Below are 1,153,433 nucleotides of genomic sequence, written 5' to 3'. Positions count from 1 at the left end.
AAATCATAGAATTTGGGGGTAATTTTGAGCCTATAGTATTATTAACCTCAATAAACATAATTTCCACTCATTTTCAGTCTATTCTGAACACCTCACACCTCACAATATTATTTTTAGTCCTAAAATTTGCACGGAGGTCGCTGGATGACTAAGCTAAGCGACCCAAGTGGCCGTCACAAACACCTGGCCCATCTAAGAGTGCCACTGCAGTGTCAGGCAGGATGGCACTTAAAAAATAGTCCCCAAACAGCACATGATGCAAATACATAAAAAAAGAGGTGCAAGATGGAATTGTCCTTGGGCCCTCCCACCCACCCTTATGTTGTTGTATAAACAGGACATGCACACTTTAACAAACCCATCATTTCAGCGACAGGGTCTGCCACACGACTGTGGCTGAAATGATTGGTTGGTTTGGGCCCCCACCAAAAAAGTAGCAATCAATCTCTCCTTGCACAAACTGTCTCTACAGAGGCAAGATGTCCACCTCCTCCTCATCATCCGATTCCTCACCCCTTTCACTGTGTATATCCCCCTCCTCACAGAGTATTAATTCGTCCCCACTGGAATCCACCATCTCAGCTCCCTGTGTACTTTCTGGAGGCAATTGCTGGTGAATGTCTCCACGGAGGAATTGATTATAATTCATTTTGATGAACATCATCTGCTCCACATTTTCTGGAAGTAACCTCCTACGCCGATCACTGACAAGGTTACCGGCTGCACTAAACACTCTTTCGGAGTACACACCGGAGGGGGGGCAACTTAGGTAAAATAAAGCCAGTTTGTGCAAGGGCCTCCAAATTGCCTCTTTTTCCTTCCAGTATTCATACGGACTGTCTGACATGCCTACAGTGATGCTGTCACTCATATAATCCTCCACCATTCTTTCAATGGTGACAGAATCATATGCAGTGACAGTAGATGACATGTCAGTAATCGTTGGCTGGTCCTTCAGTCTGGACCAGATGTCAGCAATTGCTCCTGACTGCCCTGCATCACCGCCAGCGGGTGGATTTGGAAATTTGATCCTTTTCCTACAACTCCAGTGGCGGGAGAAAATGAAGGAGGAGCTGTTGGCGGGTCACGTTCCACTTGACTTGACAAGTGTCTCACCAGCAGGTCTTTGAACATCTGCAGACTTGTGTCTGCCGGAAAGAGAGATACAACGTGGGCTTTAAACCTAGGATCGAGCACAGTGGCCAAAATTTAGTGCTCTGATTTCAACAGATTGACCACCCGTGAATCCTGGTTAAGCGAATGTAGGGCTCCATCCATAAGTCCCACATGCCTAGCGGAATCACTCCATTTTAGCTCCTCCTTCAATCTCTCCAGCTGCTTCTGCAAAAGCCTGATGAGGGGAATGACCTGACTTAGGCTGGCTGACTTCACGTGTGGCAAGTTCAAAGGGTTGGAGAACCTTGCACAACGTTGAAATCATTCTCCACTGCGCTTGAGTCAGGTGCATTCCCCCTACTTTGCCTATATCGTAGGCAGATGTATAGGCTTGAATGGCCTTTTGCTGCTCCTCCATCCTCTTAAGCAATATAGAGGGTTGAATTCCACCTCGTTACCACTTCTTGCTTCAGCTGATGGCAGGGCATGTTCAGGAGTGCTTGCTGGTGCTCCAGTCTTCGGCACGCGGTGGCTGAATGCCGAAAGTGGCCCGCAGTTCTTCGGGCCACCGACAGCATCTCCATTACGCCCCTGTCGTTTTTTTATAAAATTCTGCACCACCAAATTCATTGTATGTGCAAAACATGGGACGTGCTGGAATTTTCCCACATGTAATGCACGCACAATATTGGTGGCGTTGTCCGATGTCACAAATCCCCAGGAGAGTCCAATTGGGGTAAGCCATTCTGCAATGATGTTCCTCAGTTTCCGTAAGAGGTTGTTAGCTGTGTGCCTCTTATGGAAAGCGGTGATACAAAGCGTAGCCTGCCTAGGAACGAGTTGGCGTTTGCGAGATGCTGCTACTGGTGCCGCTGCTGCTGTTCTTGCTGCGGGAGGCAATACTTCTACCCAGTGGGCTGTCACAGTCATATAGTCCTTAGTCTGCCCTGCTCCACTTGTCCACATGTCCGTGGTTTAGTGGACACTGGGTACAACTGCATTTTTTAGGACACTGGTGACTCTTTTTCTGACGTCTGTGAACATTCTCGGTATCGCCTGCCTAGAGAAGTGGAACCTAGATGGTATTTGGTACCAGGGACACACTACCTCAAGAAATTCTCTAAGTCCCTGTGAACTAACGGTGGATACCAGACGCACGTCTAACACCAACATAGTTGTCAAGGCCTGAGTTATCCGCTTTGCAACAGGATGACTGTAGTGATATTTCATCTTCCTCGCAAAGGACTGTTGGACAGTCAATTGCTTACTGGAAGTAGTACAAGTGGTCTTCCGACTTCCCCTCTGGGATGACGATTGACTCCTAGCAGCAACAACAGCAGCGTCGGCAGTAACAACAGCAGCAGTAGGCGTTCCACTCACGGATCCATCGGAGGAATCCCAGTTAGGAGAGGACTCGTCAGTCCTGTCTAAGGAGGAAATTGACATTGAGGGAGTTGGTGGGGTGGTTTGCAGGAGCTTGGGTACAAGAGGAAGAAGGGATTTAGTTGTCAGTGGACTGCTTCCGCTGTCCCCCAAAGTTTTTGAACTTGTCAATGACTTCTGATGAATGCGCTCCAGGTGACGTATAAGGGAGGATGTCCCTAGGTGGTTAACGTCCTTACCCCTACTTATTACAGCTTGACAAAGGCAACACACAGCTTGACACCTGTTGTACGCATTTCTGTTAAAATAATTCCACACCGAAGAGCTGATTTTTTTTGTATTTTGACCAGGCATGTCAATGGCCATATTCATCCCACGGACAACAGGAGTCTCCCCGGGTGCTTGACTTAAACAAACCACCTCACCATCAGAATCCTCCTTGTTAATTTCCTCCTCAGCGCCAGCAACACCCATATCCTCATCCTGGTGTACTTCAACAGTGACATCTTCAATTTGAAGATCTGGAACTGGACTGCGGGTGCTCCTTCCAGCACTTGCAGGGGGCGTGCAAATGGTGGAAGGAGCCACCTCTTCCCGTCCAGTGTTGGGAAGGTCAGGCATCGCAACCGACACAATTGGACTCTCCTTGGGGATTTGTGATTTAGAAGAACGCACAGTTCTTTGCTGTGCTCTTGCCAGCTTAACTCTTTTCATTTTTCTAGCGAGAGGATGAGTGCTTCCATCCTCATGTGAAGCTGAACCACTAGCCATGAACATAGGCCAGGGCCTCAGCCGTTCCTTGCCACTCCGTGTCGTAAATGGCATATTGGCAAGTTTACGCTTCTCCTCAGACGATTTCAATTTAGATCTTTGGGTCATCATTTTACTGAACTTTTGCTTTTTGGATTTTACACGCTCTCTACTATGACATTGGGCATCGGCCTTGGCAGACGACGTTGATGGCATTTCATCGTCTCTGCCATGACTAGTGGCAGCAGCTTCAGCACTAGGTGGAAGTGGATCTTGATCTTTCCCTATTTTACCCTCCACAATTTTGTTCTCCATTTTTTAATGTGTGGAATTATTTGCCAGTAATATATCTGGAATTAGACGGCAGTAATGTCTGGAATGATGATGACCTATGCACAGTGACAGAACACTACCACAGCACCCTACAGCAGCAAGATGCAGCACATGACACTGGACTTTTAGTCACCACAATGCAGCACTGACACTGAGCACAGATATTAAGCACTGTTCAGGATACTAGAAGTGACACAGAGCAGCAAGATACAGCAATGGCCTACTGTACTGTACTGTACTACTATATACTGGTGGTCACCACAATGCAGCACTGTACTACTATATACTGGTCACCACAATGCAGCACAGATATTGAGCACTGTTCAGGATACTAGAAGTGATACAGAGCAGCAAGATACAGCAATGGCCTACTGTACTGTACTACTATATACTGGTGGTCACCACAATGCAGCACTGTACTACTATATACTGGTCACCACAATGCAGCACAGATATTGAGCACTGATGAGGATACTAGAACTGAGTCTGACACGTAGCAGCAAGATACAGCAATGGCCTACTGTACTGTACTACTATATACTGGTGGTCACCACAATGCAGCACACTGAGCACAGATATTGAGCTTTTCAGGCAGAGAACGTAGCCACGTCCTCTCCGCTCAATCTACAATGCATGAGTGAAAATGGCGGCGACGCGCGGTTCTTTATATGGAATACGAATCTCGCGAGAATCCGACAGCGGGATGATGACGTTCGGCCTCGTTCGGGTTAACCGAGCAAGGCGGTAAGAACCCAGGCTGCCTCGGACCCGTGTAAACCACATGAAGTTCGGGGGGGGGGGGGGGGGTTCAGATCTCGACGAACCGTACCCGCTCATCTCTACAGTAAATGCACCCTCTCTGCTATTTTACCTTATTTGCATTGTCTATTCAGGTGAGATGACATCTCATTCCTGCAATCCAGTTCTCCAGGGAATCATTATGTCATAATTATGCAAATCACATGACCACACTGAGATCTCCCGCAGTTAAGGTCAAGGAGTGAAGTGTGTGTGTTGGGGGTAGGGTGTGGGGGGCAGGGGGTGATGCATGGCAATCAGTAGGTAAGTATGTGGCAAATGTAATTGCCCAATCTCACAAGAAAAGATTTGCTCTGTGGGTTTAAACTTTCAGACACAACCTGTAAAATGACAGTTAGGAGCTGATTGGTTGGCACAGGTTGAGTATACCCATATCCAAAATGCTTGGGACCAGAAGTATTTTGGATATCGCATTTTTCCGTATTTTGGAATAATTGCATAATATAATAAGATATCATGGTGATGGGACCCAAGTCTAAGAGGGACATTTACTAAGCAGTGATAAGAGCGGAGAAGTGAGCCAGTGGAGAAGTTGCCCCATCAACCAATCAGCAGCTCTGTATAATTTTATAGTATGCAAATTATAGATGTTACTTCATGGGCAACTTCTCCACTGGTTCACTTCTCCGCTGTTATCACTGCTTAGTAAATGTCCCCCCTAAGCATAGAATGCATTTATGTTTCATATACTGTACACCTTACACACATCCTGATGGTCATATAATATCATATTTATAATAACTCTGTGTATTAAACAAAGGGGGTAATTCAGATCTGATCGCTGGGCTGCTAATTTTGCTGTCCTGCAATCAGATTGTTGCCGCCTCCAGTGGGAGTGTAAATTCACCGTGCAAGTGTGCGATCGCATGTGTAGCTGAGCTGCAAAAATCCTCTTTGTGCAGTCTGTGCGCACCCACAAACGGCCTCTTTTCCTGTCAATCACCTTACGAATGGCCGTGCAATTGTATTTTTCGCACCATCCCGTCGCTGACCGGCGTTGCCCGTTGTTGTTGTCCAACACGCGTGTGCATTGCGGTGCATACACATGCGCAGTTAGGAACTGATCGCCGGCTGTGTGAAAATGCACAGCAACGATCAGATCCGAATTACCCCCAAAATTTGTGTACATTAATCCATCAGAAAACAAAGGTTTCATCTCAGTCTCACTAAAAAATTCCGTATTTCAGAATATTCCGTATTTTGGAATATTTGCATATGGGATACTGGACCTGTACTGTGTCTCTTTCCAAGGTTTGATACACCTCACCCTGTGATTGATGAATAAGTATTACTGGGTGTCAGCAACGTTTTTAAGGCTTTACTGTTGAACAGTATGATAACGTGGAGTGTAGATGGGATATCCCGGGAGATTATTTCCTCTGCAGCGAGATACCTGTAGGGCAGATTAGTAAATCTGCCGTCATGTATTATTATAGTCTACAAGTGCTGACTTCAGACTACTAGAAGGTTCTCCCCCTTCTTAGTCCTAGCCACATACCCAGACAGCCGCTTCTCTCCTAACTGCCCATTCCATGCATGAATTATTTGGCAGGACAGGCTGGGATTTGCAGTTCCACAGCAGCTTGCAAGCCATGTATGGATTAAAAAAAAGTCCTTTAAACCCTTGAATGATGTTCTGATAAGAGAGATTTAGTGGCAGCGTTACGGGTCCCTCTATGAAGTGCGTACACTGCGGCGCTGAATCGGTTACACCCTGGACCATAATCCGGCAGGCTCAGTGAAGCTCAGACATTTATTTTGCCTACAGAAAGGAGTTTCGTCCCTTCCTCCCAGGTCCTCTCGTCTACACCCCTGAGGGAATTCCTGCATCACACAGATTACTCTGCAGCAGAGGAAATAGATGAGTTTCTGATGTTGTCTCATTCTGGGAGATAGATTTAGTCTCCGGTGAAATCCCGGCTGAGGTAGCATTCTCTGTAAGTGCACCTATTTGTCATTTCGGATTTGTGAATTAGGAAACATGAGCGCACGCTCCGTCACACATTCTGCTCGGATAAATAATTCAGTTATGGGAATGAACAGTCAGCACCGAGCGTCGACAGCAGAAGGAGCGCTCAGTTCAGCAACCTTTTATCCCAAATTTTACCCTGGGATCAAAGGAATCTTCAAACTCAGCTGCCACTGTAGAGTGTCACGTAGCTGTGGACAGGGAAGCCATCAGGGGGGGACTTTGGGGACTGGTGTACTGGGCCCTTACATAGAGGGGGCCCATCCCTGACTCCTACCACCAATACTGTACTTGTAGAGCTGCACCAGTCTATGAATCAACAGCAGTATGATGATGCACATCAGCTCTCTGTAGGCACGCAACACTCCACCTATATGTAACGTCACAATGTATGACATCACATAGGGGTGGAGCAGTGCGGCAGAATCTTTTTTTGGGAGGGAGGGGCCCCGTCTATTTTGTCAGTTCCGGGCCACACAATTTCTGGTGGTAGCCCTGGCTGTGGGAGGTAGGGGGCAGGATAGAAATAAAGAAATGTACAGTTTTGTGAACTTAATGTAACCCAATCATGGGGGCTGATACAGGTTGGATCGCAAAACGCGGAGACAGAGTGTTGCAGGGGCGGCAACCTCAAAATGGGGGGCATGGCATGGGCGTGATCGCGGTGGCTACGTGACGTCACACGCAGCCGCTGCGATCGAAAAAGATGGCAGCTGCGCCGGCATGAGGCAAGTCTGATTTCTGCTATCAAGCAGAAATTGCGATGCAATCGCAATTTCTGCTTGATCGAGGGGGGGAGCGGTGGTCAGCATGCTGGGTGGCTTTGCCCTGCGATGGGCGACCTCCAGCGTGCGATCTGATGGATTGCAAATTCTGCAATTTAGCAAAGATTGCAATCCAACCTGAATCAGCCCCATAAATTGCAGCAGCAACACTATAATAATGGAGCACAAGGGCCTTCTCCTCTGAGGACTGGTGACCTAGAATAGACCTGGCACCTTGCGGTACGCCCCCGTCTCTCTATGTTGGGCGCCCGGGCAGAGATGCTCAGCCAGGCTTCTTTTGTCAGACCGGCCCATCAGGCAATTGGCCTTCCTGTCATTTGCCAGAAGTCCCAGATAGCCAGTCCAGCCCTGCCTCTGAGCCTTGATCTTTCCTCCCTGTGGTAGGCAGTGGTGCTGTCACTACTCATGCATATGCTGTAGTCCAAGTCTGCCTTTATTGTGCCCAACTGCAGGAACAGTGAACACAGCAACACAGGGCTGAAGCCTGTAAGATTTATCTGAGTAGCCCATTCTAAATCACGACCGCTAGGAGTTACAGTATAAAAGGAGTAAGTCAGCCCAGTATGGGGAAGGAGTGGAGCTATTAACAAATGTTTTCAAAGGTGCATGTTCCCAGTATTGGGAGGAACTGTCCATTTCTCTCTGAGACAGCGCTTCCCCACGGTGGACTACTGAGCCTCATGAGGATAGAGCTTCCAAATTAACTAGAACAATGAATGGGAAGTCCTGACCGGCAGCAGCCCCTAATGTGGGCGCCAGTGGGGCTGTAGATGTGCACATGCATACATACAAATTCAAAAGTCAGCTTCTAGGGACTGCGTCCGCTGCAGCTCCTAGAAGCCGGGCATGGCTGCAGTAACTGCAGAGGAGTGGCTTCCCAGTACAGGCTCTCCCTGCTACCGCAGTGTGGGCTGGCAGTCCCAGGGGGGAATGTGATCAGCAGAAAAGAAAAGGCTTCCAATGAGGAGCCACTGCCAGACAGACACTGGGCTGACATAGGGCTGCCCGGGTTGTGTATTATATGTAGACATTCACCACAGGCACTGAAAACCTACCTGTTCATCAAAGTGTACTCTTCAACCACATAATTAGACTTGAGGTCACTCTCCCCATCCCCTGCCTCATGCCTTGGCCATCTCTACCCTGCTTACTTCCTGCCCTAAGGCTTGCTCGCACCTCAGACCTGTCTGTCTTCCCTCTCACAGTAGATTGCAAGCTCCTTGGAACAAACATAATAGAAGCAGTACTGCACTTTCTAAGCACACATTCTCCCACCTCATGGTAAGGCTCCTGCCTCTTCTACCTGGTAGCTACTCTCTGGTCCAGTGCACTGATTAAGGTCTCAGATCCATTCACACAACAATTTTGGTAGAAAAAGCTGCTACCACTGGGCATGTGCAGCAGCTCTGCTCTGTCCCTTAAATAATAGATTGCAAGCTCCTTGGAACAAGGCCCTCTTCCTGCCTGTTCTCACAGCCCTCTTCCATCATACTTTAACTACAGCTCTCACCTACCCAGCGGCCATCTGACTCACATCTCCTCTCACTCATAGCCGTTCTTCTCGCCCAATGACTGCACTCCCCTAGTAGTACGTGATTACTGCTTCGCTTACCTTACATCCCTGCTGTGCTGTGTACTGAGAATTGTGCTGCAAATTGTGCTCTGTTGAGTTCTGGTTACTGTAATGTGATGCCGTGTGTACCCTGTAATGTTCTAATGTGTACCGTATGTACGGCGATGCCAACCCCTTGTAGCGCGTTATAAATAAATTGTAATGATAATAATACATAGTGATGTTGACATGTTAGGATGTCCACATATCTACCCTGGTGGGCCAGCAGTGACATTACTGCAGATCCTACGGACAATGGGTACAGTACTATGTATATGCTTGGTGAGAAAAGCCATTCATGCATAGTACAGTATACTGTAATCAGCGTTGCGCTCCATAGGATACACAGTGGAGTCCACAACATATCTATCTGGCATAAAACGTCTGTGTGAATTAAGTCTTCCATTAACTTTGAATTTAAGGAAACACAACACAGGAATTGCTGCAGTGACTTGTCCCTGTGTACTGAGCGCAGTGACGATGAGGGAGCCAAGTGTCCTGTTCTGCTAGATACACTGCAATATTGATTTTTTTTCCCCTTTACTTAGAAACTCTTTAGTTTTAATGATCGTTAAGCAAAGGGAAATATTGGTCACTAAAACACGTACAATGGGGGTAATTCCAAGTTGATCGCAGCAGGATTTTTGTTAGCAATTGGGCAAAACCATGTGCACTGCAGGGTGGGGCAGATATAACATGTCCAGAGAGAGTTAGATTTGGGTGAGGTGTGTTCAAACTGAAATAAAAATAAAGCAGCCAGTATTTACCCTGCACAGAAATAAAATAACCACCCAAATCTAACTCTCTCTGCACATGTTATATCTGCCTCCCCTGCAGTGAAAATAGTTTTGCCCAATTGCTATCAAAAATCCTGCTGCGATCAACTTGGAATTACCCCCAATGGGAGAGTCTGCAAAGGTTAAGGAAATGCTTTTGTATACTGTAAAGCCAGGGCTGGCTCCCAGTGCGAGATTTAAAAATGTGCCCCCCCCGTCCCCCCCAATTGACATTTAAAAAAAATGCGCCCCCCCATATAGTTAAAGAAAGAAAAAGTATGCGCGTGCCTAAGGCGCGCGCGCTCCCGACATTTTACACATTACGACAGGCAAGAGTCCCCATTTTACACATTACGGCAGACAAGAGTCCCCATTTTACACATTACGGCAGGCAAGAGTCCCCATTTTACACATTACGGCAGGCAAGAGTCCCCATTTTATTCATTGGGTGGCAGAGGAGGAGGGGTGGGTGGGTGGGGGGGGAGGAGAAAGAGAGAGAGAGAGAGACTTACGTTGAGGTTCTTCCCGCTCTTCGGCCTGCCTCTCCCTCGTCGCGCCGGCTCTTCCTGTAGCTTTGCTCCCCCTCCTCCCTCTTCCCAAGTACCCAGCTCGGGGGCGGAGTTTCACGGAATGACGCGGTTGCGTCGTGACGTCACGATGCAACCGCGTCATTCCGCGAAACTCCGCCCCCCGAGCTGGGTACTCGGGAAGAGGGAGGAGGGGGGCAACAGAGAGCAGCAGAAGTGCCGCGGCGGGCGCCCCGTGCGGTTGCACAGCTCACCCGCCGCAAGAAGCGGCACTGTGTAAAGCAAAGTTGTAAAACAGTTTGGGAGGGGAAAGGCTCACAGTAGGTGTGATGACCGGGAAAGGAGAGTGGAGAGAGGGAAGATGACAGAGCCTGATAAGGTAGGGATTGGAGGGAGAATATTGGGCCTCATTCCGACCTAATCGTAGGCTAGGTTTTTCCACCACGCTGCGATCAGGTCACAACTGCGCACGCGTATGCACCGCAATGCGCATGCTCGTCGTACGAGTACAAAGCGGATCGTTGCTGAGCGATGAATTTAACGAAGAATCCATTTGCACAGCCGATCGCAAGGAGATTGACAGGAAGAGGGCGTTTGTGGGTGTCAACTGACCATTTTCTGGGAATGTTTGGAAAAACGCAGGTGCGTCCAAGCGTTTGCAGGGCGGGTGTCTGACATCAATTCCGGACACGAACAGGCTGAAGTGATCGCAGCGGGTGAGTAAGTTCAGACCTACTCAGAAACTGCACAAACTGTTTTTGTACCACTCTGCTGCACAAGTGTTCGCACACTTGCAAAGCGAAAGTACACCCCCCCATAGGTGGCGACTATCTGATCGCAGCGCTGCAAAAAGTAGCTAGCCAGCAATCAACTCGGAATGACCCCCATAGTTGTATGAGGAGGAAGGTGACACAGCTGGGATCCGGTCTGAAGATCGACACTGTCTAGGTCGACAATGTTTAGGTCGACCACTATAGGTCGACAGTCACTAGGTCGACAGGGTTGGAAGGACGACAGGGTTTCTAGGTCGACAGGTCAAAAGGTCGACATGCGGGTTTTTTTTTTAACCTTTTTTTTTACTTTTTCATACTTTACGATCCACGTGGACTACGATTGGGAACTGGAATCTGTGCCGAGCAAAGCGGTAGCGGAGCGAGGCACCTTGCCCGAAGCATGGCGAGCGAAGCGAGTCATGCGAGGGGACACGGTGCACTAATTCGGCTTCCCGGTCACTGTACGCAGAAAACGACACACAAAAAAAACTCATGTCGACCTTTTGACCTGTCGACCTAGCACATGTTGACCTAGAAACCCTGTCAACCTTCCAAACCTGTCTACCTAGTGACTGTCGACTTATAGTGGTCGACCTAAACATTGTCGACCTAGACACTGTCGATTTGATGATCCACATCTGACACAGCTAACCCAGTCAGGAATTACACTGGCAGGAGTGAGAAGTCATCTGTGCTTTTATTTGGGGCAGGGGCACTGGCATATCTTTAATGTGTGCAAGGTGTGCAGTGCACATGTGCCCCACACACCATACACACTGGCTGCCCCCATTGAATTATACTTACCGCTCCTTCGGCCCAGCACTGGCTTCAGAGCCGCAGTCATTACTGGGAAAATGGCTGCTGTGGCCATTTTCCGGCAATTCGCGCATGTGTAATAGAGGTGTCCCAAGGCCACGGCGTGGTCGTCAGGTTCTCGGAGACCTGCGCATGCACAGTAGACTCACAATTACCGCACCACCAGACAGAGAGGAGGGTCCCCGATCGGAGCATGCACACGGGCCCCCTCCTCTTTTAAAGTACCTTGAAAAGGGCCACAAGGTTCAAGTGCATTCAAATAGGGAGCACTGAATTGAAAGTCAAACTTTTTGCGGATATGTTGCTCTTCATATGAGATCCTGCTATATCCCTCCCCGTAGTCATGGAAATTATCACATCTCTTGGCTCTGTTTTTGGGTATAAAATGAATGTTGAAAAATCAGAAATTCTTCCTCTAAAGGAACTCTCTCCCCCCTGAAACGCATTGTCAGTCTTTAACCAATCTAAGCTAGCTATGTCTTCCATTAAATATTTGGGAGTTCATATCCCTTCCTCTATAGATAATATCTATTCTGCCAACTATTCCCCAATAACTGCTAAAGTGGACCCCCTACTGAATGGTTGGACACTCCTGCCATTATCTCTACTGGGCTGCAGTCTTAAAAAGTATTATTTTTCCTACAATTTTTCACTGCGTGCAAATGCTGCCTACGTATTTCTTTCTCCGATTCCGACTTTAAACACATAACTAGACTGATGGCTACCATTCTATGGGGTGGAACAGTGGCAAACGCAGGATTAGTAGAGGGGGGGGGGTTCCAAATGTCAGTCCAAAATCTCCCACTCTGCGGAACATTGGAGCAAATGCAGGAGTCTGGGGAAGTGGTAGAAGGACCTAGTACCAACCCTGGACATTAATGTACACATTGGTCTTTTTAATTTATACACTGGATAGTGAATGGAATAATGTATTAATATTTAACACTATATATGGTCTATAGTATAGGTTGTATCAAACAAAGTGGTCAGGAAAAGGTTAAACATACCATAATAAATAAATACACAAACATAATAGAAGCAGTACTGCACTTTCTCAGCACACATTCTCCCACCTCATGATAAGGCTCCTGTCTCTTCTACCTGGTAGCTACTCTCTGGTCCAGTGCACTGATTAAGGTCTCAGATCCATTCACACAACAATTTTGGTAGAAGAACCTGCTACCACTGGGCATGTGCAGCAGCTCTGCTTTGTCCCTTTCACTGCAAGATGTGGTGGCAGCTCTAGTAATTGCATTATATACCATTGCTACTGTTGTTATAATGTGAGTCACTTGCCAAGAGGAGAGGGGCTTCTGGGCAACTGGAACCCCCCCACCCCCACCCCCACCCCCTGCGTTTGCCTATGTGGAAAGAGAGCTTGGATAGCATTTGCCAAATTAAAGTTACCTCGTTCCAAAGGTGGCTTAGGAATTTTGGATTTTGCCCTATATTCCTTATTGTTGTTTTTCCATTATATAAGTGACTGGCTCCTAGAACACTCTATTTACACTGATATTTAATTAGATATATACCTACCCGCCCCCTACGCCCCAGGAACTCTTCTACTCGCTAAACCTAAAGATATTCCAGAACACATCCTCTCAAACATATGATCTCTACTGAAACAGGTGAATGTATCATGTGTCAAATGCACAATGCCAGATTTATGCATTACTCTTTGGACTGCGCAAAGTAAAGAAATTCTGAAATAAAATCATTATGTTTATTACTAATATTTATCGTTTGCAAATGACCTTGGATCCGTTCACTTGTCTTCTTGCTGATTTCTCAAACTGGTCCTTAGGAACCTCTAACAATGTAGTCTTACCCTTTTTAATGTTAATGGTAACGTTAGCTGAAAAGTTAATACTTATACATTGGACAAAGAAGACGGCTCCAAGTATTCAAGAGCTGACATGTAAATGACTCCAGACACTTTATTTTGACAGAAAATACGTTATATTGGGTATGCACAGTGCTGAAAGTAGGGTGGTACGGAGTGGTACACAGTACCATTACGAAATATGATTGTGGTACGCAGTACCACCAGCCCACCACTGGGGCATAATTTATAAGAGGCATTTTTGTAAAATGGTGTCAGTGGCATAACTGTGTGTGGCATAATATGTAATAGGCATTACGGTGTGTGGTATAATATGAAATAGACATTACAGTGTGTGGTATAATACAGTATGTAATAGGCATTACTGTGTGTGGCATAATGTGTAATGGGCATTATGGTGTGTGGCATAAAGTGTAATGGGTGTTACGGTGTGTGGCATAATATGTAATAAGCATTACGGTGTGTGGCATTATGTGTAATGGGCACTACGGTGTTTGGCATAATGTGTAAGGGGCATTACTGTGTGTGGCATAATGTGTAATAAGCATTACGGTGTCTGGCATAATGTGTAATGGGCATTATGGTGTGTGGCATAAAGTGTAATGGGTGTTACGGTGTCTGGCATAATGTGTAATAAGCATTATGGTGTGTAGCATTATGTGTAATGGGCATTACGGTGTCTGGCATAAAGTGTAATGGGTGTTACGGTGTCTGGCATAATGTGTAATAAGCATTGTGGTGTGTGGCATTATGTGTAATGGGCATTACGGTGTTTGGCATAATGTGTAAGGGGCATTACTGTGTGTGGCATAATGTGGCTATGCTCCTATTGTCATACATGTATTGTCATACAAACAGACTTTTTGGCTGCTGACAGACGTCCCCCATTCAGTTGACCCCTGAACTTAAGTCCTGGAAGTATTACCCTAATTTTAGTCAGTAGCTACTGTTGCCTCCTACTGTATTTTAATATTTAGCACAAATGAACAAGTGAATGTAATTCATTTTCATGCAACATAAAGCTTAATACAGTGCCATCCACATAGGCAAACGCAGGGGGGGGGGGGGGGGGGTTCCGGTTGCCCGGAAACCCCCCTCCTATTGTCAAGTGGCTCAAATTATGAAACCAATAGCAATGGTATATAATACGATAACTAGAGCTACCACCACATAATGCAGTTTAAGGGACAGAGCAGAGCTGCTGCACATGCCCAGTGGTAGCATCTTCTTCTACCAAGTTTGCTGTGTGAATCCTCAATCAGTGCACTGGACAAGAGAGTAGCTACCAGGAAGAAAAGACAGGAGCCATACCATGATGTGGGAGAATGTGTGCTTAAAAAGTGCAGGACTGGTTCTATTATGTCTGTGTATGTATTTATTATGGTATATTTAATCTTTTTCCTGACCACTTATTTATATTATTTAAATGTGTGATACAGCCTATACTATAGACCATCTATAGTGTTAAATATTAATACTGTATTCCATACAGTGTACATTAATGTCCAGGGTCTTTACTAGGTTCTTCTACCGCTCCCCCAGACTCCCACAATTGCTCCAATGTTCCGCAGAGTGGGAGATTGTGTACTGCATTTTCAACCCCCCTCTAGAAATCCTGCGTTTGCCACTGGTCCAGGCTGCAGTGCTTCCCTGAGGGCCCTGCTCATTAGGAAACATTAAATACTCTCATATTAATCACTACGGGTGCTTGTGACATACAGTATGGGATTATCCAGTATAAAGCATAATATGGTGGGAAAAATTTAAGTATTTGTGTACATTGCAAATACCTGTTAAACAGTCAGGGCAGAAATCAGTGAGGTGCGGTGAGGTCAGGGGCAGATTGGAAACAAAAAGCGTCCCTGAAAAAATTTGTACTAGTGGCCCCACATAGGCAGCACCAGAGGTGTAAGGTCTAGCCATGGGCAGCACCCTCCCCCCAAGACTTTCCAGATAGTGGGCGTGTCCAGCATCAAGGGGGAAGTTACAAATAAGTAAAATTACATATTATGAGCACATTATATGATACACCTTCAGAATTTGGGAAACTATATAATTCTTTAGAAATATATATTTTCTTGCCTATTACACCAACCGTATCCCAATCACTATTCACTCAATCTTATATATCAGCCAAGCAGGCAGACAGAGCATACACTAGATTATCTGCAATCACAGGCTAAGTGGCAAAGTCATTTTCATATATGCAAATTATTTAGCATCTTATTCATTATGTCTATAAAAAGGACCACATGTCCTCAAACAAAACAGGCCCCACGGGTGCGTCGGCCCACCGGGAATCTTCCCTGTGGACCCTATGGCCAATCCGCCTCTGGGTGAGGTCAACAGCTGGGCTGGAACTGGCTAGTGTCAGAGACAGATTTGCACAAATAAAGGTCATTCGAGTAATACAAAAAACATACCAGAAGTTATAAATATCTTCTTTGTATTATTCCAATCACTTTTATAGTCAAAACTCTGGAGTATACTGGAGTATCTGCCTCCCCTGACCACACATCACTGATATATACACTGTACTACATATATAGAGAGACTCTGTGGTGCAGTAGTCTGTGGCTTAAAAATCCACCAGAGCTTCTCTCTAGAAGGAGTTTGTGATAGTCACTTACAGAATCTTATTCTGGAGTACAGGCATCATGCATCTGTGGCCGGGCAATGGGTGTCACAGTACAAATAATCTGGCTACTAGTTTATCAGTAGGTACCATTGTAGTAGACTGGGGAAATCTGTGTTTTTTGATACATCTATGGAACACTGGTTTAACGTTTACTGGGACCCTTTAGAAGCAAACAGGGTGGGCAAATGGCGCCTAGTGAGCGGCACTGTGGCACCTGCATTTGTCATGTAGGGTGCCAGGAGAGGCTCCGCCCCTGCTGAAGGAGCTATGACTGCACTATGTTGGGGCTACGGCTGCACCTCCGGTAGCTTTGAGACTACAGCAGGACCTGTGTCCATTACTTTGTGTCTGTCCCTTTTACTCTCTGGGCCCTTGGTAGTTACTAAGACTGAAAGAGTTAAGGCACTACATACACATACACACTAGCCGATTTTGAGCTCAAAGTAGCTCACTTTTGGCGTTTTGAGCTACTTTCAGCTCAAACCCGGCCAGTGTGTATGGCCTGGTTTGAGCTGGCCGCCGCTGCCCGTCGGGCTGTTTGAACAGCCGAGTGAACCACTTTCCACAGTCTCCTACCGTGGAAAATGCTTCATACCCCCATCAACATCGCTGGGCACAGGGAAAATCGCTCAGTTTGTACAGTATGCACTGAGCTATTTTCCTGCCAGTGATGTTCACGATCATCGCTTTGCATACACGCTGGGCAAAAACGCCTGGTGTGTCTGCACCTTTAGCGTATTTTTGTACATGTCACCATCCAATCAATGTATATTTTTTTAATTAAATAAAATGTAAATTAAAATTGTGCAGTAAAATGTACAGAAATATGTCTTGCTTAAGTTTGCACCATGTAGAAGATCTGGTAACTTCTTTTCTTTCTATTACAGAGTCAGCGGAACATGCAGTCAGTCATGCCCCAGCTTCCACTCGGTTGCATACAGGTGGGTCACACTATTATTGTAAGCTGTTCTTGCATTGAATACATTTGTTTTTCAACAGTTAAAACCCCCTCAGGGGGCATTCTCTCACTTTGTCGATACACTAATGACCGTCGACTTGCTTCGAAGCAGTTTCCTTTTTGCTACAACAGGGAAACAACTCTATATGAACTAATTTAACTGCAATTTGAAAATCAGGAGAAAATAGGTCAGCTGTGGCTTTTATTGCCTCTTATAACAGTGGGACAGGATAATTTGCCTCCTGAGAGTACAGTTGATGTTGGAGATTTAGTGCATACACCTAGGATAGGCATTAATGCTCTCACATGTACTTAGAAATTGTTCCCCATTTCTGACACAGTACTTTCTGGAGAAAAGAGCTGCTATTGGCTTTATGTGTATACGGATCGTTCTCTCCACAAGCTATAGGAAGACATTTAGTAGGAAATAGCATGACATCTAAGTAGATAAACATAAAAGTTCTCCAAGGACATACCATTACAGAGCAGGAGTACGCATTATATATAGCGTGTTACAGTTATGAAACAGCGGAGAGTGTGGAAATAAATTTGTATGAAATACAAATGCATTCATTTCTCAGAGGACCTCTTAATGTTATCCCTGGGGACAAGTTCAGGTAATTGTCCTGGGTGGCAAAGGTCAGCAGCCTTGGGTGCTCCTCAATATATTGTTCATGTCTTATATTGACCTAAATGTAATATTTGCTGCAGTTTCCAACTGTGGAACTATTCAGATTTTATCGAATTATTCCTTCAATAATCCATAAAATGTTGCAAAATGAATTGCGATTTATCGTAATCACCTCAACCCCCAATTTTATCTTAGAGTGTTTCAAAGACTTTCCAAGTTCTTTTGATCAAGGTCCAACCCATGGATGCAGTCCTTGACGTGGATGCAGTCCTTTACCATCCTCTTTTGCATCCCAAAGAGGGTGGTAAACTCCAGCTAAGGCTAAATGTGCCTGCAAGACTGATAGAGGACAAGTACCGCAAGAGAAGGATGAAAAGAACTTTGAAGAAAAGGTTCCAGAAGGCATGAAACTGGTGACTGGCAAATGAGTGTAGTCAGTGCCCTCTTCCTGAAGAATTGAAACACCCACCTCCCTTTTTTGGGCACTTCAATCCCACTGATTTATCTTTTGGCTTGACTGGGAAATGTTTGGGCGTTTTTAATGCATTGGACCCAAGACTACCTACCAAATTTCCCTATATTAGTTCACCACTGGTCCCACCCCTTATTTTTGTTACAAAAACAACATTGAGGTTTTCACCTGGGAACACCACAAAGGAGTATTGGCTTTGCTGCAATCGATATTGCACTTGTGGCCCCTGCCCAAGGTCACTGCAAGACAGGCTGATAATGTAGAAGCTAATGGGTAGTGTCATTGAATATGGTTGACTATTTCTTACATTCTATTTGGATTTCCACAGTGTAACCACCCTTACAGTAAAGAATCCTTCCTATGTTAATGGGGAAACCTTCTTTCTTCTATTTGCGATGGATGATCCTTTGTCCTCCATGGGGTTTAATACATTGTTAAGAAAAATCTTTGTGTTGACCGCAAATATATATTACATATTATTTAAGACCTGACCTTGTCATCATCTAGTGGCCCTGTGATTGTCATTTCCTGATCGGCAGTCAGTGTGGAACAAATGCAATTTATGTCTGTCTAACACTCATAGGGGGAAATTCCAAGTTGATCACAGCAGGACATTTTTTAGCAGTTGGGCAAAACCATGTGCACTGCAGGGGCGGCATATGTAACATGTGCAGAGAGAGTTAGATTTGGGTGTGGTATGTTCAATCTGCAATCTAAATTGCAGTGTAAAAATAAAGCAGCCAGTATTTACCCTGCACAGAAACAAAATAACCCACCCAAATCTAACTCTTTCTGCACATGTTATATCTGCCTCCCCTGCAGTGCACATGGTTTTGCCCAACTGCTAAAAAATTTCCTGCTGCGATCAACTTGGAATTACCCCCATAGAGTCAGCATCTGGGATGTTCAGATGTGAGCTGGAAAATATCACATGCACCAATTTACACCCAAGTGCAAAAACAAGATAAGAGGGGCATTTATTGGGGTTTTCCCAAACTTGGGGTGGCATAATACATACCTGGAGGTGAAAAGATCAGGGACCAGCACACAGCGATTTTTATACCAATTCGTCTTGTAAAGGAAACCTCAATTTAAGAAATTTTCATATGCACAAAAGTGGTGTTAAAGGTGGAGTAGCTATTTCTATGATTTTTACACCTGCTCAGTATTACTGCATGAACCATAAGGCAGAGAGCGCTGTTCTGCAGCACCCTGTCAGTTTTCTGTTTTAACAATTTTCACTTGCAACTTCCTCCTGTTTAATCCCCGGCATCATCTGGGTGTCCCCATCTCCCCCTCATGTCCCTAAGCACCTTCAATGACATACTCCTTTATTTAAAGCACACATTTCAAAATATTCTCATACTGTATTTCCCATACAGGAGAAAATAGCTGCATGAGTAAGGTGTCTGACTGCAATATGGAATGTCATGGGTTTGAATCCTGGGTTTGACAGTCTTTTGAAATGTGTGCTTTAAATAAAGGAGGCTGTGACTGAAGGTCCTGGGTATTACTGCTAAGAAATGTGTGATTTAAAATAAAGGATAATGTTACTAAATGAAAAAGAGCTCTCAAATGACGTACAGAAATGATGGTCTAAGAGGGCTGGTGTCCAAATCCATTTTCTTGGGAGCATTCTGTAAGCATAGATGTTCTATCTATCTATCTATCTATCTATCTATCTATCTATCTATCTATCTATCTATCTATCTATCTATCTATCATGAAGGGTCATTATAGCAAGTGCTGCTTTCACTGGGCACTAAGTTTCACCTTATGTCCCTGTTTAAAAAATATGGGGGTATGTGGAATTGGCACACCAATGCTTTTTCTGGACCAGGGCACCAAAATGTTTAGTTACAGCTCTGGGGTCCGGACCCTACCTATGGAGTAAAGGAGATTCTACAGCTGCAGCTATTGTACTATTGGATACAATCTACTAGAAAGTGTATCTAGTGATCTAAATACATACAGTACATCCAGAAAGTATTCACAGCGCTTCACTTCTTCCACATTTTGTTATGTTACAGCCTTATTTTAAAATGGAATGAATTATTTTTTTCCCTCCTCAAAATGCTACACACAATACCCCGTAATGACAATGTGAAAAAAGATTTTTTTCGATTTTTGCAAATTTATTAAAAATAAAAACTTAGAAATCACATGTACATAAGTATTCACAGCCTTTGTCATGAAGCTCAAAATTGAGCTCAGGTGCATCCTGTTTCCACTGAACATCCTTAAGATGTTCCTACAGCTTAATTGGAAAGGCACACACCTGTCTATATAAGGTCCCACACTTGACAGTGCATGTCTGAGCACAAACCAAGCATGAAGTGAAAGGAATTGTCTGTAGACCTCCGAGACAGGATTGTCTCGAGGCACAAATCTGGGGATATGTACAGAAAAATATCTGCTTCTTTGAAGGTCCCAATGAGCAGAGTGGCCTCCATCATCCGTAAATGGAAGAAGCTCGGAACCACCAAGACTCTTCCTAGAGCTGGCCGGCTGTTTAAACTGACTGATTGGGGGAGATGGGCCCTAGTCAGGGAGGTGACCAAGAACCTGATGGTCACTCTGTCAGAGCTAAAGCATTCCTCTCTTGAGAGAGGAGAACCTTCCAGAAGGACAACCATCTCTGCAGCAATCCACCAATCAGGCCTGTATGGTGGAGTGGCCAGACGGAAGCCACTCCTTAGTACCACCTCCCATAAGAGGTGGTAGAGGCTAAGAATGTAGAGCAATTTAAACATGCTTGGGATAGGCATATGAATATCTTCACAAAGAATTGAGGTTCAAATAGGGTTGAGATTACATAAAGAATAAAAAAAAGGGGTGGGGGGCAGACTCCATGGGCCAAGTGGTTCTTATCTGCCATCAAATTCTATGTTTCTAGTAAAAAGCACATGGCAGCTCGGCCTGGACTTTGCCAAAATGCACCTGAAGGACTCTCAGTCCATGAGAAACAAAATTCTCTGATCTGATGAGACAAAGATTGAAAACTCTTTGGCGTGAATGCCAGGTGTCATCTTTGGAGGAAACCAGGCACCGGTCATCACCAGGCCAATACCATCCCTACAGTGAAGCATGATGGTGGCAGCATCATGCTGTGGGGATGTTCTCAGCAGCAGGAACTGGGAGACTAGTCAGGATAGAGGGAAAGATGAATGCAGTAATGTACAGAGACATCCTGGATGAAAACCTGCTCCAGAGTTCTCTTGACCTCAGACTGAGGCGACGGTTCATCTTTCAGCAGGACAACGACCCTAAGCATAAGGCCAAGATATCAAAGGAGTGGCTTCAGGACAACTCTGTGAATGTCCTTGAGTGGCCCAGCCAGAGCCCGGACTTGAATCCAATAGAACATCTCTGGAGAGATCTGAAAATGGCTGTGCACCGACGCTTCCCATCCAACCTGATGGAGCTTGAGTGGTGCTGCAAAGAGGAATGGGTGAAACTGCCCAAAGATAGGTGTGTCAAGCTTGTGGCATCATATTCAAAAAGGCTTGAGGCTGTAACTGCTGCTAAAGGTGCGTCAACAAAGTATTGAGCAAAGGCTGTGAATACTTATGTACAGGTGATTTCTTAGTTTTTTCTTTTTAATAAATTAGCAAAAATCTCAAAAAAACTTTTTCCCCATTGTCATTATGGGATATTGTGTGTAGAGTTTTGAGGGAAATAATAAATTTATTCCATTTTGGAACAAGGCTGTAACACATACTTGCCTACTCTACCGGATTCTGCGGGAGACACCTCGTTTCTCGGGTAGTCCCCTGCAGCCCCGGAAGAGTGGGCACCCCTCCCGCACTCTGCCCACTTCCTAGGTAAGTGGTCAGAATGGTGAGCTAAATAGTGCCAAATCCCAGCAGGGGGGGGGGGGGGCTTAATGATGCGATTATATGCTAATTGCGTCATCGAAGCTCTGCCCATATGCAAATACCGTCCAATCATGGTATTTGCTTGTGTGGCGGGTGGGGCCTAATGACGCCATCGGTTCGGCCCCGACTTCATCGCCGCCCACCTACTTTTTCTCTCTGAGTACCCCTGAGCGGAGAAAAGAAATGTAGGTAAGTATGCTGTAACACATAGGTCTGCAAACTCGCTCCTCATTACCCCCCACAGTGCATGTTTTCCAGGTCTCCTCACAGAATCACAAGTGAAATAATTAACTCCACCTGCGGACCTTTCAAAATGTGTCTGTGAGTAATTAATACACTTGTGCACCTGCTGGGTTACCTGCAAAACATGCACTGTGTGGGGTAATGAGGACCGAGTTTGCAGACCTATGCTGTAACATAACAAAATGTGGAAAAAGTGAAGCGTTGTGAATACTTTCCGGATGCACTGTAGTTTGCATTGTTTCCTCTTCCTTGCTGCAGTCTGCCATGCCTGGTAGAGATGAGTATATTTGCAGCTGTGAGATACTGTACTGTACAATGCAAAGCTGCTTGCTAGATACATTTTCATTTGATGCCATATACTGGTCATATACTATATACGCATGGCTGAAAAGCAAAGACAAGAACGAGGCAGCACTATAAACCAACCCGCGTAGTCAAAGTTATGTGCATACGAGTCAATGCTTATAAGTAGCTAGACGACCCTGAAGGGAAAGAGGATGTCTAACAAAGGTTTAATGACCATTATTTCAGGGACTTATCACCTCTCCCCAGAGCTCACACAATGACGCAACCATACAAAACTTTTTCGGTTTCATTAAATATCACCAACATTTGGCAGAAAATGGATCCGATCCAGTTATAAAAGATCGACTAATTATGTTTGTAAACACAGCGGGATGGAGTTAATTGGTAAAGGGAGGGAAAGAGGAGTGCGTGAGGCAACATGTACAATCTGTTCTTTAGGACTGCGCCGAAGAATATTTCCAAGTCTGCAGCTCAGTAAACAGGGGGTTAGGAATATGAAAACATGGTATTTTTTCCCCTTGGCTTCTCCCCAGATGCAAACTCTTCATGTCACCCTCTGGTAAATGAGTCCTTGTCTCCATGAAATGAAGGAGAGAGCAATTAGCTGGAATTACACAAATAATACAGAACGCAGAACCTGCGCATAGGAGAAGGTAAAGCTCAGAGCTTAAAAGCCGCATACCCCAAAGGACTGGAGCTTTTAATTAGCTTTCCATTACCTCACGTTCATTAAATGGCAGGAAATGTCAGAGCTCAGTCTTCTGTTTTGATAAGAAGGGAATAGAGGACCCATTAGAGATCCCATAATTTGTTCTCATTAGGACTGTAACCCTTACCTTACCAGGGGCTAGGACGGCACGAAACCAACGCAAAAATGTGGAACTTTTTTTCCCCCATTATTATTTTATATATTACAGATGTGCAATTTGAGAATAGAGCACTCGTCTGCTTTTAGTAGTTTAAGAGAGTCACTTAGCAATCGTGTTTTAATTGGCACTTTAATTGGACACCTTCGGCAATTATACTGTCAGATTACATCGGAATTAAAATAGATCAATTGTTCTATAATGGCGTCTAATTGACTTAGGAGCCTAGTAAAGTTTTAAAACACTTAAAGGAAGTTTTCCACTGATGTTTCAGCTAGCTCTGTACTGCCAGATAGGCTCCATGACACCGATACACTAGCTGCTCCCTGGTTACGCAAGTGTACCTTCTTTAAAGGGACAATACCAAGATGAAAGCAACTTGGACAAGATTACATTAGCAAGATGCAGAGTTACCCCGCATCTAATCGCATCATCATCAGAAAGGTGTCCTTGTAACATATCTATACCTGGGTCAATCAGATGGACCTCCATGAACGTACTGCGCGGAATAGTCCGCTACAAGCCTTCAACATTCCATTACTACATAGGCGTATGCAGATGCTGGGCAGGGAATGTGCCCCCCTCTCTCTCTCTCTCTCTCTCTCTCTCTCTCTCTCTCTCTCTCTGTCTATATATATATAATGCATAGGGTGATTCAAAAGTCGCAGTACACCCTTTTGTTTCAAAACTGTGCAGGAAATGGGAAAACTGAATACACCAGTAAGGTATGGGTGAGGTGGACTATTTTTTAGGGTATGTACTGAACATGGGCGCCATCTTGAAATCGGCCATCTTGAATCTAAGTCAGTTTTTTAAAATGGAAAGGGGGTCGTGTAACATGTCAAACAACATCAGAATTTGCTGAAAAGTTTATTGCTGTAAACAGATGTGAAATAGCAATTATGGTGCAAAAGTTACAGTGACAACACTTTTTTGTTGCAGGTAACTGAAGATGGCTTTGACAAAAGAGGAGAGAGTTGAGGTCATTTTGATGTCTGGAGAACGAAGTTTCTGTGTCATAGCTGCAGATTTTAACAACCGGCACCCAGAAAGCCCTCCAATGTCACATAACACTGTCAGGTGCCTAATTTCCAAAATACGAGAAACTGGGACTGTGTCTGACAAGTCACGGAGTGGTCATCCAAAAAGTGCTACTGACGAGACAACCTCAACAATGGTTTTGGCATCCTTCGTGAAGAGCCCACAATGCAGCACACAATGTTTGACACCAAAATGACCTCAGTTCTCTATTGCCATGGACACCCACAGAGGGATACAAGCCTGTGGCGCTGGTTTTCCGGCAGCGATATTTTACCACCTGTTGGAATTCCAGCGTTGGCATTGTGACCGCAGGGATCCTTACAGGCGGTCTCGTGATTGCCTCCCGTATTGCAGGCATTTATGTCCCATCAGTGTGAGCTATTTTCTCATCACCTCTTCTGCGGGTCACAAATCAATACATATGCACACCTGATGTCGCAGATTCCCAGCAGGTATGGATGAAGCACGTTTCACTAATGCCCCAGCTTACTGTAGCACTGCCTCATGACTGTGTAGGGTGGAGGAGGCTGGATCAGAGCCTTCGGAGGCTGCGAGATGATGCAATCCGCCAGAATGCTGTGCAGGGATGGAAAAAGGATGATCCAAACTGAGCCTTGCGTCACAGGTGCAATGTCCTGCGGTATGGCACTATTGATAAATTCACTTTCCAAGGCATTTCTAGTTAAAGAGCTGGAGCAACTGTGTGCTGAGATTGGGATCAGACTGGAAATTATTTCCTCCAGCAAAATGCGCCAGTGTCCAAATGTAGAATGAAAAGAATATATCTGAGGAAACATTTTTCAAACTGAACATTCACCTGTTGTTGTACGGAGGCAGCCATGACACGTTGTAACGAAATCTAGACCACCACGCCAGTAGTTTATCTGTGCCACACAAAACGCTGCGGCCACTTTTCACTAAAAGAACGATGAGACATACCGCACACCAAAGATGGACACACTGCCATATAAGTGCTAGATATAGGGGGAGATGTTTCAAGGCTTGATACATCCCCCCTATAGTCTGTTACAGTGTGTAGGTTGAAAATGATTGTATAGCACATACTGTAGCATAGGGGGACATTTACTAAGCAGTGATAAGAGCAGAGAAGTGAGCCAGTGGAGAAGCTGCCCCATCAACCAATCAGCATCTCTGTATAATTTTATAGTATGCAAATTATAGATGTTACTTCAGTGCTGATTGGTTGCCATGGGCAACTCCTCCACTGACTCACTTCTCCGCTCTTATCACTGCTTAGTAAATGTCCCCCATAGTTACAAAATATGCAATCTACACTTTTTATTTTCCCACCAGATGGCAGGAAAGTGAACAATACTAATTTGACAATCTCCTTAAAACCAGCGGCTCCCAATGCTAATAATGTGTGTCCGCACAGCCAAGGATATTGCTGGATAAACAAACTACTATGCGATTTATCCGCTCGGAGTCTGCAGTGTTTATTAAATGCTACTTTTAGCAGCAGTCCCCCCAAACCTCTGCCGCCTCCCCCACTATCTGCGCTCTATCTGATGCAAGTGCCATCAGCCGAGTGGAATGATTTATGGTATATGTGCAGGCTCTTTATCAGTTTGCTGAGATGTTTAATAAGGCGGCAACTTCCGCTCAGTTACTTAGAAAGTTGCTGCAACATTAACTCTGGGAACTGAAATATCTGTTGACAAAAGTAAACTGTACATTGCTCTGTCTGTTCAAGATGTGAAGCTAAAAGGCTGGAAAAGCAAACTCCATACGTTGGCAAGCAGATGGCCGATGTGCTGTATTTGTGAGGAAGTGCGGCCTTCCTGCGGTCCCTGCCTCAAATAGATGAAGTACTAGGCAGGGTTGTATTGGCCCACAGGGGCAGAGGGGATATCCCCGGTGGGCTCCACTGCCTCCTCTAGGGGTCATGTTCCATACTGTGCACTCAGATTGTACATTGTTAGTCTATTACCCTATGCAGGGCCACTGATAAACGTAGGTTCTTGGTTGGTTTCTATAGAAACTACACCAAGAATTGTCTAATGGTTAGCCAAGAGTCTGTGCTGGCTGGCCACACCCCTCTGGTGGTTGACCACACCCCTTAAACATGGGCCCCTACCATAGCATTCCCCCCACAGGCCCTTAATGCCCCAGTCCGACACTGAACTACTAGAGCAGAGATTTTCAACCTTTTACAACTCGCGGCACACTGAACAAGATTTAAATATTGCCATGGCACAATCACATATAATGGTGATGCATGGTGCAGTTGCGTGTCCTAGGATGTCATGTCGCAGCTTCTCCATAGGTAACGCCTGAGCCACATCTGAGAAAGCCAGAAATGCCCAACGCTGCCTGGGCCCAAAATTAGAACTGGCTCTGCAACCACTAAACCCACCAGTATTGATCGTTCCAGGGCCTCAGTAGCGGCAGCACACTGACGGGCCTGGCGCTGCTTCTATGGCGGCACACCTGGAGACTGCTCCGGGCACACTACACTGTACTAGAGACATCTGGAGAGATCACTGTATGAAGTTATACCCAGTCTGTCATCTCTAATCCCTGGTGTGCCTTTATCAAAACATTTTGAAGTAAGCCTAGAATTGGGGGGCCCCTGTTCCCCATCTATTTGCCAACGCTTTATGCCTTTCACCATGCATGTCTTTGCTTTCCACTGTTACCCAAGGGGCCCAATTTAACATTTGTCCTCCTTTCAGTTTTTTTTTTTTACAAACAGAAGTATAATAAGCTTAGTTTTGTTTGCCCCTGTACTGCTTACTCCATCTATAGATGTCCTGAGTGATACCGTCGCTATTGCGGCAATGGGAATCCGGCATCAGCCTTTCCGGCTTAAACCATCCAAGCATTGCTGGACGATTTTGCAAAGTGCAATTTGCGTGTGCAGACTGATTGTGTGTGTGACACAACAGCCCATCGCAGACAGCGAGCGCACCGGCGATCACAAGGAGATTGACAGGAAGAGGGCGTTTGTGGGTGGCAACTGACCATTTTCTGGGAGTGTTTGGAAAACTGCAGGCCATCTCCAAGCATTTGCAGGGAGGGTTCCTGACGTAAATTCCAGTCCCGGACAGGCTGAAGTGATCGCAGCGGCTGAGTAAGTCCTGGGCTGCGCAGAGACTGCACAAGATCAGTTTGTGCAGCTCTGCTACACATGCGATCGCACACTTGCACAGCTAAAATACACTCCTCCTGTAGGCGGCGACTATCTGATCGCAGGGCTGCAAAAATCGGTGCCTAGTGATCAGATCCCCTGAGTCTCTATATTAATGGGGTCAGAGGAATCTTTTATTCTCTTTGACTCACATATCTTCCGGTTTGGAAACTCTGGGACAGCTATACATCTGATGAGGAATTTTGTCATTTCACATCCCAGGAGACGTGTGAATAATGGGGGTAATTCCAAGTTGATCGCAGCACGAATTCTGTTAGCAATTGGGCAAAACCATGTGCACTGCAGGGGAGGCAGATATAACATGTGCAGAGAGAGTTAGATTTGGGTGTGGTGTGTTCAATCTGCAATCTAATTTGCAGTGTAAAAATAAAGCAGCCAGTATTTACCCTGCACAGAAATAAAATAACCCACCCAAATCTAACTCTCTCTGCAAATGTTATATCTGCCTCCCCTGCAGTGCACATGGTTTTGCCCAATTACTATCAAAAATCCTGCTGCGATCAACTTGGAATTACCCCCAATGCCCATATGAGGTGTTCCTTTAATTGGTTTCCTAACACTATAAGCTCTTTTGGCAAAGTTGATATTGGGGGTGATTCAGAGTTGATCGCGGGGGTCATTCCGAGTTGTTCGCTCGCTAGCAGATTTTAGCAGCATTGCACACGCTAGGCCGCCGCCCTCTGGGAGTGTATCTTAGCAGAATAGCGAACGAAAGATTCGCAGAATTGTGAATAGAAAATTCTTAGCAGTTTCTGAGTAGCTCGAGACTTACTCCTACACTGCGATCAGCTCAGCCCGTTTCGTTCCTGGTTTGACGTCACAAACACGTCGGCCAGCAACTCACCCGTTTCTCCAGACACTCCCGCGTTTTTTCCTGGCACGCCTGCGTTTTTCCGCACACTCCCAGAAAACGGCCAGTTTCCACCCAGAAACACCCACTTCCTGTCAATCACACTCCGATCACTTCAACGATGAAAATTCTTAGTTCGGACGTGAGTAAATCTACTAAGTTTTGTGCTAAAATACTAACCACATGCGCACTGCATACCATGCGCATGCGCATTTTTGCCTTAATCGCTCCGTTGCGAAAATCGTCAACGAGCGAACAATTTGGAATGACCCCCTCCAGCAACAATTTGTTAGCTGTTGAGCAAAATCATGTGCACTGCAGGTGGGGCAGATATAACATGTGCAGAGAGAGTTAGATTTGGGTGGGTTATTTTGTTTCTGTGCAGGGTAAACACTGGCTGTTTTATTTTTACACTGCAATTTCGATTTTAGTTTGAAAACACCCCGCCCAAATCTAACCCTCTCTGCACATGTTACATCTGCCCCCCCCCCCCCCCCCCCCACCTGCAGTGCACATGGCTTTGCCCAACTGCTAACAAATTTGCTGCTGTGATCAGCTCTGAGTTACCCCCCTTGTTTCTAAATTCCCTTTACTTTGCCTACCCAGAAATCTTCCTGCTTAGGCAATTGCTCAGCTTTGTCATGTTCCATCATTGTGGTATATATGCATGTGCCAACCTTCTATGAGCACTGTCCCTGTTGGGTGCCCCTTCTTGTACTTACCTACTCTCCTGGAAGTCGCAGGAGACTCCTGATTTTCTGGGTAGTCCCCCGTAGCCCCGGAAGAGTGGTTATTTCCTGGTGAAGCCGGCAGAACGGGGAGACAATTCCGGGAATCACGGCTCAGAGTACAGGGGGTGGGACTAAATGACAAGAATTTGTGCGACTTAGCCCCACCCTTTCACCAAGGAGCTGTGGATCACAGCATTTTGCCGCAGTTGGGGCGGGGCTTAATGATATCACATTATGAATGAAAGATTACCAAAAAAATAAGGTGACTTTACCATGTAAAATTAGTTTTGATGTTGTATATTATACAGTTTGCTTTATTTAGAACCTGTATGTATTAATGTAAAATGTAAAACATTTTCTTTTCACAAAGATAAGCAAGAAAAACAACTGTACTGTATGCCAACAGTGCTCTGACCAGAAATAAGCACCTGTAGCACAAAAAATAATAATAATTTGATGTTCCCAATCTGTTTTTTCCGTGCCAGTTGCATGCGTTTTGAGATTGCAATTTATTATTATTACTTTATTTTTTTGCATTAAAAACCCCCAATTAGATTTGATAACTACAATTATATATTCATGTGAAATAATGGAATGCTTTCACTGCAAAATATTATACAAAATTCAAACAATGGTCCTTATTTATTTGAATTAAAAACATTTGAATTGTGTCCTGATGGTAAAAGCAGGAAATTACAGTGACTGACTAGAGTTTGAATTAAGTATGTAAGTAACTGTACACTGGGCATGGCTCTACAAATGTGATCGTTCTACTTGCAGGAGACAGTGGGGGGTCATTCCGAGTTGATCGTAGCTGTGCTAAATTTAGCACAGCTACGATCATTCATACTGACATGCGGGGGGACGCCCAGCACAGGGCTAGACCGCTCCGCATGTCAGTGCCGCCCCCCCCCCCCCCCCCCCGCAGAAGTGCAAAGGCATCGCACAGCGGCGATGCCTTTGCACTTCAAGAGTAGCTCCCGGCCAGCGCAGCTTTAGCGTGCTGGCCGGGAGCTACTTGTTGCTCCCCGGCCCGCAGTGGCTGCGTGTGACTTCACGCAGCTGCCGCAGCCCGCCGCCCAACGGTCTGACCACGCATGCATTGGCCGGACCGCGCCCCTTAAACGTCGGCTTAATGCTGTCGTCCAGCCCCCTCCCGCCCCGCGACCGCCTCTGCCTCAGAGGCGATCACTAGGCAACGATGGCTGCCGTGTGCCGGCACACTGCGGTGCTGGCGCATGCGCAATTCCGACCCAATCGCTGCGCTGTGAGAAACTGCAGCGAGCGATCGGGTCGGAATGACCCCATTGGGCATTGCTCTACAAATGTGATCGTTCTACTTGCAGGAGACAGTGCCTCCCCTCTCTGATGTGGCTCTTATCCGTGCAGCACAGATGGTGTATTGGTTAGCATTGCTGTCTCACAGCACTGAGGTCTTGGATTTGATTCACCCATGGCCCTAATTGTATGTAGTTTGTATATTCTCCCCGTACTTGTATAAGTTTATTCTAGGTTCGCCGGTTTCCTTACACATCCAAAAAAATCCTGGTAGGCTAATTGGATCCTAACAAAAAATAAACCGTAGTGTAGTGTAAGCTCTGCTGTGAAAAATATTGTCTGTAAAGCACTGCGGTATATGTGTGTGCTATATATATAACTGGTAATAAATAAATAATAGATGAACAGTTTTTAGTTTGGCTCATGCCTTCCGGAGGATCCCTCATGTATACATTGAATGCGGGATGTGGGCATGATCTCGATGGTCATATTCCTGGCGGTGGAATCCCGACAGTCAGAATTCCAATGGATCTCAACAGTGAGAATTAGGGTTAGGCACTGGGGGGCAGGGGCAGGATAAGGCTGCTGGAGGGGATGGTTAGGGTTTGGCAGTTGGAGGGATGTATTCGGGTTAAGGTTTAGAGTTACAGTTAGAATACTCACCAAAACTTTTACCGCCGGATTCCGCTGCCGGGATTGTCACCGGAATATTGTGCCCAACCCATAAATGCGATATGATTGCTACTGTGTGTGTGCCATTTTTCATTGTGATTTAGAACAGGGTCACACTAGATGGAAGTGGAGAATGTGTTGGAGGAACCAGGAGATAATAATGCCCACAATAGTTTGCAAGTTGATTAGGAATTAGGGCCTTCATTCCGAATTGATCACTCGCTAGCTACATTTTGCAGCCGTGCATACGCATAGTCGCCGCCCACGGGGGAGTGTATTTTCGCTTTGCAAGTGTGCGATCGCATGTGCAGCCGAGCGGTACAAAAACATTTTGTGCAAAACAAGACCAGCCCTGAAGTTACTTATCCTGTGCGATGATCCTAGCGACGGAGGTCCTGGAATTGACGTCAGATACCCGCCCTGCAAACGTCTGGACACGCCTGCATTTTTCCTACCACTCCCATAAAACGGTCAGTTGACACCCATAAACTCCCACTTCCTGTCAATCTCCTTGCGTTCGGCTGTGCGAATGGTATCGTCGCTAGAAGCAGTGCAAAACAACCATGCTCTTTGTAACGTACAATGTGCGTGCGCATTGCGGCTCATACGCATGCGTAGTTTTGCCATTTTTTTAAATGATCGCTACGCAGCGAACAACGGCAGCTAGCGATCAATTCAGAATGACCCCCAAAGTTATCCAACAATTCTTCAGTTTTAAGTGCAATGTATTTTGACATAACAAGAAATACAATTTGAATAATAATAATAATAATAATAATAATAATAATAATTTAATATTAAATAGCAATGATTAACAATTTAAATCATAGACCTCTAACTGCTGGATTTGAAGTCGGTTTTAAATATTTTGTGATTAAAGGCTAATAATTGTGGATCAGGCCCATATAATGCAAACTGGACACAGATCCCGATCAGCCATGCTGTAGAGGGCGTTTTACCACCTGAAAATTTTGCCGCGGTTTAACCAACCCGCATTTATTTTTTATTTACCCACCTTTGGGGAAACACAAGTCCAATCTATAGTTTGGGTCCATGATTTGTAATAGCAATCAACAGTATCACAAAGTACATAATGTAGAGAGAGAATAGTACATACACACATAACACATTGCTACACAAATCAGAAGCTCCCATATTACCCTATCACAGTGGTTCCCAAACTGTATGCCGTGGCACCCTGGGGTGCCTCAGGACATGTGCAGGGGTGCCTCAGGTGGTATCCGGACTCCAGGTCGACAGCACAAAGGTCGACACACCTTAGGTCGACGCCAATTGGTCGACACACCTTAGGTCGACATGGACAAAATGTCGACATGGACAAAATGTCGACAGGAACAAGGTCGGCGTGGAAAAAGGTAGACATGAGTTTTTCACGATTTTTTTCTTTTTTTTGAACCTTTTCATACTTAACGATCCACGTGGACTACGATTGGAACGGTAAAGTGTGCCGAGCGAAGCGGTAGCGGAGCGAAGGCACCATGCCCGAAGCATGGCGAGCGAAGCGGTGCACTAATTGGGGTTCCCGGTCACTCTATGAAGAAAACGACACCAAAATAACATAAAAAATCCATGTCGACCTTTTTTCATGTGGACCTTGTTCCTGTTGACCTTTTGTCCATGTCGACCTTTTGTCCATGTCGACCTAAGGTGTGTCGACCAATTGACGTCGACCTAAGGTGTGTCGACCTTTGTGCTGTCGACCCTCAGTCCCAGACCCGCCTCAGGTTGGTTTGTTCAGGACCAAATCTTTTCCCTCACCACACAATTGAACCTAGTGATGACATATAAAACACAACCTACGTAATGTAATATTTCTTTCTAAATTTTTCAATAATAAACTTGTGGCCTAGGGATGCCGTGGAAAAAATTCTGATACTTTCGGGCGCCGTGATTCAAAAAAGTTCGGGAACCACTGTGCTATCAACCTGTGGATGTGTACAAAATAAAAACTCAGAACCCTTTATGTCCTCTGAGTCGGAACTCTTAGATTATCAAGACACAGAAGACATCAGTTCCTACCACAGTTGTAGTATTTTACCACCCAAGAGATAATAGTGATTTATCAATAAGTTACTGATGCTGCAACTGCCATGGCTCTTAGAATGTCTGACCTCTCTAAGCTCCCCATGACATAGAGTCACCAGTCCTTACCCATGGAAAGGGGGGGCATGGCAATGACAGTAGGGTGTCCAGGGGCTACATCATCAATTGCACACCCCCAGTAATTCTATGAAACTGCTGAGGAATCGTATCTGCATTCACTTTGGAGATGGAGCCGTGAAAGGTTTCAGCTGCCTGAAATGCACAAACTCTTTCTCAGGTTCGGCTTATACATTTGGTACAGGTCGCTGTAGGGTTAGAAGCCCTTGTAAAGAACAAGAGGGTCCTTTTCCATAAGAGGAGCATATGGATATTTTAACCTGGACTCCGCAGCCCCTTTAGTGTAGGTGCTCCATGCTTTCCGTGGCACATCTGCTGATGTCTGTCTTCCGGAAATAGAGGGCATTGATCTTGAGTTAACAATGGAAACAGCACAATAGTACCCCAAGGTCTGCCAGTACACCACAGCTGGCAGTGCCCCCTGAATATAGTATAGTCAGCATTTGTATTACGCTGAGCCAAAGTGAGCTAACGATTCCTACAACTAATCACCATCAAAAGGGTAGACAAACTATTATGACGATATGTATATTTTCGCCTACCAATACATTATCGCCTAAGATTATAGCATTTTTGCTTATATCAATATAGATATAGTGTCTGCTTCCTTCTTTTTTTAAGTGTATACCAATAAAATTGTAATTTGAATTAATTCTTTTTTTCATATTATTATCACCTTTTCAAGTGTGCCCTGGAAAAGACACATAGTTGCTTTTGGCCTTTTTTTCTTATAGAAGGTCATATTTCTGTTTCATAGTTCATTTAACTATCTTCTGGGAGCACCACCAACTCATTGCTGAACCAATTGTTATTGAGGCTTAATGTTGGTTTTGTAAAACTATAAGATTAAACAATACTGTATTATATCCTGTGCAGATTAGCACCCTTTTAGCAAACCCCCTGAATATTCCTCTGCCTATCGCTTACTTCCAGGATTTTCTCCTTGGACAATAGAACCATTAAGAGAAAGAAAAAACTTTTGTTCATTGAGCTCCTGAAGCTTCAGTTTCCAACAATCCCAGCCCTTCCCCTAGCCATAGTTTGCCCAGACCAATCTAAACTTTGAGCATTAGTCAATAATGTGATTTTTTTTCTTTATTTCAGAAACTGATCTGTCGTTGCTTACTTGGCCTTATGACTTAAATGCTTAGGTCTTTAATAATAAAACAACAAGACTCCTGTCTCATTCAACTCCTCAAACTTCTCAATCCACTTAAGACACTTTTTACATTCCTGTGCCGGCTTTAACTACGGCATTTAGGGGATAATTCCAAGTTGATCGCAGCAGGATCTTTGTTAGCAGTTGGGCAAAACCATGTGCACTGCAGGGGAGGCAGATATAACATGTGCAGAGAGAGTTAGATTTGGGTGGGGTGTGTTCAATCTGCAATCTAATTTGCAGTGTAAAAATAAAGCAGCCAGTATTTACCCTGCACAGAAACAAAATAACCCACCCAAATCTAACTCTTTCTGCACATGTTATATCTGCCTCCCCTGCAGTGCACATGGTTTTGCCCAACTGCTAACAAAATTCCTGCTGCGATCAACTTGGAATTACCCCCTTACTCTGTTCACTGCATTTGCAGAGGCAGAAACATTGCCCCCTCTCTGCAGGCTGTCATGCGAACTCACTCAAATAATGTGGAAAAAATAAAGAAATATATATATTGTATTACTGCATCAATTCACGGCCAGTATTTGCACCATCCACATTCCTTCTCCCAATAGACAAACGTGGTGAAACACTTTCTTCGTATCTTAAGAGGTATGTTTTCCAGTACTTTTATTCTTTCTAAAGCTGATATACTTTTCCACCCCTCCTTCCAGATAAAGCCCTCTTAAAGCGAGTTGACGTGTGAAAGTTGGTAGAGAGGACTGATGCATCTAAATCTTCCCTAACTCCTTTCTCCCGGGCCTGTAACTTATCTATATAATCGGAATCACTGACATATTACAGAATGTACAACAGTAAAAGAGCAGGGTAACAATTTAGCAAAAATCATTTTGCAAAGTCTTGTCTATCTGAACCTGCATTTAATTTAAAACACTTGTTACTGTAGTCTATTGCTGTTTTTGTATCCATCCCCCACCCCCTTGCTTTAACTAGTGTTACAAGTATGCCAGACTCTCGCCTGCAGTCTGTGGTGTCAGCTGTCCGTAGTAACTGGAAGTGATTCTCAAGGTCAGCCTGATATCTTTGCGACTATCATTCTGTGGCAACCACCACCTGTTCATTTATTGCTGCAGTACTTGAGATTAAGTCCTGGAGGCACCTAAGTGCCAGTGGAAATTAATGGGGACATGTACTAAGCAGTGATATAAGTGGAAGTGAGCCAGTGGAGAAGTTGCCCATGACAACCAATCAGCTGCTCTGTATACTTTTATAGTATGCAAATGATAAATGTTACATCAATGCTGGCTCACTTCTCTACTTTTATCACTGCTTAGTACATCTCCCCCTAAGTTTGATGCAACAGGTGTCTCATTAGGTGAAGCTCTCGTCAAGATCGGTTCTGATGATAACTGAAAGGGTTCTGTGACACTGTTTGAAAAAATCAAAAAGAGGAGCAAGCCATTATACACTTCATACTGTACATGAAGGGTGGATGATGAGGGGGGGGGGGGGGTATCAAACCTTGAAGAGAGATAAGGTGGAGACAGAAAATGTACCAATCAAATACAAACCAATCAGCTTCTGTTATTTTTATTTTTCAAAAACAACTTATAAAGTGGCTTAAGATGATTGGCTAGCCGCTAGTACTTGATCTTTCTCCAAGGTTTGACACATTTCCCCCTCTGTTACTTAAAATAAGTGCAGGTAAAGCATACAAATGCCATGCAAGAGAGAGATTGAACCCAAGGCCCAGTGATGTTAACCTGCAAAGCCAAAATTCTTGTTTGACCGAAGGCCACCAAATAAGTGTAATAAACTATAATAATTCTTTGTGAATTCATAGGCTGCATACAAACGATTACTGGTCTTCCCATAAATTGCTGGCTCAGATGACTGACCCATCTGACATTGGTTGATTCATTCCCTAACATTCAGTCTTTGGAAACTGGGGCATTTTAGACCTCCGCCCCCTTTCGGCCAAGGCAGCCGCTGGTGTCGTGATTATTTGGAGCTTATAAGCACACACGCACAAGCATATTTATCAATATATTTATCGTAAATTATTTGGGATTTTATCTGAGCTGCAGATGTCATTTTCTTCCCGGTAAACTGTCTTGTCTCCAACTTGAGAACCCAGATATATTTATGCCGGATTAATTAGCTGGCTTTCAGAAAGACGGAGCTACATGTTAATGAAGTGGATTAGGGCAGAGTTATGAGGTCTTATGAGTACGAAGGAATTTCAAGGGATCTATTATCCTCTATAAATTAACAGTAGCCAGCCTTGTTTGTAGAGTATTCGCGAGGAGAAGCAACTGTAATAGTGTAATGTTCTTTGGAAGGATTTATGCAAGGACAGAACCAGAGTGTAGAGGATAATCAATTCTAGGGGATAAAGATATAGGATTACGATGTGGCTCTATTATACTATGCAGGTACAGATTGCCGAAGGTACGAATGATATTAATGCACGGTGACAGAACAGGGATGTACATGGTTTACAATGAAACAAACACAAAATAAGTAAAAAAAATTCTTTTTTTTAGTAAAAGAGACTTATTGCTGCAAACGAGGGCTGATCTCTTTTTGCAGATTTCATACCATGAGTGGGTGAGAATAATCACATGTTTAAGGGAACGGGAAGAATAATAAGCCAGAGAATAATTGTGTACGGTGCACTCAGGGTCCCAATCATGCGGTAAGGATAGGGTGGGAAACATAAGTAACTGATCCGTAGGAACAGGATAATGGCAAATGAATACACAGGTGGCTATTACTAACCATAATAGATTGCCAGCTGCGCCCTCTGCAGGAGATTCGTGGGTATTACTGTTTCCATTCTTGTGATATACATCCTCAGAGGCAGAACTCTGGGAGGCAACGGAGTCATCTGCCGCCGGGCTCCTGCTCTGAAGGGGGGCACCTCTCCTCCCATTCTGTGACACCATTGAATTAAGTTAATTGAGAGCTGCTGCTATCTTTTCAGTGGCCGACTTCCTCACTGGTCCCTGCACCTTACAAATCACACCCGCTTTATTATACTGAATATACACATTTTACAAGGGTCATACCCAGGATTAGAACCCACGACCTAGTACACTGGAAGGATACACCTTACTGATGAAGCTGTTTGCTCCTGTATAGGAAATATGAGAATTTTAACTATATGAAGATACTTCTTTGACAATTACACGTAACTTCATAGTATATACCTTTTTTTCAGAACACTACACACACACACACACACACACACACACACACACACACACACACACACACACATATTTATCTTAATATAGGAAATAGGGGGGCACCAATATTTATCTTGCCTCCTGGCAACTGGGACGAATTTACGCCACTGTACATCCTAGTGTATGACTGTTCATATGGGCCAGTGGCATCCAAACATGGCAATTACTACTAACTGTAAGGATACACTCCATGGTGGGGGATGCAATTGTGGGCAATGGGGGTGTACTGCCATTGCTGCAGTATTTAAACGGCAGCAACAGCAGCCCATCTTGCACCCCTCGCCTGGCCAATGGGGTAGCAAACACTTTTGAGCGTGATCCCTTCTTCGTAAAGTGCGGTGGGTGTCAAGCTAGTACGGCCGGGGAAATCCGTTCACCCACAATTGAATTCCCCCTGCAGTATATATTAGAGAGGATTGGAGGGATGGCGGGGAGATGTTTCAAACCTTCGAGAGAGTGAGATAATCTGTAGGTACTAAACCTGTACGGAAATATTCAGGTGGCTTACTTATAATAATATAATTTGGCCAGTGAATAAGTAAGTAAAATAAAGAACCGCACAATAGATACTTGACTGGAACTTTTAATAATCCCGGTTCTCATTTTATTGACAGGAGTCGTAATTCAATTGGTCTTCTCCAGATTTTATCCACAGTATTGAGGTCCAGGTAGAGATTAAACAGTAAGGCACAATGTGCAAAAATCAGTTTTTATTTCTTCAAATTCACATCCATTATACACAGGAATAGCACACGGTCACGGTACACGGTCTTGCCAAACGGTCTCAGTCATGTCTTGCCAAACGGTCACGGTACACGGTCTTGCCAAACGGTCTCAGTCATGTCTTGCCAAACGGTCACGGTACACGGTCTTACCAAACGGTCTTGGTCATGTTGTACATAGACAGGAAATGTAGTCCTTTAGTGTTACTTTGAAACAAAAACTGAATATATAAAAATATTTTAAAATATAAACTGAATTTCTTCACTTTTTAGCTAGCTGGATCCAGCGTAAAGAAGATACAGGTTGAGTATCCCTTATCCAAAATGCTTGGGACCAGAAGTATTTTGGATATCGGATTTTTCCGTATTTTGGAATAATTGCATACTATAATGAGATGTCATGGTGATGGGACCTAAATCTAAGCACAGAATGCATTTATGTTACATATACACCTTATACACACAGCCTGAAGGCAATTTTAGCCAATATTTTTTGTAACTTTGTGCATTAAACAAAGTGTGTGTACATTCACACAATTCATTTATGTTTCATATACACCTGATACACACAGCCTGAAGGTCATTTAATACAATATTTTTAATAACTTTGTGTATTAAATAAAGTTTGTGTACATTGAGCCATCAGAAAACAAAGATTTCACTATCTCACTCTCACTCAAAAAAGTCCGTATTTCGGAATATTCCGTATTTCGGAATATATGGATATGGGATACTCAACCTGTAATATATAACAAGTGTGATATTATTGTGGAAGAGATAATGTATTAGTAGCTACACTTTCTTGAGTTAATGGTACGTCTTAAAGTGTAATAATTATTGATGGCAGTAATGATGTTTATGTTTTACCGGTTACATTATTTTACGTGTAGAAATTAGAAAATAGAGAATACTGCAGGTCTACTATAGCCAAAATGCTCAATTAAAGGTAAACTCCCAATATATGAAACGTGTGTAATTCCCAAGAAGAACAGGATGAGTATTGATGAAATAAGTGGTTATTGCACATGTACCATATGCTTACTATTTTTTAGTTTTTTCATTATTTCAAGCAGATAAAGCACAAGGCATGCGCGAGCTCCCTGTAATGAGCGTGGTGAATCTGTGTGGTGAGAATGGTTTTCCCAATACGTACCTGATTTCTAAATACAAATGACTCAGGTCGGGTTGGGTACGAAATGCCGACAGTCAAATTCCTGACAAGGGTTGGTAAGGAGTCTAATGCTTCCCCTACCCTGCCCTAACCCAAACACTCCCTTTTAGGTGATTAACCCTTACCCTCCCCTACAGTCTAACCCCCCTGGGTGGCACCTAAGCCTAACCACCTTCCAACACCCTAAACCTAACCATCCCCCCCAGTACCCCAACATTAAGTCACCCGGGGGTCACCTAAACCTAACCCTCCTATCCCCGGTGCAGTACTTACCAGGGCCGCTGTGATTCCTTTGGGATTCCGTCGTGTGTTGAGATTCTGTTGTGGTTATTCTGTCGTGTGTTGGAATCCCAAGTGCCGGGATGGTGACCACATCCCTTGAAGACACTTGGAAAAAGGAGAGATTAGTAGAGCATAGGGTCCAAGGTTTGCAAGGGCAATGCAAAGATTATTCCGTAAGTTTGTAAACTTTAACATTTTATAGTTAATAGTTTGCCCAATTATATTATTCGACAAAGCTTAGTCATTTACAAATATACACATCATTTTCAGTGTGAGACTTAGTAGAATGTTAGTTAGAAAAGCATTCATTGTAACTTGAAATATATACTGTAACATCTAAGAGAATCTGCAACATTCTTATGTCATATGGCTTTGTTCCTTTGGGCCTGGTTTAAAGTTGCACCCCGTTGCAGGACCCTGAAATGATTGCAACACACCTGTGCTTGACTCTTCTCCTTTACCTGCCACAAACACTCACTATCTGTCACTCATTTTGCAAATTAATACTCACTGCGTCCGCCATTGTTAATAAATCGCCGTGCGAGCACATTGCGACTGTGACACATGCACAACTCAAAAAACATTGATAAGAAAAGGTTTGGAGTGTTTGCTTTTCAATGGAAAGCTTAATTTGAGTGACAACACAAAGTAACTGGAAGTCAGGAACAGTCACATCTAAGAAGTCTGGAAAATACCAAGGACGGTGCTCGGGCGCAATATGGGCTATTGTTCTAATGCTGCTGCTATATAACAGGATTAGTCAATCCTGATACCTAAGCATACACAAAAAGAAAACCAATAATAGCAGCGCGGAATTCAATTAATACTAAAAATTAAAAAATGAGATGGATTGAATGAAAACAGATTAAAAAATTTATTAATAACTCTGATTAATAACCAATTAAAAGTCAATGTGACCACCGGCAGAATAAGTGAACCAGAAATGTCCGTTCCTTTTAAATAACTGGAATATACAGGCTTAGGAGCTGATTGTACAATACCGAAAAGGGTTATTACCGCTTCTTAGGCCGCTGGAGGGAGAAATATCCCATAGATGATCCTTCAATTGGGAGTTGGTAGCATATTCTCAATCCTCACCAGTATGCAGAGCTTGACTTGCGGGATGGTCCTAAGTACGCCTGTTAAAATCCACCAAATAGCAAACTCTGGGCATCCAGTATGGTCCGGGCACTGGTTCAGCAACAAAGCAACGGTGATCAGGGTGGCACCTGACGCGTTTCGCTGCAGGTCCTGCAGCTTTTTCAAAGGTGATCTATCTTGTGTGGAAGCAGAGTATTTATACCTGTGGTGATCATTGATCAATCCACACCTGTTCTCACAATCCATCTCAATTAACCATAATTTTCATAAAAACACTTCGTTATTCATATATTTATTATCTCAATTTCATAAATATTAGACTCAGCAGGGCAAAAAACCTTTTTACTTGTTCCTAATTCAAATAAAAACAATTTACAATATTATTCCTCATATTTTACTTCCGGGTAAATGACCATGTGACCATGATATGTATGCAGTTGCTAGGCAACTGCATAATAACTTCCGGGTTATGTGGACACTATTTCCTGTTTCATATTTTACTTCCGGGTAAATGACCATGTGACCATGATATGTATGTAGTTGCTAGGCAACTGCATAATAACTTCCGGGTTATGTGGACACTATTCCCTGTTTCATATTTTACTTCCGGGTAAAAGACCATGTGACCATGATATGTATGCAGTTGCTAGTCAACTGCATAATAACTTCCGGGTTATGTGGACACTATTTCCTGTTTCATATTTTACTTCCGGGTAAATGACCATGTGACCATGATATGTATGCAGTTGCTAGGCAACTGCATAATAACTTCCGGGTTATGTGGACACTATTTCCTGTTTCATATTTTACTTCCGGGTAAATGACCATGTGACCATGATATGTATGCAGCTGCTAGGCAACTGCATACTAACTTCCGGGTTATGTGGACACTATTTCCTGTTTCATATCATATAGGTAGAAACAACATCCACTATTGTATAAATGTAATGTTAGGGGATTTTGCAATAAAGGTTACTTTTCACCTTATTTTTTATTTTTTATTGTCGCATCTCTTTATTCGAACTGGCATCAGCATTCCTAGGTAACAAAAAAGGCAGTCGTGTGACAGCAACACGTGACTAGCCTCAGAGCTTCCGCTTATCTTTACTCGGGCTGGCATAGGCGTTGCTAGGTGACAGAGAAGCGGTCACGTGATATCAACACGTGACTCACCTCGGGACTTCAGCTTATAATAAACAAGATGGGTTGCTAACGTTACTTATCTTTACTCGGGCTGGCATAAGTGTTGCTAGGTGACAGAGAAGCGGTCACGTGATATCAACACGTGACTCGCCTCGAAACTTCCGCTTATAGTAAACAAGATGGATTGCTAAATTACGGGTTGCGGTCACGTGGTATTCCCACGTGACTGGCTTCTAACATTCCCACTTGATGTGACGTTTTAAAATTTCTTGGAAGCAATGATTGTAGTCACGTGACTCATTATTTGACCCACGTAAAGTTCTTAATTTAGTGCTTTTATAGCACATGTTGATTATACCTATTTCTTAGAGACTTTAGTTTATATAAGTCACGTGGTCATTATTCCAGATTACATAAACCATAAGAAAAAACACCCTATTACCTAGTAACACAGTGCACTGATATACAGATGTTTAATTTGTCAGAAAATTACATTTGGCTTAATGATGCTACAGCACATCTGAAATTTATAGCACACAGATAAATTAATGCATACATAGTTAGTAACATAATTGCAACTCTGTTTCGTGATTTATATACAAATACAGACAAAAACAAATGCATATATCTTCAATCTACAAAAGCAATTCAAGAATAGCTTTTATATTATTAAAGGTAGTGGTTAAGACTCATTCCACGATGAGAATGTCCCCCCTAAACCTACCCTTAAAGATGATATTGCTATCCCACAGATGGTTAAAATAGAACTGTCAAGATCTCTCATGGCCTATTATGCACTTAGTGCCTAATGGAGAAGAACCCCTTTATTTCTCTACCTTATTCTTTTATATCATTATGTAGTATAGAAAAAACAGGATGTATCAAATAACTGTATTTAGTTCCACTGAGTCATTCAGTCCCTCAGGGTGGATACTATTCATCCTAAACATCCACATGACTTCTTGTTTACAAAGCTTCCGAAATCTAACCCCCCCCCCCCTAAGGGTTCTGGGAATAAATTCAAGACCCACCAATTTGAGGCAAGCTGGATCCCCCTGATGGCACTCACTGTAATGTCTAGATACACTATGTGTTTGAATTTTGTGAAGAATATTTCTACGGTGCTCTAGGAATCTTGTCTTAAGAGTGCGGGTAGTTCGACCTACGTATTTCTTTCTGCATCCACATGTTAGTAAATATATTACATACGATGTTTCACAATTTATATAGCTCTTAATTTCATAAAAAATTTCACTTTGATCATCTATCAATACTTGAGTTGTTTTGTTTTGAATATAATTACAAGTGATGCATCTGTTTTTACCACATTTATAGCACCCTTTAATCTTATTATGTGATTTTAACCACTCACAACCTTCCATAGCACCTTTTGTGGATTCTTTAGGAATTTTTAAGCAACTTGGGGCCAAAAGGTTTTTTAGAGATTTACTTTTACGAAAAATAAAACGTGGGTTCTGCGGTAAACATGAGGAGAGATAAACATCCTGTTTCAAAATATTATAGTTCTTTTCAACAATATGCTTAATCTCACTGTGACAGTTATTAAACATGGAAATTAATGCAACCTCTTCCTCTCCATTAATTCTCACCTTCTCTTTTTTCTTTTTATTTGATATTAATAGTTGATTTCTGTCTAATCTTCTCACTGCTTGTAAGGCAGTACTCACAAGGGTTTTGGGATATCCTCTAGCGATAAAGGAATCAGACATCTTACTAGCTTGTTTCTCAAAGGAACCCAAATCTGAGCAGTTCCTTCTGATCCGCAAAAATTTACTTTTAGGAATGCTCTTTTTCCAGGGCATGTAGTGGGCACTTCTGAGGTGCAAATATGCATCAGTGCCCACTTCCTTCGAAAAGTTTGAAGTGCAAATCTGATTATTATTAATCTCCAAGGATATATCAAGAAATGTGATTTCTTTAGGATGATAAGTGTGGGTGAATGTTAGATTGAAATTATTCAAATTAAAGTGATTAACAAATAATTGTGCTGATGTGCAGTCCCCATCCCAAATAATAAACAAATCATCTATATACCGGCCATAGAGAACTAGGCTCGCGCCAAAGCCGCCCCCCCCCCCCACACGAGCTGGTCTTCGACCTCGCCCATGTAGAGATTGGCATAGCTGGGCGCGAACCTGGTTCCCATGGCCGTTCCCATCACCTGAAGATAAAAAGTGTCAAGAAATAAAAATAATTGTGCAGTAATATGAAAGATACAGAGTCCAGTAGAAATTTCTGATGTTTTTCAGACAAATCATCATCTTTAGTTAGCCTTTTGGCTAGGGTGCTGACCCCTAATTCATGGGGAATATTGGTGTATAAACTTTGTACATCGAGTGTGAGGAACGCATAGGTCTCCCTCCACTCGATGTCACCAATTAAATTAAGAAAATGTGTCGTGTCTTTAATATGTGACTTTAACTTACAAACCCGTGGCTGTAAAAAAGAATCGACATACTGTGACAAATTAGAAGTGAGTGAATTTATACCTGAAATAATAGGGCGACCGGGTGGTGAAGTGAGGGACTTGTGAATTTTGGGGAGGTGATAGTAAATGGGAACGGTCGGGTGAGTGCACAAAAGAAAATTATACTCATCCTTGGAGATAATATTGTCATCCAAGGCCCTGGTTAAAAGATCATGAATGGTCAACAGAAAAGCAGCTGTGGGGTCTCTGGGTAGTTTTTTGTCTGTATTTGTATATAAATCACGAAACAGAGTTGCAATTATGTTACTAACTATGTATGCATTAATTTATCTGTGTGCTATAAATTTCAGATGTGCTGTAGCATCATTAAGCCAAATGTAATTTTCTGACAAATTAAACATCTGTATATCAGTGCACTGTGTTACTAGGTAATAGGGTGTTTTTTCTTATGGTTTATGTAATCTGGAATAATGACCACGTGACTTATATAAACTAAAGTCTCTAAGAAATAGGTATAATCAACATGTGCTATAAAAGCACTAAATTAAGAACTTTACGTGGGTCAAATAATGAGTCACGTGACTACAATCATTGCTTCCAAGAAATTTTAAAACGTCACATCAAGTGGGAATGTTAGAAGCCAGTCACGTGGGAATACCACGTGACCGCAACCCGTAATTTAGCAATCCATCTTGTTTACTATAAGCGGAAGTTTCGAGGCGAGTCACGTGTTGATATCACGTAACCGCTTCTCTGTCACCTAGCAACACCTATGCCAGCCCGAGTAAAGATAAGTAACGTTAGCAACCCATCTTGTTTATTATAAGCTGAAGTCCCGAGGCGAGTCACGTGTTGATATCACGTGACCGCTTCTCTGTCACCTAGCAACGCCTATGCCAGCCCGAGTAAAGATAAGCGGAAGCTCTGAGGCTAGTCACGTGTTGCTATCACACGACCGCCTTTTTTGTTACCTAGGAATGCTGATGCCAGTTCGAATAAAGAGATGCGAAAATAAAAAATAAGGTGAAAAGTAACCTTTATTGCAAAATCCCCTAACATTACATTTATACAATAGTGGATGTTGTTTCTACCTATATGATATGAAACAGGAAATAGTGTCCACATAACCCGGAAGTTATTATGCAGTTGCCTAGCAGCTGCATACATATCATGGTCACATGGTCATTTACCCGGAAGTAAAATATGAAACAGGAAATAGTGTCCACATAACCCGGAAGTTATTATGCAGTTGCCTAGCAACTGCATACATATCATGGTCACATGGTCATTTACCCGGAAGTAAAATATGAAACAGGAAATAGTGTCCACATAACCCGGAAGTTATTATGCAGTTGCCTAGCAACTGCATACATATCATGGTCACATGGTCATTTACCCGGAAGTAAAATATGAGGAATAATATTGTAAATTGTTTTTATTTGAATTAGGAACAAGTAAAAAGGTTTTTTGCCCTGCTGAGTCTAATATTTATGAAATTGAGATAATAAATATATGAATAACGAAGTGTTTTTATGAAAATTATGGTTAATTGAGATGGATTGTGAGAACAGGTGTGGATTGATCAATGATCACCACAGGTATAAATACTCTGCTTCCACACAAGATAGATCACCTTTGAAAAAGCTGCAGGACCTGCAGCGAAACGCGTCAGGTGCCACCCTGATCACCGTTGCTTTGTTGCTGAACCAGTGCCCGGACCATACTGGATGCCCAGAGTTTGCTATTTGGTGGATTTTAACAGGCGTACTTAGGACCATCCCGCAAGTCAAGCTCCGCATACTGGTGAGGATTGATAATATGCTACCAACTCCCAATTGAAGGATCATCTATGGGATATTTCTCCCTCCAGCGGCCTAAGAAGCGGTAATAACCCTTTTCGGGACTGTACAATCAGGTCCTAAGCCTGTATATTCTGCCTAAACTGGTGTCCAGTTATTTAAAAGGAACGGACATTTCTGGTTCACTTATTCTGCCGGTGGTCACATTGACTTTTAATTGGTTATTAATCAGAGTTATTAATACATTTTTTAATCTGTTTTCATTCAATCCATCTCATTTTTTAATTTTTAGTATTAATTGAATTCAGCGCTGCTATTATTGGTTTTCTTTTTGTGTACATCTAAGAAGTCTACAGTTATCTCATAAATGAGAAAAAAGGGGGAATTTTAGAAAAGGAGAATTTGAAGTATTTCTTCACAACTATTTATTTATTATTAGCTACTGTATTTATATAGTTATTGTCAGTACTATTTTTCTGGAAAAATAAGTTCAGGAACTGCGGGTCTGGGGGTTGAGCTATTAAAAAAGTTATAGATAGAGATGATAGATAGTTTTTAGAAAAGAAAACAATCAAAATAGACTTTAAAATAAAACATATCTAATGGAAAATACACTTTGGCTCAGGAGAGGTACTGGAACTGAGTTTCTGCTGGTCTCTGCTGAAAAAGAACGCTGTTTTTTTGTAATAAAAGCACTGGTAAGGTTATACATGGTAGATATATTTGTCCCAGGTTTCTGACCTACTGTATATGTTTTAAAACCCCAGAAAAATGTCTGTGATTACAGCCATTTTAGGGTTCCTGGAGTTATGGATGGAGAGTTAGGGTGGGCTCCATCCATTAGGAATATTTTGGGTTTTCAGCATGAAAACAGGCTAATTAGTGCTTGCACCTTTAGAGGCTAATAAAAATGTGTCAGGGTGTTTACTCATGTCTCACTACCTGGGGAAACAGGCAGCAGCCCTGTTAAGAGACTTTGACATTACTGGCTGTGAGTATTGTGCCTATGCTTATGTTTTGTGGTAGGAATGCTAGGTTCTATAATTCTGAGAGAGGGAACCATTCTGTTTAGTTAGAATCCTAGACAGGCTAGGATGTATTTTTTTGTTTTCTGTACATTTCTGTTTTCTGTGCAGCACAGTAAACCTAGCTAAGGCTAGATTGCACGAAAACTCTGGATTGGTGTACTGTTTCCTGGCTGCTGTGTTTTTGGAAGTACCCAGGAGAGGGCACCCCTACCCTGATCTCTTCACATTATTTATATAATACAACTTCTCTAAAGATGCACTATATTATTAATGCCTCTGAAAGTACCACAGCACACAGACAGTCAACTACTCTTAAGGGTTTATTTTACGAAGCCGTGGCTTTTGTAAGCCATTTCTTCTTGGAAAAAAATAAAGTGGCGCTAACATTCAGTGTAACGCATGCCAAATATGTACCATTTTAAATTTGAATTGGTCATAAATGTGATACAGGTAATTTTATTTTATAGAATCCTCAGGATTTATTCCACAATGTGATACTGACCAATAAAAAATCTGCAATAAAATATTACTCCAACTATGACATCTACAGGGAGATAATTTTGATGCTCAGCAACTGTATGTTAACGTGAAAGGTTCATTGCTGATGATGAAGTTGACTTTTATGCAACAAAACGCGTCAGAAGGTCCATTCTAGCACTTTCAGTGACCAGCATATGACTTCATTTGGACCATGACATTCTAGGCTCATCCATCTACAGTATGTGGACATTTCTTCCATCATTTCTTCCACTTGGTATTGAATCCTCCATCAGGTGATGTGTTGCAAACATCGCCCAGGACACGGTGAGAACCCCGGTCTTCTGATCTTTGCAGTACTAGAACATCAATATACGGCAACTTTCCTTATGTATGTGATTCATGCTTACATTGTATATTTCTTGTACCACAAAGTCATTTTTATTATTATCATTGTGGTTCTCATGAGTGACATTTTACGACGTATTATCCTTTTTTGTAAGTTAATAAATGTTGATGTGATTCAGTAAATGTACGCTTTGTATCAACGTCTGGGATTATTCATTAGTTGCCATACAAGTGCAGCCATGTTTGCTGCTTTGATGCAAAAATGCCCGCCCTTGTGAAATTGGAGAGACTAAGGTGACATTTACTAAGCAGTGATAAGAGCGGAGAAGTGAGCCAGCAGATAAGTTGCCCCATCAACCAATCAACAGCTCTGTATCATTTTATAGTATGCAAATTATAGATGTTACTTCAGTGCTGATTGGTTGCCATGGGCAACTTCTCCACTGGCTCACTTCTCCGCCCTTATCACTGCTTAGTAAATGTCCCCCTTAGCCCCTAGAGCAATAATGAAGTGACCCTAGTAACAAATGCGACTTTAGCATTAAGACTCCAGGAGTTGTGATGCAGGCTGGCCAACATATCTGAAATGAAATAAAACTCTTATACAGTGTAAACAAGGGATAGTTTTTGGAAGACGCTCAGCAATATTTGTACTGAATAAGAAAATGTGACATGGGTTTGGAAGAACTGTTCTGTCGATGTCTGTAGCGTTGCATGTTTCAGTCTCATAGTTCTACATTTGGTGCTAACTCTCAAAAGGAAAATGAGCAAACTGTTCGTGTTTATAACGATACTTGCATGGGCTCCTGACATTTTGCAATGACATGACTAATACTGCATTGGAAAGCCGCGTCAATAATTAATGCAATTTTTATTTTTTAAAACCCGCGTTTACAAGGCAGGTATCTCCCAAAGCTCTCACCTGACAAGTAGACACTGGTTCCCTCTCAATTATTAAAACATAAACAAGGTGGGGAATAACCACTGTATAAAGCCCAGCGTTATATACTCTATACTGTATTACTGACTAGATTTTACATATTTAAATTATTTATGTACTGGCCAGATAAGGGATAACTGCAGGAATACAGCAACTAGCTTAGCATATATTTTAATATATGGAACCCAGAATCCCTAGGTTTTTATTATTATTTTTTAAGTAATTAAACCTGTTGTTTGCTTTAGGAGACTGCCCCTGACTAATGAATTCTATGGCCAGTATTTACTAAAAATCCGAGTTTGGTCGATTTGTGTTTTTTTTTCTAAGTCCCAATCCGGGAATTCACTAAGCACCAATCTCGGCAGTGTCTGGTCTATTCATAATGGTTTGACTGACAACGTCCCGAAATACGAATGAATAGACCATCGGTCAAACGCGGCTGTTATTTCATACAATACGGGCATTCACTATTCATTCGTATTTGGGTGTTAGTCTCTGAGGGCTCAAATGCGGTCGTATTTTTTTGCGATTCGTTAAAAAAAGCGGCAAAAAATAGACCTGCTTTTTTCAGTCGTGTTTACATGTGTTGGCAATAAAAAATCACTCACACCTGAATTAGGATGCCTATAAAAGGATGTTAGGCCCATTTCAATACACCTACACTCAGAAATGGCAGCAGGACTGTGGGCCAGTGATCTTTTGTGTGCTGTGGTATTCATCAGACTCAGACATCAGCCTGTAAGTACCCAGGGCCAAGAAAATGAACATGGTCAGCAGGTTGTACAGGTTCCGCGGAGGCTGCGCAGGCCTTGTTTTTTTAGGGGGCGTTTAAACTTGAACGCATTGTCCGATGATAAGGTCATACAGATGTTCCGTCTAAATCGTAACAACATTTTCCCTCTGTATGACCTTGTCAAACTGGGCCTAGACCCTGAGATAGCATGCTCTCGCCCTGTCTCAGGCCTACACAAACTCCTGGCTGTGTTGCACTTTATGGCTACTGGCAGCTTTCAGGCTGTGTCTGGGGATGTCATAGGAATCTCACAGCCCTCATTTTCAAGAATCTTAATACAGGTGATGTATACCTAACAACCTCTTCTGTTTTGTGTTTGTTTTAATTTCTTGGTGGCCAGTTCTGTCCTAAAATCTCAAGTTTATTGTTCGTTAAAATGTTCACACAGGTTTTGTCTGTTTTGCAGCCCCACATCGAGGCCTCAATCTGCTTCCCTACCCAGAAGTCTCAGTGGCATGCCGTCAGGGTAGATTTCTATGAGCTGGCTGGCATGCCCAATGTGCTTGGAGCCATAGATTGCACACACATTCAGCTGAGACCACCTAGGGGCAGGCAGCACATATATACTAACCGCCATTTTCAACACTCCACAAATGTGCAGGTGGTTTGTGATGCAAATCTCAAAATAATGAGTGTTGTTGCTGGTTACCCTGGGGGCTGCCATGACTCCTTCATCCTCAGTCAGTCATCCCTCTTTGATAAGTTTGAGGATGGACAAATGCCAGATGGATGGCTGCTGGGTATGTAATTTGATATGTGTAGGCCTGCGTATACTTTGTCCAAATACAGGGGCAGCTGTATTAACCTGTAGAAGGCATAAGGAAGTGAGAAACCAGTGATCTGTGCAAGGTGATAAAGGCAGCTGCCAATCTGCTCCAATATGTAAATTAACATTTAGGAACAGATTGTCTGCTGCCTTTTTTACCTTGCACATATCACTTGTTTTTCACTTCCTTATGCCTTCTACAGGTTAATACATCTGCCCCACAGTGTGTTACTTATGTGTTGCTGTATCTTAACATGATTCACGTTACTATATCTGTCTTTTAGGTGATGGAGGATATGGCTGTTACTCTTGGCTTCTAACTCCATTGTCCCGACCTGATACTCCTGCTGAACACAATTAAAATAATGCACATAAGTCCACGCGGAATGTGATAGAAAGATGTTTTGGTGTGCTGAAATCTAGGTTTCGGTGTCTGGATAAGTCTGGTGGCCTTTTGTTGTATAGTCCCTCCAAGGTGACTCAAATTGTGTTCTGCTGCTGCTTTCTTCATAACATGTGTTTGCAACAACATCTGCCACATGTTGAGGAGGAGGAGGAAGAAAGCAGCCAGCAAGCAGAGGAATTGGAGACATCTGGTGATACTTGGAGTACTGATGTAGGGAGGCAGGTAAGGCAACAGATCATAAATCGCTATTTCTAAGGTAAGCTTGGTTTGCTTATTTCATTTGTTGTGTCTTCATAAATAGATGTTTTGTGTTTTTTGCCAAAATCCATTACTCTGAATGTGTCTGTCTCCTTGACACATACAAACATACCCTCGCTATATGCTTAAAAAATGTCGCATGTGTATTGTGTGTCTTTTTAATATCAAAACAACAGATTATGAGTGGCATGCATTAAGTCTGGATAAGTGTTCGAAATCTTGCAGTGCTAATTTCTTACAAACCAACATCAACCATTTAGTATTTTACTTTATTATTGTGTGTAATGTCCTAATGCACAGGTTCACAAACTCGGCCCTCAGGACCACACACAGTGCATGTTTTTCAAGTAACACAGTAGAAGCACAGGTGTATGAATTACTCACAGACATATGTTAAAAGGTTCACAGGTGGAGCTAATTATGTCACTTGTGATTCTGTGAGTAGACCTGCAAAACATGCACTGTGTGGGTTCCTGATGGCCGAGTTTGAGAACCTGTGTTCCCAAAAAACACTCCTCAACATATAATATGTTAGCCTTGAGGAAAACATGTGTCCCTATGTGTGATGCACCATCATATTTAAGACTCACAAACTTACTGAAATCAGGAATAATTTTTTTACTAATGTTTGATGCTGTAAACTTGATGATGTCTAAGTAAATACACAGTTTGCCACACATACATTATTGTACACTTTTTTTTTTTAGGGTAAAAGTACATATTTGTTTGTTTCTGCATCATGTGTAAAAACATGCTTAATCATTTTTAACACACACAAACATGTCCCAACGGGTTCACTACGGGTGGCCGGCGGTCGGGCTCCCGGCGACCAGCATCCCGGCGCCGGGAGCCCGACCGCCGGCTTACCGACAGCTTGGCGAGCGCAAATGAGCCCCTTGCGGGCTCGCTGCGCTCGCCACGCTACGGGCACGGTGGCGCGCTACGCGCGCCACACTATTTTATTCTCCCTCTATGGGGGTCGTGGACCCCCACGAGGGAAAATAATTGTCGGTATGCCGGCTGTCGGGCTCCCGGCGCCGGTATACTGAGCGCCGGGAGCCCGACCGCCGGCAAACAGAAGACCACCCGTCCCAACAATACTGACATTCATTTGGACAATGTTTTACAAACAAAACAAAGGCAACATATTACAAGCTTTTTACGCCACTCAATTGAGTTCATCTTGTAATGTTGTATAGATAAGATAGCTAAGATATGTATCACTAACATTGTAATTTGGATTGTCTGCAGGCAAAGAGAATGATTGGAATCTAGAAAGAGTAATGATTAGAAAAAAATCAAGTGGTCAGTTTACTTCCTGCTAACATGTATGTGTGGCTACATCAACATTTTCCTCCTCCAATACCCTAAAAAAAAGAAAAGGAATAAATGTGCGTACTTTTTTTTCTATTATTTTGGCCCACTTATAATTAATGATGTTAAAAAAAGGGTCAAGGTACTAAGTGTGATATTTTGTAAACCATCAAAAACACTTGCAAACTATTTTGTGTTAATTATCACAAATGTCTAACTTGTTTTTTTACGTTTTTTTGGGTGGCTGCTTGTCCTGGCCTTTGCCTTTAGCACTGTCATGTTGGCGTGCTCTGGTGGACCGTCTTGGTGGTGATGAGACTGGCGTGATACTTGGAGTAGCCATACCAGAACTGCTGGTTGTTTGCTGTTGGTGCATGCATCTGAGAGTTTCATTCAGGTTAGTGAGGGTTGCATTGAGTTCACGTGTAGCAGCATTTTGATTGTCTACTATTCTGATTAAACTTTCATTAATCTTTTGACTGTTTTGAAAAATGCTCATATAACTTTGCTGTTGTCTGTGTTGTTCTTCCATTAGTCTGTGCTGAACTTCCATTATGCGCTGTAAGTTGCCCATGACCTGTGTAATGTCTGTAATCATGAGTTCCATGGTATTGCCTATTCTGGTTCTTTGCTCATTTTGTCGACTCAGATTTCTTGAGATTCTTCTGAGGTGAGATGGTAGGCTTGCAAACATTTGTGTCTGCTTACGCAGGCAATCTTCATTAGTGGCCTGCTGTCTAGCCCAAATAGTCCAAAACACCTGATCAGGGCCTTGTGTTCCTGGTGTTGTTGGGCTGTGTTGTGGTGGTGGTGTGCTTTGCTGTGGTGGTGTACTCACAGGTGCTGGGGGCTCATTCCTTGCATTAATGGCTGCATTTCTAAGATGTTTGTCTCCTCCATGTCACTGTGTTGGTGTTGTTGCGGAGGGATGCTGTTCCCAGGACTCGAAGCTGAAATATTAAACATATCTACGTTAGCTATCCATATGTTTGTGAAATGATAAAAAAAACACTGCACATGTCATTCACTGTAGCTTTCAACTATTCTGCCTAGCAACGTCATCACTCATAGCTTAAATGTATACATATGCCTGTTTGTGGCAAATGTGTCTGGTTACTTAATTGTGAAAGCAAACACTTTAGTTTTATTGTAGCTCACACATACTCCACCATAAAAAAAACATTGTAATACATAATGTGTTACCTTATAGCTTTGTTCCAACAAACATAGTAATGTTTTTGTATGTATTTTGCAATGTTACCTCAAGCACACATGAGAGTTTCAGAAAAAAAAAACTTTTAACAAACAAACCAACATGCTTTTTTGTTGCAGCATCTTATACCCAATGTCATACTGTATGACTCAAGTGGACATACATATCTTTACTGGATGTGGACAAGGACATTTAGTTTGGATTCCATTTCAGCTTTTACTTACTGCGGTAAGTATTTTTGTTTTGGAAGTGTTTTGACTTAATGCGGTTATGACTGATTATGATTATGTTCTGACATTTTTCACTTTGATTCCAGTTTGATACTCACAATCAAGATGAGGGGAGTGTGGATGACGTCTTGGAGGTGTGTCCAAAATTTGGAGTGGGGGGACCGTACATACGGACGATAATCTTCGTGGCGGGGTAGCCTGCTGTGTTTGTGTCGGGACAGACGACCTTGCTTTCTTTTCCGCCACAGGTTTCTTGTGGTGATGTCTTACAGAAGAGCCACTTCTGCTGCTCCATACTTCTTTTGATGGACCTTTTAATGAAAGTGCAATTTTGTTATGGCCATTCCTTTACAAGCATACCCTATACTACAATGGACACTTTACCTGCTTCCGCAGCGTCATCATCATCAGATGTGTTAGGATTTACTGGCCGACGAGTAGTACTGCTTTTTTCAGACACTGTATAAAATGAGATATATTCATAAATCATGCTATTGTGTATACATCCACCCATTATGCTTATAAACAGTTTTACATTTAGAAATGCTTGGTTTTTAATTCAAACAAACATAAGGACCAGAAAGCCAAAAATTTAACACAAAAAACAACCAAAACACATATGCACTATGGCAACATCAAGACAGCCAAACATGTACAGGACACTGACATAGGCCACAAGTTCAAGGAAAGGTTTTTTAATAAAAAAAAAAAAACACAACTTCATTTTGTATTGTTTTTAAAAATATTACAGATGCAATATCTAATTTGCTCTGTGATGTGGCACTCCAAAGACACATTACCAGTATATGAACAAAATATAAAATAAACTAATTTTTGGGAAAAAATAAATGCAGTATGGTGTCACGGTACAAATACAAGCCCAAAAAAAAAAAAAAAAACAATAACATTCTCTAAAGATGACATTACACATGTAAGTGGTTTAAAAACCACTTTCCAGTACTCCAGCCTCTAACATGACAACGAATTTGTTAACTAAAAAAAAACATGGAACACATATATAAAACATAGTCAAAATCTAAAAAAAAAAAACGCCCAAAAGGAACACATTATTGCTGGACAAATCAGAGACACACCAAGTCCAAACTACACATGCAAAATATCTGTCTGAAAAACACATGACATACAATAAAGTAAGATGTAACATTGGCTTTTAGCTAACACATGACCCAAAACAATGAATTTGCAAACACACACTTGAAGATGGGAGTAATATGCAACGTCACATGACACAGATTACAAAATAAAACATTTTAACACAAAAAAAACAAACACATGCTCACCATTCTTCCTTGGCCTATCTGAATCCCGGACATGGGTTGCAGAGACAACTTCAGGAGGTATGACACTCCGCATGGGCTCCTCATACTCCAGATAACTTGCAATATAGGGCTGCCCACCACCGGTTTTCTGAGCCGACTTGGCCTCCTTGGCCATTTTCGTCTTGACACGTCGCTTTATGTCATAGTACCGTTTGCGGCATGTGTCCTCCGTCCGCTTGACCACCCCCTCACTATTGACAGCAGCAACTACTTTCAACCACAACACCGTCTTCCTCCGTGTTGGCACCTTGGCAGACTCAGGGCCAAATAGCTGCCTCTGATACTTCATCAGCTCACGCACCAATGCCACATTTTCAGCAAAACTAAACTTAACATTCCGCCCAGTCTTAGTAGTGGTGCTTGGCTGCGGAGCACTCTGACTGTCACTGTCACTTGAGGCTGCTGCAGCAACCTCACCCACCTCCTCCACCTCACTAACCTCACTAACACTCACCTCCTCCACCTGACCGACCTCCTCTCACTCACTCACACCCTCCACCTCTGAGTCACACATAATTGTGTGTCTACACAGTTAACACAGGGAAAAAAAAACACACACTCCTCCACTACCACTACACAACTCTCACACACACACACACACACACACACACACACACACACACACACACACACACACACACACACACAACACTGACAAGGGACTATAAAGAAAAATAACCTGGACTAAAAATGAGACAAAACCACAAAATACAAGACAACAAGAATGACAAGACGACTTTCAAACACAATACCACACTCAGAAATCTCTACCAACACTCCTCACCAAACCACAAATTCACCTACCTCCACAGCACAACCTCCCTCCTCCTCACCACTAACTAAACCCACGAGGTGCGGACGGTTTGGGGCGTATTTATATGGTTGCGAACAGACACTCCTACCATCTGAAACACAACCAATCACGAACGGGGATGAAAATCGAAACTGAAAGTGAAAATGTGGCCGCGGGAAAAAAAACCCCGCCGCGTTTAACTTAGGGGGAAAAGCAGCAAATCCAACAAAAACACGTACGCAAACGACAATGACGGCCGTAAATGTGCCAAAAAAAAACGACTGGCATCGACATCGGAAAACTCGAAAACCATAAAGTCGACTGCTTCGTAACTTTGCGTATATGGATTCAAAAAGTTGCATGAAAATGCACCCGATACAAAATGAGTTTAAACACTGCACAAACCGAATCAAACACGAATATTAGTAAATATTGCCCCATGTGTTATAGTGGGCACCTCTCTCCTTTAACCCACTTGGTACAGTAAACCTTACAAGGATGTGAGCCCTGACCTCTGTAATAGCTGAGGTATGGGGTCAGAGGTGTTATACGCACATACACTTCACAAATATATTCACATGATTTCATATACTGCCAGTTTCTAAATGATCCCCGCAAGGACATAGGAAATGAGGAAATTGCCTTAGGCTCCAAGTAGTTAAAGGGTCAAGCTGGTTTATCAATTATATATAAATGTATTGATAGAGCTTTCTTTTGCTGGTATAATATTTTTGAGCACCGGTTGCGTCGTATTATTTAGCCATTGTCCCGCTGTCGCTATTGAAGATGTGGTAGCCTTGTCCCATGATGCACTGGGGCAGCGCAAAGAGACGGGGACATGTGCAATATACGATAGGAGACAGGAGGAAAGCGCACAGAAGGAAGACGGATTCAGTCGCACACAGATATACAAGTGTCACATACTGTATCAAATTAGTCATCAGTCTCCTGGTGCGTCCTAGTCACATTGCATGGTGACTAAGACGCATTTTCATGTAACAGACCCAAAAATATGCCCAGTGCTCACAGAGATATAATACTGAATGAAGACACGTCAGTAGATTTGTAAGATCATTGGGGGTCATTCCGAGTTGTTCGCTCTGTAAATTTCTTCGCATCGCAGCGATTTTCCGCTTAGAGCGCATGCGCAATGTTCGCACTGCGACTGCGCCAAGTAAATTTGCTATGCAGTTAGGAATTTTACTCACGGTTTTTTTCCTCGTTCTGGTGATCGTAATGTGATTGACAGGAAATGGGTGTTTCTGGGCGGAAACAGGCTGTTTTATGGGAGTGTGTGAAAAAACGCTACCGTTTCTGGGAAAAATGCGGGAGTGGCTGGAGAAACGGAGGAGTGTCTGGGCGAATGCTGGGTGTGTTTGTGACGTCAAACCAGGAACGACAAGCACTGAATTGATCGCAGATGCCGAGTAAGTCTCGAGTTACTCAGAAACTGCACAGAGATGTCTTATCGCAATATTGCGAATCTTTCGTTCGCAATTTTAAGAAGCTAAGATTCACTCCCAGTAGGCGGCGGCTTAGCGTGTGCAAAGCTGCTAAAAGCAGCTTGCAAGCGAACAACTCGGAATGACCCCCATTGTGAGATTGTATTTGTTAGTGAATACACAATTAATCCATATCTGTAGTATAGTTAGTACGGTTATATGAAGTGTAATGTGGTATTTATGTGATTGTAATATTGTTTTATTGAATCCAGTTTTGCTGTTTTAGATTGTGCATGAATAAGGGGTCTATTTACTAAGCCTTGGAGAGTAACAAAATGAAGAGAGATAAAGTACCAGCTAATCAGCTGCTAACTGCCATGTCACAGGCTGTGTTTGGAAAATAGCAGTTAGGAGCTGATTGGCTGCTACTTTATCTCCGTTCACTTTAGCTCTCTCCAAGGCTTAGTAAATAGATCGCTGAATTACTTATACACTGCATAATGTTGTGTACTGAGTATTGTACTGCAGATTTTAGGTACTGCTTCTATTTCATCTGTATTATTGTTTGAATCCCAAGAAACCATTAACAGTACCTCTTTAAGTAAAGGGACACATTCTACAGTAAAAAATAGGCTCATTACTGATAAAAAATAAATAAAAAAATACCTGCCTACGTCTTATCGCTCAATGGCGGTAATTCTCTAGTTATCTCTGTAATGGAGCCATCTCCTCACTTCCTCCAGGCTCAGACCACACCCCAGCAAAGAGGCAAGGGTTCCCCAAACAAAATCAGACAATGGGGGTAATTCAGAGTTGATCGCAGCAGCAAATTTGTTAACCCACCCAAATGAAACTCTCTCTGCGCATGTTACATCTGCCCCACCTGCAGTGCACATGGGGGGTGATTCCGAGTTGTTCGCTCTTTAGCAGCTTTTAGCAGCATTGCACACGCTAGGCCGCCGCCCTCTGGGAGTGAATCTTAGCTTAGCAGAATTGCGAACGAAAGATTATCAGAATTGCGAATAGAAAATTCTTAGCAGTTTCTGAGTAGCTCGAGACTTACTCCTACACTGCGATCAGCTCAGGCCGTTTCGTTCCTGGTTTGACGTCACACACACGCCCAGCGTTCGCCCAGCCACTCCCCCGTTTCTCCAGACACTCCCGCGTTTTTCCCTGACACGCCTGCGTTTTTCCGCACACTCCCAGAAAACGGCCAGTTTCCGCCCAGAAACACCCACTTCCTGTCAATCACACTACGATCAGCAGAACGATGAAAAAACTTTGTTACGCCATGAGTAAAATACCAAACTTTTGAGCTAATGTACTTGGCGCAGGCGCGCTGCGTACATTGCGCATGCGCAGTTTGCAACTATTCGCTCCATAGCGGAAAAAAATAACGAGCGAACAACTCGGAATGACCACCATGGTTTTGCCCAACTGCTAACAAATTTGCTGCTGCGATCAACTCTGAATTACCCCCCTATATCTAGTTGAGGTCAGGCTTAGAGGCTAGGGAGGATAAAGGGGACGTACCTGCAGGTATAATTCAGCCGCTGTCAGATTAGCGGCATCACACACACAGTGACGGTGGCTGAGCTCTAAGAATCACTAGACACCTTCCCCAGTGATATATAGGAAAAGTTATCGGATAAAGCAGTTTATATGCTGGCAGCTCATCGCAGCACTGTCTAATGATACATTTGTGTGACATTAAAAGCCTTCGCTGTAAGCGATAGCGTCTGCTAATGAAGTTTAGAATGACATTATTAATCCAGTGTGTTATTAATGACTTTACTTCATTGTTTGAATTTTAATTGCTATCGTATTATGAGATGAAATTTAAATCGAGCTTCAGAGAGCATTGGATTAACCTCTTCATTGTTACTGGGGGATTGGAGGAACGCGCCACTTGTGACAATTTAGTCGCAACATTTTTCTGGAATGTATCATTTTTATATGTAATGTTTCAGTAACTAAATAATCTGGACATCATTCAGAGTCGTACGTAAAATAGTCACAATTTCCGACGCTTCCAGAGAATGGATTTCTATGTGAGGATCTGCCTGGGTTCTATGCAGCGGTCACACTAAGGATTTATTTGCAAAGTAAGTGACATGCTAGGTGTGTTTGTGGGTGGAAAGGGGGAGTGGCCAAACAAACACAATATATTAGTATTTATCATATCTATCTATCTATCTATCTATCTATCTATATGCAGTATATATATATATATATATATATATTTTTTTTTTTTTATATATATATATATATATATATATATATATATATATATATAGGCAAATACCACTGACTCATCAAAATCTCCCAAACCATAAGGTCTAGGAACTTGAGATTTGGACAGTAGCTTGCTTTTGTGATGTCGGCACCCACTAGGAAGGGAGTTTTCAAAATTCCACCCACAAAGGGATTAAAAGGGGTGAGATAGTTCCCCCCTTACACAGGAGAGTTAAGACATCCTACCCAGACGGGGCTATATATAATGCATAGTGCCGGTGATACCAAATCGCAGAGGGGGGGAGGACACAATGCTCTGTTCCTGGACTTCCTTGCTAGTGGCAGTTGCAGAGCAGTCCATTATTCAAATAGGGGAGCCACATCAACTGCCACCCCTAAACACTGTCAAACATCACTGGATGTGGCTCCCCTATTTGAATACTGGACTACTCTGCAACTACCACTGGCAAGGAAGTGCAGTCATATGGTTCAGCAGATTTTGTGAGGAGTCAGTGGTATTTGCCTTTTATATGTGTGTGTATATATATATATATATATATATATATATACTTATTTACTTAACCAACCTATTTCCAGTCAGGAGAGGAGAGTGTCTCGATTATCAGAGGTTAACTTGTCACTTGAACTAAACATTGCCAAACCTCTCTGAGAGGATGACAGGCAGCAAGTGATGGAGAGAGGCTGCGGATAACAAGCAGGGGTGGAGAGGGAGAAGCAGTGGGTAACAGGGAGATGCCAAGGGATGGGCAGTGAGTGACAGGGAGAGGGTGACAGGCAGCGGCAGTGGGTATTGCCAGGGAGAGGCAGTAGGTGACAGGGAAAGGGTTACGGTGAGAGGCAGTGGGTGACAGGGAGTGGGTGACAGGCAGAGGCAGTGGGTGAATGCAGGGAGAGGCAGTAGGTGACAGGGAAAGGGTTACGGTGAGAGGCAGTGAGTGACAGGGAGAGGGTGACAGGCAGAGGCAGTGGGTGATGCCAGGGAGAGGCAGTAGGTGACAGGGAAAGGGTTACGGTAAGAAGCAGTGGGTGACAGTCAGAGGCTGTGGGTGATGCCAGGGAGAGGCAGTAGGTGACAGGGAAAGGGTTACGGTGAGAGGCAGTGGGTGACAGGGAGATGGTGACAGGCAGAGGCAGTGGGTGATGCCAGGGAGAGGCAGTAGGTGACAGGGAAAGGGTTACGGTGAGAGGCAGTGGGTGACAGGCAGAGGCAGTGGGTGATGCCAGGGAGAGGCAGTAGGTGACAGGGAAAGGGTTACGGTGAGAGGCAGTGGGTGACAGGCAGAGGCTGTGGGTGATGCCAGGGAGAGGCAGTAGGTGACAGGGAAAGGGTTATGGTGAGAGGCAGTGGGTGACAGGCAGAGGCAGTGGGTGATGCCAGGGAGAGGCAGTAGGTGACAGGGAAAGGGTTACGGTGAGAGGCAGTGGGTGACAGGCAGAGGCAGTGGGTGATGCCAGGGAGAGGCAGTAGGTGACAGGGAAAGGGTTACGGTGAGAGGCAGTGGGTGACAGGCAGAGGCAGTGGGTGATGCCAGGGAGAGACAGTAGGTGACAGGGAAAGGGTTACGGTGAGAGGAAGTGGGTGACAGGCAGAGGCTGTGGGTGATGCCAGGGAGAGGCAGTAGGTGACAGGGAAAGGGTTATGGTGAGAGGCAGTGGGTGACAGGCAGAGGCAGTGGGTGATGCCAGGGAGAGGCAGTAGGTGACAGGGAAAGGGTTATGGTGAGACGCAGTGCGTGACAGGCAGAGGCTGTGGGTGATGCCAGGGAGAGGCAGTAGGTGACAGGGAAAGGGTTATGGTGAGAGGCAGTGCGTGACAGGCAGAGGCTGTGGGTGATGCCAGGGAGAGGCAGTAGGTGACAGGGAAAGGGTTATGGTGAGAGGCAGTGGGTGACAGGCAGAGGCAGTGGGTGATGCCAGGGAGAGGCAGTAGGTGACAGGGAAAGGGTTATGGTGAGAGGCAGTGCGTGACAGGCAGAGGCTGTGGGTGATGCCAGGGAGAGGCAGTAGGTGACAGGGAAAGGGTTATGGTGAGAGGCAGTGGGTGACAGGGAGAGGCTGTGGGTGATGCCAGGGAGAGGCAGTAGGTGACAGGGAAAGGGTTATGGTGAGAGGCAGTGCGTGACAGGCAGAGGGGGATAGGCAGCGGATGACAGGAAGAGGATGGACGGTCACGATATCCTGACATCAGATCCCTGGTGCCAGCGCTGCATCAGTCAGTCAGCTGAAGAGAAAACCAGGGTTGGAACAATGAGCAGAGCCTGAGGAGAGGGGAGGTGCTGGGAGGAACGGGGATTGCGGCCCATCCTCTCCCTCCAGCCGCCCCGCACTCACGTCAGACAGCAGGGAGCAGCCCAGCCTTAGCTGCTCATTCAGGGGACTGGCAGCTAGCAGTGCGGAGTAGGGACTGATGGGCAGTGCCGTAACTAGGTGTGTGCACTGTGTGCCTAGCACACAGCGCACTTCTGATAAGAGCGCATCATGCGACTTGCCCCCGATTGGCCGCCCTGACCTGGTAGCGTGGCAGTGAAGGACTAAGCAGGGTGCTGCTTCATTCCAATACAAAGTGTTCCGGACCGCCTCTTCCGACAGCCCTGGTGGTCTAGTGTTATACGCGGCTCCAGCCGCGGGTCCTATCTGACCGTGATTGTCGGCTGCAGCCACGGTCACGTGATCTGTCCACAGCGGGTCCGGATTTACAGCCTGCTCGGCCATTGAGCAGGAGAAGACCTGGTCCTGCAAATAGCTTGGAGCCGGAGTTGGGGATGGACGGAGAGGCGGCTGCTGCTGTGAGCTGCTCTGCTGCAGGGAGTGAGCTCCTCATTCAGACACTGGGGTGCAGTGCATTTCTCTCACTGGTGAGCTAGGTGTCTGCTCCATCTTCCAAGGTAATGCCCCCCATTGTCATTTCATGATTCAGTGGTGCTGCAGAGTGCCACCTCCTGTAGACTATGGGAGCCCCACAGCCTACCTCTGTAATGCACTGCATCGGTTGCTCATAGCCAGCAGCATCAGACCACATCCAGGCTCCAGCTACACCGCTGGACACATATGCCCCTCACTGTAATTGTTAGTTGTTTTTTTAAAGTGCCAGAAAACAATAGGGGGGAGCACATGCTGCGGTTCAGTGTCGTAACTAGGTGGGCAGATGGTGCTTCGCATATAGCACAGTTGCGCTGTGGGCGCACCATCCACATCCACCACCACTGGCAGCCACCAAATGCCTCGCTCCATGCTATAATATATAATAGCGCTGCGTTCGGCTCCATCTATGCCAGACGCATCGCTGCTAATTCATTATAGCCTGCAGTGCTGTCTGTGTTGCCGTGTGCTCCGTCCGCTAACCCCCTCTCCTCGACTCCAGCAGCAGTACAAGTCAGGGCAGTGCAGGCCGGGGACGTGTCTCCTCGCGGAAGGAAGCCACACCTGGGATGCCGGGAGCCAGTTGGACGAAGCTGAACAGACTGCTGCAGCAACTGCGCCGGGTCTGTACGGCCGTAACTCGCTCATGGACATCCTCCGCCGCTGCCATGATCGCCCGCACTCCCAGGAAGAGGACGTCGACGGGTGAGTGCACGTCTCACTGCCTACTTAATGTGTAAAAAAAGGGGATGCTGTCTTCCGTAATGTGTAAAAAGGGGACGATGTCTGCCGTAATGTGTAAAAAGGGTCGCTGTCTGCTGTAATGTGTAAAAAGGGGGACGCTGTCTGCCGTAATGTGTAAAAAGGGTCGCTGTCTGCCGTAATGTGTAAAAAGGGGATGCTGTCTGCCGTAATGTGTAAAAAGGGGACTGTCTGCCGTAATGTGTAAAAAAAAAAGAAAAAGAAAAGAGGACACCGTTTGCCGTAATGTGTAAAAACGGGACGCTGCCTGCTGTAATGTGTAAAAACGGGATGCTGTCTGCCATAATGCATAAAAAGGGGACGCTGTCTGCCGTAATGTGTAAAAAGGGGACGCTGTCTGCCGTAATGTGTAAAAAGGGGACGCTGTCTGCCGTAATGTGTAAAAATGGGGACGCTGTCTGCCGTAATGTGTAAAAATGGGGACGCTGTCTGCCATGATATGTAAAAAGGGGACGCTGTCTGCCGTAATGTGTAAAAAGAGGACGCTGTCTGCCGTAATGTGTTAAAGGGGGACTGTCTGCCGTAATGTGTAAAAAGGGGGACTGTCTGCCGTAATGTATAAAAAAAAAAGGGGACGCTGTTTGCCGTAATGTGTAAAAAGGGGACGCTGTCTGCTGTAATGTGTAAAAACGGGATGCTGTCTGCCGTAATGTGTAAAAACGGGACGCTGTCTGCCGTAATGTGTAAAAAGGGGAATGTTTAAACGGGGCTCTGCCTGGTGTAGTGGCACTACTGTGCGGCGTAATTTGAATAATGGAGACTACTGTGCACCATTATATGAATTGGTATTATTTTGTGGCCACACCCCTTCCCCATGGTGCCACACCCCTATATTTTTTGCGCACTGCCTTATTTTGCATAAAGGGGGGGGGGGGCGCGCCGATGCCGTTTCTTGCACACAGCGCTAAAATGTCTAGTTACGGCACTGCTGATGGGTGGCATATAATGAGTCTATACAGTATGAGTATAATAATAATAAACCTACATTGTCACAAATCTTCAGTTTCAGAAGAATATTACTGGAGGGTGGAAGTTTCTCAGGCATATTAGTTACAGTATGTATCACATTGCTGTGTGTCCCCTGTGTGAGGCACGCAGACGCATCATACAGTATATGGCTATTACCGATACTGCACATACTGTAAGTGTGCAAGCTGCAGATACACCAGAAGTCACACTATCAGGAATGTATAACCTTCAGTTCTCCTGGAGGACCATGCAGAGCTGCTTATTACAGGCGGAATGCAGCAACATCACTATAAGCCTATGTCAGGGAGAGTGTTCTAATTCTAATACAGATCTTGCAAACAAAAACAACTAAGAGGCTCAAAGGGATTTTTTTTCTATACTGCCCTACAGTAAATTAGCCATCACCCAGTTGTATTGGCCCTTCAGGTGTTTCACAGATGTCCCTTGCAATTCTAACCACAGGCAGCTATCTTACTAACTCATACCAGAGCTCCCCCTACTGCATTCTTTCTGGTACTACATGAACCAAGCATCGGTTATATTGTTTCACAGCAATAATGTAGGGGGCATGGTTTTTAAATATGCAGTTTTCTGAGAATCGTTACACAATGCAGATTATTAATGTTGGGAGATTGTCAATGTTAGTATAAGTATTTTATATATATATATATATATAGCAATCCAGAAGAAGACAGCGGCACTCGAGGATTTAGTGAAGCAAATGAATTGTATTCAAAAAAAGGGTTACAATGAGCCGACGTTTCGGGGCTTACATGCCCCTTTGTCAAGGTGTATATATATATATAACACCAAGGTGCTCACAGGGCCAGGTAGTGTTTAGAATAACTATTCCTTTACATCAAGTTAAGGCAAATCTTTGGCTCTCCAGCTGTTGTGGAACTACATATTCCAGCATTCCTTACACATTTTAGTTTTCTGAACTGCAGGAATATCACATGTTATCTATCCCGGGGAACAAATCTTTGCACAAGATTACTTCTTGCTGAGCAAACATAACAGTCCTTTGTCCGTTACCAGGAGACTGCTAAAATAATATACCTGGCGTTCTCAGGAGGAATAAGATATGATCCTGGCTGTACTGTAACTGACTGACTGAGCCTCCCAGCTTAGCAACAGAGAACAGACACATTCAGCCCACACCGATCACACAGGCTGTTTGGGGGTATCCGTTCCTCCAGCAGGAACTGTGCTACTTGCATGAAATTGGTGGCATTGTGAATGAAAGCAGCCTGTACCCGGATTTTATGTTGAGTGGATCTTATTCTTGCAGTCACTTAGAGATGATTTTTATCAACGAGGCGGTGGCACAATTTGCGGCTTATGTAATGTATAGCACATGTCTGTTTGGAGGGACAGGACCTGTTTTGAGATGATGAAAATGATAATAGTGAAAGGCCCTGTCTGATTTGAACGCATTTAAGACTCACCCATGACTGAAAATACAAAAAAAAAAAAAAAAACATGGGGAAGAGGTAGTTATAAGTTATAGGATGCACAGCAAACTGACTGCACTGCAAATATATCATACTTGCCTACCCTGCCGGAAAGGCCGGGAGGTTCCCGAAAATCGGGTGGGCAAGTGTCCCGCCTTTTCTGGCAGCCCCCACACTCCCCCTCGGCCGCCCACAGCAGAGAACAAGTGGGCGGTCTGAGGGAGATACGATGACGCGATTCCGCCCACATTGCGTCGGACACGACCCCATTAGCCTACCACACTGCAGCCTCCGGGAAGATGGTGCAGCAAGGTAGGCACCTATGAAATATATGAACGGGAATACTGTAAATAGAAGAAAAGCTAAATAACAAGCCATGCAGTATTATCACAGTATGAACGCATACGAGGTGTGGATATTAAACGATGAGACCCTACTTGTAAAAAATAAGCCATACTGTGTGAGATAAAAGCAAGTGGCGGAACACTGACCTTTGACCATCCCAAATTGGCTTTGCAAGTTTCACCCTTCCTGCACAGATATTTTATTGTCACACAGCAATCGAATAAGTTGTGGTTTTCCTGTGCATCGTGGAAATGCTAAATCTTTTGTTAAATTGAACAAAACGCCCACCCAGTCTTTCTGTGTGCTAGCCGAGGCCTCTGGGGTGAATGTATGTCACTTGCACGCGTGTTTGAGTTACACAAAAGATTTATAGCGGGATGTACTAAAAGTCTTCACAAGCCATCACCAGCAATCGCACCGATGCTAATCGTATATGTACTAACATATGCAATTAGTATCGCAATGCGATGGCAGAGGCCCCCTGTGAAGCTTGGTGGTCCAGAGGAGAGGGTGTGCAGGGGCTTTCATGGTCTCCGTCACCTCCCAGCTCCATGAGGTGATGTCTGCATTTGGCTGTGTTGCTGGGGGAGGAGGAGGCTGGTATCCAGGACAGAGACAGGAGGCTGCCTGCACTCAGGTATGGGGGGGGGGGGGGGGGTCGGTGTGAGCAGCGGAGGATGGTAAGAAGCCCATAGGCTTCTATAGGGTATCGCCATAAAAAGATGGCTATATCCTCCGCATCGATTCGCGGACGGCCGTGGGTTAGTACATCTGAAAATGCGGTAAAACAGGGTTTTTACCGCATTTTTCTTTTAGTACATCCCGCTATTGGTGAGGATGACTAAGATGATGAATGTCCCAGAAGGCCTTGCACATCAAAAACAATTCAAAATGTGCAAAGAATTTAGAAATTTTTTGAATTGACCATCTACTCAGCAGCCGAATGACAAAGGCAAGTTTTGCATCAAGATCTTAACATGACAAATGTCTGAGCTAAGATGGTTCCAAGGCTTCTCACTGCCGAGCAGAAAGAACATTGAAAGTGAATTTGTACGGACATTTTGGACAAATTGTGGAGAATTCACATTTTTTAGATGAAGTTATTACCTGTGATGAAAAATGGTTCTCCCGGTGCAATCCTGAGACAAAACGCCAGTCCATGCACCGGTAAACACCATCATCACCAAGAATGAAGAAAGCACGTCAAAGTAAATCCATGTTAATTGTTTTCTTCGATATCAAGGGTGTTATTTTGTCTGACTACCAGAAGGTGCAACCATAAATCAACATTACTACAATTATGTTCTAGAAACTTTGCATCAAAGAATCAGAAGAAAGAGGCCAGAGTTATGGAAAAATGGTTTCATCCTCGTCAGGATAATGCACCAGCCCACTCAGCGCTCTTTGTGGAGCAGTTTTGGCTGAGAAACAGATTGCAGTGCTAGAAACCCTCCATACTCGCCCGACCTAGCACCGGGTGACTTCTTCCTTTTCCTGTGTGCAAGGGTGTTTCATTAAAGTTCTACTTTCTACAGTGCGTGTATAGTGTCTTTATTGTAATATTTGTTTTACTGGTTAGACTACAGGTACCAGCTGGTCCTTTAATGTCTTGCATACTGGTACTTGTGGTTCTCCAAGTACCAACATGTAGGGGAGGCTTTTTGCAACCAGTTCCACCATTAAAACACAATATTAATTCTTAATTTAACACTGAATTGCTATCAACTTGCGACCACAGGCCGGGAATGCCGGGGATAACCCTTTATTGGGGGTTCCCCACTTTCCCAGCGAACCCCAGCCAGGACTGACTAGTTGAGGTGATAATGCTACTGCCACAGGGAATAGTATAAATGTGTGCCCCAGCTGTGGCATTATGTCCTTGGCAAGTGGAGCCCAGTGCTGGTTTAAAAAATATGGGGGACCACTGTGTCCTTATCCCCCCTATATTTTTGGAACCATGACCGGTCCAAGAGCCTGTGCTGGTTCTTTACACACAGGGGGACCTCATATTTTTTTCCTCCTGTATTTTCAGAACCAGGACCAGCTCAAAGAGCCCGGGGCTGGATATGCTTAGGATAGGACAGCCCAAGTGTCAGGGTCAGTGGGAGTGTGGCTGCGGGGAGCCGGAGCTTACCCGTCCGGGCACTGTGGATGCTCCCTCTGTGACGCTGCTCCCGCTTTGTGCGGCTGTAGTCCAGGCGGCGCCGGGCCCAGGGTGCCGCCATCTTGGTTCTGGCTACATGACCAGTGGGGACCAATCAGTGGCCTGTTTAAGGCAAATTCCGCTGTAACCAATCCCAGGGAAGGGCAAGGTATTTCTGGGAGCTGACTGGGACATTCAGACGCCAGTGCAACGTCTGTCGCAGCTAGTCTGCATGCTAGTGATCTGTGCTCCCAGTTTCCATAGTGTGCCCTTAGTACCTGCTTCCTGTTGTGAATTGCGGTTCTGCTTCTAGAGTCTCTGCCTGTGTAAGCTCATACTCTCCTAGTCCTGAGACGGCACCGTGTAAGTCCAATCGCTGATACCGTCTCATCACAAGCCATCTCCGTCACCGCTCCAGCCTTCGAGTGTTCGTCTCAGCCACGGATCATGGCATACCGGCTCCTACATATACCTTTGATAAAGTCACATGACATGTGACGAAACGCGTCAGGACCCCGCCTCCCTGCACACCTTGATTTTGCTAATTGCACAGGTAGCAAGCTGCTGATCGAGCTACCTACACCTTGGCTCCATATCCCGGCTTCTCTCACTGCCGCCGGCAACTTTCACCAGCATGCCGCTGCTAATTCCACACACCTGGTTAGGTGACAGCACGGTTATCCTTCTGCTGCTTGGTGACAGCCCGTTTATCCCTCTGTTGCACAATCAAGCACTGGGCACTGCAGGACCGCACGACCGAGGATGCTCGGTCTGGACCAGCCATCGGAGAGGTACACAATTATGTACAAAACAACAGCATCCACTTGCTTCTGAGATCACTAATCACGACATTTATATCAGCTATTTACTGATCGGCTGTCACTTGAACTGTGGACATTCACATAGAGACAGTAATTGGACTTTTTGTCTCACCATTACTAAAGGTTATAACCTCCAGCTTATATACCTCCATTATCAAGGTATTGTATCCCAATTTTGGTATTAACATTTCTTTTTTCAGTTGGAAACATATAATTGATTTTTAATGTGTTAAATTCAATGCTATTAGTTTAATAAAATCAATTGTTACTGTTTACACGTCAGCTCTTATTCCATATTGCCCTTACACATTGCGCAGCCATTCTTTTTTTTTCTCTCGTTATACCGGCTCCTTCGCCTCCACCGGAGCAGTCAGTTCAGATCTTCAATACCAGCATCATCTTCTTCTTTAGTCTTCGTCTTTGAGTATTGCACACTTCATGCGAAGGAACTTTATTCAACCAACCTGCTTCCATCCCGGAGAGACCGCCTCCCAATCTGAACTTAGGGGGTCATTCCAAGTTGATCGCTAGCTGAAAATGTTCGCTGCGTAGAGATTAAGCAAAAAAACAGCACTTCTGTGCATGCGTATGCGCCGCAATGCGCACGCGCGACGTACTTTCACAACGGCCGAAGCAGTTTCACACAAGGTCTAGCAAAGCTTTTCAGTCGCAATGGCGGCCGCAGAGTGATTGACATGAAGTGGGCGTTTCTGGGTGGCAACTCACTGTTTTCAGGGAGTGTTCGGAAAAACGCAGGCGTTCCAGGAAAAATGCGGGCGTGGCTGGGAGAACGCAGGGCGTGTTTTTGACGTCAAATCCGGGACTGAATAGTCTGAAGTGATCGCAAGCGCTGAGTAGGTCTGGAGCTACTCTGAAACTGCACACTTTTTTTTTGCAGTTGCTCTGCGATGCATTCGTTCGTACTGCTGCTAAGCTAAGATACACTCCCAGAGGGCTGCGGCTTAGCGTCTGCACGGCAGCGAAAAAAGGCTAGCGAGCGAACAACTCGGAATGACCCCCTTAGTTCAGAGACACCAGTTCCAGGGAGTACCTCAGTGTTAGCAAAGAACTTCGTCCAATCAGCCCACTTCCATCCCAGAGAGTCCGTCTTCTAACCTGTACTCAGCTCGGAACCACCAGTCCCAGCTAGTACTTTCCTGACACCAAGTAATTTTTTAAAAACATTTTAACTCTTTCTTTAACTTTTACACAGAGAAGCCCTGCACACATTTTACTGATCCATGCAGTCTTCTCTAAACATGCTGCTCAGGGGAACGTCTATTTGAAAAGTGCATTTTGGTCTGAGTTTGCACTATTCACTGTGTTTGCAGCAAATCTTGGTAAATATCTGCATTTCATTGAGACCCTCCCCAGTTTGGCCGATTGTGTATTTGGTTGTATATCCCTGTCCTCCCATGTTTGGCAGTTCTAGTTGAGCAAACACTATCGTGTTTTGTGATAACTAAATTTTTGAGGTGGAAAATACAACTGTGTTTGCAAACCCGAACAAACAATACATTTATCTCTAAGGGTCATATTGATTAAAGAATGCTTGCAGAATATTCCCCCAAAACAAATGTGGACAAAATACAAGGAATATTGCAAAAATGTATAACTTGCAATTTATTTGCAATTAAGAAAACAGAGATGTCATATCCAATATACTGTAAAGCCGTTTTTTTCCATTTTGCTGGAAAGTCCTTGAAGTAAAAAAATATATATTTTACAACCATGAATAATAACTTCACTGTAAGATTAGTTAAGTGGCTATTTGGCTAAAAAGGATTTGACGAATCAGATCTATTTTTGCTGCAAATCTTTGTGTGAGGAAAATATTCAGTAAAATTTAATTACTGTCTGTATTCTCTTTGGCAATGATCCAGCACCAACCTGCAGACATTTCAAATGCTAATTAAATACCTGCAGGTTAATAAAGATAAAGGCTGGCACCAATTCAAAATGACATAGAGGAGCCTGAACATTCTCTGGGTGCTCCTAGGAAGGGTTTGATTTTATAGTAGAATTCTGAATATATTGCTTTGTTCATAGAATATATATTTAGCTGCTAATCTGTGGCCACTGTTCTCACCCACATTATATAACATATAGGAATTGCTGCTGATTTAAGGCTAAAACCTACAGATCGGTACATTGCATAATGGAGGAACTTTGGCCCTCATTCCGAGTTGTTCGCTCGCAAGCTGCTTTTAGCAGCTTTACACACGCTAAGCCGCCGCCTACTGGGAGTGAATCTTAGCTTCTTAAAATTGCGAACGAAAGATTCGCAATATTGCGAAAAGACATCTCTGTGCATTTTCTGAGTAGCTCGAGACTTACTCGGCATCTGCGATCAGTTCAGTGCTTGTCGTTCCTGGTTTGACGTCACAAACACACCCAGCGTTCGCCCAGACACTCCTCCGTTTCTCCATCCACTCCCGCGTTTTTCCCAGAAACTGTAGCGTTTTTTCCCACACGCCCATAAAACGGCCTGTTTCCGCCCAGAAACACCCACTTCCTGTCAATCACATTACGATCACCAGAACGAAGAAAAAGCCGTGAGTAAAATTCCTAACTGCATAGCAAATTTACTTGACGCAGTCGCAGTGCGAACATTGTGCATGCGCACTAAGCGGAAAATCGCTGCGATGCGAAGAAATTTACAGAGCGAACAACTCGGAATGACCCCCTTTGCCCATTTCCCGGGATGGATTTTTCACAAAATTCATGTTTGTTCCAGTACAAAGCAGAATAAATGGACAGTCATTGTCCCAGCTGTATTTATAAACTATAGATTCTGCATATTGCTAAATTACAAATATAAAAGATTATTCAGAGTTGCATTCATGTCCATTTTGCATCTGTGTATTTGTCCGAGCTGAGCAAACACAACTATGACCAACAGTAGGCAAGTCAGGCATCCCTGCTACAGATCTGCTCTGATGAAGTTATGGCAAAGTAACGAAACGCATTGTACATTAACTCCAGCAATGGGATTTTCATTTTCTTACAGTCTGAGTGCAGGTAAAGATCCATATATGTTTCCATGCACTCCATTCGGTTGCATTTGAGGCCCACGGTGTGAAATGATAATACAAAACTGGATCTTAAAGATTGTGTCACCAGAAATGTGCAGCTGTAAATGGGTCTGTTCTGCCAGGAAATTCATTCTGCATTAAACTTTGCTGTTACTTTATTTAGCTCAATCTGCAATCCGCTTCACCCATGCAGCCTCATTAAGCACCTGGGCAAATAGATATAATTTTAGGTCAAAAATAAAAGCTCAGTGTAGGCTCCTGTCCCTCTCTGCTGAGACGATGCAAGGTGCCTGTACTCTGCTGTGTTTGCCATAAAAGGGCACCATTGGTTACCAGGATCCATAAAGGCTGATGCATATTCAGGCAGAAAACATAGACATTGCTCACACTAAATTATTCAAAACTGGGCAGACTGGAGGGCATATATACTAAGCCTTGTAGAGAGAAAAACTACCAACAAACCAGCTCATAACTGTCATTTTTCAAACAGAGCCTGTAACATGGCAGTTAGGAGCTGGTTGGTTGGTACTTTATCTCTCTGCACCTTATCTCTTTCCAAGGCTTAGTACATAGTCCCTATGAAACTTGAGTAATAATGTGTTTTCATAGAATCTGCCATGGGAATCAGGGATGTTAGATGAGGGATGTCCTTGGCCACCACTTTAGAAATGATATGTCTCTGGCTCAAAAGAAGTAATTCAAAAATTTGTGATGTGTCATTTGGGTACACTATTTTTTTGCCTTTTTAAAACCAGCATCACGCATAACTGAACCGCGCTCCAAAGTCTCTGACTGTTGGCTACATTTCAGCAGCAGAAAATACACGTAAGTAATCACTGGTTTGGAGAAGGCAGCAACTCATTTCATTTATGATTGTCCTTCATACAGCATAATGACTGCACTAAACATATAAAAAGGGGCAAAATGTTGCAATTGCCACAATCTTTCTACTGACAAGCTTGGTGTTCACAGTGACGTTTATAAATGTTCTCCATTAGTAGACATTCTGAACATTTTGTTAGCGACAAGTCATTGGTGAATTTATGTGTTTATGTAGGGGTTGATCCTGCATCAGAATATTGTTTTCTTTGGTTTAAAATGCCCTGACTTAAACCCTCTATGCCCTTGGGCATCGGCTTTAGTAGATGACGTTGAAGGACTAGTATTGTAATGACTGGTGGCAGCAGCTGCAGCGCTAGTATTCGGTTGCTGCTCCTGCTTTTCTCTCAACTGATCGTTATCAATATTGACAAACATATATAAGTAATGCAAACAATAGAACAATATATATTTTGTAACTTCTTTTTTCACAAATGACAGCTCACATTGTGGGGCATCAGAGCGCTTCTATGTATGTCACCAAACAGAATGGGGTGCAATACACATAAATAGTGTAAACAATAGACCAATATATTTTATTTTACTACCTTTAAGTTTTTAATGACAACTCACACTGCGAGGTATCACAATGTTTGTATGTATGTGAACAAACACAGTGGGATACAATACACAGAAGAAGTAGTGCAAACAATAAAACAATTTATATGTATTTTTTTACTATTTTTTTCACAGATGACCGTTTACACTGTGGAGTTTCACAGCACCTATATGTATGCGAACAAACAAAGCAGGGTACAGCATACACAACAATTTGTACAAAAAATTATCAATTGTTCAACTTTTTCAACTTTTTATAAACTTTTTTAAAAACCTTTTTTGCAAATGATACGGCGGAATCACAGTGCTTATATTTGGAGTGGAGGGACACAGCACAGCAGCTGCCACTGACTGGAGTAGATGGACAGTGGACACAGCACAATGGAGACAGCGCAGCCCAGCAGCCAGCACAGCGGCGTAGAAAGTGAAAAATGGCATCAGTCAATGTTGCAGGTCTTATATAGAATTCAAAACGCGAGCGAATCCGATACCGGATGATGACGTTTTGACTCGTTTTAGAATCCAAGCAAGGGGGGAACTCTGAGCAGCCACTTGGATTCTCTCGGATCGGGGAAGTTTGGGTGGGCTCATATATCTGAGATCCGAGCCCGCGCATCTCTAGTTCTTACGTGTTGGGCATATGCAGACTCATGAGTGAAAATATATTTAAGGCAATATGAATAAACACTATAAACTGACTATAAATGTGTTGGTATTAAATATAACTTATACAGTGTATTAAACATGTTCATGTTTGCAGTACGTATATGAGGGTTTGGAACGAATTGCCGGCTGCTAGGATCCCAGCGGTCAGCATACCGACACCGGAATCCCGGCAGCAGCATGCCGGCGGAGGGACGAGCAAAACAAAGCTCCTTGCAGGCTCGGTGGCTCGCTGTGGTTACCACAGGTTCTATTCCCACTCTATGAGTGTCGTGGACACCCACGAGTGGGAATAGACACTGTGGGTCGGCATTACGTCGGCCGGCATTTTCAGCTCTCAGGATTCTGGCTTTGGCATGGTGACCGCCAGGATCCCGAGCGCAGGTCACATGACCGCATCCCGTATATGAAGATGGCAGCTTTCATTTGATACATACGGTAGTTCAGATTACATTATCTGCATAAAAATGTATAGTAACTAAACTACGTATGTGCTGACACCAAACACTAATTGGTCCAGCTCAGTAATAAAAACATGTAGACAGGGAATGTTCCAGCTCAGTAAGGATGACATGTAGACAGGGAATGTTCCAGCTCAGTAAGGATGACATGTAGGCAGGGAATGGTCCAGCTCAGTAAGGATGACATGTAGGCAGGGAATGGTCCAGCTCAGTAAGGATGACATGTAGGCAGGGAATGGTCCAGCTCAGTAAGGATGACATGTAGGCAGGGAATGGTCCAGCTCAGTAAGGATGACATGTAGGCAGGGAATGGTCCAGCTTAGTAAGGACGACATGTAGGCAGGGAATGTTCCAGCTCAGTAAGGATCACATGTAGGCAGGGAATGTTCCAGCTCAGTAAGGACGACATGTAGGCAGGGAATGTTCCAGCTCAGAAAGGACGACATATAAGCAGGGAATGTTCCAGCTCAGTAAGGATGACATGTAGACAGGGAATGTTCCAGCTCAGTAAGGACGACATGTAGGCAGGGAATGTTCCAGCTCAGAAAGGACGACATATAAGCAGGGAATGTTCCAGCTCAGTAAGGACGACATGTAGACAGGGAATGTTCCAGCTCAGAAAGGACAACATATAAGCAGGGAATGTTCCAGCTCAGTAAGGATGACATGTAGACAGGGAATGTTCCAGCTCAGTAAGGATGACATGTAGACAGGGAATGGTCCAGCTCAGTAAGGACGACATGTAGGCAGGGAATGGTCCAGCTCAGTAAGGATGACATGTAGGCAGGGAATGATCCAGCTCAGTAAGGACGACATGTAGGCAGGGAATGGTCCAGCTCAGTGTGGACGACATATAAGCAGGGAATGATCCAGCTCAGTAAGGATGACATGTAGGCAGGGAATGATCCAGCTCAGTAAGGACGACAAGTAGGCAGGGAATGGTCCAGCTCAGTAAGGACGACATGTAGGCAGGGAATGGTCCAGCTCAGTAAGGATGACATGTAGGCAGGGAATGGTCCAGCTCAGTAAGGACGACATATAAGCAGGGAATTTTCCATCTCAGTAAGGACGACATGTAGGCAGGGAATGGTCCAGCTCAGTAACACAACAACATGTAGGCAGGGAATGGTCCATCTCAGTAACAACAACATGTAGGCAGGGAATGTTCCAGCTGAGTAAGGATGACATGTAGGCAGGGAATGGTCCAGCTCAGTGTGGACGACATGTAGGCAGGGAATGGTCCATCTCAGTGTGGACGACATGTATGCAGGGAATGGTCCAGCTCAGTGTGGACGACATGTAAGCAGGGAATAGTCCAGCTCAGTAAGGACGAGATGTAGGAAGGGAATGATCCAGCTCAGTAAGGACGACAAGTAGGCAGGGAATGGTCCAGCTCAGTAAGGACGACATGTAGGCAGGGAATGGTCCAGCTCAGTAAGGATGACATGTAGGCAGGGAATGGTCCAGCTCAGTAAGGACGACATATAAGCAGGGAATTTTCCATCTCAGTAAGGACGACATGTAGGCAGGGAATGGTCCAGCTCAGTAACACAACAACATGTAGGCAGGGAATGGTCCATCTCAGTAACAACAACATGTAGGCAGGGAATGTTCCAGCTGAGTAAGGATGACATGTAGGCAGGGAATGGTCCAGCTCAGTGTGGACGACATGTAGGCAGGGAATGGTCCATCTCAGTGTGGACGACATGTATGCAGGGAATGGTCCAGCTCAGTGTGGACGACATGTAAGCAGGGAATAGTCCAGCTCAGTAAGGACGAGATGTAGGAAGGGAATGATCCAGCTCAGTAAGTACGACATATAGGAAGGGAATGATCCATCTCAGTAAGGACGACATGTAGGCAGGGAATGGTCCAGCTCAGTAAGGATGACATGTAGGCAGGGAATGGTCCAGCTCAGTAAGGATGACATGTAGGCAGGGAATGGTCCAGCTCAGTGAGGATGACATGTAGGCAGGGAATGGTCCAGCTCAGTAAGGACGACATGTAGGCAGGGAATGATCCAGCTCAGTAAGGACGACATGTAGGCAGGGAATGGTCCAGCTCAGTAAGGACGACATGTAGGCAGTGAATGGTCCAGCTCAGTAAGGATGACATGTAGGCAGGGAATGGTCCAGCTCAGTGAGGATGACATGTAGGCAGGGAATGGTCCAGCTCAGTAAGGACGACATGTAGGCAGGGAATGATCCAGCTCAGTAAGGACGACATGTAGGCAGGGAATGGTCCAGCTCAGTAAGGACGACATGTAGGCAGTGAATGGTCCAGCTCAGTAAGGATGACATGTAGGCAGGGAATGGTCCAGCTCAGTAAGGACGACATATAAGCAGGGAATGTTCCAGCTCAGTAAGGACGACATGTAGGCAGGGAATGGTCCATCTCAGTAACAACAACATGTAGGCAGGGAATGGTCCATCTCAGTAACAACAACATGTAGGCAGGGAATGTTCCAGCTGAGTAAGGATGACATGTAGGCAGGGAATGGTCCAGCTCAGTGTGGACGACATGTAGGCAGGGAATGGTCCATCTCAGTGTGGACGACATGTATGCAGGGAATGGTCCAGCTCAGTGTGGACGACAATTAAGCAGGGAATAGTCCAGCTCAGTAAGGACGAGATGTAGGAAGGGAATGATCCAGCTCAGTAAGGACGACATGTAGGAAGGGAATGGTCCGGCTCAGTGAGGATGACATGTAGGCAGGGAATGGTCCAGTTAAGTAAGGACGACATGTATGCAGGGAATGGTCCAGCTCAGTGTGGACGACATATAGGCAGGGAATGGTCCAGCTCAGTAAGGACGAGATGTAGGAAGGGAATGATCCAGCTCAGTGTGGACGACATGTAGGCAGGGAATGGTCCAGCTCAGTAAGGACGAGATGTAGGAAGGGAATGATCCAGCTCAGTGTGGACGACATGTAGGCAGGGAATGGTCCAGCTCAGTAAGGACGAGATGTAGGAAGGGAATGATCCAGCTCAGTAAGGACGACATGTAGGAAGGGAATGGTCCGGCTCAGTGAGGATGACATGCAGGTAGGGAATGGTCCAGCTCATTAAGCACAAAATGTAGGCAGGAAATGGCCAAGCTCAGAGTGGACAACATGTAGGCAGGGAATGGCCCAGCTCAGTAAGGAGCATATGGCAGTATGGACGGTGTAATGGTTAGCATTACTGCCTCACAGCACTGAGGTCATGGGTTCCATTCCCACCATGGCCCTAACTGTGTGGAGTTTGTATATTCTCCCCGTACTTGCGTGGGTTTCCTCTGGGTACTCCGGTTTCCTCCCACAATCCAAAAATATACTGGTAAGTTAATTGGCTCCCAACGAAATGAACCCTAATGTGAATGTGTGTGTGTACATGTGATAGGGAATATAGAGTGTAAGCTCCACTGGGGCAGGGACTGATGTGAATGGGCAAATGTTCTCTGTAAAGCGTTGCGGAATATGTGTGCGCTATATAAATAACTGGTAATAATAATAATAATATGCAGGCAGGGAATTACTCAGTGTAGACACGCTGCATCTACCGGCCGTAATCTGCTAAGTATATACAACAGTGTATACTCGGATTTGCATTATCTATTTCCTTCCCTCTCACATCACATTGTCACTCTCTGTGTGACACTGTGTTATTCACGCATTCAGCTGAGCAGCGGAGATGTGTTGTCCTATGTTATCAGTATAGTCTATAATACAAATGACAGATAAATTAGATTCACACGGAGATATTTGCAGGCATTCTGACAATCTCAATTATAACTTTAGAGACGTACTGTAAGTCCTACATTAGGTGACGTCTGCTGATAATTGGCAAGACCATAGTGTTGTGGAGTTTGTCAACGTGCAGTATGAAAAGTTTTCCTTTTATCAGCCAACTGTGCCCATTATCATTGAGGAGCCCAGAATTTTGTTGGTCTGGACTAAAAGGTGGGAAGGGCCCATCTGTGCCGTCCGCTAACTACTGCTAGGTTTAGTGCTGAGGTGTAACCTGTGGATGCTGTCAGGCAGAGTGTACAGAATATACATTCACATCATACACTAACTAAAGAGAATTCCTCCTTTCCCACACTTGCCAGAGTAGCCCTACCAGCTATTGAACCACCTGCTGAGAAGATAAACTTCACACGTCAGATGCATTCGCACGCCACTCAAGCACACTTATCTTAATAAATAAAGACACAACAACCATAATTGGCGTGAAAGGGGTCAGCTTTTTATTTTTACTGAGAGGAAGGCCTATTAATACTAAAACTAAACATGCAGACTTCCCTCTCTAACTAAGGTGGCGGGGAGAAGAACGGTTAAGCATGATAAACAACTTAATAAGGGTGATCCAAAATTATATGACAAAATAGAGCAACAAACATATGTGTGTGAGGGGGCCTTCTGCCCCAGATGTTCCGGGATCGGCCTCCTGCCTCCATCCCGAGCAATAAAAACATATGTGTGAGGGGGCCTTCTGCACCGGATGTTCCGGGATCGGCCTCCTGCCTCCATCCCGAGCAATAAAAACATATGTGTGAGGGGGCCTTCTTCCCCAGATGTTCCGGAATCGGCCTCCTGCCTCCATCCCAGACATCGGAAATCCAAAATCCAAGGCCAGGGGTCGACCTTCTGCCACTACCCCTGCCCACCAACAGTTGTAGGGACGGAGGTACACTCCGCCCCTACGGGGTAAAAAATTGGGCCTCCGGCCCCGATATCCACATATGTTTATGATCTATCATATGGGCCCACCAGGTACGGTGGTGCCCATCAATTAATAATAAGACTATAAAAATACCTAAAAGTTCACCCGAACTTACTAACAATAAACTCCTTAAGTTAAACTGAAATAACCGTTCAGAAACCGGCCACCAAAAGCCGACACAAGTAACCCCACTGTAGCAACAAAAACTAACTCCCCAGGGCGAGAGGGTGGGTCACGGAAAAAATTGGAAAGAGGCAGGATGTCCTGGGTCTGAAGACTATATGTATGTCAGACCAGCCCCTATACAGAATCCAGCCAATCACAATCCAGGCAGTTTTCCTTACATTCCTCCCACAAAAACTGTAACCCCTTCCGTGCCAGAGTGATGCATTAAAAGGCGTGCAGCAAGCCCAGCCAGTGAGTTTATGCTGTTTCGGCCATATGACATGACCTACGCAGTCTTAAACTTCACACGTCAGATGCATTCGCATGCCACTCAAGCACACTTATCTTAATAAATAAAGACACAACAACCATAATTGGCGTGAAAGGGGTCAGCTTTTTATTTTGACTGAGAGGAAGGCCTATTAATACTAAAACTAAAAATGCAGACTTCCCTCTCTAACTAAGGTGGCGGGGAGAAGAATGGTTAAGCATGATAAACTTAATAAAGGTGATCCAAAATTATATGACAAAATAGAGCAATAAACATATGTGTGTGAGGGGGCCTTCTGCCCCAGATGTTCCGGAATCGGCCTCCTGTCTCCATCCTGAGCAATAAAAACATATGTGTGAGGGGGCCTTCTTCCCCAGATGTTCCGGAATCGGCCTCCTGCCTCCATCCCAGACATCGGAAATCCAAAATCCAAGGCCATGGGTCGACCTTCTGCCACTACCCCTGCCCACCAACAGTTGTAGGGACGGAGGTACGCTCCGCACCTACGGGGTAAAAAAGTGGGCCTCCGGCCCCGATATCCACATATGTTTATGATCTATCATATGGGCCCACCAGGTAAGGTGGTGCCCATCAATTAATAATAAGACTATAAAAATACCTAAAAGTTCACCCGAACTTACTAACAATAAACTCCTTAAGTTAAACTGAAATAACCGTTCAGAAACCGGCCACCAAAAGCCGACACAAGTAACCCCACTGTAGCAACAAAAACTAACTCCCCAGGGCGAGAGGGTGGGTCACGGAAAAAATTGGAAAGAGGCAGGATGTCCTGGGTCTGAAGACTATATGTATGTCAGACCAGCCCCTATACAGAATCCAGCCAATCACAATCCAGGCAGTTTTCCTTACATTCCTCCCACAAAAACTGTAACCCCTTCCGTGCCAGAGTGATGCATTAAAAGGCGTGCAGCAAGCCCAGCCAGTGAGTTTATGCTGTTTCGGCCATATGACATGACCTACGCAGTCTTAAACTTCACACGTCAGATGCATTCGCATGCCACTCAAGCACACTTATCTTAATAAATAAAGACACAACAACCATAATTGGCGTGAAAGGGGTCAGCTTTTTATTTTGACTGAGAGGAAGGCCTATTAATACTAAAACTAAAAATGCAGACTTCCCTCTCTAACTAAGGTGGCGGGGAGAAGAATGGTTAAGCATGATAAACTTAATAAAGGTGATCCAAAATTATATGACAAAATAGAGCAATAAACATATGTGTGTGAGGGGGCCTTCTGCCCCAGATGTTCCGGAATCGGCCTCCTGTCTCCATCCTGAGCAATAAAAACATATGTGTGAGGGGGCCTTCTTCCCCAGATGTTCCGGAATCGGCCTCCTGCCTCCATCCCAGACATCGGAAATCCAAAATCCAAGGCCATGGGTCGACCTTCTGCCACTACCCCTGCCCACCAACAGTTGTAGGGACGGAGGTACGCTCCGCACCTACGGGGTAAAAAAGTGGGCCTCCGGCCCCGATATCCACATATGTTTATGATCTATCATATGGGCCCACCAGGTAAGGTGGTGCCCATCAATTAATAATAAGACTATAAAAATACCTAAAAGTTCACCCGAACTTACTAACAATAAACTCCTTAAGTTAAACTGAAATAACCGTTCAGAAACCGGCCACCAAAAGCCGACACAAGTAACCCCACTGTAGCAACAAAAACTAACTCCCCAGGACGAGAGGGTGGGTCACGGAAAAAATTGGAAAGAGGCAGGATGTCCTGGGTCTGAAGACTATATGTATGTCAGACCAGCCCCTATACAGAATCCAGCCAATCACAATCCAGGCAGTTTTCCTTACATTCCTCCCACAAAAACTGTAACCCCTTCCGTGCCAGAGTGATGCATTAAGAGGCGTGCAGCAAGCCCAGCCAGTGAGTTTATGCTGTTTCGGCCATATGACATGACCTACGCAGTCTTAAACTTCACACGTCAGATGCATTTGCATGCCACTCAAGCACACTTATCTTAATAAATAAAGACACAACAACCGTAATTGGCGTGAAAGGGGTCAGCTTTTTATTTTTTACTGAGAGGAAGGCCTATTAATACTAAAACTAAAAATGCAGACTTCCCTCTCTAACTAAGGTGGCGGGGAGAAGAACGGTTAAGCATGATAAACAACTTAATAAGGGTGATCCAAAATTATATGACAAAATAGAGCAATAAACATATGTGTGTGAGGGGGCCTTCTGCCACAGATGTTCCGGGATCGGCCTCCTGTCTCCATCCCGAGCAATAAAAACATATGTGTGAGAGGGCCTTCTGCCCCAGATGTTCCGGGATCGGCCTCCTGCCTCCATCCCAGACATCAGAAATCCAAAATCCAAGGCCAGGGGTCGACCTTCTGCCACTACCCCTGCCAACCAACAGTTGTAGGGACGGAGGTACGCTCCGCCCCTACGAGGTAAAAAATTGGGCCTCCGGCCCCGATATCCACATATGTTTATGATCTATCATATGGGCCCACCAGGTACGGTGGTGCCCATCAATTAATAATAAGACTATAAAAATACCTAAAAGTTCACCCGAACTTACTAACAATAAACTCCTTAAGTTAAACTAAAATAACCGTTCAGAAACCGGCCAACTGCCAGGTTACCAACCTGCCACCGCCACCGAACCGAAAACTCAACTCAACTAAAGCATAACACGAAGAAAAACACACTCAACTCGAACTAAAGAAAACAGAACACTAAAGAAAACAGAACACGAAGCTAAACAGACCTCAAGACCCGGCATACCAGATCATTGCCACCCACAGGCAGGACCAGAAAAAGTGGATACCCGAATCGGCCGACTGCCGACCTCAGCCAATCCCGCAGGCCGTCCCAGCGGAGGCCTCTATGCCCCAACCAGCGCACAGCCTGCAGCTCCAGAAACCGGATCGTGTCGCAAGCCAGAGCCGACACTGATGTGGGAATGGCCGACAAGCCATATAAAGAGCGGATCGAGCTGCTGTCCTGCAAAAGAAGGGTGTGACTGAGGTTAATAAACGAAATATAGTATGGAGAAAAATGGGTAACCTAACCTGCGTCCCTAACAGGGGGGAAGGGGGGTGGGTCGCCCAATTTGACTTGAGGCAAAAACGCAAAACTTCGTCAGCCGGCAACAGCCGTAATTAAAACTAACGATAAAACAAAAATTCCTCAAGGCCCCCGCAGTCGCAAAGTGCAACTGTGACGAGTAGCTAATCCTCAAAAGGGGCGCACTGGCAGGAAAAGGCCTGATATAGCTCCTGACTGCACCAAACCTCCACCTACCCAGTGCCCGGACTTCGACTTCGGACCAACCCGCCGCAGCAGCAGCTGAAGCGGCGCCGATGCGGAAAGAGTGAGTCCCATAGTCGGCCGGAGACAGACCCAGGTATAAAATACAACGTCCCAAAACCGACCGGAATTGAGATCTGGTCAACGGGGAACCGTCACAACGGATGAGCCACCCGGAAGGCGTCGGAGGCCGTACGGACGAATAAGACCGAGCCGCGATAACTGGACAAATGCCTCGCACACGAGCCCGACCCATTCGAACCCACAGCCCCCTGCCGACTACGTCAGTCTTGGAGCGCTGAATCCTACACCACAAACCGTCGGGGCGTATGACGACGCGGGCCGCCAGCATGGGTGAGGCAGAAGTCCGAGAAATGGACACCAGCTCACCCACCCTGAACGCACCGTGAAAGGCCATCGTAAAGGTCGTCATGAAGAGGCGAACCGCATACCCTGAAGAGCAAATACTCCGTAGGGATCCCAAAATTCGCCTCAGCAAAGACCCAGTGATCGACCGGCGATTGTCCGGCCAGGGCGGGATCGCCAGAGCCCATGCTTTCAACACCCTCCGAAGGAAAAAGGACTTAGTAAAGGCCTCCTCCCCCCGAAGCTGCAGAAAGTAAGATATACCCGCAAGAACCCTACCAACATACGCCCGCGAAATCCCGTCGGTGTACAAAAACCAGATGTCAGCTAAAAGTAAGTCATGAGAGGTCTTACCACTATGGCCCCTCTCCAGAAGGTAGCGACTCCACCGCTCCCAGGCAGCCAGATAAGCCGCGAAAGTTGGCGGGGCCAACGACCTGTGGGCTAAATCCTCCAATCCGGGCGGATAACCTGCCACACATAAGCAGGACATGATTCCCCATGGATTAGAGCTGCAGGAGCCCAGGGCCTAAACCGCTGCCAGTCGCCGCGAGAAAGGGCATCAGCAATGTCGTTACGCACGCCCGGGACATGCTTGGCTCGCAACGTAATGTTGTTCACCAAGCATAGCAAGACTATCTGTGTAAGGACCCACAGGACAGGCAAGGACGTGGACTTCTGCCGGTTTATGGCAAAAAACCACGCCCAAGCTGTCGCACTAGAAGATTACGCAGGGCATCGCACCACCGCATCGCACCACAACTCCAAAGCGACCAGAATGGGAAAAAATTTACTGCAACAGCGTGTTTGTCGGGAGGTGCTCGCTAAACCAGGCACGCGGCCAAGGAGACGCACACCATAGGCCAACGAAATAAGCTCCGAAACCGAAGGCACCAGAGGCGTCCTTGAAAAGCTCCAGGGACGTGCTAGACACGACTGCCTCTTGCCAAATAAGACGCCGTGGAAACGAACTAGAAATTCGTCACAAATCCGTAAATTCCTCCGGATTTCGAGTGATAAACTAAGAAAATGATGCGGGCGTCTAATCCCAACTGTTGCCCGTTCCAATTTTCTACAGAAAACCCTATCCATAGGGATAACCTTGCAAGCAAAATTAAATAGGCCCAATAAGGATTGAGCCTGTTTCAGAGTAAGTTTGCCCGCAGCAAGCCCACAGAGGATACCATCGTGAAGACACAACACCTTGTCCACAGGGAGCCTACAGCAGTGCCGTTTCTAGCGGCGGGCGAGCCGTGCAACCGCACGGGGCGCCCGCCGCGGCACTTCGTGACTACTCCTCTCCTCCCTCTCTCTTCCACCCGAGCGCTCCTGCTCGGGGGGCGGGGCTTCGCGGAATGACGCGTTTGCGTCGTGACGTAACGACGCAAACGCGTCATTCCGCGAAGCCCCGCCCCCCCGAGCAGGAGCGCTCGGGTGGAAGAGAGAGGGAGGAGAGGACTGGAGAAGATAACCATCGACGGAGGAGGCGGCCGTCGCGCGGGACCCGAAGAGCGGCAAGTTGTAAGTATTCTCTTTCTCTCTCTCTCTCCCCACTTGACACCTGCCGCACTGTGTAAAATGGAGATACCTGCCGCACTGTGTAAAATGGGGGCACCTGCCGCACTGTGTAAAATGGGGGCACCTGCCGCACTGTGTAAAATGGGGGCACCTGCCGCACTGTATAATATGGGGGCACCTGCCGCACTGTATAAAATGGGGATACCTGCCGCACTGTGTAAAATGGGGGCACCTGCCGCACTGTATAAAATGGGGGCACCTGCCGCACTGTGTAAAATGGGGGCACCTGCCGCACTGTGTAAAATGGGGGCACCTGCCGCACTGTGTAAAATGGGGACACCTGCCGCACTGTATAAAATGGGGACACCTGCCTGCCGCACTTTGTAAATGGGGACACCTGCCTGCCGCGCTGTGTAATATGGGGACACTTGCCTGGTGTAATGTGTAAAAAGGGGACTTTTTTATTTTTATTTTTCCCCCCTGTGGTGGGTGTGATATCAGACGAGGCCACGCCCACTGAAATGAGACCACGCCCATTTTAATCAGGCCACACAGCCTTGTCGGGAGCGCACGCGCCTTCGGCGCGCGCATGCTTTTTTTCTGGCTATACGGGGGGGCACGCAATTTTTTTTAATACCAATGGGGGGGGGGGCGCATTTTGAAATCTCGCACTGGGAGCCAAATTGTCTAGAAACGGCCCTGGCCTACAGAGACCACCGACCGTATCAAACTGAATCCCGAGGTAAACCAAGGAGGCGGAGGGACCCACCGTCTTCTCTGGAGCAACCGTAACCCCGAAGTGTGCGAAGAGGGCCAATGCCCTCTGCAGCAAGTAGACGCAGCGATCAGAGGCCGGTGGGCCGATCAAAAGAAAATAGTCCAAGTAGTGCGAAATTCCCCGCTCGCCCGTCGCCTGCCCCAGACAGTATTGGAGGAAAGAACTGAATCTTTCGAAGTATGTGCAAGAGACAGAACAACCCATAGGGAGGCATCGATCGAAGTAGTAGCCATCGTCCAGTTGAAAACCCATAAATCAAAAGGCGGAAGGTTGCAGCGGGAGGAGACGAAACGCTGACTTGATGTCCAATTTACACTTCCCTGCCCCCGGACCAAACGACCTAATGGTGTCTATGGCCGAATCAAAAGGTAGGTAAACGACCCTACACAGATAATAAGGGTTAGCATCATTAACCGATGACCCGAGAGAACAGGAAAGATGTCGGATGAACCGAAATTTGCCCGCGGTCATCTTGGGCACTATGCCTACGGGGGACAAGACCAAATCCGGCAAGGGGGGGGGGGGGGGGGGTGTTTCCCGGAAAGGGCCTATCATCCTGCCCAACGACACTGCAGTCTCAACCTTCTGCCGGAGCAATTCCGGAAACTCCCGAGCCGAACGCAGGATCGAACCAGCCCCGGGACCCACCAGTCCATGTATCGGCAAGGGGAAGCCAGAAGCGAAACCCGAGTGTAAGAATTGGGGCGTCCACCGACCGTGGGTACTGTCGCAGCCAGGGTATGAGCGCCCGAAGTCTAAGTGGGGTGGGGGCTGTGGCCAGCGCCTGGGGCCGCGGGAGCGCGGCTCTAATGGGTCTGCGGGCCGGAATTACCCCCGGTCCCAGGTCTGGGGCAGTCCTTGATCCCATGGCCTCCGCCACATCTGATGCAGGAGTGACGAAAACAACATCGCCCACCCAAGTCACATTGGGCATCATAGAAAGCGAAGCATATACCATTCCCCGCGCGCAATGAAGCCCTTCGAAAGCCGGCAGAATGAGAGGCAGGTCGTTTTGCCCATCGTCACACTGTACCGCCCTCCTCAGTGCCGGCTGAACCCTGCGTAAGCTCCGAGCACAATTCCACATCCATTTTACCGAAGGTATAGATCCGCTGCGCATGCTGTTTGCGCCGGAAGCCCTCATCGTAACGTCGCCAAGCCTACCCTTTGTACTTATGATACAGCACGTGTATAAGGAACTGATAGTGCACAATGTTCACTACATGCCTCTAACCCAATTCGGGTAGGAGCGCAAAAGCGCCCTCACTACCCTGTCCCTATGTCTTAGCTGAAAGCAAGGCCGTACAATTATCGCTAGTAAGAGCAAAAATATTGACGGATTGGCCCGTACGGATCCGGTCCCGGACCCGGGGCCTAAGCCCACGTTGCACTGCCGTGTTGGCGCAGTGAATGGTGTACGACTCCACCGACACTTGCGAGGCAGAAGAGGTTGAATACCGGCGCTCGTGCCGTTGGCGACACTTGACCCTGTGCATACCGCCGTCGGAGGAGGACACTCCCTCTGAGGACGTGGAGGTGAGGGAAGAGTCCGTGCCCCGACGCCTGCGTCTACCTGCGCTCGCTGGAAACCCTACGCGTACTGCTGGCCCCGCAAGAGGAGCGGGACTGAGTACTTGATCCCAAACCGCTACGGAGAGTAACCGCGCTCCCCTTGGAGACAAAAGAGACATTGTTCCCCTGCCCCCCCCCCCCCCCACCGGCCCTGGAGCCGCCGCGTGCGGGGCTGGCGGTACGACCGTCGCACCAGTGGACAGGAGCGGCGTAAGAGATCGCGCAATGCTAGCCGCCAAAGAAGCAGTGGCCATCACCGACACGACAGCGGCACCAATGGCGGACAAGACGGTGGCGTCCACCAAGGATGCAGCCGCTGTTGCCGGCGCTCTAAGATCAGACCCGACACGCGAGTCGCGTGCCCCATGGGAAGTTCGCAAACCCCCTATCGGGAGCAAGGACCCGGAAGATCCCTCACTGTCGGGTATCATGGCATGCTGCAATAAATCCTGCCTTAACCGCCTGCGCCGCGACCCTCTTCTATCCCGAGCATTGGCCTCAGGATGAGATACTGGAGAGGCGTCACTGCTAGAAAGGGGGGCAGCACAACATCCGACGGAGGGATGTCCGCAGCAGCATCGGATGAAGCAGTCTAAATACAGGGGGGGAATGTGGGGCCATACCGCTCGACACCCGTCTGCGCACGCCAACCACATATGGGGTGAGAGATCGGCAGCCTGGTGGCAGAGAGCCGGCGAGCGGCATGGTGGGAACGCTGTCCCGGCCCCAAGTGACTCGCGCGGCCACCATCCGCCATGAGCGGCGGGTTCAGGGAAGGAATCACTGTGTTCTCAGCTGGCGGGGACAGAGGCGGAGAGCACGGACGGAAGAGAGCACGGGCGGGCGGTCGAGCATGCCCTGGTCTCCCGCACTGCAGTAGCAGCAGGCCTACCCTGGGCCGGCCGGATCTCAGCAGAGTCCATGAGCCGGGCGGGGAGGGCCGCGCTGCACCCGGGTCCGGCAGCCAGCACAATACTGAAATTACAGACCGTACATATCTGCAGCTAATACTGCTATGCCAGGATATTTGCACTGGGGAATAGATGACTGCTCTGGTAAGGTAATGAGCAGTCCTATCTCCGCAGTGCATCCACTGACAAGCCAAAGTGAGTCAGAGAAAGATGCAGAAAGAAGGGACAACAGGGGAGTAGAAGGAAGAATAGGGAAAGCACAAGAGAGAAAGAGAGCTAGGAAATGAGATGAAGTAAGGAAATGAAATAGGTAATGTAAACCAAGTACTTGCAGTCTCTCACGGAATAAATTGGAAAGAGGCAGGATGTCCTGGGTCTGAAGACTATATGTATGTCAGACCAGCCCCTATACAGAATCCAGCCAATCACAATCCAGGCAGTTTTCCTTACATTCCTCCCACAAAAACTGTAACCCCTTCCGTGCCAGAGTGATGCATTAAGAGGCGTGAAGCAAGCCCAGCCGGTGAGTTTATGCTGTTTCGCCCATATTACATGACCTACGCAGTCTTACAGTAACAGCGGCAGGTGTGGCACCTAGGGTGCTACTTACATATCACAATACACAAAGTTCACCTTCCTGCAGATGACATTTTGCTATGTCTCACTATCCCAGAATCCTCTATGCTGGCCTGTAATGTTGTTTTGAACAAACTTCCAATAGCCTCAAAGCAGAGGCACTGTCCATTAACATCCCCACCGACACTCTCCACAATCTAAAGACTAATATCTGTATGTACTGTATGGCAATCTCGCTCTTTGGGCCTGATCTCGCATTACAGCACATGCACTGCCGATTTTGGATGCAGTGGAGCAATGTTTTCCTGCTGCACTTGAGTCGAAGTTGCACCATGCATGTTTCCCAATTGTCGCAATAAGGCAACAATTCAGATGCATGGTCTCTGAAATATTTTAGACATTCCCGGGCGGTGACAGGGAGGCGGCTATTCAGATGCATGAAGATGGTCCGTCTTACGGAAGTTATGTGAGTGGGGGTGGCATGTGAAAGTGGCTGCATACAGAGATGCGTTATTGCTCACATGGGAGGGCTGGTGCAAATGTCAACGGTGCGTCCAATGGGTGTGTCTAAAGAGGTACCAAACTTGGTGTACTGGCAGCGGGTGTCCAGGGGGGCCAACACCCTAGCTACACCTATATTTAGTGTTCTTGGCCTGTTCTAGAGCAGGGCGAAATGCCCATTTTGCCCCCCCCCCCCCCCCAAAAAAAAGAAACAATACTGTTTTTTATGTGTGCTAAATAAAAATACACTGTACCTATATGGTGGTTTCTCTGCACCGGGGAACCTCTGATAAAGTTGTTCCTCCTTGGGTAGACAGTCGGTATTCACAATTTGTGTAGAAGATCACATGGTCTGGAGGATGTCCAATTGTGTAGGAATATAACCAATTTTAACCAGCCTCCTGTCCCATTACTCAAGCCACCTGTCTTTCCGGCCTCCTGACACCTGTCCCTCCAAGCCACCTGTCTTTCTGGCCTCCTGACACCTGTCACTCCAGCCTCCTGTCTTTCAGCCTCCTGCCCCTGTCACTCCAGACTCCTGTCTTTCCAGCTTCCTGCTTCTGTCACTACAACCTCCTGCCCCATGTCTCTCCAAGTTCCTGCATCCGGTTACTCTAGCCTCCTGACCCATGTCCCTCAAGCCTCTTGCCCCATCACTCCAACCTTCTGTCCCCTATCACTCCAACCTTCTGTCACCTATCACTCCAGCCTCCAGCCCCCTGTCACTCCAGCCTCCTGTCTTCCCAGCCTCCTGTGTCACCTCAAGAGCCAACCCCCTCCTTGGCTCCCTCCAACTTACCTTCTTCATGGTCAGCATGCATGCTCCTCGACTGAGTATTGCGGCAAAGGAGTAAAGACACGGCACTGTGTCGCATACGATCAGATGGCGCATGCTGGAGGCCGTGCCTCCTTGGAGATCTGCTGGGTCCTAGTGCTCTGCATCTGTTGGCTAAGAGTAATCTAACAGAAGATGCTGGTGGGGTGAGTGTGACTGCACCCCTTAGTCACAACTCCCTGGGCAATAGCCCTGCCAGCCCACCCCTTGAGCTGCCCTTTGGAGTGTAGCACAGTCTACTCACCTGCAAAGGCCATCGTCGAGGTGGGGGCCCACACGGAGACTGCACACAATGCCCTCCTCTCTGAATACACACCCTTGAATTGGATCACTCATGAGCTGAACAATATTGTGATGTTATGGTGGAGGGGAGCTGGGAGGCTGCTGGAGGGGGGAAGATCCAAAAAAAACCTGATCACTGATACTTTCCTTGTAGGGACATAACAGCTAACTCCACCTTCATAGCTTGGCTGATGAATTGGGCCACACCTCAGTCCCCATTGAGAGTAATGGGGACCGTGTTCTTCTGTGTTACATAACTGAATGCAGGATAGATCTCTGATAGCTTAGGATAGTATTTTGCAGTGATAGTTAATCATACAAAATCACAAATTGATAAATAAGCCCCTAGACTGAAATAAGTGTTGCTGGTTTACATAACATCAGGACTTGCAACGCCATGAAAGGGTGACCACCAGAACTTTGTGGGCCCAACAGCAACATTTTGAAAAGGCCCCTGTCCCAATGCTTCTAGAGCACAGGTTCTCAAACTCGGTCCTCAGGACCCCACACAGTGCATGTTTTGCAGGTCTCCTCACAGAATTGCAAGTGAAATAATTAGCTCCACCTGTGGACCTTTAAAATGTGTCAGTGAGTAATTAATACACCTGTGCACTTGCTGGGTTACCTACAAAACATGCTCAGTGTGGGGTCCTGAGAACCACTGTTCTAGAGAGATACCTCTCCGTAGCAGTTAATAGTTTTATGCCCCATAATAGTGCCCTAGTTTATTTTCTGAACAATATTTAGTTAGTGCGTTGCCCCAGGGTAGTGCCTTACATTTTATGAACCATAGTAGTGCCCTAGTTCACAGTATATCACATTGTAGGCCTGTCAGTGCACATTTTGCAACACAGTGCCCCCAAGTCACATTATGACAGTGTCACCAGTTCATATTATGTCACATTACAGTGCTGCCCCCAGTACATATGACAATTTTACAGTGCCTTTGCTTCATATTGTACCACATTACAGCCCCCCAATTCATATTATGTACAGTAACATTATAATGCCCTCCAGTTCATTTCATACCACATTACAAAGAGCAGGTCAAAGGGCATGACTAGATATATCCAAGGCAAAAGATTATAAGGGCCCCTATGTACAGATGGAGCCTTCTTCATATTGGCCTTTAATAAGATTAACTGAGCCAGGGCAGTCGGACTTAGGTGGTCATTCCGGGTTGATCGCTCGCTAGCAGTTTTTAGCAGCCGTGTAAACGCTATGCCGCCGCCCACTGGGAGTGTATTTTAGCTTAGCAGAAGTGCGAACGCACGTGCAGCCGAGCTCTGCAAAAACAGTTTGTGCAGTTTCTGAGTAGCTCTGAACCTACTCAGCGCTTGCGATCACTTCAGACTATTCGTGTCCGGATTTGACGTCATACACCCGCCCAGCGAACGCCCAGCCACGCCTGAGTTTTTTTAGACACGCCTGCGTTTTTACAAACACTCCCTGAAAACGGTCAGTTGACACGCAGAAACGCCCCCTTCCTGTCAATCTTCTTGCGGCCGCCAGTGCGAAGGAAAACTTCACTAGAACCTGAGCACAACCACAAAGAGCTTTGTACCCGTACGTCGCGCGTGCGCATTGCGGGGCATACACCACCTGCGAACATCGGCAGCGAGTGATCAACTCGGAATGACCCCCTTAATCCCCTGCTGTAATGCAGCTGAGAACAATAGATGAAGGGCTTATGCTAATAAACCTTGGGGTGCCTAGGCGCAGCAGAGAGGCCTAGATGAGCGTGGTTCCATCTGTATCTACTAATGTTGAAAAATGTATATAACACACACAATTTTAACAGGACATGTGGCCCCTCTCAGCTCTGGCCCCATAGCAGCTGTACTCCCTGCACCTATGGTAGCTACACCCTGTATATAACACATGTAACTGTGACAGGGAAGGTGGCCCCTCTCAGCTCTGGCCCCATAGCAGCTGCACTCCCTGCACCTATGGTAGCTACACCCTGTATATAACACATGTAACTGTGACAGGGAAGGTGGCCCCTCTCAGCTCTGGGCCCCATAGCAGCTGTACTCCCTGCACCTATGGTAGCTACACCCTGTATATAACACATGTAACTGTGACAGGGAAGGTGGCCCCTCTCAGCTCTGGCCCCATAGCAGCTGCACTCCCTGCACCTATGGTAGCTACACCCTGTATATAACACATGTAACTGTGACAGGGAAGGTGGCCCCTCTCAGCTCTGGGCCCCATAGCAGCTGTACTCCCTGCACCTATGGTAGCTACACCCTGTATATAACACATGTAACTGTGACAGGGAAGGTGTCCCCTCTCAGCTCTGGCCCCATAGCAGCTGCACTCCCTGCACCTATGGTAGCTACACCCTGTATATAACACATGTAACTGTGACAGGGAAGGTGGACCCCTCTCAGCTCTGGGCCCCATAGCAGCTGCACTCCCTGCACCTATGGTAGCTACACCCTGTATATAACACATGTAACTGTGACAGGGAAGGTGGCCCCTCTCAGCTCTGGGCCCCATAGCAGCTGCTCTCCCTGCACCTATGGTAGCTACACCCTGTATATAACACATGTAACTGTGACAGGGAAGGTGGCCCCTTTCAGCTCTGGGCCCCACAGTAGCTGCATTCCCTGCACCTATGGTAGCTACACCCTGTATATAACACATGTAACTGTGACAGGGAAGGTGGCCCTTCTCAGCTCTGGGCCCCATAGCAGCTGCACTCCCTGCACCTATGGTAGCTACACCCTGTATATAACACATGTAACTGTGACAGGGAAGGTGGCCCCTCTCAGCTCTGGGCCCCATAGCAGCTGCACTCCCTGCACCTATGGTAGCTACACCCTGTATATAACACATGTAACTATGACAGGGAAGGTGGCCCCTCTCAGCTCTGGGCCCCATAGCAGCTGCACTCCCTGCACCTATGGTAGCTACACCCTGTATATAACACATGTAACTGTGACAGGGAAGGTGGCCCCTCTCAGCTCTGGCCCCATAGCAGCTGCACTCCCTGCACCTATGGTAGCTACACCCTGTATATAACACCTTGTAGCTCCCTAATCAATTTATTGCTATTAATATGTAAAATATATACATGACTGTCATGGTAATTGTAATTATAATGTGTATGTGTTATTTACTGGGGGGGACAAACTGGGGAAACTTCTGGAGCCCCTCTAAGCTCTGGGCCCCATAGCAGCTGCGCTCCCTGCACCTATAGTAGCTACACCCTGTATATAACACATGTAACTGTGACAGGGAAGGTGGCCCCTCTCAGCTCTGGCCCCATAGCAGCTGCGCTCCCTGCACCTATGGTAGCTACACCCTGTATATAACACATGTAACTGTGACAGGGAAGGTGGCCCCTCTCAGCTCTGGCCCCATAGCAGCTGCGCTCCCTGCACCTATGGTAGCTACACGCTGTATATAACACATGTAACTGTGACAGGGAAGGTGGCCCCTCTCAGCTCTGGCACCATAGCAGCTGCGCTCCCTGCACCTATAGTAGCTACACCCTGTATATAACACATGTAACTGTGACAGGGAAGGTGGCCCCTCTCAGCTCTGGCCCCATAGCAGCTGCGCTCCCTGCATCTATGGTAGCTACACCCTGTATATAACACATGTAACTGTGACAGGGAAGGTGGCCCCTCTCAGCTCTGGCCCCATAGCAGCTGCGCTCCCTGCACCTATACTAGCTACACCCTGTATATACCACATGTAACTGTGACAGGGAAGGTGGCCCCTCTCAGCTCTGGCCCCATAGCAGCTTCGCTCCCTGCACCTATGGTAGCTACACCCTGTATATAACACATGTAACTGTGACAGGGAAGGTGGCCCCTCTCAGCTCTGGGCCCCATAGCAGCTGCGCTCCCTGCACCTATGGTAGCTACACCCTGTATATAACACATGTAACTGTGACAGGGAAGGTGGCCCCTCTCAGCTCTGGCCCCATAGCAGCTGCACTCCCTGCACCTATGGTAGCTGTACCCTGTATATAACACATGTAACTGTGACAGGGAAGGTGGCCCCTCTCAGCTCTGGGCCCATAGCAGCTGCGCTCCCTGCACCTATGGTAGCTACACCCTGTATATAACACATGTAACTGTGACAGGGAAGGTGGCCCCTCTCAGCTCTGGCCCCATAGCAGCTGCGCTCCCTGCACCTATGGTAGCTACACCCTGAAATAACACATGTAACTGTGACAGGGAAGGTGGCCCCTCTCAGCTCTGGCCCCATAGCAGCTGCGCTCCCTGCACCTATGGTAGCTACACCCTGTATATAACACATGTAACTGTGACAGGGAAGGTGGCCCCTCTCAGCTCTGGCCCCATAGCAGCTGCGCTCCCTGCACCTATGGTAGCTACACCCTGTATATAACACATGTAACTGTGACAGGGAAGGTGGCCCCTCTCAGCTCCGGGCCCCATAGCAGCTGCGCTCCCTGCACCTATGGTAGCTACACCCTGTATATAACACATGTAACTGTGACAGGGAAGGTGGCCCCTCTCAGCTCTGGGCCCATAGCAGCTGCGCTCCCTGCACCTATGGTAGCTACACCCTGTATATAACACATGTAACTGTGACAGGGAAGGTGGACCCTCTCAGCTCTGGCCCCATAGCAGCTTCGCTCCCTGCACCTATGGTAGCTACACCCTGTATATAACACATGTAACTGTGACAGGGAAGGTGGACCCTCTCAGCTCTGGGCCCCATAGCAGCTGCGCTCCCTGCACCTATGGTAGCTACACCCTGTATATAACACATGTAACTGTGACAGGGAAGGTGGCCCCTCTCAGCTCTGGGCCCCATAGCAGCTGCACTCCCTGCATCTATAGTAGCTACACCCTGTATATAACACATGTAACTGTGACAGGGAAGATGGCCCCTCTCAGCTCTGGCCCCATAGCAGCTGCACTCCCTGCACCTATTGTAGCTACACCCTGTATTTAACACATGTAACTGTGACAGGGAAGGTGGCCCCTCTCAGCTCTGGCCCCATAGCAGCTGCTCTCCCTGCAACTATGGTAGCTATACCCTGTATATAACACATGTAACTGTGACAAGGAAGGTGGCTCCTCTCAGCTCTGGGCCCCATAGCAGCTGCACTCCCTGCACCTATGGTAGCTATACCCTGTATATAACACATGTAACTGTGACAGGGAAGGTGGCCCCTCTCAGCTCTGGGACCCATAGCAGCTGCACTCCCTGCACCTATGGTAGCTACACCCTGTATATAACACATGTAACTGTGACAGGGAAGGTGGCCCCTCTCAGCTCTGGGCCCATAGCAGCTGCGCTCCCTGCACCTATGGTAGCTACGCCCCTGTATATAACACATGTAACTGTGACAGGGAAGGTGGACCCCTCTCAGCTCTGGCCCCATAGCAGCTGCACTCCCTGCACCTATGGTAGCTACACCCTGTATATAACACATCTAACTGTGACAGGGAAGGTGGCACCTCTCAGCTCTGGCCCCATAGCAGCTGCACTCCCTGCACCTATAGTAGCTACACCCTGTATATAACACATGTAACTGTGACAGGGAAGGTGGCCCCTCTCAGCTCTGGCCCATAGCAGCTGCACTCCCTGCACCTATGGTAGCTACGCCCCTGTATATAACACATGTAACTGTGACAGGGAAGGTGGACCCCTCTCAGCTCTGGCCCAAAGCAACTGCACTCCTTGCACCTATGGTAGCTACACCCTGTATATAATACATGTAACTGTGACAGGGAAGCTGGCTCCTCTCAGCTCTGGCCCCATAGCAGCTGCGCTCCCTGCACCTATGGTAGCTACACCCTGTATATAACACATGTAACTGTGACAGGGAAGGTGGCACCTCTCAGCTCTGGGCCCCATAGCAGCTGCACTCCCTGCACCTATGGTAGCTACGCCATGTATATAACACATGTAACTGTGACAAGGAAGGTGGCCCCTCTCAGCTCTGGCCCCATAGCAGCTGCGCTCCCTGCACCTATAGTAGCTACACCCTGTATATAACACATGTAACTGTGACAGGGAAGGTGGCCCCTCTCAGCTCTGGCCCCATAGCAGCTGCGCTCCCTGCACCTATGGTAGCTACACCCTGTATATAACACATGTAACTGTGACAGGGAAGGTGGCCCCTCTCAGCTCTGGCCCCATAGCAGCTGCGCTCCCTGCACCTATAGTAGCTACACCCTGTATATAACACATGTAACTGTGACAGGGAAGGTGGCCCCTCTCAGCTCTGGCCCCATAGCAGCTGCGCTCCCTGCACCTATGGTAGCTACACCCTGTATATAACACATGTAACTGTGACAGGGAAGGTGGCCCCTCTCAGCTCTGGCCCCATAGCAGCTGCGCTCCCTGCACCTATGGTAGCTACACGCTGTATATAACACATGTAACTGTGACAGGGAAGGTGGCCCCTCTCAGCTCTGGCACCATAGCAGCTGCGCTCCCTGCACCTATAGTAGCTACACCCTGTATATAACACATGTAACTGTGACAGGGAAGGTGGCCCCTCTCAGCTCTGGCCCCATAGCAGCTGCGCTCCCTGCATCTATGGTAGCTACACCCTGTATATAACACATGTAACTGTGACAGGGAAGGTGGCCCCTCTCAGCTCTGGCCCCATAGCAGCTGCGCTCCCTGCACCTATACTAGCTACACCCTGTATATACCACATGTAACTGTGACAGGGAAGGTGGCCCCTCTCAGCTCTGGCCCCATAGCAGCTTCGCTCCCTGCACCTATGGTAGCTACACCCTGTATATAACACATGTAACTGTGACAGGGAAGGTGGCCCCTCTCAGCTCTGGGCCCCATAGCAGCTGCGCTCCCTGCACCTATGGTAGCTACACCCTGTATATAACACATGTAACTGTGACAGGGAAGGTGGCCCCTCTCAGCTCTGGCCCCATAGCAGCTGCACTCCCTGCACCTATGGTAGCTGTACCCTGTATATAACACATGTAACTGTGACAGGGAAGGTGGCCCCTCTCAGCTCTGGGCCCATAGCAGCTGCGCTCCCTGCACCTATGGTAGCTACACCCTGTATATAACACATGTAACTGTGACAGGGAAGGTGGCCCCTCTCAGCTCTGGCCCCATAGCAGCTGCGCTCCCTGCACCTATGGTAGCTACACCCTGAAATAACACATGTAACTGTGACAGGGAAGGTGGCCCCTCTCAGCTCTGGCCCCATAGCAGCTGCGCTCCCTGCACCTATGGTAGCTACACCCTGTATATAACACATGTAACTGTGACAGGGAAGGTGGCCCCTCTCAGCTCTGGCCCCATAGCAGCTGCGCTCCCTGCACCTATGGTAGCTACACCCTGTATATAACACATGTAACTGTGACAGGGAAGGTGGCCCCTCTCAGCTCCGGGCCCCATAGCAGCTGCGCTCCCTGCACCTATGGTAGCTACACCCTGTATATAACACATGTAACTGTGACAGGGAAGGTGGCCCCTCTCAGCTCTGGGCCCATAGCAGCTGCGCTCCCTGCACCTATGGTAGCTACACCCTGTATATAACACATGTAACTGTGACAGGGAAGGTGGACCCTCTCAGCTCTGGCCCCATAGCAGCTTCGCTCCCTGCACCTATGGTAGCTACACCCTGTATATAACACATGTAACTGTGACAGGGAAGGTGGACCCTCTCAGCTCTGGGCCCCATAGCAGCTGCGCTCCCTGCACCTATGGTAGCTACACCCTGTATATAACACATGTAACTGTGACAGGGAAGGTGGCCCCTCTCAGCTCTGGGCCCCATAGCAGCTGCACTCCCTGCATCTATAGTAGCTACACCCTGTATATAACACATGTAACTGTGACAGGGAAGATGGCCCCTCTCAGCTCTGGCCCCATAGCAGCTGCACTCCCTGCACCTATTGTAGCTACACCCTGTATTTAACACATGTAACTGTGACAGGGAAGGTGGCCCCTCTCAGCTCTGGCCCCATAGCAGCTGCTCTCCCTGCAACTATGGTAGCTATACCCTGTATATAACACATGTAACTGTGACAAGGAAGGTGGCTCCTCTCAGCTCTGGGCCCCATAGCAGCTGCACTCCCTGCACCTATGGTAGCTATACCCTGTATATAACACATGTAACTGTGACAGGGAAGGTGGCCCCTCTCAGCTCTGGGCCCCATAGCAGCTGCACTCCCTGCACCTATGGTAGCTACACCCTGTATATAACACATGTAACTGTGACAGGGAAGGTGGCCCCTCTCAGCTCTGGGCCCATAGCAGCTGCGCTCCCTGCACCTATGGTAGCTACACCCTGTATATAACACATGTAACTGTGACACGGAAGGTGGCCCCTCTCAGCTCTGGGCCCCATAGCAGCTGCACTCCCAGCACCTATGGTAGCTATACCCTGTATATAACTAGTGATGTGCACCGGAAATTTTTCGTGCTTTGTGTTTTGGTTTTGGATTCGGTTCCGTGGCCGTGTTTTGGATTCGGACGCGTTTTGGCAAAACCTCCCTGAAAATTTTTTGTCGGATTCGGGTGTGTTTTGGATTCGGGTGTTTTTTACAAAAAACCCTCAAAAACAGCTTAAATCATAGAATTTGGGGGTCATTTTGATCCCATAGTATTATTAACCTCAATAACCATAATTTCCACTCATTTTCAGTCTATACTGAACACCTCACACCTCACAATATTATTTTTAGTCCTAAAATTTGCACGAGGTCGCTGGATGGCTAAGCTAAGCGACACAAGTGGCCGACACAAACACCTGGCCCATCTAGGAGTGGCACTGCAGTGTCAGACAGGATGGCACTTCAAAAAAATAGTCCCCAAACAGCACATGATGCAAAGAAAAAAAGAGGCGCACCAAGGTCGCTATGTGACTAAGCTAAGCGACACAAGTGGCCGACACAAACACCTGGCCCATCTAGGAGTGGCACTGCGGTGTCAGGCAGGATGGCACTTCAAAAAAATTGTCCCCAAACAGCACATGATTCAAAGAAAAATTAAAGAAAAAAGAGGTGCAAGATGGAATTGTCCTTGGGCCCTCCCACCCACCCTTATGTTGTATAAACAGGACATGCACACTTTAACGAACCCATAATTTCAGCGACAGGGTCTGGCACACGACTGTGACTGAAATGACTGGTTGGTTTGGGCCCCCACCAAAAAAGAAGCAATCAATCTCTCCTTGCACAAACTGGCTCTACAGAGGCAAGATGTCCACCTCATCATCATCCTCCGATTTCTCACCCCTTTCACTGTGTACATCCCCCTCCTCACAGATTATTAATTCGTCCCCACTGGAATCCACCATCTCAGGTCCCTGTGTACTTTCTGGAGGCAATTGCTGGTGAATGTCTCCACGGAGGAATTGATTATAATTTATTTTGATGAACATCATCTTCTCCACATTTTCTGGAAGTAACCTTGTACGCCGATTGCTGACAAGGTGAGCGGCTGCACTAAACACTCTTTCGGAGTACACACTGGAGGGAGGGCAACTTAGGTAGAATAAAGCCAGTTTGTGCAAGGGCCTCCAAATTGCTTCTCTTTCCTGCCAGTATACGTACAGACTGTCTGACGTGCCTACTTGGATGCGGTCACTCATATAATCCTCCACCATTCTTTCAATGGTGAGAGAATCATATGCAGTGACAGTAGACGACATGTCAATAATCGTTGGCAGGTCCTTCAGTCCGGACCAGATGTCAGCACTCGCTCCAGACTGCCCTGCATCACCGCCAGCGGGTGGGCTCGGAATTCTTAGCCTTTTCCTCGCACCTCCAGTTGCGTGAGAATGTGAAGGAGGAGCTGTTGACGGGTCACGTTCCGCTTGACTTGACAATTTTCTCACCAGCAGGTCTTTGAACCTCTGCAGACTTGTGTCTGCTGGAAAGAGAGATACAACGTAGGTTTTAAATCTAGGATCGAGCACGGTGGCCAAAATGTAGTGCTCTGATTTCAACAGATTGACCACCCGTGAATCCTGGTTAAGCGAATTAAGGGCTCCATCCACAAGTCCCACATGCCTAGCGGAATCGCTCTGTTTTAGCTCCTCCTTCAATGTCTCCAGCTTCTTCTGCAAAAGCCTGATGAGAGGAATGACCTGACTCAGGCTGGCAGTGTCTGAACTGACTTCACGTGTGGCAAGTTCAAAGGGTTGCAGAAATCATTCTCCACTGCGCTTGAGTCAGGTGCATTCCCCCTCCTTTGCCTATATCGTGGGCAGATGTATAGGCTTGAATGGCCTTTTGCTGCTCCTCCATCCTCTGAAGCATATAGAGGGTTGAATTCCACCTCGTTACCACCTCTTGCTTCAGATGATGGCAGGGCAGGTTCAGGACTGTTTGCTGGTGCTCCAGTCTTCGGCACGCGGTGGCTGAATGCCGAAAGTGGCCCGCAATTCTTCGGGCCACCGACAGCATCTCTTGCACGCCCCTGTCATTTTTTAAATAATTCTGCACCACCAAATTCAATGTATGTGCAAAACATGGGACGTGCTGGAATTTGCCCAGATGTAATGCACGCACAATATTGCTGGCGTTGTCCGATGTCACAAATCCCCAGGAGAGTCCAATTGGGGTAAGCCATTCTGCGATGATGTTCCTCAGTTGCCGTAAGAGGTTGTCAGCTGTGTGCCTCTTATGGAAAGCGGTGATACAAAGCGTAGCCTGCCTAGGAACGAGTTGGCGTTTGCGAGATGCTGCTACTGGTGCCGCCGCTGCTGTTCTTGCTGCGGGAGGCAATACATCTACCCAGTGGGCTGTCACAGTCATATAGTCCTGAGTCTGCCCTGATCCACTTGTCCACATGTCTGTGGTTAAGTGGACATTGGGTACAACTGCATTTTTTAGGACACTGGTGACTCTTTTTCTGAGGTCTATGTACATTTTCGGTATCGCCTGCCTAGAGAAATGGAACCTAGATGGTATTTGGTACCGGGGACACAGTACCTCAATCAAGTCTCTAGTTGCCTGTGAATTAACTGTGGATACCGGAACAACGTTTCTAACCACCCAGGCTGACAAGACCTGAGTTTTCCGCTTTGCAGCAGGATGACTGCTGTGATATTTCATCTTCCTCGCAAAGGACTGTTGGACAGTCAATTGCTTACTGGAAGTAGTACAAGGGGTCTTCCGACTTCCCCTCTGGGATGCCGATCGACTCCCAGCAGCAATAACAGCAGCGCCAGCAGCAGTAGGCGTTACACTCAAGGATGCATCGGAGGAATCCCAGGCAGGAGAGGACTCGTCAGACTTGCCAGTGACATGGCCTGCAGGACTATTGGCTTTCCTGTGTAAGGTGGACATTGACACTGAGGGTGTTGGTGGTGTGGTTTGCAGGAGCTTGGTTACAAGAGGAAGGGATTTAGTGGTCAGTGGACTGCTTCCGCTGTCATCCAAAGCTTTTGAACTTGTCACTGACTTCTGATGAATGCAGACCAGGTGACGTATAAGGGAGGATGTTCCTAGGTGATTAACGTCCTTACCCCTACTTATTACAGCTTGACAAAGGCAACACACGGCTTGACACCTGTTGTCCGCATTTGTGTTGAAATAATTCCACACCGAAGAGGTGATTTTTTTTGTATTTTGACCAGGCATGTCAATGGCCTTATTCATCCACGGACAACAGGTGTCTCCCCGGGTGCCTGACTTAAACAAACCACCTCACCATCAGAATCCTCCTTATAAATTTCCTCCTCAGCGCCAGCAACACCCATATTCTCATCCTGGTGTACTTCAACAGTGACATCTTCAATTTGAAGATCAGGAACTGGACTGCGGGTGCTCCTTCCAGCACTTGCAGGGGGCGTGCAAATGGTGGAAGGCGCAAGCTCTTCCCGTCCAGTGTTGGGAAGGTCAGGCATCGCAACCGACACAATTGGACTCTCCTTGGGGATTTGTGATTTAGAAGAACGCACAGTTCTTTGCTGTGCTTTTGCCAGCTTAAGTCTTTTCATTTTTCTAACGAGAGGATGAGTGCTTCCATCCTCATGTGAATCTGAACCACTAGCCATGAACATAGGCCAGGGCCTCAGCCGTTCCTTGCCACTCCGTGTCGTAAATGGCATATTGGCAAGTTTACGCTTCTCACCAGACACTTTCAATTTTGATTTTTGGGTCATTTTACTGAACTTTTGTTTTTTGGATTTTACATGCTCTCTACTATGACATTGGGCATCGGCCTTGGCAGACGACATTGATGGCATTTCATCGTCTCGGCCATGACTAGTGGCAGCAGCTTCAGCACAAGGTGGAAGTGGATCTTGATCTTTCCCTATTTTAACCTCCACATTTTTGTTCTCCATCTTTTAATGTGTGGAATTATATGCCAGTATCAATAGCAATGGCCTACTACTATATATACTGCGCACAACTGAAATGCACCACAGGTATGGATGGATAGTATACTTGACGACACAGAGGTAGGTAGAGCAGTGGCCTTCCGTACCGTACTGCTATATATACTGGTGATTACTGTCATCAAAACTCTGCACTGTACTCCTCCTATATAATACTGGTGGTCCCAGTCCCCACAATAAAGCAGTGTGAGCACAGATATATGCAGCACACTAGGCACAGATATGGAGTGTTTTTCAGGCAGACAACGTATACTGGTGGTCACTGGTCAGCAAAACTCTGCACTGTACTCCTCCTATATATAATACTGGTGGTCCACAGTCCCCACAATAAAGCAGTGTGAGCACAGATATATGCAGCACACTGAGCACAGATATGGAGTGTTTTTCAGGCAGACAACATATACTGGTGGTCACTGTCAGCAAAACTCTGCACTGTACTCCTCCTATATAATACAGCTGCTCCCCAGTCCCCACAATTAAGCAGTGTGAGCACAGATATATGCAGCACACTGAGCACAGATATGGAGTGTTTTTCAGTCAGACAACGTATACTGGTGGTCACTGTCAGCAAAACTCTGCACTGTACTCCTCCTATATAATATACTGGTGGTCCCCAGTCCCCACAATAAAGCAGTGTGAGCACAGATATATGCAGCACACTGAGCACAGATATGGAGTGTTTTTCAGGCAGACAACGTATAATACTGGTGGTCACTGTCAGCAAAACTCTGCATTGTACTCCTCCTATATAATACTGATGGTCCCCAGTCCCCACAATAAAGCAGTGTGAGCACAGATATATGCAGCACACTGAGCACAGATATGGAGTGTTTTTCAGGCAGACAACGTATACTGGTGGTCACTGTCAGCAAAACTCTGCACTGTACTCCTCCTATATAATACAGCTGCTCCCCAGTCCCCACAATTAAGCAGTGTGAGCACAGATATATGCAGCACACTGAGCACAGATATGGAGTGTTTTTTCAGGCAGACAACGTATACTGGTGGTCACTGTCAGCAAAACTCTGCACTGTACTCCTCCTATATAATATACTGGTGGTCCCCAGTCCCCACAATAAAGCAGTGTGAGCACAGATATATGCAGCACACTGAGCACAGATATGGAGTGTTTTTCAGGCAGACAACGTATAATACTGGTGGTCACTATCAGCAAAACTCTGCACTGTACTCCTCCTATATAATACTGCTGGTCCCCAGTCCCCACAATAAAGCAGTGTGAGCACAGATATATGCAGCACACTGAGCACAGATATGGAGTGTTTTTCAGGCAGACAACGTATACTGGTGGTCACTGTCAGCAAAACTCTGCACTGTACTCCTCCTATATAATACAGCTGCTCCCCAGTCCCCACAATTAAGCAGTGTGAGCACAGATATATGCAGCACACTGAGCACAGATATGGAGTGTATTTCAGGCAGACAACGTATACTGGTGGTCACTGTCAGCAAAACTCTGCACTGTACTCCTCCTATATAATACAGCTGCTCCCCAGTCCCCACAATTAAGCAGTGTGAGCACAGATATATGCAGCACACTGAGCACAGATATGGAGTGTTTTTCAGGCAGACAACGTATACTGGTGATCACTGTCAGCAAAACTCTGCACTGTACTCCTCCTATATAATATACTGGTGGTCCCCAGTCCCCACAATTAAGCAGTGTGAGCACAGATATATGCAGCACACTGAGCACAGATATGGAGTGTTTTTCAGGCAGACAACGTATACTGGTGGTCACTGTCAGCAAAACTCTGCACTGTACTCCTCCTATATAATACAGCTGCTCCCCAGTCCCCACAATTAAGCAATAAGCACAAATATTTTTGCATCAAGATTAATAAACGGAGAGGACGCCAGCCACGTCCTCTCCCTAACATTTCCAATGCACGAGTGAAAATGGCGGCGACTAACGGCTGCTTATATAGAATCCGAATCTCGCGAGAATCCGACAGCGGGATGATGACGTTCGGGCGCGCTCGGATTAACCGAGCCATATGGGAAAATCCGAGTATGCCTCGGACCCGTGTAAAATGGGTGAAGTTCGGGGGGGTTCGGATTCCGAGGAACCGAACCCGCTCATCACTATATATAACACATGCAACTGTGACAGGGAAGGTGGCTCCTCTCAGCTCTGGGCCCCATAGCCAGCGCCGTAACTAGGTGTGTGCAGAAGGGGCATTGCCCACAGCGCACACCTAGTTAGAGCGCATATTCCCCCTGCGCTCCCACTGCCCGGGCCGTCCCTGTCTACTGCGCTCCCGCGGCCCGCCCCCTCTCCCGCGGCACCGCCGTCCATGTACTCCCGGCACACGAGCGGATGCTGCTCCTTCTCTCTCTGCTGCGGACTGCCCCCATGTGCTGTGGAAGCCGGCGCGGCTTAGGACCAGCCCATAGCCCGTAGCCCGCAGCACGGGCACACACAAGACACCTTCTGGAGGCGTGGAGCCCAAGCCTGGGCGATCAGCAGCACATGATAGGGAAAAATGCAGCCCCATTCCTTCCCCAATACACTGCACCCTGCCTGATCCTAATGGGGTGGAATGTGTATGGCTCAACCATGGGGAGATCCACAGCCTGGGAGGTCCATAGCCAAGTAAGTAATTGTATATGCCCCCAGCACTCTGCACTATATTATATGCAATACAAGATAGATACCCCTTCACACATGGTGTTATATAGTGTCTCCATTTAAACATTGCACATTGATCTATACAGTAGTAAGGGGACTGTCTGCCATAATGTGTAAAAAGGGGGACGCTGTCTGCTGTAATGTGTAAAAAGGGGGACGCTGTCTGTCGTAATGTGTAAAAAGGGGACGCTGTCTGCCGTAATGTGTAAAAAGGGGACGTTGTCTGTCGTAATGTGTAAAAAGGGGGACGCTGTCTGCCGTAATGTGTAAAAATGGGACGCTGTCTGCCGTAATGTGTAAAAAAGGGGACGCTGTCTGCTGTTATGTGTAAAAAGGGGACGCTGCCTGCCGTAATGTGTAAAAAGGGGACGCTGTCTGCCACAATGTGTAAAAAGGGGCTCTACCTGGTGTAGTGGTGCAACTGTGTGGCGTAATTTGAATAATGGAGACTACTAAGCACCGTAATATGACTTCATATTATTTTGTGGCCAAACCCCTTCTCCATGAAGCCACGCCTCTATATTTTTCACGTGCGCCTGAGGCACACACTGCCCCTATTTTACATAAAGGTGGGGCGCCGATGCCATTTCTTGCATAGCAGCTGTACTCCCTGCACCTATGGTAGCTACAGTACACCCTGTATATAACACATGTAACTGTGACAGGGAAGGTGGCCCCTCTCAGCTCTGGGCCCCATAGCAGCTGCACTCTCTGCACCTATGGTAGCTACACCCTGTTTATAACACATGTAACAGTGACAGGGAAGGTGGCCCCTCTCAGCTCTGGGCCCCATAGCAGCTGCACTCCCTGCACCTATGGTAGCTACACCCTGTATATAACACATATAACAGTGACAGGGAAGGTGGCCCCTCTCAGCTCTGGGCCCCATAGCAGCTGCACTCCCTGCACCTATGGTAGCTACACCCCGCATATAACACACGTAACTGTGACAGGGAAGGTGGCCCCTCTCAGCTCTGGGCCCCATAGCAGCTGCACTCCGTGCACCTATGGTAGCTACACCCTGTTTATAACACATGTAACAGTGACAGGGAAGATGGCCCCTCTCAGCTCTGGGCCCAATAGCAGCTGCACTCCCTGCACCTATGGTAGCTACACCCTGTATATAACACATGTAACTGTGACAGGGAAGGTGGCCCCTCTCAGCTCTGGGCCCCATAGCAGCTGCACTCCCAGCACCTATGGTAGTTACACCCTGTATATAACACATGTAACTGTGACACACTCCCTGCACCTATGGTAGCTACACCCTGTCTATAACACATGTAACTGTGACAGGGAAGGTGGCCCCTCTCAGCTCTGGGCCCCATAGCAGCTGCACTCCCTGCACCTATGGTAGCTACACCCTGTATATAACACATGTACCTGTGACAGGGAAGGCGGCCCCTCTCAGCTCTTGGCCCCATAGCAGCTGCACTGCCTGTACCTATGGTAGCTACACCCTGTATATAACACATGTAACTGTGACAGAGAAAGTGGCCCCTCTCAGCTCTGGGCCCCATAGCAGCTGCACTCCCTGCACCTATGGTAGCTACACCCTGTATATAACACATGTAACTGTGACAGGGAAGGTGGCCCCACTCAGCTCTGGGCCCATAGCAGCTGCACTCCCTGCCCCTATGGTAGCTACACCCTGTCTATAAACCATGTAACTGTGACAGGGAAGGTGACCCCTCTCAGCTCTGGGCCCCATAGCAGCTGCACTCCCTGCACCTATGGTAGCTACACCCTGTATATAACACATGTAACTGTGACAGGGAAGTTGGCCCCTCTCAGCTCTGGGCCCCATAGCAGCTGCACTCCCTGCACCTATGGTAGTTACACCCTGTATATAACACATGTAACTGTGACAGGGAAGGTGGCCCCTCTCAGCTCTGGGCCCCATAGCAGCTGCACTCCCTGCACCTATGGTAGCTACAGTACACCCTGTATATAACACATGTAACTGTGACAGGGAAGGTGGCCCCTCTCAGCTCTGGGCCCCATAGCAGCTGCACTCCCTGCACCTATGGTAGCTACATCCTGTATATAACACATGTAACTGTGACAGGGAAGGTGGCCCCTCTCAGCTCTGGACCACATAGCAGCTGCACTCCCTGCACCTATGGTAGCTACACCCTGTATATAACACATGTAACTGTGACAGGGAAGGTGGCCCCTCTCAGCTCTGGGCCCATAGCAGCTGCACTCCCTGCACCTATGGTAGCTACACCCTGTCTATAACACATGTAACTGTGACAGGGAAGGTGGCCCCTCTCAGCTCTGGACCCCATAGCAGCTGCACTCCCTGCACCTATGGTAGCTACACCCTGTATATAACACATGTAACTGTGACAGGGAACGTGGCCCCTCTCAGCTCTGGGCCCCATAGCAGCTGCACTCCCTGCACCTATGGTAGCTACACCCTGTATATAACACATGTACCTGTGACAGGGAAGGCGGCACCTCTCAGCTCTGGGCCCCATAGCAGCTGCACTGCCTGTACCTATGGTAGCTACACCCTGTATATAACACATGTAACTGTCACAGAGAAAGTGGCCCCTCTCAGCTCTGGGCCCCATAGCAGCTGCACTCCCTGCACCTATGGTAGCTACACCCTGTATATACCACATGTAACTGTGACAGGGAAGGTGGCCCCTCTCAGCTCTGGGCCCCATAGCAGCTGCACTCCCTGCACCTATGGTAGCTACACCCTGTATATAACACATGTAACTGTGACAGGGAAGGTGGCCCCTCTCAGCTCTGGCCCCCATAGCAGCTGCACTCCCTGCACCTATCATAGTTGCACCCTGTATATAACACATGTAACTGTGACAGGGAAGGTGGCCCCTCTCAGCTCTGGGCCCCATAGTAGCTGCACTCCCTGCACCTATGGTAGCTACACCCTGTATATAACACATGTAACTGTGACACGGAAGGTGGTCCCTCTCAGCTCTGGCCCCATAGCAGCTGCACTCCCTGCACCTATGGTAGCTACACCCTGTATATAACACATGTAACAGTGACAGGGAAGGTGGCCCCTCTCAGCTCTGGGCCCCATAGCAGCTGCACTCCCAGCACCTATGGTAGCTACACCCCGTATATAACACACGTAACTGTGACAGGGAAGGTGGCCCCTCTCAGCTCTGGGCCCCATAGCAGCTGCACTCCCTGCACCTATGGTAGCTACACCCTGTTTATAACACATGTAACAGTGACAGGGAAGGTGGCCCCTCTCAGCTCGGGGCCCCATAGCAGCTGCACTCCCTGCACCTATGGTAGCTACAGTACACCCTGTATATAACACATGTAACTGTGACAGGGAAGGTGGCCCCTCTCAGCTCTGGGCCCCATAGCAGCTGCACTCCCTGCACCTATGGTAGCTACATCCTGTATATAACACATGTAACTGTGACAGGGAAGGTGGCACCTCTCAGCTCTGACCCCATAGCAGCTGCACTCCCTGCACCTATGGTAGCTACACCCTGTATATAACACATGTAACTGTGACAGGGAAGGTGGCCCCTCTCAGCTCTGGGCCCCATAGCAGCTGCACTCCCTGCACCTATGGTAGCTACATCCTGTATATAACACATGTAACTGTGACAGGGAAGGTGGCACCTCTCAGCTCTGACCCCATAGCAGCTGCACTCCCTGCACCTATGGTAGCTACACCCTGTATATAACACATGTAACTGTGACAGGGAAGGTGGCCCCACTCAGCTCTGGGCCCATAGCAGCTGCACTCCCTGCACCTATGGTAGCTACACCCTGTCTATAACACATGTAACTGTGACAGGGAAGGTGGCACCTCTCATCTCTGGACCCCATAGCAGCTGCACTCCCTGCACCTATGGTAGCTACACCCTGTATATAACACATGTAACTGTGACAGGGAACGTGGCCCCTCTCAGCTCTGGGCCCCATAGCAGCTGCACTGCCTGTACCTATGGTAGCTACACCCTGTATATAACACATGTAACTGTGACAGAGAAAGTGGCCCCTCTCAGCTCTGGGCCCCATAGCAGCTGCACTCCCTGCACCTATGGTAGCTACACCCTGTATATAACACATGTAACTGTGACAGAGAAAGTGGCCCCTCTCAGCTCTGGGCCCCATAGCAGCTGCACTCCCTGCACCTATGGTAGCTACACCCTGTATATAACACATGTAACTGTGACAGGGAAGGTGGCCCCACTCAGCTCTGGGCCCATAGCAGCTGCACTCCCTGCACCTATGGTAGCTACACCCTGTCTATAACACATGTAACTGTGACAGGGAAGGTGGCCCCTCTCATCTCTGGACCCCATAGCAGCTGCACTCCCTACACTTATGGTAGCTACACCCTGTATATAACACATGTAACTGTGACAGGGAAGGTGGCACCTCTCATCTCTGGACCCCATAGCAGCTGCACTCCCTGCACCTATGGTAGCTACACCCTGTGTATAACACACGTAACTGTGACAGGGAAGGTGGCCCCTCTCAGCTCTGGGCCCCATAGCAGCTGCACTCCCTGCACCTATGGTAGCTTCACCCTGTTTATAACACATGTAACAGTGACAGGGAAGGTGGCCCCTCTCAGCTATGGGCCCCATAGCAGCTGCACTCCCTGCACCTATAGTAGCTACACCCTGTATATAACACATGTAACTGTGACAGGGAAGGTGGCCCCTCTCAGCTCTGGGCCCCATAGCAGCTGCACTCCCTGCACCTATGGTAGCTACACCCTGTATATAACACATGTAACTGTGACAGAGAAAGTGGCCCCTCTCAGCTCTGGCCCATAGCAGCTGCACTCCCTACACTTATGGTAGCTACACCCTGTATATAACTAGAGATGAGCGCCGGAAATTTTTCGGGTTTTGTGTTTTGGTTTTGGGTTCGGTTCCGCGGCCGTGTTTTGGGTTCGACCGCGTTTTGGCAAAACCTCACAGAATTTTTTTTGTCGGATTCGGGTGTGTTTTGGATTCGGGTGTTTTTTTCAAAAAACACTAAAAAACAGCTTAAATCATAGAATTTGGGGGTCATTTTGATCCCAAAGTATTATTAACCTCAAAAACCATAATTTACACTCATTTTCAGTCTATTCTGAATACCTCACACCTCACAATATTATTTTTAGTCCTAAAATTTGCACCTAGGTCGCTGGATGACTAAGCTAAGCGACCCTAGTGGCCGACACAAACACCGGGCCCATCTAGGAGTGTCACTGCAGTGTCACGCAGGATGTCCCTTCCAAAAAACCCTCCCCAAACAGCACATGACGCAAAGAAAAAAAGAGGCGCAATGAGGTAGCTGTGTGAGTAAGATAAGCGACCCTAGTGGCCGACACAAACACCGGGCCCATCTAGGAGTGTCACTGCAGTGTCACGCAGGATGTCCCTTCCAAAAAACCCTCCCCAAACAGCACATGACGCAAAGAAAAAAAGAGGCGCAATGAGGTAGCTGTGTGAGTAAGATAAGCGACCCTAGTGGCCGACACAAACACCGGGCCCATCTAGGAGTGTCACTGCAGTGTCACGCAGGATGTCCCTTCCAAAAAACCCTCCCCAAACAGCACATGACGCAAAGAAAAAAAGAGGCGCAATGAGGTAGCTGTGTGAGTAAGATAAGCGACCCTAGTGGCCGACACAAACACCGGGCCCATCTAGGAGTGTCACTGCAGTGTCACGCAGGATGTCCCTTCCAAAAAACCCTCCCCAAACAGCACATGACGCAAAGAAAAAAAGAGGCGCAATGAGGTAGCTGTGTGAGTAAGATAAGCGACCCTAGTGGCCGACACAAACACCGGGCCCATCTAGGAGTGGCACTGCAGTGTCACGCAGGATGTCCCTTCCAAAAAACCCTCCCCAAACAGCACATGACGCAAAGAAAAAAAGAGGCGCAATGAGGTAGCTGTGTGAGTAAGATAAGCGACCCTAGTGGCCGACACAAACACCGGGCCCATCTAGGAGTGGCACTGCAGTGTCACGCAGGATGTCCCTTCCAAAAAACCCTCCCCAAACAGCACATGACGCAAAGAAAAAAAGAGGCGCAATGAGATAGCTGTGTGAGTAAGATAAGCGACCCTAGTGGCTGACACAAACACCGGGCCCATCTAGGAGTGGCACTGCAGTGTCACGCAGGATCGCCCTTCCAAAAAACCCTCCCCAAACAGCACATGACGCAAAGAAAAATTAAAGAAAAAAGAGGTGCAAGATGGAATTGTCCTTGGGCCCTCCCACCCACCCTTATGTTGTATAAACAGGACATGCACACTTTAACCAACCCATCATTTCAGTGACAGGGTCTGCCACACGACTGTGACTGATATGACGGGTTGGTTTGGACCCCCACCAAAAAAGAAGCAATAAATCTCTCCTTGCACAAACTGGCTCTACAGAGGCAAGATGTCCACCTCATCATCATCCTCCGATATATCACCGTGTACATCCCCCTCCTCACAGATTATCAATTCGTCCCCACTGGAATCCACCATCTCAGCTCCCTGTGTACTTTGTGGAGGCAATTGCTGCTGGTCAATGTCTCCGCGGAGGAATTGATTATAATTCATTTTAATGAACATCATCTTCTCCACATTTCTGGATGTAACCTCGTACGCCGATTGCTGACAAGGTGAGCGGCGGCACTAAACACTCTTTCGGAGTACACACTTGTGGGAGGGCAACTTAGGTAGAATAAAGCCAGTTTGTGCAAGGGCCTCCAAATTGCCTCTTTTTCCTGCCAGTATAAGTACGGACTGTGTGACGTGCCTACTTGGATGCGGTCACTCATATAATCCTCCACCATTCTTTCAATGTTGAGAGAATCATATGCAGTGACAGTAGACGACATGTCCGTAATCGTTGTCAGGTCCTTCAGTCCGGACCAGATGTCAGCATCAGCAGTCGCTCCAGACTGCCCTGCATCACCGCCAGCGGGTGGGCTCGGAATTCTGAGCCTTTTCCTCGCACCCCCAGTTGCGGGAGAATGTGAAGGAGGAGATGTTGACAGGTCGCGTTCCGCTTGACTTGACAATTTTCTCACCAGCAGGTCTTTCAACCCCAGCAGACTTGTGTCTGCCGGAAAGAGAGATCCAAGGTAGGCTTTAAATCTAGGATCGAGCACGGTGGCCAAAATTTAGTGCTCTGATTTCAACAGATTGACCACCCGTGAATCCTGGTTAAGCGAATTAAGGGCTCCATCCACAAGTCCCACATGCCTAGCGGAATCGCTCCGTGTTAGCTCCTCCTTCAATGTCTCCAGCTTCTTCTGCAAAAGCCTGATGAGGGGAATGACCTGACTCAGGCTGGCAGTGTCTGAACTGACTTCACGTGTGGCAAGTTCAAAGGGCATCAGAACCTTGCACAACGTTGAAATCATTCTCCACTGCGCTTGAGACAGGTGCATTCCACCTCCTATATCGTGCTCAATTGTATAGGCTTGAATGGCCTTTTGCTGCTCCTCCAACCTCTGAAGCATATAGAGAGTTGAATTCCACCTCGTTACCACTTCTTGCTTCAGATGATGGCAGGGCAGGTTCAGTAGTTTTTGGTGGTGCTCCAGTCTTCTGTACGTGGTGCCTGTACGCCGAAAGTGTCCCGCAATTCTTCTGGCCACCGACAGCATCTCTTGCACGCCCCTGTCGTTTTTTAAAAAATTCTGCACCACCAAATTCAAGGTATGTGCAAAACATGGGACGTGCTGGAATTTGCCCATATTTAATGCACACACAATATTGCTGGCGTTGTCCGATGCCACAAATCCACAGGAGAGTCCAATTGGGGTAAGCCATTCCGCGATAATCTTCCTCAGTTGCCGTAAGAGGTTTTCAGCTGTGTGCGTATTCTGGAAACCGGTGATACAAAGCGTAGCCTGCCTAGGAAAGAGTTGGCGTTTGCGAGATGCTGCTACTGGTGCCGCCGCTGCTGTTCTTGCGGCGGGAGTCCATACATCTACCCAGTGGGCTGTCACAGTCATATAGTCCTGACCCTGCCCTGCTCCACTTGTCCACATGTCCGTGGTTAAGTGGACATTGGGTACAACTGCATTTTTTAGGACACTGGTGAGTCTTTTTCTGACGTCCGTGTACATTCTCGGTATCGCCTGCCTAGAGAAGTGGAACCTAGATGGTATTTGGTAACGGGGGCACACTGCCTCAATAGATTGTCTAGTTCCCTGTGAACTAACGGCGGATACCGGACGCACGTCTAACACCAACATAGTTGTCAAGGCCTCAGTTATCCGCTTTGCAGCAGGATGACTGCTGTGATATTTCATCTTCCTCGCAAAGGACTGTTGAACAGTCAATTGCTTACTGGAAGTAGTACAAGTGGGCTTACGACTTCCCCTCTGGGATGACCATCGACTCCCAGCAGCAACAATAGCAGCGCCAGCAGCAGTAGGCGTTACACGCAAGGATGCATCGGAGGAATCCCAGGCAGGAGAGGACTCGTCAGAATTGCCAGTGACATGGCCTGCAGGACTATTGGCATTCCTGGGGAAGGAGGAAATTGACACTGAGGGAGTTGGTGGGGTGGTTTGCGTGAGCTTGGTTACAAGAGGAAGGGATTTACTGGTCAGTGGACTGCTTCCGCTGTCGCCCAAAGTTTTTGAACTTGTCACTGACTTATTATGAATGCGCTGCAGGTGACGTATAAGGGAGGATGTTCCGAGGTGGTTAAAGTCCTTACCCCTACTTATTACAGCTTGACAAAGGCAACACACGGCTTGACACCTGTTGTCCGCATTTCTGTTGAAATACTTCCACACCGAAGAGCTGATTTTTTTGGTATTTTCACCAGGCATGTCAGTGGCCATATTCCTCCCACGGACAACAGGTGTCTCCCCGGGTGCCTGACTTAAACAAACCACCTCACCATCAGAATCCTCCTGGTCAATTTCCTCCCCAGCGCCAGCAACACCCATATCCTCCTCATCCTGGTGTACTTCAACACTGACATCTTCAATCTGACTATCAGGAACTGGACTGCGGGTGCTCCTTCCAGCACTTGCAGGGGGCGTGCAAATGGTGGAAGGCGCATGCTCTTCACGTCCAGTGTTGGGAAGGTCAGGCATCGCAACCGACACAATTGGACTCTCCTTGTGGATTTGGGATTTCGAAGAACGCACAGTTCTTTGCGGTGCTTTTGCCAGCTTGAGTCTTTTCAGTTTTCTAGCGAGAGGCTGAGTGCTTCCATCCTCATGTGAAGCTGAACCACTAGCCATGAACATAGGCCAGGGCCTCAGCCGTTCCTTGCCACTCCGTGTGGTAAATGGCATATTGGCAAGTTTACGCTTCTCCTCCGACAATTTTATTTTAGGTTTTGGAGTCCTTTTTTTACTGATATTTGGTGTTTTGGATTTGACATGCTCTGTACTATGACATTGGGCATCGGCCTTGGCAGACGACGTTGCTGGCATTTCATCGTCTCGGCCATGACTAGTGGCAGCAGCTTCAGCACGAGGTGGAAGTGGATCTTGATCTTTCCCTAATTTTGGAACCTCAACATTTTTGTTCTCCATATTTTAATAGGCACAACTAAAAGGCACCTCAGGTAAACAATGGAGATGGATGGATACTAGTATACAATTATGGATGGACTGCCGAGTGCCGACACAGAGGTAGCTACAGCCGTGGACTACCGTACTGTACTGTGTCTGCTGCTAATATAGACTGGATGATAATGAGATGTAGTATGTATAAAGAAGAAAGAAAAAAAAACCACGGGTAGGTGGTATACAATTATGGATGGACTGCCGAGTGCCGACACAGAGGTAGCTACAGCCGTGAACTACCGTACTGTGTCTGCTGCTAATATAGACTGGTTGATAATGAGATGTAGTATGTATAAAGAAGAAAGAAAAAAAAAACCACGGGTAGGTGGTATACAATTATGGATGGACTGCCGAGTGCCGACACAGAGGTAGCTACAGCCGTGGACTACCGTACTGTACTGTGTCTGCTGCTAATATAGACTGGATGATAATGAGATGTAGTATGTATAAAGAAGAAAGAAAAAAAAAACCACGGGTAGGTGGTATACAATTATGGATGGACTGTCGAGTGCCGACACAGAGGTAGCTACAGCCGTGGACTACCGTACTGTACTGTGTCTGCTGCTAATATAGACTGGTTGATAATGAGATGTAGTATGTATAAAGAAGAAAGAAAAAAAAACCACGGGTAGGTGGTATACAATTATGGATGGACTGCCGAGTGCCGACACAGAGGTAGCTACAGCCGTGGACTACCGTACTGTACTGTGTCTGCTGCTAATATAGACTGGATGATAATGAGATGTAGTATGTATAAAGAAGAAAGAAAAAAAAAACAACGGGTAGGTGGTATACAATTATGGATGGACTGCCGAGTGCCGACACAGAGGTAGCTACAGCCGTGGACTACCGTACTGTACTGTGTCTGCTGCTAATATAGACTGGTTGATAATGAGATGTAGTATGTATAAAGAAGAAAGAAAAAAAAAACCACGGGTAGGTGGTATACAATTATGGATGGACTGCCGAGTGCCGACACAGAGATAGCTACAGCCGTGGACTACCGTACTGTACTGTGTCTGCTGATAATATAGACTGGATGATAATGAGATGTAGTATGTATAAAGAAGAAAGAAAAATAAAAACCACGGGTAGGTGGTATACAATTATGGATGGACTGCCGAGTGCCGACACAGAGGTAGCTACAGCCGTGAACTACCGTACTGTGTCTGCTGCTAATATAGACTGGTTGATAATGAGATGTAGTATGTATAAAGAAGAAAGAAAAAAAAAACCACGGGTAGGTGGTATACAATTATGGATGGACTGCCGAGTGCCGACACAGAGGTAGCTACAGCCGTGGACTACCGTACTGTACTGTGTCTGCTGCTAATATAGACTGGATGATAATGAGATGTAGTATGTATAAAGAAGAAAGAAAAAAAAAACCACGGGTAGGTGGTATACAATTATGGATGGACTGCCGAGTGCCGACACAGAGGTAGCTACAGCCGTGGACTACCGTACTGTACTGTGCCTGCTGCTAATATAGACTGGATGATAATGAGATGTAGTATGTATAAAGAAGAAAGAAAAAAAAAAAACACGGGTAGGTGGTATACAATTATGGATGGACTGCCGAGTGCCGACACAGAGGTAGCTACAGCCGTGAACTACCGTACTGTGTCTGCTGCTAGTATAGACTGGATGATAAATAATGATATAAAAAATATATATATATCACTACTGCAGCCGGACAGGTATATATTATATAATGACGGACCTGCTGGACACTGTCTGTCAGCAGAATGAGTTTTTTAATTTTTATAGAATAAAAAAACACCACACAAGTCACACGACGAGTGTACTTTTTCAGGCAGACATTCAATCACAATATACTATACTGGTGGTCAGTGTGGTCAGGTCACTGGTCACAGTGGTCAGTGGTCAGTCACACTGGCAGTGGCACTCTGGCAGCAAAAGTGTGCACTGTTTAATATGTACTCCTGGCTCCTGCTATAACCTATAACTGCTCCCCAGTCTCCCCCACAATTAAGCTGTGTGAGCACAGTCAGATATTATACATAGATGATGCAGCACACTGGGCTGAGCACAGATATGGTATGTGAGTGTGACTGAGTCACTGTGTATCGTTTTTTTCAGGCAGAGAACAAGAACAGAACGGATTATTAAATAATAATAAATTATAAAACTGCACTGGTGGTCAGGTCACTGGTCATCAGTCACTAGTATAACTCCTCCTAAGCTCCAGTAAGTAAATGAAGTGTCTCACTCTCACTCTCCTATCTATTTTAATTTCTAAACGGAGAGGACGCCAGCCACGTCCTCTCCCTATCAATCTCAATGCACGTGTGAAAATGGCCGCGACGCGCGGCTCCTTATATAGAATCCGAGTCTCGCGATAGAATCCGAGCCTCGCGAGAATCCGACAGCGTGATGATGATGTTCGGGCGCGCTCGGGTTAACCGAGCAAGGCGGGAAGATCCGAGTCGCTCGGACCCGTGTAAAAAAACATGAAGTTCGGGCGGGTTCGGATTCAGAGAAACCGAACCCGCTCATCTCTATATATAACACACGTAACTGTGACAGGGAAGGTGGCCCCTCTCAGCTCTGGGCCCCATAGCAGCTGCACTCCCTGCACCTATGGTAGCTACACCCTGTTTATAACACATGTAACAGTGACAGGGAAGGTGGCCCCTCTCAGCTCTGGGCCCCATAGCAGCTGCACTCCCTGCACCTATGGTAGCTACACCCTGTATATAACACATGTAACTGTGACAGGGAAGGTGGCCCCTCTCAGCTCTGGGCCCCATAGCAGCTGCACTCCCTGCACCTATGGTAGTTACATCCTGTATATAACACATGTAACTGTACAGGGAAGGTGGCCCCTCTCAGCTCTGGGCCCCATAGCAGCTGCACTCTCTGCACCTATGGTAGCTACAGTACACCCTGTATATAACACATGTAACTGTGACAGGGAAGGTGGCCCCTCTCAGCTCTGGGCCCCATAGCAGCTGCACTCCCTGCACCTATGGTAGCTACATCCTGTATATAACACATGTACCTGTGACAGGGAAGGCGGCCCCTCTCAGCTCTGGGCCCCATAGCAGCTGCACTGCCTGTACCTATGGTAGCTACACCCTGTATATAACACATGTAACTGTGACAGAGAAAGTGGCCCCTCTCAGCTCTGGGCCCCATAGCAGCTGCACTCCCTGCACCTATGCTAGCTACACCCTGTATATAACACATGTAACTGTGACAGGGAAGGTGGCCCCTCTCAGCTCTGGCCCATAGCAGCTGCATTCCCTACACTTATAGTAGCTACACCCTGTTTATAACACATGTAACAGTGACAGGGAAGGTGGCCCCTCTCAGCTCTGGGCCCCATAGCAGCTGCACTCTCTGCACCTATGGTAGCTACACCCTGTTTATAACACATGTAACAGTGACAGGGAAGGTGGCCCCTCTCAGCTCTGGGCCCCATAGCAGCTGCACTCCCTGCACCTATGGTAGCTACACCCTGTATATAACACATGTAACTGTGACAGGGAAGGTGGCCCCTCTCAGCTCTGGGCCCCATAGCAGCTGCACTCCCTGCACCTATGGTAGTTACACCCTGTATATAACACATGTAACTGTGACAGGGAAGGTGGCCCCTCTCAGCTCTGGGCCCCATAGCAGCTGCACTCTCTGCACCTATGGTAGCTACAGTACACCCTGTATATAACACATGTAACTGTGACAGGGAAGGTGGCCCCTCTCAGCTCTGGGCCCCATAGCAGCTGCACTCCCTGCACCTATGGTAGCTACATCCTGTATATAACACATGTAACTGTGACAGGGAAGGTGGCCCCTCTCAGCTCTGGACCCCATAGCAGCTGCACTCCCTGCACCTATGGTAGCTACACCCTGTATATAACACATGTAACTGTGACAGGGAACGTGGCCCCTCTCAGCTCTGGGCCCCATAGCAGCTGCACTCTCTGCACCTATGGTAGCTACACCCTGTTTATAACACATGTAACAGTGACAGGGAAGGTGGCCCCTCTCAGCTCTGGGCCCCATAGCAGCTGCACTCCGTGCACCTATGGTAGCTACACCCTGTTTATAACACATGTAACAGTGACAGGGAAGGTGGCCCCTCTCAGCTATGGGCCCCATAGCAGCTGCACTCCCAGCACCTATGGTAGCTACACCCTGTATATAACACATGTAACTGTGACAGGGAAAGTGGCCCCTCTCAGCTCTGGGCCCCATAGCAGCTGCACTCCGTGCACCTATGGTAGCTACACCCTGTTTATAACACATGTAACAGTGACAGGGAAGGTGGCCCCTCTCAGCTCTGGGCCCCATAGCAGCTGCACTCCCTGCATCTATGGTAGCTACACCCTGTATATAACACATGTAACTGTGACAGGGAAGGTGGCCCCTCTCAGCTCTGGGCCCCATAGCAGCTGCACTCCCTGCACCTATGGTAGTTACACCCTGTATATAACACATGTAACTGTTACAGGGAAGGTGGCCCCTCTCAGCTCTGGGCCCCATAGCAGCTGCACTCTCTGCACCTATGGTAGCTACAGTACACCCTGTATATAACACATGTAACTGTGACAGGGAAGGTGGCCCCTCTCAGCTCTGGGCCCCATAGCAGCTGCACTCCCTGCACCTATGGTAGCTACACCCTGTATATAACACATGTAACTGTGACAGGGAAGGTGGCCCCTCTCAGCTCTGGCCCCATAGCAGCTGCACTCCCTGCACCTATGGTAGCTACACCCTGTATATAACACATGTAACTGTGACAGGGAAGGTGGCCCCTCTCAGCTCTGGACCCCATAGCAGCTGCACTCCCTGCACCTATGGTAGCTACACCCTGTATATAACACATGTAACTGTGACAGGGAAGGTGGCCCCTCTCAGCTCTGGACCCCATAGCAGCTGCACTCCCTGCACCTATGGTAGCTACACCCTGTATATAACACATGTAACTGTGACAGGGAACGTGGCCCCTCTCAGCTCTGGGCCCCATAGCAGCTGCACTCCCTGCACCTATGGTAGCTACACCCTGTATATAACACATGTAACAGTGACAGGGAAGGTGGCCCCTCTCAGCTCTGGGCCCCATAGCAGCTGCACTCCCTGCACCTATGGTAGCTACACCCTGTATATAACACATGTAACTGTGACAGGGAAGGTGGCCCCTCTCAGCTCTGGGCCCCATAGCAGCTGCACTCCCTGCACCTATGGTAGTTACACCCTGTATATAACACATGTAACTGTGACAGGGAAGGTGGCCCCTCTCAGCTCTGGGCCCCATAGCAGCTGCACTGCCTGCACCTATGGAAGCTACAGTACACCCTGTATATAACACATGTAACTGTGACAGGGAAGGTGGCCCCTCTCAGCTCTGGACCCCATAGCAGCTGCGCTTCCTGCACCTATGGTAGTTACACCCTGTATATAACACATGTAACTGTGACAGGGAAGGTGGCCCCTCTCAGCTCTGGACCCCATAGCAGCTGCACTCCCTGCACCTATGGTAACTACACCCTGTATATAACAGACATAACTGTGACAGGGAAGGTGGCCCCTCTCAGCTCTGGGCCCCATAGCAGCTGCACTGCCTGCACCTATGGAAGCTACACCCTGTGTATAACACACGTAACTGTAACAGGGAAGGTGGCCCCTCTCAGCACTGGGCCCCATAGCAGCTGCACTCTCTGCACCTATGGTAGCTACACCCTGTATATAGCACATGTAACTGTGACAGGGAAGGTGGCCCCTCTCAGCTCTGGGCCCCATAGCAGCTGCACTCTCTGCACCTATGGTAGCTACACCCTGTTTATAACACATGTAACAGTGACAGGGAAGGTGGCCCCTCTCAGCTCTGGGCCCCATAGCAGCTGCACTCCCTGCACCTATGGTAGCTACACCCTGTATATAACACATGTAACTGTGACAGGGAAGGTGGCCCCTCTCAGCTCTGGGCCCCATAGCAGCTGCACTCCCTGCACCTATGGTAGCTACGCCCCTGTATATAACACATGTAACTGTGACAGGGAAGGTGGCCCCTCTCAGCTCTGGGCCCCATAGCAGCTGCACTCTCTGCACCTATGGTAGCTACACCCTGTTTATAACACATGTAACAGTGACAGGGAAGGTGGCCCCTCTCAGCTCTGGGCCCCATAGCAGCTGCACTCCCTGCACCTATGGTAGCTACACCCTGTATATAACACATGTAACTGTGACAGGGAAGGTGGCCCCTCTCAGCTCTGGGCCCCATAGCAGCTGCACTCCCTGCACCTATGGTAGTTACACCCTGTATATAACACATGTAACTGTGACAGGGAAGGTGGCCCCTCTCAGCTCTGGGCCCCATAGCAGCTGCACTGCCTGCACCTATGGAAGCTACAGTACACCCTGTATATAACACATGTAACTGTGACAGGGAAGGTGGCCCCTCTCAGCTCTGGACCCCATAGCAGCTGCGCTCCCTGCACCTATGGTAGTTACACCCTGTATATAACACATGTAACTGTGACAGGGAAGGTGGCCCCTCTCAGCTCTGGGCCCCATAGCAGCTGCACTGCCTGCACCTATGGAAGCTACAGTACACCCTGTATATAACACATGTAACTGTGACAGGGAAGGTGGCCCCTCTCAGCTCTGGGCCCCATAGCAGCTGCACTCCCTGCACCTATGGTAGCTACATCCTGTATATAACACATGTAACTGTGACAGGGAAGGTGGCCCCTCTCAGCTCTGGACCCCATAGCAGCTGCACTCCCTGCACCTATGGTAGCTACACCCTGTCTATAACACATGTAACTGTGACAGGGAAGTTGGCCCCTCTCAGCTCTGGACCCCATAGCAGCTGCACTCCCTGCACCTATGGTAGCTACACCCTGTCTATAACACATGTAACTGTGACAGGGAAGTTGGCCCCTCTCAGCTCTGGGCCCCATAGCAGCTGCACTCCCTGCACCTATGGTAGCTACACCCTGTATATAACACATGTACCTGTGACAGGGAAGGTGGCCCCTCTCAGCTCTGGGCCCCATAGCAGCTGCACTCCCTGCACCTATGGTAGCTACACCCTGTTTATAACACATGTAACAGTGACAGGGAAGGTGGCCCCTCTCAGCTCTGGGCCCCATAGCAGCTGCACTCCCTGCACCTATGGTAGCTACACCTTGTATATAACACATGTAACTGTGACAGGGAAGGTGGCCCCTCTCAGCTCTGGGCCCCATAGCAGCTGCACTCCCTGCACCTATGGTAGTTACACCCTGTATATAACACATGTAACTGTGACAGGGAAGGTGGCACCTCTCATCTCTGGGCCCCATAGCAGCTGCACTCCCTGCACCTCTGGTAGCTACACCCTGTATATAACTCATGTAACAGTGACAGGAAAGGTGGCCCCTCTCAGCTCTGGGCCCCATAGCAGCTGCACTCCCAGCACCTATGGTAGCTACACCCTGTATATAACTAGTGATGTGCACCGGAAATTTTTCGGGTTTTGTGTTTTGGATTCGGTTCCGTGGCCGTGTTTTGGATTCGGACGCATTTTGGCAAAAACTCCCTGAAATTTTTTTGTCGGATTCGGGTGTGTTTTGGATTCGGGTGTTTTTTACAAAAAAACCCTCAAAAACAGCTTAAATCATAGAATTTGGGGGTCATTTTGATCCCATAGTATTATTAACCTCAATAACCATAATTTCTACTCATTTTCAGTCTATTCTGAACACCTTACACCTCACAATATTATTTTTAGTCCTAAAATTTGCACCGAGGTCGCTGGATGGCTAAGCTAAGCGACACAAGTGGCCGACACAAACACCTGGCCCATCTAGGAGTGGCACTGCAGTGTCAGACAGGATGGCACTTCAAAAAAATAGTCCCCAAACAGCACATGATGCAAAGAAAAAAAGAGGCGCACTAAGGTCGCTGTGTGACTAAGCTAAGCGACACAAGTGGCCGACACAAACACCTGGCCCATCTAGGAGTGGCACTGCGGTGTCAGGCAGGATGGCACTTCAAAAAAATTGTCCCCAAACAGCACATGATGCAAAGAAAAATGAAAGAAAAAAGAGGTGCAAGATGGAATTGTCCTTGGGCCCTCCCACCCACCCTTGTGTTGTATAAACAGGACATGCACACTTTAACGAACCCATCATTTCAGCGACAGGGTCTGCCACACGACTGTAACTGAAATGACTGGTTGGTTTGGGCCCCCACCAAAAAAGAAGCAATCAATCTCTCCTTGCACAAACTGGCTCTACAGAGGCAAGATGTCCACCTCATCATCATCCTCCGATTCCTCACCCCTTTCACTGTGTACATCCCCCTCCTCACAGATTATTAATTCGTCCCCACTGGAATCCACCATCTCAGGTCCCTGTGTACTTTCTGGAGGCAATTGCTGGTGAATGTCTCCACGGAGGAATTGATTATAATTTATTTTGATGAACATCATCTTCTCCACATTTTCTGGAAGTAACCTCGTACGCCGATTGCTGACAAGGTGAGCGGCTGCACTAAACACTCTTTCGGAGTACACACTGGAGGGAGGGCAACTTAGGTAGAATAAAGCCAGTTTGTGCAAGGGCCTCCAAATTTCCTCTTTTTCCTGCCAGTATACGTACGGACTGTCTGACGTGCCTACTTGGATGCGGTCACTCATATAATCCTCCTCCATTCTTTCAATGATGACAGAATCATATGCAGTGACAGTAGACGACATGTCAGTAATCGTTGGCAGGTCCTTCAGTCCGGACCAGATGTCAGCACTCGCTCCAGACTGCCCTGCATCACCGCCAGCGTGTGGGCTCGGAATTCTTAGCCTTTTCCTCGCACCTCCAGTTGCGTGAGAATGTGAAGGAGGAGCTGTTGACGGGTCACGTTCCGCTTGACTTGACAATTTTCTCACCAGCAGGTCTTTAAACCTCTGCAGACTTGTGTCTGCCGGAAAGAGAGATACAACGTAGGTTTTAAATCTAGGATCGAGCACGGTGGCCAAAATGTAGTGCTCTGATTTCAACAGATTGACCACCCGTGAATCCTGGTTAAGCGAATTAAGGGCTCCATCCACAAGTCCCACATGCCTAGCGGAATCGCTCTGTTTTAGCTCCTCCTTCAATGTCTCCAGCTTCTTCTGCAAAAGCCTGATGAGGGGAATTACCTGACTCAGGCTGGCAGTGTCTGAACTGACTTCACGTGTGGCAAGTTCAAAGGGTTGCAGAACCTTGCACAACGTTAAAATCATTCTCCACTGCGCTTGAGTCAGGTGCATTCCCCCTCCTTTGCCTATATCGTGGGCAAATGTATAGGCTTGAATGGCCTTTTGCTGCTCCTCCATCCTCTGAAGCATATAGAGGGTTGAAATCCACCTCGTTACCACCTCTTGCTTCAGATGATGGCAGGGCAGGTTCAGGACTGTTTGCTGGTGCTCCAGTCTTCGGCACGCGGTGGCTGAATGCCGAAAGTGGCCCGCAATTCTTCGGGCTCACGACAGCATCTCTTGCACGCCCCTGTCACTGAGCACAGATATGGAGTGTTTTTCAGGCAGACAACGTATACTGGTGGTCACTGTCAGCAAAACTCTGCACTGTACTCCTCCTATATAATATACTGGTGGTCCCCAGTCCCCACAATAAAGCAGTGTGAGCACAGATATATGCAGCACACTGAGCACAGATATGGAGTGTTTTTCAGGCAGACAACGTATACTGGTGGTCACTGTCAGCAAAACTCTGCACTGTACTCCTCCTATATAATACAGCTGCTCCCCAGCCCCCACAATTAAGCAGTGTGAGCACAGATATATGCAGCACACTGAGCACAGATATGGAGTGTTTTTAAGGCAGACAACGTATACTGGTGGTCACTGTCAGCAAAACTCTGCACTGTACTCCTCCTATATAATACAGCTGCTCCCCAGTCCCCACAATTAAGCAATAAGCACAAATATTTGCATCAACATTAATAAACGGAGAGGACGCCAGCCACGTCCTCTCCCTAACATTTCCAATGCACGAGTGAAAATGGCGGCGATGAACCGCTGCTTATATAGAATCCGAATCTCGCGAGAATCCGACAGCGGGATGAAGACGTTCGGGCGTGCTCGGATTAACAAAGCCATACGGGAGAATCCGAGTATGCCTCGGACCCGTGTAAAATGGGTGAAGTTCGGGGGGGTTCGGTTTCCGAGGAACCGAACCCGCTCATCACTATATATAACACATGCAACTGTGAAAGGGAAGGTGGCTCCTCTCAGCTCTGGGCCCCATAGCCAGCGCCGTAACTAGGTGTGTGCAGAAGGGGCATTGCCCACAGCGCACACCTAGTTAGAGTGCATATTCCCCCTGCGCTCCCACTGCCCGGGCCGTCCCTGTCTACTGCGCTCCCGCGGCCCGCCCCCTCTCCCGCGGCACCGCAGTCCATGTACTCCCCGGAACACGAGCGGATGCTGCTCCTTCTCTCTCTGCTGCGGTCTGCCCCCATGAGCTGTGGAAGCCGGCGCGGCTTAGGACCAGCCCATAGCCCGTAGCCCGCAGCACGGGCACACACAAGACACTTGCTGGAGGCGTGGAGCCCAAGCCTGGGCGATCAGCAGCACATGATAGGGAAAAATGCAGCCCCATTCCTTCCCCAATACACTGCACCCTGCCTGATCCTAATGGGGTGGAATGTGCATGGCTCAACCATGGGGAGATCCACAGCCTGGGAGGTCCATAGCCAAGTAAGTAATTGTATATGCCCCCAGCACTCTGCACTATATTATATGCAATACAAGATAGATACCCCTTTACACATGGTGTTATATAGTGTCCCCATTTACACATTGCACAATGATCTATACAGTAGTAAGGGGACTGTCTGCCATAATGTGTAAAAAGGGGGACGCTGTCTGCTGTAATGTGTAAAAAGGGGGACGCTGTCTGCCGTAATGTGTAAAAAGGGGGACGCTGTCTGTCGTAATGTGTAAACAGGGGGACGCTGTCTGTCGTAATGTGTAAAAAGGGGACGCTGTCAATGTGTAAAAAGGGGACGCTGTCTGCTGTAATGTGTAAAAAGGGGACGCTGTCTGCCGTAATGTGTAAAAAGGGGGACGCTGTCTGCCGTAATATGTAAAAATGGGATGCTGTCTGCTGTAATGTGTAAAAAGGGGGACGCTGTCTGCTGTAATATGTAAAAAGGGGACGCTGCCTGCCGTAATGTGTAAAAAGGGGACGCTGTCTGCCTCAATGTGTAAAAAGGGGCTCTACCTGGTGTAGTGGCGCAACTGTGTGGCGTAATTTGAATAATGGAGACTACTATGCACCGTAATATGAATGGATATTATTTTGTGGCCACACCCCTTCTCCATGAAGCCACGCCTCTATATTTTTCACGTGTGCCTGAGGCACACACTGCCCCTATTTTACATAAAGGGGGGGCGCCGATGCCATTTCTTGCACACAGCGCCAAATTGTCTAGTTACAGCACTGCCCATAGCAGCTGTACTCCCTGCACCTATGGTAGCTACAGTACACCCTGTATATAACACATGTAACTGTGACAGGGAAGGTGGCCCCTCTCAGCTCTAGGCCCCATAGCAGCTGCACTCCCTGCACCTATTGTAGCTGTACCCTGTATATAACACATGTAACTGTGACAGGGAAGATGGCCTCTCTCAGCTCTAGGCCCCATAGCAGCTGCACTACCTGCACCTGTGGTAGCTACATCCTGTATATAACACATGTAACTGTGACAGGGAAAGTGGCCTCTCTCAGCTCTAGGCCCCATAGCAGCTGCACTCCCTGCACCTATGGTAGCTACACCCTGTATATAACACATGTAACGGTGACAGGGAAGGTGGACCCCTCTCAGATCTAGGCCCCATAGCAGCTGCACTCCCTGCACCTATGGTAGCTACACCCTGTATATAACACATGTAACTGTGACAGGGAAGGTGGCCCCTCTCAGCTCTGGGTCCCATAGCAGCTGCACTCCCTGCACCTATGGTAGCTACGCCCCTGTATATAACACATGTAACTGTGACAGGGAAGGTGGCCCCTCCCAGCTCTGGGCCCATAGCAGCTGCACTCCCTGCACCTATGGTAGCTACGCCCTGTATATAACACATGTAACTGTGACAGGGAAGGTGGCTCCTCTCAGCTCTGGGCCCCATAGCAGCTGCACTCCCTGCACCTATGGTAGCTACACCCTGTATATAACACATGTAACTGTGACAGGGAATGTGGCCCCTCTCAGCTCTGGGCCCCATAGCAGCTGCACTCCCTGCACCTATGGTAGCTACACCCTGTTTATAACACATGTAACAGTGACAGGGAAGGTGGCCCCTCTCAGCTCTGGGCCCCATAGCAGCTGCACTCCCTGCACCTATGGTAGCTACACCCTGTATATAACACATGTAACTGTGACAGGGAAGGTGGCCCCTCTCAGCTCTGGGCCCCATAGCAGCTGCACTCCCTGCACCTATGGTAGCTACATCCTGTATATAACACATGTAACTGTGACAGGGAAGGTGGCCCCTCTCAGCTCTGGACCCCATAGCAGCTGCACTCCCTGCACCTATGGTAGCTACACCCTGTATATAACACATGTAACTGTGACAGGGAAGGTGGCCCCACTCAGCTCTGGGCCCATAGCAGCTGCACTCCCTGCACCTATGGTAGCTACACTCTGTCTATAACACATGTAACTGTGACAGGGAAGGTGGCCCCTCTCAGCTCTGGACCCCATAGCAGCTGCACTCCCTGCACCTATGGTAGCTACACCCTGTATATAACACATGTAACTGTGACAGGGAACGTGGCCCCTCTCAGCTCTGGGCCCCATAGCAGCTGCACTCCCTGCACCTATGGTAGCTACACCCTGTATATAACACATGTACCTGTGACAGGGAAGGCGGCCCCTCTCAGCTCTTGGCCCCATAGCAGCTGCACTCCCTGCACCTATGGTAGCTACACCCTGTATATAACACATGTAACTGTGACAGAGAAAGTGGCCCCTCTCAGCTCTGGGCCCCATAGCAGCTGCACTCCCTGCACCTATGGTAGCTACACCCTGTATATAACACATGTAACTATGACAGGGAAGGTGGCCCCTCTCAGCTCTGGCCCTATAGCAGCTGCACTCCCTGCACCTATGGTAGCTACACCCTGTGTATAACACATGTAACTGTGACAGGGGAGGTGGCCCCTCTCATCTCTGGCCTATAGCAGCTGCACTCCCTACACGTATGGTAGCTACACCCTGTATATAACACATGTAACTGTGACAGGGAAGGTGGCCCCTCTCAGCTCTGGGCCCCATAGCAGCTGCACTCCCTGCACCTATGGTAGTTACACCCTGTATATAACACATGTAACTGACAGGGAAGGTGGTCCCTCTTAGCTCTGGCCCCATAGCAGCTGCACTCCCTGCACCTATGGTAGCTACACCCTGTATATAACACATGTAACAGTGACAGGGAAGGTGGCCCCTCTCAGCTCTGGGCCCCATAGCAGCTGCACTCCCAGCACCTATGGTAGCTACACCCTGTATATAACTAGTGATGTGCACCGGAAATTTTTCGGGTTTTGTGTTTTGGTTTTGGATTCGGTTCCGTGGCCGTGTTTTGGATTCGGACGCGTTTTGGCAAAAACTCCCTGAAAATTTTTTGTCGGATTCGGGTGTGTTTTGGATTCGGGTGTTTTTTACAAAAAAACCCTCAAAAACAGCTTAAATCATAGAATTTGGGGGTTATTTTGATCCCATAGTATTATTAACCTCAATAACCATAATTTCTACTCACTTTCAGTCTATTCTGAACACCTCACACCTCACAATATTATTTTTAGTCCTAAAATTTGCACCGAGGTCGCTGGATGGCTAAGCTAAGCGACACAAGTGGCCGACACAAACACCTGGCCCATCTAGGAGTGGCACTGCAGTGTCAGACAGGATGGCACTTCAAAAAAATAGTCCCCAAACAGCACATGATGCAAAGAAAAAAAGAGGCGCACTAAGGTCGCTGTGTGACTAAGCTAAGCGACACAAGTGGCCGACACAAACACCTGGCCCATCTAGGAGTGGCACTGCGGTGTCAGGCAGGATGGCACTTCAAAAAAATTGTCCCCAAACAGCACATGATGCAAAGAAAAATGAAAGAAAAAAGAGGTGCAAGATGGAATTGTCCTTGGGCCCTCCCACCCACCCTTGTGTTGTATAAACAGGACATGCACACTTTAACGAACCCATCATTTCAGCGACAGGGTCTGCCACACGACTGTAACTGAAATGACTGGTTGGTTTGGGCCCCCACCAAAAAAGAAGCAATCAATCTCTCCTTGCACAAACTGGCTCTACAGAGGCAAGATGTCCACCTCATCATCATCCTCCGATTCCTCACCCCTTTCACTGTGTACATCCCCCTCCTCACAGATTATTAATTCGTCCCCACTGGAATCCACCATCTCAGGTCCCTGTGTACTTTCTGGAGGCAATTGCTGGTGAATGTCTCCACGGAGGAATTGATTATAATTTATTTTGATGAACATCATCTTCTCCACATTTTCTGGAAGTAACCTTGTACGCCGATTGCTGACAAGGTGAGCGGCTGCACTAAACACTCTTTCGGAGTACACACTGGAGGGAGGGCAACTTAGGTAGAATAAAGCCAGTTTGTGCAAGGGCCTCCAAATTTCCTCTTTTTCCTGCCAGTATACGTACGGACTGTCTGACGTGCCTACTTGGATGCGGTCACTCATATAATCCTCCACCATTCTTTCAATGATGACAGAATCATATGCAGTGACAGTAGTCGACATGTCAGTAATTGTTGGCAGGTCCTTCAGTCCGGACCAGATGTCAGCACTCGCTCCAGACTGCCCTGCATCACCGCCAGCGGGTGGGCTCGGAATTCTTAGCCTTTTCCTCGCACCTCCAGTTGCGTGAGAATGTGAAGGAGGAGCTGTTGACGGGTCACGTTCCGCTTGACTTGACAATTTTCTCACCAGCAGGTCTTTGAACCTCTGCAGACTTGTGTCTGCCGGAAAGAGAGATACAACGTAGGTTTTAAATCTAGGATCGAGCACGGTGGCCAAAATGTAGTGCTCTGATTTCAACAGATTGACCACCCGTGAATCCTGGTTAAGCGAATTAAGGGCTCCATCCACAAGTCCCACATGCCTAGCGGAATCGCTCTGTTTTAGCTCCTCCTTCAATGTCTCCAGCTTCTTCTGCAAAAGCCTGATGAGGGGAATTACCTGACTCAGGCTGGCAGTGTCTGAACTGACTTCACGTGTGGCAAGTTCAAAGGGTTGGAAAACCTTGCACAACGTTGAAATCATTCTCCACTGCGCTTGAGTCAGGTGCATTCCCCCTACGTTGCCTATATCGTAGGCAGATGTATAGGCTTGAATGGCCTTTTGCTGCTCCTCCATCCTCTGAAGCATATAGAGGGTTGAAATCCACCTCGTTACCACCTCTTGCTTCAGATGATGGCAGGGCAGGTTCAGGACTTTTTGCTGGTGCTCCAGTCTTCGGCACGCGGTGGATGAATGCCGAAAGTGGCCCGCAATTCTTCGGGCCCACGACAGCATCTCTTGCATGCCCCTGTCACTGAGCACAGATATGGAGTGTTTTTCAGGCAGACAACGTATACTGGTGGTCACTGTCAGCAAAACTCTGCACTGTACTCCTCCTATATAATATACTGGTGGTCCCCAGTCCCCACAATAAAGCAGTGTGAGCACAGATATATGCAGCACACTGAGCACAGATATGGAGTGTTTTTCAGGCAGACAACGTATACTGGTGGTCACTGTCAGCAAAACTCTGCACTGTACTCCTCCTATATAATACAGCTGCTCCCCAGCCCCCACAATTAAGCAGTGTGAGCACAGATATATGCAGCACACTGAGCACAGATATGGAGTGTTTTTAAGGCAGACAACGTACAGATGTAGCCACCTTTATCTTGAGTGGCCGCGGCGGTTGTCCCGTTCGTCCATACGCAGCATACTGTGGCGTAGCGAGGCGCGCCTAGCCACAGAGAGGCTATCTAATCGCACGGAGACAGACATTTGACGTTTGGCGTTACCTTTACGTGTAATACCTGCGATCAGCCACCAGATGTCGCTTTTTACAATCACCACTGCGCATGCGTGTGGTCTCCCGTAAAATACAATACTGACATACATAATAAGGACTACTTTACTAAGGCGTCTCATTACGCTGCATACAGCAAATACTGTACTCATTACGCTGCATTATTTAATACAGTACTGTACAGTATATACAGTACGACACCGACGCAAATACAGTAGTACAGCATACAGTATATGATCCATCTACAATACTTTATGAATACTGTATGTGAGCGTGCAAGTCCCGCAGACAAAACACAGTACTGTAAAACCAGTAGTGTACACTGTCGCAAATGGATGTGTGTTACAAGTTCACTATTGCCTCTCAAGATTAGGAATTTTCTACAGTGTTATCGTCCTAATCCCGTAGCCATTACAGCATAATCAAAACCAACGGATTTATACATTTGTCTGCGGCGAAGTGGTGAAGTGTTTCGCTTCCTATACTCAGAGTCCAGGGTTCGATTCCTTAAGTACTGTACGAATGCATGTTACTGTAGTTTTTTTCAGACACTTTATTATTTTTTTTATTCACATACTGCAAACCAGGGCATACAGTAGCTGCATGAGCGGTTCTATGCGATCGAGTCCGGTGTACCATAATCTGCAGGTTCTATGCAGGTTAAGGTACTATGCTCCGTACACAGTACACATACAATTCTGTAGCTGGGCAGACTGAATAGAAATGGCTACCACCTATGACTCCTTGCCCCACAGAGGCCCTAGGCTACGGAGCAAGTAATAGTCCAGATTGTACAGACTATGGGGCAATGCTGAATGAGCGTCACAATCCCCTAGCTAAAATACACAGTATGCATATTATGGTACACCGGACTCGATGACATACTGTAGCACACTGGCAGAATGGCCGCCGCCCCTGAACCCTTGTGCAGGTTATGGGGCTATGCTGAAGGAGCGTCACAATCCCCTAGCCAAAATACACAGGGGAGGGATAAGCTACTGTAGGATTGCATACAGTATTACGGTACACCGGACTCAATCGCATAGCACACTGTCAAAACGACCACTACCCATGAACCCCCACCTCCTGAACCCCCACCTCGTGGCAGGCAGCAGTTGGGTATGGAATGAGAAATGGCATAAGCTGTGCAGGCTACGGGGCGATGCTGAAGGAGCGTCACAATCCCCTAGCCAAAATACACAGAGATACTGTAAGCGAGGTCTATGCACATTACAGTACTGTACAGTACGTTACACCGGGCTCGGTCGCATAGCAAACTGACAAAACACAAGTTTTACAGTACATACAGTAAAGCAGGCCAAAGCTGCAGGAGAGTTTCTACTGTAAAGGTTCTATGCACCGTACGGTAATGTACACATACCTGTACAATTCTATAGCAGGGCAGACTCAATTGAAATGGCTACCGCCTGTGACTCCTACAGTAGCTCCTAGGAGGCACTCAGCTATGGAGCAAATAACAGCACAGATTTTGCAGGCTACGGGGCAATGCTGAAGGAGCGTCACAATCCCCTAGCTACAATACACAGGGGTGATAGAGATAATCGAGTGGCTGGAGGGGGGTCCCCTTGATTTAAGGGGCCCCCACTCCTCCAGGGTACTCCGGCCAGGTGTGACTAGTTGGGTATTTAATTCCATGGCCGCAGGGACCTGTATAAAAGTCTCCCCCGGCTGTGCATTATCTGTCCAGCTAGTGGAGCCCAGTGCTGATTCAAAAAATATGGGGAACCCCTACGCTTTTTTTGTCCCCCTTATTTTTTGCACCAGGACCAGGCGCAGAGCCCGGTGCTGGTTCTAAAAAGATGGGGGATCCCGTGTCCATTTTTTCCGTATTCCTTCCGGAATTCGACTGCAATTGCATATACAGTACTGTACCCCTTAATGTCACTGCTTACAGTATACAGTATTTAGACATGAGCTTGTGTACAGTATCTGTCATGAGGTGCTTTTTTCACTGACACTATAACTTTTTTCTATTGTGATATACTGTACTGTACAGAGGCGGCAAACTAGCCAAACGGGAATAATCAGCTTCTGCAGAATAAAATGAGATGCTACAGTACATGCCTATATTCTGTGAGTGACTGCGGCTCTATGAAATTAAATCAGAAAATTTAAATATGAAATGCATTACTAATGTGTGGCATTACTGTACTGTATGTGTATAAGGTGTACTACAATATTTTCTGGTGTAACATAAGGAAAGGGCACTACTGCATGGTCTAATGCAGTGGTTCTCAAACTTGGTCCTCAGGACCCCACACAGTGCATGTTTTGCAGGTAAACCAGCAAGTGCACAGATGTATTCATTACTAACTGACACATTTTAGAAGGTCCATACAGTAGGTGGAGCTAATTTTTTCACTTGTGATTCTGTGAGACCTGCAAAACCTGCACTGTGTGGGGTCCTGAGGACTGAGTTTGAGAACCTGTGGTCTAATGTAAATAAAGATGAATGTGGTGGGGTGTAATGTGAATAAGGGGCATTACTGTTAGGAGTAATGTGGTACTATGATATGATGTCATGAGAATAAGAGACACCACTGCATGATATAATGTGAATAAAGTTGCAGTACTGTGTTGTGTCATTTCATCTTCGGGTATTATTGTGTTACCATGCCCCTTCCCAGCAAGAACATACTGTACACTGTTTTGGGCTGGCACTAAATGTGCACATTGTTCTTATTTAGATTATAGGGGGTAGGAGCGCCAAAATGGGTGATGGTGCTGGGAAAGGGGTGCAGGGTTAGAGGCGGAACTACGTAGCATCTGTGCAAGAGGGCATCAGCCAAAATCTAGCCTAGGGCATCATGTTGGTCAGGTTTGGCTCTGATAATACTGTATACTGTACTCTTACTGTACTTTGCATTCAATACAGATACTGTTTGCACACAGGTTTTACATGAATCATTGGCAATGCTGCAGGAGTGTCTCATTAGGCAATCTAAAATATACCACGACTATGGGTGGGGATACAGTAGGGAAGTTCTGTCACCATAAGCTGTCTGCTGTGTATAGCATATTTCCATCTGAGATGCATTTGTGTGTTTGTAATAAGAAAAAAACATTTTACTGTACATTTAGTGGATACAGTATTTCTCCCCCATAATGACGTATCATACTGTACAGGTACCCTCATGTACTGTACCGTACCATACTGTAAAATTGAATATTTATTGGAAAAACATCAATATTAATGTAAAAATAAAGTATTACAACATCCGATTCCATGTACTGCACTGATCAAAATGTACAGTACTCTTATTCAGGACTTATAAAACTGAAAATAACTGTTCATACAGTACACATCAATAACATTACTACTGTATAATATTCTACATTAGTTTATGCAATAATCAGACAAAGGCAATTTTATCATTTTTTTTAATAATGCACCAATTTAAAATTTTAAACAGAAAATACAGAACTACATATTTGTGGCTTGACCATTTCTTTCAACTACAACAGGTAATACTTTATACAGGTGATTTATATAATTATTACAATGTTCAGGTGTGAGTACTTCTAGCCAAAATTTCTTTATCCCATCCACCAGTTGCTGTTTTGTTGTTGGCTTTGCAACACTCCTAACGTACCTCTTCAATTGAGCCCACACTAATTCGATTGGGTTCATGTCTGGTGATCTAATTAAAAAAAAAAAAAAAGCGTATAGAAAAAATTAATTACAGTACATTACAGTAAATAGAGAAAATTAAACATACAATATTGTACTGTTTATTAAACAAAATTTTTTTTTACAGTACTAGAGTGCTATCCAAAATTTTACTTGTACACTGTTGAAAGAATACTCACTCTGGTGGTGTGCGTTCCCAATTCATACCTTTCTCTTCCATAAATTTGGCTGAGGCGGAGTGTTTAGGATCATTGTCTTGGAATATCCTATGGTGAGTTGGGTAATATTTATTCACAAATGGCACCATACATTTCTCTACTATTGTTTCTTGGAAATATTTCTTATCCATGATTCCTACAGAAATCAAAAAATGTTGTTCATTAATAAGCAACTCCTTTTATTGTGCAGTTACACGTACTCTACAGTACAACATGTATTTTTACAGAACACAGGCACAGAATAAAGTATAGTACTGTACTGTACCTTCGAAAAATAATAGGGGACCAGCTCCTAATCGTGATATGCCTCCCCATACATGGATTTTCAATGGATGCTTTGGGCGTGGTTTTAAAGAGATATGGTTACGTTTCCTGAATGACATTCTGGAGAACCGCTCAAGGGCAACAGACGATTCATCTGTGAAAATGACATCATCAAATGTTTCACCACTCTCAATCCATCGCCGTGCCTGTTCCACTCTCTTTTCTTTATTCACATCTCTTATCATTGGAGATATCCTGTGAAGAGCCAAAAATAATGAAATCAGATACAGTTATGAAATTACAGATTTACAGATTACTGTATATACAGTAGACTGTATGTGCAGTATACTGTATTATATACCTACTGTATACATTAAACTGTACATACAGTACATTAAGTTACATACAGAGTAATATATATATACATACTGTACATACACACAAACACACACACACAGTATACAGTATGTAATCATCACAATAAGCCGGCAATGCTTCATTGCTGTCTCTGAGTGCCTATACAGTAGGTATCTCTTTTGGGATAGAATACTGTATATACAGTATATACACACACACATACTGTATATAGTATAAAGTACACACTCTGTATAATGATTTATGGCATTATTATATCACGTATCAAGGGATTATTAACAGTGCATTTACTGTATGGTTTATACTGCTTTCAGTATTTTACCTTGTTGCGCCAAAGGTCCATCCCATTTTCCGTCGCATCCTTCTGATGCTGGTGGCCGATATGTCCAGGTCATACTTGGAATGGAGAATTCGTTTTATTTGCAGAGCAGTACGCTCATCATCCTCACGAGTTAGTTCCTCCACAATTTGTTGCACTCTCCTACAGTACAATACAGTATGAAAAATATGAATTCATGAACAGCACAATCACAGTTACAATTGATGAAGTTTTAATTTTATTTCAAAAAAATTGTTTATGGTATAAAGCAAGTCATTTAAACATTACAGTAGTGTACAGTACGTACCATGTGCATTTTGTAGGAAATACAAATCTGGGCGTTGTTCTCTCGAATGCATGATAGCGCACCGTTTCTAAAGTGACTATAATGCCACTTTCCTTGAGCCATGCATGGATCTCTTTGATGGTTTTATTTTCTTTTTTCATGTTGGCGATTATCTTGCTCATCGTTTTGTTGATAGTTACTGGCATGTTGTCCAACTATAATTCCTGTATGGAGAGAAAACATTTGTGAATACTGTAGTCTAAAATTTACACATCTGAAAATGCATAAGAGTTTTATGATAGAAGTTAATACTGTACATGTTTACTATCCAGTACCTGATGTTCAAATTTAAGTATTGTATACTGTACAGTACTGAAAATACAACTTCAGTGTTATGGACTGCAATTAGTTTCCTGTATGAAACAGATACAGTACAGTAAATAACCCTCCTTGGAAGTGCATGGGCCCTGTGAGACTTACAGTAGTGTACAGCATAAGGGTCGACTGACATGATGTACAAGCATTACATACAGTACATGTCAGTACTGTATGTAAATTCTTCAATTATTGCCTAACAACAATGCTGCTTACTGTATATTAAATACTGTAGGCCTAGAAATGTGCATCTCAATATAGTAGTTAAAAACACAGGGGCCTATGTGGATAAGCGAGTTCTATGCACACAAAAAATGGCCACCGACCGTGAACCCCCAGCACGTGGCAGCGCTCGGATATGTAGTGAGATACAGTATGGCATACATTTCACAGTTCAGGGGGCAATGCTGAAGGAGCGTCACAATCCCCTAGCTCAATTACATTGGGATAAGCGAGGTCTACTGTATGCACATTACGGTATACCGAGCTGGATCGCTTAGCAACCTGACAAAATGGCCGCCGACCGTGAACTCCTGTACAGAGCTTCAAATGGACATATTCAGAAATATGCATATTCTCTGTTCCAGCACCATGTACGGTACGACAAATACTTGACGTGGGCCAATCGTGTGAACTTTGATGGTTCCAAGGGCAAACTTCCGCTGCCCAAAAATCTGGTACATGACATCATGGCTAGGTGTGAACGCCGCGTGAGGATTGGTGATCCAGAAAAGAGGAAGATAAGGGATACCATAAACTCTGTGCTGAGAACGAAGAGGAAAATGACTTGGAAGCTCGACTATGATGAAACCAGATCATTACCTACCTCCTAGCTTCAGCACATCAGCTTCACACAGCTGAAGCTAAAAAATTGTGTCAATGTACCTGTATGACCTGTACATTTTCTGGGGCTGCATGCACTGTGCTGAATCCACTTGGAGCAGCTCGGTTACTCAAAGGGGAGTGCATGAACTTGGCTCACCACATTCCTGGTAATGTAAGGGCCTGTTACAAGTTGCCCCTTTTATTCCTGTTGATTTTTTGGGCGCTGCTGTATCTATCCAGTAGCAGCCGAGTCCATTGTGCTGTGTCCATCTGGGGCCTTGGGCTGCGTTTCCATCCAGGGGCTGCTGTTGTCAGTCCTCTATTCTGGTGTCCGTATGCGACAGTGTTAAAAAGCAAAAGACAAAAACGAAAAATAATTCAAAAAAGCAAAACCTAAAAATAAAGTACAAAAACCATTACCCCGCACCACCACCACAAAAAAATAAATTATAAAAATGTTAAAGTTGATATTGTTACTGTATTTGTGCTGTTACCTTTTGATTAAAGTACCGTACAGTATGTGTGATGTTGGCTTTATTACAATACAGTACAGTATGTGTGATGTTACATGTTCCAAATGATTTTGTCCGTAAATAAAGTGTTTCTTAAAATAAACATGACGTGGTTTCCAATGTTTGTATTCCCAACTTCCTGTACTGTATAAATTAGTACTACTGTATGATGGGAATTCAATTAAGAGTGGTATACTGTATGTAAAACAACTTGGTTAGGCATCTTGCATTTCATATTTTAATAAAAACCACAGGAAACTTCTATTTTTAAAAGTTTATTGAAGAAAAAAAAGGTGTTTTTTTTTAAATAAAGTTTGAAAGTTAATTAAAACAAAAAAGTAGTTTGTTCTTCGTTACATTCTTTTCTTGTGTATATAGATATCTGTGGGGAAAAAAAAAAAAAAAGTATTAAAGTAAAGACACTCATGTTCATTTGTTTTCCAAGAAAATTTGTGGAACCACACAGCCCAGCAATAAGTCATGCTGGGCTGTGTGGTTCCACAAAAGGCATGCGGTACAAAGTGAAATAGTGGTGTCAGTGGTCAGCACTTTGACACGCTAACATTTGTGGAACCACACAGCAATGGCTGACACACACAAAATGCCTGACACACACAAAATGCCTGACACACACAAAATGCCTGACACACACAAAATGCCTGACACACACAAAATGCCTGACACACACAAAATGCCTGACACACACATGCTGGAGTGAAAACACATGTTTGCCAAACAGTCGACAGCACATGTCGGCCAGATGGCCGACCAAACTTGCTCCAAATCACCCCAAACTGGCCAGAAAGCACCCCAGCACACTCAGGAGGTACTGTACACCACAGCTAAATTAGGAGAGAATTTCATTACAAACAGCCAGATCTTGCAGATTATCTGCCAGATAATTGTATGGTGTACAGTATGCCTATCTTATACAGTAGAAAAAGATACTATACAATGGAGTACAAGAACAAAAATTTTTATTAAATAAAATTAAATTAATCGCAATAACAAATTAAAAAAGTGGTCCACTAGGAGGTGGACCACCACCCGCAGGAGCTGGATGGCACGCTGCAACTGTTCTGTGGGAAAAAAAGGACAGTATTACAAAACAAATACTGAATACTTTACAGTGTAGTAATGGCAATACAGTACTTTACTCTATATTAGACAATATTGTTATTTACTGTACAATGTACAGTACTGTATTGTCAGTACAGTAAATCAAACACTACTGTACGCTGTCGAGGTAATTTAAACATTGCTTTAGTTTACCTCTTGTATAAGTGGGCTGATGCCTGCCCGCTTCTGGGCCAGCCCACCTATCTTGCCCCTGTCTGGGGCCCCCATAAATAATTGGCACTATATTGGAGAAAAAAAAACATTTAGTCACATTCAAATAGTAAACAATTATTACTGTATACTGTAGGTACAGTATTATACTGTATTGCTGGTATTCAAAATATAAAGTACTGTACAAGAGTTTAGCTTCAATAGGTCATAAACAAATTGTCAAAGGAATTAAACACCACAGTACAAATACTGTAGACATTTACTGTATGTATTAGCAGTCATGACATTTCATGACCGCTTCAGAAAAAAGAGGGTTACAGTACTGTAGGTGGTGTTGTAGGGAGTACTATCCATAATAGTGGACTGTACTCAGAGCCAGCCATAAATAATATGATTCCCTAGTCAAGTTTTTGGATGCTGCCCCCTTGCACAGATGCTATTTCCGCCTCTGAGCCTGTACCCCTTTCCCAGCACCATCACCCCTCAACCATAGCAGTCCTCATTTTGGTGCTCCTCCAACTTACTGTACTGTATGTTTAAAATAGCAACAGTGTGCACATTCGGTGTGCATCCCAAAACGGTGCATGTTCTTGCTGGGAAGGGGCAAGGCCACACAGTAATTCCCCAATCTGAAATGACGCCACACAGTACTGCAACTTTATTCACAACATATCATGCAATAGTGTCTCTTTTTCTCGTTACATCATATGATAGTACCACATTACTCCTCAAAGTATTCCCACTTATTCACATTGCATCACATCATATTGCTCTTTGTTCACATTAGACCACACAGTAGTGCCCTTGCTACAGTATATGTTACACAACAAAGTACTGTATACACATAATGCTGCACATTAGTAATGCATTTTGTATGCACAGAATATACTGTAGGCATGCTGCATATCATATTAATCAGCAGAAGCTGCTTGTGCCCCTGGGCATTTGGCAAGTATGCCTATGCCTAGGGCAGGCTCAGACTGGAGATCAGTACGTAATCCCGCTGGACGGGATCCCGGCAGTCAAAATACAGACGCCGGAATCCCGACCACACAATCCCGACATGGGCGGCGAGCGGAAAGCAGCCCCTTGCATGCTTGCTTCGCTCGCCACGCGGTGGGCACGGTGCCTCGCTACGCTCTACACACTATTATATCAGTAGTCAGGAAACGCAGCATGCATTTGTGGAGTGAAGAGGGTGAAAAAGGAGAGAAAGTACAGTTTGTACTGTAAGGTTATGTCAGAGGGTGTGAAGATGATCAGCTCAGTGTTATACATGTTACAGTAAGTTAGAATACAGTACAGTGCATTATGTATTTCTATTTTATTACCAGGTGTCTCCTCCACTGGTTGGCGACGGACTGTAAAAAGATAAAATACAGTACAGTTAGTCATATCAGTTTGACTTAAAATAATGTTGGAGAAAAAAAAATACTGTAATTACAGTACCAACTATTGCTACTGTACAGTATATTTACCAAAAATGTATTCTGGCTCGTCGTCTGTGGGTAAAAGAGAAGAATATTATAAGATACAGTATACAGTAAAAAGTATAGTAATAGTACACTAGTGTCCAGGCCCAGTGTCAGGTGGGTAAAAAAAGGTATGCTTGTGACAGGCATGGTGATTCCAAGGGACCCCACCGAGACCATCAGAAAATTTGTGAGTGACCCGTATGCCGGTGATTATGACTAGAATAAGGTAGCAACTCTTTTTTCTTTTGAATTATGTATACTGTACAGTACTGTATGTGCATATTGTACAGTACACTTAAAATATTTAGCAGTTACTGTAGTGGTAATTTTTGGGATGACAGTATTAGCATACTGTAAGCATCCAACTGAGGCCCCCAAACAGATGCCGCCACTAGGTACAGTACGTGCCTCTCGTGCCTAATGGGAAATTCATCACTGACAGTATCTAGAGAGATGAATGGAGAGACAGTGACAAGGGGTGAGAGAGAGAGAGAGAGAGAGAGAAATTGAGTAAGATGGGTGTTTTTTTTAGAACAGGATGTTGTCCATACAGTAGCAACCAATCAAATATTACCTACTGTACTGTATTATCGTCTGTAAGTGTAACTAGATACTGTAAATGTTAATGTGGGATGTGATCGGTTGCTACTGTATGGGCAATATCACCAGTTCAAACAAAAACAATTTTCATCCGATTTCTACGCATTTGCCAGAAAAATCTGATGAAAAGTGCTACTCTGATGGCATCAGATCAATGTCAGTAATAATTCTTACCACTAAATGCAGCAGCATCATCATCATCCTCCTCCTCCTCCATGGCCTGTTCCAGTGTAGGGCCTGTGAAAAAAAACATTAATGTGAAAAAAAAAAAGGTTCATTCCAGGAAATACACATACCCTCCAACATGACCCGCCCCACTAGGTACAAAATGCTCTGGTTCTGGACTTCCCTCTTAATTTATTATTGCCATCACCTGTGAAGAAACAGCTTTCTTATCATATAACTAGTTCAACACAGGTGATGGAAATCATAAATTAAGAGGGAAGTCTAGAAACAGAGCAGTGCGGCGGGTCATGTTGGAGGGTCTGCATACAGAAACATAGAATTTGATGACAAATACTGTAAGAACCACTTTGCCCATCTAATCTGCCTCTTTTTTTTAACCTTTTTTTTACATCAAACCTTATAACAATTTTCCCCAAACATCACATGATGCAAAGATAAATAAATAAAAAAAGAGAGTAGATTTCGCACACAGAGACGAGAATGTCGAGGCCAGAATCAGGGGGTAGTGGAGGAGGGTTAGGATACCGTACCTCACCCTGTTGGGATTGCTGCAATCAGGATGCCACTGTCGGTCACCTGACCGCTAGAATCCTGACTGCTGGTCACGCAAACCCAACCCATTGGTTTAACACAATGTACAGTACAGTACAATACTGCAGTTTACTTACCAAGTTGGGGAGAGGGTTGTTGGGGAGAGGGTTTTTCATCCTCATCCTCACTGTCAATAATTACTGAGTTGAAAATAAAAAAATATTATAAACAAAATACAGTAGAGTACAGTTACTACAAAATTGCACAGTAGTACAGTGCTACAGGAGGCAGAGATATATTCATAATACAGTAGGAGCAGAATGACTGTCCAGCGGTAGGGGACATACAGTACTGTATTTAAAAGACCTGCTGTCTGGATCCCGGCATTCAGAATGCAGAGTGTGGATTCAGAGTATGATTGGAGGGTTAGGCTAGTGGAGGGTGGGTCGGATGCACAATTTTGGGCACCATAATACAAAATGGATATCGTGGAACTACAAAAGGTTTAGAGGCGGGCGACCAAAGTGATGAAGTGGATTGAGAAGATGGAATACAAGGAAAGGCAGGCTAGGCATGTTTACATTGGAAAAGAGGAGATTAAGAGGGGACATGATTAACCTTTACAAATATACTGTATACAGTAAGGGGACAATACACAGGAACGGTTTTTGATAAGATGGACACAGAGGACACGTGCACAGTAACTCTTGTTGAAGTAGAGGCGATTTCGCACAGAGGCGAAAAGGGGTCTTCACAGTGAGGGAAATACTGTACAGTACATGTTTGGAATTCCCTGCCTGAAAAGTAATAAAAGTGGACTTGGTCAATACTTTTAAGAATGGGCTTGAGAAAATCCTACTGTACTTACTATAATCTGGCTCCTCTTCCCCCGAATCAATGGGAATGAGCTCCTCCTCTGTATCAATTACGAGGCGGTCTGTGTGTAAAAGATGACAAGTATTGTAAAATACAAAAATTACAGTAATACTGTAGGGAACTAGTGTGTCTGTAACAAAAAGTAATTATTACCACTTCCGGAGCTCTCGGATGCAGCAGCAGGTGGTGGTGGTGGTGGTGTTGGTACTGTGGGAAAAAAAATAACAGTACTGTAAGTGAAGCTGTCAATTTGAAACATGTACTGCACAGTATCCAGGACACATGTACAGTAGTGTAACAACGATGACAGTAGCACCAGAATTCTCGTTACACAATACCTGGCAGCGCAGCAGGTGGTGGTGGTGGTGGTGGTACTGTGGGAAAAAAAATAACAGTACTGTAAGTGAAGCTGTCAATTGGAAACATGTACTGTACAGTATCCAGGACACATGTACAGTAGTGTAACAACGATGACAGTAGCACCAGAATTCTCGTTACACAATACCTGGCAGCGCAGCAGGTGGTGGTGGTGGTGGTGGTGGTACTGTGGGAAAAAAAATAACAGTACTGTAAGTGAAGCTGTCAATTGGAAACATGTACTGTACAGTATCCAGGACACATGTACAGTAGTGTAACAACGATGACAGTAGCACCAGAATTCTCGTTACACAATACCTGGCAGCGCAGCAGGTGGTGGTGGTGGTGGTGGTGGTACTGTGGGAAAAAAAATAACAGTACTGTAAGTGAAGCTGTCAATTGGAAACATGTACTGTACAGTATCCAGGACACATGTACAGTAGTGTAACAACGATGACAGTAGCACCAGAATTCTCGTTACACAATACCTGGCAGCGCAGCAGGTGGTGGTGGTGGTGGTGGTGGTACTGTGGGAAAAAAAATAACAGTACTGTAAGTGAAGCTGTCAATTGGAAACATGTACTGTACAGTATCCAGGACACATGTACAGTAGTGTAACAACGATGACAGTAGCACCAGAATTCTCGTTACACAATACCTGGCAGCGCAGCAGGTGGTGGTGGTGGTGGTGGTGGTACTGTGGGAAAAAAAATAACAGTACTGTAAGTGAAGCTGTCAATTGGAAACATGTACTGCACAGTATCCAGGACACATGTACAGTAGTGTAACAACGATGACAGTAGCACCAGAATTCTCGTTACACAATACCTGGCAGCGCAGCAGGTGGTGGTGGTGGTGGTGGTGGTACTGTGGGAAAAAAAATAACAGTACTGTAAGTGAAGCTGTCAATTGGAAACATGTACTGCACAGTATCCAGGACACATGTACAGTAGTGTAACAACGATGACAGTAGCACCAGAATTCTCGTTACACAATACCTGGCAGCGCAGCAGGTGGTGGTGGTGGTGGTACTGTGGGAAAAAAAATAACAGTACTGTAAGTGAAGCTGTCAATTTGAAACATGTACTGCACAGTATCCAAGACACATGTACAGTAGTGTAACAACGATGACAGTAGCACCAGAATTCTCGTTACACAATACCTGGCAGCGCAGCAGGTGGTGGTGGTGGTGGTACTGTGGGAAAAAAAATAACAGTACTGTAAGTGAAGCTGTCAATTTGAAACATGTACTGCACAGTATCCAAGACACATGTACAGTAGTGTAACAACGATGACAGTAGCACCAGAATTCTCGTTACACAATACCTGGCAGCGCAGCAGGTGGTGGTGGTGGTGGTACTGTGGGAAAAAAAATAACAGTACTGTAAGTGAAGCTGTCAATTTGAAACATGTACTGCACAGTATCCAAGACACATGTACAGTAGTGTAACAACGATGACAGTAGCACCAGAATTCTCGTTACACAATACCTGGCAGCGCAGCAGGTGGTGGTGGTGGTGGTACTGTGGGAAAAAAAATAACAGTACTGTAAGTGAAGCTGTCAATTTGAAACATGTACTGCACAGTATCCAGGACCAAAAAGGGGTCCGGCCAATAAACAATCTGCATCAGAGAAGCAAGATACAGTATGCTTAAAGTATACAGTACTACGGTATATACTACAGTAGATCGCCAACAAACGTAAATTAACAAACAACTATCACTGGAATTTACCATCCTCATCCCGTAGCGAAGCACGGGTATTCAGCTATCTACAATGTTATTTATACTTTGTGTTTAATATTTACATTTAGTTTTGTAAACAGACATTCTTAACATTAACGGATTGCAGCGAGTTATCTGTGATGGTCAGGACAGGGGGTTGGGACTATAGAAATCACTATGTACTGTACACTACTGTATTTGACAATACTTACCAGCTTGGCGGCGCCTGTCCCGCCTCCTGTGACGTCGTGCTACCAGCCCTGTAAAAATATATATACAGTATAATGGCAGCATACTGTACAGCCAATGAAATTCAACATTGACAGCATCTTTATGACATCACAATAAATGGAATTGTTCATTCTAGTACCCTGCACCTAATCACTCAGGAGGGCATAGTGTACTGTACTGTCTTCAAAACTTAAGGGGCACATTTCTAAATGTGACATACTGTACAGTACACTTACAGTATCGCTACAGTACAGTAGGTCCAGGGTATTAGACAGAACACTACCTTTATAGACATTGTAACACACATAAGCATTGCCCTTATAAACATTATGACACACATCAGCATGCAGCCCTCCCACCCTTAACCATCTCAGTACTGTTCATTACATTACAAATTGATTTCATGACAGATGATGCAGTACTCACCTGAATTCATCTTATTCACGTCATGTCACAGTAGTGCAGTTTATTCACGTCACAGTACTGTCCTTGATTCACGTTGTGTCACACAGTAGAGCACCGTATTCACGTCACAGTACTGTCCTTGATTCACGTTGTGTCACACAGTAGAGCACCTTATTCACGTCACAGTACTGTCCTTGATTCACGTTGTGTCACACAGTAGAGCACCGTATTCACGTCACAGTACTGTCCTTGATTCACGTTGTGTCACACAGTAGAGCACCTTATTCACGTTACTGTACGTCACAGTAGTGCAGTAGTATATCCACATTACGTCACAAAGTAGAGATCTGCCAGTCATGAACCTTATGCAAGAGTAATGCACGTCAGAACACATTAGGCCACTGTAACATCCCTTAGAATAATTTCTGCCAAAGTAACATCCCTTAGAACACTGTACTATCTGAAACACAAATTTCGGCACACTGCAATTAAACCACACAATGCACTGCACGACTGCGTGATATGACAAACTGCACATTTCCCTGCAAAATATGATACAATGTACACTACACAAAAAACTGCAATTACCACATGTGTATACAGTACACTGCACGACAGTGCTGGCCCTAGCCAGGTACAGATACAGCCGCAGTCACGCAAAATATAGGCATGCCGCATATCATTTTAATCAGCAGAAGCTGCTGGTGCCCCTAAGCATAGCAAATGCCCTAGGCATTTGCCTACTGTAGTTTGCCTATGCCTAAGGCCGGCTCTGCTGCACGATGTGATTCACTATGTATTACACTCACTGCACAATACCATATTCTGAATGTACACTGCATGACACGCTGCAATTACGCAGCACGATACACTGTGATACATTGCATATACTGTACACTGCATGATACTGTACACTGCACAATCGTAGACCACCTGGATTGTAAAGAACTACTGTATATACACAAGTTTAAAAAAATAACAATTGTTTTTGTAAAACGCATGTCGATCTTTTTCCATGTCAACTTAACGACCATGTCAACCTACAGTAACTGGTGTCAACCAATTTCAAAAGCCGCACCATCTAGGTCGACGCAAAAAAACAAATTGACCTTTTGACCCGGGTTAACGTTTGGTCCTTGTTTAACCATTTGTTTACCACAAATACTGTACAGTGCTGTATAGACCGGATACCTGCTGCTACAGCAGCCCCTGCTATAATGTACTGTACCTGTAACTACAGTAACTTAAAGTACAGTAATCTACAGTAATGTACTGTACTTACAATCCCTTATGGCCTGCAGGCGTCGTGGGGTCCGCCTCACGAGGTCACTCCACCTCCTCTGGAGAGACCTCACCGTTCTCCTCCGGTTGTAGGTCCGGAGGATATCCCTGCTGGCCCTCCTATATGCCCTTACTTTCTCCTCGTTGCTGGCGAGAGTTCTGTCCCGCCAGCGAACGAGGAGACGCAGCTCACCCATAGCATAGGGACGGTCACGTACAGGTACTACAGGTACAGCTGCCATGATTATGCTCAATGAGCGATCCAGACGTCGTGCGTCTCAGACGTCGTGCGTCTCAGACGTCGTGCGTCTCAGGCGTCGTGCGTTCCAGGCATTCAACGTACAGTACTGTAGTTACTGTACTTTGTGACAGTTTCCCTTAGTTTTACATATGCCCTTTCTTTGACCACAGTATTTTCCACTGTCTTGCCCTACGCCCTTCCCTCCTGGGAGCCTTCACAGGTCTTATGCTATACACAAATACCGAAGATGCACAGTCCGTCAGAATACACTCATTTCATTCACGCTGTTTGGGTGCATTTAGCGTAAAGAATCGCTCCTGCAGATGTACTTTGATTAATGTGAAACCTGTGTGCATCCTTCCATTGGATGTACAGTACTGTATTGGAGAGAAAAAAAAAAATGTTAAAGTGAATGTCACGGGAACACATTAAAAATAAGGTTGGCACTTCCTTCCCATTGGTGTTGGTTTACAGTATGCCGTAGTGTACTCGGACGCTCATGTAATTGCATTTCAAAGGCACAGTATTTTCCATCGTCTCCCCCCTACCCCCATCGCCCTTCCCCCCTGGGGGCCTGCACAGGGAGGAAATTCAGGTCCTGTGCAATGCACAAACGCTGAAGATCTACAGTACTGTTTTGCTTAGTTGGTAGCGCCAGAATACAGTACACTCATTTCATTCACGCTGTTTGGGTGCATTTAGCGTAAAGAATCGCTCCTGCAGATGTACTTTGATTTATGTGAAACCTGTGTGCATCCTTCCATTGACTGTCTTACAATGGAAATAAAATAATACAGTGCATTATTACAGAAAAAAAAAAAAAAAAAAAGAAAGAAAGCACATCATGTCTCGAACCCTGGACCCCCAGTGAGGGAGGTGGGAGCCTTCACCCCTAGCCCACGACGCCTCATGAGAGATTTCTAATTTCATGTGTGAAAGTACTGCAAACAGCGCCCGGCCCTCGCCCCATTGCTGTTGGTTTATGCCTTAGAGGACTCGGACGCTCGCATTTGTAAAGCACGGTGTTTTCCTCCGCCTCCTGCTAGCCTGTTGCCCTTCCCCCATGGGAGCCTGCACAGATCATGCAGTAGACAGGGAGGGAATGCAGGTCATGTGCAATACACAAACGCCCACTGTAGTACTATTTTGCTCACTTACAGTACCGTACTGTAGGTTGCATTTAGCGTAAAGAATCGCTCCTGCAGATGTACTTTGATTTATGTGAAACCTGTGTGCATCCTTCCATTGGATGTACAGTACTGTATTGGAGAGAAAAAAAAAATGTTAAAGTGAATGTCACGGGAACACATTAAAAATAAGGTTGGCACTTCCTTCCCATTGGTGTTGGTTTACAGTATGCCGTAGTGTACTCGGACGCTCATGTAATTGCATTTCAAAGGCACAGTATTTTCCATCGTCTCCCCCCTACCCCCATCGCCCTTCCCCCCTGGGGGCCTGCACAGGGAGGAAATTCAGGTCCTGTGCAATGCACAAACGCTGAAGATCTACAGTACTGTTTTGCTTAGTTGGTAGCGCCAGAATACAGTACACTCATTTCATTCACGCTGTTTGGGTGCATTTAGCGTAAAGAATCGCTCCTGCAGATGTACTTTGATTTATGTGAAACCTGTGTGCATCCTTCCATTGACTGTCTTACAATGGAAATAAAATAATACAGTGCATTATTACAGAAAAAAAAAAAAAAAAAGAAAGAAAGCACATCATGTCTCGAACCCTGGACCCCCAGTGAGGGAGGTGGGAGCCTTCACCCCTAGCCCACGACGCCTCATGAGAGATTTCTAATTTCATGTGTGAAAGTACTGCAAACAGCGCCCGGCCCTCGCCCCATTGCTGTTGGTTTATGCCTTAGAGGACTCGGACGCTCGCATTTGTAAAGCACGGTGTTTTCCTCCGCCTCCTGCTAGCCTGTTGCCCTTCCCCCATGGGAGCCTGCACAGATCATGCAGTAGACAGGGAGGGAATGCAGGTCATGTGCAATACACAAACGCCCACTGTGGTACTATTTTGCTCACTTACAGTACCGTACTGTAGGTTGCATTTAGCGTAAAGAATCGCTCCTGCAGATGTACTTTGATTTATGTGAAACCTGTGTGCATCCTTCCATTGGATGTACAGTACTGTATTGGAGAGAAAAAAAAAAATGTTAAAGTGAATGTCACGGGAACACATTAAAAATAAGGTTGGCACTTCCTTCCCATTGGTGTTGGTTTACAGTATGCCGTAGTGTACTCGGACGCTCATGTAATTGCATTTCAAAGGCACAGTATTTTCCATCGTCTCCCCCCTACCCCCATCGCCCTTCCCCCCTGGGGGCCTGCACAGGGAGGAAATTCAGGTCCTGTGCAATGCACAAACGCTGAAGATCTACAGTACTGTTTTGCTTAGTTGGTAGCGCCAGAATACAGTACACTCATTTCATTCACGCTGTTTGGGTGCATTTAGCGTAAAGAATCGCTCCTGCAGATGTACTTTGATTTATGTGAAACCTGTGTGCATCCTTCCATTGACTGTCTTACAATGGAAATAAAATAATACAGTGCATTATTACAGAAAAAAAAAAAAAAAAAAAGAAAGCACATCATGTCTCGAACCCTGGACCCCCAGTGAGGGAGGTGGGAGCCTTCACCCCTAGCCCACGACGCCTCATGAGAGATTTCTAATTTCATGTGTGAAAGTACTGCAAACAGCGCCCAGCCCTCGCCCCATTGCTGTTGGTTTATGCCTTAGAGGACTCGGACGCTCGCATTTGGAAAGCACGGTGTTTTCCTCCGCCTCCTGCTAGCCTGTTGCCCTTCCCCCATGGGAGCCTGCACAGATCATGCAGTAGACAGGGAGGGAATGCAGGTCATGTGCAATACACAAACGCCCACTGTGGTACTATTTTGCTCACTTACAGTACAGTACTGTAGGTTGCATTTAGCGTAAAGAATCGCTCCTGCAGATGTACTTTGATTTATGTGAAACCTGTGTGCATCCTTCCATTGGATGTACAGTACTGTATTGGAGAGAAAAAAAAAAATGTTAAAGTGAATGTCACGGGAACACATTAAAAATAAGGTTGGCACTTCCTTCCCATTGGTGTTGGTTTACAGTATGCCGTAGTGTACTCGGACGCTCATGTAATTGCATTTCAAAGGCACAGTATTTTCCATCGTCTCCCCCCTACCCCCATCGCCCTTCCCCCCTGGGGGCCTGCACAGGGAGGAAATTCAGGTCCTGTGCAATGCACAAACGCTGAAGATCTACAGTACTGTTTTGCTTAGTTGGTAGCGCCAGAATACAGTACACTCATTTCATTCACGCTGTTTGGGTGCATTTAGCGTAAAGAATCGCTCCTGCAGATGTACTTTGATTTATGTGAAACCTGTGTGCATCCTTCCATTGACTGTCTTACAATGGAAATAAAATAATACAGTGCATTATTACAGAAAAAAAAAAAAAAAAAAAGAAAGAAAGCACATCATGTCTCGAACCCTGGACCCCCAGTGAGGGAGGTGGGAGCCTTCACCCCTAGCCCACGACGCCTCATGAGAGATTTCTAATTTCATGTGTGAAAGTACTGCAAACAGCGCCCGGCCCTCGCCCCATTGCTGTTGGTTTATGCCTTAGAGGACTCGGACGCTCGCATTTGTAAAGCACGGTGTTTTCCTCCGCCTCCTGCTAGCCTGTTGCCCTTCCCCCATGGGAGCCTGCACAGATCATGCAGTAGACAGGGAGGGAATGCAGGTCATGTGCAATACACAAACGCCCACTGTAGTACTATTTTGCTCACTTACAGTACCGTACTGTAGGTTGCATTTAGCGTAAAGAATCGCTCCTGCAGATGTACTTTGATTTATGTGAAACCTGTGTGCATCCTTCCATTGGATGTACAGTACTGTATTGGAGAGAAAAAAAAAAATGTTAAAGTGAATGTCACGGGAACACATTAAAAATAAGGTTGGCACTTCCTTCCCATTGGTGTTGGTTTACAGTATGCCGTAGTGTACTCGGACGCTCATGTAATTGCATTTCAAAGGCACAGTATTTTCCATCGTCTCCCCCCTACCCCCATCGCCCTTCCCCCCTGGGGGCCTGCACAGGGAGGAAATTCAGGTCCTGTGCAATGCACAAACGCTGAAGATCTACAGTACTGTTTTGCTTAGTTGGTAGCGCCAGAATACAGTACACTCATTTCATTCACGCTGTTTGGGTGCATTTAGCGTAAAGAATCGCTCCTGCAGATGTACTTTGATTAATGTGAAACCTGTGTGCATCCTTCCATTGACTGTCTTACAATGGAAATAAAATAATACAGTGCATTATTACAGAAAAAAAAAAAAAAAAAAAGAAAGAAAGCACATCATGTCTCGAACCCTGGACCCCCAGTGAGGGAGGTGGGAGCCTTCACCCCTAGCCCACGACGCCTCATGAGAGATTTCTAATTTCATGTGTGAAAGTACTGCAAACAGCGCCCAGCCCTCGCCCCATTGCTGTTGGTTTATGCCTTAGAGGACTCGGACGCTCGCATTTGGAAAGCACGGTGTTTTCCTCCGCCTCCTGCTAGTCCTCCATTCCCATTATGCATTAGCGAACTCAGACGCTCATACAGTATATTTTATATTTTAAAAAGCACGGTGTTTATACATTGTACTGTACATTATTCCTTTTACACAATTACTGTAGTTGCGTCTCCATACACATACAGTACTGTACTCCATACTTTTTCCACCGCTTCCCGTTACGCCTACAGTATTGCCAGAGCTGTAGATCAATCCGCCGCTATACTGTACGATCGAAAGTACTGGATTAGTGGAGCATTAGCCACACAGTGGTGGAGATGTGTAATGCATGATGAGTATCTAGATCGTCTCAACGCGCCTGCCTGTGATTAAACTCAGCTATCGCCTTAGCGTGGCTAAACGCCCGTCTCGGCGGAGAAACAGTCAAGATAAAGTTGGCTACATCTGTATACTGGTGGTCACTGTCAGCAAAACTCTGCACTGTACTCCTCCTATATAATACAGCTGCTCCCCAGTCCCCACAATTAAGCAATAAGCACAAATATTTGCATCAACATTAATAAACGGAGAGGACGCCAGCCACGTCCTCTCCCTAACATTTCCAATGCACGAGTGAAAATGGCGGCGACGAACGGCTGCTTATATAGAATCCGAATCTCGCGAGAATCCGACAGTGGGATGATGACGTTCGGGCGCGCTCGGATTAACCGAGCCATACGGGAGAATCCGAGTATGCCTCGGACCCGTGTAAAATGGGTGAAGTTCGGGGGGGTTCGGTTTCCGAGGAACCGAACCCGCTCATCACTATATATAACACATGCAACTGTGACAGGGAAGGTGGCTCCTCTCAGCTCTGGGCCCCATAGCCAGCGCCGTAACTAGGTGTGTGCAGAAGGGGCATTGCCCACAGCGCACACCTAGTTAGAGTGCATATTCCCCCTGCGCTCCCACTGCCCGGGCCGTCCCTGTCTACTGCGCTCCCGCGGCCCGCCCCCTCTCCCGCGGCACCGCAGTCCATGTACTCCCCGGAACACGAGCGGATGCTGCTCCTTCTCTCTCTGCTGCGGACTGCCCCCATGTGCTGTGGAAGCCGGCGCGGCTTAGGACCAGCCCATAGCCCGTAGCCCGCAGCACGGGCACACACAAGACACTTGCTGGAGGCGTGGAGCCCAAGCCTGGGCGATCAGCAGCACATGATAGGGAAAAATGCAGCCCCATTCCTTCCCCAATACACTGCACCCTGCCTGATCCTAATGGGGTGGAATGTGCATGGCTCAACCATGGGGAGATCCACAGCCTGGGAGGTCCATAGCCAAGTAAGTAATTGTATATGCCCCCAGCACTCTGCACTATATTATATGCAATACAAGATAGATACCCCTTCACACATGGTGTTATATAGTGTCCCCATTTACACATTGCACAATGATCTATACAGTAGTAAGGGGACTGTCTGCCATAATGTGTAAAAAGGGGGACGCTGTCTGCTGTAATGTGTAAAAAGGGGGACGCTGTCTGCCGTAATGTGTAAAAAGGGGGACGCTGTCTGTCGTAATGTGTAAACAGGGGGACGCTGTCTGTCGTAATGTGTAAAAAGGGGACGCAGTCAATGTGTAAAAAGGGGACGCTGTCTGCTGTAATGTGTAAAAAAGAGGACGCTGTCTGCCGTAATGTGTAAAAAGGGGGACGCTGTCTGCCGTAATATGTAAAAATGGGATGCTGTCTGCCGTAATGTGTAAAAAGGGGGACGCTGTCTGCTGTAATGTGTAAAAAGGGGACGCTGCCTGCCGTAATGTGTAAAAAGGGGACGCTGTCTGCCGCAATGTGTAAAAAGGGGCTCTACCTGGTGTAGTGGCGCAACTGTGTGGCGTAATTTGAATAATGGAGACTACTATGCACCGTAATATGAATGGATATTATTTTGTGGCCACACCCCTTCTCCATGAAGCCACGCCTCTATATTTTTCACGTGTGCCTGAGGCACACACTGCCCCTATTTTACATAAAGGGGGGGTACCGATGCCATTTCTTGCACACAGCGCCAAATTGTCTAGTTACAGCACTGCCCATAGCAGCTGTACTCCCTGCACCTATGGTAGCTACAGTACACCCTGTATATAACACATGTAACTGTGACAGGGAAGGTGGCCCCTCTCAGCTCTAGGCCCCATAGCAGCTGCACTCCCTGCACCTATGGTAGCTACATCCTGTATATAACACATGTAACTGTGACAGGGAAGGTGGCCCCTCTCAGCTCTGGGCCCCATAGCAGCTGCACTCCCTGCACCTATGGTAGCTACACCCTGTATATAACACATGTAACTGTGACAGGGAAGGTGGTCCCTCTCAGTTCTGGGCCCCATAGCAGCTGTACTCCCTGCACCTATGGTAGCTACACCCTGTATATAACACATGTAACTGTGACAGGGAAGGTGGTCCCTCTCAGTTCTGGGCCCCATAGCAGCTGTACTCCCTGCACCTATGGTAGCTACACCCTGTATATAACACATGTAACTGTGACAGGGAAGGTGGCCCCTCTCAGCTCTGGGCCCCATAGCAGCTGCACTCCCTGCACCTATGGTAGCTACACCCTGTATATAACACATGTAACTGTGACAGGGAAGGTGGTCCCTCTCAGTTCTGGGCCCCATAGCAGCTGCACTCCCTGCACCTATGGTAGCTACATCCTGTATATAACACATGTAACTGTGACAGGGAAGGTGGCCCCTCTCAGCTCTGGGCCCCATAGCAGCTGCACTCCCTGCACCTATGGTAGCTACACCCTGTATATAACACATGTAACTGTGACAGGGAAGGTGGCCCCTCTCAGCTCTGGACCCCATAGCAGCTGCTCTCCCTGCACCTATGGTAGCTACACACTGTATATTACACATGTAACTGTGACAGGGAAGGTGGCCCCTCTTAACTCTGGCCCCATAGCAGCTGCACTCCCTGCACCTATTGTAGCTATACCCTGTATATAACACATGTAACTGTGACAGGGAAGGTGGCCTCTCTCAGCTCTAGGCCCCATAGCAGCTGCACTACCTGCACCTGTGGTAGCTACATCCTGTATATAACACATGTAACTGTGACAGGGAAAGTGGCCTCTCTCAGCTCTAGGCCCCATAGCAGCTGCACTCCCTGCACCTATGGTAGCTACACCCTGTATATAACACATGTAACGGTGACAGGGAAGGTGGACCCCTCTCAGATCTAGGCCCCATAGCAGCTGCACTCCCTGCACCTATGGTAGCTACACCCTGTATATAACACATGTAACTGTGACAGGGAAGGTGGCCCCTCTCAGCTCTGGGTCCCATAGCAGCTGCACTCCCTGCACCTATGGTAGCTACGCCCCTGTATATAACACATGTAACTGTGACAGGGAAGGTGGCCCCTCCCAGCTCTGGGCCCATAGCAGCTGCACTCCCTGCACCTATGGTAGCTACGCCCTGTATATAACACATGTAACTGTGACAGGAAAGGTGGCTCCTCTCAGCTCTGGGCCCCATAGCAGCTGCACTCCCTGCACCTATGGTAGCTACACCCTGTATATATTATAACACATGTAACTGTGACAGGGAAGGTGGCCCCTCTCAGCTCTGGGCCCCATAGCAGCTGCACTGGCTGCACCTATGGTAGCAACACCCCTGTATATAACACATGTAACTGTGACAGGGAAGGTGGCCCTCTCAGCTCTGGGCCCCATAGCAGCTGCACTCCCTGCACCTATGGTAGCTACATCCTGTATATAACACATGTAACTGTGACAGGGAAGGTGGCCCCTCTCAGCTCTGGACCCCATAGCAGCTGCTCTCCCTGCACCTATGGTAGCTACACACTGTATATTACACATGTAACTGTGACAGGGAAGGTGGCCCCTCTTAACTCTGGCCCCATAGCAGCTGCACTCCCTGCACCTATGGTAGCTACACCCTGTATATAACACATGAAACTGTGACAGGGAACGTGGCCCCTCTCAGCTCTTGGCCCCATAGCAGCTGCACTCCCTGCACCTATGGTAGCTACACCCTGTATATAACACATGTACCTGTGACAGGGAAGGTGGCCCCTCTCAGCTCTGGGCCCCATAGCAGCTGCACTGCCTGTACCTATGGAAGCTACACCCTGTATATAACACATGTAACTGTGACAGAGAAAGCGGCCCCTCTCAGCTCTGGGCCCCATAGCAGCTGCACTCCCTGCACCTATGGTAGCTACACCCTGTATATAACACATGTAACTGTGACAGGGAAGGTGGCCCCTCTCAGCTCTGGCCCATAGCAGCTGCACTCCCTACACCTATGGTAGCTATACCCTGTATATAACACATTTACCTGTAACAGGGAAGGTGACCCCTCTCAGCTCTGGGCCCCATAGCAGCTGCACTCCCTGCACCTATGGTAGCAACACCCTGTGTATATCACATGTAACTGTGACAGGGAAGGTGGCCCCTCTCAGCTCTGGCCCCATAGCAGCTGCACTCCCTGCACCTTTGGTAGCTACACCCTGTATATAACACATGTAACTGTGACAGGGAAGGTGGCCCCTCTCAGCTCTGGGCCCCATAGCAGCTGCACTCCCTGCACCTATGGTAGCTACACCCTGTATATAACACATGTAACTGTGACAGGGAAGGTGGCCCCTCTCAGCTCTGGGCCCCATAGCAGCTGCACTCCCTGCACCTATGGTAGCTACGCCCTGTATATAACACATGTAACTGTAACAGGGAAGGTGGCCCCTCTCAGCTCTGGGCCCCATAGCAGCTGTACTCCCTGCACCTATGGTAGCTACACCCTGTCTATAACACATGTAACTGTGACAGGGAAGGTGGCCCCTCTCAGCTCTGGGCCCCATAGCAGCTGCACTCCACACACCTATGGTAGCTACACCCTGTATATAACACATTTACCTGTAACAGGGAAGGTGACCCCTCTCAGCTCTGGGCCCCATAGCAGCTGCACTCCCTGCACCTATGGTAGTTACACCCTGTATATAACACATGTAACTGTGACAGGGAAGGTGGCCCCTCTCAGCTCTGGGCCCCATAGCAGCTGCATTCCCTGCACCTACAGTATGATAGCTACGCCCTTGGCGACCACTGTGCGGCGTTTCTGTGTACACGTTGGATTCCTACTATAGCACATCAAGATTTGAGCGTTTGTAGGAGGAAGCAGACATAAAGCCGCAGCACTGCTGCTTAATTTGGTGGATACAAATAATAATGGCCAAGGAACATCGTCACTGCGGAGCGGGTGAGACAACATGTGCCTCAGTGCACCCACAGCTCACTGGCCAGGTAATGGGCTGAGCTTCCGTCATTGTAAATGCACATTTTATTTCCTTTAGTTTGGATTCAAAATGTTATTTAATTGAATGCCATTATGAAAACATCATGTTCTTTTTCTTAGTCCTGGAAATGCAATCACAGATTCCTTGTACTGTAACGTTTAATGCTGCTGTTTGTATTTATTTCAGGATTACACTAAAGCTTCTGACCTGACATCCAGTCCTGATTATACGGAGCCGCGTTTTCATTCTCACTCCGGGAAATAACAGTAAGTTACTTGTTGCTTTCTGAGTCAATCACAAACTTTTCTGTAAAATGTACCTATTATCTAACGAGCCCCACGTCAGCCATATTGTGGGCGGTATTGGTATAATGTACACGGGGACGCAGTCTAATATGTCTTAAGGAACCAGAGACACCATAATTATTGCTCATGTTTAAGAGATGTCCTGCCAAAGTGAACGAATAAAACAAAATTCAGTAGTCTCAAGGGGTAGGCATATGCAAACAAAATAAACAAATAAATGAATAAATATATATATATATATATATATATATATATATATCTCCTATATATTTGCCCAGATCTGTCACTCTGTGACTGTGTGGATAACGCTGGGCATGGCTAGGAGCTCTCATTGGGTTAGCGGCAGGTCTATCACATCCAGTCCACGGCTGATTGCCTGAGAAATTTCCTCCCACACAGGTCACATCCAATGGGAGGCTCTGCCCTTTTGGCTATTGTATCTATTAGCTCTGGTTACAGAGAAGCCCCGACAGAGACCTCCAGAACTTGAGAGAAGGTCACGCTGTCCGCCGCTCCGCATGTGGGTGTTATTGCTCACTGTGTAAAGGAGGGGGGAAAGAGGTACTTTAAACAGCTCCCCTCAACTAGCACGGTGCTTCCTGCACACGGCAGGTCAGCACCGCCCTAAATAATACCCCCACCACTTATTGTTCCATAAGGTGACAGGAATGCTCAGGGCATACAGTGAGGCTCCGCCTTAAAATAGCGGTAAGAGCTGGGGAAAGCATCAATGGAGCCCGGCAGCAACACCTCACTAAGCGCTGACCGCCGCATACATAGCCCCAGCACTGCGTCTGATCACAGCGCCACTCTGTTGCACAGTCAGCGGGGACAGCGAGTGTACACTGTACTACTCACTAAGCCCAAGAGCAGACCAGCAGCCCTCATGTATCCGGCAGCCTGACCAAACACAGGTTAGTGGCCGGCAGCGGGACAGTCAGGAGCTCTATCACTGCCCGGTGCTTCCTGTGCTGCAAGCACCGCGGCTCTGATGCACAGGCAGGAGGAACAAGCTACCGCATAGATACGCCGGTGGGGTGTCGGGGTCTGCACCCGTCTCCCCATTCACCAGCCACCGCCTCCATTACCAGCGGTGCTTCCTGTGCTGCGGTACAAAAGCACCGCGGATCTGCTCAGGGCCGTATCAGGCCCTCAGGGCACTTAAGACAGAGGGGCCCTCTCCACCATGTTAGCACCGCACCCCTGGCTGTAAAATGTTAACTATATATATATGAACCCCACCTCACCCCCGCCACTTATACTGTACAATATATTTAATGGGCTTACTCCTCATCTCATATATATTTGCCCAGATCTGTGACTGTGTGTATAACGCTGGGCGGAGTCACGACGCTGGGCGGAGTCAGAGTCATAGAGTCACAGATCTGTCCAAATATATAGGAGAGGAGATAATAATGAGGGGGCAGCATAATAATACAGAGCAGTGAGGAACTGGACATTTGATCATCACTGTAGAACTTGCAGTCATGTAGTAATGCTGAAGCTGGCAGCATACAGTGATAGCACTATGTCCCCTCACATGTGCGGCTCCCAGGTCCCGACCTGGCCTGCCTCCTCCCGCTGCTGCATGCTCTCACTCATCCCCTCTCCTCCTCCCCCTCCGTCGCCGCTCTGGGGTCTGGGCCCGCTCTATGATGGGTGCGGGTGCTGTGGAGTCCGGGACGCTGCTCACTGCGGGGTCCCAGCTCGGAGGCCTGTGGATGCTGTGCTGCGGTCTACCCGTGATCTGCAGCCTCTCAGGCCCCGGCCACAGCTACTCCATACCCCTGCAGCGGGCGCAGGACTGCTCGGCGCAGGCGTACTGCGATGCCGGCAACCTGTCCTGTGTGCAGTGCCCGGAGACCCAGAGGCCCAGCCGGGAGGGTGAGTGAAGTGCAGGGGGGCATTGCAGGGAGGTGGGAGTACAGTGTGTATGGGGCAGCAGAGGGGGGTACAGGACAAGGGGCATCACCATCGGTGTGGGAGAGAGAGCAGTACGCTCAGTGGGAGGGTGAGTTTGGTGCATACATGTGCATACATGTCATAGGCGGCGATTCCATGGGTGCTCTCGAGCCCAAGCACCCACAGACAATGAGTAGCACCCACGGACCCAGCCGCCACCCCAGTACAGTTACGCTAGCCGTCGCAGTCCCTGCAGTGGATTGAAACGCTCTGGGGGCTGCAGAAGCGCTTCTATACATTGCAATGCAAAAAACCCACCAAAAATGGCCACCGCCAAGGCGGAGACACACGCTGGGGGTCACATTTGACCTCTAGCGTCTGTCTCCCTGGCAGCGGGCATTTTAAGGTTTTTTTCACACTGTAATGTACGGAATCGCTTCCGCAGCCCCCAGCACATCTCAATCCACTGCGAGTACTGCGGAAGCAGCTGTGTTTTTTTTTTTTATAGTTATATATAGTTACTGATGCCCCCACCTCCGGACCCCCTACCCCACCCGCGGCACCCCCGCACCAGCCTCTCCACCATCCGCAGCGCCTCCGGACCCTATCCGCCGCACCCCTGCACCTGCCCCACCCGCAGCACCTCCACCCGTGATGCCTCTGGACCCCCTACACCACCTGCGGCGCCCTCACACCTGCTCCTTCCCCACCTGCAGCACCTCCAGAACCCCTTCCGCAACAGACCCGCACCTGCCTCTCCCCCACCCGCGGCACTCCACACCTCCCCCACCCACAGCACATCTGGACCCCCTTCCCCATCCGTGGCCCCCACTCCCCCGCCCCCTCCCCGTTGCAAGGGCTACGCCCCCTTCACCATCGGACGCCCTTTCGTCGTGCAATATTTAACCACTAACAAAACTAAGAATGCCAGTAATACTCCATATAATACAAATAGTGAACCTCAGAAAGGCGTGCAGGGATTAAGGGGGCATAGCCCCTTGCGATGGTGTGAAGAGCACCCATAGGGTGCGATGAGTCACCTAGTTTATATATATATATATATATATATATATATATACACTGCTCAAAAAAATAAAGGGAACACTTAAACAACACAATGTAACTCCAAGTCAATCACACTTCTGTGAAATCAAACTGTCCACTTAGGAAGCAACACTGATTGACAATCAATTTCACATGCTGCTGTGCAAATGGAATAGACAACAGGTGGAAATTATAGGCAAATAGCAAGACACCCCTAATAAAGGAGTTGTTCTGCAGGTGGTGACCACAGACCACTTCTCAGCTCCTATGCTTTCTGGCTGATGTTTTGGTCACTTTTGAAAGCTGGCGGTGCTTTCACTCTAGTGGTAGCATGAGACGGAGTCTACAACCCACACAAGTGGCTCAGGTAGTGCAGCTCATCCAGGATGGCACATCAATGCGAGCTGTGGCAAGAATGTTTGCTGTGTCTGTCAGCGTAGTGTCCAGAGCATGGAGGCGCTACCAGGAGACAGGCCAGTACATCAGGAGACGTGGAGGAGGACGTAGGAGGGCAACAATCCAGCAGCAGGACCGCTACCTCCGCTTTTGTGCAAGGAGGAGCACTGCCAGAGCCCTGCAAAATGACCTCCAGCAAGCCACAAATGTGCATGTGTCTACTCAAACGATCAGAAACAGACTCCATGAGGGTGGTTTGAGGGCCCGACGTCCACAGGTGGGGGTTGTGCTTACAGCCCAACACCGTGCAGGATGTTTGGCATTTGCCAGAGAACACCAAGATTGGCAAATTCGCCACTGGCGCCCTGTGCTCTTCACAGATGAAAGCAGGTTCTCACTGAGCACATGTGACAGACGTGACAGAGTCTGGAGACGCCAAGGAGAATGTTCTGCTGCCTGCAGCATCCTCCAGCATGACCGGTTTGGCAGTGGGTCAGTAATGGTGTGGGGTGGCATTTCTTTGGGGGGGCGCACAGCCCTCCATGTGCTCGCCAGAGGTAGCCTGACTGCCATTAGGTACCGAGATGAGATCCTCAGACCCCTTGTGAGACCATATGCTGGTGCGGTAGGCCCTGGGTACCTCCTAATGCAAGACAATGCTAGACCTCATGTGGCTGGAGTGTGTCAGCAGTTCCTGCAAGACGAAGGCATTGATGCTATGGACTGGCCCGCCCGTTCCCCAGACCTGAATCCAATTGAGCATATCTGGGACATCATGTCTCGCTCCATCCACCAACGCCACGTTGCACCACAGACTGTCCAGGAGTTGGCGGATGCTTTAGTCCAGGTCTGAGAGGAGATCCCTCAGGAGACTATCCGCTACCTCATCAGGAGCATGCCCAGGCATTGTAGGGAGGTCATACAGGCACGTGGAGGCCACACACACTACTGAGCCTCATTTTGACTTGTTTTAAGGACATTACATCAAAGTTGTATCAGTCTGTAGTGTGTTTTTCCACTTTAATTTTGAGTGTGACTCCAAATCCAGACCTCCATGGGTTAATAAATTTGATTTCCATTGATAATTTTTGTGTGATTTTGTTGTCAGCACATTCAACTATGTAAAGAACAAAGTATTTAATAAGAATATTTCATTCATTCAGATCTAGGATGCATTATTTTAGTGTTCCCTTTATTTTTTTGAGCAGTGTATATATATATATATATATATATATATATATATGTACTTGCAGGTGTAGGTATGGGTGTTTCTTATACTTACAGCTTCTTTTGCTTAGAGAGGTGGGATGGAGAGTGGGGGAGTGGGGGTACCCAGGCCTGGGCATCTGTAAGAGCCTGGAAGTGAAAAGGAGGCCCTGCACATTTCCCACCTCCCTCCCCGATACAAAGCACTGAATATTGTATGTTAACCTGCGGTTGCGCTATTTAATAACGCAGCTAAAGACAGGTGTTTTTCACGGGGCGAGCTACAGCAGCTGAGACTGCAGCTTCCTCTGCGGAATAGAACTGGACCCATTCTGGAACCGCTGTCCAGTGGTTACCAGGGTTAAAAAAAAAAAATGTCTCCCCCTTAATAAATAAAAGCTTTTTTTCTACCCCCTCACCTTAAATAATTTCTGTGTCCCCGTAATTATTTATAAATAGTTTTTTTGCTCCCTTTTACTGTTTGATAATAATTTTTGCATCAACTTAATATTATTAGTTTTTTTTTTCCTAGTGCGGTGGATTCTACTTACCCTTCTTAAAAAAAAAAAATTCAAAAATATTCTCTTATATCAAACCGGACCTCTCTGTATAGCCTCCCATTGCAAATCACTTAAGTGTTGGCAATTTATCCTACTTTATAGATTGGCACCCAACCAGTAGCTGCCTTTTATTATTGACATGAAAGGCTGCCCCTGAGTGATGTCATCCACCTAGACTGGCAGCATTTTCCCTTAATGGGCAAGTGATTCTAGAAGGTTGGAGGACAAAGTTGCAGCAATTACAACCCTGCCACTTACTGTAAAAATTCCTGACTTTGTAGGAGTTTGGGAACCAGAGGGAAGCCCTATTAATGCAATCTGAAGATGGCGCTATTATCACAGGGCTCCCTCCGGTATTTGTTTACAATTTATTTTTAGTAAATTCGGGCAGATCACATTTCTCATTACAAATATGTGAAATGTGATCTGATTACGAAAAAAATAATAATGCAAATTTAAGAGCTTGGAGTAGAATTTTGAAAATTCTCCCCCAACTGTTCATTAGTACATTCAGGTGATACTAAAATAATGTGAAAAGGGTGTGAAAACACACTTTTTCACATTATTTTAGTATTTGTTGTTTTAGATAGAGATGAGTTCTAGCTCAACTTACTCACTTATCATGGCAAATGAGGCTCGTTTGCTGCGATTAGCATGCCCAAGGATGTGTGCGTGAACTGCAATACATAGCTGAGTACTCTCCCACGAACTGGTCGCAGGTGGATGTGAATAGTCACAATCGTAGCAAATTTGCACCTGTGACCTGTTTGCAGGTAGAATGATGGAGGACACATCTGTATGCTCATTATTGCATACTAAATAAATGCTTCCCGAGCCTTTCTTACTGCACAACTAGCTGAAATATCATAATGTTGCCTTATCAGAGAATACTCTATGACGTAATACTAATCAGCGCTTATACTGTACATAGATGTAACCACATTAGATGACAAACCGCTAATTGATATCTACATTGCACCTACACCCTCTGCACTCTGTGCAAGTTAAACTATTCAACCTAACGATGGGTGAGATTATCGTTCTGCTGCCTCCGGAGTTTTTATCCAGGTCAGTACGTTTTGCATAGGTTGAGCACATTACGGTTTACTGTTGCATCCTGATCATTACCGATGCTTGCAGTGAACGGAGGAGCTGCAGATCCTGATAGACTCAGTGGCTCTCCTGAGTGCAGTTTGAATTGTTTATTACCAAGTGCATCTCCCAAGGGGAGTGCTCTTCTCAGTTCAGCTTACAGAGTGCAGAATGAAGGCTCTGTTTCATTTTTAATAGAATCCTTTGGAGACAAAGCTCTCACTCTTCCCCAGGATGCAGCCGGTGCAATTTGCGAAATTCAAAGTTTGCTGTCAAAACGGGCTGGAAGAATGACAGGGTTCTCTTTGCTTTTTCTGTGGTAGCACAAACAGCTTAGCGGGTAATGGGTTTTCCTGGTGGAGATAAATTTGCTTAATTCCAAACACTAAAATACATTGCTCTATTTTGCGCAGATTTGGCGCTGAATGATTAGACTGCAGAATGCCAGACCTGCTGTCACAGTTGCCAGGACGGGGTGTGATCTTTCACCTGTAGCACATAGAGCTCGGAGAGTACATACTGTAGTTAATATTCTGAATGCTGTATTGTATAACAATACAGATAGGGCTGTTTCTAGACAATTTGGCTCCCAGTATGAACACTAAATGCCCATACACACTTGACGATACACACGTCGTTAACGACCATCGTTAACGACTTCCCTTGAACTTCCCTTGAACAGCTGAGCAAACGACATGAGCATACACACTACCAACGACCAAAGACCATTCATCGTTGAAGCATCCAAGCAGAACAGTTTATTAAAATAATGAGCTGGGAACAGGGCTGGTGAACAGTGGCTTGGTCGTTGGTCGTTGGTCGTTCACACCATACACATTCAACGACGTCTCTGGTCAGTAACGACCATAGTGGAAATTGAGCATACATGCTCCACAGATAAGCGAGGGTCGTTAACGTCCCGCGGAGCCGCGCATCGGTGGTCGTCGGATGCATACACACTTGACGATATAATGAGCGACGTCGTTGATGAGGGCTGAAATGAACGACATCGCTCATTTTATCGTCAAGTGTGTATGGGCCAAAATGCACCCCCTCCACACCATAAACATATAAAAAACTAACTTTTGCGTGCAACCCCCAAAAGGGTGTGTGCCTCACTGTAATGGGTGTGGCTTTGCTGCAATGGGTGTGGCCTTCCAGGAAAAGGCTAATTTTCATGACTTAGTGTCCCTTACACCTTATTATGCCCCACACAGTAATGCTGCTTGTACCATATTAAGCCACCACAGTAATGCCCCTGACGCCATATTATGTGCCACACAGAATTGCCCCTGACACCATATTATGCCCCCACTGTAATGCCCCTGATAGCATATTATGCCTCCACATATCCCCGTCACAATATTATGCCCCTACTGTAATACAATATGCCACAGTAACTGCTCGTTGTCAAGGGGATCTGCTTATTGTCAGGGGATCCCCACGTGCTCTCGCCACCGGTCTCTGCAGTCCCAGTGAAGACCACTGTACGCATCTGCCCCAGTTCAAAATATTGAAAATTACCTTCTCAAACTGGCCACGCCTCTTCTAGCATCCTTAATAACTGTCTTCTATTAGGCGGCAGCCATTTTGAGAGGGACATTTCAATAGTATTCCAGACGGAACACTGTAACATACAGTTGCCGTGGCCGCGGCACCCTGTGCTTAGCTCGCCCTAGAAATGGTATTGAATGCAGATCATCCTGCAAGGTTTGACCTTGTAGAACAGTATTCCTGATGATTTCTCTACTCTGCATGCACAAATCTCCTGGTGATTTCTGTAGAAAGGGTTAACACATAATGAATTGCACAAGCACAGAATAGACCATAATTACAGTGGTCAAATTACATAATTACATGCAGAGACAAGGCCCTGCTCACTAGGACCATCTAGGTCAGATGTAGGCATCCATTGGCAGTAGTGCTGAAAGGTGGCACGTGAGGATGCTTTGTATGGCACCTGTGGGTTCAGTCGTTATGCTCCTCCCCTTCTGTGACACCTGTGGGTTCAGTGATTATGCTCCTCCCCTTCTGCGGCACCTGCGGCTTCAGTCATTATGCTCCTCCCCTTCTGTGACACCTGTGGGTTCAGTCATTATGCTCCTCCCTTTCTGCTTCCCTCATAGTGAAAACTTTTGCAGCAATTGACCCAGAGGCACAGCTAGGGAAGACAGGTGAAAGAGAGGGGCACCAGTGTGGGTTACCATGATCGGGCAGAGCCAGTGGGACGTGATGGTAGTGCACAGCGTGCGGGGAGGAGTTTAGGCATGGATATGCAGGGATGCTACAACAAAGCGTCTCCTGTTATTATAACAATAATATAGCAGATTTATTTCCCCTGCACATGTGCCATTGTTTGAATGGTGAAGAAACAAAAATAAAGGTATCACCTGGCAGTGGCACCAATTAAGTGCTCAGTGTTTGAGCCAGTTTGCTGCAGCTTTCCAATACCAAAGGGAATACTCAACCACTTAAAAAAGAAGTAAAAATAAAAAATAAAATAGAAAGCGCTGACAAACTACATTTTAAAATGTTATATTTCTCATATAAAATATTAATATAAAATATCAAATATAACTCTCAGCGGGTCAGAAACTTGCATCAACCATAATACAGCTACTCCTCTAGGTAATATTGTCACCAAAACTTTTTGCATGCAGTTCTATCGATCACAAGCTACATCCATAAAAAAAAGGAAACACTTAGTAAATGCACTGTTATGTCCATCCTCCATATACTGTTAAAGAAAAAGTTCATGATGTTAGTTTTGCAGATGTTACTGTTTCTTATCAATAGACTTCCCAAATTAGTTGTTAGTTAATTTGTGTCCAAATGGATGTAAACAGTGATGTAAAATTGTTAGTAATCATACGATTCCATTATAGCAGCAATAGTAAGATTTTCATGCAGAAGCAGATGTTATTAAAGCTTGCTTGTTAGTGAAATAGTTAAGCATGGCCATGCTGTTAAGTGTTAATGTAATGATCTTTACCACATCTTCCCTCTGTACTCCGGTAGCACCTGGGCTCCCGGTTCTGAAACTTGATCCTTTTGTAAAGCCATATCTGGTTCTCAGGAGCATGTTAGGTGTGGTAGTCCTCCAGCTGACATTTAGAAGATCCTAGAATGCGTTTCTCCGCCTGTATCACCTCTCAGTGGCTTCCTCAGTCAGTGTGACTCTCTCTCATGCTTCTGCTTTCTTTATTTCGACAGATCATGGTCCATTCATGCACATACCGCTTGCTGTTCAACCCTCCTTCTCATTATTACCATCCCGCGCATGTGTGGTGGCCCTCTTTATTTTCTAAAAGCTGATAAGACGTTCCACATTGTTCTCAGTGAATCAGCGCATGCTGGAGCCCATTTTTTGCCCAATTTGTGTTCCACTCATTACATATCCATTCCACCCCTCTTCTCATTAGCGGTGGACATCGGAAAGTAATTTATATAATTTGCTATGTGTATCCTTCACTACATGTCAAGCATTTGGTGTGGGTTTACATATCAACATAATACAAAGCATTACGCATTTACAATAATATAAACATATTTAAAAACTATAAATTATATAGAATTTATTTTATATATATATATATATATATATATATATCATTCAAATTTCAATTTTAACCTTTAAACACTGAGCCATTTCCTCAGGTATTTTTTTATATATGTCAAGGAAAAAAACCTCAGAGGCTATACAGCAGATACAGTACCTTGCTAAAGTATTCACCCCCCCCCCCCCCCCCCCCCCCCTTTGCATTTTTCATGTTTTGTTGCCTCACAACCTGGAATTAAAATGGATTGTTTGAAGGTTTGCATCATTTCATTCACAGAACATGCCTACAACTTTGAAGATGTTTTTTTCTTTATTGTGAAGCAAACAACAAATAGGTTAAAATAACAGAAAACTTTAGCTTGCATAACTATTCACCCCCCTAAAGTCAGTACATTGTAGAGCCACCTTTTGCGGCAATTTCAGCTGCAAGTCGCTTTGGATAAGTCTATGAGCTTGCCACATCTTGCCACTGGAATTTTTGCGCATTCCTCAAGGTAAAACTGCTCCAGTTCCTTCATGTTAGATGGTTTCCGCTTGTGAAGAGCAATATTTAAGTCTAACCACAGATTCTCAATTGGGTTGAGATCTGGGCTTTGACTAGGCCATTCCAACACATTTAAATGTTTTCCCTTAAACCACTCAAGTGTTGCTTTAGCAATATGCTTTGGGTCATTGTCCTGCTGGCAGGTGAACCTCCGTCCCAGGGCAATATTTACTTATATTTGTGTTTGAGTCGGTTTGTGTAGTGTTTAAACTTGTTTTGTATCGGGTGCATTTTCATGCAACTTTTTGAATCCATATACGCAAAGTTACGAAGCAGTCGACTTTATTGTTTTCGTGTTTTCCGATGTCGATGCCTGTCGGGTTTTTTTTGGCACATTTACGGCCGTCATTGTCGTTTGCGTACGTGTTTTTGATGTATTTGCTAAGTTAAACGCGGCAGGGTTTTTTTTTCCCTACGGCCGCATTTTCACTTTCAGTTTCGATCTTCATCCCCGTTCGTGATTGGTTGTGTTTCAGATGGTAGGAGTGTCTGTGCGCAACCATATAAATACGCCCCAAACCGTCCGCACCTCGTGGGTCTAGTTAGTGGTGAGGAGGAGGGAGGTTGTGCTGTGGAGGTAGGTGAATTTGTGGTTTGAAGAGGAGTGGTGGTAGCGATTTCTGAGTGGTATTGTGTTTGAAAGTCGTCTTGTCATTCTTGTTGTCTTGTATTTTGTGGTTTTGTCACATTTTTAGTCCAAGTTATTTTTCTTTATAGTCCCTTGTCAGTGTGTGTGTGTGTGTGTGTGTGTGTGTGTGTGTGAGTTGTGTAGTGGTAGTGGAGGAGTGTGTTGTTGGTCTTTTTTTTTCCCTGTGTTAACTGTTTACACACACAATTATGTGTGACTCAGAGGGGGAGGGTGTGAGTGAAGGGGAGGAGGTTGGTCAGGTGGAGGAGGTGAGTGTTAGTGAGGCTAGTGAGGTGGAGGAGGTGGGTGAGGTTGCTGCAGCAGCCTCAAGTGATAGTGACAGTCAGAGTGCTCCGCAGCCACGCACCACTACTACTAAGAATGGGCGGAATGTAAAGTTTAGTTTTGCTGAAAATGTGGCATTGGTGCGTGAGCTGATGAAGTATCAGAGGCAGCTATTTGGCCCTGAGTCCGCCAAGGTGCCAACACGGAGGAAGACGGTGTTGTGGGCGAAAGTAGTTGCTGCTGTCAAGAGTGAGGGGGTGGTCAAGTGGACGGAGGACACGTGCCGCAAACGGTAGTATGACATAAAGCGACGTGTTAAGTCCAAAATGGCCAAGGAGGTGAAGTCGGCTCGGAAAACCGGTGGTGGGCAGCCCTATATTGCAAGTTATCTGGAGTATGAGGAGCCCATGCGGAGTGTAATCCCTCCAGAAGTTGTCTCTGCAACCCATGTCCGGGATTCAGATAGGCCCAGGAAGAATGGTGAGCATGTGTATTTGCTTTTTTTTATTTTTTATTATTATTTGGTTTTTTTTGTAATGTGTGTCATGTGACATTGCATATTACTCCCATCTTCAAGTGTGTGTCAGCAAATACATTGTTTTGGTTAATGTTTTATATAAAAGTCAATGTAACATCTTACTTTATTGTATGTCATGTGTTTTTCAGACAGATTTTTTGCATGTGTAGTTTGGACTTGGTGTGTCTCTGAATTGTCCTGCAATAATGTTTTCCTTTTGTTTAGTTTTTTTAAATTGTGACTATGTTTTATATTTAAGTGATCCATGTGGTTTTGTTTAAAAAAAGTGGTTGTGATGTTAGAGGCTGGAGTACTGGAAAGTGGTTTGGGAACCACTTACATGTGTAATGTCATCTTTAGATAATGTAAATTATTATTTTTTTTTTTTAAATGTTTACATTTTAGTTTTTTGCTTGTATTTGTACCGTGACACCACACTGCAGTGTTTTTTTATTAAAGAAATTGCTGCATTTTGTTTTTGCTCATATAGTGGTAATGTGTCTTTGGAGTGCCACATCACAGAGCAAATTAGATATTGCATCTGTAATATTTTTCCTTCCAATACAAAATGAAGTTGTGTTTTTTTATGAATTTTTAAAAACCTTTCATTGAACTTGTGGCCTATGTCAGTGTCCTGTACATGTTTTCCTGTGTTGATGTTGCCATAGCGCATATGTGTTTTGGTCATTTTTTTTTTTCTGGTCCTTATGTTTGTTTTAATTAAAAACCAAGCATTTCTAAAAGAATAAATGTTTATAAGCATAATGGGTGGATGTATACACAATAGCATGATTTTTAATTATAATTCATTTTATACAGTGTCTGAAAAAAGCAGCACTCCTCGTCGGCCAGTAACTCCTATCACATCTGATGATGATGACGCTGCGGAAGCAGGTAAAGTGTCCATTGTAGTATAGGGTATGCTTGTAAAGGAATGGCCATAACCAAATTGCACTTTCATTAAAAGGTCCATCAAAAGAAGTATGGAGCAGCAGAAGTGGCACTTCTGAAAGACATCACCACAAAAAACCTGTGGCCGAAAAGAAAGCAAGGTCGTATGTCCCGGCCCAAACACAGCAGGCTACCCCGCCACGAATATTATCGTCCGTATGTTCTGTCCCCCCACTCCAAATTTTGGACACACCTCCAAGGCATCATCCACACTCCCCTCATCTTGATTGTGAGTATCAAACTGTAAAAAATGTGTAAAAATTCAGTATATAATCAAAATATTTCATAACCGCTGTGGCCGGAGAGACCAACCAGCCACACGTGTAATGGCGGCTGCGGCACTGAAGGTGTTAACCCTCGTGCCCGGCGCCATATTAAGGGACAATGGGCGCTGGGCGTCACTGTTAAACGTACTTACGGCGCTGGGCACGGACTGTTTAAAAGTTTGTTTAATGATGTGATTTAACATGTCATATGTAGTGCTCTATGCACAATTGCAGGAATGCATGTTTAACTGTATTTATTTTATATTCAAGATGTGGTCATCTGTATATTTAAAGAGGAAAATGCACTTACTCTTATAGATGTCTGAATCTTATCCTCTGGGAATAGGACATGGCCCTTAGCATGCCACTTCCTAGCAGAGAGGTGTGAAGGACAATACCTTTTGATGTGTAAGTTCCTTAGAGAGAGATGCTAATCACTGGGTCTATGGGCTTGGAACTTGTTTCATGTACCTGATTTAATTGACATACAAACGACCTATGCAGGAAGGAAGACTGTTTGTTTGTATTGTAGCCATTCCTGTTGTAATCTCACACCCTGGGTTTGCCTGGAGATGTGACTGAGACAGAAACATTGTATTTTGAAGCTATGTGATAAATTTATCAATAGTGAATGTTAATCTGATACCAAACGTTGTCTGGGTGACAGGAAGGAGGATATTGTTTTATTGCACTTATATCCTTGTAAAATGTGATTTATTGGTATTTTGTAAGATAACCTGATTGGTTGGAGAAGACAGGGAGGGCTTACCTCCCTGTGATACTGTGTGGAAAACTGACATAAAAAGGAGACCTGCGTGCCTCCAGAGTAGTATTGTAACATCTTCTTCTGCTGAAAACATCTAATTGTATGCTGTTGCCCCTAGCAATAGGGAAGAGCCTTTTTAAAGGTTATCATTGAGCAATAAACATCTTTGCCTCAAGAAGACTGCTTCATCTTGTGACCAACAGGGTTAGGCCAAACCTAGCCCCGTCCTCCGGCTGTCCAGGGAAGCACCTAGCGTCTCCAAGCTCCGCCTTCCGCCAGCTACCGGTAGAGGCCTAGCAAGTGGCTAGTGGGGATTCGTCAGCACCACACAGCTGTGGTAAGGCAGTGCGTCGGCACATACAGAGCAGAACCGTGGTTCCAAACGCCACGGCAGGTTAGGAGTTTGGTGGTGGCAGCGAGTACCCGCCCACAGCGCAGTGGGTGGAGTCAGTAGCAGGCGGTTACTGACGGTAAGCGGGAATCCCCTATGTGGTCAGGCCTCGTGCGGCTTGACCTTCCAATCTGTGCGCAGTCGACGGGACGTGGCAAGCGGCGAGTGCTTCCGTACGGTACCGTCCTGTCACAGAAATTGGTGGCATAGTGGTGGGATAATCCCAGGCGGCTTTTCATCACCCGATTGGAGAAGCCGAGTTACTCAGGAGAGGAGTAACTGCAGCGCAGGAGAACGCACAAGATGGCGGAATTCAGCGGAATGTCCAAGGAGGATCTGGAGATCGTATGCCAGGGGACGGGTGTGGATATCCCTTCCAACGCGTCCAGAAGCGTCATGAAGGCGGCGCTCAGGAGCGTGGAGGAGTTTCATCGGGCGGAGGTGGAAAGCACTGACGGCGTTAGCATCGCAGAGGACGGCCCAACAGTTAACCTTAGTAAGGAACCGGTGAGAACCACAAGTCCCGCCCTCTCTCACAGCAGCAATGTTTCCCAGCAATCCCTAGCAGGGCCAGGATCCCAACGTCCCAGGGGGGGCGGCCCGGATAGCCTAGCAGATCGGCTAGCGGAATTGGGGGAAAGGGCAACGGAGCAAGAGCGCTTGATCATCATCCAGATGTGGCGTGATGAGCGGGCACCACAGGCCGTGGTACCCCGGGAGCCGTTGTCAGCTATTGTACACAGATCAGGACGTATTCAGTTTGCCAAGTTTGCAGACAGTGATGGGGACATTGATGGACATTTGCAAGTTTTTGAAAGGACTTGCAAACTACACGATCTACCCAAGTCGGAGTGGGTGAGACACCTTGTACCCACTCTGCATGGTGAGGCCTTGGAGGCCTATCGAGGAGTGGCGACGGAGGACTGTGGGAACTACGACGAAGTCGCGAAGGCCCTCCTCCAGCGATTCTTCATCACTCCAGAGTCTTACAGGAAGAAGTTCAGAGACTTGCCCAAGAATCCGAGCAGCACCCATGAGCAGTTCGCCACCCAGCTGCGGCAGTACGTGGTGAAGTGGGTGAAGGATTCGGAAGCCACTACATGGGACGCACTGATCGACCTGATCTGCATTGAGCAGTTCTACCGCAGGTGCGCCCAAGAAGTGAAGGAGTGGGTGCTAGATCGGGAGCCACCCAGCTTAAAAATGGCTGCCCAATTAGCCGACAAATATGTGGCAATTCGGCCACGGGGGCAGAAGCGCCCCGCCAGCAGCCAGCTCCAACAGACTGTACCACCAAGCGGACCCCCCTCTTCAGCTCATCACCCCCAAAGACAAGCATCTTCCAACCCGGGTGCTCTTGGCCAGCAACCGCACCGCAGCGTCCCTGCAACTGATCAGAGATCATCGGTGCCACGACTGGAGAAGAAGTGCTACGGCTGTGGGAAAATCGGACATCTGAGGATGAACTGTCCTGCATCCCAAACACCCCAGACTCGTGCCCCAAATCCGAGTGCTGGAGCCCGGATCGCTTGTTTGTCGAGAGGAGATGAGCCTACAGAGACTGTTCCCCCTCCAGTCAGTCCGAAGGAGTGTGGCGAGAGACAGGTGCACTCTGCAGAGAGAGTCACCTGCATGGCCAAACAGCCCCTACACAACATGTGGAGGCACCTGCAGCCAGTCCACGTGGGACCCCTGCAGGGAGAAGGCCTAAGAGACTCTGGGGCCTCAATCACTGTGGTGAGCCCCCACCTTATAGCTCCTGCTGCATTATTGCAGGGTCGCATTGCCAAGGTCACCCTGGCAGATGGAATGGAGAGAGCGGTTCCCATGGCAAGAGTCTACCTGGACTGGGGAGCTGGACCAGAGTTGCGAGAAGTTGCCGTCATGGATGGTCTCCCAATTGATGTGGTCCTAGGAAATGATCTGGGTGGTGGGATCGTCACTACGTTTGTTGGCGCCATTCCCCGGAGTCAAGTTCCAAACCCACCGTTGACATCAGCTACTCCAGCACAGCCCAGCCCAGAGGAAAAGACTACAGCTGCTAGACAACTGCCAGCACAGCCAACCACAGCATCAACCAGCCCAGAGGAAAAGATTACAGCGGCTAGATCAGCACATCGACCCCGCATGCCTTTTGCCTCTGGTATGCCCACGTCCACTAGCAACGCAGAGGATGTCGGTTCCAGCTCGTTTGATCCTGTGGGGGTGCCCAATGATGCTCCTGACCCAAGTGGTTTGCCAACTCCGGCGGTGAGTATGAGAAACCACACTGACTTTTCCATGACTAACCCCTACCAGACTGACCCTAGTAGTCCCCACCTAGATCCCCCTGTAGAGTGTCCCAATTTAGGAGAGATTGAGGGCCACAGGCAGGAGTTTAGGGAGGCTCAACTCTCTGACCCATCCCCGAAAGGCATGAGGCGCCACTCTGGCAGCGGCCTTGACAGGGTTGGGGCAGGAAGTTTGACCGGGCGGGAAGGGTTAAGGTACAGGGTAGACCGGAAAGTGGGAGGGGAAAGACCAGATAGGGAATGTGTCCAACTGGTCCCCTCAGGGAACTTTCCTGCGCAACCGGTGTCGGTTGCCAGTGAAACCCCTTTGGACAGTAACCCGGAGACAGACCGTACCCTGAAGTGACTGACACAGAGCTTACCCTGGTCTGGAATGTCGGATGACGCCCTGACCAACTGTAAGGCTGGTGCCATTGCGTTGGCAGCTGGGGCACTCCAGCGGTTGTGTTGTCTCTGGGCCTCTGCCCATAGGAGAACCCTTGCAGCAAGTTGCTGTGGATATAGCAGGTCCCCTGCCTGTGCACAGTAGATCGGGGAAGACACGCAGCCTCCCTGTAGTGGATGCCACACAGGATCCAGAGGCTGGTGGTCTGGCCACCATCACTGTGGCACAGGTAGCGGACGAGGAGGAAGGAGTAGGCCTAGGTGACAGGGTAGGTTTCCCGAGTCATAGGTCGACGGAGGAGGATTGGAGGGCAGGTCTGACAGTTAGGGCAGACAGTTGCCAGATAGGCATGACGAAGGTGCAGTGCCTGGGGCACCATGTGGGAGGAGACAGGGGTAGGCCCAACCCAGAGGGGGTGGAGGCAACCAGAGGCTGTCCCCGACCCACATCACCCAGACCGGTACTGACCTTAGAACCTGTAAGGCCCTACGGACATGTTGTCATTGACTTTAGTCCTGTAGTGAACCCCTTGACAGAGATGGCTAGGAAGGGCATTCCCAAGTCAGTGGACTTTGCACCCGCTTGCGAGTTGGCATTCCAGTCATTGAAGGAGGCTCGGGTACCCGCTCCAGTGCTGATGGCGCACATTCTTGACCAGGACTGTGTGTTACGAACTATTGCGCCACTGCACGGACTGGGAGCAGTACCGAGCCAGAAAGAGCCATATGGGCAGGAGCACCCTGTGGCCTGTTTGAGCAGGAAACTGCTATGGTGGGAGGTGGGGTATGCCACAATTGGGACACCTTGGGTGGCACTTGTTTGTAACCAGCCCCCCGCCGTGGTGACTTACCACCCACCTGTTAGGTGGCTGCAACCTACCTTGGGGAAATTTGACAGACTTTTGTGGTGGAGCCTTGAACTTGGACTTCAGGTGGCCTATTTGAACATTGTGCACCCACGAAGAGAGGCCCACTACACTATGGATGAACTATCTAGGCCAGAGCCTACACATCCCAGGTAGCGTCCCCTTCACCCCAACGGACTGCGGGACCAGGACCCAAATCGTTGGGACATGGGTCCCTGGTTGACCCGCTTGAATGGGGGGGGGAGTGTGGCCGGAGAGACCAACCAGCCACACGTGTAATGGCGGCTGCGGCACTGAAGGTGTTAACCCTCGTGCCCGGCGCCATATTAAGGGACAATGGGCGCTGGGCGTCACTGTTAAACGTACTTACGGCGCTGGGCACGGACTGTTTAAAAGTTTGTTTAATGATGTGATTTAACATGTCATATGTAGTGCTCTATGCACAATTGCAGGAATGCATGTTTAACTGTATTTATTTTATATTCAAGATGTGGTCATCTGTATATTTAAAGAGGAAAATGCACTTACTCTTATAGATGTCTGAATCTTATCCTCTGGGAATAGGACATGGCCCTTAGCATGCCACTTCCTAGCAGAGAGGTGTGAAGGACAATACCTTTTGATGTGTAAGTTCCTTAGAGAGAGATGCTAATCACTGGGTCTATGGGCTTGGAACTTGTTTCATGTACCTGATGTAATTGACATACAAACGACCTATGCAGGAAGGAAGACTGTTTGTTTGTATTGTAGCCATTCCTGTTGTAATCTCACACCCTGGGTTTGCCTGGAGATGTGACTGAGACAGAAACATTGTATTTTGAAGCTATGTGATAAATTTATCAATAGTGAATGTTAATCTGATACCAAACGTTGTCTGGGTGACAGGAAGGAGGATATTGTTTTATTGCACTTATATCCTTGTAAAATGTGATTTATTGGTATTTTGTAAGATAACCTGATTGGTTGGAGAAGACAGGGAGGGCTTACCCCCCTGTGATACTGTGTGGAAAACTGACATAAAAAGGAGACCTGCGTGCCTCCAGAGTAGTATTGTAACATCTTCTTCTGCTGAAAACATCTAATTGTATGCTGTTGCCCCTAGCAATAGGGAAGAGCCTTTTTAAAGGTTATCATTGAGCAATAAACATCTTTGCCTCAAGAAGACTGCTTCATCTTGTGACCAACAGGGTTAGGCCAAACCTAGCCCCGTCCTCCGGCTGTCCAGGGAAGCACCTAGCGTCTCCAAGCTCCGCCTTCCGCCAGCTACCGGTAGAGGCCTAGCAAGTGGCTAGTGGGGATTCGTCAGCACCACACAGCTGTGGTAAGGCAGTGCGTCGGCACATACAGAGCAGAACCGTGGTTCCAAACGCCACGGCAGGTTAGGAGTTTGGTGGTGGCAGCGAGAACCCGCCCACAGCGCAGTGGGTGGAGTCAGTAGCAGGCGGTTACTGACGGTAAGCGGGAATCCCCTATGTGGTCAGGCCTCGTGCGGCTTGACCTTCCAATCTGTGCGCAGTCGACGGGACGCGGCAAGCGGCGAGTGCTTCCGTACGGTACCGTCCTGTCACAACCGCATTAAGTCAAAACACATCAAAAAAGTAAATACTTACCGCAGTAAGTAAAAGCTGAAATGTAATCCTAGCTAAATGTCCTTGTCCACATCCAGTAAAGATATGTATGTCCACTTGAGCCATACAGTATGACATTGTGTGTAAGATGCTGCAACAAAAAAGCATGTTTGTTTTATTGAAAAAAGTAAGGTTGTTTTTCAACATTTCACATGTGTGTTTGAGGTAACATTGCAAAATACATATATAAACATTACTATGTTTGTTTGAACAAAGCTATAAGGTAAGACATTATGTATTCCAATGTGTTTTTATGGTGGAGTATGTGTGAGCTACAATAAAACTAAAGTGTTTGCTTTCACAATTAAGTAACCAGACACATTTGCCACAAACAGGCATATGTATGTATTTAAGTTATGAGTGATGATGTTGCTAGCCAGAATAGTTGAAAGCAACAGTGAATCACATGTGTTCCATGGGGTAAATTTACTAAGATGGGTATTCTATTGAAGATGGGATGTTGCCCATAGCAACCAATCAGATTCCAGGTATTATCTTCTAGAAGGTGCTAGATAAACGAGAAGTAGAAGCTGATTGATTGCTATGGGCAACATCCCATCTTAAATAGAACTCCCATCTTAGTAAATTGCCCCCCATGTGTAGTGATTTGTTTACATTTCTCAAACATATGGATAGCTAATGGAGATTTGTTTAACATTTCAGCTTCTAGTACTGGGAACAGCATCCTTCCGCAACAACAGCAACACAGTGACATGGAGGAGACAAACATCTTAGAAATGCAGCCATTAATGCAAGGAATGAGACCCCCAGCACCTGTGAGTACACCACCACAGCAAAGCACACCACCACCACAACACAGATCAACAACACCAGGAACACAAGGCACTGATCAGGTGTTTTGGACCATTTGGGCTAGACAACAGGCCACTAATGAAGATTACCTGCGTAAGCAGACACAAATGTTTGCAAGCCTACCATCTCACCTCAGAAGAATATCAAGAAATCTGAGTAGACAAAATGAACAAACAACCAGAATAGGCAATACCATGGAACTCATGCGTACAGACATTACACAGGTCATGGGCAACTTACAGCGCATAATGGAAGAACAGCACAGACAACAGCAAAGTTATATAAGCATTTTTAAAAACAATCAAAAGATTAATGAAAGTTTATTCCGAATAGTAGACAATCAAAATGCTGCTACACGTGAACTCAATGCCACCCTCACTAACCTGAATGAAACACTCAGATGCATGCACCAACAGCAAACAAGCAGCAGTTCTGGTACGACTACTCCAAATATCACGCCAGTCTCATCACCACCAAGACGCTCCACCAGAGCACGACAACATGACAGTGCTAAAGGCAAAGGGCAGGACAAGCAGCCACCAAAAAAAATGTGAAAAAAAAACAAGTTAGACATTTGTGATAAGTAACTCAAAAAAGTTAGCAAGTGTTTTGGTTGCTAAAATAATATAACACTTAGGTCCTTGACCCTTTTTTCAACATCATTAATTATAAGTGGGCCAAAGAAGAAAAAAAATTAGGATGCACATTTATTCATTACCATTTTTATTTGGTATTGGAGGCGGGAAATGTTGATGGAGCCACACATACATGTTAGCAGGAAGTAAACTGACCACTTGATTTTTTTCTAATCATTACTCTTTCTAGATTCCAATCATTCTCTTTGCCTGCAGATACAATAATTGCCAGCCAGGCAGAATGTATTTAGCAGGAAGTAAACTGACCACTTGATTTTTTTCTAATCATTACTCTTTCTAGATTCCAATCATTCTCTTTGCCTGCAGATACAATAATTGCCAGCCAGGCAGAATGTCTTTAGCAGGAAGTAAACTGACCACTTGATTTTTTTCTAATCATTACTCTTTCTAGATTCCAATCATTCTCTTTGCCTGCAGACAATCCAAAATACAATGTTAGTGATACATATCTTAGCTATCTTATCTATACAACATTACAAGAAGAACACAATTGAGTTGCGTAAAAAGCTTGTAATTACAGTAAGTTTGTGAGTCTTAAATATGATGGTGCATCACACATAGGGACACATGTATTCCTCAAGGCTAACATATTATATGTTGAGGAGTGTTTTTTGGGAACACAGGTTCTCAAACTCGGCCCTCAGGAACCCACACAGTGCATGTTTTGCAGGTCTCCGCACAGAATCACAAGTGACATAATTAGCTCCACCTGTGAACCTTTTAACATATGTCTGTGTGTAATTCATACACCTGTGCTTCTACTTGGTTTCATGAAAAACATGCACTGTGTGTGGTCCTGAGGGCCGAGTTTGTGAACCTGTGCATTAGGACGTTACACACAATGATAAAGTGAAATACTAAATGGATGATGTGGGCTTGTAAGAAATTAGCACTGCAAGTTTACGATCACTTATCCAGACTTAATGCATGCCACTCATAATCTGTTGTTTTGAGATTAAAAATACACACAATACACATGCGACATTTGTTTTTCATATAGCGAGGGTATGTTTGTATGTGTCAAGGAGACAGACACATTCTGAGTAATGGTTTTGTAGAAAAAAAAACATCTATTTATGATTACACAACAAATGAAATAAGCAAACCAAGCTTACCTTAGAAATAGCGATTGATGATCTGTTGACTTACCTGCCTCCCTACATCAGTACTCCAAGTATCACCAGATGTCTCTAATTCCTCTGCTTGCTGGCTGCTTTCTTCCTCCTCCTCCTCCTCCTCAACATGTGACAGATGTTGTTGCAAACACATGTTATGAAGAAAGCAGCAGCAGAACACAATTTGAGTCACCTTGGAGGGACTATACAACAAAAGGCCACCAGACTTATCCAGACACCGAAACCTAGATTTCAGCACACCAAAACATCTTTCTATCACATTCCGCGTGGACTTATGTGCATGATTGTAATTGTGTTCAGCAGGGGTATCAGGTCGGGACAATGGAGTTAGAAGCCAAGAGAAACAGCCATATCCTCCATCACCTAAAAAACAGATATAGTAACGTGATTCATGTTAAGATACAGCAACACATAAGTAACACACTGTGGGGCAGATGTATTAACCTGAAGAAGGCATAAGGAAGTGAAAAACAAGTGATATGTGCAAGGTAATAAAGGCAGCAGACAATCTGTTCCTAAATGTTAATTTACATATTGGAGCTGATTGGCTGGTGCACCTGTATTTGGACAAAGTATACGCAGGCCTACACATATCAAATTACATACCCAGCAGCCATCCATCTGGCATTTGTCCGTCCTCAAACTTATCAAAGAGGGATGACTGACTGAGAATGAAGGAGTCATGGCAGTCCCCAGGGTAACCAGCAACAACACTCATTATTTTGAGATTTGCATCACAAACCACAATCTATCTAGGGGGTGGAGCACCTATTCACTTTCTGCCGAAGGGCACTAAAATGTCTAGTTACAGCTCTTGTGCAGGGTGTCCTGCATGCTACACAGCCCAGCAGCATTGTCACCCCCTCCTCCCCTTGCAACACTTTTGTACTGTCCAAATCAAGTCTGTATTTTTATATTTTAATCATTAATAAGATTAATAAGAACCTTCATTCCGATGGGACCAAGAAAAGGACAGGTAGGACCCCAATTTTTAAAAGTGAGGGGTCCCTGGGACCCACTTTTTTGGGGAGCTCAGCGCGATCACTGCTCCCTGTCACCCCAGCCTTCCCTGTCACCCACAATCTCCCTGTCACCCCAGCCTCCTCAGTCACCCACTATCTCCATCACCTCTGCCACCCAGTCACGCACTTTCTCCCTGTCATCGACAATCTCCCTGTACCCCTGGGGAAACTATTGTGTGGCCACGCCCCTTCCTTGTGAGACCACACCTCTTTTAAAATTTGAACCCATCAAGGGGCGCTAAATTCTAAATTCGCTTTCCAATATTTTTTAACTCGGGCCGGCCCTGGCTGTGCCTCTGGGTCAATTGATGCAAAGGTTTTCACTATGAGAGAAGGTGGAGCAGAAGGGGAGGAGCATAATGACTGAACCCACAGGAGCCACAGAAGGGGAGGAGCATAATGATGTAACCCACAGGTGCCACAGAAGGGGAGGAGCATAATCACTGAACCCACAGGTGCGCAGAAGGAGAGGAGCATAATCACTGAACCCACAGGTGCGCAGAAGGAGAGGAGCATAATCACTGAACCCACAGGTGCCACAGAAGGAGAGGGGCATAATGTCTGAACTCACAGGTGACACAGAAGGGGAGGAGCATAATGACTAAAACCCACAGGTGCCATAGAAGGGGAGGAGCATAATGACTAAACCCACAGGTGCCACAGAAGGGGATAAGCATAATGACTAAACCCACAGGTGCCACAGAAGGGGAGGAGCATAATGACTGAACCCACAGGTGCCACGCAAAGCATCCTCAAGTGCCACCAGGGCCTTTTCTCTGCATGTAATTATGTAATTTGACCATTGTAATTATGTACTATTCTGTGCTTGTGCAATTCATTATGTGTTAACCCTTTGTACAGAAATCACCAGGAGATTTGTGCATGCGGAGTAGAGAAATCACCAGGAATAATGTTCTTACCAGTTGAGAGTGATATTTGATATTTTACAGTATATTAATATTTTTGTATGAGAAATAAAAAATATATTTTTAAATATAGTTTGCCAGCGCTTTCTATCCTTTTTTGTTTTTTGATTGTTTGAATAGTACTGAATTCAGGTATGGGCTGTTTATTATGGTGGAAACTGTTACTCTCTCTAATATACAGATGTGTACTCAAACATCGTGGCTGTGTATCGTATAATGGGCGCCATGCAGCTCGCGCCCACTCCTTGCGCTATAAGTCCCATTATAAATTGCGTTATAAATGTAACGTCACGTTATAATTGTAACGTGCAAGACTACTGTCAGCCACTGATGCTCTCTGTATTATGTCAGTCACTGATGTTCATTACATTAAATGGCAGTCACTGATGCCCTCTATTACAGAGCGTTGGAGGAGATTTTGAACTAGAGGTCTGGGGGGAGGGATTAGAAAGAAGCTACGGGTTCATTAGTGAGTGCCGCTGGGGGGAGGTTTTAAGTATAACTGGGGTGGAGAAGGGGGGGAGGGGAAGAACAGCTGGAATTGGAAAATATCAGGGAATGCTGAATTGGGAAGAGAAAGGATACCAATGAATAGACATATAGATAAGGGTCCTACTAACCTAAAGTGTATGCTTACAAATGCAAGAAGCCTTTCAGGCAAAATGGGGGAATTAGAATTGCTTGTAATGAAGGAAATATATGATATCATAGGTATCATGGAGACATGGTGGGATGATTCTCAAGATTGGGCAGCTAACTTGGAGGGTTATACTCTTTTCAGGAGAGACAGGGCTATTAAAAGAGAGGGTGGTGTATGCTTTTATGTTAAACCATTTCTAAAACCATACTTAAAGGAGGTTATTTATGAGGGAACTGGAGATACTGTGGAGACATTATGGGTTGAAATTTCTATGGGGAAGAAATCTACAAAAAAGCTATTAATAGGGACATGCTATAAACCGCCTGATATTAGTGTGACTGAGGAGGCGCAACTCTTGATGCAAATCGAGAAAGCAACAGGACTGGGGGAGGTCCTAATCATTGGGGACTTTAATTATCCGGACATAAATTGGGAATCATGTGATACAGCTAGGGGTAAAAGATTCTTAAATATGATAAAAGATAACTTCTTGTCGCAAATAGTCGAAGAACCAACCAGAGTAGGGACTATTCTGGACCTAGTACTAACTAACAAAGTAGAGATAATGTCATACCACAGTAGGCAAGACCTTGGGTAACAGTGATCATAATATGATCACATTAGCTATCAAAAGCAGGACTCTAATGGTGCAACTAAGACTCTTAACTTTAAAAAAGCTAATTTTAACATGCTGAAGCATGTACTTAAGCACATAGATTGGGAAACCTTTTTTTGGGAAAGAATACTGCTGAAAAGTGGGACGTTTTTAAAATGATACTGGATAAATATACCCATAAGTGCATCCCCATGGGCAGTAAAATAAGAGTATTAAATTCAAACCAATGTGGCTAAACAAAAAGGTAAAGGAAGAAATGGATAAAAAGAGGCAAGCATTCAAAACTTTTAAATCAGACGGGAAGGCGGAGTCATTCCAGTACTACAAGAAATGTAACAAAAAGTACAAAAAAGAAATCAGAGCAGCTAAAATAGAAAATGAAAAGCAAATCGCTAAAGAGAGTAAAACTAACCCTAAAAAATCCTTTAAGTACATAAATGGCAAGAGGCTTAAAAAAGAGAATATAGGACCGTTAAAAAAACAAACTGGTATTCTTGATAATTGACGACAAAGAAGAAGCTGAATTATTGAACACATTTTTTTTCATCAGTGTTTACTAGAGAGGAACAGATGGTAGGATTAGTGAGTAACAATAATAATAGTAAGGATAAAGGCCCGTTACTAAATACTTATCTGTCTGAGGAAGTAGTCTGTGAGCGACTAAAAAAAAGTAAGACTAACAAATCTCCTGGTCCATATGGACTTCATCCTAGGGTTCTGATGGATATAAATGCTGAAATAGCAAGGCCACTGTATCTGATTTTCACTGATTCATTTACATCAGGCATGGTTCCAAAGGACTGGTGTATAGCAGAGGTAGTCCCATTATTTAAAAAAAGTATTAAACTTCATCCTGGTAACTATAGACCTGTTAGTCTGACATCAATAGTGGGGAAACTTTTGGAAAGTATACTAAGGGATAGCATACAGGATTATTTGGAGAACTCCCATGCAATTAATAAGAACCAGCATGGTTTTGTGAGAAACAGGTCATGCCAAACTAATTTGATTAGCTTCTATGAAAAAGTAAGCAACAATCTTGACCAGAGTAACGCAGTAGCTGTGGTATATCAGGATTTTGCAAAAGCTTTTGACACAGTGCCTCACAGGAGGCTGATTTTCAAATTAAAGGAGCTTGGTATAGGAGACACTATATGTACATGTGTGAGTTATTGGGTTGTTAACAGGGAACAGCGAGTGGTGGTTAATGGGATGTTTTCCACCTGGGCTGAAGTAACCAGTGGAATTCCGTAGGGTTCTGTGCTGGTGCCACTGTTGTTTAACATATTCATAAATGATCTAGAAGGACTAGAAAGCACAGTGTCAATTTTTGCAGACGATACTAAAATATGTAGGGTTATCAAGTCAGATGTGGAGTCTCTTCGGAGCGATTTAATTAAACTTGAATTTTGGTCAACGAAATGGAGCATGTAAAGTTATGCACTTTGGGACTAAGAATAAACATGCAACCTACCAATTAAATGGGAAAATATAGGGGAAACGGTATTAAAAAAGGATTTGGGAGTGTTCATTGATAGTCGATTTAGCAGCAGTACACAATGTCAAATTGCAGCAACAAAGGTGTTAGCATGCATCAAAAGTGGAATTGAGACAAGGGATGAGAGTGTAATCCTGCCACTGTATAAATCATTGGTACGGCCGCATCTTGAGTATTGTGTACAGTTCTGGGCATCTCACTATAAAAGAGACATATTAGAACTTGAAAAGGTTCAGATGCGAGCTACCAAATTGATGAAGGGGTTGGAGACACTGGACTATGTGGAGAGGCTTTCTACGTTAGATATGTTTACACTAGAAATGAGATGACTAAGAGGAGATATGATTAATATTTACAAATATATAAAGAGGCAATATGCAGAGTTATCAGGTGATTTGTTTATTAAGAGACCTCTACACAAAACGCGCCGACACCCGCTAAGGCTTGAGGAGAGGAAATTTCGTACTCAGCGCAGGAAGGGATTCTTCACTGTAAGGGCAATACGAATATGGAATTCCCTGCCAGAGATGGTGGACTCAGTCAAAGCGTTTAAAAATGGGTTAGATACATTTCTAACGGAAAAAGATATCCGAGGATATACGAGGATGTAGCCTGTAACCAGAATAGGATAGGTAATATAAGATAATTCATGTTGAGCTCGATGGACAGCTGGTCTTTTTTCAACCTCACCAACTATGTTACTATGTTACTAGATGTGTCCACATACACCTTTCTTTTTTCTTGCCATGTTTGGCACAGCGTGGTATGCCATAGACTCAGAGATTCAGAGGGGGTGACCTGCATATAACAGGCACTATATGAAGGGGTATGGGGGTGCAGTGTGTAATGTATATAGGGGCAGTATATGGTGGAGGATGCAGAATATGAAAGAGGATGGGTTTGCAGTGTACATAGGTGTGTGTGTGTGTGTGTGTGTGTGTGTGTGTCTCAAACAGAGCTTTGTTGGGCAGCCTCCAGTGTCCGCCAGCAGCACCACAGAGGTGAGGATCAGCGTTTTATATATATATATATATATATATATATATAACAATAGAGGATAGCGCCTAGGTAAATTCAGTAAGACCCCCTAAAACAAAGGGATATAATGACTATATGGTCAGGCCTAACACTCCTTACGAGTACGTAAGTGGCAGCTTTTAAACAATATAAAGATAAATATTAAAAAATGAAGTATATAAAAGCGCCTAATAGTGTTGGTGAATCACTCCTCGTGAAAAAATTTTGATAATAAAACAGACAAAGTATAGCAACTTAGCTGCGGATGTTTCTGGTAGATGACTCTTAAAAACCGGACATGTAAAGGAGAGATAAAATAGACATAGTGTGTACTGTTTTTAGATTTCCACAGGTGTTTTTTTTAAAAAACAATTTATAGGAACTATGCAGGTTCCAAATTTATAGTAGAAACTATGTTTAGTTAAAAACAATAGTTTAATAGACACACTCCTGCCAAAACATGCAGGTTACATATATAGATAAAACAGTACACAAATTTTAAAGGACATATATAGCAGCTGATTCAGTTCTAAAAATGCAGGTATTACTCGTACAATATTAAAAAGTATAGCAGGCTTATCTGTCCACAAATATGGGTATTGGATTAGATTCCATCCATGAATGCAAGTATCAAACGTACAAGATAAAAGGTAAAAACATGGCTTATCTGTCCACGGATAGGAAGTCAAAAGGGGTGGGCATCCAGTCCCTGTCCCAACGCGTTTCGTCCTAATGTGAGGACTTCTTCAAGGGGATGACATGCTGTGGGAGTCCTGGGATTTTTATCCTAAAATATGAGGTCACATGTAAGGAAGTGATCTCACTTCCTGTGTGTCCTTCCGGATTTTAGTGGAGTATGGAGAGTTAAATATATATCTCTTATGTAGTCTAACGATAGCGAGGAAATTGTAATTGGAACATATATATATTTATAATGGATAAAACAGATGTTTCGAAAAGGAGTTTAAACGGGTTGAACGATGTTTGGAACGCAAAAGCGTCACTTCCGGTTGTCGCTGTGGAACGCATCGCGTCATTTCCGTTATCGGTAATGTTCAGTTCAGGTCATAATGGACGGGAGAGACGGCGCAGTTTTTAGTAGAGACACAGGATAAGTTAATTATGGCTCAATGTTCAGTAATCTGTTGTTTTACATGAAACGCTGTAGCGCGACGTCACTTCCGGCCTGATAGGTATAACAGAAAACGGACATTTCATTTCCGCCGACGTCATATCCTGTTGTTGGAACGCACGGCCATCTTTGATGAATGAATTTAATCTGTGAATGTTGGAACGCAAATGTTCATAGAAGCTTAATAAAACCTTATATACATATATATAGTTTAATAGTGTTGGTTATGCTCAAAAGTGATTAATTAAGAATTAATAAGGAAACCGTGTTAATTAATTAATAATTAAATTATTTAAAAATATATAATTTAAAAGTGAGGATAAAGTGCCATATGAGTGATGTAAAAAAGAGGGAGCCGGGGAGGGGGGAGAGGTGAGGGTTTTTAAAGAAAAGGAGCAATTTCGAATCCCTCGTTGAATCCTAGGGGTGACATAGTTTTCAGCTCGAAAATCCAAAACATTTCTCTTTGTGACAATTTATTCAAGATATCTCCACCCCTTTCACCCAAGGTCACATTTTCAATACCTTTAAAAGTGAGGTTATCGGGGTTGGAGTTGTGCACTTCTTCGAAATGTCTATAAATCACGTGCGTTGAAATTTTATTTTTTATATTTCTTACATGTTCTTGGATGCGTATTTTTAAACATCTTTTAGTTTTTCCGACATATCTCTGGCCGCACGTGCATTCCAATAAATAAATCACCATAGTGGAGTTGCAGTTGATGAAAGATTTAATGGTATACTCTCTTGTGTTGTCGCTGTTAGAGAATGTTTTTCTGTTTCTATGGACTAGTTTGCAAATTATGCATTTGCCGCATTTATAACTTCCTTGACATTTCAATGTCGACGCAGGCTTTGTCGTTTTCAAAAGACTTGGTGCTAAGATTTCTTTCAGGTTATTGCTTTTTCTATATACAATCTGTGGTTGAGGGGGGAGAATATCTTTAAGAATAGGATCCATCATAAGTATGTTCCAATGTTTACTCAGTGATTGTTTGAAGGCTGTTTCATGACAACTATAGGTTGTGACAAAAGGGATGAATGGCCGTTGAAGCGCCTGATTATTCTTAATTTGGGCATTCTGTGTTGAATTTTTCCTGGTTTTTTCCAGGGCTTTTGAAATAATTTCTTCTGGATACTCCCTTTCTGCAAATCTCCTGGCGTACAGTTGTAGTTGGCAGTCCTGGTCTTCCTTTTGGCTGCAGTTTCTTTTTATCCGATGGAATTGTGAATATGGGATATTTTGCTTCCAATTTTTTTGGTGACAGCTTTTATAGTGCAGGTAGCTGTTTGTGTCAACCTTTTTCACGAAGTTGCAAGTGGTGATTTCTGTTTCTTTTGATGACAGTACTAGATCCAGGAATTCGATCTTCTCTTTGTTATGTTTTTCTGTGAATTTTAGATTGTATTGGTTTAAGGATATCTTCTGAAAGAAGTCCAGGAACGAGGAATCTGTCCCTTCCCAGATGATCAGTAAATCATCAATATACCTTTTGTAGATCACCAGTTGGTCGGCAAATGCATTATTCGAAAAGATGTTTTCTTCTTCCCAGCTGCCCATTAGGAGGTTGGCAAAGCTGGGGGCAAATATAGTCCCCATGGCTGTTCCACGTGTTTGTAGGTAAAAAGACTCTTTGAATTTAAAATAATTGTGACTCAGAATGAATCTGATAAAATCACAAATGGCTTTTTTGTGTACAGTAGTTAAACCAGTATCCCTATCCAGGAATTTTTTACAAGCAGTAATTCCAGTTTCGTGTACAATGCATGTGTACAAGCTTTCTACGTCGATCGTAACCCACAAGTAGTTTTCTTTCCAAGTGATATTTTTTACAGTTTCCAGTACACTGTTGGTGTCCTTTAGGTAGGAAGGTAATTCGATTACATATTTTTTCAAGAAGAGGTCAATGTATTCAGATAAATGTGAAGTTAGGGAGTCAGTGCCCGCGATAATTGGTCTGCCCGGGGGATTTGTCATATTTTTATGTATCTTAGGAAGATAATAAAAAATTGGAATAATTGGAGATGTTATCATCAAAAACTGGTACTCTTCTTTCTCCAGGACAGAGCAGTGTAGGTAATGTATCAGCAAAATTCTCAGGTCTTCAGTGTACTGTTGTGTGGGGTCTTGAGATAGTTGTTTATAGGAGTTGATGTCACTTAGGAGACGAGTAGCTTCTTTCTCATACGCTGATCTGTCTAAAATGACTACTCCTCCTCCTTTATCAGCCTGCTTGATCACAATTTCAGGGTTGGTCTTCAGGTTTTTCAGGGCTTGCTTCTCATGATTCTTCAAATTATTCTGTTTTATGGGTGGAAGGTCTTGCTCACATAGGTCTTTCTTAACTAAGTCTTGAAATATGGCAATATGGTGTCCTTTGGATTCCAGCGGATAATATTTTGATTTTCTTTTTAAGCCTGATTTTGATTCAGGAATAGGGTTCTTGTCCGTTTCCTTTTTTGCGAAATGTCTTTTCAGTGTGAGGTTTCTAGTAAATTTGTTAAGGTCTATGAAGGTGTTGAACTTGTTCATCTGATTTGATGGTGCGAATTTTAATCCTTTACTCAATAATGAATTTTCAGATTCGTTAAGTTTGTGTTGCGAAAGGTTAAAAATTCCATTGGACGTATTTTCTAGTTCTGTTGGTATTTTCTTTTCGCGTTTTGTCCGCCCGCTGCCTCGGGTGCCTCTTCTTCTACGAAGGTCCTTTTTATTGGTGATGGTTTCTTGAACCGTTCTCGAAAGAATGTTTTCTTTTGTGACTCTGGGTTGGTGGTATATGGATCGGGGGATAAAAAATCCGAGTCACTGTTTGACTCCTGTCGTTGAAGGGCAGTAAATCTGTTGGTCATAGTGAGTCTCTTATGTTGCGGTGTATATGTTCTCTGTATTCCCAGATTTTGTCTCATTCTGGGTTGGCGTGGTGTAAGTTTCCAGCCTCGCTGTCTTGGATCTTGGTAAATCTGATTTTTTTCCGTTCTGTTGGTGATAAATCTACTCCAATTTTTTACTCTATTGTTGAGATAATCCTGTTTATCTCGTTGGAATTTCTTCTCCTTCCCTTTTATGACTTCTTCTTCGATTTTTTCAAGTTTCTTAGTGAGGGTCAGATCATTAGCCTTAAAAATTTCTTTACTTCATTTTTTAATATATATATATATATATATATATATACTGTATGTGTGTGTGTGTAACACTACAGTATATTGAAAAAATCTGCATCTCTCTTTCCACTGTCCCCTCTCTCTCACCCCTCCCCATAGTCCATATCTGCCCCTAAAGCCGCCCCCTCTCTCTCCAGTCCCATTTACGTTACAAGGAGGAACACCGCACCACACAAACCCAGGACTGTATCCTATTTGCATTCAGCATTCAATTATACATCTCCTAGTATTTTGTTATTATTATTATTATTATTATTATTATTATTATTATTATTTTTGTTTGTTTATTCATCTACTTGTGTTTTATTATTTCCCTGCATAATACTGCATGCATGCCATTGAGATTTATGTAATAAGTCAGTATTATCTGTCATATTGAAACATTTTAACTCAAGTAAAGCTACTTTATATTTAACATTTCGTCCATCCTTATACCTAATGAATTGACTCATTGTTAAAGTCTCCTCTTTTCAGAGTAAAGGTCCATACATACACTCTAGGCGAGCTCCAAGGGCGTTTTAAGAGAGGAGGAGACCCGTGTTCAGCCTCCTCCGCCGGGCCCCCTCCTCTCTGCCCGGAGCACTGTAGAGTCTGAGCACTAGAGGGCTCAGACTCTACTGCGCATGCGCAGATTTCCGAGAAAATGGCGCAGCGGCCATTTTCCCTGAGATTTCTCTACTGCGCATGCGCAGAACGCCGTGAAACTGGCCGCTGGGCCATTTCACTGTGTTCTAGCGGCGCTGCGGATGCCGGCGCTGGACTTCGGAGGGGTGAGTATTTTACAAATGGGTGCAGTGTGTGCGGTGGGGGCCCCCTCTGGACCCCATTATAGAAACGCCAGTGGCGAGCTCAGCCGTAAAAAAAAACACGATAATGACATAAAAGTCGTTATCGTTTATTTTTAGGCTTATATTGTCCAGTGTGTATAGGGTTAATATTGGTAACTGATGAATGATGCGCGCTCCCGCACGTTGTTCAGCGATCACCAATATTGAGCTGACATGCATCTGAACCCGTCACTGTCGGGCTGAGCTGCGTGATTGGGAATGTCGGCGGTGACGTCACTGAACATTAACATTCAGTGTATACACACTATGGGGCTAATTCCGACCTGATCGGTGCTATACATTTTCGCACAGCAGCGATTAGGTCTGTACTGTGCAGGCACCGTCGCCGATGGCTGTCTTAGCCCTGCGATCGCCTCTGCCTGATTGCCGTTTAAGGGGTGCGATCCGGGCAACGATCCGGACCGTTGGGGGGGGGGGGGGGGAGGGTGGACCGCAGCAGCTGCATTATGTCACACGCAGCCATTGCGACACATGCAGCGACGCACAGGAGCAGCGTTGGTAGGGAGCTACTGGTCAGGTACACAAGCATCAACGCTGTGCGATGCTTTTGTACTTATGCGAGGAGGGGGTGTCGTGCCTGACATGCGGGGTGATCAAGCCCTGTGCTGGGCGTCCCTCCGCATGTCTGAAGATTGTGCTAAATTGTTAAATGTGCTAAATTGTTCAACTATATAGTTGTCCTGCTGCATGGGGTGGGGGGGGGGGGGGTGGGGGGGAGGTTTAGGCAGGAGAAGGGGGTTTAGGATTAGGTATCAAGCAGGGAGAGTTAGGTTTTGTCAGCGGCGAAGGGAGGGTTAGGCACCCCCAAGGGAGGGTTAAGATTAGGGTAGGGAAAAGGTAAGAGTTAGGGACCTCAATGGGGGGCTGTCAGGATGGAGTGGATGCCATTGTTGGTATACTGACAGTCGGCATCCCATCAATCAGCAAATCATACTGATCCCACTAAAAACACTATAAAAAACACTAAAAAAAACAAAAAAAAACCGCTATATTGAGACTTACTGCCTATAGGAACAATCCTTTCTTCTGAAAGCCGCACACACTAGCATCACACAGGGATTGCAGCTGCTTTTGTTGGGCCGCATAAAATTGTCCTTTGCCGAGCGCCCAGTTGCCTATTCATCCAGCTCCGGGTGCCGAGCATTGCGGTTTCTTTTACATAGTACTTTTTTCATTTTTTGTTTTACTTTATCAAAGTCTCCCATCCTTTCATGGCTGTCAGTGCTGCTAAATGAACTTGACAATCATTAATCAAGTTGTCACGCTAATTACATATATTGGCAGCAGTTTAATTATGATGTGCAATCCACTGAATGGATGGGTGTATGTAATAAGGCTGGGAGCTACGCCCACGTGAGACGGAATCACAGAGACAAGGCTTTCAATAATATCCGCTTTATAAATGGGAAAGTCATATCGATAAACAGCACCGATCGCTCACTTCATTTTAATTAACAAAGAAGGATGTCAAAAGGTCATTTGCCGCATTAATACTGTAGAAGAAATTTGTTCTAGAAAAAAGTTTCTTATTAAATTTGATCTGGCTCAAAGCAATTCGGGCCTCTGTATACAAGCAGTAATGAGCAGGCGCTGTGTATAACAATGGTTAATGGGGGTCATTCCGACCCGTTCGTGCATAGCGGTTTGTCGCTGCGGTGTGAACGGGTCTGGAATGTGCATGTGCGGCGGACGCACTGCGCACGCACGTCGTTGCCTGGCGACAGGGGTCGCCGGGTTACGTCGTGCTCAACGAGGAAATCGGTCGAAGAGCCGACCGCAAGAAGATTGACAGGAAGAAGGCGTTCCTGGGCATGTCCGGACCGTTGCCTGCTGTTTTCGGGGAGTGGAGAAGAAAACGCAGGCGTGTCCAGCAGAACGGAGGGCGGATGTCTGACGTCAAAGCCGGCTCCAGCATCGCAGAGATGGTCGCACAGGGTAAGTATGTCCACGCCTAGTCTACTTCTGCTTGAATTTTGTTTAACTTAGCAGGGCTGCACAAGCGATCGCAGCCCTGCTAAGCTAAAATACACTCCCCCATAGGCGTGGGCTAGTTGATCGAAGCAGCAGCAAAAAGTTGCTGGCTGCGATCAACTCGGAATGACCACCAATATTTCATATTGACCAGCTGTACACAGGTATTGGGAACAGCCACTAATATTGACGTGGCTGTTACGTGGTGCTGTATATACCTGGTGCGCAATTTCCGTGTCTTGCTTTTGTTTTGTCGTTCTGCACAGAATTAGCAAATACCACATTTGTCTGAACGGTTATTCCTCGCGTAACACTTACGGCCAGATACACCCAATTAGTGCCAGACTGTGACATGTAAGGCACATTGTGTTGGAGTGCCACTTAAAGGGAACTACTAAGAGCCCTGCAGTAGGTGGTGCGGCCAGTCACCAGCGGGCCAGGGCCAGCCACAATAGGGTGGTCAGCCCACAGAATAGTTTTATTTTTTCATTTAGTATTTGTTGATAAAGATGACACCCAGAGGTATTTTTGTTGGGGGGCGGCAGGCTACAAATCACCCAGTGTGTGTGAGGGGCCCGTTGGGGCAGGGACGTGCAGTCAGGGGAGGCACTGCCGTTAGTGATTCCATTAATGATTAAAATAATATAAAGAAGATACTTATGACACATTCTGTGCCATAAGTTTTTGCTTCATATTATTTAAAGCAATTGGCTTTTAAATTGACTTTGGGAGACACCGATAGTGGTGCCTCCAGCAGTCAATGGGACAGGGGACAAAGCGGGGGGCGGGGCCATGCTACGGGCTGTAGAAGCTCGTTGGAAATCAATGATGAAGCGGCACCATTAGAAGTGCCGCTGTGACACAGGGGCGTGCTTTCATCCATGAAAGCACGCCCCTGTCAGTGAGGAGGGATGTGATTGGCAAGCGGCCCCGTCACTGGATCCGCTGTCAATCATCACTGGGTGGTTGCGGGGCGGGCATATGCGGAGGCGGTGCGGGCATAGTGGCGGTCAGGTCCGGATTGGCGAGTGCCCCTACAGGTGGGCCTAACAGTGTATGGGTCCGCCTGTCATATGTGCACCGCCCCCCCATCCGCGTCACCTTTGTGAACTGTTTAATCACTTAACTGAGTGCGTTGCGCTGCGCTGTGGCCATCGGCACCCATGTGTAGAGATGTGCCCGGTGGGCACATCAGAGGTGCTGTCCCTGGCTGTGGACAGCGCTGGGGCAGCTTGTCTGTTCCCAGCGCTGGGTGTGCGGCGGCGGGTGTCTGGTGCAGGGATCGGATGTTTTCCTGCACGAGGCTGTCGTCGGCGGCGGGTAGCGGCGCGGCGGCGGCGCTTTAAACTTGGCTCCGTTCTGGCCGCCAATCAGAAGCGCCACCCGCGGCTTTTCGAATCCAGCGCCGTCCGCGAGCCAACCGCGGCTCGCGGGGCGCCGGCCAATCAGAAGCGGGCGCGGCGAGCCAATCGCCCCCGGCGTCTGGCGTCAGACGCCGGGCGGGAGCCGAATGAGAAGACCGCGCGCGGGAGCGCGGAGCAAGCAGAGGACGCCGGGCGGGAGCCGAGGACGGAGGGCGCGTGGAAGAGCGCTGAAGAGCTCCGGTGGCCGCGGAAGAGGCCAGAAGACTCCAGGCTCTGGGAAGATGTCCAGCGGCGGCTGGACACGGCGAGGCGACGGCGGCGCCGCTGGCCAGGACGGGCCAGCGGCCGAAGAGTGAAGGGGAGCGCCGGAGAGGCCACCAGGGGTGGGAAGGAAGAGAGCTGACGAAGCTCCCCCCTGGTGCCTCTCCCACTGGGTCAGGTAGGCCCTTATCAGGTGCCCCTGTACCCTCTCTCTCCTCCCTAGACCACTGGGTGTTCGGGCATTAAGCCCGTGGGCAGAGTCAGGCCCTCCCGACCTGTGGGCAATCAGTCGGGCCCTCCCAGCCCGTGGGCACAATCAGGCCCTTCCGGCCTGCGGGCACCTTTAGTCGGGCCCTCCAGGTCCGTGGCCACGCGCAGTCGGGGTTCCACCCGGCCCGTGGCCCTGCTAAAAGTTTGGGGGGGTCACCATCAGGTTGGTGGTTTGGGCGTTAGGCCCAAGCCACCCAAATGGCGCAGTAGGCGGGCATTAGGCCCGAGCAGCAATCCAGGCAATAGGCCTGTGGGGGCATTAGAGGGCATTAGGCCCTAGTCCAGTTGGCGGCCACTAGGAACATAAGGTGACCCTGGGCACTAGGCCCAGGTCACCCAACGGGCAACAAGTTAGGCGGGCGTTAGGCCCGTGGGTGAAGTCAGGCCTCCGGCCTGTGCGCAGTCAGGGGGCGCTAGGCCCAGTGAGTAAGTGCCCCCCCAAGGTGAATAAAGGTGGCACTGGGCACTAGGCCCGGGCCACCCTGAGGTGTTTAGGTGGGCAGGCTGTGTGGCGCCCACCCCCTTCCAGCGGTAGGTAGGGATTTAAAGGGACAGCACCGTGGGATCTTGTAATCCGATATTGTGATGTATGTTGTTACCGTGCAGGGCAAAGTGTCTGTTTGTTTTAAGTTTGTGCATAGTTGTGTTGCACCACCCACACGAGCTAGTTTGAGGGCTCTGTTTATGTAGCTAGTGTAGCGGATGCACACTAGGGTAGTTCTTGGCCCTGCACGGCTGTTTTCTCTTTACCTCCTTACAGGGACCTGTATGTGGAGAAGATCGGAGTGCGAGACTTGTAACGGTGAGTAGCATCTACGTGCGTTTGTCCCTTGTCTGTCCCCGAGCGCCGGAATCGGGATTGCTCACGGACGTGAGAATCCCCTTCATCACACTACGTGCGAGAGAGCGAGTGTGTGAAATCTGGATGGCTGAGGCTTTGTGCCAGTGATGACCTTTCACCCAACCGGTGAAGGTCGCTGTCACCCCTGGGTTATCCCCTTTTCCGGTGGAAGGTAAACTATTTTCTCCTCAGCTCGGTCGTCGGTCAGCTCCGAGAGGGAATCGTCGTGTCCGGATCCGACTGAAGATTGCCAGGTCCGTTGAAGGTTCTGGTACCTGAAGGTGAGAGAGAGCGGCGCCTGGTGAGTACCGAAGCTACACCTGCACGGCAGCAGGCACCACCACACGCACCGCCGCACCTCTTACACATGCGTGCCCTGAATGAAGCCCCGAACTGAAGGAAGCCACACAGAACAATGTCAGCACCTGAGGTGAGGAGAGTCCTGCTGGCTGCTGATCCACTGCTGGTACTATGATTTAGGCACTGACTCCAACACATGGCTATTAACACATGGATATTTATATATATATATATATATATATATATATGTACTAGCTCACAGCCGCCCACCGATCACCACCGCCAACCGCCCACCACCCGCCGCTCACCGCCGCCAGCCAGCCACCCACCCACCGCTCACCGCTGCCAGCCACCCACCGCTCACTGCCGCCCGCCGCCACCTGCAACAAATGGCGGTCACCGTCAGCGGGACCTCACCGCCGCTGCCCATGGGTGCCTCCGCCGACCACAGTCAGGTAATGTTCCCCTGCTGTTACCCTCTCTCCCTGTCGATACTGTCTCTGTCACTCTGTCACGATACTGTCACTCTCTCTCACCCTGCTGTCACTCTCGTCACTCTCTCCCTGCTGTCACGCTCGTCACTCTCTCCCTGCTGTCACTCTCGTCACTCTCTCCCTGCTGTCACTCTCATCACTCTCTCTCCCTGTCGTTACTCTCTCTCTCTCTCCCTGCTGTCACTCTTGTCACACTCTCTCTCCCTGTCGTCACTCTGTCACTCCCTGTCGTCACTCTCTCTCTCCCTGTCATCACTCTGTCACTCCCTGTCGTCACTCTCTCTCTCCCTGTCGTCACTCTCTCTCCCTGTCGTTACTCTCTCTCTCTCTCTCTCTCTCTCTCTGTCACAATTTCGGCTCATTCTGTGTGCTACAATGTGAATTTCGGCTCATTCAGTGTGTTACAAGTAGTGATGAGCGGGTTCGGTTTCGCTGAAACCGAACCCCCCCGAACTTCACCTTGTTTACACGGGTCCGAGGCAGGTTAGAACCTTCCCGCCTTGCTCGGCTAACCCGAGCTCGCCCGAACGTCATCATCCCGCTGTCGATTCTCGCGAGATTCGGATTCTATATAAGCAGCCGCGCGTCGCCGCCATTTTATCACTCGTGCATTGGAGATGATAGGGAGAGGACGTGGCTGGCGTCCTCTCCGTTTATTGTAGAACTAGAAGTTGATTGGTTTATTGCTTTTGCTTAATTGTGGGGAGGATTGGGGAGCAGCTGTTAGGAGGAGTACAGTGCAGAGTTTTGCTGATAAGTGACCACCAGTTTTTATCCGTTCTCTGCCTGAAGAAAACGCTCCATACCATATCTGTGCTCAGTGTGCTGCATAATATATCTGTGCTGAGTGCTCACACTGCTTAATTGTGGGGACTGTGGAGCAGCTATAGCAGGAGTACAGTGCAGAGTTTTGCTGACAGTGACCACCAGTATACGTTGTCTGCCTGAAGAAAAACACTCCATATCTGTGCTCAGTGTGCTGCTTTATTGTGGGGACTGGGGACCACCAGTATAATTAATATTATATAGGAGGAGTACAGTGCAGAGTGCACTGCTGTACCTACCTCTGTGTCGTCATCCATTAAGTATACTATCCATCTACATTCTATACCTGTGGTGCATTTTAGTTTTGCAGTTTGCTGACAGTGTCCACCAGTATACTATATATAGCAGTACGGTAGGCCACTGCTGTACCTACCTCTGTGTCGTCACTCATCATCCATTAAGTATACTATCCATCTACATTCTATACCTGTGGTGCATTTTAGACAGTTTTGCAGTTTGCTGACAGTGTCCACCAGTTTATTATATATATACTTATAGCAGTACGGTAGGCCACTGCTGTACCTACCTCTGTGTCGTCACTCGTCATCCATTAAGTATACTATCCATCTACATTCTATACTTGTGGTGCATTTTAGACAGTTTTGCAGTTTGCTGACAGTGTCCACCAGTATACTATATAATATACTTATAGCAGTACGGTAGGCCACTGCTGTACCTACCTCTGTGTCATCACTCGTCATCCATTAAGTATACTATCCATCTACATTCTATACCTGTGGTGCATTTTAGACAGTTTTGCAGTTTGCTGATAGTGTCCACCAGTTTATTATATATATACTTATAGCAGTACGGTAGGCCACTGCTGTACCTACCTCTGTGTCGTCACCCGTCATCCATTAAGTATACTATCCATCTACATTCTATACCTGTGGTGCATTTTAGTCAGTTTTGCAGTTTGCTGACAGTGTCCACCAGTTTATTATATATATACTTATAGCAGTACGGTAGGCCACTGCTCTACCTACCTCTGTGTCGTCACTCGTCATCCATTAAGTATACTATCCATCTACATTCTATACCTGTGGTGCATTTTAGACAGTTTTGCAGTTTGCTGACAGTGTCCACCAGTATACTATATATATACTTATAGCAGTACGGTAGGCCACTGCTGTACCTACCTCTGTGTCGTCACTCGTCATCCATTAAGTATACTATCCATCTACATTCTATACCTGTGGTGCATTTTAGACAGTTTTGCAGTTTGCTGACAGTGTCCACCAGTTTATTATGTATATACTTATAGCAGTACGGTAGGCCACTGCTGTACCTACCTCTGTGTCGTCACTCGTCATCCATTAAGTATACTATCCACCTACATTCTATACCTGTGGTGCATTTTAGACAGTTTTGCAGTTTGCTGACAGTGTCCACCAGTATACTATATATATACTTATAGCAGTACGGTAGGCCACTGCTGTACCTACCTCTGTGTCGTCACTCGTCATCCATTAAGTATACTATCCATCTACATTCTATACCTGTGGTGCATTTTAGACAGTTTTGCAGTTTGCTGACAGTGTCCACCAGTTTATTATATATATACTTATAGCAGTACGGTAGGCCACTGCTGTACCTACCTCTGTGTCGTCACTCGTCATCCATTAAGTATACTATCCATCTACATTCTATACCTGTGGTGCATTTTAGACCGTTTTGCAGTTTGCTGACAGTGTCCACCAGTTTATTATATATATACTTATAGCAGTACGGTAGGCCACTGCTGTACCTACCTCTGTGTCGTCACTCGTCATCCATTAAGTATACTATCCATCTACATTCTATACCTGTGGTGCATTTTAGACAGTTTTGCAGTTTGCTGACAGTGTCCACCAGTTTATTATATATATACTTATAGCAGTACGGTAGGCCACTGCTGTACCTACCTCTGTGTCGTCACTCGTCATCCATTAAGTATACTATCCATCTACATTCTATACCTGTGGTGCATTTTAGACAGTTTTGCAGTTTGCTGACAGTGTCCACCAGTATACTATATATATACTTATAGCAGTACGGTAGGCCACTGCTGTACCTACCTCTGTGTCGTCACTCGTCATCCATTAAGTATACTATCCATCTACATTCTATACCTGTGGTGCATTTGAGACAGTTTTGCAGTTTGCTGACAGTGTCCACCAGTATACTATATATATACTTATAGCAGTACGGTAGGCCACTGCTGTACCTACCTCTGTGTCGTCACTCGCCATCCATTAAGTATACTATCCATCTACATTCTATACCTGTGGTGCATTTTAGTTTTGCGCAGTAAATATAGTAGTAGGCCATTGCTATTGATACTGACATATAATTCCACACATTAAAAAATGGAGAGCAAAAATGTGGAGGTTAAAGGGAAAGATCAAGATCCACTTCCACCTCGTGCTGAAACTGCTGCCACTAGTCATGGCCAAGACGATGAAATGCCATCAACGTCGTCGGCCAAGGCCGATGCCCAATGTCATAGTAGAGAGCATGTAAAATCCAAAACACAAAAGTTCAGTAAAATGACCCAAAAATCAAAATTAAAAGCGTCTGAGGAGAAGCGTAAACTTGCCAATATGCCATTTACGACACGGAGTGGCAAGGAACGGCTGAGGCCCTGGCCTATGTTCATGGCTAGTGGTTCAGCTTCACATGAGGATGGAAGCACTCATCCTCTCGCTAGAAAAAAGAAAAGACTTAAGCTGGCAAAAGCACAGCAAAGAACTGTGCGTTCTTCAAAATCACAAATCCCCAAGGAGAGTCCAACTGTGTCGGTTGCGATGCCTGACCTTCCCAACACTGGACGGGAAGAGCTTGCGCCTTCCACCATTTGCACGCCCCCTGCAAGTGCTGGAAGGAGCACCCGCAGTCCAGTTCCTGATAGTCAAATTGAAGATGTCACTGTTGAAGTACACCAGGATGAGGATATGGGTGTTGCTGGCGCTGGGGAGGAAATTGACAAGGAGGATTCTGATGGTGAGGTGGTTTGTTTAAGTCAGGCACCCGGGGAGACACCTGTTGTCCATGGGAGGAATATGGCCATTGACATGCCTGGTCAAAATACAAAAAAAATCAGCTCTTCGGTGTGGAATTATTTCAAAACAAATGCGGACAACAGGTGTCAAGCCGTGTGTTGCCTTTGTCAAGCTGTAATAAGTAGGGGTAAGGACGTTAACCACCTCGGAACATCCTCCCTTATACGTCACCTGCAGCGCATTCATCATAAGTCAGTGACAAGTTCAAAAACTTTGGGTGACAGCGGAAGCAGTCCACTGACCACTAAATCCCTTCCTCTTGTAACCAAGCTCCTGCAAACCACACCACCAACTCCCTCAGTGTCAATTTCCTCCTTACCCAGGAAAGCCAATAGTCCTGCAGGCCATGTCACTGTCAAGTCTGACGAGTCCTCTCCTGCCTGGGATTCCTCCGATGCATCCTTGAGTGTAACGCCTACTGCTGCTGGCGCTGCTGTTGTTGCTGCTGGGAGTCGATCGTCATCCAAGAGGGGAAGTCGGAAGACCACTTGTACTACTTCCAGTAAGCAATTGACTGTCCAACAGTCCTTTGCGAGGAAGATGAAATATCATAGCAGTCATCCTGCTGCAAAGCAGATAACTCAGGCCTTGGCAGCCTGGGCGGTGAGAAACGTGGTTCCGGTATCCATTGTTAATTCAGAGGCAACTATAGACTTGATTGAAGTACTGTGCCCCCGGTACCAAATACCATCTAGGTTCCATTTCTCTAGGCAGGCGATACTGAAAATGTACACAGACCTCAGAAAAAGACTCACCAATGTCCTAAAAAATGCAGTTGTACCCAATGTCCACTTAACCACGGACATGTGGACAAGTGGAGCAGGGCAGACTCAGGACTATATGACTGTGACAGCCCACTGGGTAGATGTATTGCCTCCCGCAGCAAGAACAGCAGCGGCGGCACCAGTAGCAGCATCTCACAAACGCCAACTCGTTCCTAGGCAGGCTACGCTTTGTATAACCACTTTCCAGAATAGGCACACAGCTGACAACCTCTTACGGCAACTGAGGAAGATCATCGCAGAATGGCTTACCCCAATTGGACTCTCCTGGGGATTTGTGACATCGGACAACGCCAGCAATATTGTGCGTGCATTACATCTGGGCAAATTCCAGCACGTCCCAAGTTTTGCACATACATTGAATTTGGTGGTGCAGAATTATTTAAAAAATGACAGGGGCGTGCAAGAGATGCTGTCGGTGGCCTGAAGAATTGCGGGCCACTTTCGCATTCAGGCACCGCGTACAGAAGACTGGAGCACCACCAAACATTCCTGAACCTGCCCTGCCATTATCTGAAGCAAGAGGTGGTAACGAGGTGGAATTCAACCCTCTATATGCTTCAGAGGATGGAGGAGCAGCAAAAGGCCATTCAAGCCTATACATCTGCCCACGATATAGGCAAAGGAGGGGGAATGCACCTGACTCAAGCGCAGTGGAGAATGATTTCAACGTTGTGCAAGGTTCTGCAACCCTTTGAACTTGCCACACGTGAAGTCAGTTCAGACACTGCCAGGCTGAGTCAGGTCATTCCCCTCATCCGGCTTTTGCAGAAGAAGCTGGAGACATTGAAGGAGGAGCTAAAACAGAGCGATTCCGCTAGGCATGTGGGACTTGTGGATGGAGCCCTTAATTCGCTTAACCAGGATTCACGGGTGGTCAATCTGTTGAAATCAGAGCACTACATTTTGGCCACCGTGCTCGATCCTAGATTTAAAACCTACGTTGTATCTCTCTTTCCGGCAGACACAAGTCTGCAGAGGTTCAAAGACCTGCTGGTGAGAAAATTGTCAAGTCAAGCGGAACGTGACCCGTCAACATCTCCTCCTTCACATTCTCCCGCAACTGGGGGTGCGAGGAAAAGGCTAAGAATTCCTAGCCCACCCGCTGGCGGTGATGCAGGGCAGTCTGGAGCGAGTGCCACTGCTGACATCTGGTCCGGACTGAAGGACCTGCCAATGATTACTGACATGTCTTCTACTGTCACTGCATATGATTCTCTCACCATGGAAAGAATGGTGGAGGATTATATGAGTGACCGCATCCAAGTAGGCACGTCAGACAGTCCGTACGTATACTGGCAGGAAAAAGAGGCAATTTGGAGGCCCTTGCACAAACTGGCTTTATTCTACCTAAGTTACCCTCCCTCCAGTGTGTACTCCGAAAGAGTGTTTAGTGCAGCCGCTCACCTTGTCAGCAATCGGCGTACGAGGTTACTTCCAGAAAATGTGGAGAAGATGATGTTCATCAAAATGAATTATAATCAATTCCTCCGTGGAGACATTCATCAGCAGCAATTGCCTCCAGAAAGTACACGGGGACCTGAGATGGTGGATTCCAGTGGGGACGAATTAATAATCTTTGAGGAGGGGGATGTACACAGTGAAAGTGGTGAGGAATCGGAGGATGATGATGAGGTGGACATCTTGCCTCTGTAGAGCCAGTTTGTGCAAGGAGAGATTGATTGCTTCTTTTTTGGTGGGGGCCCAAACCAACCAGTCATTTCAGTCACAGTCGTGTGGCAGACCCTGTTGCTGAAATGATGGGTTCGTTAAAGTGTGCATGTCCTGTTTATACAACATAATGGTGGGTGGGAGGGCCCAAGGACAATTCCATCTTGCACCTCTTTTTTCTTTCATTTTTCTTTGCATCATGTGCTGTTTGTGGACAATTTTTTGGAAGTGCCATCCTGTCTTAATTGACACTGCAGTGCCACTCCTAGATGGGCCAGGTGTTTGTGTCGGCCACTTGTGTGGCTTAGCTTAGTCACACAGCCACCTTGGTGCGCCTCTTTTTTTCTTTGCATCATGTGCTGTTTGGGGACAATTTTTTGGAAGGGCCATCCTGTCTTGATTGACACTGCAGTGCACTCCTAGATGGGCCAGGTGTTTGTGTCGGCCACTTGTGTCGCTTAGCTTAGTCACACAGCCACCTTGGTGCGCCTCTTTTTTTCTTTGCATCATGTGCTGTTTGGGGACAATTTTTTGGAAGGGCCATCCTGTCTTGATTGACACTGCAGTGCCACTCCTAGATGGGCCAGGTGTTTGTGTCGGCCACTTGTGTCGCTTAGCTTAGTCACACAGCCACCTTGGTGCGCTTCTTTTTTTCTTTGCATCATGTGCTGTTTGGGGACAATTTTTTGGAAGTGCCATCCTGTCTTGATTGACACTGCAGTGCCACTCCTAGATGGGCCAGGTGTTTGTGTCGGCCACTTGTGTCGCTTAGCTTAGTCACACAGCCACCTTGGTGCACCTCTTTTTTTCTTTGCATCATGTGCTGTTTGGGGACAATTTTTTGGAAGGGCCATCCTGCCTGACACTGCAGTGCCACTCCTAGATGGGCCAGGTAGTTGTGTCGGCCACTTGTGTCGCTTAGCTTAGTCACACAGCCATCTTGGTGCGCCTCTTTTTTTCTTTGCATCATGTGCTGTTTGGGGACTATTTTTTTGAAGGGCCATCCTGCCTGACACTGCAGTGCCACTCCTAGTTGGGCCAGGTGTTTGTGTCGGCCACTTGTGTCGCTTAGCTTAGCCATCCAGCGACCTCGGTGCAAATTTTAGGACTAAAAATAATATTGTGAGGTGTTCAGAATAGACTGGAAATGAGTGGAAATTATGGTTATTGAGGTTAATAATACTATGGGATCAAAATGACCCCCAAATTCTATGATTTAAGCTGTTTTTTAGGGTTTTTTTGAAAAAAACACCCGAATCCAAAACACACCCGAATCCGACAAAAAATTTTCGGTGAGGTTTTGCCAAATCGCGTCCGAATCCAAAACACGGCCGCGGAACCGAACCCAAAACCAAAACACAAAACGCGAAAAATTTCCGGTGCACATCACTACGACACAAGGTGAATTTCGGCTCATTCAGTGTGCTATAATGTGAATGTCGGCTCATTCAGTGTGCTATAATGTGAATTTCGGCTCATTCAGTGTGCTACAATGTGAATTTCGGCTCATTCAGTGTGCTACAATGTGAGTTTCGGCTCATTCAGTGTGCTATAATGTGAATTTCGGCTCATTCAGTGTGCTACAATGTGAATTTCGGCTCATTCAGTGTGCTACAATGTGAGTTTCGGCTCATTCAGTGTGCTATAATGTGAATTTCGGCTCATTCAGTGTGCTACAATGTGAATTTCGGATCATTCAGTGCACTATAATGTGAATTTCGGCTCATTCAGTGTGCTACAATGTGAATTTCGACTGATTCAGTGTGCTACAATGTGAATTTCGGCTCATTCAGTGTGCTACAATGTGAATTTCGGCTCATTCAGTGTGTTACAATGTGAATTTCGGCTCATTCAGTGTTCTACAATGTGAATTTCGGCTCATTCAGTGTGTTACAATGTGAATTTCAGCTCATTCAGTGTGCTACAATGTGAATGTCGGCTCATTCAGTGTGTTACAATGTGAATTTCGGCTCATTCAGTGTGCTACAATGTGAATTTCGGCTCATTCAGTGTGTTACAAGGTGAATTTCGGCTCATTCAGTGTGCTACAATGTGAATTTTGGCTCGTACTGTGTGCTACAATGTGAATTTTGGCTCGTACTGTGTGCTACAATGTAAATTTCGGCTAATTCATTGTGTTACAATTTGAATTTCGGCTCATTCTGTGTGCTACAATGTGAATTTCGGCTCATTCTGTCACAACTGAGGGCCTGAGCAGACGGGAGGCAGCCTCAGTTGTAGGGGCTGAGGTGTAGTGGAACCTGGGAGGTTGTATCAGACCCCTAGACATGTAAGTTACACGTAGAAGAATTGCCCGAAGGCGTGACCACGACAACCAGAATAAAAGTCAATGATGTTTATTATGACATACTCCGTATCACAGCAGCAATAAAAGGAAAACATAAAATCAGCAGTGAAATAATACAGTTCCTGGGTACTACAGGGTGGCAAGGACCACAGGGCTCTGGTAGTATGAGACAGTTCTTATTATCTTCTTTTTTGGAAAGTCCTTACCAGGCCCGACTGTAGCAATGGAGATAGCCCAGGATCGTACCAGCTGGTGTTCCAGGAAATGCTGGGCTGCTGTGGGTAAAATGGCTGCTTTGGGTACTGGCTGGAACCAGACTGATGTTAGCACGGAGTGGATTGCTGGATGGAACCAACCAAATAATAAATGAAGCTTGAGAGCGATTAAATATGATGGATATATGGAGCTTGAGAGCGGTGAAATAATAGTACCGGTGGTGAGAGGTAATCTGCAGAAATGATACCGGCACTTTAAGAAAAGCTGAACTCTGCTGAAAGCTAGGCTGGAAGCAGGTAATTCTGTAACTGGAAACAGATGAGTCCCAGAGGACTGGAGAGTCAGGCTGCACCGCAGATGGTAAACTGGAGCGGGTCTCTTTAGTGGAAGTTTGGAGATGGTAACTGGAACCTGGAAAACAACCACAGGAGAGAGAGACAAACTGGAACTAGGTTTGACAACCAAAGCACTGACGCCTTCCTCGCTCAGGTACAGAATACTTATACCTGCAGCAAGGAAGGGATTGGCTAGGCAATTATGCAGATTACAATGCAAACAACGGATTGGAGGAATTTGAGCAGGTGACAGAATCCAACATGGCTGCGCCCATGCAGACACTTGGAGGGAAGATTGGTTTGTAATCCATGTGGGAACTTAGACAGTAATGGCGGCGCCGGCCACAGTAAACAGGAGACGCCAGACTGATGAGTACACATTTGAACCACGCGGGCAACAGCGGAGGCCGCGGCTGACGTAAGCGCCATTCTGACATCCTGCATGCAGAAACTCAGGGACGGCGGCGGAGGCCGCGGGAGACGCCATTTAAGATGTAACATGGCGCCGCTGTGACAGCGTCTCAGAGTGACAGGAGAGGAGGCAGGAATGTGGACATCAGTATAACAGATGAGATCCGGTCCTGGAGCGCTGAGCCAGCCTTAGGAGGCATCTGAAAGGTAAGTAATGGCGTCCAGATACCCGGATCGTGACAGCACCCCCCCCTTTAGGAGTGGCCCCAGGACACTTCTTTGGCTTTTGAGGAAACTTGGAGTGGAAATTCCGGACCAAGGCAGGAGCATGGACATCAGAAGCATTGGTCCATGAGCGTTCCTCAGGGCCGTAACCCTTCCAGTCAATAAGATACTGTAATTGACCATAACGGTGACGTGAGTCCAGAATCTTGGCCACTTCATACTCAACGCCTCGTTGAGTTTGGACTTTCGGAGCTGGAGGAAGTGTAGAATGAAACCGATTCAGGATCAGCGGTTTCAACAGGGAAACATGGAATGTCCTGGGTATTTTTAAGAAGGGAGGTAACTGGAGTCTGTAAGCAACAGGATTGATGACTTGTTCAATTTTGAAAGGACCGATGTAGCGAGGTGCAAACTTCATGCTGGGAACTCTTAACCTCAAATTCTTCGTGGATAACCACACCCGATCACCCACCTTGAGAGCAGGAACCGCTCTACGCTTCTTATCCGCAAACTTCTTGTACCTGAACGATGCTTTGAGCAGAGCCGCTCGTACATTCTTCCAGTTGCTTGCAAACTGACGTAAAGTGATATCCACTGCTGGAACAGAAGTTGCTGGAAGCGGTTGAAATTCAGGAACTTTAGGGTGGAATCCATAGTTAGTGAAGAATGGTGTTGAAGAAGATGAGGAATGATATTGGTTGTTATGACAAAACTCGGCCCAGGGAAGTAGTTGAACCCAGTCATCTTGAGAGGAAGACACATAGATGCGGAGGAAGGCCTCCAAGTCCTGATTCACCCTCTCAGTTTGACCATTGGTCTGAGGATGGTAAGCCGTGGAAAACTTTAGTTTGACTTGGAGGACTTGACATAAACTTCGCCAGAATTTGGCTGTGAATTGGACTCCTCGATCTGAGATAATTTCTTCAGGAAGACCGTGGAGTCGGAAGATCTCTTGTATGAACACTTGGGCCAGCTTGGAAGCTGACGGAAGACCGGTAAGAGGAATGAAGTGTGCCATCTTGGTGAACCGGTCAACTACCACCCAGATGGTATTGAACTTGTTGCACATAGGTAAGTCTGTAACGAAATCCATCGACAAATGGGTCCATGGTCGACGAGGAACGGATAGTGGAACCAGTTGCCCTGCAGGCGAATGGCGGGATACTTTGTGTTGGGCACACTTTGAGCAAGATGCAATAAACTCCATGACGTCCTTTTTCAATGTTGGCCACCAATAGGACCTAGAGATAAACTCCAGGGTTTTTTGGATACCTGTATGTCCGGCAAAACGGGAAGCACGGGCCTAATGCATGATCTTCTTCCTTAGCACCGGCTTCACAAAACTTTTCCCTGGTGGGGGCGTAGAGTCCATCCCTACCGTGGAGAATGCCTAAGGATTAATAATAGGATGCTTGTCTGAAGACTCTGACTCATTTTCTTGCTCCCATGAGCGGGAAAGGGCATCGGCCTTGCGATTCTGAGAGCCCGGACAGAACTGGAGTTTAAAGTCGAACCTGGAAAAGAAAAGTGCCCATCTGGCCTGACGAGGGTTGAGACATTGTGCGCTTTTCAGATATAAAAGATTCTTGTGGTCGGTAAGTATAGTGATTGAATGAGAAGCTCCCTCCAACAGATATCTCCACTCCTCTAGAGCGAGCTTGATGGCTAGCAACTCCTGGTCACCAATGGCATAGTTGCGCTCAGCTGGGGAGAACTTCGGGAGAAGAAACTGCAAGGATGTAGATGGCCATCTTTAGCCCTCTGAGATAACACCGCTCCTACTCCAACGGAGGAGGCATCCACCTCTAAGATGAAAGGAGAGTCGATGTCGGGCTGTTTCAAAACTGGTGCAGAGATGAACCGTTGTTTTAGGAGATGAAAAGCTTGCGTAGCTTCTTCAGATCACTTGGACGGGTTAGCACCCTTCTTGGTTAATGCAGTGATAGGCGCCACAATGGTGGAAAAGTCTCGTATAAACTTTCTGTAATAATTGGCAAACCCTAAGAACCTCTGGACCCCTTTGAGGGTTAAGGGTATCGGCCAATTCTGGATTGCTTGTAGTTTCTCAGGATCCATCTCTAGTCCGGAACCGGACACAATGTAACCTAGAAACGGAATGGATTTGACTTCAAAGACACATTTCTCTAATTTGCAATAGAGATGATTGACACGGAGACGGGACAGAACCTCCTTTACCCAGAAACGATGTTCCTCTAGATTATTGGCAAAGATGAGGATATCATCTAGATAGACCACGACATGGCGGTATAAGATGTCTCTGAAGATCTCATTCACGAAATGCTGGAAGACAGCTGGAGCGTTGCTCAATCCGAAGGGCATGACGAGGTACTCATAATGTCCGTCATGGGTGTTAAAGGCGGTCTTCCACTCGTCACCCTCACGGATCCGGATGAGATTGTATGCACCTCTCAAGTCCAGCTTTGTGAAGATGGTGGCTCCGCTAACTCTGTCAAAGAGCTCAGTAATCAGGGGTAAAGGATAGCGGTTCTTGATGGTAATGTTGTTCAAACCTCTGTAGTCGATGCACGGCCGCAGACCACCATCTTTTTTCTTTACGAAAAAGAAGCCTGCGCCGGCTGGAGAAGAGGAAGGTCGGATGAACCCCTTCGCTAGGTTCTCTTTAATGTATTCCTCCATGGAATACGTCTCAGGCAGAGACAACAGATAAGTTCGGCCTCGAGGTGGAACCTTCCCTGGAACGAGATCAATCGGGCAGTCCCATTCTCTATGAGGAGGAAGGATATCAGCAGAAGCTTTACTGAACACATCCGTGAAATCTTGATATGGAGGAGGTGGAACATCAGACGACCTGGAGGAGGAAGAACAAACAGGCAATACTTTAAACAAACATGTCTCAGCACAGGAGGGACCCCATGCCAGAATTTGCGTATTCGTCCAGTCAATTGATGGATTGTGGAGACGGAGCCATGGAAGGCCCAGAACCACTGGATGTGTGGCTCTTGGAATCACTAGAAAAGAGATAAATTCAGAATTAAGAACTCCCACTCTCAGACGAACTGGTAAAGTCCTTAGAGAAATAACTGCGTCGAAAATCCTTCTGCCATCCACGGCAGTTAAGGAGATGGACGAAGGAAGTCTCTCGGTGGGTAGGGACCACCGTTTAACAAAGGCTTCAGTTATGAAATTCCCAGCTGCTCCGGAATCAAGGAGGGCAATGACGTTCCTGTAACGTTGAGCAATTTGGAGAGAGACTGGGAGATTACAACCATGAGGAGATGGAGAGGAGATCATTACTCCTAGCCGGCCCTCTCCTTGGCGAGCTAGGATCTGGAGTCCCGGACGTTTGGGACAGGCATTGATGGTGTGAGACGGAGCAGCACAGTAAAGACAAAGAGACTCAGAGAGACGTCTTCGGCGCTCAGCAGGAGTTAGACGGGAACGACCAATTTGCATGGGCTCATTATTATTATTATCCTTTATTTATATGGCGCCACAAGGGTTCCGCAGCGCCCAATTACAGAATACATAAACAAAAAATCAAACAGGAAAACAGTAACTTACAGTTGATGACAGTATAGGACAAGTACAGGGTAAATAAACATAGTTACATCAGCAGATGACACTGGAATAAGTATCAGGTGGCAGAAGACTGCTGGATGTGGTGCAGTTGAAGATTATTAAATTAAGAGAGAATAAGCACATGAGGGAAGAGGGCCCTGCTCGTGAGAGCTTACATTCTAAAGGGGAGGGGTAGACAGACAGGGGTGACACAGATGGGGTACATAGAGAGTGTAGGACAGAGGGTTAGGATGAGATTTGGCTGGGTTTGGTGAAGAAGTGGGTCTTGAGAGATCGTTTGAAGTTTTGTAGAGAGGTGGAGAGTCTTAGGGGGAGAGGTAGGGAATTCCAAAGAAGTGGTGCAGCACGTGAAAAATCTTGGAGGTAGGAGTGGGAGGAAGTAATCCGTAGGCAGGAGAGTCGGCGTGCATTAGCAGAGCGAAGAGGACGGGTGGGAGTGTAAAGCGAGATAAGATCAGTGATGTAGATGGGAGAGGAGTGGGTGAGGGCTTTGTAAGCGAGTGTGAGAAGTTTGAAATGGATTCTGAAAGGGAAGGGAAGCCAGTGAAGGTCTAGTAAGAGAGGAGAGGTGGACGTAGTGCGTTTGGTGAGGAAGATGAGCCGGGCAGCAGCATTGAGGATAGATTGGAGTGGAGAGAGGTATTTGTCAGGAATGCCAGTCAGGAGCAGATTACAGTAGTCCAGTCTTGAGATGACCAGTGAGTGGATAAGAGTCTTAGTAGCATCCTGGGTCAGAAAGGGTCTGATCCTGGAAATATTTTTTAGATGAAAATGGCAGGTTTGTGAGAGGTGCTGAATGTGTGGTTTGAAGGAGAGGGAGGAGTCAAGGATTACTCCAAGACAGCGCACTTGTGGGCTAGAGGAGATAGTAGTGCCATCAATAGATAGTGAGATTGTAGGAGGTGAGGTAATGCGGGAGGGAGGAAAGATGATCAGCTCTGTCTTAGACATGTTAAGTCTAAGAAAGCGCTGGGACATCCAGGAAGAGGTAGCAGAGAGACAGCTGGAGATGCGAGTGAGGAGAGCAGGGGAGAGGACTGGAGAGGAAAGATAGATTTGGGTGTCATCAGCATAGAGATGATATTGGAAACCAAAAGAACTAATGAGCTTACCTAGTGAGGACGTATAGAGAGAGAAGAGAAGAGGACCAAGGACAGAACCTTGGGGTACACCTACAGTTAGTGGAAGTGAGGGGGAGGTGGAGTCATGAGAAGAGACAGAGAATGAACGGTCAGAGAGGTAGGAAGACAGCCAAGAGAGGGCAGTGTCACGCAGACCAATGGAGTGAAGAATTTGCAGTAGGAGAGGATGGTCCACAGTGTCAAAAGCAGCAGAGAGATCAAGTAGAATAAGTATAGAGTAGTGTCCCTTAGATTTAGCAGCATGGAGGTCATTGCATACTTTTGTAAGGGCAGTTTCAGTGGAGTGTAGAGGACGGAAGCCAGACTGGAATGGGTCAAGCAGTGAGTGTGAGGATAGAAAGGAAGTAAGGCGGTTGTAGACAATACGCTCAAGGAGTTTGGAGGCAAAAGGGAGGAGAGAGATGGGTCGGTAGTTGGAGAGAATGTTTGGATCAAGTGTAGGTTTTTTAAGAATAGGAGAGATGAGTGCATGCTTGAAGGCAGAGGGGACAGTGCCTGATGAGAGGGACAGATTGAGAAGGTGGGAAAGATGGGAACAAGCAGAAGGAGAGAGGTAGCGGAGGAGGCGGGAGGGGATAGGGTCAAGTGGGGAGGTGGTGAGGGGACAGGAACGAATGAGGGCCATGACTTCCTCTCCAGATGCATGGGAGAAAGATGTCAGAGTAGGTGCGAGGGATGGGGAGGGATGGTGAGGGATGGGAGAAAGCTGGTTACTGGTGGTCTGGTGTGATGTGATGTCCTGACGTATGGAGTCAATTTTGGATGTGAAGTAAGTGGCAAAGTCAAGAGCAGAGAGTGAGGAAGGGAGACGAGGTGGAGGTGGGCAGAGGAGTGAGTTGAGAGTGGCAAAGAGGCGCCGGGGGTTGGAAGACTGGGAGGAGATGAGGTTCTTGAAGTATGACTGTTTTGCAAGAGAAAGGGCAGCACTGAAGGATGAGAGCATAAGTTTGAAATGAAGGAAGTCTGCCTTAGAGCGTGATTTCCTCCAGTGTCGCTCAGCAGTACGTGAGCATTTTTGCAGATATCTGGTGCATTTGGTGTGCCAGGGTTGAGGTGTTAATTTGCGAGGGTGAATAGTGGTTGGTGGAGCAACAGAGTCAAGAGCAGAAGTAAGGGATGCATTGTATGTGGAAGTGGCTTGTTCAGGGCATGAGAGAGAGAGAATAGGAGAGAGAAGCGATTCAAACAGGGAGGAAAGGAATGTGGTGTCAATAGCTTCAATGTTACGCTTAGTGATGGTAGCCTTGGGAGGTAGAGATGGGGAAGTCGAGAGTGATAGGTTAAAGGAGAGCAGGTGGTGGTCAGAGAGGGGAAATGGGGAGTTGGAAAAAACAGAAATATTACAGCGGTGAGTGAAGACCAGATCCAGTGAGCTCCCATTCACATGGGAGGGTGAGGAGGTCCACTGGGAGAGACCAAGTGAAGAGGTGAGGTTAAGGAGTTTAGAGGCAGGGGATTGTGTGGGGATGTCAATAGGGATGTTGAAATCGCCTAGGATAATGGAGGGAATGTCAGAAGAGAGGAAGTGAGGAAGCCAGGAAGCAAAGTTGTCGATGAATTTGGAAGCAGTACCAGGAGGCCGGTAAATGACAGCTACTCTAAGATGGACTGGTTGGAAGAGGCGTATGGCATGGACCTCAAATGTAGAGAATGTAAGGGATGGTTCTGGTGGTATGAGTTGGTAGGAGTAACTAGAAGGTAAAAGGACCCCAACACCACCCCCATGGCGACCCCCAGGTCGGGGTGTGTGTGTGAATGTGAGGCCCCCAGCGGAAAGAGCAGCAGGAGAAGTAGTGTCAGAGGGCGTAATCCAAGTTTCAGTAATGGCTAGTAGGTGTAGGGAGTTGGAAATGAAAAGGTCATGAGTGGGGACCAGTTTGTTACAAACAGATCTGGCATTCCAGAGGGCACAGAATAGGGGGTATGAGTTTGTGGGAGAGATGTGAATGAGATTATCAGGGTTGCTGTAGCGATGAGGTGAGATTAACTTCGAGGGCAGGGATGATGAGAGTGTAGTGATGGTACGGGTGCCTGAGCTAGGAGGGGAAACTGCAGGAGGTGGGCAGGGAGGGAGGTCAGTGTGATGTGGATGGGGGTGTGGGGAGGTGACAGGGAATGGAGAAAGGGAGCAGCGCTGAGTTGTTGGGTAGCAGGACCATGGGGCAGAGGTAAATGAAAGTGGGGTAACAGGAAAGGAGGGGGAAGGAAACAGAGGGAAGGAGGGGAGACAGAGGAGGAGGTGTAGGAGACTAGGGGGGAAGGATAAAGATACATTATTAGGTAGACACTGAGTGATGTGGGGAGTATAAGAAAGCCTTGACATAGTGATAAGCAGATAACTAGGTTGAGGGAAACTGGAAGTAGGAGAGGAGACTGTAAGGGAATCAGAGCAGAAGAATGGCAGAAATGCAGGTGAGAAAAGCAGTGTAGTCTCAATGGGTGTAGATATTGTATGAAATGAGTCAAAAGCGTAGATAAAGTGGGTGTAGAAATGTATATGGGCTGTAAGAAATTGTGAGAGGGTTAAGAAGCAATGATAATTCTGTTAGATTTTTTAAGTGTTTGTAGATGAGAAGATGAACTCACAATTGTCCCAAAGAAGATATTTGTGATCCTGAAACCAGATCTTACACTTTTCTGCGCATGGGTTGCATAGTGGTCACAGAGTGAAAGTTGGAGGGTGGTAAATTTGCATATGCAGTTGATATTGATAAGTAGTTCATCTGTTGTTGTTTGAGGTTGTTTGCAGTTGTGCGTCCAGTTGAAGTCCAGGCTAAGTCCAGGCTTTGATATTAAAATTATATATCTGCTCCCTTTGAGCCTCCTCCCTTAGAGTCCTACACCCTGGATCAATCAGCCTGGCTTAATCAGCCAGCTATACTCTAATAAGAACTAACATTAACATGTGTAAGGTATAGGTTCACTGATTAAAACCCCACCCATTGCCCAACACCCACTGGTGGCAATAAAGCTAAAACAAACAACTAATGATAGGGGAGGAGGACATCCCAAATTCCCCAAATATCTAACAATTAAACAGGCAAAATTCTGCACAAAACAATAACTTTTGATTACCTAGGCAAACAGACACTGTATAGTATCCTAGATCACTGCAAAACTGCTGGGAGTTGTAGTAATTATTTTGATTACCTAGGCAAACAGACACTGTATAGTATCCTAGATCACTGCAAAACTGCTGGGAGTTGTAGTAATTATTTTGATTACCTAGGCAAACAGACACTGTATAGTATCCTAGATCACTGCAAAACTGCTGGGAGTTGTAGTAATTATTTTGATTACCTAGGCAAACAGACACTGTATAGTATCCTAGATCACTGCAAAACTGCTGGGAGTTGTAGTAATTATTTTGATTACCTAGGCAAACAGACACTGTATAGTATCCTAGATCACTGCAAAACTGCTGGGAGTTGTAGTAATTATTTTGATTACCTAGGCAAACAGACACTGTATAGTATCCTAGATCACTGCAAAACTGCTGGGAGTTGTAGTAATTATTTTGATTACCTAGGCAAACAGACACTGTATAGTATCCTAGATCACTGCAAAACTGCTGGGAGTTGTAGTAATTATTTTGATTACCTAGGCAAACAGACACTGTATAGTATCCTAGATCACTGCAAAACTGCTGGGAGTTGTAGTAATTATTTTGATTACCTAGGCAAACAGACACTGTATAGTATCCTAGATCACTGCAAAACTGCTGGGAGTTGTAGTAATTATTTTGATTACCTGTAGGTGAGAGAATAAGATGTTAGGAGATCACAGTCCTTTGCCTACTGTATTTAGTCCAGGCTAAGTCCAGGCTTTGATATTAAAATTATATATCTGCTCCCTTTGAGCCTCCTCCCTTAGAGTCCTACACCCTGGATCAATCAGCCTGGCTTAATCAGCCAGCTATACTCTATACATCTTTGGATGGTGACAGTTGGCGAGGAGGAGGAGCAGAAGACTTTGGAGCAGATGATATTCCACGCTCAGTTGCTCTTTCTCTGAAACGTAAATCAACTTTCGTGCAGAGTGAGATTAGCTCATCTAACTTAGAAGGCAAGTCTCTGGTAGCTAACTCATCCTTAATACGCTCTGATAAGCCATGCCAGAATGCAGCATACAGGGCCTCGTCGTTCCATGCCAGTTCGGATGCCAAGATCTGGAACTGTATAAGATACTGTCCTACAGTATGCGATCCCTGGCGTAGACGGAGAATCTCAGATGAAGCTGAAGTTACCCGGCCTGGCTCGTCGAAGATACACCTGAATGTTGACACAAAATCAGTATAGGAGGACAGCAGGGTATCAGACCTCTCCCATAACGGTGATGCCCAGTCAAGGGCTGAGCCACTGAGAAGAGAAATAATGTAGGCAATTTTGGTTCGGTCACTGGGAAAATTGCCAGGTTGTAGCTCAAAATGAATTTCACACTGGTTGAGAAATCCCCTGCAGAATCTTGGAGATCCGTCAAATTTTGCTGGCGTTGGAAGATGAAGACGTGGAGCAGAAATGGGTAAGGTGGGTGGGGTTACAGCTGGAGTCACTGTGGGTGACACACCGGACGCGTCCGATCCACGGAGGGTTGTCTGAATCCCATCCAGCCGAGTAGAGAGATCCTGGAGACAGCGGATGATGTGGCCCTGTGCAGCCTCCTGATGTTCAAGTCGGGCTGCCAGTTCTTGCATCGGCCTGGCCGCTTGATCCTGGTCTCCGGCTGGATTCATATGGTCAGTGCTTACTGTCACAACTGAGGGCCTGAGCTGACGGGAGGCAGCCTCAGTTGTAGGGGCTGAGGTGCTGGGAGGTTGTATCAGACCCCTAGACATGTAAGTTACACGTAGAAGAATTGCCCGAAGGCGTGACCACGACAACCAGAATAAAAGTCAATGATGTTTATTATGACATACTCCGTATCACAGCAGCAATAAAAGGAAAACATAAAATCAGCAGTGAAATAATACAGTTCCTGGGTACTACAGGGTGGCAAGGACCACAGGGCTCTGGTAGTATGAGACAGTTCTTATTATCTTCTAGTTGGAAAGTCCTTACCAGGCCCGACTGTAGCAATGGAGATAGCCCAGGATCGTACCAGCTGGTGTTCCAGGAAAAGCTGGGCTGCTGTGGGTAAAATGGCTGCTGTGGGTACTGGCTGGAACCAGACTGATGTTAGTACGGAGTGGATTGCTGGATGGAACCAGCCAAATAATAAATGAAGCTTGAGAGCGATGAAATATGATGGATATATGGAGCTTGAGAGCGGTGAAATAATAGTACCGGTGGTGAGAGGTAATCTGCAGAAATGATACCGGCACTTTAAGAAAAGCTGAACTCTGCTGAAAGCTAGGCTGGAAGCAGGTAATTCTGTAACTGGAAACAGATGAGTCCCAGAGGACTTGAGAGTCAGGCTGCACCGCAGATGGTAAACTGGAGCGGGTCTCTTTAGTGGAAGTTTGGAGATGGTAACTGGAACCTGGAAAACAACCACAGGAGAGAGAGACAAACTGGAACTAGGTTTGACAACCAAAGCACTGACGCCTTCCTTGCTCAGGCACAGAATACTTATACCTGCAGCAAGGAAGGAATTGGCTAGGCAATTATGCAGATTACAATGCAAACAACGGATTGGAGGAATTTGAGCAGGTGACAGAATCCAACATGGCTGCGCCCATGCAGACACTTGGAGGGAAGATTGGTTTGTAATCCATGTGGGAACTTAGACAGTAATGGCGGCGCCGGCCACAGTAAACAGGAGACGCCAGACTGATGAGTACACATTTGAACCACGCGGGCAACAGCGGAGGCCGCGGCTGACGTAAGCGCCATTCTGACATCCTGCATGCAGAAACTCAGGGACGGCGGCGGAGGCCGCGGGAGACGCCATTTAAGATGTAACATGGCGCCGCTGTGACAGCGTCTCAGAGTGACAGGAGAGGAGGCAGGAATGTGGACATCAGTATAACAGATGAGATCCGGTCCTGGAGCGCTGAGCCAGCCTTAGGAGGCATCTGAAAGGTAAGTAATGGTGTCCAGATACCCGGATCGTGACAGCACCCCCCCCTTTAGGAGTGGCCCCAGGACACTTCTTTGGCTTTTGAGGAAACTTGGAGTGGAAATTCCGGACCAAGGCAGGAGCATGGACATCAGAAGCATTGGTCCATGAGCGTTCCTCAGGGCCGTAACCCTTCCAGTCAATAAGATACTGTAATTGACCATAACGGTGACGTGAGTCCAGAATCTTGGCCACTTCATACTCAACGCCTCGTTGAGTTTAGACTTTCGGAGCTGGAGGAAGTGTAGAATGAAACCGATTCAGGATCAGCGGTTTCAACAGGGAAACATGGAATGTCCTGGGTATTTTTAAGAAGGGAGGTAACTGGAGTCTGTAAGCAACAGGATTGATGACTTGTTCAATTTTGAAAGGACCGATGTAGCGAGGTGCAAACTTCATGCTGGGAACTCTTAACCTCAAATTCTTCGTGGATAACCACACCCGATCACCCACCTTGAGAGCAGGAACCGCTCTACGCTTCTTATCCGCAAACTTCTTGTACCTGAACGATGCTTTGAGCAGAGCCGCTCGTACATTCTTCCAGTTGCTTGCAAACTGACGTAAAGTGATATCCACTGCTGGAACAGAAGTTGCTGGAAGCGGTTGAAATTCAGGAACTTTAGGGTGGAATCCATAGTTAGTGAAGAATGGTGTTGAAGAAGATGAGGAATGATATTGGTTGTTATGACAAAACTCGGCCCAGGGAAGTAGTTGAACCCAGTCATCTTGAGAGGAAGACACATAGATGCGGAGGAAGGCCTCCAAGTCCTGATTCACCCTCTCAGTTTGACCATTGGTCTGAGGATGGTAAGCCGTGGAAAACTTTAGTTTGACTTGGAGGACTTGACATAAACTTCGCCAGAATTTGGCTGTGAATTGGACTCCTCGATCTGAGATAATTTCTTCAGGAAGACCGTGGAGTCGGAAGATCTCTTGTATAAACACTTGGGCCAGCTTGGAAGCTGACGGAAGACCGGTAAGAGGAATGAAGTGTGCCATCTTGGTGAACCGGTCAACTACCACCCAGATGGTATTGAACTTGTTGCACATAGGTAAGTCTGTAACGAAATCCATCGACAAATGGGTCCATGGTCGACGAGGAACGGATAGTGGAACCAGTTGCCCTGCAGGCGAATGGCGGGATACTTTGTGTTTGGCACACTTTGAGCAAGATGCAATAAACTCCATGACGTCCTTTTTCAGAGTTGGCCACCAATAGGACCTAGAGATAAACTCCAGGGTTTTTTGGATACCTGTATGTCCGGCAAAACGGGAAGCATGGGCCCAATGCATGAGCTTCTTCCTTAGCACCGGCTTCACAAAACTTTTCCCTGGTGGGGGCGTAGAGTCCATCCCTACCGTGGAGAATGCCTAAGGATTAATAATAGGATGCTTGTCTGAAGACTCTGACTCATTTTCTTGCTCCCATGAGCGGGATAGGGCATCGGCCTTGCGATTCTGAGAGCCCGGACAGAACTGGAGTTTAAAGTCGAACCTGGAAAAGAAAAGTGCCCATCTGGCCTGACGAGGGTTGAGACATTGTGCGCTTTTCAGATATAAAAGATTCTTGTGGTCCGTAAGTATAGTGATTGAATGAGAAGCTCCCTCCAACAGATATCTCCACTCCTCTAGAGCGAGCTTGATGGCTAGCAACTCCTGGTCACCAATGGCATAGTTGCGCTCAGCTGGGGAGAACTTCCAGGAGAAGAAACTGCAAGGATGTAGATGGCCATCTTTAGCCCTCTGAGATAACACCGCTCCTACTCCAACGGAGGAGGCATCCACCTCTAAGATGAAAGGAGAGTCGATGTCGGGCTGTTTCAAAACTGGTGCAGAGATGAACCGTTGTTTTAGGAGATGAAAAGCTTGCGTAGCTTCTTCAGACCACTTGGACGGGTTAGCACCCTTCTTGGTTAATGCAGTGATAGGCGCCACAATGGTGGAAAAGTCTCGTATAAACTTTCTGTAATAATTGGCAAACCCTAAGAACCTCTGGACCCCTTTGAGGGTTAAGGGTATCGGCCAATTCTGGATTGCTTGTAGTTTCTCAGGATCCATCTCTAGTCCGGAACCGGACACAATGTAACCTAGAAACGGAATGGATTTGACTTCAAAGACACATTTCTCTAATTTGCAATAGAGATGATTGACACGGAGACGGGACAGAACCTCCTTTACCCAGAAACGATGTTCCTCTAGATTATTGGCAAAGATGAGGATATCATCTAGATAGACCACGACATGGCGGTATAAGATGTCTCTGAAGATCTCATTCACGAAATGCTGGAAGACAGCTGGAGCGTTGCTCAATCCGAAGGGCATGACGAGGTACTCATAATGTCCGTCATGGGTGTTAAAGGCGGTCTTCCACTCGTCACCCTCACGGATCCGGATGAGATTGTATGCACCTCTCAAGTCCAGCTTTGTGAAGATGGTGGCTCCGCTAACTCTGTCAAAGAGCTCAGTAATCAGGGGTAAAGGATAGCGGTTCTTGATGGTAATGTCGTTCAAACCTCTGTAGTCAATGCACGGCCGCAGACCACCATCTTTTTTCTTTACGAAAAAGAAGCCTGCGCCGGCTGGAGAAGAGGAAGGTCGGATGAACCCCTTCGCTAGGTTCTCTTTAATGTATTCCTCCATGGAATACGTCTCAGGCAGAGACAACGGATAAGTTCGGCCTCGAGGTGGAACCTTCCCTGGAACGAGATCAATCGGGCAGTCCCATTCTCTATGAGGAGGAAGGATATCAGCAGAAGCTTTACTGAACACATCCGTGAAATCTTGATATGGAGGAGGTGGAACATCAGACGACCTGAAGGAGAAAGAACAAACAGGCAATACTTTAAACAAACATGTCTCAGCACAGGAGGGACCCCATGCCAGAATTTGCGTATTCGTCCAGTCAATTGATGGATTGTGGAGACGGAGCCATGGAAGGCCCAGAACCACTGGATGTGTGGCTCTTGGAATCACTAGAAAAGAGATAAATTCAGAATGAAGAACTCCCACTCTCAGATGAACTGGTAAAGTCCTTAGAGAAATAACTGCGTCGAAAATCCTTCTGCCATCCACGGCAGTTAAGGAGATGGACGAAGGAAGTCTCTCGGTGGGTAGGGACCACCGTTTAACATAGGCTTCAGTTATGAAATTCCCAGCTGCTCCGGAATCAAGGAGGGCAATGACGTTCCTGTAACGTTGAGCAATTTGGAGAGAGACTGGGAGATTACAACCATGAGGAGATGGAGAGGAGATCATTACTCCTAGCCGGCCCTCTCCTTGGCGAGCTAGGATCTGGAGTCCCGGACGTTTGGGACAGGCATTGATGGTGTGAGACGGAGCTGCACAGTAAAGACAAAGAGACTCAGAGAGACGTCTTCGGCGCTCAGCAGGAGTTAGACGGGAACGACCACATTGCATGGGCTCATCTTTGGATGGTGACAGTTGGCGAGGAGGAGGAGCAGAAGACTTTGGAGCAGATGATCTTCCACGCTCAGTTGCTCTTTCTCTGAAACGTAAATCAACTTTCGTGCAGAGTGAGATTAGCTCTTCTAACTTAGAAGGCAAGTCTCTGGTAGCTAACTCATCCTTAATACGCTCTGATAAGCCATGCCAGAATGCAGCATACAGGGCCTCGTCGTTCCATGCCAGTTCGGATGCCAGGATCTGGAACTGTATAAGATACTGTCCTACAGTATGCGATCCCTGGCATAGACGGAGAATCTCAGATGAAGCTGAAGTTACCCGGCCTGGCTCGTCGAAGATACACCTGAATGTTGACACAAAATCAGTATAGGAGGACAGCAGGGTATCAGACCTCTCCCATAACGGTGATGCCCAGTCAAGGGCTGAGCCACTGAGAAGAGAAATAATGTAGGCAATTTTGGTTCGGTCACTGGGAAAATTGCCAGGTTGTAGCTCAAAATGAATTTCACACTGGTTGAGAAATCCCCTGCAGAATCTTGGAGATCCGTCAAATTTTGCTGGCGTTGGAAGATGAAGACGTGGAGCAGAAATGGGTAAGGTGGGTGGGGTTACAGCTGGAGTCACTGTGGGTGACACACCGGACGCGTCCGATCCACGGAGGGTTGTCTGAATCCCATCCAGCCGAGTAGAGAGATCCTGGAGACAGCGGATGATGTGGCCCTGTGCAGCCTCCTGATGTTCAAGTCGGGCTGCCAGTTCTTGCATCGGCCTGGCCGCTTGATCCTGGTCTCCGGCTGGATTCATATGGTCAGTGCTTACTGTCACAACTGAGGGCCTGAGCTGACGGGAGGCAGCCTCAGTTGTAGGGGCTGAGGTGCTGGGAGGTTGTATCAGACCCCTAGACATGTAAGTTACACGTAGAAGAATTGCCCGAAGGCGTGACCACGACAACCAGAATAAAAGTCAATGATGTTTATTATGACATACTCCGTATCACAGCAGCAATAAAAGGAAAACATAAAATCAGCAGTGAAATAATACAGTTCCTGGGTACTACAGGGTGGCAAGGACCACAGGGCTCTGGTAGTATGAGACAGTTCTTATTATCTTCTAGTTGGAAAGTCCTTACCAGGCCCGACTGTAGCAATGGAGATAGCCCAGGATCGTACCAGCTGGTGTTCCAGGAAAAGCTGGGCTGCTGTGGGTAAAATGGCTGCTGTGGGTACTGGCTGGAACCAGACTGATGTTAGCACGGAGTGGATTGCTGGATGGAACCAGCCAAATAATAAATGAAGCTTGAGAGCGATGAAATATGATGGATATATGGAGCTTGAGAGCGGTGAAATAATAGTACCGGTGGTGAGAGGTAATCGGCAGAAATGATACCGGCACTTTAAGAAAAGCTGAACTCTGCTGAAAGCTAGGCTGGAAGCAGGTAATTCTGTAACTGGAAACAGATGAGTCCCAGAGGACTGGAGAGTCAGGCTGCACCGCAGATGGTAAACTGGAGCGGGTCTCTTTAGTGGAAGTTTGGAGATGGTAACTGGAACCTGGAAAACAACCACAGGAGAGAGAGACAAACTGGAACTAGGTTTGACAACCAAAGCACTGACGCCTTCCTTGCTCAGGCACAGAATACTTATACCTGCAGCAAGGAAGGAATTGGCTAGGCAATTATGCAGATTACAATGCAAACAACGGATTGGAGGAATTTGAGCAGGTGACAGAATCCAACATGGCTGCGCCCATGCAGACACTTGGAGGGAAGATTGGTTTGTAATCCATGTGGGAACTTAGACAGTAATGGCGGCGCCGGCCACAGTAAACAGGAGACTGATGAGTACACATTTGAACCACGCGGGCAACAGCGGAGGCCGCGGCTGACGTAAGCGCCATTCTGACATCCTGCATGCAGAAACTCAGGGACGGCGGCGGAGGCCGCGGGAGACGCCATTCAAGATGTAACATGGCGCCGCTGTGACAGCGTCTCAGAGTGACAGGAGAGGAGGCAGGAATGTGGACATCAGTATAACAGATGAGATCCGGTCCTGGAGCGCTGAGCCAGCCTTAGGAGGCATCTGAAAGGTAAGTAATGGCATCCAGATACCCGGATCGTGACACATTCAGTGTGCTACAATGTGAATGTCGGCTCATTCAGTGTGCTACAATGTAAATGTCGGCTCATTCAGTGTGGTATAATGTGAATTTCGGCTCATTCAGTGTGCTACAATGTGAATTTCGGCTCATTCAGTGTGCTACAATGTGAATTTCGGCTCATTCAGTGTGCTACAATGTGAATTTCGGCTCATTCAGTGTGCTACAATATGAATTTCGGCTCATTCAGTGTGTTACAATGTGAATTTCGGCTCATTCAGTGTGCTACAATGAGAATTTTGGCTCATTCAGTGTGCTACAATGTGAATTTCGGCTCATTCAGTGTGCTACAATGAGAATTTTGGCTCATTCAGTGTGCTACAATGTGAATTTCGGCTCATTCAGTGTGCTATAATGTGAATTTCGGCTCATTCAGTGCGCTACAATGTGAATTTCGGCTCATTCAGTGTGCTACAATGTGAATGTTGGCTCATTCAGTGTGTTACAATGTGAATTTCAGCTCATTCAGTGTGCTACAATGTGAATTTCAGCTCATTCAGTGTGCTATAATGTGAATTTCGGCTCATCAGTGTGCTACAATGTGAATTTCGGCTCATTCAGTGTGCTACAATGTGAATTTCGGCTCGTACCGTGTGTTACAATGTGAATTTCGGCTCATTCAGTGTGCTACAATGTGAATTTCGGCTCGTACCGTGTGTTACAATGTGAATTTCGGCTCATTCAGTGTGCTATAATGTGAATTTTGTCTCGTACCGTGTGCTATATGGTGAAAGGGGCACCAGTACTAGATAGTATAAGGGGTTCTACTACACTGGAAATGCCCCCTTTGAGGTGACCACGCCTCTTTTTGGGTGACCACGCCCCCTTTTGCGCGCATAATTGCATACTTGACTTTTGCATAGCCCCACTTCAAAATTTCCACTTCGACCACTGTGTATGTGTGTGTGTGTGTGTGTGTGTGTATATATATATATATATATATATATATATATATGTGTGCCGCACGTCACTGCGTTGGGGGCCCTGGTCAGCTGCCGATGGGGACAAATGTGATGTTCCTCTTTGCAGCATGTGCTGCCTACTATTCTGCATTAATTTTCTTGGGAGGGTATGGACCAGGCCTGCCAGATTAGGCCATGGCCCCCTCAGTACTTGGGCCTGATTTCTCAATGGCCCTGGGTCTTCCACTTGAACCACTTCTTTTTAAATCTGCAGCTAGCAGCCAGAAGTCAGTGAATTACACATAGCAGCCAGGCAGCTGAAGACTGGAAAACAGTGACTCAAGCGGAAGTGCGCTACGGTGATGTCGGAATAACTGACCAGCACTAAAAGAGAGAAAAGTGCTATTTATCATTTGTTTTATTCAGTGACATGCGCTGAGGTGAGGCAGAGCCTCCTGTCCTACTCCAGGATAATCTATAGTTTTGACACTAAAAAGAATATGACAAATACCAAGGAGATATTATAAATAGTGTCTTTGTATTTTTCTAATAATTTTTATAGTCAAATCTCTGGAGTACACTGGTCTATGGCAGGTGAGGCAGTGCCTCCCCACCCCCTTACCTACCTTGTCCACACAGCTTTGATCAAAAGTCACCAAATTTCCAGCAGTATGTGGGTTTGGATCATAGAATCGACTGTGTCTAGATCGACAATGTTTGAGTCCACCACTATTGGTCAACAGTAACTAGGTCGACAGGTTTTCAAGGTCGACAGGGATTGTAGGTCGACATGTTCTAGGTCAACAGGTCAAAAGGTCAACATGAGTTTTTCAGGGTTTTTTGGTGTAGTTTTCCCTGTACAGTGACTGGGAACCCCAATTACTGCACCGTGTTCAAAAAAAGAAAAAATGTGAAAAACTCATGTCGACCTTTTGATCTGTCGACCTAGAACATGTCGACCTTGAAAACATGTCAACCTAGTTACTTTCGACCAATAGTGGTCGACTTAAGCATTGTCGACCTAGACCCCAGATCCCATACTGCTGCACCTGTCTATAATGCCCACATGTATATACTGCTGCACCTGTGTATAATGCCACATGTATGTACCACTGCACCTGTGTATAATGCCCACCTGTATATACTGCTGCACCTGTGTATAATGCCCACCTGTATATACTGCTGCACCTGTGTATAATGCCCACCTGTATATACTGCTGCACCTATGTATAATGCCCACATGTATATGCTGCTGCACCTGTGTATAATGCCCACATATATATACTGCTGCATCTGTGTATAATGCCCACATGTATATACTGCTGCACCTGTGTATAATGCCCACATGTATATATCGCTGCACCTGTGTATAATGCCCACATGTATATATACTGCTGCACCTGTGTATAATGCCACATGTATATACTGCTGCACTTGTCTAAAGCCCACATGTATATACTGCTGCACCTGTGTATAATGGCCACATGTATATACTTCTGCACCTGTGTATAATGCCCTCATGTATATACCGCAGCACCTGTGTATACTGCCCACATGTATATACTGCTGCACCTGTGTATAATGCCCACATGTATATACTGCTGCACCTGTGTATAATGCCCACATGTATATATTGCTGCACCTGTCTATGGGGGTAATCTAGACCTGATCGATGGGCAGCGATTTTTGCTGTCCTGCGATCAGATAGTCGCCGCCTACTGGAGGAGTGTATTTGAGGTGTGCAAATGTGTGATCGCTAGTGATGTGCACCGGAAATTTTTCGGGTTTTGTGTTTTGGTTTTGGATTCGGTTCCGCGGCCGTGTTTTGGATTCGGACGCGTTTTGGCAAAACCTCCCTGAAATTTTTTTGTCGGATTCGGGTGTGTTTTGGATTCGGGTGTTTTTTTACAAAAAACCCTCAAAAACAGCTTAAATCATAGAATTTGGGGGTAATTTTGATCCCATAGTATTATTAACCTCAATAACCATAATGTCCACTCATTTCCAGTCTATTCTGAACACCTCACAATATTATTTTTAGTCCTAAAATTTGCATTGAGGTCGCTGGATGGCTAAGCTAAGCGACCCAAGTGGCCGACACAAACACCTGGCCCATCTAGGAGTGGCACTGCAGTGTCAGACAGGATGGCACATCAAAAAATTAGTCCCCAAACAGCACATGATGCAAAGAAAAAAGAGGTGCAATGAGGTAGCTGTGTGACTAAGTTAAGCAACCCAAGTGGCCGACACAAAGACCCAAGTGGCCGACACAAACACCAGGCCCATCTAGGAGTGGCACTGCAGTGTCAGACAGGATGGCACTTCAAAAAAATAGTCCCCAAACAGCACATGATGCAAAGAAAAAAAGAGGCGCAATGAGGTAGCTGTGTGACTAAGCTAAGCGACCCAAGTGGCCGACACAAACACCTGGCCCATCTAGGAGTGGCACTGCAGTGTCAGACAGTATGGCAGATTTAAAAAATAGTCCCCAAACAGCACATGATGCAAAGAAAAAAAAGAGGTGCACCATGGTCGCTGGATGGCTAAGCTAAGCGACACAAGTGGCCGACACAAACACCTGGCCCATCTAGGAGTGGCACTGCAGTGTCAGACAGGATGGCAGATTTAAAAAATAGTCCCCAAACAGCACATGATGCAAAGAAAAAAAGAGGTGCAATGAGGTAGCTGTGTGACTAAGCTAAGCGACCCAAGTGGCCGACACAAACACCTGACCCATCTAGGAGTGGCAATGCACTGTCCTACTACTATATATATACTGCGCACAACTTAAATGCACCACAGGTATGGATGGATAGTATACTTGACGACACAGAGGTAGGTAGAGCAGTGGCCTTCTGTACCGTACTGCTATATATTATATACTGGTGGTCAGCAAACTGTGCAAAACTGAAATGCACCACAGGTATGGATGGATAGTATACTTGACGACACAGAGGTAGGTAGAGCAGTGGCCTTCTGTACCGTACTGCTATATATTATATACTGGTGGTCAGCAAACTGTGCAAAACTGAAATGCACCACAGGTATGGATGGATAGTATACTTGACGACACAGAGGTAGGTAGAGCAGTGGCCTACTGTACCGTACTGCTATATATTATATACTGGTGGTTAGCAAACTGTGCAAAACTGAAATGCACCACAGGTATGAATGGATAGTATACTTGACGACACAGAGGTAGGTAGAGCATTGGCCTACTGTACCGTACTGCTATATATTATATACTGGTGGTCAGCAAAATTATGCACTGTACTCCTACTATATATACTACAATGCAGCACAGATATGGAGCGTTTTTCAGGCAGAGAACGTATAATACTGGTGGTCACTGGTCACTGGTCAGCAAAACTCTGCACTGTACTCCTCCTATATAATACTGGTGGTCCCCAGTCCCCACAATAAAGCAGTGTGAGCACAGATATTTGCAGCACACTGAGCACAGATATGGAGCGTTTTTCAGGCAGAGAACATATAATACTGGTGGTCACTGGTCACTGGTCAGCAAAACTCTGCACTGTACTCCTCCTATATAATACTGGTGGTCCCCAGTCCCCACAATAAAGCAGTGTGAGCACAGATATTTGCAGCACACTGAGCACAGATATGGAGCGTTTTTCAGGCAGAGAACATATAATACTGGTGGTCACTGGTCACTGGTCAGCAAAACTCTGCACTGTCCTCCTCCTATATAATACTGGTGGTCCCCAGTCCCCACAATTTAGCAGTGTGAGCACAGATATTTGCAGCACACTGAGCACAGATATGGAGCGTTTTTCAGGCAGAGAACGTATAATGCTGTTGGTCACTGGTCACTGGTCAGCAAAACTCTGCACTGTACTCCTCCTATATAATACTGCTGGTCCCCAGTCCCCACAATAAAGCAGTGTGAGCACAGATATTTGCAGCACACTGAGCACAGATATGGAGCGTTTTTCAGGCAGAGAACATATAATACTGGTGGTCACTGGTCACTGGTCAGCAAAACTCTGCACTGTCCTCCTCCTATATAATACTGGTGGTCCCCAGTCCCCACAATTTAGCAGTGTGAGCACAGATATTTGCAGCACACTGAGCACAGATATGGAGCGTTTTTCAGGCAGAGAACGTATAATGCTGTTGGTCACTGGTCACTGGTCAGCAAAACTCTGCACTGTACTCCTCCTATATAATACTGCTGGTCCCCAGTCCCCACAATAAAGCAGTGTGAGCACAGATATTTGCAGCACACTGAGCACAGATATGGAGCGTTTTTCAGGCAGAGAACGTATAATACTGGTGGTCACTGGTCACTGGTCAGCAAAACTCTGCACTGTCCTCCTCCTATATAATACTGGTGGTCCCCAGTCCCCACAATAAAGCAGTGTGAGCACAGATATATGCAGCACACTGAGCACAGATATGGAGCGTTTTTCAGGCAGAGAACGTATAATACTGGTGGTCACTGGTCAGCAAAACTCTGCACTGTCCTCCTCCTATATAATACTGCTGGTCCCCAGTCCCCACAATAAAGCAATTAGCACACCGAGCACAGATATTTGCAGCACACTGAGCACAGTCAGATATGGAGCATTTTTCAGGCAGAGAACGTAGATATTTGCACTTGCAGCACACTGAGCACAGATATTTGCAGCACACTGAGCACAGATATTTGCAGCACAATTTGCAGCCCACTGAATATAGAAACTGAGAGGACGCCAACCACGTCCTCTCACGATCATCTCCAATGCACGAGTGAAAAATGGTGGCGACGCGCGGCTTTATATAGAATCCGAATCTCGCGAGAATCCGACAGCGGGATGATGACGTTCAGGCGCGCTCGGGTTAACCGAGCAAGGCGGGAGGATCCGAGTCTGCCTCGGACCCGTGTAAAATGGGTGAAGTTCGGGGGGGGGGGGTTCGGATCCTGAGGATCCGAACCCGCTCATCACTAGTGATCGCATGTAGAAATAGTTCTCTTTTTGGATAGTTTTGTGATTAAAGAGTACTGCTATTATTATTATTATTATTATTATCCTTTATTTATATGGCACCACAAGGGTTCCGCAGCGCCCAATTACAGAGTACATGTGCACATAATCAAAACAGGAAAACAGTGACTTACAGTTGAAGACAATACAGGACAAGAACAGGGTAACTAAGCATAACTACACCAGTAGACGACATAGAGATAAGTTCCAGGTGGCCAAAAAACTGCGGGATTTGGGCAGTTGAGAATTATTAAAGTAAGAAAAGGATAAGCACATGAGGGAAGAGGGCCCTGCTCGTGAGAGCATACATTCTAAGGGGAGGGGTAGACAGACAGGGGTGACACAGATGGGGTAGACCGAACATGGGACAGAGGGTTAGGATGAGACTTGGCTGGGTTTGGTAAAGAAGTGGGTCTTCGTTTTGTAGAGAGGTGGAGAGCCTGAGGGGGAGAGGTAAAGATTTCCAGAGAAAGGGAGCAGCACGTGAGAAATCTTGGAGGTAGGAGTGGGAGGAGGTAATCAGTAGACAGGAGAGTCGGCGTGCATTAGCAGAGTGAAGAGGACGGGTGGGAGAGTAAAGGGAGATAAGGTCAGAGATGTAGATGGGAGAGGAGTGGGTGAGGGCTTTGTAAGTGTGAGAAGCTTGAAATGGATTCTGAAAGGGAAGGGGAAAATTATCTAAACAAATGTTTAGGTAATTTTTGGAGTACTGAGGTTCTTATGAACTTTGTATTTTTGATGTTTGCATTTTTGATGCTTGATATATCCAATATGCCTACAAATTCGCTACATATCGTAATGATATTTTGTCTATATATCCTGATCCTTGTTCTCTTTTTGTCTGTAATGTTATTATGATGTAATTGTGTGGTTTCTAAGATGAGATAGTCTATTGGCAGCTTACTATCCAGTTACTTTAAGTTTACTATGACAAGTGCATGTGATTTCTGTGCACATACGTAGCGATTAATATTATAGTGGCGTTTTGCCATTTTATCATGTCTTTAAATATAGTGTTATGTAACGTTTAAAAATGTATGAATTACATCCCCGACGCTAAGACGGTCTCATCAGGAACTTTATTATTGCTACAGTATATTTGTGTTTTGTCATTATGTGATTGTACTGTAGGCTGGGTTGTCATGGTGACCGCCTCAAGTTTTGATGTCACTTCCTGGTGTGTGTCCATGATCGGCTTCCCTGTGCTCCACTGTGTGTTTCCCGTTGCCTGGTGACAGCCGCAGTCCCGCAACGTCACTTCCGGTATGGTGGAATGGCGGTGCTGCTCCCTGGGAATTTGGTAGAGTCTTTCTGGTTCCTTTGGCTGAATATATAATTGTATTTATTTATTTTTCAATTAAATTCCTTTATTTTATTTTTGTTTACACTTGGGTTGCACCCCTAGATTGACAGAGCACCCCTGGATAAATGCAGCAGCCTTTTATGTACCACACATTACCCTTGAGAACAGACCACCTACAGTTGGGGTACCACCTACAGTGTCACCATACGTTGTTAATACACTGCTGTCTGACCATCACAGAGAAATAATAGTAAAGTACAGATGGAGCAGTGCTCATCTAATGCGGCTCCATCTCAAATGTGCACACCCGCAGCGGCTAGTCGATCTGGCGCCTAGCCACGTTATGGGAGTGCACAGAGAAGATCCCATTGTAGTGAATGGGGCACATGTGCATCTTACACGCACGCACGTCCCAGACGCTGTGATAGGGGCACCTAGGGGGCGCGCCCCGGCACAGACGGAGCCACGATTATCATGGCTCCATCTGTACACTGGGAAATAGAACAAAAAAAAAAAAAAGATTCCGCTCATCTCTAATTATAATTAATATTGTATAAACATTTTCAGAAATTAATCAATGTATCAGGGGTGATTGAGGTGTAGCCTGTAACAGTGCTTCAACAAAATAGTAAATGTGACAAATCTATGGACCAGACTTACTACACTTACAGTATATTTATAGTAATGGCCATAGTCACGTAATGCTTTTGACCAGCGGTATCCGCATAATATTCAGGAGTGGGCTGCTGTCATTTGGAAGGGGTTTTAGCAATCCTTCATCTTCTCCCAGGCACACTGTAATGTTCTCTGCCAATGGTGGGCACATGGGGAGGAGGAGCTCTGTGTGGGGGGGCGCACATGAGTCTGCGTCTGTATAAATGGCCCGGCTCGACCCTACGTGAGGATGAAAGCTGTGCACCTCATGCCATTAGTTAAGCAAACACTATATGTAGTAAATATATGATACAGTACACTGATAAAAGCTATTCCAGGAAAGACGACTACTCTACTTAACAAAGTTTTATCTGCTACGGAAAGTAATCAGGAAGGAATAAAGCTAATATATCTGTGCGACAGTGGCCGATGTGGCAGGTTCCACGACCCTATAGGGTCTCCTTTCCCTGCCTCATTGTGCGTTCACCTAGTGTTGGGGGCAGAGGATACCAGAGAATATCACCATTCCGTATCGCTGGTACCAAACTACTGAACAGGCAGATCCAAGAGTCAGGAGGACACTAAGGTTTGAGAAGAACCATCTTGGCCATCACACACTGCTGGGGAGGGTGTAAGAGAGGGGTACATCTCTTACACCCATGATATTGAGTAAGGATCTTGTGCTGACACTGAATCTATTAACTTTTATTTTGTAGGGGCCCAAGCGAACCAATCATGTCCTTCCCTATTGCCAGGTTCCTTACCCTAGGCCTGATTGATCTACCAAGCCCCAAGGACAATGCCATCTTATTTTACCTACCAGTAACATCCAGTTATCTGTCTCAGATGACATACATGTCCGAGGACCTGTAGTTGTACACATTGACATATGCACCATGGGATGTAAGAGAGAAAGGAGCCTGGCTGTATTTGTGGGGATTTCGTCACCGGATACACGCAGATGACAGTCGACATTGTGGTGTCAACCTTGGATTATCTCTGTTCTCACTGTCTAAAATATTAAAACATGCCGCAAAGCGAATAAATCTGCCTGGACCGTATAACTCTCTGTAGGTTGACTTTAATGTAAAGTATCGGCCTTCATTCATTTTTATAGGGGTGAAACGAGCGAATAAATTTAATGTTTTTCTTTTCTTTTTAAAAGGTTATTTTAAAATAGGTAAAATACTCAAATGACATAATGAGCAGTTGCCGACCATTCGTTCTCAGCCATTCTTCTTCAAGCCAACTCTGCTCCTTTCAAACCACTTTCCAATACCGTTAATTTAGGCTTAATTAAATAATTGACTTTGAAAGCATTTCTAGTACCAATTATGTAATTAAAACAAGGCTAATTCAATTAAACCGTGAGACGAATAAAGGGAGTTTATCCAATATTATCTCCGGAATACGAGGATAAATATTTGCAAGTCTGACGCAGTTACCTGTGCCAGGCACCAGCGTTGGCGGTGATGTCTGTGGCACAATATCCTAGCTGCCGGTTAATACATAACTTGTCTGTCATTTTATATAACAATTTAAAAATATATATTTTAACTAAAGATGTTTAATTAAAGTTTTGCCAAACTGTAAAAAGTAAGCTCCATGCATCTTCCAGCTCTTCCCTGCCACTTGGAGGTCCTCGCGTCTACTGGCCTCTGCTCTCTTCCCTGAATCTTTTATTGAATTCATCTCCTACGGTAGTTCCTGCATTTCCTTCCCTTTGTCCTGCCACTTGGATGTCCTGCTCTCTGCATTATAGACTCCTCCCTGATCTCTACTCTGTCCCCTGCATTCACTGCTACTTAGGAATCTGCAAAATTCTATTGTAACGATTGCCAAACTCAAGTATGATGCAGCCTAGACTTATTCTATATCATATGATAAATTCCATTTATTTTCCTGTTTTTCTTGTTGACTTACAATACCACCCTTATATCAGGACCCAGCCCCTGTCATCGGCTTCTACACCATCAAGAGCGCATGGATGGACATTCAATGACACAAGTCATTACCTCTTTCATCCTCTGTAATACATTGTGCTGGTGTGAACATCGTGTGCCACTTACTGAAAAATAGTGGTTACAAATGAACAGGAGAGAAGTATTGATAACACTGTATAGTGAGCATTAAGCTGTCACTTCTCCTGCCCACAAGCCCTGACATTATTGATTCCTCCATTAATTACCAGCGGTGGAAACTTGCACTGGCAGGTTTGACCTGCAAGCATGCAGTGTGCACTGCTGGGCTGTATGCACACTGCCAGAGGAGGTGCAGGACTCAAGTGAGTGTAGGCAGGACCAGATTAAGCCTTCGGGGGGCCCAGGGCACCTAAAACAGGGGGCTCTCCCACTCTTGTCAGCAACTACCCCATGGCTGTGCCTGCAGCATGTACCCACCCCCACCTCCTCATTCCACCACAATGAGACTGATTACTGATGCACTTGCACGTACCTTCAGATTTCAGGCTGTCCAGGAGGGTTTCATGCTGCAGGGTGGGAGAGTCAATTTCAGACAGGAGGAGAGGGAGGGTTTCATGATGCCAGGGGAGAAGAAGTGCAGTGAGTCCCATGCTGGTTACTGTGTGATGTCCCGTATGTGGCTGTGCGTCATCTCCCTCTCACCTCCTCTAGGGCTGCTGGCGATGGAGGCTGGAGATGGAAGACAGCAGTATCAGAGCTGGGGTAGAACAACTCTGGCCGGGGTGGCCCTTTGAGACAGGGGGGCCCGGGGGTACTTACCCCTTGAACACCCCCCCTAATCTGGCTCTGGGTGTAGAGATCTGAATGGATTCTTCTTTGCAGCCTGGCCCTTCTTCCCATAGGATCATCTGAAGATGGTGTAGGTTCCCATAGTCAAGCTCTGAAAACTTTCAGTTTTCAGAGTTTTATTATAGAAGATTCCCCTAATAGTGTATGGGGATGGTGGACGGTATCGGGGGTCCAACGTAAGTGATACCAGTGATATCTCCTGGGTTCGTTTCTACATTCCAACAAAAATACTGTAGGTGGAAAAAAAAATGTAATCTACTTTAAGGAAAGATGATTGGGCTACTATGGTCTTGGTTGATGCTGAACTGGTCAATGAGGCTATTTTCCACTTATCATCAGCCGTCCTCCATTGCAGAGTGGAGCAGCACAAACCACCTAATAAAACTCTTTAGTTCGGTCTGTGGCACAGCACTGTGAAGCCAAGGAGAGTTCTGTGTCTTCTGCTATCTGTATTTCCCAGCACAGATTTCACCTCCTGTTTAACGCCTAATATTGCAGCAATGTTACTAAACCGCACCTGTAACAAAAATTCAACATAAACACACACTAAAAAAAAACTAACTGTGCCCAAAAATATATGTTTTATTGTTCTTCCAAAAAATCCGGAGTCTGGATGTGACGGATGTAAAAGTTAAGACATGACTGCTCAGACCTTCCCCGCGACTACCTGGTGATTCAGATCAATAAAGACAGACATAAAAGCAAGTTTGCAGAACCCAGAAAGAAAAGTGCAACGTAATTGACCTCTCTTTGACTAAGTCGCCCACCTCCTCACCCACACAGTGTCTCCAGCTCCTGGGCTCAATCACAGCACAAGGCTCCGGAAGAGAGATTGCAGGATTTCCATGTAAAAAAAAATTCAGTATACAGATTTTTTTTTAAATGAACAACCACTAATAGCATCGCAACATAACATATTTGATGGTTATTGGCAAGGAAAGGTGTCACACCTGTATGCAGGGTATATTGCCACTCTTACCAGTGCCATGAGGAAACTTGCGGTTAATGGAACTGACCTCAGGATATCCCTTGCCCACGGATGCTGGACAGGGAACATCCTGTGAGGTCACATCCCTGAGTGATGTAACTCTAACCCTCTTCTGTGGCAGCCTAACCCTACCAACCCCTAGCTGCAGCTTAACCCAACCCCCCCCCCCCCCACACACACACACAGCCTAGCCCTCCTCTTACAGCCTAACTTTAATCTTTCATCCTGTAGCCTAATCCTAAATCTCTGCCCAGTGCCTAACCCTCTGCTCCTGTAGCAAGACCCTAACCCTCAGCTGTGGTAGCCCAACCTTCCGGTTGTTGATATTGTGAACATGGCAAAATTCTGTAGATGCCAACGCGTTCAATGTCGACATTCTGGCAATGGGAGTCATTCCGAATTGATCGCTCGCTAGCAGTTTTTAGCAGCCGTGCAAACGCATTGTCGCCGCCCACTGGGAGTGTATTTTTGCATCGCAGAAGTGCGAACGCTTGTGCAGCAGAGCGCCTGCAAAAATATTTTGTGCAAAACAAGACCAGCCCTGAACTTACTCTTCGTGTGTGTTGATTCTAACGACGGAGGGACGGCTTTTGACGTCACACACCCGCCCATCGAACGCCCAGCCACGCCTGCGTTTTTTCTGCCACGCCTGCGTTTTTCTAAGCACTCCCTGAAAACGGTCAGTTGACACCCTGAAACACCCACTTCATGTCAATCTTCCTGCGTTCGGCCGTGCGACTGGAATGTTCGTTACACTCTGTGCAAAGTAACCCACAATGCTCATTGTACCCGTACGACACGCCTGCACATTGCGGTGCATACGCATGCGCAGAAATGCAGATTTTTAGCCTGATCGCTGCGCTGTGAACAACGGCAGCTAGCGATCAACTCGGAATGACCCCCAATGTCGGCATAATGTACACACACATATATAAGTGTCCTCCACATGCTTAATTTCTCTGGCGGTCATCTCAGCACAATTTCCCTGCCACCTGACACTTCGACGGGACCTGAGTTGAGGACCCCTTAAAAATTTTGCAAGGCCTATGAAGTTCTAGTTTTGCCCCTGCCGAAGAGTACCACTTTTTCTCTTGTTAAATTGCTTGGCAATCTTTCCTTCCCATTAACACTTCTGCTTCTGTTTGTTGCCCGCAGCATTCTTCTTACACTTAGGGGTCTATTTACTAAGCCTTGCATGTAGATATAGTGTACGGAGATAAAGTACCAGCCAATCAGCTCCTAACTGCCATCTCACAAGCTGGGTTTGAAAAATGACAGTTAGAAGCTGATTGGCTGGTACTTTTATCTCTGTCCACTTTATCTCCATCCAGGGCTTAGTAAATACTTAGACCCCTTAATCCCACAAGTAATGAAAGACATTTGTATAAGGAGAGAGATGAGACAGATACAGTCAGTAGCATCTTCTCCCCCTGTCGTCCTTTGTCTGCAGGCTGCGGTTATCTCCCACTGGCTGTTACTACTCATCTTTGGTCCAGGAGCGTCACATTTCCTGCCCTGATACAAACACCACACACACCGGACCACCCTACTACTAATGCCTTATTTCCCAGCATATTGGAATAACCAAATGAAATCTCTAACGATGATGCCCGCCAGCAGGTCACATTGTCACACATGTAAAGTATGAATCATTTATAGTGGGCCCACATGGACCTACTGTAGATCTCTTTAGGCTACCTAGTTACATCTCTTGCTGAGGTTGGAAGACTTTGAACCTGTACTGTTACCTGAAAACATAAGTTGCTTTTGGAAAAGTTATTCATCGATGAATTTGCAACATGGGTCATGGATCGTGAGCAGGTGGGATGCGTTGAAAAAGGGGGGGGGGTTCAGTCTCTTGGGCCTAGGATTGAATTGAGCACAAATGAGACTATACTACACTTCTCGTGTCTGCTCCACTACTCCCCAGTAAAACTTCACCCTGTGTAAGTCATCTTTGTGGACACGAGTGACCCTGACTTTGCTGATACCGCCACAGGAATTGAGTTTGCAAACGTTTAAAGTCCATGCTTTTACAAACGATAACTGGTTCCCAACAAGTACAATGGGGGGGTTTTAGAGTTGCACTGTGCCGCAACCACTGTAACGTCTTTTGCTGTAGTTGCGTCTGCCACTTTATACTAATGGTGGTATCACCCCCTCCCATGATATACAGCCATGCGTCTGACTGCGTAAAGACTAAGACGTCCATCTTCAGATCCTATTATTGGATGCCCCATGCTAGGTGCAGATTCTATGTCAGAGTATGGCCTCCAAGGTGAGCAATTAAACATCTGAGCTTGCAACCGCTTCTGCGACACACAAGCAACACTCTCATAGCACAATGTATCCCTCTGCATCTGAAGAGCCTCCGCGCATTCACTTGCCAGGAATAGCTAATACCTTATTCCATGCTGCATAACCCGGGTCACAGCTAAGTGAAAAAGGGTTCCAAAAAAAATGACCCGGGTTCGGGTACGGCTGCAGTGTAGACCAGTGACCCGGACCATCGGCGCTTGAAGATTATGTCATCTCCAAGTACCGGCAGAGTGAAGAAGACTGCACACAGGTACAGTATTAAAAACTGAACCCGGATTAAACCAGGTTGAAGAGTTAATATAAACTAGAGATGAGCAGGTTCGGTTCCCTGAGAACCGAACCCTACTGGACTTCACTACCCAAGCCCGGATCCGAGTAATGCTTGGGTTTTCCCGCCTGACTCAGAACCCAGAACGAGGCAAAACGTCATCATCCTGCTGTCGGATTCTTGCGTGGTTCTGATTCCACATAAGGAGCCGCGAGTCGCCGCCAATTTCACTGGAGAGTATAGCGAGTATAGCGAGAGGACGTGTCTCCTTCCTCAGTGTCCTTCAGTGTCCTGCATCAGTACAGTGGTAGTGTCTTGTGCTGCATCAATCCAGTCATAGTGGTTGTGTCTTCTGCTGCCATATGTCCAGTGCTGCTGTATAAGTCCAGTCCAGTGGTGCTGTGTTGTGCTGCATCAGTTTAGTGGTGGTGTATTGTGCTGCATCAGTCCAGTCACAGTGGTGGTGTCCTCTGCTGCCATATGTCCAGTGCTGCTGTATGAGTCCTGTCCATTGCAGTGGTGCTGTGTTGTCCTGCATCAGTCCAGTGGTGGTGTCCCTGTGCTGCTGTGTATGTCCAGTGGTACTGCCGTATATGTCTAGTTATACTGCCATATATGTCCAGTGATACTGACATTTATGTCCAGCGGTACTGCCGTATACTATATGTCCAGTGGTACTGCCGTATATGTCCAGTGGTACTGCCATATAAATCCAGTGATACTGCCGTATAATTCCAGTGATACTGCCGTATAATTCCAGTGTGTCACAACTGAGGGCCTGAGCTGACGGGAGGCAGCCTCAGTTGTAGGGGCTGAGATGTACCGGAACCTGGGAGGTTGTATCAGACCCCTGGACATGTAAGTAACATGAAAAATAACCGCCCGAAGGCGTGACCACGACAACTTGAATAAAAGTCAATGATGTTTATTTATGACAAACTCCATGCATCACAGTAGCAGTAAAAGAAACATAAAATCAGCAGAGAAATAATACAGTTCCTGGGTACTACAGGGTGGCAGGGACCACAGAGCTCTGGTAGTATGAGACAGTTCTTATTATCTGCGAGTTGGAAAGTCCTTACCAGGCCCGACTGTAGCAATGAAGAAAGCCCAGGATCGTACCAGCTGGTGTTCCAGGGAAAGCTGGACTGCTGTAAATAAAATAGCTGCTGTGGGTTCTGGTTGGAACCAGACAGATGTTGGCACGGAGTGGATACTGGCTGGAACCAGTTAAATAATAAATGAAGCTTGAGAGCGATGCAATATGAATGAAATGTAGAGCTTGAGAGCGGAGAAATAATAATACCGGTGGAGAGTGGTAAACTGTAGAAAGGACACCGGCCCTTTAAGAGAAGCTGTACTCTGCTGGAAGCTGGGCTGGAAGCAGGTAAAGTTGTGGCTGGAAACAGATGAATCCAAAATGGATCGGAGAGTCAGGCTACATGGCAGGTGGAATGCTGGTGCGGGTCTCTATGGTGGAAGTCTTGAGACAGGAGCTGGAACCTGGAAGACAATCACAGGAGAGAGACAAACAGGAACTAGGTTTGACAACCAAAGCACTGACGCCTTCCTTGCTCAGGCACAGTGTATTTATACCTGCAGCAAGGAAGGGATTGGCTAGGCAATTATGCAGATTAACAATACTGACAACAGATTGGAGGAAATGATCAGCTGACAGAATCCAAGATGGCTGCGCCCATGCAGACACTTGGAGGGAAGTTTGGTTTGTAATCCATGTGGTAATGAAAACAGTAATGGCGGCGCCGGCCACTGGAGACAGGAGACGCCAGGCAGACAAGTGCACATCCAACCACGCGGACACAGCGGAGGCCGCGGCTGACGTAATCCACTCCGACACTCTGCATGCAGAAGCTCAGGGACGGCGGCGGAGGCCGCGGGAGACGCCATGCCAGATGTATTATGGCGTTACTGTGACAGCGTCTCAGAGAGACAGGAGAGGATGCAGGAATGTGAACATTAGGATAACAGATGGGATCCGGTGCTGGAGCGCTGAGCCAGCCTTAGGAGGCATCTGATGGGTAAGAAATGGCGTCCAGATACCCGGATCGTGACAGCACCCCCCCCTTTAGGAGTGGCCCCAGGACACTTCTTTGGCTTTTGAGGAAACTTGGAATGGAATCTCCAGACCAAGGCAGGAGCATGGACATCAGAAGCATTGGTCCATGAACGTTCCTCAGGGCCGTAACCCTTCCAGTCAATAAGATATTGTAGTTGACCGTAACGGTGACGTGAGTCCAGGATCTTAGCCACTTCATACTCAACGCCTCGTTGAGTTTGGACTTTCGGAGTTGGAGGAAGTGAGGAATGAAACCGATTTAAGATCAGCGGTTTCAACAGGGAAACATGGAATGTCCTGGGTATTTTTAAGAAGGGAGGCAACTGGAGTCTGTAAGCAACAGGATTGATGACTTGTTCAATCTTGAAAGGACCGATATAGCGAGGTGCAAACTTCATACTGGGAACTCTTAACCTCAAATTCTTTGTGGATAACCATACCCGATCACCCACCTTGAGAGCAGGAACTGCTCGACGCTTCCTATCCGCAAACTTCTTGTACCTGAACGATGCCTTGAGCAGAGCTGATCGTACGCTCTTCCAGATATTGGCAAACTGATGCAAGGTGATATCCACTGCGGGAACAGAAGTTGCTGGAAGCGGTTGGAACTCAGGGACTTTAGGGTGGAATCCAAAGTTAGTGAAGAATGGTGTTGAAGCAGATGAAGAATGATACTGGTTGTTATGACAGAACTCGGCCCAGGGAAGTAATTGAACCCAGTCATCTTGAGAGGAGGACACATAGATGCGGAGGAAGGCCTCCAAGTCCTGATTCACCCTCTCGGTTTGACCATTGGTCTGAGGATGGTAAGCCGTGGAAAACTTTAGCTTGACTTGGAGGACTTGACATAAACTTCGCCAGAATTTGGCTGTGAATTGAACTCCTCGATCTGAGATAATTTCTTCAGGAAGACCGTGGAGTCGGAAGATATCTTGTATGAATACTTGAGCCAACTTGGAAGCTGGCGGAAGACCGGTGAGAGGAATGAAGTGTGCCATCTTGGTGAACCGGTCAACTACCACCCAGATGGTATTGAACTTGTTGCACATGGGTAAATCTGTAATAAAATCCATCGACAAATGGGTCCAAGGTCGACGGGAAACAGATAGTGGAACCAGTTGCCCCGCAGGCGACTGGCGGGATACCTTATGTTGAGCACACTTTGGGCAAGATGCAATAAACTCCAAGACGTCCTTTTTCAGAGTTGGCCACCAATAGGACCTAGAGATAAACTCCAGGGTTTTTTGGATACCTGTATGTCCGGCAAAATGGGAAGCATGGGCCCAATGCATGAGCTTCTTCCTTAGCATCGGTTTCACAAAACTTTTCCCTGATGGGGGCGTAGAGTCCATCCCTACCGTGGAGAATGCCAACGGATTTAAAATAGGATGCTTGTCTGAAGACTCTGACTCATTTTCTTGCTCCCATGAGCGGGAAAGGGCATCGGCCTTGCGATTCTGAGAGCCCGGACAGAACTGGAGTTTAAAGTCGAACCTGGAAAAGAAAAGTGCCCATCTGGCCTGACGAGGGTTGAGACATTGTGCGCCTTTCAGATATAAAAGGTTCTTGTGGTCTGTAAGTATGGTGATTGAATGAGAAGCTCCCTCCAACAGATACCTCCACTCTTCTAGAGCGAGCTTGATGGCTAGCAACTCCTGGTCGCCAATGGCATAGTTGCGCTCAGCTGGGGAGAACTTCCGGGAGAAGAAACTGCAAGGGTGTAAATGGCCATCTTTAGCCCTCTGAGATAACACCGCTCCTACTCCAACGGAGGAGGCATCCACCTCTAAGATGAAAGGAGAGTCGATGTCAGGCTGTTTCAGAACAGGCGCAGAGATGAACCTTTGTTTTAACAGATGAAATGCTTGCATGGCTTCTTCAGACCACTTGGACGGGTTAGCACCCTTCTTAGTGAAAGCAGTAATAGGCGCCACAATGGTGGAAAAGTCTCGTATAAACTTTCGGTAATAGTTGGCGAACCCTAAGAACCTCTGGACCCCTTTGAGGGTTAAGGGTACAGGCCAATTTTGGATTGCTTGTAGTTTCTCAGGATCCATCTCTAGTCCGGAACCGGACACAATGTACCCTAGAAACAGAATGGACTTGACTTCAAAGACGCATTTCTCTAATTTGCAATAGAGATGATTGACACGGAGACGGGACAGAACCTCTTTAACCCAAAAACGATGTTCCTCTAAATCGTTGGCAAAAATGAGGATATCGTCTAGATAGACCACGACATGACGGTATAGAATGTCTCTGAAGATCTCATTGACAAAATGCTGGAAGACAGCTGGAGCATTGCTCAATCCGAAGGGCATGACGAGGTACTCATAATGTCCATCACGGGTGTTAAAGGCGGTCTTCCACTCGTCACCCTCACGGATCCGGATGAGATTGTATGCACCTCTCAAGTCCAGCTTTGTAAAGATGGTAGCTCCGCTAACTCTGTCAAAGAGCTCAGTAATCAGGGGTAAAGGATAACGGTTCTTGATGGTAATGTCGTTCAAACCTCTGTAGTCGATGCACGGCCGCAGACCACCATCTTTCTTCTTTACAAAAAAGAAGCCTGCGCCGGCTGGAGAAGAAGAAGGTCGAATGAACCCCTTTGCTAGGTTCTCTTTAATGTATTCCTCCATAGAATGCGTCTCAGGCAGAGACAACGGATAAGTTCGGCCTCGAGGTGGAACCTTCCCTGGAACGAGATCAATCGGGCAGTCCCATTCTCTATGAGGAGGAAGGATATCAGCAGAAGCTTTACTGAACACATCCGTGAAATCTTGATATGGAGGAGGTGGAACATCAGACGACCTGGGGGAGGAAGAACAGACAGGCAATACTTTAAACAAACATGTCTCAGCACAGGAGGAACCCCATGCCAGGATTTGCGTAGTCGTCCAATCAATTGTAGGATTGTGAAGACGGAGCCATGGAAGGCCCAGGACCACAGGATGTGTGGCTCTTGGAATCACTAAAAAAGAAATAAGTTCGGAATGAAGAACTCCCACTCTCAGACGAACTGGTAGAGTCCTTAAAGAAATAACTGCATCAAAAATTTTGCTGCCATCCACGGCAGTTAAAGAAATGGATGAAGGAAGTCTCTCGGTGGGTAGGGACCACCGTTTAACATAGGCTTCGGTAATAAAGTTCCCAGCTGCTCCGGAATCAAGGAGGGCAATGACGTTCCGATAACGTTGAGCAACTTGAAGCGAGACTGGGAGATTACAATCTTGAGGAGATGGAGAGGAGATCATTACTCCTAGCCGGCCCTCTCCTTGGCGAGCTAGGATTTGGAGTTTCCCGGACGTTTGGGACAGGCATTAATGGTGTGAGACGGAGCCGCACAATAAAGACAGAGAGACTCGGAGAGACGTCTTCGGCGCTCAGCAGGAGTTAAACGGGAACGGCCAATTTGCATGGGCTCATCTTTAGTTGGTGACAGTTGGCGAGGAGGAGGAGCAGAAGATTTTGGAGCAGATGATCTTCCACGCTCAGTTGCTCTCTCTCTGAAACGTAAATCAACTTTCGTGCAGAGTGAGATTAGCTCATCTAAATTAGAGGGTAAGTCTCTGGTAGCTAACTCATCTTTAATACGCTCAGATAAGCCATGCCAGAATGCAGCATACAGGGCCTCGTCGTTCCAGACCAGTTTGGATGCCAGGATCTGGAACTGTATCAGATATTGTCCTACAGTACGTGACCCCTGGCGTAAACGGAGAATCTCGGATGAAGCTGAGGTTACCCGGCCTGGCTCGTCGAAGATGCGCCTGAATGTTGACACGAATGCAGTGTAAGAAGATAGCAGGGTGTCGGACCTCTCCCATAACGGTGATGCCCAATCAAGGGCTGAGCCACTGAGAAGAGAAATAATGTAGGCAATTTTTGTACGGTCACTGGGAAAATTGCCAGGTTGTAGCTCAAACTGAATCTCACACTGGTTGAGAAATCCCCTGCAGAATCTTGGAGATCCGTCAAATTTTGCTGGCGTTGGAAGATGAAGACGTGGAGCAGAAATGGGTAAGGTGGGTGGGGTTATAGCTGGAGTCACTGTGGTTGACGCACCAGACGCGCCTGATCCACGGAGAGTTGTCTGAATCCCATCCAGCCAAGTAGAGAGATCCTGGAGACAGCGGATGATGTGGCCCTGTGCAGCCTCCTGATGTTCTAGTCGGGCTGCCAGTTCTTGCATCGGCCTGGCCGCTTGATCCTGGTCTCCGGCTGGATTCATTAGGTCAGTGCTTACTGTCACAACTGAGGGCCTGAGCTGACGGGAGGCAGCCTCAGTTGTAGGGGCTGAGATGTACCGGAACCTGGGAGGTTGTATCAGACCCCTGGACATGTAAGTAACATGAAAAATAACCGCCCGAAGGCGTGACCACGACAACTTGAATAAAAGTCAATGATGTTTATTTATGACAAACTCCATGCATCACAGTAGCAGTAAAAGAAACATAAAATCAGCAGAGAAATAATACAGTTCCTGGGTACTACAGGGTGGCAGGGACCACAGAGCTCTGGTAGTATGAGACAGTTCTTATTATCTGCGAGTTGGAAAGTCCTTACCAGGCCCGACTGTAGCAATGAAGAAAGCCCAGGATCGTACCAGCTGGTGTTCCAGGGAAAGCTGGACTGCTGTAAATAAAATAGCTGCTGTGGGTTCTGGTTGGAACCAGACAGATGTTGGCACGGAGTGGATACTGGCTGGAACCAGTTAAATAATAAATGAAGCTTGAGAGCGATGCAATATGAATGAAATGTAGAGCTTGAGAGCGGAGAAATAATAATACCGGTGGAGAGTGGTAAACTGTAGAAAGGACACCGGCCCTTTAAGAGAAGCTGTACTCTGCTGGAAGCTGGGCTGGAAGCAGGTAAAGTTGTGGCTGAAAACAGATGAATCCAAAATGGATCGGAGAGTCAGGCTACACCGCAGGTGGAATGCTGGTGCGGGTCTCTATGGTGGAAGTCTTGAGACAGGAGCTGGAACCTGGAAGACAATCACAGGAGAGAGACAAACAGGAACTAGGTTTGACAACCAAAGCACTGACGCCTTCCTTGCTCAGGCACAGTGTATTTATACCTGCAGCAAGGAAGGGATTGGCTAGGCAATTATGCAGATTAACAATACTGACAACAGATTGGAGGAAATGATCAGCTGACAGAATCCAAGATGGCTGCGCCCATGCAGACACTTGGAGGGAAGTTTGGTTTGTAATCCATGTGGTAATGAAAACAGTAATGGCGGCGCCGGCCACTGGAGACAGGAGACGCCAGGCAGACAAGTGCACATCCAACCACGCGGACACAGCGGAGGCCGCGGCTGACGTAATCCACTCCGACACTCTGCATGCAGAAGCTCAGGGACGGCGGCGGAGGCCGCGGGAGATGCCATGCCAGTTGTATTATGGCGTTACTGTGACAGCGTCTCAGAGAGACAGGAGAGGATGCAGGAATGTGAACATTAGGATAACAGATGGTATCCGGTGCTGGAGCGCTGAGCCAGCCTTAGGAGGCATCTGATGGGTAAGAAATGGCGTCCAGATACCCGGATCGTGACACAGTGATACTGCCGTATAATTCCAGTGGTACCTGCGTATAAATTCAGTTATACTGCCTTATAAATCCAGTCCAGTGGTACTGCCGTATAAGTCCAGTGGTACTGCCGTATAATTCCAGTGATACTGCCATATAATTCCAGTGGTACTGGCGTATAAATTCAATGATACTGCCGTATAAATCCAGTCCAGTGGTACTGCCGTATAATTCCGGTGGTACTGCTGTATAATTCCAGTGGTACTGCCGTATAATTCCAGTGATACTGCTGTATAATTCCAGTGATACTGCCGTATAATTCCAGTGGTACTGGCGTATAAATCCAGTGATGCTGTCGTATAAATCCAGTCAAGTGGTATTGCCATTTAAATCCAGTGGTACTGCCGTATAATTCCAGTGATACTGACGTATAATACCAGTGGTACTGCCATATAAGTCCAGTGGTACTGCCGTATATGTCCAGTGGTACTGCCGTATAAATCCAGTGATACTGCCGTTAGATATGAGCGGGTTCGGTTCTCCGAGATCTGAAACCTCCCCCCCAACTTCACCTATTTTACACGGTTCCAAGGCAGCCTCGGATCTTCCCACCTTGCTTGGTTAACCCAAACAAGCCCGAACGTCATCATCCCACTGTCGGATTCTCGCGAGATTCATATTCTATATAAAGAGCCGTGTGTCGCCGCCATTTTTACTCGTGCATAGGAGATTGAACGGAGAGGACGTGGCTGCGTTCTCTCCCTAAAAAGCTCTGTATCTGTGCTCAGTGTGCTGCAAATATCTGTGCTCAGTGTGCTGCAAATATCTGTGCTCAGTGTGCTGCATTGTGGGGACCACCAGTATATAATTATAGTAGTACAGTACAGTAGGCCATTGCTGTATCTTGCAGCTCTGTGTCAAGTATACTATCTCTGTGCTGCATTATTGTGAGCAGTATATAGTAGGACAGTGCAGCAATTTGGTGACCAGCAGTATACATATAGTACAGTACAGTAGGCCATTGCTGTATCTTGCAGCTCTGTGTCAAGTATACTATCTCTGTGCTGCATTATTGTGAGCAGTATATAGTAGGACAGTGCAGCATTTTGGTGGCCAGCAGTATACATATAGTACAGTACAGTAGGCCATTGCTGTATCTTGCAGCTCTGTGTCAAGTATACTATCTCTGTGCTGCATTATTGTGAGCAGTATATAGTAGGACAGTGCAGCATTTTGGTGGCCAGCAGTATACATATAGTACAGTACAGTAGGCCATTGCTATTGATATATTACTGCCATACAATTCCACACATTAAAAAATGGAGAACAAAAATGTGGAAGGTAAAATAGGGAAAGATCAAGATCCACTTCCACCTCGTGCTGAAGCTGCTTCCACTAGTCATGGCCGAGACGATGAAATGCCATCAACATCATTTGCCAAGGCAGATGCCCAATGTCATAGTATAGAGCATGTAAAATAAAAAACTAAAGTTCAGTAAAATGACCCAAAAATCTAAATTAAAAGCGTCTGAGGAGAAGCGTAAACTTGCCAATGTGCCATTTACGACACAGAGTGGCAAGGAACGGCTGAGGCCCTGGCCTATGTTCATGGCAATGGTTCAGATTCACATGAGGATGGAAGCACTCATCCTCCCGCTAGAAAACTGAAAAGAGTTAAGATGGCAAAAGCACAGCAAAGGCTCCCTATTTCATTGACACGTTCTGATACTCTTAGGCTCGAGGCACTCTTTTCTAGGTTTCTTTGATGAGGAAAAAAACCACACATAGCCAGGCAGAAATTAACTTCTGCTAAAGTGAAGGGTGGCTTTGCTGCTCCTGATATTCAGGCATATTCCCTAGCAGTCCAGTTCCGTTATATTATCGACTGGCTCTATTGTACGTCTCACTATGTTGATCATGAGTTGGAATTAGCGATATTCTCTCCATATGCTCCTAGTGCATTGATACACTTGCACCCAACCCAGATACCTTCCCAATTAAAGAACCATATATTATTTAGAGATACTTTCTCCGCATGGCTTGCTATCAATAAACACTGCCACCGTGATCCCCATTTCTCCAAATATATCCCGTTGTGGGGTAACCCAGTATTCCCACCCTCGCTGCATAATGCTACGTACTCCCTCTGGAAAGAGAAGGGTCTCGACTCCTTCCACAAAGTGTTTGATCCTGGAGTAGTCCTCTACTCCTTTTCTGATCTTTGCCAAAAATTTAAATGGTCTCCACGCCACATGTATATGTACTTCCAGGTGCGTCACTTTGTACTTTCTTATGGTGCCTTAACTCAATTAAGTGGTCCCCATAATGTATACCCTGCTTCTCTAGCTATTGATACTCTCTTGCAATCTTCCCAGGTGCGTCCATTTAAAGTGAAATATGCCTACTCTGTTTTGATATCTTGTCTACCCACTGTACAATGGGACAATTTATTCTTGAAATGGAAAGCTGATATTCCTGCTTTAGTTAGCATTACTGATATTATACAACCCTATGAAAGATCACTGAAATTTTTGTCATCAGCTTACTTTCAAGAAGTTCACCTAAGATTTTTACACAGAGCATACATTTCACCTGCACAACGATCCCATATGTTACCCTCAGAATCTGGTGACTGTCTTAAATGTGGGAAGCCCTCAGCTTCATTTATGCACTGTGTGTGGGAATGTAGAAAAATTAGACGATTTTGGCGTAAACTTCTTGCTTATGTTAATAGACTATTCTCATTGAATACCGGATACCGGATCTCCTTGAATACCGGATCAGTTAGCTTGTCTTACCTTAAACTTTACAAACTGGCGGATCACTCCGAGAAGTTTCTTTCTTCTCAGTGTAATCCTTACACTTGGTAAAACATTTATTTTGATTAAATGGGTTAAGCGCTCTGCTCCTTCCCTTGCTGAAGTCCAGCAAAAACGATTGTAATTGTTGTATTATGATAGAAAAACGGTTTTAACTTTGCCCTTCTTTAGCACACGAAAGTTTTGTCTCAAATGGAGCCCTTTCATTGACACTTTACCTCCCCCTACCAAACAACATATCTTGAAAACCCTGGATTGCTCCTTGTTGTCCTATGAATCGTTTGCAAGGGTTTAAGTAATTTAGCTGTTTTCTTTTTCAAAGCACGTATATGCCTATTCTTCTCTCTTTGGCGCTCTAATGGGTTATATTGAATGTTATGAGCTGGCCCCAACACTCATCCTCATCCCGTCATACCCCCCCCCCCTTTGTTCTTTCTTCCCTTTTGTGTCCCCCCCCCCCCCCCCCCCCCCATAAATACTTTCTTCTTGTACTTTGTTTTCTATCTTCTGCCCTTTCTCCTTACCAAATAGTACTATGTGGAAATACTGCCATACTATGCGATTACTTGTGGTCTACCACCCCTTAGTAGTCTTGGAGTATATGCAGTTGAATTCCGGTAGCGGACGGTATTCTTTGTTGCGGGTTTATATCTCTAGTTTCCCTTTTATTTGCTGTGATGTCTCCGCATTAGTCGGATATACCCTAGAATATCTCTGTATAGACACTTTATTTTGTATTTCCATGTTGTATGTTCTTTCATATTTACATATGTATGACTGAAAAATCTTCAATAAACATATTGAAAGAAAAAAAAGAAGCACAGCAAAGAACTGTGCGTTCTTCTAAATCACAAATCCCCAAGGAGAGTCCAATTGTGTCGGTTGCGATGCCTGACCTTCACAACACTGGACGGGAAGAGGTGGCGCCTTCCACCATTTGCACGCCCCCTGCAAGTGCTGGAAGGAGCACCCACAGTACAGTTCCTGATAGTCAAATTGAAGATGTCACTGTTGAAGTACACCAGGATGAGGATATGGGTGTTGCTGGCGCTGGGGAGGAAATTGACCAGGAGGATTCTGATGGTGAGGTGGTTTGTTTAAGTCAGGCACCCGGGGAGACACCTGTTGTCCGTGGGATGAATATGGCCATTGACATGCCTGGTCAAATTACAAAAAAAAATCACCTCTTCGGTGTGGAATTATTTTAACAGAAATGCGGACAACAGGTGTCAAGCCGTGTGTTGCCTTTGTCAAGCTGTAATAAGTAGGGGTAAGGACGTTAACCACCTAGGAACATCCTCCCTTATACGTCACCTGCAGCGCATTCATCAGAAGTCATTGACAAGTTCAAACACTTTGGGTGACAGCGGAAGCAGTCTGCTGACAACTAAATCCCTTCCTCTTGTACCCAAGCTCCTGCAAACCACACCACCAACTCCCTCAGTGTCAATTTCCTCCTTAGACAGGAACGCCAATAGTCCTGCAGGCCATGTCACTGGCAAGTCTGACGAGTACTCTCCTAACTGGGATTCCTCCGATGGATCCTTGAGTGTAACGCCTACTGCTGCTGTTGTTGCTGCTAGGAGTCGATTGTCATCCCAGAGGGGAAGTCGGAAGACCACTTGTACTGCTTCCAGTAAGCAATTGACTGTCCAACAGTCCTTTGCGAGGAAGATGAAATATCACAGCAGTCATCCTGCTGCAAAGCGGATGACTCAGGCCTTGGCAGCTGTGTTGGTGTTAAACATGTGTCCGGTATCCACCGTTAATTCACAGGGAATTAGACAATTTCTTGAGGTACTGTGTCCCCGGTACCAAATACCATCTAGGTTCCACTTCTCTAGGCAGGCGATACCGAGAATGTACACAGACCTCAGAAAAAGAGTCACCAGTGTCCTAAAAAATGCAGTTGTACCCAATGTCCACTTAACCACGGACATGTGGACAAGTGGAGCAGGGCAAACTCAGGACTATATGACTGTGACAGCCCACTAGGTAGATGTATTGCCTCCCGCAGCAACAGCAGCAGCGGTGGCACCAGTAGCAGCATCTCGCAAATGCCAACTCGTTCCTAGGCAGGCTACGCTTTGTATCACCGCTTTCCATAAGAGGCACACAGCTGAAAACCTCTTACAGAAACTGAGGAACATCATCGCAGAATGGCTTACCCCAATTGGACTCTCCTGGGGATTTGTGACATTGGACAACGCCACCAATATTGTGCGTGCATTACATGTGGGCAAATTCCAGCACGTCCCATGTTTTGCACATACATTGAATTTGGTGGTGCAGAATTTTTTTTTAAAACGACAGGGGCGTGCAAGAGATGCTGTCGGTGGCCCGAAGAATTGCAGGCCACTTTCGGCATTCAGCCACTGCGTGCTAAAGACTGGAGCACCAGCAAACACTCCTGAACCTACCCCGCCATCATCTGAAGCAAGAGGTGGTAACAAGGTGGAATTCAACCCTCTATATGCTTCAGAGGATGGAGGAGCAGCAAAAGGCCATTTAAGCCTATACATCTGCCTACGATATAGGCAAAGGAGGGGGAATGCACCTGACTCAAGCGCAATGGAGAATGATTTCAACGTTGTGCAAGGTTCTACAACCCTTTGAACTTGCCACACGTGAAGTCAGTTCAGACACTGCCAGCCTGAGTCAGGTCATTCCCCTCATCAGGCTTTTGCAGAAGCAGCTGGAGAGATTGAAGGAGGAGCTAAAACCGAGCGATTCCGCTAGGCATGTGGGACTTGTGGATGGAGCCCTTCATTCGCTCAACCAGGATTCACAGGTGGTCAATCTGTTGAAATCAGAGCACTACATTTTGGCCACCATGCTCGATCCTAGGTTTAAAGCCTACGTTGTATCTTTCTTTCCGGCAGACACAAGTCTGCAGATGTTCAAAGACCTGCTGGTGAGACACTTGTCAAGTCAAGCGGAACGTGACCCGTCAACAGCTCCTCCTTCACATTCTCCCGCAACTCCGGGCCCACCCGCTGGTGGTGATGCAGGGCAGTCTGGAGCGAGTGATGACATCTGGTCAAGACTGAAGGACCTGCCAATGATTACTGACATGTCATCTACTGTCACTGCATATGATTCTGTCACCATTTAAAGAATGGTGAAGAATTATATTAGTGACAGCATCCAAGTTGGCACGTCAGACAGTCCGTACGTATACTGGCAGGAAAAAGAGGCAATTTGGAGGCCCTTGCACAAACTGGCTTTATTTTACCTAAGTTGCCCCCCACCACACCACTCTGAAAGAGTGTTTAGTGCAGCCGGTCACCTTGTCAGCAATCGGCGTACGAGGTTACTTCCAGAAAATGTGGAGAATATGATGTTCATCAAAAAGAATTATAATCAATTCCTCCATGGAGACATTCACCAGCAATTGCCTCCAGAAAGTACACAGTTACCTGAGATGGTGGATTCCAGTGGGGACGAATTAATACTCTGTGAGGAGGGGGATGTACACAGTGAAAGGGGTGGTGAATCGGACGATAAGGAGGAGGTGGACATCTTGCCTCTGTCGAGCCAGTTTGTGCAAGGAGAGATTGATTGCTTCTTTTTTGGTGGGGGCCCAAACCAACCAGTCATTTCAGTCACAGTTGTGTGGCAGACCCTGTCGCTGAAATGATGGGTTTGTTAAAGTGTGCATGTCCTGTTTATACAACATAAGGGTGGGTGGGAGGGCCCAAGGACAATTCCATCTTGCACCTCTTTTTTTTTTATTTATCTCTGCATCATGTGCTGTTTGGGGCTAATTTTTTTAAGTGCCATCCTGTCTGACACTGCAGTGCCACTCCTAGATGGGCCAGGTGTTTGTGCTGCCCACTTGGGTCGCTTAGCTTAGTCATCCAGCGACCTCGGTGCAAATTTTAGGACTAAAAATAATATTGTGAGGTGTGAGGTGTTCAGAATAGACTGGAAATGAGTGGAAATTATGGTTATTGAGGTTAATAATACTATGGGATCAAAATGACCCCAAAATTCTATGATTTAAGCTGTTTTTGAGGTTTTTTTAAAAAAAACACCCGAATCCAAAACACACCCGAATCCGACAAAAAAATTTCAGGGAGGTTTTGCCAAAACGCGTCCGAATCCAAAACACGGCCGCGGAACCGAATCCAAAACCAAAACACAAAACCCGAAAAATTTCCGGTGCACATCACTACTCAGAATCGGGCTCAATATGTACAGTATGTAGGGACGAACCCGTTCCTTATTCTACTGCAATGGAAGGCAGCTGTGTGTCTGTTCTTAAGTGTCGGCCTGACATACCGTACGTTCTTACTGAATGACCGTTTCCCTATTAAAGCTTTTTCCTTTGTCAAACAGTCTGCATTGTCTATACATAAATCATCCTTCCTCTCCCTTGTCTGCAGGTAGCGGCAAATACAAATACAAGGGTATTTATTAGCGCTCTGACAAATGGCTTCAGATGTATATTTGTGAGATAATACCTTGTTAGAAGCAGTTGCAGGACCAGATAATCTGTCAATGCACAAACTACATAGGAAACAGCTCTGACAATGACTAAAAATAAAATAGCGTATTCTCCTTTTCATCATTTGTCAGCAGACATGTTGCAGCTGTCTGTGCGAAATTATGTCCGGGCAATGGCCCTCATTCTGAGTTGTTCGCTCGCTAGCAGATTTTAGCAGCATTTCACACGCTAGGCCGCCGCCTACTGGGAGTGTATCTTCGCTTAGCAGAATTGCGAACGAAAGATTAGTAGAATTGCGAATAGAAAATTCTTAGCAGTTTCTGAGTAGCTCGAGACTTACTCCTACACTGCGATCAGCTCAGCCCGTTTCGTTCCTAGTTTGACGTCACAAACACGCCCTGCGTTCGGACAGACACTCTCCCGTTTCTCCAGACATTCCCGCATTTTATCCTGGCACGCCTGCGTTTTTCCGCACACTCCCAGAAAACGGTCAGTTTCCGCCCAGAAACACCCACTTCCTGTCAATCACACTCCGATCACTTCAACGATGAAAATTCTTCGTTCAGACGTGAGTAAATCTACTAAGTTTTGTGCTAAATTACTTAGCGCATGCGCATTTTCACCTTAATCGCTCAGTTGCGAAAATCGGCAACGAGCGAACAACTCGGAATGACCCCCAATGTGTGTTGTGTTGTCTATCCTCTGTCAGGACATCAACGTGTATAGGAAGACTAGCCCGCAAACTAAGACCATCGCGGCACATGCTCATTGCGACAGACGCACTCCACTGCGTGAAAAAAATGCTCCACAGCATAAAACATTGGCATTGCGCCCATCTGTGGATCAGGCTCTGTGTTCTCTAAATCTCTGCTGAAAAAAGGATGAAAGCAATCACCCAATTCCACTGCAGATTTCTGTGGTCTTCCTACACATTATTACATTGAGTAACAGATGTATTTATCATTGCGACCAACCTCAATTTATCTAGGTGATCTGGCAGTGCGAGTCCCCTGGGATACTTTAATCCAGCATCGGTTTCAAAGAAAAATTAGGAGTTTTCAAAGTTCTCAGTGAATTACGCGGCAGAGAAAACTGCTAGCGACTGTCTGGAACACGTCTCAAAACATTTTTCACCTGGTGTCAGAAGTCTGGAGAAATAACGTAGCAAGCTCCAATTACTTCCCGGTAACTGCTCAGGTTCTGCTGAAGTAGCGGTCTCTGAAGTGAGCACCGGCAAGGCAAGTAGCTGCCGAAGTTTCTCTCTAATGCAGTTTGCTGTTAGTCTCTCCCTAAAGGCCAAAAGTATCATCAATATCGCCCTTCAGAAGATCATACAATGCTTTAGCCTTCTCAGCAAATCCTTTCTGCAGCTACTCTCTGTGTTCTGGACTAATGAGCACCCCAAGAAACGTTTTCTCGGTTTCGCAACATTTATTTTGCACGTTTGGCGTTAACCCTGGAACCAACAACACAGCAAATGGTTCAGTGGACAAAGGGCCTAATTCAGATCTGATCACAGCAGCAAATTTGTTAGCAAATGGGCAAAACCATGGAGGTCATTCCGAGTTGTTCGCTCGCAAGGCGATTTTAGCAGAGTTGCTCACGCTAAGCCGCCGCCTACTGGGAGTGAATCTTAGCATCTTAAAATTGCGAACGAAGTATTCGCAATATTGCGATTACACACCTCGAAGCAGTTTCTGAGTAGCTCCAGACTTACTCGGCATCTGCGATCAGTTCAGTGCTTGTCGTTCCTGGTTTGACGTCACAAACACACCCAGCGTTCGCCCAGACACTCCTCCGTTTCTCCAGCCACTCCCGCGTTTTTCCCAGAAACGGCAGCGTTTTTTCACACACTCCCTGAAAACGGTCAGTTTCCGCCCAGAAACACCCACTTCCTGTCAATCACACTCCGATCACTTCAACGATGAAAATTCTTAGTTCTGCCGTGAGTAAATCTACTAAGTTTTGAGCTAAAATACTTAGCGTATGCGCACTGCGTACCATGCGCATGCTCGCATTAATTGCTCCGTTGCGAAAATCGGCAAAGAGCGAACAACTCGGAATGACCCCCATAGTGTCATCTACCTAATGCAACAGGCATTCTGGCCTTGTACACTGTGATAATACTTTAGGCAACTCATGATTTGAAAGACATTGGGCGGGATGTACTAAAGCAAAAATGCGGTAAAACCCCCGAAAACGGGGGTTTTACCGCATTTTCATATTTACTAAGACCCTACCGCAGCGTTTTCGGCGTCCAGGGTTTCGCCATCTCTGGATGGCGAAACCCTATAGAAGCCTATGGGCTTCTTTTCGCCGTCCGCCGCAACCCGCTGACACCGTTGACCCCCGCCGCAGACGCCGACCCCCCTTCCCCCTGGCTTACCTTCCTCCAGGCTGCCCTGGACCCGGAAGGTAGTGTCCTCCTCCCCCTAGCAACGCAGCCGGACGTCCTTCCGGCTGCAGGGGGGAGGAGGAGGTGCCGGGGGCAGCCTGCTGCTGCTTCCCGGCATCTAGCCAGTGTGGGGACCCCGGGGAGGTGACGGAGACCCCCCGCAGACCACCTAACAGGTATCGCGGGGGGCCTCCGTCACCGCATCGCGATGTTGATCGCATATGTTAGTACATATGCGATCAACATCGCTGCGGTAACCGGCGAGGGGCGGCGATGTATGTTAATACATCCCGCCCATTGTCACATGACCATAGTCATTTGACATATAGGGGGAGATGTACTAAGCAGTGAAAAGTGTGGCAAAGTGAGCCAGTGGGGAAGTTTCCCATAGCAACCAATCAGCTGCTCTGTATAATTTTATAGTATGCTAATGAAAAATGTTACTTCAATGCTGATTGGTTGCCATTGGCAACTTCTCCACTGGCTCACTTCTCCACTCTTCTCACTGCTTAGTACATTCCCCCCATACTCTTTTGCATATGGTAAAATATATGCAAATTGCTTCTGCATGTACAGCGCATGCCTCATCCGTATATAGATCTGCTGGAGAGGTAGGGAGGGGCAGGGGGCAAATGCAGTCGGGAAGGGGGGGGGGGGGAGTGTTTGCATTAATGCAGCTGAGTCAGACCCACACTGAAATACAGATGAGCCTGTTACTAGCGTTATCACTTGCTGGCAGTTTAATGGGTGCAGGGTGTCCATACTGCAGTGTGGACAATACTTCCCTCTCCACAGTCCTGCGTCAGCAGCACTGCACAAGTCACCGGGAAAATGGCCGCTGCACCATTTTCTTGGAGACCCGCACATGCGCAGTAAACAGAGTCTACTTCAGAGTTGCCGGCTAGAGAGTAGTGGGCCTGGATGGAGACTGCACACGAGCCTCCACCTCTCTGTAATACGCCCCTGCTTGGTGCCGCCACTAACCAGCTGCTTCTGATTGCAGATAGACTTCTGAAGCTCGTGCATGTTCTGTAGTGTATGATTTTGTGGGTGCATTTTATATTATATTTGTACTTTTTATTCTTACAGAAGTAGCCACGCTCATCTTGCAGTATGTTGCATCTCGGCTTGCTGCATGGAGTGCTAGACTGCGACTATCCACAGCCGGCGATGGCTTAATTAAATCTTTTAGGAATTAATGAAGCGATCACCGGCTGGAAATAGTCGCAGCCTTGCACGCATTGCGGCACGCCGAGATGTAACAATCCGCATTGCAGTAAGATGAGCGTGGCTACCTCTGTATATGCAGGAAAGGAAAGGAGAATTCCATCTGCTGTTCTAGACTTTTTTTATTATTCTGTGCAAGCAAATGTTAAAATACTTTTCCAGTGCTTATGACACGATAGCAGTATTATAGAACGTTTGCCTAATGTAATACTTTGAAACTTTTCGTATACCTGTAATTGCATTTTTTTGTAGGGAAATTATTTTACGTAATTCATAATTTGCAATGCAACAGCAAATTTACATTGGCTGCGAGTTTAGTACCGAAGAAATGACAACGTATATATTTTGCTTTGCATTCAGATGTGGCATCATTGCGCTGATTGCGTCCACTTTAGCGTCTTTTGTCATAGTCGTGTCTTTGACATTTCCAACCCATTACAGACGCCGAGCCGCTTAATCGCAACTGCACCTCTGTGCATACACACCGTGATTCAAATACGCTGTGCGACTTTTTAGGTACTAAGATGCACGTGCAGTTGAAAAATGTCGACCATTTGTGTGAATATTGGCATTGTGCAAAAGCCAGCATCAGGTCTTCTATCTGGAGTATGCACTAAAATAGAGGTTATGATTTGAGTGTATTTATTTCATTTTCTTAAATGAATCCCCAGTCTGTGTGAATAACCACATACTGTATCTGTACAGCCGCAATCGGATCACTGACAAGGACGCTAGTACACCTCATTAGCGTCACTGCATATCCAAACACTCAGAGAAGTTGGGAAGAAGGCAGTCCTACAGGGTGACGGCTGCTGGCGTGCAAAATCCTGAAATTGGAAATAGAGATTACGCAGAGCAAAAGTTTACATTTGAGTCAATATTAAATCCTCAGACACGACCTGGGAATCGTTTCAGACACCCCAAATTAAGAGACACATCAAGCAGTGACATATATCATCCGCCAGATATATAGACTGTGCCTTGCAAATGGATAATAAGATAAAATGTATTGAAAGAGGCTAAAGCAGTGATTTCCAAACTTTTTTGAATCACGGCGCCCTAGAATATCAGAATTTTTTTCACGGCACCCCTAGGCCAAAAATTTCTTATTGAGAAATTTAGAAAGAAATATTACATTAAGTAGATCACGTTTATATGTCATCCTTAGGGTCATTTGTGTGGTGAGGGACAAGATTTGCTTCTGTTTGGCCACGTATTTTATGACTGGCAGCCACCAGCACTGGTTTTGCCTATTATATTGACCATGAATAATTTGAATTGGTCCTGGACCACCAACCCAGGGCACCCCTGCAAGTGTCCCGAGGCACCCCAGGGAGCCACGGCACACAGTTTGGGAACCTCTGGGCTAAAGTATAACCCTATTGGACGGAGAGAAGAATGAGGGATAGATGCGTCATAGTTTGGAGAGTGATAGAGTGGAGAGAGCACCAGCCAATCAGCTCCTAACTGCCGTGTCACAGGCTGTGTTTGAAATATGACAGTTAGGAGCTGGTTGGTTGTTTACTTTATCTCTTTCCATTTTATCACTCTCCAAGCGATGGCGCATCTTGCCCTAAGTATTAAAATCAAAGCCTAAAAAACACGTTTCCCAATTGACTCATTAATGCCCAGCCTTAACCCCGGGCCCAGAAACATGAAATTTGGGGCATATATTCCTTCCACGACGTAAGCATCAACTAAGCAGGGATTTTTGTCCCCAAAATTTGACTCCTGAGGGGGGTGAAAGGGACAGAGCCGGTCTTACCTATAGGCAGGCTAGGCATTTGCCTAGGGCATCCAAGCATGTCTAGGGGCATCCAAGCATGTCCCTGCAGTACCTCATGCTGGGAGGGACAGTCTGCAAACTATCTGTTACTTTCCAAATGTATTCAATCAGTTCTTGTATACACTGCTGATTACATTTGTCAAATAGAATGCAGACAGTCCCTGAAACTCCCTCCGACATGCTTGAATGCCCCTGACTTGTGAGACCTCAGACAACAGAAGCCCGGTAACGGACATTCCTGGACATGTGACATTATAAGGTTATTACTGGATGGCTCCTTATGATACCACATGTGTATTTTGGAAGACTGCTTCATATAAATCTGACATCACCTATACTGCTTGTGCACATGGGGGGAGGGGGACCCTGCTATCCTGTGTCCCTTATCCCTGTGCAAACACCAGGTGTATGCAGGGACATTACATGGGCGGTGTTCTGCCCACACTTTATTTCTCAGTCAGTCCATGTTGTAAAATTCCCCTGCCATCCAGCACTGTAACATGGTCAGTAAGTTGCGTTGCGCTATTTCTATATGAAACGCCAGTGCAGCGTGACTTTCATACACGTCTGTTGTTCCAGGTGATTGGGTGACAAAGCCAGATGCCCCAAGTGTCACAGCACTGTAAGCTCATCAGAGCAGATGTGCTAAGCCTTGGAGACTGATAAGATGATGAGAAATAAACTACAGTACCAACCAATCAGCTGCTAACTGCAATTTTTCAAACACAGCCTGTTACATGGCAGCTAGGAGCTGATTGGCTGGTACTTTATCTCCGCCCATGTTATCATTTTACAAGGCTGAGTACATCTCCCCCATTGTCTGGTACGAGTGGCGGCTCCAGAGGTGTGGCTACAGCGCACTCCAATATTCAAATAGGGGAGCCACACCAACTGACAGTGATGTGTGGTAGCATTTGCGGTGGCAGTTGCAGTGGAAGTTGGTGTGGCAGTTGGTGTGGCAGTTGCGGTGGCAGTTGGTGTGGCAGTTGGTGGGCAACTGTTTCAATTCGTCTTCGAGGTTTACAGCAATGTTGAGATCTGTGAGAGTTTTGGTGCTGAGCATTTCCCCGTGAGAAGGCTACGCTTTACACAGGACCTCTCTATAGGGCCATTTTGAGACCTACTGTACCACGTGAACCTCAAGAGGTGTCCACCACACCACCCTTCCCTCAGCCTGACTGCGCCTCACACCTCTCGCAGGCATCACCTCTTCCTGTCACCCAGAAGGCTCCTGCCAAATGTCGTGCCAGATACGCGGAAGCTACTTCAGAATGCGGCAAGGAAATATGCGCATAGTAATCCTGTGGTGCGCCGCGCTGCAGTGGCCAAGTACCAACAAAATAACCCTGAGGTGCATAAAGCAGCACAGTCTTGACATAAACAAAACAATCCTGGAGAATAAGGAGAAAGGCAAGCACTTCCTTGGAAGGTCAAGGCTCACTCAGGCATGGCGTATGATCCTGACCTGGCTCATGAGGCAGACAGCACTAGGGGACCATGACCACAAGAGCCGGTGCTACGATGCCCCTAAGTGGGAGGATGAGGCCCTCGGCATGTGCTGCAGCACTGGCAAGGTGCAGCTCCCACCCATATATATTGGTTTGTGAAGTCATAGAAGTCACCATTCCAGTAGATATTTAAATGTTTTATTCAGACATCAGCATCAGCAAATATGTGTCGATGTTTCGACCCTCTTTTTCAAGACAGCCACATGAGACATCCTTTCAGCATACAAGTTGTAGGCCACAAAGCCAATGTCATTAAGAAGAACCATCTTCAGCTTAAAGAAGAACAAGGAGTAAGTGATGATATGGCCCCCACAGAGCTCTGATCTCAACATTATGGAGTCTGTCTGGGATTACATGAACACACAGAAGGGTTTGAGCAAGCCTACATCCACAAATGATCTGTGGTTAGTTCTCCAAGATGTTTGGAACAACCTCCCTGCCGCGTTCCTTCAAAAACTGTTGGGCTAATTCAGACCTGATCGCTGCTGTGCGTTTTCACACAGCGGGCGATCAGGTCTGAACTGCGCATGCGTATGCACCGCAATGCGCAGGCGCGACAGACCGCAGCAACGGGGATCGCCGGGCAGCGACAGGATGGTGCGAAAATTCCGAACGCACCGGCGATCGCAAGGAGATTGACAGGAGGGCTTTTGTGGGTGGCAACTGACCATTTTCAAGGAGTATCCGGAAAAACGCAGGAGGGACCAGGCGTTCTTACGCTGCAGCATTTTTTCACATCTGTCTAAAACTTTTGTACACTTCCTGACCTGCCTCACTCCACCGCACGTCACTGATATATATATATATATAAATATATATATATATATACATACACACACACACACACACACACACACACACACACACACACACACACACATATATACAGTGTATCAGCATTTATTCAGCTTCTCGAATGAAATACTAATAAGCTTGTAATAGTAGTGTAAACAAGATTTACGCTCATTGTGATAGAAAACATATTTGCACATGAAAAATTACTTTAATGGACACATAAACAATATCAGAGATCGGATACAGTGTAACTGCTCCAGACTCCGGTACAAATAATCACGGAAACAGGAAATTGGGATGGGAATTGCTTTTCTTTTCTATAACTAGTATGGGATTTATTACAGAATTACAGCTGGAATCTACAAGTACAGTATACTGCAGTGTCTGACTTTCCCCGCTTCTCATTACGGTGGTCATTCCAAGTTGTTCGCTCGTTAGCAGTTTTTAGCAGCCGTGCAAACGCTATGCCGCCTCCCACTGGGAGTGTATTTTAGCTTAGCAGAAGTGCGAACAAAAGGATCACAGAGCGGTGGCAAAAAAAATTTGTAGCAGTTTTAGAGTAGCTCAAAACCTACTCAGCGCTTGCGATCACTTCAGAATGTTCAGTTCCTGTTTTGACGTCACAAACATGCCCTGCGTTCGTCCAGCCATGCCTGTGTTTTTCCTGGCACGCCTGCGTTTTTTTTAACAATCCCTGAAAACGGTCCATTGACACCCAGAAACGCCCACTTCATGTCAATCACTCTGCGGCCACCAGTGCGACTGAAAAGCTTCGCTAGACCTTGTGTGAAACTACATTGTTCGTTGTAATAGTACTTCGCGCGTGCGCATTGCGCCGCATACGCATGTGCTGAACTGCCGTTTTTTTGCCTCATCACTGCACAGCGAACAAATGCAGCTAGCGATCAATTCGGAATGACCACCTATATCTGGTCACTATACGTGAATATACAGTACTGTATGATTAATTGGATTTAGGTTGCAGATAATATTTGTTTCGAATAATTAGATTATAGAGGAGTTTTGTGAAACTTAGACTAGGGAAATATTTTCATGCGTCAATATCTTACATATATATAAATATCAAATGACAGAGGGCTAATTGAAATGCAGTATATAGTAGACATTAATTTAAAAAAAACATTTTTCTAAATGTACTAAAAATATCAGACATCAAAGAGGTAAAACGTTTCCTCTTTAACAGAACCTCCTCTCAATTACCCGTGTACATAATATTGAAACAGCGAATAGTGGGAAATCCTTATAGAATTATACCAGAGATGGGGTGGTCAATAAACAGCTCTCCAGCTGTTGTTGAACAACACATTCCAGCATGCCCACCCTGTCCTAGAAGCATCATTGGGCTATGAACCACAACACTGCAAGAATGGAACTTTGGTTCATGACCACAGACACTCAAAGACCCCCAAAAGGTGAAAGGAGAACGCGTTATACAGTTTAATAACCACAGTTTAGTAAATTGCCTACTGTATAGCAATTCCCAAGACACACATGATCATTTTCCTTTAACATGTGACAAGACGTATTGTACATCTATGCTGTGTGTTATTCGAGTACCAGTGTGTACAATGGGGGTCATTCCGAGTTGATCGCACGCTAGCTGTTTTTAGCAGCTGTGCAAACGCATAGTCGCCGCCCACGGGGGAGTGTATTTTCGCTTTGCAAGTGTGCGAACGCCTATGCAGCCGAGCTCTGCAAAAACATTTTCAGAGTAGGTCTGAACTTACTCAGCCCTTGCGATCACTTCAGTCTTTTTGGTGCCAGAATTGACGTCAGACACCCGCCCTCCAAACGCCTGGACACGCTTCGTTTTCCCTGCCAATCCCAGACAACGGTCAGTTGACACCCATAAACACCTTCTTTCTGTCAATCTCCTTGCGATCGGCTGTGCGAATGGATTCTTCGTTAAATCCATAGCTCAGCAACGATCCGCATTGTACCCGTACGACGCACATGCGCATTGTGGTGCATGCGCAGTAGAGACCTGATCGCAGCGCAGCGAAAATCAGCAGCGTGCAATCAACTCGGAATGACCCCCAATAAGCATTACTGTAATAGTAGGATTTTGATATCTAACCTGAGTTTTTTAAGGTAACAGAAAGTTGTCGCTCGTTACATTGTATATACCGTATGTGAACATTTCTTGCAGAATAAACTCTACATAACTGGTTAGATAATATTGCAGATCAAGTAGCATCTGTTTAGACAGTAGAATCCAAAATCTGTTGAATCGGCTTTATTACCCGTCGGCCACTGGAAGCATATGGACATAATTAGCAATATGGCAACAATATGGCATTTTATTTTCTAACATACAATAAATACTCACGCGGAGGAGTAAGTGCAGAGCTGATAGGGGTGTAAAGAGGAGATGACAGACAGACAGCTTCACCAGCTTGTACATGCGCTTCTGATTACTAAATACATTGCCGTATAGTTCTGCCGTCCCTTTCTGCGCCTGTCACCTTTGCCTTTATATTATCTAGCGGTCATTTACAGGCAGGAAGGAATTCCCCCAGCTGGACACTTTATTTAGCAGTAATCAGGCTGCAGGCGTGTCCTCGTACACTCTGGCTTCCGTCGCACGCACCAAACAACCCCTTTCAGTGCGTCAGGTCCCGGATGACAGGGCCGCACAGTGCGTCTTTATCACTCAAAATGTGCATCTTATTTGCATAAATAAAACATCTGGAAGTGACAAAACTACACTGCTAGATTACACTGATCATGTGATGTGCTCCATTTGTACATCTGTGTGCGAGTGAGTCTGAATCTGTATACAAATTGCTGCAATGCAGCCACTGTGGCTGTTTCTCACGCTAGAATCCATTGTTCTTCATCTGTCACTTTGTACACGTTTAAAACTAATACCTGTCTGGTTAAAGTATGAGGACACATCTGTGTTTATCTACACGTGAGCGAAAATATTCCAGTTACGGGAAACCCTCTCTGCGTCTTCTTCTACAGTATTGTGGATTAGCCTGGAAATGACACTGATCTGTATCCAATGCGCAGAGCTGATCCGTGTCATATCCAAGAGCAGTGGAGTTATATAGCTGTGGCGGTCAGATATAATGATCTTCGTGAGAAACATAGAAAGGAGCCAGAAAGACCAGGTAATGTAGCTAAAGGTTCGATATAGAGAAGAGCGGGCTCAGTTTTCTGTAAACCAAGCCAACCCAAACTCCCGGGATCCGAAGGAATCTGAGAACCAGCTCGTGTGTTTCCACCTTCCTTGGATTCCAGAAAGAGGCGAAACGTCATCTTCCTGGCGTCAGATCTTGCGTGTTTTTTATTCAATATAAGTCCCTCTCATGGTGATTCGGAAGCCATTTTACACAGGACCGCCAGAGAGCTGTGTGCTGATAATCTGTGCTGGTGAAATTGATGACCTATCTGTCCACTCCAGTCTCACCAGGCTCAGGATAGGCAATTAGCAAATCATCGTTTATTATTTTTTACAGTGCAGGAAGTTACATCTATTGTCTAAGTGTATTACACTGGTGCCAGTAGTGGATTTAGGGGGGGGGGGGCACGTGCCCCCCTGTCATTTTTTTTTAACAGCGCAGTTAAATAGTGTCCGCACACCCGCCTGACACAATTATGAGGCTGCTGGATGTCAGTCAGCCACTGTAATCCCTCCCCTGTCAGCTGCTCCACCTTCCTGCATGATTGGAGGTGGAGCTTCCCAGATTCAGACCCGCCACCACCGCCGAGGGACAGCGCACCACAAGCCCACCCACACACAGCACACCGGCTCTGCCGCCGAGAGTCCTGGACAGCGCACCGCCAGCCCCTGGAGTTACACCGCCGTCCGCCACTGAGGGTCCGGGACATGAATGCGCGTACTCCCAGCCAGGGCAGACACCAAGAAAGAAGATGCACGCTGCGCAGGTGCTGCGGACCGGACGCCCAGGCCCGCAATCAAGAAGACGCCTGCCCCTGCATTCTTCACTGATGGTCAGTGTGTGTCTGGTGAGTGCCGCAGTGTTTTGCTGGGTGACTACATAAGCTCTTTCTCGGGTTCACTTGAACTTGAACTTGATTTATCTTTGTGGGCAGAAATATAACTGAACCTCAAAATAACGTAACTAGCAATAGACTGTTTATTGCAAGTTAAGTAATTTGGGTAGAGGGGCTTGCTGTGTATAATCCATAATTAGTCTGGAGCACACATTGACGAATTATGAGCATTTGTTGGGTGGTACTCTACAGTTGCATGGCTACTTTTGGGACTCTTGTTTACTGCCTGCCCAGACCTTGGTTTTGGACAATGTGACTATGTGCATTATTACCTGCGTGGTCCTGACCTCTGCTTTGGACTTGACACTCCTTATGTTTTTTGATTTACGCTACCTCTGTGTAAAGGGCCCCATACACTACTGTGACATGTCCCTCTGACATGTCGAGTGCGATCACCTCCAGCAGCCTCCTTGGGGGCAGGGACGCCCAAGATACATTGTATGCTGCCTTTTGCATACAATGTATCTTGGGCGGTCCTGGGCGATCCCAGCCACGCCTGCGGGGTCGGATCAGATTGAATGTGCAGCACGTTCAATCTGGAGGATCCGATCAGATGCTCACGGGAACGCGCATTGGATCGGAAACGCCTCCACAGTTCCCGATTTCATCTAATATACAATGTATCGGGCCGAATGCCCGAAATCGGATGAAATCGGGCATTATCGTCCTAGTGTATGGGGCCCTTTAGACTGCGCTGTACACATGGATAGTGACTGTGTCTTTGCTGTTACCCCTCACACAATTGGTCACACCCACTGAAACTTGGTCATGCCTACTCGACTTCTAACTCCACCCCTCCTTTATAGCCCAACCACTTATGGTGCCCCCCCTGTAATTTTTTTCTGGATCCGCCCATGACTGGTGCTGCTGAGCATTAAGCCTTGGTACACAGAACACTGGTATTTTTTGTCACAGCCTTGTATACATTGCAGCCCAGAGCTTCTAATACAGGGCATCAGCATTAACCCTTTTTTGGTGCACAGTGTCCACACAGAAGTTTTTGGTGAAAAGTACAAATAAAGTTTTAATTTTTTTTATTTTTGCACGATTTGTGTGTTCTGTATGTATTGCGTTCTCATAAATATAAGTACTGTGACTCCAGTGTGAGCTGTCATTTGTGAAAAGTTTTTTTTAAACATTGTTTTTTTGTACAACTCGTGTGTGCCTTAGATGCCATACCCCACTGCATTCACATAAATATAAACACTGTGACCTTCTTTAGTACAAGTTGTCATTTGTGAAAAAAAAAATTTAAAATGTTGTATAACTTGTGTGTGCTGTAGGTGTCGTACTCCACTGCATTCAAAGTCGATGTGGATTATGATCAGTTGATAAAGAGCAGGAGCAGCAACAAGTACTAGTGCTGTGGCTGCTGTCAGTCATGATAGTACTACATCATCTACTAAAGGTAAGCTGGAGGGACAGAAAATTAAGTAAAAGGAACCTGAAATCAAAATCTTTCACAATGATAAAAATAATGGGTAGATGTGTCACCTTAAAAAGCAACAAATGAGTGCCCCCAAAAAAGTTGTCAAGGTGTATCTACATTAGCTATGCGTGAATCTGACATTTCTCGCTGTCTTTGTAGAGTAGCCTCCTTCGACCATTTCGGCACCATCTGCACATGTGGGGATGAGCAGTATAAGCAAAAATGGTGATGATGACATAATACAAACCTAGGTTGCTAGTGTGGAAGTGGAACAGGACGAGGGGATATCTGTGTACTATCTGACACTAATGAGGATGTTATTGATGTTGTCTATGTAACCCAACCACCAATGGTTGCAATTCTTGCCTATGATAAAAAGAAAGCCATTGTGATGCCTGGGCATAAGAGCAAAAAAGCCACCTCTTGGGTTTGGGATTATTTTTACGCAAGTCATGACAATGTTTGTGAAGGCATCTGCTCAATAAGTGAGGCCAGAGTTAGTAGAGGTACTGTAGGGATGTTAACTATATAGGCACCTCTACTATGTTAAGTCATTTGCGGTGAGTTCATGAAATTTATTTTGCTAAATTATAATGTAATTAACACCCTCGTCATCAACGTCCTCATTAGTGATAGGAGGTAGTCCTTCCAAAAAATTGGTTTTGTTTGGGCCCAAACGAATTAAGCACTTCAGCCACAAAAGTCCGTCGCTGAAGTGCTTGGTTTGTTAAACTGCCCATGTCCTTTTTAATATCCAGCATAGAAGTGTGTGGGAGGACCTAAGGACAATTCCATCTTGCACCACTTTTTAGAATGGACTGTATTTTTTGGGAGGGCATTGGGGACGGACTTTGCAATATTTATTTGCAACACATTTTTAAACAGATATACATGGCGTGTGTTTGTGCTGCTGCTCTGTTGCTTAGTTTAGACTGCCAGTCTTTGGCCAATATTGGTGAAGAATATTGTGAGTTGTGAGGTGGTCAACATTAAGTGGAAACGACTGGAAATTAACGTCATTGAGGTTAATAATTCTGTAGAAAGAAGAAAAGGCTCAAATTATGTGATTTTAGCTATTTTTATAAATTTTTTAAAACAAATCAGATCCAAAACCAAAATGTGAGAGCGGTTTTGGCAAAATGGAAACAAAACATGAAGTTAATACAGAAAACAAAAACATCTAAAAACAAATCATGAGGGTCGGCGCACATAATCTAGTTCAATAGAACTTGTACAAATCAATATATTAGTGTTGCTGGAAGTTGCTCCAGCATATTGCGGAAAGATATCTCTTAAGACGTTGACAGAGCTTTATATGTTCTATGTGGGTCATGGTTCCAGACTTGCTATGATGATTTTATGCACCCAAAAAAATATAGCTAATCCATGGGGTTTTTAAAGTGGTTAGAAAATTCCTAACTTTAGCGTACATCTGTATGCAGGGTCGGACTGGCCCACAGCGGTAAAGGGGAAACCACCAGTGGGCCCCACTGCCTGAGGGCCCACTCCTTCCTCTAGGGATCAGGTTCCAGACGGTGCACTTGTATTACACATGGTAGATATGTTGCATTACACTGCACAAGACTATTGTGCATTTCAAGCCTCTCTGGCAGCTGGCCACACCCCCTTTGTAGGCTGGCCACACCCCAAAGTATGGGCCCCTAGCACTTCATTCCCCCGGTGGGCCCTTCATACCCCAGTCCGACACTGTCTGTATGGGAATATACATGGTTCACCCTTACACTATCAGCCCCAATGTCTCCCTATATATAAAACTATAAAAACTGCACAATTTTTTGAGGAAAATAGTAATAGAATTTAATACTTACAATTTATGCCAGACTATGTGACCAGCTGGTGGCTGGTCTCCATCCTCCTGTCATGATGATAGGCCTATTTTTATGTGGTGGCCCAGAGCTGTAGTCCCATCCGCCCTATTGTTATTCTGGCCCTGCTGATATCATGGATCTCAGCTGACCCTAGATTGGGGCGTGAGAGCCTCAGTAAGTAGACATGCTACAAATTCCAAGATGAAAGCCAGAACCTGATTGGGCGATTTTGTCTGCCACCCAGTAGTTAGGCAGTAGCCAGTGGTCTCCAGAGGAAGTAACTGCACTGATATAATGCCATGGACCTCAGGGGAGAGATCTGCACCAATCCTCTAAAGCAGAGTGAGGCTGAATTGTGCCCTCATACTGTAGGTGCAAAATAAAACAACTGTGGAGGAATCGGAATGGTGGAATGGTTTCCCTAAAACTAATTAATAAATAAATCTCAAATAGACCAGTTACCTTTGTGCTAGGTACATACTGTATGCATTATAATCTCTGCACTGATGGAGGGTATTGGAACACAAGACAACCTGCACTATCGGTGTTAGCATGTAATCTGCATAGTGTCTGCCTGAGAGAGAGAGATTGAGTGCTTAGAATAACCACCAGCCATATGCTGATTTATCCCAGGTGAAGTCCTGTTTACTGCTCTGCACCCCTCCCCCCCCCCCCCCTTTTGGGCACATGTGCCCCATGATCGCAGCTGAATGGAGGAAAGTTGGTGCAAATGACATTATTATTATTTTTTTCAAATTCAAAATGATAATATATAGAACATTTTCCATACCTTTAATTTAATCTACTGCGTCTTCTCTTGCACAGTGACATATAGAAGTTTAATGCAATCATATACGTAAGATACAAAATATAGATTTTTGTTTCCCCGAATTATACATGGACATAAATTAACCTGGATAATTTAGCAATATTTTCAGATAGAAGAAATAAAAGAGATATATCTATATGATATACAATAGAAGCCATAAGTAAAATATGTTACAGTAATAACTGACATGATACATACAATGTGTACAAAAGACGCAAAACAGGATAAATGATATACAGTATATGTTTTCTGTACATTGGTATATTACAATGTATTTAATTAGGAAATTAATAATAATTGTTTATTTACGCTTTTCTTGCAATAGATGAAGGTTGGTGAAAACTTTCTTTTATCAATTCCCTTCCCAGGTATCACTAGGAAACGTTAAACCTGCAGCCAGTAATTATTTAGAATCTTTGTAATACATGAAATAGTGAAATTCTGTAATAAACATTTCAGCCAAACATTTGACATTTTATTATCATTATTTTTTTTATACTGCTGACAGGAGACAGATAAGATACAAAAGAGTAAAGGGGTAATTAAGACTGCATCGCTGCAGCGGCAGCGGCAGTCGCGGAACGGGAGGGTGCGTGCCAACGGTGTTAAAACGCCGTTGGTGGGGTACGGTCTGGAGAACGGAGGCATGTCTGGACCATTGAGGGGGCAGGCTGCGGTGGCTGCGTGACATCACGTGTGGCCAATGCGACACAGGATGCAGCGGTTAGCCCCCTGCCAGCGCGCAGAAGCTGCGCTGGCTGGGAGCTGCGCTTGCATGTACAAAAGCATCGCCGCCGCGCAATGATTTTGTACCTGTGCGTAGGGGGGGTCGGGCCTGATGTGCGGGGCAGACTAGCCCTGTGTTGGGCGTCCATCCGCATGTCAGAGTAAATGATCGTAAGTGATCGTTTAGCACATCTACAATCAATTCTGAATTACCCCCTAAGTGCTGTGGGCTTTATCGAGGTTTGTTAGCAAACCAAAAAAATTAGCAATTGAGCAAAACCATGTGCACTGCAGGGGGGGGGGGGGGGCAGATGTAACATGTGCAGAGAGAGTTAGATTTGGGTGGGGTGTGTTCAATCTGAAATCTAAATTGCAGTGTAAAAATTAAGCAGCCAGTATTTACCCTGCACAGAAACAATATAACCCACCCAAATCCAACTCTCTCTGCACATGTTACATCTGCCACACCTGCAGTGCACATGGGGGGTCATTCTGACTCGTTCGCTCGCTGCGTTTTAACGCAGCAGAGCGAACGGGTCCCTGCTGCGCATGCCAGAAGGCCGTAGCAGGGTTACAGGCAGAGGCGATCGCTGGGCGTAACGACGGCGTTTGGCCGCCGTTTCATGGGTTTGGTCCGGCCAACGCAGGCGTGACCGGACCAAATGGGGGGCTGGCCGCAGCGGCTGCGTGACGTCACGCGCAGTCGCTGCGGGCCGGGGAGCGATGAGTAGCTCCCGGCCAGCACGCTAAAGCTGCGCTGGCCGGGAGCTACTCTTGAAGTGCAAAGGCATCGCCGTTGACTTGCGGGGCGGGCTAGCCCTGTGCTGGGCGTCCCCCCGCATGTCAGGGAAGAAGATCGTGGCTGTGCTAAATTTAGCACAGCTACGATCAACTCGGAATGACCCCCATGGTCTTGCCCACTTGCTAACTTCTTTTTATGCGCTAACAACCCTGAATAACCCCATAGGAACACTCGCGAGAGAGTGTATCTAACCTGCCAGAGTGTATATAGCCCACTGTTAATAGAATCAGCAGAATTATAGTCAAAAGAGATAATTTTGGACTTTAAACTCTCCAAAGGAAGAGCTACATGATGTTGTACCGAGCAAAGTACTTTTTATGCTTGTTTCCACACACACACACACACACACACACACACACACACACACACACAGACTTTTGATGCACCCGGCACTCATGTGACTCACACAGCAGCTGCATCGGTGCCTTCCCTGGGAACAAGCGTCCATAACCAGAGGTAGATATGGGCAGCACTCAGAAGACTTAGCATAGATCCTTTATTAAATATGATTCATCCTACAATTGTTTCGGGCAGCAGCCCGTCGTCAGGGACGTACATATCATCACAGACACATAGAATATATACCCCCATAGAATCGTCCCCCCTTGTCAGCGTGTGTGACCCGCCTCACCTGTGCAAATGCCCCCAGTTGAATCAGCTGTCCCTGCATCCATCCGTGGTGGATGTTACTGGAGCGCACTATAGAAAACAATGCAAGCCACTTTGTTCATTTAACCCCCTGGGGGCCAGCGTGGAACTTCTCCAGTTGGAATGTCATTGGATATTCAAACTGGACACTTTGGCCCCCAGGGGGTCAAATGAACAGAGTGGCTTGCATTGTTTTCTGTAGTCAGCTCCAGTAACATAGTTTTAATTGATAGCTATAAAGTATAATTTGTTATTATGGAGGCTTTATTTCATGCACAGCAATTAGTACGTTTGGGATATGTGTCGATATATTCCTATGTGTTTTTAAAAAAAAAATCTATTTCTTGATGTGTAATTATATGTACTGTATATGTTTTGTTTACTGTTGAGTGCATTGATGCATTATGGATTCATTGTGCATTAATGTATATATTTATGTATTGTGTCTTTTGTGTGATTGTTACGCTTGTCTCCCTGGTAGCTGTCCCGTGTGCCGGGCCGTTCTCTCTCTGTGGATTCAACTGGAGGCATTTGCACAGGTGAGGTGGGTCACACACGCTGACAAGGGGGGAAGGGTCCATGGGGGTATATATTCTATGGGGGAGATTCAAATGTTTGAAAAGTCGGTTGGGTGTCTGTTTTTTCCTATTAGATAGAGAAAAACCAGACTCCCAACTGACTTTTCAAACATTTGAATCTCCCCCTATGTGTCTGTGATAACATGTACATCCCTGACGACGGGCCGTTGCCCGAAAAATTAGTAAGATGAATCATCTTTGATAAAGGATCTATGCTAAGTCTTCTGAGTGCCACCCGTATCTACCTCTCTCTCTCTCTCTCTCTCTATATATATATATATATATATATGTATACAGGGTGATTCAAAAGTATCAGTGCAGGGGAAATGGGAAAATTGAATACACCAGTAAGGTATGAATGAGGTGAACTATCTTTTAGGGTAAACATGTACGCCATCTTGAAATTAGCCATTTTGAATCTAAGTCAGTTTTTTTCAAATGGTAAGGGGGTCGTGTAACATGTCAACAACATCAGAATTTGCTGAAAAGTTTATTGCTGCAAACAGATGTGAAATCGCAGTTATGGTTCCAAAGTGACAACAGTTTTTTTGTTGCAGGTAACTGAAGATGGCTTTGACAAAAGAGGAGAGAACTGAGGTCATTTTGATGTCTGGAGAACAAAGTTTCCATGTCATAGCTGCAGATTTTAACAACCGGCACCCAGAACGGCATCCAGTTTCACATAACACTGTCAGGTGCCTAATTTCCAAATTCCGAGAGACTGGGACTGTGTCTGACAAGTCACGGAGTGGTCGTCCAAAAAGTACTGACTAGACAACCTCAACAATGGTTTTGGCATCCTTTCTGAAGAGCCCACAATGCAGCACACAATGTTTGTCAGCAGAATGTAGCCACTCATCGATTGTACGAATCCTTCATGCCCATCGATGGCATCCATTCAAGATCCAGCTGTGTGAAATTGGAGGTCTTTCTGGGTGCCGGTTGTTAAAATCTGCAGCTATGACACAAGAACTTTGTTCTCCAGACATTAAAATGACCTCAATTCTCTCCTCTTTTGTCAATGCCATCTTCAGTTACCTGCAACAAAAAAAGTGTTGTAACTTTTGAACAATTTCCTGCAGTTATTGAAACAAATGGGTGTGCTGTGACTTTTTAATCACCCTGTATATATATCTCCCTGTTGATATTTATGTGCAGCTGGTGTAGGTAGACATAAAAGCCGTGTAACATTTTTCTGCTTTGTAATTTTGGTACGTGATTTGTGCAGGCATTACGACATTTGTATACTGCAGCACTTCCTTATTACAGACCAACTGTAGCGTGGCTTGGCACTAAGGAATTGTAATAGAACGAACCAATGATATTTGAGCATTCTAATATTCCATGCCTGCCATGTCCTGCGTCACCAGCTGGGTCTCATTTACAGAGGTGTTACATAGTCTGTAAGTCTCTTTAATGATCCCGGCTGTAAAACCATATTAATGGAAGCTACTGCAGTGAAAGGTTTTAATATCATTTAACATAAATTAATTCAGAGCTTTAACAGTCATCACAGCAAATGGCTTTGACCGTGGATTTTGAAGCAAATGACACTCAGCAAAGAGGACTGAAACCATTTTTGCCTTTGAGGTCATCTAATGGGGCTGAATTTCCCATTTCTGTAAAATTCCATCGAAATGAAAATCAATTGAAAAGTGCATAGCTAATTACGGTGTGAGAACTAGTGATGAGTTAGCCAAATATCTGATAACTTAGGGGTCTCGGATAACCAGCCTTAAACAATTGCTTGGAAAAATGAATAAAAAAAAAAAAAACAGAGAGAGATATATTGTAATAAGTAGATGGCGCCATCCGGCATTTATTGTATGGCACTATGATCATGACGCCAGGCTGCGCTTGCATTCAATAGGAGTGGAACAAAAATATTTGCTGTACGTTAAGTCACTAATCTGTAGGACCCCAGTTATGAAGCGTAAAGTATGTGCCAGTCGCTTTCAGTGGTTCCGGTATGAATGGTCGACCATGTTATGGTCGACAGTCATTAGGTCGACCACTATTGGTCGACATTGACATGGTCGACATAGACACATGGTCGACACATGAAAATGGTCGACATATGAAAAGGTCAACATGAGTTTTTTAACTTTTTTTGGTGTCGTTTTTTGCGTAAAGTGACTGGGAACCCCAATTAGTGCACCGCGTCCCCTCGCATGGCTCGCTTCGCTCGCCATGCTTCGGGCATGGTGCCTTCGCTCCGCTACCGCTTCGCTCGGCACACTTTACCGTTCCAATCGTAGTCCATGTGGATCGTAAAGTATGGAAAAGTTCCCCAAAAGAAAAAAAAGTTAAAAAACTCATGTCGACCTTTTCATATGTTGACCTTTCATGTGTCGACCATTTTCATGTGTCGACCATGTGTCCATGTCGACCATGTCAATGTCGACCAATGGTGGTCGACCTAATGACTGTCGACCATAACATGGTCGACCATGTGAACGCATACCGCTTTCAGTAATGCCCCTACATACAAAAAGGAAGTGATATAACAAGAGGTACAAACGTCAATTCTTTGTGCCTAAATAAATAATAATAAAAAACAAGTTTATTGATACAATTACGTTATACAAAAGCAGAAAGTTGGTTTCTTTAAACACAATTTGCTTTTAATTCATACACTCAGCATCAAAATTCCTTCACTCGTCAATGACACTTGTGGTCACGTCGTTTCCTGGGCGCCGTTTTATATTTTCTTGGCCGCTGAAATTTATTGCTGCGATATGTTTCATGCCACCTAACGTACTGTAGGGATTACATGGAAGACAGTTGCTGGACGGCTACCAACATTCTGGGAAAACATTACGCAGTGAACAGAAAATAAAACATTGATCCACGGTCGACTGAAACGGCCATTAAACATTTTCATTAGCAACATATTTTGAATACACAAAAATAAACAATGAAGCTTCTTTTACGCTTTGTGGATTTGTATGATTTTCTTGTGTGTGTGTGTGTGTGTGTGTGTGTGTGTGTGTGTGTGTGTGTGTGTGTGTGTTTTTGCTGCTCACAGTTGTGGATTTTACACTCACTTCTGTCACATTGCATGAAAATTTCCATTTTGTTTTCCAATTTGGTGTGAGGAATGAGAACATACGGGGAGAGTGTTTTTTTTTTGTTGTTTTTTTTAAGAATTAGAAATCTGTTCCGTATTTTGTTTCAATATTCGCCATTTGCTCAAAATATACTTTAAAAAGAATATGGAGGTTTGTGCTGACATCTTTATAGCGCTTATGTCAAGTGGGGTTTGGGAGGGGCGTGAAGACACTTAACACCTATGGGAGGGGGGCTTTTGAGTTGGGCGCAATTTGGACCTACTGTATATCATAAGATTCATCTTGTCAAGGGCATATGCATCAATGACTGGAGAGAGATAAAGTGGAAAGTGATAAGGTACCAACCAATCAGCTCCTAACTGCCACATTACAGGCTGTGTTTGAAAAAGGATTGGTCGGTACTTTGGGGTCTATTTATTAAGCCTTGAATGGAGATAAAGCGGACAGAGATAAAGTCCCAACCAACCAACAGTCATTTATCAAACATGCCTGTGACATGGCAGCTAGGAGCTGATTATCTGGGACTTTATCTCTCTCCAAGCATTGATGAGTGTTTACACACCATTCCCAGACAATGCAGCGGGGGGAATGTTCTGAAAGCTGAGTGTACTGTATGCTCTTTCAAGTCTTCACCCTGTATACCCCTGACTGTCCATGTGAGTAGCTCGTGTGATTCTGGTAGGTAGGTATCCATGATCCTTTCTTATAAGTTAGGCAAAAAAGGTGTAAATATCGGGCTCTATGTACCCTTTTGTAGGTCCCCACTAAACTGTTAACAATTGCACACGTTCAGTCCCCGGTTGTGCCCAAAAACAAATTAAACGAGTGGTAACAACAGTGCCATCTGCAGGTTATAACACAAACTGCACAAAACATCAAAGACTCTCATCACAACTCTAGTTATAATAACAGTTACATATTTCTGTCAAATTAAACCAATTGGGAATTGACTCAAAATGTATATAGTGATTATCTCCTCTATAACACAACTGCAGCAGAGTATGTACAGTACACGGTACCATCATATCCGACTCCTAGGCTGCATGTTACTGTTGCCCGTATACAAATCAACCGATTGAAAGAAATAAAATGAAAACTGTTAATGACATAACAATAAGAGAATCAGAATATAATATTTGAGACAACTGATTATACAGTACAATTCTATTATTATTATTATTATTAAGAGATATAAAGTATATTTATAAATCTAATTAATTCTAATTAATTTGTTCTATGTAGGTCGGGTCTCTATTTTCCAAATGAATAGTTTCTATCGTCCTATTTATTGCGAATCATTCCTGAGTTCAGAGCTGCAAAAGGGTGGAGCCTACTCGTTGGGGCGGGGCCAGCTCCAATTGGGGGAAGTGTATTAATAATGTGTTAATAGTGTGAAAAGTCCAGTTTCCTTGACAAAACTTAGCTGCCTTGTGGTTAGGTGTGTACTATCCAGTTGACTTCCGTGATGTCACTCACTTTAAGTTGTCCAGGTAATTGGAAGGTACTGTAGGTACTGTATGTAGATTTAAATTCAATATTACAAAAGGGATGGCTATAATGTATTGTCACCAAATCCGTCCCCCCCCCCCCCCCCCCCCCCCCGATTATCCTCTGTGCATTTCTCCCCATCCAGTAGTCAAATTAGGTGACATCACACTTGACCAATCACAATGAAATGATTTGAACCTTCATAAAGATTTATATGTTTTATTTATAAAGGAATATATACAAGTGTTACCCTTCCCCTTTAGTGGTGAGTAGACAAAATATCACCAGATAAATCGGACATCATATGCAGATTAGTCCAGCTGAAAGAATCGGCAAGAAAGGGCTGAAAGATGAACTATCATTACAAATAATTTACACATGATACATAGAATGAGATATAATTACATTGTTTCTGAGAATTCAGTTACAAAAATAAAAATTAAAAAAATTGCGTCCAATTAGAATCGTATCAGATTTTCCGACAGGCTGCAGAGAACTTAGTCACCGACTAAAATCTCTCCACGGGCATCCGGCTACAAAAAGTTATGGCACCGTATTAAATAAAATACATAAAAGTTTGTGCAAAATGCCTTTACCGGTAATGGGAGATACGTATCTTATTGTTGGGAAATAATTTACTAAAATACGACACTTATTGGAAAATAAAAATGATAGTTCCCCTTTAAACACCTTTATTTACACATGTGACTTGTTAAACTACTGTGACGTTTAACCTATAGTAACTAAAAAAAACAAAAACATTTAACCCGTTCACCGCTGCAGACCAAGCGAACACTCTGCGAAACCCGGTGGTCGGTGAAGGGGTTAAAGCATGCAAATTCCTGGCATATGTCGTTAATCATTTACAAACACCAAAGAGAGTCTAAAAGAGGGGTAGGTGTGTCCCATAAAATCTGTGGCCTTTACGTAGTCTGACGCATACTCTTGGTCAGGCTTAAAGCTAAAAACCTCTGTTTTATTCTCAAAGACTGGGAACAGTCCGAACGCAGGTCAGCGTCTCTCCTTCAGACAGTTACATAGGTTGGGTTCTCGTTTGTGCTTTGATTTTCAGCAACCGTTGAAATACTTCCTGGGAGGAACGAAAACAGGGCATTAAACGTATATATTTTCCAAAGGCTGACAAGCAACAAAGTAACACTTTATAAATGTCTTATTAACATGAGTTGTATCTTCACATTCAGATCTACAGTACCAGCAAAGGAAACAGAGGACCACGGTGAGGGGAGACAAGTAAGACAGAAGAATAGGAAAAGTGCTGGAACGATGGGGAGAGGCTTACATGGAAAGGTTATTACTCTGCCTTATTATGTTGTGTTACATTGAGATATGGATGGGAGAAATGAGAATGGCGGTCAGTGTGACTCGTGGCATCTGTCCCTAGGGAGTAGTGTAGTTGTTTCATGCTGGCCTGGAAACCAAATCCTGCACTGAGGAGCACTAATGAGGTCAGCACAGGCTTTCTGCAGGTGGAAATTCTCAGGATCATTGAAAAACAGATTTATATTAAAAAAAAACCTCTTTATTTTCTACACTGTTGTTGATGAAAGTGTATTTGTACTGCGATACTCAACGGCTCACATAGAAGGCACCCTCAGAGAACTGCACCTGTCGTAGGGTTGCTGCAAGTTTCAGTGGCGCACAGACACAGCGGACGGTAATGCTGCGTCTTAAGATGCCGCGAGTGGGCGTCTCACTCCTTGCAAGTTCGGGAGCTTAGATGTTTCAGATGCGGCAGCGGCAAAAGATGCGACTCAGAATCACGTGTTTAGCTGCTCTGGCTTACATCCTATTTCCCAAGAAATTTCCCCTTTAATTCCAGCAGACACCTCTCCAGGGACCCAGTGGTTAGATGCCGTGGCGTAAGTTCGTCCCAGTTGCCCAGAGGCAAGATAAATATTGGTGCCCCCCCCCCCATATATTTAGATAAATATAAGTATGTATGTGTCCGTAAAAAATCAGAATTCTCCATACCACACACACATGTGTGTGTGTAGTGTTCTGAATTTTTTTAATACACTGTATATATACACTTCATTGTCTTTTATTTTAAATCACACATTTCTTAGCAGTCATACCCAGGATTAGAACCCATGACCTGTTACACTGACAGCAGACACCTTATTGATGGAGCTATTTGCTCCTGTACAGTATGCATGAGAATGTTAACTATATGAAGTTACGTGTAATTGTCAGAGAAGTAACTTTATATAGTTAGACTTCTCATATTTACTATACAGGAGCAAACAGTGCTTCCAGTGTAATAGGTCGTGGTTTTTAATCCTGGGTGTGACACTTGTAAAATGTATATCTACAGTATAATAAAGAGGGTGTGATTTGTAAGGTGCAGGGACCAGTGAGGAAGTTGGTCACTGAAGAGATAGTGGCAGATATCAATTAACTTAATTAATTGGTGTCACAGAATGGGAGGAGAGGTGCCCCCTTCAGAGCAGGAGCCCGGCGGCAGATGACTCCGTTGCCTTCCAGAGTTACACTTCTGGTTAGATGCAGAGATTCATAGGACTGACATGAAAAAGGGATTTGCCACAGTTCCACTACTGTACATAGGGAATATAATCTGGTTATCGGGCCTGATTCAAAACCAGAGTAGAAACATTAGACATAAGCCCCAATGCTTTTCCTCTGTGCATACGTCTAGGATGCACTGTGCATGAGTTGCGACAGTAACCACTGGGGGGCGCAAATCGGAATTGCATGGAAATCCACACACAGCCAATAGGCATTCTTGGACGGAGACTTTCTTTTATCGGTGGGTGTGTTGGAAGATGCGGTTCCGCTAGCACTGGCAGCCATGTACCATTGCACATTCTGAGCAACCATAAGGTTACTTGATGGTGTGACTATTTGCACAATACAGCATTTTAGGGGGTTATTCGGAGCTGTTAGGAAACCAAAAAAGCTAGCAATTGGGCAGAACCATGCTGCACAGCAAGTGGGGCAGATGTAACATGTGCAGAGAGAGTTAAATTTGGGTGGGGTATATTGTTTCTGTGCAGGGTAAATACTGGCTGCTTTATTTTTACACTGCAATTTACATTTCAGTTTGAACACACCCCACCCAAATCTAACTCTGTACTTTATTCTCTTTCATTTGGACAAATTATGCTTCATTATTGATTGTTTTACTTGATAAATTCATTTATAATGGCTTTTTTCACAGCAAATAAACCTAGATATAATTTTAACGGAGAATAGGAGAATGCAATTTGCATTTGCTTAGCTACCTTCATCTAATCCCTGGAAGTAAAATATTTAGAGGTAGGGTGGACTACAATGAATTTATAGTAGGTACTGTAGATTGAAAAAAGCATAATTTTCATAATATTGTGTAGCAGATCTCACAGTGACTGTAGATAGAGGAGCTCAGTGATCATGTATACTGTATGTGTATGAGATCTTTCTCATTACGTTGTTTAGTAGAGCTCCTCACAGTGACTGTAGGAAGAGGAGAAGATCAGTAACCATGTATATTTGTATGAGATCTCGCTCATTATGCTGTGTAGCAGAGTTCCTCAAAGTGACTGCAGGAAGAGGAGGAGCTCAGTGATCATGTGTCTGTATGTGAGATCCCCGCTCATTATGTTGTGTAGCAGAGCTCCTCACAGTGACTGTAGGAAGAGGAGAAGATCAGTGAGCATGTCACTGTGTATGAGATCCCCGCTCATTATGTTGTGTAGCAGAGCTCCTCACAGTGACTGCAGGAAGAAGAGGAGCTCAGTGATCATGTGTCTGTATGTGAGATCCCGCTCATTATGTTGTGTAGCAGAGCTCCTCACAGTGACTGTAGGAAGAGGAGGAGCTCAGTGAGCATGTATATTTGTAAGAGATAACACTCATTACGTTGTGTAGCAGAGCTCCTAAGAGTGACTGCAAGAAGAGGAGGAGCTCAGTGACATTGTATCTGTGTACAAGATGCCTCTCATTATGTTGTGTAGCAGAGCTCCTCACAGTGACTGTAGGAAGAGGTTGAGCTCGATGAGCATGTATATGTGTATGAGATCCCCGCTCATTATGTTGTGTAGCAGAGCTCCTCACAGTGACAGTAGGAAGAGGATGAGCTCAGTGAGCATGTATATGTGTATGAGATCCCCGCTCATTATGTTGTGTAGCAGAGCTCCTCACAGTGACTGTAGGAAGAGGATGAGCTCAGTGAGCATGTATATGTGTATGAGATCCCCGCTCATTATGTTGTGTAGCAGAGCTCCTCACAGTGACAGTAGGAAGAGGATGAGCTCAGTGAGCATGTATATGTGTATGAGATCCCCGCTCATTATGTTGTGTAGCAGAGCTCCTCACAGTGACTGTAGGAAGAGGATGAGCTCAGTGAGCATGTATATGTGTATGAGATCCCCGCTCATTATGTTGTGTAGCAGAGCTCCTCACAGTGACAGTAGGAAGAGGATGAGTTCAGTGAGCATGTATATGTGTATGAGATCCCCGCTCATTATGTAGTGTAGCAGAGCTCCTCACAGTGACTGTAGGAAGAGGATGAGTTCAGTGATCATGTATATGTGTATGAGATCCCCGCTCATTATGTTGTGTAGCAGAGCTCCTCACAGTGACAGTAGGAAGAGGAAGAGCTCAGTGAGCATGTATATGTGTATGAGATCCCCGCTCATTATATTGTGTAGCAGAGCTCCTCACAGTGACTGTAGGAAGAAGAGGAGCTCAGTGTTTATGTGTCTATGTATGAGATAACGCTCATTACATTGTGTAGCAGAGCTCCTCACAGTGACGGCAGGAAGAGCTCAGTGATCATGTCTCTGTGTATGAGATAATCCTCATTACATTGTATAGCAGAGCTCCTCACAGTGACAGTAGGAAGAGGAGGAGCTCAGTGATCATGTCACTGTGTATGAAATACTTCTCATTATGTTGTGTAGCAGAGCTCCTCACAGTGACTGTAGGAAGAGGAGGAGCTCAGTGATCATGTCACTGTGTATGAAATACTTCTCATTATGTTGTGTAGCAGAGCTCCTCACAGTGACTGTAGGAAGAGGAGAAGATCAGTAACCATGTATATTTGTATGAGATCCCGCTCATTACGTTATGTAGCAGAGCTCCTAAGAGTGACTGCAAGAAGAGGAGGAGTTCAGTGAGCATGTATCTGTGTACAAGATGCCTCTCATCATGTTGTGTAGCAGAGATCCTCACAGTGACTGTAGGAAGAGGATGAGCTCAGTGAGCATGTATATGTGTATGAGATCCCCGCTCATTATGTTGTGTAGCAGAGCTCCTCACAGTGACTGTAGGAAGAGGATGAGCTCAGTGAGCATGTATATGTGTATGAGATCCCCGCTCATTATGTTGTGTAGCAGAGCTCCTCACAGTGACTGTAGGAAGAGGAGGAGCTCAGTGATCATGTATATGTGTATGAGATCCCCGCTCATTATGTTGTGTAGCAGAGCTCCTCACAGTGACTGTAGGAAGAGGAGGAGCTCAGTGAGCATATATATTTGTATGAGATCTCGCTCATTATGTTGTATAGCAGAGCTCCTCACAGTGACAGTAGGAAGAGGATGAGTTCAGTGAGCATGTATATGTGTATGAGATCCCCGCTCATTATGTTGTGTAGCAGAGCTCCTCACAGTGACTGTAGGAAGAGGATGAGCTCAGTGAGCATGTATATGTGTATGAGATCTCGCTCATTATGTTGTATAGCAGAGCTCCTCACAGTGACTGTAGGAAGAGGATGAGCTCAGTGAGCATGTATATGTGTATGAGATCCCCGCTCATTATGTTGTGTAGCAGAGCTCCTCACAGTGACTGTAGGAAGAGGATGAGCTCAGTGAGCATATATATTTGTATGAGATCTCGCTCATTATGTTGTATAGCAGAGCTCCTCACAGTGACTGTAGGAAGAGGATGAGCTCAGTGAGCATGTATATGTGTATGAGATCCCCGCTCATTATGTTGTGTAGCAGAGCTCCTCACAGTGACTGTAGGAAGAGGATGAGTTCAGTGAGCATGTATATGTGTATGAGATAATCCTCATTACATTGTATAGCAGAGCTCCTCACAGTGACTGTAGGAAGAGGAAGAGCTCAGTGTTTATGTATCTATGTATGAGATAATCCTCATTACATTGTGTAGCAGAGCTCCTCACAGTGACTGTAGAAAGAGGAGGAGCTCAGTGATCATGTCACTGTGTATGAAATACTTCTCATTATGTTGTGTAGCAGAGCTACTCACAGTGACTGCAGGAAGAAGAGTAGCTCAGTGATCATGTGTCTGTATGTGAGATCCCGCTCATTATGTTGTGTAGCAGAGCTCCTCACAGTGACTGTAGGAAGAGGAGAAGATCAGTGAGCATGTATATTTGTATGAGATCCCGCTCATTATGTTGTGTAGCAGAGCTCCTAAGAGTGACTGCAAGAAGAGGAGGAGCTAAGTGACATTGTATCTGTGTACAAGATGCCTCTCATTACATTGTGTAGCAGAGCTCCTCACAGTGACAGTAGGAAGAGGATGAGCTCAGTGAGCATGTATATGTGTATGAGATCCCCGCTCATTATGTTGTATAGCAGAGCTCCTCACAGTGACAGTAGGAAGAGGAGGAGCTCAGTGAGCATATATATGTGTATGAGATCCCCGCTCATTATGTTGTGTAGCAGAGCTCCTCACAGTGACTGTAGGAAGAGGATGAGCTCAGTGATCATGTCACTGTGTATGAAATACTTCTCATTATGTTGTGTAGCAGAGCTCCTCACAGTGACTGTAGGAAGAGGAGGAGCTCAGTGATCATGTCACTGTGTATGAAATACTTCTCATTATGTTGTGTAGCAGAGCTCCTCACAGTGACTGTAGGAAGAGGAGGAGCTCAGTGATCATGTCACTGTGTATGAGATAATCCTCATTATGTTGTGTAGCAGAGCTCCTCACAGTGACTGCAGGAAGAAGAGAAGCTCAGTGTTTATGTATCTATGTATGAGATCCCCGCTCATTATGTTGTGTAGCAGAGCTCCTCACAGTGACAGTAGGAAGAGGAGGAGCTCAGTGAGCATATATATGTGTATGAGATCCCCGCTCATTATGTTGTGTAGCAGAGCTCCTCACAGTGACTGTAGGAAGAGGATGAGCTCAGTGATCATGTATATGTGTATGAGATCCCCGCTCATTATGTTGTGTAGCAGAGCTCCTCACAGTGACTGCAGGAAGAAGAGAAGCTCAGTGTTTATGTGCCTATGTATGAGATAACGCTCATTACATTGTGTAGCAGAGCTCCTCACAGTGACGGCAGGAAGAGCTCAGTGATCATGTCTCTGTGTATGATATAATCCTCATTACATTGTATAGCAGAGCTCCTCACAGTGACAGTAGGAAGAGGAGAAGATCAGTAACCATGTATATTTGTATGAGATCCCGCTCATTACGTTATGTAGCAGAGCTCCTAAGAGTGACTGCAAGAAGAGGAGTTCAGTGAGCATGTATCTGTGTACAAGATGCCTCTCATCATGTTGTGTAGCAGAGATCCTCATAGTGACAGTAGGAAGAGGATGAGCTCAGTGAGCATGTATATGTGTATGAGTACCCCGCTCATTATGTTGTATAGCAGAGCTCCTCACAGTGACTGTAGGAAGAGTATGAGTTCAGTGAGCATGTATATGTGTATGAGATCCCCGCTCATTATGTTGTATAGCAGAGCTCCTCACAGTGACTGTAGGAAGAGTATAAGTTCAGTGAGCATGTATATGTGTATGAGATCCCCACTCATTATGTTGTGTAGCAGAGCTCCTCACAGTGACTGCAGGAAGAGGATGAGCTCAGTGAGCATGTATATGTGTATGAAATCCCCGCTCATTATGTTGTGTAGCAGAGCTCCTCACAGTGACTGTAGGAAGAGGATGAGTTCAGTGAGCATGTATATGTGTATGAGATCTCGCTCATTATGTTGTATAGCAGAGCTCCTCACAGTGACTGTAGGAAGAGGAGGAGCTCAGTGAGCATGTATATGTGTATGAGATCCCCGCTCATTAGGTTGTGTAGTAGAGCTCCTCACAGTGACTGTAGGAAGAGGATGAGCTCAGTGAGCATGTATATGTGTATGAGATCCCCGCTCATTATGTTGTGTAGCAGAGCTCCTCACAGTGACTGTAGGAAGAGGATGAGTTCAGTGAGCATGTATATGTGTATGAGATAATCCTCATTACATTGTATAGCAGAGCTCCTCACAGTGACTGTAGGAAGAGGAAGAGCTCAGTGTTTATGTATCTATGTATGAGATAATCCTCATTACATTGTGTAGCAGAGCTCCTCACAGTGACTGTAGGAAGAGGAGGAGCTCAGTGATCATGTCACTGTGTATGAAATACTTCTCATTATGTTGTGTAGCAGAGCTACTCACAGTGACTGCAGGAAGAAGAGGAGCTCAGTGATCATGTGTCTGTATGTGAGATCCCGCTCATTATATTGTGTAGCAGAGCTCCTCACAGTGACTGTAGGAAGAGGAGAAGATCAGTGAGCATGTATATTTGTATGAGATCCCGCTCATTATGTTGTGTAGCAGAGCTCCTAAGAGTGACTGCAAGAAGAGGAGGAGCTAAGTGACATTGTATCTGTGTACAAGATGCCTCTCATTACATTGTGTAGCAGAGCTCCTCACAGTGACAGTAGGAAGAGGATGAGCTCAGTGAGCATGTATATGTGTATGAGATCCCCGCTCATTATGTTGTATAGCAGAGCTCCTCACAGTGACTGTAGGAAGAGGATGAGCTCAGTGATCATGTCACAGTGTATGAAATACTTCTCATTATGTTGTGTAGCAGAGCTCCTCACAGTGACTGTAGGAAGAGGAGGAGCTCAGTGATCATGTCATTGTGTATGAAATACTTCTCATTATGTTGTGTAGCAGAGCTCCTCACAGTGACTGTAGGAAGAGGAGGAGCTCAGTGATCATGTCACTGTGTATGAGATAATCCTCATTATGTTGTGTAGCAGAGCTCCTCACACTGACTGCAGGAAGAAGAGAAACTCAGTGTTTATGTATCTATGTATGAGATCCCCGCTCATTATGTTGTGTAGCAGAGCTCCTCACAGTGACAGTAGGAAGAGGAGGAGCTCAGTGAGCATATATATGTGTATGAGATCCCCGCTCATTATGTTGTGTAGCAGAGCTCCTCACAGTGACAGTAGGAAGAGGATGAGCTCAGTGAGCATGTATATGTGTATGAGATCGCCACTCATTATGTTGTGTAGCAGAGCTCCTCACAGTGACTGTAGGAAGAGGATGAGTTCAGTGAGCATGTATATGTGTATGAGATCCCCGCTCATTATGTCGTGTAGCAGAGCTCCTCACAGTGACTGTAGGAAGAGGATGAGCTCAGTGAGGATGTATATGTGTATGAGATCCCCGCTCATTATGTTGTGTAGCAGAGCTCCTCACAGTGACTGTAGGAAGAGGATGAGTTCAGTGAGCATGTATATGTGTATGAGATCCCCGCTCATTATGTCGTGTAGCAGAGCTCCTCACAGTGACTGTAGGAAGAGGAGGAGCTCAGTGATCATGTCTCTGTGTATGATATAATCCTCATTACATTGTATAGCAGAGCTCCTCACAGTGACTGTAGGAAGAGGATGAGCTCAGTGAGCATGTATATGTGTATGAGATCCCCGCTCATTATGTTGTGTAGCAGAGCTCCTCACAGTGACTGTAGGAAGAGGATGAGCTCAGTGAGCATGTATATGTGTATGAGATCCCCGCTCATTATGTTGTGTAGCAGAGCTCCTCACAGTGACTGCAGGAAGAGGATGAGTTCAGTGATAATGTATATTTGTATGAGATCTCGCTCATTATGTTGTGTAGCAGAGCTCCTCACAGTGACTGTAGGAAGAGTATGAGTTCAGTGAGCATGTATATGTGTATGAGATCCCCACTCATTATGTTGTATAGCAGAGCTCCTCACAGTGACTGTAGGAAGAGGATGAGCTCAGTGAGCATGTATGTGTGTATGAGATCCCCACTCATTATGTTGTGTAGCAGAGCTCCTCACAGTGACTGTAGGAAGAGGATGAGTTCAGTGAGCATGTATATGTGTATGAGATCCCCGCTCATTATGTTGTGTAGCAGAGCTCCTCACAGTGACTGTAGGAAGAGGATGAGCTCAGTGAGCATGTATATGTGTATGAGATCCCCGCTCATTATGTTGTGTAGCAGAGCTCCTCACAGTGACTGTAGGAAGAGGATGAGTTCAGTGAGCATGTATATGTGTATGAGATAATCCTCATTACATTGTATAGCAGAGCTCCTCACAGTGACTGTAGGAAGAGGAGGAGCTCAGTGTTTATGTATCTATGTATGAGATAATCCTCATTACATTGTGTAGCAGAGCTCCTCACAGTGACTGTAGGAAAAGGAGGAGCTCAGTGATCATATCACTGTGTATGAAATACTTCTCATTGTGTTGTGTAGCAGAGCTACTCACAGTGACTGCAGGAAGAAGAGGAGCTCAGTGATCATGTGTCTGTATGTGAGATCCCGCTCATTATGTTGTGTAGCAGAGCTCCTCACAGTGACTGTAGGAAGAGGAGAAGATAAGTGAGCATGTATATTTGTATGAGATCTCGCTCATTATGTTGTATAGCAGAGCTCCTCACAGTGACTGTAGGAAGAGGATGAGCTCAGTGAGCATGTATATGTGTATGAGATCCCCGCTCATTATGTTGTGTAGCAGAGCTCCTCACAGTGACTGTAGGAAGAGGATGAGCTCAGTGAGCATATATATTTGTATGAGATCTCGCTCATTATGTTGTATAGCAGAGCTCCTCACAGTGACTGTAGGAAGAGGATGAGCTCAGTGAGCATGTATATGTGTATGAGATCCCCGCTCATTATGTTGTGTAGCAGAGCTCCTCACAGTGACTGTAGGAAGAGGATGAGTTCAGTGAGCATGTATATGTGTATGAGATAATCCTCATTACATTGTATAGCAGAGCTCCTCACAGTGACTGTAGGAAGAGGAAGAGCTCAGTGTTTATGTATCTATGTATGAGATAATCCTCATTACATTGTGTAGCAGAGCTCCTCACAGTGACTGTAGGAAGAGGAGGAGCTCAGTGATCATGTCACTGTGTATGAAATACTTCTCATTATGTTGTGTAGCAGAGCTACTCACAGTGACTGCAGGAAGAAGAGTAGCTCAGTGATCATGTGTCTGTATGTGAGATCCCGCTCATTATGTTGTGTAGCAGAGCTCCTCACAGTGACTGTAGGAAGAGGAGAAGATCAGTGAGCATGTATATTTGTATGAGATCCCGCTCATTATGTTGTGTAGCAGAGCTCCTAAGAGTGACTGCAAGAAGAGGAGGAGCTAAGTGACATTGTATCTGTGTACAAGATGCCTCTCATTACATTGTGTAGCAGAGCTCCTCACAGTGACAGTAGGAAGAGGATGAGCTCAGTGAGCATGTATATGTGTATGAGATCCCCGCTCATTATGTTGTATAGCAGAGCTCCTCACAGTGACAGTAGGAAGAGGAGGAGCTCAGTGAGCATATATATGTGTATGAGATCCCCGCTCATTATGTTGTGTAGCAGAGCTCCTCACAGTGACTGTAGGAAGAGGATGAGCTCAGTGATCATGTCACTGTGTATGAAATACTTCTCATTATGTTGTGTAGCAGAGCTCCTCACAGTGACTGTAGGAAGAGGAGGAGCTCAGTGATCATGTCACTGTGTATGAAATACTTCTCATTATGTTGTGTAGCAGAGCTCCTCACAGTGACTGTAGGAAGAGGAGGAGCTCAGTGATCATGTCACTGTGTATGAGATAATCCTCATTATGTTGTGTAGCAGAGCTCCTCACAGTGACTGCAGGAAGAAGAGAAGCTCAGTGTTTATGTATCTATGTATGAGATCCCCGCTCATTATGTTGTGTAGCAGAGCTCCTCACAGTGACAGTAGGAAGAGGAGGAGCTCAGTGAGCATATATATGTGTATGAGATCCCCGCTCATTATGTTGTGTAGCAGAGCTCCTCACAGTGACTGTAGGAAGAGGATGAGCTCAGTGATCATGTATATGTGTATGAGATCCCCGCTCATTATGTTGTGTAGCAGAGCTCCTCACAGTGACTGCAGGAAGAAGAGAAGCTCAGTGTTTATGTGCCTATGTATGAGATAACGCTCATTACATTGTGTAGCAGAGCTCCTCACAGTGACGGCAGGAAGAGCTCAGTGATCATGTCTCTGTGTATGATATAATCCTCATTACATTGTATAGCAGAGCTCCTCACAGTGACAGTAGGAAGAGGAGAAGATCAGTAACCATGTATATTTGTATGAGATGCCGCTCATTACGTTATGTAGCAGAGCTCCTAAGAGTGACTGCAAGAAGAGGAGTTCAGTGAGCATGTATCTGTGTACAAGATGCCTCTCATCATGTTGTGTAGCAGAGATCCTCATAGTGACAGTAGGAAGAGGATGAGCTCAGTGAGCATGTATATGTGTATGAGTACCCCGCTCATTATGTTGTATAGCAGAGCTCCTCACAGTGACTGTAGGAAGAGTATGAGTTCAGTGAGCATGTATATGTGTATGAGATCCCCGCTCATTATGTTGTATAGCAGAGCTCCTCACAGTGACTGTAGGAAGAGTATAAGTTCAGTGAGCATGTATATGTGTATGAGATCCCCACTCATTATGTTGTGTAGCAGAGCTCCTCACAGTGACTGCAGGAAGAGGATGAGCTCAGTGAGCATGTATATGTGTATGAGATCCCCGCTCATTATGTTGTGTAGCAGAGCTCCTCACAGTGACTGTAGGAAGAGGATGAGTTCAGTGAGCATGTATATGTGTATGAGATCTCGCTCATTATGTTGTATAGCAGAGCTCCTCACAGTGACTGTAGGAAGAGGAGGAGCTCAGTGAGCATGTATATGTGTATGAGATCCCCGCTCATTAGGTTGTGTAGTAGAGCTCCTAACAGTGACTGTAGGAAGAGGATGAGCTCAGTGAGCATGTATATGTGTATGAGATCCCCGCTCATTATGTTGTGTAGCAGAGCTCCTCACAGTGACTGTAGGAAGAGGATGAGTTCAGTGAGCATGTATATGTGTATGAGATAATCCTCATTACATTGTATAGCAGAGCTCCTCACAGTGACTGTAGGAAGAGGAAGAGCTCAGTGTTTATGTATCTATGTATGAGATAATCCTCATTACATTGTGTAGCAGAGCTCCTCACAGTGACTGTAGGAAGAGGAGGAGCTCAGTGATCATGTCACTGTGTATGAAATACTTCTCATTATGTTGTGTAGCAGAGCTACTCACAGTGACTGCAGGAAGAAGAGGAGCTCAGTGATCATGTGTCTGTATGTGAGATCCCGCTCATTATATTGTGTAGCAGAGCTCCTCACAGTGACTGTAGGAAGAGGAGAAGATCAGTGAGCATGTATATTTGTATGAGATCCCGCTCATTATGTTGTGTAGCAGAGCTCCTAAGAGTGACTGCAAGAAGAGGAGGAGCTAAGTGACATTGTATCTGTGTACAAGATGCCTCTCATTACATTGTGTAGCAGAGCTCCTCACAGTGACAGTAGGAAGAGGATGAGCTCAGTGAGCATGTATATGTGTATGAGATCCCCGCTCATTATGTTGTATAGCAGAGCTCCTCACAGTGACAGTAGGAAGAGGAGGAGCTCAGTGAGCATATATATGTGTATGAGATCCCCGCTCATTATGTTGTGTAGCAGAGCTCCTCACAGTGACTGTAGGAAGAGGATGAGCTCAGTGATCATGTCACAGTGTATGAAATACTTCTCATTATGTTGTGTAGCAGAGCTCCTCACAGTGACTGTAGGAAGAGGAGGAGCTCAGTGATCATGTCATTGTGTATGAAATACTTCTCATTATGTTGTGTAGCAGAGCTCCTCACAGTGACTGTAGGAAGAGGAGGAGCTCAGTGATCATGTCACTGTGTATGAGATAATCCTCATTATGTTGTGTAGCAGAGCTCCTCACACTGACTGCAGGAAGAAGAGAAACTCAGTGTTTATGTATCTATGTATGAGATCCCCGCTCATTATGTTGTGTAGCAGAGCTCCTCACAGTGACAGTAGGAAGAGGAGGAGCTCAGTGAGCATATATATGTGTATGAGATCCCCGCTCATTATGTTGTGTAGCAGAGCTCCTCACAGTGACAGTAGGAAGAGGATGAGCTCAGTGAGCATGTATATGTGTATGAGATCGCCACTCATTATGTTGTGTAGCAGAGCTCCTCACAGTGACTGTAGGAAGAGGATGAGTTCAGTGAGCATGTATATGTGTATGAGATCCCCGCTCATTATGTCGTGTAGCAGAGCTCCTCACAGTGACAGTAGGAAGAGGATGAGCTCAGTGAGGATGTATATGTGTATGAGATCCCCGCTCATTATGTTGTGTAGCAGAGCTCCTCACAGTGACTGTAGGAAGAGGATGAGTTCAGTGAGCATGTATATGTGTATGAGATCCCCGCTCATTATGTCGTGTAGCAGAGCTCCTCACAGTGACTGTAGGAAGAGGAGGAGCTCAGTGATCATGTCTCTGTGTATGATATAATCCTCATTACATTGTATAGCAGAGCTCCTCACAGTGACTGTAGGAAGAGGATGAGCTCAGTGAGCATGTATATGTGTATGAGATCCCCGCTCATTATGTTGTGTAGCAGAGCTCCTCACAGTGACTGTAGGAAGAGGATGAGCTCAGTGAGCATGTATATGTGTATGAGATCCCCGCTCATTATGTTGTGTAGCAGAGCTCCTCACAGTGACTGCAGGAAGAGGATGAGTTCAGTGATAATGTATATTTGTATGAGATCTCGCTCATTATGTTGTGTAGCAGAGCTCCTCACAGTGACTGTAGGAAGAGTATGAGTTCAGTGAGCATGTATATGTGTATGAGATCCCCACTCATTATGTTGTATAGCAGAGCTCCTCACAGTGACTGTAGGAAGAGGATGAGCTCAGTGAGCATGTATGTGTGTATGAGATCCCCACTCATTATGTTGTGTAGCAGAGCTCCTCACAGTGACTGTAGGAAGAGGATGAGTTCAGTGAGCATGTATATGTGTATGAGATCCCCGCTCATTATGTTGTGTAGCAGAGCTCCTCACAGTGACTGTAGGAAGAGGATGAGCTCAGTGAGCATGTATATGTGTATGAGATCCCCGCTCATTATGTTGTGTAGCAGAGCTCCTCACAGTGACTGTAGGAAGAGGATGAGTTCAGTGAGCATGTATATGTGTATGAGATAATCCTCATTACATTGTATAGCAGAGCTCCTCGCAGTGACTGTAGGAAGAGGAGGAGCTCAGTGTTTATGTATCTATGTATGAGATAATCCTCATTACATTGTGTAGCAGAGCTCCTCACAGTGACTGTAGGAAAAGGAGGAGCTCAGTGATCATATCACTGTGTATGAAATACTTCTCATTGTGTTGTGTAGCAGAGCTACTCACAGTGACTGCAGGAAGAAGAGGAGCTCAGTGATCATGTGTCTGTATGTGAGATCCCGCTCATTATGTTGTGTAGCAGAGCTCCTCACAGTGACTGTAGGAAGAGGAGAAGATAAGTGAGCATGTATATTTGTATGAGATCCTGCTCATTATGTTGTGTAGCAGAGCTCCTAAGAGTGACTGCAAGAAGAGGAGGAGCTAAGTGACATTGTATCTGTGTACAAGATGCCTCTCATTACATTGTGTAGCAGAGCTCCTCACAGTGACAGTAGGAAGAGGATGAGCTCAGTGAGCATGTATATGTGTATGAGATCCCCGCTCATTATGTTGTATAGCAGAGCTCCTCACAGTGACAGTAGGAAGAGGATGAGCTCAGTGAGCATGTATATGTGTATGAGATCCCCGCTCATTATGTTGTGTAGCAGAGCTCCTCACAGTGACAGTAGGAAGAGGATGAGCTCAGTGAGCATGTATATGTGTATGAGATCCCCGCTCATTATGTTGTGTAGCAGAGCTCCTCACAGTGACTGTAGGAAGAGGATGAGTTCAGTGAGCATGTATATGTGTATGAGATCCCCGCTCATTATGTCGTGTAGCAGAGCTCCTCACAGTGACAGTAGGAAGAGGATGAGCTCAGTGAGGATGTATATGTGTATGAGATCCCCGCTCATTATGTTGTGTAGCAGAGCTCCTCACAGTGACTGTAGGAAGAGGATGAGTTCAGTGAGCATGTACATGTGTATGAGATCCCCGCTCATTATGTCGTGTAGCAGAGCTCCTCACAGTGACTGTAGGAAGAGGATGAGCTCAGTGAGCATGTATATGTGTATGAGATCCCCGCTCATTATGTTGTGTAGCAGAGCTCCTCACAGTGACTGTAGGAAGAGGATGAGCTCAGTGAGCATGTATATGTGTATGAGATCCCCGCTCATTATGTTGTGTAGCAGAGCTCCTCACAGTGACTGTAGGAAGAGGATGAGTTCAGTGAGCATGTATATGTGTATGAGATCGCCACTCATTATGTTGTGTAGCAGAGCTCCTCACAGTGACTGCAGGAAGAGGATGAGTTCAGTGATAATGTATATTTGTATGAGATCTCGCTCATTATGTTGTGTAGCAGAGCTCCTCACAGTGACTGTAGGAAGAGTATGAGTTCAGTGAGCATGTATATGTGTATGAGATCCCCACTCATTATGTTGTATAGCAGAGCTCCTCACAGTGACTGTAGGAAGAGGATGAGCTCAGTGAGCATGTATGTGTGTATGAGATCCCCACTCATTATGTTGTGTAGCAGAGCTCCTCACAGTGACTGTAGGAAGAGGATGAGTTCAGTGAGCATGTATATGTGTATGAGATCCCCGCTCATTATGTTGTGTAGCAGAGCTCCTCACAGTGACTGTAGGAAGAGGATGAGCTCAGTGAGCATGTATATGTGTATGAGATCCCCGCTCATTATGTTGTGTAGCAGAGCTCCTCACAGTGACTGTAGGAAGAGGATGAGTTCAGTGAGCATGTTAATGTGTATGAGATAATCCTCATTACATTGTATAGCAGAGCTCCTCGCAGTGACTGTAGGAAGAGGAGGAGCTCAGTGTTTATGTATCTATGTATGAGATAATCCTCATTACATTGTGTAGCAGAGCTCCTCACAGTGACTGTAGGAAAAGGAGGAGCTCAGTGATCATATCACTGTGTATGAAATACTTCTCATTGTGTTGTGTAGCAGAGCTACTCACAGTGACTGCAGGAAGAAGAGGAGCTCAGTGATCATGTGTCTGTATGTGAGATCCCGCTCATTATGTTGTGTAGCAGAGCTCCTCACAGTGACTGTAGGAAGAGGAGAAGATAAGTGAGCATGTATATTTGTATGAGATCCTGCTCATTATGTTGTGTAGCAGAGCTCCTAAGAGTGACTGCAAGAAGAGGAGGAGCTAAGTGACATTGTATCTGTGTACAAGATGCCTCTCATTACATTGTGTAGCAGAGCTCCTCACAGTGACAGTAGGAAGAGGATGAGCTCAGTGAGCATGTATATGTGTATGAGATCCCCGCTCATTATGTTGTATAGCAGAGCTCCTCACAGTGACAGTAGGAAGAGGAGGAGCTCAGTGAGCATATATATGTGTATGAGATCCACGCTCATTATGTTGTGTTGCAGAGCTCCTCACAGTGACTGTAGGAAGAGGATGAGCTCAGTGATCATGTCACTGTGTATGAAATACTTCTCATTATGTTGTGTAGCAGAGCTCCTCACAGTGAATGCAGGAAGAGGATGAGCTCAGTGATCATGTCACTGTGTATGAAATACTTCTCATTATGTTGTGTAGCAGAGCTCCTCACAGTGACTGTAGGAAGAGGAGGAGCTCAGTGATCATGTCACTGTGTATGAGATATTCCTCATTATGTTGTGTAGCAGAGCTCCTCACAGTGACTGCAGGAAGAAGAGAAGCTCAGTGTTTATGTGCCTATGTATGAGATAACGCTCATTACATTGTGTAGCAGAGCTCCTCACAGTGACGGCAGGAAGAGCTCAGTGATCATGTCTCTGTGTATGAAATAATCCTCATTACATTGTATAGCAGAGCTCCTCGCAGTGACAGTAGGAAGAGGATGAGCTCAGTGAGCATGTATATGTGTATGAGATCCCCGCTCATTATGTTGTGTAGCAGAGCTCCTCACAGTGACTGTAGGAAGAGGATGAGTTCAGTGAGCATGTATATGTGTATGAGATCGCCACTCATTATGTTGTGTAGCAGAGCTCCTCACAGTGACTGCAGGAAGAGGATGAGTTCAGTGATCATGTATATGTGTATGAGATCCCCGCTCATTATGTTGTGTAGCAGAGCTCCTCACAGTGACTGTAGGAAGAGGATGAGTTCAGTGAGCATGTATATGTGTATGAGATCTCGCTCATTATGTTGTATAGCAGAGCTCCTCACAGTGACTGTAGGAAGAGGAGGAGCTCAGTGAGCATGTGTATGTGTATGAGATCCCGCTCATTATGTTGTGTAGCAGAGCTCCTCACAGTGACTGTAGGAAGAGGATGAGCTCAGTGATCATGTATATGTGTATGAGATCCCCGCTCATTATGTTGTGTAGCAGAGCTCCTCACAGTGACTGTAGGAAGAGGATGAGTTCAGTGAGCATGTATATGTGTATGAGATAATCCTCATTACATTGTATAGCAGAGCTCCTCACAGTGACTGTAGGAAGAGGAGGAGCTCAGTGTTTATGTATCTATGTATGAGATAATCCTCATTACATTGTGTAGCAGAGCTCCTCACAGTGACTGTAGGAAGAAGAGGAGCTCAGTGATCATGTCACTGTGTATGAAATACTTCTCATTATGTTGTGTAGCAGAGCTCCTCACAGTGACTGTAGGAAGAGGAGAAGATCAGTGAGCATGTATATTTGTATGAGATCCCGCTCATTATGTTGTGTAGCAGAGCTCCTAAGAGTGACTGCAAGAAGAGGAGGAGCTAAGTGACATTGTATCTGTGTACAAGATGCCTCTCATTACATTGTGTAGCAGAGCTCCTCACAGTGACAGTAGGAAGAGGATGAGCTCAGTGAGCATGTATATGTGTATGAGATCCCCGCTCATTATGTTGTATAGCAGAGCTCCTCACAGTGACAGTAGGAAGAGGAGGAGCTCAGTGAGCATATATATGTGTATGAGATCCCCGCTCATTATGTTGTGTAGCAGAGCTCCTCACAGTGACTGTAGGAAGAGGATGAGCTCAGTGATCATGTCACTGTGTATGAAATACTTCTCATTATGTTGTGTAGCAGAGCTCCGCACAGTGACTGTAGGAAGAGGAGGAGCTCAGTGATCATGTCACTGTGTATGAGATAATCCTCATTATGTTGTGTAGCAGAGCTCCTCACACTGACTGCAGGAAGAAGAGAAGCTCAGTGTTTATGTATCTATGTATGAGATCCCCGCTCATTATGTTGTGTAGCAGAGCTCCTCACAGTGACAGTAGGAAGAGGAGGAGCTCAGTGAGCATATATATGTGTATGAGATCCCCGCTCATTATGTTGTGTAGCAGAGCTCCTCACAGTGACTGTAGGAAGAGGATGAGCTCAGTGATCATGTCACTGTGTATGAAATACTTCTCATTATGTTGTGTAGCAGAGCTCCTCACAGTGACTGTAGGAAGAGGAGGAGCTCAGTGATCATGTCACTGTGTATGAGATATTCCTCATTATGTTGTGAAGCAGAGCTCCTCACAGTGACTGCAGGAAGAAGAGAAGCTCAGTGTTTATGTGTCTATGTATGAGATAACGCTCATTACATTGTGTAGCATAGCTCATCACAGTGACGGCAGGAAGAGCTCAGTGATCATGTCTCTGTGTATGAGATAATCCTCATTACATTGTATAGCAGAGCTCCTCACAGTGACAGTAGGAAGAGGAGGAGCTCAGTGATCATGTCACTGTGTATGAAATACTTCTCATTATGTTGTGTAGCAGAGCTCCTCACAGTGACTGTAGGAAGAGGAGAAGATCAGTAACCATGTATATTTGTATGAGATCCCGCTCATTACGTTATGTAGCAGAGCTCCTAAGAGTGACTGCAAGAAGAGGAGTTCAGTGAGCATGTATCTGTGTACAAGATGCCTCTCATTATGTTGTGTAGCAGAGCTCCTCACAGTGACTGTAGGAAGAGGAGAAGATCAGTAACCATGTATATGTGTATGAGATCCCCGCTCATTATGTTGTGTAGCAGAGCTCCTCACAGTGACTGTAGGAAGAGGATGAGCTCAGTGAGCATATATATTTGTATGAGATCTCGCTCATTATGTTGTATAGCAGAGCTCCTCACAGTGACTGTAGAAAGAGGATGAGCTCAGTGAGCATGTATATGTGTATGAGATCCCCGCTCATTATGTTGTGTAGCAGAGCTCCTCACAGTGACTGTAGGAAGAGGATGAGCTCAGTGAGCATGTATATGTGTATGAGATCCCCGCTCATTATGTTGTGTAGCAGAGCTCCTCACAGTGACTGTAGGAAGAGGATGAGTTCAGTGAGCATGTATATGTGTATGAGATAATCCTCATTACATTGTATAGCAGAGCTCCTCGCAGTGACTGTAGGAAGAGGAGGAGTTCAGTGAGCATGTATATGTGTATGAGATCCCCACTCATTATGTTGTGTAGCAGAGCTCCTCACAGTGACTGCAGGAAGAGGATGAGCTCAGAGAGCATGTATATGTGTATGAGATCCCCGCTCATTATTTTGTGTAGCAGAGCTCCTCACAGTGACTGTAGGAAGAGGATGAGCTCAGTGAGCATGTATATGTGTATGAGATAATCCTCATTACATTGTATAGCAGAGCTCCTCACAGTGACTGTAGGAAGAGTATGAGTTCAGTGAGCATGTATCTATGTATGAGATAATCCTCATTACATTGTGTAGCAGAGCTCCTCACAGTGACTGTAGGAAAAGGAGGAGCTCAGTGATCATGTCACTGTGTATGAAATACTTCTCATTATGTTGTGTAGCAGAGCTACTCACAGTGACTGCAGGAAGAAGAGGAGCTCAGTGATCATGTGTCTGTATGTGAGATCCCGCTCATTATGTTGTGTAGCAGAGCTCCTCACAGTGACTGTAGGAAGAGGAGAAGATAAGTGAGCATGTATATTTGTATGAGATCCCGCTCATTATGTTGTATAGCAGAGCTCCTAAGAGTGACTGCAAGAAGAGGAGGAGCTAAGTGACATTGTATCTGTGTACAAGATGCCTCTCATTACATTGTGTAGCAGAGCTCCTCACAGTGACAGTAGGAAGAGGATGAGCTCAGTGAGCATGTATATGTGTATGAGATCCCCGCTCATTATGTTGTATAGCAGAGCTCCTCACAGTGACAGTAGGAAGAGGAGGAGCTCAGTGAGCATATATATGTGTATGAGATCCCGCTCATAATGTTGTGTAGCAGAGCTCCTCACAGTGACTGTAGGAAGAGGATGAGCTCAGTGATCATGTCACTGTGTATGAAATACTTCTCATTATGTTGTGTAGCAGAGCTCCTCACAGTGACTGCAGGAAGAGGAGGAGCTCAGTGATCATGTCACTGTGTATGAAATACTACTCATTATGTTGTGTAGCAGAGCTCCTCACAGTGACTGTAAGAAGAGGATGAGCTCAGTGATCATGTCACTGTGTATGAAATACTTCTCATTATGTTGTGTAGCAGAGCTCCTCACAGTGACTGTAGGAAGAGGAGGAGCTCAGTGATCATGTCACTGTGTATGAGATAATCCTCATTATGTTGTGTAGCAGAGCTCCTCACAGTGACTGCAGGAAGAAGAGAAGCTCAGTGTTTATGTATCTATGTATGAGATAACGCTCATTACATTGTGTAGCAGAGCTCCTCACAGTGACAGTAGGAAGAGGAGGAGCTCAGTGAGCATATATATGTGTATGAGATCCCCGCTCATTATGTTGTATAGCAGAGCTCCTCACAGTGACAGTAGGAAGAGGAGGAGCTCAGTGAGCATATATATGTGTATGAGATCCCCGCTCATTATGTTGTGTAGCAGAGCTCCTCACAGTGACTGTAGGAAGAGGATGAGCTCAGTGATCATGTCACTGTGTATGAAATACTTCTCATTATGTTGTGTAGCAGAGCTCCTCACAGTGACTGTAGGAAGAGGAGGAGCTCAGTGATTATGTCACTGTGTATGAAATACTTCTCATTATGTTGTGTAGCAGAGCTCCTCACAGTGACAGTAGGAAGAGGAGGAGCTCAGTGAGCATATATATGTGTATGAGATCCCCGCTCATTATGTTGTGTAGCAGAGCTCCTCACAGTGACTGTAGGAAGAGGATGAGCTCAGTGATCATGTCACTGTGTATGAAATACTTCTCATTATGTTGTGTAGCAGAGCTCCTCACAGTGACAGTAGGAAGAGGAGGAGCTCAGTGATCATGTCACTGTGTATGAAATACTTCTTATTATGTTGTGTAGCAGAGCTCCTCACAGTGGCTGTAGGAAGAGGAGGAGCTCAGTGATCATGTCACTGTGTATGAAATACTTCTTATTATGTTGTGTAGCAGAGCTCCTCACAGTGACTGTAGGAAGAAGAGAATCTCAGTGTTTATGTATCTATGTATGAGATAACGCTCATTACATTGTGTAGCAGAGCTCCTCACAGTGTCTGTAGGAAGAGGAGGAGCTCAGTGATCATCTCTGTGTTTATGACATAATCAATGACCATCCTAAATTGTGGCTAAAATATCCCATACCTTTATAAATATAAAAGGAATGCAAAATGAAACATTGTATCTCAAGGATCCTTGACTTTATCTAAGCACTATATCTAGACAGCAGTAAAGTAGCTTGCCCCCTTATATGTAATTTTACGCTATGTTAACCTCACTAGGAACATCTCCAGCTTCCGCAGACTCTGGGCTGTTACAATAAGCTGAGAGATAAGATTGTTCTCATAATGATATGAGAATTTGGCACAACCACCGCTCCCCGCTGTGCGTTGCCACTGTTGGTTTACGGCCGGCTACAACCTCATGTGAATTAATTACTGCTCTATATTAATTACCCAGGACATGGAACGGCGTGCTCGCCGTATGAGCTATTCATGTGTTTTACATCGTGTGCATTTCACACGCTGATAATAGTGGGGGCTCCCTGGCTACTTGCAGTCAGCTGTTTCTGCTATTACCTACATTATATCTCAGCCTCTGAACGGCGTTGCAGGGATTGCGCTAGTCATGCCACTGAAATCACATCAAGAAAAAGAAGTGGATAATGAATGTATGCAGATCATGATAAATGGGACAGGTTCTGTACATACTGTGTGTACAGGTAATGCGCGTGAAGAGGATAACTGTAGACAACTGAAGAGAAGTGAGCAAATGTTTAGCAAATGTGGTCAGTGGAAGTTAAGTGGATAAATGATAAGACACTAGACAACCTGGTGACAGTGTAACCTGTCATTACCCAGAATTCTAATCTGCATTTGGAGTGATTTCATTGCATGTTCTACCCAAGGAGTGTCACTTGTGACCCCTCCATAACTGCGGTCATTGGTGGTCATTCCGAGTTGTTCGCTCGGTAATTTTGTTCGCATCGCAGCGATTTTCCGCTAATTGCGCATGTGCAATGTTCGCACTGCGACTGCGCCGAGTAAATTTGCTATGCAGTTAGGAATTTTACTCACGGCATTACGAGGTTTTTTCTTCGTTCTGGTGATCGTAATGTGATTGACAGGAAGTGGGTGTTTCTGGGCGGAAACTGGCCGTTTTATGGGTGTGTGTGAAAAAACGCTGCCGTTTCTGGGAAAAACGCGGGAGTGTCTGAAGAAACGGGGGAGTGTCTGGGCGAACGCTGGGAGTGTTTGTGACGTCAAACCAGGAACGAAACTGACTGAACTGATCGCAGTTGCAGAGTAAGTCTGGAGCTACTCAGAAACTGCTAAGAAGTGTCTATTCGCAATTCTGCTAATCTTTCGTTCGCAATTTTACTATGCTAAGATTCACTCTCAGTAGGCGGCGGCTTAGCGTGTGCAAAGCTGCTAAAAGCAGCTAACGAGCGAACAACTCGGAATGAGCGCCATTGTTCTACTGAGTCTATAGAGACCCTACCTTGCACTAGGGATGGACATCGATAGACAATGGTTTTGTTGCAGCAATGGCAGTGTAGGGTTCCCATTAGATTTCCGATGTTAGCCGCCAATGAATGGTGCTGAAGTTATGGTCTTCTAATGGTTAAATATACAGTAGCTGAATACAGCTGTTAAAAATGTTGATGATCCCAACCCCGTCACTTCCCAGTAACACCAACTGAAAGTCACGCTCTCTGCGTCCAAATTAATTATGCATCCCTGATTCAGATGGACAGCGCATCTGCATTCACCTGAATCAGACCCATAACGCACTGAGTAATTGGGTTTAGTGTTTTGGCGCGGCTATGTCACAAAGTGCTATACAGGGCTATTTGGTGCAATCTGGGGGGTATCTTGGACTCTGGGTCGACACCAATTAGGTTGACACCCATAGGTCGACAGTGTCTAGGTCGACACTACAAATAGGTCGACGCGGCCATTAGGTCGACATGGAGAGTGTCAACATGCAAAAAGGTCGAAATTCGTTTTTCAAATTTTTGGGGGACTTTTTCATACTTTACGATCCACGTGGAGTACGATTGGGAATGGTAACATGTGCCGAGCGCAGTGGTAGCGGGGCGAGGCACCACGCCCGCAGCATGGTGAGCAAAGCGAGTGAGCGGTGCACTAATTGGGGTTCCCGGTCACTTGACGGAGAAAACAACACCAAAAAAACATAAAAAACTCATGTCAAGCTTTTTTCATGTGGACCTTGTTCATGTCAACCTAATGGTCGTGTCGACCTAGCCACTGTCGACCAATGGGTGTCGACCTAATTGGTGTCGACCCTGAGTGCCCATACCCATCTGGGGATAGGTGTATATGGGCTTAAGTGTCAATGGCATTACCCAGAAGTTTATTCCTCTTTTGGAGTGACGCAGGAGTGCGCATTTACCCGTGTTTTTCCCTAGTGGAAACGGCCTCCCCTGCAAATTCCCGGATCAAGTGATCTGGGAATCCTACCCGGGTAGCTTGCCGGGTTGAACACGTGTGTAGTGTAAACGAAAGCCGCGTCGATGCAACACGGCTCCCGTTTACAGTGTATGGAAGGGCGGCGCTGGGAGATCATGTGATCTCCCTGCGCCGCCCCTGCCGCGTCAGCAGCAGCGTCACCAACCCGGAAATATGCAGGGTTGGTGAGCTCAGTGTAGAAGGGGGCTCTAGCACGGGTCGCAGCCGTGTCAGGCTCCCGGCTGCGACCCGTGCTACCAAGTGGAAAAGGGGTATTAAATAAAGGTGGTAAATACATACTGCTAGCCCTATAATGAACTACTAACTTTAAACATATACTATAACAACATAATACTATAATGCTGTACAGAGACATACGCATGAGGCAAGACCTTAGAAAATACGTACTCACTGTAACCTCAGGTTTTTTAGTTTTTGTTCTTCTTTTACATGTATGGTATAATAATCCTCTGTGCTGCACAGTGTCAGGGTGCTCTGTTATACTGCTAGTAATGAAAGCCCTTTGCATACACTATTTATGTCCTGCTGTATATCATTCTGCACACTGGGCAACACAAGGGAGAATCACAGCAACATCTCATTCCGAGGATTTGACAGGGAATTATATATTATCATCAAAGTCATTTACTACCTAGGGGGTGAACGGCAGAACTGTGACAGGTATTTCTGAAACAAACCCTGTCCTAAATTTTAGTCCCCTGACACACAGTCCCCCACAGTAGATCTGTTCTGATGTCTGACACCTTCCGCAAAGAAAACAGATTAAAGTGAACTGGAAAATTGGCACCTAATTTACTATGGATGCTGTTTGTGACAATACATAAACGTGACTGGCGCTTTGGGTCCGTATTTATTACTAACCTGTCCACAAGGTGCGCGTGTGAATCCTCTGCTGCACATTACTGATTACTTTTCATTATTTGGTATTTTAAGATTGCCCCCCAAAAAAAGAGTAAAGAAAAGTAACTAACTGGATTCCAGACCTTGCCGTCTGCTGCCAAACACCAACCCATAGGCAGGGGCTGGCTGGGTAGTGGGGCGGGGTGCCATCTACCCCCAGGCCAGTGCAATTTAAGTGTTTTCCGGGGCCACCTGCAGATTCCCTGTATTTACAGCCTTGTGCCGTATTTCAGGTGAGGAGCTTCTTATACCTAAAGCTCCCCTTAGGCTAGAAGGACGGCTCCAGAAGTGTACGCAGTAAATAATTGCATTCTGTAATGGGAAATGAGTTTGCAAATGTGAAGAGAATACAGATGGATTTATTGTAAATGTGACATAATATCCCAAAATATATTTAAAAGAAAAATACCGTAAGCTGCTTTATGAACATAAACCCTGTAGAAATGATCGTGTAATTAGTTTTGCTGGTACAAAACAGTCAGGCATATTGGGCTTGAATCTGAGGCAGAAACATCTGCAACCACCTACTACTGAATGTGAAAGCCTACACAGCAATGGGGGTCATTCCGAGTTGATCGCTAGCTGTCGATGTTCACAGCGCAACGATCAGGCTAAAAAACGTCAGATCTGCACATGGGTATGCGGCGCAATGCACACGCGCGACATATGGGCACAACGAACGATGCAGTTTTGCACAGGGTCTAGCGATGCATTTCAGTCGCACTGGCTGCCGCAGAATGATTGACAGGAAGTGGGCGTTTCTGGGTGGCAACTGACCGTTTTCAGGGAGTGTTCGGAAAAACGCAGGCGTGCCAGGGAAAATGCACGCGTGGCTGGACGAACGCTGGGCGGGTGTGTGACGTCAAATCCGGAACTGAATAGTCTGAAGTGATCGCAAGCGCTGAGTAGGTTTTGAGCTACTCTGAAACTACACAAAATTTTTTCTGCAGGCGCTCTGCGATAAAAACGTTCGCACTTCTGCTAAGCTAAAATACACTCCCAGTGGGCGACGGCATAGCGTTTGTACGGCTGATAAAAACTGCTAGCGAGCGATCAACTCGGAATGACCACCAATGTCCGCCCACATTTCTGTCTGCATCTGACATTGAATCATTCCATTATCTTTAAGTTGTGGTCTGTTTCCCTCTCCCATCTCAGGTTGGATTTGAGCATTGAGGCTGCTCTCCATGGTGCTGAATCCATAACCCTGTTTTGAGAAAAACCTAAAGGCTTCATGGGGGTAATTCAGAGTTGATCGCAGCAGCAAATTTGTTAGCAGTTGGGCAAAACCATGGGGGTCATTCCGAGTTGTTCGCTCGTTGCCAATTTTCGCAACGGAGCGATTAAGGCAAAAATGCGCATGTGCATGGTACGCAGCGTGCATGCGGTAAGTATTTAAGCACAAAACTTAGTAGATTTACTCACGTCCGAACGAAGAATTTTCATCGTTGAAGTGATCGTAGTGTGATTGACAGGAAGTGGGTGTTTCTGGGCGGAAACTGACCGTTTTCTGGGAGTGTGCGGAAAAACGCAGGCGTGCCAGGATAAAACGCGGGAGTGTCTGGAGAAACGGGGGAGTGTCTGGCCGAACGCTGGGTGTGTTTGTGACATCAAACCAGGAACGAAACGGGCTGAGCTGATCGCAGTGTAGGAGTAAGTCTCGAGCTACTCAGAAACTGCTAAGAATTATTTAATCGCAATTCTGCTAATCTTTCGTTCGCACTTCTGCTAAGCTAAGATACACTCCCAGAGGGCGGCGGCCTAGCGTGTGCAATGCTGCTAAAAGCTGCTAGCGAGCGATCAACTCGGAATGACCCCCCATGTGCACTGCAGGAGTGGCAGATGTAACATGTGCAGAGAGAGTTAGATTTGGGTGGGTTATATTGTTTCTGTGCAGGGTAAATACTGCCTGCTTTATTTTTACGCTGCAATTTAGATTTCACTTTGAACACACCCCACCCAAATCTAACTCTCTCTGCACATGTTACATCTGCCCCACCTGCACTGCACATGGTTTTGCCCAACTGCTAACAAATTTGCTGCTGCGTTCAACTCTGAATTAGGCTCTATGTACTAAGCCTTGGCGAGAGAAAAAGTGGACAGAGATAAAGTATCAGCCAATCAGCTCTTTACTGCCATGTTACAGTTTGAAAAATGACAGTTAGGAGCTGATTGGCTGGTACTTCATCTCCGTCCACTTTATCTTCATTCAAGGCTTAGTACACAGACCACTCATACCGTCACATCCAAATGCTGAAACTGGGGGAATATTGCACGGATGTATTGGTGGTGTCAGATTTAAAGGAAAACTAATAACAAGATGCAATTTAATACATTGTGTTATGTAGAAAGATGTCTAATTAGAAGCATATACTGTGATAGAAGCACAGAACCAATAGGTCACCCTACTAGATTACTCAGTACACGTCTGCACAGTTGGAAGTAGAAACGGATGCAATTCAATTGCTCTTAGAGAACTAGTGGCAACCTATCCACTAATCTAGTGAATGTGACTAATGAATGGAGAGAGGACAGTTCCAGCCACTATGACAACTCCTGTAGGATGGGTTGTCTCTAGCAGCAGACCACATCTCTCACTGAACAGGGCCTGCAGCTGTGTTCCAGTAGTAGGTAGGGTCTTGAGGGGATATTGAAGGGCTGAGATATTTGGGGTCCACATCATAGAAAGGGCTGTTTTTATCTCATAGACTAACTAGCAACATTTATTTTATTTCCTTTCAATTTCCCTTAGGCATAAAATGGGGATTTAACTACAAGCAGCAAGGATTGTAGGAAAAATAGAATAGTATTGTTATTGCTGATAGAGCCCCTTGTGATGCAGAACTATATTTTATATCTATGTGAAACTTTATTCTGCAACGTTGATACATTTTTCTAGCATTTATCATTCACCGTCCCAGAGTTGCTTTGTTGCCAGAAGATGAATAACCCCATTTGTGTCTTGTGCTGGAATATAGAACGAGAGGCTGCTTTCTTAGCAATTTCTAAAGTTGGGTATTTTAACTCCTAATAATGAAAGGGAATTTAAAATGAATCATGATTAAGCCCCTTTCATGGATCCTACAATGCCACCTCCTGAGCCGGCTTATTCTATTTAATGTGATTCATTAACTTAGAATCAAAAGTGACTGCTTAAATTATGACAATCGGTCTGGCTTGGGAGCTGATTTCCTTGTTCGGCTGCACCCAGCAGGGAAAGTGCTGGCAATGACCAATTACCTCCACGTCTGGGGTTAGTTAGGGAGACAGGGGGTACAACAAAAGGAATAAGTAATAAAGATGACACAGAGCCTAAGAGCAGAAAAGACGGATTGTACAGAGTGCTCGGCCATTCAGACAGATAAGACTAGTAAGCTGGGTTCCCGTTCAGCCAATTAGGACTAACTACTTATTTACCTATGGGCTGTGTTTCCAACTTGCCCTCTAAGAGCTGCTCAGGACCCAGCGGCTGGGTGTGAGTGCCAATGGGTGACAAGCTCTCACTTTGACTGCCTGGGCTGACCATCTCTCGCTCTTTCTCATTCTGCATCTGTGCATATACATTAATCCCAGGAATTTTCCTAAAAACATCAACAGAGACGTCATTGCTTTGGGGAAGGGTGGTGATCGGTGTGCTGCTGGTGAATGCCGCCGGCAAGGAACAGGACTATGATTACCTTTTGAATTTATAGATGACGAAGACCGCCAGTCCCACAAAGACCACAGACAAGAGCATCAGCATTGCAGAGCCGCTGTGACTCGGAGTCAGGTCCACCAAAGGGGCTGGAAAGGTCAAAGGAGCTAATGTTATCCATCTGGTAAAGGCAAGAGAGAACTGTTCTAGGATGGCAAAAAGTAATCACAACCAGTTCTAAAACCTCATTGTAACCTCATCATGCTCTACAAACTCAATGTAACCTGATCATTTTTTACAGCTTCAACGTAACCTCATCGTGCCCTACAATCTCAGTGTAACCCAACCATTCTCTACAGCCTCAATGTAACCGCATTGTGCTCTAGAACCTCAGTGTAACCTCATCCTGCTCTAAATACTCAATGTAACTTCATCATGCTTTAGAACCTCAGTGGAAACTAATCATGCTCTACAGCCTCAATGTAACCTCATTGTTCCCTACAATCTCAGTGTAACCCGACCATTCTCTACAGCCTTAAAGTAACCTCATTGTGCCCTACAATCTCAGTGTAACCCGACCATTCTCTACAGCCTTAAAGTAACCTCATTGTTCCCTACAATCTCAGTGTAACTCGACCATTCTCTACAGCCTCAACGTAACCTCATTGTGCTCTAGAACCTCAGTGTAACCATCATGTTTTATAACATCAATTTAACCTTATCATGCTTTGCAACATCAGTGTAACCTCATCCTGCTCGACAACCTTCATGTAACCTCATTGTGCTCTTCAACTTCAATGTAACCTCATTGTGCTTTAGAACCCCAGTGTAAACTCATCATGCTCTGCAGCCTCAATGTAACCTTATTGTGCTCTGCAATCTCAGTGCAATCTCATTGTGCTCTACAACCTCAATGTAACCTGATCATTCTCTACAGTCTCAATGTAACCTCATCATGCTCTAGAAGCTCAGTGCAACCTCATCCTGCTCTAAATACTCAGTGTAACTTCATCATGCTCTAGAACCTCAGTGGAAACTAATCATGCTCTACATCTTCAATGTAACCTCATTGTGCTCTAAATCCTCATGCTCTACCTCAATGTAACCTGATAATTCTCTACAGCTTCATCATGCTCTACAACCTCAATGTAACCTGACCATTTTCAACAGCTTCAATGTTACTTCATTATGCTCTAGAACCTCATTGCAACCTCATCCTGCTCTAAATACGCAATGTAACTTCATCATGCTTTAGAACCTCAGTGGAAACTAATCATACTCTACAGCCTCAATGTAACCTCATCCTCCTATACATCTTCAATGTAACCTCATTGGTCTCTGTATTCTCAGTGTAACCTCAGTGCTCTAAATCCTCATGCTCTAAAACCTCAATGTAACCTGATCATTCTCTACAGCATCATCATGCTCTCCAACCTCAATGTAACCCAACCATTTTCTACAGCTTCAATGTTACCTCATCGTGCTCTAGAACCTCAGTGTAACCTTATCGTGCTCTATAACCTCAATTTAACCTCACTTTAACCTCATTGTGCTCTGCAGCCTCAGTGTAACCTCATCCTGCTTGACAACCTCCATGTAACCTCATCATGCTCTACAGCCTCAATGTAACTTCATCCTGCTCTACATCCTTAATGTACCCCCATTGTGCTCTGCAATCTCAGTGTAACCTCACCGGGCTCTACATCCTCAATGTAACCTCATTATGCTCTACGACCTCAATGTAGCCTCATCATGCTCTAGAACCTTAATATAATGTCAGTTTCTAGACCTTCAAAGTAACTAGTGTGAGTGATTATGTCGGGTTCAGGTAACTAGGATTTACAGTGCCCAGCTGCATGTTCTGTTAGCTTATCAACATGTCTAGTAATGTTCTGCAGCTGTCACTTGTACTAGTCCTTTGTCAGCTTTGCAGCATCTAATAGCCTATATGGTGATATGTAAATCTACCAACATGATGTTTTGGGCAACTACAGATTATTCGTATAATATTTTTACACAAATTTTTTTTATTGTGTCACCATGAAATTTTATGAATGTTAATGTGTATGAACATTGTCCAAGGGATGACTTGAAGAACGTTCTCTGATCTTCAGATTAATTTTTGTTGGTCTAGATATAAAACAAAATGCCCTGGGAAACATATTAAGGGTCCAGACTCGTACTTATACCCAGAAACCTTTTAACACCATCCAACAACTGGCCTAGGGGAGGAAGGCAGATTACACATTTTTCTTTAAAATTAATTCAGTTTTAGTATCTATTTAATAAAAAATCCTATTTTAGTTAATTTTTCCTAACATTTTTTTTTTCTATTAACTTTTTTGTTTATTATGCATTTCAGGCAGTAATATGTAATTTACTAACTACATAATCGTTAGGTATGGGTACAAAGATGTGCAATTCCCACTTTTAGTAAGAGCTCCCATGCAAACCACCTGTGAAGGAAGTTGTCTGCAAAAACAGATAAGTAATTTCAGAAATCATGCCTCCCAAAAGCAATTTAGGGCAAAGGTTCCCAAACGTGGTCCTCAAGGCACCCTAACAGTCCAGGTTTTAAGGATAAGCATGCTTAGGTACAGGTGACTTAATCAGGCAATTTGATTTAATCATCTGTGCTCATGCATGGATATACTTAGCACCTGGACTGTTAGGGGTAAATTTACTAAGATGGGAGTTCTATTTAAGATGGGATGTTGCCCATAGCAACCAATTAGATTCTTCTCATTTATCTAGCACCTTCTAGAAGATAATATATGGAATCTGATTGGTTGCTATGAGCAACATCCCATCCTAAACAGAACTCCCATCTTAGTAAATTTACCCCTTAGGGTGCCTTGAGGACCGTGTTTGGGAACCTCTGGTTTAGGGTCAGCCCACTTCTCACATTATTTTACATTATTTTCTTTTTTTATCCCCCGTAAACTATGGAGTGTTCCCGCCTCATTTATTTCTAATTTATAGGTCATGGAAGTGACGAGACTTCGGGGTGCTGCATTTATCTCATGTGTTGCATTTATAGCTTTTAGTATCCTTTATCCCACTCTGAGAATTTTCTGCGGAAACTCGTTTTCCAGCATGAAATGCGTCTCGCTGGACTTCTGAGGACATTTAAATGCAGGTAATTATCTGGGAAAGATCATAGAGGGCCCATTCCGAGGAGCAAATCAAAACAAGGAGAACATGAATAAAAGGAGTAATTAACACCTTGGTAAAACCATGCTGCACTACACGGGGGCAGATGTAACATGCAGAGAAATTTAAAACTGGAAAAGGGCTTGTCTTAGCTTAATTCTAAATTTCAGTGTGAAAACAAAGCTGAACAATATCTGTCCCTATATACAAAAGCAGCTAGTATATTCCCTATATGCAAAAAATAAATGCATTTGCTCCCATTCCATTACAACACGGTGTACTCCAGGAGCAAACGACACTTCTCTTGCTTCTTTTTAATTTGCGCCTAACTTTGAATCATAAAGTACAATTTCCACCCCTGAAACTCATGTGAAAAACATTCTGCATGTGTATAAAAATTACACATGTTTTGGTTCTAATGTCATTGTTGTGTTCTGGTTTTGGTTTTGCAAAACCACCCTCAAGTGTTCTGGTTCAGAATTTGGATTTAAATTGGAATCTTAGGTTTGGATTTGGAAAATGGACAAAAACAGCTAAAATCATGTCAGCTTTGCAATCCAAAACCCGAAATCCAAACAGGGAGTTGAATCAGAACTCCTCAGGGGAACCGAATCAACGACTTTGGAACTGCAACATTTGTGTGGATTCAAATTTTTAAAGAACCAAACCAAACATCTTTAAAATACAGGTAAATGCAGCTCCCTTGAGCCTAACCTGAACTTTGCAAACAATGGCTAGATCCAACTAACTCAGGCCCTCATTCCGAGTTGATCGGTCGCAAGGCGAATTTAGCAGAGTTACACACGCTAAGCCGCCGCCTACTGGGAGTGAATCTTAGCTTCTTAAAATTGCGACCGATGTATTCGCAATATTGCGATTACTAACTACTTAGCAGTTTCAGAGTAGCTCCAGACTTACTCTGCCTGTGCGATCAGTTCAGTGCTTGTCGTTCCTGGTTGACGTCACAAACACACCCAGCGTTCGCCCAGGCACTCCCACCGTTTCTCCGGCCACTCCTGCGTTTTTTCCGGAAACGGTAGCGTTTTCAGCCACACGCCCCTGAAACGCCGTGTTTCCGCCCAGTAACACCCATTTCCTGTCAATCACATTACGATCGCCGGAGCGAAGAAAAAGCCGTGAGTAAAAATACTTTCTTCATAGTAAAGTTACTTGGCGCAGTCGCAGTGCGAACATTGCGCATGCGTACTAAGCGGATTTTCACTGCGATGCGATGAAAAAGAACGAGCGAACAACTCGGAATGAGGGCCTCAATACGGTCACAATGAGCAAACTCTTGCACTCCCTCCAGGCACCACCAGGGGGGTATAAACAGAAATTGCAAAAAATAAATAAAATTGAAGCCATATAATGAACATACTGTAATCTCTGCACAATGGTGGTCATTCCGAGTTGATCGCAGCCAGCAACTTTTAGCTGCTGCTGCGATCAATAGGCCACGCCTGTGGGGGATTGTATTTTAGCTTAGCAGGGTGCGATCACTTGTGCAGCCCTGCTAAGATAAAAAAATTTCAAGCAGAAGTAGAGCAGCCCTGGACATACTTATCCTGTGCGATGGATCCAGCGATGACGGCTTTGACGTCACTCCACCGCCCTCCGTTGTCCTGGACATGCCTGCGTTTTACTCACCACTCCCCGAAAACGCTCTCCAACGGTCCGGATCCACCCATCCACGTCTCCTTCCTGTCAATCTTCTTAGTGGTCGCCGCTGCGACCACTTCCGTTGCATGCGCATTCCGCACCCATTCGCACAGTAGCGAAAAACCGCTGTGTGCGAACGGATCAGAATGTTTTGTGAAAGCCGACATTTTGGTGGGTCTCAGAAAACCTTTTTCAAGAGCCTGTAGTGTTGCCATGGTCCTAATAAACTCTCCATGACTTACGAGGAGGATCACCCCAGGGCAATTGCCAATGTGCACAGCAGGCAAGATCACGCGGTAAACTACTCCAATCAAATAGCTTGGAAATGAAAAGCAAATTTGCCATGGCAGCCAGGTGGTAACATTACATTCACCTTGGAATCAATAAGCAACAGTTTCCACTTACTGTAGAAATCCCTGCCCACAGCTGATGCCAGCACTGCTCTCACTGTAATTATCCCACTGGTCTCCACCTTCTGCCTCTAGTGCCAATCTCTGTATTGCCCGTGTAAGTGGGCACATTGGGGGAAAATGGGTTGGGTATATTACTTAAGACATTCAAAATGCGCTACCATGATGGGGATTAGCGCTACCATGATGGGGATTAGCACTAACATTATGGGGATTAGCACTAACATTATGGGGATTAGCGCTAACATTATGGGGATTAGCGCTACCATGATGGGGATTAGCGCTAACATTATGGGGATTAGCGCTGACTTGATGGGGATTAGCGCTACCATGATGGGGATTAGCGCTACCATGATGGGGATTAGCGCTAACATGATGGGGATTAGCGCTGATAAAATGGGGATTAGCGCTACCATGATGGGGATTAGCACTACCATGATGGGGATTAGCGCTGATAAAATGGGGATTAGCGCTACCATGATGGGGATTAGCGCTACCATGATGGGGGTTAGAGCTAACATTATGGGGATTAGCGCTGACATTATGGGGATTAGCGCTACCATGATGGGGATTAGTGCTGACATTATGGGGATTAGCACTACCATGATGGGGATTAGCGCTTACATTATGGGGATTAGTGCTGACATTATGGGGATTAGCGCTTACATTATGGGGATTAGCGCTAACATTATGGGGATTGATGGGGATTAGCACTGACATTATGGGGATTAGCGCTACCATGATGGGGATTAGCACTAACATTATGGGGATTAGTGCTGACATGATGGGGATTAGCGCTGACATGATGGGGATTAGCGCTACCATGATGGAGATTAGCGCTACCATGATGGGGATTAGCGCTGACATTATGGGGATTAGCGCTACCATGATGGGGATTAGCGCTACCATGATGGGGATTAGCACTACCATTATGGGGATTAGCGCTGACATGATGGGCATTAGCGCTGACATGATGGGGATTAGCGCTGACATGATGGGCATTAGCGCTGACATGATGGGGATTAGATCTGACATGATGGGGATTAGCGCTACCATGATGGGGATTAGCACTACCATTATGGGGTATAGCGCTGACATGATGGGGATTAGCGCTACCATGATGGAGATTAGCGCTACCATGATGGGGATTAGCGCTACCATGATGAGATTAGCGCTACAATGATCGGGATTAGCGCTAACATTATGGGGATTAGCGCTGACATGATGGGGATTAGCACTACCATTATGGGGTATAGCGGTGGCATTTTGGGGATTAGCGCTACCATGATGGGGATTAGCGCTACCATGATGGTGATTAGCACTACCATTATGGGGATTAGCGCTGACATGATGGGGATTAGCGCTGACATGATGGGTATTAGATCTGACATGATGGGGATTAGCGCTACCATTATGGGGATTAGCGCTAACATTATGGGGATTAGCGCTACCATTATGGGGATTAGCGCTGACATGATGGGGATTAGCGCTAACATTATGGGGATTAGCGCTGACATGATGGAGATTAGCGCTACCATGATGGGGATTAGCGCTACCATGATGAGATTAGCGCTACCATGATCGGGATTAGCGCTAACATTATGGGGATTAGCGCTGACATGATGGAGATTAGATCTGACATGATGGGGTTTATCGCTAACGTTATAGGGATTAGCGCTGACATGATGGGGATTGGCACTACTGTGATGGGATTTAGCGCAATGGTAATTTGAGTTACTGAATTGTGTCATATAATGGGCGGGTAGTGAGACAGCGCAGGGTTCCTTAGCAGGGGACGGCGACAATAAATGTTATTCTGAGATATTAAGGGAATCAGAATGCATGGGTGACATTATGGTATCTGTGTATGCGCAGCGCTATTCCATCCTGTCACAGTCTAGCAGGTGTGGCACTATACATGCCAGCATGCCCTGTCTCAGTGTTAGCATGTAATAACAGCACAACTGTGGACATGTATTGTATACTGGCATGTGTAGTTACACCATACCCTCCCAACCTTTTCTAGTGTATATTTGGGGTCCCTCACGCGCTGAAGTCGCACGCATCCAAAAAGGGGGCATGTTTTCACTGGGATGGTATGGCCTTGTGGCATGCCCATGTTTTCATCAATCTGGGGGCATGCCCAGCTCTCCTGGAGACACTGGGCTGCCCTCAGGCTCTTCTGCAGGGAGGTTGTTCCAAACATCTTGGAGAACTAACCACAGATCTTCTGTGGATGTAGGCTTGCTCAAACCCTTCTGTGTCTTCATGTAATCTCAGACAGACTCAATGATGTTGAGATCAGGGCTCTATGGTGGCCATATTATTACTTCCAGGACTCCTTGTTCTTCTTTACACTGAAGATAGTACTTAATGACATTGGCTGTTTGTTTAGAGTCGTTGTCCTGCTGCAGAATAAATTTGGAACCAATCAGACTCCTCCCTGATGGTATTGGACGATGGATAAGTACCTGACTGTACTTCTCAGCATTGAGGATACCATTAATCCTGACAAAATCCCCAACTCCATTGCTGAAATGCAGCCCCAAACTTGCAAGGAACCTCCACCATGCTTCACTGTTCCCTGCAGACACTCATTATTGTATCTCTCCAGCCCTTCGGCGAATAAACTGCCTTCTGTTACAGGCAAATATTTCATGCATAGTTGAGTCGCTGGCCTTGTTTCAAAGGTGTGGCTTTTTGGCCGCAATTCTTCCAGGAAGACCTCTTCTGGCCAGATTTACCCGGACAGTAGATGGATGTACCTTGGTCTCACTGGTTTCTGCCAGTTCTGAGCTAATGCCACTGCTGGACATCTTCCAATTTCAAAGGGAAGTAAGCATGATATGTCTTTTATGATGCACTAAGTTTCCTTGGTCGGCCACTGCGTCTACAGTCTTCAACGTTGCTATTTTCTTTGTGCTTCTTCAAAAGATCTTGAATAGCACATCTTGAAACCCCAGTCTACTTTGAAATCTTTTCCTGGGAGACACCTTGCTGATGCAGTAAAACTACCTTTTGTCTTGTTGCTGTGCTCAGTCTTGCAATGGTGTATGACCTGTGACATGAAACGGTCTTCCACAACCTCACCTTTCTAGCAGAGTTTGGCTGTTCCTCACCCAGTTTTAAGCCTCCCACACAGCTGTTTCTGTTTCAGTTAATAACTGTGTTTCAACCTACATGTGAAAATGATGATCATTATCACCTGTTTGGTAAGATTGGTTAATCATACACTTGAATATAATCCTACAATATCCCTGACTTTGTGCAAGTGTACCTAGAAGAATTGATGCTATTTTGAAGGCAAATGGTGGTCACACCACATATTGATTTGATTTAGATTTCTCTTCCTTTCATTCACTTTGCATTTCGTTAATTGATAAAAATAAACTATTAACACTTCTATTTTTGGAAGCATTCTTACGTTGCAGTATTTTTTCCACACCTGCCTAAAACATTTGCACAGTATGGTATATTTATTCAGTGTCAACATTTTGACTGTATCTACATTTTAATTGCTGACCTTATGACCTTGTCGACACTGTGTTCATGTCAACATTTTGATGTCTAAGAATTGACTGTCAAACCTTTGACTACATCCCAGGAAAAAGTCTGCAAGTCTGCTGTATTCCAGATTTAGCTCTGACCCTCACTGTGTATGTACAATTGCCCAATCTCCCACTCTGTATGTGCTGCAAATATTGTATTCTGGAGTGAAGGCTGTGGAGCGAATGTTTAAAGTTTCATGTATAATACAACTATAGAATAAATAAAAAAAGTAATGAAGTACTGTACTTCTCCGCTCATGCTAGCAACGCGTTTCTACGACCTCTGCCTGCTTCATCAGGTATGGCTTTTTCTTAATAAAAGTGAGTGCAAATTAGCACCAGTGCATAATGAATATTCTCAAGCAGTGTGCATTATTAATTTGCTTTCTTTTTCTTGGGGCATCCTGACCATCGGTCCGCAATGACTTCATTGATGAGAAGAATGATAAGGATTTAGAATCACGTCTTATATTGTTCTATAACAACCACCGGCTGACAAAGATGAAGTGGTCCAAGTTGTATCTCTGAAGAGGGCTTTACTTATTTTTTTATTTATTTTTAGATGTTTTTTAAACATCACGCATTGTGCACGATTTGGTCTTTTTTATATTTTCAGGTTCTGCATTGAAAAATACCAATTAAGGAACCAACTCACAGATACATCTGACACATTTCGATTTGAGGATATGAATGCCCTGGAAAACCTCCATCTTTTTTATAGACTTTCCATTGGAGCTTAGTTACAAGAAAAAAAAAACAGTTTTCCTGTCTGCAGTCCGATCCCATAATACCATCCCCCATCGGCCTGAGTCTTCAAGTACCTTCTAATTTTCTCTACCTCGTGTTCACACTGATCTGGGATATGGGTTTCACTGAACATGGGCTTGCTCAAGTGATTTTGCAGTGATACCTATCAATTTTTACAGACGCACAGCAATTACTAATGATAAACTGGACTTTAAGTGTCAATTAGACAATTCCACCTACAGCAATGGCTTTTCAGAAACCTATCTACTGTAGATCTCATTGAACTGTAACACAGGGGCTCACACTAGCCAAATAAAATTAAAGCCTGAAACGTTAAATACTTGATAATTCTCAATTTAAAAAAAAAAAGTAGAAAGAATTATATTGATTATGAAATGGTATATTTCCAATTCAGTATAACTTTCCTTTTTTGGATCTTACAAGCTCTTCTGACATCTACCTTAAATATATCACTTATTATTATTATTATTATTATTATTATTAGGACTTGCTTTTGTGTTTTTTAGCCATGTCTTTACATAGGTGGTCATTCCGAGTTGTTCGCTCGCTAGCATTTTTAGCAGCCGTGCAAACGCTATGCCGCCTCCCACTGGGAGTGTATTTTAGCTTAGCAGAAGTGCGAACGAAAGGATCGCACAGCGGCTACAAAAAAATAATGTGCAGTTTCAGAGTATCTTCAGACCTACTCAGCGCTTGCGATGACTTCAGACTGTTCAGTTCCTGTTTTGATGTCACAAACACGCCCTGCGTTCGCCCAGCCACGCCTGCGTTTTTGCTGGCACGCCTGCGTTTTTTCGAACACTCCCTGAAAACGGTCAGTTGACACCCAGAAACGCCCTCTTCCTGTCAATCACTCTGCGGCCACCAGTGCGACTGAAAAGCTTCGCTAGACCTTGAAACTACATTGTTCGTTGTAATAGTACAACGCACGTGCGCACTGCACCGTATGCGCAGAAGTGCCATTTTTTTTTGCCAGATCGCTGCGCTGCGAACAAAATCTGCTAGCGAACAACTCGGAATGACCACCATAATCCAGCACAATTATTTGTTTGAGTCACCCTGTCATATGATACGACTCTACTATTCACTCTGTTATGGATGCAAAAGCAGCAAGGTGTCCTTTTCCAGGGGAAGGAAAACAGCTCCCAATGATGATATAAAGACATGGTTGAAACCACAAAGTAAAGTTTGAAAGTCAATACAACAATAAGTGAAAGCCGTTGGAAGGCTGACAACACGTTTGTGCTAATGTCTCCTGTAGTACCTTGTAAATGTTCCAGCCAAGGATAACAACGTGGCTTAACAAGTATAAAACACAAGAGAAGAGGCTCATTAACAAATGAGTCGGAAACTTTACCTGCAGACTAATAGACATCCCACAGAAGCCAGCAGAGGCTGAGACACAGTGTACAAGTATAACCAGTGCAGGATGAACATCTGCTCAACTGCTAATGGCATGCAAGAACATGAACGGAAATTCCCCTGGATCTTATTAAGAAGCATGCTTGTAAGACATAAGAAGTTACACACTGTGGGCTTTCTTATCTACATCCTGCATTTCTTGTAGCGGAGATGTCCCAGGATAATATTCCACTTACAGTACTTGTAGACTGCGCCCCATCTGCTGCCTCGTCCGCAGACCAGGAAGCGATGGGGGAGCTTCACAGTATTTATACACAGAGTACAGATTCTGGCATGCCGCAGATTTGTAAGGGTTATATTATCTTACTGGCGCGCGATTAGATAGTTGTATTTCACTTGGTGTAACAAGAAGAAGCAATGCAGAGTTCTGTACAGAACTGGATTACACAGTAAGCCTGGGAATGCAATGGATGTTAGTAAGTAATTAGTATACCCTGTAGACCTATATCTAGATCCAAGCAGCAATCCAATGGCAGTGTCCAGTAATATCCATGGGTCAGATCCAAGCAGCAATCCAAAGGCAGTGTCCAGTTCATGCAAGGTCCAGGCCAAGCAGCAATCTAAAGGCAGTGTCCAGTTACATGAAAGGGTCAGATCTAAGCACCAATCCAAAGGCAGTGTCCAGTAACATGCAAGGTCCAGGCCGAGCAGCAATCCAATGGCAGTGTCCAGTAACATGCAAGGTCCAGGCCAAGCAGCAATCCAATGGCAGTGTCCAGTAACATGAAAAGGCCAGGCCAAGTAGCAATCCAAAGGCAGTGTCCAGTAACATGCAAGGTCCAGGCCAAGCAGCAATCCAATGGCAGTGTCCAGTAACATGCAAGGTCCAGGCCAAGCAGCAATCCAATGGCAGTGTCCAGTAACATGAAAAGGCCAGGCCAAGTAGCAATCCAATGGCAGTGTCCAGTAACATGAAAAGGCCAGGCCAAGTAGCAATCCAAAGGCAGTGTCCAGTAACATGCAAGGTCCAGGCCAAGCAGCAATCCAATGGCAGTGTCCAGTAACATGCAAGGTCCAGGCCAAGCAGCAATCCAATGGCAGTGTCCAGTAACATGAAAAGGCCAGGCCATGTAGCAATCCAAAGGCAGTGTCCAGTAACATGAAAGGGTCAAGCAGCAATCCAAAGGCAGTGTCCAGTACCAGGCCAAGCAGCAATCCAAAGGCAGTGTCCAGTACCAGGCCAAGCAGCAATCCAAAGGCAGTGTCCAGTCCATGCAAGGTCCAGGCCAAGCAGCAATCCAAAGGCAGTGTCCAGTTCATGCAAGGTCCAGGCCAAGCACCAATCCAATGGCAGTGTCCAGTAACATGCATGGGCCAAGCAGAAATCCAAAGGCAGTGTTCACATAGAAGTGTCTGAAGCAGAGAAGTCAACTGACACAAACCCTTCACCAACTGATGATGATGCAGGTTATTGCAGCCCAGGTCCACCACTCACAGTCTAAGATGCTGCAATATTTTATAACTTGAGACTGTGCAGGGAAAGACCACCTCAATCCCTAGGTCAACGCAGCATGTGTAGATTGACCGCAGTCCATTTCTACCCCTGGACAGGAGACAACAGGAGCTGGTCAATTTTCCAGAAAATATAGACGGGAATAACTATTGGGGCCTGGGGGAAAATGTCGGCGAATTGAGTCTGTAGGATCATTTTAACCATGTTACCCTCACGCATCACTGTCAGCGGAAGCCAAGTGTCATGATCCTGACTGTAGTTCTCATATTTGGTGACTTACCTCTGCCATCTGTCCTGGATCCTGCATCTTTCTGCTCACTGGGATAAACAGCTTGCCAGTACCATGAGTTTCCTAAGTGCTGAGTTCTCTGCCTGGAAGGTGAAAGGTAACAAGTTCCTCCTGTGATGATTAACCTTCTGTGTGAAATCTGAATTCAACAAGTCTTTCTATGCTGTGCCTACACATCAGTCATTGTTGTACTTATACTATATGCCTCTCTGACTCCAGTGGTCACCAGATACATTCTCCACTGTGTCGGCTCTCTGGTGTTTGTGCCTAAAAGCCAGCATCCTCTACTCATTTTAGGAGTTTAGGCTTCAGTGTTTTTCCAGCCTACTAGGCCTCACTCCACATAAGAGCCTAACCTGAAGTATTGACATGAGAGGGTCTGATCACCTGACCGGAGCTATCCAATCCTGTGCCAGCCTGAGACTTCCTGAATCATCTGACCCTGTTCACCAATCACCAAGGATCAGGAAGGAAAAGTAAAGAGACTTGTGTTACAGAAGTGGCCAGTTCCTTGTGTCACACAGTTCAGTGTGAGCTTAGAAGCTGAGCTCCCTAAGAGGTAACACTTTTACTTTGGTTCCTGTAAAACTCTGCTCTTTTGCTACCCAGTCTGGATTACAGTTGTGTTACCAGTTATATCCAGTATCAGTCTCGTCTTAAAGACACAGCCGCAGTATTCTTCAGTCACGTCTTAAAGACACAGCCGCAGTATTCTTCAGTCTCGTCTTAAAGACACAGCCGCAGTATTCTTCAGTCTCGTCTTAAAGACACAGCCGCAGTATTCTTCAGTCTCGTCTTAAAGACACAGTCACGGTATTCTTCAGTCTCATTTTAAAGTCACAGTCATTGTTCTACATACAGCTGCTTTCCAGTTATACCGGTACCCAGCCTGGTTCATAGTGTGGTTCTCAGTCTCACCAGTTACCAGCTCGGTTCTCAGTCTCGCCAGTAACCAGCCTGGTTCTCAGTCTCACCGGTAACCAGCCCGGTTCTCAGTCTCACCGGTAGCCAGTCCGGTTCAACATCTTCATCTCTCCTCCCAGTTCTGCACAACTCCAGAGAACCTATTTCATAGTAACCTTGAGTACACAAACACCTACTCCTGTGACAGTATATCTAGTTCGTTCTCATCAACACATTCACCATCCTGCTATCAACACCAAGTCCCTGGTGATCCAGTGGTCAGGATACGACTCCCACTGCCGAGGCCCGGGTTTGACCCACCGGTCAGGGATTGTTCCTTACTACTTCATCTCACTGAATCCCACAGACCAGCCAAATATACACATAGTCCACCAGTTACCCGCACAGACTTCACATACAGTACATACGGGTTCACAAAAACCACAGTCAAAGTATTTTACATATGGAGACCACTACAATGAAAGATAAGGCGTGAGGCAATCAGGGACCCCCCTATGGGGAGAATACTAGATTTATTCCCATTATGGTTGACAAAGCGTCAAACTCCCCAACAAAGTGAATCTACTGGCCCCAGGGCTAGACTAACAATGGTCCAGATGGAGCTACAGCCTCAGGTCTCCAGATACAAAAAGGCCCATCATCATGACCACACAAAAATGAGCAGCCACAGAGACTGGCATAAATCATAAGGAATACACTATATTTCTATTTTACTCACACACTTGTGCAATTTTTATACTTTTATATATTTAGAGAGACAGTAGGGCTTATAGTATAGGGGCCCACATAGCACTAGCCACATATGGGGGACAACACAAAACATCGTGTGTCTCCCGCAACTTCCCGGAAAGTAGCCAAGTATGATTTAAACTGCGTTTTTTATAAACATGACATCACTCCCACATTAAATCTGTTCTGCAACAACCTCAGGAAAATGGTTTGTAAACCAAATCAATACATACAGATGGAGCCCTGATCATCTATCCCTTTAATAGGAATAACTGAGCCAGGGCAGTCGGACTTAATCCCCAGCTGTAATGACTTAATCCCCTGCTGTATTGTTCTCTCTGTATTGTATTGCAGCTGAGAACAATAGATGAAGGGCTTATGCTAATAAACCTTGGTGCACCTAGGTGCCACAGAGAAGGTGTTTTTTGCAGAGAAGGCGTTTTTTGTATATAGTTGATAGGTTACCTAGTCCAAATGAGCCATTTTTGAATACAGTAGTTCATCTGTTTGTTCGTTCCAGATTAACTCAAAAAGTACTGAACCAATTTTGATATTCTATTTGGTATATATGGGGTGGTATCTCTATGTACAGGGCGCAAAAATTATTTATTACATGGAATACATCCCTTTTGTTATCGAGGAGACGATGTATCCTTCGTATGGCAACTTAGGGGTTTCTCTGATTTGTTCTTCCTCCTCTCGTAGAACCATACGGTGATCCCGATGTTAATGGTGAAATGATGATAAATCACATAAAGGTATCTTTTCAAATCTTTAAATCTGTCAGATGCGTACCCCAACTTACACAGTTTGCAGTTGGGACATATACATAAAGGTGTCCAAAGCTACTCACAGTACCAAATGGTACTGTGAGTAGCTTTGGACTATCAGAATTGGATCCACTTTTATTCTGCTATTTTTATTCTGCTGCTTATTATATTTTTAAGAAGAATTTTTTTTCTGTTTTTTGGATGTATTTGGGAAATAAATCCTCTGTTTTAATCAAACAAAGAGGAACCCTTTCCTGTTTTTTTCGTGTATCCTGTGTTGAATGAATTTCCTGTGACCGTGGATAAAGATACCATGATAGGAGTCTAATATCTACATATTCAGTGAGTTGTGGTACGCATTTTTTCTTGATGGTAGAAAATCCAAAAGATACCTTTATGTATATGTCCCAACTGCAAAATGTGTAGTTGGGGTACGCACATTTTGGGTGGGTCCAACAAGTGCATTAAGCCGCTTTGCTTCTGAATACCAGGCTCAGTCTAACACAGAGATGGGGAGGGTTACTCTGTTGATCACAGGCTAGCACCAGACTGATCGTTCTGTCCACAAAGAAGACTTGGGTATATTAGATCACATGGGCTGAGTAAGCACATAATAGTCACTACACAAACCTGCTAACAAAACTCTCCTACTTGAGCTACTTTTCTGATTAACACCATTACTGATCTCCAAAACACACTGTGCTCTTCTTAAGGCCGACATATGCTGATAGACACCACTAGCCAGTACCTCTTTGATGGTCAGAAGATCAAGTGTGGCTCTCTACCACACATCAGACTCAAGGTATCAGATGGACTCTCCTTCTGCTTAAGCACATGCCTGTCCTTCTGGCTATAGCATGTGCAGCCACACATTCGGTTTCCACCTGCCAATGCCAACTGGTGCTATGTTAACATAGATCAGGGGCTGGTTTTGGGTTGGACACAAAGTGGGAGGGTCTGCATCATGCCGTAGATGCCTGACCTGCCAATGACAGTTTCCGTTGGGCTAATATGAGGATCCATTCAGGCTTCAAGTTGGAATCCGCTCTGCCCACTGTTTTCCTGTCCAAAGCCGCTGCTGTCATCATAAGTATTAGTAACAGATCAGATAGAACCAGGCTTCCATTCTCTATTCGCACTACTCAGAATAGCATGGACCTCTAGCTACATGACCTCAAGGTAGAATAGCTCCGTGCAATTGCATTGTTTCTTCTCAGATTCAAGCCCAAAACATTAGAAATATAGAAACATAGAATTTGACGGCAGATAAGAACCACTTGGCCCATCTAGTCTGCCCTTTTTTTTTAACCATATTTTTATATCAAAACTTATTTGATCCTTATTTCTGTGTAAGGATATCCTTATGTCTATCACATGCATGTTTAAATTGCTCCACTGTCTTAGCCTCTACCACCTCTGATGGAAGGCTATTCCACTTGTCCACTACCCTTTCTGAGAAGTAATTTTTCCTCATATTTCTCCTGAACCCCCCCCTCCAGTCTCAGTGCATGTCCTCGCGTCCTATTGCTTCTCTTCATATGGAGAATGTTTCCCTCCTGGACTTTGAAAGTTTCTATCATGTCCCCACTTTCCCTTCTCTGCTCCACACTATACATATTGAGATTTCTTAGTCTTTCTGGATATGTTTTGTGATGTAGGCCATGCACCATTTTAGTTGCCCTTCTTTGTACAGTCTCTAATGTATTAATATCCTTTTGAAGATATGGCCTCAAGATTTGAACACAGTATTCTAGATGAGGCCATACCAATGACCTATAGAGTGGCATTATTACTTACCGTATATACTCGAGTATAAGTCGACCCGAATATAAGCCGAGGCACCTAATTCTACCACAAAAACCTGGGAAAACTTATTGACTCGAGTATAAGCCTAGGGTGGGAAATGCAGCTCTAGCCGTACACAGCCCTCAGTGCCAGATATGCCCCCACAGTACCAGATTTGCCCTCATACTGCCAGATATGCCCCCACAGTGCCAGATATGCCCTCATACTGCCAGATATGCCCCCGCAGTGCCAGATATGCCCTCATACTGCCAGATATGCCCCCACAGTGCCAGATATGCCCACAGTGCCTGATGTGCCAGATATGCCCCACAGTGCCTATTGTGCCAGATATGCCCCCATGCTGCCAAATATGCCCCTCATGCCAAATATGCCAGATGTGCCCTCATGCTGCCACATATGCCCCTCATGCTGCCACATATGCCCCTCATGCTGCCAGATATGCCCCTCATGCTGCCACATATGCCCCCTCATGCTGCCACATATGCCCCCTCATGCTGCCAGATATGCCCCCTCATGCTGCCAGATATGCCCCCTCATGCTGCCAGATATGCCCCTCATGCTGCCACATATGCCCCCTCATGCTGCCACATATGCCCCCTCATGCTGCCAGATATGCCCCTTCATGCTGCCAGATATGCCCCTCATGCTGCCAGATATGCCCCCTCATGCTGTCAGATATGCCCCTCATGCTGCCACATATTCCCCCTCTCCAAGTGCCAAATATGCTCCTCAAGTGCCTGTTACTTACCCCTCCGTCGATCCCGCGCTGTCTTCTGAAGGAGGGACACGGAGCGCACAGCGCACGCCTCTCCTGTGTCCCTCCTGCATCTCCGGCGGCCGCGGCGGGTCTATTAAAGGAAGTGCCGGTTCGTGATCAGAGGTCATGAACGGGTACTTCCTTTAATAGACCCGCCGCTGCCACCGGAGATGTAGGAGGGACACAGGAGAGGCGCACGCTGTGCGCTCCGTGTCCCTCCTTCACACTGCTCTGCCTGTCACTGCGCCTCTCCTGTGCACTGACTCGAGTATAAGCCGAGGTGGCTTTTTCAGCACAAAAAAAAGTGCTGAAAAAGTCGGCTTATACTCGAGTATATACGGTATTTCTTTCTGCTGCTGCTCCTCATTGCTTTGTTACATTACTTACCTGCCTTTAAGTCACCTGAGGTAGTGACTCCTAGATCCCTTTCCTCCTCAGTAGTTTCCAGTATAAGGCCATTAATACTATATTTAGCCTTTGGGTTTCCCTAACCTCCCCCTTAGTGCCTAACTCTAACCTCCCCCCATTAGTGCCTAACCCTAACCTCCCTCTTAGTGCCTAAACCTAACCTCCTCCCTTAGTGACTAACCCTAACCTGCCTCTTAGTGCCTAAACCTAACCTGCTCCCTTAGTGACTAACCCTAACCTGCCTCTTAGTGCCTAAACCTAACCTCCTCCCTCAGTGCCTAACCCTATACTCCCTCTTAGTGCCTAAACCTAACCTCCTCCCTCAGTGCCTAACCCTATACTCCCTCTTAGTGCCTAAACCCAACCTCCTCCCTTAGTGCCTAAACCTAACCTCCCCTTTTCCGCAGCCTAACCCTCCCCCCTTAGTGCCTAAACCTAACTTCTCCCCTTAGAGCCTAAACCTACCCCCCCCCCCCCCCCCCCTTTCCGCAGCCTACGCCTAACCCTCCCTCCTTAGTGCCTAACCCTAACCTCCCTCTTAGTGCCTAAATCTAACCCCCACTTTCCACATCCTAACCCTAACCCTCCCCCGGTAGTGCCTAAACCTATCACACCCCCCCCCATATTTGCACACTCAAAAATGATCATTATAATAGAACTATAAGTACAGTATCAAAGTAATTAGAATAATACAAAGATGATTGTATGTTATAGAAAGAATAATAAAAAACTGATAAATAAATATCCTCTTTGTATTATTCTAATCATTTTTAAACCTCTGGAGAATACTGGCGTATGACAGGTGAAGCTCTGCCTACCCAGACTGTATTTCACTGTCTTTTTTTAGCAAAGTAATAAAGTGTCCTACAATTTTTATTACCACTTTCTTAAATTATTTTTTGAATGCAGATTGTTTCGTCTAATGATTTATTAATGGTTTGGGGTGGGGGGGGGGCGATGAATTACCCTCAATCTGTTTTTGTGGTAAAAATCACGGTAAAAGCCCATTTTACCACTATTGTTCTTCCGGGGTTATTTAATGACCCCATGTTTTTATCGCACCTGTTTTCGTGATAAAAACCGGATCCATGTGTTTTCGCGTTAGCGGCTGCAAAAACACGACACTTACTGGGATTTTGTTTCTCCTGCTTCCAGGCAGGTAAAGCGAAATCCCTGATAGTGCTGTGTATTTGGGTTAATTTATTCCTTCCCCATAATTTACCGCAATTTGTAAGATTGAGGGGGGAGGGTGAAGCCGAGAATCTGTAATTATTGTGTATGCATAACTGTGAAATATATAGTTCTCTTTGTCACCCTGTGTCATGGATGATGATGATGCTACAGATGTGTCCTTACGCACTGTTGCTTCAGTCAAGTAAAAAAGCCCATCTCAGCGCACTAGGTCCTGAGTGACTGGGCCACGCCGAGCATCTACCTTGTTCAATCAGTGAATTTTATTTGCAAAATGAAACAATTCATAGTGCCAAAATTACTTTGTTAGATTGCACTGATCAATTTTGCGGGCGACGTGTTCATCTATGTGTGACTGAGAGCCTGATTCACGTTATTGTGCACTACTTGCATTGTTGTGCATGTGTGAATGAAGCAGCGATGTGAAACATATTCATTATGGTGAGAACCTACCGTTGATAATGGTATTTCTCCTAAGTCCACAGGAGAAAATTGGGATATAATGACGCAACAGCGGATTTGCACCAATCGGTCAAAGCTTTCGGCCTCCCAGCATGCAACGGGCCCATCCATATATCCCCGCCTCCTGGCTCAGGCAAATCAGTTGCTTGTCCAAAGCTCAAGGAAAGAGCATCATAGAGAGCCCTAATTAGGCGAGAAGAACACACATGCACACCCTTCCATACAAGAAGGAAGAGGTTAGTGAGTGAAAGGATCCTCAAATCAGGTGCCTCAGGGTGGTATGCCTGTGGATCCTGTGGACTTAGGAGAAATACCGTTATCAACGCTATGTTCTTACCATAACAAATATTTCTCTGGCAGGGTCCACAGGTTATCCACAGGATTACAATGGGATTTCCCAAAGCAACTTTGTGGTGGAGACGCCCCTGATTGGACAGGAGAATCCTTTGCCTGAATTCAGCGTCCTGAGAGGCAAAGGTATCAAAGGTATAATGTCTAATGAATGTGTTAATGAAGACCATGTGGCTACCTAACATATCTATTCCGCTGAAGCACCATGATGTGCTGCCTATAATGGACCTACCTTACAAGTAGAATGAGCAGAGACATTAGCCGGAACAGGGAGATCAGCTTGAGAGTATGCTTCTGAAATTTTCATCCGAAGCCATCTTGCCAGTGTCTGCTTATCAGCAGGCTATCCTATCTTGTGAAATCCATGGAGAACGAAGAGAGTGTCTGTCTTTCTGATGGCACTGGTACGATCCTTAAGGCACGGACTACGTCCAACGATGCATCTACCACAGAAAGGTCCGGCCCCTGGAAGACTGAGACTACAATTTCTTTGTTAAGGTGGAATCAAGACACCACCTAAGGAAGATACCCAGATTTGGTTCTAAGAGCTGCTCTATCTGGATAAAAAAATCAGAAAAGGAGGACGACATAACAATGCCCCTAAATCTGAAAACTCTTCTGACTGAAGCAATAGCCAGTAGAAAGAGAACTTTCGCTGTCAACCATTTAAGATCCACTCTTTTTAGTGGTTCAAATGGGGTAACTTGAAGGGCTTTTAGGACTTAACTCCCAAGGCACTGTAGGAGGAACAAAGGAGGTTGAATGTGCAACATTCCCTGGAAAAAAGTTTGCACATCCTGCAGGTTAGCAATTTTCTTTTGGAACCATACAGTCAGTGCTGACACTTGTACTCTCAAGGAAGCCACCCATAAACCTTTATGTAGGAAGGTAGGAGCCTTTATGCTTGAAGGAATGCTAAGACTCTGGAAACTCTGAAAACCAAAGTCCAAATTTTTGACCACTGCACCATTGAAAATAGGCTTGTCATATTTGGAGATAAATGTGAGCTGAGGAAAGTTTCCTTGCTCTGAGCATAGTTTGAATTACCTGTTGTGAGAATCCTCTAGCCTTCAGGATGGAAGTCTTAAGAGCCATGCCGTCAAAGACAGTCGATCCAGGTGTATGTGATTACCAGGACACTGATACAGTAGATCTGGACTTTGAAGGAGTAGGAATGAAGCATCCATCGACATCCTCTGCAGATCTGTGTACCAATGTCTTCCAGATCAAGACGGAGCTATTAGTATCACGGCACCCTTACCTTGTCTTATCTTTTGCATCACCCTGGATCACAAGGCGATTGATGGAAATACATGAGCCAGACGAAAAGTTGACAAGTCATCCACAAAGGTCACTCTGGGATCCTTTGTTCTTGACCCATATGCGGAAACTTTGTTGTTCTGATGGGATGCCATGATATCTATCTCCGGTAACTCCCATTATCTACCAGAGTTTGAAAGACCTTGGGGTGTAAAGCCCATTCGTTTGCATGAATGGCGTGTCGACTGAGAAAATCTGCTTCCCAGTTTAGGACTCCCAGAATGAAAGAGTCTGGGACTCCAGGTCGACAACAAAAAGGTCGACACACCTTAGGTCGACGCCAATTGGTCGACACACCTTATGTCGACATGGAAAAAATGTCGACATGAACAATGTCGCTGTGGAAAAAGGTCGACATGGGGTTTTTATGGGGGGGTTTGGTCGTTTTCTTCGTAGAGTGACCGGGAACCCCAATTAGTGCACCGCGTCCCCTCGCATGGCTCGCTTCGCTCGCCATGCTTCGGGCAATGTGCCTCGCTTCGCTCGGCACAGATTACCATTCCAATCGTAGTCCATGTGGATCGTTACGTATGAAAAAGTAAAAAAAAAAAAAAAAAAAAAGTGAAAAACTCATGTCGACCTTTTCTCATGTCGACCTTGCTCATGTCGACCTTTGTCCATGTTGACCTAAGGTGTGTCGACCTGGAGTCCGGATACCGAATGAATACTGCGGACAAGGCTGGATAATGAAGTTCTGCCCACCTTAAGGTGTGACTTACCTTCTTCATTGTGTTTTGGCTGTGAGTTCTTCCTTGATGGTTGAGGTACGCTACTGCCATTGCAGTGTCTGAGCGGATTTGAACTGGTTTCTCAGAAGTATATTCCTTGCCTGAATAAATGCCATATATATGGCCCGAAGTTCCAACATATTTATTGGCATGCAACTTTCTTCCTTGGTCCACTGCCCCTGGAAACAACTCCTTCCTGACACTTCTCCACAGCCCTGCAGGCTGGCATCCATTGTCTGAGTCTCCCAATCTGATATCCAAAGGAGCCTTCCTTTGACCTCCTAACTTCCAGAGGAAAGATCATAATCTGCGCTTTTATTGTCTGATGAAAAACTTTTCCACTTGGAAAGAATCAGATGTTGCAGATGTATAGAGTGGAACTGAGTATACTCCATCATGTTGAATGTCTACACCATCAAACCCATCACATGCATTACTCCTGAATCCTTAAGTGAATTTTGGCTATTTTGTTCAGAGGTAAAATTACTGTCGGAAAACCCAATTCCAACACAGCCCCCAAGTGAGTCATCCTTTGTGATGGAACCAGAGACGACTTTGCCCAATTTATGAGCCAACCGTATTTTTGTAACAAGCTGTTGTCTATTGCAGATGACAATGAACAATTCCTGAGACTCTGTCAGGATTAATAAAACGTCAAGGTATGGATTCTTTTAAATCCTTATCCCCTGCTAAGGGAGATAAGATGCCACCACACCATAATTTTGGTGAATACTCTGGGAGCTGTGCCCAGTCCAAATGGTAGGGTCTGAAACTGAAACTGATGCTGGAGGATAGCAAACCCGACATAGCACTGATGGAACAGTGCTATAGGAACATGTAGATGAGCATCCTGGATATCCAGGGATACAATAAAATCCTCAGGCTCCATGGCCAAAATAATGGAACATAAAGTCTCCATATGAAACCCGAGGCATCCAAAAGTACTTGTTCAGCGCTTTAAAGATTGAGTATGGGCTGGAATGACCCATTTGGCTTCTGGACTAAAAACAGGTTGGAATAAAAATCTTGTCCTCGTTGTGCAGGAGGAACTGGAATTATAACTCCTGACTAAAGCTACTCCTGAACTGCCTCTTGCTTCCACTGAAGAAGGGCTGATACAACTTTTAATGAGGGTGTTTCTTGAAAACACCTACAATACCTGGTATTCCCAGGTGGTTTACCATCCAAGTACTAACCAGGAACAACAATGCTTAGCTTCCAAGATCAGATAAGATTGGGCATGTCCAGTGTGGTGTGGCTGTAGATCCTAACCTTGAGATACTGCTTCTTGCACCCAGGCATCTGTAGTAGACTGCTGCCAGATCTGTGCAAACTGAAGAAGTCAGCCATCCACCCTGCATTCCCCCAGGTGGAGACCCGCACCCTCAGGCTGATGGCTTATCTTCAGATTTGAAAACCGATCCTCTGGTAGCCCAATAACTTTTAGTCTTACCAGACTTGTTAGATTGGGACTGTTTGCCATTACTCTTTCCTTTTGCTTTTCCTTGATTCCGAATTCTTGAATTTATGTGTGAAAGGAAAACGTCACTTTCTTGGAGACTGCTTCTGACTCCAAAATACTGTTTAATTCTTTACCAAAAGGAATATCTCCAGTAAACAAAGATAAGACTTAAGAACCTTCCTGGATTCTGAGTCAATTTACCATGTACATACAGTAGCCAACCCGCTCTGCGAGCTGCAACTGCTGAAGCTGAAGCCTGAGAGCCAATTTTACCCATATCCAGGTCCGCTTATCGCTGTCTGTTTGATATGTGCAATATGGGATTTTTGCTCCCTAAATGCCATCGAAAGATCCTCCTTCAATGCATCAGCACAGGCTGCCACTGGTTACGCCATCCAGGCTGAAGCCATGGCTGGTCTAATGATTGCAGAAGACAAGGAAAAAAATGGTTTTAGAAAACCATCGGCTCTCCTATCTGTGACATCATTTATTTATGTTGAAAGTAATGTATATTTTTGCACCAATCTATGACATGCAAATCTACTTTGGGAGCCACCACCCTTTTTTAAACAGTCCCCAGCAGGACGAGGATAACTGGAATTCCATTTCTTGGAATTCTAACGTCTTACTGGGCGTAACCCAAACCCCTTGCGTAATTTCCATCAGCTGTTTTGGGACATTTAAACACAGTTGCCTTAGTTTTTAACACAGGCTCTGCTTCCTCTTCTAAGGATAGAATGGCTTACATAGCACTAATCAGCTCATGTATGTCCACTGAGCTGATACCTTCCTCTGAAGTGCAATGAGTCCTCATCCTCTAACGAATCCTCATCTACAGTAAAACATGTGTAGACTGTGAAGATGTTGTATCATGTTAATGTGATTTACTTTCCACCAGTCTTTCAGCCTGCTTTTGTTGAGAGGCTGCCAATTCCTGAGGTGGATAAACCTCAGAATGAATGTTGCATGTAAGGGTTAATAGGGTAACCTATACCTGCTATAGGAGCTGGCATTATCTGCTCAACCTTATTGGATAATGTCTGTGCAAAGTAGCCCATGAAGGTTCAACTAGTACCTGTGCTTGCCTCAGTTATTTAAAAGACTTTGGTGCCAACTAAAACATTTTGCACATAATCCCTTTGAACAAGATCCTAATAGGTTAACCCAGCTTCACAAGACAAACATGAAATGAGTGTTGGTGCTGCTGTGGAAAGTGTATTTTCCTCACTCTTGCCGCTCTTAGACATGATAAATAAGTCACATACTTGTACAGTGTTACTACACAATTTGAGACTGTAATCACTTTAAAATTTGTTAAAGTGACACACAATCCGACCCTACCCTGCTTTGCACCAGCATTGAGGATCCGAATACACAGAAAAACTAGCAATCAGTCACAGGTTATACATTAGTATAATAGGCAATATGAGCACATATGAACAGTTACAAATACATTTCAATTATGTAGGAAAACATATTTCTGCATTACCTTATACAGGATTTAGCCGTATTCAGTCGCACAGCGAAAGAAAAAAACAGCGATAGTTATCAGACTCATATGCATCTGGCACTTATCCAACTATTCATACTCAAAGGTAGATAGAGACTTAGTGCTGTATTATCCGACTCAGTGGGATACAGGGAGACATACCTTGCTTCCAGGATCGATCAATACGTTAGCGAACACTGAGTGGATCCAGACGCTAATAGTGTACACACTCGCCCCGTGAACCTACAGTGAACACAGATGCCCAAGTGAACACTGACGCACCAGTCACACAGCCGCCTATGCTGCGACTGGGTCCCCTTAGATACACAGCGTCTCAGATAGAAGTGGTAAATCAGTTCATGGCGGGAGACTCGGAGGAAACTGGTCATGAACCGAGGGGGGGAGGGGTGACCAGGGGATCATCTGACTCCCCACTGCTGACATCAACCCTAGGGATCGCGGCCTCATACTATGCCTGTAGCCTATGATCCACAGGGCCTAGCGCTGGTGCACCCTAGGTGGCAGCCACGTCAGCGACTTTTTGGTAGTCTCCTCTCAAAACAGTGTGGCTGTGTCCGTGTTCCGCCTCTAAGTGGAACCGATGCCTTACCTTCTCCCCGTGCTCAGGCCCCAGCCTGGTAACGTTTGCTGGACTTGCTAGTACATTCGACACAGAGACCCGCCGAAACAGCACTGTACTCGTGGGTAAGCGTTGTCGCGACCCGGCGAGGAATAGTTGGAGCAACTCTTTCTAAGGTATGTATAAGACGCCTTTTAGATAGTTCGCTCAAAAAAATAGTAAGACTATAAAAATAAAATTAAAAAAGCTTATGGCTGCAAAAAAGCCAGCAGCCTTCTTGACCATGGTCCGGCTCCTGCCGCACCAAACAAAAAACAACTGATTTGCCTGGGCTATGAGGCGGGGATATATGGACGGGCCCGTTGCATTCTGGGAGACCGAAAGCTTTGATCGATTGGTGCAAATCCGCTGTCGCGTCATCATATCCCAATGTTATCCTGTGGATAACCTGTGGACCCTGCCGGAGAAAAATAAGAATTTACTTACCGATAATTCTATTTCTCGTAGTCCGTAGTGGATGCTGGGGACTCCGTCAGGACCATGGGGAATAGCGGCTCTGCAGGAGACAGGGCACAAAAGTAAAAGCTTTAGGATCAGGTGGTGTGCACTGGCTCCTCCCCCTATGACCCTCCTCCAAGCCTCAGTTAGGATACTGTGCCCGGACGAGCGTACACAATAAGGAAGGATTTTGAATCCCGGGTAAGACTCATACCAGCCACACCAATCACACTGTACAACCTGTGATCTGAACCCAGTTAACAGCATGATAACAGCGGAGCCTCTGAAAAGATGGCTCACAACAATAATAACCCGATTTTTGTAACAATAACTATGTACAAATATTGCAGACAATCCGCACTTGGGATGGGCGCCCAGCATCCACTACGGACTACGAGAAATAGAATTATCGGTAAGTAAATTCTTATTTTCTCTAACGTCCTAAGTGGATGCTGGGGACTCCGTCAGGACCATGGGGATTATACCAAAGCTCCCAAACGGGCGGGAGAGTGCGGATGACTCTGCAGCACCGAATGAGAGAACTCCAGGTCCTCCTCAGTCAGGGTGTGCCCCTGATCAAGTATCAGCTCGGCAAAGTTGTAAAGCCGAGACCCCTCGGGCAGCCGCCCAAGATGAGCCCACCTTCCTTGTGGAATGGGCATTTACATATTTTGGCTGTGGCAGGCCTGCCACAGAATGTGCAAGCTGAATTGTACTACACATCCAACTAGCAATCGTCTGCTTAGAAGCAAGAGCACCCAGTTTGTTGGGTGCATACAGGATAACAGCAAGTCAGTTTTCCTGACTCCAGCCGTCCTGGAAACTATATTTTCAGGGCCCTGACAACATCTAGCAACTTGGAGTCCTCCAAGTCCCTAGTAGCCGCAGGTACCACAATAAGCTGGTTCAGGTGAAACACTGACACCACCTTAGGAAGAAACTGGGGATGAGTCCGCAGCTCTGCCCTGTCCGAATGGACAATCAGATATGGGCTTTTTTGAGACAAACGCCGCCAATTCTGACACTCGCCTGGCCGAGGCCAGGGCCAACAGCATGGTCACTTTCCCTGTGAGATATTTCAAATCCACAGATTTGAGCGGTTTAAACCAATGTGATTTTAGGAATCCCAGAACTACGTTGAGATCCCACAGTGCCACTGGAGGCACAAAAGGGGGTTGTATATGCAGTACTCCCTTGACAAACTTCTGGACTTCAGGAACTGAAGCCAATTCTTTCTGGAAGAAATCGACAGGGCCGAAATTTGAACCTTAATGGACCCCAATTTGAGGCCCATAGACACTCCTGTTTGCAGGAAATGCAGAAAACGACCGAGTTGAAATTTCTTCATGGGCCTTCCTGGCCTCACACCACGCAACATATTTTCGCCACATGTGGTGATAATGTTGTGCGGTCACCTCCTTCCTGGCTTTGACCAGGGTAGGAATGACCTCTTCCGGAATGCCTTTTTCCCTTAGGATCCGGCGTTCAACCGCCATGCTGTCAAACGCAGCCGCGGTAAGTCTTGGAACAGACATGGTACTTGCTGAAGCAAGTCCCTTCTTAGCGGCAGAGGCCATGAGTCCTCTGTGAGCATCTCTTGAAGTTCCGGGTACCAAGTCCTTCTTGGCCCATCCGGAGCCACGAGTATAGTTCTTACTCCTCTACGTCTTATAATTCTCAATACCTTGGGTATGAGAAGCAGAGGAGGGAAGACATACACCGACTGGTACACCCACGGTGTTACCAGAAACGTCCACAGCTATTGCCTGAGGGTCTTTTGACCTGGCGCAATACTTGTCCAGTTTTTTGTTCAGGCGAGACGCCATCATGTCCACCTTTGGTCTTTTCCAACGGTTCACAATCATGTGGAAGACTTCCCGATGAAGTCCCCACTCTCCCGGGTGGAGGTTGTGCCTGCTGAGGAAGTCTGCTTCCCAGTTGTCCACTCCCGGAATGAACACTGCTGACAGTGCTATCACATGATTTTCCGCCCAGCGAAAAATCCTTGCAGTTTCTGCCATTGCCCTCCTGCTTCTTGTGCCGCCCTGTCTGTTTACATGGGCGACTGCCGTGATGTTGTCCCACTGGATCAATACTGGCTGACCTTGAAGCAGAGGTCTTGCTAAGCTTAGAGCATTGTAAATTGCCCTTAGCTCCAGTATATTTATGTGGAGAAAAATCTCCAGACTTGATCACACTCCCTGGAAATTTTTTCCCTGTGTGACTGCTCCCCAGCCTCTCAGGCTGGCCTCCGTGGTCACCAGCATCCAATCCTGAATGCCGAATCTGCGGCCCTCTAGAAGATGAGCACTCTGTAACCACCACAGGAGAGACACCCTTGTCCTTGGAGATAGGGTTATCCGCTGATGCATCTGAAAATGCGATCCGGACCATTTGTCCAGCAGATCCAACTGAAAAGTTCTTGCGTGGAATCTGCCGAATGGAATCGCTTCGTAATAAGCCACCATTTTTCCCAGGACTCTTGTGCAATGATGCACTGACACTTTTCCTGGTTTTAGGAGGTTCCTGACTAGCTCGGATAACTCCCTGGCTTTCTCCTCCGGGAGAAACACCTTTTTCTGGACTGTGTCCAGAACCATCCCTAGGAACAGCAGACGTGTCGTCGGAAACGGCTGTGATTTTGGATATTTAGAATCCACCCGTGCTGTCGTAGAACTACTTAAGATAGTGCTACTCCGACTTCCAACTGTTCTCTGGACCTTGCCCTTATCAGGAGATCGTCCAAGTAAGGGATAATTAAGACGCCTTTTCTTTGAAGAAGAATCATCATTTTGGCCATTACTTTGGTAAAGACCCGGGGTGCCGTGGACAATCCAAACGGCAGCGTCTGAAACTGATAGTGACAGTTCCGTACCACGAACCTGAGGTACCCTTGGTGAGAAGGGCAATTTGGGACATGGAGGTAAGCATCCTTGATGTCCAGGGACACCATATAGTCCCCTTCTTCCTGGTTCGCTATCACTGCTCTGAGTGACTCCATCTTGATTTGAACCTTTGTATGTAAGTGTTCAAAGATTTCCCATTTAGAATAGGTCTCACCGAGCCGTCTGGCTTCAGTACCACAATATAGTGTGGAATAATACCCCTTTCCTTGTTGTAGGAGGGGTACTTTGATTATCACCTGCTGGGAATACAGCTTGTGAATTGTTTCCAATACTGCCTCCCTGTCGGAGGAAGACGTTGGTAAAGCAGACATCAGGAGCCTGCGAGGGGGAGACGTCTCGAATTTCCAGTCTGTACCCCTGGGATACTACTTGTAGGATCCGGGGGTCCACTTGCGAGTGAGCCCACTACGCGCTGAAACTCTTGAGACGACCCCCCACCGCACTTGAGTCCGCTTGTACGGCCCCAGCGTCATGCTGAGGACTTGGCAGAAGCTGTGGAGGGCTTCTGTTCCTGGGAATGGGCTGCCTGCTGCAGTCTTCTTCCCTTTCCTCTATCCCTGGGCAGATATGACTGGCCTTTTGCCCGCTTGCCCTTATGGGGACGAAAGGACTGAGGCTGAAAAGACGGTGTCTTTTTCTGCTGAGATGTGATTTGGGGTAAAAAAGGTGGATTTTCCAGCTGTTGCCGAGGCCACCAGGTCCGATGGACCGACCCCAAATAACTCCTCCCCTTTATACGGCAATACTTCCATGTGCCGTTTGGAATCTGCATCACCTGACCACTGTCGTGTCCATAAACATCTTCTGGCAGATATGGACATCGCACTTACTCTTGATGCCAGAGTGCAAATATCCCTCTGTGCATCTCGCATATATAGAAATGCATCCTTTAAATGCTCTATAGTCAATAAAATACTGTCCCTGTCAAGGGTATCAATATTTTCAGTCAGGGAATCCGACCAAGCCACCCCAGCGCTGCACATCCAGGCTGAGGCGATCGCTGGTCGCAGTATAACACCAGTATGTGTGTATATACCTTTTAAGGATATTTTCCAGCCTCTCAGCTGGCTCCTTGAGGGCGGCCCTATCTGGAGTCGGTAACGCCACTTGTTTTGATAAGCGTGTGAGCGCCTTATCCACCCTAAAGGGTGTTTCCCAACGCGCCCTAACTTCTGGCGGGAAAGGGTATACCGCCAATAATTTTCTATCGGGGGAAACCCACGCATCATCACACACTTCATTTAATTTATCTGATTCAGGAAAAACTACAGGTAGTTTTTTCACACCCCACATAATACCCTTCTTGTGGTACTTGTAGTATCAGAAATATGTAACACCTCCTTCATTGCCCTTAACATGTAACGTGTGGCCCTAAAGGAAAATACGTTTGTTTCTTCACCGTCGACACTGGAGTCAGTGTCCGTGTCTGTGTCGACCGACTGAGGTAAATGAGCGTTTTACAGCCCCTGACGGTATTTGAGACGCCTGGACAGGTACTAATTTGTTTGCCGGCCGTCTCATGTCGTCAACCGACCTTGCAGCGTGTTGACATTATCACGTAATTCCTTAAATAAGCCATCCATTCCGGTGTCGACTCCCTAGAGAGTGACATCACCATTTCAGGCAATTGCTCCGCCTCCTCACCAACATCGTCCTCATACATGTCGACACACACGTACCGACACACAGCACACACACAGGGAATGCTCTGATAGAGGACAGGACCCCACTAGCCCTTTGGGGAGACAGAGGGAGAGTTTGCCAGCACACACCAAAAACGCTATAATTATACAGGGACAACCTTTATATAAGTGTTTTTCCCTTATAGCATTTTAATATATATATACATATCGCCAAATAAGTGCCCCCCCTCTCTGTTTTAACCCTGTTTCTGTAGTGCAGTGCAGGGGAGAGCCTGGGAGCCTTCCCACCAGCATTTCTGTGAGGGAAAATGGCGCTGTGTGCTGAGGAGAATAGGCCCCGCCCCCTTTTCGGCGGGCTTCTTCTCCCGTTTTTCTGAGACCTGGCAGGGGTTAAATACATCCATATAGCCCCCAGGGGCTATATGTGATGTATTTTTAGCCAGAATAAGGTACTATCATTGCTGCCCAGGGCGCCCCCCCCCAGCGCCCTGCACCCTCAGTGACCGCTGCTATGAAGTGTGCTGACAACAATGGCGCACAGCTGCAGTGCTGTGCGCTACCTTATGAAGACTGAAGAGTCTTCTGCCGCCGTTTCTGGACCTCTTCACTTTTCGGCATCTGCAAGGGGGGTCGGCAGCGCGGCTCCGGGACGAACCCCAGGGTGAGACCTGTGTTCCGACTCCCTCTGGAGCTAATGGTGTCCAGTAGCCTAAGAAGCCAATCCATCCTGCACGCAGGTGAGTTCACTTCTCTCCCCTAAGTCCCTCGTAGCAGTGAGCCTGTTGCCAGCAGGACTCACTGAAAATAAAAAACCTAACAAACTTTTACTCTAAGCAGCTCTTTAGGAGAGCCACCTAGATTACACCCTTCTCGGCCGGGCACAAAAATCTAACTGAGGCTTGGAGGAGGGTCATAGGGGGAGGAGCCAGTGCACACCACCTGATCCTAAAGCTTTTACTTTTGTGCCCTGTCTCCTGCGGAGCCGCTATTCCCCATGGTCCTGACGGAGTCCCCAGCATCCACTTAGGACGTTAGAGAAATGCTAATACCGCAGGAGACACCCGCTGCCGGCACTGCAGGTTCAAGTGCCGCGTCCAAAGACGCAGACTCAGATCCCCATGGGGCAGCCATTAGCCACCTGAGTAAGCCTAAGTTTACTCAGAATGGCCGCCTGAAAACCTGGCCTTAAAAAGACCAGAAAACAGGGCAGACGCTCCCATTTTTTAAAATGACTAACCTTCCCGTCCCAACTAGTTGCAGCTTCCCAGACAGTGCATTGCAGCACGTGCGCACTGCGGCTCCAGAGCATGGCAACTCCACCCACCACTGGATTGGCTCGCAAACCTTTGGGCCTTGAGTCTGAATCTGTAAGAAGGGTTCCAGTGCAGTGGCCACAGCTTTTACTCAGGCCAAGTTCCATTGTGCCTTATCTGTGACTTTGTACGTTTGTAGAACGTATTCCTGTGCGCAGCCCTGAGATGGGACTGAGACACAAAACTGAATGAAAAATACCGTACACTTCACCTCTGGAAGCGTCTCAGTTACGCCAGGAGCCTCACACCAGATGACGTAAGTACAACCAGTAAGTGAGGACACATCTGTATCATTTCTTCTTGTTATTCAAATCATGATAAGGATATTTCTCCTACAGTACAGTCAATGTCTATACAATAATCAGTCCCCTCGTCCCGAGCCCTCACACTTATTCTCACACTTTGCTATACAATTCTTACTTAATACCTACAGATCATAGAGAAGAATGTACAAGATTCTCACCACTAAAGGATCAGATGTAGACTGCTCACTAAAAGTGATTTGTGATACAAATTAAATTTGTATCAGTTTGTGCACAATCTTACTGTTGCCCGGTAACATCATTACAGTTCAAGAATATTTGCATTGGAGAAACACATATTAGATAAAATAATTCAAAACATCAATAAAATAATTCAAAATATCAATAAAAGTCAGACAAACAACGGGATGTATTTCTTTGCAAGCTAGAGCTTTACCTGCCAGATAAAGGTTAATCATTTATGATAATAGCAGAAACTGGAACATAATATTCATTCTTAATATTAAGGTTAATTATGTTACGCTATTACTTATTATTATTACTGGGTATTAGGTCCCGATAGTAATTTTTTCAATTTTTTTTTTTTTTTTTTACAATTCCAGACTGCACAATAATAATATTTATTATAACAAAACACTGAAAAGTTCTACACACTCCGTGTACCTGCGGTTAAATGGGCCGCGTGCACCATAATACGGACTCCGGGTTTCAGCTCGAAATGAACCATGTCCTGATTAAGTTTATTAATGAACACATCAGAGATCTAGGAGGAAAAAAAAAAGAGAGGCAAAAGTGAAGAAAAAAAAAGAAAAAAAAATCTCTACTGATGACACTTTTTGAAAATATAATATTAAGACACAATGGCACCAAATAGAACAATAAATATAATAATAATAATAATAATAATAATAATAATAATAATAATATTTTTAAAATTAAAATGTGTTTTGGGCCCATGTTTCTGTTGTAGGGGTCCAGTGGAGGACCATGCCTATTGCTTAGGGTGGCAAATCGTATTTTTACATGTGTTTTTCTGGAGGTGGTGGGGCTAGATTTGGCCATACCCCCTCAGTATCACCCAGGCCCAGCGAATGACCTGGGCACCCTTGCGCACAGCACCCCTCCCTCAATTTTAACACCTCAATGCTTCATCTCATTTACTTATTCAAATTTGAGAATTCTGCATTGCAGTGCTGCATACTGTACATTGCTTATGTCATAGAGCTCCATGCTCCATTCAGATTACCATAGTCCTTCATTCCACCCATAAATCTCATTATTACAATGCCTAGTCCTTTATTTGGTGAGACCCCAGGCTAAACTTTCAGGAACTTTTCTTATCTCTATATCAGGTGCATAATATAAGGGTCTCGCTAACCTCTTGTTCTCGATTATATGGGAACCAGTGAGCTGCCTGCATTATCTCATGAGAACCCTCCTTTACCTGTACCAGATCTCAGCATCTTGATTGCCTGACCCCCTCTATTGCTCCATACACATGGTTCATCCTGATGTCAGCAAACATTCAGTCACTGAGTCAAGATATAAACCCCCTGTTCATCTGCCCAGGAATTACCCTAAGTGTGCATCTTCCTAATGCAGTGGTCCGATGCTTAGCAGATGAGATTTTTACACAAACAGTTCATTTACTTAAATTGTTTTTGTTTTTGTTCTTTAAAAGGGACCAGTGCATTAATTACTGGCTCCCTCTCCCTCGCATGCCCTGATGTTAGCTGTCGACCTCTTCTCCCTGCATGAATTTCTTAATTTATCACTTGATCTTCTGGGGTTGCCTTTAGACTTTTAGGAAAAAAACAAATATGCAAAAGATAGCACCAGAGCACAATATTGGCAAATTTACAGTAAATTATGAAGAAATTACCCAAAAACAAGAGTAAAGTAAGTACCTATCTTATTCTGCCCATGTTGCTTACATCCTCACCAACTCATCCCTGTCTGTCTTAAATCTTGTTAGACAAATTGCAGAGGGATGGTTGTTGCATAAGACAGCAGTAATTGTAATTTTTTTAATATAGAGGCACATATGAACACCCAATCCTTGTCAGAATGCATGTTTGTTTGTTTCTAATACTATTTTTTACAAAATGCATATTTTTATGTAAAAATTTGCTAAAATCGTCTTTTTGCTCAGCTGCCGTCTATTGCATAATCGCGCAAAAATTAATAAAAAAATTAAATATATATTTTCATGTATAAAACAATGTAATGAGTGTGTTTCCCCTTTAATTATTGAGCATGTGATACATTTGGACCAATAGGAAGCAATGAGGGTGATCTATTCAATTTTACATTCTATTTGGCCCGGGATTTCAATGGGGATTTGAGGTTTGATTTAGGTAGGGATTTCATAGATTCAATTCTGAAACCCTTCTAAACATGAATCAATATCAACTTTGATTTTAAAATCAACTGAAAAATCGATTTTAAATGAATAAGGTAAAATTAAAAAAGTTTAGAAAGACCAAATAGAATCGATTTCAATCGATTTGGAAGATTCATAAAGCCTCTTCCAAAATCGAATTTTAGTAAATATACCCCATGGTATCTATTCTCCAGTTGCAAATGTAGGTGTGTTTGAAAATACAATACTACCACCCACCATTGTATAACAAATCCCGTCCTGCCAATCGCGTCTGTGTGCGCTGATCAAGCAGAAGACTTAGAACTTCCCACTAGAAATATTGTATTTCCTAAATGTTAATGAAGCTGTTTGTCAGTACATAGCAGGGAGAGCCGCCGCAGTATATCGGAAAACTCAGAGCACGGGTCTGATCCAGGTAGAGAGGAGTTTGGTACGCAGCTGTGCCACATAAAGTAGTGTTGTTTTCTTTTATTACGTCTGTGGATTATGATGTTCAGGAAATGGCATAAAATGTTAAATGAGATTATGCAAACTCACAAACATGATTTTATTTGTGTTGTGTGCGACAAATCCATCCATCTGCTTAAACAAATCCAGGGGGAGCAGGCGGAGGAACTGCAGAGGGTTCAGTTTTCGGCAACGCTCTTTAACTCTTTTGTTGATGAAAACATCTTAAAATAAAATGAAGCCAAAGAAACCCGAGATGCTCCTCATCTAAGACGGAACCTCGGGAGGTGGAGAGCTGTAAAGTGGAATCGAGAACCCCCTGCCCCCCCCTTCCCCCCCAAATAACAGTTTCCTGTTTTTAACGTACCATAAAAGAGGGAGAACCCCTGTTGTGGATCCAGACGTGTTGGGGCAGCCATGTTGGTCTGTCTCGCAGATTTGACAAGTTTAAATCTTTGATTCAATTAAAAGTGTAATTAAAAATGGTTTGTGTTTGTTTTTACATTTTTTTGTAGATATAATGGCATTTATAAGAACAGTTCTAGGAGAGATTAACAAATTCTCAACTATACAGTACATACTCTCGTGTATTCACCTGATTTTGGTTACAAAATCTCCACTGTCCATACAATACAGCAGAGGAAATAAACCTCTCCCATGTGACTGACATTACCCGGGAGTTTCTTCTCCCAAATAATAATTACCTGCAGTATACAGTATATTGTACACACAAGTACTTGCATTATATACATTTTTAACCATTTTACATGTTTGTTGGGACTATACCTACATAGTGCTTCATGTGCTCTCGTCTACACTGCTATGCCCCCAAAATAAAAATAAAATAAAATCTATTTGTTGTAGTCAGTTCCCTCAGTAATGGCTAATGATCCCAGAATAGGATTAGCCTGTGGGTGGTGAGGTTAGGGTTAGGCAGTAGGGGAGGATTAGGCTGCGGGTGGTGAGGTTAGGGTTAGGCACTAGGGGAGGATTAGACTGCGGGTGGTGAGGTTAAGGTTAGGCACTAGGGGTAGGGCTAGCATTAGACTGCGGGTGGTGAGGTTAGGGTTAGGCACTAGGGGTAGGGCTAGCATTAGACTGCGGGTGGTGAGGTTAGGGTTAGGCACTAGGGGGAGTATTAGACTGCGGGTGGTGAGGTTAGGGTTAGGCACTAGGGGGAGGATTAGACTGCTGGTGGTGAGGGTTGGGACCAGGGTTAGGCTTCAGTAGAGGAGGTTAGGCACTAGGTTGAGGTTTAGGGTTATGCTGAGGGAGGGGAGGTTAGGGTTAGGGACTAGGGTTAGTCTGTGGAGGAGGTTAGGTACTCGGGGGGGGTTTAGGGTTAGGCTCCATCAGCAGAGTGTTAGGGACTAGAGTTAGGCTGTGGGAGTGGGGTTAGGAACTAGGGGGAGGATTAGGCTGTAGTAGGGGAGGTTAGGCACTAAGCGGAGGGTTAGACGGTTTTAGGCTGCAGAAGTGGAGATTAGGGTTAGGCAATGGCAGCAGATGGTTAGGCACTAGGGGGAGGGTTGGGGTCAGGATCTGGGAGGGAAGGTTAGGGTTAGGCTATGCTGCAGTAGGTGAGGTTAGGAACCAAGGGAAGGGTTTGGGGGTGTTAGGCTGCAGTAGGGGAGGTTAGGGTTAGGCACTAGGGTTAGGGTGAGACTGCGGGAGGGGAGGATTGGGTTAGGCACTAGGGGAAGGGTTAGACTGCGGGAGGGGAGGATTGGGTTAGGTACTAGGGGAAGGGTTAGGCTGCAGGAGGGGAGGGTAAGGCAAGGCACCAGGAGGAGGGGTAGGCAATGACAGCAGATGGTTAGGCACAAGGGGGAGGGTTAGGGTCAGGATATGGGAGGTTAAGGTTAGACACTAGGGGGACAGTTAGGCTGCAGGAGGGGAGGTTAGGGTTAGGCAGTAAGGGGAGGGTTAGGGGTATTAGGCTGCAGTAGGGGAGGTTAGTGTTAGGCAGTAAAGGTGAGGGTTAGTGGTTAGGATTAGTCCTCATCATCTTACTGCCGGACCCAGGATACACCTCTGACCAGCATACCAGGTGAGTCACCGCTAGACCCCTAGGGATGTTTTGCGACATTCTAATCCTTCTAAACATGCTGCATGCAGACATTTCAACCATATCGTCATTCTCATGTCAACATTATAAATGCCAGTAAGATGAATGCTGACAAAACACCCCTTCAAACAATAAAAACTTTTTTTGGTTATCTGCACCGTTAAGCTCCCTTACTGAGCATACAGCAGAATAACGCCGCGCCCAACACTCGCCCATCTCGGTCTTCAGTAGCCGGCGCTAACGTACTTTCTTCCTCGGTATTATCCTTAAACTCTTCTTAGTGCTCAGAACTCCCTGCGTTGTCGGGAGAAGGAATGATCCTGTAATAAGTCTCATTTTTCATGAGTCATTTTCCAGCAAGGACACGGAATGAGTAGTAACATCTAATTAGCCGGAAAGATTAATATTCCTGCGATTAGTGATAGACACTTAAGTTTGATTTAGGTCAGTGGTTTGCAGCGGAGTCAACTTACAAGAGCCAGCTCAGCATTTAAGCCGTCGGTGATTTCTGCAGAACGGGCCCAGAGAGACCCTAATCCGCCGTCCCGCACCTGATTCACTAGTGCATTTGGATTTCCTTATTAAGCAGGATCTAGGTCAAAGATATTAAAAGCAGCATAACAAATTAGATAATGTTTTATTGGAGACGTGGAACGTGTCCAATTTCAGGAGTAATTATTCCGGAGCTCAAAGAAACATTCCAAGAGTTTGTCCTTCGTGACGACTATCGGAATCAGGCTGGAAACAGCACTTTTATGCTTCATGGGGAAAGGACGTTGAAGTGGAAACTTTCATATATACTAAGAATACGTGGTTTATCCTGGGATAGGGTATTGAGGGCAATAAGGCTCACAGGAATTCCCAATGCCTTACTTACCCCTATAGTCTGTGCTTTGGGTGTGGTGGGTGACGATTTGTTTGATACTGTAAATACTATATACCACTCAGTTTATTAGGGATACAGTCATTAGGTCGACGGTCATTAGGTTGTCCTAACGACCCTACTTAACCTTTCTATTATACATTTCTAAATCAGACACCGGGACCTGAGTTGTTGTCGCTCACATAGGCCGCTTCCAGATGATGTCATCTCCAGTCGCTCCTGAGCCAGATAATCAGCTGCCTTTTAGGCATGACCCGTGTAATAAATGACCCGGGTAATCAATTACCCAGGTCTGCCTTTCACACTGCAACCGATTTGGGTCGGACACGGGAATAACTCTGGTCAGAATCAGAGTTGAGTCCAGGATGCAAGACCAGTGTTGACTCTTTGACACCTTGCGCCAGCTTGCAATAACCCGCGTTCTCAGCTCTGTGTGAAAGGGCTATCTCCTATATATTTGGCTACATCTGTGACTCTGTGCCTGCCCGTCACGCTGGGCGGAGTCACAGTCACAGATCTACCAGAAACAGTCCCCTCCCTCAGCCCGCCCAGTCTCCTCCCTGTCTCCGCCCACTCCCGTCTCTCTCCTCCCCGTACACTCCCTGCAGTGCTGCCGGCTCCTGGTCACTGTACTCCGCGGGGCGGCTACCACATGGTGACACGCTGTCCTGCTGCTAACACTACCCCAGCCGCAGCACTGTATATATCCAGCCAGTACCCGGGGCTCCCGCGGCAGTAGCTGTCACACACGTGCTCGGGGCGGCTGTAGCCAGATGACAATATTATTGCAGTCAGCAGTGACATACCTCCCAACTGTCCCGATTTTCGCGGGACAGTCCCGTTTTTTGGGGACTGTCCCGCTGTCCCACCCGCGGGCCGCAGTGTCCCGCGGTGGTGGGGGCAGTTGGGAGGCTCCGTCTCTCGCTGCCCTGCTTAGCAGAGCAGCGGTGAATAGACGCTGTGCGCATGCGCACAGCGTCTATTCATTGGAGACAGAGGGAGAGGGGGCATGCCAGCAGCTCACAGAGCGCTGGGCATGCCCCTTCAGTGATGAAAACGGGGACGTGGCTCGCGATCGCGGGTCATCCCGCGAAGTCACGCCCCCTTGTCGTAGGCCACGCCCCCTTTCCGGGAGCTTCGCCGCGCGTGTGTCACTCTTTCAAAAAGAGAAAAGTTAGGAGGTATGGCAGTGACATGGACGGGTTTCCTATCTCACCCTGCCTCCCGCCCCTCACCTATTGTGGATCATTAAATAGAATAGCCAGTGACTACTCCTAGCCCCACCACTGCGTTACACAGGCGCCCTCGGGATCGGGAAGATATTCTCTCTCCCTCCTATGTCACAACACCGCGGCCATGTACTGTAAGTCCGGGATGTGACTGTTCCTGTCACTGTCAGCCGCACGGGCGACGTCACTGTGTGATGCAATGCTGCAGCAGTATTAATGTATTATTGTCCGGGTGACGTCACTGTTCTACCAGCTGCTGCAGTGTTGCTGTATTGTGCCCGGGTGACGTCACGGTGTGACGTTGCTGCTGCTGGCCACGTGCCTGGGTATAGTAGCTGTGCGAGAGACGTGTCTCCCAGGGAGTCGGGTGACACTGCAGCCGCTGACTGTAAGCGGGACTCTTACTAACCGCCTCAGTCTTGCAGCTGCCGCAGAGTTCAGGGGAAAATGCTACTATACAGTAGAAGGCTACTGACAGCCGCACTCGCCCCCCACCCACCCGTAGCACTAACACCCGCGGCCCCCCGCCCGCTCCCCCACCAGTAGCAACAACACCCACGGCACTCCCGCATGCTCCCCCACCAGTAGCACCAACACCCGCGGCCCCCCACCTGCGGCACCCACAGCATCCGCCCCCCACCCCTGCAGCCCCCCCCGCGGCACTCCCGCCCCCAACCGTAGCTCCCACACCTGCAGCACTCCCCACCCCCGGCCCTCCCCCACCCCCATACCCACCTCTCCCCCCGCTACATCCCAGCACCCTCCACCCCACCCGCACCACCACCGCATCTGCCCCTCCTGCACCCGCCCCTCCCCCATCCGCAGCACCCCTGCTCCTGCTCCACCAACTACGGCACCCACGGCACTCCCACACCAGCCTCTCCCCCAGCCCCCCCGCCCCTCCCACACCCGCATCACCCCTGCTCCCAAGCCCCCACCCATGGCACCCCCGCCCCTCCCCTATGCACAGCACCCCCTCCCCTACCTGCAGAACCCCCCCAACCGCACACGCAAAAGTGGCACCCTATCACCCACCCAACCACACCACCCCTGCACCCACCCCTCCCCTCCCCCCCAACACCCACCCACCTGCTCCTCCACCACCCCCAACACCACCACAGCTGGCCCTCTCCAACTGCGGTAACCACACACCCACCCCTCACCCACCTACAGCGCCCTTGGATCCCCTCCCCCATCTGCCCCTCTCCTGCCCGCGCCGCATCCGTACCCCCATCACACCCCCGCAGCCGCTACTCCCCCACCCACAGCACCTCCGGACCCTCCCCCACCCCATCATCTATGGACACCTCCCCCCATTCGCGGACCTCCCCCGCCCCCAGCACCTCTGGACCACCACCCACAGCACCTCAGGACCCCCTCCCCCATCCACGGCTCCCCTGCAGCCACCCACAGCATCTACATACCCCATCCCGCACCCACACCTCCCCCACCCGCAGCACTTCTACAACCCACCCCCCCCCCCTGCAACCCCACCTCCCCCTACGCACCCCCACTACATCGGCCCTCCCCCACGCACAGCACCTCCAGACCCCCTCCTTCATCCACAGGCTCCCGTACCTGCCCCTCCACCACCAGCAGCATCTACAGACCCCATCCGCACCCCCTCACGCCCCCACCCCTGGCGCACCGCCCGCAGCATCCCCACACCCACCCCTCCCCCACCGCCACACCCCTGCCCCTCCCCCACCCGCCGCAGCAGCACCCCCGGCCCTACCCCGACCACGGTATCCCCGCACCGGCACCCTCCCCCACCCACCGCCGTAATCCCGCACCCACCCCTCACTCATCCACAGCACCCACGGACCCCCTCCCCCATCCGTGCCAACCCCGCACCCGCCCCTCCCCTGACTACCACACATCCAGATCACCTACCGCATCCAGATCATCTACCCAACCGCAACACCCCCGCACCCACCACTCCCCCAAATACAGCACCTACCCACCCGCATTATCTACAGACACCCTCCCCATCTATGGACCTCCCACACCTGCCCCTCCCCCACCTGCAACACCTCTGGACCACCACCCGAAGCACCTCCGGACTCCCTCCCCCATCCACAGCTCGCCCGCAGCCACCCATCCCCCATCCACAGCATCTACATCCCCCATCCGTGCCATCCCACACCTCCCCCACCCACAGCACTTCTGAAACCCATCACCTAAGCTCACCCCCCCTGCACCTCCAAACGCACCCACCTACATCGCCCCTCCCACACACACATCACCTCCATACCCCCTCTTTCATCCACATTCCCTCGCACCCACCCCTCCCCCACCAACAGCATCTACACTTCCCACCCGCACCCGCCCCTCCCCGCAGCACCTCTAGACCCCCTCCCCCATCTGCGCCCCCTCCACACCTCCCCCTCCCCCACACACAGCACCTCTGCACCCTTTCCGCCATCCGTGCCCCTGCACCCACCCCTCCGCCACCCGCAATACCTCTGGACCCCCTCCCACACCCACCCCTCCACCACACGTAGCATCTCGGACACCATCTGTAGCCACTACAAGGGATTCCCTGAATCGGGGTGATCAGCGGCACGGATAGGCACCTCACTGAACCCACCCCCTTTCCAAACCCCCCCCACACACACTGAACTTCTGTGAGTATAGATGCTACAATGGACATTGGATTAATAAGAAACACTAATGCTGTGGCCATTCTGTGTCTAAGCGACACTGCTACCTGTGGGCATTGTGTATAAGTGGCGCTGCTACCTGTGGCCACTGTGTGTATAAACGCAGCTACTACCTGTGGCCACTGTGTGTAGAACCAACTCTGCTACCTGTGGGCACTGTGTGTATAAGCGGCTCTGCTACCTGTGGCCATTATGTGTATTAGCGGCTCTGCTACCTGTGGGCATTGTGTATAAGTGGCGCTGCTACCTGTGACCACCGTGTGTATAAACGCAGCTACTACCTGTGGCCATTGTGTGTAGAACCAACTCTGGTACCTGTGGGCACTGTGTGTATAAGTGGCGCTGCTATCAGTGGCCATTGTGTGTATAAGCAACACTGCTACCTGTGGCCATTGTGTATAAGTGGCGCTGCTACCTGTGGCCATTGTGTGTACAACCAACTCTGTTACCTGTGGGTATTGTGTGTATACGCGGCTCTGCTACCTGTGGGTATTGTGTGTATACGCGGCTCTGCTAACTGTGTCCATTTTGTGTATAAGCGCCTCTGCTACCTGTCGTCACTGTGTGTATAAGCGCCTCTACTACCTGTGGGGGGTGGTATTCATGTGACCGCCGGTCAGCTGACCGACAGTCACATAACCTCCTCCATGAGCCCGACGGCTCACTATCCCGATGGTCGGCATGCCGACCAACAGGGACTATTTCCACTCGTGGGTGTCCACAACACCCATAGAGTGGGAATAGAGCCCGTGGCAACCGCAGGTCGCCACCGAGCCCACAGTGTGGCGAGCGCAGCGCGCCCGCAAGGGGCTTGCTGCACTCGCCCCTCCCCGACGGGTTCCCGGCGTCGGTATGCTGCCAGGATCCCGGCTTCGGTAAGGTGACCGGCGGTCAGGAGACCGCCGGTCACCAGTACTACACCCCCTGTGGGCACTGTGTATATAAGCGCCTCTGCTACCTGTGGGTATTGTGTGTATAAGCGCCTCTGCTACCTGTGGCCATTGTGTGTATAAGCGCCTCTGCTACCTGTGGGTATTGTGTGTATAAGCGGCTCTGCTGCCTGTGGGTATTGTGTGTATAAGCGGCTCTGCTACCTGTGGCCATTGTGTGTATAAGCGCCTCTGCTACCTGCGGGTATTGTGTGTATAAGCGACTCTGCTGCCTGTGGGTATTGTGTGTATAAGCGGCTCTGCTGCCTGTGGGTATTGTGTGTATAAGCGACTCTGCTGCCTGTGGGCACTGTGTGTATAAGCGCCTCTGCTACCTGCGGGTATTGTGTGTATAAGCGGCTCTGCTACCTGTGGCCACAGCACTTTGGTGTCTTATCTACAGTGCATTGCTGTTACTCATCTGGTACTTCATGATGCAGACACTAGCAGTATAAACTACACTATGTTATTCATTGTGCCCTGCGGCCACTCTGCACGCCCTTACAAAGGGCTACGCCCCCTTGACAATCGCACGCCCTTCCCCCTTGCAATATTTACCCACTGGCATAAAAAAAAAAATTCTCGCAACGGTATTTTCTCTCTAACACCTTCCCCCTCTTTATCCTCTACCTACCACCCTGACTCTCCCTATCCTTTACCGATCGCACAGCATTTCTGTACATTCCCTCCCCCCTGACATCTCTCTATCTTTTCTCAACCGGACACCATTTCTGTATGCCCTCTATACTGCCCTGAATTTCTGGATCTATTATCTACCGGGCTGCGTGTGTTTAAAGGCCTGCAGGGGTTAACGGGGCGTAGCCCCTAACGACGGTGTGAAAAGCGCCCGTAGGGCGCGATGAATCACCTAGTTATTAATATTAACACATGTATTCTTGCAAAAGTTTGCACTGCATGCTCGTAGATGGCCTATGGGACCTATAAATGAAACATAGCTCTCCCTGGTTAGGCCACTCTCGAACATGAATAATATGTATACTTACTGTAGCTAGAAGTGTAGAACCTAAATTTACTCGGACCTGGTCTAGATGGCTTAATTCCCCATATGCTAAAGTCAGACGGGTGCCTTATGTCCCTCTAGTACAGTATATCAGCCTAGTTGCCAGTTATACACTGGACAACCTCTGTATATAAGTGTGTATCTTGCCGACGAGTGTGTAAGTAGTAATCCCATGTCCAATGTGACACCTTCATTACAAGTCATTTGGGATGATTTTTAAATAAGGGCACAACCCAGAAGCCGTTTCTTTCAGTGCCAGCTGGTGGGCGGCTTTACCAGTTATAATGGAGACACGCATGGGTTAGAGCGACAATGAGGCGTCGTTGTGGGAGGAACTCCTTTGCGCTACTTATGATAGGTGGAACATTAGAGTATCTGAGTCAGAGATTTATGTAGAGTTGGATGATATTGCATCTAAATTAATACTTAATAAAAAAAAAAATCATTTACCAGATAAAAGGAAATGAGTCCGAGATGCAAGCGGGATCGCAGCGGCGCCTTGACGCATGCGCAATATGACTGCAGCACAAGCGCAGTCTGCTGATAATCACTCAGTTGCGTGAAACATTGATCCATCTCTGAATCAGGCCCCCAGTGTTGAACAATACTGTATACACATCTGTCTCCTCCCCTTTAAAACATCAAATCACTGTATACTTTAGTGCTGTGCCCCGTTTGCTAATATAATTGTAATACTCAGGGCCGATTTACACACCACATGGGCCTGTTGTGAGAAGGGGAGGAGCTAAGACCAGTGCTGTGTGGGTGTTGCCAGAGGCGTCACCAGGTGTGGTGACACCCGGTGCGCACCCCTGATCTGGTCTTACACATAGGGGGCGTGGCTTAGCTAATCCCGGAATCGTCACTCTGGGGGCGTGCCCAGCATCTCCGGAAATGCTGGGCTTCCCCCAGAGACAATCTCTGTGCGCTATCGGCTCCTCTTCTATGATAGGAGCTGGCTGCTGTAGGAGACTTTCTCACTGCAGCACCTAGCTCCTGTCACTGCAGAGGAGCTGACATTTGGTGTCACACCCGGGTGCGGGCCGCACCCCCCGCACCAGCCTTGTGACGCCACCGGGTGTAGCCAGTGATGTGTGGGTGTGGCCAATGATGTGTGTGTAACTAGCACCTTTTTTGTGTGTAGCCAGTGATGTGTGGGTGTGGCCAGCACCTTCATGGGTGTGGTCAGTGTTGTGTGGGTGTGGCCAGTGATGTGTGGGTGTGGCCAGCACCTTCGGGGTGTGACCAGTCATGTGAGGGTGAGGCCAGCACCTGTGTGGGTGTGACCACTGATGTGTGGGTGTGGCCAGCACCTTTGTAGGTGTGGCCATTGATGTGTGTGTGTGTGTGTGTGTGTGTGTGTGTGTGTGTGACCAGTGCCCTTGTGGGTGTGGCCAATGACGTGGGCGTGTACACCCCTACACTGTTGTCTCCCTAAATACATAAAAGTAGAAAAATGAAAGCATTTTGCAGGGAATAAAACTAGAAATACAATTTTAATGCTCAGCACCGTGCTGTCATGATGGTGGGTCTGGGGCTGTAATCCCATCTGCCCTATAGTTAATCTGGCCTTGGCAGTAATATGAATAGATTGAAGCAGCGACTTTACTATAACATTAGCGTAAGAGGGAGGGGTTCAGACTCAGCCAGCCAATCGGAAGCGGCTACCGGGCGTAATCATCCTTTATTTGCTTCTTGCATAGGGAGTAACAGCAAGTGACATCCCCCATACAGGAGCATACCGATGCGTCCGCATACATCCAGCCTCAATACGCCACGCAGCGTGCGTTGCCGCCTGGTGTGAGTGAGACGACAGGTCACGTGCCACTCTGCTAACCTCAGGCGCCTTTTTTGCCAAAAAAATACATCTTATCTGCATTAAGCAGAATCTACTGATTAAAATGGGGCATGCCTATATTCTGTGCGCAATGGTGGCAGTAACTGCATACGAAAAACTGTAATGTAGCATTTCGCATGCAGATACAGCTGCGGTCGCACACAGAATATAGGCATGTCGCATATCATTTTAATGCTTGATATGAACAACATGCATTTTCAGGGGAAAAATGCACAAAAAGATGCCAGGCGCTAGTGAACGCACTCACGACTTTAAGGGCTGTTTAACGGTACTGCAGGGGACACATCTGTAACACTCTAATAAACATGTATGTGTGGATACTGCGTATAGGTAGGTAGAGGCCTTTTCCAGACCAGTGGAAGTTCACAGTTCCCTAATTACCGCACAAAAGTAAGCGCACAGCATTAAACACCCCACTACATTGGGCCTCGTCAACTAGTTTTAAAAGAACAAGTTTACTGAACATGAAGACGCAGTTTATACAGGATGTGCATAATACTGTATGCGCCCGATGAAACATAAAGGAAACGTAAAATTGCAGAACAATGGGGGTAATTCAGAGTTGATAGCAGTAGCAAATTTGTTAGCAGTTGGGCAAAACCATAGGGGGTCATTCCAAGTTGACCGCACGCTGCCGATTTTTGCAGCGCAGCGTTCAAATAAATAAATGGCAAAACTGCGCATGCGTATGCTCCGCAATGCACACGCGTGTCGTACGGGTACAAACAGCATCGTTGCTGTGCAATGCTTATAGCGACGATTCCATTCGCACAGGCGATCGCAAGGAAATTGACAGGAAGAGGGCATTTATGGGTAAAAACTGACCGTTTTCTGGGAGTGGTAGCAAAACGCAGGCGTGTCCAGGCGTTTTCAGGGCGGGTGTCTGACATCAATTCCGGGACCTCCGTCGCTGGAATCATTGCACAGGATAAGTAACTACAGGGCTGGTCTTGTTTTGCACAAAATGTTTTTTGTACCGCTCGGCTGCACATGCGATTGCACACTTGCAAAACGAAAATACACTCCCCCGTGGGCGGCGACAATGCGTTTGCACGGCTGCTAAAAGTAGCTAGCGAACGATCAACTCGGAATGAGGGCCCATGTGCACTGTAGGTGGGGCAAATATAACATGTGCAGAGAGAGTTAGATTTGGGTGAGTTATATTGTTTCTGTGCAGGGTAAATACTGGCTGCTTTATTTTTACACGGCAATTTAGATTTCAGTTTGAACACACCCCACCCAAATCTAACTCTCTCTGCACATGTTACATCTGCCCCACCTGCACTGCACATGGATTTGCCCAACTGCTAACAAATTTGCTGCTGCGATCAACTCTGAATTAGGCCCCAATAAACAATAAATTCCGCCCAGTCCCCCCTTATTGTCATACACTGTGAATACATACACAACATTCAGAGGAGCAGTATATACATGGGAGTGTGCATGGCAGGAGCTCGCAGCGACAGCAGACAGAGGGCCTAATTCAGACCTGGGCCAATATTTACAAAAAAATCGAGTTTGCCCGATTTGAGTTTTTGAGTCCCAATCCGGGAATTCACTAAGCACAAATCTCGGCAGTGTTTGGACTATTCGTAATGGTTTGAATGACAATGTTCAGAAATACGAATGAATAGACCATCGGTCAAACGCGGCTGTTATTTCATACAATACGGGTATTCACTATTCATTTGTATTTGGGTGTTAGTTTCTGAGTGCTCAAGTGCGGGTCTGTTTTTTTTCGATTCGTTAAAAAAAGCAGCAATAAAATAGACCTGCTTTTTCCAGTCGAGTTTGGATAACCATGCACGGATCAGTGAGATCTGTGCATGGTTATCTATGGGAAATGGTCTGTTTAGTGTAAAAACGGGGGGTGGAAATTGCGTGGGGTCCCCCCTCTTAAGCATAACCAGCCTCGGGCTCTTTGAGCCGGTCCTGGTTGAAAAAAATGGAGTAAAAAATGACAGGGGTTCCCCCATATTTAATCAACCAGCACCGGGCTCTGCGCCTGGTTCCAAAAATACGGGGGACAAAAAGCGTAAAGTTGTACTGTCACGGTGTGTGTGTCCTGTTTTTATTGGGGTATTTTTTTAGTAGTAGTACTACAGGTACCAGCGGGCCCGGTTTTCCACCGCATGCTGGTACTTGTGGTTCTCCAAGTACCAGCTTGCGGGGGAGGCTTGCTGGGACTTGTAGTACTGCTACTAAAAACAATATTCACACTTTCACACAAGGCTATCAGCCCCCCATCCGCCGCCCTTGGATGGGGGGGGACAGCCTCAGGCTTCACCCCTGGCCCTTGGGTGGCTGGAGGGGGGGGGGACCCTTTATTGAAGGGGTCCCCACTCCTCCAGGGTACCCCGGCCAGGGGTGACTAGTTGGGGTTTTAATGGCACGGCCGCAGGGACCGATATCAAAGTGTCCCCTGGCTGTTGCATTATCTCCCCAGCTAGTGGAGCCCGGTGCTGGTTTCAGAAATACGGGGGACCCCTACGCTTTTTGTCCCTCATATTTTTGGAACCAGGACCAGGCGCAGAGCCCGGTGCTGGTTGATTAAATATGGGGGAACCCCTGTCATTTTTTTCTCCATATTTTTTAAACCAGGACCGGCTCAAAGAGCCCGAGGCTGATTGTGCTTAGGAGGGGGGACCCCACGCAATTTTTTTCCAGATTTTTTAAGACTTTAATCAACTTTTTAAGGTACACAATGAAGCCCTGCACGGATCTCACAGATCCGGCCGGGATTCCTTGTGTTTTTTCAGGCAGTGTTTTACTCATCACTCCCGTAAAACACTGCCTGATATTACGCATCACATCGACATCGGAAAAAACGATTGTGCAAAACTCGGCAGCTTAGTGAATGATCGTATCAGGATTCAAAAAGTTGCAGTAAAATGCACCCGATACCATTCGAGTTCAAACACCCTTCAAAACGGCCAAAACACGAATCTTTGTAAATATACCCCCTGGTTGCAACTTGCAAGCAGGCGTTTTTTGCAGTGCTGCGATCAGGTAGTCGCCACCTACAGGGGGAGGGGTTAGTTGATGTGCAGGGGTGCGAATGCATGTGCAGAGAGCTGCGCGTCTCTGCATAGCTCAGGACTTACTCTTCCAGTGCGATGATCCGGCCCGGAGCTGACGTCAGGAGCCCTCCCTTCAAACAGCCGGACACGCCTGCGTTTGTCCGGACACTCCCTAGAAACGGTCAGTTGACACCCACAAACGGCCTCTTCCTGTCAATCTTCTTGCGACCGCCGATGTGATCGCTTTCATCGGCCATCCCGTCGCTGTCCTGCACTCCCCGTCTGCTGGGGGGACCTCGCGCCTGCGCATTGCGGTGCATACGCATGCGCAATTCATACCCATTCGCTGCTGAGCGAAAACGCACAGCAGCAATCGGGTCAGAATGACCCCCAAAGATCCACAACGTTACAAGATCTCAGCAAAACAATTCATTCATTTCGCCACTCCTGAGATGTTAGACGAGAGACAATAAAGCACAGGCTTCACTCACTGTACTGTATAGCGATTATTGAAAAAATTATATATTGAAAGGTGTCTACCCTGACCCGTGCACTTCTCGCAGCCCCCCTACATGGGGTCGGGGCATAAAATGTGTTCACATGTCGGATGTCAGACTAGGGCAATCTCCATCTAAATCCTCATTAGTTTGAACAAAAGAAATGATTTCGGATAATGATTTGGCAACACAGAATATTGGTTGACCCTAATGAGATTTAGCTCATTACTAGTTATCAATACCTAGGGCCGAGGCTCGCCATTTAATAAAGGTGTAAGCGGAGCCCCCGCAGGCGTGCGGAAGATCGGGCTTATCCCAATAAGCTGTGTAATAAACTAAATGAAGGAGAATTGATCTGACCCGCCGGCCGCGCTGCAGCTTCAGGATTTTCCACCTTTGCATTCATTTCTTTATTGGAGGTTTGCGCCGGTTTCTGTCTGTTCCCGTCTTTATGACCAGCGAGACTTTGGGATTCAATCAAGAACAGATTTCTCAGCAATGCAATATTCTAGCCGGCGCTGCAGGGGATCTCGTTTAGTCATACATATGTAGCCGCTGAATTCTGAATTGCATTCATGTCCAATGTATAAGGTGCTGGGAGTACATTTATTTATTTATTTATTTATTTAAACGGAGCTTTTATTTTCCGTTGTGTACAATGACACAAGTGAACGAGGAGCCGCATGGATATAAGATCTCATCATACAACATGGTCGCCATGTGGGTATACAGGTGATAGGTCATAGTGTACTGATCAGAAGATATAATTATAAGTCTCTGGGCTCCAGCCATTCACAAATGCAAGTCTACTACCGTACTTATCATAGCTGCTAACGAGTTTCCAAATCAAAATACAGTACAATGGTGGTCATTCCGAGTTGATCGCTCGCCAGCAGTTTTTAGCAGCCGTGCAAACGCTAAGCCGCCGCCCACTGGGAGTGTATTTTAGCTTAGCAGAAGTGCGAACGAAAGGATCGCAGAGCGGCGGCAATGTTTTTTTGTGGTTTTAGAGTAGCTCAATACCTACTCAGCGCTTGCGGTCACTTCAGACTGTTCAGTTCCTGTATTGACATCACAAACACGCCCTGCGTTCGCCCAGCCACACCTGCGTTTTCCCTGGCACGACTGCGTTTATTCGAACACTCCCTGAAAACGGTCAGTTGACACCCAGAAACGCCCACTTCATGTCAATCACTCTGCGGTCAGCAGTGCAACTGAAACGCTTCGCTAGACCTTGTGTGAAACTACACCGTTCGTTGTAATAGTACGCCGCGCGTACGCATTGCGCCGCATACGCATGCGCAGAAGTGCCTTTTTTTTCCCCTCATCACTGCACAGCGAACGAATGCAGCTAGTGACCAACTCGGAATTACCACCTATATACAGAACTACACTTGGCGTGGACGCAACGTTGAAACTTGCACCCACTCTATGCAGGTGCACGCTATCCATCTGAGTATGGTGTACCGTGTGATCGAATCTGCGAACCACTATCAGCAACACACCCGCACAACTCCCATAACACAAACCATGCCCATCCATCCACTTCGCCACCTCCCTGTTACCGCGACATACTCTATGTTTTAAAAACATTTCTCGCACAATGCTCTCCCCGTGCGCCTCAATCTCAACTGTGAGTACGGACTCTGGATGCATGCACAGAAGAAAATCATAGGCTCTGCATCTGACATTGTACGGGGCCCTGTATCTTCATATGTAAGCTCTTATGGGCAGGGCCCTCCGCCCTCTTGTTCTTACCTTACACACTCCATGTCACCAGTGCTCTACTACCTGTGTTTCCTCCTCCCCATCAGTGATTCTGACGCTCTCTACTTGGCCATGCGATGGGCACAGGTCACTGAATCCACACCACCCGCAACCTTTGCTGGCTTCAGTGAGTTACTCTACCCTTGCTCTTGTCATCTGTACTGCCCAGCAGCCCGGGCCTACAGGCAACAGGTGGTGCACTTTATATTCCTAGCTCCATGTTTACCTGTGTCAGGTCTTCTGTCTTCTTCTTACTCTCCCCTGTGCCCTCCTGATACGGCAGGATAAAGAGCTCAGCTGATGTGGGTAGTCCCGGTAAGACGTCAACTAGAATCTGCCTGCTGCTCACTCCGGTAGCCTGTATAGATAGATAGACATGTTATATATTAGTGTGTGCATATATTAGAAAGATATGAGGAGGGGGGGAGAGGAGATAAATTAGAGTAGCTGCATAAAGCACCCAATCAGCAGCTGTCATTCCAAAGACTGTACCCCCCCCCCCCTCCCCGTATGTAATTTGGGGACATGATATTGAAGATTCTCTACAGAAGAAATGTCCCTGATACCTCTTCATGCTGGTGGTCAGTGCAGGAAGGGTTTACTGTAGCCTTAGCAGTGACGTGACTTACTGTAAGAGTCAGTAGCGGATCTTGCTACGGGCACACAGTATTTTTGCCTGAGGCGCCGCCTTCTGGAGGACGCCGCAGCCGTGGCAAGTTCCGCTACTGGTGGGGCCCCCCAGTGCTGTGCGGTGCTGACTGTGCACTGCGCGATGAAGTCATCGCGCACTGCACTGCATTGTGGGAGCGGCACAATGACACTAGAGGTCATGATTGACCTCTAGTGTCTATGCGGTGCTATGGGAGAGACGTCATGATGTCTCTCCCATAGATCATAGGAACGGCGTCGGCAGCCGGAGACGGAGGGCAGCAGCGGTCGGGAATCAGGAACGGGGATGGTGAGTATTAATTTTTTTTTTTTTTGTAAGTGGCACAAACTAGGGGGCACAACTCTACTGGGGGCACAAACTAGGGGGCACAACAACTCTACTGGGGAAAATACTACTGGGTGCATAACTGACCACGCCCCCTCATGAAGCCACGCCCCTATTTTTTCGCCCGGGGCGCCAGAAGGGTTAGTTCTGGCCCTGGTAAGAGTATATCTTCAAGTTACACTGACTCATAAGGCACAAGCTGCACCCAATGTAACCAGCAGTGCCCGACCCAGAGATACATTGTGTTCTAGAGCAATGACACAGGCACCGCAATGATCCCTTCTCCTCCACTAGAGATATATAGTAGGGTTATGCATGAGAGCCGCTGATGACGCGATAACGCTGTATTCCTATAAGAAATGTGCTTTACTTATATCAGGCCTAAGTTGGAAATTTACTAAGCAGTGATAAGAGCGGAGAAGTGAGTCAGTGGAGAAGTGGCCCCATCAACCAATCAGCACTGAAGTAACATCTAGAATTTGCATACTATAGAAGTATACAGAGCTGCTGATTGGTTGATGGGGCCACTTCCCTGCTCTTATCACTGCTTAGTAAATGTCCCCCTAAGTCTGATCCCATATCATTAACAGTATGTGACAACTGCCAGGATGGACTATAACAAGTGCTCTCTTTTCCTGACACACGCAACGCCATCACCGATTGCCATTATATACTGTAAGTCTTTTTGCGCCTGCCAAAGGCGAGTGCAGGACACTCTATCTGTGCGTGCACGTTTTGGCACATGTGCATCGCCAGAACGCAGGCGCAATGCTGTCTTTCATAGATGAAAAAATGTAGAGTAAATAAAGGGGCCCATTTATCGAGGTTTAGCTATCTGAATCTCGTTGCGTATGATAAATGGTTCTCCAGCCAATCAGCTTCCAACTGTCATTTTTCAAACACATGACAGAAGCTGATTGGCTGGAGCACCGCTCACCATACGCAAAGAGTTTTAAATAGCTCAAACTTGTTGATAAATGGGCCCCAAAGTCCTCACTGTGTATTGCGTCGACTGTGCTGACACATGTTTTTCTGTAAATACAAACACAATTATTAAACCTTTTCCCTATACTTCACTTTTTTTTTGCGTGAAGTCTGTGGGAATAATGAGAAATGTGTTGTTTTCAGTGGTTCCTGCAATCCCTGAAGACAGCGACTGTCAGTTCCTGTAGGGATCACCATAGGTTAGACAGCGCGTTACTTACACGGAGCCATCTGTTCAGGTAGCCATTGACCGACAGTCAAAATACCGTCATGGTCAAAATACCGAAATTCGTTATGCCGTCATGTTCAAAATGCCGAAATAGTCAGAATACCGGCACTTGAAATGCCGACATGTGGAATTGTCTAACTTGTACACTTTGGTTTTGTATCATAATGCCATGTACTTCATATCCTGTTATGTGTGCATATTACCATACATGCACTTGGTGAGGAGCAGCAGAACCTTTATTCCGACCCAATCGCTCGCTGCGGTTTCAGGACTGACATGCGGGGCGGACTACCCCTTTGCTGGGCGTCCCCCCCGCATGTCAGTGTGAATGATCGTAGCTGTGCTAAATTTAGCACAGCTACGATCAACTCGGAATGACCCCCAATATTAATAGTGATTCTTGTTCACAAGAGCTCACAATCTAATGTTTGGAAAGTTTAATTTAACAATTCAAGAGTCTTTAGTAAAGTGTTTGAACAGATTGAGTTGTCAGCCAAAGAGATAACGAGGCACAGAAGCGTCTCTATACGGCTGTAAGCGGGGAACGAGCAGTGTCCCCATTGTTTGCGGTTTGTTGACTGCAGGTTTACACTGCGACTATTTTAATTAGCGGACGGGATTCAGGTTGAAGCACAGCTGGCACTAACTGGCCGCGCCGCACCTGGTCCCCGGAGGAGCCTCTGTGGGAATAGGAGCCAGGGAGCATTCTGCAGAGCCCGGCGCACACTGGTTGATTAATTGCCAGCGTTAGCTTGGCTGAGCATCCAGGGCGCCTGTGGGCATGGCTGCAGAACAGGGGCCGTTGCTGCAGGCTCTGCTGAGGCGCTGGACTCCATAGCTGTTTAGTAATTGCAATAACAAAAATCATACTAGAAAATGAATGTTTTTCCCTCCACAGCAGATTTCCCAGAAGTGCCTCAATAATGTATAACGCTGCTTTCAAAAATGTTTGGTTTATAAAAAAACAAAAAAAACATTGTCTTTAGCGAGTTACAAATCCGCTCTGTAAGGGGTAAACAGATGGACACGGACGACTGTGTGGAACATGTCACTTATTCTCTCAATTGGAAGTACATGACTCTGAAAATAGTAACGTCCCATGCCACCACTTTCCTTTCCGCACAAAAGTTCTCTCTTTGGAAAATCAGGATTGTCAGGGAAGAGACTCACAGGTAACAGTACAAGGTGTAGTCCCAGCCAGCAGCACCGCACTTTGCAGGCAAAGCCGAATTAAAGGGCCCGCATACAGGGGGTCATTCCGAGTTGATCGCTCGCTTGCTACTTTTTGCAGCCGCCCACAAGGGAGTGTATTTACGCTTTGCAAGTGTGCGAACGCCTTTGCAGCCGAGCTCTGCAAAAACATTTTGTGTAGCTTCTGAGTAGCTCTGGACTTACTCAGCCCTTGCGATCACTTCAGTCTTTTTGGTCCCGGAATTGACGTCAGGCACCAGCCCTGCAAACGCTTGGACACGCCTGCATTTTTCCAAACACTCCCAGAAAACGGTCAGTTGCCACCCACAAACGCCTTCTTCCTGTCAATCTCCTTGCGATCGGCTGTGCGAACGGATTCTTCGTTAAATCCATTGCTCAGCAATGAGCCGTTTTGTACCCGTACGACGCGCCTGCACATTGCGGTGCATACGCATGCACAGTAGAGACCTGATCTCTGCGCTGCAAAAAACTGCAGCGTGGGATCAACTCGGAATGACCCCCACAGTCACAAAGGGACATATTAATGAAGGTGATGCTGTGGTGGGGGTCTACGCAAAATCTAACGCTCTGCAGGATGTAACAAGGAGGGGCCGAAGCGGTATGAGCTGCCGTCCCTCCATCACCTACAGCAGAAGCAGCCCTCTCAGGTGTGTGAGGGGGGCTGCTGAACTGTCGGATTTTGCCAATGTGAAGCATTCCAGAGCTTGGGCCCAGCAGCTAATGGCATCTGAAGATGGCACTGGCCATAGGTCAACCTTTTGTATCTGTCGACCTTAAGCACTGTCTACCTTTTACCTGTTGACCCTGTCGACCAAATGCATGTTAATGATATGGGATCAACCTATTGACTATCTATACCTTGGAACCCTAATGCCTGGTGGCCCTATTACACAATCCCTCAGTACAGTTACTTCCCCTTTCTTTATTCCCTGTAACATTTATTATATTTTCACCTTTCTGTTTTGTCCTGTATCCGGTAAGTACATCGGTTCTGGTATGAATGGTCGACAATGTTAAGGTCGACGGTCATTAGGTCGACCTCTATTGGGCGACATTTACATGGTCGACATGGACTAATGGTCGACACGTAATAATGGTCGACACACGAAAGGTCGCCGCATGAAAATGTCGACATGGATTTCTGAACTGTTTTTGGTGTAATTTTTTCCCGTAACATGACCAGGAACCCCAATTAGTGTACCGCGTCCCCTTGCATGGCTCACTTCGCTCGCCATGCTGCGGGCATGGTGCCTCGCTCCGCTACCGCTGCGTTCGGCGCATCTACTGTTCCCAATCGTAGTCCGCGTGGATCGTTAAGTATGAAAAAGTTTTAAAAAATTATTTTTATTGACAATATGTCGACCTAGTTACTGTTGACCAATAGTGGTTGACCTAAACATTGTCGACCTAGTTACTGTGGACCTAGAGACCAGATCCCCAGCTGGAGATTGTGGCTGATCTTTACCAAGTGTGTAGAAAGTGTCAGCTCTCACTACACAGGCACTGGGCAGGCAGATAGTGCTGCTAGCTACATTGTTGAAACATTATTGTGGCACTTTGCAGAAGAGACCAATTTTGGTGCCGCAGGAACAAAATGAGATACATTTGCAATTTGCAAGCAAAATGATCTGCATTTTTTTTTTCCAATCACAATTCACATCTGAGTTTCGGACCCATTTGCATTTACACTAATCATCAGCAGCAATACTTACTACAGTCTGATAATAAGCCCAGGACTCAGACGCAGTCATAGATATTAATAGTACAGTACATGAGGCACTTGGAGGCACACAGGAAAATTGTCAAATGAAATGTATCACTTACATACATGAGCGCTCTCTTAATCACACGGCTGATGTCTCTTCTCCACTCCGGAATATCGGGGTTGTAGTCATCCATGTTTGGAGAGAAGGACAATCGTAGAGACTGGAACTGCTCTGTAATCAGAATGTACGGAGAGAGATAAAGTGTATGGAGATAAAGTACCAACCAACCAGCCCCTAACTGCCATGTTACAGCCTGTGTTTGAAAAATGACAGTGAGGTGTGGGTAGGCTGGTATTTTATCTCTGTCTACTTTATCTCTGTCCACTTTATCTCTCTCCACATAGACCCCTTACAGCTGTACCCATGACTTACCTGCTAAAGGGGGCAAACAGGACATTAAGGACATAGAAGAAAGGAGGGGTCCTTAAAGAGCTTTTATTGCATCTCAGGTTCTAGCAAGACAACAGCACATCCTCTTGCAGATTAGTTTACTGACCAATGCGATCCCGCCATCCACCAATCAGCATGGTGACAGCCATTCACTGTCAGGCTGCAGGCTGGGAGGAAGGTAAATAATGCTGCACTCTAATTGGTGGATACCTCCCGCCACCCACTAATCAGCATGGTGACAGCCATTCACTGTTAGGCTGCAGGCTGGGAGTATGGTAGAAAATGCTGCACTCTAATTGGTGGATAGCTCCCGCCATCCACCAATCAGCAGGGTGACAGCCATTCACTGTTAGGCTGCAGGCTGGGAGTATGGTAGAAAATGCTGCACTCTAATTGGTGGATAGCTCCCGCCATCCACCAATCAGCTGGGTGACAGCCATTCACTGTCAGACTGTAGGCTGGGAGGAAAGTAGAAAATGCTGCATGGTCACTCCAGTTGTGTGTAAATTCATAATCAGAGAGGGTGGGCAGCATTCTCCAAGAAGATCCCTGGTCCTGCCCACCCCTGCTTGAAGGCCCCTGGTATTGCAGGGCCCTAGGCCCTATATACGTTAAGTAGGCCCTGTCACACATAGCTACATCACCGGCGTGGGGGGACACTGTGGGACATAGTAAAAGCGTCTGGGATCATCACCATTCTGCTAACTGAACATATGATCAGTCATAGGGTAGTGTGAGTAGAGAACGCTCTGCAGATCATTAATGAGGCCGGTAAAGTGATAATATGCAGATGCTGGCACAGAGATGGATACTAGGCAGAAACTGTACGTTATGGAGCATAGAGAACCACATGTGGAAAAGTGCTACAGATCTGTCCTCATTCACCTCAGGTGTTGCACCATATGGTGTGACAAAGTTGGCGTGATTATTTATTTTTACCACTTGTTTGCCTTGTAGCCCCGTACAAAGCTGCGCACAGTGCACCGGGGACATGGGATTAGTACGTTTGTTACACAAGCATTGACATAAAATCGCAGATGATTAACCATAATGATACACGACACAGGTCGCTCGTATAGTACTTTCTCTTTTTGCCTTAGTTCCCCAGATTAGCACCTGAGTCGCACAGTGAAGTACATGAAACACCAGCGCCAGTAATCAGGGTATCCATCAATGGCGGCTCCTGAGTTGGGGGCTGTAGCGCAATCCAAAGTTCAAAGAGGGGAGTCGCACAAGCTGCCACCAACTGTCACCTCAAACTGGCACACTGGTAGTTGGTGTGGCTCCACTCTTTGGACTTTAGACTGCGCTGCAGCCCCACCTCTGTGAATACAGTGTCATTCACAGCACAGCCCACATAAATAATACTTTACATCTGCTCCACCTCTTCCTCCTCCTCTTCCTCTACGGGACTTCACACTACGGATCATTATTTACCAGCCATAAATGTAAATGCGGAATACAGCATATAACAAAGTGTGTGAGCCCCAGCCATTATCCTCTGAGGTATTACTCACTACTGGTAGGTAATTATGTTAAGTTTATATCATGCTATGGCCCAGATTTATCAAGCCTTGGAGAGTGATAAATTGCACGGTGATAAATAATCAACCAATCAGCTCCTGTCATTTTTCAAACACAGCCTGTGACATGGCAGTTAGGAGCTAATTGTCTGGTACTTTATCCTATGCAATTTATCACTTTCAAAATGATCCCCATTTCAAGATTTGCTGTGCATGTGCCAAACAAGACCTTTGCTCAGAAGAGCAGTGTGGAGGCCCCAGGATACGGTGCCTGCATTGCTGGGTCTAGCCCTGAGGTTGTTCCGCCATCGGAGTGGGAGTGATGTTACCCTACACCTCACAGAACACAGAGCCCACCGTTGGTCTTTAAAGCCATACAGGGCAGATAGGAGATTCCCTCAGGCAGCTTCCGTCGAACCAACGCACAGCAGCGATTTTCGGAAACGAAAACCAAACCAATATGAGCGGGTGGTTTCACTCATCTCCAGTGGAAACATTTTCCCAAAAAGTTTCCCTTGTGATGTAAAGGAGGTAAGTAAAGGCCAGAGGGGGCTCACCATAGACGGCGATGGTCTTGGTATCCTGGAGGATAGAGTTTCCTGCGGCCACCTGGACGGTAATGCTAGTCATACCCTCCGCACTGAACATGAAGGAGACGCTCCGTTCCAGCTTGATAAGAGGCTGCAAAGAGAGGAAGATAAGAAACACAGCAGCGAGAAAAGAGAATTAGGGCTTGAGGTACCTGATGTCAGACATTTCATAAGCAGAGATTACAGCAATATATTATATGGGCCTAACGGCCGTCTCCACACAACGGCTGAGAGTGGCGCCCTGGGACTGCGCTGTTATCTCCTATAAACAACACTGTAGCGCAAAGGAAAAGAATTAGATGTTCCAGCTTTTTGAGCCCCCACACTGCTTGTGCCCGTCTGCTGAAGAGCGCACAGTCCGCTCATTACGGTAGAGATAAGAGGCCAACACAGCTTCCAGCAACCTCAGGAAAATAAAACACACAGAGAACTTTGGGACCTCACAGAAATTAAATATAGAAGTAAACATGTTTTTGGCCTCTGAGCCAATCAATACTGTATGTGTGAGCGTCAGCCTCTCCGGGGCTGAGGCAGGAGCAGGAATTTCAGGAGAATTAGGCTGGCAACGGAGACCCGGCATCTGAAGGCTGGTCGTGGGGGAACGAAAATCCTCACAGTATAAAGTTGGCAAACTTATTATAGCGGCACTTTACGGGTAACTTACTCTAGAAGTCACTTTGAGAGTCTGTCGGAGTCTTGTGCGGAGTGACCGGTGCTTTGAAGACTGTTTTCATTGGATCAGTCTTCAGAACACGTATTAGTAGCAAAAATTCACATTAAAAATAACATTGGGGGTCATTCCGAGTTGTTCGCTCGCAAGCTGCTTTTAGCAGCTTTGCACACGCTAAGCCGCCGCCTACTGGGAGTGAATCTTAGCTTATCAAAATTGCGAACGAAAGATTCGCAATATTGCGAAAAGACTTCTCTGTGCAGTTTCTGAGTAGCTCGAGACTTACTCTGCCAGTGCGATCAGTTCAGTGCTTGTCGTTCCTGGTTTGACGTCACAAACACACCCAGCGTTCGCCCAGACACTCCTCCGTTTCTCCAGCCACTCCCGCGTTTTTCCCAGAAACTGTAGCGTTTTTTCGCACACACCCATAAAACGCCCAGTTTCCGCCCAGAAACACCCACTTCCTGTCAATCACATTACGATCACCAGAACGAAGAAAAAACCTTGTAATGCCGTGAGTAAAATACCTAACTGCATAGCAAATTTACTTGGCGCAGTCGCACTGCGGACAATCGCTCCGTTGCGAGAAAAAAATAACGAGCGAACAACTCGGAATGACCCCCATTATGCAGTGACTTTGAAAATCGTTTTTTTTAAAGTAAGTGTAGAATTTTATTCCTGGCAGATGTGTTACTGCGGAACGGCAGCAACGGAATGTCTGCGATATATTATTTATAAACTCTTACGGCCGCTCAGACTTATAGTCCTGGAAAGTGTATGGCCTACTGCCCAGGTAGCACGACACCCCGTCACCCACTCTTCTCTGAGTCTGACAGCAGCGGCTGATGCAGGGCAATGGGTGAATTCCATGCTGCCCCATTACCAGTCCCTCTTGTGCCAATGTAGTGTGATTTGGGGGAGAGTTATCAAAGTTTGGAGAGAGATAAAGTGGATGAAGATAAAGTTCCAACCAATCAGCTCCTAACAGTCATGTAACATGGCAGTTAGGAACTGATTGGTCGGTACTTTATCTCTCTCCACTTTATCTCTCTCCGAGCCTTAGTAAAGAGACCCCAAAGTACCTAACAATCAGCTCCTAACTGTCATTTTTCAAACACTTTATTTCTCTCCATCCTTTGATAAATCTCTTCCTAAAAGGAGTCAAGGAAAGATATTTTCTCATGCTGCCAAGTCCATAACATAATTCAAAGCTAATATACTTTCCGCTCCATATAATATAACGCCCTTTCATAATGGACCCCCGATTACTACCAAATATAGGGGTATATTCAATTGAGGTCGGATCCATTCCGACATGCATTTGTCGGAATCGATCCAACAAGGGCTATTCAATGCCCATCTCAATTCGACTTTAAAAAAGTCGAATTGAGATGAGGGACCGGAGACGGGGGACAGCCGCGGGCAGACGGGGGACAGCAACGCTGCAGGAGGATGTGGTACAGCCGCCAGACCTCATGCCAGCTGTGCCACATCCCCCTGTAGCACTGTTCTGTAGCGCTGCTGTCCCCTGTCTGCCCGCGGCTCTCCCCCGACTCCCTGCGGCTCTCCCCGTTTGCCTGTGGCTCCTCCTCTCGTCCCTCATCTCAGTCCGACTTTTTTTAAGTCGAACTAAGATGGTCGGAAACGGGGCAAAAACCTGTCGGATTTGGCCCCGTTTCCCTCAGAAGCACGCGGATCGGCAGCTATACCGCCGACTCACGTACTATTCGACAAGTCGAATTCCCCGACTTGTCAAATAAAAAAGCTGGGGACTGAATAGGTCGGAACCCCTTCCGACCTGAAAAAGTCGAAAACTGACGTCTTTTCGACAAGCCGGTAGTTTCGACCTTAATTGAATATACCCCATAGGGTGAAATCTACTAAGCCTTGGAGAGAGATAAAGTACCAGCCAATCAGCTCCTAACTGCAGGCTGTGTTTGAAAAATGACAGTCAGGAGCTGATTGGTTGGCACTTTATGTCCGTCCACTTTATCTCTCTCCAAGGCTTAGTACGTCGGTTCTATACAGTATATCATCATAGCGTACCCTCCCGACGCATAACCTAGTCCTGAGGCCGCTCCTCCATCCCCCTGCCTCATGCCTTGAACATCTCTGCTTTGCTTAAACCCTGCCATCCGGCTACCTCTTGCTTGTTTACACCTCATGTCATCTGTCTGTCGCCCCTCCCCACTAGATTGTTAGCTCTTCAGAGCAGGGCCCTCTTTCCTCTTGTTGTCAAAGCCCTCTTCTCAACATATGTCACTCACAGCTCTCCCCTACTCAGCGACCATCTTTACCCTGCTAGTAAAGGCTCATCTCCATCTATGGCCATCAGCCCCAAGTAGTACGATGATTACTCCCTCACTACTTACATCTAAGCTGTATTATGTATGAGAATTGTGGTGCTCTGTTACCTGTACTCTATTTCTGTTATTTATTTACTGTCATGCTAAGTTTTACCTCCCTGTACTGTCCTTTGTGCGGTGCTGCAAAACACTTGTGGCGCCCTATAAATAAAATGTTATAATAATAATAATTATCCTGTAAAAACTGCGTTATACTGTATGTTGGCGTTACTGGAAGGGAGCGCTGCGTACTGACTGCACATAATGAGGACTTTCCACCCATACAGAACATGCGTTTCGTTATATTGTGGCAATATGCGCTGTACTCCGGGGTCTATAATGGCCTGTGAGGACAGGGGAATCTGGGAAATATACACAGGTGGTATACTATTTTAATTTTATGTTAACTCCTTGAACGCCACTAAAACCCACATCTGTAGCTAGTCTGTAACGCTCCCTGAATCAGCCAACTCATAGCCAGCTCCTCCGTCCTCCTGTCTGGCACATCAACAAAAGAATGTTCTTTACAGAATGTATCTAAATGTGACAACAGAAGAACGCCGGATTATTGTTCAGTATACGGCAGCTGGAAACATCACAAGGACACTGTGTTCACAACACGGAGGAGAATAAAAAAATATCTCATTGTTTCCTATAACATTCCTGCTGTATGAAAGTAGAGAGGTCCTCACTGACTTATTCCTCCACAAGAGCGCTCGTTAGGGAGAACGTTCCCATGAGCAATGCACAATATTATCGCTCACGACTGTCTTCATACCCGCCGACCTGAGCGAATTAGTGGGAGTCAAGCAACATCCATAAGGCCACGCTCTGTGTGAGCAATACGGTGATGATGTCGTCACTCCCCAACCACCATGCAGGAAACATTGGGAGAAGAATGAGGAGGATGTGTGCTACAAGAAAATGTCCCCTGCTCTCCAGCCTACATGAATGGCTGTGTTCCCGAGGGTATGGGATGACTTACAGTATGTGTCAATTCATACTTTCTGGGAGGGGGTTGCTGGTGGGAGGTGCAGGGGGTGTAAGGTGGCCAGGTGGGAGATGCAGGGGCGCAAGATGCTTGGACTGTGTCACCATGGGCTTGCCCTACCTTCTACAATGCCACCAATACTGGCCTTGTAAAAAGGTGTGTGGGGGGGGGGGGGTCAAATGCATTAATGCACAAAGCGCCATCATGCTGCCCCAACCACCCACTAGGAGGCAGCTGGCAGAGGTGAGGAGCTTGTGGGAGGGTATTCGGATGATAGAGCTACACTGTTTAGTTAGACAGTCAATAGGTCAGCACCGTATGGACTGACACTAATGTTAATATTTGATGTAAGAGGCGTGCGGCCACAATTGGGCTCCTGGATGTGCACAGTCTCCAGGTGAGTATCAGGCTGTGGCGAGAGGACTTCTGGCAAACAGGGCTTACACCTCAACCCGGCTAATCTGTGCCCTTCTCTAATGTAACAGCTCCAAGCAGAAGGCTGAATGCACCTCACTGTTATTTCCCAGCCACCAGACGTAGGTCAGGGTCCCCACGTTGCTTGGCCAGAGGACCACCGAGGCGTTGACTTCCTTGTTCTTCGTGGTGACAAAAGGCACCAACAGGTGTATGTGCTCCAGGGGCGCTGTGAAAAGAAAGACCACTGTGTGTCACAATGATTGGAACAGGATGATAAAGAGACACAGCAGGCAACAAAAACATCCAAACTTAGACGCAAGACACCAGCAGAAATGTGTCTGACACTGTACCACGGAACGCTCTTATACATCTGTAACATGAAGAAATTATATTGTTCTAACAAAATGTGTTACACTAGTGCCCTCTGCTGAAAGACAGGAGAATTGCAGGCAGTATTAATATTGGCCCTCATTCCGAGTTGTTCGCTCGGTATTTTTCATCGCATCGCAGTGAAAATCCGCTTAGTACGCATGCGCAATGTTCGCACTGCGACTGCGCCAAGTAACTTTACTATGAAGATAGTATTTTTACTCACGGCTTTTTCTTCGCTCCGGCGATCGTAATGTGATTGACAGGAAATGGGTGTTACTGGGCGGAAACACGGCGTTTCAGGGGCGTGTGGCTGAAAACGCTACCGTTTCCGGAAAAAACGCAGGAGTGGCCGGGGAAACGGTGGGAGTGCCTGGGCGAACGCTGGGTGTGTTTGTGACGTCAACCAGGAACGACAAGCACTGAACTGATCGCACAGGCAGAGTAAGTCTGGAGCTACTCTGAAACTGCTAAGTAGTTAGTAATCGCAATATTGCGAATACATCGGTCGCAATTTTAAGAAGCTAAGATTCACTCCCAGTAGGCGGCGGCTTAGCGTGTGTAACTCTGCTAAATTCGCCTTGCGACCGATCAACTCGGAATGAGGGCCATTGTGTATCATTTCTTACAGGTCATTGTCATTAAAGTAATAATAGTAGTAATAATAATAATAATAATAATAATAATAAAATTAATAACTTGCTTCATAATATTGCATCTTTATAGGGATGTCTTTTGTTATCAATGCAAATTATTATGGCCAATGCCTAACTTACTTACTGACAGGCTACATTTTTTTCTGACATGCTATTAATGCATTTCATAGTATTATATGAGTGTGTGTGTGTGTGTGTGTGTGTGTGTGTGTGTGTGTGTGTGTGTGTGTGTGTGTGTGTGTGTGTGTGTGTGTGTGTATATATATATATATATATATAAATATATATATATATATATATATATATAAATATATATACACTAGAGATGTGCTGGTTCGGTTTCACTCGGATTTACCCGGGGCTCGTATAGAATTCCAAAATAGAATGTTGGGAGTTCTAGAATTCCAAAATAGAAACAGCCAGAGGCGGATTGGCCATATGGTCTACAGGGAAGATTCCCGGTGGGCCGACGCACCCGTGGGGCCTGTTTTGTATGAGGACATGGGGTCCTATTTATAGACATAATGAATAAGATGCCAAACAATTTGCATATATGAAAATGACTATGCCACTTAGCCTGTGATTGCAGATGATCTAGTGTATACTCTGTCTGCCTGCTTGGCTGACATATAAGATTGAGTGAATAGTAATTGGGATACGGTTGGTGTAATAAGCAAGAAAATATCGTTCTAAGGAATGATATAGTTTCCTAAATTCTGAAGGTGTATCATATAATGTGCTCATAATATGTAATTTTATTTCCTTTTAACTTCCCCCTTGATGCTGGACACGCCCACTATCTGGAAAGTCTTGGGGGGGGGGGGGGGGGTGCTTTTTGTTCCCAATCCGCTCCTGGAAACAGCATCTTATTGGATCACGGATGTCACTTGTTTTGGATAGCCAATAAGCAAAACCCGAAATATCCGAGTATATCCCACTAAAACCGAACCCGCTCATCTCTAATATATACACACACACAGTATATATGTGAGAGGAGCACAAAGGGAATATAAGGATCATAAGGTATTGACGTTTAATAAACTGTAATATTTTGTTAGTATATTTCATACATACAGGCACAAATGTGACCTTTTTCCCCAACAGTCCTCCCTGCATTGATCCCTGACAACCATTATGATGAAACAAAATATATCACCAGCAGAACCGGCTAAAGCTCATTTTTTTTATTTAACCAAGTGAAACTTTAGCACCTGAAGGCATTATAGAAGCTAATGAATAGCTGGGGTTTCAAGGTATTCATAATCTAATGAAAAGGAACCCTGCGGCGAGCAGATTATTACAGACCTGCACACAAAGCGGATTGCATGAAAAGCCAGAGGAGAGAATGTGATGAATTATTTATTCACAACAGCAGGTGGCACTGCCTGGCTCCAGATGACTTGCAGCGTCAGGGTATTACTGCAGCGCACAACTTTTCCAAAGTGTGCAACTAAAATAAAAATTCTGCTGTACCTTGTGCTGTGCCCTTTGTGAGACGCATTCAATATGGAAAAGATACAATGCAGTAACAAAGCATTCAGCATTTTATCTTGGGAAACAGAACACAGACACCTGAAATGTTGAGGGAACTGTTCCTTTCATCAGTTTGAAGAGCATGAGTCAAAGCAGGTCCAGGAGCATTGGCCCTCATTCAGATCCCGAAGGATCTGCTCCCCATACCGCAAAGTTCAGATGCTCGTTACTTTGTGCATGCGCGGACGGGTCCTGCAACAATGAAAGCAGTCCAGCACAAGACTGTTAGGGATTGACAGTCTGATGCCGTTTGGGGGGGGTGGCGACCGGTGTGTCACCACCATTGCGGGGGCGGGACGAGACCAAAATCTTTGATCGAGGATGGAGATTTCCTGGCCTCCTGGTAGCTTCTGCGGGTGGTCTTCTATTGGCTTCCGATGACCAGCATACCGGCGCCGGAATACCAACATTTTTTCTCCCTCTTCGGGGTCCACGACCCCCCTGGAAGGTGAATAGATAGCGCAGCGTGCGTAGCAAGGGGCTCATTTGCGCTCGCCCAGCTGTCGGTATGCCAGCGGCCGGGATTCCGGCGCCAGTATGCTGGTCTCCGGGAGCCCGGCCGCCGGCATACCCTACTACACCCGCTTCTGCGGCGGCCGGCTTGCATAGGTCACGCAGCCGGCTGATGGTGTCGCAGATGACCCGATACTGCGCCCTTGAACGCAGCTCAGATCAGTAATGCCTGCAGTAAGCGCGGCGCCCCCTGCTGCATTACCATATTAGAGCTACAGTATCACTGCTGATACAATGTAAGCAGCAGCGATAGTTCCTCCAAACACATCTGAATGAGGATCATTGAGTGGTTAATATTAGAGAGGGCCGACGTCACGGCAAACTTCCACGCACGTCCCGTTTTGAACGGCTGAGCAATGCCTCCTCCGTGTTTGTTTTACCGCCTCAAGCAATTCAGCTCTGCAGCGTAGCTGTGCATTCAGATTATCTGGGGCAGACAGAACGGGGCTGACGACTGTTGGCTCATTCTGATGGCTGCTGGTGATGCTGGGGTAGGAGGACCAGTAATGCTTAAGGCACAATCCTGCAAAATGCACCAAAATGTCACCAAAATGCAGAATTTGATTAATATTTTACGGAACAGCACTGATTTGCTGATATCTACTTGAAATGTATGAAATAAAAACATAGGCCCTCATTCCGAGTTGTTCGCTCGGTATTTTTCATCGCATCGCAGTGAAAATCCGCTTAGTACGCATGCGCAATGTTCGCACTGCGACTGCGCCAAGTAACTTTACTATGAAGAAAGTATTTTTACTCACGGCTTTTTCTTCGCTCCGGCGATCGTAATGTGATTGACAGGAAATGGGTGTTACTGGGCGGAAACACGGCGTTTCAGGGGCGTGTGGCTGAAAACGCTACCGTTTCCGGAAAAAACGCAGGAGTGGCCGGAGAAACGGTGGGAGTGCCTGGGCGAACGCTGGGTGAATTTGTGACGTCAACCAGGAACGACAAGCACTGAACTGATCGCACAGGCAGAGTAAGTCTGGAGCTACTCTGAAACTGCTAAGTAGTTAGTAATCGCAATATTGCGAATACATCGGTCGCAATTTTAAGAAGCTAAGATTCACTCCCAGTAGGCGTAGGCTTAGCGTGTGTAACTCTGCTAAATTCGCCTTGCGACCGATCAACTCGGAATGAGGGCCATAATACATTTGTGATACATTTGCAGCCTGGCGTTACATATACTTAAGTCTCCATGATCTCCAGCCACGAGGCGCGTGGTTGCGGCACTTTCCAAGCTTCAGTGCCACCCCCCTACCCGCCTACAAGTAACTGGCAGCAGCAGTCAATCATATTGGAACCCAAGTGATGGCATGATGATACAATTAATGCTGGACACGAAGCGATGCACCACTATGGTTCCTAGCCGCCACTGCGGCAAAGTGTGACTGGCTTGGCATGGCCAAGGCCTGTGGATTTTCAAGCACCATGAATGGAAGTAACTTCAAGGAAACATATACGGACAGATTGAATTTTCTTGCCCGGGTGTGCCTCCTAGTTTCTGGCTCCTTAGGCAGAGGCCTCACTGTAGCACCGGCCCTGAGCGTCCTAAATCTCTGCAACAAGGAAAGGCAGATCCGGCCAAGTTCTGTACGAGTAGGACGGACAGACACAAAGATGCAGAAATTCCCTTCTGTTAATGCGCTCTGAGCAAACTCTCGCCGCATTCGTCCGTGCGAAGAGATGAGTCCTACTCAGATCTGACCCAGAAGTTTAAGTTACACATGATGAAAAGAAGAAACACACAGAGCAGTCTGGGGGCGCTGGGATACAGTGTATACAGAAATACCTGGATTGGGTTATTGGGACATAACTTACTGTATGTCAGCAGCAGATCATTTACAATGCTGTCCGGATGATGTTAAGCAAGATGTGTTATTACAGAGCAAATCTAACCAGATGCTCCTTATACGGCAGCAATGAACCAGGGTGACAGCTGTAATTCTTCTGTTGCGTAGTGCACTGTTTTTTTTTGTTTTTGTTTTGTTTTTACTTTTTTATTTTTTTTACAGAAGCCGGTACAGTACAGTAGTTTTTGCAATATGGATAATCATTATTCTTCTGTCCAACTCAGAAGTAACTTATTGTATTAGCCCTGTCTCGATTCGTCAAGTACTGTTAACGCTCGGAGAAACAGCGGGCATCCATCAATCGGCTGACGAGAACATATTCCGCCTTTTCAGGTGATAATGCAACGGATACTTTCGGCTGGTCCATAATATTGGGCTATTTCCCTATTTATTATCACATGTTAATTAGCAATCAGTGGAGTCACCAGCCGGGTCGGTGCACCTTCTGATTCATGTCCTGACTCTGCGTCAGATAGGGTATGACTCAGTGACGTGCGGTGGGGTGAGGCAGGTGAGGCAGAATCTTTCCCGTCATACTAACGTTTGTGCCAGAGTTTTGACTGTATAAAATATATGAAAAATACAAAGAATATGTTTGAAATATCTTCTTTGCATTATTCTAATCATTTTTATAGCCAAAACTCTGGAGTAAAATGTCTATGGCAGGGGAGGCAGTGCCCCACCTGTGTATCCTTTCCACACATCTCTAATCAAAACTCACCAGATTTCCAGGAGTTTATAATGCTGCACCTGTGTATAATGCCCAGATGTATATACCGCTGCACCTGTGTATAATGCCCAGATGTATATACCGCTGTACCTGTGTATAATGCCCACATGTATATACTGCTGCACCTGTGTATAATGCCCACATGCACCCTTTGGCTCATATATTGTGTGTAAATCTGGCTCTGGTGCCAGCCAGTGCCTCCTGAGCCATTTAGCTCACCGCACGTCCCTGGTATGACTGGTATGACTCTTCACTGCCTTCCAGTCTCCAGGCAAGTCTTAATTATTCACACATCTACAGAGAACATCCATTGTGACTGCAGAACCTGGCCATGTACTGTAGGTGCTGCCACATAACGCATTACCCTCCAGGCTGTACCAAATACAAGTAGTCTGTACCCATCAGCCTTGATGACCCTTAGGTTCCTGTCATCCAAAACTGGTTGAGGACCCCTCTGATGAGTGCATTGGTTCCACAGAGCACTCCCATCTTCCTGTCTCTGATTACAAGGTCACCGTACTTGACTAAACATATTGCGAAGGTTGGACTGTGACCCTTGGAGTCAGTGCATTTTGTATGCTAAGATGACGTGCAGAAGAGGTGAAGAGTCGGGCGGCACCGGAGTGAAGAGGACGCCGCGGAGGGAGTTCCAGAGGCCATGGAAGAGGCCAGAAGACGTCGGGCTCCTGAAAGAAGATGTCCAGCGGTGGCTGGGCGCTAAGAAGAGGCGGCGGCAGAAGAGCGTGGCTGAGGACCCGGAGAGGCCACCAGGGGAGGAATGAAAAGAGCTAACGAAGCTCCTCCCTGGTGCCTCTCCCGATGGACAGGTAGGCCCTCAGAGAGGGCACCTGTCACCTACCCCCCCTCCCTAGACCACCACGGATCGGGCATTATGCCTTTGGGGACAGTCAGGCCACAGGCCTGTGGGCACAGTAGGCGGGCAATAGGCCGTTTGTCAATTTCAGGCAGAAGGCTTGTGGGTACTGTTAGAGAGCATTAGGCCCTAGTTCCAGTAACCCCCCCCCCCTTCCCCCCCTGTCATGTATATAAGGTGACTCTTGGCATTAGGCCCAGGTCACCCAACCGGCTCCATGATAGGCGGGCACTAGGCTCATGGGTAATTAGGGGGCACTAGGCCCAGCAAATAGAGTGCACCTCCCCCCGATGACTAAGGGTGGTACTGGGCACTAAGCCCAGGCCACTCCAGCATGTACATGTAGACAGGCACGCAGGGCCTGAGTCCCTGGTAAATTAGTGTATGGGGAGGTGGGTAGGCTGTACGGCACCCACTCCCCCGTAATCTAAAGTAGGTTTCCCCTGTGTGGAGGAGCGGTTCAGCTCCACCCTCATAACCACAATAGCATCCAGGGACAAGGAAGGGCTGGCCAGCTGTAGGTAGGGACAGCACCGTTTAATCTTGTACTGTATCAGTGAATGTTGGTTATGTGCAGGGCCAAGTTGTAGAATTGTTGTGTTTAGTTTGTTGCACCACACACACACAGTTAGTTTGAGGGCTCTGCTGTTGTCGTTAGTTTAGTGGTGTTACACCAGGACAGAGTTAGGCTCTGCACGGTAGTGTGGTTCTTATCTTCTTACAAGGACCTGTTAGCGAACAAGGAGAAGTGACAAGGAGAAGATTTGTGATGGTGAGAAACATATCTGTCTGTGTGTCTCTATCGGTGTCTGTCTGTTCCCTATCTATCTCCCTTCCATCAGGGTGAACGGTGGAATTTACACCTGGTGCGAGAGTACTGATAGGTGAAATTCGGGCTCTGAGGCCAAGTGCCAAGGATGACCTTCACCTAGCCTGAAAGCTCCATTTCCCTTGGTTCTGGAGGGCGTTTCGGTCCATAGTCAGGAGGAACGGCACTCAACCATCTCCTTTCCCATAGGTCGTCGCATCCGGGTCCATTTGGAGTTCCAGGTCTGTCGGAGTTTCCACGACCTGAAGGTGAGAGGGTGCGGCGCCTGGTAAGTAGTGAGTCTGCACCTGCACGGCAGCAGGCACTACAATGCACCGCCACTCTCGCACTAAGATAATATATATCGACACTGGGATAGAGACAGCCTCAGTCTCTGGAGTATTATCAACATTTTATTTTGTTGATGATTGCTTTGCTTCTTTGTATGATTCATTCTATCTTTCCAAACTCATCGGCCGTCCCAGGTTTATTGCACACAAGCGTTCACATGCGTCACATTGCAGACTATGGGCCTAATTCAGACCTGACCGCTGTTGTGCAAATTCGCAAGGCGGCCGATTATCGAATGACTGCGCATGCGTACGAATTGTAATGCGCAGGCATGAGGCCAAAGTACGAATGAAATCAGTATTTTTTTATCACTAGGCGTACACAGGCTGAGTGACAGGAAGCAGACATTTGGGGTGGTAAATGTCTGTTTTCTGGGAGTGTCTGGAAAACCGCAGGTGTTACTAAGCGTTTTCTGGGCGGGTGTGTGACGTCAGCTCCGGCCCCGATCAGCCTGTTTGTTTCGCACTGTAGGAGTAAGTCCTGGGCTGCGCACACACTGCACAGACTGGAAAAATCATTCGATGGTGAGTTGAAAACAAATTTGCAGGTGACCGGCGTTCGCAGAGTTTTTCGCACTGTGTACGCTGACTTGCATGGGGCGGATTTTCACTTTGGCTGGGCGGCGACTATCTGATCGCAGCCCTCTGCAAATTCACACAACAGCGATCAGGTCTGAATTAGGCCCTATAGCCTTTTCCCCGACCGTATTACTTTCTTGCTGACTCTGCTCTGGTCATGTTCCCCTGGATCATCAACAAACTTGCTTTTATTATAATGAAAATTCAACATCTAGCGGAATATCAAATGCAGCCGCCAACATGTCACAGCTGCCTGGTAAAGCTCTCGGCACATGGACGTCTTCCAATCCTTCTGCAATACCACTTATTGTAGGTGCGCTAGTATTTATTTGCGACTCCTTATCTAGTGACACATATGCTTTAAGGTAGCAGGTCATAAACCATCAGACTTATCAAACCACTGGAAATGAGCCTCTAGGACTGTCTGGAATGGTGCTTTGGGAGCTTTGTTTTCCACATACATACTGTACAATTGGTAGACTCTCTACAAGCTGCAAATATGAGAGGTAGAACAATCTGGAGGATCACAGTGTAAAGGAGTATGGGGCCTATTTACAGTATTTATAATAAGCATTATGGGACTGAAAGTGACCTCTGCGGCCTTATACGTACCTGTTATGTGTAGGTACAGCACAGCACTGTCAGAGCCCAAGTTGTTGTCCACGGTCACCAGCACCCTGTAGATCCCCACGTTCTGATACACGTGCTTTATCCCATCCTCTGTGGCGCTGAGATTGGCATAGGAGACGGCGATACCATCCCCAAACTCAACCTGAATGTTCGTCCTCTGGATATCCCCCTGCACAAAGAGAGACACAAAGGGACTGTAGCAGCAGAACATGAAGCAGAACCGGAGCAGAATAAGTCATGTTGGAAAAGTAAGTGACCCGAAGATTATTTTCTTACGTGTGTCACAGGTATGCTAATAATCCCATCTGTATCTGATGGCGTGACCCCGGTACACACGCCGTGCACCGATGGGCCATGGTTCTCGCAGCAGTGTTTATTTTGAACAATTTAAAAGGTTGTAAGACATCAGTAACATTAGGTTTATGTTTGAGAAATGTTTGTGCACAATACGGACTAGTCAGTTTTGAATTGAACAACGCGTTTCTCCACTGGGAACTGCAGAAGCGGGCCATAACCCGTGTCAGGCAAATAAAGGGAAAATTATAGTCAAGGAGAGTAAGGGAAGGAAACGGATAAGGTGTTGAAGGAAAGAAATGAACGGGGGAGGGTGAGATGGAGTACGGGAATGGGAGAAGTACTGTAACCATGATGAAATCATTGGGCTCCTTAATTAGTACAAATGCTAGAGGACAGTAAGCATGACAGAGGAGAGGGGGACGTTACAGATGTTGGTTACGACTGAGATGAGGGCGGGACACGACATACAGCTGACTTGTGAGTAGAGATGAGCGGGTTCGGTTTCTTTGAATCCGAACCCGCACGAACTTCACTTTTTTTTTCACGGGTCCGAGCGACTCGGATCTTCCCGCCTTGCTCGGTTAACCCGAGCGCGCCCGAACGTCATCATGACGCTGTCGGATTCTCGCGAGACTCGGATTCTATATAAGGAGCCGCGCGTCGCCGCCATTTTCACACGTGCATTGAGATTGATAGGGAGAGGACGTGGCTGGCGTCCTCTCCATTAGAATAGATTAGAAGAGAGAGAGAGAGAGAGAGATTGTGCAGACAGAGTTTACCACAGTGACCAGTGCAGTTGTTGTTAAGTTAACTTTTATTTAATATATCCGTTCTCTGCTATATCCGTTCTCTGCCTGAAAAAAACGATACACAGCAGTCACACAGTGTGACTCAGTCTGTGTGCACTCAGCTCAGCCCAGTGTGCTGCACATCAATGTATAAAAGCTTATAATAATTGTGGGGGAGACTGGGGAGCACTGCAGGTTGTTATAGCAGGAGCCAGGAGTACATAATATTATATTAATTTAAAATTAAACAGTGCACACTTTTGCTGCAGGAGTGCCACTGCCAGTGTGACTAGTGGTGACCAGTGCCTGACCACCAGTATAGTAGTATATTGTTGTATACTATCTCTTTATCAACCAGTCTATATTAGCAGCAGACACAGTACAGTGCGGTAGTTCACGGCTGTGGCTACCTCTGTGTCGGCAGTCGGCACTCGGCAGGCAGTCCGTCCATCCATAATTGTATAATTATATACCACCTAACCGTGGTATTTTTTTTTCTTTCTTTATACCGTCGTCATAGTCATACTAGTTGTTACGAGTATACTACTATCTCTTTATCAACCAGTGTACAGTGCGGTAGTTCACGGCTGTGGCTACCTCTGTGTCGGCAGTCGGCAGGCAGTCCGTCCATCCATAATTGTATTATTATAATATATACCACCTAACCGTGGTTTTTTTTTCATTCTTTATACCGTCATAGTGTCATACTAGTTGTTACGAGTATACTACTATCTCTTTATCAACCAGTGTACAGTGCGGTAGTTCACGGCTGTGGCTACCTCTGTGTCGGCAGTCGGCAGGCAGTCCGTCCATCCATAATTGTATTATAATATATACCACCTAACCGTGGTTTTTTTTTCATTCTTTATACCGTCATAGTGTCATACTAGTTGTTACGAGTATACTACTATCTCTTTATCAACCAGTGTACAGTGCGGTAGTTCACGGCTGTGGCTACCTCTGTGTCGGCAGTCGGCAGGCAGTCCGTCCATCCATAATTGTATTATAATATATACCACCTAACCGTGGTTTTTTTTTCATTCTTTATACCGTCATAGTCAGTCATACTAGTTGTTACGAGTATACTACTATCTCTTTATCAACCAGTGTACAGTGCGGTAGTTCACGGCTGTGGCTACCTCTGTGTCGGCACTCGGCAGGCAGTCCGTCCATCCATAATTGTATTATAATATATACCACCTAACCGTGGTTTTTTTTTCATTCTTTATACCGTCATAGTGTCATACTAGTTGTTACGAGTATACTACTATCTCTTTATCAACCAGTGTACAGTGCGGTAGTTCACGGCTGTGGCTACCTCTGTGTCGGCACTCGGCAGGCAGTCCGTCCATCCATAATTGTATTATAATATATACCACCTAACCGTGGTTTTTTTTTCATTCTTTATACCGTCATAGTGTCATACTAGTTGTTACGAGTATACTACTATCTCTTTATCAACCAGTGTACAGTGCGGTAGTTCACGGCTGTGGCTACCTCTGTGTCGGCAGTCGGCAGGCAGTCCGTCCATCCATAATTGTATTATAATATATACCACCTAACCGTGGTTTTTTTTTCATTCTTTATACCGTCATAGTCAGTCATACTAGTTGTTACGAGTATACTACTATCTCTTTATCAACCAGTGTACAGTGCGGTAGTTCACGGCTGTGGCTACCTCTGTGTCGGAACTCGGCAGGCAGTCCGTCCATCCATAATTGTATTACAATATATACCACCTAACCGTGGTTTTTTTTTCATTCTTTATACCGTCATAGTCAGTCATACTAGTTGTTACGAGTATACTACTATCTCTTTATCAACCAGTGTACAGTGCGGTAGTTCACGGCTGTGGCTACCTCTGTGTCGGAACTCGGCAGGCAGTCCGTCCATCCATAATTGTATTACAATATATACCACCTAACCGTGTTTTTTTTTTCATTCTTTATACCGTCATAGTCAGTCATACTAGTTGTTACGAGTATACTACTATCTCTTTATCAACCAGTGTACAGTGCGGTAGTTCACGGCTGTGGCTACCTCTGTGTCGGAACTCGGCAGGCAGTCCGTCCATCCATAATTGTATTATTATAATATATACCACCTAACCGTGTTTTTTTTTTTCATTCTTTATACCGTCATAGTGTCATACTAGTTGTTACGAGTATACTACTATCTCTTTATCAACCAGTGTACAGTGCGGTAGTTCACGGCTGTGGCTACCTCTGTGTCGGCACTCGGCAGGCAGTCCGTCCGTCCATCCATAATTGTATTACAATATATACCACCTAACCGTGGTTTTTTTATACCACCTAACCGTGGCAGTCCGTCCATAATTGTATACTAGTATCCAATCCATCCATCTCCATTGTTTACCTGAGGTGCCTTTTAGTTCTGCCTATAAAATATGGAGAACAAAAAAGTTGAGGTTCCAAAATTAGGGAAAGATCAAGATCCACTTCCACCTCGTGCTGAAGCTGCTGCCACTAGTCATGGCCGAGACGATGAAATGCCAGCAACGTCGTCTGCCAAGGCCGATGCCCAATGTCATAGTACAGAGCATGTCAAATCCAAAACACCAAATATCAGAAAAAAAAGGACTCCAAAACCTAAAATAAAATTGTCGGAGGAGAAGCGTAAACTTGCCAATATGCCATTTACCACACGGAGTGGCAAGGAACGGCTGAGGCCCTGGCCTATGTTCATGGCTAGTGGTTCAGCTTCACATGAGGATGGAAGAACTCAGCCTCTCGCTAGAAAACTGAAAAGACTCAAGCTGGCAAAAGCACCGCAAAGAACTGTGCGTTCTTTGAAATCCCAAATCCACAAGGAGAGTCCAATTGTGTCGGTTGCGATGCCTGACCTTCCCAACACTGGACGTGAAGAGCATGCGCCTTCCACTATTTGCATGCCCCCTGCAAGTGCTGGAAGGAGCACCCGCAGTCCAGTTCCTGATAGTCAGATTGAAGATGTCAGTGTTGAAGTACACCAGGATGAGGAGGATATGGGTGTTGCTGGCGCTGGGGAGGAAATTGACCAGAAGGATTCTGATGGTGAGGTGGTTTGTTTAAGTCAGGCACCCGGGGAGACACCTGTTGTCCGTGGGAGGAATATGGCCGTTGACATGCCAGGTGAAAATACCAAAAAAATCAGCTCTTCGGTGTGGAGGTATTTCACCAGAAATGCGGACAACAGGTGTCAAGCCGTGTGTTCCCTTTGTCAAGCTGTAATAAGTAGGGGTAAGGACGTTAACCACCTCGGAACATCCTCCCTTATACGTCACCTGCAGCGCATTCATAATAAGTCAGTGACAAGTTCAAAAACTTTGGGTGACAGCGGAAGCAGTCCACTGACCAGTAAATCCCTTCCTCTTGTAACCAAGCTCACGCAAACCACCCCACCAACTCCCTCAGTGTCAATTTCCTCCTTCCCCAGGAATGCCAATAGTCCTGCAGGCCATGTCACTGGCAAGTCTGACGAGTCCTCTCCTGCCTGGGATTCCTCCGATGCATCCTTGCGTGTAACGCCTACTGCTGCTGGCGCTGCTGTTGTTGCCGCTGGGAGTCGATGGTCATCCCAGAGGGGAAGTCGTAAGCCCACTTGTACTACTTCCAGTAAGCAATTGACTGTTCAACAGTCCTTTGCGAGGAAGATGAAATATCACAGCAGTCATCCTACTGCAAAGCGGATAACTGAGTCCTTGACAACTATGTTGGTGTTAGACGTGCGTCCGGTATCCGCCGTTAGTTCACAGGGAACTAGACAATTTATTGAGGCAGTGTGCCCCCGTTACCAAATACCATCTAGGTTCCACTTCTCTAGGCAGGCGATACCGAGAATGTACACGGACGTCAGAAAAAGACTCACCAGTGTCCTAAAAAATGCAGTTGTACCCAATGTCCACTTAACCACGGACATGTGGACAAGTGGAGCAGGGCAGGGTCAGGACTATATGACTGTGACAGCCCACTGGGTAGATGTATGGACTCCCGCCGCAAGAACAGCAGCGGCGGCACCAGTAGCAGCATCTCGCAAACGCCAACTCTTTCCTAGGCAGGCTACGCTTTGTATCACCGCTTTCCAGAATACGCACACAGCTGAAAACCTCTTACGGCAACTGAGGAAGATCATCGCGGAATGGCTTACCCCAATTGGACTCTCCTGTGGATTTGTGGCATCGGACAACGCCAGCAATATTGTGTGTGCATTAAATATGGGCAAATTCCAGCACGTCCCATGTTTTGCACATACCTTGAATTTGGTGGTGCAGAATTTTTTAAAAAACGACAGGGGCGTGCAAGAGATGCTGTCGGTGGCCAGAAAAATTGCGGGACACTTTCGGCGTACAGGCACCACGTACAGAAGACTGGAGCACCACCAAAAACTACTGAACCTGCCCTGCCATCATCTGAAGCAAGAAGTGGTAACGAGGTGGAATTCAACCCTCTATATGCTTCAGAGGTTGGAGGAGCAGCAAAAGGCCATTCAAGCCTATACAATTGAGCACGATATAGGAGATGGAATGCACCTGTCTCAAGTGCAGTGGAGAATGATTTCAACGTTGTGCAAGGTTCTGATGCCCTTTGAACTTGCCACACGTGAAGTCAGTTCAGACACTGCCAGCCTGAGTCAGGTCATTCCCCTCATCAGGCTTTTGCAGAAGAAGCTGGAGGCATTGAAGAAGGAGCTAACACGGAGCGATTCCGCTAGGCATGTGGGACTTGTGGATGCAGCCCTTAATTCGCTTAACAAGGATTCACGGGTGGTCAATCTGTTGAAATCAGAGCACTACATTTTGGCCACCGTGCTCGATCCTAGATTTAAAGCCTACCTTGGATCTCTCTTTCCGGCAGACACAGGTCTGCTGGGGTTGAAAGACCTGCTGGTGACAAAATTGTCAAGTCAAGCGGAACGCGACCTGTCAACATCTCCTCCTTCACATTCTCCCGCAACTGGGGGTGCGAGGAAAAGGCTCAGAATTCCGAGCCCACCCGCTGGCGGTGATGCAGGGCAGTCTGGAGCGACTGCTGATGCTGACATCTGGTCCGGACTGAAGGACCTGACAACGATTACGGACATGTCGTCTACTGTCACTGCATATGATTCTCTCAACATTGATAGAATGGTGGAGGATTATATGAGTGACCGCATCCAAGTAGGCACGTCACACAGTCCGTACTTATACTGGCAGGAAAAAGAGGCAATTTGGAGGCCCTTGCACAAACTGGCTTTATTCTACCTAAGTTGCCCTCCCACAAGTGTGTACTCCGAAAGAGTGTTTAGTGCCGCCGCTCACCTTGTCAGCAATCGGCGTACGAGGTTACATCCAGAAAATGTGGAGAAGATGATGTTCATTAAAATGAATTATAATCAATTCCTCCGCGGAGACATTGACCAGCAGCAATTGCCTCCACAAAGTACACAGGGAGCTGAGATGGTGGATTCCAGTGGGGACGAATTGATAATCTGTGAGGAGGGGGATGTACACGGTGATATATCGGAGGGTGAAGATGAGGTGGACATCTTGCCTCTGTAGAGCCAGTTTGTGCAAGGAGAGATTAATTGCTTCTTTTTTGGGGGGGGTCCAAACCAACCCGTCATATCAGTCACAGTCGTGTGGCAGACCCTGTCACTGAAATGATGGGTTGGTTAAAGTGTGCATGTCCTGTTTTGTTTATACAACATAAGGGTGGGTGGGAGGGCCCAAGGATAATTCCATCTTGCACCTCTTTTTTCTTTTCTTTTTCTTTGCATCATGTGCTGATTGGGGAGGGTTTTTTGGAAGGGACATCCTGCGTGACACTGCAGTGCCACTCCTAGATGGGCCCGGTGTTTGTGTCGGCCACTAGGGTCGCTAATCTTACTCACACAGCTACCTCATTGCGCCTCTTTTTTTCTTTGCGTCATGTGCTGTTTGGGGAGGGTTTTTTGGAAGGGACATCCTGCGTGACACTGCAGTGCCACTCCTAGATGTGCCCGGTGTTTGTGTCGGCCACTAGGGTCGCTAATCTTACTCACACAGTCAGCTACCTCATTGCGCCTCTTTTTTTCTTTGCGTCATGTGCTGTTTGGGGAGGGTTTTTTGGAAGGGCCATCCTGCGTGACACTGCAGTGCCACTCCTAGATGGGCCCGGTGTTTGTGTCGGCCACTAGGGTCGCTAATCTTACTCACACAGCTACCTCATTGCGCCTCTTTTTTTCTTTGCGTCATGTGCTGTTTGGGGAGGGTTTTTTGGAAGGGACATCCTGCGTGACACTGCAGTGCCACTCCTAGATGGGCCCGGTGTTTGTGTCGGCCACTAGGGTCGCTTATCTTACTCACACAGCGACCTCGGTGCAAATTTTAGGACTAAAAATAATATTGTGAGGTGTGAGGTATTCAGAATAGACTGAAAATGAGTGTAAATTATGGTTTTTGAGGTTAATAATACTTTGGGATCAAAATGACCCCCAAATTCTATGATTTAAGCTGTTTTTTAGTGTTTTTGGAAAAAAACACCCGAATCCAAAACACACCCGAATCCGACAAAAAAAATTCGGTGAGGTTTTGCCAAAACGCGTTCGAACCCAAAACATGGCCGCGGAACCGAACCCAAAACCAAAACACAAAACCCGAAAAATTTCAGGCGCTCATCTCTACAGTGGTCAGGCTGCAGAGAGGGAGGAGACACAGGGGAAAGAAGCTTCAGGGTAGGGCAGGTGTTTCCACTAGCAACCAATGAGATGCTGTTTATCATTTTCTGGGATGCAATAGCGATATTACAGAATCTCATTGGTAACTATGAGCAACAACACGACATTTCATATTTAGAAGCCTTAATCTACCCCTCCATCTAAATTTGTGGAACCAAACGTTCCTATGTAATCATGTAAATATCAAAGCAGGGGGCTATCCCTAAACTTTCTCTGCCCAACAGTGTGGTGTAAGTATAAACACCCATCAGATGCATGTAAATACACCCATATGTTTGCATTTCCTACTCATCTTTGGATGTAACCCACACCTTGTCACCCTCCGCTTGCTCTCCGCTCCTCTCCTGTTAATACTGCGGCAATGCAGAGGGACGTTTTATACGTTTGCAGGAGAAATAATAAAGAATTTCTGTGCATGAATGTCAATATGAAATAATAAGCTCCCTCTTTTATTATTGGTAACGCACAAGGGATGTCGAGAACAAAAAAATTACTTTTCCCCCTAGCGCAACGTGTTCCAATTTGAGTGTAGGTATGGGAAAAGAAATCTTTATTAATCGTAAAAATTATAGATTTGTTCTCCTGTCACGGCGCTGATTATTACTGCGATTCCACGCTCCTGCGAAAGCCAAACATTATTATTTGGTGTGAAACTCTCCAACATCTTTTTTTTATCCTGTTTCCACAAATGAGTTGTTTTAGGATAAAGCAGGAACAGGAATCTGACGTTAGAACGTGACATACTGCTGCAGCCACTGTGTGTCCAAAGTAGGCCAAGGTCTGGTCTCGCTGCAGATTATCAGCACCCATAAATACAGTACGATTTCACTCAGTCTGATCGGCTTATTTGAACACTGGCCCTCATTCCGAGTTGATCGCTCGTTATTTTTCTTCGCATCGCAGCGATTTTCCGCAAACTGCGCATGCGCAATGTTCTCACCGCGGCTGCGCCAAGTAAATTTGCAAAGAAGTTTGGTATTTTACTCACGGCTTAACGAAGTTTTTTCTTCGTTCTGGTGATCGGAGTGTGATTGACAAGAAGTGGGTGTTTCTGGGCGGAAACTGGCCGTTCTATGGGTGTGTGCGAAAAAACGCTGCCGTTTCTGGGAAAAACGCGGGAGTGGCTGGAGAAATGGGGGAGTGTCTGGGCGAACGCTGGGTGTGTTTGTGACGTCAAACCAGGAACGAAAAGGACTGAACTGATCGCAGTGGCAGAGTAAGTCTCGAGCTACTCAGAAACTGCAAAGAAATTTCTGATCGCTATTCTATTCGCAATTTTGCGAACCTTTCGTTCGCTATTCTGCAAAGCTAAGATTCACTCCCAGAGGGCGGCGGCTTAGTGTGTGCAAAGCTGCTAAAAGCAGCTAGCGAGCGAACAACTCGGAATGAGGGCCACTGTCTCTAAGGAGACGGCTGGAATGGGATTTCTTTGCATTGCTTCTATAAAGCTGTTTCTGTAGCACTGCACTAGCTGGGCAGGAAATCCTATCCGGCACTGGGGAGCTTTAGGCCCTCATTCTGAGTGGATCGCTCGCTAGCTACTTTTTGCAGCGCTGCGATCAGATAGTCACCGCCCACGAGGGAGTGTATTTTCGCTTTGCAAGTGTGCGAACGCTTTTGCCGCCGAGCGGTACAAAAAAGTTTTGTGCAGTTTCTGAGTAGCTCTGGACTTACTCAGCCGCTGCGATCACTTCGTCTTTTTGGTGCCGGAATTGACGTCAGACACCCGCCCTGAAAACGCTTGGACACGCCTGCGTTTTTCCAAACACTCCCTGAAAACGGTCAGTTGACACCCACAAACGCCTTCTTCCTGTCAATCTCCTTGCGTTCAGCTGTGCGAAAGGATTCTTTGTTACATCCATCGCCCAGCAACGATCCGCTTTGTACCCGTACGACGCGCCTGCACATTGCGGTGCATGCGCAGTAGTGACCTGATCGCTGCGCTGCAAAAAACGGCAGCGAGCGATCAACTCGGAATGACCCTCTTAGTGAGGATGAAACAGGCTCTTGTAGGTGGAAATGTCTTGTCAGTACAAGTCGGTCACATGCTCAGCGCATCCAGCGGATAACGCCGCGACTCACGGAGCTGATGTGTATTATCCTGACGCAGGTGATCTAACGGAATATCATAGTATAAAGACAGTAAGGACCAGTTATTACGGATCAGTACATCTACATCAGTGGTTCTCAAGGGTTTTTGTTCACCCGGGTACAGGGGCCTAAAGACTGACTGTGCTGAAAGCAAGATTTAGCAAAGATAAATAAAAAAGCCAAGAGAGCGGAATACATTGTACACTTGTTATAAATTCTCACATTCTACAAAATACGGGAAAAAAATACAAAGTGACAAATTATAGACAACATAGGTTTTTTTAGGGGCACTTTTATCAATGATCGGGTTTTAGTCCCGATAATTGTCATTTTGAAAATGATATACCGCCCGAATGTATAAAAAAATATATGCAGTGACGGGGGCTCCGAAAGAAGCCCATCCATGCGGGTTCAGTATGATTTACTGACGGACACAATACTGATGGTCATAATCCCAACAGCCATTGACCTACAGTCAACATATCGTCACGGTCAAAATACTGACATTCATCATGCCGACAGGTTCAAAATGTCAACACAGCCAGAATACCGTCATTTGAAATGCCAACATGTCAAAATACTGACATGAGTTTTTCTGGAGGGGGTTTGTGTCAATGTCGACATAGGTCGACATGGACACCGTCTAAGTGTACCGCGTCCCCTCGTATGGCTCGATGCGCTCGCCATGTTTCAGGCATTGTTATATTCACCCTCCACTGGGATGGTAAAGTCTGTTTTTGGGCAAAAAAAACAACAACACACACGCATGTCAGCATTTCAAATGTCGGTAATAAATGTTGTGTTTTTTGGCCGTGTCGGTATTTTGACTGTGTCGGCATTTTGAACATGTAACATAATAAATGATGGTATTTTGACCGTGTCGGCATTTTGTAGACGTCAGCATAAGAAATTTTGGTATTTTGACCGTGTCGGTATGTTGACTGTGTTGGCATTTTGAACACGTCAGCATAATAAATGTTGGTATTTTGACCGTGTCGGTATTTTGACTCGGTCAATGGCTGTTGGGATTATGACAGTCGATAGTGTCCGTTGGTAAATCAACTGCTACCCATCCAGGTGATGTGTTAGGAGTGAAGTGACTATGGTGGTCATTCCGAGTTGATCGCTAGCTGCATTCGTTCGCAGCACAGCAATCAGGCTAAAAAATGGCACTTCTGCGCATGCGTATGCGGCGCAATGCGCACGCGCAACATACTATTACAACGAACAATGTAGTTTCACACAGGGTCTAGCAAAGCTTTTCAGTCGCACTGCTGGCCGCAGAGTGATTGACATGAAGTGGGCGTTTCTGGGTGTCAACTGACCGTTTTCAGGGAGTGTTCGAAAAAATGCAGGCGTGGCAGGGCGAACGCAGGGCGTGTTTGTGACGTCAAAACAGAAACTGAACAGTCTGAAGTGATCGCAAGCGCTGAGTAGGTTTTGAGCTACTCTAAAACTGCACAAAAAAACTTTGAAGCCGCTCTGCGATCCTTTCGTTCGCACTTCTGCTAAGCTAAAATACACTCCCAGTGGGAGGCGGCATAGCGCTTGCACGGCTGCTAAAAACTGCTAGCGAGCGCACAACTCGGAATGACCACCTATCTGCGGTCTCTTTATCCCTCTATCGGGACTCTAGTCCATATTTGGTTCATTGACCAGTCATCATTGCTGGGGAGGGTTTCGGAGGAACCCTCTCCTGGTAAATTATGCTAAATAAAGCTCATCCACTACAGCAGCACAGCGCCAATCTATAAATTCCAACGCTTGGTAAATCGGAGAGCTCCACAGCCCCTGCAGAAACCTCCGTATGAAGGCTGCAGCTGCTGTCGTTAATGGAGGGACTGCTGATTTAGATGGTCAGGATGTAGAGAGCTGGAAAATAAGTCTTTTATACAAATGACGGCATTGAAACAGATGATATAAATGTAATTTGCTATACGACAGTGTCCACCGATGTGTGATATTGAGATGAGCAAGTAACATCCATATTGCTGCGCTAATCAGGCGTGGATCTGCGAGCAAATGAATTTCCATATAGTCGCTGATATGTTCTGTTACATGCGTTATTCTAGTGTCACTAATGCCTAGCTGTCTCCCCTTCTCTACACAGATATTATTCTGCTTCCATCTTCACATTAAGCTTTATTATACATCCAGCGCTACGGAACCGGTTATCTCAGGTCGCTGTTTCTGCGGACAGTAATTGGTCATTGATTAGTCAGAGCTCAGAAGCACAAAAAGTACAGAGTGATTTATTTCCCTGGCCTTACGGTGTACATTTATATTTCCCTCTTATGTTCCTAAGGGTCTGCCTTAGCAGTAAAGGGTCTCTCGTGGGTTATTGTCAGTGTTAGTAAAGCCTAATTAGTATGCAGAGATGTCATCAGCAGCGGTATTATGTCCTACCTTAGGCACAAAAGAAAACCCCAAAAAGACTAAGGGGGTCATTCTGAGTTGATCGCTCGCTGACGTTTTTCGCAGCGCAGCGATTGTCACTACTGCGCATGCGTATGCACCGCAATGCGCAGGCGCGTCGTACAGGTACAAAGCGGATCGTTGCTGAGCGATGGATTTAACAAATAATCCGTTCGCACAGCTGATCGCAAGGCGATTGCCAGGAAGAAGGCGTTTGTGGGTGGCAACTGACCGTGTTTGGAAAAACGCAGGTATGTCCAAGCGTTTGCAGGCCGGGTGTCTGACGTCAATTCCAGGACCAAAAAGACTGAAGTGATCGCAAGGGCTGAGTAAGTCCAGAGCTACTCAGAAACTGCAAAAAACTTTTTCGTCCCGCTCGGTTGCAAAGCCGTTCACACACTTGCAAAGCGAAAATACACTCCCCCGTGGGCGGCGACTATGCATTTGCTAAAAGTAGCTAGTGAGCGAACAACTTGGAATGACCCCCTAAATGCAACAAAAAAATATCCACTCTAATTTCCCAACATGACAATCCCCCCGGTAGTGTTACGATGTTGCCCCCCGTCAGCTACTAAACAGTCAACAAAGGTGAGCGCCTAAGAGGACAGCAAATCAAACCTAATACCAATTCCGAGCCTCTGCCACTTTTTGTTGGTTCTTCATCGTCACTTAGACGCGTGCAAACATTTGTTTATGTAAAAAGAAAAAAAGATTTTTCCCTAATAAAAAATAATGTCGGAGGTAAAATACGACGTGCTGTGAAGTGTTTGCAGTCCATTAAATTTGTCCAGCATGATGGCCAACCCCTCATTCTGCTGACATAATGAAAAGCTCCTCGAATTGGCCTTAGTTTCTCGAGTCTGTTTTTGGCTTGCAGTTTCCTAGGTAACAGAAATAACTTGCACGCATTTATAAACTCAGTCTCCATGACAGCGACAGAGGTCTGAAAATGAATCATTAACAACTGAAAAGAAGGTGCCTACCTGTGTATGGCTATTTGTGCTTGCCAAGCTGCCTCAGCAAGAGTATCAGGCCTGAGTGATGTGACCCGGGCCTGGCAAGATGATGTGGCCACACCCCCTTCCACAGTGTGCATGGTATTCTCAATTGGATGAGGTCATGCCCCAAGATGCTTAGCCACACCCTCCTCCCCCCACTAAGGGGGTCATTCCGAGTTGATCGCTAGCTGAAAATGTTCGCTGTGCAGCGATGATGCAAAAAAAGGCACTTCTATGCATGCGTATGCGGCGCAATGCGCATGCGTGACGTACTTTCACAACGGGCGATGTAGTTTCACACAGGGTCTAGCGAAGCTTTTCAGTCGCACTGCTGGCCGCAGAGTGATTGACAGGAAGTGGGCGTTTCCGGGTGTCAACTGACCGTTTTAAGGGAGTGTTCGAAAAAACGCAGGCGTGCCAGGAAAAACGCAGGCGTGGCTGGGCGAACGCAGGGCGTGTTCGTGACGTCAAAACAGGAACTGAACAGTCTGAAGTGATCGCAAGCGCTGAGTAGGTCTGGAGCTACTCTGAAACTGCACAAAATTATTTTGTAGCCGCTCTGCTAAGCTAAAATATACTCCCAGTGGGAGGCGGCTTAGCGTTTGAATGGCTGCTAAAAATAGCTAGCGAGCGATCAACTCGGAATGACCCCCTAAGTACAGAGGTGCGCTATTGCTAACTAAGGAATGCCTCCCTTGCTATCATTCATCTAACACCGTCTACAAAATGACAGTTAGTAGCTATGGGCAACTTATACACTTTACCTCTCTCCAAGCGTTGATGCATCTCCCCCTACATATGCACTCTCCACCATACAAAGCAGAGTTATCTGGTGGCACAGTGGTTAGCACTGTTGCTTTGCAGCACTCTTGTCAGGGGTTTGAATCCAAACAGAGCCCTACTTGTGTATCGATTGCTTCTTCTTCCCATGTTTTGTGCGGGTCCCACTGAGATCTCAGGCTTGTTTAGAGTGTAAGCTCCCAGGACAGACACTGATGTGAATAATGTGTACAACGCTGCACATTATGGAGGCGCCATATAAAGAAACAATAAATAAACACAAGACACTACAGTGCACTTAGCCTGCGTATAGTATGAAAACTACAAACTTTACAAAGTCTCCATCACATTAACATGCGCTCCCTGCTGTAACGGGAGCATCTGCGCAATATGGGCCCTTTACACTGTAAAGGGTGAAGTCTCCCCCGGAGATGATGTACAGTATATACTGTGTATACAGTGACAGAGGGCCTATAGCTCTGCAATGCCCACCTCCTCCAGCTGCAGCACAAAGGTGACATTGTGTGCCTGCTCTGCCGTTAGCTTCCCATCCAACGTAGTGACGCGGAGGCCACGCGGCGCCTTCCCCGGACACTGCTGGCGTTTGGCTGTGTATTGTTCCCTCACTCCGTCTGTGCAGTTGTTAGACACGACCTTTCTGTACCTGCAACAATGTAAAAAGAGTTATTAGCATCAAACCTAGACATGTAAAGCCAATCTCACAGAAAGGTCCAAAGCTTATTCTTTCTTAGGTTTCTTGGCCCAGGATGTTATGAATGGTTGCTGGTGGTGGTGGTGGTGGTGGGTTGTTTACTTATTGAACCCACCAACTGAGTGGGTATACTCGGTGGCAGCCGGGATTTCATCTGTTGGTATTTTACTGGCTGTCGGTATTCCAGCGTCGGTGTCCTGAATGCCGGGATCACGAGAGCCTGCATCCCAACTAGGGGTGTCTCTGTCTCTACAGTGGGTGGCCCTCAATCAAAGCTCTGACCCCCTTGCGACTGCAAAGCCATTTTTTGCGGGTGTAGGTGAGGGGCTGAGGCCAATTATGATGCCCCAGCTGCTATGGGAAACTTTTCCAAGCTTTAGAAGGTTTGATACATTGTGTGAGGAGAGGATTAGAGGTAGGCAACCCTGAGAAGCACAGCCACAAGTAGGCGGTAAGGGAGGATCATCGGATAAGAATTCGGGGTAAAGGTTGGAAAACAATGAAATGTCTCCTAGGAGTTTGTGCGCCCTTTGAAGCAATTGTTGTAGTTTTCACCTGCCAGGAGCAATTGTCCAGAAAGCAGTTATTTTATGATTATAGCACCACTGCGTATAACTCTGAGTGTGAGCAAGAGAACCCATATGTCACAGATATACCCACAGGTGAAAGCTGACAACAGTGCAAAGTTGTTGCAGATACACAGTGATTCCAATGCCAGTAATAATGCAGTAACAATGTAGTAACAATATGCAAAAATGCAATATGCAAAAAAAATGCAATATGCAAAAATGCAGTAACAAATGTAGTAACAATATGCAAAAATGCAATATGCAAAAAAAAATGCAATATGCAACAATGCAGTAACAAATGTAGTAACAATATGCAAAAGTACAGTACACAATGCAACATTATTTTCATTCCTTGGAAGATGGAAGTAAGTTGAGCGTGTTACGTACCCCGTGCTGTTCAGGTAACTCTGCCCAAGACTGCAATCCTTCGACAAGGACGATGGGTTGTACCAGAAGGCAGGCAGACACTGGCCATTGCTGTAACGCTCATAGCCGTAATCACTAGAATCAGAGAGCGAGAGAGCAATTACTAGATGTGATGCCTGTTACAGCATATGACAGATCACAAGGAGAGCAGAACATGTATATATCCATACACATGTAGATACATGATAATAACAAAATAATGTAAACATGCCAGCGTTCCATGGCATATTTTGGTGCTGATCAGGTTGGAATGACCCCCTTAAACAACGGTGTTTGAACAAAGTCACGGGGATGCATTACTTTATTTACTAAGCCTTGGATGGAGATAAAGTACCAGCCATTCAGCTCCTAACTGTCATGTTACAGGCTGTGCTTAAAAAAATTAAAGTTAGAAGCTGTTTGGCTTGTACTTTATCTCCGTCCATTTTATTTCCATCGAAGGCTTAGTAAATAGTCACAGAAAGTAGACCTACATAACTTTCAGCATCATTAAGGTCTCAGCGTAACGTCCCTGTAACCAGCTCCCATCGTCAGCAGGTCCAGGAATAAAAGCTACATCAAAAGTTTTATCCTGTTCCTGCACATAGATTGTCATTCCGAGTTGATCGCTCGCTAGCAGTTTTTAGCAGCCGTGCAAACGCTATGCCGCCGCCCACTGGGAGTGTGTTTTAGCTTAGAAGAAGTGTGAACGAAAGGATCGCAGAGCGGCTACAAAATAATTTTGTGCAGTTTGAGTAGCTCCAGACCTACTCAGCGCTTGCGATCACTTCAGATTATTCAGTACCTGTTTTGACGTCACAAACATGCCCTGCGTTCGCCCAGCCACGCCTGCATTTTTCCTGGCACGCCTGTGTTTTTTCGAACACTCCCTGAAAACGGTCAGTTGACACCAAGAAACGCCCTCTTCCTGCGGCCACCAGTGCGACTGAAAAGCTTCGCTAGACCTTGTGTGAAACTACAACGTTCGTTGTAATAGTATGACGTGCGTGCGCATTGCGCCGCATACGCATGCGCAGAAGTGCCGATTTTTTTTGCCTGATCGCTGCACAGCGAAAGAAAGCAACTAGCAATCAACTCGGAATGCCCCCCATAGTGAGGTGGTGTGACTGCAATCGCCTCTCAGAACTGCAGTCTGCATAATAGCATTTATCGACAGATTACTAAAGCAGGAGTCTCTCTCACAGCGAGCCTCTGCCTGGGGGGGGATTACTATCGCCCCTGTAACATTCACTTTTACTGGTACCTGTCTGCAGACTGCTGCAGCGAATATAACGTAATCTCCGATTCCCCAAATTATATTCACCGTGAAATACTGGGGCAGAGAGGAAACCTGTAATTCACTGTTTATTTAATATACTCCCAATGAAACAAAACGCAGGGAGAATAGAGCTCTGCTAAAACATATGTTTTGGGTTTTTTATTAGTTTTGATATTTATTTCCTAATTCTAAATATATTGAATACCTCTATATGTCCAAGCATTATTGCTTTCAGCAATATGAATGTAATTATAACATATCATAATAATTCAACAAGATAAATATTGCTTCTAGAAATGTTAACTAGCGTTCAATCGATTGTGGAACACATGATGTCACAGGAAAACATGGCTGTGCTTCATATCAGGATATAAGGGGGAGGGGGGGGGGGCAATTCAGTCCACCCACCATAAACCCCCTGCCATCTGGGGTATCACTGTGTTGGCTTGGGGAAGGCTGGCATTGGCAGTCAACTTTTGCCCCCGTGGCGACCGCTCTTCCTGCACTGGTCACTAAGGTCTGGTAGCGGCAGCCATTTTGCAGACATATGAATGCAGGCCATAAATGTTTGAGGAACCCATGCTATCATGGAGCCAAGAGTGGAGGCAGCCATTTTAAAAGCTGAACACTGGTTACCTAGCAAATAAGCCTCCGTTCTCATCCACTCACAAAATGGCCGCCTCCTTTGTCTGTATGCTATTTCATTATTTTCATGCGAGATATCCTGGACAGAGTGACTACAAGCTGCTATCAGTGCTACGGCTTTGTTTGTTTATGGGGTGACATCCCTTTATGTGCTGTCAGCCCTCATACGAGCCCCTCTTGATATTTTAATTAATGCTTTGGACATCCATCAGTTTAATGTTACATCTGGTATTCAGATTACATGGAAGCTTCCTGCCGCAGCCTGATTTAAAGGAAATTCATGAACCGTCAGGGATGGGATATTACTAGACGCCGCGTCACAGAAGGATTTATTGTCTTTGTGTAACTGGTGTTCTTGTGTTAAGCGTCCCGCTCAGGATTGTAGAGATTTATACTGCGTCAGGGCGGAGGTACATGTAATGGCTGCCCAGACGGAGATACTAGGATAAATGGCTGGAATATGGCATAATCAGACTATGTATGAAGCAGTGATAAGAGTGGAGAAGTGAGCCAGTAGAGAGGTTGCCCATGGCAACCAATCAGCTGCTCCGTACAATTGTATTGTATGCAAATTATAAATGTTACTTCATTGCTGATTGGTTGCCATGGGCAACTTCTCCACTCTTATCACTGCTTCATACATTTACCCCACAATCTGCTACCGAACACACATAATAAATATGCACCAATATTGCCCTATTACCGCACATCTTCTTGTCTTACCCTAATTCAAATTACTACCAAATTTCTACATTTAACACATGTGCTTGTACCCGGTAATGAAGTGATATCACCAGCCGTACCCGTTCTCTGTATTAAGGAGATAAAGGATAACCTAAATCATTGGTGAAAATGCCCATTACCACCGACCACAGGACTTTTCTCCTTTGAATAAATCAGCAGTATTGTTTTATATATTCATTGTCAAAAATGGCTATCAAACGCTACACAAAAGGATTCTCCATCTGCAAGTAGCCATTTGCTTAGTTAATATAAGTATACAAATCTAGACATCTTTTATATTTTTGTAATTATGGGGTCATTTATCACTGCAGGAAAAAAATACATTTGTGGGCCTTTTTGAAAGAGAAAACCAGCCGGGAAATTGGCCAGCAGCTGTAATCACCGGCCAGTTATAGTCCGCTCTGTCCGTGTGTGATCTGCCATTGTGCCCAGCACCCACGGGCATGTATTGCTGTACCAGGCTCTCTGCCGTAGTGGATAACATCACAGCCATCTTAACATATATACCCACTGGGAGATGTCCATCGCCCAACAAGTTTAAGGGCCTTTGAGCAGGGCCAGCTGGGCCGTGGTACATCAGCCCCCCTAGCTGTTGCCTCTGGAGCTTTTTGGGAGACAAGTAGAGAATGTTGCCTGGCTGCTCTGTTTGTGTGTACTAATCAGTGCAGCCAGGCAGCATTTTCTATCTGCCTCTCAGCAGGCAGCCAGACAGTGAATGGGTGTCAGCATGCTGATTGGTGGATGGCTGGAGCTATCCACCAATCAGCGTGCAGCATTCTCTACCTTCCTCCCAGCCTGCAGCCAGGCAGTGATTGGCTGTGAACATGCTGATTGGTGGATGGCTGGAGCTATCTCCACCAATCACAGTGCAGTTTTCTCTACTTGTCTCCCAGCTAGCAGCCAGACAGTGAATGCCTATGAGCATGCTGATTGGTGGATAGCTGGAGCCATTATTCCCATGAATGGGTGGGTAGGAACACCTTGTGATGCTCCAGTTGGCTTAAAATATTAGGCAAATTGATAGTGATGCTAATTCATTCAGCTGGATTCGCCCATAACTAGAGATTAAGCTCAATCTAAGTCATTTAGGCCCATATTGATCATGCCTCGGAGAGTGATAAATTGCATGGAATAAAGTACCAGCCAATCAGCTCTTAACTGTCAAACACAGCCTGTAACATGGCAGCTAGGAGCTGATTGGCCGGTACTCTATATCCGTGCTGTTTATCACTCTCCAAGGCTTGATAAATATGGGCAATAGTTTGAAACATCAGCAGAGTGCCCAATCTGTGCCCCAACTGCAAACCTTACCATCACATGTGCACTCATTTCCTATCAGGTTGTTACTGTATGTCATATAATACAGAACAGTATATATAAAGGGAGTTGTAAAGAGGATAGAAAAAGAGAACGGACAGTGCCGCCACGGTAGCACAAATGTCATGACGGGATATGTCGTACTTTCTAGCTACACTGCTTTCCTACAGCACACCCTTCCTGGGGGATAAACCAGTTCTGCGCTGATTTGTAAATTAGTATTAGTCACAGTACCATAGGAAAGCGAGTGCCGCCGCAGGGAAACGTGGCTGCAGAATCCCACTATTTATTAACATTGCAGTGAGAAGATAAGACAAGCTTTACCAATATACATTACTGACAAACTGATCATTCAATTCCATTATTATTGCACATAAATGGTTTTATTTTATAAACTTAGAAAAGGCTTTTCCCTGGCATGTTAGCCGGAGAACGCTTACTGTATACTGGGGGAAAGTGAGAGATCGCTGATTTCTGTGACTTTATATTCGTGCAAAGTCCTGCAGCCCCATAGGTTTCAATGGGGGCAGCACACAACGATATTATATAGATGAGAGACGCGGTGCGTGACGCCAGATCTGGGCAGGGTTACGTCTGCCGGCACCGGAGAAAAGCAGGGAAGAGACAGTCTGATGACTGCTTTCTCCAGGAGTAGTTTAATATAGTTTAATATAACGAACAGGGGTAATTATTTATGTTAAATAAATTTGGGGATTCATCTCTCTTATCTGTATCAACAGACAACAAAACATGAAACACTCCCTAATAGAGTCAGCCAGACACTAAGTACTACCTAATCCAAGCAACCAGACACTAAGCATCCCTTAATACAGACAGCCAGACACTAAGCACCCCCTAATAGAGTCAGCCAGACACTAAGTACTACCTAATCCAAACAACCAGACACTAAGCATCCCTTAATACAGACAGCCAGACACTAAGCACCCCCTAATAGAGTCAGCCAGACACTAAGTACTACCTAATACAGACAACCAGACACTAAGCATCCCTTAATACAGACAGCCAGACACTAAGCACCCCCTAATAGAGTCAGCCAGACACTGAGAACCCCCCCTTCTCCCTTTACAGACAACTAGAAACTAAACAGCTCCTAATACAGACAACCAGACACCAAGCACCCCCTAATACAGACAGCAAGACACTAAACACCCCCTAATATAGACAGCCAGACACCAAGCACCCCCTAACACATACAGCCAGACACTAAGCACCCCCTAATGCAGACAGCCAGACCCTAAGCACCCCCTAATGCAGACAGCCAGACCCTAAGCACCCCCTAATGCAGACAGCAAGACACTAAGCACCCCCAAATGCAGACAGCAAGACACTAAACACCCCCTAATATAGACAGCCAGGCACCAAGCACCCCCTAACACAGACAGCCAGACACTAAGCACCCCCTAATGCAGACAGCCAGACCCTAAGCACCCCCTAATGCAGACAGCCAGACACTAAGCACCCCCTAATGCAGACAGCCAGACACTAATCACCCCCTAACTCAGACAGCAAGACACTAAGCACCCCCAAATGCAGACAGCAAGGCACTAAGCACCCCCTAATACAGAAAACCAGACACTAAGCACACCCTAATACAGACAGCAAGACACTAAGCACCCCTTAATATAGACAGCCAGACACCAAGCACCCCCTAACACAGACAGCCAGACACTAAGCACCCCCTAATGTAGACAGCCAGACACTAAGCACCCCCTAATATAGACAGCCAGACACCAAGCCCCCCCAACACAGACAGTCAGACACTAAGCACCTCCTAATATAGACAGCCAGACACTAAACACTCCCCCCTCTTCCTTTACAGACAACCAGAGACTAAACAACCCCTAATACAGATAGCCAGACACTAAGCACCCCCTAATACAGATAACCAGCCACTAAGCACCCCCTAATATAGACAGACACTAAGCACCCCCTAATACAGATAACCAGACACTAAGCACCCCCTAACACAGACAACCAGACACTAAGCACCCCCTAATACAGATAACCAGACACTAAGCACCCCCTAATACAGATAACCAGCCACTAAGCACCCCCTAATACAGATAACCAGACACTAAGCACTCCCTAATATAGACAGACACTAAGCACCCCCTAATACAGATAATCAGACACTAAGCACCCCCTAATATAGGCCGACACTAAACATCCCCTAATACAGATAACTAGCCACTAAGCACCCCCTAATATAGACAGACACTAAGCACCACCTAATACAGATAACCAGACACTAAGCACCCCCTAACACAGTCAGCCAGCCACTAAGCACCCCCTAACATAGATAGCCAGACACTAATCACCCCCTAACACAGTCAGCCAGCCACTAAGCACCCCCTAATACAGACAGCCAGACACTAATCACCCCCTAACACAGTCAGCCAGCCACTAAGCACCCCCTAATACAGACAGCCAGACACTGAGGACTCCTCCCCCCTCCTTTACAGAGAACCATACACTAAACAACCCTTAATGCAGATAGCCAGACACTAAGCACCCCCAAATATAGACAGACACTAAACACCCCCTCATACAGCCAGCCACTAAGCACCCCCAAATATAGACAGACACTAAACACCCCCTCATACAGCCAGCCACTAAGCACACCCTACTGTATCTAAATTGTGTTTCCAATCCAATAGTTTTTGCATATTACAGTTGTTTATATGTTTATGTCTTTCTCCTCAACTGATCACCCTTTTATACTTCAGAAGACGCATGTCCTGACTCCTGAGTAATTGTATTGTACATATTTTAGAAGTGTGATCACACAGTAGCTTTTCTTGTAATCTTCCAGAATAAGGGAACTTGGACCCTTGAAAGCATGTAATGTGTAGAAGTACGTACAGTAATAGCTTCCTCTATAATTGCCCATTAAAGATATCACCCTTGCATCACCTTAGAGAGTTTTACTTACAAAAGAACGTGTCTCTCTCATCTGCTCTACGGCTAACACAATGGAATGTTCCAATGAAGATACACTGAATAATGTATCTCCTTATTTTAAAACATTGAAATATAACTGTACGGCAAGAACTTGTCAGTGCAATTTTATTTATTCCTCATACTGGGCCTAATTCAGGGGGTAATTCAGACCTGACCGCAGAAGCAAATTTGCTAGCTAATGGGCACTGCAGGGGGGGGGGGGGGTGCAGAGAGAGTTAGATGTGGGTGGGTTATTTTGTTTCTATGCAGGGTAAATACTGGCTGCTTTATTTTTACAGTGCACTTTAGATTTAAGTTGAACACACCCCACCCGAATCTAACTCTCTCTGCACATGTTACATCTGCCTCCCCCGCAGTGCACATGGGCCCTCATTCCGAGTTGTTCGCTCGCAAGGCGAATGTAGCAGAGTTACACACGCTAAGCCGCCGCCTACTGGGAGTGAATCTTAGCTTCTTAAAATTGCGACCGACGTACGCGCAATATTGCGATTACAAACGAGTTAGCAGTTTCAGAGTAGCTCCAGACTTACTCTGCCTGTGCGATCATTTCAGTGCTTGTCGTTCCTGGTTGTCGTCACAAACACACCCAGCGTTCGCCCAGGCACTCCCACCGTTTCCCCGGCCACTCCTGCGTTTTTTCCGGAAACGGTAGCGTTTTCAGCCACACGCCCCTGAAACGCCGTGTATCCGCCCAGTAACACCCATTTCCTGTCAATCACATTACGATCGCCGGAGCGAAGAAAAAGCCGTGAGTAAAAATACTTTCTTCATAGTAAAGTTACTTGGCGCAGTCGCAGTGCGAACATTGCGCATGCGTACTAAGCGGATTTTCACTGCGATGCGATGAAAAATACCGAGCGAACAACTCGGAATGAGGGCCATGGTTTTGCCCATTTGCTAACAAATTTGCTGCTACGATGAGATCTGAATTAGGCCCACTGTTAGACCCACAAAGGGTACTTTGTCAATGCAGAGACGTAATCTCCATTAATGCTGTAGCCAGATGTACTGTACAGAGACACCTCGCTCACCACTCAAAGTCAGACTCCGTGCAGACGCAGGGCTCGGATGACATTGCCCCGGCGTATTTCCCCTGCACGCACTTCCTCTCCATCCGACGCTTCTGGTACGTCCTCCTGGCACCCATAATGCACGATTCTCCCTGCGTGAAGAAGGACAATGCTGCGTTATACATTATCATATATATAATCACAATTGTTATTTTATTAAAAACAATTTGATGGTTGAATTTATTCTGAATTTATTATTTGGATCATTTGATAAGTAAATACGATATTGGAGTAATGGTGGACAAGCTCATTTCCGTCTCCATTAGTGCATTGGTCGGTCAGGTGGCAAGGTTGCAACTTCGAAGGGCCAGGCGCGAAATACTCTATGCTGCTGGGTCACCTACAGGTCCAAGTCTAGAACTATTTATGGTACGGCTCTGATGAGGACGCTGCACCATTCAGCCATCACTTTGCCGCAACCTTAATGATACCGTCTGTCCCATTCACAGAAGCACCTGTGTACAAAAACGTGAGCAGTGGGGGGGGGGTTCTATTTTTGTGTGTGTGCGCCTTGGAAAATTATCACCCACTATGATAACATTGACATTGTGTGTTGTTTGCATGTTCCTCTGAATCAGGCGCTAGGGGTCTATTTACTAAACCTTGGATGGAAATAAAGTGGACGGAGATAAAATACCGGCCAACCAGCTCCAAACTGTCATTTTCCAAACCCAGCCTGTGACATGGCAGTTAGGAGCTGATTGTTAGTAGCAAAATTGAGCTCAGGTGCATCCTGTTTCCCCTGATCATCCTTGAGATGTTCCTACAGCTTAAATGGAGTCCACCTGTGGAAAACTCAGTTGATTGGACATGATTTGGGAAGGCGACACGCCTGTCTATATAAGGTCCCACACTTGATATTGCATGTCTGAGCAAAAACTAAGCATGAAGTCAAAGGAATTGTCTGTAGATCTCCGAGACAGTATTGTCTCAAGGCACAAATCTGGGGATGGGTACAGAAAATATCTGCTGCTTTTAAGGTCCCAATGAGTACAATGGCCTCCATCATCCATAAATGGAAGAAGTTCGGAACCAACAGGATTCTTCCTAAAGCTAGCCGGCCGTCTAAACTGAGCGATCGGGGGAGAAGGGCCCTAGTCAGGGAGGTGTCCAAGAACCTGATGATCACTCTGTCAGAGCTACAGCATTCCTCTGTGGAGAGAGGAGAGCCTACCAGAAGGACAATCATCTCTGCAGAAATCCACCAATCAGGCCTGTGTGGTAGAGTGGCCAGACGGAAGCCACACCTTAGTAAAAAGCACAAGGCATCCTGCTTGGAGTTTGCCAAAATGCATGTGAAGGACTCTGAGACCATGAGAAACAAAATTATATGGTATGAGACAAAGACTGAACTCTTTGGCATGAATGACAGGCTTCATGTTTGGAGGAAACCAGCACCGCTCATCACCAGGCCAGTACCATCACTACAGTGAAGCATGGTGGTGGCAGCATCATGCTGTGGGGATCTTTTTCAGCTGCAAGAACTGGGAGACTAGTCAGGATAGATGGAAAGATGAATGCAGCAATCTACAAATCTACAGAGACATCCTGGATGAAAACCTGCTCCAGAACCTCTTGACCTCAGACTGGGGCGACGGTTCATCTTTCAGCAGGACAACGACACTAAGCACACAGCCAAGATATCAAAGGAGTGGCTTTAGGACAACTCTGTGAATGTCCTTGAGTGGCCCAGCCAGAGCCCAGACTTGAATCCGATTGAACATCTCTGGACAGATCTGACAATGGCTGTGCACCGACGCTTCCCATCCAACCTGATGTAGTTTGAGAGGTGCTGCAAAGAGGAATGGGCGGAACTGCCCAAAGATAGGTGTGCCATGCTTGTGGCATCGTATTCAAAAAGACTTGAGGCTGTAATTGCTGCCAAAGGTGCACTAACAAAGTATTGAGCAAAGGCTGTGAATACTTATGTACATGTGATTTCTTAGTTGTTGTTTTTTATAAATTTGCAAAAATCTCGAAAAAACTTTTTTCACGTTGTCATTATGGGATATTGTGTGTAGAATTTCGAGGGAAAAAAATGAATTTATTCCATTTTGGAATAAAGCTGTAACAAAATGTGGAAAAGTGAAGAACTGTGAATACTTTATGGATTCACTGTATAGCCGGGATACATATCATTAGTGTCTGCATGAATTTATAAAATAGTGAACTTGATAGCTATGCCTCTAATTCCCTGCCCGGGCTTTGGATTGATGCTCTTTAAAAAGAAAATAAATAGAAAAACTCTGCACACTGCTCCGATTGTCCGGCATTTTAAACTTGTAAATAAGTTTTCTGTAGCTGAGCGTAACAAGACAGGCGAGCGCAGCACTGCCCGAGCCCCTGGTGAGTTACATACAACTGTTCATGTAAAAGTTTCCTATTAAGAATCTTCAAAATGTGACACAAAACCACTTTGTTATGTATAAGACGCGGCTCCAATCCATCACTGCCAGGCTGTACAATATTCGCTCTGACGCTAGCCGCCAGCAGCTGCCAACTCACAATCAAACGCTGACAAGTTCTGCTCTCCTTAAACATGTTCATGTCAGCGGATGCAGCGCCAAACGCAAGGCAGAAATAGGACACGAGCAGGAAATCATTCTCATCTGACTCCTGTGCATAGATAGAAGTGATAATAATCAGAGTCAGCTCTATGAGCTTCTACATATCTGGTATAATGGAGATGTCACTGCCGGGAGAGTCAAGGAAGTTTTCTGGATAATCTCCTGCAATGATCGCTCTGCAAACTTTTCCTGACTACTCCCCGACTTCTCCCTGACTTTCGGTCCAAATGATTTGCATAACAATTGATTGCCACTCCTAACTGAGATACTACTGTACCTTATTAATCCTTAATACTGTAACTTTATCGTACCGCAGTTATTTATACTACTAGCATCAAGGCTATGAAGTCTAATGTATCAGCGTAATTCACTGGAAACCTGCAAGGAGGCATAGGAAGATTAAGGAGGGGGGGCACAGGGGATACTGTACCCCGGGTCCCCCTCTCTTATGCAGCCCCCTGGCCGAAGCGCACTGACATCACTAGCTCTCTCTCTTGTGCAGCAGCAGAGCCAGGCAGCCAGGATGTGAGAAGGACAATATGCAGTTCAGGCAGAAATACAGGAGTATCAGGTTTCAAGAACGACCGATGGAGCTTCTCAACGTGAGAAGAGATAGGAGGAGGGAGAGAGCGGTAAGTGAGCCCCGGGATCCCAGCATCACCTACTCTTCTGTACTGAAACACCTTTCTTATCAATTAAATATTTCAACATAGGTAATGCCCAACATATATTAAGAGAGAAGTCCGGGAGGCAGAGCATTTGTCCCTCCTGGAATGGGTCATGTTGGGAGGTATTCCCAATTTAATATACCCACAACCATCCCCAGGGGCCCCTTTCTCTTAAGTGCCCCCCACCCAGGCTTGATCCAGTCCTGCAAGGAGGTCTGGGCTTAGCTGCACCCAGCACGCAGGTTTTGGCTTCTAGTACTGGTTCCAGGTGTGATAGGTCAGTGGCAGTTACTGTAACTCTAAGAGAGGTCAGCAAGCTATAGCAGTACACTTGAGGCCTCGTACAGTATATACCATGGGGAGTATGTACTGGAGAGTCACAAACAAAACCAAGTTCAGCATAATGAGAGGTCATGATAAGTCACATGACGTGGATGATGAAAACGCATTCTGAGTATACAATAAAACCGAGCAGAACCACAACCAGCTAGCGTCAGGGACGGAGGACGTGGTCATACCCCGATTCTGACCGCACGCAGTGCTGCTAGTTGGCTGCTGTAAGAATTGCGCATGTTTCCTGATGGTTACTACATGATAACGCAGAATGAATTTGGACACAGGGAATGTTAATGGTACTGGGAGGTAACAGGGGGTGGCTTGGCAGAAGTGGGCATGTAGCTGGCAGCAGGACGCCATGTTGACACGGAGAAACTCTACCTGCCATAGGGATGACGCATCTTTAGACTTTGGGAATTACAGATAATGGTTCAGCCCCTAACTTTCCTGGCTCTTGTAGGGGTCCAGCCTGAGTGGGGAAACTCACCCCTTTTACACAGGAGCAGAATTCTGTACCTGAGCAATTTGTTTACCTGTTGGACCCACCAGCCATGCCCCTAGGACTGACCCTACCTAATGACCCTACTGTTGTGCTCTACCCTGGTGCCAATATCTGCCCCTGAGTCTCCTATAGAGCACAGACTCTATGATTTTATTTTGGTCTTATAATTAACCTCCAGAGGGCTAAATGTCCTTCCACCTATTTCTGGTAATTATAGAAATTTATAAAGACTCTGGGTGCCTGTGAAGTTTTTGTCATGTGCCGCTGTGTAATGTCCTCTCCCCCTCCAGCGTTTAACCCCATCCTGTATCCTCTACTCCAACACATTGCTAACACCCAGAATGCGCCACCGCAAAAGCAAACGCAGCCAGCCGTAAAGAGCAAAAAACAATTATTCTACAAACATTTCTGCTGAACAACCAACTATTTTTCATTATTTATTAAAATAATAATATTTACAAAGTAAAAAATGAAAATAAGCGGAATATTAAACGGTCGCACGCGGCGATCACCTGCAGACTTGAATGACGTGCATATGTGTCCCGATTTGTTCGTACAGAGATGAAGCACAAATTTAGATGCATGGTAGCAGAAATGTCAGGGGGAGTGTTAAGGTTTGTGTACAAGGATGCAAATTCATTCACAAAGGACACCCTATTCAGATGAGAATCCGCACCTCCTGCGGGGCTGGTGTGAGTTACTGTGGAGCGATTGATAGAAACATAGAACGTGACGGCAGATAAGAATCACTTGGCCCATCTAGTCTGTCCCCCTTTTTTTTTTTTACCATATTTTTATCTCGAACCTTCTTTGATCCTTATTTCTTTGTAAGGATTTCCTTATGTCTATCCCATGCATGTTTAAATTGCTCTACTGTCTTAGCCTCTACCACCTCTGATGGGAGGCTATTCCACTTCTCCACTACTCTTTCTGTGAAGTCATTTTTCCTCATCTTTCCCCTGAACCTCCCTCCCTCCAATATCAGTGCATGTCCTCGTGTCCTATTGCTTCTCTTCATTTGGAGAATGTTTCCCACCTGGACTTTGGTAAAACCCTTGATATATGTGAAAGTTTCTATCATGTCCCCCCTTTCCCTTCTCTGCTCCAAACTATACATATTGAGATTTCTTAGTCTTTCTGGGTAAGTTTTGTGATGTAGGCCATGCACCATTTTAGTTGCCCTTCTTTGTACAGTCTCTAATGTATTAATATCCTTTTGAAAATATGGGGGTATATGCAATTAGCGGCAAATCGCGGCAATTTTTCGCCCGTTTTTTAATTCGACACAATTCGACCGTCGAATTCCGGCAAGTGGGTGCCGAAATTTACCATATTCAATAAAAAACGGATTCGACAGTCCCGCTGTCGAAAAACGGCCGATTTGACGGATTTTGATCCGATTTTTAAAAAACGGGAAAAACCGGTAAAAAACCCGAAAAAAAATTGCGTGGGGTCCCCCCTCCAAAGCATAACCAGCCTCGGGCTCTTCGAGCCGGTCCTGGTTCTAAAAATCCGGGGGGGGGGGAATGACAGGGGATCCCCCATATTTTTAAAACCAGCACCGGGCTCTGCGCCTGGTGCTGGTGCAAAAAATACGGGGGACAAAAAGAGTAGGGGTCCCCCGTATTTTTTACACCAGCATCGGGCTCCACTAGCTGGACAGATAATGCCACAGCCAGGGGTCACTTTTATACAGCGCCCTGCGGCCGTGGCATTAAATATCCAACTAGTCACCCCTGGCCGGGGTACCCTGGGGGAGTGGGAACCCCTTCAATCAAGGGGTCCCCCCCAGCCACCCAAGAGCCAGGGGTGAAGCCCGAGGCTGTCCCCCCCATCCAAGGGCTGCGGATGGGGGGCTGATATCCTTGAGAAATTTGAAAGAATAATGTTTTTTCCAGTAGTACTACAAGTCCCAGCAAGCCTCCCCCGCAAGCTGGTACTTGGAGAACCACAAGTACCAGCATGAGGGAGAAAAACAGGCCCGCTGGTACCTGTAGTTCTACTGGAAAAAAAATACCCAAATAAAAACAGGAGACACACACCGTGAAAGTAAAATTTTATTTCATACATGCCGACACATACATACTTACCTATGTTGACCCGCCGACTGCCACGCCCCCCTCGTAACTGAAGAATCCGGGGTACCTGTGAAAAAAATTATACTCACCTCAATCCAGTGTCCGGATCTTTTAAAATAATCCTCGTACTTGGCAAAAAAAAAAAACGAACACCAGAACCAAACGGACTGAAAGGGGTCCCATGTTTACACATGGGACCCCTTTCCCCGAATGCAGAGACCCCCCCGTGACTGCTGTCACAGAAAGGTCTCTTCAGCCAATCAGCGAGCGCAACGTCCTGGCACTCTGCTGATTGGCTATGCGCGTCTGAGCTGTCAGACAGCGCATCGCAAAGCCTCTCCATTATATTCAATGGTGGGAACTTTGCGTCAACGGTGAGGTCACCCGCGGTCAGCCGCTGACCGCGGGTAACCCCACCGCTACCCGCAAAGTTCCCACCATTGAAACTAATGGAGGGAGCTGTGTGATGCGCTGTCTGACAGCAGACGTGCATACAGCCAATCAGGTGAGTGCCACGAAGTAGCGCTTCCTGATTGGCTGAAGGGACCTTCTGTGACAGCAGTCACGTGGGGTCCCGGCATTCGTGGAAAGGGGTCCCATGTGTAAACATGGGACACCTTTCAGTCCGTTTGGTCCGGGTGTTCGTTTTGTTGTTTTGCCAAGTACGAGGATTATAATCTGGACACTGGATTGAGGTGAGTATAATTTCATTCACAGGTACACGTGGATTCTACTTGGACGAGTGGACAAAGGTCGGCGTGTGAACATAGGTAAGTATGTGTGTGTCGACATGTGTGTAATAAAGTTTTACTATCACGGTGTGCGTGTCCTGTTTTTATTTGGGTATTTTTTTCCAGTAGAACTACAGGTACCAGCGGGCCAGTTTTTCTCCCACATGCTGGTACTTGTGGTTCTCCAAGTACCAGCTTGCGGGGGAGGCTTACTGGGACTTGTAGTACTACTGGAAAAAACAATATTCTTTCAAATTTCTCAAGGCTATCAGCCCCCCATCCGCAGCCCTTGGATGGGGGGGGGGAACAGCCTCGGGCTTCACCCCTGGCCCTTGAGTGCTGGGGGGGACCCCTTGATTGAAGGGGTCCCCACTCCCCCAGGGTACCCCGGCCAGGGGTGACTAGTTGGGTATTTAATGCCACGGCCGCAGGGCGCTGTATAAAAGTGACCCCCGGCTGTGGCATTATCTGTCCAGCTAGTGGAGCCCGATGCTGGTGTAAAAAATACGGGGGTCCCCTACGCTTTTTGTCCCCCGTATTTTTTGCACCAGCACCAGGCGCAGAGCCCGGTGCTGGTTTTAAAAATACGGGGGATCCCCTGTCATTTCCCCCCCCGGATTTTTAGAACCAGGACCGGCTCGAAGAGCCCAAGGCTGGTTATGCTTTGGAGGGGGGACCCCACGCCATTTTTTTTCGGGATTTTACCATTCCCTTTAAAAAAAAAAATAATAATAATATTTTTAAAAATACAGGCTGAGTATCCCATATCCAAATATCCGAAATACGGAATATTCCGAAATACGGACTTTTTTTGAGCGAGAGTGAGATAGTGAAACTTTTGTTTTCTGATGGCTCAGTGTACACAAACTTTGTTTAATACACACAGTTATTAAAAATATTGTATTAAATGACCTTCAGGCTGTGTGTATAAGGTGTATATGAAACATAAATGAATTGTGTGAATGTAGACACACTTTGTTTAATGCACAAAGTTATAAAAAATATTGGCTAAAATTACCTTCAGGCTGTGTGTATAAGGTGCATATAAAACATAAATGAATTCTGTGCTTAGATTTAGGTCCCATTGCCATGATATCTCATTATGGTATGCAATTATTCCAAAATACGGAAAAATCCGATATCCAAAATACCTCTGGTCCCAAGCATTTTGGATAAGGGATACTCAACCTGTATATAAATAATACTTGTGCCTCCAAAATAGACAAACCAATTACCTAATCCCTTCTAATATAAATAGATATGCTATTACCAATAAAAAAAACACCAAAAAAAACATGTTTTAAATTTTTTTTATTAGATTCCCCCACCAAAGTGTGGCGGATTGAAAATGACGAATTTACTGTCTAAAAGCACTGTTGTCGAATTTCCAAACTTCAATTGAATATACTTTTGGCGAAATTGCTGCATTTGTACCATTGCAGAAATGTTGAATTTGACAAATGTCGAATTTCAAAAAGTCGAATTTTGAAAGTCCGTTTTTTTGACGGAAAGTACTGAATTGCATTGTCGATTTTTTTTGGGGGGGCGAAAAAGTCCCGTTTTTCGACAATTTCGGGAATTCGACCGCAATTGCATATACCCCATGGCCTCCAGAATTGAACACAGTATTCTAGATGAGGCTGTACCAATGACCTATACAGTGGCATTATTACTTCTTTCTTCCTGCTGCTGATTCCTCTCCCAATGCAGCCAAGCATCTGACTAGCCTTCCTCATTGCTTTGTTACATTACTTACCTACCTTTAAGTCACCTGAAATAGCGACTCCTAGATCCCTTTCCTCCTCAGTAGTTCCCACTATAGTGCCATTAATACTATATTTAGCCTGAGGATTTTTGAGACCCAAGTGCATGATTTTGCATTTTTTGGCATTAAACTGTAATTGCCACACTCTTGACCATTCCTCTAGTCTACCTAGATCCTCAATCATTTGTTTTACCCCACCTGGTGTGTCTACCCTGTTGCATACCTTTGTATCATCTGCAAAAAGGCATACTTTCCTTTTAATGCCATTTGCAATGTCACCAATAAAGATATTAAAAAGCACTGGTCCAAGTACAGATCCCTGGGGTACTCCACTGGTAACATTTCCCTCCTGTGAATGCACTCCATTTACCACAACTCTCTGTTTTCTATCCTGCAACCAAGATCTTATCCATTTAATAATCCTAGTATCCAATCCCAAACTTTCAAGTTTATTTAGCAGTCTGCGATGTGGAACAGTGTCAAAAGCCTTACTAAAGTCTAGATAAGCTATATCCACAGCTCCACCTTTATCCATCACTTTAGTCACACAGTCAAAAAAGTCAATAAGATTTGTATGACATGATCTCCCCCCAGTGAATCCATGCTGTTCGGGATCCTGTAAATTGCTGGATTTGAGATAATCTACAACTCTTTCTTTTAAGAGTGTTTCCATCAATTTCCCTACTACTGATGTAAGACTCACCGGTCTGTAGTTGCTTGCCTCTTTCTTGCTTCCACTTTTGTGCAGTGGGACTACGTTCGCTCTTTTCCAGTCCTCTGGAATTACTCCTGTAGCTAATGACTTGTTGAATAATTATGTAAATGGACTACCAGAACCTCTTTAAGTTCTTTTAGTATCCGTGGATGTATCCCATCTGGCCCCATAGATTTGTTCACTTTCAGCTTTGAGAGTTCTGTTAGAACCTCCTCCTCTGTAAATGTATAGTACTTGTTTAATTTTCCTGAATATTCCTGCAACTTAACTGTGGCCCCTTCCCCTCTCTTTCAGTAGTGAATACTGAGCAAAAATAATTATTAGGATGATCTGCTATTACATTGTCTCCTTCAACAAGACTCCCAGTGTCCGTCTTTAGTTTTATTATTCCGCCTTTTGTTTTTCTCCTTTCGCTTATATACCTAAAAAAAAGTTTTGCCTCCTTTACCCACTGACTGGGCCATTTTCTCCTCAGCTTGTGCCTTTGCACATCTGATTACCTTCTTAGTCTCCTTCTGTCTAACAAGATATATCTCTTTGTCTTCATTATTTTGTGTCTGCTTATATTTCCTAAAAGCCATCTTTTTTGCTTTCACAATATTTGCTACTTCTTTCACAAACCACACTGGCTTCCTTTTCCTTGTGTTTTTCCTAACACTTTTGATACAAAGGTCTGTTGCCTTTAATATTGCACATTTTAATGTTTCCCACCTCTCCTGCACTGCTTCCATGTTCCTCCACTCTGTCAAAGAATCGCTTACACATTTTCCCATCCCTACAAAATCAGCCTTCCTAAAATCCAACACCTTTGTTTTTGTATGGGATGAGTCAGTCTCTGTCTTTATGCTGAACCATACTGCTTGATGATCACTGGATCCCAGGTTTTCACCCACTTTTACATCCGATATTCTGTCTCCATTTGTAAGTATAAGGTCTAATATTGTGTCTTTCCGAGTGGGCTCCCTCACCAATTGGTGGCGATGGTGGGGTCTAAGGACGCACCAAGTGGTATTTAAGCATCTATGGCCCAAATGTATTAAGCCTTAAAAAGTGATGAAGTGGAGACAGATAAAAAAGTAAAAGTACCAGCTAATCAGCTCCTAACTGTCATTTTTCAAACACAGCCTGTAACATGGCAGTTAGGAAGCTGGTTGGTTGGTACTTTATCTCTCTTTATCCGTCTCCGCTATATCCTTTCATTTGGGCCTATGTACGCTGAGAGCTCACAGCACCGCACAGCAGAGTAAACAGACCGGTGACATCTCCTCTGTATTCAGAATATATATGAGTCTAAATACAAATCTACAATCACAGTGCGGAACACCATCCTGCAGAATGACTCCGATACTGTGTTTCTGGAACCTCGTACCCCTGCCGTATGCTTTGTCACATTGCAAAAGCTGCATGTCCGCTGTCTCCGCAGTACCGGAATATCTGGCCGCTATACTAATTGCAGGCCCCTCGCACCTTTGTATCACAATCTTCTCTAATTAAACACGTTGGCTGATGTTATTTCTAGCTACAATCCCCCAGGATACGACGCTGACCCCCTAACTGTAACTGGGACCCCGCTATGTCTCTAATCATGTTTAATCCTCGGTTTCCTGTGAGAATTCCCCCTCAGAGCTGCTATTCCTCATAATGATACATCTGGTTTTCTCTGTTCTTTATACCAAGCGACACGTCTTCCTCTCAGGAGGTTGGGGGCAACTCTCAGCCCATTAAGGATTCTGCATAGAGTAGATGGGCTCGGTAATACAGTAGATGGTAATTATTATACTGCTAGATAATTATCATTACTCACTGTTGAATGCACTTGGGGCCTAATTTAGACCTGGTGAAAACCCGCCCTGTGCCAGTCTGGGTACGCCGTGCGAAAATCTCTGCGAACGCCGGTCAGCTGCAAACCCTTTCACAACTCACTCACCATCAAATGATTTTTCCATTCTGTGCAGTGTGTGCGTAGCCCAGGACTTACTCCTACAGTGTGATACACACAGGCTGATCGGGGCCGGAGCTGACGTCACACACCCTCCCTGAGAACACTTGGGAACGCCTGCGTTTTCCCTGACACTCCCAGTTAACGTAAATAAATAAAATAACCGCGCTGTGACTGGGATTTGAGTGCTTTAGCAGCTTTGTATAAAAAATGATTAGTAAATCATTGTAAAACAAAGCGCTTGAAAATAAGAACAATATGTGTGAGTGGTAACCTGTTATAAGAAAAAATGAGTAGTGCAATACCTGAAAGGAAAAAAAGGGTTAGATTAATGTTTACAGCCCTTTTAGAATGTGCTGCGTATTCCAATTATATTCCTGAGGTTCCAAATGTGCCGTTTAAATGAAGCTGGATATAGGTGAAGTCGGTACCTAACTTTCCCTATACTACCAACCTTGATGAGTTGGTGCAGTCCGTCTGTTTCTGTGCTCCTACGGCTGGTTCCCCCGCTCCGTCTTCCTGCTCTCTCCGGCCGCCCGACTTGTGCGCTGTGCAGCGCTTAATGACTGATCGCTGTCCCGGTCTGTGTGGCGGCTTGTGAAGAGAAAGTCCAGCAGCGTGCTGGTGAAGAGACAAAGCAGTTTTTTGTTTTGAAGTGGAGTCCGTGAATGTTAGCGCTTCCTCCGATGCGTTTCAGGCTGCAAGCCCTTAATCATGGATAGCGCAGGTTTAGCCGTCTTGATTTTTTATAGGAAAACATTCCCTTTTTTGTGTGAAAAAACTTTATTAGTAAAAGACATTCCCAGGTCTAATTGCCAGGAAATACCAAGTAAAAAGGCGGCATTCACATGGCAAAAACTTTGTTTAAAACCTATAGGTATTGCACTCTATATGTGTATGTGAAAGCAAGTAAACATATCAAAATGTTCTGTGATTAAATTATTAAAATTATATGTGTGTGTTTGTTTTTATTATTTATTTCAAGAAAACATTTAATTCGATGTCCACATTTAAACCAAAAGGTTGAAGGGTTTGTAAGGCAAAGATCCATTCTCTTTCTTTTTTCTTCAGTAAATCTGAGAAATTTCCTCCTCTCCAATGCTGTTGTATTTTTTGAATTCCTATGAATTTTAGACCATTCGGATTCTTGCCATGATGGTCCAAGAAATGTTTCGACACACTGTGTGTTGTTAGTCCTTTTTTTATATTATATATGTGCTCCATTACTCGTATTCTTAATTTTCTTTTTGTCTGACCAATATATTGTTTGTGACAGGGACACTCCAGTAAGTAGATTACCCCCTCTGTGTTACAGGTGACAGTGTCTTTGATATTATAGACCCTCTTTGAAATTTGTGACATGAAATCATTAATTGGTGTCATGTCACAAATTTCAAAGAGGGTCTATAATATCAAAGACACTGTCACCTGTAACACAGAGGGGGTAATCTACTTACTGGAGTGTCCCTGTCACAAACAATATATTGGTCAGACAAAAAGAAAATTAAGAATACGAGTAATGGAGCACATATATAATATAAAAAAAGGACTAACAACACACAGTGTGTCGAAACATTTCTTGGACCATCATGGCAAGAATCCGAATGGTCTAAAATTCATAGGAATTCAAAAAATACAACAGCATTGGAGAGGAGGAAATTTCTCAGATTTACTGAAGAAAAAAGAAACAGAATGGATCTTTGCCTTACAAACCCTTCAACCTTTTGGTTTAAATGTGGACATCGAATTAAATGTTTTCTTGAAATAAATAATAAAAACAAACACACACATATAATTTTAATAATTTAATCACAGAACATTTTGATATGTTTACTTGCTTTCACATACACATATAGAGTGCAATACCTATAGGTTTTAAACAAAGTTTTTGCCATGTGAATGCCGCCTTTTTACTTGGTATTTCCTGGCAATTAGACCTGGGAATGTCTTTTACTAATAAAGTTTTTTCACACAAAAAAGGGAATGTTTTCCTATAAAAAATCAAGACGGCTAAACCTGCGCTATCCATGATTAAGGGCTTGCAGCCTGAAACGCGTCGGAGGAAGCGCTAACATTCACGGACTCCACTTCAAAACAAAAAACTGCTTTGTCTCTTCACCAGCACGCTGCTGGACTTTCTCTTCACAAGCCGCCACACAGACCGGGACAGCGATCAGTCATTAAGCGCTGCACAGCGCACAAGTCGGGGGGCCGGAGAGAGCAGGAAGACGGAGCGGGGGAACCAGCCGTAGGAGCACAGAAACAGACGGACTGCACCAACTCATCAAGGTTGGTAGTATAGGGAAAGTTAGGTACCGACTTCACCTATATCCAGCTTCATTTAAACGGCACATTTGGAACCTCAGGAATATAATTGGAATACGCAGCACATTCTAAAAGGGCTGTAAACATTAATCTAACCCTTTTTTTCCTTTCAGGTATTGCACTACTCATTTTTTCTTATAACAGGTTACCACTCACACATATTGTTCTTATTTTCAAGCGCTTTGTTTTACAATAATTTACTCCCAGTTAACGGCCAGTTACCACCCACAAACACCGGCTTCCTGTCAATCAACTTGCATACGCCTAGCGATCAAAAAAGTTGCTGAATTTTTTTGCAGTTTGGCCTCACACATGCGCACTACTATCCACAGGCATGCGCAGTCGAACGATAATCGTCCGCTTTGCGAATTCGCACAACAGCGATCAGCTCTGAATTACCCCTCTTGGTAAGCGTGATTCCTAGTTAAGGGACAATGGGGCAGATGTATTAACCTGGAGAAGGCATAAGGAAGTGATAAACCAGTGATATGTGCAAGGTGACAAAGGCACCAGCCAATCAGCTCCAATATGTAAATTAACAGTTAGGATCTGATTGGCTGGTGCGTTTATCACCTTGCACATATCACTGGTTTATCACTTCCTTATGCCTTCTCCAGGTTAATACATCTGCCCCATTTTCTGATATGAAAGGTAAAGCATTTTATCTCTAAAACGGTCTAAAAAAGTAATTTGCAATATAATCTAACGAGTCTTAACAATAATAAAAAACATATTGAACAAATATACAATAAAATTTACTTTTTAACACCCTTAATGTGTAATAAAAAAACCAGAAACTATTATGATGAAACTAAAAAGTATCATTGATTCAGTTTCTCCAAAATTAATACATTTATCAAAATGTGCACATTTTCCTGTGAAGCGAACCACGGGGGGAGTCTAGTTTATGCCTATCTGTGACCGTGGCCCCTAATTAGTACAGGGTCACAGTATGTGACAGTCTTAGGGCCCTACACACTGAGCGATTTCAGCAAATTTGACGACCAACGAAATTATTGTTGCCTGAATGTTCATCAACGATTTTTGCATACACACTGGACGATATCGATGGCCGATTTGGCCGATATGACAGTACTTTACATCTATATTGTCCAAATTGGCTTGCTTGTATAAACGATGATCGACCATCGATGAATGATTGCCGGAACGCACATTGTTCATTGTTGATGCATCCACACTAAATGATATTTATTTCGTTATTTACAGTTTCTTATATAGTGCAGCATATTCCGTTGCGCTTTACAATTAGAACAACAGTAATAGAACAAAACTGGGTAAAAACAGACAAACATAGAGGTAGGAGGGCCCTGCTCACAAGCTTACAATCTATAGGGAAATAGGCATAGATACACAAGGATAGATGCTACCTATTGCATAATGGTCCACCAGATTGCTAGGTTCTTAATGGGTTGTATGATATGATCACCCAGCAATGTTAGCCAAGTGTCAGGAGGGTGTGAGAGTAAAGAAAGACAAGATATGTGATGTTATGTGGACTGTACAGAGAGAATGTAATTAGATAGGGAAGCATTGATGGTTATGTGGGTGGGTCTGGAATGTGATAGGCTTGTCTGAAGAGATTAGTTTTCAGGGAACGTTTAAAGGTTTGGAGACTAGAGGCAAGTCTTATTGTGCGTGGGAGGGCATTCCACAGAGTGGGTGAAGCACGGATAAAATCATGTAATTTTGAAATGATATGAACGATTTATCATTCATTTTTGAATGATATTGTTCGTATCTATCATCGATGTCGCCAAGTGTGTAGGGCCCTTAAGTGGGAATCCCTAGCCCCTAACTCCAGTCAGATATATCCTTTAATATAATTGTTAATGTAATTGTGAGATGGTGGCCGTCCTATAATTGATCTCTTACGATGATGTCACATGGGCTTTTTAAACTTATAGCATACTTTCTGATTGCGCCAAACCTACATAATATGCTGGATTAGGAGTAATATACGTTACATCTGCCCCCCTGTAGTGCAGCATGGCTGTGCCCAGGTCACTAGCTCTTTTCAGCGTTACTCCCAGCTCAATGCCTCCTGCCTGGGATCTCTGCCTCCGTCACCCGATCTCAGCGCCGCGCCAGCCACGGGGATAGATAGCTGTGCACGTGGCAGGGTGAAATGCTCGCCAAAGTGACACGGGTGTTACTCCTCTGAGAGGATGTCTGTACATAGAGTATGACGCAACACTGTTACTGGAGACCAGCTTACACTGTAGCAAATACAACAATGTAACTTCATGAACAGAACAGAGACACAACAAGAACCAGGAGCGTATACTTCCACAGGACAGACTAAAACAAACAAATGACAAAAGTCATTCCGAGTTGATCGCAGCTGTGCTAAATTTAGCACAGCTACAATCATCTTCCCTGACATGCGGGGGGACGTCCAGCACAGGGCTAGTCCGCCCCGCATGTCAGTCTGCGGCTGGCCGGGAACTGATCGTCACTGCCACTGGCCACAGCGGCTGCATTGGGGGGGCCTGCCCCCCCAATGGTCCGGCCACGCCTGCGTTGGCCGGTCCACGCCCCCCTAAATGGCGGCTTGGCGCCGCCGTCCAGCCCCCACCCGCCCTGTGACCGCCTCTGCCTGTCAATCAGGTAGGGACTTTTATGCATTAGACACAACCAATTAGATAAAAGATTTAGGGGGACATTTACTAAGCAGTGATAAGAGCGGAGAAGTCAGCCAGTGGAGAAGTTGCCCATGGCAACCAATCAGCACTGAAGTAACATCTATAATTTGCATACTATAAAATGATACAGAGCTGCTGATTGGTTGATGGGACAATTTCTCCACTTGTTTAACTTCTCCTCTCTTATCACTGCTTAGTAAATGTCCCCCTTATTCACAATACAAACAATGAACAGTACATGCATAAAAGGTGAATCACATCTTGTGCAATCAATTTTGCACACTGAAACCACATAAAATATTTGTCAATATTAAAACAGTTGTACTGATTGCGTTTGATTGCGGAGGATAAAATCCCAGTTCAGTCTTTCTCCAGAAGTAAAAGGTTCTGTTGATAATAACCCTACGCGTTTCGCCCAAAGGACTTCCTCAGTGGTCAAATATCAGAAAGCAGAAAGTAAGCTATGTGGATCTCATTACGAAGGTTAATCAAATGATGACAACAATAAGAGGGTCCAATAAATGGAATATCAGTACATATACTTCATTATAATGCAGATTAATAGTATGGATCAAAACAGGTAGCTGAAAAATGGCTTATTATAAGCATCGTGTTTCCTCCATACATCATACCATTATTGAAAAAAGAAATAAACTTGGCTTGGTACCTGACTGTGGAGCTGCCAGGGCAGATAATCTTCGGGGTTGCAACGCCTGTCAAAAATTGACTTGTAGTCCACCTTCACCAGCTGCCATTCTGACCGATGCCCGAAGTGCCCGAAGACCCTGCGACAAAGGAAGTGACTCCCAATAAACAGCGGCAATTATACTTTATACAGCAGCAGTGACAGCTAACTGATGCTTAAATGTTGGAGGAACGGAGACGAGATGTTCTGGCGCTCGATAATGCCTTATGCACTTCATGTAAATAGGCCACAAGACGCCGCATTCTACCGGCTGAGTGACAGAATAATGTGTCACTAGAACAGGAGAGACGCTGTCATTACAGCAACAATAGAGTACTTACACAAGATAACACACAATACAATGTGCTTCCTATACTAGTCTGCCGTCATGTCTCCTTAGTATTATTTATATTACGGGAAAGCTATTTATTTATCCACCTCAGATTTCACTGGGTCCCTGTGAGATGGGCTGGATTACAACGTACAACTGCCCTAGGTTGATAGAACCGTTGTTAGACCGGTACGGGGTTAGTGATGACGCTTCCCCTCTTGTATGTGAACTGGGGTTTCTATGTGGTGTAATGTGACCTGGGGCACTACATGTATATACACATTATATTTTTTTAGTAACATCGCCAGCATATTATATTGACAATTCTATTGGTAGGGACCGACAAGTTAGTTGCCCTCGGCTCCCACAAACCGTCATCCAGCCCTGGGGCAGGGCAGTCGAGAGCCGGGATGGGCCCAGGTACTTTTCAAGGGGCGTGGCCTAATCACAGGAGGTGTGGTCATGTACCCTTAGAAAAAAAATACTGAAAAAAAAAATAGTATTTTAAGCACCTCCATGGCCACACTGCAGCAGAGTACACAGCGGCGTGTGCTGGGCTGAGGAGAAGAGCTGCAGCTACTGCTGCTAGGTAAGAGGGAGGGGGCCTGGGCCCCCACTGGACCCTCACTGGGCCCCTCCATCAGACCTGGGCCTGGGTAATTTGTACCCTTCCCCCCCCCTCTCTCGGCACCACTGCCCTGGGGTAAAGGAGTAAGAGGCAGTGGCGTAACTACTGCCCCTGCAGCCCTCGCGGTGGCTTGGAGGCGCAGGGCTGTGGGGGGCGCTGCCACTGATTTAGCGCAGATTGACATGCGGACGAGCCGTCCGCATGTCAATCTGCTGTCTCCCTCCTTCCCTAGCCGCTGCTGTGAAGGAGGGACACGGAGGGCACAGCGCGCGCCTCTCCTGTGTCCCTCCTGCGTCTCCTGTGGGTCTATTGAATGAAGTGCCCGTTCGTGCGCTCTGATTGGCTCATGAACCGGCACTTCATTTAACAGACACGCCGGAGACGCAGGAGGGACACAGGAGAGGCGCGCGCTGTGCCCTCCGTGTCCCTCCTTCACAAAACCGCGGGGGAGCGGGGGGAGCTGTACCTGGCACTGGGGGAGAGGGAGCATATTTGGCACTTGGGGGGGCATATGTGGCACTGAGGGGAATATGTGTACCTGGCACTTGGGGGGGGGGGTGGCATATTTGGCATTGGGGGCATGTGTGTACCGGGCAATGTTGGGGAATATCTGGCACTGAGGGCATATGTGGCACTGGGAACACAGCCCTAGCAACAAGCATTACCCCCTAGCAAGGAGCATGACACCCAGTGCATGAAACCCCTGGCAACGAGCATGACACGCAGTGCATGAAACCCCTGGCAACGAGCATGACACCCAGTGCATGAAACCCCTGGCAACGAGCATGACACCCAGTGCATGAAACCCCTGGCAACGAGCATGACACCCTGAGCATGAAAACCCCTGGCACCGCGCATGGAACCAAGAGCATGAAACCCCTGGCAACGAGCATGACACCCAGTGCATGAAACTCCTGGCAACGAGCATGACACCCAGTGCATGAAACCCCTGGCAACAAGAATGACACCCTGAGCATGAAAACCCCTGGCACAGTGCATGGAACCAAGAGCATGAAACCCCTGGCAATGAGCAGGTAATTTAAAAGTAATTAGAAGCCTTACTGTAGGACTTAATGTGTAATGGGCATTGCGGTGTGTGGCATAATGTATCACGGGCATTGTGGTATGTGGTATAATGTCTCAGGGGCATTTCAGTGTGGCATATAATGTATAATGGGCATTGCGGTGTGGGGCATAGGGTATAACGGGCATTGCGGTATGTGTCACAGGCATTACGGTGTGTGGTATACTATATCACGGGCATTGTGGTATGTGGTATAATGTCTCGGGCATTGCAGTGTGGCATAATGTATAATGGGCATTGCAGTGTGGCATAGGGTATAACGGGCATAAATAAATAAATTTGATTTCCATTGATAAATTTTGTGTGATTTTGTTGTCAGCACTTTCAACTATGTAAAGAACAAAGTATTTAATAAGAATATTTCATTCATTCAGATCTAGGATGTGTTAGTTTAGTGTTCCCTTTATTTTTTTGAGCAGTGTATATACTGTATATACTGACCTGGTCACAGTACCTTGGGCAGTGTAGGTGAGTACTGGTGGCTTATGTCATTAAAAAGAAAAGTACTGTTTATAATACTGATGTAAAGATAGAACTTACTGCCATAATCAACACAATAGTTTTTAATAGTAATGCGTTTTCTAAGCTGCGCTGATGCCTGTCATTATAATACGGGTTACATCACTACCGAATGACCATTATCTGATGGCCGGAACTTTACCAGTAAATGTCTCGTTAAGCCTTACGTCATAATTAGCGTCTCTTCCCCCGGCTCTCCTAGAACTCCGTCCACTACGAGTGGGTTGGATGTGAAGGTGTACTTGCTCCACGACCGCCCTTCATCAAAACTTAGCCTGCAAAAAAGAAATACAAAAAAATTATTTAATATATTTTTTTTTTATAGATTTGGGCTCTTAATTCACATTTTTAAAGTAAGTGTCTTCAATCGGTAGCAAAACTAAATAACACAGATGGGAAAGTTATGTCGCTCTTAAAATGTGCAATTTAGATTTTTAATTGCCACAATTAATTCTAATTCATTTTTAAAGCTGGCGACTTTAATAGGCCCACAAATATATATTAGCAAACCTTATAGTCATTTTTATTGCTTTCTACGTTATTGCATATTATAATTAGGAATGATATTATGTTATATTACAGGTGACATTAAATAAATGTATAAACACTTGTACCCAATATGTATAATAAATGATACTAATGATCACTTCAGTGTATTAGATATACATAGTAACATAGTAACATAGTAACTAAGGTTGAAAAAAGACAATTGTCCATCGAGTTCAACCTATTTGTGGTTTCCTATGCAGTCTTATTATAGGACTAGTTATTTTTATGTTAGGACTAGTTATAGTAACTATAATGCGTGCCTACGCACCATAACCCTGAATATCTTTATCCAATAGGAATTTATCTAACCCATTCTTAAAGGTGATGACTGAGTCCCCCATTACTACTCTCTCAGGCAGGGAATTCCAAACACGTATTGTCCTTACTGTGAAAAAACCTTTTCACCTCAATGTACGGAAACTCCTCTCCTCTAACCTAAGCGAGTGACCACGTGTTCTCTGTGCTGATCTTATAGAAAACAGGTCCCTCCCAAGCTCTGTGTATTGACCCCTTATATATTTGTAGATGTTGATCATGTCCCCTCTTAGTCTCCTCTTTTCCAATGTAAACATGCCTAGCCTTGCAAGCCTTTCCTATAGAAAACCTATAGCAGCCTTTAGTATAGAAAACAGTGGAGCAGATCTGTTGCAGTCCCAATCGGTGACCTGAACCATTCAGAGTATCTGCACGTACATTCACAACGATACCGTTTTACATGGATTCCATGGCTCATATCTTTCGCCCTGCACATTCCGTAATCCGTTGTTTTAAAGCAGGAAACAATTAAAAGTCAAACATTTCTGCAAAGTGTACATTATAAGGAACAAGGCCCCCGCTACTGTGAATTATTACAGTTATTACAGTTGAATGACGGTGTTCCGTGTCTTGCAGCATTCTGCCGTTATAGGATCACAGTGCTCCACAGTGGCTTCCTATATCCTTAGAAATGACAGCAGTATTCCATATAGATTTGCACCTGCTAATGACATTTTCCATTAAACTAATTTCCTTCCCAGCAGTGTATTGGGTCTAATCGTTCCAGATGTTGCACCAAACAAATTATTCCCAGGTACTGGGCCTTGGAGACCACGATTAATCATATAATTATGTGCGATTTATAATAAACGATGTCCCGCTAGCAGATACATTATATAAAATTGATGTTAGAAGACACGACCATCTGCCGCAAAATTCTCTTTAACTGGTGGATAAAATAAATCTGTCTTCAGGCCACCTCCCAGTAACGACCGTGGCTAGTCGCCGCAAGCTCTATTGCAAGCGGCATACGCAACGGCGGTGTCTGTGTACAGCTAGGGGAACACAATCGCCGTAGGGGTCTTCTAAACTCATAGTGAGATAAAGCAGATGGAGATAAACGGTGTCTATTTACTAAGCCTTGGAGGGAGATAAAGTGGACGGACATAAAGTACCAGCCAATCAGCTCTTAACTGCCATGTTGCAGGCTGTGTTTGAAAAATGACAGTTAGGAGCTGATTAGCTGGTACTTTATCTCTTTCCATCAAATTTCTCCTTTAGGGGGGCATTTACTAAGCAGTGATAAGAGCGGAGAAGTGAGCCGGTGGAGAAGTTGCCCCAGCAACCAATCAGCAGCTCTGTATCATTTTATACTAAGCAAATGATAGATGTTACTTCAGTGCTGATTGGTTGCCATGGGCAACTTCTCCACTGGCTCACTTCTCCGCTCTTATCACTGCTTAGTAAATGTCCCCGTAAGGTTTGATACACCACCCCTTAGATATTTGTCCTTCCGTACAAGGTGCTGCATAAAACGCCAGCACCCCCCCTCTTACCGCAATACGGTACCTGTTCCCTCTGCAAAGTGAGGACACTCTAAGTGCCATGATTGATGAGGCGCGGAAAGCGTTTATTGGAAAAGCTGACTGTTGACCCCCGAAAAAAGAGAGACTGCGTTTTACAGATCTCGCCCACACAGTTAGAATAGTTTCCAGGTGTCAAATATTAAAAAAATAAAAAAATAAAATAAAAAAGCCTCAGCAAGCAGGATTCAGCTGCGCTGCGTCTCAGCACCTCAGAGGAGAAGCGCGCTTATTATGTGAACATAATGGATGAGGTATTTGATTAGATTACACAGCGTACAACGGCACCCTGGGGGCTTCTCTTGTCTTCCTCCAAGAACCGTATTTCTTTTATTTTATGCCAGGTAGAAGAAGAAAAAAACTAATAAGGGTTCTTTTGGAACATAAGTTACCTGGCAGCACAAAGCTGAACATCGCTGCCGCAGCACAACCCTTCCGCACAAAGCCTCTCTCTCTCTGTGATATGATTGACAGCTCTCTTGTGCGTACTTAACCTAAAGGGTAATATGCCATTACCCCTCATACTAACTAATTACCAGCCTAAAGTGTCCCTGCCGCCTACATGCGCTGAGAGAGCAGCCGCATTGGGGATGTGCAAATATATATATATATATATATATATATAGCTCATCAATGCATGGGGAATCAGCGAGGCATGAGGCATGAGGTGATGTCATTGATAGGTCTCCATTCTGTGTAAAGCAGACAGTGTCACGCTTGCATAACACATGCTGGAAGTTCCGGAGAGCTACACAGAATGGCTTCCATGCCATATACAGGAGCTTAAATAATACTGTGTTCAACATCAGGAACCCGGATATTGGGGGTCATTCCGAGTTGATTGCTTGCTGCCATTTTTTGCAGCGCAGCAAACAGGTTACTACTGCGCATGCGTATGCACCGCAATGCGCAGGCGCGTCGTACGGGTACAAAGCGAATCGTTGCTGGGCGATGGATTTAACGAAGAATCTATTCGCACAGCCAATCGCAAGGAGATTGACAGGAAGAAGGCATTTGTGGGTGTCAATTGACTGTTTTCTGGGAGTGTTTGGAAAAACGCAGGCGTGTCCAGGCGTTGGCAGGGTGGGTGTCTGACGTCAATTCCGGGACCAAAAAGACGGAAGTGTAAGTCCAGAGCTACTCAAACTGCAAAAAACTTTTTCGTCCCGCTCAGCTGCACACGCGATCGCACACTTGCAAAGCAAAAACGCACTCCCTCGTGGGCGGCGACTATGCGTTTGCACGGCTGCTAAAAGTAGCTAGCGATCGATCAACTCGGAATGACCCCCTTAGTGTTTATGAAGAAATGAGCCCGTGAGATACAGTAACTTATTCTCTCTACGGATACATCTGAAGACAGGACAGTACAGCTAACACTTTATGGTAGATTCCTATGATAGATCCTCCTATAGTAACAGGGTCACAGCGGAGAGAACACAGGGCGAGCAGGCAGAGACGCCCACATCTGTGACAGCGGAGGCACCAGCCATACTTCCACAGGCCACCAGTACATGGGAGGCTGGGTGGTAGGAGGTGGGGGCCAACAAAGGGGTTCTCTGGGGGGCAGGTATGGGGTGTGCGGATAGTAAGGGTAACTGTGCACAAAGCAGCGGGCTGTCTGTGTGTGTAAAGAGGAGGATAGACTAAGGCAGGTCAGGAGGTCTCTCTGTGTAATGGCCAAATCTCTAATGTAAAGCATGGCTACCACTTGGGGGTATATCTGTGTAATACATGCTGGCACAGAGGGGTATATCTGTGTAATACATGATGGCACAGTGGGGTATATCTGTGTAATACAGGCTGTCATAGGGGGGTATATCTGTGTAATACATGCTGGCACAGAAGGGTATATCTATGTAATACATGATGGCACAGTGGGGTATATCTGTGTAATACAGGCTGCCACAGGGGAGTATATCTGTGTAATACAGGCTGTGACAGGGGGGTATATCTGTGTAATACAGGCTGCCACAGGGGAGTATATTTGTGTAATACCGGCTGTGACAGGGGGGTATATCTGTGTAATACAGGCTGTCACAGGGGGGTATATCTGTGTAATACAGGCTGTCACAGGGGGGTATATCTGTGTAATACAGGCTGTTACAGGAGGGTATATCTGTGTAATACAGGCTGCCACAGGGGGGTATATACGTGTAATACAGGCTGTCACAGGTGGGTATATCTGTGTAATACAGGCTGTCATAAGGGGGTTATATCTGTGTAATACAGGCTGTCACAGGGGGATATATCTGTGTAATACAGGCTGTCACGGGGGGGGGGGGGGTGTATCCCTGTCTAATACAGGCTGTCACAGGGGGGTTGTTTCTGTGTAATACAGGCTGTCACAGGGGGGTATATCTGTGTAATACAGGCTACCACTTGGGGGGTATATCTGTGTAATACATGCTGGCACAGAGGGGTATATCTATGTAATACATGATGGCACAGTGGGGTATATCTGTGTAATACAGGCTGCCACAGGGGAGTATATATGTGTAATACAGGCTGTGACTGGGGGGTATATCTGTGTAATACAGGCTGCCACAGGGGAGTATATTTGTGTAATACAGGCTGTCACAGGGGGTATATCTGTGTAATACAGGCTGTCACAGGGGGGTATATCTGTGTAATACAGGCTGTGACAGGAGGGTATATCTGTGTAATACAGGCTGCCACAGGGGGGTATATCTGTGTAATACAGGCTGTCACAGGGGGGTATATCTGTGTAATACAGGCTGTCATAAGGGGGTTATATCTGTGTAATACAGGCTGTCACAGGGGGGATATGTCTGTATAATACAGGCTGTCACAGGGGGATATATCTGTGTAATACAGGCTGTCACGGGGGGCATATCTGTGTAATACAGGCTGCCATGGGTGGGGGGGTGTATCCCTGTCTAATACAGGCTGTCACAGGGGGGTTGTTTCAGTGTAATACAGGCTGTCACAGGGGGGTATATCTGTGTAATACAGGCCGTCACATGGGGGTATATCTGTGTAATACAGGCTGTCACAGGGGGGTTATATCTGTCTAATAAAGGCTGATACAGGGGGGTTATCTGTGTAATACAGGCTACCACATGGGGTATATCTGTGTAATACAGGCTGTCAATACAGGCTGTCACATGGGGTATATCTGTGTAATACAGGCTGTCACATGGGGGTTACATCTGTCTAATACAGGCTGTCACAAGGGGGTATATCTGTGTAATACAGGCTGCCACTTGGGGTATATCTGTGTAATACATGCTGGCACAGTGGGGTATATCTGTGTAATACAGGCTGTCACGGGGGTATATCTGTGTAATACAGGCTGTCACAGGGGGGTATATCTGTGTAATACAGGCTGTCACAGGGGGGATATCTGTGTAATACAGGCTGTCGCATGGGGTATATCTGTGTAATACATGCTGGCACAGTGGGGTATATCTGTGTAATACAGGCTGTCACGGGGGGTATATCTGTGTAATACAGGCTGTCACAGGGGGATATATTTGTGTAATACAGGCTGTCACAGGGGGTATATCTGTGTAATACAGGCTGTCACAGGGGGTATATCTGTGTAATACAGGCTGTCACAGGGGGATATATTTGTGTTATACAGGCTGTCAGAGGGGGGTATATCTGTGTGGCTGCTAGGTGGTTGTATATCTGTGTAGGGCCACATGGGAGTGTGTAAGGCCACATGGGAGAGAGCCCTGTGTAGGGCTATATGGGGGGTAATATCTGTGTAAGGCCACATGGGGGTATACCTGTGTAGGACTATATGGGGATATACCTGTGTAAGGCCATACGGAGGAGGGTGTATACCTGTGTGGCGCTATATGGGGGGTATATCTGTGTGGCTGCTAGGTGGTTGTATACCTGTGTAAGGCCACATGGAGGTATACCTGTGTAGGGTTATATGGGGGGTATACCTGTGTAAGGCCACATGGAGGTATACCTGTGTAGGGCCACATGGGGGGTATACCTGTGTAGGGTTATATGGGGGGGTATACCTGTGTAAGGCCACATGGAGGTATACCTGTGTAGGGCCACATGGGGGGTATACCTGTGTAAGGCCACATGGAGGTATACCTGTGTAGGGCCACATGGGGGTATACCTGTGTAAGGCCACATGGGGGGTATACCTGTGTAGGGTTATATGGGGGGTATACCTGTGTAAGGCCACATGGAGGTGTACCTGTGTGAGGCTATACGGGGGGTATATCTGTGTGGCTGCTAGGTGGTTGTATACCTGTGTAAGGCCACATGGGGGGGTATACCTGTGTAGGGTTATATGGGGGGTATACCTGTGTAAGGCCACATGGAGGTATACCTGTGTAGGGCCACATGTGGGGTATACCTGTGTAGGGTTATATGGGGGGTATACCTGTGTAAGGCCACATGGAGGTATACCTGTGTGAGGCTATACGGGGGGTATATCTGTGTGGCTGCTAGGTGGTTGTATATTTGTGTCTCCTGTAGAGCATACTGCTGCAGTTACCAAGGGGTTATGGGCCAGAGATGAGCACAGTGACCGGGCTTACAGAGTTGAGCTTTCCCCCAGTTAGTGACACCTTGGAAGAAGGGAAATAAAATACTGAGCAATAATATAATATAATAATATAAAGTCATCTCCTGATATCCGCATTACAGAAACACACATGGAAACAAACGTAACCCCTTATGCCCCTGATCTCAACGTTGTTTTCACCATTCACAAAAAGAGAGCAGGCGTATAATGTATTCAGTCATTACCACAGATGCCGGATGGAGAACGACGTGTGCTTCATGGCGACCAGGACCCCACCTTGATCAAGGTATAAGACGCTGTGCTCTTCTTCAAAGATCTGCCAAATACAAATTGCTTTAAGAAATTATTTAAGACAGAAAAAACAGGGAGTGAGGAACATTCACAGGCAGCCCCCGCATCCCACCCCGTGTTCTCTGCTCAGTTCAGAGTTATTGTGCTCATCCCTCTGCCCGAGGCCTCCAGCAAATCTCTCGTTTACCACCAGAAACAAGCGGCGCACACTTCTCTACAGACAGCGCCGCAGTCTCTGAGGCCTTGTTTTAGTAATTAACATGTAATATGCAATATCTGCACCGTGCTACAGGAGCACAGGGGTGGGAGAGGCACCGACGTACAGTATTGTCACCAATGGGGAACAGAGTACTGTGACCTGAATACATTTCATCAGAAACACAGAGGCATTTAAAGGGATTTTTATTTAAAGGTAATTCCACCCATACATTGGAATAACACCCGGGGTCTAATCTTGGGTTTTATACCCCCAGTTTTATTATGGGGTAACAGTATGGGTTTTTTCACCCAGTTCTGACTGTGTGTAAATAACTTAGAAGTGGGTGGGGCTAGAACCCACCAGTAACCAATCAGAACATTACAGTGTTTACAAACTGAGTCCACCCTTTGGCAATGCGTCTCTCTATGAAGTGTCCTCAGACCTGGAGGGTGGGTGATACTGTAAGATAGTATCCTCATGGATGTCAGTTTAATCTTAGACCTGGTTATGGTTTTCAGGGTTCCCCTGGTTTAGGGCCACTCGTTACCCAATAATTCTGCACCACGGTGAAGCCCCCGGTGGGCCATACTGCCTTGGGGACCCACCTTCTCTTCTAGGGATCAGGTTCCGTCCCAGACCATGCACTCTCTAATGGTTAACCAAACCTCTGTGGCGGTGGGCCACACCCCTTCTGGAGACTGGCCACACCCCTAAACATAGGCCCCTACCACTGCATTCCCCCGTTGGGCCCTTCATGCCCCAGTCCAACACTGCCACCTTCGGACTGTTCTCCAGTATGTGCATAATACAGGAGTAATATCCAAAATAACCAAGAGCAATGATACTGTATCTGCAGAGTGAGGGAGCAAGCACAGGGGGCATGCAGAAATTCACAGGTGTATCAGTGTGGGTGGAAGATGCTGCAGTAGATGCTGTAACTTCCCTCGTTGCTATATAAGAGGTATATAAATAAATAAAAACCTTAGTGTTATCGCACAGAACATGACGATCACCACCATGCATTTTTATTCTATAAGAAAAGTTTAATAATGAATTCTCTGGCAGACGATGCTCACCATCTGCTAATTTTCTATGTCAGTAACTCAGCCCCAGCCGTCTTACAATGCCATATACATATATAATCACCAGCACAGAATAATGAAACCTAGATTGTATCGCAGCATATAAAGCAAGGCGTATCATTATTATCCGGGAGAAAAACGCCTGACGTGGAAAACGTTATATTCCCAAATTGCAGTAAGCATAATGGTGTCACCTATCAGAGTGTGGTCATATACAGATGGAGCCACGCTCATATTGGCTCCTCTGCTGCACCTAGGTGCACCAAGGTTTATTAGCATAAACCTTTCATCTATTGTTCTCAGCTGCAATACAATACAGAGAGAACAATACAGCAGGGGATTAAGTCATTACAGCAGGGGATTAATTCCGACTGGCCTGGCTCACTTAATCCTAGTAAAAGCCAAGATGAAGATGGCTCCATCTGTATAAGGGGGAGTACCCCCTTATACTCTATAAGGGTGCGTACCCTACAAAAACCATTTCCTACTTATCCCTATAGACCTGCTGCCATCCCGCTACACATCGCACATTACAGGCTCTTACATCTGACAGCAGCTAGACCACCGGGGTAATTCCAAGTTGATCGCAGCAGGACATTTTTTAGCAGTTGGGCAAAACCATGCGCACTGCAGGGGGGGGGGGGGGGGGGGGGCAGACATAACATGTGCAGAGAGAGTTAGATTTGGGTGGGTTATTTTGTTTCTGTGCAGGGTAAATACTGGCTGCTTTATTTTTACAATGCAAATTAGATTGCAGATTGAACTCACCACACCCAAATCTAACTCTCTCTGCCCAACTGCTAACAAAATTCCTGCTGCGATCAACTCAGAATTACCCCCTATGTTGGGTGTAATTAATGTAAATTGCCTGACAGCTCTGGAATTCAGGCACATATTAAACTCTTGATAGTTTGTTCAGTTTCTGCTGATGATACGTTCTCCATACCCAGAGCACAGAGAATTCTATCTAAAGTAATGGCCGGCATACACTTTTTAGCTGGAACTTGTTCTATTCGTGTCCCGTAGTTCTTGGGACTCCAGGCAGCTATTGCAGGATGTATAAATAAAGGTTTCCAATGAACAGTTTTACATACAGAATGTGACAAAACCAGGTTCTCCGGACTATAGTTTATCCAGTGGTTCGTAAACGCGGTCATCAATCAAGGCCAAGAGTCCAAAGGTGCTTGTGCACAGAGGGTATAATAAAAATAGATTTTGATACTATGGGGGTCATTCCGAGTTGATCACACGCTGCAATTTTTTGCAGCCCGTGCGATCAGATAGGCGCCACCTATGGGGGAGTGTATTTTAGCTGTGCAAGTGTGCAATCGCATGTGCAGGGGAGTAGTAGAAAAAGTTTTTGTGTAATTTCTGAGTAGCCCAGAACTTACTCAGCCGCTGCGATCACTTCAGTCTCTCAGGTCCCGGAATTGACGTCAGACACCCGCCCTGAAAACGCCTGCGTTTTCTTCGACACTCCCAGAAAACGGTCAGTTGCCACCCAGGAACGCCTTCCTGCTGTTAATCGCCTTGCGTTTGGTGCTGCGATCCTGATCTTCATAGGGTCCAACACTGCCCGGCGTCCCCCATCGCCGGGCAGCAACGCGCCTGCGCATTGCGGCCGCAGCGCATGCGCAGTTCGGACCCGATCGCACATCAGCGAACAACTGCAGCGTGCGATCGGGTCGGAATGACCCCCTAAGTCACCTGTGCATGGATATCCTTAAAAACTGGCTGTTGGGGTGTCTTGAAGGACGCGTTTGTGAGATTCTGGTTTACGCACCATTAATGTAATATATATCATGCTCTAATATGGAATACACTAATGTGCTAAAGGGAGGAAGACTGAATGGCAGGATAAGTATCTGTCAATTTAAAAAGGAGGATGTGTGTGTTCAAATAAGTAATAAATAAATAAATAATTAGTAGAGTTGTTATGAAAACAAACTGCAGTCCCACCTGTCACCAGCACAATGTCACTTGTAGGCTACACTAGGACAGTAGGTGGTGTTTATAAATATAAATGTGTGAATATATAATAGTATAATAAACAGAATAGTAAGTGTCATTCTACAAGATATATGACATGGAAACTCATGTATGTACCCTCGCCTATAGCGGGTTATTCCGAGTTGATCGCTCACTGCCATTTTTTGTAGTGCAACAATCAGGTCTCTACTGCGCATGTGTATGCATCACAATGCGCAGGCGCGTCATACGGGTACAAAGCGGTTCGTTGCTGAGCGATGGATTTAACGAAGAATCCATTCGCACAGCCGATCGCAAGGAAATTGACAGGAAGAAGGCGTTTGTGGGTGGCAACTGACCGTTTTCAGGGTGTGGTTGGGAAAACGCAGGCGTTTCCAAGCGTTTGCAGGGCGGGTGTCTGACGTCAATTCCGGGACCAAAAAGACTGAAGTGATCGCAGCGGCTGAGTAAGTCCAGCGCTACTCAGAACCTGCACAAAATGTTTTTGCAGAGCTTGGCAAACAGGCGTTCGCACACTTGCAAAGCGAAAATACACTCCCCCGTGGGCGGCAACTATGCGTTTGAACGGCTGCTAAAAGTAGCTAGCGAGCGATCAACTCGGAATGACCCCCATTGTTATGAATGGGTAAAGGTCTGTAGTGATGAGATCTTCTGGGTGAAACTGAATCCTAAATACTGTATAGAGTCATATAGACCTCACCAAGCATTACACCTACTGTACTGTTAAGTAACTGCAAATTGTGTACAATGGGGGTAATTCCAAGTTGATCGCAGCAGGAATTTTGTTAGCAGTTGGGCAAAACCATGTGCACTGCAGGGGAGGCAGATATAACATGTGCAGAGAGAGTTAGATTTGGGTGTGGTGTGTTCAATCTGCAATCTAATTTGCAGTGTAAAAATAAAGCAGCCAGTATTTACCCTGCACAGAAACAAAATAACCCACCCAAATCTAACTCTCTCTGCACATGTTATATCTGCCCCCCCTGCAGTGCACATGGTTTTGGCCAACTGCTAACAAAATTCCTGCTGCGATCAACTTGGAATTACCCCCAATGTAAGGAACCTCTTAGTGTAATTGGTATAAATAGTTTTGTCTTGACATAGTTACATGTCATAACATATATTTTACTAATGCAAATGGGGTGCAATAAGATGATATTTTCCTGGTGCCTTATTCAGTCTGCTGTGGTGATCATGTGCAATTAATGTACAATATATGCTATAGGAAAATACTTCTAAATAATGAAAGATACAAAAAAAACAAAAATAAATAAAATGAATAATACAGAAAAAGGTTCTCAGGAGCTGCCGCTCCTTTTCTAAGAAAGTTCTGTTTCCGAGTGTTCCTCTGTAACTAGGATTGCGTTTATATATTTATTTTATATACAGTTGTATGTTGTCAGATTAGGGTTAATCCTTTTAGAAACTACTCAGTAACAAATTGGCTTCCCCGGGTATATTTCTGCTATGCCATGTCTGCGTTATATTTAGTTCTGATTTAGCAACCTCCGCACCATTCCACTTATTCCCTCATGAGTCTGTCACACACATCACCATCAGCCCTGAGGAGGCGCCTGTCATTTGCAGGGTCAGCATTCAAGAAGCGTCAGTGTCAGACAACATGTGTCTCCATTATATTTACCTGTCTCCACGTATTGCCGGCGTCGGAGGATATAAACATGCTGACATCAGTCTCTGTGAGCTCGGTGCCGATGTTCCCTGTGTGCGGAGAGAGAATACAAGAAATGGTTGTGAGATGACAACGCGGCGAGCTTGTGCAGCGCAACGGTCGCTGAGCCGTTAGCCACATCTATAATCCGCCCGTAAGATCGCAGTACACCCACCTGCCACAGAACTGGGGTCACTTGTGCTTATACCTAAGGGCCTGATTCAGACCTGAGCGCAACAGCAAACTTTTTCTCTAATGGGCAAAACCATGTGCACTGCAGGGGGGGGGCAGATGTAACATGTGCAGAGAGATTAGATTTGGGTGGGGTGTGTTCAAACTGAAATCTAAATTACAATGTAAAAATAAAGCAGCCAGTATTTACCCTGCACGGAAACAATATAACCCACTCAAATATAACTCTCTCTGCACATGTTACATCTGCCCCACCTGCAGTGCACATGGTTTTGACCATTAGAGAAAGATTTTGCTGTTGCGATCAGGTCTGAATTAGGCCCTAAGATCATTATTACCTTTTTATTTATAGTATATAAGACACATACAGTAAATAACATCGATATAAAACTTTTAAACTATGTCACCTATAGTAACGCTGGTTGTTTCCTTTATAATGGTCTTGTACCCTGTATGAAGTTGTTTATTTTAACCTATTCGGCTACAAGTACTTGTATTTGTTCCAACGCGGCCCCGCTTGCAGTATTTCTTCCCTTTCGTGTCACTTATATAGTGCCTTGCGAAAGTAAATATTAACCTGCAGTCCCCGGTGAGTAATGGGAGCTGTCTGCGCTACCGGCAGCGCCAGATTAATCATTTGCGGTGAAAGATTTGTGCTCTCTGCAACATTTACTAAGCGTAGATCAGGTCTGGATATCACTGGTGCATCTCTCTAGACGTAAAGGGCTCTATTCAGGCCTTTTCTTTACATTAAAAAGCCGCATTTGTAACGTAGCCGGCTATTCAGAAAAGGGTTACCGGAGAAGAGAGCGCAATTATCTTCTCCGTTAATATCCATTTCGCTGAGTATCGCTCAGCAGAGCGCAAGCCATTCCCTCTACAGTGCTATAATGTTTTATGCTATTCAGCAAGCATTAAAACGTTAAAGTTCCCGATAAAAGTTTACTTTATATAACGCGTTTCAGAATGACGAAAATCCTTAAATTATTTACGAAAACAGAGGGAAATTTTCCAATCAGTCCCTGCAGGATCTTGACACTCCGCCCCAGTCTGCTTCGCTGCGGTGGGACGAGCGGCGGTGTATGTCCAGCTCCAGACTCCCAAACGTGTCTACATTTATAATGTATACATAGGATTTATATTGGTCTGTATACTTTACATTTACTGCATATTTATGTAGATTTATATCTAAAATGTATATATAAAACCACATCAATATAAATGTATATAGACCAATATAACACTTGTTGTACACATTTTAACGTGCACTTGCGGTTCGTCACACACCGCAGGGAAGAGGACTATTTGCACTGTTACGTAAGTGTGTGACTGAGCGTGCGCAGAACCAGAAAGAGATGGGGGTTTTTTTGAACTTCCGAAAATAAAGCCGTTTACAACTTTGCAGGAACAGCGTGTTACCACAAATGCACGTCCACGTAGAATTTATAGTGATACATTTTGAGAGTAAATAAATTCGGGACGATTTCGACAATAACGCTGAATAGAGCCCAAAATGTGTATTCGTCAATAAACCTCTCTGGCGCTGATGGAGATTGAGCACCAAGACCTTTTTTTTTGGGGGGGGGGGGGGGTCAAAACTTCTATGCTGAAAAAGTTTCCCGTAGCAATCAGTGAGCTCCTAGCAATCATTTATCCAGCACTATCCATAATTGACAGTTGCTATGGGCAACGTCTTCTCTAACGGTGATTTGATACATCTCCCCTGGATGAGCTGATTTAGCCCATACACTTTTAGTTACCAGGTGTTTGAAAAATGACAGGAGTGGATTGGTTGGTCTTTATCTCTCACAATTTTACCTCTCTCCAAGCTCTGAAAAATACCCCCCCCCCTAAAAGTTTTATTGTAATAATTAGTACATTTTCTTAAAACCAACTACTGCATTCCTTTCTTTCCTCATATAAGACACAGCAGCAGAGCTGTAGATCATTGTACACACTTTGATCTCTCATTAGACACATTCCAGACTCTTCAGATGAAGGGATCTTCAAGGGGGGTTTCTGAGCTTGGACAGCAGTCAGCAGTGACTACCCTAAATCACTATGAAATGAGTGGAGATAGATCTTTTCTAGTTCAGCAGCCCCCTCGGTCTTTCGTTCTTGGTGCCCCTCTGACAGCTGGAGCCCGGCGGCAAATGCCTCCATTGTCTATTGGGAGTTATGCCACTGCCGTTGCCTTATAAACTGGGGTTGAACAATGCATCACTGGAATCATTAGGGAAACTTGGTGCCTCTCTAGATTCCCGGGTCCCCTGCTCTGTTCTCATTAGGGGGAGATGTATCAAGACTTGGGGGCAGATGTACTGAGCCTTGGAGAGAGAAAAAGTGAAGAGAGATAAACTACCAACCAATCAGCTCCTGTCATTTTTCAAACACAGCCTGTAACATGACACTTAGGAGCTGATTGACTGGTACTTTACCTCCGTCCACTTTATCGCTCTCTAGGGATTATGACTTCAACTTAATACTTTGTGTTTCCCACCCGCACAACTAAGATAGTCCACATATTCCAGTACATGTCTCCCATACTTCTAGCTATGTTGTTGGTGCTCTATCGCTGCACCCAGATATACAGTTACCCTCGTCTCATTACAAATGCATATCTATAGCAGGTACCTGATGCCACAATGATGCCTGGCGCTGTGTCGCGGCTGGCGATATTACCGGTAGTGTACGGATTTTCGGACACCTTCAAGTGCAGATGCAAAGAGCAGTACGGCTGCAAGGAAAGACAACATGCAGTGCGTTTAAGCTTCATAGATTCTATGACCTGGTCCTTTATTATACTATGTATTACATTACGTGTTCTAGGAACCTATGCATTAAAGAGTAACCACAAACTAGCATCCGCTCCCCTCCCACGGCGCATGCGCAGTTCCGACCCGATCACTGCGCTGCGACAAACTGTAGCGAGCGACTGGTTCAGAATGACCCCCATTGTCTTTTACAGGGGGACTACAGGTCTCAGCAAGCCTCCCCCGAATATTGGTGCTAGGAGAACCACAAGAGCCTGCTGGTACCTATAGTCCTCCCGTAAAATAAATGTATATATACAGGGCCGGATTGGCCACTACAACGACCGGGGAGATTACCGGTGGGCCGATGGGTGCGCGGGGCCGTCTGTCATCTGTTTCCCCGCCCCCTTGGCGCCTCACCCGGTCACATCTTTTGTGCATTACAGCCAGCCAGCGGGTGACGTATGAAGGGGGCGGGGAAACAGATGACAGGCGGCCCCGCACACCAATCAAAGCTACTAGTGCGGCCGCTGTCAGCATAAGAGGCCACCGCTAACCTGAAAGGAGGTATGAGCGCCACAACGCCAGCGAGTGACGTCACGTACCTCGGAGGAAGAGAGGCTGCGATCAGTTCAGCAGCCTGCACTGTGCTCCCCGGGCCGCCATCAGCTGCAACTTTCCAGACTGTGCAGCGAGGAAGGGGGACACAATGGGGAAAGTCGGGGCTGACAGGGAGATGTCCTCTGATTGCGCTGTTAATGGCTCCTGCTGCAGTTTGTTTTGAAAAAACAACAATATTCATGCAGCTTGCAGCACATTTTATTTTGAAAAGACTGTCAGGCTGCCTGCTGAGCTGTACTGGATGATAGGGAGAAATAGAGCTCAGCAGCAGTTCCAGGTGCAGGCAAGCTGGGTGCCGTCAAGGGCGCTGCGACCTGAATGAGCGGCCGCAGTCACCACACAGGCACTTGCCCGAACCCCAGCTGCAGCAGGCGCCATGGGCACCCACTGCAGCTGATACCATTGAGAGAAACACTACTTGACCTATAGCAACTGGAGGAGAGAAAGGAGATAGACACTAGAGGTTGAGTAGGATCTATAGCATATGAGTGTTTCTCTCAATGGTATCGGCTGCAGCGGGACCCCATGTAGCCCATGGCACCTGCTGCAGAAGAAGTGCAGGGGAGCAGGTGGGTTGGGTGCATATAAACCCCTTGCCAATGAGCATGAATCCCGTGGCAGTGAGAATGAAACCCTTGGCAGTGAGCATGAGACCATTGGCAGCGAGCTTGAGACCTCCTGGGAATGAGCATGAGACCTGGGAACAAGCATGAGACCGCTGGCAGTAAACATGAGACCCTTGGCAGCAAGCATGAGACCCCCTGGGAATGAGCATGAGACCCCCTGGGAACAAGCATGAGGCCCCTGGCAACAAGCGAGAGACCCTTGCCACTGAGCATGAGACCCTTGGCAATGAACATGAGACCCCGGGCAGCGAGCAGGTAATTAGAAAATAATTAGAAGCTGTGGGACATAATTTATAAGAGACATTGTGTGTGGGGCGTAAAATGGAGTTGGGGGCATTATGGTGAGTGGCATAACGTGTAATGGGCATTACAGTGTATGGCGTAATGTGTAGTGGGCATTACGGTACGTGGCGTAACATGTAATGGGCATTATGGTGTGTGGCGTAATATGTAAAGGATATTACGGTGTGTTGCCTAATATGTAATAGACATTACTGTGTGTGGCATAAGTTGAAATAGGTGTTACGGTGTGTGGCATAATGTATAATAGGTATTATGGTGTGTGGCATAATATATAATGGGCATTACGGTGTGTGGCATAATGTGTCTATGGGGTACTACTGTGCGGTGTAATGTGACTGACGGACACTGCTGTGTGGTGTAATGTGACTGACGGACACTGCTGTGCGGTGTAATGTGACTGACGGACGCTACTGTGCGGTGTAATGTGACTGACGGACACTGCTGTGCGGTGTAATGTGACTGACGGACACTGCTGTGCGGTGTAATGTGACTGACGGACACTACTGTGCGGTGTAATGTGACTGACAGACACTGCTGTGCTGTGTAATGTGACTGACGGACACTACTGTGCGGTGTAATGTGACTGACGGACACTGCTGTGCGGTGTAATGTGACTGACGGACACTGCTGTGCAGTGTAATGTGACTGACGGACGCTACTGTGCGGTGTAATGTGACTGACGGACGCTGCTGTGCGGTGTAATGTGACTGACGGACGCTGCTGTGCAGTGTAATGTGACTGACGGACGCTACTGTGCGGTGTAATGTGACTGACGGACGCTGCTGTGCGGTGTAATGTGACTGACGGACGCTACTGTGCGGTGTAATGTGACTGACAGACGCTGCTGTGCGGTGTAATGTGAACTATTACTGTTCTGTGGTAACGCCCCTTCCCTATGAAGCCAAATTTTCACCCTGGGCGCCACAAGGTCTAGAACCGGCCCTGATGGATATCTGTCTTGGGGGTGGGAGGGGGATATTCTGTAGTAGGTGGGGGAAGGGTTTTTGGTGCTAAGGGGGTATGAGTTGTATCTGGGTGGGTTAATTCTATGGTAAGGGATATGATGATCAATCTGGAGGGGTATTCTGTGCTAGAATAGATGATCTGTCTGAGGGGCGGGGGGTTATTCTATGCTTTGGGGAGATGATTTGGCTTAGGTGGAGGAAGAATCTACTAGGGACAGATGATCTGTCTGAGGGGGAGGGGAGTTATTTATATCTAAAGTAAGATGACCTACAGTATGCGGGAGAGGGTAGTCCATGCTAGGGGGAAACGATCTGTGTGAGGGGAAAGCGGCTATTCTATGCTAAGGGAGATGATGATCTATCTGGGGGGGCAGTAGTGGATTTACCACAAAGCTTCGAGAGGCAGAATAGGGGTGGGTAGAGGCCACGACCTGGTTTTTTTGCAGTCCTGCATTCGCATAGTCGCCGCCCATAGGGGAGTGTATTTTAGCTGTGCAAGTCTGCGAGCACTTGTGTAGCAGAGCTGTACAAACAGATATTGTGCAGTCTCTGCACAGCCCAGGACTTACTCAGCCGCTGCGAACACTTCAGCCTGTCCGGGAACGGAATTGACGTCAGACACCCGCCCTGCAAACGCTTGGGCACGCATACGTTTTTCCAACCACTCCCTAAAAACGGTCAGTTGACACCCACAAACGCCTTCTTCCTGTCAATCTGCTTGCGAGTGCCTGTGCGAATGGATTCTTCGCACAAACCCATCGCTGAGCAGTGATCCGCTTTGTACCTGTGCGACGCGCCTGTGCATTGCAGTGCATACACATGCGCAGTTTAGACCTGATCGCAGGTTGTATGAAAATGCAGCCTAGCAATCAGGTCTGAATTAGGCCCAATATGTTTTCGGTTAATACAGTAAGGGTGTGTTGAGGAAAATGCAACCAAGACAGGGCTGAAAAACAGAAGCACACCGGATCCGCCTTCTGCCTGTCAATCTTCTTGCGGTCGCTGCTGCGACCTCTTTCTTCATTGTTCTGGTCGTTGCCCAGTGACGGCTGTCGCTGGGTAACGACTCGCCTGCGCATTGCGGCCGCAGCGCACACGCAGTTCCGACCTGATCGCGCGGCTGCGAAAAATTGCAGCGTGCGATCGGGTCGGAAAGACTCCCACAAGTGGCGGAACCCACTGCAGAGCCCGCTACCATGGTAACAGGCTGCTGATTGGCTGTGAGTGAGCGGCAACTCACAGCCAATCTCCGTATTTTTCTCCCGTATTTTTAGAACCGGGGATGGTGCTGGTTCATTAAATACAATGGACCCCTACACATTCTGTTTCCTGTATTTTTTGAACCAGGGTCGGCTCAAAGAGTCCGGGGCTGGTTATGATTGTGGTGTGTTGTGATCCGTGCAGTCTTCTGCAGACACGCTGCACAGGGGGGGAAGGCTATTGAAAAGTCTAAATTGGTCATGAAGCATCCCGGCCACTGGACTGTGCACTGCGGTTGGTTGCACTGTCCGGATAACACTGTGCTCCCTGCAGGTCTTACTGCGCACAAGTCAGCAGCCTGTACTCCATTGTACATACAGTAAGCAGAGCCCACGTGGAGGATGGGATCCGGTCTGAAGATCGACAGTGTCTAGGTCGACAATGTTTAGGTCGACCACTATAGGTCGACAGTCACTAGGTCGACATGTATGGAAGGTCGACAGGGTTTCTAGGTCGACATGTGCTAGGTCGACAGGTCTAAAGGTCGACATGAGTTTTTCAATTTTTTTTTCTTTTTTTGAATTTTTTCATACTTAACGATCCACGTGGACTACGATTGGAACGGTAAAGTGTGCCGAGCGAAGCGAAGGCACCATGCCCGAAGCATGGCGAGCGAACGCGGTGCACTAATTTGGGATCCCGGTCACTCTACGAAGAAAACGACACCCCAAAAAATAAAAATCCTCATGTCGACCTTTAGACCTGTCGACCTAGCACATGTCGACCTAGAAACCCTGTCGACCTTCCATCCATGTCGACCTAGTGACTGTCGACCTATAGTGGTTGACCTAAACATTGTCGACCTAGACACTATCGATTTGATGAACCACACCCGTGGAGGATGCAGAAGTATATTTGCCTGCCTGGCGGTGGGGGGCAGTAATTTCCTCCTGCCAGGATCTCTGCCTCCATGCAGCCAGGTTATTTTCATTCTACGACGCCCACAGATGTTTCAGGCAACGCTAATAATACTGCATCTGATGCTAAGTACCAGAAAATGCAAATATGTAACAAAAACCAGTGACTGATGTAATAATGTGTTCCAATGCTCTCTTACACGGAACACACAGAAAACAGAAGGAACCGTACACAGAGAGAAGTCATGGCCCCAGCTGATCATCAGTGAAATAATTGCTGGTTATCGGATCGTGGCCCTCATTCCGAGTTGTTCGCTCGCTAGCTGCTTTTAGCAGCCATGCAAATGCTAAGCCGTCTCCCTCTGGGTGTGTATCTTAGCTTAGCAGAAGTGCGAACGAAAAGGATCGCAGCGCTGCTAGAAAAAAAGATTGTGCAGTTTCTGAGCAGCTCCAGACCTACACCTAGCTAGCGATCACTTCAGACTGTTTAGTTCCTGTTTTGACATCACGAACACGCCCTGCGTTTGGCCAGCACGCCTGCGTTTCCCCAGGTACGCCCGCGTTTGTATCTGACACGCCTGCGTTTTTACACACACTCCCCGAAAACGGTCAGAAGTGCCAATTTTTTTCCTGATCGCTGCACTGCAAACAACGGCAGCTAGCGAGCGAACAACTCGGAATGAGGGCCTATATTCCTTCTTCTGCTTTGTGTGTTTCTTGCTGCTTATACCGTATGTATGAACCTTCCTCTGGCACGTGTTCATATAGACTGAAGTGACAGCAGAGTGGGCTCCTGAATCCCCCTCCACTCCCTATCATTACAGTCCACTCCGATCCCTACAATAATCTCTGCCAGGATTACTTTATGTTTTAAATTCTCTGCAAAAAAAAAAAGAATGTGAACCAGTCACCGGATCTCTATTGTCTCTCTATATCTAGTTATATACACATCATACCGTACCTTTCTGCAATGGTGGCATGGCCTTGCCTGCCTGGAACAAAAAAAAAACACACACCTGGACAGGTAAGTCAACCTGCATATTGAGCTCTGCTGGCCTGGCTCCCTCGTTCAGGGTGCTTAGGTAATTGGGCTTCCCTGGGTTGGCCACTGGTCCCCAAGGGGCTGATTCCCATCTAATTTAGACTTCCCTAAACCCCCTGCTGGTTTGGCTCTGAGAAGTCTTCCTGTTCCTTCCCCAGTACAGTGAGCACCCTCTTAGACTAACATGAGGGTGCAGCTGCCGTGAGCAGGAGAGTCTCCCGGAATTAATCTGTAACTACCCAACTAAACTTAAAGCCTATTGTTTGGGAGAAGAGCAGGTTGGGGGCAAAAGAAGAATTCATTTTCCATTCCTGGACACAAATGACTCTGGTAAATGACGGGGTCAATAGAGGCATACAGTATTGATGAATATGCCTCCCGCAGAGTCTACATATTACAGACGGAAGCTTCATGACTATGGAAATCTCTCTATTTTGTACTCGGTTATTAGATGGAAAATTCTTGGAACAGAGGGGACTCAGGAGTAATGTTATCATTGCCGGGTGCAGTTATCACCTGTTGTGCTGTGCTGGGAATAATATAGTTATTCATAAGTTTAGCTAAGCACAGTGTAGGCCTGATGCAGTGTTGTGCTCTGTTGTGGCATCAGAAGCAAGCAGCTGATGTTGCCAGTTTGTGCATCGTCCGAGCCACACTGCACTGGTGAACCGATAGTTGCGGCTGGATGCCATTAACACAAGAGATGACCAGATACTATGCCCTACTACTTCTCCTAAGTATGGGGGTACCTGATGTACTGTATGTACTTTTCTTCCACAAGTTCCACACACATATAGTGGCCTGGACGGAATCGAACCCAATACCGTCCACCATGCCACCGTGCCACCCAGTATGGTCCCTTTCTGTGTTTCTGCATATTGCATGTACAGTTTTGCTTTAACAAAAGGTAAGTCTTCCTAATATAAAGCGGTATTATTATTCTTATTCTTATTATTATTATTATTATTATTACTACTCTTATTGTTCTTACTAATAATAATAATTAGACTAATAATCAGCACTAACTGTAAATCTGTATTCCTGGCTTATAGCAACAATACAGATTTGTTAGAGCCACCAATATGGCATGGGTAAAAACCTCGTACCTCACACCTCTGCAATGGTTTCTCTCCTTCACTTCACCAGCAGCCTAACGCACATAGGGGGTCATTCAGACCTGATCACTCGCTATGGTTTTTTTTGACTGCTGCGATCAGATAGTCGCCGCCCACAGCGGAGTGTATTTTTGCTTTGCAAGTGTGCGATCGCATGTGTAGCAGAGCTGTACAAAAAATATTTGTGCAGTTTCTGAGTTGCCCAGAACTTACTCAGCCGCTGCGATAACTTCAGACTGTCTGGTCCCGGAATTGACGTCAGGAACCCTCCCTGCAAACACTTGGACACGCCTGCATTTTTCCAGACACTCCCAGAAAATGGTCAGTTGACACCCACAAACGCCCTCTTCCTGTCAATCTCCTTGCAGTCGGCTGTGCGAATGGATTCTTCGTTATACCCATCACACAGCAATGATCCGCTTTGTAGCCATGTGACACGCCTACGCATTGTGGTGCATACGCATGCGCAGTTCTGACCTGATCGCAGCGCAGTGAAAAAATCTAGCGTGCGATCAGATCTGAATCACCCACAGGGTCATGGTGAAATGCGTAAGCGCGGCCAGTATCCGCACATACGTACAATGGTTTATCCAGAAGGGAGAGGGGGGGGGGGGATAGCGATGCCTTTCTGGCTTTGCAGGTAGCTCTTGCCGGTTATAAGACAATGCCATGGTAAAATGGAGTTATCCAGCGACAGAATGCAACCCCTGATATCTCCAATGCTGACCTTTTGATAAACTGAGAAAAGTTGAGAAAAGCTCTTTCTCCGGTGAAAACGCCAAGGAATGGGCTTTTCTCACCTTAATAAATAGACCCAACATGGTAAATGTAATAGCCTGCAATCTCCAGACATTGGCAGATTCCTGGTGACTGCTTGTTTTAATGTAGCAATCATTTTGCCTTGTAAAAGATTGCTACTTTAAAACATAGGACACACCCCTGTGAACCTTACATTTACCTCATGCCTTTTTTTGGTTCTTGTTCAATAGAAACCCCCCAACCCTGCATTGTGCGGCTTTTGCGCAGGATAATACAACAATACAATTTCTGAATTCTACACACTTCTCTGTACTGGCACATATTTCTTATTAAGGAGAACGTTGTTTGGGAACAACGACTGCTGTATTTTTATTTTCTCTGTACGACTTTACGATGACCAGGATTTTATTTCCGAGAGATAGGTCATAATACTAAAAATAGTACTTTCTATAATTCACAGCTATAATTCTTGATTAATAAAGTCCTCTGCAGATCTGCTGCTGCCTTGCCCCATCTAGTGGTTTTGTCCTGAACTGCAGGTGTCAATTCACAGCGCAGGAGTGTAATTTACATTAACAGAGAAAAGCCTATTTTGTAGATTACTTTCTTTAACACCATATTTGCTTATCTTAATTTGTTTGGTTTGTTACTAAATGATTCCTTAAGTCATAATTCACTTTAGATTTTCCCCAAAGCTGCTTCTATGGCAAATATCAGGGAACCTTTTTAATTAACTTATGTTCCGTCTTTTAAGCTAATGCAATAAATATGGTGATAAAAGCAGCATTAACATTTACTGTAAGTAGTTATGTATATTTTATAGATGGCGCATGTTCCGCGAGGCTCTCTCGCATACAAACTACAAGGTAATTTGTAGTTACAAAGTTAATAGAAGCAAATTTATTTATACTTTATTAGTATATATCAGAAGCAGGCGACAAGTGGAACCACAAGTACCACTGTGCCTCGCCAGCCTACTTTCAGCGCAGGTTGGCGTATAGTAGCGTGGTGCATTATAAATGTCATTCATTTCATCCACCATAATTCAGCATTTTCTTCTTTCATTTTATTAGTACTAATATTATATATTGGACACCCACAGTGGGAGAATAGCCTGTGTCACCGATAGTCCGGCGGCAACATTTCACCACCTGTCGGGATTCCGACGTCGGTATTGTGACTGCTGCGATCCCGACTGGCGCTATTTTAACTGCTTTCCAGCCCCTAGACCCAATGTTCCTTGTTTTTTTTCATACAGGTTGCGAATTTGTACGCAATTGTGAATGAGTGGGCGTGTCTAATCACTGCTGGGCGGCAGCTTCATTTCCTAACATTAGCAGTTCCGCAGATAAGAAAATTGCAATTGTATTTGCGTACAAATATATTTGGCCCGCAGTCTGTTACACATTTTCATGCGCGCTCCTGCAAGGTAATGATGGATGCCATAGTTGGGCAATCTGCGCAGGAAGAGCTTCATAGGTGCTGAGGAAGAAGAGTACGACTTTTATAAGACCTAAAAGAAAAGATGTATGCGGGGTGACGCTTTACCCCGTGCGCCCCATCGCACATAAGAGGCACTTACGGAAACTGAATGAACAGTACGGACACATAAGTGACTCAGAATTGACGCTGTATTTATCAACAACACATAGGGGTATAATCAATTAGCGTTGGATCCATTCCGACATGCATTTGTTGGAATGGATCCGACAACCCCTATGTCGGGGAGACGGAGGACAGCCGCGGGCAGACGGAGGACAGCAGCGCTGCAGAAGGATGTCTCACAGCCGCCTGTCCTCACGGCACTGTCCACCCGGCTCCAGCAAGCATGACCTCACTTGCTGGAGCCGGGTGGAAACTGCTGTGAGCGGCACGGCTGTGTGACATCCTGCTGCAGCACTGTGCTGTATGCCCGCGGCTGTCCTCCGTCTCCCCGAGGTTTCCCCCCTCTCCTGCTCTAAGGTCTCTCATCTCAGTCCGACATTTTTTTATGTCGGGCTGAGATGGTCGGAAACGGGGCCAAATCCTGTTGAATTTGGCCAAGTTTTACTCAAAAGTACGTCAATCAGCAGCTATACCACCGATTCACGTACTATTCTGCAAGTCGAATTCCCCGACTTGTCGAATAAAAACTGATGGGACTGAATAGGTCGAATCCCTATTCGTCCTTAAAAAGTCGAAAACTGACGTCTTTTCGACAGACTGCAGTTTTCGACCCTGATTGAATATACTCCATTGTGTCTAGAAAGTTACCACAACTTCTTTTTTTATCTTAAATATGAATTGCATTATGTGTCAATTAGGTCCCCCGTTCTTTTACCCCCAATTTCAGAAAAAAAGTGACCTACTTTAAGGCGCCATGGTAGGTGGGAGAAAATAAAGAATGTTGAAATATATGATTCTCACCTGGGGGCATATTTCATATTTTTTGCTAAACTTTTTTTTTTTTTTGGGGGGGGGGTTCTTGTAAATACGATTTGATAAATAGGTCCCCTAATATCAATGTCGTCTAGAGGAGACAGAGGATGGGCACATGGTACGTGGGTCCGGTCCTTAACCGGGTCCTGGGCTACTGAGGGAGTGACACAGCCCCCTTCCGAGGAACACAGCATGCAAAGAGGGCACCTGTTATTTCCATCGGGGCCACACCAAAACATGCTTAGCCCTTGCTTTCCCGTCAGCAGGCTGGCCCCCACTAATTTAGTGTCCTAGGCAAGATTTTGGATGGTGCCCCTTAAATTGCAGCCAATACCACCACTGTGCCTGCTGGAGCCACCCCGGAGCAAGGGCTCCCTAAGCATTAGCTTATATAGCCTATGCCCAGGGCCGACTCTGTTCGTCAGCCATGTCTAGCATATTATACTTCGCTATTTAATGGCTATTCTTGTCCTTTAGCTTTTGCAATCTAATTGTGTCATTGCACGGACATAGATTAGGAGGGAAAACAAGTGCTCGGAATCAGTGCCAAACAGAATAGGATTAAATGGCAGCCAGCACCATTCTCTGCTAAATGCAGAGATCAATACAATGTTTTGCTGGATGTAGGAGGCTCTGCCAAATGGTGATTGGATCTGTGTATTGCTGCACACGTCTGGTTACGGGGAGACACACTTACTAATAAACAGTTCACCGAGGTTCCTCGCAGATCAGAGTCAGGCGCTTGTAGCAGGTTCCAGTCTCTGCCTTTATTGTAAGTGATGAAAGTCTTCACGCGGCTGTCAGTCTTCTTGTTCGCCAAGAACATCCCCTTTATCCCTGCTACCTAGGAAAAATGGATGCAGCTGAAAAACAGATCTACGCCAGGCTGTCTCTTAAAGCTTGTTAGACCAGTTTAGGTACTGGGGGAACTGGCCAGTCATCAGTTCACCAGGGAGACTACGGGAGAGTCTGCCTGCGGAGGATTGGAAGGTTATCACGTTTTCTCCAGACGCTACAGATATACAGATGGAGACATCTTTATCTTTATGCGAATAAACCATGGTGTGCCTAGGTGCAGCAAACAAGCCAAGATAAATGTGGCTCCATCAGTATGATCATACTGGGCCACTACTATGTACTAAGACCCATCCAACTGGAGGATGAGTCTTAGTACATATTTTCCTTACACAATGTGAATATTATAATAATAGGTTCAGCATTGGATGGTGTAATAATCAGAAAATGAGGATACATTGCAAATATAAACTCCGCCTTCTACGCCTCTATTGTGCAAATGTGCGGGCAGATTTGTTGATCTCTTGAGTAGATGAAATTGTCTAAAGAAGCTCTAAGTGGTATTACAGCATCTAGGGAAGAGCTGATTCCAGTCCAGCATTAGCATTTAATGGCAGGCGTAACCACGCCAAAAGACGCTTTAGCGGTTGCAGCAGCGTGCGACACAGGCTCCGCCCCTTTGTGTGGATTCCAGACCCTAAATTAATCTGTTGACTGATAAAATTATCCATCCGTACGTGGCTTTTACTTTGCTACATTGCACAGTTCACAAACAGGGTGAAAAATAGAAGAAAAAAAATAAGATTTTACTTACCGATAAATCTATTTCTCGGAGTCCGTAGTGGATGCTGGGGTTCCTGAAAGGACCATGGGGAATAGCGGCTCCGCAGGAGACAGGGCACAAAAAGTAAAGCTTTTCCAGATCAGGTGGTGTGCACTGGCTCCTCCCCCTATGACCCTCCTCCAGACTCCAGTTAGGTACTGTGCCCGGACGAGCGTACACAATAAGGGAGGATTTTGAATCCCGGGTAAGACTCATACCAGCCACACCAATCACACCGTACAACTTGTGATCTAAACCCAGTTAACAGTATGATAACAGCGGAGCCTCTGAAAGATGGCTTCCTTCAACAATAACCCGAATTAGTTAACAATAACTATGTACAATTATTGCAGATAATCCGCACTTGGGATGGGCGCCCAGCATCCACTACGGACTCCGAGAAATAGATTTATCGGTAAGTAAAATCTTATTTTCTCTATCGTCCTAGTGGATGCTGGGGTTCCTGAAAGGACCATGGGGATTATACCAAAGCTCCCAAACGGGCGGGAGAGTGCGGATGACTCTGCAGCACCGAATGAGAGAACTCCAGGTCCTCCTTAGCCAGAGTATCAAATTTGTAAAATTTTACAAACGTGTTCTCCCCTGACCACGTAGCTGCTCGGCAAAGTTGTAATGCCGAGACCCCTCGGGCAGCCGCCCAAGATGAGCCCACCTTCCTTGTGGAGTGGGCCTTTACAGATTTAGGCTGTGGCAGGCCTGCCACAGAATGTGCAAGTTGGATTGTGCTACAGATCCAACGAGCAATCGTCTGCTTAGACGCAGGAGCACCCATCTTGTTGGGTGCATACAATATAAACAACGAGTCAGATTTTCTGACTCCAGCTGTCCTTGCAATATATATTTTTAATGCTCTGACAACGTCCAGTAACTTGGAGTCCTCCAAGTCACTTGTAGCCGCAGGCACTACAATAGGCTGGTTCAGATGAAATGCTGACACCACCTTAGGGAGAAAATGCGGACGAGTCCGCAGTTCTGCCCTGTCCGAATGGAAAATCAGATATGGGCTTTTGTAAGATAAAGCTGCAAGTTCTGACACTCTCCTGGCCGAAGCCAGGGCTAGAAGCATGGTCACTTTCCATGTGAGATATTTCAAATCCACCTTCTTTAGTGGTTCAAACCAATGAGATTTTAGAAAGTCCAAAACCACATTGAGATCCCACGGTGCCACTGGAGGCACCACAGGAGGCTGTATATGTAGCACTCCCTTAACAAAGGTCTGGACTTCAGGGACTGAAGCCAATTCTTTTTGAAAGAAAATCGACAGGGCCGAAATTTGAACCTTAATAGATCCCAATTTGAGACCCATAGACAATCCTGATTGCAGGAAATGTAGGAATCGACCCAGTTGAAATTCCTCCGTCGGAGCACTCCGATCTTCGCACCACGCAACATATTTTCGCCAAATTCGGTGATAATGTTGCACGGTTACTTCCTTCCTTGCTTTAATCAAAGTAGGAATGACTTCTTCCGGCATGCCTTTTTCCTTTAGGATCCGGCGTTCAACCGCCATGCCGTCAAACGCAGCCTCGGTAAGTCTTGAAACAGACAGGGACCCTGCTGAAGCAAGTCCCTCCTTAGAGGTAGAGGCCACGGATCTTCCGTGATCATCTCTTGAAGTTCCGGGTACCAAGTCCTTCTTGGCCAATCCGGAACCACTAGTATCGTCCTTACGCCTCTTTGCCGTATAATTCTCAATACTTTTGGTATGAGAGGCAGAGGAGGAAACACATACACCGACTGGTACACCCAAGGCGTTACCAGCGCGTCCACAGCTATTGCCTGCGGATCTCTTGACCTGGCGCAATACCTGTCCAGTTTTTTGTTGAGGCGAGACGCCATCATGTCCACCATTGGTCTTTCCCAACGGGTTACCAGCAAGTGGAAGACTTCTGGATGAAGTCCCCACTCTCCCGGGTGAAGATCATGTCTGCTGAGGAAGTCTGCTTCCCAGTTGTCCACTCCCGGGATGAACACTGCTGACAGTGCTATCACATGATTCTCTGCCCAGCGAAGAATCCTTGCAGCTTCTGCCATTGCACTCCTGCTTCTTGTGCCGCCCTGTCTGTTCACATGGGCGACTGCCGTGATGTTGTCCGACTGGATCAACACCGGTTTTCCCTGAAGCAGAGGTTCTGCCTGGCTTAGAGCATTGTATATTGCTCTTAGTTCCAGAATGTTTATGTGAAGAGACGTTTCCAGGCTCGTCCATACTCCCTGGAAATTTCTTCCTTGTGTGACTGCTCCCCAGCCTCTCAGGCTGGCGTCCGTGGTCACCAGGATCCAATCCTGTATGCCGAATCTGCGGCCCTCCAATAGATGAGCACTCTGCAACCACCACAGAAGAGACACCCTTGTCCTTGGAGACAGGGTTATCCGCAGGTGCATCTGAAGATGCGACCCTGACCATTTGTCCAACAGATCCCTTTGGAAAATTCTTGCGTGGAATCTGCCAAATGGAATTGCTTCGTAAGAAGCCACCATTTTTCCCAGGACTCTTGTGCATTGATGTACAGACACCTTTCCTGGTTTTAGGAGGTTCCTGACAAGCTCGGATAACTCCTTGGCTTTTTCCTCCGGGAGAAAAACCTTTTTCTGAACCGTGTCCAGAATCATCCCTAGGAACAGCAGACGAGTTGTCGGCATTAACTGGGATTTTGGAATATTCAGAATCCACCCGTGCTGTTTTAGCACTTCTTGCGACAGTGCTAATCCCATCTCTAGCTGTTCTCTGGACCTTGCCCTTATTAGGAGATCGTCCAAGTATGGGATAATTAATATGCCTTTTCTTCGAAGAAGAATCATCATCTCGGCCATTACCTTTGTAAAGACCCGAGGTGCCGTGGACAATCCGAACGGCAGCGTCTGAAACTGATAGTGACAGTTTTGTACAACGAACCTGAGGTACCCCTGGTGTGAGGGGTAAATTGGAACGTGGAGATACGCATCCTTGATGTCCAAGGATACCATAAAGTCCCCCTCTTCCAGGTTCGCTATCACTGCTCTGAGTGACTCCATCTTGAACTTGAACTTCTTTATGTACAGGTTCAAGGACTTCAGATTTAGAATAGGCCTTACCGAGCCATCCGGCTTCGGTACCACAAATAGAGTGGAATAATACCCCTTCCCTTGTTGTAGAAGAGGTACCTTGACTATCACCTGCTGAGAGTACAGCTTGTGAATGGCTTCCAAAACCGTCTCCCTTTCGGAGGGGGACGTTGGTAAAGCAGACTTCAGGAAACGGCGAGGTGGATCTGTCTCTAATTCCAACCTGTACCCCTGAGATATTATCTGCAGGATCCAGGGATCTACCTGCGAGTGAGCCCACTGCGCGCTGTAATTTTTGAGACGACCACCCACCGTCCCCGAGTCCGCTTGAGAAGCCCCAGCGTCATGCTGAGGCTTTTGTAGAAGCCGGGGAAGGCTTCTGTTCCTGGGAAGGAGCTGCCTGTTGCTGTCTCTTCCCTCGACCTCTGCCTCGTGGCAGATATGAATAGCCCTTTGCTCTCTTATTTTTAAAGGAACGAAAGGGCTGCGGTTGAAAAGTCGGTGCCTTTTTCTGTTGGGGAGTGACTTGAGGTAGAAAGGTGGATTTCCCGGCTGTAGCCGTGGCCACCAAATCTGATAGACCGACTCCAAATAACTCCTCCCCTTTATACGGCAAAACTTCCATATGTCGTTTTGAATCCGCATCGCCTGTCCACTGTCGCGTCCATAAAGCTCTTCTGGCCGAAATGGACATAGCACTTACCCGTGATGCCAGTGTGCAGATATCCCTCTGTGCATCACGCATATAAAGAAATGCATCCTTTATTTGTTCTAACGACAGTAAAATATTGTCCCTGTCCAGGGTATCAATATTTTCAATCAGGGACTCTGACCAAACTACCCCAGCACTGCACATCCAGGCAGTCGCTATAGCTGGTCGTAGTATAACACCTGCATGTGTGTATATACTTTTTTGGATATTTTCCATCCTCCTATCTGATGGATCTTTAAGTGCGGCCGTCTCAGGAGAGGGTAACGCCACTTGTTTAGATAAGCGTGTTAGCGCCTTGTCCACCCTAGGAGGTGTTTCCCAGCGCTCCCTAACCTCTGGCGGGAAAGGGTATAATGCCAATAATTTCTTTGAAATTATCAGCTTTTTATCAGGGGCAACCCACGCTTCATTACACACGTCATTTAATTCTTCTGATTCAGGAAAACCTATAGGTAGTTTTTTCACACCCCACATAATACCCTGTTTAGTGGTACCTGTAGTATCAGCTAAATGTAACGCCTCCTTCATTGCCAAAATCATATAACGTGTGGCCCTACTGGAAAATACGGTTGATTCGTCACCGTCACCACTGGAGTCAGTGCCTGTGTCTGGGTCTGTGTCGACCGACTGAGGCAAAGGGCGTTTCACAGCCCCTGACGGTGTTTGAGTCGCCTGGACAGGCACTAATTGATTGTCCGGCCATCTCATGTCGTCAAACGACTGCTTTAGCGTGTTGACACTATCCCGTAGTTCCATAAATAAAGGCATCCATTCTGGTGTCGACTCCCTAGGGGGTGACATCCTCATATTTGGCAATTGCTCCGCCTCCACACCAATATCGTCCTCATACATGTCGACACACACGTACCGACACACAGCAGACACACAGGGAATGCTCCTAACGAAGACAGGACCCACTAGCCCTTTGGGGAGACAGAGGGAGAGTTTGCCAGCACACACCAAAAGCGCTATATATAACAGGGATAGCCTTATAATAAGTGCTCCCTTATAGCTGCTTTATATATATCAAAATATCGCCATAAATTTGCCCCCCCTCTCTGTTTTACCCTGTTTCTGTAGTGCAGTGCAGGGGAGAGACCTGGGAGCCGTCCTGACCAGCGGAGCTGTGAGAGGAAATGGCGCCGTGTGCTGAGGAGATAGGCCCCGCCCCTTTTCCGGCGGGCTCGTCTCCCGCTATTTAGTGAATCCAGGCAGGGGTTAAATATCTCCATATAGCCTCTGGGGGCTATATGTGAGGTATTTTTAGCCTTTATATAGGTTACATTTGCCTCCCAGGGCGCCCCCCCCCAGCGCCCTGCACCCTCAGTAACTGCGTGTGAAGTGTGCTGAGAGGAAAATGGCGCACAGCTGCAGTGCTGTGCGCTACCTTTAGAAGACTGCAGGAGTCTTCAGCCGCCGATTCTGGACCTCTTCTGACTTCAGCATCTGCAAGGGGGCCGGCGGCGCGGCTCCGGTGACCATCCAGGCTGTACCTGTGATCGTCCCTCTGGAGCTGATGTCCAGTAGCCAAGAAGCCAATCCATCCTGCACGCAGGTGAGTTCACTTCTTCTCCCCTCAGTCCCTCGTTGCAGTGATCCTGTTGCCAGCAGGACTCACTGTAAAATAAAAAACCTAAGCTAAACTTTTTCTAAGCAGCTCTTTAGGAGAGCCACCTAGATTGCACCCTTCTCGGCCGGGCACAAAAATCTAACTGGAGTCTGGAGGAGGGTCATAGGGGGAGGAGCCAGTGCACACCACCTGATCTGGAAAAGCTTTACTTTTTGTGCCCTGTCTCCTGCGGAGCCGCTATTCCCCATGGTCCTTTCAGGAACCCCAGCATCCACTAGGACGATAGAGAAATGGCGGTTTGGGAGTCGCACTTTGATACAGCCCGGATACATATTATTTTTCACGCCATTAACCTTCCCCCCACCTCCCTTACCAACTATACTCACCTACATCTCAAACTACACTCAGATGAATGATAAATTCTCTGCGAAAAAAAACTAAATTAGCAGCGGCAAAGAAAAGAAATTAATTCCATTTTGGAGAACTCTTAAAAATGATCAATTAAATGTAATGATTGTAACGATAAAACGTCCGCTTTATTTCACATTCTTTAAAATATCAGGGTGTCATAGACAAAGTCATCATTTGTCAGACCCTCTAACTCTAAAAAAACCATAACAGACAGAATTTGTCCTGGTGAAAATACAGCAGAGAGAGTAAGTCTGATGGTGAAAATGTTGACGTGAGAGTGTTGCACTTTCTTTACCTTATCTCTTTTGAAAACTCTATGGTCATGACTATTCCTGCATGCACAATGCATATGATGCTCTGATGATCAGCTGATGTCATGTGACCTGCGCCTTTATATTGATATTGTCATAGGGGGGCAGGGAGGGGGCGTGGCATGGTGGAGAGGCATGGCTGTGCATTTGCGTCATCGTAACCACGCCTCCCCACTCTACAATTCTGATATCACCAGCATTGTACAGCAGGGGGCGTGGCTATGATGACGCGATTCAGTGTGAATCATGTCATCAATATTTCCACCATCAGACGTACGCTGCCTGCTATACTTCATTTTAGATTTAGAGGGTATGATAAATAACGAGGATTCGGATGTGCTGTGATGTTATCGGCCCAATCCTCAATGTGATAACTGATTACACTCCGCCGCCAAATTGGGGTATTTTTTATGACAAATACCCTGAGTATGTGCTGCGTGTGCACTGCCGCCCAACATCGATGATGCTACCACCGACACAGCGCCCCCTCCATCCTGCCCCGCGACCCCTTCCCCCAACCCTGATAATACTCACCCACATTTGGGGATCAGTGATCAGAGCTCCTGGAGGGCCGCCGGTCATCGGGGCTCCCTGCTGACGTGACCTCCTGTGCTGTAAAGTGAGGTGCCGCTTTGCAGCATGACTTTATTGCACCGGAGGTCACATGAGCAGCAGGGAGTTACGGATGACCGCCGGCCCTCACCGGAGCCTTGATCACCCTGAATATCGGCTTGTGTGTCCAACCGCAGTGAGCCGTGTGATTACTCTAGCTGAAGCTGACGTAATTATCGCAGGGCACACTGCAGTATTTTTTTTACTAATTTATTTTAGAAAAATTCGGCCCAGACTGCATTTTCCATTATAAGTAAGGGAAATGCCATCTTGGTTACTAAAAAAAGTTGAATCAAAGGGTGTAAAGCAGTTTTTCATGAAAACTGCTCCAAAAGCCCTTTAATACATTCAGGTGATACTAACATAGGTGGTCATTCTGAGTTGATCGCTAGCTGCATTCGTTTGCTGTGCAGCGATGAGGCAAAAAAACAGCACTTCTGCGCATGCGTATGCGGCGCAATGCGCACGCACTACGTACTATTACAATGAATGATGTAGTTTCCCACAAGGTCTAGCGATGCTTTTCAGTCGCACTGCTGGCCGCAGAGTGATTGACATGAAGAGGGCGTTTCTGGGTGTCAACTGACCGTTTTCAGGTAGTTTTCAAAAAAACGCAGGCGAGCCAGGAAAAACGCAGGCGTGGCTGGGCGAACGCAGGGCGTGTTTGTGATGTCAAAACAGGAACTGAACAGTCTGAAGTGATCACAAGCGCTGAGTAGGTATTGAGCTACTCTAAAACTGCACAACAAAAAACTTTGTCGCCGCTCTGCGATCCTTTCGTTCGCACTTCTGCTAAGCTAAAATACACTCCCACTGGGCGGTGGCATAGCGTTTGCACGGCTGCTAAAAACAGCTAGCGAGCGAACAACTCGGAATTACCACCATAATGTGAAAAGTGTGGGAATCCCCCTTCTTCACATTATTTTAGTGAATTTTTTTTTTAATACATATGCCCGTAAGTCTATGACACTCTAGCCCTCATTCCGACCTGATCGCTAGCAGGCTACTTTTAGCACTGCTGCGATCAGGTAGTCGCCGCCTACAGGGGATGGGGTAATCGCTGTGCAGGGCTGCACTCGCTTATGCAGAGAGCTGCACAAACAAAAGTTTGTGCAGTTTCTGCACAGCTCAGGACTTACTCTCCCGCTGCGATCATCTTCTAGCATTCGCCTCTGCGAACGCTTTCTTCGTTCATTTCGTCGCTGCCCGGCGACGGCCAGCGACGCGCTTGCGCATTGTGGCCTGCATGCATGCGCAGGACATACCCCGATCGCAAAAGACTGCAACGTGCGATCGCAGAGCCGGCCTTAGGCATAGGCAAACTAGGCAAATGCATAGGGCATTTGGTATGCTTAGGGGCACCAGCAGCTTCTGCAGATTAAAATGATGGCCCTCATTCCGAGTTGATCGGTCGCAAGGCGAATTTAGCAGAGTTACACACGCTAAGCCGCCGCCTACTGGGAGTGAATCTTAGCTTCTTAAAATTGCGAACGATGTATTCGCAATATTGCGATTACTAACTACTTAGCAGTTTCAGAGTAGCTCCAGACTTACTCTGCCTGTGCGATCATTTCAGTGCTTGTCGTTCCTGGTTGACGTCACAAACACACCCAGCGTTCGCCCAGGCACTCCCACCGTTTCTCCGGCCACTCCTGCGTTTTTTCCGGAAACGGTAGCGTTTTCAGCCACACGCCCCTGAAACGCCGTGTTTCCGCCCAGTAACACCCATTTCCTGTCAATCACATTACGATCGCCGGAGCGAAGAAAAAGCCGTGAGTAAAAATACTTTCATCATAGTAAAGTTACTTGGCGCAGTCGCAGTGCGAACATTGCGCATGCGTACTAAGCGGATTTTCACTGCGATGCGATGAAAAATACCGAGCGAACAACTCGGAATGAGGGCCGATATGCGGCATGCCTATATTCTGTGTGTGACTGCGTCTGTATCTGCATACGAAATGCTACGTTGCAGTGTATTCCTGGAAATCACTGTAATGTAGCATTTCGTATGCAGATACAGCCGCAGTCACACACAGAATATAGCCATGCTGCATATCATTTTAATCAGCAGAAGCTGCATGTGCATCCTAGCCACATAGTAATGCAAAAAAGATGCATTTTCATAAACAAAAGGCACCCGATGTTAGCCGAGCTGCCAGCTGACTCATGCCAGGCATCTCCTGCAGAACTAGCGGTGGTGCTAGGGGGCACCAGCCAAAATCTTGCTTAGGGCATCATATTGGTTAGGGCCGGCTCTGTGCGATCGGGTCAGAATGACCCCTTCTGTTATTTTAATGAAATAAAGCATAAGTGCAATCATTACATTTAACGGATCGTTTTTAAGAGTGCCCCAAAAAGGAATCGCTTTCTTGATTAGCCGCTGCTAATTCAGGTCGTATTATCCGAGTACAATGTATTCTATTCCTGGGATCACCACCAGCACCGAGCTACATATCAGGTTCCTTTTGGATTGATGACCCACGAATGTTGGCCCTCATTCCGAGTTGATTGGTCGCAAGGCGAATTTAGCAGAGTTACACACGCTAAGCCGCCGCCTACTGGGAGTGAATCTTAGCTTCTTAAAATTGCGACCGATGTATTCGCAATATTGCGATTACTAACTACTTAGCAGTTTCTGAGTAGCTCCAGACTTACTCTGCCTGTGCGATCATTTCAGTGCTTGTCGTTCCTGGTTGACGTCACAAACACACCCAGCGTTCGCCCAGGCACTCCCACCGTTTCCCCGGCCACTCCTGCGTTTTTTCCGGAAACGGTAGCGTTTTCAGCCACACGCCCCTGAAACGCCGTGTTTCCGCCCAGTAACACCCATTTCCTGTCAATCACATTACGATCGCCGGAGCGAAGAAAAAGCCGTGAGTAAAATTACTTTCTTCATAGTAAAGTTACTTGGCGCAGTCGCAGTGCGAACATTGCGCATGCGTACTAAGCGGATTTTCACTGCGATGCGATGAAAAATACCGAGCGAACAACTCGGAATGAGGGCCGTTGCTTTTTGTGAGATTACCGATTATCAAAAATAATCCGCTGCAGGAATTTTTTCTAATTCTCCCCAGTCGCCAAATTATCCATCCAAATTAACTGTCCTGTAACTAATAAATCCCAAATCCCCCCCAACACTAAGATACCCCTGAGTTCCAGGACTCCTAGTCGCGCAGGAATTTAACCCCTATTCCTCCAGCTCAGTAAGAGCCACTACCTGCGTTCTTGGTCCCGGGGTGATATGATGCAATGAGACCTTATCTTCCTTCAGTCTGACTGGTTCCAGGCTGATCACAGCCCAGATTTCATTGGCGGTTCTTAATTACAGGAATCACAAATATAACGGCCCTCCTCGTTATACTCTCTGAGATGTTTGCCTCTGCATCATTTCCCTCACCGAATGCATTTATAGTAACAGATGGGGAAGGCCACTCGTCATTAGCCTGTACCATCTATTACAGATGATGACCGGACAGCACAGATACGGCCGTAGCATGCGCTACGGCGTGTTCTTACGTCTATATGTATGAGCCACTATGACATACCTCGTAGAGGTCAATCATGACGTTCCCCTCCGGACCCTTATTGCTCTGCACATTTTCCAGCGCCAGCGAGAAGAATATCCCCCGCGTGTCAGAAATGTACAGGTTGTACGTCTCGTTCTGGTTCCACTCCTGGATGGCGACGAACACTTGGTTCTCATCGGTGCTGATTACGTGCATGTCCTGTGGGCGGGAAGAGAAGAGACGGCTCTGGTGTTACTTATTTATTGACAGTTATGGATTAACAGTTACGGATGTACTGGAGCCCCAGCATATTCCACCGCCCTTTACAACTGGCAACACAGCACAGATCAAAGAAGACTGGGGGAGAGGTATCAAGGCTTGGAGAGAGACAGAGTGGAGCAGTTGCCCAAAAGTAGCCGATCAGTGTCTGTCATTGCAAAGACTGCGCTAGATAAATGACAGTAAGACGCTGATTTTTTTGATTTATCTCTCTCCAAGGCTTGATACATTTCCCCCTGGGTAATAACAGACAGAGAGGTAAGGGGCACTTATGGCTGATATACAGGTTTAGTCACTAACATACAGATGGAGCACACTTTAGTGCACAACTTATTCTACCATAATGGGATCGGTATGAAATACCTCCAATCAAAATCCCGACGGTCGAAATCCCGACAGCAATTGACCGACGGTCAAAATCCCGACAAGGTCAAAATCCCGACGTGGACAAAATACTAACATTTAAAATACCGACAAGGTCAAAATACCGACATGTAAAATGCCGACAGGTCAAAATACCAACATGCGTTTTTCATTGTTTTTTGTGTGTGTAGGTCGACATGGACACCATATAAGTGTACCGCATCCCCTCGCATGGCTCGCCGCTTCGGGCACGGAGCCTCGCTTGCGCTCGGCACACTATTATATTCCCCCTCCAGGTCCACTGGGATGGTAAAGTATGAACAAGACGGTTTCATTGAAAAAAATCATGAAAAACGAATGTCGGCATTTTGATCTGTCTGCATTTTACATGTCGGCTTGCGCTCGGCACACTATTATATTCCCCCTCCAGGTCCACTGGGATGGTAAAGTATGAACAAGACGGTTTCATTGAAAAAAATCATGAAAAACGAATGTCGGCATTTTGATCTGTCTGCATTTTACATGTCGGTATTTTGACCTTGTCGGCATTTTACATGTCGGTATTTTGTCCATGTCGGGATATTGACATTGTCGGGATTTTGACCGTCGGTCAATTGCTGTCGGGATTTCGACCGTCGGGATTTTGATTGGAGGTAAATTGACTGCATCCCCACCATAACTTAGAATTACATGGAAGATCTGTGAATATAGGCCCTCATTCCGAGTTGTTCGCTCGTTCTTTTTCATCGCATCGCAGTGAAAATCCGCTTAGTACGCATGCGCAAAGTTCGCACTGCGACTGCGCCAAGTAACTTTACTATGAAGAAAGTATTTTTACTCACGGCTTTTTCTTCGCTCCGGTGATCGTAATGTGATTGACAGGAAATGGGTGTTACTGGGCGGAAACACGGCGTTTCAGGGGCGTGTGGCTGAAAACGCTACCGTTTCCGGAAAAAACGCAGGAGTGGCCGGAGAAACGGTGGGAGTGCCTGGGCGAACGCTGGGTGTGTTTGTGACGTCAACCAGGAACGACAAGCACTGAACTGATCGCACAGGCAGAGTAAGTCTGGAGCTACTCTGAAACTGCTAAGTAGTTAGTAATCGCAATATTGCGAATACATCGGTCGCAATTTTAAGAAGCTAAGATTCACTCCCAGTAGGCGGCGGCTTAGCGTGTGTAACTCTGCTAAATTCGCCTTGCGACCGATCAACTCGGAATGAGGGCCATAGTATTATGCACATAGCGATACAGTACATTCCTAGCTCATACGTAACTACTGCAGATAAGATAATAAACTATAAAACGCCACGGTAATTAAAAATCAGTCCTTAATAACGCCGGTACAGTATGTACCTAGAAAGTCACAAAAGGACAGCTCTTCCGGTAAGAGCCAGTGGCGTATCTATAATGGGTTGCGCTGTTCTATGCGTACTAGACTCTGGGACAGGGGGTCATTCCGAGTTGATCGCTCACTGCTGTTTTTCGCAGTGCAGCGATCAGGTAACTACTGCGCATGTGTATGCATCACAATGCGCAGGTGCGTCGTACGGGTACAAAGCGGATCATTGCTGAGCGATGGATTTAACGAAGAATCCGTTCGTACAGCCGATCGCAAGGAGATTGACAGGAAGAAGGCGTTTGTGGGTGTCAACTGACCATTTTCTGGCAGTGTTTGGAAAAACACAGGCGTGTCCAAGCGTTTGCAGGGCGGGTGTCTGACGTCAATTCCGGGACCAAAAAGACTGAAGTGATCGCATCGGCTGAGTAAGTCCAGAGCTACTCAGAAACTGCACAAAATTATTTTGCAGAGCTCAGCTGCACAGGCGTTCGCACACTTGCAAAGCGAAAATACACTCCCCCGTGGCTGGAGACTATGCGTTTGCACGGCTGCAAAAAGTAGCTAGCGAGCGATCAACTCGGAATGAGGGCCATTGTTCGGGTCTCCTAGGGACCCTAGTGCCCAGAGTCTCTGCGCTGCTAGCTAGAGAGGAGGGGCCCAGACAGTGACTGAACGTTGACCCTTAATAATACGCCCCTGGTAAGAGCGGTGTGGATCATCAAATCGACAGTGTCTAGGTCGACAATGTTTAGGTCGACCACTATAGGTCGACAGTCACTAGGTTGACAGGGTTTGAAGATCGACAGGGTTTCTAGCTCGACATGTGCTAGGTCGACAGGTCAAAATGTCGACATGAGTTTTGATTTGTTTTGTGTCATTTTCTGCGTACAATGGGGGTAATTCTGAGTTGATCGCAGCAGGAACTTTGTTAGCAGTTGGGCAAAACCATGTGCAGTGCAGTGCAGGTGGGGCAGATGTAACATGTGCAGAGAGAGTTAGATTTGGGTGTGGTGTGTTCAATCTGCAATCTAAATTGCAGTGTAAAATAAAGCAGCCAGTATTTACCCTGCACAGAAACACAATAACCCACCCAAGTCTAACTCTCTCTGCACATGTTATATCTGCCCCACCTGCAGTGCACATGGTTTTGCCCAACTGCTAACAAAATTCCTGCTGCGATCAACTCAGAATTACCCCCAGTGACCGGGAAGCCGAATTAGTGCACCGTGTCCCCTCACATGGCTCGCTTCGCTCACCATGCTTCGGGCAAAGTGCCTCGCTGCGCTCGGCACAGGTTACCGTTTCAAATCGTAGTCCATGTGGATCGATAAGTATGAAAATTTAAAAAAAAAAAAATGAAAAACTCACGTCGACCTTTTGACCAGTCGACCTAGCACATGTCGACCTAGAAACCCTGTCGACCTTCAAACCCTGTCAACCTAGTGTCTGTCGACCTATAGTGGTCGACCTAGACAGTGTCGATCTTCAGATCAGATCCCGGCAAGAGATGTCTTTTCCTATACAAGGACTTCCAGGTGTATGACCAGGGAGTCCTTCTGTACATGGGTTGGATGAGGCACTCGCTGCAGGAGACAGATGCTGGGATGCGATTGGATCCCTTTGGTCCAAGCTCCAGAATTTATTTTATTCCGGAGCTTGGTTCAGACGGAAATGGGGCCAAAACTCCGAAAACGTGCTTTTTTTTCTGTATTTTCAGCTTTAGTACATCCCGTCCTAAGCGTGGGATGAGCAAATTAAAAAAATTTGGTCAAACCTCTGAAAACTGCCATTTTTGGAGGTTTGCCGCATTCCTCATATGCATCAAAGTAACACTGCAGTCCCTACAGAATTCTATGGGGCTGCGGTGTACCGGTAGGTAACAAGCTCCGGTAAGCAAGAGCTTGTTCCCGATAGCCTACGGGCTTCTTACTGTAGAATTCCTCGCTGGTCTCTTTGTGCAACTTCCTCTCTTTCATCTCCAGACAGAAAATAGACATGAAGCTCACCCACAGGGAAAGTCCCCCCTGCCCCATAGCATTACACACAGAAGTGACACTGTCCTGCAGTGCCATCGCTGTACTGTATTTGCCTCTCCCAATCCACTCTGTACTCTTCTGGAAAGCAGGTCTGGCCGCCTGTCAGTCAGTCACTGCCGGCGAGTGTAGATAGAGAAGCTCATCCACCCTAACACGCCTGCATAGACAGAATGACGGACATGCTTAGTTAAGCCAAGCACTTTCATGTATGCTGCATATACAGTACTGTATAATGTATTATTCAGCTGGAGGGAGCTTTGGTTATAAATGAATATGTAATGGTGGCTTTCCTTCCCCCTAGGATGAAAGCCCTGATGACGAGATCGCACTGGGAGGGGGGGGGGGGGGCATTGCAATCATTAGCTCTTGCCGATGTGCAGGGACAGACCATTTGCAGATGCTACTATATGAGTACAGTATTACAGCTGGGACCCTCACCTCATTGCTGGATACCCCTTCCTCTCCGTTTGCCCGTAAAGCCCTTGGTTTTTGTATATTTCAGGTGTGGATTATCATTAATGTATGTCCAAGACCCACAATGTGGCCCCCAGCAAGCATTTACTAAGCTGTCTAGAGAACAGTGCTCATCGTGTATAGGGATAACCAAACTTCCCTGGTTCAGTCAGAGGCGTCACACACTTGGGCTATAGAATTGTGGTCAGCGAATCATCTATTACTGGATCAAAGTGAAATAAAAATGCACAAAAAAGATGTTCAAAGGTATAAAAACAAAATGTGCACAGTACATTGTGTACAATATATATATATATATATATCCATATATATATCAGGGCCGGTTCTAGGCCCTGTTGCGACAAGGGCGAAAGTTTCCTTTGGCGCACCCCCCTGACAGGTAAAATAGGGGTGTGGCTTCATAGGGAAGGGGCTTGGCTCCTGTAGTTGTGCCCCCTGTAGATTTGCCGCCAATAGTTATGTTCCCAATAGATGTGCCCCCAGTGGAGATGCCCCTGTAGTTATGCCCCCTTAGATGTGCCCCCAGTAGAGATGCCCCCTGTAGATGTGCCCCCAGTAGAGATGCCCCCATTAGATGTGCCTCCAGTAGAGATGCCCCCATTAGATGTACCACCAGTAGAGATGACCCTGTAGTTATGCCCTCTTAGAATGATGTGCCCCCAGTAGAGATGCCCCCATTAGATGTGCCACCAGTAGAGATGACCCTGTAGTTATGCCCTCTTAGAATGATGTGCCCCCAGTAGAGATGCCCCCATTAGATGTGCCCCCAGTAGAGATGCCCCCATTAGATGTGCCCCCCGTAGAGATGCCCCCATTAGATGTGCCCCCAGTAGAGATGCCCCCATTAGATGTGCCCCCAGTAGAGATGCCCTCATTAGATGTGCCCTCATTAGATGTGCCCCAGTAGAGATGCCCCCATTAGATGTGCCGCCAGTAGAGATGCCCCCATTAGATGTGCCACCAGTAGAGATGCCCCCATTAGATGTGCCCCCAGTAGAGATGCCCCCATTAGATGTGCCCCCAGTAGAGATGCCCCCATTAGATGTTTCACCAGTAGAGATGCCCCCATTAGATGTGCCGCCAGTAGAGATGCCCCCATTAGATGTGCCGCCAGTAGAGATGCCCCCATTAGATGTGCCGCCAGTAGAGATGCCCCCATTAGATGTGCCGCCAGTAGGGATGCCCCCATTAGATGTGCCCCCAGTAGAGATGCCCCCATTAGATGTGCCGCCAGTAGAGATGCCCCCATTAGATGTGCCGCCAGTAGAGATGCCCCCATTAGATGTGCCGCCAGTAGAGATGCCCCCATTAGATGTGCCGCCAGTAGAGATGCCCCCATTAGATGTGCCACCAGTAGAGATGCCCCCATTAGATGTGCCCCCAGTAGAGATGCCCCCATTAGATGTGCCCCCAGTAAAGATGCCCCCATTAGATGTGCCACCAGTAGAGATGCCCCCTTGTAGCGCCGCTTACAAACTCTAAAAACAAAAAAACAAAGCAATACTCACCAGCCCTGCTCCTGCTTCCCTGCCGCTGCTGCTCCGTCTCTGGCCACCGCCGGCTCCTCTGTATGGGAGAGACATCTCTCCCATAGCAGCACCGCACAGACATTACAGGCTAAATGTAATAGGATGCGATTTCAGAAAATGTGTGATCTATACCGCAAATTCGCACGTTTTACAAAAATCGCAAATGTAACAGCTTACGATTTTGGCAAAAATTGCAAGTTTTGAACATATACCAAAAATAGCAAGTGAAAAGTCACATCCAGATGTTTTCCCATTGAAAACAATGAAAATTGCAAATGTAATAGGATGCGATTTTTTCACTTGCACACAAAACCTTACCAAAAATCGCCAGAATAATAGGCCAGGTTTAGACTGGAGATTTTTGGTGAAGCGTGCAGTGAGATCCGTGCATGCTTCTATATGGAACAGTAAAGAAAATGTAAAAAAACTACGTGCAGGTCCCCCCCAAAAGCATAACCAGCCTCGGGGTCTTTGAGCCGGTCCTGGTTACAAAAATACAGGGAAAAAATTGACTGGGGTTTCCCGTATTTAAGCAACCAGCACCAGGCTCTTGGACTGGTCCTGGTTCCAAAAATATGGGGGTCAAAAGACGTAGGAGTCCCCCGTATTTTTAAAACCAGCACCGGGCTCCACTAGCCAGGGAGGTGATGCCGCACCCAGGGAAGCCCGGCCAGGGGTGACTAGTTGGGGGGAGTGATGCTTTGGCCACAGGGACCTATATAAAAGTGTTCCCCGGCTGCGGCATCACCTACCTGGCTAGTGGAGGCCGATGCTGGTTTTAAAAATACAGGGTTCCCCTACTTCTTTTGTCCCCATATTTTTGGAACCAGGACCGGTCCAAGAACCCGGTGCTGGTTGCTTAAATACGGGGAACCCCAGGCAATTTTTTTCCCTGTATTTTTGAAACCAGGACCGGCTCAAAGAGCCTGGGGCTGGTTATGCATTTGGGGGGGACCTGCACATGGTTTTTATTTTTTTATTTTTAATACTTTCTTTACTGTGCATGCTTCTGAGTAAGTAATAAAAACATGATCTAAAATCCGCATATTTTTATCACTATAAATCGCATGTTTCCTTTACTAAAAACCGCAAATAATCGCATGCCACTTCCGTTTTAACCTTAAAATTCGCACCCTATTACATTTGCGATTTTTAGTAAAAAAATTGCAAATTACAAACGTGCGATTTGGTGCGATTTTTTAGACACCTGAAAATATTGCACCCTATTACAGTACATCTAGCCTCTAGTGTCTGTCTGAAAATGGAGCCGGCTGCAGCGGGTACCCACACTGCCCGCAGCGCTTGTTGCCTGAGTGGGGGGTGCAGGTGGGCGCCTGCAGGGTGACTGAGACCACGCCTGCGGGCCGCAGCGCCCCGGGCACCTGACCTGCTCGCCCGTGCCTAGATCCACTCCTAATATATATATATATATATATATATATATATAATCCTAGAATCCAATGATCGGCACTCACTGGGTTTACGATCTAGCTGTTCCGGGTGCCCTCCAAGCGTGTAGCCTGCACGCAGACACACTCCATGTATAAGACCTTCAAACGGCGACAATCCGGCGAAATAATGCTCAGAAACACTTAGCTATAGGCAATGTTTCAGCTCTCTTTAATGTGCTTTTGTCAAGCCATCCACAAACAAGAACAAACATCAAACACGTTTATAATCACCTCACCAAGTCCGTGTAACAACGCCCACTCCCATTTCCGGCCGCCACAGCTGTGCCATCATTAGGAGGTGAAGTCACATTGGGGGTCATTCCAAGTTGATCGCTAGATGAAAATGTTCGCTGCGTAGCGATGATGCCAAAAAACTTCTGCGCATGCGTGACGTACTATTATAACGAACGATGTAGTTTCACACAGGGTCTAGCGAAGCTTTTCAGTCGCACTGCTAGCCGCAGAGTGATTGACATGAAGTGGGCGTTTCTGGGTGTGAACTGACCATTTTCAGGGAGTGTTCGAAAAGACGCAGGCATGCCAGGAAAAACGCAGGCGTGGCTGGCCGAACGCAGGGTGTGTTTGTGACGTCAAAGCAGGAACTGAACAGTCTGAAGTGATCGCAAGCGCTGAGTAGGTCTGAAGCTACTCTGAAACTGCACAAAAATATTTTGTAGCCGCTCTGCGATCCTTTCATTCGCACTTCTGCTAAGCTAAAATACACTCCCAGTGGGAGGCGGCTTAGCGTTTGCACGGCTGCTAAAAACTGCTAGCGAGCGAACAACTCGGAATGACCCCCATTATGTGCTTAATTACAATTGCAAAATGCAACAATACAATCATGAAACAACACATGAAAAATACATTACATTACACAATGCTGATACTATGACAATGACACAAGGTTACGTGTAACCAGTTAGATCTCTATACACACACGAATGGCTACATTGTACAACAATGCAACAATATTACACACGGCAGCTGTAAGCCCGGGGGATGTCCTCAAAACTAATCAAATACTATGGAAACCCTTTCGTTATAGGAAACACTGAAGCCCGAGTGTTTCATGTAACCCCTTAGGGGTCAAAATATCAAGCTTAACTATCCATTGGGCTTCTAATGGCAAAATCCCACGAGATCTATCACCCCCTCTCACAAGGGGGGTACATGATCAATAATCCGGTATTTGAGAATAGAAAGTGATTAGCCTCAGTGCAGTGCCTCGCTACAGGTGCTCACTTGTGCCTGCAGCTAAAGCCGCTCTGATTGCTGAGCGGTGTTGGGTCACCCGTTCTTTAAAGGAACAATCGGTTTTGCCCACGTATCCCTTAGAACAAGGGCACGTAATAGTATAAATGACAAAATGTAGTTGTACAAGTTAAATAATACCTGATAGTAAATTTTACACCTGAATACGGATGGTAAAAGAATTCACCTGTTTGCATCTATCCGCAAGTTGTACAATTGGGACACTTATAACATCCATTCCAGGGTTTATCTAAGAATGTGGATGTTGACATCACTTTTATTCCCAATCTAGAAATCATTATGCACAACATTGGGGCTAATTCAGACCTGATCGATAGGCTGCGTTTTCATACAGCGGTTGATCAGGTCTAAACTGCGCATGCGTATGCACCGCAAAGCGCAGGTGCATCGCACAGGTACAAAGCGGATCGCCGCTCAGCGATGGGTTTGTGCGAAGGATCCATTCGCACGGGCGTTTGCAAGGAGATTAACAGGAAGAAGGCATTTGTGGGTGGCAACTGACCGTTTTCTGGGAGTTTCTGGAAAAACGCAGGCGTGTCCAAGCGTTTGCAGGGAGGGTTCCTGACGTCAATTCCGGTCCCGGACAGGCTGATGTGATCGCAGCGGCTGAGTAAGTCCCGGGCTGCTCAGAGACTGCACAAAATCTGTTTGTACACCTCAGCTGCACATGCGTTCGCACACTTGCAAAGTGAAAATACCCTCCCCTATGGGCGGCGACTATGCGAACGCAGGACTGCACAAAAAAACCCTAGCGAGCGAACAGGTCTGAATGAGCCCCATAGTCTCTTATGCTTTTACCTCTGCAAAAGCATGGCATAAGGGATGAATTATGCAAGTGTTTAAGATCTCTATCTGAGGAGATTAGTGGCCATCATTTTTTTGCCTCTCTGTTGATATATGTTGGATCACATGACAACCTTCTGTATGTAGTAATATCGCTGAGCTGCCTAGCAGCCTCTGTTCTATATTCATCCAAATCCAAAACTACAATAGCCCGACCCTTATCCGCCTGACGGATAACTATATCATCAAATGCAGACAAAACCTTTAACGCTCTCTTCTCACCCACGGACAAATTCCAAAACTGTGTTTTTTTCACACACGGATATCCCTGTATATTAGTGTCCAACATCCTAATAAAAGTTTTTAATGAAGCTTTTTGGCTAATGGGGTCAAATTTAGAACGCGGTACCAAATTTAACAGCTGTGCAGGCAAATCTGAGGCAGGATGCGGTTTATCAGAGACAAAATCATTCAATGTAATGCCTCTATTAAGTTGGTATAGCTCAATGTTCCACTGCAAGCTGTTAAATCGGGGATGGGGAACCTTCGGCCCTCTAGCTGTTGTTGAACTACACATACCAGCATGCCTTGCTACAATTTTGCTATTTAGATATACTAAAACTGTTGCAGGGCATGCTGGGATGTGTAGTTCAACAACAGCTGGAGGGCCGAAGGTTCCCCATCACTGTGTTAAATGGTACTGTGGGCACAAAAGAAAGACCCCTAGATAACACAGCCAATTCTTGGGAAGACAACACACAATGGGATAGATTAAAGATCAGTTCCTGCGTTCCTCTCTGTGTTCTCCCAGTCAGGGCCGACTCTACCATTAGGCAGCTTTAGGCGGCTGCCTAGGGGCGCCGTCCACTGGAAGGCACCACTGAATTCATCTAGCAAAAAACTGAAGGATGTCTCTGTATGCGGTCAGTAATGAACTTAAAGATGGGGGGATCGAACACAATAAGGAGCATACAAATATATGTATGTCTGTGCGTATACACATGTAAACACATACAATTTTACGGGATGTAGATGGTATCCCGGCGGACCAGATGCTGGTGTTTAAAATACTGGCTCCAGAATCCTGACACCTGTCAGAACGCTGACGCCAGAATCCCGATAGCCAGCATCCTGAAAGTTAGTATTTAGGCTGCGTTATTACGGTGCTTGGGAAGCCATTGTCAGTATTCTGACCATGTATATCTTTATAATAATGTAATTCACCCCAGCCCACTTAGTGGTCACCTGCTGTCTCCCCTCCAGGAGGTGTGTGTGTGAGAGGGGGAGGGGCTAGCAGGTTAGGGGGCACTAGGCTGAAGGTTTGCCTAGGGTGCAGAGAGCTCTTGCACCGGCCCTGCTCCCAGTATGTGTAACATCACTATCACTGACAGTAGTGCAGCATCATCAGCGGTGACTAGCTGTGATTTCTTAAAGTCCTCCTAAATAACAGACGTCTGTCATCCCTCTGGTGAGCACCTGTAAGCCATGTGTTTAATGTTTGTTCTTGTTTGTGGATGGCTTTACAAAAGCACATTAAAGAGTGCTGAAACATTGCCTATAGCTAAGTGTTTCTGAGCATTATTTCACCGGAGTGCCGCCGTTTGGAGGACTTACACTACTGTTCAAAAGTTTGGGGTCACCCAGACAATTTCCTTATTTTTCAAAGAAAAGCACTGTTTATGTCAATGAAGATAATATAAAATGAATCAGAAATATACTCCATACATTGTTAATGTGGTAAATGACTATACTAGCTGCAAACGTCTGGTTTTTAAAGGAATATCTACATAGGTGTATAGAGGCCCGTTTCCAGCGACCATCACTCCAGTGTTCTAATAGTACATTGGGGGTAATTCTGAGTTGATCGCAGCAGGAACTTTTTTAGCAGTTGGGCAAAACCATGTGCACTGCAGGGGGGACAGATATAACATGTGCAGAGAGAGATAGATTTGGGTGTGGTGAGTTCAATCTGCAATCTAAATTGCAGTGTAAAAATAAAGCAGCCAGTATTTACCCTGCACAGAAACAAAATAACCCACCCAAATCTAACTCTCTCTGCACATGTTATATCTGCCCCCCCTGCAGTGCACATGGTTTTGCCCAACTGCTAAAAAAATTCCTGCTGCGATCAACTTGGAATTACCCCCATTATTATGTTTGCTAATCGCGTTAGAAGACTAATGGATGATTAGAAAACCCTTGTGCAATTATGTTAGCACAGCTGAAAATGGGTTTGCTCGTTAGAAAAGCGATAAAACTGGCCTTGCTTTGAGCTAGTTGAGTATCTGGAGCATCGCATTTGTGGGTTCGATTATACTCTCAAAATGGCAAGAAAAAAGAACTTTCATGTGAAACTCAACATTCTATTCTTGTTCTTAGAAATGAAGGCTATTCCATGCAAGAAATTGCCAAGAAACTGAACATTTCCTACAACGGTGTGTACTACTCCCTTCAGGGAACAGCACAAACAGGCTCTAACCAGATCAGAAAGAGAAGTGGGAGGCCCCAGTGCACAACTGAGCAAGAAGACAAGTACATTAGAGTCTCTAGTTTGAGATATAGACGCCTCACAGGTCCTCAACTGGCAGCTTCATTAAATGGTACCCGCAAAATGCCAATGTCAATGTCTACAGTGAAGAGGCGACTCTGGGATGCTGGCCTTCTAGGCAGAGTGGCAAAGAAAAAGCCATATCTGGCCAATAAAAGGAAAAGATTAATAAGGGCAAAAGAACACAGACTTTGGACAGAGGAAGATTGGAAGAAAGTGTTATGGACAGACGAATCGAAGCTTGAGGTGTTTGGATCACACAGAAGAACATTTGTGAGACGCAGAACAAGTGAAAAGATGCTGGAAGAGTGCCAGACGCCATCTGTCAAGCATGGTGGAGGTAATGTGATGGTCTGGGGCTGCTTTGGTGCTGGTAAAGTGGGAGATTTGTACAAGATAAAAGGGATTTTGAATAAGGAAGGCTATCACTCCATTTTGCAACGCCATGCCATACCCTGTGGACAGCGCTTGATTGGAGCCAATTTCCTCCTCCAACAGGACAATGACCCAAAGCACACCTCCAAATTATGCAAGAAGTATTTAGTGAAGAAGCAGGCAGCTGGTATTCTGTCTGTAATGGAGTGTCCATCGAAGTCACCAGATATCAACCCCATTGAGCTGTTGTGGGAGCAGCTTGACTGTGTGGTACGCAAGAAGTGCCCATCAAGCCAATCCAACTTGTGGGAGATGCTTCAGGAAGCCGTGGGGTGAAATTTCTTCAGATTACCTCAACAAATTAACAGCTACAGTAGAATGCCAAAGGTCTGCAATGCTGTAATTGCTGCAAAAGGAGCATTCTTTGACGAAAGCAAAGTTTGAATGACAAAGTTATTATTTCAAATAAAAATCATTATTTCTAACCTTGCCAATGTCTTGACTATATGTTCTATTCATTTTACAACTCATTTGATAAATAAAAGTCAGGTTTCATGTAAAACACGAATTTGTCTGGGTGACCACAAACTTTTGCCCTCCGTGCAACTGCCCCTTTCTTCTACCCTCCGTGCGACTAGCAGACACATCATAGGGCTTCATCAGGAGTCTCGTTGAATAAAATAAGTTTAAATTAATCATTTCGTATAATGAGCAACAGTGTGATTAATGTTGTTCCTTACAAACACAGTAAGGATTATAAAACGGAGCTGAGAGATACGTGGCTGATTTGAGCAGAATCTATGAAGTGTCAATAAGCTGCCAGTCATTTTAATAGGTTAGAAAATGTTCCAGTAATGAGCCTGTGGGTGATTCCTAAAGCTTCCCTCTGATAGAATGTTTAGCATTAAAGGAAAAAGACTCGGTGATCCGTGCATTGACATACTGTACGCTGTATTGCGTTTTCAGTCGGGGTCAGGGCGCGGGAAAGAAATTATTCTTAGGTTTTTTTTCTTTTTTTCCTGCTGAAAGAGAGAAGAGTAATTTGAAGTCAAAATATCCTGTGTTCTCTTCATACAGATACATGGAAAAAAGCCTTAAGACACATCAAAGGCTGAGAGCTTCAGAGCCAGTTTCCTTGTGTCTTCAGCTGCATTATTTACTGGAGAAGATTGTGTGAGAAAGGCTGAAAGATCTGGAGCCAAGACGACTGAAACCCCCCCTTACTAAAATGTTCCTTGAATTAACGTCCCCATATTGATACAGCTGCTTCCTTCGTGTGGAGAAAATAACTTGCAAAACCCGTCAAATAAGCAGGGCTATACTGTACTGCAGATAGTAATGGGTCCTGGTGCCGAGATGGCGGTAAATTTGGCGCACATTGCTCAAAAGAAGTGTGCCCCCATTTTCCTGAGGATATTGCACATACAGTACGTGGCTCATTCTGGCGCAGTCTTCCAGGACTGCCCCAGGGAGATTGCACAAGGGCTCCCTCCTCTGGTAGTCCCAGCCTCTAGTCAGAGTTCTCAGTGCACACTTACCCCTGCCCATCACTAAGTGCGAAAGATAAAGCTCCAAACAGACGTATTTCCTTTTATGTCCAGCAAAGCGTCACCCACATTTCCTCTTGCAGAACTTATTTGAGAATGCCCAGGGGCGTAGCCAGAACTTTGAGGGCCCCATAGCAACATTTTGAAGGGGTAACACTTCTCCGCAGCAGTTGTTAATGTTATGCCCCATAATAGTGTCTTAGTTCATTTTCTGAACAATAGTAGTGCCCTAGTTCATATTATGTCACATTGTAGGGCTGCTAGAACACATTATGCAACACAGTACCCCCAATTCACATTATGACACAGTGTCCCCAGTTCATAGTATGCCACATAGTGCTGCCACTTCAGATTATGTAACATTACAATGCCCTCCAGTTTATTTGATACCACAATACAATGAGTCGGTAAAGGGGCATAACTAGATATATTGCCCCAAGGCACACATTTCTAAGGGCCTCTATGAAACAAACAATGGTGAAAAATGTTTATAACACATGTAACTTTGACAGGTAAGCTGGGCCCTTCTCAGCTCTGGGCCCCATAGCAGCTGCACTCCATGCACCTATGGTAGCTACACTCTGTATATAACCCAGGTTACTGTGACAGGGAACGTGGCCCCTAACAGCTTTGGGCCCCATAGCAGCTGCTCTCCCTGCAGCTATGGTAGCTACACCCTGCATATAACACATGTAACTGTGACAGGGAAGGTGGCCCCTCTCAGCTCTGGCCCCATAGCAGCTGCACTCCCTGCACCTATGGTAGCTACACCCTGTATATAACACATGTAACTGTGACAGGGAAGGTGGCCCCTCTCAGCTCTGGGCCCCATAGCAGCTGCACTGGCTGCACCTATGGTAGCTACACCCCTGCAGGGGCGGAACTACTGGCGGGGCAGGCAGTGCATTGCACTGGGGCCCCGCCGCACTCAGGGGCCCACAGCCGCCGGCCGGCATTTAGAACAGATTGACATGCGGACGAACGTCCGCATGTCAATCTGCGGTCTCCTCTCCCTCCCTGCTGCGGTGCCTGCTCCCCCGGCCCCCCCTCCCCCCCCTATGTGTTGGAGGGACACGAGCGCATCGCGCGTCTCTCCTGTGTCCCTCCTGGCTCTCCCCCAGCTGTCTAAGGAAGCATGTGCCGTTCGTGAGCTCTGATTGGCTCACGAACGGCACTTCCTTCATTAGACCGGCCGGGGGGAGAGCCAGGAGGGACACAGGAGAGACGCGCGATGCGCTCGTGTCCCTCCAACACATAGAGGGGGGAGGGGGGGCCGGGGGAGCAGGCACTGCGGCATATACCTGGCACTGGGGGGACAGATCTGGCACTGGGGACATATACCTGGCACTGGGGGGACAGATCTGGCACTGGGGACATATACCTGGCACTGGGGGGACAGATCTGGCACTGGGGACATATACCTTGCACTGGGGGGGGCATATACCCGGCACTGAGGGCATGTACCTGGCACTGGGGGGGCATATACCCGGCACTGGGGGGGGGGGCATATACCTGGCACTGGGGGCATGTACCTGGCACTGGGGGCATATACCTGGCACTGGGGGGGGCATATACCTGGCACTGGGGGCATGTACCTGGCACTGGGGGCATATACCTGGCACTGGGGGGGGCATATACCTGGCACTGGGGGGGGGCATATACCTGGCACTGGGGGCATGTACCTGGCACTGGGGGCATATACCTGGCACTGGGGGGGGGCATATACCTGGCACTGGGGGGGGGGCATATACCCAGCACTGGAGGCATATACCTGGCACTGGGGGGGAAGCAGGCACTGGGGGGGGAATATCTGGCACTGGGGGCATATACCCGGCATTGGGGGGGCATATACCCGGCACTGGGGGCATATACCTGGCACTGGGGGGGAATATCTGGCACTGGGGGCATATACTTGGCACTGGGAGCATATAACTGGCACTGGGGGGCATGTACCTGGCACTGGGGGCATATACCTGGCACTGGGGGCATATACCTGGCACTGGGGGGGAATATCTGGCACTGTGGGAGAATATCTGGCACTGGGGGGGCATATACCCGGCACTGGGGGCATATACCTGGCACTGGGGGGGAAGCAGGCACTGGGGGGGCATATACCTGGCACTGGGGGCATATAACTGGCACTGGGGGCATGTACCTGGCACTGGGGGCATATACCTGGCACTGGGGGCATATACCTGGCACTGGGGGGGAATATCTGGCACTGTGGGAGAATATCTGGCACTGGGTGCATATACCTGGCACTGTGGGGGAATATCTGGCACTGGGAGCATATGTGGCACTGGGAGCACGGCCCTAGCAACAAGCACTACCCACTAGCAACGAGCATGACACCCAGTGCATGAAACCCCTGGCAACGAGCATGACATCCTGGCACCGTGCATGGAACCAAGTGCATGAAACCCCTGGCAACAAGCAGGTAATTTAAAAGTAATTGGAAGCCTTACTGTAGAACTTAATGTGTAATGGGCATTACGGTGTGTGGCATAATGTATCACGGACATTGCGGTGTGTGTCATAATGTTTCAGGCATTACGGTGTGTTGTATACTATATCACGGGCATTGTGGTATGTGGTATAATGTCTCAGGATCATTGTGGTGTGTGTCATACTGTGTCACAGACATTGTATGTGCTATAATGTATCAGGGGCATTGCAGTGTGTAGCATAATGTATAACGGGCATTGCGATTCCTGGCATAATGTGTCACACGCATTACGGTGTGTGGAATAATGTGTCACAGGCATTACGGTGTGTGGCATAATGTGTCGGGGGCATTACGGTGTGTGGCATAATGTGTCGGGGGCATTACAGTGTGTGGCATAATGTGTAGGGGGCATTACGGTGTGTGCATATTGTGTCATGTGCATTATTGTCAGTGATCGCAAAAACGCGCTATGGCGCGTATTTTACCCAGAAACAGCCGCCCAGGACTCACATTTAGAAGATGAGCGGGTCCCACAGGACGCGCTCATCTGAATATGTGTTTGCATGTGTTAAGCCTGTCAGCGGAATGCAGGAGGTGACTGGCTGTTTCCTCGGCCAATCACCTCCTGTAGTCTCCATCCAATCACAGCCTGCAGCATCTCCCGCTTTGAATCCTGCTCCCCGCCAGCACATGAATCTGTGCTGCAGGGCTGACAGACTGGCCCCGCTCATCCGGCTCCACTGCCGCTCTGCCGCCAGCACCCTCCTCTGCGACTGGGAGTACAGCTCCGGATCTGCCCGCCGCCACCCCCCTACCCGGGACCCGCTCAACGCCCCACCGAGACCCGACAACTACCTTCCAGCAGGAGCCGGCCGGGCTGCGCAGCTCCCGCTGTAGGTAAGCAGTAGACAGTGCTGCATCGCCCCGCTTCACCTGGAGTAGCTGGTGCAGATGCGGGATGTCCGGGGGCTGCAAGCTCCGTGTGTGCAATGTGAGGCCGCTCAGAGTGTCAGGGCCTCACTGACACCATTTTTCTGACAGCACAGTGCAGTGAGTGCACTGGCACAAGTAGCCAGCCTGCGCCGCAGCATGAAGGAGCTATCTGTGAAATCGCAAGCAGAGGCTGGCAAGAAGGAGCTCCTCCGATCGCTTCCCCTGATGGGCTGGCCACTGCTAAATATACCAGTAATCAGTACAACTGTGCAGTGACACTGACTTTCCCATTGCACCTGGGGCTCCACTACTTTGACACAGTTGGAACTGATTATCGGTATATTTAGCAGTGGCCAGCCCGTCAGGGGAAGCGATTGGACGAGCTCCTTCTTGCCAGAGAACAGCCTCTGCTTGCGATTTCACATAGAGCTCCTCCAGGCTGCGGCTACTACAGGCGCAGTCTGGCTACTTGTGCCAGTGCACTCACTGCACTGTGCTGTCAGAAAAAATGGTGAGTGTCAGTGAGTTGCTGCTGGGGGCGGAACCACTTGTGTCAAACGGCTCCTTCGTGCAACTGGAGGTGATAAGTGAGTGGTTACTGCAATGTGCCTCAGTGCTCTACCAGGCGCATTGTGTATAATAACGTGCTCTACCAGGCGCATTGTGTATAATAACGTGTTCTACCTGGCGCAATGTGTATGATAACGTGCTCTACCTGGCGCAATGTGTATGATAACGTGTTCTACCTGGCGCAATGTGTATGATAACGTGCTCTACCTAGTGCAATGTGTATAATAACGTGCTCTACCAGGCGCAATGTGTATGATAACGTGTTCTACCTAGTGCAATGTGTATAATAACGTGCTCTACCTAGTGCAATGTGTATAATAACGTGCTCTACCAGGCGCATTGTGTATGATAACGTGCTCTACCAGGCGCATTGTGTATAATAACGTGTTCTACCTAGTGCAATGTGTATTATAACGTGCTCTACCTGGTGCATTGTGTATAATAACGTGCTCTACCAGGCGCATTGTGTATAATAACGTGTTCTACCTAGTGCAATGTGTATAATAACGTGCTCTACCAGGCGCATTGTGTATAATAACGTGTTCTACCTAGTGCAATGTGTATTATAACGTGCTCTACCTGGCGCATTGTGTATAATAACGTGTTCTACCTGGCGCAATGTGTATGAAAATGTGCTCTACCAGGCGCATTGTGTATAATAACGTGTTCTACCTGGCGCAATGTGGCTGATAACGTGCTCTACCATGCGCATTGTGTATAATAACGTGTTCTACCTGACGCAATGTGTATGATAACTTGCTCTACCTAGCGGCAATGTGTATGATAACTTGCTCTACTTAGCGGCAATGTGTATGATAACATGCTCTACCTGATGCAATGTGTATGATAACTTGCTCTACCTAGCGGCAATGTGTATGATAACATGCTCTGCCTGGTGCACTGTGTATGATAAAGTGCTCTACCTAGCGGCAATGTGTATGAAAACGTGCTCTACCTGGTGCAAAGTGTATGACGTGCTGTACCTGGTGCAAAGTGTATGACGTGCTGTACCTGGTGCAAAGTGTATGACGTGCTGTACCTGGTGCAAAGTGCATGACGTGCTGTACCTGGTGCAAAGTGTATGACGTGCTGTACCTGGAGCAAAGTGTATGACGTGATCTACCTGGATCAGTGTGCATAGGAGGTTCTACCTGGTGCAATGTGTATAAGCGCCACTACTGTGTGGTGTAATGTGAATTGACACTATTATGTGGTCACGCCCCTTCCCTATGGGGAATCTGCCTGCCGCTATGTATAAAAATGGGAAATCTGCCTGCCGCTATGTATAAAAATGGGGAATCTGCCTGCCGCTATGTATAAAAATGGGGAATCTGCCTGCCGCTATGTATAAAAATGGGGAATCTGCCTGCCGCTATGTGTAAAAAGGTAGAATCTGCCTGCCGTAATGTGTAAAAAGGGCACGCTATCTGCCGTTATGTGTAAAAGTGTATGGTGTCTGCCGTGATGTGTAAAATGGGGACACTGTCTGCCGTAATGTGTAAAATGGGGACACTGTCTGCCGTAATGTGTAAAATGGGGACGCTGTCTGCCGTAATGTGTAAAAAGTGCACGCTGTCTGCCGCTATGTGTAACGAGGGCACGCTGTCTGCCGCTATGTGTAACGAGGGCACGCTGTCTGCCATTGTGTAAAAAGTGTATGCTGTCTGCCGCTATGTGTAACGAGGGCACGCTGTCTGCCGTTATGTGTAAAAAGTGCACGCTGTCTGCCGTTATGTGTAAAAAGGGGAATCTGTTCGCTGTAAGGAGTAAAAGGGTCTCTACCTGGTGTAGTGGTGCTACTGTGCGGCGTAATTTGAAGAATGGAGACTACTGTGCACCGTTTTATGAATTGGTATTATTTTGTGGACACACCCCTTCCCCACGAAGCCACGCCTACGGCGCGCACTGCCCATGGGGTGGACTTGGATGGGATGGGGGGGGGGGGGGGGCCAAAGCATTTTGTTGCACCTGGGCCCACCGCTTGCTTGTTCCGCCACTGCACCCCTGTATATAACACATGTAACTGTGACAGGGAAGGTGGCCCCTCTCAGCTCTGGCCCCATAGCAGCTGCACTCCCTGCACCTATGGTAGCTACACCCTGTATATAACATGTAACTGTGACAGGGAAGGTGGCCCCTCTCAGCTCTGGGCCCATAGCAGCTGCACTCCCTGCACCTATGGTAGCTACACCCTGTATATAACACATGTAACTGTGACAGGGAAGGTGGCCCCTCTCAGCTCTGGGCCCCATAGCAGCTGCACTCCCTGCACCTATGGTAGCTTCACCCTGTATATAACACATGTAACTGTGACAGGGAAGGTGGCCCCTCTCAGCTCTGGGCCCCATAGCAGCTGCTCTCCCTGCACCTATGGTAGCTACACCCTGTATATAACACATGTAACTGTGACAGGGAAGGTGGCCCCTCTCAGCTCTGGTCCCCATAGCAGCTGCACTCCCTGCACCTATGGTAGCTACACCCCTGTATATAACACATGTAACTGTGACAGGGAAGGTGGCCCCTCTCAGCTCTGGACCCCATAGCAGCTGCACTCCCTGCACCTATGGTAGCTACACCCTGTATATAACACATGTAACTGTGACAGGGAAGATGGCCCCTCTCAGCTCTGGGCCCCATAGCAGCTGCACTACCTGCACCTATGGTAGCTACACCCTGTATATAACACATGTAACTGTGACAGGGAAGGTGGCCCCTCTCAGCTCTAGGCCCCATAACAGCTGCACTCCCTGCACCTATGGTAGCTACACTCTGTATATAACACATGTAACTGTGACAGGGAACGTGGCCCCTCTCAGCTCTGGGCCCCATAGCAGCTGCACTCCCTGCACCTATGGTAGCTACACCCCTGTATATAACACATGTAACTGAGACAGGAAAGGTGGCCTCTCTCAGCTCTGGGCCCCATAGCAGCTGCACTCCCTGCACCTATGGTAGCTACGCCCTGTATATAACACATGTAACTGTGACAGGGAAGGTGGCCCCTCTCAGCTCTGGCCCCATAGCAGCTGCACTCCCTGCACCTATGGTAGCTACGCCCTGTATATAACACATGTAACTGTGACAGGGAAGGTGGCCCCTCTCAGCTCTGGGCCCATAGCAGCTGCACTCCCTGCACCTATGGTAGCTACGCCCTGTATATAACACATGTAACTGTGACAGGGAAGGTGGCCCCTCTCAGCTCTGGGCCCCATAGCAGCTGCACTCCCTGCACCTATGGTAGCTACACCCTGTATATAACACATGTAACTGTGACAGGGAAGGTGGCCCCTCTCAGCTCTAGGCCCCATAGCAGCTGCACTCCCTGCACCTATGGTAGCTACACTCTGTATATAACACATGTAACTGTGACAGGGAACGTGGCCCTTCTCAGCTCTGGGCCCCATAGCAGCTGCACTCCCTGCACCTATGGTAGCTACACCCCTGTATATAACACATGTAACTGAGACAGGAAAGGTGGCCTCTCTCAGCTCTGGGCCCCATAGCAGCTGCACTCCCTGCACCTATGGTAGCTACGCCCTGTATATAACACATGTAACTGTGACAGGGAAGGTGGCCCCTCTCAGCTCTGGCCCCATAGCAGCTGCACTCCCTGCACCTATGGTAGCTACGCCCTGTATATAACACATGTAACTGTGACAGGGAAGGTGGCCCCTCTCAGCTCTAGGCCCCATAGCAGCTGCACTCCCTGCACCTATGGTAGCTACACCCTGTATATAACACATGTACCTGTGACAGGGAAGGTGGCCCCTCCCAGCTCTGGGCCCCATAGCAGCTGCACTCCCTGCACCTATGGTAGCTACGCCCTGTATATAACACATGTAACTGTGACAGGGAAGGTGTCCCCTCTCAGCTCTGGGCCCCATAGCAGCTGCACTCCCTGCACCTATGGTAGCTACACCCTGTATATAACACATGTAACTGTGACAGGGAAGGTGGCTCCTCTCAGCTCTGGGCCCCATAGCAGCTGCACTCCCTGCACCTATGGTAGCTACACCCTGTATATAACACATGTAACTGTGGCAGGGAAGGTGGCCCCTCTCAGCTCTGGGCCCCATAGCAGCTGCACTCCCTGCACCTATGGTAGCTACGCCCAGTATATAACACATATAACTGTGACAGGGAAGGTGGCTTCTCTCAGCTCTGGGCCTCATAGCAGCTGCACTCCCTGCACCCATGGTAGCTACACCCCTGTATATAACACATGTAACTGTGACAGGGAAGGTGGCCCCTCTCAGCTCTGTCCCCATAGCAGCTGCACTACCTGCACCTATGGTAGCTACACCCTGTATATAACACATGTAACTGTGACAGGGAAGGTGGCCCCTCTCAGCTCTGGGCCCCATAGCAGCTGCACTCCCTGCACCCATGGTAGCTACACCCCTGTATATAACACATGTAACTGTGACAGGGAAGGTGGCCCCTCTCAGCTCTGTCCCCATAGCAGCTGCACTCCCTGCACCTATGGTAGCTATACCCTGTATATAACACATGGAACTGTGACAGGGAAGGTGGCTCCTCTCATATCTGGGCCCCATAGCAGCTGCACTCCCTGCACCTATGGTAGCTACACCCTGTATATAACACATGTAACTGTGACAGGGAAGGTGGCCCCTCTCAGCTCTGGGCCCCATAGCAGCTGCACTCCCTGCACCTATGGTAGCTACGCCCTGTATATAACACATGTAACTGTTACAGGGAATGTGGCCCCTCTCAGCTCTAGGCCCCATAGCAGCTGCACTCCCTGCACCTATGGTAGCTACACCCTGTATATAACACATGTACCTGTGACAGGGAAGGTGGCCCCTCCCAGCTCTGGGCCCCATAGCAGCTGCACTCCCTGCACCTATGGTAGCTACGCCCTGTATATAACACATGTAACTGTGACAGGGAAGGTGTCCCCTCTCAGCTCTGGGCCCCATAGCAGCTGCACTCCCTGCACCTATGGTAGCTACACCCTGTATATAACACATGTAACTGTGACAGGGAAGGTGGCTCCTCTCAGCTCTGGGCCCCATAGCAGCTGCACTCCCTGCACCTATGGTAGCTACATCCTGTATATAACACATGTAACTGTGACGGGGAAGGTGGCCCCTCTCAGCTCTGGGCCCCATAGCAGCTGCACTCCCTGCACCTATGGTAGCTACACCCTGTATATAACACATGTAACTGTGACAGGGAAGGTGGCTCCTCTCAGCTCTGGGCCCCATAGCAGCTGCACTCCCTGCACCTATGGTAGCTACACCCTGTATATTACACATGTAACTGTGACAGGGAAGGTGGCCCCTCTCAGCTCTGGGCCCCATAGCAGCTGCACTCCCTGCACCTATGGTAGCTACGCCCAGTATATAACACATATAACTGTGACAGGGAAGGTGGCTTCTCTCAGCTCTGGGCCTCATAGCAGCTGCACTCCCTGCACCCATGGTAGCTACACCCCTGTATATAACACATGTAACTGTGACAGGGAAGGTGGCCCCTCTCAGCTCTGTCCCCATAGCAGCTGCACTACCTGCACCTATGGTAGCTACACCCTGTATATAACACATGTAACTGTGACAGGGAAGGTGGCCCCTCTCAGCTCTGGGCCCCATAGCAGCTGCACTCCCTGCACCCATGGTAGCTACACCCCTGTATATAACACATGTAACTGTGACAGGGAAGGTGGCCCCTCTCAGCTCTGTCCCCATAGCAGCTGCACTCCCTGCACCTATGGTAGCTACGCCCTGTATATAACACATGGAACTGTGACAGGGAAGGTGGCTCCTCTCAGCTCTGGGCCCCATAGCAGCTGCACTCCCTGCACCTATGGTAGCTACACCCTGTATATAACACATGTAACTGTGACAGGGAAGGTGGCCCCTCTCAGCTCTGGGCCCCATAGCAGCTGCACTCCCTGCACCTATGGTAGCTACGCCCTGTATATAACACATGTAACTGTGACAGGGAAGGTGGCTTCTCTCAGCTCTGGGCCTCATAGCAGCTGCACTCCCTGCACCCATGGTAGCTACACCCCTGTATATAACACATGTAACTGTGACAGGGAAGGTGGCCCCTCTCAGCTCTGTCCCCATAGCAGCTGCACTACCTGCACCTATGGTAGCTACACCCTGTATATAACACATGTAACTGTGACAGGGAAGGTGGTCCCTCTCAGTTCTGGGCCCCATAGCAGCTGTACTCCCTGCACCCATGGTAGCTACACCCCTTGTATATAACACATGTAACAGTGACAGGGAAGGTGGTCCCTCTCAGCTCTGGCCCAATAGCAGCTACACTCCCTGCACCTATGGTAGATACACCCTGTATATAACACATGTAACTGTGACAGGGAAGGTGGCCCCTCTCAGCTCTGTCCCCATAGCAGCTGCACTCCCTACACCTATGGTAGCTACACCCTGTATATAACACATGTAACTGTGACAGGGAAGGTGGCTCCTCTCAGCTCTGGGCCCCATAGCAGCTGCACTCCCTGCACCTATGGTAGCTACGCCCTGTATATAACACATGTACCTGTGACAGGGAAGGTGGCCCCTCTCAGCTCTGGCCCCATAGCAGCTGCACTCCGTGCACCTATGGTAGCTACACCCTGTATATAACACATGTACCTGTGACAGGGAAGGTGGCCCCTCTCATCTCTGGGCCCCATAGCAGCTACTCTCCCTGCACCTATGGTAGCTACACCCTGTATATAACCAGCCATCAGAAATAATGGGGCCCAGGACTGACCCTCACAAGCAACAAGCAGCCCCCCCCCCCCCCCCCTCCATCCGATCTCCCCCCCTCTTCCCCAAACTACCTCTTGAGGAAGTCTGGGTGGTTGTAGTGTGTATCAGGGTGCCAGGTCAGCTGCCTGCCTGCGCATCGGCAGGCAGCCACGGAGAGAGAGAGACGCAGTGATATTTTTCATCTTCATACAGAGCCGGCCGTAAGCCAATCGGAGCTCACGGACCGGCAGCCAATGAGGAGCTGCCGAATGGCAGCTCCTGATTGGCTACCGGTTCGTGAGCTCCGATTGGCTCACGGCCGGCTCTGTATACAGAATATGATCGCTGGGCGCGGCTTGCCTCTGCCTCCATTCTTCCGTGGCTACCTGCCGATGCGCAGGCAGGCAGCTGACCTGGCACCCTGATCCACACTACAACCACCCGGGCCCCATCTCGCCCCGGGCCCGGGACTGGAGTACCCACCGTCCCCCCTTGATGGCGGCCCAGTATATAACACATGTAACTGTGACAGGAAAGGTGGCCCCTCTCAGATCTGGGCCCCAGAGCAGCTGCACTCCCTGCACCTATGGTAGCTACACCCTGTATATAACACATGTAACTATGACAGGGAAGGTGGCCCCTCTCAGCTCTGGCCCCATAGCAGCTGCACTCCCTGCACCTATGGTAGCTATACCCTTGAGAATGCCCTGTCACTACCCAATTCATCCTCATAGGTCATAAGTGTAGATGCCACTGAAATATGTACAAGTCTGTGTAGCCCGTTCTTCTTTAGTGCTCAGTCGTATTGCCGGGTTTGGCCACGTCTCCAGTCAGTGGGAATCACTGGGAGAGCTAGGAAGGAGGCAGTGGTGCTGTTAGTTGCATTTGCGTGGAGTTTAGCCAGTGTAGTGCAAAATTTGTTTAACGGGGCTCATGGCAACTAATTTGTGGGGGCCCTTAATTGTTGTGCCCCAAGGACTGGCACTCCAAAGTTCTGTCGATATGTGGAGGGGCCCTGCCTTAGGTTTGGACATAGGAAGCCGATGATTAGCAACCATCGATGTTCCCAATCTGATGCAGTATTGCAGTATTTGATGGTTGCCACACATGATGCAGTTTTGGATACAATGTCCAGCTGACGCACTCCTCCACTCTTCACTGCTTCATGAATATGCCCCTATAGTAGCAGACAGTCAGCTCCCACATGCCATGTTACAGGCTGTTTTTGAAAAATGACAATTGGGAGCTGATTGGTTGGTGGTTTATCTCACTCCACTTTATCTCTATCCAACATTTAGTATATCCGCCCTATAATAAGAATATTGAAATACATTGTAGTGGAGAAGTTGCCCATGGAAACCAATTAGCATTGAGGTCACATTTATCAAGTGCATCTTCTCCACTCTTTTCACTGCTTCATGAATGTATTGTGTAAGGCAGAATCTTTGTTACTTCCTGGAGACAAATGTAAGGAGCGAGACTCCCTGTTGGAATAGATGGTGGAACACGTTACGGAGTGCAAGGAGGTGAGGTGCGAGCAGTAGCGGATATTGCCACGGGCAAGCAGGACTTTTGCCCGGGGAGCCGCCTTCCGGAGGGCGCCGGCGCCATCCGGAGGGCGCCGCACCATGGCAAGATCCGCTACTATTTGGCAGTGCCCCCTGCTGTTCCCCCGCTGTGAAGGGAACTAGATGCTACCCGTTTAGTTTCCCTTCGTGGCGAGGACATTTACTGTGCGGTGCGCGATGACGTCATCATGCACCGCACAGCATTGTGGGACTGGCACAGACGCTAGGGGTCATAATTGACCTCTAGTGTCTATCTATGCTGTGCTATGGGAGAGACGTCATGACGTCTCTCCCATAGATCCGAGGAGAGGAGCGGCACCGGCGGAGGTCTGCAGCAGTTGGGAATCAGGAGCGGGGATAGTAAGTATTCATTTATTTATTTATTTATTTTTTAAGCTGCGCTACTGTACAGGGGGGCACAAATGGGGGCACAACTCTACAGGGGGCGTAACTGACCACGCCCCTGTATGAATCCACGCCCCCCCCCCAGGTGTTTCTTCTACCAAGACCGTCGTATGCGATCTGTCATACTGTGGAACCACTGCATCCAGCAACATCGGGTTTTTGCTGCCTATTTATTGCTATAATATTTGTGCATTAGAATATGCAGGAGGCGTGAGGGGAAAGTGTTGTTTTGCAACTGTTAATTGTATTGTGCAGGTGAAGTCTGTGTAATATGCGGTATATAACATCTACTGGTAGTAATGTGCTGCTCGCAGGAGGGAGTGAAGCTGTAATACTTTCTTATTGCTGTTACTAGGAGTCCTACACTGCACCGGGTATTCAGGAGCCCGTCTGGTCACAGCTGCCATATTCCCGCCATACTGTAGCCAGAGCACATGGCACTACAAGCTGGCGCACCAGGTGTGTGCGTCAAGTATCGATGGGATTCACTCTTTAGTGCGCCCCTTTCTGACCATGGGCACAATGCGCATTCAGGCAAGATACTCTCTGCAAACAGGCATACCTTCAACTGGGGGTGGTCTTCTCAAACCTCTAAGGACAGACCTAGGCTACACACCGGAACGACCACGATCATGCGTCGATCGTGAAACGATTTCCCTTGAACTTCCCGGGAACTCCCAGGAAGTCCCAGGCTCACGATTTGATAAAAACTGTGAATTTGTGTCAAACGATTATCAAACGATCGCGATCCGATTCCGATGGTCGTTAGACGGTCGGATCCGGTGCACTGTGTGTTGCACAGAACACCATGCGACCGTCTTGCAGATTGGCCTTTGTAATTTCAAATAGGCGGGTCGTACGATGATCTTACGATGGATTGGAGATGCAAACACCCATACGATCTGCACATGATCGGCACCCAATCAGAGGTCGGATAGACAAATCTTTACTGCAGTAGGTAAAATCTCCAATCCAACATACGAGCGGCGGGGGCGCGCATCGGATCGGAATCGTTGTAAAAACAGGTACGATTCTGCACGTTTTCCATAAAATCGATCGTACGACGCGTTGAAATTGGTGGCTAAATCGTCCTGGTGTGTAGGGGGAGGTGACATATTGCTTAAAAAAGGACTATAGTCCGATGGCCTGCAGCGTTTCCACACATGGCTCTGAGCCAAAGGCGCACGTGCGCTCCAACAGTATGGGGGCGGTTGGGCGTGTGCCATGAATTTTAAACTTGCATCCACAACTCTGACCCTGGACAATATGATATTGTTAAAACTCGCATAAGGGGGGTCATTCCGAGTTGTTCGCTAGCTGCTTTCGGTCGCTGCACAGCGATCAGGCAAAAAAACGGCACTTCTGCGCATGTGTATGCGGTGCAATGCGCACACGCGCCGTACTTTCACAACGGCCGATGTAGTTTCACACAAGGTCTAGCGACGCTTTTCAGTTGCACTGCTGGCCGCAGAGTGATTGACAGGAAGAGGGCGTTTCTGGGTGTCAACTGACTGTTTTCAGGGAGTGATCGAAAAAACGCAGGCGTGCCAGAAAAACGTAGGCGTGGCTGGACGAACGCAGGGCGTGTTCGTGATGTCAAAACAGGAATTGAACAGTCTGAAGTGATCGCAAGTTAGGAGTAGGTCTGAAGCTACTCTGAAACTGCACAAAAAAATATTGTAGCCGCTCTGCGATTCCTTCGTTCGCACTTCTGCTAAGCTAACATACACTCCCAGTGGGAGGCGGCATAGCATTTGCACGGCTGCTAAAAACAGCTAGCGAGCGAACAATTCGGAATGACCCCCAAAGTACATATGGGTTATCCCTATTCCCAGGAAAACCGGCTGATGCTTGAACTGTGTAAAAGTAACGATGGTTCGTAAAAAATTCAATCTTTCATTCTTATTTTTTCATGTGTTCCCCAGAAAATACCCAGAAAATAAATATACGGTGCTTTGGTGTGTGGATATTCATAATGTAATTACTTTTAGATTGGGATCATTTGGCCCCAAGATACAAAGAAAATGAATCACTGTGATTTAAAATGCGCTGGCCCAGTGGCGTAACTTCAGACAGGGCACCCAGAGGCATGGTCTTCAGACACCAGCAACCCCATCTTTTGGGCCGGAACACCCTGGATCGCCGTTCCTGAAGGTCTCTTCTAAAATGACGTCATTAGTAACGGCATTCAGGGACATCTGTATCCGCTGTCACCGCCGCCGCTTCCCGTGTCTGAGGGGATGAGAGTGCAGCGTGCGTCTCTCCTGCCCCCTCACTATGTCTCGGTCTCCAGTGGCCATTTAAAATGTGGCTGGGCTGTCAGCCAATCAGAGCTCGCGGGCCGGCAGACAATCAAGCACCGGCCCGCGACCTCCAATTGGCTGACGGCCCTGCCACATTTTAAATGGCCTCGGGAGACCGAGACACAGCGAGGGGGCAGGAGAAACATACGCTGCACTCTCATCCCCTCAGACACGGGAAGCGGCGGCAGGAGGAGCAGCAGCTGTGACAGGAGGAGCAGCAGCAGCTGGGGTGAGCGGCAGCGGGGGGGGGGGGGGGGGCATTGTGTATCTGGCACTGCTGGGGGGCATTGTGTATCTGGCACTGCTGGAGGGCATTGTATATCTGGCACTGCTGGTGGCATTGTGTATCTGCCACTGCTGGGGGCATTATGTGTATATCTATGGCACTGCTGAGGGCATTATGAATATATATGGCACTGCTGGGAGCATTATGTGTATATACGGCACTGCTGGGGGCAATGTGTAACTGGCATTACTAGGAGCAATGTGTAACTGGCATTACTGGGGGCAATTTGTAACTGGTACTGCTGGGGGCATTTTGTGTATATATGGCACTGCTGAGGGCATTATGTGTATATATGGCACTGCGGAGGGCATTATGTGTACACAGTATATGGCACTGCTGGGGGCATTATGTGTATATCTGACACTGCTGAGGGCATTATGTGTATATATGGCACTGCTGAGGGCAATATGTGTATATATGGCACTGCTGGGGCATTATGTGTATATATGGCACTGCTGAGGGCATTATGTGTATATATATGGCACTGCTAGGGGCATTATGTGTATATATATATATGGCACTGCTGGGGGCATTATGTGTTTATATGATAATTGTAACCATCACTTTCTCCATATGACTATATTACATTCTTATATTGTATTCATTTACCTTCTATGAAGAATTAAAATAACATTTATACTGCACCATGATAACATTACCCTTAATTATCTTTGTTTTAAAACCCACCGCTGAGCTTCATTTACCAAGTTATTAAGTGTCAGGGATATTAGTATATATGTAGAATCCTGGCTGCTCGCTCATTTGGCGTGCGGAAGAGCGCAGAGAAAAGCCTTATGGGAATGTAACGCGGTGCTGAATTATTCATGCTCAAATATCTAGGTTCGGCATGGATATTATTAATGGTATTTAATTATGCTTTGTAACATAATTAATAGTTTAGGGTACATATGCGAAGCTCTAAAACGCTTTGATTAGTATCTTGATGAAATATTTGGACTTAAAGTGAAGCTTGTAAGACAAACCGCGCTGAAACCACATTACCTTCTGGCCAACTGAATTAATTATTTAGAATACTCAATGCAAATCTAAGGCCGTAACTTGTTTCTTTTTATGACGAATATTATTATCTGAAGAACTGCGTTTAATTTCCAATCCCTCATTTTACGCAATTGTAAGATCACAACGCTGCTCGGGATTTGCATGTTTGGTATGTAACGTTTTCTCTAAACAATAGGCACTTGGATCTGTAAGTGGTTTCTTTTTGTGTTTTGTTTGACGTTAATCCGTATCTACATACAGTAACTGGGTAATTACTGTCAATTACACTTAGCCTCGCGGCCCATCTTAACATAACATTTATTAATAAGCTGTTTTTATTGAAAGGACTTTGCAGAGTGTTCCAGCTCCAGAAATATCACAGCAACAACATAACTTACTGAACTTTTAAAAACATGACGTAATTGTTATTTGCACCTTATAAGGATGCACAATGCAAAAATGGAGCAAATTTGCAAACAAATACAGTCAACTTAATGAACAATTCTGTCTCATGAGTTACTCGTCACTGGTCTACCCAGGTCATTGGTCTACCCAGTACCCATGTACTGGGACTGAGCTCCATGTCTTCAAGCCGCAAAGTCTGCAGCAACTTCCCAATCCACCTACAACCAACCCCACCCCCATTCCCCATTTGTCCAATTGCCCAGGATGGAGACACTACTCTGCCCTGTGTCTGCTTCTTGTTAAACCCTTAATTTCCCATCAACCAGGGACTGTGAGTGGATTTCCCTCAGCTCACGTGCATGGCATCCTGCGGCATGTGGCTCCTGCATGTCTGCTAAAGTAGGATGCGACTCAGAGGGGCGCCTGCTGCCTATGCATAAACGCAACAGCCAGGTGGCCCCATACACTACTAACAGTAGTATTATGTAAATGTAAGACAATGATTGCAGTGTGACTGCACTTTACGACATTTGAAAATGATGCACTGTACATAAAATGCATAAATACATGTTTAACACAATGCAATACAAGCAATGCACTCACAGCTGGGATGAGAAGGGTGTCCATCAGACTGAAGCTTTATTGTCAGTATACTAATAACCTGCTCTTGTCACAAATGCTGAAATATGTTGGAAGATCTTCTAACATTTTTCAAGTCTTTCCTCTCATATAGGGATCGATTTAATTGGATAAGGTAAGGATTCTGATAGAATATCGATAGTGGGATCCCGTCAGTCACAATCTTGATGGATCCCGGTGGTAGAGGGTTAGAGTAAGGCACTAGGGATAGGGTTAGGCTGCGGGAGGGGTGGGTTAGACTTTAAATACAGATGGAGCCCTACTCATCTATCCCTTTAATAGGGTTAACTGAGCCAGGGCTGTCGGACTTAATCCCCTGCTGTAATGACTTAATCCCCTGGGGATGCAGTCAAGATCCGGACGGAATCCCGGTGGTCGAAATACCGACGCCGGAATCCCGACCGGCACAATCCCGACATATTCTCTCTCCGTGGGTGTCCACAACACCCATACAGGGAGAATATAATAGTGACTGTTTGACACCGTGCCCGCAGCGTGGCGAGCAAAGCGAGCCCGCAAGTGGCTGCGTTCCACTCGCCACCCCTGTCGGGATTGTGTGGTCGGGATTCCAGCGTCGGTATTTCGACCGCCGGGATCCCGTCCAGCGGGATTTAGTACTGATCCCATCCCCTGCTGTATTGTTCTCTCTATATTGTATTGCAGTTGAGAACAATAGATGAAAGGTTTATGCTAATAAACCTTGGTGCACCTAGGTGCAGAAGAGAAGGCTAAATGAGCGAGGCTCCATCTGTACTTACCAGGATCCATCAGGATTTTGACTATGGGCATCCTGACCGTGGGATACTGAATGCCGGAATTTTGTACCCAACCCGATTTCTCAGGTCCAACATTTTAATGTGGTGTGGATAGGATAATATAGACAAATTCTGCAATGTGAAAATGTAGTATTCTCCTCTTGCCAGGACACTGGCTCCAATAAAAGCCCAACCTGTCAAAGCGCTACCAGTCTGCTTTCAGGTGACCCGATCATATGTCACCAGATCCATAGGCTATTGTGTGCCAACACCAATCTTCAGATGCTTCGCATTCCGGAGCGTGGAAAATCCGACAGGATACAGTAGCTACAGGATAGAACCCTATACAGAAATAGGGGCCACTGTTGCGGTTGGAACTGGAGGAACCGTGGCCGATATTGAAGACATCTTCTGCAAACACTCCTTGTTAAATCTTGGGGATTCTTAACATTTGGAGGTACCACCCTCGAGTATTCTTTACAAAATATGCCACTGTATTACTATTGGGTACATTAATGTCAAAACCATTTTTTAGGGTTTATGGTCATGCCCAATTCAGACAACAGTCACCCTTGAAATCCAGGCCCCCTGGTGGGGAGCTTTGGTTGTCTTCAAAACATGGCTTCCAATGACACACACGTAACGCCTACCGCTGGGGCTAGTTTAGACCCATTAACCTCCCCAAAGCCACATATCAGGGTTATATTAGTACAACTATGGGGAAATAAGACTTATAAAATGACTAAAGAAAACAAAATAAATATGGTGAATTGGCAAAAGACGAAACATCCTGACCCCTAAATCTAACTCGGTCAAACCATCTTCTGTAGTGAGACGCTGGTATTGATATTTCCAGAAACCGTGGTGTATAAAGGAATGTATAATCTGATCTTAGCCGCTGTTTTATTTGTGACCTACTTATTATTGTTGTTATAAACCCGCCGGCTGCCCTGAGACTGATACAATCATTTTACTCTCTGATGTTAAAATTCCTTTTCGACACTCTTGAAAACCAGGCACCCGCGTTGCTTCGATGGAACTAGATTAAAGGGAAATGCAGGACTGGAGCGATTCCGTTTACAGCTGTTTTTGTCTCTCTTTAATAGGATGAAACAGTTTAGAGGACTAACTTCTAACTCTCCAGAATTATATCTGAGCAGCATCTAGAGATTTACCAGTGCGGCACAAAGCCGGGCACATCGGAGGCGCCTGTGGACGCGTTCCGTGATTCCTGCTCTTATTTGAAGTGGCTTTTCTGTTTCTTCTTTAAAGGAGATGGAAACCTCCAGCCAAACTGCATTATTTACAGCGATGGCGCAGGACTGCTGGCATTTAATAATGCAGTTATCTCAGGGGTATCCAACCCTTTAATGATTACACTCCAACTGTCAGACCTAGAATTATATATCCCCAATATACTGTATCCAACTTTCTCGAATGGCCAAAGAAGGACAGTGCTTTCCGGAAGCCGAATCCCAGCGCCCAGTAGACCGACACCGCAATCCCGACCGGACCGGTGGCGAGTGCAGCGGATCCCCCTCCCCAGGGCTCTTGGAGCTGACCCTAGTTTTAAAAATACGGTGGACCCCTATGTGCCCCCCCCCTATTTTTAAAACCACAGCCAGCTCCACAAAATAAAGTGGCCTATTTAGCAATAACTGCGATGTTGGTTGGAATATTTTTGCCAAATATCATCACGATTATTACAAGTTCTCTCCTTGGGGGTAATTCAGACCTGATCGCTAAGCTGCATTTTCGCACAGCGGGCGATCAGGTCTAAACTGCGCATATATCGCAATGCGTACACAGCGGATCACCGCCGAGTGATGGGTTTGTGCAAAGAATCCATTCGCACGGGCGTTTGCAAGGAGATTGACAGGAAGAAGGCGTCTGTGGGTGGCAACTGACCGTTTTCTGGGAGTGGTTGGAAAAAACGCAGGCGTGTCCAGGCGTTTGTAGGGAGCGTTCCTGACGTCAATTCCGGTCCCGGACAGGCTGATGTGATTGCAGCGGCTGAGTAAGTCCTGGGCTGCGCAGAGACTGCACAAGATCTGTTTGTACAGCTCTGCTACACATGCGATCGCACACTTGCACAGCCAAAATACACTCCCCCTGTAGGCGGCGACTATGTGATTGCAGCAGTGCAAAAATCGCTTGTTAGCGATCAGGCCTAAATTAGGCCCCCAGTATTCCCGGCTCTGCAGGGAAATTCATTGCAGCCACAGTGGGTGCGGAAACGCGCTGTCCCTGCAAAGTCCCCACAGGTAGTCTTTCTGGTTATCCAAAAACACTGTCCTGTTCTGGGCACGCCTCATTTCCTCACAGAGTCACAGCATATGCACATAGTGTATATACAGTATCTATATGTACACAATATATATAGTCCTTCCCTGCACTTGTCTGCCTTTAATGTAGACTGCTCCCTTCCCCACACGTTTCTCCATCTCCCACGTGGAAGTTTCACGCAGGAGCGTTTGTGGGGTGGAATATGGATTCAAATCAGACAAATGCCAGGAAGAGCTATATATCGTGTACAATATACATATAGATGTATACACTAAATACATATGCATTTTTTTTTGTGTAATTACCGATTGATGAGAGGAGAGTGGGCGGAGCTACTGCCAGCTGCAGGGGCTGATTAGACGAGAGACATCTCTACCTGCAGTTTGCAGCAGATGGTGTTATATACAGATGGAGCCTCGCTCATCTAGCCTTCTCTGCTGCACCTAGGTGCACCAAGGCTTATTAGCATATGCCTTTCATCTATTGTTCTCAGTTGCAATACAATACAGAGAGAACAATACAGCAGGGGATCAAGTCATTACAGCAGGGGAGTAAGTCCGACAGCACTGGCAAAATGAATCCTATTAAAGGGATAGATGAGCAGGGCTCCATCTGTACGGTGAGCTTTTAAGGATTTTCTGAATAGCAGCAAACCTTAAGTACTGTAGTGCGCCGTGTCTCGTTGTAGGAGTCGGTTATTAACCTAGAAGATTACTGCCTCCCTTATACCTTTCCCTGTGATACTAAAATTGTGCAAACATTTTTGTTTCCATATGATTTAAGTAACCTTTTCCTTGCTAAATAGACCCCAAATTTTCAGATATTGAACTCTTATATTACCAGTTTATGCACATGACTACAGTCAGGGGTGTTTTAACAGAGGGCGGGGCCCCTGTGCAGACACCGGGTGGGCCCCCTCCTCTGCACGTCACAGTAGTCTCTAGCATCGTGCCCTGAGGAAGGATTTTCATCCGAAACGCGTTGGTGCTGACACAGGAGGAACCCAGGCTTGACTTATTGCTGACTTGGATATCCACTCTATGGATTTGTTGCATCTAGGCCCACAGTGGTTGGTAATATCACCCTTTTCCAGCTGAGGGGTGTGAGTGGAAGTGGTCGTACCTGTCCAAATCAGGGTGCCTCCTGTTCTTTTATGTGTTTTTCTTATTTTTTTGAGTTTCACATTGTTTGTGAAAATAAATATCTTTTTTTAATGAGAATTATGGAGTCTAATTCCTGGGAATCCTATCGAAGTGAAAGGAGTGGATTTATGAGGGTGCAGAAGGTCCCCACAAAGGAGAGGATTTAAAGATACCTTTTGAGGCACATAGGGCTTAGTATAAAGGTAAGCCTTGTTTTAATGAGCCACAGGTTGTTTGTCTGATGCCACACTATCCAAGTGTATAAAGTAATGAAAGAAACCTTTATGTGAACGTATTGTTTATAGTAAGGGTCAGTTCCGACGATACAGCTATTGACCAACAGAGTCTTGAAGATTTCCTTATGAATATGACTGTTGCCATGTTTTTTCTTTGAGGGCTTTTTCAGAGACATACACATTCGAGCTTTGTATAGCAGCGCTTGGAGACCGTCCTTCTGTGTATTTTGTTTCTAGAAAGGAGTGGTGTTCTTTTGAAAGAGTGCCAAGCAGCAGATAGGGCGAAAGTTACTATTTCATCTGTTTTGTTCTGTATAATACCTCTTTTACACTCGCAGGAAAGTTAATTCCCGGGAATGACCCTTTCACATTAGCGGGCTGACCCGGCATATTGCCGGGTCAGTGACGTCACCGCTGAGTCTCCCAGAGGCGGTGCTTGGAGATAATCTTCTCCAAGCACCGCCTCCTCCTATGAAGAGAACGGGTGCCGGGTCGCCTTGACCCGGTATACCCGTTTACACTGGCAGCTTCCCGGGACGGTCCCGGGTTCAACCCTGCTCTAGCCCTGGGATGAAATCCCGGGATGCTCGTCCCGGGAAATTGTCCCTGTACCCATTTACACTGAGAAAAATCCCGGGATGATGCGCGTTCACGTGCAATATCCCGGGATTTTTCTGCGAGTGTAAAAATAAGAATTTACTTACCAATAATTCTATTTCTCATAGTCCGTAGTGGATGCTGGGGACTCTGAAAGGACCATGGGGAATAGCGGCTCCACAGGAGACTGGGCACAAAGTAAAAGCTATAGGACTAGCTGGTGTGCACTGGCTCCTCCCCCTATGACCCTCCTCCAAGCCTCAGTTAGGATACTGTGCCCGGACGAGCGTACACAATAAGGAAGGATTTTGAATCCCGGGTAAGACTCATTACCAGCCACACCAATCACACCGTACAACTTGTGATCTGAACCCAGTTAACAGCATGATAACAGAAGGAGCCTCTGAAAAGATGGCTCACAACAACAATAACCCGATTTTTGTAACAATAACTATGTACAAGTAATGCAGACAATCCGCACTTGGGATGGGCGCCCAGCATCCACTACGGACTATGAGAAATAGAATTATCGGTAAGTAAATTCTTATTTTCTCTAACGTCCTAGTGGATGCTGGGGACTCCGAAAGGACCATGGGGATTATACCAAAGCTCCCAAACGGGCGGGAGAGTGCGGATGACTCTGCAGCACCGAATGAGAGAACTCCAGGTCCTCCTCAGCCAGGGTATCAAATTTGTAGAATTTAGCAAACGTGTTTGCCCCTGACCAAGTAGCTGCTCGGCAAAGTTGTAAAGCCGAGACCCCTCGGGCAGCCGCCCAAGATGAGCCCACTTTCCGTGTGGAATGGGCTTTTACAGATTTTGGCTGTGGCAGGCCTGCCACAGAATGTGCAAGCTGAATTGTACTGCAAATCCAACGAGCAATCGTCTGCTTAGAAGCAGGAGCACCCAGCTTGTTGGGTGCATACAGGATAAACAGCGAGTCAGATTTTCTGACTCCAGCCGTCCTGGAAACATATATTTTCAGGGCCCTGACTACGTCCAGCAACTTGGAATCCTCCAAGTCCCTAGTAGCCGCAGGCACCACAATAGGTTGGTTTAAGTGAAATGCTGAAAACACCTTAGGGAGAAATTGAGGACGAGTCCTCAATTCCGCCCTGTCCGAATGGAAAATCAGATAAGGGCTTTTACAGGATAAAGCCGCCAATTCTGACACGCGCCTGGCCCAGGCCAGGGCCAACAGCGTGACCACTTTCCATGTGAGATATTTTAACTCCACAGATTTAAGTGGTTCAAACCAATGTGACTTTTGGAATCCAAAAAAAAAAACTACATTGAGATCCCAAGTGCCACTGGAGGCACAAAAGGAGGCTGTATATGCAGTACCCCTTTTACAAACGTCTGAACTTCAGGGACTGAAGCTAGTTCTTTTTGGAAGAAAATTGACAGGGCCGAAATTTGAACCTTAATGGACCCCAATTTCAGGCCCATAGACACTCCTGTTTGCAGGAAATGTAGGAATCGACCCAGTCGAATTTCCACCGTCGGGCCTTACTGGCCTCGCACCACGCAACATATTTTCGCCAATTGCGGTGATAATGTTTTTGCGGTTACATCCTTCCTGGCTTTGATCAGGATAGGGATGACTTCATCCGGAATGCCCTTTTTCCTTCAGGATCCGGCGTTCAACCGCCATGCCGTCAAACGCAGCCGCGGTAAGTCTTGGAACAGACAGGGTCCTTGTTGGAGCAGGTCCCTTCTTAGAGGTAGAGGCCACGGATCCTCCGTGAGCATCTCTTGAAGTTCCGGTTACCAAGTCCTTCTTGGCCAATCCGGAGCCACGAATATAGTGCTTACTCCTCACCATCTTATCAATCTCAGTACCATGGGTATGAGAGGCAGAGGAGGAAACACATACCCTGACTGGTACACCCACGGTGTTACCAGAGCGTCTACAGCTATTGCCTGAGGGTCCCTGGACCTGGCGCAATACCTGTCGAGTTTTTCCCAACGGTTTATAATCCTGTGGAAGACTTCTGGGTGAAGTCCCCACTCTCCCCGGGTGGAGGTCGTGCTGAGGAAGTCTGCTTCCCAGTTGTCCACTCCCGGAATGAATACTGCTGACAGTGCTATCCCATGATTTTCCGCCCAGCGAAGAATCCTTGCAGCTTCTGTCATTGCCCTTCTGCTTCTTGTGCCACCCTGTTTGTTTACGTGGGTGACTGCCGTGATGTTGTCCGACTGGATCAACACCGGCTGTCCTTGAAGCAAAGGTCTTGCTAAGCTTAGAGCATTGTAAATGTCCCTTAGCTTCAGGATATTTATGTGAAGTGATGTCTCCAGGCTTGACCATAAGTCCTGGATATTCCTTCCCTGTGTGACTGCTCCCCAGCCTCGCAGGCTGGCATCCGTGGTTACCAGGACCCAGTCCTGAATGCCGAATCTGCGGCCCTCTAGAAGATGAGCACTCTGCAACCACCACAGGAGGGACACCCTTGTCCTTGGTGACAGGGTTATCCGCTGATGCATCTGAAGATGCGACCCGGACCATTTGTCCAGCAGGTCCCACTGGAAAGTTCTTGCGTGGAATCTGCCAAATGGGATTGCTTCGTAGGAAGCCCCCATTTACCCAGAACCCTTGTGCATTGATGCACTGAGACTTGGCTCGGTTTGAGGAGGTTCCTGACTAGCTCGGATAACTCCCTGGCTTTCTCCTCCGGGAGAAACACCTTTTTCTGGACTGTGTCCAGGATCATCCCTAGGAACAGAAGACACGTCGACGGAACCAGCTGCGATTTTGGAATATTGAGAATCCAATCGTGCTGCCGCAACACTATCTGAGATAGTGCTACACCGACCTCCAACTGTTCCCTGGATCTTACCCTTATCAGGGAATCGTCCAAGTAAGGGATAACTAAAATTCCCTTCCTTCGAAGGAACATCATCATTTCGGCCATTACCTTGGTAAAGACCCGGGGTGCCGTGGACCATCCCTACGGCAGCGTCTGAACTGATAGTGACAGTACCATAAACCTGAGGTACCCTTGGTGAGAAGGGTAAATTTTGACATGAAGGTAAGCATCCTTGATGTCCCGAGACATCATGTAGTCCCCTTCTTCCAGGTTCGCAATCACTGCTCTGAGTGACTCAATCTTGAATTTGAACCTCTGTATGTAAGTGTTCAAAGATTTTAGATTTTAGAATCGGTCTCACGAGCCGTCTGGCTTCGGTACCACAATAGTGTGGAATAATACCCCGTTCCCTGTTGCAGGAGGGGTACCTTGATTATCACCTGCTGGGAATACAGCTTGTGAATGGCTTCCAAAACTGCCTCCCTGTCAGAGGGAGACGTCGGTAAAGTCGACTTTTGGAAACGGCGAGGGGGAGACGTCTCGAATTCCAATATGTACCCCTGAGATATTACCTGAAGGATCCAGGGGTCTACTTGCGAGTGAGCCCACTGCGCACTGAAATTCATTGAGAACGGGCCCCCACCGTGCCTGAGCTTGTAAAGCCCTAGCGTCATACTGAGGGCTTGGCAGAGGCTGGAAAGGGTTTCTGTTCCTGGGAACTGGCTGATCTCTGCAGCCTTTTTCCTCTCCCTCTGTCACGAGCAGAAAAGAGGAACCTTTTGTCCGCTTGCCAACAAAGGACTGCGCCTGATAATACGGCGTCTTATTTTGAGAGGCGACCTGGGGTACAAACGTGGATTTCCCAGCTGTTGCCGTGGCCACCAGGTCTAAAAGACCGACCCCAAATGTCCCCTTTCAAAGGCAATACTTCCAAATGACGTTTGGAATCCGCATCACCTGACCATTTTACTGGTAGAATTGGACAACGCACTTATACTTGATGCCAGTCGGCAATTATTCCGCTGTGCATCATGCATATATAGAAATGCATCTTTTAAATGCTCTATAGGCAATAATATTTCCAGTCAGGGAATCCGACCATGCCAACCCAGCACTGCACCTCCAGGCTGAGGCGATAGCTGGTCGCAGTATAACACCAGTATGTGTGTAAATACCGTTTTTTGGATACCCTCCTGCTTTCTATCAGCAGGATCCTTAAGGGTGGCCATCTCATGAGAGGGTAGAGCCCTTGTTCTTACAAGCGTGTGAGCGCCTTATCCCCCCTAGGGGGTGTTTCCCAATGCATCCTAACCTCTGGCGGGAAAGGGTATGCAGCCAATACTTTTTAAGAAATTATTAATTGTTATCGGGGGGAAACCCACGCATCATCACACATTTTATTTCTCAGATTCAGGAAAACTACAGGTAGTTTTTCCCTCACCGAACATAATACCCCTTTTTTGGTGGTACTCGTATTATCAGAAATGTATAAAACATTTTCCATTGTCTCAATCATGTAACGTGTGGCCCTACTGGAAATCACGGTTGTCTCTTCACCGTCGACACAGGAGTCAGTATCCGTGTCGGCGTCTGTATCTGCCATCTGCCTGACGGCCTATGAGACGTCTGGACAGGCACAAGCTGAGTAGCCGGCTGTCTCATGTCAACCACTGTTTTTTTTTGTTTTTTTTTATATAGAGCTGACACTGTCACGTAATTTTCAACAGTACATCCACTCAGGTGTCGACCCCCTAGGGGGTGACATCACTGTTACAGACACTCTGCTCCGCCTCCACATCATTTTCCTCCTCATACATGTCGACACACACGTACCGACACCCAGCACACACACAGGGAATGCTCTGATAGAGGACAGGACCCACTTAGCCCTTTGGGGAGACAGAGGGAGAGTTTGCCAGCACACACCAGAGCGCTATATATGTATAGGGACAACCTTACAATAAGTGTCTATCTGTTATTTTGCCAAATAAGTGCCCCCCTCTCTTTTTTACCCTGTTTCTGTAGTTGCAGGATGCAGGGGAGATTCTGGGAGCCTTCCTACCAGCGGAGCTGTGTGGGAAAAATGGCGCTGTGTGCTGAGGAGATAGGCCCCGCCCCCTTCACGGCGGGCTCTTCTCCCGCTTTTTACTGGAAAACTGGCAGGGGTTAAATACATCCATATAGCCCAGGAGCTATATGTGATGTATTTTTCGCCAACTAAGGTAAATTCATTGCTTCCCAGGACGCCCCCCCCCAGCGTCCTGCACCCTCAGTGACCGGAGTGTGAAGTGTGCTGAGAGCAATGGCGCACAGCTGCAGTGCTGTGCGCTACCTTATGAAGACGGGAAAGTCTTCTGCCGCCGATTTATGGACCTCTTCTTGCTTCAGCATCTGTAAGGGGGCCGGCGGCGCGGCTCCGGGACCCATCCATGGCTGGGCCTGTGATCGTCCCTCTGGAGCTAATGTCCAGTAGCCTAAGAAACCCAATCCACTCTGCACGCAGGTGAGTTCGTTTCTCTCCCCTAAGTCCCTCGATGCAGTGAGCCTGTTGCCAGCAGGTCTCACTGAAAATAAAAAACCTATTTAAACTTTTACTCTAAGCAGCTCAGGAGAGCCACTTAGATTGCACCCTTCTCGTTCGGGCACAAAATCTAACTGAGGCTTGGAGGAGGGTCATAGGGGGAGGAGCCAGTGCACACCAGCTAGTCCTAAAGCTTTTACTTTGTGCCCAGTCTCCTGCGGAGCCGCTATTCCCCATGGTCCTTTCGGAGTCCCCAGCATCCACTAGGACGTTAGAGAAAGGGGTATAAGTTGTCCAAAGCAACCAATGAGCTTCTAGTTATCATTTATCAAATGCATTCTATGAAATGATAGTTAGAAGCTGGAGATAGTTAGCAAAGTATTTATAAAACTCTCATTCCTACTCAGAATGTACAGTAATGAAGACTTTATAAATGTAGGGTTGTAAAAACTACAGAATTTGTCACTTTTGTCTCAGTGTAATTTTTGGTTAAACTGAAAATCATGTGTAATATTTGATATCTCTATGGGCGGTATTCAATTCTTTTCACCCCCTCCAAACCCGTTCTGCTTCTGCTGACAGGTATGGTATTATCATTTCAGCTCGCTACCACCGGGGTAGCGAGGGCGCCCTAACCCTTTACGCAGCTAAACCTGAAAACTATGGGTGCAATATGCGTGAAAACAGATATCACTTTAGAAAGGAGATTGGGCGTTATATATCATTTGAATACCACCCTATGTGTCCAGTATATTAGTAACGCTGGGCAATCAGGTCTCAGGGACGGATATCGCCCCTCCGAAATTTTCCGATACTAGGAGAGATTGGTCATGATAAGGGAACATTTACATATCTGCCATCAGTCCAAATTGTTAAAGCCGGAAAGAGGAACAGACTGAGTAGAAATGTGACACTCCAAGAGCCGGCCCTAACCAATATGCTGCCCTAGGCAAGACTTTGGCTGGTGTCCCCTAGCACCACCGCTGGTTCCGCCTCTGACCTTGCACCCCTTTCTCAGCACCATCACCGCCCACCCATGGTTAGCATTACTGCCTCACAGCACTAAGATCATGGGTTCGATTCCCGTCATGGCTCTGTGTGGAGTTTGTATATTCTTCCCGTACTTGCGTGGGTTTCCTCCGGGTACTCCGGTTTCCTCCCACAATCCAAAATATATTGGTAGGTTAATTGGATCCCAACAAAATTAACCCTAGCATAAATGTGTGTGCGTGTACATGTGGTAGGGAATATAGATTGTAAGCTCCACTGGTGCAGGTACTGATGTGAATGGCCAAATATTCCCTGTAAAGCGCTGCAGAATATGTGTGCGCTATATAAATAACTGATGATAATAATAACAATAATAGCAGTCCTCATTTTGGTGTTTCTACCCCCTATATTTTAAATACATTGCGCATTTGGCGCACAGTCCAAAAAGGGGTGTGTTCTTGCTGGGAAGGGGCATGGCCACACAATAGTACCCCCAGTTCAAATGATATCACACAGTAGTGCAACTTTATTCACACACATAATGCCCCTTACACATTTGCCGAACACTACTGCACACCTAACCCACCGGCACACAGCACTCACATGGCCGCTAACACTGTGACCTCTGCCTCTGCTTGATACAGATGTGTCCTCATATATCTTGGCTGGCGTGAGTCAGCTGGCAGCTCTGCTACCGTTAGGTGCATTTTTTATGAAAGTGCATCTTATTTGCATTACTATGAGGGTATGATGCACAAGCAGCTTCTGCTGATTAAAATGATATGTAGCATGCCTATATTCTGTCTGTGACTGCGGCTGTATCTGCATACGAAATGCTACATTACAGTGATTTCCAGGAATACACTGTAACGTGGCATTTCATATACAGATACAGCCGCAGTCACACACAGAATATAGGCATGCCGCATATCATTTTAATCAGCAGAAGCTGCTTGTGCCACTAGGCATACCAAATGCCCTAGGCACTCGCCTAGTTTGCCTATGCCTAGGGCCGGCTCTGGACACTCCTATCAGACTGATACAGAAAAGTTGATTTGTGAAATAGACTCCCATAAAAAATTAAAAAAACACCCTCCCTCCCAGCCAGCAACACACAAGGGTTGGAGCTCAACATTGTTGCAACAAACTATAAAGTACCTCACAGACACCAACATCGCCAGTCCCCCCTCCCCCCCCTTAACCCATAGAGCAGCACAGAAAAATGACATCTGTTGGGCTACCACAATTCCTGGACAAGTGTACTGATTAATATTGCCTCCGCACGCTGCCAAGATCTGAATTTCCCACAATGGGCCTCATTCCAAGAGCAGGAAAACCGCACGCCATGACAATTTTCACGCAGTTGATGGATTTATTGCTGCTCTGCTTTCATGAAAGTTCCTAAAAGCCCCTCCGGCACATGCATTACGCAGGGTGTGCGCACAATAGTGCTGTGCGATCGGGATGTGCAGTATCAGAGATGTGTTGTGGGTGTTACGAGCATTGACTGGGAGGTGGCTAGCAGTGCGGGCAAACATAGCCCGTTCAGTGGGCGTGTTATGGGAGTGTCGGGGGCGTGTCACTGCAAGCAGCTGCGTTCCCAGACGCACAGCCACAGGCATAGGAGGCCATAGTCAGATGGAGACACTGCACCTGCCATAGGGCCTAATTCAGAGTTGATCGCAGCAGCAAACTTGTTGGCAGTTGGGTAAAACCATGTGCACTGCAGGGGGGGGCAGATGTAACATGTACAGAGAGAGTTAGATTCAAACTGAAATCTAAACTGCAGTATAGAAATAAAGCAGCCAGTATTTACCCTGCACAGAAACAAAATAACCCACCCAAATCTAACTCTCTCTGCACATGTTACATCTGCCACACCTGCACTGCACATTGGCCCTCATTCCGAGTTGTTCGCTCGCTAGTTGCTTTTAGCAGCATTGCATGATTGCACACGCTAGGCCGCCGCCCTCTGGGAGTGTATCTTTGCTTAGCAGAATAGCGAACGAAAGATTAGCAGAATTGCGAATAAATAATTCTTTGCAGTTTCTGAGTAGCTCGAGACTTACTCCTACACTGCGATCAGCTCAGCCCGTTTCGTTCCTGGTTTGACGTCACAAACACGCCCTGCGTTCGGCCAGCCATTCCCCCGTTTCTCCAGACACTCCCGTGTTTTATCCTGGCACGCCTGCGTTTTTCCGCACACTCCCAGAAAACGGTCAGTTTCCGCCCAGAAACACCCACTTCCTGTCAATCACACTACGATCACTTCAACGATGAAAATTCTTAGTTCGGACGTGAGTAAATCTACTAAATTTTGTGCTAAAATACTTAGCGCATGCGCACTGTGTACCATGCGCATGCGCATTTTTGCCTTAATCGCACCGTTGCGAAAATCAGCAACGAGCGAACAACTTGGAATGACCCCCATGGTTTTGCCCAACTGCTAACAAATTTGTTGCTGCGATCAACTTTGAATTACCCCCATAGAGCTACTGCAAATTTCCAAGGTGCGACGAATGATGGTGTTGCCTAAGGATGCCATAATGGGTATTACAGCACGCACGGGCACTAACAGTGGATGCCCCAGTATATGCACATTCACCCACATGGGTACACACAAGGGAGGAGTTTGTAGTGTATGTATCGGAGGTCACAGACGGGCGCCCCCCAATAGATGCTGCTGCCTGCACATCTGAGTATGACCTTTTTGCCATGGAATATATATATATATATATATATATATATATAAGTACAGCCTGAAACTTGTTTTTCAACCATATGCGGGTGATAATAAATAACCCTGGTATTATCAGCTGGGCAATAAAACAAATCACAAACATTTGCTTGACGCCCAGTGAAGGATAACATTGTAATGGAATCAGAGAGGACGCAGACTCTGAAGACGGGAATCAGATGTAATACCTGGGGGATTTACATTCAGTTGATTACGGAATTATTACTGGAGGTAGCTATTAATACTGCACATCATTCAGCGGGAAGGGGGATAATAATGTAGCCTTATGGTAATCTGTTTATAGATTAACTATCCATCAATCACAGACCATTTCCTGTACGAGCAGAACTCATTCTCCAGACAACACATGCAAATGTCAGCTATGCAATTAAATTTGTTTTTCGCTGTGTTCTCTCTCTCTCTCTCTCTCTCTCTCTCTTCGTGTTTCAAACACAGTTGATAAACACAGAGAACAGCTCATCCGGCCTCTCATTAATCCCCGGTTTATTTTAAGAGATGGAATAAAACTCTTTTTCCCCCAGTCAGAAGCTCTGAACGACTTCAAGTGAAATCCCATTCTATCATGTCTTGCAGCGACCAATCACGTGGTAATTAAAACAACAATCTAAAAACACTTTTGTCAAAGTTGTTAACCGTGCGCATATTTTATATTGCGGCATGTCGTGTCACACATCCACAGGAGGCGCTTTAACATTCTAATGTTCTATTGATATCTGCGTCTTATTCACCTGTGGTTGGAAGGAGCATCACTCACTGGAAGCAGCTACGATGCACATATATTATTGGTAATACAGCAGGAGGCGTGTGGTATATGGGCCCTCATTCCGAGTTGATCGCTCGCTAGCTATTTTTTGCAGCGCTGCGATCAGATAGTCGCCGCCCATAGGGGAGTGTATTTTTGCTATGCAACTGTGCGAACGTTTGTGCAGCCGAGCGGTACAAAAAAGTTTTGTGCAGTTTCTGAGTTGCCCAGAACTTACTCAGCCGCTGCGATCACTTCAGTCTGTCCGGGACTGGAATTGACCTCAGACACCCGCCCTGCAAACACTTGTACAAACACACCCAGAAAACGGTCAGTTGACACCCACAAACGCCCTCTTCCTGTCAATCTCCTTGCGATCGGCTGTGAGAATGGATTCTTCATTAAATCCATCACTCAGCAACGACCCGCTTTGTACCCGTACGACGCGCATGTGCATTACGGTGCATACGCATGCGCAGTAGTAACCTGTTTGCTGCGCTGCGAAAATCGGCAGCGAGCGATCAACTCGGAATGACCCCCATAGATGCCTCCTGCATGCAAGTATGATCCAGTGTGTCACGCCTGCATTTTGTGACACCCCCAAACGGCTGCAGACTGTCAATCACTTGACGTCTGCTTCTGTACTGCGCACAACGACGCAGGTGTATGCACAAAGCGCCACACACTGCACTTTTTCCATTAATGCGTTGGGACCTGCATCATGCCCAAGATGCTTTATAAATTAAGCTAGCCATTCTAAATGAAGCTAGCCTTTACAAAGGTGCTTTTAACCAAGTGCCTTATTTTATTCAGCAGCACAGAGTATTTCAGGTCATGTGTATGCTAGTCTTGTGGGAGGCAGTGACCTGATAAGTTTTGTGATAGTTGCATATAGATTTACAAGGTAAACATTTTAAACTTTGGATTTAGGAAAAGCCGCATGGTAGAACCAGAGAGAAAAGATCCACTTTTACACCTGCAGCGTAGTACACCCCAGGCTGCATCAGGCCGGTCTTCTAAGGAGAGGGTCAGAAAACTATCCGCCCCTCGCAGATAGGGCGAGATGTATCACTGTATAAAATGCAGTAAAATCTCAGAAAACTGCAGTTCCTAGTGATGTGCACCGGAAATTTTTCGGGTTTTGTGTTTTGGTTTTGGGTTCGGTTCCGCGGCCGTGTTTTGGATTCGGACGCGTTTTGGCAAAACCTCACCGAAATTTTTTTGTCGGATTCGGGTGTGTTTTGGATTCGGGTGTTTTTTTCAAAAAACCCTAAAAAACATCTTAAATCATAGAATTTGGGGGTCATTTTGATCCCATAGTATTATTAACCTCAATAACCATAATTTCCACTCATTTTCAGTCTATTCTGAACACCTCACACCTCACAATATTATTTTTAGTCCTAAAATTTGCACCGAGGTCGCTGGATGGCTAAGCTAAGCGACACAAGTGGCCGACACAAACACCTGGCCCATCTAGGAGTGGCACTGCAGTGTCAGGCAGGATGGCACTTCAAAAAAATACTCCCCAAACAGCACATGATGCAAAGTAAAAAGAGGCGCAATGAGGTAGCTGTGTGACTAAGCTAAGCGACCCAAGTGGCCGACACAAACACCTGGCCCATCTAGGAGTGGCACTGCAGTGTCAGGCAGGATGGCCCTTCAAAAAAATTGTCCCCAAACAGCACATGATGCAAAGAAAAAAAGAGGCGCACCAAGGTCGCTGTGTGACTAAGCTAAGCAACACAAGTGGCCGACACAAACACCTGGCCCATCTAGGAGTGGCACTGCAGTGTCAGGCAGGATGGCCCTTCAAAAAAATTGTCCCCAAACAGCACATGATGCAAAGAAAAATGAAAGAAAAAAAGAGGTGCAAGATGGAATTGTCCTTGGGCCCTCCCACCCACCCTTATGTTGTATAAACAGGACATGCACACTTTAACGAACCCATCATTTCAGTGACAGGGTCTGCCACACGACTGTGACTGAAATGACTGGTTGGTTTGGGCCCCCACCAAAAAAGAAGCAATCAATCTCTCCTTGCACAAACTGGCTCTACAGAGGCAAGATGTCCACCTCATCATCATCCTCCGATTCCTCACCCCTTTCACTGTGTACATCCCCCTCCTCACAGATTATTAATTCGTCCCCACTGGAACCCACCATCTCAGGTCCCCGTGTACTTTCTGGAGGCAATTGCTGCTGGTGAATGTCTCCACGGAGGAATTGATTATAATTCATTTTAATGAACATCATCTTCTCCACATTTTCTGGAAGTAACCTCGTACGCCGATTGCTGACAAGGTGAGCGGCTGCACTTAACACTCTTTCGGAGTACACACTGGAGGGAGGGCAACTTAGGTAGAATAAAGCCAGTTTCTGCAAGGGCCTCCAAATTGCCTCTTTTTCCTGCCATTATACGTACGGACTGTCTGACGTGCCTACTTGGATGCGGTCACTCATATAATCCTCCACCATTCTTTCAATGGTGAGAGAATCATATGCAGTGACAGTAGACGACATGTCAGTAATCGTTGCCAGGTCCTTCAGTCCGGACCAGATGTCAGCACTCGCTCCAGACTGCCCTGCATCACCGCCAGCGGGTGGGCTCGGAATTCTTAGCCTTTTCCTCGCACCCCCAGTTGCGGGAGAATGTGAAGGAGGAGATGTTGACGGGTCACGTTCCGCTTGACTTGACAATTTTCTCACCAGCAGGTCTTTGAATCTCTGCAGACTTGTGTCTGCCGGAAAGAGATATACAACATAGGTTTTAAATCTAGGATCGAGCACGGTGGCCAAAATGTAGTGCTCTGATTTCAACAGATTGACCACCCGTGAATCCTGGTTAAGCGAATTAAGGGCTCCATCCACAAGTCCCACATGCCTAGCGGAATCGCTCTGTTTTAGCTCCTCCTTCAATGTCTCCAGCTTCTTCTGCAAAAGCATGATGAGGGGAATGACCTGACTCAGGCTGGCAGTGTCTGAACTGACTTCACGTGTGGCAAGTTCAAAGGGTTGCAGAACCTTGCACAACGTTGAAATCATTCTCCACTGCGCTTGAGTCAGGTGCATTCCACCTCCTTTGCCTATATCGTGGCCAGATGTATAGGCTTGAATGGCCTTTTGCTGCTCCTCCATCCTCTGAAGCATATAGAGGGTTGAATTCCACCTCGTTACCACCTCTTGCTTCAGATGATGGCAGGGCAGGTTCAGGAATGTTTGGTGGTGCTCCAGTCTTCTGTACGCGGTGCATGAATGCCGAAAGTGGCCTGCAATTCTTCGGGCCACCGACAGCATCTCTTGCACGCCCCTGTCGTTTTTTAAATAATTCTGCACCACCAAATTCAAGGTATGTGCATAACATGGGACGTGATGGAATTTGCCCAGATGTAATGCACGCACAATATTGCTGGCGTTGTCCGATGTCACAAATCCCCAGGAGAGTCCAATTGGGGTAAGCCATTCTGCGATGATCTTCCTCAGTTGCCGTAAGAGGTTTTCAGCTGTGTGCCTATTCTGGAAAGCGGTGATACAAAGCGTAGCCTGCCTAGGAACGAGTTGGCATTTGCGAGATGCTGCTACTGATGCCGCCGCTGCTGTTCTTGCTGCGGGAGGCAATACATCTACCCAGTGGGCTGTCACAGTCATATAGTCCTGAGTCTGCCCTGCTCCACTTGTCCACATGTCCGTGGTTAAGTGGACATTGGGTACAACTGCATTTTTTAGGACACTGTGAGTCTTTTTCTGAGGTCTGTGTACATTTTCGGTATCGCCTGCCTAGAGAAATGGAACCTAGATGGTATTTGGTACCGGGGACACAGTACCTCAATCAAGTCTATAGTTGGCTCTGAATTAACGATGGATACCGGAACCACGTTTCTCACCGCCCAGGCTGCCAAGGCCTCAGTTATCTGCTTTGCAGCAGGATGACTGCTGTGATATTTCATCTTCCTCGCAAAGGACTGTTGGACAGTCAATTGCTTACTGGAAGTAGTACAAGTGGTCTTCCGACTTCCCCTCTGGGATGACGATCGACTCCCAGCAGCAACAACAGCAGCGCCAGCAGCAGTAGGCGTTACACTCAAGGATGCATCGGAGGAATCCCAGGCAGGAGAGGACTCATCAGACTTGACAGTGACATGGCCTGCAGGACTATTGGCTTTCCTGGGTAAGGAGGAAATTGACACTGAGGGAGTTGGTGGTGTGGTTTGCAGGAGCTTGGTTACAAGAGGAAGGGATTTAGTGGTCAGTGGACTGCTTCCGCTGTCACCCAAAGTTTTTGAACTTGTCACTGACTTATGATGAATGCGCTGCAGGTGACGTATAAGGCAGGATGTTCCGAGGTGGTTAACGTCCTTACCCCTACTTATTACAGCTTGACAAAGGCAACACACGGCTTGACACCTGTTGTCTGCATTTGTGTTGAAATAATTCCACACCGAAGAGCTGATTTTTTTGTATTTTGACCAGGCATGTCAATGGCCATATTCCTCCCACGGACAACAGGTGTCTCCCCGGGTGCCTGACTTAAACAAACCACCTCACCATCAGAATCCTCCTTGTCAATTTCCTCCCCAGCGCCAGCAACACCCATATCCTCATCCTGGTGTACTTCAACACTGACATCTTCAATTTGACTATCAGGAACTGGACTGCGGGTGCTCCTTCCAGCACTTGCAGGGGGCGTGCAAATGGTGGAAGGCGCAAGCTCTTCCCGTCCAGTGTTGGGAAGGTCAGGCATCGCAACCGACACAATTGGACTCTCCTTGGGGATTTGTGATTTCGAAGAACGCACAGTTCTTTGCTGTGCTTTTGCCAGCTTAAGTCTTTTCTTTTTTCTAGCGAGAGGATGAGTGCTTCCATCCTCATTTGAAGCTGAACCACTAGCCATGAACATAGGCCAGGGCCTCAGCCGTTCCTTGCCACTCCGTGTCGTAAATGGCATATTGGCAAGTTTACGCTTCTCCTCAGACGCTTTTAATTTTGATTTTTGGGTCATTTTACTGAACTTTTGTGTTTTGGATTTTACATGCTCTCTACTATGACATTGGGCATCGGCCTTGGCAGACGACGTTGATGGCATTTCATCGTCTCGGCCATGACTAGTGGCAGCAGCTTCAGCACGAGGTGGAAGTGGATCTTGATCTTTCCCTATTTTTTTAACCTCCACATTTTTGTTCTCCATATTTTAATGTGTGGAATTATATGCCAGTATCAATAGCAATGGCCTACTACTATATATACTGTGCACAACTAAAATGCACCACAGGTATACAATGTAGATGGATAGTATACTTAATGGATGACGAGTGACGAAACAGAGGTAGGTACAGCAGTGGCCTACCGTACTGCTATATATAGTATACTGGTGGACACTGTCAGCAAACTGCTAAACTAGTCTAAAAAATGCACCACAGGTATACAATGTAGATGGATAGTATACTTAATGGATGACGAGTGACGACACAGAGGTAGGTACAGCAGTGGCCTACCGTACTGCTATATATAGTATACTGGTGGACACTGTCAGCAAACTGCTAAACTAGTCTAAAAAAATGCACCACAGGTATACAATGTAGATGGATAGTATACTTAATGGATGACGAGTGACGACACAGAGGTAGGTACAGCAGTGGCCTACCGTACTGCTATATATAGTATACTGGTGGACACTGTCAGCAAACTGCTAAACTAGTCTAAAAAAATGCACCACAGGTATACAATGTAGATGGATAGTATACTTAATGGATGACGAGTGACGACACAGAGGTAGGTACAGCAGTGGCCTACCGTACTGCTATATATAGTATACTGGTGGACACTGTCAGCAAACTGCTAAACTAGTCTAAAAAAATGCACCACAGGTATACAATGTAGATGGATAGTATACTTAATGGATGACGAGTGACGACACAGAGGTAGGTACAGCAGTGCACTCTGCACTGTACTCCTCCTATATAATATTAATTATACAGGTGGTCCCCAGTCCCCACAATAAAGCAGCACACTGTGAGCACAGATATGGAGTGTTTTTCAGGCAGACAACGTATACTGGTGGTCACTGTCAGCTAAACTCTGCACTGTACTCCTGCTATAGCTGCTCCCCAGTCCCCACAATTAAGCAGTGTGAGCACTCAGCACAGATATATCATGCAGCACACTGAGCACAGATATGGTATGGAGCGTTTTTTTCAGGCAGAGAATGGATAAAAAAACTGGTGGTCACTAATCAGCAAAACTCTGCACTGTACTCCTAACAGCTGCTCCCCAGTCCTCCCCACAATTAAGCAATAAAAAACAAACAAGAATCAACTGTCTTCTACAATAAACGGAGAGGACGCCAGCCACGTCCTCTCCCTATCATCTCCAATGCACGAGTGAAAATGGCGGCGACGCGCGGCTGCTTATATAGAATCCGAATCTCGCGAGAATCCGACAGCAGGATGATGACGTTCGAGCGCGCTCGGGTTAACCGAGCCATACGGGAGAATCCGAGTATGGCTCGGACCCGTGTAAAAAGGGTAAAGTTCGGGGGGGTTCGGTTTCTCGGAAACCGAACCCGCTCATCACTAGTTCCTGTAGGGTTACCGCAATACATTTGGCTCGTCAAATATGCCCTTATTTATCAATGAGTGATAAATTTCACTGTGAGTGATAAATTGCACCAGCCAATCCGCCCCTAACTGTCATTTTTCAAACCCAGCCTGTGACATGGAAGTTAGGAGCTGATTGGCTGGTGCAATTTATCACTCACAGTGACATTTATCACTCATTGATAAATAAGGGCAATAGCATGTATTAAAGAAAATGGATACATCCACCCTTAAGAGTGGCCTATTGTTTTTACAATGCGGTGCAGTGCCGGATGGGTACCTCCTGGTTTCCCTGGGGAATGAGTATCAGGGCATTAATATTAAAATATAGAGTATTAGCCTTTACTAATTTGGGAGTCGCTGTATTATCTTATACAATAGTAGCCTCTATTAATGTTAATGTTCCGAAACACTTCAATAATCGCTGGCAACTCATCCAGAAGGTTCCAGTAGTCCTTTTTTAAAATTGTTGATTAGGAGACTTGGGTTTCGTTGAGCTTAAAGCTTTGACCTCTGTATAGAAACGTGTATAATATAAATTCAGATTTGAACATTTGTATTTTACATCCACTTTCATGTTTCCTAAACAAAACACTTTTTCTCTAGTATATATGATAAGTAGAACTGGCTGTTATAGTGGACTTTCTGATACCATTCTACTGTATGGTAATCTTGCAGTAAATCCTGATATCACAGAGCCTTTGTCTTGCTCCATCTTCCGTATGACTAAAGACCCGATTTGGAGATGTACATAAACCCAGTTGCTTCCGTCAGCACATGTGCAAACTGGGTCCTGCATGGTCGCAGGCAGTGCCCCCCTGAGCCGCAGCCTGTTGTTTGGGGATGGAAGGTGGACAGAGCTGGAAAACAGTACCTGAAAATTTGGGGTTGGGGGAGGGGTGTGTGGGGGTGTCGTCCCATTGTATGGGAGTGGCATGGCCTGGATCTGCATTATCGGACACAGATTTCCTGACCCCAGCAGTGGAAACAGCCCAGTCATCCTGTGTAACCAGAGGGTTACTCAGATGGGCAGTATTCACGCAAGTGATCCGATGCTGCATTCGCAGCCACAGCAGCAGATCATATAAGCCTGCAGAAGGAGTATATTTACTCAAGACGCCTCCTGCTGCTTTGGCATATTTTCGTACAGGAGCTTGCTGCTGTTTGAACGGCGTCCAAAGCTCTCTATCCCAACACTGCCAGCTCCCTACTCCTGACAGCTCCCTACTCCAAGGCTGGCAGCTCCCTACTCCAACACTGCCAGCTCCCTACTCCTGACAGCTCCCTACTCCAAGGCTGGCAGCTCCCTACTCCAACACTGTCAGCTCCCTACTCCAAGGCTGGCAGCTCCCTTCTCCAAGGCTGGCAGCTCCCTACTCCAAGGCTGGCAGCTCCCTACTCCAACACTGCCAGCTCCCTACTCCAAGACTGGCAGCTCCCTACTCCAAGGCTGGCAGCTCTCTACTCCAAGGCTGGCAGCTCTCTACTCCAAGGCTGGCAGCTCCCTACTCCAAGGCTGGCAGCTCCCTAGTCCAAGTCTGATAGCTCCATCCTCCGAGGCTTGCAGCTCCCTCCTCCAAGACTGAAGACAGACAGGTATGCTCTTGTCAGGAACCCATAGATCTCCAATAATGCATTAAATGAGGAAGGCTTCTATTCTTTTTTTTTATTTGATTAATTTTTAATAAGGTTTCAAAATGATACACCGAACAAGAGAGGAAGCCAGTCATGGGGCGAACCTGGTTGAAGAGGCATGATGAGAGCTAATGACCAGGTCCCTATCAAGACATATCCGCACCCTGTCCCCGCCACCCTTAGACCATGTGACATCGTAACACCATGAACAGGGGCCTGGGAGCACCTCCATAGGCTATAGGGAGCCATTCCAGGCACACCACAAGCCAAAGGAGAGTGCCATTGGGGCAGAGATGGTGCCTCCGCCTCGGTCTTGCATCCTGGGCTGTAGCAATGGTCAGACACCCCTCGCTATTGCCCTTCCAATTACATTGACTCATACAGTATTTAATACTGGGAGGCTTTCATCACACAGGTACAGTACGTCCGAGTCCCCCAGCCAATCACAGTAAATATAGTAATGTGACAGGTTGTTTCCACCCCACTTCACAAGACATGGAGGTCTACAAGATGTGGAGGTCTACAGTATGAGACTGTCCTATTAATGATGATTAACCGATGAGACATGGGATCGTGTTTGGCCATTATACTATATTATTATCTGATCAGAAGTGCCACTTAGGCCGCCGTTCAGCCTTGTAGCTATTAGTCGCTTGGAACTAGATATTGCTACACATAAATATAAAGTGTAACTGTTACAGACAGGCTTTGTAGCCGGCAGCAACATATTTCCATTTTCTTTGTCAGTATAACTTCTTTTATTCTCTCCCTATTTGTTCCAGATAAAATACAACAATCTCTGATATGTTTTGTTTAATTGCATTGCTTTCTGCGGCGGAGGCTGGCGTTCGTGTCGGAACATCGCTGAGATACCTCGAAGGTGAATTATAAAAACATTCGGAGCTGGATAAATTGAAATTCAGGTGCTCGGCTCAACGTGGAGCAGAAATCAGCAAATCATTCTGCCAGCGTCTATAAATTCACATGTATCAAGCTGTTTTTCTTACAGTAAATGGTAAATGTATAGGAGATGATGGGAATGTTACTTTCAGACTGTTAGAATAAGGAAAAAATTGAATTAAAAGGGAAACACTTGATTTACTATGTAACTGAGCAGACTGCATATGCCAGCTTCCAGGACTGCTGAGGTCTTTTTATCAGGATCTGACCAAGCAGAGCTGCTGCACATGCCCAGTGGTAGCAGATTCTTCTACCAAGTTTGTTGTGTGTGTGCAATTGATTCCTCAATCAGTGCACTGGACCAGAGAGTAGCTACCAGGAAGAAGAGACAGGAGCCTTACCATGAGGTGGGAGAATGTGTACTTAGAAAGTGCAGTCCAACTATGAATGCCGATATGGTTCAAACTGTCAACAGGCACCATATTGACATCCTCAAACTGTTGACAGGTCTACAATGTCCACATCTCAAACGTCGACATGAGAAACGTGAGCATTCTGATGCTGCTGATGGTTAGGGTTAGGCGTCACCAGCAGGCAGGGACGGACTGGGGGCTGAAATCGGCCCAGGCATGCGAGTGCGCGCACATAATAGGGGCGTGTGCCGCTAAAAGGGGCACGTGGACACAAACGATGGGGCGTGCTGCCTGACTTGCAGCACGCCCCAGTTGCTAGTGTCCACGCACCCCCTTTAGCTGCATGCGGCCTTCCCGGCTTCCCAGAGGTTGCGCAGTGTGCAGCCTTCCCGGATCTCTGAATAACAGGTCTGGCCCTGCCAGTAAGGTTAGGGTTATGCTGCGAAGGGAGGTTAGGGATTAGAGTTAGGGAGAGAAATACTTACTGACCGTTGGAACCTGGAGGAAGATCCTGGAGCCGCTGTTGCCACAGGTAGAAGGTAAGAGGTACTAGACTATCAGGGACAGTGTGTCGACAGTTCATCATGTCAACATATAATATGGATAGTGGATAGACATGATGAATCATGGTTACTGTTGACAAGTCATGCCATAACCTTTTGAATCTAATATAGTATTTAACTTTGTGGCACAGAATGATGAGCGATGATTGGTTATGATTAGAGATTAGCGATATTTGTGACAAATTGTCACGCAAATAGGGCAGAATCCAATGTTGGATTACTGCAGGTATAGGCACTCCCAATACCCGTAGTATCCAATAATAAAAAGTGGTTGCAGGGTTTTCAGCACTGAAAACCCTGAAATGCGTGGAAAAAATGATACTCACCTGTTCGTGGGTCTCCGGTAGTCTCCCCTCCATCTTCCAATGGGGAGGGGGCTGCTGGGATTTCTAGGGGCTGCTGGAGGCGCAAGGGCTTCCAGCGACCGGCTACAGGGGGCTGGGGTCACAGACTCACACACACTCACACCCACCCACAAACATTGCAGACACGTGAAAAGGCTCACATGCCTCACATACTCACCGCTCCTGAAGAAGACCCGGCCCAGGATACAGACACCGCTTCGGAAGGTGGGTAATAATAACTGCGTTATTAAGCGGAAATTTATCGGAAACATCCAATTTCTTAATTAGTTAATTTCTTATTGAATACCTCGGGGTATCAATTGAATACCAAAACCCTGTGGCCGCCCGCAATTGAATTCCCAACATACAGTGGAGTAGGCCATTTTGTGGAGGTGTGAAGTACAGGCTGCACAACCTGCATATTCTGCCTTTTCTCCGACAACTCCGAAGAATGGTATTCTGCTCCAAAATTATAAATCCTGCCTCCCACATCTCAAAGAATTTATAGTCCATAAAGACAGCTGGTAAGACGGCAGTATCAACTTCTCCTCTGTAGGAATAATAAACGTAAGGAGAAATTACGCATGCAGCAAAAATTCTGCATGAAATGCGTTAGACCAATTTTGTCTGCGAAACGCGCAAAACTCAGTTTTCTAATGCAAAATGATGCCGTAATTGCACGGCACAGTTCTGAAAACTGTAAATGTTATTAGTCCCTAAAAGGAGTACCTTACATACTGCACACATTAAAGGTGTATTAATATACAAAAATGAATGTATTTTTGAACATTCATATGCATAAGAAGTGTTGGCATAAATATATCCAGATCAGGGAGTTCTTTGAATACATTAGAGGGTAATTAGTATAAATATACACAATTTAGGGGATATATGTAAAAAAAATAAAAATGTTAAGCAACATCGTCTTAGATGAACAGCGCTACACGCCATGTTGATCACGCCATTCATACATAACCATATCCTGCCCCCATTTCGGTTGACCGAAGTATTGCATTATCAGTCCATCACACTTCTGGGGTTTACTGGATGGGAGATTTAATGCGTCACGCGAGTCTGAGAGAAACACAATCCATCTGTAGGGAATGGATTAACAAAAAAAAAAAACAACAAGAACAAATATAACTCTAAGACACTACACGGTGCCTGACCGTCACGGCTAACGAACGCATGAGTGAAGAGATGGAACCTTGCGGGACCCTTTCTTGGTTAGCGACTACAAACGTGCTCAATGCCACAGCTCAGTAGCTAGATTTAATTATCATTTCTGAAGGAGCAGCAAAGACTGAAATTCCGTCTTGCTTGACACAGGTCGATCTAACAGTTAGATTAATTAGAAACTTCAGTCCTGTGGGTGAAATGCATTCTGTAATATGGATGAATCTGTACATATTTCTTTCAGTAACGGCTGGTGATAAATGACAGGAAGAACAACACAAAGAAACAGGCGCACTTGCAAGTTCTGCTGCTGATAAATGACAGAACAGAGGGCTGCGCTGTGCGCTGAGCTGTGACCCGGCAGGTGTGAGGCAGAGGGAAGGGATTTCTCTCTACAAGTTAATCATACTTCCAGGTGGTTGGGGTTAGACCATAAAACAAGAAAGATATTCTAATCAGGGCAGGACTGCAGGTACATAATCTTCACAGGCGCGTCCGCGGCGTATACATTCCACCGCAGATGCTAATTCCAGCAATGCCGTATTTGCAAACATATAGGATGACACATGGTGAGCAATGTTTGTACGGATTACACATTGGGGGACATTCCGAGTTGATCGCTCGCTAGCTGTTTTTAGCAGCCGTGCAAATAGCAGCCGTGCAAATGCATAGTCGCCGCACACGGGGGAGTGTATTTTTGCTTTCCAAGTGTGCGAACGCCTGTGCAGCCGAGCTCTGCAAAAACATTTTGTGCAGTTTCTGAGTATGTATTCTATACATAAGAGATGAGCAAAATCTCCTTATTGGGCCTGATTCAGATTTAGAAGTAAAGCTAAAAAATCAAGCAACTGTGCACCTGGGCAAAACCATGTGCAGTGCAGGTGGGGCAGATGTAAAGTGCAGAGAGAGTTAGATTTGGGTGAGGTGTGTTCAAACTGAAATCTAAATTACAGCGTAAAAACAAAGCTGTCTAACATGTGTGGGTTACATGCAAAAGCAGCCAGTATTTACCCTGCACAGAAATAATATGAATGTAATTCCTCTCCTTGCATTGCAACATGGGGGGTCATTCCGAGTTGATCGCACGCTAGCTGTTTTTAGCAGCCGTGCAATCGCATAGTCTCCAGCCACTGGGGAGTGTATTTTCGCTTTGCAAGTGTGCGAACGCCTGTGCAGACGAGCGGTACAAAAAAATTTTGTGCAATTTCTGATTAGCTCTAGACTTACTCAGCCGCTGCGATCACTTCGTATTTTTGGTCCCGGAATTGACGTCAGACACCCGCCCTGCAAACGCTTGGACACTCCTGCGTTTTTCCAACCACTCCCAGAAAATGGTAAGTTGACATCCACAAACGCCTTCTTCCTGTCAATCTCCTTGCGATCGGCTGTGTGAATGGATTCTTCGTACAATCCATCGCCCAGCAACGATCCGCTTTGTACCCGTACGACGCGCCTGCGCATTGAGGTGCATACGCAGTAGTGACCTGATCGCTGCGCTGAAGAAAATGTCAGCGAGCTATCAACTCGGAATGACCCCCATAGTAATGATGATGAGGAGGGCGGAGTGGAAGCAGAAATGTCTCTACTGCGCATAAAACTGGGCTCTAATCATCACACAAGGGGCTGTGGCAGGGGACATGTCGGGTAATAGATGTAGGGGTCTATGAGGTCTATGTACTACGCCTTGGATGGAGATAAACTGCAGAGAGATAAAGTATCAGCCAATCAGCTCCTAACTGTCATTTTCAAACACAGCCTGTAACATGACAGTCAGGAGCTGACAAACGGATACTTTATCTCTGTCCACTTTATCATTCTCCAAGGCTTAATACATTTTCTCCTCCATCTGCACGGATGCACAGTGTGACACGGACACACATACACACAGTGTGCAGAAGTAAAAAAAAAAAAAAAATCACTCCGCTGCCCCTGACATCACCGCTGCGCCCGAATCAGGTCTGTTGACTCTTCTTCATTTTATTTTCATAATTTTAAAATATTAATACTCTGCTTTATTGTTCGGCTTACATTATTTTATTTCATTGTTATTATCATCTTGCGGTGACATTACTCTGCCGCTCTTGGCGCGCCAGGTCCCGTAAGCCTCAGCTAGCATCAGGCGTCTTTTTTCTGCAGCTTTTTCCCGCAAATGCGTCTTAGTTGCAATGATGTGACTAGGACGCACAAGGAGGCTGCACTAATTAATGTGATCTACAGATAGATACACGGTTATCTTGGCTCCTCTGCTGCACCTAGGTGCACCATGGATTATTAGCATAAACCCTTCATCTATTGTTCTCATCTGCAATACAATGCAGAGAGAACAAGACAGCAGGGGATTAAGTCATTACAGCAGGGGATTAAGTCCGACTGCCCTGACTCAATTAATGCTATTAAAGGCCAAGATAAACATGGATCAATCTGTATAAAGTGGCTGCAAGTTTAATGGTGACTACTAACACGGGGTAATTCATTTATCCCCCCTGCCCCCTACCCTAACCTGTCCGGGGTGGCGGCTAGGGCTAAAGACACAGAGGGTGTTAGCTACAGCTAATCCCAGGGGGTGGCGGCTAGGTGCTAGAGGCTACAGGGGGTGGCTACTACAACTAAACCCCACCCCCACCCCGGTGCGTAACCTTACCCTCCTCCCCCCGCCGGGTCCTAACCCTCACCCCAATATTTACCCTCGGGATGCCGTCGGACAGGATTCCACCTGTGCAATACGTGAGCGTCCCGATTTAAAGGGATAGAATGGTAAGCCTAGTCCTTGGCCACGCGTCTACACCCTGCCCACTTCTCAAGAAAGAAGCGGGATCGGAGAGGGTGGACTACGCTCCTGGGAAGCCAGTGCAACCCACTGCATAATGACCAAGGGGGAGATGTATCAAACCTTGAAGAGAGATCAAGTGGAGAGATATAAAGTACCAACCAATCAGCTTTTATTTGTATTTGAAAAATTACAGTTAGGAGCTGATTGGTTGTTACTTTATCTTCGTCAACTTTACCTCTCTCCAGACTTTGATAAGTATACCCCTAAACCGCTAAACAGTTCAAGAGGGAAGGGAGATTTGGTCATATGTGGTGAACTGTATATATTTATCTATAAATGACTTATATGTATGAGAGTACTGTATATTTTGCTTTTTTTTTACTTATGTAAACATACAGAATGTACATTTTATTATTATCTGTATTTAGAGTACAACATTTGTGCCTACCCATACAGTATAATTATCACCAGCTGATCTACTTTCCCTTTAATGCCAGCAATATACAGTAACGTCTTATGCCTTCTGTAACCTGCATCAATGAGGTGATGTCACTGTACCTTGGGTAATGCGTACTTGGGCAGCTTCATCTGTACGAATGGTTCTCTCCTGTACGAGACATAATAGTGTGGCCGTCCCCCGGAAGTCAGCTGCAACAAACATCAAGAAGAACGTCATTTATTGCAGCATTGTATACCAGTATAGATGCCAATAAAATTATCTATATCATGAAATAACACCCAATCAAATTTGGCTTTAAGCCTTTCATACAATGAATTCCAGAATGGGAAGTATTAAAATGTATTAAAACATGAATATTCACACAATTACAAAACATGTTTATGCAGCACACATTTGTGACAATAACTGCAAGAATTACACTACTGAGGTCAGAATTTTCTCCACCTATATTCTGGGGGTACAAGTTTTCAATTGGGAATCCTCACTGTGGAGCCAACATTTCTTTACCCTACGCGTTTTGTCTCCACATGAGACTTCATCAGGGGTTAATCTCTGTAGTAGGACAAACCTGAAATAAATATTATGTATTAGTGTCTGATAATGTAGCCAGCCCGGCAGAATCTAGAGATGTCGAATAAATGATCCACCAGGAAAGTTGAGCCCATATGCCAAATTACAGGGATATCAGTCCTTGATTTTAAGAGCAATTGCAAGTTAACGAATTTATAGGTGCGTCCAAATGGTGACAACGAATGAAAATAGTGATATCCACTAATTCACATGGATAGAGCGGAAGACTTCTGTCATGTGTCAAGTCAATGTGGCTTGACGAGAATCAGCCACATTGACTATAGCTTGCCCATGCTCCCAAATGACACGGGAAAGATCCATTGTAGAGAGAGTACTGTCATACGGTGTCATCTTCTCCTATTGAAAGTAAAGGGAGCAGCCACACATATAATCGCTGGCAATCATATGGGACACATCTGTATATATAAAGTCCACAAGAAATCCAGCACTCCTTTTAAGGAAATCAACTCACTGCATGCTCATGTTATAGAGTGTCCAAAGGGTCAGGAAAAATCCAGTCCGCACATGGCACTGCAGTATTTCAATAACATGTATTCAATGTAAAGACAGCATGTACAGATGTAGCCATGCTCATCTTACTGCGATGCGGCATGTTGAATCACGGCAAGATCGCTTCATTCATTCCTTTAGTACAGTATGCAACGTTTCTGGGTCACAGAGGACCCTGTTCTTCCGGATGCTGTATGAATAGTTGTGACAATACTGCAGTGCTATGTGCGAATTAGATTTTTCCTGATCCTTTGGACCCTTTAATACCATGCCAAAAACCCAAATACAGTACGTGCGCAGTCACCATATTTTGAGATGATGAAGCGGTGAGGCTGCTGTGCAGTGACACATCCTCGGTGAGGCTGCTGTGCAGTGATAGTGACACATCCTCGGTGAGGCTGCTGTGCAGTGACACATCCTCGGTGAGGCTGCTGTGCAGTGATAGTGACACATCCTCGGTGAGGCTGCTGTGCAGTGACACATCCTCGGTGAGGCTGCTGTGCAGTGACACATCCCCGGTGAAGCTGCTGTGCAGTAACAAATCGCCAGTGAGGCTGCTGTGCAGTGACATCCTCGGTGAGGCTGCTGTGCAGTGACACATCCCCGGTGAAGCTGCTGTGCAGTGACACATCGCCGGTGAGGCTGCTGTGCAGTGACATCCTCGGTGAAGCTGCTGTGCAGTGACACATCGCCGGTGAGGCTGCTGTGCAGTGACATCCTCGGTGAAGCTGCTGTGCAGTGACACATCCCCGGTGAAGCTGCTGTGCAGTGACACATCGCCGGTGAGGCTGCTGTGCAGTGACATCCTCGGTGAAGCTGCTGTGCAGTGACACATCCCCGGTGAAGCTGCTGTGCAGTGACACATCGCCGGTGAGGCTGCTGTGCAGTGACATCCTCGGTGAAGCTGCTGTGCAGTGACATCCTCGGTGAGGCTGCTGTGCAGTGACACATCCCCGGTGAAGCTGCTGTGCAGTGACACATCGCCGGTGAGGCTGCTGTGCAGTGACACATTGCTGGATAAACCCGAGCTCTCAGTGAGACGTCGCTTTCACCTCCCAGTCCGCTTTGCGTTGCTTACTCAGGACACCCAGCACTGGCAGTACACCCCAGTAATCCCCCCAATCGTCAGACCCCATGTGGTGCCACACGCAGGGAACACAGAAATCTCATTTTAAAAAATGTTGGTTTCAGCTTGGACTGAAAAATATGTTCTGGATAAAGTGAAAAATTTCCAATAGTACAATCTCTATGAATAAAATATATTCTGCCATAAGTATAAATTAATACATTGTTAAGGGAAACCTCTCGCCGCCAAGCAGTCGCCAGAACATGTTTCTCTGTGACAGCGAGCAGGTAACACGCTGAAATCTCTGTGCTGCAGGTGTCTGGCGTCATCACGGATATATTTATGTGCTACAACAGGTGACAGATGCATAGTCAATGAATATTTATGTAGCACAGCAATAGAACTAGCAATTCTGCATCTGCAAATGACACTCTCAGGTATCATTACCCTCATACGACACTACTTCCTCTACCATGGATCTTTCCTGTGTCATCTGGGAGCTAGCAGCGAATTACTCTACTGTGCATCTGCGCCAAATCTCCGCAGGTTCCATCCCAGATTCTCCCCCCCCCCCCACTACCCAACGTTGCTGTCATCGGTACCATCCATTGTACAGGGGTGGCTGCTGGGAGTAAGCAGAACAGCAGGTGCGTACAGGCGAGAACTACAAGCGACACAGGACATCCGGGCTCATCAATCAGAGGCTACAATTCACAGGCAGGGGAAAAGCACTAATTTAGAATGCAAAAAAGTGTTTTCAACTGTTTGATTAACGCCACATTCACAGTATTCGTCATTAGGATTTATAAACTTAAAACAGCAAATTATATTAAAATGCAGCTTTAGAAGTGAGGATAATACGGCTGAGAAAGAGTTATGGCGGCAGATCTCGGTCAGCGTGAAAGCAGGTCGCCGGTTGTGCTAGATAAGCAGGTTTGGGCATTACCCATAGTGTAGTACATTAGCAGAGAATTGGGAGGATAGAAAGATGAAGCATTTTTCAATCTTTCAATTGTGGGATTATTAAAATTATCTAGATGGAGAAATTATTTGAACAAATCGGTAATGAAATCGTTGGGAAAAGAGCCATCATTATCCATTTATAAGAAGGGTCTGTGGCCATCCTGTTCCTGTAACAGCCCCCCCAGCTGTAATGTGATTTACATGAACGCAGAGATGATGGACAGATGGTGGGAACCTTTGCGCAGATTAGGAGCGCCCGGCAGTGCCCTGGTTTCTGCACCGGGTGGGTCAGAGCTGTCCTGTTATCTGAGGAGGAAGCACGTTCCAGGGTTCAGCTCTCAGCTCCAACCACAATTTTGTCAAAGTGCTTTGACATTCAGCAAATTGATTCTCAAATCTTTTTTTTTTTCTAACCGAAAAAGTAATTTTTTTAGAAAGTCACTTATTCACAATTTGATGCTCAAAATTGTGCAAGTTACAATTTTATTAATTCCCCTTAAACCTAAAGTTTATTGCAATATGAACCATTTCAGTTCTGTGTCATTTGCCTACTGTTCTGATACAAAGTAATTTAGGGATCTTATTAGGGTTCTAGGTACAGATGGGATATTTGTCACAGAAATATTGTAATCATCTTCCCTAATATTCTGCTACAGTATATATCAACGTTTTAGATTGCCAGTATGCAGGAACACCTTTTTGCAAGGACAGTGCTTGCAATCAGTGTCGGATTTGGGCATCAAGGGCCCACCAGGAGAATGCAGTGGTACGGGCCCATACTTAGGGGTGTGGTCAGTCTCCAAAGGGGGTGTGGCTAGCCGCAACAAAGAAAGTGTATGTTCTGGGCCCCTTTATAAATGTATTCCATCTATGCATGACAATTTACCAGATTAATGCACTGTAGAAAATGTATAGTCCTGCGCAGTATAATATAACATATGTATAATGTGTAATTCAAGTGCACAGACTGAAATCTGATTCCTGGAGAAAGAGGTTGGCCCTTAGGTAGTGGGGTCTACGGGGTGTTTCCCCTGTACCCCACGCTTGATGATGTCACAGCCCGGCCCCCCGAAGTTCTCTGCAGCGTCTCCTCTCCTGGCTACTCCCGGAGAGGAGATATTGAAAGTAGGTAAGTATGTGCAGGATATCTTTGCAGACCCTTTTCTATCTTATTGGGCTCTATGTGTGATGATGTAATACTCCAAACACGGAAGTTTACTGCTCTTTGATACATGGCGCCCCAGAGAAGATCCGAGCTGTAACTGCAGTCATTTCAGATGTGTATCACTAGCCCTGCTCTATTATGTATAAATCATCGCTCTTCCCACACAGTGCAATACTGCAATGCAGGTCTGCCAGAACTGTCACTCACTCCCTGTCTGCTGTGTCAGAGACGCGTCTCCCTCACGATGCACACCTGTTGCAGAGGAGTGATAGAAAGCGTGTAGAACATGTTTATTGAATTCTAAGCACTGCAGTGATTCCACGTGTATTAATCAGCTCAGCTATATATATTATATATCGTTTGGTATACAGTCATTAATATCAGAGAGCAGCTTATTTGTTCATTAAAGGAGGGGGAATGCTAGTGCTTATTTCTTGAAAGGGACCAAATGACGGTTGATATTTCACCGTCTACAGCGCTGTGTATATTGGTCTTGACGCTAATTTGACAGGAATTGCCCAGCCGCAGGGAATCAGCTGTGCAAATCCGTACAAATAAATTGCAAATGCAGCGGGGGGAGGTGGAGGGGTGTCTGTAGGAGATAGATGCCTCCTGCACGCAGTTGTGAGATCAGAGTACAGCGTCTGAGGACGCAGGCTCAGATTCCCGTTCATGTTAGCAGGCCTCGGTCAGTCTGTGTGAGCTGAAAGTGATTCGGACAGGCCGTATGATCCAGACAGCCAGGTCCAGGAAGCCTGCATCTGACAACACAGACCCTTGGCCTGGCACACCTGCACAACGGGGACGACACACAGACCCAGAAACACCAGATTTGTACATAAAATATCGGGTTTGTGTACAAACCCAAATCAGGCCACTGGATGCTGCATTGGGAAAAATTATTGGTAATACAATACACCTACCCTCAAATCGCACCAAACATTTCTTAAAACATGCGTCTCAGTTTATTGTTGAAAGATGGTAAATTGTATAAATAACACAAACTGCAGCACCGCTTATAGCCACCAGGTGCCAGTGCAGAGCCCTTTCATTTTAAACTGTGTTTATTGTACAGTGAGGTTAGCAGGCTATACTAGGGTAGGATACAGGGGGTTATTCAGACCTGATTGCTAGTCAGTGGCGGATCTTGCCACGGGCAAGCAGGACTTCTGCCCGGGGCGCCGCCCTCCGGAGGGCGCCGGGACGTCTCTCCCATAGATCCGAGGTGAAGAGCGGCGCCGGTCTGCAGGGTCTGGAATCAGGAGCGGGGTATAGTAAGTATACTTTTTTTCTACTCTTCCCTTTCAGCGGCGCTACAAATGGGGGCGTGACTGACAACACACCCATATTAAGCCACACCCCCAACTTTTGCCCGGGGCGCCACAAGGGCAAGAACCAGCCCTGTCGCTAGTGTGCGTTGTTTGCATCCCTCCGATCAGGTAGTCGCCGCCTACAGGGGGAGGGTATTGGTTGTGTGCAGTTTCTGCTCTGCCCAGGACTTACTCTGATGCTGCAATAATCGGGGCAGAAACCCTCCCTCCAAACGCTTGGTCCCTCCTGCGTTTCCCGGACACTCCTTGAAAACAGTCAGTTGCCACCCACAAACGCCCTCTTTCTGTCAATCTCCTTGCGATCGCCCGTGCGTTCAGAATTTGGCACCATCCCGTCGCTGACCGGCTATCCCCGTTGCTGCGGTCCGTCGTGCCTGCGCATTGCGGTGCATCCGCAGTGCAGACCTGATCGCAGCCTGTGAGAAAACGCACAGCAGCGGTCAGGTCTGAATCGGGCCCACAGTACATGTAAGCCGTACTTGGCCACTTTAAAAAAAAAACTCAGCCTCTTTTCAATCCTTGGCAGACAGGGCCACCGAGAGCGGTGATAGGCCTAGGTACTGGGGGCGTGACCAAATCAGGTAGGCGTGGCCATACCACCTAAAAAAAAAAGTAAAATAAACCTGTGCACCGGGCAAGGGGCATATCTTGGGGGGTGCTATCATTGACTGCACATCATGCAAGGATAGACAGTAAACTATTGCTAAATAGTCTCCTTTCAATTCCTTCCCAATGTGTCACTGCAGCTGCGCTAGGGGTGAGGCGGCTTATTGGAGGGGCCCGGCAAGGGTCTGTCCCCCTCGGCCTCTCCAACAAGTCTAGGCCTAACTATTTAGTAACCCCTCCCCCCCCTCGTCCTCAATTGTCCAAGCAGCAAGTCTGTAGAGAGAGTGCGTATGTATGGGGTGGGGTAATTAATATGTCTCACCCTGGCACTGCCCGCTGCAGCTAATTGGCATCATACAGTCCTACTCATCTCTGTCAGGATCTCATTACACTGGTCTCTGTATCGATGCCCTGCCGATTGTGCAAAGAAGGAAAGTGGTAACTGGCAAGGGGGCCCAAGAGGACACCCCCAAACTTCCTGTCAATCAGCCTGCGTTCGCCTAGCGATAAAAAAAGACGCAGGAATTTTTCGCAGTTTGGCCTCGCGCCTGCGCACTATGATCCGTGCGCATGCGCAGTCGTTCGATAATCGTCCACCTTGTGATTTCATATAACAGCAACCAGGTCTGAATTAGGCCCATGGTTATATACAGAGAATAACGCAAAAACATGGACAGAATATGGACTAATGCCAATGCTATGTGTGAGAGAGTTTCCATCCTGCTAAGTCACATTTGTTACCCCCATGCGTGCGAATCTCCGGCTGCCCCGGTTAATGAATATATTCGAGGCGTGGGGCAAGGTCGGTGAGATGAGAACTCTTCCTGTCAGCACAACGTGTGGATCCCGATCTCCGGTAATGTGGTCATACATATAATTTCTCTTCTCCATCGGATGACAAACAGGGAGCACTTGGTGAGAGCATTGGGCTATAGTCAGGTCATACACCCAGGTAATGTCTGACTACCGGGGGAGGACTGTAATCACATTGCACCTCTCCGTAGCTTATTACGTCTCTGCCTCCCGTATTGCACTGAGATGCTGCAGTAACACAATATTGCTGATCTCTGGCTTTTGTCACAAGATAACTGCATTGCATTAAGGGAGCCGTGGCCACAGCGACACATTCTCCTCCCAGACCTGGAACTTCTGCAGCTCCCATCACCAACATAGAGAACAGGGTCTGTCCCATGTGATCACGGCTGTGTAAGCTGCTGGCTTTATAGGCGGAATTATTCTATTTCAACAGATACCCAAAATAAAAATATATATGTTTTTTGGGACACATTTATCAACATTATTTGGGAGGAAATATCATAACAACACCTACTTTCAGAGGACACCAAAAAAAAAGGAAGTACTGTATCCCCAGAATTTAAAGGGGGTTGGGGTGGGGTGGGGGGGGGGGGGGGTGATTTCAGAGATACTGTATCTGCTGCTATCCCTCTATGAAGGGTGTTAAAGATATTTCATCTTTTGCCACCCTATCTTGGCTCCGAGAGCGAAGTTATCTTTAAGATGGTGATCGTCATTATGGGTGTGGTTCATCAAATCGACAGTGTCTAGGTCGACAATGTTTAGGTCGACCACTATAGGTCGACAGTCACTAGGTCAACATGGATGGAAGGTCGACAGGGTTTCTAGGTTGACATGTGCTAGGTCGACAGGTCTAAAGGTCGACATGAGGATATTTTTTTTTTTTTGGTATCGTTTTCTTCGTAGAGTGACCGGGATCCCAAATAAGTGCACCGCGTCCCTTTGCATGGCTCGCTTCGCTTGCCATGCTTCGGGCATGGTGCCTTCGCTCCGCTACCGCTTCGCTCGGCACACTTTACCGTTCCAATAGTAGTCCACGTGGATCGTTAAGTAGGAAAAAATTCAAAAAAAGAAAAAAAATGTGAAAAACTCATGTCGACCTTTAGACCTGTCGACCTAGCACATGTCGACCTAGAAACCCTGTCGACCTTCCATCCATGTCGACCTGGTGACTGTCGACCTATAGTGGTCGACCTAAACATTGTCGACCTAGACACTGTCGATCTTCAGACCGGATCCCGTCATTATAGCTTGCAGATACATTTCTCAAAAATTTTCAGGAGTGGGATTGTAAGGATCCCTCTATGGTACGGTTGGCGTACACGTGTGCAGTAGCTGTGTAGGTTTGAACCGGGAAGAGAAGTGACTACTTAACGTCTTACTGATCCCCATTGTATAATGGTGAGACTGGGGCAGTGGCAAGACAAAACTAAGCTGAGGATGAACATCATACAGTATATCCACATTTCAGATATACTGATATCCAGGGTTGGAACTTGGTTTGATTCCCAAACAATTCAGCCGGTGTAACATGTATCAGCCTGATCGACAAATGCAGTTTCCACAGCTTTCACCAATAGAGACGTGTCCTGTTGCGTTCTGTCACGCCCTCTAATGCACGCGTGTGAACTGGCAATGATATTCGCACTGTATCAATGTGCAAGTAATCCAAAAGATCGTCCATCCCTAAACCGAGGTGCGTCGCTGTGCAAGCCTCGTCTGTGGTAGGAGTGGATGTGATGGTGGCTGAAGGCCCCGGGCCCTACTATAGTGCGGTATCTGATCAAGAGATTACATTGGCAGAGCTACTGTGTGTAGCCTGACGGTTCGTCCTTACTAACGGTAGCGTTAGGTATTATGGTTGCAGATACAACTAGATATGGCTACTGAGTGAATGTCTCAGCACACTGACTCCAATCTTGTAGATATTCCAATGATTCCAGTCAGGAAAAGCTGAAGTGTCAAGACATAATACTCACTGCAGCAGCCTCTCTCCCCAGCTCACGCACAGCGCAGCCCACATGTCTTCCGGCCTCAGGATCCCGCCCCCCTTGTCTCTCCCCCCGGGCTACGGCACTCCTCTCCTAATGAGCCCTCAGTGACTCCTGGCATTAGGATCCGCCCCATCCTTGTCTCTTCCCCGGGCGACGGCTCTCCTCTTCTGATGAGTCCAGAGTGACTCCTGGCATTAGGATCCGCCCCCTTGTCTCTCCCCCGGGCGACGGCTCTCCTCTCCTGATGAATCCTGTGTGACTCCTGGCATTAGGATCCGCCCCCTTGTCTCTCCCCCGGGCGACGGCTCTCCTCTCCTGATGAGTCCTGAGTGACTCCTGGCATTAGGATCCGCCCCCTTGTCTCTCCCCCGGGCGACGGCTCTCCTCTCCTGATGAGTCCTGAGTGACTCCTGGCATTAGGATCCGCCCCCTTGTCTCTCCCCCAGGCGACGGCTCTCCTCTCCTGATGAGTCCTGAGTGACTCCTGGCATTAGGATCCGCCCCCTTGTCTCTCCCTCGGGCAACGGCTCTCCTCTCCTGATGAGTCCTGAGTGACTCCTGGCATTAGGATCCGCCCCCTTGTCTCTCCCCCGGGCGACGGCTCTCTCCTGATGAGTCCTGGGTGACTCCTGGCATTAGGATCCGCCCCCTTGTCTCTCCCCCGGGCGACGGCTCTCCTCTACTGATGAGTCCTGAGTGACTCCTGGCATTAGGATCCGCCCCCCTTGTCTCTCCCCCGGGTGACGGCTCTCCTCTCCTGATGAGTCCTGAGTGACTCCTGGCATTAGGATCCGCCCCCTTGTCTCTCCCCCGGGCGACGGCTCTCCTCTACTGATGAGTCCTGAGTGACTCCTGGCATTAGGATCCGCCCCCTTGTCTCTCCCCCGGGCGACGGCTCTCCTCTCCTGATGAGTCCTGAGTGACTCCTGGCATTAGGATCCGCCCCCCTTGTCTCTCCCCCGGGCGACGGCTCTCCTCTCCTGATGAGTCCTGAGTGACTCCTGGCATTAGGATCCGCCCCCTTGTCTCTCCCCCGGGCGACGGCTCTCCTCTCCTGATGAGTCCTGAGTGACTCCTGGCATTAGGATCCGCCCCCCTTGTATCTCCCCCGGGCGACGGCACTCCTCTCCTGATGAGTCCTGAGTGACTCCTGGCATTAGGATCCGCCCCCTTGTCTCTCCCCCGGGCGACGGCTCTCCTCTCCTGATGAGTCCTGAGTGACTCCTGGCATTAGGATCCGCCCCCCTTGTCTCTCCCCCGGGCGACGGCTCTCCTCTCCTGATGAGTCCTGAGTAACTCCTGGCATTAGGATCCGCCCCTTTGTCTCTCTCCCGGGCGACGGCTCTCCTCTCCTGATGAGTCCTGAGTGACTCCTGGCATTAGGATCCACCCCCTTGTCTCTCCCCGGGCGACGGCTCTCCTCTCCTGATGAGTCCTGAGTGACTCCTGGCATTAGGATCCGCCCCCTTGTCTCTCCCCCGGGCGACGGCTCTCCTCTCCTGATGAGTCCTGAGTGACTCCTGGCATTAGGATCCGCCCCCTTGTCTCTCCCCCGGGCGACGGCTCTCCTCTCCTGATGAGTCCTGAGTGACTCCTGGCATTAGGATCCACCCCCTTGTCTCTCCCCAGGCGACGGCTCTCCTCTACTGATGAGTCCTGAGTGACTCCTGGCATTAGGATCCGCCCCCTTGTCTCTCCCCCGGGCGACGGCTCTCCTCTACTGATGAATCCTGTGTAACTCCTGGCATTAGGATCCCACCCCCCTTGTCTCTCCCCCGGGCAACGGCTCTCCTCTCCTGATGAGTCCTGAGTGACTCCTGGCATTAGGATCCGCCCCCTTGTCTCTCCCCCGGGTGACGGCTCTCCTCTCCTGATGAGTCCTGAGTGACTCCTGGCATTAGGATCCGCCCCCTTGTCTCTCCCCCGGGCGACGGCTCTCCTCTCCTGATGAGTCCTGAGTGACTCCTGGCATTAGGATCCGCCCCCTTGTCTCTCCCCCGGGCGACGGCTCTCCTCTCCTGATGAGTCCTGAGTGACTCCTGGCATTAGGATCCACCCCCTTGTCTCTCCCCGGGCGACGGCTCTCCTCTACTGATGAGTCCTGAGTGACTCCTGGCATTAGGATCCGCCCCCTTGTCTCTCCCCCGGGCGACGGCTCTCCTCTACTGATGAATCCTGTGTAACTCCTGGCATTAGGATCCCACCCCCCTTGTCTCTCCCCCGGGCAATGGCTCTCCTCTCCTGATGAGTCCTGAGTGACTCCTGGCATTAGGATCCGCCCCCCTTGTCTCTCCCCCAGGCGACGGCTCTCCTCTCCTGATGAGTCCTGAGTGACTCCCGGGCTCAGGATCCGCCCCCTTGTCTCTCCCCCGGGCGACGGCTCTCCTCTCCTGATGAGTCCTGAGTGACTCCTGGCATTAGGATCCGCCCCCTTGTCTCTGCTCCGAGTCCCTCTGCAGTGCGATGCATTGAAGATGAGCCGTGAGCCGAGACACTGTGTCGAGCCACTCCACTGAGCTGAATCACGTGACTCGACACACACCAGTGTCTCGGCTTGCCCATCACTAGATCCAACATACCCAGGGGCTGATCAGAGGTGGACACTATTGTCGATGGCGCTTGCGTCTTTGTATGCAGTGGCATGTCATCAGAGCCACACCCCCAAGTCAGGGAAATGCAAGCAATTCGCTTGTCCGCTGGTAGGGGGTGGGGCTAAATGATGCAGTCACATCTTTTAGTCCCACCCCCTTCAGACAGCTACAGAGATTTAGTGATTTTATTCCCATCCTGCCCTCTTCACTAGGAAGCAGGCAGGATGCCGGAGAGTCACCTACACTTTTGGGACTTCAGGGGACTACCCGAAAAATCGGGAGTCTCCCGCAGCTTTTGGGAGGGAAGGCAAGTATGGTGTTGTGGACTTTCCCTCATTGGCTCTGTGTGTTACTGTAGCTTTCCTTGTGCACATAAAAGATGAAAGTTTACAGTGAACGTGAAGATTTATTTTCAGCTGGTTCATGCAGAGAAATCACTAACAAGGTCACATATAAACCTAGATTAAGTCATGGGCTAGAGTGGGATTGACTTTCTCAGAGATATGGCAGCGTGCAGTAAGCAAGGATGTAAATCCAATACCCAGATTGCAGACGAAACATCCAAGAAGGGGATAAAAGCGTTACAGAAAGAACCTGTGTGGAAGGAGACACAATGTTTCTCCTTTAGCCATCCACATGTTGGTACGCTGATACCTTCTAGAAATAACCACCGCGCACGCTGGCGAATTAGTCATTTCCGAGGCTTCCAACCATTGTTCAGCCAAAAGCTCCATCCAAAACCTTCACCAGCATGAAGCGCTGAATTAAGCTCAGGGGATACAATTAGTGGAGCGGAGATAAGCACACTGCTCGTTTACTTCAAGGAAGCCTAATTACTCGCTGTAGATGATATTGAGGAACCAGTGCTGAGAACAGACCTTGGAATCCTACTATGAATTATCATCCGGTACAGACTCCAGGGCTGGCTGCAAACCTGCTTTCCGAGCAACCGAGATAAAGGAGCGGAGACCACGGCAGCAGGTCACTGAGGACGCCGGAGTTCCACTGGGCAGAATAATACACTGACATCTTGTTCTCTGTGATATTTTTAGTTCAAAGCTCCAGAACTGACAATTAGATTTATTTTGTATGTGACACATTGGAACAAACAAATGTTTAGTTTCAGAGTTTGAAATGAGCATATCACAAAGAACTGGATTTTAGGTTAGGACTCGTTATTCTGTATAATGAGGGGTTGAATGCTTTTGGAAAGTGCTGTGTACAGGGGGAGATTTATGAAGCTTGGAGAGAGATAAAACAGAGAGAGGGATAAAGTACCAACCAATCAGCTCTGAACTGCTGTGTTACAGGCTGTGTTTGAAAAATGACAGGAGTTTTTAAATGAGTAAGGATATTGAATAGGAGAATGTGTGATCAGGGAGCCAGGTGGAATTGTAACCAAAAAAACAGGTAAATGCCGAAGTGCTGAGAATAAAACATTTCACAGTTACTGCATGGCTGCAACTAGGGGGGGGGGGCTAAGGGGGCATGCACCCCGGATGCAGAATCTGAGAGGGTGCAGAGATTGGTGCTCTGCCTCCACTCCTTCCTCTCAGCCCTAAGGGCTGTAACACACACTCCGGTTTCTCCCGGATGGCAAAAAGCCGGACAAACTTTGTCCGGCTTTTTGCCATCCGGGAGAAACCGGCAGTGTCTGTCACACAGGACGGCTTTGAGCCGTGTGTGATGCTGTGCGCATGCGCAGCATCAGACACGGTTTCAGAAAAAAACGTTGTGTGTGAAAGCTCCCCTTCACACACATGGTTTACTGGCTCCAAAGACGGCCCGGCGGCCGCCCGGCCGCCGGACCTTCCAGTGGTGAGACCCGGCTGCAACCCGGCAGCCGGGCCGGGGCCGTGCAGTGTGAAGGGACCCTAGCCCTTACACTGTTAACTACAATGCCGGCACGGGAAAAAGCCGTCCGGCTTTTTCCCGGCCGGCAAAAGCCGGGTAGTGTGTTTCAGCACTAAGGGGCTACCTTCTGCCGGGTCTAAGAACCCTCACTGCAGGTACCCGCTCCCCAGCACCACCAATGAAACTCCCCCCTCCCCGGGAACTAGAACGCTAATGAATGGGGCAGAGGCAGTGACCAAGGACTCTCCAGTTGCCCCCTTTCATTTCCCAAGCGCTGGTCCATGGCCACAAACACACTCCTTTGCCTGTGCAAGCAATTGATCCTAGGTCCTAACTGGCATGCTGGCCTTTGTAGTCCTACAGCAGTTGTCCAGTCAGATTCCCGCACAATACTGTATCTGAGGTGCATGTTAGTTTTCTTGCGTTCCTATCCATTTTCCCAGGGAATGTGTGCTGGATGCCCCCTGACGGTGGTGGTTGCCACTTTAAATTACTGTCTTGCCCCGGGTGCCAAAAATCCTAGTTTCAGTCCTGGTTACTGCGTAACAATATTGAAACACGTTACTGGCATGTATTCTATACATAAGAGATGAGCAAAACCACCACCTTATTAAGCCTGATTCAGATTTGGAAGTAAAGCAAAAAAATCAAGCAACTGTGCACCTGGGCAAGACCATGTGCACTGCAGGTGGGGCAGATGTAACATGTGCAGAGAGAGTTAGATTTGGGTGAGGTGTGTTCAAACTGAAATCTAAATTACAGCGTAAAAACAAAGGCGTCTAACATGTGTGGATTACATGCAAAAGCAGCCAGTATTTACCCTGCACAGAAATAATATGAATGTAATTCCTCTCCTTACATTGCAACATGGGGGTCATTCCGAGTTGATCGCTCGATAGCTGTGTTTAGCAGCCGTGCAAACGCATAGTCGCCGCCCACGGGGGAGTGTATTTTCGCTTTGCAAGTGTGCGAACGCCTGTGCAGCCGAGCTCTGCAAAAACATTTTGTGCAATTTCTGAGTAGGTCTGGACTTACTCAGCCCTTGCGATCACGTCAGTCTTTTTGGTCCCGGAATTGACGTCAGACACCCGCCCTGCAAACGCTAGGACACGCCTGCGTTTTTCCAAACACTCCCAGAAAACGGTCAGTTGCCACCCACAAATGCCTTCTTCCTGTCAATCTCCTTGCGATCGGCTGTGCGGACGGATTCTTCGTAAAATACATCGCTCAGCAACGATCCGCTTTGTACCCATATGACGCACCTGCGCATTGAGGTGTATACGCATGCGCAGTAGTAACCTGATCGCTGCGCTGCGAAAAACAGCAGCGTATGATCAGGTCAGAATGACCCCCTTGGTTTGTTCCAGATACAAAGTTACGTGCTTTTTCTGCTTTGCTTCCAAGTCCGGATCAGGCCCACTGTTCCCTGTGAAGCATTCGGCTGCAGAGCTTTGCACATCTTGCAGGTAGGATTTGGCTATTTAGCCCCCTATCACCCACATCATTTTTGGTGAAAGCATATCAGATGATTTTAGTTTTTTTAATTTATTAAAGGGGTAAAAGAGAGAAGAGCTACAGTACCGGCTGCTGTGACATAGTCTGCTGTTCAGTTCTGTAACTAACAATCACAGTCAGATATGCCCCCCACAGTGTGTAGCTGCAGGAATTTATACAAGTGAATGAACACTGCAGACATGTACAATACATGATGGCTAGGACACTGATTTGCAACAAAGTGACATTTAGCAGCAAACACAAACCCAGCAGATACTGGGGGTAATTCCAAGTTGATCGCAGCAGGAAATTTTTTAGCAGTTGGGCAAAACCATGGCCCTCATTCCGAGTTGTTCTCTCGCTAGCCGCTTTTCGCAGCAGTGCACACGCTAAGCCGCCGCTTACTGGGAGTGAATCTTAGCTTTACGAAAGATTCGCAAAATAGCGAATAGAATAGCGATCAGAAATTTCTTTGCAGTTTCCGAGTAGCTCGAGACTTACTCTGCCACTGCGATCAGTTCAGTCCTTTTCGTTCCTGGTTTGACGTCACAAACACACCCAGCGTTCGCCCAGACACTCCCCCGTTTCTCCAGACACTCCCGCGTTTTTCCCAGAAACGGTAGCGTTTTTTCACACACTCCCATAAAATGGCCAGTTTCTGCCCAGAAACACCCACTTCCTGTCAATCACACTACGATCACCAGAACGAAGAAAAATCTTCGCTAAGTCGTGAGTAAAATACCAAACTTCTTTGCAAATTTACTTGGCGCAGCCGCGGTGCGAACATTGCGCATGCGCAGTTTGTGGAAAATCGCTGCGATGCGAAGAAAATGAACGAGCGAACAACTCGGAATGAGGGCCCATGTGCACTGCAGTGGGGGCAGATATAACATTTGCAGAGAGAGTTAGATTTGGGTGGGTTATTTTGTTTCTGTGCAGGGTAAACACTGGCTGCTTTATTTTTACACTGCAATTTAGATTTCAGATTGAACTCACCACACCCAAATCTAACTCTCTCTGCACATGTTATATCTGCCTCCCCTGCAGTGCACACGGTTTTGCCCAACTGCTAAAAAATTTCCTGCTGCGATCAACTTGGAATTACCCCCACTGATCTGTAACTCCAAGGCTGCTGTAACAAGCGTTTATTTTCCCATCTGAACCCCACTTGGACCTAATACATCATTTACACAGTGCAACACCCAGAATTGTGATAGTAAAGAAAATGCTTTATCCTGCTAATAAATCACTCTATATAGAATGATTTATTAGCAGGATAAAGCATTTTCTTTACTATCACAAAATTGACATTTTTATATGATGCCGTTGTCTGAGCTGGGCACCTCATATACAAAATTAAAGCTCTTGGTCTGTAGATTTGCAGAAAAATATTGGTGGTATATTTGGTTGCTTCATTTTGGAGTTATGTAGCAAAACGTCCACCTGCCAATTACAATGCATCACCACTGTGCTCTGGAAAATGGAACAGTTGGGGAACTCTCCCTGTGCACACGCTAGGTGATCTGGAACATGTGACCTGCTGGATGGTCTGGAAACTGTGACAGTTATTTGCAGCCATCCACTAAGCAGGGATTTTTCCAAATTTGACTCCTAAGGAGGTGAAAAGGGGTAAAATGTTCCACCCAGCAAACCTTTGCCCGGTTGAAACAGGTACATCAGCTAGTATTAATTAAAAAATGCCTTACATGTCTATATGCGTCCATGTTTGGAAACTGGCGTGGCAAAGCGGCAAGCAATCTCTTATAGCTCCTAGCCTGTATCATCCAGTACACCTGTGTATAGTCCGTCCCAGCTGTCTCTGCAGCAGTTTTTATTCGTTTTTTTTATTTTTATATTGTTGACAAAAAAATTTTTTTATCATTACCGTAATCAGCAGTAAGAGCTTATTACTGCAGTCAGGGACACTTTGATAAATACGCCACTTTCTTAGGCAGATTTTATCTTTATTGCAGATATCATTTAGAGGTGGAATTATCCTCTACAATAATTACTTTATTTATTTAGCCTGTTTCAGTGACCTGGACCCTCATCGCAACACACACAGTGCCCTCATCGAAGCACTTTCGCTCTCCCAATTAGTGTACTACAGGAGTCCACTCAGTCACCCTTGCTTGATTAATTAAAATAAGCTGAACACTTTAGCTAATTATTGTAATTAAACTTTTATCTACGTTCTGCTACGACGTAATGCTCAATAAACTCTAATTGACCAGCGCTTATTAGGGAGAATAAAGAAATAATTTATCCTCTGCGCACCATCCCTCTCTCCGAGTGCGTTTCCTGTCGTCATAAGTCATGATAATATTATTTCATATTTAGCTCTGGGGTCGTCCGGAAACACAATTGTTCCAATATGCAGTGTGCCAAAGTCTACTCGGTGCATGCGGTGGCACAACAGGGCAGGGTCCTGCACACGGGACCCCTTTATCCTTAAAATGCCCCTGCCTGGAATACATATATCAGTACAGGTATATCAGCAGTACAGGTATATAAAATGTAAAAAGTCCTGTGTGGCTGTTCCTAATGTATGGTGATACCCCATATGCAGGGCTGCCATCAGGGGGGTACTGGGGGCACAGCTGTCCCGGGCCCAGCCTATCTGACAGAGAGGGGAGGACCTGGGAACTCATGCCGCCATCCATCCGCCATCATCCGTCCCCGCTGTTCCGCCATCATCCGTCTGCAGCACCCTATTGAAAAATGTCCCTCCCAAAATGGCCACCGCCTCAGAGGAGACAGTGATTAGAGATACGAGCTGTTGCTCCATGCTGTCCCCCGCACAACGAGTGGCGATATGTAGCGCATCTCCTGGGAGTCCTGTCATCCGGTCTATTGGTATTGCGCGCCCAACAGAGAATACCGGCCTAGGATTCCCTAATGCGTTATCATCCAGAGGTGGACCACGCTCTCTGTGAACTGGACACTTCTGGGCAGAGAACATGAGGACTGAGGGAACTGTCCCGCCTCGTAGGAATGCCTTGGGAGTGTTATGGATGTGGAAGCGACTTGGTTGATCGCAGTCATGAGACCGACGCCTGATCCCCGACACCTCTCAGGAGACTGGTGCCGGAGCACAGACAGCTGACATCACAAAGGTGAGGGTTAAGCAATAGGAAGGGTGGGTTTCCCTAGTCGACACCCCCTCAGGTTAGCCCTAGCAACCAGCCCTGGAGGGTTAGGGTTAGAATACTTACCCCCTCCCATGTCGCGATCTTCAGTGTAGGAATGCCGCTGTCGGTCATGTGACCGCGGCATCCCGACCACTGGTATTTCATACCAAACGTGCTGAAAGCTATCAATGTACATTACAATCTTACACTGCAAGCACAGAACGTATCATAAACTACTACATGAGAAACCATATAATAATAATAACAACCATATAATAATAACAAACGTACCGTAATGTAAGAGGAAGAATAGGGTGGCTGGAGCTGTAACAAGGTGTGTACTGTCACACAGGGCGTAAGGCTGAGGAGACGCCTGGTATGTTCTTAGAATGCGCCCAGCAGCCCCTCTTCTGCAACGTCATGGTGTCATATGTGCGGGGGGCTGCGAGGGCCAGCCCAGGACGCCGGGGACCCAGGCTGTGTATGACATTGTGTCACTGTATTCAGTGCAGTTGTCATATACGGTAGTTCTGCTAGCAGATTTGGGGGTCTATTTACTAAGCATTGGAGAGAGATAAAGTGGAGAGAGATAAAGTACCAGCCAACCAGCTCCTAGCTGCCATGAAAAAGGAGCTGGTTGGTTGTGACTTTATCTCCGTCCACTTCTCCTCCATTCAAGGCTTAGTAAATAGACCCCTTGCTTTCTTTTGCCCTGATTGGCTACAGATTAGTTCTGTGAATGTCCTAATGATGTGATTGGCTTACAGCTTGGTCTAGTCCTATGCATAAACCAAAGTCCTGATTGGCTATAGGTTCATCTAGTCCCATAAGTGTTCTCACACTTGGATTGGCTACAGGTTGATCTAGTACTAAAAGTGTTCTAATGCTCGGATTGGCTACAGGTTGTATTGGTGTAAGCCTACACATAATCTAATGATCAGATTAATAAAATCTGAGAAATGGCATGAAATAATTAGTTCCACCTGTGAATCTGTTAAAATGTGTCTGTGAGTAATGATGAGAAATGAATACACCTGTTTATCTGCTGGGTGACCTGGAAAACTTGACCTGTTTGGGGCCCTGAGGACCGGGTTTGAGAACCACTGCTATACATAATCTAATCTTCTGATTGGCTACTGGTTGATCTAATCTTATAAGTGTTCTATCGCTCTTGCAGCAGCATGGTCTTACCCTGTGAATGTTCTACAGTAATTTGCTCATTGGCTACAGTTACACGTGTACACATTCTTGTGTGTGTTCATAGTATGTTGAGGTAGACCAATCTGTAGTCACACTTCCTGAAAAGGGGTTCCAGTAAGCCGCCCTCACTCCCCACAGAGAAATACATACAGCAGCTCACCAGCCATAGACAAAAAATATTCCAATAAATATTCTAAACAATTAACAGGATAAACGAGAAGCTGGAATGGTTCAACGAGTCCCTGAGAGATATTCGGTAAGAGCGTCAGGGCTCTGCTCACCTGCACAAAGACATATTCATCCTGGACAATGAGGGAATTGGTGTCAATATATCCTGGGAACGGCTTTGTCCTCACCGTCTCCGAGCAGTTGTGCATCTTACAGACGATGTACTGTGCATCTAAAACCAGAACAACACTGCATTAAACACGTTTATTGGACATTGGCCCTCATTCCGAGTCGTTCGCTCGGTATATTTCATCGCATCGCAGTGAAATTCCGCTTAGTACGCATGCGCAATATTCGCACTGCGACTGCGCCAAGTAATTTAACAATGAAGATAGTATTTTTACTCACGGCTTTTTCTTCGCTCCGGCGATCGTAATGTGATTGACAGGAAATGGGTGTTACTGGGCGGAAACACGGCGTTTCAGGGGCGTGTGGTTAAAAACGCTACCGTTTCCAGAAAAAACGCAGGAGTGGCCGGAGAAACGGAGGAGTGTCTGGGCGAACGCTGGGTGTGTTTATGACGTCAAACCAGGAACGACAAGCACTGAACTGATCGCAGATGCCGAGTAAGTCTGAAGCTACTCTGAAACTGCTAAGTAGTTTGTAATCGCAATATTGCGAATACATCGGTCGCAATTTTAAGAAGCTAAGATTCACTCCCAGTAGGCGGCGGCTTAGCGTGTGTAACTCTGCTAAAATCGCCTTGCGAGCGATCAACTCGGAATGAGGGCCATTATTATTATTGAGGCTTTAAATGTACAATCTGAAGTCTCTTTAATGTTTGTTTTCACTGTTCCTTTATAAAAACACATTAGTACAGTCCAGGGTCACAGTCCAGTGTTACGGTATATGGTTTCTCATCTGTTTTTTTACATGCATGGCAGATTTATTGGTGCAGCACCTTCGGTGGCCCGGAGAAGAGCAGGGGCCCCTAGCCTCCAAACTCCACTGCTTGCCCTCACTTTCCTAAGGCTGCAAACACACACAGTGGGTAGACAGGCTCCATCACCAGGAGCACCCACACAAACGTGGTACCTAGTGGTGCAGAGTACCTCCCCTGCCTCTAACGTGCATCCTCCCTACGGAATGTATACAGTAAAATGATGCACTTTGTATTATTTGCAGATATTGACAGCGTAAACCAGTGAATGGCAGGAAATCACGTTGGATTGTCCCAAAAATGCTCAATGTCAAGTTGGACAGTTAGGGCAGAAGATGATGTCAGTAGTTTGTTCCTAAATTCCATTTCTCACAGTCAAACAAAATCCTGAACAAATCTGAGTCTGTAATTTACATCGAATCACGTCCGAGCCTCTCATCTGTACACAACTATCCGTGTTGGCCAATCAGCAGGAGGCGCCGGGGGTCTGAACGCATGAGCAGATTCCAGTAGCACTTCAGCGACTGGTAGGATGAATGTCATACAGCAGATAACAGGAACATAGGCAGTCACGGAGTTGGAAGAACTAAATGACAATATCCTGCCTGTGTGGCAAAGGTGGACCTGTTACACATACTGTACGGGGCCAATACAGAGATGAAAGCAAATTGTCTGTAAATGCACCTACATTGCACGTAAAGCAGCCAGTGATTGAATGCCCTGTGCCACCACTGCCACGTACATGTAACATCATGACGTCACGCCGAGGGGACAGGACTAGTGGCATCAGGAAGTACAGTACAGCACTAACACACTGTGTGTGTGTGTGTGTGTGTGTGTGTGTGTGTGTGTGTGTGTGTGTGTGTGTGTGTGTGTGTGTGTGTGTGTGTGTCCAGAACATCCCTAGGATGCTCCGGGCAGCTTGGCTGAAACACTAAGGGATGCACGGTGCCGTTCCAGGTCCCTAAGACATGAGCGCTGACACCGATCGTGCACCACTAGTTACGGCACTGAACTATGGGTCTGCTTCATGTTTGTAAGTAAAGTAAAAAGCAAGCAACTAGACAAAACCATGCTCCACTGCAGGTGGGACAGAGGTAACATGTGCAGAGAGTTAGATTTAGGTGGGGTGTATTCACACTGAAATATAAATTGCAGTGTAAAAATAAAGCTAACAATGAAGGCTGCATGCAAAAACAGCCAGTATTTACTCTGTACAGAAAAAAATCGAAATGTATTTGCTCCCCTTGCATGGCAATAAGGTTTGTCCCGCACACAAAGTCACTTTTTTTTTGCTTTACTTACCAACATGAATCAGGCTCTAAATGGATATCTTCCCCGTATGCAGAGATTGTAGCTATAATGCGTCTTTGAGAGTGGAACACCACATTTGTATGCTTGCTGTGATACCCCCCATCACTGTCAGAGGGCCGTATACTTAGTGTATTTCTGTAACCACGTCTGTTACACCGAGTATAGGACTGGTACAAGTGCCCACTACGTCTTTTTACTCCTGGACAACTCCATATATATGGCACCCCCTGATTTACACCCATCCAGATACAAGGGAAGTTTATGCGGTTATTGGGGGTCATTCTGAGTTGATCGCTCGCTAGCAGTCTTTAGCAGCCGTGCAAACGCATAGTCACCACCCACGGGGGAGTGTATTTTCGCTTTGCAGTAGTGTGAACGCCTGTGCAGCAGAGCGCCTGCAAACACATTTTGTGCAAACAAGACCAGCCCTGTAGTTACTTACCCTGTGCGATGATTACTGCGACGAGTGACACGGTGATCACGTCAGATACCCGTCCAGCAAACGTCCGGCCACGCCTGCGTTTTTCCAAACACTCCCAGAAAACGGTCAGTTGACACCCAGAAACTCCCACTTTCAGTCAATCTCCTTGCGATCGGCTGTGCAATTGGAATCGTCGCTAGAACCAGTGCAAAACCACAATGGACTTTGTATCCGTACAACGCGCGTGCGCATTGCGGTGCATATGCATGCGCAGATTAGCCATTTTTTCCACTGAACGCTACGCAGTGAACAACGGCAGCTAGCGATCAACTCGGAATGACCCCCATTATTCCATATTCTGCCCCCTATCATCCACTTTGTGTTATAGCCGACAGTATAGTAATGCGCCCTTGTACAAGCTCTACACCTGGTGCAAAAGATCGGCCTGAAATCTGGCTGAGAAGTGTAGGTCTAGGAACCCCCAAGAATTGCATCATTGAGCCCTGCTGTGTGATGCGCAATTTGGGGAGGGGTTCAATGACGTAAATCACTTTAAATCTAAATTTCGGGTTTTGGCTTGCAAAAATTACATAATTTCAGCAGTTTTTTTAAATCGATTTTTAAAATAAGTTTTACCAATGATTATCGATGTTTTCAACGTTGTTTTTTTTTTTTTTTTTTTTAAACCGAATCGAACACCGAATCCGAACCAAAATACTTGAGGGTGGTTTTGCCAAAACCAAAACACGATGATGAATTAGAACCAAAACAAAAACACGGTGGTCCGCGCACACCCCTAGGATACTTCTCACAGGTACACGGGGGCACATCCACATTCCGCGTGAAGAGTTCCTGCCGTGTTCCTGCACCTCTCAGGATGTGTAAACATGAAGTCTGCCTGCGGGGAGGAAAACTTTTTGACTTATGTGACGACAAAGAGAAACGGGGAGCTGACATTACGAAGCAGCTCGGCCCTGAAGATGAAACGCAATGCTGTAGTGTCGGGCAGAGTCCCAGCTGCAACATGACGTCAGTCAGCGCAGGCAGCCATCTTACATTTCCATCCGGCGGCTGGGTCACTCACCCTGACTCCGCTGAGACTCAGGGAAGCCGACTATCCCTGTAAGTGAGCCGTCTTTCCCTTGTAAGGCAGGTCAGGTGGCAACGGCTCAGGTGTGGAGTAATTCAGAGACAGAAAGAAACAGAAATCTGGGATCAGCTCGGCGGCCAGATGGAGATATTCAGGCCCTGACCTCCCAGCTAGGGTATCAGACGTGATAAATGTTCTACCAGCTGCTGCATGCAGACTGGCTAACACCTTTGTGCCCGCAGACAGCTTGTGCTCCACGCCTGCTTATTCCCTGGCAGAATACACAGCGCCCGCACTATAAATAGATGCTCTGCCGTACAGCACAATCCATAGGAATCTGTATTACAGGACGTGTCTGACACATTTTATCTAAGGGAACCTCAACATCATCTCAGCAAGCCCAGCCCAAGCCAGCTGTCAGCTACACGGCATTCGCGCCAGAACAACCCTATAGATGGTAAGCCTGCGAGCCGAGCCCTTCCTGTATATCTGTTATTACCGAGGGGGAGGTGTATCAAAACTTGGAGAGAGATGAGGTACTAACCAATCAACTCTTATCTGCCATGTTACAGGACACACACACACACACACACACACACACACACACACACACACGCACACAGACCAGAATGCCACTGCTGAGACACATAGTAGTAACATAGTAACTAAGGTTGAAAAAAGACAATTGTCCATCGAGTTCAACCTATTTGTGGTCTCCTATGCAGTCTTATTATAGGACTAGTTATTTTTATGTTAGGACTAGTTATAGTAACTATAATGCGTGCCTACGCACCATAACCCTGAATATCTTTATCCAATAGGAATTTATTTAACCCATTCTTGAAGGTGTTGACTGAGTCCGCAGTTACTACTCTCTCAGGCAGGGAATTCCAAACACGTATTGTCCTTACTGTGAAAAAACCTTTTCGCCTCAATGTGTGGAAACTCCTCTCCTCTAACCTAAGCGAGTGACCATGTGTCCTCTGTGCTGATCTTATAGAAAACAGGTCCCTCCCGAGCTCTGTGTATTGACCCCTTATATATTTGTAGATGTTGATCATGTCCCCTCTTAGTCTCCTCTTTTCCAATGTAAACATGCCTAGCCTTGCAATCCTTTCCTCGTATTCCAGCGTCTCCATGCCCTTGATTAGTTTGGTCGCCCGCCTCTGAACCTTTTCGAGCTCCAGGATATCCTTTTTTGTAATATGGTGCCAAAAAATTTCACACAGTATTCAAGATGTGGCCTCACTAGTGATTTATATAACGGGAGTATAATACTCTCGTCCCTAGCATCAATTCCCCGTTTTATGCATGCTAATATCTTATTAGCCTTCTTTGCTGCCGAAACTGGGGATCACCGGGCAGCGACGGAATGGTGCGAAAATTCCAAACTCACCGGCCATCGAAAGGAGAATGACAGGAAGAGGGCGTTTGTGGGTGGCAACTGTCTGTTTTCACGGAGTGTCCGGAGAAACGCAGGAGGATCCAGGCGTTTGGAGGGAGAGTGTCTGACGTCAGCTCCGGCCCCGATCATCGCACTGGAAGAGTAAGTCCTGGGCAGCGCAGAGACTGCACAAAATTAGTTTGTGCAGCTCTCCTGCACATGTGATCGCACCCCTGCACAGCTAATTCCCCCTCCCCCTGTAGGTGGCGACTATCTGATCGCAGGGATGCAAAAAACGCACCCTAGCCATCAGGTCTGAATTAGGCCCATACAGCACGACGTGGCACACCGCAGGATACAGACGGCTGTCCGATTAGGCAGTATATATATTATTTTCTTATTGTGTGTATTAATATGTTTGTATGTGTTTTTTAAGGTACTAAGGTAATTGTGTGTGTTAAATAAAGAACAGCTAAATACCAGCGCTTTCATACGGTTTTTTTTGCACATATTCCTACTAATTATCAGAGAGCAGTAAACCCTGTTTGAAAGCTGCAGGTAATTAGCTTTTAATTGGCGCTAGTATATATGCTTCTTTGTTTTTTTAACATACACAGCCCACAATTCCGTCAACACACACTTGCTAAACTTTCCCTACTCTATGGGGGTAATTCAGATCTGATCGCAGCAGCAAATTTGTTATCTAATGGGCAAAACCTTGGGCCTAATTCAGACCTGATCGCTAGGGTGCGTTATTGGCATCCCTGCGATCAGATAGTCGCCACCTACAGGGGGAGGGGGAAATCGCTGTGCAGGGGTGCGATCGCATGTGCAGGAGAGCTGTACAAACAGAAGTTTCTGCAGTTTCTGCGCAGCTCAGGACTTACTCTTCCAGTGCGATGATCGGGGCCGGTGCTGATGTCAGAGACCCTCCCTCCAAACGCCTGGTCCCTCCTGCGTTTCTCTGGATGCTCCTTAAAAATGGTCAGTTGCCACCCACAAATGGCCTCTTCCTGTCAGTCACCTTGCCATCGCCCGTGCGATCGCTTTTCTCGCACCATACCATCGCTTCCCGCCGATCCCCGTCACTGCGGACCAACGTGCCTGCGCATTGCTGTGCATACGCATATGCAGTTCAGACCTGATCACAGGCTGTACAAAAACGCAGGCTAGCAATCAGGTCTGAATTAGGCCCCATGTGCACTGCAGGGGAGACATATGTAACATGTGCAGAGAGAGTTAGATTTGGGTGGGTTATATTGTTTCTGTGCAGGGTAAATACAGGCTGCTTTATTTTTACACTGCAATTTAGATTTCAGTTTCAACACACCCCACCCAAATCTAACTCTCTCTGCACATGTTACACCCCCCCCCCCCCCCCCGCAGTGCACATGGTTTCGCCCAACTGCTAACAAATTTGCTGCTGCGATCAGATCTGAATTAGGCCCTATGTGTGAAGGTTTAGATACCAGTACCACCTAGTTATAGCCAGTTAACCACAAGAGGAGGTGCCCGTAGTTGTGTATGTTCAGCTCTGGAGCCTGCACAGTACAAAAATATCTGCGTCAGCCTTAAATGTCCCCTCAAAGATATTGCACTTTCAGTACGGACAGGGTCGGACTGGGGCTAAAAATCTGTGGAAATCTTAACTGATCACTGGTGACTCTCCCGCGTGCAAGTGTCTCAGAAGTGTTCAGCAAATGATCCGCCTTGTTCAGAGATTGGCGATGCGCGTTTCGCCAATGGAATTTGGCCTTACTGTTTCCTAGCTCTATCCCAAGTAAACCGCATGGAAGAATGAATTGGCCATCATCACCCCAGCTTTATTCATATACATTAGTGGCTCAATACAAATATTAAAAAAAAAAAAATATGAGGGCCACATTATAATTAATACACTTGTACAAAGGGCCAATGCTATTACATTTTTTTAAATACTGCAGACATGCAAATCATGTGTATGTAGGGGGTTGGGTATGAAATACCACCAGTCAGGATGCCAGCGGTCACATAAAGCGCCCGTTGCATCCCGATAGCGAGGATCTAGACACCGGACAGGGGTAAGTTTTTTACCCTACTATTGCCCCCTACCCTAACCCTTGGGGTGTGTCTGCTAGGGCTAACAGTGGTGGGTGCGGCTAGTACTAACCATGGGGGGGAGGCGGCTGTGGCTAACCACCCCCTTAGTGCCTAACCCCTCCCCCAGTGCCTATCCCTAACCCGGTATTCACTTTTGGCATTTCGGCAGTCAGTGTTCCTGCAATGGTCTCCTAAGTCGTGTCAGGATTCCGACATGGGTCACATGACTGACGGCATCTAGACCACCGGGATGCCAAACGTATCCTGTATGGAGGCATTGTGAAGTGACAGAGGGGATTTTTTTCCTATATCTTTTTCTTTTACAGCTATCTTATCGGCCAGTTATACGCCCGATACCTTTGTAATTTCTGAAACCGCAGGCTCATTAATCCGGAGTTTGTATTTTTTATATCGCAATATCCTGCATTTGACAGTAGACATTTTGAAGTGATTTTCCAGTGATTTGGCTTTAAGCAATCCAGTTGTTGTAACTTGGCAAGAGAAAGAAAAATTCGCCACAACGGGACCAGTGCCAAAGCTGCCATTTTACCAGCCGTGGCCTGAATAGTAATATGTCCAGATTTGCACTTAGTAAGAATCTAATTCGCCAACATAAGTGAACATTTTTAAATGACTTTTTCGCAATATGTAAATCAGCCGTTCGGCCCCCTCCACCTCCATTATACGCAGGTTAACGTTACGCTTTGTGTAAGGAGAAAGCCAGATATGCTGATTATAGAGAGTGTTTTATGTTGTCTTCAAATTATATCTATTTTTACTCCTCTACAGATGTCAGCAGCGAGAGAATGTCAGCGTAAATTAAAATATTTTTATAGTCTCTCTCTTCTTTCTCTCCTGCTGTTTGTTTCACATTAAAACTGAGAAGAAGCTAAATATTTTCACCCGGCATCCGGATCATTGCGGAGATTAAAACGCTGGTAATTATACACGCCACTGACTATCGCAGTACATACTGTACAGCAGGGCCGGCTCTAGGCATGTTCGAATAGAGCGGCCACGCAGGGCGCCACCCTTAATGGGCGCCGCGCGCTGGCGCCGCCATATTCCAACATGGAGCCGGCCCTGCTCTGCAGCATCGTGTGACTTGAGTGCGCTATACGCGCTGAGCGGCGCCGGTGTCTAACGTCAGACGCCGGCGCCGCGCAGCGCGCACAGCGCACTCAAGCGCCATGGACTTGGAGGCTTCCTGGCCGCCCGCCCGCCAGCACCCCCGCACCCGGACCCGGACCTGCACTGCCGCACCCGGACAGCAGTACTCCTCCCCCTCCAACGCCGCAGGTATTTGGGGGGGGCGGCTGAGTGAATCATTTATGGATGGCACTGTGGGGACATTTATCTGGCACTGTGGGGACATTTATCTGGCACTGTGGGGACATTTATCTGGCACTGTGGGGGCGTTTATCTGGCACTGTGGGGACATTTATCTGGCACTGGGGGCATTTATCTGGCACTGTGGGGACATTTATCTGGCACTGGGGGCATTTATCTGGCACTGTGGGGACATTTATCTGGCACTGGGGGCATTTATCTGGCACTGTGGGGACATTTATCTGGCACTGGGGGCATTTATCTGGCACTGTGGGGACATTTATCTGGCACTGTGGGGGCATTTATCTGGCACTGTGGGGACATTTATCTGGCACTGTGGGGGCATTTATCTGGCAGTGTGGGGACATTTATCTGGCACTGTGACACTGGGGGCATTTATCTGGCACTGTGGGGGCGTTTATCTGGCACTGTGGGGACATTTATCTGGCACTGGGGGCATTTATCTGGCACTGTGGGGACATTTATCTGGCACTGTGGCACTGGGGGCATTTATCTGGCACTGTGGGGGCATTTACCTGGCACTGTGGGGACATTTATCTGGCACTGGGGGCATTTATCTGGCACTGTGGGGACATTTATCTGGCACTATGGCACTGGGGGCATTTATCTGGCACTGTGGGGGCATTTATCTGGCACTGTGGGGACATTTATCTGGCACTGTGGGGACATTTATCTGGCACTGTGGGGGCATTTATCTGGCACTGTGGGGACATTTATCTGGCACTGGGGGCATTTATCTGGCACTGTGCGCATTTACCTGGCACTGTGGGAACATTTATCTGGCACTGTGGCTGTGGGGGTATTTATCTGGCACTGTGGGGGCATTTATCTGGCACTGTGGGGGCATTTATCTGGCACTATGGGGACATTTTGGCACTGTGGGTGCATTTATCTGGCACTGTGGGGGCATTTATCTGGCACTGTGGGGGCATTTATCTGGCACTGTGGGGACATTTATGTAGCACTGTGGGGGCATTTATGTAGCACTGTGGGGGCATTTATGTAGCACTGTGGGGGCATTTATCTGGCACTGTGGGGGCATTTATCTGTCACTGTGGGGACATTTATCTGGCACTGTGGGGGCATTTATCTAGCACTGTGGGGGCTTTTCTGTATCTACATATCTGGCACTGTGTGGCCATTTATGTATCTGGCATTGCTGGGGGGCATGTCATGTGTTGCTGGCACTGCTGGGGGGCATGTCATGTGTAGCTGGCACGGCTGGGGAGCATATCATGTAGTGTTCCCGCTAGGCGTCTGTGGCTAGGCAATGTGTCTAACGTGCTCTGCCTGGCGCAAAGTGTCTAACGTGCTCTGCGTGGCGCAAAGTGTCTAACGTGCTCTGCCTGGCGCAAAGTGTCTAACGTGCTCTGCCTGGCGCAAAGTGTCTAACGTGCTCTGCCTGGCGCAAAGTGTATAGGAGATTCTACCTGGTGCAGTGTGTATTAACTGCACTACTGTGTGGTGTAATGCGAATTGCCACTATTATGTGGCCACGCACCTTCCCCACGAAGCAACGCCCCTAAATTTTTCGCACTGTCCATGTTTTACCATGTAGGTAGATGAGCACCAAGCATTACAGTATGTACATCATTTTGCCCTCCTAACTTAAAAATGTGCCCTCCCTGCCCTAAAAAGTGAACACTATCGTGTAGCTGGCACTGCTGGGGGGCATATTGTGTGTAGCTGGCACTGCTGGGGGGCATATCATGTCTATCTGGCACTGCACATTGTGTATCTGGCACTATACTGGAGACATTATGTGTATCTAACACTATACTGGAGACATTGTGTGTAAGGAACACTACTGTGGCTGTTATGTGTAAGGCTGCTAATTGTGTGCGTAGAGGGGGTGTGAAAACATATTTATTTATAGTCTAATAATATGAAGTCCTGAGGCCACGCCCACTTTCCAAGAGGCCACACCCACTTTTCCTGGGGGGCGCGCGCATAATGGGGTGGTGGGGGGGCGCTTTTACATGTTTTCACTCAGGGTGCTAGTAGGCCTGGAGCCGGCCCTGCTGTACAGCCAGATAGATTTATAACGCTCAAATCATCATTTTCACTTTTAGAAATCAATGTTCTAATAGCCATTATATTCAATTAAGAGGCTGTTGTGTTTCCTTTCATTTCCCGGCTACTGAGAGATATCTGTAACGGTTCACCTGCTAATTCCACGTTCCCCTCGCTGAGAGATATCTGTAACGGTTCATCTGCTAATTCCACGTTCCCCTCGCTGAGAGGGGGAACAGTCCCACAAACCCACCCTAAGGCCCAGATTTATCAAGCCTTGGAGAGTGATAAATTGCACGGTATCAATCAGCTCCTAACTGTCATTTTCATACACAGCCTGTAACATGACAGTCTAGGAGCTGATTGGTTGGTACTTTATCACCGTGAAATTTATCGCTCTCCAAGGCTTGATAAATCTGTGCCCAAATGACATAACCCCTGAGACTGTGTTATCAAATGTATGGAGAAGATTTGCTGACCTTCAGTTTGTGAGCAATTAACTAGTTACTTCTAAAGTATATTTATACAAACATCAAACTCCACAACGAGAATCTACGAACACAGGGGCTGATCCCCAGTTGGACGCATCTCTTAGCACAGATGTAAACAGCAAGTTTGTCCGTACAGTGCATGCGCAGAAGTGAATTTACGCATTTTTACGTTTGTCCGTCCCCCCTGTATTTTGAGTCGAACACAACTTTGGTGGTCATTCCGAGTTGATCGCTAGCTGCATTCGTTCGCTGTACAGCGATGAGGCAAAAAAAGGCACTTCTGCGCATGCGTATGCGGTGCAATGCCACGCGCGATGTACTTTTACAATGAACGTTGTAGTTTCACACATGGTCTAGTGAAGCTTTTCAGTCGCACTGCTGGCCGCAGAGTGATTGACAGGAAGTGGGAGTTTCTGGGTGTCAACTGACCGTTTTCAGGGAGTGTTCGAATAAACTCAGGCGTGCCAGGAAAAACGCAGGCGTGGCTAGGCGAACGCAGGGCGTGTTTGTGACGTCAAAACAGGAACTGGACAGTCTGAAGTCATCGCAAGCGCTGAGTAGGTTTTGAGCTACTCTAAAACTGCACAAAAAAACTTTGTAGCCGCTCTGCGATCCTTTCGTATGTACTTCTGCTAAGCTGAAATACACTCCCAGTAGGAGGCGGCATAGCGTTTGCACGGCTGCTAAGCTAAAGTACACTCCCCAGTAGGAGGCGGCTTAGCGTTTGCACGGCTGCTAAGCTAAAATACACTCCCAGTAGGAGGCGGCATAGCGTTTGCACGGCTGCTAAAAACAGCTAGCGAGCGATCAACTCGGAATGACCACCTTGGCTGCAAAATCTAATTTGGGCAACCCGCCAGCCGCTGTAGCTTATGGTGCTTTATCTATTGGCACAAATGTACTCCGTAACTGCATATTTCTATAGATAATCCTCATTATTCCTCTAATTACAGCCTCACGCAGCAGAATAAAGGACCCACGAGTAACTCGCCATCTGCTCTTGAAACTTCTACAAGTTTGCGTTTCCTCCGTATCCTGTGTCCAACAAGCTGACTTACTGTACGACGGCCACATACTGTAAATGAGAGAAGGAAACCTTTTCCCAGCAACTTTTATTCAGTCTGATGAAAACCGATCGTGTTTTGATACCCGCAGATCCACTGAGACCTTCGCGGGTGCAGCTCTTATCTACGGGCCACCGGTTGTGCACATTACACAAATCAGAGGCATTCGAGGAGCGGCAACAAACACACTTTAGTTGTGTAGGTTTCTGTGACTCCGTGGAATGGTACCATGCAGTGCGGCAGCGAGTGTCTTCTGTACAGTACCGTATATTAGTGATAATTGCCCGTGGGAGGCTACTGATGTGCGATTCCAGGTTCCCCGCCATCTAGGCCTTATTTGCATCTGACGGCAAAGACAAATGCTAACAGACAGCAGAACCATAATCATTTTATGAGATGCTGATCCACTAGAGATACTCGGAGTTATCCCATTGCTTCACTTACAGCATTTAAGCCCCATTAGTGTCAGTTAAGGTTTTTTATGACGAAACCCATTACCATGGTTGCAAACCCAAATTAATATGCGTTACTTTTCTGTACATAGGTGCTGCGAGGCTGGTCACAGCATGTCAGACAAACGCGCCTGCGTCTGCGGATTTGCAAGAGTTCTGCAAAAGTAATATAAGGGCCACTCACTGTACGCAGTGCGACAACTAATACCATACGCTACAAAGGAACGCGTTTCAAATTCAGGGTGTTCTTTATTTCCCCTCAACCGTTCCCCTCTTCCTAAGTGACGCAGGCAGAGCTGCACACACGTTACAACCGGAAAGGATAAATTTAGTGACGTGTGTCAGATTAATTGTACTCTAGGGGGTAAATTTACTAAACTCTGTGTTTGGTCGAGATGATCGACACGGGTGTATTTCCAATCTCGGAAATTTACCAAACACCGCCTAACACGGGAGGACAGGGATATATGATTAAATACACCATCAGCCAAACTAATTAATTTACCCCTCCCCTGCCCTCTCCCCTAACCCGCCTGGGGTGGCGGCTAGCGCTAAGATAGTGTGTGAGGGGTGTGTGTGTGTGTGTGTGTGTGTGTGTGTGGCTACAGCTAATCACAGACGCTGGTGGCTAAAGCTAAGACTCGGGGGGGAGGGGCTTAACCCAAACACCCCCCCTCCTCCCCGTGCCTTAACTCTAACTCCAATACTTACCTCCGGATGGCGGAGGTCAGGGTTCCATAGCTGGGATTCCAAGTGGGGGAAAAATGACATAGGGGTCCATTGTATTTTTTTAATTATCACCGGCCTCCACTAGCCAAGGTGGTAATGCCACAGCCGGGGGACACGTTATACTGGTGCCTGCGGCTGTAGCATTACCCCCCCCAAACTAGTCATCCCTGGCTGGAGGTTCCCCAGGGGAGTGTGGACCCCCCCAAATTAAGGGGTCCCCCCTCCAGGGTACCCAAGGACCAGGGCTAAGCCCGCCGCCAAGGGGCATGGCTGCCATTTTCCTGGTGATTACTGTTATTATGAATGCGTAGATCTCCGGGAACATGTTTCTGATGCTATTTGTGGTGCAGACGGAGAGGTACAGTATGTATTATGAGTGGGTGCAGGGTGTGCGGTATGGGCCCCACTGAAGCCGTGGCCCGTGGGCAACTTACACCCTGCACCCACTTTGTCACCACGCTTGCCCTAGTCATCATTACTATGCACCGTATAATGACTTAACGTTATAGAGCTCTACGGGAGGTGTCGGCACTTTATAAACCGACAGTAATGTTTCAGCGGTCACTGAGCAGGCGTAATAGGGTAATAGGATGGCGAAATGTGGCCACAGACATAAATCACGCCTTGTCAGATCTCAGACTGTCGCCATTACCTATTGATAGCTATATGTGTTAATTAGCGAAGTGTATTATTTCATGCATAATAATTACAATATTATCAGATTCATTTGCTACGGTAACACAGTTCACGGCTGTCCGGATTCCTTGCACCACCCTCCTCCCCCCGAGTACAGTAAAGTCGGGAAATATATGCAAACAATAAGAAACGTCTTTACGTACATGGTCTGTGCGCTCTCACGTCCGCCGCGGCTCAGGCCGAACAAAGGAAAAGCTTCTCTTTTATTTATTTTTATTTTAATTGAATTTAATATCTGCCGATCTGTAGCTAGAATTAAGCCATATAATGTGGGCCGAATCCTAAATCTGTCCCCGGGAATGGAAACACTTTCTCAGCGAGAGAGAGAGAGAGGGTTTTAAAAGGTTCATATAAAATGATTTCAAGTGCTATGATTAGCATAAGGACGATAAAAGTCTATTTGCATTGAAACTTTTCACTGCGCTCGGACAGAGCTCGGGGAGAGTGCGGATCACTGCCGTGGTGTGTGGGTGCAGAGGCCGCAGGGGCTTCAGGGAGTAAGCTGGAAATGCAAACAAGTAAGAAAGGGCATTGGGTGCATTTAGTAGGGAGATTCCTCCTTTCACCACAACAACATATGTTAGAATAACTCAGCCACGCCGACCAAATTCAGAACATTATACCCTGGAATGACATATTATATTGACCTCCTGTTGGTGACGTCGGCAGCGAGTCCCGGCTCCTCCTCCTCCTCCTGCTCCCCCTGCAGGTAGAAGATGAGGCCGGGCAGCTGGCTTTGTTGCTGGGGGGAAAGGAGGTTGGGGCATCCGGAAGCGCGCCGGCAGGTGAGGGGGGCCGGAGTAAGCGGTGCTGGGCGGTTTCTGTGGCAGAGGCGGCAGGATGGGGAAAGAAGCCCATAGGCTTCTATAGGGTGCCAGCAAAAGCTGGCATTACCCTCCGCATCGGTAAGCGGGAGTCCAGGGCTTAGTACACATGAAAATGCAGTAAAAATGCGGAACACAGGGTTTGTACCATATATTTTTCCTTTAGTACATCCCGCCCTAGGTGTGCACCAACAATCCACACTGGATAATTATTATACAAAGGCGCTGAATGTGATGGCGAGTGTACAATGCAGACGCAAGCTTAGTGGATCGCATCTCGTGACAAAGCGGAGTCCAATTTTTTTCACAAGTTTGTTAAAACAAGGATAAAATCCGGGCACCTGTACATGAAGCTGAGACAGCTCTGACCAATATATAACGCCCAGCCCACTGCAGAATGTTACGCACTGTATACAACACTGTCTGAATGTGGATATCAGATGGGGGGGGGGGAACTACTGCTCACGCCTACTGCCTCTGTTATACTGGTCGTACACATTTCATATAACTGCAAATGTGCCCAAGCAGGACCCACAGCAGTTACTGTACAGCCATGTCTTCCCAGCCACTGAGGTATGATCTGAGTGATACTTCTCCCAGACCACAGAGGATCTACTCTAGGGGAGCCGGCGGACAGTGTCGGACAGGGGCATAGAGGGCCCACCGGGGGAATGCAGCGGTAAAGGCCCATGCTTAGGGGTGTGGCCAGCCGCCACAGAGGCTTGGCTAACAAGGTATGGGCCCCATGATAAATATATATAGTAAATACAGCTAGTGCATGCATGATAATGTACCAGATTAATAACAGCAATGCACTGTAGATAATATGTATAATGTACAATTCAAGTGCACAGTCGGAACCTGATCCATAGAGGAGGTGGGCCCCCAGGCAGTGAGGCCCACCAGTGGTTTTCCCTGTACCCCTGTGGGCCAGTCCAACCCTGCCTGCGGATCTTGTATTTGGGTCAGAGTGAGATCCACAGGAGGCGGTGACGGGGGAGGGGGATTGCATGTCACTGTTTTTTTAACCTTTATAGCTATTAACAACTTTTATTTAAAAAAACCTTTTCAGTATGTTGGTTTATCAGTGGGTAAAGTCATCAGGATTATCTTGTTCTAGGTTCTTGTTTTCTCTCTCTCTCTCTCTCTCTCTCTCTCTCTCTCTCTCTCTATATATATATACTGCTCAGTGTACGGCACTCAGCAGCCATGTTCATTTGCGAGGTTTCAGGTTTATTACCCTTTTTCAAGCAGCACAATGCTTTTTCAATATATGTGTGTACACTGTACAGTATTAGCCATTGACAAAACATTCTCAACATAACAAAAGTAACATAAATACTGCACAACATCAAATAGCTACATGTCGCTTCTCATGAGTCTAATTGCTACTTTGTACTTGATGTTCTTTTGGTTAATGCATTAACTTTATGCTTTAATGTTGTTCCTTTTAGCCCATTCAAGTACCAGGCACCGTGGTGGAGGGCGTATTACAGAGCTCATAAGTGTGAGAATGCAGCCTACCCACTTAACAGGAAGCCGTGACAGTAATGCCAAGGTTTCTAGATGACTAGATAGGCTGCACTCTCAGTGAGGTCACTGGTTCCTAGTGACTGGATAGGCTGCACTCTCAGGGATGTCATTGGTTCCTAGTGACTGGATAGGCTGCACTCTCAGTGATGTCACTGGCTCCTAGTGACTGGATAGGCTGCACTCTCTGTGATGTCACTGGCTCCTAGTGACTGGATAGGCTGCACTCTCAGTGATGTCACCGGCTCCTAGTGACTGGATAGGCTGCACTCTCAGTGATCTCACTGGCTCCTAGTGGCTGGATAGGCTGCACTCTCAGTGATCTCACTGGCTCCTAGTGACTGGATAGGCTGCACTCTCAGTGATGTCACTGGCTCCTAGTGACTGGATAGGCTGCACTCTCAGTGATGTCACTGGTTCCTAGTGACTGGATAGGCTGCACTCTCTGTGATGTCACTGGCTCCTAGTGACTGGATAGGCTGCATTCTCAGTGATGTCACTGGCTCCTAGTGACTGGATAGGCTACACTCTCAGTGACGTCACTGGCTCCTAGTGACTGGATAGACTGCACTCTCAGTGATGTCACTGGCTCCTAGTGACTGGATAAGCTGCACTCTCAGTGAGGTCACTGGCTCCTAGTGACTGGATAGGCTGCACTCTCAGTGATGTCACTGGCTCCCAGTGACTGGTTAGGCTGCACTCTCAGTGATCTTACTGGCTCCCAGTGACTGGATAGGCTGCACTCTCAGTGATCTCACTGGCTCCTAGTGACTGGATAGGCTGCACTCTCAGTGATGTCACTGGTTCCTAGTGACTGGATAGGCTGCCCTCTCAGTGATGTCACTGGTTCCTTGTGACCATTAGTGGATTTCCCACAAGGCACTTGCCTAGGGGCGACAATTGCCAAGAGGCGGCACAGCCAGATGATGCCAGTGATTTTTTTTTTTTTTTCATCATTATGACTTATTATATTTTGCAACTGGTGAGGGGATCAAAGGACAGTAAATTGTCAGTTGCAGGAGGTGGTGGTGGGTGAGGTTGGGTCTGCATTCGTAGTCTAGAGGCACTCGGACAGGCCCTGACATGAGGGGAGCAAAGGGAACAGTGACATTGATAGTGGATGATCAAAAATGTTGGGCCTGACTCTTAAATTTGTCCCTGCTAGTGACTGGATAGGCTACACTCTCAGTGATGTCAGTGGCTCAGAGTAACTGGATAGGCTGCACACTCAGTGATGTCACTGGTTCCTAGTATATCAATACGTTGCACTCTCAGTAGGGTTGCCACCTCATCCATTTAATCCTGGAGACCTATGAATAATCTGTGGCTTATTAAATCCAAGCCTGCATTCCACTTGGTAATCAGCCACAAAACCTGTGTATATTAAAATGAAGAAAACAGCTGTATAAGTAAGTTATCTTGTATACTTACATCCCTCTGGAGTCTTGGTTTCTAGGTGGACAAGGTCAGCATCTCTGTTAGACACGGTCACGGTCCTACAAACAGAAAAGTCAAGAAGAGGTGTCAGAATTTACCTCTGATTTTATTTTGCTGCTATCACACTGTTTGACCATATTGAAATGTGTATCACCATCGTCATAAGCTGTCACGCATGACACTATTTACACAGTCACTTTTGGATAAGACCCACCCATGTAACAATGTAACAATTTGTGAAAGGTCCTCTCTTGGGGCTCTCCCACTAGTATGCAGTTAATGGCACCATAAAGCCATAAAGAAGTATCTTGAATGTACCATAGAAGCATAGACATCACCATAGAGACTACACGTGGAGGCGCTACCTACAAATGTGTCTCTCCCAAAGTTAACTATCCACTGAGCGGATAAAGATTGGGATCAGCATGTGGCACAAACCACCCTACAAGAACACTCTTTTCCCCTGTGAGGACTCATTAGTGTAGGGAAAGAGTTGTTCTACAGTAAGTGTCTGAATTTTAGTCTTTTAATAAAGAAGAATCTCAGATCGGCCAAACAACAGCGCCCATTAACACAATAGGAGCTATTTCGCCATCAATGCTTCTAATTTATCTCTCTTCCCTCACTGGGTCTTATTAATCAAGCTCCTGTATTGTTGCGTCTCCTAAATAAAATGTAATAGAATTCTTTGTTTGTTACAAAATGCGTACAGTATATTGTATTATCGAGCTGGAACGAATCGTTTACAGACCCAAGGCTAGCAGTCTTACACATATCTGAATTAAATCTTGCTACTTATATTCATTTTAATTTGGCCGTAGTAACGGTATTTATATTGAGGTATAACTCACAGATATTGCCTGATAATATAATGAGCATCAATCTTTAAACCTCTGCTGCGCAGTTAGCTCGTTCCGCATACTGCACTGTTTAATTCTCTCCTAAATAAATCCTGAAATTTAGCAAAGAATTTACAACACCCCAGTTTAAGTCTAGTCCCCTGAAATAATCTAACATGAACATCTGAAGTTTTGCAGTGTCTGACCTAATTTTCCAATTCACCTACTGTATGTTTGTAAGTATTTGGTAGTTACTTAAGTTCTGCCTGAAGGAGAGTCTTCTGCTTTGTTCTCTTTCAGCCTTGGTCCCCAAAGGTTGGAGATACACAATAAATAATAAGCAAAGAGCAACTTGTCAGACTCCCGTGCCCCACTGTGGATCACAAAAACACAATATTGCAGATGTATGTACGAATCGGAACAAAATCACTACGCTTGGCAAAAGACAGATCCCTCGAGCCGTCTACCAGCCAACTTTTTAATTTGAGCAGCGGAAACCAGTAGCCTGGACTCTAAACCCGAGCTTAAATCCATATCTAACATGTATAACATCTCTGTTCATTCATTACACAGTCCTAGCAGGGCAGCTTGCATTAAATTCCATCAACAGTTTCGCAGCCACACAACGATAAAGCCCAATTTATACATTGCCTGGTGGTCACCACCTCTGTCGCTGTACGAAGATTAGGAGCAGAGGGATCAACACAGCATTGGACTGAACTGTATTCTAACTGTCATATTTAAATGATAATATTTCTATGTATGGATTTTCAGAAATGTTCTTCAGACTCTACGTTCTTAACTATCTGTGAACACATTGGTTTAAAAAGTGTATATACTGTACTATAGTTACTGCAAGAGGAAACAAGAAAGGAAAAACATGGTTTACGGAAGCCCCTGCAGCTGAACAGGCAGAGTATATACTGTAGGTTACAGTATGCTATAAAGTATTGTGTTGACAATGTAAATACTATGATCCTGAGTTGCTCGCAATGCAAGTCCATTATTAGCAGACTATGGAGGCGCCGCAAGAAGCGATTGCAGACGGGATGCGGTCATTTGGTTGACATTTGTAATGTCAACACCACAATATTATCAACAGTTATGTTGACATTGTTAAAATTTTGACAGGCAACATGTTGACATCCTCTTGAGGGCGATTCAGACCTGATCACTGGGCTACTAACTTATATGTCCTGCGATCAGATAGTCGCTGCCTCCAGGGAGAGTGTAAATTCGCCGTGCAAGTGTGCGATCCTATGTGTACACCGAGTTGCGAAAATCCACTTTGTGCAGTCCGTGCGCAGCCCAGGTCTTACTCCTACAGTGCGATGAGAACAGTCTGATCGGGGTCGGAGCTGACGTCAGACACCCTCCCTGAAAACGCTTGGGCATGCCTGCGTTTTTCCGTACACTCCCTGTAAACGCTCAGTTACCACTCACAAACAGCCTCTTCCTGTCAATCACTTTGCGAACGCCCGTGCTATCGGATTTTTCGCACCATTCCGTCGCTGACTGGTGATGCCCGTTGCTGTTATCAGCTGCGCATATGCATTGTGGGGCATACACATGCGCAGTTAGGACCTCAATGCAGCTGCGAGGCTAATCTTCCTCGCTAGACGTTCATCGTCTGCAGATCCGCTCTGTCAGTCCCTCCATTGGTTACCTGTATTCTACCGTATTCAATATAAAATACTTTTACTGACATACAAGGCTATTAACCAAACTGCACCAACATACATCTCTTCACTCATCTCAAGATATCTTCCTACGCGACCTCTCCGCTCTGCACAAGATCTACGTCTCTCATCCACATGTATTACCTGTTCCCACTCAAAATTACAGGACTTTATCCGGGCTTCACCCACTCTGTGGAATGCCCTCCCATGCACAATAAGACTCGCCTCTAGTCTCCAAACCTTTAAACGTTCCCTGAAAACTCATCTCTTCAGACAAGCCTATCAAATTCCAGACCCACCCGCATAACCTTCAGTGCTTCCCTATCTAATTACATCCTCTCTGTACAGTCCACATAACATCACATATCTTGTCTTTCTTTACTCTCACACCCTCCTGACCCTTGGCCAACATTGCTGGGTGATCATATCATACAGCCCATTAAGAACCTAGCAATCTGGTGGACCATTATGCAATAGGTAGCATCTATCCTTGTGTATCAATGCCTATTTCCCTATAGAGTGTAAGCTTGCGAGCAGGGCCCTCCTACCTCTATGTCTGTCTGTTTTACCCAGTTTTGTTCTATTACTGTTGTTCTAATTGTAAAGCGCAACAGAATATCCTGCACTATGGTGGTCATTCCGAGTTGTTCGCTCAGTATTTTTTTCTCGCAACGGAGCGATTAGTCGCTGATGCGCATGCGCAATGTCCGCAGTGCGACTGCGCCAAGTAAATTTGCTATGCAGTTAGGTATTTTACTCACGGCATTACAAGGTTTTTTCTTCATTCTGGTGATCGTAATGTGATTGACAGGAAGTGGGTGTTTCTGGGCGGAAACAGGCCGTTTTATGGGTGTGTGCGAAAAAACGCTACCGTTTCTGGGAAAAACGCGGGAGTGGCTGAAGAAACGGAGGAGTGTCTGGCCTAACGCTGGGTGTGTTTGTAACGTCAAACCAGGAACGACAAGCACTGAACTGATCGCAGATGCCGAGTAAGTCTGGAGCTACTCAGAAACTGCTAAGAAGTGTCTATTCGCAATTTTGCTAATCTTTAGTTCGCAATTTTACTATGCTAAGATTCACTCCCAGTAGGCGGCGGCTTAGCGAACAACTCGGAATGAGGGCCTATATAAGAAACTGTTAATAAATAAACTAATAAATAATCGCCCGCAGTGCGAAAATATACAGCAGCGATTAGATCTGAATCACCCCCATTATTCACAATGGCAACATCTGCAATGTTGACAAATGAAATGCTGATATTCTCAGAATGTTGACATTATGGTTATACACAAGGGGGAGGATAGGATTAGGCACTAGGGGGAGATTGGGGTTACGCTATGGGCGAAGGTTAGGCTGCGGGAGGGTTAGGTTAGGCACTAGGGGGAGGGCTGGGTACTAAAGGGAGGTGAGTTAATATATGGTGGGAGTTCGGGTTAGGCGCTAGGGGAAGGGCTAGGCTGCGGGAGGAAGGTTAGAGTTAACAATAGGGGAGGGATAAACTGTGGGAGGGGAGGGTTAGGCACTAGGGGGAGGGCTGGGGAATAGGGGGAGGGTAGAGTTAGGATATGGCGGGAGTTAGGGTTAGGCACTGGGGAGAGAGCTGGGGAATAGGGGTAGGGTAGAGTTAGGATATGGTGGGAGTTAGGGTTAGGCACTAGGGGGAGGGCTGGGGAATAGGGGGAGGGTAGAGTTAGGATATAATGGGAGTTAGGGCTAGGCACTAGGGGGAGGGCTGGGGAATAGGGGGAGTGTAGAGTTAGGAAATGGTGGGAGTTAGGGTTAGGCACTAGGGGGAGGGCTGAGGAATAGGGGTAGGGTAGAGTTAGGATATGATGGGAGTTAGGGTTAGGCACTAGGGGGAGGTCTGGGGAATAGGGGTAGGGTAGAGTTAGGATATGGTGGGAGTTAGGGTTAGGCACTAGTAGGAGGGCTGGGGAATAGGGGTAGGGTAGAGTTAGGATATGGTGGGAGTTAGGGTTAGGCACTAGGGGGAGGGCTGGGGAATAGGGGTAGGGTAGAGTTAGGATATGGGGGGAGTTAGGGTTAGGCACTAGGGGGAGGGATGGGGAATAGGGGTAGGGTAGAGTTAGGATATGGTGGGAGTTAGGGTTAGGCACTAGGGAGAGGGCTGCGGAATAGGGGTAGGGTAGAGTTAGGATATGGTGGGAGATAGGAGTAGGCACTAGGCGCAGGGCTGGGGAATAATGGGTAGGCTAGAGTAAGGATATGTTGGGAGTTAGGGTTAGGCACTAGGGGGAGGGCTGGGGAATAGGGGGAGGGTAGAGTTAGGATATGGTGGGAGTTAGGGAAAGGCACTAGGGAGAGGGCTGCGGAATAGGGGTAGGGTAGAGTTAGGATATGGTGAGAGATAGGGTTAGGCACTACGCGCAGGGCTATGGAATAGGGGTAGGCTAGAGTAAGGATATGTTGGGAGTTAGGGTTAGGCACTAGGGGGAGGGCTGGGGAATAGGGGGAGGGTAGAGTTAGGATATGGCGGGAGTTAGGGTTAGGCACTGGGGGGAGGGCTGGGGAATAGGGGTAGGGTAGAGTTATGATATGGTGGGAGTTAGGGTTAGGCACTAGGGGGAGGGCTGGGAAATAGGGGTAGGGTAGAGTTAGGATATGGTTGGAGTTAGGGTTAGGCACTAGGGGGAGGGCTGGGGAATAGGGGTAGGGTAGAGCTAGGATATGGTGGGAGTTAGGGTTAGGCACTAGGGGGAGGGCTGGGGAATAGGGGTAGGGTAGAGTTAGGATATGTTGGGAGTTAGGGTTAGGCACTAGGGGGAGGGCTGGGGAGTAGGGGAGGGTAGAGTTAGGATATGGTGGGAGTTAGGGTTAGGCACTAGGAGGAGGGCTGGGGAATAGGGGTAGGGTAGAGTTAGGATATGGAGGGAGTTAGGGTTAGGCACTAGGGGGAGGGCTGGGGAATAGGGGTAGGGTAGAGTTAGGATATGTTGGGAGTTAGGGTTAGGCACTAGGGGGAGGGCTGGGGAATAGGGGTAGGGTAGAGTTAGGATATGGTGGGAGTTATGGTTAGGCACTAGGGAGAGGGTTGCGGAATAGGGGGAGGGTAGAGTTAGGATATGGTGGGAGTTAGGGTTAGGCACTAGGGGGAGGGCTGGGGAATAGGGGTAGGGTAGAGTTAGGATATGTTGGGAGTTAGGGTTAGGCACTAGGGGGAGGGCTGGGGAATAGGGGTAGGGTAGAGTTAGGATATGGTGGGAGTTATGGTTAGGCACTAGGGAGAGGGCTGCGGAATAGGGGGAGGGTAGAGTTAGGATATGGTGGGAGTTAGGGTTAGGCACTAGGCGCAGGGCTGGGGAATAGGGGTAGGCTAGAGTTAGGATATGTTGGGAGTTAGGGTTAGGCACTAGGGGGAGGGCTGGGGAATAGGGGGAGGGTAGAGTTAGGATATGGTGGGAGTTAGGGTTAGGCACTAGGGAGAGGGCTGCGGAATAGGGGTAGGGTAGAGTTAGGATATGGTGGGAGATAGGGTTAGGCACTAGGCGCAGGGCTGGGGAATAGGGGTAGGCTAGAGTTAGGATATGTTGGGAGTTAGGGTTAGGCACTAGGGGGAGGGCTGGGGAATAGGGGGAGGGTAGAGTTAGGATATGGCGGGAGTTAGGGTTAGGCACTGGGGGGAGGGCTGGGGAATAGGGGTAGGGTAGAGTTATGATATGGTGGGAGTTAGGGTTAGGCACTAGGGGGAGGGCTGGGGAATAGGGGTAGGGTAGAGTTAGGATATGGTGTGAGTTAGGGTTAGGCACTAGGGGGAGGGCTGGGGAATAGGGGTAGGCTAGAGTTAGGATATGTTGGGAGTTAGGGTTAGGCACTAGGGGGAGGGCTGGGGAGTAGGGGAGGGTAGAGCTAGGATATGGTGGGAGTTAGGGTTAGGCACTAGGGGGAGGGCTGGGGAATAGGGGTAGGGTAGAGTTAGGATATGGTGGGAGTTAGGGATAGGCACCAGGGGGAATGCTGTGGAATAGGGGGAGGGTAGAGTTAGGATATGGTGGGAGTTAGGGTTAGGCACTGGGGGGAGGGCTGGGGAATAGGGGGAGGGTAGAGTTAGGATATGGTGGGAGTTAGGGTTAGGCACTAGGGGGAGGGCTGGGGAATAGAGGGAGTGTAGAGTTAGGATATGGTGGGAGTTAGGGTTAGGCACTAGGGGGAGGGCTGGGGAACAGGGGGAGTGTAGAGTTAGGATATGGTGGGAGTAAGGGTTAGGCACTAGGGGGAGGCCTGGGGAATAGGGGGAGGGTAGAGTTAGGATATGGTGGGAGTTATAGTTAGGCACTAGGGGGAGGGCTGGGGATTAGGGGTAGGGTAGAGTTAGGATATGGTGGGAGTTAGGGTTAGGCGCTAGGGGGAGGGCTGGGTATTAGGGGTAGGGTAGAATTAGGATATGGTGGGAGATAGGGTTAGGCACTAGGAGGAGGGCTGGGGAATAGGGGTAGGTTAGAGTTAGTATATGGTGGGAGTTAGGGATAGGCACTAGAGGGAGGGCTGGGGAATAGTGGTAGGCTGGAGTTAGGATATGGTGGGAGTTAGGGTTAGGCACTAGGGGGAGGGCTGGGGAATAGGGGTAGGCTGGAGTTAGGATATGGTGGGAGTTAGGGTTAGGCACTAGTGGGAGGGCTGGGGAATAGGGGGAGGGTAGAGTTAGGATATGGTGGGAGTTATGGTTAGGCACTAGGGGGAGGGCTGGGGAATAGGGGTAGGGTAGAGTTAGGATATGGTGGGAGTTAGGGTTAGGCGCTAGGGGGAGGGCTGGGGAATAGGGGTAGGGTAGAATTAGGATATGGTGGGAGTTAGGGTTAGGCACTAGGAGGAGGGCTGGGGAATAGGGGCAGGTTAGAATTAGGATATGGTGGGAGTTAGGGTGTGGCACTAGGGGGAGGGCTGGGGAATAGTGGTAGGCTGGAGTTAGGATATGGTGGGAGTTAGGGTTAGGAACTAGGGGAAGGGCTGGGGAATAGGGGTAGGCTGGAGTTAGGATATGGTGGGAGTTAGGGTTAGGCACTAGGGGGAGGGCTGGGGAACAGGGGGAGGGTAGAGTTAGGATATGGTGGATATGGTGGGAGTTAGGGTTAGGCACTAGGAGGAGGGCTGGGGAATAGGGGGAGAGTAGAGTTAGGATATGGTGGGAGTTAGGGTTAGGCACTAGGGGGAGGGCTGGGGAATAGGGGTAGGGTAGAGTTAGGATATGGTGGGAGTTAGGGTTAGGCCCTAGGGGGAGGGCTGGGGAATAGGGGGAGGGTAGAGTTAGGATATGATCGGAGTTAGGGTTAGGCACTAGGGGGAGGGCTGGGGAATAGGGGTAGGATAGAGTTAGGATATGGGGGGAGTTAGGGTTAGGCACTAGGGGGAGGGCTGGGGAATAGGGGTAGGGTAGAGTTAGGATATGGTGGGCGTTAGGGTTAGGCACTAGGGGGAGGGCTGGGGAATAGGGGGAGGGTAGAGTTAGGATATGATGGGAGTTAGGGTTAGGCACTAGGGGGAGGGCTGGGGAATAGCGGGAGTGTAGAGTTACGATATGGTGGGAGTTAGGGTTAGGCACTAGGGGGAGGGCTGGGGAATAGGGGTAGAGTAGAGTTAGGATATGGTGGAAGTTAGGGTTAGGCACTAGGGGGAGGGCTAGGGAATAGGGGTAGGGTAGAGTTAGGATATGGTGGGAGTTAGGGTTAGGCACTAGGTGGAGGGCTGGGGAATAGGGGTAGGTTAGAGTTAGGATATGGTGGGAGTTAGGGTTAGACACTAGGGGGATGGCTGGGGAATATGGGGAGGGTAGAGTTAGAATATGGTGGGAGTTAGGTTAGGAACTAGGGGGAGGGCTGGGGAATAGGGGGAGGGTAGAGTTAGGATATGGCGGGAGTTAGGGTTAGGCACTAGGGGGAGGGCTGGGGAATAGGGGGAGTGTAGAGTTAGGATTTGGTGGGAGTTAGGGTTAGGCACTTGGGGGAGGGCTGGGGAATAGGGGTAGGGTAGAGTTAGGATATGGTGGGAGTTAGGGATAGGCACTAGGGGGAGGACTGGGGAATAGGGGGAGTGTAGAGTTAGGATATGGTGGGAGTTAGGGTTAGGCACTAGGGGGAGGGCTGGGGAATAGGGGTAGGGTAGAGTTAGGATATGGTGGGAGTTAGGGTTAGGCACTAGGGGGAGGGCTAGGGAATAGGGGGAGGGTAGAGTTAGGATATGGTGGGAGTTAGGGTTAGGCACTAGGGGGAGGGCTGGGGAATAGGGGGAGGGTAGAGTTAGGATATGGTGGGAGTTAGGGTTAGGCACTAGGGGGAGGGCTGGGGAATAGGGGGAGGGTAGAGTTAGGATATGGTGGGAGTTAGGGTTAGGAACTAGGGGGAGGGCTGGGGAATAGGGGGAGGGTAGAGTTTGGATATGGGGGGAGTTAGGGTTAGGCACTAGGGGGAGGGCTGGGGAATATGGGGAGTGTAGAGTTAGGATATGGTGGGAGTTAGGGTTAGGCACTTGGGGGAGGGCTGGGGAATAGGGGTAAGGTAGAGTTAGGATATGGTGGGAGTTAGGGTTAGGCACTAGGGGGAGGCCTGGGGAATATGGGTAGGGTAGAGTTAGGATATGGTGGGAGTTAGGGTTAGGCACTAGGGGGAGGGCTGTGGAATAGGGGTAGGGTAGAGTTAGGATATGGTGGGAGTTAGGGTTAGGCACTAGGGGGAGGGTTAGGAATTAAGATTAGGGATAGGAGGAGTGCACTCATTGGAATGTTAGCCCATCAGATGACTCTTCCAGAACTGCTTTTCACACAACCGCCAGGCCCTGAATGACACTGCTAAAGACACCACTGCCGTTGGGACCAAGTAAAACACTGCTAGACCAATAGGGACAGTTTGTCAACATTCTATCATGTCGTCATTTCAGCAGTGTTGACATTACCGTGTTGACATGACAGTGGTGACCTAGTATACCATACAGATTGCAGAAGTGATGCACCATGCATCGGCACCCTCACTGAGGATACAGGAGCGATGGTGCACTGTGTGGATCCAAAGAAAAGCTCTGTGTCATAGGTCATGTCGTGCCGGGCATGTAGCCACACTTCTGTGATTGTTTCATGGGTGCAGACGGAGAAAAGATGCCTGTAATAAGCGGATCTTTTGCGTATAGCATGGGCTGGCGATACTAGTGATGGGGGGTGACGGCTATGGAAACAGCAGGTGGTGCACTTACAGTATGTGCATGAAGACTGGCCGGAAGTTTACATAGACAGATACTGGCATTATCATCAGAGAGTAACAGCTATGGACATCCCAACATGTTACACTTCAGAATCAGACCAAATAAGGTCTAGCATAGTTACATACAGGAGATCATTTTTCCACGCAGACTGAACCTGCAATAGGAAATTCACAAAAAGCGGTTGTTGCTGTCCAGGAGATGTGAGAGGTTCCAGCAAGCCCAAGGAATGATGTATTCATAACCCATAAAATTCATATGTATAGTAATCTGAAAATCTTAATATTGACATTCGTTAAACAAAACGAAACATATCTATTTATAATAAATAGCTTTATTTCTAACACTAAACAATAGGCTAATTTAAAGGGACAGTGAACACTAAATATATTGCGCCTATTTTGTGATAATGTGACTATTAAGGTGCTCTGTACCATGGAGGCGTAGCTTCCAGGAGTAACTGTGTCTGTTTAACGTGCTTTCAAAGACCCACTGACCCTACTCTAAGACTCCACTGGGTTTGCTCATGATTAGAGGTGTGGCCAGCCTCCAAAGGGGGTGTGGCCAGCCACCATAGAGGTTTCACTATCCATTATAGAGTACCCGGTCTGGACTTGATAATTTATATAGTAATTAATGCTAGTGCATGCATGATAATGTGCCAGATTAATGACAGCAATGTACTGTAGAGAATACATCATAATCCTGTGCAGTATAAGGTAACATATGTATAATGTATAATTCAAGTGCACCGTCTAGAATAGGGGTGGGCAAAATACGGCCCACGGGCCGGATGCGGCCCGCAGACCGATCCTGTCCGGCCCACTGCCTCCCACCAGCGAGCAATGACAAGCGGCCCGAACGGCTGAGCTGCTTGCCATTGCTCTGAGCTGCAGTACCTCCAAGCTGCCGGCGGCGCCTCTCTCCCCTGCTGCTGCGTTGTAGCAGCCTCCTCCCGCCTCCAGAGTCCCCAGAACAACGGCTGTGTTCAGCCGAAAAGGGGGTGGGGCTAAATGCTGATGAGGGGGGGGCTACACGGGACCTCAGGGGGCGGAGCTACATGGGACAAGAGCCAGACTTGTACAGAATAGATCCATCCTTCCTGCCACTGCCAGCCAGATCAGTAAAGATAATGGGAAAAGTGAGTGAGAGAAATAAAGGTGTGTGTGTGTGTGAGTGATAGTGTGCATATATTTGTGTGTGCGGGCAGTGGCGTCAGTCTGTTTTTAGGTTTGGGGGAGAGATCTTTAGCTCTCGCTGTACCAACCCCTCCCGTGTTCTGTCACCATGTCACCCCCATGTTCTGTCACGTATAACCCCCCCGTGTTCTGTCACCATGTCACCCCCGTGTTCTGTCACCATGTCACCCCCGTGTTCTGTCACGTATAACCCCCCCCCGTGTTCTGTCACCATGTCACCCCCGTGTTCTGTCACCATGTCACCCCCGTGTTCTGTCACGTATAACCCCCCTGTGTTCTGTCACTGTCACCCCCCCATGTTCTGTCACCGTGTCACCCCCCCATGTTCTGTCACTGTCACCCCCCCATGTTCTGTCACTGTCACCCCCCCTGTGTTCTGTCACTGTGTCACCCCCCCGTGTTCTGTCACTGTGTCACACCCCCTGTGTTCTGTCACCGTGTCACACCCCCCGTGTTCTGTCACTGTGTCACACCCCCCGTGTTCTGTCACCGTGCCCCCCCCCCCGTGTTCTGTCACCGTGTCACCCCCACCGTGTTCTGTCACCGTGTCACACACCCCGTGTTCTGTCACCGTGTCACCCCCCACCGTGTTCGGTTACCGTGTCACACACCCCGTGTTCTGTCACCGTGTCACCCCCACCGTGTTCTGTCACCGTGTCACCCCCACCGTGTTCTGTCACCGTGTCACCCCCACCGTGTTCTGTCACCGTGTCACCCCCACCGTGTTCTATCACTGTGTCACACACCCCGTGTTCTGTCACTGTCACCCCCCCCCCCGTGTTCTGTCACCGCGTCACACACCCCGTGTTCTGTCACTGTCACACCCCCCCCCCCGTGTTCTGTCACCGCGTCACACACCCCGTGTTCTGTCACTGTCACCCCCCCCCCCCCCCCCCCCCCGTGTTCTGTCACTGTGTCACACCTTTCCCCAGGGGCCATGAGACACTGGATAATTTGCTTGCTGCACAATAATTATCCTAAATAAAATGTTAATGTGTAAAAGGGGGCACTACCTGCTGTAATGTGTAAAGGGGGCTCTACCAGGTGTAATGTGTGTAAGTGGCGCTGTGTGGCGCAATTTGAATAATGGAGACTATTGTGCAGCCTAATATGAATCTGTATTATTTTTTGCCCACACCCCTTCCACATGAAGCACATCCCTATATTTTTGGCAAGTGGAGGGAGCTGCTATTTTGTATCTGGCCCTCGGATACTGACAGGAAATGTCAAGTGGCCCCTCAGCTGAAATAATTGCCCACCCCTGGTCTAGAACCTGATCCCTAGAGGAGGAGGGGCCCCCAGACAGTGGGTCCTACCGGTGGTTTTCCCTGTACCCCTGTGGGTCAGTCCGAACCTGAGGCAGACAAAGGAATCACTATCTCGTCTTGCTGTATAGAAGGATATTATTGGCTGGCAGAGGAAATAAAACTGGGCTACAAAAGACAACTGGGAAACAAAACTGCAAGGTTCCCGAATCAGTATAGCGTTTACTGGTCATGTTCCGCCGACTCATTATTACGCAGCATTTCCATCAATTAGGTAAATCTCCCCACTTAATAAAGCTTGGAGAGTAACTAATTAAAACCAGTAAATGTATTTTCTTATGTTGCTGGGCAGCGTGCTCTGTATACCGTATATTATAGGAAACAGCGCTATAATAAGCCTTAAAAGGCTAGTAAATACTATATGAAAAAATATATATTATATCAATAACAGTGTGTACAGAGATAGTGACGTAAGGTTTTCTATCACATATATCTATTGTCTCTCAGGGACTGACGCTCCCCTGTTTAACAGCTGCTGTTTGGTGAAACGACCCATGGTAACCCCCATACACACCTACAATAAACCTGATAAACCCACCCACCACATTACTAATGCTGATATTGAAAGCCCATTGGGAACACATAAAGCTATATCCATTTGGTCGAAGGCTGAACATGTCAAGGTCAAGTGGTAGATTTATTAACCTGGGGTCACTTGTGATCGTTGACTATAGGGGCCCCATTTATCAATAATCGCATCTGCAATTCGATTTGGGCATGACACACAGCAGGCTAACGTTATTGCCACATTCCATAGTTTGGTAAATTTGCCGGCATTGCAGAAACTTATGGCGGCTGCTGCAGGTGTCGGAAATCCTGATTCATACATTTGAGTGATACCAAATTTTTGCGGCTATGTCCCCAAAATTGAGTGTTTTCAGGGAATTTGTCACAAATATTTATTGATAAATGGGCCCCCTTGACTGATTGATTTAAAGCAGCAACCTATATTATTTATTTCTGTTGCCACTTTAAGGACCATCCTTAAAGGAGCTGATTGCAATAGCTGTGAACGCTCTATGGGTTTGCCGCCTGCGCACACTGTCATGATAAATAGGCTATCATGATGCAATCACTTCCCGGAAGGATGCGATTGCATCATGACTGAAAGGGTGATGGGTGGCGACGCGGTGATGGGGGGGGGGGGGTAGGAGGAGGTCGGGAAATGCAGGCGTTTCATGACCATTTTTCTGGGACAGCCGATGGCGTCGTCCGTGTTTCCAGTGATAGGAAGCATGGCGGCTATGCCCCTGCCTACACAGCCATGGTGCGCAGGTAGGGGTCAACCTCTATTCGATGCGTTCCCAATTGAATAGCGATCGCACCGCGGGGCGGCATCACATAAGCTGGGTGGCCTCGCCCTGTGCTGGGCGGCCCGTAGCATGTGAGTAGTATGGTCGCAGATTTTGCTGCAATAGCAAAATCTGCAACCATCTCTGAATAACCCCCAAAATCCACGAATAACCCCCAAAATCAGCGGCTTTGAGAAACAGCGGGTTAGTAAATCTACCCCAAAAGCGAGATGAGCAAAATATCTGTGGAACACTTCGCAAATCCGTCCTCATCTCTGAAGATTTAGGGGTTACAAAGGGTGTAATTCAGTCTATCAGAATAATGTATCCCCTCCACATGTTTTGACATGGAGTTTTCAAATAAATGTTTTACGTGTGTTTTCGCTGCAATAATTTACGGTTGCACTCCTTTGACAGAAATATAAAGAATGTGACAGCCAGACGGTGATGGGAAATGTATTTTTGTGCTTTAAGTTGGAATTGGTTCTGTCTGACATCGGAATTACAGCACTAACACCCTTCCGCTACTCACTCACATAACAAGGCCAGAGATACTTAAATTACAGACAACAACGCCCAGTTAATTAGTGATAATTATAAAGTAGAAAATACTGAGACAAAGAGCTTCAGCAATAGCAGAAGAGTAAAATGTATTATTCCTGTGCACCGTTTTATCCGCACTAAATAATTATGCGCTATATAATTCTACACTATATAATTCTACAGCACAATTAAGTTTAAAATGTTACAATTGTGAGGATAGTGTTCCCTTGGGAGGAAATAGTAGCAATGGATGTAACTAGCAAATAAACAACAGAAGAACATTTCCCAATGTCTTCGCTGTACTTAAAGTCTATTTATGTGTGAGTACATCTGCCTGGAATACACTGCTACAAATCAGATTACAGTCTGATTAATGGAACAGCCTGGGGGGTTTGTTGTCCAGTAATGCAGCGTCTGGGAGAAATCCATGCTGGTACCTTCTGGAAGAAACAAGTTCAGATTTGTAAGAAAGAAACTCACAACTGGCGGATTGGAGACGTGAGAAGTGTAAGCTCTTCGTGATGATATGAGCAGGAGGCACAGATGCTTCTATCTGGTTTACAAGCATCCAGCTGGCTCTGCAAATGCACAGCTGGGCAAGGCGGACTGTTATCCCCAGGATACAGGACCTGGTGCTGATTCATATGGATGCAGAAAGCTGCTCATTGTATCATTACAGGCGCTAACAGGTCAGATGGAAAATCACACAAAATGGGACTTGTACACATTATGTTGTTCTTTGTTTTCTTTTATTTTTCCCCAAGAAAATGTCTGATTGGGGTGTGAGGGACGTATGAGAGAATCCTATAGGAGCTGAGGTGAAGGAGATTTATGGATATGTGTTACTTTATATACTGTACTACTTGCGGCTTATTTACTTACTCTAAACATGAGTAACATGCGAATGGATCTTGCAATTAGTACATAGCACTGTATCTTTTATATGGCTGAGCGCAATCATGAGCGACTGCAGGGGACTTACACGCAAACCAAATGCCATGACGCAACTGGAGAGGAGGGACAGAGGTTGGAATGGGCACACAGTTGCTCGTTCATATTAGAGAGTCATACTTTCTGAGATGCCCACAACTCTAAATACCACTCACCATCCAACACCTGCCCACAGACCACCCACTCATCTGCCCTCACACCACCCAATACCTGCCCGCACACCACCCACCCACAGCCTGCCCACCATCTACCCGCACACCACCCAACACCTGCCCTCACACCACCCACCCACCCTCACACCAGCCAACACCTGTACACACAACCCACACACAGACCACCCACCCACAAACCGCCCACCCACCTGCCCTCACACCACCCAACACCTGCCCTCACACAACCCACCCACCTGCCCACACACCACCCACCCACAAACCGCCCACCCACCTGCCCTCACACCACCCAACACCTGTACACACCACCCACACACAGACCACCCACCCACAAACCGCCCACACACCTGCCCTCACACCACCCAACACCTGCGCGCACACAATCCACCCACCCACCACCCACTATCTGCCCTCACACCACCCAATACCTGTACACACCAGCCAACCACACACCACCCACCATCTGCCCTCACACCACCCAATACCTGCCCACACACCACCCACCCACAGGCCACCCACCACCATCTGCCATCACACCACCCAACACCTGCCCACACACCACCCACCCATAGACCACCCACCACCATATGCCCTCACACCAGCCAACACCTGTACTAATACCACCCACCACCTGCCCTAATACCACACATCTGCCCTAATACCACCCACCACCTGCCCACATTCCACCCACCACCTGCCCACACACCACCTACCCTAATACCACCCACCACCTGCCCACATTCCACCCACCACCTGCCCGCACACCACCTGCCCTAATACCACACATCCACCCTAATACCACCCACCACCTGCCCACATACCACCTGCCCGCACACCGCTCACCAACTGCCCTAATACGACCCACAACCTGCCCGCACACCACCCACCATCATCGTCCACCACCTGCTGTCACACCACCCACCTCCGTCTGGTGGAACGGCATTTGAGGTCCACTTATGGAGGCACATTTTGCAAACTTCGCTTTATGTGCCCAAACGGCCTGCTCGCTTAGTGGCGGATAAATTCAGCTTTCTTTGTGTATGTTTTATGAGCGTGATACTGGGACCCACTGATCTACGAGTATGGGACTCAGGGTCGACAGTGTCTAGGTCGACACACATTAGGTCGACACGTATTGGTCGACAGTGACTCGGGCGACAGAGGAAATAGGTCCACACTGCCATTAGGTCGGAAAAAGGTTGACATGAGTCGTTAATGTTTTTTTTGGTGTCGTTTTCTTCGTAATGTGACGGGCAACCGCAATTAGTGCACTGTGTTCCCTCACAGGATACCGTTCCCAATTGTATTCCACATGGATCGTAACGTATGAAAAAGTTCCACAAATGTGAAAAACTCACGTCAACCTTTTCCATGTCGGCCTAATGGTCGTGTCGACATATTGCAGGTGTCGACCTAATGTGTGTTCACCAATAGGTGTCGACCTAATGTGTTTCGACCTAGAGTCCGGATACCCTGATCTACTTACAGTACCTATCATCAGTGGGCAAACAGGGCAAACAGGATGCAGATGTACAATTTGCGTGAGAACAGAGGCAGCCGGAGCGTCTGAGGCCGCTGGTGCCAGAGCTGGTTCCAACAGAAGAAATGCGGAGGGTACAGTACAGTGGCACAGTGATCAGCATTGCTGTCTCACATCGCTGTGGTCACAGGTTGTAACATTTCTACTACAATTGTATATCTGTATAGAGTTTGTATGTGCTCCCTGTGTTTGGGTGGGTTTCCTCTGGGTGCCAGAACATTCTGTGTAGGAAGGTTAATAGGCTTCTCACAATATGGACCCAGAGAACAGGTTATGTGTTTTATTAAGGAATTTGGAATGTCAGTTCCACTGGGGCAGAGGCCATTGTGAATGATTCTCTGTGCAGTGATCGGTGCTATATAAATAAACAGCATTAATAAGAATGACTTTCATTTAACCAGACACACCCCAAAGAGGGTCTCAGCCTGCGCCGGCCCGCCTGATTCCCCTGCCTTTATCTTTGCAACGTATTCCCTATATTAAACAACTTTTGCCGCATTCCTGGTTCTACAAAACGATGTGGATGATTTATCTGCAACAATACTCCAAATTAATTCCCCAGATGAAGACAGCACAGCTGCAGCGAACATCTTAATATCAGCGTAATGGCGGCCCATCTGGTAAGACTAACCAGTGTCGGAGTGCATTTGGTTCTGATGTTTGATATTCAGCTTGAAGATAACTTGAAGATTTAGCATTTGACAAAAAAAAAAAGAGACTTGCTGGAAAAAGGGGGGCGGCCGGACATACAGCACATTTATTCTCATCGGAGGCGTTTCATTTTTAGTATTATTATCTTCATATTATTGCAAATTTGCCCAATAATAAGGGGCGTGATAGAGAGGTGGACCGCAGAGTCGATGTTTGCCAGGTTGGGCGTTTTTGTGTACAGTGCATGCATCACGGTCGCACTGCGCGTACACAACAAGTCATTAGTGACAGTGAAAGCAGTAAGAATTTGTTTGCAAAGTGAATGACAGGTAGTGAGTGTTTGGGGGAGGTAGTGAGGGGGGGGGGGGGCATGTTGGACTGAGGCATGAAAGGACCAACGGGGGGAAAGCAGTGATAGGGGCCTATACCTTACCTCCCAGAAAGAGGGACTCTCCCAAAAAGGGGGCAAGACCTCAGGAAAAGTGGGTATGGCTTTGTGGGAATATTGCCCTCGTGAGCCACGCCCCTTGTTTTCATCACTATGGGGGCATGCCCTCTGTCCCTTTCTCCTGTTGAATAGACGTTGTGCTCACTTGCACAACATCTGTTCACCGCTAGCAGTCTCCCAAATGCCACACCCACTACGGGGCACTTCGGCCCACAAGTGAGATAGCAGGACAGTGCAAGACAAACGGGACTGTCCCACGTAAATCGGGACAGTTGGGAGGTATGCTATACCTAGGGGTGTGGCCAGTCTCCAGACGGAATGTGGCCAGCCACCACAGAGGCTTGGATAACCATTAAATTGCACATGGGCTGGGCCCTATTATGAGTATTCAGTATACATAGTAAATACTGCTAGTGCATGCATGATAATGTAGCAGATTAATAACAGCAATGCGCTGTAGTGAATACACCATAGTCTTGTGCCGTATACTGTAACCTATGTTTAATGTATAATTCAAGTGCACAGTTTGGACCCTTATCCCTAGGGGGGGCACCTAGGCATTGGTGCCCAAGTAGACAGAGAATAATGTCTAGGGCGCACTTCTCACCTGAAGCTAAGAAGGTCTGTATGGTGCCGCAGGTCACTACTGCTGTGACAACCCTAAAGCATAAACATCTTCACGGTTCACACCCCATCAATTTAAAATAAATGTACACAAGTGACTAAACCCTAACTAAACTAATGCTTAAAGCATGATGTAGAAATCACGGGACATCCTAAAGGATATTTCCACCAATCGAGGCATGAACAATCTTTGGCTGGCCCAATGGGATACAGCGGAACTCTAGGGGCCCATTGTGCCGCTAGTAAAAAAAATAATCAACAGAATATTTGTTTTTTTTCTGTATCAAAGCTACCTTAAATTATTATTCAGCAGAATTGGGGATCTGCTGCATGGACCCAGTTACAAGTCAAGGCAGCATGGTTGGTGTAGTGGTTAACATTACTGCCTCACACCACTGAGGTCAATTCCCAATCATGGCTGTCCTGTGTATATAAAACGGTTTGATTTTTTTTTTTTTAATCTCCGGCACCTTCCCACATCTTACCTAACGCCGCCAAAAACAGACACTTCACACAAGGGATAATCAGACACCTGATGCGTCCCGATTCCTTTGGAGCCTCATGTCCAAAATTGCTCTGCTAGACATTTAGACTGCAGGGAGGGTGTGTGTGTGTGTGTGGGGGGGGGGGGGGGGGGGGGGGGGGGGGGAGGGGAGGGGGGGAGGAGGGAGGGCGAAGATCTCCTCCATTCAAAATCAGAATAGTTTCATGCTCTACGCTGCATTTTTAAGCTCCTTGTTAATACGTATCAGCACCACGGACAGCGTCACTGTACAAAACAACAACTTTACTTTCAGATTCCATTTGTTTCTCCAGTTCCAATTTTTTTTAAGAACGTTGTTTTTCGGGGGGGGGGGGGGGGGGGGTACGGTCCCAGTAATTGCAGGAGACGCACTATGTAACATGTGCCATTAATAAGACAAGTGCTATTATCTCTGCATCAGAGTGTGCACTTTACTCAGAACAAGTGGGCTCCCGAGGAGAAAATCGCTACTAGAGTAGAAGATTTGTGCGAGATTGCTGCACTAAGTATGGGAATATTTAAATAGAACAACAGGTTCTACCAGAACGTGAATAAAAGCTCCATCTACCACTCAAAACCCCCCAGCAATACATAACACAACGACAAAATCTCAGTTCCAAACAAAAAGTTTGGAAAGTTGTGTCCTTCCCTTTAATATTAGAATGGTTATCTTAAATCATTTAAATGATGATTTAAAATAAAATCAGCCCCTAATGACTTCAGTGTTTGCCACTGAGCATGAGACACATCATAGAGTGTAAGCGCCACTGGAGATAGATACATCATTATGCTTCCCGCAACCCCTGTACGGTGTGACGGAGCAATGGGCAGTGGTAATGAGCATTTCAGGGAAGTTTATGGCATCAAAGGACAGTGCATAGTGATACAAGGCTCTGGGAATGGTTGCAGCTTGATCCCTACACCGCAGGTCCATCAACCTTGACATCGCTGGATGTCAGGCTAAATTTACATATTCATAGAAAAAGAAACCGTGGGTGCGAGTCTCTGAGCGGCACAACTGCACTAATTGGATGAATTATTATGACCACCAGGCAGTTTTATGCTACACATGGGATAGATGAGCAGGGCTCCATCTGTATTCCACAGATAGTGCTGATGTAATGTATGGTATGAAGGTATGTAGAAAGAAGTGTATCACTCATGAAATGATGGGTACACGGCGCGTTCTGTGCATCCCATAATATTGTATACATACAAAATATGTTACATAGAATGTGACGGCAGATAAGAACCACTTGGTCCGTCTAATCTGCTCTAAACACATGCACACACTTACACACTAGGGCAGTGATGGCCAACCTTGACACTCCAGCTGTTGTTGAACTACACATCCCAGCATGCCCTGCATCAGTTTCAGCAAGGCCAAATAGCAAAACTGTAACAGGGCATGCTGGGATGTGTAGTTCAACAACAGCTGGAGTGTCAAGGTTAGCCATCACTGCACTAGGGTAATTTTTTTTTAAGTGAGACAATTAACCTACCAGCATATTTTGGGATTGTGGAAGGAATCTGGAGTGTCCGGAGGAAATCAACGCAAGTACAGGGAGAATATACAAACTCTACACATTTAGCACCAGGGTGGGATTCTAACCCGTGACCTCAGTGCTGCGAGGCAGTAATACTAACCATTACACCATCCGTACTGTCCATGTTACATTCCTATGGCTAATGCCATAAAAAAAAAAAAACATTTAGAACAATCAAATTGATAGTTTGTATCAGAGAGATAATAAGGTCCAGTAAAAGTATCAGAGAGATACCAAGCTCAAGAAAATAAAAAAACACATACACACATTTCAGGCAAAGTACAATGCAGCAATTAGTCAGTAGGGACTTGCTTACTACAGAACTTCAGAAAGGAGCAGCAGAATGCAGTAAAATGTGTGTATCACATAGCATGTCAGCTTCTTCGTTCAGAACGTATAGCATACTTGCCTACCTGACCCTCTCCATGAGGGAGAAAATGCTCTGTTCCTGGACTTTCCTGGTAATGTATGATTGCCATCACCTGTGGTGAGCTAGGTAATTGATAAGAAAGGTGTTTCACCACAGGTGATGGCAATCATACATTACCAGGACAATCCAGGAACAGAGCATTTTCTCCCTCATGGAGAGGGTCAGGTAGGCTAATGTGACGTATAGGAGTCTGCGACAATAGCAAGTCATAGTCAGCAGCACCAGTCACAGACATGACTGGCCTGCTTCCAAACACTCAGCAGGTCACTGATTGCTGGTCTTCCCAATCAGAACCCAGCTGGGCTCAGCCTCAGGCTAGAGATGACATAACACCTCTCTCAGGTGTTACCACTCACCTCCAGCCCTGATGGCTCATACGGGGAATCACCTGTCAGACATCCACTACAGTATAAAAACCTGCTGAGTGCACTTCTCCAGCGACTACTGATTAAGCAGATATACTGTATACTTCTACTCATTTACAGATGAAGTTAGTGGCGGCTGCTGCATCGTCCTAGGTGTGCAAGGGGGAGCTGGCCAGCACATACGAACATACATGTGAAGTTGTATGTAACGTATGTCCTGGTTTCCTGTCCCCGGGAATCAGCAGCCACCGCAGCATGGGACACACTGCTCAGCCTGTCAATCATCATTTAGCCCGCCCCTGACTCCCACTGGTTGGTTTCACAGGAGTCCGGGGGCACAGTCCGCCATAGGAATACATGGGGCTGCGGCTAGTCACAGCTGGGTGTATTAAGACACATCCACGTGAGCCTATGCGGCCGTGCCGCGGGTGCAATGAGCGTGACTACATCTGTATATGCATAAAACAAATATTAAATGGATACAAATATTAAAAGTATGTCTTCTACTAAAATACCGATGCAAATTAAAAGCATCCCTCTAGGCCTTCTGTTTAGTAAGTATTTATTTTATAACTGAGATAGATGAAGAACTATGGTGGTCATTCCGAGTTGATCGCTAGCTGCTTTCGTTCGCTGTGCAGCAATGAGGCAAAAAAACTGCACTTCTGCGCATGCGTATGTGGCGCAATGCGCACGTGCGAAGTAATATTACAACGTCTGATGTAGTTTCACACAAGGTCTAGCAAAGCTTTTCAGTCGCACTGCTGGCCGCAGAGTGATTGACATGAAGTGGGTGTTTCTGGGTGTCAACTGACCGTTTTCAGGCAGTGTTCGTAAAAACGCAGGCGTGCCAGGAAAAACGCAGGCGTGGCGATTGCAGGGCGTGTTTGTGACGTCAAAACAGGAACTGAACAGTCTGAAGTGATCACAAGCGCTGAGTAGGTTTTGAGCTACTCTAAAACTGCACAAAAAATTATGCAGCCGCTCTGCGATCCTTTCGTTCGCACTTCTGCTAAGCTAACATACACTCCCAGTGGGAGGCGGCATAGCGTTTGCACGGCTGCTAAAAACAGCTAGCGAACAACTCGGAATGACCACCTATAGATGAACGTAGTGCGTTCTACAAGAGTAACCTTGGAAAATAAATTATTTCCTGTCTGTCTAACACGTTTAACTGTTTCAACTGTCAAGATATACTTTAATAAGATATTTTAGCAACATGTGAATATTAAGGTAGCCATGTTTTAATAACAGAATAGTTCTCTGAGCCTGTTACATAGGCCCCATGTAGTTATAAATTGGCCGCCAAGCAGGTCATGTGGTCAAGTAGGGGAAATGTGAAATTAGAAAAGTAAAATGGCTGCTGAACAGCGATGAGTGCTCTGCGGCATGCCGTAGTGCGAAGGCATCATAGTCCGGCTACAGTAAGCTGCGATATGTAGAAACACTGTAGCAGGACACATATGTATAAAATGTTTTCTCTATATTTTGTTCTATTTGTACTTTGGTTATTTTCTGTTCATGATTTATTAAGTAAAAGTTATTGTTATTTAATTCTTGACTTGACATTGAATAATCTATACAATACAGTATCTCTTTTCACTGCGTTTTCTAAGAGACTGTTACAACTTTGTTACCCATCAAATGAATGTGTGAAGTTATGATATATGGGTCGGCCTTTACGGGACTGTGTGTAAGGCGCTACCATCCGGATTATGTCCGGAATTTGCGTTCAGGTATCACTTCGGTTAACGCTTGAAGAATAGATGATTTAAAATTCCCTCATTTTAAAGTGAAAACACATAGAAGAAAAACACTGGCCTTAGGGCCTAATTCAGACCTGATCGCAGCAGCAAAATCTTTCTCTAATGGGCAAAACCAAGGGGGTGATTCCGAGTTGTTCGCTCGTTAGTTTTTTTTCGCTACGGAGCGATTAGTCGCAAACTGCGCATGCGCAATGTTCGCAGTGCGCCTACGCCAAGTAAATTAACACAAAAGTTTGGTATTTTACTCACGGCGTAACGAAGATTTTTCATCGTTCTGGTGATCGGAGTGTGATTGTCAGGAAGTGGGTGTTTCTGGGCGGAAACTGGCCGTTTTATGGGAAAAACGTGGGAGTGTCTAGAGAAACGGGGGAGTGTCTGGGCGAACGCTGGGCGTGTTTGTGACGTCAAACCAGGAACGAAACTGACTGAACTGATCGCAGTGGCAGAGTAAGTGTGGAGCTACTCAGAAACTGCTAAGAAATTTCTATTCGCAATTCTGCTAATCTTTCGTTCGCAATTCTGCTATGCTAAGATACACTCCCAGAGGGCGACGGCTTAGAGTGTGCAATGCTGCTAAAAGCAGCTAGAGAGCGAACAACTCGGAATGAGGGCCCATGGGGGCCATTCCGAGTTGTTCGCTCGCGAGCTGCTTTTAGCAGCTTTTGCACACGCTAAGCCGCCGCCTACTGGGAGTGAATCTTAGCTTATCAAAATTGCGAACGAAAGATTAGCAAAATAGCGAATAGACACCTCTTAGCAGTTTCTGAGTAGCTCCAGACTTACTCGGCATCTGCGATCAGTTCAGTGCTTGTCGTTCCTGGTTTGACGTCACAAACACACCCAGCGTTCCCCCAGACACTCCTCCGTTTCTCCAGCCACTCCCGCGTTTTTCCCAGAAACGGTAGCGTTTTTTCGCACACACCCATAAAACGGCCAGTTTCCGCCCAGAAACACCCACTTCCTGTCAATCACATTACGATCACCAGAACGAAGAAAAAACCTTGTAATGCCGTGAGTAAAATACCTAACTGTATAGCAATTTTACTTGGCGCAGTCGCACTGCGGACATTGCGCATGCGCGTTAGCGACTAATCGCTCCGCTGCGAGAAAAAAATACAGAGCGAACAACTCGGAATGACCCCCCATGTGCACTGCAGGTGGGGCAGATATAACATGTGCAGAGAGAGTTAGATTTGGGTGGGTTATATTGTTTCTGTGCAGGGTAAATACTGGCTGCTTTATTTTTACACTGCAATTTAGATTTCAGTTTGAACACACCCCACCCAAATCTAACTCTCTCTGCACATGTTACATCTGCCCCACCTGCAGTACACAGTTTCCAGTATAGTTTGGTTCCAGTGTTGTTTCAATAATCTCACACAGAGTAGGAAAAGTTCCTCGAGGCAGAGGAAGGTCTGCACAAACACAAGTGATTGTGCACTGGCAGCCTCTGTGACAGATGAAGCTTCGTGCACCTGTGACCCAAGAGCAGACAATTATGCACTGACAAGCTAATGCTGAGCATCAAACATCATTTCGAGCATCCCAACTGGACGAACAGCACTAGGCAAGGCTTCAACAGCAACATGTTACACCTGCTAAATTGAAGAGAGCTAACTGGGCTTCTATGCTAAAGGTGGCAAAACACAATGGGGGGGATTCAGACCTGATTGCCGGCTGCTAAAATTGTTGTCCTGCGATCAGATAGTCGCCGCCCGAGGGGAGTGTATATTCGCAGTGCAAGTGTGCGATTGCATGTGCACGCCGAGCAGTTAAAAAACTGCAGACAGCTGCAAATCTGTTCGCACCTCACTCACCAGTAAATGAATTTTCTACTGTGTGCAGTGTGTGCGCAGCCCAGGACTTACTCCTACAGTGTGATGAGAAAAGGCTGATCGGGGCCGGAGCTGACGTCAGACACCCTCCCTGAACATGCTTGGGAACGCCTGCGTTTTCCCTGTCACTCCCAGAAAATGGCCAGTGACTAGACTACCCCCAAACGGCTTCTTCCTGTCAACCAGCATGCGAATGGCTGTGCAAATGCATTTTTCGCACCAGCCTGTCGCTGACCGGCGATGCCTGTTGTTGTTTGCCGACACGCGTGTGCATTGCGGTGCATACACATGTGCAGTTAATTGCTGAAAACGCACAGCAGCGATCAAGTCTAAATCGGGCCCTGTGATCTTTTCATTGCGCTCATCCTCTAATAACAATCAGGAAAATGAGGAGGATCGCCAGTTTTGCCAGGCTCTAAAATGGAAAGACATGTCCTCCATTATTGTATAGTCCATTTTCCACTATTGGAGGTTCCACCCACGGGGGCCCGGGACTGACCACCTGGGACCCGGGACTGACCACCTGGAGCTTAGGACTGACCCCCTGGGGCCCGGGACTTACAAAATAGGCAGGGCCTTCTTGCTGACAGTTACAAACATTTGTCAGACACCGTAGCCAGGGACCCAGCAGTGAATGCTGATGACTTGGGGCAGATCATGATATTGCCAGCCACATTTATCGGAGGACCACATGAGTATACAAAAGATGCGGTCACATATGTAAGAAACTATGGATGGCCCAATCTCTTCATCATATTTACATGCAACCCAACGTGGACGGATTAATCAACAGATAATGCATGGTCAGAAGGTTACGCATAGACACGATCTGACAGCTCGCGCCTTTTGGCAAAAAGTTATTAAGCTCATTGCTGATATTTACCAGGGCAGCCTCTATGGAGAAGTACGGTGTTGGATGTACTCTATAGAGTGACAAAAACATGGACTTCCCCAGGCTCACCTCTTAGTGTAGCTAAAAGAAAAAAATGTTTGCAAATCAAATTGATGATGTCATACTTGCAGTGATCCCTGAACCGAATAAAGACCCTATATTGCATGGAAATTGTAATTAAAAATATGGTCCATGGTTCATACGGTCAATGTGGTCATATGAATGACTATACACCTTGCATGATAGCAAATGCACCAAAAAGTATCCAAAACCCGTCCTAACCAGGACACAGTCTAACAAAGGCGGATATCATCTCTACAGGTGGGGAGCCCCTGCAGAAATTGGCTTTACCACCCAGATTAATATTCATGGGGGTCTGCAGGTCATGGTGGTAAACACCTGAATTATACCATCCGCCCCTATTATACCCCCCCCCCTCTATCCTCAACAATATGTCCTGCACTCATATCAACATAGAGTATTGCTATTCTGTGCAGTCCATTAAGTATATCTGCAAGTACGTGAATAAACCCAGTGACCAGGCGGTGTTCAACGTTCAAAAGGATGGTGCAAACATCAACTATGCCGATAATAGACAAAACTATCAGGCAGGTAGGTACATAAGCAGCAGTGAGGCAGTGCAGCAACTGTTAAGTTTTCCAATACACGAACGGCATCCGGAGGTGACTCATTTGGCATTTCACTTAGAGAATAGTCAGGTTATTTATTTTAATTCACGGAATCTGCAGGAGCACATCATTAATCCGCCAAAGACAACTTCAACAACTTTCTGTGCACTTAGCCAGAATGGTGATTTGGCTCAGACCTTGCTTTACTCAGAAGTGCCCAAATTTTACACATGGAAGCCTATCAGAAGGTATGGAAATGACGTGTCCAAGGTGTACAGTACCTGTACAAGGAGACCCAAATAGTCGATTAAGCAAAACTGTGGGATGTGTTTAAACTGTAGACATTAGTAACTTTGAATGTTACTGCTTAAGATTACTTCTTCACATAATAATTAGAGGACCTAACTTTTATCGACTAACGGGGGTCATTCCGAGTTGATCGCTCACTAGTTATATTTTGCAGCGCAGCGATCAGATAGTTGCCGCCTACAGGGGAGTGTAGTTTTGCTTTGCAAGTGTGCGAACCCTTGTGCAGCCGAGCGGGCCGAAAAAGTTTTTTGCAGTTTCTGAGTAGCTTTGGACTTACTCAACCCTTGCGATCACTTCAGTCTTTTAGGTCCCGGAATTGAAGTCAGTCACCCGCTCTGCAAACGCTTGGACGCACCTGCATTTTTCCAACCACTCCCAGAAAATGGCCAGTTGACACCCACAAACGCCTACTTCCTGTCAATCTCCTTTGCTATTGGCTGTGCGAATGGATTTTTCATTAAATCCATCGCCCAGCAACGATCAGCTTTGTACCCGTACGACGCGCCTGCGCATTGCGGGGCACAGGCATGCGCAGTAGTGACCTGATAGCTGCACTGTGAAAAACAGCAGCGAGCGATCAACTCGGAATGGCCCCCAACGAACCGTCAACAATCATCACAATGCAACCAACGTGGGTTGCTCTAAAATAATAAGCACTGGGAGAACACAATGAAAGAAGCTCTCCTTTGTCAGTTACCAACTAAAATAAGACAGGTTTTTGCTATTTTAGTTAGTACAGGCGGCTTATCAAACACAAACGTGCTGTTAAACCCCTTAATCTTACGCTAAAAGATCTCAGAAGCAGTTCCGACCTCATGGGAGAGATGGTGGTGTTGTTAGCTAGCGACTTACGACAGCCCTTACCAGTAATAGCAAGGGCTACTCCAGCAGAGGAACACGTCTCAAGGCATCTCCATGGTGGGATAGTGTGACAAAATTACATTTGACAAAAAAACCTGAGAGTGCGCCTCTTTAACGACGCACCATCTTGAACATATGCACCCAACTGCTAGAAATCGGAGATGGTTGACTTCAGACAAACACACAAAATGACATTCCCAAAGTGTTTTTGCAATATAGTCACTTCGATAGACAAACTCATAACTAGAGTTTTCCTCAACATTCAGAACAATTTAACCAATGAAAATTGCTTGTGTGAGAGGACTATATAGACCAAAAAAATTATATGGTCAGCCTGGTTAATAACATCATCAAAAAACACCTTCACGGTAAGGAAACATCATTTTACTCAATCGATACTGTGATCTACAGTGACGAGAGAATTTCATATCCGGTAGAGTTGCGCAATTCTCTAGAGATATCAAGAGTACCTTCTCATAAGTTCAAACTCAAAGTTGGGCTTTCAGTGCTATTGATGCACAACACTGATGCACCCAAACTATGTAATGCAACAAGATTACATATTACGAATTTTGGAAAAAATATAATCGGAGCTATCATTTCGTCAGGAACGGCAAAAGGAGAAAATGTCTCCATCTATTATTCAATGTTATAGAGCATTGAGGAGGGAGGTATCTCTCTGGAAGCATTGGGGCCCCATGAAAGTTATGCTATGGGGCCCTGGGGCTCACAAGGTTCTAGTTACTCCCTCCCAATGACTCTCGAAGTGATAACTGTGGACAAGTCCTACCACACCCATTGAGAACCAGTGGTCTAGGTTATCCATGAGGTATCCTGGACTCTCAGCTCAGAACAGGTGTCTCTAAGGAGCCTGTGTTACTTGAATCCATTTTTACGTTTGTTTTGACAAACAGAGATGAAGATGGGGCCACAAACTAATATCTTGCCTAGAGACCCATGGGATAGTACTTAAATTCTGGATACGAGGGGTGTCACTGTGAAGGCTTATCAGGCACTGACCTCTGAGTTTATTGGCCCTTTAAGGCTGATTTAAAAAGCATGCAGATATCTAGAAGCAGAGAAAGGTCTAGATTGCAGACAATGCCATCATTTTACAAGCCCCCGACACTATCTCCAGAGGTAATATCCCATAAAATTAAGCCGAATGAGAAGATGTTTTGCCAGCTACCTGCAGCGGAATCACCAGATGAGCAGAAATACTTAAGCAAACATTATCTTGTTCAAATACAGGCATAACATTTCTCTATTCCACACATGATAATAGCTTTGTAATTCAATTATAGCTAGTATTTGTATTGAGGGATTTATCTCCTGCAAATATCTGCACCGGTGCGAATCTGCTCTCATAAATCCTAGGCGCCGAACGAGATTATTCCGCTGAACGTTACAGTTACAAACGGCTCTTTCCTATCAGAATCTGTCTGTAGCTCCTCGGGGTAATCTGACCTTTCACAGATACTGGGAGCTGACAGAACGGTTTTAAGTGAACGCAGATCGGGGAATTGTTGGAAGAAAACGCTAAATCTGCAATAAAAAAAAATACAGCAAGTTTTATAACTTTTTTTGTATGTTTGGGATGTGTGAAAGTTGCAAAGGACATATTCACAAAGGTGCGTCAGCCTCAATAATATTATCAGGTTTAGTGCAAAGGTAAAAGTGTGCAAAGTGGATTTTTTCAGTAGTAGATCCTGGGACTAATTCAGACCTGATCGGTGGGCTACTAATTTTGCTGTCCTGCGTTCAGATAGTCGCCACACCAGGGAGAGTGTAAATTCGCCATGCAAGTGTGCGATCGCATGAGTACGCCGAGCTGCAAAAATTCAGTGTGTGCAATGTGTGCGCAGCCCAGGACTTACTCCTCCAGTGCGATTGAATCCTGCTGATCGATGCCGGAAGTGATGTCAGACATCCTCCCTGAAAACGCTTGGACACGCCTGCGTTTTTCTGGACACTCCCAGTAAACGCTCAGTTACCACCCACAAACAGCCCCTTCCTGTCAATCAGCTTGCAAACGCCCGTGCGAATGAAATATATAAATATCACCAGATCCCCCCAGCGAGGAGAATCATCCACGGCACTGATTCTCCTCGCTGGGGGTTCTGGTGAGCTGTGCAATAGTTACCAAGGGATCTACTATGTTATATCGATGCTTGGGATCCCCGGCGCCAATATACTGGCACCGGGATCCCGAGTGCCGGCATGCCAGCAGCGGGGCGAGCGCAAAAAGGCCCTTGCGGGGTCGCTGCGCTTGCCAAGCTGCGGGCACAGTGGCGCGCACTATTTATTCTCTCACCAGGGTTGCCGTGGACACCCCAAGAGGGAGAATAGTAATCGGTATGGCGGCTGTCGGGATCCCGGCGTCGGTATGCTGAGCACCGGGATCCTGACAGTCGGCATATCAAATGCCTCCCGTCAGACACAGGCAGCATGCTAACTTTGGAGTGCCGATCCAGCCGCTTTTATATATATATATATATACACAAGTTACCAGCCCGTCAAAATGACGTAATTTAATTATTTATTTACTGGTTCTTATATAGCGCAGCATACCCCGTTGCGCTTTACAATTGGAAACAACAATGATAAGACAAACTGGGTAATAACAGACAGGAATAGAGGTAGGAGGGCCCTGCTCACAAGCTTACACTCTATAGGGAATGAGGAAGGATACATAAGGGTAAGCACTATCTATAGGGCTGTAACACACAAAATGTGAACTGTTGGTAGATCTCGAGGACTGGTTTGGCCAGCTCTGTTATATAGGATATACAGACCAATTGAATTTTCAGGCTACACACAACTGTAACAGCTAACTTGTACATAGCCTATTTATTTGCACCTGACTTACTAATATTTGTGGTCCTTAACCTTAATGCATATTAAATAGGTCCTACTGAATGTAGAGGCTGCATTTTCCAGAATTCCAGTTCCCCTGCCCACGTGTATCAGCAAGAATGAGAGGCGACATATTGACTTATTGATCGTTTCGTCAACAATGCCATCCATTGATGCCTCCGTGTCAGCTGAGAACTGGAAGCACCGGCTGCGATGGAACCCGACGTGTGAAACTGAGACATCGATTTGTGGGGATAGATAATTAAATTATTGGGAAGGGAGGCTGGAAAAATCGGTGCTAAACCTATTGCGTCTACTTCTAATTAAAGCACAATTCACATGCAGACGTAGGCCAGTGTAGGGGAGAGAAGGAAATGATATTAAGTATGTTTCACTTGTCCCCCGGTTCATCTGCAAACTCAGCAGTGCTAAGGGTCAAATCCATGTTCGTAGGCACATACCGGCGCAGTGGCGACTTTTTAGGCTACGGACTTGCTAATCAACACAAGTGACGCTGACGGCCAGAAAATAAGAGGTGTACTGTACACATACGCAGCAACCGTGCAATAATGAGGAACATCAACTGCTCGAGTAAACCTACGATCCTGCAGACTGGACACGGCACTCACTCCCCGTTATGTCCCCCAGACAGCACCATCCTGCCAATCACTCTGCAATGAAATCCTCACTGCAAGCGGCATCGAAAAGGCACCTTGGCACATGCGCAGTGCGATCGCAGCACATGCACCGTCTGACGATAATTGCTTAGTTACATGAACTTTGGCATTGCTTACAAACATGAATTAAGGGTCTATTTACTAAGCCTTGGAGAGAGATAAAGTACCAGACAATCGGTTCCTAGCTGCCATTTTTTCAAACCCAGTCTGTGACCTGGCAGTTAGGAGCTGATTGGCTGGTACTTTATCTCCATCCAAGGCTTAGTAAATAGACCTCTTAGGCCCTAAGTACAGCAGTGGTGACAATTATCCCAGAAAACAGTACAACAAATGTGTACTGCTCATATAAAGTACATTGAATATAATCATATTGTATAACCCAGGACTTTCAGGCCAGTTCGAGACGGCGCTCTAGGGACACTGGCCAGTCTTGGCCATTTTGCATAATTAACTGTCTGTGAATGGACAATTCAATCTACTGTAATTATTGGCTTATTGGCAAATGCCTACAAGATGGTAGGTGCACAGCAGATGTGAGTAAGGAGCTATGGGGCCGAGTCAGACCCTGTCGCAGATGCGCTAAAAACCTATGAAGCGATTTCTGCACATCTGTGCATGCGATTACGCCGGTACACGCATGTGGGAGGTACTAAACTGAGTTCTCTTCAGAACGCAGTTTAAGACCTGGAGGGGGGCGGGAACATGGCATAGATGCCGCATTTTGTGGGCGTCAACACTCCATTTTAGGGGCGCGGTCGGGACAACAGAGGCGTTTCCGGAAAGTTGGAGGGGCGGGCTGTGGCGGCTGTGTGACATGGCGGGTAGCTGTCTGCTTGTGCAGGTAGGCTGCGCGGGCAGAGGGCTAGTCGTAACATGCAAAATCATTATCGCCATGCCATACTGTGTGCGGGGGGCAGGATCCGGCATACAGGGTGGACTTGCAGTGGGCTCCCCACCCCCCCACCCCCAGCATATCAAAGAAATCGATCGTAAAATAGAATTAGGCCCTATGTCCATAGATTAACTCCAAACCATGTAGGTTTTATTGAAGATAAACAGCAGTCAATATAATAAGGTATAAATATCCCCTGAGCTAAGTACTGTGCAGCCATACAGCACTGGGACACTCCAACAAAACAGTGACAGGCTTGGACATATGCAGACCCTTTTTATAGAGCCAAGTAAACAACATGCACCTGCAGTCTTCTTAGCCTGACCTTTAAGTCTTGTGACTTAGACATGTGATGCTATAGTGGCTGATGAGTCGTGCACAATAACACTCAATTAAGAGACAGCTTTGAACCATTTAACTACATGTCAGCATGGCTGAGGTGGGAGCAGGAATAGAGAACTTTGTTACATTTTGTGGCCTCATCATGCAGAATTAAGATTACACTGGAGTTACAGTATGTGCATCCTTGTGATATGAATGAGTAATATATGCAATACATGTACTGTTCACATACAGTTACATACGTTGAATAACGATATATTCCTGGAAAACCGTGCCCCACTGCACCCTCCATTTTTTCCCCCTCTGATCTATTCTGTGTTTGTCCCTATGCAGAGCCGTCACCCCTGCATCAAGCACCGGCTATGATTAGAAGCAGAGTATCCCATATGTTAAGAACAGATCAATCGCATAAATCAAACGATCCGCGACCTCTCAGCAATCAAAGAGTTACACTCCCATCCTGACGCCATTCTGATGATACCGCGGCATAGTCTTACACAATATAATTTACATGTTCTTTATGGCCTGTGCATAGAATTCTTTAATTTATCTCGGAATATTTTCATAACTACAAACTTGCGCTGAAATGTGTGGGAGAATCCTTTATTCTTTAACTAGAGCTGTCACCATTTCATGTGATTCCTAACAAAATAGTGTTCGCAACGCGCCCGCCTTTCCCTAGCTCTTCTGAATTCATTAAACCTCTTCATCTATAATCAACAAACAGCAGCTAATAACTGCAGCGCTGTTCCCTGACATAATATCCGAGCCGCTAGCAACCTATTTTTAATTAGATATCGCCTATACTGCCTGTCTTCAGATCCTAATATTCTGCAGAACAATTAGCAGAATGGTCTGCGTTTCCCATTTTATATTGAATTAATAATCTAAAAGTCACTGCAGAGAGTAAATACATCACCTAAATTCCTGCAAAGCTGCGCAACACTGGTGATCCTAAAAGGCTATTAAACCGTATTTCATGTTTGAGGAGCTTGGGGGAATTTAGACATTGTTACCCCCATATTTATAGCTTAATTATATCGTAATAAAAAAAATGTACATGTCGTTCGGCATAGCAATGTGCAAGACGGTATTATCACAAATATAATATGTATCAAACGTAACCACTTAATTAGTGCAGCCGTCTGGGATACGACCGCAAAAAGATGGCTTCCGTTGACATGGATGGATGCCATGCAACTGTTGAGTGGTTAAGGACACGTCAGTGAAACTTCCATGAGCAGAACCGATTTCCTCCAATTGATCTTCTACCCCATGCACCCCCTTCCCCAAGCTGTGATTTGTGGTGTGGGATCACCTACTATGTGCCCTTGCTGTAAAAGCGGCATTCTGGAACGAGTGCACCAAATACAAAAGTTAACTTCCAGTGCAGATGGGTAACAGTAGATCCCTACTGAGCACTATACTAGTGATCTGTACCCCCAGAGACCTGTGCCACTGTGCTTTGCATGAGGAGCAGGGGTATGTGCCACCAGAGGGGACTTATTGCCACTGGAGGGTTGGTGGAGTAATGCCACTGAGACATTTACTGCCACTGTTGGGTACTGACATAATGCTTCAATAGGGACCTATAGACACTGGGTTGTGAGGAACAATACCACTGGAGAATCTATTACAGTTGAGCGGGTCTGTCACCATTGGGGGTGGGGGGTGTGGGGGGGGTGTAGGGATGTCTTTTACTAATGGGGGCAATGCCACAGGTGGGGAGATAATGCACAGTGATTAGAAATTGCTACATGGATTTTGGAATAATGATACAGGGGGTCTGCTTGGCACCCTCATAGGATGGTGCCGGACACTCCGTAGGCATATTTTTTAAAATAAAATACTATTAAATAAGCGTATAAATTAATATTATTTTGCTTATTAATACAAAAATTTACCATTTCTAAGACGTGTTTGGAAAAAAAAATATCTGTCAGAAGTGGTTAAAGAACATTTCCAAACTGTTCTTATAATAGGGTCTGTCCACTGAGAACAGCTAAAAGTAAATTTTAACTAAAGATGAACGGTTCGGTTTCCTATAAAACTGAAACCACCTAAACTTCCGTATTACGAGTATATCCAAGTCCCGGCTCGAGTCTTCCTGCCAGATTCGGATCCGAAGACAAGGGAAAACATCATCTTCCCGGTGTCTGATCTCAGGTGTTTTGGATTGCGTAAAGGCTCTCCCTTTTCAAACAAGATGCTGGAGGGAGAGGGTGTGGGGTGTGGACTCTGAGGCACTAAAATTAAGTGAGAGTGTGTGGGACTGTGGGCTTTGTGTGGGACTGTGGGCTCTGTGTGGGACTGCTTTGTGTTTTCAAGCATTAAATAAAATAAAACTGTTGTGTGATATTAAGACACTGTCTTAAAAATAACGTAAGTAGGTTGCTATTACAAGGAGCGCTGTGAGTCAATATGGACCAGTCGATAGAAGAGCAGGAGCAGCAACCAGTACTAGTGCTGCAGCTGCTGCCAGTCATGATAGTACTACAACATCTACTAAAGGTGGTCCAAGGGACTCAGAGTTTAAAAAAGGGCACCTGAAATCTAAATATTTAGCATTGTTAAAGAAAACATCACCTCATATGATGATGATGATGATGATGATGATGATGATGATGCAACACCTTCTCACTCTGAGTCCACTAGAGGTGTCACCTTTAAAACAGACAAATCAGTGCCCAAAAACAAAGAAGAACACTACAGCTGAAGAACAAACTATGTGTTTACAAATCTCTGAGGAAAGTCTAGGGGTGTTCACGTTAGCTATGTGTGAGTCTGACTTGTCTTCTAACATTGTACTCATAGAGAAGCCTCCATTTTTACACCCTCTGCAAATGTGGAGATGAGCAGTACAAGTAAAGATGGTGACATAATAGTAATTGAGGATGCTAGTGTGGAAGTGCAACAGGATGAGGGGGATATATCTGTATCTGACAGTAATTAGGATGTTTATGATGTTGTTTGTGTAAGTCAGTCCCCAGTGGCAGCAGTTCTTGCACGTGATAAAAAGAAAGCCTGGACATAAAACCAAAAAAAGCCACCTTTTGGGTGTGGAATTATTTTGACCCAAATCCTGACAACATTTGTGAAGGAATCTGAACCATTTGTGAGGCCATAGTAGAGGTAGGGGCATTAACCATCTATGCACCTCCTCCTTGTTATATCCTTTGCAGTGAGTTCATGCAAGTTATTTATCAAAATCTGAAACATATCCTGTAAAATAATAACAAAAAAATAACAGTCCAGTATCAGCTACTAGTGGTTTAGACCAGCATATGCAATCTCCACTGCCAATACCTTCATCATCAACCTGCTCATTAATGATCAGAGGTATTCCTTCCAAAAAAATTGTGTAGGGGCCCAAACAAACCAAGTTCTTGGTTTGTTAAGGTGTGTATGTCCTTTTTAATATCCTACATAAGGGTGTGGGGGAGGGCCCAATGACAATTCCATCTTGCACCACTGGTGGACTATATTTATTAGAAAAATCATGGTATTATCCCTCATATTCAGACTCTCTGGTGCACCTCATAAATGTTTTACAGGGGCATGTTATAAAATTAGGAAGGAGGTGGATAGTATGGCCAGAAGCCCAGCATCTTACATTTTTGTTAGTATAAGATATGCTACTTTGGAGTTTCCAGCTGCGCAGTGCAACTGTTAATTTTCCTGGCTTGTTTTTGCAACCCTTCACTATTAATATTATATCCTTTTATGGTCTGTTGTCTTTAAAAAAAAAATCTAAATTAAAATAATCAATTTAAATCAATGAAAGAATGAATCAATCAATCAATCAATCAATCCTTTACCTGCCTGCCACTACATATTCCACCTACATTTCTCTGTACTGCTCTTTGGCCTCTTTTTTTGAAAGCATTCTTTCTATTTGGTTATATAGGCCCTCATTCCGAGTTTTTTCGCTCGGTAAAAATCTTCGCATCGCAGCGATTTTCCGCTTAATGCGCATGCGCAATGTCCGCACTGCGACTGCGCCAAGTAAATTTGCTATGCACTTAGTAATTTTACTCACGGCTTTTTCATCGTTCTGGCGATCGTAATGTGATTGACAGTAAATGGGTGTTACTGGGCGGAAACAGGCCGTTTTATGGGCGTGTGGGGAAAAACGCTACCGTTTCCGGAAAAAACGCAGGAGTGGCCGGAGAAACGGAGGAGTGTCTGGCCGAACGCTGGGTGTGTTTGTGACGTCAAACCAGGAACGACAAGCACTGAACTGATCGCACTGGAAGAGTAAGTCTGGAGCTACTCAGAAACTGCTACGAGGTGTGTAATCGCAATATTGCGAATACATCGTTCGCAATTTTAAGAAGCTAAGATTCACTCCCAGTAGGCGGCGGCTTAGCATGAGCAAATCTGCTAAAATCCGCTTGCGAGCGAACAACTCGGAATGAGGGCCATAGTTTATTAAAGTGCTATCCATCCTGCCGCTGCTGTGCCGCAATGTTTCATAGATGTGCTATATGCTTTTAAACTGCCGCGTGTTTGTGCCGCTGCTCTGTTGCTTAGGTTAGCCAGCCAGCCTCGGGCCAATATTGGTGAACAAAGGCCCTCATTCCGAGTTGTTCGCTCGTTAGTTTTTTTCGCATTGGAGCGATTAGTCGCAAACTGCGCATGCGCAATGTTCGCAGTGCGCTTGCGCCAAGTAAATTAGCACAAAAGTTTGGTATTTTACTCACGGCGTAACAAAGATTTTTCATCGTTCTGGTGATTGGAGTGTGATTGACAGGAAGTGGGTGTTTCTGGGCGGAAACTGGCCGTTTTATGGGAGTGTGCGAAAAAACGCAGGCGTTTCGGGGAAAAACGCGGGAGTGGCTGGAGAAATGGGGGAGTGTCTGGACGAACGCTGGGTGTGTTTGTGACGTCAAACCAGGAACGAAAAGGACTGAACTGATCGCAGTGGCAGAGTAAGTCTGGAGCTACTCAGAAACTGCTAAGAAATTTCTATTCGCAATTCTGCTAATCTTTCGTTCGCAATTCTGCAAAGCTAAGATTCACTCCCAGAGGGCGGCGGCCTAGCGTGTGCACTGCTGCGAAAAGCAGCTAACGAGCGAACAACTCGGAATGAGGGCCATTGTGCGCTGTGAGGTGGTCAAAATTGACTGGAAATGAATGTTATTGAGGATAATAATACTGTAGGAATAAAACAGGACTGAACTACAAGATTTTAGTTGTTTTTATCAATTTTCAAGAAATCCAAATAAAAATTTTAGGAAATCCAAAGTCAAGTCCAACCAAAACACTTAATGGTGGTTTTGCCAAAATGGAAAACTAAAACTAAAGTATGGCGGTTCGCGCATATCTCTACTCGATATTTAAAATTCAGATTGTGATCATATCAGCTTCATCTGTAACTAATGCGCCAGATAACCAACATAGGGGGTAATTCCAAGTTGATCGCAGCAGGAAATTTTTTAGCAGTTGGGCAAAACCATGTGCACTGCAGGGGGAGGCAGATATAACATGTGCAGAGAGAGTTAGATTTGGGTGGGTTATTTTGTTTCTGTGCAGGGTAAATACTGGCTGCTTTATTTTTACACTGCAATTTAGATTGCAGATTGAACACACCCCACCCAAATCTAACTCTCTCTGCACATGTTATATCTGCCTCCCCTGCAGTGCACATGGTTTTGTCCAACTGCTAACAAAAATCCTGCTGCGATCAACTTGGAATTACCCCCATAGAAAACGACCATACCGGACAGTGTTTCATATCCTGTCTTCCAATATTACTCATGTGAACAACTCTTGTGATACTCAGTGTATATACTGTACCCATCACAGCCAAACAACTGTGTCTACTACGCAGCCCCTGTTTAATCAGGTTCCATTCCTCTATCACAGATCTGGGTGAGGTTAGTTTATCACTGTTAGCCCTTTTCCCTGTACTGCCCCCTCTGCCAGTGCCAGGAAAAAAAACATTACTGCCTCCCTGCCATCAGATCTCCACCATCAAGGATGACCCGTTAAACCATGGCTGCTAACCATCAGTGGTCCTTGGCCATTCCTACTCCTGAAACAGCTACACTGGTACTAAAACTACAAACACTGACTTTGGTCAAGATCAATACCAAGAATGGAGCAAGAAACGAAACAAGCTTATCCATGATTGCTGACCGGGAGAGTGGGAAGGAAAAGCTTCTTTTGACAGTACACAAGGAACAGACATTCACATACATAGTTCCATCAGGGTCATCACTAAGAAATAAAAGCATCTTACCAGTAAAATCGATTGGGTGCCACAGACTCGCTAAGCAGCAGCCACCGCCTCCCAAACTCCGATGAGCTGTACAGCTGCGGAGAGAGAGATATGAGGGGGTAATAAGTGTCAAGGATATTAATATTAAAAATAATATTAAATTAATATAGAACATGTTACAATGACATAAGACATTGTCGACTTTGGGACCATCCAACCTCTTGAACAACTGCCCCTCCCATGCAGTAATCCAGTACAGAGGTTTCCTCTTAGACTGCACCATTTCTTACTATAGACCAGTGGTTCTCAAACTCGGTCCTCAGGACCCCGCACGGTTCACGTTTTCCATGTCACCCGGCAGTTGCACTGTGTATCACCAACTGTCACATTTTTTAAATCTACAGGTGACCTGCAAAACATGGACCGTGTGGGGTCCTAAGGACCGAGTTTGAGAACCTGTGCTATAGACAGTACGCCGTTTCAGCACTGAAGGAAGTTGCATCCTACCGGAATGAGGGGTCTGTATATTAAATTTCCAGCAAAATTATTTGAATCATGTCATTGCATTGTGCTATTTACGAAGCCATTGGCACAGGAGTATTCACAGGTTTCACTGGAGGTAAATCGGTGCCACTGCTCACTGCCATTCTTATACAGTACACCTCTATGTGAATGGGCTGACTAGCATCATCTTCAGATGGCATTAACCCACGCAGGCAAGATCTGCAAAGCTTTGGTTTGCAGATTTAATAAAATACACCCTCATACAAAACTTTCTTATGGGGACAACTGCTGCGGAGGCCAGCAGACAGAAATGTCTTATGAGATACTTATTGCTGCCCTTAAACATGCAGAATTAGCAGTTTAAGGAGTCTATTCATGAAGCAGTGAAAAGAGTGGAGAAGTGAGCCTGTGGAGAAGTTGCCCATGGCAACCAATCAGCTGCTCCATACAATTGTATAGTTTGCAAATTATAAAATGTTACTTCAATGCTGATTGGTTGCCATGGCTCACTTCTCCACACTTATCATGCTTCATGAATAGACCCCTATGTCTTAAGGGCTAGAAATGATTATTAAGTAGGCCCCTATGTCTGTGGCTTCCTGCTGCCTCCTTTCCCCTCCTCACATCATGTCACTGCCCCTGTCACATGCAGACCTGTCCTCACTGACACATTACTCATCTCCTGATATACTCTGTGCTGCTGGGGACCCTGCTCCTCCCACTATATAACTCTCAGTCTGTGGCTTCCTGCTGCCTCCATTCCCCTCCTCACATCATGTCACTGCCCCTGTCACATGCAGCCCTGTCCTCACTGACACATCACTCATCTCCTGATATACTCTGTGCTGCTAGGGTTCCTGCTCCTCCCACTATATAACTCTCAGTCTGTGGCTTCCTGCTGCCTCCATTCCCCTCCACACATCATGTCACTGCCCCTGTCACATGCAGCCCTCTCCTCACTGACAGATCACTCATCTCCTGATATACTCTGTGCTGCTGGGGACCCTGCTCCTCCCACTATATAACTCTCAGTCTGTGTCTTCCTGCTGCCTCCATTCCCCTCCTCACATCATGTCACTGCCCCTGTCACATGCAGCCCTGTCCTCACTGACACATCACTCCTCTCCTGATATATTCTGTGCTGCTGGGGACCCTGCTCCTCCCACTATATGACTCTCAGTCTGTGGCTTTCTGCTTCCTCCATTCTCCTCCTCACATCATGTCACTGCCCCTGTCACATGCAGCCCTGTCCTCACTGACACATCACTCATCCCCTGATATATTCTGTGCTGCTGGGGACCCTGCTCCTCCCACTATATAACTCCCAGTCTGTGGCTTCCTGCTGTCTCCATTCCCCTCCTCACATCATGTCACTGCCCCTGTCACATGCAGCCCTGTCCTCACTGACACATCACTCCTCTCCTGATATATTCTGTGCTGCTGGGGACCCTGCTCCTCCCACTATATAACTCTCAGTCTGTGTCTTCCTGCTGCCTCCATTCCCCTCCTCACATCATGTCAGTGCCCCTGTCACATGCAGCCCTGTCCTCACTGACACATCACTCCTCTCCTGATATATTCTGTGCTGCTGGGGACCCTGCTCCTCCCACTATATGACTCTCAGTCTGTGGCTTTCTGCTTCCTCCATTCTCCTCCTCACATCATGTCACTGCCCCTGTCACATGCAGCCCTGTCCTCACTGACACATCACTCATCCCCTGATATATTCTGTGCTGCTGGGGACCCTGCTCCTCCCACTATATAACTCCCAGTCTGTGGCTTCCTGCTGTCTCCATTCCCCTCCTCACATCATGTCACTGCCCCTGTCACATGCAGCCCTGTCCTCACTGACACATCACTCATCCCCTGATATACTCTGTGCTGCTGGGGACCCTGCTCCTCCCACTATATAACTCCCAGTCTGTGGCTTCCTGCTGTCTCCATTCCCCTCCTCACATCATGTCACTGCCCCTGTCACGTGCAGCCCTGTCCTCACTGACACATCGCTCATCTCCTGATATACTCTGTGCTGCTGGGGGACCCTGCTCCCCCCACTATATAACTCTCAGTCTGCGGCTTCCTGCTGCCTCCATTACCCTCCTCACATTATGTCACTGCCCCTGTCACATGCAGCCCTGTCCTCACTGACACATCACTCATCTCCTGATATACTCTGTGCTGCTGGGGACCCTGCTCCTTCCACTATATAACTCTCAGTTTGTGGCTTCCTGCTGCCTCCATTCCTCTCCTCACATCATGTCACTGCCCCTGTCACATGCAGCACTGTCCTCACTGACACATCACTCATCTCCTGATATACTCTGTGCTGCTGGGGACCCTGCTCCTCCCACTATATAACTCTCAGTCTGCGGCTTCCTGCTGCCTCCATTCCCCTCCGTCACATGCAGCCCTGTCCTCACTGACACATCACTCATCTCCTGATATACTCTGTGCTGCTGGGGACCCTGCTCCCCCCTCTATATAACTCTCAGTCTGCGGCTTCCTGCTGCCTCCATTCCCCTCCTCACATCATGTCACTGCCCCTGTCACATGCAGCCCTGTCCTCACTGACATGTCACTCATCTCCTGATATACTCTGTGCTGCTGGGGGACCCTGCTCCTCCCACTATATAACTCTCAGTCTGTTGCTTCCTGCTGCCTCCATTCCCCTCCTCACATCATGTCACTGCCCCTGTCACATGCAGCCTTGTCCTCACTGACACATCACCCATCTCCTGATATACTCTGTGCTGCTGGGGACCCTGCTCCCCCCTCTATATAACTCTCAGTCTGCGGCTTCCTGCTGCCTCCATTCCCCTCCTCACATCATGTCACTGCCCCTGTCACATGCAGCCCTGTCCTCACTGACATGTCACTCATCTCCTGATATACTCTGTGCTGCTGGGGGACCCTGCTCCTCCCACTATATAACTCTCAGTCTGTGGCTTCCTGCTGCCTCCATTCCCCTCCTCACATCATGTCACTGCCCCTGTCACATGCAGCCTTGTCCTCACTGACACATCACCCATCTCCTGATATACTCTGTGCTGCTGGGGACCCTGCTCCCCCCACTATATAACTCTCAGTCTGCGGCTTCCTGCTGCCTCCATTCCCCTCCTCACATCATGTCACTGCCCCTGTCACATGCAGCCCTGTCCTCACTGACACATCACTCATCTCCTGATATAATCTGTGCTGCTGGGGACCCTGCTCCTCCCACTATATAACTCTCAGTCTGCGGCTTCCTGCTGCCTCCATTACCCTCCTCACATCATGTCACTGCCCCTGTCACATACATAGATTTCTTTCTTTTTAGTTACCCAGGGACAGCTCTTACATCCTATACAACCTATATGTTTCAGTGTATACAGTATAAATAAAAGAATGAAATGGACATAAATGTGTAAATCAGATTCCCAGAAAACAAACCTTTTGGTCTTGGCTGTAGGCCAGGATCCAGTCTTCTTGCTTGGGGTGGAAGAGAAGACTCTGAATGTAGAACTGGAGTCTGTACTTCTGATATGTGGCCCCTTCATCTGAGCTGATCATTAGGCTGCTCTCGATCTCCGGGTCCGTCAGGAGCATAATCTGGGGGAAGAGAGGAGTGGGATGTACGCTATAATAACAGTCACAGCATAGGGCAGTACAATCAGCCGTGCGGGGGCAATACCAGTATCTGTGGAGAGATCCTGACACTCACAGAGTACGTATGTGAAGCTCAGCACCTAGAACACAACTTGTCTTATCTGAAAGAGCTACAAATACCAATTAATCCCATTGATTCCTGTGCAATTTCAACATCAATATCATTAATTGCATAGGCTGTACGTACACAGACAATTTATTTTTTATGTTTTTAATACTTTACATTTCCAGTCAGTAGCATTGGTGTGCTTATTTCTCCTCACACGGCAAAGGAAATCTTCCCAAAATGGCCCAATGGATTTTTAATTTTTTATTTAGATAGCAAGAAAGTGTGACAAAATCAAATGTGTTCCATTCACCACTACAAAAAAAATAAAAAATACTGTGTGATTCTTGCTTCAGGTTTTATCCACCTTTAGATAAAATCTGGACTTGAAAATTATTTAAAAAAAAAAGAGATTGTATAAAACACATGCCATCAATACCCAACCCTACCTGGCTCCCTGCTATAGCAACTACTGACTGGAATTTGCAAAAGTTCCCCCCCCCCCACTTCCATGATTTGAACCCCTGAAATGCTGAGGATGAGACCCACTTGTCCTTAGCGAGATGTAATCATGTTACCTGTTGCCGGGATCCCGCCGGTCAGTATACTGACCCCACTGGCAATTTGGTGGCTGGGATCCTGGCGTCGGGATGCAGACCGCCGGGATCTCAACCACCGGTAACCCGATCCCAACCCGTCCTAAGCAAAAAAGGGGTTAATCAGAAGTTGCTCTTTGCATGCTACCAAGTGCTTGTACCGTACTGTATATTTTGTGAACATTGTCAAGCAATGATGGGGAGAAACTGTCAGGTAAAACATCTGTCACACCAACATACATTTTATCCGACAAGCTGAAACCCATCGGATATCATGGCCATACACTGTGAGATATCTCCTTCCCCTCCCTGCGGAGTATCAGGATAAATGTCGGGGCGGTAGGACGCAGTAGCGCATACACAGCCAGATGTGACTGAGCAATGATCGTATCAGTTGGATATGTTGGAAGATGTTTCATGGCCGACCGTCCGATCATCGCTGATCAGTCGCAGTCATACATTATGCGATTATCAGCCCAATCCACAGAAATGTACAGATGGGTCCATGTTTATCTTGACCTTTAATAGGATTAACTGAGCCAGGGCAGTCGGACTTAATCCCCTGCTGTAATGATTTAATCCCCTGCTGTAATGACTTAATCCCCTGCTGTAATGACTTAATCCCCTGATGTATTGTTCTCTCTGTATTGTATTGCAGCTGAGAACAATAGATGAAGGGTTTATGTTAATAATCCATGGTGTACCTAGGTGCAGCAGACAAGCCAAGATAACCGTGGACCCATCTGTATGTCTGGGTTTAATCACTGAATTTCCTCACAGAATGTGTAGAAACATTTAGTAATCAGCTGGAAAGTGTGTTCACTAACTGTTGACATCAGACAGACAGCGCGCAACGTAACACTAGACCACCATTACCCCCAATAAAGCACAGCACCTAACGATGTAATTAATTTATGTGAATTGGTGTACAATTACCCAGACCTCTGTGGCAGCATGGTAGTGCAGGGGAGGTATAACCATGCCCCCCTGATGCCACCACTACACTGTGTACCGCTGCTACAGCTGCTGGGCACCATAGGTATTTGCAACATGTTGGGGTATTGTAACTACAGCCACTCCAGTGGCCACGCCCCGTCAGTACCCAGGCCCGCATGATGTCTCTGCGGCGCTGTATAAGTGGGTGGGGATCCGGGGCATAACAACTAGCCAGAACATGCACTTTGCCAATGCCTGAGACTTGCGCTGAATCTTCCCCTCTCCCCCTCAGCCTGCGGGCATAACATACTTTCCCAATTCTCATATTTCCCAATTGGTGTAGGAAAAGTGCACATCTATATACTGTAATAGTGATGAGTCCACATGTAATAGATACAGTACATGGCAAAGTCTTGGAACCTGGGATTGGGTTTGGGCAGTCCCAGATCTGGAGAGAATGAGAGGGGTTGCTTGAGATCCACTGACTGTGCTCTCGTTGTTGGAATTTGATGGGTGATGTGAGGATCCCCAATCCGTTTGTCCGTCTGCACCGGATAAATCTGTGAACTGCACAATGGGGTGACCACCTCTGCTGTCCAGACACCCAGAGAAAGTGCCACCTATTGCTCTATAACCCTCAGCCTGCACTGAATACTGCTTTTTGACTGTGTGGCCTATAACAGTGGCCACCAGCATGGGTCTATATGCGTACAGTCAGGTCTTGGTTGAGGGAAACTATACTTGTCACTGCGTTCTCTCCAGCCTTCTGCTCTGTGGACCCCTGTCCCCACTCTGAGATGACATTGGGCCAGATGTACTAAGCCTTGAAAAGTGATCAATTGAACGGTGATAAAGTATCAGCTAATTGTGACCCCAATGTGACATGATCCCCTGTGTGATGTGACATTAGTCAATGTGCTGGTGATAGCAAATCTTCCCTTGGAACGTTCCTCAAACTCAGCAAAGTAGCAGCTGTTTCTGAGCCGTCACTGGTAGACTTTAGTCCATTGTATTGGGGGTTGTAGAGTGGGCTACTTATCATGTGCTTGTAATCCCAGCATGTGTGAGCTCCATAGATCCTGCGCTCAGGAACTGTGTAGTGTTATCATTCATCGTTGTGGAATGCCACGCACCATAAAGTGTCAGTTCAGCTTTGTGATCGCGGTTGTGCTGGTAAGACTGGCTAGGTTGATGGCCCCATGCCATCCTGAATATGAACCAGCCAGGACCAGGTGCTCTCTTCCCCTCCATGGAGGTGCATTGGCTCCTGATGTGGTCTGAGCGGGGCCGCTGAGACATTCAGCAGGCCAATGTGCTATAAGGGGATGTGGTCAACGATTCTTAATCAGTGTCGGACTGGCCCACTGGGAGAATACAGTGGTAGGGGCCCATGTTTAGGAGTATGGCCAGTCTCTAGAGGGGGTGTGCCCAGCCGCCATATTGGTTTGCCTAACCATTTTGCATGGGTTGGTCCCCTAGATAAATATACAGTAAATACTGTAGTGCATGCATGATAATGTACTAGATTAGTAACAGCACAGTCTGGAACCTGATCCTTAGAGCAGGAGGTGGGTCCCCAGGCAGTAGGGTCCACTGGGGGTTTCCCCTGTGTCCCCGTGGGCCAGTCCAACCCTGTTCCTAATCATCGATGGTTTATGGCTGATGTCGAATGCTTTTGCCATCAATAGGAGAGAACCAGATGGTTTCCCTCCATCGATGGAACAACATAAATGAATATATTTTTTAATTTTTACTTTATCTATATACAGTAGAAATGTAGAAATAGGCAGAGGAGCTCTCGCTGCTAAACCCAGTCTCACCATTGGAAGGATTGCATGGTAATTAAACATGATCATTTTCTGCCAGGTAAAGGTCTGTAACATAACCTGGAAAATAACATGTAATGTCACTTTAAATGCAAAAGCTGTGTTCAGAGTAATTTTAATTATTGTCTCTTGCACAGAAGGCAGTCTGGGTCACACTAACGAAGCAACCACTGTACCTCGCACAATGTGCAGACGGCAAATGGAAGAAACACTGCCTGAAGGGGGCTCGCGTAATTGTTCAGCAACTGGTGGGAATTCAATAACAAATATGTTAATTGCCTTTCGCAGGGGGGACGGCTGGTTTACAAGCTACAGATGAATGATTAAATCAATCAGTTATTCCCCTAATGTACAGCATGTTGCATGTCACAATTATCGGATGATGATGTAACTAGCCTGGAATTAATATCTGCAAGTAGGGGACCTGCTTATACTGTATGCCGCTGTTGTCACGCTGATTATCTCATTATGGCTGTCATGTCATGCTGGGATTTGTAGTTCCACAACGGATGCCTGTTTCATACAGCGGCACTACACAGGTTAATATAGGCCCTCATTCCGAGTTGTTCGCTCGCTAGCTGCTTTTAGCAGCATTGCACACGCTAGGCCGCCGCCTACTGGGAGTGAATTTTAGCTTTGCAGAATTGCGAATTAAAGATTAGCAGAATTGCGAATAGAATAGCGATTAGAAATTTCTTTGCAGTTTCTGAGTAGCTCGAGACTTACTCCTACACTGCGATCAGTTCAGTCAGTTTCGTTCCTGGTTTGACGTCACAAACACACCCAGTGTTCGCCCAGACACTCCCCAGTTTCTCCAGCCACTCCCGCGTTTTTTCCAGAAACGCCAGCGTTTTTTCACACACACCCATAAAACGGTCAGTTTCCGCCCAGAAACACCCACTTCCTGTCAATCACACTACGATCACCAGAACGATGAAAAATCTTCGTTAAGCCGTGAGTAAACTACCAAACTTTTGTGCTAATTTACTTGGCGCAGACACACTGCGAACATTGCGCATGCGCAGTTTGCGACTTATCGCACCGATGCGAAGAAAAAGAACGAGCGAACAACTCGGAATGAGGGCCATAATCTGATCTTCAGCATCAAGGGTAAAGAGGAAAACTAAGGAAGGAAACGATGTGCAAATGTATCACAGCCATGAAGCTGGACTGAGCCATCTGCAATAAACCTAAGCATAGAGAATTGTCTAAGTGCATTAAAAATGTTCTGCCGTATATCATCAGCCGAGTGACCCGGCTTACAGGTTACATTGTCTATATACACACATGGCTTCATTAAAACCTTCCAGTGCTTTTAGCAGGGTGATAAAAATCCCTTTTATCCGGAGAAGTGTAGCATGACAGGTACGGCAGAGATTGCACTGGAGTGCTACAAATCTGCAATTGTTGAGCACCACAATAAACTAGGAATTGGGAGACCGGATGATGTACGATGCGGAGGCTTAGAAGGAACACAGACGTTAACCAGTTGTTATATTGGCTGTTTATAGGAAGCGCCATCCGGCCATTGCATCCATTTCTGCCCCAGCTTTCCTGCACCTGTTTTCTGTTCCGCTATTTCTTGACAAATGTGTTTGGTGTTCGACTTATAAATGTGCATTTTATTGCTGGGAAATTGAACCAGATGTAGAGAGAAGTAACACAAACTGAACACAGCTATTTGTGGGATGTAGTGTGCTTGTCGACAATCAAAATGTCAACAGGCTCATGTATGTCGGCAAGTGCTACTTACAACATATTAGCACACCTGTCGGCAGTAACACAGGAAACATGATGATTTACCATCACGTTTACACTAGTAGCCGGTACTGCCGGCGCACGTAAAGTGGTTAACATATCATTTGTGGACATGTCGGCATTTGCCTTTCAGGGTCCGTGTACCGCTTGTTAATACTTTAATTGTCATCAGTAAACTATTTCTCCTATGCATACAGTGCAGGAGTTGTAGAAGTAGGTGGGGAGATTTAGGGTGGGTACAGACTAGGACGATCTTGGCACGACATGTAGTTTCCAGCTAAATTCGGAATGACATGTTGGCCGAGCGTTGTGCACGCATGTATTTAAGGCACAATGCAGGGTCCAGTCACACGTTGAATCAGCCGGGAACACATTGCTCTGATGTGTGCCCGGCCTTATTCATTCCAAGTGAGTCATTTTTAACCAAATTGACATGTGGCTACACCATAAATACTGCAATATAATTTTCAAGGGAGGAGGCGGCCTATGTGCAGATTCCGTCTGGGCCCCCTCCCCTATAGCCAGCTGCACTGTAGACTCTGGGCACTAGGGTCATTTAGGGGACCATAGCGCTGTCCCAAAGTTTAGGGCGCATGTACAGGTCTCTGGGAAAATGGCGGAGGCTGCATGTCTAATTCACCCTTTGCCTCTCTGATAAGCGAAATGTGAATTACTGTAGGGAACGCAGCTAGTGGGCATTTTCGCACAAAATATGGCGGCCGCGGCACTAGCATTTCTCAGTACCGCTGCGCACAAAGGGCCTAATTCAGAAATCGCATAACTACAACTTGTTTCTCTAGCATGCAGGGGGCCACCCGTCACAGTCAGGGCAAAGCCGCCCCGCACGCCGGGTCCTCCCCCGCTGCTGAAATGCAAGCGCCACCTGCCTATGCAGCCTAGCTGCGAAGACAGTCGCCGGACAGCCATGTTTTGGGTCGCAGCGGCTGCGTGTGATGTTAAACAGCTGCCACGGCCCACCCCACAAACAGTCTGGCCACACCCCCATTGTCCGGCCCACGCCCCCAATGCCCACGCCCCATCCCTGCCCCCCACCAGGACTTAGATTGCGATCACATGAATGCGCAGAATTGTGGAAATTACCAAATAGCGAATTCCGCACACTGAATTGGGCCAAAGACGCAGTCACGATGGCATTTGCAGCCACCTCTGAATCAGGCGCTCAGTGACTAGCTGTAGAATTCTGTCCTTACCACAAGTTTCCAAATGACTCACAGATCCGAGCATGTGATCAGCCGGGATCCACTGTATGCAAACCAGCCACCTACACGGTTATCACCCCGTGTACAGTATGCTGCTGAATGAGCATCTTTCACGTATTGAAAATGACTGAAGAACGGTCTGGATTGTTGAGCCAGCGTCAGGCTGTGAGAGGAGGTCACTTCTATACATTGCGCAGTGTGTGGAGACGCTCCATCTATTTTGCAATTTAAATCTTATATTTTTCTACACTTTTCTCCTTTTTGATTCCACGGTGTAAATAGTTTGGAAGCCTCGTCTACCGTCACGTCATCGCTTTCCAGATGGGCACTATGTTACTCATGCCACTTACTGTACATACAGTACATCCAAGTCCTGGCAATTGTAACATAATGGCACAGACTGTAGCTGTTCAGCAAGGAGGAATTATATTCTTCCAGTACTGTCCGCGTCATGTATACACAGCCGTGCTATCCTGGCATGTACACTCCGTCCAATTGATTAATCGTTTTTCGTAGCAAGTCAATAAATTCGACACAGACCCCTGAAACCAAACTCAAAGCGGCAATTTATCATCTGCCGTAGGAATAGGAAGAAACTTTATTTTCTTTGCCTTTCTTTTGATAAACGAGCACGAAACTCAATTTATGGATCCTGCACGCACAGAGCCAGATGGGGCTGCCAGCCCAATGTATTAAAAATGTAAAACTGCTCTCTATCTCTGGCGACCTCTCCTCACACCCCGCCAGTAATGGCTCTGCACTTTTTTTTTTTTTTTAAAGCAACGTTATTCATAATTTACTCTAATTTACTGTAAGCTCATTGGAACCCGAGGGCTATTCTGAAAGTCAACAACTGTTGTTCCCAAATTCATTATCCCTCTAAAGGTCGCCATCCAGCTCATTAAGGGCTTTAGTTGTTACGCAAACAAATGGCGCGTGTTAGATGAAAACTTACTATTTCCTCAAAGTCTGTAATTCATTTTCAATATGGGCAGAGAGCTTAAAGGACGATGCACAGTAACAAGGTAGCAGAAAGCATTAATTGTGTTTTCTGTTTATTCTCCGGTGATGGTTATAAATGACACTGATCGCCTATACTGATCTCTAGCCAATAAACTCATCTATTCAAATGACCTGCTCCCCACAAGGTGTAAGAACGCCTGTAATTCTTACTTCTGGGGATGTATATCAACCTTGGAGAGAGATAAATTGGAGTAGTTCCCCAATAGTTGTATGTCATTTCATAGACTGTGCTAAATAAACAACAGTTTGAAGCTGCTTTGGGCCACTTCCCCACTGTATTTCTCTCCAAGGCTTGCTACATCCCCCCCATACAACCTGCAAAATATACACCATCTGCACAGTGCACATATTCCACCTCACATTGCCTCCTCTGCCTTCACTGAGATCAAAACGCAGTCCTGACCTTAACCCCTTGTGTTCCGGTATTTTCTGTTACTCTTTCCTTTGTACATTACTCCAGCCTCCTATCCTGTGGTCTCAAGCGAATTGTGTAAGCCTCTACTTCTGGAGGTATAAGTCCTGGCAGCATCCTAAGTATCAGTGTGCATATCAAGCACTAAGGCAACAATGGGCGGATGTTAAAGACAGAAGACCCTCTCGCTGGCTCTAGGGGTCTTACACAATTGTGCTGGAGCTTGGGTTAGGCTGCCGGAGGGGTGGGTTAGGATTTCCGGTAGGATTAGGGGTAGGGAGAAAATACTTACTGGGATGTCTCAGGATACTGTCCGATGGGATCCTACTGTCAGTCTCCTATCTGTTGGGATCCCGATTGCCAGGATGTTGTACCCAACCCAATAAAAGCTAAGAGTCACTAATTCCCTATTGAACTTCATAGGACTATTACTATTTTCTGCTTGTAGATATATGTGATGGCACATATGATGCACAGTTTCCTTTTTACCCACTAAATATTTTCCAGCTCACCTCTATCCTATAATATTATTAGAGACTTTGGATCTGATTCAGAGTTGTGCGCAGTTGTATGTGCAGCTGCGATTTTCACTTATAGGGTACTGTGAAAATATGGTAATATGGTCAGCCGCTGTATTGCGCACAGAGGTGCCCACTGCCTGTGTCTCACATCCGCCACTCACGTACATAAGCGGGAAACATCAGACACATCAACATCGATAGATCATCGGACATGTCAGCAATTGTCTATTGTCTCTGACAGCGCGCCTCTCCTGAGATGCCAGGGTCTCTCCAGCTGCAATCAAAATCACAGTGGCAGACTAGGTAATGTCCAGAAAATGGCCCCTTCACAACCCTGCATTTTTCTAGCCACCCCCCCTTAAACACTCTGTGAGTGCACTGTCACTTATCAATCACAGTATGTGCGCTGCACGGCTTTGGCAAATGCGCAGTGGCAAAAAATTGTACCACTGCATCTGACATCGACATTGCAGGCACCCCTCATTCAGGCCCTTATCTTTTCTCAATTTCCGTTGGCATACATGGAGACAGAGGGGCTTAATCTGAGACGTGTGCAGAAACGTCTGTGTCTGCATCTTTTGCTAGTTGCACATCTGTGACGTTACACTAATGATACTACATAGCCCTTCCCAAGTGACCAGACGTGTGTCCACTACATCACTCATATTTATGCACGCTCGGTCCTGAAGCAGAATGTGCTCCACCAGCAGATGTACATTTAAACCAGCATCAGCCCTTTCAGCCTTCAGTAGACTAAACTAAAGCCTACTTTCCAGACCAGCCTTACTGTACCATGAAAAGCAGTCATGTGTTCCTGTCTTACAGTACCATGGACAGCGGCCCTGTATCATGTGTTCCTGCCTTACTGTACCATGGACAGCGGCCCTGTATCATGTGTTCCTGTCTTACAGTACCATGGACAGCGGCCCTGTATCATGTGTTCCTGTCTTACTGTACCATGGACAGCGGCCCTGTATCATGTGTTCCTGTCTTACTGTACCATGGACAGCGGTCCTGTATCATGTGTTCCTGCCTTACTGTACCATGGACAGCGGCCCTGTATCATGTGTTCCTGCCTTACTGTACCATGGACAGCGGCCCTGTATCATGTGTTCCTGCCTTACTGCACCATGGACAGCGGTCCTGTATCATGTGTTCCTGTCTTACAGTACCATGGACAGCGGCCCTGTATCATGTGTTCCTGTCTTACTGCACCATGGACAGCGGCCCTGTATCATGTGTTCCTGTCTTACTGTACCATGGACAGCGGCCCTGTATCATGTGTTCCTGCCTTACTGTACCATGGACAGCTGCCCTGTATCATGTGTTCCTGCCTTACTGTACCATGGACAGCGGCCCTGTATCATGTGTTCCTGCCTTACTGTACCATGGACAGCGGCCCTGTATCATGTGTTCCTGCCTTATTGTACCATGGACAGCTGCCCTGTATCATGTGTTCCTGCCTTACTGTACCATGGACAGCGGCCCTGTATCATGTGTTCCTGCCTTACTGTACCATGGACAGCGGCCCTGTATCATGTGTTACTGCCTTACTGTACCATGGACAGCGGTCCTGTATTATGTGTTCCTGCCTTACTGTACCATGGACAGCGGCCCTGTATCATGTGTTCCTGCCTTACTGTACCATGGACAGCGGCCCTGTATCATGTGTTCCTACATTACTGTACCATGGACAGCGGCCCTGTATCATGTGTTCCTGCCTTACTGTACCATGGACAGCGGCCCTGTAACATGTGTTCCTGCCTTACTGCACCATGGACAGCGGCCCTGTATCATGTGTTCCTGCCTTACTGTACCATGGACAGCGGCCCTGTATCATGTGTTCCTGCCTTACTGTACCATGGACAGCGGCCCTGTATCATGTGTTCCTGCCTTACTGCACCATGGACAGCGGTCCTGTATCATGTGTTCCTGTCTTACAGTACCATGGACAGCGGCCCTGTATCATGTGTTCCTGTCTTACTGCACCATGGACAGCGGCCCTGTATCATGTGTTCCTGTCTTACTGTACCATGGACAGCGGCCCTGTATCATGTGTTCCTGCCTTACTGTACCATGGACAGCTGCCCTGTATCATGTGTTCCTGCCTTACTGTACCATGGACAGCGGCCCTGTATCATGTGTTCCTGCCTTACTGTACCATGGACAGCGGCCCTGTATCATGTGTTCCTGCCTTATTGTACCATGGACAGCTGCCCTGTATCATGTGTTCCTGCCTTACTGTACCATGGACAGCGGCCCTGTATCATGTGTTCCTGTCTCACTGTACCATGGACAGCGGCCCTGTATCATGTGTTCCTGCCTTACTGTACCATGGAAAGCGGTATTGTATCATGTGTTCCTGCCTTACTGTACCATGGACAGCGGTCCTGTATCATGTGTTCCTGCCTTACTGTACCATGGACAGCGGCCCTGTATCATGTGTTCCTGCCTTACTGTACCATGGACAGCGGCCCTGTATCATGTGTTCCTGTCTCACTGTACCATGGACAGCGGCCCTGTATCATGTGTTCCTGCCTTACTGTACCATGGAAAGCGGTATTGTATCATGTGTTCCTGCCTTACTGTACCATGGACAGCGGTCCTGTATCATGTGTTCCTGCCTTACTGTACCATGGACAGCGGCCCTGTATCATGTGTTCCTGCCTTACTGTACCATGGACAGCGGCCCTGTATCATGTGTTCCTGTCTCACTGTACCATGGACAGCGGCCATGTATCATGTGTTCCTGTCTCACTGTACCATGGACAGCGGCCCTGTATCATGTGTTCCTGCATTACTGTACCATGGACAGCGGTTCTCTATCATGTGTTCCTGCCTTACTGTACCATGGACAGCGGTCCTGTATCATGTGTTCCTGCCTTACTGTACCATGGACAACGGCCCTGTATCATGTGTTCCTGCCTTACTGTACCATGGACAGCGGCCCTGTATCATGTGTTCCTGCCTTACTGTACCATGGACAGCTGCACTGTATCATGTGTTCCTGCCTCACTGTACCATGGACAGCGGCCCTGTATCATGTGTTCCTGCCTTACTGCACCATGGACAGCGGCCCTGTATTATGTGTTCCTGCCTTACAGTACCATGGACAGTGGTCCTGTATCATGTGTTCTTGCCTTACTGTACCATGGACAGCGGCCCTGTATCATGTGTTCCTGTCTTACTGCACCATGGACAGCGGCCCTGTATCATGTGTTCCTGCCTTACTGTACCATGGACAGCGGCCCTGTATCATGTGTTCCTGCCTTACTGTACCATGGACAGCGGCCCTGTATCATGTGTTCCTGTCTCACTGTACCATGGACAGCGGCCCTGTATCATGTGTTTCTGCCTTACTGTACCATGGACAGCGGCCCTGTATCATGTGTTCCTGCCTTACTGTACCATGGACAGCGGCCCTGTATCATGTGTTTCTGCCTTACTGTACCATGGACAGCGGCCCTGTATCATGTGTTCCTGCCTTACTGTACCATGGACAGTGACCCTGTACCATGTGTTTCTATCTTACAGTACCATGGACAGCGGCCCTGTATAATGTGTTCCTGCCTTACTGTACCATGGACAGCGGCCCTGTATCATGTGTTCCTGCCTTAATGTACCATGGACAGCGGGCCTGTATCATGTGTTCCTGCCTTACTGTACCATGGACAGCGGCCCTGTATCATGTGTTCCTGCCTTACTGTACCATGGACAGCGGCCCTGTATCATGTGTTCCTGCTTTACTCTACCATGGACAGTGACCCTGTATCATGTGTTCCTGCCTTACTGTACCATGGACAGTGACCCTGTATCATGTGTTCCTGCCTTACTGTACCATGGACAGCGGGCCTGTATCATGTGTTCCTGCCTTACTGTACCATGGACAGCGGCCCTGTATCATGTGTTCCTGCCTTACTGCACCATGGACAGCGGCCCTGTATCATGTGTTCCTGCCTAACAGTACTATGGACAGCAGCCCTGTATCATGTGTTCCTGCCTTACTGTACCATGGACAGCGGCCCTGTATCATGTGTTCCTGCCTTACTGTACCATGGACAGCAGTCCTGTATCATGTGTTCCTGCCTTACTGTACCATGGACAGCGGTCCTGTATCATGTGTTCCTGCCTAACTGTACCATGGACAGCGGCCCTGTATCATGTGTTCCTGCCTTACTGTACCATGGACAGCAGCCTTGTATCATGTGTTCCTGTCTTACTGTACCATGGACAGCGGCCCTGTATCATGTGTTCCTGCCTTACTGTACCATGGACAGCGGCCCTGTATTATGTGTTCCTGCCTTACTGTACCATGGACAGCGGCCCTGTATCATATGTTCCTGCCTTACTGTACCATGGACAGCGGCCCTGTATCATGTGTTCCTGCCTTACTGTACCATGAACATCGGCCCTGTATCATGTGTTCCTGCCTTACTGTACCATGGACAGCGGCCCTGTATCATGTGTTCCTGCCTTACTGTACCATGGACAGCGGCCCTGTATCATGTGTTCCTGCCTTACTGTACCATGGACAGCGGCCCTGTATCATGTGTTCCTGCCTTACTGTACCATGGACAGCGGCCCTGTATCATGTGTTCCTGCCTTACTGTACCATGGACAGCGGTCCTGTATCATGTGTTCCTGCCTTACTATACCATGGACAGCGGCTCTGTAAAATGTGTTCCTGCTTCACTGTACCATGTACAGCGGCCCTGTATCATGTGTTCCTGTCTCATTGTACCATGGACAGCGGCCCTGTATCATGTGTTCCTGCCTTAATGTACCATGGACAGCGGGCCTGTATCATGTGTTCCTGTCTTACTGTAACATGGACAGCGGCCCTGGATCATGTGTTCCTGCCTTACTGTACCATGGACAGTGACCCTGTATCATGTGTTCCTGCCTTACTGTACCATGGACAGTGACCCTGTATCATGTGTTCCTGCCTTACTGTACCATGGACAGCGGCCCTGTATCATGTGTTCCTGCCTTACTGTACCATGGACAGCGGCCCTGTATCATGTGTTCCTGCCTTACTGTACCATGGACAGCGGCCCTGTATCATGTGTTCCTGCCTTATTGTACCATGGACAGCGGCCCTGTATCATGTGTTCCTACCTTACTGTACCATGGACAGCGGCCCTCTATCATGTGTTCCTAACTTACTGTACCATGGACAGCGGCCCTGTATCATGTGTTCCTACCTTACTGTACCATGGACAGCGGCCCTCTATCATGTGTTCCTGTCTTACTGTACCATGGACAGCGGCCCTGTATCATGTGTTCCTATCTTACTCTAACATGGACAGTGACCCTGTATCATGTGTTCCTGCCTTACTGTACCATGGACAGCGGCCCTGTATCATGTGTTCCTGCCTTACTCTACCATGGACAGTGACCCTGTATCATGTGTTCCTGCCTTACTGTACCATGGACAGCGGCCCTGTATCATGTGTTCCTGCCTTACTCTACCATGGACAGTGACCCTGTATCATGTGTTCCTGCCTTACTGTACCATGGACAGTGACCCTGTATCATGTGTTCCTGCCTTACTGTACCATGGACAGCGGCCCTGTATCATGTGTTCCTGCCTTACTGTACCATGGACAGCGGCCCTGTATCATTTGTTCCTGCCTTACTGTACCATGGACAGCGGCCCTGTATCATGTGTTCCTGCCTTACTCTACCATGGACAGCGGCCCTGTATCATGTGTTCCTGTCTTACTGTACCATGGACAGCGGCCCTGTATCATGTGTTCCTGCCTTACTCTACCATGGACAGTGACCCTGTATCATGTGTTCCTGCCTTACTGTACCATGGACAGCGACCCTGTATCATGTGTTCCTGCCTTACTGTACCATGGACAGCAGCCCTGTATCATGTGTTCCTGCCTTACTGTACCATGGACAGTGGCCCTGTATCATTTGTTCCTGCCTTACTGTACCATGGACAGCGGCCCTGTATCATGTGTTCCTGCCTTACTGTACCATGGACAGCGGTCCTGTATCATGTGTTCCTGCCTTACTGTACCATGGACAGCGGTCCTGTATCATGTGTTCCTGCCTTACTGTACCATGGACAGCGGCCCTGTATCATGTGTTCCTGCCTTACTGTACCATGGACAGCGGCCCTGTATCATGTGTTCCTGCCTTACTGTACCATGGACAGCGGCCCTGTATCATGTGTTCCTACCTTACTGTACCATGGACAGCGGCCCTGTATCATGTGTTCCTGCCTTACTGTACCATGGACAGCAGCCCTGTATCATGTGTTCCTGTCTTACTGTACCATGGACAGCGGCCCTGTATCATGTGTTCCTGCCTTACTGTACCATGGACAGCGGCCCTGTATCATGTGTTCCTGCCTTACTGTACCATGGACAGCGGCCCTGTATCATATGTTCCTGCCTTACTGTATCATGGACAGTGGTCCTGTATCATGTGTTCCTGCCTTACTGTACCATGGACAGCGGTCCTGTATCATGTGTTCCTGCCTTACTGTACCATGGACAGCGGTCCTGTATCATGTGTTCCTGCCTTACTGTACCATGGACAGCGGCCCTGTATCATGTGTTCCTACCTTACTGTACCATGGACAGCGGCCCTGTATCATGTGTTCCTGCCTTACTGTACCATGGACAGCGGCCCTGTATCATGTGTTCCTGCCTTACTGTACCATGGACAGTGGCCCAGTATCATGTGTTCCTGCCTTACTGTACCATGGACAGCGGCCTGTATCATGTGTTCCTGTCTTACTGTACCATGGACAGCGGCCCTGTATCATGTGTTCCTACCTTACTCTACCATGGACAGCGGGCCTGTATCATGTGTTCCTGTCTTACTGTACCATGGACAGCGGCCCTGTATCATGTGTTCCTACCTTACTCTACCATGGACAGTGACCCTGTATCATGTGTTCCTGCCTTACTGTACCATGGACATCGGCCCTGTATCATGTGTTCCTGCCTTACTGTACCATGGACAGCTGCCCTGTATCATGTGTTCCTGCCTTACTCTACCATGGACAGTGACCCTGTATTATGTGTTCCTGCCTTACTGTACCATGGACAGCAGTCCTGTATCATGTGTTCCTGCCTTACTGTACCATGGACAGCGGCCCTCTATCATGTGTTCCTGCCTTACTGTACCATGGACAGCGGTCCTGTATCATGTGTTCCTGCCTTACTGCACCATGTACAGCGGCCCTGTATTATGTGTTCCTGTCTTACAGTACCATGGACAGCGGCCCTGTATCATGTGTTCCTGTCTTACTGCACCATGGACAGCGGCCCTGTATCATGTGTTCCTGTCTTACTGTACCATGGACAGCGGCCCTGTATCATGTGTTCCTGCCTTACTGTACCATGGACAGCTGCCCTGTATCATGTGTTCCTGCCTTACTGTACCATGGACAGCGGCCCTGTATCATGTGTTCCTGCCTTACTGTACCATGGACAGCGGCCCTGTATCATGTGTTCCTGCCTTATTGTACCATGGACAGCTGCCCTGTATCATGTGTTCCTGCCTTACTGTACCATGGACAGCGGCCCTGTATCATGTGTTCCTGCCTTACTGTACCATGGACAGCGGCCCTGTATCATGTGTTACTGCGTTACTGTACCATGGACAGCGGCCCTGTATCATGTGTTCCTGCCTTACTGTACCATGGACAGCGGCCCTGTATCATGTGTTCCTGTCTCACTGTACCATGGACAGCGGCCCTGTATCATGTGTTCCTGCCTTACTGTACCATGGAAAGCGGTATTGAATCATGTGTTCCTGCCTTACTGTACCATGGACAGCGGTCCTGTATCATGTGTTCCTGCCTTACTGTACCATGGACAGCGGCCCTGTATCATGTGTTCCTGTCTCACTGTACCATGGACAGCGGCCATGTATCATGTGTTCCTGTCTCACTGTACCATGGACAGCGGCCCTGTATCATGTGTTCCTGCCTTACTGTACCATGGACAGCGGTTCTCTATCATGTGTTCCTGCCTTACTGTACCATGGACAGCGGCCCTGTATCATGTGTTCCTGCCTTACTGTACCATGGACAGCGGCCCTGTATCATGTGTTCCTGCCTTATTGTACCATGGACAGCTGCCCTGTATCATGTGTTCCTGCCTTACTGTACCATGGACAGTGGCCCTGTATCATGTGTTCCTGCCTTACTGTACCATGGACAGCGGCCCTGTATCATGTGTTCCTGCCTTACTGTACCATGGACAGCTGCACTGTATCATGTGTTCCTGCCTCACTGTACCATGGACAGCGGCCCTGTATCATGTGTTCCTGCCTTACTTCACCATGGACAGCGGCCCTGTATTATGTGTTCCTGCCTTACAGTACCATGGACAGTGGTCCTGTATCATGTGTTCCTGCCTTACTGTACCATGGACAGCGGCCCTGTATCATGTGTTCCTGTCTTACTGCACCATGGACAGCGGTCCTGTATAATGTGTTCCTGTCTTACTGTACCATGGACAGCGGTCATGTATCATGTGTTCCTGCCTTACTGTACCATGGACAGCGGCCCTGTATCATGTGTTCCTGTCTTACTGCACCATGGACAGCGGCCCTGTATCATGTGTTCCTGTCTCACTGTACCATGGACAGCGGTCCTGTATCATGTGTTCCTGCATTACTGTACCATGGACAGCGGTCCTGTATCATGTGTTCCCGCCTTACTGTACCATGGACAGCGGCCCTGTATCATGTGTTCCTGCCTTACTGTACCATGGACAGCGGTCCTGTATCATGTGTTCCTGTCTTACTGTACCATGGACAGCGGCCCTGTATCATGTGTTTCTGCCTTACTGTACCATGGACAGCGGCCCTGTATCATGTGTTCCTGCCTTACTGTAAAATGGACAGCGGCCCTGTATCATGTGTTTCTGCCTTACTGTACCATGGACAGCGGCCCTGTATCATGTGTTCCTGCCTTACTGTACCATGGACAGTGACCCTGTACCATGTGTTTCTATCTTACAGTACCATGGACAGCGGCCCTGTATAATGTGTTCCTGCCTTACTGTACCATGGACAGCGGCCCTGTATCATGTGTTCCTGCCTTAATGTACCATGGACAGCGGGCCTGTATCATGTGTTCCTGTCTTACTGTACCATGGACAGCGGCCCTGTATCATGTGTTCCTACCTTACTCTACCATGGACAGTAACCCTGTATCATGTGTTCCTGCCTTACTGTACCATGTACAGCGGCCCTGTATCATGTGTTTCTGCCTTACTGTACCATGGACAGCGGCCCTGTATCATGTGTTTCTGCCTTACTGTACCATGGACAGCGGCCCTGTATCATGTGTTCCTGCCTTACTGTACCATGGACAGCGGCCCTGTATCATGTGTTCCTGCTTTACTCTACCATGGACAGCGGCCCTGTATCATGTGTTCCTGCCTTACTGTACCATGGATAGCGGCCCTGTATCATGTGTTCCTACATTACTGTACCATGGACAGCGGCCCTGTATCATGTGTTCCTGCTTTACTCTACCATGGACAGCGGCCCTGTATCATGTGTTCCTGCCTTACTGTACCATGGACAGCGGCCCTATATCATGTGTTCCTGCCTTACTGTACCATGGACAGTGACCCTGTATCATGTGTTCCTGCCTTACTGTACCATGGACAGCGGCCCTGTATCATGTGTTCCTGCCTAACAGTACTATGGACAGCAGCCCTGTATCATGTGTTCCTGCCTTACTGTACCATGGACAGCATTCCTGTATCATGTGTTCCTGCCTTACTGTACCATGGACAGCGGCCCTGTATCATGTGTTCCTGCCTTACTGTACCATGGACAGCAGCCTTGTATCATGTGTTCCTGTCTTACTGTACCATGGACAGCGGCCCTGTATCATGTGTTCCTGCCTTACTGTACCATGGACAGCGGCCCTGTATTATGTGTTCCTGCCTTACTGTACCATGGACAGCGGCCCTGTATCATGTGATCCTGCCTTACTGTACCATGGACAGCGGCCCTGTATCATATGTTCCTGCCTTACTGTACCATGGACAGCGGCCCTGTATCATGTGTTCCTGCCTTACTGTACCATGAACATCGGCCCTGTATCATGTGTTCCTGCCTTACTGCACCACGGACAGCGGCCCTGTATCATGTGTTCCTGCCTTACTGTACCATGGACAGCGGCCCTGTATCATGTGTTCCTGCCTTACTGTACCATGGACAGCGGTCCTGTATCATGTGTTCCTGCCTTACTATACCATGGACAGCGGCCCTCTATCATGTGTTCCTGTCTCATTGTACCATTGACAGTGGCCCTGTATCATGTGTTCCTGCCTTACTGTACCATGGACAGCGGTCCTGTATCATGTGTTCCTGCCTTACTGTACCATGGACAGCGGTCCTGTATCATGTGTTCCTGCCTTACTGTACCATGGACAGCGGCCCTGTATCATGTGTTCCTGCCTTACTGTACCATGGACAGCAGCCCTGTATCATGTGTTCCTGTCTTACTGTACCATGGACAGCGGCCCTGTATCATGTGTTCCTGCCTTACTGTACCATGGACAGCGGCCCTGTATCATGTGTTCCTGCCTTACTGTACCATGGACAGCTGCCCTGTATCATGTGTTCCTGCCTTACTCTACCATGGACAGTGACCCTGTATTATGTGTTCCTGCCTTACTGTACCATGGACAGCAGTCCTGTATCATGTGTTCCTGCCTTACTGTACCATGGACAGCGGCCCTCTATCATGTGTTCCTGCCTTACTGCACCATGTACAGCGGCCCTGTATCATGTGTTCCTGTCTTACTGCACCATGTACAGCGGCCCTGTATCATGTGTTCCTGCCTTACTGTACCATGGACAGCGGCCCTGTATCATGTGTTCCTGCCTTACTGTACCATGGACAGCGGCCCTGTATCATGTGTTCCTGCCTTACTGCACCATGGACAGCGGCCCTGTATCATGTGTTCCTGCCTTACTGTACCATGGACAGCAGTCCTGTATCATGTGTTCCTGCCTTACTGTACCATGGACAGCGGCCCTGTATCATGTGTTCCTGCCTTACTGTACCATGTACAGCGGCCCTGTATCATGTGTTCCTGCCTTACTGTACCATGGACAGCGTCCCTGTATCATGTGTTCCTGCCTTACTGTACCATGGACAGTGGCCCTGTATCATGTGTTCCTGCCTTACTGTACCATGGACAGCGGCCCTGTATCATGTGTTCCTGCCTTACTGTACCATGAACAGCGGCCCTGTATCGTGTTCCTGCCTTACTGTACCATGGACAGCGGCCCTGTATCATGTGTTCTTGCCTTACTGTACTATGGACAGCGGCCCTGTATCATGTGTTTCTGCCTTACTGTATCATGGACAGTGGTCCTGTATCATGTGTTCCTGCCTTACTGTACAATGGACAGCAGCCCTGTATCATGTGTTCCTGTCTCACTGTACCATGGACAGCGGCCCTGTATCATGTGTTCCTGCCTTACTGTACCATGGACAGTGACCCTGAATCATGTGTTCCTGCCTTACTGTACCATGGACAGCGGCCCTGTATTACGTGTTCCTGCCTTACCGTACCATGGACAGCGGCCCTGTATCATGTGTTCCTGCCTTACTGTACCATGGACAGTGACCCTGTATCATGTGTTCCTGCCTTACTGTACCATGGACAGCGGCCCTGTATCATGTGTTTCTGCCTTACTGTACCATGGACAGTGGCCCTGTATCATGTGTTCCTGCCTTAATGTACCATGGGCAGCGGGCCTGTATCATGTGTTCCTGTCTTACTGTACCATGGACAGCTGCCCTGTATCATGTGTTCCTGCCTTACTGTACCATGGACAGCGACCCTGTATCATGTGTTCCTGCCTTACTCTACCATGGACAGCGGCCCTGTATCATGTGTTTCTGCCTTACTGTACCATGGACAGTGGCCCTGTATCATGTGTTCCTGCCTTAATGTACCATGGGCAGCGGGCCTGTATCATGTGTTCCTGTCTTACTGTACCATGGACAGCTGCCCTGTATCATGTGTTCCTGCCTTACTGTACCATGGACAGCGACCCTGTATCATGTGTTCCTGCCTTACTCTACCATGGACAGCGACCCTGTATCATGTGTTCCTGCCTTACTGTACCATGGACAGCGGCCCTGTATCATGTGTTCCTGCCTTACTGTACCATGGACAGCGGCCCTGCATCATGTGTTCCTGCCTTACTCTACCATGGACAGTGACCCTGTATCATGTGTTCCTGCCTTACTGTACCATGGACAGCGGCCCTGTATCATGTGTTTCTGCCTTACAGTACTATGGACAGCAGCCCTGTATCATGTGTTCCTGCCTTACTGTACCATGGACAGCGGTCCTGTATCATGTGTTCCTGCCTTACTGTACCATGGACAGCGGCCCTGCATCATGTGTTCCTGCCTTACTCTACCATGGACAGTGACCCTGTATCATGTGTTCCTGCCTTACTGTACCATGGACAGCGGCCCTGTATCATGTGTTCCTGCCTTACTGTACCATGGACAGCGGTCCTGTATCATGTGTTCCTGCCTTACTGTACCATGGACAGCGGCCCTGTATCATGTGTTCCTGCCTTACAGTACTATGGACAGCAGCCCTGTATCATGTGTTCCTGCCTTACTGTACCATGGACAGCGGCCCTGCATCATGTGTTCCTGCCTTACTCTACCATGGACAGTGACCCTGTATCATGTGTTCCTGCCTTACTGTACCATGGACAGCGGCCCTGTATCATGTGTTCCTGCCTTACTGTACCATGGACAGCGGCCCTGTATCATGTGTTCCTGCCTTACAGTACTATGGACAGCAGCCCTGTATCATGTGTTCCTGCCTTACTGTACCATGGACAGCGGCCCTGTATCATGTGTTCCTGCCTTACTGTACCATGGACAGCGGTCCTGTATCATGTGTTCCTGCCTTACTGTACCATGGACAGCGGCCCTGTATCATGTGTTCCTGCCTTACTGTACCATGGACAGCGGCCCTGTATCATGTGTTCCTGCCTTATTGTACCATGGACAGCTGCCCTGTATCATGTGTTCCTGCCTTATTGTACCATGGACAGCTGCCCTGTATCATGTGTTCCTGCCTTACTGTACCATGGACAGCGGCCCTGTATCATGTGTTCCTGCCTTACTGTACCATGGACAGCGGCCCTGTATCATGTGTTACTGCCTTACTGTACCATGGACAGCGGCCCTGTATCATGTGTTCCTGCCTTACTGTACCATGGACAGCGGCCCTGTATCATGTGTTCCTGTCTCACTGTACCATGGACAGCGGCCCTGTATCATGTGTTACTGCCTTACTGTACCATGGACAGCGGCCCTGTATCATGTGTTCCTGCCTTACTGTACCATGGACAGCGGCCCTGTATCATGTGTTCCTGTCTCACTGTACCATGGACAGCGGCCATGTATCATGTGTTCCTGTCTCACTGTACCATGGACAGCGGCCCTGTATCATGTGTTCCTGCCTTACTGTACCATGGACAGCGGTTCTCTATCATGTGTTCCTGCCTTACTGTACCATGGACAGCGGCCATGTATCATGTGTTCCTGTCTCACTGTACCATGGACAGCGGCCCTGTATCATGTGTTCCTGCCTTACTGTACCATGGACAGCGGTTCTCTATCATGTGTTCCTGCCTTACTGTACCATGGACAGCTGCACTGTAACATGTGTTCCTGCCTCACTGTACCATGGACAGCGGCCCTGTATCATGTGTTCCTGCCTTACTGTACCATGGACAGCGGTTCTCTATCATGTGTTCCTGTCTTACTGCACCATGGACAGCGGCCCTGTATCATGTGTTCCTGTCTTACTGTACCATGGACAGCGGCCCTGTATCATGTGTTCCTGTCTTACTGCACCATGGACAGCGGTCCTGTATCATGTGTTCCTGTCTTACTGCACCATGGACAGCGGCCCTGTATCATGTGTTCCTGCATTACTGTACCATGGACAGCGGTCCTGTATCATGTGTTCCTGCCTTACTGTACCATGGACAGCGGCCCTGTATCATGTGTTCCTGCCTTACTGTACCATGGACAGCGGTCCTGTATCATGTGTTCCTGTCTTACTGTACCATGGACAGTGACCCTGTACCATGTGTTTCTATCTTACAGTACCATGGACAGCGGCCCTGTATAATGTGTTCCTGCCTTACTGTACCATGGACAGCGGCCCTGTATCATGTGTTCCTGGCTTAATGTACCATGGACAGCGGCCCTGTATCATGTGTTCCTGCATTACTGTACCATGGACAGCGGCCGTGTATCATGTGTTCCTGCCTTACTGTACCATGGACAGCGGCCCTGTATCATGTGTTCCTGCTTTACTCTACCATGGTCAGTGACCCTGTATCATGTGTTCCTGCCTTACTGTACCATGGACAGTGACCCTGTATCATGTGTTCCTGCCTTACTGTACCATGGACAGCGGCCCTGTATCATGTGTTCCTGCCTAACAGTACTATGGAAAGCAGCCCTGTATCATGTGTTCCTGCCTTACTGTACCATGGACAGCGGCCCTGTATCATGTGTTCCTGCCTTACTGTACCATGGACAGCGGTCCTGTATCATGTGTTCCTGCCTTACTGTACCATGGACAGCGGTCCTGTATCATGTGTTCCTGCCTTACTGTACCATGGACAGCGGCCCTGTATCATGTGTTCCTGCCTTACTGTACCATGGACAGCGGCCCTGTATCATGTGTTCCTGCCTTACTGTACCATGGACAGCGGTCCTGTATCATGTGTTCCTGCCTTACTGTACCATGGACAGCGGCCCTGTATCATGTGTTCCTGCCTTACTGTACCATGGACAGCGGCCCTGTATCATGTGTTCCTGTCTTACTGTACCATGGACAGTGACCCTGTATTATGTGTTCCTGCCTTACTATACCATGGACAGCGGCCCTGTATCATGTGTTCCTGCCTTACTGTACCATGGACAGCGGCCCTGTATCATGTGATCCTGCCTTACTGTACCATGGACAGCGGCCCTGTATCATAATTTCCTGCCTTACTGTACCATGGACAGCGGCCCTGTATCATGTGTTCCTGCCTTACTGTACCATGAACATCGGCCCTGTATCATGTGTTCCTACCTTACTGTACCATGGACAGCGGCCCTGTATCATGTGTTCCTGCCTTACTGTACCATGGACAGTGACCCTGTATCATGTGTTCCTGTCTCATTGTACCATGGACAGCGGCCCTGTATCATGTGTTCCTGCCTTAATGTACCATGGACAGCGGGCCTGTATAATGTGTTCCTGTCTTACTGTACCATGGACAGCGGCCCTGTATCATGTGTTCCTACCTTACTCTAACATGGACAGTGACCCTGTATCATGTGTTCCTGCCTTACTGTACCATGGACAGCGGCCCTGTATCATGTGTTCCTGCCTTACTGTACCATGGACAGCGGCCCTGTATCATGTGTTCCTGCCTTATTGTACCATGGACAGCGGCCCTGTATCATGTGTTCCTGCCTTACTCTACCATGGACAGTGACCCTGTATCATGTGTTCCTGCCTTACTGTACCATGGACAGTGACCCTGTATCATGTGTTCCTGCCTTACTGTACCATGGACAGCGGCCCTGTATCATGTGTTCCTGCCTTACTGTACCATGGACAGCGGCCCTGTATCATTTGTTCCTGCCTTACTCTACCATGGACAGTGACCCTGTATCATGTGTTCCTGCCTTACTGTACCATGGACAGCGGCCCTGTATCATGTGTTCCTGCCTTACAGTACTATGGACAGCAGCCCTGTATCATGTGTTCCTGCCTTACTGTACCATGGACAGCGGTCCTGTATCATGTGTTCCTGCCTTACTGTACCATGGACAGCGGTCCTGTATCATGTGTTCCTGCCTTACTGTACCATGGACAGCGGCCCTGTATCATGTGTTCCTGCCTTACTGTACCATGGACAGCAGCCCTGTATCATGTGTTCCTGTCTTACTGTACCATGGACAGCGGCCCTGTATCATGTGTTCCTGCCTTACTGTACCATGGACAGCGGCCCTGTATCATGTGTTCCTGCCTTACTGTACCATGGACAGCGGCCCTGTATCATGTGTTCCTGCCTTACTGTACCATGGACAGCGGCCCTGTATCATGTGTTCCTGTCTTACTGCACCATGGACAGCGGTCCTGTATCATGTGTTCCTGTCTTACTGCACCATGGACAGCGGCCCTGTATCATGTGTTCCTGCATTACTGTACCATGGACAGCGGTCCTGTATCATGTGTTCCTGCCTTACTGTACCATGGATAGCGGCCCTGTATCATGTGTTCCTGCCTTACTGTACCATGGACAGCGGTCCTGTATCATGTGTTCCTGTCTTACTGTACCATGGACAGTGACCCTGTACCATGTGTTTCTATCTTACAGTACCATGGACATCGGCCCTGTATCATGTGTTCCTGTCTTACTGTACCATGGACAGTGACCCTGTACCATGTGTTTCTATCTTACAGTACCATGGACAGCGGCCCTGTATCATGTGTTCCTGCATTACCGTACCATGGACAGCGGCCCTGTATCATGTGTTCCTGTCTTACTGTACCATGGACAGCGGCCCTGTATCATGTGTTCCTGTCTTACTGCACCATGGACAGCGGTCCTGTATCATGTGTTCCTGTCTTACTGCACCATGGACAGCGGCCCTGTATCATGTGTTCCTGCATTACTGTACCATGGACAGCGGTCCTGTATCATGTGTTCCTGCCTTACTGTACCATGGACAGCGGTCCTGTATCATGTGTTCCTGTCTTACTGTACCATGGACAGTGACCCTGTACCATGTGTTTCTATCTTACAGTACCATGGACAGCGGCCCTGTATAATGTGTTCCTGCCTTACTGTACCATGGACAGCGGCCCTGTATCATGTGTTCCTGCCTTAATGTACCATGGACAGCGGCCCTGTATCATGTGTTCCTGTCTTACTGTACCATGGACAGCGGCCCTGTATCATGTGTTCCTATCTTACTCTACCATGGACAGTAACCCTGTATCATGTGTTCCTGCCTTACTGTACCATGGACAGCGGCCCTGTATCATGTGTTTCTGCCTTACTGTACCATGGACAGCGGCCCTGTATCATGTGTTCCTGCCTTACTGTACCATGGACAGCGGCCCTGTATCATGTGTTCCTGCCTTACTGTACCATGGACAGCGGCCCTGTATCATGTGTTCCTGCCTTACTGTACCATGGACAGTGACCCTGTATCATGTGTTCCTACATTACTGTACCATGGACAGCGGCCCTGTATCATGTGTTCCTGCCTTACTGTACCATGGACATCGGCCCTGTATCATGTGTTCCTGCCTTACTGTACCATGGACAGCGGCCCTGTATCATGTGTTCCTGCCTTACTGTACCATGGACAGCGGCCCTGTATCATGTGTTCCTGCCTTACTGTACCATGGACAGCGGTCCTGTATCATGTGTTCCTGCCTTACTGTACCATGGACAGCGGCCCTGTATCATGTGTTCCTGCCTTACTGTACCATGGACAGCGGCCCTGTATCATGTGTTCCTGCCTTACTGTACCATGGACAGCGGTCCTGTATCATGTGTTACTGCCTTACTGTACCATGGACAGCGGTCCTGTATCATGTGTTCCTGCCTTACTGTACCATGGACAGCGGTCCTGTATCATGTGTTCCTGCCTTACTGTACCATGGACAGCGGTCCTGTATCATGTGTTCCTGTCTTACTGTACCATGAACAGCAGCCCTGTATCATGTGTTCCTGTCTTACTGTACCATGGACAGTGACCCTGTATTATGTGTTCCTGCCTTACTGTACCATGGACAGCGGCCCTGTATCATGTGTTCCTGCCTTACTGTACCATGGACAGCGGCCCTGTATCATGTGATCCTGCCTTACTGTACCATGGACAGCGGCCCTGTATCATAATTTCCTGCCTTACTGTACCATGGACAGCGGCCCTGTATCATGTGTTCCTGCCTTACTGTACCATGAACATCGGCCCTGTATCATGTGTTCCTGCCTTACTGTACCACGGACAGCGGCCCTGTATCATGTGTTCCTGCCTTACTGTACCATGGACAGCGGCCCTGTATCATGTGTTCCTGCCTTACTGTACCATGGACACCGGTCGTGTATCATGTGTTCCTGCCTTGCTGTACCATGGACAGCGGCTCTGTAAAATGTGTTCCTGCTTCACTGTACCATGTACAGCGGCCCTGTATCATGTGTTCCTGTCTCATTGTACCATGGACAGAGGCCCTGTATCATGTGTTCCTGCCTTAATGTACCATGGACAGCGGCCCTGTATCATGTGTTCCTGCCTTACTCTACCATGGACAGTGACCCTGTATCATGTGTTCCTGCCTTACTGTACCATGGACAGCGGCCCTGTATCATGTGTTCCTGCCTTACTGTACCATGGACAGCGGCCCTGTATCATGTGTTCCTGCCTTACTGTACCATGGACAGTGACCCTGTATCATGTGTTCCTGCCTTACTGTACCATGGACAGCGGCCCTGTATCATGTGTTCCTGCCTTACTGTACCATGGACAGCGGCCCTGTATCATGTGTTCCTGCCTTACTCTACCATGGACAGTGACCCTGTATCATGTGTTCCTGCCTTACTGTACCATGGACAGCGGTCCTGTATCATGTGTTCCTGCCTTACTGTACCATGGACAGCGGTCCTGTATCATGTGTTCCTGCCTTACTGTACCATGGACAGCGGCCCTGTATCATGTGTTCCTGCCTTACTGTACCATGGACAGCAGCCCTGTATCATGTGTTCCTGTCTTACTGTACCATGGACAGCGGCCCTGTATCATGTGTTCCTGCCCTACTGTACCATGGACAGCGGCCCTGTATCATGTGTTCCTGCCTTACTGTACCATGGACAGCGGCCCTGTATCATGTGTTCCTGCCTTACTGTACCATGGACAGCGGCCCTGTATCATATGTTCCTGCCTTACTGTATCATGGACAGTGGTCCTGTATCATGTGTTCCTGCCTTACTGTACCATGGACAGCGGCCCTCTATCATGTGTTCCTGCCTTACTGTACCATGGACAGCGGGCCTGTATCATGTGTTCCTGTCTTACTGTACCATGGACAGCGGTCCTGTATCATGTGTTCCTGCCTTACTGTATCATGGACAGCGGTCCTGTATCATGTGTTCCTGTCTTACTGTACCATGGACAGCGGCCCTGTATCATGTGTTCCTACCTTACTGCACCATGGACAGCGGCCCTGTATCATGTGTTCCTGCCTTACTGTACCATGGACAGCGGCCCTGTATCATGTGTTCCTGTCTTACTGCACCATGGACAGCGGCCCTGTATCATGTGTTCCTGCCTTACTGCACCATGGACAGCGGCCCTGTATCATGTGTTCCTGCCTTACTGTACCATGGACAGTGACCCTGTATCATGTGTTCCTGCCTTACTGTACCATGGACAGCGGCCCTGTATCATGTGTTCCTGCCTTACTGTACCATGGACAGCTGCCCTGTATCATGTGTTCCTGCCTTACTCTACCATGGACAGTGACCCTGTATTATGTGTTCCTGCCTTACTGTACCATGGACAGCTGTCCTGTATCATGTGTTCCTGCCTCAATGTACCATGGACAGCGGCCCTGTATCATGTGTTCCTGCCTTACTGTACCATGGACAGTGGTCCTGTATCATGTGTTCCTGCCTTACTGCACCATGGACAGCGGCCCTCTATCATGTTTTCCTGCCTTACTGCACCATGTACAGCGGCCCTGTATCATGTGTTCCTGTCTTACTGCACCATGTACAGCGGCCCTGTATCATGTGTTCCTGCCTTACTGCACCATGTACAGCGGCCCTGTATCATGTGTTCCTGCCTTACTGCACCATGGACAGCGGCCCTGTATCATGTGTTCCTGCCTTACTGTACCATGGACAGCAGTCCTGTATCATGTGTTCCTGCCTTACTGTACCATGGACAGCGGCCCTGTATCATGTGTTCCTGCCTTACTGTACCATGGACAGCGGCCCTGTATCATGTGTTCGTGCCTTACTGTACCATGGACAGTGATCCTGTATCATGTGTTCCTGCCTTACTGTACCATGGACAGCGGCCCTCTATCATGTGTTCCTGCCTTACTGTACCATGGACAGCGGCCCTGTATCATATGTTCCTGCCTTACTGTATCATGGACAGTGGTCCTGTATCATGTGTTCCTGCCTTACTGTACCATAGACAGCGGCCCTGTAACATGTGTTCCTGCCTTACTGTACCATGGACAGCGGCCCTCTATCATGTGTTCCTGCCTTACTGTACCATGGACAGCGGCCCTGTATCATGTGTTCCTGCCTTACTGTATCATGGACAGTGGTCCTGTATCATGTGTTCCTGCCTTACTGTACCATAGACAGCGGCCCTGTATCATGTGTTCCTGCCTTACTGTACCATGGACAGCGGCCCTGTATCATGTGTTCCTGCCTTACTGTACCATGGACAGCGGCCCTGTATCATATGTTCCTGCCTTACTGTACCACGGACAGCGGCCCTGTATCATGTGTTCCTGCCTTACTGTACCACGAACATCGGCCCTGTATCATGTGTTCCTGCCTTACTGCACCACGGACAGCGGCCCTGTATCATGTGTTCCTGCCTTACTGTACCATGGACAGCGGCCCTGTATCATGTGTTCCTGCCTTACTGTACCATGGACAGCGGCCCTGTATCATGTGTTCCTGCCTTACTATACCATGGACAGCGGCTCTGTAAAATGTGTTCCTGCTTTACTGTACCATGGACAGCGGCCCTGTATCATGTGTTCCTGCCTTACTGTACCATGGACAGCGGCCCTGTATCATGTGTTCCTGCCTTACTGTACCATGGACAGCAGCCCTGTATCATGTGTTCCTGCCTTACTGCACCATGGACAGCGGCCCTGTATCATGTGTTCTTGCCTTACTGTACTATGGACAGCGGCCCTGTATCATGTGTTCCTGCCTTACTGTACCATGGACAGTGGTCCTGTATCATGTGTTCCTGCCTTACTGTACCATGGACAGTGACCCTGTATCATGTGTTCCTGCCTTACTGCACCATGGACAGCGGTCCTGTATCATGTGTTCCTGCCTTACTGTACCATGGACAGCAGTCCTGTATCATGTGTTCCTGCCTTATTGTACCAAGGACAGCGGCCCTGTATCATGTGTTCCTGCCTTACTGCACCATGGACAGCAGCCCTGTATCATGTGTTCCTGCCTTACTGTACCATGGACAGCAGCCCTGTATCATGTGTTCCTGTCTCACTGTACCATGGACAGCGGCCCTGTATCATGTGTTCCTGCCTTACTGTACCATGGACAGTGACCCTGTATCATGTGTTCCTGCCTTACTGTACCATGGACAGCGGCCCTGTATTACGTGTTCCTGCCTTACCGTACCATGGACAGCGGCCCTGTATCATGTGTTCCTGCCTTACTGTACAATGGACAGTGACCCTGTATCATGTGTTCCTGCCTTACTGTACCATGGACAGCGGCCCTGTATCATGTGTTCCTGCCTTACTGTACCATGGACAGCGGCCCTGTATCATGTGTTCTTGCCTTACTGTACCATGGACAGTGACCCTGTATCATGTGTTCCTGCCTTACTGTACCATGGACAGTGACCCTGTACCATGTGTTTCTATCTTACAGTACCATGGACAGCGGCCCTGTATCATGTGTTTCTGCCTTACTGTACCATGGACAGTGGCCCTGTATCATGTGTTCCTGCCTTAATGTACCATGGGCAGCGGGCCTGTATCATGTGTTCCTGCCTTACTGTACCATGGACATCGGCCCTGTATCATGTGTTCCTGTCTTACTGTACCATGGACAGCGGCCCTGTATCATGTGTTCCTACCTTACTCTACCATGGACAGCGGCCCTGTATCATGTGTTCCTGCCTTACTGTACCATGGACAGCGGCCCTGTATCATGTGTTCCTGCCTTACTGTACCATGGACAGCGGCCCTGTATTATGTGTTCCTGCCTTACTCTACCATGGACAGAGACCCTGTATCATGTGTTCCTGCCTTACTGTACCATGGACAGTGACCCTGTATCATGTGTTCCTGCCTTACTGTACCATGGACAGCGGCCCTGTATCATGTGTTCCTGCCTTACTGTACCATGGACAGCGGCCCTGTATCATGTGTTCCTGCCTTACTGTACCATGGACAGCAGCCCTGTATCATGTGTTCCTGCCTTACTGTACCATGGACAGCGGTCCTGTATCATGTGTTCCTGCCTTACTGTACCATGGACAGCGGTCCTGTATCATGTGTTCCTGCCTTACTGTACCATGGACAGCGGCCCTGTATCATGTGTTCCTGCCTTACAGTACCATGGACAGCAGCCCTGTATCATGTGTTCCTGCCTTACTGTACCATGGACAGCGGCCCTGTATCATGTGTTCCTGCCTTACTGTACCATGGACAGCGGTCCTGTATCATGTGTTCCTGCCTTACTGTACCATGGACAGCGGCCATGTATCATGTGTTCCTGCCTTACTGTACCATGGACAGCAGCCCTGTATCATGTGTTCCTGCCTTACTGTACCATGGACAGCGGCCCTGTATCATGTGTTCCTGCCTTACTGTACCATGGACAGCAGCCCTGTATCATGTGTTCCTGCCTTACTGTACCATGGACAGCGGCCCTGTATCATGTGTTCCTGCCTTACTGTACCATGGACAGCAGCCCTGTATCATGTGTTCCTGCCTTACTGTACCATGGACAGCGGCCCTGTATCATGTGTTCCTGCCTTACTCTACCATGGACAGCGGCCCTGTATCATGTGTTCCTACCTTACTCTACCATGGACAGTGACCCTGTATCATGTGTTCCTGCCTTACTGTACCATGGACAGCGGCCCTGTATCATGTGTTCCTGCCTTACTGTACCATGGACAGCAGTCCTGTATCATGTGCTCCTGCCTTACTGTACCATGGACAGCAGTCCTGTATCATGTGTTCCTGCCTTACTGTACCATGGACAGCGGTCCTGTATCATGTGTTCCTGCCTTACTGTACCATGGACAGCAGCCCTGTATCATGTGTTCCTGCCTTACTGTACCATGGACAGCGGCCCTGTATCATGTGTTCCTGCCTTACTGTACCATGGACAGCAGCCCTGTATCATGTGTTCCTGCCTTACTGTACCATGGACAGCGGTCCTCTATCATGTGTTCCTCCCTTACTGTACCATGGACAGCAGTCCTGTATCATGTGTTCCTGCCTTACTGTATCATGGACAGCAGTCCTGTATCATGTGTTCCTGCCTTACTGTATCATGGACAGTGGTCCTGTATCATGTGTTCCTGCCTTACTGTATCATGGACAGTGGTCCTGTATCATGTGTTCCTGCCTTACTGTACCGTGGACAGCGGCCCTGTATCATGTGTTCCTGCCTTACTGTACCATGGACAGCAGTCCTGTATCATGTGTTCCTGCCTTACTGTACCATGGACAGCAGTCCTGTATCATGTGTTCCTGCCTTACTGTACCATGGACAGCGGTCCTGTATCATGTGTTCCTGCCTTACTGTACCATGGACAGCAGCCCTGTATCATGTGTTCCTGCCTTACTGTACCATGGACAGCGGCCCTGTATCATGTGTTCCTGCCTTACTGTACCATGGACAGCAGCCCTGTATCATGTGTTCCTGCCTTACTGTACCATGGACAGCGGTCCTCTATCATGTGTTCCTCCCTTACTGTACCATGGACAGCAGTCTAGTATCATGTGTTCCTGCCTTACTGTATCATGGACAGTGGTCCTGTATCATGTGTTCCTGCCTTACTGTATCATGGACAGTGGTCCTGTATCATGTGTTCCTGCCTTACTGTACCATGGACAGCAGTCCTGTATCATGTGTTCCTGCCTTACTGTACCATGGACAGCGGCCCTGCATCATATGTTCCTGCCTTACTGTACCATGGACAGCGGTCCTGTATCATGTGTTCCTGTCTTACTGTACCATGGACAGCGGCTCTGTATCATGTGTTCCTGCCTTACTGTACCATGGACAGCAGCCCTGTATCATGTGTTCCTGCCTTACTGCTCCATGGACAGCGGTCCTGTATCATGTGTTCCTGCCTTACTGCACCATGGACAGCGGCCCTGTATCATGTGTTCCTGCCTTACTGTACCATGGACAGCGGCCCTGTATCATGTGTTCTTGCCTTACTGTACCATGGACAGCGGCCCTGTATCATGTGTTCCTGCCTTACTGTATCATGGACAGTGGTTCTGTATCATGTGTTCCTGCCTTACTGTACCATGGACAGCGGCCCTGTATCATGTGTTCCTGCCTTACTGTACCATGGACAGCGGCCCTGTATCATGTGTTCCTGCCTTACTGTATCATGGACAGTGGTCCTGTATCATGTGTTCCTGCCTTACTGTACCATGGACAGCGGCCCTGTATCATGTGTTCCTGCCTTACTGTATCATGGACAGTGGTCCTGTATCATGTGTTCCTGCCTTACTGTACCAAGGACAGCGGCCCTGTATCATGTGTTCCTGCCTTACTGTACCATGGACAGCAGCCCTGTATCATGTGTTCCTGCCTTACTCTACCATGGACAGCAGCCCTGTATCATGTGTTCCTGCCTTACTGTACCATGGACAGTGACCCTGTATCATGTGTTCCTGCCTTACTGTACCATGGACAGCGGCCCTGTATTACGTGTTCCTGCCTTACTGTACCATGGACAGCGGCCCTGTATCATGTGTTCCTGCCTTACTGTACCATGGACAGCGGCCCTGTATCATGTGTTCCTGCCTTACTGTACCATGGACAGCGGCCCTGTATCATGTGTTCCTGCCTTACTGTACCATGGACAGCGGCCCTGTATTACGTGTTCCTGCCTTACTGTACCATGGACAGCGGCCCTGTATCATGTGTTCCTGCCTTACTGTACCATGGACAGCGGCCCTGTATCATGTGTTCCTGCCTTACTGTACCATGGATAGCGGCCCTGTATCATGTGTTCCTGCCTTACTGTACCATGGACAGTGACCCTGTATCATGTGTTCCTGCCTTACTGTACCATGGACAGTGGCCCTGTATCATGTGTTCCTGCCTTAATGTACCATTGGTAGCGGGCCTGTATCATGTGTTCCTGTCTTACTGTACCATGGTCAGCGGCCCTGTGTCATGTGTTCCTGTCTTACTGCACCATGGACAGCGGCCTGTATCATGTGTTCCTGCCTTACTGTACCATGGACAGCGGCCCTGTATCATGTGTTCCTGCCTTACTGTACCATGGACAGCGGCCCTGTATCATGTGTTCCTGCCTTACTGTACCATGGACAGCGGCCCTGTATCATGTGTTCCTGCCTTACTGTACCATGGACAGCGGCCCTGTATCATGTGTTCCTGCCTTACTGTACCATGGACAGTGACCCTGTATCATGTGTTCCTGCCTTACTGTACCATGGACAGCGGCCCTGTATCATGTGTTCCTGCCTTACTGTACCATGGACAGTGGCCCTGTATCATGTGTTCCTGCCTTAATGTACCATTGGTAGCGGGCCTGTATCATGTGTTCCTGTCTTACTGTACCATGGACAGCGGCCCTGTATCATGTGTTCCTACCTTACTCTACCATGGACAGTGACCCTGTATCATGTGTTCTTGCCTTACTGTAACATGGACAGCGGCCCTGTATCATGTGTTCCTGCCTTACTGTACCATGGACAGTGGCCCTGTATCATGTGTTCCTGCCTTAATGTACCATTGGTAGCGGGCCTGTATCATGTGTTCCTGTCTTACTGTACCATGGACAGCGGCCCTGTATCATGTGTTCCTACCTTACTCTACCATGGACAGTGACCCTGTATCATGTGTTCTTGCCTTACTGTAACATGGACAGCGGCCCTGTATCATGTGTTCCTGCCTTACTGTACCATGGACAGCGGCCCTGTATCATGTGTTCCTGCCTTACTCTACCATGGACAGCGACCCTGTATCATGTGTTCCTGCCTTACTGTACCATGGACAGCGGCCCTGCATCATGTGGTCCTGCCTTACTCTACCATGGACAGTGACCCTGTATCATGTGTTCCTGCCTTACTGTACCATGGACAGTGACCCTGTATCATGTGTTCCTGCCTTACTGTACCATGGACAGCGGCCCTGTATCATGTGTTCCTGCCTTACAGTACTATGGACAGCAGCCCTGTATCATGTGTTCCTGCCTTACTGTACCATGGACAGCGGCCCTGTATCATGTGTTCCTGCCTTACTGTACCATGGACAGCGGTCCTGTATCATGTGTTCCTGCCTTACTATACCATGGACAGCGGCTCTGTAAAATGTGTTCCTGCTTCACTGTACCATGTACAGCGGCCCTGTATCATGTGTTCCTGTCTCATTGTACCATGGACAGCGGCCCTGTATCATGTGTTCCTGCCTTAATGTACCATGGACAGCGGGCCTGTATCATGTGTTCCTGTCTTACTGTAACATGGACAGCGGCCCTGGATCATGTGTTCCTGCCTTACTGTACCATGGACAGTGACCCTGTATCATGTGTTCCTGCCTTACTGTACCATGGACAGTGACCCTGTATCATGTGTTCCTGCCTTACTGTACCATGGACAGCGGCCCTGTATCATGTGTTCCTGCCTTACTGTACCATGGACAGCGGCCCTGTATCATGTGTTCCTGCCTTACTGTACCATGGACAGCGGCCCTGTATCATGTGTTCCTGCCTTATTGTACCATGGACAGCGGCCCTGTATCATGTGTTCCTACCTTACTGTACCATGGACAGCGGCCCTCTATCATGTGTTCCTAACTTACTGTACCATGGACAGCGGCCCTGTATCATGTGTTCCTACCTTACTGTACCATGGACAGCGGCCCTCTATCATGTGTTCCTGTCTTACTGTACCATGGACAGCGGCCCTGTATCATGTGTTCCTATCTTACTCTAACATGGACAGTGACCCTGTATCATGTGTTCCTGCCTTACTGTACCATGGACAGCGGCCCTGTATCATGTGTTCCTGCCTTACTCTACCATGGACAGTGACCCTGTATCATGTGTTCCTGCCTTACTGTACCATGGACAGCGGCCCTGTATCATGTGTTCCTGCCTTACTCTACCATGGACAGTGACCCTGTATCATGTGTTCCTGCCTTACTGTACCATGGACAGTGACCCTGTATCATGTGTTCCTGCCTTACTGTACCATGGACAGCGGCCCTGTATCATGTGTTCCTGCCTTACTGTACCATGGACAGCGGCCCTGTATCATTTGTTCCTGCCTTACTGTACCATGGACAGCGGCCCTGTATCATGTGTTCCTGCCTTACTCTACCATGGACAGCGGCCCTGTATCATGTGTTCCTGTCTTACTGTACCATGGACAGCGGCCCTGTATCATGTGTTCCTGCCTTACTCTACCATGGACAGTGACCCTGTATCATGTGTTCCTGCCTTACTGTACCATGGACAGCGACCCTGTATCATGTGTTCCTGCCTTACTGTACCATGGACAGCAGCCCTGTATCATGTGTTCCTGCCTTACTGTACCATGGACAGCGGCCCTGTATCATTTGTTCCTGCCTTACTGTACCATGGACAGCGGCCCTGTATCATGTGTTCCTGCCTTACTGTACCATGGACAGCGGTCCTGTATCATGTGTTCCTGCCTTACTGTACCATGGACAGCGGTCCTGTATCATGTGTTCCTGCCTTACTGTACCATGGACAGCGGCCCTGTATCATGTGTTCCTGCCTTACTGTACCATGGACAGCGGCCCTGTATCATGTGTTCCTGCCTTACTGTACCATGGACAGCGGCCCTGTATCATGTGTTCCTACCTTACTGTACCATGGACAGCGGCCCTGTATCATGTGTTCCTGCCTTACTGTACCATGGACAGCAGCCCTGTATCATGTGTTCCTGTCTTACTGTACCATGGACAGCGGCCCTGTATCATGTGTTCCTGCCTTACTGTACCATGGACAGCGGCCCTGTATCATGTGTTCCTGCCTTACTGTACCATGGACAGCGGCCCTGTATCATATGTTCCTGCCTTACTGTATCATGGACAGTGGTCCTGTATCATGTGTTCCTGCCTTACTGTACCATGGACAGCGGTCCTGTATCATGTGTTCCTGCCTTACTGTACCATGGACAGCGGTCCTGTATCATGTGTTCCTGCCTTACTGTACCATGGACAGCGGCCCTGTATCATGTGTTCCTACCTTACTGTACCATGGACAGCGGCCCTGTATCATGTGTTCCTGCCTTACTGTACCATGGACAGCGGCCCTGTATCATGTGTTCCTGCCTTACTGTACCATGGACAGTGGCCCAGTATCATGTGTTCCTGCCTTACTGTACCATGGACAGCGGGCCTGTATCATGTGTTCCTGTCTTACTGTACCATGGACAGCGGCCCTGTATCATGTGTTCCTACCTTACTCTACCATGGACAGCGGGCCTGTATCATGTGTTCCTGTCTTACTGTACCATGGACAGCGGCCCTGTATCATGTGTTCCTACCTTACTCTACCATGGACAGTGACCCTGTATCATGTGTTCCTGCCTTACTGTACCATGGACATCGGCCCTGTATCATGTGTTCCTGCCTTACTGTACCATGGACAGCTGCCCTGTATCATGTGTTCCTGCCTTACTCTACCATGGACAGTGACCCTGTATTATGTGTTCCTGCCTTACTGTACCATGGACAGCAGTCCTGTATCATGTGTTCCTGCCTTACTGTACCATGGACAGCGGCCCTCTATCATGTGTTCCTGCCTTACTGTACCATGGACAGCGGTCCTGTATCATGTGTTCCTGCCTTACTGCACCATGTACAGCGGCCCTGTATTATGTGTTCCTGTCTTACAGTACCATGGACAGCGGCCCTGTATCATGTGTTCCTGTCTTACTGCACCATGGACAGCGGCCCTGTATCATGTGTTCCTGTCTTACTGTACCATGGACAGCGGCCCTGTATCATGTGTTCCTGCCTTACTGTACCATGGACAGCTGCCCTGTATCATGTGTTCCTGCCTTACTGTACCATGGACAGCGGCCCTGTATCATGTGTTCCTGCCTTACTGTACCATGGACAGCGGCCCTGTATCATGTGTTCCTGCCTTATTGTACCATGGACAGCTGCCCTGTATCATGTGTTCCTGCCTTACTGTACCATGGACAGCGGCCCTGTATCATGTGTTCCTGCCTTACTGTACCATGGACAGCGGCCCTGTATCATGTGTTACTGCCTTACTGTACCATGGACAGCGGCCCTGTATCATGTGTTCCTGCCTTACTGTACCATGGACAGCGGCCCTGTATCATGTGTTCCTGTCTCACTGTACCATGGACAGCGGCCCTGTATCATGTGTTCCTGCCTTACTGTACCATGGAAAGCGGTATTGAATCATGTGTTCCTGCCTTACTGTACCATGGACAGCGGTCCTGTATCATGTGTTCCTGCCTTACTGTACCATGGACAGCGGCCCTGTATCATGTGTTCCTGTCTCACTGTACCATGGACAGCGGCCATGTATCATGTGTTCCTGTCTCACTGTACCATGGACAGCGGCCCTGTATCATGTGTTCCTGCCTTACTGTACCATGGACAGCGGTTCTCTATCATGTGTTCCTGCCTTACTGTACCATGGACAGCGGCCCTGTATCATGTGTTCCTGCCTTACTGTACCATGGACAGCGGCCCTGTATCATGTGTTCCTGCCTTATTGTACCATGGACAGCTGCCCTGTATCATGTGTTCCTGCCTTACTGTACCATGGACAGTGGCCCTGTATCATGTGTTCCTGCCTTACTGTACCATGGACAGCGGCCCTGTATCATGTGTTCCTGCCTTACTGTACCATGGACAGCTGCACTGTATCATGTGTTCCTGCCTCACTGTACCATGGACAGCGGCCCTGTATCATGTGTTCCTGCCTTACTTCACCATGGACAGCGGCCCTGTATTATGTGTTCCTGCCTTACAGTACCATGGACAGTGGTCCTGTATCATGTGTTCCTGCCTTACTGTACCATGGACAGCGGCCCTGTATCATGTGTTCCTGTCTTACTGCACCATGGACAGCGGTCCTGTATAATGTGTTCCTGTCTTACTGTACCATGGACAGCGGTCATGTATCATGTGTTCCTGCCTTACTGTACCATGGACAGCGGCCCTGTATCATGTGTTCCTGTCTTACTGCACCATGGACAGCGGCCCTGTATCATGTGTTCCTGTCTCACTGTACCATGGACAGCGGTCCTGTATCATGTGTTCCTGCATTACTGTACCATGGACAGCGGTCCTGTATCATGTGTTCCCGCCTTACTGTACCATGGACAGCGGCCCTGTATCATGTGTTCCTGCCTTACTGTACCATGGACAGCGGTCCTGTATCATGTGTTCCTGTCTTACTGTACCATGGACAGCGGCCCTGTATCATGTGTTTCTGCCTTACTGTACCATGGACAGCGGCCCTGTATCATGTGTTCCTGCCTTACTGTAAAATGGACAGCGGCCCTGTATCATGTGTTTCTGCCTTACTGTACCATGGACAGCGGCCCTGTATCATGTGTTCCTGCCTTACTGTACCATGGACAGTGACCCTGTACCATGTGTTTCTATCTTACAGTACCATGGACAGCGGCCCTGTATAATGTGTTCCTGCCTTACTGTACCATGGACAGCGGCCCTGTATCATGTGTTCCTGCCTTAATGTACCATGGACAGCGGGCCTGTATCATGTGTTCCTGTCTTACTGTACCATGGACAGCGGCCCTGTATCATGTGTTCCTACCTTACTCTACCATGGACAGTAACCCTGTATCATGTGTTCCTGCCTTACTGTACCATGTACAGCGGCCCTGTATCATGTGTTTCTGCCTTACTGTACCATGGACAGCGGCCCTGTATCATGTGTTTCTGCCTTACTGTACCATGGACAGCGGCCCTGTATCATGTGTTCCTGCCTTACTGTACCATGGACAGCGGCCCTGTATCATGTGTTCCTGCTTTACTCTACCATGGACAGCGGCCCTGTATCATGTGTTCCTGCCTTACTGTACCATGGATAGCGGCCCTGTATCATGTGTTCCTACATTACTGTACCATGGACAGCGGCCCTGTATCATGTGTTCCTGCTTTACTCTACCATGGACAGCGGCCCTGTATCATGTGTTCCTGCCTTACTGTACCATGGACAGCGGCCCTATATCATGTGTTCCTGCCTTACTGTACCATGGACAGTGACCCTGTATCATGTGTTCCTGCCTTACTGTACCATGGACAGCGGCCCTGTATCATGTGTTCCTGCCTAACAGTACTATGGACAGCAGCCCTGTATCATGTGTTCCTGCCTTACTGTACCATGGACAGTGGCCCTGTATCATGTGTTCCTGCCTTACTGTACCATGGACAGCATTCCTGTATCATGTGTTCCTGCCTTACTGTACCATGGACAGCGGCCCTGTATCATGTGTTCCTGCCTTACTGTACCATGGACAGCGGCCCTGTATCATGTGTTCCTGTCTTACTGTACCATGGACAGCGGCCCTGTATCATGTGTTCCTGCCTTACTGTACCATGGACAGCGGCCCTGTATTATGTGTTCCTGCCTTACTGTACCATGGACAGCGGCCCTGTATCATGTGATCCTGCCTTACTGTACCATGGACAGCGGCCCTGTATCATATGTTCCTGCCTTACTGTACCATGGACAGCGGCCCTGTATCATGTGTTCCTGCCTTACTGTACCATGAACATCGGCCCTGTATCATGTGTTCCTGCCTTACTGCACCACGGACAGCGGCCCTGTATCATGTGTTCCTGCCTTACTGTACCATGGACAGCGGCCCTGTATCATGTGTTCCTGCCTTACTGTACCATGGACAGCGGTCCTGTATCATGTGTTCCTGCCTTACTATACCATGGACAGCGGCCCTCTATCATGTGTTCCTGTCTCATTGTACCATTGACAGCGGCCCTGTATCATGTGTTCCTGCCTTACTGTACCATGGACAGCGGTCCTGTATCATGTGTTCCTGCCTTACTGTACCATGGACAGCGGTCCTGTATCATGTGTTCCTGCCTTACTGTACCATGGACAGCGGCCCTGTATCATGTGTTCCTGCCTTACTGTACCATGGACAGCAGCCCTGTATCATGTGTTCCTGTCTTACTGTACCATGGACAGCGACCCTGTATCATGTGTTCCTGCCTTACTGTACCATGGACAGCGGCCCTGTATCATGTGTTCCTGCCTTACTGTACCATGGACAGCTGCCCTGTATCATGTGTTCCTGCCTTACTCTACCATGGACAGTGACCCTGTATTATGTGTTCCTGCCTTACTGTACCATGGACAGCAGTCCTGTATCATGTGTTCCTGCCTTACTGTACCATGGACAGCGGCCCTCTATCATGTGTTCCTGCCTTACTGCACCATGTACAGCGGCCCTGTATCATGTGTTCCTGTCTTACTGCACCATGTACAGCGGCCCTGTATCATGTGTTCCTGCCTTACTGTACCATGGACAGCGGCCCTGTATCATGTGTTCCTGCCTTACTGTACCATGGACAGCGGCCCTGTATCATGTGTTCCTGCCTTACTGCACCATGGACAGCGGCCCTGTATCATGTGTTCCTGCCTTACTGTACCATGGACAGCAGTCCTGTATCATGTGTTCCTGCCTTACTGTACCATGGACAGCGGCCCTGTATCATGTGTTCCTGCCTTACTGTACCATGTACAGCGGCCCTGTATCATGTGTTCCTGCCTTACTGTACCATGGACAGCGTCCCTGTATCATGTGTTCCTGCCTTACTGTACCATGGACAGTGGCCCTGTATCATGTGTTCCTGCCTTACTGTACCATGGACAGCGGCCCTGTATCATGTGTTCCTGCCTTACTGTACCATGAACAGCGGCCCTGTATCGTGTTCCTGCCTTACTGTACCATGGACAGCGGCCCTGTATCATGTGTTCTTGCCTTACTGTACTATGGACAGCGGCCCTGTATCATGTGTTTCTGCCTTACTGTATCATGGACAGTGGTCCTGTATCATGTGTTCCTGCCTTACTGTACCATGGACAGCAGCCCTGTATCATGTGTTCCTGTCTCACTGTACCATGGACAGCGGCCCTGTATCATGTGTTCCTGCCTTACTGTACCATGGACAGTGACCCTGAATCATGTGTTCCTGCCTTACTGTACCATGGACAGCGGCCCTGTATTACGTGTTCCTGCCTTACCGTACCATGGACAGCGGCCCTGTATCATGTGTTCCTGCCTTACTGTACCATGGACAGTGACCCTGTATCATGTGTTCCTGCCTTACTGTACCATGGACAGCGGCCCTGTATCATGTGTTTCTGCCTTACTGTACCATGGACAGTGGCCCTGTATCATGTGTTCCTGCCTTAATGTACCATGGGCAGCGGGCCTGTATCATGTGTTCCTGTCTTACTGTACCATGGACAGCTGCCCTGTATCATGTGTTCCTGCCTTACTGTACCATGGACAGCGACCCTGTATCATGTGTTCCTGCCTTACTCTACCATGGACAGCGGCCCTGTATCATGTGTTTCTGCCTTACTGTACCATGGACAGTGGCCCTGTATCATGTGTTCCTGCCTTAATGTACCATGGGCAGCGGGCCTGTATCATGTGTTCCTGTCTTACTGTACCATGGACAGCTGCCCTGTATCATGTGTTCCTGCCTTACTGTACCATGGACAGCGACCCTGTATCATGTGTTCCTGCCTTACTCTACCATGGACAGCGACCCTGTATCATGTGTTCCTGCCTTACTGTACCATGGACAGCGGCCCTGTATCATGTGTTCCTGCCTTACTGTACCATGGACAGCGGCCCTGCATCATGTGTTCCTGCCTTACTCTACCATGGACAGTGACCCTGTATCATGTGTTCCTGCCTTACTGTACCATGGACAGCGGCCCTGTATCATGTGTTTCTGCCTTACAGTACTATGGACAGCAGCCCTGTATCATGTGTTCCTGCCTTACTGTACCATGGACAGCGGTCCTGTATCATGTGTTCCTGCCTTACTGTACCATGGACAGCGGCCCTGCATCATGTGTTCCTGCCTTACTCTACCATGGACAGTGACCCTGTATCATGTGTTCCTGCCTTACTGTACCATGGACAGCGGCCCTGTATCATGTGTTCCTGCCTTACTGTACCATGGACAGCGGTCCTGTATCATGTGTTCCTGCCTTACTGTACCATGGACAGCGGCCCTGTATCATGTGTTCCTGCCTTACAGTACTATGGACAGCAGCCCTGTATCATGTGTTCCTGCCTTACTGTACCATGGACAGCGGCCCTGCATCATGTGTTCCTGCCTTACTCTACCATGGACAGTGACCCTGTATCATGTGTTCCTGCCTTACTGTACCATGGACAGCGGCCCTGTATCATGTGTTCCTGCCTTACTGTACCATGGACAGCGGCCCTGTATCATGTGTTCCTGCCTTACAGTACTATGGACAGCAGCCCTGTATCATGTGTTCCTGCCTTACTGTACCATGGACAGCGGCCCTGTATCATGTGTTCCTGCCTTACTGTACCATGGACAGCGGTCCTGTATCATGTGTTCCTGCCTTACTGTACCATGGACAGCGGCCCTGTATCATGTGTTCCTGCCTTACTGTACCATGGACAGCGGCCCTGTATCATGTGTTCCTGCCTTATTGTACCATGGACAGCTGCCCTGTATCATGTGTTCCTGCCTTATTGTACCATGGACAGCTGCCCTGTATCATGTGTTCCTGCCTTACTGTACCATGGACAGCGGCCCTGTATCATGTGTTCCTGCCTTACTGTACCATGGACAGCGGCCCTGTATCATGTGTTACTGCCTTACTGTACCATGGACAGCGGCCCTGTATCATGTGTTCCTGCCTTACTGTACCATGGACAGCGGCCCTGTATCATGTGTTCCTGTCTCACTGTACCATGGACAGCGGCCCTGTATCATGTGTTACTGCCTTACTGTACCATGGACAGCGGCCCTGTATCATGTGTTCCTGCCTTACTGTACCATGGACAGCGGCCCTGTATCATGTGTTCCTGTCTCACTGTACCATGGACAGCGGCCATGTATCATGTGTTCCTGTCTCACTGTACCATGGACAGCGGCCCTGTATCATGTGTTCCTGCCTTACTGTACCATGGACAGCGGTTCTCTATCATGTGTTCCTGCCTTACTGTACCATGGACAGCGGCCATGTATCATGTGTTCCTGTCTCACTGTACCATGGACAGCGGCCCTGTATCATGTGTTCCTGCCTTACTGTACCATGGACAGCGGTTCTCTATCATGTGTTCCTGCCTTACTGTACCATGGACAGCTGCACTGTAACATGTGTTCCTGCCTCACTGTACCATGGACAGCGGCCCTGTATCATGTGTTCCTGCCTTACTGTACCATGGACAGCGGTTCTCTATCATGTGTTCCTGTCTTACTGCACCATGGACAGCGGCCCTGTATCATGTGTTCCTGTCTTACTGTACCATGGACAGCGGCCCTGTATCATGTGTTCCTGTCTTACTGCACCATGGACAGCGGTCCTGTATCATGTGTTCCTGTCTTACTGCACCATGGACAGCGGCCCTGTATCATGTGTTCCTGCATTACTGTACCATGGACAGCGGTCCTGTATCATGTGTTCCTGCCTTACTGTACCATGGACAGCGGCCCTGTATCATGTGTTCCTGCCTTACTGTACCATGGACAGCGGTCCTGTATCATGTGTTCCTGTCTTACTGTACCATGGACAGTGACCCTGTACCATGTGTTTCTATCTTACAGTACCATGGACAGCGGCCCTGTATAATGTGTTCCTGCCTTACTGTACCATGGACAGCGGCCCTGTATCATGTGTTCCTGGCTTAATGTACCATGGACAGCGGCCCTGTATCATGTGTTCCTGCATTACTGTACCATGGACAGCGGCCGTGTATCATGTGTTCCTGCCTTACTGTACCATGGACAGCGGCCCTGTATCATGTGTTCCTGCTTTACTCTACCATGGTCAGTGACCCTGTATCATGTGTTCCTGCCTTACTGTACCATGGACAGTGACCCTGTATCATGTGTTCCTGCCTTACTGTACCATGGACAGCGGCCCTGTATCATGTGTTCCTGCCTAACAGTACTATGGAAAGCAGCCCTGTATCATGTGTTCCTGCCTTACTGTACCATGGACAGCGGCCCTGTATCATGTGTTCCTGCCTTACTGTACCATGGACAGCGGTCCTGTATCATGTGTTCCTGCCTTACTGTACCATGGACAGCGGTCCTGTATCATGTGTTCCTGCCTTACTGTACCATGGACAGCGGCCCTGTATCATGTGTTCCTGCCTTACTGTACCATGGACAGCGGCCCTGTATCATGTGTTCCTGCCTTACTGTACCATGGACAGCGGTCCTGTATCATGTGTTCCTGCCTTACTGTACCATGGACAGCGGCCCTGTATCATGTGTTCCTGCCTTACTGTACCATGGACAGCGGCCCTGTATCATGTGTTCCTGTCTTACTGTACCATGGACAGTGACCCTGTATTATGTGTTCCTGCCTTACTATACCATGGACAGCGGCCCTGTATCATGTGTTCCTGCCTTACTGTACCATGGACAGCGGCCCTGTATCATGTGATCCTGCCTTACTGTACCATGGACAGCGGCCCTGTATCATAATTTCCTGCCTTACTGTACCATGGACAGCGGCCCTGTATCATGTGTTCCTGCCTTACTGTACCATGAACATCGGCCCTGTATCATGTGTTCCTACCTTACTGTACCATGGACAGCGGCCCTGTATCATGTGTTCCTGCCTTACTGTACCATGGACAGTGACCCTGTATCATGTGTTCCTGTCTCATTGTACCATGGACAGCGGCCCTGTATCATGTGTTCCTGCCTTAATGTACCATGGACAGCGGGCCTGTATAATGTGTTCCTGTCTTACTGTACCATGGACAGCGGCCCTGTATCATGTGTTCCTACCTTACTCTAACATGGACAGTGACCCTGTATCATGTGTTCCTGCCTTACTGTACCATGGACAGCGGCCCTGTATCATGTGTTCCTGCCTTACTGTACCATGGACAGCGGCCCTGTATCATGTGTTCCTGCCTTATTGTACCATGGACAGCGGCCCTGTATCATGTGTTCCTGCCTTACTCTACCATGGACAGTGACCCTGTATCATGTGTTCCTGCCTTACTGTACCATGGACAGTGACCCTGTATCATGTGTTCCTGCCTTACTGTACCATGGACAGCGGCCCTGTATCATGTGTTCCTGCCTTACTGTACCATGGACAGCGGCCCTGTATCATTTGTTCCTGCCTTACTCTACCATGGACAGTGACCCTGTATCATGTGTTCCTGCCTTACTGTACCATGGACAGCGGCCCTGTATCATGTGTTCCTGCCTTACAGTACTATGGACAGCAGCCCTGTATCATGTGTTCCTGCCTTACTGTACCATGGACAGCGGTCCTGTATCATGTGTTCCTGCCTTACTGTACCATGGACAGCGGTCCTGTATCATGTGTTCCTGCCTTACTGTACCATGGACAGCGGCCCTGTATCATGTGTTCCTGCCTTACTGTACCATGGACAGCAGCCCTGTATCATGTGTTCCTGTCTTACTGTACCATGGACAGCGGCCCTGTATCATGTGTTCCTGCCTTACTGTACCATGGACAGCGGCCCTGTATCATGTGTTCCTGCCTTACTGTACCATGGACAGCGGCCCTGTATCATGTGTTCCTGCCTTACTGTACCATGGACAGCGGGCCTGTATCATGTGTTCCTGTCTTACTGTACCATGGACAGCGGCCCTGTATCATGTGTTCCTACCTTACTCTACCATGGACAGTGACCCTGTATCATGTGTTCCTGCCTTACTGTACCATGGACAGCGGCCCTGTATCATGTGTTCCTGCCTTACTGTACCATGGACAGCGGCCCTGTATCATGTGTTCCTGCCTTACTGTACCATGGACAGCGGCCCTGTATCATGTGTTCCTGTCTTACTGCACCATGGACAGCGGTCCTGTATCATGTGTTCCTGTCTTACTGCACCATGGACAGCGGCCCTGTATCATGTGTTCCTGCATTACTGTACCATGGACAGCGGTCCTGTATCATGTGTTCCTGCCTTACTGTACCATGGATAGCGGCCCTGTATCATGTGTTCCTGCCTTACTGTACCATGGACAGCGGTCCTGTATCATGTGTTCCTGTCTTACTGTACCATGGACAGTGACCCTGTACCATGTGTTTCTATCTTACAGTACCATGGACATCGGCCCTGTATCATGTGTTCCTGTCTTACTGTACCATGGACAGTGACCCTGTACCATGTGTTTCTATCTTACAGTACCATGGACAGCGGCCCTGTATCATGTGTTCCTGCATTACTGTACCATGGACAGCGGCCCTGTATCATGTGTTCCTGTCTTACTGTACCATGGACAGCGGCCCTGTATCATGTGTTCCTGTCTTACTGCACCATGGACAGCGGTCCTGTATCATGTGTTCCTGTCTTACTGCACCATGGACAGCGGCCCTGTATCATGTGTTCCTGCATTACTGTACCATGGACAGCGGTCCTGTATCATGTGTTCCTGCCTTACTGTACCATGGACAGCGGTCCTGTATCATGTGTTCCTGTCTTACTGTACCATGGACAGTGACCCTGTACCATGTGTTTCTATCTTACAGTACCATGGACAGCGGCCCTGTATAATGTGTTCCTGCCTTACTGTACCATGGACAGCGGCCCTGTATCATGTGTTCCTGCCTTAATGTACCATGGACAGCGGCCCTGTATCATGTGTTCCTGTCTTACTGTACCATGGACAGCGGCCCTGTATCATGTGTTCCTATCTTACTCTACCATGGACAGTAACCCTGTATCATGTGTTCCTGCCTTACTGTACCATGGACAGCGGCCCTGTATCATGTGTTTCTGCCTTACTGTACCATGGACAGCGGCCCTGTATCATGTGTTCCTGCCTTACTGTACCATGGACAGCGGCCCTGTATCATGTGTTCCTGCCTTACTGTACCATGGACAGCGGCCCTGTATCATGTGTTCCTGCCTTACTGTACCATGGACAGTGACCCTGTATCATGTGTTCCTACATTACTGTACCATGGACAGCGGCCCTCTATCATGTGTTCCTGCCTTACTGTACCATGGACAGCGGCCCTGTATCATGTGTTCCTGCCTTACTGTACCATGGACAGCGGCCCTGTATCATGTGTTCCTGCCTTACTGTACCATGGACAGCGGTCCTGTATCATGTGTTCCTGCCTTACTGTACCATGGACAGCGGCCCTGTATCATGTGTTCCTGCCTTACTGTACCATGGACAGCGGCCCTGTATCATGTGTTCCTGCCTTACTGTACCATGGACAGCGGTCCTGTATCATGTGTTACTGCCTTACTGTACCATGGACAGCGGTCCTGTATCATGTGTTCCTGCCTTACTGTACCATGGACAGCGGTCCTGTATCATGTGTTCCTGCCTTACTGTACCATGGACAGCGGTCCTGTATCATGTGTTCCTGTCTTACTGTACCATGAACAGCAGCCCTGTATCATGTGTTCCTGTCTTACTGTACCATGGACAGTGACCCTGTATTATGTGTTCCTGCCTTACTGTACCATGGACAGCGGCCCTGTATCATGTGTTCCTGCCTTACTGTACCATGGACAGCGGCCCTGTATCATGTGATCCTGCCTTACTGTACCATGGACAGCGGCCCTGTATCATAATTTCCTGCCTTACTGTACCATGGACAGCGGCCCTGTATCATGTGTTCCTGCCTTACTGTACCATGAACATCGGCCCTGTATCATGTGTTCCTGCCTTACTGTACCACGGACAGCGGCCCTGTATCATGTGTTCCTGCCTTACTGTACCATGGACAGCGGCCCTGTATCATGTGTTCCTGCCTTACTGTACCATGGACACCGGTCGTGTATCATGTGTTCCTGCCTTACTGTACCATGGACAGCGGCTCTGTAAAATGTGTTCCTGCTTCACTGTACCATGTACAGCGGCCCTGTATCATGTGTTCCTGTCTCATTGTACCATGGACAGAGGCCCTGTATCATGTGTTCCTGCCTTAATGTACCATGGACAGCGGCCCTGTATCATGTGTTCCTGCCTTACTCTACCATGGACAGTGACCCTGTATCATGTGTTCCTGCCTTACTGTACCATGGACAGCGGCCCTGTATCATGTGTTCCTGCCTTACTGTACCATGGACAGCGGCCCTGTATCATGTGTTCCTGCCTTACTGTACCATGGACAGTGACCCTGTATCATGTGTTCCTGCCTTACTGTACCATGGACAGCGGCCCTGTATCATGTGTTCCTGCCTTACTGTACCATGGACAGCGGCCCTGTATCATGTGTTCCTGCCTTACTCTACCATGGACAGTGACCCTGTATCATGTGTTCCTGCCTTACTGTACCATGGACAGCGGTCCTGTATCATGTGTTCCTGCCTTACTGTACCATGGACAGCGGTCCTGTATCATGTGTTCCTGCCTTACTGTACCATGGACAGCGGCCCTGTATCATGTGTTCCTGCCTTACTGTACCATGGACAGCAGCCCTGTATCATGTGTTCCTGTCTTACTGTACCATGGACAGCGGCCCTGTATCATGTGTTCCTGCCCTACTGTACCATGGACAGCGGCCCTGTATCATGTGTTCCTGCCTTACTGTACCATGGACAGCGGCCCTGTATCATGTGTTCCTGCCTTACTGTACCATGGACAGCGGCCCTGTATCATATGTTCCTGCCTTACTGTATCATGGACAGTGGTCCTGTATCATGTGTTCCTGCCTTACTGTACCATGGACAGCGGCCCTCTATCATGTGTTCCTGCCTTACTGTACCATGGACAGCGGGCCTGTATCATGTGTTCCTGTCTTACTGTACCATGGACAGCGGTCCTGTATCATGTGTTCCTGCCTTACTGTATCATGGACAGCGGTCCTGTATCATGTGTTCCTGTCTTACTGTACCATGGACAGCGGCCCTGTATCATGTGTTCCTACCTTACTGCACCATGGACAGCGGCCCTGTATCATGTGTTCCTGCCTTACTGTACCATGGACAGCGGCCCTGTATCATGTGTTCCTGTCTTACTGCACCATGGACAGCGGCCCTGTATCATGTGTTCCTGCCTTACTGCACCATGGACAGCGGCCCTGTATCATGTGTTCCTGCCTTACTGTACCATGGACAGTGACCCTGTATCATGTGTTCCTGCCTTACTGTACCATGGACAGCGGCCCTGTATCATGTGTTCCTGCCTTACTGTACCATGGACAGCTGCCCTGTATCATGTGTTCCTGCCTTACTCTACCATGGACAGTGACCCTGTATTATGTGTTCCTGCCTTACTGTACCATGGACAGCTGTCCTGTATCATGTGTTCCTGCCTCAATGTACCATGGACAGCGGCCCTGTATCATGTGTTCCTGCCTTACTGTACCATGGACAGTGGTCCTGTATCATGTGTTCCTGCCTTACTGCACCATGGACAGCGGCCCTCTATCATGTTTTCCTGCCTTACTGCACCATGTACAGCGGCCCTGTATCATGTGTTCCTGTCTTACTGCACCATGTACAGCGGCCCTGTATCATGTGTTCCTGCCTTACTGCACCATGTACAGCGGCCCTGTATCATGTGTTCCTGCCTTACTGCACCATGGACAGCGGCCCTGTATCATGTGTTCCTGCCTTACTGTACCATGGACAGCAGTCCTGTATCATGTGTTCCTGCCTTACTGTACCATGGACAGCGGCCCTGTATCATGTGTTCCTGCCTTACTGTACCATGGACAGCGGCCCTGTATCATGTGTTCGTGCCTTACTGTACCATGGACAGTGATCCTGTATCATGTGTTCCTGCCTTACTGTACCATGGACAGCGGCCCTCTATCATGTGTTCCTGCCTTACTGTACCATGGACAGCGGCCCTGTATCATATGTTCCTGCCTTACTGTATCATGGACAGTGGTCCTGTATCATGTGTTCCTGCCTTACTGTACCATAGACAGCGGCCCTGTAACATGTGTTCCTGCCTTACTGTACCATGGACAGCGGCCCTCTATCATGTGTTCCTGCCTTACTGTACCATGGACAGCGGCCCTGTATCATGTGTTCCTGCCTTACTGTATCATGGACAGTGGTCCTGTATCATGTGTTCCTGCCTTACTGTACCATAGACAGCGGCCCTGTATCATGTGTTCCTGCCTTACTGTACCATGGACAGCGGCCCTGTATCATGTGTTCCTGCCTTACTGTACCATGGACAGCGGCCCTGTATCATATGTTCCTGCCTTACTGTACCACGGACAGCGGCCCTGTATCATGTGTTCCTGCCTTACTGTACCACGAACATCGGCCCTGTATCATGTGTTCCTGCCTTACTGCACCACGGACAGCGGCCCTGTATCATGTGTTCCTGCCTTACTGTACCATGGACAGCGGCCCTGTATCATGTGTTCCTGCCTTACTGTACCATGGACAGCGGCCCTGTATCATGTGTTCCTGCCTTACTATACCATGGACAGCGGCTCTGTAAAATGTGTTCCTGCTTTACTGTACCATGGACAGCGGCCCTGTATCATGTGTTCCTGCCTTACTGTACCATGGACAGCGGCCCTGTATCATGTGTTCCTGCCTTACTGTACCATGGACAGCAGCCCTGTATCATGTGTTCCTGCCTTACTGCACCATGGACAGCGGCCCTGTATCATGTGTTCTTGCCTTACTGTACTATGGACAGCGGCCCTGTATCATGTGTTCCTGCCTTACTGTACCATGGACAGTGGTCCTGTATCATGTGTTCCTGCCTTACTGTACCATGGACAGTGACCCTGTATCATGTGTTCCTGCCTTACTGCACCATGGACAGCGGTCCTGTATCATGTGTTCCTGCCTTACTGTACCATGGACAGCAGTCCTGTATCATGTGTTCCTGCCTTATTGTACCAAGGACAGCGGCCCTGTATCATGTGTTCCTGCCTTACTGCACCATGGACAGCAGCCCTGTATCATGTGTTCCTGCCTTACTGTACCATGGACAGCAGCCCTGTATCATGTGTTCCTGTCTCACTGTACCATGGACAGCGGCCCTGTATCATGTGTTCCTGCCTTACTGTACCATGGACAGTGACCCTGTATCATGTGTTCCTGCCTTACTGTACCATGGACAGCGGCCCTGTATTACGTGTTCCTGCCTTACCGTACCATGGACAGCGGCCCTGTATCATGTGTTCCTGCCTTACTGTACAATGGACAGTGACCCTGTATCATGTGTTCCTGCCTTACTGTACCATGGACAGCGGCCCTGTATCATGTGTTCCTGCCTTACTGTACCATGGACAGCGGCCCTGTATCATGTGTTCTTGCCTTACTGTACCATGGACAGTGACCCTGTATCATGTGTTCCTGCCTTACTGTACCATGGACAGTGACCCTGTACCATGTGTTTCTATCTTACAGTACCATGGACAGCGGCCCTGTATCATGTGTTTCTGCCTTACTGTACCATGGACAGTGGCCCTGTATCATGTGTTCCTGCCTTAATGTACCATGGGCAGCGGGCCTGTATCATGTGTTCCTGCCTTACTCTACCATGGACAGAGACCCTGTATCATGTGTTCCTGCCTTACTGTACCATGGACAGCGGCCCTGTATTATGTGTTCCTGCCTTACTCTACCATGGACAGAGACCCTGTATCATGTGTTCCTGCCTTACTGTACCATGGACAGTGACCCTGTATCATGTGTTCCTGCCTTACTGTACCATGGACAGCGGCCCTGTATCATGTGTTCCTGCCTTACTGTACCATGGACAGCGGCCCTGTATCATGTGTTCCTGCCTTACTGTACCATGGACAGCAGCCCTGTATCATGTGTTCCTGCCTTACTGTACCATGGACAGCGGTCCTGTATCATGTGTTCCTGCCTTACTGTACCATGGACAGCGGTCCTGTATCATGTGTTCCTGCCTTACTGTACCATGGACAGCGGCCCTGTATCATGTGTTCCTGCCTTACAGTACCATGGACAGCAGCCCTGTATCATGTGTTCCTGCCTTACTGTACCATGGACAGCGGCCCTGTATCATGTGTTCCTGCCTTACTGTACCATGGACAGCGGTCCTGTATCATGTGTTCCTGCCTTACTGTACCATGGACAGCGGCCATGTATCATGTGTTCCTGCCTTACTGTACCATGGACAGCGGCCATGTATCATGTGTTCCTGCCTTACTGTACCATGGACAGCAGCCCTGTATCATGTGTTCCTGCCTTACTGTACCATGGACAGCGGCCCTGTATCATGTGTTCCTGCCTTACTGTACCATGGACAGCAGCCCTGTATCATGTGTTCCTGCCTTACTGTACCATGGACAGCGGCCCTGTATCATGTGTTCCTGCCTTACTGTACCATGGACAGCAGCCCTGTATCATGTGTTCCTGCCTTACTGTACCATGGACAGCGGCCCTGTATCATGTGTTCCTGCCTTACTCTACCATGGACAGCGGCCCTGTATCATGTGTTCCTACCTTACTCTACCATGGACAGTGACCCTGTATCATGTGTTCCTGCCTTACTGTACCATGGACAGCGGCCCTGTATCATGTGTTCCTGCCTTACTGTACCATGGACAGCAGTCCTGTATCATGTGCTCCTGCCTTACTGTACCATGGACAGCAGTCCTGTATCATGTGTTCCTGCCTTACTGTACCATGGACAGCGGTCCTGTATCATGTGTTCCTGCCTTACTGTACCATGGACAGCAGCCCTGTATCATGTGTTCCTGCCTTACTGTACCATGGACAGCGGCCCTGTATCATGTGTTCCTGCCTTACTGTACCATGGACAGCAGCCCTGTATCATGTGTTCCTGCCTTACTGTACCATGGACAGCGGTCCTCTATCATGTGTTCCTCCCTTACTGTACCATGGACAGCAGTCCTGTATCATGTGTTCCTGCCTTACTGTATCATGGACAGCAGTCCTGTATCATGTGTTCCTGCCTTACTGTATCATGGACAGTGGTCCTGTATCATGTGTTCCTGCCTTACTGTATCATGGACAGTGGTCCTGTATCATGTGTTCCTGCCTTACTGTACCGTGGACAGCGGCCCTGTATCATGTGTTCCTGCCTTACTGTACCATGGACAGCAGTCCTGTATCATGTGTTCCTGCCTTACTGTACCATGGACAGCAGTCCTGTATCATGTGTTCCTGCCTTACTGTACCATGGACAGCGGTCCTGTATCATGTGTTCCTGCCTTACTGTACCATGGACAGCAGCCCTGTATCATGTGTTCCTGCCTTACTGTACCATGGACAGCGGCCCTGTATCATGTGTTCCTGCCTTACTGTACCATGGACAGCAGCCCTGTATCATGTGTTCCTGCCTTACTGTACCATGGACAGCGGTCCTCTATCATGTGTTCCTCCCTTACTGTACCATGGACAGCAGTCCTGTATCATGTGTTCCTGCCTTACTGTATCATGGACAGTGGTCCTGTATCATGTGTTCCTGCCTTACTGTATCATGGACAGTGGTCCTGTATCATGTGTTCCTGCCTTACTGTACCATGGACAGCAGTCCTGTATCATGTGTTCCTGCCTTACTGTACCATGGACAGCGGCCCTGCATCATATGTTCCTGCCTTACTGTACCATGGACAGCGGTCCTGTATCATGTGTTCCTGTCTTACTGTACCATGGACAGCGGCTCTGTATCATGTGTTCCTGCCTTACTGTACCATGGACAGCAGCCCTGTATCATGTGTTCCTGCCTTACTGCACCATGGACAGCGGTCCTGTATCATGTGTTCCTGCCTTACTGCACCATGGACAGCGGCCCTGTATCATGTGTTCCTGCCTTACTGTACCATGGACAGCGGCCCTGTATCATGTGTTCTTGCCTTACTGTACCATAGACAGCGGCCCTGTATCATGTGTTCCTGCCTTACTGTATCATGGACAGTGGTTCTGTATCATGTGTTCCTGCCTTACTGTACCATGGACAGCGGCCCTGTATCATGTGTTCCTGCCTTACTGTACCATGGACAGCGGCCCTGTATCATGTGTTCCTGCCTTACTGTATCATGGACAGTGGTCCTGTATCATGTGTTCCTGCCTTACTGTACCATGGACAGCGGCCCTGTATCATGTGTTCCTGCCTTACTGTATCATGGACAGTGGTCCTGTATCATGTGTTCCTGCCTTACTGTACCAAGGACAGCGGCCCTGTATCATGTGTTCCTGCCTTACTGTACCATGGACAGCAGCCCTGTATCATGTGTTCCTGCCTTACTCTACCATGGACAGCAGCCCTGTATCATGTGTTCCTGCCTTACTGTACCATGGACAGTGACCCTGTATCATGTGTTCCTGCCTTACTGTACCATGGACAGCGGCCCTGTATTACGTGTTCCTGCCTTACTGTACCATGGACAGCGGCCCTGTATCATGTGTTCCTGCCTTACTGTACCATGGACAGCGGCCCTGTATCATGTGTTCCTGCCTTACTGTACCATGGACAGCGGCCCTGTATCATGTGTTCCTGCCTTACTGTACCATGGACAGCGGCCCTGTATTACGTGTTCCTGCCTTACTGTACCATGGACAGCGGCCCTGTATCATGTGTTCCTGCCTTACTGTACCATGGACAGCGGCCCTGTATCATGTGTTCCTGCCTTACTGTACCATGGATAGCGGCCCTGTATCATGTGTTCCTGCCTTACTGTACCATGGACAGTGACCCTGTATCATGTGTTCCTGCCTTACTGTACCATGGACAGTGGCCCTGTATCATGTGTTCCTGCCTTAATGTACCATTGGTAGCGGGCCTGTATCATGTGTTCCTGTCTTACTGTACCATGGTCAGCGGCCCTGTGTCATGTGTTCCTGTCTTACTGCACCATGGACAGCGGCCTGTATCATGTGTTCCTGCCTTACTGTACCATGGACAGCGGCCCTGTATCATGTGTTCCTGCCTTACTGTACCATGGACAGCGGCCCTGTATCATGTGTTCCTGCCTTACTGTACCATGGACAGCGGCCCTGTATCATGTGTTCCTGCCTTACTGTACCATGGACAGCGGCCCTGTATCATGTGTTCCTGCCTTACTGTACCATGGACAGTGACCCTGTATCATGTGTTCCTGCCTTACTGTACCATGGACAGCGGCCCTGTATCATGTGTTCCTGCCTTACTGTACCATGGACAGTGGCCCTGTATCATGTGTTCCTGCCTTAATGTACCATTGGTAGCGGGCCTGTATCATGTGTTCCTGTCTTACTGTACCATGGACAGCGGCCCTGTATCATGTGTTCCTACCTTACTCTACCATGGACAGTGACCCTGTATCATGTGTTCTTGCCTTACTGTAACATGGACAGCGGCCCTGTATCATGTGTTCCTGCCTTACTGTACCATGGACAGTGGCCCTGTATCATGTGTTCCTGCCTTAATGTACCATTGGTAGCGGGCCTGTATCATGTGTTCCTGTCTTACTGTACCATGGACAGCGGCCCTGTATCATGTGTTCCTACCTTACTCTACCATGGACAGTGACCCTGTATCATGTGTTCTTGCCTTACTGTAACATGGACAGCGGCCCTGTATCATGTGTTCCTGCCTTACTGTACCATGGACAGCGGCCCTGTATCATGTGTTCCTGCCTTACTCTACCATGGACAGCGACCCTGTATCATGTGTTCCTGCCTTACTGTACCATGGACAGCGGCCCTGCATCATGTGGTCCTGCCTTACTCTACCATGGACAGTGACCCTGTATCATGTGTTCCTGCCTTACTGTACCATGGACAGTGACCCTGTATCATGTGTTCCTGCCTTACTGTACCATGGACAGCGGCCCTGTATCATGTGTTCCTGCCTTACAGTACTATGGACAGCAGCCCTGTATCATGTGTTCCTGCCTTACTGTACCATGGACAGCGGTCCTGTATCATGTGTTCCTGCCTTACTGTTCCATGGACAGCGGTCCTGTATCATGTGTTCCTGCCTTACTGTACCATGGACAGCGGTCCTGTATCATGTGTTCCTGCCTTACTGTACCATGGATAGCGGCCCTGTATCATGTGTTCCTGCCTTACTGTACCATGGACAGCAGCCCTGTATCATGTGTTCCTGCCTTACTGTTCCATGGACAGCGGTCCTGTATCATGTGTTCCTGCCTTACTGTACCTTGGACAGCGGTCCTGTATCATGTGTTCCTGCCTTACTGTACCATGGACAGCGGCCCTGTATCATGTGTTCCTGCCTTACTGTACCATGGACAGCAGCCCTGTATCATGTGTTCCTGCCTTACTGTACCATGGACAGCGGCCCTGTATCATGTATTAATGCCTTACAGTACTATGGACAGCAGCCCTGTATCATGTGTTCCTGTCTTACTGTACCATGGACAGCGGCCCTGTATCATGTGTTCCTTCCTTACTGTACCATGGACAGCGGCCCTGTATCATGTGTTCCTGCCTTACTGTACCATGGACAGCGGCCCTGTATCATGTGTTCCTGCCTTACTGTACCATGGACAGCGGTCCTGTATCATGTGTTCCTGCCTTACTGTACCATGGACAGCAGCCCTGTATCATGTGTTCCTGCTTTACTGTACTATGGACAGCGGCCCTGTATCATGTTTTCCTGCCTTACTGTACTATGGACAGCGTCCCTGTATCATATGTTCCTGCCTTACTGTACCATGGACAGCGGCCCTGTATCATGTGTTCCTGCCTTACTGTACCATGGACAGCGGCCCTGTATCATGTGTTCCTGCCTTACTGTACCATGGACAGCGGTCCTGTATCATGTGTTCCTGCCTTACTGTACCATGGACAGCGGCCCTGTATCATGTGTTCCTGCCTTACTGTACCATGGACAGCGGTCCTGTATCATGTGTTCCTGCCTTACTGTACCATGGACAGCGGTCCTGTATCATTTGTTCCTGCCTTACTGTACCATGGACAGCGACCCTGTATCATGTGTTCCTGCCTTACTGTACCATGGACAGTGACCCTGTATCATGTGTTCCTACATTACTGTACCATGGACAGCGGTCCTGTATCATGTGTTCCTGTCTTACTGTACCATGGACAGCGGCCCTGTATCATGTGTTCCTGCCTTACTGTACCATGGACAGCGGCCCTGTATCATTTGTTCCTGCCTTACTGTACCATGGACAGCGGCCCTATATCATGGTTCCTGCCTTACTGTATCATGGACAGCGGCCCTGTATCATGTGTTCCTGCCTTACTGTACCATGGACAGCGGCCCTGTATCATGTGTTCCTGCCTTACTGTATTATGGACAGTGGTCCTGTATCATGTGTTCCTGCCTTACTGTACCATGGACAGCGGTCCTGTATCATTTGTTCCTGCCTTACTGTATTATGGACAGTGGTCCTGTATCATGTGTTCCTGCCTTACTGTACCATGGACAGCTGCCCTGTATCATGTGTTCCTGCCTTACTGTATTATGGACAGTGGTCCTGTATCATGTGTTCCTGCCTTACTATACCATGGACAGCGGCCCTCTATCATGTGTTCCTGCCTTACTGTACCATGGACAGCAGTCCTGTATCATGTGTTCCTGCCTTACTGTACCATGGACAGCAGTCCTGTATCATGTGTTCCTGCCTTACTGTACCATGGACAGCGGCTCTGTATCATGTGTTCCTGCCTTACTGTACCATGGACAGCGGCCCTGTATCATGTGTTCCTGCCTTACTGTACCATGGACAGCGGCCCTGTATCATGTGTTCCTGCCTTACTGTACCATGGACAGTGACCCTGTATCATGTGTTCCTGCCTTACTGTACCATGGACAGCAGCCCTCTATCATGTGTCCCTGCCTTACTGTACCATGGACAGCGGCCCTGTATCATGTGTTCCTACCTTACTGTACCATGGACAGCGGTCCTGTATCATGTGTTCCTGCCTTACTGTACCATGGACAGCGGTCCTGTATCTTGTGTTCCTGCCTTACTGTACCATGGACAGCGGCCCTGTATCATGTGTTCCTGCCTTACTGTACCATGGACAGCGGCCCTGTATCATCTGTTCATGCCTTACTGTACCACGGACAACGGCCCTGTATCATCTGTTCCTGCCTTACTGTACCACGGACAACGGCCCTGTATCATCTGTTCCTGCCTTACTGTACCACGGACAACGGCCCTGTATCATCTGTTCCTACCTTACTGTACCGTGGACATCGGCCCTGTATCATGTGTTCCTGCCTTACTGTACCATGGACAGCGGCCCTGTATCATGTGTTCCTGTCTCACTGTACCATGGACAGCGGTCCTGTATCATTTGTTCCTGCCTTACTGTACCACAGGCATCGGCCCTGTATCATGTGTTCCTGCCTTACTGTACCATGGACAGCGGTCCTGTATCATGTGTTCCTGTCTTACTGTACCATGGACAGCGGCCCTGTATCATGTGTTCCTGTCTTACTGTACCATGGACAGCGGCCCTGTATCATGTGTTCCTGCCTTACTGTACCATGGACAGCGGCCCTGTATCATGTGTTCCTTTCTTACTGTACCATGGACAGCGGCCCTGTATCATGTGTTCCTACTTTACTGTACCATGGACAGCGGCCCTGTATCATGTGTTCCTATCTTACTGTACCATGGACAGCGGCCCTGTATCATGTGTTCCTGCCTTACTGTACCATGGACAGCGGCCCTGTATCATGTGTTCCTATCTTACTGTACCATGGACAGCGGCCCTGTATCATGTGTTCCTGCCTTACTGTACCATGGACAGCGGCCCTGTATCATGTGTTCCTGCCTTACTGCACCATGGACAGCGGCCCTGTATCATGTGTTCCTGCCTTACTGTACCATGGACAGCGGCCCTGTATCATGTGTTCCTGCCTTACTGTACCATGGACAGCGGCCCTGTATTATGTGTTCCTGCCTTACTGTACCATGGACAGCGGCCCTGTATCATGTGTTCCTGCCTTACTGTACCACGGACAACGGCCCTGTATCATGTGTTCCTGCCTTACTGTACCATGGACAGCGGCCCTGTATCATGTGTTCCTGCCTTACTGTACCATGGACAGCGACCCTGTATCATGTGTTCCTGCCTTATTGTACCATGGACAGCTGCCCTGTATCATGTGTTCCTGCCTTACTGTACCACGGACAACGGCCCTGTATCATGTGTTCCTGCCTTACTGTACCACAGGCATCGGCCCTGTATCATGTGTTCCTGTCTTACTGTACCATGGACAGCGGCCCTGTATCATGTGTTCCTGCCTTACTGTACCATGGACAGCGACCCTGTATCATGTGTTCCTTCCTTACTGTACCATGGACAGCGGCCCTGTATCATGAGTTCCTGCCTTATTGTACCATGGACAGCTGCCCTGTATCATGTGTTCCTGCCTTACTGTACCACGGACAACGGCCCTGTATCATGTGTTCCTGCCTTACTGTACCATGGACAGCGGTCCTGTATCATGTGTTCCTGTCTTACTGTACCATGGACAGCTGCCCTGTATCATGTGTTCCTGCCTTACTGTACCATGGACAGCGGCTCTGTATCATGTGTTCCTGCCTTACTGTACCATGGACAGCGGCCCTGTATCATGTGTTCCTGCCTTACTGTACCATGGACAGCGGTCCTGTATCGTGTGTTCCTGCCTTAGTGTACCATGGACAGCGGCCCTGTATCATGTGTTCCTGCATTACTGTACCACAGGCATCGGCCCTGTAACATGTGTTCCTGCCTTACTGTACCACAGGCATCGGCCCTGTATCAGGCATTCCTGCAGTGTATCATTTTTCACTTGACTATTCTCAATGGAGAAAGTTCTCTATGAGATGACAAGCGCTCAGTCAGCCGATTTCTCCTCCATTTGTCTGTGTTCCCTCTTGGACGGTTATAACTCACTCTGCCGCCATATATGTCAGGCTGATCAATGCCTAGGCTTTTAGAAAACCTTAAATAGCCAACATTCCTACATTAAATATATTTATTTGGCACTTTTTTTCTAACAATACAGCGCAAGTGTTACACGTCAGAATATGATGTGAATTATTAGGAAAACGGAATAAGAGAAATGTTTTTGAAAGGTAGAAAAGTTATTTTGATAGTACAAGAAGAAAAAGCGGAGAGAGATAGTTTGCGGAATATGAGCGACAGTCAGTCGCTGGGCTCCTCTGTGCTTGTTAAATAAGCTTAATACCTGTATGAGACAATCCTATCCTGATTGCTACAGATGGAGCCACAGTTATCTTGGCTTCCCTGCTGCACCTAGGTGCACCAAGGCTTATTAGCATTAGCCTTTCATCTATTGTTCTCAGCTGCAATACAATACAGAAAGAACAATACAGCAGGGGATTAAGTCATTACATCAGGGGATTAAGTACGACTGCCCTGGCTCAATTAATCCTATTAAAGGCCAAGATAAAGATGGCTCCACCTGTATTTATTAATCACCGCTGCACCTGGGCAGCAATAGCTGTGCCCTATATCTGTTCTCTATAGCTGCATATGCCCAGGATACTGTTTTTCCATTGCCCTTCCTTAATTGACGCAAAACTGGTGCTAATTAAATGTGGATTTTGTCCTCAGAGTACACAAGTCCCCTATAAAAAAAATCTCTAATTCCTGGTGGATTCATACAGTGGGCGGGATGTACTAAGCGGAAAATGCGGTAAACTCCCTGTTTACCGCATTTTCCTGATGTACTAACCCCCGGCCGGCAGGACAGCGCCGCGGCGGGGTACGCCAGCTTTAGCTGGCGTACGTCCATAGAAACCTATGTGCTTCTCTCTGCGGCGCTGTGTGAGGGATCCGATAGGATACCTCCCAGCATGCCCTGCGGCGTCCCCCGTCACCCCGCGCATGCGCAGACTGACTCCTGGGGCCGAATCCCGGAAGTCAGGCTGCCGCTGCGCATTGCGGAGGACAGCTCTTATCGGAAGAGCTGTCCTCCGCAATGCTGATCGCATATGTTAGTACATATGCGATCAGCATCGTGGCGCAGGGAGGCGATGGGCGGCGATGTACATTAGTACATCCCGCCCAGTAGGTGGTATTCTGATTACTGTTTGTTGGTTTAGCTCACAACCCTGAAGCCAGTTTATCATCCTGGGATACATACATATCTATAAATATATGACACAAGTGCAGCCACGATGCTTGTCTACTAAATGGTTTCTCCTTCCCTTTGAATAAGTCACTTTTTGGTCATATCTGTAATTTCATGTATTACTTAGACTTCGCTTAGCAAGGCATAAAGTAGCTTTCGAAACATGGCTACACTTTCCCAGACATTGGTGTGCATAATTATTAGTAAGCACCTGTGGCCCCTGTTAAGTATGTATCCAACTCTCCACACGATGTGTTGGTGGATACCAGATTAAAAGACCCATCTGAAACAGGCGCCCCATCTCTGATCACACACTCTGATCCCACACGGAAGCTGGAGTACACGCCCAAATCACTCCCACGGCTATCCTATATGGAACAGATCTGTGTGATTGAATGGACGCTGCCCAGTTATTACAGAGAAACTCCCATTTCACAGAGAGTGTGCAAGGTTACACTAGCCACCGCTGTCCACATACGTATGCCTGATGCGCCCACGCCCATTTCTTACTTTGGCGCACGCGCAGTTTGCTGAAATCCACAAGATATTTCCACTTGTGTCTGACTCAGAATGAGGCCATTACAGTCTATAATTAATGTCAGGACAGCGATTGGAAATTTATTCTGCCTGTTCGGTGGTCAAGAATACGGTTGGGTGTGAAAGTGTTCCTGCTAGGGTGCGGGCAGGGCAGGGCGCTGGGGTGCCGGGGAAGTGCATGGAGCACACATGTATGACAAGGGGACTTTGCCCCACCGGCATCACTTTTAGGGTGGTCCAGTACCCTTGACGTCACTAAGGGGGCATGCCCAGCACCTACGGAGGTGCTGGGCATGTGTGCACGGCATGTATTCACACCGTGACATCAAGGCAATGGGCAGGCTGTTTTAGCAGGGTGCCACTAAAGAGGCAGGGTGCATTTTGCCCTTTAAAAATCAGGCAGGGTGCTAAAACAGCCTAGCGTGAAGACTAGTATGATATGTTGCCGGTGACTTAATTGCCCTTGATGGCTGCAGCGGCGGCTTTCCAGGTCCCAGCGGTCATGTGACCATCACTTACAGGTCAGACCTCCGATCCCGTGGCACAGCCTAACCCTAACCTCCCCCCTAGTGCCTAACCCTAACTACTCCCCGCAGCATAACTCTAATGTCGACAATCAGAGAATGTCAGCATTTTACCTGTCGACATTCTAAGAATGTCAACGCATCTGTTGACATTTTAATTATATTGACATCATAACATAGTCATTGTTGACATTTTGACTACATCCTTGAGGAAGGACCAGGAAAGCCAAAACCCAACAATGAATTTTGCGTCCAAATGGGAAAAATCTGCAAAATTTCACCAAACTATTTTCAAAATGTTATCAACAAATTTTCCTGAGGGCGTATTCAGCCATTGCACATCCACCATGGGTTTTCTGAATTTCATGTCTAGCAGCTAGAATACTGTATACCATGCAAATATAAACTATGCCGACGCTTTAACTATCAGCCGGTGGAGACTTTCTGTATGATGCTCTTCAATCAAGCTACTAAATGGATGATAGCGGCTTCACTCACATACTGCAATCACATTGTTGCTAGTCTATATTACAAGTATCTGTCATGTAATAAGTTTGGGGGGGGGGGGGGGCACCAGGGGACCTATAAGAGCTGCTAGTTACATAGAGCAGCATTTATCTTGTCTGCTCATGCAAGAAACAAACACTGATTTTTCCAGCTTAGATTCGTAAGTACAACCGCGTCAGTAAAATACCAACCGGAAAGTGCAAAGTGCATCGCTCTCCGGGAAAATCGCTGTGAGACAGATCCCAGAGCCTGTAAATGACACCAGATGGTTTTATTTGCCTGTCAAGATGCGTGACCCGATGTCTACAGAAGGTAGTCGCTATAGAAAAGCCAGGACAAAGCCTAATGAAAGCGCCAACAGCAGGAGTGCCTACCTCCCAGTGCTTAATGTACAGAAATGATGTCAATAATAAGTATTAATTCTATTTAATAGTCCATGTTCTATTCTCAGTTGCACTGAAAAACAGAGAGAGAGAGAGAGAGAGAGAGAGAGAGAGAGAGTATAAGATAATGCAACAATGCATTAGTAGAGAAGGCTGCTTTATGAAGTGCCATAAACTGAGGAAAAAGTTCTGTCTAAGGGGGCTTTGTAGGTAGACCCCACCAAACGCCGCATTTCCCAGCAATAGAGATTTTAGTAGTCATGCTATTTATCATTCCAGAGCTACATCTCCATCTGTGATCCAGGTGAGACGTGTTGGGCAATGATTGCTTATGGTCTGCCATGTGTGGTCACCTTCAGGCCACGGAGGTGGTGGTGGTAGTGGGGGAAGGGAGGTCAGCTGCTAAAGGGGACAAGATTTCAATAGTTGCCCGCTATCTTGGGATGTCTGGGAGTTCTACTGCCACCCTGGACAGTGGACAACTCTCCCACTTGCCGACTGCTTCTCCCATGACTCCATTCTCTATGAATCATCGTGATGATGAAATCATGCTCCTGCCACTGTCGCACGACGGATATCCTGGAAGCAATCCAGCAAAAAGTTGACAAATATGCAACTGCTGTACCTTTAAGGCCTTTCCAACCAAAACACAAGCATGTGTAGATATCTTTTACTACCGTCATAGAAGTATATTATATGACTAGTAACCAGCCCGTCAAAATGACAGAACAACATAACAGCAATGTCAGCAGTGGTGGAGGTGTGCGCGACCAAACAGAATAACACTTCAATTGCTCCGACAGGCGCTATCTAGTGGCCACTGGCGTACAAAAATATTTTAATCCCCCATAGAGGTGAGGAGCAGCGTTAGCCTTTTATTATATAAATACTCCCAACTGTCCCAAATTTGGCAGGACATTCCTGTTTTCCTGGGAATGACCCGCTGTTCTACCCGCGGGTCACAGTGTCCCGCAGTTGGGGGGGGGGGGGATAGTTGGGTTTGCATACAATGCAATAGTTTGCATACAAATGCAATGTTTGGAGGTCTGTGCATATGCAGAATGGGACTTGTCACAGCTGCGGCGTTTGGGGGCCCGAGCAGGGACAGCACCTAACATAGTAACATAGTATTTGAGGTTGAATAGAGGCAAATTGCCCATCGTGTTCAACCTGTAACCTGGCACTGTTCGTCACATCCCCCCTGTTTAAAGGCGTGACAGCTCTAAGGTCTGCATCATCGGTCACAGACTTCCGGGACCCCAGTGTCCAGATCCGAAGGCCAGCCTGAGAAAGCTTCAGCTTCCGCAGGCTGGCTGGTGCCTAAAATGATCAGGAATCATGAACTATGAACTATGTTAGTGATGGTGACCCAAGGCTGTATCCGCTGAAGCAAGCCCACAGACCTTGCTAATGATAACAGGAGGTGTCTATCTCCTACAGACAACTCCTGCTGCATTTGAATTTTAAAGACACGGAATTACACAGCCTCCTTCTTGCGCTTCCTTGCGGCTGTGCAATTCTTACAAACCTGAATCAGGCCCCAAGCCTGTATACACAGAACAACGGAACTTGTATTGTAAAACAGCTGCAGCTGCTACATTGCAGCACTTTGTGCACAGATTCAGAGATTCAGTCGCACACAGATATACTAGTGTCACATATCAAATTAATCACAGTCAGCTGCTGCATCCTAGTCACTATCAGAGCGCACTTGTACTAGCTCTCTACATGGTGCATGAAATCTGCCTGAAATCAGCCGCATCTCTGCATACGCACAACATGTCCTCCTATTCGCCCGTGACACACTGGACCTGAGACACAGGTGGCGCACTGCCAGTGTTGGAAATAGGAAGGTATGACCAATGGTGGCGTCTATGGATGCACCAATCAGTATTATTACATATACGGGTGCTCACAGTGGGCGTCTTCGACCTTCCACATTCAGATACACAGATGTTCTCCAGGGAAGGACTTTGCATCGGCATTTGCATAAAGTCATAGATGGCAACCCACAACAAGGCGTTTCTGGGTCCACCAGAAATTAGACCCACCATCAGAATTAGACCCACCATGTGCTGGCCTAAATATCGCTATATCCAAATACAAAAGTGACTCGACCAAAATAATAAGGAAAAACAATGAAACAATAATGGCAAATAAAAATTGGAATAAATAAATACATTTTTAGAACAATCCAGACATATTAAGGGAAGATTACATCCTGACAGTGGTTTAAACCTAACAATGACATTTATTAAATACTTCTGAAGAATTAACTGCAAGATCTAAAACTAGATCGCCGCACATTGATGGAAATGCGAGGCATCACAAGTGTAGCAGCCGCCAACGAGTGCACAGAGATGCCCACCAAAGCCATCGTAACATGCTCAGCAGCTGGGTACTCTGTTGCAACTGTGACACAGATGCAAGGAACTAGCACAGTGCCTGTATTCACCAACTGCTCGGAGCAAGGAACTAGCACAGTGCCTGTAATCACCAACTGCTCGGAGTCAGAAATTAGCACAGTGCCCAGAGCCAGGGACTAGCACAGTGCCTGTAATCACCAACTGCTCGGAGTCAGAAATTAGCACAGTGCCCAGAGCCAGAAACTAGCACAGTGCCTGTAATCACCCACTGCCCAGAGCCAGGAACTAGCACAGTGCCTGTAATCACCCACTGCCCAGAGCCAGGAACTAGCACAGTGCCTGCAATCACCCACTGCCCAGAGCCAGAAACTAGCACATTACCTGTAATCACGCACTGCCCAGAGCCAGGAACTAGCACAGTGCATGTAATCACCCACTGCCCAGAGCCAGAAACTAGCACAGTGCCTGTAATCACCCACTGCCCGGAGCCAGGAACTAGCACTTTGTCTGTAATCACCAACTGCCCAGAGCCAGGAACTAGCACAGTGCCTGCAATCACCCACTGCCCAGAGCCAGGAACTAGCACATTACCTGTAATCACCAACTGCCCAGAGCCAGGAACTAGCACATTACCTGTAATCACCAACTGCCCAGAGCCAGGAACTAGCACAGTGCCTGTATTCACCAACTGCTCGGAGCAAGGAACTAGCACAGTGTCTGTAATCACCAACTGCTTGGAGTCAGAAATTAGCACAGTGCCCAGAGCCAGTAACTAGCACAGTGCCTGTAATCACCCACTGCCCGGAGCCAGGAACTAGCACTGTGTCTGTAATCACCAACTGCCCAGAGCCAGGAACTAGCACAGTGCCTGCAATCACCCACTGCCCAGAGCCAGGAACTAGCACATTACCTGTAATCACCAACTGCCCAGAGCCAGGAACTAGCACAGTGCCTGCAATCACCCACTGCCCAGAGCCAGGAACTAGCACATTACCTGTAATAACGCACTGCCCAGAGCCAGGAACTAGCACAGTGCCTGTAATTACCAAGTGCCCAGAGCAAGGAACTAGCACAGTGCCTGTAATCACCCACTGCCCAGAGCCAGGAACTAGCACAGTGCCTGTAATCACCGTCTACAGAGAGCCAGGAACTAGAACAGTGCCTGTAATCACCTACTGCCAAGAGCCAGGAACTAGCACAGCGCCTGTAATCACCAACTGCCCAGAGCCAGGAACTAGCACAGTGCCTGTAATCACCGTCTACAGAGAGCCAGGAACTAGTACAGTGCCTGTAATCACCTACTGCCAAGAGCCAGGAACTAGCACAGCGCCTGTAATCACCCACTGCCCAGAGCCAGGAACTAGCATAGTGCCTGTAATCACAAAGTGCCCAGATCCAGGAACTAGCACAGTGCCTGTAATCACCCACTGCCTAGAGCCAGGAAATACCACACTGACAGTAATCACCCACTGCCCAGAGCCAGGAACTAGCACAGTGCCTGTAATCACCAACTGCCCAGAGCCAGGAACTAGCACAGTGCCTGTAATCACCCACTGTCCAGAGCCAGGAACTAGCACAGTGCCTGTAATCACCAACTGCCCAGAGCCAGAAACTAGCACAGTGCCTGTAATCACCCACTGCCCAGAGCCAGGAACTAGCACAGTGCCTGTAATCACTAACTGCCCAGAGCCAGGAACTAGCACAGTGCCTGTAATCACCCACTTCCCAGAGCCAGGAACTAGCACAGTGCCTGTAATCACCAACTGCCCAGAGCCACGAACTAGCGAAGTGCCTGTAATTACCAAGTGCCCAGAGCAAGGAACTAGCACAGTGCCTGTAATCACCCACTGCCCAGAGCCAGGAACTAGCACAGTGCCTGTAATCACCGTCTACAGAGAGCAAGGAACTAGCACAGTGCCTGTAATCACCTACTGCCAAGAGCCAGGAACTAGCACAGCGCCTGTAATCACCAACTGCCCAGAGCCAGGAACTAGCACAGTGCCTGTAATCACCGTCTACAGAGAGCCAGGAACTAGTACAGTGCCTGTAATCACCTACTGCCAAGAGCCAGGAACTAGCACAGTGCCTGTAATCACCCACTGCTCAGAGCCAGGAACTAGCATAGTGCCTGTAATCACCAAGTGCCCAGATCCAGGAACTAGCACAGTGCCTGTAATCACCCACTGCCTAGAGCCAGGAAATACCACACTGACAGTAATCACCCACTGCCCAGAGCCAGGAACTAGCACAGTGCCTGTAATCACCAACTGCCCAGAGCCAGGAACTAGCACAGTGCCTGTAATCACCCACTGTCCAGAGCCAGGAACTAGCACAGCGCCTGTAATCACCAACTGCCCAGAGCCAGAAACTAGCACAGTGCCTGTAATCACCCACTGCCCAGAGCCAGGAACTAGCACAGTGCCTGTAATCACTAATTGCCCAGAGCCAGGAACTAGCACAGTGCCTGTAATCACCCACTTCCCAGAGCAAGGAACTAGCACAGTGCCTGTAATCACCAACTGCCCAGAGCCAGGAACTAGCACAGAGCCTGTAATCACCCACTGCCCAGAGCCAGGAACTAGCACAGTGCCTGTAATCACCCGGTGCCCAAAGCCAGGAACTAGCACAGTTCCTGTAATCACCCACTGCCCAGAGCCAGGAACTAGCACAGTGCCTGTAATCACCAAGTGCCCAGAGCCATGAACTAGCACAGTGCCTGTAATCACCAGAGCCAGGTACTAGCACAGTGCATGTAATCACCCACTGCCCAGAGCCAGAAACTAGCACAGTGCCTGTAATCACCGACTGCCCAGAGCCAGGAACTAGCACAGTGCCTGTAATAACGCACTGCCCAGAGCCAGGAACTAGCACAGTGCCTGTAATCACCAGAGCCAGAAACTAGCACAGTGCCTGTAATCACCAACTGCCCAGAGCCAGGAACTAGCACAGTGTCTGTAATCACCATCTGCCCAGAGCCAGGAACTAGCACAGAGCCTGTAATCACTCACTGCCCAGAGCCAGGAACTAGCACAGTGCCTGTAATTACCAAGTGCCCAGAGCCAGGAACTAGCACAGTGCCTGTAATCACCCACTGCCAAGAGCAAGGAACTAGCACAGTGCCTGTAATCACCGACTACTGAGAGCCAGGAACTAGTACAGTGCCTGTAATCACCCACTGCCCAGAGCCAGGAACTAGCACAGTGCCTGTAATCACCAACTGCCCAGAGCCAGGAACTAGCACAGTGCCTGTAATCACCAACTGCCCAGAGCCAGGAACAAGCACAGTGCTTGTAATCACCAACTGCCCAGAGCCAGGAACTAGCACAGAGCCTGTAATAACCCACTGCCCAGAGCCAGGAACTAGCACAGTGCCTGTAATCACCCGGTGCCCAAAGCCAGGAACTAGCACAGTGCCTGTAATCACCAACTGCCCAGAGCCAGGAACTAGTACAGTGCATGCAATCACCCACTGCCCAGAGCCAGAAACTAGCACAGTTCCTGTAATCACCCACTGCCCAGAGCCAGGAACTAGCACAGTGCATGTAATCACCCACTGCCCAGAGCCAGAAACTAGCACAGTGCCTGTAATCACCGACTGCCCAGATCCAGGAACTAGCACAGTGCCTGTAATCACCAAGTGCCCAGAGCCATGAACTAGCACAGTGCCTGTAATCACCCGCTGCCCAGAGCCAGGAACTAGCACAGTGCATGTAATCACCAACTGCCCAGAGACAGGAACTAGCACAGTGCCTGTAATTACCTACTGCCCAGACCCAGGAACTAGCACAGTGACTGTAATCACCCACTGCCAAGAGCCAGGAACTAGCACAGTGCATGTAATCACCAAGTGCCCAGAATCAGGAACAAGCACAGTGCCTGTAATCATCCACTGCCCAGAGCCAGGAACTAGCACAGTGCCTGTAATCACCAACTGCCCAGAGCCAGGAACTAGCACAGCGCCTGTAATCACCCACTGCCCAGAGCCAGGAACTAGCACAGAGCCTGTAATCACCCAGTGCCCAGAGCCAGGTACTAGCACAGTGCCTGTAATCACACAGTGCCCAGAGCCAGGAACTAGCACAGTGCCTGTAATCACCCACTGCCCAGAGACAGGAACTAGCACAGTGCCTGTAATTACCCACTGCCCAGAGCCAGAAACTAGCACAGTGCCGGTAATCACCCACTGCCCAGAGCCAGGAACTAGCACAGTGACTGTAATCACCCACTGCCAAGAGCCAGGAACTAGCACAGTGCATGTAATCACCAAGTGCCCATAATCAGGAACAAGCACAGTGCCTGTAATCACCCAGTGCCCAGAGCCAGGAACTAGCACAGTGCCTGTATTCACCCACTGCATAGAGCCAGGAACTAGCACAGAGCCTGTAATCACCAGTGCCAGAGCCAGGTACTAGCACAGTGCCTGTAATCACCCAGTGCCCATAGCCAGGAACTATCACAATGCCTGTAATCATCCAGTGCCCAGAGCCAGGAACTAACACAGTGCCTGTAATCACCCAGTGCCCAGAGCCAGGAACTAGCACAGTGTCTGAAATCACAAACTGCTCAGAGCCAGGAAATAGCACACTGCCTGTAATCACCCAGTGCCCAGAGCCAAGAAGTAGCACAGTGCATGTAAACACCCAGTGCCCAGAGCCAGTAACTAGCACAGTGCCTGTAATCACCCAGTGCCCAGAGCCAGGAACTAGCACAGTGCCTATAATCACCCAGTGCCCAGAGCCAGGAATTAGCACAGTGCCTGTAATCACCCAGTGCCCGGTGCCAGGAACTAGCACAGTGCCTGTAATCACCCACTGCCCAGAGCCAGGAACTAGCACAGTGCCTGTAATCACCAACTGCCCAGAGCCAGGAACAAGCACAGTGCTTGTAATCACCAACTGCCCAGAGCCAGGAACAAGCACAGTGCTTGTAATCACCAACTGCCCAGAGCCAGGAACTAGCACAGAGCCTGTAATAACCCACTGCCCAGAGCCAGGAACTAGCACAGTGCCTGTAATCACCCGGTGCCCAAAGCCAGGAACTAGCACAGTGCCTGTAATCACCAACTGCCCAGAGCCAGGAACTAGTACAGTGCATGCAATCACCCACTGCCCAGAGCCAGAAACTAGCACAGTTCCTGTAATCACCCACTGCCCAGAGCCAGGAACTAGCACAGTGCATGTAATCACCCACTGCCCAGAGCCAGAAACTAGCACAGTGCCTGTAATCACCGACTGCCCAGATCCAGGAACTAGCACAGTGCCTGTAATCACCAAGTGCCCAGAGCCATGAACTAGCACAGTGCCTGTAATCACCCGCTGCCCAGAGCCAGGAACTAGCACAGTGCATGTAATCACCAACTGCCCAGAGACAGGAACTAGCACAGTGCCTGTAATTACCTACTGCCCAGACCCAGGAACTAGCACAGTGACTGTAATCACCCACTGCCAAGAGCCAGGAACTAGCACAGTGCATGTAATCACCAAGTGCCCAGAATCAGGAACAAGCACAGTGCCTGTAATCATCCACTGCCCAGAGCCAGGAACTAGCACAGTGCCTGTAATCACCAACTGCCCAGAGCCAGGAACTAGCACAGCGCCTGTAATCACCCACTGCCCAGAGCCAGGAACTAGCACAGAGCCTGTAATCACCCAGTGCCCAGAGCCAGGTACTAGCACAGTGCCTGTAATCACACAGTGCCCAGAGCCAGGAACTAGCACAGTGCCTGTAATCACCCACTGCCCAGAGACAGGAACTAGCACAGTGCCTGTAATTACCCACTGCCCAGAGCCAGAAACTAGCACATTGCCGGTAATCACCCACTGCCCAGAGCCAGGAACTAGCACAGTGACTGTAATCACCCACTGCCAAGAGCCAGGAACTAGCACAGTGCATGTAATCACCAAGTGCCCATAATCAGGAACAAGCACAGTGCCTGTAATCACCCAGTGCCCAGAGCCAGGAACTAGCACAGTGCCTGTATTCACCCACTGCATAGAGCCAGGAACTAGCACAGAGCCTGTAATCACCAGTGCCAGAGCCAGGTACTAGCACAGTGCCTGTAATCACCCAGTGCCCATAGCCAGGAACTATCACAATGCCTGTAATCACCCAGTGCCCAGAGCCAGGAACTAACACAGTGCCTGTAATCACCCAGTGCCCAGAGCCAGGAACTAGCACAGTGTCTGAAATCACAAACTGCTCAGAGCCAGGAAATAGCACACTGCCTGTAATCACCCAGTGCCCAGAGCCAAGAAGTAGCACAGTGCATGTAAACACCCAGTGCCCAGAGCCAGTAACTAGCACAGTGCCTGTAATCACCCAGTGCCCAGAGCCAGGAACTAGCACAGTGCCTATAATCACCCAGTGCCCAGAGCCAGGAATTAGCACAGTGCCTGTAATCACCCAGTGCCCGGTGCCAGGAACTAGCACAGTGCCTGTAATCACCCACTGCCCTGAGCCAGGAAAAAGCAGTGTCTGTAATCACAAACTGCTCAGAGCCAGGAACTAGCACAGAGCCTGTAATCACCCAGTGCCCAGAGCCAGGTACTAGCACAGTGCCTGTAATCACACAGTGCCCAGAGCCAGGAACTAGCACAGTGCCTGTAATCCCCCCACTGCCCAGAGACAGGAACTAGCACAGTGCCTGTAATTACCCACTGCCTAGAGCCAGGAACTGCACAGTGCCGGTAATCACCCACTGCCCAGAGCCAGGAACTAGCACAGTGACTGTAATCACCCACTGTCAAGAGCCTGGAACTAGCACAGTGCATGTAATCACCAAGTGCCCAGAGCCAGGTACTAGCACAGTGCCTGTAATCATCCACTGCCCAGAGCCAGGAACTAGCACAGTGCCTGTAATCACCCACTGCCCAGAGCCAGGAACTAGCACAGCGCCTGTAATCACCAACTGCTCAGAGCCAGGATCTAGCACAGTGCCTGTAATAACCCACTGCCCAGAGCCAGGAACTAGCACAGAGCCTGTAATCACCCAGTGCCCAAAGCCAGGAACTAGCACAGTGCCTGTAATCACCCACTGCATAGAGCCAGGAACTAGCACAAAGCCTGTAATCACCCAGTGCCAGAGCCAGGAACTAGCACACTGCCTGTAATCACCCAGTGCCCAGAGCCAAGAAGTAGCACAGTGTCTGTAATCACCCACTGCCCAGAGCCAGGACCTAGCACAATGCCTGTAATCATCAACTGCCCAGAGCAATGACCTAGCACAGTGCTTGTAATCACCCACTGCTCAGAGCCAGGAACTAGCACAGTGCCTGTAATCACCCACTGCTCAGAGCCAGGAACTAGCACAGTGCCTGTAATCACCCACTGCCCAGAGCCGAGACCTAGCACAGTTACTGTAATCACCCACTGCCCAGTGCCAGGAACTAGCACAGTGCCTGTAATCACCCACTATCCAGAGTCAGGAACTATCACAGTGTCTGTAATCACCCACTGCCCAGAGCCAGGAACTAGCACAGTGTCTGTAATCACCCACTGCCCAGAGCCAGGAACTAGCACAGTGCCTGTAATCACCCACTGCCCAGAGCCAGGAACTAGCACAGTGCCTGTAATCACCAACTGCCCAGAGCCAGGAACTAGCACAGTGCCTGTAATCACCAGCTGCCCAGAGCCAGGTACTAGCACAGTGCCTGTAATCACCAACTGCCCAGAGCCAGGAACTAGCACAGTGTCTGTAATCACCAGCTGCCCAGAGCCAGGAACTAGCACAGTGCCTGTAATCACCAACTACCCAGAGCCAGGAACTAGCACAGTGCCTGTAATCACCCACTGCCCAGAGCCAGGAACTAGCAGTGTCTGTAATCACCAACTGCCCAGAGCCAGGAACTAGCACAGTGTCTGTAATCACCAACTGCCCAGAGCCAGGAACTAGCACACTGCCTGTCAGTGCCGGATTTCCCACTAGGCACATGCGGCAGTTGCCTATGAGCGGCACCTGCTGCGGGTGGCACATCAGCTCCCCCCCACATGTGGAGATGTGCCCTGTATCACAGAGCACATCAGTGCAGCGCCGGTGTGCAGGGGATCTGCATCCCCTGCAAGGTGCGGCGGTGTGTTTGTCCTTAGCGTCTGCCAAAGTACGGCGACAGACAGCGCCGCAGTAGTGGCGCTTCATATCTGGCGCTGGTTTGGCAGCCAATTGGAAGTGCCGCCCGAGGGCAAATGGGAAGCGGCAGCGGCGAGCCAATCGGAGCTCACCGTGCTACACCTGGCCACGCTCCCAGCATCTGACGTCAGAGCGAAGAGCGGTGAAGAGTTGGGCGGCGCGGGAGATAAGAGGACGCTGCAGTAACAGTTCCTGAGTCTGCGGAAGAGGCCAGTAGATGCTTGGCTCCTGAAAGAAGATGTCCAGTGGCTGGACGCTGAGAAGAGTCATCGGCGCCGCTGGCCAGGACGGGCCGGTGGCAGAAGACTGCAGCGGTGGACCCGGAGAGGACACCAGTGGTGGAAAGCAAAAGAGCTGATGAAGCACCCCCTGGTGCCTCTCACAGCAGGACAGGTAGGCCCTCGGTGAGGGCACCTGTCACCCCTCCCTAGACCATCAGGGTTCGGGCACTAGGCCCGTGGGCACAGTCAGGCCACAGGCCTGTGTGCACAGTAGGCGGGCGCTAGGCCCGTGGGGTAATATCATGCATTAGGCCGGTGGCTACGTTACAGGGCATTAGACCCTAGTTGAAGTGCACCCCAGTAGGAGGTTTAAGGTGACTCTGGGCACTAGGCCCAGGTCACCAAGAATAAGCCCAAGGTTGTAAACCTGAGCCACATTGCATAAAAGAGTGATCTTGGTACTAGGCCCAGGTTACTCAACCGGACCCACATAAGGCGGGTGCTAGGCCCGTGGGTAAGTCCAGTAAAACTGACCCAACTTGCCTCAATGTGTATAAGGGGGGGGGGGGGGGGGGCTCTGGATGTTCAGTGGCCAATATAATTGTGCTTGGGGGGGTGGCCAATATCATTGTGCCTAGGGGCGGCCTGACCCCTAAATCCGGCCCAGGTGCCTGTAATCCAGCCCCCCCCCCACTCATTTTAGTGCTCCCACCCCCTATATTTTAAATGGCAAGAGTGCACATCCAGCGCACAGCTCAAAAAGGGGTGTGTTCTTGCTGGGAAGGGGCATGACCACACAATAGTACCCCCAATTCAAATTACGTCACACAGTAGTGCAACTTTATTCACATTTTATCATGCGATAGTGTCCCTTATTCACGTTACATCACACAGTAGTACCAGTTTGCCATATATATGTTATTCCTCACAGTAGTGTCCGTTATTCACGTTACACCACACCATAATGCTCTTTATTCACATTACATCACACCATATTGCTCTTTATTCACATTAGACCACATAGTAGTGCCTTTATATACGTTACACCACACAGTAAAGCACCTTATACACATAATGCCACACATTAGCAATGCATTTATACACATAATACCACACAGTAATACCCCGTACACATGACACACATTATTAATGTACTTAGAAACATAATGCACCTTACACATTATACCAACCTTTAATAATGCCCTTATACACATAATGCCCCTTATACATATGCCGAACACTACTGCACAACCAACCCACCCGCACACAGCACTCATATGGCCACTAACACGGTGACCTCTGCTTCTGCTTGGAAACAGATGTGTCCTCATACATCTTGCCTCAATACGCCATGCAGCAGCAGATGACTGGCATGAGTCTGCTGGCAGCTCTGCTCTAACGTCGGACGCCTTTTTTTTACGAAAATGCATCTTATTTGCATTATTATGTGGCTAGGATGCACAAGCAGCTTCTGTTGATTAAAATGATATGCAGCATGCCTATATTCTGTGTACGAAATGCTACGTTACAGTGATTTCCAGGAATACACTGTAATGTAGCATTTCCTATGCAGATACAGTCGCAGTCACACACAGAATATAGGCATGCTGCATATCATTTTAATCAGCAGTAGCTGCTTGTGCCCCATGGCATTTCAAATGTCCTAGGCATTTGCCTAGTTTGCCTAACCCTAGGACCGGATCTGCTGTAATCACCAACTGCCCAGAGCCAGGAACTAGTACAATTCCTATAATCACCCACTGCCCAGAGCCAGGACCTAGCACAGAGCCTGTAATCACCCACTGCCCAGAGCCAGGAACTAGCACAGTGCCTGTAATCACCCACTGCCCAGAGCCAGGAACTAGCACAGTGCCTGTAATCACCCACTGCCCAGAGCCAGGATCTAGCACAGTGCCTGTAATCACCCACTGCCCAGAGCCAGGATCTAGCACAGTGTCTGTAATCACCCACTGCCCAGAGCCAGGAACTAGCACAGTGCCTGTAATCACACAGTGCCCAGAGCCAGGAACTAGCACAGTGCCTGTAATCACCCACTGCCCAGAGCCAGGATCTAGCACAGTGTCTGTAATCACCCACTGCCCAGAGCCAGGAACTAGCACAGTGCCTGTAATCACACAGTGCCCAGAGCCAGGTACTAGCACAGTGCCTGTAATCACACAGTGCCCAGAGCCAGGAACTAGCACAGTGCCTGTAATCACCCACTGCCCAGAGCCAGGAACTAGCACAGTGCCTGTAATCACCCACTGCCCAGAGCCAGGAACTAGTACAGTGCCTGTAATCACCCACTGCCCAGAGCCAGGAACTAGCACAGTGTCTGTAATCACCAACTGCCCAGAGCCCGGAACTAGCACAGTGCCTGTAATCACCCACTGCCCAGAGCCAGGAACTAGCACAGTGTCTGTAATCACCAACTGCCCAGAGCCAGGAACTAGCACAGTGCCTGTAATCACCCACTGCCCAGAGCCAGGAACTAGCACAGTGCCTGTAATAACCAACTGCCCAGAGCCAGGAACTAGCACAGTGTCTGTAATCACCCACTGCCCAGAGCCAGGAACTAGCACAGTGCCTGCAATCACCAAGTGCCCAGAGCCAGGAACTAGCACAGTGCCTGTAATCACCCACTGCCCAGAGCCAGGACCTACCACAGAGCCCTGTAATCACCCACTGCCCAGAGCCAGGAACTAGCACAGTGCATGTATTCAACCACTGCCCAGAGCCAGAAACTAGCACAGTGCCTGTAATCACCAGAGCCAGGAACTAGCACAGAGCCTGTAATCACCCACTGCCCAGAGCCAGGAACTAGGACAGTGCATGTAATCACCCACTGCCCAGAGCCAGAAACTAGCACAGTGCCTGAAATCACCAGAGCCAGGAACTAGCACAGTGCCTGTAATCACCAGAGCCAAAAACTAGCACAGTGCCTGTAATCACCAGAGCCAGGAACTAGCACAGTGCCTGTAATCACCAGTGCCAGGAACTAGCACAGAGCCTGTAACCACCAACTGCTTAGAGCCAAGAACTAGCACAGTGCCTGTAATCACCCACTGCCCAAAGCCAGGAACTAACACAGTGCCTGTAATCACCCACTGCCCAGAGCCAGAAACTAGCACAGTGCCTGTAATCACCAAAAGCCCAGAGCCAGGAACTAGCACAGTGCCTGTAATCACCCACTGCCCAGAGCCAGGAACTAGCACAGTGCCTGTAATCACCGAATACCGAGAGCCAGGAACTAGCACAGTGCCTGTAATCACCCACAGCCCAGAGCCAGGAACTAGCACAGTGCCTGTAATCACCCACTGCCCAGAGCCAGGAACTAGCACAGTGTCTGTAATTACCCACTGCCCAGAGCCAGGAACTAGCACATTGCCTGTAATCACCCACTGCCCAGAACCAGGACCTAGCACAGAGCCTGTAATCACCCACTGCCCAGAGCCAGGAACTAGCACAGTGCCTGTAATCACCCACTGCCCAGAGCCAGGAACTAGCACATTGCCTGTAATCACCCACTGCCCAGAGCCAGGAACTAGCACAGCACCTGTAATCACCAAATGCCCAGAGCCAGGAACTAGCACAGAGCCTGTAATCACTGACTGCCCAGAGACAGGAACTAGCACATTGCCTGTAATCACCAACTGCCCAGAACCAGGAACTAGCACAGTGCCTGTAATCACCAACTGCCCAGAGCCAGGAACTATCACAGTGCATGTAATCACCAACTGCCCAGAGCCAGGAACTAGCACAGTGCCAGTAATCACGCACTGCCCAGAGCCAGGAACTAGCACAGCGCCTGTAATCACCCACTACCCAGAGCTAGGAACTAGCACAGTGTCTGTAATCACCCACTACCCAGAGCCAGGAACTAGCACAGCGCCTGTAATCACCCTCTGCCCAGAGCCAGGAACTATCACAGCGCCTGTAATCACCAACTGCCCAGAGCCAGGAACTAGCACAGCGCCTGTAATCACCCACTACCCAGAGCCAGGAACTAGCACAGCGCCTGTAATCACCCACTACCCAGAGCCAGGAACTAGCACAGCGCCTGTAATCACCCACTGCCCAGAGCCATGAACTATCACAGCGCCTGTAATCACCCACTGCCCAGAGCCAGGAACTAGCACAGCGCCTGTAATCACCCACTGCCCAGAGCGAGGAACTAGCACAGTGTCTGTAATCACCAACTGCCCAGAGCCAGGAACTAGCACAATGTCTGTAATCACCCACTGCCCAGAGCCAGGATCTAGCACAGTGTCTGTAATCACCCACTGCCCAGAGCCAGGAACTAGCACAGTGTCTGTAATCACCCACTGCCCAGAGCCAGGAACTAGCACAGTGCCTGTAATCACCAACTGCCCAGAGCCAGGAACTAGCACAGTGCCTGTAATCACCCACTGCCCAGAGCCAGGAACTAGCACAGTGCCTGTAATCACCAACTGCCCAGAGCCAGGAACTAGCACAGTGCCTGTAATCACCCACTGCCCAGAGCCAGGAACTAGCACAGTGCCTGTAATCACCAACTGCCCAGAGCCAGGAACTAGCACAGTGCCTGTAATCACCCACTGCCCAGAGCCAGGAACTAGCACAGTGCCTGTAATAACCAACTGCCCAGAGCCAGGAACTAGCACAGTGTCTGTAATCACCCACTGCCCAGAGCCAGGAACTAGCACAGTGCCTGCAATCACCAAGTGCCCAGAGCCAGGAACTAGCACAGTGCCTGTAATCACCCACTGCCCAGAGCCAGGACCTACCACAGAGCCCTGTAATCACCCACTGCCCAGAGCCAGGAACTAGCACAGTGCATGTATTCAACCACTGCCCAGAGCCAGAAACTAGCACAGTGCCTGTAATCACCAGAGCCAGGAACTAGCACAGTGCCTGTAATCACCGGAGCCAGGAACTAGCACAGTGCCTGTAATCACCAGAGCCAGGAACTAGCAGTGCCTGTAATCACCAGAGCCAGGAACTAGCACAGAGCCTGTAACCACCAACTGCTTAGAGCCAAGAACTAGCACAGTGCCTGTAATCACCCACTGCCCAAAGCCAGGAACTAACACAGTGCCTGTAATCACCCACTGCCCAGAGCCAGAAACTAGCACAGAGCCTGTAATCACCCACTGCCCAGAGCCAGGAACTAGGACAGTGCATGTAATCACCCACTGCCCAGAGCCAGAAACTAGCACAGTGCCTGTAATCACCAGAGCCAGGAACTAGCACAGTGCCTGTAATCACCAGAGCCAGAAACTAGCACAGTGCCTGTAATCACCAGAGCCAGGAACTAGCACAGTGCCTGTAATCACCAGAGCCAGGAACTAGCACAGAGCCTGTAACCACCAACTGCTTAGAGCCAAGAACTAGCACAGTGCCTGTAATCACCCACTGCCCAAAGCCAGGAACTAACACAGTGCCTGTAATCACCCACTGCCCAGAGCCAGAAACTAGCACAGTGCCTGTAATCACCAAAAGCCCAGAGCCAGGAACTAGCACAGTGCCTGTAATCACCCACTGCCCAGAGCCAGGAACTAGCACAGTGCCTGTAATCACCGAATACCGAGAGCCAGGAACTAGCACAGTGCCTGTAATCACCCACTGCCCAGAGCCAGGAACTAGCACAGTGCCTGTAATCACCCACTGCCCAGAGCCAGGAACTAGCACAGTGTCTGTAATCACCCACTGCCCAGAGCCAGGAACTAGCACAGTGCCTGCAATCACCAAGTGCCCAGAGCCAGGAACTAGCACAGTGCCTGTAATCACCCACTGCCCAGAGCCAGGACCTACCACAGAGCCCTGTAATCACCCACTGCCCAGAGCCAGGAACTAGCACAGTGCATGTATTCAAACACTGCCCAGAGCCAGAAACTAGCACAGTGCCTGTAATCACCAGAGCCAGGAACTAGCACAGTGCCTGTAATCACCGGAGCCAGGAACTAGCACAGAGCCTGTAATCACCCACTGCCCAGAGCCAGGAACTAGGACAGTGCATGTAATCACCCACTGCCCAGAGCCAGAAACTAGCACAGTGCCTGTAATCACCAGAGCCAGGAACTAGCACAGTGCCTGTAATCACCAGAGCCAGAAACTAGCACAGTGCCTGTAATCACCAGAGCCAGGAACTAGCACAGTGCCTGTAATCACCAGAGCCAGGAACTAGCACAGAGCCTGTAACCACCAACTGCTTAGAGCCAAGAACTAGCACAGTGCCTGTAATCACCCACTGCCCAAAGCCAGGAACTAACACAGTGCCTGTAATCACCCACTGCCCAGAGCCAGAAACTAGCACAGTGCCTGTAATCACAAAAAGCCCAGAGCCAGGAACTAGCACAGTGCCTGTAATCACCCACTGCCCAGAGCCAGGAACTAGCACAGTGCCTGTAATCACCGAATACCGAGAGCCAGGAACTAGCACAGTGCCTGTAATCACCCACTGCCCAGAGCCAGGAACTAGCACAGTGCCTGTAATCACCCACTGCCCAGAGCCAGGAACTAGCACAGTGTCTGTAATTACCCACTGCCCAGAGCCAGGAACTAGCACATTGCCTGTAATCACCCACTGCCCAGAACCAGGACCTAGCACAGAGCCTGTAATCACCCACTGCCCAGAGCCAGGAACTAGCACAGTGCCTGTAATCACCCACTGCCCAGAGCCAGGAACTAGCACATTGCCTGTAATCACCCACTGCCCAGAGCCAGGAACTAGCACAGCACCTGTAATCACCAAATGCCCAGAGCCAGGAACTAGCACAGAGCCTGTAATCACTGACTGCCCAGAGACAGGAACTAGCACATTGCCTGTAATCACCAACTGCCCAGAACCAGGAACTAGCACAGTGCCTGTAATCACCAACTGCCCAGAGCCAGGAACTATCACAGTGCATGTAATCACCAACTGCCCAGAGCCAGGAACTAGCACAGTGCCAGTAATCACCAACTGCCCAGAGCCAGGAACTAGCACAGCGCCTGTAATCACCCACTACCCAGAGCTAGGAACTAGCACAGTGTCTGTAATCACCCACTACCCAGAGCCAGGAACTAGCACAGCGCCTGTAATCACCCACTGCCCAGAGCCAGGAACTATCACAGCGCCTGTAATCACCCACTGCCCAGAGCCAGGAACAAGCACAGCGCCTGTAATCACCCACTGCCCAGAGCCAGGAACTAGCACGGAGCCTGTAATCACCCACTGCCCAGAGCCAGGAACTAGCACAGCGCCTGTAATCACCAAATGCCCAGAGCCAGGAACTAGCACAGAGCCTGTAATCACCAACTGCCCAGAGCCAGGAACTAGCACAGTGCCTGTAATCACCAACTGCCCAGAGCCAGGAACTATCACAGTGCATGTAATCACCAACTGCCCAGAGCCAGGAACTAGCACAGTGCCAGTAATCACCAACTGCCCAGAGCCAGGAACTAGCACAGCGCCTGTAATCACCCACTACCCAGAGCCAGGAACTAGCACAGCGCCTGTAATCACCCACTACCCAGAGCCAGGAACTAGCACAGCGCCTGTAATCACCCACTGCCCAGAGCCATGAACTATCACAGCGCCTGTAATCACCCACTGCCCAGAGCCAGGAACTAGCACAGCGCCTGTAATCACCCACTGCCCAGAGCGAGGAACTAGCACAGAGTCTGTAATCACCAACTGCCCAGAGCCAGGAACTAGCACAATGTCTGTAATCACCCACTGCCCAGAGCCAGGATCTAGCACAGTGTCTGTAATCACCCACTGCCCAGAGCCAGGAACTAGCACAGTGTCTGTAATCACCCACTGCCCAGAGCCAGGAACTAGCACAGTGCCTGTAATCACCAACTGCCCAGAGCCAGGAACTAGCACAGTGCCTGTAATCACCCACTGCCCAGAGCCAGGAACTAGCACAGTGCCTGTAATCACCAACTGCCCAGAGCCAGGAACTAGCACAGTGCCTGTAATCACCCACTGCCCAGAGCCAGGAACTAGCACAGTGCCTGTAATCACCAACTGCCCAGAGCCAGGAACTAGCACAGTGCCTGTAATCACCCACTGCCCAGAGCCAGGAACTAGCACAGTGCCTGTAATAACCAACTGCCCAGAGCCAGGAACTAGCACAGTGTCTGTAATCACCCACTGCCCAGAGCCAGGAACTAGCACAGTGCCTGCAATCACCAAGTGCCCAGAGCCAGGAACTAGCACAGTGCCTGTAATCACCCACTGCCCAGAGCCAGGACCTACCACAGAGCCCTGTAATCACCCACTGCCCAGAGCCAGGAACTAGCACAGTGCATGTATTCAACCACTGCCCAGAGCCAGAAACTAGCACAGTGCCTGTAATCACCAGAGCCAGGAACTAGCACAGTGCCTGTAATCACCGGAGCCAGGAACTAGCACAGAGCCTGTAATCACCCACTGCCCAGAGCCAGGAACTAGGACAGTGCATGTAATCACCCACTGCCCAGAGCCAGAAACTAGCACAGTGCCTGTAATCACCAGAGCCAGGAACTAGCACAGTGCCTGTAATCACCAGAGCCAGAAACTAGCACAGTGCCTGTAATCACCAGAGCCAGGAACTAGCACAGTGCCTGTAATCACCAGAGCCAGGAACTAGCACAGAGCCTGTAACCACCAACTGCTTAGAGCCAAGAACTAGCACAGTGCCTGTAATCACCCACTGCCCAAAGCCAGGAACTAACACAGTGCCTGTAATCACCCACTGCCCAGAGCCAGAAACTAGCACAGTGCCTGTAATCACAAAAAGCCCAGAGCCAGGAACTAGCACAGTGCCTGTAATCACCCACTGCCCAGAGCCAGGAACTAGCACAGTGCCTGTAATCACCGAATACCGAGAGCCAGGAACTAGCACAGTGCCTGTAATCACCCACTGCCCAGAGCCAGGAACTAGCACAGTGCCTGTAATCACCCACTGCCCAGAGCCAGGAACTAGCACAGTGTCTGTAATTACCCACTGCCCAGAGCCAGGAACTAGCACATTGCCTGTAATCACCCACTGCCCAGAACCAGGACCTAGCACAGAGCCTGTAATCACCCACTGCCCAGAGCCAGGAACTAGCACAGTGCCTGTAATCACCCACTGCCCAGAGCCAGGAACTAGCACATTGCCTGTAATCACCCACTGCCCAGAGCCAGGAACTAGCACAGCACCTGTAATCACCAAATGCCCAGAGCCAGGAACTAGCACAGAGCCTGTAATCACTGACTGCCCAGAGACAGGAACTAGCACATTGCCTGTAATCACCAACTGCCCAGAACCAGGAACTAGCACAGTGCCTGTAATCACCAACTGCCCAGAGCCAGGAACTATCACAGTGCATGTAATCACCAACTGCCCAGAGCCAGGAACTAGCACAGTGCCAGTAATCACCAACTGCCCAGAGCCAGGAACTAGCACAGCGCCTGTAATCACCCACTACCCAGAGCTAGGAACTAGCACAGTGTCTGTAATCACCCACTACCCAGAGCCAGGAACTAGCACAGCGCCTGTAATCACCCACTGCCCAGAGCCAGGAACTATCACAGCGCCTGTAATCACCCACTGCCCAGAGCCAGGAACAAGCACAGCGCCTGTAATCACCCACTGCCCAGAGCCAGGAACTAGCACGGAGCCTGTAATCACCCACTGCCCAGAGCCAGGAACTAGCACAGCGCCTGTAATCACCAAATGCCCAGAGCCAGGAACTAGCACAGAGCCTGTAATCACCCACTGCCCAGAGACAGGAACTAGCACATTGCCTGTAATCACCAACTGCCCAGAGCCAGGAACTAGCACAGTGCCTGTAATCACCAACTGCCCAGAGCCAGGAACTATCACAGTGCATGTAATCACCAACTGCCCAGAGCCAGGAACTAGCACAGTGCCAGTAATCACCAACTGCCCAGAGCCAGGAACTAGCACAGCGCCTGTAATCACCCACTACCCAGAGCCAGGAACTAGCACAGCGCCTGTAATCACCCACTACCCAGAGCCAGGAACTAGCACAGCGCCTGTAATCACCCACTGCCCAGAGCCATGAACTATCACAGCGCCTGTAATCACCCACTGCCCAGAGCCAGGAACTAGCACAGCGCCTGTAATCACCCACTGCCCAGAGCGAGGAACTAGCACAGAGTCTGTAATCACCAACTGCCCAGAGCCAGGAACTAGCACAATGTCTGTAATCACCCACTGCCCAGAGCCAGGATCTAGCACAGTGTCTGTAATCACCCACTGCCCAGAGCCAGGAACTAGCACAGTGTCTGTAATCACCCACTGCCCAGAGCCAGGAACTAGCACAGTGCCTGTAATCACCAACTGCCCAGAGCCAGGAACTAGCACAGTGCCTGTAATCACCCACTGCCCAGAGCCAGGAACTAGCACAGTGCCTGTAATCACCAACTGCCCAGAGCCAGGAACTAGCACAGTGCCTGTAATCACCCACTGCCCAGAGCCAGGAACTAGCACAGTGCCTGTAATCACCAACTGCCCAGAGCCAGGAACTAGCACAGTGCCTGTAATCACCCACTGCCCAGAGCCAGGAACTAGCACAGTGCCTGTAATAACCAACTGCCCAGAGCCAGGAACTAGCACAGTGTCTGTAATCACCCACTGCCCAGAGCCAGGAACTAGCACAGTGCCTGCAATCACCAAGTGCCCAGAGCCAGGAACTAGCACAGTGCCTGTAATCACCCACTGCCCAGAGCCAGGACCTACCACAGAGCCCTGTAATCACCCACTGCCCAGAGCCAGGAACTAGCACAGTGCATGTATTCAACCACTGCCCAGAGCCAGAAACTAGCACAGTGCCTGTAATCACCAGAGCCAGGAACTAGCACAGTGCCTGTAATCACCGGAGCCAGGAACTAGCACAGAGCCTGTAATCACCAGAGCCAGGAACTAGCACAGAGCCTGTAACCACCAACTGCTTAGAGCCAAGAACTAGCACAGTGCCTGTAATCACCCACTGCCCAAAGCCAGGAACTAACACAGTGCCTGTAATCACCCACTGCCCAGAGCCAGAAACTAGCACAGTGCCTGTAATCACCAAAAGCCCAGAGCCAGGAACTAGCACAGTGCCTGTAATCACCCACTGCCCAGAGCCAGGAACTAGCACAGTGCCTGTAATCACCGAATACCGAGAGCCAGGAACTAGCACAGTGCCTGTAATCACCCACTGCCCAGAGCCAGGAACTAGCACATTGCCTGTAATCACCCACTGCCCAGAACCAGGACCTAGCACAGAGCCTGTAATCACCCACTGCCCAGAGCCAGGAACTAGCACAGTGCCTGTAATCACCCACTGCCCAGAGCCAGGAACTAGCACATTGCCTGTAATCACCCACTGCCCAGAGCCAGGAACTAGGACAGTGCATGTAATCACCCACTGCCCAGAGCCAGAAACTAGCACAGTGCCTGTAATCACCAGAGCCAGGAACTAGCACAGTGCCTGTAATCACCAGAGCCAGAAACTAGCACAGTGCCTGTAATCACCAGAGCCAGGAACTAGCACAGTGCCTGTAATCACCAGAGCCAGGAACTAGCACAGAGCCTGTAACCACCAACTGCTTAGAGCCAAGAACTAGCACAGTGCCTGTAATCACCCACTGCCCAAAGCCAGGAACTAACACAGTGCCTGTAATCACCCACTGCCCAGAGCCAGAAACTAGCACAGTGCCTGTAATCACCAAAAGCCCAGAGCCAGGAACTAGCACAGTGCCTGTAATCACCCACTGCCCAGAGCCAGGAACTAGCACAGTGCCTGTAATCACCGAATACCGAGAGCCAGGAACTAGCACAGTGCCTGTAATCACCCACTGCCCAGAGCCAGGAACTAGCACATTGCCTGTAATCACCCACTGCCCAGAACCAGGACCTAGCACAGAGCCTGTAATCACCCACTGCCCAGAGCCAGGAACTAGCACAGTGCCTGTAATCACCCACTGCCCAGAGCCAGGAACTAGCACATTGCCTGTAATCACCCACTGCCCAGAACCAGGAACTAGCACAGCACCTGTAATCACCAAATGCCCAGAGCCAGGAACTAGCACAGAGCCTGTAATCACTGACTGCCCAGAGACAGGAACTAGCACATTGCCTGTAATCACCAACTGCCCAGAACCAGGAACTAGCACAGTGCCTGTAATCACCAACTGCCCAGAGCCAGGAACTATCACAGTGCATGTAATCACCAACTGCCCAGAGCCAGGAACTAGCACAGTGCCAGTAATCACCAACTGCCCAGAGCCAGGAACTAGCACAGCGCCTGTAATCACCCACTACCCAGAGCTAGGAACTAGCACAGTGTCTGTAATCACCCACTACCCAGAGCCAGGAACTAGCACAGCGCCTGTAATCACCCACTGCCCAGAGCCAGGAACTATCACAGCGCCTGTAATCACCCACTGCCCAGAGCCAGGAACTAGCACAGCGCCTGTAATCACCCACTGCCCAGAGCCAGGAACTAGCACAGAGCCTGTAATCACCCACTGCCCAGAGCCAGGAACTAGCACAGCGCCTGTAATCACCAAATGCCCAGAGCCAGGAACTAGCACAGAGCCTGTAATCACCCACTGCCCAGAGACAGGAACTAGCACATTGCCTGTAATCACCAACTGCCCAGAGCCAGGAACTAGCACAGTGCCTGTAATCACCAACTGCCCAGAGCCAGGAACTATCACAGTGCATGTAATCACCAACTGCCCAGAGCCAGGAACTAGCACAGTGCCAGTAATCACCAACTGCCCAGAGCCAGGAACTAGCACAGCGTGTCACGATCCGGGTATCTGGACGCCATTTCTCACCCATCAGATGCCTCCTAAGGCTGGCTCAGCGCTCCAGGACCGGATCCCATCTGTTATCCTGATGTGTACATTCCTGTATCCTCTCCTGTCACTCTGGGACGCTGTCACAGTAAACGCCATATTACACCTGGCATGGCGTCTCCCGCGGCCTCCGCCGCCGTCCCTGAACTTCTGCATGCAGAGTGTCTGAGTGGCGATTACGTCAGCCGCGGCCTCCGCTGTGTCCGCGTGGTGGGATGTGCATCTGTCAGCCTGGCGCCTCCTGTCTCCGGTGGCCGGCGCCGCCATTACTGTTTTCATTACCACATGGATTACAAACCAAACTTCCCTCCAAGTGTCTGCATGGGCGCAGCCATCTTGGATTCTGTCAGCTGATCATTTCCACCAATCTGTTCTCAGTATTGATAATCTGCATAATTGCCTAGCCAATCCCTTCCTTGCTGCAGGTATAAATACACTGTGCCTGAGCAAGGAAGGCGTCAGTGCTTTGGTTGTCAAACCTAGTTCCTGTTTGTCTCTCTCCTGTGATTGTCTTCCAGGTTCCAGCTCCTGTCTCAAGACTTCCACCATAGAGACCCACACCAGCATTCCACCTGCGGTGTAGCCTGACTCTCCAATCCATTGTGGATTCATCTGTTTCCAGCTACAACATTACCTGCTTCCAGCTCAGCTTCCAGCAGAGTACAGCTTCCCTTAAAGGGCCGGTGTCCTTTCTACACTTTACCACTCTCCACCGGTATTATTATTTCTCCGCTCTCAAGTTCTACATTTCAGTTCATATTTCATCGCTCCCAAGTTCATTTATTATTTAACTGGTTCCAGCCAGTATCCACTCCGTGCTAACAACAGTCTGGTTCCAGCCAGTATCCACAGCAGCTGTTTTATCTTCAGCAACCCAGCTTTTCCTGGAACACCAGCTGGCACAATCCTGGGTTATCTCCATTGCTACAGTCGGGCCTGGTAAGGACTTTCCATCTAGAAGATCATAAGAACTATCTCACACTACCAGTGCCCTGTGGCTCCTGCCATCCTGTAGTACCCAGGAACTGTATTTATTCTTTGCTGACTTTTACGTTTTCTTTTACTGCTGCTGTGTTGCGGAGTTGTCATAATAAACATCATTGACTTTTATCCAAGTTGTCGTGGTCACGCCTTCGGGCAGTTATTATTCATGTTACTTACATGTCCAGGGGTCTGATACAACCTCCCAGGTTCCGGTACATCTCAGCCCCTACAACTGAGGCTGCCTCCCGTCAGCTCAGGCCCTCAGTTGTGACAGTAAGCACTGACCTAATGAATCCAGCCGGAGACCAGGATCAAGCGGCCAGGCCGATGCAAGAACTGGTAGCCCGACTAGAACATCAGGAGGCTGCACAGGGCCACATCATCCGCTGTCTCCAGGATCTCTCTACTCGGCTGGATGGGATTCAGACAACTCTCCGTGGATCAGGCGCGTCTGGTGCGTCAACCACAGTGACTCCAGCTATAACCCCACCCACCTTACCCATTTCTGCTCCACGTCTTCATCTTCCAACGCCAGCAAAATTTGACGGATCTCCAAGATTCTGCAGGGGATTTCTCAACCAGTGTGAGATTCAGTTTGAGCTACAACCTGGCAATTTTCCCAGTGACCGTACAAAAATTGCCTACATTATTTCTCTTCTCAGTGGCTCAGCCCTTGATTGGGCATCACCGTTATGGGAGAGGTCCGACACCCTGCTATCTTCCTACACTGCCTTCGTGTCAACATTCAGGCGCATCTTCGACGAGCCAGGCCGGGTAACCTCAGCTTCATCCGAGATTCTCCGTTTACGCCAGGGGTCACGTACTGTAGGACAATATCTGATACAGTTCCAGATCCTGGCATCCGAACTGGCATGGAACGACGAGGCCCTGTATGCTGCATTCTGGCATGGCTTATCTGAGCGTATTAAAGATGAGTTAGCTACCAGAGACTTACCTTCTAAGTTAGATGAGCTAATCTCACTCTGCACGAAAGTTGATTTACGTTTCAGAGAGAGAGCAACTGAGCGTGGAAGATCATCTGCTCCAAAATCTTCTGCTCCTCCTCCTCGTCAACTGTCACCATCTAAAGATGAGCCCATGCAACTTGGCCGTTCCCGTTTAACTCCTGCTGAGCGCCGAAGACGTCTCTCTGAGTCTCTTTGCCTTTACTGTGCAGCTCCGTCTCACACCATCAATGCCTGTCCCGAACGTCCGGGAAAACTCCAAACCCTAGCTCGCCAAGGAGAGGGCCGGCTAGGAATAATGATCTCCTCTCCATCTCCTCATGATTGTAATCTCCCAGTGTCGCTCCAAATTGCTCAACGTTATCGGAACGTCATTGCCCTCCTTGATTCCGGAGCAGCTGGGAACTTTATTACCGAAGCCTATGTTAAATGGTGGTCCCTACCCACCGAGAGACTTCCTTCGTCCATCTCCTTAACTGCCGTGGATGGCAGTAAAATTTTTGATACAGTTATTGCTCTAAGGACTCTACCAGTTCGTCTGAGAGTGGGAGTTCTTCATTCCGAACTTATTTCACTTTTAGTGATTCCAAGAGCCACACATCCTGTGGTCCTGGGCCTTCCATGGCTCCGTCTTCACAATCCTACAATTGATTGGACGACTACGCAAATCCTGGCATGGGGTTCCTCCTGTGCTGAGACATGTTTGTTTAAAGTATTGCCTGTCTGTTCTTCCTCCCCCAGGTCGTCTGATGTTCCACCTCCTCCATATCAAGATTTCACGGATGTGTTCAGTAAAGCTTCTGCTGATATCCTTCCTCCTCATAGAGAATGGGACTGTCCGATTGATCTCGTTCCAGGGAAGGTTCCACCTCGAGGCCGAACTTATCCGTTGTCTCTGCCTGAGACGCATTCTATGGAGGAATACATTAAAGAGAACCTAGCAAAGGGGTTCATTCGACCTTCTTCTTCTCCAGCCGGCGCAGGCTTCTTTTTTGTAAAGAAGAAAGATGGTGGTCTGCGGCCGTGCATCGACTACAGAGGTTTGAACGACATTACCATCAAGAACCGTTATCCTTTACCCCTGATTACTGAGCTCTTTGACAGAGTTAGCGGAGCTACCATCTTTACAAAGCTGGACTTGCGAGGTGCATACAATCTCATCCGGATCCGTGAGGGTGACGAGTGGAAGACCGCCTTTAACACCCGTGACGGACATTATGAGTACCTCGTCATGCCCTTCGGATTGAGCAATGCTCCAGCTGTCTTCCAGCATTTTGTCAATGAGATCTTCAGAGACATTCTATACCGTCATGTCGTGGTCTATCTAGACGATATCCTCATTTTTGCCAACGATTTAGAGGAACATCGTTTTTGGGTTAAAGAGGTTCTGTCCCGTCTCCGTGTCAATCATCTCTATTGCAAATTAGAAAAATGCGTCTTTGAAGTCAAGTCCATTCCGTTTCTAGGGTACATTGTGTCCGGTTCCGGACTAGAGATGGATCCTGAGAAACTACAAGCAATCCAAAATTGGCCGGTACCCTTAACCCTCAAAGGGGTCCAGAGGTTCTTAGGGTTCGCCAACTATTACCGAAAGTTTATACGAGACTTTTCCACCATTGTGGCGCCTATTACTGCTTTCACTAAGAAGGGTGCTAACCCGTCCAAGTGGTCTGAAGAAGCCATGCAAGCATTTCATCTTTTAAAACAAAGGTTCATCTCTGCGCCTGTTCTGAAACAGCCTGACATCGACTCTCCTTTCATCTTAGAGGTGGATGCCTCCTCCGTTGGAGTAGGAGCGGTGTTATCTCAGAGGGCTAAAGATGGCCATTTACACCCTTGCAGTTTCTTCTCCCGGAAGTTCTCCCCAGCTGAGCGCAACTATGCCATTGGCGACCAGGAGTTGCTAGCCATCAAGCTCGCTCTAGAAGAGTGGAGGTATCTGTTGGAGGGAGCTTCTCATTCAATCACCATACTTACAGACCACAAGAACCTTTTATACCTGAAGGGCGCACAATGTCTCAACCCTCGTCAGGCCAGATGGGCACTTTTCTTTTCCAGGTTCGACTTTAAACTCCAGTTCTGTCCGGGCTCTCAGAATCGCAAGGCCGATGCCCTTTCCCGCTCATGGGAGCAAGAAAATGAGTCAGAGTCTTCAGACAAGCATCCTATTATAAATCCGTTGGCATTCTCCACGGTAGGGATGGACTCTACGCCCCCATCAGGGAAAAGTTTTGTGAAGCCGATGCTAAGGAAGAAGCTCATGCATTGGGCCCATGCTTCCCGTTTTGCCGGACATACAGGTATCCAAAAAACCCTGGAGTTTATCTCTAGGTCCTATTGGTGGCCAACTCTGAAAAAGGACGTCTTGGAGTTTATTGCATCTTGCCCAAAGTGTGCCCAACATAAAGTATCCCGCCAGTCGCCTGCGGGGCAACTGGTTCCACTATCCGTTCCCCGTCGACCATGGACCCACTTGTCGATGGATTTCATTACAGACTTACCCATGTGCAACAAGTTCAATACCATCTGGGTGGTAGTTGACCGGTTCACCAAGATGGCACACTTCATTCCTCTCACCGGTCTTCCGTCAGCTTCCAAGTTGGCTCAAGTATTCATACAAGAGATCTTCCGACTCCACGGTCTTCCTGAAGAAATTATCTCAGATCGAGGAGTTCAATTCACAGCCAAATTCTGGCGAAGTTTATGTCAAGTCCTCCAAGTCAAGCTAAAGTTTTCCACGGCTTACCATCCTCAGACCAATGGTCAAACCGAGAGGGTGAATCAGGACTTGGAGGCCTTCCTCCGCATCTATGTGTCCTCCTCTCAAGATGACTGGGTTCAATTACTTCCCTGGGCCGAGTTCTGTCATAACAACCAGTATCATTCTTCATCTGCTTCAACACCATTCTTCACTAACTTTGGATTCCACCCTAAAGTCCCTGAGTTCCAATCGCTTCCAGCAACTTCTGTTCCCGCAGTGGATATCACCTTGCATCAGTTTGCCAATATCTGGAAGAGCGTACGATCAGCTCTGCTCAAGGCATCGTTCAGGTACAAGAAGTTTGCGGATAAGAAGCGTCGAGCAGTTCCTGCTCTCAAGGTGGGTGATCGGGTATGGTTATCCACGAAGAATTTGAGGTTAAGAGTTCCCAGTATGAAGTTTGCACCTCGCTATATCGGTCCTTTCAAGATTGAACAAGTCATCAATCCTGTTGCTTACAGACTCCAGTTGCCTCCCTTCTTAAAAATACCCAGGACATTCCATGTTTCCCTGTTGAAACCGCTGATCTTGAATCGGTTTCATTCCTCACTTCCTCCAACTCCGAAAGTCCAAACTCAACGAGGCGTTGAGTATGAAGTGGCCAAGATCCTGGACTCAGGTCACCGTTACGGTCAACTACAATATCTTATTGACTGGAAGGGTTATGGTCCTGAGGAACGTTCATGGACCAATGCTTCTGATGTCCATGCTCCTGCCTTGGTCCGGAGATTCCATTCCAAGTTTCCTCAAAAGCCAAAGAAGTGTCCTGGGGCCACTCCTAAAGGGGGGGGTGCTGTCACGATCCGGGTATCTGGACGCCATTTCTTACCCATCAGATGCCTCCTAAGGCTGGCTCAGCGCTCCAGGACCGGATCCCATCTGTTATCCTGATGTGTACATTCCTGTATCCTCTCCTGTCACTCTGGGACGCTGTCACAGTAAACGCCATATTACACCTGGCATGGCGTCTCCCGCGGCCTCCGCCGCCGTCCCTGAACTTCTGCATGCAGAGTGTCTGAGTGGCGATTACGTCAGCCGCGGCCTCCGCTGTGTCCGCGTGGTGGGATGTGCATCTGTCAGCCTGGCGCCTCCTGTCTCCGGTGGCCGGCGCCGCCATTACTGTTTTCATTACCACATGGATTACAAACCAAACTTCCCTCCAAGTGTCTGCATGGGCGCAGCCATCTTGGATTCTGTCAGCTGATCATTTCCACCAATCTGTTCTCAGTATTGATAATCTGCATAATTGCCTAGCCAATCCCTTCCTTGCTGCAGGTATAAATACACTGTGCCTGAGCAAGGAAGGCGTCAGTGCTTTGGTTGTCAAACCTAGTTCCTGTTTGTCTCTCTCCTGTGATTGTCTTCCAGGTTCCAGCTCCTGTCTCAAGACTTCCACCATAGAGACCCGCACCAGCATTCCACCTGCGGTGTAGCCTGACTCTCCAATCCATTGTGGATTCATCTGTTTCCAGCTACAACATTACCTGCTTCCAGCTCAGCTTCCAGCAGAGTACAGCTTCCCTTAAAGGGCCGGTGTCCTTTCTACACTTTACCACTCTCCACCGGTATTATTATTTCTCCGCTCTCAAGTTCTACATTTCAGTTCATATTTCATCGCTCCCAAGTTCATTTATTATTTAACTGGTTCCAGCCAGTATCCACTCCGTGCTAACAACAGTCTGGTTCCAGCCAGTATCCACAGCAGCTGTTTTATCTTCAGCAACCCAGCTTTTCCTGGAACACCAGCTGGCACAATCCTGGGTTATCTCCATTGCTACAGTCGGGCCTGGTAAGGACTTTCCATCTAGAAGATCATAAGAACTATCTCACACTACCAGTGCCCTGTGGCTCCTGCCATCCTGTAGTACCCAGGAACTGTATTTATTCTTTGCTGACTTTTACGTTTTCTTTTACTGCTGCTGTGTTGCGGAGTTGTCATAATAAACATCATTGACTTTTATCCAAGTTGTCGTGGTCACGCCTTCGGGCAGTTATTATTCATGTTACTTACATGTCCAGGGGTCTGATACAACCTCCCAGGTTCCGGTACATCTCAGCCCCTACAACTGAGGCTGCCTCCCGTCAGCTCAGGCCCTCAGTTGTGACAGTAAGCACTGACCTAATGAATCCAGCCGGAGACCAGGATCAAGCGGCCAGGCCGATGCAAGAACTGGTAGCCCGACTAGAACATCAGGAGGCTGCACAGGGCCACATCATCCGCTGTCTCCAGGATCTCTCTACTCGGCTGGATGGGATTCAGACAACTCTCCGTGGATCAGGCGCGTCTGGTGCGTCAACCACAGTGACTCCAGCTATAACCCCACCCACCTTACCCATTTCTGCTCCACGTCTTCATCTTCCAACGCCAGCAAAATTTGACGGATCTCCAAGATTCTGCAGGGGATTTCTCAACCAGTGTGAGATTCAGTTTGAGCTACAACCTGGCAATTTTCCCAGTGACCGTACAAAAATTGCCTACATTATTTCTCTTCTCAGTGGCTCAGCCCTTGATTGGGCATCACCGTTATGGGAGAGGTCCGACACCCTGCTATCTTCCTACACTGCCTTCGTGTCAACATTCAGGCGCATCTTCGACGAGCCAGGCCGGGTAACCTCAGCTTCATCCGAGATTCTCCGTTTACGCCAGGGGTCACGTACTGTAGGACAATATCTGATACAGTTCCAGATCCTGGCATCCGAACTGGCATGGAACGACGAGGCCCTGTATGCTGCATTCTGGCATGGCTTATCTGAGCATATTAAAGATGAGTTAGCTACCAGAGACTTACCTTCTAAGTTAGATGAGCTAATCTCACTCTGCACGAAAGTTGATTTACGTTTCAGAGAGAGAGCAACTGAGCGTGGAAGATCATCTGCTCCAAAATCTTCTGCTCCTCCTCCTCGTCAACTGTCACCATCTAAAGATGAGCCCATGCAACTTGGCCGTTCCCGTTTAACTCCTGCTGAGCGCCGAAGACGTCTCTCTGAGTCTCTTTGCCTTTACTGTGCAGCTCCGTCTCACACCATCAATGCCTGTCCCGAACGTCCGGGAAAACTCCAAACCCTAGCTCGCCAAGGAGAGGGCCGGCTAGGAATAATGATCTCCTCTCCATCTCCTCATGATTGTAATCTCCCAGTGTCGCTCCAAATTGCTCAACGTTATCGGAACGTCATTGCCCTCCTTGATTCCGGAGCAGCTGGGAACTTTATTACCGAAGCCTATGTTAAATGGTGGTCCCTACCCACCGAGAGACTTCCTTCGTCCATCTCCTTAACTGCCGTGGATGGCAGTAAAATTTTTGATACAGTTATTGCTCTAAGGACTCTACCAGTTCGTCTGAGAGTGGGAGTTCTTCATTCCGAACTTATTTCACTTTTAGTGATTCCAAGAGCCACACATCCTGTGGTCCTGGGCCTTCCATGGCTCCGTCTTCACAATCCTACAATTGATTGGACGACTACGCAAATCCTGGCATGGGGTTCCTCCTGTGCTGAGACATGTTTGTTTAAAGTATTGCCTGTCTGTTCTTCCTCCCCCAGGTCGTCTGATGTTCCACCTCCTCCATATCAAGATTTCACGGATGTGTTCAGTAAAGCTTCTGCTGATATCCTTCCTCCTCATAGAGAATGGGACTGTCCGATTGATCTCGTTCCAGGGAAGGTTCCACCTCGAGGCCGAACTTATCCGTTGTCTCTGCCTGAGACGCATTCTATGGAGGAATATATTAAAGAGAACCTAGCAAAGGGGTTCATTCGACCTTCTTCTTCTCCAGCCGGCGCAGGCTTCTTTTTTGTAAAAAAGAAAGATGGTGGTCTGCGGCCGTGCATCGACTACAGAGGTTTGAACGACATTACCATCAAGAACCGTTATCCTTTACCCCTGATTTCTGAGCTCTTTGACAGAGTTAGCGGAGCTACCATCTTTACAAAGCTGGACTTGCGAGGTGCATACAATCTCATCCGGATCCGTGAGGGTGACGAGTGGAAGACCGCCTTTAACACCCGTGACGGACATTATGAGTACCTCGTCATGCCCTTCGGATTGAGCAATGCTCCAGCTGTCTTCCAGCATTTTGTCAATGAGATCTTCAGAGACATTCTATACCGTCATGTCGTGGTCTATCTAGACGATATCCTCATTTTTGCCAACGATTTAGAGGAACATCGTTTTTGGGTTAAAGAGGTTCTGTCCCGTCTCCGTGTCAATCATCTCTATTGCAAATTAGAAAAATGCGTCTTTGAAGTCAAGTCCATTCCGTTTCTAGGGTACATTGTGTCCGGTTCCGGACTAGAGATGGATCCTGAGAAACTACAAGCAATCCAAAATTGGCCGGTACCCTTAACCCTCAAAGGGGTCCAGAGGTTCTTAGGGTTCGCCAACTATTACCGAAAGTTTATACGAGACTTTTCCACCATTGTGGCGCCTATTACTGCTTTCACTAAGAAGGGTGCTAACCCGTCCAAGTGGTCTGAAGAAGCCATGCAAGCATTTCATCTTTTAAAACAAAGGTTCATCTCTGCGCCTGTTCTGAAACAGCCTGACATCGACTCTCCTTTCATCTTAGAGGTGGATGCCTCCTCCGTTGGAGTAGGAGCGGTGTTATCTCAGAGGGCTAAAGATGGCCATTTACACCCTTGCAGTTTCTTCTCCCGGAAGTTCTCCCCAGCTGAGCGCAACTATGCCATTGGCGACCAGGAGTTGCTAGCCATCAAGCTCGCTCTAGAAGAGTGGAGGTATCTGTTGGAGGGAGCTTCTCATTCAATCACCATACTTACAGACCACAAGAACCTTTTATACCTGAAGGGCGCACAATGTCTCAACCCTCGTCAGGCCAGATGGGCACTTTTCTTTTCCAGGTTCGACTTTAAACTCCAGTTCTGTCCGGGCTCTCAGAATCGCAAGGCCGATGCCCTTTCCCGCTCATGGGAGCAAGAAAATGAGTCAGAGTCTTCAGACAAGCATCCTATTATAAATCCGTTGGCATTCTCCACGGTAGGGATGGACTCTACGCCCCCATCAGGGAAAAGTTTTGTGAAGCCGATGCTAAGGAAGAAGCTCATGCATTGGGCCCATGCTTCCCGTTTTGCCGGACATACAGGTATCCAAAAAACCCTGGAGTTTATCTCTAGGTCCTATTGGTGGCCAACTCTGAAAAAGGACGTCTTGGAGTTTATTGCATCTTGCCCAAAGTGTGCCCAACATAAAGTATCCCGCCAGTCGCCTGCGGGGCAACTGGTTCCACTATCCGTTCCCCGTCGACCATGGACCCACTTGTCGATGGATTTCATTACAGACTTACCCATGTGCAACAAGTTCAATACCATCTGGGTGGTAGTTGACCGGTTCACCAAGATGGCACACTTCATTCCTCTCACCGGTCTTCCGTCAGCTTCCAAGTTGGCTCAAGTATTCATACAAGAGATCTTCCGACTCCACGGTCTTCCTGAAGAAATTATCTCAGATCGAGGAGTTCAATTCACAGCCAAATTCTGGCGAAGTTTATGTCAAGTCCTCCAAGTCAAGCTAAAGTTTTCCACGGCTTACCATCCTCAGACCAATGGTCAAACCGAGAGGGTGAATCAGGACTTGGAGGCCTTCCTCCGCATCTATGTGTCCTCCTCTCAAGATGACTGGGTTCAATTACTTCCCTGGGCCGAGTTCTGTCATAACAACCAGTATCATTCTTCATCTGCTTCAACACCATTCTTCACTAACTTTGGATTCCACCCTAAAGTCCCTGAGTTCCAATCGCTTCCAGCAACTTCTGTTCCCGCAGTGGATATCACCTTGCATCAGTTTGCCAATATCTGGAAGAGCGTACGATCAGCTCTGCTCAAGGCATCGTTCAGGTACAAGAAGTTTGCGGATAAGAAGCGTCGAGCAGTTCCTGCTCTCAAGGTGGGTGATCGGGTATGGTTATCCACGAAGAATTTGAGGTTAAGAGTTCCCAGTATGAAGTTTGCACCTCGCTATATCGGTCCTTTCAAGATTGAACAAGTCATCAATCCTGTTGCTTACAGACTCCAGTTGCCTCCCTTCTTAAAAATACCCAGGACATTCCACGTTTCCCTGTTGAAACCGCTGATCTTGAATCGGTTTCATTCCTCACTTCCTCCAACTCCGAAAGTCCAAACTCAACGAGGCGTTGAGTATGAAGTGGCCAAGATCCTGGACTCACGTCACCGTTACGGTCAACTACAATATCTTATTGACTGGAAGGGTTATGGTCCTGAGGAACGTTCATGGACCAATGCTTCTGATGTCCATGCTCCTGCCTTGGTCCGGAGATTCCATTCCAAGTTTCCTCAAAAGCCAAAGAAGTGTCCTGGGGCCACTCCTAAAGGGGGGGGTGCTGTCACGATCCGGGTATCTGGACGCCATTTCTTACCCATCAGATGCCTCCTAAGGCTGGCTCAGCGCTCCAGGACCGGATCCCATCTGTTATCCTGATGTGTACATTCCTGTATCCTCTCCTGTCACTCTGGGACGCTGTCACAGTAAACGCCATATTACACCTGGCATGGCATCTCCCGCGGCCTCCGCCGCCGTCCCTGAACTTCTGCATGCAGAGTGTCTGAGTGGCGATTACGTCAGCCGCGGCCTCCGCTGTGTCCGCGTGGTGGGATGTGCATCTGTCAGCCTGGCGCCTCCTGTCTCCGGTGGCCGGCGCCGCCATTACTGTTTTCATTACCACATGGATTACAAACCAAACTTCCCTCCAAGTGTCTGCATGGGCGCAGCCATCTTGGATTCTGTCAGCTGATCATTTCCACCAATCTGTTCTCAGTATTGATAATCTGCATAATTGCCTAGCCAATCCCTTCCTTGCTGCAGGTATAAATACACTGTGCCTGAGCAAGGAAGGCGTCAGTGCTTTGGTTGTCAAACCTAGTTCCTGTTTGTCTCTCTCCTGTGATTGTCTTCCAGGTTCCAGCTCCTGTCTCAAGACTTCCACCATAGAGACCCGCACCAGCATTCCACCTGCGGTGTAGCCTGACTCTCCAATCCATTGTGGATTCATCTGTTTCCAGCTACAACATTACCTGCTTCCAGCTCAGCTTCCAGCAGAGTACAGCTTCCCTTAAAGGGCCGGTGTCCTTTCTACACTTTACCACTCTCCACCGGTATTATTATTTCTCCGCTCTCAAGTTCTACATTTCAGTTCATATTTCATCGCTCCCAAGTTCATTTATTATTTAACTGGTTCCAGCCAGTATCCACTCCGTGCTAACAACAGTCTGGTTCCAGCCAGTATCCACAGCAGCTGTTTTATCTTCAGCAACCCAGCTTTTCCTGGAACACCAGCTGGCACAATCCTGGGTTATCTCCATTGCTACAGTCGGGCCTGGTAAGGACTTTCCATCTAGAAGATCATAAGAACTATCTCACACTACCAGTGCCCTGTGGCTCCTGCCATCCTGTAGTACCCAGGAACTGTATTTATTCTTTGCTGACTTTTACGTTTTCTTTTACTGCTGCTGTGTTGCGGAGTTGTCATAATAAACATCATTGACTTTTATCCAAGTTGTCGTGGTCACGCCTTCGGGCAGTTATTATTCATGTTACTTACATGTCCAGGGGTCTGATACAACCTCCCAGGTTCCGGTACATCTCAGCCCCTACAACTGAGGCTGCCTCCCGTCAGCTCAGGCCCTCAGTTGTGACACAGCGCCTGTAATCACCCACTACCCAGAGCCAGGAACTAGCACAGCGCCTGTAATCACCCACTGCCCAGAGCCAGGAACTATCACAGCGCCTGTAATCACCCACTGCCCAGAGCCAGGAACTAGCACAGCGCCTGTAATCACCCACTGCCCAGAGCCAGGAACTAGCACAGTGTCTGTAATCACCAACTGCCCAGAGCCAGGAACTAGCACAGTGTCTGTAATCACCAACTGCCCAGAGCCAGGAACTAGCACAGTGTCTGTAATCACCCACTGCCCAGAGCCAGGATCTAGCACAGTGTCTGTAATCACCCACTGCCCAGAGCCAGGATCTAGCACAGTGTCTGTAATCACCCACTGCCCAGAGCCAGGAACTAGCACAGAGCGTGCCTGTAATCACCAACTGCCCAGAGCCAGGAACTAGCACAGCGCCTGTAATCACCCACTGCCCAGAGCCAGGAACTAGCACAGCGCCTGTAATCACCCACTGCCCAGAGCCAGGAACTAGCACAGCGCCTGTAATCACCAACTGCCCAGAGCCAGGAACTAGCACAGCGCCTGTAATCACCCACTGCCCAGAGCCAGGAACTAGCACAGTGCCTGTAATCACCAACTGCCCAGAGCCAGGAACTAGCACAGAGCCTGTAATCACCAACTGCCCAGAGCCAGGAACTAGCACAGTGCCTGTAATCACCAACTGCCCAGAGCCAGGAACTAGCACAGCGCCTGTAATCACCCACTGCCCAGAGCCAGGAACTAGCACAGTGCCTGTAATCACCAACTGCCCAGAGCCAGGAACTAGCACAGCGCCTGTAATCACCCACTGCCCAGAGCCAGGAACTAGCACAGCGCCTGTAATCACCAACTGCCCAGAGCCAGGAACTAGCACAGCGCCTGTAATCACCCACTGCCCAGACCCAGGAACTAGCACAGCGCCTGTAATCACCCACTGCCCAGAGCCAGGAACTAGCACAGCGCCTGTAATCACCCACTGCCCAGAGCCAGGAACTAGCACAGCGCCTGTAATCACCCACTGCCCAGAGCCAGGAACTAGCACAGCGCCTGTAATCACCAACTGCCCAGAGCCAGGAACTAGCACAGCGCCTGTAATCACCCACTGCCCAGACCCAGGAACTAGCACAGCGCCTGTAATCACCCACTGCCCAGAGCCAGGAACTAGCACAGAGCCTGTAATCACCAACTGCCCAGAGCCAGGAACTAGCACAGCGCCTGTAATCACCAACTGCCCAGAGCCAGGAACTAGCACAGCGCCTGTAATCACCCACTGCCCAGAGCCAGGAACTAGTACAGCGCCTGTAATCACCCACTGCCCAGAGCCAGGAACTATCACAGTGCCTGTAATCACCCACTGCCCAGAGCCAGGAACTAGCACAGCGCCTGTAATCACCCACTACCCAGAGCCAGGAACTAGCACAATGTCTGTAATCACCCACTGCCCAGAGCAAGGATCTAGCACAGTGTCTGTAATCACCCACTACCCAGAGCCAGGAACTAGCACAGTGCCTGTAATCACCCACTGCCCAGAGCCTACCCAGGCGTGCTCGGACCGATGGGAGGGAGCTACTCTTCCAGTATAAAAGCATAGCCGCCGTGTGATACTTTTGTTCTTGTGCGGGGGAAGGGCCTGACATGCGGGGTGGACTAGCCCTGTACTGGGCGTCCCCCCGCATGTCTGTGTGACTGATCGTAGATGTGCTAAATTTAACACATCTACGATCAGGTCTGAATTAGGCCCAGAGACTAAATAATCAAAACAGGAAGCAGTGACTTACAGTTGGAGACAATATAGGACAAGTACAGGGTATATATACATAGCTACATCAGCAGATGACACTGGCATAAGTATCAGGTGGCTGAAAACTGCAGGATTTGGTGCAGTTGAAGACGGTTTAAGTGACCAAAGGATAAGCACATGAGGGTCGGGGACCCTGCTCGTGAGAGCTTCCATTCTAAAGGAATGGGCCTTATAACCAAACGGTAACATAAGATGACATTGTATTGTTCTACTGACATACAGTAAATGTTTTCCTTTGTACATGAAGATACTTCCTTATCTGCAGTATGTTCTGAGTGTGACGCAGTGGTGATGTTGGATGCAGTGGAAGGATGTTTTTTGTCTGCACATGCATACTAGCATAAAGTAGGAGAAGCGACTGCGGCAAGAGACACAGACACAAATGCGACTACATCCGACACAGAATCAGCCCCTTGTGCCTATTCTCTGTTTCCGTCTTCCAGCAGAAGATTGATTGTCTCCGCACTGGCATAACATATTGTATAAACCCCATGAAACAAATACGCATTTTATTTTAATAAACATTCATTTTATACACGACTAGCCATCAAAATAGACTATACTCTTGCAGATTGCATTGATCAGTTATATTATATTTTCCAATGATGGTATTTTCTGTAGCTGCAGAATACTGAAATTTCAAGCACAACAAAAAAAAATCTGCACTTTTTGGAACAATTGGGCCAATTCAGCGTTGTAGAAGCACAGAAGAGCAATTTCTGCACCTTTGCGCATGCAATTGTAGTATAAGAGCTGTCGGGGGCAGCGTCGCAGCGTTTTGGAGTCAGCGACACAGTGAGGTATATTTACTAAAATTTGTATTTTCCCGTTTGAGGTCAAAGTTCAATCACGAATGACATCGAAAGTGTAAAGTTGCAACTTTTTGAATTTATTACGACTAATTTACTAAGCTGTCGAATTCTGCATTTTCGGATTTACCGATGTCGATGTCATTCGTTTTTTTTTGGCAGTGTTTTACGTGAGTGACTTGTAAAACACTGCCGACTTTAATACAATGAATCTCGGCCGGATCTGAGAGATCCGTGCTGGGCTTCATTGTGCACCTTTTAAAAAATTGTATTCAGTGTTAAAATTAAAAAAAAAATTGCGTGGGGTCCCCCCTCCTAAGCCAAACCAGCCTCGGGCTCTTTGAGCCGGTCCTGGTTGTACAAATATGGGGGGAAAAATGTCAGGGGTTCCCCCATATTTAAGCAACCAGCACCGGGCTCTGCGCCTGGTCCTGGTTCCAAAAATACGGGGGACAAAAAGCGTAGGGGTCCCCCGTATTTCTGAAACCAGCACCAGGCTCCACTAGCCAGATACATAATGCCACAGCCGGGGGACACTTTTATGTAGGTCCCTGCGGCCCTGGCATTACATAACCAACTAGTCACCCCTGGCCGGGGTACCCTGGAGGAGTGGGGACCCCTTCAATCAAGTGGTCCCCCCCCTCCAGCCACCCAAGGGCCAGGGGTGAACCCCGAGGCTGTCCCCCCCATCCAAGGGCTGCGGATGGGAGGCTGATAGCCTTTTTGTCAAAAAATGAATATTGTTTTTAGTAGCAGTACTACAAGTCCCAGCAAGCCTCCCCCGCAAGCTGGTACTTGGAGAACCACAAGTACCAGCATACTAAAAAAATACCCCAATAAAAACAGAAGACACACACCTCGAAAGTAAAACTTTAATGCATACATACACACCTCCATATACACATACTTACCTTATGTTCACACGAGGGTCGGTCCTCTTCTCCATGTAGAATCCATGGTGTACCTGTTGAAAAAATTATACTCACAAAATCCAGTGTAGATGGCTCCTCTTTTAATCCATTTGTAATCCAGGTACTTTGCAAAATAACAAAACGGACACCCGACCTCGCACTGAAAGGGGCCCCATGTTTTCACATGGGACCCCTTTCCCCGAATGCCAGAAACCCCCTCTGACTTATGTCTAAGAGGGTTCCATCAGCCAATCAGGGAGCGCCACATTGTGGCACCCTCCTGATTGGCTGTGTGCTCCTGTACTGTATGACAGGCAGCACACGGCAGTGTTACAATGTAGCGCCTATGCGCTCCATTGTAACCAATGGTGGGAACTTTGTGGTCAGCGGTTGACCGAAAGTAACCTCACCGCTGACCACAAAGTTCCCACCATTGGTTATAATGGAGCGCATAGGCGCTACATTGTAACACTGCTACGCTTTTTGTCCCCCGTATTTTTGGAACCAGGACCAGGCGCAGAGCCCGGTGCTGGTTGTTTAAATATGGGGGAACCCCTATAATTTCCCCCCCCCCCATATTTTTACAACCAGGGCCGGCTCAATGAGCCCGAGGCTGGTTTGGCTTAGAAGGGGGGACCCCACCTAATTTAAAAAAAAAAAAAAAAACCACTTTCCCACCCCTTCCCACTGAAAAACATGCACGTATCTCATGGATCCCTGCATGCCTATCCAAACACGGGGAAAAAAAGCAGGTCTGGTTTTTTTAGCACTTTTCCACGAATTGTATTTTAGCACGGCAGTGTTTGACTAATGTCGGCAGTGTTTGTGATTTGCACTTTTTAGTAAATTACCGATTTCTACCAAATTGCAGGCGTATTTGACCGATGGTGTATTGATTCGTAATTTTTTCCTAGGACTTCCAAAATATTACGAATGCCCTCATCACTGCCGTGATTTTAGTTTAGTAAATTCCCGAGATGACACTTTGAAGAAAAAACATCATCAAATTCGGGACCTTAGTAAATATACCCCAGTGTTGGGGGGGGGCAGTCCGGACAGCAGTGACAGCTGCGTTACGTCACACATAGCCACTGCGGCCCAAAACATGGCAGCAGCACTGGATGGCAGAGTTGCTGTACTGCAGAGATGGAATATACAGGATGAATGGGGACAATGCAGTTTACTGAGGACCTTTATTCAGCTTGGACCGCTATTGAGACAGAAATTGCGACTTTCTCAATTCTGCTCCTGCTAAAAAAAAAATCCAGCGACTTTTTGATCGCTAGGCTTACGCAAGTTGATTGACAGGAAGCAAGCATTTGGGATGATAACTGCCCATTTTCTGGGAGTGTCAGGAAAAAAGCAGGTGTTCCCAAGTGTTTTCGGGGAAGGTATGCGACGTCAGCTCCGGCCCCGATCAGCCGGTTTGCATCACACTGTAGGAGTAGGTCCTGGGCTAAGCATAGACTGCACAGACTCGATGGCGAATGAGTTGCAAATGGATTTGCAGCTGACCGGTGTACGCAGAGATTTTGCAAGGCATACGCAGACTTGCACGGGGCGGATTTTCACTCTGTCTGGGTGATGGCTATCTGATCGCAGACCTCTGCAAATTCACAGGTCTGAATCAGGCCCCATATTATACTTCTGCGTATGGTCCAAGAACAAAGATATTTTTGGTGTTGTTTAACATACTTTAACAAAAACAGTCCCATACAGGGAAAAAACTTTTTCAAGGACGGACCTCTGATGCCTGTAATGGTTAATGCGTATACTTGACAGTTGGCAGCTATGTACTGTACGTAGGGGGTAACTCAGACCTGATGGCTAGGGTGCGTTTTTTACATCCATGCGATCAGGTAGTCGCCGCCTACAGGGGGAGGGGGAAATCGCTGTGCAGGGGTACGATCGCATGTGCAGGAGTGCTGCACAAACAGAAGTTTCTGCAGTCTCTGCACAGCTCAGGACTTACTCTTTCAGTGCGATGATCGGGGCCGGAGCTGACGTAAGAAATCCTCCCTCCAAACGCCTGTTCCCTCCTACGTTTTTCCGGACACTCCTCTAAAACGGTCAGTTGCCACCCACAAACGGCCTCTTCCTGTCAGTCACCTTGCGATCACCCGTGCGATCGCTTTATTCGCACCATCCCGGTGCTCCCCGGCGCTGCGGACCAACACGTTTTCGCATTGTGGTGCAAACGCATGTGCAGTTCAGACCCGATCGCCCGCTGTGCAAAAACGCACAGCAGCGATCAGGTCTGAATTAGCCCCATAGTCATAGAGTACCACAGTAGTATGTTGATCCTTTCTGTATACAATTATGATAACAATGGGTATTACTGTACAAACACCGCTGCAGCAAATATCTTATATACCTGTTGCAAGAAAAAATGGGATTGTATCCAAGTATTTCTTTTTTGTCACTGAAGCCACTGTATGCGATCTAGCCCTGTATGTGTGAATTACAAAACACATTTATCCCTGGCAAGGTCTGAGAAATATTTAGTCATCAATATAAAACTGTCAGCGGTGGCGGAATTCCCATTACTGCAGCCGATGCAGATGGTTTGGGCCGATAGCTGGGCATAGGGTTCATAGAAGCTGGACCCCCTGCATCTGCTATATAGAGATGGAACTTGGGCTTCACTGCGCACATCACACCCACATGCATTAACCAAGGCGCGAATGGGGGCTTCCTGCAGACCCCTAAATTTTATATAGGAACCAGAAATTAAATGTTACACCCCTGATTCTCAGTGAAATAAAATACTACAGTAGGAGCCTCAATTTGTTATTCTGTCTGGCGCCCACAAAGATCTAAACTCTGGGGGTCATTCCGAGTTGATCGCTCGCTAGCAGTTTTTAGCAGCCGTGCAAACGCTATGCCGCCTCCCACTGGGAGTGTATTTTAGCTCAGCAGAAGTGCGAACGAAAGGATCGCAGAGCGGCTACAAAATAATTTTGTGCAGTTTCAGAGTAGCTTCAGACCTACTCAGCGCTTGCGATCACTTCAGACTATTCAGTTCCTGTTTTGACGTCACGAACACGCCCTGCGTTCACCCAGCCACGCCTGCGTTTTTCCTGGCACGCCTGCTTTTTTTTGAACACTCCCTGAAAACGGTCAGTTGACACCCAGAAGCGCCCGCTTCCTGTCAATCACTCTGCGACCAGCAGTGCGACTGAAATGCTTAGCTAGACTCTGTGTGAAACTCCATCGTTCGTTGTAATAGTACGACACGCGTGTGCATTGCACCGCATACACATGCGCAGAAGTGCCGATTTTTGACGGATCGCTGCGCAGCGAACGAAAGCAGCTAGCGATCAACTCGGAATGACCCCCTCTGTTCTAGTTTTAGCAAAATACTGTGATTTTCCGCTTTAGAAGTAAAAGATGGACAATGATGCTGATGAACCAAAGGTCACCTCTATGTGCACCAAGCAGAATTTCCTATTTATTTATATTTATATAAATACATATTGATTATCAATTTATATGTAATTGCTTATTAACGCTACAGTTTATAATCTATAGATATAATGATGAGATAGTACTTTAATCAGTTTGTGTGTGAGTTCGATATAAAATAATTTCTTGTTGTTCCTTAGTGATACAATACTTACAGTATGATGTAAGTGTCCCTGATACTGCCTCTTTATTACACCCCATCTAAATGGATATTAGCCGCTATGACAAACGGCCTTCATGCAGGGAAGTAAATGCAATTAAGACACACAGGAATTCACTGAGCATTGCATAATCCATAGCTGGGTGCTAAACCAGGCTGATTTATTTTTAATTGCAGGCGATCGCATTTTCTTTCAATTACAGTCTTATTTATCATGCTGTAATAATTATAGCGCTTCTTTCTAATGCAATTTTATAGGAGTGCAGTTTAAAGAACGACAAATCAATACAGAGAGAGAGAGATTCACTGCGCTCGGCCGTGCTATTTCTAGTTAATAGGGTTTACCGAGCGAGACCACCAGCACTTCGTTACGCTCGGCGATCACCCACTGCCGTAATTATTAAGTGAATCCTGTCACAGTTCAAGCAAAGCCTTGTGTTGTGCGTTCCGCTATAGATCCTGGAGGTCAGGCCTGAGACAAGTACAGCACAATCCAACCACTAGCTAGATTAATATTTTCTCTTTTTTTTTCCTCCTTCAGCGGGATCCATTGAAATGCAGTAAGAACGGAGTAATTTGTGCAGTCCTCGTTCCCATGGGAGCTGCAGATATAAAACATTGTAGCTGGGTTCTTTGTAACTGCCTTGTTTGAACATCATTGGGCAGGATGTCGCAGAACCATAAGTCTTGACAAAGCGCGCGTTTGTACTTCTTTATGTGGCTGCTGCGTTTTACCACACAGCAAACACTGTCCTTTTGAGCAAGCGTCTGCAGCAGCAGATGTCCCACAAATGGGAACCATGCCTGGGTCATGTGCAATTCTAATTTTACTGGGAGCAGACCAGCTGTTCCATCGTGTGGGTGTTTATATAGGTTTTCTTGGCTGTAATAGTGGTAGTGTCGCCTTATTCAGAAGTTAAACACACAAGTGTAGAAAATGGAGATGAAGACAAAGTAATGCAAGAAGATGGAATGAAAGTAGGAATGAAAGAACGATTAAAAACTGTCACCGGCGGAATGTGGCCATAAGTGTTCCCAGTCCAACCCAAACCGCACGACGCAGCAGAATGAATGGACCATCATCATCCAAACTCATTTCATAGTGTCTAGACTTCCAATATATACACTGTATTTGCTAGAAAATCAGTGCCGACCAATCCTGTACCACAGTTGTTGGGCGCAGCAGGCAGGGTCGCAGCTAATGTTGGAAAAAAGAATATCAATTCCAAGGGTTCTTATGGAGCTAAACTTGGAAATAGCTAGGCCATTATACTTAATTTAAAAAAAAAAAATTAATCAGGATTGGTACCAAGGGACTGGTAAATAGCAAATGTGGTGCCATTATTTAAAAAGGGAAGTAAAACACAACCAGGTAATTATAGACCTGTAAGCCTGACATCAATAGTGGGGAAACTAGTGGATTGTATATTAAGCGATAGCATCCAGGACTTAGTGTGCAATAAGATTATTATTAGTGGGGACCAGCATGGATTTTTGAGCGATAGGTCAGGTCAAACTAATTTAATTAGCTTCTATGAGTGGGAACTTAGACCATGGCAGTGTACTAGATGTGGTCTACTTAGATTTTGCACAGGCCTTTGACACAGTGACATGGGGTTGGTCTACAAAATAAGGGAGGTGGGTCTAGGAAACAACATTTGTACTTGGGACAAAAACTGGTTGTAGAATAGGGAACAGAGAGTTGTGGTAAATGGAACATTTTCGAGCTGGGCTAAAGTTTTAAATGGTGTACTACAAGGGTCTGTGCTGGGGCCACTTCTTTTTAATATATTTATTTATTAATGACCTTGGCAATGGTCTAGTGAGCAAAGTTTCCATTTTTGCAGATGACACTAAACTATGAAAAGTAATAAAATCAGATCAGGATGTAGTCTATCTACAGAGCGACTAACATAAACTGGGGGATTGGGCAGCAAAATGGATGATGAGGTTTAACATAGACAAATGTAGGGTTATGCATTTTGGGACCAAAAACAAGCATGCAATCAGTAACATAAATGGGGCAAATGTAGGGGAATCGGTAATGGAGAAGGATTTGGGGGTGCTGATTGACAGTAGACTTAGCAACAGTGCTCAATGTCAAGAGGCAGCAGAAAAGGCCAATAACATTTTAGCATGCATAAAGAGGGCTATAGCTGCAAGCAAAGACAGTGTAATTTTGCCACAGTATAAATCGTTAGTACGGCCTCATCTTGAACACAGTGTACAGTTCTGGGCACCGCTCCATAAAAAAGACATCTTGGAACTTTAAAGGGTGCCAGAGAAGAGCAACAAAATTGACAAAGGGTGTGGAGTCATTGAGTTATGAGGAACGGCTAGCCAGTTTAGGCATGTTTACTCTAGAAAAGAGGCGTCTAAGAGGAGATATGATTACTATATACAAATACATTAAGGGTCAATACATGGAACTATCAGGTGATTACGTTTTGAGGAAGCCGCCGATTTTACTGTGAGGTGGAGAAACGTGTCAACTTACCGGTATCTGCACTATACCTGCCACCTGTTGAATTCCCCATGCTAAGGAGCAGAACGAGATCACTAAACCACACACCTGTTATGGTGTTCAAGTGGGTGCGGTGTGCCGACGGGAACCGCCAGTGTGCAGTCTGACACCGGGGAGACGAGTGAGATCACCGCTCTAGATGCCCATTGCAGCGTGCAGAGTGAGAGCGGCATGGTTAACGGGAGCCGCCAGTGAGTCAATGTAATTTTGACACCAACCACAGCTAAGCACTTCTTTTACTTATTCCTCTGGATATGACTGCATATAAAGGAACAGCTACCAGCGGCCAGGTGGACTTTTTATTTCTATGACTTTGTGCATGGGCAATTATCATCCAGTTCAGAATCTTCTTGGATTCCCCCATAAAACAAGCTGCACTTATCCAAGTGCTTCACTAGTGAACTTTTCCAAACAGGCTCTTTTAACTGTGATTATCTTTTTACCGGCCGGTAATTTAAATTATTGTATTGTTATATTTTTAGTATATATTTTTTGTTTGTGTTTTTAGATATATGTATGATACATTCTAATTATTAAATGTAATAACATTGAAATACCAGCGCTTTTTTATCTTAATTTTTGGATATTTTGCATCTAGTTCTATTTTTCATAGTGGGGGGAGTATACCCACAAAGAAAAGCAGCAGGTATTTAAATGATCAGCTAGCGCTGGGTCAAATATAAATTTTTGTTCTGTCAACTATCAGGTGAACTGTTTACACCGCGGTCTGTACACAGGACACGCGGTCACCTCCTAAGGTTAGAGGAGAGGAAGTTTCAAACCCAGCGAAGAAATGGTTTCTTTACAGTAAGGGCAGTAAAGATATGAAATACTCTGCCAGAAAAGGTTGAAATGGCAGACTCAATTGATATGTTTAAGAAAGGGATAGACAATTTTTAGCAGAAAAAAATATCCAGGGTTATAACCATTAATTATAATGTATAGTAGTGGACCCATAGCAAAATAGGACTGCCATTTTTGGGCATCGGGGATTCTGGTTTGAAACAGATTGGTAGTTACTTCATCTGTGTCATTTCCAAATATAAGCTGTGCACCGCAGGAGATCCAATATGCAGTAGGTTGAACTTGATGCACTGATGTCTTTTTTCAACCTAATCCACTATGTTACTATGATTGGGTGGAGGGAGGAGAGGAAATAATGATGTAGGTAAGAAAATGCATGTGGAAAGAGAGGTAGACAAAAATGGGGGCGCACAAGGTTGAGTTAGGGTGCAGGGAAAAATGAGGTAGGATGGGAAGAGAACTGGTGGGCACTGAAAACGTAATGGGTGTGAATCACTATCTGACAGGAGAGCAGGACACATGTGGAGAGGTCCACTTGAGTCCTCAAGAAAATATAATGCTGGGCTCATCGTCTTGGGATCTTTTTCTGATTAGAAGCCATTCATTAAATTCTGGAGGCATTGTTATGAGAGATTTAAACACGTGGGAAACACAATGGAGCTAAATAAAGTGAACTGAAAGCCATCTAAAAATACTCTCCTGAGGAAGTCGCTAGAGACAAAATGTGTTGGGTGGATAAGGCTACTGTGACCTGAAGTGGTTAATTTGGTATTCATGAGCTCATACCCATAAGGGGGAAGGATAGCAAGTCTGTAACATCTAAACCCTAAAAAAAACTAATTTGATTTCATAAGGCGGTTATATGGATTTTACTGATGTAACAAAGCATTAAAGAAATTAAAGGAATTCTACAGTGACTGTGTATTTGGGTGAACTCTGATAGAAAGGTCTCTGTGTAGAACCAACAAGACTCAAGAACAAATCTTCTTTGAGTATGCAGCCGGTTAGAAAGAGAAATATCTGTTTTATTTATATATATATATATATATATATATATATATATATATATATATATATATATTCTTTATGTGAGCGTAACACTAATCTAGTTTACAAATATTGTAAGCACGTTGTAGGCACTTGTATTATATATATATATATATTAGAGATGTGCACTTGAAATTTTTCGGGTTTTGTGTTTTGGTTTTGGGTTCGGTTCCGCGGCCGTGTTTTGGGTTCGACCGCGTTTTGGCAAAACCTCACCGAATTTTTTTTGTCGGATTCGGGTGTGTTTTGGATTCGGGTGTTTTTTTCAAAAAACCCTAAAAAACAGCTTAAATCATAGAATTTGGGGGTCATTTTGATCCCAAAGTATTATTAACCTCAAAAACCATAATTTCCACTCATTTTCAGTCTATTCTGAACACCTCACACCTCACAATATTATTTTTAGTCCTAAAATTTGCACCGAGGTCGCTGGATGACTAAGCTAAGCGACCCTAGTGGCCGACACAAACACCTGGCCCATCTAGGAGTGGCACTGCAGTGTCACGCAGGATGGCCCTTCCAAAAAACACTCCCCAAACAGCACATGACGCAAAGAAAAAAAGAGGCGCAATGAGGTAGCTGTGTGAGTAAGCTAAGCGACCCTAGTGGCCGACACAAACACCTGGCCCATCTAGGAGTGGCACTGCAGTGTCACGCAGGATGGCCCTTCCAAAAAACACTCCCCAAACAGCACATGACGCAAAGAAAAAAAGAGGCGCAATGAGGTAGCTGTGTGAGTAAGCTAAGCGACCCTAGTGGCCGACACAAACACCTGGCCCATCTAGGAGTGGCACTGCAGTGTCACGCAGGATGGCCCTTCCAAAAAACACTCCCCAAACAGCACATGACGCAAAGAAAAAAAGAGGCGCAATGAGGTAGCTGTGTGAGTAAGATAAGCGACCCTAGTGGCCGACACAAACACCTGGCCCATCTAGGAGTGTCACTGCAGTGTCACGCAGGATGGCCCTTCAAAAAAATACTCCCCAAACAGCACATGACGCAAAGAAAAATTAAAGAAAAAAGAGGTGCAAGATGGAATTGTCCTTGGGCCCTCCCACCCACCCTTATGTTGTATAAACAGGACATGCACACTTTAACCAACCCATCATTTCAGTGACAGGGTCTGCCACACGACTGTGACTGAAATGACGGGTTGGTTTGGACCCCCACCAAAAAAGAAGCAATTAATCTCTCCTTGCACAAACTGGCTCTACAGAGGCAAGATGTCCACCTCATCATCATCCTCCGATATATCACCGTGTACATCCCCCTCCTCACAGATTATCAATTCGTCCCCACTGGAATCCACCATCTCAGCTCCCTGTGTACTTTGTGGAGGCAATTGCTGCTGGTCAATGTCTCCACGGAGGAATTGATTATAATTCATTTTAATGAACATCATCTTCTCCACATTTTCTGGAAGTAACCTCGTACGCCGATTGCTGACAAGGTGAGCGGCGGCACTAAACACTCTTTCGGAGTACACACTTGTGGGAGGGCAACTTAGGTAGAATAAAGCCAGTTTGTGCAAGGGCCTCCAAATTGCCTCTTTTTCCTGCCAGTATAAGTACGGACTGTCTGACATGCCTACTTGGATGCGGTCACTCATATAATCCTCCACCATTCTTTCAATGGGGAGAGAATCATATGCAGTGCCAGTAGACGACATGTCCGTAATCGTTGGCAGGTCCTTCAGTCCGGACCAGATGTCAGCATCAGCAGTCGCTCCAGACTGCCCTGTATCACCGCCAGCGGGTGGGCTCGGAATTCTGAGCCTTTTCCTCACACCCCCAGTTGCGGGAGAATGTGAAGGAGGAGATGTTGACAGGTCGCGTTCCGCTTGACTTGACAATTTTCTCACCAGCAGGTCTTTGAACCCCAGCAGACTTGTGTGTGCCGGAAAGAGAGATCCAAGGTAGGTTTTAAATCTAGGATCGAGCACGGTGGCCAAAATGTAGTGCTCTGATTTCAACAGATTGACCACCCGTGAATCCTTGTTAAGCGAATTAAGGGCTCCATCCACAAGTCCCACATGCCTAGCGGAATCGCTCTGTTAGCTCCTCCTTCAGTGTCTCCAGCTTCTTCTGCAAAAGCCTGATGAGGGGAATGACCTGACTCAGGCTGGCAGTGTCTGAACTGACTTCACGTGTGGCAAGTTCAAAGGGCAGCAGAACCTTGCACAACGTTGAAATCATTCTCCACTGCGCTTGAGACAGGTGCATTCCACCTCCTATATCGTGCTCAATTGTATAGGCTTGAATGGCCTTTTGCTGCTCCTCCAACCTCTGAAGCATATATAGGGTTGAATTCCACCTCGTTACCACTTCTTGCTTCAGATGATGGCAGGGCAGGTTCAGGCATTTTTGGTGGTGCTCCAGTCTTCTGTACGTGGTGCCTGTACGCCGAAAGTGTCCCGCAATTCTTCTGGCCACCGACAGCATCTCTTGCACGCCCCTCTCGTTTTTTAAATAATTCTGCACCACCAAATTCAAGATATGTGCAAAACATGGGACGTGCTGGAATTTGCCCATATTTAATGCACACACAATATTGCTGGCGTTGTCCGATGCCACAAATCCACAGGAGAGTCCAATTGGGGTAAGCCATTCCGCGATGATCTTCCTCAGTTGCCGTAAGAGGTTTTCAGCTGTGTGCGTATTCTGGAAACCGGTGATACAAAGCGTAGCCTGCCTAGGAAAGAGTTGGCGTTTGCGAGATGCTTCTACTGGTGCCGCCGCTGCTGTTCTTGCGGCGGGAGTCCATACATCTACCCAGTGGGCTGCCACAGTCATATAGTCCTGACCCTGCCCTGCTCCACTTGTCCACATGTCCGTGGTTAAGTGGACATTGGGTACAGCTGCATTTTTTAGGACACTGGTGACTCTTTTTCTGAGGTCTGTGTACATTTTCGGTATCGCCTGCCTAGAGAAATGGAACCTAGATGGTATTTGGTACCGGGGACACAGTACCTCCAACAAGTCTCTAGTTGCCTCTGCAGTAATGATGGATACCGGAACCACGTTTCTCACCACCCAGGATGCCAAGGCCTCAGTTATCCGCTTTGCAGCAGGATGACTGCTGTGATATTTCATCTTCCTCGCAAAGGACTGTTGGACAGTCAATTGCTAGGTGGAAGTAGTAAAAGTGGGCTTACGACTTCCCCTCTGGGATGACCATCGACTCCCAGCAGCAACAACAGCAGCGCCAGCAGCAGTAAGCGTTACACGCAAGGATGCATCGGAGGAATCCCAGGCAGGAGAGGACTCGTCAGAATTGCCAGTGACATGGCCTGCAGGACTATTGGCATTCCTGGGGAAGGAGGAAATTGACACTGAGGGAGTTGGTGGGGTGGTTTGCGTGAGCTTGGTTACAAGAGGAAGGGATTTACTGGTCAGTGGACTGCTTCCGCTGTCGCCCAAAGTTTTTGAACTTGTCACTGACTTATTATGAATGCGCTGCAGGTGACGTATAAGGGAGGATGTTCCGAGGTGGTTAACGTCCTTACCCCTACTTATTACAGCTTGACAAAGGCAACACACGGCTTGACAAATGTTGTCCGCATTTGTGTTGAAATACTTCCACACCGAAGAGCTGATTTTTTTGGTATTTTCACCAGGCATGTCAATGGCCATATTCCTCCCACGGACAACAGGTGTCTCCCCGGGTGCCTGACTTAAACAAACCACCTCACCATCAGAATCCTCCTTGTCAATTTCCTCCCCAGCGCCAGCAACACCCATATCCTCCTCATCCTGGTGTACTTCAACACTGACATCTTCAATCTGACTATCAGGAACTGGACTGCGGGTGCTCCTTCCAGCACTTGCAGGGGGCGTGCAAATGGTGGAAGGCGCATGCTCTTCACGTCCAGTGTTGGGAAGGTCAGGCATCGCAACCGACACAATTGGACTCTCCTTGTGGATTTGGGATTTCGAAGAACGCACAGTTCTTTGCTGTGCTTTTGCCAGCTCGAGTCTTTTCATTTTTCTAGCGAGAGGCTGAGTGCTTCCATCCTCATGTGAAGCTGAACCACTAGCCATGAACATAGGCCAGGGCCTCAGCCGTTCCTTGCCACTCCGTGTGGTAAATGGCATATTGGCAAGTTTACGCTTCTCCTCCGACAATTTTATTTTAGATTTTTTAGTCCTTTTTTTACTGATATTTGGTGTTTTGGATTTTACATGCTCTGTACTATGACATTGGGCATCGGCCTTGGCAGACGACGTTGCTGGCATTTCATCGTCTCGGCCATGACTAGTGGCAGCAGCTTCAGCACGAGGTGGAAGTCGATCTTGATCTTTCCCTATTTTTGGAACCTCAACATTTTTGTTCTCCATATTTTAATAGGCACAACTAAAAGGCACCTCAGGTAAACAATGGAGATGGATGGATACTAGTATACTTATGGATGACGAGCGACTGCCGACACAGAGGTAGCTACAGCCGTGGACTACCGTACTGTGTCTGCTGCTAATATAGACTGGATGATAATGAGATAAAATTAAAATATATATATATATCACACTAGTACTGCAGCCGGACAGGTATATATTATGTAATGACGGACCTGCTGGACACTGTCTGTCAGACTCAGCACTGCAGACTCCTAAAGTAAGCTACTAGTATCAAGAAGATAGAAAAAAAAAAAACCACGGGTAGGTGGTATACAATTATGGATGGACGAGCGACTGCCGACACAGAGGTAGCTGCAGCCGTGGACTACCGTACTGTGTCTGCTGCTAATATAGACTGGATGATAATGAGATAAAATTAATATATATATATATATATATATATATATATATATCACACTAGTACTGCAGCCGGACAGGTATATATTATGTAATGACGGACCTGCTGGACACTGTCTGTCAGACTCAGCACTGCAGACTCCTAAAGTAAGCTACTAGTATCAAGAAGATAGAAAAAAAAAAACCACGGGTAGGTGGTATACAATTATGGATGGACGAGCGACTGCCGACACAGAGGTAGCTACAGCCGTGGACTACCGTACTGTGTCTGCTGCTAATATAGACTGGATGATAATGAGATAAAATTAATATATATATATATATATATATATATATATATCACACTAGTACTGCAGCCGGACAGGTATATATTATGTAATGACGGACCTGCTGGACACTGTCTGTCAGACTCAGCACTGCAGACTCCTAAAGTAAGCTACTAGTATCAAGAAGATAGAAAGAAAAAAAACCACGGGTAGGTGGTATACAATTATGGATGGACGAGCGACTGCCGACACAGAGGTAGCTACAGCCGTGGACTACCGTACTGTGTCTACTGCTAATATAGACTGGATGATAATGAGATAAAATTAAAATATATATATATCACACTAGTACTGCAGCCGGACAGGTATATATTATGTAATGACGGACCTGCTGGACACTGTCTGTCAGCACTGCAGACTCCTAAAGTAAGCTACTAGTATCAAGAAGATAGAAAGAAAAAAAAACACGGGTAGGTGGTATACAATTATGGATGGACGAGCGACTGCCGACACAGAGGTAGCTACAGCCGTGGACTACCGTACTGTGTCTACTGCTAATATAGACTGGATGATAATGAGATAAAATTAACATATATATATATATCACACTAGTACTGCAGCCGGACAGGTATATATTATGTAATGACAGACCTGCTGGACACTGTCTGTCAGACTCAGCACTGCAGACTCCTAAAGTAAGCTACTAGTATCAAGAAGATAGAAAGAAAAAAAAAACACGGGTAGGTCGTATACAATTATGGATGGACGAGCGACTGCCGACACAGAGGTAGCTACAGCCGTGGACTACCGTACTGTGTCTGCTGCTAATATAGACTGGATGATAATGAGATAAAATTAATATATATATATATATATATATCACACTAGTACTGCAGCCGGACAGGTATATATTATGTAATGACGGACCTGCTGGACACTGTCTGTCAGACTCAGCACTGCAGACTCCTAAAGTAAGCTACTAGTATCAAGAAGATAGAAAAAAAAAAACCACGGGTAGGTGGTATACAATTATGGATGGACGAGCGACTGCCGACACAGAGGTAGCTACAGCCGTGGACTACCGTACTGTGTCTGCTGCTAATATAGACTGGATGATAATGAGATAAAATTAATATATATATATATATATATATATATATATCACACTAGTACTGCAGCCGGACAGGTATATATTATGTAATGACGGACCTGCTGGACACTGTCTGTCAGACTCAGCACTGCAGACTCCTAAAGTAAGCTACTAGTATCAAGAAGATAGAAAGAAAAAAAACCACGGGTAGGTGGTATACAATTATGGATGGACGAGCGACTGCCGACACAGAGGTAGCTACAGCCGTGGACTACCGTACTGTGTCTACTGCTAATATAGACTGGATGATAATGAGATAAAATTAAAATATATATATATCACACTAGTACTGCAGCCGGACAGGTATATATTATGTAATGACGGACCTGCTGGACACTGTCTGTCAGCACTGCAGACTCCTAAAGTAAGCTACTAGTATCAAGAAGATAGAAAGAAAAAAAAACACGGGTAGGTGGTATACAATTATGGATGGACGAGCGACTGCCGACACAGAGGTAGCTACAGCCGTGGACTACCGTACTGTGTCTACTGCTAATATAGACTGGATGATAATGAGATAAAATTAACATATATATATATATCACACTAGTACTGCAGCCGGACAGGTATATATTATGTAATGACAGACCTGCTGGACACTGTCTGTCAGACTCAGCACTGCAGACTCCTAAAGTAAGCTACTAGTATCAAGAAGATAGAAAGAAAAAAAAAACACGGGTAGGTCGTATACAATTATGGATGGACGAGCGACTGCCGACACAGAGGTAGCTACAGCCGTGGACTACCGTACTGTGTCTGCTGCTAATATAGACTGGATGATAATGAGATAAAATTAAAATATATATATATATCACACTAGTACTGCAGCCGGACAGGTATATATTATGTAATGACGGACCTGCTGGACACTGTCTGCAGAATGCGTTTATAAAAACACCACACGACGAGTGTTTAACTTTTTCAGGCAGACAATCACAATATACTGGTGGTCAGCAGACAATCACAATACTGGTGGTCAGTGGTCACTGGTCAGTCACACTGGCAGTGGCACTCTGGCAGCAAAAGTGTGCACTGTACTTAAAATATGTACTCCTGCTATAACTGCTCCCCAGTCTCCCCCACAATTAAGCTGTGTGAGCAGTGAGCACTCAGCACAGTCAGATAATGATATACAGTATTACATATGATGCAGCACACTGGGCTGAGCACAGATATGGTATGTGACTGTGTCACACTGTGTATCGTTTTTTTTCAGGCAGAGAACGGATTAATTAAACTGGTGGTCACTGGTCACACTATCAGCAGCAAGTAGTACTCCTCCTAATAATATGCTCCCCAAAATTTGTGTCTCTCTCTAGTACTCTAGTCTAAACGGAGAGGACGCCAGCCACGTCCTCTCCCTATCAATCTCAATGCACGTGTGAAAATGGCGGCGACGCGCGGCTCCTTATATAGAATCCGAGTCTCGCGATAGAATACGAGCCTCGCGAGAATCCGACAGCGGGGTGATGACGTTCGGGCGCGCTCGGGTTAACCGAGCAAGGCGGGAAGATCCGAGTCGCTCGGCCCCGTGTAAAAAAACCTGAAGTTCGGGCGGGTTCGGATTCCGAGGAACCGAACCCGCTCATCTCTAATATATATATATATATATATATATATATATATACACACACACACAGTATATTGCAACCATTTGGAATAATTCCCTCTCGCATAACAACTCCTTGCCAAAACTTTGATGTGAGGCAATGACATTTAATCTGAGACAAACAACTTCAGAAGAAGAAACCCTGAACTACGCTGTTACTATAGCAGAAGTATGCAGCCCCTTCGCTATGGGGGCACTGGTGAGAAGCAATTGCCAAATGGAGGGTAATTGCCACAATTGGCCTCCATTATCTTCCTTAAATTGACGCCCACATTGTCTGGATAAAAACCCCACAGGTAGGGGATCATTATTCAGGTTGTGAGTCTCCAAGCGCAGCTGTGATAATGAAGCATAAAGAGCAACCAATGATGTTAAAGATAAAGTAATACAAATGTATAAACAAGGAAACAATACCCAAGTGTTCTTTTGTCTCACCAGGCACCGTTGGTTCAGGAAAGAAAAAGAAGAACCTTCACAAAACCACCCAGAAGCTGTCTAGAAAAGTTTGTCCATCAAAACAAGAACTTATGCAAGAAGCCACACTGATGCCAGAAATCACATTATAACAGATAGAGTGCAGTTGCTATGACTGGAGAATTAGACCGCTGATGAAGTCCATCCATTTTGGTGAAACGCGTCAACCCTAACAGCAGCTCAAACCATACAATGCTTTGAATACACTTGCTGGGGGAGGCTGCTTGATCCTTTTAGTCGCAGGAGTTAAACCAACCATACTGTATAGTAGAACTCAGTGTAATAGCAAACACCTCAATCGAAAAGACCACTCAGTTACCTTTGTGTCAAATACTGACCACAAAAAAAAACCCATAGCCACATAGATTACAGTACTTTCCAGGTAAAACCTACAAAAGACTCAACTTGAAACATCTACACAACATTTAACAAGTTCTCCAGTAAGACTGTACATTTATTCTATCTGCCGCTGCGGGATGCCGCTTATGGTGACATCAGAGACGGTACAGGTGAGACTCCTCTTATCACAGCTATCTGGTAGTCTTTCGGAAAACTTTGCACAAAGGTTTGTACACTTCCATAAAATTGGATGAGTATCACAAACCTTGAAGAGGACCTGGAGGAAAATACTCTTTACTAATAACGATAAAAGCTCCAATATTAACGAAAGCCACAGTTTTTCCCCAAAGAGATATTTTCCGCAAAATTATTTTTCTTTAATTGCATGTAGATTTACCATACCTGTGTTATGTTTGTGATTAAAGTACAGGTGTTCCTAATATAGGGTAACGCACTTCCTGCAATGATATACTGAAGACTTGCATTCACAGCTATACAGAGAAGGAATACAGTGTACCAATTAAGATCTGAATTATTAAGCATATATACAGTACTGTATGATTATGATGCATCTGCACTAAGCATAAGGAGCGCTCCTGTTGCATCTATACAACTATGCAGATACAGGACAGTAGAGAGCCTGGGGGTGTGGCCTAATCAAAGGAGGCGTGGCCATGAACCCTTAGAAAGAATACATAAAACTTTGTATTTTAAGAGCCTCGCTGACCACACAACAGCATGGTACAAGGCTGCCAGGTAAGGAAGGCCCCTCCATCAGACTTGGGCCCTGGTAATTGGTACCATACCCCCCACCACACCCTCTCAGCCCCACTGTGCAGACTTATGGCTCTGATTCGTGTTTGTAAGTCCAGCACCAACAAAAAAAATAAGCAACTGGGCGAAACCATGTTACACTGCAGGTGGGGTGGATGTAACACGTGCAGAGTGAGTTAGATTTGGGTGAGATATATTTTTTATCTGTGCAGGGTAAATACTGTCTGCTTTTGCATGTATCCCACAAATGTTAGACAGTTTTATTTTTACACTGCAATTTAGAGTCCAGTTTGAACACACCCCACCCAAATCTCTCTGCACATGTGACATCTGGCCCACCTGCAGTGTGACATGGTTTTGCCCAGTTGCTTGCTTTTTTGCTTTGCTTAGAAACATGAAGCAGGCCCTATGTACTGTACCAGCAGGTTTTGATTAAAACATACTGCTGTCTCTGGAAGGTGCTAGATAGGATTTAGGATTACAGTATTATGTCTACGTTCACAGTGTTGACATCCATTAGGTTGACTTGAGGGGATGCAGTCAGTTTACCTCCAATCAAAATCCCAACGTTCAAAATCCCGACACCAATTGACCGATGGTCAAAATCCCGACAAGGTCAAAATCCCGACATGGACAAAATACCGACATTTAAAATACCGACAAGGTCAAAATACGACAAGTAAAATGCAGACAGGTCAAAATACCGACATGAGTTTTTCATTATTTTTTTCATTGAAACCGACTTGTTCATACTTTACCATCCCAGTGGACCTGGAGGGGGAATATACTAGTGTGCCCGAAGCATGGCGAGCGCAGCGAGCCATGCGAGGGGACGTGGTACACTTTATATGGTGTCCATGTTGACTTATGTCGACATACACACAAAAAAACAACAAAAATGTATGTCGGCATTTTGACCTGCCGGCAATTTTTTTATGTCGGTATTTTGACCTTGTCGGTATTTTAAATGTCGGTATTTTGTCCATGTCGGTATTTTGACCTTGTCGGAATTTTGACCATCGGTAAATTGGTGTCGGGATTTTGAACGTCGGGATTTTGATTGGAGGTATTTCATACCGATCCCAACTTGAGAATGTGGATATGGCTGTGCTCAGGCTTGGCTGGCCCACAGGGGCACAGGGGAATCCACCGGTGGGCCCCACCTCCTGCACTAAGGATCAGGTTCCAGACTGTGCACTTGAATTATACATTATACACGGGTTACCTTATACTGTACTACGGTGTGTTTTCTACAGTGTATTGCTGTTATTAATCTGTTATTACTCTGGTCCATTATCATGCATTATACAATTGTTAAAAAGGGTGGCGCTAAAGAACCAGTTTAATAAATTGAAAATACAATATAATAAAAAATATAGTAGTTATTTTTTACACATATACTGTACCATGTACAAATAAAATAAACTATAGCCAAATGAACCTATGGAAAAGTATATCACCTATGGAAAAAGTAACAGGAAGTTACGAAACGCGTCTAGGACTCCTTTTGTAACACCTATTGAGGTCTGGGAATCCTGATTGACATCCACTGACTATCATCGCCGCACACCTCTGGCCCCGCAGACGGAAACCGTTTGCCGCACATAACACTGCCGCCAGGAAGCCGCTCTGGTTTGCGGGCACTAAACGCCGCCGGGAAGCCGCTCTGGTCCGTATACATCAAATGCTGCCGGGAAGCCGCTCTGGTCCATGGACATCAAACGCCGCCGGCTACAAGCTGCTTGAGCCCGGGGACGCTCGGGTTCTAATTGTTTCCTCATATCTGCTAAGGTCCCCGATACAAGCAACAAGTGGCACAGAGTGAGTAGCAGCAGGCAGCGGCTGGCAACCTGCTATACAGTAGCGGATCTTGCCACGGGCAAGCAGGACTTTTGCCTGGGGCGCCGCCTTCCGGAGGGCGCCGCACCATGGCAAGATCTGCTGCTGCTGTGGTGCGGCCCGCTGTCCAGGGAAACTAGACGCTACGCGTTTAGTTTCCCTTTGTGGCCTGACCGCTGCTAAGGGAAACTTGACGCTACGCGTCTAGTATCCCTTCCTGTAGAGGACCTTAACTGTAATGATGTGCGGTGCGCGTTGACGTCATCATGCACCGCACAGCAAAGGTCCTCTCCACGAAGGGAACTAGACGCTTAGTACAGGGGGCGTAACTGACCATGCCCCCTGTATGAAGCCACGCCCACTAATGCCGCCCGAGGCGCCAGAAGCCCCGGAACCGGCCCTGCTGCTATATGTACATGCGGCAAAAGGGAATTGTGTGAGCATTATCACCAGTACCCATTTGGGTATCTCCATATAACATTGCTAATTATGGGACCCCAGCTCAATATATTTCAAAATCCATATGGATTCATTGTTTTTAACTGGGATTGAATTGTATCATTATTCCTCAGTAATAAGGACACAGAGTCATTTGAATCAAATGAGTTGATACATTTTGGTTGACAACATTGTCATTTGATTACCAGTTACAGTTGTATCAATTAGGTGTTATTCACCTTAATATTTGGCTACAGTTTATTTTATTTGTACATGGAATATATGTAATAAATAATTACTATATTTTTTATTATATTGTATTTCCAATTTATTAAACTGGTTCTTTAGCGCCACCGTTTTTAACAATAGTATATTGTTCTATTCCTGAAGCTGAGACATACTGTATAAGCTTCTAGGGTCAGACGCAACGGAACCGTTTACTAACCATATGGTTTTTTAGATGACAGTAGTTTAAAAGAATCTATACATCAACCCGCGCCGTCAGGTACATATTGTTTCTGAACCATTATCATGCATGCAGCAGCTGAATTTACTGTATATATTTATGACGGGCCTAGATGTTGCACTCTCTAAAGGTTAGTCAAACCAATGAGGTGGTAGGCCACACCCCCTCTGCAGACTGTCCACACCCCTAACATGGGCACCTACCACTGCATTCCCCTGGTGGGCCCTACATGCCCCAATCCGACACTGGCTGAACTCTAGCTTCCCTTACACGGACTCCCTCATATCTTCCATTTGTCTTCCCCCCTTCCCATTACACTGTAAGCTCCATGAGCAGGGCCCTCCTTCCTCTTGTTCTGATTACCTACCTCTCTTGTGCTCCAGCTTCACTCTACACCCCCTCCTTGGGCTCTCTGACCCCGGGCTCCACTACTTTGTAATTTTAATTTCGTCAGATTACCTAGACCCATATCTGCCCATGCTAATGCAGTAGGTACAGGTTTCATCTTAGGCTGTATCTTTCCATTGCTCCATTGCTAGTTTAGTCGGGTTTTGCTGTTTTACGCAGCTAAACCTGACTGCTATGGGCGCGATACGGGGGATAAAATTGATCAATTGAATACTGCCCCACGATCTCCTCTCACTTTAGACAGGAGATCGGGTACAATTTAACAATTGAATCTCACCCAATGTGTCAGTTGTAGGGATTCGTTTGGGGCAGGGGGACCCCCTGGGCTTATGTGTGGCACGGTCGGTTTGGGGCATAACACTGTAATACTTAATCTATCACTTTTTTAGCACCTAGTTATTTTTCTACCTATATAACAGTTTTTAACACTCTGCTTATTTGTTCTCACCAATGTAACACATCTAACATGCCCTGGACTGGGTGTTAGGGACCCACCAGATGAGGTCACCTGGTCACGGTTGGTGGGCCTATATATTTTTGGTTAAAAATAATGCTAAGCACCTAAATTTTACTCTGTGTTAGATTGCAGAGTTTATTATAATGATTAGCAGTGCTTAGTACTCTAGAGCGTGCATCTGCATTTTCTTTTTTTTTCTCTGTGGAACTACAAGTCGCAGCATGATAGCACCTCTTATTATGTTTGGAATTAGGGCATGCAGTCGAAGCTCTCCCCACCCCCCCAAACATGTATCGCCACAATATGCAGGAATAGTAATGACAGTTACCGCTTGTTAAATAGTCCCCACAAGGCCAAATGTCATGCAGAATGAGGTGAATATTTAGCAGGACGGCTTTGCACATTTTTGCCATCTACCTGTGATCCTTTCCTGCACAAAGACGACCACACAATTAGCCATGCACTAACGTGGTGGAATGTGCAGATATAAACTACATCTTCCGCCTTCATTACACCCATGGGACATTACAAGCCGTGGCACAGACAGAAGGTCACTGATCGTTCCGGGAACACAGCCACATCTGTATTCTGCCGTCTGACTCTGACATGTCTACTAAGCTGTCATCTCTCATTGTTCCCCAGGAATGGCATTACGGGAAGTGCTGCAGAGCAGGCGGTCTGCACAGCAAGTGCCTATTGTGAGTGCTGCATGTCAGATGAGCAGCAGTAGAAACTCACACTGTATATTGTACATTATATTTTTCTGCTGTTACCTTGCAGCAGCTGATTTCTCATCTCTATGTCACTTTGCTACCAGGGCTGAAAAGAAAAACTGTTTAAAAAAAAAAAAAAGAACAATTTTTTTTAAACTAGTTTTTTTTGTTGTTGCATTAATGTGCTAATGAAAACAAAAAATATTCCTTCTTATTATATTAATACTGAGAATTAGAAACCTTGATCAGCCATGTTTAATGCATTCTAACATTAACAAAAAAAACTTGGAACTGCGCTTAGCATTTAATTAAAGCTTTTTATTCATTCCCACAATAAATTATAAAAATATATAAAATGTATATAATTATACAATTACCGGCCGGATTTCATATAATGCACAAATCAAAACATATAACATTTGGTGCTCCTAAAACACATACCTATCTTACACAGAGAAGTTTTCTCCTAAAAACATATATTTAAACCTTAGTGCACATATGGGAACTCCACTAATTAAAAATAACTGTCTTTAGGTGACTCCTATGACCTCGCAGGCGTCCCTGCAATATAGGATAACTTGTAAACTGTCCGTTTGCTTTTAACTCGGTGCTGTAAAGGAAGATTTTAAGGTATTACCATGGTGGCTATAGAACAAATTAAGCAAACCAAACGGGGGGGAAATAGGTATGGGTCACTATGTAGACGTGAAGCATACTGGATCTTCCAATTAGATACGATGATGCCAAATGGATTAAACGACACCGTGGAACTAAATGGGGTTTAGCTGTGATTGGATTATGGGAGTACATTATTAGATATTATTCCCAATTATTGCCTAGCCGTTCTAGTACAAACAGGGGAATAGGGTATTAGGATTGAAGGATGTGTGTATATTATGTCTAGTATATACTTATTATGACATTATTGGATTTAAATCCGCTGGATTTAAACTTGCTGGATGAATACTAGAAATAGATATAATTTAGAATTATTAGTCAAAAAAGCGAAGGATAATATAGAGAATTAAAAATCTATATGTATACTTATTGATAGATAAAGATAATTTAAGATGATATGAAAATATATATATGTTTGTTTATTTGATTGTGTATATACTAAAGAGAGGGTGATATATGTATACAGGTTTTCCCCTCTTTTTAGGCAGTAGGACCAACACCAGGATAAAATCTCCGGTATAAGAAAGTGATGAGAACTTCTTATTTGTGATGTGTAAAGTACAAAGGGAAAATTGAATGTATGGGGATGTGTTTAAATTATAAGTCGGTAATATGTTTCTAAGATTTTAGGATTAATCATGTGCATATATGGAAGTCATTGTTATATAGGTGACTCCATTAATTGGTAACACATTTTCTATTGTTATTGTATAACGTAATTAGAACCGAGAGTGAACTACCTCCGGTATTCATAAAGAGGCTTGATTTTGATGGAGATCGCAGGTAGTGACTTGCGGCATACAATGAGAAGTGAAAATGAGTCCTGACACGCGACGCATCACGCGTGAGCTAGTAAGACAGGAAGACGGAGAGACGAACCCGGCTTATAAGCCGGACAAACATCGAAAAGGCTCCATACACACTGAGGAAGCCGCCGAGGGTACACTAAGGCGGAGAAACGCGTATGTGGACAAGTGAGTTTATAGCCGGCCGGCTAAATCAACTTTTCAAGTGAGTGCCTGCTGTCTCAATATCCTACCATCTTACTCAGTATCCGGACATCCGGACCCCAGTGCTAAGGGGGAATAGGGAGTACGCTCCCCTACCTGAGTCATTTATCTCATAATCAGAGGCAGATGTGACACCGTAGTGCTAAAGAGAAGATCTCACGACCAGCTTGACATAAGCGCATTGAGAATGCCGCTTTGCTGACCTATGGACACTCTTATACCTGAGCTCCATTATATTTCATTCAGAGGCAGCTGGGATACTCCAATGCTAAAAGGAAGGATATATTATAAAGTCCATAAAATTTGTTCCAACAAATACCGCTCTATTGACCTGTGATCCTTGGGACAGTTTATAATGAGTGACTGAGGTAACAATTTACCAATTTCTTTCCATCATAAAAGCAAACGGACAGTTTACAAGTTATCCTATATTGCAGGGACGCCTGCGAGGTCATAGGAGTCACCTAAAGACAGTTATTTTTAATTAGTGGAGTTCCCATATGTGCACTAAGGTTTAAATATATGTTTTTAGAAGAAAACTTCTCTGTGTAAGATAGGTATGTGTTTTAGGAGCACCAAATGTTATATGTTTTGATTTGTGCATTATATGAAATCCGGCCGGTAATTGTATAATTATATACATTTTATATATTTTTATATTTTATTGTGGGAATGAATAAAAAGCTTTAATTAAATGCTAAGCGCAGTTCCAAGTTTTTTTTGTTTTTTCTTGTTGTATCTAAGTGGTGGCAGAGGAACCAAGCCCCAGGAATGTGCGGTTAACATTTGATTTAAACATCAGCGCCCAATTTTGTGTTTTTTTCTTTACTAACATTAACAAGCTAAAGTTTTTATGCTTTAATATGATTTGTTCTACATCTTTCAATAAAACCAATTTTTTAGTGCTTATTATTCCTATTATATCTGAATATATGAAGGTAGACTACAGTAAACATAATAAAGCTCAGAAACATCTCATTAGGACTGAAGGTTTTGTATTGAAATAAACATAAAGGAGATTAAACCATGAGGTTTTTCACTGTGTATTGCCTGTTTAATGTGTAGGAGTTGGTTACCCTTTAAGATTGAGAATGTTAGTTGTGGTTTTCTCCTGTCTTAAAGGATTGTTAGGGGAGGAGTTTGTGGAAGCTTAGCTAATGCTCGGCATATTTAAGACCTTGCTGATCTGTTTCACCCTACCTATATCTCTGTTGTGTGTGTGAATTTACTGCATTGGTTCAGCTCACTCAAATAAAGACCACAAGCAACAAGAATGTGCAATAATACCAGGGGGGATTCCTTTCTAATATTTTTTTTTTTTTTTAATAAGTCATGGCGCAGTGCTCTAGTCACATAATAAAAAAACAGCTTTTTTTTTAATAAAAAAAAACACCTCAAAAACATTTGGTTTAAACTAGCCAATCCTGTTCTCGAGTCTCTACTCCATACAGTACTTAATGACATTATGAAAATGTAGAAAGTGGCTGGTTGGCCAACGGTTAGAAACTGATGGGTATCACAATAGGTTTTTGGGCCCAATATACAGTATTTACTGAGCATCGGATTTGATGATGCTGTTGTGTAAGCCACCATCAAGGTCCATAAGTTTTTAAAACCTGATCTAGACACAAACATGCCACAATCCTATGGGTAAACATGCCATGTAACATTAGGAACATAATTTTTTTGTGTATTACAGGTCCAGTAGCAGGTACAGACCGCTTGGCATAATGACGCTTGTGGTTCTCCAAGTGCCAGCAACCCCTGGCAGCCATTTAAACTGAGCAGGCTGAGACCTGCAGTGCACCGGTTAATTATAATATTTCTTTTTTTATTAAACATATATATTAAAACCGGTATCCGGACTCCAGGTCGACAAAAAAAAGGTTGACACATCTTAGGTCGACGCCAATTGGTCGACACAATTTAGGTCGACATGGACAAAAGGTCGACATTGACAAAAGGTCAACAGGAACAATGTTGACATGGAAAAAGGTCGACATGAGTTTTTCACAATTTTTTTCTTTTTTGGAACCTTTTCATACATAACAATCCACGTGGACTACGATTGGAACGGTAATCTGTGCCGAGCGAAGCGGAGCGAAGGCACTATGCCCGAAGCATGGCGAGTGAAGCGAGCCATGCGAGGGGACGCGGTGCACTAATTGGGGTTCCCGGTCACTCTACGAAGAAAACGACACAAAAAAAAAAAAAAAATGAATGTCGACCTTTTTCCATGTTGACCTTATTCCTGTTGACCTTTTGTCAATGTCGACCTTTTGTCCATGTCGACCTAAGGTGTGTCGACCAATTGGTGTCGACCTAATGTGTGTCGACCTTTTTGTTGTCGACCTGGAGTCCCAGACCCATTAAAACCACACCCACAGCAAATTCCCCGCTATTTCTGAATAGCTAACAGTATAAAAGACATCACTCATAAATACAGCGCTATATTTGGAACAATGGGCCTAATTCAGACCTGATCGCTCGCTAGGGTTTTCTTGCAGTCCTGCGTTCGCATAGTCACCGCCCATAGGGGAGTGTATTTTCTCTTTGCAAGTGTGCGAACGCATGTGTAGCAGAGCTGTACAAACTGATCTTATGCAGTCTCTGCGCAGCCCAGGAATTACTCAGCCGCTACGATCACTTCAGCCTGTCCGGGACCGGAATTAATATCAGGAACCCTCCCTGCAAACGTATTGACACGCCTGCGTTTTTCCAACCACTCCCAGAAAATGGTCAGTTGCAACCCACAAACGGCTTCTTCCTGTCAATCTCCTTGCGAGCGCCCGTGCGAATGGATTCTCTGCGAATCCGCTTTGAACCCGTGCGACACGCCTGCGCATTGCAGTGCATACGCATGCGCAGTTTAGACCTGATCGCAGGCTGTACGAAAACGCAGCCTAGCAATGAGGTCTGAATTAGGCCTCATATTCAAAAATGTAAATGGCTCTAAAGTATTCCTAAAATATATTTTTGCACATGAAGACAGGATTGGGATAATCACAATGGCCCTCATTCCGAGTTGTTCGCTCGTTATTTTTCTTCGCATTGTAGCGATTTTCCGCAAACTGCGCATGCGCAATGTTAGCACCGCGCCTGCGCCAAGTAAATTTGCTAAGAAGTTTGGTATTTTACTCACGACTTAACGAAGAAATTTCTTCGTTCCTGCGATCGGAGTGTGATTGACAGGAAGTGGGTGTTTCTGGGCGGAAACTGGCCGTTTTATGGGTGTGTGTGAAAAAATGCTGCCGTTTCTGGGAAAAACGCAGAAGTGGCTGGAGAAACGGGGGAGTATCTGGACGAACGCTGGGTGTGTTTGTGACGTCAAACCAGGAACGAAACTGACTGAACTGATCGCAGTGGCAGAGTAAGTATCGAGCTACTCGGAAACTGCAAAGAAATTTCTGATCGCAATTTTGCTAATCTTTCGTTCGCTAATCTGCAAAGCTAAGATTCACTCCCAGTAGGCGGAGGCTTAGCGTGTGTAAAGCTGCTAAAAGCAGCTAGCGAGCGAACAACTCGGAATGAGGGCCCATCTACGGAAACACAGAAACGCAGACACTATGCACACAGACTGCACTTTACACTGTGTTACTAAATCCCCCCTCGTGATTTATTTTACGTACATCCACAGACAAAATACTTGTGAACAGGCGCTAATACGTCAAATATAAAAAAATTAAACTTGCTACAATATTTTACAAAATTTTATTAGAAAAAGCTACATCCAGCATATAAACCGCAGAAAGTTTCATCCCATCTCTGCCTGAATGGAAAACATTTCCTAAATTTAGTGGAATCCAGGTCATAAAACTCTCATAAAACTCACCTCTTACTAAACACTCAGTAAATTTCCCTCAGTGAGACGTAAGCTTTATGGTTTCCAGATAACTGTGGACAAATTAGGAGCAATCTTTCTACCTGAATGGGCAGCTCTGCAAACATGTGTTCCTGGCGCGACTCTTTCTGAGCGGATGTGAAATGGTGACATTTACTGTGCGGCGTTTTCCGTTCTCTATAACAAATGAACATTTCTCTGTCAGCTGATCTCTTAATTCCTCTCAGTTTCTATTTATGTTCTCTTTAATTTCAACTCGCTGCATGATTATCAATGCAGACCCCCAGGGTGGAACTCTACAAGTGCGCCTGCTACAGACAGTAACTGTTTATGTGCCAGTTGGTTTAGCTGACAGGTAACCGCTGATAGCAGTAATGCAACACTCACTGTTGGTCATCGCTCTTTCTTCCAAGATACAATTCAATATTCTAGTTCTCATTTATACTGCACCCCGTATTTTCCACCTATGATCCTGGCTCTGCCAGTAACTTGCACTAATCATCATTATTATCACCTCATACTCCCATCTCCAGAACTTCTCTCGTGCTTACCCTATATTCATCTCCATCCCCTACCATCTACATCTGCCCTACTCTGTCTGCTGACAGCACCATTATCTCCTCTGTCTTGGTGTAATCCTCATCTCAGCCCTCTTCTTCCACCTTTGCAATATCTATAGAATCAGGACCTTTCTCACCATGGAGGCCACAAAGCCCTTATCCATGACCTTACCTTTTCCCACATGGACTACTGCAATTTCCTCCCCTAAGCCCTTCCTCACACCTACTCTCTGAAGTTCCCTCTATCCTTAATACTGCCGCCTGTTTCCTTTACCTCATGAAACTCCTGACCCTGACATATGAAGCCCTCATTCACTCCACTGTGTCCTACACCCCATTTCTGTCCACACTCCCTCTCCTCCACTGACCACTACCTCACCTCCAATCTAGTCACCTCCTCTCATTGCCACATCCATGTTTTCTCCCGTGCTGCCCCACTTCTCTGAAACTCACTCTGTCACCCTGTCGGACTTTCAGCCAGCTTCCAAACTCACTTCTCCACACAAGCCTATCCGCCATCGTAACTCGCTCCTCAGCTGCTCTGACCATGCACCAATGTTGTCTTCAAGTTTACTGTCTCCATAACTCCCCTCGCTCACAGTCTGTAAGCCCTCACAGGCAGGACCCTTGTCTCTCGTTCTCTCCTCGTAGTAAAATCCCTCTCACTAGTGCACATTTGTTCCACTGTGTCTATTATTCCCACCGGTGACTCTGATCCTGTCTTTTCCCACATATTGAATGTTGACCCTCAAAAGTCAGTGGTTCCAGGTGCCAGAGAAGGACTACTGTAGTGTAACTAGTGCACAGTTGTCACTTGCAGTCTGGTATCCAAGTACCACTGCTAGGTTACTCATAGTAAAGGGAACCCATATGACCAAGCCATAAAATCGCAGCTTATGGTGGCATCACCAGTAGTAAAAGTACTGGGAGACAGAGTAAGCCCATCCTGTCACATTGATCAATGCTTTCCTTTCTCTGCTGACACAGGGCTTTATTCGGATTTGATGGTTTGCAGACAAATCCAATGTTTGGAGAACTGCGCATGCTCAAAAGCTGTTCTGCAAAGCCTCCATCAACCGCAGCACGACTGACATACTGCAGTGTCGACCGTGCCCAGGGTCTGCGCCATAGGATTGTCTGATTGAAGCTTCAGCACCTCTTAATATCTTTCGTAATAGGGTGTGCAGTACTGCCGCCCCCCTTTTTGAAGCTTCAACATACACAGACTGACTGCGTTCTACTGCCATCGCAAGTCGCGCCATTGTTGTGATGATGACCCCATGCTGCATCCTCGGAAGCAAGACTCGGATCTGGCAGACGCATGTAGGAGGCATCTATCTCCTACAGACGTCTCCTGCCGAACATGCAGTGTGGGGCTAATTCAGGTTGGGTGGCAAATCGCGATCCACTTGGAATTATTGCGGTCGCCCCGCGGGAGCAAGCACAGAGCCTGTCCTGCACATGGGCCCGCTCTTTCTGCAGGTGCTCCACAGAAAATACGGAGACGGAGCGTTGCTGGGGCATGGCTTGGAAACGGAGGGCGTGCCAGCACGAACGGCGGCGTGATGGAGGCGTGATTGCAGCGGCTGCGTGATGTCACACGCAGCTGCCATGATAGGAAAGATGGTGGTGGGTCTCCTGCATGTGCAGGAGGCAACCTTAATTTCTGCTAACAAGCAGAAATTGCGATTCAATCGCAATTTCTGCTTGTTGAACGGGGGAGGCAGCGGTCAGCATGCTGGGCGGGCTTGCCCAGTGATGGGCGGCCCCCAGCATGCTAACAAGAGGATTGCAAATTCTGCTAATTAGCCAACTTTGCAATCCTTACTGAATAAGGGGGGGTCATTCCGAGTTGTTTGCTAGCTGCATTCATTCGCTGTGCAGCGATGAGTCAAAAAACAGCAGTTCTGCGCATGCGTATGCGGCGCAATGCACATGCGTGACGTACTTTCACAAGGTCTAGCGAAGCTTTTCAGTCGCACTGCTGGCCGCAGAGTGATTGACATGAAGTGGGCGTTTCTGGGTGTCAACTGACCGTTTTCAGGGAGTGTTCAAAAAAACGCAGGCGTGCCAGGAAAAACGTAGGCGTGGCTGGGCGAACGCAGGGCGTGTTTGTGACGTCAAATCAGGAACCGAACAGTCTGAAGTGATCGCAAGCGCTGAGTAGATTTTGAGCTACTCTAAAACTGCACAAGAAAACTTTGCCGACGCTCTGCGATCCTTTCATTCTGCTAAGCTAAAATACACTCCCAGTGGGCGGCGGCATAGCGTTTGCACGGCTGCTAAAAACTGCTAGCGAGCGAACCACTCGGAATGACCACCTAGGACCTTTATCTGTAAGGAATTGCGCAGTCACTACCCTGCAGCTATGCAATACCTGACAGATCAGAATCAGGCCCTTAGACGTTGAGCGACCATTGGTTCATTTATTTATTGCGTTGGTTCATTATTTTTTTTTCGCTTCTATTTTTTTATATATAAATATAATAATAATAATATAAATAATACAGACATTTGTACTGTATATGTAGAAGAGACGTCAGAACGCTGTGTGTCACTAGGGAATGATGGCGGCTACGTGCACAGAACTCCTCTCCCAGGGTACCACCTGTGACATTACGTCAATCACTCGTGCAGTGAGCGGCTCACGGTTCAGCAGGGGTATGTAAGTAAAGCTTGGAGCTCATTCATCAATTGCTCCATTAGGAAATGTCATTTACAGCTCATTACCCTTTCAGGCAGGCAACAACTTAAACAGCTGCACCTGCTCATGTAACGCTGCCTTCAGTGAAACTTAAGAGGCGTTTTATTCATGAACTTATTGTTGTGTTGTACACGGCAACAAAGAATGCTAAACGCTGGGCTCGCCAGATCCGTCTGCTACATAATGCTAACACTTCATGTTACCGGACAAAAGTTTACGTTAAATTATATTTTTATACAAATGTCCAGCAAAAGATACCATCAGGGTTGAATCTATACTTTCTGCCCCCCCGGGGCAAAGACTCAACACCGCGCCACTCACCCACCCCCCTCCACAACATCAAAGTTGTAAAGACTGAAATGTTTGTAACAAGAGAGCGAAACCCATTACATTATGGTGAGACATTCTCCACTGTCTCAAGACACAAAGGTAAGTATCCCTGCCTGTACTACACTACCTCACCCAGGACAGACTTCGCAGTCACTACCATACAATAAAGAAAGTATCAGTCACCACCATACAATACAGAGGGCATCATTGACAACCATTCAATACAGAGAGCATACTGTAAGTGACCACCTTAGGGTGTCACAGTGACTGCCATCTTATCCGCCATACAATACAGAGAGTAGGGGTGATGTCCTTACAATGCAGAGAGCTTCAATGACTACCATATAATATAAAACTGCAGGACTTTCGTCGGGCTGCACCCACTCTGTGGAATGCCCTACCACGCACAATAAGACTCTCCTCTAGTCTCCAAACCTTCAAGCGTTCCCTGAAAACTCACCTCTTTAGGCAAGCGTATCAAATTCCTGAACCGCCCACATAACTTTCCTAAACCTTCCTATCAAATTGCATCCACTCTGTACAGTCCACACATATTCTCACATGTCTTCTCATTCTATGCAATAGATTAGCATATGTACACAAAGAAAGGTGCTATTTCCCTATAGATTGTAAGCTTGCGAGCAGGGCCTTCCTACCTCTATGACTGTTATCACCCAGTTTGTTATTGTTATTGTTATTTCAAATTGTAATGCGCAACAGAATGTGCTCCGCTATATAAGAAACTGGTAATAAATAAATAATAAATAAATAATAATAAAAAGCATCAGTGACTGCCATATAACACAGTGAGAATCAGCAATCACCATATAATACAGAGATCATAAGTGACTACCATATAATACAGAGCGCACCAGGGACCACAATATAATACAAAGCACATCAGTGACTGCCATATAATACAGAGAACATCACAGTGACTTCCTTATAACACAGAGCACTTCAGTGACCACAGTATAATACAGAGAACATCAGTGACTGCCATATACAGCAGAGAGCATCATCAGCTGCCATATAATTCACCATATAATCAGATCATAAGTGACCACCATATAATACAGAAGTAATCAGTGACTGCCATATAATACAAATAGCATTAGTGACTGCCATATACTACAGAGAGCATTAGTGACCTGCCATATAATACAGAGAACATCAGTGACTGCCATATATAGCAGGGAGCATCAGCAGCCAGGGCTGTCTTAACAGCAGTGCAGGCCCCTGGGCACAGCAATGCATTGGGGCCCCTACCCATCCTCAGCAGTAGGGGTGGAGAGTGCTATCAGCGACAGCTTTAAAGTCCCGCGGGCGGTAGGGGGTGTTCTCTCTTTCGCTCAGCATGTAATTTCTGCTAATTATTCATTTACTCCACAGATGGGGCATGAGGGAGAACAATAAACTGTAGAAGGGGGCATTGTGCTGAAAGAAGGGTCCCCGATACACAGGGCCGGATTAAGGTCTGTGGGGGCCCCTGGGCAACAAATTTGTGGGGCCTCCTCGCATAGTCCTCACAACTGCAAAAAAAACATTGGAGTAGGAGTATAGCATTTACCTGTCTCCTCTCCGTCCTCCTCGGCAGCTGAGCTGTTTCTTTACTGCTGCGGCCGCCAAGGAGCTTCACTCACAGCAAATCTCACTCACTCACTCAAATCTCGCGAGACTTCACACTGCAGGGAGTGAAGGTCCTCGGCGGCCGCAGCTGTAATGGAACATCTCAGTTGCCGAGGAGGACAGAGAGGAGACAGGTACATGCTGTACTACTACTCCGAGGTTTTTTTGCAGTTGTGAGGACAGTGTGTGGGGGCCCCCTTGTGTGAGGGCCCTGGGACGACCGCCCCTTCCGCCCCGCCGTTAATCCGGCTCTGCCGATACATGACTTCTAGAGTGGTAGGGGGTGTTTAATACGTAAAGGAGGGGTGGATAGTGGAGTGTGCTTCGTAGTCATAATTTTCCGGTGGGAGGGCAACATGCTTGACTGTAAATATCTCCAGTTTCTGGAAATAGATTTATTAGCTTCCAATGGGATAAACAACTAGAGAGTCCCACCTTTCAGGAGATACTGAGGACTTGGGGATCAGAGTTCAGGAGCCAGAGCAATCCAGCGACGTAAATCTAAAACTGTATACTAGGCGTGTGGTGCTGGAGCAGGGAGCAGCTCCTGGAAGGCTGATATCTCTGGATCTGGGCGTAGTGGAGACAAGCTGCCAGTGTCCACCGAAAGGGGTGAGTCCCAGCTTTTGGAGTATACTCTCAGAAAAACTCTAAGTCAGACAGAACCCGAGCTATCTGGCTGGGAAGAGCAAGTAACAGGCTTGGATGGGGACCACTGCTTTGACATTGGATATCTCTGGTTCCCCAAGGCCGATTTTGAAAAATCTGGTATCCCTGGAAAGAGGTGACCCTCAGCTATCAGCCTAGGGCCCTTATACTCCTGGGGCCCTTGGGCAAGTGCCCATTGAGCCCATACAAAAAGACGGCCCTGTCAGCAGCTGCCATATAATTCAGCATATCATCAATAGATCATAAGTGACCACCATATAATACAGAAGTAATCAGTGACTGCCATATAATACAAAGGGCATTAGTGACTGCCATATACTACAGAGAGCAATAGTGACCTCCCATATAATACAGAGAACATCAGTGACTGCTACATACAGCAGGGAGCATCAGCAGCTGCCATATAATTCACCATATAATAAATAGGTAATTAGTGACCACCATATAATACAGAGGTAATCAGTGACTGCCATATAATACAAAGAGCATTAGTGACTGCCATATACTACAGAGAGCATTAGTGACCTGCCATATAATACAAAGAACATCAGTAGCTGCCGTATAATACAGAGTGCATGGCAGTAACAGCCATATAATACAAAGAACATCAGTGACTGCCATATAATAAAGAGATCATCACCAATTTTCCTGGAAAAGAAAATGGTTATACAAACTGAACAGGTGGGTTGTGGAGTGGAGAGTTAAACGCCAATGCTTGGCCGTTCTATATGTTGACCTAGAAACCCTGTCAACCTTCCAACCCTGTCGACATAGTGACTGTCGACCTATAGTGGTTGACATAAACATTGTCGACCTAGACACTGTCGATCTAATGATCCACACCCTATGCCAGATGGCAGTTCTGTACTGTACGCACTCACACAGGGGTGCTATATAATAATCCCCCCCCCCGTACAGTATAAGGTCTGCACTTTATATTGTGAAGCGCACACATAAGCTGAAAAAAATAAGGCTGTACATCGCCCCTTGTTGGGCATACACAACTCCCCCACTTTCCTTTGGTATCTGGATGATAGATCGACAATGTATAGGTCGGCAGTCACTAGACTGACGACACATGGGGTGTCATTCTGAGTTGATTGCTCGCTAGCTGTTTTTAGTCGTCGCCCACAGGATAGTGTATTTTTGCTTTGCAAGTGAGCGAACGCCTGCACAGCCGAGCGGTACAAAAACATTTTGTGCAGTTTCTGAGTAGCCCAGAACTTACTCAGCCCTTGCGATTACTTCAGCCTGTTCATGTTCGGAATTGACGTCAGATACCCGCCCTGCAAAGTGCAAACGCTTGGACACGCCTGCGTTTTTCCAAACACTCTCAGAAAATGGTCAGTTGACACCCACAAATGCCTTCTTCCTGTCAATCACCTTGCGATCGACCGTGCGAATGGATTCTTCGTTAAAACCATAGCTCAGAAATGATCCGCTTTGTACCCGTACGACATGCCTGCGCATTGCGGTGCATACACATGCGCAATTCTGAACTGATCTCTGCGCTGCGAAAAACGACAGCGTGCGATCAGGTCGGAATGACTCCCATGGTCCACACCCATTTCCTTCCTGGGGGAAGAATGTTTAGCATCTGTGGTCAGTATTACAGCATTCCTAAATGCACCAAATTCACAATCTGATTTAGCGTTAACTTCTTATTTCATGAGCGTACAGTTTGCAGCTTCTCTGTTCCTGCAAATAATCCCCAATGAAGGTCTGGAATTTATCAAGTGGGGATTCGTGAAATTTTTCCTGCAAATAATGAAAGGGCGCTATTGATTGGCTGCCCCTTCTATAAAGTAGGCGTGTTTGTCTAATCTTAACAAAATATTGTCTGGAAAATCAATGGATGGTCCGGTATGTTGGTCTGGGCTTTTTTTTTTAGCCTGTTGGACTATGTCAAATCAAGAAGATCTAGATAGGTAAGCAGTTACCAAATTAAGGAGAAACACATATCATTAGTCAAAAAGGAGCATCAATATTTTTACTTATAAAGGGGCATGCATATTATTTTAATTGATCTGTCAGGCTCAACTGAACCCAGCACTCAGGAATCAGTTACCGTGTCCAGCATCCCCGTGAGTGCCTCATACAGATGTGTCTTCTTGCATCCTTGCTGCAGTCACGCTAAACAGCCCTTTAAGTCGCAACATGCCGTGGTGGGACTCTGTAGGCTTTTTTGCGGTTTTTTTCCACGAAAATGCATCTTAGACGCAACATAGTGTAATAGGACGCACAGGCAGCTTTTGCTGATTAAAATTATATTCGACATGCCTATATTCTGTGAGTAATTGCAGCTCTATCTGCATCAGAAATGCCACGTTACAGTGTTTTCCAGAAAACACTGTAGCATAGCATTTTGTATACAGATACAGCCGCAGTCACGCACAGAATATAGGCATGACGCATATCATTTTAATCAGCAGAAGTTGCCTGTGCGTCCTATGACATTACTTTGTGTATAAGATGCAGTTTAGCTGAAAAACACGCAAAAAAGACGCATGGTGCTACAGAGTTACGTGGCACTCACACGTTATGTAGTGCACGGAGCAAAGATAAAAGAGGACACATCTGTATTATTTACTTTAATCTAGGGGAGTTATACTGTATATTATTTAAATGAATCAAGGGGGCATAGAGTATGCATTATTTGTACAATTGAAGGGGCATACATATTATTTAAGTATTTAAGGGACGACCATTTCATTACTGAGTGGCGCACAAATACTGTATTAGGTTTAGTAAGATGGCACAGACTAGATATCCCTTTTTTGTTATTAACGGAGTGCAGATTTTTTTGTTTAACTCACCAGGTACCCCCCAGCTTGGGCATCCCAACAGTGGCACCTTAAGCCGCACGCGTTTTGCGGTCTTGTCATCGTCGCACATCGAGAGCGATTTACATTTTGAAGCAAACCCCTGGTTAATAAATATGTTTTTTTAGAGGGCGAAATTGTCCTAATGTGTGTGCACAATGCTTGCATGGCTTTGCACAATAATGCATGCGGACCTGTTGACTCCGTAATTGCATATGAGTATTATGATGTGGAACCAGACAGCAGAAGCAGATTGCTGACCTTTGCGCGCTCCTCCGGAGGTGATCTTTGACCTTTGACACCAATTACTGTACTCCGTTGCTGTCATGCTCCTCACATACCGCAGCCTACAGTAATTGGAGGAGAAGTTTAGCAACGGGAATGAAAAGTTTGGAGCCTGATGTGTAATTTGACATAAAGAGCCTGGATGATGATGCACCTACGCAGAAAAATACAACAAATGGCGCCGTAAATCAGGGGTCAGAGTAGCAATGAAACGACGTTCAGTAACAGGGTTTTTATGATCAAAGAGCGGCGCGGTGAACGAGGCTGGTATATTAACTGTAATACATAGCGTGAAACTGCATTCAATGGTTTGATTTCCATATTAGCATTTCCCTGACAACAGGCTGGCTAAACATGGCTGGTTCCCGGGGTCAGCCTCCTGTCTGTTCATCTATAAACCAATTCATTCTCTATCTGTGCAGCTGCGCCGACTGAAAACTGATTGTCCACAGCCAGATTAACTTTTCATGCTGAATGTGCGTGCCACATACTGAGGCCTCCGCCATACGTCGAGGCAGGATTCTGCTGCACATCAGGACGCGCTGTACATATATGATGGAATTATGAGGTATATATTAAAGATAACAACACACTGAAGTACAAATGTGATTTCTGGTCGATTTTAAGGCGTGACAATCTGTACGGACCTAGTATGCGCTGTTTGCTGGATCCGCCTGATGGCTGTAATGGCCCAACAGGATGCAGTTAATATACCGGCTGTCTGGATCTCAGCGTTCAGGAGACCATCGCCGGAATCCCAACAGCTGGTGAAATACCTACATCCGGAATCCTGACACACGCTCAGTATTTCCACCAGGTTGGTGGGTCCACGTCTCCTCTCCGCTCTCACTTGAGATAGTTCCATCCATGCGGAAGAGGCATCGACATTTGGCAGCCACCGGGAGGATCCAGCATTACCAGAAGTGATGGACTAAGGAAAAACTAGAAAGGTGGAGGCCCATGTGCAGGCTCCGGCTGGGCCCCCAACTCCCTAGCTGGCAGCGTCCCAGAGACTAGAGAACATGCACAGATCTCTGGGAAAATGGCATGGCGGACATTTTCCCAGTGATTTTCCTACTGCACATGCACGAAACACCGTGAAAATGGCGCAGAGCCATTTTCCTAATGATTTCTGCAGCGCTGCTGCTGTGCCACGGGACTCCGAAGGGTAAGTATTAAAAATAAAGGGTGCAGGGTATGCTATGTATGCCCCCCTGGCCCCCGGGGGCCGTGTGTACCATACATACTGCACTCATTATAAATATGCCAGTGATGCAGTACCTGTGTTTGTGCTGGTTTCCTCCAGGAGCCTTGGTTTCCTCACACAATCACCCCCCTCAAATAATTAGCAGGTTAATTGGTTAATTATCCCTAGTTTATATACAGATGTGTCCTCATACACATATCATGCCTCCATTTTAGTAAACAGCTGTGGAAGCCACCCCCTGCCCATCCCCAAATGGCTGCAGACTGTCCATCTACTGACATCTGCAGCCGTAGTGCCTCTCAGAGAGAAAACCTTAGCACCGAGTGGAGCATTAGACTGCTGGGGAGAGAGAGAGAGAGAGAGAGAGAGGGAAGAAACCTCAGCACCAAGTGGAGCATTAGACTGCTGGGGGGAGAGAGAGAGAGAGAGAGAGAGAGAGAGAGAGAGAGAGAGACCTCAGCACCAAGTGAAGAATTAGACTGCTGTGGAGAGAGAGAGAGAGAGAGAGAGAGAGAGAGAGAACCTCAGCACCAAGTGGGGTGTTAGACTGCCGGAGATAGAGGAAACCTTAGCACCAAGTGGAGCATTAGACTGCCGGAGAGAGAGAGAGAGAGAGAGAGAGGGAGGGAGGAAACCTTAGCACCAAGTGAAGTATTAGACTGCCGGAGAGAGATAGAGGAAACCTTAGCACCAAGTGGAGCATTAGACTGCCGGAGAGAGAGAGAGAGAGAAAGAGAGGGAGGAAACCTCAGCACCAAGTGGAGCATTAGACTGCCGGAGAGAGAGAGAGAGAGAGAGAGAGAGAGAGAGAGAGAACCTCAGCACCAAGTGGGGTGTTAGACTGCCAGAGAGAGATAGCAGAAACCTTAGCACCAAGTGGAGAGAGAGAGAGAGAGAGAGGAGGGAGGAAACCTCAGCACCAAGTGGAGTGTTAGACTGCGAGAGAGAGAGAGAGAGAGAGAGAGAGAGAGAGAGAAAACCTTAGCACCAAATGGAGCATTAGACTGCCGGAGAGAGAGAGAGAGAGGAAACCTTAGCACCAAGTGGAGTGTTAGACTGCCAGAGAGAGAGAGAGAGAGAAAACCTTAGCACCGAGTGGAGCATTAGACTGCCGGAGAAAGAGAGAGAGAGGACACCTTAGCACCAAGTGGAGTGTTAGACTGCCAGAGAGAGAGAGAGAGAGAGAAAACCTTAGCACCAAGTGGAGCGTTTGACTGCCAGAGAGAGAGAGAGGGAGGAAACCTTAGCACCAAGTGGAGTGTTAGACTGCGAGAGAGAGAGAGAGAGAGAGAGAGAGAAAACCTTAGCACCAAGTGGAGCGTTTGACTGCCAGAGAGAGAGAGAGGGAGGAAACCTTAGCACCAAGTGGAGTGTTAGACTGCGAGAGAGAGAGAGAGAGAGAGAAAACCTTAGCACCAAATGGAGCATTAGACTGCTGGAGAGAGAGAGAGAGAGAGGAAACCTTAGCACCAAGTGGAGTGTTAGACTACCGGAGAGAGATAGAGAAAACCTTAGCACCAAGTGGAGCATTAAGACTGCCGGAGAGAGAGAGAGAGAGAGAGAGAGAGAGAGAGAGAGAGAGAGAGAAGAGGAAACCTCAGCACCAAGTGGAGTGTTAGACTGCCAGAGAGAGAGAGAGAGAGAGAGAGAGAGGAAACCTCAGCACCAAGTGGAGTGTTAGACTGCCAGAGAGAGAGAGAGAGAGAGAGAGGAAACCTCAGCACCAAGTGGAGTGTTAGACTGCCAGAGAGAGAGAGAGGAAACCTCAGCACCAAGTGGAGTGTTAGACGGCCAGAGAGAGAGATAGAGAGAGAGAGAGGAAACCTTAGCACCAAGTGGAGTGTTAGACTGCCAGAGAGAGAGAGAAGAGGAAACCTTAGCACCAAGTGGAGTGTTAGACTGCCGGAGAGAAAGAGGAAACCTCAGCACCAAGTGGAGTGTTAGACTGCCAGAGAGAGAGAGAGAGAGAGAGAGAGAGAGAGAGAGAGAGAGGAAACCTCAGCACCAAGTGGAGTGTTAGACTGCCAGAGAGAGAGAGAGGAAACCTCAGCACCAAGTGGAGTGTTAGACTGCCAGAGAGAGAGAGAGAGAGGAAACCTCAGCACCAAGTGGAGCATTAGACTGCCAGAGAGAGAGAGAGAAGAGGAAACCTCAGCACCAAGTGGAGTGTTAGACTGCCAGAGAGAGAGAGAGGAAACCTCAGCACGAAGTGGGGTGTTAGACGGCCAGAGAGAGAGAGAGAGAGAGGAAACCTTAGCACCAAGCGGAGTGTTAGACTGCCGGAGAGAGAGAGGAAACCTCAGCACCAAGTGGAGTGTTAGACTGCCAGAGAGAGAGAGAGAGAGAGAGAGAAGAGGAAACCTCAGCACCAAGTGGAGTGTTAGACTGCCGGAGAGAGAGAGGAAACCTCAGCACCAAGTGGAGTGTTAGACTGCCACAGAGAGAGAGAGAGAGAGAGAGAGAGAACATCAGCACCAAATTCACCGACTGCAGCGTACTTTTGTTAAAATAAGAATTTACTTACCGATAATTCTATTTCTCGTAGTCCGTAGTGGATGCTGGGGACTCCGTAAGGACCATGGGTAATAGAGGCTCCGCAGGAGACTGGGCACATCTAAAGAAAGATTTAGGACTATCTGGTGTGCACTGGCTCCTCCCCCTATGACCCTCCTCCAAGCCTCAGTTAGGATACTGTGCCCGGACGAGCGTACACAATAAGGAAGGATTTTGAATCCCGGGTAAGACTCATACCAGCCACACCAATCACACTGTACAACTTGTGATCTGAACCCAGTTAACAGCATGATAACAGAGGAGCCTCTAGAAAAGATGGCTCACTACAGCAATAACCCGATTTTTTGGTAACAATAACTATGTACCAGTATTGCAGACAATCCGCACTTGGGATGGGCGCCCAGCATCCACTACGGACTACGAGAAATAGAATTATCGGTAAGTAAATTCTTATTTTCTCTAACGTCCTAAGTGGATGCTGGGGACTCCGTAAGGACCATGGGGATTATACCAAAGCTCCCAAACGGGCGGGAGAGTGCGGATGACTCTGCAGCACCAATTGAGAGAACTCCAGGTCCTCCTCAGCCAGGGTATCAATTTTGTAGAATTTTACAAACGTATTTGCTCCTGACCAAGTAGCTGCTCGGCAAAGTTGTAAAGCCGAGACCCCTCGAGCAGCCGCCCAAGATGAGCCCACCTTCCTTGTGGAGTGGGCATTTACAGATTTTTGGCTGTGGCAGGCCTGCCACAGAATGTGCAAGCTGAATTGTACTACAAATCCAACGAGCAATAGTCTGCTTAGAAGCAGGAGCACCCAGCTTGTTGGGTGCATACAGGATAAACAGCGAGTCAGATTTTCTGACTCCAGCCGTCCTGGAAACATATATTTTCAGGGCCCTGACAACGTCTAGCAACTTGGAGTCCTCCAAGTCCCTAGTAGCCGCAGGCACCACAATAGGTTGGTTCAGGTGAAACGCTGAAACCACCTTAGGGAGAAACTGAGGACGAGTCCTCAATTCCGCCCTGTCCGAATGGAAAATCAGATAAGGGCTTTTACAGGATAAAGCCGCCAATTCTGACACGCGCCTGGCCCAGGCCAGGGCCAACAGCATGACCACTTTCCATGTGAGATATTTTAACTCCACAGATTTAAGTGGTTCAAACCAATGTGACTTTTGGAACCCCAAAAACTACATTGAGATCCCAAAGTGCCACTGGAGGCACAAAAGGAGGCTGTATATGCAGTACCCCTTTTACAAACGTCTGAACTTCAGGGACTGAAGCTAGTTCTTTTTGGAAGAAAATTGACAGGGCCGAAATTTGAACCTTAATGGACCCCAATTTCAGGCCCATAGACACTCCTGTTTGCAGGAAATGTAGGAATCGACCCAGTTCAATTTCCTCCGTCGGACCTTACTGGCCTCGCACCACGCAACATATTTTCGCCAAATGCGGTGATAATGTTTTGCAGTTACATCCTTCCTGGCTTTGATCAGGATAGGGATGACTTCATCCGGAATGCCTTTTTTTTCTTCAGGATCCGGCGTTCAACCGCCATGCCGTCAAACGCAGCCGCGGTAAGTCTTGGAACAGACAGGGTCCTTGTTGGAGCAGGTCCCTTCTTAGATGTAGAGGCCACGGATCCTCCGTGAGCATCTCTTGAAGTTCCGGTTACCAAGTCCTTCTTGGCCAATCCGGAGCCACGAATATAGTGCTTACTCCTCTCCATCTTATTAATCTCAGTACCTTGGGTATGAGAGGCAGAGGAGGGAACACATACACTGACTGGTACACCCACGGTGTTACCAGAGCGTCTACAGCTATTGCCTGAGGGTCCCTTGACCTGGCGCAATACCTGTCGAGTTTTTCCCAACGGTTTATAATCATGTGGAAGACTTCTGGGTGAAGTCCCCACTCTCCCGGGTGGAGGTCGTGCTGAGGAAGTCTGCTTCCCAGTTGTCCACTCCCGGAATGAATACTGCTGACAGTGCTATCACATGATTTTCCGCCCAGCGAAGAATCCTTGCAGCTTCTGCCATTGCCCTCCTGCTTCTTGGCCACCCTGTCTGTTTACGTGGGTGACAGCCGTGATGTTGTCCGACTGGATCAACACCGGCTGACCTTGAAGCAGAGGTCTTGCTAAGCTTAGAGCATTGTAAATGGCCCTTAGCTTCAGGATATTTATGTGAAGTGATGTCTCCAGGCTTGACCATAAGCCCTGGATATTCCTTCCCTGTGTGACTGCTCCCCAGCCTCGCAGGCTGGCATCCGTGGTCACCAGGACCCAGTCCTGAATGCCGAATATGCGGCCCTCTAGAAGATGAGCACTCTGCAACCACCACAGGAGGGACACCCTTGTCCTTGGTGACAGGGTTATCCGCTGATGCATCTGAAGATGCGACCCGGACCATTTGTCCAGCAGGTCCCACTGGAAAGTTCTTGCGTGGAATCTGCCGAATGGGATTGCTTCGTAGGAAGCCACCATTTTACCCAGAACCCTTGTGCATTGATGCACTGAGACTTGGCTCGGTTTTAGGAGGTTCCTGACTAGCTCGGATAACTCCCTGTCTTTCCCCTCCGGGAGAAACACCTTTTTCTGGACTGTGTCCAGGATCATCCCTAGGAACCGAAGACAAGTCGTCGGAACCAGCTGCGATTTTGGAATATTGAGAATCCAATCGTGCTGCCGCAACACTACCTGAGATAGTGCTACACCGACCTCCAACTGTTCCCTGGATCTTACCCTTATCAGGGAATCGTCCAAGTAAGGGATAACTAAAATTCCCTTCCTTCGAAGGAATATCATCATTTCGGCCATTACCTTGGTAAAGACCCGGGGTGCCGTGGACCATCCATACGGCAGCGTCTGAACTGATAGTGACAGTTCTGTACCATAAACCTGAGGTACCCTTGGTGAGAAGGGTAAATTTTGACATGAAGGTAAGCATCCTTGATGTCCCGAGACATCATGTAGTCCCCTTCTTCCAGGTTCGCAATCACTGCTCTGAGTGACTCAATCTTGAATTTGAACCTCTGTATGTAAGTGTTCAAAGATTTTAGATTTAGAATCGGTCTCACCGAGCCGTCCGGCTTCGGTACCACAACAGTGTGGAATAATACCCCGTTCCCTGTTGCAGGAGGGTTACCTTGATTATCACCTGCTGGGAATACAGCTTGTGAATGGCTTCCAAAACTGTCTCCCTGTCAGAAGGAGACATCGGTAAAGCCGACTTTAGGAAAACGGCGAGGGGGAGACGTCTCGAATTCTAATTTGTACCCCTGAGATATCAGATACAAGTTGATTTGGTGGGTGTGGAAGAGCCCACGCCTCACCAAACAGAAGAAATTCCTATGTTTGGAGCACTCTTTTGATTAGTATATATATGTGAATAAATGAAAACTGTATTTAATTTAAAACTTAGCTTTTATTAATCAAATACTCGACTAAAATATAATAACAGGGGTATACTAGAAAAATCAATTGATTATTCCCCTTCTAAGCAGTGGTAAAAATATGAATAAATTAGAGCAAATACTATCGTCTCAGAGTTTTGTATTTTGCTCAATAATTGATGACAAGAAAAATGATAGTAATCTATCAGACTTATCCAATAAGCAGCAGGTGAGCAAGCCCAGGTGGTGAAACGTACGTAAACTAACGGCCTCACGCACGGACTCCTCACTGCAGGGGGAGCCGTGACCAGCAGCAGTTATCCAGAGCGGCTGAGCGGTAATGTTCCATCGAGTTCGGGGAGATCGCGAGTGGTAATGTACAGTGACCTGCGGGTCAGACACACTCATCCGACACTTCCTACATCTTCTCCCTTCCTGTCAATCTTCACCCTCACGGACGGACACCTGGTCTCCGGTGGCGCATCCGGACCCTGCAAGGCAAGTGGCAACAGGGTTCGCCTAACACCACACACGGCTTCTCAGGCTGCCGTCCGCTGTCTCTTTTTCCACGGCACAACCCACGATCCCACTCTCATCTGTCCTCCGCTCTTATGATGAGGTCAGACAGCACATGGGATCAGTGAACTGGAGTGCCGACTATCTTTTGCTTTCTAGAGGTATAGTCTCACATTAGATGAGCTACATTTGTGTAATCTTGATAAGATCATTGGTACCCACTTCTATATAAAAAATATGGCAACAAGCAAGGCGCAACTACTGTGGACATGAATATCTATGAATTTGTTTCTATTTGTGTCTATTAAGAAAATATCACTAGCTTTTCAGCAACAGCCATGTTTTCCACTAGGAGTAGTTCTGATGTGTGCAATCTCAGTACACAATTGAAATGCTATCAAATGTTCTAGTGATACCAACATAATTGTGATCTACTCTGTCACTGTGGGTTTTCTCATTGTCTTTTTCATTTTCGGACTCTGGCTTGGACCCAAGTGGCGCATTTATTGCAAGGCTTACAAGCATCAGGGCCCATCTAACACCACGACGGGGTCTCTAGCCAGTGTGCCAGCTTAACCTTTTTCCGTGACGCAGTCGACGGTCCTACTCTCATCTTTCCTCCGCTCATGGATGAGGTTAGACAGCAGATGGGACCAGCAGACTAGAGTGTCACTATCTATTTTTCTACTATCCATGCCAGTATATAAAAAAACTTTCTTCTTCATCTGTATCTGTCACATAATTATCTGACAATAACAATAATGTGTCAGCTTTTCATCTAAAGATACAAATGAATCAATATGTAGAGAGAGTGTGTAGTATAATTTAACTGCAACTTTGTATTTCGTATGTGTCTCTACACAGACATGGATAGTACTTTCTTTTTGGCATGGAAGGGATGTTTATGCACAGAAAATAATTGTGAGGTATGGGGAGAAGCCGATCTCACATGCATAGTAGTATTTATACCGCCAGGTGAAATTTAAACTTATATTATCAGATTGGACCTTATGAGACATTGAAGTTGAACCTATTTATAACCTTTCTGATTATATAGATTAGCTGTCTCTTGGATATTTGTTAGATTATTTTCATTTTTTTGCTATTAATTCAATTTTTGTCTTTTCTGCTGCTTATTGGATAAGTCTGATAGATTACTATCATTTTTCTTGTCATCAATTATTGAGCAAAATACAAAACTCTGAGACGATAGTATTTGCTCTAATTTATTCATATTTTTACCACTGCTTAGAAGGGGAATAATCAATTGATTTTTCTAGTATACCCCTGTTATTATATTTTAGTCGAGTATTTGATTAATAAAAGCTAAGTTTTAAATTAAATACAGTTTTCATTTATTCACATATATATACTAATCAAAAGAGTGCTCCAAACATAGGAATTTCTTCTGTTTGGTGAGGCGTGGGCTCTTCCACACCCACCAAATCAACTTGTATCTGGTACACTATTCCTGGGAGCACCTCCAACGTCAAAATAGTTGCCCATTTGGGCCTAATTTGTTTTTGTTTAGTTGGTTCTTGAGATTTGTCATTTAATTATAATCAGTCTGGTGCAGGGTGAACCTAGTTTTGCTACCCCTGAGATATCACCTGAAGGATCCAGGGGTCTACTTGCGAGTGAGCCCACTGCGCGCTGAAATTCATTGAGACGGGCCCCCCACCGTGCCTGATTCTGCTTGTAAAGCCCCAGCGTCATACTGAGGGCTTGGCAGAGGCGGGAGAGGGTTTCTGTTCCTGGGAACTGGCTGATTTCTGCAGCCTTTTTCCTCTCCCTCTGTCACGGGGCAGAAATGAGGAACATTTTGCCCGCTTGTCCACGAAAAGACTGCGCCTGATAATACGGCGTCTTCTCATGTTGAGAGGCGACCTGGGGTACAAACGTGGATTTCCCAGCTGTTGCCGTGGCCACCAGGTCTGAAAGACCGACCCCAAATAACTCCTCCCCTTATTAAGGCAATACTTCCAAATGCCGTTTGGAATACGCATCACCTGACCACTGACGTGTCCATAACCCTCTACTGGTAGAAATGGACAACGCACTTAAACTTGATGCCAGTCGGCAAATATTCCGCTGTGCATCACGCATATATAGAAATGCATCTTTTAAATGCTCTATAGGCAAAAATATACTGTCCCTATCTAGGGTATCAATATTTTCAGTCAGGGAATCCGACCACGCCAACCCAGCACTGCACATCCAGGCTGAGGCGATTGCTGGTCGCAGTATAACACCAGTATGTGTGTAAATACATTTTAGGATACCCTCCTGCTTTCTATCAGCAGGATCCTTAAGGGCGGCCATCTCAGGAGAGGGTAGAGCCCTTACAAGCGTGTGAGCGCTTTATCCACCCTAGGGGGTGTTTCCCAACGCACCCTAACCTCTGGCGGGAAAGGATATAATGCCAATAACATTTTAGAAATTATCAGTTGTTATCGGGGGAAAACCACGCATCATCACACACCTCATTTAATTTCTCAGATTCAGGAAAACTACAGGTAGTTTTTCCTCACCGAACATAATACCCCTTTTTGGTGGTACTCGTATTATCAGAAATGTGTAAAACATTTTTCATTGCCTCAATCATGTAACGTGTGGCCCTACTGGAAGTCACATTTGTCTCTTCACCGTCGACACTGGAGTCAGTATCCGTGTCGGCGTCTATATCTGCCATCTGAGGTAACGGGCGCTTTAGAGCCCCTGACGGCCTATGAGACGTCTGGACAGGCACAAGCTGAGTAGCCGGCTGTCTCATGTCAACCACTGTCTTTTATACAGAGCTGACACTGTCACGTAATTCCTTCCAACAGTTCATCCACTCAGGTGTCGACCCCCTAGGGGGTGACATCACTATTACAGGCAATCTGCTCCGTCTCCACATCATTTTTCTCCTCATACATGTCGACACAAACGTACCGACATACAGCACACACACAGGGAATGCTCTGATAGAGGACAGGACCCCACTAGCCCTTTGGGGAGACAGAGGGAGAGTTTGCCAGCACACACCAAAGCGCTATATATATACAGGGATAACCTTATATAAGTGTTTTTCCCCTTATAGCTGCTGTATTGTTAATACTGCGCCTAATTAGTGCCCCCCTCTCTTTTTTAACCCTTTCTGTAGTGTAGTGACTGCAGGGGAGAGCCAGGGGAGCTTCCCTCCAACTGAGCTGTGAGGGAAAATGGCGCCAGTGTGCTGAGGAGATAGGCTCCGCCCCTTTTTCGCAGACTTTTCTCCTGCTTTTTTTATGGATTCTGGCAGGGGTTAAAATTCATCCATATAGCCCTGGGGGCTATATGTGATGTATTTTCGCCAGCCAAGGTGTTTTTATTGCTGCTCAGGGCGCCCCCCCCTAGCGCCCTGCACCCTCAGTGACCGAAGTGTGAAGTGTGCTGAGGAGCAATGGCGCACAGCTGCAGTGCTGTGCGCTACCTTGGTGAAGACAGGATGTCTTCTGCCGCCGATTTTCCGGACCTCTTCTGTCTTCTGGCTCTGTAAGGGGGCCGGCGGCGCGGCTCTGGGACCCATCCATGGCTGGGCCTGTGATCGTCCCTCTGGAGCTAATGTCCAGTAGCCTAAGAAGCCCAATCCACTCTGCACGCAGGTGAGTTCGCTTCATCTCCCCTTAGTCCCTCGATGCAGTGAGCCTGTTGCCAGCAGGTCTCACTGAAAATAATAAACCTAAACTAAAACTTTCACTAAGAAGCTCAGGAGAGCCCCTAGTGTGCACCCTTCTCGTTCGGGCACAGAGATCTAACTGAGGCTTGGAGGAGGGTCATAGGGGGAGGAGCCAGTGCACACCAGACAGTCCTAAAGCTTTCTTTAGATGTGCCCAGTCTCCTGCGGAGCCTCTATTCCCCATGGTCCTTACGGAGTCCCCAGCATCCACTTAGGACGTTAGAGAAATGTTGTTGCCTGGACAACCAGAGTATTCACTAGAAGAAAATGCTATTTCACTTATAATATTTGAACTCGTATTTATAGAAAGGATTGCAGAGCCACGCCCCCATGTGCCGCCCACAGACACACCTGCGAATAAATCCACACTGTGACCGTCATCACAAAATCATTGCAGCACATACTCAGTGGCAACTGCGCCCGACCTCGGCATTCTCTGAATCAGGCCAATAATTCCGTTACATCGGAATCCGGTGTGTCTATTTAATGCTTTGGCCGCCGGATGCAGGTAAACAGTTTTTGATTGATACATTTTCACAAATAAAAACAAAAATATAGTTAGTTCGTTATGAGCTTTGAGAAGAGATTCTTTGTGTTGTATGAGATTTCCTCACATTAAATCATTCAGAGAGATGTTCTAAACTCAGTACAAGGAGTTTGCAACAAAGGTTTCAGCCACTACTAACTTTTCTAAAGCATCTCAGAGCCGTTTGAAAGAACATTCCAAGCATAAAAGACCTCATTGTTGTGAACCATACAATAGCGCTTGATACATTCTTACAACCAGAACCTTTGCCGCCTTTCCCATAAAGCTTTATATGCTTACGGATATTGCCAGGACTTTCATGTGGATAGGAAGAATCTACCCAAGGCTACTGTAGATTTATTATTTTAATATTATATACCAGGACACCTAATGGGTACTTTACCTAATATGGGGGATCATTCCGACCCGATCGCTCGCCACAGTTTATCGCAGCGCAGCGATCCGGTCGGAACTGCACATGCGCCGGCGCCGCAGTACGCCGGCGCATGGCAGCCATCGTTGCCTAGCGATTGCCTCTGAGGCAGAGGCGGTCGCTGGGAGGGACGGCGGCGTTCAGCCACCGTTTAGGGGGCACTGTCCGGCCAACGCAGGCGTGGCCGGACCATTGGGGGGGGCGGTGCCGCGACGGCTGCATGACGTCACACACAGCCGCTGCGACCCGGGGCAGTGAGGAGGTTCTCATGGCCAGCTGCAGGAGCTGCACTGGCCGGGAATAACTCCTGAGATGCAAAAGCATCGCCGCTGTGTGATGCTTTTGCATTTCTGCGTGGGGGTGGGGGGAGGGGGCAGCACTAACATGCCTGGCAGTCTAGCCCTGTGCTGGGCGTCCCCCCGCATGTCTGAGTGCCTGATCGTAGCTGTGCTAAATTTAGCACAGCTACGATCAACTCGGAATGACCCCATTGGGGGTCTACATATGTGTAGACAACCTGGTCCTAAATGTATCATACAGACGTGTCCTCATACATCTAGCTTCAATATGCAATGCGATACATGCTTACCATCCTGGAAGCTGCGGGAGACTCACGATTTTTAGGGTAACCGCCCCCACCCTTGCATCCTAGTGAAGCGGACAGGGTGGAGATAAAAAGCACAGAAAACACAGCAGCGGTGGAAAAGGAGTGGGGCTAAAAATGCAACTCATGTGGTTTAGCCCCGTGGATCGCAACATTTCTCTGTCTTGGGGGTGGGGCTAATGACATGACAGTCCCCCCACGAAGTAACCTGCTATGTCTCCTCCCCGGACTTCTCCCAGAGAGGAGAGAAATAAATTAGGCAAGTGTGCGTTACATGGTGAGACACCTCGCGTGAGTGAGCTGCCGGGTCCTGTGCAACTCTGCTAACATTGGGCGTCTTGTTTCAGAGAAAATGCATCTTACTGTAGTTGCAACTAGGACACATCAGGAGACTTTGCTGATCAATTTCATATGCGACACTTGTGTATCTGTGTGCGATGTTGGCTGTCCATATTCCAGCGACGGTCTGCAGTGACACCTAGTGGGTAACTCACCTTATAATGTTGTCGCTGAGACCAGTTTGCTATCTAGCAGCAGTGGCGCATGCAGGGGGGGTTTTCCAAGCACCCAGAAACCCCCCCCCCCTGCATGAGTATTATTAATGGCTGTCTAGCGTCCTCTGAAGCCTGCTGTCTTCCTGGTGGCACTTTATTTTAATTATAGTACATATATATCCATGTGCATACATATATACAAATGTATGTATATATATATATATAAACACACACAGACACACATATGATATATATACATGCGTATATATACGTGTACTGTATGTGTGTGTATATATATATATACATATATATACATGTTTAATATGCTACAGTATGTGTATATGTATATATATATATATATATATATAAATATATATATATGTATATATACGGTATACAGTATATATGTAGATAATACACATACATATATACACAGACACACTAGTTTTACGGATCCAGCATATACTGGGTCACCTCAGTCCCCACCCCCGTGCTTGGCTCCTCCCAGTTCTGGACCCCCCCCCCCCCATGCAAATCATGCGTTTGCCACTGTAGCAGATACAGTATGTGGATACAGTACTGTATGTCCAGCTGAGTCAACCCCCACCCCCACCCCCTTTCTCTCTTAGGGGTATATTTACTAAGGTGTGAGTTTTCTAGAAGTGAAGCTGTTGCCCGTAGCAACCAGTCCGATTCCACTTAACATTTAACTAGCTGCTTCTATCAATAAAATGACCTTAAAAAACGAAATAAATCAGCTAGTTCTATACAATGTAACAATGAGAATGGTGGCGATACTGTATATGTGCTGACGGTCCCAGGTGAACTTGGTTGTAAACATTTAACAAGGAACAACAGGAATTGGCAAATTATAAATTCAGACATAACCGTGGTCAGGGCAGGTGGGGATCACTGTGGTCAGGGCAGGTGGGGATCACTGTGGTCAGGGCAGGTGGGGATCACTGTGGTCAGGGCAGGTGGGAATCACTGTGGTCAGGGCAGGTGGGGATCACTGTGGTCAGGGCAGGTGGGGATCACTGTGGTCAGGGCAGGTGGGGATCACTGTGACCCAATGAGAGACTGGTAGCACTGAAGTGTGGGATCAGAATCAGTGTTACAGCTGTGAGGGTGCAGATGAACGGAGATTATACTGGTCGCCAGGATAGCGTCCAATGCCAGTGTCAGACTGATTCATGTAGGGCCTACTGGGGGAACGTAGTGGTAGCGGCCCATTCTGAAGGGGTGTGTCCAGTTACCCTTTTTTCTTGGAAATACATGTTATGAGTTTAGTACAACATGGGCTTGAAAAGGAAAGTCAACCGCACCCCTTAGCGATGCATCTAATTCTGACTTCCGCGTATCACTAAGGGGTCTATTTACTAAGCCTTGGATGGAGATAAAGTCGCTGGAGATAAAATACCAACCAATCAGCTACTAACTGCCATACCACAGGCTGTGTTTGAAAAATTACAGTTAGGGGCTGATTGGCTGGAACTTTATTTCCGTCCACTTTATCTCCATCCAAGGCTTAGTAAACAGACCTTTAAGTCTGGTATGCGGTTAGATTACTGGCTGTCGGGATCGACGGCGGTCCGGATACCGACGCCGGAAATCCCGACAGCCAGAGAAAGGCCCAAACCAAGTATTCCCACTTGGGTGGTGGTCCACGCCACCCCCCGAGGGGGAAAATAATAGTGTGGTGACCAAAGGTCACCACCGGGCCTGAACCGCGGCAAGCGCAGTGAGCTCACGAGGGGACACAGTGCGCTCACTGCCGGGATTCTGGCTGTCGGGTAACCGACGTCGTTCTCCTGCCCTGCGGGATCACAAACGCCAGGATCCCATACCGATTCCCAAATTCCATCTGCCTGGTGCAGTTTCTGAGTTGATGATGACCTGTTTAGAAGCCACACTTATATTAATATACAGGTACGTTATCCGGAATATTCCAAATACCGGAATATCCTGGAGCTGCAGTGACGACATGACGTGCCGCAACATCATGACATCACTACTACTGTGACCAATGTCTGGCGGTGGGCGAGTGGCTTTGCAGCTAGTCCCTCACCACATAGTGCATGCCAACCCCCGCTGACCTCACCGCTGACCCCTCCAATGACTGCCGGACCCCCGCTGACCTCACCGCGGACCCCCATTGCCCCTCCTGGACCCCCTACATTGACAGCCGGACAACCCGTAACGACTGCTGGGCCCCTCTCCGGACCAGGTATTCCATTATCCGGAAAAATCCCATATCCGGAATGCTCCTGGTCCCGAGCATTCCGGATATGGGAAACTCGACCTGTATGATCTTTCAATCAGACCCAAAGAGTAACTTACAAATTACAGGAAGTATAGATGAATAACGCTCCTTCATGTTCCTCAGTGCGCTGGCCTGTCCACGTAGCCCATTTCAAGGTGCACCCTACCTCATAGGACTTGGACCTTCCCTAGTAGTTTGGCAGACGTGGCGAATACAGTAAATCGGAAAAAGCACATGGTGGAAGAATCAAACACCTGCACAACCTACTAGCACTAGGGGGGTAATTCAGACCTGATCGCTAGGCTGCCTTTTCGTACAGTGGGCGATGAGGTCTGAACTGTGCATGCTTATGCACCGCAATGCGCAGGCGCGTCGCGCGGGTACAAAGTGGATCGACGCTTAGCGATGGGTTTGTGCGAAGAATCCACGGCGTTTGCAAGGAGATTGACAGGAAGAAGGCGCTTGTGGGTGGCAACTGACCGTTTTCTGCGAGTGTTTGGAAAAACGCAGGCGTGTCGAAGCGTTCGCAGGGAGGGTTCCTGACGTTAATTCCGGATCCGGACAGGCTGATGTGATCGCAGCGGCTGGGTAAGTTCTGGGCTGTGCAGAGACTGCACAAAATCTGTTCTACAACTCTGCTACACATGTGATCGCACACTTGTACAGCGTATATACACTCCCCTATGGGCGGCGACTATGTGATTGCAGGACTGCAAAAAAAACCCTAGCGAGCGAACAAGTCTGAATTAGCCCCTAGGACTCCTCCTTTCATTTATTCAACTCTCTGTCTTTCTCCTAAAATATTGCTCATTTTAGCATCATTTATAGATTTAGATCAGGGGTGGCCAACCTGTGGCTCTTGAGCCGTATGTGGCTCTTTCTTTCTTTAAATGTGGCTCCCGACACTTGAAGTCACATGACCACAGCAGATCCGGTAACCACTGCACTCCAGAAAGACGCGTGGAAGCACTACGAGGGCTGTGCACGGAGGAAGCCAGACATAGAGATAAAACAAGCACCGTCACACAGAGGATTCTTAAGCCCCTTTCACATTGCCAATGCAGGATCCCACCCGGGTGGGATCCGGCAATGGACCCTAACAGGTGGCTTCCCGACCCGGCAATTTGCTGGGTCGGTTGCCATAGCTGCAGGGGCGGCAGCGGGGGTGGTGGTGGCGTTGGGAGATGAGCTCATCTCCGTGCCGCCTCTCCCTATGTAGTAAATGGGTCCCATCGACCCGGGAACCCGTTTATGTAGCCACTGACCCGGTATTCAACCCAGGAATAACACTGCTTATAACCAGGAATGAATTATCGGGTCAGGTGACCCAGGAATTTGACCATGGCCCATTCACACCGCACACCAACCCATGTTAACCCGGCATATTGACAGGTCGATGCCGGTATATTTGTGCGGTGTGAAAGGGGTAATAAGGAGCTGCTACAATGGCATGAATTTGGGGGGGGGGGGGGGGTCTCTGAAGTGACACATGAGGGTTCTAGCAGGAGTGACACATGGGAAAGCTGGATGAAGTGACATAGGAGGGTTCTAGCAGGAGTGACACATGGGAAAGCAGGATAAAGTGACATAGGAGGGTGCTAGCAGGAGTGACACATGGGAGAGCTGGATGAAGTGACATAGGAGGGTGCTAGCAGGAGTGACACATGGGAGAGCTGGATGAAGTGACATAGGAGGGTTCTAGCAGGAGTGACACATGGGAGAGCTGGATGATGTGACATAGGATGGTGGTAGCAGGAGTGACACATGGGAGAGCTGGATGAAGTGACATAGGAGGGTGCTAGCAGGAGTGACACGTGGGGAAAGCTGGATGAAGTGACATAGGAGGGTGCTAGCAGGAGTAACACATGGGAGAGCTGGATGAAGTGACATAGGAGGGTTCTAGCAGGAGTGACACGTGGGAGAGCTGGATGAAGTGACATAGGAGGGTGCTAGCAGGAGTGACACATGGGAGAGCTGGATGAAGTTACACAGGAGGGTGCTAGCAGGAGTGACACATGGGAGAGCTGGATGAAGTGACATAGGAGGGTGCTAGCAGGAGTGACACATGGGAGAGCTGGATGAAGTGACATAGGAGGGTGCTAGCAGGAGTGACACATGGGAGAGCTGGATGAAGTGATATAGGAGGGTGCTAGCAGGAGTGACACATGGGAAAGCTGGATGAAGTGACATAGGAGGGTGCTAGCAGGAGTGACACATGGGAGAGCTGGATGAAGTGATATAAGAGGGTGCTAGCAGGAGTGACACATGGGAGAGCTGGATGAAGTGACATAGGAGGGTGCTAGCAGGAGTGACACATGGGAGAGCTGGATGAAGTGATATAGGAGGGTGGTAGCAGGAGTGACACATGGGAGAGCTGGATGAAGTGACATAGGAGGGTGCTAGCAGGAGTGACACATGGGAGAGCTGGATGAAGTGACATAAGAGGGTGCTAGCAGGAGTGACACATGGGAGAGCTGGATGAAGTGATATAGGAGGGTGGTAGCAGGAGTGACACATGGGAAAGCTGGATGAAGTGACATAAGAGGGTGCTAGCAGGAGTAACACATGGGAGAGCTGGATGAAGTGACATAGGAGGGTGCTAGCAGGAGTGACACATGGGAGAGCTGGATGAAGTGACATAGGAGGGTTCTAGCAGGAGTGACACATGGGAGAGCTGGATGAAGTGACATAGGAGGGTGCTAGCAGGAGTGACACATGGGAAAGCTGGATGAAGTGACATAGGAGGGTGCTAGCAGGAGTGACACATGGGAGAGCTGGATGAAGTGATATAGGAGGGTTCTAGCTGGATGAAGTGACATAGGAGGGTGCTAGCAGGAGTGACACATGGGAGAGCTGGATGAAGTGACATAGGAGGGTGCTAGCAGGAGTGACACAAGGGAGAGCTGGATGAAGTGACATAAGAGGGTGCTAGCAGGAGTGACACATGGGAAAGCTGGATGAAGTGACATAGGAGGGTCCTAGCAGGAGTGACACATGGGAGAGCTGGATGAAGTGATATAGGAGGGTGCTAGCAGGAGTGACACATGGGAGAGCTGGATGTAGTGACATTAGGAGGGTGCTAGCAGGAGTGACACATGGGAGAGCTGGATGAAGTGACATAGGAGGGTGGTAGCAGGAGTGACACATGGGAGAGCTGGATGAAGTGACATAGGAGGGTGCTAGCAGGAGTGACACATGGGAGAGCTGGATGAAGTGACATAGGAGGGTTCTAGCAGGAGTGACACATGGGAAAGCTGGATGAAGTGATATAGGAGGGTTCTAGCAGGAGTGACACATGGGAGAGCTGGATGAAGTGACACAGGAGGGTGCTAGCAGGAGTGACACATGGGAGAGCTGGATGAAGTGACATAGGAGGGTGCTAGCAGGAGTGACACATGGGAGAGCTGGATGAAGTTACACAGGAGGGTGCTAGCAGGAGTGACACATGGGAGAGCTGGATAAAGTGACATAGGAGGGTGCTAGCAGGAGTGACACATGGAAGAGCTGGATGAAGAGACACAGGAGGGTGCTAGCAGGAGTGACACATGGGAGAGCTGGATGAAGTGATATAGGAGAATGGTAGCAGGAGTGACACATGGGAAAGCTGGATGTAGTGACATAGGAGGGTGCTAGCAGGAGTGACACATGGGAGAGCTGGATGAAGTGACATAGGAGGGTGCTAGCAGGAGTGACAATGGGAGAGCTGGATGAAGTTACACAGGAGGGTGCTAGCAGGAGTGACACATGGGAGAGCTGGATGAAGTGACATAGGAGGGTGCTAGCAGGAGTGACACATGGGAGAGCTGGATGAAGAGACATAGGAGGGTGCTAGCAGGAGTGACACATGGGAGAGCTGGATGAAGTGATATAGGAGGGTGGTAGCAGGAGTGACACATGGGAGAGCTGGATGAAGTGACATAGGAGGGTGCTAGCAGGAGTGACACATGGCAGAGCTGGATGAAGTGACATAAGAGGGTGCTAGCAGGAGTGACACATGGGAAAGCTGGATGAAGTGATATAGGAGGGTTCTAGCAGGAGTGACACATGGGAGAGCTGGATGAAGTGACATAGGAGGGTTCTAGCAGGAGTGACACATGGGAGAGCTGGATGAAGTGACATAGGAGGGTGCTAGCAGGAGTGACACATGGGAGAGATGGATGAAGTGACATAGGAGGGTGCTAGCAGGAGTGACACATGGGAGAGCTGGATGAAGTGACATAGGAGGGTGCTAGCAGGAGTGACACATGGGAGAGATGGATGAAGTGACATAGGAGGGTGCTAGCAGGAGTGACACATGGGAGAGCTGGATGAAGTGACATAGGAGGGTGCTAGCAGGAGTGACACATGGGAGAGATGGATGAAGTGACATAGGAGGGTGCTAGCAGGAGTGACACATGGGAAAGCTGGATGAAGTGACATAGGAGGGTGCTAGCAGGAGTGACACATGGGAGAGCTGGATGAAGTGATGTAGGAGGGTTCTAGCTGGATGAAGTGACATAGGAGGGTGCTAGCAGGAGTGACACATGGGAGAGCTGGATGAAGTGACATAGGAGGGTGCTAGCAGGAGTGACACATGGGAGAGCTGGATGAAGTGACATAAGAGGGTGCTAGCAGGAGTGACACATGGGAAAGCTGGATGAAATGACATAGGAGGGTGCTAGCAGGAGTGACACATGGGAAACCTGGATGAAGTGACATAAGAGGGTGCTAGCAGGAGTGACACATGGGAGAGCTGGATGAAGTAACATTAGAGGGTGCTAGCAGGAGTAACACATGGGAGAGCTGGATGAAGTGACATAGGAGGGTGCTAGCAGGAGTGACACGTGGGAGAGCAGGATGGAGTGACATAGGAGGGTGCTAGCAGGAGTGACACGTGGGAGAGCTGGATGAAGTGATATAGGAGGGTGCTAGCAGGAGTGACACATGGGAAAGCAGGATGAAGTGATATAGGAGGGTTCTAGCAGGAGTGACACATGGGAGAGCTGGATGTAGTGACATTAGGAGGGTGCTAGCAGGAGTGACACATGGGAGAGCTGGATGAAGTGACATAGGAGGGTTCTAGCAGGAGTGACACATGGGAGAGCTGGATGAAGTGACATAGGAGGGTGCTGGAAGTAGTGACACATGGGAGAGCTGGATGAAGTGACATAGGAGGGTTCTAGCAGGAGTGACACATGGGAGAGCTGGATGAAGTGACACAGGAGGGTGCTAGCAGGAGTGACACATGGGAGAGCTGGATGAAGTGACATAGGAGGGTGCTAGCAGGAGTGACACATGGGAGAGCTGGATGAAGTGATATAGGAGGGTGGTAGCAGGAGTGACACATGGGAAAGCTGGATGTAGTGACATAGGAGGGTGCTAGCAGGAGTGACACATGGGAGAGCTGGATGAAGTGACATAGGAGGGTGCTAGCAGGAGTGACACATGGGAGAGCTGGATGAAGTTACACAGGAGGGTGCTAGCAGGAGTGACACATGGGAGAGCTGGATGAAGTGACATAGGAGGGTGCTAGCAGGAGTGACACCTGGGAGAGCTGGATGAAGAGACATAGGAGGGTGCTAGCAGGAGTGACACATGGGAGAGCTGGATGAAGTGATACAGGAGGGTGCTAGCAGGAGTGACACATGGGAAAGCTGGATGAAGTGACATAAGAGGGTGCTAGCAGGAGTGACACATGGGAGAGCTGGATGAAGTAACATAAGAGGGTGCTAGCAGGAGTAACACATGGGAGAGCTGGATGAAGTGACATAGGAGGGTGCTAGCAGGAGTGACACAAGGGAGAGCTGGATGAAGTGACATAAGAGGGTGCTAGCAGGAGTAACACATGGGAGAGCTGGATGAAGTGACATAGGAGGGTGCTAGCAGGAGTGACACATGGGAGAGCTGGATGAAGTGACATAGGAGGGTGCTAGCAGGAGTGACACATGGGAAAGCTGGATGAAGTGACATAGGAGGGTGCTAGCAGGAGTGACACATGGGAGAGCTGGATGAAGTGATATAGGAGGGTGCTAGCAGGAGTGACACATGGGAAAGCTGGATGAAGTGATATAGGAGGGTTCTAGCAGGAGTGACACATGGGAAAGCTGGATGAAGTGATATAGGAGGGTTCTAGCAGGAGTGACACATGGGAAAGCTGGATGAAGTGACATAGGAGGGTGCTAGCAGGAGTGACACATGGGAGAGCTGGATGAAGTGATATAGGAGGGTTCTAGCTAGAGATGAGCGGGTTCAGTTTCTCTGAATCCGAACCCGCCAGAACTTCATGTTTTTTTTCACGGGTCCGAGCGACTCGGATCTTCCCGCCTTGCTCGGTTAACCCGAGCGCGCCCGAACGTCATCATGACGCTGTCGGATTCTCGCGAGGCTCGGATTGTATCGCGAGACTCGGATTCTATATAAGGAGCCGCGCGTCGCCGCCATTTTCACACGTGCATTGAGATTGATAGGGAGAGGACGTGGCTGGCGTCCTCTCCGTTTAGACACTTGATTTACTAATTTTGGGGAGCATTAGGAGTACTCAGTAGTGTACAGTGCAGAGTTTTGCTGATAGTGACCAGTGACCACCACTTTTATTTATAATCCGTTCTCTGCCTGAAAAAAGTGATACACAGCACACAGTGACTCAGTCACATACCATATCTGTGTGCACTGCTCAGGCTCAGGCCAGTGTGCTGCATCATCTATATATATTATATATCTGTCTGACTGCTCAGCTCACACAGCTTATAATTGTGGGGGAGACTGGGGAGCACTACTGCAGTGCCAGTTATAGGTTATAGCAGGAGCCAGGAGTACATAATATTATATTAAAATTAAACAGTGCACACTTTTGCTGCAGGAGTGCCACTGCCAGAGTGACTAGTGACCAGTGACCTGACCACCAGTATATAATATTAGTAGTATACTATCTCTTTATCAACCAGTCTATATTAGCAGCAGACACAGTACAGTGCGGTAGTTCACGGCTGTGGCTACCTCTGTGTCGGCACTCGGCAGCCCGTCCATAATTGTATATACCAGTGACCTAACCGTGTTTTTTTTTTCTTTCTTTATACATACATACTAGTTACGAGTATACTATCTCTTTATCAACCAGTCTATATATTAGCAGCAGACACAGTACAGTGCGGTAGTTCACGGCTGTGGCTACCTCTGTGTCGGCACTCGGCAGCCCGTCCATAATTGTATATACCACCTAACCGTGGTTTTTTTTTCTTTCTTTATACATACATACTAGTTACGAGTATACTATCTCTTTATCAACCAGTCTATATATTAGCAGCAGACACAGTACAGTGCGGTAGTTCACGGCTGTGGCTACCTCTGTGTCGGCACTCGGCAGCCCGTCCATAATTGTATATACCACCTAACCGTGGTTTTTTTTTCTTTCTTTATACATACATACTAGTTACGAGTATACTATCTCTTTATCAACCAGTCTATATATTAGCAGCAGACACAGTACAGTGCGGTAGTTCACGGCTGTGGCTACCTCTGTGTCGGCACTCGGCAGCCCGTCCATAATTGTATATACCACCTAACCGTGGTTTTTTTTTCTTTCTTTATACATACATACTAGTTACGAGTATACTATCTCTTTATCAACCAGTCTATATATTAGCTGCAGACACAGTACAGTGCGGTAGTTCACGGCTGTGGCTACCTCTGTGTCGGCACTCGGCAGCCCGTCCATAATTGTATACTAGTATCCAATCCATCCATCTCCATTGTTTACCTGAGGTGCCTTTTAGTTGTGCCTATTAAAATATGGAGAACAAAAATGTTGAGGTTCCAAAATTAGGGAAAGATCAAGATCCACTTCCACCTCGTGCTGAAGCTGCTGCCACTAGTCATGGCCGAGACGATGAAATGCCAGCAACGTCGTCTGCCAAGGCCGATGCCCAATGTCATAGTACAGAGCATGTCAAATCCAAAACACCAAATATCAGTAAAAAGCCTCTTTTTTTCTTTGCGTCATGTGCTGTTTGGGGAGGGTTTTTTGGAAGGGCCATCCTGCGTGACACTGCAGTGCCACTCCTAGATGGGCCCGGTGTTTGTGTCGGCCACTAGGGTCGCTAATCTTACTCACACAGCTACCTCATTGCGCCTCTTTTTTTCTTTGCGTCATGTGCTGTTTGGGGAGGGTTTTTTGGAAGGGCCATCCTGCGTGACACTGCAGTGCCACTCCTAGATGGGCCCGGTGTTTGTGTCGGCCACTAGGGTCGCTAATCTTACTCACACAGCTACCTCATTGCGCCTCTTTTTTTCTTTGCGTCATGTGCTGTTTGGGGAGGGTTTTTTGGAAGGGACATCCTGCGTGACACTGCAGTGCCACTCCTAGATGGGCCCGGTGTTTGTGTCGGCCACTAGGGTCGCTTATCTTACTCACACAGCGACCTCGGTGCAAATTTTAGGACTAAAAATAATATTGTGAGGTGTGAGGTATTCAGAATAGACTGAAAATGAGTGTAAATTATGGTTTTTGAGGTTAATAATACTTTGGGATCAAAATGACCCCCAAATTCTATGATTTAAGCTGTTTTTTAGTGTTTTTGGAAAAAAACACCCGAATCCAAAACACACCCGAATCCGACAAAAAAAATTCGGTGAGGTTTTGCCAAAACGCGTTCGAACCCAAAACACGGCCGCGGAACCGAACCCAAAACCAAAACACAAAACCCGAAAAATTTCAGGCGCTCATCTCTAGTTCTAGCAGGAGTGACGCATGGGAAAGCTGGATGAAGTGACATAGGAGGGTGCTAGCAGGAGTGACACATGGTAGAGCTGGATGAAGTGACATAAGAGGGTGCTAGCAGGAGTGACACATGGGAGAGCTGGATGAAGAGACATAGGAGGGTGCTGGAAGTAGTGACACATGGGAGAGCTGGATGAAGTGACATATGAGGGTTCTAGCAGGAGTGACACGTGGGAGAGCTGGATGAAGTGATATAGGAGGGTGCTAGCAGGAGTGACACATGGGAGAGCTGGATGAAGTGATATAGGAGGGTGCTAGCAGGAGTGACACATGGGAGAGCTGGATGAAGTGACATAGGAGGGTGCTAGCAGGAGTGACACATGGGAAAGCTGGATGAAGTGATATAGGAGGGTTCTAGCAGGAGTGACACATGGGAAAGCTGGATGAAGTGACATAGGAGGGTGCTAGCAGGAGTGACACATGGGAAAGCTGGATGAAGTGATATAGGAGGGTTCTAGCAGGAGTGACACATGGGAAAGCTGGATGAAGTGACATAGGAGGGTGCTAGCAGGAGTGACACATGGGAGAGCTGGATGAAGTGATATAGGAGGGTGCTAGCAGGAGTGACACATGGGAGAGCTGGATGTAGTGACACAGGAGGGTGCTAGCAGGAGTGACACATGGGAGAGCTGGATGAAGTGATATAGGAGGGTGCTAGCAGGAGTGACACATGGGAGAGCTGGATGTAGTGACATAGGAGGGTGCTAGCAGGAGTGACACATGGGGGAGCTGGATGAAGTGACATAGGAGGGTGCTAGCAGGAGTGACACATGGGAGAGCTGGATGAAGTGACATAGGAGGGTGCTAGCAGGAGTGACACATGGGAGAGCTGGATGAAGTGATATAGGAGGGTGCTAGCAGGAGTGACACATGGGAGAGCTGAATGTAGTGACATAGGAGGGTGCTAGCAGGAGTGACACATGGGAGAGCTGGATGAAGTGACATAGGAGGGTTCTAGCAGGAGTGACACATGGGAGAGCTGGATGAAGTGACATAGGAGGGTGCTAGCAGGAGTGACACATGGGAGAGCTGGATGAAGTGACATAGGAGGGTGCTAGCAGGAGTGACACATGGGAAAGCTGGATGAAGTGACATAGGAGGGTGCTAGCAGGAGTGACACATGGGAGAGCTGGATGAAGTGATATAGGAGGGTGCTAGCAGGAGTGACACATGGGAGAGCTGGATGAAGTGACATAGGAGGGTTCTAGCAGGAGTGACACATGGGAGAGCTGGATGAAGTGACATAGGAGGGTGCTAGCAGGAGTAACACATGGGTAAGCTGCCTGGAGTGACACAGCAGGGTGCTGGCTGAATTGACACGTGGGGGAGCTGAAGTGTACAATGTGAATCGTCTTTCATTATATTTTATGTAATTCTGGCTTTTCAATTATTTTATGCGGAAGTGACTTCTTCAATGTATTTTTTGTTGGATCTGGCTTTAAAAATTTATTTATGTGGATCTGGCTTTCTCAATGTACTTTATGCCAGGGCGTGGCCTAGCGGACACAAGGCCACACCCCATTTTTGCATGCTCGCCTTCGGCTCTTTGACGTACCTAACAAGATTTTTTGGCTCTTTGACTCTGACTGGTTGGCCACCCCTGGCCTAGCCCTATGCAGCATAACCCTAACTCTCACTCCCTGCAGCCTAACCCTAACCCTCTCCCCACAGCCTAACCCTAACCCTCCCCATAGCCTAGCCCTATGCAGCATAACCCTAACTCCCCCTCCCTGCAGCCTAACCCTAACCCTCCCTCCCCGCAGCCTAACTCTAACCCTCCCCATAGCCTAGCCCTATGCAGCATAACCCTAACTCCCCCTCCCTGCAGCCTAACCCTAACCCTCCGTCCCCGCAGCCTAACCCTAACCCTCCCCATAGCCTAGCCCTATGCAGCATAACCCTAACTCCCCCTTCCTGCAGCCTAACCCTAACCCTCCCTCCCCGCAGCCTAACCCTAACCCTCCCCATAGCCTAGCCCTATGCAGCATAACCCTAACTCTCCCTCCCTGCAGCCTAACCCTAACCCTCCCTCCCCGCAGCCTAACTCTAACTCTCCCTCTCTGCAGCCTAACCCTCCCTCCCCAAAGCCTAACCCTAACCCTCTCCATAGCCTAGCCCTAACCCTCCCTCCCTGCAGCACAACCCTAACTCTCCCTCCCTGCAGCCTAACCCTAATCCTCCCTCCCCGCAGCCTAACCCTAACTCTCCCTCTCTGCGGCCTAACCCTAACCTCCCCTCACGCAGCCTAACCCACAGTCCCCCCAGCCTAGCTATAACCCTCAGTCCCAACAGCCTAACCCTAACCCTCCCCCCGCAGCCTAACCCTAACCCTCCCTCCCCTTAGCCTATCCCTAACCCACCCTCCCTGCCCGCAGAATAACCCTAACTCTCCCTCTCTGCAGCCTAACCCTAACCCTCCCTCCCTGCAGCCTAACCATCCTTCCCTGCAGCCTAAACCTAACACTCCCTCCCTGCAGTCTAACCCTAACCCTCTGTCCCTGCAACCTAGCCCTAACCCTCCCTCCCCGCAGCATAACCCTAACCCTCCCTTCCCGCAGCCAAAACCTAACCCTCCCTCCCTGCAGCCTAACCCCCCCCCCCCCTCCCCACAGCATAACCTTAACCCTCCCTCCCCGCAGCCTAACTCTAACTCTCCCTCCACAGCAGAGACGTGCGGTGAGGAAATTTCTCAGGAGGTACTGGTTAGTCCAGAGCCAGATTTACACACAGTATATGAGCAAAGCATTCATGTGGGCATTATATACATTTGTAGCAGTATATACATGTGGGCATTATACACAGGTGTTGCAGTATATACATGTGGGCATAATACACAGGTGCAGCAGTATATGCATGTGGGCATTATACACAGGTGCAGCAGTATATACATGTGGGCATTATACACAGGTGCAGCAGTATATACATGTGGCATTATACACAGGTGCAGCAGTATATACATGTGGGCATTATACACAGGTGCAGCAGTATATACATGTTGACATTATACACAGGTGCAGCAGTATATACATGTGGGCATTATACACAGGTGCAGCAGTAAATACATGTGGGCATTATACACAGGTGCAGCAGTATATACATGTGGGCATTATACACAGGTGCAGCAGTATATACATGTGGGCATTATACACAGGTGCAGCAGTATATACATGTGGGCATTATACACAAGTGCAGCAGTATATACATCTGGGCATTATACACTGGTGCAGCAGTATAAACTCCTGGAAATTTGGTGAGTTTTGATCAGAGATGCGCGGATAAGGTAGGCAGGGGAGGCGCTGCCTCACCTGCCATAGACTTTTTACTCCAGAGATTTGACTATAAAAATGATTAGAATAATACAAAGAAGATATTTCTAACATATTGTTTGTATTTTTCATATACTTTATACAGTCAAAACTCTGACACAAATGTTACTATGACAGAAAAGGCTCTGCCTCACCCCACCGCACCTCACTGCTCACCGCAGCCTAGACCTAACCCCCCTCCTGCAACCTAGCCCTAACCCTCCCTATCTGCAGGCTAAACCTAAACTTCCGTCCCTGCAGCCTAACCCTAACCCTCTGTCCCTGCAACCTAGCCCTAACCCTCCCTCCCCGCAGCCTAACCACAACCATCTCTCCACGCAGCCTAACCCTAACACCCTCCCACAGCCTAAACATTACCCCCCTGCAGCCTAACCCTCCCCCCCCCCCCCCCCGCAGCCTAAACCTAACCCTCCCGCACTGCAGCCGAACCCTAATCCAGCCTAACCCCAACCCTCCCTCCCGGCAGCCACAAACCTAACCCTCCCAGTTTACCTAGGTCCGGGATACCGGCTGTTGGCATTCCAACGTCGACATTCTGAGAGCTGTCGACATTCTGGAACCCGGTATTCTGACAGCCAGGATCCCGAATGCCGTGATGCCAACTACACCCCCTTCAGGTATGCTGGTCGCCGGGAGCCCGACCGCCGGCATACCATACTAACACCCTACAGGCCCCAGCGACACAGCAATTTAACAAAGGAAATATCAACTGTAGAGGCAGAGGCAGAACTCTGGGAGGCAACGGAGTCAGCTGCCGCCGGGCTCCTGCTTTGAAGGGGGGCACCTCTCCTCCTGTTCCGTGTGTTCAGCGACATTATTCAGTTAAGTTAATTGACAGCAGCCGGTATCTCTTCCGTAGCCGACTTCCCCACTAGTCACTGTACCTTACAAATCACACCCTCTATATTACAGATACACTAGAAGCAGACACCTTACTGATGAAGCTATTTGGTCCTATAAAGGAAACATGAGAATACTAACTATATGAAGTTATTTCTCTGACAATTACAAGTAACTTCATATAGTTAGAATTCTCATACTTCCTATGCAAGAGCAGATATCTCCATCAGTAAGGTGCATGCTACCAGTGTAATAGGTTGTGGGTTCTAATCATGGGTATGACACTGGCAAATGAATTGTCAGAGAAATAATCAGCATTGTGAGTGACTGAGCAGATCTATGTAGTGTGTGGTTAGACCACTACATATATCTGCCTAGCTGCAACGGTTTTTGTAGTAGCTTCATATAGTTAGAATTAGAGATGAGCGGGTTCGGTTTTACTCTGATCTCAAAATGGCATCTTATTGGCTCACGGATGATATATAGGGGGGGACAACAATATTTTTCTTGCCTCCGGGCAACTGGGACAAACTTACGCCACTGTGTAGAGGGTTCCTATTTGTTCTACATTCTATGCAGCCGGCTCAAGGTCCATACTGGTATTAATTCGAGTACAGTAATTCAGATATTTTTTTGTTCTGTTTTGCTTTATATTCTCTTCCATTTGTCTCGCTTTGCATGTGCGTGAAGTAGCAGGACTGGAATAATATCTAAGGTAATTGTCTTAGAACTTTCCCAGAGACAACCTCAGCACCCGATAGATGAATATCTGTCGTTCCCCGTGTTTTAGTGAAATTGTAAGTCATGGTGCCGCAGAATAATTTTCCATCTCTATGGATATAAGCAAAACACTTGAAGGGGAAGAGTAAGTTAAGCTGTGTTGATCGGATGCAGCAGGCAGTGTAATCTAGGCATGAATACAATATGTCAGCACCCGCAGACCACAACAGAGCGCGGCGCAGCGCAGGAGGGGGGCTTACAGCTCACAAATACAGAGTTGCTTTAATTAACCTTCAGTGCGTGCAAAGATTTAATAAGAGATTTAAGCTGGAGCAGGTAACCAATCCATTACGCCGGCGATTTGTTAACTCAATTATCTTCCCGCTAACATTTGTGTAACATATTTGAAGTGATATATTGATATAAAACGCTGAAGAAAAGTACAATAAAAAATATAACATATTAGCTGTATTGACTCCGCTTCACTTTCGGAGATGGGCGCAAATCGTCTCTGTGTTGCATCTTTGATCGCAGCGGATCTCAGAGCCGCAGTGCGCATGCGCAAAGTGAGTGGCAGGTAGACAGCATTTGGGATGGTAGTGAGGAGTAGTAGGGGAAACGCCGGCATGTCATGGTCATCCAGACGGCGTTTTCTGGGCGTGCATAAATTAGCGTTTGCAATCTTACTTGCTACTGGAGAGCCCTCAGCGTCCTGGAGGGGCAGCTCAGCCTGCGCGTCTACAGAGGCACTCAGAATTTGTGACATGAAACAATTTGCGATGATGGTACCGATGTTTCTGCAGTTGTACGCCGTCGGACGGAAATGAGGAGACAGCAGTGGGCGTCCCTATGCTCAGGTCAGCTTCTGCCCATGGGAACATAAAATCGCAATTGCGTACAGCAAAAGATAGCTACGGCAGCAGCAAGGAAAGCCGCACCTGAGTGAGGTCCAGTGTTTATCTCTCATTAATAATATATACCTTTTTACAATTGGTAGCGCTAAACTGTCACAGTGACATTATGTGACTATCGGAGAACCGTGGGAAGTCTGTATCCTTGCAACTGGAAATTACTTCTGATATTCCACCCAAAACTTAATTTCCTGGATTTGCAAAAAAAAACATCCTAAAAATTCAAACTGCCAGAATCCCGGTGGTCGGGTGCCAGCTGTCATGTGACCAATAATGGAATCCCGACACCACTTGGGAACACCGACAGCAGAGATGCCGAAGGTATCGGTGTAACAGTTAGGGATAGGGACCCGGGGGGGAGGGATAGGGTTAGGCACTAGGGGAGGTTAGGGTTAGGCACTAGGGGAGTGGTTAGCCCTATCCCCCACCTCCAGAGGGTTAAGGTAAGGGTCCGGGACGGGTGAAAGTAAAGATACTTACCCCCTCCGATGTCGGTATCTTCACGATCGCCGGATTTCGAACCAGCGGTATAACTGCCATGTATGTTGCACAAAGTGTTAATTACACAGGGGCAGATGTACTAAGCCATGGACGGAGATAAAGTGGACAGTGATAAAGTACCAGCCAATCAGCTCCTAACTGTCATTTTTTAAACCCAGTCTGTGACATGGCAGTTAGGAGCTGATTGGCTGGTACTTTATCTCCGGCCACTCTATCTCCACCTGAGGCTTAGTACATCTCCCCCATAGAGAGATAACATAAAATGGGATCAGATCATATTTTGTTGACATTCATAAACGCAACATGAGAATATCGACATGTTTGTGATTGTATTGGCATATCGACATTAACCATGCGCTCGCCACGCTTCAGGCCCGGTGGCTCAGCTCGCTCGCCACAGGTTATATTCCCGCTCGGTTGATGGTGTGGGAATAACCGGCATTAGTTGGTATTCCGGCTGGCAGCATTTCACTGGCTGTCAGGATTCCGGCGTCGGTCTCCTGAACACCGGGATCCTGACAGCCGGTATATTAACTGCATCACCTCCCAACTGTCCCAATTTTAATGGGACAGTCCCATTTTTTGGGACTGGCCCGCTGTCCAACCCGCGGGTTGCATACAGAGGGATTAAGGGCATGACACCAGTGAGGCTAGGGTGAGGTACGTGCCTAAGGTGAGGCACGTGCCTAGGGTGAGGCACGTGCCTAAACCTAACCCACCCTTCCTGTAGCCTAACCCTAACCCACCCTTCCTGTAGCCTAACCCTAACCCACCCTTCCTGTAGCCTAACCCTAACTCACCCTTTCTGCAGCCTAACCCTAACCCGACCACTAATGCCTAACCCTAACCTCTCCTTACATAGCTTAACCCTAACCCTCCCCCTAGTACCCAACTCTAACCTCCCTTCCAGTAGCCTAACCCTCCACTGCTGCAGCCTAATCCTCCGTTCCATGCAGAATATCAACACTTCCCATGCAGACGTGCAGCATGTTGACATTTAAACATTGTGATGTTAACATTTAGATTGCCGACAATGCAAATGTCGAGATTATGACTTTATTTGTAACAGCATGTGCTTTCCCAGGTGCCAGACACAAACTACTGCCCTTTCTAGTGGTTTTTTTTCTACAGGTCAAAGGTGCAAGGAACTGTAGCCACAAAGTATTTTATTGAGGTACAGTAACCCCTATTCTATATACAGTGGCTAAAGCTTTCTGCAGCACTATATGAAGTCCATGGTTCGATCCGGGCCCCTCACTCAGACTGCAAAGTCATCCATCGTTACTAATGCAAATGGATTTCATACCTGCCAGTTCAAACTGCTATGGTTGGGCAGATGATTGCTATGGTGCTATGGTTGGGCAGATGACTGCTATGGTTGGGCAAATTATTTCTATGGTTGGGCAGATGATTGCTTTGGTTGGGCAAATGATTGCTATGGTTGGCAGATGATTGCTATGGTTGGGCAGGCAACTGATATGGTTGGGCAGATGATTGCTATGGGTTGGGCAGTGGATGTTATGGTTGGGGAGATGATTGCTATGGTTGGGCAGATAATTGCTATGGTTGGGCAGTTGATTGCTATGGGTGGTCAGACAACTGCTATGGTTGGGAAAATGATTGCTATGGTTGGGCAGGTGATTGTTATGGTTGGGCAGGTGATTGTTATGGTTAGGCAGGTGATTGTTATGGTTGTGCAGATAATTGCTATGGTTGGGCAGTTGATTGCTATGGTTGGGCAGGTGGATGTTATGGTTGGGGAGATGATTGCTATGGTTAGGCAGGTGATTGTTATGGCTGGGCAGATGATAGCTATGGTTAGGCAGGTGATTGTTATGGTTAGGCAGGTGATTGCTATGGTTGGGCAGATGATAGCTATGGTTAGGGAGGTGGATGTTATGGTTGGGCAGGTGATTGTTATGGTTGGGCAGGTGATTGTTATGGTTAGGCAGGTGATTTTTATGGTTGGGCAGGTGATTGTTATGGTTAGGCAGGTGATTGTTATGGTTAGGCAGGTGATTGCTATGGTTGGGCAGGTGGATGTTATGGTTGGACAGGTGATTGTTATGGTTGGGCAGGTGATTGTTATGGTTAGGCAGGTGATTGTTATGGTTAGGCAGGTGATTGTTATGGTTGGGCAGGTGATTGTTATGGTTAGGCAGTTGATTGCTATGGTTGGGCAGGTGGATGTTATGGTTGGGGAGATGATTGCTATGGTTGGGCATGTGGATGTTATGGTTGGGGATATGATTGCTATGGTTGGGCAGGTGGATGTTATGGTTGGACAGGTGATTGTTATGGTTGGGCAGGTGATTGCTATGGTTGGGCAGGTGGATGTTATGGTTGGACAGGTGATTGTTATGGTTGGGCAGGTGATTGTTATGGTTAGGCAGGTGATTGTTATGGTTAGGCAGGTGATTGTTATGGTTGGGCAGGTGATTGTTATGGTTAGGCAGTTGATTGCTATGGTTGGGCAGGTGGATGTTATGGTTGGGGAGATGATTGCTATGGTTGGGCATGTGGATGTTATGGTTGGGGATATGATTGCTATGGTTGGGCAGGTGGATGTTATGGTTGGACAGGTGATTGTTATGGTTGGGCAGGTGATTGTTATGGTTGGGCAGGTGATTGTTATGGTTAGGCAGGTGATTTTTATGGTTAGGGAGGTGATTGTTATGGTTAGGCAGGTGAATGTTATGGTTAGGCAGGTGATTGTTATGGTTGGGCAGGTGATTGTTATGGTTGGGGAGATGATTGCTATGGTTGGGCAGGTGATTGCTATGGTTGGGGAGATGAGTGCTATGGTTAGGCAGGTGATTGTTATGGTTAGGCAGGTGATTGTTATGGTTAGGCAGGTGATTGTTATGGTTTGACAGGTGATTGTTATGGTTGGGCAGGTGATTGTTATGGTTAGGCAGGTGATTGTTATGGTTGGGCAGGTGATTGTTATGGTTAGGCAGATGATTGCTACGGTTGGGCAGATGATTCTTATGGTTGGGCAGATGATTGTTATGGTTGGGCAGATGATTGTTATGGTTGGGCAGATGATTGCTATGGTTGGGCATGCGACTGCTATGGTTGGGCAGATGATTGTTATGGTTAGGCAGATGATTGTTATGGTTGGGGAGATGATTGCTATGGTTGGGCAGGTGGCTGTTATAGTTGGGGAGATGAATGCTATGGTGGGGAGATGATTGCTATGGTTGGGCAGATGATTGTTATGGTTAGGCAGCTGATTGTTATGGTTGGGGAGATGATTGTTTTGGTTGGGCAGGTGATTGTTATGGTTGGACAGGTGATTGTTATGGTTAGGCAGGTGATTGTTATGGTTGGGCAGCTGATTGTTATGGTTGGGCAGGTGGCTCTTATAGTTGGGGAGATGGCTGCTATGGTGGTGAGATGATTGCTATGGTTGGGAGATGTTTGCTATAGTTGGGCATGTGATTAATATGGTTAGGCATGTGATTGCTATGGTTGGTCAGGTGATGCGAGGCTGGGTGTAGACAGTCTACCCCCTTAAAATCTAGAATCTGCTCATTAAGGTACTCACAAAGTGCATTCCACTAAACACTCCCCAAGTTGACAGCTTCTTACAGTGAGGTAATATTGTATCGCTTTCAGCACAGGTCATGTTTCCATGCTGGGTGCAAAAGATCTGTCCGTGCAGCTCAAACAAGCTCCAAAGTCAGGCTACACACCCACAACATCCCCATGACACTCGCACAATATGCATCTCTTCCATCACAGGAGTAGGTAGCGTGCGGCCCCCAAGCTGCTGTGGAACTAGACACCCCAGCATTAACTGACACCTTTTTATTAGGACATTCCAAAACTGTGGCAGGGCATGAGTATAATATCAGTTTATACTTGAGTTACATAAGAAGACACATTATAGATATTACCTTTGCTGTAGGAATAAACACTGATGACCTTTCAGCTGCACGTATGGGTGTAAGCCACGCTCAGCGGTAATGGGGCGATCTCCCGGCGTGATTGAATATATTGCATAATATAACATTTGCAGAACGCATGCTCCCATGTCAGACTGATTCTTGATGTTATGTTTGGAATTTCACTGTCAAATGGCCTTTGAAATAAAATGACCTTTCAAGCCCAATTTATCTCCGGCTTTAAAGTGCAACTTTTACCAAGGTATGAAAACAATTGTATTCCACTGTTTATTTCTCTGTGTGAACGGATTTCACGGGCCTGTTGTCCTCACATTTCTCTCAATGAGGCTGAAAATGAGTATTTAAGAAGGATAGACCCTTAGCCTCATCTTACTCCTCACCAACTTTGTACAGTTTAAATCGTTTAATGTAGCGTACAGCAAGTCACACGAATAATGTGGTCAAGCCAACTTATTTTTATTATCTCACTGGTTACTTTATCCCCTGCCATCACCCCTTATCCTTTCCACCCATGTGTCTTTGCTTCTTGGGTGTAATCTTTGGAGAGGAGGCAGCTGCCTATGGTGAGACAACTCTTGGGGGCACTCCACGGACCTCACTGAATATCACTAATGATACATAACTATAGAAAACCAAACCTGCAACGAAGTACGTTCCACATTCGTATATATATATATATATATATATATATTGGGCTAAGTTTTGGATACCAAACCAAAACACAATGCTAAATAAGTACTATTGAATTAGGTGGGAAAATGCAAAAATGGTAAGAGAAAAATCCCCACACCCGTTCCATTCTATCCGACGCGGTACCACCTGATTAGTACCGGGACTGAGCGGCCGCTACCATGTGCTTTGTAAGGACAGAGACATTGGAGTGGAGGAAAAAAATTGGCAAAGACGCTGCATTCTATTGGATGTTGTTGTGCCCTATTGGAACCATGACAAACCAGTGACTTCGCATCTTCTAGGAGACAATAAAGAACATTTCCAGATCCAATAATAATGTGGTAGCTTTTAAACTACAGACAAATTCTTAGTAGTATTTGTGCATCATTTCTGTAGACATATTTTTGCCCTCGATGCCTGGACAAAGGAGCCGTATAAGTAAACTGCTTAACCTCTTGATTAGATACTACATGTACTATTTTATTTCCAATCTACTTGACTTTCTTTCCTATGGTTCTACGTTCCTTACGACTTGCCGGTTTAATTTGTTGTCTGGAAATGTGTTTGTGTCTTGCAGGCCTCTTACTTGCTGGAAAGATAGTAAGTTTAATAGCTTTGTCCTCATCTATAAATATCTTTTTTTATGTGGAATACTGTATTACCCGCTGGCGGGTGAGACAGACGCAGAGAAAGTAAGACTGGTCATTTATTGGAGGGGGTTGAAAGAAAAAATATTAACTTGGGAGTTTAGTGGCCCTGGAAACAAATCATTTCTTTACATCGCAGAGCAGAGAGCAGCTTCTACCAAACAACTGGTGAACCATGTTCAATCTGCGCATCTCCTCTTCTCACTGGGTAAAACTATAGGTGATGCGTGGGCCAGATGGGTAAGGAGGCATTTGCCATGAGGGCGCCTCCCCAGCTCCCCGTGAAAGACATTATTTTTTATTTCCCTTGTGAAATGCAACCAGAAAGGGCAATAAATGCTCCTGCGCTGCACAACACTGGGGGATGTTGGTTGTTGGGGACGTCCCGGCATATGCACTAAAACTTTACAGAGGCGTGAGGCACAGTGACACCATGTCTCATTTCCCCCCAGTTTTTCTACTGCGGTGAATACAATATAAACCTTCAAATAGTCCATATTCTTATATTGTGTGTCACTGCATTGCACGCCGGACAGCTAATACTTTTATTTAGATCACACGGTTGTAGGGGTAGATATCATTTATCAAATGGCAAAAAAAAAAAAAAAAAACAACAAAGACAATTACAGGGTGTTTTCAATGTCTGTGGAGCTTTTTTTCATATCACTCTCTACATCAAAGGGTTACCGTCGGCCAGTGGCAAATTTCCCATTAGACACGTGAGGCACGTACCTAGAGGCGGAACCTGTCTGCTTGTGTACTCTCAATTAAAAAAGTACCAGTTACTTCAAAATACTGTATATCCACTGTACTGTCCCATATGCCTTCTAGAATGAAATGTAAACGGGTAGGACTTGCACATAATGCACATACTGCCCCTGTAAGTTATCCTACAGATGGAGCCACAGTTATCTTGACTTCTCTGCTGCGCCTAGGCACACCATGGTTTATTAGCATAAGCCCTTCGTCTATTGTTTTCAGCTGCAATACAATAAAGAGAGTACAATACATCCGACTGCCCTGGCTTAGTTAATCCTATTAAAGGCCAAGATAAAGGTGGCTCCATCTGTACTTAGTAAATATGTATACATAATAAAAAATACAAAATGTTATAGTTAGTGCAGAGGTTCCCAAACTGTGTGCCGTGGCTCCCTGGGGTGCCTCGGGACACTTGCAGGGGTGCCCTGGGTTGGTGGTCCAGGACCAATTCAAATTATTCATGGTCAATATAATAGGCAAAACCAGAGCTGGTGGCTGCCAGTCATGCAATATGTGGTCAAACAGAAGCAAATCTTGTCCCTCACCACACAACTGACCCTAAGAATAACATATAAACGCCATCTACTTAATGTAATATTTCTTTCTACATTTCTCAATAAGAAATTTTTGGCCATGGGGTGCCATGAAAAAAATAAGAATTTACTCACCGGTAATTCTATTTCTCGTAGTCCGTAGTGGATGCTGGGAACTCCGTAAGGACCATGGGGAATAGACGGGCTCCGCAGGAGACTGGGCACTCTAAGAAAGAATTAGGACTACTGGTGTGCACTGGCTCCTCCCTCTATGCCTCTCCTCCAGACCTCAGTTAGGGAAACTGTGCCCGGAAGAGCTGACACAATAAGGAAAGGATTTGGAATCCCGGGTAAGACTCATACCAGCCACACCAATCACACCGTACAACTCGAGATACTATACCCAGTTAACAGTATGAATAATAACTGAGCCTCACGAACAGATGGCTCATAACAATAACCCTTTAGTTAGGCAATAACTATGTACAAGTATTGCAGACAATCCGCACTTGGGATGGGCGCCCAGCATCCACTACGGACTACGAGAAATAGAATTACCGGTGAGTAAATTCTTATTTTCTCTGACGTCCTAGTGGATGCTGGGAACTCCGTAAGGACCATGGGGATTATACCAAAGCTCCCAAACGGGCGGGAGAGTGCGGATGACTCTGCAGCACCGAATGAGCAAACTCAAGGTCCTCCTCAGCCAGGGTATCAAACTTGTAGAATTTTTCAAACGTGTTTGATCCCGACCAGGTAGCAGCTCGGCAAAGTTGTAAAGCCGAGACCCCTCGGGCAGCCGCCCAAGAAGAGCCCACCTTCCTTGTGGAATGGGCCTTTACTGATTTAGGATGCGGCAGTCCAGCCGCAGAGTGCAAGTTGAATCGTGGAGCAGATCCAGCGAGCAATAGTCTGCTTAGAAGCAGGAGCACCCAGCTTGTTGGGTGCATGCAGGATAAACAGCGAGTCAGTTTTTCTGACTCTAGCCGTCCTGGAAACATAGATTTTCAGGGCCCGGACTACGTCCAGCAACTTTGAGGCCTCCAAGTCCCGAGTAGCCACAGGCACCACAATGGGTTGGTTCAAATGAAACGCTGATACCACCTTAGGGAGGAATTGGGGACGCGTCCTCAATTCTGCTCTGTCCATATGGAAGATCAGTAGGGGCTTTTACAGGACAAAGCCGCCAATTCTGACACCCGCCTAGCCGAAGCCAAGGCCAAAAGCATGACCACTTTCCACGTGAGATATTTTAACTCCACGGTCTGAAGTGGCTCAAACCAATGTGATTTTAGGAAATCCAACACAACGTTGAGATCCCAAGGTGCCACTGGGGGCACAAAAGGCGGCTGAATATGCAGCACTCCCTTAACAAACGTCTGAACTTCAGGCAGTGAAGCCAGTTCTTTTTGAAAGAAAATAGACAGGGCCGAAATCTGGACTTTAATGGAACCCAATTTTAGGCCCATAGTCACTCCTGACTGTAGGAAGTGCAGAAATCGACCCAGCTGAAATTCTTCTGTGGGGGCCTTCATAGCCTCACACCAAGCAACATATTTTCGCCATATGCGGTGATAATGCTTTGCTGTCACATCTTTCCTAGCTTTTATCAGCGTAGGAATGACTTCAACCGGAATGCCCTTTTCCATCAGGATCCGGCGTTCAACCGCCATGCCGTCAAACGCAGCCACGGTAAGTCTTGGAACAGACAGGGCCCCTGCTGTAGCAGGTCCTGTCTGAGAGACAGAGGCCAAGGGTCCTCTGAGATCATTTCTTGCAGTTCCGGGTACCAAGTCCTTCTTGGCCAATCCGGAACGATGAGTATAGTTCTTACTCCTCTCTTTCTTATTATCCTCAGCACCTTTGGTATGAGAGGAAGAGGAGGGAACACATAAACCGACTGGTACACCCACGGTGTCACTAGAGCGTCCACAGCTATCGCCTGAGGGTCCCTTGACCTGGCGCAATATCTTTTTAGCTTTTTGTTTAGGCGGGACGCCATCATGTCCACCTGTGGCCTTTCCCAACGGTTTACAATCAGTTGGAAGACTTCTGGATGAAGTCCCCACTCTCCCGGGTGGAGGTCGTGCCTGCTGAGGAAGTCTGCTTCCCAGTTGTCCACTCCCAGAATGAACACTGCTGACAGTGCTATTACGTGATTTTCCGCCCATCGGAGAATCCTTGTGGCTTCTGCCATCGCCATCCTGCTTCTTGTACCACCCTGTCGGTTTACATGGGCGACCGCCGTGATGTTGTCTGACTGAATCAGCACCGGCTGGTTTTGAAGCAGGGGTCTTGCCTGACTTAGGGCATTGTAAATGGCCCTTAGTTCCAGAATATTTATGTGTAGGGAAGCCTCCTGACTCGACCATTATCCTTGGAAGTTTCTTCCCTGAGTGACTGCCCCCAACCTCGGAGGCTTGCATCCGTGGTCACCAGGACCCAGTCCTGTATGCCGAATCTGCGGCCCTCTAGAAGATGAGCACTCTGCAGCCACCACAGCAGAGACACCCTGGCCCTCGGGGACAGGGTGATCAGCCGATGCATCTGAAGATGCGATCCGGACCACTTGTCTAACAGATCCCACTGAAAGATCCTTGCATGGAACCTGCCGAATGGAATTGCCTCGTAAGAAGCTACCATCTTTCCCAGGACTCGCGTGCAGTGATGCACCGACACCTGTTTTGGTTTCAGGAGGTCTCTGACCAGAGATGACAACTCCTTGGCCTTCTCCTCCGGGAGAAACACCTTCTTCTGTTCTGTGTCCAGAATCATACCCAGGAACAGCAGACGCGTCGTAGGAACCAGCTGCGACTTTGGAATATTCAGAATCCAGCCGTGCTGTTGAAGCACTTCCTGAGATAGTGCTACTCCGACCAACAACTGTTCCCTGGACCTCGCCTTTATAAGGAGATCGTCCAAGTATGGGATAATTATAACTCCCTTCTTTCGAAGGAGTATCATCATTTCGGCCATTACCTTGGTAAATACCCTAGGTGCCGTGGACAGACCAAACGGCAACGTCTGGAATTGGTAATGGCAGTCTTGTACCACAAAACGGAGGTACACCTGGTGAGGTGGGTAAATGGGGACATGCAGGTACGCATCCTTGATGTCCAGTGATACCATGTAATCCCCTTCTTCCAGGCTTGCAATAACCGCCCTGAGCGATTCCATTTTGAACTTGAACCTTCTTATATAAGTGTTCAAGGATTTTAAATTTAGAATGGGTCTCACCGAACCGTCTGGTTTCGGTACCACAAACATTGTGGAATAGTAACCCCGTCCCTGTTGAAGGAGGGGAACTTTTATTATCACCTGCTGGAGGAACAGCTTGTGAATTGCCGCCAGCACTACCTCCCTGTCCGGGGGAGTAGCTGACAAGGCTGATTTGAGGTAACGGCGAGGGGGAGACGTCTCGAATTCCAGCTTGTATCCCTGAGATACCACTTGTAGAACCCAGGGATCCACGTGTGAGCGAACCCACCGGTCGCTGAAGTTCCAGAGACGGGCCCCCACCACACCTGGCTCCACCAGTGGAGCCCCAGCGTCATGCGGTGGATTTAGTGGAAGCAGGGGAGGATTTCTGTTCTTGGGAACTGGCTGTATGGTGCAGCTTTTTCCCTCTACCCCTGCCTCTGGGCAGAAAGGACGCGCCTTTAACCCGCTTGCCTTTCTGGGGCCGAAAGGACTGTACCTGATAATACGGTGCTTTCTTTGGCTGTGAGGGAACCTGGGGTAAAAATGTCGACTTCCCAGCTGTCGCTGTGGAAACGAGGTCCGAGAGACCATCCCCAAACAATTCCTCACCCTTGTAAGGCAAAACCTCCATGTGCCTTTTAGAATCCGCATCACCTGTCCACTGCCGAGTCCATAATACTCTCCTGGCAGAAATGGACATTGCATTTATTTTAGATGCCAGCCGGCAAATATCCCTCTGTGCATCTCTCATGTATAAGACTACGTCTTTAATATGCTCTATGGTTAGCAATATAGTGTCCCTGTCAAGGGAATCAATATTATCAGACAGGGAATCAGACCACGCTGCTGCAGCACTGCACATCCATGCTGAAGCAATAGCAGGTCTCAGTATAGTACCTGAGTGTGTATATACAGACTTCAGGATAGCCTCCTGCTTTCTATCCGCAGGCTCCTTTAAGGCGGCCGTATCCTGAGACGGTAGTGCCACCTTTTTTGACAAGCGTGTGAGCGCTTTATCCACCCTCGGGGATGTCTCCCAACGTACCCTGTCCTCTGGCAGGAAAGGGTACGCCATTAGTAACTTTTTAGAAATCACTAGTTTTTTATCAGGGGATGCCCACGCTTCTTCACACACTTCATTTAACTCATCTGAAGGGGGAAAAACCACTGGTTGCTTTTTCTCCCCAAACATAATACCCTTTTTAGTGGTACCTGGGTTAATGTCAGAAATGTGCAACACATTTTTCATTGCCGTAATCATGCAACGGATAGCCCTAGTGGAATGTACATTAGTCTCGTAGTCGTCGACACTGGAGTCAGACTCCGTGTCGACATCTGTGTCTGCCATCTGAGGTAGTGGGCGTTTTTGAGCCCCTGATGGCCTTTGAGACGCCTGGGCAGGCACTGGCTGAGAAGCCGGCTGTCCCACAGCTGTTATGTCATTGAACCTTTTATGTAAGGAGTTGACACTGTCGGTTAATACCTTCCACATATCCATCCACTCTGGTGTCGACCCCGCAGGGGGTGACATCACATTTATCGGCACCTGCTCCGCCTCCACATAAGCCTCCTCATCAAACATGTCGACACAGCGGTACCGACACACCGCACACACACAGGGAATGCTCTGACACTGAGGACAGGACCCCACAAAGTCCTTTGGGGAGACAGAGAGAGAGTATGCCAGCACACACCACAGCGCTATATAAACAGGGATTTACACTACACAAAGTGATTTTCCCTATAGCAGCTATAATACACAGTATTGTGCCTAAATTTAGTGCCCCCCCTCTCTTTTTTTACCCTATTGAGCCTGGAAACTGCAGGGGAGAGCCTGGGGAGCGTCCTTCCAGCGGAGCTGTGAAGAGGAAATGGCGCCAGTGTGCTGAGGGAGATAGCCCCGCCCCTTTTTCGGCGGGCTTCTCCCGCTCTTTTTATTAATATTATGGCAGGGGATTTTTACACATATATAGTTTATTAGACTATATTATGTGTTTTTTGCCATTTTTAAGGTAATCTAATTGCAGCCCAGGGCGCCCCCCCCCCCAGCGCCCTGCACCCATCAGTGACCGGAGTATGTGGTGTGCATGGGGAGCAATGGCGCACAGCTGCAGTGCTGTGCGCTACCTTAATGAAGACCGGAGTCTTCAGCCGCCGATTTTCTCCTCGGAATCTTCCGTCTTCTGGCTCTGCAAGGGGGACGGCGGCGCGGCTCCGGGACCGGACGACCGAGGCTGGGCCTGTGTTCGATCCCTCTGGAGCTAATGGTGTCCAGTAGCCTAGAAGCCCAAGCTAGCTGCAAGCAGGTAGGTTCGCTTCTCTCCCCTAAGTCCCTCGTAGCAGTGAGTCTGTTGCCAGCAGATCTCACTGAAAATAAAAAACCTAATAAATACTTTCTTTACTAAGAGCTCAGGAGAGCCCCTAGTGTGCAACCAGCTCGAGCCGGGCACAGATTCTAACTGAGGTCTGGAGGAGGGGCATAGAGGGAGGAGCCAGTGCACACCAGTAGTCCTAATTCTTTCTTAGAGTGTCCAGTCTCCTGCGGAGCCCGTCTATTCCCCATGGTCCTTGCGGAGTTCCCAGCATCCACTAGGACGTCAGAGAAAATTCTGATATTCTAGGGCGCCGTGATTCAAAAAAGTTTGTAAACCACTGAGTTAGTGGCTTTTTTTTTATTATTATATTAAATTATCTATCATCAAATGAAGGCTTATAACCAATCAATAAAGGTAGGGGCACGTTACTGTTGTGCTTAGGGGCGCCCTCACCCCTAAATCCGCCCCTGCCGCCGGTGATACATGGGAAAGTATATTTAGCAAGCATTGCAGTATGGCGATAACAGAAGTACAATTTATTATTAGTATAATTACCGGTGGTAAATAGTAATAATGATAATAATGACGCCAAGGTGTCAGAGTATCACTCAGCGGCCCTAGCGAGATTTACGTACCTTTTTGGTAAATTGCAACATTTTTCTTTCATGTTGCAAAATGCGCCAATAAAAAAAAAAAAACATCATATTCGCTGCTTTTTCATAAGTAGGCCCCTTTTCTCCAGCCATAAGCTGTAGACTTGATTCCCATGAATTGTCATTCCTATCAATGCTCTGGCCTGATTTCAGAGATGTGCATTCGCATTCGCAGAGGAAATCCTGTACACAGCGGATGTGTAAATAAACTGATGCTGCCACCTGGAAATGTGCCGCCGCTCCCCGTTACCAAACGGTCCCTGATTGTCAATCACTGCATAGAAATCCTCACTGTGAGCACCGTCACTGAGGAACCTTGGCATGTGCGCAAAGCGACCGTGTCGGCGGAGAACCGCTGACCTGTATAAATATGGGCATTGCATACAGCTCTGAATCATGCCATTAGTGTCGGCTGCCGACGGAGTACTAGTACAGGTCATCTTGTGCATACTCCTTTCCCATCTTAGTGGCCCTCAGTGGGGGAATCACTTCTATTAGTGCCCGGGGTACAAGCAGAGGAGGGGGCCGCAGGACACAGCAGAAGGGGGAGATAGAAGCAGCCTCAGTAATGTCCCACTGCAGTCCCATAATGTTGTACAAGCTAGAGACAGTTTTGGGCTGATGGACAAACTAGTAGCGGTTACTTATTAATTGGCGTATTAGTGCCCATGTCCCAGACGTTGTTCCCTGGCCCCCAAGGTGCGTGACTCACCTACATGAGTGAATCAATGCATTGTTCAACTCATTAAAAATGATCTTTCCCCCCTCAGTTTGTATTACTTGTGCCCCCTCTCCTTGTGCTGCCGTTCTGCCTGTTCGCAGTAATAAGTTGTCTCTTAATTAGTACGTTTCGGTCTGTATAACAGCGTGTTATAGCGATTATTATAATAGAGTAGGAACACTGTTTTAGTAATGTATTGTACACTGGTCACTGGAATGCTCTCAATTTTATATAATGGTCAGTAGAATGCTCTCTGTATTGTAAATCAATCATCAGGATGCTATCTGTATCACAACAAGTGGCGGCTTCAGAGGTGGGGCTGCAGCGCAGTCCAAAATTCAAATAGGGGAGACACGCCAACTGCCAGTGAGTCCCGGCCAGTGTTGGGGTGGCAGTTGGTGTATCAGTAGTCACTAGAATGCTCTCTGCATTGTATCAGTCACTAGAATGCTCTCTGCATTTTATCAGTCACTAGAATGCCTGCTGCATTGTATCAGTCACTATAATGCTCTCTGTAGTGTATCAGTCACTAAAATGCTTCTTGCATTGTATCAGTCACTAGAATGCCCTCTGCATTGAATTTGTCAATAGAATGCCCCTTGCATTGTATCAGTCACTAGAATGCTCTCTGCATTGCATCAGTCACTAAAATGCTCTCTGCATTGTATCAGTCAATAGAATGCTCTCTGCATTGCATTAGTCACTAGAATTCTCTCTGCATTTTATCAGTCACAAGAATGCTACCTGTATCTGCATTGTAGCAGTCACTAGAATACTCTCTGCATTGTATCAGTCACTAGAATGCTCTCTGCATCGTATCAGTCACTATAATGCGCTCTGCACTGTATCAGTCACTAGAATGCCCTCTGCATTGTATCAGTCACTAGAATGCTATCTGTATTGTATCAGTCACTAAAATGCTCTTTGCATCGTATCAGTCACTAGAATGCCCTCTGCATTGAATTCGTCACTAGAATTCCCTTTGCATTGTATCAGTCACTAGAATGCTCTCTGCATTGTATCAGTCACTATAATGCTCTCTGCATTGCACCAGTCACTAAAATGTTCTCTGTATTGTATCAGTCACTAGGATGCTCTCTGCATTGCATTAGTCACTAGAATGCTCTCTGCATTTTATCAATCACCAGAATGCTATCTGCATTGTATCAGTTACTAGAGTGCTCTCTGCATTGCATCAGTCACTAGAATGCTCTCTGCATTGTATCAGTCACTAGAATACTCTCTGCATTCTATTAGTCACTAGAATGCTCTCTACACTGTATCAGTCACTAGAATGTCCTCTGCTTTGAATTTATGTCATTAGGCATGTTGTATTGCAAATTGGTCATTAGAATGCTCTCTGAATTGCATACGTCACTAGAGTGCTTTCTGCAGGGCTACAACTAGGTGTGTGCAACCAGTGTAGCCACCCAGGGGACAAATCTGAGGAGGCAGCACATCATTGTCCTGGAAGCAGCTATATTTGGCTTGCATGATGCCTAGAATAGTGCCCTGCAGCCTAGACAGCTATCCAACATGACCTTTGCACACTAATTCCCGTTCCTAGCCCCCTATTCGTTAATGTAATCACTCACAGGTGCTGAGGGGGCAGGGGCAGTGCCCTGCTATAGAACTGGCTCTGTGTATTTTATATCAGATAGTAGAATTTTCTTTGTATTGTATGAGTCACTATTGTGCTCTCTGCATTGTATATTGGTCATTGCAATGGTCTCTGTATCATATAAGTCACCAGATTGCCTGTTGTGGTATATTTATATTGGTCATTAGAATGTCCTCTGTGGTATATATTTTTTGGTCATTAGAATGCTCTCTTCAGTGTACAATGGTTAATAGAATATTCTTTGTGTTGTATATAAGTACAATGCTCTCTGTATTGTGCATTGGTCACTAAACCCCCTCTTTATTTTCCCAGTTATTAGAATTCTCTGTAATGCATGTTGGTCATTAAAATGCTCTCTGTAATGTATGTTGGTCACTAGAATGCTCTCTGTAATGCATGCTGGTCATTAAAATGCTCTCTGTAATGTATGTTGGTCACTAGAATGCTCTCTGTAATGTTTGCTGGTCATTGGAATGCTCTTTGTAATGTATGTTGGTCATTAGAATGCTCTCTGTAATGCATGTTGGTCATTAGGATGCTCTCTGTAATGTATGCTGGTCATTGGAATGCTCTTTGTAATGTACGTTGGTCATTAGAATGCTCTCTGTAATGCATGTTGGTCATTAGAATGCTCTCTGTAATGTATGTTGGTCACTAGTATGCTCTCTGTAATGTATGTTGGTCATTAAAATGCTCTCTGTAATGTATGTTGTCCATCAGAATGCTCTCTGTAATGTATGCTGGTCATAGGAATGCTCATTGTAATGTATGTTGATAATTAGAATGCTCTCTGTATTGTTTTGGTCACTGGCAGTCCAACAGCACATCCCAATGAGGGGGGCCAAGGCAGGCAGCACTTAGCGAAAGGTAAACAAGGGGGACAAATTGAGTAGGGCATTATTCCCACTGGCAGACTGGTAGCAGAAGCTGAGCATATTACCAACATAATGCATACGTAGTGTCAAAGCCTGTCTGTTGGGGCCCACACAAATTTCTACTTATGCCCTCCGGTTGGCTGGCAAGAAGGTATCTTGCAGAGGGCTCACAGACAGGAGGGATAATAAATTAAGATGGGCAAAGAGAAATTGTGATGGAAGGTATAAAATAAAAAAACTGAAGGAACATTTTCCTTGTAACAGACTGTCAGAGTAATGCGGGAGCCTCCACAAAACATGTATTTATGGCACCGATTCCAAAGCCTTAACGAGCCGTTCTATTAGCGGCCGGGAAACAGCTGCGAGGCACACCGGGAATTGCTTCTGTGTCCATTTGTTTTTCTATAGCTCATTTTTTTCTTCCCTCCCCTGCAGTCATAAGGTTTGTGTCAACAGTAATAGACTCTGGGAGCAGAGGAGGTTATCCAAGCAGAGCGGCCCTAAATAACAGGATATTTAAGGGACATTCTTACCTTGCGCTTGTTTGTAGGGCAGACATAAAGGTAGCTCAAGATTGTTTTTAATCCGACTTTATCATTCAGCTTCTCGTAGGTCGTCCCGTAATCTGTGGACCTGGAAAAATAGAAAATACAGCAATTTCAGACAAAGGTCATCCTTAATGTGTACAGTCACCTAAACACGGCAGCGATGTCATTGGCTGATCCAAGGCGTCTGAAAATGTGGCCTATCAGATCACAAGGAAACAGCAACACGACTTCAAGTCCAAAGGTGTTCTATTTTCAACAGTCAGATCAGGGGTTCAGGCGGAAATGTAATAGTTTTTATTATATATAGGATGTATGGTGGTAGCAGAGGCTGCTGGGAAAGATGTTAACTGCACGTAAACCAGAGCCGCCTAAGCCGCAGCCCGTCATTGGTATCCAGATGATAGATCTACAATGTATAAGTACGGGTATAGGTGGACACCAGTGGCAGCTCCAGAGGTGGGGCTGAAGAGAAGTCCAGTATTCATATAGGGAAACCAAACCAACTGCCCCCCCCCCCCCCCCAACGATGCTAAACATCACCATCTAGGGCTCACTGGCAGTTGGTATGGTTCCCCCATTTGCATTTTGGACTGTGCTGCAGCCCCATCTCCGGAGCCACCACTTGTCGACACCATATGGTCGACAGGCATTAGATCAACAGGTACAAAAGGTCAACTGGTTCAAAATATCGACACGACAATAGTCGACAAACAAATGGTTGACACATGTTTTGGGGGGTTTTCACGTTTTCCAAATATTTGCTTGATTTACTATCCATGTCGACATCTACTGGGAATAATAAACTGTGGTGAGCGCAGCGGAGCGAGCCACTTTGCCCGAAGTGTGGTGAGCAAAGCGAGCCCGCAAGGATCTACGTTTGTACTGATGGTGACCACAAAACATGAAATATACAAGATTTGGCCAAAAAAAGTGTGTCGGCCATTTTTGTGTCGACCACTGTCATGTTGAACTTTTTGCCCTGTCGACCTTTTGTACCTGTCAAACTTAACCACTGTCAATTTTTTGTACCTGTCGACATAATGCATTTCGACCAATTGCCTGTCTACCTAGACATTGTAGATCGATTACACCATACCCGTGTCATTTGGGGCAGGGAGTGGGCGGTGCTGGGCAGCAATTCCCAAAAATTAGTGCATATTCTCCCCATTTCCTGGGAGTCCCGAGGCCAGTGTCTGCTTCTTTCCGAGACATATGTACTGGCCCTGGAAGCTTGAGCAGCCTGGTTATCATGAGTGACCTGAGGGTTACAGATGGCCAATGTCCACGCAGGACGATCCGATTCTACAGTACAGTAGGTCTTCAGGTGCAGCAGCCGATCACAGAAGCCGGCAGGAGGTGTCTATTACTCTACTTACATAAGACGCCTCCTGTAAGCAGGGCCGCCGTCAGGGGTGTGCTAGGGGTACAGCAGTCCCGGGCCCAGCCTCTCTGACAGAGAAGGGAGTGCCCGGGCTGCAAATGCCACCATCCACCCATTGTGGCTTTCACGCCTATCCGCCTCAGCGCTGTATTGAAAATGTCTCCTCCAAAATGGCCACCGCCTCACAGGAGACAGTTATTAAAGATAATAGTGGAGGCGCCTGTAGTATCTTTGATAACGGTCTCCTCTGAGGCGGTGGCCATTTTGGGATGGACGTTTTCAATAGTTTAATTTGAAGCAGGCAGGCGTGAACAGCAGGAGTGGGGGGGAGGGGGGAATCCCCTGACAACGAGCAGTACCCCTGACAATGAGCAGATACTGTTATAATTACTGTGTGGGGTATAATGTGATGACAAGGGCATCAATGTGGAGGCATAATATGGTGACAGGGGCATTACTGTGTGGGGCATAAATAGGTGACAGGGGCATAACGGTGGGGGCATAATATGGTGTTAGGGGAATTACCATGGGGACTTAATATGGTGCAAGGCGCGCAATATGGTGGTGCTTCGTACGTGCATAGGATTATTATTTTTTTATTATATATATATTTTCTACAGTTATTTTTTTTTGGGGGGGGGAGGAAATTGCCTTTTTTGTTAGTCCTGGGCACCACTATTTCTGATGGCAGCCCTGCCTGTAAGCTTAAAGAATGTCGCTCATCTCTACAGAAAAATACATTACAGAATTCTAGAAACATTACAAATGACGATATGCCAGTATGTACACAGACGGCATTAATATTTGTAACCCTCGTACGACTTTTATGTATATCACCATCCCCCCTGGCAATTTCTACCTAAGTTAAACTTTTATGACCGGACTGCATAGATTTCTTTTTGTTGCATAGAATCAATTCTAGCATAATAACAAATAAGGTATTAAAACAAGTCCGAAAGCAAACTTATATTATAAAATCATTAGCTGCAGCTCATATTGTGAATAAAATCATCCCTTAATGCCGCTGCTGCAACATACCTATGGCTAACCTACTGGATAAAACCGGGATATGTAACATAATAACTTGTGTTCTAAAAATATTTGTAACAACGCCGGTATTTAAATTACTTCATTATGAGGAACTGACAGTTTTTATCAGTCCTGCTGCAAATTACATTCCTATAACTGTAATCTCGCCGGCTCTGCGGAGGTAAAGCCACGGAATCCTATTAATCCTCCTGCAGTATACAAAGAAACTCAGAGGTGTCGCATACAAATTTTTCAATAAAGTCATAATGCGTAATGACATTGCTTTATGACACCGTAAGAGTGTCGATTAGGCGTGATTCGGTCACGCTACTGAACTGAAAGGGGATGAAAATATTTCTTCTTTCAGTCACTTATTCTTGGGTTGCTCGGAGTGAACTCCCGCTGATTTTAGATTAGGATTTGCTCAGATGAGACAGATTAGAGAAACGTTGGCCACTTGTGGACATTACTGCGAGTTTAATCTCTTGTCCTGTCCAAGGGTGCATTGAATATAGAACTCGTTGAATGGAGATTTAGTAGCCTACAGGCCTTAAGCGTAAAGCAGATATCCCGCTGTGACACGTCTTGTCCAAGGAGAACATAGCTGATTCAGTGTGGGGTGAAAGCTTTCAAAGGGAGAAACTTTCTAAGGATGTCATCTGTGACTTTTACTGGAAAATTAGTGATCAATTTGCAAGGACTATGAAGTAACCTCATATCTCATTGTTCTCTTAACAGGTATGTCTAGTGGGACTACAAGCGCCAGCAAGCCACACTGCATCTGTTAATTATCATATATGACTTTCATGAATGCTTAGCAATAGGTATGTCTAGTGGGACTACAAGCGCCAGCAAGCCACACTGCATCTGTTAATTATCATATATGACTTTCATGAATGCTTAGCAATAGGTATGTTTAGCTTATTAATCATTAGCAGATTTAAGCAAACTTTATTTTTTGCATTTGGGGAATGTGTGATGGTTTCATACCCCCACACCATTTGTCTGTGTAAGTTTTATTGCTTTAAATGGGTGATGGGCTAGGGGTGGGTCCAATCAATCAATGTGCTTACATACACATGTTTGTTGCTCTTTATATTAGCTTGTAGTCTAGCTGAAACAGCGTAGCTGATTCAGTGTGGGGTGAAAGCTTTCAAAGGGAGAAACCTTCTAAGGGTGTCATCTGTGACTTTTACTGGACGGAAACTGAAAGGAAGCACCATCAATTGCACACAAAAAAACAACACAAACCCCAATACTTGGACTGCAGCTACAAATGTTTGTTTACTCCTAATATTCGCCAAACCTCACTTATTTGGAAAACTATACATTCACTTTCTGCACAAACACCTGCATTGCAACTTCTACTCTGACCCTGCAAACACCTGGACAACAAATGGGTCACTGAGAAGCATATTTAATGAAGTAACACTGACTTGCAGTTTGCCAACACTGTGTAATTTTCCAACTAACATCAGCAAATATTTGATTTACTGTTACCTGTAGATAATAACGACAGTTTAACATTGAATTTATTTCTGCAAATTTCACTGCTCTCTTATTCAGCTACCACTCCTCCTCCTACTCTCATTTTGCTACCACTATTTACCCCATCCACACTATGGCCAGGCTGGCAACATCCCTCATTAATCCTCGTCTTCCTATTCCTTTTTTCTGTCCCCTGTTACCACCTCTATCCCTCTCTCCCAGTCTCCTACATCTCATGCTGTCTCCTCTCCTCTGTCTGCCTCCCTTCCCCTCCTCTTCTGTTTCCCCACTGCAATTCACTTCTGCCCCTTCACACCATTTGTACCCCACCACTCAACCCTGCTCTCTCCCTCCTCTGCCTGTCTCCTCACCTCTCCTCCACCAGTATCATACTGCACTCCCTCCCTGCCTACCTCCTGCAATCTCCCTTCCTAGCCAAGGCCCCAGCACCATCAATTCACCCTCTTTATCCCTTCCTTCCCCATCAAGCTTACCTCAACGCCATAGCAATCCAGATAATCTCATTCACATCTCTCCAACAAACTCATACCCCCTATCCTGTGCACTCTGGAATGCCAGATCTGTTTGCAACAAATTGACCCCCACTCACGACCTCTTCATATCCAACTCCCTGCACCTCCTGGCCATTACTGAAACCTGGATTACACCCTATGACACCGCTTCTCCTGCTTCTCTCTCGGCTGGGGGCCTTACATTCTCACACACACCCCGACCTGGGGGTCGTCATGGGGGTGGTGTTGGGATCCTTTTACCCTCAAGCTACACATACCAACTTATACCTATAGAACCATCTCTTACATTCTCTACATTTGAGGTCCATGCAATTCGCCTCTACCAACCCACTAATCTTCGAGTTGCTGTCATTTACCGTCCACCTGGCATTTCCTCTAAATTCCTCGACAACTTTGCTTCCTGGTTACCTCACTTCCTCTCTTCTGACATTCCCACCATTATCCTAGGTGATTTCAACATCCCTATCGATAACCCCACAAAACCACCTGCCTCCTAACTCCTTAACCTCACCTCTTCACTTGGTCTCTCCCAGTGGACCTCCTCACCCTCCCATGTGAACGGGAGCTCACTGGATCTGGTTTTCACTCACCGCTGTGTTATTTCTGATTTCTCCAATTCCCCTTTTCCCCTCTCTGACCACCACTTGCTCTCATTCAACTTATCTATCTCTGCTCCCCCATCTCTCCCTCCTAAGGCTACCATCACTAAGCGTAATATTGAGGCTATTGACACCTCATCCCTATCCTCCCTATTTGACTCGCTTCTCTCTCCTCTTCTCTCTCTCACATGCCCTGAACAAGCCACATCTCTATACAATGCATCTCTTACTTCAGCCCTTGACTCTGTTGCTCCGCCAACCACTATTCACCCTCGCAGATCAACACCTCAACCCTGGCACACCAAATGCACCAGATATCTACAAAAATGCTCACGTACTGCCGAGCGACACTGGAGGAAATCACGCTCTCAAGCAGACTTCCTCCATTTCAAATTCATGCTCTCATCCTTCAGTGCTGCCCTTTCCCTTGCTAAACAATCATACTTCAAAATCCTCATCTCTACCCACTCTTCCAACCCCCGGCGCCTCTTTGCCACTGTTAACTCCCTCCTCTGCCCACCACCACCTCCTCTCCCTTCCTCATTGTCTGCTCTTGACTTTGCCACTTACTTCACATCCAAGATTGACTCCATACGTCAGGACATCACATCCCACCAGTCCAGCAACCAGCCACCACCCATCCTTTGCCACCCCTCCCCTACCCTCTTACCAACTCTGACATCTTTCTCCCTAGTATCTGGTGAGGAAGTCATGGCCCTCATACACTCCTCCCCCCCCCACAACCTCCCCACTCGACCCTATCCCCTCCCACCTCCTTCGCTACCTCTCCCCTTCTGCCTGTTCCCATCTTGCCCACCTTCTCAATCTCTCCCTCTCATCAGGCACTGTCCCCTCTGCCTTCAAGCATGCTCTTGTCTCCCCTATTCTTAAAAAACCTACCTTTGATCCTAACACTCTCTCCAACTATCGACCGATCTCTCTCCTCCCCTTTGCCTCCAAACTTCTTGAGCGTATTGTCTATAATCGCCTTACTGCCTTTCTTTCCTCTCACTCACTGCTTGACCCATACCAGTCTGGTTTCCGCTCTCTCCACTCCACTGAAACTGCCCTCACAAAAGTCTGCAATGACCTCCATGCCGCCAAATCTAAGGGCCACTACTCTCTGCTTATTCTTCTTGACCTCTCTGCTGCTTTTGACACTGTGGACCACCCTCTTCTTCTGCAAATCCTTCACTCTCTTGGTCTACGTGATACTGCCCTCTCCTGGCTGTATTCCTACCTCTCCGATCGTTCCTTCTCTGTCTCCTCTCATGATGCTACCTCGCCCCCACTTCCACTAACTGTTGGTGTCCCGCAAGGTTCTGTTCTTGGGCCTCTCCTTTTCTCTCTCTATACGTCCTCTTTAGGTGAACTTATTAGTTCTTTTAATTTCCAGTATCACCTCTATGCTGATGACACTCAAATCTACCTCTCCTCCCCTGATCTCTCCACGGCTCTCCTCACTCGTGCCTCTAACTGTCTTTCTGCTATCTCTTCCTGGATGTCCCAGCGCTTTCTTAAACTCAACATGTCTAAGACTGAGCTGATCATCTTCCCACCCTCCCGCACAACCTCACCTCCCACAATCTCATTATCCATTGATGGCACGACTATCTCCTCTAGCCCCCAAGTACGCTGTCTTGGTGTAATCCTTGACTCCTCCCTCTCCTTCAAACCACACATTCAGCACCTCTCACAAACCTGTCATTTTCATCTCAAAAACATTTCCAGGATCAGACCTTTTCTCACCCAGGATGCCACTAAGATCATTATTCACTCACTGATTATTTCCAGACTGGACTACTGTAATCTCCTCCTTACTGGCCTCCCTGACAATTACCTCTCTCCACTCCAGTCTATCCTCAATGCTGCTGCTCGGCTCATCTTCCTCACCAAACGCACTACATCCACCTCCCCTCTCCTACTAGCCCTTCACTGGCTTCCCTTCCCCTTCAGAATCCAATTCAAACTTCTCACTCTCACTTACAAAGCTCTCACCCAATCCTCTCCCATTTACATCTCTGACCTTATCTCCCTTTACTCTCCCACCCGTCCTCTTCGCTCTGCTAATGCACGCCGCCTCTCCTGTCTCCTGATTACTTCCTCCCACTCCTATCTCCAAGATTTTTCACGTGCTGCTCCCTTCCTTTGGAATTCTTTACCTCTCCCCCTCAGACTCTCCACCTCTCTACAAAACTTCAAACGGGCTCTCAAGACCCATTTCTTTACCAAACCCAGCCAAATCTCATCCTAACCCCCTGTTCCATGCACTCTATGTACCCCATCTGTGTCACCCCTGTCTGTCTACCCCTTCCCCTAGAATGTAAGCTCTCACGAGTAGGGCCCTCTTCCCTCATGTGCTCACCCTTTTCTTCTTTAATAATTCTCAACTGCCCAAATTACAGTTTTTGGGCCACCTGGAACTTATCTCTGTCATTTACTGGTGTAGTTATGCTTAGTTACCCTGTACTTGTCCAAAATTGATTTCAACTGTAAGTCACTGTTTTGATTATGTGCATATGTACTCTGTAATTGGGCGCTGCGGAACCCTTGTGGCGCCATATAAATAAATGATAATAATAATAATAAAAAACATGGATCATTGACTTTGGTTACCAATTAGGTCTATAAAATCCAGACTGTCGCCTAAGATGAAGACATTGACTGCCGCTATGGGCCAACTGCTGAGTTGCATGCAATTCCGAATGTGGACGCATCTTGCAAACTGCGCATGCGTTGTGGCCTACATACACAATTTAGGAGGTCATTCTGACACATTCACACGCTGCAGTTTGTCGCAGCGGTGTGAACGGGTCGGAACGGTGCATGCGCAGCGGCCGCATTGCGCACACGCGTCATTGCCCCAACGACGCCAGCGGAAAAAGTGATTGCAGCGGCAATCGCAAGAAGACTGACAGGCGGGAGGCATTCCGGGGCATCAACTGACCGTTTTCAAGGCGTGGTCAGACGAATGCAGGCGTGTTCAGGCGTTTGGAGGGCGGATGTCTGACGTCAATTCCAGGACCTTCGTCGCCAGATCCGTCACACAGGGTAAGTAAGTCTGACCCTGGTCTTCTTTTACTCTTAAACTTTTTTTTGCATAGAAGGGCTACACAAGCGTTCGCAGCCTTGCTATGCAAAAAATCTCTCCCCATAGGCGGCGTCTAGTTGATCGCACGTGCTGCAAAAAGTAGCTTCATGCGATCAACTCGGAATGACCCCCTTAGTGCATCTACGTGCATTTCTGATTGCCAGGTGGACCTGTGGATACAGACTTCACAACAATTTCAGTTGCATCTTCTGCATCATAGGAATAATTGCTGTTACTAGTGATGGCGGCTGCTCTGACGGCCGGAATGGTGGGAGCGATGCTGTCTCATAGATGCAACCGGCTCAGAACGCCAACAGATGTTTGCGTAGTCACCAAGCAAATTGCCACCGCCATGAAAGGACCTAGGCATGAGAATCTCATGGTTCCGTTGGTTCAGCAATGAGAGTATTATTTTTTTAAAAACAGATATTTCCCATTGCGTTATTCATTAGTAACTATAAAATGGTGTTTATGTGCTTCAGTGTTTTTTAAGTTGGGAATAGTATAGTATAATAAAGTATAGTATAGGTTAGCTGTTTGCTAAGACAAATTGTATCTAAATTCCCAGGAAGCTTTGCTAACACAGTAATTATATACCAAATCGGGGTTTGTATTGATGGAATGTAGTTATGTAACCGGCGGTATGAAAACCGCCGATCACAACTCCGGCACCGACATCCCAGACCCTCACTATCCCGACGGTCGGCATGCCAACCAACAGGGACAATTTCCACTCGTGAGTGTCCACGACACACTTTGGGGGATATTCAATTGTTTGAAAAGTTAGTTGGGTGTCTGTTTTTTCCTATCTAATCGACAGGAAAAAACAGACACCCAACCGACTTTTCAAACAATCGAATTCCCCCCATAGAGTGAGAATAGAACCTGTGGCGAGCGCAGCAAGTCTGCAAGGGGCTTCGTTGTGCTCCCCCCACCACCACCACCATCCATCTAAATGCCGGGATCCTGCCGTCGGTATTGTGACCGCCGGTCTCACATACCCAACTTGTACTGATCACCGGTATCCAGTCTCTAGATTGACCAAACTTAGGTCAACAATGTCTAGGTCAACCACTATTGGTCGACATTAAGTAGGTTGACAGGGTTTCTAGGACGACTGGGTCTCTAGGTCAACATGACAGAAGGTCGACATGAATTTTTCATTATTTTTTTTTTTTTTCCGTTTTCATACTTTACGATCCACGTGGACTACGATCGGGAATGGTAACCTGTGCTGAGTGCAGAGGTAGCGGAGCGAGGCACCTTGCCCGAAGTTAGCGAGCCATGCGAGGGGACACGGTGCACTAATTGGGGTTCCTGGTCACACTACGGAGAAGACAACACCCCCCCCCCCCAAAAAAAAAAAAAAAACTAATGTCGACCGTCTGTCATGTTGACCTTGTTCATGTCAACCTAGAGACCCTGTTGACCTACTTACTGATCAATAGTGGTCGACCCTACGATCCACACCCCTGATCATCTACAGAGAGCAGAGGCAGCTACGCCACAGCTCAGGCCACCTGAGGAACCGGTGGTAACCATTGTCGCCTCACAATTTAATGGTTCAAAATCTTCATTCATTCATTTTATTGATTTATTTTTTTTCAGAGAGATCTGAGCATAAAATCATTAGTGGTTCTTGCTATGGGCACACAGGATTTTTACCCGGGGCACTGCCTTCCGGAGGGCGCCGGCACCATCCAGAGGGCACCGCGCCATGGCAAGATCCGCTATTGTTGGTCTCTTGGTATAAGCTGTGGCGGCCGGCCTGTGGGACCTCATGAGTGACGCAGGTCATCCGATGCAGTGTCCTAGGACGTAGCATTAGACCACACATGCATGCAGGAGCTGTCTACTTATACCAGACGCCTCCTGCTGCATTACCATATCTGTGCATCGCTGTGGCTCCTCCAACCATGTGTGAATCAGGCCCTCTACTCACAAGTGGTACAAATGTAACAAGAACATACTCAATGTATTATATTGCTGTGTATTGCTGTATTGCTAATCCCTGCACAGGGCAGCAGACACCCTGTGGGGCCATAAAACATACTAGAAACGTCCGCTGACTCTCATTATTGAGGCAAAATCAAGCAACATTAAAGGAGCGAATCCTGGAAACTTATAATTAATAATAACTGTGGTTGCAAAGTGTTATGCTCTTGGACCTCTGATGTAACGTTGACACTTTTGCATAGCGTATCTCCAGATATCCCTCCTCCTGTCACATCTAGATCGGCTTCTGGCTGGCAGAGATAACTCCTGAGAGCAGATGATATGTGACCTTGCTGCAGACGGACCATGCAGACCCACTGGTGCAAAGCCAAGGTATTCCGGGGCAGCCATTAAGTGCTCTTCATACCTGGAAACACCAATGCACGCCAAAGATGTTTTATGACACCTCTACATGAGAGTAGGTTACACTTCACAGCTAAGGTCAGGAGGAGTCAATGAGGGCCTCAGGAAAATGCAGAGAATCCTCTTCTGCAGAAGCTTTCGGTAGTTTGCAAAAAAGGAATTATGGGAAAACCGCAAGTAATTGTTTCATGATAAAGAGTCTACCTTTGCATTATAAGGACAAAGATGCTGCATAAGCTCTTTGAGAACCCAGTGGGTCGTGCGATTGCTCTGGTGATGTCCTCCTGAAAGATAAGATGAGTTGCTTCTGTACATACTGAGTTTTACAGGACACTTGGGGGCTTCTAAAGTTCAAGGCTTACGTTAAAGAGATATTCCTGCAAAGCAGGGACAGATTTCCAGGTTACTTGGATTCATCTGTCCTTCCATACAGCCGCAGAGCTCTGGGAGGGGAAGGTGGAAATTTAAGGGGTGGGTGGGCACACCGTGGACCCGGAGAACCATATCTGGTTGTAAGCACATGGGGGTGAGTCTGCACTGCATGATACCAAAGGCTCATACTGTACCTTCAATCTGTTATATAGAGGTTTATTTACTAAACTGCAGCTTTTCAGGGCTAGCTTGAGACACTGAATGCAGCTGGATGGCGATGGCATGTGGCTGCAAGGAGACTCTGGTGGCTGCAGGGAGACTCTGGTGGCTGCAGGGAGACTCTGGTGGCTGCAAGGAGACTCTTGTGGCTGCAGGGAGACTCTTGTGGCTGCAGGGAGACTCTGGTGGCTGCAGGGAGACACTGTAAGGCTGCAGGGAGTCACAGAGCAGTGCCAGTGGCTGTACAGCAGGAATCCGGGCTCAGGCTGATGGCATGGGGTAGAGTAGCCTGAGCTGTCAGGTGTTAGCTGCAGGATCAGACAAGAGAACCATCGGGGCATTGTCTGCAGAGAGGTGCAAGCAGTAATGTGGAGTAGGTCTGTTAAAATATACTACATGTAAACATATTGTGTTCATCTACATTACACATGTGCTACCCAAACCCTCAGTATAAAAGACACATTACAATTTGTTCCCTTAAGCAAATAGTCTCTGGACTGAGTTTACTGGTGAGACTACAAGCCACAATTCAGCCCATATTGTGGAACTTTGGGGGTCACTCTGACCCGATCACACGCTGCACTTTTTCGCAGCCGTGCGATCGGGTCGGAACTGCGCATGCGCTGCGGCTGCAATGCGCAGGCGCGTTGTTACCCGGAGACGGTCATCGCTGGGCAATGACAAGAACAACGAAGAAAGAGGTCGCAGCGACGACCGCAAGAAGATTGATAGGCAGAAGGCGGATCCGGGCGTCAACTGACCATGTTCGGGGAGTAGTGAGTCCAACGCAGGCGTGTCGAGGCGTTTGGAGGGCGGATGTCTGACGTCAATTCCGGGACCTGACAGGCTGAAGTGATCGCAGCGAGTAAAGCCAGACCTACTGCTAAACTGCACAAAATGTTTTTGCATAGCTCAGCTGCACAAGCGAACGCAGCCTTGCTATGCAAAAATACACTCCCCCATAGGCGGCGACTATCTGATCGCACGGCAGCTAAAAACAGCTACCGTGCGATCAACTCGGAATGAGGGCCTTTGTTACCAGTTGTGTACTGCAGTTAGAGCCACAGCTCCTTGCCTAAAAATAAGTGCAACTCCCCACTGCAAAGGATATTGGGGGTCATTCCGAGTTGTTCGCTCGCAAGGCGATTTTAGCAGCATTGCACGCGCTAAGCCGCCGCCTACTGGGAGTGAATCTTAGCTTCTTAAAATTGCGAACGAAAGATTCGCAACATTGCGATAAGACATCTCTGTGCAGTTTCTGAGTAGCTCCAGACTTACTCTTCCAGTGCGATCAGTTCAGTGCTTGTCGTTCCTGGTTTGACGTCACAAACACACCCAGCGTTCGCCCAGACACTCCTCCGTTTCTCCAGCCACTCCCGCGTTTTTTCCCACACGCCCATAAAACGGCCTGTTTCCGCCCAGTAACACCCACTTCCTGTCAATCTCACTCCGATCGCCTGAGCGATGAAAAAGCCGTGAGTAAAATACCTAACTTCATAGTAAATTTACTTGGCGCAGTCGCAGTGCGAACATTGCGCATGTGCACTAAGTGGGAAATCGCTGCGATGCGAAGAAATTTTCCGAACGAACAACTCGGAATGACCCCCCATTTTCTGTATTAGAAGTGAGACATGGCCCCGTAGCAACGATCAGGAGCTGACTGGGTATTTGACAAGTGAATTGCAGCAGCAGTAACACATGTATGTGTGTGGCCACGCCCACTCGCACCACAAAACTTCAGTTATACATTTAAAGGGAAAGCTTTATGGCCTGTACACCACAAGAGAGCTATTCACCACCAAGTGCCTACACATACAATAGGGAGCATTGATTTGTTAAGCTGGGACAATACTATTCCAGTTTTCAATTGCTATTGAGTGAAATTATATTAATCCAATATTTACCAGAAATTACAGAGAAACTCAGCAAATTCCCCTTTGAAACATACTGAGTAAAATTGTCTCTCTACCTGCTCTCTAAATCTTGGTGGTCATTCCGAGTTGTTCGCTCGTTGCAGATTTGCGTTACGATACAAATAGGTGGAAAATGTGCATGCGCATGGTACGCAGAGCGCATGCGCTTAGTAATTTTACTAAGAAGTTAGTAGATTTACTCATGAGCCAACGACAATTTTTCCACGCTGAAGTGTTCGTAGTGTGAATGACAGGAAGTGGGTGTTTCTGGGCGGAAACTCAGCGTTTTCACAGCGTTTGCGGAAAAACGCAGGCGTGCCGAGGAAAAACGCGGGAGTGGCTGGAGAAACGGGGAGTGGCTGGCCGAACGCAGGATGTGTTTGTGACGTCAAACCAGGAACGAAACTGACTGAACTGATCGCAATCTGTGAGTAGGTCCGGAGCTACTCAGAAACTGCTAAGAAATTTGTAGTAGCAAATCTGCTAATCTTTCGTTCGCTATTCTGCTAAACTAAAATTCACTCCCAGAGGGCGGCGGCCTAGCGTGTGCAATGCTGCTAAAAGCAGCTAGCGAGTGAACAACTCGGAATGAGGGTCCTTATGTGCACCGATACAAGCCTGGCCAGGGAAGATGTAATTCCGTGAGAAAGGATTAGTTATTTTACAAGTTGTTATACAGTATCTGTGTATTGTGGGACTCATTAGCTGTCATTTATTGTATTACCTACAACTGCTGATATTTAAAAATTGCGTGTTGTGGTTGCTAAAACTCTCCAGCTACAATAGAATATTTATATTCAGGTTTCGGTCACAATGTACAACAGTGAAAGTTCTAACGGGCATATTTATAAAAAATATTTTTACTTAAATAATGTGAAATGGGGCGTTTTCTGTTTTCACACCATTTTCACATTATTTTAGTATCACCTGAATGTACTGAATGGCAATTGGAGGAGAATTCATAAATCGGTGCTACATGGGGGATGCGGTTAACATCCCGACTGTCGGGAACCTGACTGGTGAAATACCGATGCCGGAATCTCGTCACCTGTCACTATCCCGACCATGGAACTTTGACAGGGGTCAAAATACCGATGCCGAGACTCCCAACAGCCGGAATCCCGACCATTGTAAGTATAGCCACAGAGCTCTGACTACTGCCAGAGGGGGGAGGTTAGATTTAGCCGACACCGGGGAAGTTAGGGTTAGGCTGCGGATGAAGGGGGGGGGAGGTTAGACACCACCGGGGGGAGGTTAGATTTAGGCACCAAGGGGGTGAGGGATAGGGTTAGTTAGGGGATAGAGAACAGGGGTTAGATTACGTAAATCGCCTCTGACGGGATTTCATTCCATGGGATGCCGGCATCAGTATTTTGACCTCCGGCATCCAGTCCTGCGGTCATGTATACTGAACCACTACATAGTATCAAGTAAACGAACCCAATATGGAAATAAAAAACAGTAAAATGTTGGGATGACCATCTATCATCGATGGTTAGAAAAATAAGATTTTACTCACCGGTAAATCTATTTCTCGTAGTCCGTAGTGGATGCTGGGACTTCGTAAGGACCATGGGGAATAGCGGCTCCGCAGGAGACTGGGCACAACTAAAGAAAGCTTTAGGACTACCTGGTGTGCACTGGCTCCTCCCACTATGACCCTCCTCCAGACCTCAGTTAGGATACTGTGCCCGGAAGAGCTGACACAACAAGGAAGGATTTTGAATCCCGGGTAAGACTCATACCAGCCACACCAATCACACCGTATAACTCGTGATATTATATCCAGTTAACAGTATGAAATATAACTGAGCCTCTCAACAGATGGCTCAACAATAACCCTTTAGTTAACAATAACTATGTACAAGTATTGCAGACAATCCGCACTTGGGACGGGCGCCCAGTATCCACTACGGACTACGAGAAATAGATTTACCGGTGAGTAAAATCTTATTTTCTCTGACGCCCTAAGTGGATGCTGGGACTCCGTAAGGACCATGGGGATTATACCAAAGCTCCCAAACGGGCGGGAGAGTGCGGATGACTCTGCAGCATTGAATGAGAGAACTCAAGGTCCTCCTCAGCCAGGGTATCAAATTTGTAGAATTTAGCAAACGTGTTTGCCCCTGACCAAGTAGCAGCTCGGCAAAGTTGTAAAGCCGAGACCCCTCGGGCAGCCGCCCAAGAAGAGCCCACCTTCCTCGTGGAATGGGCTTTTACAGATTTAGGATGCGGCAGGCCAGCCGCAGAATGCGCAAGCTGAATTGTGCTATAAATACAGCGAGCAATAGTCTGCTTCGAAGCAGGAACACCCAGCTTGTTGGGTGCATACAGGATAAATACCGAGTCAGTCTTCCTGACTCCAGCCGTCCTGGAAACATAAAGTTTCAAGGCCCTGACTACGTCCAGTAACTTGGAGTCCTCCAAGTCCCTAGTAGCCGCAGGCACCACGATAGGTTGGTTCAAGTGAAAAGCTGATACCACCTTAGGGAGAAACTGGGGACGAGTCCTCAATTCTGCCCTATCCATATGGAAAATCAGATAGGGGCTTTTACACGACAAAGCCACCAATTCTGACACACGCCTGGCCGAAGCCAAGGCCAAAAGCATGACCACTTTCCACGTGAGATATTTTAAATCCATGGTTTTAAGTGGCTCAAACCAATGTGACTTTAGGAAACCCAACACCACGTTGAGGTCCCAAGGTGCCACTGGAGGCACAAAAGAAGGCTAAATATGCAGGACTCCCTTAACAAATGTCTGAACTTCAGGCAGTGAAGCCAGTTCTTTTTGGAAGAAAATCGACAGAGCCGAAATCTGGACCTTAATGGAACCCAATTTTAGGCCCATAGTCACTCCTGACTGTAGGAAGTGCAGAAAGCGACCCAGCTGAAATTCCTCCGTTGGGGCCTTCCTGGCCTCACACCACGCAACATATTTTCTCCATATGCGGTGATAATGTTGTGCGGTTACATCTTTCCTGGCTTTAATGAGAGTAGGAATGACTTCCTCCGGAATGCCCTTTTCTTTTAGGATCCGGTGGTCAACCGCCATGCCGTCAAACGCAGCCGCGGTAAGTCTTGGAACAGACAGGGTCCCTGCTGCAGCAGGTCCTGTCTGAGCGGCAGAGGCCATGGGTCCTCTGAGATCATTTCTTGAAGTTCTGGGTACCAAGCTCTTCTTGGCCAATCCGGAACCACGAGTATCGTTCTTACTCCTCTCCTTCTTATTATTCTCAGTACCTTTGGTATGAGAGGTATAGGAGGGAACACATAAACCGACTGGTACACCCACGGTGTCACTAGAGCGTCCACAGTTATCGCCTGGGGGTCTCTTGACCTGGCGCAATATCTTTTTAGCTTTTTGTTGAGGCGGGACGCCATCATGTCCACCTGTGGCCTTTCCCAACGGTTTACCAGCATTTGGAAGACTTCTGGATGAAGTCCCCACTCTCCCGGGTGGAGGTCGTGCCTGCTGAGGAAGTCTGCATCCCAGTTGCCACACCCGGAATGAACACTGCTGACAGTGCTAACATGTGATTTTCCGCCCATCGGAGAATCTTTGTGGCTTCTGTCATCACCATCCTGCTTCTTGTGCCACCCTGTCGGTTTACATGGGCGACTGCCGTGATGTTGTCTGATCGGATCAGTACCGGCTGGTTTTGAAGCAGGGGTCTTGCTTGACTTAGGGCATTGTAAATGGCCCTCAGTTCCAGAATATTTATGTGTAGGGAAATCTCCTGATTTGTCCATAGTCCTTGGAAGTTTCTTCCCTGTGTGACTGCTCCCAAGCCTCGAAGGCTGGCATCCGTGGTCACCAGGACCCAGTCCTGTATTCCGAATCTGCGGCCCTCTTGAAGATGAGCACTCTGTAGCCACCACAGCAGAGACACCCTGGTCCTTGGAGACAGGGTTATCAGCCGATGCATCTGAAGATGCGATCCGGACCACTTGTCCAACAGGTCCCACTGAAAAGTTCTTGCATGGAACCTGCCGAATGGAATTGCTTCGTAAGAAGCTACCATCTTTCCCAGGACTCGCGTGCAGTGATGCACCAAGACCTGTTTTGGTTTCAGGAGGCCTCTGACTAGAGATGACAGCTCCTTGGCTTTCTCCTCCAGGAGAAACACTTTTTTCTGGTCTGTGTCCAGAACCATCCCCAGGAACAGTAGACGCTTCGTAGGGACCAGCTGTGACTTTGGAAAATTTAGAATCCAACCGTGCTGACGTAGCACTTCCTGAGATAGTGCTACCCCCACCAACAACTGCTCTTTGGATCCCGCCTTTATTAGGAGATCGTCCAAGTATGGGATAATTAAAACTCCCTTTTTTCGAAGGAGTATCATCATTTCGGCCATTACCTTGGTAAATACCCTCGGTGCCGTGGACAGACCGAACGGCAACGTCTGGAATTGGTAATGACAATCCTGTACCACAAATCTGAGGTACTCCTGGTGAGGATGGTAAATGGGGACATGCAGGTAAGCATCCTTGATGTCCAGGGATACCATGTAATCCCCCTCTTCCAGGCTTGCAATAACCGCCCTGAGCGATTCCATCTTGAACTTGAATTTTTTATATATGTGTTCAAGGATTTCAAAATTAAAATGGGTCTCACCGAACCGTCCGGTTTCGGTACCACAAACATTGTGGAATAGTAACTAGAGATGAGCGGGTTCGGTTTCTCTGAATCCGAACCCGCCCGAACTTCATGGTTTTTTTCACGGGTCCGAGCAGACTCGGATCCTCCCGCCTTGCTCGGTTAACCCGAGCGCGCCCGAACGTCATCATGACGCTGTCGGATTCTCGCGAGACTCGGATTCTATATAAGGAGCCGCGCGTCGCCGCCATTTTCACACGTGCATTGAGATTGATAGTGAGAGGACGTGGCTGGCGTCCTCTCCATTTAGATTATAAGAGAGAGAGATTTACTGGAGCTTAGGACTAGGAGGAGTACTGTAGAAGTGTAGAGAGTGCAGAGAGTTTACTAGTGAGTGACCACCAGACAGTGCAGTTTATTTAATATATCCGTTCTCTGCCTGAAAAAAGCGATACACACAGTGACTCAGTCACATACCATATCTGTGTGCACTGCTCAGGCTCAGCCCAGTGTGCTGCATCATCTATATATATTATATATCTGTCTGACTGCTCAGCTCACACAGCTTATAATTGTGGGGGAGACTGGGGAGCACTGCAGTGCCAGTTATAGGTTATAGCAGGAGCCAGGAGTACATAATATTATATTAAAATTAAACAGTGCACACTTTTGCTGCAGGAGTGCCACTGCCAGTGTGACTGACCAGTGACCTGACCACACTGACCACCAGTATAGTAGTATACTTATATTGTGATTGCCTGAAAAAGTTAAACACTCGTCGTGTGACTTCACTTGTGTGTTGTTGTTTTTTTTATTCTATAAAAATAAAACTCATTCTGCTGACAGACAGTGTCCAGCAGGTCCGTCATTATATAATATATAATATATACCTGTCCGGCTGCAGTAGTGATATATATATATTTTTTATATCATTTATCATCCAGTCGCAGCAGACACAGTACGGTAGTTCACGGCTGTGGCTACCTCTGTGTCTGCACTCGGCAGGCAGTCCGTCCATAATTGTATACCACCTAACCGTGGTTTTTTTTTCTTCTTTATACATACATACTACTACGACATCTCTTTATCAACCAGTCTATATTAGCAGCAGACACAGTACAGTACGGTAGTTCACGGCTGTGGCTACCTCTGTGTCTGCACTCGGCAGGCAGTCCGTCCATAATTGTATACCACCTAACCTTTTTCTTTGCATCATGTGCTGATTGGGGAGGGTTTTTTGGAAGGGACATCCTGCGTGACACTGCAGTGCCACTCCTAAATGGGCCCGGTGTTTGTGTCGGCCACTAGGGTCGCTAATCTTACTCACACAGTCAGCTACCTCATTGCGCCTCTTTTTTTCTTTGCGTCATGTGCTGTTTGGGGAGGGTTTTTTGGAAGGGACATCCTGCGTGACACTGCAGTGCCACTCCTAGATGGGCCCGGTGTTTGTGTCGGCCACTAGGGTCGCTAATCTTACTCACACAGCTACCTCATTGCGCCTCTTTTTTTCTTTGCGTCATGTGCTGTTTGGGGAGGGTTTTTTGGAAGGGACATCCTGCGTGACACTGCAGTGCCACTCCTAGATGGGCCCGGTGTTTGTGTCGGCCACTAGGGTCGCTAATCTTACTCACACAGCTACCTCATTGCGCCTCTTTTTTTCTTTGCGTCATGTGCTGTTTGGGGAGGGTTTTTTGGAAGGGCCATCCTGCGTGACACTGCAGTGCCACTCCTAGATGGGCCCGGTGTTTGTGTCGGCCACTAGGGTCGCTAATCTTACTCACACAGCTACCTCATTGCGCCTCTTTTTTTCTTTGCGTCATGTGCTGTTTGGGGAGGGTTTTTTGGAAGGGACATCCTGCGTGACACTGCAGTGCCACTCCTAGATGGGCCCGGTGTTTGTGTCGGCCACTAGGGTCGCTTATCTTACTCACACAGCGACCTCGGTGCAAATTTTAGGACTAAAAATAATATTGTGAGGTGTGAGGTATTCAGAATAGACTGAAAATGAGTGTAAATTATGGTTTTTGAGGTTAATAATACTTTGGGATCAAAATGACCCCCAAATTCTATGATTTAAGCTGTTTTTTAGTGTTTTTTGAAAAAAACACCCGAATCCAAAACACACCCGAATCCGACAAAAAAAATTCGGTGAGGTTTTGCCAAAACGCGTTCGAACCCAAAACACGGCCGCGGAACCGAACCCAAAACCAAAACACAAAACCCGAAAAATTTCAGGCGCTCATCTCTAATAGTAACCCCGTCCTTGTTGAAGTAGGGGCACCTTGACTATCACCTGCTGGGAATACAGCTTGTGAATTGCCTCTAGCACAGCCTCCCTACCTGAGGGAGTTGTCGGCAAGGCAGATTTGAGGAAACGGCGGGGGGGAGACGACTCGAATTCCAGCTTGTACCCCTGAGATACAACTTGAAGGATCCAGGGATCCACCCGTGAGCGAGGCCACTGATTGCTGAAATTTTTGAGCCGGCCCCCCACCGTACCTGGCTCCGCCTGTGGAGCCCCACCGTCATGCGGCGGACTTGGAGGAAGCGGGGGAGGGCTTTTGCTCCTGGGAACCGGCTGTCTGTTGCAGCTTTTTCAGCCTACCTCTGCCTCTGGGCAGAAAGGCCGCGCCTTTTCCCCCGCCTGCTTTTCTGGGGCCAAAAGGACTGTACCTGATAATACGGTGCTTTCTTAGGCTGTGAGGGAACATGGGGCAAAAATGCTGACTTCCCAGCTGTTGCTGTGGAAACTAGGTCTGAGAGACCATCCCCGAATAACTCCTCACCCTTATAAGGCAAAACTTCCATGTGCCTTTTAGAATCTGCATCCCCTGTCCACTGCCGAGTCCATAACCCTCTCCTGGCAGAAATGGACATTGCACTTATTTTAGATGCCAGCCGGCAAATATCCCTCTGTGCATCTCTCATGTATAAGACTGCGTCTTTTATATGCTCTATGGTTAGCAATATAGTGTCCCTGTCTAGGGTGTCAATATTTTCCGACAGGGAATCTGACCACGCAGCTGCAGCACTGCACATCCATGCTGAAGCAATAGCTGGTCTCAGTATAATACCTGAGTGTGTATATACAGACTTCAGGATTGCCTCCTGCTTTCTATCAGCAGGCTCCTTTAGGGCGGCCGTATCCGGAGACGGTAGTGCCACCTTCTTTGACAAGCGTGTGAGCGCTTTATCCACCCTAGGGGGTGTCTCCCAACGTGACCTATCCTCTGGCGGGAAAGGGTACGCCATTAGTAACCTTTTAGAAATTACCAATTTTTTATCGGGGGAAGCCCACGCTACTTCACACACTTCATTTAATTCTTCAGAAGGGGGAAAAACCACTGGTAGTTTTTTCTCCCCAAACATAATACCCTTTTTTGTGGTACCTGGGGTAATATCAGAAATGTGTAATACATTTTTCATTGCCTCAAACATGTAACGAGTGGCCCTATTGGACATTACATTAGTCTCTTCATCGTCGACACTGGTATCAGTATCCGTGTCAACATCTGTGTCTGCCATCTGAGGTAGCGGGCGTTTTAGAGCCCCTGATGGCCTTTGAGACGCCTGGGCAGGCACGAGCTGAGAAGCCGGCTGTCCCGCATTTGGCATGTCGTCAAATTTTTTATGTAAGGAGTCGACACTTTCACGTAATTCCTTCCACAAGTCCATCCACTCAGGTGTCTGCCCCGCAGGGGGTGACATCACATTTATAGGCATCTGCTCCGCCTCCACATAAGCCTCCTCATCAAACATGTCGACACAGCCGTACCGACACACCGCACACACACAGGGAATGCTCTGACAGAGGACAGGACCCCACAAAGCCCTTTGGGGAGACAGAGAGAGAGTATGCCAGCACACACCAGAGCGCTATATAATACAGAGACTAACTGAATTATATCCCCTTATAGCTGCTATATAATATATATTGCGCCTAAATTTAGTGCCCCCCCCCCCCCTCTCTTTTTTACCCTTCTGTAGCTTGTAGACTGCAGGGGAGAGCCAGGGAGCTTCCTTCCAGCAGAGCTGTGAGGGAGAAATGGCGCTAGTGTGCTGAGGGAGATAGCCCCGCCCCTTTTTCGGCTGACTTCTCCCGCGTTTTTCGAACTCTGGCAGGGGTATTTTTTTACACCTATATAGCCTCTGGGACTATATATGGTGTAGATTTGCCAGCCAAGGTGTGTAATATTGCCCTCAGGGCGCCCCACCCCCCAGGTGCCCTGCACCCATCAGTGACCGCAGTGTGTGGTGTACATGAGGAGCAATGGCGCACAGCTGCAGTGCTGTGCGCTACCTTGTTGAAGACCGAAGTATTCTGCCGCCGATTTTCCGGACTCTTCTTGCTTCTGGCTCTGTAAGGGGGACGGCGGCGCGGCTCCGGGACCGAACGATCGAGGCCAGTTCCTGTGTTCGATCCCTCTGGAGCTAATGGTGTCCAGTAGCCTAAGAAGCCCAAGCTATCTCCAGTCAGGTAGGTTCGCTTCTTCTCCCCTTAGTCCCTCGCTGCAGTGAGTCTGTTGCCAGCAGATCTCACTGTATAATAAAAAACCTAAAATATACTTTCTTTCTAGGAGCTCAGGAGAGCCCCTAGTGTGCATCCAGCTCAGCCGGGCACAAGAATCTAACTGAGGTCTGGAGGAGGGTCATAGTGGGAAGAGCCAGTGCACACAAGGTAGTCCTAAAGCTTTCTTTAGTTGTGCCCAGTCTCCTGCGGAGCCACTATTCCCCATGGTCCTTACGGAGTCCCAGCATCCACTTAGGACGTCAGAGAAACATTGATGGGTGCCACCGATGGTTGAAGATTATGGTATCGATGGCAGAAGTCCTATGTTTCTCCACCATGGAAGTGCAGTGGCGATACAGAAATGTCTTTATTTTTCAAGTGCACCTTTCATTGTGTTCCACTTAGCTCTGCCCTGCTTCTGTGATTGGCCCATTGCATTCATGCATCCACAGCTAGAGATGCCTTTCCATCAACGGTTTTCCATCAGTGGTTATCTTTCATCGATATAAAGTCCCAATGGCACCATCGATGGTCAAGCATTCGACGACCATCTCTATTAAAAAGTGAAAGATGCAGAACCACATATAACCATCAGGTGGCGGATCTCCCCCCAACTTTTTATTCAAACTGTTATTGTTACTGTACAATGTAAGTTGTTAACTAAACTAGAATTGATAGGTACCCGACCTGTATCATACTCTCTACATGATGAACACGATGTAGCATCTGACAAAAGGTTAGGATGGAAATAATTTCCTGTCTCCAGGGTCAGGGGGAGGTGTGGTAAGCTTGGAGAGTGATAAAGTGGAGAGAGATAAAGTAGCAATCAGCCCCTAAATGCCATGTTACATGCTGTGTTTGAAAAATGACAGGAGATGGTAGCTACTTTATCTCTCTCCACTTTATCATACATCTGCCCCACAGGATAACTTTTATATTGGGAATTCCATCCTCCGAAATCCAGTTTGCCCCTTACTTGCTGTAAGACTACTGTCACTCAAATATCACCCAGGTAATATTTAGAGATGTGCACCGGAAATTTTTCAGGTTTTGTGTTTTGGTTTTGGGTTCGGTTCCGCGGCCGTGTTTTGGGTTCGAACGCGTTTTGGCAAAACCTCACCGAATTTTTTTTGTCGGATTCGGGTGTGTTTTGGATTCGGGTGTTTTTTTCAAAAAAACCTAAAAAACAGCTTAAATCATTGAATTTGGGGGTCATTTTGATCCCATAGTATTATCAACCTCAATAACCATAATTTACACTTATTTACAGTCTATTCTGAATACCTCACACCTCACAATATTATTTTTAGTCCTAAAATTTGCACCAAGGTCGCTGGATGGCTAAGCTAAGCGACCCAAGTGGCCGACACAAACACCTGGCCCATCTATGAGTGGCACTGCAGTGTTACGCAGGATGGCCCTTCCAAAAAACACTCCCCAAACAGCACATGACGCAAAGAAAAAAAGAGGCGCAATGAGGTAGCTGTGTGACTAAGCTCAGCGACCCAAGTGGCCGACACAAACACCTGGCCCATCTAGGAGTGGCACTACAGTGTCACGCAGGCTGGCCCTTCAAAAAACTACTCCCCAAACAGCACATGACGCAAAGAAAAAAAGAGGCGCAATGAGGTAGCTGTGTGAGTAAGCTAAGCGACCCTAGTGGCCGACACAAACACCTGGCCCATCTAGGAGTGGCACTGCAGGGTCACGCAGGATGGCCCTTCAAAAAACTACTCCCCAAACAGCACATGACGCAAAGAAAAAAAGAGGCGCAATGAGGTAGCTGTGTGAGTAAGCTAAGCGACCCTAGTGGCCGACACAAACACCTGGCCCATCTAGGAGTGGCACTGCAGTGTCACGCAGGCTGGCCCTTCAAAAAACTACTCCCCAAACAGCACATGACGCAAAGAAAAATTAAAGAAAAAAGAGGTGCAAGATGGAATTGTCCTTGGGCCCTCCCACCCACCCTTATGTTGTATAAACAGGACATGCACACTTTAACCAACCCATCATTTCAGTGACAGGGTCTGCCACACGACTGTGACTGAAATGACGGGTTGGTTTGGACCCCCACCAAAAAAGAAGCAATTGATCTCTCCTTGCACAAACTGGCTCTACAGAGGCAAGATGTCCACCTCATCATCATCCTCCGATTCATCACCGTGTACATCCCCCTCCTCACAGATTATCAATTCGTCCCCACTGGAATCCACCATCTCAGCTCCCTGTGTACTTTGTGGAGGCAATTGCTGCTGGTCAGTGTCTCCACGGAGGAATTTATTATAATTCATTTTAATGAACATCATCTTCTCCACATTTTCTGGAAGTAACCTCGTACGCCGATTGCTGACAAGGTGAGCGGCGGCACTAAACACTCTTTCGGAATACACACTTGTGGGAGGGCAACTTAGGTAGAATAAAGCCAGTTTGTGCAAGGGCCTCCAAATTGCCTCTTTTTCCTGCCAGTATACGTACGGACTGTCTGACGTGCCTACTTGGATGCGGTCACTCATATAATCCTCCACCATTCTTTCAATGGTGAGAGAATCATATGCAGTGACAGTAGACGACATGTCCGTAATCGTTGTCAGGTCCTTCAGTCCGGACCAGATGTCAGCATCAGCAGTCGCTCCAGACTGCCCTGCATCACCGCCAGCGGGTGGGCTCGGAATTCTGAGCCTATTCCTCGCACCCCCAATTGCGGGAGAATGTGAAGGAGGAGCTGTTGACCGATCAAGTTCCACTTGACTTGATAATTTTCTCACCAGCAGGTCTTTGAACCCCTGCAGACTTGTGTCTGCCGGAAAGAGAGATACAACGTAGGTTTTAAATCTAGGATCGAGCACGGTGGCTAAAATGTAGTGCTCTGATTTCAACAGATTGACCACCCGTGAATCCTTGTTAAGCGAATGAAGGGCTCCATCCACAAGTCCCACATGCCTAGCGGAATCGCTCTTTCTTAGCTCCTCCTTCAATGTCTCCAGATTCTTCTGCAAAAGCCTGATGAGGGGAATGACCTGACTCAGGCTGGCAGTGTCTGAACTGACTTCACGTGTGGCAAGTTCAAAAGGTTGCAGAACCTTGCACAACGTTGAAATCATTCTCCACTGCGCTTGATACAGGTGCATTCCACCTCCTATATCGTGGTCAGATGTATAGGCTTGAATGGCCTTTTGCTGCTCCTCCAACCTCTGAAGCTTATAGAGGGTTGAATTCCACCTCGTTACCACTTCTTGCTTCAGATGATGGCAGGGCAGGTTCAGGCGTTTTTGGTGTTGCTCCAGTCTTCTGTACGTGGTGCCTGTACGCCGAAAGTGTCCCGCAATTCTTCTGGCCACCGACAGCATCTCTTGCACGCCCCTCTCGTTTTTTAAATAATTCTGCACCACCAAATTCAAGGTATGTGCAAAACATGGGACGTGCTGGAATTTGCCCAGATATAATGCACGCACAATATTGCTGGCGTTGTCCGATGCCACAAATCCACAGGAGAGTCCAATTGGGGTAAGCCATTCTGCGATGATCTTCCTCAGTTGCCGTAAGAGGTTTTCAGCTGTGTGCGTATTCTGGAAAGCGGTGATACAAAGCGTAGCCTGCCTAGGAAAGAGTTGGCGTTTGCGAGATGCTGCTACTGGTGCCGCCGCTGCTGTTCTTGCAGCGGGAGTCAATACATCTACCCAGTGGGCTGTCACAGTCATATAGTCCTGAGTCTGCCCTGCTCCACTTGTCCACATGTCCGTGGTTAAGTGGACATTGGGTACAACTGCATTTTTTTAGGACACTGGTGAGTCTTTTTCTGAGGTCTGTGTACATTTTCGGTATCGCCTGCTTAGAGAAATGGAACCTAGATGGTATTTGGTACCGGGGACACAGTACCTCAAACAAGTCTATAGTTGGCTCTGTAGTAATGATGGATACCGGAACCACGTTTCTCACCGCCCAGGATGCCAAGGCCTCAGTTATCCGCTTTGCAGCAGGATGACTGCTGTGATATTTCATCTTCCTCGCAAAGGACTGTTGGACAGTCAATTGCTTGGTGGAAGTAGTAAAAGTGGTCTTACGACTTCCCCTCTGGGATGACCATCAACTCCCAGCAGCAACAACAGCAGCGCCAGCAGCAGTAGGCGTTACACTCAAGGATGCATCGGAGGAATCCCAGGCAGGAGAGGACTCGTCAGACTTGCCAGTGACATGGCCTGCAGGACTATTGGCATTCCTGGGGAAGGAGGAAATTGACACTGAGGGAGTTGGTGGGGTGGTTTGCGTGAGCTTGGTTACAAGAGGAAGGGATTTACTGGTCAGTGGACTGCTTCCGCTGTCGCCCAAAGTTTTTGAACTTGTCACTGACTTATGATGAATGCGCTGCAGGTGACGTATAAGGAGGATGTTCCGAGGTGGTTAACGTCCTTACCCCTACTTATTACAGCTTGACAAAGGCAACACACGGCTTGACACCTGTTGTCCGCATTTCTGTTGAAATACTTCCACACCGAAGAGCTGATTTTTTTGGTATTTTCACCAGGCATGTCAATGGCCATATTCCTCCCACGGACAACAGGTGTCTCCCCGGGTGCCTGACTTAAACAAACCACCTCACCATCAGAATCCTCCTTGTCAATTTCCTCCCCAGCGCCAGCAACACCCATATCCTCCTCATCCTGGTGTACTTCAACACTGACATCTTCAATCTGACTATCAGGAACTGGACTGCAGGTGCTCCTTCCAGCACTTGCAGGGGGCGTGCAAATGGTGGAAGGCGCATGCTCTTCACGTCCAGTGTTGGGAAGGTCAGGCATCGCAACCGACACAATTGGACTCTCCTTGTGGATTTGTGATTTCGAAGAACTCACAGTTCTTTGCTGTGCTTTTGCCAGCTTAAGTCTTTTCATTTTTCTAGCGAGAGGCTGAGTGCTTCCATCCTCATGTGAAGCTGAACCACTAGCCATGAACATAGGCCAGGGCCTCAGCCGTTCCTTGCCACTCCGTGTGGTAAATGGCATATTGGCATGTTTACGCTTCTCCTCCAACGATTTTATTTTAGATTTTTGAGTCCTTTTTTTACTGATATTTTGTGTTTTGGATTTTACATGCTCTGTACTATGACATTGGGCATCGGCCTTGGCAGACGACGTTGATGGAATTTCATCGTCTCGGCCATGACTAGTGGCAGCAGCTTCAGCACGAGGTGGAAGTGGATCTTGATCTTTCCCTATTTTTGGAACCTCAACATTTTTGTTCTATATATTTTAATAGGCACAACTAAAAGGCACCTCAGGTAAACAATGGAGATGGATGGATACTAGTATACTTATGGATGACGAGTGACTGACGACACAGAGGTAGCTACAGCCGTGGACTACCGTACTGTGTCTGCTAGTATAGAGATGATAATGATATAAAAAATATATATATATCACTACTGCAGGTATATATAATATATAATGACGGACCTGCTGGACGCTGTCAGCAGACTGCTGAACTACTAGTATGAAGAAGATAGAAAAAAAAAACCCCACCACAGGTAGGTATACAATTATGGACGAGCACTGACGACACAGAGGTAGCCACAGCCGTGGACTACCGTACTGCGTCTGCTAATATAGAGATGATAATGATATAAAAAATATATATATATCACTACTGCAGGTATATATAATATATAATGACGGACCTGCTGGACGCTGTCAGCAGACTGCTGAACTACTAGTATGAAGAAGATAGAAAAAAAAACCCCCACCACAGGTAGGTATACAATTATGGACGAGCACTGACGACACAGAGGTAGCCACAGCCGTGGACTACCGTACTGCGTCTGCTAATATAGAGATGATAATGATATAAAAAATAATAAGAATTTACTCACCGGTAATTCTATTTCTCGTAGTCCGTAGTGGATGCTGGGAACTCCGTAAGGACCATGGGGAATAGCGGGCTCCGAAGGAGGCTGGGCACTCTAGAAAGATTTCAGACTACCTGGTGTGCACTGGCTCCTCCCACTATGACCCTCCTCCAAGCCTCAGTTAGGATACTGTGCCCGGACGAGCGTACACAATAAGGAAGGATTTTGAATCCCGGGTAAGACTCATACCAGCCACACCAATCACACCGTACAACTCGTGATATGAAACCCAGTTAACAGTATGAAACAACTGAGCCTCTCAACAGATGGCTCAACAATAACCCGATTTAGTTAACAATAACTATGTACAAGTATTGCAGATAAACCGCACTTGGGATGGGCGCCCAGCATCCACTACGGACTACGAGAAATAGAATTACCGGTGAGTAAATTCTTATTTTCTCTGACGTCCTAGTGGATGCTGGGAACTCCGTAAGGACCATGGGGATTATACCAAAGCTCCCAAACGGGCGGGAGAGTGCGGATGACTCTGCAACACCGAATGAGAGAACTCCAGGTCCTCCTCAGCCAGGGTATCAAATTTATAGAATTTTGCAAACGTGTTTGCCCCTGACCAAGTAGCAGCTCGGCAAAGTTGTAAAGCCGAGACCCCTCGGGCAGCCGCCCAAGATGAGCCCACCTTCCTTGTGGAATGGGCATTGACAGATTTTGGCTGTGGCAGGCCTGCCACAGAATGTGCAAGTTGAATTGTACTACAAATCCAACGAGCAATAGTCTGCTTAGAAGCAGGAGCACCCAGCTTGTTGGGTGCATATAGGATAAACAGCGAGTCAGATTTTCTGACTCCAGCCGTCCTGGAAACATATATTTTCAGGGCCCTGACCACGTCTAACAACTTGGAGTCCTCCAAGTCCCTAGTGGCCGCAGGCACCACAATAGGCTGGTTCAAATGAAACGCTGACACCACCTTAGGGAGAAACTGGGGACGAGTCCTCAATTCTGCCCTATCCATATGGAAAATCAGATAAGGGCTTTTATAAGACAAAGCCGCCAATTCTGATACTCGCCTGGCAGAAGCCAAGGCCAATAACATGACCACCTTCCACGTGAGATATTTCAGATCCACGGTTTTTAGTGGTTAAGACCAATGTGATTTTAAGAAACTCAACACCACGTTGAGATCCCAAGGTGCCACAGGAGGCACATATGGGGGCTGAATATGCAGCACTCCCTTTATAAATGTCTGAACTTCAGGTACTGAAGCTAGTTCTTTCTGAAAGAAAATCGATAGAGCCGAGATCTGTACCTTAATGGAACCCAGTTTTAGGCCAATATTCACTCCTGCTTGCAGGAAATGCAGAAATCGACCTAGTTGAAATTCCTCAGTTGGGGCCTTTTCGGCCTCACACCATGCAACATATTTCCGCCATATGCGGTGATAATGATTTGCTGTAACCTCTTTCCTGGCTTTAATAAGCGTAGGAATGACTTCCTCCGGAATGCCCTTTTCTTTCAGGATCCGGCGTTCAACCGCCATGCCGTCAAACGCAGCCGCGGTAAGTCTTGGAACAGACAGGGCCCCTGCTGTAGCAGGTCTTGTCTTAGCGGCAGAGGCCACGGGTCCTCTGAGATCATCTCTTGAAGTTCCGGGTACCATGTTCTTCTTGGCCAATCCGGAACCACGAGAATTGTGTTTACTCCTCGCTTTCTTATTATTCTCAATACCTTTGGTATGAGAGGCAGCGGAGGGAACACATAAACTGACTGGTACACCCACGGTGTCACCAGAGCGTCCACAGCTATCGCTTGAGGGTCTCTTGACCTGGCGCAATACCTCTCTAGTTTTTTGTTTAGGCGGGACGCCATCATGTCCACCTGTGGACGACCCCACTGATGTACAATCATTTGGAAGACTTCTGGATGAAGTCCCCACTCTCCCGGGTGGAGGTCGTGTCTGCTGAGGAAGTCTGCTTCCCAGTTGTCCACTCCCGGAATGAACACTGCTGACAGTGCTAGTACATGATTTTCCGCCCATCGGAGAATTCTTGTGGCTTCTGTCATTGCCATCCTGCTTCTTGTGCCGCCCTGTCGATTCACATGGGCGACTGCCGTGATGTTGTCTGACTGGATCAGCACCGGCTGGTGTAGGAGCAGGGATTTTGCTTGACTTAGGGCATTGTAGATGGCCCTTAGTTCCAGAATATTTATGTGAAGGGAAGTCTCCTGACTTGTCCATAGTCCTTGGAAGTTTCTTCCCTTTGTGACTGCCCCCCAGCCTCGCAGGCTGGCATCCGTGGTCACCAGGACCCAGTCCTGAATGCCGAATCTGCGACCCTCCAGAAGATGAGCACTCTGCAGCCACCACAGAAGAGACACCCTGGTTCTTGCAGACAGGGTTATCAAGCGATGCATCTGAAGATGCGATCCGGACCACTTGTCCAACAGGTCCCACTGAAAGATTCTGGCATGGAACCTGCCGAATGGAATTGCTTCGTAAGAAGCTACCATCTTTCCCAAGACCCGCGTGCAGTGATGCACCGATACCTGTTTTGGTTTCAGGAGGTCTCTGACTAGAGAAGACAACTCCCTGGCTTTCTCCTCCGGGGGAAACACTTTTTTCTGGACTGTGTCCAGAATCATCCCCAGGAACAGTAGACGTGTCGTCGGGACCAGCTGTGACTTTGGGATATTCAGAATCCAGCCGTGCTGGTTCAGCACTTCCTGAGATAGTGTTACTCCCACCAACAACTGTTCTTTGGACCGTGCCTTTATTAGGAGATCGTCCAAGTACGGGATAATGAAAACTCCCTTTCTTCGAAGGAGTATCATCATTTCCGCCATAACCTTGGTAAATACCCTTGGTGCCGTGGAGAGTCCAAACGGCAGCGTCTGGAATTGGTAATGGCAATCCTGTACCACAAATCTGAGGTACTCCTGGTGAGGATGGTAAATGGGGACATGCAGGTAAGCATCCTTGATGTCCAGGGTAACCATGTAATCCCCCTCGTCCAGGCTTGCAATAACCGCCCTGAGCGATTCCATCTTGAACTTGAATTTTTTTATGTACATGTTCAAGGATTTCAAATTTAAAATGGGTCTCACCGAACCGTCCGGCTTCGGTACCACAAATAGTGTGGAATAGTAACCCCGGCCTTGTTGAAGTAGGGGTACCTTGATTATCACCTGCTGGGAATACAGCTTGTGAATTGCCGCTAGCACCGCCTCCCTGTCTGAGGGAGCAATCGGCAAGGCAGATTTTAGGAACCGGTGGGGTGGAGCCGCCTCGAATTCCAGCATGTATCCCTGAGATACTACTTGAAGGATCCAGGGATCCACCTGTGAGCGAGCCCACTGATCGCTTAAATTTCTGAGGCGGGCCCCCACCGTACCTGGCTCCACCTGTGGAGCCCCACCGTCATGCGGCGGACTTGGAAGAGGAAGCGGGGGAGGACTTTTGTTCCTGGGAACCTGCTGTCTGTTGCAGCCTTTTTCCCCTACCTCTGCCTCTAGAAAGAAAAGACCCTCCTTTTCCACGCTTGCTTTTCTGGGTCCGAAAGGACTGAACCTGATAAAATGGCGCCTTCTTAGGCTGTGAGGGAACATGGGGTAAAAATGCTGACTTCCCAGACGTTGCTGTGGAAACTAGGTCGGAGAGACCATCCCCAAATAATTCCTCCCCTTTATAAGGCAAAACTTCCATGTGCCTCTTGGAATCTGCATCTCCCGTCCACTGACGAGTCCATAAGCATCTCCTAGCAGAGATAGACAATGCACTTACTTTAGATGCCAGCCGGCAAATTTCCCTCTGTGCATCTCTCATATATAAGACTGAATCTTTTATATGGTCAATCGTTAGCAGAATAGTGTCTCTGTCTAGTGTGTCAATATTTTCTGACAGTTTTTCTGACCATGCAGCGGCAGCACTGCACATCCAAGCTGACGCAATAGCTGGTCTAAGTATAATGCCTGAGTGTGTGTATACAGACTTCAGGATTGCCTCCTGCTTTCTATCAGCAGGCTCCTTAAGGGCGGCCGTATCCTGAGAGGGTAGTGCCACCTTTTTTGACAAACGTGTGAGCGCTTTATCCACCCTAGGTGGTGTTTCCCAACGTGACCTATCCTCTGGCGGGAAAGGGAACGCCATTAGTACCTTCTTAGGAATTACAAATTTTTTATCAGGGAAAAGCCCACGCTTCTTCACACACTTCATTTAGTTCATCTGATGGGGGAAAAACTACGGGTAGTTTTTTCTCCCCAAACATAATACCCTTTTTTGTGGTACCTGGATGTAAATCAGAAATGTTTAACACCTCTTTCATTGCCTCAATCATGCAGTGAATGGCCCTGACAGGCATTAGGTTTGACTCATCGTCGTCGACACTGTTATCAGTATCCGTGTCGACATCCGGGTCTGCAAACTGAGGTAGCGGGCGTTTTAGAGCCCCTGACGACCCCTGAGGCACCTGGACAGGCACGAGCTGAGATCCCGGCTGTCCCACATTTGGCATGTCGTCAAATTTCTTATGTAAAGAATCTATACGTGCACTCATTTCTTTCCATAAGTTCATCCACTCGGGTGTCTGCCCCGCAGGGGGTGACGTCCCTTCAAAATGCATCTGCTCCGCCTCCACCTCATTATCCTCATCAAACATGTCGACACAGCCGTACCGACACACCCCACACACACAGGGAATGCTCAACTGAGGACATGACCCACAAAAAGCCCTTTGGGGGGACAGAGTGAGAGTATGCCAGCACACACCAGAGCACTATATATATACAGGGACTAACTGAGTTATGTCCCTAATAGCTGCTTTTCATATAATACATGTATATATTAGAGATGAGCGCCTGAAATTTTTCGGGTTTTGTGTTTTGGTTTTGGGTTCGGTTCCGCGGCCGTGTTTTGGGTTCGAACGCGTTTTGGCAAAACCTCACCGAATTTTTTTTGTCGGATTCGGGTGTGTTTTGGATTCGGGTGTTTTTTTCAAAAAACACTAAAAAACAGCTTAAATCATAGAATTTGGGGGTCATTTTGATCCCAAAGTATTATTAACCTCAAAAACCATAATTTACACTCATTTTCAGTCTATTCTGAATACCTCACACCTCACAATATTATTTTTAGTCCTAAAATTTGCACCGAGGTCGCTGTGTGAGTAAGATAAGCGACCCTAGTGGCCGACACAAACACCGGGCCCATCTAGGAGTGGCACTGCAGTGTCACGCAGGATGTCCCTTCCAAAAAACCCTCCCCAAACAGCACATGACGCAAAGAAAAAAAGAGGCGCAATGAGGTAGCTGTGTGAGTAAGATTAGCGACCCTAGTGGCCGACACAAACACCGGGCCCATCTAGGAGTGGCACTGCAGTGTCACGCAGGATGGCCCTTCCAAAAAACCCTCCCCAAACAGCACATGACGCAAAGAAAAAAAGAGGCGCAATGAGGTAGCTGTGTGAGTAAGATTAGCGACCCTAGTGGCCGACACAAACACCGGGCCCATCTAGGAGTGGCACTGCAGTGTCACGCAGGATGTCCCTTCCAAAAAACCCTCCCCAAACAGCACATGACGCAAAGAAAAAAAGAGGCGCAATGAGGTAGCTGTGTGAGTAAGATTAGCGACCCTAGTGGCCGACACAAACACCGGGCCCATCTAGGAGTGGCACTGCAGTGTCACGCAGGATGTCCCTTCCAAAAAACCCTCCCCAAACAGCACATGACGCAAAGAAAAAAAGAGGCGCAATGAGGTAGCTGACTGTGTGAGTAAGATTAGCGACCCTAGTGGCCGACACAAACACCGGGCCCATTTAGGAGTGGCACTGCAGTGTCACGCAGGATGTCCCTTCCAAAAAACCCTCCCCAATCAGCACATGATGCAAAGAAAAAGGTTAGGTGGTATACAATTATGGACGGACTGCCTGCCGAGTGCAGACACAGAGGTAGCCACAGCCGTGAACTACCGTACTGTACTGTGTCTGCTGCTAATATAGACTGGTTGATAAAGAGATGTCGTAGTAGTATGTATGTATAAAGAAGAAAAAAAAACCACGGTTAGGTGGTATACAATTATGGACGGACTGCCTGCCGAGTGCAGACACAGAGGTAGCCACAGCCGTGAACTACCGTACTGTGTCTGCTGCGACTGGATGATAAATGATATAAAAAATATATATATATCACTACTGCAGCCGGACAGGTATATATTATATATTATATAATGACGGACCTGCTGGACACTGTCTGTCAGCAGAATGAGTTTTATTTTTATAGAATAAAAAAAACAACAACACACAAGTGAAGTCACACGACGAGTGTTTAACTTTTTCAGGCAATCACAATATAAGTATACTACTAACTATACTGGTGGTCAGTGTGGTCAGGTCACTGGTCAGTCACACTGGCAGTGGCACTCCTGCAGCAAAAGTGTGCACTGTTTAATTTTAATATAATATTATGTACTCCTGGCTCCTGCTATAACCTATAACTGGCACTGCAGTGCTCCCCAGTCTCCCCCACAATTATAAGCTGTGTGAGCTGAGCAGTCAGACAGATATATAATATATATAGATGATGCAGCACACTGGGCTGAGCCTGAGCAGTGCACACAGATATGGTATGTGACTGAGTCACTGTGTGTATCGCTTTTTTCAGGCAGAGAACGGATATATAAATAAACTGCACTGTCTGGTGGTCACTCACTATATAATATTATGTACTCCTGGCTCCTGCTATAACCTATAACTGGCACTGCAGTGCTCCCCAGTCTCCCCCACAATTATAAGCTGTGTGAGCTGAGCAGTCAGACAGATATATAATATATATAGATGATGCAGCACACTGGGCTGAGCCTGAGCAGTGCACACAGATATGGTATGTGACTGAGTCACTGTGTGTATCGCTTTTTTCAGGCAGAGAACGGATATATAAATAAACTGCACTGTCTGGTGGTCACTCACTATATAATATTATGTACTCCTGGCTCCTGCTATAACCTATAACTGGCACTGCAGTGCTCCCCAGTCTCCCCCACAATTATAAGCTGTGTGAGCTGAGCAGTCAGACAGATATATAATATATATAGATGATGCAGCACACTGGGCTGAGCCTGAGCAGTGCACACAGATGTGGTATGTGACTGAGTCACTGTGTGTATCGCTTTTTTCAGGCAGAGAACGGATATATTAAATAAACTGCACTGTCTGGTGGTCACTCACTAGTAAACTCTCTGCACTCTCTACACTTCTACAGTACTCCTCCTAGTCCTAAGCTCCAGTAAATCTCTCTCTCTTATAATCTAAATGGAGAGGACGCCAGCCACGTCCTCTCACTATCAATCTCAATGCACGTGTGAAAATGGCGGCGACGCGCGGCTCCTTATATAGAATCCGAGTCTCGCGAGAATCCGACAGCGTCATGATGACGTTCGGGCGCGCTCGGGTTAACCGAGCAAGGCGGGAGGATCCGAGTCTGCTCGGACCCGTGAAAAAAACCATGAAGTTCGGGCGGGTTCGGATTCAGAGAAACCGAACCCGCTCATCTCTAGTATATATACTGCCAAATTTAATGCCCCCCCTCTCTTTTCCCTCTTACTGTTACTGTATATTGCAGGGAAGAGCCAGGCAGCTTCCTTCCAGCCGAGCTGTGAGGGAAAAATGGCGCCAGTGTGCTGAGGAGATAGGCTCCGCCCCTTTTTCGCGGCCTATTCTCCCGCTTTTTATGGAATTCTGGCAGGGGTATTTACCTCATATATAGCCTCTGGGGTTATATATTGAGGTATTTTAGCCAGCCAAGGTGTTATTATTGCTGCCTCAGGGCGCCCCCCCCCAGCGCCCTGCACCCTCAGTGACCAGAGTGTGAAGTGTGAGAGGAGCAATGGCGCACAGCTGCAGTGCTGTGCGCTACCTTGGTGAAGACAGAGTCTTCATGCCGCCGATTTTCCGGACCATCTTCTTGCTTCTGGCTCTGTAAGGGGGACGGCGGCGCGGCTCCGGGACCGAACACCAAGGACTGGGCCTGCGGTCGATCCCTCTGGAGCGAATGGTGTCCAGTAGCCTAAGAAGCCCAATCCGGCTGCAAGCAGGCGAGTTCGCTTCTTCTCCCCTTAGTCCCTCGCTGCAGTGAGCCTGTTGCCAGCAGGTCTCACTGAAAATAAAAAACCTAAGTCTATTCTTTCTAAGAGCTCAGGAGAGCCCCTAGTGTGCATCCAACCTCGGCCGGGCACGAATTCTAACTGAGGCTTGGAGGAGGGTCATAGTGGGAGGAGCCAGTGCACACCAGGTAGTCTGAAATCTTTCTAGAGTGCCCAGCCTCCTTCGGAGCCCGCTATTCCCCATGGTCCTTACGGAGTTCCCAGCATCCACTAGGACGTCAGAGAAATATATATATCACTACTGCAGGTATATATAATATATAATGACGGACCTGCTGGACGCTGTCAGCAGACTGCTGAACTACTAGTATGAAGAAGATAGAAAAAAAAAAAACCCACCACAGGTAGGTATACAATTATGGACGAGCACTGACGACACAGAGGTAGCCACAGCCGTGGACTACCGTACTGCGTCTGCTAATATAGAGATGATAATGATATAAAATATATATATATATCACTACTGCAGGTATATATATATAATATATAATGACGGACCTGCTGGACGCTGTCAGCAGACTGCTGAACTACTAGCATGAAGAAGATAGAAAAAAAAAACCCCGCCATAGGTAGGTATACAATTATGGACGAGCACTGACGACACAGAGGTAGCCACAGCCGTGGACTACCGTACTGTGTCTGCTAATATAGAGATGATAATGATATAAAAAATATATATATATCACTACTGCAGGTATATATAATATATAATGACGGACCTGCTGGATGCTGTCAGCAGACTGCTGAACTACTAGTATGAAGAAGATAGAAAAAAAAAAAACCCACCACAGGTAGGTATACAATTATGGACGAGCACTGACGACACAGAGGTAGCCACAGCCGTGGACTACCGTACTGCGTCTGCTAATATAGAGATGATAATGATATAAAAAATATATATATATCACTACTGCAGGTATATATAATATATAATGACGGACCTGCTGGACGCTGTCAGCAGACTGCTGAACTACTAGTATGAAGAAGATAGAAAAAAAAACCCACCACAGGTAGGTATACAATTATGGACGAGCACTGACGACACAGAGGTAGCCACAGCCGTGGACTACCGTACTGCATCTGCTAATATAGAGATGATAATGATATAAAAAATATATATATATCACTACTGCAGGTATATATAATATATAATGACGGACCTGCTGGACGCTGTCAGCAGACTGCTGAACTACTAGTATGAAGAAGATAGAAAAAAAAAACCCCACCACAGGTAGGTATACAATTATGGACGAGCACTGACGACACAGAGGTAGCCACAGCCGTGGACTACCGTACTGCGTCTGCTAATATAGAGATGATAATGATATAAAAAATATATATATATCACTACTGCAGGTATATATATATAATATATAATGACGGACCTGCTGGACGCTGTCAGCAGACTGCTGAACTACTAGTATGAAGAAGATAGAAAAAAAAAACCCCACCACAGGTAGGTATACAATTATGGACGAGCACTGACGACACAGAGGTAGCCACAGCCGTGGACTACCGTACTGCGTCTGCTAATATAGAGATGATAATGATATAAAAAATATATATATATATATCACTACTGCAGGTATATATAATATATAATGACGGACCTGCTGGACGCTGTCAGCAGACTGCTGAACTACTAGTATGAAGAAGATAGAAAAAAAAAAACCCACCACAGGTAGGTATACAATTATGGACGAGCACTGACGACACAGAGGTAGCTACAGCCGTGGACTACCGTACTGCGTCTGCTAATATAGAGATGATAAAGATGATAGAGATGAACAAAAAAAATATAACACTACTGCAGGTAAATATTTATATAATATAATGAATGACGGACCTGCTGGACACTGTCAGCAGAATGCGTTTATAGAATAAAAAAAAAAAACACCACAGGAGTGTTTAACTTTTTCAGGCAGACAATATACTGGTGGTCACTGGTCAGTCACACTGGCAGCAAAAGTGTGCACTGTACTCCTGCTATAACTGCACCCCAGTCTCCCCCACAATTCAGCTGTGTGAGCACTGGCAGTGAGCACTCAGCACAGTCAGATATACATACATAGATGATATATCATTATCATATTATCATGCAGCACACTGAGGCTGAGCACAGATATGGTATGTGACTGTGTATCGGTTTTTTTCAGGCAGAGAACCGATTAAAATTAAACTGGTGGTCACACTATCAGCAAAACTCTGCTGCACTGTACTGAGTACTCCTCCTAATGCTCCCCAAATTAGTAAATCAACTCAAGTGTCTCTGACTCTCTAATCTAATCTAAACGGAGAGGACGCCAGCCACGTCCTCTCCCTATCAATCTCAATGCACGTGTGAAAATGGCGGCGACGCGCGGCTCCTTATATAGAATCCGAGTCTCGCGAGAATCCGACAGCGGGATGATGACGTTCGGGCGCGCTCGGGTTAACCGAGCAAGGCGGGAGGATCCGAGTCTGCTCGGACCCGTGCAAAAAAGGCTGAAGTTCGGATTCCGAGGAACCGAACCCGCTCATCTCTAGTAATATTATAATAAGGCTCCAGCCATGTTCCCGCCAGGTTCCAGCCAGGTTCCAGCATCCAGCTCTTCACAACAGCAGCACTTATAGTACTGGGAAGAAATCAGCTGTCAGTGGCTGGGAATGACAGGGATAATCTAGTATTGCATCTGAACATACCTCGCACCCGTGGCATTCTAGTATTTCAGATGAATAATTCAGCAGAATGCTGTTTCATCGTTTTTTTATTTCGTGTATCAGCCGCAGCTCGCACAAAAAGAAAGAATTATGCCTCGGTGTACTTTCTTACAGGAGAGATGTATTTATCACCGTGCATCGGGGGATCAACTGGGTCATAAAAACCGCTATTTATAGCTACTTCTGGAATAAAAATGCGATCCAGTAATTTCTTCCCTTGACGCCTAACCCTAGGTTAGACCCCATACACTGTAGGAAAGGGTTCCTTACAAGGTAGGCTTATGAGGTGAATAGAATATTTAACATCACCAGAAATTCAATTTAAAGATAGTCACTTTGGGGTGTAAATACCAAGAAATGGCGCGGGCTCTTCCACCCGCTCGCCGTAATGGAAAAACAATGTAACAAATACTGTGTATGGTGTGTCTGATGTGGGCGGGGTTTCATATAGCCAATGATATATACATTATGTCTAAGAGACTAATTCAGTGGTGGACGCAGGTTCATTCGCAACAACGTTTTTTCTGCATGCAGCAGATCTGCGGACATATGCTGATGACGCTGCTGCTGCATCCGCGGTGCAAAAATACAACTGTACAAACTTCCGTACTGCGTCCACCTCTGGATTAGGCCATAAGGCCACGATAAAATGCAAACTGGTGATGTTACACTGCAATTAGATCACAGACCCAGGGCCGCCAGAGATCTACCAGGGGGAGGGGTGGTTGCGCATGCAGGGGCCCCGCCACATGTGGTGGCACCGCTGGCACCAATGATCCAGTTGGGAGCAGCTGCTTCTGATTCTGTCAGTGATTCAAGATTACAGACGGGTGAGGATCAATGTATCGACAATGTTATGATCCACAGTCAATAGGTCAACACCAAATGGTGTCCATGTATTAGGTAGATAGGTACAAAAGGTCAAAGGGGAGACTAGGACTGCACACCCTATTTATAAACATGCTGAGCTACAGTATCACCCATTATGTTTAAAAATAGGGTGTGCAGTTCTAGCCTCCCTTTCCCCCCTCTATATTCGTGTATACATTACACACTTGTAGGTGAGGCTCCTTCATTCTGGTAATAGCACCCCTCCCATCGACCCCCAGGTGTTTTAATTAACACAAGTTCCTACATTGCTGACTACATATTAGAATGGGCTCTATTCAAAAGTAAGACCTGGATACATTTGTATAAGGTGGTAAATGTAACAGGGTGCAAGTTGCCAGGGGTGGTAGTCATGTGACCGCCGTTCGGCTGACCGACAGTCACATGACCTCCTCCGTGAGCCCGACGGCTCACTATCCCGATGGTCGGCATGCCGACCAACAGGGACTATTTCCACTCGTGGGTGTCCACGACACCCATAGAGTGGGAATAGAACCCATGGCGACTGCAGGTCGCCACCGTGCCCGCAAGGGGCTTGCTGCACTCGCCCCTCCCCGCCGGGATCCCGGCGTCGGTATGCTGCCGGGATCCCGGCGTCGGTAAGGTGACCGGCGGTCAGGAGACCGCCAATCACCCGTACTACACCCAGTTGCCAGAGGTCCAGGATTTCATCCCAGAACGGACATATTTTGAAAGCGGTAATCATTTACTAGGCAAAACCAGTTTGGATCTCCAGCAACTCGGATCCTATTACATTTACCCCAATGTGTTAGTATTAGGGATGTTAGGGAATATAGGTCAGCTGAATTTAGTGGATGGGTCCATATATTTGGACAAATTTGTGCTAAGGGGGTCTGATCGCTGGGCTGCTAATTTTGCAGTCCTGCAATCAGATAGTCGCCGCCTACAGGGGCAGTGTAAATTTGCCGTGCAAGTGTGTGATTCAATGTGTACGCCGAGCTACAAAAAACACTGTGTGCAGTGTGTGCGCAGCCCAGGACTTACTCCTACAGTGCGATGAGAACAGGCTGATCGGGGCCGGAGCTGAAGTCAGACACCCTCCATGAAAACGCTTCGGAAGGCCTGCATTTTTCCGGACACTCTCAGTAAACAGCCAGTTACCACCCACAAATGGCCTCTTCCTCTCAATCACCTTGCGAACGCCTGTGCGATTGGATTTTTCGCACCATTCCGTCACTGACTAGCGATGCCCGTTGTTGTTGTCCGACGTGTGTGTGCACTGCGGAACATACACATGCGCAGTAAGGACCTGAAATGATCAGATCTGAATTACCCCCTAAAACTTTACTTATGTCCATGTTAATTGACTGAGTATATCAAAATTATTTTGACTATCCAGTGGCGTAACTACTACCCCCGCAGCCCTCGCGGTGGCTTGGGGGTGAGGGGCTGTGGGGGCGCCACTGATTTAGAGCAGATTGACATGCGGACGAGCATCCGTATGTCAATCTGCGGTCTCCTTCCCTCCGCTGCTGTGTTGGAGGGACACGGAGGGCACAGCGCGCACCTCTCCTGTGTCCCTCCTGGGTCTCCGGCGGGTCTAATAAAGGAAGTGCCGTTCGTGAGCTCTGATTGGCTCACGAACCGGCACTTCCTTTAACAGACCCGCCGGAGACCCAGGAGAGGCGCGCGCTGTGCCCTCCGTGTCCCTCCAACAAAAAGGAGCGGGGGGGGGGGGGGAGCGCGGCACTGGGGGAGCATATGTGGCAGGCGCTGAGGGGCCATATGTGGCACTGACTGGGCGTGTATATTTAGCACTGGGGCACGTGAGTACCTGGCACTGTGGGGGAATATCTGGCACTGGGGGCATATGTGGCACTGGGGGGGTATATTTAGCACTGGGGGCACGTGAGTACCTGGCACTGTGGGGGAATATCTGGCACTGGGGGCATATGTGGCACTGGCGGGGTATATTTGGCACTGGGGGCACGTGAGTACCTGGCACTGTGGGGGAATATCTGGCACTGGGGGCATATGTGGCACTGGGGGGGTATATTTGGCACTGGGGGCACGTGAGTACCTTGCACTGTGGGGGAATACCTGGCACTGGGGACATATGTGGCACTGGGAGCACGGCCCTAGCAACAAGCACTACCCCCTAGCAACGAGCATGACACCCAGTGCATGAAACCCCTGGCAACGAGCATGACACCCTGAGCATGAAAACCCCTGGCACCATGCATGGAACCAAGAGCATGAAACCCCTGGCAACGAGCAGGTAATTTAAAAGTAATTAGAAGCCTTACTGTAGAACTTAATGTGTAATGGGCATTACGGTGTGTGGCATAATGTATCATGGACATTGCGGTGTGTGTCATAATGTGTCACAGGCATTACGGTGTGTGGCATACTATATCACGGGCATTGTGGTATAATGTCTCAGGGGCATTGCAGTGTGGCATAATGTATAACGGGCATTGCGGTGTGTGGCATAGGGTATAATGGGCATTGCGGTATGTGTCACAGGCATTACGGTGTGTGGTATACTATATCACGGGCATTGTGATATGTGGTATAATGTCTCAGGGTCATTGCAGTGTGGCATAATGTATAACGGGCATTTCGGTGTGTGGCATAGGGTATAATGGGCATTGCGGTATGTGTCACAGGCATTATGGTGTGTGGTATACTATATCACGGGCATTGTGATATGTGGTATAATGTCTCAGGGTCATTGCAGTGTGTGGCATAATGTATCACGGACATTGCGGTGTGTGTCATAATGTGTCAGGCATTACGGTGTGTTGTATACTATATCACGGGCATTGTGGTATGTGGTATAATGTATCACGGACATTGCGGTGTGTGGCATAATGTGTCAGGGGCATTATGGTGTGTGGCATATTGTGTCTTGGGCATTATTGCGTGTGGCATAATGTCTAAGGGCCATTGCAGTATGTGGCATAATGTATACTGGGCATTACTATAAGGAGGTAAATGACAATTAATGTAAGGGGCATGAATCAGGATTATTTTTCTTTCCTGTGGTGGCCAACGTATGGGCGTGCAGGTTGCAAAACTGGGGTATAAGGTAGTCTTTTCCTGCAATGCCACGCCCCTTTATGCAAAGTCACGCCCATTTCAACAAAGCCACGGCCCCTTTTGGCGGCACGCACCTTCGTCGCGCGCATGTTTGTCCCTTTAATTGTGTCAATTATTCTAGTTATGCCACTGTGACTCAATAATCTTAGTGCATAGAGTGTGCACTGACATTTTTTTTCCTGTGAGCTCAACAGATGAAAGGTCGACAGCTACAAAACGTCAACATGGCAATGGTTGACAAAAAAATGGTTAATGCATTTTTTGGGGGGAAGAGCAGGTTTGGTCCAAAACTAATATATTTCATGTTATCTGACCACCACCAGTACAAATGTCTACCCGCGTGGGCTCGCCATAGGTTACTATTCCCAGTTGATGTCAACGTGGATAGTATATTAAGCAAATTTTTAGAAAACATAGGAACCCCCCCTGTAGACCATTTGTGTGTCAACCATTGTGATGTCAATCTTTTGAAACTCTCAAACTTTTATACGTGTCGACCTTAAGTACTGTCTGCAATTCATTTTTCATCCTTTTGTACCTGTCGACCTCATCCATGTCGACCAACTATATAGTGTCAATCTATTGGCTGACCAATACACCATTGATCTATCTTCTGGATACCATTACAGACATTGACGTCAGACGCCCGCCCTGCAAACGCACGGACACGCCTGTGTTTTTCCAAACACTCCCAGAAAACGGTCAGTTACCAGCCACAAACGCCTTCTTCCTGTCAATCTCCTTGTGAATGCCTGTGTGAATTGATCCTTCGCACAAACCCAGCGTCGATCCGTTTTGTACCTGTGTGACGCACCTGCGCATGGCGGTGCATACCCATGCGCAGTTTAGACCTGATCGCCCGCTGTACGAAAACGCAGCCTAGCGAGCAGGTCTGAATTACCCGCAAAGTAGTTACATTGGATGGGTACCAACATACTCTCAGTCCCTCCTTGGCTGACATTCATACACCCTGTATGCAATAATACATTGCTGAACACATGAGCGTGGGGCTGACGTGAGGGTACAACAGTGAGACTTACATGGCGGGAATTGGTCTGGGTGATTGTCAATTTTATTCACTCTGATATGAAGGCTTGCTGAGTTGCAGAGATTTATTTTTACCAGTTACTATAACTACATCTCTTTCCATTTCCACAGGGATTGAATGGCTACTAAACCTGAAATACTAATTCATTAAAATAAGAATTTACTTACCGATAATTCTATTTCTCGGAGTCCGTAGTGGATGCTGGGGTTCCTGAAAGGACCATGGGGAATAGCGGCTCCGCAGGAGACAGGGCACAAAAAGTAAAGCTTTAGGATCAGGTGGTGTGCACTGGCTCCTCCCCCCATGACCCTCCTCCAAGCCTCAGTTAGGTACTGTGCCCGGACGAGCGTACACAATAAGGAAGGATTTATGAATCCCGGGTAAGACTCATACCAGCCACACCAATCACACTGTACAACCTGTGATCTGAACCCAGTTAACAGTATGATAACAGCGGAGCCTCTGAAAAGATGGCTCACAACAATAATAACCCGATTTTTGTAACTATGTACAAGTAATGCAGATAATCCGCACTTGGGATGGGCGCCCAGCATCCACTACGGACTCCGAGAAATAGAATTATCGGTAAGTAAATTCTTATTTTCTCTATCGTCCTAGTGGATGCTGGGGTTCCTGAAAGGACCATGGGGATTATACCAAAGCTCCCAAACGGGCGGGAGAGTGCGGATGACTCTGCAGCACCGAATGAGAGAACTCCAGGTCCTCCTTAGCCAGGGTATCAAATTTGTAGGATTTTACAAACGTGTTTGCCCCTGACTAAATAGCCGCTCGGCAAAGTTGTAAAGCCGAGACCCCTCGGGCAGCCGCCCAAGATGAGCCCACCTTCCTTGTGGAATGGGCATTTACATATTTTGGCTGTGGCAGGCCTGCCACAGAATGTGCAAGCTGAATTGTATTACACATCCAACTAGCAAAAGTCTGCTTAAAAGCAAGAGCACCCAGTTTGTTGGGTGCATACAGGATAACAGCAAGTCAGTTTTCCTGACTCCAGCCGTCCTGGAACCTATATTTTCAGGGCCCTGACCACATCTAGCAACTTGGAGTCCTCCAAGTCCCTAGTAGGCGCAAGACACCACAATAAGCTGGTTCAGGTGAAACACTGACACCACCTTAGGGAGAGAACTGGGGACGAGTCCGCAGCTCTGCCCTGTCCGAGTGGACAAACAGATATGGGCTTTTTTGAGAAAAAAACCACCAATTTGACACTCGCCTGGTCCAGGCCAGGTCCAAGAGCATGTTCACTTTTCATGTGAGATGCTTCAAATCCACAGATTTGACTGGTTTTAAACCAATGTGTTTTGAGGAATCCCAGAACTACGTTGAGATCCCACAGTGCCACTGGAGGCACAAAAGGGGGTTGTATATGCAATACTCCCTTGACAAACTTCTGGACTTCAGGAACTGAAGCCAATTCTTTCTGGAAGAAAAATCGACAGGGCCGAAATTTGAACCTTAATGGACCCCAATTTGAGGCCCATAGACACTCCTGTTTGCAAGAAATGCAGGAATCGACCAAGTTGAAATTTCTTCGTGGGGCCTTCCTGGCCTCACAACACGCAACATATTTTCGCCACATGTGGTGATAATGTTGTGCGGTCACCTCCTTTCTGGCTTTGACCAGGGTAGGAATGACCTCTTCCTGAATGCCTTTTCCCTTAGGATCCGGCGTTCCACCGCCATGCCGTCAAACGCAGCTGCGGTAAGTCTTGGAACAGACATGGTACTTGCTGAAACAAGTCCCTTCTTAGCGGCAGAGGCCATAAGTCCTCTGTGAGCATCTCTTGAAGTTCCGGGTACCAAGTCCTTCTTGGCCAATCCGGAGCCATGAGTATAGTTCTTACTCCTCTACGTCTTATAATTCTCAGTACCTTAGGTATGAAAAGCAGAGGATGGAACACATACACCGACTGGTACACCCACGGTGTTACCAGAACGTCCACAGCTATTGCCTGAGGGTCTCTTAACCTGGCGCAATACCTGTCCCGTTTTTTGTTCAGACGGGACGCCATCATGTCCACCTTTGGTAATTCCCAACGGTTTACAATTATGTGGAAAACTTCCCCATGAAGTTCCCACTCTGCCGGGTGGAGGTCGTGCCTACTGAGGAAGTCTGCTTCCCAGTTTCCATTCCCGGAATGAAACACTGCTGACAGTGCTATCACATGATTTTCCGCCCAGCGAAAAGTCCTTGCAGTTTTTGCCACTGCCCTCCTGCTTCTTGTGCCGCCCTGTCTATTTACGTGGGCGACTGCCGTGATGTTTTATCCCACTGGATCAATACCGGCTGACCTTGAAGCAGAGGTCTTGCTAAGCTTAGAGCATTATAAATTTACCCTTAGCTATATTTATGTGGAGAAAAATCTCCAGACTTGATCACACTCCCTGGAAATTTTTTCCTTGTGTGACTGCTCCCCAGCCTCTCGGGCTGGCCTCCGTGGTCACCAACATCCAAAACTGAATGCCGAATCTGCGGCCCTCTAGAAGATGAGCACTCTGTAACCACCACAGGAGAGACACCCTTGTCCTTGGATATAGGGTTATCCGCTGATGCATTTGAAGATGCGATCCGGACCATTTGTCCAGCAGATCCCACTGAAAAGTTCTTGCATGAAATCTGCCGACTGGAATTGCTTCGAAGGAAGTCACCATTTTTTTACCATGGCCCTTGTGCAATGATGCACTGATTTTAGGAGGTTCCTGACTAGCTCGGATAACTCCCTGGCTTTCTCTTCCGGGAGAAACACCTTTTTCTGGACTGTGTCCAGAATCATCCCTAAGCACAGGAGACTTGTTGTCGGGATCAGCTGCGATTTTGGAATATTTAGAATCCACCCCTGCTGTTGTAACAGTATCCGAGATAGTGCTACTCCGACCTCCAACTGTTCCCTGGACTTTGCCCTTATCAGGAGATCGTCCAAGTAAGGGATAATTAAGACGCCTTTTCTTCGAAGAAGAACCATCATTTCGGCCATTACCTTGGTAAAGACCCGGGGTGCCGTAGACAATCCAAACGGCAGCGTCTGAAACTGATAGTGACAGTTCTGTACCACGAACCTGAGGTACCCTTAGTGATAAGGGCAAATTTGGGACATGGAGGTAAGCATCCCTGATGTCTCGGGACACCAGATAGTCCCCTTCTTCCCGGTTCGTTATCACTGCTCTGAGTGACTCCATCTTGATTTGAACCTTTGTAAGTGTTCAAATTTTTTTAGATTTAGAATAGGTCTCACCTAGCCTTCTGGCTTCAGTACCACAATATAGTGTGGAATAATACCCCCTTTTCTTGTTGTAGGAGGGGTAATTTAATTATCACCTGCTGGGAATACAGCTCGTGAATTTTTTCCCATACTGCCTCCTTGTCGGAGGGAGACCTTGGTAAAGCAGACTTCAGGAGCCTGCGCAGGGGAAACGTCTCGACATTCCAAACTGTACCCCTGGGATACTACTTGTAGGATCCAGGGGTCCTGTACGGTCTCAGCGTCATGCTGAGAGCTTGTCAGAAGCGGTGGAACGCTTCTGTTCCTGGGAATGGGCTGCCTGCTGCAGTCTTCTTCCCTTTCCTCTATCCCTGGGCAGATATGACTCTTATAGGGACGAAAGGACTGAAGCTGAAAAGACGGTGTCTTTTTCTGCAGAGATGTGACTTAGGGTAAAAACGGTGGATTTTCCAGCAGTTGCCGTGGCCACCAGGTCCGATGGACCGACCCCAAATAACTCCTCTTCCTTTATACGGCAATACACCTTTGTGCCGTTTGGAATCTGCATCACCTGACCACTGTCGTGTCCATAAACATCTTCTGGCAGATATGGACATCGCACTTACTCTTGATGCCAGAGTGCAAATATCCCTCTGTGCATCTCGCATATATAGAAATACATCCTTTAAATGCTCTATAGTCAATAAAATACTGTCCCTGTCAAGGGTATCAATATTTTTAGTCAGGGAATCCGACCAAGCCACCCCAGCTCTGCACATCCAGGCTGAGGCGATCGCTGGTCGCAGTATAACACCAGTATGTGTGTATATACTTTTTATGATATTTTTCCAGCCTCCTGTCAGCTGGCTCCTTGAGGACGGCCCTATCTATAGACGGTACCGCCACTTGTTCTGATAAGCGTGTGAGCACCTTATCCACCCTAAGGGGTGTTTCCCAACGCGCCCTAACTTCTGGCGGGAAAGGGTATACCGCCCATATTTTCTATCGGGGGGAACCCACGCATCATCACACACTTCATTTAATTTATCTGATTCAGGAAAAACTACGGTAGTTTTTTCACATCCCACATAATACCCTCTTTTGTGGTACTTGTAGTATCAGAAATATGTAACACCTCCTTCATTGCCCTTAACGTGTGGCCCTAATAAGGAATACGTTTGTTTATTCACAGTCGACACTGGATTCAGTGTCCCTGTCTGTGTCTGTGTCGACCGACTAAAGTAAACGGGCGTTTTAAAACCCCTGACGGTGTTTTTGAGACGTCTGGACCGGTACTAATTGTTTGTCGGCCGTCTCATGTCGTCAACCGACCTTGGCGCGTGTTGACATTATCACGTAATTCCCTAAATAAGCCATCCATTCCGGTGTCGACTCCCTAGAGAGTGACATCACCATTACAGGCAATTGCTCCGCCTCCTCACCAACATCGTCCTCATACATGTCGACACACACGTACCGACACACAGCACACACACAGGGAATGCTCTGATAGAGGACAGGACCTACTAGCCCTTTGGAGAGACAGAGGGAGAGTTTGCCAGCACACACCAAAAACGCTATAATTATATAGGGACAACCTTATATAAGTGTTTTCCCTTATAGCATCTTTTTTTATATATTTCTAACGCCAAATTAGTGCCCCCCCTCTCTGTTTTAACCCTGTTTCTGTAGTGCAGTGCAGGGGAGAGCCTGGGAGCCTTCCCTCCAGCCTTTCTGTGAGGGAAAATGGCGCTGTGTGCTGAGGAGATAGGCCCCGCCCCTTTTTCGGCGGCCTCGTCTCCCGCTCTTAACGGATTCTGGCAGGGGTTAAATATCTCCATATAGCCCCCCGGAGGCTATATGTGAGGTATTTTTAGCCAAAAAAGGTTTTCATTTGCCTCCCAGGGCGCCCCCCTCCCAGCGCCCTGCACCCTCAGGGACTGCCGTGTGAAGTGTGCTGAGAGGAAAATGGCGCACAGCTGCAGTGCTGTGCGCTACCTTAAGAAGACTGAGGAGTCTTCTGCCGCCGATTCTGGACCTCTTCTCGTTTCAGCATCTGCAAGGGGGCCGGCGGCGAGGCTTCGGTGACCATCCAGGCTGTACCTGTGATCGTCCCTCTGGAGCTAATGTCCAGTAGCCAAGAAGCCAATCCATCCTGCACGCAGGTGAGTTCACTTCTTCTCCCCTAAGTCCCTCGTTGCAGTGATCCTGTTGCCAGCAGGACTCACTGTAAAATAAAAAACCTAAGCTAAACTTTTCTAAGCAGCTCTTTAGGAGAGCCACCTAGATTGCACCCTTCTCGGCCGGGCACAAAAATCTAACTGAGGCTTGGAGGAGGGTCATGGGGGGAGGAGCCAGTGCACACCACCTGATCCTAAAGCTTTACTTTTTGTGCCCTGTCTCCTGCGGAGCCGCTATTCCCCATGGTCCTTTCAGGAACCCCAGCATCCACTAGGACGATAGAGAAAAATGGAAAACAAGTTCTAAGCCCGCGTTTCCCTACTCTAGCCCTCGGGGGGTGCATAGCAGTGCATGTTTTCAAGATATCTGGTGCAGATGTATGTTTGTATTTCACAAGTGTATACTTTAAAAGAGCCACAGGTTGTGCTAATTATTTCACTTGTGTTACTGAGGAGATCTGTACAACAGGCACTAAGGACTGGGGTTCAGAAACACTGTGGTACAGTAGGCAATTAAAATGTTAGGGTTTCTTGAGGACTGGATTTAGGAAGTACTGCTCCATTGGTTCCTGCACAGTACCTGCTGTGGAGTCCACTGGAAGACAGTGCTGGTCTCAGAGCAGCTTCAACCTCTGCTGCTCCTTGCGGGATAGTCTCTCTGATCAGAACGCCAGTGACTCGCAGCCAGGGCCGTATCTACCGGCGGCCGAGCCGTGCATTCGCACACACACTTGTAGAGGATCTAGGGGGTCATTCAGACTCAGGTACGCTTTCTTTGCTGCGATCAGACCAGAACTGCGCATGTTTATGCACCGCAATGCGCAGGCATGTCGCACACGTACAAAGCGGATCGTTGCTGTCCGATGGGTTTTATGAAGAATCCATTCGCACAGCCGATCGCAAGGTGATTGACAGGAAGTAGGCGTTTGTGGGTGGCAAGTGACCGTTCTCTGGGAGTGCTTGGAAAAACTACAGGCGTGTCCAAGCGTTTGCAGGGCGGATGTCTGACGTCAATTACGGCCCCGGACAGGCTGAAGTGATCGCATCGGCTGAGTAAGTTCTGGGCAACTCAGAAACTGCACAAATATTTTTTGTACCGCTCGGCTGCACATGCGATCGCACACTTGCACAGCTAAAATACACTCCCCGGTGGGCGGCGACTATCTGCTTGCAGCACTGCAAAAAATTGCTAGTGATCGATCAGGTCTGAATTAGGCCCCTAGTCTCAACCCTTGCAATAGATGCCGTGGAGGATTGGGCGACGGGGAGCCACCATTTTGCACAGCGTTGGGGGAGGAGGAGGCGGCGCTTGGATAGGTGTCATGGCGTATGCCGTGGAGGAGTCAGTGGGAGCCATCTGAGAGCAGCATTGAGGGTAGAGATGAAAAGCGTGTGCTCCGCCCTCCCCTCACTTTGTACTGCGGGAATTCCGGGTCATGGAGATGGCTGATGATGTCTGCTGGGGCCGCACAACTGTAAGTTTGGCATAGCTGCTGCTCTCTCACTCTTTCCCAACCCCCCCCCCCCCCAACCCCCAGTAAAAAGGACTTGTTATGCACACCAGTGCCTGCAGGAATGTACTGGTGTCTGAACTGTTATGCACACCAGTGCCTGCAGGAATGTACTGGTGTCTGAACTGTTATGCACACCAGTGCCTGCAGGAATGTACTGGTGTCTGAACGGATAGGGATGCAAAACAAATGAACTCACAGACAGACTGGGGAATATGACATTACGTACACAGAAGGTGATAGGGTACCAAAATAAACACAAAGTGAACAGAGAAGCCCAGAGGCTAAGAAACTGGGTGTCTCCCTAGTATTAGTAATGCTCAGATGGAAAAAGCAAGATGTTGTGTTTTAATACGTAGAGAACCCGAAATGCTGTTGCTAAGGGCAACAGCAAAACCCTAAAGGGTTACCAACGGGTGTGGCAGTAAACTCCTTGGTCAGAGATGGAATGATAGACACAAGGAGTCTCCACAATCCTAATCCTCACTTGCAGTGCACAGGTTCAGCTTACTGCCACTAAACTGACACCTGAACACCTTGCACAGTGAGACAGGATTTAGGCAGGCAAGTCTGAGAATACAGCCGCAAACTTGCTAAGTTCACAGAGTAGCAAAAGAACCCCAGCAAGTTAAACGACTGACTCCAGTCTTACTGCTAGGTCTGGATTGGCAGAGTGTAGTACCAAATCCCCAGGCCTATTTGCAGTAAGCAACAACAAATACAAAGCTACACAGTACTGGCTAACTTTCAGGAACTGACTAACCAACAAAGATTCAGCAGCATCTGCTTAACCCGAGAAGAGGCCTTATATAGCAGGTGCTGTCCACGCCCCACTCAGACCTCACAGACTGTGAGCACAAAAACCAGCACCGGATCCCCTGCTGTGCACAGAGCCTGTAACCACTGCACAGCAAAAGACCCGAACCGGAGTATCAGCTGCGCTCAGGTTACTCCGCTAGCACTTGTCTCCTGGTTGCCATGACGACGTGGCAGCACAGGGCAGGAGACCCTAACAGGACTCGGCCTAGTGTAATCTATATAAGGGGCTCTGCATGGCGTAATGTGTAAAGGGAGCACTGCATAGTGCAATGTATATAAGGGTCTCTGCGTGGTGTAATGTGTGTAGGGGCTTTGCCTAGCATAATGTGTACAGGGGGCTCTGCCTGGTGTAATGTGTATAAGGGGATCTGCCTGGCGTAATGTGTACAAGGGGCTCTGTCTGGCATAATGTGTGTAAGGGGCTCTGCCTGGTGTAATGTGTGTAAGGGGTGTGTAAGGGGCTCTGTCTGGCATAATGTGTGTAAGAGGCTCTGCCTGGTGTAATGTGTGTAAGGGGCTCTGCCTGGTGTAATGTGTTTAAAGGGCTCTGCCTGGAATAATGTGTGTAAGGGGCTCTGCATGGTGTAATGTGTGTAAGGGGCTCTGCTTGGAATAATATGAGTAAGGGGCTCTGCCTGGTGTGAGGCATATAATATAGTGTCAGGGGCATTACTGTGTGGGGCATAATATGGTGCAGGAGGCATTACTATGTAGGGCATAATATGGTGCAGGAGGCATTACTGTGTGGGGCATAATATGGTGGAATTTGTTTCATTCCTCTGGTGGCCAAAATCTGGGGGTGCAGGGTCAAACACTGGGATGTAAAGTAGTCTTTTACTGCAAGGCCATGCTCATTTCAGCAAGGCCACATCCCCTTCTAGAAAAGTCCCGTCCCCTCTTGACACACGCGCGGGCTGAAGGCGCTCACAAAAAAAAATGACATTTTAGAATGTATATAGGGGGGCACATGTTAGAATGTATATAATGGGGCGCATTTGTTTTTTTTTTTTTTTATGAGAGCCCTAGTAGCCAAATTATCTAGAAACGGCCCTGCTCACAGTGATGATGTCACGAGGGTCCACATCAGAAGCATTGTGAAATAGGACATGTTGTATCTTCTGACTGTCCATGGCAAAGTCCTGGCCAAAATCAGATTAGTTAGCTTCTACCTGTTCCTCCTGCAGCTTTGACTACCTGCTGGTGGTGGTGGTGGTGGTGGTGGTGGTGGAGTCTCTAAGTGCATATGCTTCTTGGCTCGACACTAGCATGATAGGGCTCTGTATGAAAAATATATTCTACTGCACTACTGAAAAACAATGCATGAATGTACTAGTCCTCCCAACCAGCCCCGATATTACGTCAATAGCAATCAACTAACATTTAAAAATTAAAGATGTTACGTTAAATGAATGGTCCATAAAATAGGTTAATAACCCAATCCACCCCACATTACATTAACAGCACCATGAGCTAAGGGCCGCCTTGACTCATGAGCTTGTAGGTCTGTACCCCTGGGGGATTAGGGTATCATCATTATCTAGCTACTATCTTCTGATTCACAGTAGAGACCAAGGAAGACATAATCCCAGATGTTCTCTTCAGCTATCTCAGGCATCAGATCACGTGGCAGATAAGTTCCACCAATAGCACCTTACAGTGGCGGAACTAGCGAGCGGTGGGCCCAGGTGCGACAAAATTATTTGGGCCCCCCACACACACACACACATCCCATCCAAGTCCACCCCTTCACCCCTGGAGAGGATCTGGTGAGGGGGACCTGCTCAGGGCCAGAGAAATGGATACCTAGCAACAGTGCCGTAACTAGACATTTTAGTACTGTGTGCAAGAAACAGCATCGGAGCCCCACCCCTGCATGCAAAACAGGGGCAAAAATACATAGTGGCGTGGCTTCGTGGGGAAGGGGTGTGGCCACAAAATAATACCAATTCATAAAACGGTACACAGTAGTCTCCATTATTAAAATTACGCCGCACAGTAGCACCACTACACCAGGTAGAGACCCTTTTACACCTTACGGGGGACAGATTCCTCTTTTTACACATTACAGCAGACAGCGTGCACTTTTTACACATAACGGCAGACAGCGTCCCCCTTTTTACACATAACGGCAGACAGCGTGCACTTTTTACACATAACGGCAGACAGCGTGCCCTTGTTACACATTACAGCAGACAGCATCCCCTTTTTACACATAACGGCAGACAGCGTCCCCTTTTTACACATTACGGCAGACAGCGTGCCCTTTTTACACATTACGGCAGACAGCGTCCCCATTTTTACACATTATGGCAGGCAGATTCCCCATTTTTACACATTGCGGCAGGTAGATTCCCCATTTTTATACATTGCGGCAGGCAAATTACCCCTTTTTACACATAGCGGCAGGCAGATTACCCCTTTTTACACATAGCGGCAGGCAGTCCCCCATTTTTACACATTGCGGCAGGCTGATTCCCCCTTTTTACACATTACGTCAGGCAGTCCCCCCTTTTTACACATTGCGGCAGGCTGATTCCCCTTTTTACACATAGAGGCAGGCAGTCCCCGCTTTTTACACATTGCGGCAGGCTGATTCCCCTTTTTACACATAGCGGCAGGCAGGCCCAAGAAATAAATAAAGAGAAAGAAAGAAAGAAAAAGAGAAAAAGAAAGAAAGAAGAATTATACTTACCCTCTCCGCCGGCTCAGGCTCCTTGGTGCAGCCGGCTCAGGCTCCTCGGTGCAGTTCTCGGAAGACAGCCTATAGTGAAGCAGAAGAGCAACAGCGCCTCCACCAGTAACAAAGCGCTGCTGCGGCTCCATCCTCCACCTCCCTCCTCCTCCTTCCCCCGTCCGTGCCGCTGCTCCTCTCCTCGCCGGGCGGCTGTGCGCTGCGGGCAGCGGTTGCCCGCAGCGCACAGCGGCATGTAATGAGTCAGTTTGACTCATTACATGCTTGGGCCCCTGGACAGAGGCGGGCCCCAGTGCAACGCACTGCTTGCACTGCCGGTAGTTCCGCCTCTGGCACCTTAGGGTTATGCTTATACTTCCACTCTCTTTGGAACGCCATTCTACACTGTGTCTATAAATTCCCTTGTAGACGAATTTAGAGTATTTCAGTAAAGTTGAGACATTGGGGTAAATTTACTAAGGTGGGAGTTTTATAGAACTGGGGATGTTGTCCAAAACAACCACTCAGATTCTATTATCTTCTAGAAGCATCAAGATAAGTGTTAAGTAGAATCTGATTGGTTGCTGTGAGCAACATTACCAGTTGTGGGATGTGTTACATTTGTGACTGTCGGGATCCCAGCAGTCGAAATCCCAACACCGAAATTCCGACAGCTATTGAAATGCCACCGTCCGGAATCCCGACCGCCAGCTAGAAATACCACGCTGTGCTCGAAGTGAGGATCCCGTCAGTCGGGATTTAAAACTGATCCCCTACTAGTAATCTGTGCAGAGATTTGCAGCCAAATACAGAACAAGGTGAAAATTTTAGGCCTCAATGTCAGGAATTTGAATCATAGTGCTTGCTAGGGGCAAAGAGCACTCTGCAGTGTGGAGACAAGCCCCCCCCCCCCCCCCACCCCACACGTAATGTGACCATGCCCTGAATGTACCCCCTTTGCTATGTAGGCACTCCATCCTTGATGTGGCTTTACCCCTGTTCCTGATTACCAGGGCTGCCATCAGAAATTGTGGGGCCTGGGACTGACAAAATAGACGGGCCCCCCCACCAAAAATAAAAGATTCTGCCACACCGCTCTACCCCTATGTGATGTCATTGTGGACCTGCAGGAACGTTTCACAGAGCTCGTGTGCAGGGAAGGCTTGTCTTAAGTCCTCCCTGTTGCTGTGCTGCCTGTGCAGCTCTCCAGGTATTGGCTGTAGGAGACTGGAGGGCCCAGGACCCCAGGCCCTGCAGTCCCCCCCTGAGGGCCGCCCAGCTGATTAATGTATCTTACCCCCTAATATTGGGAGGTATGCACCAGCAGATTGGTGACTGTATACTAGTTGCTCTTCGTTTTTTGGAACACACGATTTTAAAAAAACGACTTCACACAGTAGAGAACCAGGATTTACTGTAAAACTGAAGCAGAAGGGTTAAACCTGTAAAATAAACAAAGACTTGTAATGCCACCTCCTGAGGTCCTGGCGGTGGATAAGACACCTTATCCTTCTTCTTTCTTGCCGCAAATTTATGAGCGCCATTATGTCCAATTTCAATTTTCATTAATACTAACTGCCGCTGATCTGCATTTAAGTGAATTTAATCACGTCTTACCGACAGACTCAGACACTTAGAAGGCGTAGTGCACAATTCTACAGGAAACGTCAGCTCCGCGCATTCAGCCTGCAATTCATCCCGGCCCAATTTACTCCGTCTCAGCTTCAGGAAAAGTCTGTACTGTTGGGCTAGGGGTGGGGGGTGAGGACCATTCTGCCGCAGATCGCCGTATCTCACAGTACGACACTTGTCAGGGGACGTGAGCTATCTCTGCCTCAGCAAGAATCTATTCTGTAGACTGTAAGTGTGAAAGACGGGGAACTGACGGGACGGCGAAACTGCTTCCAGATACAGCCTATCCTATTACTTGTGGGTGCACCCTATTTCTCATCCCGTAAGAGAAGACTCTACAGACCTAGTGCAGTAAATATGTCAGTGAGGACAGGGCTGCATGTGACAGGGGCAGTGACATGATGTGAGGAGGGGAATGAAGGCAGCAGTAAGCCACAGACTGAGAGTTATATAGTGGGAGGAGCAGGGTCCCCAGCAGCACAGAGTATATCAGGAGATGAGTGATGTGTCAGTGAGGACAGGGCTGCATGTGACAGGGGCAGTGACATGATGTGAGGAGGGGAATGGAGGCAGCAGGAAGCCACAGACTGAGAGTTATATAGTGGGAGGAGCAGGGTCCCCAGCAGCACAGAGTATATCAGGAAATGAGTTATGTGTCAGTGAGGACAGGGCTGCATGTGACAGGGGCAGTGACATGATGTGAGGAGGGGAATGGAGGCAGCAGGAAGCCACAGACTGAGAGTTATATAGTGGGAGGATTAGTATCCCAGCAGCACAGAGTATATCAGGAGATGAGTGATGTGTCAGTGAGGACAGGGCTGCATGTGACAGGGGCAGTGACATGATGTGAGGAGGGGAATGGAGGCAGCAGGAAGCCACAGACTGAGAGTTATATAGTGGGGGGAGCAGTGTGCCCAGCAGCACAGAGTATATCAGGAGATGAGTGATGTGTAAGTGAGGACAGGGCTGCATGTGACAGGGGCAGTGACATGATGTGAGGAGGGGAATGGAGGCAGCAGGAAGCCACAGACTGAGAGTTATATAGTGGGAGGAGTAGGGTCCCCCAGCAGCACATAGTATATCAGGAGATGAGTGACGTGTCAGTGAGGACAGGGCTGCATGTGACAGGGGCAGTGACATGATGTGAGAAGGGGAATGGAGGCAGCAAGAAGCTACAGACTGAGAGTTATATAGTGGGAGGAGCAGGGTCCCCAGCAGCACAGAGTATATCAGGAGATGAGTGATGTGTCAGTGAGGACAGGGCTGCATGTGACAGGGGCAGTGACATGATGTGAGGAGGGGAATGGAGGCAGCAGGAAGTCACAGACTGAGAGTTATATAGTGGGAGGAGTAGGGTCCTCCAGCAGCACAGAGTATATCAGGAGATGAGTGACGTGTCAGTGAGGACAGGGCTGCATGTGACAGGGGCAGTGACATGATGTGAGAAGGGGAATGGAGGCAGCAAGAAGCTACAGACTGAGAGTTATATAGTGGGAGGAGCAGGGTCCCCAGCAGCACAGAGTATATCAGGAGATGAGTGATGTGTCAGGGAGGACAGGCCTGCATGTGACAGGGGCAGTGACATGACGTGAGGAGGGGAATGGAGACAGCAGGAAGTCACAGACTGAGAGTTATATAGTGGGAAGAGCAGGGTCCCCAGCAGCACAGAGTATATCAGGAGATGAGTGATGTGTCAGTGAGGACAGGGCTGCATGTGACGGAGGGGAATGGAGGCAGCAGGAAGCCACAGACTGAGAGTTATATAGTGGGAGGAGCAGAGTCCTCAGCAGCACAGAATATATCAGGAGATGAGTGATGTGTCAGTGAGGACACGGCTGCATGTGACAGGGGCAGTGACATGATGTGAGGAGGTGAATGGACACAGCAGGAAGCCACAGACTGAGAGTTATACAGTGGGAGGAGCAGGGTCCCCAGCAGCACAGAGAATATCAGGAGATGAGTGATGTGTCAGTGAGGACAGGGCTGCATGTGACAGGGGCAGTGACATGATGTGAGGAGGGGAATGGAGGAAGCAGGAAGCCACAGACTGAGAGTTATATAGTGGGAGGAGCAGAGTCCCCAGCAGCACAGAGTATATCAGGAGATGAGTGATGTGTCAGTGAGGACAGGGCTGCATGTGACAGGGGCAGTGACATGATGTGAGGAGGGGAATGGAGGCAGCAGGAAGCCACAGACTGAGAGTTATATAGTGGGAGGAGCAGGGTCCCCAGCAGCACAGAGTATATCAGGAGATGTGTGGTGTGTCAGTGAGGACAGGGCTGCATGTGACAGGGGCAGTGACATGATGTGAGGAGGGGAATGGGGACAGCAGGAAGCCACAGACTGAGAGTTATATAGTGGGAGGAGCAGGGTCCCCAGCAGCACAGAGTATATCAGGAGATGAGTGATGTGTCAGTGAGGACAGGGCTGCATGTGACAAGGGCAGTGACATGATGTGAGGAGGGGAATGGAGGCAGCAGGAAGCCACAGACTGAGAGTTATATAGTGGGGGGATCAGGGTCCCCAGCAGCACAGAGTATATCAGGAGATGAGTGATGTGTCAGTGAGGACAGGGCTGCATGTGACAGAGGCAATGACATGATGTGCGGAGGGGAATGGAGACAGCAGGAAGCCACAGACTGGGAGTTATATAGTGGGAGGAGCAGGGTCCCCGGCAGCACAGAGTGTATCAGGAGATGAGGGATGTGACAGTGAGGACAGGGCTGCATGTGACAGGGGCAGTGACATGATGTGAGGAGGGGAATGGAGGCAGCAGGAAGTCACAGACTGAGAGTTATATAGTGGGAGGAGCAGGGTCCCCAGCAGCACATAGTATATCAGGAGATGAGTGATGTGTCAGTGAGGACAGGGCTGCATGTGACAGGAGCAGTGACATGATGTGAGGAGGGGAATGGAGGCAGCAGGAAGCCACAGACTGAGAGTTATATAGTGGGAGGAGCAGGGTCCCCAGCAGCACAGAGTATATCAGGAGATGAGTGATGTGTCTGTGAGGACAGGGCTGCATGTGACAGGCGCAGTGACATGATGTGAGGAGGGGAATGGAGGCAGCAGGAAGCCACAGACTGAGAGTTATATAGTGGGGGGATCAGGGTCAACAGCAGCACAGAGTATATCAGGAGATGAGTGATGTGTCAGTGAGGACAGGGCTGCATGTGACAGGGGCAGTGACGTGATGTGCGGAGGGGAATGGAGGCAGCAGGAAGCCACAGACTGGGAGTGGCAGGAGCAAGGTTTTCCAGCAGCACAGAGTATATCAGGAAATCAGTGATAAGTGATGAAGTGTAGATATGTGAGTGAGATAGGACTAGGCTGTAGTAGTGAATGAAGGAGCTGATAAGAGTGTTGATGAGAGCCTTGGTACAAGGGTAAGATAAGGCCATATCCTGGCAATGTATGTAAATTGGAGATGAGATGAGGCTGGATGTGAGGAATAAAGCAGCGGGCTTGGGACACTGAGGAATTACAGTATGCTGTAAGTGATGGTGAGGGAGATTTGAGAGAGGAGGGACTCTCATAAGACAGTAGGTTATTAGTACTGCATAACTCAGTCCCATAAGGTTAGTTACCTGGGGTACAGCGTTCAGGCTGTCCGTGCTCCCTAACATTGGCTGCCCACCCCTGCCTGTCCTGCTCCTACTGAGCCAGTCTGCTATTAGCCAGGAGTCACAGTTTTGTTGGCATTATGCTGCCCTCAGCCGTGTGCAGAGTCAGTGCACCACAAGACACTGGGAAAGTCTCTGGAAACCTAATTTTTAGACCCCAGGTATATATCCATTTGAGGCAGAAATGTATTAGGCCGCAGTTCACTTTCAGGTGGAATTTAGCAATGAAACCATACTACCAGTATTATATTTTACAAATAATGTAAAGCGACATCTGCTGCCTCCCATCTATAGTATAAACATGTAAACGCCATTAAATCGCAGATGTCTCTAGCATCACGCTGGCTGTATACAGTATAATGTTAGTAGTATTACTCTCAGCCGTGCCTGTTGGAACTTGTTTCTAATGTTAGGGCAAAGGTTTCCGAAAAGAGCGAAGACGCTTCGTGCAGCTGTTATTTTGTAATAACCACATCTTGTTTCTGGTCAGGAGCAATGTTACCTCAGCTGCTCCCTCTTAGTATATTTTCCTCCAGATCACACAGCAAGGGGTCATTTCCGATCACACAGCAAGGGGTACTCCAGATTACAAAGAAAGAGACACTCCAGACTACACTGCAAGATGTCTGTGTGAGTGTTACAGGAAGTTAGGAAAGGGGCTCTGGAGGTGATTCCGACCTGTTCGCAACGCATCGGTTCTTCGCTGCAGTGCGAACGGTCGGAACTGTGCATGCACGGCGCCTGCAATGCACACACGCGTCGTTGCCCAGCAACAGCCGTCGCCGGGCGACGACTAGAAGAGAGAAGAAAGTGATCGCTAGTGCGATCGCAAGAAGATTGACAGCGGGGAGGCGTTCCGGGGCAGATACTCACCGTTTTCAAGGCATGGAGATCCGAACGCAGGAGAATCCAGCCGTTTGGAGGGCGGATGTCTGACGTCAATCCCGGGACCTTCGTCGCTGGATCCGTCGCACAGGGTAAGTAGGTCTGACCCTGGTCTTGTTTTCCAGGAAACTTTTTCGCATAGCAGGGCTGCACAAGCGATCGCAGCATTGCTATGCTAAAATACACTCCCCCATAGGCAGCGTCTAGTTGATCGCACGAGCAGCAAAAAGTTACTATGTGCGATCAACTCGGAATGATGGCCAATATCTGATGGTTTCACTCAGAATGTGACTCCACGTGTCCATCTAGAGTGCATGCTCCTGGGATAGCTTCGTCTATATTTCAATGGGGGTAAATCAGACTGCACCGCTGCAGCAGCAGCAATCGTTGTCCTAATTACTTTGAAGAGTGCGCACGTGCAGCAGACGCACTGTGCGTGCGCACCCCGAGAGCACAGTGAGATGCTATCAGCATCTCAGAGCTGCTATTGTCTCTGCCTGAATGACAGGGAGAGGCGGACGAAGGGCAGGAGGGGGCGTGCCAAAGGTGTTAGTTAGTTGGTGGCGTGACACGCAGCCGCTGCGACCAGTAACGTGGTGGGCAGCGGCTGCGCTGGCAAGGAGCTACTCGTCAGGTACAGAAGCATCACCGCTGTGCAATGCTTTTGTACCTGTGTATGGGGGGGGGGGGGGGCCTGATATGCGGGGCGGACTAGCCCTGTGCTGGGCGTCACCCTGCATGTCAGTGAAAGTGATCGAAGATGTGCTAAATTTAGCACATCTACGATCAGATCTGAATTAGGCCCAATGTGCAATGAGTCCTACAGGAACAGCGCCAGGTTAAACCCTGTGGAGGCTCCTAGTCAGTCAAAGCCTTGGGGCCCCCCTCGCAAATTATCTCCTAATACGTTTTTAATTTTACCAACCAACAGTCTACAATCTGGAAACTGTGATGTGAGTCTTATGTCTATGATTTATGTACTTTAAGTTGATAATGGGTATATTGCATTACAGTACTTTCTCTATAGAGTCTTTAATGTGACATTTTCATTTCTTTGAGTTGATTCATTTTGTCTATCTTTTGGAAACAATTTAGGAAAGCTTGATTGTCATTTTCCTAAAAGGCGCAGGCCCATAGGCTGGTGCCTACTCTGCCTATTTGGTAATCCGGCCCTGTACAGGAAGCGGCTCCAGGACAGAGCACAGTACATGAAGAGTGAATTGGAATAACCCACACCTCCCAAAATTTGATATGTCCGTATTGCAGCATGACCACATTTCCTCTGTAAGGGGAGCTTGAACATGTAATTTTAAGGGTGTATTTACATTACAATGGGTATGAACATGGTCCCATGGGTTTATGTAGTGCGTCTGAAGCACTAGGACACCCCCCAACCCATCCCCCCTTCCCCTAAAAACATTATTTACTTGCAGCATGCACCAGAGCCACTAGCAGTAGCTACTCAAGATGGACACACAGCAGTGCCCAAATCGGGACAAACACACTCACCATAGGACTGTGTGACAGTCCACTCAAATTGGGACTGTTCCGCTGAAATCAGGACAGTTTGAAGGTATGATTCAACACCCTATTGGACAAAAAGGGGTCAGGTAGGAAGTGTATATTTGTGCAAAAGGCTCTATGAGTTCATTGTATCACTTTAATTCAGAAATCTGAGAAATCTATACTCTATCAGCACTATCGCAACACCGGTGTTCCAGTCAGGGAGTCCTTGATTTAAGGGGTCCCCACTCCTCCAGGGAACCCCGGCCAGGGGTGACTAGTTGGGGGGGGGTAATGTTACGGCCGCAGGGACCAGTGTAAAAGTGTCCCCCCGGCTGTGGCATTATCTCTCTGGCTAGTGGAGCCCGGTGCTGGTTATATAAAATATGGGGGGACCCTACGCATTTTTCCCCCTGTATTTTTACAACCTGGACCGGCTCAAAGAGCCCGAGGCTGGTTATGCTTAGGAGGGGGGACCCCACGCAATTTTTTTATTTGATTTTTAACACCCATTCCCACAGATAAGCATGCACGGATCTCACTGATCCGTGCATGCCTATCAGAATACGCATCCAAAAAGCAGGTCTATTTGAAAACTGCTTCTTTTTACAAATTCGAACATTTACCACCAGTGTTTGGCTATTCTTGGCAGTGATTGTGAATACGAATTCTTAGTAAATTATCGAGTTCTATAAAATAACAGGCGTGTTTGACCGATGGTATATTCGTTCCTATTTGTGAACTCAAAACAAATTACGTTAAAACAAATACAAGTGCCCTCATCACTGCCAACATTTCTGTTTAGTAAATTCCTGAGATAACTCTTCGAAAAAAAAAAAAAAACTCAGCCAAAATCAGGACCTTTGTAAATATGCCCCGTGGGCATAATACACAGGTTTAGCAGTATATACATGTGGGCATTACACGCATGTGCAGCTGTAAAACATGTGAGCATTATACACAGGTGCAGCGGTATATACATGTGGGCATTATACACAGGTGCAGCAGTATATACATATGGGCATTATACACAGGTGCAGCAGTATATACAGGTGGGCATTATACACAGGTGCAGCAGTATGTACATGTGGGCATTATACACAGGTGCAGCATTATATACATGTGGGCATTATACACAGGTGCAGCAGTATGTACATTTGGGCATTATACACAGGTGCAGAAGTATGTACATGTGGGCATTATACACAGGTGCAGCAGTATTAGTATTAGAATAATAGAAGATATTTATAATATAGTTTCTATTTTTTATATACTGTATGGAGTCAAAACTCTGGTGTAAACGCTAGTATGACAGGATAGGCTCTGCCTCACCCCACCGCACATCACTGGTTCCAGCGGCTTATCTCTCTAAAGCCAGCGGCTGCCAATGGTGGCCATGCTTCATACAACCACGGAATATGGCTATTACTCAGCAGCAACGAGGAGACACCTTGCGGTTTGGAGGCTATGAAGCTCCCCATGTTCTCTCCTAATTAGCTGTCTCCATCAATGCTGAATGTTACTTAGGAATAATTAAACAACAGGAAAAGAATGCAACAACTTTAAATAATCAGCCCCGGGCATAGTGTAGTGTTTGCTTTTCTTCTGGCTGCCTCGCGCAGCGGGAGACGGCGAGGAAGAAAGGGGAGTATGACTTCACAAGCCTGCAGCTTGACAAATGCATTTTTAATCATATTTTAATTACAATGATGTTCGCAGCACAAGCGAGCAGTGATATACCAATGTGCACAATAACGAGCCGCACATTGGAAGCGTCTCCTAAACACATCGCACACAGACATTCTATAGGCTCAGAAGTAATCCATATATATGAGAATGCAGCCAATGAAATCACCAGGAACCTGTGACATCACTGAGGTATAATCCTCTTTGACTTCTGAATGGTCAATCTACATATTTGCTCCGTTTGTAAAAATGATTTAAAAACCTGTATGCTGTATGACCTAGTGGCTTCTGACAGACTCTGCTGCAAATGCAGAATGAGTAAACATGGACGTAGCTATAGTGGGTGCATAGGGTGTCATTGTCATGGGGTCCAGAGGGGGATGCCGGTGGTCCGAATACCGACAGCCCCCTCTAAAGCACCCTCATCCTCCCCTACCCCTTACCTGAACTGTCCCATGTGGGTGCCTAAATCTAACCCTTCCTGGTGGTGCTTATCCCTAACCCTCCCTTCCCTGCTGCCTAAACCTAACCTTCCCTACTTGATGCCTAACCCTAACCTCCCCTTCTATGTGCCCGGTACCCAACCCACACCTTCCCGGCCCTGCACCCATAACCCCCCTTCTCCTGCCTAAATCTACCCCACCCCCTCCACGTAGCAAAACACCAGGAAGCCCCACTGGATGGACGTTCCGGATAACTAAAAAGTTGATTTTGGGGTCACTTGAGGCCATTTCTCTTTTTAACCCCCAAAATGACGTATAAACTATTGGCCCAATTAAGCTAATTAAAAACTCCCAAATGCCAGATTCACAATTGGAGGAGGGGGATGTTGGGTCTCAAGGGTTTGTGAAGCAAGTTCCAACATTTTTATCTTAAAATAAAGATTTCCCTACCGTTTCACACCCTCAGGGTGTAGCTAACAAAAAATTGCGCGTTTTACTCTGACTCCTTCAATGCAACTTTGGAATTGGGTTGCAAAAATAATTTGTATTACAATTTTTTGGTGAAACAGCAACTCGCAGCTCACACAAGGCAACTCGTACCTAAGTGGAATGCCCCCAAAATGTTGCTATGGTGCCCACAAAGTTCTGGCAATGCCCCTGTGAGTAACCATTAGACCTAACCATTATATATATATATATATATAGAGAGAGAGAGAGAGAGAGAGTATATATATATATATATATATATAGAGAGAGAGAGAGAGAGAGAGAGACATAAGTTGCATACAAAATGATCAGCTTTATGATGTAGATAAAAGAGTAAGCCAGCAAATCAGTGGAACCACAGTTCACTTCAAACAGCATCTGCATGGGTCAATTTCCCTAACATTAGCGGCAGAGAGGTGAGGGGTCACTGTTTCTCATACCAATAGCGCACACAAAGTCCACCTGGCCAAGTGCAGTTTACCCCCATAGGTATAATCAGCCTACCCATTGTATTGTAGGGGATCACACCTCACCAGTGCAGCAAGATGGCGTTTCCCCACCAACCACTAACAAAGCTGACAAAATCTCGCCCCTCTCATAGCAGAACGACGACCAGTTACAACACGAAGATCCCAATTTAATGGAGCTGCCGTTTCCCTGGTGCTTGTCCGTACAGGCCAAGGTCTGTTTGGTTTAATCCCAAGCAATTTGTGCAGCTCTGTCACCCGGAGAACATCAAACACTTCCATTTCAGCCCATCAAAACACATCACTATCTATTAGGTGAGACGCTGCTTGTAGGATCAATGTGCTGCAACGTACACATGTTATATAATAAACTTCAAACACAAATTGTTTCACATTCTTGGCCTTATGGGGGGCCTGGGAACTCGCAGACGTAGCACTTTCCTACAGCTGCTGGTTCCCAGTCCAGACATTGGCTATTTACATGCGTTCGCTGACTTCCCACAGCCTCATAATGTACTTAAGAGAAACGTATTGTACTAGTGAAACATGAACCCAAACAATTCATTGATATGGTTAAACTGCAGAGCATTGCATCTCCTTGGTTATCAAGACTGTTCAGTCACCTTCGTAAACTATAATTGGTTCTGTCTTTATTTTTAGGTGTTGTTCTCACCACTGAGCCATTGTACATTGCGTCACATAGACTTGTAGCATTGGTCATTTGACAGGACCATAAGGAGTGGTGTGCTAGCAGAGATGCCGCCTGAGGGGGTTGCACTGTTGCTGCCTCAGTGGCACCAGTCTTCGGCCTATGGGGTGCCTACAATGACACCCTGCAGCCTGGAGAGGCGATTGGTGGGGTAGCCTTTGGACACACCTGGCGCTCAGCTACCTGGGTCCTCCTGTGCTGCCCTCCAATGCATAATGTCATGACGTCACTTCTTCTGGGGGTTTTGGGGCAGCACAAGATATGTATGTGCCCCCCCTGCAGCCCTGCCGTAGGTTGTAGTTGAGGGTATGGCCAAAGCACGTTGCAGCATTCCACCCTTTGATAAATATAACCTTATTTAGTAGTGAGGATGATCTCTTATCACAGGGTGATACATTCCTCGTTACATGCCCAGTTTGGAAACAGGGATATTTATATCATACCCCTAGTCTTTCCCGACCTATGCTCTTAGATTGTGCAGCCCCATCCTTAAACAGAAGGCACCACCACCTTTCTCTGAACTGTCAGAGGGATATAGGGATGGCCATCGAACAGTGCTTAACATTAATGATATGAATCGATGGTTAGAACCATGGATGGACATCCCGGATGTGTCATCCAATCAGGAAATTGAAATAAACAGAATACACATTGCTGCTGCTCAGACACCGATCCATCGATTGACCATCAGTGGCAATCCATCAAGGGTTGCTAGCCATTGATGATCGATGGCCATCCCTAGATCATAAAAGGAATCAGAGGTGGGCGCAAAGGTGATATTGCGGATTTGAAAAGGGTTTTTGTACGGCGCATGCGTCAAAGTCGCACTGTGCACATGGCAGGTTTGATTACTGATGGCAGTAGTAGGGAGGATGTGGACGCAAAGTGATTGACAGTTGATGGTAACGGGGAAGGGAGGTTGGGTGACGAGACAAACACATGCCTGCAGCCATCTGTGACCACAGTTGCAGTGGTTCCGGCGGCTTACTTCCAACGGACATTCGGAGATGATCAATGGCGCCACTGATGTGCGTCCGATAGTGCGTCTTTGTATGCAATCGGTGCATTACAGATGCCGCCAGCGGGCAAATCCCAACAGCTGTGATTTTAAAATATTTCCGCAGAACCGCTGCAGTCACAGCGCCTCTGAAATCAGACCCTCGGTAATATAAGAGACCCTCATTGTCCGCCGTCTCCAAAGTTATCAGGAAATATAAGAGGTTGCTGTGAATCCATCATTTGGAGATGGAAATAGACGCAATTTGCACATTTTATTTCAGTCCTTGCTGTATAAATATGTTACAAATGTTTCCAAAACAGTTACTTTATTTTGCAACACAAGTTTAGAAGATTACTAAACACAGGATGCAGCATTAATTAAAGATCTGACATTTCGGGGGGGGGGGGGAATCTGTAAAATTAATTTCTTGGGAAATTTCATCATTGATTTCTCATGCAATTAAAATATTGACTGTTCTGTCCATATCACCGCAGAATATCAGCAATACGCTAAGATCGATTTCTATGCATTTAATTTTAAAAAGATGCTACAATATTATCAAAACATTTATTAAAAATTGGTTCAACCTACAGAATGACAAATTGAGAAGGCAAACAAGTGGGGTGGAAGCTTATTTCTCTTGTATCATTTGTTCTGACAGAACTAGAGCCTGGTTCGTATGCGGCAGCAGGTAGTGGTTTGCCCCTCACTGGGCATAAACCCTACATGGAATCTCCCATATAATAGCCCAGAGTGCCTGTGTGTATAACGCTAGGCGTGGCTAGGAGCTCTCATTGGGTTAGCAGCAGGTCTTTCACACCCAGGCAACAGCTGATTGGGCGAGAAACGCCCTCCCACACAGGTTACATCCAATGGGAGGCTCTGCCCTTTGGCTGCTGTGTGTTCCCAGAGCAGGATTAACAATGGGGCTGATGGAGCTGCAGCTACAGGTCCACACCCCAAAATAGGCCCACTGCATCTGCAGCAACACACCCTCCAACAATTTACACATAAAAATCGCTACAAATTCAAAAAGGGGGTGCGGCCACGGGTACTGTGGCGTGGTCACTCCCCTTTTCCTATAATTTCAATGGAAGTTTGGAGAGCCAAAAATCCGTACAGCCCATAAAAAATAAGAATTTACTTACCGATAATTCTATTTCTCGGAGTCCGTAGTGGATGCTGGGGTTCCTGAAAGGACCATGGGGAATAGCGGCTCCGCAGGAGACAGGGCACAAAAAGTAAAGCTTTCCGATCAGGTGGTGTGCACTGGCTCCTCCCCCTATGACCCTCCTCCAGACTCCAGTTAGGTACTGTGCCCGGACGAGCGTACACAATAAGGGAGGAATTTTGAATCCCGGGTAAGACTCATACCAGCCACACCAATCACACTGTACAACCTGTGATCTGAACCCAGTTAACAGTATGATAACAGCGGAGCCTCTGAAAGGATGGCTCACAACAACAATAACCCGATTTAGTTAGCAATAACTATGTACAAGTATTGCAGATAATCCGCACTTGGGATGGGCGCCCAGCATCCACTACGGACTCCGAGAAATAGAATTATCGGTAAGTAAATTCTTATTTTCTCTATCGTCCTTGTGGATGCTGGGGTTCCTGAAAGGAGCATGGGGATTATACCAAAGCTCCCAAACGGGCGGGAGAGTGCGGATGACTCTGCAGCACCGAATGAGAGAACTCCAGGTCCTCTTTTTGCCAGGGTATCAAATTTGTAGAATTTTACAAACGTGTTCTCCCCCGACCACGTAGCTGCTCGGCAAAGTTGTAATGCCGAGACCCCTCGGGCAGCCGCCCAAGATGAGCCCACCTTCCTTGTGGAATGGGCCTTAACAGATTTAGACTGTGGCAGGCCTGCCACAGAATGTGCAAGTTGAATTGTGCTACCAATCCCACGAGCAATCGACTGCTTAGAAGCAGAAGCACCCAGCATTGTTGGGTGCATACAGGATAAACAGCAAGTCAGATTTCCTGACTCCAGCCAACCTGGAAACTATATTTTCAGGGCCCTGATAACATCCAGCAACTTGGAGTCCTCCAAGTCCCTAGTAGCCGCAGGTACCACAATAAGCTGGTTCAGGTGAAACGCTGACACCACCTTAAGGAGAAACTGGGGACGAGTCCGCAGCTTTGCTCTGTCCGAATGGACAATCAGATATGGCTTTGTGAGATAAAGCCGCCAATTCTGACACTCGCCTGGCCGAGGCCAGGACCAACAGCATGGTCATTTTCCATGTGAGATATATCAAATCCACAGATTTGAGTTGTTTAAACCAATGTGATTTTTTTAGGAATCCCAAAACTACGTTGAGATCGCCCAGTGCCACTGGAGACATCAAAGGGGCTGTATATGCAGTACTCCCTTAACAACTTCTGGACTTCAGGAACTGAAGCCAATTTCTTTCTGGAAGAAAATCAACAGGCCGAAATTTGAACCTTAATGGACCCAATTTGAGACCCATAGACACTCCTGTTTGCAGGAAATGTAGAATTAACCTAGTTGAAATTCTTCCGTGGAGCCTTCCTGGACTCACACCCTGGCACATATTTTCACCTAAGTGGTGATAATGTTGTGCGGTCACCTCCTTCCTGGCTCTGACCAGGGTAGGGATGACCTCTTCCGGAATGCCTCTTTCCCTTAGGATCCGGCGTTCACCCGCCTTGGCGTCAACGCAGCTGCGGTAAGTCCCGGAACAGACACGGTTCTTGCCGAATCAAGACCCTTCTTAGTATCTCTTGAAGTTCCGGGAACCAAGTCCTTCTTGGCCAAACCGGAGCCACGAGTATAGTTCTTACTCCTCTCCTTCCTATCATTTTCAATACATTGGGTATGAAAAGCAGAGGATGGAACACATACACCGACTGGTACACCGACGGTGTTACCAGAGCGTCCCAGCTATTGCCTGAGTGTCTCTTGACCTGGCGCTTCAGGTGGGACGCCATCATAACCACCTTTGGTCTTTCCCAACGGTTTACAATCATGTGGAAACTTCCAGATTAAGTTTCCACTTTTCCGGGTGGAATTCATTTATGCTGAGGAAATCTTCCCAGTTGCCCACTCCCGGAATGAACACTGCTGACAGTGTTATCACATGATTTTCCGCCCAGCGAAGAATCCTTGCTGTCATTGCCCTCCTGCTTCTTGTGTCGCCCCGTCTGATAACGTGGGCGACCGCCATGATGATGTACTACTGGATCAGCACCGGTTGACTTTGAAGCAGGAGTCTTCCTAGGCTCAGAGCATTGTAAATTGCCCTTAGCTCCAGTATATTCATGTGGAGAGAAGTCTCCAGACTTGACCACACTTCCTTGGAAATTTTTTCCCTGTGTGACTACTCCCCAGCCTCTCAGGCTGGTATCCGTGGTCCCCAGAACACAGTCCTGAATGCTGAGTGTGCTGCCCTCTAAAAGATGAGCACTCTGCAGCCCCCACAGAAGAGACACCCTTGTCCTTGGAGACAGGATTATCCGCTGATGCATCTGAAAATGCGATCCGGACCATTCGTCCAGCAAATCCCCTGAGATCTGCCGAATGGAATCGCTTCGTAAGAAGCCACCATTTTTCCCAGGACTCCTGTGCATTGATGCACTGATACTTGGCCTGGTTTTAGGAGGTTTCTGACTAGGTCGAATAACTCCTTGGCTTTTTCCTCCCGGAGGAACACCTTTTTCTGGACTATGCCCAGAATCATTCCTAGGAACAGCAGACGTATCGTCGGAAAACAGCTGCGATTCTTGGAATATTTAGAATCCAGTCGTGCTGTCGTAGAACTACTTTAGATAGTGCTCTTCCGACCTCCAACTGTTCTCTGGAACTTGCCCTTTTCAGGATATCGTCCAAGTAAGGGATAATTTAGATGCCTTTTTTCTTTGAAGAAACATCTTTTCGGCCATTACCTTGGTAAAAGGCCCGGGGTGCCGTGGATAATTCAAACGGCATCGTCTGAAACTGATATTGACAGTTCTGTACCACGAACCAGAGGTACCCTTGTTGAGAAGGGCAAATTTGGACATGGAGGTAATCCTTGATGTCCAGGGACACCATATAGTCCCCTTTTTTCCGGTTCGCTATCACTGCTCTGAGTGACTCCATCCCGATTTGAACCTTTTATGTAAGTGTTCAAAGATTTCAGTTTAGACTATGTCTCACCAAGCCGTCTGGCTTCAGTACCACAATATAGTGTGGAAAAATAATACCCTTTTCCTTGTTGTAGGAGGGGTACTTTGATTATCACCTGCTGGATATACAGCTTGTGAATTGTTTCCAATGCTGCCTCCCTGTCGGAGGGAGCCGTTGGTAAAGCAGACTTCAGAAACCTGCGAGGAGAAGATGTCTCGACTCTCCAATCTGTACCCCTGGGATAATACTTGTACTATCTAGGGGTCAACCTGCGAGTGATCCCACTGCGCGCTGAGACTCTTGAGACTACCCCCCCACCTTGAGTCCGCTTGCATGGCCCCAGCGTCATGCTGAGGACTTGGCAGACGCGGATGAGGGCTTCTTTTCCTGGGAAGGGGCTGCCTGCTGCAGTCTACTTCCCTTACCTCTATGTCTGGGCAGATATGACTGGCCTTTTGCCTGCATGCCCTCATGGGAAAGGAAGGATTGAGGCTGAAAAGACGGTGTCTTTTTCAGCTGAGATGTAACTTGGGGTAAAAAGGTTGGATTTCCCAGCTGTTGCCGTGGTCCCCAGGTCCGATGGACCGACCCCAACTAACTCCTTCCCTTTATACGGCAATACTTCCATGTGCCGTATGGGATCTGTATCACCTGACCACTGTCGTGTCCATGACATCTTCTGGGTGATATGGACAACGTACTTATCTTGATGCCAGAGAGCAAATATCCCTCTGTGCATCTCACGTACATATATATAGAATGCATCCTATTAAATGCTCTATATGAATAAAATATTTTCAGTCAGGGAATCCGACCAAGCCAACCCAGCACTGCATCTCCAGGCTGATGGCGATCGCTGGTCGCAGTATAACCACCGTATGTGTGTATATACTTTTTAGGATATCTTTCCAGCTTCCTATCAGCTGGCTCCTTGAGGGCGGCCGTATCTGGAGACGGTAACGCCACTTGATAAGCGTGTGAGCGCCTTATCACCCTAAGGGGTGTTTCCCAACGCGCCCTAATTTCTGGCGGGAAAGGGTATAACGCCAATATTTGCTATCGGGGTAACCCCACGCATCATCACACACTTCATTTTATTTTATCTGATTCAGGAAAAACTACAGGTAGTTTTTTCACTCCCACATAATACCCTTTTTTGTGGTACTTGTAGTATCAGAAATATGCAACACCTCCTTCATTGCCCTTAACGTGTGGCCCTAATGAGAAATACGTTTGTTTATTCACCGTCGACACTGGATTCAGTGTCCGTGTCTGTGTCTGTGTCGACCGACTGAGGTAAATGGGCGTTTTTAACGCCCCTGACGGTGTTTCTGAGACGCCTGGACCGGTACTAATAGTTTGTCGGCCGTCTCACGTCGTCAACCGACCTTGCAGCGTGTTGACATTCTCACGTAATTCCCTAAATAAGCCATCCATTCCGGTGTCGACTCCCTAGAGAGTGACATCACCATTACAGGCAATTTCTCCGCCTCCTCACCAACATCGTCCTCATACATGTCGACACACACGTACCGACACACAGCACACACACCGGGAATGCTCTGATAGAGGACAGGACCCACACTAGCCCTTTGGGGAGACAGAGGGAGAGTTTGCCAGCACACACCAAAACGCTATAATTATATAGGGACAACCTTATATAAGTGTTTTCCCTTATAGCATCTTTATATATATCTCAATATCGCCAAAATCAGTGCCCCCCCTCTCTGTTTTAACCCTGTTTCTGTAGTGCAGTGCAGGGGAGAGCCTGGGAGCCTTCTCTCCAGGCTTTCTGTGAGAGAAAATGGCGCTGTGTGCTGAGGAGATAGGCCCCGCCCCTTTTTCGGCGGGCTCGTCTCCCGCTATTTAGTGAATCTTGGCAGGGGTTAAATATCTCCATATAGCCTCTGGGGGCTATATGTGAGGTATTTTTCGCCAAAAAAGGTTTTCATTTGCCTCCCAGGGCGCCCCCCTCCCAGCGCCCTGCACCCTCAGTGACTGCCGTGTGAAGTGTGCTGAGAGGAAAATGGCGCACAGCTGCAGTGCTGTGCGCTACCTTTAGAAGACTGCAGGAGTCTTCAGCCGCCGATTCTGGACCTCTTCTTACTTCAGCATCTGCAAGGGGGCCGGCGGCGCGGCTCCGGTGACCATCCAGGCTGTACCTGTGATCGTCCCTCTGGAGCTGATGTCCAGTAGCCAAGAAGCCAATCCATCCTGCACGCAGGTGAGTTCACTCCTTCTCCCCTAAGTCCCTCGTTGCAGTGATCCTGTTGCCAGCAGGACTCACTGTAAAATAAAAAACCTAAGCTAAACTTTCTCTAAGCAGCTCTTTAGGAGAGCCACCTAGATTGCACCCTTCTCGGCCGGGCACAAAAATCTAACTGGAGTCTGGAGGAGGGTCATAGGGGGAGGAGCCAGTGCACACCACCTGATCGGAAAGCTTTACTTTTTGTGCCCTGTCTCCTGCGGAGCCGCTATTCCCCATGGTCCTTTCAGGAACCCCAGCATCCACAAGGACGATAGAGAAAAAGGGACTGTACCTGCCAAAAAAGTGCAGCTGGAGGGTATGCTACTGCATCTGCAGCAAGTCTCTGTGCTGTAGATAGGGGGGAAAACATCCTTTTACTGCAGCGTCCTATGTCCTGCTGCCAGTCCGCCTGCCCCCTCCAGCATCAACAATCCCCACTCCCTAGCCGCGGCGCAGGTAGAACAAAAGCTGCTGCCGCCACCGGCATAGATGTGTATGAAAGCGGCGCAGCGGAAGGCTTTCATAGCCCTCCCTGCGCCGCATACGCTCTGAGCCCCGGAGCCTCCTCTGCGTGTGATGTCACAGAAGTGCCTCCCCGCCACAGCCGCGCCCAGATCCCCTGACTCCGCAACACAGCACCTGGGCTGCCAGCCTGGAAGCCCCGAGATGACTAATGTAACGGATAGAGTGGGTGATATCACGGAGGGGAATGTCTGGACGCTGAATCAATGTAAAAGGTGACAGTGCTGTGCAGTGCAGTGGGTGTGCAGTGTCACTGACACTGCACAGCACTCTCACCTTTTACATTGACGCAGCAAGTTAGTCAGTTCTGCCAGCCAATCACTATTGTTAGCGCCGGTGTCCCAATGCGCCGCATTACAGGAAAGTAGATGCACTAAATAAACTACAGCTCCCAGCAGCCCTTAGCGCCGAAGCATTCTGGCGCTAAGGCCTGCTGGGAGCTGTAGTTTATTAAGAGCATCTTCTTCCCTGTAATGCGGCGCGATGGGACACCGGCGCTAACAATAGTGACTGGCTGCTGTGCGAGTCTCCGGGAGAGCCACTACCAAAGGGAGGACAGCAGCTTAGCTGCTTCCAGGAGGAGAAGCAGGAGAAGCATTACCCGCCCCTCCCCCACTCACAGAACCTCCGGGCCCCATCCGCGGCACCCCCACACCATTCCTTCCACCACCCGCAGTGGCTCTGGACCCCCTCCCCTACCCGCAGCACCCGCCCCTTCCCCCCCTGCAGCTGCTCTTCCCCCACCCGCGATGGCTCCGGACACCCACCCGTGGCACCCACCCCTCCCCAATCCGTGTCTCCCCAGCACCCACCACTCCCCCAGCCACAGCACCTACTAGGTAATTCATCAGGCCCCGCGTGCGCTGTTCACGCCGTTGCAAGGGGCTACGAACCCTTAACCATCGCACGCCCTGCAATATGGTGGTTAAATATTGTCTGTGCAATATTTAATAACTCACACAATTATGATTGGAGGTAATACTCCATATAATACAAATATTGCACGCCACAAGGGCGTGCAAGGTTTAAGGCTGCGTAGCCCCTTACGACGGTGTGAAGAGCGCCTGTAGGGCGCGATGAATCACCTAGTTTACAGTATTTGCTGACCAGTGTTTTCTTGAGACACCCCTGCTTGGAAACTGATAGGGTGTGAAATGGAGACAACTAAAGTGTTTTGCCAACTTTTGATTTATTACCAGTTATTTATATAGCACACACATATTCTGCAGCGCTGTACAGAGAATATTTGCCCATTCACACCAGTGACTGCCCCAGTGGAGCTTGCAATCTATATTCCCTACCACATGTACACACACACACACATTTACACTAGGGTTAATATTGTTGGCAGCCAATTAATGTACCAGTACATTTTTGGAATGTGGGAAGAAACGCAAGTACAGAGAGAATATACAAACTCCACACAGGGCCATGGTGGGAATCGAACCCATGACTTCAGCGCTGTGAGGCAGTAATGCTAACCATTACACCATCCGTACTGCCCATGTGGATTTGTACGAACTCTTGTGTGCCCACTGAGCCAATCCATGACGGCAAGGCAGAAGAACTTTTTATTACAATTCTGGATGATATGTTCTATTAAAGTGATGATTTCGGAAAAACATAAAGTGCCGCAGTAATTACAGTGGTGCAGGAACCTCGTAGGGAGCATACGCCGAACCCACTTCTCCTCTGTTCCCATAACGGTGCCACCACTTGCACCTACAACAGTTCCACCACTGAGACACAGATTTGGTGAACTTTGTAAAGTGCAAAATGGGTTAAATAATAATCTAAGTGATTCTCATAGTCCTTTTACAGCTTATATAAAATGATCAATCCCTTCTTAGTGTTTAATAACTGTCTCTCAATGTAAGTAAGATTTTTAAAAAGCCAGTTGGGAAATTACGACGAGTTCTGTTGTGCTCCCAGAGGTTGCTTCCAGCAATAAAACAAATCCATTGATCATCCTAATAAGCACTTAAAATAACTAAATCAAGGACTATTAAAGCAATTTTGACAAAGAACTTCCTTCCAGAGGCAGCACATAAACCGCGCCAACAGTCATCGTCTACAGAAAGATAATTTTTTTTTTTCAAACAAATTTATTAGCGTCATATTTTTCATTGGACGAACAAGGCTGATTTATATCACCGAGCTCTAAAATTTGTTTTACAACTCAGTCTGTTCTCTGCTTAAGCCGGAAAAGTTTAACTGTTTTTTTTCCCCCTGCTTACTTGTAACAAAGTAAAATGAGTAAACAGCCGCTGATTAATGGCTCTGTCAAACCTCCTCAGGCACTCTGTCCTTCCCTTCAATGTCTGATACTCTAGAACCCCCTATCTGTACTCTGCAGTGTTCTGCTTACTCAATGGGCACTTGACAGATTTAATTAACTTTAAGAGAGCTGGATTGTTATCTGATCATTAAAGATACCTTTACGTGTCTTTCGACATCACTCACTGAAGGCCTGGCACGCCTGCAAATGGGACAACTGTTGGTTTAATGTTGGATCTGATGTTGACATACAAGAGACAGTTATAGATGGAGCTTGGACAAAAACACCACACATTTTGTTTTTATTTTTTTGTGCATTTTGTTTGCTGGACTAGGCTGCTAGAAACTTCCGCTGGCACCAAGAAAGAAATTGACAGCAACGAACTAATGATGATTAAGCTTTTTTTTTTGCAAAATGTGCTTTGAGGTCCAGGCGAGTCTATGGTATTAGCTACATGGATCCTATTGGAACGGCAGACACTTAATAAAATGGCACACTGTATTTGCTTCTGCATAGGGAGCATGTGAATTAGAACTACAGTAGATGAAGCTTGTAATTGTCAGTATAGAACCATTGCCACTAGGCAGATCTACAGTATGTACAGCTTCATTAATTTAGGATTTGCAGATATCCTATATGGGAGCAAATAGCTCCATGAGTAAGGAGTCTGACTGCAATGTGAAACGGTGTTGAGAGAATTATGGGTTCTAGGTATGGCAGCAATTTAAAATGTGTTTGTTAAATAAAGGAGGATGAGACTGATGGTGATTAGAGGTGGGAGGTAATAGGGGTGGCCAGGAGATGTCGGGGATCACTGGCTGGTGAACTGCCATAACCCCGCTCCCCTTCATGCTCCTCCACCAGTGTAACAGTGAACAGACCCGCCATCAGGGGGGTGCTGCGGGCACAAATGTCCGGGGGCCCGGCCTCTCTAACAGAGAGGAGAGAGCAAGGGCTGCTCATGCCGCCGTCCGCCCGCCACGATGCTACGCCCGCTTTTCATTACCAAGTCCTGGCTGTCAAAGGAGGGGGAGAGGACGCTGCAAGCTTCTATTGTAAACGTCCCTCCAAAAATGGCCGCCGCCTCAGAGGAGACAGTTATTAAAGATAAGGTGGAGGCTCCTCTCGTATCTTTAATAACTGTCTCCTCCCAGGCAGCCATTTTGGCAGAGACTTTTCAATAGAAGCTTGCAGCGTACTCTCCCCCTCCTGTGACAGTGCCAGATCTCGGTTATGAACAGGGGGCGGAGCTACATGAAACGGAGGAGGCGAATCTACACGGGACCAGGCTACTACAGCTCCGGCCAGCCTGTGATAGGTAAGTTGAGGGAGAGTGAGTGGGAGAGAGAAAGTGTGTATATATATATATATTTATTTTGTATGTTTTATTTATATATATATATATATATATATATATATTATTTTTTTACTGTAATTTTTTAATTTTTGGGGGGAGTCTCGGGCCCCAGAATTTCTGATGGCAGCTCTGACAGTGTGTACAGCTGTACTATCATGTAGAAATAAACCACACTACCTGGTTAAGTCTCTGGGCAATTCCGCTGGTGTGAACATTACTCTGCCAAACCACCGCTGTGTTCACACATATTTCCAACACACTCGTGTCTTACATTTGAGATTTTCCTGGAATTTGAGCAGAATTCAGCAATGGAGACAATGTTGGTCTTTGTGGGTTGCTTTAAGGTGGAGAAGACGGAGGGAGATTATGTAGTGTGTGCTGGTGAACACTACTACTGTGCATGAAAAGACTAGGGCATGTACACCTATCATAACTTGTCCAAGGCATATGGCAACTCTGCAGACCCCTTCCCTACCCTAAAAGTAGTGGCGGGACTGGGGTTAATGACACCCGGCGTGGCCAATAGCAACCCCCTCACGCGCCGAAGGAGTACTAGCCTGGAAAGGGTTGTGGCCTCATGGAAAGGGGTGTGACCTCACAAAGTCCCCATTGATGTTGCTGCAGGGTGTGGTCTAGCGGGAAGCCAGTCAGGCGCAGACTTGTCAGGCTGTGCTGCCAGCTCCTACACTGTGACGAGAGCCGAGTGCTGCACGTACCAGGCTCCTGGCACTGAGTTGAAGACGGCACCCCCTAGTGACGCCACTGACTAACAGCACCCCTATAGTGTCACGCACACCAGTGTGCTCAAGTTCCCAACTGATTGGGGTTGAGGGGAATCCAATTTGGTAATTTTCATGCTGATTACTTTAATTGTAATAATTTAAAAAAATGAGATTGTAGGTTCTAGTGATGGCTTTGCTTTAAATAAATATAGTGTTGCAAGTAAGGAGGTAGGGGCTGGTGTGGAATACCATAAAGAAACGAGTAGCCAGTACACCGTACCTCCGCTCCTACCACCTTATGGCCAGCACCGTTAGAGCAAGTCACACTACGTGGCAAAATTATTATTATTATTACATTTTAGGGGAATTTATAAGGCGCCACAAGTGTTTCGCAGCGCCATACAAAGGACAGTACAGGGAGACACAACTTAGCATTACAGTAAATAAATAACAAAAATAGAGTACAGGTAACAAGGAGCACCACAATTCTCATACATAATACAGCTTAGATGTAAGTAGCGAGGGAGTGATCATCGTACTACTAGAGGCTGGTGGCCATAGCTAGAGATGAGCCTTTACTAGCAGGGTAAAGATGGTCGCTGAGTAGGAGAGAGCTGCGAGTGAAATGTGTCGAGAAGAGGGCTTTGACAACAAGAGGAAAGAGGGTCCTGCTCTGAAGAGCTAACAATCTAGTGGGAAGGAGTGACAGACAGATGACAGGAGGTGCAAACAAGCGGGAGGTAGCCTGATGGCAGTATGCAAGCAATGCAGAGATGTTCAAGGCGTGGGGCAGGGGGATGGAGGAGCAGCCTCAGGACTAGTTTATGCATCGGAGGGGTATGCTTTGATGAATAGGTGGCTTTTTAGTGCCCGTCTGAAGCTTTGCAAGGTCGGGGAGAGTGTAATGGAGCGGGGGAGCGCGTTCCACTGAAGGGTGCAGCACAGGCAAAATCTTGAACTTGAGCATGGGATGTAATGACCAGGGCAGAGGAGAGGCGATGGTCATTGGCTAACCATAGTGGGTGGGAGTATGTAGGGAGAGGAGGATGGAGATGTAGGGAGCAGTGGAATTAGAGATGGCCTTGTATGTGAGGGTGAGGAGTTTGAAGAGGATTCTGTAGGGGAATGAGATCCAGTGTAGATTTTGTGGAAGGGGAGTGGCAGATGTGGAGTGGCGGGAGAGGAAGATAAGCCTAGCTGCGGAGTTGAGGACAGATTGGAGGGGAGCGAGGTGGGAGCAAGCGAGGCCAGTGAGGAGCACATTGCAGTAGTCAAGCAATCAGATGACCAGTGAGTGGATGATGAGTTTAGTTGCACTCTGGGAGAGAAATGGCCTGATACGAGCAATGTTGCATCAGCATGATGTCGTCTAGGTCATCAGAGACCAGGGTTAGCCCAGAAGGACCTGGAGCCGACTTATTAGATGTGCAACCTCAAAGTGGACACATTGGGGTCTATTTACTAAGCCTTGGATGGGGATAAAGTTGCTGGAGATAAAGTACCAGCCAATCGGCTCCTAACTGTCATTTTTCAAATACAGCCTGTGGTATGGCAGTTAGGAGCTGATTGGCTGGTACTTTATCTCCAGCTTAGTAAATAGGCCCCACTGAGGCTAATGAACCACCCATAATGCATTCCATCCACTTCCAGCAACTGGAAATCCCATCAGGCCCATTAAGTATACACAGCGGAGCATACTTACCTACTGTCCCGGAAGTTGACATCACATTGACATAGTGACATCACATTGACATAGTGACATCACATTGACATAGTGACATCACATTGTGCGCACAGACAGAAATAAGTCAACGGGCCCCTAGAACAGACATCTTGGAAATGACCTCTGATCAAAATAGTGGGAAAACATTTAATGAATGAAGTTTTGCGCAACAATCCGGTGAACACTCTTCAGCTGACGCAGTTGCCTCACCGTTATTGCGCTTTGAGGCTTATAGTGTCGTTGAACCACGTAGACAGCGGGCAACCTGTTTTAAGCATGTATTTATAACTTATAGAATTGCAACCACGTGCATATTAAAAAGTGCCCTGAATAATTGCCTGTAATTACCTGACAGGCTGTAGGACTGGACGGAGGAGGCGATGGATATATATTACTGATTAATTTCTACCCTGCTTCCAGGCTGCTTGATGATGCTTCCCAGAGAGAGCCGCAGTCATTTATTAAACATATAGGAGGACAGAGTCTAAATATAACCAATTATTTGCAATGTCTTTCAGCGTTCTAAGCTCCAGCCCAGCCAGAACTGCAGCTCGGTATTAATGTGTGTCAGGGAGAGAGAGACAAGACCCAAGTGTAGGGCAGAGAGCGAGGGTTTTATCCAGTCATTCTAGGGCTCTTCCGCTAATTGTTCCTGAAATTACAGGTCTGCCAGGTTATCTGGGTTTGCTAGGTCAATAAATCTAACCAGTTAATGGCTGTGTAATCATCGCAAAGTAATGATATCCGAAATGCCCGTGGCAATATACAGTATTCTACCGTACATCCCATTCACTGTCTTGCCAAATATTTCACAAGGTCTGCGTCCTGTACTATATATATACAGTATATATATATATATACTGTGTGTGTGTGTATATATATATATATATATATATACTGCATATATATATATATATACTGTGTGTGTGTGTATATATATATATATATATATATATATATATATACTAGGTGATTCATCGCGCCCTACAGGCGCTCTTCACACCGTCGTTTGGGGCTACGCCCCGTTAACCTCTGCACGCCTTTGAACATACGCAGGGCGGTAGATAACAGAATCAGAAACGCAGGGCAGTATAGAGGGCATACAGAAATGGTGTCCGGTTGAGATAAGATAGAGAGGTGTAGGGGAAAGGGAGAAAGGGAATGTACAGAAACGCTGTGCGATGGTAAAGGATAGGGAGAGGCAGGGTGGTAAGGAGAGGATAAAGAGAGGCAAGGGGTTAGACAGAAAATACCGTTGCAAGAGGCTACGACCCGTTATCCCCTGCACGGGCTTCAGCTGTGCTATAATTGTTATTATATGGAGTTTTACCTGCAAAAAAGTTTATGCTATTGGGTAAATATTGCAAGGGGGAAGGGTGTGCGATTGTCAAGGGGGTGTAGGCCTTTGTGAGGGCGTGAAGAGTGGCTGCAGGGCACAATGAATAACATAGTGTAGTATATACTGCTAGTGTATGCAGCGCAGCTTATACACACAGTGGCCACAGGTATCAGAGCCGCGTATACACACAATGGACACAGGTAACGGAGCCACGTATACACACAGTGGCTAGAGGTAGCAGGGCAGCTTATACACACCATACCCACAGGTAGCAGAGCCGCTTATACACACCATACCCACAGATAGCAGAGCCGCTTATACACACAGTGCCCACAGGTAGCAGCGCAGCTTATACACACAGTGGCCACAGGTATCAGAGCCGCGTATACACACAATGGACACAGGTAGCTGAGCTGCTTATACACACAATGGCCACAGGTAACGGAGCCACGTATACACACAGTGGCTAGAGGTAGCAGGGCAGCTTATACACACCATACCCACAGGTAGCAGAGCCGCTTATACACACCATACCCACAGGTAGCAGAGCCGCTTATACACACAGTGCCCACAGGTAGCAGCGCAGCTTGGTGGTCATTCCGAGTTGTTCGCTCTGTAAATTTTTTTGCATCGCAGCGATTTTCCGCTTAGTGTGCATGCGCAATGTCCGCAGTGCGACTGCGCCAAGTAAATTTGCTATGCAGTTAGGAATTTTACTCACGGTTTTTTCTTCGTTCTGGTGATCGTAATGTAATTGACAGGAAGTGGGTGTTTCTGGGCGGAAACAGGCCGTTTTATGGGTGTGTGTGAAAAAACGCTACCGTTTCTTGGAAAAACGCGGGAGTGGCTGGAGAAACGGAGGAGTGTCTGGGCGAACGCTGGGTGTGTTTGTGACGTCAAACCAGGAACGACAAGCACTGAACTGTTCGCAGATGCCGAGTAAGTCTCGAGCTACTCAGAAACTGCACAGAGATGTCTTATCGCAATATTGCGAATCTTTCGTTCGCAATTTTAAGAAGCTAAGATTCACTCCCAGTAGGCGGCGGCTTAGCGTGTGTAAAGCTGCTAAAAGCAGCTTGCGAGCGAACAACTCGGAATGAGGGCCCTTATACACACAGTGGACACAGGTATCAGAGCCACATATCCACACAGTGGCCAGAGGTAGCAGGGCAGCTTATACACACAGTGCCCACAGATAGAAGAGCCGCTTATACACACAGCGCTCACAGGTAGCAGAGCCGCTTATACACACAGCGCCCACAGGTAGCAGAGCCGCTTATACACACAGTGCCCACAGGTAGCAGAGCCGCTTATACACACAGTGCCCACAGGTAGAAGAGCCGCTTATACACACAATACTCACAGGTAGCAGAGCCGCTTATACACACAGTGCCCACAGGTAGCAGAGCCGCTTATACACACAATACCCACAGGTAGCAGAGCCGATTATACACACAGTGCCCACAGGTAGCAGAGCCGCTTATACACACAGTGCCCACAGGTAGCAGAGCCGCTTATACACACAATACTCACAGGTAGCAGAGCCGATTATACACACAGTGCCCACAGGTAGCAGAGCCGATTATACACACAGTGCCCACAGGTAGCAAAGCAGTTTATACACACAATGACCACAGGTAGCAGTGGTTCTTATACACACAATGGCCCCCGGTATCAGTGTCACTTCTACACACAATTCCGATAGGTAACAGAGGCACTTATACACACAATGGCCACAGGTAGCAGCACCACTTATACACACAATGGCCACTTTTAGCAGCACCGCTTATACACACAATGGCCACTGGTAGCAGTGTCACTTATACACACAATGGCCACTGGTAGCAGTGTCACTTATACACACAAAGGCCACAGTATTACTTTTTTTCATTAATCCAATGTCCACTGGTAGGAACTATGGGGGTCATTCCGAGTTGTTCGCTCGTTGCCGATTTTCGCAACGGAGCGATTAATGCGAAAATGCGCATGCGCATGGTACGCAGTGCTCATGCGCCAAGTATTTTAGCTCAAAACTTAGTAGATTTACTCACGGCAGAACGAAGAATTTTCATCGTTGAAGTGATCGGAGTGTGATTGACAGGAATTGGGTGTTTCTGGGTGGAAACTGACCGTTTTCAGGGAGTGTGCGGAAAAACGCAGGCGTGCAAGGATAAAACGCGGGAGTGTCTAGAGAAACGGGGGAGTGGCTGGCCGAACGCAGGGCGTGTTTGTGACGTCAAACCAGGAACGAAACGGGCTGAGCTGATCGCAGTGTAGGAGTAAGTCTCGAGCTACTCAGAAACTGCTAAGAATTTTCTATTCGCAATTCTGCTAATCTTTCGTTCGCAATTCTGCTAAGCGAAGAAACACTCCGGGTGTGGGTGCTACAGGTTGGGGAGGGGGCGGGGGTGCCGCGGGTGGGAGGGGAATGTGGTGGATGCTGTTGGTGCCGCGGGTGGGGGAGGGGTGGGTGGGGTGGAGGGTGCGGGGGTGTTGTGGGGGGGAAAAGGTGGGTATTGGGGTTTGGGGGTGGCGCGTGTGGGGAAGGGGTGGTGGGTTCTGCGGGTGTGGGTGCTACAAGTGGGGGAGGGGCGTGTGCTGTGAGTGGGGGGCGGATGTGGTGGATGCTGTGGGTGGGGGAGGTGCGGGTGGGGTGTAGGGTGCGGTGGGGGGAGAGGTGGGTATGGGGGTGGGTTTGGGGAGGGGAGGGTGCGCGGGTGTAGCGGGGGAGAGGTGGGTATGGGGGTGGAGGAGGTGCGGGGGTACCGCGGGTGGGGGAGGGGCGGGGGGGTTTGCGGGCTGTGGGTGATACGGGTGGTAAAGGGGGCGGGAGTGCCGTGGGTGGGGGAGGGTCGTGTGCCGCGGGTGGGGGGCGGATGTGGTGGATGCTGTGGGTGCTGCAGGTGGGGGAGAGGCGGGTGGAGTGGAGGGTGCAGGGGTGTAGGGGGGAGAGGTAGGTATGGGGGTGCCGGTGAGTGCTACGGGTGGGGGAGGGGTATGTGCCACGAGTGGGGGGCGGATGTGGTGGATGCTGTGGGTGCCGCGGGTGGGGGAGGGGCAGGTAGAGTGGAGGGTGCGGGGGTGTAGCGGGGGGGAGAGGTGGGTATGGGGGTGGGGTGGGGGAGGTGCAGGAGTGCTGCGGGTGGGGGAGGGGGTGCTATGGGTGGGGGAGGGAGTGCAGCGGTCGGGGGAGGGGCGTGTGCCGCGAGTGGGGGGCAGATGTGGTGGATGCTGTGGGTGCCGTGGGTGGGGGAGGTGCGGGTGGTGTGGAGGGTGCGGGGGGGAGAGGTGGGTATGGGGTGGGGGAGGTGCAGGTATGCCGCGGGTGGGGGAGGGGCGGGTGGGGTGGAGTGTGCAGGGGTGTAGCGGGGGGGAGAGGTGAGTATGGGGGTGGGGGAGGGGAGGGGGTGCTGTTGATGGAGGAGGGGTGGGGGTTTTGCGGGTTGTGGGTGATACGGGTGGGGGCGGGGGTGGGAGTGCCGCGGGTGGGAGAGGAGCGTGTGCCGGGGTGGGGGACGGATGTGGTGAGTGCGGCGGCTGGGGGAGGGGCGGGGGGTGCTGCGGGTGTAGGTGCTATGGGTGGGTGGTGGATACTGTGGGTGGCACGGGTGGGGGAGGGGCAGGTGGGGTGGAGGGTGCGGGGGTGTAGGGGGGAAGGTGGGTATGGGGGTGGGGGAGGGGTGGGGGTGCCGCGGGTGGGGTAGGCGCGGTTTGTGGGTGCTACGGGTGGGGGAGGGGGCGGGAGTGGTGGGCGAGGGGCGTGTACCATGGGTGGGGGACAGATGTGGTGGGTGGTGCGGGTGGGGGAGGGGCAGGAGGTGATGCGGGTTGGGGAGGTGGCAGGAGTTACGTGGATGGAGGAGGGGGGTGCTGCAGGTGTGGGTGCTACGGGTGGGGGAGGGGGCAGGAGTGCCGTGGGTGGGGGAGCGGCATGTGCCGTGGGTGGGGGAGGGGCGGGAGTGCTGGGGGTGATGGATGGGCGGGGGTGCTGCAGGTGTGGGTGCAACAAGTGGGGGCGGGAATGCCGCGGGTGGGGGAGGGACGTATGCCACGGGTGGGGGAGGGGTGGGAGTGCCGCGGGTGGGGGAGGGGTGGGGGGTGCTGCAGATGTGGGTGCAATGGGTGGGGGAGGGGGCGGGAGTGCCGCGGGTGGGGGAGGGGTGGAGGGTGCTGCAGGTGTGGGTGCCGCTGGTGGGAGGAGCGGGGCGTGTGTGGCGGGTGGGGTGCAGATGTTGTGAAGTCTGTGGGTGCCGCGGGCGGTGGAAGGGCGGGGGGTGCTGCAAGTGTGGGTGCCGCGGGTGGGAGGGTGCGGGTAGGAGCGGGGCGTGTGCCGCGGGTGAGGTGCGGATATTGTGAAGGCTGTGGGTGCCGCAGGTGGGAGGGGGGCGGGTACGGCAGGCAGAGGTCGTCCACGGCATTCTCCTCCGGACTGTGCGGCAGCTGAGCAGTCACTGGCTGCAGTGTCACCAGGGTGCAGGGAGTGTACGGGGAGTAGGCAGAGAGGGGAGTGGGCGGAGATGGGGAGGGGAATGGGCGGGGATGGGCGGACCAAGGGAGGGGACTGTTCCTGGCCTGCATCCAGCCACCCAAATCTGTGACTGTGACTCCGCCCAGCGTTAGAACGGCAGGCACAGGGTCACAAGGCTATTATATAGGAGATATATATATATATATATATATATATACTGGGAATAATGGCATGTGGTCAGCATCTTGGTGATCTGGATGGCGGCGGTCATGTGACTGACTCTGGAATCCCGATACCACAAGGAATTTCCGGCACCAGGACACCGACCGCTGCCATCCAAAAGGTAAGTATTGGGGTCAGGGTTAGGGCCCGGGGGAAAGGGGGTTAGGATTAGGCACTAGAGGGGGAGGTTAGCTGAAGGGGGTTACGGCAAGTCTGAGCCCTATCCGCCACCCCCTGTGATTAGTTGTAGCCCCCACCACTACTCTCTTTGCCATAGCCACCTCTCAAGGGGGGGTAAGGTGAGAAGTTAAATTATTTACCCCGTCCTCTGTGTCGGCATTCTAAAAGTCAGACAGCCGCAGTGGGTCATGTGACCTCCAGCATCCCGACCACATTATGTATCACTCACACACACACACACACACACACACACACACACACACACACACACACACACACACACATACAGTATATATACTTATTCCTTGCAAATTGCAATACACAAAAAAAATTAAATATAGAAATTGTCCTTGTCAGGAACGATACACAAGATCACTAGACCCCATAACAGAATTTGGATAGAGGTCCTAGCAATGATGAATTTGCCATTAGGGACGTGAGGTATCCATAAATCCACTCCTTGGTCCTAGCGATGAGGTTTGTGGTCCAGCGGCCCTGGCTCTGCTGCCGTCACAAGTGCGGGGGTCCGAGCATGCTCAGTGAAATCCTGTTTTGGCCATGACAGGATAATGGAGTGCAGAAACCCCGTGACATCCCTACTCAACAATTTATTTTACAAAAAATGTACATATATTCCTGTTAGAGATGTGCGCCGACCCCCATGATTTGGTTTTGGTTCTAATTCCTCTTTGGCTTTTGGTTTTGCCAAAACCTCCCTCACATGTTTTAGTTTTGGATCTGTATGCTGAAATCATGACATTTTTGCCTATTCTTGTTCCTACAATATTATTAATCTCAATAACATTTATTTCTAGTCAATTTTGACCACCTCACAGGCCACAATATTGTTTTCATTCATTTTAGACCACAGGCTGCAGCTAGCTGGCTGGTTACTAAGTGACAGAGCAGCGGCACAAACACACGGCAGTTTATAACACATCAATGAAACATTGCCACACAGCAGTGGCAGAAAAAAAAGTGGCGTAACATGGAATTGTCCTTGTCCCTCCCACCCACCGTTATGTTGTATATTAAAAAAGACATGCTATGTTTAATAAAGCAAGCACTTCAATAGGGACGTACTTCTTTTGTGGCTGAAGTGCTTGCTTTGTTTGGGCCCCCACAAAATTTTTTTGGGAAGGACTACATCCAATCACTAATGAGGGGCTTGATGATGAGGGTGTTAATTAGAAATTATTATAATTTTGTTAAATTAATGTCATGAACTCAATGCAAATTATGTAATATGGAGGAGATGCCTAGATGGTTAACATCCCTACCTCTACTAACTTTGGCCTCACAAATGGAGCAAATACCTTCACAAATGTCAGGATTTAACTAAAAATGATCCCACACCCAAGAGGTGTCTTTTTAGGTTTTATGCCCAGGCATCACAATCACTTTATTTTTATTGTGGGCAAGAAAGAACTGCTGCTACTGGCGGCTGATTTATACTAACAGCATCATCAACATCCTCATCCTAATCATCCTCATTAGCGTCAGATAGTACACGAATATCCCCCTCATCCTGTTGCACTTCCACACTAGCATCCTCAATCTCTATTATGTCAGCATCACCATCTTTACTTGTATTGCTCCGCACATGTGCAGATGGTGCAGAAATGGTGTAAGGAGGTGAAGGAGGTTTCTCTAAGAGTACAGTGTGAGAAATGTCAGTCTCACACAGCTAACGTGGACATCCCTAGATTCTCCTTACAGATTTGTGACCACACAGTTTGTTCTTCGTCCTCCATTTACTAAAGCTTCTAAAAATGAAAAGTGTTGATGTTGCCCAGAGCAACCAATCAGATTCTGTCTATCATTTCTCTATTGCATCCTGGAAAATGATAGAATCTGAGAATTTTTTCATTTTTAGAAGCTTTAGTAACTTTTTTGGGAGCACTAATTTGTCAGTTTTTAATGCGACACCTCTACCCCTTTTTTTAATTGTGAAACGTTTTGATTTTTGGTGCCCTTTCCTAAACTTTCTGCCTCCTGGACCACCTTTAGTAGATGTTGTACTATCATGACTAGCAGCAGCCACAGCACAAGGACTTGGTTGCTGCTCCTGCTCTTCAATCGACTAAATCATGATCCATATAAACTCAATGCTTATATTTATTAATGCAGTTTCACGACAACTACTGAGCTTTACTGAATGCACAAGTTGTACAAAAAAAAAGTTTCTGTTTTTTCCACAAATGACAACTCGCTTACAGCGCTTATATTTATGAGTGCAGTGTGGCATGGCACCTATTGAGCTTTATTGGTCACACAAGTTGTAAAAAATAAGATTTTACTCACCGGTAAATCTATTTCTCGTAGTCCGTAGTGGATGCTGGGAACTCCGTAAGGACCATGGGGAATAGCGGCTCCGCAGGAGACTGGGCACTCTAAGAAAGAATTAGATCTACTGGTGTGCACTGGCTCCTCCCTCTATGCCCCTCCTCCAGACCTCAGTTAGGACACTGTGCCCGGAAGAGCTGACACAATAAGGAAAGGATTTGGAGTCCCGGGTAAGACTCATACCAGCCACACCAATCACACCGTATAACTCGTGATACTATACCCAGTTAACAGTATGAATAACAACTGAGCCTCACGAACAGATGGCTCATAACAATAACCCTTTAGTTAGGCAATAACTATATACAAGTATTGCAGACAATCCGCACTTGGGATGGGCGCCCAGCATCCACTACGGACTACGAGAAATAGATTTACCGGTGAGTAAAATCTTATTTTCTCTGACGTCCTAGTGGATGCTGGGAACTCCGTAAGGACCATGGGGATTATACCAAAGCTCCCAAACGGGCGGGAGAGTGCGGATGACTCTGCAGCACCGAATGAGAGAACTCCAGGTCCTCCTCAGCCAGGGTATCAAATTTGTAGAATTTAGCAAACGTGTTTGCCCCCGACCAAGTAGCTGCTCGGCAAAGTTGTAAAGCCGAGACCCCTCGAGCAGCCGCCCAAGAAGAGCCCACCTTCCTCGTGGAATGGGCTTTGACTGATTTAGGATGCGGCAGTCCAGCCGCAGAATGTGCAAGTTGAATCGTGGAGCAGATCCAGCGAGCAATAGTCTGCTTAGAAGCAGGAGCACCCAACTTGTTGGGTGCATGCAGGATAAACAGCGAGTCAGTCTTTCTGACTCTAGCCGTCCTGGAAACATAGATTTTTAGGGCCCGGACTACGTCCAGCAACTTGGAAGCCTCCAAGTCCTGAGTAGCCGCCGGCACCACAATAGGTTGGTTCAAGTGAAACGCTGATACCACCTTAGGGAGGAATTGGGGACGCGTCCTCAATTCTGCTCTGTCCATATGGAAGATCAGATAGGGGCTTTTACAGGACAAAGCCGCCAATTCTGACACCCGCCTAGCCGAAGCCAAGGCCAAAAGCATGACCACTTTCCACGTGAGATATTTTAATTCCACGGTCTGAAGTGGCTCAAACCAATGTGATTTTAGGAAATCCAACACCACGTTGAGATCCCAAGGTGCCACTGGGGGCACAAAAGGGGGCTGAATATGCAGCACTCCCTTAACAAACGTCTGAACTTCAGGCAGTGAAGCCAGTTCTTTTTGAAAGAAAATAGACAGGGCCGAAATCTGGACTTTAATGGATCCCAATTTTAGGCCCATAGTCACTCCTGACTGTAGGAAGTGCAGAAATCGACCCAGCTGAAATTCTTCTGTGGGGCCCTTCATAGCCTCACACCAAGCAATATATTTTCGCCATATGCGGTGATAATGCTTTGCTGTCACCTCTTTCCTAGCCTTTATCAGCGTAGGAATGACTTCAACCGGAATGCCCTTTTCCATCAGGATCCGGCGTTCAACCGCCATGCCGTCAAACGCAGCCGCGGTAAGTCTTGGAACAGACAGGGCCCCTGCTGTAGCAGGTCCTGTCTGAGAGGCAGAGGCCAAGGGTCCTCTGAGATCATTTCTTGTAGTTCCGGGTACCAAGTCCTTCTTGGCCAATCCGGAACGATGAGTATAGTTCTTACTCCTCTTTTTCTTATTATCCTCAGCACCTTTGGTATGAGAGGAAGAGGAGGGAACACATAAACCGACTGGTACACCCACGGTGTCACTAGAGCGTCCACAGCTATCGCCTGAGGGTCCCTTGACCTGGCGCAATATCTTTTTAGCTTTTTGTTTAGGCGGGACGCCATCATGTCCACCTGTGGCCGTTCCCAACGGTTTACAATCAGTTGGAAGACTTCTGGATGAAGTCCCCACTCTCCCTGGTGGAGGTCGTGCCTGCTTCCCAGTTGTCCACTCCCGGAATGAACACTGCTGACAGTGCTATCACGTGATTTTCCGCCCATCGGAGAATCCTTGTGGCTTCTGCCATTGCCATCCTGCTTCTTGTGCCGCCCTGTCGGTTTACATGGGCGACCGCCGTGATGTTGTCTGACTGAATCAGCACTGGCTGGTTTTGAAGCAGGGGTCTTGCCTGACTTAGGGCATTGTAAATGGCCCTTAGTTCCAGAATATTTATGTGTAGGGAAGCCTCCTGACTCGACCATTGTCCTTGGAAGTTTCTTCCCTGCGTGACTGCCCCCCAACCTCGGAGGCTTGCATCTGTGGATACCAGGACCCAGTCCTGTATGCCGAATCTGCGGCCCTCTAGAAGATGAGCACTCTGCAGCCACCACAGCAGAGACACCCTGGCCCTCGGGGACAGGGTGATCAGCCGATGCATCTGAAGATGCGATCCGGACCACTTGTCTAACAGATCCCACTGAAAGATCCTTGCATGGAACCTGCCGAATGGAATTGCCTCGTAAGAAGCTACCATCTTTCCCAGGACTCGCGTGCAGTGATGCACCGACACCTGTTTTGGTTTCAGGAGGTCTCTGACCAGAGATGACAACTCCTTGGCCTTCTCCTCCGGGAGAAACACCTTCTTCTATTCTGTGTCCAGAATCATACCCAGGAACAGCAGACGCGTCGTAGGAACCAGCTGCGACTTTGGAATATTCAGAATCCAGCCGTGCTGTGTAGCACTTCCTGAGATAGTGCTACTCCGACCAACAACTGCTCCCTGGACCTCGCCTTTATAAGGAGATCGTCCAAGTATGGGATAATGAGAACTCCCTTCTTTCGAAGGAGTATCATAATTTCAGCCATTACCTTGGTTAATACCCTCGGTGCCGTGGACAGACCAAACGGCAACGTCTGGAATTGGTAATGGCAGTCTTGTACCACAAACCGGAGGTACACCTGGTGAGGTGGGTAAATGGGGACATCCAGGTACGCATCCTTGATGTCCAGTGATACCATGTAATCCCCTTCTTCCAGGCTTGCAATAACCGCCCTGAGCGGTTCCATTTTGAACTTGAACCTTCTTATATAAGTGTTCAAGGATTTTAAATTTAGAATGGGTCTCACCGAACCGTATGGTTTCGGTACCACAAACATTGTGGAATAGTAACCCCGTCCCTGTTGAAGGAGGGGAACTTTTATTATCACCTGCTGGAGGAACAGCTTGTGAATTGCCGCCAGTACCACCTCCCTGTCCGGGGGAGTAGCTGGCAAGGCTGATTTGAGGTAACGGCGAGGGGGAGACGTCTCGAATTCCAGCTTGTATCCCTGAGATACCACTTGTAGAACCCAGGGATCCACCTGTGAGCGAACCCACCGGTCGCTGAAGTTCCGGAGACGGGCCCCCACCGCACCTGGCTCCACCAGTGGAGCCCCAGAGTCATGCGGTGGATTTAGTGGAAGCAGGGGAGGATTTCTGTTCTTGGGAACTGGCTGTATGGTGCAGCTTTTTCCCTCTACCCCTGCCTCTGGGCAGAAAGGACGCGCCTTTAACCCGCTTGCCTTTCTGGGGCCGAAAGGACTGTACCTGATAATACGGTGCTTTCTTTGGCTGTGAGGGAACCTGGGGTAAAAATGTCGACTTCCCAGCTGTCGCTGTGGAAACGAGGTCCGAGAGACCATCCCCAAACAATTCCTCACCCTTGTAAGGCAAAACCTCCATGTGCCTTTTAGAATCCGCATCACCTGTCCACTGCCGAGTCCATAATACTCTCCTGGCAGATATGGACATTGCATTTATTCTAGATGCCAGCCGGCAAATATCCCTCTGTGCATCTCTCATGTATAAGACTACGTCTTTAATATGCTCTATGGTTAGCAATATAGTGTCCCTGTCAAGGGAATCAATATTATCAGACAGGGAATCAGACCACGCTGCTGCAGCACTGCACATCTATGCTGAAGCAATAGCAGGTCTCAGTATAGTACCTGAGTGTGTATATACAGACTTCAGGATAGCCTCCTGCTTTCTATCCGCAGGCTCCTTTAAGGCGGCCGTATCCTGAGACGGTAGTGCCACCTTTTTTGATAAGCGTGTGAGCGCTTTATCCACCCTCGGGGATGTCTCCCAACGTACCCTATCCTCTGGCGGGAAAGGGTACGCCATTAGTAACTTTTTAGAAATCACTAATTTTTTATCGGGGGAAGCCCACGCTTCTTCACACACTTCATTTAACTCATCTGAAGGGGGAAAAACCACTGGTTGCTTTTTCTCCCCAAACATAATACCCTTTTTAGTAGTGATGAGCGGGTTCGGATCCTCGGGATCCGACCCGCCCGAACTTCACCTTTTTTTTACACGGGTCCGAGCGACTCGGATCCTCCCGCCTTGCTCGGTTAATCCGAGCGCGCCTGAACGTCATCATCCCGCTGTCGGATTCTCGCGAGATTCGGATTCTATATAAGGAGCCGCGCGTCGCCGCCATTTTCACACGTTCATTGAGATTGATAGGGAGAGGATGTGGCTGGCGTCCTCTCCGTTATATTAGAAAAGAACAGAGTAAACTGAGTGACTTAGTTATGTGGGGAGGATTGGGGACGGGGAGCAGCTGTTATGGAGTACAGTGCAGGGTTTACCACCAGTGAGTTAGTTTAATCCTTTTTTTCTCTGCCTTAAAAAAAACGCTCCACCATATCTGTGCTGAGTGCACTGCTCACACTGCCTAATTGTGGGGCCTGGGGAGCAGTTATAGCAGGAGTACAGTGCACAGTTTTGCTGACAGTGACCACCAGTCCAGTATACGTTTGTCTGCCTGAAAAACACTCCTGTGGTGGCTTTTTTTTTTTTCTTCATACTAGTTTAGCAGTCTGCTGACAGTGTCCACCAGGTCCGTTATATACAGTATATTATATATATAAGCAGTACGGTAGGCCACGGCTGTACCTACCTCTGTGTTGTCAGTGCACTCGTCCTCCATAAGTAATATAATACTATACTATCCATCCATCTACATTGTATACCTGTGGTGGCTTTTAGTTGTGCGCATTAAAATATGGAGAACAAAAATGTGGAGGTTAAAAAAAAGATCAAGATCCACTTCCACCTCGTGCTGAAGCTGCTGCCACTAGTCATGGCCGAGACGATGAAATGCCATCAACGTCGTCTGCCAAGGCCGATGCCCAATGTCATAGTACAGAGCATGTAAAATCCAAAACACAAAAGATCAGTAAAAAAATGACCCAAAAATCAAAATTAAAAGCGTCTGAGGAAAAGCGTAAACTTGCCAATATGCCATTTACGACACGGAGTGGCAAGGAACGGCTGAGGCCCTGGCCTATGTTCATGGCTAGTGGTTCAGCTTCACATGAGGATGGAAGCACTCATCCTCTCGCTAGAAAAAAGAAAAGACTTGCGGCAAAAGCACAGCAAAGAACTGTGCGTTCTTCGAAATCACAAATCCCAAAGGAGAGTCCAATTGTGTCGGTTGCGATGCCTGACCTTCCCAACACTGGACGGGAAGAGCTTGCGCCTCTTTTTTTCTTTGCGTCATGTGCTGTTTGGGGAGTATTTTTTGGAAGGGCCATCCTGCGTGACACTGCAGTGCCACTCCTAGATGAGCCAGGTGTTTGTGTCGGCCACTAGGGTCGCTTAGCTTAGTCGTCACACAGCTACCTCATTGCGCCTCTTTTTTTCTTTGCGTCATGTGCTGTTTGGGGAGTATTTTTTGGAAGGTCCATCCTGCGTGACACTGCAGTGCCACTCCTAGATGGGCCAGGTGTTTGTGTCGGCCACTTGGGTCGCTTAGCTTAGTCACACAACGACTTTGGTGCAGCTCTTTTTTTCTTTGCATCATGTGCTGTTTGGGGACTATTTTTTTAAGTGCCATCCTGCCTGACACTGCAGTGCCACTCCTAGATGGGCCAGGTGTTTGTGTCGGCCACTTGTGTCGCTTAGCTTAGCCATCCAGCGACCTCGGTGCAAATTTTAGGACTAAAAATAATATTGTGAGGTGTGAGGTGTTCAGAATAGACTGAAAATGAGTGGAAATTATGGTTATTGAGGTTAATAATACTATGGGATCAAAATGACCCCCAAATTCTATGATTTAAGCTGTTTTTTAGGGTTTTAAAAAAAAAAACACCCGAATCCGACAAAAAAAATTCGGTGAGGTTTTGCCAAAACGCGTTCGAACCCAAAACACGGCCACGGAACCGAACCCAAAACCAAAATACAAAACCCGAAAAATTTCAGGTGCACATCACTACTTTTTAGTGGTACCTGGGTTAATGTCAGAAATGTGCAACACATTTTTCATTGCCGTAATCTAGCAACGGATAGCCTTAGTGGAATGTACATTAGTCTCGTCGTCGTCGACACTGGAGTCAGACTCCGTGTCGACATCTGTGTCTGCCATCTGAGGTAGCGGGCGTTTTTGAGCCCCTGATGGCCTTTGAGACGCCTGGGCAGGCACTGGCTGAGCCGGCTGTCCCACAGCTGTCATGTCATCAAACCTTTTATGTAAGGAGTTGACACTGTCGGTTAATACCTTCCACATATCCATCCACTCTGGTGTCGACCCCGCAGGGGGTGACATCACATTTATCGGCACCTGCTCCGCCTCCACATAAGCCTCCTCATCAAACATGTCGACACAGCCGTACCGACACACCGCACACACACAGGGAATGCTCTGACTGAGGACAGGACCCCACCAAGTCCTTTGGGGAGACAGAGAGAGAGTATGCCAGCACACACCACAGCGCTATATAACACAGGGATTTACACTACACAAAGTGATTTTCCCTATAGCAGCTATAATACACAGTATTGCGCCTAAATTTAGTGCACCCCCCTCTCTTTTTTACCCTATTGAGCCTGGAAACTGCAGGGGAGAGCCTGGGGAGCTATCTTTCAGCGGAACTGTGAAGAGAAAATGGCGCCAGTGTGCTGAGGGAGATAGCCCCGCCCCTTTCACGGCGGACTTCTCCCGCTCTTTTATTAATATTATGGCAGGGGATTTTTACACATATATAGTTTATTAGACTATATTATGTGTTTTTTGCCATTTTTAAGGTACTCTAATTGCAGCCCAGGGCGCCCTCCCCCCCCCCCAGCGCCCTGCACCCATCAGTGACCAAAGTATGTGGTGTGCATGGGGAGCAATGGCGCACAGCTGCAGTGCTGTGCGCTACCTTAATGAAGACCGGAGTCTTCAGCCGCCGATTTTCTCCTCGGAATCTTCCGTCTTCTGGCTCTGCAAGGGGGACGGCGGCGCGGCTCCGGGACCGGACGACCGAGACTGGGCCTGTGTTCGATCCCTCTGGAGCTAATGGTGTCCAGTAGCCTAGAAGCCCAAGCTAGCTGCAAGCAGGTAGGTTTGCTTCTCTCCCCTAAGTCCCTCGTAGCAGTGAGTCTGTTGCCAGCAGATCTCACTGAAAATAAAAAACCTAACAAATACTTTCTTTGCTAGTACGCTCAGGAGAGCCCACTAGGTGCATCCAGCTCTGGCCGGGCACAGATTCTAACTGAGGTCTGGAGGAGGGGCATAGAGGGAGGAGCCAGTGCACACCAGATATAGTACCTAATCTTTCTTTTAAGAGTGCCCAGTCTCCTGCGGAGCCCGTCTATTCCCCATGGTCCTTACGGAGTTCCCAGCATCCACTAGGACGTCAGAGAAAAAAAAATATTATAGTAGCATGCACAAGTATGCACCAATAATGGGTTAATGCTGCACTGCGGGCAGTGACAAAAAACAGTATGCACTGAGCACCAAAGGTTAATGTTGCCCCATGTATTAGGACCTCTGGGCTGCACTGTGGGCAGTGACAAAAAAAACACCAGTGTGCACTGTGCAGCAAGAGTTAAAGCTGCCCCTGTATGTATTAGGACCTTTGAGCTGTGCACCAAGGTGCTGCAGTTAATTTACTGCTCCAGTTGACTATTAAAAATAAAAAAATAAAATGATTTTTTGCCTTTGCCGAAATTATCCATCTAGCCTGACCAGTACTATTAACTAAGGACATGTAGGTGCCTGTCAAACAGTGTCCTGACTCTCCCTAGTAATAATAACTTTGGACATGTTGATGCCTGAGTCTCCGGTCTCTCATGTGGGTGCCTACCAAACAGTGCCCTCGCTCTCCCCTCTGATGGTCCTGTGTAAAATGGCACCTGAATCACTGTGGGAGGAACTTATGTTGCATCCTAAACTTGTGAGATCCAACACTGAGATGATTCCGTTTTGCCTCGATATGGAATCTGAGCCTGGTGGGAAAACTCGAGCCATGGTTTGGATTCCCTCGAATCCCAGAATTTCAGGTGGGATCAGTTCCCTTAGAACTGAGCCCGCTCATCTCTAATTACTGTACCTAATAACAAACACACACACACACACACACACACACACACACACACACACACACACACACACACACACAGTACATATGCCTTCAAGCAGGACATGATATGAAAGCAATGCTGAAAAGTAAAGAATTGGGCAATAGATAAAGGAAATGGGTAAGATTCTGATTCAGAGGCAGGAAAAGTGGACAGTTCTCCCGCGTTTCAGCATAATGTGCATTTGCAAAAGTAGATGGCGACTGCATATGCATAGAATCATACTTACACGAACCGATATAGATCGCTTCTGCGAACGTATTGGTCAGACTTCTAAGGGACCACACTTGAAATGTGCGTTTATGGCTGGTAACTCGGCAGTGACCATGGGAACAGCCCCATTTCACGGGAGTGCCATGGGAGAGTCATTGGGGGTCATAATGAGTTGATCGTTCGCTAGCAGTGTTTAGCAGCCGTGCAAACGCATAGTCGCCGCCCACGGGGGAGTGTATTTTCGCTTTGCAGGAGCGCGAACGCCTGTGCAGCAGAGCGGCTGCAAACACATTTTGTGCAAAACAAGACCAGCCCTGTAGTTACTTATCCTGTGCGATGATTGCTGCAACGAGTGACACGGTAATGCCATCAGATACCCGCCCAAAATACGCCTGCCCGCGCCTGCGTTTTTCCAAACACTCCCAGAAAACGGTCAGTTGACACCCATAAATGCCCTCTTTCTGTCAATCTCCTTGCGTTCGGCTGTGCGATTGGAATCGTCGCTAGAACCAGTGCAAAATCACAATGGACTTCTTACCCGTACGACGCGCGTGCGCATTGCGGTGCATACACATGCGCAGATTAGCCGTTTTTTTCACTGATCGCTACGCAGCGAACAACGGCTGCTAGCGATAAACTCGGAATGAGGGCCATTGGTGGGTAATTTAACTTCCATGCCTGATCGTAGCGTTCGAAACAGAGGCGCCTGTTTGTGACCCAGCAAGTGGCTGCTGCAAGTGCAGATGATGACAGTAACGTCTAAAGAAGGAAACAAAGGGTGGAACAGGCTCTAGTTGCATGGATTTCTGGCAACATTTCTGCAGATTCTGGCGTTTGTATATGAAAGTGTGTAAACTCTTACAGTTGTACAGAAAAGCGTCTGCAGACGAGTACGACTCAGAAACAGGCCTTATGTATTTAGTGACAAATCTGAAAGCAATGTAAAAGTTAACGAATCAAAGTTAATTGACGGTGGACAGCCCCTTGAGATAATACTGGACAGTAGACTATTAATGGGAATATCAAATGCTCCATCGCTCTCTGACGTCATAGCGCCTTACTTACCTACAGAGCACGTCTATCACACATCATAATACCTGTGGGATGCGTTTAGCATCTCAGCTGTTGGGATGCCGTTGGTCATGTGACCGAAGCCGGAATTCCACCACCCCTTAGGAGACTGGCACTGGATCACCAACAGCTGCCATCCTAAAGGTGAGTATCGTTGTTCAGGGTTAGGGCAAGGGGGGGAACTGAGGGTTAGGCACTGGGGGGGGGTAGGGTTAGACACTGGGGGGGGTTAGCCCTAGCCACCACCCCCCAAGTGTTAGCCAAAGCCACCACTCCACAAGGGTTAAGTTTAGGGTAGAGGACAGGGGGAGGTGGGTAACTATACTGAGCCCCTCCGATGGCGGCATCTTCAGTGTCAGGATGCCGCAGTTGGTCATGTGATCTCCAGAATCTTGAACGCTGGATTTTCGTATGTATTCCATCCCTGTAGCTGGTAAATTGCTTTCACATCACCAACATTTATTTAAGGCTCCAGGACAATACGGTATGCGGGGAAAGCATTCCTCTGTGCAGTTACTTTTGTATTGTTATAACTGGTGTATTGAGTATGATTAATTGATTCCATTATGTAGGTAGTTTTGCTTGATGTATGCAGCTCCCAGTGATATAACCGTGTTACGTGATAGAGATGATATTTGCCCAGCGTCATCTAATGTATAGCCCTGAATCACTCAGCGCCGCGTCCTCCAGGATATGACCATTAGGAGACAGCTCTCGGCTCACCTTTCCCCACCTCCCGCGGATTACACCATCTCATCTAGGTACTTTACTCTGGTTTCCAGCAAATTACATTACAGCTGAGAGTGTTAAATGTCAATGATATGGGTACCTGATGCATTAGCGAGAGGTATTGGTGCCAGAAGAGATGTGAAGAGGAATATGTTAGACGGGTAATTTCTACTTGCGTTTTTAAGTCGTGCGATGGGAAATCGATGTGTTCCCCGAGGAAGCATAATCTGTAAATTAGTGATGCTGACTTTCTATGAGCGGGATCAGGAATGATGACAGTAGTAGGTAATATGTGCGAAGAGATGAAACTCTTGCATGTCATTTTGCAAGTACTATAGTGAAAGCATCTTTCATCGGTGGCCAATTTATTAAGAGTACTTGTACTTGCCTACAGAACAGCCTTAATCTTTGTTGCATGGATTCAGCCTTAAAGACTCCTTGGTGGCCTCACAAGGTTCCTGCAGATCTGTTAGCTGCACATTCAGTGATCACTTTACTTTATGCTTGTCCACTATATATAGTAACCTACCTGTAGATTCCCCCTGGGCTGGCTGCAATTGTACATAAATCCAACCAGTCTAAAATAAAAAATGGAAAACTTTGTAAACTCTCCAGTGGTTCTACTGTAGCCTTGAAGTTTGACAATGGGCAACTGTGTCATGTCACCATTTATTGAATATGATACAGCTCTAGAAAGGCAAATGCATCTGAGGAAGCGGTTACATCAAAGTCATGAAACGCGTTGATAATTAGTATTGATAGATTATTATGGTGTAAATAAATAAGTATTTTTTTTCAGGTGGGTTTCCAGTTACAATTGATTTATTACTGTGATTCTTCTTCCACTAGCATCCCATTCTATGTTTGCATGCGTATACAGATGTGTCCTCATGCATCTAGCCTCAATATTCCAACGCAGCCGGAGAAGCCTGGAATAAGTCAGCTGACAGGGGATCAGTATGACTGACCACTGGATGGGAAGCCGGCAGCCACAATACCGACGCCAGAATCTCGAAGTGCGAACTCCCAACTGAGGTAAGTATGTTTCCCCCTCTCCCATACCACCTAACACGCAGCCTAAACCTAACCATCCCCCCTTAGTGCCTAAATCTAACCTCCCCTGGTGGTGCCAAACCCATCCCCCTCCCCCCCACCCCCACAGCTTAACCCTAACCTCCCACCAGCCCGCAGCCTAAACCTAGAACCCCTATCCATAATAACACAAAAGATATGTCTGCAAACAGACACATATATACACACATGCGGGACTCTGAACAGCCTCTTTGTCGCAACCTCATTGAACATATCCTTCGAGAAACACCCCCCCCCCCCCCCAGTAATCGCCCAGTTATGCCCCTACAGTGCCAACGGAAATGTGCAAGACTCTGCCTGATGCTACTGTACGCCTTAAACAGCATGCACAGGGCAAAACACACAAATACAGAAATGCACATAGATTCCATTCTACACCAAGTTCAATGAGCTTATCTGTAAAATGAATGGCAAAAATAATAATATTTTGTGTTGGTCTTGCAATATTCTGGCCATGTCCATTCTGTAACGATTTGCGGAATTACTGGCGTAGATCGGAGCAGTTTGTGTATTGACCTCTACTTTTCTGTATAATCATGTGCTGGTAATCAGTGTTTAGCAGCCTGTAATGGTATCCGACTCTGGGTCGACAGTGTCTAGGTTGACACACATTAGGTCGACAACTATTGGTTGACAGTGAGTAGATCGACACAGGAAATAGGTCGACCCGGCCATTAGGTCGGCATGAACAAGATCAACATGGAAATAGCTTGACATGAGTTTTTCAAAAAAAATTCAGATTTTTCAACTTTTTCATACTTTACGATCCACGTGGACTACAATTGGGAACGGTAACCGAAGCATGGCGAGCAAAGCGAGGGGACACGGTGCACTAATTGGGGTTCCCAGTCACTTTACAAAGAAAACGACACCAAAAAAACATAAAAACTCATGTCGACCTTGTTCATTTCGACATAATGGCTGGGTCGACCTATTTCCAGTGTCGACCTAGTCACTGTCGACCAATAGGTGTTGACCTAATTTGTGTCGACCTAGACACTATCGACCCTGAGTCCCAGATCCCCTGTAATGGTGTTAGCCCATTTAGTATGGTAGCCGCAATCTCTGGCCCTACTGGGGGTACAGAGGCTACGCACGTGACTTGTTTGTAGTAACCTTTCTTTCTTTAATGGGTGTAGGGCAGTGGTTCTCAAACTCAGTCCTTAGGACCCCACACAGTTCACGTATTGCAGGTCACCCAGCAGGCACACAGGTGTAGTCATTACTCTCTGGCACATTTTAAAACATCCACAGGTGGAGCTGATTATCTCACTTGTGATTCTGTGAGGAGACCTGGAATACATGAACTGTGTGGGGTCCTGAGGACCGAGTTTGAGAACCTGTGGTGTAGGGAATGTGGTGAACACGGTCTCCTGGGTGCAGGAAGCCCATACTGTGTACCCTGCACCACTGAGAGGAGCACTACTGAACAACTTTATGAGGATGGGAATGCCAGGGAAAGTGCGGGGAAGGATCAAAGGTGGTCATTCCGAGTTGTTCGCTCGCTAGCAGTTTTTAGCAGCCGTGCACACGCTATGCCGCCGCCCACTGGGAGTGTATTTTAGCTTAGCAGAAGTGCGAACGAAAGGATCGCAGAGCGGCGGCAATTTTTTTTTGTGCAGTTTCAGAGTAGCTCCAGACCTACTCAGCGCTTGTGATCACTTCAGACGGTTCAGTTCCGGATTTCACGTCACAAACATGCCCTGTGTTCGCCCAGCCACGCCTGCGTTTTTCCTGGCACGCCTGCGTTTTTTCGAACACTCCCTGAAAACGGTCAGTTGACACCCAGAAACGCCCACTTCATGTCAATCTCTCTGCGGCCAGCAGTGCGACTGAAAAGCTTTGCTAGACCGTGTGAAACTACATCATTTGTTGCAATAGTAAGTCGCGCGTGCGCATTGCGCCGCATACGCATGCGCAGAAGTGCAGTTTTTTTGCCTCATCGCTGCACAGCGAACGAATGCAGCCAGTGATCAACTCAGAATAACCACCAAAGTCATTGTAAATGAAATAAGGATATTTTTGCTTTCAGAGTACGGGAAAACTACTTCTATGGGGTCCCACATATTCTCAATAATTGATGCCTACTCAGCTACATGGAAAGTTACATGAATTCTGCAAGACAAAAACATGCAGTGCGTGCCTACAGTATGTCTGGTCATATGCAAACACATCTTATATACCCCTTTCACACCGCACAAATAACCCCGTATATTGGCCCTCATTCCGAGTTGTTCGCTCGCTAGCTGCTTTTAGCAGCATTGCACACGCTAGGCCGCCGCCCTCTGGGAGTGTATCTTAGCTTAGCAGAATTGCGAACTAAAGATTAGCAGAATTGCTACTAAATAATTCCTTGCAGTTTCTGAGTAGCTCCAGACCTACTCACAGATTGCGATCAGCTCAGTCCGTTTCGTTCCTGGTTTGACGTCACAAACACGCCCAGCGTTCGGCCAGCCACTCCCCCGTTTCTCCAGACACTCCCGCGTTTTATCCTGGCACGCCGGCGTTTTTTTGCAAACGCCGGGAAAACGCTGAGTTGCCGCCCAGAAACGCCCCTTTCTTGTCAATCATTTACCGAACAGCAGTGCGACTGAAATGCGTCGCTGTAGCCACAGCAAAACTGCTAAGTTTGTGTTAAATAACTAAGCGCATGCGCCCTTCGTGCCTTGCGCATGCGCAATTAGCAACAAATCGCAACATAGCGAAAATCGGCAACGAGCGAACAACTCGGAATGACCCCCATTGCCGGGTCGATGTGCAGTGTGAAATGGGTAAGTCCCGAATTCCCGGGTCACCCGACCCGGTATTTCAACCCGGGAATAAAGCATGGTTATTTCCGGGATATTACTGGGTCAGGTGCAGTGTGAACGGGTTGCCGGGGCGATTTTACCCAGGACAGTATGGGGAGAGGTGGCGTTAGAGGGACAGGCGGCACTCGGAGATAATCTAATCTTCAGGCGACGCCTCCGCCCATGTCACTGTTGATGTCACCAACCTGGCAATTTTCCGGGTTAGTGTCGCCAGTCTGAAAGAGGGGAGTCTATTTTTTAAGACTTGGATGGAGATTGGCATGTACTAAGCAGTGATAAAAGTGAAGTGAGCCAGTGGAGAAGTTGCCCATGGCAACCAATCAGCTGCTCTGTATACTTTTAAAGTATGCAAATTAGAAATGTTACATCAATGCTGGTTGGTTGCCTTGGGCAACTTCTCCACTGGCTCACTTCTGCACTTTTATCACTGCTTAGTACATGTCCCCCAAAGTGTCCAGTGATAAAGTACCAGCCAATCAGCTCCTAACTGTCATTTTTTTTCAAACAGCCTATAACTTGGCAGTTAGGATCTGATTGGCTGGTACTTTATCTCCATCCAGGGCTTAGTAAATAGACCCCTTAGTGCTGCACCAGTAAGAATATTTCATCAGACAGGCTCCTGTGCGATAGAGACTTTACATTAACACACGGATTACAGGAGGGTGATTTAACCACATCCACTGCGTTCCTCCGTTCCCAGAAGACTAACCTGTGCGCTCTACAGGTCAGCCCATTAATGAGAGGCAATAAATGGTTTGTGAGGAATCACCCAGCCCCGTGCGCACATGGCACCAGGAGTGAGAGACGTGCGTGGAAGCGAGCGGGGAGGCTGACGTGCTAAATTTGGGGACTTTCCAGTGCGAGTCAGCAACATTCCTCAATTAAGCAGCGGAGGAGAAATGCTTAGTGCACAGACCCAGAGAGAAAAGGGTGCAAATTATGTCTTCAATAAAATACTTCACCCAAGCGTAAATTTCACGGTCGAGGGGATTTAATGATGAAATTAATATCACGCCTTTGTTGCTCACAGTGCTAATTAATTATAGCTGTGAGTAAATCACTGCAGAAAAGCAAACCCCCATCGCTTTACAGGTTAAACGCATTATTATTGTGAGCTGTCACTAGTATTAATGTACCTGAGACGCAAAACTGCACAACCGATTTGTGCTAAATTCACCGATTTGTGCTAAATTCACCCTATAGTCATTGAGGGCATTTTGGGGGTCAATCCGAGTTAATCACTCGCTAGCAGTTTTTAGCAGCTGTGCAAACGCTATGCCGCCGCCCACTGGGAGTGTGTTTTAGCTTAGCAGAAGTGCGAACGTTTTTATCGCAGAGCGCCTGCAAACATTTTTTGTGTAGTTTCAGAGTAGCTCAAAACCTACTCAGCGCTTGCGATCACTTCAGAATATTCAGTTCCGGATTTGACGTCACAAGCACGCCCTGCGTTCGCCCAGCCACGCCTGCATTTTTTCTGGCACGCCTGCGTTTTTCTGCGCACTCCCTGAAAACGGTCAGTTGCCACCCAGAAACGCCCACTTCATGTCAATCACTCTGCAGCAAGCAGTGTGACTGAAATGCTTCGCTAGACCCTGTGCAAAACTGCATCGTCCGTTGTGCCCATACGTCGCGCGTGCGCATTGCGCCGCATACGCATGCGCAGAACTGCCATTTTTTAGCCTGATCGCTGCACTGCGAACAAATTCAGCTACCGATCAACTCGGAATGACCACCTTTATTTTTTTTTACCATCACTGTGAAGAGCTCTGCTACATAATAATAATTGGAGAACAACGTGATCATTGATCATCTTGTCTTAGGACGAGATGTACTATGCTTTGTAAAGTGATAACGTTCATGGTGATAAAGTTCCAGCCAATCAGCTTCTGTCATTTTTCAAACCCAGCCTGTAACATGGCAGTTAAGAGCTGATTGGGTGGTACTTTATCACCGTGAAATGTATCACTTTTCAAGGCTTAGTACATCTCCCCTTTATAAGGGGAGAAGTATCAAGCCTTGGAGAGAGATAAAGTGGAGAAGTTGCCATAGGGGAATGGACCTCTCCGGAAACTCATTGCAGTAAGAAGCTCATAGTCTTTTATAGACAGCTCTATAGATGGCAACGCCTATTGGGCACAAGCTCCGGGAAGTTTAGCTTTCCAGAGCTTGATGCATATGAGCACATTGCAGCCCCATAATGACGGCTCCATATTTTTTCCAGAACCATTTTATTACCTATGGGGAATTAACTTTATTGTGGCAAGCTTCCAAAAATTATTGGGGTTTTTTTGGAACTTTTTCCCATCGCGGACACTTAGTGCTTTTTGAAAATATCTCAGTGAATTCCGTGCACCGCAATGCCAGCCCTCGGTGATATCATCCAGCCAGGTGAATGTTAGACAGATTATATGCAATTTTATATATTAACCCCCCCCCCCCCCCATCACCACCACCCTCTAGGACTAGGTGGTAAGTGCAGACGGTAATGGCTAGATAGAAGAACGTTTCTCCGCCATCCCTTTTTCTAAGTCCCCTGAGAAAAGCCTGGCCTCTGCAACGCCGTCATGGTAATTCATTTCAGAAGCTTAATTGCTTATCGTCCAGACAGGCAAAGGGTTAATTACCTTATCTGCTGCCTGAACACTTCCAATTCTGCCAGCAGTAATGAGCAGACGCCTGCGAGCAGCACCTGACCTGAACCTTAACACCGGCATGACAGAAATAGTGCAGGAGAACTATCTCCAAAAGTGCTGTATGGACAGAATGGCGGGGAACAATAGCCCCATTTTCAAGGGATTGCCCTAATTTTGGCCACAATAATCAGTGACATAGAGATCCACTAATGAGTCTCTTTATTAAACAGCCCCCACCCTAATATTCATGCGGCTGGTTCCTCACGAAAATCCCACATTTAGGAAGCTGAGATATTTATCACAGGAGGAATGGTAGTTATGGACGACTGCACAGTCCCACTTCTCTTATTCTGTGTGATGAATGTAAATCTTAATATCTGTTCCCATTCAGTATGTACTGTATGGGCAGCCAGCTGCTTAGTACTTTACCACCACTTCCGGACGCAATTCTCTGAATCGTCCCTTGTGCCTGGTCACTACACAATGCCACTGTCTATGTGCTAGATTTATCTCTCAGTGCACGGTGGTGCGGAGTCAGGGTGCTACTGGGTTATTCTTGCGTACTCTCCCAGTTCCTGCGGGAGACATGTGATTTTGTGGGAAGTCCTCAGCACCCCAAGAAGATGGGACACCTCTCCCACATCCCACACTCTTCCTAGTGAGGTGGGCAGAATGGGGAGATAAATACCAGTAATCCACAGTCATGGCAGAGGAGGTGGGGCCTAGGGACACAATTCTATTGTAATCGTGTCATTTTGGCTCAGCCCCCTATTTAAGTATGCCGCTATGGACGGGGCCTAATGGCGCTAAAAATAGTCGGTCCCCACCCCCATCACCACCCTGTGGAGATGTGGAGAGAGTTAACTGTGCAGTCTCCATGATGCTCCTTTGGGGAGGCTTCAGTCCTTTACCAAGATGGCTGCCGTTTGGTCTTCAGAGCATACGCAGAACCATTTTTTCACTGGGAATGAGCGTCGCAGTGGGACACAGATGTACTTCACTTATCTCCGGTGAAACCCTGTGATTAATACCTCAGAAGGAGAGAATATCGATTTAGCTGCATACTGCTACCACATGTATATGTATATTGCAGCGGTTGGTGATCTATACAGTCCGCTCAAGCTCTATCATCCAGATACTGTATGCAACTGTGAGTATGGCCAGACTGCTACACAATAAGCTAAAGGACTGGTTAAGTCATGGGCTGCCTAGTGTAGCCGCTGATTCTGCTGCTGTATACTATATACTCTGCTAATTACCACCAAATAGTACACAAATATTCAACGGGTAATGGGGCCAGGCACACAGGCCCTAAGCACTCAGATGCCATTAGAGTGTTTAGCCGTTCCTTATTAGCGCTGTGTTACTTCTCTTGTTTTTCGCAGTGATCTGCTTGCGCAGATCACCGGAATGTATGACCCGCTGGGCAGCTGTCATAGCAATGCGCTATGTAAGCCCTTCAGCGATGTCTTCCTGGGCCGTTTGTTGAGGGTGCGCGCATGCGCTGTCACCTCAGCTCCCAGTGAGCCCTGCGGACTGAGATGGCGCATGCGCGGTTAGGCTGGGCATTGAGGAGGCACGAGGAGACGTGTGGGGGTGATGTCAGAGGCCGCTGGGGAGACGTGTGTGGCGGCGAACAATAAAGTTAATTTGATGGACAAAAAACAAACAAAAAACCTGTAGCGAACAAGCAGCAGAACGGCACCGCCAGCCCCGACCAGCCGAACGGACAGAGGGGGCTTACCGAATGGTAAGCCACTGCCCCAGCCTTAATACATCTGGGAGACTTCTCCTGCAGATAGACACAGCGCTGCAGACGAAATTGCAGCGCGTGCTACCTGGTTTCCTTAAGGAGCCGCTTCATACATTCCGGTGATGCGGTAAGAGCAGCAGTCAGCGTACGCTATGTGCAAAAAGCACATAGTGCACGTTCTTACATCTGCCCCAGTGTTTCCAGCAGAGAGGGGCAGATGTATTAAGCCTGCAGAAGTGATAAAGCAGTGATAAGTACAAGGTGATAACGCACCAGCCAATCAGCCCTGGAACTGCGCCTCTTGGGTGACAGCTCCCCATCCTCTCAGACTTGCATTCGTCGTGAGGAGGATCCAATCCAGAATCCCGAAGCGTCGACCTTCCAGGAGATTGGAAGACTGTAGCCACCTCAGAAGTGAAATCCTGGCCTGGGGTGACAGTTGTATCATCCGGTGCATCAGAAGATGTGAACCGGACCAATTGTTCAGGATATCCAATTGAAAAGGTCTGGCATGGAACCTTCCATACTGGATCGCCTCGTACGAGGCTACCATCTTCCCCAACAATTTTATGCAAAGATGAATGGATACTCGAGCAGGTCGGAGAACCATGCAAACCATTTCCTGGAGTGTTCTCACTTTGTCCTCTGGGAGGAACACTTTCTGTGCTACAGTATTCAATAGCATTCCCAGAAACAGGAGCCACTGAGATGGCTCCAGGTGGGACTTCTGTAGATTGAGAATCCACCCATGTCGTGACAGAAGTTGGATAGTTGGATAGTGCGATCTATACGGAGCAATAGAAGCTCCCTGGAACTCGCTTTTATCAGGAGATCATCCAGGTAAGGGACCACATTGACCCCCTGGACCAGGAGCTGGAACATCATTTCCGCCATCACCTTCGTGAACACCCTCGGAGCCATAGACTGGCTGAAGGGTAACTCCTGGAACTGGTAGTGATCGTTAAGCAGGGCAAACCTCAGACAGGCCTGATGAGGAGGCCAAATCGTGATATGAAGATAGGCGTCCTTGATATCCAGGGATACCAGGAATTCCTGTTCTTCCAGGCCTGCAATCACTGCTCTCAAAGATTCTATCTTGAACTTGAAAATTTTCAGGTAAGGGTTCAAGGACTTCAGATTCAAAATGGGTCTTACTGACCCATCCGTTTCCACACTAAGAACAGATTGGAGTAGTAACCCTGTCCTTGTTGTTGTAGTGGTACTGGAACAATGACCTGGGACTGAGCCAGCTTGTTGATGGCCAGTAGCGGCGTAACACGTGTATCCTCCAAAGCTGGTAAGCTTTATTTGAAAAATTGTTGTGGAGGACTACCGTCGAACTCCAGCTTGTATCCGTGAGAGATGAGGTCCCTTACCCAGGCATCCTGGCAGCAACTTTCCCAGATGTGGGTGGAGTGACGCAACCAAACTCCCACCTCAAGATCCCCTTGGGGTGGGCGGGCACCGTCATGCTGAAGCTTTAGTGGAAGCTGAACTGGTGCCCTGTTCCTGAGAGCCGGCAATGGCTGGTTTCTAAGGCTTACCTCTGGTGCCTCTAGCTGCATTGGAGGCCCATCTGGCCCTAGATCAAAATCTAGTGGACTGAAAGGACTGAGTAGACTGTCCCAGATAGGTATGTCTAGCTGGCGAGGGCCCTGAGGGAAGAAACGTGGATTTTCCAGCAGTAACCTTAGAGATCCATGCGTCCAATTCGCCCCCGAAGAGCGATTCCCTTGTAAAGGGAAGGGATTCCACATTGCGCTTGGATTCTGCGTCTGCAATCCAATGACGCAACCGCAAGGCCCTGCGTGCTGACACTGCCATAGCAGTAGTCCTAGCATTAATATTGCCAATCTCTTTGAGTGAGTCACAGAGGACACGTGCTGTGTCCTGAATGTGTTTTAGGAGAGTCACTGTAGTAACCAGGATCATATCCTCAGAGAGGCCATCCTGAATTTGAGTAGCCCACGTATGAATAGCATGTGTAATCAGGCAACCTGCTATGACCGGTCTTTGAGATATACCTGCAGCTGTGTAGATAGATTTCAGAGTGGTCTCAATCTTCCTATCCCCGGGGTCCTTTATGGTAAAGAAGCCCGGAGCAGGGAGTACCGCCTTCTTAGAGAGACGAGAGACAGAGACGTCTACAGCCGGGGATTCTTCCCAGAATTTTCTGCCTTCAGGGGCAAAAACCGTTTTGATACCTGATATGTCTTATCTGGATTTTTCCAAATAAATAAGTCATCTAATTCTTTAGAATCAGGGAAGGTGACACTCAGTTTGTTTTGTGTGAGGAAAAACGACTGCTGTGTTGCAGTGTCCTCTAGAGGGAGTTTTAACACATCCCATATAGAATGAGGGGATCAATACCCTGTGTAGGTGTGGAGTCCCCACTTACGGGTCCACGTCGTCCCCATCCTCCTGTATATCATCAGCAGAGTCTGATAGTAACGCAGGTAATGCACGTTTTTGTGGACCTGCAGCAAAGAGGGGGGAATGGGGAACATCATCCCTAGTAGCTAAATTTGCAACAGCCTGCTGAAATTCTTGCATTTTATGGGCATTTGACATACCAGACATCAGATTTTTGATGGCACCGAGCCAGGGAGGCTCTTGACCCTTCCCCACAGTCTCCTCAATGTTTTGTGAGGACTGACTACTTTGTTCACAAAAAATGGAGCCAGAATAAAGTAGGGAGAACCTGGTGTTACACATACTGCATACCTTGTGTTTTACCATGATGACGATGACAGTAATACACCAACATATACATACAATACAGACAATATAATGCAAGCCTGCTTCACTGTATGTGAGAGGAGACAGAGAGAAGGCACCAGCACACCCAAGCTATATAGCCTCAGTGAGGCTGCTAGCCGTAACTCAGTGAAACAATGTATTTACATATCTGACTTCCTTAATGGGATGTAGGAATGTGCACAATAGTGTCTCTTCCTCTGAGTTACACCCTGTACCAGTGATCCAGCGTGCCCCAGCTTCTGGAGGAGCTATGTGAGGCTGCTGCTGCATGTGCAGAGGAAGGCGTCAAAATGCAGCTGAGCCTGTTCTGAGGTAGCTCCGCCCCCCAATGGCACCAGAGCTACTGATATCTTTTTACTGGCAAAGTCTCCCAAAAGTGCTTAAAGCGTCACACAAGTGTTAGGTTAAGCCACCGCTAGCCAGTTTACACAGGAGGCTATAGCGGGTACTGTATGCCTTCCTTGCGTGTCAGCCGCACAATGAACTGGGGGACCCCCTAGCAGGGCCCCAGGTCTGTACTCACCACTGTTGTCACCTTCAGGCTTAGGTTAGGGGTGTGCGGCGTGCTGTGATTGCAACAGCTAAGGTGCAGTGCCCCGCTGAACAAACAACCTCTCAGGACGGTGGTCCTGCAGCGGGGAAGCGGCTCTGACACCTCGCGAGGCCGGTGACTGCCCCCCCTAACTCCCACGGCGCAGGTATGCTGTTGCCCAAACAGGATACCGAAAATAATAAAAGTTTGAAATAAACTGAAGAAAACTCTGGAGCTTGCAGAGTGTGCATCCTCTCCTGAGGGCACTTTTTTCTAAACTGCCTGTGGGAGGGGCATAGAAGGGAGGAGCCAGCACACCCAGTGAAGAAATTTAAAGTGCACTGGCTCCTTTGGACCCCATCTATACACATCGTACTAATGTGTCCCCAATATCCCTTATGGATGCTAGAGAAAATATGTATTACTGGATATGCCAGTAGCTGGAGACATATAGAACCAGAAGCTACAAGCATGGATATACAGCCACAGGAAAGAACTTATGCGAGATATAACATCAGAAAGCCACCAAGGATATACTATGAGAAATTTGTAAATATTGTGCTCAGTGAGCTTCAATATATTGAATAAGTTAAGTCAAGAAATGACTGGTGTGGTTGGAAATACAAAATACCAAACAAGACTTTGTGGTAGCTGAGTCTCATAAGAAAGGAAGACACCCAGTCAACACTGATAGTGAGAACGGCTGTGAGTTCATGAAGAAAGAGACTGTTGATACAGTTCACACAGTCAGTGAGAGAAGGCTTGCAGATGCTCCATCATCCAGATACTGAGTGTATCTAACACACCGACATATGAAATGTCGGCACAGTGAAAGCAACATGAACATTAAGGTTAGGCTTAAGTCACGGGCTCAACTTGTCGAAAAAAAATAGGTTAACATGTTCACTGTCGACATTCTCACTTTAACATAATTGTCGACATTATATACTGAATCTAATAAAATACACGAGGCGAACTCGTAAATTTTCCTTTAAATGAAATAATCCACATACAGTACAAGTCTAAAGAGTTGATAGACAAACTTATGCTTCACACCACTCCAGGATGGATGGATCCTATGTCTGCGATGGGACGTCGGAATCTGCTTCGCCGACACAACCTCGCCCACCCTCTGCCTGTATCAGCGATTCTCTTTCAGAGTTCCCCAGAACACGTTACTACCCTTTGGGGCCGGAGGCGTTCATAGACAAATCGTCATTACAACTTATGTATTTGAAGTGTGACTTGGAACCTGAGATCTTTCCTGTGATGAAATATGCAGAAATCTCCTGAATCCAGTTCATAAAATAAAATATATAAATATATAAATCAGGAAAGAGCTTTTGAAATATTTCTGCTTATCGGGTAAAAGACGCTGAAAGAACCATTAGATAAAGTTTGTAGCAAGTGCTGGAGAAAGAAGAGAGAGGCGTTGTGAGAAGATACATATATATATAAAAGCCCACGGAGCGGCTGATAACACTATAGAGATATTTTTCTAATTAGGTGCTGACAGCGTAAAACGTCTGAACTCAGGCACAAATGCCAGGTTTAAAAGCTTGCATTTACAAACCCACTAGGTGGCCGCGGAAAGGGATTTACCTTCAGGGGCAAAATAAAATTTCTATCAAAATTCTTTTTTATTTTATTTTATTTTAACACTTCAAAGCCAGTCCATATCTAATTCCAGTACCTGTACATTACCTGCATGCTTTAAAGCAATCTTAGCAACCTACAGTACGACATACAGTACAAAGATAACCCGCACACTGATCCAAGTGTATAAGATTATTTATAGATTCACCTTAAATGTAGATGGAATGTTTCCACACCGCGTGACCACTTACAGTGTCCAATAGCAACAGGTACTGTGGTGATTGCATTAGCGCCATCCACTGATACCCCTTTTCCACCTGATTACCGGGTCCGATCCGGAATGTTTAACCCGGCTACAACCCGTGTCGGCCCCGCTGTTTCCACTGCACTTCGACACGGGTTATTCCCGGGTCGGATCTGTTTCCACTTAACCCGGGTAAGCTCTGTAAAAGCCTATTGATGTCACTCGTTACTCTGTTCTGAAACGCGGGTAATGACCGTTTCCACTGCACAATTACCCGGGTCATTACCGTGTTACCGTGTTCAACCCAGGTAGCTACCCGGGTAGGATTCCAGGGTCACTCAACCCGTGTTGAGCCGTTTCCACTTACTAAAAACCCGTGTTGATGCGCGCCCCTGTGCAAAAACATGGGTAAATTTAGCTAGTCACGCAGTGGTTCCCAAACTGTGTGCCGTGGCTCCCTGGGGTGCCTCGGGACACTTGCAGGGGTGCCTCGGGACACTTGCAGGGGTGCCTCGGGTTGGTGGTCCAGGACCAATTAAAATTATTTATGGTCAATGTAATAGGCAAAACCAGTGCTGGTGGCTGCCAGTCATAAAATATGTGGCCAAACAGAAGCAAATCTTGTCCCTCACCACACAATTAACCCTAAGGATGACATATAAATACAAATTTACTTAATTTAATATTTCTTTCTTTATTTCTCAATAAGAAACCTTTGGCCTAGGGGTGCCGTGAAAAAAATTCTGATACTCTAGGGTGCCGTGATTGTAAAAAGATTGGGAACCACTGAGCTAGTGGAAAAGGGGTATTAATTAGCATATAACATCTGCCTGGAATCTTTACTGATAAATAATCCATGGCTGGTGCCCGCTATAGGTGAGGTGCGTATGATTCTTCCAGACAATGCACCGCTATGCATCTGTGACGCACAAGGAGACTACGCTGAGTAATGTGATATATGACACCTGTATACTGTGTGTGACTGAGGGGCAGATGTATTAAGCCTGGAGAAGTGATAAAGCCGTGATAAGTGCAAGGTGATAACGCACCAGCCAATCAGCTCCAATATGTAAATTTACAGTTAGGAATTGATTGGCTGGTGCATTATCACCTTGCACTTATCACTGCTTAGTAAATGTCCCCCTATGTCACACACAGATATATCATATGTCACATTAATCAGTGCAATCTCCTGGTGCGTCCTAGTCACATCGTATGGCTTCCTCCGATCCAGGCGACACGCCCTTGTTTTGTAAAACGGCCCCCCTCCCCACCAACACACAGCTGCAGACTGTCAATCACCCGTCGCACAAGATCGCAGGACAAGATCTGCGCAGTGCGTCACCTGCGCATGCACAGAACCAAACGTATCTGAGATTTGCAACAACATGGACATTCCATAAGTCTGAACCAGCCCCAGTGTACAGTAAATAAACACCGACCTGCACAACTTCAATGAACATGTTAAAACTTTCTCAGCTAATTAGGAACGGCTTCAAAAAATCATCAGAAATAAGCGGCTATTACGTGAAATTACAGCTGAGGCATTGATTGGTAGTTTTCTCTGATGCATTAATTGCCTGACAGGAGTTAAAAGTTGCAATTACTAAGTGCTGCAGAGCAAAATGCCAAAACACCGCCTAAAAGTAACAGAGATTGAAATTAACCTGACTGAGGGGTACAATATGTGGTCATTTTACAGTGCAGCTGACTACCGGACAGGTAAGTGACGATACAACAATATTTGTGCTGTTTGGATCCAAAAAAATGATCAATGTCGCCAGGAGCCAGAGTGGGGTTGGGTCCAGGTCTCCAGTACGCCTAATTATTATAATACTGTTGTCCCTTTTAATATCTGTGGAATAAACACCCTGCCAAGTGATTGTGATAATATACTGGGGGAAATAAATATATTTTTAATAGGAGATTATAAAGTCATTTGTTTCCCTCTCAGAGACAGAACGTAACGACAAGCCTGCACTTTTGATTTATTGAATAATTACCCTTCTTTCTAAACAGCCTGGATCCAGTAGTTACTGCACTGAATATTGATAATATTAATCAGCATTAAAACGAGCAGCGTTCATTTACATATTTGCTTTAAGATGTGAGAGGGATGAATGGGTGATTTACATGGCAGGTTCATTAGACTGCAGAGCTGTGCAGCGGAAACACTTTATATTGGTATTGTTAAGGCTGAAAATCTGCATCCTCATTAGCGCTGAGACCGGTGATAAACTAATGATGAGGTTAGTTTGCTGGCATAACTCATTACAAACTTAGCAAAGTGGGGGGTCTTTTAACAACCCTGGACGTCTGTATTATGTATACAGGCATTACGCTGAGGCCAGTCCATCCCAACTACTCCATAAAGGTAATTTCCAAACAATGCAAAGAAGGTGGGATCAGAGCCTTTCCTAGCCATGAGTGTGGCTTCTTATTCCTCTGGGGCACAGGTTCTCAAACTCGGTCCCCTGGACCCCACACAGTTCATGTTTTCCAGGTCACCTGTGGGTTTTTCAAACGTAACAGTTGGTGATACCTGCTCGGTGACTAGGAAAACATAAACTGTTTGGGGTCCTGAGGACCGAGTTTGAGAACCACTGCTCTAGGACATCCTCAGAAGCATGTCCAGATTGTGGCCTTTAGTTCTGACCCCAGGATATAAGTCTATGCTGATTCTTGTGTGATTGGACTACTCAAAGGCCTTTCATTGAAATGACAAGATGACTCTAGTCCCAACTACTTCCCACGAACTCGTAAAGTTCAAACTCTTTTCAAAATGAAATCCAAAGTCAATAATTATAGACTAGCTGATGTTCCCAGTTTCAACTGGGCAGAGGTTTACTGGACGGAACATTTTACCCCTTTTCACCCCCTTAGGAGCAGAATTTAAAAAAATACAATTGTGGCTCCCACTGCGACTAGGTGCGCCCGGCGAGGCGCACTGCCGGGAATGAATGGGATGCCTAGGCACTCAGCGCCCCCCACCTGCGATGCAGCCATGCTCAATGAGCGTGTCTCCATCTGTACTTATTGGGTGGCTGCAAATAACTGTCACAGTTTCCAGACCACCCAGCAGGTCACATGTTCCAGGTCACCTAGCAGGTGCAGAGGCAAGGTTCACCAACTGTCACATTTTCCAGAGCACATTGGTGATGCATTGTAAACAGCAGGCTGCTGTTTTGCCACATAACTCCGAAACAAAGCAACCAATTACAACGCCAGTGTTTTTCTGCACATCTGCGGACCAAGGGCCTTTTTCAGGATTGTCAGCAAACTAAAAAAGGACACTAACGAATGTGTGAACAGTTGTGTAGCCCACAGAGAATTCAGCAGGGACCTTTACACGAAGCAGGGTCACAGAGGGTCAATATAATAAATAATATATTTTCAATACTAAGTTAGAAATTTTGTTCTGAACTTTCCAAGCTGCCTCAGTTCCTGCAGATTTAACATCTCGGAATGACAGTAAAGTCCCGTCTGTACACCGATATGAAAGCCTCATAGTATGTGGCGCAGGGATTTTAGATTTCCGATTACGTATTTCCTGATCGTCTAGTTTGATGGTTTCAGCTGAACAAAATCTCTTTGGTCCCGTTCCTCCATTCCGCAGGGTCACACTTTCCCCTTGATAAGTGACCCTTCGACTTTACATTTATCCTCCATCATGTAACCTTTCTGAATTCATCTCTCTCAATCGCCGGCGCCTTTCAACACGTTTTCTCTGTTACAAATTGCTGTTTAAGATGTCTAAATGTCTCAGCTGCCTTATCTAATTTTCTATCTGCAGCCTGTTCATACTCGGGAGCTTTAATCCTCTGCAGATTGTGATGTCAAAGAGAGCGATTTCTAAATGCGGAACAGCAGGTAGAGTACGAGCCGCACTCCCTCCTCGCCGCGCTCTCACATTAAGGCCCCAGCGTGCTGGGTACCGTGCATTGTAAAAGTACACGTTATGCGTCCTGCAATATGCCCACATATAAAGTATCAGAGTAAAAGAACGCTCAGTCCCACCCATGACAGGGAGTAAAACATCTTCAAAAAGATTTACAGTAAATTCCACCAAATGTATAAAATGTTAGTGCAGCCAGGGTTGGACTGGAACACAGGGGCTCAGGGGCAAATGCCAGAAGGGCCCCGCTGTCTAACGGCCCCACTGCTTTCTTTAACCACTTAACTGACTAATTATTTTCCAAAAACAAATGCTCAGAGATTGTCAGGGTTTTTTTAATGAGTGAATTAGGTGTAGAACATGTATTTAAGCTTATCCAAAATGATTTTAGTAAAAAAAAATAAGAATTTACTTACCGATAATTCTATTTCTCGTAGTCCGTAGTGGATGCTGGGGACTCCGTAAGGACCATGGGGAATAGCGGCTCCGCAGGAGACAGGGCACAAAAGTAAAAGCTTTAGGATCAGGTGGTGTGCACTGGCTCCTCCCCCCATGACCCTCCTCCAAGCCTCAGTTAGGATACTGTGCCCGGACGAGCGTACACAATAAGGAAGGATTTTGAATCCCGGGTAAGACTCATACCAGCCACACCAATCACACTGTACAACCTGTGATCTGAACCCAGTTAACAGCATGATAACAGCGGAGCCTCTGAAAAGATGGCTCACAACAATAATAACCCGATTTTTGGAACAATAACTATGTACAAGTATTGCAGACAATCCGCACTTGGGATGGGCGCCCAGCATCCACTACGGACTACGAGAAATAGAATTATCGGTAAGTAAATTCTTATTTTCTCTGACGTCCTAAGTGGATGCTGGGGACTCCGTAAGGACCATGGGGATTATACCAAAGCTCCCAAGCGGGCGGGAGAGTGCGGATGACTCTGCAGCACCGAATGAGAGAACTCCAGGTCCTCCTCAGCCAGGGTATCAAATTTGTAGAATTTTGCAAACGTGTTTGCCCCTGACCAAGTAGCGGCTCGGCAAAGTTGTAAAGCCGAGACCCCTCAGGCAGCCGCCCAAGATGAGCCCACCTTTCTTGTGGAATGGGCATTTACATATTTTGGCTGTGGCAGGCCTGCCACAGAATGTGCAAGCTGAATTGTACTACACATCCAACTAGCAATCGTCTGCTTAGAAGCAAGAGCACCCAGTTTGTTGGGTGCATACAGGATAACAGCAAGTCAGTTTTCCTGACTCCAGCCGTCCTGGAAACCTATATTTTCAGGGCCCTGACAACATCTAGCAACTTGGAGTCCTCCAAGTCCCTAGTAGCCGCAGGTACCACAATAAGCTGGTTCAGTTGAAACGCTGACACCACCTTAGGGAGAAACTGGGGACGAGTCCGCAGCTCTGCCCTGTCTGAATGGACAATCAGATATGGGCTTTTGTGAGACAAAGCCGCCAATTCTGACACTCGCCTGGCCGAGGCCAGGGCCAACAGCATGGTCACTTTCCATGTGAGATATTTCAAATCCACAGATTTGAGCGGTTTAAACCAATGTGATTTGAGGAATCCCAGAACTACGTTGAGATCCCACAGTGCCACTGGAGGCACAAAAGGGGGTTGTATATGCAGTACTCCCTTGACAAACTTCTGGACTTCAGGAACTGAAGCCAATTCTTTCTGGAAGAAAATCGACAGGGACGAAATTTGAACCTTAATGGACCCCAATTTGAGGCCCATAGACACTCCTGTTTGTAGGAAATGCAGGAATCGACCGAGTTGAAATTCCTCCGTGGGGGCCTTCTTGGCCTCACACCATGCAACATATTTTCGCCAAATGCGGTGATAATGTTGTGCGGTCACCTCCTTCCTGGCTCTGACCAGGGTAGGGATGACCTCTTCCGGAATGCCTTTTTCCCTTAGGATCCGGCGTTCAACCGCCATGCCGTCAAACGCAGCCGCGGTAAGTCTTGGAACAGACATGATTCTTGCTGAAGCAAGTCTCTTCTTAGTATCTCTTGAAGTTCCGGGTACCAAGTCCTTCTTGGCCAATCCGGAGCCACGAGTATAGTTCTTACTCCTCTCCGTCTTATAATTCTCAGTACCTTGGGTATGAGAGGCAGAGGAGGGAACACATACACCGACTGGTACACCCACGGTGTTACCAGAGCGTCCCAGCTATTGCCTGAGGGTCTCTTGACCTGGCGCAATACCTGTCCTTTTTTGTTCAGACGGGACGCCATCATGTCCACCTTTGGTCTTTCCCAACGGTTCACAATCATGTGGAAGACTTCCAGATGAAGTCCCCACTCTCCCGGGTGGAGGTCGTGCCTGCTGAGGAAGTCTGCTTCCAGTTGTCCACTCCCGGAATGAACACCGCTGACAGCGTTATCACATGATTTTTCGCCCCGCGAAGAATCCTTGCTGCCATTTCCCTCCTGCTTCTTGTGCCGCCCTGTCTGTTTACGTGGGCGACTGCCGTGATGTTGTCCGACTGGATCAGCACTGGTTGACTTTGAAACAGAGGTCTTCCTAGGCTCAGAGCATTGTAAATTGCCCTTAGCTCCAGTATATTTATGTGGAGAGAAGTCTCCAGACTTGACCACACTCCTTGGAAATTTCTTCCCTGTGTGACTGCTCCCCAGCCTCTCAGGCTGGCATCCGTGGTCACCAGGACCCAGTCCTGAATGCCGAATCTGCTGCCCTCTAGTAGATGAGCACTCTGCAGCCACCACAGAAGAGACACCCTTGTCTTTGGAGACAGGATTATCCGCTGATGCATCTGAAGATGCGATCCGGACCATTCGTCCAGCAGATCCCACTGAAAAATTCTTGCGTGAAATCTGCCGAATGGAATCGCTTCGTAAGAAGCCACCATTTTTCCCAGGACTCTTGTGCATTGATGCACTGACACTTGGCCTGGTTTTAGGAGGTTTCTGACTAGCTCGGATAACTCCCTGGCTTTCTCCTCCGGGAGAAACACCTTTTTCTGGACTGTGTCCAGTATCATCCCTAGGAACAGCAGACGTGTCGTCGGAATCAGCTGCGATTTTGGAATATTTAGAATCCACCCGTGCTGTCGTAGAACTACTTGAGATAGTGCTACTCCGACCTCCAACTGTTCTCTGGACCTTGCCCTTATCAGGAGATCGTCCAAGTAAGGGATAATTAAGACGCCTTTTCTTTGAAGAAGAATCATCATTTCGGCCATTACCTTGGTAAAGACCCGGGGTGCCGTGGACAATCCAAACGGCAGCGTCTGAAACTGATAGTGACAGTTCTGTACCACGAACCTGAGGTACCCTTGGTGAGAAGGGCAAATTGGGACATGGAGGTAAGCATCCTTGATGTCCAGGGACACCATATAGTCCCCTTCTTCCTGGTTCGCTATCACTGCTCTGAGTGACTCCATCTTGATTTGAACCTTTGTATGTAAGTGTTCAAAGATTTCAGATTTAGAATAGGTCTCACCGAGCCGTCTGGCTTCAGTACCACAAATAGTGTGGAATAATACCCCTTTCCTTGTTGTAGGAGGGGTACTTTGATTATCACCTGCTGGGAATACAGCTTGTGAATTGTTTCCAATACTGCCTCCCTGTCGGAGGGAGACGTTGGTAAAGCAGACTTCAGGAACCTGCGAGGGGGAGACGTCTCGAATTTCCAATCTGTACCCCTGGGATACTACTTGTAGGATCCAGGGGTCCACTTGCGAGTGAGCCCACTGCGTGCTGAAACTCTTGAGACGACCCCCCACCGCACCTGAGTCCGCTTGTACGGCCCCAGCGTCATGCTGAGGACTTGGCAGAAGCGGTGGAGGGCTTCTGTTCCTGGGAAGGGGCTGCCTGCTGCAGTCTTCTTCCCTTTCCTCTACCCCTGGGCAGATATGACTGGCCTTTTGCCCGCTTGCCCTTATGGGGACGAAAGGACTGAGGCTGAAAAGACGGTGTCTTTTTCTGCTGAGATGTGACTTGGGGTAAAAAAGGTGGATTTTCCAGCTGTTGCCGTGGCCACCAGGTCCGATGGACCGACCCCAAATAACTCCTCCCCTTTATACGGCAATACTTCCATGTGCCGTTTGGAATCTGCATCACCTGACCACTGTCGTGTCCATAAACATCTTCTGGCAGACATGGACATCGCACTTACTCTTGATGCCAGAGTGCAAATATCCCTCTGTGCATCTCGCATATATAGAAATGCATCCTTTAAATGCTCTATAGTCAATAAAATACTGTCCCTATCAAGGGTATCAATATTTTCAGTCAGGGAATCCGACCAAGCCACCCCAGCGCTGCACATCCAGGCTGAGGCGATCGCTGGTCGCAGTATAACACCAGTATGTGTGTATATACTTTTTTGGATATTTTCCAGCCTCCTATCAGCTGGCTCCTTGAGGGCGGCCGTATCTGGAGACGGTAACGCCACTTGTTTTTATAAGCGTGTGAGCGCCTTATCCACCCTAGGGGGTGTTTCCCAACGCGCCCTAACTTCTGGCGGGAAAGGGTATAACGCCAATAATTTTCTATCGGGGGAAACCCACGCATCATCACACACTTCATTTAATTTATCTGATTCAGGAAAAACTACAGGTAGTTTTTTCACACCCCACATAATACCCTTTTTTGTGGTACTTGTAGTATCAGAAATATGTAACACCTCCTTCATTGCCCTTAACATGTAACGTGTGGCCCTAATGGAAAATACGTTTGTTTCTTCACCGTCGACACTGGAGTCAGTGTCCGTGTGACGGTGTTTGAGACGCCTGGACAGGTACTAATTGGTTTGCCGGCCGTCTCATGTCGTCAACCGACCTTGCAGCGTGTTGACATTATCACGTAATTCCCTAAATAAGCCATCCATTCCGGTGTCGACTCCCTAGAGAGTGACATCACCATTACAGGCAATTGCTCCGCCTCCTCACCAACATCGTCCTCATACATGTCGACACACACGTACCGACACACAGCACACACACAGGGAATACTCTGATAGAGGACAGAACCCCACTAGCCCTTTGGGGAGACAGAGGGAGAGTTTGCCAGCACACACCAAAACGCTATAATTTTACAGGGACAACCTTATATAAGTGTTTTCCCTTATAGCATCTTAATATATAATAATATCGCCACATAAAATGCCCCCCCTCTCTGTTTTAACCCTGTTTCTGTAGTGCAGTGCAGGGGAGAGCCTGGGAGCCTTCCTAGCAGCGGAGCTGTGTAGGAAAATGGCGCTGTGTGCTGAGGAGAATAGGCCCCGCCCCCTTTTTGGCGGGCTTCTTCTCCCGTTTTTCTGACAACCTGGCAGGGGTTAAATACATCCATATAGCCCCAGAGGCTATATGTGATGTATTTTTAGCCAGAATAGGTACTTTCATTGCTGCCCAGGGCGCCCCCCCCAGCGCCCTGCACCTTCAGTGACCGTTGGTGTGAAGTGTGCTGAGAGCAATGGCGCACAGCTGCAGTGCTGTGCGCTACCTCATGAAGACTGAGAAGTCTTCAGCCGCCGGTTTCTGGACCTCTTCTCTCTTCGGCATCTGCAAGGGGGTCGGCGGCGCGGCTCCGGTGACCCATCCAGGCTGTACCTGTGATCGTCCCTCTGGAGCTAGTGTCCAGTAGCCTAAGAAGCCAATCCATCCTGCACGCAGGTGAGTTCACTTCTTCTCCCCTAAGTCCCTCGTTGCAGTGAGCCTGTTGCCAGCAGGACTCACTGAAAATAAAAAACCTAACAAAACTTTTACTCTAAGCAGCTCTTTAGGAGAGCCACCTAGATTGCACCCTTCTCGGCCGGGCACAAAAACCTAACTGAGGCTTGGAGGAGGGTCATGGGGGGAGGAGCCAGTGCACACCACCTGATCCTAAAGCTTTTACTTTTGTGCCCTGTCTCCTGCGGAGCCGCTATTCCCCATGGTCCTTACGGAGTCCCCAGCATCCACTTAGGACGTCAGAGAAAAAAAAAAAAAATATATATATATATATATATATATATATTTGCAAAAAATTTTTTTTACCCCCTCCGAACATTGGAACATTGATCGGCTGGGTTGGGGGTCCTGCCATGATGACCGATCAGCCGTGATTGGCAGCACGGCAAACGCTGGGAGGAGGCTAGAGGCTAGAATTAAGTTGGAGAAAGGACTTCTAAAGTCAGGAGCCACGACACCAGGGGAGGAGCTAGACCAGCGGGATAGTTCTTCTACTATCCATGCCACCAACTACTCCCCTCAGTAACCGAGTGGCGAGCATAGATTTCGGGTACCCTGTTTGGACATGGCTCCTCCCCCTGGTGACGTGGCTCCTCCCCCTGGTGATGTCAGACTTGGTTTTAGTACTAACCCTGGGAGGAGGGTGCATCATGTGCGACCAGGTCAGATAAAACACTTGCCTGTTGTGGTCGCATCTAATGCCACCATGCCAGGCAAGTGGTTAATGTCAGGTCCCAGACTGTGCACTCATATAAGGGGTTATTCCACGATTGAAGCATCCGCTGTGTTCGTATACAGCGGCCACGTCCATCAGGTCTGTGCACTGGCGCTGGTCATAGTGCACGTGCGAGACCCTTCATCCCAGAAGGATGCGACCGCAAGATGATTGACAGCGGCAGACATAGTGGGAGGACAACCGTTTTCGGGGCGGCTGCATGATTTCACACACATGATGTCACAAGCAGAAAAAAACTAAATGCTGAAGATTGATCAAGTGGATACTAGAGACGTGCGCTTCTCCCTCTCCCACTGCGCTTCTCCCACTCTCCCTCTCCCACTGCGCTTCTCCCACTCTGCCTCTCCCTCTCCCACTGCGCTTCTCCCACTCTGCCTCTCCCTCTCCCACTGCGCTTCTCCCACTCTGCCTCTCCCACTACGCTTCTCCCACTCTGCCTCTCCCTCTCCCACTGCACTTCTCCCACTCTCCCTCTCCCACTGCGCCTCTCCCACTCTCCCTCTCCCACTGCGCTTCTCCCACTCTCCCTCTCCCACTGTGCTTCTCCCACTCTCCCTCTCCCACTGCGCTTCTCCCACTCTGCCTCTCCCTCTCCCACTGCGCTTCTCCCACTCTGCCTCTCCCTCTCCCACTGCGCTTCTCCCACTCTGCCTCTCCCTCTCCCACTGCGCTTCTCCCACTCTGCCTCTCACACTGCGCTTCTCCCACTCTGCCTCTCACACTGCGTTTCTCCCACTCTCCCTCTCCCACTGCACTTCTCCCACTCTGCCTCTCCCTCTCCCACTGCGCTTCTCCAACTCTCCCTCTCCCACTGCGCTTCTCCCACTCTCCCTCTCCCACTGCGCTTCTCCCACTCTCCCTCTCCCACTGCACTTCTCCCACTCTGCCTCTCCCTCTCCCACTGCGCTTCTCCCACTCTCCCTCTCCTACTGCGCTTCTCCCACTCTGCCTCTCCCTCTCCCACTCTCCCTCTCCCACTGCACTTCTCCCACTCTGCCTCTCCCTCTCCCACTGCGCTTCTCCCACTCTCCCTCTCCCACTGCACTTCTCCCACTCTGCCTCTCCCTCTCCCACTGCGCTTCTCCCACTCTCCCTCTCCCACTGCGCTTCTCCCACTCTGCCTCTCCCACTGCGCTTCTCCCACTATGCCTCTCCCTCTCACACTGCGCTTCTCCCACTCTCCCTCTCCCACTGCGCTTCTCCCACTCTCCCTCTCCCACTGCGCTTCTCCTACTCTCCCTCTCCCACTGCGCTTCTCCCACTATGCTTCTCCCACTCTCCCTCTCCCACTGCGCTTCTCCCACTCTGCCTCTCCCACTGCGCTTCTCCCACTCTCCCTCTCCCACTGCGCTTCTCCCACTCTCCCTATCCCACTGCGCTTCTCCGACTCTGCCTCTCCCTCTCCCACTGCGCTACTCCCACTCTGCCTCTCCCTTTCCCACTGCGCTTCTCCCACTCTGCCTCTCCCTCTCCCACTGCGCTTCTCCCACTCTGCCTCTCCCTCTCCCACTGCACGTCTCCCACTCTGCCTCTCCCTCTCCCACTGCACTTCTCCCACTCTGCCTCTCCCTCTCCCACTGCACTTCTCCCACTCTGCCTCTCCCTCTCCCACTGTGCTTCTCCCACTGCACTTCTCCCACTCTGCCTCTACCACTGCGCTTCTCCCACTCTGCCTCTCCCACTCTGCCTCTCCCTCTCCCACTGCGCTTCTCCCACTCTCCCTCTCCCACTGCGCTTCTCCCACTCTCCCACTGCGCTTCTCCCACTCTGCCTCTCCCACTGCGCTTCTCCCACTCTCCCTTTCCCACTCTCCCTCTCCCACTGCGCTTCTCCCACTCTCCCTATCCCACTGCGCTTCTCCCACTCTGCCTCTCCCTCTCCCACTGCGCTACTCCTACTCTGCCTCTCCCTTTCCCACTGCGCTTCTCCCACTCTGCCTCTCCTTCTCCCACCGCACTTCTCCCACTCTGCCTCTCCCTCTCCCACTGCACGTCTCCCACTCTGCCTCTCCCTCTCCCACTGCACTTCTCCCACTGCACTTCTCCCACTCTGCCTCTCCCTCTGCACTTCTCCCACTCTGCCTCTCCCTCTCCCACTGCGCTTCTCCCACTGCGCTTCTCCCACTGCACTTCTCCCACTCTGCCTCTCCCTCTCCCACTGCACTTCTCCCACTCTGCCTCTCCCACTGCATTTCTCCCACTCTCCCTCTCCCACTGCGCTTCTCCCACTCTCCCACTGCGCTTCTCCCACTCTCCCTCTCCCACTGCACTTCTCCCACTCTGCCTCTCCCTCTCCAACTGCGCTTCTCCCACTCTGCCTCTCCCACTGCACTTCTCCCACTCTCCCTCTCCCACTGCGCTTCTCCCACTCTGCCTCTCCCTCTGGGGCTCATTTGTCATTAATCATTGTAAATATTTAGGATCACACAAATATATGAGTGATGGACGGCATTGCTGGGCTTGGCCCCTGCAGCTAACGTCTGAAGATGGAGTTAGCCCACTGTAGCCTATGGGCAATAATCAGCCAGCAGAGAGTTCCCCAGTAACGGTCACTCGCAGTACAGATGTTTACCCTCCACAGAGACTCAGCAGCGGCGGTGTGTTGCCTCCTGGAGACACAGACTCATTTGTCAGTAAGTACATTATGCTGGGCGGCAAGCTTCAATGTTTTGATCAAAATATGAAAAAAATCCCCATATGTTTATTTGCTAGTTACTCACAGAATTGCAGCATATTATTGTTGGCGCCGATAGCAAAAGACTTTGGCCGGGATGTAATGCGGTGCGAGTTTGTAGGCACATTCCAGCTCACACCTTCTCGCACTTTGAGAAGATGTGAGTTGGCGGCGCAACTCGCAAATGTAATGCAGTGAGAGTTTTAAGTAAAAAAAAACTGGCAACAAAACAGACCTGAAACCTAGTGGTTACATTTGCACCTTGTAATGCGAGTTGCATTACAAGGTGTAAGTTTTGACAGAAGCAAGCACAGGTCAGTGAGGACCATGCACGCTTCTGTCTGTAAAAGTAAAGAAAGAGTTAAAAAAAACTTATTTTTTAAAAGACGCGCAGGTCCCCCCCCACAAGCATAACTAGCCCCGGGCTCTTTGAGCCAGTCCTGGTTGCAAAAATACAGGGAATAAATTGATTAGGGTGCCCCCATATTTAAACAACCAGCACCGTGGACAGGTCCTGGCTTCACTGGCCAGATACGTAATGCCACAGCTGGGGAACACTCTTATATAGGTCCCTGCGGCCGCTGCATCACACCCACCCCAACTAATCGCCACTGGCCGGGGTTCCCTGGAGGAGTGGGGACCCTACAATAAAGGTCCCCTCCAGGCACACAAGGGCCAGGGATGAAGCCTGAGGCTGTCGTGCCAGGCTGATAGTCAAAGAATGTGTAAAAATAAAATAAATAATGGGGGTAATTCTGAGTTGATCGTAGCAGCAGGAACTTTGTTAGCAGTTGGGCAAAACCATGGCCCTCATTCCGAGTTGTTCGCTCGCAAGCTGCTTTTAGCAGCTTTGCACACGCTAAGCCGCCGCCTACTGGGAGTGAATCTTAGCTTATCAAAATTGCGAACGAAAGATTAGCAGAATTGCGAATAGAAATTTCTTAGCAGTTTCTGAGTAGCTCCACACTTACTCGGCATCTGCGATCAGTTCAGTGCTTGTCGTTCCTGGTTTGACGTCACAAACACGCCCAGCGTTCGCCCAGACACTCCCCCGTTTCTTCAGACACTCCCGCGTTTTTCCCAGAAACGGTAGCGTTTTTTCACACACACCCATAAAACGGCCAGTTTCCGCCCAGAAACACCCACTTCCTGTCAATCACATTACGATCACCAGAACGAAGAAAAAACCTCGTAATGCCGTGAGTAAAATACCTAACTGCATAGCAAATTTACTTGGCGCAGTCGCACTGCGGACATTGCGCATGCGCATTAGCGACTAATCGCTCCGTTGCGAGAAAAAAATAACGAGTGATCAACTCGGAATGACCCCCCATGTGCACTGCAGGGGAGGCAGATGTAACATGTGCAGAGAGAGTTAGATTTGGGTGTGGTGTGTTCAAACTGCAATCTAAATTGCAGTGTAAAAATAAAGCAGCCAGTATTTACCCTGCACAGAAACAATATACCCCACCCAAATCTAACTCTCTCTGCACATGTTACATCTGCCCCACCTGCAGTGCACATGGTTTTGCCCAACTGCTAACAAAGTTCTTGCTGCGATCAACTCAGAATAACCCCCATTGTTTTTTGCTGTAAAACTACAGGTCCCAGCAAGCCTCCCCCAAATGCTGGTACTTGGAGAACCCCAAGTACCAGCATGTGGGGCATTAAAGGGCCCACTGGTACCTGTAGTTCCACAACAAAAGAAATATTCAAATTAACACACACACACGCACACCGTAACAGTAAAATTTTATTAACACACTCTTACACACTCATACACACTTACACATACTTACCTACAGTACATCCCACGCAGCCATTCACGTCCCCTTCTCCATAAGGAACCTGTAAAAATAAAACCATACTCACCTAACATCCAGTGTAGACTGGTCCTCTTTGTTCCATGTAGGCATCCAGGCAGTGCCGTTTCTAGCGGCGGGCGAGCCGTGCAACCGCACGGGGCACCCGCCGCGGCACTTTGCAGGTCCTTTTCCCCCTCCTCCCCCTTCCCGAGTACTCCTGTTCGGGGGCGGAGTTTCGCGGAATGACGCGGTTGCGTCGTAACTAGAGATGTGCACTTGAAATTTTTCGGGTTTTGTGTTTTGGTTTTGGGTTCGGTTCCGCGGCCGTGTTTTGGGTTCGACCGCGTTTTGGCAAAACCTCACCGAATTTTTTTTGTCGGATTCGGGTGTGTTTTGGATTCGGGTGTTTTTTTTAAAAAAACACTAAAAAAACAGCTTAAATCATAGAATTTGGGGGTCATTTTGATCCCAAAGTATTATTAAACTCAAAAACCATAATTTCCACTCATTTTCAGTCTATTCTGAATACCTCACACCTCACAATATTATTTTTAGTCCTAAAATTTGCACCGAGGTCGCTGGATGACTAAGCTAAGCGACCCTAGTGGCCGACACAAACACCTGGCCCATCTAGGAGTGGCACTGCAGTGTCACGCAGGATGGCCCTTCCAAAAAACACTCCCCAAACAGCACATGACGCAAAGAAAAAAAGAGGCGCAATGAGGTAGCTGTGTGAGTAAGATAAGCGACCCTAGTGGCCGACACAAACACCTGGCCCATCTAGGAGTGGCACTGCAGTGTCACGCAGGATGGCCCTTCCAAAAAACACTCCCCAAACAGCACATGACGCAAAGAAAAAAAGAGGCGCAATGAGGTAGCTGTGTGAGTAAGATAAGTGACCCTAGTGGCCGACACAAACACCTGGCCCATCTAGGAGTGGCACTGCAGTGTCACGCAGGATGGCCCTTCCAAAAAACACTCCCCAAACAGCACATGACGCAAAGAAAAAAAGAGGCGCAATGAGGTAGCTGTGTGAGTAAGATAAGCGACCCTAGTGGCCGACACAAACACCTGGCCCATCTAGGAGTGGCACTGCAGTGTCACGCAGGATGGTCCTTCCAAAAAACACTCCCCAAACAGCACATGACGCAAAGAAAAAAAGAGGCGCAATGAGGTAGCTGTGTGAGTAAGATAAGCGACCCTAGTGGCCGACACAAACACCTGGCCCATCTAGGAGTGGCACTGCAGTGTCACGCAGGATGGCCCTTCCAAAAAACACTCCCCAAACAGCACATGACGCAAAGAAAAAAAGAGGCGCAATGAGGTAGCTGTGTGAGAAAGATAAGCGACCCTAGTGGCCGACACAAACACTTGGCCCATCTAGGAGTGGCACTGCAGTGTCACGCAGGATGGCCCTTCCAAAAAACACTCCCCAAACAGCACATGACGCAAATAAAAATGAAAGAAAAAAGAGGTGCAAGATGGAATTGTCCTTGGGCCCTCCCACCCACCCTTATGTTGTATAAACAGGACATGCACACTTTAACCAACCCATCATTTCAGTGACAGGGTCTGCCACACGACTGTGACTGAAATGACGGGTTGGTTTGGACCCCCACCGAAAAAGAAGCAATTAATCTCTCCTTGTACAAACTGGCTCTACAGAGGCAAGATGTCCACCTCATCATCATCCTCCGATATATCACCGTGTACATCCCGCTCCTCACAGATTATCAATTCGTCCCCACTGGAATCCACCATCTCAGCTCCCTGTGTACTACTTTGTGGAGGCAATTGCTGCTGGTCAATGTCTCCACGGAGGAATTGATTATAATTCATTTTAATGAACATCATCTTCTCCACATTTTCTGGAAGTAACCTCGTACGCCGATTGCTGACAAGGTGAGCGGCGGCACTAAACACTCTTTCGGAGTACACACTTGTGGGAGGGCAACTTAGGTAGAATAAAGCCAGTTTGTGCAAGGGCCTCCAAATTGCCTCTTTTTCCTGCCAGTATAAGTACGGACTGTCTGACGTGCCTACTTGGATGCGGTCACTCATATAATCCTCCACCATTCTTTCAATGGGGAGAGAATCATATGCAGTGACAGTAGACGACATGTCCGTAATCGTTGTCAGGTCCTTCAGTCCGGACCAGATGTCAGCATCAGCAGTCGCTCCAGACTGCCCTGCATCACCGCCAGCGGGTGGGCTCGGAATTCTGAGCCTTTTCCTCGCACCCCCAGTTGCGGGAGAATGTGAAGGAGGAGATGTTGACAGGTCGCGTTCCGCTTGACTTGACAATTTTGTCACCAGCAGGTCTTTGAACCCCAGCAGACTTGTGTCTGCCGGAAAGAGAGATCCAAGGTAGGTTTTAAATCTAGGATCGAGCACGGTGGCCAAAATGTAGTGCTCTGATTTCAACAGATTGACCACCCGTGAATCCTTGTTATGCGAATTAAGGGCTCCATCCACAAGTCCCACATGCCTAGCGGAATCGCTCCCTTTTAGATCCTCCTTCAATGCCTCCAGCTTCTTCTGCAAAAGCCTGATGAGGGGAATGACCTGACTCAGGCTGGCAGTGTCTGAACTGACTTCACGTGTGGCAAGTTCAAAAGGTTGCAGAACCTTGCACAACGTTGAAATCATTCTCCACTGCGCTTGAGACAGGTACATTCCACCTCCTATATCGTGCTCAATTGTATAGGCTTGAATGGCCTTTTGCTGCTCCTCCAACCTCTGAAGCATATACAGGGTTGAATTCCACCTCGTTACCACTTCTTGCTTCAGATGATGGCAGGGCAGGTTCAGTAGTTTTTGGTGGTGCTCCAGTCTTCTGTACGTGGTGCCTGTCCTCCGAAAGTGTCCCGCAATTCTTCTGGCCACCGACAGCATCTCTTGCACGCCCCTGTCGTTTTTTTAAAAATTCTGCACCACCAAATTCAAGGTATGTGCAAAACATGGGACGTGCTGGAATTTGCCAATATTTAATGCACACACAATATTGCTGGCGTTGTCCGATGCCACAAATCCACAGGAGAGTCCAATTGGGGTAAGCCATTCCGCGATGATCTTCCTCAGTTGCCGTAAGAGGTTTTCAGCTGTGTGAGTATTCTGGAAACCGGTGATACAAAGCGTAGCCTGCCTAGGAAAGAGTTGGCGTTTGCGAGATGCTGCTACTGGTGCCGCCGCTGCTGTTCTTGCGGCGGGAGTCCATACATCTACCCAGTGGGCTGTCACAGTCATATAGTCCTGACCCTGCCCTGCTCCACTTGTCCACATGTCCGTGGTTAAGTGGACATTGGGTACAACTGCATTTTTTAGGACACTGGTGAGTCTTTTTCTGACGTCCGTGTACATTCTCGGTATCGCCTGCCTAGAGAAGTGGAACCTAGATGGTATTTGGTAACGGGGGCACACTACCTCAAGAAATTGTCTAGTTCCCTGTGAACTAACGGCGGATACCGGACGCACGTCTAACACCAACATAGTTGTCAAGGCCTCAGTTATCCGCTTTGCAACAGGATGACTGCTGTGATATTTCATCTTCCTCGCAAAGGACTGTTGGACAGTCAATTGCTTGGTGGAAGTAGTAAAAGTGGGCTTACGACTTCCCCTCTGGGATGACCATCGACACCCAGCAGCAACAACAGCAGCGCCAGCAGCAGTAGGCGTTACACGCAAGGATGCATCGGAGGAATCCCAGGCAGGAGTGGACTCGTCAGAATTGCCAGTGACATGGCCTGCAGGACTATTGGCATTCCTGGGGAAGGAGGAAATTGACACTGAGGGAGTTGGTGGGGTGGTTTGCGTGAGCTTGGTTACAAGAGGAAGGGATTTACTGGTCAATGGACTGCTTCCGCTGTCGCCCAAAGTTTTTGAACTTGTCACTGACTTATTATGAATGCGCTGCAGGTGACGTATAAGGGAGGATGTTCCGAGGTGGTTAACGTCCTTACCCCTACTTATTACAGCTTGACAAAGGCAACACACGGCTTGACAAATGTTGTCCGCATTTCTGTTGAAATACTTCCACACCGAAGAGCTGATTTTTTTGGTATTTTCACCAGGCATGTCAACGGCCATATTCCTCCCACGGACAACAGGTGTCTCCCCGGGTGCCTGACTTAAACAAACCACCTCACCATCAGAATCCTCCTGGTCAATTTCCTCCCCAGCTCCAGCAACACCCATATCCTCCTCATCCTGGTGTACTTCAACACTGACATCTTTAATCTGACTATCAGGAACTGGACTGTGGGTGCTCCTTCCAGCACTTGCAGGGGGCGTGCAAATGGTGGAAGGCGCATGCTCTTCACGTCCAGTGTTGGGAAGGTCAGGCATCGCAAACAACACAATTGGACTCTCCTTGTGGATTTGGGATTTCGAAGAACGCACAGTTCTTTGCGGTGCTTTTGCCAGCTTGAGTCTTTTCATTTTTCTAGCGAGAGGCTGAGTGCTTCCATCCTCATGTGAAGCTGAACCACTAGCCATGAACATAGGCCAGGGCCTCAGCCGTTCCTTGCCACTCCGTGTGGTAAATGGCATATTGGCAAGTTTACGCTTCTCCTCCGACAATTTTATTTTAGATTTTGGAGTCCTTTTTTTACTGATATTTGGTGTTTTGGATTTTACATGCTCTGTACTATGACATTGGGCATCGGCCTTGGCAGACGACGTTGCTGGCATTTCATCGTCTCGGCCATGACTAGTGGCAGCAGCTTCAGCACGAGGTGGAAGTGGATCTTGATCTTTCCCTAATTTTGGAACCTCAACATTTTTGTTCTCCATATTTTAATAGGCACAACTAAAAGGCACCTCAGGTAAACAATGGAGATGGATGGATACTAGTATACTTATGGATGGACCAGCGACTGCCGACACAGAGGTAGCTACAGCCGTGGACTACCGTACTGTGTCTGCTTCTAATATAGACTGGATGATAATGAGATGAAATTAATATATATATATATATATATATATATATATATATATAATATCACTAGTACTGCAGCCGGACAGGTATATATATTTATTATGTAATGACTGATGACGGACCTGCTGGACACTGTCAGCTCAGCAGCACCGCAGACTGCTACAGTAAACTACTATAGTAGTATGTATCAAGAAGAAAGAAGAAAAGAAAAAAAACACGGGTAGGTGGTATACAATTATGGATGGACCAGCGACTGCCGACACAGAGGTAGCTACAGCCGTGGACTACCGTACTGTGTCTGCTGCTAATATAGACTGGATGATAATGAGATGAAATTAATATATATATATATATATATAATATCACTAGTACTGCAGCCGGACAGGTATATATATTTATTATGTAATGACTGATGACGGACCTGCTGGACACTGTCAGCTCAGCAGCACCGCAGACTGCTACAGTAAGCTACTATAGTAGTATGTATCAAGAAGAAAGAAAAAAAAAACACGGGTAGGTGGTATACAATTATGGATGGACCAGCGACTGCCGACACAGAGGTAGCTACAGCCGTGGACTACCGTACTGTGTCTGCTGCTAATATAGACTGGATGATAATGAGATGAAATTAATATATATATATATATATATATATATATATAATATCACTAGTACTGCAGCCGGACAGGTATATATATTTATTATGTAATGACTGATGACGGACCTGCTGGACACTGTCAGCTCAGCAGCACCGCAGACTGCTACAGTAAGCTACTATAGTAGTATGTATCAAGAAGAAAGAAAAAAAAAAAAAAACACGGGTAGGTGGTATACAATTATGGATGGACCAGCGACTGCTGACACAGAGGTAGCTACAGCCGTGGACTACCGTACTGTGTCTGCTGCTAATATAGACTGGATGATAATGAGATGAAATTAATATATATATATATATATATAATATCACTAGTACTGCAGCCGGACAGGTATATATATTTATTATGTAATGACTGATGACGGACCTGCTGGACACTGTCAGCTCAGCAGCACCGCAGACTGCTACAGTAAGCTACTATAGTAGTATGTATCAAGAAGAAAGAAAAAAAAAAACACGGGTAGGTGGTATACAATTATGGATGGACCAGCGACTGCCGACACAGAGGTAGCTACAGCCGTGGACTACCGTACTGTGTCTGCTGCTAATATAGACTGGATGATAATGAGATGAAATTAATATATATATATATATATAATATCACTAGTACTGCAGCCGGACAGGTATATATATATATTTATTATGTAATGACTGATGACGGACCTGCTGGACACTGTCAGCTCAGCAGCACCGCAGACTGCTACAGTAAGCTACTATAGTAGTATGTATCAAGAAGAAAGAAAAAAAAAAACACGGGTAGGTGGTATACAATTATGGATGGACCAGCGACTGCCGACACAGAGGTAGCTACAGCCGTGGACTACCGTACTGTGTCTGCTGCTAATATAGACTGGATGATAATGAGATGAAATTAATATATATATATATATATATATATAATATCACTAGTACTGCAGCCGGACAGGTATATATATTTATTATGTAATGACTGATGACGGACCTGCTGGACACTGTCAGCTCAGCAGCACCGCAGACTGCTACAGTAAGCTACTATAGTAGTATGTATCAAGAAGAAAGAAAAAAAAAAAAAACACGGGTAGGTGGTATACAATTATGGATGGACCAGCGACTGCCGACACAGAGGTAGCTACAGCCGTGGACTACCGTACTGTGTCTGCTGCTAATGTAGACTGGATGATAATGAGATGAAATTAATATATATATATATATATAATATCACTAGTACTGCAGCCGGACAGGTATATATATTTATTATGTAATGACTGATGACGGACCTGCTGGACACTGTCAGCTCAGCAGCACCGCAGACTGCTACAGTAAGCTACTATAGTAGTACGTATCAAGAAGAAAAAAAAAAAAAAACACGGGTAGGTGGTATACAATTATGGATGGACCAGCGACTGCCGACACAGAGGTAGCTACAGCCGTGGACTACCGTACTGTGTCTGCTGCTAATATAGACTGGATGATAATGAGATGAAATTAATATATATATATATAATATCACTAGTACTGCAGCCGGACAGGTATATATATTTATTATGTAATGACTGATGACGGACCTGCTGGACACTGTCAGCTCAGCAGCACCGCAGACTGCTACCGTAAGCTACTATAGTAGTATGTATCAAGAAGAAAGAAAAGAAAAAAACACGGGTAGGTGGTATACAATTATGGATGGACCAGCGACTGCCGACACAGAGGTAGCTACAGCCATGGACTACCGTACTGTGTCTGCTGCTAATATAGACTGGATGATAATGAGATGAAATTAATATATATATATATATATATATATATATAATATCACTAGTACTGCAGCCGGACAGGTATATATATTTATTATGTAATGACTGATGACGGAACTGCTGGACACTGTCAGCTCAGCAGCACCGCAGACTGCTACAGTAAGCTACTATAGTAGTATGTATCAAGAAGAAAGAAAAAAGAAAAAAAAACACGGGTAGGTGGTATACAATTATGGATGGACCAGCGACTGCCGACACAGAGGTAGCTACAGCCGTGGACTACCGTACTGTGTCTGCTGCTAATATAGACTGGATGATAATGAGATGAAATTAATATATATATATATATATATATATATATATATATATAATATCACTAGTACTGCAGCCGGACAGGTATATATATTTATTATGTAATGACTGATGACGGACCTGCTGGACACTGTCAGCTCAGCAGCACCGCAGACTGCTACAGTAAGCTACTATAGTAGTATGTATCAAGAAGAAAGAAAGAAAAAAAAACACGGGTAGGTGGTATACAATTATGGATGGACCAGCGACTGCCGACACAGAGGTAGCTACAGCCGTGGACTACCGTACTGTGTCTGCTGCTAATATAGACTGGATGATAATGAGATGAAATTAATATATATATATATATATATATATAATATCACTAGTACTGCAGCCGGACAGGTATATATATTTATTATGTAATGACTGATGACAGACCTGCTGGACACTGTCAGCTCAGCAGCACCGCAGACTGCTACAGTAAGCTACTATAGTAGTATGTATCAAGAAGAAAGAAAAAAAAAAAACACGGGTAGGTGGTATACAATTATATATATATTATATACAATTATATATATATATATATATATATATATTAAACTGGTGGTGATTAATTAAACTGGTGGTCAGGTCACTGGTCACACTATCAGCAACTTGCAAGTAGTACTCCTAAGCAGACAATCACAATATATACTGGTGGTCAGTGTGGTCACAATGGCAGTGTGGCACTCTGGCAGCAAAAGTGTGCACTGTACGTTAAAATATGTACTCCTGCTCTCAGACTCTAACTGCTCCCCACTGTCTCCCCCACAAGTCAGATATACAGTCACACTATCACTTCAGCAAGTAGTAGTACTCCTCCTAATGCTCCCCAAAATTACTAAAGTAAATACTGTGTCTCTCTCTACTCTAGTCTCACTCTCTTCTCTATAAACAGAGAGGACGCCAGCCACGTCCTCTCCCTATCAATCTCAATGCACGTGTGAAAATGGCGGCGACGCGCGGCTCCTTATATAGAATCCGAGTCTCGCGATAGAATCCGAGCCTCGCGAGAATCCGACAGCGGGATGATGACGTTCGGGCGCGCTCGGGTTAACCGAGCAAGGCGGGAAGATCCGAGTCGCTCGGACCCGTGTAAAAAAACCTGAAGTTCGGGCGGGTTCGGATTCCGAGGAACCGAACCCGCTCATCTCTAGTCGTAACGTCACGTTGCAATCGCGTCATTCCGCGAAACTCCGCCCCCGAACAGGAGTACCGATGATAAGAGGAGGGGGAGCCAGCTGGAAGGAGGAGGCGGCCGGCGCGGGCCGAAGAGCGGGAAGAGCTACTTCATACTGTATGTAAGTAGTCTCTCGCTCTCTCCCCCCCCCCTCTCCCTTCCTCTCCCATCACTAGACACTTGCCTGCCGTACTGTATAAAATTAGGACTCTTGCCTGCAATACTGTGTAAAATGGGCGCACGTGCCTGCCGTATTGTGTAAAATGGGGACACTTGCCTGCCGGAATGTGTAAAATGGGGACACTTGCCTGCAATACTGTGTAAAATGGGGACACTTGCCTGCCGCAATGTGTAAAATGGGGACTCTTGCCTGCCGCAATGTGTAAAATGGGGACACGTGCCTGCCGTACTGTGTAAAATGGGGACACTTACCTGTCATAATGTGTAAAATGGGGACTCTTGCCTGCCGTAATGTGTAAAATGGGGACTCTTGCCTGCCGTAATGTGTAAAATGGGGACTCTTGCCTGCCATAATGTGTAAAATGGGGACTCTTGCCTGCCGTACTGTGTAAAATGGGGACTTTTTTTTTTCCTGAGGTGGCCGTGATGATGAGATCAGATGAGGCCACGCCCATTTTAATGAGACCACGCCCATTTTAATGAGGCCACACACCCTTGCTTTTTCTTTTTATATCTATGGGGGGGCACATTTTTTTAAAAAATGTCAATGGGGGAGGGCGCATTTTTAAATCTTGCACTTGGAGCCAAATTGGCTAGAAACAGCCCTGCATCCAGGCAGGGCTGGCTCCAGGATCTTCAGCGCCCCGGGCAGGCAATAGGTGCGTGGCTGAAATGATGTGCGGTGCGCGATGACGTCACCGCGCACCGCACAACAAAGGTCCTCTCCACGAAGGGAAACTAGACGCTACGCGTCTAGTTCCCTTCACGGCGGGGGGTAGCGGCAGCGGGGGCACAGCATTGACAGCAGCAGCGGATCTTGCCATGGTGCGGCGCCTCCGGATGGCGCCGGCGCCTCCGGAAGGCGGCGCACCGGGCAAAAGTCTTGCTTGCCCGTGGCAAGATCCGCTACTGCATCCAGAGGTTATAAAAACACAAATCAGAAAAAACCCGAACCACGCAACTGAAGGGCGTCCATGTGCCGAGGTCTGCTGTAGACCGCAGGGTTATTGAGGTCACCCACAAGAGCATGCAGGGAAGGCTTGCTGGGACCTGTAGTTCTATAGTAAAAGACAATATTTATTTCTTATTTTTACACATTTTAAGGCTATCAGCCTTGCTCCCACCACCCACAGCTTCCAGGGACAGCCTCGGGCTTCATCCCTGACCCTTGGTTGCCTGGAGGGGGGGACACCTTTATTGTAGAGGGCCCCACTCCCCCAGGGAAAACCAGCCAGGGGTGACTACTTGGGGGGTTATGCTGCAGCCGCAGGGACCTATATAAAAATGCTCATGGACTCCAGTGCTGGTTGCTAAAATACGGGGGAACCCTACTTCCCCCCCATCCTATTTTTGGAACCAGGACCGGTCCAAGAGCCCGGTGCTGGTTGCTTAGATACGGGGGAAACCTAGTCAATTTTCCCCCCATATTTTAGCAACCAGGACCGGCTCAAAGAGCCCAGGGCTGGTTATTCTTATGGGGAGACCTGCACCTCTTTTATTTTTTATTTTTAACTCTTTACTTTTACACACAGAAGCATGCACGGATCTCACCGATCAATCTCGCCAGCCAGAACCTGGTCTATTTTTAGACTAGTTTTTGGTAATGTTTTGTGTGTGAGTTACATACTCGCATTGCATTATATTGCCCCGAGATCTATCTGTTGTATGGAAAACATCTGGATGCGAGTTATCATTTGCAAGTTTTTAGTAAGGTCAGAAATGTCCAAGTTTACTCACATTCGCACTCCATTACGTTGGTCGAATTTGCAAAACGTGCGAGCTTAGCGCTAAACTCACACATTTGTGCAAAATCGCACTCCATTTCATTTGGCCCTTTCTGTTTTGTCTGGATCCAGTATACAGTATACAGCTTCTTTATAGGGCCAGGCTGCTCCCAGCTTAGAACAATATAATGTTCTCCTTACATACCTCCTTACATACCTCCCAACTGTCCAGAATGTCGCGGGACAGTCCCGTTTTTTTTAGGACTGTCCCGCTGTTCCACCCGCGGGCCACAGTGTCCCGCGGTGGGGGGGTGGACAGTTGGGAGACTCCCGCACTCGCTGCTCTGCCTACCAGAGCAGCGGTGAATAGACGCTGTGCGCATGCGCACAGCGTCTATTCACTAGAGACTAGAGCGTCTATTCACTAGAGACTTTCCTATAGGTCACGCCACTTTTCGGGCGGGCGCGGCTGCCAAAGCGTCCCTCCTTCTCTCCTCCCAATGTTGGGAGGTATGTCCTTATTGATGAAGTTGTTTTGTGCTAAATGTCATTTTCTTTATACAATATTTGTACTTTTCTCTATGTTGTTTCGTGTATCTAATTTCACTTTCGTCGTCCTTGTGGGAGAGCATTAACTCACCTGTCTGGTGATCAACGCTCTCCCACTATTGGCTACTGTTACCGGCTTTTGCACTTCAGTGCGCATGCGCCGGTCATATTTTTTCCCATCAGCACCCAGGATAATTGAAAAAAAAAAAAAAAAAAAAAAAAAAAAACTTTATTGTTTTGTATGCACAATCCCTGGCAGCCAGGTACATTGCTGTGCGCTGAGCAACGACAGCTGCAGCTGACCGTTCATACACTGGCTGGCATATCAGCGTGCTATCTTGTAGATATCTTGTAGACAGCAGCGCCAATAATGACGATTAAAAACTGCTGTCTTACATGGGGGGAGAAGCTATATCAGCGCACATAGCATTTCCTGACACCACTTCTCCTCCATTACGCCTGGTCATACATCTACCCCACAGTGTGTAACATGGCAGTTAGGAGCTGATTGGCTGGTACTTTATCTTCATGCAACTTTATTTCTCTCCAAAGCTTAGTACATCTGGCCTCTTAGTACCCGCCCCCTAATTGCAATGTTACTGCCATTGTGTGACAGGAGCTGACTAGTTGGTGCGTTATCTCTCTCCAAGCCTTGACACATCTCCCCCTCAGAGTGCCGTTCCCGTTTTCATATTCCATTTTATATATATATATATATATATATATATATATATACACATCACACACTGTGCTGTGTACACTTGTACCCCACTGGATTTGCAGGAAAATGTCGGCGCAGTGTTGGGATCCCGACCTATTGATCCACTGTACTTCATCCTTGCATGAGCCGCAGTGAAATATTTAAGAAGCTGCTTTCTATTGAAGATATCAGTCTGGCATTTTGTGTACGGCAACCTCTTCAGCTAATCTTATTTGTGCGTTAAAGCCGCAGACGCCGCGCTAACTTTCCTTCTCTCTAAAGCCGGCCGTATCTGCACCAGATAATCATCTACTTACAGACCAGATATCCTCCAGCTCGCAGCAAGACACAACAATCCTGGCTTCCCTGAGAACCGCTGGGAATTATGTCTATATGAATAAATCTTGGTGGGAGATGGGTCTACTAAGCGCAAACAGTTTACATACAGAATAAACCACAATTAGAGCAAATCTAGGGCACTTTAATGAACAAAATGTAAAGAGACAGGTAGGTGCAGAATGTCTTATGAACTCCTCTTTGGGCTTTTACCATCATGCCAGTGTCTGCCGCTTCATGTGGGGGCGCCATGGTGGCATTAAAGGCCACTGGGTGAACATATTGATTTACGTGCCCTCTAGGCACTGGCTCCTCACGCACTCACCCGGGTGCACCTACTGTAAATGTCAGCCATTACTGTAAGGCAGAAACACCGTCACCCTCCAATAACACAGCAGCCACTGGCATAAAACACATTAACTAATACACCCCAAGAGCTGGAACATGTGAAAAATGGCGCCATGCAGTCTACAGCGGAGGAACATGTGACAAATGGCGCCATGCAGTCTACAGCGGAGGAACATGTGACAAATGACGCCATGCAGTCTACAGCGGAGGAACATGTGACAAATGGCACCATGCAGTCTACAGAGGAGGAACATGTGACAAATGGTGCCATGCAGTCTACAACGGAGGAACATGTGACAAATGGCGCCATGCAGTCTACAGCGGAGGAACATGTGGCAAATGGCATCATGCAGTCTACAGCGGAGGAACATGTGACAAATGGCGCCATGCAGTCTACAGCAGAGGAACAAATGGCGCCACGCAGTCTACAGCAGAGGAACATGTGACAAATGGCGCCATGCAGTCTACAGCGGAGGAACATGTGACAAATGGCGCCATGCAGTCTACAGCGGAGGAACATGTGACAAATGGCGCCATGCAGTCTACAATGGAGGAACATGTGACAAATGGCGCCATGCAGTCTAGAGCGGGGGAACATGTGACAAATGGCTGCATGCAGTCTACAGCGGAGGAACATGTGACAAATGGCGCCATGCAGTCTAGAGCGGGGGAACATGTGACAAATGGCTGCATGCAGTCTACAGCGGAGGAACATGTGACAAATGGCGCCATGCAGTCTACAGTGGAGGAACATGTGACAAATGGCACCATGCAGTCTACAGCGGAGGAACATGTGACAAATGGCGCCATGCAGTCTACAGCGGAGGAACATGTGACAAATGGTGCATTGCAGTCTACAGCGGAGGAACATGTGACAAATGGCGCCATGCAGTCTACAGCAGAGGAACAAATGGTGCCACGCAGTCTACAGTGGAGGAACATGTGACAAATGGCGCCATGCAGTCTACAGCGGAGGAACATGTGACAAATGGCATCATGCAGTCTACAGCAGAGGAACATGTGACAAATGGCGCCATGCAGTCTACAGCGGAGGAACATGTGACAAATGGCGCCATGCAGTCTACAGCGGAGGAACATGTGACAAATGGCGCCATGCAGTCTACAGCGGAGGAACATGTGACAAATGGCGCCATGCAGTCTATAGCGGAGGGACATGTGACAAATGGCGCCATGCAGTCTACAGCGGAGTAACATGTGACAAATGGCGCCATGCAGTCTACAGCGGAGGAACATGTGGCAAATGGCGCCATGCAGTCTATAGCGGAGGGACATCTGACAAATGGCGTCATGCAGTCTACAGCGGAGGAACATGTGACAAATGGCGCCATGCAGTCTACAGCAGAGGAACAAATGGCGCCACGCAGTCTACAGCGGAGGAGCATGTGACAAATGGCACCATGCAGTCTACAGCGGAGGAACATGTGACAAATGGCGCCATGTAGTCTACAGCGGAGGAACATGTGACAAATGGCGCCATGCAGTCTACAATGGAGGAACATGTGACAAATGGCGCCATGCAGTCTACAGCGGGGGAACATGTGACAAATGGCGGCATGCAGTCTACAACGGAGGAACATGTGACAAATGGCGCCATGCAGTCTACAGCGGAGGAACATGTGACAAATGGCACCATGCAGTCTACAGCGGAGGAACATGTGACAAATGGTGCCATGCAGTCTACAGCGGAGGAACATGTGACAAATGGTGCATTGCAGTCTACAGCGGAGGAACATGTGACAAATGGCGCCATGCAGTCTACAGCGGAGGAACATGTGACAAATGGCATCATGCAGTCTACAGCAGAGGAACATGTGACAAATGGCGCCATGCAGTCTACAGCGGAGGAACATGTGACAAATGGCGCCATGCAGTCTACAGCGGAGGAACATGTGACAAATGGCGCCATGCAGTCTACAGCGGAGGAACATGTGACAAATGGCGCCATGCAGTCTATAGCGGAGGGACATGTGACAAATGGCGACAGGCAGTCTACAGAGGAGGGACATGTGACAAACATAGGCGTGCGCACGGGGGGTGCCTGGTGCGCACAGGCACCCCCTAATGTCTGGCACCCCCCAAACGCCTGCACACAGTAAATGCAGCCCCCTCCCTCCTCCTTTCCTGCTGCATGTGACCAGCAGCGCACGGAGACTGGGAGACTGAGACAGCCCGGGCTGCAGGAGAGCGTAGAGGAGAAGGAGATCCTTCCTGCTCCCAGCCATACAGAGAGGAGAGGTCCGTTTGTGAGGTGCGCCGCAGCCGATCGAAGCAGGCAGCAGGACGGAGACTCATTGAAGCTATTAGCCTGTCAGTGAGTATTGCGGCTGCCAGATGTCTTTAAAGTGGCTGCGGCGGAGGGAGGGGGGGCAGAACTAAGGGGGGCAATCTGGCTTGTTTATGGGCTCACTTCCCACAGCACTGTCCTGGCACACACCCATACCCCCCACACGTTGGCCTCACCTCCAGCAGCTGCACTGTCTGGCAGGAACCCATAAACACTGATTGTTGGCCTCCTCAGAACTGCTGGAGGTGAGGCCAACAATCAGCGTGTGTGTGTGTGTGGGGGGGGGTATATACATATTTATTAAAGGATTATATATATATATATATATATATGTTGCTCATACTGTGTGATGTAATGTGACATTCGCTTCATACTGTGTGGTGTAATGTGACATTCGGCTCATACTGTGTGGCGTAATGTGACATTCGGCTCATACTGTGTGGTGTAATGTGAATTTTGGCTCATACTGTGTGGTGTAATGTGACGTTCGGCTCATTCTGTGTGGTGTCATGTGACATTCGGCTCATACTGTGTGGTGAAATGTAAATTTGGCTCATACTGTGTGGTGTGGTATAATGTGAATATGGCTCATACTGTGTGGTGTAATGTGACATTCGGCTCATACTGTGTGGTGTAATGTGACATACGGCTCATACTGTGTGGTGTAATGTGAATTTGGCTTATACTGTGTGGTGTAATGTGACATTCGGCTCATTCTGTGTGGTGTAATGTGACATTCGGCTCATACTGTGTGGTGTAATGTGACATTCGGCTCATACTGTGTGGTGTAATGTGATGTTCGGCTCATACTGTGTGGTGTAATGTGACATTCGGCTCATACTGTGTGGTGTAATGGGAATTTTGGCTCATACTGTGTGGTGTAATGTGACATTCGGCTCATACTGTGTGGTGTAATGTGACATTCGGCTCATACTGTGTGGTATAATGTAAACTTTAGCTCATACTGTGTGGTGTAATGTGACATTCGGCTCATTCTGTGTGGTGTAATGTGACATTCGGCTCATACTGTGTGGTGTAATGTGACATTCGGCTCATTCTGTGTGGTGTAATGTGACATTCGGCTCATACTGTGTGGTGTAATGTGACATTCGGCTCATACTGTGTGGTGTAATGTGATGTTCGGCTCATACTGTGTGGTGTAATGTGACATTCGGCTCATTCTGTGTGGTGTAATGTGATGTTCGGCTCATTCTGTGTGCTGTAATGTGACATTCGGTTCATACTGTGTGGTGTAATGTGACATTCGGCTCATACTGTGTGGTGTAATGTGACATTCGGCTCATTCTGTGTGGTGTAATGTGATGTTCGGCTCATACTGTGTGGTGTAATGTGACATTCGGCTCATACTGTGTGGTGTAATGTGACATTCGGCTCATACTGTGTGGTGTAATGTGACATTCGGCTCATACTGTGTGGTGTAATGTGACATTCGGCTCATACTGTGTGGTTTAATGTAAATTTCGGCTCACACTGTGTGGTGTAATGTGAGATTCGGCTCATACTGTGTGGTGTAATGTGACATTCGGCTCATACTGTGTGGTGTAATGTGACATTCGGCTCATACTGTGTGGTGTAATGTGATGTTCGGCTCATTATGTGTGGTGTAATGTGACATTCGGCTCATACTGTATGGTGTAATGTGACATTCGGCTCATACTGTGTGGTGTAATGTGATGTTCGGCTCATTCTGTGTGGTGTAATGTGACATTCGGCTCATACTGTGTGGTGTAATGTGACATTCGGCTCATACTGTGTGGTGTAATGTGACATTCGGCTCATACTGTGTGGTGTAATGTAAATTTTGGCTCATACTGTGTGGTGTAATGTGAGTTTGTCTCCTACTGTGTGGGGTAATGTGATGTTCGGCTCATACTGTGTGGTGTAATGTGACATTCGGCTCATACTGTGTGGGGTAATGTGACATTCGGCTCATACTGTGTGGTGTAATGTGACATTCGGCTCATACTGTGTGGTGTAATGTAAATTTCGGCCCATACTGTGTGGTGTAATGTGACATTCGGCTCATACTGTGTGGTGTAATGTGACATTCGGCTCATACTGTGTGGTGTAATGTGACATTTGGCTCATACTGTGTGGTGTTATGTGACATTCAGCTCATACTGTGTGGTGTAATGTGACATTCGGCTCATACCGTGTGGTGTAATGTGACATTCGGCTCATACTGTGTGGTGTAATGTGACATTCGCTTCATACTGTGTGGTGTAATGTGACATTCGGCTCATACTGTGTGGTGTAATGTGACATTCGGCTCATACTGTGTGGTGTAATGTGACATTCGGCTCATACTGTGTGGGGTAATGTGACATTCGGCTCATACTGTGTGGTGTAATGTGACATTCGCTTCATACTGTGTGGTGTAATGTGAGATTCGGCTCATACTGTGTGGTGTAATGTGACATTCGGCTCATACTGTGTGGTGTAATGTGACATTCGGCTCATACTGTGTGGTGTAATGTGACATTCGCTTCATACTGTGTGGTGTAATGTGACATTCGGCTCATACTGTGTGGTGTAATGTGATGTTCGGCTCATACTGTGTGGTGTAATGTGATATTCGGCTCATACTGTGTGGTGTAATGTGACATTCGTCTCATACTGTGTGGTGTAATGTGACATTCGGCTCATACTGTGTGGGGTAATGTGACATTCGGCTCATACTGTGTGGTGTAATGTGACATTTGGCTCATACTGTGTGGTGTAATGTGACATTCGGCTCATACTGTGTGGTGTAATGTGACATTCGCTTCATACTGTGTGGTGTAATGTGAGATTCGGCTCATACTGTGTGGTGTAATGTGACATTCGGCTCATACTGTGTGGTGTAATGTGACATTCGGCTCTTACCGTGTGGTGTAATGTGACATTCGGCTCATACCGTGTGGTGTAATGTGACATTCGGCTCATACTGTGTGGTGTAATGTGACATTCGGCTCATACTGTGTGGTGTAATGTGACATTCGGCTCATACTGTGTGGTGTAATGTGACATTCGTCTCATACTGTGTGGTGTAATGTGACATTCGGCTCATACTGTGTGGGGTAATGTGACATTCGGCTCATACTGTGTGGTGTAATGTGACATTCGCTTCATACTGTGTGGTGTAATGTGACATTCGGCTCATACTGTGTGGTGTAATGTGATGTTCGGCTCATACTGTGTGGTGTAATGTGACATTCGGCTCATACTGTGTGGTGTAATGTGACATTTGGCTCATACTGTGTGGTGTTATGTGACATTCAGCTCATACTGTGTGGTGTAATGTGACATTCGGCTCATACCGTGTGGTGTAATGTGACATTCGGCTCATACTGTGTGGTGTAATGTGACATTCGCTTCATACTGTGTGGTGTAATGTGACATTCGGCTCATACTGTGTGGTGTAATGTGACATTCGTCTCATACTGTGTGGTGTAATGTGACATTCGGCTCATACTGTGTGGGGTAATGTGACATTCGGCTCATACTGTGTGGTGTAATGTGACATTTGGCTCATACTGTGTGGTGTAATGTGACATTCGGCTCATACTGTGTGGTGTAATGTGACATTCGCTTCATACTGTGTGGTGTAATGTGAGATTCGGCTCATACTGTGTGGTGTAATGTGACATTCGGCTCATACTGTGTGGTGTAATGTGACATTCGGCTCATACCGTGTGGTGTAATGTGACATTCGGCTCATACCGTGTGGTGTAATGTGACATTCGGCTCATACTGTGTGGTGTAATGTGACATTCGGCTCATACTGTGTGGTGTAATGTGACATTCGGCTCATACTGTGTGGTGTAATGTGACATTCGGCTCATACTGTGTGGTGTAATGTGACTTTCGGCTCATACTGTGTGGTGTAATGTGACATTCGGCTCATACTGTGTGGTGTAATGTGACATTCGGCTCATACTGTGTGGTGTAATGTGACATTCAGCTCATACTGTGTGGTGTAATGTGACATTCAGCTCATACTGTGTGGTGTAATGTGACATTCGGCTCATACTGTGTGGTGTAATGTACATTTCGGCTCATACTGTGTGGTGTAATGTGACATTCGGCTCATACTGTGTGGTGTAATGTGACATTCGGCTCATACTGTGTGGTGTAATGTGACATTCGGCTCATATTGTGTGGTGTAATGTAAATTTTGGCTCACACTGTTTGGAGTAATGTGATTAAGCCATGTGATTTTACTGAGGGAATGTAAAATAGTGCTAGACATGTCCCTGGGCGGTGCTAGACATGCCCAAAAGGCGGTGCTAGACATGCCCAAAAGGCGGTACTAGACACGCCCCTTCGGAGGTGCACCCCCTAATATAATTAGCTGCGCACGCCTATGGTGACAAATGGCACCATGTAGTCTACAAAGGAGGAACATGTGACAAATGGCGCAATGCCGTCTACAGGTAAGCTTAAAAAAGAATGAGTTCTCTGTTTGACGACACTATATAGCCGCGGCGTGCAAGTTACGCAGAGGCTGCCGTCCTCTGAACAAATTTCCAGTGTGTCTAAGATTTTATAAAATAATAATATTCCCCATTCTGCTTATAAAGGCAGAAAACCATTTATCTTTTTTATTCTCATCCTCTTCATTCCGAGCGTAGCGTCCGCAGTCTGCGCTATTTATATTTCATGAAGCACAGAAAATCACAGGAGATTGCTGGTGACCTCGGACTAGATCAAAGTTTTAGCGCAGGATGTTAAACACACAAACCTACAGCGCGACAAGCACCGGCAGCCGCAGACATTCTCAATGAAATAAAGCTAAATAAACAGCTTGTGGAACATTTACCGGCGCAGGGCGCCTGTGGGACATAAAGAGCCATTATGCTGCCAATACCATAAAATATTGCGTGTTACAGACTGGCGCTGATGCGGCAGAAGTCCTGCGTGATGGTACCACAGCAGGGTGTATCTGTCAGCGCACAATGTTGCAGGCAGTTACACTGAGTGAGGGCATCTAAATATGACAAAGCTACAGCATAGATCACTTAGTAAATATCCCTCTGGTGAGATGAAATAACAAAATTCATAAAATCCTTCCAGCTACCAACGTCTGCTATGTACACAGCATAATGTGCAGCGGCACGGAGAAGCTTCCGAGACCCTCTATACTAGAACACTGCTGCATATGGACCCCAATCTTGGCACGGCAGTGGTACAAAATGTCCGCATTCAGAATGTTGACATCAAAATATTGACACGGGCATTATGTTGCCATGTCAAACGTTGACATTCACAAAGTTGACACTGACATAATAATATTGTCATTGCATTGCCAGAAACATTGTGAAAATTGGGGGTGATTCCGAGTTGTTCGCTCGCTAGCTGCTTTTAGCAGCATTGCACACGCTAAGCCGCCGCCCTCTGGGAGTGAATCTTCGCTTAGCAGAATTGCTAACGAAAGATTAGCAGAATTGCGAATAGAAATTTCTTAGCAGTTTCTGAGTAGCTCGAGACTTACTCTTACACTGCGATCAGTTCAGTCAGTTTCGTTCCTGGTTTGACGTCACACACACGCCCTGCGTTCGCCCAGCCACTCCCCCGTTTCTCCAGACACATGGAGAGTCTGACAACGGCTGTGGATATCTTCGGTGAGCCGACTGCCCGGTAGTCGGGTGTCCACAGATAGAGGGGTGTCTGCCGGGTGTGTCTTCCCAGGTCTCTCTTTAATCCGGCTCTGGCTGCTGTGGCGGGCCCCTATTTCTCTGGGGCCCGCTGAGTAGTACCTGCTGTACCGCCAGTAGTTCCACCATTTGTTTTGGATATTTATACTTTGATTACGAGTATTAACGACGCACCGAAAGCTGAGTATAATTTCCTTCTGCCTGCCCCTTATGCTGCAAGTCACATGACCTCCGGTAACGTCTGTAGCTCTCAGCTAATCTGTTATCTTATAGTCCACCAGTATCACAGACACTACCGTACACTGTGCGTGAGCTGGGATGGATGTAAGCCTCCCTGAGCCCCGTGTTTAGCTGTAAGTAGCGCCACATTCACGCTCAGCGTCTCTACAGTACATTTACACATTTAATTAATATTTACACTTTCTTCAAAGCTCATAATGTGCAGCATCCTTAATTAATCTCTCATTATCCGGCAGGTACAAGGAGCGTAGAGCCTACTTTATAGAAGCAGAGAGGATATGTGAAATGCATGAGGCTGCTCTGCGCCTCTTGATGTGCAAACACCCTGTTTTGAGGCATGAGCCACTGCCTTCTGCTTATCATTCAGAGAAGATCGTAGGCAAAGCAGGGTCATCCCAGCAAAGCTCTTTAAAGGGTTCTTACACCATCAGGTGACTTTCATTTGTTGGGCCGAGCTTGTCTGCTGCATATACTATACTGTATGGACGAGTACATTTTCAGACATCTTTATATCATCACACAGAGTTGTTATTTTTTTTATTATCTCTAGGTATAATAGTTGTATCCAGTTATGAGAGCACGTCCGTATCTTATGGCTGGAAAATGGAAATACACCACTCTGGCCAATTATATAAAAACAAGACTGAAAAGCACAGAAAGGCATAATGAAGACTAAAAAGATAATAAAACATATGATTATTGCACCCGGTATCCACTGTCATATTTGGGGGCTATTTGAAAAAAACAAAACAAACCAATGGCTCTTTTCCATGTTTACGGAGGAATTTAGCTAAAGCCCTATTTAACAAAGCTGTAAGGCGCATCATCATCTCTTGGCGTTCCCCCATGTGGCTGAATGTACAAGAACTCAAACATCCATGCACGCTGTAATACCGATTGGGATTTGCCATGGGAACTTGGCCCAGCCCTATGGCAGGTCCAGTGTCTCCGCCTGACCACGGCCTATGGCTGCGTCTGGGAACGCAACTTGCGTGCATCTCCCTGCTATGCTCAGAATAGGACCCAGTTGTGCTCTATCCAAAATTTTCTATGGGGCCCAGCGATGCACTGTTCTGCCCGTTGCTCCATGCTACTGTATATACATTCTGTAGATATATATATATACACAATGGGGGTAATTCAGACGTGATCGTAGCAGCAAATTTGTTAGCAGTTGGGTAAAACCTTGGGGGTCATTCCAACATGATCGCACGCTAGGATTTTTCGCTGCGCTACAATCAGGTCACAACTGCGCATGCACCGCAATGTGCAGGCGCGTCGTACGGTAACAAAGCGGATCATTGCTGAGCAATGGATTTAACGAAGAATCCATTCGCACAGCGGATCGCAAAGAGATTGACAGGAAGAGGACGTTTGTGGGTGGCAACTGACCGTTTTCTGGGAGTGTTTGGAAAAACGCAGGCGTGTCCAGGCGTTTGCAGGGCGGGTGTTTGACGTCAATTCCGGAACCGGACAGGCTGAAGTGATCGCAGTGGTTGAGTAAGTTCTGAGCTACTCAGAAACTGCACAAAACTTTTTTGTACCACTCGGCTGCACATGCGATCGCACACTTGCAAAGCAAAAATACACTCCCCATAGGCGGTGACTATCTGTTCGCAGCGCTGCAAAAAAAAAACTACCGAGCGATCAACTCGGAATGATCCCCCATGTGCGCTGCAGGTGAGGTAGACGTAACATGTGCAGGGAGAGTTAGATGTGGGTGGGTTATTTTGTTTCTGTGCAGGGTAAATACTGGCTGCTTTATTTTTACACTGCAATTTAGATTTCAGTTTGAACACACCCCACCCAAATCTAATGGGCCCTACACATTATGCCACCCGCCGATACGGCAGACGGGCGACCCGGTGGCGTGGGGGGGAGGTGAGAGGGGGGGAGTGAAGTCCCCCCCCCCCCCCGTCACCCGGCTCCATAGCAATGCATGCTAAAATGGACGAGATTGTCCATATTGGCCTGCACGCATAAGCGACCCGGCACCAATGATGAATGAGCGCGGGGCCGCGCATCGTTAGTGCCTACACCCCCCCCCGCGGTGCACATGGTTAACAACTGCTAACAAAAATGCTGCTGCGATCAGGCCTGAATTAGAACCATTGATTTACGTGTCCATCTAGCGGAAGCTGAGAGCTGGAATCTTCTGAGTCTGTATGAAAAGCAATGAAGCCGTTACATACTAAGGAAGAAAATTAAGTATGAACGGAGTCTCCGGTAACCACGTCTGCGGGCCTGAGATATCTCGCTGCTCAATAAGCCAACAGAAGCGTAAGACTAAGTACAGGAATGACAATTGATATCGCCCAAGGACAGCTGCCGCCTTCCATCCCACATGTCCAATTACAACGTGTGAAAAGACCGCTACCATAAAACGCAATGTTTAAGTAACTCGGCAATTAGAGGCCGAGATCAGCCACGTACCTCCAAAGTGAGCTCTCCGTGATGCTTCCCAGGTTGTAATCGTACAGCTTTGTCAGAATTAGTATCACCTGTAGGCAAAGGGAGAGAAACAATCTCAGTTTAGTCTGAAACAATTACTGTCTGGTAGAAGCAGAATGGAGCTGACCCTAGGGGGGTGTTAGGATTTGCTTAATGGGCGCGTAACACAAATGAAGAGAGTGACGTTACAAAGCTGACTGAGACAGACTGGGATGTCTACAGGGACGGGGGCAAAAGAAAATCACATACGTACTGCTGGGCGACTGTCATCGTGTAGTATACAGATATCATAGGCGGACCCATAGACACACATATAAAATGTTACATTCTATACATTATTATTATTAGCAGTTTCTTATATAGTGCAGCATATTCCGTTGCGCTTTACAATTAAAACAACAATTATAGAACAAAACTGGGTAAAAAACAGACAGACATAGAGGTAGGAGGGCCCTGCTCGCAAGCTTACAATCTATAGGGAAATAGTGATGTTATGTGTACTGTGCAGAGAGGATGTAATTAGATAGGGAAGCATTGACGGTTTATGCGGGTGGGTCTGGAATGTGCTAGGCTTGTCTGAAGAGATGAGTTTTCATGGAATGTTTAAAGGTTTGGAGACTAGAGGCAAGTCTTATTGTGCGTGGGAGGGCATTCCACAGAGTGGGTGAAGCCCGGATGAAGGGGGTCATTCCGAGTTGTTCGCTCGCTAGCTGCTTTTAGCAGCATAGCACACGCTAGGACGCCGCCCTCTGGGAGTGTATCTTAGCATAGCAGAATTGCGAACGAAAGATTAGCAGAATTTCGAATAGAAAATTATTAGCAGTTTCTGAGTAGCTCGAGACTTACTCCTACACTGCGATCAGCTCAGCCCGTTTCGTTCCAGGTTTGATGTCACAAACACGTCCAGCGTTCAGCCAGCCACTCCCCCGTTTTTCCAGACACTCCCGCATTTTATCCTGGCACGCCTGCATTTTTCCGTACACTCCCAGAAAACGGCCAGTTTCCCCCCATAAACACCCACTTCCTGTCAATCACACTCCGATCACTTCAACGGTGGAAATTCTTTGTTCGGACGTGAGTAAATCTACTAAGTTTTGAGCTAAAATACTTAGCGCATGCGTACTGCGTACCATGCGCATGCGCATTTTCGCCTTAATCGCTCCGTTGCGAAAATCGGCAACGAACTAACAACTCGGAATGACCCCCAAAGTCCTGTAATTTTGAGTGTGAACAAGTAATGCGTGTGGATGAGAGACGTAGATCTTGTGCAGAGCGGAGAGGTCGGGTAGGGAGATATTTTGAGATGAATGAGGAGATGTATGTTGGTGTAGTCTGGTTAATAGCCTTGTATGATACATTGTATTATACATCTAAGAAGTGTCTCCAGAGTACATAAATATTTCACACAAGAACTCTGAAGAACATTAACATAGGCCCCAGTAATCTCCCACATTGGCTATTGCAATCCCCTCCTTACCACCCCGACCAATGCAGTACAAAAGGCTACAGGGAACATTCACAGATACTTTGAAAACCTTTCACCTTTATTTAAACAGTAGCGAATTTTGCCTATGGACTGCAAGACTGCAGCCCCCCCCCCCCCCCCCCCCCCCCAGGTAAAATCTGCCACTTCAGCGCAGTGTCAGTGAGCCAGATGCAGTCCATGAGACTGTACTGGCTTCACTGAGACTGGCAGTGACTTCCTATTGGAGGTTCTAGAGTACCTGTCAGTCACAGACACTACATGCAGTCCCATTAGGAGGTGTTTCCTCCCTCCGGGACTGCCAGACCGGGCTGTGAATAGCAGAGAGCTGGCTCCCTGCCTCATCAGCCCTAGCTGGCTTCTATGGGCTGCAGCCGTGTAGTCCATAGACGGTGGAGGTCTGCGCATGCGTAGTACCGTCACCGCTACTGCGCATGCACCGGTACCAGCATTTGTGAACTACATTGTACAGATAACAGGACACAGCCCAACCTGAATGTGTCTGTAACTGGCAGCCACACAGTTATTTTGCTTAATTGAGAGATTTTGAAAAGGAGATCATGATTTGTACAGTATAAGAACAGCCAGGAAACGTCAAGTACATGCTTTGACTGCTTATCTTGTTATTTAATCCCTGTCTAAAGTGGGATGGCTGATTTAAATTAATTTGCCCCTATATTTTTGGGTGCACCGCCTGCCCGCACTGGCCCTATTTTAAAAATGGGGAGGGGGGGCGCCGATGCTGTTTCTTGCACATAGCGCTAAAATGTCTAGTAACGGCACTGAGCAAAGCTCTTCCAGGGCTGCCTTGGGTTGGTGGTCCAGGACCAAATCAAATAGAATTATTCATGGTCAAAGTGATAAGCAAAACCAGTGCTACTGGCTGACAACTATAAAACATGGGCAATCAGAAGCACAGCTGTACACCATCATAAAACAACCTAGCTGTACACCACATAACAACCTAACTGTACACCACCACATAACATCCTAACTGTACACCACCACATAACAACCTAACTGTCAACATAATAACCTACCTGTACACCCCCACATAACATCCTAACTGTACACCACCACATAACATCCTAACTGTACACCCCCACATAACAACCTAACTGTACACCACCACATAACCTAACTGTACACCACCTCATAACAACCTAACTGTACACAACCACATAACATCCTAACTGTACACCACCACATAACAACCTAACTGTACACCACCTCATAACAACCTAACTGTCCATATAATAACCTAACTGTACACAACCACATAACATCCTAACTGTACACCACCACATAACAACCTAACTGTACACCACCACATAACCTAACTGTACACCACCTCATAACAACCTAACTGTACACAACCACATAACATCCTAACTGTACACCACCACATAACAACTTAACTGTACACCACCACATAACAACCTAACTGTACACCACCACATAACATCCTAACTGTACACCACCACATAACAACTTAACTGTACACCACTACATAACATCCTAACTGTAGAGTGCACCACCACATAACAACCTAACTGTACACTACCACACAACAACCTAACTGTACACCACCACATAACAACCTAACTGTACACCATCATAAAACAACCTAACTGTACACCACCACATAACAACCTAACTGTACACCACCACATAACAACCTAACTGTACACCACCACATAACAACCTAACTGTACACCACCATATAACAACCTAACTGTACACCTCCATATAACAACCTAACTGTACACCACCACATAACATCCTAACTGTACACCACCATATAACAACCTAACTGTACACCACCACATAATAACCTAACTGTATACCACCACATAACAACCTAACTGTACACCTCCATATAACAACCTAACTGTACACCACCACATAACATCCTAACTGTACACCACCACACAACAACCTAACTGTACACCATCATAAAACAACCTAACTGTACACCACCACATAACAACCTAACTGTACACCATCACATAACAACCTAACTGTACACCACCACATAACAACCTAACTGTATACCACCATATAACAACCTAACTGTACACCTCCATATAACAACCTAACTGTACACCACCACATAACATCCTAACTGTACACCACCATATAACAACCTAACTGTACACCACCCCATAACATCCTAACTGTACACCACCACATAACATCCTAACTGTACACCACCACATAACAACCTAACTGTACACCACCACATAACATCCTAACTGTACACCACCGCATAACAACCTAACTGTACACCACCACATAACATCCTAACTGTACACCACCACATAACAACCTAACTGTACACCACCACATAACATCCTAACTGTATACCACTGCTTAACAACCTAACTGTACACCACCACATAACATCCTAACTGTACACCACTACATAACAACCTAACTGTACACCACCACATAACATCCTAACTGTATACCACCGCATAACAACCTAACTGTACACCACCACATAACATCCTAACTGTACACCACCACATAACAACCTAACTGTACACCACCACATAACATCCTAACTATACACCACCACATAACAACCTAACTGTACACCACCACATAACAACCTAACTGTACACCACCACATAACATCCTAACTGTACACCACTACATAACAACCTAACTGTACACCACCACATAACATCCTAACTGTATACCACCGCATAACAACCTAACTATACACCACCACATAACAACCTAACTGTACACCACCACATAACATCCTAACTGTACACCACTACATAACAACCTAACTGTACACCACCACATAACATCCTAACTGTATACCACCGCATAACAACCTAACTGTACACCACCACATAACATCCTAACTGTACACCACCACATAACATCCTAACTGTACACCACCGCATAACAACCTAACTGTACACCACCACATAACATCCTAACTGTACACCACCACATAACAACCTAACTGTACACCACCACATAACATCCTAACTGTACACCACCACATAACAACCTAACTGTACACCACCACATAACATCCTAACTGTATACCACTGCTTAACAACCTAACTGTACACCACCACATAACATCCTAACTGTACACCACTACATAACAACCTAACTGTACACCACCACATAACATCCTAACTGTATACCACCGCATAACAACCTAACTATACACCACCACATAACAACCTAACTGTACACCACCACATAACATCCTAACTGTACACCACCACATAACAACCTAACTGTACACCACCACATAACATCCTAACTATACACCACCACATAACATCCTAACTGTACACCACCACATAACAACCTAACTGTACACCACTACATAACATCCTAACTATACACCACCACATAACAACCTAACTGTCCATATAATAACCTAACTGTACACAACCACATAACATCCTAACTGTACACCACCACATAACAACCTAACTGTACACCACCACATAACCTAACTGTACACCACCACATAACATCCTAACTGTACACCACCACATAACAACCTAACTGTACACCATCACATAACATCCTAACTGTACACCACCACATAACATCCTAACTGTACACCACCACATAACATCCTAACTGTACACCACCACATAACAACCTAACTGTCCATATAATAACCTAACTGTACACAACCACATAACATCCTAACTGTACACCCCCACATAACAACCTAACTGTACACCACCACATAACCTAACTGTACACCACCACATAACATCCTAACTGTACACCACCACATAACAACCTAACTGTACACCATCATAAAACAACCTAACTGTACACCACCACATAACATCCTAACTGTACACCACCTCATAACAACCTAACTGTACACAACCACATAACATCCTAACTGTACACCACCACATAACAACCTAACTGTTCAGCACCTCATAACAACCTAACTGTCCATATAATAACCTAACTGTACACAACCACATAACATCCTAACTGTACACCACCACATAACAACCTAACTGTACACCACCACATAACCTAACTGTACACCACCTCATAACAACCTAACTGTACACAACCACATAACATCCTAACTGTACACCACCACATAACAACTTAACTGTACACCACCACATAACAACCTAACTGTACACCACCACATAACATCCTAACTGTACACCACCACATAACAACTTAACTGTACACCACTACATAACATCCTAACTGTAGAGTGCACCACCACATAACAACCTAACTGTACACTACCACACAACAACCTAACTGTACACCACCACATAACAACCTAACTGTACACCATCATAAAACAACCTAACTGTACACCACCACATAACAACCTAACTGTACACCATCACATAACAACCTAACTGTACACCACCACATAACAACCTAACTGTATACCACCATATAACAACCTAACTGTACACCTCCATATAACAACCTAACTGTACACCACCACATAACATCCTAACTGTACACCACCATATAACAACCTAACTGTACACCACCACATAATAACCTAACTGTATACCACCACATAACAACCTAACTGTACACCTCCATATAACAACCTAACTGTACACCACCACATAACATCCTAACTGTACACCACCACACAACAACCTAACTGTACACCATCATAAAACAACCTAACTGTACACCACCACATAACAACCTAACTGTACACCATCACATAACAACCTAACTGTACACCACCACATAACAACCTAACTGTATACCACCATATAACAACCTAACTGTACACCTCCATATAACAACCTAACTGTACACCACCACATAACATCCTAACTGTACACCACCATATAACAACCTAACTGTACACCACCCCATAACATCCTAACTGTACACCACCACATAACATCCTAACTGTACACCACCACATAACAACCTAACTGTACACCACCACATAACATCCTAACTGTACACCACCGCATAACAACCTAACTGTACACCACCACATAACATCCTAACTGTACACCACCACATAACAACCTAACTGTACACCACCACATAACATCCTAACTGTATACCACTGCTTAACAACCTAACTGTACACCACCACATAACATCCTAACTGTACACCACTACATAACAACCTAACTGTACACCACCACATAACATCCTAACTGTATACCACCGCATAACAACCTAACTGTACACCACCACATAACATCCTAACTGTACACCACCACATAACAACCTAACTGTACACCACCACATAACATCCTAACTATACACCACCACATAACAACCTAACTGTACACCACCACATAACAACCTAACTGTACACCACCACATAACATCCTAACTGTACACCACTACATAACAACCTAACTGTACACCACCACATAACATCCTAACTGTATACCACCGCATAACAACCTAACTATACACCACCACTTAACAACCTAACTGTACACCACCACATAACATCCTAACTGTACACCACTACATAACAACCTAACTGTACACCACCACATAACATCCTAACTTTATACCACCGCATAACAACCTAACTGTACACCACCACATAACATCCTAACTGTACACCACCACATAACATCCTAACTGTACACCACCGCATAACAACCTAACTGTACACCACCACATAACATCCTAACTGTACACCACCACATAACAACCTAACTGTACACCACCACATAACATCCTAACTGTACACCACCACATAACAACCTAACTGTACACCACCACATAACATCCTAACTGTATACCACTGCTTAACAACCTAACTGTACACCACCACATAACATCCTAACTGTACACCACTACATAACAACCTAACTGTACACCACCACATAACATCCTAACTGTATACCACCGCATAACAACCTAACTATACACCACCACATAACAACCTAACTGTACACCACCACATAACATCCTAACTGTACACCACCACATAACAACCTAACTGTACACCACCACATAACATCCTAACTATACACCACCACATAACATCCTAACTGTACACCACCACATAACAACCTAACTGTACACCACCACATAACATCCTAACTATACACCACCACATAACAACCTAACTGTACACCACCACATAACATCCTAACTGTACACCACCACATAACAACCTAACTGTACACCACCACATAACATCCTAACTATACACCACCACATAACATCCTAACTGTACACCACCACATAACAACCTAACTGTACACCACCACATAACATCCTAACTATACACCACCACATAACAACCTAACTGTACACCACCACATAACATCCTAACTGTACACCACCACATAACATCCTAACTGTACACCGCCACATAACAACCTAACTATGGTGGTCATTCCGAGTTGTTCGCTCGCTAGCAGTATTTAGCAGCCGTGCAACTGCTATGCTGCCTCCCACTGGGAGTGTGTTTTAGTTTAGCAGTAGTACGAACGAAAAGATTGCACAGCGGCTACAAATTAATTTTGTGCAGTTTCAGAGTAGCTTCAGACCTACTCAGCGCTTGCGATGCCTTCAGACAGTTTAGTTCCTGTTTTGATGTCACAAACACGCCCTGCGTTCGCCCAGCCACGCCTGCGTTTTTCCTGACACGCCTGCGTTTTTTTGAACATTCCCTGAAAACGGTCAGTTGACACCCAGAAACGCCCACTTCCTGTCAATCACTATGCGGCCAGCAGTGCGACTGAAAAGCTTTGCTAGACCTTGTGTGAAACTACATTGGCCGTTGTGAAAGTACGTCGCGCGTGCGCATTGCGCCGCATACGCGTGCGCAGAAGTGCCTTTTTTTGCCTCATCGCTGCACAGCGAACGATTGCTGCTAGCGAACAACTTGGAATGACCACCAATACACCGTCATAAAACAACCTAACTGTACACCACCACATAACAACCTAACTGTACAGTGCACCACCATATAACAACCTAACTGTACACCACCACATAACAACCTAACTGTACAGTGCACCACCATATAACAACCTAACTGTACACCACCACATAACAACCTAACTGTACAGTGCACCACCATATAACAACCTAACTGTACACCACCACATAACAACCTAACTGTACAGTGCACCACCATATAACAACCTAACTGTACACCACCACATAACAACCTAACTGTACAGTGCACCACCATATAACAACCTAACTGTACACCACCACATAACAACCTAACTGTACAGTGCACCACCATATAACAACCTAACTGTACACCACCACATAACAACCTAACTGTACAGTGCACCACCATATAACAACCTAACTGTACACCACCACATAACAACCTAACTGTACACCACCACATAACAACCTAAGGATGTCAGTAGGCACCATTTACTTTAATATTTATTTTCCAAATGTATCAATTAAAAACTTTTATCCTGTGGGTGACATGAAAAAAACACTGATACTGTAGGGTGCTGTGATTCAAAAGAGTTTGGGAACCACTGCTGTATACATTATGTGTGTGTATTGGTAGTGAACATGTTCCCCTGTAGTGTGATTCCGCTGAATTAATCAGTACTGCGAGCGTTGCTGTGACACCAATGAAATGACTGCGCGTGTGCGGCAGGGAACGGTTATGTTACAGGCTCTGACTGAGGAACTGAACTCTCAGAACTAATATTGGCCCTCATTCCGAGTTGTTCGTTTGCTGCTAATTTTAGCAGAATTGCCAATAGGCTAAAATCCGGCAGTTCTGCGCATGCGTATGCATTTTAGGGTGCACGCGCTAAGCAATTTTACACAAAACTATGCTATTTTACTCACATGCGAACGAAGCTTTTCAATCGCTCTGCTGATTGACAGGAAGTGGGTGTTTCTGGGTGGTAACCGAGCGTTTTCAGGGAGTGTGCTAAAAAACGCAGGCGTGCCAGGTAAAAACGCAGGAGTGGCTGGAGAAACGGGGGAGTGGCTGGCCGAACGCTGGGCGTGTTTGTGACGTCAAACCAGGAACTAAAGGGACTGAGGTGATCGCAATCTAGGAATAGTTCTGGAGCTACTCAGAGGGGGTCATTCCGAGTTGTTCGCTCGCAAGCTGCTTTTAGCAGCTTTGCACACGCTAAGCCGCCGCCTACTGGGAGTGAATCTTAGCTTCTTAAAATTGTGAACGAAAGATTCGCAATATTGCGAAAAGACGTCTCTGTGCAGTTTCTGAGTAACTCGAGACTTACTCGGCATCTGCGATCAGTTCAGTGCTTGTCGTTCCTGGTTTGACGTCACAAACACACCCAGCGTTCGCCCAGACACTCCTCCGTTTCTCAAGCCACTCCCGCGTTTTTCCCAGAAACGGTAGCGTTTTTTCACACACACCCATAAAACGGCCAGTTTCCGCCCAGAAACACTCACTTCCTGTCAATCACATTACGAACACCAGAACGAAGAAAAAACCGTGAGTAAAATTCCTAACTGCATAGCAAATTTACTTGGCGCAGTCGCAGTGCGGACATTGCGCATGCGCACTAAGCGGAAAATCGCTGCGATGCAAAAAAATTTACTGAGCGAACAACTCGGAATAACCCCCAGAAACTACAAGGAAATTGCTTTTGTTAGCAATTCTGCTAATGGCCCTCATTCCGAGTTGTTCGCTCGGTATTTTTCATCGCATCGCAGTGAAAATCCGCTTAGTACGCATGCGCAAAGTTCGCACTGCGACTGCGCCAAGTAACTTTACTATGGAGAAAGTATTTTTACTCACGGCTTTTTCTTCGCTCCGGCGATCGTAATGTGATTGACAGGAAATGGGTGTTACTGGGCGGAAACACGGCGTTTCAGGGGCGTGTGGCTGAAAACGCTACCGTTTCCGGAAAAAACGCAGGAGTGGCCGGAGAAACGGTGGGAGTGCCTGGGCGAACGCTGGGTGTGTTTGTGACGTCAACCAGGAACGACAAGCACTGAACTGATCGCACAGGCAGAGTAAGTCTGAAGCTACTCTGAAACTGCTAAGTAGTTAGTAATCGCAATATTGCGCATACATCGGTCGCAATTTTAAGAAGCTAAGATTCACTCCCAGTAGGCGGCGGCTTAGCGTGTGTAACTCTGCTAAATTCGCCTTGCGACCGATCAACTCGGAATGAGGGCCAATATTAGCAGAATTGCTAATCTTTCGTTAGCAATTCTGCTATGATAAGATACACTCCCAGAGGGCGGCGGCTTTGTTTGCATTTCTGCTAAAAGTAGCTAGCGAGCGAAGAACTCGGAATGAGGGCCATAGTTTTCTAGCACTAATAATTGATTTTAGTTTATTGGTTCTATTCCTACAACGTTCCTGTGACCTATCTGATTCTACCGGGTCTAACTTCAGTTCGCCAGGTTACTTTCGATTAGGCAAGTCTCGCCAAGTCATCTTGACTGCATTCCATTTAAGCTTGACGCACAAATTTCAGGTAGAGAAGGCCACCTTCCCAGACCACACTTCTTTCTTTGGGCCGTGGGCGGTGCTATGGTGACACGGTTCTCATCATCGCAACTCCCACACTTCTCCCATAGTGGGACGTCTAAAGAGTAAGCAAGTATGGTTTAACTTCTGGCTGCCTAATGCACTTCATATGGACGTAAGATCTAAACTTTCTGATGGCAATGGGGGAGTTGTTTCAAAGCTTGGAGAGAGTTAAAGTCTAGAGAAATAAAGTAACAGTCAATCGGCTCCTGTCGTGTTACAGGCTGTGCTAGAAAAATGACGGCGAGTATCTAATTGGTTGGTACTTTATCTCTCTCCATTATTCGATACATCTCCCTCATTGTTGTTAACACATCACGCACTGATGGTTGGAGCTGTGTATGCGCGGGTCCTGCGCCGTCACACACAGCGGAGGTGGGGAGCTGGGCAGTGTACTCAGATGGCCATTATTTCTGCCATCTGTGATCTGACACTGCGTCATCGGATCTGCGATGCTGTCAGGAGGCGTCTTTTCTCCTGCGGCATTAGCATATTATATGTACGGTACTGCTTCGCTGCGGATGTGCAATACCGTATGACTATGAATCAGGCTAAAACCTTTATACAGATTGTAACATTTTACTAAAAAGTCTTTGCAGAAATAAATGGCCACTTGCAGTGTATTCCCGGCCGCTTTACTCCGCGGCCCGTGATCCATGCACTTACAATCAGAAGCTGCTCGCATTACACATGACCCGCAGCCGGCCCTTTTGTCCGGATTGCTCTGCGTCCACATTAATGGACAGAAAGGCTCCAGCACAGGGACATTACCTTCTGAGAGCAGCCGGTAATGTCTGGCGGAGAATACGGCTATTATCAGAGAGATTGGAGGGTCAGGCTGAGTTTTCTATATTTAACATTCAGGCGGACTAAATGAAGAAATCGTCACGCGGTGACCGGTTTATGGAACCTTTTGGAAATAATACATCAGAGAGTGTTTTATTCATTTTACAGGACATAGAAGCTGTTTTCAGATCTGAGGCTGCCGTGTTATTACAGAATACATAAGTTTTACCGTTGGCTGGGATATCGGCTGTCAAGATACCGACAGCGGCATCCCGGCCGCCATTATGCCGGCAGCGGGGCAAGTGCTGGAAAGCCCCTTGCAGGCTCGGAGACACCCACAGAGGGAGAAAAACCTGTGGCGCCGGTATTCTGGCGGCAACATTTTACCGCCGGTCGTGATTCCGATGTGGGCATTCTGATCGCTGGGATCCCGACAGGCGGTCTCGTGATTGCCTCCCGTTATTACTGCGTTTGTTACCTCCTCATATATACGTATCTTGTTTTCCTGCTCCGGCCGCCTGTTGGCATTGGGTAACTGGGTGGCTTACTGGCGCAGTACAGGCCCTGGCACTACTGTATATGTGTATACCCATGGGAAAATGTCGCTAGTGCCATTCTCCCGAGATTTCTGCAGCAGCGGCCGCAAAATATAGTCAATGGATGCAGGGTGTGTGGTCTGGGATCCCCTGGACCCAGGGGCGGTGTGCACCGCACACTTACACCCATTATACTGTAGATACGCCATTGTACAGTCCTGTTATGTTACGGAGGGTTTATCCAAAGGGGTCAGTCCCTTTACGCCATGTGCAGTGTCTGATGAGGGGAAGGGACAGATAGAGAAATATTTCCGCAGATGGATATAGATCTGCGCTTACACCCAGGCGCAGTACTTTTCCTGCAGACATAACGAGCCTCATTTACGGGCGCAAAGGGCAATCAGGGCGATTGCCTGTCACTTTACCCAGTCAGAGCAAGCTGTTCTGACTGGTTTCTCTAGCGGTAATTAGCGCTACGTCTCCACTAGGAGAAAGCTACCCGCCTTATTGTGTATGGATGATTCTGTGCTCCTGTGTTTGCTAGTGACGAGCGCTAGGTTTGATGTCCTGCACATAAAACCTAGTGATATCGCTAGTGACGTAGGGCCTAATCAGACCTGATTTTGCACGGCTACAATCAGCTTCTCTGACATGCGGGGGGGACACCCAGCACAGGGCTAGTGCGACCCGCATGTCTGGCCCTCCCCGCACAGGTACAAAAGCCTTGCACGGCGGCGATGCTTTTGTACCTGAAGAGTAGCTCCCTACCAGCGCAGCTCCTGCGTGCTGGCAGGGAGCTTACCCGTCGCTCTCCGGGCCACAGCGGCTGTGTGTGACGTCATGCAGCCACCGCGGCTTGCCCCCCGCATGGTCTGGGTACGCCTGCGCTGCCCGGACCGTGCCCCCAAAACGGTTGCCCACCACCGCTGACCCGCCCCCTCCCGCCCAGTGACCGTCTCTGCCTGTCAATCAGGCAGAGGCGATTGCTGGGCTGAGATGCCGATAGCATCTCTGGCATATGCCGGTGCACTGCGGCGCCTGCGCATGCGCAGTTCAGACCTGATCGCTCGCTGAGTGAAAACGCACAGCAGCGATCAGGTCTGAATTAGCCCCCTTGTTAATGCCAATGTGTACCCAACTTAATAGAGGCGCCAGGGTGAACACGTCACATAACCAATCATGGTCTATGCATGTAGGCCTTAGTATAGCTGGCAGTAAAGTACACTGACCGCGGCGTGTAGGCAGGAGACCCCGCACTGTGCGGCTGCGCACGTTATTGCAGAATACACTGTGTACTCAACAAATGACAAAGCCAGAATGGAAGACAGTTTTTCTCACTTTACTTATGCTCATCAGTGTTTTATTGTATTTATTATCAATGTGATATTCAGGACGAGCGTGGAAGCGCTGCCAGGAAAATGGGACGGCTTGATCTATGTCTTGTGTACTCAGTATCTCCGCAACGTGGCAGGGGTGCCAGGAATAAATAATGAATTGGATTTGGCACAGCTTTGCCTGGAAAGCTTCCTTCTTGCTCTGCAAAGTAAAACTGTGCTGTCTTGGTGAAACTGCAACAGCATAACCAGTACCCTTATTACCATGCGCATAGGTGGTCAATCCGAGTTGATCGCTAGCTGCATTTGTTCACAGCACAGCGATCAGGCTAAAAAACAGCAGTTCTGCGCCTGCGTATACAGCGCAATGCGCACGCGCGACGTACAGGCACAACGAACGATGCAGTTTTGCACAGGCTCTAGCGATGCATTTCAGTCGCACTGGTTGCCGCAGAGTGATTGACATGATGTGGGCGTTTCTGGGTGGCAACTGACCGTTTTCAGGGAGCGTTCGGAAAAAACGCAGGCGTGCCAGGGAAAACGCAGGCGTGGCTGGGCGAACGCTGGGCGGGTTTGTGACCTCAAATCTGGAACTGAATAGTCTGAAGTGACCGTAGGTTTTGAGCTACTCTGAAACTACACGAAAAATTTTTGCAGGCGCTCTGCGATAAAAACGTTTGCACTTCTGCTAAGCTAAAATACACTCCCAGTGGGCGGCGGCATAGCGTTTGCACTGCTGCTAAAAACTGCTAGCGAGCGATCAACTCGGAATGACCCCCACAGTACGGATAATAATGATTAGGAGGTATGGGGCATAGAGGGGCGCTCCCCTATTCTCCAAGTATATCCAAAGACATTTTGTTGTACTCTCCCGGAGTCCTGAGAGAGGAGACTACCCTCCCGGATCCTAGCTACTTCCAGGTGAACTGGGTGATAAAGGGGCATAATGATGCAGTTTGCAGTGAATCACTTCCTTTAGCACTGTCCCTGCTCTATGATGCCGTAAATTGCTGTACTGTAGGCAAGCAGGACCGTAGGGAGGGTTGTGCAAGCGGTGCCATCGCCAAGGACACTGGGCCCTTGGGTCAGAACTGTTGCTGTCCCATGGCCCCTGCATCTGGCTAGCAGTGTGCAGGCAATGCTTCTCTTTCTCCTGTCAGCGTCCCCGCCTCTCGCATGATGTCACACGGTCAGTTGCGCCAGTGAACCCTGCTCCGGCGCTGTATGTAAGTAGCTGCAGCCCTCCCCAGTAAAATCCACCACCGCTCACCATCCCCAGTGAGTCCCGGTCCTGGCAGCATTCGCTAGCAGTGTAGGATTGCGCGCAGATGGTCCCGATCCCGCAGCAGATAGTCCGGCCCCCAAATACAAGTAGTGGCTTCCTATTGGAAGCCCTAAGTGCTAATCTTACACAGAGATGTGCAGTTCGGTTCTCCGGAAATCTGAATCCACCCATATATTGTGGATCCGAGCCAAAATCTGGTCCAGATCTCCAGAGGAGATCCGATCCGGACTGAGTCCCAGTTCTGATCTTCTCCCGGTTTGGAATTTGAATGTTAAATGTCTTCGAGAAGTCATCTTGAGGCATCCCAAAAGCAGCAGCCCTTCTCAAAATCTAAATGTAGGAGGCGGCTCTGAATGGGAGCTGCCAACCTTTAAATAATGTAGATCAGGACCTCTCTTTACACCTCTGGTGCGCATACCTGGAAAGGGGGCATGACCTTGTTGTAGGGGGCGTGGCTATTTACTGTTTCCGTGAACCGCACCCCCTGTTTTGATCACACTGGGGTCATACACCGCACTGTGTGAGCTGCTGGCCGTACCCCCAGTCCCTCTCTTCTGCGAAGAGACACTCACGCGCACAGCATCTAAGCAGAGCAGAGAGTGAGACGGGTTCTCCCAACCTTCCCCTCCGCAGGACACTGCAGCCTGTGGGTGGTACAGTGGCCAAAAAGTGGGACTATCCCACCAAAATTGGGACAGATGGAAGGTATGATAAGGTGTGTCAGTGGCTAGTCTACATCTCTCACTACCTGGGGAGCAGGAAGCAGCCTGTTGAAAGACGCTGTTTTGTGAGATGGACGTAGGTCCTTCCACTCTGAGAAAGAGAATCGTTTTGTTTTATTATTATTATTATTATTTCATTAGAGCCGGACAGACTACACCTAGCTGCGGCTACTTGCACCAAGCACTCACTGGTCCTATCTCTGGTGCAGAAGATCAGTCTGAAAACACCCTGTACACACACCCCTGGCATTCCACAGAATCATGGCGACACAAAAGTGAAAAATTAAAGTGAAGAAAGCGGCGATACTGCATAGACTGTACTTTTGTACTTCTGCGGTATAGCGCGTTTTGCCACGGGACTGGATTCATGCAACCGCTGCTGTGATTTCATGTCTGGTCACCTTTAGCAAAAAGGTTGTTTTTTTGTTTTCTCGTTCGCATTTACCGCCAAGGATGAGCGTTTGCAGATCTAAAGCATGCACAATAATGGCCGAACGGCAGTGACGGGGAGAGAACAGCTCTGTTCTGTTCTGCAGAATGACAAGAGCGTAAAACACAATTACAGTTGGCAAGTGAGACATTTTGGCAAATGCAAACTGATTTGTTTACTGCCTGATCCACTCTAATCCCAGATATGTACAATACAAGGCCGCTCATCGCAGAGGACATCCCAGACCCAGCGTCCTCCAGCACTGGCTATCTGCTGCGTCACTTGGGCATACTGTGCCGGGCTCTAGCCAGCTAGAGCCGCTTAGCAGCTTGCGTCTGCCGCTCTGGCATAGCTGCCTGGGTTCATGTTTCTGAAACTGCCAGTGATCCGGGCATCCTCAGACTGAGACGTTAAGGTGATTTATTAATAACCAGAGATGAATCGCAGTTCTCATATTGAGGACGGATCGGACATTAACGATAAAGGTCACGGTACAGTATGACGTGTAAAACAGGAGAGGGGGGTAAGACCCCATCCACGAGTCCCATGTTACAGAGGTGGGACAATCTACCAAACTTTTGTAGAGGTTTCACCCCTCTACCCATAATCCCATTCACCTACTCCCCTGCTAGTTTTACTTTTTTAATGATAGGCCTACTGGGGAGGGGGGGGGATTGGACTAGGAATTGATTTTTATCTCATTCCTTCTTGTACTATACAGAAGCTTTTTATTGTTCTTTTACAGCACCTATAAAAAACGTTCCGCATACTAATTTACATTCAGAAACCAGTTTCACCCTAAAGCTGAATATATTTAAACAAATTACTCTGTAACCCCAGATGCTGCAATCGATTTGTGTCAGGGAGCTGCTTTAACTCTTCAATAGGAGTAAACCAGTAGTACAATAACTAAACCACTAAATATGTACATATATATATATATATATATATATATCCAGGATGCAGTGCTGAAAGTAGGGTGGTACGCAGTACCACAAGCCCGCCGCCGCAGGGTGCAGGGTCTCTGCCCGCAATGAGAATGCAACCCCTGGCAACGAGCAAGAAACCCCTGACAATGAGCATTTAACACCTGTCAACAAACAAGAAACCCATGGCAACGAGCACGTAGGGCAGTAAGTCCTTCTAGAGGCATTATGTGTGTAAGCGGCACTGCAGGGGGCATTATGTGTGTAAGCGGCACTGCAGGGGGCATTATGTGTGTAAATGATACTAATGGGGCATTATGTGTGTAAGCAGCATAGCAGGGGGCATTATGTGTGTAAGTGATACTAGTGGGGCATTATATGTGTAAGCAGCACAGCAGGGGGCATTGTGTGTGTAAACGGCACTACAGGGGGGCATTATGCTTGTATGCGGCACTAAAATGCCATGGGGGGGCACAAAATTTATAATTATGCCACTGCATGTATAGCAATACCCAGAAGTGCCGGGAACGCTGGCACCACAATGAGAAGATGCAGAAAGCTAGAGATGAGCGGGTTCGGTTTCTCTGAATCCGAACCCGCACGAACTTCATGTTTTTTTTCACGGGTCCGAGCGACTCGGATCTTCCCGCCTTGCTCGGTTAACCCGAGCGCGCCCGAACGTCATCATGACGCTGTCGGATTCTCGCGAGGCTCGGATTCTATCGCGAGACTCGGATTCTATATAAGGAGCCGCGCGTCGCCGCCATTTTCACACGTGCATTGAGATTGATAGGGAGAGGACGTGGCTGGCGTCCTCTCCGTTTAGAGTGACTAGAGTACTAGAGAGAGACACAAATTTTGGGGAGCATATAGGAGGAGTACTACTTGCTGCTGATAGTGTGACCAGTGACCAGTGCCACCAGTTAGATTAGAAGAGAGAGAGAGAGAGAGATTGACCTGATTTACTGGAGCTTAGGAGTACTGTAGAAGTGTAGAGAGTGCAGAGTTTACTAGTGACTGACCACAGTGACCACCAGACAGTGCAGTTTTTATTTAATATATCCGTTCTCTGCCTGAAAAAAACGATACACACAGTGACTCAGTCACATACCATATCTGTGTGCACTGCTCAGCCCAGTGTGCTGCATCATCTATGTATATATATCTGACTGTGCTCAGCTCACACAGCTTATAATTGTGGGGGAGACTGGGGAGCACTGCAGTGCCAGTTATAGGTTATAGCAGGAGCCAGGAGTACATATTATATTAAAATTAAACAGTGCACACTTTTGCTGCAGGAGTGCCACTGCCAGTGTGACTGACCAGTGACCTGACCACACTGACCACCAGTATAGTTAGTAGTATACTATATTGTGTGATTGCCTGAAAAAGTTAAACACTCGTCGTGTGACTTCACTTGTGTGGTGTTTTTTTTTTTTTATTCTATAAAAAACTCATTCTGCTGACAGACAGTGTCCAGCAGGTCCGTCATTATATAATATATATACCTGTCCGGCTGCAGTAGTGATATATATATATTTTTTATATCATTATTTATCATCCAGTCGCAGCAGACACAGTACGGTAGTTCACGGCTGTAGCTACCTCTGTGTCGGCACTCGGCAGTCCGTCCATAATTGTATACCACCTACCCGTGGTTTTTTTTTCTTTCTTCTTTATACATACATACTACTACATCTCTTTATCAACCAGTCTATATTAGCAGCAGACACAGTACAGTACGGTAGTTCACGGCTGTAGCTACCTCTGTGTCGGCACTCGGCAGTCCGTCCATAATTGTATACCACCTACCCGTGGTTTTTTTTTCTTTCTTCTTTATACATACATACTACTACATCTCTTTATCAACCAGTCTATATTAGCAGCAGACACAGTACAGTACGGTAGTTCACGGCTGTAGCTACCTCTGTGTCGGCACTCGGCAGTCCGTCCATAATTGTATACCACCTACCCGTGGTTTTTTTTTCTTTCTTCTTTATACATACATACTACTACATCTCTTTATCAACCAGTCTATATTAGCAGCAGACACAGTACAGTACGGTAGTTCACGGCTGTAGCTACCTCTGTGTCGGCACTCGGCAGTCCGTCCATAATTGTATACCACCTACCCGTGGTTTTTTTTTCTTTCTTCTTTATACATACATACTACTACATCTCTTTATCAACCAGTCTATATTAGCAGCAGACACAGTACAGTACGGTAGTTCACGGCTGTAGCTACCTCTGTGTCGGCACTCGGCAGTCCGTCCATAATTGTATACCACCTACCCGTGGTTTTTTTTTCTTTCTTCTTTATACATACATACTACTACATCTCTTTATCAACCAGTCTATATTAGCAGCAGACACAGTACAGTACGGTAGTTCACGGCTGTAGCTACCTCTGTGTCGGCACTCGGCAGTCCGTCCATAATTGTATACCACCTACCCGTGGTTTTTTTTTCTTTCTTCTTTATACATACATACTACTACATCTCTTTATCAACCAGTCTATATTAGCAGCAGACACAGTACAGTACGGTAGTTCACGGCTGTAGCTACCTCTGTGTCGGCACTCTGCAGTTTTAGTTGTCGGCACTCGGCACCTTTTAGTTGTGCCTATTAAAATATGGAGAACAAAAATGTTGAGGTTCCAAAATTAGGGAAAGATCAAGATCCACTTCCACCTCGTGCTGAAGCTGCTGCCACTAGTCATGGCCGAGACGATGAAATGCCAGCAACGTCGTCTGCCAAGGCCGATGCCCAATGTCATAGTACAGAGCATGTCAAATCCAAAACACCAAATATCAGTAAAAAAAGGACTCCAAAACCTAAAATAAAATTGTCGGAGGAGAAGCGTAAACTTGCCAATATGCCATTTACCACACGGAGTGGCAAGGAACGGCTGAGGCCCTGGCCTATGTTCATGGCTAGTGGTTCAGCTTCACATGAGGATGGAGGCACTCAGCCTCTCGCTAGAAAAATGAAAAGACTCAAGCTGGCAAAAGCAGTAGCACCGCAAAGAACTGTGCGTTCTTCGAAATCCCAAATCCACAAGGAGAGTCCAATTGTGTCGGTTGCGATGCCTGACCTTCCCAACACTGGACGTGAAGAGCATGTGCCTTCCACCATTTGCACGCCCCCTGCAAGTGCTGGAAGGAGCACCCGCAGTCCAGTTCCTGATAGTCAGATTGAAGATGTCAGTGTTGAAGTACACCAGGATGAGGAGGATATGGGTGTTGCTGGCGCTGGGGAGGAAATTGACCAGGAGGATTCTGATGGTGAGGTGGTTTGTTTAAGTCAGGCACCCGGGGAGACACCTGTTGTCCGTGGGAGGAATAGGGCCGTTGACATGCCTGGTGAAAATACCAAAAAAATCAGCTCTTCGGTGTGGAAGTATTTCACCAGAAATGCGGACAACAGGTGTCAAGCCGTGTGTTCCCTTTGTCAAGCTGTAATAAGTAGGGGTAAGGACGTTAACCACCTCGGAACATCCTCCCTTATACGTCACCTGCAGCGCATTCATAATAAGTCAGTGACAAGTTCAAAAACTTGGGCCGACAGCGGAAGCAGTCCACTGACCAGTAAATCCCTTCCTCTTGTAACCAAGCTCACGCAAACCACCCCACCAACTCCCTCAGTGTCAATTTCCTCCTTCCCCAGGAATGCCAATAGTCCTGCAGGCCATGTCACTGGCAATTCTGACGAGTCCTCTCCTGCCTGGGATTCCTCCGATGCATCCTTGCGTGTAACGCCTACTGCTGCTGGCGCTGCTGTTGTTGCTGCTGGGAGTCGATGGTCATCCCAGAGGGGAAGTCGTAAGCCCACTTGTACTACTTCCAGTAAGCAATTGACTGTCCAACAGTCCTTTGCGAGGAAGATGAAATATCACAGCAGTCATCCTGTTGCAAAGCGGATAACTGAGTCCTTGACAACTATGTTGGTGTTAGACGTGCGTCCGGTATCCGCCGTTAGTTCACAGGGAACTAGACAATTTATTGAGGCAGTGTGCCCCCGTTACCAAATACCATCTAGGTTCCACTTCTGTAGGCAGGCGATACCGAGAATGTACACGGACGTCAGAAAAAGACTCACCAGTGTCCTAAAAAATGCAGTTGTACCCAATGTCCACTTAACCACGGACATGTGGACAAGTGGAGCAGGGCAGGGTCAGGACTATATGACTGTGACAGCCCACTGGGTAGATGTATGGACTCCCGCCGCAAGAACAGCAGCGGCGGCACCAGTAGCAGCATCTCGCAAACGCCAACTCTTTCCTAGGCAGGCTACGCTTTGTATCACCGCTTTCCAGAATACGCACACAGCTGAAAACCTCTTACGGCAACTGAGGAAGATCATCGCAGAATGGCTTACCCCAATTGGACTCTCCTGTGGATTTGTGGCATCGGACAACGCCAGCAATATTGTGTGTGCATTAAATATGGGCAAATTCCAGCACGTCCCATGTTTTGCACATACCTTGAATTTGGTGGTGCAGAATTTTTTAAAAAACGACAGGGGCGTGCAAGAGATGCTGTCGGTGGCCAGAAGAATTGCGGGACACTTTCGGCGTACAGGCACCACGTACAGAAGACTGGAGCACCACCAAAAACTACTGAACCTGCCCTGCCATCATCTGAAGCAAGAAGTGGTAACGAGGTGGAATTCAACCCTCTATATGCTTCAGAGGTTGGAGGAGCAGCAAAAGGCCATTCAAGCCTATACAACTGAGCACGATATAGGAGGTGGAATGCACCTGTCTCAAGTGCAGTGGAGAATGATTTCAACGTTGTGCAAGGTTCTGATGCCCTTTGAACTTGCCACACGTGAAGTCAGTTCAGACACTGCCAGCCTGAGTCAGGTCATTCCCCTCATCAGGCTTTTGCAGAAGAAGCTGGAGGCATTGAAGAAGGAGCTAAAAGGGAGCGATTCCGCTAGGCATGTGGGACTTGTGGATGCAGCCCTTAATTCGCTTAACAAGGATTCACGGGTGGTCAATCTGTTGAAATCAGAGCACTACATTTTGGCCACCGTGCTCGATCCTAGATTTAAAACCTACCTTGGATCTCTCTTTCCGGCAGACACAAGTCTGCTGGGGTGCAAAGACCTGCTGGTGACAAAATTGTCAAGTCAAGCGGAACGCGACCTGTCAACATCTCCTCCTTCACATTCTCCCGCAACTGGGGGTGCCAGGAAAAGGCTCAGAATTCCGAGCCCACCCGCTGGCGGTGATGCAGGGCAGTCTGGAGCGACTGCTGATGCTGACATCTGGTCCGGACTGAAGGACCTGACAACGATTACCGACATGTCGTCTACTGTCACTGCATATGATTCTCTCAACATTGAAAGAATGGTGGAGGATTATATGAGTGACCGCATCCAAGTAGGCACGTCACACAGTCCGTACTTATACTGGCAGGAAAAAGAGGCAATTTGGAGGCCCTTGCACAAACTGGCTTTATTCTACTTAAGTTGCCCTCCCACAAGTGTGTACTCCGAAAGAGTGTTTAGTGCCGCCGCTCACCTTGTCAGCAATCGGCGTACGAGGTTACATCCAGTAAATGTGGAGAAGATGATGTTCATTAAAATGAATTATAATCAATTCCTCCGCGGAGACATTGACCAGCAGCAATTGCCTCCACAAAGTACACAGGGAGCTGAGATGGTGGATTCCAGTGGGGACGAATTGATAATCTGTGAGGAGGGGGATGTACACGGTGATATATCGGAGGATGATGATGAGGTGGACATCTTGCCTCTGTAGAGCCAGTTTGTGCAAGGAGAGATTAATTGCTTCTTTTTTGGGGGGGGTCCAAACCAACCCGTCATATCAGTCACAGTCGTGTGGCAGACCCTGTCACTGAAATGATGGGTTGGTTAAAGTGTGCATGTCCTGTTTATACAACATAAGGGTGGGTGGGAGGGCCCAAGGACAATTCCATCTTGCACCTCTTTTTTCTTTTATTTTTCTTTGCGTCATGTGCTGTTTGGGGAGGGTTTTTTGGAAGGGACATCCTGCGTGACACTGCAGTGCCACTCCTAGATGGGCCCGGTGTTTGTGTCGGCCACTAGGGTCGCTAATCTTACTCACACAGCTACCTCATTGCGCCTCTTTTTTTCTTTGCGTCATGTGCTGTTTGGGGAGTGTTTTTTGGAAGGGCCATCCTGCGTGACACTGCAGTGCCACTCCTAGATGGGCCAGGTGTTTGTGTCGGCCACTAGGGTCGCTTAGCTTAGTCATCCAGCGACCTCGATGCAAATTTTAGGACTAAAAATAATATTGTGAGGTGTGAGGTATTCAGAATAGACTGAAAATGAGTGGAAATTATGGTTTTTGAGGTTAATAATAATATGGGATCAAAATGACCCCCAAATTCTATGATTTAAGCTGTTTTTTAGGGTTTTTTGAAAAAAACACCCGAATCCAAAACACACCCGAATCCGACAAAAAAAATTCGGTGAGGTTTTGCCAAAACGCGGTCGAACCCAAAACACGGCCGCGGAACCGAACCCAAAACCAAAACACAAAACCCGAAAAATTTCAGGCGCTCATCTCTACAGAAAGCTGCACCTTTTGCCATGAAACCCCTGGCAGCAAGTAAATAGAAGCCTTACTGTGGGGCATAATTTGTAAGGGGCATTTTTGTGTGTTGGACATAAAATGGTGTCAGTGGCATAACTGTGAATGGCATAATATGAAATAGGCATTATGGTGTGTGGTATAATATGTAATAGGCATTATGGTGTGTGGTATAATATGTAATAGGCATTATGGTGTGTGGTATAATATGAAATAGGCATTATGGTGTGTGGTATAATATGTAATAGGCATTATGGTGTGTGGTATAATATGTAATAGGCATTATGGTGTGTGGTATAATATGAAATAGGCATTATGGTGTGTGGTATAATATGAAATAGGCATTATGGTGTGTGGTATAATATGTAATAGGCATTATGGTGTGTGGTATAATATGAAATAGGCATTATGGTGTGTGGTATAATATGTAATAGGCATTACGGTGAGTGGAATAATGTGTAATGGGCATTACGGTGAGTGGAATAATGTGTAATGGGCATTACGGTGTGTGGCATAATGTGTAGTAAGCATTACGGTGTTTGGCATAATGTGTAAGGGGCATTACGGTGTGCGGCATACTGTTGCCATGCTCCTATTGTCATGTAGCCACTCCCCTAGTTTTGTGTGACCACGCCCCCCTCATGGCACTGGCCACGCCCATTTTACTATCAGTAACACTAAGAAAAAAATTGTACTTGCACCACTGCCAGTATGTAACTTTACTAGCTGCCCGGTCACAGCTTCACTGCTTTGGTTGATGCTACACATCAAGATTGACTCATCATCTACAAGAAATATCATGTAAATATCTTTACTTTTTTTGAGGCTAGGATTAATATTTAAACTTCATTTATAATATTATCCTATATAATAAAAGGCTAACGCTGCTCCTCACCTCTATGGGGGGAATTCAAGTGTGTTGCGTGCCGGCGGCTACTAGATGTTGCCCAACGGAGCAGTTCAAGTGTTACTCCGTTCCGGCGAGTACAGCCGCCTGCGCTGACATTACTGTTATGTTGTTCCATCATTTTGACATGTTGGTAACTAGTATTGTAATAATACCCCAATAATACCCCCAATAATGAAACCCCAATATTGTTTCTCAAAACAAACATAACTTTTAAAATTCAGAGAACAATTGGTCAATATACTGAGAAATAAAGAACTTTCCATGGACAAGTCTTTATCTATTACTGTTTACAGATTGACGTACTGTATATATTCATCGCTGATAAAAAAAATTAGCGGCAACATGTTATTCAGAACTGTAAAGAGAATAATTCATCATCACTTAATCAAGCAAGTCAGACCCTGGCCCACTGGAGATTACATAGTAATGGGGGGGGGCTGGACTGCACATTCTAAATTTAAACATGAGGTGCTACCTTGCTGAGACCTGTAGTGCCAGGCAGGACATCGGGACAGTCCTAGAAACACAGGACGCTCTCGCTGAATTCTGGACAGGTTGGAGGTATGCCGTACTTGGAATAGCAATATATGTATAGGGCCCAATTCAGATCTGATCGCTGTTGTGCAAATTCAACAGCGGCCGATTATCGAATGACTGCACATGCGTACGGATTGTAATATGCAGGCGCAACGCCAAACTGTGAATTAATCCTGCGGGTTTTTTTATTGCTAGGCCAACGCAGGCTGATTGACAGGAAGAAGACGTTTGTGGGTGGTAACTGACCGTTTTCTGGGAGTGTCAGGAAAAACGCAGGCGTTCCCAAGCGTTTTCAGGGTGGGTGTGTGACGTTAGCTCCGGCCCAAATCAGCCTGTGTGTATCACACTGTAGGAGTAAGTCCTGGGCTACGCACACACTGCACAGACTGGAAAATCATTCGCACACACTGGAAAATCATTCGATGGTGAGTGAGTTGCGAACGGATTTGCAGACGTACGCTGTCTGGCGAAGTTTCCGCACGGCGTACGCATGCGTTTGCACACTTGCACGGGGCGGGTTTTCACTCTCTATGGTCGGCGGCTATCTGATCGCAGACCTCTGCGCAATGAGAGAACCGGACAAGATGCATCCAACAGAGAATCTCCTGGAAATATACGTAAAATTGCAGAAACTCGCTTCTGAGCATGCGCTGTGTGCTAAAATTTCCAACTTGCGCCCCTCTGAGGCGCTGCCTGTAACTCAGAACCAAGACGATTATGTTTTTGGTTTGCAAATAAAGACACAAATCAATGCTCTCACGGCTCATTTTCCTGCGCTGACATGAGGTCTGCGACTCTTAAATATCTACAATAAATATTTGATGTTTCTTTCAAGACCACCTCAATTTACATCTTCCCCATAAACCCTGGTAGCAGGAACCTCCAGAGGAGAGCGGCTGCTTTTATCTACCACCTCCCAAAAATCGCACCCGCTGCGGCTGAACTAAACATTTATACAACCCAGCCTTTGTCAGAAGCAATCAGGTGGGATTAATGCGGCGTATAAAAGCCTCACACGCTGCTTATTCCGAGTAATACTACGGCACGTAAAGCCATGAATTAGCATGCAATGAATAATTTATTTTAACACTTTTGTATTGTTTAAACAAATCACTGCCATGAAAGCGAAGTGTACTATAGCCATAAATCACAGTTTAGCACGCCGTCGCAGGCCAGAGATAGCACTTGACAAAGTTATTGAATCACGTGCATGACCGCCAAACCAGTACAAGGCAGATAAGAGCGCTGCCCTTGAATAACTGGCTGCGTCTGCACATGTGATCTAGAGACAGCATCTTAAAGGGCAGAGGATTGTAAGGATAAAGGTGGTCATTCCGAGTTGATCGCTTAGCTGCTTTCGTTCGCTGCGCAGTGATCAGGCAAAAATCGGCACTTCTGCACATGCGTATGCGGCGCAATGCGCACGCGCGTCGTACTATTACAACGAACGATGTAGTTTCACACAAGGTCTAGCAAAGCTTTTTAGTTGCACTGGTGGCCGCAGAGTGATTGACATGAAGTGGGCGTTTCTGGGTGTCAACTGACCGTTTTCAGGGAGTGATCGAAAAAACGCAGGCGTGCCAGGAAAAACGCAGGCGTGGCTGGGGGAACGCAGGGCGTGTTTGTGACGTCAAAACAGGAACTGAACAGTCTGAAGTGATCGCAAGCGCTGAGTAGGTCTGGAGCTACTCTTAAAATGCACAAAAAAATTTTGTAGCCGCTCTGCGATCCTTTCGTTCACACTTCTGCTAAGCTAAAATACACTGCCAGTAGCGTTTGCACGGCTGCTAAAAACTGCTAGCGAGCTAACAACTCGGAATGTCCACCATAGACGCTCATACGTATGTACTGTAAGTGACTTCTGAAGCGTTTAACATAAACTGCAAAAAGTTCAAAAAGTAAACAAATTTCACACAAAAAAAAAAAAGATTTTAAACCTACCGGTAAATCTATTTCTCCTAGTCCGTAGAGGATGCTGGGGACTCCGTAAGGACCATGGGGTATAGACGGGCTCCGCAGGAGATAGGGCACCTAAAAAGAACTTTGACTATGGGTGTGCACTGGCTCCTCCCTCTATGCCCCTCCTCCAGACCTCAGTTAGAGAACTGTGCCCAGAGGAGATGGACAATACAAGGCAGGATTTAGCAATCCAAGGGCAAGATTCATACCAGCCCACACCAATCATACCATGTAACCTGGAACATACATAACCAGTTAACAGTATGAACAAACGACAGTAACGGTCCAAGACCGATGTCAACTGTAACATAACCCTTATGTAAGCAACAACTATATACAAGTCTTGCAGAGTTTCCGCACTGGGACGGGCGCCCAGCATCCTCTACGGACTAGGAGAAATAGATTTACCGGTAGGTTTAAAATCTTATTTTCTCTTACATCCTAGAGGATGCTGGGGACTCCGTAAGGACCATGGGGTTTATACCAAAGCTTCCAATCGGGCGGGAGAGTGCGTATGACTCTGCAGCACCGACTGAGCAAACGCTAGGTCCTTATCAGCCAGGGTATCAAACTTGTAGAATTTAGCAAAAGTGTTTGACCCCGACCAAGTCGCCGCTCGGCAAAGTTGTAATGCCGAGACGCCTCGGGCAGCCGCCCAAGAAGAGCCCACCTTCCTAGTGGAATGGGTCTCAACCGAATTTGGTAACGGCAATCCAGCCGTAGAGTGAGCCTGCTGAATCGTATTACAGATCCAGCGAGCATAGTCTGCTTCGAAGCAGGAGCGCCAATCTTATTGGCCGCATACAGGACAAACAGAGCCTCTGTTTTCCTAATTCTAGCCGTCCTGGCTACATACATTTTTAAGGCCCTGACTACGTCCAGAGATCTGGAATCCTCCTGGTCACTTGTAGCCACAGGCACCACAATAGGTTGATTTATATGGAACGAAGAAACCACTTTAGGCAAAAATTCCGGACGTGTCCTCAATTCAACTCGATCCACATGAAAGATCAAGTAGGGGCTCTTGTGTGATAGAGCCGCCAATTCTGACACTCGCCTTGCTGATGCTAAGGCCAACAAAATTACCACCTTCCAGGTAAGAAATTTCAATTCAACCTTGTTAAGCGGTTCAAACCAGTGTGATTTTAGGAACTGCAACACCACGTTCAGGTCCCATGGTGCCACTGGAGGCACATAAGGTGGCTGGATGTGCAGCACTCCCTTTACAAACGTCTGGACTTCTGGAAGAGAAGCCAATTCCTTCTGAAAGAAAATCAAGAGGGCCGAAATCTGTACCTTAACCGAGCCTAATTTCAGGCCCATATCCACTCCTGTCTGTAGGAAGTGGAGAAGATGACCCAAATGAAAATCTTCCGTAGGTGCATTCTTGGTCTCACACCAAGACACATACGGTACGGTGATAATGTTTTATCGTCACCTCCTTCCTAGCCTTTATTAAAGTAGGGATGACCTCTTCCGGAATCCCCTTTTTTTCTAGGATTCAGCGTTCAACCGCCATGCCGTCAAACGTAACCGCGGTAAGTCTTGAAATACACAGGGCCCCTGCTGCAACAGGTCTTCCCTCAGGGGAAGAGGCCAGGGGTCTCCTGTGAGCATCTCTTGTAGATCCGAGTACCAAGCCCTTCGAGGCCAGTCTGGGACAACGAGTATCGTCTGTACTCTTCTTCGTCTTATGATCCTCAACACTTTTGTGATGAGAGGAAGAGGAGGGAACACGTAGACCGAGTCGAACACCCACGGTGTTACCACTGCGTCTACTGCTACTGCCTGAGGGTCCCGAGACCTGGCGCAATACCTCCGAAGTTTTTTGTTGAGGCGTGACGCCATCATGTCTATTTGAGGAGTTCCCCAAAGACGTGTTACGTCTGCAAAGACTTCTTGATGAAGTCCCCACTCTCCTGGATGGAGATCGTGTCTGCTGAGGAAGTCTGCTTCCCAGTTGTCCACTCCCGGAATGAAGACAGCCGACAGAGCGCTTACATGATTTTCCGCCCAGCAAAGGATCCTTGTGGCTTCCACCATCGCGACTCTGCTTTTTGTCCCGCCTTGGCGGTTTACATGAGCCACTGCTGTGACATTGTCTGATTGAATCAGAACCGGAAGGTTTCGAAGAAAACTCTCCGCTTGTCGAAGGCCGTTGTAAATGGCCCTGAGTCCCAACACACTGATGTGTAGACAGGACTCCTGGTCTGACCAAAGACCCTGAAAAGTCTTTCCCTGTGTGACCGCTCCCCATCCTCGGAGGCTCGCGTCCGTGGTAACCAGGATCCAGTCCTGAATCCCGAACCGGCGACCCTCCAGCAGGTGAGCACTGTGCAACCACCACAGGAGGGACACTCTGGTTCCTGGGGACAGAGTTATTTTCCGATGTAAATGCAGATTGGACCCGGACCACTTGTCCAGAAGGTCCCATTGAAAAGTCCTTGCATGGAACCTTCCGAAGGGAATGGCCACGTAGGCCGCCACCATTTTCCCCAGAACTCGAGTGCATTGGTGAACTGACACCCTTTTCGGTTTTAGCAGGTCTCTGACCATGTTCTGGATGTCTTGGGCTTTCTCTATTGGGAGGAAGACCCTTATTTGTTCCGTATCCAGTATCATACCTAGGAAGGGTAGACGAGTTGTCGGAATCAACTGTGACTTCGGTAGATTTAGAATCCAACCGTGTAGCTGGAGCACTCTCAGAGAGAGGGTCACACTGCTCCGTAATTTCTCTCTTGATCTCGCTTTTATCAGGAGATCGTCCAAGTATGGGATAATTGTGACTCCACGCTTGCGCAGGACCACCATCATTTCCGCCATTATCTGGGTGAAAATCCTCGGGGCCGTGGAAAGTCCAAACGGCAACGTCTGAAATTGGTAATGACAATCCTGTACAGCGAATCTCAGGTATTTCTGATGGGGGGCATATATGGGGACATGAAGGTACGCATCCTTTATGTCCAGACACCATAAACTCCCCCTCCTCCATGTTGGCTATTATCGCTCTGAGTGATTCCATTTTGAATTTGAATCTTTTTATGTACAGGTTTAGGGATATCAGATTCAAAATTGGTCTGACCGAACCGTCCGGTTTCGGGACCACAAATATGGTTGAGTAGTAACCTCTTCCCTGCTGGTGCAGGGGAACCTTGATTATCACTTGCTGTATACACAGCGTTTGAATTGCAGCTAACACTACATCCCTTTCCGATGTGGAAGCTGGTAGGGCCGACTTGTTAAATCGGCGCTGGGGCACCTCCTCGAATTCCAGTTTGTAACCCTGTGAAACTATTTCCAACACCCAGGGATTCAGGTCCGATCTGACCCAGGCCTGACTGAAAAGTCGAAGACGTGCCCCCACCGGTGCGGACTCCCTCAGGGGAGCCCCAGCTTCATGCTGTGGGTTTTGGAGCAGCCGGGGAGGACTTTTGTTCCTGGGCACCTGCCGGGGCAGGTGCTCTCTTGCCTCTTCCCTTACCTCTGGCGAGGAAAGAGGATCCCCGACCTCTTTTGGACTTGTGCGACCGAAATTACTGCATCTGATAAGGAGTTACTTTCTTTTGCTGTTGGGGAATATATGGTAAAAAATTTGATTTACCTGCTGAAGCTGTGGAAACCAGGTCCGTCAGCCCATCCCCAAACAATACATCACTCTTATAGGGTAGTACTTCCATAAGTTTCTTGGAATCCGCATCACCCGTCCATTGGCGAGTCCATAAGGATCTTCTCGCGGAGATAGACATGGCATTGGCCCTAGAAGCTAGCAATCCAATGTCCCTTTGAGCATCCCTCATAAATAAGACTGCGTCTTTTATATGGGCTAGAGTTAGGAATATAGTATCCTTATCCATAGTATCAAATTGATCTGTCAGCTCATCTGTCCAAGCTGCAATTGCGCTACACACCCATGCCGACGCAATCGTCGGTCTTAGCACAGCACCCGTATGAGAATAAATACCCTTTAAGGTAGTTTCTTGCCTGCGATCTGCAGGGTCCTTAAGTGCTGCTGTGTCAGGAGACGGTAGCGCTACTTTCTTGGACAAGCGCGTCAGGGCCTTGTCCACAGTGGGGGGTGATTCCCAAATCTCCCTGTCCTGCTTAGGGAAAGGGTATGCCATAAAAATTCTTTTGGGGATCTGCGGTCTCTTATCCGGAGTCTCCCAAGCTTTTCCAAAGAACTCATTTAATTCATGAGATGTGGGAAAATTAATAATCTGTTTCTTTTCCTTAAACATGTGAACCCTTGTGTCGGGGACCGAGGGTTCATCCACAATATGCAACACATCCCTTATTGCCACAATCATACACTGAATAGTTTTAGTCACCCTAGGGTGCAATTTTACTTCGTCATAGTTGACACTGGAATCAGAATCCGTGTCGGTAGTAGTGTCTTGTGTTAAGGGACGCTTTTGAGACCCCGACGGGCCCTGTGAGTCGGTCCAATTTGAGGATTGACCGCCTGATGTCCCCCCTAAACCAGCCTTATCAAGCCTTTTATGTAAAGATGCCACACTTGCATGCAACGTATGCCACATGTCCATCCAATCTGGAGTCGGCACAACCGACGGGGACACACCACTCATTTGCTCCACCTCCTCCTTGGAGAAGCCTTCCGCCTCAGACATGTCGACACACACGTACCGACACCCCACACACACAGGGAGTTACCTATAAGGGGACAAAACCCCAACCAGGCCCTTAGGAGAGACAGAGAGATAGAGTATGCCAGCACACACCCAGCGCTTAAAAACATTGGAATATATGACCAGATAGCGCTGTTTTATGTTTATAATTGTAATCTCCACTCACTGCGTCACCAAAGTGCCCCCCTCCTCCTTTTTCCAACCTGTAAAGCTCAGCAGGGGAGAGAACAGGGAGCCAGCGTTTTCTCATGCAGCCTCTGTGGAGAAAATGGCGCTGGTTAGTGCTGAGGATCAAATCCCGCCCACCCGACGGCGGGCTTCGGTCCCATCATCATATACTAATAAAATGGCGGGGGTCCGCGGATTTACTGTCCCACAGTCTAATCCATAGTATTTATGGCCAAATTGAGGTTTATTGCTGCCCAGGGCGCCCCCCCCCCCCCCCCCCCTGCGCCCTTCAGTGCTGCTCTGTGTGTGTGTGACTGGGAGCAATGGCGCGCAGCTTACCTCATGAAGATCTGATGTCTTCTGCCGCCTGAAGTCTTTTCCTCAATACTCACCCGGCTTCTATCTTCGGCATCTGTGAGGAGGACGGCGGCGCGGCTCCGGGACGAACCCCAGGTGAGGCCTGTGTTCCGACTCCCTCTGGAGCTAATGGTGTCCAGTAGCCTAGAAGCAGTGCCCAACTTTACAAGCCAGCTCTGCTTCTCTCTCCTCGGTCCCACGATGCAGGGAGCCTGTTGCCAACAGGACTCCCTGAAAATAAAAAACCTAACAAAATTCTTTTTCCACAGAAAACTCTGGAGAGCTCTCTGCAGTGCACCCTATCTCCTCTGGGCACAAGATCTAACTGAGGTCTGGAGGAGGGGCATAGAGGGAGGAGCCAGTGCACACCCATAGTCAAAGTTCTTTTTAGGTGCCCTATCTCCTGCGGAGCCCGTCTATACTCCATGGTCCTTACGGAGTCCCCAGCTTCCTCTAGGACGTAAGAGAAAAACAGGTTTCAGCAGCAAAATGTTGCTGGACCCCGAGACACAGATTTGATTGTTGATTTGATAATACAAATATTTTATTCCCATAGACTGTGATTTATGACACTAGTGAAGTTCCGGGAAGCATAACCTGTCTCTATTACAAGTGAGGCATTACGCCAAGTGTGTGCGCATGGGAGGCGGTGAGCCGTAGGGTTAGGTTACTTACAAAGAAGTGTCAGTATTGTAACCACTGGCATCCAGGCGGAGCGTTTTGGGGGACACAGCGGGTGCGGCACTCGGCACCTGGGCTGTCCTGATCCGATGGCCAGCCTGCATAAGCTTCAGTTTACACAGGCTGGCCAACGCCCCAAAAGGCTTGCACGGCTAGGCATGTTTACATTAGAAAAGAGGAGACTAAGAGGGGACATGATCAACATCTACAAATATATAAGGGGTCAATACACAGAGCTTGAGAGGGACCTGTTTTCTATAAGATCAGCACAGAGAACACGTGGTCACTCGCTTAGGTTAGAGGAGAGGAGTTTCCACACATTGAGGCAAAAAGGTTTTTTCACAGTAAGGACAATACGTGTTTGGAATTCCCTGCCTGAGAGAGTAGTAACTGCCGACTCAGTCAACACCTTTAATAATGGGTTAGATAAATTCCTATTGGAATGGGTGTGGCCACAGTATGTATATTTCTCTGACGTCCTAGTGGATGCTGGGACTCCGTAAGGACCATGGGGAATAGCGGCTCCGCAGGAGACAGGGCACAAAATAAAAGCTTAAGGATCAGGTGGTGTGCACTGGCTCCTCCCCCTATGACCCTCCTCCAAGCCTCAGTTAGATTTTTGTGCCCGGCCGAGAAGGGTGCAATCTAGGTGGCTCTCCTGAGCTGCTTAGAATAAAAGTTTAGTTTAGGTTTTTTTTATTTTCAGTGAGTCCTGCTGGCAACAGGCTCACTGCATCGTGGGACTAAGGGGAGAAGAAACGGACTCACCTGAGTGCAGAGTGGATCGGGTTTCTTAGGCTACTGGACATTAGCTCCAGAGGGACGATCACAGGTTCAGCCTGGATGGGTCACCGGAGCCGCGCCGCCGTCCCCCTTACAGAGCCAGAAGAGACGAAGAGGTCCGGTGAAATCGGCGGCAGAAGACATCCTGTCTTCAGACTAAGGTAGCGCACAGCACCGCAGCTGTGCGCCATTGCTCTCAGCACACTTCACACTCCGGTCACTGAGGGTGCAGGGCGCTGGGGGGGAGCGCCCTGAGACGCAATATAACAGTATATACCTTACCCCAGGTCACTTCACATCAGCAGAAAAAGACACCGTCTTTTCAAACTCAGTCCTTTCGTTCCCATAAGTACAAGCGAGCAAAAGGCCACTCCTTTCTGCCCCGGGGCAGAGGAAGAGGAAAAAGACTGCACCATGCAGCCGCTTCCCAGGAGCAGAAGCCCTGCCCTGCTTCTGCCAAGTCTTCAGCATGACGCTGGGGCTTTACAAGCAGACTCAGATATGGTGGGGGCCCGTCTCAAGAATTTCAACGCGCAGTGGGCTCACTCGCAAGTGGATCCCTGGATTCTACAGGTAGTATCGCAGGGGTACAAACTGGAATTCGAGGCGTTTCCCCCTCGTCGGTTCCTGAAGTCTGCTTTACCAAAGTCTCCCTCCGACAGGGAGGCAGTTTTGGAAGCCATTCACAAGCTGTATTCCCAGCAGGTGATAATCAAGGTACCCCTCCTGCAACAAGGAAAGGGGTATTATTCCACGCTGTTGTGGTACCGAAGCCGGATGGCTCGGTGAGACCAATTTTAAATCTGAAATCCTTGAACACTTACATAAAAAGGTTCAAATTCAAGATGGAGTCACTCAGAGCAGTGATAGCGAACCTGGAAGAAGGGGACTATATGGTGTCTCTGGACATCAAAGATGCTTATCTCCACGTTCCAATATACCCTTCTCACCAAGGGTACCTCAGGTTTGTAGTACAAAACTGTCATTATCAGTTTCAGACGCTGCCGTTTGGATTGTCCACGGCACCTCGGGTCTTTACCAAGGTAATGGCCGAAATGATGATTCTTCTACGAAGAAAAGGCATTTTAATTATCCCTTACTTGGACGATCTCCTGATAAGGGCAAGATCCAGGGAACAGTTAGAAGTCGGAGTAGCACTATCTCAGGTAGTGTTACGTCAGCACGGGTGGATTCTAAATATTCCAAAATCGCAGCTGATTCCAACGACACGTCTACTGTTCCTAGGAATGATTCTGGACACAGTCCAGAAGAAGGTGTTTCTCCCGGAGGAGAAGGCCAGGGAGTTATCCGAGCTAGTCAGGTCTCAGTGCATCAGTGCATCAGTGCATCAGTGCACGAGGGTCCTGGGAAAAATGGTGGCTTCTTACGAAGCGATTCCATTCGGAAGATTCCATGCAAGAACGTTTCAGTGGGATCTACTGGACAAATGGTCCGGATCGCATCTTCAGATGCATCAGCGGATAACCCTGTCGCCAAGGACAAGGGTGTCTCTCCTGTGGTGGCTGCAGAGTGCTCATCTACTAGAGGGCCGCAGATTTGGCATTCAGGATTGGATCCTGGTAACCACGGATGCCAGCCTGAGAGGCTGGGGAGCAGTCACACAGGGCAGGAATTTCCAGGGCTTGTGGTCAAACATGGAAACATCTCTTCATATAAACATTCTGGAACTAAGGGCCATTTACAATGCCCTAAGTCAAGCAAAACCTCTGCTTCAGGGTCAGGCGGTGTTGATCCAATCGGACAACATCACGTCAGTCGCCCACGTAAACAGACAGGGCGGCACGAGAAGCAGGAGGGCAATGGCAGAAGCTGCAAGGATTCTTCGCTGGGCGGAAAATCATGTGATAGCACTGTCAGCAGTGTTCATTCCGGGAGTGGACAACTGGGAAGCAGACTTCCTCAGCAGACACGACCTTCACCCGGGAGAGTGGGGACTTCACCCAGAAGTCTTCCACCTGATTGTAAACCGTTGGGAAAAACCAAAGGTGGACATGATGGCGTCACGTCTAAACAAAAAACTGGACAGATATTGCGCCAGGTCAAGGGACCCTCAGGCAATAGCAGTGGACGCTCTGGTAACGCCGTGGGTGTACCAGTCAGTGTATGTGTTCCCTCCTCTGCCTCTCATACCAAAAGTACTGAGAATCATAAGAAGGAGAGGAGTAAGAACTATACTCGTGGTTCCGGATTGGCCAAGAAGGACTTGGTACCCGGAACTTCAAGAGATGCTCACGGACGAACCGTGGCCTCTACCTCTAAGAAAGGACCTGCTACTGCAGGGGCCTTGTCTGTTCCAAGACTTACCGCGGCTGCGTTTGACGGCATGGCGGTTGAACGCCGGATCCTGAGGGAAAAAGGCATTCCAGAAGAAGTCATCCCTACTCTGGTCAAAGCCAGGAAGGACGTAACCGCAAAACATTATCACCGCATTTGGCGTAAATATGTTGCGTGGTGTGAGGCCAAGAAGGCCCCTACAGAGGAATTTCAACTGGGTCGTTTCCTTCATTTCCTGCAAACAGGACTGTCTATGGGCCTAAAATTAGGGTCCATTAAGGTTCAAATTTCGGCCCTGTCGATTTTCTTCCAGAAAGAACTGGCTTCAGTACCTGAAGTTCAGACAATTGTAAAAGGGGTGCTGCACATACAGCCTCCTTTTGTGCCTCCAGTGGCACCTTGGGATCTCAATGTGGTGTTGAGTTTTCTAAAGTCACATTGGTTTGAACCACTTTCCACTGTGGACTTAAAATATCTCACATGGAAGGTGTCGATGCTGTTAGCCTTGGCTTCAGCCAGGCGTGTGTCAGAATTGGCGGCTTTATCATATAAAAGCCCTTACTTAATTTTTCATTCTGACAGGGCGGAATTGAGGACTCGTCCTCAATTTCTACCTAAGGTGGTTTCTGCATTTCACATGAACCAACCTATTGTGGTACCTGCGGCTACCAGGGACTTAGAGGACTCTAAGTTGCTTGACGTTGTCAGGGCCTTGAAAATATATGTTTCCAGGACGGCTGGAGTCAGAAAATCTGACTCGCTGTTTATCCTGTATGCACCCAACAAGCTGGGTGCTCCTGCTTCTAAGCAGACGATTGCTCGTTGGATTTGTAGTACAATTCAGCTTGCACATTCTGTGGCAGGATTGCCACAGCCAAAATCAGTAAAAGCCCATTCCACAAGGAAAGTGGGCTCATCTTGGGCGGCTGCCCGAGGGGTCTCGGCTTTACAACTTTGCCGAGCAGCTACTTGGTCAGGGGCAAACACGTTTGCTAAATTCTACAAATTTGATACCCTGGCTGAGGAGGACCTGGAGTTCTCTCATTCGGTGCTGCAGAGTCATCCGCACTCTCCCGCCCGTTTGGGAGCTTTGGTATAATCCCCATGGTCCTTACGGAGTCCCAGCATCCACTAGGACGTCAGAGAAAATAAGATTTTACTTACCGATAAATCTATTTCTCGTAGTCCGTAGTGGATGCTGGGCGCCCATCCCTAGTGCGGATTGTCTGCAATACTTGTATATAGTTATTGTTACAAAAATTCGGGTTATTATTGTTGTGAGCCATCTTTTCAGAGGCTCCTTTGCGTTTATCATACTGTTAACTGGGTTCAGATCACAAGTTGTACGGTGTGATTGGTGTGGCTGGTATGAGTCTTACCCGGGATTCAATATCCTTCCTTATTATGTACGCTCGTCCGGGCACAGTATCCTAACTGAGGCTTGGAGGAGGGTCATAGGGGGAGGAGCCAGTGCACACCACCTGATCCTTAAGCTTTTATTTTGTGCCCTGTCTCCTGCGGAGCCGCTATTCCCCATGGTCCTTACGGAGTCCCAGCATCCACTACGGACTACGAGAAATAGATTTATCGGTAAGTAAAATCTTATTTTATCTGTTTCTATATATAGGTAAATATCTACATATGGTATGTCTGTCCCTTCCTGTCTCAGCAGCAAATCTCATTTTATCCCTGTGAGTCTTTCTGTCGGAGATGAGGGAATTATGTATGGGGGAGAGCACGCCTGTGTCACACTGATGCTTGATGTAGGTTTAATTCTGATGTTTCAAAACCCTTCACAGAGATCCAAGACATATCTCTGATCAGAAAACATCCACAGAACACGCTCTGTGCTTTCAACCATCTCACTATTAATTCCAGCACAGAAAGAGGGGGAAACTCGCAGCAAGTGACACTTTGCAGAACTGATGTTTAAAGAGCCACAGTCTAGCCATTGTCCCCCTTCCAGTTGGTTGCCCATAGCAACCCAATGCCAGGCCTGGCAGTGGCAGATGTACAACGTGATATATACTGTAACATGGATGGATTTATGCAGCCTGTGCGCGCTCAGTGACACCTCGCTTACATCTTATTTCTGCACGGAAGACACGTTACTCTGTAGGAACATTCGCAATGTTCGGCCAAATTGCAGGAGACAAATATGTCTCTGATTCCTTCCCTGAATATATTGCTCAATTAAAGGGAGATGTATCAATCCTTCAAGAGACATAAATTGGAGAAGTTACTCAGTAGTAAATAATTAATTTCCAGCTGTCATTTATCTTGGACAGTCTATAAAATGACAAAAGCTTATTGGTTGCTATGGGTAACTTCTGCACTTTATCTCTCTCACAGGTTTGATTCATCTCCCCCTTAATACAAATGAAAGAAATGTGAATAATAAGGAACTACCATATAAAACAGGTCGGAAGTCACTTCATAGTTCGATGACCTCTGTAAAGAATGCAGCTTTGTGGCTTTATACACTCCTTGGCAGTAGGGAGGAACATCGTTGTGTCAACCATTGATGGTTACCATAGATGGTCGACTGACAAATGACCATCAATCGTGGCAAATTATGTAATGGATCAACATCGATGGTTTCACCAACCGATGGTCATCCTTGTTCTTTCACTGAAGACCCATGAGCCAATCAGAAAATGTGGGCAGGCTTCACATGTGTCAGGGGGTGGAGCTATTCTCTGTGTCCCAGCAAAAAAGAAACATCGGGTGGTTCTGTACCATCGATGGTGGGAAACCATCTGGTTCTCGCCCATCGATGGCAAAAGTATTCACCTTCGACCATAAACCATCGATTATTTGCAATCATTAATGATCGATGGTCATCCCTAATGCAAGCACGCATGCTTCAAAGTCTTTGCAATGCTGAGCTTAATAGAGCACAGGAAATAACTATGGGGTCTATGGGGGTCATTCCAAGTTGATCGCACGCTGACGATTTTCACTGCGCTGCGATCAGGTTTCTACTGCGCATGTGTATGCACCGCAATGCGCATGCGCGTCGTACGGGTACAATGCGGATCGTTGCTGAGCTATGGATTTAATGAAGAATCCATTTGCACAACCTATCGCAAGGAGACTGACAGGAAGAGGGCGTTTATGGGTGTCAACTGACCATTTTCTGGGAGTGGTGGGGAAAACACAGGCGTGTCCGGGCGTTTGGAGGGCGGGTGTGTGACGTCAATTCCGGCACCAAAAAGACTGAAGTGATTGCAGCGGCTGAGTAAGTCCAGAGCTAATCAGAAACTGCACTAAATGTTTTTGCAGAGCTCGGCTGCACAGGCGTTCGCACACTTGCAAAGCGAAAATACACTCCCCCGTGGGCAGTGACGATGCGTTTGCACGGCTGCTAAAAACAGCTAGCGTGCGATCAACTCGGAATGACCCCCAATGTACTAAGGCTTGGAGAGAGATTATGTGGATGGAAAGAAACTACCAACCAATCAGCTCCTGTCATTTTTAATCACAGCCTGTAACATGGCAGTGAGGAGCTGGTTGATTGCTACTTTATCTTCATCCACTTTAGCTCTCGCCAAGGCTTAGTACATAGACAACTAAATATGTCTAGCCCTCAAAAATATAATGTAAATACACATTCATACAGCATAACTAGTTATGCAGTCAAGGAAACCAGTTTGACTGATAAGTAGGCTTGCAGTCTCCTAGGTAACATAGATGTATCTTACAGAATGACGGCATTACATCCGGTGCCTGGCCAGCATTAATAAATATCAGTTTTCTGATCTTTATTATCCTGGCTGAAATGAAGCTGACATTTCTTAGCTGCTATCTAGGGCTCTGCGCAAGTGTCTACAAAATAATAAAAAAGGCTATTTTACACTGTTATAACAAATCAGGGCCACTGTCAGCTCTGATCCACTTCCGTTGTTGTTTATTACTGTGTCAGTTACCCCAGTTTCACAGATCATTTTCTCTGTGCTTGGTAAGTATGCCAGGGCTAGACATATGCGGAGTGTTGCGCAATCAATGCATTAATAATTGCAAAGTTTCATAAATCAATTCCCTCGTTAATATGATGCCAGAGCAAAAATAGATTTTTTTCTTTTAACAAATGGCTGATTGCTGCTTTGTGACTCATGTAAAACGACAATTTCGTTACTGCGTCCCCTTCCTCTCGGTTTCACAGACGCGGCGTCTTCTGCGCACAGGCTTATTCCTCAAGCGCTGTTTTTTATTTGTACGGTAATTTGGTTGTGACGCCTTTGTAAGGTAGAAGCGGCTAAGATTGTCACAACAGTCGGATATTTGATTACTTCTATATCTTTTGTTTTGCTCAGAAACGTGGGGAAGCGGAACGTGGGCCCATTCCAGCGACGTCCTATACTCAGGGGCTGCATTAGATAATGGCTGGGTAATGTATGCTTTTAGCACACAGCTCATTCTACCTAAAAGGTTTGTTCTGGGCTCCTGTTCTAGAAACAAAGCTTAACAAAGACGTTTTAGAATAATGGGATCATTCTAAATGCTATTGTCAGAGCAGTCTTATGCAATTTGTTAATGTTTTACATTAAATGTAGCTAGATCCAAACAGTGAACGATGTACTTATATAACTTTGGGGGTCATTCCGAGTTGTTCGCTCACTAGCAGTTTTTAGCAGCCGTGCAAACGCTATGCCGCCGCCCACTGGGACTGTATTTTAGCTTAGCAGAAGTGCGAACGAAAGGATCGCACAGCGGCTACAAAGTTTTTTAGTGCAGTTTCAGAGTAGCTCAAAACCTACTAAGCGCTTGCGATGACTGCAGACTGTTCAGTTCCTGTTTAGATGTCACGAACACGCCTTGCGTTTGCCCAGCCACGCCTGCGTTTTTCCTGGAATGCCTGCGTTTTTTCGAACACTCCCTAAAAACGGTCAGTTGACACCCAGAAACGCCCACTTCATGTCAATCACTCTGCGGACAGCAGTGCGACTGAAAAGCTTCGCTAGACCCTGTGTGAAACGACATCGTTCATTGTAATATTACTTTGCGCGTTCGCTTTGCCCCGCATACGCATGCGCAGAAGTGCCATTTTTTTGCCTCATTGCTGCACAGCGAACGAATGCAGCTAGCGATCAACTCGGAATGACTACCTTTGTTGTATACGCTATGCCCTATACACAACTCCGATGGATGCATATAAATAAAATATACCAGCCAGTTTTATTCATGAGCCAGTGACAGTACGATGCAGAACTGATCGATTTCTACTGCAGCTCTGTTACAAGGTAAATAGTGAATTAATAACAGGTGGAACATGCCAAAGGTGGTTGGTAAGTGGGTGATTCGTGCTGAGAATGTAGGCAGATCCAGTGTTTGTTTGTTTTTTTGCAAACTGCACACACGTATATGTATCAATCTGTATGCATGGCGATTCTGAATCGGACAAATTTCAACCGTGTTTTTGCTGTATGGGAAATGGGGGCTTCAGGGTGGCAACTGGGCATTGCACGCACAAAGATGTGTGAGGCTGAGCACGCTGCCACAGAATCGCATTTGTATGCTAACTGTGATGTGCATGCGTAAGCATTAGGCCATAAGTGATCATACAAGACAAAAGGCTGAAATTGCATATCACGGCACATCACTGGCTGTGTCAGCTCACCAATCTGTACAGTCCTTTCCCTAGGTGACCACAAACATGTCACTTAAGCGTTTGCAGGTAGTCTTCTTTTATATATTCAGAGTCAGACTCATCCATAAGGCCACACCGCCTCTACCCAGCCGCTTGTGAGAGCAGCCGCCATCACTGTCTGCGCACACCTGCCCCTGGTCTGTCCTGGGTGCAAGAGATCCATCTGAAATCACCAGATCTCTGAGAACACTCTCCACTGGATACCCGCGCAATCCCATCTACACACGCACATCACATACATTTAGCAATGAGCTGAGATTGACATACAGTATGTGTGTGCTAGATCACTAAAGCGTTGGCCTCGCTCGCAATTGAATCAGTTCCTAGGACATAGCTGGGGTGATGACGATTAATTCTCCTGGGCAGGATGTATAAATGTAAAAATACTGTTTAATGGAATACATACAGTATAACTCACCATTGCATTAAAAAAAACACTCGCAGCCGCTGCGGCCGGCGGAACACCAGAAACCTCTGCAGCAAGTTCTGGAAAGCATAACATTCCAGAGCTACTACACAATAGGCAATGCCACCTATAGATGGCGTTGCCTATTGAAGCCTATAGACCTCTTTTCACAAAAAGTCCAGTGGCTGAACTTGCGCAATAGAACTCCTGGGTCATAAACCTGGATGTCTTCTCACCGCCGGGACAGCTCTTATCAGAAGACCTGTCCCTGAAAGTACACATTCCCTGCAAACCGGCAATTAATAATTTCCTTGATACATCATGCCCTCCTGTGCTTTACGGCTGGGGTGGTATTGGGAATCTGGGCAACTTTCCACCTGCAAAATGGTATTCAATCCGAGTTGATCGCTAGCTGCATTCGTTCGCTGTGCAGCGATGAGGCAAAAAAGGCACTTCTGCGCATGCGTATGAGGCGCAATATGCACGTGCATCGTACTATTGCAATGAACGATGTCGTTTCACACAAGGTCTAGCGAAGCTTTTCAGTCGCACTGCTGACCGCAGAGTGATTGACAGGAAGTGGGCGTTTCTGGGTGTCAACTGACCGTTTTCAGGAAGTGTTCGGAAAAACGCAGGCTTGCCAGGAAAAACGCAGGCGTGGCTGGGCGAACGCAGGGCGTGTTTGTGACGTCAAAACAGGAACTGAATAGTCTGAAGTCATCGCAAGCGCTGAGTAGGTCTGGAGCTACTCTAAAACTGCACAAAAAAACTTTGCCGCCGCTCTGCGATCCTTTCGTTCGCACTTCTGCTAAGCTAAAATACACTCTCAGTGGGCGGCGGCATAGCGTTTGCACGGCTGCTAAAACCTGCTAGCGAGCGAACAACTCGGAATGACCACCAATGTGCCACAATTCATCTTGAAAATGTTGCACCTCTCTGCCTGGTCCCGTCTTCCACACTTGTTTCAGCAACATTCAGCAACAGCTGCCTCAGCAAAGCTTCGGCTGGCTGGGGACTAATCGGGGTAGACAAAGGTCACATTTGATGGTGTTTTTTATCTGTAGTAATTTGTTAGATTTGGATGCCGCACAGCGTCAATAATTGAAAGCAGGAAATCACAGCTGCTAAAGCCTTCAGATCTTCCCAGCCTTTCACGGGAATTCTCGGGTCCCGGGCGAGCTGTTAAGATTTCGCTACGTTTCTCAATGACTGGTTGAACTTTGAAGGGAAAAGGTTTCATTTGTTTACAGCGCGAGAGATCTCAGGTGTCCGTTTCGTGTAATCCTGTAACAAGCGTCCCGGGATCGCGCTCCAATAAAAAACACTTTTTTTCTTTCTGTCTTCTAACACTCAGAATAAATTTGCAGTGGAATTATTAGATGAGGCTAACGCCTGCACCCGGGGAAGATGTAATTCATCGGACGGGGGACAAAACAGAGCTGAATCTTTAAAACAAACAGGCTATGAATCATACTTTACTCCAATAACATCTAATGAATATTGTTCAGCGTGCGACAGATGCGGGATTTCAGCAATGACCTTCATTTCTCATACAGCGCACAGAGACGGAAGAGGCTACAACCGTGAGAAGGAAAAGTAGCGAATATTAATTCTCTGTCGCAGTGACTTCAGCTACGTTTTTCCTCCGCTCCTTATGAGTTGCATATATAGAATTTGCTTCCCACTTAGACTGTCAGCTCTGGTCAGTGACTTAGGGGGTCATTCCGAGTTGATCGCCTGCTAGCTACTTTTTGCAGCGCAGCGATCAGATAGTCGCCGCCTATGTGGGAGTGTATTATTGCTTTGCAAGTGTGCGATTGCTTTTGCAGCCGAGCTGTAAAAAAAAAGTTTTGTGCAGTTTCTGGTTTGCCCAGAACTTACTCAGCCGCTGCGATCACTTCAGGCTGTCCGGTCCTGGAATTGTCGTCAGACACCGGCCCTGCAAACGCTTGGACACGCCTGCATTTTTCCAAACACTCCCAGAAAACGGTCAGTTGATACCCACAAACGCCCTCTTCCTGTCAGTTTCCTTGCGATCGGCTGTGTGAATGGATTCTTTGTTAAATCCATCGCTCAGCAACGATCCGCTTTGTACTCATGCGACACGCCTGCGCATTGCGGTGCCTACGCATGCGCAGTTCTGTCCTGATCGCTGCTCTGCGAAAAACGGCAGCATGCAATCAGGTCTGAATGACCCCCTAAGTTCATTTGCAGAGTTTAAATGACAATGTACCCCTCAGGACCCAAGGGATACCCTGTAAAATGTGCCCACCCAAACATTTACCCCATTTCAATATTGTAGCTCCGCAAATTGTTTAAGCCCGGCTTTACAGATCAGGGCTCACCCCTGTGCCTACTGAAGAGCACAGACTTGTGAAAGGTCTGTGGGCAGCCAAGGCATCCACTTCCCCCAGATGCACCCAGTACTTCCCGCACTATGAGACTGGGAGCCTTGCGCAGGGCTATGACATCATAACCCAGCACCGTACTACCATCAGTACAGATGTGTCCTCACAATTTTTGGGAGCCCCCAGCCGTTCCGGTAGGGTAGGTAAGTATGTGGTGATGTGATGGATGCTCCTCCCCCCACCACACAGTGTATAGGGGATGTTTCAAAGTGGATAAGTGTTATATAGTGGAAGGGGCAGGGTCTCCCGGCAGCACCGAGAAGTGATGTTAGGCTCCTCTCACAGTGATGCAGGAGGACTGTGATATCACATCCCGCCTTCATACATTCACTTCACATAGACAATGTTCAGAGCAAGACATTCATTTCTGCTGCTGGCTTTATATTTATGTACTTGCTGCAGAAAAAAACAGACCCATCTGTAAGTTACACTTTTTCCTGCAGCAATTCTTGTCGCTCACAGACAATACTATCCTGAGACTGATGTGACTGAGGTCCCCCCTTCTGTCAGGTAGCAGATTGCCGATGACTCCCCTCTGTCACTGGCCACAGCACGCGCTTGCCAAGTGCGCAAAATCATTGCCCAAGGTTTCACTTCTTCAATCTGTGTTTTTAGGAAACATGCATAACTCATACTGAATACTGTAACTAAAACTCTTTGTGACACATTTAATTAGCATGCGCACCAAGTATTTCACATGGCTACAGTACTTGCCAACTCTCCCTGTTTGCCAGAGAGACTCCCTGAAATACTGTAGCATCAATCCACATGAATCCCTGGCATAGCAACAATCTACCTAACACCCTGACATAGCAGCAATCTCCCTGACATAGCGGCACTTTCCCTAACATAACAGCAATCTCCCTGACTCCCTGACATAGCAGCAATCTCCCTGACATAGCAGCAATCTCCCTGACTCCCTGACATAGCAGCAATCTCCCTGACTCCCTGACATAGCAGCAATCTCCCTGACTACCTGAAATAGCACCAATTTCTCTGACTACATTACACAGCAGCAATCTCCTTGACTCCCTGACATAGCAGCAATCTCCCTGACATAACAGCAATCTCCCTGACTCCATGACATAGCAGCAATCTCCCTGACTCCATGACATAGCAGCAATCTCCCTGACATAGCAGCAATCTCCCTGACTCCCTGACATAGCAGCAATCTCCCTGACTCCCTGACATAGCAGCAATCTCCCTGACATAACAGCAATCTCCCTGACTCCATGACAAAGCAGCAATCTCCCTGACATAGCAGCAAACTCCCTGACATAGCAGAAAAATCTCTGACTCCCTGAAATAGCACCAATTTCTCTGACTCCATTACACAGCAGCAATCTCCCAGACTCCCTAACATAGCAGCAATCTCCCAGACTCCCTGACATAGCAGCAATCTCCCTGACATAACAGCAATCTCCCTGACTCCATGACATAGCAGAAATCTCCCAGACTCCATGACATAGCAGCAATCTCCCTGACATAGCAGCAATCTCCCTGACTCCCTGACATAGCAGCAATATCTCTGACTCCCTGAAATAGCACCAATTTCTATGACTCCATTACACAGCAGCAATCTCCCTGACTCCCTGACATAGTAGCAATCTCCCTGACTCCCTGACATAGCAGCAATCTCCCTGACTCTGCAGCAATCTCCCTGACTCCGTGACATAGCAGCAATCTCCATGACTCCCTGACATAGCAGCAATCTCACTGACTCCCTGACATAGCAGCAATCTCCCTGACATAGCATCAATCTCCCTGACTCCCTGAAAGCAGCAATCTCCCTGATTGCCTGACATAGCAGCAATCTCCCTGACTCCCTCACATAGCAGCAATCTCCCTGACTCCCAGACATAGCAGCAATCTCCCTGACTCCCTGAAAGCAGCAATCTCCCTGACTGCCTGACATAGCAGCAATCTCCCTGACTCCCTGACATAGCAGCAATCCCCCTGACATAGCAGCAATCTCTCAGACTCCCTGACATAGCAGCAATTTCCCTGACTCCCTGACATAGCAGCAATCTCCCAGACTCCCTGACATAGCAGCAATCTCCCTGACATAGCAGCAATCTCCCTGACATAGCAGCAATCTCCCTGACTCCCTGAAAGCAGCAATCTCCCTGACTCCCTGACATAGCAGCAATCCCCCTGACATAGCAGCAATCTCCCAGACTCCCTGACATAGCAGCAATTTCCCTGACTCCCTGACATAGCAGCAATCTCCCTGACTCCCTGACATAGCAGAAATCTCTCAGACTCCCTGACATAGCAGCAATCTCCCTGACTCCCTGACATAGCAGCAATCTCCCTGACTTCCAGACATGACAGAAATCTCCCAGACTCCCTGACATAGCAGCAATCTCCCTGACATAACAGCAATCTCCCTGACTTCATGACATAGCAGCAAACTCCCTGACTCCATGACATAGCAGCAATCTCCCTGATATAGCAGCAATCTCCCTGACTCCCTGACATAGCAGCAATATTTCTGACTCCCTGAAATAGCACCAATTTCTCTGACTCCATTACACAGCAGCAATCTCCGTGACTCCCTGACATAGCAGCAATCTACCTGACATAGCAGCAATCTCCCTGACTCCCTGATATAGCAGCAATATCTCTGACTCCCTGACATAGCAGCAATCACCCTGACTCCCTGACATAGCAGCAATCTCCCTGACTCCCTGACATAGCAGCATTTTCCCTGACTCCCTGAAAGCAGCAATCTCCCTGATTGCCTGACATAGCAGCAATCTCCCTGACTCCCTGACATAGCAGCAATCCCCCTGACATAGCAGAAATCTCCCAGACTCCCTGACATAGCAGCAATTTCCCTGACTCCCTGACATAGCAGCAATCTCCCAGACTCCCTGACATAGCAGCAATCTCCCAGACTCCCTGACATAGCAGAAATCTCCCAGACTCCCTGACATAGCAGCAATCTCCCTGACTTCCAGACATGACAGAAATCTCCCAGACTCCCTGACATAGTAACAATCTCCCTGACTCAGCAGCAATCTCCCTGACTCCATGACATAGCAGCAATCTCCCAGACTCCCTGACATAGCAGCAATCTCCCTGACATAGCAGCAATCTTCCTGACTCCCTGACATAGCAGCAATCTCCCTGACTCCCTAAAAGCAGCAATCTCCCTGATTGCCTGACATAGCAGCAATCTCCCTGACTCCCTGACATAGCAGCAATCCCCCTGACATAGCAGAAATCTCCCAGACTCCCTGACATAGCAGCAATTTCCTTGACTCCCTGACATAGCAGCAATCTCCCAGACTCCCTGACATAGCAGCAATCTCCCTGACTCCCTGACATAGCAGAAATCTCCCAGACTCCCTGACATAGCAGCAATCTCCCTGACTTCCAGACATGACAGAAATCTCCCAGACTCCCTGACATAGTAACAATCTCCCTGACTCAGCAGCAATCTCCCTGACTCCGTGACATAGCAGCAATCTCCCTGACTCCCTGACATAGCAGCAATCTCCCTGACTCCCTGACAAAGCAGCAATCTCCCTGACATAGCAGCAATCTCCCTGACTCCCTGAAAGCAGCAATCTCCCTGATTGCCTGACATAGCAGCAATCTCCCTGACTCCCTCACATAGCAGCAATCTCCCTGACTCCCTGACATAGCAGCAATCTCCCTGACTCCCTGACATAGCAGCAATCTCCCTGACTCCCTGAAAGCAGCAATCTCCCTGACTGCCTGACATAGCAGCAATCTCCCTGACTCCCTGACATAGCAGCAATCCCCCTGACATAGCAGCAATCTCTCAGACTCCCTGACATAGCAGCAAGTTCCCTGACTCCCTGACATAGCAGCAATCTCCCAGACTCCCTGACATAGCAGCAATCTCCCTGACATAGCAGCAATCTCCCTGACTCCCTGACATAGCAGCAATCTCCCTGACTCCCTGAAAGCAGCAATCTCCCTGACTCCCTGACATAGCAGCAATCCCCCTGACATAGCAGCAATCTCCCAGACTCCCTGACATAGCAGCAATTTCCCTGACTCCCTGAAAGCAGCAATCTCCCTGATTGCCTGACATAGCACCAATTTCTCTGACTCCATTACACAGCAGCAATCTCCGTGACTCCCTGACATAGCAGCAATCTACCTGACATAGCAGCAATCTCCCTGACTCCCTGATATAGCAGCAATATCTCTGACTCCCTGACATAGCAGCAATCACCCTGACTCCCTGACATAGCAGCAATCTCCCTGACTCCCTGACATAGCAGAATTTTCCCTGACTCCCTGAAAGCAGCAATCTCCCTGATTGCCTGACATAGCAGCAATCTCCCTGACTCCCTGACATAGCAGCAATCCCCCTGACATAGCAGAAATCTCCCAGACTCCCTGACATAGCAGCAATTTCCCTGACTCCCTGACATAGCAGCAATCTCCCAGACTCCCTGACATAGCAGCAATCTCCCAGACTCCCTGACATAGCAGAAATCTCCCAGACTCCCTGACATAGCAGCAATCTCCCTGACTTCCAGACATGACAGAAATCTCCCAGACTCCCTGACATAGTAACAATCTCCCTGACTCAGCAGCAATCTCCCTGACTCCATGACATAGCAGCAATCTCCCAGACTCCCTGACATAGCAGCAATCTCCCTGACATAGCAGCAATCTTCCTGACTCCCTGACATAGCAGCAATCTCCCTGACTCCCTAAAAGCAGCAATCTCCCTGATTGCCTGACATAGCAGCAATCTCCCTGACTCCCTGACATAGCAGCAATCCCCCTGACATAGCAGAAATCTCCCAGACTCCCTGACATAGCAGCAATTTCCTTGACTCCCTGACATAGCAGCAATCTCCCAGACTCCCTGACATAGCAGCAATCTCCCTGACTCCCTGACATAGCAGAAATCTCCCAGACTCCCTGACATAGCAGCAATCTCCCTGACTTCCAGACATGACAGAAATCTCCCAGACTCCCTGACATAGTAACAATCTCCCTGACTCAGCAGCAATCTCCCTGACTCCGTGACATAGCAGCAATCTCCCTGACTCCCTGACATAGCAGCAATCTCCCTGACTCCCTGACAAAGCAGCAATCTCCCTGACTCCCTGACATAGCAGCAATCTCCCTGACTCCCTGAAAGCAGCAATCTCCCTGATTGCCTGACATAGCAGCAATCTCCCTGACTCCCTCACATAGCAGCAATCTCCCTGACTCCCTGACATAGCAGCAATCTCCCTGACTCCCTGACATAGCAGCTATCTCCCTGACTCCCTGAAAGCAGCAATCTCCCTGACTGCCTGACATAGCAGCAATCTCCCTGACTCCCTGACATAGCAGCAATCCCCCTGACATAGCAGCAATCTCTCAGACTCCCTGACATAGCAGCAAGTTCCCTGACTCCCTGACATAGCAGCAATCTCCCAGACTCCCTGACATAGCAGCAATCTCCCTGACATAGCAGCAATCTCCCTGACTCCCTGACATAGCAGCAATCTCCCTGACTCCCTGAAAGCAGCAATCTCCCTGACTCCCTGACATAGCAGCAACCCCCCTGACATAGCAGCAATCTCCCAGACTCCCTGACATAGCAGCAATTTCCCTGACTCCCTGACATAGCAGCAATCTCCCTGACTCCCTGACATAGCAGCAATCTCCCTGACTCCCTGACATAGCAGCAATCTCCCTGACTCCCTGACATAGCAGCAATCTCCCTGATTTCCAGACATGACAGAAATCTCCCAGACTCCCTGACATAGCAGCAATCTCCCTGACATAACAGCAATCTCCCTGACTTCATGACATAGCAGCAATCTCCCTGACATAGCAGCAATTTCCCTGACTCCCTGACATAGCAGCAATATCTCTGACTCCCTGACATAGCAGCAATCACCCTGACTCCCTGACATAGCAGCAATCTCCCTGACTCCCTGATATAGCAGCAATCTCCCTGACTCCCTGAAAGCAGCAATCTCCCTGATTGCCTGACATAGCAGCAATCTCCCTGACTCAGCAGCAATCTCCCTGACTCCATGACATAGCAGCAATCTCCCAGACTCCCTGACATAGCAGCAATCTCCCTGACTCCCTGACATAGCAGCAATCTTCCTGACTCCCTGACATAGCAGCAATCTCCCTGACTCCCTGAAAGCAGCAATCTCCCTGATTGCCTGTCATAGCAGCAATCTCCCTGACTCCCTGACATAGTAGCAATCCCCCTGACATAGCAGCAATCTCCTAGACTCCCTGACATAGCAGCAATTTCCCTGACTCCCTGACATAGCAGCAATATTCCAGACTCCCTGACATAGCAGCAATCTCCCTGACTCCCTGACATAGCAGAAATCTCCCAGACTCCCTGACATAGCAGCAATCTCCCTGACATAGCAGCAATCTCCCTGACTCCCTGACATAGCAGTAATCTCCCTGACTCCCTGAAAGCAGCAATCTCCCTGATTGCCTGACATAGCAGCAATCTCTCTGACTCCCTAACATAGCAGCAATTTCCCTGACTCCCTGACATAGCAGCAATCTCCCTGACTCCCTGACATAGCAGCAATCCCCCTGACATAGCAGCAATCTCCCTGACTCCCTGACATAGCAGAAATCTCCCAGACTCCCTGACATAGCAGTAATCTCCCTGACTCCCTGACATAGCAGAAATCTCCCTGACTCCCTGACGTAGCAGCAATCTCCCTGACTCCCTGACATAGCAGCAATCTCCCTGACTCCCTGACATAGCAGCAATCTCCCTGACTCCCTGACATAGCAGCAATCTCCCTGACTCCATGGTGGTGGTTACGGATAACCCTGTGGGGTTGACGGCTAGGGCTATCTACCTCCCCTAGTGCCTAACCCTAACCTCCCTGCCCCCACTGGGTCCTAACCCTAAAGTGAACCCCCAATACTTACCTTCGGGATGTCAGCTGTCAGTGTTTCAGTGCCGGGCTCCTGAGTGGTGTTGGGATTCCGAAATTGGTTACATGACCCCTGGTACCCCATCTGCCGGCACCCCGGCACAGTGAACCCTATGGCTACATGTATTTTCAAACAAGGTTTCTCGTGGACACTTATATGGAACCTCGTGTAAAAAACAATACACGAGCAAGCCCTAAAACGTATCAGCGTCTTTTCATCAAGCAGTAGATCTTACTAACTGCATTGGGGCTCATTTACTTCTGAATGTAAGTCATGTTTATAACACTGCTCTCAGATGTAGCAGCACATGTCCGCACTGATAGGTGTTACTGTCACAGTCTCCCTTTTTCAAAAGTATTCAAGTACTGTACAGTATGTTACGGGACTAGACAAAACCAAGCAGTTGTGTTATCTCATATTTATTCCACTAGGGTAACCAGAACATCCATAGCTGTATTAGAGCTTGTTCACACAGGCGATTCTATTACTGGATTAGAGCTTGGTCACACAGGTGATTCTATTACTGGATTAGAGCTTGGTCACACAGGCGATTCTATTACTGGGTTAGAGCTTGGTCACACAGGCGATTCTATTACTGGATTAGAGCTTGTTCACACAGGTGATTCTATTACTGGATAAGAGCTTGTTCACACAGGTGATTCTGTTACTGGATTAGAGCTTGTTCACACAGGTGATTCTATTACTGGATTAGAGTTTGTTCAAACAGGTGATTCTGTTACTGGATTAGGCCTTTGTCACATAGTCTATTCTATTTTTGGATTAGAGTTTGGTCACACAGGCGATTCTATTACTGGATTAGATCTTGGTCACACAGGCAATCCTATTACTGGATTAGAGCTTGTTCACACAGGTGATTCTATTACTGGATTAGAACTTGTTCACACAGGCAATTCTATTACTGGATTAGAGCTTGTTCACACAGGTGATTCTATTACTGGATTAGAGTTTGGTCACACAGGTGATTCTATTACTGGATAAGAGTTTGTTCACACAGGCAATTCTATTACTGGAATAGAGCTTGTTCACACAGGTGATTCTATTACTGGATTAGAGTTTGGTCACACAGGTGATTCTATTACTGGATAAGAGTTTGTTCACACAGGTGATTCTATTACTGGATTAGATTTTGTTCACACAGGTGATTCTATTACTGGATTAGATCTTGGTCACACAGGCAATCCTATTACTGGATTAGAGCTTGTTCACACAGGTGATTCTATTACTGGATTAGAACTTGTTCACACAGGCAATTCTATTACTGGATTAGAACTTGTTCACACAGGCAATTCTATTACTGGATTAGATCTTGTTCACACAGGTGATTCTATTACTGGGTTAGAGCTTGTTCACACAGGTGATTCTATTACTGGATTAGAGCTTGGTCACACAGGCAATCCTATGACTGGATTAGAGTTTGGTCACACAGGCGATTCTATTACTGGATTAGAGCTTGGTCACAAAGGCAATTCTATTACTGGATTAGAGCTTGGTCACACAGGTGATTCTATTACTGGATTAGAGTTTGTTCACACAGGTGATTCTATTACTGGATTAGAGCTTGGTCACACAGGTGATTCTATTACTGGATTAGAGCTTGGTCACACAGGTGATTCTATTACTGGATTAGAGCTTGGTCACACAGGTGATTCTATTACTGGATTAGAGCTTGGTCACACAGGTGATTCTATTACCGGATTAGAGCTTGTTCACACAGGTGATTCTATTACTGGATTAGAGCTTGTTCACACAGGTGATTCTATTACTGGGTTAGAGTTTGTTCACACAGGCGATTCTGTTACTGGATTAGAGTTTGGTCACACAGGCGATTCTATTACTGGATTAGAGTTTGGTCACACAGGTGATTCTATTACTGGATTAGAGCTTGTTCACACAGGTGATTCTATTACTGGATTAGAGTTTGGTCAAACAGGTGATTCTGTTACTGGATTAGGCCTTTGTCACACAGTCTATTCTATTTTTGGATTAGAGTTTGGTCACACAGGCGATTCTATTACTGGGTTAGAGCTTGGTCACACAGGCAATTCTATTACTGGATTAGAACTTGTTCACACAGGTGATTCTATTACTGGATTAGAGTTTGGTCAAACAGGTGATTCTGTTACTGGATTAGGCCTTTGTCACACAGTCTATTCTATTTTTGGATTAGAGTTTGGTCACACAGGCGATTCTATTACTGGGTTAGAGCTTGGTCACACAGGCAATTCTATTACTGGATTAGAACTTGTTCACACAGGTGATTCTATTACTGGATTAGAGTTTGGTCAAACAGGTGATTCTGTTACTGGATTAGGCCTTTGTCACACAGTCTATTCTATTTTTGGATTAGAGTTTGGTCACACAGGCGATTCTATTACTGGGTTAGAGCTTGGTCACACAGGCAATTCTATTACTGGATTAGAACTTGTTCACATAGGTGATTCTATTACTGGATTAGAGTTTGGTCAAACAGGTGATTCTGTTACTGGATTAGGCCTTTGTCACACAGTCTATTCTATTTTTGGATTAGAGTTTGGTCACACAGGCGATTCTATTACTGGATTAGAGCTTGGTCACACAGGCAATCCTATTACTGGATTAGAGTTTGGTCACACAGGCGATTCTATTACTGGATTAGAGTTTGTTCATATAGGTGATTCTATTACTGGATTAGAGTTTGTTCACACAGGTGATTCTATTACTGGATTAGAGTTTGGTCAAACAGGTGATTCTGTTACTGGATTAGGCCTTTGTCACACAGTCTATTCTATTTTTGGATTAGAGTTTGGTCACACAGGCGATTCTATTACTGGGTTAGAGCTTGGTCACACAGGCAATTCTATTACTGGATTAGAACTTGTTCACACAGGCGATTCTATTACTGGATTAGAGCTTGGTCACACAGGCAATCCTATTACTGGATTAGAGTTTGGTCACACAGGCAATCCTATTACTGGATTAGAGCTTGGTCACACAGGCAATCCTATTACTGGATTAGAGTTTGGTCACACAGGCGATTCTATTACCGTATTAGAGCTTGTTCACACAGGCAATTCTGTTACTGGATTAGAGTTTGTTCACACAGGTGATTCTATTACTGGATTAGAGCTTGGTCACACAGGCAATCCTATTACTGGATTAGAGTTTGGTCACACAGGCGATTCTATTACCGTATTAGAGCTTGTTCACACAGGCAATTCTGTTACTGGATTAGAGTTTGGTCACACAGGTGATTCTATTACTGGATTAGAGTTTGGTCACACAGGCGATTCTATTACTGGATTAGAGTTTGTTCATATAGGTGATTCTATTACTGGATTAGAGCTTGTTCACACAGGTGATTCTATTACTGGATTAGAGTTTGGTCAAACAGGTGATTCTGTTACTGGATTAGGCCTTTGTCACACAGTCTATTCTATTTTTGGATTAGAGTTTGGTCACACAGGCGATTCTATTACTGGGTTAGAGCTTGGTCACACAGGCAATTCTATTACTGGATTAGAACTTGTTCACACAGGCGATTCTATTACTGGATTAGAGCTTGGTCACACAGGCAATCCTATTACTGGATTAGAGTTTGGTCACACAGGCAATCCTATTACTGGATTAGAGCTTGGTCACACAGGCAATCCTATTACTGGATTAGAGTTTGATCACACAGGCGATTCTATTACCGTATTAGAGCTTGTTCACACAGGCAATTCTGTTACTGGATTAGAGTTTGGTCACACAGGTGATTCTATTACTGGATTAGAGTTTGGTCAAACAGGTGATTCTATTACTGGATTAGGCCTTTGTCACACAGTCTATTCTATTTTTGGATTAGAGTTTGGTCACACAGGCGATTCTATTACTGGATTAGAGTTTGGTCACACAGGCGATTCTATTACTGGATTAGAGTTTGGTCACACAGGCGATTCTGTTACTCACACAATGTACCTTATACTACATTTTAGGAGCCGCAACACTGGATACAATATAATGGAGTTACACCAGAGCATGGGTTAGGCTCTTGGGAGTCTATGTATTAACCCTTGGAGAGGGATAAAGTGGTCACAGATAAATACCAACCAACTACTAACTGTCATGCCACAGACTGTGTTTGAAAAAATTGCAGTTAGGAGCTGATTGGCTGGTACTTTATCTCCGTCCACTTTATCTCTCTTCAAGGCTTAGAACATAGACCCCCTTGTGCGCTATGCAGCAGGGGCTCTGAGAACACACTCTGTTAAAAGAGAGACAGAACCCAGTGCAAGATTTTGTCTACACCTATAGCAGCGGCTGTGTGTAAGGCACACAAAGTTTCCTGAGCACTGTACTGGGTATTTACACAGTAATAGTAAAACCATATTTAACTACTGTACTCTCCCAGAAGGTGCTAGAGATTCCCAATTTTTTGGGCTGTCGCCAGGTAAAGTGGGTGGATCTCCCACGTTCCGCCCACTTCCTAGTGAAGTTGGCAGGATAGGGAGATAATACTGGGAATTGCAAGTTCATTTAGAGGGGGCGGGGCTAATATGATGCAAATTGCGGGGACTAAAGATGTGGGGAACCCGACACCACCGCGGGCTTCTCCTGGAGAGGGCAAAGGAAAAAGAGGAAAGTATGAGTAAAGCATGACCTATTAATGGCACAGTTAGAGTACACACATCGTTGAACCACACGGACTATGGAATCGGGGTAGCCAATGGACTACTTTCTGCAAAGCCAAATGAGTGCGATCTGGTGCTTGCACATACGCATGGGCCGGCTGAGGCCCACACCATGGATATGGAAAAATGGAAGTAACTACACCGCTGGGTATTGCAATCCTGGCAAAGGAAGGACCATACTGCACATCAGCCGTGAAGGCCAATACCAGAGAGATGAGTTTTGGTAGCTATATAGTAGCAGAACGTGGCGTGAATTAAAATTCAGACTTTCCATAGCAACGTACGACTGTGTAATAATCACATGTACAAATGAACAGAAACAGTTTAGAGTATAGACACAGTTATACGGTACATATTAATGCTGTCAACAGTCAAAATGTCAATCACATAATGTTGAGTTCAGAATGCTGACACGAGAGTAATGTCATTTAAAGCATTTTTACCATCTCTGCATTCTGGGTTCAGCATATATGTCGGCAAAATATACCAATCCCCATGGCGACAGCTTTTGTACAAAAAATAAGAATTTACTTACCGATAATTCTATTTCTCGTAGTCCGTAGTGGATGCTGGGAACTCCGTAAGGACCATGGGGAATAGCGGCTCCGCAGGAGACAGGGCACATCTAAAGAAAGCTTTAGGATCACCTGGTGTGCACTGGCTCCTCCCCCTATGACCCTCCTCCAAGCCTCAGTTAGGATACTGTGCCCGGACGAGCGTACACAATAAGGAAGGATTTTGAATCCCGGGTAAGACTCATACCAGCCACACCAATCACACTGTACAACTTGTGATCTGAACCCAGTTAACAGCATGATAATAGAGAAGCCTCTCGAAAAGATGGCTCACTACAACAATAACCCGAATTTTTTGGTAACAATAATTATGTACCAGTATTGCAGACAATCCGCACTTGGGATGGGCGCCCAGCATCCACTACGGACTACGAGAAATAGAATTATCGGTAAGTAAATTCTTATTTTCTCTGACGTCCTAGTGGATGCTGGGAACTCCGTAAGGACCATGGGGATTATACCAAAGCTCCCAAACGGGCGGGAGAGTGCGGATGACTCTGCAGCCCCCAATGAGAGAACTCCCGGTCCTCCTCAGCCAGGGTATCAAATTTGTAGAATTTTACAAACGTATTTGCTCCTGACCAAGTAACTGCTCGGCAAAGTTGTAAAGCCGAGACCCCTCGGGCAGCTGCCCAAGATGAGCCCACCTTCCTTGTGGAGTGGGCATTTACAGATTTTTGGCTGTGGCAGGCCTGCCACAGAATGTGCAAGCTGAATTGTACTACAAATCCAACGAGCAATAGTCTGCTTAGAAGCAGGAGCACCCAGCTAGTTTGGTGCATAGAGGATAAACAGCGAGTCAGATTTCCTGACTCCAGCCGTCCTGGAAACATATATTTTCCGGGTCCTGACAACGTCTAGCAACTTGGAGTCCTCCAAGTCCCTAGTAGCCGCAGGCACCACAATAGGTTTGGTTCAGGTGAACGCTGAAACCACCTTAGGGAGAAACTGAGGACGAGTCCTCAATTCCGCCCTGTCCGAATGGAAAATCAGATAAGGGCTTTTACAGGATAAAGCCACCAATTCTGACACGCGCCTGGCCCAGGCCAGAGCCAACAGCATGACCACTTTTTCTGTGAGATATTTTAACTCCACAGATTTAAGTGTGTCAAACCAATGTGACTTTTGGAACCCAAAAACCACCTGGAGATCCCAAAAGTGCCACTAAAGGCACAAAAGGAGGCTGTATATGCAGTACCCCTTTAACAAATGTCTGAACTTCAGGGACTGAAGCTAGTTCTATTTTGGAAGAAAATTGACAGAGCCGAAATTTGAACCTTAATGGACCCCAATTTCAGGCCCATAGATACTCCTGTTTGCAGGAAATGTAGGAATCGACCCAGTTGAATTTCCTCCGTCGAGCCTTACTGGCCTCGCACCACGCAACATATTTTCGCCAAATGCGGTGATAATGTTTTGCGGTTACATCCTTCCTGGCTTTGATCAGGATAGGGATGACTTCATCCGGAATGCCTTTTTCCTTCAGGATCCGGCGTTCAACCGCCATGCCGTCAACGCAGCCGCGGTAAGTCTTGGAACAGACAAGGTCCTTGCTGGAGCAGGTCCCTTCTTAGAGGTAGAGGCTACGGATCCTCCGTGAGCATCTCTTGAAGTTCCGGTTACCAATTCCTTCTTGGCCAATCCGGAGCCACTAATATAGTGCTTACTCCTCTCCATCTTATCAATCTCAGTACCTTGGGTATGAGAGGCAGAGGAGGGAACCCATACACTGATTGGTACACCCACGGTGTTACCAGAGCATCTACAGCTATTGCCTGAGGGTCCCTTGACGTGGCGCAATACCTGTCGAGTTTTTCCCAACGGTTTATAATCATGTGGAAGACTTCTGGGTGAAGTCCTTACTCTCCCGGGTGGAGGTCGTGCTGAGGAAAACTGCTTCCCAGTTGTCCACTCCCGGAATGAAAACTGCTGACAGTGCTATCACATGGTTTTTCGCCCCGCGAAGAATCCTTGCAGCTTCTGCCATTGCCCTCCTGCTTCTTGTGGCACCCTGTCTGTTTACGTGGGTGACTGCCGTAATGTTGTCCGACTGGATCAACACCGGCTGACCTTGAAGCAGAGGTCTTGCTAAGCTTAGAGCATTGTAAATGGCCCTTAGCTTCAGGACATTTATGTGAAGTGATGTCTCCAGGCTTGACCATAAGCCCTGGATATTCCTTCCCTGTGTGACTGCTCCCCAGCCTCGCAGGCTGGCATCCGTGGCCACCAGGACCCAGTCCCGCATGCCGAATCTGCGGCCCTCTAGAAGATGAGCACTCTGCAACCACCACAGGAGGGATACCCTTGTCCCTGGTGACAGGGTTATCCGCTGAAGCATCTGAAGATGCGACCCGGACCATTTGTCCAGTAGGTTCCACTGGAAAGTCTTGCGTGGAATCTGCCGAATGGGATTGCTTCGTAGGAAGCCACCATTTTTACCCAGAACCCTTGTGCATTGATGCACTGAGACTTGGTTCGGTTTTAGGAGGTTCCTGACTAGCTCGGATAACTCCCTGGCTTTCTCCTCCGGGAGAAACACCTTCTTTCTGGACTGTGTCCAGGATCATCCCTAGGAACAGAAGACAAGTCGTCGGAACCAGCTGCGATTTTGGAATATTGAGAATCCAATCGTGCTGCCGCAACACTACCTGAGGTAGTGCTACACCGATCTCCAACTGTTCCCTGGATCTCACCCTTATCAGGGAATCGTCCAAGTAAAGGATAACTAAAATTCCCTTCCTCCGAAGGAATATCATCATTACGGTCATTACTTCAGTAAAGACCCGGGGTGCCGTGGACCATCCCTACGGCAGCGTCTGAACTGATAGTGACAGTTCTGTACCATAACCTGAGATACCCTTGGTGAGAAGGGTAAATTTTGACATGAAGGTAAGCATCCTTGATGTCCCGAGACATCATGTAGTCCCCTTCTTCCAGGTTTGCAATCACTGCTCTGAGTGACTCAATTTTGAATTTGAACCTCTGTATGTAAGTGTTCAAAGATTTTAGATTTTAGATTTAGATCTCACCGAGCCGTCTGGCTTCGGTACCACAATAGTGTGGAATAATACCCCGTTCCCTGTTGCAGGAGGGGTACCTTAATTATCACCTGCTGGGAATACAGCTTGTGAATGGCTTCCAAAACTGCCTCCCTGTCAGTGGGAGACGTCGGTAAAACAGACTTTTGGAAACGGCGAGGGGAATACGTCTCGAATTCCAATTTGTACCCCTGAAATATTACCTGAAGGATCCAGGGGTCTACTTGCGAGTAAGCCCACTGCGCACTGAAATTCATTGAGAACGGGCCCCCACCGTGCCTGAACTTGTAAAGCCCTAGCGTCATACTGAGAGCTTGGCAGAGGCGGAAAAGGGTTTCTGTTCCTGGGAACTGGCTGATCTCTGCAGCCATTTTCCTCTCCCTCTGTCACGAGCAGAAAAGAGGAACCCTTTTGTCCGCTTGCCAACCAGGACTGCGCCTGATAATACGGCGTCTTATTTTGAGAGGCGACCTGGGGTACATCCCCTTTTTTTTTTTTTAAGGCAATACTTCCAAATGCCGTTTGGAATCCGCATCACCTGACCACTTTACTGGTATAATTGGACAACGCACTTATACTTGATGCCAGTCGGCAAATATTCCGCTGTGCATCATGCATATATAGAAATGCATCTTTTAATTGCTCTATAGGCAATAATATACTGTCCTTATCTCGGATATCAAATTTCCAGTCAGGGAATCCGAGCACGCCAACCCAGCGCTGCACATCCAGGCTGAGGCGATTGCTGGTCGCAGTATAACACCAGTATGTGTGTAAATACATTTTAGGATACCCTCCTGCTTTCTATCAGCAGGATCCCTAAGGGCGGCCATCTCCAGAGAGGGTAGAGCCCTTGTTCTTACAAGCGTGTGAGCGCCTTATCCCCCCTAGGGGGTGTTTCCCAACGCACCCTAACCTCTGGCGGGAAAAGGTATACTGCCAATAACTTTTTAGAAATTATCAATTGTTATCGGGGGGAAACCCACGCATCATCACACACCTCATTTTATTTCTCAGATTCAGGAAAACTACAGGAAGTTTTTCCTCACCAAACATAATACCCCTTTTTTTGGTGGTATTTATATTATCAGAAGAGTGTAAACTTTTTCCATTGCCTCAATCATGCAATGTGTGGCCCTATTGGAAATCACGGTTGTCTCTTCACCGTCGACACAGGAGTCAGTATCCGTGTCGGCGTCTGTATCTGAGGTAACGGGCGCTTTAGAGCCCCTGTATGAGACGTCTGGACATGCACAAGCTGAGTAGCCGGCTGTCTCATGTCAACCACTGTCTTTTATACAAAGCTGACACTGTCACACAATTTCAACAGTACATCCACTCAGGTGTCGACCCCCCAGGGGGTGACAACACTATTACAGACACTCTACTCCGTCTCCTCATCATTTTTCTCCTCATACATGTCGACACAAACGTACCGACACACAGCACACACACAGGGAATGCTCTGATAGAGGACAGGACCCCACTAGCCCTTTGGGGAGACAGAGGGAGAGTTTGCCAGCACACACCAGAGCGCTATATATATACAGGGATAACCTTATATAAGTGTTTTTCCCCTTATAGCTGCTGTATTGTTTATACTGCGCCTAATTTGTGCCCCCCTCTCTTTTTTAACCCTTTTCTGTAGTGTAGTGACTGCAGGGGAGAGCCAGGGAGCTTCCCTCCAACTGAGCTGTGAGGGAAAATGGCGCCAGTGTGCTGAGGAGATAGGCTCCGCCCCTTTCTCGGCGTCCTTATCATCCGTTTTCTTGTATGTTTTGGCAGGGGTTAAATGCATCCATATAGCCCAGGAGTTATATGTGATGCATTTATTTTAGCCATAAAAGGTTTTCTATCGATTTATTGCGTCTCAGGGCGCTGCCCCCCCAGCGCCCTGCACCCTCAGTGACCGGAGTGTGAAGTGTGCTGAGAGCAATGGCGCACAGCTGCGGTGCTGTGCGCCTACCTTTATCTGAAGACAGGAAAGTCTTCTGCCGCCGATTTTTCCGGACCTCTTCGCTCTTCTGGCTCTGTAAGAGGGCCGGCGGCGCGGCTCCGGTGACCCATCCAGGCTGAACCTGTGATCGTCCCTCTGGAGCTAATGTCCAGTAGCCTAAGAAGCCCAATCCACTCTGCATGCAGGTGAGTTCGCTTCTTCTCCCCTTAGTCCCTCGATGCAGTGAGCCTGTTGCCAGCAGGTCTCACTGAAAATAATAAACCTAAACTAAAACTTTCACAAAGAGCTCAGGAGAGCCCCTAGTGTGCACCCTTCTCGTCGGGCACAGAAAATCTAACTGAGGCTTGGAGGAGGGTCATAGGGGGAGGAGCCAGTGCACACCAGGTGATCCTAAAGCTTTCTTTAGATGTGCCCTGTCTCCTGCGGAGCCGCTATTCCCCATGGTCCTTACGGAGTTCCCAGCATCCACTAGGACGTCAGAGAAAGTAAACATTTTAGATTGTTACGTAGGGGGAAATGTAACCAACCTTTGAGAGACATAACAAGAGATTTATTGAATCTAAGAGAGATAAAGTACCAGCCAATCAGCTTCTGCCATGCTACAGGCTGTGTTTGAAAATGACAGTTAGGAGCTGATTGCTTGGTACTTTGGGGCTGTTTCAGAGGTGGACAATTATCGTGTCGGTGCTGCTTGTCTTCGTAAGAAGCAGACTTGAGATGCTATATGTCTCATCCGCCATCTATTTCCACTGGCTTCTCAGATTCGCCGCTGTGTACAAAGACACACCTACGGATGCTTATAGGCAGAGCCGGCCCTAACCAATATGATGCCCTAGGCAAGATTTTGGCTGGTGCCCCCTAGCACCGCCGCTAGCTCTGCAGGACATGCCTGGCATGAGTCAGCTGGCAGCTCTGCTAACGTCGGGCGCCTTCTGTTTATGAAAATGCATCTTATTTGCATTACTATGTGGCTAGGATGCACAAGCAGCTTCTGCTGATTAAAATGATATGCGGCATGCCTATATTCTGTGTGTGTGACTGCGGCTGTATCTGCATACGAAATGCTACATTACAGTGATTTCCAGGAATACACTGCAACGTAGCATTTCGTAAGCAGATACAGTTACATTCAGAATATAGGCATGCCACATATCATTTTAATCAGCAGAAGCTGCTGGTGCCCCTAAGCATACCAAATGCCCTAGGCATTTGCCTAGTTTGCCTATACCTAGGGCCGGCTCTGCTTATAGGTCGCGTCCGCAGACCTCCGAGTAACCTGTTGCAAGTAAGAAGCCGGGGCCAGAACCACCTCGTAAGAATATGTGACACGCCTGCATTTCATTCGTCACACCCCGGTAACTTCCCTCGAACAGTCACTATCTCTCAATCACTCTGCGTCCGCGTCCACGTTGCAAGCGCCGTCGGAAGACCACCACGGGAAATGTGCGGTGTGACTCTTAAACTGTAGTAAAAATCGACTTTGCGTACACTTCCGATTCTGAATCAGGTCCTTTATCTATTCCCAGTTTATTTCTCTCTAAGCTTTGATAAATCTCCTCCAAAAAGTTGAGATATTGTCCATAGCAACAAGAATCACATTAATGACAGAAGCTTGATTGATTGCTATGGACAATTTCTCTATTTTATCTCTCTCAAAGCTTTTATACATCTCCCTAATAGACGCAGACATTCTGTAATCATATAACATGGGGGGTCATTCCAAGTTGTTCGCTAGCTGCATTCGTTCACTGCGCAGCGATGAGGCAAAAAAAACGGCACTTCTGCGCATGCGTATGCACTGCTATGAGCACGCACGAAGTAATATTACAACGAAAGATGTAGTTTCACACAAGGTCTAGCGAAGCATTTCAGTCGCACTGCTGGCCGCAGAGTGATTGACATGAAGTGGGCGTTTCTGGGTGTCAACTGACAGTTTTCAAGGAGTGATCGTGAAAACGCAGGCGTGCCCGGAAAAACGCAGGCGTGGCTGGGCGAACGTAGGGTGTGTTTGTGATGTCGAATCAGGAACTGAACAGTCTGAAGTGATCGCAAGCGCTGAGTAGGTCTGAAGCTACTCTGAAACTGCACAAAATTATTTTGTAGCCGCTCTGCGATCCTTTCGTTCACACTTCTGCTAAGCTAAAATACACTCCCAGTGGGCGGCGGCATAGCGTTTGCACGGCTGCTAAAATCTGCTAGCGAGCGATCAACTCGGAATGACCCCCTATATTATTACACTAATCATTTTTCTTAATACTTACAAAATAAATAATATAAGGGAACAGGCCTGGACACACTCTGGCACTTTGTGAGAAGCAAAGGATGTGTGGTCAGTGCTGTGTGGGTGTGTCCAGTGCCATGCGGTCGTGTACACCCCCCTACACTATAAGCCCCACTGTCTCCCTAAGTATGAAAAAGTAGAAACATTGCATCATTTTATGCGGACAATGGGGGTAATTCCAAGTTGATCGCAGCAGGATTTTTGATAGCAATTGGGCAAAACCATGTGCACTGCAGGGGAGGCAGATATAACATGTGCAGAAAGAGTTAGATTTGGGTGGGTTATTTTATTTCTGTGCAGGGTAAATACTGGCTGCTTTATTTTTACACTGCAAATTAGATTGCAGATTGAACACACCCCATCCAAATCTAACTCTCTCTGCACATGTTATATCTGCCACCCCTGCAGTGCACATGGTTTTGCCCAATTGCTAACAAAAATCCTGCTGCGATCAACTTGGAATTACCCCCAATGGGCCTAATTTAGAGTTGATCGAAGCAACAAATTTGATATCAGTTGGGCAAAACAATGTGCACTGCGAGGGGGGGGGGGGGGGGAGCAGATATACAGATGGAGCCCTCCTCATCTTGGCCTTTAATAGGAGTAACTGAGCCAGGGCAGTCGGATTTAATCCCCTGCTGTAATGACTTAATCCCCTGATGTATTGTTCTCTCTATTGTATTGCAGCTGGGAACAATAGATGAAAGGCTTATGCTAATAAACCTTGGTGCACCCAGGCACAGCAGAGAAGCCAAGATGAGTGTGGCTCCAACTGTAACACGTGCAGAGAGAGTTAGATTTGGGTGGGGTATGTTTAAACTGAAATCTAAATTGCAGTGTAAAAATAAAGCAGCCAATATTTACCCTGCACAGAAACAAAATAACCCACCCAAATCTAACTCTCTCTTTACATGTTACATCTGCCCCACCTGCAGTGCACATAGTTTTGCCCTACTGCTAACAAATTTGCTGCTGCGATCAACTCTGAATTACCCCCAATACAAATATAATTTTAAAATTCATGGGGCGGCAGGCAATCTTCCTGCTGTCATGATGAAGGTCTTATTTATATGTGGTGGCCACTCCGCCCCACTGTTAATCTGGCCCTGAGGAGACCCCAGAGGCACTGTGTGTGAGGACACATAATATGTGGCAGGGGGACACGTTAATAGAGGGGTTACTAATGCACTGCTGAGGACAAGGACAATGATTTTGTGTACACTTCTAACAAGCGCTATTTCCCCCCCGCCGTATATAAACGTATGACAGTGTCAGGAGATCAAGGCAATCATGAAGTATATATGATGTGGAAACCATAAAACTCAGGGACAGGTTAAATCAATATTTGAATGAAACGAGCAGGAGAATGCGATATCCACGGCAACTGTTCTGTGTGACGTCCGCATAAATTACTGCCAGCGCCATGTGCCCAGAGACCGGCTGCATTTTTCCAGCCACGGCACCCTAACAACAGGAGAATACTCAGTAAAAAGATGTCCTACTGCAAGACTAGTAACCCTGTTTTGAGAAGCCATAAACGTTACTGAGGATGAAACGTGCACGTTTACTTACAATTAAAAATATAAAGTACATTATAAAGTCATTAAAAAAAACCTGTACAGTGAGGTTTTGTAATGTTAGTCACCTATTTTTGTGGCTGTTTTTCCTGCACACATGTGCAGACTGTGGGCCTGACACTGAGCTGGGAGTAAAGCAGAAAAGGTAAGTAACTTTGTATCTGGGACAATCCATGGGCCTAATTCAGAGCTGATTGCTGGTACGACAGCGATCGCACCCTGAAGCCCTTTGCGCAGTACGAAAGTATCTCACTGGTGCAATCGCAGAGGCGATCATGGGGTGGGAGGAAACGTGCCAATGGCATTAGAATGCCATTGGTGGGGCACTGTCTGGACAACGCAGGCGTATCTTGACCATTGCAGGGGCGGGCTGCGGCAGCTGCATTAAGTCACACGCAGCCGCTGTGACCCAGAATTCAATATGTACAGGTAGCTGCCTGCCAGCACAGCAAGGCTGCGCAGGCAGGGAGCTACTTGGCGGTTGTGAAAGCATCGCTGCCGTGCAATACTTTCACACCCGTGTGGGGAGGGGGGAAGGGTCTGACATGCAGTGCGGACTAGCCCTGTGCTGGGCGTCCCCCCACATGTCAGAGAAACTGATCATAGATGTGATAAATTTCACCCTCTATGCTGTGCTGCAAGGGGGTGCAAATACAGTTATTGTGTTTTACATGCAGGGTAAATGCTGGCTGCTTTTGTATGTAGCCCACAGATGCTGGGCAGCTTTATTTTTACACAGCAATATACATTTATTGCTGGCTATTAATATAGTGCACACATATTCGGAGCACTTTACAGAGAACATCTGGTCATTCACATCAGTCTCTGCCCCACTGGAGCTTACAATCTATATTCCCTACCACACGCACACACAATCACACTAGGGTTAATTTTTGTTTGGAGTAAATTAACCTACCAGTATATTTTTGGAATGTGGGTGGAAACCAGAGTACCCAGAGGAAACCCAGGCAAGCACGGGGAGAATATACAAACTCCACACAGTTACGGCCATGGTGGGAGTTGAACCCATGACCTCAGTGCTGCGAGGCAGTAATGCTAACCATTACACCATCCGTGCTGCTCAGTTCTGAGCTAGGACACGCCCCTCCCTCATCTACTCTCTGTGCACATCAATCTTACACCTACTTCTATCTTCATTTTTGCCTTGCTCCAACTGTGAATCAGCCTTTCAGTGTTGTGACAGAAAGGCTTACCATACTATCCCTTTACACCGGGACACTAATGAATTACACAGGTTCTGCAGCTGTCCCATCTGCACCAATCTCCATCTTTTGGGTTGCCTGAATAGGTGCAATGTGCATCCACTCGGTGCCCAACCACCTTCTCCTGTCACATGTTCTGTGATATCATGACATCATGTACAGGGGAGGCGAATGGCTAATAAGTAACAAGTCACATTTTCGAAGCTCTGTAAACAAGTGCCTGGATGTCCTCTGATGTCCTCTGATGTGTAGCACACTGTATATTGGGCCTCATTCAGACCTGATCACAACAGCAAACTTTTTGTCTAAAGGGCAAAACCATGCTGCACTGCAGGCGAAGCAGATATAACGTGCAGAGAGAGTTAGATTTGGGTGTGGTGTGTTCAATCTGCAATCTAAATTGCAGTGTAAAAATAAAGCAGCCAGTATTTACCCTGCACAGAAACAATATAACCCACCCAAATCTAACTCTCTCTGCACATGTTACATCTGCCCCACCTGCAGTGCACATGGTTTTGCCCATTATACAAAGATTTTGCTGCTGTGATCAGGTCTGAACTAGGCCCATAGCACAATTCCACTGCTAATTACTGCATAAACAGCATGGTGGCCCTATGAGCAATATTCCACCCAGACATAAACAGCCTCTCCACACCCCGTCCTGACCTGGATTTCTGACACTCAGCAGGACTGTAACACTTCCATTAATGCTTGCTGCGTACACAAAGTGATTCCCACAAAGTCACCAATTAGTATTCTAGGTGTGCCCTACGGGCCTCATATTAGTAAGGGAAACCAGGGCTGGTGTGCAGAGCGTGGTCCGCAAGTGAGCAACTATGTTCAGAGTTCTGCTAAACAATACGGGTTTGTAGGTGACTAGGACGGTGTTCCTACCGATAGGAGTACACACTTGCAAAGCTAAAATACACTCCCCTATAGGCGGCGACTATCTGATCGCAGCGCTGCAAAAAATAGCTAGCGAGCGATCCGGTCTGAATTAAGCCCAATGTTCCTATGGCAGCTCTCAGCTACGATTATAAAGTCCGCAAATAAGTGGTGTTTTCATAGAAAAGAAATGAAATATTTGTATAAAGAAAGATCTGTTTCTGAAGAGGTCGGAGGTCGGACTTTGCGCCGTCACACAGTACACAGCTTCTCATTGTTCTGCTTCCTTGCACACCAGATACACATCGGGTCAGCAAAGGCATCTCCTGAGAGTGACAGGTACTGTGGCCACCTTAAAGTGCTCTACAGGCATCTGATGGCATCGCTGTAGAAGCAAGGCGTTCCACAGAGCGTGCCGAACGTGCTCTATAAATAGGATTACCATACTGTCCCTTTAAACGTGGTGCAGTTAGTTTGCTGATGGGATCCCGGCACACAAGGCAAGGGGCTATTCCCACTCGTGGGTGCCCACCACACCCAGAGAGTGGGAATAGAACCTTTGGTGAGTGAAGCAAGCCATCAGTAAATCATACTGATCCCCTTTAAACCAGGAAACTCATGGACTACACTGGTTCTGTGGCTGATTGAAACCAGGAAAAATGCAGGCTTGAAGTCAGCCAGCCCCAGAACCTGTGTAATGCATTAGTGTCCCGGTTTAAAGGGACAGTATGGTAAGCCTATCTATAAATGACCTTCTCAGTGAATCCTGTAAAGTAAATACCACATGTACCAAACACAAGCCTGCTCTGACAGTAGTAGTTTCTTATTATCCCGTCTGTGCAAATTCCCGGCACTTGAAGGATTACCTCCTCGGGCTGATCAGATTAGTATAGAGAGTTACCCGCCAGCGCCGTTGGTGAAACCTCGGAACTATCTTTGCACAAGTGATTTTCTGCAGTAGCATATTTGTATGAAATCCCAGAGATGGGACTTTTGTGCGACCTACACAGCAGGCAAGCGTTTCCCATCATTTCACTGTTACATCAGGCTGCGCCCTCCCGGAGACACTGCCATACACGGGGTCACCTTGCTGCGCTCCGGGTTATGCAGATGACGGGCACATCTCACGCATGGACCTGGCACTGGCTGACACTCGCATCATGTTACTGAGAATAAAACGGCAGAGGAGCATCGCACTACATGAACAAGATAATGTTTGCCTTGCCCAAGATACTCAAGGTTATTCATCACACAGCTGTATATGACAGAGCGTGGCCGGCGCGCCATTTCCAAGGATTATCGGTTATTTAGGAGACTCTAAACCCTGTTCAAGGATTTCATCATTTGGCCGACTCATTGGTTGTTTATGAAATTATATTTAAAAGAAAAATTTCAAATATGAAATGGTAGTTACTAATGTTACAATACAACCACCGGCAGTGGCGCATGCAGGGGGGGTTTCCGAGCAGGGGGGGGTTTCCGGTATACATATGTGTAGCTATGTATATGTGTGTATATATATATATATATATACACACACACAGACACACTAGTTTTACGGACCCATCATATACTGGGTCACCTCAGTCCCCACCCCCATGCTTGGCTCCACCCAGTTCTGGAAACCCCCCCCCCCATGTAAATCCTGCGTTTGCCACTGACCGGGCTGTAAAGTGTAATTACACAAATACAAAGGGCCCTACACACTTGACGATAACAATGATAGACATGAACAATATCGTTAAAAAATGAATGATAAATCGTTCATATCGTTCAGTGTGTATGCATCGACGATGAACGATGTGCGGCCCCGAAGTCATTCATCGTTGATCCATCCTTGTTTATACATGCAAGTCAATTTGGACGATATAGATGTATGTACTGTCATATCGTCCAAATCGGCCATCGATATTGTCCAGTGTGTAGGCAAAAATTATTGATGAAAAAAATCGACCAACGATAATATCGTTAGTCGATAAAATCGCCAAGTGTGTAGGGCACTTGAAACTTACAGTATGTTACTGCTGCGCACCTGTGACCGGCAGACAGCGGCGGAAATAATAACATAAAGGTGTCACTAGTTCCTGGCAATTCACAGTATTCCTTTGTTACCATGGACCCTGGAGCACTACAACTCCCAGCATGTCTCGTTTACTGAATGTGAATATATATATATAGATATATATAGATAGATAGATAGATAGATAGATAGATACATACATACATACATACATACATACATACATACATACATATATATATATATATATATATATATATATATATATATATATATACTGTATTTGGGGGGGGGGGCATTTTAAATATTCTGGACCAATAAATATTAATTTCTGGATCAACAGATAACAAAACACATGGTAAGCCTGACATATACTTTTAGTAACCGGAATATTGCACAGCGCCTGTGTGCGTTGAAGATATGGAGAGGTGACCCACGTTAGTGTTGGAGGTTTTACAGTGTAGTTAATTACTTCCTACAGAAAAGGTCTACCTGCTCTGCCTACAACACCAGTTTCAGGGATTACACATGCTGGGATTTGTAGTTCCACAACAGCCTGGGCACGCACCGCTCCATCTGGGAGGCGAGTTATAAAACAGACTGCACCTGAGCCCTAAGGCTATTATATAGTGACATATATAGGGGGTAAGTATAGTTTTGTCAAGATTCAGCATGATTAGAGTGTCCACAGAACGTCCCCATTGGTCTAGCAATAACTCACCTGTTCCGGCGGTTCCAGCGATGTCTTTGTGATCTGGTGGTCAGCTGGTGAGGACTTCCAGCATGCTTCCAGTGAATATTGCTAATACTGACCCCTAACCATCAACAGAGGTCGGCTAACCCTAAGTTGCCATCCTACACCCTAAACCTAACTCTTTGCCGCTGATCCATGCAGAATGACGGTGTTTCACTTATCGACACTTTAGACACGTTAACCTTCTGCAAATGCCGACATCACATCTGTCAACATTACCAGGAAACGTTACTGTCCAGTAATAACTTTTGCACACCGTTAGGTGTTACTATGGATATTACTGTCATGCTAGGCAGGAGACAAGGCACTTGGGGCAACACAGGGGGCACAGCGGTCGGGCAGAGTGTGCGGAATCCACTCTCACGCCGGGTGGGCTAACATTACTGTGACTCCTTATTTCACTTACATCGCTAAGTGTTCATTACCATCTACTTTAAGTGAATTTTGACAAGCGCAGGCATTTGCCCCTTGCGGAGCACACACAATTTGGGGCCATTCGGGCTGGGTCATAATTTATCACAGTTACAGACATTTGCGGATCAGTACTTATTACAAGGGATAATTCTGCAGTTTTGAACAGTGGACACAAAGCAAGTTTGGTGGCTTTACATTTATTGGAGATTAATGTTTCTCACTTATGTGAACTATGGTGTGTGCATTTGTGAGAGGCATTGTATGGCGTCAGTATTTGGATGGCATGCTAGTTTCTGTAGTGCTACTTGGAGAACCCCAAGGGTGGCTCTGAGGTAAGCTCACCCTCAATTTGGATATATTTCTGAATGGGCCTTTATCATGAGGCCTCACAATAGACAATTACATGGCCCTAAGTGGGCATTGTTACCATGCTATGTAGGGACTGCCGATAATCAGAGCTGCTGTGAAGGGGCTCGGCAGCTTACCATGTATTGCAAATATATGCAACAAATATCTCTGTATTTCTATTACCATACAGTTTTCATGTATTGTTGCAAGTACTATAAAGTGTGCAGGGGGACACCAGGGGGCATGAAGCAACCTCTCTCTGTTTGTTGTGACCCCTCCCCTTCATGCACTTGATATTAGGGGTCATTCTGACGTGATCGTAGCTGTGTTAAATTTAGCACAGCTACGATCACTTACAATGACATGCGGGGAGACGCCCAGCACAGGGCTAGTCCGCCCCTCAATGTAGGCCGCCCCCCGGGAAGTACATAAGCATCGCTTTTTTTTTTACTTGAAGAGGAACTCCCGGCCAGCGCAGCTTCTGCGGCTGGCCGGGAGTTACTTGTCGCTGCCCGGGTCGCAGCGGCTGCATGTGACGTCACGCAGCCGCTGCGGCCCAACCCCCGCACGGTCCAGACACGCCTGCGTTGGCCGGACCACGCTCACAAAATGGCAGCCAAATGCCGCTGTGCCGCCCCCTCCCGCCCAGCGACCACCTCTGCCTGTCAATCAGGCAGAGGCAATTGGTAGGCAACAACAGCCATCGTCTGTCTCGCATGCGCCGGCACACTGCGGCACTGGCGCATGCGCACTTCTCACCTGATCGCTGCGCTGCGATGAACGCAGCGAGCGATCAGGTCAGAATGACCCCCATAGTGCTGCCAGACAGATTGAGCAGCTTCCACTGTGTGTATTATTTGCAACTATTGTACGTAACATTTCTGTTTGATAATTGTATCAGTCTATGTTGCGATATTTGTTACTCTTGAGATTTTGCTTCTACTCTCTGTAACCACAGATACCAGCAATTACTTTTATGAGAGTCTGTATCGCTCTCTAAGTGTTTCTTTTTTGGGAATTAAATGATTATCTGTTTTTCCTAAGTTGAATAGCTTTTTTTTTTTAGCTCTTATTAATTTGAGTGTTTATATGAGCGCTGCTTTACTGATATTCTGTCTGTGTCTTTTTTAAAGGGCCGGCATCCCTTACTGCAGCAGCTACTCATACATACACACACTGTTGCTATGTGCAGAGGATAGTATGTACTATTTCTTGGCTATGTACTAACAGCGGATTGCAGGAGATTTCGCAGAAGTATCCTGCACAACCTGGCAGTTCTTCTTATTGTGCGGAGATTGACTATTTAAAAAAAGTTTTGCTGACTTCTTTCAGATGTCTTTACTGACGCTAATATGTTTTTATGCTCATGAAGCTCTGTTTTATTTACCTTTCAGGTAGAAACTAAAATTGTGTCCTTCTCTTGCTTTGTACATACAGATGTGTCCTCTTACATCCTTGCTGCAGCCACGCTAAACAGCCCTTGAAGTCGCGCCATGCTGTGGCGGGACTCAGTAGCGTCAAGCGTATTTTTATGCATTTTTCTCCGCGAAAATGCATCTTAGATGCAAGGTAACGTAATAGGATGCACAAGCAGCTTCTGCTGATTAAAATGATATACAGCATGCGTGCCTATATTCTGTGTGTGTGATTGTGGCTCTATCTGCATCCGAAATGCCACGTTACAGTGTTTTCCATGAAGATACTCTAGCACAGCATTTTATATGCAGATACAGTCGCAGTCCCATACAGTATATAGGCATGCTGCATAGCATTTTAATCAGCAGAAGCTGCTTGTGCATCCTATTACATTACCATGCATCTAAGACACATTTTCGTGGAAAAAAATGCAAAAAAAAGACGCTCTGCGCCACCGAGTTAAACGGCACTCACGCGTTATGTGTAACACGACTTGTAGCAAAGATGTAAAAGGACACATCTGTGCTAATGGATAAGGATGTATAAAAGTCAGATATTGCCACTTTATTCTATATTCAACGAGGTATAACATAAATGTAAACTTTTGAAACCCGCCAATTTTTTATTTTTTATTTTTGTTAACACCCTCAGTTTCCCTCCCTCCACCACATGCTGCCGCACACAATTGCTCTATTATAAAGACTCCAGATTAATGCCTGGATACTCGTAAATTTATTTCTACATGAATAAAGTAGATCCAGACAGGTTCTATGTGAAAAACAGCAAAAACTATTTTCATTTAGTTGATAAGGGGCCTATGGGGCGTCATTCAGAATGGATCCCGTAAGTGATCCCCTGCACAGTTTCAGGATTATTGGGAAACTGCGCAGATGCAGAACCGGTATTGTGAATTTGCGCATGCGCAGAATCGTTCCTGCGATTGCATTGCAGGATTGGGAACACCTCAGAAGTCCGTAAAGGAGACAAAGCAGGAGACTTCGGGGGGCGGGGGCTGTGACATAATCAAGCCCTGGCCCCATACCGGGAAAATGTTGCAATTCGCGGGTCCACGGTAAGGGGGCATGGCATAAATGACGCTATTCGCGTCATTTGAACCCCTTCCCACGGAACCACGAATAAGAGAGAGTATGTCTCCATCCTGCCCGCATCACTAGGGTGTGGGGGGCTATCCCCAAAAACGGGAGCCTCCCGCAACTTCCGGAGAGTAGGCAAGTATGGTATACTATACAATGCTATGAATTGCATTTGCAAAGATTTCTGTGAATTTTCCCACATTAGGCTATTAGTACATAGGAACAATGCATAACATTTTGCAGAAACTACTGTTTCTCCTTATCTGTATGGATAAAAATCTTAATAACTAGACCCCAAGTCTATGAATATGAAAACTTGCATAGTGAAAAACTGGGGGTAAATATAATTACGATACAGGTTTACAATCGATGCTGCAATCTTCTGTTTACTACGTTGTTCAAAACAATCTACAGCACACGGATTAGTCGCAAGCGAACAAAATCGATAATTTGCCCGAGTATTGAATGTACCATTACTCTTTCCTCCCCTAGAACAGAAAAACTGGGGAGCCGGCACTTTCTCTTCATTTCACCTTCAAAAATAAAATCAATTAGTCATCAGTCCTAAATATTTCAGAAATCAGGTCTTGTTTATCATGCACAAAAGCCGGTCCATCAAATTTCCAGTCTTCAGAAAAGAGTGTGACTAAATGGCCGTGTTTACAATCAATCCCGATCCAAGGTAATGAGCAAGTGACCTACGGAGAAAATATTCACAGAGCCGGCAGAATCTCTCAGTGGGATAATGACGCTTTGTAAAGCACTTAATGTAGCATTGTGTGGCTAGACAGGCAGGCAGAATACCTCCCCGCTGGTCTTATCTGGTGCATTCTGTGGACCCATTCATAGCTCTACCCGGGAAGGGCTCCTGAATAATGGCGCCTATGGAAATTCTATCACCTCTTCTACATCAGGGGTCAGCGTGTCAGGGCCTCTCTTACCCAGAGTTCAAAGGCGTCGCTCTTTATGTGGCTTCTAACACCATCCAACCAACTAGGTCCAGTTGCTTCAGCTTCTCTGATTTTTCCGAACACATTTATACTGCAAATATAATGTAGCCTCTTTTTTCATTGGTACTAGAGTGGTAGAGGAGGTGGTAGAGGGTCTTGGAATCCTAACGTCATACCTGACCTGGCTGGAACGGGTATGGGATGTTGGGCTGACATGTACTAGGTCGACAGGTGAAAAGGTCGACTTGAGTTTTTGGACTTTTTTTGGTGTAGTTTTCTTCGTAACATGCTTGCCATGCTTCGGGCAAGGTGCCTCGCTCCGCTACCGCTGCATTTTACTTACCACACCCACGAAAACGGCAGCAAATGGTAAGTTGATGCCCCGGAACGCCCTCTTGCTGTCCACCTTCTTGCGGTTGCCACTGTGACCGTTTTCTTCTCTGTCAGCGTCGTTGCCCGGCAACCTCTGTCGCCGGGCAACGACACATGTGCGCAATGCGCACGCCGCACATGCACATTCCAGACCTGTTGGCACCGCAGCAAAGAACCGCTGCGTGCAAACGGGTCGGAATGACCCCCCCAATTGTAGTCCACGTGGATCGTAAAGTATGAAAAAGTCCAATTTTTTTTTACAAAATGTGAAAAACTCATTTCGGCCTTTTGACCTGTCGACCTAATGCCCTTGTCGACCTCCAGTGGTCGACCTAATGACTGTCGACATAAGTTGTGGCGGCCTAACGACCGTATCCCGGCTGGATCAGTGCGCCTAGCTTCTGCCTGGGCCACCTCTGGGCTATCTCATAAATATTATTTCTCTCGGGTCTGAGTGTGGAAGTTTGAAGAAAGACATTCCTCCCAACTTCCACAATTTCGGAGGAGCATCCCGCCATCCTGCGATCGGGACATTGCGATGGGTTGCAATGGGTTGCAAGGTGTTGCGCTGCTGCACAGTTTACAGGCAGGAATGTCCATGGTGCACAACATAAGAAAGAACATTTTGCTGAAGGAGAAAAAAAGCCTAAGGTGTCCCCATTGCTCCGCTGCCATGACCCCATCCAGCTTTACAGGGGTATGAGACAGTGACATTTGTGCATGAAAGTTTGTAACTAAGTTGGCACAGTTCGTACAATCAATAATTCAGTGGGTATAATTACAGGTCCAAACTTGGGCTCAGCACACCTAATGCTTTGGAGCCACACAAGCTTGGATGGGATCTACGCTCTGCTGTTTGGAATTTACGTGATCGGAACTGACTGGTACTTCTATAAGCTGATAGCCAGGGCCATAACTATGTGTGTGCGGAGGGTGCACTGCGCATAGCGCTGCAGGGTAGGGGGCGCTGTTGGCTTGAAGCTTTCTCCCTTTTTGAAGCCCAGCATCTCCTGACCGCCCCTGTCTCCTACCCTGACCCATTCTGTCGCTTATACCTACACGACATTCATAAACTCAACTTGAGATTTCTTTGTTATTCAGTCACACTGTCCTTTATTACATTTCAAGATGCTGACATACCCGGGATTCAAACCCATTGCCTGTGGCATTGCAGTCAGACAATCTAGTCATTGAGCTGCCCTTACGTAGAGAGGTAGATAATTCTAAGATAGAGAATTCTAACAATTTGAAGCTTATTTTGTACTCTGTGGAAAAATGATCAGCTTTGTGGCTGAGCAGATCTATGTAGTGTGCAACTGCAGGGGATTGGATGTGTGGTTGCACACTACATAGATCTGCTCAATTGCAATGCTGATTATTTTTTTACAAAGTACCAGTAGCTTCATATAGTGTCAATATTTTTCATGCAGGATCTGTAGCTGAATGAGTAGGGTGTTTGACTGGAATGCAACACGTTAAAGGTTTGAATCCTGGGTATGGCAGTATATTGAAATGTGTTATTTAATAAAGAGTTTTGTAACTGAATAACAACGAGCTGTCAAGGTAAGTGCATGAATGTGGTATAAAGAGGATTTGTCTCCAAATCTATTTTCATGCAATGGTCTATAAATCTTTGTGTATTACGTGATTGCAGCGAGCCACTGTATCACAGTTATGTATTTAGTTCCCCAACACTGGATTACAAATATCCAACAGATCAAGAGCAGAGGACAAAGGGTGGCTTTGTACAATGAAGTGGAGAACAAGGGTTTGGGAAGTGTTTTTGTTTTATTGTTAATGTACTTTAAAATAAAAAAAAGAAAGTTTTTTTTTTTTACGTGCTGCTTGGCTTTCCTGAAATACTACACACCAAAATGTAGGGGTTCCGAATCGAATCGAGTCCCAGTACAGATCACTTTGAGTACAGGCTCAGTTTAATTGGCAGTTTGTAACTCAGATTTAATAAGCAAATACAGCATTTACAGCTGTTAACATCCAAATTGCATGATTTTGGCAGTTTTTATCAATTTTATCCATTTTTATGAATGATTATTATTGGGGGGGGGGGGGGGTTATTGATTTTAATCTAAAACGAAAACTGATTCCAAACCAAAACACTTGAGAGTTTTGGCAAAATGAAAACGCGGTGAGGAATTAGAACCGAAACAAAAACATGGAAATCTGCGCACATCTCTAGTATAAAACATATAGCAATATATATAATGTTGTAATTTAGTTACGGTATATTATATCTTATCCATCCCCCAACACCCAACCTTCAACCAAACCCCCCCCCCCCCCCCCTCCCCCAACACACACACACACACAGAAGATATCTGCGATCTGGAAAACAGTATAGGCATCGCGGCAATAAACGTACATTCATCCGCAGCCTATGTACAGAGGGAGCCATGCTCATGTAGCCTTCTCTGCTGCACCTAGGTGCACCGTGGTTTATTAGCATAAACCTTTCATCTATTGTTCTCAGCTGCAATACAATACAGAGAGAACAATACAGCAGGGGATTAAGTCATTACAGCAGGGGATTAAGTCCGACTGCCCTGGTTCAGTTAATCCTATTAAAGGGATAGATGAGCATGACTCCATCTGTACCATCAAAAACACCCACTTCAATCAAAGGCCTTTTGCCCCCTTGATTAATAGGCTTAACTCACTAAACATGATTAAGCACATGGGGTAAATGTATCAAACCTCCGAGAGGGATAAGCAGTAGTTAGTCGAAGTAGCCAATCAGCTTCTAGCTGTCATACAGTATGTAGCACAGTCTATAAAATGACAGTTAAAAGCAGGTTGAATGCTATGGGTAACGTTTCCACTTAATCTCTCTCCAAGGCTTGATACAACTCCCCCATAGAAAGTGTAACTACCCGTAAGTGGATGACGCACGGATAATGGGCCTTATTCAAGTTTGTTAGCAAACCAAAAAAGTTAGCACTTGGGCAAAATCATTCTGCACTGCGGGTGGGGCAGATATAACATGTGCAGAGAGAGTTAAATTTGGGCCGGGGGTGTTCCAACTGAACTCTAAATTGCAGTGTGAAAATAAAGCATCCAGTATTTACCCTGCGCAGAAACAATATAACCCACCCAAATCTAACTCTCTCTGCACATGTTACATCTGCCCCACCTGCAGTGCTACATGGTTTTTGCCCAAATACTAACTTTTTTGGTTTGCTAACAAGCCTGAATAACCCCCCAATATGCACCCGTTCTAGCAGTGAGAGGGTTATGGAAAAAAAAATCCTTGTTGGGAGTTAATGTGACATTGACCAAAATTGAAACCAAAATCCAATGAAATAATGAAATTTAATTAATCCTTCCGGTGGACGATACTCTAGGAATCTCGACTCTACAGGTCGCTGGCGGAGTAATTAACATGTTGTCTACATAATAACTCCATAACAAGACAAGACTTTGAAGCGAGGGTTTAGGGTCTCTGATTTCAGGCAATGAAAGAGGGATTGTTGTGTGAGGGCGAGCTTTGTTCTGCGTTCTATACAGGGTAACACTATCTCTCAGAACATACGGCGGTGTAGGCAGCTCAGCATTCATGCAGAATGTTATTCAGACACCCACTTCTACTGTAAGCTGCTTAATTCCTCACAATCGGGAGGGAACAGCAAGGTGCTCTAGCAGGCACGTAATAGCAGGATAATTATCAGTATCACTTTTAGCTTCAGGACAAATCACTGTTCTTCCCGTCTCTGTGACAGCTGATATTTAACGCCTTTCCCTCTCACGGGTCTCGCCCCGTGCTCCCCGCTCTACTACAGAGTCATTGAACTGTATTACTCAAGTGCATTATCTGGTGTGATTGCTGCTCAGCTGCAGAGGTTCCGGATTCATACTATAAAACCCATGTACAGAATAAAAAGACACTGAGAATGAAAGCACACGCGATATAGCTATACGGAGGTGAAGCTGACTAGTATGCAACATCCATCTTCTTTCTGGTGGCTAGTGTATAATACAGACTCCCATCCGGTGACTTTCATACAGTATCGGACTGGGGCACGAAGGGCCCACCAGGGGGGGTATGCAGCGACAGGGCCCACGCTTAAGAGCCTTGGCCAGCTATAAGAGAGGACATAACCTGCAGACAACATGGATACTACAGTGCTAACGGGTTTCGGTCTTTAGGTCGACAGTAAGTAGGTCGACAGGGTTTCTAGGTTGACAGGGACTCTAGGTCGACGTGACAATGATCGACATGAGTTTTGCACATTTTTATTTTATTTTTTGAACTTTTTCATACTTTACGATCCACGTGGACTACAGTTGGGAACGGTAACCTGTGCCGAGCGCAGCGGTAGTGATGAGAGGCTCAGTGCCCGAAGCATGGTGAGCGAAACGAGCCATGCGAGAAGACACGGTGCACTAATTGGGGCCCCCGGTCACGGTACGGAGAAAACGACACCAAAAAAAGTACATGTCGACCTACAGTCCCTGTCGACCTAGAAACCATGTCGACCTACATACTGTCGACCAATAGTGGTCGACCTAGATACTGTTGACCGAAGTCTAATCTACCTAACATACCACACCCAGTGCTAACATACCGTCTAATAGAGTAACAGTGTATAATGGCCCTCATTCCGAGTTGATCGCTCGCTAGCTGCTTTTAGCAGCATTGCACACGCTAGGCCGCCGCCCTCTGGGAGTGTATCTCAATTTAGCAAAATTGCGAACGAAAGATTAGCAGAATTGCTACTAAATAATTCCTTGCAGTTTCTGAGTAGCTCCAGACCTACTCACAGATTGCGTTCACCTCGGTCCGTTCAGTTCCTGGTTTGACGTCACAAACACGCCCTGCGTTCAGCCAGCCACTCCCCCATTTCTCCAGACACTCCCGCGTTTTTACCTGGCACGCCTGCGTTTTTTAGCACACTCCCTGAAAACGCTGAGTTGCCGCCCAGAAACACCCACTTCCTGTCAATCACACTACGATCACTCGAGCGATGAAAAAACGTTGTTCGAGCTTGTGTAAATCTCCAAAGTTTTGTGTTAAATTACTTAGCGCATGCGCGCTGCGTACCATGCGCATGCGCATTTTCCACCAAATTGCTGCGTTACGAAAAACTTCAACGAGCGAACAACTCGGAATGACCACCAATGTGAGTGCACAGTCTGGAACCAATATAGGAGGGGTTGAGGCCCGCAGGCACTGTGGCCCACTGGGGAATTTCTGGAGTGGCCCACTGGGCCTGCTTTCATACAATTTACAAACACACACTTACTGTACAAACCTTTTTTTTTATTGGCTGTCCAGAAGGGGGGATACAAATGAGCAGTTCAGTGAAGTAACATATTGGGCCAAATGTAATAGAGTGAGAGTTTCAGAAAGTGATAGATTGTGTAAAGTGGCAATCATTTACACAGCAAGATCAACCTGGTTTTGCTGTGTAAATGATTGCCACTTTAAAAAAAAACCTGGAACCTTGTGTGAAACTACATCGGCCGGTGTGAAAGTACGTTGCGTGTGCGCAGTGCACCGCATACACATGCGCAGAAGTGCAGGTTTTTTCATTAATCGCACCGCAGCGAACATTTTCAGCTAGCGATCAACTTGGAATGACCCCCAATGTACTAAGCCATGGAGAGAGATAATGCAGACGGAGATAAAGTAACAACCAATCAGCTCCTAACTGTCATTTTTCAAACCCAGCCTGTGACATGGCAGTTAGGAGCTGATTGACTGGTACTTTATCTCTCTACAAGGCTTAGTACTGTGCATAAACCCCCAATGACGGCTGTTTGGTACAACTTGAGGATACATATATGTGGACACATCTGTATACAGCCCCGGTGGGTTATATTAACTCATTGAACTCAACAATTTTCTTAAGACCACGTAATAATAACATTATACTGTATATACTTAATACACATCCAGATCACCTAACGTCACTGTACAGGTTTAATATTCGTTCACGTGAATTATCTGTCACAGCGACATGGATGTAATTCTTGGCTGTGCGATTCTCGGAGATGAGATCAGGAGCACAAGGACGCGGGTAACATATGAAAGACTTATGGCGTGCTGATAGTTTTATTGGCCTGTTATATATGTGCTTCATAGTGTTTACATAAGCAGCTTACATCGGCCGTCGCCGCAAGGTCGAGAAACATGTTCTGCTTTTAAGTAGGATTAGTTATTAACTCATTAGGGCTCATGTACAACAATAAGCTCTTCTGCGGAGACACATACTCTTGTTACACCTCTGTAATTAGTAACACACATTAGCTAATGAAGCTATTGCTAGTCTAAAAGGAATTGCAGCAGTACTGTAACTGTCTGGGATAGACTGGAATTCCCAATAACTGTGGCTATATACATAGGGAAACGCAGGTGTGTGTGTGTGTGTGTGTGTGTGGGGGGGGGGGGGGGGGGGGGGGGGGTTCTAGTTGCCTGGAAATCCTTCTCCACTTGGCCAATGACTCAAATTATGACCACAATAGCAAGAGTATATAATTCGCAGTGTCCCGTAGTGGGAAGTGGTGGGGGGGGAGTTAGGAGGCCCTCCTTTCACTTGCTGCTCTCACTTGCTTAGCAGAGCAGCAGTGAATAGATGCTGTGTGCATACAGATGGCGCCTCACTTATCTTGGATTCTCTGCTGCACCAAGGTGCACCAAGGTTTATTAGCATAAATCTTTCATCTATTGTTCTCAACTGCAATACAATACAGAGAGAACAATACAGCAGGGGATTAAGTCATTACAGCAGGGGATTAAGTCTGACTGCCCTGGCTCAATTAATCCTATTAAAGGGATAGATGAGCATGGCTCCATCTGTATGTTCAGCACCTATTCATGGGCGAGAGGGACTGCGTGCATGGTGAGCAGCACTCCGGAGCACTGGGCATGCCCCCACAGTGACGAAAAATGTGAGGCATGGCTCGTGGGCACAGCATTTCCCGCAAAGTCATGCCCCTCTTTTGCAGAGGCCACGCCATGCCCCCCTTTTGCCGAGGCCACGCTTCCTTTTCGGGCGCAGTCACGAATCCCAATTACAAGATGTTGGGAGGTATTCTGTGGCACAATATTAACTGGGGAACTGTGGCATAATGTGAACTGGACGCACTACATGTGTTATTGTGAATGGTTTATTAGCCACCATAACATCACATGTCTGCATTATTGTTCATGACACATCAGCCACCATAGCATCACATGGCTGAGTCACCAGATTTAAAGGTCGGGCTGATTAGACTACAGGTGTATGGTGTTTACTTGACTCTATAAAAGGGTCTGCATAAGCCCAAGCCTGTCACTGTGTTAGGGGAGTGCCACAGTGCTGTACAAGCAAAGAGAGATTGACACCTTATCATACTGACTGCTGTTTGTCTTCTATCGCCTGTATCCTGTTATATTCAATAAAACCTACTCTGTCAATGGAATCATCACGTGACCTAACCTCCTTGCTCACATCTGCCAAAACTGTGGATCTGGGATTATTTACACATTACTTTTAAGTAACATTGCCAGTGTATCACAATGACAATTTTATTGCCTGGGGCCCCCACAAGGTAGATGACCTGATGCCTACACAAACGTTAATCTTTGACCCTGTCTTTGCCGTAGAAATTACCTGACCAGATAACCTGTGGAATTGTTTATGCTAAAAACAAATACCAATAATATTTATTTATATAGCACTTTTGATCGAGCATTACATTTGCAGTAACATTTTCATAGAATGACAAAGGCAGCCATGTTGTGCGCACGAAAACAGCGGATAAATGCAAAATATAAAATTCAAATACGCGATGCATCAGAAGCATCAGTCCCATACATTGTTCATCCCACGCACAACGGTATCAGGCTAGTCTGCCAATTTGTGCGCACCACGTTGTCTGAACCTGTTGGAAGGGCCGTCTTAACAGCATAGAGCAATACACTGGGGCCCCTACCCACCCAGGATTTAGAAAGTCCTAACATGTCCCTCTTGTGGTCCCACACAGTCTCTCCACATGCTTCCACACAGAGAATGGCTGTTAGCACTCTGATTGGTGAATAGCTCTAGCCATCCACCAATCAGCATCCTGACAGCCATTCACTGTCTTGCTGCAGGCCAGGAGGCAGGTAGAGAATGCCTTGCCCCTTTGATTGTGTAACTACCACCTGCCCCTGCTTGAAGGCCCCTAGAGTTGTGCGGCCCCGGGCAGCTGCCCAGTGTGCCTCTATGTTAAGATGGGTGGGTGATATATATGCAGTTATACGTACTGATTGTCCAGATATAACCTGAATGATAACCGATTGCCGACCATCAAATATTAATCAAGATCAGCGCTCATTTTAGGGCCACAAGGTGAGCGGCCAGTCATAGAGCGGTTACGCACCTTTAGTTCAGTAGAAGCTGTGTCTGATAAACTTTGTATTTGTTACCGGTACTTAAAACTTTAAAGACTTATTTACATTTTCCAGCCTTAGTCTAGACAACTTTTGGGATCCAGCAATTAATTATCCATAGGACAGCCTCATGCCTAGCCCAGCCGAGATGAAAGGATTGATGGTACAACGCTCAGCAGGTTACAATGACAATACCCGGTGCGTGGTGCAGTCTACACCTGTATAGTACACTGTGATGGGATAGTCACATAGACCATGCTGTGTTCCAGCAACTTTTACAGAGCGAGGCAACTCCGGCAGAATACTCCACAGACCTAATTATCAAAACTTTTTTAGGAGGGGTACAACAGCACTACAGCAGCGCTCTGTGTGTGGCCAAAACATTCTTCATATCTAGACTACTAAGTCTCCCACGGCATGAGAGAAACAATGTGATTATGTGTAGAGAATAGCATTATTATCATTAACATCCTTTTCTTTCCACAGTACATTGAGAGGAAGATGATACGAGTGCTATCATACAGTGACATGAAACAGAAGGTAAACACGGCGCTGTCCCGAAGAGCTTACAATCTAAAAAGTTTTGGAGAGCACTTGACATTACTGTAGGTGTCAGATTAATAATTGTAGCTGATGCTGTGGGGAACTTGCAAGCGGCTACTGTACGGCAGATGCATTATCAGACGCCACGTTTTGTCCTATGTATTGAAAACTTAGGGGTCTATTTACTAAAGCCTTGGTTGGAGATAATGTGGACGGAGGTAAAGTACCAGCCAATCAGCTCCAAACTGCCATGTCACAGGCTGGGTTTGAAAAACGACAGTTAGGAGCTGATTGGCTGGTACTTTATCTCTGTCTTAGTAAATAGACCCCACAATATTCATTAATGGAACTGTACTGTAGTATGACATCGCAGCTGCACTACCACTGAAAGCATACCGCCTTACATTTCAAAATGCAAAATCAGAGAAAAAATTAGCCCCCTGCTGATGCCCCTTCCCACTAGGCACGCCCACCATTAGCTGTGATCCCGCCCACCCCAGTGCAAGCTCCAGCAGCAAATCAGGACAGTTGGGAGGTGTGGCTTTTTTTGTCCATCACTTTTTCAAAGGATACGGAAAAAGGGGTGTGTGCAGGAGGACCAATGAGAAGCTGCAATGTCTGTGACTGCCCCTTCCCATTGCGCCACGCGGACACAGCCTCAGTTTTTCACGTGGAAATGTTGTCAGCTGCTCACATGAAAGGGAATACATGAAGAACACAGGAATATACCGGATCTCCCCGGTGAAAAGACATATTGCGTATATACAGTAGTGTTAGCGATAAGACGTGCGCATTATACGAAGATCAGACCGATGGCCTTTGCAGTCGCCTGCCGGATAGATATTCTGCATCATGTCCAGTCCAGTATACAACCATTTTGCGCCATTTAGAAGCTAAAGTATATCTTCATGGTTGCAACTTTCCCCGATTATCCCTGGAAACTGTCTTCGCCTCACCAGGTAATCTATGTACTAAGCCATGGAGATAGAGAAAGTGGCCGGAGATAAATTACCAGCCAATCAGCTCCTAACTGTCATTTTTCAAACACAGCCTGAGGTATGTCAGTTTGGAGCTGATTGGCTGGTACTTTATCTCCAGCAACTTTATCTCCATCCAAGGCTTAGTAAATAGACCCCTTTATTTGGAAAGCCTGTCATTGGCATCAATGGTATCTAGTGAGTGTTACCTCATATGGTTTAGCAGTAGACATTAAGCTTCATTCCCAGAATGACCATTAGAGAAGCAATGCATTATGGGTTAATTCTACACAAAGGGCTTTAGTCACTGATGGTGTATTCTTCAGACACTGCGTCTTGGTTTTATACTGTATAAATGTTGGTTCTTACTGAGCATGTGCGCAATAGATAAGCACCGGTAATAGCCAGTAACTGGTGCATTTCAAATATAGATAAATATCCGTCAGCCAACAGCCAATTTATTGTATATACGACAATACTGAAAGAGGCTGGGCCATACCTCACAGCTTTCCAAAGTTGGGAGGAGGGACACATGCGTGTGCCGAAAACACGCAACCAAAGTTAGGGGGTGTGGCCTCTCGGGTAGGGGTGTGGCCTTGTGAGAAGTGCCATGATCGTTGGCCATGCTCTCATTTTCTCCGCTGTAGGGGGCATGCCCCCTGTCCATCTCTCCCAGTAAATAGATGCTGTGCACATGTGCTCAGTATCTATTCACTGCGGCTCTGCAGCGGGTGAGAGAGGGTTTCCCAACTGCCCCCCACCGCAGGGCACTGCAAACCATGGGTGGGACAGCGGGACAATCCCTGAAATATGGAACTGCCCCACCAAAATCAGGACACTTGGGAAGCATGGTTTGGCTTCAATGCAGAAGTGGGCATGTCTCCTGGAGCTGCCTACCGCCCAACCGCCCACAAGTGAAGTGGTTGACCGGATGGCTGAGGGCGCGATCCGCACTGAATTGTGTCATCGTAGTCATACCCCCTGCTGTGCAATGCTGGTAATTTCAGCATTTTATAGCGGTGGGCGTTGCCACGATGATGCAATCACGCAGCCATGCACCCACCCACAGCCTCCTGCGCTGTGTCACGCCCTCTCCCCACCCACTATTTTAAGCCATGCCCCCCCCCCCTCCCTCATTTCGCTGGGTCAACCTTGCAGGCAGAAAGTCTGCAACTATGTAGTATACTGTATTTCAGGCTTGATGTTACGATTTTGTGAGTTCACCAACAGCAACAGTCAGAAAACATGCTGAACCCCCCTCCTCCCCCCCACCAGCAATAGCGGAGCATCGGGCCGGCTTTCTGGGCTGTCTCTCCAATCTGAATATCAGAGACACAGTAAACAGAGATATTTAAGTATATAGCAAATTCAGGTACAGTCCAAATACAAATGTTATAAATATAACTTATGTCACCTTTAATATATTATCATGCAGCTCCCAATTAACATTCTGAGATGTTTAAATGTGAAAACTATCACAAGAGAGCGCACTTCATTGTCACGAATTAATAAATAAATATATTTTATCTGAGTAATTATTTAATGAATAATGACATAAATATAACTCGCGCTGCCTCTGCAACAACCGCCGTCTGGGGCATTAGGACCCAGACGGTTCTTTGCTGGAGGCGCGACCTCTGCCCTGCCCCTTCTACGACTACTCCGCAGTCTTTCTCCTTTCTTTCTGCAGCATGCGGCATCTTAGAACGCAGCACTCGCATCAGAGACACAGCAGAGATATGAACTGCGTCCGTCTCTGTATCAGGCGAATGTGGGCAAAGCGCCTCAAACACCTTTGAGTCTAAATGAATGCATTTAGGCCCTCATTCCGAGTTGATCGCTCGCTAGCAGTTTTTAGCAGCCGTGCAAACGCTATGCCGCCGCCCACTGGGAGTGTATTTTAGCTTAGCAGAAGTGCGATCGGATCGCAGAGCGGCTACAAAATATTTTTGTTCAGTTTCAGAGTAGCTCAATACCTACTCAGCGCTTGCGATGACTTCAGACTGTTCAGTTCCAGTTTTGACGTCACGAACACGCCCTGCGTTCGCCCAGCTACGCCTGCGTTTTTCCTGGCACGCCTGCGTTTTTTTGAACACTCCCTGAAAACGGTCAGTTGACACCCAGAAACGCCCACTTCATGTCAATCACTCTGCGGCCAGCAGGGCGACTGAAAAGCTTCACTAGACCTTGTGTGAAACGACATCGCTCGTTGTAATAGTACGACGCGAGTGCGCAATGCGCCGCATACGCATGCACAGAAGTGCCGCTTTTTTGCCTGCTCGCAGCGCAGTGAACGAAATCTGCTAGCGAACAACTCGGAATGACCCCCTTAAACTGTTTCTAAAGATGATCGCCAAACCCTAACAAACTTTTGGAAGTAGAATGTGAGTCACGGCTGCGGGTGGTTAATCTTGACTGTGAGCCGCAATTTTCAAAACCGCTAAATTAACCCAGTGTCTGTAAAAGATTGTAGTGCAAAAAGCTTTACACATTTACAGCGGTAAAATGCAATTGTATTTGGAAAAGCGTCAACATTTCTGAGCAACTTTAATCCTCTCAAACTTACCGGCACATGGGGGTCATTCCGAGTTGTTCTGCTTTTAGCAGCTTTGCACACGCTAAGCCGCCGCCTACTGGGAGTGAATCTTAGCTTATCAAAATTGCGAACGAAAGATTAGCAGAATTGCGAATAGACACTTCTTAGCAGTTTCTGAGTAGCTCAAGACTTACTCGGCATCTGCGATCAGTTCAGTGCTTGTCGTTCCTGGTTTGACGTCACAAACACACCCAGCGTTCGCCCAGACACTCCTCCGTTTCTCCAGCCACTCCCGCGTTTTTCCCAGAAACGGTAGCGTTTTTCCGCACACACCCATAAAACGACCAGTTTCCGCCCAGAAACACCAACTTCCTGTCAATCACACTCCGATCACCAGAACGAAGAAAAAACCTTGTAATGCCGTGAGTAAAATACCTAACTGCATAGCAAATTTACTTGGCGCAGTCGCACTGCGGACATTGCGCATGCGCATTAGCGACTAATCGCTCCGTTGCGAGAAAAAAATACAGAGCAAACAACTCGGAATGACCCCCCATGGACGATAAAGACTTTACAAACTATTACCATAGTTGTTCAGCTCGTAGGTGTAGGAAGAAAGAAACAGCCACCAAAGGATGGAACACTGACAAATGGACATTTTCCCACATACAGTACATATACCGAGAAGAAATATAATAAATAAATACATAGTACATATTTTTGCTCCCTACCTGTCAATCAACTGCGAACGTGTGTTAGCTGGCGACAAAGAGTGCGGGAATTATGGAAAGCCGCCGCTGGTGAGTGTGGGAAGAGCTCGGCTTGACTCTGCCACTATTAAATAATGCTCTTTTTATTTTATTTTTCAGTTCCTTTACAAAGAAACGTATTTATCTGCGAAAGTCAAAGTAGCCGCCATTCTGCACAACAGATCGGCGTCTATTATACACAGCCTCGGAGAATGTGCAGCCGCCTCGGATGAGATCTATCCCGTCCATCACAGAATTTATAGGGGAGTAATGTGGCTTAAACGGTAGGACAAAAAAGTCTTTAAAGTGGGGTTTCAAAGTCATTGTTTTTTATTATTATTATTATTATTATTATTATTTTTAAACTACCTTTTAATGTTAATTCAGAAATGACATGGAGAACATGTTAATTTGCCTTTCACAATGCTGATGAAACCAGTAAGTATTAATTAGAGCATAATCAACCAATGTACTGGCACGAGCATACTCTGACTCCACCCCTGAGGAACATGTGACAACATCAACCTGTGGGAAGCCTGCCAGCTTCTACTACATTGGCTGTGAATGATCACATGATGTTACTGAGATCTTTAGTTTAAAATCAGAGCTAATTTAATGCCTAAGACATTCTAGCACAAAATGCTACAACCGATTTTCCCAAGGTCGTACACCTTACAAAATTCAGTGAAGCGAAAAAGGGATTGGTAAACCGCATTTGTTACATCTAATTCTGCTAAATCACACCTACAGTATGTTTGGCCGAAACCATTTGCACGCTTTATCACACCCCCATTACCACAACCCAAATGCTTGCCCCATATGCTGCTGATCACTGGAAATCAGTAATGTCCTTCAAAAATTCTGACTGTTTTAAAGATTATTTATTGAAAAGTGACTGAAGTGGACACAGACTTAAAAGGGTAAAATCCACTCAAAAATAATTTTTATAGCAGTACGGATGGTGTAATGGTTAGCAATACTGCATCACAGCACTGAGGTCATGGGTTCGATTCCCACCATGGCCCTGTGTGGAGTTTGTATTTGCTCCCCATTCTTGTGTGGGTTACCTCCGGGTACTCCAGTTTCCTCCCACAATCCAAAAATATACTGGTAGGCTAATTGGCTCCCAACAAAATTAACCCTAGAATAAAAATGCATGTACATGTGGTAGGGAATATAGATTGTAAACTCCACTGGGTCAGGGACAGATGTGAATGGCCAAATATTCTCTGTAAAGCGCTGCGGTATATGTGTGCGCTATATAAATAATAATATCTGATAATAATAATAATAATTTTCCCAAACTAACATTTCTGATTTAATCCAATGATCTTTCCCATGCTCCCTGTTGTCTCTTTTGTCTCACAATTTATTTTTTAAATGGCAGCCACAATTTCTTCTGAGATTTCAACAGGCAATTTCAGGCAGAAGTGTTAGTAGTTATTCCGGAAAATTCATTACCATAATCAGTTTAATGAGGTGACATCACATTTCACGTTTATTTATTCATACAATTTCTCTATGAATCAGGATCTCAAAAAGAACCTGGTAGTACATACCCGTATACCCCTTTTCCACTAGCATAGCACGGGTCGCAGCCGTGTCGCCTGACACGGCTGCGACCCGTGCTACAGCCCCCTGCAGACAGCGCTCACCAACCCGGCAATTTCCCCGTGTTTAAAAAAGCGCTCACCAACCCGCGCATTTCCCCGTGTTTAAAAAAGCTAGTGGAAAAGGGGTATTAGTGGGGATACCCCAAGAGCTTGTAATTGCATAAGGTTGATTACTAAACAATCACCAAAAAAACACCATTAAAATCTTAAACTACCAATCGAGCTATGTTGCAGCTGCTGCTTGTACAGTACAATAAAGCTGATTTACTATTCCAGACTCCTCTGCAGGGTGCAATGAATTCCAGGGGCCAGTCAATATTCTAGTTAAAGATTCGATAGTGTTTGTAATTAAGGGGCAAAGGTTCAAACTGAGAGGTTGAATTTTTATAAAGGAATGCAAGGGCAGATCCTCACTATATAATAGATGTCCTTATCTCAGCAAAGTGTTGCCTCATTTACATAGCGGCTTGCTCGCACTGTTCCACGTATGGGGTGACATGTCAATATATTCTGAGATATTTTAATCACAGCGCTAAACGCAGAGATGAATACAGATATTCATATAAAAAAATGTAAGAAAAAAAAAAGACCCTTGTCCTGATCCTAGATCATTTACAGCAGCAATTAAAGGGGAGCAATCGAGCAATTAAAAACTACTAATAGATCACATGCAGCTAAATAATAGGATTGTGTTATTTGGTCATTATTTATTATCAAGAACGCACACGGATATATATCAGATTTTATTTTCTCTGGTTACTGCTTTCTGGGTTAGGTTTTTCCCCTTCAAGGCTACGTAAGATACCAGGGAATGATAAGCTGGAAGGTGTATAGGAGGAGAAGGATAAATGTGATTCAAACAGAAAAGTGACCTTTGTAGAGTCACCGCAAGTGAGATTTATTCTAGTGTTACTACATTTGATCTGTCAGATATATGATTTTCATTTGTGTTGCGCAGACTGTTCCTATTTTGTAATTGTATGAATGTGCATAGAACACTGAACATAGCTATAGAGGTAACGTGATATATTGCAGATCGCCAGGGACAGGTGAGCCATAGACACCCCTCATATCAGGGTCTGAGGCATACTTTACTTTTATTTATATTTTAGTGGTTGTACTTGGAATGAGTAAGTGATATTGGGGCTGTTGGGGAAAATAAGTCTTTGGATCAAGTATCAATGCAATTTATTTAATGTCAGGGCTGGTTTGGGGGGTGGATGTATAATACTAAACTTGGGTACTACTGGTCTATTGTCAAGGCTATTTAGGGGTGGACACTGGCACACTAAAGAAATGCGAACACTGTTCATTTCGCTTTTGGGATGTTTACTGAGGGGGAGTTGGGTAATTACTGAAAGTGGGAGTTTTTCAGTTAATACCAGGGCTGACTGGGGGGGAGGGAGACGGGTTAGAGTGTCCACTCACTGCTCTGTTTTCTGGATCAGGCTTCACAATTCCAGGAGCCGGACAAGCAGTAACAGAGCTTGAGACGCCAGCATGTGTCCCCCAGCTTCGGAAGGTTACCGTTCCCAATTGTAGTCCACGTGGATCGTCCAGTATGAAAAAGTCCCCCCCCCCAAAAAAAAATAAGATTTTACTTACCGATAAATCTATTTCTCGTAGTCCGTAGTGGATGCTGGGGACTCCGTCAGGACCATGGGGAATAGCGGCTCCGCAGGAGACAGGGCACAAAAGCAAGCTTTTAGGATCACATGGTGTGTACTGGCTCCTCCCCCTATGACCCTCCTCCAAGCCTCAGTTAGGTACTGTGCCCGGACGAGCGTACACAATAAGGAAGGATCTTGAATCCCGGGTAAGACCCAAACCAGCCACACCAATCACACCGTACAACTTGTGATCTGAACCCAGTTAACAGTATGATAACAATGAAGTAGCCTCTAAAAAAGATGGCTCACAACAATAATAACCCGATTTTTGTAACAATAACTATGTACAAGTAATGCAGACAATCCGCACTTGGGATGGGCGCCCAGCATCCACTACGGACTACGAGAAATAGATTTATCGGTAAGTAAAATCTTATTTTCTCTAACGTCCTAGTGGATGCTGGGGACTCCGTCAGGACCATGGGGATTATACCAAAGCTCCCAAACGGGCGGGAGAGTGCGGGTGACTCTGCAGCACCGAATGAGAGAACTCCAGGTCCTCCTCAGCCAGGGTATCAAATTTGTAGAATTTTACAAACGTGTTCCCCCCTGACCACGTAGCTGCTCGGCAAAATTTTAAAGCCGAGACCCCCTCGGGCATCCGCCCAAGATGAGCCCACCTTCCTTGTGGAATGGGCATTGACAGATTTTGGCTGTGGCAGGCCTGCCACAGACTGTGCAAGCTGAATTGTACTACAAATCCAACGAGCAATAGTCTGCTTATAAGCAGGAGCACCCATCTTTTGGGGTGCATACAATATAAACAGCAAGTCAGACTTTCTGACTCCAGCCGTCCTAGAAATATATATATATATATATATATATATATATCTATTTTTAGGGCCCCGACAACGTCCAGCAACTTGGAGTCCTCCAAGTCCCTAGTAGCCGCAGGCACCACAATATGTTGTTTCAGGCGAAACGCTGACACCACCTTAGGAAGAAACTGGGGACGAGTCCGCAGTTCTGCCCTGTCCGAATGGAAAAACAAATATGAGCTTTTTTTAAGACAAAGCCCCCAATTTTGACAATCGCCTGGCCGAGGCCAGGGCCACAACATGGTCCCTTTCCATGTGAGATATTTCAAATCCACAGATTTGATCGGTTCAAACCAATATGATTTGAGGAATCCCAACACTACGTTGAGATCCCACGGTGCCACTGGAGGCACACAAGGGGCTGTATATGCAATACTCCCTTGACAAACGTCTGGACTTCAGGAATTGAAGCCAATTTTTTCTGGAAGAAAATCTACAGGGCCGAAACTTGAACCTTAATGGACCCCAATTTGAGGCTCATAGACACTCCTGTTTTCAGGAAGTGCAGAAATCGACCTAGTTGAAATTTTTTCGTGGGGCCTTCCTGGCCTCACCCACGCAACATATTTTCACCACATGTGGTGATAACGTTGTGCGGTCACCTCCTTCCTGGCTTTGACCAGGGTAGGTATGACCTCTTCCGGAATGCCTTTTCCCTTAGGATCCGGCGTTCAACCGCCATGCCGTCAAACGCAGTCGCGGTAAGTCTTGGAACAGACAAGGTCCCTGCTGGAGCAGGTCCTTTCTTAGAGGCAGATGCCACGGTTCCTCTTGGAACAGACATGGTTCTTGCTGAAAGCAAATCCCATCTTAGCTCCCGAGGCCATTAGTCCTCTGTGAGCATCTCTTGAAGTTCCGGGTACCAAGTCCCTCTTGGCCAATCCGGAGCCACGAGTATAGTTCTTACTCCTCTACGTCTTATAATTCTCAATACCTTGGTTATGAGAAGCAGAAGAGGGAACACATACACCGACTGTTACACCCACGGTGTTACCAGGACGTCCACAGCTATCGCCTGAAGGTCTCGTGACCTGGCGCAATACCTGTCCCGTTTTTTGTTCGGGCGGGACGCCATCATTTCCACCTTTGGTCTTTCCCAACGGTTCACAATCATGCGGAAAACTTCCCGATGAAGTTCCCACTCTCCCGGGTGGAGGTCGTGCCTGCTGAGGAAGTCTGCTTCCCAGTCGTCCACTCCCGGAATGAACACTGCTGACAGTGCTATCACATGATTTTCCGTCTAGCGAAAAATCCTTGCAGTTTTGACCACTGCCCTCCTGCTTCTTGTGCCGCCCTATCTGTTTACGTGGGCGACTGCCGTGATGTTATCCCACTGGATCAATACCGGCTGACCTTGAAGCAGAGGCCTTGCTAAGCTTATAGCATTACAAATTTGCTCTTAGCTCCAGTATATTTATGTGGAGAGAATTCTCCAGACTTGATCACACTCCCTGGAAATTTTTTCCTTGTGTGACTGCTCCCCAGCCTCTCAGGCTGGCCTCCGTGGATACCAGCATCCAATCCTGAATGCCGAATCTGCGGCCCTCTAGAAGATGAGCACTCTGTAATCACCACAGGAGAGACACCCTTGTCCTTGGATATAGGGTTATCCGCTGATGCATCTGAAGATGCGATCCGGACCATTTGTCCAGCAGATCCCACTGAAGAGTTCTTGCGTGAAATCTGCCGAATGGAAGCGCTTCGAAATAAGCCACCATTTTTTACCGGGACTCTTGTGCAATGATGCACTGACACTTTTCCTGGTTTTAGGAGGATCCCGATTAGCTCGGATAACTCCCTGGCTTTCTCCTATGGGAGAAACACCCTTTTCCTGGACTGTGTCCAGAATCATCCCTAGGACCAGCAGACGTGTCGTCGGAACAACTGCGGTTTTGGAATATTTAGAATCCACCCGTGCTGTCGTAGAACTACGTGAGATAGTGCTACTCCGACCTCCAACTGTTCTCTGGACCTTGTTCTTATCAGGAGGTCGTCCATTTTCTTTGAAGACGAATCCTCATTTCGGTCATTACCTTGGTAAAGACCCGGGGTGCCTTGGACACTCCAACGGCATCGTCTGAAACTGATAGTGACAGTTCTGTACCACGAACCTGAGGTACCCTTGGTGAGAAAAGCAAATTTTGGGACATGGAGGTAAGCATCCCTGATGTCCCGGGACCCCATATAGTCCCCTTGTTCCCAGTTCGCTATCACTGCTCTGAGTGACTCCATCTGGATTTGAACCCTTGTAAGTGTTCAAATTTTTCAGATTTAGAATCGGTCTCACCTAGCCTTCTGGCTTCAGTACCACCCTATAGTGTGGAACAATACCCCTTTCCTTGTTGTAGGAGGGGTAATTTTATTATCACCTGCTGGGAATACAGCTTGTGAATTGTTTTCAATACTGCCTCCCTGTCGGAGGGGGACATTGGTACAGCAGACTACAGGAACCTGCGAGGGGGGAAACGCCTCGACATTCCAATCTGTGCCCCTTTGATACTACTTGTAGGATCCAGGGGTCCTGTACGGTCCCAGCGTCATGCTGAGAACTTAGTAGAAGCGGTGGAGGGCTTCTGTTACTGGGAATGGGCTGCCTGCTGCAGTCTTCTTCCCTTTCCTCTATCCCTGGGCAGATATCTTATAGGGACGAAAAGACTGAGGCTGAAAAGACGGTGTCTTTTTCTGCAGAGATGTGACTTAGGGTAAAAAACGGTGGATCTTCCAGCAGTTGCCGTGGCCACCAGGTCCCATGGACCGACCCAAATAACTCCTCCCCTTTTATACGGCAATACATCTTTGTGCCGTTTGGAATCTGCATCCCCTGACCACTGTCGTGTCCATAAACATCTTCTTGCAGATATGGACATCGCATTTACTCTTGATGCCAGAGTGCAAATATCCCTCTGCGCATCTCGTATATATAGAAATGCATCCTTTAAATGCTCTATAGTCAATAAAATACTGTCCCTGTCAAGGGTATCAATATTTTTAGTCAGGGAATCCGACCAAGCCACCTCAGCTCTGCACATCCAGGCTGAGGCGATCGCTGGTCACAGTATAACACCAGCATGTGTGTGTATACTTTTTAGGATATTTTTCTGATAAGCATGTGAGCGCCTTATCCACCCTGAGGGGTGTTTCCCAATGCGCCTTAACTTCTGGCGGGAAAGGGTATACCGCCAATAATTTTCTATCGGGGGAAACCCACGCATCATCACACACTTCATTTAATTTATCTGATTCAGGAAAAACTACAGGTAGTTTTTTCACCTCACACATAATACCCTTCTTTGTGGTACTTGGAGTATCAGAAATATGTAACACCTCCTTCATTGCCCTTAACGTGTGGCCCTAAAGGAAAATACGTTTGTTTCTTCACCGTCGACACTGAAATCAGTGTCCGTGTCTCGGTCTATGTCGACCGACTGAGGTAAATGGGCGTTTTTACAAGCCCCTGACGGTGTCTGAGACGCCTGGACCGGTACTAATTTGTTCGTCGGCCGTCTCATGTCGTCAACCCACTTGCAGCGTGTTGACATTATCACGTAATTCCATAAGTAAGCCATCCATTCCGGTGTCGACTCCCTAGAGAGTGACATCACCATTACAGGCAATTTGCTCCGCCTCTTCACCAACATTTTCCTCATACATGTCGACACACACGTACCGACATACAGCACACACATAGGGAATGCTCTGATAGAGGACAGGACCCACTAGCCCTTTGGAGAGACAGAGGGAGAGTTTGCCAGCACACACCAAAATGCTATAATTATACAGGGACAACCCTTATATAAGTGTTCCTCCCATATAGCATTTAATATATATGTATATCGCCAAATCAGTGCCCCCCCTCTCTGTTTTAACCCTGTTTCTGTAGTGCAGTGCAGGGGAGAGCCTGGGAGCCTTCCCCTCAGCCTTTCTGTGAGGGAAAATGGCGCTGTGTGCTGAGGAGAATAGGCTCCGCCCCCTTTTCGGCGGGCTTCTTCTCCGGAGATTGTGAAGTCTGGCAGGGGTTAAATACATCCATATAGCCTCAAGGGCTATATGTGATGTATTTTTCGCCATACAGGTATTCTACATTGCTGCCAGGGCGCCCCCCCCCCGCGCCCTGCACCCTCCGTGATCGCTGTGGGAAGTGTGCTGACAGACAATGGCGCACAGCTGCAGTGCTGTGCGCTACCTGAGGAAGACTGAAAAGTCTTCTGCCGCCTGGTTCCGGACCTCTTCAATCTTCAGCATCTGCAAGGGGGTCGGCGGCGCGGCTCCGGGACGAACCCCAGGGCGAGACCTGTGTTCCGACTCCCTCTGAAGCTAATGGTGTCCAGTAGCCTAAGAATCCAATCCATCCTGCACGCAGGTGAGTTGAAATTTTCTCCCCTAAGTCCCTCGATGCAGTGAGCCTGTTGCCAGCAGGACTCACTGAAAATAAAGAACCTAAAAACTTTTTCTAAGCAACTCTTTAAGAGAGCCACCTAGATTGCACCCTTCTCGGACGGGCACAAAAACCTAACTGAGGCTTGGAGGAGGGTCATAGGGGGAGGAGCCAGTACACACCATGTGATCCTAAAAGCTTGCTTTTGTGCCCTGTCTCCTGCGGAGCCGCTATTCCCCATGGTCCTGACGGAGTCCCCAGCATCCACTAGGACGTTAGAGAAAAGTGAAAAACTTATGCCAACCTTTTGACCTGTCGACAGGGGCGGATCCAGAAGAAAATGATAGGGGGGGCACCATGGAAGGGGCAAGTACATTTGCGTGCGGCTTCGGTGCATGTGAGGTGGTGCTTCTTATACAATGCCCACAGTTGTAGCACTCATTATGCAATGTCCACTGTACTGGTAGTGCCCCTTATATAGACCCCATAGTAGTGGTGCCCCTTATGCAATGCTTGTATTGCCCCCAGTAGTAATGTTGCCTGTAGTAATGCCCGCAGTCATATAGTGAGTGTGGCCAATTAAAATGAGACGTGATACACAGACATATGCCCCCAATAGTGCAGTGCCAAATCCACAATTGCCCCCACAGTGCCAGATCCACAAATGTCACCACAGTGCCAGATCCAAAAATGCCCCCACAGTGCCAGATCCAAAAATGCCCCCACAGTGCCAGATCCAAAAATGCCCCCACAGTGCCAGATCCAAAAATGCCCCCACAGTGCCAGATCCAAAAATGCCCCCACAGTGTCAGGTATACAAATGCCCCCACAGTGCCAGTTAAACAATTGCCCCCACAGTGCCAGGTAAACAATTGCCCCCACGGTGCAAGGTAAACAATTGCCCCCAGGGTGCCAGGTATACAATTGCCCCCACAGTGCCAGGTATACAATTGCCCTCACAGTGCCAGGTATACAAATGCCCCCACAGCAGGTATACAAATGCCCCCACAGCAGGTATACAAATGCCCCCACAGCAGTGCTGCAGCTGCTTACCGCTGCTGCTGCTTTTCTGCCCGGCTCTGAGGGTGTCTGGCGCCGGTGGCGGCGGCGTGCAGGACTTCAAACTAGCAGCCGGTTCGTGAGTTAATCAGAGCTCGCGGACCAGCGGCTCCTGATTGGCTGCCGGTCCGCGAGCTCTGATTGGCTCACGAACCGGTGGCTGGTTTGAAGTCCACTACACGCCGCCAGATAGCCGCGCTCTCCTCCTGACAGCTGAGACACGCTGCCGCCGGACTGAGCGGCAGCGTGCCTCAGTGACACAAGCGGGGACGGACGGACGGAAGGGGGCCACAAATGACAGGGGGGGCACGGGCCCAAGTGCCCCCTCCCCCCTGCATCCGCCACTGCCTGACGACCTAGTACATGTCGACCTAATGATCCTATCCCACTCCGGGATATGAATCATCCTTGGTGCAGCAGTGACAATCTACTGATCCATTCCGATGTGCACGGGACCGCTCATCGGAATCGGAAGTAATTTTACACTTTTCACATGATTTATCAGCCCGATGGGTCGAAATCGTGTAAAAAAAATAAATAAATGGGCAAATCCTACTAATGTATGGGGGCTTTTAGAGGTGAGGTGTATACTGAGCGGTTGTGGGAATGTATTCCACTGACATACGCAACAGATGTCGGATAACTCCTCTTAATGAACATATGTTGCAGTGCATACCGGGACCCAAATGAAGATGTACGGTCTGACTGAGTAGATATTCAGCTGTCAGATATAGAAGAGATGCATCTGTTAGTAGATTTAGTAAGACCTCAGCTATTGCCTGTACATTGCTTATTCCAGCAATATAGGCACTAATTAATATTAGTGTCCAGGAGTGAGTTTATGAGTCCTCTAAAGTCAGTACTAGACTGTAATGCCGGGCGCAGTATTTACCCATTTAAACCCTCCAGACCAGCTAATGGTGCGTATCACCTGTGCTCCGCTGCTTTACTTACCACTAACAGTCACTTATGATTGTAGTCACCTGTGCTGAAACTAAAAGCTCCATTCTCCTCAACTCACTGCAGCGCCATAGTGACTGTGCGCCGTAGTGTTCCAGCGTCATTACTCCGAGATGTTACTTAACTATTTATTGCCTCAACAGCAGTGCTCCAATGATGCTCATACTGTGGCAAGTGGGAGATTTATCCAACCATCTAAACATGAAACGCGGAGATGTCGCCAATAGCGCCCAATCAGCTTCCGGGGTATCATTTATCTGTAACTGTTTCTCCGACTGGGTCCTCATAGATCCCTAACAGCGCATGTTTTCCAGATAGTCTAGCTGGCGCACAGGTGTGCTGTTTGGTTAGCACAATAGATCTACAGCTGGTGCCAATTATTCTTGAGGATATCCTGTAAACACGCACTGTCAGGGTTCCATGAGTACTGAGTAGGCAGCTATCCCTTAAGAATACAAAGCAGGCTGCATATTATTATCAGATTTACCTGGTGTCACAAGGGGACCACAACTTACATACTGTAATGCAGGCCTGGCCAACATGTGGCTTTCCAGCTGTTGTAAAACTACAAGTCCCATCATGCTTTGCCACAGTTTTGCTATTAGGGAATGCTAGCACAGTGGCAGGGCATGCTGGGATGTGTAGTTTCACAACATCTGGAGAGCCACAGGTTGGCCAGGCCTGCTGTTATGCATTAACAGAAACAGTGCAGACATTATAAGGAAAAGTATAAAAGTCTTCCAGCAGGAAACTCTGTAGAACATCTGATACAGGCATTATATAACCCATAGCTGCTGGCTTTCTGTCCGCCTGCCCCAGCATAGGTAGGCAGCACAAGATTACCAGCATTGTAACCCGGGGGACCGTGGCTAGGATGAAGCAATTCAGCACGAATCACGTCATCGTCCATCCGGACCACCCTCTGTATCCTGGAAGTGGGCAGCAGCTGGATGACAGTGGACACCTGCAGGAGAAGACAGCTTTTCTGGGCAACCAGAAGCAGCGCCCAAGTTTTGGATGCCTCCCTGCGGTTCTGGCAAAGTAGGTAAGTATGATATAACCACCCTTGTATGGGCAGTCATAGTACTACTCACAGAAGCAGTGCTGGAAAAAATATACTGAGGATCTGGGCGCTACACGCTGTATTTATTTAAACAAGTTATTTATTATTCAAATGACTATATTATATCACACCGGGCCTGAGGCGTACGCAAATCCCAAAACTGCAAATGATGCAGCTGCCGGTATTTGTACTGAGACGCCCACACGCGACCCTATGGTCACGCAGAATGGCCGTTGGAACAAAGTCAGCAAAGCCTTTACAACTGTGTATGGGATCACAGTTGCAGGCTGTGACATGTCCCTGAAACGGTCGCGACACGCCTGCAATTTCAACGTCAAGACTGCCTTTACCCCCACAAATGTCCCTTATGGTCAAATACTTTGCATACAAATTCTTACTGCGACCGCTGTCGCTAATTCATTGCAGCACATGCACACTAGAAAAAACATCAGCCATTGTGGTCACCTCTTAACCAGGGCCACATGGGAAGAGGTTTGTCACATCCTCTCCCATCTACATCTCTGACCTTATCTCCCTTTACACTCCCAGCCGTCCTCTTCGCTCTGCTAATGCACGCTGACTCTCCTGTCTTCTGATTACTTCCTCCCACTCCTATCTCCAAGATTTTTCACGTGCTGCACCACTTCTCTGGAATTCCCTACCTCTCCCCCTCAGACTCTCCACCTTTCTACAAAACTTCAAACGGGCTCTTAAGATCCACTTCTTCACCAAACCCAGCCAAATCTCATCCTAACCCTCTGTTCCACGCTCTCTATGTACCCCGTCTGTGTCACCCCTGTCTGTCTACCCCTCCCCTTAGAATGTAAGCTCTCACGAGCAGGGCCCTCTTCTCTTCCCTCATGTGCTTATCCTTTTCTTACGTTAATAATCCTCAACTGCCCAAATCCTGCAGTTTTTTGGCCACCCTGGAACTTATCTCTGTCATTTACTGGTGTAGTTATGTTTAGTTACCCTGTATTTGTCCTATATTGTCTTCAGCTGTAAGTCACTGTTTTCCTGTTTTGATTATGTGCATATGTACTCTGTAATTGGGCGCTGCGGAACCCTTGTGGCACCATATAAATAAAAGATAATAATAATCAGAGTATTTTCATTTTCACCCCCTTAACAACCTCTTCTCTCTGACGGCCTAATGGCGAAATGTCAGCATGCCATGACTGTCGACTCTAGAAAAGCAAAGTAAGGACTGCTCTCCGACTGTCAGAAAATCCCATATCAGACGCACAGCTGAGAGCTCTGAGCTGGCTACATACACAATGAAATGCAGTGTGAGCTCCGCTGTAACCTTAAACTGTTAATGATTGCTTTCCTCAAGGCGGATACAAAGGCCCCTAAACTACGTCCCTGAAATTGTTTAATCTTTCTTGACACTGCCACAATACCCAATGGTTAATGGATTGTAATATACAATGGGTGTGCAGCTGCAGCGGACTGCATGGGAATTGGCGAGATAAAGAATTCTATAGATGAGTGAGCAGAGTTGTCACAATATCACGTATCACACCGCTGGATGGATAGATGGGTGGTGATGAGGAGTAGATGCATGACATTATATTCTTATATAAATCTCAGCACATCTAACGGCTCCCACTACATTGCTGTAATCAGTTATCACACTCTTGTAGGCATTGAAGGGATTCCAATGTCGGAACCAACATTTATAAGGATGCAGCTACCTTAGGGGTGCCCAGATGTCAGATGGCCTGTGCAATGGTCCCAATGTTTCTCAGCACGCCAGGGATCTGAGAAGCCAGCAGGGAGGGGGCTCATTACAAAAGACGGCGTCCGCAGCATTTGCATAACCTCCCAGATCTGCGGCGACTATAAATGCAGCACCGACCCCACTTGCGTGCACCTCTGCATCAGGCCCAGTTCCATCAGTGTATTCACGTGAACATTAGTTCAGCTCTCAGCATAACTGACGCTAACCGGCCTTATTCAGAGTTAGCAGTAGACTGTGGGGGTCATTCCGAGTTGATCGCTCGCTAGCAGTTTTTAGCAGCCGTGCACACGCTAGGCCGCCTCCCACTGGGAGTGTATCTTAGCATAGCAGAAGTGCGAACGAAAGGATCGCAGAGCGGCTACAAAGTTTTTTTGTGCAGTTTCAGAGTAGCTCCAGACCTACTCAGCGCTTGCGATCACTTCAGACTATTCAGTTCCTGTTTTGACGTCACAAACACGCCCTGCGTTCGCCCAGCCACGCCTGCGTTTTTCCTGGCACGCCTGCGTTTTTCCGAACACTCCCTGAAAACGGTCAGTTGACACCCAGAAACGCCCACTTCCTGTGAATCACTCTGCGGCCACCAGTGCGACTGAAAAGCTTCGCTAGACCTTGTGTGAAACTACATTGTTTGTTGTAATAGTACGTCGCGCGTGCGCATTGCACCGCATACGCATGCGCAGAAGTGCCGTTTTTTTGCATCATCGCTGCGCAGTGAACATTTTCAGCTAGTGATCAATTGGAATGACCACCAATAAACAGGAGCAATTTGCTCCTGGAACAAGCCGTATTGCAATTCAAGGGGTACAAGTGCATTTTACGGGGTGATTCAGACCTGATTGCATATGTGCTAAGCTTAGCACATCTACGATCAGTTTCTCTGGGTCGCAGCGGCTGTGTGTGATGTCACGCAGCTGCCGCTGCCCGCCCTCGCAATGGTCCGGACACGCCTGCGTTGTCCGAGCCGCACCACACCAACGGTGTTCTAACACCATTGGCACGCCCCCTCCCGCCCTGCGACCGCCTCTGCCTATCAATCAGGCCGAGGCGATCATAGCCCTAAGATACTTTTATCATCTCAGCAGCGATCGCCTCTGAATCACCCCCTTAGTGCATGCACTGAAAACATTTGCTTTTGTATGTAGTGTGCAGATATATTGTCTTTTCTTGTTAATTTTTAAACCACTTCCCAACTACGGGCCTGATTCAGTGGCAGACGCTGCGTCCGTTCTAGCGTCTGTTGCTGTTGTAGCATGTGCGACCGTCCTCAAATTCTAGTTTAAGCGTTCCCCTTGTGTGCTAACGTTGCCGGAGTGTGCAGGCCCCCGGGACACGCCCAATCTCTGCACCGCTGCATCTCGTATTGGTTCTAGATAGTCCGCCATCAACACACCATTGCTTCCACTAGCAGCACCTGTATGGCAGCAGCTTCTGTATGCGCCTGAGTATGCAGCCCGCTTGCAGTGACACGCCCATGTGGCAGATAGTTTTGCCCTCCCTTTAGGCCACCTCCCAGGTACCACCCAGTAATGGCCATCGCTTCACCTCTCTGTTTCTGATCCCAGCTCTCCCATACAACTAGTGCCTTTGTGCGCACACTCAGGGTAACGCATGTATAGTAGAGGCTTTCAGTAGCAGATAATCGCTCAAATGCACAAACGTTGGCATTGTGTGCACGTGGCGTCCACCTCTGCACCTCTGTAGATTTCAGTGGGAGGTATTGGGGGTATGGGGCTAGTGGGCGTGTCACACGTGTGTCGCCACTGCGTTTACCATAGGGCTGGAGTAAGTTTGGATGATATGATTGATGATGGCTACTACAGACGCAGCAAGATATGCAAACACGCGCCGCATCAAGTGGCTGCCTCAGTATGAAGATAAAAAAAAACACGGCATTAGCATAAAGACGCAGCAAGATGTCGCTATAGAATGCGTTTGTGCCCGAAACAGAATCAGCTCTTGTACAGATGGAGCCCTGCTCATCTATCCCTTTAATAGGATAAACTGAGCCAGGGCAGTCGGACTTTATCCCCTGTTGTAATGACTTAATCCCCTGCTGTATTGTTCTCTCTGTATTGTATTGCAGCTGAGAACAATAGATGGAAGGCTTATGCTAATAAACCTTGGTGCACCTAGGTGCAGCAGAGAAGGCTAGATGAGCAAGGCTCCATCTGGGTGTGTGCCACTGGCAGTGCAACATGGTTTTTAACAAGGTGCAAAGTGATCCACTTTATTGATTTGCCCCACTCTAAATGAAACCTTTTGAGTGTGGCTTAATTCATATACTTGATATTACTGAAGTACACTATGTACTGACTTAGCTGTATCCTTCATGTTTTCTTGTATCATTCATTTACTGATAGTGAAATTGTATAAAGGCCTGGGATACAGTCGCTGGCATCACTTTATAACCAGAAGTGGTGCGATGAAGCCGACAGGTAACCGGCCTTCTGGACTTGACATAGTTTATACAGATCAGAGGATACAAATGCAGGGACAGTTATGCTAGCAACATAATAAATTAGCCATTTTTCACCTAGAGGCTTGTACAGTAGTCTCTGCCTCCCACACATGGCTATAATTACCATCCACCACCATCCTCGAGGCACTAACCGCAAGTTCATAATTACTGTGAGTGATGCACGTGCTCTCAGACAAATGGACGATGGAACATCGACACAAACACTTATCTTCCTATCAGACTTTGGAACTGATCTACTGATAGTAGGTTCTAGGTTCAGCCAAAAGGTGACACAGTGGCAAATGTATCAAGTACTGTATGTTGTTTTTTTTTTTGCAGAAAATAGGGATTATTCTTACTTATTAATATTTGTATGAATGTGCAGCCCATGTATAAATCAGATTTCTCCAGTGGTGGTGTGTTAATACGTGGTTATTGTTATACAGTAGTTATACCTGTTTCACTCTGTAAAAGGCATCAGCCATTGATCCCTATGGTGTGAGACCCTAAGGTCACAAGCAGGGCTGGCACAGCACTTGCCTCCATCGAGCAGCTCAGACTCTGCTGTTTTCTCTATAGCTTTATAGTGCTTTTAAATATTATAACCCTATTCCTTCCCTGCTGGGCATCAACCAGGGACTTACTGTAAACCTGGGTCTGAAACTAAAATAATGAATTCAACAGGGATCATCGGCATAGCACCGAGACAGGAGTTTGTCAGTCTCTATATAGACCTATCAGTAGCCAGTCCCAGACAGCCACTTACAGGGACTACAGCAACATCACTTGGGTGTGGTATAAAAAGTCAACCTTCAGAATGCCGAAATGGACAGAATGTTGACACTCATAATGCTGACACTGGCATAATGTTGACATTCACAGACTGTCAACATTGTGAATGTTGACAGCCGGCATGTTGACAATACGATATTACATTCAATGTGAACCCAATCCAAAGCCTCTACCATAACCCTAACCACGGCCTAACCCATCCCTAATATAAACCAAAGCCTCTACCATAACCCTAACCACGGCCTAACCCATCACTAATATAAACCAAAGCCTCTACCATAACCTTAACCACGGCCTAACCCGTCCCTAATATAATCCAAAGCCTCTACCATAACCCTAACCACAGCCTAACCCATCCCTAATATAATCCAAAGCCTCTACCATAACCCTAACCACGGCCTAACCCAGCCCTAATATAATCCTAACCTTAAAATCATTTGCTGTCATTATGGAATGCTTGCCTAAACTCCTGGAAGGAGCATAGACTCCCCACTTTTCGGTTAGTCCCCTGCACCCCCAGAATCTTCCACATCCCACCCACTTCCGTAGGGAGCAGGCGGAGCTAAAATTATGTAATTTGTGTCATCTCAGACCTGCCCCTTCCCCATGGACTTGCAGTAGGAGGTACAGTAGCAAGAGTTGTTAAGTATGTATTATGGCTATCTACATTCACATTGCTGACATTCTAACAATGCCGACTGTATAAATGCATAGCCATGATTTAACGTTTCAGCTTTTTGGCCCACTTCCACAGCTGCTTGGTCATCAATTTTAGGGTATGGAGTGATTTCATGTTCCCTTTTTTTGTTTCTTGCACACTGTATGTGAATATATAGAGGAAATAGATGCAGTTCTCTTATACTGTACTTCACAAACAAAAGGTTAACTTTTGTGGTTTTGTTGCCCTCTAAGTGGTACCACAGGCAGCACCCGATTTTGGGGGTTATTCCGACCCGATCCACGCTGCAGTTTTTTGCAGCGGTGCGATACGGTCAGAAATGCGCATGCGCCGGCGCCGCAGTGCACTGTGCGATGCTTTTGTTCTTGTGCGGGGGGAGGGGGGCAGCCTGACATGCGGGGCGAACAAGCCCTGTGCTGGGCTCCCCCCCGCATGTCTGTGTCAGTGATCGTAGCTGTGAGACATTTAGCACAGCTATGATCAGGTCGGAATGACCCCCTATATACAGTAAGCATTTGAGAATAACTTTTTGTTTTTACACTTGGTAAACTTACTGTATATTTCTGCTTTTTACTACATATTGAAAAACATGTGTGAAACCTGAAACAGTTACGTGTTCATGCAACTGACTGATGTATTACAAACGAAAAGAAAATTAATTGTCACAGTATCTTTTCCTTTCTCTCTATAAAATACAATGGTGGTCATTCCGAGTTGATCGCTAGCTGCATTTGTTCGCAGCGCAGCGATCAGGCTAAAAAACAGCAGTTCTGCGCATGCGTATGCGGCGCAATGCACAGGCGCAACGTACGGGCACAACGAACGATGCAGTTTTGCACAGGCTCTAGCGATGCATTTCAGTCGCACTGCTGGCCGCAGAGTGATTGACATGAAGTGGGCGTTTCTGGGTGTCAACTGACCGTTTTCAGGGAGTGTTCGGAAAAACGCAGGCGTGCCAGGAAAAATGCAGGCGTGGCTGGGCGAACGCAGGGCGGGTGTGTGACGTCAAATCCGGAACTGAACAGTTTGAAGTGATCGCAAGCGCTGAGTAGGTTTTGAGCTACTCTGAAACTACACAAAAATTTTTTGCAGGCGCTCTGCGATAAAAACGTTCGCACTTCTGCTAAGCTAAAATACACTCCCAGTGGGCGGCGGCATAGCGTTTGCACGGCTGCTAAAAACTGCTAGCGAGCGAACAACTCGGAATGACCACCAATGTCCACAGTATGGACACACATGTGCCGGTTCTAGTATGAATGGTCGACCATGTTGAGGTCGACATTCATTAAGTCGACCACTATTGGTCTACATAGATATGGTCGACATGTACTAATAGTCGACACATGAAAATGGTCAACATGGTTTTTTTAACTGTTTTTGGTGTCCTTTTCTCCGTAACATGACCAGGATCCCCAATTAGTGTACCGCGTCCCCTTGTATGGCTTGCTTCTCTCGCCATTCTGCGGGCAAGGTACCTCGCTCCGCTACCGCTGCATTTGGCACAGGTTACTGGTCCCAATTGTAGTCCACGTGGATGGTAAAGTATGAAAGAGTTAAAAATATATATATATTTTTTTTTTAAAAAGCCATGTCGACTATTTTCATGTGTTGACCATTTTTCCATGTCGACCATGTCACTATCGACCAATAATGGTCAACCTAATGAGTGTCGCCCTTAACATGGTCAACCATCCAAACGGATACCATATTTACTGCCTGTTATTTTCTACTCATTTGCATGATAAGCCAGTGGCTGTGTAGACAGAGGAGCCAGATACAAAGTATCGGAATGTACCAAATCATCATCAGAATTATTATTATTACTTATATAGAACCAGCATATTCCGTTGCGCTTTACAATTGGGAAGAAAACAGTAATAAGACAAGACTGGGAAATAACAGACAAACACAGAGGTAAGAGGGTCCTGCTCGTAGGATTACACTCTATAAACTCCACTCACTGATTATAAATGACAAACTCACGGTTCATACAGTACATATATTATTTACAGGTCTTTATGGGTGGTATTCAAATAATATATCACGCCCAATCTCCTTTCTAAAGTGATCCCCGTTATCGCGAATACCGTGCCCATAGTAATCAGATTTAGCTGCGTAAAGGGTTACCCCGGGGGTAGCGAGCTGAAATGATACCACGCCCATCACCAGAAACAGAACGGGTGTGGAAGGGGGCTTAAAGAATTGAATAACGCCCTATATGTGGGACACTGCTGTTGTAAATTTTCGGGAGGCACCTGAATTTTGGGGGAGAGCTCCCCAATTCCCAAGAGAGTGGATAACCCTCCCTTCTTGGGGGAGGTGACAGGGACAGGACCCGGAGTAAGGAGAATTGCTATGAATCACGTCCTCACAGCCCCACCCCTACAAGACTAAGTACCTAATTAATAATCAATGAGATAACAACTACCGTGATGCTCAGCACCTTTAGTAACAATGGGGGTCATTCTGAGTTGATCGCTCACTAGCTACTTTTTGCAGCCATGCAAACGCTTAATCGCCGCCCACAGGGGAGTGTATTTTAGCCGTGCAAGAGTGCGAACGCGTGTGCAGCCGAGCAGTACATAAACAGTTTGTGCAGTATCTGAGTAGGTCTGAACTTACTAAGCCGCTGCGATCACTTCAGCCTGTCCGGTCCCAGAACTGACGTCAGACACCCGCCCTGCAAACGCTTGGACACGCCTGCGTTTTCCCAAACACTCCCAGAAAACGGTCAGTTGACACCCATAAACGCCCTCTTCCTGTCAATCTCCTTGCGATCGACTGTGCGAATGGATTCTTCGTTAAATCCCTCGCTCACCAACGATCCGCTTTGTACCCGTATGACGCACCTGCGCATTGCGGTGCATACGCATGCGCAGTAGTGACCTGATCGATGCGCTGCGAAAAACGTCAGTGTGCGATCAGGTCGGAATGACCCCCAATGTCCATTTAGACTTTTTGGTTACAATGTATTCTAACCCCCCAACCCCCCATTTACAGACGTGACACCAGCCAGACACGTAACCACTGATGTTGATCTGTTTATTCGCCAGCAAAACAATGTCTCTGTTCTCCCAGCAAAGTCATTTGAGCGCAACATGATCAGATCTCTTAGCATAAAATAAAGTCTCCTGTTTTCCTGTCATTGCCATTTGTGTTGGCCAATTATCGTGTGCTAAGTCAGCCGTCCCCCCCTGACATTCATATGCGCTGCTTCCATAACTTCCAGATGATTTCAACTCAGGTCTCAGACTAAAATGGAATTTAAATCGCGGAAACTCATTTCATCCAAACTGTTCATTAAACACAGCTCCTGAAATAGACAAATAACTGTCGCGCATTGCGTCTCCGCCGACAGCTCTGAAGCCCCCGCTAACGGATGTGTGTGTGGATGAGTGAGCTTGGAGCATGAGACCTTATCATTAAAATCACCACAATGCCAATCCTGCGCCACTCAGGGTTCTCCGCTATCAGTGAGAACTCATGAGATGTTTGCTCCGCAATTTCGTCTATTACCATATTTCAAGTTCAGTTAAATTGCCCGTATCTTGACTACAGCGGATTGTAAACCTTCTTGTCGTTTACAATGCAAAGAATTACGCACTGCATTTAATAAATGTAGTTTGGCAAATGAGCTGTATCAATTTTTACTCAAGCGGCTCCTCCATGTCGAAGATCACCTTGCGTCTTATGGTTCTGCATTCAATGCTTATTTGGCTGGCGTGCGCTAACAGCTGGACAAAAGGTCTGGAAGTTGGCAAAGCGCCCTCGGATAAACACAGGAAGGTTTAACTGTTTTGATGCTGGCGGTTTCTTTCGAGCGTTACAATTGTTTCCGTCTATCGTGCAGATGAGTCCGCAGTCACCTATCCTCAAATGTTACCAAAGAGTGACAGTTGGCACGCTACAGACTTTGCAACTTAGCCACGCCAAGTGTCCCACCAGAGTTTTTTTCACAAAATATCATCACTAATGCAACACAAGTGCAATGCACGGGTGCCCTGACTACTGACAATGGCAATTCATGCGGCTTCTGCGTCAGACTCAGTTGCTAATCGGGGTAAAAAGGCACAAGACTAATGGTGCCCATACACTTGTGCGATGCCCCGCGACGCGACATCGCGGGGCATTGCACTGGCAGTTCAGGTGCGATGTTTGCAAAAACGCAGGCATGTCTGAAAAAACAAAGGCGTGGCTGGACGTTTGCTGGGCGGGTGTATGACGTCAAATCCGGACAGGAATAGGCTGAAGTGATCGCAAGCGCTGAGTAGGTTCAGAGCTACTCAGAAACTGCACAAACTGTTTTTGCAGAGCTCGGCTGCACATGCGTTCGCACTTCTGCTAAGCTAAAATACACTCCCCAGTGGGCGGGGGCATAGCGTTTGCACGGCTGCTAAAAACTGCTAGCGAGCGATCAACTCGGAATGAGGGAAAATACGCAATATTGTAGGCGGCTATCATGTGAATAAGATGCAAAATTCAGGAAAGAGAACGAAAATATGGGGACCGCTACACATGGCGGAGACTCGGAGAGTCTACAGTACGTAGCGCCAAGCATCTGACACCATGATAGGTAAATGAGTACACATCCGTACGTTTTACATTTCCTAAACCTTCTGCCTGGAGTGGAATATTTATGAATATGGTCCAAAAAAAATAAAATTTCAGACCAATTTATTAAAAAGCACTGCCTACTAGGGGATGGTATCGGGATCCCGGTGTTTCAGATGCCGACAGTCAGAATACCGACAGGGGCATCCCGACACGCAGGATCTCAACACCTACTAGGTAAGTATGCTACCCGTAATCCCCATTACAGCCTGACCCTAACCCTTCCTCCCCCGCAGCCTAACCCTATCCCTCCCCTGTGGTGCCTGCAGCTTGACCCTAACCCTTCCTCCCTACAGTCTAACCCTAACCATCCACCCTCGCAGCCTAACCCTATCCCTCCCCGGTGGTGCCTGCAGCCTGACCCTAACCCTTCCTCCCTGCAGCCTAACCCTATCCCTCCCCGGTGGTGCCTGCAGCCTGACCCTAACCCTTCCTCCCTGCAGCCTAACCCTATCCCTCCCCAGTGGTGCCTGCAGCCAGACCCTAACCCTCCCTCCCTGCAGCCTAACCCTATGCTTCACTGGTGGTGCCTGCAGCCTGACCCTAACCCTCCCTCCCTGCAGCCTAACCCTATCCCTCCCCGATGGTGCCTGCAGCCTGACCCTAACCCTCCCCCTCCCTCCCTGCAGCCTAACCCTATCCCTCCCCGTTGGTGCCTGCAGCCTGACCCTAACCCTTCCTCCCTACAGTCTAACCCTAACCACCCACCCTCACAGCCTAACCCTATCCCTCCCCGGTGGTGCCTGCAACCTGACCCTATCCCTCCCCGGTGGTGCCTGCAGCCTGACCCTAACGCTTCCTCCCTACAGTCTAACCCTAACCACCCACCCTCGCAGCCTAACCCTATCCCTCCCCGGTGGTGCCTGCAGCCTGACCCTAACCCTTCCTCCCTACAGTCTAACCCTAACCACCCACCCTCACAGCCTAACCCTATCCCTCCCCGGTGGTGCCTGCAACCTGACCCTATCCCTCCCTGGTGGTGCCTGCAGCCTAACCCTTCCTCCCTACAGTCTAACCCTAACCACCCACCCTCGCAGCCTAACCCTATCCCTCCCCGGTGGTGCCTGCAGCCTGACCCTAACCCTTCCTCCCTACAGTCTAACCCTAACCACTCACCCTTGCAGCCTAACCCTATCCCTCCCCGATGGTGCCTGCAACCTGACCCTAACCCTCCCTCCCTCCTATCCCTCCCCGGTGGTGCCTGCAGCCTGACCCTAACCCTCCCTCCCTACAGTATAACCCTAACCACACCCCCTAGCAGCCTAACCCTATCCCTCCCCGGTAGTGCCTGCAGCCTGACCCTAACCCTCCCTCCCTACAGTCTAACCCTAACCACTCACCCTTGCAGCCTAACCCTATCCCTCCCCGGTGGTGCCTGCAGCCTGACCCTAACCCTCCCTCCCTACAGTCTAACCCTAACCACTCACCCTTGCAGCCTAACCCTATCCCTCCCCGGTGGTGCCTGCAGCCTGACCCTAACCCTCCCTCCCTGCAGCCTAACCCTAACCACCCACCCTCGCAGTCTAACCCTAACCCTCCCCCAGCAGCCTAAACCTAAGCCCTACCCCCTTACCCATCAGCAGTACATTTTGGGATCCTGGCGCTTGGGATCCCCTCACCTGCATTGCACCCATTTGCGATTCTGGCGTCGATATTCCGAGCAGTGACTGCCGTGATCCCGAATGCTGGTATCCTGACCGGATCCTGTCTGCTAGTCCATTGTTTCCCAAACGCGGTCTTTACGGCACCCCAACAGTCCAGGTTTTTAGGATATCCATGCTTAGGCACAGATGACTTCATTAATACCTCAGTCAGATTAATTATACCATCTCTGCACAAGCAGGAATATCCCTAAAACCTGGACTGTCTGATGCCTTGTGAACCGTGTTTGGGAACCTCTGCGCTAGTTTCTTCTTTGTAATAAAAATTAATTAAAAAAAACAGCTTAATAGAAAACAATTACTGTGAAAAAGTTAATGATGGAAGAAAAGTTTTATTGTAATAATAAAGCAGTTTTGCTCTGCGGCATCGGCTGCGGACGTCCTGATGACAGCGTAAGAGGACGGTGGGCAGTGCAGGTATCGCTGCTGTCCATGTTTAATATGCAATAACTACTGCAGCTTCTCCATGAATATTAATACATGTTGATTGCAATTTCTGTGATAGAAACACATCACTTCAGACCAGAGCCGGCCCTAACCAATATGATGCCCTAGGCAAGATTTTGGCTGGTGCCCCCTAGCACTGCCACTAGTTCTGCAGGAGATGCCTGGCATAAGTCAGCTTGCAGCTCTGCTAACGTCGGGCGCCTTTTATTTATGAAAATACATATTATTTGCATTACTATATGTCTAGGATGCACAAGCAGCTTCTGCTGATTAAAATGATATGCAGCATGCCTATATTCTGTGTGCGACTGCGGCTGTATCTGCATACGAAATGCTACATTACAGTGATTTCCAGGAATACACGCAACATAGCATTTCATATGCAGATACAGCAGCAGTCACACACAGAATATAGGCATGTCGCATATCATTTTAATCAGCAGAAGCTGCTGGTGCCCCTAAGCATACCAAATGCCCTAGGCATTTGCCTAGTTTGCCTATGCCTAAGGCCGGCTCTGCTTCAGACTCACCAGCATCATATGCTACACGGGCAGGAACAATTTAATAGCAACAATGTCCCGGATTGTTCTGCTGAAGAGAAATGTTATTTCCTCACATAAAATACAATTTTACCCCTGACACAGCGGCTGCCTCGTGCTCTTTAAAAGATTAATGCAATTTCATTCAATTTATCTTCCCCCAAATTTATCATGTCACAGAGCAGGATGACTGACATGAATATTAAGGAGTAAACAGATCTGTGAGCTGTGACTTCTCTATCCGCTGACATGCTGTATCTTCATGTGGGGGTAATTCAGACCTGATCGCAGCAGCAAATTTGTTAGCTAATGGACAAAGGGGGTCATTCCGAGTTGATCGCTAGCTGCCGTTGTTCGCAGCGCAGCCGTCAGGCTAAAAATCGGCATTTCTGCGCATGCGTATGCCCCGCAATGCGCAGGTGCGTCGTACGGGTACAATGAGCATCGTGGGTTTGCACAGAGTCTAACGAACATTCCAGTCGCACGGCCGAACGCAGGAAGATTGACATGAAGTAGGCGTTTCTGGGTGTCAACTGACCGTTTTCAGGGAGTGATTAGAAAAACGCAGGCGTGGCAGAAAAAACGCAGACGTGGCTGGGCGTTTGCTGGGCGGGTGTGTGACGTCAAAAGTCGTCCCTCCGTCGTGTTTGCAGCCGCTCTGCTGCACAAGAGTTCGCACACTTGCAAAGCGAAAATACACTCCCCAGTGGGCGGCGACTATGAGTTTGCACGGCTGCTAAAAGTAGCTAGCGAGCGATCAACTCAGAACGAGGGCCAAAACCATGTGCAGTGCAGGGGGGCAGATGTAACATGTGCAGAGAGAGTTAGATTTGGGTGGGGTGTGTTCAAACTGAAATCTAAATTGCAGTGTAAAAATAAAGCAGCCAGTATTTACCCTGCACAGAAACAAAATAACACACCCATATCTAACTCTCTCTGCACATGTTACATCTGCCACACCTGCAGTGCACATGGTTTTGGCCCTCATTCCAAGTTCATCACTCGCTAGCTATTTTTTGCAGCGCTGCGATCAGATAGTCGCCGCCTATGGGGGAGTGTATTTTCGCTTTGCAAGTGTGTGAACGCTTTTGCAGCCGATGGCACAAAAAAAGTTTTTTGCAGTTTGAGTAGCTCTGGACTTACTCAGCTGCTGCGACCACTTCAGTCTTTTTGGTCCAGGAAATTGACGTCAGACACCCGCCCTGCAAACGCCTGGACACGCCTACGTTTTTCCAAACACTCCCAGAAAACGGTCAGTTGACACCCACAAACGCCCTCTTTCTGTCAATCACCTTGCGATCGGCTGTGCGAATGGATTCTTCGTTAAATCCATCGCCCAGCACCGATCCTCTTTGTACCCATACGATGCGCCTGCGCATTGCGGTGCATACGCATGAGCAGTTTTGCTGAGTTTTGACCTGATCGCAGTGCTGCAAAAAATAGCTATTGTGCGATCAACTCAGAATGACCCCCATGGTTTTGCCCAACTGCTAACAAATTTGCTGCTGTGATCAACTCTGAATTAACCCCGTGGACTCCTGGCGCTGTGGATTCAACAGCTAATAAACAGTGGTACTCTAATGTCTGGGAGTAGAATTCAGCCTGACCTCCGGCCTGACCTCCGAGGCTCTGTTCCGAGGAGTTTATGAAATTTTTTTACAGTCTTAGCCAACCAAATTATATCTCTCAATAGTTGCGGGTTTGGGCAGTACAGCAGGGAACAGTGGGGGGCATGACGTGGAGGTCGGGGTGCAGCAAGTCAAAGGGGGCTGTTCTGGGGGCATGGTTTCTGTGATTGCATCATCATGGTCACATCCCCCGCTATACAATGGCGAGATTACCGGCACTGCACAGCAGGGGGCGTGGCTACGATGACGCAATTCAGTACAAATTGTGTCATCAACCTTATTGGAGGGGTAGCGGCCGACTCTGGGAGACTTGCCCTCATTTCTGGGCAGCAGGGAGGACCACTCGAATTTCAGAAGCTCCAGCCCATTCCAGGAGAATATGCAAGTATGATTCATGGCTGTAGCTATAGTGGGTGCAGGGGTGCTATGGGGCCTAGAGGCTTAGGGAAGGGGGGCCTGGACCCAGGTCAGATAGTTGTCTAACAAGTTACCAAAGTTGCCTGCTAAGCAATTGGGCCCGGCCTAAAAAGTGGGACTCGGCAGCGCTCATATAGTTGGAAGACTATGGCGAGGATGTAATGAAGTCCAAATTCGGCGGCTGTGCGGGATGTAGGCTGAACTCAGACTTTTTTTTTAAAGGGGCAATTATGTATAAGGCTAAACCATGCTTTGTACATGTGTGCCCCTTTAAAAAAAAACATCTGCATTCGTCCGGCATTCCACAAGGCAGACAAATCGGACTTTATTATATCCCGCCCAATATATCTTCCTCTCAGTAAAGCTCCACAATGATCTGATCCATCTCTCTCACAGGCACAGCTAACCTAATCAGCTCGGCACTGTCAGACAATAGATGTCTCCTTGTTTACAGCATTTATAAAGTGAACTGGGGAAGTAGTGAGCAACTAGGGCACTACTATGGGATATACATGAACTAGGGCACTAATATGGGATATACATTGAACTAGGGCACTACTATGGGATATACATTGAACTAGGGCACTACTATGGGATATACATCGAACTAGGGCACTACTATGGGATATACATTGAACTAGGGCACTACTATGGGATATACATTGAACTAGGGCACTACTATGGGATTTACATTGAACTAGGGCACTACTATGGGATATACATTGAACTAGGGCACTACTATGGGATATACATTGAACTAGGGCACTACTATGGGATATACATTGAACTAGGGCACTACTATGGAATATACATTGAACTAGGGCACTACTATGGGATATACATTGAACTAGGGCACTACTATGGGATATACATTGAACTAGGGCACTACTATGGAATATACATTGAACTAGGGCACTACTATGGGATATACATTGAACTAGGGCACTACTATGGGATATACATCGAACTAGGGCACTACTATGGGATATACATCGAACTAGGGCACTACTATGGGATATACATTGAACTAGGGCACTACTATGGGATATACATTGAACTAGGGCACTACTATGGGATATACATTGAACTAGGGCACTACTATGGGATATACATTGAACTAGGGCACTACTATGGGATATACATTGAACTAGGGCACTACTATGGGATATACATCGAACTAGGGCACTACTATGGGATATACATTTAACTAGGGCACTACTATGGGATATACATTGAACTAGAGCGCTACTATGGGATATACATTGAACTAGGGCACTACTATGGGATATACATTGAACTAGGGCACTACTATGGGATATACATTGAACTAGGGCACTACTATGGGATATACACTGAACTAGGGCACTACTATGGGATATACACTGAACTAGGGCACTACTATGGGATATACATTGAACTAGGGCACTACTATGGGATATACATTGAACTAGGGCACTACTATGGGATATACATTGAACTAGGGCACTACTATGGGATATACATTGAACTAGGGCACTACTATGGGATATACATTGAACTAGGGCACTACTATGGGATATACATTGAACTAGGGCACTACTATGGGATATACACTGAACTAGGGCACTAGTATGGGATATACATTGAACTAGGGCACTACTATGGGATATACATTGAACTAGGGCACTACTATGGGATATACATTGAACTAGGGCGCTACTATGGGATATACATTGAACTAGAGCGCTACTATGGGATATACATTGAACTAGGGCACTACTATGGGATATACATTGAACTAGGGCACTACTATGGGATATACATTGAACTAGGGCACTACTATGGGATATACATTGAACTAGGGCACTACTATGGGATATACATTGAACTAGGGCACTACTATGGGATATACATTGAACTAGGGCACTACTATGGGATATACATCGAACTAGGGCACTACTATGGGATATACATTGAACTAGGGCACTACTATGGGATATACATTGAACTAGGGCACTACTATGGGATATACATTGAACTAGGGCACTACTATGGGATATACATTGAACTAGGGCACTACTATGGGATATACATTGAACTAGAGCGCTACTATGGGATATACATTGAACTAGGGCACTACTATGGGATATACATTGAACTAGGGCACTACTATGGGATATACATTGAACTAGGGCACTACTATGGGATATACATTGAACTAGGGCACTACTATGGGATATACATTGAACTAGGGCACTACTATGGGATATACATTGAACTAGGGCACTACTATGGGATATACATTGAACTAGGGCACTACTATGGGATATACATTGAACTAGGGCACTACTATGGGATATACATTGAACTAGGGCACTACTATGGGATATACATTGAACTAGGGCACTACTATGGGATATACATTGAACTAGGGCACTACTATGGGATATACATTGAACTAGGGCACTACTATGGGATATACATTGAACTAGGGCACTACTATGGGATATACATTGAACTAGGGCACTACTATGGGATATACATTGAACTAGGGCACTACTATGGGATATACATTGAACTAGGGCACTACTATGGGATATACATTGAACTAGGGCACTACTATGGGATATACATTGAACTAGGGCACTACTATGGGATATACATCGAACTAGGGCACTACTATGGGATATACATTGAACTAGGGCACTACTATGGGATATACATTTAACTAGGGCACTACTATGGGATATACATTGAACTAGAGCGCTACTATGGGATATACATTGAACTAGGGCACTACTATGGGATATACATTGAACTAGGGCACTACTATGGGATATACATTGAACTAGGGCACTACTATGGGATATACACTGAACTAGGGCACTACTATGGGATATACATTGAACTAGGGCACTACTATGGGATATACATTGAACTAGGGCACTACTATGGGATATACATTGAACTAGGGCACTACTATGGGATATACATTGAACTAGGGCACTACTATGGGATATACACTGAACTAGGGCACTAGTATGGGATATACATTGAACTAGGGCACTACTATGGGATATACATTGAACTAGGGCACTACTATGGGATATACATTGAACTAGGGCACTACTATGGGATATACATTGAACTAGAGCGCTACTATGGGATATACATTGAACTAGGGCACTACTATGGGATATACATTGAACTAGGGCACTACTATGGGATATACATTGAACTAGGGCACTACTATGGGATATACATTGAACTAGGGCACTACTATGGGATATACATTGAACTAGGGCACTACTATGGGATATACATTGAACTAGGGCACTACTATGGGATATACATCGAACTAGGGCACTACTATGGGATATACATTGAACTAGGGCACTACTATGGGATATACATTGAACTAGGGCACTACTATGGGATATACATTGAACTAGAGCGCTACTATGGGATATACATTGAACTAGGGCACTACTATGGGATATACATTGAACTAGGGCACTACTATGGGATATACATTGAACTAGGGCACTACTATGGGATATACACTGATCTAGGGCACTACTATGGGATATACATTGAACTAGGGCACTACTATGGGATATACATTGAACTAGGGCACTACTATGGGATATACATTGAACTAGGGCACTACTATGGGATATACATTGAACTAGGGCACTACTATGGGATATACATTGAACTAGGGCACTACTATGGGATATACATTGAACTAGGGCACTACTATGGGATATACACTGAACTAGGGCACTAGTATGGGATATACATTGAACTAGGGCACTACTATGGGATATACATTGAACTAGGGCACTACTATGGGATATACATTGAACTAGGGCACTACTTTGGGATATACATTGAACTAGAGCGCTACTATGGGATATACATTGAACTAGGGCACTACTATGGGATATACATTGAACTAGGGCACTACTATGGGATATACATTGAACTAGGGCACTACTATGGGATATACATTGAACTAGGGCACTACTATGGGATATACATTGAACTAGGGCACTACTATGGGATATACATTGAACTAGGGCACTACTATGGGATATACATTGAACTAGGGCACTACTATGGGATATACATTGAACTAGGGCACTACTATGGGATATACATTGAACTAGGGCACTACTACTGATAATAACATTAACCAGGCACTACTATGTGGCATAAATGTGGAGAGAGGTGTCTCTCCGGGAGAAGCCCGGAGAGGAGACGATGCCGGAGACTTCAGGGGGTGGAGCCTGGCTGTGACATCATCAAGCCCCGCCCCTACAGTGATTCGTGTCATTTGAACCCCTCCCCACAGACCCGCGAATACGGGAGAGTATGTCTCCATCCTGCCCGCATCACTAGGGTGCGAGCAGGATGCGGGAGACCTGCCTACTCTTCCAAGGGTGCGGGGGGCTACCCCAATAAACAGTAGCCTCCCGCAGCTTCCGGGAGAGTAGGCAAGCATGACACACACACACATTCATCAGCAAACGGTCCTCCTACAATCACTGTGAGGAGCTCCGCTGCACATACACCCATACATGTTTGTGCCCTGCCTGCTACACAAACAGAGCAGCAATGCGACATGAGGTAAATAAGAGGGGCATTATACACATTCACACACAAGCTTTTGTACTTGTGCGGGAGGGGGAGGGGGGGGGCAGGGCCAGACATGCGGAACGGACTAGCCCTGTGCCGGGCGTCCCCCCCCCCCCCCCCCCCCCCCCCCCGCATGTCTGTGTGACTGATCGTAGATGTGCTAAATTTTGCATGGCTACGATCAGGTCTGAATTACGCCCAATGTGAGAAGCGTGTCTACACAAGGCAACTAAGACGTCCACGTCACACACACACTTATCACAATGCCACACTTCCATTAGTCACTGCTAGGGGCACTGCTACACTGGGCTACAGGGGAATATGGGGGACAGTGTAGAGAAACCTAGTTTGGTACATGTTAGGGATAATATTCCTAATAAAGAGACCCTTAACCCAGAAAACAATTGGGATAATGGTTCCCATACCTCAGTGTGGAATGTAGGTAAAATACCACCGGACGGGATCCCAAAAGTTGGCATAAGACCGGCGTAAAAATCCTGACAAAGCTCGGGATCCCGGTGTCAAAATACTGATGCCCAGAATCCCGATCATTCTTCCAGTGGGGCATGCTCACGTCCTGCTGTGGGTGGGGGTGGGGAGATAGACTTAGGCACTAGAAGGGGGGTTAGGGTTACGGCAGGAAACAAGAGAGGGTTAGTGTACTTTTGGGGGGGCTGTCAGGATTTTGATGGCCGGGATCCCGCTGTCGGGATATCCTACTGAATCCCTCAGTGCTGTGTAATACGCAAGCACGGTCTAAACGATAACACAAAATAATAATGATACCACCTGTAAAAATGTATGAATATGGTAAGATCTACAACCACACATGCCCAGTTTGTTACGACCCCAGATTAGTCAGCAGGTCCCTCTCTCCCTGACTGACACAGTACTGCGCAGAAGGTGACCGGGTGGATCATTGATCGCTCTTTACGTTTTATTAAGATATTGGCAATTACTAAACTCGTTCCCAAACAAGGCTGCAGCTTTTCCAATACAGGGCAGTAGCTAAACCACCGACAGAAAGCAGAAAGGTCAGGGAGACGCGTGTAACCTTTTCACGGAGCAATTATACACTTTTGGGCACGGTTTCAGCTGGAATGTTTGTTTGCAGCTTTGCTCTTGAGAGCCGTGTTTGCTTTCTCTATGCGGCAGCCTCGGTTTGTCTCCCGTCTGTCGGGCAGTGTCATGCTCGCTGGTGTACAGAATTCGTGATTGACTTTCCAGAGGTCACCGGCCCATTGTGAACAAGTAGAGTGAAAGAGTCGGAGAAAGTTCCCAGGAAACGCAGAGCTCAGGGGGGGTGAAGAGCCGCTATTCGGCTGCTTCGTCTGGTACTCTCAGAGTTATGTATGTGACTCCATAGGCCGATTAACGTTCCGTATGCAGCCGGGATGGATGAAAATGATTAATTCATTTAAAAACGCCACCTTGGTGTTGCAACAGATCAGTGGTTCTCAAACTCTGTCCACAGGTCATGTTTTCCAGGTCACCCGGCAGCTGCGCTGTGTATCACCAACTGTCACATTTTAAAAACCCACAGGTGACCTGGAAAACATGAACTGTGTGGGGTCCTGGGGACTGAGCTTGAGAACCTGTGCACTGTATGACAGGTTACATATCTGGATTGTTCAGGTGTGTACCTAACACGTGTTATACATATACCGGTCCTCAAATCGCTCCAAATAACCACCGCAGACGTTGCACCTAAGCATTGACAGTCTGCTGCCATCTTGGGGGGCGGGGACAGCCTTTGTTTATTAAAACAGAGGAGTGTCACTGCCATTTTGGGGGAGGGAAATGGCCAGGGATCTCTGTCATAGGAAAGTGATTTTCCTGGCCTCTGGGATGGCCAGCTTACATCGCACTATGGGCATGCCTCCCAACCAGTGGCAAATCCAGAAGAAAATGACAGGGGGAGCACCATGACAGGGGAAGGGAGGGGGGTGTTCTTTGTGTGTGCTGTAAGCGTGCACCTCTGGAAAAGTGGGTGTGGCCTCATCCCAAGGGGAGTGGGCTCAAAGTCACATCTGCATGACTGGGAGAGGGTGATGACTTGAAAAAGCAGAGGGTGACAGGAGAGAGGGCGATGGAAAGATTGTAATGAAGGGGAGAGGGTGAGGCAGTGGCTGATGGGGGGAGATAGTGGGAGACGGAGGTGCAGTGGGTGACAGGAAAGGGTGACAGTGAGAGGCAGTAGGTGACGTAAGCGAATAGGTGACAGAGGGATGCAGTGGGTGACGCAAAGGAATGAGTGCCAGGGAGGGGAAGTGGGTGATGCCAGGGTATGGGTGACAGGGGGAGGAAGTGGGTGATGTAGAGGATCATGGGGGGGGGGAGCAGTGGGTGATAAGAGACAGAGAAGACGGGGAGAGATAGTGTGAGGCTGAGGGGCAGAGGGTGACAGGAAAGGGCGACGGGGAAAGGCAGCAGGTGACAACAGCGAATAGGTGACAGAGGGATGCAGTGGGTGACAGGAAAGGGTGATGGGGAAAGGCAGTGGGTGACAGGGAGAAGGTGATGGAGAGAAGCAGACGGTGACAGGGAGAGATGCTAATCCCAATATCACATGGATCTAACAGGTGGGCATAGTTAAAGAAAAATAAAGGGAGACACTTAGTTTACTTATGTACAATATATATTTTCCAAGAAAAATGTTAATACTGCAATTAGCGCATGTGGTGCAAAGAAGCTTGATAAAGATAACAATACCAATAAGTAAATAAAAACTAAACTAGACACATATTAAAAAATATATATATATATGGCCACAAATGGTCAACATTTTACCCAGTAAGTACACAGAAACTACACACATATATAAAACAGACTCCAAAAAATAAGAAATCAGCATATACCGTATATACTCGAGTATAAGCCGACTTTTTCAGCACTTTTTTTTGTGCTGAAAAAGCCACCTCGGCTTATACTCGAGTTAGTGCAGGGATAGCAGTGTGAAGGAGGGACACGGAGGGCACAGCGCGCGCCTCTCCTGTGTCCCTCCTGCATCTCCGGCGGCAGCGGCGGGTCTATTAAAGGAAGTACCCGTTCGTGAGCTCTGATTGGCTCACGAACCGGCACTTCCTTTAATAGACCCGCCGGGGCCGCCGGAGATGCAGGAGGGACACAGGAGAGGCACGCTGTGCCCTCCGTGTCCCTCCTTCAGAAGACAGCGTGGGATCGACGGAGGGGTAAGTAACAGGGACAGGGGGAGCATATTTGGCACTTGGGGGACGACGACATATGTGGCACTGAGGGGACTTATCTGGCACTATGAGGGGGCATATCTGGCACTATGAGGGGCATATCTGGCAGCATGAGGGCATATCTGGCAGTATGAGGGCATATCTGGCACATCAGGCACTGTGGGGCATATCTGGCAGTATGAGGGCATATCTGGCACTGTGGGGCATATCTGGCAGCATGAGGGCATATCTGGCACATCAGGCACTGTGGGGCATATCTGGCACTGTGAGGGCATATCTGGCACCGTGGGGGAATATCTGGCACTGTGGGGCATATCTGGCACTATGAGGGCTGTGTACGGCTAGAGCTGCATTTCCCACCCTAGGCTTATACTCGAGTCAATAAGTTTTCCCAGGTTTTTGTGGTAAAATTAGGTGCCTCGGCTTATATTCGGGTCGACTTATACTCGAGTATATACGGTATGTATGGCAGAGGACCAAGTTGACATACAGATGGGTCCACGGTTATCTTGACTATTTTATCTGCGCCTAGGCACAACATGACTTATTAGCATAAACCCTTCATCTATTGTTCTCAACTGCAATACAATACAGAGAACAATACAGCAGGGGATTAAGTCCGACTGGCCAGTCTCAGTTAATACTATTGAAGGTCAAGATAAATGTGGACCCATCTGTACTACCTCAATTAAGAACAACCATATCAGCGGGCACATATAAACTGAACACATACTGTACGCCTAAAAAGTACTCGCCAGGCCTTTCTAACTGTGATGGTACTACAAGTCCCAACACATCTAGTTGGCAAGATGTGCTGGGACTAGTAGTCTCATCACAGCTGGACAGGCAGTAGTTACTGGTAGGAAGGAACCCAGTAATTATTTACCTCTTCTAGGACCAGAGTTCTAGGACCATGCTGACTGCTTAGGTTTACCAGGTTCCGCTGCCAGGCTGCTCTGCCAGTGAGTGCAGATGCCGCAGGGATCACTGTCTGCGGATGTTGCATCCTCCCTCTCTGTTGCCTGCCCATCTCTTTTAACATGAAGGAGTCAGAATGTCCTGACTCCCAGCAGACTGGAAGAACGTACGGGACTTCTGGTCAGGGGAGCGGAGGAGGAAGAGGAGGCTCCTTCCCCCGCCAGGCCTGATGTGATTTCTGCGTCGCCCACGGTCTCAGCATGGACACGGGTGATCACTGACAAACGGATCACCTGCAGCGGGGGGAGTGGCAGGGGGAAGCACATTATAGGTGCAGTGTATTGTGTCCGTAGTGTAGTGTAGCAGCTCATAGCCAATGCGGGGGAGCCAGCGGCAGCTCAGTGGACTATATGAATAATATTTTTTTTTTAAATCTAAATGACGGGGGGGGGGGGGGGGGGGGGGGCACGTGCCCCTTGGTGTGTGCCCCCCCCCCCCCCCCCCCCGAATCCGCCTTTGCTCCCAACTGTCCTGATTTTGGCGGGATAGTCCTATTTTTTTGGGGGTCTGTCACAGAGTGCTGGCCGTGCCCACACTGTGATGATCATGGGAGGCGTGGCTCACGGTGCCGACATTCATGCGAAGCCATGCCCTCTTTTCAACAGGCCATGCCCCCTTTTCGGTGACGCTCTGTGAAACCGACTTTAAACCTCCGGATGTTGGGAGGTATGCTATGGGTGCTGCATGCGGCCCGATTGTGAGTGAGAGGTACAATGCTGCTTCCTGGGACGCAGGTCGGATCACTACTGCAGCAGGAGGCGTCTGCACGTAATACATTGCTATCACTGCTGCTCACTGGAACTCCGTCCACATCTAAATCAGGCCCAACATACAGACACAGACGCAGCTGCAACCGTATCAGCTGCTTAATGACGCATAAACTCATGACCACAAAACACGGACTATACAGTATGTGCAGTAAAACAGACAGACTTGCATATAAAAGAAATGCTGTATTATATTTGGGGCGTTTGCAAATAACCTACAGTGAGCTGGAAGGAATAATAGGAAATATACTTTAGCGGCAGCTGGAGAACAAGTTACACGGATTTAACCGGATCAAAAGAGATCTGCAATTTTCTCATTAACCTTTGAAACCGCTGTCAATAAAATATGTTTTTCTCCCAGCAAATGCAAAAAAAAGTCCCACACAGATCCCGCTCTGACAGATACAAGACTTTGCCGCTACGGGTATAAAGGTTCAGAACAAAAACAGAACTCAGAACGTTCCAAGGATATAAACCTTTCCCTCGGCAGTATCTAGAGGAACTTGTAAGCTGAGCCGCAATGTAGTTTTACATACATGAAAGTAGGTTACAGATTTGTGCCGAGATGTTTTTGGCGGCCGTCTTGTATCAATTATTTATAGAGAAGCAATGATGAATTAATCATTCCGCTATTGTATATGGTGGATGGAACCAGGCAACTAGCTAGGTAGCTCCAAGTGTGCGTGAGAGGATGAAATTAGAGGGACGATGCAGAATTGGACATGAGGCAGTTTGCGGACAGCTTCGTGCTAGCATTCACACCACGCACCTGCCTGGTGTAGCGTGAGGCAGGGAAGTGCGGGCGGATGGCGGTGTCCTTTATCAAACCGCGCACAAATGCTGAACGGGTCGCCAGGGCCATCCTAACAGCATTGTAGGCCCTGGACAATCACAAAATGACAACATGCCCCTTCTGCAGTCTTACGCTCTCTATATGCTTCCATATAGTGAATGGCTGTTAGTACTCTGATTGGTGGATAGCTCTAGCCATCCACCAATCAGCATGGTGACAGCCATTCACTGTCTGGCTCCAGGCTAGGAGACAGAACACTGCCTGGTCACTCTGATTGTGTGACCCCCCCCCCCCCCCTTCCCCTCTGCTCCAGGGCCGTCTTAACAGCAGTGTAGGACCCTGGGCAAAGCAATGCACCGGAGCCCCTACCCCTCCTCCAGCGGTAGGGGTGGTGGGTGCTATCAGCGGCAGCTTTGATGTCCCACAGGCGGTAGGGAGTGTTCTATCTTCCGCTTGGCATGTAGGACCTGGAGCAGTAATTTCTGCTAATTACTCCTTTACTACACAGATGGCGGAAGATGGGGCGGGAGGGAGAACACTAATCTGTAGAAGGGGACATTGGACTGAATGATGGGTCCCCGGTACATGACTTCCAGGGTGGTAGGGGGGTTTAATACACAGGGGAGGGGTGGATAGTGCAGTGGGCTTAATATTCATCATTTTCTGGTAAGAGGGCAGCCTGTTTGACTGCAGATGTCTCCAGTTTCTGGAAATAGATTTCTTAGCTTTCAATTGGAATAAAAAACTAGAGAGTCTCACCTTTCAGGAGGTACTGGGGACACCTTTCAGGAGGTACGGGGACTTAGGGATCAGAGTTTAGGAGTCAGAGCAATCCACTGACGAATATATAAAACTGCATACCAGGCATCCCAGCTTTTGGAGTATACCCTCAGAAAAACTCGACGTCACACAGAACCCGAGATATCTGGCTGGGTAGAGCAATTAAAAGGCTTGGATGGGGACCACTGTTTTGAAGTCAGATATCTCCAGTTGCCCAGGGCCGATTTTCAAAAATCTGAAACCCCTGAAAAAAAGGAACCCTCAGCTATCAACTTAGGGCCATTATACTCCTTGGGTCCTTGTGCAACTGCTCATTGAGCCCATACAAAAAGACAGCCCTGCCCTGCTCGGAGGCCCCTAGAATTGAGAAGCCCTGGGCAGCTGCCCACTGTGCCTATACTTTAAGTTGGCCCTGATGTTTTCATCTTTTGTGTGTATACACCCAATCTACTTCACAGGCTCACAGCTGTATCATCATCATCATCTTAATAAGGGACTCCTTGATCCACTGACTATGGAAGATATACAAGCGGCAGCAATAGCAGACAGTCCCTTACTTTGAAAACAAATTGGAACGTACAATGCATCTGGAAAGTATTCATAGCGCTTCATTTTTTACACATTTTATGTTACAGCCTTATTCCAAAATTAAAATAATTCATTTTGGCCTCAAAATTCTACACACAAAACCCCATAACGACAACGTGAAAAATGTTTTATTGAGATATTTGCTAATTTATTAAAAATAAAAAACTAAGAAATCACATGTACATAAGTATTCACAGCCTTTGCTCAATACTTTGTTGACGCACCTTTAGCAGCAGTTATAGCCTCAAGCCTTTTTGAATATGATGCCACAAGCTTGGCACACCTATTTTTGGGCAGTTTCGTCCATTTCTTTTTTGTAGCACCTCTCAAGGTCCATCAGGTTGGATGGGTAGCGTCGGTGCACAGCCATTTTCAGATCTCTCCAGAGATGTTCAATCGGATTCAAGTCTGGGCTCTGGCTGGGCCACTCAAAGAAATTCACAGAGTTGTCCTGAGGTCACTCCTTTGATATCTTGGCTGTGGGCTTAGGGTCATTGTCCTGCTGAAAGATGAACCGTCGCCCCAGTCTGAGGTCAAGAGCGCTCTGGAGCAGGTTTTCATCCAGGATGTCTCTGTACATTGCTGCATTAATCTTTCCCTCTATCCTGACTAGTCTCCCAGTTCCCTGCTGCTGAAAAACATCCCCACAGCATGATGCTGCCACCACCATGCTTCACCACTGTAGGGATTGTATTGGCCTTGTGATCAGCTGTGCCTGGTTTCCTCAAAACATGACGCCTGGCAGTCACGCCAAAGAGTTCAATCTTTGTCTCATCAGACCAGAGAATTTTGTTTCTGAGAGTCCTTCAGGTGCATTTTGGTAAACTCCAGACGGGCTACCATGTGCTTTTTACTAAGGAGTGGCTTCCGTCTGGCCACTCTACCTGATTGGTGGATTGCTGCATAGATGGTTGTCCTTCTGGAAGGTTCTCTTTCCTCCACAGAGGAATGCTGTAGCTCTGACAGAGTGACCATCGGGTTCCTGGTCATCTCCCTGACTAGGGCCCTTCTCCCCCAATCTCTCAGTTTAGACGGCTGGCCAGCTCTAGGAAGAGTCCTGGTGGTTCCGAACTCCTTCCATTTACGGATGATGGAAGCCACTGTGCTCATTGGGACCTTCAAAGCAGCAGATATTTTTCTGTACCCTTCCCCAGATTTGTGCCTCGAGACAATCCTGTCTGGGAGGTCTACAGACAATTTCTTTGACTTCATGCTTTGTTTGTGCTCAGTCCTGTCAAGTGTGGGACCTTATACAGGCAGGTGTGTACCTTTCCAAGTCATGTCCAATCAACTGAGTTTATCACAGTTGGACTTAAGCGGTAGGAACATCTCAAGGATGATCAGTGGAAACAGGATGCACCTGAGCTCAATTTTGAGCTTCATGGCAAAGGCTGTGAATACTTATGTACATCTGATTTCTTAGTTTTTTATTTTTAATAAATTTACAAAAATCTCAAAAAAAACATTTTTCACGTTGTCATTATGGGGTATTGTGTGTAGAATTTTGAGGACAAAAATGTATTTATTCCATTTTGGAATACGGCTGTAACATAACAAAATGTGGAAAAAGTGAAGCGCAGTGAATACTTTCCGGATGCACTGTACTTGTGTATATTTTCTGCTTTAACAATATGTGCCTGAAAATAATAATAAAAAAACACAAAAACAGCTACAATTACACCGCACTGTGCTCAATCATCCCACAATTACGGTTAATTCTGTGAAGAGCTGGACGTACCAGAAACACTGCATTTCCGGGAGCAGATACTTTTATGGCCAGAGGCGCTGCATGTTATATGCATTTAATACCTCTGGAAGGATCACATTAATTTAATAAAACGCACCATTGTAAATACTGCAGTTATGCACCGCAACATAATGTGGCGAGCTGCGCCGTTCATTATATTTATGGTATATAACTATAGAGCGTCCGAGAGAGAAAACTAAAGCAGGGAAGACGGTGTTGGTGAAGTTTTATTGTGCATTTCACCGGATCAATGACGTGTAAAGTTATTGATTGCAGCAACTCGCAGTTTGTACGCCATAAATGTCACTGTTTCCTTACCTCCTGCCATTACCGCATCTTTCCTGCAGTGTCTTCTGCAGCTACCAACATTTACTCATCCAAATAGCTGTAATTATCCGCTCTCCTCCCTTCACCCGGAGCATTTACTTTGACCTCGTCCTTTACTTCTTTATTTCATCTCATCAGGGGCCCTATTCTGGCCTGCGCCACGCGGGAGATGCGGATAACAATTGCTAAGTTCATTATGAGATGGACTAGGACAGGCAGAAAATACGGCTTCTGTGATGATCCCTAAATAATTCCCTGAGAACTGAATAATCAGGGGGGAGATATTTCTGCAGAATAATTGGCGTTGACACAGATATTTGAGCACATTAAAGTATTTCGCCACGTGAAATATTAATGGAATGCATCAGAGACGACGCTGCCTCCATCTAAGGTGACATTAACCTTTGTGATCAACAATTCAGCATCCGGAGCCGCACGCTGGAACAAACCTGTCAGGGAAACCCTTTGTACGACTCAGAAGAGAAAATTGCAACAACTTGTTAGCAATACACGAGAGCTTAGGGCGCTCGCAGGGAGGAGAGAACCATGTTTTATTCCTCCTCTCACATTCTGGACATTATAGGAGCAAAATGGGAGACGTTGCTTGTTACTCTGTAAATAATACATGCAATAAAGATGGAGGCTGTTTCCAGCGCTGGGGTCCGCCCAAAGCGATTCTGGAGTTAGAAGGAAATTATGTAAAACTTTTACTTTCGTGGTTCTTTATACAAACATTTAGCTGTTTTAAAAGAATAATAATTATATACAATTATTCCTACACCCATCTGTTATTTATATGTTGCCACAAGGCTTCCGTATAGCCGCACATACTGTAGGAGTGAGAACAAATAATAATTTATCATGTACAAATTGCTGCAGTTCCCAGTCTTACGTTTACTCCGTGTAACTTGGAGGCTGCAATAATGTAGCTACAGTATGTGAAAGTGTCATTTACTTGTACTAGTCTCTACTCATGTAACATTTTATCAAACACAGACTGTAACTGATTGGGCTGGTACTTTATCTCTCTCCACTTTATTTCTCTCCAATCATTCATGCATATGCCCCACCTAACAGGGGCGCTTTAAGAGAGGAGGAGGCTCGTGTGCTGCCTCCTCCATTCGGGCCCCCTCCTCTCTGCCCGGAGCGCTGTAGAGTCTGAGCTCTAGAGGGCTCAGACTCTACTGCGCATGTGCAGATCTCTGGGAAAATGGCGCGGTGGCCATTTTCCCGGAGATTTCTCTACTGCGCATGCGCAGAACTCCATGAAAATGCCCGCTGTGCCATTTTCACAGGGTTTTAACAGTTCCGGTGAAGTCAGCGTGGGACTCCGGAGGGGTGAGTATTAAAAAAATGGGTGCAATGTGTGCGGTGTGGGCCCCCTCTGGACTAAGGGGCCGTGTGCACTGCGCACACTGCACCCATTATAGAAACGCCAGTGCCACTGAATTGTATTTCTGCTGCTCGGTGCTATGGAACCCTTGTGGCACCTTATAAATAAATTCATAAATTATAATTATTATTAATAATAATAATAATAACAATAATAATAATAATAATAACAATAATAATAACAACTCAAATCAACACTGTGTAAGGAAAGCAGGTCACACCTGAGCCCTACTTATGCATTAAAATGCCCTTATTCTAAAGTATATTCATTTTGAAACAACACAGTGGCGTCATTGGGGATGGTGCCAACCAGTGAAGGGGGTGTGGCTTCATGACATCTTGGGCCAAGACCGCGTGCCACAACCCCCAGCCTCTCCGGGCACAGTATGGACGATGCACGCTTGCTCTGCAATACACTACCTCGGCTATTTTGGTGTCGCCCCCTTGGATGATGTCACCCGGTGCAATCCGCACCCCCCCCGTATCCAACTAGTAGCGCTACTGCCTATATCATCCTACGGACGGTATGCAATCACTACGCACGTGTCAGCAGACAGCAGGTCAACATTCATGATGACATAATAACCATGTCTGCATCATTAATATTGACACCTGCAAAATGTTGACATTGATAGGATGTTGACATCAGCAATATCGTCACTGTCATAAAGTCAACAATTCCAGGAGGGTTATGGTAAAGGTTACTGCTAGGGTTAGGGACAAGATGACCAGAAAAAAAGTTTGTCGATGCGTCAGTGTCGACACGTCGGTGTCAACATGCTAAAATAACTGTCGCCATTATAAACATGTTGACATGTTCAATATCGACATTACAGCTGTGTCAACATTCTAGGCTTAATGTGTGTGGACACTGCAAATGCCAGACATATATACTGATCCGCTATAGCGATCGCCCTACATTAGTAAATACCAATAGTTACGCGCCTGAGACACACGTTCCCCATTTTTGTTACCAATTGCCCGCTGGTCCTTGTTGTCCTTCGTTGGTGTCATTGGTGGAAAAGAAACAAGAAGACACATTCATTAATTGCATTTCTACCTGAATAAAGTAGGGAGCACATTCTACTTTCATAAGGTCACTCCGACAAGTGTCTGCCGCTATTTTATGGATATAATATTTATTAATGACACCAATAATATAATCCATTAAGACATCATTTCTCATGGCGATTGGATTAGCGGAGAATAGCATTCTGTCCTTCAGCCACAAATTAATGCATGCCGCAGAATTGGGCTGTAAGCTCTGGGGGCGGATATCCTCAGCCTGTATTGTTTTATTATACAGCACAATGGATCAACTTGATTGTTATTGCCGATATAAAAAATGTTAAATGCTACGACGAGTCATTTTTGAGGCCGATAAAACAATTACATTGCACTGAACTGTAGACGGATGGGAAGGACTTAACTCAATCGTGCGACTCATTTACACCCCTGGAGGTGTCCCCGCCGTCAGATACGTGTGGAGTGTCCGATATGTGATGCATAAATAAAAAACACGTTATAAAACACCCAATAACCTCACAGCGGGCCTGCCAACTGGTTTATTAAAGAAGGGAAATAATGACCCTATCTGGCCCAGGGCAATTCACTCTGCAAAGTTTCTGTAGAGTTGTGTAAAGTTCCTTCAGTTTGTCTTTTTGTAGTTGTACTAAAACTGTTTGCAAGCAGCCATTGCCGGGTAAATAGTTGTACATGTGATAACGGGGCTGGGGTGATGTTGGTGTTAGGAAGGTATGCATTACCCAGCCCCGGGTGTCTCTAGGGGCTTGAGAGTGCAGGGGAGGCAAATCTGTATATGTACAAAATACAAATTAGGGTTCATTTGTCACAATCCCATTCTCTTACTGGTACAGTGTTAACGGTAGAAAACCGGAGCACCCGTAGAAAACCCTCACAAGTACGGTGAGGACAAACAAACTCCACACAGATAGAACATTGGTCAGCAGGCCCACCACCAGGAGGGTGCTGCGGGCACAGCTGTCCCGGGCCCGACCTCTCTAAAAGAGAGGAGAGTGTCCAGGTCACTCATGCCGCCGTCCACCTGCCGCCGTTGGTCCTCGTCATCCGCCGCCACCATCTGCAGCTCCCTAATAAAAATGTCCATCTCAAAATGGCCACCGCCTAAGAGGAGACAGTTATTAAAGATACTAGAGGAGGCTCTAGTATCTTTAAAAACGGTCTCTTTTGAGGCGGTGGCCATTTTGGGAGGGCCTTTTTCAATAGTTCTATCCATTGAAAGGAAGCAGGTAGGTGCGAACAGGCGGCAGCAGCCGCCGGGGGAGGGGTGGAGAACCCCTGCCAATGAGCCAAACCCCTTGACAATGAGCAGAACCCCTTATCAATGAGCAGAACTTCCTTACAACAAGCAGGTACTGTATAATTATTGTGTTGTGTATTATGGTGACAAGGGCATTAATGTGGGGGCATAATATGTTGTCAGGGACACTACTGTGTGGGGCATAATGTGGTGCAAGGGGCATAATATGGTGTGGCTCTGTATGTGCATGGGATTCTTATCAAATATGTTATATATATATATATATTTTATTTTTTATTTGGGGGGGGGGGGGGGGGGGCTATTTTGTCAGTCCCAGGTCCCTCAATTTCTGATGGCAGCCCTTTTGGTCTGTAATAGAACTCATGACCTCAGGTCTGTGAGGGAACAGAACTTACCACTATGAAAACCGCGCTGTCACAGTGTCATGATGTGAGCATGGCCCATGCACCCCAGTTTCATAGTGAGCATGTAAAATGCTAGGCTGCCCCTCAGCTGGGTTTGGTACGAGATCCCAACAGTCTGGATGCTGACGGTCAGAACACCAATAGCGGGATCCCATCAGAATCCCGACGCATCTTTGTAAGTAACCTAACCCTATCCCTCTCCCTCTATCTTACCATCCCAGTGGCCTAACTCTAAGCCTTCAATCCGCAGCCTAACCCAAACCTCCCCCTAGTACGCCGGTTCCCAAACTTTTTGAATCACGACACCCTAGAGTATCAGAATTTATTTCACGGCACCCCTAGGCCAAAAATGTTCTTATTAAGAAATTTAGAAGAAAAATATTAAATGAAGTAAATTGTGTTTATATGTCTTCCTTAGGTTCTGTTATGTGAGGGACAGGATGTGCTTCTGGTTGTCCACATATTTTATGACTGGCAGCCACCAGCGCTGGTTTTGCCTATTACATTAACCATAAATAATTTGAACTGGCCCTTGACCACTTACCCAAGGCACCCCTGCAAGTGTCCAGAGGCACCCCAAGGAGCCACGGCACACAGTTTGAGAACCGCTGCCCTAGTGCCTATCCCTAACACTCCCTTCCCACAGCCTACGCCTCCCCTCCTGCATCCTAACCCTAACCGCCCCCACATACTTACGTGTGGCATTCAGACTGTCTGCATTCCGGTGCCAGTCTTCTGATCACAGGCATTGTGGTATTGTAGTTGTCAGGATGCCAACTACACCGCTCATAGCCACCTCCTTTCCAAACACACTTTCACTGATAAATGCAGCCATTCCCCACTGCTTCCTAGCACGGGAAACACATGGGGAAATGTAAAAATTTGGACTGTCCTGCCTACATGGGGACAGCTAGGATGAATGAGTCTCTATGGGAAAGGAGTAAGAACCGGTGAGATCGGCGGGGTGGGAGTGGTCATCGATGATCCTTTCTGCCCGGTTATGAAACGGGCGGAAAGGATCATCGATGACCATTCCCACCCCACTCATGACCTGTTCCTGCGGCTGCCATCTGGAAGACGGTACAGCCTGCGGCTCCGTGAAAACTGCTAGACACAGGAACAGTTTCTTTCCCCAAGCGACTATCTTGGTTAACTCGACACTTCATTTTTGCACTCGAACCATGTATTCAGGCATCCATTACGTTTCCTTCTCTTTGTTTATGTCACGTTGTCATTTTCTTTTTTTTTTCTTTTTCTCTTTTCTTTTTTCATCTTTTTCTCTTTTCTTTTTTCTTCTTTTTCTCTTTTCTTTTTTCTGTCTGAGAGCTGTGCTTATCAGAAACAATTTCCTTGTGCATTATGTACTAATATACTTGGCAATAAAGATGATTCTGATTCTGGAGCACGTCACACGTATCATTCATGGGATCTGACCCACAGTTCATGGAGGGCTGGTTCCTGAGAGAACCGCAGACTGAATTTTCAGGGCTTGGGCTCAGTGAATAAACTCCACGGTGGGCAGATTACAGGCCCTCACAGCTAATACATGACAGCATGTTTCTGTAACTATAGCTATAAGCTTCTGAGGCAATATCTTAAAATATCACATTTCTTATTATAAGATCAACTGTCTGTGAGGCTTGTGAGGAAATAAGTGTTGTGACTGTGACAGCGTTCCCAGACTCTGAATGGCCGCATACACTCTCATTGTACTCCTAATTAATGATATAAATGTGATCTCTACACAGCTCTTGTCATGTTCAGGGAAGGATAACACTACACATTGTGAATCGACCCAAAAGAATCCTTTACGCTGCTTCACTGCTCTGTCGCGAGCATCTTATTTCTGACAGGCGAAGCAGTGCGGGGAGATGTATCACACCTTAGAGAGAGATTTAGGGGTCTATGTACTAAGCCTTAGCGAGAGATAAAGTGGACGGAGATAAAGTACCAGTCAATCAGCTCCTAATTGTCATGTCACGGGCTGCGTTTGAAAAATGACATTTAGGAGCCTTGTGTTACAGGACTTTGCTGCTGCTCATCTAACAGTGTAACCTGTGCAGATGAAAAAAGTCACGGTGTAATAATGTCATGCAAATATAGGGGTCTATGAATTAAGCCTTGCACGGAGATAATGTGGGAGAGATAAAGTACCAGCCGATCAGCTCCTAACTGCCACGTTACAGGCTGGGTTTGAAAATTGACAATAGGATGTGCCATTATACATCTTGCCTCAATACGCCAATACGCAAGCGGAGATGTCTGGCGTGAGCTGACAGGTCCCGCGCAACTCCATTAGCATCGGTCATTAAAATGTGTCTTATTCGCATTGTTATGCAAATAAGACGCACAAGCAGACTTAGCTGATTAAAATGATATGCGGCATGCCTATATTCTGATTGTGACGGCAGCTGTATCTGCATACGAAATGCTACAGTACAGTGTATCTGCATACAAAATGCTATGCAACAGCGTTTTCCTAGAAAACAATGTAGCGTAGCATTTCGGATGCAGATACAGCCGCAGTCACACACAGAATATAGGCATGCCACATACCATTTAAATCAGCAATGTCTGCTTGTGCGTCTTATTCACATTGTTTTGTGAATAAGATGCAGTTTAATGGAAAAGATGCACAAAATGACTCTCGTCGTTACCAAGTCACACCACGGCATGGCATGACTAAAAGGGCGGTTTAATGTAGAGAGGCTAGATGTTAGTGGGCACATCTGTAGGAGCTGGTTGGGTGGTACAGTATCTTCATCCACTTTATCTCTCTCCTAGTCTTATTACATAGACCTCACAGTCTTGTGGCAGCACAATTGGTTCTGCAGATGTGTGAAGTTCTAGGTTTATAAGCTTCGATCTCTGCTCCACCATTATGGGGACTACTGCAAAGTATTCAGAAATTCCAAATTGTTGGCATTTAAAGTCCGTCGATAGTTGCAACGACTTATTTGGCAGTGATGGAAACACTCATATTCAGCCGTGTGCAAAATATTGCGGCCAATTACAGATAAATATTGCGGCCAATTACATATTCAACGGTGTGCAAAATATTGCGGCCATATACAGAATGAGGTGATTATTTTGCTGAGCAGTTTTCAGAAATGTCATTTACTGTATGTAGTAACTGGTGACTCTTTGCAATGAATGATCAGGACACACGACATATGCAAATCCTCGGCAAGTGAAAAACATTTAAAATTGAATCATCAACTAGTTTCTGGAGAGCTCTGAAACTAATGCCTAGGATTGTAACAAGCACAAATAATTTTACCTACGTTTTTAAGATGTATGAAATATATACAATTATGTAATTTCTTTTAGTAGAAAATAATCTACAGTTATTTCAAATTTTAATGTAGTGCAGAAGGCACTTCTAACCAGCAGGTGTCACTGTTGCGACTACAATCAGTAAAACCCATTATCCGTGGCCAGACCGCGCAATAGCAGAAACTCATTTTGCAAATTTGTTGGTAAATGTTGAATGAATTTTCATAGGGCAATGGTGATGCTCTCTATACGTCTTGTCACAACTGGAGGCCCTTACAACATCCTGGAGCAGAAACCTCTTTAGTGGTGTTTTTCAATATATCACGATATGTTCTGATTCCCATACATAAATAAAATGCAATATTAATAAGGGAACTGCAGACATATTTTTTTAATTCCTATTTCCCAGATGATGGGACTAGAAAAATCACTGTAATTCCCCTTTCTGTTGCTTTGTGCTACAAACATAAGCATGTATTACAGTTGTTTCTAACCCATCTAAGTGTGGGCTGGTGATTCATTTAGCTTGAATACATGGTAGCCACAGCACAGTATTCCCGCTCCCACCATCACCTTTAGTGTATTCTACTTAATTGAAACAATGTTGTTGCACTAGAGTTTGAAAGAAAACTCCACCCAAAACAAAGTTGGGGAGAAGGTCCATAAATTAAACATTAATGCAGAATAATAAATTAAACATTAATGCAGAATATTACATACAGTAACTGGGATCTGGGGGTTCAATTACAATCACACGTCTTTGTATATCTGTAACTGTCCACTGGGAATATATACTGTAGCATCATTTTGGGTGGACAAATTTTAGTCAATTTAAATATTTCCATTTAATGGTATACAGAGCCGGCCCTAACCAATTTGATGCCCTAGGCAAGAGTTTGGCTGGTGCCCCCTAGCACCGCCGCTAGTTCTGCAGGAGACGCCTGGCATGAGTCAGCTGGTAGCTCTGCTAACATCGGGCGCCTTTTGTTTATGAAAATACATCATATTATTTGCATTACTAGGTGGCTAGGATGCACAAGAAGCTTCTGCTGATTAAAATGATATGCAGCATGCCTATATTCTGTGTGCGACCGCGGCTGTATCTGCATACGAAATGCTACATTACAGTGATTTCCAGGAATACACTGCAATGTAGCATTTCGTATGCAGATACAGCCGCAGTCACACACAGAATATAGGCATGCCACGTATCATTTTAATCAGCAGAAGCTGCTGGTGCCCCTAAGCATACCAAATGCCCTAGGCATTTGCCTAGTTTGCCTATGCCTAAGGCCGGCTCTGATGGTATAGGCTTAAACTTTAACTTGGCGCTCAGATATCTGCTCTGTGCTACACACCAAATAGTGATTTCCAGAGTCACCTATTAGAGGTGAGTTAACGATTTAATTTACACTTCAGAAAAAGACAACTTAAACATTTTAAAAATGTATCTAAAAATATAACTGTCTATGCTAAAACTTCCCATTTAATCTACAATTGTCTCCCGCGGCTTCTCAGTGAGACTCCGTGATGAAGCCATCTAGATTTGTGTGTGTTAATTGGGCCCGACACTCTAGCCACCTATGTTTCTCATTATGAGGCCCCCCGGGGATCCCAGCTAAGTCAGAGGACTTGAAAGTCGTTGCTCCAGGAGACCTCAATTAAGTTTTGTGCAGTGAGAATTATGACACGAAGATCTCATTGCCCAGGGATCCCATCATTTAAATGGAAAGTCAGAATACCCATGTGACCTGACATTTACAGAATCTCTACACAAAGACTCATTAAGAAACACTGCATTTAGCACCAAACTTTTCACTGGACCACAGCGTCCAATCAACAACTAACTTGTATCTGACTAGCCCAGTGCAAGAAGAAAATGAAAGAAAGAAACTGACTGGTATGCTGTGCATACATGCAATATTAAGTAAATAAGCTTAAGCACTACTGTTAGGTGTACACTCAGGGAGGGATTCCAGTTGCCTGGAAGCACTCCATCCCCCAGCACGGGTGCCATATGCTTCCTGGATGCATTCTGGTGCACTATGACACACTCGCATCTGGATAGCCATTTTCCTGTTACCACCCAGAAACGCCCACCAAAAACTGCATCTCTCCGCATGCAACTTCGTTCTGCGTCTTTGACTGTTAACCATCAGAATGCATGCTCAGACCGCCCCGCCCAAATCTAACTCTCTCTCGTTTACTGATACAGAGCCATGGAATAACACAAGGAGCGATCGGGTCAGGAAAACAAAGGGTCATATACAGTACATCAAGTAATAGCAACTGAGTGCTGGAGAATAGGAGTTAAACTCAATACTCAGGTAACCATTTATATACACACAGTTATCAAACTTGCTGCCCCCAATGATGTCACATGAACGCAATCTCATGAACGCAAGCCTAAAGTGCAGGAAGAGCCGTGCGTCCATCCCTATAGAGAGAGCCCAGAAGGTCGTGACTCCAAAAAGAACTTACACCTCCAAAATCCAAGAAATAGCAAAGTCAATCCCTGTAAGAACCTACCAGTGCCCCAGTGCAAAACCGGTGTGACTCCCATGGTCGCTACTTGTAACAATGAGGTAACAAGACGGGAGGCATTGCATCATTATAGGGTGATGTTCAAAACTAGATAACCACCTTCACAAATTCTCTATCCCAGCAAAATACTTGTCACAGGAACTTTGCTTTGGTTCCCATTTACTCCATCCACTGCTTAACCTATAAAACCCATTACTTGGCTCGTCTTGGATGCCAAGTGCAATAAAAGAGTTCTCTGACATCTGGTGATCTAGCTGCATCTGGGGAACAAACTAAGAAAATCATCATCACTCCCAAGTTAATAGTCCCCAGCAACAGATCTAGGACACCTACTGTAAATAGATCCAGGTCACCTCATACAAGTTCTGAGATCTAAGATGCCCCCATTCCTGATCAGCAAGCAGCAAGCTAAGCACCAGAAAGGTCATTTAGCTCCTTTCTGGAACTCCGTCTCAATTACCACATTTAGGTCGTATCTAGAAAGTCTTTTCTGTCCAAGGCTTTTGTGGTGTTCCCCAAGGTCAACTTTGATGAACCAACAATCAGCTTCTCTCCTCATTGCTTATCATTGCCAATCTTTCATTGATTTTTTTTTTTATACAGCGAGTTCTCAATTACCTTTAATTACCGGGCGATCCACAGTTTTAATTAAATATAGGTGAATGCTCCCATTAACAGCTATTACCTTCAGAAACCACTTACCCAGAATCGAAAAGCAAAGGAACTGTATGGTGAGCTAATATTTCACAGGGCTCTCTTTCAATTTTAAAAAGATTTATGACCGAAGAGCTGGCAATCTGATTGCACCAGTTGATGAACCCTTCATAACTCTCTTTCATTGCTTCTTCCTTTAATTGAAAGATTGTGCATTTGACCGAGAAAGATCTCTCTAGTTACCGACACAGCCATTGTAATAAATCAACGATGGTAAATTATCATCTGGCAAATGACGTCAACGTAACACTATGAAATCTTGACACCATCAGCCGATATTGTCATCTTTAGTTAACATTTTATTTGATCGATCCAATTTTAGCACAATTATTTGTTCCAAAACCATTAACTTTCTTTTTGTGTTCAAATCAGCGGCAAAATATTTAGAGACTTTGCTACAATTATTAATCCTGGATCTATAACTGTACATGACACTGGATTCATACTGTAGTGGCTCCAAAGACTAGTAAACAGTATTCACTTTAGGGGCATGTCCTTTTTAAAATGCAATTTTGGCCCCCTTAAATGCGGGTGTGGTATGGAAGGTAGATAGTAACTAGGTTGACAGTGTCTAGGTCGACCACTATTGGTCGACAGTAACTAGGTCGACAGGGATGCTAGATCGACATGTTCTAGGTAGAGATGAGCGCCGGAAATTTTTCGGGTTTTGTGTTTTGGGTTCGGTTCCGCGGCCGTGTTTTGGGTTCGACCGCGTTTTGGCAAAACCTAACCGAATTTTTTTTGTCGGATTCGGGTGTGTTTTGGATTTGGGTGTTTTTTTCCAAAAAACCTAAAAAACAGCTTAAATCATAGAATTTGGGGGTCATTTTGATCCCAAAGTATTATTAACCTCAAAAACCATCATTTCCACTCATTTTCAGTCTATTCTGAAAACCTCACACCTCACAATATTATTTTTAGTCCTAAAATTTGCACCGAGGTCGCTGGATGACTAAGCTAAGCGACCCTAGTGGCCGACACAAACACCTGGCCCATCTAGGAGTGGCACTGCAGTGTCACGCAGGATGTCCCTTCCAAAAAACCCTCCCCAAACAGCACATGACGCAAAGAAAAAAAGAGGCGCAATGAGGTAGCTGTGTGAGTAAGATAAGCGACCCTAGTGGCCGACACAAACACCGGGCCCATCTAGGAGTGTCACTGCAGTGTCACGCAGGATGTCCCTTCCAAAAAACCCTCCCCAAACAGCACATGACGCAAAGAAAAAAAGAGGCGCAATGAGGTAGCTGTGTGAGTAAGATAAGCGACCCTAGTGGCCGACACAAACACCGGGCCCATCTAGGAGTGTCACTGCAGTGTCACGCAGGATGTCCCTTCCAAAAAACCCTCCCCAAACAGCACATGACGCAAAGAAAAAAAGAGGCGCAATGAGGTAGCTGTGTGAGTAAGATAAGCGACCCTAGTGGCCGACACAAACACCGGGCCCATCTAGGAGTGGCACTGCAGTGTCACGCAGGATGTCCCTTCCAAAAAACCCTCCCCAAACAGCACATGACGCAAAGAAAAAAAGAGGCGCAATGAGGTAGCTGTGTGAGTAAGATAAGCGACCCTAGTGGCCGACACAAACACCGGGCCCATCTAGGAGTGGCACTGCAGTGTCACGCAGGATGTCCCTTCCAAAAAACCCTCCCCAAACAGCACATGACGCAAAGAAAAAAAGAGGCGCAATGAGGTAGCTGTGTGAGTAAGATAAGCGACCCTAGTGGCCGACACAAACACCGGGCCCATCTAGGAGTGTCACTGCAGTGTCACACAGGATGTCCCTTCCAAAAAACCCTCCCCAAACAGCACATGACGCAAAGAAAAATTAAAGAAAAAAGAGGTGCAAGATGGAATTGTCCTTGGGCCCTCCCACCCACCCTTATGTTGTATAAACAGGACATGCACACTTTAACCAAGCCATCATTTCAGTGACAGGGTCTGCCACACGACTGTGACTGATATGACGGGTTGGTTTGGACCCCCACCAAAAAAGAAGCAATTAATCTCTCCTTGCACAAACTGGCTCTACAGAGGCAAGATGTCCACCTCATCATCATCCTCCGATATATCACCGTGTACATCCCCCTCCTCACAGATTATCAATTCGTCCCCACTGGAATCCACCATCTCAGCTCCCTGTGCACTTTGTGGAGGCAATTGCTGCTGGTCAATGTCTCCGCGGAGGAATTGATTATAATTCATTTTAATGAACATCATCTTCTCCACATTTTCTGGATGTAACCTTGTACGCCGATTGCTGACAAGGTGAGCGGCGGCACTAAACACTCTTTCGGAGTACACACTTGTGGGAGGGCAACTTAGGTAGAATAAAGCCAGTTTGTGCAAGGGCCTCCAAATTGCCTCTTTTTCCTGCCAGTATAAGTACGGACTGTCTGACGTGCCTACTTGGATGCGGTCACTCATATAATCCTCCACCATTCTTTCAATGGGGAGAGAATCATATGCAGTGCCAGTAGACGACATGTCCGTATCCGTAATCGTTGTCAGGTCCTTCAGTCCGGACCAGATGTCAGCATCAGCAGTCGCTCCAGACTGCCCTGCATCACCGCCAGCGGGTGGGCTCGGAATTCTGAGCCTTTTCCTCGCACCCCCAGTTGCGGGAGAATGTGAAGGAGGAGATGTTGACAGGTCGCGTTCCGCTTGACTTGACAATTTTCTCACCAGCAGGTCTTTCAACCCCAGCAGACTTGTGTCTGCCGGAAAGAGAGATCCAAGGTAGGCTTTAAATCTAGGATCGAGCACGGTGGCCAAAATGTAGTGCTCTGATTTCAACAGATTGACCACCCGTGGAGCGAATTAAGGGCTCCATCCACAAGTCCCACATGCCTAGCGGAATCGCTCCGTGTTAGCTCCTCCTTCAATGTCTCCAGCTTCTTCTGCAAAAGCCTGATGAGGGGAATGACCTGACTCAGGCTGGCAGTGTCTGAACTGACTTCACGTGTGGCAAGTTCAAAGGGCATCAGAACCTTGCACAACGTTGAAATCATTCTCCACTGCGCTTGAGACAGGTGCATTCCACCTCCTATATCGTGCTCAATTGTATAGGCTTGAATGGCCTTTTGCTGCTCCTCCAACCTCTGAAGCATATAGAGGGTTGAATTCCACCTCGTTACCACTTCTTGCTTCAGATGATGGCAGGGCAGGTTCAGTAGTTTTTGGTGGTGCTCCAGTCTTCTGTACGTGGTGCCTGTACGCCGAAAGTGTCCCGCAATTCTTCTGGCCACCGACAGCATCTCTTGCACGCCCCTGTCGTTTTTAAAAAAATTCTGCACCACCAAATTCAAGGTATGTGCAAAACATGGGACGTGCTGGAATTTGCCCATATTTAATGCACACACAATATTGCTGGCGTTGTCCGATGCCACAAATCCACAGGAGAGTCCAATTGGGGTAAGCCATTCCGCGATGATCTTCCTCAGTTGCCGTAAGAGGTTTTCAGCTGTGTGCGTATTCTGGAAACCGGTGATACAAAGCGTAGCCTGCCTAGGAAAGAGTTGGCGTTTGCGAGATGCTGCTACTGGTGCCGCCGCTGCTGTTCTTGCGGCGGGAGTCCATACATCTACCCAGTGGGCTGTCACAGTCATATAGTCCTGACCCTGCCCTGCTCCACTTGTCCACATGTCCGTGGTTAAGTGGACATTGGGTACAACTGCATTTTTTAGGACACTGGTGAGTCTTTTTCTGACGTCCGTGTACATTCTCGGTATCGCCTGCCTAGAGAAGTGGAACCTAGATGGTATTTGGTAACGGGGGCACACTGCCTCAATAAATTGTCTAGTTCCCTGTGAACTAACGGCGGATACCGGACGCACGTCTAACACCAACATAGTTGTCAAGGCCTCAGTTATCCGCTTTGCAGCAGGATGACTGCTGTGATATTTCATCTTCCTCGCAAAGGACTGTTGAACAGTCAATTGCTTACTGGAAGTAGTACAAGTGGGCTTACGACTTCCCCTCTGGGATGACCATCGACTCCCAGCAGCAACAACAGCAGCGCCAGCAGCAGTAGGCGTTACACGCAAGGATGCATCGGAGGAATCCCAGGCAGGAGAGGACTCGTCAGAATTGCCAGTGACATGGCCTGCAGGACTATTGGCATTCCTGGGGAAGGAGGAAATTGACACTGAGGGAGTTGGTGGGGTGGTTTGCGTGAGCTTGGTTACAAGAGGAAGGGATTTACTGGTCAGTGGACTGCTTCCGCTGTCGCCCAAAGTTTTTGAACTTGTCACTGACTTATTATGAATGTGCTGCAGGTGACGTATAAGGGAGGATGTTCCGAGGTGGTTAACGTCCTTACCCCTACTTATTACAGCTTGACAAAGGCAACACACGGCTTGACACCTGTTGTCCGCTTTTCTGTTGAAATACCTCCACACTGAAGAGCTGATTTTTTTGGTATTTTCACCAGGCATGTCAATGGCCATATTCCTCCCACGGACAACAGGTGTCTCCCCGGGTGCCTGACTTAAACAAACCACCTCACCATCAGAATCCTCCTGGTCAATTTCCTCCCCAGCGCCAGCAACACCCATATCCTCCTCATCCTGGTGTACTTCAACACTGACATCTTCAATCTGACTATCAGGAACTGGACTGCGGGTGCTCCTTCCAGCACTTGCAGGGGGCGTGCAAATGGTGGAAGGTGCATGCTCTTCACGTCCAGTGTTGGGAAGGTCAGGCATCGCAACCGACACAATTGGACTCTCCTTGTGGATTTGGGATTTCGAAGAACGCACAGTTCTTTGCGGTGCTTTTGCCAGCTTGAGTCGTTTCAGTTTTCTAGCGAGAGGCTGAGTGCTTCCATCCTCATGTGAAGCTGAACCACTAGCCATGAACATAGGCCAGGGCCTCAGCCGTTCCTTGCCACTCCGTGTGGTAAATGGCATATTGGCAAGTTTACGCTTCTCCTCCGACAATTTTATTTTAGGTTTTGGAGTCCTTTTTTTACTGATATTTGGTGTTTTGGATTTGACATGCTCTGTACTATGACATTGGGCATCGGCCTTGGCAGACGACGTTGCTGGCATTTCATCGTCTCGGCCATGACTAGTGGCAGCAGCTTCAGCACGAGGTGGAAGTGGATCTTGATCTTTCCCTAATTTTGGAACCTCAACATTTTTGTTCTCCATATTTTAATAGGCACAACTAAAAGGCACCTCAGGTAAACAATGGAGATGGATGGATACTAGTATACAATTATGGATGGACTGCCGAGTGCCGACACAGAGGTAGCTACAGCCGTGGACTACCGTACTGTACTGTGTCTGCTGCTAATATAGACTGGTTGATAATGAGATGTAGTATGTATAAAGAAGAAAGAAAAAAAAAACCACGGGTAGGTGGTATACAATTATGGATGGACTGCCGAGTGCCGACACAGAGGTAGCTACAGCCGTGGACTACCGTACTGTACTGTGTCTGCTGCTAATATAGACTGGATGATAATGAGATGTAGTATGTATAAAGAAGAAAGAAAAAAAAACCCACGGGTAGGTGGTATACAATTATGGATGGACTGCCGAGTGCCGACACAGAGGTAGCTACAGCCGTGGACTACCGTACTGTACTGTGTCTGCTGCTAATATAGACTGGATGATAATGAGATGTAGTATGTATAAAGAAGAAAGAAAAAAAAAACCACGGGTAGGTGGTATACAATTATGGATGGACTGCTGAGTGCCGACACAGAGGTAGCTACAGCCGTGGACTACCGTACTGTACTGTGTCTGCTGCTAATATAGACTGGATGATAATGAGATGTAGTATGTATAAAGAAGAAAGAAAAAAAAAACCACGGGTAGGTGGTATACAATTATGGATGGACTGCCGAGTGCCGACACAGAGATAGCTACAGCCGTGGACTACCGTACTGTACTGTGTCTGCTGCTAATATAGACTGGATGATAATGAGATGTAGTATGTATAAAGAAGAAAGAAAAAAAAACCACGGGTAGGTGGTATACAATTATGGATGGACTGCCGAGTGCCGACACAGAGGTAGCTACAGCCGTGGACTACCGTACTGTACTGTGTCTGCTGCTAATATAGACTGGATGATAATGAGATGTAGTATGTATAAAGAAGAAAGAAAGAAAAAACCACGGGTAGGTGGTATACAATTATGGATGGACTGCCGAGTGCCGACACAGAGGTAGCTACAGCCGTGGACTACCGTACTGTACTGTGTCTGCTGCTAATATAGACTGGATGATAATGAGATGTAGTATGTATAAAGAAGAAAGAAAAAAAAAAACCACGGGTAGGTGGTATACAATTATGGATGGACTGCCGAGTGCCGACACAGAGGTAGCTACAGCCGTGAACTACCGTACTGTGTCTGCTGCTAGTATAGACTGGATGATAAATAATGATATAAAAAATATATATATATCACTACTGCAGCCGGACAGGTATATATTATATAATGACGGACCTGCTGGACACTGTCTGTCAGCAGAATGAGTTTTTTAATTTTTATAGAATAAAAAAACACCACACAAGTCACACGACGAGTGTACTTTTTCAGGCAGACATTCAATCACAATATACTATACTGGTGGTCAGTGTGGTCAGGTCACTGGTCACAGTGGTCAGTGGTCAGTCACACTGGCAGTGGCACTCTGGCAGCAAAAGTGTGCACTGTTTAATATGTACTCCTGGCTTCTGCTATAACCTATAACTGCTCCCCAGTCTCCCCCACAATTAAGCTGTGTGAGCACAGTCAGATATTATACGTAGATGATGCAGCACACTGGGCTGAGCACAGATATGGTAAGTGAGTGTGACTGAGTCACTGTGTATCGTTTTTTTCAGGCAGAGAACAAGAACAGAACGGATTATTTTATAATAATAAATTATAAAACTGCACTGGTGGTCAGGTCACTGGTCAGTGGTCATCAGTCACTAGTATAACTCTTCCTAAGCTCCAGTAAGTAAATGAAGTGTCTCACTCTCACTCTCCTATCTATTTTAATTTCTAAACGGAGAGGACGCCAGCCACGTCCTCTCCCTATCAATCTCAATGCACGTGTGAAAATGGCCGCGACGCGCGGCTCCTTATATAGAATCCGAGTCTCGCGATAGAATCCGAGCCTCGCGAGAATCCGACAGCGTGATGATGACGTTCGGGCGCGCTCGGGTTAACCGAGCAAGGCGGGAAGATCCGAGTCGCTCGGACCCGTGTAAAAAAACATGAAGTTCGGGCGGGTTCGGATTCAGAGAAACCGAACCCGCTCATCTCTAGTTCTAGGTCGATAGGTCAAAAGGTTGACATGAGTTTTTTATGTTTTTTTGTGTTGTTTTCTTCGTAGAGTGACCGGGAACCCCAGGGCCGGATTAAGGTCTGTGGAGACCTCTGGGCAACAAATTTGTGGGGCCCCCACACACTGTCCTCACAACTGCAAAAAAACATTAGCGTAGGAGTACATCATTTACCTGTCTCCTCTCCGTCCTCCTCGGCAGCTGAGACATTCCATTACAGCTGTAGCCGCCGAGGAGCTTCACTCACTGCAGTCCCACGAGATAATGTCAAATCTCGCGAGACTTCACACTGCTGTGAGTGAAGCTCCTCGGCGGCCGCAGCTGTAATGGAACGTCTCAGCTGCCGAGGAGGACGGAGAGGAGACAGGTAAATGCTGTACTCCTACTTCAATGTTTTTTTGCAGTTGTGAGGACAGTGTGTGGGGGCCCCACTTGTGTGGGGGCCCTGGGACGACTGCCCTTTCTGCCCCGCCGTTAATCCGGCTCTGGGGAACCCCAATTAGTGCACCGTGTCCCCTTGCATGCGAACTTCGGGCAAGGTGCCTCGCTCAGCTACCGCTGTGCTCAGCACAGGTTACTGTTCCCAATTGTAGTCTACGTGGATCGTTAAGTATGAAAAGGTAAAAAAAAAAAGGAAAAAAATTGTGAAAAACTCATGTCGATGTTTTGACCTGTCAACATAGAACATGTCGACCTAGAAACCCTGTCGACATAAAAACCCTGTTGACCTAGTTACTGTCAACCTAGAGACTGGATCCCCTTAAATGCATATTGGCGCCCCCGCCATCTGGTCACGGTTACCATGTCTACAGTCATATTGTCGTCACCACAATATGTGCACTAGAATGTTGACAGGGTTCAACATGTAGACGTGCACCCAGTAGCGGATCTTGCCACGGGCAAGCAGGACTTTTGCCCGGGGCGTCGCCTTCCGGAGGGAACCGGCGCCTTCTGGAGGGCGCCGCACCATGGTAAGATCCGCTGCTGCTGTGCCCCCGGCTGCCCGGTCTGTCCTGCTGCCCCCCGCTGTAAAGGGAACTAGACGCCTAGCGTCTAGTGTCCCTTTGTGGAGAGGACCTTTACTGTGCGGTGCGCGATGACGTCATCGCGCACCGCACAGCAAAGATCCTCTCCATGAAGGGAACTAGACGTGTAGCATCTAGTTTCCCTTCGTGGAGAGGACCTTTGCTGTGCGGTGCGCGATGACATCATCGCGCACCGCACATCATTTCAGCAGCGCTCATACTGTACAGGGGGCGTAACTGACCACGCCCCCTGTATGAAGCCACGCCCCCATTGCCTGCCCGGGGCGCTGCAAGCGCTCGAACCGGCCCTGCGTGCACCATGTAAACATCCTCAGAATGTTGACATGATCACAATGTCAGCATCTGAAATGTCGACAGGGGTAGGGATTGGGATTAAGGGGGAGAGTGCTCACTGGAAAGCAGCTTGTTAGACATCTGTGTCTTCATGGGAACCAATACAAAAAAAATCATAACATGCCCCGTCCTGCGGTCCCGTGCCGTTTCTCCACATGCTTCCATACAGTGAGCAGTTGTCAGCACTCTGATTGGTGGATAGCTCCAGCTATCCACCAATCTGCATCCCGAGTTCCCGACAGCCATTCACTGTCTGACTGCAGGTTGGGAGGCTGGTAGAGAATGCTGCCACACCGCTCTCGTTGTGTGACCACCCCCCACCCCCCGCTCGGAGGCATACTCCGGTCTTAAAATGCCCCAGCTGGCGGCCCCTGCAAAATACAAGCTTACACATACACGGAGTAGTTAGCATTTTCAGCAGACCCCTCAGGATCTGATACTTCCATGAAATCCGGAGAAGGACAGAGGCAGCGGGAGAGGGATTGCAAGATCCCTCACATGCGAGGAAGCCTCCATAGTCACAAAGGGGGTCATTCCGAGTTGATCGCTAGCTGCCGTTGTTTGCAGCGCAGTGATCAGGCTAAAAGAATCTGTATTTCTGTGCATGCGTATGCACCGCAATGCGCACTCGCGACGTACGGGTACAAAGGCATTAGTGGTTTTGCACAGGTTCTAGCGAAGTTTTCAGTCGCACTGACGGCCGCAAGGAGATTGACAAGAAGAGGGCGTTTCTGGGTGTCAACTGACCGTTTTCAGGGAGGGTTTGCAAAAACGCAGGCGTGTCTGAAAAAACGCAGGCGTGGCTGGGCGTTCGCTGGGCGGGTGTATGACGTCAAATCCGGACACGAATAGGCTGAAGTGATCGCAAGTGCTGAGTAGGTTCAGAGCTACTCAGAAACTGCACAAATTGTTTTTGCAGAGCTCGGCTGCACAAGCGTTCGCACTTCTGCTAAGCTAAAATACACTCCCCAGTGGGCGGCGGCATAGCATTTGCACGGCTGCTAAAACTAGCTAGCGAGCGATCAACTCGGAATGACCCCCAAAGCCATTAGAGCCATCTGGTGAGGGTGTTAACCTATGGGGCCAGGCTTGGTACATAGGGGGCTTGATGAGGACTGTTAATTAGCCTTCTGCAGCTGTTGTCTGTGACGTCTCCTGCATACGTTAGACAGGTGGGAGACATAAAATCATGCGGAAACTGCGGATTCTTAACTCAAAGTGAGCAAACTTTAATTTCTGCAGATACCCGTTTCCAGCATACAAACCATTAATTTTGCTCTTCCTATTTATAAAGCATTAAAACCACTGAAGAAACTATTTATGAAATGTCAAAATTGCATTTTTCCACTTCCATTCCCCATTTACTCCACCGAAAACCATCTCGCTGATTTTGCTTATTTTAGCGTTGAAAGTCTTTCCAGAGTAAATTGCTGGAAATTTTTCTGCATAAACAGACTATGCCGCCTCCGGAGCTTTATAGTGGCCATGTGTGAAGGTGTCAGCTAAGGGAACGTCTGCGGAGCATTAAAAATGTGGCTTTTATTATTATTATTCTTATATTATGTTTATAAAAATACATTAAAGATAACTAAATAACCTAAAATTAACAATAAGGAAGCCAGATGATGATATTGGGGCTAATGTATAAAAAATGCAATGAGTTACTACATTTTTTTCCGTCACTTATCGTGTCTTTTTCGTGACTTTTTTTTTTCTAAGTATGTATAATTTTTTTTAAATTTAAAATGTGATTACGATAAAAGCCCAGAAATGCGATAATATCGCAATCTACTGTTTGGTGGTTTTATTGCATTTCGAAAAAACCAAATGAAGTGCGCATGGTCTGTTTCAGAGCGAGTTCCTTGGTGGCGTTCAGCACATACCCGACCTACAGCAGAAAAGGATAGCCATTTTACTAGGGGACGCTATAAGAAAACAAGGAAAGGGGAGGGAACTTTTAATAAGACAATTCTATTGGTTATTCAAATGACTGATAAGAACATCCTGTTACTAAGATGAAATTCCTCTGGCTTTAGTAGTGTCTGCTGTTTACTTCCAACAGAACTATTGAACAAATTCAGAGGGCGCACATAATTGGTCTAATTTAAAATTCAGAATTCAACCAGCAACCTAATATAATAAAAATTTGTATTGTACAATTTAACATTCAATAAGCATGTTAAAACAGATAAAACAAATCCAAACAAGCCCCTATTTTAGGGGACTGCCTTTCTTAGAAGAGATACTGTCTCAGTACCCAACGCGTTTCATCCTTATGTGGACTTCATCAGGGGAAATGAGTTAAAGAGGTAAATCTGTTGTAGGTGTCATCCATAAATGATTGATCCTCAGAAATGAGGAATACCCCCAGTAGGAATGGATGCAGGGGTACTGCTAAAAATTTAAATGAAGCTCCAAGCGGAGTGGAACAGATCTAAGGGAGGAATCAATGATCAAGATTCTTTCTGCCCATATACAGAATATCTATGGACCTAGTGTGGTTTAGTGTTAGGAATTTAGCAGTATTGTCTGACCGGCAACCACAATCTCTATTTGTAAATCGGCAATATTGTATGAATGGATCTCAAGCAGGATGTAAGTGTGTCTCCTCCAAAAGAGCAAGTGACTGATGATGTCCACATAAGGATGAAACGCGTTGGTGACTGAGAGAATATCTCTTCTAAGAAAGGCAGTCCCCTAAAATAGGGGCTTGTTTGGATTTGTTTTATCTGTTTTACCATGCTTATTGAATGTTAAATTGTACAATAAATTTTTATTATATTAGGTTGCTGGTTGAATTCTGAATTTTAAATTAGACCAACTATGTGCACCCTCTGAATTTGTTTCTATCTCTATCTCTTGAACCCTGTTCTAGCAAAGGGGTTATTCTAGAGGTGATGCCTTTGTTGAAGCGCAAGATAAGGGTAAAATTGTTATATATATATATATATATATATATATATATATACTGGTTGAGTATCACTTATCCAAAATGCTTGGGACCAGAGGTATTTTGGATATCGGATTTTTCCGTATTTCGGAATAATTGCATACCATAATGAGTTATCATCATGATGGGATCTAAGTCTAAGCACAGAATGCATTTATGTTATATTTGCACCTTATACACACAGCCTGAAGGTCATTTCAGCAAATATATTTTGTAACTTTGTGTATTAAACAAAGTTTGTGTACACTGAGCCATCAGAAAAGAAAGGTTTCACTATCTCACTCTCACTCAAAAAAGTCTGTATTTTGGAATATTCCGTATTTCGGAATATTTGGATATGGGATACTCAACCTGTATATATAGGGGTATATGCAATTGCGGTCGAATTCCCGAAATTGTCGAATTTCGGGTAATTTTCGACCAAAAAAAAAATTCGCCTATGCAATTCAGTGCTTTCCGACCAAAAAACGGACTTTCAAAATTCGACTTTTTGAAATTCGAATTTTTGCAAATTCGACTTTTCTGCAATGATACAAGTGCTGCAATTCGACCAAAGCATATTCAATTCAAGTTTGGAAATTCGACAGCAGTGCTTTTAGACAGCAAATTCGTCATTTTCAATCCGCCACACTTTGGAGGGTGAAAACAATAAAAAAAATTTTAAACATGTTTTTTTTGGTGTTTTTTTTTTTAGGAATAGCATATCTATTTATATTAGAAGGGATTAGGTACTTTTTTTTTTTTTTTGGGGAGGCACAAATATTATTTATATTTTTTTTAAAATATATATATATTTTTTTTTTTTTATTGCTGGAACGGTAAAATCCTTAAAAAAAATGGCGTGGGGTCCCCCCTCCAAAGCATAACCAGCCTCGGGCTCTTCGAGCTGGTCCTGGTTCTAAAAATGCGGGGAAAAAATTGAAAGGGGATCCCCCGTATTTTTAAAACCAGCACCGGGCTCTGCGCCTGGTGCTGGTGCCAAAAATACGGGGGACAAAACGAGCAGGGGTCCCCCGTATTTTTAACACCAGCATCGGGCTCCACTAGCTGGACAGATAATGCCACAGCCGGGGGTCACTTTTATGCCGTGCCCTGCGGCCGTGGCATTAAATATACAACTAGTCACCCCTGGCCGGGGTACCCTGGGGGAGTGGGGACCCCTTCAATCAAGGGGTCCCCCCCCAGCCACCCAAGGGCCAGGGGTGAAGCCCGAGGCTGTCCCCCCCCATCCAATGGGCTGCGGATGGGGGGGCTGATAGCCTTTTGTGATAATGAAAAGAATATTGTTTTTTCCAGCAGTACTACAAGTCCCAGCAAGCCTCCCCCGCAAGCTGGTACTTGGAGAACCACAAGTACCAGCATGCGGGAGAAAAACGGGCCCGCTGGTACCTGTAGTACTACTGGGAAAAAAATACCCAAATAAAAACAGGACACACACACCGTCGACAGTAAAACTTTATTTCATACGTCGACACACACATACTTACCTATGTTCACACGCCGACATCGGTCCTCTTCTCCATGTAGAATCCACGGATACCTGAAAAGAAAAGTTCAATATACTCACCTCAGCCATGGTCCAGAGATACATCCACGTACTTGGCAAAAAAACAAAGCGAACACCCGCTCCATGCCGGACTGAAAGGGGTCCCATGCTGACACATGAGACCCCTTTCCACGAATGAGACCTGTCAGTGACAGCTGTCACTTAAAGGTCTCTAAAGCCAATCAGGAAGCGCAACTTCGTTGCGCTCACCTGATTGGCTGTGCGCTGTCTGAACTCAGACAGCACATCGCACAGCTCCGCCATTATTTTCAATGGTGGGAACTTAGCGGCTAGCGGTGAGGTCACCCGCCGGTCAGCCGCTGACCGCGGGTTAACCCCCCCGCTACCTGCAAAGTTCCCACCATTGAAAGTAATGGAGCGGCTTTGCGATGCGCTGTCACAGCACAGACAGTGCACAGCCAATCAGGTGAGCGCCACGGAAGTAGCGCTTCCTGATTGGCTGAAGGGACTTCAGTGACAGGAGTCACGTGATGTCCCGGCATTCGGGAGAAAGGGGTCTGATGTGAAAGCATGGGACTCTTTTCTTAGTCCGGTGGATCGGTGTTCGTTTTTTTTTTTTGCCAAGTACGTGGATTATCTCTGGACCTGGATTTACCTCTGGACGCTGGAAGGTGAGTATAATTTTTTCACAGGTACCTCGGATCGTCGGAGACCGTGGCAGTCGGCGTGTCAACATAGGTAAGTATGTGTGTGTCGGTAGTGTGTAATAAAGTTTTACTATCAAGGTGTCTGTGTACTGTTTTTATTTGGGTATTTTTTTTCCAGTAGTACTACAGGTACCAGCGGGCCCGTTTTTCTCCCGCATGCTGGTACTTGTGGTTCTCCAAGTACCAGCTTGCGGGGGAGGCTTGCTGGGACTTGTAGTACTACTGGAAAAAACAATATCTTTTTATTATCACAAAAGGCTATCAGCCCCCCCATCCGCAGCCCATTGGATGGGGGGGGACAGCCTCGGGCTTCACCCCTGGCCCTTGGGTGGCTGGGGGGGGGACCCCTTGATTGTAGGGGTCCCCACTCCCCCCGGGTACCCCGGCCAGGGGTGACTAGTTGGATATTTAATGCCACGGCCGCAGGGCACGGCATAAAAGTGACCCCCGGCTGTGGCATTATCTGTCCAGCTAGTGGAGCCCGATGCTGGTGTTAAAAATACAGGGGACCCCTACTCTTTTTGTCCCCCGTATTTTTGGCACCAGCACCAGGCGCAGAGCCCGGTGCTGGTTTTAAAAATACGGGGGATCCCTGCCCAATTTTTCCCCTGCATTTTTAGAACCAGGACCAGCTCGAAGAGCCCGAGGCTGGTTATGCTTTGGAGGGGGGACCCCACGCCATTTTTTTTTCCGGGTTTTTCCCGTTTTTTCCCGTTTTTTAAAATCGCGGCAAAATCCGCCAAATCGGCCGATTTTCGCCCGCGATTCTGGCGAATCCGTTTTTCATTGAATATGGTGAATTCCGGCAGCCACCTGCCGGAATTCACCTGGCGAATTGAGTCAAATTAAAAAACGGCGAAAAATTGCCGCGATTCGCCGTGAATTGCATATACCCCATAATGTTCAAAAAATAGTCACTCTCCAAGTTTAGATATGCTTCAGAATGGTTTTATCTCATACCCACAAATGATATAAATGCAAGGCTTCTCAATATTTGTATTGAAGTGATATAGCAACGTTCCGGTCCATCAGGACCTTCCCATCTCAATAAGCCATCAGCAAACACAAAACGGCTCCATCGCAGGCGTGCACTCCCGGCGTGACTAGGTGATCCATCCGCCTAGTCACGCCAGGAGTGCACAGATACGCTCCCAATCTGAGCATCTCCATCCGGGCGTGCGACGGAGACCCTCTCCCATTCTAGTGAGACGCTCTCGGCGTTAGGCGCACCCAGGCACAGGCGGAGCCACAACTAGCATGGCTCCATCTGTATGTATAATTAAAAAAAAATAATAATTTAAGCATATATTTTTAGTAAAAACATTCTACAGGTGTAACTACAAAACAATCATGGCCTATTGCAGAACTCGCCGGTAAAAGCTGCCGAAAAATAGTTATGAAAAGTTTCAGACAATTTACACGAAAAACCAATGCTACATAAGGTTCCCATTCATTTTCAACAGATTTTGGAAAAGTTTGAAAAATAATCCAAAAAGTACACCTTAGCAAAAACAAATGTGAAAAGTATCGAAAAGTTACATTTATCTCTTTTTTAAGCGCAAATAACTGTTGATACATCATGCCCATTATTTGTCATTTTTCAGATGAGGATTCCGGCATCGGAGAGTGTGTGACTATATCACATCTATGGAGAAGTTGTCACTGTCTGCCATGACTGGGTGTGGTATATTGTGTCGCCGGCCAAAATGCTGGCAATCATCAGGTCGATACAACAATATTGACATGGTTGTTATGTTGACACTGAGCACGTCAACATGTTCATAATGTTGACATTGACCATGCTGACATTCAGCATGTCGACACTGTTGCAATGCTGACACTGTTGCAATGATCACTGTATCTTTTTCCTGTCACTCTATCCCCAACCATAATGCTAAACCTATGCTTCTTCCTATTGCAAACCCTAACCCTCAGCTAGAGGCAAACCCTGACCCTGAGCCTAAGGCAAACCCTGACCCTGAGCCTAAGATAAACCCTGACCCTGTGCCTAAGGCAAACTCTAACCCTCAGTCTAAGACAAACCCTGACACTAACCATCACCCTAAGGCAACCCTAAACCTCAACCTAAGGCAAACCCTAACCTTCAGCCTAAGGCAAACCCTAACCTTCAGCCTAAGGCAAACCCTAACCTTCAGCCTAAGGCAAACCCTAACCTTCACCCTAAGGCAAACCCTGACCCTCAGCCTAAGGCAAACCCTAACCCTCAGTCTAAGGCAAACCCTGACCCTCAGCCTAAGGCAAAGCCTAACCTTCAGCCTAAGGCAAACCCTAACCTTCACCCTAAGGCAAACCCTGACCCTCAGCCTAAGGCAAACCCTAACCCTCAGTCTAAGGCAAACCCTGACCCTCAGTCTAAGGCAAAGCCTAAACCTCAAAATAAGGCAAACCCTAACCCTTAGCCTAAGACAATTCCTAACCTTCAGCCTAAGGCAAACCCTAACCTTCAGCCTAAGGCAAACCCTGACCCTCAGCCTAAGGCAAACTCTAACTCTTAGTCTAAGGCAAACCCTAACCCTCAGCCTAAGGCAAACACTGACCCTTAGCCTAAGGCAAACCCTGACCCTCAGCCTAAGGCAAACCCTAACCCTTAGCCTAAGGCAAACCCTAACCCTCAGCCTAAGGCAAACCCTGACCCTTAGCCTAAGGCAAACCCTAACCCTCAAAATAAGGCAAACCCTAACCCTCAGCCGAAGACAAACCCTGATCCTCAGCGGAAGACAAACCCCGATGCTAACCCTCTCATTGTAACTAAACTAAACCAAGGGGCATGTTTATCGCAATCTGCATTTTTAATGCAGATGTGATAAATAGTTTTTGCCCAAACTGGCAATGTGAAAATTAATATTTTCATGTTAGTGAAGAACTGGAAGCAGTGAGATAAAGTAACGCCGGCGCATGACACGGGGGGCTGTCGGAAAATGCAAATTAGCAGCCCATAGGCTACTGTAGGATAACGCCAAGCTCCAGAATGCTCTGCATTTTGGAGCCTGGTATATCCTGCAGCACCTATCGGCGCTGCATTTGCGGACGCAAATGAAGGGATATTTAATATTGATGATACTGTAAGATTTAAGGACACTGAGCCCTTCCGTCATACCTCGTCGCTCTCACTGGTCTACAGTGTAATGACTGAGAGGACAACATCTAGTAAAATATGAGATCTGAGTTATACCGGACTCTGCTTCCTTAATAATTTGTGTTTTGTCCAATTTTGATCATTTGTAAAAATAACCAGAGGGCTTCAATCAAGCTAAATATGCACCGCTTCTATGAAATGATTCATATTTAATAACTAAAAGCTCATTTCTAAAAAGGATTTCATTGTATAATTTCCAATTCATGGCTATAAACTCATTTATTTTAATGTGGCTGCCTCGGCATTTGATTTGTGTAATTTCACAGTGGAGTTTTTTTTTTTTTGGAAAGAAAAGGAATTTGCCTGTTTATAGCTCAACAGCTCATATTATTATTATTAATAAACTCTTTAGGTTCTACAAATGTTTCCAGCACGAAGCAAAGACAGAGCACCCCCACTATCTGTGTTTCAGGCCCTTCCTTCCCCAATACACGGTCATTTAACGCATCGTCGTATTATGCGGAAACAGGCGTCAGAGCATGGGGGTGAAAAACTAAAAATCTGGGTCCCCTCTCATGGATTATTCAATTAACACTTCCCCATTGTTCATATGTCCTCAACGCAATAAGTAGCCAAAAAGACCTACCTGATCGTGACGTATAGTGAAAAATGCGTGTTTATTTCCCATGCCAGCCCGTGCAATTTCCCATCCTATTACTCTTCCTCTAACTTACAGGGAATGGGGAAATTCCTACCATGTTATCAGTGGGAGTTGTATAAATGGGGAGGGGTGGCAGTTATATATGGGAGCCTAGAGAAATACACTGATGCGATATGTGCAGTACTTCTTGTATCCACCAGATGTCACTGTGAAACAATCAATCTGTGCGTGGGCTGGAAATCCAATGGGGGAGAAGGGGAGGGAGTGGAGGGAGCATTAATTGTCACAAAAGGCCACACCCCCGAAGAGCAGGGGCCTCAGAGGTACTGCAACACCACTGAGGCTGCAAACCTTGTAGCTTGCAGCCCATTACCAATTAAAATACATCAGACAATGCAACCTGTAAATGTTTTGGAAGCAACTAAATAGTTCTAGGGCAAATCTGTTAAAAAAATAATTATTCTATTTCTGACAATGGTCTTAAGTGGAAATAATGATCCAACACCCAATTTTAAAATAGTCCTCATATGAGACAGTCTGTACAAAACAAGTATATTGTATCTAGTGCTTTTCATTGGTCGCATCTTAACTGCGCTAAGAAAGTAGGTGGAGCTTACATTTTAAGTACAAAGAGGTAAACAGACAAAAATAAGTGAAAGTAAAAAAACATGGAGACTATGTTTTTTAAGAAACAAAACAGCAACTTGAGAGATAAGTAGAGATGAGCGGGTTCGGATGTAATGCCAGAATTAACGCCAGTTCGGGTTTATCCGGATTTTTCTTATTGGCTATCCAAAACACGTGACATCCATGAGCCAATAAGATGCCGTTTGGAGAACCGAGTAAATCCGAGTAAAACCCAACCCGCTCATCTCTAGAGATACTGTAAGTCATGTTTTGACACAGATAAAGCCATTAATTCATACAAGGAATATATATAATATCCAGCATATTGCCCTTACTCCTTCAATGCTTCATATCACTAATGATCCCCTATTCACGTATGTCACATGCTAAGCACAGAAGGGAGAGCTGTATAGAATGGAGCTGAGACACTTCATCACGGGAGCTGAGAGCCTCATTACGGAGCATTACATAAGACCTATTTTCCGCCTAAACCTACATCAATGTGTTTTTCTAGCACAGAAAATGGCTTAATTGCTGGGGAACAAAGAAATCTGCAGTGACTTAATTGGTAAAAAAAATAAACTAAAATAACAATACAAATCGAACTCCTGTGTAAATTCTAACAATCCCAGATTTAAAGGGAAACAAACACAAATTTCATTGTAATCGTCTGCGCATGTTATGTTTTTGTTTTATTATACAGGTATATATATATATATATATATATATATATATATATATGCATGTTTATATGTGTGTGACTGCATACCTCCCAACATTTTGAAGCATGAAGTCGGGACTTCTTGCACACAGAAGGTGCGCGCTCCCCAAAAGGGGTGTGATCTCTGCAAAAGGGGGCATGGCTTTGTGGGAATGACACCATCTAATCACCACTTAGCAGACCAGTGAGTGACAAGGAGCCTTCCAACTGCCACGCCCCCCCCCCCCCCCCCCCCCCACTTCCCCCCAGTGGGTCAGCCAGAAAAGATGGGACTGCTGGGAGGTATGGGTGTGTGTGTGTGTGTGTGTGTGTGTGTGTGTGTGTGTGTGTGTGTATGTGTGTGTGTGTGTTCGTGTGTGTTCGTGTGTGTATGTATGTATGTATGTGGCTCAGATCCCTTTTGACTGTACAGGAATGTTATTGATATTAATAAAACTGTAGGAACCCAAATAAGTCCAAATTATGATTTTAGCGGCTTTTATCAGTTTTCAAGAAATCCAAAACCAAATCCGAATCTGAACCAAAACACTTGAGGTTGGTTTTAACAATACCGATAAACAAAACCAAAACACTGAGGGTCTCTGCACATCTCTACTTTATAATATATATACAACAGTCATCGAACCCTTCCTTCCTTCCTTCCTTCTTCCTTCCTTCTTCCTTCCTTCCTTCCTTCCTTCCTCCCACTCTTCCATCCATCCATCCTTTCTCCCTTCCTTCCTTTTTTCCTTCCTTCCTTCCTTCCTTCCTTCCTCCCACCCTTCCACCCTTCGTTCCTTCCTCCCACCCTTCCTTCCTTCCTTTCACCCTCCCTTCCATCCTTCTTTCCTACCTTCCTTCCTTCCTTCCTTCCTCCCACTCTTCCATCCATCCATCCTTTCTCCCTTCCTTCTTTCCTTCCTTCCTTCCTTCCTCCCTCCCTTCCTTCCTCCCACCCTTCCTTCCATCCATCCATCCATCCTTCCACCCACCCACCCTTCCTTCCTTCCTTCCTTCCTTCCTTCCTCCCTCACTCCCTTCCTTCCTTCCTCCCTCACTTCCTTCCTTCCTTCCTTCCTTCCTTCCTTCCTTCCTTCCTTCCTTCCTTTCTCCCACTCACCCTTCCATCCATCCATCCACTGCAATAAGACATCATATACACTATGAGCAGTGGCGCTATAATGGTGCTACTGTGTTTTACGCGTTTCCTGTCCCCGTGTGCTACGGCTATTCCACAAACTCTTTTTAATTAACCTGAAAGTTTGCAGCTATCTGTGCTGCGGAAAGCTGCCAGCTCAGCTCCCTGCACCCGGCTCCTGTGCTTCACATTCCGGTCATATTCCAAAGTGCAATTACTCCGGTGATCTCAATCTAATCTGGGCAGAACAATATGGCACAGCTGTCAATCTGCGGGCGGCTCGGGGGAGTACAGGGGATCAGATCTACCCTTGGCATTTCTCGCAGAGCTTATTCCTCGCTGCACCTTTTACGGATCTAAAACGTTCCAAATACATGTCCATTGTTATTCTGCTAACACTGCGAGTCACAGGCATCAGAAACAGAAGTTTATCAGCTATAACAGAGTCACTTTTCCCCTGCGCTGGGTAAAACATCTGGTGCTTGATCTGTCAGCGCCGGCTTTGGTGTATTATTTATATACAGGGAACCCTCGCTCGCACTGAGACAGTTCTGCAGATCTGCATGCAGCTTGCGCAGTCAGGACCAGCCCAACGGCAACAGGTAATGTTATAGTAATAACAAGGGGGAGATGTATCAAACTATGGAGAGATAAAGTGGACGGAGATAAAGTAACAGCTAAACAGCTCCTAACTGCAATGTTGAAAAATGACAATTAGGAGCTGATTGGCTGGTACTTTATCGCTCTCTGCTTTATCTTTCTCCAAGCTTTGACACATCTCCCCCTACGCCTCTTTCCTGATTCTATCACTTTGCGCTCCCTGCTGTAGTGTGGCCCATTTTAGTGGCATCTGCTGTGGTGGTAGATTCTGTATGTGGGAGGGGCAGTAGCTAGGAATTGGGGGTACTGTATTAGCCATTTGTATTTGTCTTATTAAGCAATAAGGGACAGCTGATTACATTACCAACCTTCTTGTTGTAGGACTGGTTCCTGACGGTGGTGCTAGTAAATCTGCTTGCAGAGTTCACCATTCAGGACAGGTGCTATTTCTGGCCTTCTCTTCACCATAATGACTTTATCATATCCAAGGGCTCTAATATGAATCTTATTGTGGTGTGATAATCTTCCCACAATACAACAGCTTAAGGACGTGTCCTAGTTGCAAGAGTTATTCAGGTTTCCATCTATGCCCAACTCTCGCTGCTATTTCACAGACACGTTGTCATCTGGAGGGAACTCTGTGACATTTACTTTATTTTGTCAAAATATCTGAAGACGGCCAGGCGACCTGAATGCGCGGGGGCGGGGGGGGGGGGGGGGGGGGGCTAGGTGTGAACAGTGATCTACAGTGTAATTGCTAGATTCATCGGCTGGAGGATGTATCCAACCAATAGTTTAGGGTCTATTTAAAGCCTGAAACACTTTCTAAAATCAAATGTATGTTAAAGTTACAATGCTACTGACATGGGAAAATCTCTGAACCTGGCTTATTGCATAACAAATTAAACCTATTACTGGTAAGATAATACCCCTTTTGTAGAATTCCACACCCCATTCTGTTGGCAAAAAGTAGTTCTGCATACACACACAAAAAAAAAAAAAGATTGGGGCTGTTGGTATTTATGCATTTTTATATAGTAAGTAATATGCACGAAACTGCGGCCACATCTTATGACTCTAGATTACGACCACGGCGCAGGTGACAGATGCTCTGCAAATAACAATCTACCATTACCTGGCCAGTTTAAGAAGCGCATTTTGGCACCTGAGGAACAGCAAAGTGACTCACAGATGATGAGCAGAAAAGTGATTTAAATTGAGTCTCTCCTACGTTATAACTAAAGATGTGCGCGAATCTCCATGTTTTGTTTTTTGTTTTGTTTTTTTGTTCCTACAGTATTATTAACCTCAATAACATTAATTTCCACTTGTTTCCAGTCAATTTTGACCACATCGCAGCTGTAATTTTCCTTGGACCTCCCACACACCTTTACAGTTGGACATTAAAAAGGACATGCCCAGTTTAACAGACCAAGCACTTCAGCGACAGGGACTGCCATTTTTGTGGCTGAAGTGCTTGGTTTGTTTGGATGCCACAAAACAATATTTTGAAAGGACTACCTGCGACCATTAATGAGGAGGTTGATGATAAGGGTGTTTGCAGTGGAGATTGCATGTGCTGATCAAAACTACTGGTACCTGATGCTGTACTGCTTATTATTTTACAGCATTATTTCAGATTTGGATAAATTAATTTCATGAACTTGCTGCAAATGAACAGGGGAGAGTTGCCTAGAATGTTAACATTCCTACCTCTACTAACTTTGCCTTCACAAATGGTACAGATGCCTTCACAAATGTTTTCAGGATTTGGTAAAAATATTTCCACACATAAGAGGTGGCTTTTTTCGGTCTTATACCCAATCATGACAATGGCCTTCTTTTTATCACAGGCAAGAACTGCTACCACTGGTGACTGACTTACACAAACAACATCCTCATTAGCATCAGATACATAAATATCCCCCTCATCCTGTTGCACTTCCATAACAGTCAACAATTTTTACCCCACCATCTTTATTTGTACTGCTACTGATCGGCAAATTTGAAAAGGGTGCAGAAATGGTGGAAGGAGGCTTCTCTATGAGTACAGTATCAGACATGAGAGACTCACACACCCCTAGACTCTCCTCCGGGATTTGTGAAGTTTGTGAACACACACTTTGTTCTTCAGCCTTAGGTGCATATTTATCACAATCCTCATCTCAGGTGCAGATGGGATGTGATAAATATGACCAAATCTGCAATGCGATAATTGAATATATCACAGAGATGTATCAATCACCACATGTAGGGAAAGAGCTTGTGAGAAAGCTCTGCCTCTGCGAATCCACTTACTGTAATTTTCAGGGTATTTTTCGTGAAGCGATCAGATGACTGGCTGACTTCACTGGATCACAGATCACCAGTCCCTGGGTGCAGGTAAGTATTATAATTTTTTCTAACTTTTTTTTCACGCAGTGATCAGCCTGTGGTCTATCAGACACACATGGCTGATCACAAGGGTTGTATCCAAACTCAGCCTCCACTGCCAGCAGACAGAGAAGACTGTGCAGGAGTTTGGGAACCAGAGGGAAACCAGGATAACGCTATCTGGATATAGCATTATTGTCACAGGGCTCCCACCATTGTTTTTTCACATTTTTTTAAAGTAAATTCAATAAGATTGCATTTTCCATACTTGTAATCTGGAATTTAAATTTAAGGGCTTGAAGGAGAATTTTGCTAATTCTCCTCCAATTGCGTTTTAGTATATCCAGGTGATACTAAAAAACACCTTTTTCACATTATAAAAATTTTAGTAAAAATAATTTTTATATATATGCCTACGCCTGTTTTTTTCTGCACTGATTTGCCTGTTTACAGGTGACAGTGACACATTGACTAGAGCGAGAAGGTGTTGCATCATCATACGAGATTACAGATGAAGATGTCTGACTGTGTTTGTCCCCGGCTTCCACAATAGGCATTCTTCTAGTTCAGGAAACAGTACTAGCAGGACCACCACTCACAAACAGGTCATGGTCTGAGTCTTTTCTTGCCACTGCGTGTGGTGTATGGCAAGTTGGCAATTTTCAATTTTTCGGCAGTTTTCTTTAACATTGTGAAACATTTAGATTTCATGTGCCCTTTCTTAAACTTTGTGTGCCCTAGGCTACCTTTAGTAGATGTTGAAGTACTATCATCATCACTGGCAGCAGCTACAGCACTAGTACTGGGTTGCTGCTCCTGCTCTACTATCAACTGATCCATATTGACTCACAGCGCATCTAGGAATGGTGGCACCTGATGAACATTATTTTTTAACACAGTGCCTAAACCTGAACACACACATGTTTTATTTTTTACACACTGGCGACTTTAGTAGTGGTACTGTATCACCTAATGAAAGTTATTTTTTAACACAGTGCTGCAACCCACAGTACACAGTGCCAATGTTATATTTTTTAATGACACAGTGACCCTTTATGTTAAACAGCGCAACTAAAAGGCATTTGAAAAAAAAAATGACAGTGCCCACACAGTGCCCCCTTAAGATAAACACAATGCTCCTAATGGCAATTACTGACTTTAAGCTTAGTGTCAACAAGTACAACACTGTGCTCCAGCCCTACTAGTCCTAAGATCCTCACAGTGGCATTTAGTGCCTCTGAGTGTTGCAGCCCACAGTCCCACAATGACACAGTGCCTCATGCCTCCTTTACTGACTTTGACTGTTATTAATATTAACAAAAGAATGTGATTCCCAATCACTTCCCCCACTCTCTCCCTCCGATGTCCTGTGTGAAATTGTGCCCGAATCATAAGGGAGGCACTTTAATGCAATCCAAAACACACGAGATCCGATGCTGGGAAGATGACGTTTTGCCTCATTTTCGGATCCGAGCCTGGTGGGAAGACCGATACCGGGACTTGGATCAAAATGTTAATTATGCGGAAGTTCGCGTGTGTTCAATTTCCATGGAAAACCGAAATGCATATCTCTAGCTATAACAAGATGTTTCCACCCCCTTCTCCTTGTTAGATAAACATGATTTTATTGGACTAGGCAAATACACATTACCAGGCGATATCGCACTCGATAGAACACGTTTATATGCATACGGCTTTTCTATAGGGTATTGTTCAGCAGCCCCTGACCCCTGTATAACCCTCCCTTCTGCTCCAGAGCATCTCTTTTATTTTATCCTGATCACTTTTACCACTGTCATCTGTCTGTTGGGAGTGAGAGCCGTCGCCTCTACAATATATTCTGTCTTCGATAAAGTATAAAGGAGCATATCTATTAGACAAAAGCTGCAGCTGTTTTTGGGGGTAGCCACAAATATTAAGCATTCCCAGGAGTTAACATGAAAGGACTGCAGGCGATACAGTATCTCTGTGTCTGCTGCAGTCCCTCCATTTCTGACCACAAATTAGCAGTCTGTAGGGGTGTAGTATGGTATGCCGGCGGCCGGGCTCCCGGCGACCAGCATACCGGCACCGGGAGCCCGACCGCCGGCATACCGACAGCGTGGCGAGCGCAAATGAGCCCCTTGCGGGCTCTCTGCGCTCGCCACGCTGCGGGCACGGTGGCGCGCCACGCTATTTATTCTCCCTCCAGGGGGGTCGTGGACCCCCACGAGGGAGAATATTTGTCGTATGCCGGGTGTGGGGATCCCGACGCCGGTATACTGTGCGCCGGGATCCCGGCATTCGGCATACTGAAGACCACCCGTCTGTAGGCAGTGTGCAGAGGCTTCCTGGGCTGGCGCCCTCACCCTGGCACACGTAAACATGGCACCATAGAATAAGCGCAGGGAACAGGTAAATGGGTGCTGGGCATGTCCTAAGGATGCGTTCTGTGCCGTTCTATGTAGCAAGGTGCATCTACAAGCACCCGGCAAGCTGGAAAAGGTTGCAGAAGGGCAGAGGCAAATTGCCCACTCGTCACTGCGCCTTGACTGCGGAACCAGCCGCACACACCGCGTTATGGCCCTGGTCATTAATAATCGTTTTGGGCAGTACCTACAAATATTCTTTATTCCTTCTCATACTACAAAAGAAATTCCGTCCTAAAAGGGCAAAACGTTTCTTCTCATACTACAAAAGAAATTCCGTCCTAAAAGGGCAAAACGTTTTTTTTTTAATTGAAATTCTAAGCAAGTAAACTAAAAGCATGTGTATTTTTTTAGTAGGTAAACACCACAAATACTTTTGAGCTTTGTTATTAAACCCGCTCTCCAAACAGGAAAAATCTGGATTCTATATGTAGGTTTGCATTATGAAATCTGCACTTCAATATGAAATTGCATTTTTTTTTATATTACTAGCTTTCACGGCCTTCTTCTGAACGCAGACAATGTGCAGAGATAATATGGTAGGGCAGCAAGATACAGTATGCCGTTTAAAAAATGTTGGCACTCATACCCGATCACCAGACAGTAACTACAAAGGGGGCATATTATTTAACAGATAGGATTACTCTTCTCTCATTCCAGGATGCCCCCATGCAGTGGCGTAACTACTGCCCCCGCAGCCCTCGCGGTGGCTTGGAGGCGCAGGGCTGCGGGGGGCGACGCCACTGATTTAGCACAGAGCAGATTGACATGCGGACGAGCCGTCCGCATGTCAATCTGCTGTCTCCCTCCAACCCTCCGCTGGCGCCCTAGCCGCTGCTGTGAAGGAGGGACACGGAGGGCACAGCGCACACCTCTCCTGTGCCCCTCCTGCGTCTCCGGCGGGTCTATTAAATGAAGTGCCCGTTCGTGAGCTCTGATTGGCTCACGAACCAGCACTTCATTTAACAGACACGCCGGAGACGCAGGAGGGACACAGGAGAGGCGCGCGCTGTGCCCTCTGTGTCCCTCCTTCACAAAACAGCGGGGAGCGGGGGTGAGTTGTAACTGGCACTGGGGGGAGCATATTTGGCACTGGGGGAGGGGGAGCATATTTGGCACTTGGGGGGGCATATGTGGCACTGAGGGGGCATATGTGGCACTGGGGGGTATATGTGTACCTGGCACTTGGGGGGGGGCATCTTTGCATTGGGGTCATGTGTGTACCTGGCAATGTGGGGGAATATCTGACACTGGGGGCATATGTGGCACTGGGAGCACAGCCCTAGCAACAAGCATTACCCCCTAGCAACGAGCATGACACCCAGTGCATGAAACCCCTGGCTACGAGCATGACACCCAGTGCATGAAACCCCTGGCAACGAGCATGACACCCTGAGCATGAAAACCCCTGGCACCGTGCATGGAACCAAGAGCATGAAACCCCTGGCAACGAGCATGACACCCAGTGCATGAAACCCCTGGCAACGAGCATGACACCCAGTGCATGAAACCCCTGGCAACGAGCATGACACCCTGAGCATGAAAACCCCTGGCACCATGCATGGAACCAAGAGCATGAAACCCCTGGCAACGAGCAGGTAATTTAAAAGTAATTAGAAGCCTTACTGTAGGACTTAATGTGTAATGGGCATTGCGGTGTGTGGCATAATGTATCACGGACATTGCGGTGTGTGTCATAATGTGTCACAGGCATTTCGGTGTGTGGCATACTATATCACGGGGCATTGTGGTATGTGGTATAATGTCTCAGGGGCATTGCAGTGTGGCATAATGTATAACGGACATTGCGGTGTGTGGCATAGGGTATAACGGGCATTGCGGTATGTGTCACAGGCAATACGGTGTGTGTGGTATACTATATCACGGGCATTGTGGTATGTGGTATAATGTCTCAGGGGCATTGCAGTGTGGCATAATGTATAATGGACATTGCGGTGTGTGGCATAGGGTATAACGGGCATTGCGGTATGTGTCACAGGCATTACGGTGTGTGTGGTATACTATATCACGGGCATTGTGGTATGTGGTATAATGTCTCAGGGTCACTGCAGTGTGTAGCATAATGTATCACGGACATTGCGGTGTGTGTCATAATGTGTCAGGCATTACGGTGTGTGGTATACTATATCACGGGCATTGTGGTATGTGGTATAATGTGTCAGAGTCATTGCAGTGTGTGGCATAATGTATCACGGACATTGCGGTGTGTGTCATAATGTGTCAGGCATTACGGTGTGTGGTATACTATATCACGGGCATTGTGGTATGTGGTATAATGTCTCAGGGTCATTGCGGTGTGTGTCATAATGTGTCACAGGCATTGTATGTGCTATAATGTATCAGGGGCATTGCAGTGTGTAGCATAATGTATAACGGGCATTGCGATTCCTGTCATAATGTGTCACAGGCATTACGGTGTGTGGCATAATGTGTCACAGGCATTACGGTGTGTGGCATAATGTGTCGGGGGCATTACGGTGTGTGCATACTGTGTCATGTGCATTATTGTGTGTGGCATAATGGCTAAGGGCCATTGCAGTATGTGGCATAATGTATACTGGGCATTACTATAAGGAGGAAAAATGACAAATAATGTAAGGGGCATGAATCAGGATTATTTTTCTTTCCTGTGGTGGCCAACGTCTGGGCGTGCAGGTTGCAAAACTGGGGTACAAGGTAGTCGTTTCCTGCAATGCCACGCCCCTTTATATGAAGCCACACCCATTTCAACGAAGCCACGCCCCTTTTTCGGCACACGCAGATTCATCGCTTTACTAGTGCCAATTATGGGGGGGGGGGGGGGGGGGCGCCAGAGAATATTTTGGCTTGGGGGAGAAAAATTTCTAGTTACGCCACTGCCCCCATGTGTACTTGTGCTGGTATGGGGGAGATGGGGGCCAGTGTCGGACTGGGGCATGTAGGGCCCACCGGGTAAATGCAGGGGTAGGGGCCCATGTTAGGGGTGTGGCCAGGCTGCAGAGGGGGGGGTGGCCTGACACCTCATTGGTTTGACTAACCATTAGAGAGTGCAACGTCTGGGCCCCTTCATAAACATATACAGTAAATTCAGCTGCTGCATGCATGATAATGTACCAGATTAATAACAGCAATGCACTGTAGAAAATACACCATAGTACAGTATAAGGTAACATATGTATAATGTATAATTCAAGTGCACAGTCTGGAACCTGATCCTTAGAGCAGAAGGTGGGGCCCCAGGCAATAGGGCCCACCTGTGGTCTCCCCTGTACCCCTGTGGGCCAGTCCAAGCCTGGATGGGGCACGTTTACTGCCCTCCTCCTGCTATGGAAATTGTATTCCCAGGTTCGGCAGAGAAGGGCTTAATATACTGTGACCCTGCCCAGGTACCCGCTGACCTGTACACACATGCAGACAGCCACAGTACTGTAATACTGTTATATTGCAAGAGCTTTTCATCAGTTAAACAGGAGGTGAAGACGAGGTGAAATCTCTACCTTGAAACACTGGAGCCATAAGAGGACACATTACAGCAATCTCCTGAGAGTTCCTTTTACTTCTGCACCTAAATCTCCGCTGCACAGATCCCCTCACACGAACCATACACAGCCCCCCTCCCCCCCCCCATCCCTCCGAACCGCTGACTCTCACCAGCTGTATTTTTACTTTTTTATTGTGACCTCGTTCTGTGCCTCTGTACATCACTCCCTTCCCCCGGGGGTACACTGGTACTTACTCATCCTGGATTTACCTAAAAGCTTTTCCACATTGTAGCACATGTTGTTAAGTGATAGAAACAAGCCCAGGCCCCATAGACAAACATAGATAGGGCACCAGATGCCACCGCATCCTCCAAGGCTCCTACAAACACTTCCCTCCATCTTGTTGTTTTCTCCAGCAGATGATGCCGGAACTTACCCTGGTTCTTCCAGGTAGTTGGGCTGGTCTCCCTGGCTCGGCCGCCTCTCCAAAGGGCAGCAGAAGTCTCTCCATGACACTATTCCAGGAACAACATCTAAAGTCGGTGAATGAAGAGCTTGAAGAAACCACGCTGAGCCTTATGCTGGTGATACATGTGTTTCCGTCCATGTATGTACATTCAGTTATCAGGAAACAAGACTTGCTGGAGACACACCTGCCTTCTCCCCTGAAAAATGTCTGAGAGACTCCTATACTAGGGGAAGTTCTGTGCTCCGGGAAGAGTAAGCCAGACCCCTGGCCCCCACCTACCTCCCCAGTGAAATGGGCACGACTTTTGTTATGGTTTGCACCGAATGGCAGTATTATGGCGCCACTTTTGCCGCACAGTGATGCAGAGATTGGCCCTGCTCCGCGCGGGCGGAGCCGCAGTGCCACGAATGAAGTTTCTCATGCACCCCAGACATACACGCTTGATCTGGGAAGTGGGTGCCTCCTCCTCAGGAAGCACCATATTCTCAGTGGGAACATGGCGCATGTGCACTAGAAAGCAAAGACTCTTGGACGATACTAGAAACTTTGCTTTGACTGTCTGGTGCCATCTTCCCAAAGATGTCACTGAGGAGATGGCGCTGCAGAGGAGGAGAGACCTACCTCCTGGAGCAAGATAAGTATAAGCGGAGGTGGTGGAACCGGGCCCCCGTCAGGCCCTTCCAACAAGCCCAGGCCCTTTAATTAGGGTTGGTTCTATATTGGAGGGGCTGAAGGGACCTTGTGACGTATTGAGGGGAGGAGCTACGTCACCAGGGGGAGGAGCTACGGGCGAACAGGGTACCCGAAAAGTACCCTCGCGGGCTCGCTTCGCTCGCCGCGCTTCGGGCACGGTGGCTCGCTCCGCTCCGCTCACCACCTAATTACTAAAGGTAATAGTTGGTGGCGTGGATAGTAGAGGAACTATCCCGCTGGCCTAGCTCCTCCCCCTTGCATCGTAACTCCTCCCCCTTACGGAAAAGGTCCCTTAGCCCACTTGATTCTAGCATCTACCCTTTAATTAGTACCCCCGTCGCCAGTGATGATCCTGTCCCAGAGCAGTCAGGGTTAACTTTCAGCTCTACGGGTAGTCTGGGGGGATAAGTGCATGTGTGAGTCACGCATGTGTAGTGGAAATGAAAGAATTAGTTCTATGTCAGAAAAAAATGTGTGTATGTATATATATATATATATATATATATATATATATGTATAATTTGAAAAATGTTGCTTCCTGAAAAAAAGATTAGGACAGAATTAAACAGTTTTCCGTTAACTGTCTTCTGTAATCTCTATTCTGAGGTGGCGATAAAAGTGCGCTCAATGGGCCTCATTCCGAGTTGATCACACGCTGCCGATTTTCGCAACGCAGCGATCAGGTTACTACTGCGCATGCGTATGCACCGCAATGCGCACACGCGTCGTACGGGTACAAACAGCATTGTTGCTGTGCAATGCTTCTAGCGACGATTCCATTCCGTTCTCAAGGAGACTGACAGGAAGAGGGCGTTTGTGGGTGTCAACTGACCGTTTTCTGGGAGTGGTAGGGAAAACGCAGGCGTGTCCAGGCGTTTGCAGGGCGGGTGTCTGACGTCAATTCCGGGACCGGACAGGCTGACGTGATCGCAGCGGCTGAGTAAGTTCAGACCTACTCAGAAACTGCAAAAAACGTTTTTGTCCCGCTCGGCTGCACATGCGATCGCACACTTGCAGAGCGAAAATACACTCCCCCGTGGGCGGCGACTATACGTTTGCACAGCTTCAAAAAGTAGCTAGCGAGTGCTCAACTCGGAATGAGGGCCAATGTACAGATACATCCTCATACATCTTGCCTCAAAACGCCATCAGTCAGGAGGTTTTCCGCCTCTTACTGATGAAGATGTAGGGGTCCTTATTCTAAACAGAGGACGCCATGAATTTTGGGTCTGATGGATAAAGGAATGTTGGTCTCGTCTTCCCTAATCCAGTCCTTATTGTTAGTATGTATCAACCCCCTAATATCTCTCTGCAGTCCCTAGCGAAGCATTTTCAAGGTACTGTAGTATTGTTTCGCCCAATACAAAAAGTGAGCGGATAGCCTTTGAACGGTCCCCCCCTCCTAGCGTGGGTGATGAACGTGTTACTGAACCAAACCCTGCGGCGGATGTCAGGTTGGCCTGTGATGGTGAAGCCGCAAGGCAGGCCCTTGCAGACATGAAGGGGTCCCAGAGGTTCCGGCTGTTAGAAGATAAATAAAAAGACCCTTTTCAAGTCTGAAAACCTGAAAGGAGTCTCAGAGGCGTTTTGGAGTGAACAGATGGAAAGTGAGTGTACCGTGGTTGCTGGCTGAAACTTCTCCTTTCATATCAGATGACTTCAGTCATTTAGAACTATTCTCTATAGCACCGAGGATTATTGATCAAACCAACATTAGCGTGACATCTGGTGGAATCATATAAAAAGCCATGAATAAGTCAGGCACCCCCACTGACATATAGTGCATGACCTGCATACCCACAGCTGTAATCCCGCACATACTGGCACCTCAACATGTGATTTTATGGTCAACAAGCCGCTACTTATTTCAAGAGCAAGCAACGCCAGTACGTGAAATTAGATGATATAAAAGTCTGTAGAGTTGGGCAGTGTACATGAAATAACGGGAGTGTTTATACTATGTCCACCGTGCTCTCTTTTCTCTGCAGCAGGCTGCAATGTTAAGACGGAAAAGCTTTCCTGACAAAACAGACACAGAGTGACTGACGCCCTGTTAGTCTTGCTCAGCAGAAATCCACATTGTGGATTAGTTGGTTCATACAAAGGGGTGGAGCCTGTGATGTCACAGTTGCTGACATTTAGTTAAATGGATAAACACTACAAGCTGCCTCTTTACTGAGTGTTATTGGGCATGACTCATCAGCTATAATAACATCACATACAGTATCTGTGTTATTGTGCATGACCCATCAACCACAATAACATCACATGTCTGAGTCACTAAACTTATAAGGTCAGACTTATTAGACTGTAGGTGCATGTTGTTTACTTGGCTCTATAAAAGTGTCTGCCTATGCCCAAGCTTGTTACAGTGTAATTGGAGCATCACTGTGCTGTGCAGCTGTTCAGTACTTAGTCCAGGAGAGATTGATACCTTATCATATTGAATGCTGTTTATTTTCTATTACCTATACCCTGTTATCTCCAATAAAACCTACTCTGATTTGGAATCAACGTGTGGACTAACCTTCTTGCACACATCCACTACACAACCACAGTACTAACTTGTAGGCATTTGCCAATAACAGTAGCTCAGAGGACTGCAGCCTCAGCGGCGGCCATTATCCCGTTGATTTGAGCATGCGCAAGAGAAAAATAGCAGGTAAAATTGTCACCGCACAATTTTCCTGGAGTTCTGCGCATGTGCAGTAGACTCTGGCACAACACCAGGGTCTCCTCCCTAGCGCCACCTGGATTAAGACAGCACGCGTTCCCCATTCTCTATTAATATGGTGAGGGGGTAAGGATGGACATTGAAAGTCTGGCCTAGATAAGTTGCTGGGCTTCCAACAGCAAATCCAATGATGCAATGGCTACTAGCCATCACATCGCAACCACTCGATAGTATAACCATTGACATTTCTACTTACTAGCTATCAGAGCTTTGTGCATGCGCAAAGTAGCTGAGCTACAGATACCACTTCCGACTGTCCACAACTCCTGCACAGAAGAAGCTAGCCATCAGATGGGCATCAGAAAGCTACATCCGATATCCGGCAACCATCAAATTCCCACAATTTGATGACAAAAAGCTCTAAAAAGTCCAGGTACGGTCCTGTCCATCATCAATGATGTTCTACAGTAAATATCCCATGCCAGGCCACAACTTACTGAGTTGTAAAATAATTATCTAACCCAAATGCAAGCCCTGTGATGAGGGCTATGATAGAAGATAAGGGGATAATGGGGAATAGAAGATAAACAGTGACAACTCTACTTAATGGTGAGATCATTAGATAGCTATTAATAGCACAGTGATAGATACTGTATTATGCAATTCCTATTCTATAATAATGTTTTAGATTAATAATTGTATACATTCACCCCCTGATATTTACATTAGAAAAATACAAAAGGAAAACTAAAAGACATAGGGTGAGATGTATCAAAAATGGGAGAGAGGTGAAGTGGAGAGAGATGAAGTACCAACCAATCAGTTTAGTAATTGGTACTTTATCTCTCTCCACTTTTTCTCTGTCCGAGCTTTGATCAATTTCCCCCATAGTGGTGAATTTAAAAGTCAGCTATAACTCCTTTGTAGCTTATAATCACCAAAAAACAAACAAAAAAAACCCCTCACGTTATGTTTATTTTTGGCAAAATATTTCAGTAACTTCTCAGGAAGAGAGAGGGGAGAATGAAAAGTTTAGAGAGGCCGCCATTGCTCGGGGGTTGCAGTATTTCATCACCAATGTCAGAAAAAATAAGAATTTACTTACCGATAATTCTATTTCTCGGAGTCCGTAGTGGATGCTGGGGTTCCTGAAAGGACCATGGGGGATAGCGGCTCCGCAGGAGACAGGGCACAAAAAAGTAAAGCTTTACTAGGTCAGGTGGTGTGCACTGGCTCCTCCCCCTATGACCCTCCTCCAGACTCCAGTTAGGTACTGTGCCCGGACGAGCATACACAATAAGGGAGGCATTTTGAATCCCGGGTAAGACTCATACCAGCCACACCAATCACACCGTACAACTTGTGATCTAAACCCAGTTAACAGTATGACAACAGAAAGGGCCTCTTAAAGATGGCTCCTTAACAATAACCCGAATTAGTTAACAATAACTATGTACAAGTATTGCAGATAATCCGCACTTGGGATGGGCGCCCAGCATCCACTACGGACTCCGAGAAATAGAATTATCGGTAAGTAAATTCTTATTTTCTCTATCGTCCTAAGTGGATGCTGGGGTTCCTGAAAGGACCATGGGGATTATACCAAAGCTCCCAAACGGGCGGGAGAGTGCGGATGACTCTGCAGCACCGAATGAGAGAACTCCAGGTCCTCCTTTGCCAGGGTATCAAATTTGTAAAATTTTACAAACGTGTTCTCCCCCGACCACGTAGCTGCTCGGCAGAGTTGTAATGCCGAGACCCCTCGGGCAGCCGCCCAAGATGAGCCCACCTTCCTTGTGGAGTGGGCTTTTACAGTTTTAGGCTGTGGCAGGCCTGCCACAGAATGTGCAAGTTGAATTGTGTTACAAATCCAACGAGCAATCGACTGCTTAGAAGCAGGTGCGCCCAACTTGTTGGGTGCATACAATATAAACAGCGAGTCAGATTTTCTGACTCCAGCCGTCCTTGCAATGTATATTTTTAAGGCTCTGACAACGTCCAACAACTTGGAGTCCTCCAAGTCGCTAGTGGCCGCAGGCACCACAATAGGTTGGTTCAGATGAAATGCTGATACCACTTTAGGGAGAAAATGCGGACGAGTCCGCAGTTCTGCCCTATCCGAATGGAAGATTAGATAAGGACTTTTATAAGATAAAGCCGCCAATTCAGATACTCTCCTGGCAGAGGCCAGGGCTAGTAACATAGTCACTTTCAATGTGAGATATTTCAAATCCACCTTTTTCAATGGTTCAAACCAATGGGATTTGAGGAAATCTAAAACTACATTTAGATCCCACGGTGCCACCGGAGGCACCACAGGAGGCTGTATATGCAGTACTCCCTTGACAAAAGTCTGGACCTCAGGGACAGAGGCCAATTCTTTTTGGAAGAATATTGACAGGGCCGAAATTTGAACCTTAATGGATCCCAATTTGAGACCCATAGATAATCCTGATTGCAGGAAATGTAGGAAACGACCCAGTTGGAATTCCTCCGTCGGAACCCTCCGATCCTCGCACCACGCTACATATTTTCGCCAAATGCGGTGATAATGTTTCACGGTGACTTCCTTCCGTGCCTTAATCAAGGTAGGAATGACTTCTTCTGGAATGCCTTTCCCTTTTAGGATCTGGCGTTCAACCGCCATGCCGTCAAACGCAGCCGCGGTAAGTCTTGAAAAAGACAGGGACCCTGCTGTAGCAGGTCCCTTCTCAGAGGTAGAGGCCACGGTTCGTCCGTGAGCATCTCTTGAAGTTCCGGATACCAAGTCCTTCTCGGCCAATCCGGAACCACTAGTATTGTTCTTACTCTTCTTTGCCGTATGATCTTCAATACCTTTGGTATGAGCGGCAGAGGAGGAAACACATACACTGACTGGTACACCCAAGGAGTTACCAGTGCGTCCACAGCTATTGCCTGTGGATCTCTTGACCTGGCGCAATATTTGTCCAGTTTCTTGTTGAGGCGAGACGCCATCATGTCTACAATTGGTCTTTCCCAACGGTCTATTAACATGTTGAAGACTTCTGGATGTAGACCCCACTCTCCCGGATGAAGATCGTGTCTGCTGAGGAAGTCTGCTTCCCAGTTGTCCACGCCCGGGATGAACACTGCTGACAGTGCTATCACGTGATTCTCCGCCCAGCGAAGAATCTTGGCAGCTTCTGCCATTGCACTCCTGCTTCTTGTGCCGCCCTGCCTGTTTACATGGGCGACCGCCGTGATGTTGTCCGACTGAATCAACACCGGCTTTCCTTGCAGGAGAAGTTCCGCCTGGCTTAGAGCATTGTAGATTGCTCTTAGTTCCAGAATGTTTATGTGAAGAGACTTTTCCAGACTCGTCCATACTCCCTGGAAGTTTCTTCCTTGTGTGACTGCTCCCCAGCCTCTCAGGCTGGCGTCCGTGGTCACCAGGATCCAATCCTGAATGCCGAATCTGCGGCCTTCTAATAGGTGAGCCTTCTGCAACCACCACAGAAGTGACACCCTTGTCTTTGGTGACAGGGTTATTCGCAGGTGCATCTGCAGATGCGACCCTGACCATTTGTCCAACAGATCCCTTTGGAATATTCTTGCATGGAATCTGCCGAATGGAATTGCTTCGTAAGAAGCCACCATTTTTCCCAGGACTCTTGTGCATTGATGTACTGACACTTTTCCTGGTTTTAGGAGGTTCCTGACCAGATCGGATAACTCCTTGGCTTTTTCCTCTGGAAGGAAAACCTTTTTCTGAACCGTGTCCAGAATCATTCCTAGGAACAGCAGACGAGTTGTCGGGATTAAATGGGATTTTGGAATATTCAGAATCCACCCGTGTTGTCTTAGCACCTCTTGAGATAGTGCTAAAGCTGTCTCCAGCTGTTCTCTGGACCTTGCCCTTATTAGGAGATCGTCCAAGTATGGGATAACTAATACGCCTTTTCTTCGAAGAAGAATCATCATCTCGGCCATTACCTTGGTAAAGACCCGAGGCGCCGTGGACAATCCGAACGGCAGCGTCTGAAACTGATAGTGACAGTTTTGAACAATGAACCTGAGGTACCCCTGGTGTGCGGGGTAAATCGGAACGTGTAGATACGCATCCTTGATGTCCAAGGATACCATAAAGTCCCCTTCTTCCAGGTTCGCTATCACTGCTCTGAGTGACTCCATCTTGAACTTGAACTTTTTTATGTAGAGGTTCAAGGACTTCAGATTTAGAATAGGCCTTACCGAGCCATCCGGCTTCGGTACCACAAATAGAGTGGAATAATACCCCTTTCCTTGTTGTAATAGGGGTACTTTGACTATCACCTGCTGAGCGTACAGCTTGTGAATGGCTTCCAACACCCTCTCCCTTTCGGAAGAGACGGTTGGTAAGGCAGACTTCAGGAAACGGTGAGGAGGATCCGTCTCTAATTCCAACCTGTACCCCTGAGATATTATCTGCAGGATCCAGGGGTCTACCTGCGAGTGAGCCCACTGCGCGCTGTAATTTTTGAGACGGCCCCCCACTGTCCCCGAGTCCGCTTGAGAGGCCCCAGCGTCATGCTGAGGTTTTTGCAGGAGCCGGGGAGGGCTTCTGTTCCTGGGAAGGAGCTGCCTGTTGGTGTCTCTTCCCTCTTCCTCTGCCTCGTGGCAGGTACGACAAGCCCTTTGCTCTCTTATTTTTGTAGGAGCGAAAAGGCTGCGGTTGAAAGGTCGGTGCCTTTCTCTGTTGGGGAGTGACTTGAGGTAAAAAAGTGGATTTCCCGGCAGTAGCCGTGGCCACCAAGTCTGATAGACCAACTCCAAATAACTCCTCCCCTTTATACGGCAAAACCTCCATGTGACGTTTTGAATCCGCATCGCCTTCTGTGCATCACGCATATAGATAAATGCATCCTTTATTTGTTCTAACGACAGTAAAACATTGTCCCTATCTAGGGTATCAATATTTTCAATCAGGGATTCTGACCAAACTACTCCAGCACTGCACATCCAGGCAGTTGCTATAGCTGGTCGTAGTATAACACCTGCATGTGTGTATATATTCTTTTGAATAACTTCCATCTTTCTATCTGATGGATCCTTAAGTGCGGCCGTCTCAGGAGAGGGTAACGCCACTTGTTTGGATAAGCGTGTGAGCGCCTTGTCCACCTTAGGGGGTGTTTCCCAGCGCGCCCTAACCTCTGGCGGGAAAGGGTATAATGCCAATAACTTTTTTGAAATTATCAACTTTTTATCAGGAGCAACCCACGCTTCATCACACACGTCATTTAATTCTTCTGATTCAGGAAAAACTGTTTGTAGTTTTTTCACACCATACATAATACCCTGTTTTACGGTATCTGTAGTATCAGCTAAATGTAACGTCTCCTTCATTGCCAAAATCATATAACGTGTGGCCCTACTGGAAAATACGTTTGAATTTCTACCGTCGTCACTGGAATCAGTGCCCGTGTCTGGGTCTGTGTCGACCGACTGAGGCAAAGGGCGTTTTACAGCCCCTGACGGTGTTTGAGGCGCCTGGACAGGCATTAATTGATTGTCCGGCCGCCTCATGTCCTCAACTGACTGTTTAAGGGAAGATAAACCATCACGTAATTCCACAAATAAAGGCATCCATTCTGGTGTCGACCCCCTGGGGGGTGACATCTGCATATTTGGCAATTGCTCCGCCTCCACACCAATATCGTCCTCATACATGTCGACACCACGTACCGACACACACCGCAAACTCACAGGGAATGCTCTAATGAAGACAGGACCCACTAGCCCTTTTGGGGAGACAGAGGGAGAGTCTGCCAGCACACACCACAAAGCGCTATATATACAAGGGATATCCTTATATTAAGTGCTCCCTTATAGCTGCTTTAATATATATATATATAGCCATTAATGTGCCCCCCCTCTCTGTTTTACCCTGTTTCTGTAGTGCAGTGCAGGGGAGAGACCTGGGAGCCGTTCTGACCAGCGGAGCTGTGACAGAAAATGGCGCCGTGTGCTGAGGAGATAGGCCCCGCCCCTTTTTCGGCGGGTTCTTCTCCCGCTATTTTTCCAGTCAGGCAGGGGTTAAATATCTCCATATAGCCCCTATGGGCTATATGTGAGGTATTTTTAGCCTTGTATAAGGTTTATATTTGCCTCTCAGAGCGCCCCCCCCCAGCGCTCTGCACCCTCAGTGACTGCCCAGTGAAGTGTGCTGAGAGGAAAATGGCGCACAGCTGCAGTGCTGTGCGCTACCTTATGAAGACTGAGGAGTCTTCAGCCGCCGGTTTCCGGACCTCTTCACGCTTCAGCATCTGCAAGGGGGTCGGCGGCGCGGCTCCGGGACCGGACTCCACGGCTGGGCCTGTGTTCGATCCCTCTGGAGCTAATGGTGTCCAGTAGCCAAGCAGCAAATCCACTCTGCATGCAGGTGAGTTTACTACTTTCCCCCTAAGTCCCACGTTGCAGTGATCCTGTTGCCAGCAGGACTCACTGTAAAGAAAAAAACCTAAACTAAACTTTCTCTAAGCAGCTCTTTAGGAGAGCCACCTAGATTGCACCCTTCTCGTTCGGGCACAAAATCTAACTGGAGTCTGGAGGAGGGTCATAGGGGGAGGAGCCAGTGCACACCACCTGACCTAGTAAAGCTTTACTTTTTTGTGCCCTGTCTCCTGCGGAGCCGCTATCCCCCATGGTCCTTTCAGGAACCCCAGCATCCACTTAGGACGATAGAGAAATGGGTTTGAAACAGTTTTAAAGTTGAAAGTGACAGAAGCCTGACTAGGAGGCTCTATCTGTAATAAAAGGCAGGATCTCGCATAAAGGCCGTCTGTGAGGCTGGGAAGAGGAGTTTTGAAGTTCTGTGAACTTGGGACAAGTATTTTACATATCAGCCCCACGGTGAATACATTCCGAGGTCTACTCACTGTTAAACAAGGTTACGTTGGAAGTCACTTTGTGCTGACGGCAAGAAAATCTGTGAGATATATGTGTGTACAGGCTTGATAACGTGGCAGAGTATCTGTACACACCAGCGGATGCTCTAAGGCAACGAACAGTCCAGTTACTTAACCAGCGGAGTGTTTTATTGAAGGAATAACAGTACAGGCGTACTCACTGTTATAGACACTGGTAGCTGGAGTAGTGCTAAAGTGTCATACGGGTCACCAGTTTGTGAGTGTATGTAGCTTGTGAGTAGCAGTGCAGGATCCTGCAACAGCGTTTGGAAGGCAGGTAATCGCAGAATTCACCGGAACTAAGTAGAAGACTACTGTCTCTGACTGCAGCACTCTAACACAGTGACAAGATGGCGCCGCGCATGTGTAGTTCTTAGTTCGGCGGCCATCTTGGTGCAGGGAATGAAGCCACTCTGGGGGGAACAATATGGAGACTGTGCAATAATGTACTCTTCTTTCAACAAAATCACCTCACTCCAGAAATGTTACTTATTTAACCCTCTTTAGTGAACTAACCGCAGCTGCTGGTAGTTGTCTTTCTTCCAGTATTGTTAAACAGAGGGACAAGCAATTTTGGCAAAAGATAAAGGTGCCAAACAGTCTGAAGAATTAGCCCCAATAAAAGGTGTCTAGCACACAGGACCTGCTGCAAGCCTGCAGACTGTCTGTTCCTGAGCTCTGCTCTCTCCCAGGCGGCTTCCTCCGTGCAGTGTATCACAGCCTCCCGCATCTGTAGAGTGCACAGCGCAGGAGAAATCTATGACAGAATGTGACCTAGAAGAAATAATAGCGCAGGATACGTCTTGTCTCCCACCAGTCCCCTCTTCTGCAAATGGAGATACCGAGGGACAACGATTGTTTGATAGATGCACTTTGCCATAAATAAATAAGTCACATTCTCGATGTTTTGACAATGCATTCACCAGCGACGACGCAGGAACTTGCATAATAAATTTCTTTTTAACAACACGAAACTCTTAACCATTTGGATAATTCTGGTCATGTCCCGTCAGATTTCCACTTCATCTACCACAAAGAGCCTTATTTACCATACAGTATTGTACCCCTGCAGCAGATAGTGATCCCCCTATGTTCTCCTACAGGTCCATGCGGTCACGCCTTTGGCAGAGCCTCAGTGGGGTATTGGGAGGAGTGGGGGCACTAGGAGGAAAGGGGCAATAAGCTTCTGCCTCACATTCTGCTCTTCTGTACAGAACCAACAACAGAGAAGGAGGCGATGAAGCCAGATATCATGCAGTTATGTATACCACAGCACGGCTGGAGCCCTGCAAGGAGAGTTTCTCAGATCCCACGCATCAGCACCACGGACAGAGGCGCCTGTCAGCAAAGCTCTAACTTTACTCCATCAGGAGATTGTGAAGGTTATTCAGAGTTGTTACCAAACCAAAAAGTTAGCAATTGGACAAAACCATGGGGTCATTCCGAGTTGATCGCTCGCTGCCGTATTTTGCAGCGCAGTTAACAGGTTACTACTGCGCATGCGTATGCATCGCTATGCACAGGCACGGCGTACGAGTACAAAGCGGATTGTTGCTGAGCGATGGATTTAACGAAGAATCCATTCGCACAGCCGATCGCAAGGAGATTGACAGGAAGAGGGCGTTTGTGGGTGGCAACAAAAAGTTGCTGGCTGCGATCAACTCGGAATGACCACCATGGTTTTGCCAAATTGCTATTTTGGTTTGCTTACAACTCTGAATAACCCCTGTGTGTGATGCTCCTTCTGTACTGACCAGCACAACATTATCCAGCATTGGACATGTATTACTAATTAGCATTTAGGAGACACTGCGGCAACCCAGGGCTCATCCCTGAACTGGGCTGGAAGGTGGCAGTGCAGCCTGATATTTTGTTTTTACAGAGGAGACGTCATCTGCAGTCAAAAGATTATTTAGGATTTTGTAAGCAAAGTAGAATTATTGTTCAGTATGTCTCAGGGGGCAGTAAATTCCCACCCTCAGCTGGATGAATCCAGAACAAGAGCAGAATTTATAGCTGGAAAACAACTTATAAATTCATGTCCATCCTCCGCAGAGATGAGTCTACCGGCCACGTCTCTGAGCTGTGGCCTTGATTTACTGTCCGCACGCTGGGGGTCTGTGTGGCTCTATTAGCTCAGAGAGACCTGGGCTGCTCATATGTTGTGACATCCTTCATTAAGTTACCATACAATGTACCTTTGGAACACAGAGGACTTTTTTTACTTAGATGTCCTATAAGACAGAAGCAAAGAACTTGCACTACCTGTGATGGAGTGTGCACGCCCCTTTAATCATGTTTCTGGATGACAATAGGTCACATCTGAATATCAGGTTATACAAGTATATGAAGTGTGGACACATTTTCGACCATTCTGTCCCATGCTTCTGCTGATGGTCCTCCAGCACCAGTGCTGCCTTTGTGTCTTTTCAGCAGATATTTTAGAGAGGTGGGTTTCGTGGATTACACGTTAGAGAGTAAAGGTGTGTACGCACAAATCAGCACTTTGATCGTGAGTGAAATCACAAGTACAGTAAAATCACATTGAAAGTATGATTGTACAAGTGCGTGCCTAGCTTTACTCCACTTAAAAGAACATACTCTACCCAGTAGAATTTACAACTTCTAACAGGACTTAATCCCCCAAATAGGACTTACTACAATTATAAGGACTTGTCCCCTCTAATTCTACCTAACAAGTCTTACTCCCCATAGCAGGACTTACCTATCCTAACAGGGCTTGCTGCACCTAAAATAACTTACACTATTCCACGGGAACGGACTAACTTTCCCCAGCATAGCTTACTCCAGCCTACAAGGACTTACTCCTCCTAAAAATACTTTTTTAACTGGGCTTGCTCCACCTAAAATGACTTACTCTACCTAACAGGACTTACTTCCCATAACAGGACTTATTCATCCTAACAGGGCTTGTTCCACCCAAAAGGACTTACATTACTCCATCCAACAGGACTTACTCTTCATAACCGGACTTACTCCCCATAACAGGACTTACTCTTCTTAACAGGACTTACTCCCCATAACAGGACTTACTCCCCATAACAGGACTTACTCTTCATAACAGGACTTACTCCCCATAACAGGACCTACTCCCCATAACAGGACTTACTCTTCATAACATGACTAACTCCCCATAACAGGACTTACTCCCCATAACAGGACATTACTCCCCATAACAGGAATTATTCATCCTAACAGGGCTTGTTCCACCCAAAAGGACTTACATTACTCCATCCAACAGGACTTACTCTTCATAACCGGACATACTCCCCATAACAGGACTTACTCTTCATAACAGGACTTACTCTTCATAACACGACTTACTCCCCATAACAGGACTTACTCCCCATAACAGGACTTACTCTTCATAACAGGACTTACTCCCCATAACAGGACTTACTCCCCATAACAGGACTTACTCTTCATAACAGGACTTACTCCCATAACAGGACTTACTCTTCATAACAGGACTTACTCTTCATAACAGGACTTACTCCCCATAACAGGACTTACTCCCCATAACAGGACTTACTCTTCATAACAGGACTTACTCCCCATAACAGGACTTACTCCCCATAACAGAACCTACTCGCCATAACAGGACTTACTCCCCATAACAGGACTTACTCTTCATAACAGGATATACTCCCCATAACAGGACTTACTCTTAATAACCGGACTTACTCCCCATAACAGGACTTACTCCCCATAACAGGACTTACTGCCCATAACAGGACTTACTCTCCATAAGAGGACTTACTCCCCATAACAGGACTTACTCTTCATAACAAGACTTACTCCCCATAACAGGACTTACTCTTAATAACCGGACTTACTCCCCATAACAGGACTTACTGCCCATAACAGGACTTACTCTTCATAACAGGACTTACTCCCCATAACAGGACTTACTCCACCCAGCAGGACTCTGGACCTGATTCAGTAAGGATTGCAAATTCCCTTTTGATCGCATGCTGGGGGCCGCCCATCGCAGGGCAAGGCCAGCCCCCCCCTCCCCTTCCCCCCTAAGACCACATTGAAATTTTGGTTGCACCGCAATTTCAGCGTGATCACTAAAAACAGGGTAGTCTCCTAGCGGCGCAGCCTGGCTGCGGTCGCAGGTGGGCCGCCACCATTTTTTTTAATTGCAGCAGCTACGTATGATGTCATGCAGCCGACCTGATCACGCCCACTGTTTGACTACCGCTGCCCCCATTTTTAAGCCTAAGAAACGGAGCGTTGCTGCCCCCCCTCCCCGCGAATGCCTCTGCTTGATTGACAGGCAAAGGCGTACGCATTTTCTGCGGGGCGCCCGCAGCAAATGTGGGTGCATGCGCATGCGCCCGTGGGGAAACCATAAAAGTTCCAGTTGGAGCGCTATTTGTGATCCAACCTGAATTAGCCCCTTACTCCAGCTGCAGCTACTCAGTCTGGCCTATACAATTACTTATACTGTATTTACACTAGAGATGTGCACCGGAAATGTTTCGGGTTTTGTGTTTTGGTTTTGGATTCAGTTCCGCAGCCGTGTTTTGGATTCGGACGCGTTTTGGCAAAACCTCCCTGAAAATTTTTTGTCGGATTCGGGTGTGTTTTGGATTCGGGTGTTTTTTTTCAAAAACCCCTCAAAAACAGCTTAAATCATAGAATTTGGGGGTAACTTTGATCCTATAGTATTATTAACCTCAATAACCACAATTTCCACTCATTTGTTTCCAGTCTATTCTGAACAACTCACACCTCACAATACTATTTTTAGTCCTAAAATTTGCACAGAGGTCGCTGGATGACTAAGCTAAGTGACCCAAGAGGGCGGCACAAACACCTGGCCCATCTAGGAGTGGCACTGCAGTGTCAGACAGGATGGCACTTAAAAAAATTGGCCCCAGACAGCACATGATGCAAAGAATAGAGAAAAAGAGGTGCACTATGGTCGCTGGACGGCTAAGCTAAGCGACACAAACACCTCAATATCACAGGAATTATTCGTTCTAATCAATGGTATTATTGGTCCAAATCACTGGAAGAAAATGACAAAATCACTGGAATTATTCGTTCTAATCAATGGTATTATTGGTCCAAATCACTGGAAGAAAATGACAAAATCACTGGAATTATTCGTTCTAATCAATGGTATTATTGGTCCAAATCACTGGAAGAAAATGACAAAATCAATGGAATTATTCATTCTAATCAATGGTATTATTGGTCCAAATCACTGGAAGAAAATTACAAAATCACTGGAATTATTCATTCTAATCAATGGTATTATTGGTCCAATTCACTGGAAGAAAATGACAAAATCACTGGAATTATTCGTTCTAATCAATGGTATTGAAGTTATCGATTCTTTTTTTTTAATTTTTATTTTCCCCTATTTTAAATTTTCTCCTGCATAGCCCAGTAAAATGTTGCAATGTTAAGTATTGACTTGTGCCTTCTGGGGGTCCACTTCTTCACCAAACACAGCCAAATCTCATCCTAACCCTCTGTTCCACGTTCTCTATGTACCCCATCTGTGTCACCCATGTCTGTCTACCCCTCCCCTTTAGATTGTAAGATCTCACGACCAGGGCCCTCTTCCCTCATGTGCTTATCCTTTGTCTTATTTTAATAATCTTCAACTGTACCACACCCAGCAGTCTTCTGCCACCTGATACTTATTCCAGTGTCATCTGCTGATGTAACTATGTTTATTTACCCTGTACTTGTCCTATATTGTCATCAACTGTAAGTTGCTGTTTTCCAGTTTGATTATTTATGTACTCTGTAATTTGGCGCTGCGGAACCCTTGTGGCGCCATATAAATAAAGGATAATAATAATATAGGGTGTATAATCCCAAAGTGTATCTCACACATCGCTCAGTACAGTATATAGGGTGTATAATCCCCAGGTGTATCTCACACATCACACAGTACAGTATATAGGGTGTATAATCCCAAGGTGTATCTCACACATCGCTCAGTGCAGTATACAGGGTGTATAATCACCAGGTTTATCACAAACGTTGCACAGTACAGTATACAGGGTGGATAATCCCCAGGTGTATCTCACACATCGCTCAGTACAGATTACAGGATGTATAAAATCACCAGGTGTATAACACACGTCGCACAGTACAGTATACATACTGGTCACAACAATGCAGCAGATATTGAGCACTGATCAGGATACTAGAAGTGACACAGAGCTGCAAGATACAGCAATGGCCTACTGTACTGTACTATATGTATATTGCTGGTCACCAAAATGCTGCACTATCCTACTATATACTGCTCACAATAATGCAGCACAGAGATAGTATACTTGACATAGAGCTGCAAGATACAGCAAGGGCCTACTGTACTGTACTATATGTATACTGCTGGTCACCAAAATGCTGCACTGTCCTACTATATACTGCTCACGATAATGCAGCACAGAGATAGTATACTTGACACAGAGCTGCAAGATACAGCAATGGTCTACTGTACTGTACTATATGTATACTGCTGGTCACCAAAATGCTGCACTATCCTACTATATACTGCTCACAATAATGCAGCACAGAGATAGTATACTTGACACAGAGCTGCAAGATACAGCAATGGCCTACTGTACTGTACTACTATAATTATAAACTGGTGGTCCCCAGTCCCCACAATGCAGCACACTGAGCACTGATATTTGCAGCACACTGAGCACAGATATGGAGCGTTTTCAGGCAGAGAACGTAGATATTTGCAGCACACTGAGCACAGATATTTGCAGCACACTGAGCACAGATTACGGAGCTTTTCAGGTAGAGAACGCAGCCACGTCCTCTCCGTTCAATCTCCAATGCACGAGTGAAAAAAATGGCGGCGACGCGCGGCTCTTTATATAGAATACGAATCTCGCGAGAATCCGACAGTGGGATGATGAAGTTCGTCCGCGTTCGGGTTAACCGAGAAAGGCTGGAAGATCCGAGGCTGCCTCGGACCCGTGTAAAATAGGTGAAGTTCGGATCTCAATGAACCGAACCCGCTCATCTCTAATTTACACTATACTGTAAAGTAACCTTTTTTGTTTCACAATAATCCAGTAAAAAGGTCAGGTGGAATCTATTATCCGGAATGTTTAGGATTGTTTCTCTGGATAAATGTTTTTCCCTCATAATTTAGAGCAAAAATTACTAAAGATGAATAGAAAAATAGGCAAACGTTTGTAAGGGCCCCTATGTACCACCCAATGGTGAAAAATTTATAGAACACATGTAACTGTGACAGGGAAGGTGGCCCCTCTCAGCTCTGGGCCCCATAGCAGCGGCACTCCCTGCACCTATGGTAGCTACACCCTGTATATAACACATGTAACTGTGACAGGGAAGGTGGCCCCTCTCAGCTCTGGCCCCATAGCAGCTGCACTCCCTGCACCTATGGTAGCTACACGCTGTATATAACACATGTAACTGTGACAGGGAAGGTGGCCCCTCTCAGCTCTTGGCCCCATAGCAGCTGCACTCCCTGCACCTATGGTAGCTACACCCTGTATATAGCACATGTAACTGTGACAGGGAAGGTGGCTCCTCTCAGCTCTGGGCCCCATAGCAGCTGCACTCCCTGCACCTATGGTAGCTACACCCTGTATATAACACATGTAACTGTGATAGGGAAGGTGGCTCCTCTCAGCTCTGGCCCCATAGCAGCTGCACTCCCTGCACCTATGGTAGCTACACCCCTGTATATAACACATGTAACTGTGACAGGGAAGGTGGCCTTTCTCAGCTCTGGGCCCCATAGCAGCTGCACTCCCTGCACCTATGGTAGCTATACCCTGAATATAACACATGTAACTGTGACAGGGAAGGTGGCCCCTCTCAGCTCTGGCCCCATAACATACCCTCCAACATGACCCGCCCCACTAGGTACAAAATGCTCTGTTTCTGGACTTCCCTCTTAATTTATTATTGCCATCACCTGTGAAGAAACAGCTTTCTTATCATTTAACTAGTTCAACACAGGTGATGGAAATCATAAATTAAGAGGGAAGTCCAGAAACAGAGCATTTTGTACCTAGTGGGGCGGGTCATGTTGGAGGGTCTGCCATAGCAGCTGCACTCCCTGCACCTATGGTAGCTATACCCTGTATATAACACATGTAACTGTGACAGGAAAGGTGGCCCCTCTCAGCTCTGGCCCCATAGCAGCTGCACTCCCTGCACATAGCTGCACTCCCTGCACCTATGGTAGCTATGCCCCTGTATATAACACATGTAACTGTGACAGGGAAGGTGGCCCCTCACAGCTCTGGCCCCATAGCAGCTGCACTCCCTGCACCTATGGTAGCTACAATCTGTATATAATACTAGAGATGAGCGGGTTCGGTTTCTCTGAATCCGAACCCGCACGAACTTCATGTTTTTTTCACGGGTCCGAGCAGACTCGGATCCTCCCGCCTTGCTCGGTTAACCCGAGCGCGCCCGAACGTCATCATGACGCTGTCGGATTCTCGCGAGACTCGGATTCTTTATAAGGAGCCGCGCGTCGCCGCCATTTTCACACGTGCATTGAGATTGATAGGGAGAGGACGTGGCTGGCGTCCTCTCCATTTAGATTAGGGTTGAGAGAGAGAGAGAGAGATTGACCTGAGGCTGTGATACTGTAGAAGAGAGTGCAGAGTTTAGTGACTGACGACCACAGTGACCACCAGACAGTGCAGTTGTTTGTTTTATTTAATATATCCGTTCTCTGCCTGAAAAAAACGATACACACAGTGACTCAGTCACATACCATATCTGTGTGCACTGCTCAGCCCAGTGTGCTGCATCAATGTATATATATATCTGACTGTGCTCAGCTCACACAGCTTATAATTGTGGGGGAGACTGGGGAGCACTGCAGTGCCAGTTATAGGTTATAGCAGGAGCCAGGAGTACATAATATTATATTAAAATTAAACAGTGCACACTTTTGCTGCAGGAGTGCCACTGCCAGTGTGACTAGTGACCAGTGACCTGACCACCAGTATATATAATATTAGTAGTATACTATCTCTTTATCAACCAGTCTATATTAGCAGCAGACACAGTACAGTGCAGTAGTTCACGGCTGTGGCTACCTCTGTGTCGGCACTCGGCAGCCCGTCCATAATTGTATTTACCACCTAACCGTGGTTTTTTTTTCTTTCTTTATAGTCATACTAGTTACGAGTATACTATCTCTTTATCAACCAGTCTATATTAGCAGCAGACACAGTACAGTGCGGTAGTTCACGGCTGTGGCTACCTCTGTGTCGGCACTCGGCAGCCCGTCCATAATTGTATATACCACCTAACCGTGGTTTTTTTTTCTTTCTTTATACATACATACTAGTTACGAGTATACTATCTCTTTATCAACCAGTCTATATTAGCAGCAGACACAGTACAGTGCGGTAGTTCACGGCTGTGGCTACCTCTGTGTCGGCACTCGGCAGCCCGTCCATAATTGTATATACCACCTAACCGTGGTTTTTTTTTCTTTCTTTATACATACATACTAGTTACGAGTATACTATCTCTTTATCAACCAGTCTATATTAGCAGCAGACACAGTACAGTGCGGTAGTTCACGGCTGTGGCTACCTCTGTGTCGGCACTCGGCAGCCCGTCCATAATTGTATATACCACCTAACCGTGGTTTTTCTTTCTTTCTTTATACATACCCAGTGTCGGACTGGGGCATGTAGGGCCCACCGGGAAAATGCAGTGGTAGGGGCCCATGTTAGGGGTGTGGCCAGTCTGCAGGGGGGGGTGGCCTGCCACCTCATTGGTTTGACTCTTCATAAATATATACAATAAATTCAGCTGCTGCATGCATGAAAATGTACCAGATTAATAACAGCAATGCACTATAGAAAATACATCATAGTCCAGTATAAGGTAACATATGTATAATGTATAATTCAAGTGCACAGTCTGGAACCCGAGCCTTAGAGTAGGAGGTGGGCCCCAGACAGTGGGGCCCACCGGTGGTTTCCCCTGTACCCCTGTGGGCCAGTCCAAGCCTGTACATACATACTAGTTACGAGTATACTATCTCTTTATCAACCAGTCTATATATTAGCAGCAGACACAGTACAGTGCGGTAGTTCACGGCTGTGGCTACCTCTGTGTCGGCACTCGGCAGCCCGTCCATAATTGTATATACCACCTAACCGTGGTTTTTTTTTCTTTCTTTATACATACATACTAGTTACGAGTATACTATCTCTTTATCAACCAGTCTATATTAGCAGCAGACACAGTACAGTGCGGTAGTTCACGGCTGTGGCTACCTCTGTGTCGGCACTCGGCAGCCCGTCCATAATTGTATATACCACCTAACCGTGGTTTTTTTTTCTTTCTTTATACATACATACTAGTTACGAGTATACTATCTCTTTATCAACCAGTCTATATATTAGCAGCAGACACAGTACAGTGCGGTAGTTCACGGCTGTGGCTACCTCTGTGTCGGCACTCGGCAGCCCGTCCATAATTGTATATACCACCTAACCGTGGTTTTTTTTTCTTTCTTTATAGTCATACTAGTTACGAGTATACTATCTCTTTATCAACCAGTCTATATTAGCAGCAGACACAGTACAGTGCGGTAGTTCACGGCTGTGGCTACCTCTGTGTCGGCACTCGGCAGCCCGTCCATAATTGTATATACCACCTAACCGTGGTTTTTTTTTCTTTCTTTATACATACATACTAGTTACGAGTATACTATCTCTTTATCAACCAGTCTATATTAGCAGCAGACACAGTACAGTGCGGTAGTTCACGGCTGTGGCTACCTCTGTGTCGGCACTCGGCAGCCCGTCCATAATTGTATATACCACCTAACCGTGGTTTTTTTTTCTTTCTTTATACATACATACTAGTTACGAGTATACTATCTCTTTATCAACCAGTCTATATATTAGCAGCAGACACAGTACAGTGCGGTAGTTCACGGCTGTGGCTACCTCTGTGTCGGCACTCGGCAGCCCGTCCATAATTGTATATACCACCTAACCGTGGTTTTTTTTTCTTTCTTTATACATACATACTAGTTACGAGTATACTATCTCTTTATCAACCAGTCTATATATTAGCAGCAGACACAGTACAGTGCGGTAGTTCACGGCTGTGGCTACCTCTGTGTCGGCACTCGGCAGCCCGTCCATAATTGTATATACCACCTAACCGTGGTTTTTTTTTCTTTCTTTATACATACATACTAGTTACGAGTATACTATCTCTTTATCAACCAGTCTATATTAGCAGCAGACACAGTACAGTGCGGTAGTTCACGGCTGTGGCTACCTCTGTGTCGGCACTCGGCAGCCCGTCCATAATTGTATATACCACCTAACCGTGGTTTTTTTTTCTTTCTTTATACATACATACTAGTTACGAGTATACTATCTCTTTATCAACCAGTCTATATATTAGCAGCAGACACAGTACAGTGCGGTAGTTCACGGCTGTGGCTACCTCTGTGTCGGCACTCGTCAGCCCGTCCATAACTGTATATACCACCTAACCGTGGTTTTTCTTTCTTTCTTTATACATACATACTAGTTACGAGTATACTATCTCTTTATCAACCAGTCTATATTAGCAGCAGACACAGTACAGTACGGTAGTTCACGGCTGTGGCTACCTCTGTGTCTGCACTCGGCAGGCAGTCCATAATTGTATACTAGTATCCATCTCCATTGTTTACCTGAGGTGCCTTTTAGTTGTGCCTATTAAAATATGGAGAACAAAAATGTTGAGGTTCCAAAATTAGGGAAAGATCAAGATCCACTTCCACCTCGTGCTGAAGCTGCTGCCACTAGTCATGGCCGAGACGATGAAATGCCAGCAACGTCGTCTGCCAAGGCCGATGCCCAATGTCATAGTACAGAGCATGTCAAATCCAAAACACCAAATATCAGAAAAAAAAGGACTCCAAAACCTAAAATAAAATTGTCGGAGGAGAAGCGTAAACTTGCCAATATGCCATTTACGACACGGAGTGGCAAGGAACGGCTGAGGCCCTGGCCTATGTTCATGGCTAGTGGTTCAGCTTCACATGAGGATGGAAGCACTCAGCCTCTCGCTAGAAAAATGAAAAGACTCAAGCTGGCAAAAGCAGCACAGCAAAGAACTGTGCATTCTTCGAAATCCCAAATCCACAAGGAGAGTCCAATTGTGTCGGTTGCGATGCCTGACCTTCCCAACACTGGACGTGAAGAGCATGCGCCTTCCACCATTTGCACGCCCCCTGCAAGTGCTGGAAGGAGCACCCGCAGTCCAGTTCCTGATAGTCAGATTGAAGATGTCAGTGTTGAAGTACACCAGGATGAGGAGGATATGGGTGTTGCTGGCGCTGGGGAGGAAATTGACCAGGAGGATTCTGATGGTGAGGTGGTTTGTTTAAGTCAGGCACCCGGGGAGACACCTGTTGTCCGTGGGAGGAATATGGCCGTTGACATGCCAGGTGAAAATACCAAAAAAATCAGCTCTTCGGTGTGGAGGTATTTCACCAGAAATGCGGACAACAGGTGTCAAGCCGTGTGTTCCCTTTGTCAAGCTGTAATAAGTAGGGGTAAGGACGTTAACCACCTCGGAACATCCTCCCTTATACGTCACCTGCAGCGCATTCATAATAAGTCAGTGACAAGTTCAAAAACTTTGGGTGACAGCGGAAGCAGTCCACTGACCAGTAAATCCCTTCCTCTTGTAACCAAGCTCACGCAAACCACCCCACCAACTCCCTCAGTGTCAATTTCCTCCTTCCCCAGGAATGCCAATAGTCCTGCAGGCCATGTCACTGGCAATTCTGACGAGTCCTCTCCTGCCTGGGATTCCTCCGATGCATCCTTGCGTGTAACGCCTACTGCTGCTGGCGCTGCTGTTGTTGCCGCTGGGAGTCGATGGTCATCCCAGAGGGGAAGTCGTAAGCCCACTTGTACTACTTCCAGTAAGCAATTGACTGTTCAACAGTCCTTTGCGAGGAAGATGAAATATCACAGCAGTCATCCTACTGCAAAGCGGATAACTGAGGCCTTGACAACTATGTTGGTGTTAGACGTGCGTCCGGTATCCGCCGTTAGTTCACAGGGAACTAGACAATTTATTGAGGCAGTGTGCCCCCGTTACCAAATACCATCTAGGTTCCACTTCTCTAGGCAGGCGATACCGAGAATGTACACGGACGTCAGAAAAAGACTCACCAGTGTCCTAAAAAATGCAGTTGTACCCAATGTCCACTTAACCACGGACATGTGGACAAGTGGAGCAGGGCAGGGTCAGGACTATATGACTGTGACAGCCCACTGGGTAGATGTATGGACTCCCGCCGCAAGAACAGCAGCGGCGGCACCAGTAGCAGCATCTCGCAAACGCCAACTCTTTCCTAGGCAGGCTACGCTTTGTATCACCGCTTTCCAGAATACGCACACAGCTGAAAACCTCTTACGGCAACTGAGGAAGATCATCGCGGAATGGCTTACCCCAATTGGACTCTCCTGTGGATTTGTGGCATCGGACAACGCCAGCAATATTGTGTGTGCATTAAATATGGGCAAATTCCAGCACGTCCCATGTTTTGCACATACCTTGAATTTGGTGGTGCAGAATTTTTTAAAAAACGACAGGGGCGTGCAAGAGATGCTGTCGGTGGCCAGAAGAATTGCGGGACACTTTCGGCGTACAGGCACCACGTACAGAAGACTGGAGCACCACCAAAAACTACTGAACCTGCCCTGCCATCATCTGAAGCAAGAAGTGGTAACGAGGTGGAATTCAACCCTCTATATGCTTCAGAGGTTGGAGGAGCAGCAAAAGGCCATTCAAGCCTATACAATTGAGCACGATATAGGAGGTGGAATGCACCTGTCTCAAGCGCAGTGGAGAATGATTTCAACGTTGTGCAAGGTTCTGATGCCCTTTGAACTTGCCACACGTGAAGTCAGTTCAGACACTGCCAGCCTGAGTCAGGTCATTCCCCTCATCAGGCTTTTGCAGAAGAAGCTGGAGACATTGAAGGAGGAGCTAACACGGAGCGATTCCGCTAGGCATGTGGGACTTGTGGATGGAGCCCTTAATTCGCTTAACAAGGATTCACGGGTGGTCAATCTGTTGAAATCAGAGCACTACATTTTGGCCACCGTGCTCGATCCTAGATTTAAAGCCTACCTTGGATCTCTCTTTCCGGCAGACACAAGTCTGCTGGGGTTGAAAGACCTGCTGGTGACAAAATTGTCAAGTCAAGCGGAACGCGACCTGTCAACATCTCCTCCTTCACATTCTCCCGCAACTGGGGGTGCGAGGAAAAGGCTCAGAATTCCGAGCCCACCCGCTGGCGGTGATGCAGGGCAGTCTGGAGCGACTGCTGATGCTGACATCTGGTCCGGACTGAAGGACCTGACAACGATTACGGACATGTCGTCTACTGTCACTGCATATGATTCTCTCAACATTGATAGAATGGTGGAGGATTATATGAGTGACCGCATCCAAGTAGGCACGTCACACAGTCCGTACTTATACTGGCAGGAAAAAGAGGCAATTTGGAGGCCCTTGCACAAACTGGCTTTATTCTACCTAAGTTGCCCTCCCACAAGTGTGTACTCCGAAAGAGTGTTTAGTGCCGCCGCTCACCTTGTCAGCAATCGGCGTACGAGGTTACATCCAGAAAATGTGGAGAAGATGATGTTCATTAAAATGAATTATAATCAATTCCTCCGCGGAGACATTGACCAGCAGCAATTGCCTCCACAAAGTACACAGGGAGCTGAGATGGTGGATTCCAGTGGGGACGAATTGATAATCTGTGAGGAGGGGGATGTACACGGTGATATATCGGAGGGTGATGATGAGGTGGACATCTTGCCTCTGTAGAGCCAGTTTGTGCAAGGAGAGATTAATTGCTTCTTTTTTGGGGGGGTCCAAACCAACCCGTCATATCAGTCACAGTCGTGTGGCAGACCCTGTCACTGAAATGATGGGTTGGTTAAAGTGTGCATGTCCTGTTTTGTTTATACAACATAAGGGTGGGTGGGAGGGCCCAAGGACAATTCCATCTTGCACCTCTTTTTTCTTTTCTTTTTCTTTGCATCATGTGCTGATTGGGGAGGGTTTTTTGGAAGGGACATCCTGCGTGACACTGCAGTGCCACTCCTAGATGGGCCCGGTGTTTGTGTCGGCCACTAGGGTCGCTAATCTTACTCACACAGTCAGCTACCTCATTGCGCCTCTTTTTTTCTTTGCGTCATGTGCTGTTTGGGGAGGGTTTTTTGGAAGGGACATCCTGCGTGACACTGCAGTGCCACTCCTAGATGGGCCCGGTGTTTGTGTCGGCCACTAGGGTCGCTAATCTTACTCACACAGCTACCTCATTGCGCCTCTTTTTTTCTTTGCGTCATGTGCTGTTTGGGGAGGGTTTTTTGGAAGGGCCATCCTGCGTGACACTGCAGTGCCACTCCTAGATGGGCCCGGTGTTTGTGTCGGCCACTAATCTTACTCACACAGCTACCTCATTGCGCCTCTTTTTTTCTTTGCGTCATGTGCTGTTTGGGGAGGGTTTTTTGGAAGGGACATCCTGCGTGACACTGCAGTGCCACTCCTAGATGGGCCCGGTGTTTGTGTCGGCCACTAGGGTCGCTTATCTTACTCACACAGCGACCTCGGTGCAAATTTTAGGACTAAAAATAATATTGTGAGGTGTGAGGTATTCAGAATAGACTGAAAATGAGTGTAAATTGTGGTTTTTGAGGTTAATAATACTTTGGGATCAAAATGACCCCAAATTCTATGATTTAAGCTGTTTTTTAGTGTTTTTTGAAAAAAACACCCGAATCCAAAACACACCCGAATCCGACAAAAAAAATTCGGTGAGGTTTTGCCAAAACGCGTTCGAACCCAAAACACGGCCGCGGAACCGAACCCAAAACCAAAACACAAAACCCGAAAAATTTCAGGCGCTCATCTCTAATTAATACAGATCTAATCAGGGTTCACACGCACAGCATGGTCCTATATTTCTCATTAAATATATCTGACTACGCCATTATAACTATATGTAGTCCCGGAATGAGCGGGGGTCGCAGAGTACCAAACGCTTTAGGGATTTTGCAAGTTTTTAAAACTATTTGATAAATTAGCATTAAAAAGCGTCTAAACTGATGGATCCGTTCCACCCGCCTCTCCCATGTCACTCACACCGGGGACAGACAGACGATGATCGGCCCACTGGCACTGGAAAGGTTAATGCAGGGCGCAGTGGGCGGTGGCTGCAATCACTGACAGAGCAGCAGGTGTGGTCCCTACTGCCACTGTTAATTCCATGAGACTAAGGAGAGGGGGGATGTATCAAACCTTGGAAAGGGAGGAGAGAGGAGAAGTTGCCCAAAGTAACTAATTAGCCTGTACCAGTCACTTTTTTAAATGTACTAGATAAATGACAGCTAGAAGCTGATTGCTATGGACACATTCTTGAATTGTCCACTTTAGGAGGTTTGATACATCTCCCCCTCTGTCCCGTATCTCCAGCACTGTATACACTCTCCTGCCCCGTTGGCGCTACACTGTATGACACTATAATGGAAGCTTAGTGTACCACGCTGCAGCTTTTCACGGCGCCGTGAAATCTCAGACTTAACGTCGTTTTATAATAATTAGATGCAGAACCCGGATTCTTTGCTAACAAAACTGCGAGACAGACAATGAAGAACGGAATCTCAACGGTATCAATCAACCTAATTTATTAAGGTTAGAAAATATATTTCCCATCAACGTAATAATAGATCGGCCGGGCACAAATCAATACAGACAAAACTCCAGTTAGCAGAATATTAGCATAAAAAACTCCTCACAGCGACAATCTCCCCACTCAGGACGCAGGCTGGCGCTGATTTATCTGCTCGCCTTCCACAGCCAAGGTGGGCGTTGCCGGGAGTCTGTCTCGTCTGCTTATCAGACAGTTTATTGGAAATATTTTGCTATTAAAGTGCTTTATGCAGATGTTATGACACTGCTGACTGCGTTTATTTTATTTGTGAGTGACCGGAATATTAGGGTATGGATGCAATCGAGAGACATTTCTCTCTAACAAGCCTCATAACAAGTATACCGTACCGCAGAGTGGGTCAAAATGAGAAAAAAACATATAACATGTCTAGTTAACAAAAAAAGACACTTATTCCATGCAGACCATCCCCCTGCCAAGGCAAAACTGCAACAATATAAGCCCCTTCCCCCTACATTTAAAGACACTCCACATCTCCCACAAAGTACGCCACAATCTGCCCAACCACTCCCACTTTACGATGAAGCCACACCCATCGCCCGAAAAGGTCATCAGGGTCCAGTATTGTCCCTCTTAAATTGGGACAGGTAGGCAGTGTGCCAGCGCTACAATAAGATAATCAGTTATACTGACCAGCGCCCCCCCCCCCCCCTTCAACAAGCAGAAATTGCGATCGCTTTGCAATTTCTGCTTGTCAGCAGAAATTAAGGATGACTCCTGTCAGCACAGCTTAGCTGCGGGCGCAGGAGTCCCGGCACCATCTTACCTGTTGCGGCGGCTGCGTGTGACGTCACGCAGCCGCCGTGACCACGCCCCTGACACGTCCTCATTCGCACCGCACCACCCACAATTTGGGTCGCCCCGCCCCCGCAACGCTTCGTCTTCTCCCTGGAAACGGAGCGCCCCCCCCCCCCCCCCCCCCCCTCGCCGCCCCGCAACCGCCTCTGCCTGTTAATCAGGAAGTGTGGGCGCATGCGCCCGCTGGGCGAACGTAAAAATTCCAGTTTGATGGCGATTTGCGATCCAACCTGAACAGGCCCATTTATCTCTTTAAACTTTATGTCTCCCAAATGCTTATTACGTAGACCCAGATTATCTCTCTCCGCTATCTCTCTCTCCAAGGTTTAGTAAATAGACCCCTTATTCCTGAACACAATAAGACAGAGACACAATAGCTCGTTAATAACAAACATTCTACATTTACATAAACCCTGCATTAAACAATTGTCCTGATGTTATTAACTGCTGACGGTCAGAGCTCTTAATTACACTGACTTTTGGGAGAGTTGCAGACCTTAGAAAATTTTTTTTTTAATGCATCTGTAAGTAGCAGAGCCCAATGCCTATTTATTATTTGTAGAAATGTCATTGGAGTAGTTTGTTGTTAGTGGATGCAAAAATTGGGATCAAACGTGTACTTAGGGTTCTGCTTGTCCCCCCCCCCCCCCCCCCCCACGGAATGCAGCGCACTTCTCTATCCATGAGACAGTCATGAGGTCTCTTCTAGCTCTACAGCCAAGAATAGCATGCAATGAAATGTACTGTAGGCCTCAATCCCAAGACTTGAATCAATTTAAGGCAGAGCACCTGACCCACAGAGATTGCCAGCCAAGACAGAAGTGAGATTGCATCGCCATTAATCATTTGTGTAACACGTTACCAGCCAGCCTGGAATATGAGGTAAGTGAGCGGGGAAGCGGCGAGTGTCCACAGGACACAGGCGTGTGACCTTTCCACCCGCTCGTCTCATTACCGAGCAGGCAGACTGGGAACTACAATGTGCATACAAGGCAAAATGTGAGTATGGAGTAGCTGGAGGTATTCCCATAATTAACCTGGCGCTGAATTACTCGCACACCTCCCGGATTCTGTGTGACCTCCGGAGTGCACGAGGTCGGTTGTGCCTGAAGACTGCGGGTTATGCGCGTCATAAGCACAGCTGATACAATTACCTGCTGAGGATTGAGAGAATTACATACGTTTAGTTTACATATTTCACTGTAAGGTGACACTGGGGGCCAGGGGCGGATCGGGAGCAAAAAGCGGCCCTGGAAAAATTTGTACTAGTGGCCCCACATGGGCAGCCCCAGAGGTGTAAGGTCTAGCCATGGGCCATGGCAGCAGCACCCTCCCCCCCCCCCCCCCCCCCCAAGACTTTCCAGATAGTGGGGATGTCCAGCATCAAGGGGGAAGTTACAAATAAATAAAATTAAATATTATGAGCACATTATATGATACACCTTCAGAATTTAGGAAACTATATCATTCTTTAGAAATATATATTTTCTTGCTTATTACACCAACCGTATCCCAATCACTATTCACTCAATTTTATATGTCAGCCAAGCAGGCAGACAGAGTATACATTAGATCATCTGCAATCACAGGCTAAGTGGCAAAGTAATTTTCATATATGCAAATTATTTTGCATCTTTTTCATTATGTCTATAAAAAGGACCACATGTCCTCAAACAAAACAGGCCCCACGGGTGCGTCGGCCCATCGGCAATCTTCCCTGTAGACCCTATGGCCAATCCGCCTCTGCTGGGGGCCAAATGTAATAGAGTGAGAGTTTCAGAAAGTGAGAGATTTGGTAAGTGGCAATCATACGCTGCAAAACCAGGTTGATCTTTCTTTGTAAATGATTGCCACTTTAAAAAAAAACTGCAAAACTCTGTGTTGCTGGGGACCCTGCTCCACCCACTATATAACTCTCAGTCTGTGGCTTCCTGCTGCCTCCATTCCCCTCCTCACATCATTTCACTGCCCCTGTCACATGCAGCCCTGTCCTCACTGACACATCACTCATCTCCTGATATACTCTGTGCTGCTGGGGACCCTACTCTTCCCACTATATAACTCTCTGTCTGTGGCTTCCTGCTGCCTCCATTCCCCTCCTCACATTCTGTCACTGCCCCTGTCACATGCAGCCCTGTCCTCACTGACACATCACTCATCTCCTGATATACTCTGTTCTGCTGAGGACCCTGCACCTCCCACTATATAACTCTCAATCTGTGGCTTCCTGCTGCCTCCATTCCCCTCCTCACATCATGTCACTGACCCTGTCACATACAGCCCTGTCCTCACTGACACATCACTCATCTCCTGATATACTCTGTGCTGCTGGGGACCCTGCTCCACCCACTATATAACTCTCAGTCTGTGGCTTCCTGCTGCCTCCATTCCCCTCCTCACATCATGTCACTGCCCCTGTCACATGCAGCCATATCCTCACTGACACATCACTCATCTCCTGATATACTCTGTGCTGCTGGGGACCCTGCTCCACCCACTATATAACTCTCAGTCTGTAACTTCCTGCTGCCTTCATTCCCCTCCTCACATCATGTCACTGCCCCTGTCACATGCAGCCCTGTCCTCACTGACACATCACTCATCTCCTGATATACTCTGTGCTGCTGGGGACCCTGCTCCACCCACTATCTAACTCTCAGTCTGTGGCTTCCTGCTGCCTCCATTCCCCTCCTCACATCATGTCACTGCCCCTGTCACATGCAGCCCTGTCCTCACTGACACATCACTCATCTCCTGATATACTCTGTGCTGCTGGGAACCCTGCTTCTCCCACTATATAACTCTCAGTCTGTGGCTTCCTGCTGCCTCCATTCCCTTCCTAGCATCATGTCACTGCCCCTGTCACATGCAGCCCTGTCCTCACTGACACATCACTCATCTCCTGATATACTCTGTGCTGCTGGGAACCCTGCTTCTCCCACTATATAACTCTCAGTCTGTGGGTTCCTGCTGCCTCCATTCCTCTCCTCACATCATGTCACTGCCCCTGTCACATGCAGCCCTGTCCTCACTGACACATCACTCATCTTCTGATATACTCTGTGCTGCTGGGAACCCTGCTTCTCCCACTATATAACTCTCAGTCTGTGGCTTCCTGCTGCCTCCATTCCCCTCCTCACATCATGTCACTGCCCCTGTCACATGCAGCCCTGTCCTCACTGACACATCACTCATCTCCTGATATACTCTGTGCTGCTGACCCTGCTCCTCCCACTATATAACTCTCAGTCTGTGGTTTCCTGCTGCCTCCATTCCCCTCCTCACATGATGTCACTGCCCCTGTCACATGCAGCCCTGTCCTCACTGACACATCACTAATCTCCTGATATACTCTGTACTGCTGGGGACCCTGCTCCTCCCACTATATAACTCTCAGTCTGTGACTTCCTGCTGCCTCTATTCCCCTCCTCACATCATGTCACTGCTCCTGTCACATGCAGCCCTGTCCTCACTGACACATCACTCATCTCCTGATATACTCTGTGCTGCTGGGGACCCTGCTCCTCCCACTATATAACTCTTAGTCTGTGGCTTCCTGCTGCCTCCATTCCCCTCCTCACATCATGTCACTGCCTCTGTCACATGCAGCCTTGTCCTCAGTGACACATCACTCATCTCCTGATATACTCTGTGCTGCTGGGGACTCTGCTCCACCCACTATATAACTCTCAGTCTGTGGCTTCCTGCTGCCTCCATTCCCCTCCTCACATCATGTCACTGCCTCTGTCACATGCAGCCTTGTCCTCAGTGACACATCACTCATCTCCTGATATACTCTGTGCTGCTGGGGACTCTGCTCCACCCACTATATAACTCTCAGTCTGTGGCTTCCTGCTGCCTCCATTCCCCTCCTCACATCATGTTACTGCCCCTGTCACATGCAGTCCTGTCCTCACTGACACATCACTCATCTCCTGATATACTCTGTGCTGCTGGGGACCCTGCTCCTCCCACTATATAACTCTCAGTTTGTGGCTACCTGCTGCCTCCATTCCCCTCCTCACATCATGTCACTGCCCCTGTCACATGCAGCACTGTCCTCACTGACACATCACTCATCTCCTGATATACTCTGTGCTGCTGGGGACCCTGCTCCTCACACTATATAACTCTCAGTCTGTGGCTTCCTGCTGCCTCCATTCCCCTCCTCACATCATGTCACTGCCCATGTCACATACAGCCCTGCCCTCACTGACACATCACCCATCTCCTGATATACTCTGTGCTGCTGGGGACCCTGCTCCACCCACTATATAACTCTCAGTCTGTGGCTTCCTGCTGTCTCCATTCCCCTCCTCACATCATGTCACTGCCCCTGTCACATGCAGCCCTGTCCTCACTGACACATCACTCATCTCCTGATATACTCTGTGCTGCTGGGGACCCTGCTCCACCCACTATATAACTCTCAGTCTGTGGCTTCCTGCTGCCTCCATTCCCCTCCTCACATCATGTCACTGCCCCTGTCACATGTAGCCCTGTCCTCACTTACACATCACTCACCTCCTGATATACTCTGTGCTGCTGGGGACCCTGCTCATTCCACTATATAACTCTCAGTGTGTGGCTTCCTGCTGCCTCCATTCCCCTCCTCACATCATGTCACTGCCCCTGTCACATGCAGCCCTGTCCTCACTGACACATCACTCATCTCCTGATATACTCTGTGCTGCTGGGGACCCTGCTCCTTCCACTATATAACTCTCGGTCTGTGGCTTCCTGCTGCCTCCATTCCCCTCCTCACATCATGTCACTGCCCCTGTCACATGCAGCCCTGTCCTCACTGACACATCACTCATCTCCTGATATACTCTGTGCTGCTGGGGACCCTGCTCCACCCACTATATAACTCTCAGTGTGTGGCTTCCTGCTGCCTCCATTCCCCTCCTCACATCATGTCACTGCCCCTGTCACATGCAGCCCTGTCCTCACTGACACATCACTCATCTCCTGATATACTCTGTGCTGCTGGGGACCCTGCTCCTTCCACTATATAACTCTCGGTCTGTGGCTTCCTGCTGCCTCCATTCCCCTCCTCACATCATGTCACTGCCCCTGTCACATGCAGCCCTGTCCTCACTGACACATCACTCACCTCCTGATATACTCTGTGCTGCTGGGGGATCCTGCTTTTTCACTACAGTATAACTTTCAGGGGTCAATCACTAAATAGCAATGCACTCGCATTTTAAGGGTAGCCCCCTGCGTCGCCGGGCCTCCATGTTTAGGGTCGCATCGGCTGTGTGTAACGTCATGCAACGCCTCTGTTGTCCAGACCCCCCAACGCCACATCACTGCTCATAAAATGGCGTGATGCCGCCCCCTGATGGTCGCAAATCTAAGTCCTCGCGCAATTTACGCACTTCTACGACTGAAGCTGAATTAGGCCCTCAGACTTCTAACCAGGAGAAAAAGTAAAAAATAAGAATTTACTTACCGATAATTCTATTTCTCGGAGTCCGTAGTGGATGCTGGGGTTCCTGAAAGGACCATGGGGAATAGCGGCTCCGCAGGAGACAGGGCACAAAAAAGTAAAGCTTTTACCAGATCAGGTGGTGTGCACTGGCTCCTCCCCCTATGACCCTCCTCCAGACTCCAGTTAGGTACTGTGCCCGGACGAGCGTACACAATAAGGGAGGCAATTTGAATCCCGGGTAAGACTCATACCAGCCACACCAATCACACCGTACAACTTGTGATCTAAACCCAGTTAACAGTATGATAACAGAAAGAGCCTCTTAAAGATGGCTCCTTAACAATATAACCCGAATTTGTTAACAATAACTATGTACAGTATTGCAGATAATCCGCACTTGGGATGGGCGCCCAGCATCCACTACGGACTCCGAGAAATAGAATTATCGGTAAGTAAATTCTTATTTTCTCTATCGTCCTAAGTGGATGCTGGGGTTCCTGAAAGGACCATGGGGATTATACCAAAGCTCCCAAACGGGCGGGAGAGTGCGGATGACTCTGCAGCACCGAATGAGAGAATTCCAAGTCCTCTTTTGCCAGGGTATCAAATTTGTAGAATTTTACAAACGTGTTTTCCCCCGACCACGTAGCTGCTCGGCAGAATTGTAATGCCGAGACCCCTCGGGCAGCCGCCCAAGATGAGCCCACCTTCCTTGTGGAATGGGCCTTAACAGATTTAGGCTGTGGCAGGCCTGCCACAGAATGAGCAAGTTGAATTGTGTTACAAATCCAACGAGCAATCGTCTGCTTAGAAGCAGGGGCACCCAACTTGTTGTGTGCATATAGTATCAACAGCGAGTCAGATTTTCTGACTTCAGCCGTCCTTGAAATGTATATTTTTAAGGCTCTGACAACGTCCAACAACTTGGAGTCCTCCAAGTCGCCAGTGGCCGCAGGCACCACAATAGGTTGGTTCAGGTGAAACGCTGATACCACCTTAGGGAGAAAATGCGGACGAGTCCTCAGTTCTGCCCTATCCGAATGGAAGATTAGATAAGGGCTTTTATAAGATAAAGCCGCCAATTCAGATACTTTCCTGGCGGAAGCCAGGGCCAGTAACATAGTCACTTTCCATGTGAGATATTTAAAATCCACCTTTTTCAATGGTTCAAACCAATGGGATTTGAGGAAAACTAAAACTACATTTAGATCCCACGGTGCCACCGGAGGCACCACAGGAGGCTGTATATGCAGTACTCCTTTAACAAAAGTCTGTACCTCAGGAACTGAGGCCAATTCTTTTTGGAAGAATATTGACAGGGCCGAAATTTGAACCTTAATAGATCTCAATTTGAGACCCATAGACAATCCTGATTGTAGGAAATGTAGGAAAACGACCCAGTTGAAATTCCTCCGTCGGAACACTCCGATCCTCGCACCACGCGACATATTTTCGCCAAATGCGGTGATAATGTTTCGCGGTGACTTCCTTCCTTGCCTTAATCAAGGTAGGAATGACTTCTTCTGGAATGCCTTTCCCTTTTAGGATCTGGCGTTCAACCGCCATGCCGTCAAACGCAGCCGCGGTAAGTCTTGAAAGAGACAGGGACCCTGTTGTAGCAGGTCCCTTCTCAGAAGTAGAGGGCACGGGTCGTCCGTGACCAACTCTTGAAGTTCCGGGTACCAAGTCCTTCTTGGCCAATCCGGAGCCACAAGTATTGTTCTTACTCCTCTTCACCGTATAATCTTCAATACCTTTGGTATGAGAGGCAGAGGAGGAAACACATATACTGATTTGTACACCCAAGGTGTTACCAGTGCGTCCACAGCTATTGCCTGTGGATCTCTTGACCTGGCGCAATACTTGTCCAGTTTCTTGTTGAGGCGAGACGCCATCATGTCTACCATTGGTCTTTCCCAACAGTTTATTAGCATGTGGAAGACTTCTGGATGAAGACCCCCCTCTCCCGGGTGAATATCGTGTCTGCTGAGGAAGTCTGCTTCCCAGTTGTCCACGCCCGGGAAGAACACTGCTGACAGTGCTATTACGTGATTCTCCGCCCAGCGAAGAATCTTGGCAGCTTCTGCCATTGCACTCCTGCTTCTTGTGCCGCCCTGTCTGTTTACATGGGCGACCGCCGTGATGTTGTCCGACTGAATCAACACCGGTTTTCCTTGCAGGAGTGGTTCCGCCTGGCTTAGAGCATTTTAGATTGCTCTTAGTACCAGAATGTTTATGTGAAGAGACTTTTCCAGGTTCGTCCATACCCCCTGGAAGTTTCTTCCTTGTGTGACTGCTCCCCAACCTCTCAGGCTGGCGTCCGTGGTCACCAGGATCAAATCCTGTATGCCGAATCTGCGGCCCTCCAATAGATGAGCCTTTTGCAACCACCACAGAAGATATACCCTTGTCCTTGGCGACAGGGTTATTCGCAGGTGCATCTGAGGATGCGACCCTGACCATTTGTCCAACAGATCCCTTTGGAAAATTGTTGCATGGAATCTGCCGAATGGAATTGCTTCGTAAAAAGCCACCATTTTTCCCAGGACTCTTGTGCATTGATGTACAGACACCTTTCCTGGTTTTAGGAGGTTCCTGACAGGTCGGATAACTCCTTGGCTTTTTTCTCGGGAAGAAAAACCTTTTTCTGAACCGTGTCCAGAATCATCCCTAGGAACAGCAGACGTATCGTCGGAAAACAGCTGCGATTCTTGGAATATTTAGAATCCAGTCGTGCCGTCGAAGAACTACTTTAGATAGTGCTCTTCCGACCTCCAACTGTTCTCTGGAACTTGCCCTTTTTAGGTCGTGCAAGTAAGGGATAATTTAGATGCCTTTTTTCTTTGAAGAAACATCTTTTCGGCCATTACCTTGGTAAAAAGGCCCGGGGTGCCGTGGATAATTCAAACGGCATCGTCTGAAACTGATATTGACAGTTCTGTACCACGAACCAGAGGTACCCTTGATGAGAAGGACAAAATTTGGACATGGAGGTAATCCTTGATGTCCAGGGACACCATATAGTCCCCTTTTTTCCGGTTCGCTATCACTGCTCTGAGTGACTTTATCTCGATTTGAACCTTTTATGTAAGTGTTCAAAACATATTAGATTTAGACTATGTGTCACCAAGCCGTCTGGCTTCAGTACCACAATATAGTGTGGAAAAATAATACCCTTTTCCTTGTCGTAGGAGGGGTACTTTGATTATCACCTGCTGGATATACAGCTTGTGAATTGTTTCCAATGCTGCCTCCCTGTCGGAGGGAGCCGTTGGTAAAGTAGACTTCAGGAACCTGCGAGGAGAAGATGTCTCGACTCTCCAATCTTTACCCCTGGGATAATACTCGTACGATCTAGGGGTCAACTTGCGAGTGATCCCACTGCGCCCTGAGACTCTTGAGACTACCCCCCCACCTTGAGTCCGCTTGCACGGCCCCAGCGTCATGCTGAGGACTTGGCAGACGCGGTGGAGGGCTTCTTTTCCTGGGAAAGGGCTGCCTGCTGCAGTCTACTTCCCTTACCTCTATGTCTGGGCAGATATGACTGGCCTTTTGCCTGCATGCCCTCATGGGAAAGGAAAGATTGAGGCTGAAAAGACGGTGTCTTTTTTAGCTGAGATGTAACTTGGGGTAAAAAAGGTTGGATTTCCCAGCTGTTGCTGTGGTCCCCAGGTCCGATGGACCGACCCCCAAATAACTCCTTCCCTTTATACAGCAATACTTCCATCTGCCGTATGGGATCTGTATCACCTGACCACTGTCGTGTCCCTGACATCTTCTGGGAGATATGGACAACGCACTTATCTTGATGCCAGAGAGCAAATATCCCTCTGTGCATCTCACATACATATATATAGAATGCATCCTATTAAATGCTCTACATGAATAAAATATTTTCAGTCAGGGAAACCGACCAAGCCAACCCAGCACTGCATCTCCAGGCTGATGGCGATCGCTGGTCGCAGTATAACCACCGTATGTGTGTATATACTTTTTAGGATATTTTTCCAGCTTCCTATCAGCTGGCTCCTTGAGGGCGGCCGTATCTGGAGACGGTAACGCCACTTGATAAGCGTGTGAGCGCCTTATCACCCTAAGGGGTGTTTCCCAACGTACCCTAATTTCTGGCGGGAAAGGGTATAACGCCAATATTTGCTATCGGGGTAACCCTACGCATCATCACACACTTCATTTTATTTTATCTGATTCAGGAAAAACTACAGGTAGTTTTTTCACTCCCACATAATACCCTTTCTTGTGGTACTTGTAGTATCAGAAACACGTAACACCTCCTTCATTGCCCTTAACGTGTGGCCCTAATGAGAAATACGTTTGTTTATTCACCGTCGACACTGTATTCAGTGTCCGTGTCTGTGTCTGTGTCGACCGACTGAGGTAAATGGGCGTTTTTTAAAACCCCTGACGGTGTTTCTGAGACGCCTGGACCGGTCCTAATAGATTGTCGGCCGTCTCATGTCGTCAACCGACCTTGCAGCGTGTTGACATTCTCACGTAATTCTCTAAATAAGCCATCCATTCCGGTGTCGACTCCCTAGAGAGTGACATCACCATTACAGGCAATTTCTCCGCCTCCTCACCAACATCGTCCTCATACATGTCGACACACACGTACCGACACACAGCACACACACCGGGAATGCTCTGACAGAGGACAGGACCCACTAGCCCTTTGGGGAGACAGAGGGAGAGTCTGCCAGCACACACCAAAAACGCTATAATTATATAGGGACAACCTTATATAAGTGTTTCTCCCTTATAGCATCTTTTATATATATACAATATCGCCAAAATCAGTGCCCCCCCTCTCTGTTTTAACCCTGTATCTGTAGTGCAGTGCAGGGGAGAGCCTGGGAGCCTTCTCTCCAGCTTTTCTGTGAGAGAAAATGGCGCTGTGTGCTGAGGAGATAGGCCCCGCCCCTTTTACGGCGGGCTCGTCTCCCGCTATTTTTGAAGTTAGGCAGGGGTTAAATATCTCCATATAGCCTCTGTGGGCTATATGTGAGGTATTTTTTGCCTCTAATAAGGTTTTTATTTGCCTCTCAGAGCGCCCCCCCCAGCGCTCTGCACCCTCAGTGACTGTTGTGTGAAGTGTGCTGAGAGGAAAATGGCGCACAGCTGCAGTGCTGTGCGCTACCTTTATGAAGACTCAGGAGTCTTCAGCCGCCGATTTTGGACCTCTTCTCTCTTCAGCGTCTGCAAGGGGGCCGGCGGCGCGGCTCCGGTGACCATCCAGGCTGTACCTGTGATCGTCCCTCTGGAGCTAGTGTCCAGTAGCCAAGCAGCAAATCCACTCTGCACGCAGGTGAGTTCACTACTTCTCCCCTAAGTCCCTCGTTGCAGTGATCCTGTTGCCAGCAGGACTCACTGTAAAGTAAAAAACCTAAGCTAAACTTTCTCTAAGCAGCTCTTTAGGAGAGCCACCTAGATTGCACCCTTCTCGTTCGGGCACAAAATCTAACTGGAGTCTGGAGGAGGGTCATAGGGGGAGGAGCCAGTGCACACCACCTGATCTGGTAAAAGCTTTACTTTTTTGTGCCCTGTCTCCTGCGGAGCCGCTATTCCCCATGGTCCTTTCAGGAACCCCAGCATCCACTTAGGACGATAGAGAAATCTTTATTTTAAGGTCTGTATAATACTGTGTACGCCTCGGCAGCTTGTAACCCCGTCCCTCGTACCCAGCGCACATCAGCCGAGCGCAGCTATTTCTGCATATCCGGCTAAACACTGTCTAATTTTTGATCAGTGGAAAAAAAGAAGAAGCTGAAGTCATCATTGTCCCGTCATTTCCATAATGACAGCAGCAGCGGAGAGTGACAAGAAAAATGGCTCTTTCATATGACTACTGTCAATATTTGGTAGATTAATCTTGAATTCTTCCCTAGAATAAATGTCTCGGGAAATCAATTTTTTTTTTTTTTTAAGAACAAATATATTACGAATCAGATTGTTCTCTTAAGCACTGCAGTCGCCGATAGATTCCAATACACAATCCGTGTACAGACGTGAACTGTCCCACTGACTGCTGGGTCGCCGTGATAACACGCAACTACACCTAGCAGATAATAGAAATATTTCTCTCAAACTGTGCGTCCTGTGATTCAGGATCCCAAGTGGTACCCCGGATTTTACATAATACAATACATTCTCCTGAGCACTGGCTCTTTAGTAATTCCAAAAAAATCATACACTGACGCTTGGATCCCAGAACAATTGCCTGCTGGTGCTCGGGTGCCAGAACAATCGCACGCTGGGCCTAATTCAGATGCGGTAGTAAAGCGGCTATTGTACGCAAATCACACTTGTCTACTATCTCCGGATCCTGCGGGACACACCCGATATTTTGGGTAGCCCACCGCAGCCCCAGCAGAGGGGGCGCCCCTCCCGCATTCAGCCCACTTCCTAGTGAAGTGTGCAGAATAGGGAGAGTAATATAGGGGATCCTGGTGTAATTGATGAATGGGCGGGGCCTAACAGCACGTTTCTATTAAAACTATAATTTTAGTCGTCGTTCCTATGCAAATGTAAAGCAATCACAGCAATTTTCTTGCTGGGGTGGGTGGGTGGGGGCTTCCCCATCGCCGCCAACCTGCATCTCCTCTTCGTGCTTCTCCTGGAGAGGAATGAAGCCAAGTAGGCAAGTATAACGCAAATCGGTTGATGTATTCTTATAGTATCCCTGGAGAGCAGCTCAGCCTGTGCGTCTACAGAGGCACTCAGACTCTGCAAAATGACCCGATTTGTGACAATGGTACTGATGTATCTACAGTTGTAGGTAATGATGCAAGAGCAATGCTGAGGTTAGCTTCTGCCCATATCAGCATATAAGCACAATTGCATACGGCAAAAGATAGCATCGGCAGCAGCAAGAACAATGACATCTGAATCAGGACTACTGACGCTTGGGTCCAAGTATATTGCACACTGATCATAGAATAATGGCACATTTGATGCTTGGGTCCAGAACAATCGCACATTTGAGGCTTGGGTCCCAGAACAATTACACTTTTCAGGCTTGGGTCTAGAACAATTGCACACCAATGTTTTGGGTCCCAGAACAATCGCACATTTAACGCTTGGGTCCAGAACAATCACACATTTGAGGCTTAGGTCCCAGAACAATCGCACAATTGACGCTTGGGTTCAGAACAATCGCACAATTGACGCTTGGGTCCAGAACAATTGCACATTTGAGGCTTGGGTCTAGAACAATTGCTCACCGACGCTTAAATCACAGAACAATCACACATTTGATGCTTGGGTCCAGAACAATCGCACATTTGAGGCTTGCGTCCAGAACAATTGCACATTTGAGGCTTGAGTCCAGAACAATCGCACATTTGATGCTTGGGTGCCAGAACAATCGCACATTTGAGGCTTGGGTCCATAACAATCGCACATTTGATGCTTGGGTCCTAGAACAATCGCACATTTGAACCCTGGGTCCTAGAATAATCACACATTTGACACTTGTGTCCAGAACAATCACACATACGAGGCTAGGGTCCCAGAACAATCACACATTTGAACCTTGGGTCCTAGAACAATCACACATTTGACACTTGTATCCAGAACAATCAAACATACGAGGCTAGGGTCCCAGAACAATCACACATACGAGGCTAGGGTCCCAGAACAATCGTACATTTGAGGCTTGGGTCCAAAATGATCACACATTTGACGCTTGGGTCCAGAACAATCGCACATTTGACACTTGGGTCCCAGAACAATCACACATTTGATGCTTGGGTCCCAGAACAATCACACATTTGATGCTTGGGTCCCAGAACAATTGCACATTTGACGCTTGGGTCCAAGAACAATTGCACATTTGACGCTTGGGTCCCAGAACAATCACACATTTGATGCTTGGGTCCCAGAACAATCGCACATTTGATGCTTGGGTCCATAACAATCGCACATTTGATGCTTGGGTCCCAGAACAATCGCACATTTGATGTTTGGGTCCCAGAACAATCGCACATTTGACGCTTGGGTCCTAGAACAATCGCACATTTGAACCCTGGGTCCTAGAATAATCACACATTTGACACTTGTGTCCAGAACAATCACACATACGAGGCTTGGGTCTAGAACAATTGCTCACCGACGCTTAAATCACAGAACAATCACACATTTGATGCTTGGGTCCAGAACAATCGCACATTTGAGGCTTGCGTCCAGAACAATTGCACATTTGAGGCTTGAGTCCAGAACAATCGCACATTTGATGCTTGGGTGCCAGAACAATCGCACATTTGATGCTTGAGTCCAGAACAATCGCACATTTGAGGCTTGGGTCCATAACAATCGCACATTTGATGCTTGGGTCCTAGAACAATCGCACATTTGAACCCTGGGTCCTAGAATAATCACACATTTGACACTTGTATCCAGAACAATCACACATACGAGGCTAGGGTCCCAGAACAATCACACATTTGAACCTTGGGTCCTAGAACAATCACACATTTGACACTTGTATCCAGAACAATCAAACATACGAGGCTAGGGTCCCAGAACAATCACACATACGAGGCTAGGGTCCCAGAACAATCGTACATTTGAGGCTTGGGTCCAAAACGATCACACATTTGACGCTTGGGTCCAGAACAATCGCACATTTGACACTTGGGTCCCAGAACAATCACACATTTGATGCTTGGGTCCCAGAACAATCACACATTTGATGCTTGGGTCCCAGAACAATTGCACATTTGACGCTTGGGTCCAAGAACAATTGCACATTTGACGCTTGGGTCCCAGAACAATCACACATTTGATGCTTGGGTCCCAGAACAATCGCACATTTGATGCTTGGGTCCATAACAATCGCACATTTGATGCTTGGGTCCCAGAACAATCACACATTTGATGTTTGGGTCCCAGAACAATCGCACATTTGACGCTTGGGTCCCAGAACAATCGCACATTTGACGCTTGGGTCCCAGAACAATCACACATTTGATGCTTGGGTCCAGAACAATCACACATTTGAGGCTTGGGTCCCAGAACAATCACACATTTGATGCTTGGGTCCCAGAACAATCGCACATTTGTTGCTTGGGTCCCAGAACAATCACACATTTGATGCTTGGGTCCAGAACAATCACACATTTGATGCTTGGGTCCAGAACAATTGCACATTTTACACTTGGGTCCCAGTACAATCACACATTTGACACTTGGGTCCAGAACAATTGCACATTTTACGCTTGGGTCCAGAACAATCACACAGTTGAGGCTTGGGTCCAGAACAATCACACATTTGAGGCTTGGGTCCAGAACAATTGCACACCGACGCATGGGTCCCAGAACAATCACACATTTGACGCATGGGTCCCAGAACAATCACACATTTTACACTTGGGTCCAGAACAATCACACATTTGACGCATGGGTCCCAGAACAATCACACATTTGAGGCTTGGGTCCAGAACAATCACACATTTTACACTTGGGTCCAGAACAATCACACATTTGAGGCTTGGGTCCAGAACAATCACACAGTTGAGGCTTGGGTCCCAGACCAATCACACATTTGAGGCTTGGGTCCAGAACAATCACACAGTTGAGGCTTGGGTCCCAGAACAATCACAAATTTGACGCATGGGTCCCAGAACAATCACACATTTGAGGCTTGGGTCCAGAACAATCGCACATTTTACGCTTGGGTCCAGAACAATCACACATTTGAGGCTTGGGTCCAGAACAATCACACAGTTGAGGCTTGGGTCCCAGAACAATCACACATTTGAGGCTTGGGTCCAGAACAATCAAACAGTTGAGGCTTGGGTCCCAGAACAATCACACATTTGACGCATGGGTCCCAGAACAATCACACAATTGAGGCTTGGGTCCAGAACAATCGCACATTTTACGCTTGGGTCCAGAACAATCACACATTTGAGGCTTGGGTCCAGAACAATCACACAGTTGAGGCTTGGGTCCAGAACAATCACACATTTAAGGCTTGGGACCAAGACCAATCGCATGCTGATGTTCGGGAACCTGAAGAACTGACTTCTGGGTTCCCAAAAGAGGAGTAAATAAATAAGTCAAACTGCAATAACACCTGAACCTAAAGCAAAAGAAAATGAAAAAATGTTTCAGCTGCCAAAGAGTCCGAGCCCCCCCACTCCCCCGTCACTGATCTAATTCTGCAGGAGGACGCCGAGGGGAGGGCGATAGCTAAGGGTACTTTTATTTTGCTCCAGATATAGGTTTGCATATTACTTCTTGCAGAAGATGCTGGCCTGTATATTAGACGTGACAGCAGATGTGCCACAGTCTCCTGTGTCTGCTGAAAACCACAAATGGCTCAGCACATTACACCAGCTGCCAGATACGGGTCAGCTTTGCGTACCTGGCACTCCTGCGCGTCGCCAGTCATCCTGGCAGCAAATGAAATACAGGCCAACATCTCGTGCATGTATTCAGCGTGACTTCTCCATCATCCGCAATTCATTCCTGTTGCTTACAGCCAGCGTACACTTACCCCGCAAAGATGTATTACAAAGGAGTTTAAGGGAAACTTCAATGCGCGCTGCTCAATACATCAATTTGAATATTGTGTTAATGGACCTTCAATCTTCCTGACACAAAGCATTTGCAGAATGCGAATGAAACATCGCGAGCCAGCCTCTGAAATGGGAGATGAGGGTTTTGTTTCTTCCACGGAACAGAGGAAGCGAACGCCGGTTTTTATTTTTAGACTTTCTTTTCATTTCTTTCTTTCTTTTTTTTTCTCTTTCTTTTTGTTGCCGCTCAGAGAGGTTCATAATAAACAACTCGATAGGAGGTTATATCACACAGCGACGATACACTCCCATAAACATCTCCGGTATACCGAGAGGCACCAGAAATACCTTATAAACCACTTATGTCAGATACGCCTTTATCAGGCTCTATTCCTTGCTCAGATAGATTAGGTTCCGGGAAGCGTAAGAGCAGCTGTTGCGGCGGCAATACATATGGAATATAATTCCAAATGTGGCATTTAGTTTTATTCAGAATCCCCATATCTCCACTCTCTATCTATCTGTCTGTCTGTCTGTCTGTCTGTCTATCTACAATCTGTCTCTTCTGTCTGTCTGTCTGTCTATCTACAATCTGTCTGTCTGTCTGTCTGTCTATCTACAATCTGTCTGTCTGTCCGTCCGTCCGTCTATCTATCTATCTATCTATCTACACTCTCTGTTTCATCTATCTATCTATCTATCTATCTATCTATCTACAATCTCTGTCTCATCTATCTATCTATCTATCTATCTATACGGATACTTAATAACAGGGTTGGACTGGCCCACAGGGCATACTTGCCTACCCTTCTAGAATGGCCGGGAGGCTCCCGAAAATCGGGTGGCCCTCCCGGCCACCCAGAAAGGTGGGCAAGCCTCCCGCTTACCCTGCAGCCCCTCCACACCCTTCCTCGCCGCCCGCAGCAGAGAACAAGTGGGTGGTCCAAGGGGGATCTGATGACGCGATTCGCGCTGAATCGTGTCATCGTAGCTCCACCCCCCGCTATACAGAGCCTATTATCTCGGCACTGCATAGCGGGGGTGGAGTCATGATGACGTGATCCTGATGCCACGCCCCTGGACTGCCCAATTCCCTGTCGGTCACGCCCCCGGACAGCAGACATTGCCTCTTGTCACGCCCCCGGACCGCCCATCTTGCTGCCGGCCATGCCCCATGCACCTACAATGCTGCCTCCTCCCGGAGGAGGGGGCAGAGAAAGTAGGTACAGGTAAGTGTGCCACAGGGATACAGGGGAAACCCTCGGTGGGTCCCACTGCCTGGGGTCCCACCTCCTCCTCTAGGGCGGGATGTACTAATGTACATCGCCGCCCATTGCCACGATGCTGATCGCATATGTACTAACTTATCTTCCGATAAGAGCTGTCCTCCGCGATGCGCAGCGGCAGCCTGACCTCCGGAATTCGGCCCCAGAAGTCAGTCTGCGCATGCGCGGGGTGACGGGGGCGGCCGCAGGGCATGCTGGGAGGGATCCGATCGGATCCCTCACACAGCGCCGCGGAGAGAAGCCCATAGGCTTCTATGGACTATCGCCAGCTAAAGCTGGCGTACCCCGCCGCGGCGATGTCCTGCCGGCCGGGGGTTAGTACATTAGGAGAATGCGGTAAACAGGGAGTTTACCGCATTTTCCGCTTAGTACATCCCGCCCCTAGTGATTAGTTTCCAGAATGTGCACTTGAATTATACATATGTTACATTATACTGCAGAGGACTATGATGTATTCTCTATATATGTGCATTGCTGTTATTAATCTGGTACATTATCATGCACGCACTAGCGGTATTTATGTATTTGTCAAGGGCCCAGCCCATGCACTCTCTGATGGTTAGGCAAACCAATGTAGCGGCTGGCCACACCCCCTCTGGAGACTGACCACACCCCTAAACATGGGCCCCTACCACTGCATTCCCCGATGGGCCCTTCAAGCTCCAGTCCGACACTGCTTATTAACAACCGTTGTCAAGATATCTTGACAAGATTATTAAGGTTATTAACCACTTAAATTTGTATTTTTCCCTCCAAAAACATTTTTGTTTTATTTAATAAAGTTTAAAATGTATTTTTAAAAACGTAAAAAAAATTGTAACAAAATAATATACACCGTATATACATAAGGGGTGCACCACCCCCATGTCCATAGGACCCTTTGTAAAATACTTCCCTCCCAAGTAGAAATAGCCCCTGCAGTGGCATAAGAATCCCCGTCATTATCACATACACCCCCCCCCCCCCCCCCTCCCACCACCACCACCACCACCTTACTGGTAAGGTAATAAATCTCTGTCGCTTTTATAGGTTTTGTTCTGAACCTTTGTCCAAATTTCTCGTGTGTCTTCCTAATGCAGCTTACTGGACTTATGTGGGGATGTAGAGAGCTATAAAGTGGGGAGAGATAAAGTACCAGCCAATCAGCTCATGACTGTCTTTTATCAGACACAGCCTGTAACATGGCAGTTGGAAGCAGCAGCGGCTCCTTCGTGTTTGGAGGAGGACGGCTGCTGCTGTCCGTGCTGGCTGGAATATACTACTTGGTGCACGGAAACATACCCCTCATTAATGATTTATACAGTCCAGATACAGTAGCTGTCATGGGAAAATAAGTGGGATTCTGGAGCGGAGCATAATGACCCAGTGGACAGGTCTTGCTGGAGGAGGATCTGGGTAAACCACGAATGTCCCTTCCGAAAGTTCCTACAAACCAGTCAGTGGCACCCTATAGCATGTTCTATCTGCTTAATGCGTAACAATGTGGCACTTAGAGCAATCAACCAGTTTAGCCAATACATATCTATTATAAGTAATGTAATTGTATAGAAATAGTTGGCGCAGACCAGGGATAATTATTCACAGTATATTATATTACACTATGTTGACATTATATACTATAAACTCATTTCTAGGACCGGCCAGCAAGCATTTTGGTTTTATCTCACTCACTTTATTGCATGTGTTAAAGCAATTCAAGACTTTTCACTGTGCGAGTGTGACATTAGAGATGCAACGAAAACAAGTAATTTGTGATAAATGCAATAATCAGATGCAAATAAAGTAATACATATCCACAAAGGAAATGCGCACTTACAATGTATCAACACTCTGCTACCATTCAGCCAACGCTCAAGTACATAATTCCCATTATCTGTAAATTAATGTAGCCGGAGGCATGCATATTGCATGAGATTCACAGGGGAGGGCTGGTCACCTTATATTATCGTAACCGAGACCCCATTCTGTGCATCTAACACTTATTTGGCGTTTCTGCTTGGATGGAAAATGAATAAAAGCAAGAAACAGAAGAGGAGTAATCAGAGGAGACTTCTGCCCTGCGAATGGTGACTGGTAACCGGCGAGGAGCAGAAATATTCACACCCTTCAGCAAACATTACGTCTCCTATTCCCACATTGTCATCTTAAGATCTCAGCGACATGTACGTCTTGTAGATGCAATTCTCTGCCCCCGTCACACGTCTCACTGGGGTAAAACAAATAGATGGGACAAGGCGATGCACTGGCTGATTTGCTGGTGCTTAGTCCTGAAATATATATATACGCTGTGCGGAGTCTATGGGGGAATTCTCTACAAGAGGAGGTTTCTGAAAAATGCTTTCTTAATAAAATAGTGTGTATGCACATGCCGACGCAGGGTCCTATCAACCCGCAATATCGACAGGTGTATACATCACTCTAGTTGTGTACCCAGCTCTAGGGGCTGATTCTGAGCCAAACGGATCTCTGCTGGATGTAAATTGTGAGTTTTTGCATTTAGCGCAAGCGCAGATGCGAATTAACACATTGTTGCACATTGTCTGTCCCATTCTGAGTAAGACGGAACTTGGCCAAATCTGTCTTTCCATGAAACTGGGCATTTCAGGGCGGGAACTGGTTGCGATTGCACGGAACCACCCTGACTTGGGGTATCATGGGCATGTATCTAAAGCCCTGTACAATTCTTATGGGCCCTACACACTGATAGATCTGACGCCAAGCTGCCGGCGGCGGACACGGCCAACGGGCGACCCGGCGGCGCGCGGTGGGGCAGTGACGGGGAGAGCGAAGTTTCTTCACTCTCCCTGTCACCCGGCTCCATAGCAGTGCACGCAGAGCCGGCCCTAACCAATATGATGCCCTAGGCAAGATTTTGGCTGGAGCCCCCTAGCACCGCCGCTAGTTCTGCAGGAGATGTGTGGCATGAGTCAGCTGGCAGCTCTGCTAATGTCGGGTGCCTTTTGTTTATGAAAATGCATCATATTATTTGCATTACTATGTGGCTAGGATGCACAAGCAGCTTCTGCTGATTAAAATGATATGCAGCACGCCTATATTCTGTGTGCGACGGCGGCTGTATCTGCATACGAAATGCTACATTACCGTGATTTCCAGGAATACACTGTAATGTAGCATTTTGTATGCAGATACAGCCGCAGTCACACACAGAATATAAGCATGTTGCATATCATTTTAATCAGCAGAAGCTGCTGGTGCCCCTAAGCATACCAAAATGCCCTAGGCATTTGCCTAGTTTGCCTATGCCTAAGGCCGGCTCTGAGTGCACGCAAATATGGATGATCTCGTCCATATTGGCATGCATGCACTGGTGACGGGGCACCAGCGATGAACGAGTGCGGGCCGCGCATCGTTCATCGCTGGTGCCTCCACACTCAAAGATATGAATGGTATCATTAATGAACGAGATCGTTCATATCGTTCAGTATTCTCGCCCAGTGTGTAGGGCCCATAAGTCATGCATACGGGGAAGGGAAGCCTCTTTCTAACGGATCTCTTGTGCCCAGAATGATGGTTGCAGTTGGCATGAAGTCAATAGGCAGCGGGGATTGCAGACGCACGTGTGAGAGGTGCGGCTGCTGTGCGTGTGGTGGTGCCTGCTGCCGTGCAGGTGTAGACTCGGTACTCACCAGGCGCCGCTCGCTCTCACCTTCAGGTACCGGAACCCTCAACGGACCTGGAAATCTTCACTCGGATCCGGACACGGCGATTCCCTCTCGGAGCTGACCGACGACCTAGCTGAGGAGAGAAGGGTTTACATCAAAGGGGTATCGACCCTTCTTCCGGTGGAACAGGGGATACCCCAGGGGTGGCTGCGACCTTCACCGGCTGGGTGAATGGTCATCACCGGCACAAAGCCTCAGCTACCCAGCTTTCACACACTCGCGCTTTCGCACGTAGTGTGATGAAAGGGATTCTCACGTCCGTGAGCAATCCTAACTCCGGCGCTCGGGGACAAACAAGGGACAGACGTACACGGATGCTACTCACCGTCACGAGTCTTGCACTCCGATCTTCTCCACTTACAGGTCCCTGTAAGGAGGCAAAGAGAAACAGCCGTGCAGGGCCTAACTCTGACCTAGTGTCACACCCTATACTATCTACAACAGCGGAGCCCTCAAACTAGCTCTGTGGGTGTGGTGCAACACAACTATGCACAACTTACACAACACATACACTTTGCCCTGCACGGTAACAACATATAACACACTATCGGAGTTACAACATAAAACGGTGCTGTCCCTTTATCTACCCGACCCAGAACACCCAGTAGTGGGGACCGCACAGCTCACCCACCTACCGTACTCTCAGGGTGGCCTGAGCCTAGCGCCCAGTACCACCTTTACTCACCTCAGGGAAACGCTGCTTCGCTGGGCCTAGCGCCCCCTAACTGCCCACAGGCCGGAGGCCTGACTTTGCCCACGGGCCTAGCGCCCGCCTAACTTGCCGCCCGTTGGGTGACCTGGGCCTTGTGCCCAGGGTCACCTTTCATATCCCTAATTGGCCACAAATCCACTAGGGCCTAGCGCCCTCTAATGTCCCCACAGGCCTAGTGCCTGAACGTGCCCCTCGGGCCTAATGCCCGCCTAACTGTGCCCACAGGCCGGTGGCCTGACTATCCTCATGGGCCTAGTGCCCAACATGTGCCCCCCAGGCCTAGTGCCTGCCTATCTGGTGCCGCAGAGGTTGGGTGGCTTGGGCCTAATGCCCAAACCACCTAATCAGAATAATGACCCCCAATCTCCTAACCGCGCCACAGGCCTAGTGCCTGACTTGTGCCCTCGGGCCTAATGCCCGTCCCTGGTGGTCTAGGGAGGAAAAGGGGAGGGGGGAAGGATGCCTCACTGAGGCCTTACCTAACCCGGGGGCCTCCGGTGCCCTCTTCGGCCGCTGGCCCGTCCTGGCCAGCGGCGCCGCCGTCGCATCGCCGCGTCCAGCCGCCGCTGGACATCTTCTTTCCCAGGGCTGGAGTCTTCAGGCCTCTTCAGCGGCCACCGGAGCTCCTCTCCCTGCGGCCGTCGTCGTCTTCCTCCACGCAGTCCTTGTTTCCTGTCCGGCTCCTCTTCCTTCTTCGCGCTCTTCTGCGCGCGCGCTGTCCTCTTCGGCTCCCGCCCGCGACGTCTTCTCCTCTTCCCGCTCCTCAGCGCCGTCGTCCTCCGCTCTGGCTCCCGCCCGGCGTCTGACGTCAGACGCCGGGGGCGGGGCCTATGACGCGGCGAGCGCCGATTGGCTCGCCGCGTCTCTCTCCTATTGGCTGCCGCTCCGGGAGCCGCGATTGGCTCCCGGAGGGCGCCAACATTCAAACCCTCCAGCCTGGGGTCCGGTGCAGGGAAAAGGGTAATCCCTGCACCGGACACCCGCCGCCGCCACGCACCCAGCGCTGGGGACAGACAAGCTGCCCCAGCGCTGTCCCCAACTAGGGACAACACAGATGTGCCCACAGGGCACATCCTTACACACGATCCCCCGCATTAGCAGAACATAGTAAATCAGGCTTTCACAGCTGCCCGCAACTACAGCCAGTTTGCGTCTGACTCAGAATCAGCTCCAATGCGCTCATAACGCTCTATTAAAGTGATGACTATGTAGAAGGTTTCAGCATAAGCTTTTCCCTTATACATCTCTTGTAATAATCACAACTATGACCAAATGGATTGCCAGAGATTGCCAGCCCCCGTCATCATTGAGGACAGATAATAACGCTCATTCTGTCGGCTGCGCAGGACACGGTGACCATTTCTCCAATGAGTCACAAATTGAAGCCCAGGCGACATCTATCTGTCCGCTCCTTGTAACGGAATTTTCAGGGAACATCTAAGCATCTGGTTTCATTACTCTGAGGCTGGGAAACACATTGTAAGATGATTAACTCCTCGCTCAGCACCCAGCGCACGCAGGAGACCGCGTCAGATGTATGTGTCCTGCGTGACAGCCTCACTAGGGTGTCAGGATAATCCTGGCTAGACTCAGGCTAATTACAATATACTCGCCCGTGTTACAGTATGGAAAACATCTGTCTGGGTGATGCATGAGGCACAATTACTGTAAGACACAATGGTAGCTGTAACTCACGTAGATCTCATTATCTGACAATCTACAGCGGGGCACAATTTAAGCCCATGGGTGTTTCTTGGACACTTACACTACCACTTATATAATTAGTGACTGCAGTTCCAAAAAACAAGTCTAGTGATGAAATTGTAAGTATTTTTTAGTTTATGGCATTCTTATCACATACATGTCAATGGAAGGAAGGGAGGAGCAGACGAAACCAGAAAAAAGCATCGGTGTAGGACAAGCGCAGACTGCCCCTGTAAACTGTCGTAAATACTCTACTGTCTACATAATAAAAAAAACAACCTAATGTCATAGCACATGGCTTGTGTTATTATTATACTAGTCAGAGGCGGTTTATGAGCTCTGCTTCTGCAGGAGACTCTGGCACTGTGCCAGTCTACTGCCCAGGTCTACAAGAACATGGCG

General features: G+C 47.2%; 1 protein-coding gene and 1 pseudogene across 1 annotated transcript; both read right to left on the bottom strand.

The window, feature by feature from the left end:
* Positions 1-274,331: 274,331 nt before the first annotated feature.
* LOC135057441 (VPS10 domain-containing receptor SorCS1-like) lies at positions 274,332-949,641 on the bottom strand. The gene is made up of 28 exons (XM_063963334.1): positions 949,506-949,641; positions 947,058-947,287; positions 933,413-933,480; positions 783,345-783,444; positions 596,751-596,909; positions 592,839-592,912; positions 554,201-554,265; positions 536,506-536,624; positions 517,032-517,121; positions 456,006-456,185; positions 444,858-445,004; positions 434,076-434,178; positions 431,223-431,299; positions 426,244-426,335; positions 419,284-419,391; positions 416,537-416,654; positions 399,542-399,672; positions 391,526-391,639; positions 390,350-390,521; positions 375,778-375,964; positions 366,993-367,126; positions 362,445-362,568; positions 360,033-360,145; positions 355,016-355,147; positions 336,688-336,787; positions 303,766-303,871; positions 303,506-303,669; positions 274,332-275,216 (listed from the first exon to the last, which is right to left on the bottom strand). The coding sequence occupies exons 1-28, from the start codon at positions 949,639-949,641 to the stop codon at positions 275,152-275,154; spliced, it is 3,408 nt and encodes a 1,135-aa protein (XP_063819404.1). The 3' UTR covers positions 274,332-275,151.
* On the bottom strand, positions 327,018-327,136 carry LOC134897368 (5S ribosomal RNA; annotated as a pseudogene).
* Positions 949,642-1,153,433: the final 203,792 nt, after the last annotated feature.

This window comes from Pseudophryne corroboree, chromosome 3, assembly GCF_028390025.1.
Source record: "Pseudophryne corroboree isolate aPseCor3 chromosome 3, aPseCor3.hap2, whole genome shotgun sequence".
Taxonomy (NCBI): Eukaryota; Metazoa; Chordata; class Amphibia; order Anura; family Myobatrachidae; genus Pseudophryne; species Pseudophryne corroboree.
Note: the sequence above shows the minus strand (reverse complement) of the source record. Positions and strands in the feature narration are given on the sequence as shown.

Bases quoted from the DNA above. Each gene is read 5' to 3' on its own strand.
- LOC135057441 (XM_063963334.1), bottom strand. From the start codon at position 949,641: ATGTCTCACTTGCCAACTGTAATTGTGTTTTACGCTCTTGTCATTCTG. The intron at 390,522-391,525 runs GTACGTAACACG...ACATTGTTGCAG, and splicing joins AGTTACCTGAACAGCACGGG to GTACAGAAAGGTCGTGTCTA. The intron at 275,217-303,505 runs GTAAATAAGTAG...CGTTCCTCCCAG, and splicing joins GTTGGAAACACAGCCCATAG to GAAGTATTTCAACGGTTGCT.